The sequence below is a fragment of the Rhinolophus hipposideros genome (genome assembly GCF_964194185.1).
Source record: "Rhinolophus hipposideros genome assembly, chromosome: 2".
Taxonomy (NCBI): domain Eukaryota; kingdom Metazoa; phylum Chordata; class Mammalia; order Chiroptera; family Rhinolophidae; genus Rhinolophus; species Rhinolophus hipposideros.
In genome coordinates this window covers 3,890,471-5,043,903 of record NC_138048.1, presented here as the reverse complement: position 1 = coordinate 5,043,903, position 1,153,433 = coordinate 3,890,471, and the positions used below count along the sequence as shown (strand labels likewise).

Sequence of the window (1,153,433 nt, the reverse complement as noted above, 5' to 3'; positions counted from 1 at the left end):
GATAATTTTATAAACAAGATATATATATATATATATATATATATATATATATATATATATATATATATACCGTGTTTCCTCGAAAATAAGACTGGGTCTTATATTAATTTTTGCTCCAAAAGATGCATTAGGGCTTATGCTCAGGGGATGTCATCCTGAAAAATCATGGTAGGGCTCATTTTCTGGTTAGGTCTTATTTTCAGGGAAACACAGTGTGTGTGTGTGTGTGTGTGTGTGTGTGTGTGTATCTATCTATCTATATATATATATATATATATATATATATATATACTCTTTAACCTTATGTTTTATGAATTTTTTCCACTTTGTATCCATATTTAAAACTTTCACACGTTGTTTTTTCTTTCTACATTCTAAGTAGTCTGTTGAAACTAGATATCAATCACAATTATGTTAAAGTCCGGGCTAATGATGTATTAATAAGCCATAGTTAAGTCAGTTCACTTAGTCTTAGGGAATTGATTCTTGTTTTTGGGTCTTGAGCTACGCAGTCTTTTTCTGCAAAGATGTTGGCTTCTGGCCTGAAAGCATGCCGGAAATGCTAAGCCTGCCCCTGACAGAGCTGCATGATGGCTGTTTGCAGAAAGGAGGTACAGATTTTTATTACAGCTCTTTCGTTTCTTTCACAAAACTAAATTCTGAGGCTCATTCTTTAGAAACCGTCTTTATTCATGAGTAGGATAAAAGCAAAAACCAATATGTTGGTGACAAATATGAATAGAGCTGGTTAGTTAATTATATCAACCCACATTATCATAATGGAGGAGAGTAAAATTTTCTATTTACGAATATTTAGTCAATGAATATCCTAGGGGCAAGAACAGTATGATAAGGAGACTGGTGACTAACCTCCAGGGTAGTTTGATTTGTACCAGAAAGGAATGTTATTAATCACCAAGAATGCCAAGAGCATTTACATCTAGGAAAAAGGCCCAATTTATTTACAGTGCATGCCACTCAGAACAAAAACTTAATTGTGTCTATCCAACCTGATAATAACTCAGTTGCTAAAATATTTATGGTGATAACATTTATCTCTAAATAATTAACCTAGGGAGAATTAATGTCTTTTTGGTTTTCCAGGAATTTAAAAAAAAATGATAAGATGGCAAAAAAAAAATCAAAAAATAGTTGTGGAGCACTAATTAGTACATAGAATAACCCTCCTTTAGTATAGTAAGGAAATATCTTTTGTGTGACCCTTGACTGGTTGGCAAACCCCAAAGCTATGTTATGTACAAGTAATAACTTTAAAATTTTATTATTTAGTATTTAAGACTGGGATTTGGAAAAGACAATATCAAAAAGAGTTGCTAAACATTTTCTTACATCAGGATGTAAACAGAAATCATGGATATTTGAACACAAAGCATTACTAAAGTATGAGTATAAAATAATTTCAAATAATTTTAATTTTTTTATAAGTAAGAGACGTCAGCAAAAAATAACACAAGAACAGTGCACAGCTACAGATATATAACAGTCTATCAGAAACTTAACTTTTGTTGAAATAAGGACATTCTCTTTTTCGAAGAGGACAGAGAGCAATTTATTTATTTTGGTAAGACTAAGCTATATTAAATGATAGGTTATTTCTCTGAATGTTTTTTCTTCTTTATTTTTCAAAAGCTCTCTCAATTACAATATCAGAGTTGCCATCTTAGCTGGAGCTTCAAAGAGTAAATACAGTTTCATAGAATTATTTGCTATTTTTAAAACCTGTGCTTTAAAAATTGACCAGGTAAGAAAGATAACTGGTAACTAAAGAATACCCATCACTTAATTTAATATTAGTTAAAGTATTCAAGATCTGAATTCAAGATTTAAGAATTCATATTGCAACCTGATCACTGATAATATTGAATCAGGGAAATGACATTTAATACATTTTTAGATAGCATAAGACAAATAACTAAGTTTAAATGGTTTGCAGCATTGTTCAGAGGTTACGGGGACAGATCTTCTTAACAGACAACAGTTATTAAAATTTAATGTAGTCAAACGCATATGTTTATAATCTCATGACTTTAAAATATTTGGTGGGTGGAAAGAATGTGAAATTATTTGCCACATAAAGCCAGTATATTAAATTTAGAATATCTAAGTAATTTAGAAGACATGTAGATGTTTGAACATACAAATTATCAACCAATCTAATTTGTCCCAATAGTAATGTAAAATGGAAACATTAGTAAGCTTTTCCTAATATAATTTCATATTCTATGTATTTAAAGTCTTTAAATTGTATTGAACAGTCTGGACTTGGAGTATTACTTATTCTTTAATATTATCCATTCTTATTTAACTAGTCAGTGATGAGCAAGGCTTTTGATTTTCTTTGTTGTAGTTTTTTTTTTTTCTATATATATTTTTTAGTTGGCTGCTTCTATTAAGGAAAGGCTTTGTGTGTGTATGTGTGTGCTTGTGTGTGTTTAGCTTTATTGAGGTATAATTGACAAATAAAAAATGTATATATTTAAAGTATACAATTTGATATTTTGACATATGTATGCATTGTAAAATAATCTCCGCAATCAAGCTAATTCGCATATCCATCACCTCACATAGTTGTCTTTTGTGTGTGTGTGCAGTGAGAACCCCTAATATCTACGCTCTTAGCAAATTTCAGCTACCCAGTACTGTTAACTATAGTCTCCATGCTGTACGTTAGATTCATCTTGTATAAGTGAAACATTGTACCCAGTGACCACCATCTCTCCATTTCCCAAACCCCAACACCTGGCAACCTCCTCTCTGCTTCAATGAGTTGACTATTTGTGATTTCAAATATAAGTGAGGTCATTTGTCTTTCTGTGTCTGGCTTGTTTTACTTAGCATTATGTCCTTCAGATTCATCCATATTGTCTAAAATGGCAGAATTTTAAGAAAGGCTCTTCTTAAAAAGCTGGTGCATTTAATGCATTCATAGTTCAATTTACCCCTTCCTATTTAAAAAAACAAAAGCCTATTTTAAATTAATACTTTTTAGTTTGTATAGACTAAATCAGAAAAAAATGAATTTAATCTATATTTTTGTATGGAAGTCATTCAAATTTTCATTTTCCTCAACAAACAGGGAGAATGACTTTTTTTCCAAATTCACAAAAACGTGAATTTTTAGCGGAAGAGCAACTTTGTCCCATGAGATTACCCTAGGAGCCAAGGAAAAGAGTGACTGGGTTTCCACAGCCCTAGAGATGCATGTGTCAGACAACACAGCTTAATTGGCTTCAGTAAGTGAAGTCATTTAATCATATCTTCAGAGATCCATTAGGGCACTCAGTTGAGACTGGGGGTCTTTTCACTGAAGACCAAAGACGTGTTTTTTGTTTTGTTTTGTTTTGTTTTTTCCCCATCCAATTTAGCTAATATTTTTGGTTTTTGCTAGAATTTGTATTTTCTTTTTGTCTTTATGAACACTGTCATGCGGGGTACCCTGCTCACTGCAGCATGTGTCGTGCAGGACGGCCTGCGGGGTCTCTTCTCCCGCTCCCCACATAGGAACGCAGGATGTGGCTAGGCCAAAAAGGAACACCCACGGAGCCATTGGTAGGGGAGTCATATCACTATATTCTCCTCGGCGGCATCCGCCTCTCCGCAATCTGCTCTTGCTAGCCCCCATTTACTGCTAGCGTAGCCACGGCAGTTATATTAGTGGCCAATGGCTCACTGGTTACAGCTGACGGCCAACTAGCCACAGCTGATGGGCATCCAATCACAGTTGATGTCCATTTACTACCTGAGCCAGCACCTTTCTATGTGAGGCTGAGAGCCTGGAAACTGCTTTCTGGGGCTCTTTCCCCACAAACACCTTCAAACATCATTAGAGCTTTAACAGCACAAAATGCATCTAGGCTGCAAGCAAAATACTATTTAAACAAATTTTAAATGCTAGAGGAATGACTCTTAGAGAACTTTTTCATTTGCTCTGTAAATTTGTCAGTTTCTCCTAGCTTTTAAATAAATACTTTTAAATTCCTTTCAGAAGTCTCACTGTGCTGTGTAGAAAAAGATTCGAGTTGAGATCCTATTTGCGGAAGGAGCCCTGGTGAACTCAGCAAACTATCTCACAAAAATATTTGTTGGGTTATGTTCTAGACAAAGGTGCAAACCAGATGTAGAATGAGTTTGACAAACTAAAACAGGGACACATTTCAGCTCAGTAGCTAATTGGATTAAGGCAATCAGCCCCAAATCTAGATACCTAGCAAAAACCAATAATTCTTTTGGAAGATAGCAACACCTGGAACATACACAATTTTCAATTGGCAATTGGCATTCAGGTTGCATGGGTGCATGATGGAATAGTTAGTATCAGATTTCACTCCCATGATAAATACATAAATTGAACAATACATTTAAAGTTACTATTTTGGGGAATGAGCAGCAAAAAACACAGAGCTGTGATTATTGACATAAGAGAAACACAGGAAGTAACTGCCACAGAGAAGTGGAGTCAATGCAGAAAGCAGCAGTGTTGATGGTGCAAAAAAGATTGGAGTTCAGGGCTGAGGTTTCTGAGAGGAAGCACCATAGAGGAAAAATAAAAAAGCCCGAAAACTTCTGTAAGGTTTTTCTTTAGGTTCCTAAAATGCACTCAGAAGGTAAGACTCATGGCATCTTGGCAGAGAACAGCTTCTGAGTTCACACACTGCTAGGAAACAGAGGTCAGACATAGCCAGAGGAGAAAGACTGTGGTAAAGGCCAGGCATCATTTGAGACTACATAAAGTCCATGGCCTAATATTAGGGTCACACTTCAGAAAAGTGCTAACCATTAAGACTAAGCAGAGGACTGAAATACTTCTACCTTAATAAAACTTAAAACCAAACCTTAGCAAGAATAAGATTATTCGTTTGAAATTTAATTGCCTGCTAGAACAAAACTGAGCATATATTAGAGCAAACTATGGCCTGCAGACTAGTCACCTGTTTTGATAACTCACTTTAAAAAGAACACAGACATGGCTATGTGCTTACATATTTCTGTGGCTTCTTGCACCCTACAACAGCACACTTAGGTACTTGTGACACAATATAGTCCCCAAGCCTAAGCTTTACTTTAAGTCGCCGACCTCTGCTTTAGAGGAAAATGCAGTAGTACCTCGGTTTTCAAACGTCTCTGTTGACGAACATTTTGGTTTATGAATGACATAAACCCAGAAGTGAATGCTTGGTTTTCGAACACGACTCAGAAGTTGAACAAGTCATACAGCTTCCAATGAGTGCAAGATCCTGAGGCCTAGCTGTGGGCTGTTTGAGAACGTTTCTGAACTCGTGGATTATGTTCGAAAACCGAGGTACCACGGTAGTATAATTCAGAGTCTCTAAGAACAATACGGAATAAAATTTAAAAATTACCATGTCTGATCAAAAGATAAAATAGTCAATATTAGCAAACATAGAGATAATCCAGATATTAGAATTAACAGACAACTATTTCAAAATAATAATAATTAATATATTAATAAAATAGAGAAAAGATAGACACATGGAAAAAACAGAAATTTAATAGTTTTAGACTCAATAAAAAAGGTATCAAATGGACCTTATAGAACTGAAAAATATAATATATATCATTAAGATATCAGTGATTGGACTTAATAGCTGACTGAATGCAGCAAAAAGCAGAATTAATGAATTTAGAGATAAGTATAAATGTTTTCATGTTCTACTTAAATGGAAAATTTATTAAATTAAAAAAATAAATCAAGTAGTGAGTACTTTGTTCAATGTTACAAAATCTTATCTTGCAAAATTGTGGTAGATGAAGATAGGATTTTTTATTTCTTTGCACTATTCTCATTTATATTGAACAGTTGTGAAAGAACAAACATGATTTCAATGTCTGGTCTACAGATTAATCTTTATTTTCAAGGTGAAAACTTCTCTTTTGTTTCAAGTTTTCAGTGGCATTTTAGGGGTATATTTGGAGAGGAAACATAGGGACATACTTAATTTAAAACAAATCAATTTTGTTCTCATTAGGGGATATGCATATTTGATTTTGTTACATTTTGATCACATTGGTCTTACTCAAAGTATATTCAATGATTTTTAAAAGAAGAAAGTATGTTTATTTATTCATTTATGTTTGTTATTTGTTTCAGGTGTACTAAACAACATAATGCTTAGATATTTACATAACTGACAAAGTGATAACTCCAGGAAGTCTGCTACCCATCTGTCACTGTACATAGCTATGACAATACCACTATTTCATATGTTGTATTTTAAATCATATATATATATATATATATATATATATATATATATATATAGGCATTCAATATTATTGTATTAGTTTCAGATGTACAGCATAGTGATTAGGCATTTATATAACTTATGAAGTGATCCCACAATAAGTCCAGTGCCCATCTGACACCATACATAGTTTTAACATGATTGACACTATTCTCAATACTGTATTTTACATGTCCATAACTATTCTGTGACTAACAATTTGTACTTCCTCATCCTTTCAACATTTTTATCCATTCCCCCAAAACCCCTCCCATCTAGCAACCATCAGTTTGTTCTCTGTGTCTACAAGTATGTGTCTATTTGTTTGTTTGTTTGTTATTCTGTTCTTTAGATTCAACACATAAGTAAGATCATATGGTATTTGTCCTTCTCAGTCTCTCTTATTTCACTTAGCATAATAACCTCTAGGTCCACCGATGTTGCTGCAAATGGTAATATGTCATTCTTTTTTATGGCAGAGTAATACTCCATTGTATAAATGTACCACAGTTTCTTTAGCTAATTGTGTATTGATGGGCATTTTTGTTGTTTCCATATCTTGGCTATTGTAAATAATGCTGCAGCAAACACTAGGGGTGCATATATAATTTTTTGAATTAATGTTTTGAATTTCTTTGGATAAATATGCAAGAGTGGACTTGCTGGGTCATAAGGTAGTTCAATTTTTAATTTTTTGCGGCATATCCAAACCATTTTCCTTTTCTTCACATACTTTCCAACACTTGTTGTTTGTTGATTTATTGATAATAGCCGTTCTGACAGGTGTGAGGTGATATTTCATTGTGGTTTTTATTTGCATTTGTCTGATGATTAATGACGTTGAGCATCTTTTCATATGTCTTCTGGCCATCTGTTTGTCCTCTTTGGAGAAATGTCTACTCAGGTCCCGTGCCCATTTTTTAATTGGATAATGTGTGTTGTGTGTATGTGTGTGTGTGTATTGAGTCGTATGCTTTTTTTTTAATATATATAAATCTTGGATATTAACCCCTTATTATTGGCAAATATCTTCTCCCATTCAGTAGACTGTATTTTTGCTTTGTTGATGGTTTCCTTTGCTCTGCAAAAACTTTTTAATTTGATGTAGTTCCATTTGTTTATTTTTCATTTGTTTCCTTTTCCCAAGGAGATATATCAGTAAAATATTACAAAGGGTAATGTCTGAGAGTTTACTTCTATATTTTCTTCTAGGAACTTGATGGTTACATTTAAGTCTTTTATGCCATCTTGTATATGGTTTGAAGAAGGTGGTCCAGTTTCATTTTGTGTGTGTGTATCTGTCCAGTTTTTCCAGTACCATTTATTGAATAAACTATCTTTACCCCAATGTAAATTCTTGCTTCCTTTGTCATGGGTTAAATGACCATATAAGCATGAATTTATTTCTGGGCTCTCTATTCTATTCCATTGATCTATGTGTCTGTTTTTATGTCAATACTATGTTGTTTTGATTACAGTTTGATTACAGTTTTGATTACAGTTTGATTACATCAGGTAGCATGATACCTCCAGTTTTGTTCTTTCTCAAGATTGACATGGCTATTTGGGGTTTTTATGGTTCCATATAAATTTTAGGATTATTTGTTCTAGTTCTGAGAAAAATGTCATTGGTATTTTGATAAGAATTACATTGAAGCTATAGATTGCTTTGATTAGTATAGACATTTTAACTATATTAATTCTTCCTATCCATGAGCATGGTGTATGTTTCCATTTATTTGTATGTTTTCAAATTTCTCTTCAATGTCATGTAATTTTCTGAGCACAGTTCTTTTACTACCTTGGTTACATTTATTTCTAAGGTTTTTTTTTTGATACAATTGTGAATGAGATTGTTTTCTTAATTTCTCATTCTGATAGTTCATTATTGGTATATAAAATGCAACTGATTTCTGAATATTAATTTTGTATTCTGCTACTTTACTGAATTCATTTATCAGTTCTAATAGTTTTTTTGTTTTTTTTTGGCAAAATCTTTATGGTTCTATCTATACAGTATCATGTCACCTGCACATAATGACAGTTTTACTTCTTTCTTTGCAATTTAAATGCCATTTATTTATTTAGTTAGTTTTATTGTGAGATTGCTGTGTCTATGAGTTCCATTCACATTCTTAAGAGCACAATTTACTTACCTTTCCTCATATGTGGCTAATCAATTTTCCAGGAATCCCCAACTATTTAATCAGCATTAACCAGCTGAGACTGCAGCATTATTAAATTTTAGACTCTCAAGTATCTGAGGGATCATCAAGCATTCAATTGTGGAGTTCGATATTTTAGAAAAGGAAAAAACAAACCACACTAAAAGAAGTAATGTATACTTATCACGTCTCCCTACTTTACTCAAAGATTTATAGGAGTTTTTACACTCTCCTCTTAAAAAGACAAAACAAAACAGACATTTAGAGAAACATGAAGTCAATTTCCAAGAAAAAAGACATGAGAAGTGAACTTGGAACTATGTAGACCTTTATTATTTATATTAGAATTTATAACAACCAATTAGAAGGTTGGTGGTAAAATGATTAACCTTAATACCTTTTTAGAATTCAGTTTCATAATTGTTCAGCTGACAACACAGTTTTGAAGTGAGAGTCAAAGCCTGTGACCTCTCAGGTGGTCAAGAAAGGTACACTTTTCCTATACCTTGGAGAGGTGAGAGTGAAGGATAGGCATGTGGAGAGCTGAAGCAATAACAATTCTTATCTACAAACAGAGTGTCTCAGAACCTGCTGGGGGCTGCAGGAAGAGCAAGCAGCTCTTGGAGGAGACATAATCATTGGCATGGCAATGTCATGATATTCCAACAAAAGTAGTCATAAATAATTTTATGCCTGTATGGAGATAAGATTTACATTTCTCTTCTATTTTTTCAGTTACCTCTTTTATAAAAAATGGTAATGGAAATATATAATAATACCTTGGGCATAGGAAATGGTTGAAAACATAGGCATTAGAGATGAGCAGCTTGAGGTTGGTTAAATCCTGACTCTATAATTTCTTACTTGTTTAAACTCAAACCAACAGCATAATTGTAAAGAGTGGTATATACTTCATTCTGTTACTGTGAGAGTTAGGTAAGTAAATATTTAAACCATGTAGAATATGGTGATTGCATGAGGGTAAGAGAAAATGGAGGCAGGACGTCCTGTAACAAAGCAGCTATAACGGAATTTCTTTTTTGTTGTTGTGTACCTTAAAGCCAAAAAATGAGGCAATCAAAATAATAATGTAAGAAAAGGAGTTATTTTAGAAAATATTTCATTTTCTTTTTTTAAGTGTGCTTTTCCTGGACTATCAGCTCCAAGTCAAGTATTTGTTTCAATATATTTGTGGAGGGCGCACCTCACAGTGGTCCATGCAGGGATCGAACCGGCAACCTTGTTAAGAGCACCGTGCTCTAACCAACTGAGCCAATTGGCTGCCCCCTAAAAAATATCCCCTAGAAAATATTTTAAAGAAAGAATCATTAGGATTTAGTAGTTGAGAGAGAATGAAACATGTGCCTTGAAATGCTAATTAGAGGAAGGAGTTGACCATGTAATTGAAATTCTTATTCTGCTAGAGAGAGGGTGTAGCATCTCCAATTAAAACCATATGTTTTGTAAGAAAAGGTATGAGGCTGTTTCTTTGTTGCAAGGCCAAGAACCATATCTACCATGATGTAGATAATTAAATAAATTGGTGAATTCATTAGGAATAAAAAAAATTAAGTAAGGAGTGCTTTAGGAGGTTGGATATAAGCACAATTTGTAGACGTTTTTCATGTGTGAATTGAAATGGATATGTGCATCAATCCAGCAGAACTGGATTTTGGAGAGATGTAGATTGAAGAGGCAGTTATTCATTGTGTAAAATGGGAAGTTGAGAATAATGTTATCTCCTAGAATAAGAAATAAAATAAATCAAGACCTTGAGGTTTCAAACAGTATAGAATTTTGGGTGTATTGTGAATAATTTCACTGGTTATCTTATCTAAAATGGCACTCTTTCCCATCTACAAACATAAATATCACACTATATCTCTTGATCCTGCCTCTTTCTCTTTCTTAGCACATATTGTTAATTAAAACTAGAGCGTACACTCACGAAATCAGGTTTTTACTGTTTTGTCTGTGTACTTCAAATAGAGTAAGTCATGTAGTGAGTTCTCAATAAAATATTTTGAATGAATAAATATTTTGATCAATTAATTACAGAGCAATTTAGACCATGAAGTTTCAGAGAAAAGAACTCTAACAGTCATTTTAATAAAACAATAGCTAAAATTAAAGTAATACACCTCAGGGGAAGAGAGTTTTCCAGGATAAGAACAGAGAATTGGAATTACCCATATTTAGGAAAAGAGGGCATGAAGTAAATGTGAAGTATCTTTTAAATGCAATCAGATAAGTATTTGAGAACTAGGTTAGTAAAATACCACAAAACAAAAGAAGGGAAGAACATCAAAAGGCAATGCTGATTAAATTAATCAAAACTGGAATAAAGATTTAAGAAAAAGGAGACATATTTATATAACATTTTATATCTTGTGTTTTGGAGGCCAATTAAAAATATAGTTAAATGCATATTAGTATAGAACATTTGAGTATATAAAATAAAGCATAAATGGATGACAAGGAATTGGAGACATTGTGTAAATAAATATTGAAGACTTCATTTTCTTTGAAATTTTAATAATTTTGCTACAAATACTTTTATAGTGAATCATTTATTTTAATGTTCTCAATCAGGATTTTTTTCTTAAATATTCAAGGGTCAATAAAAAGCATTTTGATAATTAATATTTGTGTGATTTTATAGGTTTTATTACCATTTTGACACACTGCTTAAATTTTGTTATATTTCGACCTCCATATGCAGAAAACTAACATTGCTGCCTTGAATTTCATTTCTTGTGATGTTAAGATTAAAAATGCATGTCATTCCATTCTGTTCAAGACAGAAAACATTGCAGACAGCTAGATGTAATTGATCTTTCAATATAAGAAAATTACACAACTGCAATCTGCCCTTCTTAAATGATCTTTGAAGGGCTTGTTTCTGTCTTTATCAATAGTGATAAAGAATTAAGAACAGCCTCATGTACTGTTCATGTCCAGAGGCTATGGAAATTTTGTTAGCCTGTCAATGTCTCCTCAGCCAGGTCTGTTCTTAATTCTTTATCACTATTGAAATGTGTTATGTAAATGAGAATTATATTTACCATGGGATAATTATGGGTAAAAAGAGATGTAAGTAACTATAATTGTAAATTAAGTAATCTAAAATAGTCATTAACATCGGAAGTTTATACACTGTCAATATAGCTGACTCCATATAACATTAAAATAACCAGTAGTTTAATCGGTAATTCCTATAAAGATATATTGGTACATTTATGGAGCTAGTATATATGTTATCTAATTTAATTTTGGGTTCTGTCCCACAATTGCATATAATGTTCACTACTCTTGTTTTATAAATGAGGAGATGTTCCAGTGATTGAGTAGATATCAAGTGAGAGAGAGCTGGGATTTAATCATAGGTCAATATCACTGCAAAATCATTGTTTTTTCTAATATCTAATCAGTTATTGACAAGTGGATACTACCATCAACTTCAGTGTTTAGCCGGAAGTTTATGTATTTATTTAATAACTGAGTATCAAGGTTTCTGTCCTGTTTTATATTATTACTAGGAAAAACAAATTGATTTATGTTATTTAGCTTTATATTAATTTTTTAACAAAGCTATAAAATAGTTTATCATTAATTTGTCCCCAGTTATTTTACCAGAACTTCTCCATTCTTGAATTTTTGTTTGTTCCATCATTTAGTTGATGGATTTCATTAACTTCTTGTATCCACTAAGGGCTCTTCATTGCTGTGTTTACTAAATACTTGCAAGTTTGATATAAACATTTATGCTTTTAATGCCTTTGAATTGGGGGAGGGAGATGAGGGTAAGGGCCATCAAATATATGGTGACGGAAGAAGAACTGACTCTGGTGGTGAACACACAATGGGATTTATGTATGATGTAATACAGAATTGTACACCTGAAATCTATGTAATTTCACTGACAATTGTCACCCCAATAAATTAAAAATTAAAATAAAAGAAACTGGAAACGAAAAAAAAAGAATTATACAGATACTGCATTCAGATGAAAAAAATTCAAACAGTAGAAATAAAAAGTGAATAATGACTATTGTTCTGTGTAGAGCACCCCTAGAAGCTGTTAGAATGAGTTTTGAGTGAGCAAGAGTAATTCCATTTCAGACTCGCGCAAATAACTTAGCAGACAACATCCAGGGAGCTACCTGTTGCCCTGGTAGTTGGGTGTAACCAGCTACACCCGGGAAGTCTGCTGCTGAAGATATGAGGATGTCAAGGTCACGGGCTGGCCGCCCCGATATGGTGATGTCAGGTAGGCACTCAGAACTGCATAAGAACTGAGGACTTTTTCAGTTCAGAGACCCTGTCTCGACTGAGAGGTCACCGTGCTGCCACTCTGCTCCGGGAACCCTCCACTCTGCTCTGCTCCCCTCGGACTGAACCTCTGCGAGTCCGACTTCCCAGACCAGCCACCCTTCCTCTCTCCACCAGGACCCTCATTGACTTTGAAACTGGTTCGTTACTCTCTTTTACCCAATTATTGTATTACTCTGTGCACTTCACTGTTTGGTATATTGATGATTGATGCTTTACTGTTTGGTGCGTTGATGGTTGATGTTGGAGTAAAGAGCATATAGAAAGGCATGTAAGATCTTGCGAGCACGGTTTTTCGCTCGGGTCACAGCTACCACGGAGGCCTCAGTGAGTGCCAGGTAGATCCTGGGGGTCTGAGAGTCTCTCCGGGGTTAGTCTCCCTGACTTGCAGGAAGCGACTGCAGCACAGACTGTGAGCATAGCAGTAGCTCCTGACCTGCTCTGACCTAAATCTCCATATTCATACGGTATGTGCAGATGGGACATTTTTACTTCTATTCCATAGGGTTTATGCAAGTGTAAAATATATTTTGTTTTTATTATTTAGCTAATTATGTCCTACTAATTTTCCATTTGTCCTTTATATAATCCTTATAATTTTGGTGATTACACTATCAGTGAAAATTACTTGGTTTCATCTATGAGAAAGAAATCTGGCTGTAAGTCACATGTAGAAATTGTGATATGCACTCCAGAATATACTCACGTATACATTTTTACTTTAATCTGTAGCTATCACTATGATAAACATACATTTTTTTTCTCACTAAAATTGCACCCTTTCTTTTGGAAAATTTCTCTTTTTCCTTCAGTTATTGACCATTGATATGGACCCATGACCAAGAAGGTGGCAGTGAGGCAAGTGCCAATAACTGGGGAGAAGGCAGAGACAAAACCGTTCCTGTACCTGACCACATTCTAGATTGAACCACCATGTTCTCTTCACATGTTGCCCATCATGTTCTCTTCAAAATGGAGAAAGAACACCTGCAGTGCAAAAAAATGAGTACACAATTAGAGAATCAGAGACGGGTTGGGAGAGGAAAGACAATGACTGATGTAGTTTAACTTCTTGATTTTTCTCATCTGAAAACAGATCTCACTTACTCTTTTTATTAGAGCCAATAATTATCTTTTGGCTTAAAATAATGTTAAAGTGAGATTTGTTAAAGAAAGACTACAAATAGTGCCTAAAAGAGTCATAAACATATTTATTTTCATACCGAGTAGGGCTGCTTCTTTGCTTGTTAAGCCATTTTCTTTGTAGTATTTCTGGCACTGTTAGCTTATTAATTTTTGTTTTTCAGTTTCATGTACACTGGAAACACGATGTCTACATTTTCAAGGGGAGGAGCCAGATATTCAACAATGAAAAGATTACTGGTACAAGTAGTGTGAGTTGTAATATGCTGTATATGTTAGCATCTCAGCATTAACATCTATAACCTTCATGTCTTGAGACAGAACTCTAAGAGCTCAGATAAGATGTCTGAGAGAATATCTAATGATCATTGTCCCATTCTGACTTTGAGCAGCTTAAAATTTAGGTTATAATGTTAACTTTTAAATGTATCAATCAACATGTGTTTTAGATCAAAATTATAACTATTTTTAAAATAAATTTGTATTCATAAAATTTATTATCTTTTGAGTATAAAAGGATACAATGCAGATAGTCACTGCAAGCTTATTTCGTGTCAAGCAACATCCCAAACATTGATGTAGTAATTTTATTTGATGAGTTCTTAGTTGAGGACAGGAGGAAAAAAAAGGTACTTAAATAATTGTTATATAATGCCATACTTTTCCCATTAAAAATGTAACTTGACTTCTCTAAGAATAGAAAGAGAGAGAAGAAAATGACTTGTATTTGTTTGTGCACAAGCCAAGCAACCTATATATGTCCAATGGCTAAAGGGAATGGCACATTGGAAACTGTCTCCTTTGATCTACACATTCCTTATCTTTTTAGGTCAATTTTTTAGTGATTCACCTTTGAATTAAAAAAATCATGGTCTATAGATTTAGAAGTTAGTGAATTTGATTGTGAGTTTTACCACTTATCACTATGAAATTAACTTTTCTAAGACTAGGTTTTCTCATCTCTACCACAAAGGCAATTTTACCACGATGCTATTAGAAGCTTAACCTTAACTCACTTGGATGACATCCTTCTTGCATGCAAAATACATGGCTACATGATTTATATAAATTTTAAATCCCATAAAACCTGGATCCTCAGGTCTATAATATTATCATTAAATATAATAATAATATTTACTCTGAAGATTAAATGAAAATATAGGAAATAGCTCTAGTGTAAGACTTGATGAGAGATAAGCTGTTAATATTAACTTATCCTCATATCCATTTTAGGATCAATTTATTCCTTGGCAGTTATAAATACCCATCAACAGGATAATAAAATATGAGATAAATATGTTTTCCAAAGCTGTCTAGACAAACAACTTAAAATAACTAACCTTAATTTTTAAGACTATTTTCCTCATAGAAAAATAATTTGACTCAATACTTTCCTGATCTTGCATGAAACATTTATCGCATTGCTCAGAATTTCTGAAAACATTCTTAATGCCAACTCTCCCACTCACTCTTATCCTCATGTCAGCTATAAATTGCCTTCCAAAAACATTTTTCCTTGTGTTTACGAAATATTCTGCTGGTCTTAGAATATGTTATACTTAAACTGGTGTGACATAACAAATAGTGCTCAAAAATGTTTAGGTAGTTTGCAATTTTACGCATCTGACACACATGGTTGAAAAACACGAAAAGGACATACTCAACAAATCTAATGCTTGAAAACTAGAATTACGATGGCGGTTCTTACATGCATTGCTGATTGCAAGTAAATTATTCCATCCTTGTAAAGTATCTTTAATATTAATTCAGACACTGTATGTTTCCATCATATTTTGTGTTTACATATTTCAGATCTCTACAACATCTATGTGTTAAATTGGGACAACATTTTTCCTTTTAATCCATACCCTGGGGAAGGAACCGTTATACATATCTGAAGTTTGAATTCTATACTCTGCATTCTCTATGTTGTAGAGCTGCTGTTACTTTTCCAAAATTCCTCTTTATGACTTGGTTTCCCACAAGTTCCACTATCCAACTGCAGTGTTGATTTTAATTTGGAAATAAATCAGGAACTATTATAAATTATAAATTTACTCAAAATGTATCTAAAGCAAATGTGAACAAAGACCACCATTTATCACTCAGGATGTGGGACCCTTGCATACATCCAATTCAAAGATGTATTATCACAAGTTTGCTGACATGCTTTTGGTTGCTGGTACTTTACAGACTTGAAGTTAAAACTGGAAAAGCATGTTCCTTAAGAGATTGAATGCAAACACTGACTCAGGTGCAGTGATTGAAAAGAACCATGGGTTGCTTCTTTGGAAAGATGGTGAGACTGTTTCTAGAGGAGAAATTAATATTGGTGACTAGGAGATCAACCTCTTATAGAATGGACTAGATGCTCATCAAAAGTCTCTCTCCCTTGTATTCCTAACACAGAGACTATACTCCAGCCCCCTATACAAATAGTTATGGTTACTTTATTGAGTTCTTGCCAATGGAAGGGGAATGGAACTGCTGTGTATCACTTCAGATCTTGCCCAGAAAAAGCCTCATGGGTAATTCTCCACCTTCTCCTTTTTTTTCCTGCCTGGAAGACTCATGCCCAAGAAAAGCCAGGAAGTTGTCCTATATTGCAGATGGCACAGACTCCATCAGCCTGAGATACTAAATAACTCCAAAAAACATAACCCTTTTGCTCTCTATCACCAGAAAAAACAGCTTGGAAACTCCGTGGACTGTTCATGTGAGTTAGCAATAAAACCACTTATTGGCAGCCACTGACTTTGGCGGTTATTTGTTACAGTAGCCAACATTATTATAAACCATTTTGTTTGTTTCATTATGTGTTCAAATATTTTTCTTGTTAGGGACTTTTAGCACCACATAACACAAACTAAAATTTCAGCACTATTATTTACTTTCTGTTTTGTATCTAAATTTGTCATTCTTATGTTGTCATTCATGAATATGGCCACATCCTATACTGGACAAAAATTAGCTTTTGGAATAAGAAAGATGTGTATTTAAATATCAACTTAAGTTATTATTAAATAATTACTGCATTGACCCTTAATATGACTTAGCTTTTCTGAACTTCTAAAAGGCTATTATGAAGATTAGAATGATACATCAAAAGCATCCGTTAAAAAAAAGTGCTGAAAAATGTTAGCTCTTCTCACTTATTTTTTGCACAGCAGGTAACTTGGAGGGACCATGGATATTCTTAAGCAGGAAGACCCAGCATGCTCATTAAAATATAATACAATACTGATGCTCCTCAGTTTGCCATGGGGTTATATCTCGATAAATCCATCATAAGTTGAAAATATCATAAGTCAAAAAATTCACCTAAACTATCAAACATCATAGCTTAGCCTAGCTTTCCTTTAAACCTCGGAATGCTTACATTAGTCTGTAGTTGAGTAACCATCTTGAGTTTCATTTCAAATATTTGGTTTCCTCTTCTCCTTGTCTCCTGAAGCAAGAGGCACAGACAGGTGTTTTGGAGACAAGATGGGAAACGAACACACAAAACACAATATCCCAAAATTGCTGGTAACACAGAATGCTGTAGCATACTGGTTGTTTACCTCAGGATCACATGCTACCAGGGAACTGCAGATGGCTGCCACTGTCCAGCATCACAAGAGGCTCTCCCTTCACATACTTGTTTAGCTAGCCTAGAAAAATAAAAATTCAAAGCTAGGTTTCTATTAAATGAGTATTGCTTCTAAGCCATCATGAGGTTAAAAAATTGTCAGTTGAACATCATAAGTGAGGGACTGTTTGTACATGACATAAGGCGATGTCACAATGTAGCAGAGGAACTCTGAAAATACAACATTAGTTATACCACAGTTAAAGCTGAAACAGCATTTCATTGGAAAAGATGATGGTAGAGGGGGCTCTGCATGATGTTATGAGCATAACAGGCAAGAAGGGAGAAAAAAAACATTTCCTTCAAAGTTTTTCTAGATATTTTCATAAATATTCCCGCATTTTTTTCCAAATCTATTCATTTTCTTGCTCACAACTAACTGATACAGATTTATCTTCATCTTTTTTTTCTTTTTTAAAGTTTATTGGGGTGACAATTGTGAATGAAATTACATAGATATCAGGTGTACAATTCTGAATTACATCATCCATAAATCCCATTGTGTTCACCACCCAGAGTCAGTTCTCCTTCCATCACCATATATTTGAGTCCTTTACTGTCATCTACACCCCTTCCTCACTTACACTCTGGTTACCACTAAACTATTGTCTGTGTCTGAGTTTTGTTTCTCATTTGTTTGTCTTGTTCTTTTGTTGTGTTTGGTTTATATACCACATATCAGTGAAATCATATGGTTCTATGCTTTTTCTGTCTGACTTATTTCGCTTAGCATTATACTCTCAAGATCCATCCATGTTGTCACAAATAGTCCTATTTCATCTTTTCTTACCGCCGAATAGTATTCTATTGTGTTTATATACCACAACTTCTTTATTCATTCATCTATCGAAGGACATTTTGGTTGTTACCATGTCTGGGCCACCGTAAATAAGGCTGCAATGAACATTGGAGTACACGTGTCTTTATGTATAAATGTTTTCAAATTTTTTGGGTAGATACCCAGGAGAGGGATTGCTGGGTCATATGGTAATTCTATTCGTAATATTTTGAGGAACCTCCACACTGCCTTCCATAGCGGCTTCACCAGTCTGCATTCCCACTAACAGTGTATGAGGGTTCCTTTTTCTCCACAGCCTCTCCAACACTTGTTACTATTTGTCTTGTTGATGACAGCCATTCTAACTGGGGTGAGGTGATATCTCATTGTGATTTTAATTTGCGTTTCTCTGATGATTAGTGATGTTGAGCATTTTTTTTCCATATATTTATTTGCCATTTGTATATCCTCTTTGGAGAAATGTCTCTTCAGGTCCTCTGCCCATTTTTCAATAGGGTTGTTTTTTTTTTGTTCTTGTTGAGTTGCATGAGTTCTTTGTATATTAAGGATATTAGCCCCTTATCGGAGGCACTGTTTGCAAAATCTTCTCCCATTCAGTTGGTTGCCTCTTTATTTTGTCGATGATTTCTTTTACTGTGCAAAAGCTCTTAAATTTCATATAATCCCATTCATTTATTTTAGCTTTTACTTCCATTGCCTTTGGAGTCAAATTCATAAAATGCTCTCTGAACCCAAGGTCCATAAGTTTAGTGCGTATGTTTTCTTCTATGCAGTTTATTGTGTCAGGTCTTATGCTTAAGTCATTGATCCATTTTGAATTAATTTTGGTATATGGTGACAGACAGCGGTCCAGTTTCATTCTTTTGCATATTGCTTTCCAATTCTGCCAACACCATTTATTGAAGAGGCTGTATTTTCTCCATTTTATGTTTTTCACTTTTTTGTCAAAAATTATCTGTCCATATTTATGTGGTTTTATTTCTGGGTTCTCAATACTATTCCATTGGTTTATGTGTCTGTTTTTCTGCCAATCCCATGCTGTTTTGATTATTATAGCCCTGTAGTACAAGCTAAAGTCAGGGAGTGTGATACCTCCAGTAATGTTCTTTTTTTTTAAGATTGCTTTGGCTATTTGAGGTCTTTTGTAGTTCCAAACAAATCTGATGATTTTTTGTTCTATTTCTTTAAAACATACCATTGGGATTTTGATGGGGATTGCATTAAATCTGTATATTGCTTTGGGTAATATGGTCATTTCAACTATATTGATTCTTCCAATTTATGAGCACGGAATGTCTTTCTATTTCTTTGTATCTTCTTCAATTTCTTTTAAAAATGTCTTATACTTTTCAGCATATAGGTCTTTCACATCCTTGGTTAAGTTTATTCCTAAGTATTTTATTCTTTTTGCTGCTATTGCAAAATAAATATATATATTTTTTATTTCCTGTCTGAGATTTCATTGTTAGCATATAAGAATGCAATGGACTTCTGTACGTTGATTTTGTAGCCGGTAACTTTACTGTATTCGTCCATTGTTTCTAGTAGCTTTTTGGTGGATTCATTAGGGTGTTCTATATACAGCATCATGTCTTCTGCAAAGAGTGACAGTTTAACTTCTTCATTCCCAATTTGGATGCCTTTTGTTTCTTTCTCTTGCCTGATTGCTCTGGTAAGAACTTCCAACACTATGTTGAAAAGCAGAAGTGATAGGGGACAGCCCTGTCATGTTCCTGAACATAGAGGAAAGGTCTTCAGTTTTTCACCATTAATTATGAGATTAGCTGAGGGTTTGTCATATATGGCCTTTATTATTTTAAGGTATTTTCCTTCTATACCTATTTTATTGTGTTTTAATCATAAATGGATTTTGTATCTTGTCAAATGCTTTTTCTTCACCAATTGATATAATCATATGATTTCTGTCTTGTATTTTGTTTATGTGATGTGTCACATTGATGGATTTGCGGATGTTTAACTATCCTTGTGCCCCGGGGATGAACCCCACTTGATTGTGATGAATAATCTTTTTAATGAATTGTTGTATTCAATTTGCTGGAATTTTGTTTAGGGTTTTTGCATCTGTATTCTTCAAATATATTGGTCTGTAGTTATCTTTTTTTGTGTGTTGTCTGTACCAGGTTTTGGCATCAGGGTAAAATGAGTTTGGGAGTACTGTCTCTTCTTCGATTTTTTTGGAAGAGTTTGAGTAGAATTGGTATTAGATCCTCTTTGAAGGTTTGATGGAATTCACTGGTAAAGCCATCGGGTCCCGGACTTGTTTTTGGGAAGATTTTAGAAGACTGTTTCAATTTCTTTATTGATGATCAGTCTGTTTAGACTTTCCAATTCTTCATGGTTCCGCCTAGGAAGGCTATATATTTCTAAGAACTTGTCCATTTCTTCGAGGTTATTGAATTTGGTGGCTCATAGTCCTTCATAGTATTCTTGGATGATGCTTTGTATTTCTGTGGCATCTGTGATAAATTCCCCTTTTCCATTTCTGATTTTGTTTATTAGTGTCTTTTCTCTTTTTATATTAGTGAGTCTAGCCAAGGGTTTGTCAATTTTGTTAATCTTTTCAAAGAAAAAGCTCTTTGTCACATTAATTTTTCCTATTTTCTTTTTGTTCTCCATTTCATTTAGTTCTGCTCTGATTTTTGTTATTTCCTTTCTTCTGCTGACCTTGGGTTTCATTTGTTTTTCTTTTTCTAGTTCTTTAAGGTGTAATTTATTTGGGATATTTCTTGTTTCTTGAGATAGGCCTGTAGTGATATAAATTTTCCTCTTAAAGTTGCTTTCGCTGAATCCCCAAAATTTTGGTAGGATGTATTTTCATTGCCACTTGTTTCTATGTGTCTTTTGATCTCTCCTCTAATTTTTCTTTGACCTATTCGTTCTTTAAAAGTATGTTGTTTAATCTCCATGTATTTGTGTTTTTTTCTGCTTTCTTTTTGCAGTTGATATCCAATTTCAAAGCCTTGTGATCAGAGAATATGCTTGGTATGATTTCCATCTTCTTAAATACACTGAGGCCAATTTTATGTTCCAATATATGGTCTATCCTTGAGAATGTTCCATGTACACTAGAAAAGAATGTATAGTCTGATGTTTTAGGATGAAGTGCTCTATATATGTCAATCATGTCCATTTCATCTAATGTGTCCTTTAGGGCTGCTATTTCGTTATTTATTTTCTCTTTGGATCATCTATCCATAGCTGTCAATGTTATATTTAAGTCCCCTCGTTTAATTGTGTTTTGGTCAATTTCTCCCTTTAGTTCTGTTAGTAGTTGCTTTGTATATTTTGGTGCTCCCTGATTGGGGGCATAAATATTGATGACTGTTATGTCTTCTTGTTGTATAGTCCCCTTTACCATCATGAAATGTCTATCTTTGTCTCTTGTTACCTTTTTCACCCTGAAGTCTGTTTCATCTGATATCATTATGGCTACACCTGATTTTCTCTGGGTACCATTTGCTTGGTGTGTCAATTTCCACCCTTTCACTTTGAGTCTATGCTTGTCCTTGTAGCTGAGATGCATCTCTTGGAGATAGCATGTGGTTGGGTTTAGTTTTTTTGGTTTAGATCCAATCTGCTACTCTGCCTTTTTATTGATGATTTCAGTCCATTTACATTTAGGGTGATTAATGATACGTGAGGATTTCCTGTCATTCTATATTTAGTTTTCAGGTAAGACTGTCTCCATTGTTTCTTTGCCTTTTAGTTGTTGTCTAATATTTCTGTGTGGTGGTATTTTATGTTTCCTTCTGTTTCTTCTTTTATTACAATATATATTTCAGTTCTGAATTTTTTTTTTTTTTGAGTGGTTACCTTTAAGTTTACATAAAAGACATTCTGATATTTAGAGTATTCCACTTTCTTCAGCACGCTTACTTTCTCTATTCCCATGTTCTGGTTCAGGCCTTTATTCTCCCCCCTTTTTATGTTTTGGTTGCCACAAATTGTCACTGTTCATGGTGGTCAAATAGCCTCCTTTAGGATTTCTTGTAGTACAGGTCGTGTATTAGAAAATTCCATCAACTTCTGTATGTCTGGAAAGGTCTTTATTCTTCCTTCATATCTAAAGGATATCTTTGCTGGATATATTATTCTTGGCTCATAATCTATCTTTTTCAATAGTTTGAATAATTGGTTCCACTCCCTCCTGATTTGTAGAGTTTCTGCTGAAAAATCCGATGATAATCTAATGGGCTTTTCTTTGTAGGTTACTGTCTTCTTTTCCCTGGTCCTTGTGGATTCTTTCTTTGTCATTGATTTTAAACAGCTTCAATACAATGTGCCTTGGAGAAGGCTTTTTGTGTTTGAGGTAATTAGATGTTCTATTTGCTTCTGGATTTGAGGATCCAGTTCTGTCCACAAGTTTGGGAAGTTCTCATTGACTATTTGTTTGAATATACTCTCTGTTCCCTCCTCTCTTTCTTCTCCTTCTGGGATGCCCATTGTTCTTATGCTGATTTTTCTGTTGAAGTCAGAAAGTTCTTGTAGAGTTCTTTCATTTCTTTTAAGTCTCAAGTCTCTTTCTTCTTCCATCTTTGTAATTTCCAGATTTCTATCTTCTATGTCACTGATTCTTTCCTCCATCTGATCAACTCTACTACCTAAGCTGGTTATTTCATTCTTAATTTCTTCTATTGAGTTCTTAAGCTCTAGAAATTCTATTTGGTTCTTTTCCAAAGTTTCAATCTCTTTGGTAAAATGTTCATGTTGTTCTTTGATTGTGTTTCTGAGTTCATCAAACTGCCTTCCTATGTTTTCTTGCATCTCGTTGAGTTTTTTCAGAACTGCAATGTAGAATTCTGCATCATTTAAGTCACATATTTCCATATCTTTAAGTTCCTTTTCTGGAGACTTTTCACTTTCTTTCTGAGCTGTCTTATTGCGTTCGTTATTCATGGCAATTAATGATTTGTCATTTATCTTCCTAGACATCTACAGGAGTGGCTTCTGCAACAGGTTGATAGGAAGAGTTCTTTTTTTTTTGTTTGTTTGTTTTCCTGTATGTGTTGGTAGAATGTTTTATTTTCTCTCCAACTGCAGCCTTTTTTCTCTCTCATACTGTTGTGTTATGTTTTCTCTGCACTATTCCAGCTTCTCATACAATGGGGGGATTCCCTGAAAGGTGTTCTTCTCCTCTGTTAACAGTTCTCCTGGGTTATAGGGCACTGCATCCCTGTGGGTATGTAGAGAGCTTTTAAGTTCCAAAGCTCTTCTTGCACCAAATTCAGAACCCCTGTGTTTCAGCAGTTCTGTTTATTCCTTCAGTGATCCACCCAGATAGGTGGGGACAGGGGCGGGGTGAGTTGTGAAAATTGGCCCAGAACAATGGTGGTGACAGCTACCTTAGCCGGTCCTGCTTCCACAACTCCCTTCCCTGTGCCGGAACTAGTTGGACTGCGAATCTGTGTCTGCCCACCACAGTTCTCAGAACAGCAAATATCCTGTCCTTTTGATCTTACACTGCTACTGTTCTGCTTCTAGCACTGGGCAGGTCGGCGCGGGGCTAGCTCTGGGAGGGTCGGGAGGGGGCGGCTAGTTCAGAGCCTAAGGTTTCCGTTCTCTGCTCGGCAGTGAGGGCTTAAACCACTGTTTTCAGCCTTCTTCCCTCAGTCTTTTCTATGAGGTCTCTGCCGTGAGCGTTGGGTTCAGCCATGTTATATGCTGTCCCCTCAGCCCTGTGGGCCAGAAACGGAGCCCTAGCAGTCTGAGTTCTCCCCTCTCCTGCAGCTGTGGTAGTTCTGGGATGCAGTGAGCTTGGAGCACTGAGCTTGGTCTGCGTATTGAGCCTACACGGCTCCGTCTCCATTCTTCACCTTTCCCTCCTCCCCTGCTCATTCAATTTGCCCACCTTTAGGTGAATTCAGTAGTGGGCCTCTTCGTCCTGCCTTTCTGCTGTTCAGCGAGTTTTTTGTGGAATTATAGTTTTTCTATTTGTTGTGAATTCCAGTGGAGATGTACAGAGGCTCACCTCACACCCCCATTTTGATGACGTCTCCTATCCTTATCTTAGAGGCTTACCTTTATTCTGTCCTTCCAAGACTTTTATCTGAACATTCTAGATTCCTGTGGAATCTAGGGCTGGGTAGCAACTCATTTGTTTTTATAATATGTTTTTACTTTAAGACTTAAATAAACCAAAACAAATCATTCATCACACCTGTACACGTTAAAATTTTCCATGAAGCAAAAGTTCAGAGCTAAGTGAAACCTATTGTATACAGTTCTTAGATTTGCAACCTGTGAACAGAAAACGTCCCATGGGCCAATTGCCCTCCCAGTGATTAGTAAATTAAATGCAACTTCTAATATTTAATCTTCCCACACCACTGCTTATGTTAATGTTCTGTTTAGTCAATTCTGCTGAGCCACATTAGTGCACAAACACCCTGAAAAATCCCAGTGTGACAATTAATCATTGGAAAAGAATCTGCAGAAGAAGAGGAGAAGGAACAGCTTTATGGCTGCTAAAGAGTGCCATAATCAACCAGCTTTTTATTAAATTTATTTCTTAATGTAGCATGACTTGGCTTATATTTTTAAAAAATGATCAAACAGCAGACTTGTTTATAGAATTTTGATATTTAGATCTAGTTATAAAGTACATGGAAGGTATTTTTTAAAGTTTTAATTACTCTCACAAATAATATGATCAAACAAAGAAAAGAACAATGTTATTTTGGTGTATTTAATTCATTTTAGAAGTTTCATAGGACTGTTATAATATTTAATTATAAAAACTTAAAGATAAATTGTCCTTGTGTTTGAAAATAAGATTAGAGGAAACAAAATGTTAGAATCACATTTTGTCAGCTTCATTGAACAGGAAATAAAAACACAAAATACTACTATTAAAACAGCAAAATTTATTTAAAGAGTCAAAGAAAGTGCTTCAATAAACACCTAACAAGAGATCAAAAAAAAAAAAATTAAGAGCCAATAGAAGGGTAAAAATTACCTTAATTATCCGCCATTCACAATTTAGAAGAGAAGAAACAATTGAAAAGCATCAGAACTCATATCTACATAAAGAAAGCAAGAAGAATAAAGAAAAAATTAGTGAGAAAATTCATTTTTCTTACTCCTACTTAACGTGATAAATAACTATTTATTCAAAGCAATGATAGCAACACTATATTGGGTGATTATAGCATATGGATAAGTAAAATGAATTACAGAAATGTTATATGGAATGGGATGAAGAAATTGGGAAAATTCTGAGTTACATGAACTACTCATGAAGTAATACAGTGCTATTTGAAAATGGACTTAGATTAATTGTAAATGTCTGTTGCAAACTGGAATAACCACTGCGAATAAAGAAGAGAAATTGGAATCAAATAAATCCTCAGGTAAGACCCAAGAAGGCAGAAAAATAAGAGAAAATTAAAAAAAAGAAAGAAAGAAACAAAGAACAAGCGCAACAAATAGAAAACAGTTACAAACATGGTAGATGTTAGTCCAGTTATATCAATAAGTCACTTTCAGTAGAAATGGTCTAAATATAACAACTAAAGTCAGAGATTGTCAGGGTAATTTTTTTTAAAAGAAAGACCCAATTATATGTTGTCTAGAAGAAACTCACTTTTAACATAAAAATACAGATTGCTTGAAAGTAAATAGATGAAGAAAGATATATCATGCTCACATTGGATTAACCATACAAATTTTTGACAAAACTGACATTAAAATAAGGAAAATTATCACTGATAAAAAGGCACATGATGTAATGATAAAATGAGTTGATTCTTCAAGAACGTGTAATAATTAATGTTAATGCACCTATAACAGTGCAAAAATACCTGGGGCAAAACCTGATAGAATTGCAAGAAGAAATAGATAAATCTATGATTCTATTTGGAAATCTCAAGACCCCTCCATCAAATATGAAAAAATCCAGTAGACAGAAAATCAGTAAGAATATAGTTGAACAGAACAGCCCTATCAATCAACTGGGTCTAATTGATATTTATAGAATACGTTATCCAACAATAACAAAGTCACATTTTTCTCAAGTTTACCTGGAAGATTAACTAAGATAAAACACATCCTGGGCCATAAAATGGACTTAACAACTTTAAAAGAATAGAAGTCTTACAATGTATTCTTTCAGATCACAATGGAATTAATCTAGAAGCAATAACAGAAAGAGTTGGGAAATCCCTGGAGATTAAATGACACACTCCTAAATATCACACAGATCAAAGAAGTCTCAAGAGAAAATTTGAAAACATTTGAACTAAATGAAGTGAAAATACAACTTACTAAAATGTGTGGGATGCTTAGAGGAAAATGTATAATAACATTGTATGCATATATTAACAAAGAAAAACAAAGTCTAAACTCAGTAATACAAGCTTCCACTTAAGGTAACTAGAAGATGAAGAGCAATATAAGTTTAAAACAAGTACAATTAAAGAAGTAATAAAAATTAGAGCATAAATCAATGAAATTGAAAATAGGAAATTAAAAAAGAAAATCAATGGAACCAAAAGATGGTCTGTGAAAATATCAATAAAATTGTTAAACATATAGTTAGGCTAACCAAAAGGAGGGGTTGGTGGAGGAACACAAATTACAAATATGAGAAATGAAAGAGGATTCATTACTACTGATTCTATGGACATTAGAAAACTAATTAATAGAAGAATACTATGAAAGTCTCTGTGTCCACACATTTGATAACCTAGGTAATGGTTGATTGCTTTAAAGACACAAATTATGAATACTCACAAAAGAAAAAAAATAAATAAGTATATATCTAGTAATAAATTGAGTCATTTTTTACAACCTTTCAAAACAAGAAAGCATCATTCCCAGATGATTTCACTGGTTAAGTTTACTAAAATTATGAGTAAGAAATTACTCCCATTCTTTACAATCTCTTCCAGTAAATAGAAGCAAATAGAATACTTCCTAACTTATTTTATGATGCCCGAGGTACACTAATACAAAATCACAATAAAGGCATTACAAAAAAGAAACGTGGGAGACCAATATCTCTCATAAACATAAATACAAAAATTTTAAACAAAATATTATCAAATCAAATAAAAATATATAAAAATAATTAAACATCACAGCCAAATGAGATTTATTCTAGGTATGCAAGGGTAATTCAACATTTGAAACTCGATTAATGTAATTCTTCACATGAACAGGTTGAAGAAACATGATAAGATCACATTAATGAATTCAGGGGGAAAAATTGACAAAATCCCAGCACTCGTTCATCATAAAACTCTCAGCAAACCAAGAACTGAGAAGATTGAGCAGAAAAATGTTTTTGTTTATGAATGGCATAATTGTCTCTGTAGAAAATCTCAAAGAATTCACAAATACAAAAACAAACAGAAAAACTCCTGGAACCAATAAATGATTACAGCAAGGTTGCAGGATATAAGGTTAATATATAAAAGTCAATTTGTTTCCTATACACCAGCAATAAACAATTAGGATTTGAAATTTAAAACACCAAAAAACAGAAAAATACTTCGACATAAGTCTCACAAAATACATCAATATACATATGCAAAGAAGTACAATATACCAATAGGAAAAAAAAATCAAACATCTACAAAACGGAGTATATTCCAAATCATTGATAAGAAAATTCAATATTGTTATGATGTCAAATCTTCCCAACTTGATCTATAGATTCAGTGTAGTCCCAATAAATAGTTGTCAATATTGACATACTTCTCTAAAGTTTATATTAAATAGAAAAGTACCCAGAATAGCTGACAAAGCACAGAAGGAGAACAACAAATTTTGACACTAAAAGACTGACACTACCCAGCTTCACAATTTATTATAAAAAGACAGTAATTTAGATTGGTGAAAGAATTTACACATCAATCAATGGATCAGAATGAGGGAATCCAGCTATAGACTTACACAAATATATTTTTTCTTTTTGACAAAGGAGCAAAGGCCTGTCAATGGATAAAGGCTTTTCAACAAATGGAATGATTAGATGATCATATGCATAACATGTGGGTATAGACACGGACCATCAAAAAAGTTAACTGAAATGGATTTATTTCTAACTGTAAAGAGCAAAACTATAAAACTTCTAGAGGATAACAAGAGGAAATTTATATGACTTTGGGCTTGGTGATAAGTTTTAGATACAACACCAAAACCATGATCACTGAAAGTAAAAAGTAAGTTGGACACCATTAAAATTTTAAAATAACTTCTTCACAGTAATAGATATTGTTAAGTGAGTCAAATACAAGCCACAATCTGAGAGAAAATATTTGAGAAACACATATTTGATAAAAACTTGTATCCATCAAAATACAAAGCACTCACAACTTAATAATAAGAAACAACTCAATTAAAAAAATGGATCAAATATCTGAACAGACACTGCATCCAAGAAAATAGAAAGTTGTCAGCTAAACATATGCAAAGATCCATGACATTAGGGATTTGTATATTAATACAATGCCATACTAACGCACAGTCATTAGAATGGCTAAAAACAAAACAAAACAACAACAACAACAAAAACTGATGATACCATATACTGAGAAAGATGTGGAGTTGCAGAAATATTGTTGCTGGTGGGAATGCAAAATGGTACCTTCATTTTGGAAAACAATATGGTAGTTTCTGAGAAAGCTAAACTCAGCTTAACTATACAATGCAGCAATTGTATTTACCCAATTGAACTGAAAAAATTATGCCACATGAATGTTTACAGCATTCATAATTGTCCCCAAATTGTTAGCTTCTAAAATGTCTTTCACTAGGTGAATGAATTATCAAACTGTGGTGCAACCATACATGGAATATTATTCAGTAATAAAAAGAAATAAATTGTCAAACGAGGAAAAGATATGGAGAAACTTTAAATGTGTATTGCTAAGTGAAGGAAGCCAGTCTGAAAATGCTATATACATATATTTCCAATGATGTTTTGGAAAAGGCAAAACTATGTAGAAAGTAAAAAGATCAGTGGTTGTTATGACCTCAGAGAGAGGAAAGCGATGAATTACTAACGGGGATCTTTAAAACAGTGCAACTACACTGTATGATAATGCAGTCTTGTATCTGACAAGACACATAATTGTACAACACAAAAAGGGAACCTTAATGTAAACTATAACTTAGTTAACACTAATGTATCAATATTATTTATTAATTGTAACAAATGTACTACACTAATGAAAGATGATAATAATAGAGAAAATTGTGTGCTGGGAGTGGGTGTGGGGAGGACTTATGGAACTCTCTACTATCTATATAGTTTTCCCGTAAATCTAAAACTGTACTAAATAACAAAGTCTATTAATTATTTTTAAAAATAAACTTAAACAAAATTTTGAAATCCTATTTTGTCAACTTAATTAAAAAAGAAAAGCACAACACATTGCTATTTAAAGAATAAAATTTATCTAACGAATGAAAAAAATGACTGAATTAAGCACTTGACAAGCAATTAAATAATGTCAGAATAAATAGTAATATCAGAGATTATCTTGTTTATTGTGCACTCTCATTTTAAAGATGAGAAAGCAAATTCCTATTTTTCTGTGATAAAAGAGGCCTTAACAGAAAGAAAAAATAATCTGACTATAATCATAAAAAAGACCCCAATGTGACAATTTTATGATGGCTACAAACGTGTTCTGAATTTTATTAAAACCCACGATGTATATTTACCTTCTCTAAGGTTTTGTCACCATGCTTGAGGTCTCACAAGTTTTCTCAAGAGCAAAACATATAAGTACTGGCCTTTTATTAAGGGCTGTCATCTTGTGCTCCAACATTTATATGCAGTCTCTTACCAACTTCAAGTTGAACATATCACTTACTCAGAGGAAAAGACTTCTATCTTCAATTATCCTAGAGGACATGTTGAGGTTAACACAGGGGCTTGCAAAAGTATTTCCCAACTCTAAATAAGAAATAGTTACACATGTTTTATATTGCTTTGAGTATAAATAAAGATAATATATGTATACTGCCAAGTTCAGGGTGTGTCAGATTAGTATCACTTACTGAGCACATACTTTGTACCTAAACCTATACATTTAAATTCACAATCACCCTACAATATAGGTGTTAATTTTTATCTTGTGAAGAAATAGCAATATATATTTTTAAACAGGTAACACACACAACATACAGAATTCAAAAGGTGTGAAAAAGATATATGAGTTCTGACAGTTAAGTTTGCTAACTTGCTACCCTGTGCCTACGTTGGCACCACTGTACAAACAGCTCGGTAAGGTTTAATAACCTGGTATCTCAATGTCTCACAGCTGTGTTCATGTGGCGGTTTCATGCTGAATGGCATTCATTATGGTTGTTGCATGTTTTCTTGTGCCATCATGAGAATGTCTGAGCTTGAATTAGAGCAATGAACAAACATTAAATTTCTTGTTAAACTTAGCAAGAGTAGAAGTAAAATCATGGACATGGTAGTCCAATTTTATGGGGATAATGTGATGAAGAAAATGGCAGTGTACAAATGGATTAAATGTTTTTCTGAGGGAAGAGAACGTGTCACTGATAAAGAGAGGTCAGGGCAGCCAATAACAAGCAGAAATGATGAAAACATTGCAAAAATTCATTGAGTTGTGCGTCAAAATCATTGGCTGACTGTGAGAAGCATAGTAGACCAAGTAAACATCAACATAGAAAATCTTAACTGAAAATCTTAGCGTGAGAAAGGTGTGTGCAAAAATGGTCCTGAATAAGTTCACTGATGAACAAAAGCAATGAAGAGTTAACGTTTGCCAAGACTCTTCAGAGAGGCAAGACAATGTTTTGGGCCATGTTATCACTGGTGATGAAACATGAGTGCCAATATGACCCTGAAATAAAGCATCAAAGTGCACAATGGAAGTCAGCCAATTCTCCATGACCAAAAAAATTCCATCAGTCCAAATCAAGAGTCAAAAACGATGTTGCTAATCTTTTTCTTTTTTTTTTCTTTTTATGATTTTTGTCCTTTATTTTGTTTATGTGATGTATCACATTGATGGATTTGCAGATGTTGAACCATCCTTGTGCCCCGGGGATAAACCCCACTTGATTTGATGAATAATCTTTTTAATTTAATTGGCCAAAATTTTGTTTAGGATTTTTGCATCAGTATTCATCAGTGATATTGATCTGTAGTTTTCTTTTTTTGTGTTGTCCTTACCAGGTTTTGGTATCAGGGCAATGTTGGCCTCATAAAATGAGTTAGGGAGTACTGTCTCTTCTTAAATTTTTTTCGAAGAGTTTGAGCAGGATTGGTATTAGATCCTCTTTGAAGGTTTGGTAGAATTCACTAGAGAAGCCATCTGGTCCCAGACTTTTGCTGTTGGGAAGGTTTTGGATGACTGATTCAACTTCGTTACTGGTGATCAGTCTGTTTAGATTATCCAGTTCTTCATGGTTCAGCTTTGGAAGGCTATATGTTTCTAAGAACTTGTCCATTTCTTCGAGGTAATTGAATTTGGTGGCATATAGTCCTTCATAGTATTCTTCGATGATCCTTTGTATTTCTGTGGTGTCCGTGATAACTTCCCCTTTTTCGTTTCCAATTTTGTTAATTAGTGTCTTCCCTCTTTTTATCTTAGTGAGTCTAGCCAAGGGTTTGTCAATTTTGTTAATCTTTTCAAAGAAACAGCTCTTTGTCACATTAATATTTTCTATTGTCTTTTTGTTCTCTATTTCATTTAGTTCTGCTCTGATTTTTATTATTTCCTTTATTCTGCTGACCTTGGGTTGCACTTGTTCTTCTTTTTCTAGTTCTTTAAGGTGTAATGTGTGGTAATTTATTTGGGATTGTTCTTGTTTCTTGAGATAGGTCTGTAATGATATAAATTTCTCTCTTAAAACTGCTTTCGCTGCATCCCCAAAATTTTGGTAGGATGTATTTTCATTGCCACTTGTTCCTATGTATCTTTTGATCTCTCCTCTAATTTCTTCTTTGACACAGTCATTTTTTGAAAATATGTCGTTTAATCTCCATGTATTTGTGTTTTTTCCTGCTTTCTTTTTGCAGTTGATATCCAAGTTCAAAGCCTGTGATCAGAGAATATGCTTGGTATGATTTTCATCTTCTTAAATATTCTGAGGCTGACTTTATGTCCCAATATATGGTCTATACTTGAGAATGTTCTGTGTACACTAGAAAAGAATGTATAGTCTGAAGTTCTAAGATGAAGTGCTCTAGTGTCAATTATGTCCATTTCATCTAATGTGTTATTTTGGTGCTGCTATTTCATTATTTATTTTCTGTTGGGATGATCTATCCATAGCTGTCAATGATGTATTTAAGTCCCCTAGTACAATTGTGTTTTGGTCAATTTCAACCTTTAGTCTGTGTAGTAGTTGCTTGGTATATTTCGGTGCTCCCTGATTGGAGGCATAAATAATGATGACTGTTATGTCTTCTTGTTGTATAGTCCCCTTTACCATTATGAAATGTCCATCTTTGTCTCTTATTATCTTTTTCACCCTGAAGTCTGTTTCATCTAATATCGTTATGGCTACACCTGATTTTCTCTGGATTCCATTTGCTTGGAGTGTCAATTTCTACCCTTTCACTTTGAGTCTATGCTTGTCCTTGTAGCTGAGATGTGTCTCTTGGGGACAGCATATGGTTGGGTTGAGTTTTTTGATCCAATCTGCTACTCTGTGACTTTTTATTGGTGAGTTCAGTCCATTTACGTTTAGGGTGATTATTGATATGTGAGGTTTTCCTGGCATTCTAGCTTTAGTTTTCTGGTAAGGCTGTGTCTCCATTGTTTCTTTGCCTTTTTGTTGTTGTCTATTATTTCTGTGTGGTGGTATTCTATGATGTATTCTGTTTCTTCTTTTATTACAGTATATATTTCCGTTCTGGAATTTTTTTGAGTGGTTACCCTTAAGTTTATGTAAAAGAAAGTTTGATAGTTAGAGTATTCCATTTTCTTCAGCACACTTACTTTCTCCATTTCCATATTCCAGTTCAGGCCTTTACTCTCCCCCTTTTTATGTTTTGGTTGCCACAAATTGTCCCTGTTAATAGTGGTCGAAAAAAAAAAAAAGAAAAAAAAATAGTGGTCGAATAGCCTCCTTTAGTATTTCTTGTAGTGTAGGTCGTGTATTACAAAATTCCATCAGCTTCTGTATGTCTAAAATGACCTTTATTCCTCCTACATATCTAAAGGCTATCTGTCTTGCAGGGTGGCCTGTCAGATCTCTGGTCCCACATGAGAACTCAGGATATGGTGAGGCCAAAAAGGAACACCCATGGAGTCATTGATGGGGGTGTCATACTACTATATTTTGGCTGGCGGCATTATAGTCTCACTGGAGGCTGGATCCACACTGTCCGCAACCCACCATCTTAACTGCAATCCGTGCTTGCCAGCTCAGCCACCATCTTCTTGCTAGCCCCCATTTTCTGCTAACGTAGCCACTGCAGTTATATTAGTGCCCAATGGCTCACTAGTTACAGTTGACGGCCAACTAGTCACAGTTGATGGCCATCCAATAACAGATGGACATTTACTACCTGAGCCATCACCTTTGCATGTGAGGCTGAAAGCCTGGAAATGACTGGCTCTGTCCCCAGAATATCTTCGCTGGACATATTATTCTTGGCTCATAATTTCTCTCTTTCAATAGTTTGAATATTTTGTTCCACTCCCTCCTGGCTTGTATATTTTCTGCTGAAAAATCTGATGATAATCTAATGGGCTTTCCTTTGTAGGTTACCGTCTTCTTTTCCCTGGCTGCCTTGAAGATTCTTTGGCGTTGATTTTAGACAGCTTCAATACAATGTGTCTTGGAGAAGGCCTGTTGAGATTGAGGTAATTAGGTGTTCTATTTGCTTCTTGGATTTGAGGATCCAGGTCTGTCTAGAATTTTTGGAAGTTCTCATCAACAATTTGTTTGTATATATTCTCTGTTTCCTTCTCTATTTATCTTCTTCTGGTATGACCATTATTTTTATATTGATCTTACTGATGGAGTCAGAAAAGTTCTTGTAGAGTTCTTTCATTTCTTTTAAGTCTCAAGTCTCTTTCTTCTTTCATCTGTGTAATTTCCAGGTTTCTATCTTTGATGTCATTGATTCTTTCCTCCATCTGGTCAACTCTACTACCCAAGCTGGTTAGTTTTTTCTTAATTTCTTCTATTGAGTTCTTAGTTTCCAGAATTCTATTTGTATTTTTTTTTTTAATTTCAATCTCTTTCGTAAAATGCTCATGTTGTTCTTTTATTGTGTTTCTGAGTTCATTAAACTTCTTTTCTGTGTTTTCTTGCATCTCGTTGAGTTTTTTCAGAACTGCAATCTTGAATTCTCTGTTAAGTCACATATTTCTATATCTTTAAGTTCCTTTTCTGGAGACTTTTCACTTTCTTTCTGAGCTGTCTTCTTGCCTGGTTTTCATGGCAATTGCTGATTTATTATTTCTCTGCCTAGACATCTACAGTAGTGGTTTCTGCAACAGGTTGATAGGAAGACTTTTTTTTTTTCTTCCAGTACTTGTTGGTAGAATGTTTTATTTTCTCTCCGACTGCAGCCTTTTTTTTTCCTCTCTCACACAGTACTGCTATGTTTTCTCTGCACTATCCCAGCTTTTCACAAAATGAGGGGATTTCCTGGGAGACAGGCTTCTCCTCTGTTAATAGTTCACCTGAGTCGTAGCACGCAGTATCCATGTAGATATGCGGAGAGCTTTTGAAGTTCCAAAACTCTTCCTGAATCAGATTCAGAGCCCATATGTTTCAGCAGTTCTGTTTACTCCTGCAGGGATCTGCCCAGATAGGTGGGAACAGGGGTGGGGTGAGTTGTGAGAGGTGGCCCAGAGCAATGGCGGCAACCACCACAGCCAGTCCTGGTTCCACAGCTCCCTATCGTTTGCCGGAACTCGTTGGGCTGCAAATCTGTCTGCGGTCCACAGTTCTCAGAACAGCAAATATTTTGTTCTTTTGATCTGACACTGCTGTTGTTCCACTTCTAGCACTGGGCAGGTGGGGGAGGGGTGAGCTCTGGGAGGGTAGGGAAGGGCCGCCTAGTCTCAGTGCCTAAGGCTTCCGTTCTCTGCCGCAGTGAGGGCTTAACCTACAGTTTTCAGCCTTCTTCCCTCAGTCTTTTCTATGAGGTCTCTACCGTGAGTGTTGGGTTCAGCCGTGTTATATGCTGCCCCCTCAGCCCTGTGGGCCATAAGCGGAGCCCTAGCAGTCCCAGTCCTTCCCTCTCCCGTAGCTGCGGTAGTTCTGGGATGCAGAGAGCTCGGAGCTCTGAGCTAGGTCTGCGTCCTGCACCCGTAGGGCTCCATCTCTGCACTTCTCCCTTCTCTCCTCCCCTGCTCGCGCGATTCTCCCATCTTTAGGTGAACTCAGTAGTGGGCCTCTTCGTCTTGCCTGTGTGCTGTGCAGGGAGTCCTTTGTGGAGTTATTGTTGTTCAATTAGTTGTAAATTCCAGGTGAGATTTACAGAGGCTCACCTCACACCACCATTTTGATGACGTTTCGCTAATCATTTTTGATATCAGGGGGATTGTTCATTATGAATTTGTACCAACTGGACAGTTCACCAAGTTTACTATTTCGAAGTGCTGAAAAGGTTGCGTGAAAGAGTTAGACGACCTGAACTTTTTGCCAACAATTCATGGCTCTTGCATCATGACAATGCACCAGCTCACATGGCATTGTCTGTGAGGGAGTTTTTAACCAGTTAAAAAATTACTGTATTGGAACACCCTCCCTACTCACCTGATCTGGCCCCCAATGACTTCTTTCTTTATCCAAAGATAAAGGACATATTGAAAGGAAGACATTTGATGACGTTCAAGACATCAAGGGTAATATGATGACAGCTCTGGTGGCCATTCCAGAGAGTTCCAAAATTGCCTCAAAGGGTGGACTAGGTGCTGGCATCAGTGCATAGCTTCCCAAGGGGGGGTAATTCAAAGGTAACCATATTCAGCAATGAGGTATTTAGCACTTTTTCTAGGATGAGTTCATGAACTTAATTGGCATACCTCATACAGTGATAAGTAAGGACTACCTTCCATGCCCAAGCATTTATATATGGAGAGGAAGCCATTATATTCCTGCACCTTATTTATCCAGCTTATGAATCTTCACCATACCAACTTCCATATATATACATATATATATATACATATACATATATATATATATATATATATATATATATATATATATATATATCCTTCTTCTTCATACACAGTATTGTTTTTTAAATTTAATCTATTTTGGAGTGAATATCTATACATGTAGAGTTGCCTCAATATTCTTAAAGCTTCATATGATTCCATTGTATGAATGTGTCCTAATTTATTATATCTATACGATGAATTACTACTTCTTGCTATGAGTAATAATAAAAGTAATATATTTCCATTAACTTTCCACTCCTCTTCCTGCTCTTCACCATCTAAAGTTTTAGTTGCATGTATTATATGTTTTAGTGTTTATTTTTGTAGCTTTAAATATATCTTCACTTTTACCACTTGCTTTATTGGTTTATATTAATATCCTCAAAACCTGGCTGTAAAGGTTATCGGTTTACTTAGACTAGTTTTGGAAATATTTTCTCCTCCTTCCTTTCCTAAATGTTTTTTAAAAAGGTCAGCCAAATCCTCAAAAGTTATTTTTATAACCATTTTTCACATCAGGAAACTGAGGCTAAGTGAGATTAAACAACTTGCTCAAGATTGTTTAGATTCTGGAGATGCTAAGATCCAAAACCAGTTATATCAGATCCCAAATACTATGCTTTTATTCGTTACTATGTGCATCATCAGTAAATATTTCTCCTCTTCAAATTCTATGCATTTGGAGCCTCAGTTTCTCAGTCATAAATGAAAGTAGTAATGTCTAATCTCTATCTTCATCTTTTCCCATATGATGTTGGAAGTCAGATATCTGGTGACAGCCTGTTTGCAAAAGTTGTCTTTCACTGTCGTCTCACGTGACAGAAGGGATAAGGACCTTCTCTTAGGCCTCTTGTATGAGGATACTAGTCCCATTCCTGAACATTCCACTCTATGACCTTTATCCTTTCAGAGTCTCACCTCCAAACATGGTCAAAGTTAGGGATTAGGTCTCAACATATGAGTTTTGGGGATACAAAATTATTCAGATCATAGCAAACCTGTAACTTTTTGCTGTAAGTTCTCATAGGAATGACGTTTGTGAAGTGATTTTATAAAATACAGAGTATCCTGAAATCATCTTCTACTGAACATCTATTCTATCCTATTTACTCCTTTGGACAAATTATCTCAGTGATCTGTATTTTAAAATTATTAACAATAGAAGATTAAACCCTAGTCATATCAGAAAAAAATGTTAGGATTGATTGTTTCAGTGTTTGAAAGATCGAGAAAGTGGCAACTTTCTATTATCATATTTACACACAGTCCTATAAAAAATGAGACTTTAATCTGTAAGAAGTAAGAATACTTCTATATATTTAAAAACATGTCTACTTGTGAGAGATACACTTCAAGTAGAAAATTTCAATCAATGATATAGATAATGATTTCTTAGATTTGCCATTAGTTGTTTATGGAAGAGAGTCAATCACTACTGTACTTTATTACCGGTATCTTCAAAATATCCATCCTTAATAATACGAATAATTATTTTCTTAAATATCAAAGTGATAGTATTATTATTCCTGCCAATAAAGACATATATTTGTGGTAGAATTGCCAAGAATTATTAGAGAACATCACTAAATCTCTTTTAGTGTATTAGCTTCCTTTTGTTGATGTAAGAAATTACCACAAAGTTAGTAGGTCAAAACAATACAGCTTTATTATCTTACACATCTGGAAGTCAGAAGTCTAACTGGTTATGTCAGGTCAGTAGAGCTGTGTCCCTTCTGGAGACTCCAGGAAAAATCTGCCCCCCTTGCTTTTCAAGTTTCAGGATGCTGCCTACCTTCCTTGTCTCATGGTACCATTCTCCATCTTCAAATCTTGCAACTTAGTATCTTCCAATTTCTCTCTTTCTGTGTTTTACTCTCCTGCCTACTTCTTATAAGAACTCTTGTGATTAAATTGTTGGGCCCATCCACATAACTCAGGATAATATTCCTGTCTCAAGGTCCTTAATTATATCCTATAAGTCCCTTTTGCCATGTAAAATAACATATTCACAAGTTTCAGAGATTAGGAAATCATTGGAGGCCATTATTCAGTGGGCCTGCTGCATGTATTTATTTAAGAGTTAAGTTCTGGGTAAGGTTGAGTAAACTTTTCTTAAAAAAAAAACTTCAAAAATATCAAATCTTAAAAGGAAAATAAGCTGAATTTAAAAAATATTAAAACACTTGAAAAACATTATTTGGACTTGAAAATATTCTTACCCAACCTTCAGCCCTTGAGTTTTAGGAGACTGAAATTATACATATGAAACAGAAACATCATAAAACATCATTGTGTCTTTTTGTTTGTTTTTTAGGTATTTCTACTTAAACAAACAAACAAACAAACAAATTGCTTTAAAACACATTTATCTTGTTATTGGGAATAAAGACATGGAACACATAAAAAAATTCATGAAGATAAAATTTCATGTGTGTTGAAATTTGAAAATAACATTTAGTTATATTATTTATAAAAAGAAAAGGCCAAAAAGAAAACAAATATATACTTGTCATACATTCAAGAATGATGACAAAGAATAGTTTGTTTTTTTTAAGTAGTGATCTTCATATTATGTATACATATTTTAACTTATAACGTAGAATGTAGAGGGGACTGAAATATTATGGAGGCAGTGAGATTTGTAGAGTTCACAGACCTCATGTTTCTTGCGTTAGTAAATATAAAATATATAGCTCAGTAATTTGTGGTTCTCTGAACCACTGTTGGTACCTGATGAACCATGGAAATCGGAGGTGGGGTTGGAATTAAACCTTTGTTCCTTCTAACAGTCTGTTCTGATGGTCAAGATGAGAAAAACAAGTTGCATTGCACAATCTGCAAACTGAAGAATTTTCTATCTGTTCTGTGAAAGATTATAGAACCTAAAAATGAACTCATTATTTTTTGGCACATAGTAGAAGGAGAAACAAGCACTTAGACCCAGGATAGAAACTGAAATTATTGACTTCGGAAGGTAACACTGGACTATATCTATGTTAGCCTGAGGGACTTTTCTCATGTAACACTAGTACACTGTCCCTAAACTGTCTATCATCTAGCAATTGTTCCTTTGTATACAAAATCACTTGTTAAGTAACTTAAAAATTTATTTCATTTACATAAATATCCAGAAATCAGAAATTCATAGAGACAGAAAGCAGAGGGTGGTTGCCAGGGGGTGGGGGAGGAGGAGGTGACTGCTTATTGGGTCTTGGGTTTCCTCTGGGGTAATGAAGGGAACTAGATAGTGGTGGTAGTTCTACAACTTCATGAGTATCCTTAATGCCACTGTACACTTAGGGACAAAACAGTACATTCTGTCATGTGTATTTTACCACAATAAAAAATGTTAAATGCAGTTCTCTGGCCATATGTGAAAAATGAGTATGGATAAATGGATAAATGCCAGGTATCTGTATTCTGAACTTGCACATTAGGAGACATACAGCTACTTCATGAATTAGATTCTGTATCTAATTCTGTACCCTATAAAGTTAGAGAGGCTGTTCCCATTATCTATTGCTATATAACAAAGTACCCCAAACTGACCTAAAATTAAAACAGCTATTGTTTTTGTCATCAGAAAGTGGTTGGGGCAGGGGTCTTCTTGGAGCCTCATTTTCCCCATTCCACCCCACTTGCTGGGGCAGCCCCAGAGGCACTCTAGCATTCGAGAAGAAGGGAAACACTCTGCAGCCATTGACAGAAGATCCGGTGGGATGGGAAAGATTGTTGCCATGTATGGAAAATACAATCTGCCAGAGGGCATGACCTTGAAACTTAGAATGACTATGTGCTCCGGATTGTCGAATATCTGAACACTTGATTGCAACCTACCAAGATGAAATCTGACTTCCTTACAATGATATGCCTTTGCTTACAGCATCCTATCACCTACATAGAAAGAATCAGACAGCATAGCAGTAGCCTGTGGCACAATGACTTAGAGTGATAAGCAAAGTAAGTTCATTCTAAGTATGAAAAGTTCATAAATTAATTTTTATGCACCATTAATACAAAGAAAATGAAAAAAAAAAACTTCCTTTTTCTTATGCCTTAGATAAGTGACCTTTTTTTCCCCCAATATGCTTACTCTGCTATAAGTTTATCTAGAGTATATTGTTTTATTGAATGCTCCAAAAATTACTAAAGTATTTCCTTATTCTTGAAATTTACTTTGTTTCCCTTTCTTTCAAATGATGGTATGATGAATATGACATGTTTACAGCCTCGCTTGCCCCTGTCATGACCAATATTTAGGGTTATTTCTTAAAGATTAAATCATAAAATTAAAATACCTTTTATACTTGCTTCCCCATTTTTTTCTATAAATAGTTGTTTTGAGTTGTCCTATACCTGTATCAAGGACCAATTTTATTTATCTTCATTGGGAAAGTGTTTTATCTATAATATATTTACTTAAAATGTATAATACATTTACATATATCGTCATATTAGATTCTTAAAACCACCCTGAGAGATATAGTTTATTATCTATTACATTTATTATAGGTAATAGATGAAGAAAGCAGGATTTAGAAAAGTTTAGAAATTTGCCTAAACTGACATAAATCACAGAACCAGGATTCTAGATATTCTATCTCAAAAATCTAACACCGTTTATGTATGCTGGGCTATAGATTGTACAAATGAGGTAATTACAGCCCAGAAAGATTAAATGGAAAGACGAAAGTCACAGAGCACTTAAGTGTCAGGCCTACAACCTGGTTTATTTGACGTACTCTCCAGTTCTACTTAGGATTTTTTTTTTTAGCACTAGAATGGGAATTTATACATATCTCTTACCAGTGGGGAAAATATTCAAGATACCTATAACTTACAAGGTCAGACAATTAAGTTCACTATTTCACCCTAGAAAAAGTGCCACATACCCCATTGCTGAATATCACTACGGTCACCTTTAAAGTTCTCCCCTTGGGAAGCTATGCACCGATGTCAGCACCTAGTCCACCCTTCAAAGCAATTTTGGAACTCTTTTTGTAGAGTGGCCATCAGAGCTGTCATTGTCTTACCCTTGATGTCCTGAATGTCATCAGAATGTCTTCCTTTCAATATTTCCTTTATCTTTGGATAAAGAAAAAAATCATTCGGGGCCAGGTCAGGTGAGTGGGAGGGTGTTCCAATACAGTTATTTGTTTACTGGCTAAAAATTCCCTCCCAGACAGTGCTGTGTGAGCTGGTGCATTGTCGTGATGCAAGAGCCAGGAATTGATGGCATCATGTTCAGGTTTTTTTGTCTAACTTTTATATGCAGCCTTTTCAGCACTTCCAAATAGTAAAGTTGGTTAACTGTTTGTCCAGTTGGTATAAATTCATAATGAATAATCCCTCTGATGTCAAAAAAGTTTAGCAACATCGTTGAAAACAAGTCTGTGAATTTAATTGTCAGACCTCATATAAAAGAAGCTGAATTACCTCTATTTTATGAAACAGTCCTCTGAAGAATTATTTTTTGAAACAAATGTTCTATGTTAATAAACTGAAAGACCAGCACACAAGAAAAATGTAGCCCTTTCATAAAGTCCTTTCATTTAGAAAGCTTGGATTTTAACAGTAAATGCCAAAAGCTACTAAATAATTCTAACAAATTTCCTTCTAACAAATATCATTTTAACTGATTGACATTCTGAAAACACTCCAAAATTTTCATAAATACATTTAATTATTAAAAATTAAATAATCATTTAATTATTTATGTATATTTGTCAAAGTAACACCACTATCATATTATTGAAGTGACAGAAGGTGCTGAGTTGTTTGATTTTATTTTGCTTGTTTGTTTGAGTTTTGCCTCCTTGTTAGCCCTCAAAACCAGGAGGCAAAAACAAACAAACAAACAAACAAACACCTTTGTGTTCTTTTTGGAATACATCACTTTTCTTTTGCAATCTGAGCACGCTGGATAGAAAGCAGTCCAGAAACCAGACTCCAGACATATTCTATAAGGACTTTTTATATAGTCCAACACTGATAAAATATAAAACCTGACTTATTGTCTTACATTTTACTAAAAATAGCAGCACATGACTCCTTTTGAAAAATGCAGAATTTAAGAAGAGAACATAGCACAAATTGTACTAGTCGTACCACTGCATTGAAAACATTTGTTTTGTTTTGTTTTGTTTTGGCTATATACCTAAATGAAGGTCAGTGCAACAGGGAGAATCTTGGAGAATCAGAATAATGTCATAGGAGAGGAAGTTGGGCATCTTCTTGTGCACAAAAGTAGAATAAACTGTGGCATGTTTGTGAGTCTTCGGTGATTTTTCTTCATCATTCCTTTCTCTACATGGATTATACCCAGAAAAAAATATTTTCCCAGGCTCATCCAAGTTCAGACAGGCTGGCTCAATGTCTTCAGTTAGTTTTATGTTATGGATACTGGGCCTCACAATAAAACTTGGCACACTCTCCAGCCAGAGTCACTTCTACATATAAATAAAGGCAGTGATAAGGTCACAATTTCTGAGTTGTTTACCATCTGTATCGATAAGTATTATCGATTGCTGTGCACAGACTTATTTTCAAGGCCCGATACCAAGACACACCACCACAAGCCGGGATGAAGGGGTTAAAGAGTTTTATTACAAAGTGAAAGTAAGTAAGACAAGACAGAGATTAGAGGAATATATTATCATACCACTAACAAGCAAGGAGGCAATTCATCATACCTCCAGGGCCCGGTCAATTAGAGTCGTAGAAACAGCAAGGGCCTTTCATCAGCAGGGCAAAATCCCAATCAAGTAAAGTTATCAGCACGGGCAAAACACCATGCGCAGAAACAGCACCAGTAAAAAATCAACAGGGGCAAAACATCATGCGCAGAAACAGCACCAGCCCTTCATGAGCGAAACACCTTACAGCAGCCCAGGCGGCCGGGGAACAACTGTTGCTGTTGCTCCTCCGCTTTCTGGGGTTTTGAGGACTTCACTAACAACAGCAGCAAGGAGCCAATAAGCATACGTGTTAACAACACAAGGAACTGGTCTCGGATCTGGCTAGCAGCCGGGGCCAGTCCTTGGTATGAGATTAGATGTATCGGAGCTCAGCCCACCTGTACCAAGGCGAAGGCCAGGCTCCACATCCTGTAAATATTTTCTTGGTCCTTGGGAGGGTAGCCAATCCTTCCAAGGCCAAGGACGTATCCCAGCCACTGTGAGAGTTTACATCCCCAAATGTTCCCAGGCAGACCTTCATATATTCTATTCCTTACACCATACCTGGTGTGAAAGTCTAAACTCTAATCTTAATTTAGACTCAGGAGATGAGAGAATCTATAACAATAAGAAAAAAAAGTTCCAAGTTGAAATCCAGTTTGTATCAATTTGATATTATATCTTCCCAACAATAGCACATGAAGAAACAAACCAGTGTCATAGAGCAGAATGAAGAAATAATTGATTCATATTCAGAAAACAAGGTTTGAATCCAAAAATTCAGTCTTGGGCTATTTACTTAATCTTTGAAGACTCAATTTCCCCTTTTTGAAATGTGTATAGAACATAACTTTTAAAGATGCAATAAACTATCACATGTATAGTATTTTTTCATTGTTCTCTGTGTATGAGGAAGTACTCTATTATTTTTACTGTCTTATTCCATTATGGATCAGGTACCTAACATTTAGTGGCAACCTCTAAAACCACTACTTTTCAGAAAGGCTTAAGTTCAATTTATATTTTCCTCTCAAAATGTGAAAGTCTAACCTCTATTATAATAGGTTTTTCATGAATATCACATTGTATAGTATTTTCTTTCATCAAATGAAAACCTTAGGTAAAAATTGCCAATTATCTTACATAAAACAAAAGTCCAGCTATATTCTCCTAAATTTTAACGTGAGTCTGAGTTTAGATGTCTAAATGTAAGAAAAAGGTATTTTCTAAATAAATAAACGTTATTTGTGAAATGCTAATATATATATTTTATTACCCAAATATTCCAAGAGAAAAAAGAGGTACAATTGTGTCCTAGCAATTTCCACTAATGTTGCTTCATTTTGTCATAAATAGAGCCAGATGTGGTTTACCGTAGATGATTATAATACTATGGAACCTAATATCTTACCCACCATTTTCATTGTTTATGCTTTACTATAGCAGATAGAGAAGTGTATTTTTCTGTAAAATAACCATCTATGCAAATCTTATGTATTTCATATTGGAAATCCTATTATATCCAGTTTTAAAAAGCATGTTTTATATTATAACAACCATATTTTAATTTGAAACACTACTCCATGTCTTTGAAATTTATTGCCATTTACTGTGTTTCAAAACATAAACACATTTTTATGATATTCTGAATAAAGATCAAATCCTAGATAATATCTATTATAAAAAATATTCATTAGCAAAGCCATTAATTAAGACCCTATTTAATCTGCACATTTATTATGAATCATGTTTCATGAGATTGTTTACCTTGACTAATGCATCAATAAACCAAATTAGTTGCTAATTTTGAGTTTCTTCTGTTTACGGTATTTTACCTAATAACAATTTTTAGGGAGACAGAATCTTTTTCTTAATTAGTGCTTAGCATAGTGAATAATAACATCAAAAGTAAATTAGAGGTGACATCATAAGAATGACGGCATCATAGGAATGACGGCAGAGGGGCGCACCTTTTGAGTTGTCCTCAAAAGGTGAAAAGATGATGCAGAGGGTCGAATCAGCGACTTAGAAGACAACTTAGCAGAGATCACCCAAACAGAACAAAAGAAAGAAAAAAGAATAAAAAACAATGAAGATGGTTTAAGAAACCTCTGGTATAACATCAAGCTCAACAACATGTGCATCATAGGAATATCAGAAGGTGAAGAGAGGAAGCAAGGGATTGAGAACATATTTGAAATAATAATGTCTGAAAACTTCCCTAACCTGATGAAGGAAACCAACATACAAGCCCAGGAAGTGCAGAGAGTTCCAACCAGGATAAACCCAAACATGTCCATACCAAGACACATTATAGTTAAAGTGGCAAAGGTTAAAGACAAAGAGAGAATCCTAAAATGTAAGATCTGAAACCATAAAATTCCTAGAAGAAAATATAGGAAGAAACTTTACAGACATTACCTGGAGTAAGATTTTTACTGATATATCTCCTCGCACAAGGGAAGTAAGAGAAAAAATAAACATGTGAGATTACATCAAACTAAATGTTTTTTTTTCACAGCAAAGGAAACCATCAATAAAACAAAAAAGGATCCTACTGAATGGGAAAAGATATTTGCCAATGATATATCTGATAAGGGGTTGATATCACAAATTTATAAAAAACTCACTCAATTCAACTCCCAAAAAACAAACAACCTAATTAAAAAATGGGCAGAGGACATGAAGAGACATTTTTCTAAAAAGGACATACAGATGGCAAACAGACATATGAAAAAATGCTCAAACTCACTAATTATTAGAGAAATGAAAATAAAAACCACAATGAGATACTACCTCCCCCCAGTCAAAATGGCTATTATCAATAAATCAACAAACAACAAGTGCTGGCGCGTATGTGGAGAAAAGGGAACGCTTGTGCACTGTTGGTGGGATTGCAGATTGGTGCAGCCACTATGGAAAACAGTATGGCGGTATCTCAAAAATCTGAAAATGGAACTGCCTTATGATCCAGCAGTTCAACTCCTAGGTATCTATCCCGAGAAATCTAAAACTCTATTTTGAAAAACTTTATGCACCCCTATGTTTATTGCAGCACCATACACAATAACCAAGACATGGAAACAACTGAATTGCCCATCGGCAGATGACTGGATTAAGAAACTGTGGTACATTTATACAATGGAGTATTACACAGCCATAAAGAAGAAAGAAATCTTACCATTTGCAACAACATGGATGGATTTAGAGAATATTATGTTAAGCGAAATAAGTCAGACAGAGAAAGACAAATACCATATGATCTCACTTATATACGGAATCTAAAAAAAAGAATAAGTGAATGATCTAATCAGAAACTGTTTTGGAGACACAGAGGAAAAACTGAGGGTTGCTAGATGAGAGGGGGGTAGGGATAAAGGGGAAAGTGAGGGGATTAGAAAACAGTCAGTAACCACAAGATGGCCACGGTGTTTTGAAAATTAATTTAGGGAATGTAATCAATAATGTTGTAAAGATTTTGTAGGGTATCCGATGGACACTTGTCTCATTAGGGAGACGACCTCAGGGAAGATGTAGATGCCTGATCACTGCACTGTACACCTGAAGCTGAAGCTGAATAATAATGAATGTCAACTACAAGTTTGTGTGTATATGTATGTGTGTATGTATGTATATGTATGTATATATATGTATATATATATGTATATGTATGTACTTACAAGAAGCAGAGTACAGCATTAGGAATAGAGATGGTGGAAATGTAATGGCTCTGTGCGATGTCAGAGGGAAAGTGGATGGAGGGAGGGGGGTTCACATAGTGTGAGAGATATAAATGATAAACGTCTAAGTATTACTTTGTCTTGTGCACCTGAAACTAATACATAAATGAAAAAAATAGAGAGACATAAATTTAAAAAAAGTTAGTTAATGTGCACAGGAAATTTTGTACTTTTTTATCTTACAGCCTTTAATAGTGCTTATCACATAGTATGTACTCTTTCATGTACAGCAGTATTTGAATATAGTAGTATTTAGTATATAGAAATACTAAAGTAGTAGAGTATTTGAATATATATGTACATATGAATACATATATATTCATATATATATATATATATACGCACACATATGTATACAAACACACACAAAGAGTGACAAAAATGTACACACATTTTAAGAAAAGAAAACTGTATTAAAATTGTAATACTCAATATATATCGGTAATAAAAGATGAATACAAGTCATGTTTTACTCCTGCAATTACAAGACGTGCTCAAAGTGGTTACCATCAGCGTCCAGACACTTCTGATCACGCGAACTACTGCTTAAGCGACGTTGACCAAAATGTGCACTTATGTACATTTTTTGGCACCCCCAGTATATACATATAATGAAGCATGACAAATCATGAAAATAAATAATATTTCATTAACATCTAATTGTCATTCTTCAGTAAGGACAATAATTGCTTTTAGGTCAATCATAACCATAAAAACAAAACAAATGTATGAACATACATTTCGACACAGACACACATACACACACACACACACACACACATACACACACACACACACACACTACATGATCCCTCAGCATCGTTTTAGTAGTTTGCTCCTTTCTTTAAACATTATCTGCATCTGATTTCTTTTTGTGGCGTCAGGTTCCTAGTTTTCTCTACCTTTTGGTTTTGGTTTTCATGGCTGGCTTTTTTGGCTCTGTTTGAACCAAAGATATTTGGCTATATTCTCAAATGCCCTGTCTGCTTAGTAAACGTTATATCCCACACCCTAGAAAAAAAAAGAAGTCACTTAAACACCCTTAGCCTCCACCTAGGATAGTGCAGAATAGCCTCTAATGCTGAGCTTTGTAATGAAGATCATCACTCCACTCAACAATTGGCCAAATTGACAGGCACCAGGTCTGGAAAGAATCCCCACCTCTCCTGCTCTACCCTCCCTCTCAGCCTTACCAAAGCCATTTCCACTAGATTCTTATATAAGTTCTACCCACATGCTCTCTTCATCTTCCCAGAGCTTGCTTTACCTTCTGTGGTGCTCCCTGACTTTTCCATTCCCAATTCTATCCCCCATTGAAAACACACACATGCACCCCCACACCCACACATACCCCACAAATAAAATTATTGAATAAACAAGGCATAATTTGATGTTATAGTGCCATCAGTTTGGAAGTGATTAGAAGAGATACTTCCACCAAGGTTTGTGTTCCTGAGAAAGTTTAATGTCAAAAACCTCCCAAGAGTTTTCCCATATAATAATGGATATGATTTCAACCCAAAATAATGGCTTGACATTGTGGCCTTTCAGAAACCAGCAGCTAAATGATTGAAGGGAAGTATTTTGAGAATAGGCAAGCATCTCAACATCCCTCAAATATAACCATAAAATTAACTAATCATCTTTTTACTATCAGATTTAAGTTACAAGCTACAGGAATTTGTGAAAAGAAAAAAAAAAAGTCAAGCCTCAACTCATTTCAATCAATATGACCAAAAACAAAAGTTAAAAACAGTTTTTGTAAGAAACTGTATCTATGAAGGACCGATAAGAAGACAAAAATCACACCAGTGAATTAAATAAGAAATGTTGAATATAATTTTTTTTTAATTAATTTTATTGGGGTGACAATTGTTAGTAAATTTACATAGATTTCAGGTGTACAATTCTGTATTACATCGTCTATAAATCCCATTGTGTGTTCACCACCCAGAGTCAGTTCTCCTTCCATCACCATATATTTGATCCCCTTTACCCTCATCACCCACCCCCCTCCCTTACCCTCTGGTAACCACTAAACTATTGTCTGTGTCTATGAGTTTTTGTTTCTCATTTGTTTGTCTTGTTCTTTTTGGTTTATATACCACATATCAGTGAATTTTTGACAGTGGATTAGAGTAGTAGGAAATGGGCTAGTAAGAGGTAAGGGAAACTTTAAGCAATTTAAAAACAACAGGTGCTGATGGAGCAGACGGTAGGGCTGAGGTAGAGCATCCACAGAGAAACCACCACCCACACACCGTGGCCCACCCTCATTTCAGAGGATGTAGCAAGGATTCACGAGACGGCAGAAGCCACTGAGGTACTTCTCTCGTGGACTTGTTGGAAATCTGATGCCGGGGGATGTCATCCACAGCGAGGAGCTAGCGGTACCTCAGAACTTGCTGTAAAGACAGAGAAGGTGCTGAGGGTGTCTGTTCAGAGGGAGAGGCCTTTCTGGTTGCATGCCATTGGGAGACTCCCAGAGAAGATGCAGCTAGAAACTCCTACACATCTCTGGCACACAAGTTCTGCAGACGGTTCAGAAACCACACTTGACAGGTCTAGAAACAACTTTGCCCTACAAGGGCTTAGCTCAGGAGAAACTGTTCTCTGCAGGGCTGGAGTACAGCAGAAACCTGGACCTGGCCAAGTCTATCAGGAGAGAGTCTGCATGTGCCCAAGATCAAGTACTCAGAAAGTCTAGGCATGGCAGGAACCTAGCACAAGAAAAATCCCATGTCTATCAAAGCTGGCAGCTGGACAAAGAGCCTGTTGCAGGAGCCTGGTGAGCAGGACGTATTGGAACCACGGAGAGAACCACTCTTCCTCCTTCATGTCTTCAGCACCCTCCACTGAACAGGATTAACGTCGTTCCAGAGGACAAAATAGATTGTTTAAAAATTCTACCTTCATTATCACAGACCCAATAAGGGTGAATTTGGAACTGAGGGATACTAAATTGCTAATTTAGCCTCTCACTTTCCATATACACCCTTCTATCTCCACTCGAACTTTCAGACCACAAGATAACAATGCTATTTATACCTAATGAGATACCACCGTTCTTTTTATAACTGCAGATTTTATCACCTTTCCCTCACATGAAAAGACATGCAGGTCCAGCTGGTATTGTAGCCATCATTCTGACTATTAATTACTCATTAAATTCTGCAATGGTCTCAGTGAATATTCTGGCCTTTTATTAAAAACTCAACCTATCTGTACAATGTGATCCAGCCATTCCATTCCTAGATATTTACCTAGGAAGAGAAATAAAAACATATGTCCAGACAAAAACTTACAGCAACTTTTGTTCATATAGCCATGAACTGGAATCAACCTGAATGTCCATTCACATGTGAATGATAAACCAATGTTGCCTTAAACATACCACAGAGCACAATTTAGCAACCAAAAGACACTGTTGATGCATAGAATAATAAGGCCAGATCTCAAAATAATAATGCTGAGTGAAAGAAACCAGACGAAGTATGTACATATGATATGACTCTATAAAATGACACAAAATGAAAAGTGGATGTATAGTCACAGAAAGCAGATTAGCATTTTCTTAGAGATGGGGTTGGAAGGGACGGGGAGAAGAATAGGAACTAAAGGGAAAGATTACAAAAGAGCATGAGAAAACTTTTGGAGGTGATAGATATGTTCATTTTCTTGATTATTGTGATGGGTCCATTGGTGTGCACGTTAAAACTAAAAAAATTGTACACATTAAATATTACAGTTTATTGTATGTCAATTGTACCTTAACAAAACTGTCAAAAATGCTACTGCTAGTAATACAAGAAGTCAAAATTGAATTCAATGGTTGTGCTAGAAATTTCTTACATAAGAAGGAAACAGGATCGTGGGAGAATGACTAAAGGAGAAAAGACAGAGTGCTATTTGTGAGAGTCAGATCAACTAAAATTCTGCATGAAGATTATTTTTCTTTTAAGAGCAATAGAGCATAAACAAATTTAATGGAAAGCCAGCATAACAAAGACCATGAAATATATGTGTGTTAACAGGAAAATGTTGGACCTCAAATAATTCACCCTTCCTTTGACAAACATGAAGCTCAAATAGTTTTTACCAAAACTGGATTATAATAATGTTTTTTGATGTACTACAGTCTGCTTCTATAAACTGATATATTTTTTCCAATTCTATCACTATGATTGTGTTTTGTGTAATATTGTTACTGACAAAATATTTCTGACATAGGACTTTACTAGAACAGCAAAATCCACATCAATTATAAATTATGGCAACAGACCTGCCAGCATAAATATTTCAGATTTTATTATTCTAGGTTTTTATTTATTGCCTAAAGAAGTCACAAGGAAAAACAAATAGTTCACCTCCAGAGTTAATGCTTGTTGACAAGCAGCATTGTGATACTAACCAGAGACTGCAGAGTAGATCTGTTCCAGGAGTGGGGAGGGCGGGGAGGGTAGATAAGAAGGGGCAATGATAATAAGAACCTTATCAATAGAGGACCTTTAAAATGATTATTTTGTGGTGGTGGTGAATATTTAAACTTCTTCTGTAATAAAAATAAATATTAGATAAAATAAGGTTCTATACAAACACTGTAAAATTTCATAAGCATTGTATTTATATAGCAGCAAATAAAGTAAAACTTTGGATAAATATCCGCATTTTTCTTTAAATGAAACTCAAGTTAATTAAAAAGTATTACATTACTGTTTATTTAATTACAAGCAGAAAAAAAGATTATCATAAGATTTTCAAGAAGAGACTGAATAATGCACTGTATAAGAATGTGTCCTTATGCATTATATATATATAAGATTTAACAACTTATATATGGTTAGATTTAACAACTTCTAGTTTTCTCTAATGATTATGTCATTTTTTTCTTCACTGAGTAGGAAAATAAGTACATGGAATGCAAGCTAAAGTGTACTCAGTTGCCGGCATAGAGCTAACCTAGTATTTTTAATGCATATATACATACATTACACTAAATATTTCTTTCCACTCTTACTATTTGCATGGTGTCTGAGAAGAAGTTCAATGTACTTCTTATCTTTGTATCTCTTTATGTAAGGTACTTTTTTGTTTGTTTGTTTGTTTGTTTCCTTCTGGCTTTTTCAGGGATTTTTATTTTTGCAATTTTTGATTTTCTGTAGATTGAAAATATGCTGATGTGTACTTTTTGTTTTTTTGCGGGGAGTGGGGTGGTATTTACCCTGTGGTGTTCTCTGAGCTTCCTGGATGTGTGGTTTGGTGTCTGACATTAATATGGGGAAATTCTCAGTCATTGGTGCTTGAAATATTTTTTCTATTCCTTTCTCTCTTTGTTTTAGTATCCCCATTGTGTTTGTTACACCTTTGTAATTATCCCACAGTCCTTGGATAGTATGTTCTGGTTTTTTCAGTCTTGGTTTTACGATGACTTTGTTCTACCTTAAAGGCAGTCTTCATTTCTCTTGCACTATTTTTGATCTAGCATTTCTTTTTGGTTCTTTTTAGTGTTTCCATCTCTGCTTACATTGTCCATCTATCTGATCTTGCATGTTGTCTACTTTATTTGTTAGAGCCCTTACTATATTAATCATAGTTGTTTGAAATTCCTGGTCTGATAATCCTAGGATTCCTGCAATGTCTGGTTCTGTTCTGATGCTTTCTATATCCCTTCAAATTGTGTGTTTTGCCTTTTGATATGCCTTTTAACTTTTTTGTTATAGCAAGATGATAAATAGGCTTTTATTAAAGTGATGGTGAGGTGTGAAGGAGGGAAACTATTCTACAGTCCTTGATTAGGTCTCAGCCTTTTATTGATGCCAATTGACTGTCAGCTTCACAAGTTCCTTAGTTTGTCATCACTCGTTCTTAGGTGGGACAGGGTAGCTGGGGTTGGCTGGGGTTTGCTACATATCATCTCCAACATGGAGGGCTAGAGCCAGATGGGGTTGGATGTGTGCCCTCCCCCAAGATGGTTAGGCTCTGATAATACCCCAGCAGCTTCCCTTCTAGTTAACTGGGGGCAAGGATTTGCCCTGTTGCATCCACTCTCTTATGGCTCCAAGAAGAGTGTTGGTTTTTCAGTCTTTTTACTTATTCTTACAATGGAGTGGTGACTTCCAAACACATTATATGTGGAATTGGATAAGTCTTTTAAAGTATTTCAAAATGAGAGAAATATTCTTTATATGAGAGCCGAGTACCAGGTAAACCTAGAAAATAATCTATTAACTTGTGGATATTTCATATGCATATTTTTAACAAGCTATGTAAATATTCTGGTCCATAAAGTATGTCTCCAAATACTATTTTTCAAGAAATAGATCACCCAATAAGTTATCTATATTTATTATTGCTTTGAATAATTTAAATGTTTAATTGTAGGCCTTCTCAATTTCTGTCTGTTCAAAATATAAATCCACCCACATAAAATTGAAGGTCCATGAAAAGATCTTCCTACATCTCAAGGTATTTCAAGACTCAATGATTGAATTAAAAAAAAAAAAAGTGAAACATCAATGAGTAGTCATAATTTAATTTTTCAAAGTTCTCCATTGATTTTAAATAGATAATGTTTAATGGCTTCTTCTTTATATGTTTCTTTTCAATAATTGCTGAACTCTTTAGAAAGCAATTTCTATGAAATTTCTATGAAAATTATATTTTTTGCTTATAAGGTCATGGTCTACGTTAAAGTTTTTCTCTTTCTTTTTCTGGTTTTTAAATTATTGAATCTTTATTACCCTCCAGAAGTATAATGCGATTAATATTTTTCCTTTTAAACTAATAGACTTTATTTTTTAGAAAAGTTTAGGTTTATAGGAATACTATTATTTTTTAGAAGGAACTATAGGATGAAGCTATTAAGGACAAGAAGTATTGAAGCAAGATGAAAAAGCTCATTTTAACATGGAATCTTTTATTCTTTAAAATACTTTTCAGTTTATTTTTTATACACAGAACTTTTGGTATTCTGTACTATTCATAATAATAACAGCAATAAAAATAGAAGGTTATTTGGATACATCTATGAATTCATAAGCATATCAAGGGTTGAGTTTCTCAAAAGATATTATTTATTTGTTAATATATACTTCCTTTCAAAGAGAATTTAAGGTTGTGTGAAGAAACATAGAATAAAAAAGCAAATGAGTCATAAAATGTGTTCAAAAATGAGTTAGAGATAGCACATTATAAAATGCTTTATAATAAATGGTTTTCACAATTTTCTCTAAGTTTTCTGGTGGCCAATAAAAAAGTGCTTTTGTTTTGTTAATAAGTAAACATGATTTCAAGGCAATGATTTCTTTCTTAGTATCTTCCACACTTGTTCTATTCTTATTCCTCTTTGAAATTCACCACACATAAAAAAGTTTATAATACTATTTAGCAGAGATTTTTTTCCTCAGTAATAAAATTCCCAAACCTTTGGGTTAACTCATTAGAGCAAAAGTTTTCTAATACTTGCCATTGGACATGAATCCAAAAATTTACAAAGGCAAACCAAACCATTGGCAATCAGTAGTTTAAATAATCAAGTCATGGGCAATTCCGTCATGCATTGGGACCTACTGGTATACTAAACTATTTAAAAGGATATCATTTTAAAGTGAATTCATTTTATCTATTCTATGTTTTGTAATATTCTTACTTCTAGTATATCTATAGAAAGATGATGTCAGTCAAGGTCAAGACCAAAAAGAAAACAATAAGCAATTTAAATAGGAAGTGATTTAATACACAGAATCATGCTTAAAATATCATGCAGAGATTTTTAAACTGAGCCTTTAGGAATGACGTGAGAACAGAAAGAGCTGGCCCATAGAAGACTTCTTAGATTTGTTAGAAGCCATCACAAAACTACTGAGGTTACTATTAGAGAAAGCTATGCTGAAATCAACAAAGCACCACTGTTACTCCTGCAACAGCTGCAGAAAACCCAGGCAAATCTGGGGAACAGATAATTACAGCTATGATTAGGGATTTAGATCTCAGACCAAGAAGCAGCCACTGTAGTACTGTTTGTTTTTGGCACTCTACGGTAGCTGGAGAATGGACAGTGAGAGCCACTAGAAGAGATACTTAATATTTCAACAATTGTGTTACCAACAAAAAGTAACTAATAGAAAAATAGGCTCTACATCACTTCTGCTTTTCAAAGCTTAAAACATGGAATCTAATTAATGAATCCAATTTGGACCCAGTGCCATAGATCCCGTAGAGCTTGGGGAATGTAGGTTTTGGCTACTTAGAATGTCCACGTCTCCAACTTCAAGCTGGTAGAGACTGAGTGAGGAGATCCAGAGTGTCCCCTATGGGAACTGAGAAATGAGTTAGAATGAATCATGGGATAACCCCGGTGTTTGGCTGAACAATAACTCAGACTTTCTGCTCAAAAATCCAGCGCGAATGCTAATCATGCTTGTTCCAATAAAGGTTTAGTTCAATTTCTGATCGTTTAGTGCTTAGGCAGACTTGGTTAGGAACTGAAAAACGAATGCACCTTACTATCATTTTGCTGAAAGTCCAGTGTAGAATGTTATGACTGAAATAAAGTTTAGTTTGGAGTGTTGCCAGGAGTTCTACATGGGCCTGGGCTTTGTCGTTGCAGTCCTGTGTTGTGTGTGTATATGTGTGTGTGTGTGTGTGTGTGTGTGTGTACGTGGTTTACTCTTTTAGTTATTTTCTCCCCTCATCAACCTCCCATATATGATTCTAATAGTGTCTCTGCCAAGACCTTTACCTTTTTCCTCTGTGTCAAATGCAAAGTACCACAGTGGGAGAATAAAGGAACTTTTAATTAGAGAACAGAGTTTAAAATCCAATTATAAGCAATGTGAGAGGCTCAAGAAAATTTAAATTTACTGTGGCCCAACTTCCTCATTTAGAAATCATAATGTAAATCTTGCTCAAAATATATAATTTTGAAAGACAGAAGCTCTCATTGATTTTAAAGCCATTTCACAAACTTTGCAGAACTTCAAAATTCAAACGCATCCTTTACTCTAAGGCCAAATGCTTGCGGATTCAATAGAACTCTCACATTGTAAACAAGGGGTGAGACTGATATGGTGGGATGGTTGCTAAGGAGAGTTCTTCAGTGTTCCGCAGCAAATGGTCTATATGGACAGAACTACCCTCATTACATAGCATCAGAATGAAAAGGAGTAGCATGAGAAATACCAAACCAATACAAGAAGAAAAAGAAAGAAGGATGGGAAGCAGAAGAGAGAAGGACAAAAGGAAAACATGGATAAAGAACTGTGTCTGGGGGAAAAACAAACAAGGAGGGAAAATCCTCCTAACTGCTCTGTGCTGCAGAATATTCTAATAAAAACATGCATGCTATAAGCAAGAACTTAAATTCAGGTGACAAAATAATATTTTGCTTAATGGGGATATAAATGCATTGTGTATGTGTGTGTGTGTATATATATATATATATATATATATATATATATATATATACATACATATGTATATATATATATATATATGAAATATAATTTAAACAGTTTATTAGTAAGTCAATTGATTAACTAAAAACAGCAAGAGCCACAAGACTTCACTGACTGATTTTAAATGAAGGCATGGATCATTTAAAATTAATACATAATTTATTAATTTAATAATTTATTAAATTAAATAATTAACCCAATAATACCTGAATTATTGATTGAATCAATTTTAATAAATAATTATTCTTTTTAAGAGGCTGACCATTTTGAATACCGGACTGTCAGTAGAACTGATAGTATCGAACAGGCTGTGAGCTAGGCTATCGGTGTTGTAATCCAGTTTTCATTATTCACTAACTTTAACTTTGGTTAGTTTACTGAGCTTCTGGGGTTCTCTCATCTGTAAAATGCAATAAAATAGTACCAGATTATAACATCATATTAAATGTAGTAATATATGTAATGCACAAAGAATATTTAGTATATAATAAATTATTAATAAATATTAGCCTTCTAATTTTTGTTACATCCACTTGGTTCTGAAATCCACTGTGATTATAATTAGATATGTTGACATTGTATATACAATTATTTAGTAATTATACATTAATTTAGGCCATGTTCATGTTTTAATCAAAATTATGAGTAACTAATTCAAATATTAACAAAAAAAATTCTCATACGGTTTTGAATTGCTTTAGTAAAGCCCACATTCTAGCTATCTACAATCTATCTAAAAGTGTTTGTCACTCTTCACATATATTAATAAACCATAGGAAACTATTACATAGGAAACAAGCATATCGCAGTAAGGTAATGTGACATATAAAATACAGATTTTTCATAATGTGTAATTTTCAAGTTGATGCCATTATTTATGTGGTTGATAGTATTTAACAATTAAAACGATTAATAATCATAAATGATACATTAGGGAGTAGACCTACAAAGAATTAATATTCTAACTAATCATCAGTCACAAACAACAATTTGACCCAGAATAATATTTAAAACCTTCTGCCTTCAAAATGAGTGATTAAACACTGAACTGAGAAAGAAAAAAGAACAGAGATTCTGGAAAAAAGAAAGAAATATATAAAGAGGGAGACAGAAAGGCAGCAAAGTAATTTTAAAAGTCATTTTAAAAATTACATTTTACATTATACTTACCCCATTTGGAAATCAATAACAATACAGATTTATTTTTCAGGATAATATAAAAGACTTGGAAAATAGTTCTATGTAGATAGTACGTATTTTCTGATATTTACATGTTATGCCTAGTTCCTGTTAATTTGAAGGGGTGCCTTTATTTCTATTTTTTTGCAATAAGGAACCAAATATTTCATTGGAATGTCAATGGTAGGACATTCTCCATTCTTAACAAGGCTATGGAGGAGTGGAGGAATTGAGTAAGAAATGAATAGGCAAAGATTCACTGTCGCAGAGGTTTCTATTTTTAAATCTATTTCAAGTTGAACTATACTTACTTTCAGTGTGTCTAAAATGTCACGCCCCAAGGTTACCTACTGATAGAGCCCTGTATTCTGTACAATAAGATTTTTTAACCATTGTGTTACATATACCCTTCTTAGTTCTGCTACTAAATTTTGATCGATATATACATGATCTACTTTTACTAGGAACTGAGCTTGCCTCTGATATCTGTCAGATACTAAATGGAACAGATTCTGAAAATATGTAGAGTGAATTACCACTTACAAGAACAGTCACTTAATTTCAGAACTATGAAAAAAAATGTATGTGTTGTAGAACATGAAAGAATTCTGCCCTATTGCTATAAAAAATGAAAAAGGATTAAAGAGCTGAATTTGAAAACTTTTATAGCAAGAGTAAATTGTCAAGATATGTTTATTTTTTTGTGAAAAACAAATTCACTCATTTGTTTTTATGTTATTTTCTTTTAAATACCTATTGGGGAAGAGGATGTGTTAAATATGGAGGCAATGTTTAATAAATAAAACATTGAACTGTAAAATCTACTGCCATCTCAGTGATATACTTTCCTAGGAGATGAACCATGTGTGAGCTACAGACATAAATTCAGATTCAATTAAACACTTATCTACTCAAATATTTACTCAATTATTTCTTTTTATGTCCCCTTAATGATTAGTGGCAACATGCTGAAAAGAAGAATGGGCCAAAACTAGATATCATAGTGGAGAGGCAAAAGATGGCAAACTGTCCAAGAATGATGGTATAGCTTACTCCTTTGTGCAACTCGTTCTGCCCTAGGATCTCAACTAATGCTAATAGCTCATTTCTGTGGGGTCAGTCTAGTGTCAAAAATCATAAGCATTGTTTCCATGTCAAACCAATCAAAAACCTTCCCTGAAATATAAACCTAACAAAGTGGGAAGAGGGAAATTTTCTCTTTTTTCTGTTCAATAACTACTCTTGTCATTTAAAGGAGAATCATCTGTACAGAGAGAGTGATCATAATACAGATGAAATAAAAGCAGAGACAAGAGCAAGAGTAATCATATGATTTCTGGAACAAGATGTGCCTTTCTTCTGTTAGGGAGTCATTAAGGTTCTTTTTTCTTTTAAGTGGATTTGAGTAGCATTTCTGAACAATTTTAAAAAGTCAAGTTTAATAGTTTAGGAAGCAATCTTTGGTAGAATGTCAAGGGTAATTTGAGATCAAATGTTGGCAGGGATTGATAAAACAGGAAAACACCAGGCTTAGAGGAGGCTTTTATTGAGTCCAAATAAATTCACATGGACAGTTGGCTATTTGCAGATTGCCACCTAAAAATGCTACAGTTCCATTTCCAGTGATCACACGTCAGTGATCTGAAAGTACAGTTCTCCAGTTCCAGCATCTGATTCTGTTAGCCCAAATCTCTCTGTGTAGTCTTCAAATCCTACACTAAAAGGTGCAAGTAAGTTAACTATTGCCACTTTTTAGATTAATATTAAACCTCTTCTAATTACACTACTTTCTATTTAGTTATTTGCTCACCTCTAATATTTTATTTTTTTTGGCATTTGTTTTATAAAGGTACTCAGTGAGTTCATTTGAATGAGTCATCAAAATGGTGTGCATCCCAATCAGTTGATTTCTTTAGCAGGAGCCTGCTTCAGGAGGGACACCAGTTGGTCATGAAAGAGGACTAGAATACTAGCCTATGTGACCAGATCCACTGCTCAACCATGGTGACAAAGCAGTGACAAATATTGAGTCAGGGCATTTTGACCACCAAGAAATTTGTTGAAAAAGTCTCAGAGTAATTTAAGGACTATTTCTGTTTGCTTCTAAAGAAAGTGACCACTATTGAAGCCATCTCTAATCCTAATCAAACTGTAATGGGTTAATCATTGGCTTCCTATTACTTCCTCATTAAAAATAATTAATATTTATTAAGAGCATAGAAGTGCAATTACTATGCCAAAACATATATGTGACATATATGTGTGTGTGTGTGTGTGTATCAACCATTATATTTCCAACAGTCTTCAGAATTAAGCACTTTTGCTGTCTTATTTTACAGATAAGAAAACTGAGGAACAAAAAGGTTTATTAACATGGCTGAGGTCACAGGGCATGTCATTAGAAGATTTACAATTTTAAAATCGGTACATTTCACTCTAGATCCTGTTCTTTGGACACCATGTTAGATTGCTTTCCATTTTTTAGAATTTATTTAAATTTTTAGTATATTACTATATAAAACTATAAAGTTATTGATGCTGGTTTAATCTTGTTTCATAGTTCCTTTGTATGGCCACGCAATATAAAATATTATATAGAATATGTGCATTTAGATGAAAGAAATGTGGACTGAGACATTAACTTATTACAGAATATCTTAGATGTATATAATGAAATGATAAAGCAAAAACCAAAAAAATAAAAAATCTAAAATTTCACCAACATCAACTGAAAAAAAGGCATATTGCAAAAAGTTTACAAAATTGGTAGATCAAGAAAGAAACAGATGTGGGGCGGCCGGATGGCTCAGTTGGTTGGAGCGTGAGCTCTGAACAACAGGGTTGCCAGTTTGATTCCCACATGGGACAGTGAGCTGCACCCTCCACGGCTAGATTGAACACAACGAGCTGCTGCTGAGCTCAAGGAGGGCAGCCTGATGGCTCAATTTGTTAGAGCGTGAGCTTTCAACAACAAGGTTGCCTCTTCAATTCCCACATGGGATGGTGGGCTGTGCCCCCTGCAACTAAAATTGAAAACGGCGACTGGACGTGTTGCTGAGCTGCGCCTTCCACAACTAGATTGAAAGACAACGACATGGAACTGATGGGCCCTGGAGAAACACACTGTTCCCCAGTATTCCTCAATAAAAAAAGAAGGAAAGAAAGAAACAGATGTTATTGATGGTGTTGTATCTTGATTTGGGGGAAATATTAATGTCTAAGGGATTCCTCTTCTTACCAGCTATCTCTCATGTAGTGACATAATGATATTAAAATTAACTCAGATTATTTTATCACATACATAAAATATGTAAACAGCATGAGCGGGATGAAAGTAATGACATGGGAATTATTCTAGAACAAAATAAATGATAAAAATAAATGTTTATAGTATTTAAAAGTCAACAAATAATCTACCCTAGAAAAAAACAACTCCCCAGTATTACTTCAGTTGGATGGTTTTATAAGTCTTCACAGCAATTATCACTGCCACTCTGCCGCAAGACAATGGAACAAGGTAGCCAAGTTCTGAAAAAAGTGGGGGGTTCTTAGAAATATTTTACTATTTAGATATGATTTTAATGTAAATTATATGATAGAATGGAATATAGCATCAATGAAACTTTTTAAATTATTTGGAAATTAAATCCAAATAAAATCTCTTGCTCAAAGTAGTCAGAATTAAATCTATTTAAATGTAGAACTGTGTAATGCTAAAAAGTTATCCGGCTAAAGAATAGAAGATAGAGATGGGCCTCTAGATGCTTCTGGAAGTAACATCACAATGAGTACCCAAGGAGAACCCCAATTTTAGTTCAAACTTGTATTGGTTGGTGATGGTGGGACTGGAAAAACTACATTTGTGAAACGTCATCTGACTGGTGAATTTGAAAAAAAGTATGTAGCTACCTTACCTTGGGTGTTGAGGTCCATCCCTTGTGTTCCATACCAACAGAGGACCTATTAAGTTCAATGTGTGGGATACACCTGGTCAGGAGATAGTTGGTGAACTAAGAAATGGCTATCACATCCAAGTCCAGTGTGCCATTATAATGTTTGATGTATCTTCAAGAGTTACTTACAAGAATGTGCCTTACTGGCATTCAGATCTGATACGAGTATGTGATGACATTCCCATTAGTCTGTGTGACAACAGAGAGGATGATAAGGAAGGCAAGTTAAGACATAATCAGTTGTCTTCCACTGAAAGAAAGAAGAATCTGTGGTACTACCATGACATCTTTGCCAAAAGTAACTACAGCTTTGAAAAGCTCTTCCTTTGGCTTGCTGGAAAACTAATCGGAGACCCTAGCTTGGAGTTCATTACCATGCCTACTCTTGCCCCACTGGAGGCTGTCATGGACCCCGCTCTGGCAGCACAGCAGGAGTATGACCTACAAGTTTCTCAGACCAATACTCCCGCGGACAAGGACCACAACGTGTGAAAACTGGGGCCCAGCGTCAGAAGTCTAGTTTTAAGGCCACTGTCCTGTGATGTCTGAGGCGCAGTATGTTTGTCTCTTTATTACATAGCTAAGTAGAAAATATGCTTAATCTTTGGGATGCTGAAGGAGATGAATGGATTTCGAGGTGAATATAGCAGTTAAAAAATACCTTCATTTTTCAGACCTGCATATTTAGCTGTTTTGGAATGCAGTTGTGTCCTTACTGAGTTTCAAATATAAGACTGCTACAGTCACATCATAATATTCCTTGGTGAAATCTTGTGTGTTATTTTCATTCCCACACTTTTTCATTTAGAATCAGAATAAAGTTGTATTTCAAATATCTGGGAAAAAAAGATAAATTCATTAAATTAGATAATAGAAGAACAATATAACTCACATCAATCAAGAGGTTGAGGGGAGGAGAGTTAGAAGAAAATTTGTGTTAATATTCATATCAGGTATTAAATCTCTACTGCCTGTAATGAAAACATTAAGTTTAAAAATATGACACCACTCTTAAAAAAGCGTTTCATAACTTGTCTTTTTCTCTTTTTTATGCTATTATTTTAGAGAGTAATGTCTCATTTTGAAGAAACATATATTTGAAGTTTTACTTTCACAATAGCTTCACTTGTAAATTTAAATATATGTATGTATTATGCATATATGTATAAACATAGATCTATTTACCTATATTTATTTGCTATCAATTTATCTTTTTACTTATCTGCAATTTTATCATTCTAAATATGATCCAGATATCTCTCTACCTATCATCTATCATCTGTCTGTCTATCTGTCTATCTATCTATCTATCTATCTATCTATCTATCTATCTGTCATTCATCCATCCATCCATCCATCCATCCATCCATCCATCCATCCATCCATCCATCTATCTATCTATCTATCTATCTATCTATCTATCTATCTATCATTATCTAACATCTATCATTCTAAATATTTAAACTCATTGTCATTATAACTTGTGCATATTTGGTTTAAATATAATGAGCCTGATATTTCCTAAAAAAGTCATAGAGATGTTAACAGTGATTAATCCAAGATAGAATAACATGAATGTTATTCTTTTATAATTCTTGATATTTATTTAATTATAAATTTTAAATTTAAACACTTTATTTTTGAAATAATTGTAGACTCACATGCAGTTTAAGAAATAAAAGAGAGATATCTCCTGTGCACTTCACCCACTTTCCCCCAGTAGTAACATCTTGTAACACTGGAGTATAAGATGACAAGCAGGATATTGACATTGATATGGTCAAGAAGGAGAGTATTCCCCTCACCACAAAGTTCCCCCATTGTGCCCTGGTGGAGCCACACTCACTCCTTCCTGTCCTATCTGCTCCTTAACCCCTGTAACCATTAATCTATTCTCCATTTTAGTTCTTTTATTATGTTGAGAATGTTATGCAAATGCAAAGATACAGTATTTAAGCTTTGGGGATTATTGGCTTTTTTTACTCAACATAATTCTCTGGAGATTCGTACAGGTTGTTACATGTATCAATAGTTCATTTGTTTTTGTTGCTCAATAGTATTTCTTTCTTTTTTTTATTAGTTTCAGGTGTACAAAACAATGTAATAGTTAGACATTTATCATTTATATATCCCTCACACAGTGATACCCCCTCTCACAATCCACTATCCCTCTGACATTGCACACAGCCATTACATTTCCACTGTCTCTATTCCTAATGCTGTATATATATATACATATATATGTATACATATATAATTATATTATATATACTTATATAATTGTATATGTTATATGTATATTACATATACACATATATTTTATATATATATATATATATATATAATTATAGTTAATATTCATTATTGTTCAGCTTCAGCTTCAGGTGTACAGTGCAGTGGTCAGGCATCTACCTCATCCCTGAAGTGGTCTCCCATGAGACAAGAATCCATCGGATACCCTACAAAATCTTTAAAACATTATTGATTACATTCCCCAAACTGACTTTCGTATCCTGTGGCAAACTTGTGGTTACTTACCTCACCTTCTACATCATCCCCACCCTCCACCCCCACTCTTTACTTGTGGGAACGTGTAATGGAAACAGTACATTCACACTATGAAATACTACTGTAAATCAGAAATAGCCTCAGTAGTATTTCATAGTGTGGATGTACTGTTTCCATTACACGTTCTCACTAGTAAAGACTGAGCAGGCTTCCCTCCATTCACACCAGCAGTTGGTGTCATCAGTTTTTGTTTTTTTTTAAACATCCTAAAACACAATGATATCTCACAGTAGTTTTAATTTGCATTTTCCTACTAGCTAATGATGTTGAACATCTTTTCACATGCTTCTTATGTTGCTATACTCTTTGGGTAATGTTTCTTCCTGGGTTTAAAAGTTCTTTATAAATTTTAGATGCTGGTCCTTTGTCAGATACATGGTTTGAAAATATTTTCTCCCAGTCTTAAGCTTGCCTTTTCAACCTCTTAACAGAATCTTTCATAGACCAACCGTATTTAATTTTGATGAAGCCCAACATATCAAACTTTCCTTTTGTGACTCATGTTTTTGGTGTTAATAAGAACTCCGTGTGCCTGGTACTAGATCCTGAAATTTTTTTTTCCTAAGTTTTATCCAAAAGTTTTACCGTTTGTGTTTTACATTTACCTCTATGATTCATTTTGAGTTAAACTTTGAATAAGGTGTCAGTGTTTCTTTTTCTTTTTATATTCCTTTCTCCCTTCCACTCGCCTTTCTTCCTTTCTCTCTCCTTTCTTTTCTTTCTTTTTTTCCCCCTGAGGTTATGTAATTGGTCTAACACCATTTGTTGAAAAAAACTATCATTCCTCTATTAGATTGCTTTTTCACTGATGTCAAAAATCAGTTTGACATGCTTTTATTGGTCTCTAGCTGTGTTCTCTATTTTGTTCCTTTGATCTATGTGTCTATCCATCAATCATACCATGTCTTAAATATAAGTAGTATAGTTCTATAATAAATCTTGAAGTGAATAAAGGAATTTCTCTTATTGTTATTTTTTAAAATTGTTTGAACTAGTATATTCTATCTGCCTTTAGATAAATTTTAGTGGAACTTGGACTATATCCAAAAAAAAATTATGCCTTCATTTGATAAGAGTTGTGTTAAACTTATATATTGATTTGGGGAAGACTGCCACCTTTATTATATTGAGTCTTCCAATCCATCAATGATTTATTTCTGTCAATTTATTAGGATTTTCTTTGGTGTATTTCACCAGTGTTTTATAGTTTTCAGCATAAATGCCCTGTGCATGTTTTGTTAGATTTAAACCTAAGTGTTTCTCTCTTTGTCTCTCTCTCTCTGTTTCTCTCTCTGTCTCTCTGTCTCTCTCTCTCTCTGGAGCAATTGTAAATAGTACTGTGTTTTTAATGTTGGTGTCCATGTTGTTATTGGTAAAATATAGAGATACAAATTGATTTTTGAATGCTTATCTTATATTTTATGACCATGTTGAATGTGTTTATTAGTAATCTTGGAGGTTGGTTTCTTTATGTTTGGTTTTGGTTTTGCTCTGTTCATTCCTTGGGAATCTATTAGATGTGGCATATTGTGAGAAGCCCATTGGACTTGCAATGTGGGTCTATGTTGAAGCACATTTTGCACAAATATTGAATTTTCCAATGCAAGTATCCTCAAGCTAAGCAGTCCTGAACAAATGAATCTAACGTTTGTGTCAACTGGTTTCAAAATTCTTTTTTTAATAATATTCCTCACATTTATTCAAGTTTTAATCTAGAAAAATCCCATGTATTAGTAGACGTAAGCCATGTATTATATCAAGGAAACATACTAGTCCTCTCTGACTTCCCTAACAGTTACACAGCTGCTTAACAATTTCTTCGTTCCTACAGAAGCTCTACCTCCTTCACCTTGGTTTAGAATGCCCATGCCATTAGGGTTCATTCACATTCTATGAGGTGAATATAGCAGGTTACTGTTAGTGCGTTATTTCTGTGATCCCCTCTTGGATCACAATGTTTAAGTCCAGAACCTAAAAAATTTCAAAGGGAAAAGATCTATGAATGTCGGCACCACAAATGGACTGCCTGGCAAAGCATTTATTTTTCTCTGCATTTTCCCATAAATGTTCTTCCTCATTCAGTTGTAGAACTCTTTGACTATTTAGTTATCTGTAAGAAGTTAGATATTTTTTAAAGGAGACATTTTTAGAGAATGCAGATTATAATACTTTACTGCATTTACTGTATGAATTTGATGAGTCATTTACATTAAGCAAACTATGATATAGCCTTTGAAAATGCCGAAGGGCGATATAAGATTAAGATGCTTGAAAATCATTTCTTATTTAATTAGAAAACATTAAGGGAATGAAGGGATATTATGCAAGAAAATGTGCTATCCATGGCAACTAATTGTAACATCTTAAATAAAGAACAGATTATGCATACCATTTAAATGCAACGTATTATATAAGAGGACACATATTCCAAACATTTCAACAATGTAAACATTACATCACTTTGTCACCCATACAGAATTAGGAAAGGTTCAGCTCTTATTTCCTGTGAGGCCCAGAGTATTCAGCAAGAAGGATGATTCTTCACTTCAGTCTTGTATTTGAGCCATGGTAACTGAAAAAAATCTCACCATCTGGAACCTATCCTGTGAGCTGTATTCATGTTCTCCAGCATAGAGAGACAGATGTCCACATTGCAAAAAATAAAAATAAAAAATACTTTTCATACTGTCATGCTTATTTCCTAAGTGCAGAAAACATGATTTCTGTTCAGAGAAGCTCTGAAATAAGTTTGTCCTGGAATAATTTTGTTTACATTCAAGTTAGAAATAATTAAATGAATATCAGGAAGTTTTATGCCAGGTTAAAATTAATAAATTAACTTTTGTGATTACTCTGCTGTCATATTTTACTTCTGAACAAATAGTTTAAAATTGAACTGATTATTCATGTCTGTGCTCAAGAGCTAAAATTTGCTTCTCAGAAACATTAAAAAAATTAAATCATTGACTGATTTCTGATAATTTTTTCATCCCATCTTCTTATTCATTGGATAACCTTAATTTCAATGTTCTAATATGGTCTCTAGGTTTCTATTGTATATTTTATATATAATAAAATGTCACTATATGTATTTTATGATTCTTTGCTTCAGTATAAATAGTCCTGTTCACTTTTATTCATTTAGGTAGAAAGAGAGGGGGAGAATAAACTCTGAATATGGACATATGGATTCTAGTTTTACCCTATATCATAATAACATTACACAAAGCACATAAGTTCATTGAGTCTCCTTTGTTCTATTTGTAAAATGGTCATATCCTGCTAGATATTTTTCCAGCTTCAAATGCTCACATATAATTTGTGTATATTTATATTTACGTTTTGTTTATGTTTAGTGTTATATTATTATTTAATAATTGTTTCTTAAATGAAATTCCTTTTTTTTTTTTTTTACTTTTGATTACCTCATAAACATTTCTCAAAAATATAATTAGGATTATGGCCAGTCAAAAATTCTTAAAATTAGACATCTCTCTTGGTGGGTTTATGTTTATGTGTACTTTCAAATTCTGCTTAAGGAAGTGTTTAAATGTACTTAATGAAGAACATAATTTCTGAGATCGCTCTACATGATATTTGAAACATAATTTTAAAATTATAAATTAAAATAGCTAAAACAAAGCGCATTTCGAGAAACAATGTTCTTTGAATATTCAGAATAGAAACATTGCTTCTGGCTGGAGAAATCAAGGAAGGTTCATGGAGAATATTTTTTATTTTTCTGCCTATGCTTAGAAACAAGAGAGTTTGACATCATCAAATGCCATACACTGAATAATAAGAAGAGAAGTAATAGTTTTGGGGTCACATATTTCCTTGCTCTGCAAGTCAGAGTTGCAAAGGAGATGTACCATATTTTGCCGTGTATAATGTGCACTTTTTTGTCCAAACTTGTAAGGAAAAAATAAGGATGCTCAGTATACTTGGGTAATACTAATTCTGTATCTATATAAATGTTTTTAATTCTTTTATTTATGCTTATAAGTTAAAAGTGTAACTATAGAAGTCAATAATGATACCCTTATGCAAAATAATACCCTGGAACACGACAATCAGGTTTGTTGAATTTAGGACTAACTTGCAACGATGAAGAGTTCTTGGCTTTCTATGATTCGTAAATATCATGTTTGTTACCAGTACACAAAATTTCTTGTATTTTGTATCTGTTCTTATCATTTGTAGTTATTGGTTACATAAAATTTCTTGTACCATAATATGTTAAAAAATACATGCTAAAATTCCTTTATAATACAAAAAACAAGTACCTAAATGTAAACAAACAAACATTTGAATTAAAAAATTAAAACGAAAGATTTTTTTCCTGCAAGTTTGGACCAAAAAGTGGGTGCACATTATACGCAGAAGCACATTACCCATGGTAAAATACAGTAGTTCTTTCATGTGTCTAAAACTTTATCGTATGAAATCAACACATTGTGTACCTTAAACTTATGCAATGTTATATGTCAATGATATCTTAATAAAGCTTGAGAGAGAAATGAAAAAATAGCTAAAAGAAATATAAATAAGGATAACGGTATTAAGAATATAATACAGTTATGTTTTTCCTGTTTTTTAGAGAAATAATTGACATACCTCACTGTATATATATATTTAAAGTAATTGTGGTTTTTGCAATTCTTAACGTTTTAAACCACAATTACTTTTATTTTTTAAGTGTGCTTTTTCCAGGACCCATCAGCTCCAAATCAAGTAGTTGTTTCAATCTAGTTGTGGAGGGTGCAGCTCACAGTATTCATGCAGGGATCAAGCCTGCCATCCTGGTGTTACGAGCGAGCGTCAGGCTCTAACCAACTGAGCTAACCGCCACCACCAATCATTGTATAATTTTAAGGTGTTCAGCATGATGGTTTGATTTACATACATTGTGAAATGATTCCCACAGTAGGTTTAATTAACATTCATCATCTCATATAGATAAAATTTAAAAAAATTATCCTTGGGATGAGAATCTTAGGATCAATTCTCTTAAGACCTTTCATGTACATCACACATCAGGTTAATTATAGTCATGATGTTGTACATAACATCCCCAGTACATGTTTATCTTATAACTGGAAGTCTGTTCCTTTTGACTGGCCTCCTTTAATTCTTCCCCATTTCACCTCTCATCTCTGGTTAGGACACTCTGCAATCTGTTTCTGAGGTCTCAGTTTCTGAGGTTACTTTTGGTTTTAGATTCTCTATATAAGTGAAATTATAAAGTATTGTCTTTCTATGCCTGACTTATGTTACTTAACGTAATGTTTTCAAGGTCCATCCATGTTGTTGCAAATGGCAGGGATTCCTTAAATTTTTTGGCTAAATAGTATTCCACTGGATATATGTACTACAACCTCTTAATTTATTCATCCATCAATGGACACTTAAGTTGTTTCTGTATCTTGGCTATTGTAAACACTGCATCTGTAAACATTGGGGTGCAGACATTTTTTTTTTAGTTTTATTTCCTTTGGATATATTCCCAGAAGTGAAATTGGTGAATCATATGGTAGTTCTGTTTTTTACTTTTTAAGGAAGGTCCATACCAAACAATTCTAGCTCTGTCATACTTTTGTAACTGAATCATCGTTTTTCCTTTTTGTTGTGCTCACTCTAAGACTGCGATGCTTGTAAAATGAGTGCCAGAACTCTGCTTGTGGACTAATTAGAAATATTCAAATGACTGTACGGAATTTATTAAATCCCTAAAAACATAGGAATTTGATTAAATCCAATCTCATTCTCTTCGGCTTGGAACAATAAGTTAGCTCACAACAGGTTAGTCATAAGAGATTTTAGGATATTCCAGTATCTCATAGAACCAGGGTTAAAATTATAGCCAGCATTGATGCAGAGGCCTAGAACCAGCCGCTGGGGTCCGACGTGGGTGTTGTTTGTCTCTGCTTATTAAGCAGGCATACCAGTGTCAGCACCATGCATGTTTGTGATGGGTAATGAATGAGGACATGAACAATCACTTTCGCTCCATGAGACTCTCCCACCTGCTTTTCTCTGTGTGCTTGCTTCATTCTCTGCTATTTTTTCTAGAAACTGATTCACTCCTATAGTGGCACATGGTTAAATATTTAAAAATTGAGCACCTACTTTTTTTCCGGATTTTTGCTTTTAACAGGAGAAATATTTAAGAACTATATAACTGTTAGGCCTGAAATAATAAAAGGCAGGGTAGATAAAATAGCTCATGGAAATCAACAAATGTGAGACAGAATTATGATCCAGTAATATTCACCTGGAGTCACTGCTATTTGACAGAAGAACCAAAATTATAGCCCAGGCAAAATCTGAAGACTAAGCAATTAGAACAGGAGTTCCACACTTTTTCATATATGGCCAAACAGTAAATATTTCAAATGTTGTATGCCACATATGGTCCCCACAGCATATCCTTTTTTGTTTTATTTTATGACCATTTCAAAATGTAAACATATTGTCATGTCTAAAGCAAGAAAACACATTCTCATGTGTAAGGCAATGCAAAAACAGACTGCAGGTCAGATGGAGCCATCATTTGCCTACCTCTGATTTAGGCAAAGCCCCAGGTCTTGGAAACAATCTTGAGTAAAAGCAGAAAATGAGAAAATGGAAGAGCTTGCTTCACACTGGGTCTCAGTGACTCTACCTGATACTGTTTTGTGCTGGGAGATGTTTAACAATTGGCTTAAAAACAAAATAAAAACAAACAAACAAACAACAAAAATAAAAACCAGAGAAAACAAAACAATAAAAAACTAATTGTTAATGTTTGCCAGTTTTATTATCTCTAGCATCAAATATTCAGTGTTATGCTTGAGCCAATTTCAACCAGTTCACCAGAAGAAGCTGTCAGGTTTTCAGAAGGTTTATAACTTGCTTAGCTATTCTGGGATACTTATAATAACAAAACCTGACAAACACTACAAATCCAGTCTTCCCCCCACCTTCCCCACCCCAAAGATCTGGTTGTTAAACATTTGCCAACACACCACTAAACTGCTCTTTTGTGGATGATATTTAAGCTATCAACTTGAGCTCATTGAATGTGGAGTTGATAAGTATGCACTGTAGTATGTCATGATACAGTATTTGCACCACAGAGATACAACAGGTACAAATAATCTTAACAGAATAGATAACGGTAAAATATAATAAACTCGTTAAGAAGTGGTAAGTTTTAAGTTGTTATTTTCCTTGTTTTCAATGTAATTCATTTTATTGTAGTTTGTATAATTTAATATCTATTAATGTTTAGCAACTTGCTCCAAGAAGCCCTGAAATATAGTAATTGGTTCGAAACAATCAGTGTGAGCTGCTCCAGCACACGACTAAATGTTTGACACATATGGACAACAGAGGGGTGCTTCTTACTAAAGGTCTTTTGAGGATTGGAATACAGGCAGAGAAGTTTGGGGACTAGACTTCAAATTTCTGCCAAAATAAAGGATGGCTTTAATAGCACAAAAATGAATAGAGGAAATAATTGAGAGTAGTCACAGAGAAGAGGAACAAGAAAAAAGGGAGGAGACTTTCCCTGAGATATAATTGGAAAGGAAGGGGCTTGAGAAGGACAAGGGGTTGGGTGGGGCTTCTGAAGGTTTTTACTTGTGTAGATGGATGAAGAAGTCAGCCATGTAAGATTTTAGGGCTAATATGAACTCATTGCCATTACAAGCTCTTCCAGCCTATAGATATTTGAGTTCTATCCGAAGGACACTTTATAGTTTATATAGATCTTTCCCTTATATATTTTTCATTCCTATTTGTTGGGTGAAAATACAATCAGAAAAGCCAAGTGACGTGTGTATGCCAAGAAAGTTGTATCTTACAGAGAAAACAATTTCCTGCTAAACTTTTCTTTTCACTAGTCTTCTTTGAATTTATTTTGAGTTATGACAAATTTAAACTGATGTTACTGAAGTCTCTCAAGACAATTTCAGTATTTTACTTTGATTTTCCTCTGTATTGTGAATCAAACCTTGCAGCAAAGTTCCTTAATTAAACTGGATGAAATCTAACAAAGATGAATACAATAGAGCAGTTCAGAAAGCAAAGATGTTTCTGTAGGCACCACGCTGAATGCAATCAGATTATTGCCACTGTCTGATTCAATTTGATAAGGGAAGAATGTACGGCAATGACCTGTAGCAGGCAGCTGAAGCTGTGACATCCAAAGGCTCCTGCTGCCTGATAAATTTTCCTATTAAAAACAGGCACAGATCTGTTAAATCTGAAGTGACTACAGTCTGGAAACTTGGGTAGTGGACAGCGGCTGGGACATGGAAATCGATATTAGAGATATAATTAAGTATATCAGAAATGTATGGTACTACTATGTTAAGTAAAGTAAAACAAAGCAAGAAACCTCCAGGGAAAGAGATTCACTGTCTTTTAATAGCCAATTTTAGCATTTAGCACTTCTCTGAGTAGAAAATCCTCTCTCAAATTAATTCAATTGTTCGACCAAATATGTTTCATTTGTCCCCATTAAGGATGATGAGAACATTTGTTGGTTAAATATGTATACCTCTTTTGGAAGACCATTATTAGCTGTTGAGCATGACATTATTTATAAATAACTCCATTTTATGTAATAATAGCAGCTCTAACCAAAAATTTTTTGAAGCTCGAAAAATTCCTAAACATAGGCTTAATTTCCATTTTGAAAGAATGTCAGTTATGTATACCTTTTTTCTGACTATGCTTAAAAAAATTTCTTCCTCCACCTTCTTACTAAATACATAATATATATTGATGTCTCTTTATATTTTCTGTTTTATAAACAAATACAGTAGTCGTGTTTTATCAGAAAGTCCCTGATTTCTGGCCCAGTTCCTTGGAGAATTGAATTACTTATGTCACTTTTTTTTTTTTTTTTTTTTTTACTTCAAATACATTCTGAAAAGATGAGAATTGTGGGTATAAAAATAAAATAGTAGATACTTTAAAAAATGTTAGTCTACATTTATAGATGCTTGTAAGACTGTAAAGAAATACAGAATGTTCAGCTCTGTATAGCAATTTTCCATAGAATCCCTGAAAAATTGGATCAGCACTTGCATTTTAGTCTGTATCTAATGACAACATTTAAAAAATATTGGCTGCTTTATGTGAAATTATTTTAAATCTACATAAAACGTGTTTAGCCAGTATACCAAGTCCATAGCAAGTTTCAGTCTATTAAAATCCCATACATTTTAATCTCTTGTCCACAATTAGAAAATTATGGTAGAAAATAATGTATTATATACAACCAAGCCATATTTTAAGTGACCTGAGGGGGCTGACTACGTAAATCTTATAGGCAATCTTTTTATTCAGTGAATACATTTTATGTAACTACATAGATTAACCCTGGAAATTAGGTATTGTGTAGTGTCTGGGGCTTAGAAAATGATAGTTGCAGGAGCTTTAGGTATTTTTATTTGTATTCATGAGAAAAAAGCACATATTTAAACTAAATATTTTCAAAGTAAATTTCCAAAATTCAAAATTATTCCAGCCTTAAGAAATGTTGTTATTTAAAGTTTTTTATTTTTTACGGTCAGCTTTTAGATAACCCACAGAGCTTAGAAATCTATGACTTGATCAATTTTCAAAAACAAAAATAATAAAACTAAATGCATTATTTCTAATGCTCTTTACAGTGTTTATCCTAATGAAAGTTAGATGCCACATAGATATTTTTAAGTCCCTAGCAGATGATGGATTTATTTTACTATTTTTAGAACAAAAGTCCCAGCTATAATAAGGTATAGAGCATGGAAAGCATCAAATATACTAATAAAATGGATGTTTGGGTTGTATTTAACTTCACTTCTATAAATAGTTTTCCTAATACCTAAATGATTTAGAGCATTATTTTCTATAGATGTTTCTTCATATAGATTCATAATAAATTTTTCACTCTTATGGAAATTAAGTAATTTGATTAAGTTTTAATTAAGACCCATAGGGATCCAAATAAAAAATTGTCATAGATAAATATGTCAATGCAATTAATTCTTTTTTCCACTTTAGTAAACACAGATAAAGTAGCCTTAAGAGGATACTTTCATTAGGAAGTTTTCTATTATAGAAAGAGAGAGAGTAATGCTTTTCCTCTTTTATGATTCTCGAATTCTAGCTAGTCTTATAAAACTATTTTTTTTTCTGAAGTAGTCATATTTCTTCTAATGCCCTTTGTAATTTTCAACTATGCAGTGCATATTTCCTCTATTATGGTTGCATGCTTTTGAGATGCCCTAAGCATGGGAGTTTTATTCAAACCCTCCATCTTGTGCATAGAACAGATAGAGGACGGCATGCCTGTTCATAAGACAGGCCCAGCCCTGGATCTGACAACATGGCTGATGTAAGTAAAAGTCTCAAAGCAGGGCCATGATCAAAATAATGCAATGTAATAGAAGAGAATGGGACTAAATTTTATTCAACATAATGGATTGAGCCTGTCAGGGTTGTTTTGGTTAGAATTATATTGGTTGATAGATAATAGAGCCATCAAGAAAAGCTTATAGAAGGAGGTGTGATTAAAGGTGATCCCCAAAAGACAGAAGGAATTTGTACAGGGGTAAGAAAGTGGAAGGATTTCTGTATGTGAGATCAGTAATTGACTAATAAGCAATTGTGCAGTGGACAGCACATGATATTTAGAACAAAAATGACTAACTTGAGTACTGAGAACTTTTATTAAGGAAATGAAGTGTGTGAACTGCCCCTTGTTTGGAAATTGGGACTCCAATGGATAATCAAGAATGAAAGGCTTGATTCATTGAAGAACCACATAGTTTGCTTTAAACACAGAATCATAGATGTTTATGATAGTCTGGGGTTTAGAGTGCATTTAAGCAAACCCTTTTACTTTACAGGCATGTAAACTGAACCTAGAAAGATAACAGCATTTCCTATGATAGTCATGAATGGTTCATACAAATAGCCTGCAACATGTGAAACAGTCCAGGGAGGTACTTTGGAACAGGGGTTCAGGAGTTACACTGCCTGGGTTAGGTTCTGTGGGATCAATAGTGGTCCCCTAAAGATGCCCACATCCTAATCCCCCAGAACTTGAAACTGTTTTATCTTACATGGTAAGTTAAAGATCGTGAGATGAGGATATTACGCTGGACTATCTGAGTAGAACCAATGTGGTCACAAGGAAAGCAAGAAAATCATATTTGGAGTAGGAAACGGTACACGACCAAGAGATTAGGGTAATGGCAGGACGGGGCCACAAGCCTAGGGATACAGGTGGCTTCTAGATGTAGAAAAAGGCAAGGAAATGAATGATCTTGTGTAGCTTCCAGAAGAAACACAACCTTACCAATACGTTGATTTGAGACTTCTGGTCTTTAGAACTCTAGAGGAACAAATGTGTGTCGTGTTAAGTCACTAACTTGTAATTGGTTAGATCAGCCACAGGACACCAATACAGTATCCCAGATGCTGGTAGGGGCAGCCTGAAAGCATAACAAGGAGGGATCTTCTAACACAGTAACGTGGACCCCACCCAGCACTCTACGTGTGTGCTCCCACCCCTCAAATGCACCTAGGGACTCTTCCAAGCTGTGGTATTTCAAGTTACTTAACCATTTTGTGTTTCACTTTCCTCACCTAAAAGGTAACGATAGAACTTTTTATTTTTTATACATTTTTTGATGAGTTACTCTTTTAATAATATGGAGAAGAGTATTTGGTTTATGGACCTTTAAAAAATGCATGAATATTTCCTGATAATTTGAGGATGCATTTCGTTGTTTAAAGACCATTTATATATATATATATATATATATATATATATATATATATATATATAATTTATTCAAATAATTATTCAACAATGTTATACCCTGGTTTGTTTGAAGGTTTTGATTATGTTTTGGTTGGTTGTAAGTTTGTAAAACTGTTACATTTTACTTTTTTTTAAACAGGCATACTGAGATGTAACTCATAATCATACTATTCATTCATTCTAAGCGTATAATTCATTGGGTTTACTTGTGCAACCATCACTAAAATAAATTGTTGAAATTTTATTATCCACCAAAGAAATTCTATACCCTTTAGCAGTGCTGCGCATTTTCCTCGACCTCACCAATTCAATTCTTGGCCAACATTAATTTACTTTTATTCTTTACAGATTTACCTACTCTAGAATATTTTATACAAGTTCTAACCTTTTGTATCTGGTTCTTTCATTAAGCATAACCTTTACCTGAATGCTTTATTTTTTCATATGAATTCAAATTACTGTCTTCGCTAGCTTTCAACCTGAAAAAAATATCTTTCAAATGTTTCTTATAAAGTCGTCTGTTAGCAAAACATTTTGTCAGTTTTTGTTTATCAGGGAATGTTTTCATTTTACCTTCATTTTTTGAAAGATAGTTGTGTTAACTCTAAGATTCTTAATTGACAGTTTTTTTTTTCTTTTAGCACTTTGAACAAGTCATTGTACTGCCTTTTGCTTCCATTCTATCTGATGAAAAGTCAACTGCTAATCTTACTAGGCTCCCTTGTATATGAAGAAAAAATTTTCTCTTGTTGCTCTCAACATTCTGTATTTGGTTTTGGCTTTCAGAATTTTTTACTGTAATATGTCTGGGTATGAATCTCTTGTGTTTATAATATTTACAGTTTATTGAACTTCTTGGATGTGTTGATTAATGTTTTTCAATAATTTGGGGAAGTTTTCAGCCATTATTTATTTGACTATCATTCTGCTCCCTTCTTGGTGTGCTTAATGGGGTCCCACATTTCTCTGGAACTCCGCTCATTTTTCTTAATTCTTATTCTCTCTGTTCTTCAGATTATATAATCTCTCTTTTAGAAATAAAAAAAGATTTTTAGTTCATTTATTCTTTCTTCTGTCAGCTTATATCCTTTGTTGATTGCTGCTAGCAAATTTTTCATTTTAGTAATTTTGCCTTCAACTCCAGAATTTCCACTGGATTTTATTACTATAACTTTGATACTTTTATATTTTCTATTTGATAAGAGAATTAAGAGAGATTTTCATCATACTGCCTCTTACTTTCTTTTTTATTTTTTATTATTTTTTTTTAGAACTGGGCATTTTAGATAATATATGGTAGCGACTCTGGATACTGATTCCTCCTTAGGGTTTGTTGTTATTTACTTGACAGGACTATTGTAAGGAGGTCTATTTCCCCTGCAGTCTACAGTTTCTGCAGCAGAGAGTGCTGTGTTGCAAAAATGCACTCTAGAGTGCCAGTGGCTTTAGCAGGGTTTTCTTTGTCTCTGTGTTCTTTCTGTTAATCTGTCTGACATCACCCCCAGCTGTTAGCTTCAGTTAATTGCCAACTAACTGCTCTTTTGTTTTCAACAGTTACCTAGGGCATAAACTATTTTGTGGTTTATCCAGTTTAATTCAGTGTCCCCTCTGTGGGGTGGTCTTGAAGCAAATCTTCAGGTTTTTTCTGACTCTAAGAGAGTTCTTAATTCTCTCTTCCCTAGTTCACTCTGGTAAACTAAATGGCCCAGTGTTCAGCTTGCTGCTGCCATGGAGATACCAGGTTCTTCTTAATTGCTGCCCATTATAATCCCCCTGGTTCTTAGGAATGCCCTTAAGCTTGAGATCCCTATACTATGTTAAAATTAAAGCCCGTTCTATTGGGGAGAGCTTCAGAGGTCTCTCTTCACAACCAGGCTTTCTGTTTGGGCCATTGTGGGGACAAAGCCCCAAAAAGCAGTTTCCAGGCTCTCAGCCTCACATAGAAAGGTGCTGGCTCGGGTAGTAAATAGCCATCAACTGTGATCAGATGGCCATCAGCTGTGGCTAGTTGGCCGTCAACTGTAACCCGTAAGCCATTGGCCACTAATATAACTGCTGTGGCTACGCTAGCAGAAAAATGGGGGCTAGCAAGAGTGGATTGCAGAGGCAGATGCCGCCAGTGAGAATATAGTGATATGACTCCCCTATCTATGGCTCCATGGGTGTTCCTTTTTGGCCTTACCGTGTCCTGCGTTCTTGGGCGGGGAGTGGGAGCTGAGACCCTGCATGACAAATGGCGCAGCGAGCAGGGTCCCCTGCGTGACAGCCATACATCTACATCACTGCCCCAGAGCTGGGAGTGGAAACACTTAACACTTTTATCTACCAGTGATACCCTTGTTTTATTAGAAGGACACCAACTGGGAGAATTACCCGCTGATTTTCTTGACTTTCCTTTCTGCCATGAAATGTCCATTCTACGAGTGAGCTGGAGTAAGGGCAATGAAGATCCCAATATTCTCAACCTGCTTTACTTGTGTTGTAGCTTCTGCCCTACCAGATTAGATTGGGTGGGGGAACAGAGCCCGAAATTTGACAGACATTCTTGCTAAATCCAGCTTCTGCAACATGGAGCTTAAGGGGATGAGAAATTCTGGTGGACTGTTTCTACCAAGGCAATATCATAGTCTTTTACTGAGAGGAGGGGCGGGATGGATAGAGGCCTTGTTTTCTTGGCTGTACCTACAGCGAGGAGAATTTCCATCCTTCTTAGCGGGGGCAGTGGGTAGCAAGTGGGTTATGGTTCAAATGCCACAACTAATATTTGTTACTAGGATTTGGCAGATTATCTTAAATAAACATTTCTTTATTTGCTATGTGCCTTTAAGAACATTTCCAGAGATTTTTAATTAAAAAATAATTCTTACTCATTAAGGTTGATTTTCTGGGAGAGGGTGTATAGAACTTCTCATGTCATCATTATGTAAGTCATCTTGTGTTTTTCTGTTTCTTTTTCAAATAAATTCATCTACACACATATTAAGCATATGTATGTGTGGGGACAAAGCCCCAAAAAACAGTTTCCAGGCTCTCGGCCTCACATAGAAAGGTGCTGGCTCGGGTAGTAAATGGCCATTAACTGTGATCAGATGGCCAGCAGCTGTGGCTAGTTGGCCGTCAGCTGTAACCCGTAAGCCATTGGCCACTAATATAACGGCTGTGGCTACGCTAGCAGGAATAGAATGGGGGCTAGCAAGAAGATGGTGGCTGGCAAGCGCGGACTGCTGTTAGGCAGATTATGTAGATCCTGCTTCCTGTGGCTCCAGCCCAGCCGCCAGCGAGAATATATTGGTTTGACTCCCCTATCTATGGCTCCATGGGTGTTCCTTTTTGGCCTTACCGTGTCCTGCGTTCTTGGGCGGGGAGTGGGAGCTGAGACCCTGCACGACAAATGGCGCTGTGAGCAGGGTCCCCTGCACGACAGTATATAACTTTCCAACTCCTATATGTACATTAGCAGTTAAAACTTAAATTAGCTGAAAAAAAAAATACATAATTGCTGTGGGAACAGAGCCCCAGAAAGCAGTTTCCAGGCTCTCGGCCTCACATAAAAAGGTGCTGGCTCAGGTAGTAACTGGCCATCAACTGTGATTGGATGGCCATCAGCTGTGGCTAATTGGCCGTCAGCTGTAACCAGTGAATCATTGGCCACTAATATAACTGCCGCGGATACGCTAGCAGAAAAAATGGGGGCTAGCAAGAAGATGGTGGCTGGCAAGCGTGGATTGCAGTTAGGACAGTGGGTTGCAGACGGTGTGGCTCCTGCTTCCTGTTTCTCCGCAGGTCGCCCTGCATGACAAATGGTGCAGCGAGCATGGTACGATGCCGGCCAAAGCTCTCCGAAGGGCGGTGGAGCAGTTTGTGCTTATGAACACTCAGTCTCAGGAAGACCAGGAGGAGCAGCTGCTGGAGAGCTGGACCTCCGTTGAGGGGTGGAAAGACTTGGATGGTTCTCCAACCGGTTCTCCAACCAGCATAGGCCAGAGAAAGTGAAGGTCTTTGTGGCCATGTGGGCTGGGAAGTGCTTGTTGAGGCAGCCCGGATGAGGGACTTGTCCCAGAAGGAAACACGTGCTGAGTCCCAGAAGGAAACACTTGCTTAGTCCAGATTTAACTAATGATGTATATATAAAACCTTTTATTAATGATCGGAACTGTCATGTGAAAATATGTTCAGTATGCTCAACACATAGTCTTCACATTGCAATCCAAATAAAAAATAATATGGAGACATTCAGGAACACACAGTTGATAAATTCTCAAAGAATGTTTGGTCTACATTTCTACATTTCAGTTTTTAATTCTGTGTTCATTATCTGTTTCTCCTTCTGTAAATAGTTCTCCAAGTTGTTGAAAAAAAAAGTTAAGTTAGATAACCAGAAGTTAATTCAGATTTAATATGGTTATCTAAGATTATATTAGTTCTTTTGTCTTAGAAGTGGTTTTCTAGATTAATAATAATTTAAATCATACAAAACTATATTCAGTTGAAAGATAATTACTGATGAATGTCTAATTACTGATGAATATTTAAAACACCAGGAAAATGCAGTAAGCAGAAGGTGTTTTCGAAGAAAAATTTGCCTGAAGTCTATCCCCAAACTGTTTCATGAGACATTGGTAAAAATGATACCTTGAAAATTGTCATAGAATACTATATTAAATGTTTATTATTGTGATATTTTATTCTACTTATCTATCCTTGTTTATTTATTCAAAATTTGTTTTCTTAATATTTGCATTGTAAAAGTTTAATGTTCTCCTTTTTTCTAACCTACGAAATCAGCCTTGTACATATTGTACTGCGGTCTGTTTCCTGAGTTCTCCATTATGTTCAATTTAGAAACATTAATTATTTTCTATTCAAAACAAGATCATTATTTGTGATTCCTTATAGCATTTTGAATAGAATATATTTGCAACAGCCAATCAATTTATATATTCTGTACATTACCTCTGGTGTTTTCTCAATATGGATTACAAATGGTGGATTACTTTTCTGAGGGGGAGCTAATGAAGTTTTTGTTCTATGTCTTAAATCTTAATTCTCAAGATAATTTCTTGTTTGGTATAATGTGTATGTTTGGGAAATTCCTTTATCTCTACACAGTAGGTAACCTGTAATATAATCTAATGAATTTATATAAACAATTTGGTTCTGAAATGAACAATCAATAAAAGGTATATTTTTAAACATTTTGCATTGACAGTCTAATCTTAATTAGTCAGCTACTTACAGAATATTTTTTCCTTTCAAAGTGCTTTGAAATAAAATACAATAAAAATGTTCATAATTGCATAAAACCTATGATATTATAATGCCTACCTTATAATATCTACTATATTACAACATCTACTTAATTGTAATACCTACTATATTATTGAGTGCTTTACATAGGCCAAACACAGTGTAAAAACTCTGTATATATATTAACCAAATAATTTCCACTGCAACTTATAAATATGTTATTGTAGTTTTATATTATATTTAAGTTATTATAACTTAAAATATAAGTTATTATATTTTTGAAGAATGCTTTGAGTTATAGAAGGGTTATGTAAATTACCTGAAGATAAGCAATTAGCAAAGGGAGGAGTCAGATTAGTATAAAATGATGACTGTAAATTCAACATATTAACAATTGCATTACATTTTGACATCATTTAACAAAGATTCTAATAACGATCCGTGAAATTCTTAATTGGAAAACAAAAAGGTTTTTTTTTGTTGTTTTTTAGTTTTTTTGGCATTGCTAAACAAATATTTCAAAAAGCAAATTTAAACTTTTAGAAGACTTTGTAGGAATCTCTGAATTGAGAATCTAAAGAAAAGATCTTCAAAAAATACAAGAATACCTTGAATCAATAGCAGGAATAGTTATCCAAGAAGAAGCTTGGTAACTGGCATAACAAGTTCACTTCAATTACCTTACAAGAGATTTCTTGCTTCCTGTAAAGGGTAACTCTTTTATGGGGGTGGGCAACTCACATGTATTCCCTCATTTGAGTTGCATAATTAAATAACTAAGCATTTGGCTTTGAATTCTGTGGGAGTTTCTACTATCCCTGCTAAGATAGGAAGTTTACTTTGGTTTAAGGATGACTGGAAGTGCTCCCCATATCAAAGCTATGCCTTAAATTAAGGCCCAAGAAAAATAAGACCTTGGATGACAGAGTCTATGATATCTGTTCAAACTGTTGGGCATTACGAGGATATGGTAATAACCTATGGTGAGATAATACATTCTGCTCCTGTACCCTGAACTCTATACCATAGCCCTTGTTTATCATGTGGTTAATTTCTTTTTTTTTTTTTTTGGCTCCTTGCTGACTAACCATAAAACTTAAGCCCTAACCAAATCAGATTTAATGATCTGACAGACTGTAACTCCTTAATATGCTATCCAGGCTAACCCATTTCTCATAAGGCCATTTTGATATAAGCTAACTTCACAAGATCCTATATCTGTTGTAGTGAAGTGACAGGTTGACTGTTCAGCAAATGATCTAGGTTTCTGAGAGAGTAATAAACATGTTGCTGAAAAATGAAGGCAGAAATTTTGTTAGATTAAGCCATATAGAATTGCGTGTATTTGTTAATCTAATGCAAAATGGAAGAAAAACATTCAAAGGCCCAAATTAATGAATGCTCATAAGGGCATAAATCTGCAATTTACATTAGAGGAAATTTCATGTGTTTGGTATGGAAAGACAAAAAATTCAAACTTAATAAAAAATTAAAATTGAAATTAAAGTAACAGTGAGTTAATCATATTGAATAAGCACATACTTTTGGAAAATAATACATGAGAGAGAGAAAAAGGAGTATATTTTTAGTAGTAAACATTGGTATAAAATTTTTAGAAGTCATTCTAAAAATACATGTTGGAAATCACTAAAATGCTTATATTTAAATTGATATTCTAATTTTGATAATTTATACTTATCTTTATGCATATATTATATATATTTATATGCATTATATACAATATATAATTTATATTTATAATTTATTATTTTTCTATATTTAGAAAAATATAAAAAGAGGAAATAACAATATATAAAAAAATATTCATTCCAGAAGTTCTAACATCCAAATATTAACAAATATTTATTGAGTATTTACACTGTGCTAAAGTGGTGCATATACTATTTTATTTAATCCTACACACAACTCTGAAAGCTAGATTTTATTAAAATAATCATTTTTGAATGTTAAAATGGAGTATCTAAGTCAGTTTACAATTCAAAAAGTCAATAAGGAAAAAAACAAGACTTGAATCCAAGGTAATGTCTGTCACTACACTTCATGCTTTGGACAATTTTTTAACAGCTGGTTTATTTTCTCTTTGCAACGACCAAAATTAGGGAAGTAATTAAATATACATTATTTCTAATTTTAATAGAATATTACACAATTTAAGATTATACTTATGAAATATAGCAATCTAAAATATATGTATGCTTATAATCAAATATACAACACAAATACTATGATGATCATGTTTATGCATAACGCAAAGATCAAAAATAGACTAATAAAATAAATAACGCTGTTTAGGTTGTCATTATCTCTGATTGTTTTTGTTCTTTAACATTTTAACATTATCTTTCCTCTAATCTTATAACAAATGTGCAGAGTGCAGAGTGCTATCCATCACAGAGACAGCCTAATGCTGAGGGGCTTTTTCAGACACAGGCAAAGCCAAACTTTCAATGTTTCCCAACCCATGAGAATCTGTGAGTATCTGAAATTAGGCTTACACAATAAAACGATTAGTACACCAAATAAGGGTCGAAAATTCAATTAACAGATAATCATGTGAAAAAAAAAAGAAACAGCAGCTATCTGAAAGCTTAAAAGAAGAGTCAGATGGGCACCAAACTAGACGCAAATACGAGTTGCATTAACAGAAATGTAGGCAATTCCCTCAGGTCGTGTGGTCACCAGGCCACATCTGGACACTCTTTCCCTCTTGAATGATCCTTTTATAGTTGATTAACCAGAGCATTTAGAAAGATGGACCAGGAACATGAAGGTTGGGAAATCACATTTAACTAATCTGTAATTGTTACCTGATACTATTAATTGGGATGTAAATCTCAACAAAGGAATATAACCATGTTATTTAAATATTTGAAGGCTTGACTAATGTAAAAAATATACATATTCTCAAAGTTACAAAACAGTAGAATTCAATATGTCCTTTCTTCCCATTTATTTTTTCCCATAGAGAAAAAAAGGGGGGAAAAAAAAGGGGAAAATACATAGGATCAAAAAAAAAGGGGAAATACATAGGATCAAAAATAATTTTAGAGTGGAGGAATAATTTTTTATTTTCCCCAAAATATTCTTTTATTTTATTGTTCATTTATTATTTTATATAATTAATAACCAATTATTAATTATTAATAATTATTAATTAGTAATAAAATAACTTATTTTCTTTTTTATTGTTTAAAATAAACATTCATTTATTCTATTGATTATTTATTAATTATTTCATATAATTATTAATTATTAATAAATAATTTTATTTTCCCCAACATATTTTATTGTTTATTTAATAGTTATTTTATATAACTAATAATTATTAATCATTAATAAAATAATTAATTATTTTATATAAAATTAATTATTAATTATTAATGAATAAAAGCTTTTTTATTTATTAACTATTTTATTGTTGATTAATTATTTATTTTATTTTATATATTCCCCCAAATATTGTTTTATTTATCTTATATAAAATATGAGAATAGACTGAGTTTAGGTTCATCTGTCTTGAAAAGTTAATCAGTGAAAATAAGATAATATACTTGATTTCCATTGATACATTAATACTACTTATATAGGAGGCTGATTAATACTGCCTGTATTAAAGGATTACTTCAATAAAAGGGAAATTTTAATAATTAGTGTGACTCAAGAATGGAAAACACAGGCATGCAAGCATTAAGATTGCTGTAACTGAAATGTTCAAACAGAGGCAGAAGAGCCATTCATGAATAAGCTTTTGAAGAGATTTCTATACAAAGCAAGTACCTATAAGGAACCTTTAGTATTAGGCTTTTATGATTATTTAATGCTTGCTGTCATTCCTTTTTATCCTTCCCTATACTAATCACTGACTGTGTGTCTCAATGCTTGACCTTCCCAACTACACACAGAAACTACTTCTATGAATTGGGTAACAAATCAAATGTGCTTGGCATACATATTTTTGTCTCTTGTAAGGAGATCACCCTGCATAAAATGAAAACAGATTATTTTGTGGACATGAGTATGCTATAAAAATAATCTCAGATCATTTACATTGTCCAAATACAAAAAGAATAAAGGTAAGAGGGTACTGCACAAAAGGAGGCAATAAGATAAAACAAAACAAAATAAAACAATTCCATTGAAAGTCCAACCATATTTGCATTTATCTGATGATTAGTGATGTTGAGCATTTTTTCATATGTCTATTGGCCATTTTTTTCAATTGGGTTGTTTGTTTTTTTCTTGTTGAGCTTCATGAGTTCCTTGTACATTTTGGATATTAGACCCTTATCGGAGGTACTGTTTGGAAAAACCTTCTCCCATTCAGTTGGTTGCCTCTTTATTTTGCACAGCTTTTGCTGTAAAGATGCTCTTAAGTTTCATATAGTCCCATTCATTTATTTTAGCTTTTACTTCCCTTGCCTTTGGAGTCAAATTCATAAAATGCTCTTTGAACCCAAGGTCCATAAGTTTAGTACTTATCTTTTCTTCTATGCAGTTTCTTGTGTCAGGTCTTATGCTTAAGTCTTTGATCCATTTTGAATTAATTTTGTACATGGTCTCAGATAGCAGTCCAGTTTCATTCCTTTGCCCGTGGCTATCCAGTTCTGCCAGCACCATTTATCGAAGAGGCTGTCTTTTCTCCATTGTATGTTTTTAGCTTCTTTGTCAAAAATTATCTGTCCATATTTATGTGGTTTTAATTCTGGGTTCTCAATTCTATTCCATTGGTCTATGTGTCTGTTTTTCTGCCAATACCATGCTGTTTTGATTATTGTAGCCCGGTAGTACAAGCTAAAGTCAGGCAGTGTGATACCTCCAGTATTGTTCTTTTCTCTTAAGATTGCTTTGGCTATCTGGGGTCTTTTATTGTTCCAAACAAATCTGATGATTTTTTGTTCTATTTCTTTAAAAAATGCCATTGGGATTTTGATGGGGATTGCATTAAATCTGTATATTGCTTCGGGTAATATGGCCATTTTAACTATGTTGATTCTTCCAATCCATGAGCACGGAATGTCTTTCCATTTCTTTGTGTCTTCTTCAATTTCTTTTAAAAATGTCTTATAGTTTTCAGTATATAAGTCTTTCACATCTTTGGTTAAGTTTATTCCTAGGTATTTTATCCTTTTTGCTGCAATTGCAAAAGGAATTGTTTTTTGTATTTCTTTTTCTTAGATTTCATTGTTAGTATATAGGAATGCAATGGACTTTTGCACATTGATTTTGTAGACATCAACTTTACTGTATTTGTTCATTGTTTCTAATAGCTTTTTGGTGAAGTCTTTAGGGTTTTCTATATATAGCATCATGTCATCTGCAAAGAGTGACAATTTAACTTCTTCATTCCCAATTCAGATGTCTTTTATTTCTTTCTCTTGCCTGATTGCTCTGGCAAGGACTTCCAACACTATGTTGAAAAGAAGAGGTGATAGGGGACAGCACTGTCGTGTTCCTGAACGTAGAGCAAAGGGCTTCAGTTTTCACCATTAATTATGAGATTAGCTGAGGGCTTGTCATATATGGCCTTTATTATGGTAAGGTATTTTCCTTCTATACCATTTTTATTAAGAGATATCACCTCACCCCAGTCAGAATGGCTATCATCAACCAGACAAATAGGAACAAGTGTTGGAGAGGCTGTGGAGAAAAAGGAACCCTCATACACTGTTGGTGGGAATGCAGACTGGTGCAGCCATTATGGAAGGCAGTGTGGAGGTTCCTCAAAAAATTACGAATAGAATTACCATATTACTCAGCAATCCCTCTCCTGTGTATCTACCCCAAAAATTCTGAAAATATTTATACATAAAGACACGTGTGCTCCAATGTTCATTGCAGCTTTGTTTACAGTGGCCAAGACATGGAAATAACCAAAATGTCCTTCGATAGATGAATGGATAAAGAAGGTTTGGTATATATACACGATGGAATACTATTCAGCGGTAAGAAAAGATGATACAGGAACATTGTGACAACATGGATGGATCTTGAGAGTATAATGTTAAGTGGAATAAGTCAGACAGAAAAAAGCAGAGAACCATATGATTTCACTGATATGTGGTATATAAACCAAACACAACAAAAGAACAAGACAAACAAATGAGAAACAAAAACTCATAGACACAGACAATAGTTTAGTGTTTACCGGAGGGTGAGGGGGTGGGGGGTGGGAGATGAGGGTAAGGGGGATCAAATATATGGTGAAGGAAGGAGAACTGACTCTGGGTGGTGAACACACAATGGCATTTATAGATGATATAATACAGAATTGTACACCGAAATCTATGTAATTTTACTAACAATTGTCACCCCAATTAAAAAAAAGAAAGAAAGGAAAAGAAAAAAGTCCAGCCACTTTGCAGTGTGATACAAACTATCTGTAGAGAGTTGGGTTTAAAAAGGAGAGGCTATTTCTTTTACTACTGCTAAACATCAATGCTATTATCTTTTTATTTTAATACATTTCAAATGATATCTGAGACACAGAAGGACCCATTTATAGATCATGCTGCTCTTATTATTTGACACACGGAGGTTAAATGGAAGCTTTTTTTTCTCCTTTTATATTTAGGAAAGCTCCAAATCATGTGTGTAGTAAAAATGAAATTGTAAATAGGTTATCTTCATTTAACTTGCAAAGAATGTCCTTTAATCTTTAAAAAATACAGGTTTTCCATGACCCCCATGCTTATTAACTTAGAAAGAGCTCTTGGGGGCTGTACCAGACTCTACAATTAAAAATACATTTTTAGTTACACAAAACCCTCTGGCAAAACTTCTGCTTGTATCAGACTTTGTAATTTTGCTTCAAACTCTCCCCAGGAAACAATAATGTGGAGAAATAACACATTATGGAGAAAGTAAACATTGTATGAGACATTGCACATTTTGAAGGTAAAAAAAATATATATGTCCAATGAAGTATAGATGAATTAAACAGATAACACGCTTCAGGCATTACATGCTCTTTCACGGTGTTGTCTAGAAAGGCAGGTACCAAACACTATGATTTCAGATCTAATTATTTGTTAAATTTATCATAAGGAGTGACATCAAGACTGTTTCACTGAGTTTTCTTTCATTTTGCTGTGGTGAAATATCTCTGAAAATATATTTATTGATTGGCGGTATAAATAAATATTACGTTTTTTCCCTTTTAGGTATATACCATTCCATAAAACTGGAAATGCATCTTTCTGTTAATTTATGGAACAAAGTATTTCTTTTTTTATGTAGATATCAATCTCTAATCTGTACATAAGTGTATCTATCTATATAGGAAGAGAAAAGTGGATGCAGAAAACTGTAACTTAGAAAGTTCTAGAAAAGTCAAATTTGAATTAGGAATGGAAAGAACTGATCAGCATTGAAATCACACACAATAATCTGGTAGAAAATGGTCCAATTCTATATTCTTCAAGAGCAGAGCTGCTAAAATTTCATCTCTCTACTCCTATAAATAAAGCCTCTCAATGATCCTCCATATGATGAAATTGTAATAAAATGAGATGAAAGAAATAAAATAAAATGTGATGAAGGGAGTCATATCTCCCTTGAACAAGCTATAACTGACATGGTGGTAGAGAGACAGGACCACAGAATGTGGAGGCAGAAAGAAATAGGTGAAGGTCGCTATTGCATATCAGCAAGATATACAAATATATCACTAAATATTTGTCACACCGCAACTCGTTCCTGGTTTACAAGGAGGCAAGCACTCTCTCTTACTGTATGGACTTAGAATTATTCCTGGGGAAGATGGTAGACCTTGTGTCTGGTGATTGGTAAGGGTCTTCTGGAAAATTCTATCTGGCACTAATGGTGCGTTTCAATGAAGTGCTTGGCTTAATATTACTAGAAAAGATTTAAGATGAGGTTCAAAGCTTTATTAAGCAAAGACCTAGTGGCACTTTTAAATATGGATAATAACATTGCTGTCAAAATCATCTGAGACTAAAAGTACACTGTACATCTCTGCATTTTCTTTTGTAGTATACATCACAGAAGTAAGAGTATTTTCAAAATAAAACAAACTTTGTATCATTATAATACAAATTCAAAATTACGTTTTTTCTATAAATAATGAAACATATGACCATTTTCCCTTCTGATATATTGGTCCCGTTGTATGCTAATTTCATTTATATTCATAAACACGCACACAAATACACACAGATGTATATGTAAAGACTATCAGTTTGACGATTGACATAACTAATTAATGCTTATGGAGTCCATACCCAACTTCAGAGAATCACTTAGTCATATTTTAATTATTAAATTCATTTACCTTTACTCAAACACAGCAAGACAATGGCTATTTTGATCAAAGTGTCAGCATCAGGCTTCTTTTCTCAGTATCTGTGAAAAGTTTCCAAACTGTGTTTCATTGTGTTCTAATAAAATATTTTATGGTTCTGTTTATATATCAATTCAGTGAGAAAAATACTGACATTGCCATTAGTTCTCCTTAAAACGTATTGACATCAGTGTGAACACTGAATGAACATAAATGATTCATCTGCACATACAGACATAAGCTTATTTGAAAATTAAATGATTTTTAATTGTTTGAGTGGAATTGTGTCTGACATTTAATGACTAGATTTAGAATAAAACTATTAGGTATTCTTATCTATTGGGAAAACCCACTGCTTTTTCTCCATGCCTACACTACTGCTATACTTTCAATACTTCTGACACCAAATATGTGGATTTTCCACCCCACAAGGTTTTAGGATTTCTGTGCCAGGAATCAGGGAATATATATATATATATATTATATAATTAGTTATAAAGGCAACTGGATCCAAGGAGGTGAAAAGAGTCCGTATTTTTCAATGCAAGAAATGACTAGGAATTCGTGGCCATTTTAAAAATTTTAAATCTACTCTGGGTATCTTCACTCAGATGAAAGGAGATATTCTCAGAATTCGAAAAAAAATGGCGGCGTGAGGTGTGCCTCTGTAGCGCTCCCCTGGAATTTACAACGAATCGGGCAACAATAACCCCACAAAGGACTCCCTGCACAGCAGACAGGCAAGACGAAGAGGCCCACTACTGAATTCACCTCCAGGTGGGTGAATCGCGCGAGCGGGGGAGGAGGGAGAGGAGAAGTGCAGAGACGGAGCCGCGCGGGCGCAGGACGCAGACCTAGCTCAGTGCTCGGAGCCCGCTGCTCCCGGATCTTCTGCAGCTGCGGGAGAGGGAAGGACTCGGACTGCTAGGGCTCCGCTTACGGCCCACAGGGCTGAGAGGGCAGCATATAACACGGCTGAACCCAACGCTTATGGCAGCAAAGACTGAGGGTAGAGGGCTGAAATCAGTGGTTTAAGCCCTCACTGTCGAGCAGAGAAAGGAAGCCTTAGGCACAGAGACTAGCCGCTCCTCCCTACCCTCCCAGAGCTCGCCCCGCCCCCACCTGCCCGGTGCTAGAAGCCATAAAATAGCAGTGTCAGATCAAAGGACAGAATATTTGCTGCTCTGAGAACTGTGGACCGCAGACACAGATTCACAGCTGTGGGGACAAAGCCCCCCAAAAAACAGTTTCCAGGCTCTCGGCCTCACATAAAAAGGTGCTGGCTTGGGTAGTAAATGGCCATCAACTGTGACAAATGGCCAGCAGCTGTGGCTAGTTGACCGTCTGCTGTAACCCGTAAGCCATTGGCCACTAATGTAACTGCTGTGGCTACGCTAGCAGAGAAAGAAATGGAGGCTAGCAAGAAGATGGTGGCTGGCAAGCACGGACTGCTGTTAGGCAGATTATGTAGATCCTGCTTCCTGTGTCTCCAGCCCAGCCGCCAACGAGAATATATTGGTTTAACTCCCCTACTAATGGCTCCATGGGTGTTCCTTTTTGGTCTTATCGTGTCCTGTGTTCTTGGGCGGGGAGTGGGAACTGAGACCCCGCCGGACGCCATGCATGACAAATGACGCAGTGAGCAGGGTCCCCTGAGTGACAACAGCTCAACTAGTTCCGGCAAAGGGGAGGGAGCTGTGGAAGCAGGACTGGCTGTAGTGGTGATCACCGCCATTGCTCTGGGCCACCTCTCACAACTCACCCCGCCCATGGCCCCACCTATCTGGGTGGATCCCAGCAGGAGTAAACAGAACTGCTGAAATATACTGGCTCTGAATCTGGTGCAGAAAGAGCTTTGGAACTTCAAAAGCTCTTCGCATACCTATCAACCTGTTGCAGAACCCACTCCTGTAGATGTCTAGGAAGAGAAATAGTAAATCAGTGATTGCTATGAATAACCAAGGCAACAAGATAGCTCAGAAAGAAAGTGAAAAGTCTCCAGAAAAGGAACTTGGAGATATGGACCTTTGTGATTTAAATGACAGAGAATTCAAGATTGCAATTCTGAAAAAACTGAATGAGATGCAAGAAAACACAGAAAGGCAGTTTAATGAACTCAGAAACACAATCAAAGAACACCATGAGCATTTTACAAAAGAGATTGAAATCTTGAAAAAGAACCAAATAGAATTTCTGGAGATTAAGAACTCAATAGAAGAAATTAACAATAAAATATCCAGCTTAGGTAGTAGAGTTGACCAGATGGAGGAAAGAATCAGTGACATCAGAGATAGGAACCTGGAATTTACACAGAGAGAAGAAGAAAGAGACTTGAGACTTAAAAGAAATGAAAGAACTCTACAAGAACTTTCTGGCTCCATCAGAAAGAGCAGTATAAGAATAATGGGCATATCAGGAGGAGAAGAAAGAGGGAAGGGAACAGAGAATATATTCAAACAAATCGTCGATGAGAACTTCCCAAACTTGTAGAAAGAACTGGATCCTCGAATCCAAGAAGGAAATGGAACACGTAATTACCTCAATCCCAACAGGCCTTCACCAAGGCACATTGTATTGAAGCTGTCTAAAATCAATGACGAAGAAAGAATCCTCAAGGCAGCCAGGGAAAAGAAGACCGTAACTTACAAAGGAAAGCCCATTTGATTATCATCAGATTTTTCAGCAGAAATTCTACAAGCTAGGAGAGATTGGAACCAAATATTCAAACTATTGAAAGAGAGAAATTATGAGCCAAGAATAATATATCCAGCAAAGATCTCCTTTAGATATGAAGGAGGAATAAAGACCTTTCCAGACATACAGAAGCTGAGGGAATGTTCTAATACACGACCTGCACTACAAGAAATACTAAAGGAGGCTATTAGACCACCATCAACAGGGACAACTTGTGGCAACCAAAACATAAAAAGAGAGAGAGTAAAGGCCTGAACTGGAATATGGGAACAGAGAAAGTAAGCGTGCTGAAGAAACTGGAAGACTCTAAATATCAAACTTTCTTTTACATAAACTTAAGGGTAACCACTCAAAAAACATCCAGAACTGAAATACATACTATAATAAAAGAAGAAACAGAGGGAAACATCATAGAATATCACAACACAGAAATAATAGACAACAACAAAAAGGCAAATAAACAATGGAGTCACAGCCTTACCAGAAAACTACAGATAGAATGACAGAAAATCCTCACATATCAATAATCACCCTAAATGTAAATGGACTGAACTCACCAATAAAGAGACGCAGAGTAGCAGATTGGATCAAAAAACTAAACCCAACCATATGCTGTCTACAAGAGACACATCTCAGCTACAAGGAAAAGCATTGACTTAAAGTGAAAGGGTGCAAATTGACACACCAAGCAAATGGTACCCAGAGAAAATCAGGTGTAGCCATAATGATTTCCGATGAAATAGACTTCAGAGTGAAAAAGATAACAAGAGACAAAGATGGACATTTCATAATGGTAAAAGGGACTATACAACAAGAAGACATAACAGTCATCAATATTTATGCCCCCAAACACGGAGCACCAAAATATACCAAGCGACTACTAACAGAACTAAAGGGAGAAATAGACCAAAACACAATTATACTAGGGGACTTAAATACATCATTGACAGCTATAGATAGATCATCCAAACAGAAGATAAATAACGAAATAGCAGCCCTAAATGACACATTAGATGAAAAGGACATAATTGACATATATAGAGCACTTCATCCTAAAACATCAGACTATACATTCTTTTCTAGTGTACATGGAACATTCTCAAAGATAGACCATATATTGGGACATAAAATCAGCCTCAGCAAATTTAAGAAAATTGAAATCATACCAAGCATGTTCTGTGATCACAAGGCTTTGAAATTGGATATCAGCTGCAAAAAGAAAGCAGGAAAAAACACAAATACATGGAGATTAAACAACATACTTTTAAAGAACAACTGGGTCAAAGAAGAAATTAGAGGAGAGCTCAAAAGATACATAGAAACAAATGACAATGGAAATACATCCTACAAAAATTTTCGGTATGCCGCGAAAGCAGTTTTAAGAGGGAAATTTATATCATTACAGGTCTATCTCAAGAAACAAGAAAAATCCCAAATAAATAACCTCATGTTACACCTTAAAGAACTAGAAAAAGAAGAACAAGAGAAACCCAAGGTCAGCAGAAGAAAGAAGATAACAAAAATCAGAGCAGAACTAAATTAAATAGAGAACAAAAAAACAACAGAAAAAATTAATGAGACAAAGAGCTGGATCTTTGAAAAGATTAACAAAATTGACAAACCCTTGGCTAGACTCACTAAGATAAAAAGAGAGAAGACACTAATTAACAAAATCAGAAATGAAAAAGGGGAAGTTATCACGGACACCACAGAAATACAAAGGATTATCCAAGAATACTATGAAGGACTATATGCCACCAAATTCAATAACTTAGAAGAAATGGACAAGTTCTCAGAAACATATAGCCTTCCAAGGCTGAATCATGAAGAACTGGAAAATCTAAACAGGCCGATCACCAGTAACGAAATTGAATCAGTCATCAAAAACCTTCCCAAAATCAAAAGTCCTGGACCAGATGGCCTCACTAGTGAATTCTACCAAACCTTCAAAGAGGATCTAATACCTATCCTGCTCAAACTCTTCCAAAAAATTGAAGAAGACACAGTACTCCCTAACTCATTTTATGAGGCCAACATTACCCTGATACCAAAACCTGGTAAGACAACACAAAGAAAGAACACTATAGACCAATATCTCTGATGAATACAGATGCTAAAATCCTAAACAAAATTCTAGCAAATCAAATACAACAATGCATTAAAAAGATTATTCATCACGACCAAGTGGGGTTCATCACCGGGGCACAAGGATGGTTCAACATTCGCAAATCCATCAATGTGATACATCACATAAACAAAATAAAGGACAAAAATCATATGATTCTATCAATTGATGCAGAAAAAGCATTTGATAAGATACAACATCCATTTATGATTAAAACACTTAGTAAAATTGGTATAGAAGGAAAATACCTCAACATAATAAAGGCCATATACGACAAGCCCTCAGCTAATCTCATAATTAATGGTGAAAAGCTGAAGCCCTTTGCTCTACGTTCAGGAACACGACAAGGTTGTCCCCTATCACCTCTGCTTTTCAACATAGTGTTGGAAGTTCTTGCCAGAGCAATCAGGCAAGAGAAAGAAATAAAAGGCATCCAAATTGGGAATGAAGAAGTTAAATTGTCACTCTTTGCAGAGGACATGATGCTATATATAGAAAACCCTAAAGACTCCACCAAAAAGCTATTAGAAACAATCAATGAATACAGTAAAGTTGCTGGCTACAAAATCAACGTACAAAAGTCCATTGCTTTCTTATATACGAACAATGAAATCTCAGAAAAAGAGATAGAAAAAACAATTCCTTTTGCAATTGCAGCAAAAATAATAAAATATCTAGGAATAAACTTAACCAAGGATGTGAATGATTTATATGCTGAAAACTATAAGAGTTTTTTGAAAGAAATTGAAGAAGACACAAAGAAATGGAAAGACAGTCCGTGCTCATGGATTGGAAGAATCAACATAGTTAAAATGGCCATATTACCCAAAGCCATATACAGATTTAATGCAATCCCCATTAAACTCCCAATGGCATTTTTTAAAGAAATAGAACAAAAAATCATCAGATTTGTTTGGAACCACAAAAGACCCCGAATAGCCAAAGTAATATTAAAAAAAAAAGAACAATACTGGAGGTATCACACTCCCTGATTTTTGCTTGTACTACAGGGCTACAATAATCAAAACAGCTTAGTATTGGCAGAAAAACAGACACATAGACCAATGGAATAGAAGTGAGAACCCAGAAATAAAACCACATAACTATGGACAGATAATTTTTGACAAAGAAGCTAAAAACATACAATGGAGAAAAGACAGCCTCTTCAATAAATGGTGCTGGCAGAATTGGATAGCTACGTGCAAAAGAATGAAACTGGACTGCTATCTGTCACCATGTACCAAAATTTATTCAAAATGCATCAAAGACTTAAGCATAAGAGCTGACACAATACACTGCATAGAGGAAAACATAGGTACTAAACTTATGGACCTTGGGTTCAAAGAGCATTTTATGAATTTGACTCCAAAGGCAATGGAAGTAAAAACTAAAATAAATGAATGGGATTATATGAAACTGAAAATCTTTTGCACAGCAAAAGAAACTATTGACAAAATAATGTGGCAGCCAACTGAATGAGAGAAGATTTTTGCAAACAGTGCCTCTGATAAGGGGCTAATATCCAAAATATACAAGGAACTTATGAAACTCAACAACAAAAAAACAAACAACCCAATTGAAAAATGGGCAGAGGACCTGAAGAGACATTTCTCCAAAGAGGATATACAAATGGCAAATAGACATATGAAAAAATGCTCAACATCGCTAATCATCAGAGAAATGCAAATGAAAACCACAATGAGATATCACCTCACCCGAGTCAGAATGTCTATCATCAATAAGACAAATAGTCACAAGTGTTGGAGAGGCTGTGGAGAAAAAGGAACCCTCATACACTGTTGGTGGGAATGCAGACTGGTGCAGCCGTTATGGACGGCAGTGTGGAGGTTTCTCAAGAAATTACGAATAGAATTACCATATGACCCAGCAATCGCTCTTCTGGGTATCTACCCAAAAAATCTGAAGGCATTCCTCTATAGAGACACGTGTACTCCAATGTTCATTGCAGCTTTGTTTACGGTGGCCAAGACATGGAAACAACCAAAATGTCCTTCAATAGATGAATGGATAAAGAAGTTGTGGTACATATACACAATGGAATACTATTCCGCGTTAAGGAAAGATGATATAGGAGCATTTGTGACAACATGGATGGATCTTGAGAGTATAATGCTAAGTGAAATAAGTCAGACAGATAAAGCAGAGAACCCTATGATTTCACTGATATGTGGTATATAAACCAAAAAGAACAAGACAAACAAATGAGAAAGAAAAACTCATAGACACAGACAATAGTTTAGTGGTTACCAGAGGGTAAGGTGGTGGGGGGTGGGTGATGTCGGTTAGGGGGATCAAATATATGGTGATGGAAGGAGAACTGACTCTGGGTGTTGAACACACAATGGGATTTATAGATGATGTAATACAGAATTGTATACCTGAAATCTATGGAAACTTAGTAACAATTGTCACCCCAATAAAATTAATAAAAAAAAAGAAAGGAGATATTCTCTATAAATTCAATATATAGAGGGATGATAGAAAAAAAGATTTAGATAAAAAATAATGGAAAGAAAACAAAAATAATATTGGATTGTGAAAAAAAAGTGTTTAATAAGTTTCTGTCCATTTCATATATTTTAAGATTTTTATTAAGATATAGCTAACATACAATATTATATTAGTTTCTAGAATACATAATAGTTTTTCAACATTTATATACCTAAAGTAGTGATCACCATAGTCCAGCAATCATCTAACACTGTACCATGCTATCACAATATTATTGATTATATTTCCCATGCTGTATGTTACACCCCCATGCCTTAATGGTTTTATACCTGGAAATTTGGGCCTCTTATTCCCATTTACTTTTCCCCCATTTTTTAATTTTTCAATTACAGGTGACATTCAATATTCCATTATATTTATTTCAGGTATACAGCAGAATGGTTAGACACTTATATAACTTAAGAAGTGAACCTCCTGACTAGTTTAGTACCTGCCTGTCACTATACATAGTTATTGCCGTATTATTGACTATAATTTCGATTCTTTACTTTATATCCTGATGACTATTTTGTAACTACCAATTTGTATTTCTTAATGCTTTCAACTTTTTCACCCTGGCTCCCAATCCTTCTCCCATCTATCACCCTGATAAATGTAGTATCCATCTGACACCATACATAGGTATTATAATATTATTGACTATATCCCTTATGCTATACCCTACATTTGTAATAATTAGTTTGTTCTTCTTAATCCCTTCTCCTTTTCACCCACCTCCTGACATGGTAAATACAAAAAAAAATATTGAGAATGCTTTAAAGATCATAGCCTTTTCCTTTTTCAGATTCTAAGATATTTACCTAGCCACGGCTGACCATGCTCCATATTTATTTGACCAAACACAAAAGAATTCAGCCCTTTCTTCAAACAAAGATATGATTTTGTATATCTTCCAGAACTTTCAGCACAATATTGGAGAGAGTTTTGTGCATAATTTATAATGGATTTTATTATGTTATATTTTAATTATTTGTTAGACTGTGTCTTTCTTCCTAGATTGTGAGCTTTCATTATTCTTTGCAATTACCCTGAGGATTAGAACAATGCTTGGCCTGGGGTTTGCTGAAAGGTAAATGAATGAGTTTAAGAATTAAGCAGGAACATCTTATAGATTCTTTCTATCCCATTGTTTATGTATTCTATTTAGAATAAATAGTGACCTTTTCTGACTGTTTTATTTATATTTATTATATGGCAATAGAATTAAAACACATAGTCACAGTTTGGAATGGAAAATCTGATTACTTTGTAAATTTCATTTTAATAATGACTCACTATAACATCAACTCTACAATAACAGAAAATGTTTTACTTAATATAAGTATTTCCCTACAGAACATGTTCATACCATTAAAAATTAAAAAGACCGAACTACAGTTTACACTTTATGTGTGCCAAACTAGATTTACTATTTAATTACATTTCACACAAACTTTAAAAATATGATATTTACTTTAGCTCTATTTGTAAATTTATCCATTCAACCTTTCACTTACTGAGTGCTATTCGAGGACTCTGTTGGACTTTGGATCGATGAAGAGAAATAAGACATGGTTCCTGATTACAAGGGAACTATTGTCAGTCAATCCACTAACCAACCAATATTCCTACTATGTGAAAGGCATTGCTTTTGTTAGGTAATATAGAGAAATTAGTGTATTGCTTCAAAATATTACAAGTAGTAAAACAAATGATAACATTTATGAGTCCTGCTTTTTCCTATCAGTGCATTAAGTACTTTACACAGATTAGAACAAATTCATGAGGTAGATATTATTATCCTTATTTTAATGGATGAAGACACTAAGCATTAAAGGGGTAAAGTAACTAAGGCAGGAGAGTTGCTAAGAAACTAATCCTATATTTTAATCAATGAGTTATTTCATAATACAGGCTACTGTTACTAGACTAGTCATTTGAGAGTGTGCATATAGATTTGTAATTAATTCTAAGAATATAGCAGGTGAAAAGGAAAAAGAGGAAAAATTCTCAATATCAACTCTTTAAAGGGCTATTTGGTTTTTTAAATAGTGAGGTATACCATCACACATCTATCAACATGGCCAAAATGTAGAACACTGATAACACCAAATTCTGGTGAGGATGTGAAGCCTAGAATCTCATACACTGCTGGTTAAAACACAAAATGTTACATATACTTTGGAAGACAGTTTTGTTTTTCTTAAAAAATTAAACTTATTCTTACCATACAATCCAGCAATCAGGCTCTTGTTAGTTACCCTAATTAAACGAATACTTATTTCTATACAAAACCTGGACATGGATGTTTATAGCAGCTTTATTCATAATTGCCATAACATAAAAGCAAACAAAACCTTCAGGAGCTTAATGAATGAATAAATTGTGGTATATGCAGACAATGGAATTACCGAGAGTCAAAAAGAAATGAGCTATCAAGTCCTGAAAAGACAGAAAGGAACCTGAAATGCATATTACTAGGTGAAAGAAGCCCATCTGAAAAGAATATACTCTCAATTATTTCACCTACATGATATTGTAGAAAGGCAAAACTATGGGGACAATAAAAGGACCAATGGTTGCCAGGGTTGAGGGAGGCGGGAGATGGCCAGGAAGAGCATTGAGGACTTCCGTGAGAAGTGAAAGTGCTCTGTGTGCTGATACAAGGCGTTGCACATTGGTCCAGAACAATAGAATGTACCAAAACACGAGGGAACCTGATGTAAACTGTGGCCTCTGGGTAGTTATCATGTACCAATTTAGATTTATTTTAGTGAAAAATGTACCATTCTGGTGAAAGATCTTTATTATGGAGGAGGCTATGCATGGATGGGGGCAGGGAGTATATACGACGTCTCTGTATCTTCTTTCAGTTTCATGTAAACCAAAACTACTCTAAAAATAGTCTTAAAAATACTGACATGTCTTTAATTATGTAATTTATGCTACATTAATTCCAGTAATCATTAAAAAGATTTGAAATTAAGTAACAGCTAAGGATTTTTATGACTCCACATTTTGAATACACACACACACACACACACACACACACACACACACACACACACACACACACACACACACACCCTAATATTCATATAAGAACATTGGAAACATTCTGAGCATGGGATAAAGATAGGGTTTTTTTATTTGTTTTTCCTCTCATTTCCCATATAGGGAGTTTTATCTACCATTTAGCATAATTCAAATTAATTTTATCTTGATTTGAAAAGTGGATTATATTGACTACAATTAAATAGATTATGAATGTTGAATCAAAGATACCTAATTAGACAAAAATGTCAATGCATGGTATAAATACATAATTTATATATATATATATATATATATATATATATATATACACACACACACACACACAGATATATACATATATATATATATGTAAAAAATGTATGTAAGTGGACACTTTGGTCAACATTGCTCAAGCAGTAGTTTTTGCTGTAATCAGAAGTGTCTGGACACTGATGGTAACCATTTTGAGCACCTCTTGTCATTGCAGAAGTCAAACATGACTTGTATTCATCTTTTGTTATCACTATATATTATTACAATTTTAATACAGTTTTCCTTGCTTAAAATGTATACACATTTTTTGACACCTCTGTATATAATAATAATAATAATAATAATAATAATAATAATAACAATTTAAGATCATTCAGTATAAAGACAATTCAATAGCTTGGAGTTGCATTTTGCTATAGTAACGAATATTAGAAGAGCTTTTTCTCCAAAAAATCTACAGTAGTATGCATAGAGCGTCTATATTAATTCATATAAATGCCAGTGAAATAATTCTCACTTCATTCTTTTTCCAAATAGTCCAGCAACATAATTTTCAGAATAAAGTTTCACATTTTAACTAGTATTTGAGATTTATTCGGTCAGTTCTTTCTGTTTTGTGGAATGCTGATGTGTTGTATTTCAGAGTTATATTTTACCAAGATTATATATTTCAGTTCATAAATTTCTCTTTAGCTTCTTTCAAATCATGTTAGCGATGGAGTTCTAATCCAAGATACTGTGTGGTTTTTGTGTTCTTGGCTTGGGGAGTGAAATGTATCTTTTTAAACTCCATATTTTAAATTTTATTGAAACTTAACTTTAATTAAAAAATAGTTTTCCCTGCTTACTTACTGAGAAAATCAGCATTAAAGACCTGCAGACTGAATCATGAATATGATTCCACTTTAATGAAGATCCTACAAAAGAAAGTGGGAGCGGAGAATGAATGCTGATTACTTGGATGACAAAAATGCCTTTTTGGACAGCATATTATTTTAGACAAAAGATTATTTTAGAATCATAATGACTTAAAAATGTCTCATGATTATATATCTACTCTAGTGCTCAATCACACTAATCATACCTCAGTATGTACCAGCAGTTCCCATAAAGTACTTAATAAACATTGATTAAATAGATGATGAAACATGAATAGCTTTCACATACATGTGTAACACTAAAGTATATTCTTGTTGAATAAATTTATGAGCATGCAATATAGTTTTAGAATATGAGATATATGACTGTACTATAAATTAATTTTTTAGGTAACCAAATCTGTCCCTTTAATAAATTATTCAATATGTTACTACTGTTTATCTTTATTTTTTTTTAGTTTTGAAACTTTTAATTGTATATGTTAATTATAAAAATGAGAAATACAAAACATTATTAATATGTTCACCACTCAGATGATTAATGATAATTTTGTATCAATCCTTATGACGGTTTTTATTTTCCATCGCTAAGCTTTTGTTTATATCCTGGTTATGTAAAATATCTAAAATATTCATGTATATTAAATTATAGTCTACTACAATTATCAGATCATCATTCTGAACAACCTACAGTATTTCTCTCTATATGTATAAGTATAAGGTTTGTCTATTGTTTTGATGCTGTAAGGATGCCATCCAAAAAATTAAAATGTAAAGATAGAGTTCAAGTGGGAAAGAGGAGTTTTAGGTTTTGCAAAATATGCATCCTAATAATTTAAATTAAAAATTCATAGAATCTCATAATATAAACACATTTGACTTTTATTTTAAATACAGTATTAATATGTAAACATTGTTTTTGAAAATATCTTAAACTTAAAATATTTGCATATTATTACATTGTATTGTTTTATCATTAATTATTTCAGCATGATTTAAATTTTGAGACTTTTGAAAAATGACAACTTTCTTAATAAGGTTTTTTTTAATGGGAAAAATGTTAGTACGTTTTGTTATTTGTATGGTGTAGCTTTTCCATCATTTTACTTTTAACATGTCCTCTTTGTATTTAAAGTGGATTTAATTTTCAAAAACATCTCTATTGAGATACAATGTACATACCATAAAATTTACCCATTTTAACTACCAATTTCAATGAATTTTCGTATATCTGCAAAGTTGTATAAACATCATCATAATCTAATTTTAGAACATTTCCTTCACCCTTAAAGAAACCTCACACTCATTTACAGACACTCCTTACTCTCATGATCAATAAAGCACTTTTTTTGACACTGATTTTAACTTGGTAATTGCCTTACTATCCAGTCCCCGTATCTCTATAATTGAACTGTTTAGTTCATTTATATTTAATATACTTAATGATCTATGTGAGTTTAAACATTTTGCTGTTTATTTTTTTAAGAAGTCCTAAATCTATTAAAGTAAATAAATTTGTAATTTAAAAAGAGTTCTTACAAAGGATATTCCAGGCACAGATAATTTCTCTGGTCAATTTTATCAAACATTTATTAGTGAAATAATTGCAAATGTATATACTTTATGAAAATAAAGGAGAAGGAAACATGTCCTAACTAGGTTTAAGAGGATGGCATTACCCTCATATCAAAATCTGAACAAGGTAATATATATATTTTTATAGATTCAAATATATATATATATATATGTGTATATATATATATATATATATATATATATTACCAATATTGGTAATATTGGTAATATACCAATATTAATATTGGTATATTGGTATTAATATATTGGTATTAATATACCAATATTACCAATATGTACCAATATTCTTCAATTATCCTAATTATACCAATGATCATAGATTTAAAAGCTATAAACAAAATTTTGAGAAAATAAATGAATCAAGCATTACTTAAGACAGATAATGCACCATGGCATATGTTATCTTAGAAATTTACATTTCACTTAACATTACAAAATAAATCAGCATAAATTACCACATTAGCATAAAAAAGAGTTAAGCATTTGGCATTCTCAATGAATTGGGAGGAAAAGTGTTAAACAAAATTCAATACCCCCTCACATAAAATCTGTCAGCACACTAGAAATTGAGAAAATTGGAGGAATCATCCAATCTGACTAAGGGTATGAATGTCCTTAAGCTGGCGTAATACTTAATGACAAAATATTTAATATTTTCCTCCCTAAGGTTTGACATAATTCAAGGTTATCTCCTCACAATTGTTTTATTCAACATAACACTGGCATTCCTAGGTACGTATTATAAGTCAAAAAGTAAAGGGTAAATAAGACTGAAAATAAAACAGTAAACTATTTATTCAAAGGCTACATGATTATTATGCAGAAGACTATTAAAAATCTATAAAGTATCTTCTAAAACTAATAAATTTAGCAATGCCATAACAATGTCAAAATACAAAATTGAATTGTATTTTTATGTATAGCTATAAAATACAAAAATAAAATAAAAGCATTAAAAAACACATTTAGGAATAAATCTAGTGCATGGTGTACTAAACTTCTGTGCTGAAAAATGAAAGAAGATATAAACAAATAAGTAGATACACTATGTTAATGACTTGAAAAAAACACACAATATTTTCAAGGACTTAATGCTACCCAAATGATTTTATAGATTCAAATAACCCCATTGTAAATTCTAATAGACTTTCTAGATTTTGACACCAATTCTAAAAATTATTGAGAAATCCAAAGTATCTCTTATAGGAAAACATCTTGTTAATGAAGAAAACTGGAATACCTATAATACCTGACTGTAAGAAATACATTAAAACCACAGTAATCAAGAAATTGTGATATTGAATTTGATTATAGGTTAGTTCATAATTGGTCAATGTAGGAAAAGGTGTATCTTGTAAATAAATGGTGTTGTAAAAACTGTATATATTTTTTTGGCCAAAATGAACTCCAAGCTCCATCTAATTCCATATTCAAAAATTAATTTGAGATGAATCATAGATTTAAAATGCTAGCATTATTATGCTTCTTGAAGCAAAGTTAGGAGAAATCATCATGAAACTAGAGTAAACAAATATTTTTGGGACAGGATACTTAAGCACAAACCATTTAACATTTCATGAACAGGAGAGCTGAGAAACACATTGTACATATACACACCACACCGTGGACTACCAGCCATTACTAAAGGGGAGTCAGCTATGAAACACGTGACAGTGTGGATGAACCTCATAGATATTATTCTAAGTGAAAATTTTGGACACAAATAAGTACATATTGTAGGATTAAATTTGTATTATCTCAAAGAACAGACAAACTAATCTTTAATTATAGAAATTGTAAAGTGATGCTTCTGTAGGTGGGGAGTGGATTGAGTGCAAAAACACAAAAAGAGTCTTTTTTGGAGGAATAAAATAGACAGAGATGTGATGAACATATTGATATATACAATTGTCAAAAGTCATTGAACTAAACACTTGATATGCACATTTTATTACATTTAAATGATACTTCAATTAAAAATAATTAAATCTGTTTTGAAATTAAAAATCTGACAATTGACACTTTCCTTCTGGATTCCACTGTGGACACCCTGCTTTCAGGTACCCAAACCATCTTGCCGCTTAGAGTTAATTTTATGGCTAAAAAAAAAATTCATTGGATAACACACAACTGTTTGTTCAGAAATAATGATGCATTATACTGAAAACAAAATAAGCATGGGTATAAAAATATATCACAACAAAAATCAAAGCATAATTTTAGCAGATTTATAGATATGAGTGAAAACAGTTTATTCACACAGTGTATATCTAGTCTTTATTGCATCACTATATGACATACTTACTTTATAATTATTTGTATGTTAGACACATATATCAAAGTCTTTTCATATTTATTATGGCTTTGCTGTGAATACTACTGCAATATAATTTGACTCACAACTTCCATGACCCTTATATATTCACTATGAAGAGTAGAACTGTCGATGCTATGATCTTTCCTGTCCTGTTGAGTGGCTGCTCAGGTTCTCGAGGAACATACAATGTCAGCTACTCTGCCAGCTAAGTCACTTGGCCCCTTTTTGACTAATGAGACGGTTGACAAGTATTGCTTTAATACTAATAAACCTTAATACATTGGCTCTGATTTCTCTTGTTGGGTTATTTCAACTGAAGGTTAGACCTTTAAAATCTTTTACTTAATTTGGATTAGGCAATTTGGGAGACTCAGACACTTGAGAATTTGGGACCTATTAAAGCTATCAAAAATATATAATATTCAGCCATATAACACACACACACATACACACACACACACACACACACACACACACAATGAGTAACATATTAACAAAATACATAATAGTATCAATTAAATGGAAAATCAATGTCTTATTTATTTCCTTAATCTAGACATGCATGCACCTCTTTTAAACAATATGCCGGAATATTAGATTCCTGCTTTATTTTAAGTAAAACTTTATTTAATTAGGTTCCTGCTTTATTTTAAGTAAACTTTATTTAATTATTCTCTAAATAACCTATGCTCTCAAATTATATTCTAAAACTTTCCACAGCATACAGTTTTCAATGCAAATGAAGGCTGACAATGCAATTACTCTTAATTCTTTCAAAGAGCAAATATCCAGGGGAAATATTCAGGTCATGTAATTATATCCATTGTCTGCTATTATCGTTTCTATACACTTGCACAATATGGCACAATCATCATTGATATTTCTTGTGATAATATTGGAATGAGCTAAAAGTAAAATAAGTTAAAAATGCAGTTCTTAATTATACTATATACAGAGAAATAAAGTTTACTTACTTTATTTTGCTACTTTAAAAGTTTTGTGTTTTTATTATATTAATAATTTATGTTTATTTCTTTAAAAGAATTATATATGTGACAAGACATTATTAGTTGACCATCTAACAACTATTCTCTTTCATTTATGCCATTCAGTGATATTTTTAATAAATACCTGATATCATAAGGAAAAGATGGGAATTGGCATCAATGACAAAGAGTGGAAATTGTTAAAACTAGCACATTTGACTCTCTGTGCTGATAGGCTCCGTGTCACTCTCTGAATTAAGGTTATAGGAGTAACTGCCATTTTGTATCAAGTACAAATTGAAATTGGGAAAGGACTGTGTAAGGATGTCCTGAAGAAATGTCTTTCTTATGGTCTGTTATGCTGGTGTATAACATATGAATGTTAGAGATTATTATTGCCCTAGGTTTGTATGAGGTGTGACCAAACAACAAGGTGAATGTTAAAAAAAAAATGCTAGTAAAAAACATATTGCCATGAATCCCCCTCAAAATACCCCACCTCTCTTTGAACACACTTATCCCATCGTTCTTGCCACTTTCTGTAACAGTTCTGGAAGTCCTCCTTCGTGAGTGATTTTAGTTGTGCTGTCATAGCTGCCTCAATGTCCTGAATCATTTTGTCTTTGGGGAAGAGCCAGAAATCGCAGGACAGTGTGAGATCCAGTGAGTAAAGTAGATGAGGACACACCATATGGTTTTATTTGACAGAAATTGCCATATACCAGAAGAGATGTGTGACAAGGAGCGTTGTTATGATGGAGGATGATTTACAGCACACTTTAAAACACACCTCCTCTCAACTGTAGCTCACACCTGACTGACTGCAACCAGCAAGCTGAAACTTGTCACACACTGTTACTAAGGTTCGATGCACTGCTTCCCGTATGGAAGATTCCTGCCTTTCCGTTGGATGGCACTAGGCAGCAGCACTCACCATATTGTTTGATCACATCTCATATATGTATGTCTTGGGCTATATTTGGCTTGTATAATATAATGAGCCAGACAAGTTTTGCCTTCATGGAGATCATAGTATAGTGAGGAAATGAGAAAGCCATGTTATCCAAATAATCACACAAATAAGTAGTAAAGAACAACCGGATTAAGTGCTGTGAAGTAGAGGCACACGACTTTATAATAACCTGTAATTGTGGTATCAGTTCTAGTAAAAAATGTTCCACTAAAGGACTGGTTTGCCAAGGCCCTGTTTTTTAATTAACTTCTTTTTTTTAAAACAATAACCCAAACATCACATTTAATAAGCATTTCCATGAATTAATATTCTCCTATTTATTCTAAAAAGAAGTGTAAAACAGTATGAATGTTTGTACGCCAATGTGCTTAGCAGCATTATTCACAAGAACCAAAAGGTGGAAATGACCCGAATGTCCATTGAGGGATGAATGGATAAACAAAGTGATATATACATATAATGGGATATTATTAAGTCTTGAAAGAGAGTGAAATTCTGATACATATTGTCCCACGGATGAATCTGAAAAACATGCAAAGTCAAGTAAGTTAGATACACAAAAGGTCAAATATTGCGTGACTTTACCTTTTTGAGGTACCTAGAGTACTCATATTCACAGAGACAAAAATTAGAATGGTAGTTGCCTGGGGCTCATGCCACAGGATGATGGGGAGTTATTGTTTAATGGTTACAGCATTTCAGAACTGGTTAATGAAAAAGTTCTGTAGATAAATGTTGAGGATGGTTGTTCAACAATGAAAATGTACTTAACGCCACTGAATTATAGTTAAAAACTTAAGATGGTTAAATACTTAAGTTTTATGATACATGTATAGCACGGATCACATATGATGAGGCAGAAATGAGACTGTATTCCATGTTTACAAACCATGTTAGAATTTCCCAGAGTGATTTCCTTATAAGCAATTTTAGGGGTATTAATTTAAAAATAACCACTACAGTGAGCATTAAAAACCTAAATATCATTTTAGACACATAATTGGAGATGTAATTAGACCTGCCAGCTTACTAATGTTTGCAATTACAAAAGCAATGCTTCAGATAAAAGACAATAAACACTAAACCTATTTCTAAGTAACATGAACACTTCTTAATGCTTTAAAAGGCCTGTAAGAGAGTGTGAATAAATACCCAAATTCTATGGATCACACGTCCACTGATGGGTCTTGGTTTGATCTATGTAACTTTATATTTTAAACTAAATAGGTTCTCTGGCTTAGTCATCTAATGGAATAAAAATTTAAACTATAATGCATCACTAAAATTAATTTGCAACTTTTAAAATCAAAGAAACTTAGAGATACAAAGTTATAAGGACCATTACCAATCTCCTTATCAGATCATCTTTCCAATCCCTATGAGTTTATTTTCCTATAGATTTGGAAGATAATTGCTTTTGCAAAATACTGTCCTCATTCCGTTTTTCATTGTTAAAAATATAATTAATTCATTATATTTTAAATTCTATTTTATTTTATGTGTGTGTGCTTCTTCTCTCTGAACCTTTGTCTTTAAATCCATGTCACTCTATGTTTTAGCTCAGAGGTTCTCAACTCTTTTGGTTTCTGTGTCTTTGTAGTCTCAGTAATTATTTCATATTATCCCAAGACCAAAAGAAATACCCAAATACTTCATCTTTTGTAGTAGTTAGGTCTAAAATAAATATTTATATCCAATAACTTAGTAGCTGTATGAAAGATACTATTAATTGAAAATAAAACAGTTTTTCATTATAAAATAACCATAATTTCCTATTAATAGAATATGCAAGCATTCAGAGCAATGCACATATTTTTAAACCTAAGAATCACATTATAAAAGACTACTAATTTCCTATACTACATTGATGGTTATACTTGATTTATATCCAAAACTGTAAGAAACTCAGATGTGCAAAGATATAAAATCATCAAAACTTATGTAGCGTGATCTAATGATAAAACCATAAACTACCTTGAGTTAAAAGTTCACACAGTGTATAAGAGAAGTCAAGAATCACTGATTCCCTAAAAACTTTTAATATCCAGGGCATTTCTGAGAGTTCATTGCAATATCCTGAGGTGTTTAAATCATAGTTTTCAATCATCTGGATTAGAACAACAAACATTTGTTATAAAATATTTGTTTTTATGAATAAAAATATTCAAATGGGCATTGTGCTTTCATAATTATTCATAAAGCTTCAAAAGTCCAAATCTTCCCTAACTCACCTACAATTTATCAGTTTGAGTTTCTGGAGCCTCCTTTGTATCATATGAGCAATAAAATGAAAGAAGACAAAATGATGTGTGAAACAACTTCCTTAAAAATGGTATCTCCTTGCTTTCTCTCACTTGAGAATACAAAAATTATATGTATAATAATGTCTCTTATTTTGGAATATTTTATTGAATATTAGTCTGTATTTACTTCCCTTTTGAATTTAGCATTATATACTTTTAAAAATCATTAGTTTCTGTTTTCATCTCTAAAATGTAAAGAGTTTGGAGGTTGTCCTGGCTGTCCTTACAAAATTAATTCCATTGTGGTCTGAGAGCATACTTTGCATGATTTCTAATATCGTTAAGTGTGTTTTATGGGGCAGAATGTGGTCTATTTGGGTTAATGTTCCATATGAGCTTAAGAAGAATGTGTATTCTGCTATTATTTGATGAAAAAATATATGTCACAATTATATCAAGTTTATAGATAGTGCTGCTTAAGTCATTTATATTCTTACTGATTTTCTGCCCCTTGATCTATCAATTATTGACAAAGTAGTATTGAAGTTTGCAATTATAATGATGAATTTATCTATTTGCCTTTCAATTCTATCAATTTTTATCTATTTTATATATTTTCATGTTCTCTTATTAGGTGCATATAAGTGTAAGATCATTTTGTGTTCTCTTATTAGGTGCATATAGGTGTAAGATCATTCTTGGAGAAGTGACTTCTTATGTTTATGCAAGTCCTTCCTTTCTGAAGTCATTTTTGTCTGACATTTAATACAACCACTCCTGCCTTTTTGAGCATTGTTAGTGTGGTATTTATTTTCCCACTTCTTTACTTTATTCCTAAGAGCACACGTGTGTGTGTGTGTGTGTGTGTGTGTGTGTGCGTGCAATATATATAATTAGTCTATGTCTATTTTCAGATAACTACACTGCCTCACATGTGGTGTAGGTAACTTGTAAAAGAGCATCCCCAAATACTTCATTCTGTTCCTTTATGTCTCTGCTGCCATTCACTTCACTTATCCATATGTTATGGTCATCCAACATGGCTATTTTTATTATTACCATAATAAGCAGTTATCTTTACATCAACGAAGAATAAGACAAGTAAAAATAAATAAATGTACTTGCATTTATTGTTCTCTGATGATTTCCTTTTTACTATGTAGGATCAGGTTCCTGATCTGTATCATTTTCCTTCTCCATGAAGAACTTTTTTAACATATCTTTCAGGGCAGGTGTGCTTATGATGGATTATCTAAGTTTTTGTTTGTAAGAGAGACTTTATTTCTTTTTAACTATTAAAAGATAATTTTATGGTTATAGGATCTAGATTGGTGGAGTTAATTTTTCCCAACTTTAAATATTTCACTGCATTCTTTTCTTGCTTGCATATCTTCTGACAGGAAGCCATTGAACTCCTTATCTTTTTCCTTCCTAATAAATTATTTCCCATCTTCTTTCAATATTTTCTTTTCTTTTTGTTTCTGCAGTGTTAACATGATATGTTAGCTATAGTATTTTGGGTATTTGTCCTACCTATTGTGCTCAGAGCTTCCTAAATCTATGGTTTGTTGTTGATTGGCATGTTCTTGATCTTGGTTGTAATTACTGTAAATATTTCTTCTGCTCCGTTCTTTATCTCTTCTTCTGGTATTCCAATGATTACTTTTATTACTTTTATTTCTTTTTTAGTTATCTTTCTTATAATTCTAACATCTTTGTCATTTTGGAGTGTGGCTCAAACCTTATCATTCAGACTATGGTTTAGATGTTGTTTTGTTTGTTGTGTTTGCCTTTTGAAAGGCTGAGTAATTTTTGTTGTAAGCTGCACGTTTCATCACATAAGATAAATTGCATTAAATTGGCATTAATTTTTAGATTTAGGCAACCCAAGTAAGAATTCAGTTGTGCTTAATGTTTCCTGTAGATGTTTTGGTATCTTAAAATTTATCTGGTCCCTGTTTTTACTTTTCCTCTTTAGTTTCTTACAAAGATTATAGAATGAGAAAGGAGATAAAAAGGTAACTTTTTAATGAAGAACCTGACAACAGTATGTTAGCAAAGTGATGAAGATTAATATAAATAGGAATGAAACATGTTAATATGATATGATTAAAATATCACCTTACCTATGGGTCTTTTTTCCAGGAACTCATAAGCCAGTTTATTCCTGAGTAAAAGCATAAAACAAAAATCTTCTCCCATTCAGTTGGTTGCCTCTTTATTTTGTTGATGGTTTCTTTTGCTGTGCAGAAGCTTTTAAGTTTCATATAGTTCCATTTATTTATTTTAGCTTTTACTTCCATTGCCTTTGGAGTCAAATTCATAAAATGCTCTTTGAACCCAAGGTCAATAGTTTAGTACCTATGTTTTCTTCTATGCAGTTTCTTGTGTCAGGTCTTATGCTTAAGTCTTTGATCCATTTTGAATTAATTTTGGTACATGGTGACAGATAGCAGTCCAATTTCATTCTTTTGCACGTAGCTATCCAATTCTGCCAGCACCATTTATTGAAGAGGCTGCCTTTCCTCCATTGTATGTTTTTAGCTTCTTTGTCAAAAATTATCTGTCCATATTTATGTGGTTTTATTTCTGGGTTCTCAATTCTATTCCATTGGTCTATGTGTCTGTTTTTCTGCCAATACCATGCTGTTTTGATTATTGTAGGCCTGTAGTACAAGCTGAAGTCAGGGAGTGCGATACCTCCAGTATTGTCCGATAAGAGGCTAATATCCAAAATATACAAGGAACTCATGAAGCTCAACAACAAAAAAAGAAACAACTCAACTGAAAAATGGGCAGAGGACCTGAAGAGACATTTCTTCAAAGAGGACATACAAATAGCAAATAGACATATGAAAAAATGCTCAACATCACTAATCATCAGAGAAATGCAAATAAAAACCACAATGAGATATCACCTCACCCCAGTCAAAATGGCCATCATCAACAAGACAAATAGTAACAAGTGTTGGAGAGGATGTGGAGAAAAAGGAACCCTCAAACAATGTTGGTGGGAATGCAGACTGGTGCAGCCATTATGGAAGGCAGTGTGGAGGGTCCTCAAAAAATTACAAATAGAATTACCATATGACCCAGCAATCCCTTCCCTGGGTATCTACCCAAACAATTTGAAAACATTTATACATAAAGACACACGTTCTCCACTGTTCATTGCAGCTTTGTTTACAGTGGCCAAGACATGGAAATAACCAAAATGTTCTTCGATAGATGAATGGATAAAGAAGCTGTGGTATATATACACGATGGAATACTATTCAGTGGTGAGAAAAGATGATATAGGAACATTTGTGACAACATGGATAGATCTTGAGAGTATAATGCTAAGCGAAATAAGTCAGACAGCAAAAGCAGAGAACCCTATGATTTCTCTGATATGTGGTATATAAACCAAACACAACAAAAGAACAAGACAAACAAATGAGAAACAAAAACTCATAGACACAGACAATAATTTAGTGGTTACCAGAGGGTAAGGGGGTGGGGGGTGGGTGATGAGGGTAAAGGGGATCAAATATATGGTGATGGAAGGAGAACTGACTCTGGGTGGTGAAAAAAGTTATAGATGATGTAATACAGAATTGTACACCGGGAATCTATGTAATTTCAATAACAATTGTCACCCCAATAAATTAAAATAAAGCATAAAACAAATACCAATAGAGGGACATCCTACCAAATACCTGACCAATATTTCTCAAAATTGTCTAAGTCATAAAAAACAAGGAAAATTTGAGAAGCTATATCAGACAACAGGTGCCTAATGAGACATGGCCATTAAATATATGTGGTAATCTGGAATAGTTCATGGAACAGAAAAAAGTTTATTAGGCTGAAATTAAGGAAATATGAAGAAGTATCAACACTGGTAATAATATATTATTATGGCTTCATTAATTATAACAAAAGTGCAATTCTCCAATGTAAGTTGTTAATAATAGGATAATTTGGGTGTATGGTTTATGGCAACTCTACAATATTTACATTTTTTTGAAAATCTAAAAGCATTCTAAAATAAAGTGCTTATTTCAAAAATAATAATGAGTTGCTATCAGAATTAAATACATGATGATTACTATTTACTTTGAATGAGGGGGAAATGATTATTTGCACAAGATAATACAACTTAATGTGATTTTCTTCTTCAGATGAAGAGAAGCCAACATAAGCACGTAGATAAAAATAACATTTTAAACAATATGTATAAATACAAAACATTAAGTGGGAAGTATTATTTTTAATAATAGGAATTTAGAACCAAAATTCCAACTTGGCAAGCCCTTCCTTGGGTTCATATTTTCTGGTTCATTCTCTGTGTAGAAACATTAACTTATAAAATATGACTAGTGACCTGAAGAGTTATTGTAAATGAACCAAGCCTACTATTGGAATACAGATTTAACCTTACACATAACACATTTCCATATGGACTTTGCTATTGTGATTCAGAGGAGGAACAGAAACTGCTCATGTAATTGTGTCCTAAATGTTAGTAGGAAAAATAACAAAAATAAGTTCCAGTAACAACATTTATTTTTCATAGCCCCAAAGAACCTGAACATAAAAGTAACAAGGTATTTTTAAAAGGTTTAACCAAAGGGTCATTAAGATAAAGCTGCTCTTAAAATGTGTCCTTGAATTTGAATTATTCTGTACATTAGAAAGCAGCTTCTGAAAATGCACATTGTTAAAGCATCATCAATCTAGTGACTATATCTAGGTTATAATGATAAAATTTTCCTTGACAAGAGCATGGAATAAGTATCTCCACAGAGTTAAGCATTTAATGGTTGTTCATATGCTGTTAACCTCTGTAATTGAGGAAATTTCAGAAGCTCCAGCATTGATGTATATATGTTTAGCTTTGCAATGAATTATTTTGTCATGGAGTCCATGGCCTGTTATTGGTTTTAGTTTATAGTAACTCAAATATATAATCAACTATGAATGAACCCATTACCCAAACTGAGCAGCATTCTTTTGTTTGGTAACTAATTTTGTGAATGTTATTTTCTCTGTTGACTTTCCCCAATTCACTCACCTCAGTACACATTTTGCTTGCATGTAATGCTATGCACCCTATCAGTAAGCATGAGAGAGTAGGCTGGGAGGTTTCTCATCCATAGTGTTTATTTCATCTTCATTAAGCCCTGAAAGTTAGGTTTCTTGATCTGATTTTACTGATGGGAATTCTGATGCTCAGAGAAGGTTAGTAACATTTCTCAACTAAACACCTAGTCTGTTGGTGAGGCAAGCTTTGGACCCTGAGATCATCAGGCTCTAAGGTCTCTCCACATTCTGACAGAGCCCATTTTCCTCTATTCCTTCCAATAAATTACAACACGCACAGTGAATTAGTAAATATGACTGCAGGACCCGAATTTAGTGAAGTCTTTTAGGAGTATAAGATGCTCTGGAATACGACAGGTTAGGCTTCATTAGTCTGTGTAGAGACCAGAGCTGCAATGTGCCCTTTGTACTTCAATGTAAAGGAAGCACCACATGGTAACTGGGAAGTTGCTCTAGTGGGTAACAATGTGGCTGGAGTCAGCAGTTTCTGGACCATTTCAAGAGCAGTATACGTGCCAAACAAAACAGACAAACAATGGTCTAGAAGAACTACTAGGCAATGGGGCTAATATGGGGATCATGATCAGGTCATTGGTGTTTTTTCTTTTTATGGACATTTAGTGAAAATTTAGGAGATTATATATTTTAAAAGTTAAAGGACACCATAGTTCCTTTTATTCAGGCTGGATTGGAGGAACAGAGTATTAATAATTCTCCTCTCTACACAGAAGGAGACACGTATAAAGTTTCCTCACATGGAGTTGATGAAGAGTTATTATAACCTAATGTTTCTAGGCCTTCTTAATCTATGTATAAAAATGTTGTCATTCTATCTCAAACTAACAATTACGATGGCTCTGAGCCCTTATACACTACACCAACAGGAATTCCAGTCTATTAGTGGTTTTCTTTACTTGGAAACACCCATGGGCTCTTAAAATGAGTCAGTACAATTCTATGCAGACTTGCCCGCTGCTTGCTGGGAGAACAGATACTTGGAACTACTTTTGAAATAAAGTACCCTGATTCTGTACCCTGACAGCTCTTACAGGCTCGGTTACCTCAAAAACTCCTCTTGTAAATTTTATTGAAGAGCTGAGTGTCTGACACTCTACCTTCTGATTCTGTCGTGAAGTGAAATTGGGAGATAAGTAATCATTTTGTGCATGATCACTTAAGGTGCACTGTTAAGGTCACTGGCTGTCCAATCTGTTGGCCTCAGAATATAAGGCTACTAATTACATTAGTAAATAAGATCTCTGGAAAATGGTAATGAGGAGTTAAAGGATGCTAATTTCTTTTTATTCTCAGGGACTACTCAAACTGAAAAAAAATCTTGGTCTCTACACACTCAAACTTGTTTTTGGTGAAGGCTTTTTCCTTTCTGGCATACATGGCTGTCTTCTCATTCCTTTACGTTAAAAGCCATCTATATTCAATAAAGTCATCACTGCTCTCCAACCCTTAGCTCTTGAAGTGGAGTATGTTGTATTAGTGAAGACAACTTCAACCTATGTGGTGAGGTACTTTTCCCATGAAGTACCTTATTTTCCCTACCCAGGTACACAACCTATGTGGATCGATGGGATGTTGATAATGGCCTAAGCTTCTGTTCATTTGGTTATAAACAGAAGCATCCAGGTGTCTCAGTGTGCACTGTATATGTGTGATGTGAATAAGAGTAAAAGGGTTCAACCCCTCCTCCCAGCATTCAGGCTCTAAATATACATGGTTATAGTGGAGAAAAGAAAACTTTGTTCAGCCTAAAACAAATCAAATTTATGTAGCTTCTGTGCACAAACATATAAGCAGAAGACATAAAGAAATCATTTGTTTAGAGTTAAAGAATTATAGTTTTTTAGAATATGAGTATTCGTTACTTAAAAAACACATTTCAGATAAAAGAAGTACTATGCAAAAGTCCTTCGGTTTTGCTTTGACAATTTAGAAGGAAATTTAATGGATCAGAAACCTCAAACAATCTTTGGTATCATTTGCAGCATTTGGTAAATTCAATTAATGAGTCCGTGAGATGTTTTCACGTTATAAAATCCTGGAACCATATAATATTCATTCCAAAAAAGAATACTATCAGTATTATTGCTGCTATCTTTTAGAAAAATGGCATAAGAAAGATCATGATTTAGATTAAATGCTTATGTAAATAATACCTTTTTATTACAACCTATAAGCATGTTACTTATTTACTATTTACTATATATATTTACTATTAGACAGTATTATGATATAAATCCACCTACATCTAGGTTATTTTTTTGCTCCCTGAAATGAAATTTTATTAGAAATTAGATAGGAAACTTTACCATTAAAGAGGGACATATTTCTTTACAGAATATTGTTTCAAGGACAGATTAATGCAGTAGATTACAAATACTACAGCTGTTTTAAAAATAAGACACCCATTTTGACAAAGGCAGAAAACATGAAATTTCAGAATCTAACACACTTGTATCAAAAATAAGGTCCAGAGATATCAGAACTCATGTGGCTGCTCCTTAGTCGCACTGAATTTTGAATATCTGGAATCCAAGTCCTCTCTAGTTCTATGATTTTCTACTGTGCCAGATTCCTGCAATATTTGTCATTTAAACATAAAATTAAACTTAAAAAGGGAACACATAGTATAGATACTGTAGTTCCAACCCCCTTTACCAGAAGTCCCAGCAGACAGTGATTCTCAGCCTGTATTCTAACTTTTTATCTTAAATTAGTTCAAAAGTCACAAGATCTTAAAAAAAATAGCACACAGTTTTTATGTACCCTTCATTCAGCTTCCCCCAGAGATAAAATCATACATAGCCATAGCGCATTATCAAAACCAGGATATTGACTATTAACTACTATTAACTGAGTTACAGATCATATTCAGATTTCATCGATTTTTACATGAACTTTATGAATATTTACTTCTATGAAAACTTGTCACATGTGCAGATTTGAATAACCATCACCACAAGCAGAATACAGTTGTTCCATTACCACCGAGCTCCCTTATGTAATTCCTTAATATTTCTTTTCCAATCCATACCTCTTGCAAGTAATAATCTCTTCTTTTGTAATTTTGAGAGTATTACATAAATGAAACTGTTCAATATATAACCCTTTGGGACTGATATATTTCATGTAGCATAATAATGCCTTTGATTTCCATTTAAATTGTTTATTATACTTTATTTCTTGTTATTAAAAGATAGTTGTCACGCAGGGGACCCTGCTCACTGCGCCATTTGTCATGGGGGGCGGCAGGCGGGGTCTCAGCTCCTGCTCCCTTCATAAGAACGCAGGACATGGTAAGGCCAAAAAGGAACACCCACAGAGCCATAGATAGGGGAGTCATACTACTATATTATCACCGGCGGCATCCGCCTCTCTGCAATCCGCTCTTGCTAGCCCCCATTCTTTTTGCTAGCGAACCATTATATTAGTGGCCAATGGCTTACGGGTTACAGCTGACGGCCAACTAGCCACAGCTGCTGGCCATCTGATCACAGTTGATGGCCATTTACTACCCGAGCCAGCACCTTTCTATGTGAGGCCGAGAGCCTGGAAACTGTTTTTTGGGGCTTTGTCCCCACAATAGTATTTCATGCAATACCATTTGTTTATCCATTCAATCACTGGAGGGTATTAGGTTGTTTCCAATGTGAGACCATTACAAATAGAACTGCTATAAAGATTCATATACAGATTTTTGTATGAACTTAAATTTACATTTATCTAGGATAAATATCAAGGAGGTCAATTGCTAGGTCTTGTGGTAAGTATGTTTTATGTTATAAGAAACTGACACACATAATATTTTCCTTAATGGTGGTACCATTTCACCAGCAAAATATACAAGAGCGAGCTGCTCTACATATTCACCAGCATTTGGTATTGTCGATCATTTTTACTTTAGTCATTCTTTAAAACAAAATATTAAATTTATTGGGCTGACGTTGGTTAGTAAAATTATATAGGTTTCAAATGTACATTTCTATAATACACCATCTATATATTGCATTGTGCTCACCACAATGCAATGGAAGGAGTCAGTTCTCCTTCCATCACCATATATTTAACCCCTTTTACCCTCTTCTACCCTCCCCCCATACCCTCTGGTAATTTTTAAACTGTTGTCTGTGTCTGTGATTTTTTTGTTTGTTTTTTTTTCTTGTTTATTTGTTGCTTTTAATTTTATAAGTCACATTTGAGTAAGGTCATCTGGTTCTCAACATTTTCTGTCTGAATTATTTAATTTAGCATGATAATCTCAAAATCTATCCATGTTGTTGCAAATGACACTATTTCATCTTTTCTTATGGCTCAGTAGTATTCCATTGTGTACATATACCACATCTTCTTTATGCAATCGTCTATCAAAGGACACTTTGGTTGCTTCCTTGTCTTAGCCACTGTGAATAACACTACAATGAACATCGGAATATGTATACATTTATGGATAAATGTTTTCAGGTTTTTGGGGATAGATACCCAGAAGAAGGATTTCTGGGTGATATGGTAATTCTGTGCTTAATTTTTTGAGGAATCTCCACACTGCCTTCCATAGTAGCTGTACTAGTTTACATTCCCACCAGCAGTGTATGAGGGTTCCTTTTACTCCACAACTTCTCCAACATTTGTTACTATGTGTCTTGTTGACAATAGCCATTCTAACTGGTGTGAGGTTGTATCTCATTGTGGTTTTGATTTACATTCTCCTAATAGCTACCGAAGTTGAGCATTTTTTCATATTTTTTTTCCCATTTGTTTGCTTGAAAGAAATGTTTGTTCAGGTCTTCTGACCATTTTTTAATTGGATTGTTTCTTGTTGTTTAGCTGTATGAGTTCTTTATATACTTGGATGTTAGCCCCTTATTGGAGATGTTTGCAAATATCTTCTCCTATGAGGTTGGCTGCCTCATTGTTTTGTTGATGATTTCCTTTGATATAGCTTCATTCACTTATGTTTGCTTTTACTTCCCTTGCCTTTGAGGTAAAATTCATAAAATCCTCTCTGAACCCAAGGTCCATAAGTTTAGTACCTAAGCTTTCTTCTGTTCAGTTTATTATTTCAGGTCTTATTTTCAGGTTGTGGATCTATTTTGAGTTAATCTTGGTACATGATGCCAGACAGCAGACTAGATTCACCCTTTGGCTTGTGGTTTTCCAATTTTCCCAGTAACATTTAGTATTGAAGAGGCTTTCATTTCTCCAGGTATGTTTTGGATTCCTTTGTCAAAAGTTTTCTGTCAATATACTAAATGGTGGTTTATTTCTGGATTTTCAGTTCTATCCCATTGGTCTATTTTTCTGCCAATATCATGCTGTTTTGGTTATTGTAGCTCTGTAGTACAAGGGAGGATGATGCCTTCAGCCTTCTTTTTTCTTAGGATTTCTTTGGCTATTTAGGGTCTTTTGTGTTTCCATACAAATCTGATGATATTTGGTTCTATTACTTTAAAAAATGCCATTGGGATTTTCATGGGGATTTCATTAAATCTGTATATTGCTTTGGGTAATATGGCCATTTTAACTATGTTGATTCTTCCAATCCATGAACATGGAATGTCTTTCCATTTCTTTGTGTCTTCTTCAATTTCTTTTAAAAAATGTCTTCTAGTTTTCAGTGTACAGGTCCTTCACATCCTTCATTAAGTTTATTCCTAAGTATTTTATTCTTTTGTTGCAATTGCAGAATAAATTGTTTTACATTTATTTTTCTGAAACTAATTGTTAGTATATAGGAATACAATGGATTTTTGTACATTGATTTTCTATCCTGCAACTTTGCTGTATTTTTTTTATTGTTTCTAATAGTTTTTGTTGGAGTTTGTAAAATTTTCTATATAAAGAATCGTGTCATCTGCAAAAAGCGACACTTTAACTTCTTCTTTCCCAACTTGCATGCTTTTTATTTATTTCTCTTCCCAGATTTCTCTGGCTAGGACTCCCAATACTGTGCTGAATAACACTGGTGACAGGGGGCATCAATGTCTTATTCTTGATTTTAGAGGAATTTTGAAGATTTAGAGGAAAATGGTGTCATTTCACCATTTCACCATTAAGTATGATATTAGCTGAGGGTATGTTGATATACGTTCCTCCTTTACACATTTTGTTTAGTATTTTAATCATATAAGAATGTTGTATCTTGTCAAATGCTTTTTCTGTCTATCTATTGATATGACCATATATTTTTTATCCTTTATATTGTTTATGAGGTGTATCACATTGATCAATTTGTATATGTTGAAACTTCCTTATGCCCCTGAAATGAATCCCATTTGATTGTGTTGTATAATCTTTTTAATGTATTGTTGTATTCAGTGTGCTAGTATTTTGTTTAGGATTTTGCATCTGTATTCATCAGAGATATTGGTCTGCAGTTTTCTTTTTTTGCTTTCTCCTTACCAGATTTTGGTATTGGGGTAATGTTGGCTTCATAAAATGAATTAAGCAGTATTGTCGCTTCTTCAATATTTTGGAAGAGTTTAAGGAGGACAGGTATTAAATCATCTTTAAATGTTTAGTAGAATTCTCTAGTGAAACATCTGGTCTTGGATTTTTGCTTTTGGGGACGTTTGGATGATTGTTTCATTTTGCTTACTGTTGATTGGTCTAATATATTACTGAAGAGAATGTTACTTTTGACAACCCATTTGGAAAATAGTTTGGAAAGTTCTTATTAAATTAACTCTGTGCAATTAAATAAAGCAACAATTCTACTTCTAGTTTTTAATTGAAGAAATATCTTCAGGTTTCTTCATTCACTGAAAGTGAATGTTCATAATAGTTCTATTCATTTTATTCAAAAACTGACAACCATTCTTATGTCCATCAAATGGAGAATGGATAAGAAAGGTGTAGTATATTCATATGATGAGCTACTAACTAAACAATGAAAATGAATAAACTACTGATCCATTTGACATCTACAAATAGCTGAACAGTGGAAGCCATGGGCAAAAGAGTATATGCTCTATTGTTTATAAGAGGCACCTGAAAAGACAAAAAAGCAACTGTAGTATCAGAAAGCAGATCAATATTTTGCTAAAGCCAGGGTTGAGAAGGATTGATGGTTTAGGACCATGTGAAAAAATGTAAAAATGGCCAAAATATTAAATACCTTGATTGTGGTGATGGCACACCAGTGTGCGCGTTTGTCAGAATGCATTAAACTATATGTTAAAAATGGGTGAATTTTAATTTCTAAAAAATTAGTTCCCAATAAAGTTGATTTAAGAAGGATATTAAGCAAATAAAAATTTCAAAATTGATTAGTGTAAGCTATAGTAAGATGGAAGGACAACAAGTAATGGTATTACCCTGAGGAGAAAGGTGACCTTTATGTGCACAGTTAAGGTAGTAAAAGTAAAATTAACATTGAAGAAAGTGGAATGATTTCTGTCGAGGTTACACTTGAGTTTTCTTCTAAGAATACTGAAAGAAATGAGAATGGCATGAAAATGATAAGCAAGAAATTGGCATAATGCATAGATCTGAGAATTGTGACTTTCACTATAAATAATAGGGCTTCACTGATAAGAAATTGGTAGTTAAACTGGAACAATAATAAAAATAAGTAATAAAAAGAAAATGTCTGGGCACTGGGAGCTGAGTTTTAACATTTACTATGTGTGGGATTTTGAAGAAATATCTTAACAAAATTTTTCATAATTCTGTTTTCATAAATTAAATTTTAAAACATGAGGCTCTGAAATTATGCTATAGGAGTACTGTAAAGATTAAATTACATCTGTCTATGAATCTTTGGGCATAATGCCTAGAGCTCCTTGATCCTAAAAATATAATAGAATATAAGAACTGCTTCACTTTACTAATGAGTATTGTAAATATAGTTTTTAATGAATATTTAATTTGTTAGATTATTCTAATTAAGAAAATAAAACAAATAATTAAAAAATACTATGTAATAATGTTTCCTGAACCAAACACTAGGGTTAGTTGCTATGAAAAACATCCCAGAAATTATAAAATATATATGACAGTATGTTTAATAATTATATATCAAAATATTTACTTAAATGCACTGAGGAATTATTTATTATTCATATTAAGAATGTTATTTATGACATACAATGATGTGCAAGTTCTTGTAAACAGTGAAAGCTATAGGAAAAAAACAATATTTTTTTTTTTTATGATGAAGATAAGAACAAATTATTTTCCCAAATATTAATGCATTTTAGTATGGCCCAAAAATTACATACATAAGAGATGCAATTTAGAAAATAAGTGATAAATTTAAAACGTAAGAAATGAAATAAAAAGAACAACCACCAAAAAGCCAAATGAGAAAACCAATATAAAATATTGAAATAAGTGAAACTGCAAAACAAAACAAGGGTTTATTACATGCAAATACTGATTTATTACACAATTCATCCCACTGTTGAAAGAAAGGAGAGGAAGTGGATGGAGGGAAAATGATATGTAGAAATTCAAGACAGAGAGGATTGAAATGGCTGGTGTTGTGCAGCAATTGCTACAAAAATATAGATAGATTCACAAGTAAGAAAAAGATGAACACTCTCGTCAAACATGATGGCCATCAGGCATGAAAAGACAAAGTGAAATAAAAAGCTATTTCAGGAGGGGAGCAGGAGACAGATGAAATAGATAAGAGATAAAAAAATCAGTTTGTTGAGGAGAAAGAAAACCTGAACACTATTTCAAAATATTCTCAATTCAGATTTTTGAATAACTTAGATGAAGATCTGTTGAGGCAATAAGGTTCTCAGAAAAAGGAGATGATGCATATAATACACAATTAATGGCTGAGAATGAACAAAATACAACCACGTAAATGTGAAGATCTAATTGGCTTTATTAAGTGATTTATGAATCATGCAGCATTTCATCCAGTAACTAGAAGGAGCTGCAAGGGGTTGTACAAAAATGGAAGATTTTTATAGGAAGAATGGTGGGGCGAGGGAGCTATTAACAAGAGAAAACAATTACTTTTAAACAAAACTTCTTTTAGGAGAAGGGACCAACAAGGGGTTTTATCATGTAGATTACCTCCCCTTTCTATGGGGGTTGGAGAGGGCCCATGTGAAAGATTACCTTGGTAGGATGCTTGATCAGAAAATTCCAGACTGGTTGATTAAAATTATGTTTCTAAGAAAGATTGAGGAAGCAATTAGGTCAGCTATTAAATCTAGTTTTGGTATCCTGGGCTTTAGTACATGTGATACTATTTTGGGCCTGTGGTTTTCTCTTTAAGACGGCTTATCCCAGAAAGGGAAGGGACATCAACACAAGCTGTCCTCCTATTATGTAAAGCCATAAACATCCTTCTAAATTTTAACAAATCAAGTTACATAAAGTTATATACAGACAGTCCCCACTTACAATGTTTCAATGTATGATTTTTCAACTTTATGATGGTGTGAAAATGATATGCATTCAGTAGAAAAGTTCCAATTTTGACTTTTGATCTATATTTCAGGCTAATGATATGCCATATGATACTCTCTCCTGATGGGGGGCTCCAGCAGCCACCTGCAGCTCCCAGTCACCAAGGGAGCATAAGGGTCAACAACAGATACTCTACAGTGTAGCATGAAATGCATTTTCAGTTTATGATGGGTTTATCAAAATGGAACCCCTTCATAAGTCAGGTAGATTTGTACACACATGAAGCAAATAGACTGAAATAGTGCACTGACCAGCTCCTCTCTCTCGTTTGAGTCACACTGGCTCTTTCTACAGAGAAACTAAAATAGATTTCAGCTAAGGGAGATATAAAATAGACTGAACTGCACGGTTGGCTTTGATACTGAAAACTCAATATGGTCTCAAGATTATTCCAATGCTCTGTTCCCTAAGTATTCCTTAAAACCAACAATTAAGAGAGGAATGTTGTGAACAAGCTTTTGGGCATACACCATAGATGTGTAGAGCAGACAACAGGCCTCTAAAAAGCAGCTTACCTTGCTGTACACAAGTTAATCCTTAAACATTTATGATAAATTATATTTCTTAAACATTTACTGATGAATTAAATTTCATGTTTTTTTTTTAAATAATATGTTTTATATACTGTAAAGTCAGAGGTCCTTAACATTTATTTACGACAAATTCTACTTTTTGCAAATATATCTTCTTTATACATCTGGATTTTTATATAGACTTCCCAGAACAGAACACATCTGTTAGTTGAGAAATATTAGACTAAATCAACAATTGTACACATTTCCTTGACTAAGAATCACAAAATTTTCATGGTTTGTTCAATGTGTGTGAGGTATGGGTATGCCCAGGTCTCAGGTCTTGCACGAGGGCTTTCTTCGGGGTTCCTCTCCCTGAAGCCCAGTGTTCTGCTCCATCCTGACAGATGAGCAGCCACAGAGTCTAAAGATCTGAAGGGACCTTCCCAGTGGCTTATGGAAATAGGTCCAGTTACCCTGGTGGTACAACTAGGTGAAGGAGTACTGGGGGGTATTTCCATGCTGATGTATAAAGAGTTCTATCTCATTAATTACAATTTTGTATGGATGTAACCCGGTTAATGTAGTAATGTCCTTCATTTGTGCAATTATGTTCTCAACAAAATACTGCTTATTTCAAATGTTACAAAAACATGCTTGTACATGATTCTTTGTGCTCATTTGTGACTCTGTCTCTAAAGTATTTAGGGGTATTTTATTCTCCAGAAGATATATGTTCCTTGCAACTGCTGTACGTATTTGATTTCAATCAAGGGTGTGTGAGTGAATTATATTGGAGCCTCCCCATAAACTACTAATTTGCATGTTATTTTTCCATAAATCATTTTGTTTTCATGTATCTCTCCCTGATCACCACTGAGATTGAGTATCATTATCTCTTATTATTTCCAGGAATATTTTATGCACTAAGGAAAAAAAAGAATCCTTTGTATATTGTATGTCATAAATATTTTCTCCCACTTTGTAACTTGTCTTTTAATTTTTTATAGGGTATTTCATAGCACTAAAGTTATTTGGTGAGGGGGGAAAGCAAGAAGTCTTGATTGAATTCCTTTAAGTTCATGTAATATCTATACTTCTGTGAAAATTTTTCTCCTTATGAATTTTTGAAGTTTTTGTCCTGGCTTAAAAATATTCAAAATTACATATATATATATATATACACATATATATATGAAATTATATAAAAATATATATATGAAATTATGTATATAATTATATATAATAAAATTATATATCTACATATATGTACATATATACATATATATGAATATATATGTATGTGTATATGTGTATATATGTATATGTATGTATATATACATACACACAGATACATATATATGTATATATATATATTTAATTTGGAATATTTTTAAGCCAGGATAAAAACTCCAAAAATTTATAAGGAGAGAAATGTGATACACACACACACACACACACACACACACACGGAAGTATTTCTATTAAAAACACTACTTTATATCTGTGCATTTAGCAATAAACAAAAAAACAGCTTTTGAACTGAAAAACTTACATACTCTGTTATTATATACTATGGTAAGCAGAAAAAATGGACCCTCAAATATATTCATGTTCGAATCCCAGGAAACTATGAATATGTTACTTTAAATGGCAAGAGTATCTTTTCAGAAATAATTAAGTTAAGAATCTTGAACTAGCGAGATTATTTTGGATTACCTAGATATGTCCAATATAATGACAAGGCCCCTAGTAAGCGAAAGAGGTAGGTGGAAAAGTCAGAGGCAGAAAAAAATATGTGGATATGCAACCGGCAAGTGGAAGTTAAAGTGATAAAATTGCTGGTTTTGCAGACGGAAAGTGGCCATGAGTTCAGGAATGAATACATCCTTGAGAAGCTAATTAAGGCATGAAGCACAACCATCCCTCCCTTGAGCCTCCATAAGGAGTACAGCTCTGCCAAAAACTTGGTTTTAGCCCAGTGAGACCTATTTCACTTTTTTGACCATCCAAATTGTAAGACAATAAATTTGTGTTGTTTTAAGTCACTAATTTGTGGTAAATTATTACAGCAGCAATAGGAAAATAATACACACACTAAAATAGGCAAGTAAACAAATAATGTCAGTAGGTGTGTGCTTGAGGAAGAGGAAAATGGGTAAGGTTATAGAGCGGGTCTATCCAATATGGTAGCCATTAGCCATTTATTGTAGCAGAAAAGAAAAAAGGCTTTTGTAGACAATTGGCCTCTTTGACCACAATAATGCTAATAAAATAATAATTGTTCAAGAGGGCAATATTACCAAAAAATCCAAGGCAAAAAGCATAGAATAACATTAAGAGAGATATGAAATTTTGATTAAATGTGTTCCATTCAAGAGATTAAAATGATTGTAAGCACTGGAGAACATAATGACCTGATTTCCTTTAGAAACTAAACCACAACACAATACATAATAGGCTGACAAATTCAATATACAGATACGATAAAAGATGTCAGAAACAAAAATAACTGTGACAGACTGGGAAAAAATATTTGCAACATATGTTGCAGCTAAAAGATGTTATCCTCAATATGTCAACATTCTTATAAATGGAAATTGAAACAAAAGTAAAGGAAACAAAACCCAAGTAGTGAAAAGAAAATATCTGCAAATGAAAGAACATTTTATTAAAGGATAAGAATTGATTGATAAATATATGAAAGATTGTTAATTCTAACTTTAATCCTAAATCTACATCTAAAACTAATAGTTAATCTAATTTTATGATTACTCTAGGCTGAGAAGGCAACTTGTACTATGTCTAATAGTAAATTTCTAGTGTCTTTTTTTAGAGCACTACACATTTTTGTATAGTATTTTATATCAGTACATGTTTTTCATAAATATGTGTCACACCATTTGTTGTTATAAATAAATAATTAAAAGCTGAAAACATACAGAGGTTAAAAGCTCAGTTCAAAGCATTAAAAGAATCGGACTATACAGTGCCTAATTTTCAAACCCCTACTAATTTAGCCTTTTAAAGTGTTGAATTCACTTTACCTTACCTTAGAGTCTTTAATTTTTTACTTCTTAAGATTACATGTCTGTTTTAAAGGTCAAGCCAATTGTGATATCATGGAATGACAGATTTTATTCTTATTTTTAACATTAGTTATCTCCTCTATTAATAACTCCTAATCCATTTTTCCTTTGTACCTTTCACTTGATCTTTGGGGAGCCCCCTAATCTTGTCATCTGCATGAATTTCACTGTCATCATGTTGCTGCAGTATGTCCAATCTCATCTCAGAAATGTACCCTAATTCTTATCCTCAGTGGCTTCTTTAGTTTGACTTCTTTTCCTTTCTGAAGCTGCGCCCTGGGTCTGATGTTGACAATTATTCTGCTACGATCACATCTGTATAATTTTTCCTCATCAGTGCTACAGAACTGATCATTGTCCCAGTCCATATATCCCAAGTCTAATTATCTTACAGTAATCTAAATTGAATTAAGTTTATTATCTCTTGGCACAGCCAACCAAATAGGAAAATATTGTGATAACTTCACTATGGTAGATGTAATATTAAAGAGGGGAGGAAAAAAAAAAGAAAATTTCTTAAAATTCAATTGGAAATGTATCATGGCAAAACTCAGACACCTACCACTAAAAACGTAGAAGTATTTAATGATTCTGATTAAGTAGCATTTTTGTATCTTGTGATTCTTTTCATCTACAAAGTAACCTGCAGTGCTGGGTACCACATCTCTCTGATTTTACAGAAAGCATTTTTGAAGCTATTTACATTGTGTACCTATAAAACCCCTCAGAATGGCATGCTGCAAATATATGTCAGGAAAACAACTTATCTTTACGTGACCCTAAGCATTTCAGAAGAGTCATCTGCCCACATATGCTCTATTCAATTGATTTAACTTTCTAAGTCAATATCTATCAATATGTACTTTATGAAGTGTTTATAATAAATCAACTGGGAAGTTTTCCAAATTTAGCTACTTGGTGTTAGCACCTGCCCACCTCCCCATGTTACTGATTCAGTAGGTCTAGAGTAGGGCTTGAGAATACCCATTTTAAAGCATCCCAGGGTATTTCCTATGCACATTGACATTTCAGAGCCACTGAATTACCAGACAACTCATTCAGTTACATAAAATATCAGTCTAGAAATTAAGTTCACAAACTCATCCTAGAAAAAGTGCTACATACCTCATTGCTGAATATCACTATGGTCACCTTCGAAGTACTCCCCTTGGGAAGCTATGCACTGATGCCAGCACGTAGTCCACCCTTCAAAGCAATTTTGGAACTCTTTTTCTGGAATGGTCATTAGAGCTGTTGTCATATTACCCTTGATGTCCTGAATGTCATCAAAATGTCTTCCTTTCAATATTTCCCTTATCTTCAGGTAAAGAAAGAAGTCATTGGGAGCCAGATCAGGTGAGTAGGGAGGGTGTTACAATACAGTTATTTGTTTACTGGCTAGAACTCCCTCACAGTGCCGTGTGAGCTGGTACATTGTCGTAATGCAAGAGCCATGGATTGTTGGCAAAAGTTCAGGTGGTCTAACTTTTTCACACAGATTTTCCAGTACTTCCACATAGTAAACTTGGTTACTATTCCAGTTGGTATAAATTCATAATGAATAATCCTCTGATATCAAAATGTTTAGCAAAATCATTTTGACTCTTGATTTGGACTGATGGAAATTTTTTGGTTGTGGACAGTTGGCTGACTTCCATTGTGCACTTTGACGCTTTGTTTCAGGGTCCTATTGGTATTCCCATATTTTATCACCAATAATAAGATGGCCCAAAACATTGTCTTGCCTCTCCAAAAGGTCTTGGCAAACTTCAATTCTCCTTTGTTTTTGTTCATCAGTGAGTTCTTCTGGGACCATGTTTGCACACATCTTTCTCATGCCAAGATTTTCAGTTAAGATTTTCCTGTTTCTCTATCCATGTTTACTTGGACTGTTATGCTTCTCACAGTCAGCCAACAAATTTGATGCACAATTTGATGACTTTTTGCAATGTTTTCTTCAGTTCTGCTCATTACTGGCCGCCCTGACCTCTCTTCATCAGTGACTCATTCTCTCCCCTCAGAAAAGCATTTAATCCACTGTAACTCCCATTTTCTTTATGGCATTATCCCCATAAACTTGGACTAGTATTATCCCCATAAACTTGGACAAGTCCTTGATTTCACTTCCACTCTTGCTAAGTTTAACAAGAAATTTAATGTTTGTTTGTTGCTCTAATTCAAGCTCAGACATTCTCACGACAGCACACAAAAACATGCAACAACCATAACGAATGTCACTCAGCAAAACACTGCCACAAGTCGACACGGATACAGCTGTGAGACACTGATATAGCAAGGTCATGAAACCTTACTCTCCAGTGCTGCCAATGTAAGTGCACAGTGGCAAGTTTGCGAACTTAATTGTCCGAACTCATTGTTATTTTCAAGGCACAAAACAGACTATTATTGTTGTATAAGGGGGTGATATTAGTCCTTCTATTGTTATTATTATTACTATTATTATTATTATTATTATTTTACCAGAAATAAGATAGATCTTATATGTTAGTAATATATAATTCGTAGAATAGAACAAGTCCTTTTTAGGTAGTCACATGGCCTGTTGGTATGTGTGATATCCTTAAGAAAGTGTTGGGTTTCTACAAAGTAAAGTGTTTGTGAGGAACATTTTACAAAAGAGATTGAAATTTTGAAAAAGAACCAAATAGAATTCCTGGAGATTAACACAATAGAATAAATTAACAATAAAATATCCAGCTTAGGTAGTAGAGTTGACCAGATGGAGGAAAGAATCAGTGACATCGAAGATAGGAACCTGGAATTTACACAGATGGAAGAAGAAAGAGACTTGAGACTTAAAAGAAATGAAAGAACTCTACAAAAACTTTCTGACTCCATCAGAAAGAGCAACATAAAAATAATGGGCATACCAGAAGTAGAAGAAAGAGAGAAGGGAACAGAGAATATATTCAAACAAATCGTCGAATAGAACTTCCCAAACTTGTGGGAGCAACAGGATCCTCGAATCCAAGAAGCAAATAGAAGACCTAATTACCTAAATCTCAACAGGCCTTCACCAAGGCACATTGTATTGAAGCTGTCTAAAATCAATGACAAAGAAAGAATCCTTAAGGCAGGCAGGGAAAAGAAGACGGTAACTCACAAAGGAAAGCCCATTAGATTATCATCAGATTTTTCAGCAGAAACTCTACAAGCTAGGAGGGAATGGAACCAAATATTCAAACTATTGAAAGAGAGAAATCATGAGCCAAGAATAATATATCCAGCAAAGATCTCCTTTAGATATGAAGGAGGAATAAAGACCTTTCCAGACATCCAGAAGCTGAGGGAATTTTCTAATACACGACCTGCACTACAAGAAATACTAAAGGAGGTTATTAGACTACCATCAACAGGGACAACTTGTGGCAACCATAATGATTTCCGATGAAACAGACTTCAGAGTGAAAAAGATAACAAGAGACAAAGATGGACATTTCATAATGGTAAAGAGGACTATACAACAAGAAGACATAATAGTCATCAATATTTATGCCCCCAATCAGGGAGCACCGAAATATACCAAGCAACTACTAACAGAACTAAAGGAAGAAATAGACCAAAACACAATTTTACTAGGGGACTTAAATACATCATTGACAGCTATGGATAGATCATCCAAACAGAAGATAAATAACGAAATAGCAGCCCTAAATGACACATTAGATGAAATGCATATCATTGACTTATACTGAGCACTTCATCCTAAAACATCAGACTATACATTCTTCTCTAGTGTACATGGAACATTCTCAAGGATAGACCACACATTGGGACATAAAATCAACCACAGCAAATTTAAGATGATTGAAATCATACCAAGCATATTCTCTGATCACAAGGCTTTGAAATTGGATATCAAATGCAAAAAGAAAGCAGGAAAAAAACACAAATACATGGAGATTAAACAACGTACTTTTAAAGAATGATTGGGTCAAAGAAGAAATTAGAGGAGAGATCAAAAGATACATAGAAACAAATGACAATGAAAATACATCCTACCAAAATTTTTGGGATGCCGCGAAACTGGTTTTAAGAGGGAAATTTATATCATTACAAGCCTATCTCAAGAAACAAGAAAAATCCCAAATAAATAACTTCATGTTGCACCTTAAAGAACTAGAAAAATAACAAGAAGCGAAACCCAAGGTCAGCAGAAGAAAAGAGATAACAAAAATCAGAGCAAAACTAAATGAAATAGAGAACAAAAAGACAATAAAAAAAGTTAATGTGACAAAGGGCTGGTTCTTTGAAAAGATTAACAAAATTGACAAACCCTTGGCTAGACTCACTAAGATAAAAAGAGAGAAGACACTAATTAACAAAATCAGAAATGAAAAAGGGGATGTTATCACGGAAACCACAGAAATACAAAGGATCATGCAAGAATACTACGAAGGACTATATGGCACCAAATGCAATAACCTAGAAGAAATGGACAAGTTCTTAGAAACATATAGCCTTCCAAGGCTGAACCATGAAGAACTGGAAAATCTAAACAGACAGATCACCAATAATGAAATTGAATCAGTCATCCAACACCTTTCCAAAACCAAAAGTCCTGGACCAGATGGCTTCACCAGTGAATTCTACCAAACCTTCAAAGAGGATCTAATACCAATCCTGCTCAAACTCTTCCTAAAAATTGCAGAAGAGACAGTACTCCCCAACTCATTTTATAAGGTCAACATTACCCTGATACCAAAACCTGGTAAGGACAACACAAAAAAAGAAAACTACAGACCAGTATCTCTGATGAATACAGATGCTAAAATCATAAACAAAATTCTTGCATATCGAATACAACAATGCATTAAAAAGATTATTCATCACGACCAAGTGGGGTTCATCCCTGGGGCACAAGGATGGTTCAACATTCGCAAATCCATCAATGTGATACATCACATAAACAAAATAAAGGACAAAAATCATATGATTCTATTAATTGATGCAGAAAAAGCATTTGATAGGATACAACATCCATTTATGATTAAAACACTTACTAAAATTGGTATAGAAGGAAAATACCTCAACATAATAAAGGCCATATACGACAAGCCCTCAGCTAATCCCACAATTGATGGTAAAAAGCTGAAGCCCTTTGCTCTACGTTCAGGAAGACGACAGTGCTGTCCCCTATCACCTCTGCTTTTCAACATAGTGTTGGAAGTCCTTGCCAGAGCAATCAGGCAAGATAAAGAAATAAAAGGCATCCGAATTGGGAATGAAGAAGTTAAATTGTCACTCTTTGCAGAGGACATGATGCTATATATAGAAAACCCTAAAGACTCCACCAAAAAGCTATTAGAAACAATCAATGAATACAGTAAAGTTGCTGGCTACAAAATCAACGTACAAAAGTTCATTGCTTTCCTATATACCAGCAATGAAATCTCAGAAACAGAAATAGAAAAAAACAATTCCTTATGCAACTGCAGCAAAAAAGAATAAAATACCTAGGAATAACCTTAACCAAGGATGTGAAGGATTTATATGCTAAAAGCTATAAGACATTTTTGAAAGAAATTGAAGAAGACACACATAAATGGAAAGACATTCCGTGCTCATGGATTGGAAGAATCAACATAGTTAAAATGGCCATATTACCCAAAGCAATATACAGATTTAATGCAACCCCATCAAAATCCCAATGGCATTTTTTAAAGAAATAGAACAAAAAATCATCAGATTTGTTTAGAACCACAAAATAGCCTGAATAGCCAAAGCAATATTAAAAAAAAAGAACAATACTGGAGATATCAAACTCCCTGATTTTTGCTTGTACTACAGGGCTACAATAATCAAAACAGCTTGGTATTGGCAGAAAAAGAGACATATAGACCAATGGAATAGAATCGAGAACCCAGAAATAAAACCACATAAATATGGACAGATAATTTTTGACAAAGAAGCTAAAAACATACAATGGAGGAAAGACAGCGTCTTCAATAAATGGTGCTGGGAGAATTGGATAGCTACGTGCAAAAGAATGAAACTGGACTGCTATCTGTCACCATGTACCAAAATTAATTCAAAATGGATCAAAGACTTAAGCATAAGAGCTGACACAATACACTGCATAGAAGAAAACATAGGTACTAAACTTATGGACCTTGGGTTCAAAGAGCATTTTATGAATCTGACTCCAAAGGCAATGGAAGTAAAAGCTAAAATAAACAAATGGGATTATATGAAACTGAAAAGCTTCTGCACAGCAACAGAAACTATTGATAAAATAATGTGGAAACCAACTGAATGAGAGAAGATTTTTGCGAACAGTGCCTCTGATAACGGGCTAATATCCAAAATATACAAGGAACTCATGAAACTCAACAACAAAAAACCAACAACCCAATTGAGAAATGGACAGAGGACCTGAAGAGACATTTCTCCAAATAGGATATATAAATGGCAAATAGACATATGAAAAAATGCTCAACATCGCTAATCATCAGAGATGCAAATGAAAACCACAATGAGATATCACGTCGCCTCAGTCAGAATGGCTTTCATCAACAAGACAAACAATAGCAAGTGTTGTAGAGGCTGTGGAGAAAAAGGAACCCTCATACACTGTTGGTGGGAATGCAGACTGGTGCAGCTGCTATGGAAGGCAGTGTGGAGGTTCCTCAAGAAATTACGAATAGAATTACCATACGACCCAGCAATTGCTCTCCTGGTTATCTACCCAACAAATCTGAAAATATTTCTCTATTAAGACACGTTTACTCCAATGTTCATTGCAGCTTTGTTTACGGTGGCCAAGACAGGGAAACAACTAAAATATCCTTCGATAGATGAATGGATAAAGAAGTTGTGGTATATACACACAATGGAATACTATTCGGCGTTAAGGAAAGATGATATAGGAGCATTTGTGACAACATGGATGGATCTCGAGAGAATAATGCTAAGTGAAATAAGTCAGACAGAAAAAGCAGAGAACCCTATGATTTCACTGATATGTGGTATATAAACCAAAAACAACAAATGAATAAGACAAACAAATAAGAAAAACTCATAGACACAGACAATAATTTAGTGGTTACCAGAGGGTAAGGGGTTGTGGGGTGGGTGATGAGGTAAGGGGGTCAAATATATGGTGATGGAAGGAGAACTGACTCTGGGTGGTGAACACACAATGGGAGTTATAGATGATGTAATACAGAATTGTTTCCCTGAAATCTATGTAAATTTACTAACAATTGTCACACCAATAAATTTAATAAAAAAAAAACCTAAAAATATAAAAAGAAAACAAATACCCAATGAAAATTTTTCAGAAAATAATGCAGTTTCTTTTCACATTTCTTACTGAATACTGGAGGATAACAGTCGTGTACCATCACTGAAATTTTTGCTCTAGTGAAGCAGTAAATTTAGCCAGAACAATAAGCAGAAAACAAAATAGAAAGAAATAAAAACTCATTCTTTTGTCACTATGCACTGTTGACAGGTCCTAGAGTTTATTATTGATGATTTAGTGAAAAAAATTTTAGGAAAATTATGTACTGTGAGACGTTTACTGTAATATTGCCTGACAGTCCAGATACTCTTACTGTGTTTCACTTTATTTTTTAGATTTTGTTTTACAAACGAATACATCAAAAGGTGTTTTTTTGTAACTGACCAAAGGAAAAGTACAATGGAAAATGTATGTCTTTCAAATTATGCTTTGAAAATATTTTGAGAAAAAGCTAAATATTCTAGGCTATGGGTACAAAGATTATATCATGCATGAATTTCATTTACAATATTTTTCAGAGAAAAGCTATTGTTCCTTTAATTAGACAGAAATGAGGGGTGCGCACATTATACATGCCAACATCCACGTCATTTATTTCACAAAATGAGATTTATGTATAAAATGTATAGTGGAACTTTTTAATATTTTATAAGGACATGGAGAATAGCTTTGACATTTTTTTTAACCACAGTTATGTGTGATGGTTATCTTTGGCAAAGAAGTTAAAAGTAATTGTATTTAAATAAGTGGCACTTTTTTTTTACAACTATAAGTATTAAATTTATTGACGCTTTTTTGATGATAACCATGTATTAGTAGCATACCAATTGGTAGATGTTTTAGGAAACATAAACACAATCTATCCTGATAGTGCAAAGTCCATGATTTAAAAGTAAGTGAGAAAATGTTTTCTGAAAACAACTTTTGAAATATGAGTAGTTGAATATTTCCCGACGTTTTATGATTTTTGTTACCTAAAATAATTTGTGTAATTTAAAACAATTCATTTAAATCTATACTTCTAAAATGGTTGAAAACATATTCTAATCTATTTAAAATGTTTCAATAGACTTTAAGCCATGCATTATTGATATAAAATACATTTTCCAATTGGTTTATAAGAGCTACAAGTTAAAATAGGATTCTAACCTCTCAAGTTTAACAAAAGTCTTTAGATGCTCATAAATACAGATTTCAAAAGTAATACTTTTAAGTTAAACCAACACTCTCCTTCTATTTGTGTATATTATATGTCTTTGTCAACTCTCATTTTCAGGTACTACAGCTAATACAAGCAAGTATCAAAAAACAAAAAACACACAAACAAAAAAACTAAACTTAAAAACAAACCTTCAAAACATTTTCTCAATATGTCAAGCGTGAATATTCAGAAATAATAAAGCAAATGCAAAAATATTGCTATATAAAATATAAATTTTCTATAATGTAGCAAAGACCCAAAGGTGTCATAAAATTAATACTTTAAAAAAATCTTTTTTTTAAATTAAAGTTTATTGGGATGACAACTGTTAGTAAAGTTACGTAGATTTCAAGTGTACAATTCAGTAATGCATCATCTATAAATCCCATTGTGTGTTCACCACCCAGAGTCAGTTCTCATTACTATATATTTGGTTCCTTTTACTCTCATCTAGGACACCCAACCCCCTAACCCTCTGGTAAGCACTAAAGTATTGTCCGTGTCTGTGAGTTTTTGTATCTTCATTTGTTTGTCTTGCTCTTTTGTTGTTTTCAGTTTTATATACCACATATCAATAAAAAAATCTCAAATTAAAATGTTACTTATTTTATTTTTGCACATACTTATTCATCTTGGGTTTTTTTTGTATGTACTGTCAAAACTATTAATAGAATGGAGTATATGTGCTCTATTGTAATTAAATAAATATGCGTATATTAGGGAATATGTAATTTTTTTCATTGACAGATGCATGTTCAAAAAGTTTGGAGACCATCAGCATAGTTTACTGTGCTCATGAAGTAAGTCCTTTAAGTCACTCATTAATCCAAGAGCAGTTTATATAGGAGAGTTGATGGATTATTGTTATTAAAATGAAGAGAAAATCAGTGAAGCACTGATAAAGTTTTAAAAACAGGATGGGGTGGGAGGTAGCTCTGATTTGCAGTGTTTGTTGATTTCCTTAATGAAAAAACTCCCACAGTGGCTGATTTCATATTACTAAGAGAACACCATGTGGAGCTGGGAATTGATGTGCTCAATCAACTGCTGCAAACTGGTAGAAATTGGTCCAGCACAGCACTGAATAAAAGCCATCTCCTGTAGGTAAGGGATTATTCTACTCTTGTTTCTTAAAACTAATATGTGGAATTCCAGCAAAAATCTTCTAATTCTTCTAAATTCTAATCGCTTTCAATTCCACATTCTTAAATATAACAATATAACCAATGGATGCACATGTTCTCTATGCATGTTTCAAAGAAGAGAGGGTAAGATATGGGGAGTGAGAAAGAAAGGAGGGAAGGCATACATCTGCAATAAAGAAAGAGCGATTTTAATGCTATGTGGAGATTTTTTACCCACAGAATTAGCTTAAATGATTGAGCAAGAATTACTAAGAAAACCAAGTTTGGCATACATAAACTGCCCTCCATGATAATTGTGCAAGAACACGTGTAAAAACATATACACACACACACACACACACTCACACACATACACACACACACATCCATTGAGAGGTAGCTATTAAATGTTTTGAGTAAATTCCCTCAGAAAGAAGACTGAAAGGACTTTATTTTCATGTGAACTCATATCTATTCTAATGTTTTTCCATTAAGCAAATATGATTTTTCCTTTCTCATTAAGATCAATTTAGAAAGGAACAGTGTTTGATTACTGATAGATTCTTCTTCAATACACTGCTCACATACAAAAATCAATTATACTTGGCTCATCCAATTCTTAAAAATGGTTTTAGATGGCTTTATAACTCCAATCTATTTGTCAAATTACTTGGCCATTATCTCTATGTTTACTAAAGCTAGGACAACATTGTGTTTAAACAGTTTACTTTAATATTGTAAAGTTCAAAACAGGATAATTAAACAAACACTGTGCAAAAAGGTACTTAAAAATATCATTCTGACTTACTTCATGCTAGAATACAATTCTACTTATATAAAATAATACCCTTTATATTATGGAAACAATCCATAGGCTATATTAAGTTTTCTCATATATTTTAAGTGAAAAGGCATGGGCTCTTCATCTTACTAACTAAACCTGCTTCGACAAAGATAATTAAATCATCATGCCTACCCACAGCTCTGCGGCAGAAGAAAGCACAATAATTCATGGATTACTGCATAAATCTTCTCACTGCACTGTTTGATGCCAATTCACCCTCCTCTACTTCATTGTCTACACTGCGGTCAAGTTAATTTTCCTTTTACATCAAATGATTTGCTTCCTTATTTGCTTCCATGGACAGAAGTCTATTAAAGAAACTTTATGGACAGCTAAGGTCTTCGACGTTATAGCTTGAAATGAATCATTCCTTTAGTCATTGGCTCATCTACTTATTCATTCATTACAAAGTGTATTTAAGCTTTATTTACTAAAGATTTCCCAAATATGTGTGACTTCTTAAAAAGCCTTTTTAACAAGTGTTTTAAGTTCATAACGAAATTAGGAGAAAGGTACAGAGATTTTGCATATGCTCCCACCCCCATGCTTGCATATCTTCCCCCATTATCATCATCCCCCATCAAAATGGTACATTTCTTACAACTGATGAACCTACATAGACACATCATAATCACCCCAATCCATAGATAAGCTTAGTGTTCACTCTTGGTGTTGTACATTCTAGGGGTTTGGACAAATATGTATTGACATGTACCCAACATTATAATCAAGTACAGAGTATTTTCACTGCCCTAAAAATTTTCTGTGCTTCACCTAGTCAACCCTCTTCTCTCTGTACCCACCCACAACCACCCATCTTTTTGCTGTCTCCAGTTTTGCATTTCCTAGAATGTCATATATTTGGAAAATTACCATATGTGTAACCTTTTAAGATTGGCTTCTTTCACTAAGTGTATGTGTATAAGATTCCTCCTTTTATTTTCAGAGCTTGATAGCTCATTTCTTTTTCATGCTGAATAATATTCTATTATCTGGATGGAATTATTTCCATAATCTAATACATATTTTTGATCTCCTTTATATATATCAGATATGTTGCTAGGTATTAAGGGGGAAAAAACCAAACTGTGTACCTGGTAACCATGTAAAGAACATCTTTATGTAGCTTTTACTTAGGATGTAATTTCAAGCCCATTGAGGGAAGGAACTAATTCTTGTTTGCAACTTTGAGGGAAAGCAAGATGATGCAAGAGTATATTTTTTTAAATGCTTAAAAATGTTTGTTCCTGCTAGGATGGTGACACTTACCATAAAGATAATGATCAAATTAATAGATAAAATTACTCACAAATTTCCCAATAATAAATCATAAAAAATATGAATAGCACCCATGATAATTCTGATATCTTTACAAATCTAAAAGACAAAACCTTTATATCTGGATAAACTAAAAACAATCAATATTGCATTTCACATGATAAACCTGTAACTACAATGGTCTTCCCAATCTCTATGCAATATTACCCAGGACCATGGTTAATGATTCTTGATGTTTCACCTTAGATGTCACTTCTTGAAAATAATCTCTGTAGTATAGGTTAAGAGGCCCTTTCAGTGTGCTTTCCTGGGCTTGCTCTCCGTGGCACTTACAACTATAGATTCAATTATCTCTATCCCCATTAGTGTCTAAGACTTTAACATTTGGAATTTGTCTATCTTATGCACCACTTGACTTCCAAAACTTAATACAGTGACTAATACATAGTATAATTAATAAATGTTTCATATTTATGTTATTAAATATTAATAATAATGGTAAAATAGGGATGTCAATATTTTAAGGGTCACATTTATTATACATCTAGTTTTTGCCTAGATGATAACAAAGTAGGAGAAGACTGCTTTCTGTTCCAGTAATTTTTACATATGTACAAATATATATATACATATATAATGATTATATATTTTACACATATAATTATATATATAATATACATATATAATGCTTCAATATTTTATTTATTTGTCTATTTAAATCACCTGGTTTTTAGTGGTTGTTGAATACATATTAACAGTGGTAATATCAACCTTCAATTAATCACCTCTAACACATATTTACAAATTTAATGCTCATTCTTGAAACAGGGAATGAGTTTGATCTTATCACCTCTGGTTTGCTAGAAAGAACCAACATGTGGATTAGAATATTTTAACATTTCTGGCAAATACTAGACTCAAGATGGGAATTCAAGTTTGCTTAGGATTCTTCCCAATATATTACTCCTATGAGCAAATCCTAGCATCTGATGCACCACGTTTTGAATTACATTTAATTGTTAAATTAATTGTACTTAGTATACTCTGCAAGAGTACATTGTATCTTAAATTTATCCAATAAACCCATGCTATGTATTAGCTTTATCTCAAGTATTATGCTAAGTATTAGAGATACTCAAGAAGCTTATGGACTAATAGGAATTTAAAGCAAGCTATGAGAGTAAGACAGAAGTAAACACCCCATATTATGGGATTCCTCCGAAGGTCATTTGGCCCAGATTTGTGAGGAGTCCAAAAACTTAAGCAAATGACATCTTGACTGTATCCTAAAGTCCATATGGGCATATGAAGAGTTACTAATATATTTTGTTTATAGAGTATGTTTTAAGGAGGCAGAAATTGAGATTGGACAAGTAATCAGGGATCATATGAGTATAGCGAAGGACTCTATGATATGCTTAGGCAAATGGAATTTACTTTCAGAGAAACTAAGGGTCTTTAATATATTTAAACAAGGGAGGATTTTAGAAGATTTTTACATTAGGAGGATTACTCTGACTTTAATGTAAAGAGTGGAAGAGTGGGGCTATTGGAGCAGAGAAAAAAGGGGTTGACCTAAAGTAGAAGCTGCTAGATAACCTAAAAAATAATACATATGACAATGATACCATGCCAAAAAAGTAGAACAAACAGAACTTAAAGAATGGAAGGTTTCAGCCCAAATTTTGACTAGAGTGTTTGAAATATATGATGTTGCCCTTTGACCAAAAGGGGATATTGAAAATGCAAGCTAAGTAACACTAGTCAATGCAATAGATAAACACTGAGTTCTCAGTGACTAAGCACAATATATATTTATTTATACTTCATAAACAATCCAATATAAGCATTCCTGGTTGAGGGAAATTCTGTGTGATCATTCTGAACTTCAAGTTGAACCATCTGAGTGCTGTGGGTCTTCTGCAATCAAGTATCAGAAAGGTAAACAGAGAGTATAGAAGATTACTCATGGGGGTTTTATATGAGTGAGCCTTATACCAGCCATCATCCCCATCAATTCTAATGTAATTTATTTAGTTATAACACATGGCTACATCCAACGGTAAATAGAATTGAGTTATGTGTCTATAAGAAGAGAACACAGGTTTTCTATAAGACATGGTAGGTTAAGATTCCGGGAGAAATAGGTTTGTGCACACACACAAAAAAGGAAAATTGATTTCATTTTGGAAAATTTAGAAGTGTAATTAATTTCTAACTAGAGATGTCTGGCAGTATATTAAGTACATAATCTTGGATCTCATTAAATAAATTTGGGCTAGGTAGTCATCTGCATTTTTTTAGCTAATTAAATCTATATTTTCCAGATATTTAAATGACCTTGTATAGACTCCTAAAAAATACTGCACTCTTAAGGTACACTTCTACGAAATGAGTAAAGCAGGAAATTGTGAAGGAACTTCCAGATAAATATGAGGGGAAAGTAAAACAAGAAGTTTTTATCATAAAAAAAAAGCATGATCTTAAACTGAGAGTGAAGATGTCAGTGTTCGTTGTTAGATAGGTCAAAGAATAGAAGGCAGGGGGATTAAAAATAAAAATTATTGAAGGTAAGTTTCAAAAGATGTTATCATCATCATTGAGTATTTCTTTGCACTAGAAATTATCGGCCTATCTCAGGAAACAAGAAAAATTCCAAATAAACAACCTAATAATACATCTTAAAGAACTAGAAAAAAAGAAAAAATGAAACTCAGTCAGCAGAAAGCAGGACATAATAAAACTTAGAGCAGAATTAAATGATATAGAGAACAAAAGACGATAGAAAAAATTAATGCACCAAAAATTTAGATTTTTGAAAAGATCAATAAAATTGTTCAACCTCTGGCTAGACTCACTAAGGAAAATAGAGAAAAGACAAATAAAATCAGAAATGAAAGAGGAGAAGTTACAATGGATATTACAGAAATACAAAGGATCATACAAGAATACTATGAAGAACTATATGCCACCGAATTCAATAACCTAGAAGAAATGGACAAGTTCTTAGAAATACATAACCTTCCTAGACTAAATCACTAAGAACTGGAAAATCTAATAGACCAATCAACAGTTAGCAAAATGAAACGATCATCCAAAACCTCCCCAAAAGAAAAAGTCAAGGACCAGATGGCTTCACTCATGATTGCTACCAAACATTCAAAGATAACTGTTCCCATCACACTCTTTCAAAAAATTAAGCAACACTTTCTAACTCATTTTATGAGGCTAACATTACCCTGATACCAAAACCTGGTATGGATAATACAAAAAAAGAAAATTACTGACCAATATCTCTGATGAATACAGATGCGAAATTCTAAACAAAATTCTAGCAAATAAAGCACAACAATACATTGAAAGGTTAAACATCATGATCAAATGGGGTTCATTCCAGGGGCACAAGGATAGTTCAATATATGCAAATTGATCAATATGATACATCACATAAACAAAATAAATGACCAAAATCATATGATCAGGGCGGACAGGTGGCTCAGTTGGTTGGAACGTGAGCTCTCAACCACAAGGTTGCCGGTTCGACTCCCACAAGGGATGGTGGGCTGTGCCCCCTGCAACTATCAACCACGACTGGACTTGAAGCTGAGCTGCACCCTCCACAACTAAGATTGAAAGGACAACTTGACTTGGATGGAGCTGATGAGAGTCCTGGGAAAAACACACCACTGTTCCCTAATAAAAAGTCCTGAAAATACACACTGTTCCCCAAGAAAGTCTTGTTCCACTTCTCCAATAAAGTCTTTAAAAAAATTCCTATGATCATATCAATAGATGGCAGAAAAAGCATTTTATAAGATACAATATCCACTTATGATTAAAATACTTAATAAAATGGGTATAGAAGAAAAGTACCTCAACATAATAAAGGCTCTATATGACAAACCCACAGCTAATATAATATTTAATGGTAAAAAACAGAGATTTTCCTCTAAAATCAGGAACAAGACATAGATGCCCCTTTTCACCAGTGTTATTCAAACATAGTATAGGAAGTCCGAGCCAGAGCAATCAAGCAAGAGAAAGAAACAGCATCCAAATTGAGAATAAGATAGTTAAATTGTCGCTTTTTACAGATGATATGATTCTTTATATAGAAAATACTAAAAACTCACCAAAAATTATTAATAACAATAAACAAATACAGTAAAGTTTGAAGATACAAAATATATATACAAAAATCTATTGTATTCCTATATACTAACAATGAAATTTCAGGAAAAGAAATGAAAAAAGATTTTCTTTTGCAATTGAAACAAAAAGAATAAAATAGCAGATATATATTTAACAAAGAATATGGAGAACCTATACACTGAAAACTTTAAGACGTTATTATAAGAAATTGAAGAACACAAAGAAATGGAAAAATATTTCATGTTCATGGATTGGAATAATCAACATAGTTAAAATGGCCATATTACTTAAAGAAATATGCATGTTTAATGCAATAGCTATCAAAATACTAATGGCATTTTTTAAAGACATAGAACCAAAATATCAGATGTGTATAGGATCAGAAAAGATCCCAAATAGCCTAAGCAACCTTAAAGAACAAGGCTAGAGGTATCACACTCCCTGACATTTATTTATACTACAAAGCAACAATAACCAAAACAGCATGTATAAACAGAAAAACGGACACAGACCAATAGAATAGAATTGAGAACCCACAAATAAACTTACATATATAGGCAAATAATTTTTGACAAAGGACCTAAACACATACAATGGAGAAAAGATAGCCTCTTCAATAAATGGTGCTGGGAGAACTGGATAGCCACACGCAAAAGGATGAAGCTAGACTGCTATCTGTCACCATGTACCAGAATTAACCCAAAACGGATCAAAGACCTAAATATAAGACTTAAAACAATAAACAGCATAGAAGAAAACATAGGTACTAAACTTATGGACCTTGGGTTCAAAGAGGATTTTATGAATTTGACTCCAAAGGCAATGGAAGTACAAGCAAAAAATAAATGAATGAGAATATATTAAGTACAGCAAAAGAAAATATCAACAAACAAAGAGGAAACCAACCAAACTGAAGAAGATATTTGCAAACAACACTTTTGATAAGGTGCTAACATCCAAAATATATGAAGAGTTGATACAACTCAAGAAGAACAAAATAATCCAATTAAAATGAACAGCATACCTGAACAGATTCTTCTCCCAAGAAGACAAATGGCCAAAATATATACAAAAAAGAAAAAAAGCTCAACTTTACTAGGTATTAGGGAAATGCACTTCAAAACCCAAGTGAGATAACACCTCACACCTTTTAGAATGGCTATCACCAACAAAGCAAGGAATAACAAGCATTGGAAAGGTTGTGAGGAAGAAGGAACCCTCATCTATTCCTGGTGGCAGTTTAAATTGGTACAGTTACTGTGGAAAACAGTATAGAATTTCCTCAAAAAAATTAAGAATAGAATTACCGTATGACTCAGCAATCCCTCTTCTGGGTATCTACCCAAAAAATCTGAATATATTTATCTGTAAAGATATATGTAACCCTATGTTCACTACAGCATTATTACAGACATGCAAACAACCAAAGTGTTCTTCAATAGATGATTGAATAAAGAAGATGTGATATGTATATACAATGGAATATTAGCCTGCCATAAGAATGGATGAAATACTGCCATTAGTGAAAACATGGATGAATCTTGAGATTATCATGTTAAGTGCAGTATGTCAGAGAGAAAAAGTCAAGAGCCATATGTCTTCACTCGTATGTGGTATATAAAACCTAAAACAACAAATGAACATGACAAGCAAACAAAAACTCATAGACACAGATAAGAGTTCAGTGGTTACCAGAAGGTAATGGGGAAGGCGGTCATAGATGAAGGTAAAGGGGGTCAAATATATGGTGATGAAAGGAGAACTGACTCTGGTTGGTGAGCACACAATGTGATATATAAATGATGTATTATACAAATGTACACTTGAAACCTATGTAATTTTACTAACCAATGTCACCCCAATAAATTTAATAAAAAATTTTTAAAGAAGAAAATACATAAGGATTACAGCCTTCATGAATCAAAAAAAAGAGGTACCAACCAGTCTTCAGATTTACAACATTCCACCCACATTGTATTCCTCAGAGAGATGTGTGCCAAACAGCATCATTAAGCTCTCCTCTGGGAGGGGAATGATAAAATTATTTTCAAGGAAGAGAAGAAACATGGATTTTCACAAAGTGTGGCAGCATCCATTCTGTGAATAATTGATTAAGCCAGAAAAGGGTGGATTTTTTGAGAAAGATTTTACTGTATGCCAAGATATAGTTTTGTGAGTATAATTATTTGAAATGAATGTAGAGTGATAAAGATATATATATACACACACACAGACACACACATATATGTTCCATATGTGTTTGTCATTATCACTACATTTTTCAAGTTCTTTTTCCATTAAATGCTGGTAGCAAAATAATGATGTCCTATGTATTGTACATGCATAATGTTAATAGAAGGTGATTAAACTAATTTAAAATATTGAATAAAAAATTGCAAAGATCAAAACAGATTTTAACCTTTGTTTTTCATTATCATTGTTCTGGTATAAAGAAATACATTCCTAAAAAGATACATCTTTAATAAGGATCCAGGGTAAGCTTGATTTGGAATGCACTAAGAAAATTAACACATGAAGCTCCGATATGTAAATACTTTACTATTTAGTAAAATTTATTTTTCTTAGTAGTTTGTTTTAGGCAAAATTGCAATTAATAATAATAATAATAATAATAACAACAACAATAATAATTGCAATAATAAACCATTTAATATCGTAGATTAGTTATGATGAAAATTGAAGTTTTTCTTCCATTGGCACTGCTCCAGATAAAACACTCATTGCTAAGTACACGTCCAGTTCTAAAATTTTGTAACTTGATGACTACATAAATATAGTTAATTGAAAAACTATATATTTACATGAAATAAATTGTACATTTGGAAAGGCCATTATATTTTGCTTTTCATTACCTTTCCTAAGAACTTTGTATCATGGAACCAAATAGAAGATAGACACACAATAAGTACGTATCAACTGTTTGTCTGACTTTGATTCTCTACTAAATTTGAAGACTGTTTTTTGAAAGAGAACAAATAGGCAGGTAACCTGCCTGGAAAATTTCAGGTTTTCAACTACCTTAGGCATTTTTAGAATTACTGTATTTTGCTTGAATGACATTATACTAATCAGGAAAACATGAAAAAAAATGTGTACATTTATGTCAGAATTGAGAAGTTTTCCTGACATTGACAAAGTATAATAAATATGTACATAACTGTCTCCTTCAATAAAATTTTACTTGAAAAGCCTATACGAAAACCTTTTTAATTATTATTTTTTCTTCCAGCTGCTTTAAAAAAAAAAGAAAAGAAAAGAGAAAAGAAAAACCCCCCAAAAAGGAAAGAACAGTGAAAATGGGTAAAATGTCATCACTTTACTATGGAAAAAAACTGAGTACCTTTTATTGTTTATTTCTTTATTTTTTATTTCTTTATTTTTTAAATATTGGGGAAGGGGTACAGGACTTTATTGGGAACATTGTGTATTTCCAGGACTTTTTACTGGAGAACAGTAGTGTGTTTTTCCCAGGACTCATCAGCTCCATCCAAGTCAAGTTGTTGTCCTTTCAATCTTAGTTGTGGAGGGCGTATCTCAGCTCCAGGTCCAGTAGCCGTTGTTAGTTGCAGGGGGCACAGCCCACCATCCCTTGCGGGAGTTGAACCAGCAACCTTGTGGTTGAGAACCCATGCTCCAACCAACTAAGCCATCTGGCCACTGGGAAGCTCAGCTGCAGTTCATTGATTTCATTCTAGTTGGGGAGGGGGCAGCTCGCTGGCCCATGTGGGAATCGAACTGGCAGCCCTGTTGCCCAGAGCTCACGCTCTAACCAACTGAGCCACCCATCCGCCCAGGTACTTTTAAATGGCTTTCATTTCTTCTTGTAACACCACTTAATTTACACACATACACACACACACAAACACATAGAGAAGAAATAATTTTATGACAATTTCCTTGAACTTTAAAGTCTCATTTATCAGACCTGTGAGGTATTTTTAGCAAAGTTATTGGTCTTAGATTTATTCTTTCATTTTCTTTTTATTATTTAAAACTTAATTTAACATTTACAGCTATACTGAAGCTGTATACCTCTCCAATTTTGTATCCCACCGCCCCCAGATCATTCTTAGCTTCATTTCCTCTCTGAACCCTTGAACATCTAAGAAAGAGAGTAAAGGGGAGAAAGAGGAAAGCCTGACCTGACAGCAGAAAATAAGAAAAAGAAAGAATAAATAGGAAATAACATTGACATGAAAGGCTAAGGAAAGAAAAATTCCCTAACAATAACCTCTTTCACAAGTGAAACTTCTCTCCATCTCTTCCACCATTCTCTCTGTGAGGGGTGTGACCGTTGATGTTGATTCTCTCTAATTTTAAAGAATAGCTCTCTCGCCTTGTTTATATGGAGAACAAACTGTTCAGTATGCTTCCGTGAGAATGGAATCATTGGTTTTGGAAATATCGGGATTTAAATAAATAAACATTTGTATTTTCATGAGATCCATTATTGAATAGAAATGAATGATTACCTTGCATTATGCTTTGCCTTCCCCTAAGGTGGGCTCTGAGTTGTAGCACTGATTAGGGATTGTCTTACGTTGTCAATCTAACTACCTTCTTGAGTTGGTTGCAACAAAGGAGTAAATAGGTGCATTGTCTCGTCTTTCCTGCACAAACATGAACTTTGACTCTACCTGAATGTTCATACTGGGAGAAGAACAATTTTAGAAAAGAATTTAAATAAAAGCAAGTCATTTTTCCTGTCTCAGGTATCAACATAATACTTCTTTCAGCATTCACTTCCTTTTTAATGTTATAAGTCTTTCTCAAATGAGTTTTGTTGATGTCACATCGTTTTCCTATAATGATGAGAGTCCTGTTCATATTAAATCTACTGCCCATAAAATGCCATTGTCCCTCTCACTTTCAATACGCACCCACTACCCCACGCCAATAAACTAAGTTGAATTTAAAATTAACTATTTAACATTTGCTGCAAGACATTAGATGACAAACTGGTAAAACAAGAACAAAATTAATTTGGGGTTACTATTATAGTCTTACTCAGTCAATTTTACAATTTAAATACATTCAGCCATATATCTTAGTTCTTTAGACAGCAGATACTTAGGTATATAAGATATATTAAGTTTCCCTTCCTCCTTTCTGCAGAAAATTGCAAAGCCTAGAATCACAAAGAATGTATGGATGTTGAATGTTAAATGACTCCTCTGATTTTTCCAAGACTTTTTCTTCAATATTTCATTTAGCACCTCAGATGAAAAATAGTTTTATGGCAAACATTACAGCTTTATCAGTTTTCAGCATAATAAGAATATCCAAGAAAATAATGAACATTTTTACTCTCATAAATTGATATCACCATTTATGAGGGAAGCATACTCTCTAAGAAAGGCAATTTTCTTTTGAAATTCCCATTTACCTCCAATGTGTCCATCATCGTATTATATACTAGTCAATGGTAATGTGACAAGCAAAGAATTACAGCTATTATATTTTAAATGTAAGCTTATTAAAAATAAATATTGATGTTAACTGGCATCACTTATGGTTTTTCATGATTTTTTTCCCTTATTTCAAACTAGATCCATGGATATAAATTCCTCAGGATTTATGTCGATCACATTTTTTTCTTAATATAACAATTTCATTGTGTTACAAAGGCTGCAATATATATATATATATATATATATATATATATATATAGAGAGAGAGAGAGAGAGAGAGAGAGATATCTATATATATATAGATCTCTATATATACATATATATACATGTATACGTCTATATATATACGTGTATATATATACGTGTATATATATACATGTATACGTGTATATATATACGTGTATATATATACATGTGTATATCTATATCTCTCTCTCTCTCTCTCTCTCTCTATATATATATATATATATATATATATATATATATATATATAGTCATGAAGGCACTATCAAATAAAATAAAATAAAATCCATATTGTTGAGGAGGAGTAGAGGGTGTGGACAGAAAATGCGTTAATTGTGCAACAGAATCATGGGAAATTTTTTTAATTGGGGAATATTGGGGAACAGTGTTTTTCCAGGGTCAATCAGCTCCAAGTCATTGTCCTTCAATCTAATTGTGGAGAGCGCAGCTCATGCTGGAATTGAACCGGCAACCTTGTTGTTGAGAGCTCGTGTTCTAACCAACTGAGCTATCTGGCTGCCCCTCTGGAAGCTCAGTGGCGGATTGTTGTCTTCAATCTAGTTGTGGAGTGCACAACTCACTGGCCCATGTGGGAATCAAACCAGCAACCCTGTTCTTCAGAGCTCACCCTCGAACCAACTGAGCCATCTGGCCGCCCCATGAGGATTTTTATTATGAATTTTTCTTTGACTTTTCTGAATTGGATGAATTGGGACTTCTTCACAAATCTTACTGAGACACTAATCATTCAATAAATCTTATCAGTAAAATACTTTAAAATTTGTTCTTAAATTTTTTTTTTTTTCAGAAAGATAGAACAAACTAATCTTAAATAGTCAGGTACAGGTCCATAAACGATATTACAAAAATGCTGTTCATTTTTAATAGGGAGAAGATGCCAAACTGAGATTTTATACTTGTTTTTGTTTAAATGTTTCTGCTGGTACTGAGACCTGTATATCCAAAGAGCTGGTTTATATCTTACTGAATTACTGAATTTCCACTGAAGAAAATTTCAAACTTTATAAAACAGTAAAAGACCACTTGTTTCATCCACCCATTCACTAAACAATAGTTATTGGCTCATCTCATCTGCCAAGTAACTTTTGTTGACTCCTTTATACTCATTTTGAGTGCTTTCCACCCATTCTTTAGATATCTCTATCTCCTTTTATACATTCCACTTTTCTCTCATTTGTTTTATCCATTAATTTGCATATGCCAGAAAGAAATCATTCTTAACATGTCTTATGTCACAGACACTACCAGTGCTGTTTCTGACTACTTTAAACTAGCCTCCATTTAGGTCATTGGCTTTTTGTCAACGAAACCGCCCAGGCAAATTCATTAAATCTACTTCCATCCCTTTAGACATTTTTTTGTGACAAAATTCCTTTTCAGAATTAGGAAGCCAAATCCTACAAAATAGGGTGGAGATCAGGACATTTATGTGGATTACTAATAATGTTCAGTATTAATGAATCTTTATGTATCAATTTGTGTCACCTTACATGGCATTTGTCAGAAGTCCTGATCTGTTCTGTTCTATATTTTTATCAGTGCCATTAAGGCAAGTTCAAAATGCATGCTTAACAAATATGAAGGACAGATTATACTTGGAGTGGTGACATTTATTGCTAATAGAATCTCTGATAGTATCATGATCTAAAACTTCATTAAGAATATGAAATTGCAATTAAATTCAAATGCATATTTTATTTGGATATGTACTTCAGAACCAAATATAGAATTTCTAAGAAGAATGGGTGGGTTAGGTAAGGCTCAAAAGGAGAATTTGAAGAGAGAGAGAGAGAGAGAGAGAGAGAGAGAGAGAGAGAGAGAGAGAGAGAGAGAGAGAGAGAGAGTTTTGGATATTAGGGTTCTCTGCTTTTTCTGTCTGACTTACTTCGCTTAGCATTATACTCTCCAGATCCATCCATGTTGTCACAAATGTTCCTATATCATCTTTTCTTATTGCCGAATAGTATTCCATTGTGTATGTATACCACAACTTGTATATCCCTTCATCTATCAAAGGACATTTTGATTGTTTCCATGTCTTGGCCACCATAAAAAAAGCTGCAATGAACATTGGAGCACATGTGTCTTTATGTATAGATGATTTCAAATTCTTTGGGTAGATACCCAGGAGAGGGATTGCTGGGTCACATGGTAATTCTATTCGTAATTTTTTGAGGAACCTCCACACTGCCTTCCATAGCAGCTGCACCAGTCTGCATTCCCACCAACAGTGTATGAGGGTTCCTTTTTCTCCACAGCCTCTCCAACACTTGTTACTATTTGTCTTGTTGATGAAAGCCATTCTGACTGGGGCGAGGTGATATCTCATTGTGGTTTTTATTTACATTTCTCTGATGATTAGTGATGTTGAGCATTTTTTCATATGTCTATTTGCCATTTGTATGTCCTCTTTGGAGAAATGTCTCTTCAGGTCCTCTGCCCATTTTTCAATTGGGTCGTTTGTTCTTTTATTGTTGAGCTTAATGAGTTTCTTGTATATTTTGGATATTAGCCCCTTATCGGAGGCACCGTTTGCAAAAATCTTCTCTCATTCAGTTGGTTGCTCCTTTATTTTGTTGATAATTTCTTTTGCTGTGCAGAAGCTTTTCAGTTTCATAGAGTCCCATTCGTTTATTTTAGCTTTTACTTCCATTGCTTTTGGAGTCAAATTCATAACATGCTCTTTGAACCCAAGGTCCATAAATTGAATACCTATGTTTTCTTCTATGCAGTGTATTGTGTCAGGTCTTATGCTTAATTCTTTGATCCGTTTTGAATTGATTTTGGTACATGGTGACAGATAGCAGTCCAGTTTCATTCTTTTGCACGTGGCTATCCGATTCTCCCAGCACCATTTATTGAAGAGGCTGTCTTTCCTCCATTGTATGTTTTTAGCTTCTTTGTCAAAAATTATCTGTCCATATTTATGTAGTTTTATTTCTGGGTTCTCGATTCTATTCTATTGGTCTATGTGTCTGTTTTTCTGCCAATACCAAGCTGTTTTGATTATTGTAGCCCTGTAGTACAAGCAAAAATCAGGGAGTGCGATACCTCCAGTATTGTTCTTTTTTGTTAAGATTGCTTTGGCTACTCAGGATCTTTTGTGGTTCCAAACAAATCTGATGATTTTTTTGTTCTATTTCTTTAAAAAATGTCATTGGGATTTTGATGGGGATTGCATTAAATCTGTATATGGCTTTGGGTAATATGGCCATTTTAACTATGTTGATTCTTCCAATCCATGAGCACGGAATGTCTTTCCATTTCTTTGTGTCTTCTTCAATTTCTTTCAAAAATGTCATAGTTTTCAGCATATAGGTCCTTCACATCCTTGGTTAAGTTTATTCCTAGGTATTTTATTATTTTTGCTGCAATTGCAAAGGGACTTGTTTTTTGTATTTCTTTGTCTGAGATTTAACTGTTAGTACATAGGAATGCATTGGACTTTTGTACGTTGATTTTGTAGCCAGCAACTTTACTGTATTCGTTGATTGTTTCTAACAGCTTTTGATGGAATCTTTAGGGTTTTCTATATATAGCATCATGTCATCTTTAAAAAGTGATAATTTAACTCCTTCATTCCCAATTTGGATGCCTTTTATTTCTTTCTCTTGCCTGATTGCTCTGGCAAGGACTTCCAACACTATGTTGAAAAGCAGAGGTGATAGGGGACAGCCCTCTCGTGTTCCTGAACGTAGAGCAAAGGACTTCAGTTTTTCACCATTAATTATGGGATTAGCTGAGGGCTTGTCATATATGGCCTTTATTATGTTAAGGTATTTTCCTTCTATATTATTTTATTAAGTGTTTTAATCATGAATGGATGTTGTATGTTGTTAAATGCTTTTTCTGAATCGATTGAAATAATCATATGATTTTTGTCCTTTATTTTGTTTATGTGATGTATCACATTTATGGATTTGTGAATGTTGAACCATCCTTGTGTCCCGCAGATGAACCTCACTTGGTCGTGGTGAATAATCTTTTTAATGCATTGTTGTATTCGATTTGCTAGAATTTTGTTTAGGATTTTTGCATCTGTATTCAACAGAGATATTGGTTTGTAGTTTTCTTTTTTTGTGTTGTCCTTACCAGGTTTTGGTATCAAGGTAATGTTGGCCTCATAAAATTAGTTAGGGAGTACTGTGTCTTCTTCAATTTTTTGGAAGAGTTTGAGCAGGATTGGTATTATATATATCCTCTTTGAAGGTTTGGTAGAATTCACTAGTGAAGCCATCTGTTCCCAGACTTTTGCTTTTGGGAAGGTTTTGCATGACTGATTCAATTTCATTACTGGTGTTCAGTTGTGTTTAGATTTTCCAGTTCTTCATGGTTCAGTGTTGGAAGACTATATGTTTCTAAGAACTTGGCCATTTCTTCTAGGTTTTTTAATTTGGTGGCATATAGTCCTTCATAGTATTCTTGGATGATCTTTTGAATTTCTGTGGTGTCCATGATAATTTCCCCTTTTTCATTTCTGATTTTGTTAATTAGTGTCTTCTCTCTTCTTATCTTAGTGAGGAGTTTTAGATATTAGAAGACAATGAGCATAATTAAAGTTAGCAATTTAAGCTGCCTTATTTTTAAAAATGGTTACCAAAACAATTTATGCAAATTAGGCTGTATCATTGAAATTGTGATTTAGGAATTCACGAAGAAATAGGACTTCTTTGCAGTATTCTAGTTAACATACATTTTAAAATGTGTAGAGAAAAAAGTTGAATGTATTCAGCTTAGTTGCAATAAAAGGCATTTAAAACTATTTGGTTCTCTTTTAAAGGGTTTTGTATAAGCAAGTAGGATTGCATTTTTCTGCATTACCACATGATGTGAAACCAGGAAAATTAAGTAAAAGCTTCTAGAAAGGAGATGTTGATTTATTTTAAAAAATATTTTTATACCTGTCTGCATTGAAGAGGTGGCCTCAGTAAAACTATGTTTTCTGATCTGTGAGTAAATTAATATTAGTCTGGATAATAACTGGTAATGTTTAATGATAAGGGGAAGCAGAGTCTGCCACCTCAATATATGCCTCTTTGGGACATTGATTAATTTAAACTGATTATTTTTAAGAAACAAAAGACTTAAAAACAATAACAACAACAACATTTGACCTTCCCCCTAAGTTCCTAAGAGGACTTTAGGTAGAGGACTTGCTCCAGGAAGGAAGCTGTCATCATAGTAGTTTACTAGTAACTAGTGTGTGAGCAACAAGGAGGGAGCTAGCAAGGCCCATTAGGTCAAAGTCCTCTCTGCGTCCCCTTGGTAAAGATGGCCCAGCAGACATTTATTTGCCAATCACTTGCTTTTCCATCTCCATGTGATTTGCCTTCTTGCTGTTTTAAGTCACAAACCTAAACTCTTCAACCCCCTTTCTCTTTAGCTCCAGAATCGCATATAAACCTCAACTGCTTAATGTATCCTTGGGGCTCAGATTCTGATGGCACCCGCTCATATAAATCTGGAATAAATTTTGGACATCTTCTCCTGTTAATCTGTCTAATGTCAATTTGATTATTAGCCCAGCCAGAAGAACTTAGATGAAGGAAATTTATTTTTTGATCCCTGCAAAGGCCCTTAAGGCATTAAATGCATAATATGGCTAAAATAACTTTTATAATTTCTACTGAGTTTGTAAAAGTCTGAGATCTCAGTTTTTCTGCTAGTTAAAAACTCATAAATTTAACAAGTTCTTCCCAGTGTGATTTTGAGCTACTTTAACCTGAAATTTCTTGCTATAATATGGAAAATATGAACTTGGTAATTTTTTATTAGTTTCCGTATCCTAGGTTGGCTGAAATTACAAATGACCTCTAATTTTTAGTAGTTCATACCCAAAAAAATAATAAAAAAATAAAATGAGATGAATGATTTATATCTCATTTATTCTCTATATCCATCATTGATTGGATATGTTCTTTGCTACACTTGTCCTCACTGTAAGACCCAGGCTGAGACAGCAGATGTCATCTTTAATATTGCTGGTTGCAACAGAGGAAAAGAGGACCCTAAATACTCTTCATACCAGCAATTGATGCACTTGTCTCAAGGCCCAACTCAACTACAGGTAATTAAACGTAGTGATACAATGTGCCCTGCGAACAAAGAACAGATATTTGATGAAATTCAATAATGACTACCACAAATGGTTGTAAATATCACAGTGGGTTTGTTGGAGAATTATGATTTAGCAACAGGAAGAAATGTGAACACTAACTTTTTTTCTGTAAGCCCTGCTATAATGATTTTAGACCTGGCAGAAGTGGGCTTCACTGCAGAAAGTCAATTTATGTGAATCTAAGGAGAATTATATGAAATTGATCACATTTGAGGTTGGGAGATGTGAATTAAATGGATACAGTTTTAAGTAAAGATAAATAAAGAACATTTTATATTTCTGTCAATTGCTTATTTCAGTTCATTAGATATTATGAATACAATTGAAGATGGTATACTTCACATTCTGAAATAGTCACTTTCTCTTCATATAATTAGTATTTTTGAAAATAAAGAGAAATGAGATAAGCATGTAAATAATACTATATAGTCAAAATACTTAAAACAGAAGAATTATTATATTATTTTTAAGGATTAAAGATGCTAATCACTTATGATAAATAATATTGACATTTTATGTTATTACTATTTTGAATTCTTCTGAGATTTCAGTCATAAAAGTTCTTGCTGTATTAAATGCCTCATCACATCATGCCATTTAAAAATTCCTGAAAAACAATTATTCATCAAATTAGACTATGCATTGAGTTTAACACACTGTCCAGAATGATTTTCAACATGTTTTTCCTTCATAAACTCATTAAAAACTTCTTTTTCACTACGATTATATAATCACCAAATGCAGCTCTACTTATTTTTTCTATTATAAGGGTTATTTAATAATGCTGATTTTGAAAACTGCTGATATCCCCTAGCATTATGAAAACTTAAGAAATTTATAGATGGGAACAAACTGTGCTATTTAAATTACACCAGTTCTTCAGGGCAGACTTTTTTCTTTCTGGTTGAGTTAATTCTGAACTAAGACTGAGTTAGCAAGAATGATAAACACAAATGTAAAATACATATGGAAACAATAGTCTATGCTTGACACTTAAGCTCAGCATGAATAAGGAAAGGATAAATTAGAATAATAATGAAAATACAGCTGTTCTCTATTTTTTTCTCTTTGTTATTTCTTTCCCAATTGTTTTTAATGTTATTCCTCTCTGTTTTTTTAATGGCGGTAACTCTTTTGAGTAGCTGGCTCTTTTTCCTCTAGAAGGGAAGTATAATAGGTATAATCAAGTCTATAAAGGGGGAAATGGTAATAAAATGAAGGGGGGAAAGACAATAAAAGGGGGATACAAAATGAGATTTTAAAGTAAATAAAATTTTTCAAATGAAATTATTTCCTTTTAAATGGTAAAGAGAAAAGAAATAAAACCAATGGTTTAGAATTGACTGAAGACTTAAATATACCAGAACACTGAGGACACTGTATTAGCATAAGTCTAAATACACACACTTCACACAGCTGTGATTCCCTGCTGAGAGAAGCTATGCTTAGAAGTTTAACGGAGGAAAGGAGAAAGAAGATGAACCGTTTTGAAAATTACTAAAAATTACTGAAAATTACTAAAGACAAAGGAATTAATTTATAAGCAAACTAAAAGAAGTCATATTATTTCTATAAATTTTCTCCACAATATAAAACATTCATTAAGTTTTCAAAATCAATACATTTTAATGGAAACAATTGACCAAAATTTCACAGAATTTTGAGACCTATGAAAACAAAGTTTAATGAGAAAAAAATGAATAAAATATTCTATTAATATGTACCTTATTATGCAATTAAAGAGTGGGAACAAGAGCAACAAAAATTCATTCAATTTTATTCACTGTCTACGTCTTTAACAGTGACTCAAGTTAAGTCTACAAAAACTTGGTAGATACAGATACATTTTGACATCTCAGATTAACTTAGTTTAGTTTGATTTAATTTATATTTTAAACTGACACTGAATAATTCAGGATTTCAAAAATTTTATCTGTAAGAGTTTTAATCTTATATGATAAACTGAATCTTTTTTGATGACAAAAACATTTGTGAAAATTCAAAATATAAATTTTTTTCTTTCTTTCTTTTTATTTTTCTTTCTTTTGTTTCTTTTTTTGAGAAACAGGTAAGAGAAGAGTGATTGCCAAAAAGCTCATTTAAAAATTTTAATGCATAGTTTAGCTTTCTCCCTGGAAATATTTGCTGTGGATATCATATTTGCTTTCAGGTTTGATTTTATTTTTCAGGTTTATGACATTAAGTTGTTTCAACCACTTAAATTACAGATTGGCATAAAGATGAATTTAATTACATTTTATATAAAATTTTTTGGCTGATTTTTACAGAAACTATCATTCAATAATCTTTAGCTAAAATACTGATTTCTCAAACTAGCACTTTATTTAGTAATTTTAACATACAAATGGCTTGCAGCAGCTATTGAGTAACACACAATGAGACACAAATGTCAAATTATTCTGTGATTTACTTCTGTATTATTGTTGGACAAATTTTCATTATAAAAATAAAGCCTGGAGATAGATTATTTTCACACAAAATAAAATTATTGATCATTATTAGTAATTAGGGAGAAAAAATGATTTCGTAATTGCATTAATATTAACCATATTTCTTAAGAAGTGTTTAGCAGATGAAATTTTAATTTTTATATTTCTGTTTAATATTACATTTTCTTAAATTTGAAAAAAAGGGAAAATACACACTTAGAAATTTTAAAAATATATAATTTTCCCTTTTATCTCCAAGCTCTATGTTTTGCAATTTATTTCTTTTAAAAAGTGTCACTGAGACATAATTTACACATCAGTTTTCATAAGATGCATCCATTCAAAGTATACAATTTAATGGTTTTTTAGTACATTCACTGGGCTGTTCAACCATCACCATAATCTAATGTTACATTTACATCCTCTCCCAAAATGTGCACTGTACACATTAGCAATCATTCACCATTCCTCCCTCCCTGAAGCCCTAAGCACTCACTTTCTGTTACTATAAATGTGCCTATTCTGTACATTCCATATTTAACAGAATTATATAATATTTGTGCGTGTTCGACTACTTTCAATGAACATAATGTTTTCAAAGTTAATCCATGTTGTAGCATGTACTTCATTTCTTTTTAATATTGAGTAATATTCCATTGAAGGTATAGATCACATTGTACTTATCCTTTCAATGACTGATGGATATTTAGTTGTGTCCCCTGTTTGGCTATTGTGAAGAATGCTGTTATAAACATTCATGTACAAGTTTTTGTGTGGATGCATGTTTTCATTTCCCTTGGAGATTATATATATATATATATATATATATATATATATATATATATATATATATATATATATATATATATAATGTCCTATGGGAAAGAAACTGAGTAATATGGCAACAATTATTTTGTGGAACTGCCCAAGAGTTTTCCAAAGTGGCTGTCCCATTATACATTACTACCAGCAATGGATGAGGACTCTGATTTTCTAACATTTTACCAAAACTTTCTTGTCTCTTTTATTATAGTTATTGTACTGGGTGTGTACTGTGGTTTTGATTTGTATTTTCCTGATAAGTAATAAAGTTGAGCATTTTTTCTATGTGAATATTAGCCATTTATATGATAATTGTTGAATGTAAAGAGAGAGTTTGATGAAAGCCCCTAGAGAGAGCAGTTAGGGCACAGATTCTGACTCCATAATAGCCTACAAACTGACTTTTTGTAAAACAATTAACTGTCAATATCTGAGTATCATGACTTTAAAATTGAGTTAAAATTAGTATCTGTACTATTGGATTGTTGCACGGATTAAGTGAAGTTACATAAGAGCATTTTGGATATTGCCTGAAATCTGGTGTATTTTCCAATAAACGTCAATTTTTATAACCATCATCACTCTTATTATCGATATCAATTCATCAACATCATTCTCCTAAAAATATTCAAATGAAATTGTTAAAAATCTGATTTAGACAAGATTTTTTTCTAAGGAAATTTCAGGGAATCAGAATATTTCTAAAACAGAAGATAAAATGATTTTATAATTTAAAAATATCACATATTATTTAAATTACAAGTACGTATGTATTTTCATCAGTATGCATTACAAAATAATACTACACAACACACATGCATTGCCGCATAGTGATTAATTTTGAACAATAATACAAAGTATGTCAGTTTGAATGGAAATCAAACATATCTTGATATTTCTTTTCATTTTCTAAGCTTATGCTATTTGAGATTAAGAGTAAAGAAAAATTAAATTTTGACTATAATTTTCGGTTAATTGCTTCTTTTGTACTATACGGCAAGATCTACAGGACCCAAAGAAGGCATTTTTCACATCGCTTTGTATGTGTGATATAAATCAATGATATGTGTGATGTGTCAGTGACATATCAAATAATTATATTGTAATATGACCTCACATTTAAAAAAGAAGCATTATGTTTTCTCATTTTCAATACATTGAAAGTGGGTTTCTTTATTAAAAAAGCAAATAAAAATGTGAGTAAAATGTTTCTCAGCTATGAATAAATGAACTGTAGCCTTGAGAGATGAAGGAATCAGGTCAGATTAATGTTAGCACAACACATGAATATGATGAACTGCACACACAGCACTTCAGCACTGGAGTAGGCTTTCTTATGGGTTAGAAGAAGATGGACATTTAACAACTGAGGCTCTGGAGACTGCCTTTTGTTGGACTCAGGCTCTGTAGATAAAATATGTGTCTTTCTGAATGGTTTTGCTTAAATATGTAGAAAGTTATGTGTTATATGAATCCTTGTTTTTGTAGTCTTCCACTGTAACCCAGTTCAAAGACTACACAAATAATGTGGATCAAAATTTGAAGCAATTCTCAAATATTAAACAATCAGAAATATATGGTAAGATGATTTGTCAAAAATAGAACTGACTAGAGAATCCTTAAAAGATATAAATGGCCTAGATTATATGGGGGATATCATTTGCCAAAATTTAACTACTAATTAAAAGAAAAGCAACCATCTATGGGAATGTAAACGACAGGCTTTATACATATCATGTCAGACAAATTATGGCTCTGGTAAAACTCCTGAAGCAATGTGGCTAAGTATAGTTATTAAATTTCGTGTTGTTGAATCATGTAATGAAGGTGATTTTGTAAATTTGCACATGCAAAGGGAAAAATATTAATGTTTTTCCCCACAGGTAATAGTGTACAATACATTCATATCTTTATGTTTAGTCAAGTGTACAACATCTTAAAGAAAATTAATTACTGCTTGGCCAGAGGCATCACTGGCTGCAAAGACTAAATTTGCAATGTTTGCAACAAAGGAACAAACTTTACAGGTAAAATTTATACTGTTGGGACTTTTGTATAAAGCCCAATGAATATTTTAAAACTAAACCCAAACATTTTTATTTTATTTTTTTTATTTTTGTGAAACTAATAACCATCTGTTCCCCATCTGTCAAAAAAATGACAAGGAAAATTAGATAACTGCTATCAATAAAGCTCATGATTCAAAGAGGAGTTATTTACTATCATGAACATAAATTCAAAATTGCATCCTCCTGCTGTACTGGCATTCTCCAACATTCCTTATAAAAGGGAATTGGAGAAAATTACATCAGACGGCTTTGTATAAGCAATAGAACAAGCCACTGAATTCAGAAAATCAGTATACTATGAAATAGAAACACTGGATGCTCAAGTTAGTCCTCCATTAAAAATATTGAGCAAGTTACTTTATTCTTTAGAAAATGAGTGGGTTAACTGATTAGTTTATGGATGGAACATATAATACCTGGAACATATAATACCTGAAAACCTATAGCTGTCCCAGAAAATGTAAATTAATCACTAGAAGTCATCATTAGGAAAATCTGTTCCAGATTTCCTGTTATGTAAAGCAGGTCAATTGGTGAGAGAGAAAAAACAAACAAACAAACAAACAAAAAACAACAACAAAAAAAACAAACCAATAAAAAAAACAGAAGGAGCAGGCCACCCAAGTAAAGAGCTCCCTGAAATGTTCATATACAAGTGAAAAGGCAAACCCAAATAAGAAGCTGATTGCCTTAAAGTCACTCCGCCCCACTGAATACAGATCAGTGATTCCATTCAATAGGTGTAACACTTATTTAAGATTTGGGCTTCCTGCATGCGAAGGATACAAACCCAAGCTCAAACTTTCTCCAGTAACCACTTCCATAATGAAAACTTTATTTTCTAGATTAATTTATGCAGAGTAATGTTTTTCATAATTAAAAAAAAGTGTGTGTGTGTGTGTGTGTGTGTGTGTGTGTAATAGTGACTGTATAGGCAGAAATGGGGCATTGGTCTTGTTACTAGACAGAAAAAACAATTTTTCTTGCCTGTCCTTTTAGAATGAAAGGCTCATGCTAATGGCAGAGGTTAGAATTAGATTACTGTACGAACCAAGAGGTTAGAATGAGATTTGCAACTTTTTTGCTGGGGAGATTTAGACACATACATGACATGGTGTAAAAAATATCAAATTGGAGTGGAGGAGATCCAAGATGGCAGAGTAAGTAAACACTACGGCTGCTTCCTTCTGTGAACACATTAAAATTACAACTAAATTATAGTAAAATCAACCAGGAGAACCATCTGAAATCTGGTTGAACAGAAGTTTTATAACCAAGGATGTAAAGAAGAAATCACACTGACTCTGGTAAAAGGGGCAGAGATATGGAATGGGCCCCACACCTGTGTGTGGTAGATGAGAATCAGGAGGGAAATCTTGGCCACAGAGGTCCCCCCCAGAGGAGCTAGGGACCCCAGCCCCACACTGACCTCCCAGCCCAGAATACTGGTGTTGAGAAAAGGAGTCCCCACAACATTAAGTTGTGAAAACAGTGGAGATTCTGACAGTCCTGGTGGGATGGAAGGCTACAGGAAACTCAGGCATCCTCTTAAATGGCCCACGCACAGACTCATTTGCTTGCAGGTACTCACATTTCACTCCAGCGGAGGGATGGTGACTTGGAGTGGAGGGCACCAGAGGCATTCAAGGGACAGACGAAGCAAGGGCTGGAGGACAGTCTCCATTTTCCCAGGGTGGAGTCCTGTTCCTGAGCAGCCAGAAGGCAGGAGCCATCTTTCCTGTATTAAGCACCAGCCCCCCCCCAAAAAAAAAAAAAACAAATCTGAATCTGATTGGCTTGGTGAGATCCACACTGCTCCCCTGGCTGACTCACTGAGATCCTGCCCCAGCCAACTCTTTCAACATACAAGGCACTTTCTCAGGAGCAGCCAGCTCCGTCTGCATTGCACTATTCCTTGGAAAACCATCAGAGTCCCTGGGCCACGGTCAGGTGGCAACTGGCCTTGGTGTGCTCTGAGACTTTTGATGAGTAGCTCCAGGCTCAGCACTGGCACCAAATCAGAATTTACATTAACTTGGTGACCACAACTTGCCCCATTCTATTGACTCCTTGAGACCCAGACTCACCCAATTTTCATATCTAACAGGATTTTATCAGAGGCTGAACCTTAAAGGAGAGAGCAGGTGGCAGCAGGCCTCAGGGTATTCTGTTCTTTTGCAGAGCTACCTGAGGCCCAGTATTGGTGGCAGATGTCCTCGGTTTGCAGCGTGGCCTCCTCCACACACCTCCAGATTTCCCACAGGCAGCAAACAACTGCTAATCATTTTGTAGTTCCTACCAGGTGCTCCCTGGCCAGTCACAGTCAGTGAGTGACCTGGCCTGAAACAGCGTCCCACCGAAAAGACCCCGGAACCGACATAGTTGGAAGTTGGCTTCAGACCACAGCAGAGCACCACACAGTTAGCCCCACAAGTGGCACACACAAACAGTTGTCTCAATAGGCAGCAGAGCCCACTGGATCAAATCCCATTCAGTGGTGTAAGCCCCCAGCACAGCACCATGTTAGCTGTGGATGTGGCTAAACCCCACAGCCAATCAGCCTGACAGTCAATTCCACCCACTGATATGCCAATACAAAAGAAGGGTACACAAAACCCACATAAGGGACACTCCAGGAGCACCTGGAGCAGGTGGCCAGAGAGATTGTTCCAGTGCCCCTCATGTAACCTAGTACATATGGATACTTCGCCAAGACTAGAAGACATAGCAAATCTACCTAATACATAGAAACAAACATAGAGAGGCCGCCAAAATAAAGAAACAAATAAATACATCCCAAAGAAAAAAGATAAGGAGAAACTCCAGGAAAAGAACTAAGCGAAAAAGAGACAAGCAACATACTAGATAGAGTTCCAAACACTGGTTATAAGGATGCTCAAGGAACTCAAAAAGAACTTCAACAGAGAGATAGCAAGCATAAAAAAGGACTTAGCAACTATAAAATAGAACCAGTCAGTGAGAAATACAATAAGTGAAATGAAGAATGAACTACAAGGAATCACCAATAGACTAGATGAAGCAGAGGATTAAATCAGTTATTTGGAAGATAAAGTAACAGACAGCAGTCAATTGAAAGAGCAAAAAGAAAACAGAATCCAAAAAAATGGGGATAGTTTAAGAGGCCTCTGGGACATCATCAAGCATAACGTGCACATCAGAGGAGTACCAGTGGGAGAAGAGAGAAAGCAAGGGATTGAGAACCTATTTGAGGAAATAATGACTGAAAACTTTCCTAACTTGGAGAAGGAAATTCATACAAGCCCAAGAAACACAGAAAGTCTCAAACAATATAAACCCAAATAGGCCCACACCAATACACATTATACTTAAAATGGCAAAGGTTAAAAACAAGGAAAGAATCCCAAAAGCAGCAAGAGAAAAGCAGTTGTTATCTACAAGACAGCCCCCATAAGACTGTCAGCTGATTTCCCAACAGAAACTTTGTAGAACAGACAGAAGGGATATGCATAAAATATTCAACGTGATGAAAAAAAAGGACCTACAACCAAGATTAATCTGTCAGCAAGGCTATCATATAAAATCGAAAGATAGATAAAAAGCTTCCAGGACAAGAAAAAGCTAAGAGTTCACCACTACCAAACCAGTATAACAAGGAATGTTAGAGAGACTTCTTTAAGATAGACAAACAAACAAACAAAAAAAAGATCAGAATTATGAATAATAAAACGGCAATAGCTATTTATCTATCAACAATTACTTTCAATGTAAATGGATTTTTCATATTCTTTCTTTGAAATAAGTCACCAAAAAGAATACAGTGAACACATTCATTATTCATTTCAAATTTTGAAATGATAAATTTCACAGTTATGAATATAACTAACTGAATAATTTGTCATGAAAGAATTCACGAGAATATACAGGCAGGACTGGATACAGGCTTCTTTTGACAAGAATAATACATTTTTTAGTATGTGGAGAGGGGGTGATGAGAAGAGGAAATCTAGCAAAGTAGAAGTTATAGCAGGGGTGTCCAAACTTTTTTCAACTTTTTCACCAAGGGCCATATGTGGTAAAATACACAAACAACCGGGCCACTCACTCGAGGTGAAGTATGTATTGCCTCACCTGGTTTAAGTAAACTAAATATATTTTTGGAATTTGCTACGGGACAATTAACAATGGATCATGGGCCGCAGTTGGCCCGCGGGCTGCAGTTTGGACACCCCAGAGTTATAGCAACATAAATGTTAATGAAAAAAGATTCACAAATATATTAAGCAAGAAAAATAAAGGAACAACATTGATTCTACAAATAAAGAAGCCCAGTTACTATTATATTTTCCATGTAAGTTAGATTCAATAGTTTTCATAGTGAGAATTGGATTTTTTGTTCTTTTTAAAGGAAACCCCAGAACTTCGCCTATGTGTGACTACAGTTATAATAACAAATTAACATTCAGTTAAAATATTTATCTTTAAATTACAGTCTGTTATTTTATGTAAATAAATTAGTGCTTTTACTAGTACATATATTAACGTTACGAGAGTATAGAAACTGGGCATTTTAATCATCAATTATGAAGAGAACTATATAAGAATAAGTTATGATGTTGACATCTAATATTTTTTGCTGCTGAGAGGATTAGAATTATTTTATAGAATTGATTTCACACGTCTGCAGAGATATACAGAAAGAAGACACATATCGATATTGCTAGTGTTTGGGAAGAGGGGAACACTGAAGAGTATTACAAAAATGAAATCTTGTGGAATAGATAGCTCTTAAGTTAATACAATTAGTGGAAGCCTTTAGGTACCAAAATCAGTATTAAGATAATGTGAAATATATATGATATAATGTTACAACTTACCTGAGTACACAGAATAAATATATCACTTTTAATATTTATCATTTATGTTGGTTTATAACCCTTTACTACTTCAAAGTAACATGGGGAGAAAATGTCTAATTAATGACACATTGAAATCATAGTACAAGTTAGATTCATTATTGGGGAAAATTATGCTTATCAAGCTTGGAGATTTTTTAAGTTCCCAGAATATACTATAGGCTCGCCTACATACAAATATATATGTATGAAAGACTTTTTTGTGTCACAATTGTCTTCTAAAGAAATATAATGAAATCTACACTGCAACACCTGGAAAGGTTTTGAAACTCTACAAGAATTCACCATAGGTTAATAAGAACTGAAGGACAAATGCTCTGCCTGAAGGGCATTGAGGTAACCAATAAAAAACTGTTTCCATCAGCAGCTTTATGGAGTCAGCCTAAAGACTTCCTCTAGAGGTGGAACAGCAGTTAATATAAAGCTGTATGGCCTTGGAAAGCTTAGAAGCTGCTAGAACTTCATCCAAGGAAGTGATTAAGAAGACTGCAATAGCTACTGGCAATATCATAGTGTCTATTGACTTGCTTGGCAAGTGCTTTTCTGCACAGTACAGAGACCTAAGAAAACACTCCTGGGGAAGAGGGAGCAGAGTACAGGATAGGAAGCTTGGCAAATATTTACAACCCAGCTACAGGTCTTACAAAATGATACTCAACTTCCAAAAGTCTCAGTTTCCTCTTCTGTAGGTGGGGTTAGTCATACTCTTTTGGATTTTTGAGGGATTTAATGAGATGTAGAAAATCGGCATTTCAGAATATAAGTACTATGCATATTAGAGATGTTCATTCGTTACTTTAGGTCTTTTCTCAAAAACCACCATCTCAGTGAAGCTTTCAGTAGCCATATCATCTAAAATTTCACACACACCCCGGACACTTCACACCATCAATCCTGCTGTTATTCTCCTTAGAATTTATCACAATGTACATTTAATTACTATTCTTGTTTATTTCCTCTTTCCAGCTCTATAAGATATAAACACAAACAGGGCCCCTTTTCATGTTTTGCACACTGCTGAATCCTAAAACCTGGAACAGAGACTTCCATATAGTATGTAGTCACATTTATTTGTTAAATAAATAAATGGACAAACAAATAAATGAATGGATGTATGAACTAAGTGACTGGTCTGTGACACTAAAGTAATACCTCATTGTGACTGAGCATTAGTATTTTCCAGTCTTCATGCTTTCCAAATTTGTCACTCTCTTCTCCAACAAGGAGAATCTGGTTCCTACCAAGTTCAGTATATTTATGCAAAACTCTTCTTTGAATGAGTGTTAGATAAAATTAAACCTTCATTTCTGACAAAACAGCCTCGAAGGAAAACAATATGAGAGAAACAAGCCCAATTATGATGAATGATAGGTGACCTGTGAAAAGGAGAGGCTGCAGAATCCATGGAAAGACTGATTTCTTGTTATGGACAGAGTATTTCAACTGGTATACACTTCCTCCTTGAATGAAGCCTGACTCATGGGAAGCATCAGGTAGATATTTTTTGAGATGATGAATGATAATAACCTGTGACACACAACTCTATTCCTTCCACTGAAGAAGTCTTGCTGTTGTGGCCAAAGGAATGTCTTAAGTTTGCATTCCCAGCCCTTGTACCCAATCTGAGTAGGTGCATACCACCATCACAAAATATTATTTTGTACCGGGTTTAAGGACAGGTACATAGGAAGTTCAAGTAGTGGGGCACCTTCCTTCCTTGTTTACTCAGCCAGTGCGCAGGTCTCACATTGGCTTAAATGTCTAGTATAAATTGTCCATTTCAGTCCATGCATGCGGATGAGTTAGGGAGATTAAAATAGGCTGTGTTGAATTAATCTAGCTACTTCAGAAACCGTTTTGCAACTATCTCTGTTCTGCATTTGTGGAAAGAGCTGTTTATGTAAAATAATGAATTAATGAAGCTTCCAAAGCAATTTTAGTAATAGTTGTTGCCAAAGACCATGAATATTGTTATATTATAGTATTATAATATTATTATATTAGCATATTGAAGTTATATATTTCTTTTAAAAACTTTATGATATAATAAGGAAGAGAAAAATAGCCTAATTGAGTTTAAATTGGTTTACCAGTATTTAAGACTCAAAGACAAATTCTATTTTCCTGGATAAGAAGAGTCCGTAGTGACAACTTTCATTTATCTATCAGTGTGCATTTTAGGAATTTCTACTATATTCCAGACATTTACAAAATTGAGTTCTTTTAATTCATCTTTATAATGTTTTACTGTCTGATCTCTATAGAAAGATGTGTCATTCCTCACTCTGAACCTCACACACATATGGCAAGGAGGCCAACTCCATGGGGCAGATATTTCATTTCCTGCAGGCTGTCTGAGAGCGAGTGCTTCCATCTGGATCAGAGTGAGGATACTTCTTTTGGAATCCCAAATGAAAGATCCTATAATACAATTTAAAGGGCTGAGAAAAGCTCTTCCCCTCATTCCACTCTACCTTTTTTGTTTGTTTGTTCGTTTGTTTTCTTTTTAGATTGTTTATGCCTCTGCTTTATTCTTCTGCTGAAACATGTAATGTCTGGTGTTTGGATTATCAGAGATGAATTGACTGGACCATTCCAGAACTTTCTTGGAATTCATAAATATGCAAGCTTCGATTCAGTGTTTTCTAAAAAAAGTTGTTTTAAATAGCCACAAACAAATTGATTGTCAGCAAATATATTAATTATACACCTACCCACATACATATTCTGAGTTCAGCCTGTTGTTTGTACAGATGAATGTTACAGCAAATGGACTTGTTTCCATCAAGTGTAAGGTATTAAATGTTTTTATGTATATCCCAGACATTTCCACTCAATCTCTCCTGTCAGCATGAAAAGCAGCACTTTTTCTGAGCTCTACATACTGCTTCAACTCCAATGAGAAGCATGATACTATCTAAATGTATTATGTAGAAAAAGAGGAAGCAAGTAATTTTTATAACATACAGAATACATTTATAAAGCTGTATGTTTTTACAAATCCCGTTATTAAGCAAGACCTAAATTAAGTGTTTGACAACTATTTAAGCAACCTGACTTGCTAATGTGATGGGAATTAATTCTAATAATATGACAATTGAAATTATACCACTAAGAAGGACATTTATATCTGATTCATTTTATTCAAGAACAGTAGTAATTCTAGGAAAAGATATTCCCTAGAATTTATAACTAGCTAGAAATGGAAAATCTGTTCAATACTGTCCTGTTTTTATTTAAAACACAGTCTCTAATATAGCATGTGTGTCTGCAAAATATCCTAATGAAAACAGGAATACAGGAAATATAATTTTATGGCCAACTAAACATTATTGGAACATTTTAGACTTATATTCAGACCTAATAAAGAAAAAACATATTTCAGTGTCACATAAAAATTAATTATAACCTTCATTTTCACACAAACTAATTAAATATATGCACTTGGGGGAAGTCTTTTAAAGTAAGAATTGTATGTTGAATTAGTAATTATATTCCTATCTCCCATGTTAACTAGACTTCATGCTGATTAATGAGTTTGGTATTATCTTCCTCTTTTTTCCTATACTTTTTTCTTTGCATTATTTTAGTATTCATTTAAATAAATATAAGGGATAAGAAAACCCCTCAATCATCTTTTTATTAATATTTATTTTTTGAATATAAAATTTAAATGATTAATTATGTAAAGTACATAAAAAGTTTGAAGATTAAAGAGTTATCTATAGTTCTAATACCAGGAGATAACCATTGTTAAACTTTAATTTTATTTCAGAACTGCATTGAATACTTTCATGTACAAATATTTAACATCACCTAAAGATGACTCTTGTAATGAGACTAGTGTATTAAGAAAATGTTCACTTATAAGACTCTATTACCTTCCCAAATGATTTTCCAGAGAGATTGTACCAATTTGCCTAACCTACTAAAAAGAATACGAAAATGCTAACTTCTGTCGATCTTACAAACCTAAGTTTGAACACGATAGCTCTAAAGTTGACGTAGTAAATAAAATATGCCATAGCATTGTTTCAAATGTCTATTTCATTCACTGCTATTGAAGTTGACTCTTTTTTTTTCTGGCAATATGTTTTTCTTTTGTGTATGGCCTCTTCCTTTTTGTTTTGGGTATACTAGAGTTTATATTTGTAATTATTCTTTATAAGTTAAGAATACTAATCTTTCATCATTTTTATTAGTCTTCATAATTAAATAAGTAGTTCCTTTTTTCTAATAAGCACTTATTTAATCACTCATCAAATATTTATTTAAGGTGAGCTACGTTTTTATAGCTAATAATTAGAATTCAAAGGTTAAAAGAGAGGTTATCAATCTGAAAATGCTTTTTCCTTTTGACTATAGCAAAATTCTCAAAAAAATGTTATGATAGCAGCAAAATAAAGATTGACTTTAACTGTGTATGTGTGTTGGGGATATAACTGCAGTTATGTCACTTGAAATAATTCAATGGGGAGTAAGTAGAGTTTTGAACAGTAGAGATTACGGTGGAAGGGAATTGTAAGCTGAATGAAGAGAATAAACACAATCATGAGGGTTAAAAATAAGTGATATATTTAGGAAACATACTGTTCAAATATGAAGGAAACAGTGTGCATATAGAACAATAAAGCAAACTATGTATAAAAAGCTAGACTGGGAAAATTCCTGGAAGAATTTAAATGAAACTTAAATGGTGTCTGTGCCTTTACTAAGTAGAGACTGTTTTGTATCACCAGTGCTTTGAAGCAAATATAAAAGAATTAGGGATGATCAGGGCTTTAGAAATGATAAGGCTGGATTGGAAGATGAAAGTGACTGAGGACATCTGTAGTTTAGGATTCATTCTACTTCAAATGAAAAAAAAAAAATACAGTACTAGACATTACAGAGGTAGAAATAACAGGATGTATAGAAATACCCGTTTCTGACTGGTTGTGAAGATGAAGGAGTGAGGGAAATCATTACCATAACATCCAAGTTTCTGAACGCAGTAGGCTATGAAAATGGAGATTTCATTATTTGGAAGAGAATGCCATAAAGTGGAGAAGTGGAGATGTTCTGCTTTGGGTAGTAACTTGTGGGAAATCCTCTGCTGCTAGCCAATTTCACTGGTATCTATTCAAAAGTCACTAGAGTAGAAGAAATGGTTATTTCCAAAAGAATATTCTCTTTAGAATTTGGAAAAAAAGATGAAATAAAAGTCAATTGCAAATTTCTTAAGTTACATTTTTTTGTTATTTTTTATTCTTAAGGTCATATAAAGGACATTTTACAAGCAATGTAATCAATTAAAAATCATAATGATCAAATACATGCTTCAAATAATATCTCTCATGGAACTCTTTAAACTGATTTGATCAGATGCTTCTAGTCATCACTGAAGCAGAAAAATGTGATCACTTTTTTCCTGGATGTATGAATAAAGATTAAGTTGTTTTGTTTCCCATCTAAATGTCATTTCTGCTTTCCATCCTTCACCTAAAACACAGTTAATTTTGTAGGGCCTAGGAATATTGCTGGACATTTACATAGGAAGTGTTTTTTTTCAATGATGGAAAATAATTAGTACTTTATTTTAAAAGAAAATCTCACATTTTTGTCAGGTCTGCTTCTCCAAACGCAATATAGAGTATTCACACATGAACTCTATTTACATAGAGAATGAACAAGCATGAATTTTGTGCATGTATGATTTTAAAACCTTCTAAAACTTATCTATTGCTCCATTTATTCACTTTTGCATAGTGAATGTGCTTTAGTAAACCAGAAATGTAGCATAGTATTAGAGACACCAGATGTTTACATCTACATAGGCAAAAATCTATTTACAAACTGTTTTGCAGCATAGATAATCCATTTATGCTGCAACTAATTCTTACAAGGCATGTCAAAAAATTGGCGAGAAAGCTTTTGAAAAGATACTGCATAGCACAATCAGTCTTCTTCTATTGTATTTTATTTAATTCCTCTGAGCATAAAATATTGATAAAATCCATTAAGACTAGGTTAATTTATTTTCCCTTCCTCTATATTGTGTTAGTGAGTTTTGATTATCTTCCCATAAATTTCATTATCCTTTAGGTTTATTTAAATCATCATTTTAATGTAAGCTTGGAAATCATTTTTTATGTGTAATATATTTTTACACTTGAACACTAGCTACACTTTCCTGTTCTTGTAGCATTAAGTATGAAGAATACACACAAATTGGGCTTGTTTAACTGTTTTCTCCTTTGTTGGTTCTAAGTCCATTAAAAGTGCTCAAAGCTTCCAAGGGACTCATGTAGTAATAATCCAGTTCTTACTGAAACCCAATTTCAATGACTTTTCCTGCAGTTGACAGTAATATAGCCCTCATGATGACCAATTAGGTATTCCACATAAAATTGCAGCTGCTGCAGCAAAGAAAATGATTACTCTAACATCTGGTAATATAGTGATAAGGTTATCAAATAGGAAACTAAATCTTGAAAATCACCTGTTCTTTATTCTCACTCCTTTCAACTCCCCTAGAACTATTAATTCTAGGACATACTCATATAAAGGATGAGTCAGCTTAAAGCAAAGAAAAAAAAAATCAAGCTGCACAATAGCAGTTTATTTTAAATGTATCTACAAGTCAGGCAAAATATAATTCAAGCATGAATTAAACATTTCACACTTCCCATAGAACATCGCATTAGTCAGAAATTTATAGGATAATGATATTGAACTCTTTCTTTGAATGCACTGTGAAACATTATATATGAGTTAGTATTTTATATATGCTTGATGAGTGATAATAAGGAAACCCAAGAAAAGAAAATAATTAGGGATACACATATATAAACATATATAAATACACACACACATATGTATATATACATATATATACATATATATACATATATATATATATATATATACACACACACACACACACACATATATATAGTTGTAGTTTAACTCTATGGGGGAAATTTTATATTCCATAAACAAGGTAAGGTCAATGAAAAAGAATATAGTTAGATATTCTACATTATACTATACAGGATAAAAATAGATATATTAATGTGTTAGGTATGAAAATGTGAAAAATTCTACGAGATAATAGATTACCAAAAAATATACAATAATATGTTCATGTTCCTGGCTAACGGAAAGTATTTCTAAACAATGCCAAAAAGGAATGTAACAAACTAATGGGAAATCTTGATTGTGCTAAATTAAAATGTTTAAACCTCCGTGAGATGACACAAAGTCAATGAATACTTAAAAGTTCCAGAGACTATACAAATATTAATATTACAGACTAAGGATTAGGATATTAATTTAAAATTAAATTGCTAAAAATCATTCAAAATAACAATCCATACTGAAAAGATATGTATAGGCAAATCAGAAAGATAAAATAAGAATAATAATGATAATATGAACAGAAGCTGATCCTGAGAAATAATCAACAAGATTCTAGCTACATAGATAGATAGATAGATAGATAGATAGATAGATAGATAGATAGATAGATAGAGTTCTCATTACTGGCAACATTTTTAAAATAACATTAAACTCAAGGGTTCATGAGATTGTGGTAAAATGGGTAATTTCAATGTCATCCAAGCTGGTGATGTTTTAAATGTTATAGTCTTTTAGAATAAATTTGACAGTGTTCAATAATTTTAAAACATGAATATTCAATATCCCAACAATTTTATTGCTTAGTCTCTTGTACAGAGAAAACCTACAACTGTGTTGAAGGAGGATTGTGCAGCATTATTCATAACTGAAACTGAAATGTCTTCTTAAAAGATAATGGCTAAATAGGTCATAGATAGTCATGTCATTCATATATAACACACACACACACACACACACACACACACACACACACACACACTGGATGGTGCCAAAAAATGTATGTAAGTGGACACTTTGGTCAACGTTGCTCAAGCAGTAGTTCACCATAATCAGAAGTGTCTGGATGCTGATGGTAACCACTTTGAGCACCTCTTGTAATTGCAGAAGTCAAACGTGAGTTTTATTCATCTTTTGCTATCGGTATATATTTTTACAAATTTAATACAGTTTCCCTTTCTTAAAATAGTAAAATGTGTATACATTTTTGGCACTATATATATGTGCATGTGTGTTTGTGTGTGTGTGTGTGTGCGTATATATACACATACATACATATATGTATATATGTGTGTGTATAAATTTATATTTATATAGATTTTATGGCAAGATTATCCAGATATACTGCTGAATTTTTAAAAATTATATGTATAGTGTTTTATGTTTATGTTTGAAAATGTACACAAAATACTATTTTCTTTTGGAGCATAAATAAATATGGAAAGGCAATACAAATATGGAATAATGATGACTGGTCTGATAACTACTAGGTAATCAGAGAAGTGAGTAAGAAGGAGGGAAAGCTGAAGACTGGGTACTGGTCAATAAGGTTGTCAGCTTTAGTTGTAATGATTTAGTTTACATAAGGAGAATGCATCTGTATGTGACATATTTTTATGTAACATTTTAAAATATAATACTGAGAAATTTGAACAAAATACGAAACCACTAATACCTGTGAAATTATAGATTAAAGCAGAACAATACCAGCTAGAAAGAAAGAAAGAGAGAGAGAGAAAGAGAGGGAAGAAGGGAGAGAAAAAGGGAGGAAGGAAATAAAAAAGAAAGGAAGGAAGGAAAGAAATGAGAGGGAGGGAAGAGAAAGGAAGGAAAAAAAAAGAAGTAAATATTGCCTGGCAGGAGAGATTTTCTAATTCTAGTATCTACAATATAAATTTGAACTTCGTTGTATCTATGGCAAATATGAAAAGGAAATAAATAAGTATATAAACTTATTTGACTGATACAGAAGAGAACACAAATTAGTTAAATTACTTTTGGAAATGTTTCCCACTCTCAAACAAAACTTATGTCATTGCTTATTATGTTATTTATTACCAAAGTAACTTAGCAAATACGGAGAGTGTTTTCAAATGCAGTTTTAGAAGAAAGAGAAATCTGTGTTTCTTATATCTATCCTCTATAAATTAATTATTCTGTAAAAGTATAGGCTTCTCTAAAATGCAGTTGCCCTGCGACACTCTAGTTACCAAGGAAATCATATATGGAGAATCTAAACATGGTTAAATGATTTATCCAACATTTATGCAGATTGTTTCCGGAGATGTCATACTTCCTATTTGAGTTTGGCCAAACACTGCCGTGGATGTAATGTATGTTTGAGTTGCTAATCAAAAGGCTTACATTATAGATTTTATTGGTTAAAATGAAAGCCTTTTGTTTCAGACACTATTGTGTTTCCCCAAAAATAAGACCTAACCAGAAAATAGGCCCTAGCATGATTTTTCAGGATGACATCCCTTGAACATAAGCCCTAATGCATCTTTTGGAGCAAACTGTAATATAAGACACAGTCTGATTTTCGGGGAAACACGGTATATACAGGAGAAGAGATTTGCCTTGCTGTCAATAGAACTTGAGAATCTAAGTTCTACTCACAATGAAATATCGCGACACTTCCATAAAGATTAGAGAGGGGAAGCAATTTTAGGTTAAATTCACAGTCATACACTTAATTTCCTCAAACATTTGCCCAATTCATTGAGACCATATTTTCTGTATTAAATAACATAAATGAAAGAAGAATTATTTAAACTAGTTCTAACAGTTAAACGCCTTATACTAAAAAACTCTCGCACAAAACTTATATTCATAAATATTGAGTGTAAGTATATCTGTCTATGTTTAATTAGTATTGCATTCACATGGAGTTAAGAGCTAGAGTCAAAGGAAAAATGTAATCCCGTATAGCTAAGTAATTTAATGTAATATTTCTCTACCCTAGATGATCATTAACATTGAGTGACAAGCTTAAAAATAAAAATAAAATCTATTGCCAGGGTTCCATCCACAAATAGTTAATCAGAATCTTTGTGGTTGAGTCATGGACGCAGTGCTTTTAATATGCCTGCTAGGTGACTCTCATACACAGCCAAGTTGAGAACCATTGCAAGTTAATGTGTTGAATCTGATACTAATGTTTGAATGTCAGTTGGTGTCCACTTAACTGATAAAAGATCTCTTCCAAATAAAACACTCTAGTTTCAGAGAAAATAAGGCTAACTATCCAGCTCTTCATCCAATAACTAAATAATAGACACAGGTTGCAACAGTCCTGTATAATGAAATAACCCTATCGGGGATGGATTATACCCATGAAATTAAAATTTAGAGATGTGAAATTATATGTCCAAGAGCACATACTCAAAACAAAGAAACCTAAACAATCCTGCCTGTCACTGAAATCTATACCACTATTTCTCCAATATGCCATATTTCTTATTAATAAGGCTCTATATTTAATAATGTACGACACTCAAACTTTCAAAACAAATCATTATTTTTTAAAATCAAAATTGATTTTCAGATTGCCAAGGCTTTCCACATTTTTTCTACCTTAGGGGAAATTGTTTCCTTCCTTTCCTATTTTAGAAAGTTCGGTTAATTTTTCAAAATCAGTGAATAATTCCTTCACCACCTCCATGTCAGGAAAAAATTCTGACTCCTTGTAACGTGGGGTTGCATGCGGGGTTTCTGGTCCCGCTCCCCACATAAGAACGCAGGACATAGGAGGCCAAAAAGGAACACCCACGGAGCCACAGATGGGGAGTCACACCACTATAGTCTCGCTGGCGGCTGGGCTGGAGACACAGGAGGCAGGAGCCACAGGATCCCCATCCTGCCTTCTGCTTCTCTGCCATCTGCAATCCACACTCCGCCCTTGCCAGCCACCATCCGCTTGCTAGCCCCCTTTGCTGCCAGCGTAGCCACGGCAGTTATATTAATGCCCATTGGCTCACTGGTTACAGCTGACGGCCAACTAGCCACAGCTGATGGCCATCCAATCACAGTTGATGGCCGTTTACTACCTGAGCCAGCACCTTTCCAGTGAGGCTGACAGCCTGGAAACTGCACTCCTGGCTCTGTCCCCACACTCCTATCAACTGAAAGTCATCACTACCAATTCAATGCCAGAAGGATCCCCCAATTCAGGATGCATTGAATGGGGAGATGTTTTTCAGTGCAAAGATCTCAACTAGAATACAACTCAGCTGTAGAACAGCCCAGCTGTGAGACAGCTCAACAGTGTTATAGCTCAATTCAGATCAGCATGCACAGCTTTGAGGCAGCTCTGGGGTGAGGTGGCCTTGGGCCAAAGAGGCCGCCAGTGCTGCAGCTCCACTCTGCTCCATTTCACACTGGCAAGACAGCTTGGCTCCTCTGTGCTCCAGTGTTGCATCCCAGCCCGTTTCTGGTAAGTCAGCTCCACTCCTGTTGGGGAGATACTCCAACCAGGGAAACATACATTTGGGTAGAAACTGAAGATACACTATCCAACCCTGCTGAGAGTGACTTACATAGAGAAAAGCCTTTGCCCCTGGTCCCTGATGGGTATGTCTGCATACAAATCAAGACTCCAAGTCCTCACAGTGTGTTTGGTCAAAAAACACTGTCCTGATTGGTCAGACTGCAGCCACTCTGATGGTCGGTGAAGATGCTAATCAGGATATAGTTGCACAGCTCCAATTTGACAGGGAAAGTTTCCTTCCTATTGGCTGAAATGGGATTCCAGGAACTCCTTTTTAAAGGTTGGCTCAGATAGCAGGAACACAGTATAGGCAGCAGTTTAGTGCAGGCAGAAGGCAGTGTAAGCCGGCTTCTCCCTAATGTGGGGTTTGCATGACAGACCACGGTTTAGCAAAGACTTGCAGGCTCTGTTTACAAATTTGTGCCCAATTAGCCAGGAGGAGCCCCTCTCAGAAGGTGCATTCATTCTCAGTGTCAACACTCCCTTCACATGTACTCCCATAATAATTTTCATACATGAGTCTTACAACAATAACCACATTATCTGATTACCTAAACTCCTATATAGAAAAGTATTTACAAAATCCCAAGCGTGCATATATAAATGTATCTGCTGCATCATCACAAGCCTAACACAGCATTTCATAACTTAGTTTCAATTCCTGGAAACTTTCTTATTAAATGAAGAATCTCTCCTTTGCTTTAAGTAAGTAACTAACACATCTGTTTTTCAAATTAAGCTTTTCATTTTGAGATTACTGTAGACTCATGTGCAGTTGTGAGAAGTAATACAGAGAGGTCTGATGTTCCTTTTGCTCAGTTTGCCCAACGGTAAATTAGGTTGCCAAACTATAGTACAATATCATAACTAGCATATTGAAATTGATACAAATAAATACTGATCAATTCCATCATGACAAGGATCCTTCCTGTAACCTCTTTATAGACATGCCCACTCCCTTCCAGCACTCCTCACCCCCTTCGCCCTAACCACCACTGAACTGTTCTCCATTTCCATATTTTTGACATTTTAGAATGTTCCATGGGTGTTTGAAAAAAAAAAAAAAGTATTCCTGTTGTTTGGTGGAGTATGTATGTGTCAATTAGAAATTGCTGGTTGCTTGTGTTCCTCAGAACTTCTACTGTTTCCCCGAAAATAAGACATATTATATTATATTATATTATATTATATTATATTATATTATATTATATTATTATATTATATTATATTATATTATATTTTTTATTATTTTTTGTTAATTTACATATCAATTTTTGCTCCAAAAGATGCATTAGAGCTTATATTCAGGGGATGTCATCCTGAAAAATCACGCTAGAGTTCATTTTCTGGTTAGGTCTTTATTTTTTATTTATTTATTTTTTTGGTTTTCCTTTTTTTTTATTATAGTTTTATTTTATTTTATTTTATTTTTACATCCCTCACACCGTGAACCCCCCTCCCCCCCATCCACCACACCAAGCCATCACATTATACGCATAAAATTATAGTTGGCATTCATTAATGTCCAGTCTCTGGTGTACAATGCCATGACCAGGCATCCACAGCATCCCTGAGGTGGTCTCCCAAACAGGACACATGTCCATCGGACACCCAACAAAATCCCCAAACACTATTGAATAAGTTCCCCAAAGTAATTCTCAAAAAACCCTGAGGCCATCCTGTGGTCACCAGCCACCCCCCAATCCCTTCACCCTTTCTCCCATCCCCAACCCCCTCCCCCCCCGCCCATCTAACAACTCTCGGTTTTTTGTGTCCCCAAAACTGTTTCTGATTAGTTCATACACATATTCTTTTCTTTAGATTCCGCATATAAGTGAGATCATATGGTACTTGTCTTTCTCTTTCTGACTTATTTCACTTAACATAATGTTCTCTAGATCCATCCATGTTGTTGCAAATGATAAGATTTCTTTTTTCTTTATGGCTGCGTAGTACTCCATTGTATAAATGTACCACAGCTTCTTAATCCAGTCATTGACCGATGGGCATTTCGGTTGTTTCCATATCTTGGCTATTGTGTAAAGTGCTGCAACCTTTTATGATAAAAACCCTTAAGAAAGTGGGAATAGAGGGATCATATCTTAACATAATAAAGGTCATATATGACAAACCCACATCTAACATCATACTCAATGGGGAAAAGCTAAAACCATTCCACCTAAGATCAGGAACAAGACAAGGTTGCCCACTTTCTCCACTACTATTCAACATAGTGCTGGAAGTTCTAGCCACAGCAATCAGACAAGAGAAAGAAATAAAAGGCATCCAAATTGGTAAGGAGGAAGTAAAATTATCACTATATGCAGATGACATGATACTATATATAGAGAACCCTAAAGACTCCACCAAGAAACTATTAGAACTGATAGATGAATTTAGTAAAGTAGCAGGATATAAAATTAATATTCGGAAATCAGTTGCATTTGTATATACCAATGATAAAATATCAGAAGGAGAAATTAAAAAAAACAATTCCATTTACAATTGCTCCAAAGACTATAAAATATCTGGGAATAAATCTAACCAAAGATGTAAAAGATCTGTACTCAGAAAATTATACGACACTGAAGAAAGAAATGAAAGAAGACATAAATAGATGGAAACACATTCCATGTTCACGGATAGGAAGAATTAATATAGTTAAAATGTCCATACTGCCTAAGGCAATATACATATTCAATGCAATTCCTATCAAACTACCAACGACGTTTTTCACAGAAATAGAACATATAATCCTGAAATTTATATGGGACCATAAAAGACCCCGGATAGCCTTAGCAATCTTGAGAAATAAGAACAAAGTGGGAGGTATAACGATACCTGATTTCAAACTATACTACAAGGCTACAGTAATCAAAACAGCATGGTCCTGGCATAAAAATAGACACATAGATCAATGGAACAGAATAGAGAGCCCAGAAGTGAATCCATGCCTATATGCCCATCTAATCTATGACAATGGAAGCAAGAATGTACGATGGGGTAAAGACAGTCTGTTCAATAAGTGCTGTTGGTTAGGTCTTATTTTCGGGGAAACACGGTAAGATAGCAAATGTCAGCGACTCCAAATATAATTGTGGATTTGTTTATTTTTTCTTCAATATTTATCAGTTATTGTTTTGTGGATTTTGGAACTCTGCTGTTAGGCACATGCTTATTTAGAATTTTTATATCCTTGATGATTTTCTGTTGAGTAGTTTTATCAGTTGCCAAGAATGAGCTGGTAAAGTCCCCAAATATAAAATTGAATAGGTATGATTCCAGTTCAGCAGTGTTTGCTTCATGTATTTTGAGGCACTGTTTAGTGTGTACATATTTAAGATTATTATGTCTTCCAGGTGGATTGATCTTTTTGTATTATGTAGTGTCGCTCTTGTGTCAAATAATTTTCTCTCATCTGAAGACTACTTTATCTGACAATAATATAGCCACTCCTGTTTTGTATTTTATTGATGGTCGATCTTCTTCACGCTTTTATATTCAATTTACCTATGTGATTTGTAATTGGAATGAGTTACTTGTAAACAGCAAATAGTTGGGTCATCAGGTTTGTTTGTTTTTTGTTTTGTTTTTTAAATATGTCAATCTCTGCCTTTAAAATGGTCTGTTTAGACCATGTGGATTTAAGGTAAGTAAGTGATATGTTAGGGCTTGAATCTGCCATTTTGTTTGTTTGTTTTATATTTTCTCATTCTTCTGTGTTCCCTGTCTTGTCTTCCTGTGATTTGGCTCAGAAGTTGTTTTTAAGCTTCCTGTGCCAGTAAGGCTGCTGCTTTCTCTCTATTAGTCTGCACTGGGAATGCTCTCAAGCCAGTCCCATGCCCTGCTCTGATGCTCTTACATGGGGACTGCTTAGAGTGTGCATACAGCCCTTCACACCCTGCAGTTGACTGTGATCCAGGAAAGCTCTCTTAATTGACTGTCACTTTCCCTGTTCTCCCCATTAAACTTCTGACTGCTTTCAGATTTTGCTTACATCCTAGAGCCACCAGCTTCCTCTGGATTACTCTCCACTGAGATCTCACAATGTCCTCAGACATAATGAACACTGGTGTCCGGAAGTTTCAGTCTCCATCTTCTTGGTTTCCTCTGCTGGCGTAGAAACTTTCACTATATTTGTGACCTGAAGTAGGGAAATTGGGACCCTAGTTTACCCCACTGTGTCTGGAGTACAGTTTTCAACCTGTGAGTGGAGCTAGGTGCCAAAAAAGAAACCCAGTCTTCTGAGCTCTGCCTGAGAGCTTCTTCAACATGGGGCTGGCAAATGAGAAACACCAGCAGCCTGTCCCTTCCAGGGTAAACTGTAGCCTAACTGAGCACTGGTGGGAGAGGAATTCTTTGTCTTCTTGACTAAACCTGCCAGGAATAAAGTGTCTGGGGGAGGGGAACAGGAAAAGGAACAGGTAATGGCTCAAATAACAGCTGTTCATACCAAAATTTAATACTTTTGAAAGAATATTTCTCCACTAGTTCTACACCTTTAGAACAATTTCCAGAGAATGTAAATATGTTTTAAAATAATTTTCAGCAGGTAAATCATTGTTATGGTAATCTTATTACTTGGCAATTCCAGAATACCAACCTCTAGCTATTATATTTTTCACAGTAATTATTTCACTCAACTTTACCAGCATTCCAGTATAAATCAACACACACACAATAATATATATGTACCTATCTATCCATATGTAATAGATAGATATCGATATTCATATTTATAATTTTCAAATTCATCAACAAAAATAATACTTTCATCCTTTCTGGGAAACAATTGTAGCAGCCTATGAACTTCATGTCTTTAGCAGGCATTCTGCTTTAATCCAAGCTGGCATTTTTAGCTGGCTAGAACTATGACTCACTTGCATTCTTTCCCCCAGACCCTCCTACCTGTACGTGTACTGTATGTCCACTCCTTTTAATCATTAAGCCTTTGGAACATGAGGTTCTGGTCAGCGTCAAACTCATTTAAGAATAAAGCTTCAGGTCTATCAACCATGACCAAGATCCAATAACCAAGCCTTAAATAAGAATAATGTTTTAATAAAGATTGCACCTTGACCTCAGTTATGTTTCAGCTCCAGACTCATGAAAGTGGACGGCCCCATGGCCACTTCCTCTGGGAACCAGACTGAACAAGGCCATGACTGACACCAGGACTTGAAGCCATGATCACATGCTTCTACCTTAGCTCTGACCAATCAGTAAAGCCTCTAATCCATTGCCCATACTAGCCATGATTAATGATTTTCCCTTACATAACCGAGCCACTGGAGGCCATCAGGGAGGTAGGTTTCTGAGATCACTAACTCACCTGTGTCTCTGGGCTTGGCACCAACTCTGCAAATAAACCTTTACTTTCTTTGCTGCAAAATCCTGCTTTTATCTTATTTGGTTTGAGTGTGTGCAGGTAAGCAGATTCTTTGAGTCTATGGTAACACAATCTATATAATTCTCACTTTCAGTTTTTCAAGAATAATGTACTATTTTTTCAACAGTTTTGTATTATATAAAATTCTACACTCTTCCATCATAGGCTAGATATTTAATATTTCAATTAATGATAATACCAAATAATTGTTTAATTTAAGGATAAAATAAAAGCACTTAAACTCACTATAAAAATCCATGGCAAAAAATACAAAACAAAAAATGAGTGTAGGTAGAGAAGAAATTTAAAAAATAGTGATATGAAAATAAAATATAAAACATAAAAATTTAAAATATACATGAAATAGAAATCATTTTACACTGAAAGACTTGGGAAATAACTGTAATGTGTATTTTACTTAACTTTAGAAGTGTACCCCTCAATATTTTAATACATCTCTCCCCCTAAGTACAAAAGAGTAAGTATCTAATGAAGAAGGGTTGACAAGCTTAGAAAACCATATATATATATATATATATATATATGAAGAATTAATTTTAATTAGTCTATTTTCTCCTATTTCCCCCTATTTCTTCCCTTTCAAACATTATTTTAATCTATGCTCTGTAGAGGCTAAAAAAAATTAATACATTTCCTCCCACCTTCTAAGTTCCAGCTGGACTAATAATAATTAACAGATTAACAACATAAAAAAATTAATACATGTGCATGGCAGTTTACATAAACATGAAAATTCCAAAGACAATGAGGCAATATTTGGTATATGAGAAATTTAGGACAAAGATAAAAGGGGTGGGTGAGGTATTAGATTTCAGAAGTGAGGATGGAAAATTTACAGGTGGTTGAGGAAGAGCAGAACATACATGGCAGGATCATTCTTGCTGGGCAACCTGGAAACAGTGGGACAAAATGGCTACCTAGCTAACAGGCTTGGGGGCTTCCTAATTAATGCTAGGGTGAAGATTCTTACGGGGATTAAAATCAGCCAAGGATCCCTTCCTAAAGCAAGTTTTTCTGTCCATATTTCTTGGGCAGGGCAGGGGAAGAAAGGTTCTTTCTGAGTTCTTTTGTTTCTTAAAAAATAGTTTAAAGTCAATATCCCAAAAGGTAACTTCAGGGTGGAAAAATTTTTGTTCTCTTCAGCTCTTTCCTTGCATTTTGTTCTTTTTGTTGTTGTTGTTTAAGAGAGAATTAAGGGGCCACTTGGGGATACCAGACACATTTTCTGAGGTCCAATTTAAAGAAGTTTCAGTGATTGCTGTTTGTATCTGTATGGCCTCAAACCGAGACTGTAGGAAACCAAAGATTTGCCACCCTGATGCTGCCTTTTTGGGATATTGATTTTAAGCTCTTTATTAAGAAACAAAAGACTTAGAAAGAACATTTGACCTCTCCCCCTTTTTCTGCCCAAGAGAGTCAGACAAAACAACCTGCTTCAGGAAGATCTTAGGATGTCTACCTCAGCCTAATTTGAATTAAGTATGGTAAATAGAAAGGATTTAAAGAGGAGTCTGTTAGCTAGACACTCCCTGTGTCTCATTGTTTCTTTTTCGCTGGGCAAGAATTTGCCTGACATGTGTGTACTATGCTTCTTCAATTACCTGTTAATTAAATTGCCCATTCTCACTTCTGAAATCTAATATCCCATCCCCTACCCTTTTCTCCTTTTTCAACAAAGGTCATATATTCCTAATGTTGTCTCATTGTTTTTAGAATTATCATGCTATGTGAATTCCCCCCATGCATGTATTAAAATTGGATTTTCTTCTGTTAGTCTGTCTCTGTTAATTTGATTATTGGTTCTTCTAGAAGAACCTAGAAGAAGAAAGGAATATTATTAAAAATTTTTGTAGTTCTCACAGGAGTCATGGTTTTGCACTTAAAAGGAGAGAGATAGAAACATAAGGGCTCTTAAGAAAAAAAAAAAAAAAGACAAAAAGTCAATAACTTTCCCTATCCAGAGATCTATGATGATGGAGGAGTATCAGTGAACAACAATCATGACAGACAGAGGACAGCTGTTGAGTCTTTTCTCCCACAAATGGGATATTCTCTTTCCCTGTTGCAACAATTCTTGGACTATAAATGAAATGAGTAGCCACATGATTGCTTGTGACTTGTACAATAGCTAAAATTTTGGGAAAAATTCAGATTTCGTGTACCATATACAACATTGACTTCTGTAAAAATGTTGGCCAAGGCATTTTCCAGTCATCTAACTTCCACAAAATGACATTAATGGTGACCAACGACTATCAAACGTCAACTGCAAGCCCAAACAATAACATGGTGTTCAACTTGTATCTCATTAAATGTACCTAATCTTCATTACCATCATGTGGGAAAGCTATTATTTCATTTGTTACCTAGTAGAGGAGAAAGCTGAAACCCAGAAAGGAAAATTAATTTTCCATTGTCCTATTCAGAGTCAGCATTAAGCCTGTCCTAATTCCAAAGCAAGCATTATTACCAATGTCGGACACTGCTTTTTCAAAAATAAGTAGTAGTAATGGACATTTACAAGATTTTCACCTTGTATATAATATGTGTCTCTATGACTTTCAAGTCTACATACCAATCTACTGAAAGTGGAATAACTGCACGTGTTCTCAGAGGGGGAATAAAATATTCCATTTATTTTCCCATGAGGCAATTGTCCTAATTCTATTCCTTCCAAAAAAGTACCCATGAAATCTTCCAACCTCTAGTTTGAGAATCAGATGACCAGACAGATATGTCCAAACATTTAATAACTATGTAGATTGAATACTTTTACTACACTGTGTTGAAAAGTTCACTTAAGTGAGGTAGTGTTTCCAATAAAAAATGACAAACTCTGAGAATGTAAACATATGGTACTATACTTAATTACAGCTATAAAGTCTCATGTTATATAAACTTTACTGACCATTATGTGGCTTATTCAAGCAGTACATACATCTAAGATTGAGTCAAGCTCACTGGTGTTTAGTAGTCATTTTTTAAAAAAGTCTATAATGGACATGGGTTTTGACTAATGTCTAAAATTATTAGTCAATTATTTCTGTGGAAGATTAAAATGTGGGGAATAAAACAATATAATTTTTAGTTATATTGTTTTATATAACTTTTTAGTTATATAACACCTTTCACTTAACAAAGAAGTTTCACTAGCTCAGAGCAGTGTAATGAAAAATAAATGGCTTTTGCAGTCAGGCAGATCAGAATTGGAGTTTAGGGCCTGTTATTTATCAGCTCTATAACTTTTGATAAATTAGTTACACTTGTGAAGTTTAATTTTCCTTCTTTGGAAAAAAAGGAAATTATATCACCTACCTGCAGTATTATTGTGATGATTCTAGAGAAAATACCCAATAAAGCACTAAGTACAGAATAGTTTAACTTAAAAGTTCCCAAACTCCATATTTTATTGGGTATAAATGAATGTAAATGAATCCACACTACCATTTAGATCCAATTCTGGTCGGATGCCTCTAACTTCTATCTAGCCCCTCTACTAGCTTTCCATAGTGCCCCACGTTTTATCTGTGAGCCATTTGCAGACACTTTACCCATGCTCAAGGGGGGTTGGCAGTGCTGATACTATCTCCTGTATGTTGGATACAAGCTCTTTCATGCTTGGTAAGCTCTGCCATAGGCCACAGGACATCGTGGTACTTTGGGGTGCTGAGTTGCTTCCTGGCTAAGCAGGGAACACTGTGATGTCTAGGGTATAGACTCTGGGAACTCTTACATACTACAGTCTTAGGGTGACAATATGGCAATGCATTCCTTCCAGTTCATTGGTAGTAGCTAAATTGTAGAAAAAAAGTGAGGAAAATCAACTCCCTGTGTCCAGTATGGTGAACAAAATCACAGGCTGTTCTCTCCAGTATATTTCCTTTTCCATCTCTGACCACAATCACATAACACATTTAAACTTTCTTCTCCGTGATCTCTTTTCCCACAAATCACTGGTATCCCCACCCATACACAACCAGGGACATAGCAATACAATCTTCTTTTAGGAAGAAAGAAAATTAGATTTCATGATGACTCATTTGAGGTCACACATTAAAAAAAGAATTGTTCCATTCGGAATTCAGGTTATTATTACTACACCAGAGCTATAAGATCCTCTAAATCTAGAATTCTGTCTTTCCTTAGAAAGGAAAGGGTTGTTTTCATCATGAATATTAAAACCTCTTATCACCGAGAATTTACTAGGAGACTGGCTAAGTGTGCCTCTGCTAAGTACTGTATGTGCTTGTTAATCTGACAAGAAACCCATAGACTAGGTGTGATGGTTCTACGTGTTCTATAGATAAGAAAGTGAAGGTTTTGAGTGGTCAAGTGAGGATCAGGAGCCATTCTTCAAGCAAGCAGTCCTTCTCCATGCCAGGACTGTGCTCTGCTAAGCTCAGTCTCTGTGCTAAACAGATTCTTAGTATGACAGGTGACTCTGGGTGACTCTCACTAGCACTGGTAGATTGTGATGAAGTGGTCCACCCGGGAACTTTACAAAGAAGTTTCAAGTGTTTCCATTTTGCCTTTCTTCCCATTCAATCCCAAATGCCCTCTTAAAAGAATCTCACAATCAGAGCATATTCAGAAGTAATTCCCATGTGCACAGCGCTTCCATTTACTGAAAACAACATTGTGCTTATTAAAAAATACTCCTCTAATTATTATAAGCCATAAAAGACAACATAAGAAACAGATAATGAAGTAGAGTGTGAAACTCAAGTTTTCATAAAATACTTAATACCTTCCATGGAATTTAAAAAAAAGGATGAATCACTTTTCTCATGTAACTTATACTTCTTCTGTTTCCTAAGTATAATCAAATATTTACCTTAATGAATTTGTACCTACAATGTTACATACAAAAATGACAATGACCAACTATTTATAAAGTAATTAATACCAGTTTTCCCAGATTAGCATGATCACAAACACATGCTGAAAAAACTCTTTGTTTTATTCTCAGAGAGAAAAATAATCATAGGAGTATATTTTAATTACTCAAAACAAGTCAGTCATCACATTTTCATGTTTATTACAAAATTGGACTGTATCTTTGCTTCATGAATTTTGTTCTCTGAAATGGAAGTGTTTCATTTAAACAGCGCACAGATTTCATGCTTTCTTTTTAATTCCCCATAGGTTCATTGGCAGAAATTCTGCATTGCATGTAGTAAATAATAAATGAGCATCGAGGGTCTGAGATTATAATATCAAAGGTAAAAGAACAACCACATTAAATAAAATATCAATAATGCAAAGAACCTTTAATACTGATGATAGGAAATTTGATATAACACGTTAACTTAACATGTACACCACTGGATTTTCTTTAAAAATCAAGTCTAGCCTGTTATCAAGTTTCCTTTAGTTGGATGGAATTTTGCAACTCTTGATTACTTGTCAGCATTTTAAAGTATACCTTCTGTATCATTTGGCCATAAAATTACTCATCCTTAAAATTATTTTCATTTTATTTTATTTTCTTGACACTTTATTTTTCTGATTCTTCTCTTAATCTGGCCATTTTTATTATTTTATTTTCTTCTTCAGTGACTGACCTTTCCTCCAATAGGTGACAAGAATACCCTAAATGTAGGTGCTTCTAAAAGTTGAAAGCACAATACTTAAATCCTTTCACTGTTCTATAATCCCCCCTATGATAATTTTATCCATTCCCATCACAGGAGCTAAAACTTGTTTGAGTGACATCAAAGTCTGATCTCCTTAGAGTTCAGTTTTATCCCTAACACATTTTTCATCTTTTTCCGAATTCTTGCTTCTTCTTTTTTGATATTCTCTCCAGTTAGTGATATCAACATACTTTCAATGAAGCAGAGATGAAACTATGATGACACTTTTCAATTTCCCCATGTCTCCAAACTTCATGGCACATCTTTAACACAAACCCATAAATACTACCTCTGAAATTTTGCTTCCCTTTTCACCACTACAGACCCTCATTTCTACTTACTTAGATTATTAAAAATGTTATTCTCTGCCCTCAGTTTATCTGAAAATCAGTCTTCATGTGGGCACTGGAAACTTGCTGAAGCGCAGATATGATAATATTATTATCTGGGTAAAAAAAATGGATTGATTACCTGTTGTAAAACCTCATAGCATAATATTCAGTACCCTCCAAATTTCAGTACCATTTTGTAGCCTAAGTCTTGATTTTCAAGAAGTTCCTACCCTGTCATACTTGTTCCCATCACACTAGTGACATGGACCTTTAATTTTCCACTTTGTCCCACTCTTCTCTTTCTTGATAATGACCCCATTCCTCAAGTGGCATTACAGTCCCACTACTGAAACCATATGCATTCTTAAAGTTCCAGGATACATGTCTGCTACACTATGAATGATTGTTTTACTCTAATATGAATTACTGTTCTCCTTATCCATGCTCCTAAAAATACTTCTCTTTAAGCACTCTTAATACAGACTAGATCTGGAGTCTGTACTTTAAATTAAACCACCATTTATATTACATTTTAATAAATCATCAATGTATTTATCTTAGTTTTATTTTAAATATACATTGTGTAAACAGAACAGTTTTCCCTACAGATCAATAAAAGACTTTTTTTTTTTTTAACATAATGGATACTATTTTGGACACAAGTCATTTGTCCTGAATGTTTAACTTAGGAAATTTCTTAACTTTATTCTCTATAACCAGCTATAAAGTTTACATAAAATTAAAATATATCCTATAACTGCAGATTATTTTTTAATATTAAGGAAGAAGATAAATTATATATGGTATATATTTTTCTCTTTTGACAACTTTCTTGTGAGTAATAACTATATACCATATACTTCTAGGTATAACCAAAAATATGAGTCTGAAATAAGTCACTTTCTGTTCCTATGGTTTAAAAAGGTACATCTCTGTTATTTTCAGTTACAGAGAAACATACCAATAAACAAAATCCGAAGCATGTATTTTATAAATGTATGACAACAAATGTTTATTGTAACTCAAATGTATATAAATAATAAAGTGGCTTTATATAATTATAACACGATATAATGGTTAAATGAATGGATTTTGCAGTAGGCACTCACACTTTCCCCTTGTCTCGTCTACTGGCAAGCAACATGATTTTTGTGCCCCCTACTTTGAGAACAACCTCACATGATTGCTGAATGTAAGGACTAAAGGGAATTATGTATACAAAGCCAGCCATATGTACGTGCACCGACAGATATTCTCCTTAACTTCACTGGCTGATGCTATACGCAAGTATAGAAATGACTATGTAACATAAGGTGAGAAAGACAAAATGGTGGAGGAATCCTGATAATGATCAGGGACATAAGATAAAAATAACATAAAAATAATTATTACTAACGTTAATTGTGTACTTACTCTATACTGAGTACCACAAAAGCTTTCTGCATGTTAAATTCTTTAATTCAAATTAAATTTAATTTAATTCAAATCCACTATGATGATGCCTCATTTTACAGAAACAGAGTGAAAGACAAATAATATACATAGATAAATGGCAAATCATCAATTTGAACTCAGGCCCATTATTTCCAGAGATCACAGTATTAATCACTGAAGCCTGGGATTATCCCAACATCAGAGTCATTTCATACTTTCTGAAAGTTCAAGTGTTTATATATTTTATGCTTTTTATAGAGTCTATATATACTTAAGACTATTTTAAAGCAGTTTTATGATTATAGTAAAATTGAGAGGAAGTACAGAGAATTTCTGTGTACCCCTGATCCCATACATGCACAGCCTCTCCCATTATCAACATAACTCACCAGAATGGTACATTCTTTTACCAAAAATAGACTTACATTGATACATCATAGTCATCCAAAGTCCACAGATTAGCTAAATGTTCACTCTTGGTGTTGTACATTCAATGAGCTTGGACAAATTTATAACGACATATATCCATCTTTATAATGTCATACAGTGTATTTTCACGGCCCTAAAACTCCTGTGTTCTCTGTCTGTTCATTTCTCCCCTACCCTTACCCTCTCACCACATGCCTGATAACAATTTGTATTTTTTTATTGTCTGCATAGTCTTGCCTTTTACAAATTGTCATATAATTGGAATCATATAGTATGTAGACTTCTAGATTGGTTTCTTTCACTTAGTAATATACATTTATTGTGTCTTTTCATGGCTTGACAGCTCATTTATTTTTAGCACTGGATAATATTTTCAAATCTGAAGGTATCAGTTTACTTAGCAATTTACTGAAGGACATCTTAGTTTCTTCCAAGTTTGGGCAATTATGAATAAAGGTACTATGAACAACTGTGTGCAGGTTTTTATGTGGACATAAGTTTTCAACTACTTTGGGTAAATACCAAGTAATACTAAGGAGTGTGATTACTGAATTATATATTATGAGTATGTTTAGTTTTGATTTTAAATCTTTCTTTCTAATATATACATTCAATGCTACAAATTTTCTTCTAAGAACTGTTTTCACTGCATCCCACAAATTGTAATAAGTTAGGTTTTCATTTTCATTTTCATTTAGCTCAAGATATTTAAAAATTTCTCTTGAGATTTTTTCTTTGACCTATTTTATTTAGAAATGTGTTGTTAAATCTCCATTTGTTTTGAGATTTCCCCAGATTTTTCTGATATTTATTTGTAGATTAATTCCACTGTGGTCTCAGAGCGGACATTGTATGATTTCTATTCTTTTACATTTGTTAAGTGTGTTTTATGGTCCAGAATGTTGTTTATCTTGGTCAATGTTCCATGTGAGCTTGAGAAAAATGTGAATTATGCTGCTGATGAATGAAGTAGTTTATAGATGTCAAATATATTCGGTTGATTGATGGTGTTATTGAGTTCAGCTATGTCCTTACTGATTTTCTGTCTGCTAGATCTGTCCATTTCTGAGAGGTATTTAAATCTCCAACTATGAAAAGTGAAAATACCTATTTCTCCTTGTAGTTCTATCTGTTTTGTCTCACAGAGTTTGATGCTCTGTTGTTAGGTGCATACATGTAAAGAATTATTATGTCTTCCTGGAGAACTGACTCCTTTCTCATTTTGTAATACCCTCTTAATCCCTGAAAAGACTCCTTTGTTTTAAGTTTGCTCTGTCTGAAATTAATGTAACTACTCCTGCTTTCTTTTGGTTAGTGTTAGCATGATATGTTTTTCTCTGACCATTTGCTTCTGACTGTTTACATTCAAGATGATTATTGAGCATCTACCATATTTGTTACTGTTTATTTACTGCTTTTGTTCTTTGTTCCTATTTTTGCCTTCCATTCTTTTCCAACATATACTTTGCATAGTTTTAATTGAAGATTTTATGATTGTATTTTTTTCATTCTTAGAATACAGTTATACTTCTATCTTTTTAATTTTTTAGTGGTTTCCCTAGATTTTGCAATGTATATTTATACCTAATCCTAGTCCACTTTCAAATAACACTATACCACTTATGGGTAGTGTTGAGTACCTTACAATAACAAAATAATCCTTATTCTTACCTCCAGTCACTTGTATCATTGCTGTCATTCATTTTACCTATACATAAACATACATAAACTCATATGTATACATACATAAAATATATAAACAATATATTCATAAGCATACATAATTGAATACATTATTATCATTATTATTATTATTTTGAACAAAGTGTTATCTGTTAAATCAATTAAGAATAAGAAAAACATAAGTTTTTATTTTTACCCTCACTTATCCCTTCTTTGATGCTCTTCCTTACTTAAGGTAGATCTGTGGTTCCGACCTGTATTACATTTATTTCTCTCCAAAGAATTTCTTTTAACAATTCTTGCAAGGAAAGTCTATTGGAAATAAATTCCCCCAAATATTGTCCATCTGATAGAGTATTTCTCTTTTACTTTTGAAGGATAATTTCACAAGGTACAAGGTACAGAATTAAATGTATCTGTTTGTTTTCTTAAGTTTAAATATTGCACTCCCCTCTCATCCTGTTCTCATGATTTCTGAGAAGTTGGTTGTAAGTCTTATATATTTTTTTTTTATTGGTAAGTTGTTTTTCTCCTCTTGCCCTTTTCAGGACTCTTTTCTTTATCTTTGATTTTCCGTAATTATAAATGATATGCTCAAGTGTAGTTTCTTTGGCAACTAAACTGCTTGGTGTTCTCTGAGCTTCCTGCATCTGTGATTTGGTGACTGACATTCATTTGTGGAAATTCTCAGTTATTAGTCTTTTAAATATTCCTTTTTCTCCTTCTGGTATTCTCATTATGCTGTTACACCTTTTACAGGTACACATAGTCTTAGATATTTTGTTCTGTTTTATTTTTTTAAGTCTTTGCTTTTTTTGGATTTTATTAATATATCCTCTATCTCAGCTATACATTCCTCAGCTGTGTCCAGTCTACTAATAAGCCCATTGTCACGCAGGGGCCCTGCTCGCTGCGCCATTTGTCACTCGGGGCGGCCTGCAGGGTCTCTGCTCCCGCTCCCCACATAAGAACGCAGGACACGGTGAGGCCAAAAAGGAACACCCACTGAGCCATAGATAGGGGAGTCAAACCAATATATTCTCGCTGGCAGCTGGGCTGGAGACACAGGAAGCAGGATCTACATAATCTGCAACCCGCCGTCCTAACAGCAGTCCGCGCTTGCCAGCCACCATCTTCTTGCTAGCCCCCATTCTTTTGCTAGCGTAGCCACAGCAGTTATATTAGTGGCCAATGGCTCACTGGTTACAGCTGACGGCCAACTAGCCACAGCTGATGGCCATCTGATCACAGTTGATGGCCATTTACTACCCGAGCCAGCACCTTTCTATGTGAGGCCGAGAGCCTGGAAATTGCTTTTTGGGGCTTTGTCCCCACACCAATGAAAGACATTCTTTATTTCTGCTACAGTTTTAACTCTAATATTTTCTCTTTGGCTCTTTCTTAAGATTTCCATCTCTTGGCTGACATTGTCCACTTGTTCTTGCATGCTGCCTACTTTATCCATCACAGCCCTTAGCATATTAATTAGTGTTTGTTTAAAGTCATGATCTGATAATTCCAACATCCCTGCCAAGCCTGGTTCTGATGCTTGCTGTCACGCACGGCGGCCTGCTGGGTCTCAGCTCCCACTCCCCACACAAGAACACAAGATATGGTGAGGGCAGAAAGGAACACCCACGGAGCCATAGGTAGGGGAGTCATACCACTATAGTTTCACTGGAGGCTGGATTCACACAACGTGTGACCTGCTGTCCGCTTTTCTGCCAACCAACCTGACTCCCTGACTTCCCTCGACTCTCCTCGACTCTCCAACATAGCCGTGGCAGTTATATTAGTGGCCAATGGCTCAACGATTACAGCTGACAGCCAACTAGCCACAGCTGACGGCCATCTACTACCTGACCCAGCACCGCACCCCTCCACGTGAGGACGAGAGCCTGGAGACTGCTCTCTGGGGCTCTGTCCCCACACTTGCTCTGTCTTCAAATTTTGCCTTTTGTTATGCTTACATTTTCCCCTTGATAGCTGGACATATGTACTAGGTAAAATGAACTGCTCTAAATAGGATGTAGGAATTTGGTGCTGAGGTGTGGCGAGAAGAAATGCATTCTCTAATCCTATGATCAGGCCTCAATCTGCTAGTGAGCTTCTGCCTGTGGACCGTCAACTTTGCAACTGTTTTTCAGCTCTTTCCTCCACTTTAGGTGGCACAGATGGCTAGAGGGAGCTAGAGTGGGTATTTCCCTTCCCTGGTTCAGTTTGACTCAGTTAATACCTACCAGGTTAGGCTCTGGTTAGCTGGATTCTCCTGAGGGTGGATCTTGTTAAGAAGAACAAAATGCTTTGGTGTACTTCAAAACGGCTTCTTTTCCTCTCTACCTGTTAAAAGTCTGAGGGCATTTTCCTCTGATATTTACTATTGGAACCTGGTCAAGCACTTGGAAGTAAATCTTGAAAGATTGTGGGCCTCCACATGACTGGGTCCCTGGAGCTTTAACTCTCAGTGTTGTCCACACTGAGTTTCCAGCAATCCCTCCAGTGAAGTTGAAGTTTTCCACTCCAGTGCTGATTCCTGTGGTGGTTTCTGCTCCTGAACGTCAGTCCAGGAAGCCACGACTTCCTGTATCTGCCTGTCTGCCTCTCCAGTCCTTTGCTCTGTGTCCTCCCCTCTAGGTCCAAAAAAAGTTGTTGATTTTTAAGTCTGTTCAGCATTTTACCTACTGTTAAGATAGAATGGTGACTTTCAAGATCCTTATATGCAGAAGATGTGTCGTGATTTTAATGCAAAGAATATGGTCCTCAAAGGTCTAAATATTACTTGGAGGAAGGAGGACGTCGGCAGCTTGTCTCCTGCCCGGCCCCGCTCAGCTCTCCCACTCACTCACTCACGGCTCATTTCCGTATCTACAGATCAACAACGGCTGTTGCCGCGGACACACAGCGCCGATCAGCCCCTGGGTCCCAGGCATCACCGTAATGGGGATGGGGCTGAGACCACCACTTTCAATGCGCCATGTGCCCCTCCTATCCAACCGAGAAAGATGGGCCTCAGTTTCCTCTACGGCAAAATGGGAACAACACCTACCCTCATGGGGCCACTGTCAAGAAATTAGTTAACCTACGTAACCTGCTGAGTGGTGAGTACCGGATAAACATTCACTCTGGGTATTTTGAAAGGTACGGCACAGCTGTTAGTAGTGGATGCTGGAGCTGGACTGCCCGGGTTCCACTGGGCGAATCTGTGCATTACTAAACGTGGATTGTGAGCAAGCTACTCCACCTTGCTATGCCGCAGCTTCCCCACCTGTAAACCTTCGGTAACAGGAGTACCTAACTCACACAGCTGTTTGGCAGGATTATCATTTCATAGGAAGAGCTTGGCATAGTGCCTGGAACATAGTAAGTGCTTTTAAAACGATAGTGATTCTTCTGTGATGTGGATAACACGAGGCAGGCGTGCGGGGAGTCCCCCTGGCCCTTGAGGAGCTTGTAGATGAGGAGACAAGAAATGCACAGATAGAGTTGGAAGGGAAGAGAAGCCCAGAATATGGGGTGCGTGGCAATCCTGCAAGCATGCAAAGGGCATTTCTCTCTAATGTGCACACACCCAGAACGTTCTGAACACAGAGCGCCCTGGGTGGCAAGTGCTCCCATCTTGCCCACCTCTTGGTGAGAGCCCTAGGTCTCTTTCAACTCCCAAGGCTGATCATTTCAACAGTTCTCCTGGAGAGCGCTGCAGCTTCCAGAATAAATGGGGGAGTGGCAATGGCTTCAGTTCTCCCGCATGGACTAGAAGGGTATAGGACACCAAGTGTCACCGAAATGCTGCAGAAAACCGACTGGGTCACATGGAGGCGTAGGGGAGTGGAGTTCTAATGTGCTCCAACAGTCTGGGCCCAGGACTTGTGGAAGTGCCATTTTAAGTAACTTTTAAAGCCAGCTGCTGTAGTGCTTCAAAGGAAATATGATGCTGGATATGAAAACTAAAAGGGAAATGTAAGCATCACAAGGTATTAATTAATCCCACGATGCAAGGCTCCTTCTGCTCAGATCACCTCTGCTTAAAGAAATATTTATCCAAGAAATTCAGAGAGCAACCATGAAGAGAGACACCATACCGTACTTAAGATTCTGTGACTTTGAATCCTACCTAGGATTGGAAGGCAGGACTAATGTGGTGGGGGCATGCACCGGAAGCTAGTTACCCCCTTTTCATTCCTTCCCAAGGAAGCTCACAGCTACTTTAAGTCCACAGAGCAGTCACACTTTCTGATTTGCAACTTTAGGAATCAGAGTAACACTGCAGCTACTAGACATTTTAAGCAGGCATGTAAAATGAAGATAATACCTACTAGGCCCCTGACTTATAAAAGAACAGTGTATCGCAATTCCAAGATTGAAATCATGCACAGGTGAAACTTAAATTGCAATTTGTAGGACTAAATAACAACAAAAACGGCCAAGTGTTTGCAAGGCACACAAACCTATAATTCATTTACTCCTCTCAGTAACTGGCTGTTGTGTGTGATACTTGTACCCACTTTTTACAGATGAGGACACTATGGGAGAGTTAGGTGACCTGCACAAGGCCATACAGCAAGCGAGGGCAGAGCAGGAGTTGGGCTCAAAGACATTTTGGCTCCTGAGCCCATGCTATGCTGTGCTGACAACCAAATTCACATCATAAAAATTATAGTATTGCAAATTAAAGGAAATGAAACAATGAAAAAAAAAAATATTACTTGGAAATAAAGTTAATCATAAGTAATGGTTTATTATTGTTGGATTTTACTCTACATCAAATACTTAATCTCATGTTGTACCTAACTGAACCATTATTATAGTTGCAATTTTTACTCAAACAGGACTTTTTTTTGAGAGAAATGACAACATTTTATTTATTTATTAAGTAGATATTTGTTAATCACCTACTAGAAAAATCTTCTATTTGGATCCCTTAATTCATCTAATTTCTTAAGTTGAATTTTTACTATGGAATAGGTATTCTAATAATTGTTGTCAGGATAGAAGGAATAAAAAACATATTGGTCCTGCTTACTGAATATTGTATTATAGTGCTGCTTATTTTATAGACACCAAATAATAATAATAATAATAATAAAAGGCACCAAGGGGGACATGGGCTGCTCTGGGAAACTGAACAGCTTAGCACTCTGAGATGTTTTTACAGAGGGGAGAAATTTGTTCCAGGAAGAGGGAACAACATAATATGAAGGCTAAGTAGTCAGAGATATGAGTGAGAATCTGCTGTTTTTGAGGAAAATAAAATTCCATTCAAGGCAAAAGGAGGCAGGGCTGGGAACAATAGCTAGAGAAAAGGGTAAAATAATTGAATGCCAGATTTTGGAGGAACTCGGTACACAAGATAAGTATCTTAGTCTTATATTAACTTCAGAGGAAAGATGGAAGAATTATAAGCAGGCTAGCCATACACTGAGATGTTTGTTAAAGTCATATAGCCTGTAGTGTGATAAAGAGATTAGAAAAGGGCAGTTTGGGCATAAAGACTGAGTTGGAAGACTGTTAAGAGTAAGCAGGTGAGAGATGATGGTGGCTTTCAAGAGGTATGGTGACAATGGAGATGGAGAGTTATGTCTAAATTTAAGAGACAGAAATAGTTTTGACGAGTTATTAATTATATATTTTATATATATTACATATAATATACGTATATATTTACATGTTTACATATATACACATATATGTGTGCATATATCTATATCTATCTATCTATCTATCTATCTATCTATCTATCTATCTATCTATCTATCTATCTATGAAAAGAATTAGGGGAAGAGTAAAGTGTACCTGGAGATGGCTCAGGATTTTAGATTGAGTAACTGGATGACTAGAAATAATAGTTAATATTTATGGTAGACATACTGTTTACCAGGCAGTATTCTAAGTGATTCGCATGTACTAATTAATTAAAAAATTCACAACAATCATTTGAGAGAGGTGTTATTATTATCCTCATTTTTCACATGGAAGTAAATGAAATTGTCAAAGTAAAAACAGAAAATGGAAGTTGTGTATCATTCTCCTCTTAATGTGTTTTAAAAGGAATATAAAGATGTAAAACATAATCCCCTCATACACTTCTATCTCATGGGAGAAACAGATGACTAAACACAATTACACTATGGAGTGCTAAGTACTAAATCAGAAGGCAGAAACCCTGAGGATAATTTATCTCCTGTGAGAGAAGGCCATGGTCCATGAAACTCCTTCTTGGAGACTGTAATACCTGAGCTGAGTCTGAAATGAAGGCTTAGAATAAATCAGGTGAAGAAGAAAGCTAAATATCGTTGACCTGGACAGAACATTTAGGTAGTGCAAGCAGCCCAAGAAAAGGCAGTGCCAATACCCAGGCATAGATGGCACTTGGCACAGTGTAATTTCTGTCGCATGGTTACATTGTGGGCATATGGAAGGGAAGTGTTAGGAGATAGGCTGGTGGCGAGGCCAACCAACAGAAAACCTTGCAGGTTGTATCTTCTGTCTGCACTTCATTTAGCATATGCCTTGGCAACACAGAGGAATTTCCTCTGTAAATGTGAATATCAGAACATTTCATATAACCCCTGCAGATTTTATTCATAAATTCAGCTGAACTTGGGAGTAAGCCACAATTTCATGCTCAAATAACCAAACAAGAAAGAAACTATTTTCTGTCACGTTATAAAGAACATTTTACTTGTTGTTCTTGAATTTTACCATGAAAAACTATTGCCATGGAAGGAGTTAAGAGATCAGTGTATCAGGAAACAAGACGTCAGTTTATTTTAAACTAAATGAATATGACCACACTGCTTGCCTTCTCAATTTTTAAATTCTGTTGTCATAACATGTTCTACTTACAGCAACCCCTGTTTGGTAATTGGAATTCCCCATGAGCAGAAAGTAATTTGTTTACACACATAATTGTGTAAAGGAGTCCGACCACAGCATCGCTGGCTCCATAATACCTTTCAAGTTAAATCCAGATATTGTCACAATGATAATCTACATAGGTCATTCCTTTAAAAAATGGATTTCTCAAAACTGTATTCTAACACATTCTTATGCTTTCTTGCAACAAGCTTACCAAATGGTAAAACTTACATCTCAAATACCTGGAAAAATAAGTACAGTTTATTACTATTTTTAATCACATTATCTAATAGTCTAAAATGATCAAGTAACATGTCTCTAATTAAATTGGCAGTGGCATTTGAACAAGCTTATTTTAACAGAAATAAAATTCTCGATAGAGCAGAAAAAAAGAAAACATCTGTTTATTTTATGATTTTGCAAAATTATGAATGTCATTAGCAAGAATAATTTATGAGAATTTTATTTATGCTAATTATTTACTCAAAGTGTTTTCTAACTTCTCATTTGGAATGTAATAGATCACAATATGATTGACACAGACTGTATTCTCACTGTCACATTTAGTTGTTTTTCTCCTGCATGTGTGTGTTTTGCAGTGTTCCCACAGAGTTGTTAATGAGCCATCAATTATTAGTGCAAATTGAAAGCAGAAACTAAAAATCTCCCTACCCACGGGCTTAGTTCACTACTTTCAAATTGAATATGAAAACATTTGAAATTCAACATAAGTATATTAACCATTGTGCCCAGATTCACATGACCCTAAAAATATTATTTTGTTCTTTAATGAAGTTATGAAATCTCTGGGTCAGAGATTCCATCATAGTGGATGATTAGGCTATATTTAATGGGAGAGTGGAGAGCTGTATATTACATATATACCACTCAAGGCAAAAGTTTGAAGCATTCTTTATTCCTTATTATCAATCCAATATAGTATTTTGGAAAGTGATGTAAATTTTAATGACAGCAAAAAAATGAGACATTTGACACACACAGTGATGAAGATTTTTACAATAATGTGCTTCTCCAAGTCCACAGTCATCGCAGAGCACAAATATCTCTAAAGAGAGGGCTCTCTTTCTTTCAAGAACCCTTCCATTTTGAAATTCACCTTTTCTTTTCCTGCATGGGCTCATAAATATATTTTGTGAAGATATTAATAGTAATATTTTATACAGGTTTCCAATGTTACTCCCTGTCTTTAAATCTTGCTTTCCTCACCCATCTCGCCAGAATTTGTTAACCAGTCCAAGGGAAAGAAAAAAGTTACATAACATTAAATGCTTCTTAAGTACTTTATGTCAAACTCTGTTTTAGCTCTTTTCATTAATCATTCATGACTGCAGATCCTTGTCATATGCTATTATTATCCTGGTTTAGAGATGAGGAAACCACAAGGTCATTCAGCAAACTACTAAGAGACTAAATCAGGATTTCAACATGGGCAGTCTGGCTCCAGGCTGTAGTTTTCTGTTAGTCTGTACTCACATCCCCTTCCTTTAGGCAGGAATTCTAGAGAGCAGTAATTCTTGGGGAAGGAATGACTTTAATGAGGAAAGTGTTTTGGATGAGGTTTTGAGTAAAACAGGTTAGAAACCATGTTCAGCATTTAAAGGTACTGAATAAAAACGGGGGGAGGGATACAGTTTTGAGAAATACCGTGGTATTTTGTGACTTCCCATCAAAATGTAAAGCTGATGACATTCAATAGGGAGAAGATTTGGATACCGGCATGCACAAAACAAATAAAATTCTATGCTTCCCTCTTCATACAAAATAGGTCACAGAGCTAAATTTGAAAGCTAAACTACAAACATTCTGGAAGAAAGCACAGGAGAAATCTTTGTGGCCAAGAATAAGAAGATATTTCTTAGATAAAACACAAAACATTGAACAATAAAAACTGATAATTCAATAATTGTTAAGTTGAACTTCATCAAAATGTAAAGCATTTCCTTTTCAAAAGGTACTTTGAAGAAGAGTAAAGGGCATGCTACAGAGTGGGAGAAAATATTTTCCAAAAATATATCTAGTAAAGAACTTTTACAACTCAATGACAAATAGAGAAAAAACTCAATATTTTCTAAATTAACAAATGACTGGAACAGATATCTCACAAAATAAGATATATGAATGGGTAATGAGTAGATATAAGCACATAAAGATAATTCAAAGTTATTAATCTTTAGGAAAATACAAATTAAAAACCTGGTAAAATACCATTTCATACTTACCAAAATTGTGAAAAATAAAAAAGACTGAAAATGTCAATTGTTGATGAGGGGGTAGAGGAACTAGAACCCTTATACAATGCTGCAATAAATTCAAAAGGTACAAGCACTTTGAAAAACAATTTGGTGGTTTTATATAAAGTAAATAAATGCTTACCATATGACCTAAAACTTCTGCTTGTATGTATTTATCCAAGAGAAATGAAGCATGCTCAAAGAAAGGATTGTAGTAAGTTGTTTCTAGCATTTTTCCTTATAACAGACAAAAAACTAGAAAGAGCCCACAAGCCCATCTATAGGTGAATGGGAAAACAAATTGTGGAGTATCCAAAAAATGGAATATTACTTAGTAATAAAAGGAAAAACTACTGACATACACAGCAACAGGAATGATTCATAAAAATATTATGCTAAATGAAAGGAGCAGATATAAAAGTCTACATACTCTCTGATTCTATCACAATCAGAATTGGCATGAAGTAAATTCTCTATAGTTTGATCGTGGTGGCATTTATGTGGCATTTAGTTTTTTTTTAAAAACTCGTCAAATCCTACACATATTTGGTAAATGTTATTTAGGTAAATTGTACTTCAATCAAATTGATTAAAGTATGTTTCTGAAGTCAATTCTCAGAGAATATACAAAAATAACAATAGTTACTATATCTTTTTTGTATTTACATATTTTTTGTCTTTTAAAATCTTGCAAATTTTGTTTATCATACTTCTGTTGCCTATATTTAAAAAATGATTAATAATGATCAAATACTATTATTTAAATAAAAATGATCTATTGTATCTCAGAATACTTTATTCAGAAATTCTACATGCTTAACTTACTATATTCTTGGAAAACAAATAGCAACATTTGAGTCTTGAGACTTACTACAAGTATGTTCTTGACAAATACCTATTGAAATTATTAAACACCCACACGCACATACAGTTTTCAAGGCATATCACCTTAGTAACAGATAAATGTTTGGGAGAACTGCATACATTTTAGCATTTATTGAGCAACCTTTATCTCGGCAGATTTATTTTAAAATATGCCGATCTTTTCACTATATCACTTAATGAGTCACCAGAATCTCACTGTCGTTCCTATCGTCTTTGAAAAATGTTAAACAACGAAATAGTAAAAATAATAGATTATTATTTTTTAAGTCTTCTTTTTAAAAAAGTATAATAAAGAAATATAACAAGAAAATAAAGTAAGAAGCTATTTTGTTTTTGTTTTTTGAGACGGAAAAATTGTACTCAGACTGAGTTCTCTTTGTCAGCAATTTATGTAGCACAGGTTTGCTGGAGAAATTTCACAGCCTGTCGCATCAGGATAATATCTCTTAATAAGCCAAGAAGAGAAATAACATACTCTAAACAAATGATAAATTAATCCAGAGAGTACATGACCAACCAAAGAGCTGCTTTGCCGCTGCCAGCACAAAAGTAGAAAGCCCTATTGCAGGAGCATATTATTAGGGAATGAATATGCTGGTGTTTTAGGTGGGTGGGTCCTTTCACGGATCACTGCATGGTTTATGACCACGATCTAGGAGGGGGGCCTTGTCAGAGAGGAGCGAATGTCCAAAGGTCACTGGAGAGTTTTTAGATTAGTGAAGGGTCACCTGACCCAAACCCAAACTCTCAAATAGTCCTCACAAACTCTCAGTATTTGTAGTGTAAATGTCCCCTTGCCATAGGTGCTTCTCCACACACACCCAGCACCATCCCTTGACAGCTGGGCTTCTCAAGGCTTATCCAAAACAAGATTCAGAATGATGACATCATGGCCCCACTTTATTCTTATAGCAAAGCTACTTTTTGGGGGTCTTTGTCGTAAACATGTGGATTAAAACAACTTCATTTGAGTCATAAACAAGTGAATTTAAAATGTTGGTAAACCCATAAAGAACAGAAGCCAATCAATAGCTTTGGATAACATTTTCAAAATTATTTTGCAATTATTTTTAACCTTTTAAACGGTAATTACTTATGCACCAATCTATATATATGTGTGTGTGTGTGTGTGTGTGTGTGTGTGTGTGTGTGTATGTACACATAGAGAGAAAGAGAGAGAGAGAGAGAGAGAGAGAGAGAGAGAGAGAGAGAGAGAGAGAGAGAAAGCCAAAAAAGTGTATACACATTTTAAGAAAGGAAAAAAAAACTGTATTAATATTTTACACTTAATGTATACTGATAACAAAAGATGAATACAAGTCATGTATACATATTTTGGCAACACCCCGCCCCCCAGTATATAATACAAACATACATGTTCATGCACACACATATACATATTTTACATGTAGTATTATCTAGTGCCTTAAAAATTATTCATGCTTTAGGAATACATTGACTATCATATGAAAATATCGTTTTAATAACTACATTATATTCCATCATATGGAGGTAACTCGATGCTATCATTGTAAAATTTCAGAACATGTTTTTCTATTATAATTAATTTTGCCATAAACTTATTTTTGCATAAAGTTTGGATGTAGCATTATTTTTTGTATTGGTCTAGCTTGTCAATAACCAATATGTGGCTAGACCAGCCTTTGTGGTTCTTATGATGCAAGATTCCCTCCAGCAATAATCATCAGGAAGCTCTGAGAAGATACAGGTTTACTAAATACAAGACCTGGAAATTACTAGAGTTTTGTGGGCTCACTCAGATTTGGTAAATTTAAAATATAAGAGTGGGATTTTAGATGCAGGAAGGAAAAGAAAACAAGTAGCCCAAAAGGTCAGTTGTTGAAATCAACCAAGATCTCTAAAACAAAGGAGCCTCAATGTGGGGAGATGGCCTGGATCTTTGTCTAGGCTTTATTGAAATAAATGCCTCTGAACTACATGCTTCTTTGAAATGAATGCCTTACCAATCCAAGCTTAAGTGAAGCAGTGGCATTACAAACAAACAACAAAAAAAAAAGGCAAGGATTGCACTATACATTTATAAAAATATGTCTCTGTCCTTACCTCCAGTCCATTCCTACTCCAGAAGAATAATCCTTAAAGGAAATTTATCTTTACCAATTTCTTTCTCAAATTTTAAGGTGGGTGGGGTGAGTCACTTTTTGTTTATGATAATGTTTATTATACTCATATTAATTTCCATTTTCTAGTACCTTCAATTACTAGTTGTCTCTCTTTTTTTTTTTATTTCATCAAATCTTGTTCAACTGAACATTTCTCCTAGGGCAACATCATATACAGCAGTGGTTCTCCATTGATTCTGCTCGTTAGAATCCCTGGGAACCTTTTCAAATATTCAAATTCCTAGATCTTGACCACAAAGATTCTAACTTAACTGGTCTTGGGTGAGTCCCAGGCACTGGTAGTTTTTAAAGCCTTCCAGGGACTTCTGATATTAATATGTAATCTGGGTTGAAAACCACTGCAGCAGATGGTCCCCCAGACTGAGACTATAGCTCTGTTTATATCTTCCAGCTGGGTCCAAAATTTTTGGGGTGTATTTAATCATATCTCTAACTTTTGCAGTTTCCCAGAACCACCCCAGCATCTTAGTTTTGAGTTTCACAGTGAGTCTTTCCCATTGTAGACCAACAGATTTTCCTCCTTTTGCACAAATTCAATAACTACAGATTTTTTATTGAGTCCTAGGAGGAGCAATTTTCTATTTTCAACTTATATTATCACTACATAAATTCAGTTTTACAAACTTCAGAGCTCCTATGGCAGGCATGTTTAAGCTGTGATACTTTCCAAGAGAGTCTGTGTTCTGGTAGTCATAGGGAAATGAATGTGCAAATCTGCTTCTTTATGAACTCTCTTCTAAGATTTTGTTCTTTTTTCCCACCTTTTCTTTAACAACAGCCATCTTTCACTTTACAAACAAAAAGAATGGCCTTTTACTCCTAAATTTTACAATAGTTCATGTCTTTATGGGCAAAACCTCCAGTACTCTAAACTATTGGGATGGTGAAGACTTCTTTAGTGAGTGAGTAATCAGAGCACCATAAACCAACCTAGCATCTCCTGTCTTTTATGTTATTAAATACATGTAAGAAGCATGAAACGTGACACACACACACACACACACACACACACACACACACGATATTTTAGGCCATACCAGAAAGGATGAAAATTAAATATATATTAGAATATGGTCATTTTGAGTAACAGTCATTTTCTTTTATCCACCTCACTTCCTCTCTCTGTTCCTTGACTATTTTGAAATAAAGCCCAACTTTCGAGGGACAAGCTGGAAAGGGAGATTTTTGTAAAGGAGCCATAAGAGAAATGCTAGATATGGCTTTTTTCCACACAGATGCTTCTCTTGTTATGATAGAGTTCCATCTCTGAAAAACTTGTCATAAGTTGAAAATATCTTAAGTTGAAAATGCATTTAATACACCTAACCTACAGAACATCATAGCTTAGTCTAGCCATGTTATGACGACATAACAAGAGTGTCCTCATAACATGATATCCAGAAATGTTGGCAACATAGTAAGTGTACTTAGAGTATCTGTTGTTTGCCCTCATGATCATGAGACTGAGTGGGAGCTGTGACTCATTGTCACTGCCCAGCATCATGAGAAATGATGAGTACTACATATCACTAAGCCAGGAAAAGATGAAAAAGTCAAAATTCAAAGTACCATTTCTACTGAATGCCTATTGCTTTCAAACCATCATAAAATTGAAGTCAAACCATTGTAAGTCAGGAACTATCTGTATTAAAACACAAGTAATTTGTATCAGCTCTTCCAATATTAATTTAGGACTCGCTATTAGCTGGAAAGCAAAACATCTTTAATCAGCTGAAGAAATACAATGTAGTGAGGTGAAACTGGAATGTTTATGAAACTACCAGTATTTGCAAGTTATAGTGGATGGAATTCAGTTCCCCCCCACTCCCCAAAAATTGTTATGTGACTTTTTTAGATTACATGATCATTTAAATGTATTTTCATATTAGCATATCTGATACATTTTTAATAGTTATGCCAATAATTTTTAAAAAGGGAAATGATAGGCTAGCTGCTGTTTAAATTGGTTTTAGCAGAAAATACCTACTTTTATTAAAACATTGAAAGAGTTTTGTCATGGTATTTAAGAAAATCAATGATGTATAAATCTTTCCTTATAGAAGATTGATTTTGACAATCACAAATAGATAAGGGTGCTTCTGTGGGAAAGGTATATCAACATGCCAAATCAACACATAAAAATCAGTTGCAGTTTTAAACACTAACAGTGAACCATCCAAAAAAAAATTAAGAAAACAATCCCATTTACAGTAGCATCAAAAAGAATAAAATACTTAGGGATAAATTAAACCAAAGAGATGAAAGATCCGTAAAATGAAAACTATTAATAAAGGAAATTGAAGAAAACAAAAATAAATAAAAATATACATTGTGTTCATAGATTGGAAAAATTAATGTTATTAAAATGTATACACTACTCAAAGAAATATGTAGGCTCTATGAAATCCTTATAAATATTCCACTGGCATTTTTCACCAAAGTAGAAAAAGCACTCCTAAATTTTGCAGGAAACCACAAAAGACCCCAAATTGTCAAAGTGGTCATGAGAAAGAACAAATCTAGTCTGTATCACACTTTGTGATCTCAAAATATATTACAAAGGTACAATAATTAAAGCATTATGGTACTGGCATAAAGATAGACATGTGGAGCAGTGAAACAGAATAGGGAGCTCAGAAATAAACGTAAACTGGTTAAACTGATGCCAAGAACACACTCTGAGGAAAGAATAGACTCTTTAATAAACGGGACTGGGAAAATTGGATATGCACACGCAGAAATTGGACCTTTATCATACCATATACAAAAATCAACTCAAAATTGATTAAAAACTTAAACATTAGACATAAAACTCTTAAATTACTAAAAAAATATTTTTTGACATTGGTCTGAGCAAATGATTTTTTTTAGATGTGACCCCAAAAGCACACACAACCAAAGCAAATATAGATAAGTGAGACTGCATCAAACTGAAAAGCTTCTGCACAGCAAAGGAAAGAAAATGACAGAGAGAAGAGATAGGCTATGAAACAGGGGGGAAAATTGCAAGTCATATGTCTGATAGGGGTTAATAATAAAAAAGATATGTGGAACTCCTACAACTCAATAGTGAAAAAATAAATAATCCAGTTGAAAAATGGGCACAGGACTTGAACAGACAATTCTCCAGAGAAAACAAATAAATGGCCAAGAGATATATGAAAAGATGCTCAACATCACTCATCATCATGAAATACAAACCAAAACTACCATGAGATATCACTTCATACCAGTCAGGATGACTATTTTCCAAAAAACAAAAGGTAAGTGTTGGATGTGGAGAAAGGGGAACCCTGGTACACTGTTGGTGAGAATGTAAGTTGATACAGTCATTATGGAAAACAGAATGGAGGTTGCTCAAAATATTAAAAATAGATCTACTATATGATCCATGAAATTCTCTTCTGAGTTTATATCTAAAAGAAATGAAATCAGTATATGAAAGATACATCTGCACTCCCATATTAATTGCAGCATTATTCATAACAACCAAGATATAGAAACAATCTAAGTGTTCATCTATGGATGAATGGATTATGAAAATGTAGCATATATGATACATACAGTAGACAATTATTCAGTCTTAAGACAGAAGTAAATTACATCATTTGCAAAAACATAGATGAACCTGGAAGACATGATTCTAAATGAAATAAGGCAGACACAGAAAGACAAATACTGTATCGCACACTTACATGAGGAATCTTAAAAAGTCAAAATCATAAAAGCAAAGCAAAGAAGGGTAGTTGCCAGGAGATGGTGAAGGAAATGGAGAGATTTGATCAAAGGATACACAGTTTCAGTTATGCAAGATGAATAAATTCTGTAGATCTAAAGTACAACATGGAGACTATAGTTAATAATACTGTATTGTGTATTTGAAATTTGCTAAGAGAGTAGAACATAAGTGTTCTCACCCCGCCACACACACACACACACACACACACACACACACACACACACACACACACACGATTAAATATGTGAGACAAGGGACATGTTAATCAGCTTTATTGTGTTAATAATTTCACAATGTATACATATACATAAACATTACTTTGTACACCCTAAATATATAGAGTTAATTTGTGAATTATACTTAAATAAAGCTGGGGGAATTGTTTATTGATGAAAGTATTTAAATTGAAATTTCTTTTTCCAAATTCTGAGCACATTTTTAAATACAGTGCCTCAAATTAAAAGAAAAAAAATCAGAAATTATTTATTTATTTGATATACTTTTATTTTTATTTTTCATTTTGATTTTTCATTTTCAATTTTGCTTCTGCAAAATTATCAAAGTGAATGATTGAGTAGCGGATCACTTCAAGGCAGGTGTTTTTTCGCTTTTTTATTTTTTGCTTTTCCCTTAAAAATAATTTTTATATATCACTAGATAACTTTTGGCAAATAACTTCTATGGACTTGAAAAAGTTGAACAATATTGCTATAACTAAACTTTGTTTTTATCTGCATGTTTACTCACTATTTACATCTATAAATACAAAATTATAGGAATAGAATCGATGTAAAATTCTCATTCTAGAAATAAATTAGTTATGTATCACAGATGAGTGAAATTATTGTTTTTTTAAAAAACTCCCAACCCTATTTACCTAACAATAGATTAACAATAGATTTCCAATAACTTTTGATTTTGTTTTGGATTTTTACTTTTATTTCACGATTAATACTAAAATTATGTAATATGTTATACATGCTGATTTTATTAATTATATACCAATAATATTTATAACAAATAAGAGAGGGTGAATTGTTTTTTACTATTATTTAGAGGGCAGACATGCAAGCAAAAAAGAAATGTAAAGACAACTCCTGCAAGCCTTTGTATAGTGCATTAGCAGATGGTAGGTACATCGTCATAATTCTCAATGAAAATCGGAAGACAAAGTGTAGGTGTTACGGGAGAGCCCCCTCACTATAGGAATTTTAAGTCTCCTTTTCCCTAATTTCTTAGCTCCTTAGTCCCTGATCTTAACCAATCTTCTAATCAGCTTCTTAACCCTAACCTAAAGATTGCTACTAGCCCGAATCACAAAACGTTTCTCACCCCTGCTTAATAACTATTTACAAGCCTGTGAGCTATAATCATTGTAGCCCAACATTCCCCCAAACCATCCAGACCTAGCTCTTAGATAAATAAATGCCATCCCAGAGACCAAATGTGTTTTAACACTCCTCCAGACCAGTATGGACTTTAACCCCTGGGTAAAGTTAAGATACTTGGGCTTCGAGTCCTATTTTTGGAGCCCACATTTTAATATACTAACTAACTAACATCTGTCCCTCCTCATCTAGGAGCTGTCAGGATATGAGTTATGTCCCAGAGAGGCTTCCAGTGCACCCCGAGCAAGGCACATATGAGAGCCCTCTTTTTACTTAAGATCAGATAGGATGAGAGTTTTGTGAATCCCCAATAGGTAGGGACAGCTCTACCCCACTTCTCAGCTTGAAGCACATACAGAAGAAAAGAGACCTCCTGTCCTTCAACTTCCCATGGAGCTTTATGGGGATCACCTCTCTCAGGGAAAACAAGGTAAGCAGTTAGACAGGTAATGGGATCTCTGCATTCCTGGCCAACACAATCTATGGAGAGCACCACCTGGAGACCTCCCAAATTCCAAATTCTTGCCTTATCTGTCCTAAGCATTAATCACTGGTAGAGGCCACCACGACCTCCATCTCACCTTGGACTCATTATGTCATCATTGTAATGTCATACATATGCCCAGAAGTTCATTAATACCATTATAACAGACTGAACTCTTGGAAGGGACATGCGCAGTTTAAGAGGATGAGGTAATACCCCCTTATCTATGGTATCACAGGTGTCAATTAAGTGGTCCTGCACCCAGAGGGGAACAGCCCATCCCAGAGAAAAAAAGATAAAACTCCCAGGCTCCCATGAGCCGCTACCTCTTGAGCATTGAGTTTTGAGCCTTTTGAACCTTGCTTTGCTGAGGGCCTCTCCTTTGGAGTATACTTTTTCTCCTAATAATAACGCCACCTTGAGCCTTGAGTCTTGAGCATCTTGAGCCTTGCCTTTGCTCGGGGCCACTCTAAACCCATTGGAGTGTACTTTGTTTCCTAATAACAATGCCACCTTGAGCGCTGAGCCTTAAGCTGCTTTTCTTTGTGCTTGGTTCGCTCTTAATTCTTTGGAGTGCACTATCTTCTAATAAACTTTTTCACCACTTTAGCTGTGGGTCTCATTCAATGCTTTGCTCGAGATGCCAAGAACCTGGACTCCGTGCCAAGGAGAGCCCAACCCCCAGGAACATAGCAGCTAAGTTTCCCGGTTCTCCTCCCCTAGGCCCGGGTTCTACACCCGGTTATCGGAAGCTAGCCCAGATTCCTCTGGTTTCAACTCTGGTATGAGAACCAAGCCCGAACATCTCCCTGAGAAGGGCCCCCCTCTCCAGTAACAAAGGCACATTTTCCCCAGGGGATTGTGGGTAGTTATAAACTCAGCATGAGAAACTCAGTGATATACAGCCTGAGCTGGCAGAGAAAACCTTGAGGTAGGCCATGCCTAATAGCGGGACTCTGCAGCAACATTACTTTGGCTCCTATAGCAGCCATCTTTGTCACACTTCTGAAGCACTTTCTGAATGCGGTTTTGAGGAAGTGTCTTTTCCATGAGGCTTTCACTAGAAGGCATTGTGGACTTCTTCAATAAGATGCACTCAAGTACAGCTCTTCTCTGGTGTTGCAGATGGCACTCCCAGTGCAAGTCAGCTCCCCAATGCTGTAATTCCATTCTCAGTGTAGCTCTGTTATGTTTCTTTTGTCTTTCCAGAGATGCCCACTGTCATGCAGGGTCTCAGCTCCCACTCCCCGCCCAAGAACGCAGGACACGGTAAGGCCAAAAAGGAACACCCACAGAGCCATAGATAGGGGAGTCAAACCAATATATTCTTGCTGGCGGCTGGGCTGGAGACACAGGAAGCAGGATCTACATAATCTGCCTAACAGCAGTCCGTGCTTGCCAGCCACCATCTTCTTGCTAGCCCCTCATTTTCTCTGCTAGCGTAGCCATGGCCGTTATATTAGTGGCCAATGGCTTACGGGTTACAGCTGACGGCCAACCAGCCACAGCTGCTGGCCATCTGATCACAGTTGATGGCCATTTACTACCCGAGCCAGCACCTTTCTATGTGAGGCCGAGAGCCTGGAAACTGCTTTTTGGGGCTTTGTCCCCACACTCACAGAGTCATTTTAGCTTGTGATGTGTCCAGATTTACCCTTTCACACTGAAGTAATTATTGTGGCTGGCCTGTAGAAATTCACTCTTACTTATAAGCTGATGAATGTCAACTGTTTCCTTAGACAGCTATTCAGGAAAAGAACTACAGGACTGAAAGAAAGGGACACTTTTAAGACTCTTGAGTTGATGGACTGATACAATATAATCTGGAGAAGTAAGGCCGTAGAGAAAGCCACAGGCAGGTCTGGCCTCATGGTCTTTGTGGAACTCATGTTTGGCCTGAATCCAATATCACCCTCGATTGTAGTTTGTGCTTCTGGAAAATAATGTCTTCACTTCCATGTCCCTGGGGAAAGTAGTGGCTTTGTTATTTGGCAAACACTTCTGGTACTGAACTATTTACAGAATTGCTGAATTAACCTCTGGTCTCCCCTCATACTTCAGGTGTCTAAAACTCAGAAATCAGCTAGTGCTGGGTGAAAGAAGGGGGGGAGAATTATCTCAGTTCCGAACAAACAGGAATGTGGCCAATTTCCTAGAGTGAAATGGCACAATCTTTAGTGCGCATTGTCAGCCAATGACCCCACTGAACTGCAATGTCCCCCAAGGGAGACAAACACAGCAACCACTCGGCCCCTCTGACATCCCACTGCAGACCACAGCTACAAATTTTGCTGTGGAAAAGTTTAGAAGAGGGAAACATCAAAGATGTAACATATTATCTGTGACTATAATAATACTGCTTTGTCTCCAGTTACAATCAAGAATGGTATTACTAATGCTTGTCTGACTGCTTAAAAAACAATTAATAAAAACAGAAACTTTAATTCCCATGCAACACTTCCACCCAATTTTCTGTGCTATCATTTATTAATATCATGTAATCAAACTGCTTGAAATATCTTTTTTGTTATTGTTTACAAAGCTGAGCAGAATGGTTATTTGAAACTTTTGGTATGTATCTGATTGCTAATAAAATTTATTAGGACTTCATAGTCATTGATATTTATGAATATTACTTGTCTTTATGATTAATCTTTTAGGAATTTTTCTAATTGATTTATCTGGCTTTTAAAATTATTCCTTTGGCTAGTAGCTTTGGATCTCACTCTTAAATTTATTGAGTAGTCCTACTTTTGAAAATTTTCTTATTTACTAATTTATTTTAAATTCCTAATTTAGAGTTATTTCTGCAGTTCTTAGCCTTATTTTATTTTATTTCTTAAAACACTTATGGTTCAAAACTTAAAATTATTTTTAAGTTATCTGATTTAATGATGTAAACAATTAAGTCTGAATTTTTCTCTAGACACTGTTTCCACAATGCATTCAATATGTTTCAATGTGTAGGATTTGATGAGACTACTTCATAATTTGGTTTTGATGTCCCTTTTTCGAAAACGTAGTTAAGTATGATTTCTTATTTGTTTATTTAATATCCAGATATTACATTTTTTCTATTCTGTAATAAATTTCTAGTTTTAGTGAATAATGATCTGAAAATACTATAGTAGCAAGAAATAAAATTTTGAATTAGATTTATTTAATTAAGAAAACAACTTGAAACCTATATAATTTTACTAACCAATGTCACTACAATAAATGTAATAAAAATATAATTAGTAGAACTAATAATAAGGAAAAAAATCCCAGGAAACAGAGCCTATATGTGGCTGGAAAACTATTTTACTCAAAAATGGAGAAAACACAAATATATAAAATACTAAATATTAAGGAAAACATAATCACAGTTACCAAAGAAACTGCATGAACTAAAATTTGAACAATTCAGTGCAGTTAAAATAAGAAAGAAAAGCTGAATGTAGACAAGAGGCATATTATTAAACACACTTAAAGTAAAGTCAAATACCAAAGTTACTCAAGTTCAAATTTTGAAGTGTTTTCCTCAGAAAAAATTTGGAATCATAATATGGCAACAGATGAAATAACTTCAGAAGCCCTTTTTCAACTTTTTAAATATTCTATTAGAGAAAATTGAGATGTACAACTCATAAAACCTACCCATACAGAAAATGCCAGGATTATGGCTGGGCTATATTCCCAGCAGGCTGGGCAAGTGCAGAGCAGACACATAGAAATCGTTTTTTTTTTTCGTTTTTTTTAAGCATGTTAATCATTTTCATAATAAAATATGTTTTTCAGAATGTAAAACTGTATCTCATTATTTTTAATCTCGTAAAATGTCCTCCAAGTCTATTATGTATATTTTAAAGAAACAAAGTAATGTACTCAAAAACTATGCTTCTATATTAAGAGTTTTTAGGCTATGAAAAAACTTTATACCTTTATGGTTTTCCTAAAGAGTAGAATGTGTAGCACAGACAATTCACATTTACAATTATTATTATTATTTGCAATAGAAATAATAACATGATATTTTGACTCAAACATTCCACTAGTTTGTGAAAGGATGCATTTCTTCTTAAAGGTAAATATTTTTCTTTGAGAATTGGAAATGTAGAAGAAATAATTAAATAGGGAAACTTAAGAAGCAGTTCATAAATCAAACTAGACATAAATAATTATATATTTGAATAATGAGAATATCGTTTGAGAAATAATTGTCAGTTAAAATAATCATATATAAAGCATTTTAATGTTTGTGGCCATCTTAGATCACATCAAATTTATCTCTACATTCATTTCACATTCTGAGCAAAAACATAATAATTGGAACAATTTGTCTTTATGGCTGCCCTCCTTTCTTTTCAATCTTTTTATATCTTTCTATCTCCTTCAGAATGAAAATGTTTTTAGAACACTTATTAATTCTAGATTTGAACTTCTCTTCTAGTTTTATTGGTGCTTCTCCAATAAGCACCAAGACCTTGCCTTAGATGATGACATTATTGCATTGATAATCATATCAAGAGTATTGGTAATGATTTCTTAATTACATACGAGTCAAATTAAATAGATAAATGTTCTGCTTTCCTGTTTAGCAAGTGAAAAAACAAATGATCTTCCCAAGTTTTATATTTATATATTAGTTTGGTGCAATTGCAGTTTTTGCAATTATTTAGCCTTTTAAACTGCAACTGCTGTTGCACCAACCTAATAAAAGTGTACATAAAATAGATAAACATGGCTATCCAGATTTTTGTAATTATTCACTAGATGTATTCATTCTTTTAGTGATCAGTGGTCTATATTAAGTAAAGGATGTTAATACTTTAAGTAAAGGATGTTAATGTAGAATGCTCCACTGAAAGGAAAGTTTCCATTTTGATGTGAGAAACTAAGAAGGTACTGTGGCTTTCAATTTAAAAAAAAAAGATAATCTACGTTTTTATTTTAATTCTCCTTCTAAGAAACAGAACAGCTGCTTCCATCATACTCACTGTATTTCCACCTTTTCAATCTCCAGGGGGGATAAAAATTGTTTTCAAACTTTTAGATTCATTTTTTTTTTTCCAGTTAGGATAAAGCTGGAGCAGAAACCTAGATTTTAGCATTATATTCTTCTCATGCTGGTAGTTTTTGTCTGTTGCTTGCTTGTTTGTTTTTGACTATTTGTTTTTTGTGTGACGGCAACCATTTGTTCCCATGTCATTCAGTTAGTTGAGTTTCATATTGATAATTGTTTAAGTCACCTTTATTATGTCTTCCCTTAATTACGGACTTAGTTTCTGAATCAATTGGTCAGTGAGTCAGTCAGCAATAGTCATTAATTTAATAATTTTTATTATGTGGTAAATACTCTACTGAGTCCTAGTTATAAAGAGTAAGTAAAAAAAGACACAGTCTCTTCTGCTGGGAAGCTTTGAAGGATCAAATTACAGACCAAGGTAGAAAATAGGTGTGCTCCATCTTTAGTCAGGCAGGGTAGACAGTGAACACCTCTCTAAAGAGGTAGTGATTAAGCTAACATTTAAAGAGAAATTATTTGCCACTTAAAGGTGAAGAAAACAATTAGGAAGAAGATAATTCCAGGAAAGAGGGTAGTATGCTCAAAGAACATGATGTAAAGAAGAAGGAAAACATGGACTAGTCAAGAAATTCAAAGCAGATAGTAATAGCTGGAGTTTGGTATCCTTTTGTGAATACGCTACTAAGTGAAGTTGGAAAAATGGGCAAGGCTCATGTCACATAAGGCTTTTACACTATAGCTGGGCATTTCATTTTAAGATGGGGAATGAGTATATCCACGTAAATTAAACCTAAGTCTTTAAGAAAATTAACTCTTTAAGAGTTAATTAAGAGTCTTTAAGAAAATTAACTCTTTTGCTTTAAATGGAGAATGGAAAATAGTTTGGAGGGGGCAACAGTGGAAGAAAAGAATCCAGGAAAGAAGATGGTTGTGGCTACCCAAAAAACAGGTTGGATTCCCTCACAAAATGCGAGTTCGATGTTGACACTGATCACACACACACACACACACACACACATACACACACAAACACACACAAAGCCCCAGAAGATATGACAAACTTTATTACTCATATAATGAGGCTTGCTGGGAGTACAGTGTTGATCCCTAGCAGGTCTGAAAATGGCTTGAGAGAACAGTGAACAGAGACGGCTAGTCATTTTTATGGTGGTTAAGTGGTAGAGCAAGGGCAAAGGCTGCTGTATGCTGTCTGAACTTCTCAGCAGTGCCCAAAGAGGAAGAGGAGGACATGAAGAAGGTACCCGGTGTGTCTTCTTTACCTAACGTACCGAATTTGATATTTATGGACTTACAGAGCACAGGCCATTGGAAAATGTTAGTCTCATCCATGTGATTGTATTAAAATAGGTATCTCATGCCTAAAATGTCTTTCTTCGTGTGAGACCACACGCATTATATAGGGACCTCATATGAGAAATTTTGGTCAAGGTTCATAGCAGTATGATGATATGGCAAGAAAGGACATGGAAAGCTTCCTGACAATCCAAGATCCAAAACTTTTTTTTTTTTTTTTTTTTTTGGTCTCGCAGTCAGGTATATCATTTGACTTATTAGTAAAGATTGATTTTTGGTAGAAGCTGGGCGATAACTGCCAGTCTGATTTGACCATTCAGTTATTTTTTAATCTCAAGTCTGATGTGGGTGATTATAAGGAGTGGTGAGAGTGTATCATGTCAGGAGAATTCAGAGAAGGCAAGCCTAGCAGAGGAATAAAAGATAAGTGCATATTTGGGTATTTGCAGAGAATTGACATTACTTGTTTATAGAGTAAATACTGGAATGACAGGAGAAACTAGGAGAAGTTAGAACTCCTTCCTGATGAGAAGTTCATCTTTACGATATAATTGAAAGGGAGACACTGTAAAATTTTAAGAAGAGGAATAAGAGTATCTATTTTTTATTGAAAGATAAATGCATTTTTAAAATAATATTATGGGGTTAAATTCATGGAATCAATTTGGGCTTGTTAGATCTTGCTGTATTTAATTCAACCAGAGGCAGAACATCTGTAAGAAAAGCTCCTTGATGAACTTGAATGGTGTAACATTTCCATGTAAATTAGTTCTATTTAATATGCTATGTACACTTTTTTTACATATTTATTAATATTATTATAAATAACTTTTAAAAATGTGTGATCATTTGTGTAGACACAAGGTTATGATAGACGGCAGCTCAGCATGATGCTACATTGCTGGTTTAGTTCCTGGAAGGAGAGGCTCCAAGCCAGGGAATGCGGATGATGGAAACACTGGGAAGACTGTTCCCCTAGAGCTTCCCCAAAGGAACAGGGCAGGGAACAGCGACACCATGAGTTTAGCCCATGGCCCCATGTCAGACAACTCAACAACAAACCGATTAGACAACAAATCTGTGTTATTTTAAGCCACTAAGTTTGTGGTATATATTTGTAGGATCATCAATAGAAAACTAATATACTGGGTAAAAAGAATATGAAAATGAATTACGCTATACGATTATCTCATTGCTCTAACTTTTGAAAGGAAACAATGTCGTACATATTTAAACAAATACATATATTTAACAGACATGGAGGAACATTTATAAACATTTGTAAATAAACACAATTTTTTTAATAAACACAAGTCACAAAAAATGTGGTTAAGGCTTTCTTCTTTAAAGTTCTCAAAAATATTGGAATAGGCAAAATGAAATTATAAGAAAGCCTATGCTTTGGGAAATCTTGTCCCACTACAGCTTTTAACAGTAAAGTGCACGTGAACATATTCTTAGCAATGCCTGTAAAGAGAGTCTCTTGCTTATCCACAAACTAAATTTCAAGTCCAAGAATCATTAGCACAAAGTTAAAATCCCTTAAATTGCCATTGAAACCTACCTTACTTTAAAGCATCTATTTGTCCTTATGTCTGTTAACCTAAAACAAACAAAAAAGGCCTTTCAAAGTGAGCGCAACAAGCGTTAATTTGAGATAAAAAAGAATAAAAGAATAGATAATCCGAGAAAGCTCCAATTCAGATTCAGGCAGAAGCCCCAGTAGTGATCCAATCAAGAGACACAAGTAAAGGGGTATTTATGAGAAAGGAAAGGGGAGCGATGAAATTGGTAGAAGAAAGGCATTTCTATAGGGGCAGATAACATAACAGTGATGCTAACTCTAAGCAATGTTTTTAATTTTCAGTCTGGTAGTCATCCGTCTGGTAGTCATAATATTTGCTTTCAATTCTTTGGGACACAATGGCCCAGTCCAAAAGTTATTATGCCCTGTTTTAACACTCCAAAGATTTGATGCAGAAGACCTGGAAAGGCATTTCCTCTGGAATGGCAGCTTCGCTCCATTTTAAATGGTCTCCGTTTATTATTGTTTTACATTTCTAAACTCCAGGTAGAGGCTCTTTGTATCATGAGGATTCTTTCATCTCTGAAAACTTTCTTTACAGAGAAAGTAAATCAAATGAAATGTTATGTGCTGACCCTGTGAAGAGCACAGAACAAGAAGAAGAAGGTTGATTCAGTTTCCCTGGAAGGAAGAGGCAGTCTTTTCTTTATTCTTTACTCAGAGGTTACAGATTCTAAATTTTTTAGCATCTTTGTAGTCTTTCTTCTCTCTGTTTTCCTCTGGGTCAAACAATATTTGTTAATTGTCTTTTAATTACAGTGTACTTTGTTAAACATAAAATTGAACCGTCTTTAGCATTTCCATTTACGGAACACATATTCATTGAGGTTCTATTATATGTACGATTCTGTTTTAAGTACTGGGAACAGATACATACTTTATGAAAATAGCAAAAAACCTTTCCATCATGGAACTCATGTCTTGAGGAGTAAAATAGACAAAAAAGTTAATACTTAGCTGAAATATCTATTTAAGATGGGATGAAAGTGATAAAGAACAATAAAGTAAAGAGAAGGGCCAGGGAATGCTGGTGGGAGGAGTGATTGGAATTCTGGTTATGGTGATCAGGGAAGTCCCCACTAAGAAGGTAACATCTGAGCAAAGAAGGGAAAGAGATGAGAGAGGGAGCTAAGTAGATACTGAACAGCATTCCAAGGAGGGGACGTGGTAACTCTAGGAGGCTAAAGTGTGAATGTTTCTGGAGACCTCCAAGAACATCAAAGCACCAGAGAGCAAGCAGAAGGGAGTTGAGAGGAGTGGTGGGAGGAAATACTGATTGACTACACAAGTCACACAGCTGAAGTCTCAGGGACTCTCTATCACAGTGCAAGCAGCTCACCACTGCTCAAGGCTAAAAAGGGTCAAGATAATAAGTAATTCTAAAATCTGTCCACTTATCACACAAAAAGGTGTATAATCAGTTTAGTCATTGCACTACCATGAACAGATAATTATTTTTAATAGGAGTAGTTCCACGGACTTCGAGTACGAGTGAGCTGACAACAGCCTAGCAGGATGACAACAACCCACCCTCAAATGTGTATTTTAGATGATAGAAATGAGAAGCGTTTTTTCTTTTCTGGAATTTAATATTTGGTTCTTGTGCTGACACTGTAGGTTTTGCTATCACTTTTGTTTCACATTCTGCATGATCTAATCATAAGAGACAATAAAAAATAATTAAACCAAAGAAAAGACACTTGGTATAGTAACCTAAATATGAGACCATTTCATTCAAGTCTTTATAAACCCTCCCTTGAATAACTACAGGGCAACAGCAGAATGTAGTCACTGGTTGTGATGGATGTTCATTTCATAAGGAGTCTCTTTCATAAGGAGCCCTGGGAAGTCTTCTCATAGTATATGTTCTATGAAGTTTGTGCAGTGTGTCAGCTTTTTTAAATTAGTGAAATGTTGTAATTTCTGATCTTATTCTAAAGAGATATTTTTCCTTTTGTGTTTAAATCTATATTTGCAATTGATTATACTGATCTTAAAGAAAATATTCAGTTCTCACAAAACCTGGGAAATCTTGTTTAGGAGGTGATAGTCGAGAGATGGGGATGGTTAGGGGAGGTGGAGAATGGAGATGAAGGAGAGGCAGGTAATTGCTTTTAAATGCTCTGTTGAAAACGTCACATACTGGCTAACGAGTTCCGTGTTCATCCAATCACAAGGAAATGATATGAGGACAATGCTGGGACACGGGTGGCCATACAAAAGCAAGGAAGCAAATGGGGTTTTCAATCACAATTTGGAATTATAAAGTCTAATATTTTATTCACAGAATGTTACAAATCCTTTAAGATATTGATAGGAGGACCAGTAGAACCAATTTAGCCAACCTGGCAGGTATTGAAAATACAATCAAAATAAATGGTGCTGATTGCAAGGCACAGTATCAGCAAACCTAAATCTTAAGCCGATAGTAGAAGAATTGAAAAATGTGTGTGATATTTTTAAGTATGTGTTTCTTTTCTTAAATAGTCAGCAAGCAGCTGTTTTATTACACAGAAAAGAGCTAAATCCCAAATTTGACAAGAGAGTCAGCAAAAATAAATATAAGAGTTGACGTTCATGATTCAGTGCACACAAATCCAATGTCTGCATTCTATAACTAACAGCAGGGGCATGCAGAAACAATATATAACTTTGGGGACTTGGTCAGCTTATCTTCTCAGGTTTTCAAATATGCTTTCTTGTGCTTTCAATCCTACTTACTTCACCTGATTAAAATGGAGGTTGTGAAAAAATAGAACATGTGTGCACTACCAACTGATACTGAGTGAGACCATTCTGAGATTTTCAATGTTATCAAATACAGGGAAGAACGCTGTAAGCAACTCAATATAAACTCTGCCAAGATTAAAATCTCTTCTTTTCTCATTTCAGAGAAAAGTAGTATAACATAAATCATGTTTTCTGGATTTCATATCAAGTTATAAAGTGAATGTCTCTCTCTGTCTCTCTTCAAACGCACACATGCATATATATATATGTATATATGTGTATATATATGTATATATGTATATATACATATATATGTAATATATATCTTTTTAGAAAGATGATTTATTCTTAATAATTTTCTCATATATAATGTAACAAAGAGGTTTTTGAAATCTATTAAACTTCATGAAAACATGAGTACAAAAATAAGATTGGATTTTCTGTAAAATCGCAATTATTTCAAAATATATATGTAAAATATGTATTTAAATAAAAAAAATATTGAGGAAGTCTCTTCTTTCTATAAATTCTGGGACAATTTAAATATTAAAATGATTACATTATATTTATTGGTCTATGGATATTCTATACTTTCTTGTATTAACTTTGGAAATTCATATTTGTATACAGAACTTATGCCCTTCCTTAAAAGATTTAAATATAGTCTCATATACATTAATGGATTTGAGTTATTATTGTTTTCCTTTGAGGAAAATGAAACATAAATGATCCTTAGAGAGTTGAATTCAGCCTTCAGATCTTTAACTATACATGTTATAATGTAATACATAGGAGGACTTAAATAAAGGTAAGCAACAAATAATACCAAGGAAAGGTATGACAAAATATTGCACCTATACACTTATCAATAACATCCGTATGAATGTTAATTTTGATAAACACTGAAACATATTCATATTCACTTTAAAAGTGGCCACAGAAGAGCTTTTCTATTTAGCAAGTGAAGATTGTATTATAGTTTCAGTCTTATTTATTTATTTATTTATTTATTTATTTATTTATTTATTTATTTATCTATCTTTAAAGTTTATTGGGGTGATAATAGTTAGTAAAGTTACATAGGTTTCAGGTGTGCAATTCTGTATTACATCATCTATGTATCATATTGTGTGTTCACCACCCAGAGTCAGTTCTCCTTCCATCACCATATATTGGATCCCTTTTACCTGCATCTACCATACCCTCCCTCCTTACCCTCTGGTAAAAACTAAACTATTATCTGTATCTATGAGTTTTTGTTTCTTTGTCTTCTTCCTCTGTTGTTTTCTTGATACATACGCTAGAGAAGTACTTGAATATATGTGCGGGGAGCATTCACGGCAGCATTGTCTATATTAATGAAATGTAGCCATCTGAGCGTGCTGACTATCCATTTAAAAAAATACCACACAGCAGTTAAAAGGGATCGGAGGCGTCTATATGTGCTGCTATAGGTAGGTTGACAGGATATCTGTGGAATACAAGAAACATGCTGCAGACAATGTGCACAGCATGATGCCGTTTTATGTAAAATCAGTAAATGCACTATATATATTCCAGGTCAATGCACAGCACAGAATGTATCCCAAACAGGTATAGTGATCATAGTGTCTACCTCCTAGGAAGGCGTGATCAGTGGGAGACTTTATTTTTACATTTATTTTGTAATTGTCTTAATTTTTCATTTACAGTTGACATACATTATTATATCAGCTTCGGGTGTATAACATAGTGATTAGACATTTATATCACTTGGTAATGTTGACCCTGCTAAGTCTAGTACCCATCTGACACCATTCATAGTTATTACAATATTATTGACTATGTTCGCTACACTGTACTTTACATCCCCACAATTAGTTTTATAACTGCCAATTTGTACTTCTTAACGCCTTTCACCTTTTTCACCCACCCCACTCCCAAGCCCCTCCAATCTGGCAACCAATAATTTGTTCTCTGTATCTGAGTTTGTTTCTGTTTTGTTTGTTCATTTATTTAGTTTATATTTTATTTATATGTGAAATCATACGGTATTTGTCTTTATTTGTCTGACTTATTTCACTTAGCATAATACCCTCTAGGTCCATCACGTTGTTGCAAACGGAAAGATTTCATTCTATTTTAGGGGTAATATTCCATTATATAGATGTACCACTTCTTCCTTATCCATTCATCTATCAATGGACACTTAGTTTGCTTTCATATCTTAGCTATTGTAAACAATGCTGCAATGAACATGTCAATGTCCTAGGACCTGTGCGGGAAAATCCATAGCACTGGGCTCTTCGGGGGCTGGCGAGACGCATGCACTAACTGCATCAAGGAGGGCAGCCAGACAGCCCCCTCATTAACATCAGTTCTTAACTCTGTTTCATGCTTTTCACTTGTTCTTTCCAGTTCTCAGGGCAAAGCCTACTGGTTCGCATTGGTATCTCCTCACACAATAGATGAGATCTGAGACATAGTTTGTTTCTACAAAGCCAGGCAGCCAGTGAAAGTGAAGCCTTCACACCTGCCAATGTTGTTACTGTATCACTGTCATCTCCTTAGTGGAGTCCCGTGAGGTGTCCTTAAGAAGCCAAACCTCTTAGGCTCTCAGGCCCCGCCTGGGGCTGTGGCCCCGCCCCTGCAGGCTGGTCGCTCCTGGGGCGCCTTGGACCAAGCACTCCGGGCGGAGCCTCCCGGAGAAATCCCTCCCATCGCTTACAGGTTCCTGCAGAGTTTTCTGAGTTCCACTAGGTGTACCTGGATATGATGAGGTAACCACAGTCTTGGTCCTATGGGAAGGCAGATAATGAAGCCAGATGTTCCCCACGGTGTGAAAAGTGCTGTGAGTTGGAAAGCAAGGACAGATCCTAGCTTGGGAGGTGGAGAAACGCATCCAAGGAAAGCTTTCAGTATAACGGGAAGGAAAGAAAAGAAAGGATGGGGTTTCAAAGATTGGTTTTGTTCTTGTTTTGAAGTTTTTATAATGAAAAGTTCCCATCTGATGACCTCATTGCCTGTGGTGGTCAAGGTATCATATGATAACATATGATCAACGAGTGAGGAATGTGGAGAAATTATCAAAAGGTGAAATTGTTTTGAGTACTTAGGCAAGCAAATTGACTAAGAAAATAATCATAGAAGCTCCACCAAGACAGGGATTTTGTTTCCTTCACTGGTGTGTCGCAAGTGCTTAGATGAGTGGCCACTACATACAAAAGAATGAGGGAATTAATGGATTTTTTCAGGCAGTGTTGGGGCTGACAATTAGTGTAAAATATAAATTTATAGTGGTAAAAACATACTTAATTGTGTGATTTTTGTCCAAGATGAATCAATCCCTCATTAGAACACAGGTCTACAAAAGACAAGGATGAATTTTTCCAGCCACGACTGATGAAAGAAGAGTGGGTATCTTCTTTAGAGTAGAGCTCTTTATATTTGGGGTTAAGTAATGGACCAGGAAGTTTTCCTAAGAGAGGAAATGAAGAGAAAAAGTGGTAAGATGAACAGGGAGAAAGGATGAAGTGGCTTGTAGTTCCTGAAGAGGCTGAGGGGTTGGCATACAGAGGGCATGAGCTGAAAGAAAAACTCATAAAGAGTGGAATATCATACTATTTTTTTCAGAAGGCAGAAGTGCTCCTATGATAAGTTCTAGGATATGGCCATGACTGAACTGGAATGGGGGTAAAGGTCTCTGAGATAAGAAGGGATAGACAGTGAGATGCCAGTTTGATGGATGGTATATCCACATGGATGTTGGGGCTTCTGATGGATTCCTGCCCCTTCAGCTTTCTGTCCTGGGCTCCATCCCACCTCATTACCGTCCCAAGGTCTCCACATAATCAGCATTTCCTAGAAGTTTAAGCTTCAATCAATGGCATGGCCGTGGGCGAGAAGGCAGAAATGTGACAGTGAGAGAGAGGACATAGACAAGTGCTTCATTTTTTTTGTTTGTTTGTTTGTTTTGGCACCAGTATTCACTCACCTTCTGTCAATAGTCCCTCTGTTGCCCTCAGGAGAGCCAACCTCACACCACCTCTACCTCCATGCCACCTTTCCCATCTTCATTGGACGTTCCAAACTTTTGATGTTTTTCTCTTCATTCCACTTAGTCATTAAACAGTTTGACCCTGATGACATGGATATAGATGAGGGAAAAGATCCACTTGGCACCTTTGGCCAATTTTCCTTCAGTGAACTGAGTGGGGTTTTCAAGAAGTAACTCTTCAAAGAAAGTTCCAATGATTCCTACACCTGTGATATTTCCACCCAGGTGTAATTACCTTTCCCCTTGAGTGTAGTCAGGACTTAGTGATTTGCTTCTGACTGATTATATAAACAAAAGGTGACAGGATGTAATTCCATGATTAGCTTACAAAAGACTAAATTCTGTCTTGCTATCAGACTCTCTCCTGACTTTGATGAAGCAAGCTGCCATATTGGAGAAGCTCACATGTAAGGGAACTGAGGGTAGCCTCTAGCCAACCCCATCAAACAGCCAGCAAGGAACGGAGGATCTCAGGCCAATAGGCCTCGAGGAACTGCATGCTGCCAACAGCTATAGAGTTGAGTACAGAAGTGGGTTCTTCAGCAGTTGATCCTTGAGATGAAACTACAGCCCCCACTGATCCCATAATTGCAGCTTGTGAGAGACTATGAAGCACAGAACTCAAATGTGCTTTGCCTGGATTCCTGACCACAGAAACTGTGAGATAATAAATATGTGTTCTTTTAAGGCACTCATATTGGGGTACCACTTACATACCAAAAGATAACTAAAGCAACGCAAAATAACTATAACTTTGGTGTAAGATGTAACATGGCGGGGAAGGCAGGCCACAAATAAGAGGACAAGCTCTCTCACAACATCCCTGAAGATATAGAGCTTCTGCTCAGTGATGATCCCACATACTCTTATGCTGAGGTGTCATCGTGCTCTACCAAGCTCTGATTGTTGTCCAGGAGGTGAGGCCAAGGTAAGTGTCAGGTGGAATGCATGGCCAGGATGGGCTCACCAGTAGTAATGATGAGCTCATTCTCCTCATCCTCATTTTTTTCTTCCTTCACAACACATTCCTCCATTACACTCTCCTTAATCTCTGTCTCAATTTCCCTAAATTCTGAGTGGCTGCCTGGTGACCATTCCTACTAGGGAAGGCTAGGTGATCTTTTGGTCTTGCTATAATGCTATCAAGCTGGGCACCCTGACAGGATTTCCCTGAGGATCAACTTCCCATTGTGTGAGATGCTCTCACAAGGAGGAAGAGCTTATTGCCTAGATCAGAATGTGCCTTCTGGACATATTAACACCGCACTTATAACTGATTCTCCAGCTGGACCCACCCACTTCCTAGACCCTGCCCTGGCCAACCCAGTGTCCACAATCACAGAACACATCCATACATACCATAATCAATGACTGCCCACCTATGAGATACTATGGAATCAACACCTTTTCCTGAATGAAAGTAAACCACTGTTTATAGGAAAATATTAGTATCCCAGGTCCTTTATTAGTATTAGTATCCCAGGTCCTTTCAGATGTACATGTTCTGTCCTGCTTACTGCTCCATGAAAAGTAGAGGAGGGTGGAGGGGGGAACTGCTACCCATTTTCATCATAGTGTGGGAAGGAGAGGGGAATGGGGTCTATCCAAATTTCCTGAGGGAGACAGGAGCTCTGAGGAGCAGGTGATACATATTTGTAACCAAGATGTCCAAAAGGGAAGGTTTTCCATGCCACTAAGCTAAGGGCCTAGACACTCTCCTTCCCCCCTTCTTATTCCAAAACTTATGGAGGCAACAAGGGGAATTCTGTCTGTAGTATGCCGGAGTAACTTCTCCTACCCTATAGCTTATACAGTTGTGAAGAGTGAGGGAATAGATAAAAAGACTTTGAGCCAACTTCTGGGCTTAAAGTGTTTTCTCAGTAAGAAATGGCCTGAAAGTTTGTAGTGTAAATATTTTGTAATTGTATGGAAAAATAAAGTGTTTTAACCACAGGATATATGAGCAGGCTCAAATAAAGGACCCCGGAAACAACTGAGAAAGCCATTGTCAGGCTGTCTACAAGGGACTGGCCATCTTTTAGAAACTGAAAGAGGAAATCTGTAAGAGCTGAATTAAACCTTTACTTTCCCTAAACACAAGTCAAGGAATATTGAAAATCCACAACCCCAATGCAGTACACACAGAACACAAGTCTCCATTAGGAGGAAGGTTTTTTGAGAAGGATTTCATATTCTTGGTTGTGCTTAGTTTGAAATTAAAAGATTGTTCTCATAAAGGATGGGTTATCTTGAAAACTGCGAGGCTTTCTTAACAAAGACTGAGTGATTTCTTTGGAGAAATGTTTTCTCCCTAGATGTACTGGGGAAGCATTTTCTCTTTGAACAATAAGTCCGATTTCTGAACATGGTGCTTCATCAGAGGTAAGCATGGCCGGAGAGACCTGGAATACTTGATGTATGCAGGTGGGTCTTCATGGGGCACAGAGTCCCTGGATGGTGGGGAAGGATGATGACTCAGGCATAATTGCTGGTCGTTGAAGACCACAGCTCTCTGGGGATGTCTGATTCTGACTCCGTTCCTTACAACATCTGTACGACACCTCTTGTCAGCAAAGACAACTTCTTGGATGCTTCACCGGGCACTTGCCCTTCCTCTAGACAGGTGTCACAGAGAGCTTCATAGATGGAGGGGTGTCCCATGTCAGGCTCTACGTGGGCCTGCAGGTCCTCCTTCTGCTGACTTACCTCCCAGGCCTAAAGTCTGAACCCACGTGCCAGTTTCTCCTCTAGGATCTTTCCAATGGCTGGCATGTGCTCATGAGCTTCAGGAAGTGCACAACTCACAAAGAAATCTGTACTTCCATCTGGGTCTCGGTGGTATGCAAAGGTAGGACTTTCTACTGGGGACATTTCTGGCCTTTGATTTTTCTCCTGGAACCCATCCAGTGACAACATTGCCTCATCTTTTTTTCTGAAGTAACTATCAGGAGGAAACTCGTTCTATGACAGAGACTTGGAAATGTTCTCCAGTTCTCTGTCCTCAACATGATGGCTCTTCTTTCTGGCATTAGATGTCACTCTTCTGTATTCTTACTTCCACATTATCCTGCTTTGGAGCCCAGAGGTCTCACTTTCTTTGCACCTGATGGGACATGCTTATCCTGGTGGTTCCATGAAACGTGCTTAAGAGACCCAGAGCTCCTGCCTCACCTGTGCGATGACCCCTCTGTCCTCCAAGTTGGACACTCGGAACCTGGGAAGTTCCCATATTCCCACTGGAATTGCTATGACACTGAGTCAGTGAGAACTGGGAAGGAAAGCAGTCTGAAGTAAGGGAAATGTCAGGTGCACAGCCTGTGGCCTGGCGTTGCTCTCCACTCTCCACTTTAAACTTTAACTCACCAAGGACTGAGAGTTTAAGGTCTGAGAGTTTATAATCTTCTAAAAATGATATTTTTGGTGAGGGACATTCAGTGGTCAGCATAGATTCTACTTTACTCGTACTGACATTTGTCATTTGGGAGCTTCCCAACTCCCTGGTGGTCAAGATGTCGCAAGATTGTGATTTAAGGGCACGCAGTTCCTAGGCCTTGAATATCTCCCTGGACATGTTGGACATGCAAAAATGGCCTAAATTTTCCATTTTCCTTGGCCCTGAATCATTTCTACTCTGCCACGGAAACTCACAATCTCATCCCTTGGTTCAGGTCTAGACCCAGCTTGCTTTGTGGGCACCTCTGGTTTGTATTTACTGTCTAGTACAGTCTCATTCCTACTCCCTTTGTCTGTGGTGCAAGGTGTGAGGCCATGAAATGTCTGTGTGCCATGCTCAGTTATCAGGTCACCCTACGCAAGCATATGGTCCACATCAGCATGTGATGGTTTCAGGGACCCCTGTCCTTCACTGCCCACAGATGAGGAAGCCCAGATAAGATAATTCAACCAATTCAGAGGACTGAATTTGTTGTTCACACCTTATTTCCTTGAGAAGTTTTGGAGTTTTCCTCAAGGGGCTGGAAACCTCAGCTTTGGAGTCTACCCCAGAAATATGAGTGGTTGAGGAGAGAAATTCAAATTGGGGAAGAGGCCGTGTTTTAGCTTCTCTCAACATGTAGAAATGTATGGATTCAACAACCTTCAGGGCTAGGCATCACTTCTGACTCATGTGAAACCTTAATAAATGGGGTTCTAGCACTTGACTTGTTTTAGGACCAGTAAAAGAAAGCTCTAGAATAGTAATCTAGCAGTAGACTCCACCTATCATTGTGTTTTTTAAATTTGTGTTTTCCATATTGGTCTGGAAACTCCCAGAAGGAAGCAATGTATTGTCCTCAGCCATCATGAATGACTCACAGTTATAGGGATGTCACGTGTAGTGACCTGCCAAAATTGCTTACTCAATTGTAATCTAAGAATGATTTTCTGTTGATTCTGGTCTATGTCATTCATTGAGACATTTAATAATTAATTCCCTACATAATTCCTTCAGTGACACATACAGTTACTTTTTGTGTCTGAGGCAATCCTCAGACCCTTCACTAGGTAGCATTCTGAGACTCTTATGTAGGCTGGCTTCAGAGCTCTTCCCTTGGATATTCCCAAGAGTCCTTCTCATTCCTTCCTGAGCTGAAATTTTGTTGAGATGCTCTCATGGGACCTTCCTGGAAGATTCAATTTATTCCTGCTACTCTGACCCTGAAGCTCCGAGAGTTATAAGTGAGCATGACAGCCTTGCTGCTGAGATGTTTCTGTTAACGTACGTTGAGGTGCCATCAGTGCTGAACAGTCTAGATTCCTACAGGCACGCAGGCAGCAGCATGGGATTATCCTCTTTGGTATGTGGAGCTTCAGATTCTCCTGGGGTTCACTGGTGATATGAAAATGGCCAGCAAGCAGGAACGGGGATGCAATGTAGGCCTGGGTCAACAAGCTGACCAACGTGGAAGGTAGGGAGCTTGAGGACAAGTGGCCTCTTGCGAGCTTTGGGGAATAGGGACTAAAACCCAAAAACTTTCCTGTTGCTTCTGCAACACATGCCATTCCCATTGTTGATATTCAGTCAAGATGTGAGAGACCAACTCACTTTGGGTTCTTTGGGACGACACTCCACAGTTCTTAACCTGGAATAGAGAAGAGGATGGAAGGATTGTGAGTCAGGAATGAAGGTGGGCCTGTGGCTAGACCTGAGTGATAGGTTGGGATGGGGCATGATTTAGGGCAAAGTTTGAGGATATACAGTGAGGAGGTGAAGGACATGGAAATGAGGAGATGATGGAGATTCTTGATGCTGCATTTTCCCTGCAGAAACATTACAGTTTCCATTGAATAAGACACAGTGAGACTCTCGTTGGGAGCTTCTTCCTAAAACCAGGAGAGTAGCCACTAGGGACTCACTCTGCAAAGAAAGAAGACCCCAGAACAGGCTATGTGTCTGTTGCAAGTTTTCCCACAGAGTCCTGATGGAAAAGAGTTGCTGGCCAATGTGCTCTTGTATGTCTTCGCTGTTCCATCTGGTTTGGGGAGCAGTGGTAACCTGTACCTCAACTGGCTGCAATAAAACTCATGCAGGTATCCTCTCACATGTTTTGAAAATGGTCCTTCCTCTTTGTCTTTCTTCTCTGAAATCTGAAAAGCCACTCTTTTTTTTCTTTGTCTCTGCAAGTGGGCCTGGATGTTATGGCCAAGGAAAGATTTGCTATTGGCCTCTATGTGCTTTGGAACAGAGTCTCCCCAGAGAGAGGCTTCTGGGAAGTGCAGTGAAATATGCTCTCACTGAAAACGTGAGTGTGATAATATGGGGAGGAATATGTTGTTGGCATATGCCTATCAGTAGAACAAGACTGAAATTGACAGGTTTGAATGGTCAGTGCCTCTGATTGTTGGGACATAAGTGAGCAATGCACCAGGACTGTGTGGAAACGAGTCCTCTGGAACAGGCTTCAAAAAGATGGAAATCAACTTAGATTGAGTCACTGATAAGTGCAGTGGGGTGGTGGTGGTGAAATAGACAGCACGTTGGGTTGTGATGACAAGCGAATGAATCAGAGGGATTCGTTTTCTGTTAGAAACCTGGTAAGGAGTTGATATCTTGGGAAAAGGAAGGATCAAGTGAAAATATGGTATTGAGAGACAAAGTGGCTTCTGGCTGGAAAACAGGATCCACACTCTGAGTGTGGTGGTGGGGGGAGCAAAGGAAAGGGATTGGTGTGAGGAATGGTCCACTAGGAATTTGGATTTCAATGTAGGAAATGGTTCTGGTGGCAGAGAGTGAGCTGGTGGTGAAGGTGAAAGAAAGTCAGCTGAGGGGTCATTGGATCAGGAAAGGGAATTGGGGTGGATGTGGGAAAGGCTCAGGCTAAAGTACAGGCATTTTTTCTCTTGGTGGGACAACTGAGAAGGCAAGAGACAGAGTGAATGACTCAGTCATAAGAGCTGTGGAAGCCAAATAGGACAGAGAGAGAGTAACATCTCACAGGACCTCCTGGAATGGCAGCTGATTACCTCAGCAGTTGCACTATTACCCAACTCACATGAGGGCTGTTGACATAACAGTTGATGAAAGCACATGATATCATGATGCTGGCCTAGGAGGGCAAAGTGGACAGAAGGTATGAAGCTACAGTCAGGACCACAATAAACATATAGGACCTTGGGAGGTCTGGCAAAGAAAGAGCCTCACACTGCATACTGTCTTTTCACATAACCCTACTGACTTAACCTCACAGTATACATTTTTATCCTTCTCCCAAAGACTTTCATAATCTGACTCGGGATTTTCCCTCTCATGTCCATCCCAGGCTTTGCTGAGGCCTGAAAAATTCATGGACTATGCTAAATGAGGGTTATAGAAATAAAGGGTAATGTTTAGTCACCTCTGCAAAAGAGAAAGCACCTTCATCGCCTCCTCTGCTTCACTCTGGTAAGCTCGCCAATCTGGGACACCAGGAGAGTGATGAAAGTAGAAAGAAAATGGTCTTAGAGAAACTAATTACAATGCTCTTTAGAGGTACCCTTGGTACATTGGACTTGGAGAGCCTTAAGAGTTAGATTACTAGTTCACATCATCCATGATAATAATAGGCTCAGACGAATGTTGCTTTCTCATTCACATAGGAGTTTCATATGTATTATTTCATGTGACTCTCAAAAACCATCCTGTGAGGAACACTGGTCAATCTCAAAGACATTATCTCAAAGAGGAGTCTGAGACTCAGGAAGTCAAAGTACTTTAACAAAGTCAGTAGACAAACGTTCTAACTCCTGACATCTCACATGACCACCCTTTAGACAACATCCACAGCCCAGGTCTATAACTGCTTCATTCCAATCAACAGCCAAAGCAGATAACCTGAGAGGTGTCTCAGAGTCTGACTGCCTTCCCATGACCCTTTCCTGTAAGGGTTCTTGTTTTCTGAGAGGGACTGTATTTAGCAACAAATATTCTTAGAGAAAATCACCCTGGGACCCCATCTAAAGGAGATGAAGGTCATCCTTGGAGAGCACAGGCAGATCCTTGCCTTCCAAAATAATTGTTAAAGAATAATAATTGAATACTAAGAGAAGAGAGTAAATGGAATCATATTAAATGCTTTGTTTAAAACCAGAAAAGGAACATAAAGGGGGAAATAAAGGAAATCGACATAATGAAAAGTAAACAGTTACAGCCGTGGTAGATATGAATCCAAATAGATGAAAAAAATCAGTAAATGTGAATGGGCTAAATTCACTAATTAAAAGTCAGAGACTGTTAGAGTAGATAAAAAAAAAAAAAAAAAAAAAAAAAAACAAGAACCAATTATATGTTGTCTATACAACACCAACTCTAATTATAACAATACAGATAGATTAAAATTAAAGGGACAAAGAAATATGGACCATGCTTACACTAACCAAAAGTAAACAGGAGTAAGTATAATAACTTCAGACAAAGCAGACTTCAGAATATGGGAAAGTATCAGTGACAAAGAGGGGCATTACAGAGGCAACAAAGGACTCAATTCTCCAAGAAGACAGCAGTCCTTCGCATATCACTGAAGACTGTCAAAATATGTGAGGTAAATTCTGCTACAACTATAAGGAGAAATAGACGAATCAACTGTGTTTGGAAATTTCAATACCCCTCTATAAGAAAGGGGCCGATTCAACAGGCAGATAATCAGTAAGGATGTAGTTGACCCAAACAGTATCATCAGTCACCTTGACCTCATTAACATTGGTAGAATATTTAATGCAACAACAGAATTCACATTGTTTTCTAGCTCACATGGAACATTCATGAAGACAGACCATTCTAGGCCACAAAACACACCATAACAAAATATAAAAGAAGTCACACAAAGCATGTTTTCAGAGTACAATGGAATTACAGTAGAAATCAATTTCAGATAGCGGAAAAATTCCAAAAATTATAGCATGGTGTATGACATGTAGCAAGACCTTAATAAGTAATAAATAAAAATATATGTTACATGCTATATATAATACATTAGATTATATATTATAGTATCAATATACTTTATATACAAAGGTCAGACAGTTAAGTTCGTGAACTCATCCTGGAAAAAGAGCTACATACCTCATTGCTGAATATCCCTACAGACACCTTTGAAGTACTCCCCTTGGGAAGCTATGCACCGATGCCAGCACTTAGTCCACCCTTCAAAGCAATTTTGGAACTCTTTTTTCTGGAATGGTCATCAGAGCTGCTGCTGTATTATGCTTGATATCCTGAATGTCATCCAAATGTATTCTTTTCAATATTTCCTTTATTTTTGGGTAAAGAAAGAAGTCGGGGGGGCCAGATCAGGTAAGTAGAGAGAGTGTTTCAATATAGTTATCATTTTACTCACTAAAAACTCCCTCACAGACAGTGCTGTGTGAGCTGGTGTGTTGTCGTGATGCAAGAGCTTCTTAGGGACCATTTTTGCACACACCTTTCTCATGCCAAGATTTTCAGTTAAGATTTTCCTGTTTCTCTATCAATGTTTACTTGGTCTGTTATGCTTCGCGCAGTCAGCTGAGGATACTGTTGCATAATTTGATAATTTTTTGCAGTGTTTTCATCAGTTCTGCTTGTTTCTGACCACCCTCACCTCTCTTCATCAGTGACACATTCTCTCCCCTCAGAAAAACATTTAATCCATTTGTACACTCCCATTTTCCTCATGGCATTATCCCCATGAACTTGGATTAACAGGATCCTGATTTCACTTCTACTCCTGCCAAGTTTAACAAGAAATTAAATGTTTGTCCCTGGCTCTAATTCAAGTTCAGACATTCTCATGATAGTACACAAAAACATGCAACAACAATAATTAACGCCACTCAGCAAGACACTGCCACACGTTGACACAAACAGAGCTGCGAGACACTGATACATAAAGGGTATGAAACCTTACCGAGCTGTTTGTACAGTGCTGTCAATGTAAGCACACAGTGGCAAGCTTGCAAACTTAATTGTCAGACCGTGTGTGTGCGCGTGTGTATTCAATTCTCCCCATGTTAATAATGTAATCTCTTTACCAAATATTAAATTATTTATTTTTGTTGGTTAAGGATTAAGCATGTACACTTGACTAACATTCTAAAGAGAAAAGCCAACAAAAAGATACATGTGCTCAACAATAACTTTACATAAATGAAGGTAGTTTTATGTAAATCTAAAAATATGATCAAAGTCCTTTAAGACAGTGTATTACCATTCAAAGGGTGTGTGCATTTTTTTGGTAATGTTAATATAGATAGATAGGTAGGTAGATAGGTAGGTAGATAGGTAGATAGATATAGATAGATGACAGAAATTTGCTATATACTTATGAAAGTGTAAATTATGCATTTAAATCATTAAGAAAAATTTAAAAATACATAAATACGTTTTCATGAGTTATAAAGCTGCAAATGACCTTAGAATTCCGTAATATATGTGACAGAAAGATTAATAAGTTAAAGATTGTGCTTTCCAGGAATTCACATTCTGCTCAGTGAGTCAGAAAGTAAATAGAACATTGCAAACCAACACAAAACTTTTAAAAATTTGATAAAATAAGGAGTTTAGAAGAAAATATGGAAGGAATAATCATGACCTCGGAAACAACACATTATCATATTTACGTTTCAGTGAATCTAAGAATGAGAAAATCTAAATGAATTTTCCATAACTCAAAATAGACAGTGCTAGAGCTGGGACTGGAATAAATTCTTTCCTCAGATGTCCTGGATTATTTTTCCTTACTTTCCAATATATCATAAGAAGTTTAATAGTAGACATTTTTTTAGGTATGAGATATATTGCAATATAGTTATATTTATGCTAGATAAAACACATCACAAACAAAATCATCAAATTCTCAGTAAATCATTTTATACCTAATAGTTTTTTTTTTTTTTATTGTAGCTCAAATAAATTACAGGGATATAAAATATGTGAATATCTGTAAAATATATATACAAAAATAATACAGATATATATTTCTGTCTATATATATGATATATATGCATACACACACACACATAAACCCTGAGAACAATATGCAGAGTGTGCACAAGTTGTAGTTCTTTATTATTAAATGCAGTGAAGCATTTAATAATAAAGAATTACTTGTGCACACTCTTCATATCTCCATCCGAGATGTTAATGAGGTGTAAAATGAAAACAAATAACAGCACATGTAAGAAAACTTACAATGTTTTCTAACCCCTCTAGTCTGTTAGTGCTTTCTTAATCCTACTCATGCTGGACAATGTGTATTATAATGCCAATATAAACATTTATTATGTGAAAATGAAAAAATATAAATTCCTATTGATTACTTGAATCAACTAATGCCAACCTGAGATTTATGGGGACTCATATTTTCCCCTTTTATAAACCTCTTTCATTTACGTCTTGAAATCTGATTAAAAGAAAACTCTAATAACCTCTAATAATAATCTGTTTTATTTATTTATTTATTTATTTATTTATTTATTTACCTCCAGTGAGTACTCTATAAGCTTTTAACTCAATGTCAACTAGATATAGAGAAATGGGGTCAAAAATGGTGCCAAACGGAGAATAAGGAAATGTTGGTTGATGAGGTTAGGAGATGTAAGTGTTTTTTACTAAATTTAATCTTTCTAAGATGACTATGCTTCTATAAATTCTCAGGCCAAGTTCATAAGCGAAGTATTATAATGGTTAGATTTAGCAAACCTAAACACAAATATCTGCTGCAAAGCTGTGCTAATAGTCCAGTATACTCTGAGCAGATGATGGTGATGTGTGTACATTAGCACCATTTAGAATCATATTTTAGATTTATTAAAGCAAACTCTACATTTTTATTGCTTAGTTGCCTACCTTTCCAACATCACCATTCCCTAAATAGTTCAGATAACCTAAAAAATGTAAGTATAATCATCAAGGTCAAATAGAACAGTGACATTCAAGGTATAAATCAGGTTTATTTCAGAAAAAATAAAAATAGAAAAAAATTTCTTAGTTTCTTAATTTCCATTTTAGAGCTGAATCAGAAAGTAGGAAACACATATATCCAATTTAATTTATGACCTCTGATCCTAAGTATCTTCAAAAATGAAGTTGACTACCCAGAGTCAGTTCTCCTTCCATCACCATTGAACACACAACATATATATAGATGATGTATTACAGAATGTTATACTTGAAACCTATGTAACTTTACTAACAATTGTCACTGCAATAAACTTTTTTTTTAAATGAAGTTGATCAAGTATTATGAAGAATGCTTGATGCTGTTTATGAAGAGTATGCATACAATTCCCTGTATGTCAGTGTATTGATAACATATAAATGTACGGAAAATATGTAAGTGTATGGATAATATGTAATTTTATGGATAATATGTATAAGTGGGCTATAAATCCAGGAAAATTCAGGTCATCCTCTTTTGTTCATTTATTTGCTGACTTTGAAACTGACATAAGCTAATAAGGTACTTATCTCTCCCTTTATTCCCATCTGAAGTCAGGGAAGTTAATACATTCTTTATTCATGATATAGTCTCATTCATGCATGATCACCATCCCACTTCCCTACCTTCCTTTCCCAAGATGATCATTATCCCAAGTCCCATTTTCATTGTTTCCTGCATTCCTTTTTTTATATTCCAATATTTTTGTAATATTAGTTGTATTTTATTTTATAAAAAAAGTAATATTTTATAAAAAAAAGTAATATGCTATATGTTATCTTGTAGAACTTAACTTAGGTCACTTAAATACATATTGTCTATGGAAGCACCCTATAATAACAAATTAAGAAAATAAGGACCTCTGAAAACTTACTACTCCACAAAAGCAAAGAGAATGCACTGGAAATTTTTTTCAAAATTAGTATTTTCAGAATTGTGGAAGTTAACCAAAAAGGTTTGCAACAATCCATAAGGTGTTTATTTAAGAAAAGGGGTTAGATCTTGGTAAAAATGGTCAGCTCCTGTTCCCACCTCCAGCTCTTCAGTAGCCTTTAAAACAGCCTTACAACTGTGGTAGCTATGCAGAAAAGAAGTCTAAAAGACACTGGAGGGGAAAAAAATGGGTTTGGAACTCCCCCAAACCTTTTACGCACAGAATTGTCATTATGATATCTCTCTGGTAGTATATTTACCAAATGTGTCTTTATTTCTTTTGATTCAGAACACATTCAGTGTAATATACTCCATTCCCAGGGCATTTGCCCCCAAATAACAGAAATCGTCTGAAATCGCAAATGCCTAAGGTTACAATACAAGTTGAGGATTGTCTAAAATCTTAAAATGACTCTGGGGAACAAAAGGTCTTTAAAGGACTTCCACTTCCTGGTCTGACATGTAAGAAATTTGGAAGTCACCACTCCATCCTAATAACAAGTAAAAGCTAAGCAAAATGAAAAATCAAGAACTCTTATTCCATCAGTCAGAGAACTGAGGTAACAAGACCAACTACTGCCCACAAAACTGGGAAGACCAACAGGCAAATACAGAGAATCATAACTTTCCAGTGTAGAAACCCTCTAGCTGAAACCTCTTGGGGAACCTGTGCCAGGGTAGGGAAACCTGAATTGTAATTGATAAATTCTGGGAGGCTCAGTCTAAGACAAGTTGAAGAGATAAAACTTTAGAGGAACTCAGTCATTAGAAGGCCATCACAGATTTGTGAATTTTACCTCCTAGAGCTCTAGCATATCTTCACAGTAAATACTAAGAAACAAAATATTCCCTCATGCTTCCAATAGGTGAAGAAAAAAGGAACCATTTAAAAACACACTGGGATAGTCTGTTTTTCTTAACAAGGCCTGACCTCAGGCTTATCCTATTTGGGTTTTATCAGAGCCTACCTGACCTAAAGGAAGGAAAATACCCACCACAAGTCTACTAACCATCTGTCTTACCTGAGTGGAGAAGAGAAAAACAAGAAATATATGTGACATTCATATCCCACAAAGGGACATATAGACTAACTTAAAGTCTGTGATCTAATCATGGAAATATGGCAACCTTGCCCTCTTCCCACACCTTACCACAACATTACTAAAGTCCTATTTATAGCAGTAACTTTTACCCAATATATGATGTCAAGCTATCAAGAAAAATTACAAGGCATACTAAAAGGCAGAACAATGCAGTTTGAAGAGACAAAGCAAAAATCAGAACCAGACGAAGATATGGCAGGTATGTTGGAATCAACAAACTAGGAATTATTTTAAATTATGATTAATATACTAAGGGCTCTAATGGACAAAGTAGATGACATGCAAGAACAGATTGACAATAGAAGCAGAAAGATGGAAATTCTTAGGAAGAACCAAAAAGAAATGCAAGAGATCAAAACACTTTAACAGGAAGGATGAATGCCTTTGATAGACTAATTAATAGACTAGACATGGCTGAAGAATAATAAGCTGGAGATATGTCAATAAAACACTGCAAAACTGAATAAAAAGAGAATATCCAAGAACTGTGAGACAACTACACAAAGTGTAACACAGGTATAATGTGAATATCAGAAGCAGAAGAAAGTAATGGAAGAACTATTTAAAGGAATAATAGCTGAAAATTTCCCCAAATGTCATAAACCAAACGACAAATACAAGAAGCTCAGAGAACACCAAGTAGAACAAAGTAAGTGTTATGCAGGGTGTCATGCGGGGTCTCTGGTCCCGCTCCCCACATAGGAACACAGGATATGGTGAGGCCAAAAAAGAACACCCATAGAGCCATAGGTAGGGGAATCATACCACTGTATTCTCGCTGGCAACTGGGTTGGAGACACAGGAGGCAGGAGCCAAATGATCCTCAACCCACTGACCACTTGTCTTTGCCAACCAATCTCACTTGCTAGCTGCAGTCCGCCTCTCTGCAATCCATAATCCATACTTCACCATGCCACGCCATGCCAGGATGACACACCACCAGGCCATACCTTGCTTAGCCACGCCAGTTATATCAGTGGCTAATGGCTAGCCAGTAACAGCCAATGGCCAATTAGTTACAGCTGATGACCATCTACTACCTGAGCCAGAACCTTTCTATGTGAGGCCGAGAGCCTGGAAACTGCTTTCTGGGGCTCTGTTCTCACAATAAGAAAAACAAAACAAAACAAACAAACAAACAAAAACATACTGTAGTTTGGCATATCATTTCCAAACTATAGAAAGTCAAACAAAGAAAAATCCTGAAAGAAGCCAGAAAACAAAACAAAACAACTTCTTTATAGAGGGGCAAAGATCAGAATTACATCTGACATCTCATAAAATATGTAAGCAGGAAGATTAGAATAAAACATTTAAATTGTGAAAGAAAACAAAAACAAAAAACAAAACAAAACAAAAACCACACCAGCCTAGCGTCCTAGGCCCTGAAAATTATCCTTCAAAAGTGAATAAAGACTTCCTCAGACAGAGGAGTTATGATGGCAGAATAAACGGGCTCTGTGCCAACATCCTCCCAGGATCATACCAAAATCACACATAATTTATACAACATTCAATCTCGGAATCCATCTGAACAATAGCTGAACAGAACCTTTAAAGTAAGGATTTAAAGTAGAGGCCTGTCATGCAGGGTGTCACACGAGGTCTCAGCTCCTGCTCCCCACATAAGAACACAGGATATGGTGAGGACAAAAAGGAACACCTACAGAGCCATAGATAAGGGAGTCATACCACTATAGTCTCACTGGTGGCTGGGTTGGAGACACAGGCAACAGGAGTCACACGATCCGCAGCCCATCGTCTGCTTCTCTGCCAACCAACCTCACTGGCTAGCTGCAATCCGCCGTGATAACTGCAATCCGCTCTTGCTAGCTCAACCACCATCTTCTAGTCCCCATTTTCTGCTAGCGTAGCAGCAACAGTTATATTAGTAGCCAATGGCTCACTGATTACAGCTCACGGCCAACTAGTCACAACTGATGGCCATCCAATCACAGTTGATGGCCATTTCACCATTTACTACCCGAGTGAGCACCTTTCCTTGTGAGGCTGAGAGCCTGGAAACTGCACTCCTGCTCTGTCCCAACAAGACCACAACGTGGAGACTGGTAGGAGGGGTAGAAATGTGAGGCAGACTGACTCTAGGCTCATGGTAGAGTGCAAACCCCGCTAGGGGCACCTCAGTGCTGGAGGGTTCCTCTGTTGGGGAGGGACCCTCCAGCCCCATGCCAGGCTGTCAGGCTTCCCAGCCCAGAGTCCCTTTACCGGGAAGGAGAGTTCCATGATAGCTGGCAGTAGAAATCAGTGAGGACTCTGTTCAACTCGGTGGGACAGAGGGCGACTAGAGATGCAGTCGCCCTCCTGTGGTTCCAGGACACAGACTGGCTCACTGGCGAGTACTCACCTGGTCCCTGGCAGAGGGAGTGGCTCCACGGGCGGGAGCCAGGGAGACTGCGGGGAAGGCCTTTGGGGAGGGAGATGGAGGTCTTGATACCATTGTTTTTTTTCAGTGGAGCTTACACATGGGTGGTGTACAGGAGAGCACCATTTTTTCAGGGTTAAGACCTCTCACTGAAGGTGAGGTTCAGGACCGCATTGGTCTGGTGGACTCGGCGCAGGTGTGCGCACATGTGTGCGCATGTGCGTGTGCATGCTGCCTTGGGTCCTGGCTCTGCACATGGCTTGTGCCGCAGTGCCAGGGTGGTGACTGGGTGTCAGACTACTTTGCCTGACCTGCAGGCTGCTGACTGGGACATGCAGAGACTGAGATAGTTTTCCTGAGAGTGTCGGGCTGCGAGCTGCGCAGCAGTGTGATCTGCCCAAGGTATTTGTGGTGCATTTCTGCAGGCTGGTTGCAGGTGCAAAAGCAGGTGCAGGAGCTCATGCTGCTCTGACTTGGTGGAGGCCATTGACCTCACCTTGTGGTGCTCTGGGGGCCTGCCCCACCCATTTAGAGCTGTGTTGGAGTAGGGGTAGAGGTGTGGAGGGGGCATTCTGGGCCCTCAGTGCCTCACCCACCTCCACAGGCCATAGAGGGTTTTTGCAGCAGCGAACAGCCCGCAGCAACCTGTGGGGATTTTTGGTGGTGAGCTCGGGCCCCAGAGCCCACGCAACCAATTATGGGCAGCTCACTGCGAGGGCAGCAAGCACATGAGGTGCTGGATCCTTTCCCTCAACATAGCTGGTGCAGTCACCCAGAAACTCTCTATCGCTGATCAAGAAGCCTGCATATTAAAGTGGACAGAGAGCCTTTCTTTCTTTCTTTCTTTCTTTTGTTTTTGTTATTGTTATTGTTGTTGTTGATCCTGGGTTTTTTATTTTATTCAATTCTTCTCTTTTTTCTTCCTCCACCTCCCCTTTTTTATTATTACCATTTTCCCTTATTTTTATCCTTTTTCTTTTCTTTTTCTTTCATCTTTTCTGTTCCTATTTCTTCCTTTTCTTTCATCTGTTTTCTTTTTGTTGTTGTCTTCCGGGTTTGTTTGTCTTGTTATTGTTTTGGTTACTGTTTTTCCATCTTGCTCTGCTGTTTTTGTCTGTCTTATATATTTTTGTTTCTCCTGTCTGATCGTTGTTTATCAAGTTTTCGTGGGGGTGTATTTTTTTGGTGTTGCTTGTGTGCTCTGCTTTGTTTTTGTTTTGCAAAGTAGAGAAGGGCCTAGCACTGGTCCAGGAGCTACTGACACTACACTGATTTTGTAGAAACCACTGACCATGGCCTTTATGCACATGTAACACCACCTCCCCCACCTACAGCTGCATTTCCAGGAGCACTCTGGGTGCCTGAGTGTCTGAACCCACCCCGACAAACTGTGGAAAAGGTTTTTTTGTGTTTTTTACAACAGCAGACAGTGTGCAGAGCTTTGGGATCATTCTTTTTTTTTTCCCTTTGGTGTTCAGTGACCCCAAACTTGCACCACAGCCATTCAGGAGCAGCTCTTGGGAATTTGTGAGATTGAGGTGGAGGCTGGCTATAGTACCCTTGGGGCACTTTACAAAGGGATCATAGGCCAGATATTGGTGCCCAGCTAGTGCCACATCACCGAGGGCACACTCAACACCAGGTCAAATATCCAGACACATGCTCTTAAAAAGTCTTTTAATAATTGGGCCTACAGGCCACTGTAAGGTGGCAACAGGCCTAGGGAGCTCTGGGCCTTTTGCTAAACTGCCCCAGGACCAATATTTGTGGCAGCCAGATTAAATTCACAGAGACCACCCCTACATGACTCCAGGTCAAGCATGGGCAGCAGCCAATGGCATGCAGCTTTGAGACACCTACAGGTAGCCATGGCCTGGTAACAGACAAGGCTGAAATGGCCCTGAATGGGAGTCCCGCCCAAGAGACACCAGAACCTATACACCCAGAGGCCAGTGACAGGCCAAACCAGAGTACTACCTGATTGAACCTACAAGTAGCACTCTCAAAAGAAATTTTCCACAGGTACAAGAGCCCACAGAAACCAAGCCTCCTCTGAGGTGGTCAACCTCTGCATAGCAGCTCATACACTATGAGCAGAACTAATTATCCCAACTAATCAGCCTAAGTTTCAATCCCACCCCCAGAGAAGCAATTAAAGATCAACTACAACATTAACACCTCTAGAACACATGGGACAGGATAACAGGGGGATTGTGCAATCCGAATATAAAGAACACATACTACATAAGATTACCCAGCAACAACTGAGAGACATAGGTGATATAGGTGATTTATCTAACACATTGAAGCAATCACAGAGCAACAGCTCGAATGAGGAAACAAAGAAACATGTCCCAAATTAAAGAGCAGAAGAAACCTCTAGAATGAAATTAAATGAAACAGAGTTATCCAACCTATCAGAGACAGAGTTTAGAATACTGATGATAAGAATGTTTAAGGAACTTAGTGAGGACATAAAGAAAGGTAGAAAAATCATTAAAACAACAGCAACAACCAGTTAGAACTAAAGAATACAATTACCAAAATGAAGAACGACACACTTGAAGGAAATCACCAGTAGATTAGATGAAGCAGAGGACTGGATCAGTGATTTAGAAGACAAAATAGCAGAAATCACACAAACTGAACAACAAAAAGAGAAAAGAATAAAAAACAATGAAAATAGTTTAAGAGATCTGTGGGACAACATCAAGCACAACAATATTTGAGTCATAGGAATACCAGAAGGAGAAGAGAAGGAACAAGGGATCGAGAACATAGTTGAGGAAACAATGACCAAAAACTTCCCTACCTTGGTGAAGGAAATTGACATACAAGCCCAGGAAGTACAGAGAGTTCCAAACAAGATGAACAAACCCACACTGAGACATGTTATAGTTAAAATGGCAAAGGTTAAAGACCAACAGAGAATCATAAAAGCAGCAAGAGAAAGACAGCCAGTTACATCCAAGGGAACTCCTATAAGACTATCAGCTGACTATTCTACAGAAACTTTGCAGGCTAGAAGGCAGTGGCAGGAAATATTCAAAGTGATGAAAAACAAAGGCCTACAACCAAGATTGCTCTACCCAGCAAGGCTATCAGTTAAAATTGAAAAAGAGATAAAGAGCTCCTCAGAAAAGAATAAGCTAAAGGAACTCATTACCACCAAAACAGCATTGCAGGAAATGTTAAAAGGTCTTTGCTAAACAGAAGAAAGGGGAAAACAAAGTAACAAAGGAAGACCAGAAATACAAGTAACAAAATGGCAATAAACATGTACCTATCAATAGTCACTTTAAATGTGAATGAGCTAAACGCTCCAATCAAAAGGCATAGAGTGAATGAGTGGATAAAAAAACAGGACCTAAACACACGCTGTTTACAAGAAACTCATCTCAGATCAAAAGACACACAGATTGAAATTAAAGGGATGCAATAAGATATTTCACACAAATGGAAATGAGAAAAATGCTGGGGTAGCAATAATTATTTCAAATTAAATAAACTTTAAAACGAAGACTACAATAAAAGACAAGGAAGGGCACTACAAAGTTATACAGGAATTGATCTAGCAAGAGGACAAAACCCTAGTAAACATCTATGCACCCAACATAGGAGCTCCTAAATATATAAAACAGCTTATGTCTGACATAAAATCAGAGATCAACAGTAGCACTATCCTAGTAGGGGACTTCAACACCCATTTTCACAATGGACAGATTCTCAAGACAGAAAATCAACACGGAATCAGGTCTCAATTGACACTTTAGACTAGTTGTATTTAAAGTGATATTTTTAGAGCATTCACCCCAAAGCAGCAGAATACACATTGTTCTCAAGTGCACATGGAACATTTTCCAAGATAGACCACATGCTAGGCCACAAAACAAGTCTCAATAAATTTAGGAAGATTGAAATCATCAAGTGTCTTCTCTGACCACAATACTGTGAAACCAGAAATCAATAATAAGAAGAAACCTGGAAAAAACATACAAATACATGGAGGCTGAATAACATGTCACTAAATAACGAGTGGGTCAATAAAGAGATCAAGGAAGAAATAAAAAAATAATAACCTGGAGACAAATGAAAATGAAAACACAACTACCTGAAATCTATGGGATGCAGTGAAAACAGTCCTAAGAGGGAAATTCATAGCAAATTCATAGCAATGCAAGCCCATCTCAAGAAACATCTCAAATCACCAGGCTATCTTTACACCTAAGGGAACTGGATAAAGAACAGCAAAAAAGCCCAGACGGAGTACAAGGAAGGAAATAATAAAGATCAGAGCAGAAATCAATGAAACAGAGACCAAAAACAAAACAAAACAATACAAGAAATCAATGAAACCAAGAGATGGTTTTTTTCAAAAGACAAACAAAATTGACAAAGCCTTTGCCAGACTCACCAAGAAAAAGAAAAAGAGGACCCAAGTTAATGAAATAAAAAAATGAAAGAGAAGTGACAACAGATACTATAAATACAGACAATTTCACGAAAATACTATGAGCAACTGTATGCCAGCAAATCTGAAACAAATTGATAAATTTCTAGAAGCAAACAAACTTCCAAGTCTAAATCAAAAAGAAACAGAAACTCTGAACAGACAAATTACTACCAAAGAAATTGAATCAGTAATCAACATACTCCCAGAAGCAAAAGTCCTGGACCAGATGGCTTCACAGGTGAATTTTATAAGACATTCAAAAAAGAATTAACACCTATGCTTCTCAAACTATTCCAAAAATTCGAGAAAGAGGGAAGGCTCTCAAGCACATTTTACAAGGCCCCTATTACTCTAATCCCCCAAACAAACAAAGACATTACAAAAAAAGAAAACTGCAGGCTGATATCCCTAATGAACATAGACTCAAAAATCCTCAGTATAATACTAGCAAACCAGATTCAGCAACACATTAAAAAGACCATGTACCACAATCAAGGGGGATTCATTCCTGGTATGCAAAGTTGCTTCAATATCCTCAAGTCAATTAATTTAGTAAACCACATTAACAAAACGAAAACTACAAATCATGATCATATCAATGGATATACAAAAAGCATTTGACAAAATCCAGCAGACATTTGTGATAAAAGCTCTTAGCAAAGTGGGAATAGAAGGATCATATCTCAACATAATAAAGGCCATATATGATAAACCCACAGTTAACATCTTACTCAATGAGGAAAGGCTAAAACATTTCCCTCTAAGATCAGGAACAAGACAAGGTTGCCCACTTTCACCACTTTTATTCCACATAGTTCTGGAAGTTCTAGCCACAGCAATTGAAAAGAAAAAGAAATAAAAGACATCCAAATTGGAAAGGAGGAAGTAAAACTGTCATTATATGTAGGTGACATGATACTATATAGACAGAGCTCTAAGGACTCCACCAAAAAACTATTAGAACTGATAAACAAAATTAGTAAAGAAACAGGATATAAAATTAATATTCAGAAATCAGTTGCATTTGTATACACCAATAATAAACTATCAGAAAGAGAAATCAAGAAATCAATCCAATTTACAATTGCTTCAAAAACAATAAAATACCTAGGAATAAATTTAATCAAAGAAGTAAAAGACCTGTATTTAGAAAATTATAAGACACTGAAGAGAGAAATCAAAGAAGATACATATAAATGGAAACACATACCATGTTCATGGATAGAAATATAGTTAAAAAGTCAATACTACCTAAGGCAATATATAGATTCAATGCAATTCCTATGAAACTACCAATGACATTTTTTTCTCAGAAATAGAACATATAATCCTAAAATTTATATAGAACAATAAAAGACCCCGAATAGCCACGGTAAACTTGAAAAATAAGAACAAAGTGGGAGGTATCACAGTCCAACATCAAATCACACTATAAGGCTATAGTAATCAAAACAGCGTGTTATTGGCATAAAAACAGACACATAGATCAATGGAACAGAATAGAGAGCCCAGAAATAAACCCATTCATATATGGTCATGTAATCTATGACAAGGGAAGCAAGAATTTATATTGGGGTAAAGACAGTCTATTTAATAAATGGTGCTGGGAAAACTGGACTGACAGATGAAAAAAAATGAAACTGGACCACCTCCTTACGCCATATACAAGAACAGTTTTTTAAAATAGATTAACGACTCAAATGTAAGACCCAAAACCATAAAACTCCTAGAAGAAAATATAGGGAGTAAATTTGCAGACATTACTCTGAGTAATAGTTTTACTGATATATTCCCTCAGGCAAAGGATGTAAAATAAAAAAAATAAACATATGGGATTACATCAAACATAATAGTTTTTTTCACAGCAAAGGAAACCATCAATAAAACAAAATGGCAGCTCACTGTATGGGAGAAGATAATTGTTAATGATACATCTGATAAGGGGTTAATATCCAAAATTTATAAAACACTCATTCAGCTCAACAACCAAAAATCAAGCAACCCAATTAAAAAATGTGCAGAGGATATTAAAAGACATTTCACTAAAGAGTACATTCAAAGAGACATTTCACTAAAGAGTACATTCAAATGTCCAATAGACAAATGAAAAAATGCTCAACCTCACTAATCATTAGAGAAATGCATATAAAAACCACAATGAGATCCCACCTCACTCCAGTCAGAATGGCTATCATCAGTAAATCAACAAACAACAAGTACTGGTGAGGATGTGGAGAAAAGGGAACCCTGGTGCACTGTTGGTAGGATTGCAGATTGGTACAGCCACTATGGAAATCAGTACAAAGATATCTCAAAAAACTGGAAATGGAATTACCTTATTACCTAGCAATTCCACTCTTAGGTATCTATCCAGAGAAATCCAAGATGCTAATTTGAAAAAAAATATATGTACCCCTATGTTTATTGCAGCACTATTTACAATAGCTAAAACTTGGAAACAACCAAAATGACCATTGGTAGATGACTGGATTAAGAAACTGTGTTATAGGGCCGGCCCGGTGGCTCAGGTAGTTAGAGCTCCATGCTCCTAACTCGGAAGGCTGCCGGTTTGATTCCCACATGGGCCAGTGGGCTCTCAGCCACAAGGTTGCTAGTTCAATTCCTCGACTCCCCCAAGGGATGGTGGGCTCCGCCCCCTGCAATTAAGATTGAACACGGCACCTTGAGCTGAGCTACCACTGAGCTCCTGGATGGTTCAATTGGTTGGAGTGAGTCCTCTCAACCACAAGGATGCTGGTTCGACTCTCACAAGGGATGGTGGGCTGTGCCCCTGCAACTAGCAACGGCAATTGGACCTGGAGCTGGACCTGGAGCTGAGCTGAGCCACAACTAAGACTGAAAGGACAACAACTTGACTTGGAAAAAAGTCCTGGAAGTACACACTGTTCCTCAATAAAGTCCTGTTCCCCTTCCCCAATAAAATCTTAAAAAAAAAAAAAAAAGAAAAAAAGAAATTGTGTTATATTTATACAACGGAGTATTACTCGGCTATAAAGAATGAAATCTTACCATTCACAATTATATGGATGGACCTAGAGAACATTATGCTAAGCGAAATAAGTCAGACTGAGAAAGACAAATACTATATGATCTCACTTATGTGTGAAATTCAAAGATGTGAATAAATGAACAAAATGAACAGATATAGTCTCAGAGATATAGAGGAAAAACTGATGGTAGCTAGAAGGGAGGGAGTGGGGATAAGGAGGAAGGGGAAGGGATTAGATCTCATAAATTGGTAACTACAATATTGCCGCGGGAATATGAAAGACAGTTTGGGGAATGTAATGAATTATCTTGTAAAGATTTTGTAGGGTTTCACATGGGAATGGGTCTTATTAGGAAGATCACCTTATAGACATTATAGAGGCTTGACCACTGTGCTGTACATGTGAAGCTGAAGTTGAATAATATTGTATGTCAACTATAATTTAATATATATAGTCATGGGATATTGAGTATAGCATAGGGAATAGAGTCAATGGAATTGTAATAGATATATATGATGTGAGAGAGGCAATAGATTTGGGGAGGGGGTAGTCATTTTGTGAAGGGTGAAGTGTCTAACTGTTTCATTGAAACAGTTAAAAACTAAACTGAAACTAATAAAAAAAGACTTCCTCAAATAAATAAATAAAATGAAATAAAATAAAATATAATAATAATAATAATAATAATAATAAAAATTGAGGAATTTTCTTGCTAGTAGGGCACCTTTGAAAGAAATGTTAAAAGGCCTTTAGAGAAGAGAAAAATGATATAGGTCAGAAACCTGAATGACATTAAAAAAAGGAAGAGCATTAAAAAAAGGAATGTGAAAATAAAATAAAATAAAATAAATTTTCTCATTCTTTATTGATCTAACAGATAATAGTTTGTCCAAATAACAGCCAAATTTATTTGATTCCTTAATCATATGTAAGTGAAATGATGGTCAGCAATGCTGCAATGGACAGAGAGTGGAATTAGAATTATTTTCTTATTGTACGGTACTTGTAATACCTGTGAAACATTATAATGTTAAAGGTGAACTTTGATCAATTGTAAACTGGAAACTTTAGGGCATCCACTAAAGAAAAAAGGTATAATTGATATGCTAAGAAACATGACAAAATACAATAAATAAAACACAAAAGGTAAAAAGAAGTGGAAGGCAAAAATAGGATAAAAAGTAAGAACAACAAAGTGAAAAAAGTAAGAAATATGGTACATGTTAATCCAATATTATCCAACTTTGAATGTCAATGGTCTAAATACACTGATTAAAACTCAGAGATTGTCAGAGTGGATTAATACAAAAGATCTAACTATATGTTGTCTACAAAAAAATCCACTTTTATGTATCAATACACACATAGAATAAAAGTAAATAAGTGGAAAAATATACACCATGATATTACAAATAAAAAGAAAGTGTGAGTACATGTTAGGCAACAAATCCCAATAAATTTAAGAAGATTGCAATCATATCAAGCATCCTCTCTGTCAACAATCATATGAAACTACAAATCAATTGCAAGAAGAAAACTGAAAAACACACAAATACATAGAAGCTAAATAACATGCTACTAAACAATGAATAGGTTAACAATGAGATCAAGAAAGACATCAAAGGACACCTGAGTCAAATGAAAATGAAAACACAACAACCTAAAATCTATGGGACACAGACAAAGCAGTTCTAAGAGAAAAATTCAAAGCAACACCAGTCTACCACTAAAAAACAAGAAAAAATTTCAAATAAACAATCTAACTTTACACCTAACAAACAAAGCTCAAAGTGAGTAGACAAATGGAAGTAATAAAAATCACAGCACGGAGAAACAAAGTAGACTGAAAAAACAAAACAAAACAATACAATAGATCAATGAAACCAAGAGCTTACTCTTTGAAAAAATAAACAAAATTGATTAACCTTTAGCTAGATTCATCAAGAAAAAAAAGAACCGAAATAAATTCAGAAATGAAAGAGAAGTGACAACTGACACCCCAAAAATACAAAGGATCATAAGAAAATATTGTGAACAATTATATGACAACAAATGGTACAATCTAAAATAAATGGATAAGTTCCCAGAAATATTCAATTTTCAAAGATTCAATCAAGAAGAAAAAGAAAATCTGAACATACTGAATTCCTAACAAAATCAAATCAGTAATCAAACTCCCTGGACCAGGTGGCTTCACAGGTAAATCCTACCAAACATTCAAAAAAGAATTAAAACCGATCCTTTACAAATTTTTCCAAAACATTCAAGAGGAGGGGAGGCTCCCAAGCTAATTTTATGAGGCTATCGTTATCCTGATTCCAAAACCAGACAGACATCACAAGAAAATTATAGGTCAATACGCTGATGAACACAGATGAAAAAACCCTCCATAAAAATATTAGCAAGCTAAGTTCAGCTATACATTAAAAAGATCATGCATGATGCTCAAGTGGCATTTATTCCTGAAATGAAAAATTGATTAAATATACACAAATCTATTAATGTGCTACACCTCATAAACAAAATTATAAAAATCATATAATCATATCAATAGATGCAGGAAAAGCATTTGACAAAATCTAGCATCGATTTATGATAAAAACTCTCAGCAAAGTGGGAATACAGAACATACCTCAACATACTAAATGCCACAGATGATAAACCCACTGCTAATATGATGCCCAACGGTGACAAGCTAAAAGCATTTTTCTTAAGATTTGGAACAAGAAACGATGTCCACTTTCACCATTTTTATTGAACATGGTATTGGAAGTCCTAATCACAGCAATCAGACAAAAAAAAATAAATAAAATGCATCCAAATTGCAAACAAAGACATAAAACTATCATAATTTGCAGATGACATGATACTATATGGAGAGAATTCTAAAGGTTCTACAAAACAAAAGAACAAAAAAACAAACAAAAAAGACCCCAAAACCACGACCACCACCAACAACAAACTACTACAACGGATAAATGATTTCAGTAAAGCAGCAGGATACAAAATTAATATTCAGAAATCCATGGCATTTGTATATACAAATAATGAATTATCAGAAGGCAAATTAAGAAAGCAATCCTATTTACAATTGCATCAAAAATATACCTAGGAATAAATTTAACCAAGAAGGTAAAATATATGCACTCAGAAAATTATAAGACATTGAAGAAAAACTGAAGATACAAATAAATAGAAACATGTATCAAGCTCATGGATAGGAAAAATTAACAGTCTTAAAATGTCCATACTACACAAAGCAATGTATAGATTTAATGCAATCTCTATTAAAATACCAATGGCATTTTTCACAGAACTAGAATAAATTATTCTAAAATTTGTATAGATCAACAAAAGAATTAGAATAGTCACAGCAGTCTTGAGAAAGAAGAAAAAGTTGGAGGTATGATGTTACCTTATATCAAACTATATTATGAGACTATAGTAATCAACATGATATGGTGCTGGCATAAAAGCAGACACATAGATCAATGGAACAGAATAGAAAGCTCAGAAATGAACCTACATCTATATGGTCAATTAATCCATGACAAAGGAGGCAATAATAAACTGTGAGGTAAAGACAGTATATCAATAAATTATTTTAGGGAAACTGGACAGACACATGCAAAAAAAAAAAAGCCCAAAAAAGTACCACATTCTTATACTATATGCAAAATTAAACTCAAAATGAATTATAGACTTAAATCTAAGAACCGATACCATAAAACTCCTAGAAGAAAACATAAGCAGTAAATTCTCTGACATTGCCCTGAATAATAGTTTTTCTGATATATCTCCTTGGACAAGGGAAACAAAAGAAAAAATAAACAAATGGGACTACATCAAACAAAAAAGATGTTTGCACAGCAAAGAAAACCATAAACAAATGTAAACACAAACAACTGAATAATAACAATACTTGCAAACAATACCTCTGCAAAGGGGTTAATATCCAACATTTATAAAGAACTCATACAGCTTAGCACCAAAAAAAACAAAGAACCCAATTAATAAATGGCAGAGAATCTGCATAGACTTTTCTCCAAAATGGACATACAGATGGCCAATAGACAAATGAAAAGTTGCTCAATATCACTAATCACCAAAAAAATGCAAATTGAAACCACAAGGAGATATCACTTCACACCTGTCAAAAAGTAAATCAACAAACAACATGTGTTGGCAAAAATGTGGGGAAAGGGATCCCTTGTGCACTGTTGGTAGGGTTGCAAAGTGGTACAGCCACTATGGAAAACACTAAGAAGCTTCCCCAAAAATTAGAAGTAGAGCTACTTTATGACCCAATAATTCTACTTCTGAGTATTTATCTGAAGGAATCTAAAACACAAATTGGAAAAGATACGTATACGCACCACTGTGTTCATTGCAGCATTATTTACAATAACCAAAATATTGAAGCAACCTACATGACCAACAATAGATAATTGGATAAAGAAGAGGTGGTACATAGATACAGTGAAATATTACTTGGCCATAAAAAGAATGAAATCTTATCATTTGTGACAACATAAATGGACATAGAGGGTATTATGCTAAGCAAAATAAGTCAGACAGAGAAAGAAAAATGGAGCATGACTTCACTTATATGTGGAATCTAAAAAACAAAATAAATAAACAAACAAAACAGAAGCTGACTCATATGAGAGAACAAACTAATGGTGACACATGGAAGGGGGTTGGGAGGCCAGGTGAAAACGGTGAGGGGTTAAGGAATACTAATTGGTAGTTACAAAATAGTCATGGGGATATAAAGTAAAGCATAGAGAATATAGTCAATAATATTGTAATAACTACATATAATTCCAGGTGCGAAATCACTATGCTATACACCTGAAATAAATATAAAATAATATTGAATGTCAACTGTAATTGAAAATAACTTTTAAATATTAGAAGAATGGATATTATCCAATATCTGCTGTCAGTCCACAATGGGATTAAACTAAAAATCAATAACAGAAATATAGCTGGAATATCCCCAAATAATTAGAGGTTAAACACTTACAAACAATGTATAGATCAAATGAGAAAAGTCCAGGGAAATTTAAAAAAATATTTTGAAATAAGTGAAGACACAATTTATTGAAACTTTTGGGATGCTGCAAAAGCAACATTTAGAGGGAAATTTAGAGCATTGAATGCACATAGTGCAAAAGAAGAAAGAGCTAAAATCAATCATCGAAGCTTCCATCTTTGGACCCTAGAAGAAGAAGATCAAAGTAAATCCAAATTAAGTGGAAGAAAAGACTAATAAAAATTAAAACAGAAGTCAATAAAATTGAATACAAAAAGCAATAGAGATAATTAATATAACCAAAAGCTGGTTCATAGAAAATTTCAATAAAATTGATAAATTTCATTCAGGCTAACTGAAAAAAACATGAGAGGACACAAATGACTAATACTATAATTGAAAGACAGATATCTCTACAGATCCCTTGGGCATTAAATAATAATCAAGAAGTACTATGAACAACTAACTCTATACCCACAGATTTGATAGCCCAGATACCATGGACCAATTCCATGCAAAACACAATCTGATAAACTCATACCAGAAGAAATACATAATAAGAATAGGCCTATACCTGTTAAATAAATTTAATCAATAATCAATAACTTTCCAAAACAGAAATCACTAGGCCTATGAGGAGTGATCAAATAATACAGTGAATGTTTAAATGGAAAAAAAAAAATACAGTAAAAGACCCATTGCCATGAATCCCTCTCAAAATACTCCCTTTTGCTTGGAACACACTTATCTCACCATTCTTGCCACTTTCTGAAGCAGTTCTGGAAGTCTTTCATGAGTGTCTTTAGTTGCACTGTCTGGCTACCTGGATATAGTGAATCATTTTGATTTAGGGAAAGAGCCAGAAGTTACACGGTCCCAGTTCTGGTGAATAAAGTGGATGAGGACACAGTGTAATGTTTTTATTTGGCAGAAATTGTCATATACCAGAAGCGATGTGTGACATGAAGCATTGTCATGATGGAGGATGATTTACGGCAAACTTGAAAACACACCTTCTCTCAACTGTAGCTCACCTGACTGACTGCACTGAACATGTTGAAAATTGTCACGCACTGTTATTAAGGTTCAACACACCTCTTTCCGTATTTTGGATGGCACTCGGCAGCAGCATTCGCCATATTTTGTGATCACAAGGGAAAAGCTCCATGTCACACATTACTTCTGGTATGGCAATTTCTGTCAAATAAAAACAGTATGGTGTGTCCTTATCTACCTTGTTCACCAGATATTGTGCTGTGTGACTTCTGGCTCTTCTGCAAAGTAAACATGACCATGAAGGAAAACGTTTTGAATTGATTCAAGATATTGAGACAGCTATGACAGTGCAACTAAAGACATACATGAAAGACTTCCAGAACTACTTCAGAAAGTGGCAAGAACAATAGGATAAGTGTGTTCAAAGCCCGGGGGGGTGAGGGTCGAGTGAGTGTTTTGAGGGGAATTAATGGCAATGTGTCTTTTACTGTAATAAATTATTTTATTTAAACGTTCGCTGTATTTTGTGATCACACTTCATAGAAAGCCTCACTGGTGAATTATACTAAATATTTAAGGAAGAAATTATACCTACAGTCTCTTTTAGAGGATAGAAACAGAGGGAAAACTTCCCAATTGATTTTATGAGACCAGCCTTACCCGAATATCAATACCAGATAAATATATTATAAGGAAAAAATAGCTATGGACCAGTATCTCTCATGAACATAGATGTAAAAATCCTTACCAAAATACTAGCAAACCAAATTCAACAGTATATTAAAAGGAGTATATGTTATGATGAAGTGAAATTTATCCTTGGGATGCCAGGGATAAATATACTGGTTAAATATTCTGGTTCAATATACAGAAATCAATGATCGTGATGTATCATCTTAACAGAATGATGGATAAAGGCATATCATTATCTTAGTAGATGCAGAGAAAACACTTGACAAAATCCAACATCTATTCATAATAAAAACTCTCAACAAATTAGGTCTAGAAAGAATGGATCTCAACATAATAAAGTCCATATACTCGTACGACCAGCCCATAGTTAACATCATACTCAATGATGAAAAGCTGAAAACTTTTCCTCTAAGATCAGGAACAAGAGAAGAGTGCCCTCCCTTGTGATTTCTATTCAACATAATAATGAAGGTCTAACTAGATCAAGTAAGCAGTAAAAGAAAATAAAGACATCCAAATCAGAAAGGAAAATGTAAAATTGTTTGCACGTAACATGATCTTATATAAAGAAAACCCTAAAGACTTTACCAAAAAACTTTTGAAATGAATAATCCAATTCAGTAAAGTTTCAAGATACAAAACCAGCATACAAAAGTCAATTCTGTTTTCATAAACCAGCAACGAACTATCTAAAAAGTTAAGCGAATAATCTTATTTATAATGGCATCAAAAACAACAAAATACTTAGGAATAAATTTAACTAAGGAATTGATCTTTTCACAGAAAGCTATAGAACACTGACAAAATAATGAGGAGGACATACAAATAAAAGGAAAGATATCTCACATGAACGGTTTTGAAAAATTAATATTATTAATTGTTCATATTACTGAAAGCAACATACAGACTCAATCCCTATCAAAACTCCAAAGACATTTTTCACAGACGTGGGAAAAGCAATGATAAAATTCAGGTGGAACTGCAAAAGACCCAGATCGCTAAGCAATCTTGAGCAAGAAAAACAAAGCTGGAAGTAGTGTACTTCCTGGTTTCAAATTATGCAACAAATTTACAATAATCAAAACAGTATGGTGCTGGAAGAAAAACAGACACAGCTGAATGGAACAGAGTAGATTTCCTAGAAACTCATGCACATATGGTCAATTAATCTTTGACAAAGACACCAAGGACACACAATGGGGAAAGGACAGTCTTTTTAATAAATAGTGCTGGGAAAACTGAATATCCACATGTAAAAAAATAAAATTGGAACCTACCTTACACCATACACAAAAATAAACTGAAAAATTATTAATAACTTAAACATGAGATCTAAAACCATAAAACTCCTAGAAGGAATTTCCTAAACAGTCTTTACAATGTTTTTTCTTGTTTTTTTTTGTTTTAATTTAACACCAAAAGCACTATCAACAAGAGTAAAATAAATGTGACTACATCAAATTAAAAAGTTTCTGTACAGCAAAATAAACAATTAACAAATAAAAATCTAACATGTAATGGGATAGTTCAAATCATATATCTGATAAGGGATTAATATCCAAAATGTATAAAGAACTCATAAAACTCAATAGTAAACAACAACAACAAAACTGTTTGAAAAATGGGCAAAGGACCTAAGTAGAGATTTTTCCAAAAAAAAACAAACAAATGGCCAACTGGTATATGAAAAGATGCTCAACATCACTGTCATGCGGGGAGGCCTGCGAGGTCTCAGGCGGGGTCTCTGTTCCCGCTCCCCACATAAGAACGCAGGACACGGTAAGGCCAAACAGGAACACCCACGGAGCCATAAGTAGGAGAGTCAAACCAATATATTCTCCCTGGCGGCTGGGCTGGAGACACAGGAAGCAGGATCTACATAATCTGCAACCCGCCGTCCTAACAGCAGTCCGCGCTTGTCAACCACCATCTTCTTGCTAGCCTCCATTCTTTCTGCTAGCGTAGCCACAGCACTTATATTAGTGGCCAATGGCTTACGGGTTACAGCTGACGGCCAACTAGCCACAGCTAATGGCCATCTGATCACAGTTGATGGCCATTTACTATCCTAGCCAGCACCTTTCTATGTGAGGCCGAGAGCCTGGAAACTGCTTTTTGAGGCTTTGTCCCCACAATCACTAATTATTAGAAACATGCAAATCAAAACCATAATGAGGTATCACCTCACACCAGTCAGGATAGCTATATCAAAAGTCAAAAATAACAAAAGTTAATAAGGATGTGGACAAAAGTGAACCTTTGTTCACTGTTGGTGGGGATATAAATTGGTATAGCCACTCTGCAAACCAATATGGAGGTTTCTGAAAAAATAAAAAATGAAACTACCATATGATCCAGCAATCCCACTTCTCGGTTCAAAGGAAGGAAAATCAGTATCTTGCATAGATAGCTACACACCCATGCTCATTGCAGCATTATTCATGGTAGCCACATATCACACAAACACACATACACATATATATGCACACAAAATAGAATATTAGCCTAAAACAAACAAAGAAACAAAACACAAGGAAAGTGCTGCCATTTCCAACAATATGAATGAACCTGGAGGACATTATGATAAATAAAATAAGTCAAAAACAGAAAGACATATAATGCATGATCTTGCTTACATGTGGAATCTAAAACAGTTGAATTCTACATAGAAATACAGCATAGAATGGTGGTTACTAAGGGGGAGAGAAGAGAATGGGGACATATTGACCAAAGGGTACTGTGGGGACAGAACCCCAGAAAGCAGTTTCCAGGCTCTCGGCCTCACATACAAAGGTGCTGGCTCAGGTAGTAAATGGCCGTCAACTGTGATTGGATGGCCATCAGCTGTGGCTAGTTGGCCGTCAGCTGTAACCAGTGAGCTATTGGCCACTAATATAACTGCCGTGGCTACGCTAGCAGAAAAGATGGGGGCTAGCAAGATGGTGGCTGGGCTGGCAAGCATGGATTACAGTTAGCATGGCAGAGTGCGGGTTGCAGATTGCAGAGAAGTAGACAGCAGGTTGCGAACAGTGTGGCTCCTGCTTCCTTTTCCTCCAACCCAGCCACCAGCGAGAATATAGTAGTATGACTCCCCTACCTATGGCTCCGTGGGTGTTCCTATTTGGCCTCACCATGTCCTGCATTCTTGTGCGGCTAGCAGGACTAGAATCCCTGCATGACAGGTACATCTCAGATGTCAGATGAATAATTTCTGGAAAACTAAGGTACAGCATAGTGACTATAGTTAATAACATATTATATAATTGTCTCACAAATTGTAGTTGTTCAATTCAACAACAAAAAAATTGGTGCAGCCACTTTTTTGTGTCTAGCCACAGGGCAAGAATAGCTTTTCAACAAATGGTGCTGGGAGAACTGAATATGCACATGCAAAAGAATGCAGTTAGAGTTCTACCTCACATTAGGCACAAAAATTAACTCAGTATGAATCACAAACCTAAATGTAAGAGGCATCAATATAAAACTATTAGAAGAAAACAGACTTAATCTAATTCAGATTAAGTGATCTTTTAAAGATAATGTACAAAGTGACACAATAAAAAATACATGATTTGGACTGTCAAAATTAAGCACTTTTGAAGACACCAGCCCCACTTCCTCCACACAGGAAGACATCAGGCCAGAACTGAGCCTTGCTCAGCATCCTCCCTCCAGCCACCACAGACCCCCAGGCCGTCCCTTTGGCCTCTACTCTGCCCTGTATCCATGTCTCTAAGGGTCTTCATGTCTGTGTGAGAAGCTCTCTCTGTCTCTGTCCCTGAACCCCTGGGTCTCTCACAGCCTCCTTCTTCTGTCTCACTTTCTCTCGGTCTTTGCCAGAACACAACCCTTAGTCCCCAGAATGTTCCTCCTGCTAAGAGCACTTGAGATCCTGGCTGTAGGTAAGATAGCAGTGGGGTCTGGGGTAGCAAGTCCCCTGGAGATGCTGAGGAGAGACGGGGAAGGACCCTGGGGACTCAGGATGCTCATGGGTGGCCTGGTGAGAAGGAGTGGGGGGTAGTTTGGGATCATGGCTGAGGAACACGGCTGATGGAGATATTAGGAGATTGTGAGGGTCATATGAAACGGGGGTCTCAGAGTGCTCCTCAATTGTGTTAGGAAAGAACAAATACAGGGAAATACAGCATGTTGTCGGAAATGGTGGTGGGCTCCTGGCAGGAGCGTGGTCGAGAAGGTGGAGTGAGTGTGGGGTGATATAGTGGATCCTGAGGGGGCACACTGAGTGAAAAGTTTAGGAACAAGACAGGGAGCTCCTTGTAGGAGAAGAATTAATTGGGGGAAATAAGGCATATTATGAAAAATGATGATGGAAAGTATTTGTAGGAGAGTGGAGTCAAGGGCGTAAGACATAACAAGACCCTGGGTCAAAATGGATGGGGGGCCAGTAAACTCCTTATTGTGTTGGAGCAGTAATGGGGGAAATATTGGGCATATTATGTTGGGTGAGGCAGAAAAAGGTGGTGGTTAAAGGGTTAAGTAAAGAAAAGGGGAGTTGTGGGACCTGGACATGCTAGATTGCTGGTTTGTGGAGAACATTTGTTCATCTGCTTTCCCCACCCCACCCCTGTGTGTTCCTAGCCATGGAACAGAGACAAAAGGAAGAGGACACGATAATTGGTGGCTATACATGTACCCATCACTCCCAGCCATGGCAGATAGCCCTGCTGGCAGGTCCCATGCGTTGTTTCCTCTGTGGAGGGGCCCTGCTGTCAGTCCAGTGGGTCATCACCGCTGCTCACTGCACCCACCTGTGAGTGACTCCCCTCCCCTTATCTTATGCCAAGTGAATTCTAATGTGGAGCCGCATAACTCAGCTGAGAACCTGGACCCCTGTGCAGAATTCAAAGCAATAGCTGGGTCCTGGTTTGGTGTCTAGATAAGAGCCTAGCACCACAGATACAGCTCAGAATACGGAATGCAGCTGTAAATCGTGAACTCAGTTTAGATCCTGAAAGCAGATTGACAGTTTAGAACCCATAGCGAGCTTAGCATCCCACACAGAACCTAGAACCTAAAGGAATAACCTGGAGATCCACCCAGAAGCCAATCTCTACTAAGACTAAGATTAGGAGCCCTTTCGCCCCCCAAAAAAGCACTTTTATATTTCAAAGGACACTTCCAAGAAAGTGAAAATAATAATCCACACAATGAGGAAAATATATGCAAACTATATATCTTAGATGGGCTTTGTATCTAAAATATATAAGGAACACATACCATGTTTCCCAGAAAATAAAACCTAGCCAGACCATCAGCTGCAATGCGTCTTTTGGAGGAAAAGTTAATATAAGATCTGGTTCTTTTAATATAATAAAGGTCTGGTTAATATATAATATAATATAATATAATATAATATAATATAATATAATATAATATAATATAATATAAAAGACCAGGTCTTACATTATTTTTTTGCTTCAAAAGACTCATTAGAGCTGATGGTCCAGCTAGGTCTTATTTTTGAGGAAACAAGGTATAATTCAAGAATAAAAGATCAAATGGCCCCAATGAACGAAGTTGACAAAGGATTAGAACAGATCTTTATCCAAATATGATCTATGATGAATGCAGGAAGAGATGCTATAAGTCATTATGGTAATGCAAACCAAAACCATGATGACGTACCAATTCACAACTACTGGGATCATTCACATAAAAAAGACAGCAAGGCTTGGTAAGGACATAGGGAAATTAGAACTTATACATTGTTGGGGGGTTGTAAAGTATTGCAAACTCTGCGAAACAGATGGTCAGTTCCTCAAATTATTAAACATACAGTTACCCTATGACTCAGGAATTTCACTATATATTTCAAGAAAAATTAAAACTATTTCCATGCCAAAACTTATGGATAAATATTCATAACAGTATTATTTATTATAGTTAAAAAGTGAAAACAATCCAAGTATCTATCAAGCAATGGATGGATAAACAAATGTGGCATATTCACACAATAGAATATTACTGGGCAATAAAAACAATGATGCTGGTACATGCTGCAATATGCATGAATCTTGACAATATTGTGCCAAGTGAGAGAAGCCAGTCAAACACAGAAACAAAAATGTTCTGCGTGATTCAATTCATACAAAATCTCCAGAGTGAAAACAGAAAGTTGATTACCAGTTACCCAGGGATGGGGAGTGGGTGTGGAATCAAGAGTAACTACTAAAGAGTATGGGATTTCTTTGCAGAGGCTGAAGGGAGGGCTATGAAAATGTTCTAAAATGAGATAGTGATGATGATTATACAACTTTGAGAATATACTAAAAACTGAATTTTATGTGAATGATGTTTAATGAATGTTAGAAAAACACATTGCTGAGATTCATTGCTATTACTGCAGAAATACGCCAACGTGTTTTTATGTCTCTGTAAAGTCCATTGTGTGTTTCATGAGACCTCTGTGGATGGGCATTTGGCCTGTGTGCAGGTGTTGGCTGGTGCTATAATAACAGTGAACATGCTCGTGCCAATCCTCAGCTACGCACACACAAAGCTTTCTTTCCTATGTGTTTAAAATTAAAGTCCAATTATAAAAACAAAGCAGCTCCAGTTATTTCAAAGAGGAAATTAAAAATGAGAGTTGAGTTGAGAAGTTATATTTTGTCTTTTGTTTTACAAAGAATTTGAAATGGTTGGAGGAAAAAAAAGGAATTAGATGGTGTTACACAAAAATTAGTTATCACAGATGCTTCCAATCCCTGGGCGGAAAAAAGAGGATGGTGCTACCTAGAGCCCATCTCACCGTGCCACTAACCTGCTGTGGGAATGTAGAATTAACTAGAGGCTGCTGCTTCCTCAATTGTCACCAGGCTGCTGTCACCATTACTACTACCACGACTTTTTCTATTATTACTGTTGTCAGTAATGTGTTGCGAGCACCTGGAAGGGCAGTCGTCGCATTTCAGTCTCTTCCTGAGAGTCAACGGTACATTAACTCCTTGACAGGGCTGTACAATTCTGCGTGGCACTCGTGACGTGAATGGAGAACAAAGTCCTGACACACAGATTCAGCTAGAGTAACACAGCTTTATTTGGGAACCAATGTCCCTACAGAGGTGAATGCTCTGGTAAGCACAGAAGGTTATACAGAATAGAAAAAGAATTTAATAACGAAACAAGTCCCAGAGTCAATCGGGATGGAGAAGGTTCCTGGTCTGGGAGAGACAACTGGGCCGGCGACAGGTCTGAGGCAAGCTGGTCTTGCAAGGAAGAACTTCAGAGAGTCCCGGAGTATCAGAGTCTCGAGGCTTTCACCTCACAGAGGGTCTTAGCTGGCGTGTCCAGCCAGAGTGCTCATGGGATTGCTCTGGAGCTCTGCTTTTATCCTCTTTTCCTTGGACATAGGTAATAATCAAAAGCTGTTTGCCAGGAGTTGTATATCTTTTAGGTGATAACCAAAAGTTTCACACTGAGCATAATAAAGATGTTTTTTCACTCCACTCTTATCAGTCTCACACGTGTGGCCATATTTCTAGCTCACGTCCCTACTAGTAAACAACTTGTTTTGCAAACCTCAATCCAACATATATAATACATTTTATATGCTCTCCACATAATGTCACTGCCATGTCCTTAATAGCACTCTGCCAAAGGACACAGCAACGATCAGAAAAGTGGCATCTTTCTTCTCCTCCTGCTTGCCTTTGACAGAACCGAGCAGGAATCCAGCTGGTAAGGGCATCCGTGGGAAATGTAGTTTGCAGAACTCCTACATGATAGAAGGGAGGAGGATGAGGAAGGGCAAGTGTGGAAACGAGAAGCAAACGGTGCTTTCCAGCACAGTCCAAACCCTTCAACACGTAGTATCATTATACATTTTTCTACGCATCTCTAATCTTCTATGGAACAAGAAAATTACATCATGCTTTTGCATAACAGAAAGTAACTAGTCTTCATACAAAGATGCACATGGCTGAAATTGTCCCAAGATTCCATGATTCATTTCTAGAAACGTTGATTTCTCTACTAACGTAGTGACAATGACATCTAGATAGTCTGGAACATAAAGGCAAAACTGTAAGTTTAACCACAAATAACTTTCTAAATTTAAAATTACAGGCAATAATGAGAGAAATAAAATTCCTAACATACATACACATGTATAAACATAATCAGGGATGCCAAAAATTTGTATACAAGTGAACACATTGGTAAACATTGCTCAAGCAGTAGTTCGCCATAATCAGAAGTGTCTGGACAATGATGGTTACCACTTTGAACACCCTTTGTAGTTGCAGGAGTTAAACATGACTTGTATTCATCTTTTGTTATTGGGATATATTGAGTATTACAATTTTAATACAGGTTTCCTTTCTTAAAATATGTATACATTTTTTGTCTATCTATCTATCTATCTATCTATCTATCTATCTATCTATCTATCTATCATCATCATCTCCACACACACACACACACACACACACACACACACGGGGTCAGACAATTAAGTTTGAAAATTCATCCTAGAAAAAGTGTTACATACCTCATTCCTGCATATCACTATGATCACCTTTCAACTACTCCCCTTGGAAAGCTACACACTGATGCCAGCACCTTCAAAGCAATTTTGGAACTCATTTTTCTGGAATGGCCATCAGAGCTGTCCTTGTATTACTCTTGACATTTGAATGCCATCCAAATATCTTCTTTTCAATATTTCCTTTATCTTCAGGTAAAGAAAGAAGTCATTGGGGGCCAGATCAGGTGAGTAGGGAGGGTGTTCCAATACAGTTATTTGTTTACTGGCTAAAAACTCCCTCACAGACAGTGCCATGTGAGCTGCTGCATTATTGTGATGCAAGAGCCATGAATTGTTGGCGAAAAGCTCAGGTTGTCTAACTTTTTCATGCAGCCTTTTCAGCACTTCCATATAGTAAACTTGGTTAACTTTTTGTCCAGTTGGTACAAATTCATGATTAATAATCCCTTTGATATCAAAAAAGTTTAGCAACATCATTGCAACAAGTTTATGAACTTAATTGTCAGTCCTCATATGTGTTTTAGAAGCAGAAGAGTAAAACAAAAATCAAGTGCAAAAGAGAAGAACAGCAATCTTCAATATTTTGTATAATTCTGTCATCTTTTTATTGATGGTCTTATTCCCTGAAATGAGTACGAGATGGTGACTAATGAATCTGCTGCTTCCTCCATCTCAGTTTCTATGTGTTTCTCATAGTGTAAGGATCTTGTCGGGCTTTTGAATGTTCATTCAGAGTATTTTTTGGTATGTTAAAACATATTTTTTCTTACAGTAATGATTTTTTATGCCCAAGCCATATAATCTATTTTGTATTCAAATAAAGAAATAGTGATCTCGTCCAATGCTATTGTGGAGGAAAACTGTCTGTGTTGGGCCTTTGTGAGATGGTAGAGGGGTTGATGTCTGACATAGCAACTTTGTAAGTAAATGTGATAATATTGTTGACTGTATACTTTGGATGCTAATCTACACAAACTCACACATAAACTGCAGCTAGACCCAAACATGTAAACAATTTACTTCTTTCTAATAAAAGGCAGATTAGGAACACTATGTACTAAACAAGAAGACAATTTCCTTTTAAGACTTAAATTTTGATTTAAAAAAATTGAAAAAAATGTACACAAAATTCAATAAATAAATGATGTAAGTACACATTTTGGTTGGTATTCTGAAATAAACAAGCAAAGTAATAAATTAGAGACTAGCTGGAAGGATGGAATAGACAGGGTTATTTTAAATAATACAGTCATAGAAGGGGATTTGGAGGGTTAGTCTTCAAACTATCTCAAGATGAAGAAGGATACATAGAGGCTTATGAAGAGCCAGAGAGAGTGAAGGTCTGAGTAAAGCATAGGTCACAAAAGGGAATAACCTATCCAGTGTTTGTGAGTCAAGAGCAGCTTGACAAATGGATAGAATAGAAAGCAGTGAGGTCGGCATGGAGCAATGTAGAGGTGGATGGGGGAATGGAGATGGAGACACTTGTACAAAACACATTGTCTGAGGGTTTGTAGCTCGAAACAAGACTTTTGGAATTGATTGTGAGGGCAGCTTTATTTAACAAAAGCAATGCATCTGACTATATGAAGCAGTGTGAGAAGTACCAGGTACACTGGACCAAATCCCAGTGATGATAGATGAAAATTCTTTTTCACATTTTGATAAATTATTCTCAAAATAAAATTTAAGGAATTTTGTAGTTTTATAGCTGAGCTCCATAAAGGAAGTCTTACTATTAGACAAAATGATTCCACAATAATCCCATCAGGGGCATCTTTAAATGGAATCACAATACTGTCTGTTGCTACATTTGTTCCTCTTTCTTTGGCTTTGCAATCATATTTTCAAACATCATTTACTCTCCTCAAATCTCCCCAGTTCACTCGTGCCAGTGAATAACCTTGCTTCTTTGTTCACAGAGTAAATTTAAAAGGACCTAAGAAAAAAATAAACCATCAAATGAGAACTTCTACATGTTTCACCTACAAAGTAACCACAATTACTACATCTGTACGCTTTCTCGCCCTCCCTCATACACACCACAGAGCATCTGGCCCTCCTAATATCTGACATCAGTCCTCCTACTTGCTTCTGTATTCCAGTTCATCCTGGCTCCTCCAAACATTATTTCAATTGTCCCCTTTCTCTCTTGTATGAGGTGTGATCAAACAATACGGTGAATGTTTAAATTTAAACAGTGTATCACAGTAAAAGACACATTGCCATTAATCCCCTTCAAAATACTCGCCCTCACTTCAAACACATTTATCCCATCATTCTTGCCACTTTCTGAAACAGTTCTAGAAGTCCTTTTTCGTGAGTGTCTTTACTTCATCCTCCGTCATGACAATATGTGTCACACATCGCTCCTGGTATGGCAATTTCTGTCAAATAAAAACATTACTGTGTGTTCTCATCCACTTTATTCACTGAATCTGGCACTGTACAACTTCTTGCTCTTCCTCAAAATCAAAATGATTCAAGACATTGAGGCACACATAACAGTGCAACTAAAGACACTCACCAAAGAGGACTTCCAGAACTGCTTCAGAAAGTGGCAAGAACCATGTGATAAGTGTGTTCAAAGCGACAGGGAGAATTTTGAGGGGGGTTAATGGCAATGTGTCTTTTACTGTAATATATATATATATTTTTAATTTAAGCATTCACCATATTATTTAATCACACCTCGTATATACAACCTCTCCTAAATGAAATACTTTTAGAAGTGCTAAACATTCTCATTAAGACCAAAAAGAAATAAGAAATCCTTAATCCCATATCCTTGTCCACGTCTCACCTGATTTCTCTTCTCTATTTGTTAGAATTGTCAGCACCCTGTCTGTATTTTCTTATCTCCTACTCCCTCCCAAATACATTCCAATTCTGTTCTGGCCCCATAAATCCACCAAAATAACCCAATGTTATCACCAGTGACCTCCACATGTCAGTGTAGAACTAGGAATCTGCAGTCTTGACATTACTTGACCTCTCCACAGCATTAATACAGCACAGCTCTTCTCTTTCAGCTCCTCTCTCCTTCAGCTACTATGCTACAACACCGTCTTCCGTTTCCTCCCTCTTCTCTAGCTCTTCTTTCTCAACCTATTGTCAGTCTTATTCTTTTTTATCCAGCTATTTAATATTGGATATTGTAAGGTCCCTCAAATACACTTTTCAAAATTCACAGATGACCTATACATTTCTATTTCTAGCCCTGACCTTTTTTTCTGAGTTTTAGTTGTATAAGAAGGAAGCTTCCTTCTTCGCACCTGACATATACCTAACATTTAATCTATCAGATACAAACTCACTGTGGCAAGCAGACCTTCAGGTGACCCTGATTATTCTTGCCCCCTGGTGTTCACATCCTATGTAATTCTCTCTTTTGAGTTGGGCCGGCTAGTCATTTGTTTCTAGGCAATAGGATATGGCAAAGCTGGAGGGATTTTAAAAATGTAATTAAGAACCCAAATCAGGTTATTTTGAGTTAACCAAAAAGCAAATTATCCAGGATGTGCTTGATATAATTAGACGAAAGCCCTCTTAGAAGAGGGACTGGACATGTCCTAGGCAAGGGATGGGCCCTCTGAATTGATGAAGTGAGCTGCCAAATGGCAGAAGTACACATGGCAGGCCTGTGGGTGGCTGAAGGCAGCTGAAGGCAGCCTGCAAGGGTGGAGTCCCGGAAACCAGGGCCCTCAGCCATGCAGCCAGAAGGAAACACATTCTGCCAACAATCAAGTTTGCTTGGACATAAACAGATACTCGCTAAGGGAGCCACTGGACGAAAATACAGCTGAGCCCGCACCTGACTGTTAGTCCAGTGGGAAGCTGAGTGGGGGCAAATATACTCTGAAACGTGCCCTCAAACCTTATCCTCTCCTCGGATCTTTTGTACTTAGAGTAGCAAAGTCCAGAAAACTTGCATCCTATGGTCATTTGGAAAAGAAAGATCCTCCTCATGGCCTACAAGGCCCTGCACAGTGGATGCCAGCCCCTGCCTCCGCTCCTTCCCTCCCTCATGCTCCCTGGCTTTACCCACAGTGGCCTTTCTGGGTTCCTCAAGCCCATTCTTGTGTTCTCCTGCCTTTCAGTGCCTTTACAAAGATTGTTCCATTTTCCTGTAAGTTTCTAACACTCTTTAGAAATTTTCTTCTTGAATCAGTTCAGTCAATATTTCTTTAGAACATTCCTTACTTCCCTGACTAAAATAAATTATTTTGTGCAAGCAAATGTTTTTACAAATGAAAAATTATTTTCGTTCCCCACACTCATTCTACTTGGTATCCTCAGGAGAACTGCACTGCCCATTGTTCCACTCCTTGGTCCTAAACCCCAGTCATGAACATGTGTAGCCAAAGGGCCCCGAGCTTGATGGAATGCTGTGCTTCAGCCATCTTGAAATTCTGAACGTTTTTGAAGAAGAGACCACACATTTGATTTTAAACCAGGCCCCAGAGATTATCTTGCCTATCTTGCTCTTATACTTTTTTCCTTCCTCATCCTCCTAGAAAAATCAGAATAAAACATTTTGTTTCCATCTGCTTTAACAATGTCTAATTTGGAAAGGGGGAAAATACTACCCAAAATATTGCTTATGGATTTTATTTTCAATTCCAATTATTAAACAATTCACATTTTTTAGAATCTAAAAATTCCACAAAATTTTATCTTTTCCATGTATTTAGTAAAATGTCTCCACAATAAAGATGTATAGATTTACTTTTTTATATAGACTGAGGTGGCAGGCTAGCTGGAGAATTGGGTCTATTTGATGGATAAATAAGAAATTGTTCAGATGTTACATATCTGTTATTTTTACATTCAGTTAATTGCCTACATGTATGAGTTTTCAAATTTCAATCTGAATTTGAAATTTGTTTCTCAGTAACCAACAGTTTCATACTCACATTATCTCACTTTATCTTGTACTTGTATCCTTATGCACCGTTTATTGTACTTATATCCTTATGCACCATTTATATTTGCTAAAGTAGACTTTTGTATTCAAAATGCCACCATCTGTCTTTCTCTTTTTGTGTAATCCAGCAGTATTTATTTATTTATCAATTATAGTTGACATTCAATATTATTTTATATTAGTTTCACCTGAAACAGCATAGTGGTTAGGCATTTTGTGTCACTCTCTCTTAAGCAGCTAGTAGAGAGCACACTATTAATTTTATGAACATTATAGTCTTTTCTAATTTATATATATGCCCTTTCTGAAAGATCACCATTTTTTTTGTTTTTTCTATATTGAAACATACCATATTTAAAAAGAAAAAAAAAAGTAGTATTTCCTAAGATAATATGGTTATATTATTTGCTTTCAAATTTTTAATTATTAATCCCATTAACAGAATTTTTCAAAGAACTAAATAAAAAGCATGGGGGACTAGCATGTCTTGCATTCTTCTACATTATATGAAATTGTTTCAACTAAACACCTGTATCAAACGCACTTTCCTTCCTAATTAATTTGGTGGTTACTTATTACTTATTACATTGGAATTTAAATGTACTAATCAAATATTTTGTAATTATATTACATTAACCCTGATTAAAGATGTATTTATCACTTGAAGGATTACATTAAAATGCAAATGCTACAACTGTTTTTGATGTTAATATTTATCTATCAAATAAAGCAATTACTAGTGAACAGTGGCAATTGATTCAAAGTCTTTTCCATGTCATGAATTTATGACTTCATATGTAAGTGAATATGTTGACTTTCTTTATACATGGAAAATTAAGTAACATGTGTAACTTTTAAATGTATTTCTAATCTACAGAAAACATTATATTTAACAGAAACTCAGTAAGTTAAAAAATACATATGTTTTGGAAATGCTCACAGAACTGTGAAACAAAAATCTAATTCCCAACAAAAATATTCAGATCCTTTTTGTTTCCTAGGTAACAAGACAAGAGAGCAAAAATTATAAAGTGTTTGAAAAGGCATCATCTTAGTTAAGAATGTATTATCATGTTTGTTGAAAAAAAGAACTTCACTAAACTATTGTCTGCACCTATGAGTTTTTGTTTAGTGGTTACCAGCGGTAAAGAGGGTGGGGAAGGGAGATGAGGGTAAGGGGGATCAAATATATGGTGATGGAAGGAGAACTGATTCTGGGTGGTGAACACACAATGGGATTTATAGATGATGTAATACAGAATTGTACACCTGAAATCTATGTAATTTCAATAACAATTGTCATCCCAATAAATTTAAAAGAAAAGGTTAAAAAAAAAGAACGAGGAAGAAAAAGAAACAAGACAAACAAATAAAGAAACAAAAACTCATAGTCACAGACAACAGTTTAGTGGTTTTCAGAGGGTAAGGGAGGGGGGTGGTAGATGACAGTAAATGGGATCAAATATATGGCAATGGAAGGGGAACTGACTCACGGTGGTGAACAAACAATATGATATATAGATGATGTATTACAGAATTGTAGGACTTGAAATCTATGTATTTTACTAACAATTGTCACGCCAATAAACTTTAATTAAAAAAAATATTTTTAAAAAATGAAAATAAACTTCAATCAACACAGAAAAAATTAAAAAAAAATATAAAAAAGAAAAAAGAAGAAAAGAACTTCAAAAATATCTTCAAAAAGCTAACCAAATGAATCTTAAAATAATCACTTCGGGAAAATCTGTACTGTCTCTGTAGATTAACTGTCTTAATGATATTGTGAGACTGTGTTTCTGTCCAACCAATAGTTTAAGCAATCAAGTTACCTGTGACATATGAAGTATGCCATGCTAACTCCCATTTGTTCAATAATAATAAAAATAATAATAATAGAGATCAAAGTGTTCCTCTTTTAAGCCAGAGCTAAATATTAAAATTCTATTACTTTTGGTGCCAAAGTATTGTTTTTAAAATTATAAAAATGATATTGATAAAGCATGATATTGATAACTTTTGAAGCCAACTATAATAGTTATATGAACAGATATTCCTCCTTCCAGGCACATGGGGTTTACTCTAGCCTCTTCTTTCCTTATTTGTAACTTCTTTACTGACAATGAAAAATATCATTCTCATTATCTATAATACGAAGTCTGACAATTAAGTTCACGAACTTCTTTCAATGATATTGCAAATGCTTTTTGATATCATGGATTATTCATTACGAATTGGTACCAACTGGACAAACAGTTAACCAAGTTTATTATTTGGAAGTCCTGAAAAGGCTGCATGAAAACGTTAGACGACCTGACCTTTTCTCCAACAATTCATGGCTCTTGCACCACGACAATGCACCAGCTCACAGGACACTGTCTGTGTGGAGTTTTTAGCCAGTAAATAAATAACTGTATTGGAACACCCTCCCTGCTCACCTGATCTGGCCTCCAATGATTTCTTTCTTTACCTGAAAATAAAGGAAATATTGAAAGACATTTTGACGACATTCAGGACATCAAGGGTAATACAGGGACAGCTCTGATGGTCATTACAGAAAAAGAGTTCCAAAATTGTTTTGAAGGGTGGACTAGGCACTGGCGTCAGTGCATAGCTTCCCAAGGGGATTACTTCAAAGGTGACCTTAGTGATATTCAGCAATGAGGTATGTAGTACTTTTTTTAGGATGAGTTCTCAATCTTAATTTTCAGTCCTCGTATATTAGCTTATTTTTTTAATTAAATTTATTGGGGTGACAATTGTTAGTAAATTTACATAGATTTCAGGTGTACAATTCTGTATTACATGATCTATAAATCCCATTGTGTGTTCACCACCTAGAGTCAGTTCTCCTTCCATCACCATATATTTGATCCCCCTTACCCTCATTACCCACCCCTCACCCCCTTACCCTCTGGTAACCACTAAATTACTGTCTGTGTTATTTTTAAATTCATACTATATACATAAAATAGTTTTGGAATTGATAACCCTGTGAAAATATATTTACTAACTGAAGTACAATTGTTTTGTGTGTGTTTAGTGAAAATTCAATTTCCGAAGTAATTTAGTTATTTTATTCCAACCATCTTCAATGTAAGTTATCTATCTGTAATACAGTTAGGATAATTCCAATTTGTTGCAACTTTATTTTCATTTTGCACATTTTTTTGAAATTCACTGAATTCACTCATTGTGATATATAGAGTTCTGTTAATTTTGGAAAGTACCTTGTCAGGTATTTACCTAAAAAGTCATAACATAAAATAATTTCATCAACCCCACCACTCAATTTGTTTGTCCTACTTCTTTGTTGTTAACCTTTCACTCTACCTCCTACCCCTAGTAATGACTGTTTCATTGTATCCTCATAGTTTTGCTGTCTTCAGAGTATATACATAATATATTGCCTTAACTACCATGTTTCCCAAAAATAAGACCGGGTCTTATGTTAAGATTTGCTCCAAAAGACTCATTAGGGCTTATGTTTAGGGGATGTCATCCTGAAAAATCATGCTAGGGCTTATTTTCTGGTTAGGTCTTGTTTTCGGGGAAACACGGTAAGATAGCAATGTCAGAGACTCCAAATATAATTGTGGATTTGTTTATTTTTCCTTCAAGTTTTATCAATTATTGTTTTGTGGATGTTGGAGCTTGTTTAGATTCTTTTTTCCTTGGGAAATTGGGCTCATTTGTTATTTTGTAATATTCTTCTCATATAATGTTCCACTAATAATATTTGTTGTTCCGAATTCTATTTTATCAATATATGATAGTTACTACAACTTTTATTTGGTTAATGTTTGCATGATATACTTTTTCATCCTTTTGCTTTAAACCAATCCATTTCTGACAATCTCTGTTTTTAAACTGGCTCCTTAAGTCTTTCATATTTAATGCGATTATTGATATATTTGGATTAAAATCTACCACATTGCTGGTGTTTTCTATTTGTTTCATATGTATTTTTTGTTTTTGTATTTTCCTCTCTACCTTCCCTTTCTCTATTTTTTATTTATGAATATAAAAATTTTGAAGTTAATGTTCACCATATACATTTTTATTAATGCATAAATATTAAATAGGATTATACCTCCCTTTTATAGTACAAAGATCTTACAATGGTATATTCCCATTTCCTCCCTCTCTTCATTTGTCCATGTAGTCATACATTTTATCTTTATAGTCTATGAATACACATTATGTTGTTACAATTTGAAGAGCCCATTGAAAAAAATTCCTCCAGTTTACTGTTTTCATTTCCAGCATTTCAATTTAACTCTTTTTTTACATTTTCTATTTCTCTGATGAAATTATCCATCGGCTTTTGCTTGTTGCCCAATTTTTCCATTAGAGCCCCTAACATATTTATTTATTCATGAGTTATTTTACATCTCTGTCAGATAGATCCAACATCTGTCTCATGTGTGAGTGTGATTCTGTCAATCGAATTGTCTCTTGGGAGTGTGCTACTTTTTCTTACCTTTGTATATGCTTCTTAATCTTTTGTTGAAAGCTGGACAATTTGCTTAAGGCGGTAGAAGCTGTGGTGACTAGTTTTATGCTTGGAAATGGTCACATCTTTTCTTCTGCTATGCCTTCATTGTGGAGGTTATATTATTCGCCTAAGGAATAGGATTGGCTTTGAGGTTTGTTCCTTATCCTGACTTCAAATTCCTGTGTAGTAGAACCTTGGGTTTTTCAGAGTGGTGAATGGTTTGGCAGAGGGTTTCTCTCAATGTTTGTTCTACCCTCACATTAGGTCTTTTCTTGGTGCTGTGTCTCAGAGTCCTTCTCCTGTAGCTATCACAGCAGGACTGTACCCTCACCGCTACTTGATGCTAGCTTGCCTGTGTTGGGGGCTGCAGAGAGGTGTTCTCTGATTTTCTGATTCAGTTTAAGCAGGCACTGTGCCCTTTTTTCCTAAGAATGTGACTTTCTCAAGTTCTCTGTCTCTCCTCCAGTTCAATTTCAACATCAGGCAGATATTCCTGCCAACTTTTTAGAGATTAATGCCTTTTTTTTGCCGGGGGGAGGATTCCATATTTCAGTTTCCCTAAAGTCACCACTTTTTGTTGCCATTTTCACAGCAGATTGGTGGTTTTTTGCTTCCAAGAGGTAAGAGAGAAGGGACCTGGGAAAATTTTGTGTTTTTCCCTCAGTTGCTGCTATTCCCCTCTCCCTGTCCTTCACTTGGTCGGAAACATGTTTAGGAGTCTAGTCTTCCCTGAGTGGGACTGGTCATGGGAAAAAAAAAAAAAAAAAAAAAACTTGCAAAAAGGAACACTTCTCTTCACATTCTCTGCACAGACTGCCTTCAGACCAGGAATTCTTCCATTATTCTAACTCACTTTGTAGAGTCCAGCTGCATTATCTCAAGGTTAGCAAATGTCTGCATCCCTCTGTCACTGCTGCCACCTGTCTCTTCCAGATTTCAGGTTAGCTCATCTCTCTGATGGGTTCAAAAAAAGCTATGACAACTTTTAGCTTATCTGATTTGTTTCTTTTTGTATGGTTGACCACTCATTTTTTCAGCTCTTTATGTCTCTCAACAGAAACTGTAGATAAGGTTGATTTTGAAAACCACATAATTCATAATTTAAAAAACGTAAAGGAGAGAAAGAAAGCTAACATTTAGTGGCATCTGTAATATGTCAGACATAACGCAGGCTAAGTCATTTGCACATGGCATCACGTTTAATATTTATACTATTTCACTTTACCGATAGGACACTGACATTTGTGAAGGTGAGAGCACTGCTAAGACAGACAGTCCATAAGTAATTGTGTTTGGAACCTTTATCTGTCTAACAGGAAAATGCTGTATTTGCCAGTAGTTGGTATCTTTCATGCATTAAAAAAATGGAAGAGTCAAGAAAAAATGTATTCAAAAGTAATGTACTATTAAAGCATTTAATATTAAATGCTTTTAATATTTAATTTAATATTGAATATTAAATGCATTTAATATTAAAAGCATTTAATATAGCAAAGAATATACATCTGCTAATTTTATTAGGAAATTGTCCACTAAAATAATATTCATAATCCTGTAGGATTCAGAATAGGGTCCAAATTGCAGTCTCAAGTCCTAGGCTTTTACAAAAGAAAAAAAATGAACAACCAAAACAGTGCACATATTAATGTTCTCTCTTTACCTTTTTCTTCTAACACATGCATAGTTAGTGATTCTTGACCTACAAGATTTGAACATAAGGTGTATGAATTAAAATTTATATTAGCCACATTTAGATATTTCCATAGTATGACAATAAAACATTCTGTGAACCAGTGAAGCATATGCGGATTTTCTAATTATAGTGGTACCTCGGTTTTCGAACGTTTCCATTGATGAACATTTTCGTTTATGAACGCCGTGAACCCGGTAGTAAATGCTTCAGTTTTCGAATAGGACTCAGAAGTCAAACATGTCACATGGCTTCCTCTGAGTGCAAGATCCTGAGGCCTAGCTGTGGGCTGTTTTTGAACGTTTCAAAACTCATGGATTACGTTAGAAAACCAAGGTTACCACTGTACCTCCATTGAAAAACATCAATGGTGTTTACAACAACAACAAAAAGTGAACTTTATGCTAACTACTTTATCATTTGACTTTCAGCTCTAGTATAATTTTTTATGTAATATGTATTTGAAAAATACATTGGTATATTTTCAACATTTGTGAAGTCAGATAGTTCTCAGAGATTTTTCTCTACATCTGATACAATTTGTATACCCTAACAGTTACATTGTTTCTGTTCTGTAGATGGACAAATTTAGAAATGTTCCAGCTGTCTATGAAGCTCAAATTGCTTATTGGAAGGAACTATGTGACTGGATTTTTCTTCAAATTTATATTTAGGGAATCAGACACCGAGATATCTTCACACATAAAAATTTTTAGCATGGAGAAATATCTTAACATTATGTTGAGTGGCAACATTAAGAATTAAAAAAAAAAAAAAAAAGCTTCAACATTTTCCAGAATCATAAAATTAACACATTGGTCTAGTAGTAGTCTGAGTTGAAAGAGTAAAACTTCTAAGAACTTTCTTCATCACTGTGGTTGCCTAATAGATGGATCTCCAGAAGATATGTATGTCCTAATCTCTGGGACTAGTATATGTTACTTTATAAGTCAAAGTCTTGGCAGATGTGATCAAGTTAAGGATCTTGAAATAGTGATGTTATGGTATGAATATCTATGTCCCCCAAAATTTATATATTGAAATCATAATGCCCCATATGATGGAAAGTAGGAGGAGCTCAGGTCATGAGTGTGGAGCCGTTGTGAAGGAGATTAGTGTTCTCATAACGGAGACCAGGCAGAGCTCTGTTTCACCATGTGAACATAGTGAGAAGGTGCCATGTATGAACCTGGAAATGGGTTCTCATCAACCAGCACACCAAGTCTGCTGGTGTCACAATTGATTTCCCAGCCTCCAGAACTGTCAGAAATAAATTTCATTGTTTATAAGTTAACCAGTGGTATTGTGTTACAGCAGCTCAAACAGACTAAGACAGGGGAAATTATCCTGGGTTAATTGGGTTGGTTGTAAATGCAATCATATGTGTGTATCCTTGTAACAGAGAGGCAGAAGGAGATGTCTCACACATACAAACACACACACAAATGTGTAAATCATGTGAAAACAGGGCAAAGAGATTTGAAAATGCTGGCTTGGAAGATTAAAGTGGGATGGCCAGAAACCAAGGAATTCTGGCAGCCACCAAAAGATGGAAGAGACAAAGAATGAATTTTCCTCCAGAATCTCTGGAGGAAGTTCAGCCCTGAGAATACCTTGATTTTGGCCTAGAGGTATTAATTTCAAACTTCTGGCTTCTAAAACTGTGAAAGAATAAATTTCTGTTGTTTTAAGCTATAAAGTTTGTGGTAGTTTCTTTGTTACATGAGCCACAGATAACTATTTTTAAAATATTTTAAAATATTATTTAAACACTATTTAAAAAACACTGTTTTCAAAACAACACTATTTAAAAAGTAACTTATGTATTCAATAAATATTTTGAAAAGCACCATTGGCTTGAATTAACCTGCGATACTGGCCTACTTGCATTGTGCTAAGGAGGATATATAAACTTAGAACACTGCTATCAGGATCTATATGGTTGGTACTTGATGATTAGCAAGACATAGTAATTGCAATTCACTTGGCTCAAGAATTGACTTGAATCCCGTTAGAGAGAAAAGAAAAATCCTACTGCCTTTAATTATAGTTAAATGATTATATAGTCTCGTATTTTTTTTCAAACATTTTATTCTATAAAAATAATGCTTTCACAACAATCATGTCCTTTTCATGTCCTTTTACAATTGGTAATGTAAGTTTAAGTGTAAAACTGTAATCAATATGTTGCTTGCTCCGTATTTATAATCCTAAATATGAGACAGAATAGTAATATTTACTAAATGGAAAGTGCTATAGAATTGAAGGCTCTGACAATGTGATACAATAGGCACAAATTTTAATGGCATCTATCTATAAACTAATCGTTAACAAGATATTAATGGTGATCTTGAAATGTGAGCAGAGAGTTGAACAAACCTGCTTTATGTTTTTAAATTCCTTCCAAATGAATGAAAGTAAATTTAAATAAACTATTTCCATCTTTTGTGCTCAAGAATTGCTTGAGCATAAAAGAAGAAATGTATCTAAAACCAATTATTATTTATTTATTAAAATTTTATCTATTAAAATAAACTATCATAGGCCATAATGAATAGCTCAACCAAATGACTAAGTTATTCCTGTTTGCTTGTACTTAAAGAAGGAACAAAAGAACAAAAAGTATAGTTATGATACATTTTTTTTTTAGGGGGGAAGAAATGCAGGATGTTCAGAATTAGATTTATTGCTTTAATAATTGCTTTGTATTTATACCAAATGAAAGTTTGTTTTAATATAAAATGGAATTATTATACATTTGCCTTAGTTTAGTAAGGTTTTCCTTATTACAGAACTTACATTTAGGTACTTTGAATGAGAGGAACAAGTCGCTATTCCAACTTTCATTTTACTTCCACTGGAAAGTTTTCAACACTAAATGCATTTATTCAACAAATTACTTACTAAGCTCATACCATATGCTAGGCAAGCTCTGATTTTTTTCCCCCTCCCAGTATCTTGGTAGGTGATTTGAAAATGCTGACCACTAATTTATTGCATTATTCTTTCATAAGAAATGGGTTTCTTTCTACTTAATGTTGACTCTCCTTCTATATAAGGACATTATATTGAGCACTTTTGGGGAAAATTTTCTTTTATTGAGGCAAGCAGGCAAAGAAAATAGGTTATTTATGAGTAAAATTGATTTTTCAATCTCGATGTGGCTTCTTCTGTATATCCTTGATTATAACACTTCTGTTCAGCCAGAACTTCAAGTGATTCTCAACGATGGTTGTTCTGTAGTATAGTTGTAATTTTAATGTGGTCATGAGAGGAGGTGAGCACAGCATATATCTATTCCATCACCCTAAACGGAGTCCAGTGATGAAATTTAAGGAAACATACTTAACCTAAGAGATTTCGGGAATAATATCAGATGCTCCTTTTAAACTATATTGGAACTCAAATTAAACAAAGTCTTAACAAAATCCACACATTAAGGTTCACAGATATAAAATTCTTTGGTAACAACGTCTTTAAAATCATGAAACCATCATGATAGATCTCAATTCCACAGAATAGTGCTGAAAGTAGGAAACTAAAATGATAGAAGATAATTATGAAAATTAAATAGAATAGAATGATAGTAAGATGGTGTTAAAAAATTGTAATGCATTGCAATTCTCTCCTCTCAACACCTTTTAGAGTAAAGCTCTTTGGATCTGAATGTGCACTCAACTTTATGTATCCTGTTAAGATGCATTTTCTAATTCAGTGCGACAACAGCTTCTGCATTTTTAACTAACTCCCAGATAATGCTGATACTGTAGGCTCATGGCCAAAGTTTTGAGTAGAGAAGTGTTCAGGATATGAGAAAGAAAGAGCCCTATTTATCCCTTGTTATCTCACAATCTAAACTAAGTATGCAAATGTCCTTGTGTTTCAGAATAAATGGAGCCTCAAATGGAACATCATATAATCAACACCTACGAAACTACATAATGAGTGTTAATTGACTCCCAGTTCTCCTTATGTTAATTAAGATGCAAAGGGATTATTTGATTTCAAGAGAACAGTTCTCCCTAAAACCTCATGAGTCCCCACAGCCTGAAGTCAACTTTCAGGCACTTCCTCATTGACATGCAGCTGAACTGGCCTCATTAATCTCCATAGGACTGTAGCAGGGTGTGTAGTAAAGCAGAACTCCTACAGGCATCTGTACATTGCAAATTACTTAAATTCAAAGTGATTATCCGAAACTGTCATTTGTGTCAACACCGACTCTCATTTGAGATTCCTAAACAGAAAGGGAGAAAGATAGACTTTACTCAGTATAACACTGCAAAGCAACTTGAGTTATATATATATTTTAAATCTTCGTTCTGAATTAGGCACAAATTACTGTAGTCTGAGTTTAAGAAGCAAAACACATTATTTCACTTTGATGAAAATAAATTGGTGAGACTTATGGCACCAAGAATATGTCATGTTTTCAACATAACTCGTTGAAGTTAAACTAGTGTCATAGGCACATTGAATATTAATGTGAAAGAAACCTAAAGTCAGTACAGTCTAGAAGATATTGGCCAGAAAGGCCAATTAACTGGTCCTCTCAGACAAGACCATACAGGGTATTGTAGAACAAAAAAGAGCCCAGTACTTTTACTGACTGTTTCTGAGAACCTCATTTCTGAATTATACAGAAACTTCAAATTTGATTCTTTCTTAGTTTGCCAGATCTCTAAACTGAAATATGTCATGGACATATGTGAATCTATAGTAGATACAGATTCTTAAGTCAATTGATTGTGCTGTCTGACAGAGCACAAACTCAAGCCTTTCCTTTCTATATAAAACCTGAAGAAATAATAGAAAGTGAATATTAAAATTAAGATATTGATAATATTAGAATACAAAAAGAGGCACTTTTCCCAGTGTATTAGTGTATGAATGTATCAGAAAATTTGAAATATGTCCACCAAATATTGAAGTTAGATGGGATCACTTTGAAGCAGGAAGTCAAAATCACATCACAGAACAGAGAAGAAATCACTGCCAGAAAATCTGGGCTCATTCATATAACAGCTGATCAACACTTGTCCATTTTGTGTTTTTTCTAGCATTTACATTCGCATAAAGGCCTTCATACATTATGAAGATTTTCAGACATAATAGTAAAATAGGATGAGATATGTTAGAGCAACAAATTAATACTGATATGTGAGCAGCTTAATGCAGCATGTATATTTCTTACTTTTGCAAATTCTCATATATGTCAGATAAAAGAGAAAAAGCAATGCTGGACTCTCAGATTTAATTATGTACCATATTTATATGTGTGTTTGCTGTGGTTTTGTCTAACACTTTATAAGTTGAAACCATGCGAGACAATTTGAAGTCTAAAAGGCAAATCTATAAATCCCATTCTGGTTTATTTTATTACAACTGGTAATAATATTACTTCATTAGAAAAACAAACAAAAAAATCCATGATACACGTTAAGCTGAACGTATGCCAGAAAAAGTGCAAACTAGTCCTGTTCTAGAAAAATTAAGAGGTTTAGTCTTTGATTCTAAGCTATTAAAGATCTTTCTACTTTAGTAACCATAACATTAAGTAGATGCCTATTTCTGGAATGACGTTGTAGAAATGGTGGCGTGAGGTGAGCCTTTTGAAATCTCCCGTAGAATTTAGAACAAATTAAACAGCTATAATTTTACAAAGGACTACCTGTGCAGCAGACAGGCAAAACTAAGGGATGTGCAACTGAAATCATCTGAAGGTGGGCAAAATGGGTGAGAGGGGAGGAAGGAAGTGGGAAGTAGGGACACATGAGCAACATGGGCACAGGAGCAGATGCTGTGTTTCCTTAAAAATAAGACCTAGCCAGACAATCAGCTACACTGCATCTTTTGGAGAAAAAATTAATATAAGACCTGGTATTATATTACATCATATTATATTATATAATATTATATTATATTATAATATATTACATTACATTACATTATATAATATTATATTACATTATATTATTATAAAGACCAGGTCTTATAATAAAATAAGACTGGGTCTTGTATTAATTTTTGCTCCAAAAGATGCACTAGAGCTGATTGTCCAGCTAGGTCTATTTTCAGGGAAACTAATTTCAGGTAGGAGCTTGGAGCTCCCTGCATTCTGGCACTGCCACAGTTGGGGGAGAGAGAATTCGGACTGCTCGCACCCCCATTATGTCCCACAGTCCCGCCTGAGGGGTATAACACGGCTGACCCCAATGTTAACAGCAGAGGTTTCGGAGCAAAGACTGAAGGAAGAAGGGTGAAAATGGTCATTTAAGCCTTCACTGCCAAACAGAGGAGGGAAGGCTTAGGCATGGAGTGTAGCTGACCCTTTTCCACCCTCCCAGAGCTTGCATCATCTCCACCTGCCCAGTGCTAGAAGCTGAAAGGTAGCAGTGTCAGATCAAAATAAAAGGATATTTGCAGTTCTGAGAACTGTGGCCAGCAGCCACGGACTCACGGCCCGTCTAGTTCGGGTGAAGGGGAGGGAATTTTGGGTGCAGGACTGGCTATGCTGGTGATCACCGCCATTGCTCTGGGCCACCTCACACAACCCACCCCTGCCCTGTCCCCACCCATCTGGGAGGATCCCTGCAGAAGTAAACAGAACTGCTGAAACTCACGGGCTCTGAAAGTGGTGCAGGAAGAGCTTCAGGACTTCAGAAGCTCTCCACATCCCCCCACGGAGGCAGTGTCCTGAAACCCAGGCAACCTCCTCACAGAGGAGAAGCCCACCTTCCAGGGAATTCCCCCATTGTGTGAGAAGCTGAAATAGTGCAGAGAAAATATAACACTACAGAGTGAGAGAGAATAAAAGGTTGCAGTCGGAGAGAAAATAAAGTATTTGACAAACACCTACTGGAAAGCAAAAGAAAGACTTCTTCTTACCAACCTGTTGCAGAACCCACTCTTATAGATGTCTAGGAAGAGAAATAATCATTCATTAACTGCGGTGAATAATCAAGGTAACAAAGCAGCTCAGAAAGAGAATAAAAAGTCTCCAGAAAATGAACTTAAATACATGGAAATATGTGACTTAAATGACACAGAATTCAAGATTGAAGTTCTGAAAAAACTCAACAACATGCAAGAAAACACAGACAGTTTAATGAACTCAGAAACACAATCAAAGAACAAAGTGAACATTTTACCAAAGTGATTGAAATTAAAAAGAATCAAATAGAATTTCTGGAGATTAAGAATTCAATAAAAGAAATGAAGAATGAAATAGCCAGCATAGGTAATTAGAGTGACCAGATGGAGGAAAGAATCAGTGAGATTGAAGATAGAAACCTGGAAATGGCACAGATGGAAGAAGAGAGAGACTTGAGACTTAAAAGAAATGAAAGAACTCTACAAGAACTTTCTGACTCCATCAGAAAAAGCAATATAAGAATAATGGGCAAAGCGGAAGGGGAAGAAAGGGAAAAGGGAACCGAGGGTATATTCAAACAAATAGTTGATGAGAACTTCCCAAACTTGTGGAAAGAACTGGATCCTCAAATCCAAGAAGTAAATAGAACACCCAATTACCTCAATCCCAATAGGCCTTCTCCAAGGCACATTGCATTGAAGCTGTCAAAAATTAACAACAAAGAAAGAATCCTCAAGGCAGCCATGGAAAAGAAGTCAGTAACCTACAAAGAAAAGCCCATTAGATTAGCATCAGATTTTTCAGCAGAAAGTCTACAAGCCAGGAGGGAGTGGAATGAAATATTCAAACTATTGAAAGAGAAAAATTATAAGCCAAGAATAATATATCCAACAAAGATATTCTTTATATATGAAGGAGGAATAAAGACCTTTTCAGACATACAGAAGCTGAAGAAATTTTTTAACAAGAATCACTGAAGGAGGCTATTTGACTTGAACAGAAAAAGCAAAAGCTCTACATTCAGGAACACGACAGAGCTGTCCCCTATCGCCTCTGCCTTCCCACATAGTATTAGACGTCCTAGCCAGAGCAATCAGGCAAGAGAAAGAAATAAAATGCATCCAAATAGGGAATGAAGAAGTTAAATTGTCACTTTTTCCAGATGACATAATGCTATATATAGAAAATGCTAAAGACTCCACCAAAAAGCTATTAGAAACAATAAGCAAATACAGTAAAGTTGTCAGTTACAAAATCAGTGTGCAAGTCTGTTCCGTTCCTATATACTAACAATGAAACCTCAGAAAAAGAAATTAAATAAATCCAATTCTGCCCTACAACTAGACTGAGAAACAATGGCTTAAAAACTGGGGTGAGGGGGTGGGATGGTGTCGGGCAGTGGCAAAAAAACCAAAAACAAACCAAAAAAAACAATTATTTTTGCAATTGCAAGAAAAAGGGTAAAATACCTAGGAATAAATTTAATCAAGGATGTGAAAGACCTATACATTGAAAGCTATTATATAAGACATTTTAAAAAGAAATTGAAGAAGACACAAAGGAATGGAAAGACACTTCATTTTCATAGATTGGGAAAATCAACATAGTTAAAATGGCCATATTACCCAAAACAATATACAGATTTAATGCAATCCCCATCAAAATCCCAATGGCAGTTTTTAAAGAATAGAACAAAAAATCATCAGATTTGTATGGATCCACAAAAGACCCCAAATAGCCAAAGCAATCTTAAGAAAAACAACAATGCTGGAGGTATCACATTCCCTGACTTCAGCTTATACTACAAGGCAACAATAATCAAAACAGTACGGTGTTGGCAGAAAAACAGACATACAGACCAATGCAATAGAATTGAGAACAAAGAAATTAACCCACATAAATATGGATAGATAATTTTCAACAAAGAAGCCAAAAACATACAATGGAGAAAAGACAGCCTCTTCAATAAATGGTGCTAAGAGAATTGCAAAGCCACATGAGAAAGAATGAAAATGGACTGCTATGTCACTGTGTACTAAAATTAACTCAAAATGGATCAAAGACCTAAACATAAGACCTCAAACAATAAACTGCATAGAAAAAAATATAGATGCTACTGAACTTATGGACCTTGGGTTCAAAGAGCATTTTATGAATTTGACTTCAGAGGCACGGGAAGTAAAAGCTAAAACAAATGAATGGGACTATATTGAACTAAAAAGCTTCTGCACAACAAAATAAACTATGGACAAAAAAAGAGGCAACCAACTGAATGGGAGAAGATTTTTGCAAACAACACCTCCAATAAGGAGCTAATATCCAAAATATATAAGGAAGTCATACAACTCAATAACCAAAGAAAAAGAAAGACTCCAATTAAAAAAAATGGGCAGAGGCATTTCTCCAAAGAGGACATACAAATGGTCAATAGACATACAAAAAAAAATGTTCAACATCACTAATCATCAGAGAAATGCAGATAAAAACCATGATGAAATATCACCTCACACCAGTTAAAATGGCTATCATCAAAATAAATAATAAGAAGTGTTGGAAAGGCTGTGGAGAAAAAAGAACTCTCATACACTATTGGTGGAAATGGAGATTGGTGCAGCCACTATGGAAGGCAGTATGTAGATTACTCAAAAAACATTAAAAATAGAATTACCTACCATATGACCCAGCAATCTCTCTCTTGAGTATCTACCCAAAAAATTTGAAAACATTTATCCGTAGAGATATATAGCCAAGGCATGAAAACAACCGAAGTATCCTTCGATATATGAATGGATAAAGAAGATGTGGTATATATACACAATGGAATATTATTCTGACATAAAAAAGATGAAGTAGTTCCATTTGGGACAACGTGGATGAATCTTGAGATTATAATGCTAAGTGAAATAAGTCAAACAGAAAAAGTGGAAAAGCATTTGATTTCACTGATATATGGGATGTAAAACTGAAAGCAACAAAGGAACAAGACAAACAAATAAAAAACAAAAACTCACAGACAGACAATTTACCACAGGGGAGAGAGTGAGGGGGTAGAAGATCAGGGTAAGGGAGATCAAATATATGGTGATGGAAGGAGAACTGACTCTGGGTGGTGAACACATAATGGGATTTACAGATGATGTAATACAGAATTGTACACCTGAAACCTATGTAACTTTGCTAACAATTATCACCCCAATAAACTTTAATGTAAAAAGAAAAGTCTATTTATTACTCATTGCAACCAGCACTGCTTATCTTTAATCATTATTATTATTATAACTCTGTCCTTCCATGTAATAAACATATTCCTTGTGATTATTTATTTATATATATATATCAGTTTCCTTTCTTTCCTATTCTCTCCTTTCCCTGAGGGGCAATGCACCACTTTGGTGTTCTTCAATGGGGAACAAAATTTAGGCAGAGAATAGGATGTGAGAAGTCAGAAAACATTGTTGCTTCCCCCCAAAGGATGAATTCTGCTCTTTTCTTTTTCCCATAACCTTGATTAAGCACTTAAAAAGAATCAAAAAAAGAAGCTATAAATGCTTTGTGTTTCTAGTCATTAAACCACACCTGTTAAAACCAACAAAATGTAGAGTGAAAAGCTTTCAAACTAGTTATAGATTGTTCTTAGATTATTTTTTGTAGCATGGCAGAATATATATATATATATATATATATATATATATATATATATATATATATATATTCACCCAAATTGATAAAACTTATTTTAAACTTTGTCCATTTTTCTCAGTCTAAAAATATTCTTTTCAGTGTAATAGCTTCCACTCTCTATTAAAAGGATCATTAGTTAGATAAAGGAAAAGGAAGATGTAAAGCTGAATATAGAACATTTACTTCCATTCTTGCCATTCATATTTAAAAAAACCCACCCCGGAAGGCATTCTATTAATGATATTAGCTATGCAGGAAGTTACAGTCTAGAGCACTCCACTGAGAAATGATACATGCATAATCATAACTGCGTTGAAGAGACAGCATGCTTCAGGTGTTTTATACCCTGATTGTCATAGAAGTGCTGTCCAATAAAGACTTCACTCACAGAAACCCTGGTCCAATCCTCTGCCAGACTTAAGTTTTTGTGAAAGACATTGGAATTGGGGAAAATAAAAAGAGCTTACAGTGACTTAGGTTTCAAAGCCCAGTAAAGGCATAATTGGTACCAGTCTATAAAATTATTAATTAAGCAGCTTTAATAATACAATTTATTACAATTGTTGCTAAGGAAACATTTGTTCCAACTTACCAATAGTATGCATTTTAGAATATAAACATTGGGGGAATTCATGTATACTTAACAATTCCAGAATATAGCCTGCTTTGGCAAATGTTATCGTTTATAGAAGTACGTTCCTATAGGCTCTTGATGTTGGTTTAAACCCTCACCCATCACTAAAGCGTGTTTTCCTGTTTTGTAATCTATTCTGACATGGTGTGCATATGTGTGTGACGTGTGTGTATGCAGTGTGAAATTCTTTCTGGAGATCATTGGTTTTTGTACCTGTGGCAAGAATAAAATTACCACATCAAACTCACGTTGCAAAAAGTCATTTATCACTTCTACTCTTCTAAAGAGACCTACCGTATTTCCCTGAAACAAAGACCAATTCTTAAATTAATTTTTGCTCCAAAAGATTCATTAGGGCTTAATTTCAGTGGATGTCTTATTTTTCATGTACAACAACCTATATTTATTCATGTATAACAATCTACATTTATTCATTTATTCATGTACAAAAATCTATATTTATTCAAATACAGTCATGTCATTTTTTCTGGAACATCATCATAACTCTCCAAACCCCGAATTCCTGCTTGAATTTCTTGCGAATCCATTTCCTGTAGATCCATTGGCCCCAATCTCTCGTGTCCAGCAATAGAGCTCTCCTTAAATGAGCACTTCTTGTCCATGTAGTCTGCATAGTGCATTGGCAACACAGCTGTCAGTGATTTTATCCCATGAATTCTTCATCCACGTCACGACCTCTTGCAGCCTAGGCTTCACACAGTTTCCACGCTGATTTCTCTCTATTCTATTTTCAATGTAGTCATTGATTTCCATGTGCAAATGGTCCTTGAATGACTTGTTTATTGCAGTATCAAGAGTCTGGAGATGGGCAGTCATTTCTGCAGGAATCATCATTTGATCTATTCTTCTCTCTGCAAGGAAGTTCTTCATGTCTTTAGCGCGGTGAGTGCTGGCTGAATCCCAGACTAGCAGAACTCTTTGGCCACTTTGAAAAACAAGTGGCAGCATTAAATCTAGCCACTTCCTCATAACTGCTTCTGTGCACCAGGCTTTTTCAGTTTCAAGAACATAAATGCCTGAAACACTTTCAACCTTATCTTTCTTGCCCTTAGTGATGATTAGAGGTGGGGCTTTCTTTCCATCCAGACGAATTGCCAAAACACAGGTGACATGTGCACTTTTATAACCAGTGAAAGGAATGTAGATTGACGAGGCACCCCTCTGATCAATTGTCATTTGAGATCCTTGGCCCATAAACACTCCAGTTTCATCCATAACAATCATGTTGGAGAGTTGGTATTCAGAAAAGTCGATGCCATCAACAAAGGACTTGGATGCAAGTGCACATTTAATAACTTCAGCATCTTCCCGCTTGGACAGTGTTGTCCATCTTAGAGATAGTTCATATCCCTGAAGGAAGCCATCTAGCTAGTGTTGTGATGCTTTGAATTCTTCTGGGGATATTTCTAATTGTGCTACCATTGCAAGGGCAAATGCTTGAATATCAGTCCTGCGCACAACCAAAGCCTTTGCTCTCCTGTCAGCAATCCATTCCCAGATGATGTCTTCCAGCTCAGAAAATAATGGTTGCTGACCTGATCCACACTTGCGCTTCTCAGCATTTCCTCGATCACCTGTTGACTGAGGTTATCATACTCTGCTCACCATTTTCAGACCATTCAAAGATCCAACTTCTCTTTGCAGAAAGCTGTAAGTTTCTTGCCCCGGAAGTCCTCCACGATTACTTCCTTGTACTCAACGGAATAGCTCTTTCTTTCTGCACTCATCTTGTCTGAGGGTCAAAATATTATTCCTTTAAGTCTACCATTAAATCAGTGCTAATTGAAGACTTATGAGACAGGAACAGCAAAAAAAATATGACAGTTAAGAATTATGGTCTGCACAAAAGTGACGAAAAATTGCAGGTACCAAAATTCAGAAAACGTTTCTTTATTTCACATGAGTGCATTAAGTAGTTCCGTTACAACACACGCCATATTGAATTATCAAGATTCATATTAGACACAACCACATCTGTTCACTATCAAGTGCACACGTTATTAGTGCATTGTGTCTGTACTACGATTGGTCATTCGGCAATAAGTTTCGATTTCATCTGTTTCCATAGGCGTTTACCTCTCTTCCAAAGGTTCCTGCTTGGGTATTTACAAATACTTAACTATAATTTATATTATCACTTATTTTAAGTATTAATGTCAATAACATTATTTATTTATATTTAAGTATATATTAATATTATTATTTTATAATTCAATATATTTGTCGTGTGTTGCAATGAACATACTAAATGTGTCAGTCTGACTGAGAATCTTAAAAGGGGCTTATTTTGGGGGTAGGGTTTACATTATGAGCATCCTGAAAAGTCATACTAGGGCTTGTTTTCTGGTTAGGTCTTATTTTCAGGGAAATACAACGTAAGCCAGTGGAAAGGCAAACCATGGACTAGAAGACAATATTTTTAGCTCATTTATCTAATATAGGACTTGTATGCAGAATACATAGAAAGTTCTCAAAACTCAATAACAAAGAAACAAGCCAATTAAAACTGGACAGCACTTCAACAAATGGATAGACACTTCAACAAAGAAGACGGGATGGTGGTCCCTGGGGCAGAGCTGCTGTGGGAGGCCCCACTCACCCACATGCCCCCTCAGCTCTGGTGCTGCTACCCGAGCGACTGCTGCTCTGCCTTCTCTATCTGGCTGCTCCCGAACCCATCCTCGCCTGCAACGAGCACTGTGTGGACGCAGACAGGTGAACCGACCGATGGATCAAATCCAAACACAAGTCTGATTGTGTCAAATTCTTCCTCAGTGCCAGGAATTTCTGCGGTTACCTGGACAAAGATAAAAGGCTGCAGACGAACCAGGATGCCGTTTTTATGCCCTGCCCTGCTGGCCAGATGCCAGCACTTATCCACGAGGACCACACTGGAAACACCAGCAGAACATCGACTGTAGGGGCGGCTGGCTACCTGAAGCTATTTCCGAGTTGTTTGGACCAGACAGAGGTGCACGGAGCTTCCGAATACAACATCATGTTTGGCCCTGACATCTGCTCGCCGGCACCTAGAAGGCTCAGGTCCTCGTCAATTGCGAGGGCAAGAACACGCTGGACGATAAGGACACGCGTTGCGAGGATGATGAATTCGCACGCCGTACACACTGACGGTGAGGCCCCATAACACGTACGAGGTGAGGACCGACAACAGCCGGGTGGAGTCGGGCTCCCTGGAGGACGACGGGGACTTCCTGCTGCCTAAGAAGGTAAAGGACCCTGGAGCTTCGAAGCCCGAGGCCTGGGGTGAGCGGGCCAAGACTGATGACCGCACAGAGTTCAAACCTGAGGACGTGGACAGGCCTGAGCACACTCCTGACCCCGATGTTAAGAAGCCCGAGGACCTGGACCGAGAGATAGACAGAGAATGGGGACAACTGGTGATTTAGAACCCAGAAGAACGCAAGGGCGAGTGGAAGCCCCGTAGAGGAAAACCCAGGTTGCAGGGCCAGCTGGATCCCCTCGGAGACCCACAACCCCGAGTGTTCTTCTGTGACCACTTCGCAGGGCTGGGTCTGGGCCTGCGGCAGGTCAAGGCCGCACCATCCGCGGCAACTTCCTCATCGCAGCACAGGAGGCGTCTGCCGAGGGCTTCGGCAGGGATGCGTGGGGGTCGCGGAGGCCGCGGAAAAGCAAAGGAAGGGCAAGTGGGAAGAGGAGCAGAGGGGAAGGGGAAGCAACAGGCCGAAAGGGCAAGGAGGAGGCGGGCAGGGACGACTGACGAGCGGGGCGGGAAGATGCTGCCGCTGCGCAGGCCCAGGCCGGGCTGAGCGGGACGCCGCGCCGCCTGCAGGACTGGACCCGCCGCGCTCCTGCCGCACGGCCGGGCGCCAAGCACGGCCTCGCTGAGACTGGAGGACTCTGCTTGTTCGCCAGGCGGTTCGAATTTGGAGTGGATTTTGGTTTTGTTCCCCCTTCCTCTTCTATTTTTTTTATTATTATTTTTTTTGGACTGGTGTTTTATTCCTGATTCTACTTCAGCCCTCACTTCTGGCCTCATCTTTCTGACATTTTGCCTTCTTCTGTCCGCTTCTGTCCTCAGATCCCTTGGTCTCCTTCCAACCAGGGTCATGGGGTGTGGAGGAGAAGCCCCAGGCCGGGCCAGAGATTCCAGCTGCTGTCCTTCCTGGATCTCAGAAGGGGGCAGGGTAGAGGTTGGCGCCCCAGTCCCCCAGCACTGAGGAAGAACCGAGCTCCTACGATCCAGCTCTGACCCCTACCCCTTCCCCACACCCGTTTCATTCCTGCCCCCAGAACTGGGCCACTGCTGGGTGGGGCAGTGGGTTCTAGCTCAGCTCACACTGAGAATATAAGAACTACAAACAAAATTTCTACTAAACTAAGTTTTGTGTCTAAAATAAAAAAAAAAGATAGATTGGCAAACAATACATGAAAAAAGATGCCCAACATGTTTTGGAATTAAATAATTGCAAATTAAACCCACAGTGAGGTATCAATACAATCCTATGAGAATGATTAAATTTATAAATCCTAATCCTATTAAGTGTTGATAAGATGTGAAAGGACTGAAATTCTCTTACATGGCCAGTAAGAATATAAAATGGTTCAATCACTTTGGAAAATAATTTGACAGTTTTCTTTAAGTTAAATATACATACACCTACCATATGACCTAGCCATTCTACTCCTAGTTTACTGAAGAAGAATGAAGCATACAAAGACCTGTAGATGAATATTTAAAATTGCTTTATTTTTAATAGCCCTTAACTGGAAACAACTGATATATTCATAAACCCATAAATGGATGAAGAAAAATAGAATATTGCTCTGCAATAAAAATAAATTAATGACATGCAACACGAATGGATCTCAAAAGCATTATGCTGAGAAAAGAGTCAGAATCCCCCTCCTCAAAAAATGTACATACTAAGTTTAATTCCATTTATGTAAAATTCTAGGCAAATACAAACTAATCTATAGCAAGACAAAGCATGTCAATGGTTGACTGTGGCTGCTAGAAGCAGAGAGATACAGAAAGGAGGGATTAGAAAGGGGTATGAGGAAACTTTTGTATATATACTTGTCATTTTGCTTATGGTGTTTGTTTTACAGTTGTATACATATGTCAAATCTTACAAAATTATGCACTTTAAATATACGCAGTTTATTTCATATCAACTACATCTCAATAAAACAATTAATATCTTATTTATTATTTTCCCACTCCGGAGGCCATGGAAAAATCTAATACCAATTTTTATAGCCAACTGGTCCATTGCAGGATCACGTGTCATTTTTAAGAATATCATCCAAGTGCATGACACTTTTATGCTTCAGTCCATATTAATTAGATCTGAGCTGGCCATTGTCTGAGTCACTTTTATTCAGGAATACTTTATGTTAACTCTTACAATATTTGTCATGAACATTTACATTTCTCATGACAGTGAGACATATATATCCAGTAGCAAATTACACAATTTGTATGTAATTGATTTTTTCAACATTCATGACCTTAGTTAATTTTATAACTACTTACTGGACATTACAAACTAATATGTCGAAACTAAATGTAAACAACTGTAATAATATACACCCAATGAAAACTATAACAGTAATTATACATATTGGTGTTTTCATGTATTCAGAAATATGTTTGCATTAAAAATAAATGCATAATTATGTGCAATAAAAATAAATGCAAAATAAATGCATAATTTCTTAAGATTCTTGTTCTCTGCTAGTGCCTTCACTTTTAAGCATGGCATTGACACACACTAAATGTTCAATAAATGGCATATTTCTTCATCTGATGTAATCAGAAAGTTCGCTTTTCTAGGAAAGTGACTTCATTGGTTAACTTGAAATTTTATTTTGTACAAGTACCATAACTTCATTCATTACGTATTTTGTATGCATATCATCTATAAGCATTGCTTACATTTTTACCTTCTATCCAGAGCATCTGTGCTCAGATGCATCTCAATCCAGGATTTATTGAGGATACAAAAATCTTCACAATTTTAGTAATAAATAATCTGAGATATTCAGAAAGTTTAAGTTGCTTTCTGCAAAATTTATAAAACTCAAATGTGAAAGAGAGGGATCTGAACTTAGGTCTGTCAGACCCAAAACTTTCAAATCTGCCCTGCCCCTTCCTTTCTGCAAACTAAACCGAGTTAGGTACAATGAAATCTAAGTTTCATTCTAGTGAAATCACTATATGGAAAAGGATAGCATTAATTTAATAAAGTTTGAATGAATTATTGTCTGAAATTGACAAGATAATTTTATAGTTATCTATGAATGCAGGTAGAATCACTATACATGCACACTCTAGTCAACAACTAGAAATATATATGTATGTGTGTATATATATATATATATATATATTTGTTAAAAAAACTTTCATCCTGTAAAATGTCAATGATTTGATAATATACACACTACATATATATATATATATATATATATATATATGGACTCAAGTACTCGTTATATAAAACATGACTTCTAAATTATTTTATAAAATTTTAGTTTGTTGATTTATTTCACTTTGATGGTCTCTTTTTCATTTCTATTTTTAGAAATAAAGAAAACTTGTGTTTCACTGTTCTTTAACTTTTTTGTGGGCATTTATTCAATAAATACTGAGGGCCTATGAATCAGGTGATGGGCTTTTAATTTACCAAGAAATACACACTATTAATACCTTCTTTCTTCCCAAGTTGAAATCCCTTAGGTCTGAAGCTTAAAATCATGACCATGTTTATAAAATAACCTTTGTTTCACATCAGTTTGCCAGGTTAAAAATAAAATACCTTGTGAGAAAGTTTTCTGCTCTTGGCAAAGGATTTGAATCTTTATTTGGAATTATTGTAAATGTCTTTGAATCTGTGTTTATTGATTCCACATGATTACAGCCCTATGTGGTCAAAATGCAGCAGGATTACTGCTCCGGGGGAAAAGCCCACATGGCTTTATACTTGAACATCTTTCCAGGTGAACTTTAGTTTGGCTTACAAGCCTGTTTTTGAGATTTTTTTCCTTAATAATTTGTTTGACCTTTCGTTTTTCTTATTCTTATCTATGAGTTTGTGTGAGTGAGCTTTCTCCAGTAGAGGTTTTGAGTAATTCTTTATATATTTACATAGAATATTTTATATTTACCTATTAAGTTAGATATATTTTGCTTCAAATGCTAATGTTTACTGTTCTTTTCCTCCTCCTTGCATCTTGCTGCTTGCTGTGCGGGCCACACGTTCTCCACTCGTCTCATAGCCATGCCTTGCAAAATTGAGGAAATCAAGGACTTTCTGCTCACAGCCATGTGAAGGACACTAAATCTGTCAAGATCAAGAAGTTTACAGTTTGATACCTCTACTCTTTGGCTACACAAAAGGCAGATAAACTGAAGCAGTCCGGCCGCCAGGTTTGGCAGTGAAGGAGCTGAAATAACCAGATGTGCTGATTTGAACTGTATTAAAAATTTAAAAAAAACAATAAATAAAGAATGTTTGTATTTCAGACCACATATACAAATGTGTTTTCTAATAGTATCCTACCTTATTGTCGTTTAACTTTGAATTATTTTAACTTTAGCAATTCATCCATGAATCATAGCAGAGGAACCAAAAAATAGAGATCTGTAACTTTTACTTTTAGCCATGTAAAATTAAGAAGTTTTACAAGAGAAGACATTCGTGAAAAATCATACAAGCAGGACTAGTTCCATTGTGATAACAACAAAAGCAAAATCCAGCAACCCCAGAAAATTACAAAAATAAATACATAGTAAAAGTGAAATATTCATCATGCCACTGCAAAAATGTAATGGGAACTGGCAGATTTCTGGGGTTGCGGAAGACAGCTAAAGTCTGCACAGCATTGGTCTCACCTCTGAAAGCCTCAGGAAATACTAGAGGCAGAGATCAGGGTTCTACCTACACTGCCATGTTGCACCCAACATGTTGAGTTGAAGATTTGGTCATTGAGATCTGAGTACATAGATTGACACTTGGTTTGTTTTTGGTTTTGTTTTTGATTTTGTCCATGCAATAGCAGGAGAGGTAGTGGGTAAAAATGAAAGAGAAAAGTGATGAAATAGTTAAGTTTAGAGAAAAGTGTTTCAGGACAAGTAATAAGGGGAACGCTTCTAATGTCTGAATTCTGTGCATCACATATGAATACTCAGTGTCTAAAGAATATGTCCTTTAATGAAATAACATGACCAATTGTATAAGGTAAACTTGGTATTATGAACACAGTTAAGAAAAGCAAATATATAGTCCAAAACATATCAGAGAAAGTCTCCTATAATATTGTGACATTGAATCTTGGTATTCTTAAAAGTATATGTCATTATTAACTTTATATATCTGCTTATCTTCTTAAAAGATTGTAAAACCTTTGGTAGCATCGGAGATTTAAAGTATATCGACTTGCGTAAAATAATAGTTTTTCTTGTGCCAGTTGGTTTGCTTTCTAATTCTTATCACTGAATAAAAATCAATAATACATTTTTTTGAACTGGCGTCTTGGTTCAAGTACTCACTCCATGAAAGGTTAGCTGTGATTTTACCAATCGTGTCTTTCTTAGAATTTGTTTTTGTCTAGCACAAAATGAAAATAATAACACAGTCTACTTCACTCATGTATTTATTTAAAAGTTATGCATTATACAATCACCATGTTCTATAAAAGACTTAAGTTGTCTTACAAAGATGTAAATCATGTATCAAGATAAAATAGAACTTGATCCATATCTGATGTTCAAAAAACTTCTTGATTCGTTAATGCAAGAATAAGAGAAATGAAGCAAGCAGGAAGAGGTGTTGAAAAGTATTACGGACTGTTGAGTAAATGATATGCACAAAAGGCAGCAAAATACAGACATTTCTATACATTTGTTAGAGATGGATTCCAAATTTGGTTTCAAACTATGAAAAGATGAGAACAACAACAACAAAAATCAACTTAGGATGCACTTAGGTCTGGACTAAAACCTTCTTATCTGTATTTTAAAAATACAGAAATTGTGTAACAATACCTATAACACATTTCTTACAGAAGTCGCATTGTATTCACTTTTGAACTCGAGTTTAGATACTGGCTTCTTACCAAAATGCACTGTGAAGTGAACTAGGAACTCCAATGAGAAGGAGCCAGGACCTGACTCTCTCACAGCCTGGATCAATCCATGAATGGATTTCAGATTATATAAAGAAAAACATGGGCTCTATATCCCTTAAAAACAACAGCAAAAAAAAAAACCACACACATACACACACACACACACACACACACACACAGCTTTGTTAAGGTGTGTACTTTATACAATTTGACATGGGACAGATGCATACACCTGTGATAGTGTTACCAGAAAAGAAATACTCAAGTTCAACTGCTTGCTGCTGGAAAGCCAATATGGAGACACAGTGTTAGGTGGAAGGAAATGTTACTTTATTCCAGAAGCCAGCAGCCTGGGACTAGTAATGACCATAGATAATCTCTGAAGTTCCAGACCAAGCAGAAGACTTTTAAAGGGGGTTTCCAAGGAACTGAGAGAAAAGTCTGTGTTTCTTCAGGCATATGAGGGCTGACAATTAAGTTCACGAACTCACCCTAGAAAAAGTGCTACATCCCTCATTGCGGAATGTCACAATGGCCACCTTAGAAGTACTCCCCTTGAGAAGCTCTGCACCGACACCAGCGCCTAGTCCACCCTTTAAAGCAATTTTGGAACTCTTTTTCTGGAATGGCCACCAGAAAAAGAGCTGTCATCATATTACCCTTGATGTCCTGAATGCCATCCAAATGTCTTCCTTTCAATATTTCCTTTATCTTCAGGTATAGAAAGAAGTCATTGGGGGCCAGATCAGGGGAGTAGGGAGGGTGTTCCAATACAGTTATCTGTTGACTGGCTAAAAACTCCCTCACAGACAGTGGAAATGTGAGCTGGTCGTGATGCAAGAGCCATGAATTGTTGGTGAAAAGTTCAGGTCATCTAACTTTTTCACGCAGCCTTTTCAGCACATCCAAACAGAAAAGTTGGTTAACTGTCCAGTTGGTACCAATTCATAATGAATAATCCTTTTGATATCAAAAAAGTTTAGCTACATTGTTGCGACAAGTTCGTGAACTTAACTATCAGACCTCATATATTATCTCTTACTTGTTCACTGTCTCCAATTACATGTATAACTTCCAACATTATTCCACAAATTCCTGAAGCTTTGTTGATTGTTTTGAATCTTCTTTATTTTTATTTTTTAATCTTTTGTCCTTCACAGTTGACAGTTTCTATCGCTCTATCATCAGATTCACTGACTTTATGGTGGAATCTCCGATCATCTGTTAAGCTCTTTCAGTGAAATTTTTTTATTCTTCTTTTTTTTTTTTCTTTTTTTACATGTTAGTTACTGTGCTTCTCAATTCTACAATTTACATTTGTTAGTTGTTGCAGTTTTGGTTTCTATGGTACAGTTTCCTGTCTTTATTTGTTATTTAGCATAACTTCCTTTATATTATTGAGTGTATTTATAGTAGCTACTTTAAAAACACTGTGTGATAATTCTAAAATGGATGATCTCAGGGTTGATCTCAATTTTATCTTGACTATCAATCACATTTTCCTGTTTATTTGTATTTTGTTATTTTTGGATTAGATCTTAACATTATAAGTGATACACTGTAGAGATCCTAGATTAAGATTCAGTTGTATTCTTCCCAAGAGAATTGGTCTTTTGTTTTAGTAGTTGGTTAACATGGCTAAACTTAAGTTCCAAACTCTAAATCCCAGTTTAGTTCTTTCAGCCTTCACTGAGATCCTTCAACTGTACCACATTCATTTTGTTTGGAGAGTTTGGCAGGATTTGAGCAATTTATAGGTCTAATACATGTTTTTTTCCTTAGAAGGGATTTCCCATCGACTTTTTCAGTTATTATGGCTATCCTAACAGGTTTCTTAAGCCAGTAAAAATGCAGGTGTTCTCTCCATGTTTTGTCACTTTTTCTTACCTTTAACCCAAACAATTGGAAATTTACCCATTGCTGTTTCCTCCTTCCAAGTGTCAACCTCTTGCAATATCTGCTAGCTATGTTTCGCTCTCTAGTAACTTCAGATAGAATTTTTTTTTTTGAGAGTTTTTAATTGTTGTCCATGGGCTGGTTGATAAGAACTACTCATTCAAGGCTGAAGTTGGAACTTCCTGATTTACCTACCTGTGTTTTGGGGAATCTGTCCATATTGCTATATGTGCATCGCATATGTTTTTTTTTAACCACCATATGGAATTCCACAACTTGCATTTACATTATTTATTTGTTTATTCCTCTATGATTGAAAACCAACAGTGTCTGCAGTTCTCTGGTCTACAAACTTTATCTAATAAAATATATTTATTGATATAAATATATCTTTCTATATTTCATTAAAATACTATATATATATATATTCTGTATATATATATATATATATATATATATATATGATATAGTAACCATAATCCAGTTACTTAAAATTATACCATATATATATATATATATATATATATATATATATATATATATATATATATATATATATATATATATGGTATAATTTTAAGTAACTGGATTATGGTTACTATATCATACATATTTTTGTAAATATTTCCAGATTGCTTTCAATAATGTATAGTTAATTTATACTACCACCAGAAGATTCTCAATTATCAAAATCATTCCTATATTTCTAATTTTTGCTCATCTTTTTTTTAAAAGTTTATTGGGGTGACAGTTGTTAGTAAAGTTATATAGATTTCAGGTGTACAATTCTGTATTATATCATCTATAAATCCCATTGTGTGTTCACCACCCAGAGTCAGTTCTCTTTCCATCACCATATATTTGATCCCTCTTACCCTCATCTCCCACCCCCGTCCCCCCTCACCATCTGGCAACTACTAAACTATTGTCTGTGTCTATGAGTTTTTGTTTCTCAATTGTTTGTCTTGTTCTTTTGTTGTTTTAGGTTCATATACCACATATCAGTGAAAACATATGGTTGTCTACTTTTTCTGTCTGACTTATTTCGCTTAGCATTATAATCTCAAGGTCCATCCATATTGTCACAAATGGTCATATTTCATCTTTTCTTACTGCCGAATAGTATTCCATTGTGTATATATACCACAACTTCTTTATCCATTTATCTATCAAAGGGCATTTTGATTGTTTCCGTGTTTTGGCCACTGTAAATAAAGCTGCAATAAACATTGGAGCACACGTGTCTTTATGTATAAATGATTTCAAATTTTTGGGGAAGATACCCTGGAGAGGGATTGCTGGGTCATATGGTAATTTTATTCCTAATTTTTTGAGGAACCTCCACACTGCCTTCCATAGCTGCTGCAACAGTCTGCCTTCCCACCAACGGTGTATGAGGGTTCCTTTTTCTCCACAGCTTCTCCAACACTTGTCACTATTTGTCTTCTTGATGATAGCCATTCTGACTGGGGTGAGGTGATATCTCATTGTGGTTTTCATTTGCATTTCTCTGATGATTAGTGATGTTGAGCATTTTTTCATATGTCTATTTGCCATTTATATGTCCTCTTTGGAGAAATGTCTCTTCAGGTCCTCTGCCCATTTTTCAATTGGGTTGTTTGTATTTTGTTTTTGAGTTTCATGAGTTCCTTGTATATTTTGGATATTAGCCCCTTATCGGAGGCACTGTTTGCAAAAATCTTCTCCCATTCAGTTGGTTGCCTCTTTATTTTGTCGATGGTTTCTTTTGCTGTGCAGAGGCTTTTAAATTTGATATAGTACCCTTCACTTATTTTAGCTTTTACTTCCCTTGCCTTTGGAGTCAAATTCATAAAATGCTCTTTGAACCCAAGGTCCATAAGTTTAGTACCTATGTTTTCTTCTATGCAGTTTATTGTTTCAGGTCTTGTGCTTAAGTCTTTGATCCATTTTGAATTAATTTTGGTACATGGAGACAGATAGCAGTCCAGTTTCATTCTTTTGCATGTGGCTTTCCATTTCTGCCAGCACCATTTATTGAAGAGGCTGTCTTTCCTCCATTTTATGTTTTTAGCTTCTTTGTCAAAAATTATCTGTCCATATTTATGTGGTTGTATTTCTGGGTTCTCAATTCTATTCTATTGGTCTATGTGTCTGTTTTTCTCCTAATACCATGCTGTTTTCATTATTGTTGACTTTTAGTACAAGCTAAAGTCTGGGAGTGTGATACCTCCAGTATTGTTCTTTTTTTCTCTTAAGGTTGCTTTGGCTATTTGGGGTCTTTTGTGGTTCCAAACAAATCTGATGATTTTTTTGTTCTATTCCTATATTTAAAATGTTATTGGGATTTTGATGAGGATTGCATTTAATCTGTATGTTGCTTTGGGTAATATGGCCATTTTAACTATGTTGATTTTTGTAATCCATGAGCACGGAATATCTTTCCATTTCTTTGTGTTTTCTTCAATTTCTTAAAAATGTCTTATAGTTTTCAGCATATAGGTCTTTCACATCCTTGGTTAAGTTTATTCCCAGGAATTATATTCGTTTTGCTGCAATTGCAAAAAGAATTATTTTATTTCTTTTCCTGAGATTTCATTGTTAGTATATAGGAATGCAATGGACTTTTGTACCTTGATTTTGTAGCCAGCCACATTACTATATTCGTTGATTGTTTCTAATACCTTTTTGGTTGAGTCTTTAGGGTTTCCTATATATAGCATCATGTCATCTGAAAAGAGTGATGGTTTAACTTCTCCATTCCCAATTTGGATGCCTTTTATTTCTTTCTCTTATCCGATTGCCTGGCAAGGACTTCCAACACTGTTGAAAAGCAGAGGTGATAGGGGACAGCCCTGTCGTGTTCCTGAAAGTAGAGCAAAAGACTTCAATTTTTCACCATTAATTATGAGATTAGCTGAGGGTTTGTCATATATGGCCTTTATTATGTTACGGTATTTTCCTTCTATACCTATTTTATTAAGTGTTTTAATCATAAATGTATGTTGTATCTTGTCAAATGCTTTTTCTACATCAATTGATAGAATCATATGATTTTTGTCCTTTATTTTGTTTATGTGATGCATCACATTGATGGATTTGTGAATGTTGAACAATCCTTGTGCCACAGGGATGAACCCCACTTGGTCGTGATGAATAATCTTTTTAATGCATTGTTGTATTCAATTTGCTAGAATTTTGTTTAGGATTTTTGCACCTGTATTCTTCAGAGATATTGGTCTGTAGTTTTGTGTGTGTGTTGTCCCTACCAGGTTTTGGTTTCAGGGTAATGGTGGTCTCATAAAATGAGTTAGGGAGTACTGTCTCTTCTTCAATTGTTTGGAAGAGTTTGAGCAGGGTTGGTATTACATCCTCTTTGAATGTTTGGTAAAATTCACTAGTGAAGTCATCTGGTCCCCGACTTTTGCTTTAGGGAAGGTTTTGGATGACTGATTCAATTTTGTTACTGGTGATCAGTCTGTTTAGATTTTTCGGTTTTTCATGGTTCAGCCTAGGAAGGCTATACATTTCTAAGAACTTGTCCATTTCTTCTAGGTTATTGAATTTGGTGCCATATAGTTCTTCATAGTATTCTTGCATGATCCTTTGTATTTCTGTGGTGTCCAAGATAACTTCCCCTTTTTCATTTCTGATTTTGTTAATCAGTGTCTTCTCTCTCTTTATCTTAGTGAGTCTAGCCAAGTGTTTGTCAACTTTGTTAATCTTTTTCAAGAACCAACTTTTTGGCACATTAATTTTTCTGTTGTACTTTTGTTCTCTATTTAATTTAGTTCTGCTCTGACTATTATTATTTCTTTTCTTCTGCTGACCTTGGGTTTCATTTTTTCTTCTTTTTCTAGTTGTTTAACGTGTAACGTGATGTTATTTATTTGGGATTTTTCTTGTTTCTTGAGATAGGCCTGTAATGATATAAATTTCCCTCTTAAAACTGCTTTTGCTACATCCCCCAAATTTTGGTAGGATGTACCTTCATCTCATTTCTTTTTATGTATTTTTTGATCTCTCTTCTAATTTCTTCTTTGACCTGTCTTTCTTTAACAGTATGTTTTTTAATCTCCAAGTATTTGTGGTTTTTCCTGCTTTCTTTTTGTAGTTGATATCCAATTTCAAAGCCTTGTGATCAGAGAATGTGTTTGGTATGATTTCCATCTCCTTAAATTTGCTGAGGCTAGTTTTATGTCCCAATATATGGTCTATCCTTGAGAATGTTCCATGTACAGTAGAAAAAAATCTGTAATCTAATGTTTTAGGATGAAGTGCTCTATAAATGTCAATTATGTCCATTTCATCTAATATGTCATTTAGGGCTGCTATTTTGTTATTTATTTTCTGTTTGGATGATCTATCCATAGCTGTCAATGATGTATTTAGGTCCCCTAGTATAATTGTGTTTTTCTCAATTTCTCCTTTTAGTTCTGTTAGTAGTTGCTTGGTATATTTCGGTGCTCCCTGATTGGCGACATAAATATTGATGACTGTTATTGTCTTCTTGGTGTATAGTCTCCTTTACCATTATGAAATGTCCATCTTTGTCTCTTGTTACCTTTTTAACCTTGAAATCTGTTTCATCTGACATCATTATGGCTACACCTGATATTCTCTGGATACCATTTGCTTGGTGTGTCAATTTGCACCCTTTCACTTTGAATCTATGCTTGTCATTGTGGCTGAGATGTGTCTCTTGGAGACAACATATGGTTGGGATTAGCTTTTTGTTTTAATCTGCTACTCTGTGCCTTTTTATTGGTGAGTTCAGCCCATTGACATTTAGGGTGATTATTGATACATGAGGATTTCCTGTATTTTATCTTTAGTTTTCTGGTAAGGCTGTGTCTCCATTGTTTCTTTGCCTTTTTGTTGTTATCTATTATTTCTATGTGGTGGTATCCTATGATTTTTCACTCTGTTTCTTCCTCAATTACAGTATATATTTCAGTTCTGGATTTTTTTTTTGTTTGTTTTTGAGTGGTTACCATTAAGTTTATGTAGAAGAAATTTTGATATTTAGAGTATTCCATTTTCTTCAGCACACTTACTTTCTCCATTCCCATATTCCGGTTCAGGCCTTTACTCTCCCCCTTTTTATGTTTCGGTTGCCACAAATTATCCCTGTTGATGGTGGTCGAATAGCCTCCTTTAGTACTTCTTGTAGTGCAGGTCGTGTATTAGAAAATTCCCTCAGCTTCTGTATGTCTGGAAAGGTCTTTATTCCTCCTTCATATCTAAAGGATATCTTTGCTGGATATATTATTCTTGGCTCATAATTTCTCTCTTTCAATAGTTTGACTATTTGGTTCCTCTCCCTCCTGGCTTGTAGAGTTTCTGCTGAAAAATCTGATGATAATCTAATGGGCTTTCCTTTGTAGGTTACCGTCTTCTTTTCCTGGCTGCCTTGAGGATTCTTTCTTTGTCGTTGATTTTAGACAGCTTCAATACAATTTGCCATGGAGAAGACCTGTTGGGATTGAGGTAATTAGGTGTTTTATTTGCTTCTTGGATTCGAGGATCCAGTTCTGTCCACAAGTTTGAGAAGTTCTCATCGACTATTTGTTTGAACATGTTCTCTTTTCCCTTTTCCCCTTCTTTCTCTTCTGGTGTGCCCATTTTTCTTATATTGCTCTTTCTGATGCAGTTAGACAGTTCTTGTAGAGTTCTGTCATGTACATAAATAGGTAAAAACATACACATATATCAGTGAGTGCAATATTATTAAGAATGTTTTAGAAAATATTTATAAATTATCTTTTTAAGCACGTTTGTTATTTCAGTAATATAGAAACACTTCCTTATGTATACATTTTTATATTAATATCTGATATTTTCATATCCTCAATTGAACTATTTAGTTCTATATCCTTTCCTTCGTGAATTTATTTCAAAATTAGGTATATCCGTTAGTTTTTATCTACCAAATCAATATGACTTCTTTAAATAGCTTTCAGTATAATGAGCATGCCTGTGAAAGTATGCATGTTGAATTTGATTTGGGTATTTAGAGATATATGGTATCTCTAAATATATAATATATAATTATAAATATATAATTATAAATATATAGTTATAAATATAAATATATAATTATAAATATATAATATATAATCTTTATATTATATTAATGTATATTATATAATATATTATATATTATATTATAATTAATTAATATTATAATACCACAATATAATTAATATTATAATATATATTATAAAATAATTATATATTATATTTATAATATATTATATATTATTTTATATATTATATAATATGATATATTATAATATAATATAATTATACTATACTATACTATAATTATTAATAATATAATAACTAATAGTATAATAATATAATTATTAACAGTTATATAATTGTTATATTAATTATCAATATAATTAATTATTAACATGATGTAATTATTAATTATATTGATTAATTATTATACATTGATTACATAATTAATAATTCAATATTATATAATAATATAATTGATATTAATTATGTATAATTATATATGATATAATTATATCATTAACAAATATATAATTATATAATTATATAATATTATATAATCATGTAATATATAATTATTAATAATTCAAAATTATATAATAATCATATTAATAATTATATAATAATTATATAATACATACATGATATATTATTTTATATATAAATAATCTAGTTATAATATGTAATTATTAATTATATACAATATATGTATTATATATTATATATAATTAATAATATATAATATATAATTACATATATTTTAATTATATATTATATGTAATAAGTATATATTATGTATAATTATGTATAATTATATAATAATTATATATAATAATATATAATAATTATATAATAATATGTAATATTATTATATATTATATATAATAATATATAATTATATATTATTATACATTATATAATAATAATTATGTAATAATTATATAATATATTGTGTATATATAATATATAATTATATAATTATATAATGAATATATGATAATTATATATTATATTATATTATATTATATTATTATATTATGATATATAATATGTTATATATTATATATAATTATATTATATAATTATTATATCATATTATATAATATATTATATATTATAATATATAATACATTAATATTTAATAGTATATAATATCATGTTTGTATATATGTATGTAACTATTAGTGTTTTCAAAGTAAAGTTTATGTTATATCAAGTAGGTACATGCCTGTTTCTTATATATTTTTGATAAATTACTTGAGTACTTTAAGAAACATCGCTTTATTCATTAACTTTTTTCTTTTCCTTAGGCAACAGAAAAATAAAATATCTTTTAGAGTCAGTATCATGATTTTCTTAGATTATCAAATTTAAGTCAAAATATATGAGATTTATTCCACTACTGCATGTATTTTTTGAGTTAAAACTATTATATTTTATCTGACTTTAACTCAGTCTTTGATATCACCTTAGTCAAATAATAAAATGACATATTGATTGAGCCTCAGTGACTTTCTTTTCTTTATACTCATATTTCAGTTTTCAAAACATAATCATTATCACTAAGAATTATCACTAGAGTCTTCAGACGTATATCTGCTCTTAGTACCTATAGCAGCATTTGTTCCCATACCTAAAGCAGAGTAATCATAAACTTCTCTGGGAAATTTGCCTTACAAACAAATCTACTTTTATTTTAGCATCATAAAAAAATAGCTGACTTTATAACTAAACACAATGATCTATTTAGTTGTGCCAAACATATTCACCTAAGGCGAGTCTGTTTGGCCACTGTGAGTACCCAGGCATTTCCCCTGGCTCTAAATAAATGGAAGACCCAAGGCTTCAAACACTGGAAACAGAACATTCTTCTGTTTAAAGTAAAATTCCAAAAGAAATCTTTCTTACCTTCTCAAAAATAAATAAATAAATAAATAATAAAATAGGGTTTTGGTTTATTTGTTTTTGCTTATTTTCAAGGCCTATTGATTAGGAAGGAAATTAGAAAATTGTTTTTGATTTCCTGTTTTAAATCAATGAAATGATATAATAATTGTAAGGTCCTCAAAACTGAATATGTTTTCAGGTACTACATAAAGTAATATACAAAAAGTTATATTATACAATTGAATCTTTATTTCCATTCCTACTATCACATTTTTCTATAGAAAACTCTATAACTTATATGTAAAAAGGAAAGTTATTTAATGTGTTTTGAAGCCATGACACTGAGGCCATGACTTTGGTTTTCCTTCTTTCAATCTATTAACTACAATTAATATACAATATCTAGAGAATTCTAAAAAGTGTATTCTAAAGTTTTTAACAAATTTCTACTGAGTAAAAATAATAGCATATGCTCCAGGACGGATAATAGTCTAACAAAATACTTACATACTTACATAATAATGAATGATAATTTCTTATATTGATATCTGAGTCTATCATGAATTCCCACAAAAAAATCTCCTTTGATCTCCAGCACAATCCTGTGTGGTGAGGTGATATATAAATGTGTGATTTACTAGGTAGGACACTCAGATTCTGTGCCCAGAAATACTGGGCTTGCTGAGATCCTGTTCTTGTGAATATGGCAAACATGTTCTAAGAGGCTTACCTGATACTTGAGAAAAAGATTTGATTTCAAAATGTATTCAATGAAGTTCCTTTTCACCCTGAAGGTTTGGACTTCTTCAGAAAGTAGCAGCAGCTTTGCTACAATATATAAAGATGAAAGCTTTATTTTTCAATCCATTGCAAAAATCATATTTCTGTAAAGTTGTGTAGGATGAGTTATCTAACCCATGTCCCTCACTCCAGGTAAGATGATGTTTTGACTAGTCAAGTTTCAGGTCATCAGAAGAACATGTGCACAAGATACCATATGTGTAGGCATTTGGGTTAGATGAGGTTTACTTTAATGGGCTCCAGGCCAATAAGTGTGCAGAAAGCTTTTAGAAAGAAACTAGTATATCTAAAACAGAATGGAGGTGTTTTTGTTTGTTTGTTTTTTATGTCACCGTTCTAAAAGTAACGAGGCAGTAAACACCGGCATTAAAAGTAAACACAAATATAAATGCTGATCCTGGAGCCAAGGTTAACCCTTTTATCCTTTACATTCTTTTCTAGCAACTTAGATGGTTTTACACCCATTAGCCTTGCTCTCTTTGTTTTCAATTCAGCTATCTGTGTTAGGAATCTGTGGCATCCTTCATATAATTTGATTTTATTTATTTGATTATTTATTTAATTTTATTTATTTACCTCTTAAATTGTGAATATTTTTTCTTTTTATCATTAATCTAATATATTGCAGTTTTTCTTCATAATTGTCTCATTTACATACGCTTCAACTATTCTTGACTTTTTAACTATAGTGTGTTTCATGTTTTAGACTATTTCTATAATACTTTTTGAGATAATTTTTAATCTTTAATCTTGTTGCTTTTAGGAGTTTATAATTAATTTCCTCTTTTCTTCTGTAGTTTCATTAAACAATTTTTATTAAAGGTTTTCTAGGATGTAAAAGACCACCAAATCTTTGAGTTTCCATTTTCAGCACTTAAAATGTGCACAGTAAGGTGATTCTAGATAAACTGCTGTGAGAAAACATACAGGTGGCTGGCACATTGCAAATGCTTCTCTGTGTAAATTAGCTACTGTGGTTTTCCTTTTCTGAGTGGATTTAACTAATTGATTATTGCAGCAATTTGTTACTACTAAACATTGCTTTAAGAATGTTTAAATGCTGTCACATTGTCCAGATATCTCTATTTCCTTTACTATGATTTTCTCTTTTAGTATGTTCAGGCACTAGTAATAAAAGTGTAAAATTGGTTGGTTGTAATTCACTACTAAAAGAATTAAACATGAACTATTTTCCTCTCTAAGAGGATAAGCTACTGGAGAGCTGTAAACAACAATCCATATTCATATATAAAAGGCTTCAGGCAATTCACTTGAAGGTATTAGATCAGGTTAAGTAAACAATACATTGAAATGTATTTACAAAATTGTTTAATATTTATTTTCATCTTAATCCTTTTGAAATAATTGTGTTAATAAGATTATGGGAAGTGGTTTATATTTACATGTTAAATCTCTAATTTTGGATAAAATCCATCCCATCCTAATATTACAGTGTTCATCAGTCCTTTAAAATCAAGTCAACACTTCACTTGATTTTCAAGACACTATGATATCTGGTTACCACCTCTAACCCTTTGCTTCTCTCTCCATTATCCTCAACACACAAGTGCTCATATAATTGAATATGAACTCTCTCTCTTTCTCTCATGTTGTTTCTCCTGAAATATAAGTTACTTCACCTGACCTCCAAATCCTGACAAATTCTCAAGGCTCAGTCTCTAGTATTCAGGTACCGATTTCTCATGCCTCTGCCTGGCCTTCTCTACCAGTGAAAGTTTGTCTAATGTTAAAATTACACTTTTTTTCCTTTTTACTCATATCTTGTAACGAATTAGAATTACTTAGTTTTCTGTGGTTATCCCCTTTCTTGAGATTGTAAATCGTGGGGAGGGAAATTGGGTGGAATCAGATCAGCATTGTCCATGACAGCTGGCTGAATTGAAACAACGTGTATCTATTGAATTATTTATGCTGCTGCTCAATTCCTAGACTTCGCACCTTAAAACTATTTTTAAAAGTATTCTGGGGGAAATAGTTATAAAAACATTATTCGATACGATTAAATTTACACAAACCTAGAAGCAGGGACCATAATGTGGCCGTTAACGAGTTTGAACTATGCAGAAAACCAACATAAGCAGTGTAAGAACCATTTTACTTGTTTCTGCTATTAGTATTAATATTAATATTGATCAATAGCAATAGATATTAATTGGTTAATGCTGATATTAATATTGATTAATATTAATTAACATCATCATCAATATTAATATCAATTAATATTAATATCAATTAATATCAATTGATATTAATATCAATATACCAATATTGATATTGATATTAATATTGAATTAATCAATATGAATTAATTAATATTAATAATATAATAATAAATGTTTGAAAACTTAAAAGAGCAGAATGCTTACCGTCACACACTCTTATTTTGATGCTAAATAAAAATTAAATAATTCCGTAAGTAAAACATTTTAAACTGCTTAAGAAAAATTGAGTAAACATCCTCACCAGACATTTATTAACTGTGTAATTACACAAAATTATCTAAAATTATGGTATACCTGTGTACCTGTACTCTAAAAGGTTATAGTCATATTTTCAAAGTTGGCATACACGAGGATGGTACGAAAATAAACTGCATAAGTACAAATACTAAACTAAAAATTAAATTAATAATAACATTTTAATATTACATAATGTTTTTAATTAGAACTAATGTGCATGAGAGAGTATAAGGTAGTAATACAGAGAGCATAGATGTAAAATATACTACTTTTCAAATTATGTGTGCTTTGCTTTTAAGAGACAGAAAAAAATTATACTCTTGGGTCAGTGTTTATTTGGAATTTTTTATCCTCTGTCTTCTATTATTAACTTTGTCATGGAGCAGTCCTTTCCTCTCTCCTTCTCTCTCTCCCTCCTTCCATTCGTCCTTTCCTTCCTTCCCTTCCTTCCTTCCTCGCTTTCTTTCTTTCTTTCTTCCTTCCTGTCTGAAGTTGTTTTGTATAGTTTGAATCTAATGTTTTCCATGGTATTTCTTCTTTTTGTTATTTGCTTGCTTCATGTCACACTTATGTGGAGAATGACTCCAGAACTTCTGTTTGTGCTACTAGAGAAAGTGTGATTTCTCTGAGACTTCCTTCCATTCCCTTCTAAGACCTGTTGGCCTTTTCTCTGATTTGCAGTTGAGGGGCTGGATGAAGTGCATCACCTACTTTACTACGGCTGAGCACCGGTGGTGGTATTAGAGAAGGTAGTAGGAGTAAGTAGGGGTGGTCTGGAGCTAATGTTTTGCTGGCAAACTGAGCTTGGACACTTTAGGAAAATGTTATGAAACACCTTATAAAAAGAATCCTGAGGGAATAACGTTCATGTGGGTATGATTTGTTCTTCTGTATTTTGTAGTTTGAGTCATGAGGCATTGTCTCATCTACTATATACATATATACTATATATATACATATATATATATTACAGATATATAATTATATATGTATATAATTTCCTCCATGCTTCCATACTTCCCAGTATATTGTACAAGGCCCCACATTTCTGTATGCTTACATAATTCTTACAGCATAATAATGAGTAAGTGTATGTGTGTGTGTGTGTGTGTGTGTGTGCCTTTATGTATATCTAAAAATATTTTTGTCATGTCTTATTGGAATAGGAAAAGGAGAATTTGTGACTTACCTTCAATCAACCATTTTTATCAAGAAAACAATTGAAGTTTCCCCACTGCCAGATTCTAGTTATTGGAAACACATCATTAAATCCTATCAGAAACAAATAAATATATTTAATTTCTTTTACTATGATTCTGCTTGTTGATATGATTTAGAGTCATCTGCTAGAACTCATGAATGTAAAACAGCACAATTCTAAAAGATCTTTAAATAAATTATTGCATAAACAAATATACTATTTTAACTAGAACATATGATATTTAAACAGTATATCAACTTAAATATATTAGGTAGTGTACCTAACAATAATAATAAAACATCTATGCCTGCATACACATTATTTTAGTGGCAATCTTAATGTGTATACATATCTATATCTATATCTATATCTATATCTATATCTATATCTATATCTATATCTATATCTATATCTATATCTATCTATCTATCTATCTATCTATCTATCTATCTATCTATATATATATATATATATATATATATGTTGTTGTTAAAACTGCTTTGTTTCAATTATTGTATTTGGAAATATGGCTGAATCTACATAAGGTGAGATGAATCAGATGATTCCTCCAAAATATGTGCATACTCAAGCTGAATCAAAGCTGTAATTAGCTAAGATAAAGATTAATGAGATTTTAGAAAAACAAAGATTGCTTGGGGTACAAACTGTCTCCGACATAATTATAGTTTAGTGTTTTGGTCACTAGTGAATTTTGAAACAATAATTTCATAGCAAATTGTAACTCTTACCCATTTTATCTAGAGCTGAGCCATAGAACTAGAATTTCGCTTCAAAATGACAGTAACTTTCAAGAGAATAAAGCATATTGATTTATCACTTGAAATCTTCATTACTTTAATCACTGCCATGCTGCCATATGACCAGTTTTGAAAATGTGGTCATAGCTTCCATCTGATACAAATCTTGATTAGATGCAAAGTAATGAAAGTTGGAGTGACAGGTTGTCAGCACTTATCCTCTCTGCTTCCCAGTATGTGTTGTACAAGGCATAGCCCTGCATCCCCAATGTGGCTCATACAAGGCTTACAGCATAATAGTGATTAAGTGAGGACACTCTCTCTCACATTTAGGTTTGATTTACTGCTTGAGCCAGAATAACTCCTTTAGAATGTCTGGATCAGCAGGCTGTCCCCCAATATGCATAGCAATGAGTTCTATTTTTAACGCACTGCTTCTCAGCAAGTGATATGTTTCTCTAAGGATTCACAACTGGAAGCGTTGTTCTGCAGAAAAATCCTTCACATGTTGCTTTTGTATTAACTCACAAGTAAACTGAAATGTTAGATTCTAAAATGATAGAATTTTGTTTCAAAGTTTTAACTATACATTGGAAAGTTCCTCTTAAAAAATAAAAATGCAAACTATGGTAATGAAATGAATGATTGGTTTGTTTTTCCTGCTAGGGACTGCTTAAATATTTACTGATTCAATTAAACTAAAGAGTTGTATTGCATAAAGTTGTTTTATATTTTTAGTGGATAGTAATAGAAACTTCCTTCTATAAATAGTAGTCATGACTTGTCCTTTTGAGAAAGTTTTCCATCATTAAATTTTCCATGCCTGAAAAAAAAAAAAATCTCTGGCTTGAAAAAATGTTGTATGCCAAATCGCTAATGGAAGAAACAGTATGCATACAGTAGACACACACACACACACACACACACACACACACACTCACACACACGCATACTCTGACAAGCTTGATTGCTCCGTAGTAGGGAAAAATCTTAGTTCTACTTTGAGTTTTCTTTATCATCCCTAATTCATTTTTATTTTCATTTCTTTCATCTCATTTTAATATGATTGATACATGTCAATGATTATGGATGTGATATTGTAACCTGTGTAAGGTCAGTTTTGGTATATGTATTTAATGTACACAAATTGTGTTTTTTTTTCCTAAAGATTATATTCTGTTCTTAAATATTACAACACAATACTATATTCTAAAGGTCTATCCATTTTGTTATGTGTCAGGGATAATATCCCATATGCTTAACACTTTATTGCACTTTATGGAATGGGCAGCAAACAATCAGTTATTAGGGGAAGCAGACAGTAAGTGAAGCCATCTCTCTAGGTGGTGACTGGAGGGATACCAGGTCCCTGGAATGAGCATTGTGCAATTTCAATAAGGACGGCCATATTTAATTATAGAAATTTGGTTTTGCATTTTGCAACTACCTCATCTCTATTGTTAAATTATCTTTTTACTGCCATAATGAACCTGCTAATGAATATAATTTCTTAATGGTTCTTACTGGTTCCTTTATATTTGCATTTTTGTGTCTCATTTAGAAAATATTTTCCTACCCTGAGGTCACCAACACAAGACCCTTATTTTCTTTCAAAAATTTATAATTTTGCCTTTCACATTTAAAACTTAATCAATTATAAGTTGATGTGTATGTATGGTGTGGGAAAGGGTCTGATTCCACTATTTATTTTTCATCATTTATTATGAAGTAAACTCTCCTCAGTGATCTGTCCAAAGTTTCCCTTTATGCGTAGTATTGTCTTGTTCTTCAAGAGGGAATCCTATTGTTGTCTCTCCAAAGGATGATACTCATTGTTGCTGAAGCTGTTGTTTAATAGTAAGAACTCTGTGTTGATATAAAAGTTCTCTCTCGTCATAATTTGTTAAGAATTGTGGTTTTAAGTTCACTGTTGAATTCAATCACATAAGTTTCTATCTCTATTGATATTATTACATAAGTGTTAACCTTACTATATCAATAAAGTGACACTTATTGAATGCTTTTCTAATGTTAAACCAACTTCCATCTCTGGGAACAAACTCATTCCCAATTTTGCCCAAATCCACTAGGTTCCCTAAATTTTTATTTTGTATTTTTGCATCAATGTAAATTAAAGAGATTTGTTTTCCACATGCAATCCTTATCAAATTTGGATATCAAGTTTATGTAACTCCATAAAATGAGTTTTGGAAAACATTTTTCCTGGATTCATTTGGGGATTATTGGGATTATTTTTTGCTTCAGAATTTAATTGGATACACTGGTAAAACCACCTAACTGAAAGTTTCCTTTGTAAATGATAGGGTAGGTAGATAGAAATGAGCAGGAGAAGGAGAAATTTAGCCCGGGTTAGAAAGCCCCTTGCTGCAGCTTCTTTTTGGGTCAAGACCCCGACAGCTGCCCAGCAGGACTCCAGGCTCACACACACCTCTAAGGGGTGTGTTTACTCAGGCCCCTAAATCAAAAGGGTGTTTTTACTCAGGCCCTTAAGTCAAAGAAATGCATTAGAAGAGAGGAAGACATTTTGCTTCTCAGAGAACCCATCCTATTTGTTACCAATACCTCACTAGCCCAACAAGATTCCAGGTTTTCACACACCCCTAAGGGATATGTTTACTCATCCCCTAAATCAAAGGGGATGTGTTTATACATGCCCCTAAATTAAAGAAATGCACTGCTAATGCCAGAGGACTAGGCACTTCAAGGGGAGAAAGAGAGATAAGAGAAGAGAGAGGGGGAGGCAATTCTATCCATAGAAATAGAAACCTTCATGCAATGTAAGGCAAGGCTGCTTCTCTCTCTTAGGTCAGCCCGTTCCATGTCTCAGATTGTACTTTCTTTTATTAATAAATTTCTGGCTGTTTTATTCTGCACAAAATTCTGTCTCTTGATTGAATTCTTTCTTCAAGAAGATGAAAGAAGATGAAAGGCCGAGGTTCAATGTCATTTCTCAGTAACATAAAGAGTTTAGAATATTTTAGACATCCTCACTATATTGTTTAATTCTCTTAAACTTGCTTCATGCATCCATTTTCTTGATGTGATTCTTTCTGGACAATTTTTCAAATCTATCTTCTATTTGATTATACTTGTGTTATATTTTCCTAGTCTGCTACTTAACCTCATTCATTTGATATTTGATTTCAAACATTTAACTTTCTTAACTCCTAAATTTTCTCCTAATCACACTGTCTTTTTCATGTTTTATGCCCTTAATATATTTTTGAAATATCTTAGAAAGAATGTATTTTATTATATTCTGATTTTGGTGATTGCAATATCTAAATATTTTACAATCCACATTTGTTATCTCTTGTTTTGCTGTTACTTGTTAAGAATTAATAAAACTACTTTAACGTTTCAGCACAGTAATGGGCTTTCTGAGCATGGAAAACTGTAACTTAGGTCCAAGAATAAGCATTGGAAATTAAAAGATGATGGAACAGATAGAGCTATCCAGAAAGATTTGCCTGCCCAAAGGCTTGTGTTTACATTTAAAAAGGAGATGAAGCCCAGAACCAATCATTAACATACCAAAGGATTCATTTATATTAGGAAGATTTAGTTTTTCTCCCTTTCTTAGTTGATAAGAAGGGCAACAGTCCCTTATCCAAGATCAGACAATTAAGTTCCCGAACTCATCCTAGGAAAAAGCTACATACCTCATAGCTGAATATCACTATGGTCACCTTCGAAGCACTCCCCTTGGGAAGCTATGCACTGATGCCAATGCCTAGTCCACCCTTCGAAGCAATTTTGGAACTCTTTATCCAGAATGGCCATCAGAGGTGTCATTTTATTACTCTTGATATCCTGAATGTCATCAAAATGCCTTCCTTTCAATATTTCCTTTATCTTCAGGTAAAGAAAGAAGTCATTGGGGGCCAGATCAGGTGAGTAGGGAGGGTGTTCCAATACAGTTATTTGTTTACTGGCTAAAAACTCCCTCACAGACAGTGCCCTGTGAGCTGGTGCATTGTCATGATGCTAGAGCCATGAATTGTTGGTGAAAAGTCAGGTGGTCTAACTTTTTCACGCAACCTTTTCAGCACTTCCAAATAATAAAGTTGGTTAACTCTTTGTCCAGTTGGTACAAATTCATAATGAATAATCCCTCTGATATCCAAAAAGTTTAGCAACATCATTGCAACAAGTTTGTGAATTTAATTGTCAGACCTTGTATACTCCTAGATTCATAATTTGGGAAACCCTCTCCTCTATCTCCTTCCCTGCTGTATCGTCAAGGTATTGTTACCAGTGCAAGGGTCCTTGTCCCTCTGAGGGTAGAAATCAAGAGAGTGGGCAAAACAGTTTGCAGAGAGAAAGGTTTATTAAAGCAAAAAATTGATGCAGCAAGGGGTCACACTCAGAAAGAGAATGGATGTGGCTCCCCAAGGTCTACGGGCATAGCATTTTTGTATGTTCTCAGGTTAGGTGCTGGGTTAACTTTGATTTAGGGGAGGAATATTTGTGATTTTTCTTGCAATAGGGTGGAGAGTTATAAGAATTAGGTTGCCACCCTCATTTAGGCCACAGTGGATCTGTCACGGCACTAGTGTTTGTGTTATTTAGTATGATAATGAGCACAGGTCACCCAGATGACAACTCCTCTAACTGGTGCACAAGCTCAGTTTTGGGGACCTTTTCCTAAATCTCTTTTGCAGTAACTGCTCCAACTGTTCTTGTTTCTTGTTGGTGAAAAAGTATGACCCAAGGTTGATTTCCCAGGGGTGGGTTTGGCTAAGTTACTACTGACTATATTCCGGCTACATGACTACCAAATACAGTATTACCAACCATTTGCTTCTCGTCCCATCACCCCAAAAGGGGACATAAGGAATTGGCAATCTATATTGTATTGCTTGCTGTAAGGAATAATAATTTGGATTGATTCAGATTTCTTGTTTTTGCTTTCAAAATCAATAAAGCTTATTAATCGTTTTTATGATGTTTTTACTGTGAGTTGTTAATTTTTTTTCTTGAAATTTTTCTGTACAAATTCTTTGAGGCTTGGGTAAAAGTAAACTTCTACACAGAATTTTTTTTTTGTTTTTTACACATTCTCAAGGAATTGGATTTTGTGGTGTGACATTAGGCAAATGTTTAAATTTTCACTGTTTCATTTTTTTTCAGCTGTAAAGTTTAAATAAAAATATTTTGTGTGTTTTTTACAAAATTATGAAAATATAATATTAAATATATAAACAGTACCTCACAAATAATCAGTGATCTATTAATGTAAGTTATAAATATTGTGCTATATTAAATTTTTATCAGCTAATTTTAAAACATCTTCTACTTATGAGAACTATTTGGAAATGTTTACCAAATGTTTCAAATGATCTACATATTATTAAGAGTAAGAACAGCAAGATAATTTATTGTAATCTACCATTCACAAAGCATTTTTCAAATTATTATGGATAACAAAAATATAAAACCAATCCCTACCCTGCATGATTGTACAATTTAGATGGGAGACAGGATATATGTATATAAACAGAAAATACAATAAATAGGTATATTTAATTATTTTTTAAAAATTTATTGGGGTGACATTTGTTAGTGAAATTACATAGATTTCAGGTGTACAATTCTGTATTACATCACCTGTAAATACCATTGTGTGTTCACCACCCAGAGTCAGGTATATTTAATTCTAACACAGGTTAAGTGTAAATTTCATGTGGAAATGATTTTAAAGTCTGAAGGCATAAAATAAAAATATCTATAAAACAGCTATCCAATAGTTATAAAATATATAGCTGTTAAGAACTGTGAAGTTTGAAATTTTATCCTACTTGCAAACTGACAAGTTAATTTAACAGAGCTTCAATGAGCTGGCAGGAAACACAAGAATCCTGAATTAGAAACAAAGGGAAATTATCACACACAGAGATAGCACTTGCTAGATGTTTCTTTGTACCAGTTATTTGAACTCTGTTTCCCAGATGGTAATATAAAGAGGGCCAGATGATGAATGCAATAAAAAGTCAGTATCATTACAGAAGAGAAACTCTGGCTTAAGGAAACAGGAACATTTTATAGCGGGCATTAAACCCCCCTACCCTTTGCTCTGGAGGAAAAAAGTGTCTTTATTCAGTTGAGCATCAAACATGCCTGCCCTTTCCTTTATAGGAGGACCCTATCTCCATCTTCCAAACCTGATCTATATAAGAACATATGGGCCATCTTTCACTCACATTTTAAACCCTTTTATTTTGAAATAATTTCAAACACACAGAAAAGATTTACCAGTTTCAATTGTCAATTTTTTTTACTTACCTCTCTCTCTCTCTCTCTCTCTCTCTCTCTCTCTCTCTCTCTCTCTCTCTCTCTCTCTCTCTCTCTCTCTGTTTACCCACACCCTCCATCCTAACCCCCCCCTTTTCTAAGCATTTGAAAGTAACTTAGAGACAGACTGCTACATAATCTCTTAATATTTAAGTACCTATTTCTTAATAACTACTGTTATAACCACCTAATTCTAGGAATTGAATTAATCTTTATGTAATACCGTCTTCTAATCCACACTATTTAATTTAAACAAATATTACAAAATCGTATTTTATGAATCTAAAATCCACATCAGTATTGTACAAAACATTTAGTGGTTCTGGTTCTGTAATCTACTCCAAAATATATCCTGGATGTAACTGTATTTTACAACATGACTTCCATTTTAGCACTCTGATCCTCATCACCATCATTTTCCTATAATCTTTCTTCCTAATTTTAAATAATTTGATTTCTGATAGAGAAAATATCTACGCTCCTCTTCTTCTTGAGTTACTTTAATGTAATATAAATACTTTATACAATAATATAACTAAATATATATGTCACAAAATATTTTATCATACTCTGGATTCAGGCAAACACAAATCATTTTCTTTTAAATCTCCTAAAAAGATGAGGCAAATATATTAGTACTGTTTAATACAATCTGAATAATGACTCTTACTTATGACATTTCAAAAGATTTGAGTTGCATTAAATATTAAATTAAAGTATAATACAAATGAGAATTATACTGTAGTGTTTAGATAGCATCTGAAAAAGGCCACTTCTTAAATATACAATATTATTTTCTATTTTATAACAAAAGCACCGTCTTATAATTTATCCATCATACACTAACAGGGTGGAAAAGGAAACCTTATTACTAAGATAGACAGCAAAGTAAACATGATTTAAATTATTTGTACTATTTATAAGCTAACTGAGTATAAAATTCCCTTCACAAATCGTTAAGAGCAAGTGCTTTAAAAATCATAGCGAAAAATTTAAATTACTGTTTTTTGAAGCTTTTCCATGATCAAAGGAAAAAATATACACACAAAAATAAAATACTTATTTTTCTTTTAAACATGTGAATATAATAATTGGGAGATTGAAGTAAATTCAATTTTTCAGTAAGGCTTGGGGAAAATGTAGTATCAGTTAGATATTTCAAGACACCACTGGGGACATATATTATCTCCATGTATGTTGTGTGGAGTGAAAGAAATAATACTATGGTATGTTCTCAGGATGAACAGGGCAAAATGGAAATATATTTGTTCTCCAAAGACACTCATCAGTTTTCCAATAATGGAGTTGTGGGTATTCATGGCTACATATATACCCAAGGTGATTCAGAGGCTTTAGGGAACAGGGAAGACAAGTATTTTTACCTTATATCTCCCAATTGGCAGAAATGAAGCTTTGTTCTATAGGCTAGACTATATTTAGTGGACTGATATCTTGAGACATTGAACTGATGTCTGAACTGAAGACCTAGAGCTCTAAATTCGTATTTGGGAGACCAGGAAAACACTTTGTTTCCATAAGGCTAAATTGTATAACCTATGTAAGCTTCAGGTTCTTTATTTAACTCTGAGGAACAATTTTGTGAGATACAGTGAATGACTAAATTAAATGATCCATATAGAAACACTCTTTAGAGTATTTATGATAATGTGTGACATTACAATTGCTTGAAATTACTTAGTTGTACTAAATTATTTTGCTAAATTCACACAGAGAAAACCTTCAAATACGATGGAAATCTACAACTATGAATGATGAGAATGTTGAAACAATGTAGAGGAAAAACGAAAGTTGACCCAACAAGGCAGATACGACAAATGGTTTAGATAGATAATAGATAAATGATATGATACATAGATAGATAGATAGATAGATAGACAGACAGACAGACAGATAGATAGATATAGGGAGTAAGGAAGAGAGAAAAAGAGAAAGGAGAGAGAGAGATTGAGAAAGAAAAAGAAAAGCAAATGGGTGGATAGAAGGGGTGGAGGGAGAGGGAGAGACTAAATAATCTAGGAGCATAAGGATGTTAAATAAATACTACATATTTAGAGTTTTATTTGATTAAAGAAATTGGCAAAAAATACATTTCCACCATGCCCTCTAAAATCTGTCTATGTAGTTCCTACATCATAGTAACAACAATCATTTTAAAGTAAAAAAATGTATGTGTTTGTCTGTGTATATGAAGCTTGGCATGGTGCCATGTATAAAGTAAGGACTCAAAAAATGTTAGGAAAATTCCCAAACATATTTAATGTTTTTTTACTAAAATTTCCAGCTTTCTTTCCTTTATGGTCTTAGTGGGCATATGTCCTTTCACTGAGGAAAGTACTTTCTCCCATTTACTAATACCCACCTTTATCTTGATACTTTCAACCCTACAAAAAAAAAAAAAAATCAAGTCTTCTTTGTAGCACATAATATGGAGAAAATAGAAGTCCTGCCCCATAATTTACCTCATCACCCCGTGTCCTTTTTATACACCGACCAACTCTACACTAAACATTTCCCTCTACACCAAGCCTGCTCACATCCATTCAGAATAAACATGCCACCAAATACTAGTCCCTTGCAGTTCTGTCCTTTCTCCAATTCCATGCCTGCTTACCCGTGGGGCTTCACCATGGCCAACATCATCACCATAACTCATCTACCTCTCTAATTTTCATCATCAGTATTGAAGTCTGAATATGACCTCATGTATTTTATTTTACACTTCTTCAATTTGTTCTTCAATTTCATTTAGATATTTATGTTGTGGTATTCTTGTCTCTCCTAATATATGAGCTCCTCCTGATCTCTGTTTAATTCCACACTAGCTCAGGTCCCATGGCTGGTCATCAAATTGCTCTATCACAATAATATTTTACTCTCTTATACTTCTATCCTTTAACACATCTATTTGCCAAAATTTCAACCTCAAAATAATTTACCATCTCTTCAGTCAAATATCTGACACACACACACACACACACACACACACACACATTTTTATCTTTCTAAAGCTAAGAATTGCTCTGGTTCTCTTGAAACATCACCAGGATATATTAACTGTTATGCTTTTTCTCTTAGGCTCTACATTTCTTAGAATGCAATTCCTACTCCTTTACCACAAGTTTTATTCATTTCTTTAGCATGCTTTAGATGAATACTAAGTTAGCATTCATCTTGTTCAGCAAGTCTCCTATGATAATCTCTAGAGGGAAGGCATCCCTCATCTCTATTCCCATGAATATTTTTATTATTACATTCTCTTATTTGGGTCCCCTCAGAAGCAGACAGGATTTGAGAGCACGTTGTTTATTTGGGAGGTAATCCCAGCAAACGTTGGTAGCAGATTGGAGAAGTGACGCAAAGAGGCAAAGAAGAAAGGAAGTCAATAAAGGTATCATATAGTGACTGAAGCTTAATTCCACTTGGGAACCTTGAGAGTCAGTGTAGAACATACCCATAGAGTTATCCAACTTCCACCAGTTACTGACAGAGTGTTGCAGGGTGGAAATTGTTAATTCCCTGCCACTTCTGACTTGTCTCTCACTCAGGTGAAACAGGCTTCAGCATCCAGAGAGACATATTAAGTAACAAATTAGAAGTTGCTTGTGGAAATCCGGCTGTCATGAAAGGAAATGACAAATTCTTAAGGAAATATGAGTAAGACACTGAGGTATCTGCCATATGCATTTACATGTGTATTATAATTATTGTTTGTGTATGTCTCCTGATAGATTATGAAGTTACCTGAAGGAATTTGTGTTTGTGTGTGTGTATGTTACATTATTATCACCTAGTTAGATAGTCATGAAATAAATACTTGTCACACAATTAAAACATGTTAACATCTTCAAGGCCTGCTAATGGGTTTAATATGAACCACATGTTAATAATATTGGATTATTATTTCTAGATCTATTATTAATTAGAAATACCATTGCATAGTAAACATAAATATACCTAAGTAATAGTACAAAAATGACTTTTAGAAACATTTGGAAATTTATTCTTATATTTCAACAGGGAAAAACATGTAAGGTTTTGATACTTTTTATATTTTAAAAATTATAAGATCTGATTATTCCTAACATTGTTACCTTTTATTTGTCATTTCAAGTGATTTATATATATATATATATATATATATATATATATATATATATATATATATATGTGTGTGCTTGTCCTCCAAATGATGCTGTACTGAAAATGGAGAATAGTTCATAGTTACAGCAGATCCATCATGCCTTATTTGTCTAAAGGCTATGAAGGAAAAAGTTTGGAAATTTTTTCCTATTCAAATAATAGGAAGAAAGAGCTCATTCTAACATAATGTTGGTACATGCTATATTAAAATTAAAATTAAAGGGTAAGAGAAACTCATCCTTGTCTCATTCTAACATAAATGTTGGTACACTGTATATTACAATTAACATGAAAGGATAAGAGTAACAATGAGTAAGATTTAAGACAGCAACTCCACAAGGGTTGGCTTCAAACCCCAAATCAGGCACCTAAACTTTTAAGTCTTGTATCTGAGAGACAAGCCCTCAAAACATATAACTTTGAAAACCAATGGACGTTGCGTCCCGCCACCTGCAAGACTGTAGTGATCTGACAAATGACTCTTAAAAGGCTCTGCACTTGGACTCACCCCTCTCAGGCCCTAGCTCAAAAGCAGTCAATCATGCCCAGACGTAAAGTGAAGGCAGGCTATGTGCTTATATTGAAGTGGCAGCCTGAAAGGCAGGCATCTAAGTGAAAAGCACAGCTACTAAGACCCTGAGGGAATGCTTTATTGGGACAGAGACTGGCAGACACAACTTCGTACTCTCGCTTTGCTAAGTTCCAGCATACCAGTGTGTCCTGGAGAGGAGATTCACACAGGTCTGGTACCCTTAATTTTGCAGTCATTAGCCAGGGGATGCCTCTTGATTGCTTGCTCTGGAGGCTAGGGGAACTTGTGTTCCTGGTCCCAGGGGACTTTAACAAACAGTGTTACCCAGAAAGAGCTTATACCTTGTCTGGTGCCTTTATTTTGTGGTTGTTCTCAGGGGACACCTGTACATTGCCTGGGTCTAGTGGACAGGGGGGCTTATGTTCATGGGTCCCACAAGACTGTTATCAACAGAGAAAGAATTCTTAAAAAGCTACCACCCCCAGTGTATGGCAAGAGGCAACAGACCCATAAGCTCACTCTTTCTGTGAAACAGGGTTATTAGCTACATTGTGTTTGCAACTTGAGGGGCAGGCTTCTAATTAAACACACATCCATGGGCTGAATGTAATTATTTTCAAAGACCTTGGAAGGCAGGCACCATCTTCCCACTTTTCCTCTGCCATGCTCCAAAATGCCACTTTCTCCCAGAGAGGAACTTTGCGTGCATCTTGCACCCTGGGGTTTATGCCTGGTGCCCCACTTTTTGCAGCTGTTGCCAAGGGGAACAGCTGCACTTGTGATCATGAGGGTTGTATTCCTGTGTCCCACATTACTATGGCAACTGGATGATGGTTCTTCGTAGGCTACCACCTTCACAGCTCTGTACAGAGAGGAGACTGGAACACACATCACGGTATTTCTGTTAAGAAGGCCAATTTAGCTTGCCCTGGAGCTTTGGCCTGAGACGCAGGCTTTAGGTTTGTCATAAACTTGGTGGCCAATGGAGTTTCTCTCAGGGAATGTAGGCTGGACCCCATATTGGTGCTCTGCCTCTGTTTTACTCCGGCTCACAAATATTTCACTGAACAAAAGCTTATACATTGGTCTGGAGCCCTGACTGCTGCCAAGAGGATGCCTCAAGATTGCCTGGTTCTGGTGGTCAGTTGGTCTTATGCTTGCTGTCCCACAAGATTGTATATATTTGCATACATTTAAAAGCTGTTGCCCGAGGGTTTGGCTTCTAATCAGCTTGAATCTAGGTCACTCTGGGATACTGACAGGTCTTGGCACATGCTTAACTCTGGGAACTATTAAAAATATTATAGGATGCTTGAACAAGCACACAAGTTTTAGTGCTAACCAAGAGTTAGGGCAGTGTTGAATGATAAGTTTTATCTCCTGCATGAAGCCAATCCTTCAAGACTGGGAGAAGTGCTTGCTTTATATATTGTATAAAAACCAACATAGAGAGTCAAGCAAAATGAAGAAACAAAGGAGTGTCTTCCAAATGAAAAAAAGAGATAAAACCTCAGGAAGAAAACCTTAATGAAATGGAAAGAAGTAAAAATTTCAAAGTCATGGCCATAAAAATGTTCACCGAACTGGGGAGAAGAATGAATGAAAATAGTGAGAATGTCAATAAAGTGATGAAAAATATGAGAAAGTACCAAGTAGAAGTAATAGAAACAAAGAATACAATAACTGAACTGAAAAATACACTAGAGGCGCTCAACAGCAGACAAATGAAACAGAAGAAAGGATCAGTAAACTCTTAAATAAGACAGCAGAACTAACCCAACCAGAGCAGCAAATAGGAAAAAAAAAAAAAAAAAAAAAAGAATGAAAAAAGTGATAACAGCTTAAAGGACTTATAAGACATTATCAAACAGACTAAGAAAAATAAGATAGATAGAAAGGGGTAGATTTATTATTTAAAGAAATAATGGCTGAAAACTTCCCTAACCTGGGAAAAGAAACAGAGATTTAGATCCAGGAAGTCCAGAGAGTTCCAAACAGGAAAAATTCAAAGGGACCCCCACCAAGACATTATAATTAAACATCAAAAGTTAAAAACATGGAGAAACTCTTAAAAGCAGCAAAAGAAAAACAGTTTGTTATACCCAAGGGAACCTCAACAGATCTATTAGCAGGCTATAAGAGAGTGACATGATACACTCAGAGTTGAAAGAAAAAAATCCCATCTAATACTGTACCCAGAAAAGTTGTTATTTAAAATAGAATGAGTGATAAATTGGCCTTACAAAAAACGTTCAAGGTACTTCTTTAACCTGAAAAGAAAGTGTGCTAACTACTAACAAGTAAACATATGTAAGAATAAATCTTACTGGAAAGATAAATAAAGGTAGTTAATTAATCACTTATAAAGGTAGTATGAAGGTTAAAAGACAAAAGTAGTAAAAATAACCATGATTACAATAATTAGTTAAGGAATACACAAGATTAAAAATGTAAAATGTGAGCTCAAAACACAAACTGCTGTGGGGAAAGATAAAAAAATATTGAGCTTTAAAATACAATCAAATTTAAGTTTTTGTAAACTTAAAATAGGTTGTTATAGATATAAGTTGTTATATGTAAGGCTTATGGTAACCACAAAGCCAAAACCTGTAGTAGATACACGAAAGACAAAGAGAAAGAATATAAGCATACTACTAAAGAAAGCCATCAAACTGCAAAGGAAGAGCTCAATAGAAGAAGAAAAGGAGAGAGAGGAACTACTAAAACAGCCAGAAAACAATGAACAAAATGGCAATAAGTACATACCTATAATTAATTATTTTAAATGTAAATGGCCTAATTCTCCAATCAAAAGATATAGAGAAGCTGATGGATAAGAAAACAAGACCAATCTGTATGCTGCCTACTAGAGACTCACTTTAGATGTACTGACACATACAGACGCAAAGTGAAAGGGTGCAGATGCAAACCAAAAAAAGCTGGGGTTGCTACACTTGAATCAGACAAAATCAACTTTCAAACACAGACTGTAATAAGAGACAAAAATGGCATTACATAATAATAAAGTGGTCAACCGAACAAGAGTATATAAGATTTATAAGCACTTATGCACCCAACGTAGGAATAACTAAAAATGAAACAAACATTAACAGACCTAAAGGGAGAAAAAGATAGCAATAATATAATAGTAGGATAATTTCATACTCCATTTACATCAGTGGATAGTTCATCCAAACAGGAAATCAATAAGGAAATATTGGCATTAAACAGTACCTTATATTGGATAAACTTAACAGATGTATACAGAACATTGCAATTAAAAGAAACAGAGTAAACATTCTTCTCAAGTGCACATGGAACACTCTCCAGGATAGATCATATGTTAGGCCACAAAACAAGTCTTAACAAAGTTAGTAGGATTCAAATCATGTCAAGAACCTTTTCCTACAATAATGGTATGAAACTAATCCTGTATACTGAAAACTATAAGACATTAAGTAAAGAAATTGAGAAGACACAAATAAATGAAAGATATTCTGTGGTCATGGATTGGAATAAATGACATTATTAAAATCTTCATACTACCCAAAGCAACCTACAGATTCATTGCAATACTTATCAAAATTCCAATGGCAGTTTTCACAGAAACAGAGCAAACAGTCCTTAAAAATGTATGGAAGTGTAAAAGATCCTGAACAGACAACACAACCTTGAGAAAGAAGCACAAAGTTAGAGGTATCACACTCCCTGATTTCAAACTCCACTACAAAGCTGTAGTAGTCAAAGTAGGATGGTTTTTGCATAAAGACAGACACACAGATTAGTGAAACAAAATAGAGAACCCAGAAATAAACTGCACATGTATGGACAATTAATATATGACAAGAGAGCAAACAACATACAATGGAGGAAGAACTGTCTCTTCAATAAATCGTATTGGAAAAACTAGACAGCTACATGCAAAAGAATAAAACTGAACCTCTACCTCACACCATACCCCAAAATCAACTCAAAATTGATTGAGGACTTGAATATAAGACTTGAAACCATAAACCTCCTAGAAGAAAATATAGATGGTAAGCTCCTTGATATAGGTCTTGGTGATGATTTTTTAAAATCTGACACCAACAGTAAAAGTAACAAAAGCAAAAATAAACAAGTGGAACTATATTGAACTAAAAAGCTTCTGCACACCAAAGGAAACAATCACCAAAATAAAAAGGCAACCCACTAAATAGGAGAAAGTATTTGCAAATCATAAATCTGATAAAGGTTAATATCCAAACAATATAAGGAACTCATACAAATCGACAACAAATAAATAAACAACCTGATTTTAAAAATGGGCAGAAGATCTGAAGAGACATTTTTCCAAAGAAGACATACAGGTGGACAACATGTACCTGAGAATATGCTCACCATCATTAATTATCAGGGAAATGCAAGTGAAAACAACAATGAAATATTCCCTCATACCTGTTATAATGGCTATGACCAAAATGACAAGAAATCAGTGTTGGAGAGACTGTAGAGAAAAAGAAACCCATGTACACTACTTCTGGGAATATAAATCAGTATAGCAAATATGGGCTGTAGTATGGAGGTTTCTATATTTTTTTTAAAAAGGACTACCATATGATTAATCAATTTCACTTCTGGGTATTTACCCTAAAAAAAAAAAAATACAAACTTGAAAAGATTTATGAAGACCAATATAGTTCTTTGCAGGTCTATTTAAAATAGCCACGATATCAAAACAATGTAAGTATCTATTGATGAATAAATGGATGAAAATTTGTGGTATATGTATGCAATAGAATATTATTTAGTCATTAATACTGAAATGTGACTGTTTTTGAAAACATCATTGAACCTTGAGGGCATTATGGTAAGTGAAATAAGTCAGATAGAGAAAGACAAATACCATATGATCTCTCTTATATGTGTAATCTAAGGAGGTGGTGGGGAGAGAGGGGGAAGGTAAAACCCAAACACAAACTCATACATAAAAAGAACAGAAGAACAGATTGGTGGTTGCTAGAAGTAGGATGTGGGGGTGAAGGTGGTCAAAAAAGTTGAAAAACAATCTGTTAATTAAATGTACACGTTGGATGCACTGCAATCAGGTTAATCTCTGAAAAAAATGTGTACAGAATTGACTTTGCTCATTCAACTTTCATTCAATAAATATTATTTAGTAATTTTTAATCTAGGATTTTTATCATAATGTGTACATATAGAAGATGAATGAATAAACAAAGTTAAGCATATTGGGAAAAAATGATAACTTCCATACTACATTTTTTACATTGAGGACAAGGTCAGCTTTGATGTTCGGTAATTGAAATATCATAATTTTTTCAATTATCCTCCTCTATTTTTAATAGATTAACAGCAATCACTTATTGTATAATTCTCTAAGAAGGCCTAAAAAATAAATGTATTACTGTAAAAATGAAATGAAATGATGTCATATTTTCAAAATTTACCTTAGAATCTCTTTATCAGCTAGAGTAAGAAGACAAAAGGAATGTATCCATGTGGGATCTCAACAATTAGAAGAAATTGATATTGCCACTCTTGTGTTTGTCATGATCCATGTAAAGAGTCAGGGATATTATCTTCCTATCATATCCTTCAAAAAACTGTAAAACTTTGTACATATATGTCAATTATTAAAATAGGAGAATAATACTTCTATTGTAGTTTCTGGAGATTTCTGACATCCTGTCAGTTGGTTTGACGTTTATGCAGCCAACTCAGTACTCTACTTCAGCCTAATAATATGCAAATGATAGGGAAATCATTTTTAGAGTAAGTGAATGGACTGTGGATGGGTGAGCCAGCTGACACGCCAACGTGGTTTAGTTTTGTTCCATGCATTAATTCATTTACATTCACAAAAATGTAAATGTATGCTGATTCAATCTGGGAATAGAATTACCTTGCATTTTGGAATGCTAGTTTATATTGGGACAGTACATTATTTAAACAAATGTGTGAGGTGTCAAAATAAGCTACTAAAGAATGCCAGACGGCTGTGACGCATCTTCTAGTTAATACCTTTCAGTAACATGAAAGATGAGTTAGATGAAATAAATATTCCCCTTTAAAGGAAAAATTATCCAACGTGAAAAATAAGCATGGATTCAGTGTTTATTATGCCAAAAAATAGTTTCTGGAAAAGAAAAAAACAATTTCTTTCATACACATAACCACTGTGGTCAGAGAGACATATATTTTTATTTAGAGGTGTTGGTGGAAATTTTGCATTAAATATCCCTTTCACTAACATTGAATGTTAAAATATAAAGGAGAATTGTTTCTTCCTTTTTTTAAATGTATTTATTGGGGTGACAATTGTTAATGAAATTACATAATTTCAGGTGTACAATTCTGTATTACATCATCTATAAATCCCATTGTGTGTTCACCACCCAGAGTCAGTTCTCCTTCCATCACCATATATTTGATCCCCCTTACCCTCATCTCCCTCCCCCACCCCCCTTACCCTCTGGTAACCACTAAACTATTGTCTGTGTCTATGAGTTTTTGTTTCTCATTTGTTTGTCTTGTTTTTGGTTTATATACCACATATCAGTGAAATCATAGGGTTCTCTGCTTTTTCTGTCTGACTTATTTTGCTTAGCATTATACTCTCAAGATCCATCCATGTTGTCACAAATGTTCCTATATCATCTTTCCTTAACGCCGAATAGTATTCCATTGTGTATATATACCACAACTTCTTTATCTATTCATCTATCGAAGGACATTTTGGTTGTTTCCTTGTCTTGGCCACCGTAAACAAAGCTGCAATGAACATTGGAGCACACGTGTCTTTATGTAAAAATGATTTCAAATTTTTTGGGTAGATACCCAGGAGAGGGATTGCTGGGTCACATGGTAATTCTATTTGTAATTTTTTGAGGAACCTCCACACTGCCTTCCATAGTGGAGGCACCAGTTTGCATTCCCACCAACAGTGTATGAGGGTTCCTTTTTCTCTACAGCCTCTCCAACACTTGTTGCTATTTGTCTTGTTGATGATAGCCATTCTGACTGGGGTGAGGTGATATCTCATTGTGGTTTTTATTTGCATTTCTCTGATGATTAGTGATGTTGAGCATTTTTTCATATGTCTATTTGCCATTTGTAAGTCCTCTTTGGAGAAATGTCTCTTCAGGTCCTCTGCCCATTTTTCAATTGGGTTGTTTGTTTTTTTGTTGCTGAGTTTCATGAGTTCCTTGTATATTTTGGATATTAGACCCTTATCGGAGGAACTGTTTGCAAAAATCTTCTCCCATTCAGTAGGTTGCCTCTTTATTTTGTTGATGGTTTCTTTGGCTGTGCAGAAACATTTAAGTTTCATATAGTCCCATTTGTTTATTTTAGCTTTTACTTCCTTTGCCTTTGGAGTCAAATTCATAAAATGCTCTTTGAACCCAAGGTCCATAAGTTTAGTACCTATGTTTTCTTCTATGCAGTTTATTGTGTCAGGTCTTATGCTTAAGTCTTTGATCCATTTTGAATTAATTTTGGTACATAACAGTCTAGTTTCATTCTTTTGCTCGTGGCTATCCAATTCTCCCAGCACCATTTATTGAAGAGGCTGTCTTTCCTCCATTGTATGTTTTTAGCTTCTTTGTCAAAAATTATCTGTCCATATTTATGTGGTTTTATTTCTGGGTTCTCAATTCTATTCCATTGGTCTAAGTGTCTGTTTTTCTGCCAATACCATGCTGTTTTGATTATTGTAGCCCTGTAGTACAAGCTAAAGTCAGGCAGTGTGATACCTCCAGCATTGTTCTTTTTTCTTAAGATTGTTTGGCTATTCGGGGTCTTTTGTGGTTCCAAAGAATTCTGATGATTTTTTGTTCTATTTCTTTAAAAAATGCCATTGGGATTTTGATGGGGATTGCATTAAATCTGTATATGGCTTTGGGTAATATGGCCATTTTAACTATGTTGATTCTTCCAATCCATGAGCACGGAATGTCTTTCCATTTCTTTGTGTCTTCTTCAATTTCTTTCAAAAATGTCTTAGAGTTTTCAGCATATAAATCCTTCACATCCTTGGTTAAGTTTATCCCTAGGTATTTTATTCTTTTTGCTGCAATTGCAAAGGGAATTGTTTTTTGTATTTCTTTTTCTTACATTTCATTGTTAGTATATAGGAATGCAATGGACTTTTGTACGTTGATTTTGTAGCCGGCAACTTTACTGTATTCATTGATTGTCTCTAACAGCTTTTTGCTGAAGTCTTTAGGGTTTTCTATATATAGCATCATGTCATCTGCAAAGAGTGATATTTTAACTTCTTCATTCCCAACTTGGATGCCTTTTATTTCTTTCTCTTGCCTGATGGCTCTGGCAAGGACTTCCAACACTATGTTGAAAAGCAGAGGTGATAGGGGACAGCCCTGTTGTGTTCCTGAACATAGAGCAAAGGGCTTCAGTTTTTCACCATTAATTATGAGATTAGCTGAGGGCTTGTCATAGATACCCTTTATTATGTTAAGGTATTTTCCTTCAATACCTATTTTATTGATTGTTTTAATCATAAATGGATGTTGTATCTTGTCAAATGCTTTTTCTGCATCAATTAATATAATCACATGATTTTTGTCCTTTATTTTGTTTATGTGATGTATCACATTGATGAATTTGCGAATGTTGAACCATCCTTGTGCCCCAGGAATGAACCCCACTTGGTCATGATGAATAATCTTTGTAATACATTGTTGTATTCGATTTGCTAAAATTTTGTTTAGGTTTTTTGCATCAGTATTCATCAGAGATATAGGTCTGTAGTTTGCTTTTTTGTGTTGTCCTTACCAGGTTTTGGTATCAGGGTAATGTTGGCCTCATAAAATGAGTTAGGGTTTACTGATTCTTCTTCAATTTTTTGGAACAGATTGAGCAGGATTGGTAATAGATCCTGTTTGAAGGTTTGGTAGAATTCACTAGTGAAGCCATCTGGTCCCGGACTTTTGCTTTTGGGAAGGGATTGGATGACTGATTCAATTTCTTTACTGGTGATTGGTCTGTTTAGATTTTCCAGTTCTTCTTGGTTCAGCCTTGGAAGGCTATATGTTTCTAAGAACTTGTCCATTTCTTCTAGGTTATTGAATTTGGTGGCACATAGTCCTTCATAGTATTCTTGAATGATCCTTTGTATTTCTGTGGTGTCCGTGATAACTTCCCCTTTCTCATTTCTGATTTTGTTAATTAGTGTCTTCTCTCTTTTTATCTTAGTGAGTCTAGCCAAGGGTTTGTTGATTTCATTAATTTTTTTCAAAGAACCAGCTCTTCGTCACATTAATTTTTTCTATTGTCTTTTTGTTCTCTATTTCATTAAGCTCTGCTCTGATTTTTGTTATTTCCTTTCTTCTGCTGACTTTGGGTTTCACTTGTTCTTCTTTTTCTAGTTCTTTGAGGTATAACATGAGGTTATTTAATTGGGATTTTTCTTGTTTCTTGAGATAGGCATGTAATGATATAAATTTCCCTCTTAAAACTGCTTTCGCCTCATCCCAAAAATTTTGGTAGGATGTATTTTCATTGTCATTTGTTTCTATATATCTTTTGATCTCTCCTCTAATTTCTTCTTTGACCCAGTCGTTCTTTAAAAGTATGTGGTTTAATCTCCATGTATTTGTGTTTTTTCCTGCTTTCTTTTTGCAGTTGATATCCAATTTCAAAGCCTTGTGATCAGAGAGTATGCTTGGTATGATTTCAATCTTCTTAAATTTGCTGAGGCTGCTTTTATGCCCCAATATATGGTCTATCCTTGAGAATGTTCCATGCACACTCGAAAAGAATGTATAGTCTGATGTTTTAGGATGAAGTGCTCTATATATGTCAATGATGTCCATTTCATCCAATGTGTCATTAAGGGCTGCTATTTCGTTATTTATTTTCTGTTTGGATGATCTATCCATAGCTGTCAGTGATGTATTTAAGTCCCCTAGTATAATTTTTTTTTGGTTAATTTCTCCCTTTAGTTCTGTTAGTAGTTGCTTGGTATATTTCGGTGCTCCCTGATTGGGGGCATAAATATTGATGACTGTTATTTCTTCTTGTTGTATAGTCCCCTTTACCAGTATAAAATGTCCATCTTTGTCTCTTGTTATCTTTTTCATCCTGAAGTCTGTTTCATCTGATATCATTATGGCTACACCTGATTTTCTCTGGGTACCATTTGCTTGGCGTGCCAATTTCCACCCTTTCACTTTGAGTCTATGCTTGTCCTTATTGCTGAGATGTGTCTCTTGAAGACAGCATATGGTTGGATTTAGTTTTTTGATACAATCTGCTACTCTGTACCTTTTTATTGGTGAGTTCAGTCCATTTACATTTAGGGTGATTATTGATACATGAGGATTTCCTGTCATTCTATGTTTAGTTTTCCCGTAAGGCTGTCACTCCATTGTTTCTTTGCTTTTTTGTTGTCTATTATTTCTGTGTGGTGGTGTTCCATGATGTTTCCCTCTGTTTCTTCTTTTATTACAGTATATATTCCAGTTCTGGATTTTTTTTTTTGAGTGATTACCCTTAAGATTATGTAAAAGAAATTTTGATATTTAGAGTATTCCATTTTCTTCACCACGCTTACTTTCTCTATTCTCATATTCTGGTTCAGGCCTTTACGCTCCCCCTTTTTATGTTTCGGTTGCCACAAATTGTCACTGTTGATGGTGGTCGAATATCCTCCTTTAGTATTTCTTGTAGTGCAGGTCATGTATTAGAAAATTTCCTTAGCTTCTGTATGTCTGGAAAGGTCTTTATTCCTCCTTCATATCTAAAGGATATCTTTGCTGGATATATTATTCTTGGCTCTCTCTTTCAATAGTTTGAATATTTGGTTTCACTCCGTCCTGGCTGTAGAGTTTCTGCTGAAAAATCTGATGATAATCTAATGGGTTTTCCTTTGTATGTTACTGTCTTCTATTCCCTGGCTGCCTTGAGGATTCTTTCTTTGGTGTTAATTTTAGACAGCTTCAATACAATGTGCCTTGGAGAAGGACTGTTGGGATTGAGGTAATTAGGTGTTTTATTTGCTTCTTGGATTCGAGGATCCAGTTCTGTCCACAAATTTGGGAAGTTCTCATTAACTATTTGTTTGAGTATATTCTCTGTTCTCTTCTCTCTTTCTTCTCCTTCTGGTATGCCCATTATTTTTTATTGTTCTTTCTGATGTAGTCAGAAAGTTCTTGTAGAGTTCTTTCATTTCTTTTAAGTCTCAAGTCTCTTTCTTCTTCCATCTGTGTAATTTCCAGGTTTCTATCTTCGATGTTACTGATTCTTCCCTCCATCTGGTCAACTCTACTACCTAAGCTGGTTATTTCATTATGAATTTCTTCTATTTAATTCTTAATCTCCAGAAATTCCATTTGGTTCTTTCTTGAAATTTCAATCTCTTTCGTAAAATGCTCATGTTGTTCTTTGATTGCGTTTCTGAGTTCATTAAATTGCCTTTTTGTGTTTTCTTGCATCTCTTTGAGGTTTTTCAGAACTGCAATCTTGAATTCTCTATCATTTAAGTCACATATTTCCATATCTTTAAGTTCCTTTTCTGGAGACTTTTCACTTTCTTTCTGAGCTGTCTTATTGAGTTGGTTATTCATGGCAATTACTGATTTATTGTTTATCTTCCTAGACATCTACAGGAGTGGCTTCTGCAACAGGTTGATAGGAAGAGGTCTTTCTTTTGTTTTCCAATACTTGTTGGAAGAATGTTTTATTTTCTCTCTGACTGCAGCCTTTTCTTTTTTTCTCTCTGACACAGTAGTGCTATATTTTCTCTGCACTTTTCCAGCTTCTCACACAATGGGGGAATTCCCTGGGATATGGGCCTCTCCTCTGTTAACAGTACACATGGGTCATAGGGTGCCACGTCCCTGTGGGGGTGCGGAGAGATTTTGAAGTTCCAAAGCTCTTTCTGCACCCAGTTCAGGCCCGTATGTTTCAGCAGTTCTGTTTACTCCTGCAGGGATCCGCCCAGATAGGTGGGGCCAGGGGCAGGGTGAGTTGTGAGAGGTGGCCCAGAGCAATGGCGGCGACCACCACCACAGCCGGTCCTGTTTCCACAGTTCCCTCCCCGTTGCCGGAGCTAGTTGGGCTGCGAATCTGTTTCTGCGGTCCACAGTTCTCAGAACAGCAAAAATACTGTTCTTTTGATCTGACACTGCTACTTTATTGCTTCTAGCACTGGGCAGGTGGGGGCGGGGCAAGCTCTGGTAGGGTAGGGAGGGGGCGGCTAGTCTCAGTACCTAAGGCTTCCGTTCTCTGCTGCGCAGTGAGGGCTTAAACCACCGTTTTCAGCCTTCTTCCCTCAGTTTTTGCTCCAAGGTGTCTGCCGTGAGCATTGGGTTCAGCCGTGTTATATGCTGCCCCCTCAGCCCTGTGGGCCAGAAGCGGATCCCCAGCAGTGCGAGTCCTTCCCTCTCCCGCAGCTGCGGTAGTTCCAGGATGCAGCGAGATCGGAGCACTGATCTAGGTCTGAGTCCTGCGCCCGCATAGCTCAGTCCCCGCACTTCTCCCTGCCCTCCTCACCGGCTAGCGCGATTCGCCCACCTGGAGGTGAATTCAGTAGTGGACCTCTTCGTCTTGCCTGTCTGTTGTGCAGGGAGTCCTTTGTGGAGTTATTGCTGTCCGATTAGTTGTAAATTCCAGGATAGCTTTACAGAGGCTCATCTCATGCCGCCATTTTGATCCGGAGTCTCTCCTCTGTCTTTTTTTTTTAATAAGAAATTTTGTAAGATATCAACTGAAAATCTTAATACTTTCCTAAAAATCTCGATTGGGTACATTACTTCATCTTGCATAAATTCTATGAGTGCATTAATAAAAAGTAAAGCAATAAAATAATTCCTGACATAGCAAAGTGTACTTTAAACAAGAATGCCTTCAAGGGTGCACAGGCAAGTGAAAACAGATGCTTCTCTAGAGTGTTTAGAAACAACCTTTTCACTAAACTTCTAGAGCAAAAAAATTGTTCTTCAGATGGCAATTCTGCAGAATACAATATAAAGACCCCTTGACTACGATTGACGAGACATGGCTTCCAGGCCTCACTCTGCAGGAAATGCAGTATGTACTTAGGCAAGACTTTAATGTTCTGAAGTCTTCCTTTGAAGAAAATATAGACTAATAATTTTGTCATGTCTATGTCATTAGTTTGTTCTTATAACAAAAGTGATTGATATAAAAGCACTTTGTGTTATAAACAAGGAAGATACAGTTTTTAATGAAGACTTTTTATTATCTCCATTGCAGTATGTAAAAAGAGAGCTGAACTATATATGCCATATTCATTTATGAAATGACTAAATAGTATGATGTCTGTTCTCTAAACTGAACTATACATTCAAGAAAATCCCAATGAAATGTAAGTTATTTTTCTTTTTCCAGGAATCTGATAATATTTCTAAAAATTGTTTCAAAGGCTAAAGATCCACTAACTGATAATTCATTTTAAAGAAGAGGGAGCACCCTATTAGCTATTGCTCGATCCTTGCAACAGAAGAGAGAATCTGGAAATAGACCTGGCTATGCATAGAAACCCTGATATGGTGAAGATGGCCGTATAAGTCAACGGGTACATGGTTCTGTGAAAAATGGCTATTTAGGTGAGAAAAAGAAAGCTGAATGTCTAGCTAATGTATATCCTTGATAAATTACAGACCTGAATGTAAGCAGTAAAACCATGAAGTCAGAGAAGAAAATTCAGGGTAAAATCACTGATTTTTAGGGTGAGAAGAGAATACTTGATAGAATACAAGGAAGTACTCCCCATAAGGCCAAACACTGATACTCCACTACTTTCTGCAGGAGGTTAGCTAGGCTACTTTAGGACATTGTTGCCTTGGCATCCATTAGTTTGGCCAAGCAGGTTGCCATAACTGTAAACTGACCCTAGCCCCCTCATGCACGTGCATGTCCTACATAGCAGTCCACAGACTTACAAGCACATGTAAGTTCCTGATGTGATTTTTTTCAACAGCCCTGTGATCAACAGTCTCCCCCCTGACTCCCAGTACCTTCCCTAATGTGACCCTAGATTAGTACGCTGTGGGGCTTACCAAAACCCTGCTCTTTGGTTTGAACTGATCAATCCGGTCTTACCCCAGAACTCTAAAGCAGTCTGCCCAAGGCTTGTGAGAAAAACATGTGCCCCAGGTCCTGCATCTCTCTGTTTGACATGTGCCCTAGGTCCTCCCTCTCTGTTTGAACTCTCTCTTGACCTCCCTATTTGGCCTCTCTAGACATGCTGGTTACTTTCTCCTGGATCTGTGAAGAACAAACTTCTCTATTTCCATTCCTCTTGTGGTCTGTTCTTGAATGTAGCTCATTTTCTGGCATGCTCAGCTCCAGTTAAGATATGTTAATTTAACAATTTCAAAAAATAAATCATTTTTTAATTTAATTAAATATACCACAGATGCAGGTAACAGACCCAGGAAAAGCAGTCTGGGAAAAGGTATTCAAGATACTAAAACTAATAAGGCACTACACATAAGAAATACTGCAAATTAGCAAACACATGATGAGAAATATGTTTAAAATGGCACTGGAATATGACTAGTATTTTCACAGACTAGATAGCCCAAATCATTGTTCAACCTCATTAGAAATTAAAAACAATAATACAAACTAAATTATTAAATTAAAACAAGCATAAGATACATGCATGTAGTTATAAGCATGGTGCAAAAACTAATGGTGGCTAATAACAAGGTTGATTAGGATGAGAAGAAACAACCACTCATGTCATCCATGGCTGGCAGAAGTGGAAATCGGTAGCCATTTGGGGAAAATATGCAAATATAATTAATAAAAATAATCCTGATTATACTATATAGCATTGTAATCCAAGCTATATAATAGCATAAAACCAAGTATTACATAGTGGCTTAACATTATCCCTGAAGTCAACTGATTTAGGTTTACTTTACACATCCACTTACTACTGAAGAGTGTACCTAACTTTTCTGTGCCTCAGTTCCATCTTTTGAAAAAGAAAAAAATGAGAGAGAAATAGTATCTGCCTCATTAAATTATTTTAAGGATAAACTGTGTTTATTGATGCAATATATTTAGAAAGACATGTAGCACATTACAACTACAAAGTGAAATATAAACTAGGAAACATGTAGGAGTATGTCCATGAGGTGACTGTTGGAGCAGGGAGTTAGAAATATTCTAGGTAGCTATTATTAAGGGAATGAAAAAGCAATATGTGGCTGGCACATAGTATAATATATTAGATAGTTGATAAGATTAATGATCTTGCACAGCAAGAGTAGATCTTAAGTATTTAGAGTAAACTTACTTGTATTAAAAGAAATACCAAACTTCCTGTTTCAGGTCAGGCATGTGAAAACTTTGGAAATCATCACTCTCATCTTCAAAACATGAGATAAACAGCTGAACAAACTGAAAACCAACAATTCTTCTTATATCTAATAGAGAATTGAGGTCATAAGTCCAATCTCTGCCCCCCAACTAGAGAGTGAAGCAGTTTTCAAGAATCACAGCTTCTTGGGAGCAGAAGCCCTCACTGTAGCCAATAGTGGTAAGACTATTAGCCAAAATATACAAATAACTCTTAAAACTCAACAATAAGACAAGAAACAACTCACTGAAAAAGTGGATACAAGATTTGAACAGAAATTTCACCAAAGAAGATACACAGAACATAAATCAGCATATAAAAAGATGCTTAACATCATATGCCATTAGAAAATTGCAAGTGAAAATAACATTGAAATACCACTACAATCCTAGTGGAATGGCTATCATCAAGAATACGGACAACACCAAAATGCTAAAGAAGATGTGGAGCAATAGGAATTTTCATACATTGCTGATGGGAATGCAACATGGCTCAGCCATTTTGAAAGATAGTTTGACAGTTTCTTGCAAAACAAAACATACTTTTACCATTCAGTCTAGTGATAGTGTCCCTTGGTATTTACCCAAAGAGTTGAAAATTTATGTTCATGTGAAAACCTACTCATGGTCATTTATAGCAGCTTTTTTCATAATCGTCCAAATTTGGAAGCAACCAAAATGTTCTTCAACAAACTCTGTATATATCCACCCAATGGAATATTATTCAGCAATTAAAAAAAAATGAGTTCTTTCCAGAAATATTCATTTATATGGTCAACTAATTTGTGGAAAAGGAGGTGAAAATATACACTGGAGTAAAATAGTCTCTGCAACAAGCGGTGTTGAAAAAACTTGACAGATACATGCAAAAAAAATGAAACTGGACCACTCTCTTACACCATACACAAAAATAAAGTCAAAATGGGTTAAAGACTTAAACATAAGGCCTGAAACCATAAAACTCCTAGGAGAAAAAACAGGATGTAAACTATTTGACATCAGTCTGAGCAATTTTTTTTTTTTGTATGTGTCCCTCGATCAAGGGAAACAAAAGCAAAAATAAACAAATGGGACTTCATGAAACTAAAAAGTTTCTGCAAAACGAAGGAAAACTTCAACAAAACAAAAAGACAACCTACTAAATGGAGAACATATGCAAATGACATATTCGATAAGGGGTTAGTATCCAAATATATAAGAAAGTCATACAACTCAATAACAAAAAAACAATAAACAATCCTGTCAAAAAATGGGCAGAGGACAGAAAAACACACATAGGGAGTGTTATACTCCCCAGGTGGCTGATAAAAGACTTTTTGAAATCCCTATCTTGATCTACAACTAACACTATGAAAATCAACATACAATGATAAAACTGACTTCATAATTATTATGATAAATGTAGGAAATGGGCTCTCATTAGCAAAATTAAAGGTATTCAATATTTAGAGTCTCTCCTCCCCTTTTAATTAACTAAGTATAAATATCCAATCATTCTCCTTGGGTTGACCTCATTTCAACATGTAACGGTGTTAAGGTGTTGTGTTGCCTTGTGTCCGGGCATTGGTTTTCATTTCTTATTACATGCCACTGAGGAAAAGCACAGGATCATGACTCTGGAATGTGGGCCTTATAAAGGTGTGATCAGAGAACCTAATAGGACAAAGAGCAGGGTCTTGTCTGTGACCAGGACAGGTGTGTGAATTGCTCTGTGCTCACTTTGCTTACATTTATTTGTGTAATAAGTATCTGTATGTATGGCAGGATTTGACCTGACACTTTGTGCATCATAACCTCACAGAAAGGTTATGGGGGAATATCAGACTGAGAGGGTTTAAATGGACAAGGGTGATAAAATACCCCACAACAGCAAGTTTAATGTGAACTCAGCATTCTTTGGATTTAATCACAGGAGAGTATGGGTGATGTGGTGAATTGAATTTCAGAGTTCTAAGGAACTGAAAGTAAATGTAAGGAAGCAATAACAGCAAACGGGTTACCCTTGCAGGAAGTGTAATGAAAGAGGTAGGCATGCTCATCACAGTGTCCACTCTGTGTTGCTCCAATCAAGAGCTGTCTGGCACATGGGCCTCCCCACTCCCTTTCTCCCAGTGGGAGAGACTGCATTCAAATGCAGCTTCCCATAGAAGCAGTGATTTTTTTTTTTCCCTCAAGCAGGGCAAGTCCCTTATGTCCTCAAGGCCTACAGGTGCTAAGCAGCTGGCATTCCCACACAACTTCTGTTATAGACAAGCTTCCAGATCTACATTGCCTGGTGCCAAGCAGTTTATTTCCAAACTGATAAAGTACTTACACCTGTGTGATAAAGATCAAGACAGGCCCAAACACACCTCTATCGGGTATTATGGGAGGTTGACATCTGTGCTTTCTTTTGCCTTGTGAACCCTAGCCATGTAAAATGTTGCTTGCAAAATCAAAGCTACACCTCACCCCAGACCATGCTGTGAAATGGTGCCAGCATTCTGATATACCATAGGTGACAATGGGGAATGTTGTAGAGAGTGGGACAATGAGACAATTATGTGAGCAGCATAAGATGAAAAGTGACTCAGAGGAGATTTTATAGTGGAAAGTAATGTGTTAGTTACTTTATAAAGTAAAACAGAGTGACAAATTTTGAATATTAATGGGAGGTCATGAAAAGAGTCTGAACACAGAAGATCCTAAGAGGTAGAGGAGAATCAACAGAGGAAAATCCCTACAAAAGAAAGAAGACACTGTCCAGGGCACAAGTGGGAAAACACTCAGTCGTCATTAAACAGCTCTTCTACTGCATCAAGAGGCGAGGTTGGTTACTGATGCTGGAGCTTTGTAAGATTTATTTATCTTCAATTCTCATACATTCGCAGACAATAGTTAGTGTTCTCTATTTGGGCCAGGTTAAGCCGTATGATTCCCCAAAACCTAATTATTCTGGTCAAGGAACACACCCCTCTCTGTCTAACCTGGGCCTGACTTCCATATCTATCCTTGAACCCATCCCTCTGGCAAGGGGTATGAAAGCACACGTGTATTAGTCAGAGCAACACTAGCTGCTATTACAAACACCGTTCACAACAAAATAAATATGTATTTCCAGATACCAAAGTGTCCAAGATGTGTCTTCTGTATCGTTGGGGCTCTCTCCTCTGAGGAATCAATTAGGGACCATAGTTCTTTTTATCTTGTGGTTCCACTATCTTCAATAGATGGCTTGCAAGATTGCCTGGCACATGTGAGACAAACTCATGCAGAGAAAGAAAAGTAAAAACATAGCAAGCGACAAAGAAGGCCACTATGTAAGGATACAGGGTTTGATTTATCAAGAGGATATAACGATTATAATTATATCTGCACCCAACATAAGAACACTTAAATACACTAAACAAATATAACAGATCTGAAGGGGGAAATCCATACAATAATAGTAGGGGACTTTAATACCTCATGTTCAACAATGGATATCATCCAGACCAAAAAGAAAGAAAAGAAAGAAAGAAAGGAAGGAAGGAAGGAAGGAAGGAAGGAGGGAGGGAGGGAGGGAGGGAGGGAGGGAGGGAGGGAGGGAGGGAGGGAGGGAGGGAGAAAGGAAGGAAGGAAAGAAGGAAAGAAAGAAAGAAAGAAAGAAAGAAAGAAAGAAAGAAAGAAAGAAAGAAAGAAAGAAAGAAAGAAAGAAAGAAAGAAAGAAAGAAAGAAAGAAAGAAAGAAAGAAAGAAAGAAAGAAAGAAAGAAAGAAAGAAAGAAAGAAAGAAAGAAAGAAAGAAAGAAAGAGAGAAAAAAGGGAGAAAGAAAGAAAGGGAAAGAAACATTGGGCTTTTACTATGCCTTACATCCAATAGACCTAACAGACATGAACAGAGCATTTCATCCAACAACAACAGAGTATATATTCTTGTCAAGAGCATATAGATATTCTCCAGAATAAATCATATGTTAGATCACAAAACAAGCCTCAGAAAAGGTAAGAAGAAGGAAGTCACACCAAGTATCTTGAAAACCACAGAGTTATGAAATTAGAAATCAATAACAGGAGGAAAATTGGAAAACTAACAAGCATGTGGAAACTAAACATTCCCAAACAACCAAAGGAGAAATCAAAAGGAAAGTTTAAAAATATATATCTTGCAAAAGAAAATGAAAACACAACAGGCTAAAACGTATGGTATGTTGCAAAAACAGTTCTAAAAGGGAGGTTATAGTGATAAATACCTATATTAAGAAAAAGAAAAGATGTCAAATAAACCTAACCTTACACCTAGGAAAAGAGCTATGAAAAGAAAAATAAATTAAGTCCAAGTTAGCAGAAAAAAGAAAACAACAAAAATTAGAGTTAAAATAAATGAAATAGAGATAAGAAAAACAACCAAAAAAATCAACTAAGCTAAAAACTGTTTTAGTTTTTGTTTTTTAAAGATAAATAAAATTAGGGAAACTTTAGCTAGGCTAACAAAGAAAAAGAGAGAAAACTCAAATAAATAAAATCAGAAATGAAAGAGGAGACATTATAACTGATATTATAGAAATGCAAAGGATAATAAGGGACTTCTAAAAGCAATTATATGTTAACAAATTGGATAACCTAGAATAAATGGATGAATTCCAAGGAACATCTGACATACCAAAATTGAATCATAAAGAAACAGAAAATTTAAACAGACCAATAGAAATAGAAAATTTGAACAGACCAATAATGTGTGTGAAGATTGAATCAAAATCAAAAACTCTCAACACAGAAAAGACCAGGGTCAGATGGTTTTACCAGTGAATTCTACCAAACATTAAAACAGGAAAAAATGATGTCAATCATTCTCAAACTTTTCCAAAAAATAAAAGAGGAGGGAAAAATTCCAAGCTCACTTTATGAGGCTAGCAATACCCTCAAACAAAAGCCAGATAAGGACTCTGTAAGAAAGGAAAACTACAGGTTTTTATCCCTGATGAATACAGATGCAAAAATTCATAATAAGATAACAGCAAACTGAATTGAAAAATACATTAAATGGATCATGCATTCATAATCAAGTAGGATTTATCCCTGGGATGGAAGGATGTTTTGACATATGAAAATCAATAAATATGGTATACCTTCTTAACAGAAAGAAGCTTAAAAATTATCTGATCATCTCAATAGAGGCAAAATAATCATTTGACAAGAGTCACCATTTTTAATCATAAACACTTTAAACAAATTGGGTATAGAAGGAACATACCTCAACATAATAAAAATTGGAATACATAATTCCATACGTAACAAGCCCACACTCTTATCATACTCAGTGGGGAAAGGTTGACAGCTTTCCTGCTAAGATCAGGAGCATGACAAGGGTATCCACACTCATAATTCCTATTCAACATAATATTGGAATTCCTACCCAGAAAAATTAGGCAAAAAAAAAATTCAAATCAGAAAAAGAAGTAATGTTATCCCTATTAGCAGATTATATGATATTATATATAGCAAATTCTTAAAAATCCACCAAAAACTTTTAGAACTAATAAATAAATTCAATAAAGTCGTAGCCTACAAAATGAACTTGCAAAACTCCCTTACATTTCTATATACTAATAAAATCATTTTGAAAAATAAATAAATAAAATAATCCCATTAAATAGCATCAAAAATAAAATACTTAGGAAGAAATTTAAACAAAGAGGTGAACATGTATAAACTGAAAACTGTAGGATATTAATGAAAAAAATTGAAGAAAACACATAAATAGAAAGACATCCTGTGTTCAGGATAAACACAGACATGTCTGTGTCTTTCCATATTACTCAAAGGCATTTGTAGATTCAATACAATCTCTATTGAGATTCCAATGGCATTTTTTATGGAAGTAGAAAACCAATCCTTAAAATTTATGTGGAAGTACAGAAGATCTTGAATACCCAAAGCAATCCTGAGACAGAAGAACAAATGTGAGGCATCACAATTCCCAATTTCAGGTTATGGTATAAACCTATAGTAATAAAGATAGTATGGTACTGGCATAAAAAGAGACATACAGACCAATGCAACAAAAATGAAGAACCCAGAAATAAACCCATGTCATATAGTCAACTAATATTTGACAGGGGAGCCAGGAATACTCAATGGAGAAAAGACAGTCACTTCAATAAATGGTGCTGGTAAATTGAATATTCACATGTAAGAGAATTAAAGTAGACCTCTTTTTTATACCACTTCAAAAATCAACTAAAAATGAACTAAAGACTTAAAGGTAAGGCTGAAAACAAAAAACTCCTAAAAGAAAACTTAGAAATAAAAGTTTTTGGCCATGGGTCTTGGCAGTAACTTTTTGAATATTTTCATACTTTAGAACAAGATACAGTTGTTAATCCTGATTAACTGAAGTAAATTGCATTTATGCGATTTCTCTATCTTTCTTCCACGTGGAAGACATGAACAATTTAAACGTCTAGCCTCCCTGAGAGGACACTTTGACTTTAAACTGAGTGTTATAGCCTAGGACATATTTGAAAATTAGAAACAAGAAACAGCTATCATCACCATCATCATCCTCCTAGAATAAAATATTCATTTTATTCTTAAGCCTAAAAATCTTATGGAACCCCTACTACATGAGAATGCAAGGCATTGACAAAGCACGTTTCAAAACATTTCTAAAGAATGCAACCTAATTCATACAATTTATACCTACAATAACCCTGTGTTACACAGATTTTTACAAATTAAATCCTAGAGTAATAGAGCCAGAGTAATATAAACAGCAGCAAAGTGGAACCTTTGAGCAATTGCAGACATAAGTTTCGATGATTACAATGCGCATTTAAGCCTTGATGTCAAGAAGCAACCAACCCACTATGGGAAGACTGGCAGAACATGGACAGTGATTTCTGGTGATTCAGAACTGAGAAGACACTAGGGCAACAGAGTACTACAGAAAAGAAAATACTCGGGCAGCCTCTGGCTTTAGATTTAACAGATAACATGAATAGGAATTTATAGTTCCCATGAGGCTGAACTTTTATTTATGCTAAACATTCATCCTAGCATACATTTGTATTTTCTTCTGTCTTTATCAAAACTAGCTAAAAAATATAGCTTTACTAACTTGACTCCTAGAGTTGTTGAAAAAATTTCATAATACATACTGTATCTTTGAACATCCAATTATATTTTTAATATGACTTTTACATAAATTCTCTTTAATATTTATAATATTAAATATTGTCTTGAAAAGCACTGTTGTTGTTTTTCACTTCGTTTTTGTTTGCTTGCTCAGGTGGGAGGAAAATCTTGTCCTTGTTACTTCGTGTTGCCCGAAGCATACGTCTTATCTGATCTTTTTAATAACTTCAAAAATACCATGTTGTTTTTCTGCATAAACCCTCTAATGACTTGCCATGGGTCTCAGAAGAAAGTCAAACCACTTCCTAGGGCCCTCAAAGCCCTGCATGGATGACGTATACCTCCCGTTTCAACCTTTTTCCGTCTACCTTCTAGATCATTATATCTGCTCACTTTTGTCTCCTTTCTGTCTCTCTCGGAGACATCAAAGTCTTTACAGTACTACAGTGTTTGAATTTGTTCCTTCTGTCTGGAAAGTCCACCTCTAAATTCTTTATATGACCTACTAACTCTAATTTTTGAGACTTAACTCAAAGGCCATCACATTTTAACTGGCACTTCAGAGTCATTATATCACATTACTCTGTTTTGTTTTTAATGGTGTGTATCAATACTTGAAGGTACATTTTATATTAGATTTATTAGCTTTTGGTAATTTTCTGTTTCCTAGGGAACTTAAAGTTTAAGAGGGTAAGGATCTCTTCCTGTGCACAGCTGTAAGCACAGCCCTTACAACTGTACGAAGCACCTGCACGAAGGTGAATGCATATTTATTAAATAAATAACATGGAACCAACATTTTAAATTAGAATCCTGAAACTGATTGCTTCCATATTGCATTCTCACTCTAGTGAGAACATTTTAATTATGCTATTACTTTTACATTTGATTTGTAAATTGTCTGCCACTCTGAAAGACTGCAGATTATAGGCTCTTCTGACAAGATAGGTATTTTTTTTCTTTTATCAGTTTCTTAATATGTATTTCTTACTATTTTATACTTATTGTCTTATACACTACTAATTCAGAGGGAAAAAACACAGGCATTGGGGCCTATGTGTGTGTTCTTTACATAAGTTATCTAACATTTTGTCACTTCAGTTCATAATTTTGCTTCCCACGGTTTCACACCTTCCTACCTGTATTCAGCCACAATCCAAAAATATTACATGGAAAATTCCAGAGCTAAACAATTCAGCTATCGAGGATCCCCAACTGTCACTATTATCTGCTCCTGACATCCAACTCTGGACATCCTCATGCTCAGTGACTCAGGATCACTTGAAGCAGATGATCCTCCTTCTGATGTATCTTTAGGAAGGTCAGTAATAGCTTAAAGCTGGGTCACAATTCCATACGTCATTCACCTCTCATCTCATCACGTGGGCGTTTTATCATCTCACATCACCACCACAAAGGTGAGTCTAGTACAATAAGGTATTTTGAGAGATACCACACATACATCCTTATTACAATATACTGTTGTGTGTTCTATTTTATTATTAGTTATAGTTGTTCATCTCTTACTGTGCCTAATTTATAAACTGAGCTTATCATAAGTATATAAATATAGGCAATAAAAAATAGTATATACAGCGCTCAGTACTACCTGAGGTTTCAGGCATCTACGGGGGGTCTTAAAACATATCCACTATGGATATAGGGGGGGCTACACTAGTGTTTTTTTAGACGCACAAAAATAAATTGCGTCTTAAAGGAAAGCTATAGATATTAGATTGGGGCAAAAGTTAATTGCAGTTTCTGCAATTATTTTTAGCCTTTTAAACTGCAATTACTTTTGCACTAACCTAATAATATACTTTAAAATAAAAAGTAAGCATTTAATAATTGAAATGACCACAATTTCATTTATTATACTTTTGCATTTTTTATTATACCTTTTCTTTTTATCAAGATATCAATATTTATTATGATTTAGAAAGTAAGACTGTCCTGCCTATAGATAAGATAAATGTTCCCCGAATCACTCCACCACTCACTAGGAATTAATCTTAAAAATTATATATATATATATATATATATATATATATATATATATATATATATATATATATAAATAAATAAATATACACACACATATGTATTCTGTTTTGGAATTAAATACCACTTTTAAAACTTTTTATTACTTGTCGCTTTCTAGATGAATAAAAGCTTTACCAATTGAAACAGATGCGACATTTGGAATGCTCAGGAGAGAGGGTGTTTTGCATATTGCTAGGAGACCACACTTACATCCTCCATAATAACTGCAGTAATTGCGTGCTTCCTGGTGCAGGGCATTAGAAATACTGTCAGTTATGTCTCAGCATGCCACAGAATTAACTCATACAATCTTCATCATCTATTTCAAGCAGTTCATCTGCTAGGCTGACCTATACTGTAATCAAACTAAATTGTATACTTTTGCTACATTTGCATTTTATTTCCAATTTTCATACACACACTTCTCATTCATTCTCTGAAATAGCCTTGTGAGGCTCTGTAAATATATTTTCTCCTCTCAATTTTCACTTCAATATACTAAAAAAAAAAAAACAAAAAATACAAAAAAAAAGAACAAAATTTCTGGAAGTCAAAAGTCTCAATGTATTTAATATATTTTTTTTAATAGATTTCAGAGAAATATATCATCATAATCTACCCTTCCTAGAGTAAAGACAGAGTCATGTAAACTATTCCCTTAACATTTACATTGTTTGAAGGCACAAGTACTTTTCACCAATCAAGATCAAGCCGTCAAATTATTTTTAACAACACATTTCAGCATTAGAGACTGTGCAGTTTAGGAGTTAGAGTTGCTAAATGTTCTTTTAATTCATTGGTAAGGCTGCTGTCTTGGAGGAATAGCATTTCCATTTTATTTTATAAAATTATTCTAACCCTCTTTACCTTATTGCCATTATTTGTAAAATGAATGTAGTACCATCTACCTACCTCTAAGGGCTGTTAAAAGTGATAATTTGATAAATGTTTGTGAAGCACTTAGCAGAGCGTCTAGCAACATGTAAGTGGTGAATAAATGGCCATTATAACAATTACTTATTTTTCTGCTGGGGATCACCCTATATATTTTCTCTCTCCAACTCTTAGCAGCCAGTGGATTTAAAATAAAATCCTGTCTTTTGAAAGTTGGTGTGTGAGAGTGTGTATGTGTGAAAATTATATGTATATGTGGAATTTTGTAATAAAAGTTTACGGCTTATTCATAGCCATATATTTCTTTATAACTGACATGGTGTTGAGTTTTTTAAGGATATCCTTTGAAATTTATAAGGAGGTTTTAGAACAGTTCTGGCTTTCATGCTTGAAATAAGCCTCCTTACTGTGGCTGACTTTAATCACTCTAAACTACATAATAGGCTCTCTTACTGGGAAGCTAATATAATTGCAGAAATGTTTCTTTTGAATAATCCCTGGGATCAGGTCCTCTGAGGTGAAATGCCCTAAGTAAATAACATAGCTGTATTTTAGCTGGTGCTTTTTGGACCCTATACATGTTACTACAGAGGCTGTTTGTTGCTTCAACGTCTGGTCTCCTTTCTTGTATCAGAGTACCTGGATTATAGCTGATCCTGAAAAAATAACTGTAAATCCTGCCTACTTTCAGAAAATGTGGCCTGCTTACTGAGTTCTGGCCGTTGAGATGTAAATGAATCAGCTTTTGCTATGCATTAGCTTTTAGAAAATTTCGTAAAAGCTCTTTTCCTCCTCCCATCTTCTTCTTACCTACTGCCTAGAAAGAAGGACTGACTTTGAGACATTATGTTTTGAAAATCAAAACATGGAGAAAATAAACAAAAAAACCAAAGAATACTAAAATTATGGATATTGTAGAGCCACTATATAACCTTGGTCTACTTGCATCTTGACTTCTTTTTTATCACTCAAAAATGAGCTTTGTTCTTGTTTAAGCACCCCTAAATTGAATTTTCCATAGCATGGAAGCAAACCTGACACCTCCTATTACAACATATTTTTATTTTTCTGTAACTTGTTTTCCCTACAGAATTCCATGAACTTTTAAATTTCAATTGAATAGCATTTATTTTATTATTCCATGAGCAAGTTCTAAAACTTGTTTCTATTAAAAATTTTCAATTTCAATTTAAAATTGTAAATTATTTTACAATTTTAAATTATTTCAAAATTTTATAAGTTTTAAAATAAACACTATTTAACTCAGTGTTGAAAAGTTTGAAGGCATCCTTTTACTACAATATTTTTGATTAGTAATAGTATTATGACTAAAATTCAAAATACTGACTATACCAAGTACAAGTACTGGTGAGGACATAAAGCAATAAAACTCTCATACTCTGTTGGTGGGAATGAGAAATGGTATATCCGTTCCACAAAACAACTTGCTAGTTGCTTCAAAAGTTAACATACTCATATCATAATGTAGCTCTTCATTTCTTTAGTCTTTATCCCAAAGAAATCAAAGCATAAATTCAGTAGAATGGCTGTGCACAAATGTTCATAGTGACTTTATTTGTAAAATGAATTTTACAATTTCGTAGTAATAGAAAACTGCAAACAATACAAATATCCATCATCAAATGAGCAGATAAACAAATTGTGGTAAACCCATGAAATGGCATACTATTCAGCAATATAAAAAAAAAATGAACTATTGATAGGACTAACATTGGTGGATCTCAAAATAACCATGATAAATGAAAGAAGAAAAAGGTAACACATTCAAAATGATTTAATTTATATGCAATTCTAGAAAATGCAAAGTAATTTATAGTGACAATACACATCAGTCATTCTCTGGGGACAGGCAGATAGTAGTGGAGGATCGGGATTTTAAAGGGCTATCAGTCAATTTTGGGGATTGATGAATATGTTCATTATCTTGATTTTAGTGATTTTTTTGACAATTTCATAGTTATATACATATCAAGTTGTACACTTTAAATATGTACCGCATGTCACTCATATCTTGACTATACAGCTAAAAGTAATTTATTAGTGCATGCCTGCAATTCCAGTACCATTAATGATCATATGATGACATACATTAAATAAAAATAAATACAATATTTTTGAAATATACCTAATGTTTACCTCTATAAAAAATTGTTCCTCTTTTGCATTTTTTTTAAGGTTTTGAAAGAGTTTGCATTATTATTTTAACTTAGGACGATTACCCTCTTGCGACAGTGAAGAATTAATTATCTAATATTTCCCCAATCCTTTTATATTTTATAAGTAAAAGGGAAGACAACAATATAAACTCTCTGAATCTATCAGTATGTTTAATACTCTAATCAGTGTTTTCACTAATATTAAGAAAAGTAAAAATTTGAGAATTCAGCAGCACACAAAACATGTGTGAGACCCAAGCTCTAATGTTTATATAAAGCTGGCACATGGACAGATCTTGGTCACTTTAAGCCTTATATTGTGGAAGTGTCTGCATGTGCTCCGTTAGGTAACCATTTTCATATTCTGCATGATAGTTATGAGCTAAGAGAAAGCCAACTGCTAGCAAGATAGTTTATATTGATTATTTCATGAAATCCTTATGGTAATATTATGAGATAGGAATTCTTTTTTCTAATTCACCAATAAGAAAAGTTAATTAACTTACCAGGTTTGAAATGACTGTCTCACATCACACATCCTTTAAGAAAACAAAACTTATCTCTGGAAGAAACAAGACATGGAAGTTGGGAAGGCAGCTCTTAGTAGAATCTTATTTCCTGCAGTTGCTCAGAACATGGGCCAAATTTATAGAAAATAACAAATCTATAGACTAACAGTGTAACCTAAAAAAGCTAACTGTACCTCTTTGGGAATTTATTTCATCATTGAAAAGTGAAAGAATAGGCTAAATAATCCTAAATTTTCTTTTAGATCCAGAATTTCATGATTCTGTGAGAGATGAGCAAAGTAAACATTGTGCATGGTTGTGAAATAAATGAAACGCAGAGATGGTTCATCTAGGGAAAATGTAATACTTTGTCAAAGCAAAAACTTAAGCCTCCTGAGAGAATGAAATGATAAACGTTTGATTACTGCTCTACAATTAGAACGCCATTAGAAGGCATTAGTATCTTTTGGAGCTTGACTTCCTTGAGTTCAATGATTGTGAATAGCAATTTCCCCCCAATCATATTGCATGTTATAAAGTTTTTCATTAAGGGATATAATTTTCACACAAAAATGGGTTTATTTCACAGTAGCTTTTAAATGTGAATTATAATATATGATTTATTTGTAATTAGAGGTCATCTGTTATACTCAGTTTATTAATGTATTAGTCTTTCATGGACGGAAACTGGCTCCAAATTAGCAGTCTACAAGACTAAAATCCTCTTCACCATAATATAATCTACTATTAATATATTTAACAAAAATTGGAAAAAGTTGTTGGGTAAAATGACATTTATATTCCTATTATCAACTTCACAGACCATTACTTTTGAAGAATTCACATTTTCTTTATCAAACAGAAAATAAATAATTTTGCTTTTATAATCTAAATACAGTCAGAATTAATACTACTAACAAATATTATGGATAAAATAATGTTATAATTAGTTAATTAAAACAGCTGATATTGAATTTGATTATGTACATTTATTGAATTTCAAGTTTATCATTAAAGTTTCCTTAAAACATTTAAATTTATGATAAAATTTGAAGGTTTTTTTTTTTTTTTTTTTTTTTTTTAAATAACAGTTGCTAAAGACTCCTTTAATGCTTTCCAAGGCAGCAGGGTTTAATTATGCAGAGGGAGATTGAAATTTGAAATTCTAATCTCAGTTTTTAATTCACTTACTGAATGATCTTGGGCAAGGAACTTAACCTCACTGATCATCCATCTATAAAATTGGATTGGTAGAAATATAGCTGTAAAGAACTGTAAATAAATATAAATAGCTATTTGAGAATGAATTCCAACCTTTATTCCTTAAAAATCAAAGTAATGGAATTTCTATTGTTTAGCATGAAATATCAACCTTGAAGTAAAAACTTAACAGACGTATTATGAGTCATGGACCCATTGTATGCCTTTGAAACTCATTATTCTGACACAAAGCTGATTAATTAAATTAAAACTGCATTGATTAAAATCATATTATAGAAGAATGATCTAAGATGGTGGAGTAGATAAACATTGTGCTTCTCTTATCTATAAACACATCATTACAACTAAATTGTAGAACAATCAACCTGAAGTACCATCTGAAGGTTAGATGAACAGAAGTTTTATAACTAAGGATAAAAGGAAGAAGCCACACTGAGACCAGTAGAGGAGCAGAGATGTAAAATGGGTTGGCCCCAAACCGCTGTGTGGTGGATAAAATTTGGGAGGAATATCTTGGGCACAGAGATTCCTCCCTCCCTGGAGGAGTGAGGAACCCCATTTACAGATGAGGCTCCCCAGCCTGGAGTACTGGTACTTGGAAGAGGAGACTCCAAAACATGTGGTTATGAAAAACAATGGGGATTCTGACCACCCGGGTAGGACAGAAGGCTTTGGGAAACTCAGATGTCCTCTTAAAGGACACACACAGACCTACTTGGAGGTACTCACCCTGGGCTCCAACAGAAGGAGAGTGATTCAGGGGGCCATGAAGACATCTGGGGGGCAGACTGAGGTATGTGGCTTCAGGTAAGAGTAGGAAGTCACAATTTTCCCTGTGTGGGTTTGCCACCCTCTGCAGTAGGCAAATGGGTGGTATCTTTCCAGTGTGGAGCCCTCCCCCATGACCATGGCCAAATCTGAATCTGAATTGGTCTGGTAAGCTCCACTTGCTCCACCTTAGTGATTCACTGAGACCCCACCACACCCAACTTCATACCCATTGAGGTTTTATCCATGGCTGAACCTTATGGGAGCCAGCAAACGACAGCAGGCCTCAGGATATCCTGGCTTCTTGCAGAGCTATCCCAGACTCAGTACTGATGGTAGCATCCTCAGTTCACAGCATGATGTCTCCTATGTGCCTCCAGGTCTAGCACAGGAAGCAATAAACTGTGGATCACTTTGTAGCTCCTACCAGGTAGTTACTGGCTGGTCACAGACAGTGGCTGACCTGGGTCTACACCAGAGCCCCTCCCAAGAGGCCCAGGAACAACATACTTGGAGGTTGGCTTCAACTACAGTGGAGCACCAACAAATTAGCCGGGCAAGTAACACACCCAAAGTGTGGTCTCAATAGGCACAAAAGCGTATTGGGATGAATCCTACTCCATGTGGTAAGCACCCCATCCACCTGCCATCCATAAGGTGTGCATGTGACTAAACCCATAGCCAGTAAGCCGGAGGGTCAACACTACCCAATCATGTGCCAATAGCAATCAAAGCTCAAACATAATAGGATGGCAAACACAGCCCACACAAAGGACACCTGGCACAGGTGACCAGGGAGACTGTGCCACTGGGCTTCACAGGGCACCTACTACATAAGGCCACCTGGAAACACGGGGAGACATAGCAGAAATACCTAATACATAGAAACAAACACAGAGAGGCAGTAAAAATGAGGAAACCAAATAAATCCCAAATGAAAGAATAAGAGAAAACTCCAGAAAAAGAACTAGACAAAATGGAGGAAAGCAACCTACCAAAAACAGAGTTCAAACAAATGGTTATAAGGATGCTCAAGGAACTTCGTGAGAACTTCAGCAAAGAGATAGCAAGCATAAAAAAAAAAAAAAGACACAGAGACCATAAAAAAGAACCAGTCAGAAATGAAGAATATAGTAACTTAAATGAAGGATGCACTAAGAGGAATCACCAGCAGAATAGATGAAGCAGAGGATAGAATCAATGATTTGGAAGACAAGGTAGCAGAAAACACCAAATTGGAAGAGCAAAATGAAAAAAAACAATTTAAAAAAACAATGAGGATAATTTAAGAGACCTCTGGGACAATGTTGAGCATAACAACATTTGCATCATAGGAGTATCAGAAAGGAAGAGAGAAAGCAAGAAATTGAGAACCTATTTGAAGAAATCATTTTTTCCTAACCTTGCAAAGGAAATAGACATAGAAGTCCAGGAAGCACAGAATCTCAAACAAGATAAACCCAAACAGGCCCACACCAAGGCACATTATAATTAAAATGACAAAGGTTAAATGCAACTAACAACTTATAAGGGAGCTCCCGTGAAATTGTCAGCTGATTTATCAACAGAAACTTTGCAGGCCAGAGGGGATTGACAGGAGATTTTCAAAGTGATGAAAAGCAAGGACCTACAACCAAGTCTAATCTACCTAACAAAGCTGTCATTTAAAATCAAAGGACAAACAAAGAACTTCCCAGACAAGGAAAAGCTAAAGGAATTCACCACCATCAAACCAGTATTACAAGGAATATTAGAGGGACTTCTTTAAATTGAAAAAAACAAAGGAGGAAGATAAAAACTATATGTAATAAAATGGCAATAACTACATGTGTATCAACAGTTACTTTCAATGTAAATGGATTAAATGCTCCAATCTAAAACATAGGGTGGCTGATTGGATAAGAAAACAAGACCCTTACATATGCTACTTACAATACACTTATTTTAGATTGAAAGACAAGCATTAAATAAATACATAAATACATAAATACATAAAAATAATAATCATAATTTTAAAAAAGCTGAGGTAGCAATACTTACACCAGACAAAATAGACTCTAAAACAAAGCTTATAACAAGAGACAAAGAAGTACCCAGTAATCCCACTTCAGGGTATGTACATGAAGGAATCCAAAATGTTACTTCAAGGGGACATATGCACCCATATATTCATTGCAGCATTGTTTACAATGGCCAAGATGTGGAGGCAGCCTGGGTGTTTATTGATAGAATAATGGATAAAGAGGAGATGGTACGTATATGCAATGGAATATTGCTTGGCCATGGAAAGGAATGGATTCTTGCTATTTGTGGCAGCATGGATGAACCTTGAGGGAATTTTGCTGAGTGGAATATATAGGACAGAGAAAGACAGATGCAATGTGATTTCACTTATATGTGAAATCTAAAGAACAAAGTAAACAAACAAACAACAAAAAAGAAAAACACACTCATAGATACAGAGAAAATTTTGATGGTTGCCAGAAGGCAGGGGGTTAGGGGTCTGGGTGAAAAAAAGAGAAAGGTACAAATTGGTTGTTACAAAGTATGAGGTCTGACAATTAGGTTCCCAAACTTGCCACAGTGCACTTTCATTGGCAGTCCTGTACACACAGTTTGGTAAGGTTTCATAACTGTGGTATATCAGTGTCTCACAGCTGTGTTCCTGTCAACATGTGGTGGTGTCTTGCTGAGTGGCGTTCATTATTGTTGCATGTTTTTGTGTACCATCGACAGAATGTCTGAGCTTGAATTAGAGCAATGAACAAACATTCAATTTCTTGTTAAACTTGGCAAGAGTGGAAATGAAATCAGGGACATGGCAGTCCAAGTTTATGGAGATAATACCATGAAGAAAACGGCAGTGTACAAATGGATTAAACGTTTTTCTGAGGGGAGAGAATGCGTCACTGATGAAGAGAGGTCAGGGCAGCCAGTAACTAGCAGAACTGATGAAAACATTGCTAAAATTCATGGAATTGTGCGTCAAAATCATTGACTGACTATAAAAAGCATAGCAGACTAAGTAAGCATTGATAGAGAAACAGTTAGGAAAATCTGAGCTGAAAATCTTGGCATGAGAAAGGTGTGTGAATACATGGTCCCGAAGGTGCTCTTGCATCACGACAATGCACCAGCTCACACAGCACTGTCTGTGAGGGAGTTTTTAGGCAGTAAACAAATCACTGTATTGGAACACCCTCCCTACTCACCTGATCTGGCCCCCAATGACTTCTTCCTTTACCCAAAGATAAAGGAAATATTGAAAGGAAGACATTTTGATGATATTCAGGACATCAAGATAATATAATGACAGCTCTATGGCCAGTCCAAAAAAATTATTCAGAAATTGCTTTGAAGGGTGGACTAAGTGCTGGCATGGAGGTATACCATGTTTCCTCAAATATAAGACCCAGCCGGACAATCAGCTCTAATACGTCTTTTGGAGCAAAAATTAGTATAAGACCCGGTCTTATTTTACTATAAGACTGAGTCTTTAATTTAATATAATAATATAATATAATTTAATATAATATATACCGAGTCTTATATTAATTTTAGCTCCAAAAGACGCATTAGAGCTGACTACCCAATCAGGTCTTATTTTTGGAGAAACAGGGTAGCTACCCAAGGGAAGTACTACGAAGGTGACCGATATTCAATAATGAGGTATATAGCACTTTTTCTAGGATGTTCATGAACTTAATTGTCAAACCTTTTAATTATTGTAATGTAGTATAGCATAAGGAACATAGTCAATAATATTGTATAACTATGTATGGTGTTACATGGGTACTAGATTTGTTGGTGTGATAAATGGCAGGGGATAGGGGATAGGGTGAAAAAGGTGAAGGGATTAAGAAGTACAAATTGGTAGTTACAAAGTAGTCATGCGAATGTAAAGTAAAGCATAAAGAATGTAGTCAATAATATGCTAATAACTATATATAGAGCCAGATGTGTACTAAACTAGTCCGGGTGTTCACTTCTTAAATTATATAAATGTCTAACCATTATACTGTACACCTGAAATTAGCACAAAATAATATTGAATGTCAACTGTAATTGAAAAATTAAAATAGGGAATGAAGATGAAGGGAAATAAGATGTCCAAATTTCCATATATAAAACAAATAAGTCATGAGGATGTAATGTACAGCATGGGGAATATAGTCAATAATATTGTGATAGCATCTTACAGTGTCAGGTGGTTGCTAGACTTATCACGGTGATCACTTCTCTAGGTATATAAATGCTGAACAACTATGGTGTACATCAGAAATGGATACAATGTTGTATGCTAGCTACATTTTTAAAATAAAACTCTTAAAAAAAAAACTAAAAAAAAACACTGCTTTCCCTCATTTGTATCTGAGCTTATTCTTCTCAGCAAGATTGGATGCCTCTTACCCTTAGCTGGGCAGAGTAATTAAGTGTATATAATACATAGTATCATTAGCAATGTATGAATTTTAATTCTTTTGTCCCCATAAAATAAGAAAATAAGGAAAAATGTTACCTTAAGGCCATCCTTTAGTGAGAGTTCTAGTGCAGGCACATTGGGAGTGGGGAGAAAAGAGAAGTGTGATTCAAAGGTTTTTAAATAAAATAGTATTAGCAGTGTCCCCTCATCTAAACCTTCTTCTCATCATCTCAGGGGTTTGTGTTGGTTGTGAAGAATCCTGAATCAATGAGTTTCAAAAATACGAAAATATTGCCCCCAAAGAGAAAATGACTATGTTTCTTAGTTTTTAATTTATGATTTCAAGTTTTAAGTTATTTATGACTATCAGAATGTGGCACTCAAATGCATTCATAAAACATAAGAAAACCACAGGATTTTGCCAGTAGAGGGCTACAAGCGTAACAGGAGTCCATCAGTGCCTCTTCCTATGTTCTTTTCCGAAAATCTTCAGTCAGATATTGACATGTATCAGAAAACAATATGTATTTATTTTCCCATAACTTAGCATGCCAGGATTTGTACTGGTGACAAATCCAACATTTGTTTTCAGTTTGCAAGTGGCAAAATACCTAATTCTCCATATTTTCTACTTTTTTTTTTTTTTTTTTTTTTTTTTTTTTTACCATACTCACCTTGATCTACCATAGAATTTAGCTACCATACTGCTAGTTACAAGTTATCAAGTGAAAGAAATGTTGTGTCAGGACTGGAGTCTATGACTGAGACACACAGACAGAATGTCTCTGTTGTCATCTTCAGAGAGGAACACTGAGGTCAGGCCAGTGATTAAGCATTCATTTAGCACACTGATGCAGGCTATCACACTACATAAACAGAAGAAGTGTGCTGTCACAAAGAGTGTTTACAGCCTTTTAGTAGGCTTGCCTTGAGTTCTAGACACTTAAGAGACTATAAAATAATTAACCAAATTAAGAATGTCATTTGAGATTAGACATAGTAGATATTATTTCCTATTTTTATTGTGTTTGAGGTTATCAAATTATGTCCATACCACTCATATATTTGTATTTTTCATATTTTACTTTAAATTTATTGAATATCTATGAATTTTTCTCCCATAGATTTTTCTTACTTTGTATTTAAAAAAACATGCTCCTTTATTAATCAAAATGGTAGCTAAAAATACCATGAATATACCATGAATATAACTTACTAACATGGGAATCTTATTAAATTTAAAAAATTATCCTCCCCTGAAATTACAATGACTGTATTTACATACTTTAGTTTTAAAATCACCATAAAATGTGAAATATTCTAAGTTCTCTGACATACTTATGTATTAGTTAAGGAAAAATATCAGCATCAACTTGATTTCAACAAAACAATTATTTTATTGATATTAATTGCACACCTGTGTATTTTCTTTCAAAAATAACTTAAAATTTAATGCCTTTGTGGATAGGAGGTTAATGATAAAATTAGCCTAACAAATTTTTAAAACAAATCATGGACCCAATAAATGTCAACCTCTGTTTATTAGATAAAATAGAGAGGCATGGGCTTCAGGGTTCCATAGAAGTGACTTCCATTCTGAACCTCTCCCTGATATATCAGTAAAGTCGGATATAATGCTTAACCTTTATATATTTAGGGTTTTTGTGAAAATCAGGGTTAAAAATATAAATCATCTAGCTCTGATCTGGTCACATAGAAGGCACTGGATAGAAATTAACCAATGTTCTTACAATTAATACATAATTAGGTGCTTATTTAATGAGTTTTGCTTAAGTTCTCTAGTGGGCTGCTAAGGTAGAAGTGGACAGGTGTCATGAAGGTGTGCACTCTCTAGGGCCCCCAAGGGAGGGAAGTGTCTAAACACAGGTATGTGTAAATTAACCAGGAGCTTTTGAAGGAACCTGGGACAAAGGCCAATTCCCAAGAGTACTCTGGATGTTATTATTTTCCCACCTTATGGAGAAAGATTTTAGTGAAAGAGAATGAAGCCACCCTGCAAAGAAAGACAGGTGTGTGTGTGTGTGTGTGTGTGTGTGTGTGTGAAAGAGAGAGAGAGAGAAGAGAGAGAGAGAGAGAGAGAGAGAGAGAGAGAGAGAGAGCATAGATTATCCTGAGTATTTGAGTCACTTTCAGATTTATACCTGCATTTCTTGAAGTTTAATAATTTTTCATCGCTTACAATTTGTGAGACAACAAAATCTTCAATTTTTTAAATTAGTTTCAGGCATACAAAACAGCGCAATAGTTAGACATGTATCATTTGTACCCCTTAAAAATTGATAACCCCCTGCTCCCGTCTACTACTCCTCTGACATCTCATACAGCCCTTACATTTCCCCTGTCTCTATTCCTAATGCTGTACTCCACTTCAAATTATAGTTGACATTCATTATTATTCAGCTTCAGCTTCAGGTGTACAGTGCAGTAATCAGGCATCTATGCCATCCCTGAAGTGGTCTCCCTAATAAGACAAGTGTTTTTCGCGTATCCTACAAAATCTTTACAACATTATTGGTTATATTTCCAAACTGACTTTGTATCCCTGTGACAATATTGTGGTTACTGATTGTGCTTTCTAATTCCCTCATCTTCTCCCTCATCCCCACCCCCCTCCCATCTAGCAACCCTCAGTTTTTCCTCTATATCTGAGACTAAAAAACTTCAATTTTTTTTTTTAATATGAGATTTTTTTTTTTTTTTAACAGGACTTTGTTGGGGAATAGTGTGCATTTCCAGGACTTTTTCCAAGTCCAGTTGTCCCTTCAATCTTAGCTGTGGAGGGTGCCATTCAACTTCAAATTGTTGTCCTTTCAGTCTTAGTTGCAGAGGGCGCAGCTCAGCTCCAGGTCCAGTTGCCGTTGCCAGTTGCAGGGGGCGCAGCCCACCATCCCCTGTGGGAGTGGAACCAGCAACCTTGTGGTTGAGAGGAGACGCTCCAAACCATCTGAGCCATCCGGGAGCTCAGCGGCAGCTCAGCTCAAGGTGCCGTGTTCAATCTTAGTTGCAGGGGGCGCTGCCCACCATCCCTTGTGGAACTTGAGGAATTCAACTGGCAACCTTGTGGTTGAGAGCCAACTGGCCCAGGTGGGAATCGAACCGGCAGCCCTTGGAGTCAGGAGCATGGAGCTCTAACCGCCTGAGCCACCAGGCCGGCCCTAAAAAACATCAATTTTTAACCTAAGCAAGGAAACTGGATTTCTGCCACTTACAAAGAAAAAAACAAAAACAAAACCAAAAATTTTTATTATGTCTCTGACATGAACTTGGAGAAAAACCTACATTGAAATATTAACTCAGTTGTTTCCAGGTGTCTGAGACAGGGAAAGTCACAACCTCTTAAATCTCATTCTCTTCATCTATAAATTAGGAATAATTATATCTGTCTCACAACATTGTGCTTTGTCAAAATTATGCACTTTTATTGTCACGATTTCTACTGATAGTAATTTTTAATCACTCTTTTTCTGAGTTACTTACATGAGGATAGCCAGGGAACTTATTGTTCTATGTAGGGGAAAAGACTGCAAATACTGAATTAACAAAGCAAGGATTAATTAATTCAACGTTATGACTCAGGACCTCCTGGGTTTTAATTTTGGGTTCATTATGTAATTGTGAAATCAGAAGTAATTCAATCTTTCTGTTTTTTCATAGATAACTAAACCTCAATTTGATGTCTTCATTGATATTGTATGATGTCTCATAAATGCTTAATATTAAAAGTGTTTGTTCATATTTATTATTTCTCTTGATTAACAGTAAAGTACTAAGTTTGGGGGTATTAAATTTACTTGCAATTATTTCCCATTACAATAATATTAAATATTTCCTTCTGATTTATCAGAGATTTTTTTCTCCTTTCATATGCTTTGCTTTTCTTATGGGTGAACTTTCCTTTTTTCATTTATTTTTTTCCAATTATTCCATTTTGTGAATAACTTACAAAATGTGTCAGTAATTTAGGATGAAATTAGATTATTTTAAAAGACAGTATAGCCTTTTTATGCAAATACACAAACTAAACTCTGGATTCATTTAGGTATTCCTATGGTCTTTCAAAATAAAGATGGACTATTTTCAGTCGAGCTTTATTAATGTAATCCATGTAGTTGATTGCTACCAGCTAATGAATGAAGCTATTTTATTTAGGGTATCATAAAAGAAACATATATTGGAGAACTTGCATTTTCCAGTTCAACTACTAATTTTACAAAAAAGGAAAAAGGAAAGTTCAGCATTTCTTTGAGAACAAATATCACTTTGCAATATCTGCACAAGATATATATAGTCATCCATAGTGCCAAAAATAAAATGCAAGGTGACATATGCACTATAAAACCTCACTGTCATCTGCTTACTTAGGGAGTAAGATTTTATGATGATGGGGCTATTTTGGACACAGAGCTTGGTGCAGGGAAAAGATAACGGATCATGATACCAAGCCCTGATATTAATATTGCATTTAGCAACTTCTAAAATTATAGGAGCTATCATTTCACTTATCTGGACATGAGTTTCCTAATCTTTAAGTGAAGGAAAGCTCAGTAAGTTATTTTTAGCATCACTTTGAGTAATACATGTTTAGAATCCTAATTTTAAATATCTTGATTACATTATACAAGGTTCACATGTTTCCAAATATTAAATAAAACAAAATATAGTTAGTTCTTAACTTTGCAGCACATTGTACTATCTTTTAATTAATGTTATTAATGGATAAAAATATAAACAATTAGTTGAAGAATTACAAATAACTCACATATGTGAAAAATAGCTCAACAACCCTAATTTTCACAAACACACGTGCGCATGCGCACATGAGTTTTTAAATTATGAGGTCTGACAATTAGGTTCACGAAGTTAGATTGCAATAATATTGCTAACCATTTTTTGATATCAGAAGGATTATTCATTATGAACTTGTACCAACTGGATGAACAGTTAACCAAGTTTACTATTTGGACATGCTGAAAAGACTGAAAAAGTTAGACGACCTGAACTTTTCGCCAACAATTCCTGGCTCTTGCATCATGACAATGGACCAGCTTTCACATCACTGTCTCTGTGGGAGTTTTTAGCCAGTAAACAAATGACTGAATTGGAACACTCTCCCTACTTACCTGATCTGGCCCCCAATGACTTCTTTCTTTACCCAAAGATAAAGGAAATATTGAAAGGAAGACGTTTTGATAACCTTCAGGACATCAAGGATAATACTACGATATATCTGATGGCCATTCCAGAAAAAGAGTTTCAAAATTGCTTTGAGGGGTGGGCTAGGCGCGGGCGTTGTTGCGTAGCTTCCCAAAGGGAGTACTTTGAAGGTGACCGTAGTGATATTCGGCAATGAGTTATGTAGCACTTTTTCTAGGATGAGTTCGCATACGTAATTATCCGACCTCGTACATCAAATAGAATGAATGTTAACTTTGTTATGGATATAGAGAAAATTTCTATCAAGTATTGACTGGTGGCATCTCAATTAATGTAGCATTGCTTAAGGAATGTTTTACTCTTTACTGTTTATTTCCTAGCATTACAATCTTAAGAATTTATCTTAAGGAAAATTATAATTTGTTACAAGGATTTATGGACAAGATATTCATCATTGAATCATTGTGATATAAGACATAAATTTACAAAATTATAAATTGAAGGAATTAATTTTCTCCCCTAGACATCCAATTTCTCTCTTTAAGAGGCTTCCACTTATTTACTTTTTGCTTATCCCTTTGGACATTATTATATTCCTACTTATAGTATATTTTCTGTTTTTACAGCAAGGATCATATCATACACACTGTACTGAAATTTTATATATAACATTATAGTCAAGTTTATTTTAGTAGTTCTAATAACTTTATAACAGCTCACCATTGATTTAATAACTCTCACTTGTTCCCAATGGTAACCAGTTTCAGTTTTATGAGGCTATAAGGAATGTTTCAATTACTTATTTGAGGATATAAGTATATGAAACTTTTTTCAAATACTTGATATGTGTTATACTTCATAGTGCATATAAAACAAATCACAATTGAAAATTTTGAATTTTTAGCCATTTGAAATGTTTTTCTCATTTATATTTCTGAACTCACCTTAAAAATAATGTCATTATTACTTACTAAATGGAATGATATTGTGGCTAAAGGAAGATAACTTACTTTTAATGAAGTTACCTTGAAGACTGAGGTATGAGAAAAGTACCTAGCATTTTGTTGTAAGTAATGTAACACGAATAAATAGAGTAAAGCTAGGAATAAATGTACACATTGTAAAAAATATTGTATCAAAATTCCACTGATTTATTTTAAAAAAGATTCATTTTAAGTCAAAGGAAATAAAAATATAAAAATATAAAATTTAAAAATACACTCTCTTTAAAGGTCTTCTCCATTTTGGAGCCATAGAAATAAAGATAAAATTGGAATTAAGACATGTTTCTAATAAGTATGTGATGCAAGCTAGTAGCATTTAAGAACATCATATATTCCTTTAATTTTCTTGCAGAGTGAGAGTTTTTAGAAACAACAATTGAAAAACTAGATTTCCTTATTTTCTCTTTGTATTAAATGATGTTTACTCAAAGATCATTAAAAAGTTAACAAGATTTTGACAAACAAGGAGGTATTTCTCTACTATGTTTATCAAAATGCTATTGGCAGGTTCAGGGAAATTTTTGGTTCAGATAAAGCTATGATTTCATATCAAAATAGATCCTTAATGTCCCCACAAACAACTTTGCTCATATTTCTACCAATTAAGGAAACAATAATTTGTCTGATTATATAGATCTTGGTAAGCTTGCCTTTATCCACTCAGTAGCTGAGACAGTGGGCTCTGAAGCATGAATAAGATTCAGCTCTTGCTCATGGGCACATGACTATCTCTTTAAGCTTTCCTTGTTTCAGAGACAAACTAGAGTATTAAATCTGTGTTTACAAAAAACATGTTGTGTAGATTGAATATGATCATTAATGTATAGGACTTAGCACAGCTCCTGACAAAATTCTATGCTCAGTAAAATATTAATGTATATTTGGCCTTCCATACCCATGGGTTTCACATGTGTGGAGTCAAACAATCACAGATAGAAAATATACGTAAAAAAGAAGCTGAAATATTATCTTGTTGCTGAAGTTTGCCATGTAGTTAGGCCTATGATGGTTACATCTGTATTGAACATGTACAGACCTTTTTCTTGTCATTATGCACTATGCAATACATTATAACAACTATTTACATAACATTTACATTGTGGTAGTTATTATAAGTAATGTAGAGATGATTTAAAGTATAGGGGACAATGTGCATAGGTTATATGAGTTCCTATGCCATTTCATATAAGGGACTTGAGCCTCAGTGGATTTGGGTGTATCTGCAGGGATTCTGGAATGAATCCCCCATGGATACCAAGAGTTGACTGGAATTATAGTTTTCCTTTAAATTATTATGATATCATTAAATTCACATTCTATATATATACTTTAACTATAAACAAATCATTCACAAGGTTTGTAATTCCATTACTATTAGCTATGTATTATATGCAACATACGTCCCAATGAAACAAAACAGGCTAATACATTATGACACCTCCCAATTCAAATGTATAAATTCCAGAACAAATACTTAGACCAGATTACTGGTGCCTAATTCGTAAGCCAGAGTTTACATTGCATTATCTCTTTAATGTTTCTTCTTATACTCAAAAGTTCCGTGGCATTGGTGAGCAGGTGCCAGTTACCCCTGCAGGTAAAATCTATACGCAGATGTCTAGCACAGGGCTGCTCAGATGCTCAGAGTGGAGCTCCTGGATCATCAGTATCAGTATCAACTGGGAACTTGTTAGTAATGGAAATATTTTGGTCCCAGTCCAGACCAACTGAATATGAACTCTAAGGGGGATCCAACAGTTCAGTTTTGAACAAGCCCTCCAGGTCATTTTAATGTATGTTTGAGAGCCACTGGTCTAGGCTGGATATTAGGGCACTGTATCCAGAAAACCCTCAAATCTGGAGAAAAGGGCTTGTGAATGTTCAGGTCCTAAGCTAACCCCTAGGCCTCAGTACCCTCAGCAATAGGACATCTACCACACCAGCTGGGGGAACTCACCACCCCTAGTAAGGAACGATCACAGAGAAAAATACAGAAGGAAGATATTTCTCTCAGCATTAACACCGAACAAAATGAGACAAAAACAAGAAAACAAACAAAATGACAAAAAAACAAAACCAAAAATAAAATACAACAAACAAGTGTGCCAAATTGACTGACAAGGAACACACTCCATTGCTATAAAGATGAGTCAATGAACACTTCACATTTTTGTAGACACCCTAACCTCAAATGCAATAATTTTTTAGGGGCAGTATTTTGAAGAAATATAATAAACTGATTAACTTTTTTAAAAGAAATTTGTTTTTAAATTACAAAAAATGAGCTTCCTTGATTGGTAAAATCCTATCAAATAAACAGTGTTGTGATTTCCTGTGTTGTCTGATATCATAGTCACTGGCCACATGTGGCTGTTAAAATAAAATTTTTAAATGACTTAAAATAAAAGGAAATGTAAAATTTAGTTCCTCATTTGCAGTAGTAACATTTCAAGTACTTAATATCTGTATGTGCCAGAAGGATACAATACTGGGCAATTCAAGTATAGAACATTTCCATCATCACTGAAAATTTTGCTGAATTATCACTGATTTGACAAACAGATGTCAAGATTTATACTTTTGTACATGCTTCAGATGACAGGTATTTATTTATTTCCTGGCCTAATTACTTAATTATTTATTTCTACTCTCCTTTGTTCCATAAAAAATATTAATATAACACAGATAAGATATGACTAAGCACTGAAAGTAAGTGATGAAAAGATTATGTAATTGTAAAAAAGATAAGAAATATAACATGAAGTTATTAAATAAAAAATCATGCATCCTGTATATTTTCTACAGGTAAAATTAGAATTTATGATTTTTAGCAGCCAATTCCAAGAGTAGGAAGAAAAAAGCTGTTAAAAGATTTGAGAAGCTCATAGAAGAGAAATTAAAGAGTACCCGATACCCCCAAATGAAGCAGAGTGATTCAAGTTCTAAGTTATTTATTTTGTGGTTTCCTATAAAAAGAGCATGTATTAAGTAGAAAAACATGGTCTTATCACAAATTTCATCAAGCTATTTCATATAATGTCCCTCTGTGATCAGCTGGAGTCACACCAATGCTCACTTAGGATAACAAATCCTAGAGGATAAAAAATTAAGGGCAGCATTTAGCAATATGGTGGAGGGGGGTCTTAATTCAGAAAACTATTAGAATAACTAGTCTTATTGAGGTTCTATATGTTATTTGTAGCACATAGGATTTTGAGAATCTTATTATAGGTATGGTTACTCTACTTAAATATGAATATTCACATAAATTTGTATACACAATAGCAACTTTATATAATGTTCACTTATGTGTTTACACTCTAACTATTTATTGCCTAAGTAATGGGGGCGGTTAAGAATTGTATATTGTTTAGAATATATTCCACAGAGAGTAATTCTTACTTAAAATTTGGGTAGATATAATATATCAATGATCTCAAGATTATATTCTTTGAAAAGTCCCAGAACATTGTGTTTCTGTTCTTGGTTAAAGATGAAGTTATACACTTTATATGTCCACCAGGAGAGAAGTTGTGCTGACCTTTTATTTTGAAACCTAATGAGATTGAAAATTATGTGTACCTGCATAGAAATCAGCCTTCTTCTCAATATAAGTAAGCTGAGGGAATGATCATGGATTGAAATTTTGCAAACAATAAAAACTTTTTTCATTATCATCAGTGACATCACTAGCAATCAGTGGTCTGGGTGACAATTCATGTTTAAAGATAATTAATTGATAGAACAGTGTCAGGCTCCATGGAGGTATCTTGGGGAATGCCAAAAAACTCCGATTTGGCCCTCTCCACTTCAATGGAAAATAATTTCAACACATTTGCAGAGGACACAAATATAGGAAAGACAGTGGTTAGGCGGCTGATAGAATCTAAGTTTTAAAAAAATGTATAAGATAAAATCATTTGAATATGTTTATTTATTAACATTTAATATATATGAAGTGTTAATGTCAAGATGTTAAACTTAGCTAAATGCATAAGAATGGACTTCTGTCTTTACAGCAACTCTTGTATGGATTTTGTTTGAGTGAAAATACATTATGAAGCTAGATGAATGGATAAAGAAGTTGTGGTACATATACACAATGGAATACTATTCGGCGTTAAGGAAAGATGATATAGGAGCATTTGTGACAACATGGATGGATCTCGAGAGAATAATGCTAAGTGAAATAAGTCAGACAGAAAAAGCAGAGAACCCTATGATTTCACTGATATGTGGTATATAAACCAAAAAGAACAAGACAAACAAATGAGAAACAAAAACTCATAGACACAGACAATAATTTAGTGGTTACCAGGGGGTAAGGGGGTGGGGGGTGGGTGATGAGGGTAAAGGGGATCAAATATATGGTGATGGAAGGAGAACTGACTCTGGGTGGTGAACACACAATGGGATTTATAGACGATGTAATACAGAATTGTACACCTGAAATCTATGTAAATTTACTAACAATTGTCACCCCAATAAAATTAATTTAAAAAAAAATTCAAAAAAAAAAAAAAAAAGAAAATACATTATGAGCCAGAAGTGATATGAGCTGCTACAAAGTGTAATGCCATATTTTGCTCTAGAAGCCTAATGTAAAGTTCAAGGAAGTTTGAAAAATCATCACTGGGCTCTGTGCTGATATTTTATTTGGTTCTGAGCAGCACGTTTAAAACCAGAGACTGACAAGTTTGAAAACTTAAGTGAAGATTGATGCAAGTTCTATAAACTAAGTCATCTGAGTAACACTTTAAATAACAATGAGATTTTTAATTGATCAGAACAGATATAACTGACTCTGAGTGATGAACACATAATGTGATATATAGATGATGTATTACAGAATTGTACACTTGAAACCTATGTAATTTTAGTAACCATTGACACACCAATAAATTTTAATTAAAAATAAATAAATAAATAAATAAATAAATAAATAAATAAATAACAGTGAGATTAAGGCCAAAATCAGAACTGCTGGAGGAAACTCAATCTGGGGAGCCAGGCGAGATGTTATGTGGGAATGGTGAATACAGAGCAAAGAATCTAGGATTATTCAGGTAAATAGTGCTCATGATAGAAAGCGATCATCATAGAGGAGAATTGTCTGCAAGCTAAGGATAGTGGAATTCTCAAGAGAAGGCGAGGTCCCACTCCTAATAGGGACTGTTTCTCAGAGTGGCTGGTAGTTTTCTGAGGCAGAGGCTCAGGCAGCCCGTGACAAGAACTGTGGACGGACTGGATATGTAAGACTAGGTAGAAGGCTACAGTTTAGAACTGAGGCGCCAAGGAAGAGCTAGACTAATATTATCAAGGATAAACATAGGAACAATTTTAATCATTTCTATTTAATTTCAGATAATGGTATGTGTCTGGTATAGTAATTAAGTGACAAGTGAACCACAATTCTACACTCCTGCATCTTTGGCAGAAACTGTGATGTACTCTTGATATTCTTACTCACTGAAGAAGCATGTGGCCTCAAAATTATTTTACTTTAAAAATATGACTCCAGGTCAATACGACATTCAAAAGAATTAGCAGGCAAGATGAAACATAGGAACTGGGTAAATTGGGTTCAAAGAGGCTGCAAAAATTAGAAACAATATAAATTGTGACTAGGGAGTAAAAATCCATGTAGCATATTCCCATTATCAGAGGGAGCTCTCACTTTGACAGTCATGAAAATGTAAAAGAGTAAACGTAATTGTTAATAGTCTGGACTCTTCAGTTTGAATTCTGTCTCCATCAATTACTACCTGCGTTAACAAATTGCACAGCCTCTCTATACCATTCATTATCTCTAAAATAACAGCGGGATACTGAGAGAAGTAATGAGTTAATACTCTTGAATCAGTGATAGCATTGCCTGGCACAAAGTAAAATCTCTAGAAATATCAGCTATTATTAGGTTGGTGCAAAAGTAATTGAGGTTTTTGCAATTATTTTTAACCTTTTTTAACCGTAATCACTTCTGCACCAACCTAATACCATTATAAATCTTTAAATATAATTTAAAATTTTATTCAAGGCAAAATAGTAAGATATCATAAGTCTGGAGTGACACTAAGCTTCATTTGAATTTTGGCATTAGTCTCCTCACTTATTATTATATGTCTTTGAGTCAGGTCTAACTCCTGGTGACCCTATGAATGAGTGACGTCCATAGTGTCCTGTCTTCAACAGCCCTGCTTAGCTCCTGTGGACTCAGCCTATGTCTTCTTTAAAGGACTCAGTCCATCTCATATTTGGTCTTCCTCTTCTCCTGCTGCCTTCTGTTTTTTTCCAGAATTATTCTTTTCCAAAGAACCCTCCCTTCTAATGATGTGCCTGAAGTAGGAAGATTCAGTTTTAATTATTTTTGCCTCTAGTGGTGTTTCAAGTTTAAATTGCTCTAAGACCCATTTGTTTATCTTCCTGGTGGTCCACGGTGTCTGTAGAACTATCCTGCATTACCATATTTCAAATGAATCATTTTTTTTTTCCTATTGTCCTTCTTCACTGTTCAACATTCACATTTATACATAGTAATTGGGAATATGAGGGTGTGGATGACCTTATCCTTGATCTTTAATGACACACCTTTGCTCTTGGTGATCTTGTCGAATTCTTTCATCACAGACCTTGTGAGTCTCAGCCTTCTCTTGATTTCTTGGCTGCAGTTTCCATTTGAATTGATGACTGAACCAAGGTTGGCAAAATCTTTTACATAGTCAAAGTCTTCATTGTCTATGTTAAAGTTGTGTATTTTTTCTGTAGTCATGAGTTCGTTTTCCATTCTTTTTAATTAAAGTTTATTGAGGTGACAATAGTTAGTAAAGTTACATATGTTTCAAGTGTACAATTGTATAATATATCATCTATATATCACATTGTGTGTTCACCATCCAGGTCAACTCTCCTTCCATAAAAATATGGTGATGGATGGATTTTTTGCCTTCTTGGTGTTTGATTCTTGTCTTCTTGGTGTTACAGAGGAGAAAAAATCCTACCTACCTCTTAATTTGATGTGAGATTTACATATACTAAACACACACACAGACAAAAAAATAATTTATAATAGATAATTTGAAATATAGCAGAATATTTTTATTAAATTTATTGAGATAACATTGGTTAATAATATTATATACATTTCAGGTGTACAACTTGATAATATAACGTCTGCATGCCCCATTTGGTGCTCACAATACTGATAAATGAGAGGTATTAGAAACAATGCTGTTAATTCAAGTTGTGAACTGCAGTCAGCTATTCCATCGTTACACAATGAATCACCTATAATCTTTGTAAAATAAAATAAAAATCCAGTTAAATGTGAAATTAAATTCATATAAACTTGAATTTCTTGCCAAATTTGTAAGAATGTAAAACTTTTAACTTTATCAATAGGAATTTTTATGTACTTTACCCTGCTTTCAAGAAAAAATAAAGCAATTCTAAACAACGGCAGCCCACTATATATACCTGTGTGTGTGTGTGTGTGTGTGTGTGTGTAAAATGAAACCTGAATTTCAAAATGTCCAAACAGCAGTTTTAAATAAATAATCTTAGGAAATTTATTATTGTTATTTAGGAATGTTTCTCAAAGTTATCAAAAACCTTTGGCTTTTAAAATTTTCTAGTGTAATATCCTAAGCTAAAACTAACTGAATAATGCATGATCAAAGGGGTGCTTTTAATTGCATTGCTTTGACTTTAATAACTTGAAACACAGAATTTAATAACCTAAAGCACTGGAAGAGTCTATCATAATGTCAGGAAATGCCTGTTAAAACAGAGATAAACAAAATACAGATACCATATCATGTGTAGTACGCGATTCGGCTAAGTGGTAATAAAATTTAACTGGGTGTATTTGTATTGGATTTTATCTAAAAGTCTCAGTGACTTTTTGTGAGGTTAATTTAGTCCCAGCTTATTATTTTGAGCATGTTTTGAAAGAATCAGTGTATGTTTTCTTCTAAAACAAAACCACAGAGAAAAATAAAATATGCTTATACATCAAACATGTTGGCTAGAAAAAAGATAAATAAATAAAGATTAGACAAACAAATCCAGAAATAATGAAAAGGAAAAATAGAATTTTGCCTAAAGATTTGCAGAACAGATTCTGAAATATATACCAACATGTTTAGAAGTTTGATATATGATTTTACTTATAATAAGTATTGAAATGATTAAAATAAGGTAGTGACTCTTGTGAGATATAAACGTAAAGACTCTATAGCCACTTTGAGTCCCTTTGGAAAAATAACGGTGTGACTTTCATATTAAAAAATGCACAATTTACTCCAAAAGAGTTGTGACATAGAGTTTATTCTCCATTTACCTTTCTTTTTTCTTTTAAAGTTTATTGCTGCGACAGTGGTTAGTAAAGTCACAAAGGTTTCAAGTTACAATTCTGTGTTACATCATCTATAAATCCCATTGTGTGTTCACCACCCAGAGTCAGTTCTCCTTCCATCACCATATATTTGATCCCTTTTACCCTCATCTACCACCCCCGCCCCCCTTACTCTCTGGTAACCACTAAATATGGATGAATCTTGAGATTATTATGCTAAGTGAAATAAGTCAGACAGAAAAAGTCAAGAACAATGATTTTACTGATATGCGGGATATAAAACTGAAAGCAGCATAGGAACAAGAGAAAGAAAGAAAGAGAGGAGGGAGCGAGGGAGGGAAAGGAAAGAAGGAAGGAAGGAAGGAAGGAAGGAAGGAAGGAAGGAAGGAAGGAAGGAAGGAAGGAAGGAAGGAAAACTTAGAGCCATTTCCTTTTTCTGTAAGTCTTTCTCCTCTATCTCCAAATACATTCTTTAGGAGTTCTTATGTCCAACAACCCTTTCCTGTGCAAGTCTCCCAGGTTGCTCCTTGCGTGCACAGCTGGGTGGTAATATGAAGGAAATGTGGTGGAAGCAGTGGAACTGTGACCTAGTTTTCAGAAAATTTGGGTTTTGTCATGCATTTTTACTGTGGGTAACCTTGGGCAAATCTCTTAATTTCAGTTATCTTTATGAAATAAAGAGCTTGGTTTAATTTTTTCTGAATTTATTAAACTATTGTTATTTCAGTTAGGTAATATTGATGCAAATAAATATGCAAATACCTACCATATTTACTTAAAGAGGCAAATGCCTATCATTCAAGTAAAAGTCATGTGATTTTCAGATAGTATAAAATATTGGTGTGACAAAATTTAACCAGTAAAGAGAGAGTTTCTCTTTTTATAAAGAAAGATTTTCTTATATTCCTGAGAAAATAGCTACCAAATAATTATATAGGTATCCATCTCCATCTTTCCATTTATATTAACCAGGATAGGCTAAATTTTGCAACTATAAGATGTGTGCTTAGGAGCTTGAGACAAAAACATTTCCTTTTTCTTTATTCTACACAGCTAGTTTCAGCTGACCAGGGAGGCCTCTGCTCCTCGGTATAACTCAGCAAACCAGGCTGTTTGGGGACTTCATTCTAACGCATGCTTCACGATTACTGTAATATGGGAAGAGAGGACCAGAAAATTGACCATCAAAAATGAAATATCTACTCCAGAAGTGATACATATTTTCTCTACTCACACATAACTGGCCAGAAATAACCACATGGCTATGTACAACCTCAGGGGATTGAAAAGTGTATTTTTAACCCAGTATGGGCTATGATTAGCAAGTTGATTACTTATGTAAATTGTACCCAATCGTGTATCAATCTATTAATCTTTCTTTGTATAGTGCATTGCACTGAATATCTTTTTTTTCTTTGAATATCTACAGCAGCTTTGGTAGCATTCTGCAAACCTGGACTCAACCAACACTGAGAGGCTGAAACATCAAAATGCATTACATGGATCATTGAACAAAGTAGAATTTTGAATATGAAGCCGGCGTTTCATTTTGTAAACTTCAGAACTTGCCAATGGAGTAAGGACCCTGGGGTCCTCTAATTCACAATCCATACCCAAGAATTTCAAGCCTACTGAACCAGAACTGAACAATAAAAAGACACCTAATTACACCTAATTGCTCACACTACCGTGTTTCCTGATTCTTTAAAATCAATCATTCATGAGCTGAGATATATTCAAACACACCGTCGGCATGAAAAAGTCCTTGGAACTTCTTAAACATAAGATGTTATACCTCAAAAACAAAGATTGAAGTGGAAACTCTTTCCCTCTTCAAAATTAACATAAATAAAATAGAAAGTTTACACTTCTACTTCATAATTATATTTCAAATTCATAAGATAAATCTGAACAGGCTACTATACATTATGTTTCCTTTCTCATTTAAATATTATTTTAAGGCAGATTATAATGAATAGACTTAGCTAGACTAAGTCAGAGCTACAAAGCAGCCCATGACTTTCTATTGCAGTTTTAAATGCCAGTACGGGTAAGATGCTATTTATTTTACCACAACAGCAACCCACACTAAACGTATTATGTTGAGAGAAAAACTGTCTCATAACACTTCAGGGGATCTATAATGCTTTCCAACACAGATTGAACCATTCCAGAAATAAAAAGAAAATGTTTAAAAGAGTCATCTCTTTCTTTCAAGAAAAGCAGTATTTATTTTAGTTAGGTGAAAAACTCCTGGTTTTTAGACAGGTTTTGTTATAAAATTTTATTTATAGGTCTGTTAGTTGGGATTCTAAGCATATTTTCTCAAAGGTGCAATACAATGTTATGTCTGGTAGTTCATTCCCACAAAATTCCATTTAACCCATATTGTATCTGAGCTAAATTACTGATATAGCTCCTCTGAATCCTGGCTCTGATATAAAACGTACCAAAAGACGCATGAGGGAGAAGTGAGCAAAATGGAGTCTCTTAATGATTGAAATAACAAATATTTCTCTTCAGCTTCTTCCTACATAATTTCTCTGTGCCACTCCAACCTCCATGCACTTCTTCCCCTACCCCAGGCAACCATGTCACACCCCTGTGTCACCTCAGTCTTCTAGAATAGGTCATGATGTTTCAGAATTAGTATATTAAGTACAAATATGAAAATTAATCCAAATAACACTCCACATTTCCTCTGACCATAGATTTTATGGAGACAAAAATGTATTGAAAATACTTTGCATTAACATATTTATGACCAATAAATGTAACATATCTCACTCAGCAAGAGACTTTATAGACAGTTCTAAAAAGAGAAATAGGGAATTCCAGGCTCTGTTAGAGATAAATTTGTATTAATAGCCTTAACACTTATGAAGCAATTGGTGGGGGAAGGTCTGTACTCTCCCTCAGTTCTACTAATTCATTTGAGTTTTTAATAGCTTTATTGCTTTACCGATATATTAACCTACAGATTATTTAAAACTATATGCATTTAATGATTATAAATTTATTCTGGAAATTACATTTATAACCTCTATTATCATAAGTTAATAACTTAGAATTAAAGTATTGTTTTGATGAAAACTCCAAAAATTATAATTAGAGGTTTACAGATTCATAAACATGTCAACATTTAATTTATTTTTATAATTTATTTTGTATTCTGATAGACATAGATAATTAAATCAAATTGTAAATGCTGTTTTTTTTTTTTTTAAAGATTTCACTTGGTAAACTCAAGAAACTCTCTTAACTATAATCATTCATAATCCTGATAGAGAAATAATGGCAAATTTGAATTACCAGTTAAACCATGCAAAGATCTTATTGTGTCTACAAATCTATCTCATATTTAAAAATTTGAAAAAGAAGTGTCTCAAATTTATAAGAAGTACTAAAATCCTGTGTAGTGTGATATAATGGTAATGACATGTATTGCAGTTTTTTGCTCAACAATGAGCCATGTCATGAGTATGTACCAAGCACAGGCCCCAAAAGAAAGTGAAAATAAAAGTGAAAAGCAGAGAAAAGATATTAACAACACATGTGACAAGGAATTGATATTCAATATTAAGAAAGAACTATAAATAAGTAAAGGATAATAAGAATAAAATATATAAAGAAGCACTGTGAATCAATATGGATAAATCAAACACCATAAAGAACACTGGATAATTCCTTTAGTTTTAATAATAGCTTTGGGACGTTCTTAGACTTTGAACCTTAAAAATGAAATCACTTTGTCTATTACTTTAGTCTATTTCCACTTGGCAAACACTGCTTTTATTCCCAAATGAGATTTCCCAGATAGCTTCGTAATCTATCAGAACTAAGCACTGTTCGCTGACTAATGCACTGTATGAACACCAAATGGCATGGATGTAAGATCAAAGAAGCAGAAGTAAACAAGTGAGAGCTTTCATACCCTCAGGCAGCACTAACATCTGTAAAAGAAGAGCAGATGACAAGGATTGGGTAGGTAGTCCTTCAGACTGCAGCACAGTACTAAGAAAGTTTTGGATGGACCAATGGAAATCTTCTAGTCAATGCACCCTGTTACAGGAATCCCATATCCCATAGAAACAGACCTGAATAGACATCAGCTTGGATGTATCCAGGAAAGCATGGCCTTGGCATGGTCATGATGGTGCTCTAGGAGAGGTGGCAGTGGGACTGTGCTCCCAGAAGTAGAAAATCTGAAGCATACATTTTTAAGGCCTCCAAGACCTGTATGATGAATTAATAAATCCTAATAAGCTCAACATGCACTTATAAGAACTACCTGAACTGTTGTTTTCAACTATTAACATAATTATTTTGTGATTTTTTTCATGAAGAGAAAGATATATTCATGATATTACTAGACTAATTTTTAAATGAGGAAAGTAGAATAAACAAAATAAATGACAAGTGATACAATGATTCCAAAAAAATGTAGTTTCAAAATTCATTTTTATAAATTAGAAAATTACATCAATTAGAAAATGAAATATAATCCAGTTGAAATTGAAAGAAGTAGTATTGCTGCTGGTAGGACGGGAACTTGCTATGGGATAGGCAATGATTTGTCAAAATTGTAAACTATATTTGTGATTTGTCAGAATTACAGCATAATCAGGACCATAGAAAATATTTAAATGGTATTTAAAGAAGTTTATTATATGTAAACATATTTCAATGGGTAACAATAAGATTATGACTTAATTAGAAATCACAAATTATTAAAATATGAAGTGGTAAATTAGGCCTATTTTCTCTAAGTAAACTCATAGGATGCTATTTAAGATACTTGTTCATTGAGCCTTAACATGAAAATTACTTTTGAATTCCTAAAGTTTTAGAGATACACTGGGCACTTCATGTTTGTGTTAAAGTGCCCAAGCCTCTTCTCTAATCTATTTTTCTGAAATAGGTTATGTTTCAGCACCAGGAGTCTTTTGAAAACCACAAAAATCTTTTGGAAAGAGATATGACAATGATTGAATAAATGAACAAGATAGGAAATATCAAGAAAATTTTACCATAAAAATATAGGCCAAGACATATTTTTACTTCATCCAATCCCTTTAATTGACTGAAGACACAGTAAACTTACCTTCACGTACGAAAGTCTGTGTCCCTTTGATAACATATTTTTTTCCATAAACAGTGGTATCCCAATGAGAACTCCAGCCATAATTCAAACCTATCACAGGTTTGGTTCCAGGGTAGCAAATGCTGAAACAAAGTTTAACACACAGGAAGTTTATTAGGGTGTGCTCTTCTTATCAACACAGATGAAAAGATTGTCCATAAGCATAACTGGACACAGAAAATGTTGAGCTTCAATACATTCTCAACAAAGGCCTTAGCTACAGCGTCAGCGAAGTCTGATTTACAGGCACTTCGGAGTTATCCTGAATGGGCAAAGGTGTCTGTCTGCCTTATTATTCCCACTGTGGTAATTATTCAAGGCCTTGTGCAAAGCCATTTTCTTCAGCCAAGGCCAATCCCAAAGAAGTCTGACAGCTGAAAGCCATCCGGATAACAATTAAGTTTGCAAATTTAATTGTCCGATCTCATATTTACAATGGAAATATTTAATTGAAGAGTAAAAGTAAATACACACCCACTTGAGTATAATCAACTAATCTTTGACAAAGGAGCAAAGGCAACACAATGAAGAAAAGAGTGTTTTCAACAACTGGACATATATATGTACAAAAATTAATCTAGCCACAGAGCCTACACACTTCATAGAAATTAATTCAAAATTAATCATAGACCTAAATGTTAAATGCAAAACTCTAAAACTCCTAGAACATAACATAAAAAAAAAAAAATCTAGATGACCTTGAGTGATAGCTTTTTAGATACAACACAAAGCACAATCCATGAAAGAAATAATTAATAAGCTGGACTTCATTAAAATTTAAAACTTCTGCTCTGTGAAAAAACACCATCAAGAGAATGAGAAGACAAGCCAGAGACTGGGAGAAAATATTTGCAAAATACATATCTCATAAAGCATGTTACCCAAAATACGCAAAGAGTTCTTAAAACTCAACAGTAAGAAAATGAAAAAGTAAGTTATAAAATGGAAAAAAATCTGAAGAGGAACTACATTAAAAATGTGTATGGATGACAAAGACAAATTGAAACAATGAGATACCACTAACACAGCTATTAGAACAGCCAGAAACCAAAACAGTGACAACACCAAATGCTGGCTAGGATGTGGAGCAACAGAGACTCTCATCTGTTTCTAGTTTAAATGTAAACTTGTACAGCCATATTGGGAGATAGTTGGGCAGTTCCTTATAAAAGTAAACATGCTGTTACTATATAACCCAGAAATCACATTCCTTGTATTTACCGAATGAGTTAAAAACTTATGTTCACACAAAGACCTACACAAGAATGTTTATAGCAGCTTTATACATCATTGCCAAAACTTGGAAGCCATCAAGATATGCTTTAGTACGTGAATGGATAATTAAACTATGATATATCCAGACAATGAAATAGTATTCATTTCTAAAACTAAATCAGTTATCAAGCTATGAATAAATATGGAGGGAACTTAAATTCATATTACTAAGTGACAAAGCATCTGAAAAGGCTACATACTATATCATTCCAACTATATGACATTTTGTATAAGGCCAAAAATGAAAGGATCACTGGTCACCAGGGGTTGGGGTAGAGTGTGGCATGAATAGGCAGAGCACCAAGGATTTTTAGTACAGTGAATCTATCAATTATAGTAGGAACCTATAACCATAGATGCATGTCATTATACATTTGTCAAAACCCATAGAATGACAACACCAAGAGTAAACCCTAATGTAAACTACGGACTTGAGGCGATAATGATGTCAGTGTAGCTTCATCCACTGTAACAATTGTACCACTGTGGTGTGGAATACTTGTAGCGGGGCATGCTGTGATGTGGCGGTAAGGAATCTATGGGAAATCTCTGTAGCTGCTGCCCAATTTTGCTGTGAACATGAAATTACTCTAAAAAATAGTTTATTAAAAATACATAGAAGCAGATGGAGTGTTCTTGGGATGGAGTTCAGAGGTAAGGGATGGGTAGACATTGAGAAAGCCTGGATGATCGTCTAGTCAGACCCCCACCAGAGGATATTTATTTTGGTGAAATGATCTTTTTCCAGAATCTCTTTCTCAGACTTATATTCTGATGTTTAATCTTATCTCTGTCAAGAATTAATGAAATGCTGTAAATTATTTATGAGCCTGATATACAGATATCCATAAGTGGACATTTCATGAAGAGCAAAAGTTGCATTGATCTGAAGAGGACATTTGTCTAACTTATAGTCAAACTGTCCAAGAAGTCAAATTATCCAAATAATTCATGATGATCATGGAATTCAAACAAACAAACAAAAACTTGGATGATTTCTATGCTCTTCTTCCCAATGTGAAACATTGATGTAAAATATACTTGTGTTTACTGGAATGGACAGCTGTGTGTTTTCTGGATAGATGCAGGTAAAACTTTCTTTGGTGGTATCATGTCTTCTATTGTACTAATTCTGACTTGTCACACATCCGAATGACACTATGATGTGGTTCATACATTAACATCTCCAACCAATTTACTGTAAAGTGTTTTATAGGACTAAATCATTCTGTCTACTCCAGTTCCGATCGATCAATAATATGTTGACATTTTACACTTCTCTCAGTAAGAATAATTCACTTATGAAAGAACTTTGACACTGCCCGCATGCATCGCAAATGTTTATTAATTTACCAAATGCTTACACTGATTATACATGTGTATGTACATATATGTATAAATGTATGCATATATGTGGACACACATGCACACACATATGCATACCTGCGGCTGTCAGTAACTCAAGTTTATTGATGACTATTCATGAATATAGATGAAGCAAGGTAGTTTTATTGGGTCATTTCCTCTTATCTACCAGGCATGTTCACTAATTCAGTGTATTTTTATTGAGCACTTACACAGTGGCGAATACTTCTCTGGGCCCTAAGGAAATAATAATAAACCAAATTTGATGTGATTCTTCATAGAGAACAATTCCTGGTGAGTGGTTTATCACTCATTCTGTCAGGGAAGGAAATCAAGTATATGACAGCTTCTTCTTTATAAGAACAAGCTAGTTTTATGCAGACTTTACTACTTTAATTGCTTTTATAACTATTTAAGTAATTTGCCCTGAAGTGTCAAGAGCAACATCCATCTCTTTCATTTATTTAAAAGATAAATAGTAGTATGTGTTAGCTTAATTACTGCTTTAATTTGTTATAATTATAAGTTGGTTCTTATTGGTGGAACAAATGAATTAGTATCTACTTCAAGAAATATAGCCTGTTCTTTTTCTAGTTTATTTGTGAAAACAAAATAAACTGTAGTAGTACACACAACTGGTATGATAAAAGATTTTCGTATAACTGCGTATCTTAACAATTTGGCTGCAACACGACTTATTGTTTGGTACTTTGTAAAATAAAAACAAATGATATAATTTAAAAATTTAAAATATGCTATTAACATCCTTGATTTGTGGACATTGCTTAGCCGTCTGTAAATGATATGAGCTTTAATTGAATCATGACCATTATTACATGGTTCAAATTGTGACCTGAAATATTAGCAGGAGAGTAAGAATTATTGCAAAATGTACATGGACTTAAGTCAGTGAAGTATCTCAGTTGGGAAATCACTAGGTAGTTTCATGCAATAACAAATAATGTGTTAAGTAAATTTAAACAACCTTATGTTTGACCAAAGTGAATAGACGTCTTTGTTAAATAATTTCTCTGAAATTTTATTATGCTAATGTGCAATTTAAATTTTTAGACAAGAGATTAATCCACAGTATTATTAATAGTATCACTAGTACTCTGCTAGTACTACTAGTACTACTGCTACTACTAATAGTAGTAGTATTTCCTTTCTGTAAGATATAAAAAAAAAAGCCATGAGATGCATTTTAGAAGCAAAAATTCTTAAAGCCTATTAGCAATGTAATACATTTAATTTGTTCTGGCTTATATTTATAACACTTTCAGAATTAAAAATCTGATAATGTAGTTATATTTAAATAATGGAAGGTGTAGGTATGAAGTTTATTTTTAACTTATTTTTCTCATTGTTTTAAAACCAATTAAGGTGAAATTGTGCATAGCACAAGGAGAGAACCCGTGGTGTTTCAGGAATAATTTAGGACCCTAAAAAATATCTTGGCTGTCTAGAGTTTTAGAAAAAACAGTCAAACAAAAAAAACAGGGTGTGAATAAATCAGAAAGAGGGCTGAAGTATAGAAATGGGTAAAGTTAAGGAGGAAATAGTTAGAGTCAGTATGTGTGGCAAAAAAAAATGAGAAAAGGCAAAAGCATAATTTAAAATTCATGGATACAATTGAGAAAAAAAAACTAGAAATAACTGGGGTACAAAGAGACAGAAACCTGAATTTTGTCAAATACTGAGAGATGAGTTTGTACAGGTAAGGCCTGTAATCACATGAAAATAATTTAATTGAATAACTAAATCTTTCTATCTACCTCTCCAGGCTTTATAGTGATAATTGTTACAGGATGTAGGAAGGGCTCCAGTAAAACTTGCATATCTTTACCATCTCAAAATATACATAAAGTATATATTTTAAATTATGAAAAATTTAAATAAGATGTAGTAACAATCATTTCTTGAAAAACATTAACCTTATTGTATAATTACTGAAATATTTATTACTTTGAAAGTCATGGTTATTTGCATATATGAGTAGTACTCTTAATTGCATTAGCATATATGTTATTATAATTATTCAACTTGCATATAAATTGAATGATTGAATTATATTATTTGAATACTTTAGAGGAATTGCAAAATTATGGCAGCATTTTGCAGAAAAGCACATTTTAACCTTCAAATACATGGCTAAGTGTTATTTTAAATTGTATTTTATTATGAAACATATCATACACACCAATCTGTGTATTTAAGGAATATTTTGAGTATAAAAGAGGAAGCATAACATAAACACCTCTGATTCAGTGCACAGATTGGTAAATAAAATGTTACCGGTATCTTTGATCTCCTCAAAGTAGCGCCATCTAAATGCACCCATATTCCTCAAGAAAATGCTTAAATTTCTTATTCATTTTCATTATGAAATGATTATGCATAAAGAATACACACATAGAGCAAAGTGAATAAAATAAAAATGTAAATCTGAATAATTTATCACAAAGCAAAACCCATGTAACCTCCAACTAGGGAAAGAAATGAAATAAGTACCATCAAAGTCCCTCTCGTGTACATTGTCAATCACAAAATTAACAGTAAGCTGACTTTTATGGAACTGATGTTCATGCATTTTTTTAGACTATTACTGTATCAGCAGGCATCCTTTAAGACTTTGGTTTAGTTCTGGTGATTTTTGAACTTCTTATAAATGTAATCAACATAATATTCTTTTAAACCTGGCATTTTGGCTACTTAAACTTACACGTTATTAGGTGTAGCTATATTTTATTATTGCAGTATAGAATGCCACTGTATATAGCACTGTATATATATATGTATATATAGCACTGTATATACCACTGTATATGCCACTGTATATTGCAATTTATCCATTCTACGTGTACATGTGAAGGGCTACAATTTTTTGGATTACTACTATGTAACTCAACTATGGCTGTTCTTATACAAATTACTTAGTGCGCAGTAATACCTCTTCAATTTTTTGGAAGAGTTTGAGTAGGACAGGTATTAAATCATATTTGAATGTTTTGTTGAATTCAGTAGTGAAGCCATCTGGTCGTGGACTTTTGCTTTTGGGAAGGTTTTGGATGACTGACTCAATTTCCTTACTGGTGATCAGTCTATTTAGATTTTCCAGTTCTTCGTGATTCAGCCTAGGAAGGTTGTACGTTTCTAAGAACTTGTCCATTTCTTCTAGGTTATTGAATTTGGTGGTTTATAGTCCTTCATAGTATTCTTGGAGGATCCTTTGTATTTCTGTGTCATACATCATTTCTACTCTTTCCTTTCTGATTTTGTTTATTTGTGTCTTTTCTCTTTAATGAGTCTAGCCAAGGGTTGGTCAATTTTATTAATTTTTTCAAAGAACTAGCACTTCGTTGCATTAATTTTTCCTATTGCCTTTTTGTTCTCCATTTGATTCTGCTGTAATTTTTATAATTTCTTTCTTTGCTGACTTTGGGTTTCATTTGTTCTTCTTTTTCTACTTCTTTAATATGCAATGTTAAGCTGTTTATTTGAGATTTTCTTGTTTCTTAAGATAGGCCTATAACGATTTAAATTTCCCTATTAATACTGCTCTGACAGTATCCCAATAATTTTCATACAATGTGTTTTCATTCTCATTTGTTTCTATGTATCTTTTGATCTCTTCTTTTATTTCTTCTTCTTTTGTTTGTTCTTTAGTGGAAGGCTGTTTAATCTTCATGTATTTGTGGTTTATCCCACTTTCTTTTTGTAGTGATCTCCAATTTCAAAGCATTGTGGTTGGAGAATATGCTTGAATGATTTCTATCTTCTTAAATTTGCTGAGGCAGGTTTTGTGTCCCACCATATGGTCTATCCTTGAGAATGTTCCATGTGCATTAGAAAATAATATATAGTCTGGTGTTCTAGAACGCAATACTATGTAATATCAATTATGTCCATTTGGTCTAATGTATCATTTAAGGTTGCTACTTCCTTATTGATTTTCTGTTTGGATCTATCCATAGCTGTGGTATATTTAGGTCTCCTACTATAACTGTGTTTTTGTTAGTTTCTCCCTTTAGTTCTGATAATAGTTGTTTTGTATATTTTAGTGCTCTCTGATTGAGAGCATATATATTGATAAGTATTATGTCTTCTTATTGTATTGTCCCCTTTATCATTATGAAATATCCATCTTTTACTTGTCACTTTTTTTTTTTTATCCTGAAGTCTATTTTGTCAGATACAAGAATATCTACACACACTTTTCTCTGGATGCCATTTGATTGGAGGATCATTTTCCACCCTTTCACTTTGACTCTATATTTGTCCTTGTAACTGAGATGTGACTCCTGGAGGCAGCATATGGTTGGGTTTTGTTTTGCAATCCAATCTGCTACTCTTTCTCTTTTAATTAGGGAGTTCAGTTCATTTACATTTAGGGTGATTATTGATATATGAGAATTTCCTATAGACATTCTATATTTTGTTTTCTGGTAGTTTAGTGTCTCCAATATTTCTTTGCCTTTTTTTGCTGTCTGTTATTTTAGTGTGGTGGTAATCTATGATTTTTCCCTCTATTTCTTACTTTTTTTATGTTACTTGTCTCAGTTCTGGATTTTTTTTTTTTTTTTGAGTGGTTACCGTTAAGTTTATGTAAAAGAAAGCTTCATATATACAGAAGTCCTAATTCTTCAGCATGCTTCCTTTCTCCATTCCCCTTTGCAGATTCAGATCTTTACTCTTTCCCTTTTATGTTTTTGGTGTCGCAAGTTATCTGTACTTATGCTGTGAGTTGATTTCTGAGTTGCAGTAGCAAGTTGTGTTTTTCTTTCTCTTTTTCCTTTTTTTTTTTTTGTTTTTAGAATGTCTTTATCTTCTTTACACTCTATGTTATATTTAAGTGTAGAGTGCCCTATTTTGTGTAGGGGGTTGCCATTTCCTGCTTCTGTCTGTCTGTTAGCAATCTTGCTCATAGTTTTGTATTCATTTGATTTTTTGTTTCAGGTTGAATAGCTTCCCTTGGCATTTCTTGTAATGCAGGTCATGTGTTAGAAAATTCTTTCAGCCTTGTATGTCTGAAAAGGTCTTTATTCCTCCTTCAAATCTCAAGGATGACTTTACTGGATATATTATTCTTGGCTAATAATTTCTCTCTTTCAGTGTTTGAATATTTGGTTCTGCTTCCTCCTGGCTTGTAGAGTTCTGCTGAAAAATCTGATGATGTTTTATCTCTTTTATTAAGTTCTTGTGATACAGAATTCCTATTGGTTCTCTTTTAATATTTCAGTCTCTTTGGTAAAATATTCATTTTTTTCACTGATTTTATTTCTCAGTTCATTAAATTACCTATCTGAGTTTTAATGCATTTTACTGAGTTTCTTTCATTTCATTGAGAACTGCAATCTTGAATTCTGTCATTTAAGTCATGTATTTCCATGTTTTTTGTTTGTTTGTTTGTTTGTTTCTGGATATATCTTCATTTTCTTTCTGAGCTGTCTTGTTACCTCGGTTATTCATGGCAATTAATGGATCATTTTTCTACCCAGGAATCCCAGGCTTCCGGGACTGAATTCTGTAGCAAGTTGATCCAAAGAGGTCTTTTTTTTTTTTTTTTTTTTTTTTTTTTTTTTTTTTTTTTTGCTTTCCTGTAGGTAACACTGGGCATTTTATTTTCTTTTTCCCTGTTCTGACTTCTCAAGGGTGGGAGTTTTCTTGGGAGGTGAGTGTCTCCTCTGTAACCAGGTCACCTGGGGTCGCAGGGCACTACCCCTATGGAAGCATGTTTCATTGTGCCTCTGAAACCCCAATGCTGTCCCTGCAGCCAGATGCAGACCTGTGCACTTTAGCAACCCTGGGTGCCTCCAATGGGATCAGCCATGAAAGGTGGGGATGGGGTGGTCTGGGAGAGGTCGCTGGTGTGTTTGTGGCTTTGTTCTCCCCTGAGTAATGGTGACTGCAAGACCACAGTTGCTTCACTCCTATAGCTCCTCCCTTGTCACTGAAATTAGCCACAGTGTTTGTCTGCTGCTCAGGAACTGTTTCTCGAGTTCTCAGGGCTGTAGATACTCTGTTATTTAGTCTGACACTGCTACCATTTTTATCTGGGGCCCACTGCTAACATTGGGAGGGTTTGGGGAGGCAAGTTCTGGGAGGTGAACACACAGTGGGATTATAGATGATGTGATACAGAATTATACACCTGAAATCTATGCAACTTTACTAACAATTGTCACCCCAATAAAAAGCAAAAAAGAAAAAGAACAAAAAATAATTATATTAAATTATTTTCTTTAATTAAAAAGAAAAATAAAGAAAAAATAAAAAAAGAATGTTATATTCTATTATTGTCCAAACAGTGTCCTATCATTTCTAGGAGATTGCTTTACTAAGTTGTGTTTTCCATAAAAGTCTGTGGATTTAATTCATTTTTTTTTCTGTTTGTCATTTATTGAGTGAAATATGTTAATATTTCTTGTCATGATTGTGGATCTTTTTATTTCACTTTTAAGTTAGTTTTTGTAACTTTGAGTTTATGCTATTATATGCATACATGTTTAAAATTATGATATTATCTCAGCAAACTGACCTTAATTGACTGACATTAGTACAAATGTCTTTTATGTGTCTTTATTAACTGTTTTTTGCCTTAAACTTTATTGTTAGCATAGAGTCATTAAATAAGGGTTTTGTTTTGTTTTGTTTTGCTTATACATACAGTTTCTACATTTTTAAATCCACCTCGTATCCACCATATTCTTATTTTTTTTCTTTGAATTGGGGGATTTATATTTAATGAAATCATAAGCATATGGTAAAATTGCACATTTCTGAACCAAGGATCAATATATAGCTTTTTATCTTGCTGGCCAATGGAATAACTGAACATTATAGACGTTGTACTTAGAAACACTCAATTTTCAGTTAAAATATTATAGAACTCTCTTTCTGCTCATACACCAATCACAGAAGCATAAGTCAGAGCTTCCATAGGCCTTGATCCTTAGGAAAGGATGATGTAGAGCAGAACCTCAACCCCAACAATTCATGATATATAGGCATCACAAACATAAAATGAATATTTGTTCATTTAGATCTCTGAGATTTTGAGTAATTTGAGTTTAACCTTCCTTTACTAATACAGGAAGATTTAAATTATGGATTCAATTATAGAATTATTTGAATTTTCTACTTTATTTTATGTCAGTTTTTGTTAACTTTTACTTTTCTAGAATCTTCCATTTGAATTTTAAAAACATTGTTATAAAATTATTTAGAACATCCTATCACAGTCTTTATAATATTATCTGTAGTATTGGCCCTTTCGCTTTCATGACAATGATTTCATGGTTTCTCTTTTTTTTTCTAACTGATCAGATTGCAAGGTATTTATCTTGCAAGGTATTGTTTAATTCTCTACGTTGTTTGTCATATACATCATTAATTTCTGCTGTTATTTTCTTTCTATCTACATTCTCTGTGTTTAGATTTCTCTTTAATAACTTCTTTAAATAACTCCTTTTACAGTTTTTCTCCTTTTCTAATATTTGACTTCATATTAGTATATTTTCTTTGAACGTGATCTTATCTGCATCTTATCTGCATGCTAATTATGTTTCAATCAAATGTATTTCTAATATTAATATAGATTTTACTTATAGTGCATATTTATCTTAATAAATTTTAAAAGACTTTTATTAAAATATAGCTAACATACAATATTATATTACTTTCAGGTGTACACCTAGGTATTCCACAAATATATACCTAAAGAATTGATTATTATGATAAGTTCAGCAACCATCATATATCATATTATGCTATCACATATTATTTACTATATTCCCCATGCTGTACTTTACATTCCCATGATTTATTTGTTTTATACCTGGAAGTTTGGACATCTTATTCCCCTTCACCACTTCCCCCACTTAAAAAAATTTTTTTTCAATTACAGTTGGCATTGAATATTATTTTATAATTTCAGGTGTACAGTATAGTGGTTAAACATTTATGTAAATTAAAAAAATGATTTCCCCTGACTAGTTTAGGACCTACCTGGCACTATACATAGTTATTACCATATTCCCTATGCTTTACATCCCCACAATTGCTTTGTAACTACCAATTTGTACTACTTAATCCCTTCATATTTTTCACCAAGGCTCCCAAACTGTCTCCCATCTATCACTCCAATAAATCTAGTATCCATCCGATACCATACATAGTTATTACAATATCATTTACTATATTCCTTATGCTATATCCTACATCCCCAAGACTACTTTGTAACAACCAATTTGTAATTCTTAATCCCTTCCTTTTTCACTCACCTATAACCCGTCTCCCATTTGCAGCCACCAAAATGTTTTCTGTATCTATGACTTTGTTTCTGCCTTTTTTTTTGTTTGTTTATTTTGTTCTTCACCCCACATATAAGAAAAATCACATTGATTCTGTTTTTCTCTGTCTGATGTATTCCACTCAGCACAATACCCTGAAGGAACGTCCTTGCCACCACCAATGGCAAGAACCCAATCCCTTTCATGGCCAAGCAATATCCCATTGTATATATGTACCACCACCTCTTTATACATTTATTTATCAACTGACAGCTAGGCTTCCTCCACATCTTGGCCATTGTAAACAATGTGCCAATGAACATTTGGATTCACATGTCCCTCGAATTGGTATTTTGGGGTTCTTCAGATAAACACCCTGAAGTAGGATTACTGGGTCCTTCTTTGTCTCCTGTTATAAACTTTGTTGTAAAGTCTATTTCATCTGGTATAAGTATATGACTCCCAATGTTGGTGTTGCTCAGTAAGAGTTATGGGACATGCTAAAGCCAGATGATGCTTGTTTGGCATTTGTGAATCTTTCAGAAATTTTAGGAAAGTCCACAGCATGAGCCAAGAGAGACCATTTGTATGGAAAAGCCACTGGAATCAGTTTGGGTGTGCTCAAAATTTGGGTGGGATGGGGTATCAGGGAATCACCAGGGTGGGGTGGACAAACAGTGATAGCTAGGTTGATGGAGACTCAGATATGATGGCCATCTTAGTTGGCACACCAGGAAGGGGGAGGGCTCCACAAAGAAATAATGGATTTTATCAGCAGCTCTCTCTAGCAAAAAGCGCCCCCTCCAGCTCTTGCCCTGAAGCCAGACAATTCAATACCTCCCTGTATGTCCCTGGCACCTTTCAAGCTGCTGCCCCAATGCTGGACCTCGGAGTGAGTGAGTCCAACAGTGATTAAATCCATGCATGGGCCCTTTAAGAGGACTGCTTGGAACTGTAGCAGCACTCTGTCTCACCCAGCCACAATCTTCTGTGGTTTTCACAACCAGAAGTTATGGGTATTTCTTTCCCTGACACTGCAACCATAGACTGGGGAGACGGTTTTGGGGCTGGGACTACTCGCACCTCTGGGGAAACCTCCACAGCTGAGATATTCCTCTCAATTTTTAATAGTCTCATAAATGTGGGACATCCTATTCTGCCCAATCTCTGCCCTTCTACCAGTCTTGAGATGACTTCTTCTGTATGCTCTTAGTTGTAGGATTTTGGTTCAGCTAGACTTCAGATGATTCCTAATGATGGTTGTTCTGTAGTAGTTCAGTTGTAATTTTGACATTGTCATGAGAGCAAGCAAGCACAGTATTTACCTACTCTGTCATTTTCACCAGACTCCTTCATTTCTAAATCTAAACATAAAGGTGCTTTAAAAAAAAAAATTCTTATCATTGCTTTCTTACTAGATTTCACTGTAGTCTGAGAACATTGTATAAATAATTTCAATCCTTGAGATTTGTAATATCCCATGAGAAATCACAGCTCAAAAATATGTTCTCACGGGATTCTATGCCTAAATCCGTGCTACTTTTGACAGCTGAAACACACTGAATGGAGATTTTGATTTAAACCTGTTGTGTTTCACTAGTGTCTCTTCATGTCTGGCAGAAACAAATGTTGTGCTCTCTGGCCATAAAGTATTCCCAGTGAAACATTTTGAGGAAAATGAGGCGACAACAGGGAACTTAACAAATTATTTGAGAAAACTAGGTTTTGGAGTTAGGAACAGCAGCACAAATAATGAAAAGCAGGACCAGACTCCTTAAGATGTTACCCATTAATATTTTTAGACATAGAATATTAAATAACTGTATTGACATATTTAAAGCAATGAACAAAATATTTAAAAATAGGATAAAAGAGAGTATAAATAAATGCCAGGTCTTTAAAACATTTTTTAGAATAAGTATAACTGAACAAAATTTAATAAACTGTAACAATGGTCTTTAGTAAGTTCATTCATAATTCAGTTCAGGAAGACAAGTAAACAGAAATATAAAAGGAGAGGATAGAAAACATGGATATAGGATGGGGAATTCTAAAGAACATCTACTCACATGTAGAGAGATAAAATAGAATATAAATGGGGCAACAGGTGAAGAGTTAATAAAAACAAACATCAAATCAATTTTCTGGGATAAACAGGCTCAAAATAAAATACTGGACAATCAAACAAGGGTTGATTAAAATTCCTTATATTGATCAGGAAAAGAATAAAGAATGTATGTTAAAATAGCTAGGGTTCTAGTGAAAGTTTAGACAGAGAGTATATGACATTCAAACAAGTAAAAGACAGAGGAAAATCAATTAATTTAATGTAGAAAAGACATGAATAGCTCTCAACAAGTGACTAAACATCAATAAATTTAACCACTATATAAAAGTGTCTTATACTAAAAGTCTCAGGACTAGATGTGTTTACTAGTGTACTCTAAAAAATAGTTTATAGTATCTTCCCAATAATATTTTTAAAGGAGGGAGAAATCCCCATAGATGTTTTCATTACCAGGGTACCTAAACTCAATGACAAGATTGAGTATAGATCCTAAAGTAATAAATCAATTACTAACAAATCAAACTTGAAATTAGTTATTAATTGATAGTAGCTATTAATTAATTGATTAATTATTAATTGATAGACTTAGGTCCCAAAAGTGGAATTATGGGTAACATCAAAAAAACTAACAATCAATTAATTTGTTAAGTATCTGAAGGAGAAAAATAATATTGGTGTTTTTGATAAACATTAAAACATTTAATTTTCCTAATTAAAAACAAAACAAAACAAAACACTTCTCCGAAGTATAATAGGATAAACTTCCTTAAGTTATTAATGATTACATGCCACAATTCTAAACCAAATACCATAATTATAACTGAAACATACTGACAAATCTTGACAAAGTGTTTAGACATTTACTAAGACAACATAAGCCCACTCTAGAATAAAAAAAGAGAAACATTTCAAAGACTAACTAAAAGACAATGTAATTTATCTAAATTAAAATAATAATATTTTACACTTCTTGATAGGGTATTTTAGAATTATAATGATGTAAATTATCCTCAAATTAGCCAATAAAATGATTATTTTATGAGTCCATTCACATTTTAGAATAGTTTAAAAGAAAAAATAAATAAAGACTGACACTACCAAGTGTTGCTGAAGATATAGGACAGTTGGAATTCTCATAAACAATTATAAAGTTATAAGATATTCACCCTATTACCCAAAATTTTATTACTATGTTTTTAACCAACAAAATACATGAATAAGAATTTTTCCAATATTAGTTTCTCATAATAGTCCCAAACTGCAACAATCTAAATATCCCTTAGGAAACTGGATAAACAAATGTCTGTGTATTTATATAATAAAATACTACTCTGCTTTAGAAAGGAACACACTGTTGATAAGTACAATGACATGAATGACTCTCAAGAGTTCTATTTGGACACAAATAAAGTTAATAGTTCTTATATGAAATATTAAGACATGCAAAACTACCCATTGCTGGTAGAAATCAGAACAGCAGTTATCTCTTCCTCTGGAAGGGAGGAGCCAGCTAATAAGGATTTACTGAGAAAGGACATAAATGAATGTTTTTTTATTCATGGAAATAGTCTATATTTTGATAGAGTGATATTTACAAAAGTATATGCATTTGTCAAAACCCACCAAAGTGTACACTTAAGATTTTTTTTATTTCATTATATTTAAATTATACCTAATTCAAAACATTTAAAAATACATGCACTTAAAATATTACAGCAATATACACAAATGCAGATATACATTAAACTTTTTAGAATGGTTTGCTATAGACATTCAGTGGAAATTAAATGGAAAATAAAGAGAAAATAAATGGAAGGAAAGAGAAAAAAGAGAAGGTACAGTTTAGTAACAATGTTGGAAAATGTTATTTAATGAATATGATTCTGAAATGCAAAATACTTGATATCTCAAAAAATAAATGAGAAAGAATTTTCTTTTCTTTTCTTTCCTTTCCTTTCCTTTCCTTTCCTTTCCTTTCCTTTCCTTTCCTTTCCTTTCCTTTCCTTTCCTTTCCTTTCCTTTCCTTTCCTTTCCTTTCCTTTCCTTTCCTTTCCTTTCCTTTCCTTTCCTTTCCTTTTCTTTTTGAATCAATGTTTCATGGGTATTTTCACATAATCTACAAGGCCAGGGCTTTCTGATCAAAATGACTGGCAACCAGTGTTAAAGGATGATTGAATGACAACCATGGCTTGGATCTTATGACAGGGTGCCCTCTGAAACCTAGAGCTAAAGAGTTGATAATTAGACTAATAAGGAATCCTTCTCTTGATGAATAGAACTTCATGGTACCGTGTTTCCGAATCTTATATTAATTTTTGCTCCAAAAGACACACTAGGGCTTATGTTCAGGGTATGTCATCCTGAAAAATCATGCTAGGGCTTATTTTCTGGTTAGGTCTTATTTTCGGGGAAACACGGTACCTGCAGGTATCAGAGACTTGAACTAGAAAGACCTGATAAATTACATCAGGATCATACTTTTTAAGTAGACTCAGTGATTTTAGGTGGGAAAGCAAGCCGTGTTCATAATTTTTTTGACAGAGTGAATGTATAAAGGTGTATGTTATTTGTAATTAAGAAAAAGCACTTCATAAATCACTATTGTGTACACTGTTGTGTACAAGGCAGGATTATAATTAATTGGCGCCAGATTTGCTTAGTTACGGGACTGATGTCAAGAAGATACTCCGAATGGAGGTAAAAATGGATGATATTTGTTCAAAAATAGATGTCTTCAAGAGCCATAATTAACTTAGTTTTTATCTCTTTTCACAGTGTATTCTACAAAACAAAATATGGAGTAATATATTAAGAAACTACATGATAATGGAGAGTAAAAAAAGCGAAAACTGAGGTTTTATGGCTAAGATATTCAACAATAAAATATCTTATAATAAAAATAAAAACATAGGAGATATCATCATCATCATCACCATCAACATTATAATTAACCCCAGGATGTGCATTTACCAGGTTTTCCCTGGTGTACACTTGTCGACCTTCCATGAAACAATGTATCACATCAGGGCTCCATGAATATGCACTCTTTCTCCCATCTCATCTCCATCTCTACCAGCTTCCTTTTACTGCTGTAACAAACTACCACAAATGTGGTGGTTTAAAAAAACAAAAAAACAAAAACAAAACACAAGTGTATTCTTCCATAGTTTTGGTGTCCAGAATTTCAAAATAAAAGTGTCAACGGAGCTGCATTCCTTCTATAGAGTCTGGGAAAGGACCCTTCCTTCTGTCGTCCAGCTTCTGGGGGGCTGTGGGCATTCCTTGGCTTCCTGGACTTGCAGTCACACTACTCTCTGTCTCTGTTCGCACTGCCTTCTCTGTGCATCTTCTCCTTTTCTGTCTTGTGTAAGGACACTTGTCATTGGATTTAAGGCACACCTGGAGAATCCAGGAAGATCTCATCATAGGATCCGTTTACATGTTCGGATCCTTAATTACATGTTCAAAGATTTTTTCCCCCCCAAAAAAGTTAACATTCACAGGTTTCGGAGATTAGGACATGGACACATCTTTTCGAGGTCCTCCATTCAAGTCATGACACACACCCCCTTGTTTCACGTGCACCTCATTTTACATAGGGGTGGAGAAGTGCAGGGGATTATAATAAGAGTTAGAAAATTCGTAAGTTAAAATAGAAAAGGGACTTCCTTTTCTCTACTAACTTGCATCAGTAGATATACAATGAATGATACACCAATATACCATCCTATAATATTGTTACATAATGTGCCACTGTCATTGGTACATTAGTGGGTAATTAGGAGAAGACATACCAGGAACTGTCAACTGGAAGCTACTTTATGTGAGATTGCTGAATCCAACTTCCATAACTAGGTCAACGGGTGATTTTTTATTAATGATCAATGCTTTCTTCTATATCATTAGGCATTTTAGATAATGAATTTATTATTTATGAACTCAGAAAAAGCAATAGTGTACACCCAAAAAGAAACCCAAAAAGTTGAAGCAACTCTTCAAATTTCACTCTTCTGCCTTTTTACAAGTTTAAATATAAAATTTAAATTATTCTACATTCTTCCTATAGTAGATTATAAATATTCAATAGTGTTTTTATTTCATTAAGCAATTTTCCTGGAAACCAAGAATTATATCTAAATATATATGCATCAACAAAGCAACAATTCAATTATCATTAAGTGTTTGTCTATTTTCCAGTACAGCCTGTGTAATTTTTTTTGCGATGAAATACAATGCTTAGCAAAGTAAAACAGCACACATTTTTCTTTTCTTTTCCAGTTTGGAAATATACATGGCTAATGTCCATGGGTTTTGAACACATTCATCTTTTTCTAATGCTTTCTCTAGGTCATAAAATTGATTAAGATATATCATACTATCACAAGAAAGCAGGCATGTAGTCATGCAGAATTGAATACTGGCCATCTTCAATGCTGTGATACCATTTGATATCTACATCTTTATTAATATTTTAGACATTACATTGAAAATGCAACTGCATATCCTAATATATCAAGTTTATGATCGGGCTAACTCTATCAAACTCTCTCTATGGTTGGTGGTATTACATATCCATTCTGTATTTTCAAACTGCCTAAGAATGGACTATTAAGTAAATAATATAGTTTCTAAAATTATTTTGGGGCACATTTAGAACAAAATCTGAAATCAATCTTTTAGACTTTGCTTATTATAGTGCTTCCGGCTGCCATGGGAGTGTTTCTGATAGTTATTGTGCCACCATAAAAATACAAAGAGATTTTCATTCAAACTGTATATAAATGAATTAAACAATGTGATTTATTTCCATAGAAGGAAAGAGAAAAAGTAGTTTAGGTTACTACATTGGGTGATACCAACAAACTCTTAATGCAGTGAGTAAATAAGTGAACAAAATGACATTTCCACAATATGCATGAGTTCAGAGATGCTAAGAGCAGCTCCAAGCACAAAAGGAGATTCCTGAAGAAATGCAGAGGGTGCCATAAATTTGATCTTTATTGTTCCCTTTAGCACACGTAACCAGTTTGACATTCTCCATTCTGCTACGCCATCATTACTGTGTGGGAAACCGGGTTTCTTTGGTCATAAATGGGTCCCTGAGAAAAAGTTAGGTACTTTGAGTTTCTGATATTATGCAATTCAAGAAATGGACCCTAGGGTCGTGCAAGAACCAATGCATATACAAACAGTCTCCAAATTACTCGTCAAAGAGTCTTCAGTGTGCTGGAAAAGTCCAGCCTGATATTCATCAAATATCATGCACCATCTTATTTCTTGCTGTGTGTCATAAAGACTTCATTAAAGGGTGTCAATACTGCCTTTGCTATTACAAGCTTAAAGTAATGAAGTGACTTTCTGAATATAGGCTTTTCTATTCCAAATTCTATTCTGCTTCTTTCCAGTTACATCATCTCTCTGTACATCCAAATGGTTCACATCACTGTTGACCAGGCTGTGCTTTACATCGGATCACACCATACAGGGGTCTCTGAGATCTAAAAATCAAGCTTATAAGCTTAGCATGGGATTTTCCCAGCCTAGAAAAAATGCATATATTATATATGCCGAAAAACATATCTAAAAGAAGATTGCCAATATAAGTATTATTTTAAAAATGTATGTTTCCATTATGAAAATATGCTTATAGTGTTAATCTTTCCTTGGAAAATAATCCCATGTCACTCAATAATATTAACTGAACTTTGATAAATAAATCAAATATTATATACCAAATATGTGTTTTGGAATTATGGTAAGATCTGATGGAAATCTAAAGGAAGTAATGAAAAAATTCCCTCCCTGTCAGGGAGCTGGAGAATGCATTTTAGAGTGGTATTATTTTTTTTATTTCACTGGAATTGGCTTAAATAGTCATCTGTGCTTTCTGTTTGACAGTTAATTTAAGTATTACATTTAAAAGAGAAGTTCACAGACAAGCTAAGTCACTGTTTTAGTTCGAGTAGGAAAACTGTTGGGAGGGGAACACCTTTAAATCTCAGTGTCTTAAAAACCACAGTTTAATGTGGGAGAGGATAGCCTCTGCTCCACAGTTGTCTGGGGCCCTCCATCCTTCTGTCTTGAGCTCCTAGCCTCCTTTAGCTCTTTGGTGTCCTGTGCCTCTTTTTCTCATGGTGACACAGGTTGAAAGTTTTATTAACATCCTTGATACCTCTCTTGTTTTTATTTCCCTTATTAATTTGGTGTTGTCTTTTAAGGAAGAGATCGTGCAAAGAAAAGTTTTGATCTTCCCAAGTCTTCTTACCTCGTACAGCAGTTCATTTCATAGTAATGATCATTTCTTTTAAATTGTAGATATATCATTGTTTATTCTCTCTCTCTCTCTCTCTCTCTCTCTCTTTATATGTATACACACTCTCCTGCATTCACTGAACATGCATGTCATATGTCTTTCTATGCCAGTATATAGAGAACTGCCTCATTGTTTTGAGAGCTGTGCAGTATTCCATTGAAGGTTATACTTTCATTTGTTTAAGGAGTTCCCTACTGATGGGAATTTAGGATGCTCCCAATCTTTTGCTATTATATACAATTCTGCTACATCTTTCCTCAGGCATGTAATTTTATTTGCAGGATAAATATCTAGGTCTATGGGTATACACATCTTTATTTTGTTAGACAACATCAAATTTCGCTGGAATAGTTGTATCAAGTTGCACTTCCTCCAGTAATATAAAATTTCCTGTTTCCTATCAACCTCATGAACATAGAGTGTTATTAAACTTTTGGATTTGGTCAATCATCAATGTGGAAAGGAGTGTCTCAGTATGCTTCCCTCATTACAATACAGTGGCTTATCTTCTGAAATGTGTTAGAGCCATTTGTATTTTTGAGAATTATGCATGCACACCCTTCATCCATTTTTTTCTATTGTGTTATTGGTATTTTCCTTACCACTTGTTATGAAGTGAAAGTTTATGTCCTGCCAAAATTCATATGTTGGAGCTCTAAACACCAATGGGATGCTATTTGGAGATGAGTCCTTTGAGAGATAATTAAAGCCAGATGACATAGTAAGAAAGGGGTCCTGTTTATGGGATTAGTGCTCTTATTAGAGAGACATACAACAGCTTGCTCTCTCCACTCAAATGCACCAAGAAATGGCCATGAACACACAGGGAAAATGGTCATTTGCAAGTCAGTCAGAGAATTCTCACCAGAAATGGAACTCTGCCAGATCCTGATCTTAAACTTCCCAGCTTCCAGAACTGAGAGAAATAAACTTATGCTGTATAATCCACCCAGTCTGTGATATTTTGTTGTGGGAGTCCTAGCTGACTAATATAAATTTTGGTACCAAGAGGTGGGGTGCTGCTGTAATAAATAACTAAAATATTGGAAATAGCTTTGGAGCTGGGTGACGAAAGAGGCTGGAAGAGTTTTGAAGTGCGTGCTAGAAATATGAATATTAAAGGTGATTCTGGTGAAAACTCAGGAAACAACGAGAACTGGAGAGATAGCTCCCATTTTCTTAAAAAATACATAAATGCATTTGGGTAGAAAGTTGGTAGAAATATGGATATTAAAGGCCACTCTAGTTTGGTCTCAGACAGAAATGAGGAAATGACACTGGAACCTAGGGAAGAGGCAGTCCTTGTTATGAATTGGCAAAGAACTTAGCTGAACTGTATCCATCTTCTAGTGTTTTGTGGAAGGTAGAACTTGCAAATGAAATTGGAAATTTAGCTGAAAGGATTTTTAAGCAAAGCATTAAGAGAGCAACTTGGTTCCTTCTGAATGCTTATGGTAAGATGTGAGAAGAGAGAATGATTTCAAGAAGGAATTGTTAAGTAAAAAGGAACAAGAACTTAAAGATTTAGAAAATCATCAATTTGTTCATAGTCAAAAAATAATAAAGCATATTCAGAAGAGAACACCAACTGTGTGTCTGGGTTATAGATTGATAAATTATGGGCTTACATGAGCAGAAACACTGACAATTGAAGTGAAGGAGATGAAGATGGGACAAAATGAGGAAGGCTATTGGACTTCTTACGTCCTACAGGACCTTACAATTGAGCTATTTAACTGCAAATATGCTCTATTCCCAAAGACAAGGGAAAAAACAACCTCACAGGTGACTCAGGGATCATCAGAGTTGCCTCCTCACACTCAAAGGGTGGGTGGGCATCACCTGGATTTCAACAGGCCAGATGATGACAACCTCGACCCTTGCTTGTACAGACTGTAACTTAGATATTCTATACAAAGATAGTTACTGTATTTTTAAATTCTGCAGGACATCTAAAACTGGCTCTAACTCTATAGACAATAATTGATGAGAGTCTTTAAGTGCTTTTATTGAAGAGAAAACATCAATGTGCTCAATTATAAATCCAATATTATCAGCTCAAGAAACTCTTTACTTTCTTCTACCAATATTTGCAGCTTTCGCTTTATCAGTCCACTACTTTAGCAATGTTTGAGGAGTTTCCTACTGTGTATTGCCATTACTTTTTCATAGAAAAAGAGACATGAACACCTAGAGTTTGTTCCATTTTGGAACATTGTTCTAAGAAACTAAATTGGTGATTATACAGTGACCAAAATTTGGCTACAAAATTAATTTGATGTTTATACTAAAATGCTATGAGAATGCAAAATGGCATATAATGATTGACAGTTGGTTCCAGTTCTCTGTATAAATCATCATTTTCAAGAGAAGATACATAGGTTGAAGTCTGTCCCTTATGGGTAAGGAGGGATCCTTTAGGAGATGAATCTCCCTTGATCATTTAGGACTATCTCAGTTTAGAGTTCATTTACCTTTGTGCAGTATAACATTTCTTGTTTTAAATTTTCCACATTTGGTGACAATAAGAAATGACTGAAATTTATTGTTTGTCATTAAGCTCTCAATGGTGTAATTCCAATTTTATGTGATTCATTTTTTTTTAATTAGAGTTTATTGGGGTGACAATTGTTAGTAAAGTTACATAGGTTTTAGGTGTACAATACTGTAATATGTGATTGAATTTTTGGATACCGCTTACTGTGTTTCAATGGGAATTTACCAGATTAATTAAATCTTGTTTCTAACTGCCCCCGACAACTAAGCAAAATACCACTTGGAAGTTAATACAGAGCTGCTGTAAGCTACCGTTACTGATGGAATAATTGTGAGGGGAAAACCTTCATGTCCAGCGGAGCATAATGTGGAAGGAAGGGGGATGCTCTAAGACAATTGAGGGCTGATTATTGGATGAAGATGGTGCCCAAGAGCTTTTGTGGACACACAGTACAGCCAAATCAAGGTGTAATAGCAGTAATTATCACATGATTCATCACCGACCACTTCCATTCTGAGTGAGACCTTTAGGACAGCCTCACCTGGGACTACAAGTGAGGAAAACGTGGAAGGTAGGATATCAAAGCTCATCTTTACCTTCCCACTTCCATGTTATGCTCTTTTTCACCATATCGATCACTTTGATACTTTTATCATATTGCTTCTGTCCCCTAACCCGCCCTCCATTTTTCCTTTCCTTTTTCTAAAGTCTGGTATGGAGTGTTTTCAATTGAACTATACAAATGGAGTAGGAAGTTTAATGCTTTTTGTTTTGTTTTGTTTTGTTTTGGTAAATCTCATTCTTCTTATAATGATTTCCCACAGTCATATTTTGCCTCTTCTACTTGATTGAAAAGCCCCCAAGGCAGGAAGTTTTACTTGTTTTCTGTAACATATGTACTCTTTATCTTAGTTACCGATCCCTCAAAATAATCCCCCTCTCAAACCATTTCATCACATCTGCCTTGTCTCAAGCTTTCCCCCCAACGCTTTCCACAATAAAATTTAAAGCATTAGAGAGCTGACATCATGGGGCAATCACTAATTTGAAACCAAAGAGAAGACAAGGAGACGGGAACTTGAGAGATTTTGTCTCTATGGAAATTTTAGGAAAATGTCTTGGGATTATTACAGATCCCCTCACATGGAGGGGAGGAGGGGTTGGTTGGTACAAGATGTATGAGAAGGCCTCTTTCATGAGACCCAGCCACACAACACCTTCCTAAGATGGAGCAAAACAAGAAGAGGAGACAACACTCCTTCCCAGCTATCTGACTCATGCCAATGTGTCAGCAAGTCTTGAGAAATAAGTAGCATCAGTTTACACCCGGCACCAGACAAAAGTGTGGAGCAAGAACCTCTCTGAGGTGCAGGCATAAACACAAGACCTAAAACTGAGGGCGAAACAGTCATTGATTGACAACTCTCCAGCAAACTAGTTCACACATTAATGGTACAACAATTTGAAGTATGAGGCGCAAGAAAATTAAACATTGCAATAGCAAAACTCAAAGTCAGATTGATTGCTAGCAAGATTGACTCAAGACCTCACATTAAAGCCAAGCAAAAAAGAAACGTGCTTAATTCCTGGTACAAACAGTATATACCTCAGTCTCTATTATACTACACAATATGTTTAGGTTTTAACCAAAAATTCTGAGTTGCAAAAAGGAATCACTGTCAAGAGATAAAGTAATCAATAGAATGGGTTTCAAATATATTTCAGAGATTGTAACCATCAAATAAGGTATTTAAAATAATTATAATTAATATATTAAAGGCACAACTGGAAAAGGGAAGCACCATGCAGAAACAGATGGGGAATTTCAGCTGAGAGATGGGAATTCTAAGGAAGAATCAGACCAAAGCCCTAGAAATGAAGAACATGGTAACAGATATAAAGAATGCTCTAATGGTCCCATAATTAGACTTTATAAAACAAACAAAAAAAAGGGTCAGTGGTCTTAAAGATAAATCAATACAAATTATCCAAACTAAAAGAAAAAAATAAAACCTTTAAACCAAAAACAAAAAGTACATCCGAGACCTGTGGCAAAATATTAAATAATCATATATACATACATACATATATATATATTTCAAATACATAAAAAAGAGAGTGGGAGAGAAAATTTTTCAAAAAAATAATGTATAGAATTTTCAAAAGTTCATTTAAAAAAACAAATTAAAGATCCAAGAAGTTTAGAAAATACTAAAGAAAATAATGCAAACACAGAAAGACGCACACAGACACACAGACACACACACACACACACACACACTCACATCTAGACACATAGTACCCAACCTGCTAAAACCCAAATATTAGAATAAAAATTTTGAATGTAACTAGAATAAAAAATTCAACACATAAGGAGGAACAAAGTTAAGAATTATAGATAGAAGTCTTCTAAGCAGAAATTATGAAAGTCAGAAGACAACAGTGAAACAAAAGACAACAGAGTGTCCACTACCAAGGGTGGTTTTCACTGTATGTAAATTATATCATTTGAAAAATAAATGACACCCCCAAAATTTATCTTATCACATATAATAATTTTGAATGTTAGAACCAAATTAGTAACTAATAACTGCATAAGGCAAAATCAGAGCATAAATTTTTTTGAAAAGAAAAGCAGGAAGATATATAATATTCAAAGCATCCTTCTCTATGCTAATATAATACATATTTTATTTTTCTTCTTTTTGTTCTCCTGGAAATTAAAATATTCAATAAAATGAGCACATTGCAGTTTTAAAAAGATGTTATTCTAACACTCTACCAGTAATATAGTTTATACGGGCTTGTGACAAAATACGTTGTATTTAGTTAGTGATTCTAGCCTTGAAATGCAATTGTCAAATCTGTTTATTTTCTACTATTACTTTCAACAAAGTATTCTTATCATACCCTGATATTGCATTCATGTTTAGATTTCAAAGTAAGAATATTTTGAATCACCATTTATGTGTTTAAGGAGAGTCTCTTAGATTCTGTAATGCGACTTGACACTCTGCTTTAGGTTTGTATAATGCCAATTGGGATTCTACAGGAAATAATTCTGGCTAAGTTAAAGAAAAAGAAAAAAGAAAGTCAATCGCTTAATTTATAAAATACAAGGAAATATTGGAAGCAAGAATACAACAGATAAAGATTAGTACAGGAATCGCAGCCATGTGCTATTGCAAGGAACATACTAGGGTGTCATTACTTTCCTCACTAGACGTCGGACACTAAACATTAGGCAGCCTTGAGATTGGCATTGGATGCTTCCCCTGCTGGGTCTCTTTCCAAAGTGTTCTGGGTTTCTCTGGATCTCTTCCTCAAAATTCAATATTCTGACAACAGTGTTTGATTTGGTGCAGTACCTTCAACCGTGTTTGATTTGGTGCGGTACCTTCAACCTATATCTCGAAGTGTTTCTGTCTTCAGTTAATCTTTGTTCTAATTCACCAAACCCTAAGGGATCTCACTTAAGTAAAACTGATGGTGAGAGTCTTCTAATTACAATACTTTATTGATTCCGAGCCACCCACTGACCGTAGTACAAAACCTTTTGCACTGCATTCAGGCAAGTCCAGGATCCGGACACTGCCTATGTCTCTCCTGTTGAATGATTCCTCACATCTCATCTTAAATTATACTGAACTGCTTGCAATTCCATCAGATACACCTTGAGCTTTCACATTTCTCTATTTTCACTCACGCCATGTTTTCTACATGAAATGTCACCCTTTGACTCTCCAACCCCATGGACTGCTTTCGTATTCCTTCAAATGCCACTCAAGTGGCAGCTGCAGTTTTTTTCAATTCACACCCAGTAAAACGAATCCCCATTTTCTTTTGTTATCTCTGTATCTTGTATATGTCTCTATTATTTCACTCATCTCATACTGTTTTGATTGTTTTCATATCACTCTTGGCTAATCTTGAATTTCATAAGAGCAAGTTTCTTCTTTTAGTCAAATTTGCATTTTTTTATACCTAATAAACTGCTTGGCATGTAATAGAACTTACAAGAAGACCCTGTTCTAATTTAAAAGTCGAGTAGGAGAGAAAAGCATATAATATGAAGTGAGATCAAATGGTGCAGTGAACATTTAATTAAAAAACATTTATTACAGTAAAAGACACATTGTTATTAATCCCCCTCAAATACTCTGCCTTGCTTTGAGCACACTTATCCCATTGTTCTTGCCACTTTCTGAAGTAGATCTGGAAGTCCTCTTTCGTGAGTGTCTTTACTTCATCCTCCATTATGATAGTGCTCTGTGTCACACATTGCTTCTGCTATGGCAATTTCTGTCAAATAAAACCATTGTGGTGTGTCCTCACCCACCTTATTCACTGGATCTGGCACTGTGGAACTTCTGGCTCTTCCCCAAAGTCAAAACGATTCAGGACATGCAGGCAGCCACAACTGTTCAATTGAAGACACTTAGGAAAGAGGACTTCCAGAACTGCTTCAGAAAGCGGCAAGAATAATGGATAAGTGTGTTGGAAGCAAGGGGGAGTATTTTGAGGGGGATTAATGGCAATTTAAGTTTGACTTTTACTGTAATATTTTTTTTTATTTAAACATTCACTATATCCTTTGATCACACCTCATACATACATAGGTAACTTCAGGTCTGACTTGAAAATTTTCATAGTATATAGAGGTAAACATAAAATTTTATGGGATTTCAGAGGCTGAAGAAATTATTTCTTGCTTGGGGGAGAAATGTTTAAACAGATATTCAAGCTGGTAAACACGATACTAAACTTATGCTGAGATACTTTGAAAGAAGACGTATAAGAAACACAGAATTATAGTTGTCTCTATGGATTTAGCTAAATAAAATGTATTTGGGGGCAAGATAAAATCACTCAGTGCAACTTCACAAAGGGAAAAAAAATTCTAAGAGTGAAAGCTAAATGTTATGATTTAGGATCAAGGAAGCTAGAGCAATGAGACAATTGGAAAGTGATGATGACAGATAAATATTATTTTGCTAAATGACAGATATTAAAATCTTAAAACTCAAAGTTCTGTAAGTGTGCTAAAAATAAATTCTTGAGATAATCCAATAGGTTATTAAATATACAGGGCATAAACGTCTCTAGGGAGTAAGTTGATGGTTTGACAGAACTGCATGTCGTGATCAATAATAAATTTCAGTAGATTTGCTCTGTACATTCTCAGCTTGTTTTCAAGACTGGGAAGTCTTCTGATTATGTGCAATTGCACAGTATTTAATTTTACTATTTATGTATTCCCACCTATAAACCCCCAAATGATATTACTTAGATGACGAACTGGTTACTAACCAAGTAAACTACATTTCTCCTTCCTGAGCTAACATCCTGACAATATGGGGCATGAGAAAGAATGTGCTATTTCCTGTGTAGTCATTGATCCTGTTGCATATTGTTTGCAGAGACAATTGCTTCGTTTCCGGTTTGTTTCCAGTCTCAGAACCAGTCTCCATGCATTTCTGCCAAGTTAGCAGCACAACAATCTTTCCTCAGTTCTCTGCAGCTCCTCTGTAGGCTTCCAGAATTAAATAATCCCAACTGTTTTTCTTTTTGTCGCACAGCTCAAGCAACAGTACATGCTTTCTGCAGTTATCCTGGGTTACTTATTTTTCTATTTTTGTCTTTTTGACCTTCCGATATTTTGTTAACTAACTCCTGTTATTATAGGAAACGGAGCTTCTGACATACTCCAGTCAACCACAGTGTCCTCATTAGGATGGCCGTGTAAGGAATAAGAATCATTGGTGTTGAATTTATTAATTGTCTCTCATGTCTCGAATGCAAGTGGGACAGAGACAGCTTAGTGTAAAGTTCATGCTCCCTCACCTTAATTACAAAGTCGTGGTGGGCAAGAGGTTGGGGACATCTTCTAGCCTTCTTGATATCTGGGTGTGGCCACATGACAAGATCTTGCCAAGAGAATGAGGTGAAGCAACAAACATTTTATATATATATATATATATATATATAACTTCCTGGTCTAGGTGATTAAAAAGAGGAAGTATATTTTCCATCTTTTTCTTTCTGCTAGATTGAAAGCCACCTTGAAATCATTGTGTGGAACCTGGCAGAGCTCCAAGCCGGAAGGAACCTGAGTTAGACACACCCACTGCTTAAACTGGGGAAGCCTGCCAATCAGGGACATCTGCTTTGGGCTCCACAAAATTATAAATTAATTTTAGCTGTTCATGAGACATTATATTCTTTAGACTTGGGTTTGTTTGTTAAAATAGTTGGAGATATACCAACAGTATTGAACTTATACCCTTACTTTGCAATAGTATTTTTGGCAGGTTTTATATAACTTCATTGAAAACAACATATTGTCATTATTTCACGTATATTCATGCACTTTGGAATAGGAAGTATAGAGAGGTTTCTCTAAACTACATGTCTTCTCTTACTTAATTAGGACATAGTCTAACTACAAGTCCCCAGTCCCATAGTCACATTTCTGAAATGCAAAAATCTCTGAAAATTATATTTCTGCTTTGTTTTTCTAATTTTTTTGTAACTCCTTTGGTGGAGAAATGTAAGTTGACCTGATCTCAATTAGTATCTGACTTGAACTGATGTGAAGGTATACACAATATAAAAAGTCCATAAAGTTTGATGCACTAAATAAATGTGTCTGATTGTCGGGTGCATCCCCAGACCATGTTGAGAATGTTATGTAATAAAGGGTTTGCACCTTTTTCTTTCAATAATTCTGAAACATTGCAAATTCCAAAGCAATTCTAAACCCAAGTACTTCAGATAAGAGTTTGTGGACCTTTATTTTCTAGTTATATGATGGCAATCTCAGAATGGCATGGACCCCAACACAAAGATAATGAATGAATGAATAATGATGTATAGATAACAGACAGATGGATAATTAGATCGATAGACAGACAGACAGACAGACAGACAGACAGATAGATAAAATAGATAATTAATGGGATTAAACGTTATTTCTTAGGCTAGTATAGCCAAAGCTCTATAACTTTATCTTTTGTTCCCCATACTTGCTTTATAGCAGGTAGCATAAGCAAAATCTTCTTTGAAATAATTTCTGAAGGTTAGAAGCTTTGTTTCCTTTTTGAGTATTTATGACAAATTAATTTAGAAGACAGCTTTTTAGCTTTTCTTATAAATTTCTGTTATTATTCAAGGCTTCTACCTTCACTAGTGAAGTGATGATTGCTTGGAAGTTCTTTGTCACCTCACAAAGGTGGGGTAATACTTTCAGTAGACCATCTCTAGTTCTGTGGCTCAGTCATTAGGAAACAATTTAAATGTGAACTGAAACATCAGGATGTATGCTTTAGTGTCATCATCTGTAGGACAGAGGACCTGAGGCTTTCTTTGGATATTTCCTAGCTGCATGAATTCTTCACAAGTCCATAAAAAATACTTTCTTCTGTTTATTTAAAATTTGAATTGGAGTCCAAGTTTACATGTTTGTCTGTAATTTGGTATTATACGTTAAATATTACTTTTTATATAAAGATAAGCTTTTTGTATTAAAGTGAGCCTCTACTTTGGTTAGTTCCCATAGTTGTTAGTAAAAGTAATGTGTTGTAGCTGTCATTTTTATGTTACAGATTGTATAAGATAAATCACTAGTATGTAATAGAACAGTACCATTTCAGAAGAGAATGGGATATATATATATATATATATATATATATATATATATATCAAATAAATTTAGTATATAGTGTCTGATGGTAATATAATATATTCTTGAGAATTTTATTCAAGTTCCCTTTTTATCTGAACTTTTAATTTTGTAGACAGTCTTAATGAAATGAAACTTCAACTTGAGCTTGAATAGTTCATTGACTTTCTTTGAATAAGCAATCAATTCCTCCAAGTCCAGTTCCCTAACGCAGGACTACCCTGATGAGAACAGACTGTCTTGAAATCTCAATTGTAAAATGTTGTGAAGTGTGCTCAATCTTAAAAACAAACAAACAAAAACTATGATCTTAATTACCCAGCTCCTGAGTTTAGAACTGGCACTGGACCCAAAGAGCAGTATTCAATTAAATGTGGTATTTATCCAGAAGAGTATTCTAGTACATTGTAGTTAAATGTTATTCAACTAAAGAATCCTAAGAAACATTCAAGGATAATAGCACTAGTACAATCACAGTTTACATGTCTATTGGTCTTTCTTGTATTATATATCTGTAGAAGTAAAATAGAATCAAGGCTGGCAAAGAAAGTGTCTAATGGAAACATCGTTATATTTTGTGGACTTAGTCATTGTATAATGGTCAAGGAAGTTAAACAAATAAAAAATGGACTGTAGCTAAAGTTATTTTATCTTTCAGGATGTGCAAAGCACAGTTGGAACTGTCTGGTTTACTTTGTGCTCTATGGCCCTGTCTTGCCTTCACTGAAGGAGAGAGAGATATCTCTGTAACATAAAATACAGTTAAATGGATGTTCCTGGCACTTGTCTTGAGCATTTTGAAAGTAGTAAAGTGCTTCTGAATTACAGGAAAAACAAATTCTAATGCAGTATGGTTGTATAACTTCCTATCCTACATTGCATTAGGCGGTGGCAAAGTAGTTCAGACAGGTGGGCAGACTGGGTAGAACAAAACAATTTTTTGTGTATATTTGACTCACATAAAATAACTATTCTTGCAGATAAAGCTACACCCCATCTTACGATTGTAACTATTTAGAAACATGAGTATATAGAGACATGAGTATATTCATCTGAAGATACCAGGAAGCATTCACCTACTCCCTCTCTCTCTCTCTCTCTCTCTCTCTCTCTCTCTCTCTCTCTCACTGATATGATACATATTGATCAAAATATGTCTGAAGTTCTTTTGATAGATTGTTTTCTATGTATTCTGCCTTTGTGATGTTGATTTTAAAATCTTTATCCTCAGAAACTCTCTTTTGCATCATAACTAATGTGTAATTGTAGTAACCATTATTTTTCATGATAAAAACCTGATTTCTTCAGAACCATTTGTTTAAAGAACATTTCTAATGGCATTTACATGTACCATAAGCATAATACGAACTTTTTTAGTATATAAGGGTTTGAATCAGATAATCTGATCTTGAGTCTCAATTCTATTAGTTACAACCTCTGTAACCATGGTGAAGTTTCTGGACATCACCGTGACTCATATAATTCATCTATAAAGTAAGAATAATCTTTTAGGCTTGTTTGTGAATTAAAACAAATCATATGAAGCCCCCATGCTACTTAGAACATAGTAAGAACTCAATAAATGCTGAATACTGTTATTAGAGTAACATGGAGATATTTTTATTTATCAGAGATCTAGGATAAAATGAAAAAAGCAATATCAATCTGACGGAGCCACCTGCCAATAAGCCAAGGAGTTAGAACAGAGTAGTGGTTCTCAAAGGGTAACTTGTTAGAAATGAAAACTCTCAAGCCTGGATCAGACCTATTGAATCAGAAATGCTGGGGGCAGGGCAGCACTCTGTGTTTTCACAGGAACTCCAGGTGATTCTGATATGTGCTAAAGTTTGAGAAGCTCTGGGGTAATGAGACTGAACTCAATCTCCCAGGAGATCGTGTGCACTGGGAAGAGTCAGAGGTCAGCAGCACAAGAGTTCAAGTGCAGAACTCTGGGTTATATGGTTTTGAAAGGAAAGTAGGACATGTGGTGAGGACTGGCAACCAGCTCTCCCAGGACCTCATAAGATTTCACAGAAACTTGTAAAATGTGAGGAACAGAGTTCACCTCAAGCCACTGGTTATACAGGAAGCTGGAACACTGGTGAGAACATAGGGACTAGAGAGACTATAAAACCTGTTTGCAGACTCTGGAAAATAATGCAGAAGTCAGTTACCAGACCTAAGAGTCAAGGAGGCAGGAGACAGATTCTTATACCCAGCGCACAAGATCAGATGAGTCTGCAGTGCTCCATCCACTGCTTAGTCGTTCGCACATTGCATTGGAGGGGTGCGAGTTCACCTGTAGTCCGCAGCCTGGAATGGGTTGCAAGATGGAGCCTTGGCTTGCACTGGAGATGATGATGCAATGCCAGGGATGAAGAAGATATTATACACCAGAGCCTCGTTTTCCTGTCTGGATCTTGGAGAGTATTTCTATAATGGCTTCTGAAATTAGTGTTCTAAAATTGCACTTCTGTTACTAGTTTACATGCATAAACTAGTGAGTAAAAGAGTGAACAAATGAGAGAGAGAGAGAGACAGAGAGAGAGAGAGAGAGAGAGAGAGAGAGAGAGAGAGAGAGAGAGAGAGAGGGAATCAACAATGTAAGAATTCATTCATGCATCCTTAATTTTTCTGTTAATTTATTTTGAACAGAACAAAATTCAGAATATGTGCCTGCAACATCAAAATGATAGTCAAAAACATACCAAAATAGTGTAATTCAATTTACTCAACAATAAGATAATACCAACCATTTACTCACATTCAGCCTTTGCCAGGATGGTGTTGGTCGTCAAAACTCAAATGCAATAGCCACCCAAAACAATCTACAACCATAATAAATGTATTATTCCCTGCTGCGTTTTAGAAATCAGATATACAATATTATTTTCAAAATTCTGTGTCATTACTCCTTACATTAGCAGGTAATATTTTAGAAAATTTGCACACTAAATAAATAGGCTATTGTCCCTATCCACAGAAATCATTACGTTTTATTAACTGATTAGTATTCACAATTTTCTTTTTGTTTGTTCTAATGCAAATGGAATCTTCAGTTTCAAGAACTCTGATTGCTCAAAGAATCTCTGGCAAATACTCTGGAAACTGCAGTACGCACAAGTCTATCTAGTCATTGTAGTAATCAATTTTTTAGAGTTCCTATGAATAAAGCTGGAATTTTACACATTTCTTTGGAAACATATTTAGAAATGACCTCAGACAACACAAATATATGACTGGAATACCGAAGGAAAATATCTGAATATGTACTCAGTCATTTATATTTGTATATTATGTCAATGCCTAGAAGTGTACAAAACACAAGCCTTTGATCACTAATCATGTCCATCTATCAATTGTTTGTTTGCTCTTTTGTGTCACTATGGATGTTATTCATGCATGGAAATGAATGACTTGTGAGTTTTCTACTGTGTAAATTTCATAATTCAGCATCCTTTCTGTTTGTTCCTGGCAAAATTTCACTTTTTCATGAGGCTTTTCTCCTTCTTCTGAGCTTGTTTACAAATATTTCCAGCATATTCTTAAAACATTCTTTATTCATTTAAATTCATTAAAGCATTCCAAAAACTGTTCTGTAAAATATTCCTTTTGGCAAATAAAACATATGCACAAACACACACTGGCTACCTAAAAAGAAGGAAAATGTTTAAATTGCAAACTCTTACAAGGGAGTAATAGTTACAAGGGGGTGACTATTACAAGGGAGTAACACTGGGATGAATTGTTCAATGTTTTTCATTCAAAAGTGGTATTAAGAACATAAATGTCTGACATACTTCCCTGAGCATAATAATCTCAAGATCCGTCCATGTTGTAGCAAATGGCACAATTTCATCTTTTCTTACTGCTGAATAGTATTCCATTGTGTATATATACCACATCTTCTTTGTCTGATAATCTATTGAAGAATACTTTAGTATTTTCCATGTCTTGGCCACCGTAAACAAAGCTACAATGAACATCAGAGCACATATATCTTTACGGATAAATGATTTCAGATTTTTTGGTTTAGATACCCAGGAGAGGGATTGCTGGGTCATATGGTAATTCTATTCTTAATTTTCTGAGGAACCTCCACACTGCCTTCCATAACGGCTGCACCAGTCTGCATTCCCACTAACAGTGTATGAGGGTTCCTTTTTCTCCACAGCCTCTCCAATTCTTATTACTATTTGTCTTGTTGATGACAGCCATTCTGACAGGGGTGAGGTGATATCTCATTGTGTTTTTTATTTGCATTTCTCTGATGATTAGTGATGTTGAGCATATTTTAAATGCCTATTGGCCATCAGTATGTCATCTTTGGCAAAGTGTCTATTCAGGTCCTCTGCCATTTTTTTTAAATTGGATTATTTGTTTTCCGTTGTTGAGTTTTAGGAGTTCCGTATATTTTATGGTTATTAGCCCCTTATCAGAGGCATTGTTTGCAAAATTTCCCTTTCAGTTGGTTGCCTCTTTATTTTGTCTATAGTTTATTTTGCTGTGCAGAAGCTTTGTAGTTCTATATAGTCCCATTCATTCATTTTAGCTTTTACTTCCCCTGCCTTTGAAGTCAAATTCACAAAATCTTCTTTGAACCCAAGGCCTATAAGTGTAGTACCTATATTTTCTTCTATGCAGTTTATTGTTTGAGGTCTTATGTTAGGTCTTTGATCCATTTGGGGTTATTTTGGTATATGGTAACAGATAGCAGTCCAGTTACACTCTTTTGCACATGGCTTTCCAGCTTCTGCCAGCCAAGCATTGGCTGTCTTTTCTCCATTGTATGTTTTCGGATTCTTTGTCAAAAATTATCTGTCCATATTTATGTGGGTTTATTTCTGAGTCCTCAATTCTAGTCCACTGGTCTATGTGTCTGTTTTTCTGCCAATACCATACTGTTATAATTACTATTGCCTGTAGTACAAGCTGAAGTCAGGGAGTGTGATACCTCCAGCATTGTCATTTTTTTTCTTAGGATTGCTTTTACTATTCAAGGTCTTTTGTGGAGGAACCTATACTTTAAAATAGTGTTTCTCAAACTCAGAATCTGACCCACTAGTGAATTATGAAATAATTGTGGTGATTGCAACAAACACTTATAAGACATGAAACTTAATACGGGTCTATAATATTCCAAAAAAACTTTTATATTAGATTTGTGCATGTGTATGTATACTGGTCTCTGATAAAAATTATTTTATATATGTTTTTGTATCTGTCAAAGGAGTTTGGAAGTCATTACCTTGGATTTAAAGCTACCTCAAGCAATTTTACAATATTGCAGTATGAAATGAACCCCAACAATACAGTTAAAATATAAAAGTGTAGGTTGCTTTTCATTACACATTTTAAAAGGACTGGCAGGTGACTTTAGCCTGAGAAGACTAGGCCTGGAATGTCTAGGCATTTTCCAAAGGGCCAGAACCCAGTTATCACAGTAAATTGTAGGAACACAAATGCTGTCTCCCTGGGAGGGTCTGAGGTAGCAGGTTCCTCATCTAGTCTGTGATATTGCTATTGTCCCACTCGGGTGGGTGGTTGGAAGTATTGTATTTTCCCTAAACAGACTGTGAGGACCCAGTTTTCCAAGGTTTTCTCTGCATGTAAGATGGCATCACAGTTCTCCCCTATTAGTGGGAAAGGTATCTGGCTTGGGGAGATGGACATTTTCTCTAACCCTTAACTCCCCTCTTTGCTAGAGACCTTTCTTTCCCACTGGGACTTGAGAAAATACAAAGCAGCCTTAAAAACTATTTGTGTCTTAGCTGTGCCATGTGAGTCTGTGTTTCTGTGTGAAGGACTACTGATTCTGAGGAGAGTTCTGTCCCTGGATTTGAAATTAATCCTTAATCAGAGTAATGCAGTATCACACTTTCAATCTGCTAATGAGCTTTGGACAGAAACAGCACATCTTTCTCCAGTTGATGGATGCCCCTTTTAGAGGATATGTGATATCCTCACCAGGTCTTTACTCAGCTGGACGAACACACTTCATAATCAAAAGAATCCCCAAAAGAGCCCTTATGTTTTTGGCTCTTGCCTCTTTAAGCAGCCCCGTTTCTCACTCACAGTCTACCTTCTCTCCCATTAAGATGGCTGCCTATTAAACTCATTGTTGGAAACTACCTTTTGTGTCTCTTCACTGTTTTCCTCTGCTTGTGTTTCTTTTTGTTTGTTTTTCTTACATATAAAATCCTCACCTAACTCCTTTCCTCTTCTTTTCTAAGGCTTTTATTTTCATCTTCCTACTGCAGAAAATCATCCAGATTATTTCATCACTGACCCGCTCCCTCAATCTCCATCAACCTTTTACTGCTATCGAGGTTTTTGTATACAGATACTCAAGTGATATTCAACAAAGGTGGACTAATTCTTTACACGGGACCCTTTCTTCTACGTGGGCCATTTTTAAGAATAGGAATTTTCAAACAACTGACACAGATAGAAATCTTTGTTACCAACATTAGAATCTCACTGTAAAATATTTCCTAAAGCTCAGATGTGACCTCAGGCCCTATTGAAGCGAAAGGGCCTGATTATAAGTTCTCTTGAAGACCCGAAGATTGTCCTTAGAGCAGTGCTATGGGAGGATACGAAGCACGATCTCCGTCACCCCAGTGTGCGATTCAATGGGGACAGTGAGATGATCGCCCAAAACAATAGGATTGGTTCTGCTCTGAGCCCCTGCTTGGGTTTAAATTCTTACAATCACAGAACATAGGGAAGAAGAAACTTGGTGTTCATTCTAACTGTCTCATGTGACAAACCAGGAAATTGAGGCTCAGAGGTGAGAAGTCTTTAAGGTCATCCAGTTATTTAGCTGGTTACTTGAACTCGGAAAGGATACAGAAAAGTAGAAATACCAGGGGTACCAAAAAATATATACACATGTTAAGGCAAGAAAAAAAAAAAAAACTACTAAAATTGTAATACTCAAGATATACCGATAACAAAAGATGAATACAAGTCACATTTGACTCCTGCAATTACAAGAGGCACTCAAAGTGGTTACCATCAGAGTCCAAACACGTCTGATTATGGCGAGCGATAGCTTGAGCACCGTTGACTAAAGTGTCCACTTCTATACTTTTTTTGGCACCCCTGGTATTTGAATGCTAGTCAGGTAGTGTACTAACCAGCACCGAATGGTTGGTTGGAGGTGTGCTGACAGGTTGGGTCCTGGGGGAGAGGGAAATTCAAAGATGGTGCTACAGTCTAGAGCTTTGACACCCATGTATGTGGGAGGCATTCATTTTGAAGGAGGACGTCAGATGAAAAGGGCAGAGAAAGATTGTGAGTTCAGTTAGGGAGTGTTGTGTTTTGTCTGCCTTTGTAAAATCCAGGACAATGTATTCCGATTGAATATACACAGGAGGAAAACCATGAGACTATTGAGTTATGGAAGTTTAGTCAACACGGTATTTCCAAGGGAAATATACCAACCACATCTGCCCCAAGGCCAAATAAGACTAAGATGCAAACGTGTCTACTTTGACAAGTGACACTTCAGTGGAGTGGCGGGCCTAGAAACCAGACTGCAGGGGGCTGAGAAATGACTGGGAGGTGAGGGTTGGGAGAAGAAGGGCAGTCCCTGCAGGGGAAGATGTGGAGGGAGGGTTTTATCTGACATGGGAGAGAGTTGGGCGTGTTTAAGTGCTGATTGTAAGAGGCCATTTTTTCTATTGAAGTAATTTTTCTTGTCTCTGGCTCCAGTTTTCTGTCCAAAGGTCTGTGTAGATCCTGGAAATATCAGAGCAGATCTTTTAGGAGCATCAGAATTATCTCTTGCTAATCCATCATCAACTATCTTTGAACAACCAGCTTTTGTGTTATACTCATCAGCCCACATTCCCCTCTGACTGTTTTCCAGTTGCTCTACTCACATTAGATAAAAATATCTCTCAAATTTGTTAACGAGGGTAAAGAGAGCAAAATTCATCCTCCCATACATATTTCAAATTGGCCTGCATATGAGTTCAAAGTGAGAAATCAACATTTTAGACCAATTTTAAACATTTGAAGAAATGATCCTGATTATACTAATCACATATTGAGTTATTGACTCTGTATTTATTGCACTATTTTTTCTTGACTGCCTACCATCTAGCAGGTATTTGGCATGAAACCCCCAAAAAACGACCTGAAAGTCTTGACTTTTAAGAATGTTAAATCTGGAAGATTAATTTCTGAGATTTATGATGATTTTCTACATACAATGTTCTCTGAGATGTCAAAACAGTGTTCTTTAAGGTACCACTGAAATTTTGTTTTGATACCCTACATCCAAATTCCCTTTCACTTCTAAAATCAGCCCTGCTGTGTGATCCTTAGTAGGAAAAAGAGATCTGCTTTCTACTGTGGAAGCTGAAGACACCAGATACCTTCTGTCAATGACCGCTGACAGCAGAGATATGAACCACTGACCTAGAATCAGACCCTGGGTCCTCTCACCGAGGGTGTTCCATCCTGAGGAAGTGGTATAACCTCCCAGGGACACCGAGAATTACTCCCGGTGATGGCAGCAGTGCTAGTGTTCAGGGGTGCTGCTCCTAGGAGCTGACCCTGGCTGTGCCCTCAGCTGCCCGGCCTCTCTGGTTCCCACCCCTGCTCTGAGCCTGCTTCCTGTGGATTCAATGAGCTCTCTGAGACCCATCCAAGACCTTTCTCTTCTGCTTAGGTTAGCCTGAGGCAGTTTCTGTTGTTTGCCATCAAGAGCCCTGACTGATTCAGAGGGTCACAATTGAATAATCAACAACTAACAAAAACATTTATGTTCAGGTCACATGTGTGAACTGCAGGCATTGTGCTAAATGCTTTAAACAAACAGTGTCACCAAATCCTCAGAACAGCAGAGTGAGGCAGACACATGGGTCTGTTCTTTCAAGTGTCATGTTAAAGGCCTACCTCTTTGGTATTTTGTGAAGATTAATTGAATTAATGCACATAAAACTCTTCAAATAGTAACTTGGCACAAGGTAAGTTACTTGTTAGTACTATTACCCATAAGTGCACATTTTGTATCCATAGACAAGGAAAGGCAGTTGGTGGTCAGCAGGGGTTTTTGGAGGGAGAAATGGGGTGTGACCTCTGACTGAGCATGTGTTTTTTTTTTTTTTTTGGGAGGAGGGGCGGTTGATGAAAACGTTTGATGCTAGATGGTGGTGGTGGCTGTATAACTTTGTGACTGTGCTAAATGCCACTAAATTTTAAACTTCAAAACAGTTAATTTTATGTTATATGAATTTTCCCTCAATTTAGAAAAAAATGACAGAGCCTGTAATGGATGGGGTAGGACCAGCGGGAACCTGAGAGGGACTGCTGTCTTCACTTTTGCTCCCTGGGGCCCTCGCTGACCTCACCTTAGTCCCACACCTGATAACAGGACCAGAATTTGGACCTAAGCCTTCAGTTCTCTAAATAAAGTATTCTTTCCACATTAATATGTTGCTTTAGAAATCAGAGAAAGTCCATCCTCACTGGTAGGTAGTTGTGATTTGTGTCCCGGTAATTGCAGATGGAGGAGGGGTGTCCCACCCTCAAGCAGGAAAAGGAGTCAATTTCATAGTTACCTAGCAGTGCTAGAGAACAAAGGGCAATAAATACTAGGAACTTGCTGTATGCTGGGTAACATCTAATGTGCATAATAAACAGGACTCAGGCAGGGGCAGGATTGACAGGAGCTCTTGAAAGTTGATAGTCCGCAACTTCTTTTGCTGCACTTGGGGTCTGTCTTTACTGACTGCAAAGAAAATTCAAAGAGTGTGGAACTGTGTCTATTAAAAGCAAAGTGACATCATTCTCCTTCCTGGTGTGTAAGCACCTTCCCTGAGCTTTCTGTGGCATCAATGGGGCTGCTGCTGGCAGCTTAGTCTCAGTTAAACAGACCTCAGGGTACGGTCTTGACTTAGTCATGAGCGTGACATCACTGGGAGGGTCCTCATGGAAACAAAGTCTCAGACCTTCCACTGCTAATCTCTTTGTAGTTTCCTTTATTCATAACTGTATAAATGTGTTGTAGCCACAACCTATTTCGTAAACAAAACTTGTTGTTTATTAATAAACAGGAAGATATTCATAAATAGCCACCTCTCATTTTAAAGCAACTTCACAGACAGAACTTGGCTAAGAATTAAGTGGCAAAAGTAGGTTTTAATTTATTACAAGCTGTTCATGTGTTTGTCCTAAAGGGATTGCTGTGATGGTCTTGACCTGATTCTGGATCAAGTGGGAAGGCCAGGTGTGCACCCTCTGTCCCCTTGTCACCTGGCTCAGGTGGACCTACCAGTGGAGGGGGGGGGGCATAAAGCCTCCTTGTCTTCTTAGAAATCCTCAAAATTACCTTGAAAACCTGTTCAGACTGTGTCGTCTTTCAGCATAAATGATGAGCCTTCTCCCTGTGCTACTGGGGACACAAAGGTAAACTACATGATTTCTGCCTCCAAGAGCTAACAGTCTGATGGGGAAATGATCACTAAAAGAGGTAACTGTAACACAGGTGATAGGAGCGTTCTAAAGTTTGGGGACTAAGTGCCAGGTGAGCAGAGGAGAGGGGATGTTGGTGGGAGGGAGGATGGGTGGTTCCTGGGGGGCACGGGACAGGGCAAGATTACTGAGGAGTTGGCACAGAGATGACATTGAAATTGAATGTTGAAGGATTACTTTGGACAATCCTTTGAACCTGAGAAGGTGTGTGTGTGTATGTGGTGTGTCTGTGGTGTTTGTGAGTGTCTGTGTGTGTGGTGTGTATGTGTCTGTGTGTGTGTTGTGTGTATGTGTCTGTGTGTGTGGTGTGTATATCTGTGGTGTGTGTGTGTGTGTAATATATGTGGTGTGTGTGGTGACACAGGGAAGAACACAGAACTCTGCCCTTATCTGAATGTAGAAAGAGAAACCCTTGCATTGTTAGAATTTGGGAACCAACTGGAAGGGTAGGTTGGGGAAAGAAGAGTTGAATAAACTCCACTTCCCGATTTCATCAGTGAGAAACCACTAGGATATGGAAAGTCTTGGTGGCCCTCTTGAAGTTCACAAAGATAAGAAGGCAGAGTCATGGGAAGTGGTGCAAAGGGAACAATGATCCTGTGAGACGCTAAGCATTCTGGACAAAGCGTATGGTTTCCCTAAGACTGTAGATGATTTCATCATGGTTTTAGACTGTAAAGTCAGATAATGTAGCACGAGGACGTGTCTTCACAAAGATGTCAGAGGAGATGGTACTTTAATGGTCTGTGCAGCCAGGTCAGTGTGGGGGACGTGAGCCTGAGGCTCGGGGCTCCAGTTGTGATCTGACATAGGATCCCTGTTTCTTCAGCTTGTATTTTCAGCATTTTCATTCCCAGATTTGTTTGGGTGAATCATTTTGTCATATGATATTCTATATTCTGTATACTTACGGCTGATTTCATTGGACTGAGGTTAATTTTATTTTTCTCCTTGAGGAACATAACTCTATTTTCATCAAGAGACTTGGGGGAAATTTTACTTTATTGCCAGTTTTAAGTAATTTCAAAATTGTATATTTCAATTACAATTACATCAGCCAGAATTTAGAAACTGAAATATACAATACGCATGTGCTGAATACTTGCCATTGGCCAGTCCCAGTGAGCGTCTCAGCTGTCTCTGTCCTGCTCAGTGCCCAGCACCAGCTGGGCTTCCCTGCCTGCTGATGTCCAAGGCACCAGCAGATCCGTGAGAAGCCCTGCTCTGTCTCTCTGGACTTGGGCGATCCCTCTGTCCCCTTCCCCGTTCAGGCCTAGGGAGGCTGTGGTCTCCCTATTGTTGCTGGTTCTGCTGCTTTGCATCTTTGATCAGTTGGGTGTGTCTCACCCCAGGCCACGTCTGGGTAAACTCTTCCTTTGCTCTCTGAACATTGAGATTTTCCTGCAGGAACCAACCGATGCTTATTTAGGTATGTTCACCAGAAGCATATTAAAGATATGTGTATGATGCTTTGCATTCACACAGTACGTTTATTACATGAACTGATCAGTGGGGGTACAACTAGCAAACAGCCACATATTGTATGATTCCATTGTGTGAAATGTTCAGAATTCACCAAACTACAGAGAAAGTAGGTGAGTGGTCACCTGGGGGGGAGTAAGAAGTTTGAAGCGCGAAGGCTAAAGGGACCAGAGTGTCTTTCTGAGTGTGGAATGTGTTCTAAAATGGATTGTGGTGATGGACGCACACCATTGTGAGTATACTAAAAGCCATTGAATTGCACACTTTAATATGTCAATTATATAATATGTGAATTATATCTCACTACGTTTTTTTTAAATAAATATAGTTTATAAAAGATTCATTAATTGTTGCCCAAACTGGGAAGCAACCAAAATGTCCAGGGTGAACGGATAAAGCAACTGTGAAACAACCACATAATGGAATATTATTCAGCAATAAAAAGAAATGAGCTATTAAGCCATGAAAAGATATGGAGGAAACTTAAATGCATATCACTAAGTGGAAAAAGCCAATTTGAAAAGGCTACGCACTGTGTGGTTCCCACTACATGTCATTCTAGAAAACCAAAACTCTAGAGACAGTAAAGACATCAGTGTTTTCCCTAGAATAGGGAGAGAGGGGGTATGAAGAGGCATAAAACAGAAAATTTTCTGGGCAATGAACTTTCTCTGTTTGAGATTATAAGGGGGAACACATGTCATTATACATTTGTGTAAACGCATAAATGTACAACACCTAGAGTGAACCCTCATGTAACCTATGGGCTGTGAGTGGTAATGATGTGTCCATGTAGGTCCACGCATTCTAAAACTGTCCCTGTCTGGTCCTGTATGGTAATAGTGGGGAAGTGTGTGTGTGTGTGTGTGTGTGTGTGTGTGTGTGTGTGTGTGTGTGTGTATAATGTCCTGAAAGTGCTTGGCCAGTTTAACCTTCATTAACATTAGAGAAGTAACTGCCTCAGACTTACCCCTAAGATCATTTGAAGGTTGAATTCTTTATATTTATTTTGTACTGAGTTTAATATTGTGAATGTTGAACAATGAATTATTCATCTTATTTGAGTTAGCCCCTCTGATTGATAAGAGTAAAGGCTAAGTGAAATAAACTAAAATTTGCTATTCAACAATCAGAGAACTAAGGAACTAAGTATAAAGAAACTTGTATTTCTATACCTGTGTTCAAGTAAGACAAAAAATGGGAAACACGGATTTGAGGACATATATGACCCTGAGTGTAAATGTCTGGGTACAAGCAAACCTTCCAGGCAGTATTTCAGACTTTCAAGTTAATGGACGTGGTTAGCCCCAAGTCTAGGTCTCCACACAGTAAAGGGGGACCCAGGTTATATCTGGGTTACAGGTGGAACTAGCAGAAGCTTTCCTTAAGGTAAATACATGATGAAAGATGGATTGGAAAATAGGATGGCAGCTGAGGGCAGAGGGTCCTAGAGGCCCAAGAGGGATGGAGGGATCTGCTGGTGGGTGGGGGAGGGGCCGTGTCACAACCCTTTGTGACTCTTCAATGGTCTGGGATGCAGGCCTGTCACAGCTCAGTTGCCTCAGGCAACTTGGTGATTCAGATAATGGCTTTCCCACAATGGAATGTGTTTGCATTTCTGAATAGCCTTATTGAAATTTGTGGGAGATTCTGCTCTGTCTCATTACAGGTTCTCCTCACTTGTCTGTGTGGTTTGTGTTGGCTCCTTCTGTTCCTGCACTATCTGGTGGAAATTTCATATTACCACCCATCCAGGAAACTAAAAACATCCCAAAGGTAAGGAACCCTGAGGAGCCTCAACAGATTTTGTTTAGTGTTTTGCCCATTTCCACTTCCACCTTTGAAAATGAGCAGGGCTGGCTGAGAGTAACACCTGAGGTGGGGAGTCTGAGAGAATAGAAGTCCCTTCTAGGAGAATAGGAAGGTTTGGGCTTAGGTTCAGTGTAGACTGAATCCTTGGTAGCTCACAGACCATGTGCATATGGTAGAGGACTGATTCCAGGATCAAACCCCAAACAGTGACTTCCTGTCCCTGGCTTGGGTTATTCAGAGAGTTTGGGATCTCTGCAGGAGAAGAGAGTTCCCCTGCACTTCATCAACAGTCACATTCCCTTGTCAGGAATTGCTCCACAGAGACTTCCTCTATATTGGGCTGATAAGGAGGGCAGTGCTGAACCTCTGAGAGCCTCTGAGCAGAGGCTGGAGCCTGAGCTCTGTCCCAAGTTACAGGATCCTATCTAAGGGAGCAACAATGTGACTGTTGGCCTCAGATTCTCTGCCCTCCTTGAGCAGAGGACTTCTGACTGAGAATACCAAGTGTGGACCTCATAGACAAAATCCTTCCTTGAGTTTTTCTTTTCTTTTTTTAAAATTTATCGGGGTGACAATTGTTAGTGAAATTAAAAAGATTTCAGGTGTACAATTCTGTATTACATCATCTATAAATTCCATTGTGTGTTCACCACCCAGAGTCAGTTCTCCTTCCATCACCATATATTTGATCCCCCTTACCCTCTTCTCCCTCTCCCCAACCCCCTCACACTCTGGTAACCACTAAACAATTGTCTGTGTCTATGAGTTTTTGTTTCTTATTTGTTTGTCTTGTTCTTTTGTTGTTTTTGGTTTATATACCACATATCAATGAGATTATATGGTTCTCTGCTTTTTCTGTCTGACTTATTTCGCTTAGCATTATACACTCAAGATCCATCCATGTTTTTCAAAGAAGGAAAAATTGAAAATATTTTGAAACCATAAAAATGGATCAAAGGAAGGAATGCAAAGTTCTAGTAATTAAAATAGAGTCATGTTATTCTGGGAACATGAATGTCTAAGTTTCCTATGGAGAGAAGTGACAGAAATGATTCTCTTCTTAGCAGCGGGGCAGAGCCAAGAGAAGAAGGAAAGGTGGGACATGGAAAGGTAAGTTTCTGCCTCTTTCACCTGTGCTTTCTAAGGGTGACCCTTCCTGTCCTTTCCATGAGGTCCCTGGTCCATGACCTCTAAGACCATTTGTTGCTAGATACAGTTCCTGTCTGAAAACAGAACCATCAGAGGAGAGGCTCCTGGGAAGGCAGTGAGACCTAGTCACTTCTCTGGTCCCTGCTCTGCCCTCCCTGGGCATGAACAATGATGGACCTGAGCAGGGGACATTGCCCCATAGATGTGGAGACTCAGAACTTCTGTCTCTGGACTTTGTTTAAGTACTTTGACCTCTGGGGTGATGAGATTCCTCTCTGATGTAACCACTGACCTCTCTGCTTCACAGACTGGTTTTGAGCATCAGATGAGTTAATGTATATGAAAGTAATTTACAAATGAAGCAACAGACACATGGGCCCATGTTCATATTGACATGGACCATTTCACTTCATCAACTGATTCTTGGGGCATCACAGTCTAGTATCACAATGGTTTCCCATAAAGGGACTCCTGTATACTACCTGTGCTTCCACCTTCATCCCACATAACTCACTCTCCTGGTTTCCCAAGTTGGAGACATTACCAGAGGACAGAAGAGGAGAAAACATGGCTGATTTCTATCCACAAAAGGTGAGTAGTCTTCACTCCCCGTCGCTGATCCCTCTTTAGCATGTTCTATGTAATTCCAGGCACTCGATTCAGCCTTTCATAGTCTTGGGATGGAGTAGCCATGGGATGGAGTGGCCATAGGAACGGGGATGGGCATGCAGGCCCGGGGTGAGCACTGTTGGGTGTATTGTGAAGGCAGGGATGTGGAGCAATGTGAAGGGCAGCAGGCTTCTTTCAGGTGGCCGCACCCCCACAGGGCCATTAGGGCCTCCTGTCTGTTCTGGTCCTGGCTGTAGCTCTGTACCTCTTGTCTCTTGCAGCCCTTGGCACCAGCATCATGATACCACCTGCTTTTGTCAGCGGTTAAGTCCAAATCCCTTCTGTCAGGTGAGCAATAGTGCAACCGCTGTGGTCAATTGTCTACCATTTCCTGAGGCCCGGGAAGATGTTACTGCCTCAGTGTCCACTTTGGCTTCCACAGATTATGTGATTGAGTCATCCTTCTCTTTGTCCACCACCTTCTCAGAAGTACCTCCAGGAAAATCAATGCCAGCCCCTCTGCCTGAGCCTTTTCCCATTGTCACCCCCAATTCTCTCTCCTAATCCAACGACCCCCTTGTCTGATTTCCTTCACCCACAACAGCCGGTCAGTCTTTGCCACCAGAGCCTTTTCCTCCCTTGGAAGCTGCATTCCCGGTGGGCCATTCCCACCCCAACCCCTTGTCGCCCCACCACATGGCACTCCAAGAGCAGATCCTCTTCTTCAAACAGATGCCCCTCTAACTCTGAATACCATCTTTCTTCACCCCTCCCTTTCCCAAGATATCAACCCCTTACCAAATTTGTCCCAGGCAAGGAGTCCAACTAGTTCATTGGCTTGACATCAGGTACCACCAATGTTGTGTACCTCACCACCACCAGGCTACGATTTCACTGTGACTCACTCTAAATAAATTTCCATCCCATGGAAGCCTGATGCAGAGATGGCACCTCCAGATAGCCCTGATGCATTGTCCACTTCTGTCCCAATGGTCACAGGCATTGACCATTCCAGCGTGTCACATGCAAACCTTTCCTGCTTAAGACTAGCTCATGCCAAAGACTTGTTCCCTTCTCTCTTGAAACAATGTGATTTCAAGCAAGAGTTTTTATGCCCTCTATTCTTTTCAGGCCTCTTTTGCTGGAGATCCTGCAGCCAACCTTATAGGGTGTGGTCAACTTATGTTTCTCACCCCAGAAACCGTGGCATTCCTCGAGACACAAGTACAAAAGAGGAGTCCTTTCCTGAGGTAGAAGGGAAATAAGAAGAAAAATGGATTGTTCCTCAAACAACATAGGGAAGACTATCACCTAAATTCTTCACGAAAAGTGTTACACTTAGCTTCTGCTAGGCATGACTTATTTGTCACCCTTCCTTTCTGGAAAAACAAAGGCATACCAGCGGAACAGCATGTCCATCAGCAGTCGTCACATCCTAGGACCTGGCAGGATTATTGGGTGGAAAACCATATCCATCTCTTCTCGGTTTTCCCATCATTACCCAGTGAGACCTTACATTTTTCTGTCCATATCTTCAGTCACTATTCATCAGTCTTTACTTTCCACAGAATCACAAATGTTCCCACAGGCCAACTATGCCCAGTAATTTCCAATGCCTTACTTCCATCCTTAACTGGGGGACAGCCTCATTCCTTCCCTCAATCCCTGCCCCCAATCCCAGCTCCTACATCTCAGTCAGATCTCACATCTAGTCCACCTTCAATGTACAATCCCAATGTACCATCAGGGCCTATACCCCAGATTGGCATCTGTGGAGCGTACTTCCATCACCTCCACAGCGAATCAGATGATTCCACCTCATTTATAATGCAACACCAGGGGTGGAGCCTGTTGCGCCACCAACTTGAATGTTTGTGGGGTTTACTCTCTGTGGTCCAAAATTCTCAGGAGAACTTTTGTTTTTCCCGTCCCAATTCTGCTTACTACCGGCACTCCCAAGCCCAGGTTTCATCCTCCATCCTTCCTGGAAAATTTCCTCTCAGCAAAGAAGTTACTATAAATGTAGAAAATCACTGTAGAAAGGGGCTCATCCAACACCAGTGGGGCCTGCCCCGCAGAATCCATGAGTCTTGGTCACTGATGAGACCTTCGAGTGATTATTCAGACATATCTGAGCTGGAGAGCAACTATGGATCCTCATGCATCTCTGTAGATAAAGAACAGATCAGAAAAACCCTAAAAGCAGGAGTGAGCCAACCCAGAAGCTTTTGAGAGAGGGGTTCAGAAATGCATCATGTAGAGGAATATATGGGGAAGGATAAGGGAAACAGCCCAGAAAATGGCCCTGAAGATTGTCTTCTGGGTGACTCAGACAGCTCTCCAGATAAATATCTCATGTATGGCTCTGAGGAAGAACTAGATGGTCCTGGGGTGAGTCCGTCAGACAGCTTGACAGACCAAGCTCCCCTGAGTCATGCTCAGGGTATCTCCCGTGTTGATGTGGGAGCTTCCCAGGGGCTGCCTGTCCATATTGAGGACCAAGGAGTCAGTATGGAGCAGGGGCAGGAGCCTCGAGGCCCTTGGCGGGTCTTCAGGTGGTATAAGAAGAAGATTCTCCCACAATCTAATAAGAGAGTGATTCCTCAATCCCCCACATATGAAGGGCTTGCTGGAGGTGATCCGGGGTTGGGAACATCCCCGGATGTTCGGGATGTAGAAAGAATGATCCTACTCAGAATGTGGCATTAGAGGAGGTGCTTGGGAGCAAGACTTCCCAGACCACATCACAGAAGGGGCAGTCTTCTCCTGAAAGACCGTTCAGGAAACAAATGAAACGCTTGTTTCCTTGTCTTCATCCTGACAGAGAAGGCAAAAAGCAAGAAAATCCCCAGGAAATGGACAGCCCCATATCATGTGCACAGAGCAGAGGCCCAGATGAAGGTAGAGATGCCTTGCCTGGGACGACCAGAGATAAGGAAGTCAGGAGAGGCATTGGGAGGTACCTATGGGAGAAGGTGGGGCATCGGCATGCAGCAGACATCCCCTGTTCCCAAGAGCCCCTTCCTTCCCCACTGAAGTTTGGGAAAAATCAGCAGTAGGTAGAAGCACGGCCCTAGTTAGGGTTCCCCCAGGGGCCTCCTCTCAACTCCAGGGCTCCCTGCTGTAAAGTGGCAAACAAGAATTCAAGCCAGGAACAAGCTGTCTATTCGGGCCAGACTTCTCCAAGTATTCAACAGAAAAGACACAAGAACACACAACTCCAGAAATTTGCAGCATTTATGCAGCTATAATTCCACCAGAAGCCCCCTCAATCCGGGCCTCACAGGGAGACAGCAGCCCATCCAAAACCCACCTGCAGGCATCAAGCCTGCCAGGGGCCTCAGGCTTCTCTTTGTCTCACCACTGCTTAAGACACAGCTCTCTGAGTTGTGATTCTGTTATGTTCACACCAAACCGGTTCCCAAATTTCCAGGGAAAACATTTTCCCACCCTCAAGTAATTCCTCCCTTGGGATGAGTGCTGATTCTCCCTAATAAACGTCTCTCTAATTACATGATGTTTTTGTTGTGTGCTGTGTGGGGGACATGGGTTTTGGGCCACTCAGGGCTAGTGCTTAGGGAAGGGAAGGAGTTAGTTCAGCTCTTATCATTTGCTTCCTTTGGCTTCTAAAAGGTAACCAGTCCCTGCAGCTCTAGCTGAGAGATAGCATGTCCCCAAAAGCCCCTTCCATCCCTGATGACGTGTGAGGAGATGGGCTGTGTCTCCTGCTTCTAGGCTTAGTCTTAGTGACCATGGATAGCAGCCCACACCTTCCCCCTCATGGAATGTTTTTTTATCCTTTAGGGCGGTGGGGAAGATAGGCCTTCTATATCTGAAGAAGGTCAAGGACAGGTACATTTTCAGAAAGTATCAGTGAAGAAGAAAGTGTGGCTTCATCATTGTGGAGAAGTCATCTAGCATAGGGCAGACACTTTGGTTGTTTCCATGTCTTGGCCACCATAAATAATGCTGAAGTCAAGGTTGGAGCACACGTGTCTTTATGGATAAATATTTTCAGGTTTTTTTGGGTAGACACCCAGGAGAGGGATTGCTGAGTCATATGGTAATTGTATTCTTAATTTTTTGAGGAACCTCCACACTGCCTTCCATAGCGGCTGCACCAGTCTGCATTCCCACCAACAATGTATGATGGTTTCTTTTTCTCCACAGCCTCTCCAACACTTATTATTTGCCTTGTTCATGATAGCCATTCTAACTGGGGTGAGGTGATATCTCATTATTTTATTTGCATTTCTCTGGAAATAAGTCAGACAGAAAAAGTCGAGAACCATATGATTTCACTGATATATGGTATATAAAACTGAAAACAACAAAGGAACAAGACAAACAAATGGAGAAACAAAACTGATAGACATGCACAATAGTTTAGTGGTTACCAGAGGGTAAAGGGGGAGGAGTGTTGTAGATGAGGGTAAAAGGGATCAAATATATGGTGACGGAAGGAGAACTGACTCTGGTTGATGAACACACGACATGATATAAAGATGATGTATTACAGAATTGTACACCAGAAACCTATGTAACTTTACTAGCAATTGTCACCCCAATAAACTTTAATTTTTAAAAAAGTACATAAATGTCTTACCTACATTACACATATTTTGCTTCTTTCTGCATTTTGTCTCACAAGGGTATGTGCATAGGAAAGCACTAAATATTGGAAAACAATACTAGCTGAAACCATGAAGATCAAATACACCTTATTTAAAATGAGTTGCATTTCCAATGTTCTGAGAATGTTTAAAAAATACATAGCACAAGGAGAGAACGTTAAATAAAAATCAACGATCCCTATTCATTTAACCATATAAAGAAATCCATCTGGTAAATGTTCATCCTTATTGAGGTTTCACACAATGTATCGCCTTCTTGTAGGCCAATGAACAGAAGTTCATGAGTTCATGGTTTGCGAGTTTATGCATGCCTCAAAATAATCGCATGTTCAAATAAACACACTGGGTCTTGTAAGTTCCTGTAACAAACACAGCTTAGCTGTATTGCTTTTACCTCTGCAGTGATAGCCTGAAATGGATTTCAGTGCGAACATATTTGTACCATTGCATAAAATTGCTATGTTACAATTGATTATTTAATAAAACTATTTGATATTGTTCTGAGATGATTTATTCAAAACATTTAGCTTTATGTGGGCAGTTAAACTTTCAGTGAAAAGTAGTAAGAAACTGAAATGAACATAACAGGAGTTTCGGTATTGCTTCACTGACTAATTACCACCAGTTTTTTGGCCAGCATTGTAGTCCTCACACTGCAAATGATATTACTAACATTTTTATGAATGGGCTAAATTTAGTTTAAAAGAAATATGCCGAAATACTCATTATAACTTAAAGGATTTTAGGAGCTCACTTAATTTACCGTTAAAATTATCAAAAACCTTTACTTTTAAACAAATGTTTGCTTACAATCAGTGTGGTGTCTGTATCACCCTGACATGAGTTTTGTATAGAATGTATAGAATATATAGAATGTGTGTGTGTGTGTGTGTGTGTGTATTTCTCTCGCTCTCTCTATATCTATATCTATATCTATATCTATATCTATATCTATATCTATATCTATATCTATATCTATATCTATATCTATATCTATATCTATCAATCTATCTATCTATATATATATATATTTCTCTTTGTTGACTCTTTTAATGATAAATAACTTGTTAGTCAGAACTAGAACATATGTAGATTAATGAAGCAAAGTATAAAAGAGCAACAACATTAATGAAGTCCATTTCACAAAAACAACCCACATCATTATAGAACTGCAAAGACACCGTAATTTTAAGTCCAGAACGTCTCCACATCTGCTTTAATAAGACCCACGTGAATAGCGCCAATCGCTACTAAGCACTCTCATGATCACACTCTAATCAAAACCTAAATATCTTTAAAGTGGAGAAAAACACATCATTAACGTATAATGCTGACAGCAGTTAAAGGGATACCAGAATGTGCTCATAATAGGGTAAGACTGGAGTAAAATAGATGTGGCTTTAACTCCATGTCTTTCTCCATCATACAAAAGAGCATAGTGGATTTCAAGAAAGTGAGAACAAATGTATCACATAGGAATAGAGTTTTAAAGATATCATAAAGAATTGTTAATGATTTCATTTTCAAACATTGGTGTCCACCTTAGGATATACTGTGATCCATCGCTATGTCAAAAAAATATTGCCAACTACTCCAAGTGGGTACAAAGAACTAACATTTTTGGACACCTGATTTGGTTCAGGCATCTTACATGTATTGAGACATTTCATTTTCACAAGAAACCCTTGAAGAGAATTTCTGGTGTTGACTCTCCTACATTCATTCCCTTTTTTTCAGAATACCACAAATCTTTCCGGTGATAAGAGATCCCTCTACTATTTAAACTCTACTATTATTAGCCATGTGGTTTGTGACAGATTGGCCTTAGCTCCAACTCCAAGGACGGTTCAATCGAATCAGCTTGTCCCACTGCCTAGACATTGTGATTAGTTCAGAGAGAGGATTAAAATGATTCAGAGCTAGGGAAATGTGAGAATGTTAATACTGGGAGTTAAGGGAGAGTGAAGCTTCTCTTCTTTAGGACTTGTGGCAAATGTATGTGAGACTTGGTACTACTTTATTTTTGTAACCGTAAGGAGAGACAGTTTGAAGACAACATTGAAGAAAGCCAAGAAGTGTAGGAAAGCAGAGCCTAATTTTAATACTATTTCAATCTATTGGATGAAAACATGCTTAGAAGTCAAGTCTGCACATTGGACTATCAGCTCCATAAACCAGTAAACTGCTCTTCCTTCCTTCCTTCCTTCCTTCCTTCCTTCCTTCCTTCCTTCCTTCCTTCCTTCCTTCCTTCCTTCCTTCCTTCCTTTTTTCCTTCCTTCCTTCTTTCCCTACCTCCTCCGTTTCTTTCTTTCCTTTCTCCCCTCCTTCCTTTCTTTTTCTAAAATGTTAAATGTAGTTAAATTGAATATTTTGTTACTTGAAAATAAAAGATTTGTAACAACTACAAAATCTTTAATGTATGTATCTTTATCTCCATACTGAAGTTGATAAAGTTTATGTAACTTGACCAAGATTGAGCAGACAATGGTAGAACGGGTCCTTCTCCAAATGGCTCTAAAATCTATTTTTTTAAACCATGCAAACATATGCTGTTAACAGAGCCTCACGATGGCAGGCCAGGGGCAGAAATGTTAAGCATTCTGATAACTAATCCAAGTATCTTCACAATACCAAACTTGATAAAAAAGATTTATCATAATAAAATTAAGAAATATAATCTTCTTATGTAACTAATGTAACAGATGCTTATCTTTTATCTCTTTTCTCTAAAGACGTTGAATCTTTTTATTTATTTATTTATTTATTTATTTATTTATTTATTTATTTTTTAAATTTATTTATTGGGGTGACAATTGTTAATGAAATTACATAATTTCAGGTGTACAATTCTGTATTACATCATCTATAAATCCCATTGTGTGTTCACCACACAGAGTCAGTTCTCCTTCCATCACCATATATTTGATCCCCCATACCCTCATCTCTGACCCCCCACCCCCCTTACCCTCTGGTAACCACTAAACTATTGTCTGTGTCTATGAGTTTTTGTTGCTCATTTGTTTGTCTTGTTTTTGGTTTATATACCACATATCAGTGAAATCATAGGGTTCTCTGCTTTTCTGTCTGACTTATTTCGCTTAGCATTTTACTCTCAAGATCCATCCATGTTGTCACAAATGTTCCTATATCATCTTTCCTTAACGACGAATAGTATTCCATTGTGTATATGTACCACAACTTTTTTATCCATTCATCTATCGAAGGACACTTTGGTTGTTTCCATGTCTTGGCCACCATAAACAAAGCTGCAATGAACATTGGAGCACACGTGTCTCTATAGAGAAATGCTTTCAGATTTTTTGGGTAGATACCCAGGAGAGCGATTGCTGGGTCATATGGTAATTCTGTTGGTAATTTCTTGAGGAACCTCCACACTGCCTTGCATAGTGGCTGCACCAGTCTGCATTCCCACCAAAAGTGTATGAGGGTTCCTTTTTTTCCAACACTTGTTACTATTTGTCTTGTTGATGATAGCTATTCTGACTGAGGTGAGGTGATATCTCATGTGGTTTTTATTTGCATTTCTCTGATGATTAGTGATGTTGAGCATTTTTTCATATGTCTATTTGCCATTTTTAAGTCCTTTTTGGAGAAATGTCTCTTCAGGTCCTCTGCCCATTTTTCAATTGGGTTGTTGTTTTTTTGTTCTTGAGTTTCATGAGTTTCTTGTATATTTTGGATATTAGACCCTTATTGAAGGAACTGTTTGCAAAAATCTTCTCCCATTCGGTCGGTTCCTTCTTTATTTTGTCGATGGTTTCTATTGCTGTGCAGAAACTTTTAAGTTTCATATAGTCCCATTTGTTTATTTTAGCTTTTACTTCCCTTGCCTTTGGAGTCAAATTCGTAAAATGCTCTTTGAACCCAAGTTCCATCAGTTTAGTACCTATGTTTTCTTCTATGCAGTTTATTGTGTCAGGTCTTATGCTTAAGTCTTTGATCCATTTTGAATTAATTTTGGTACATGGTGACAGATAGCAGTCCAGTTTATTTCTTTGCACATGGCTATCCAATTCTCCCAGCACCATTTATTGAAGAGACTGTCTTTCCTCCATTGTATGTTTTTAGCTTCTTTGTCAAAAATTGTCTGTCCATATTTATGTGGTTTTAATTCTGGGTTCTCAATTCTATTCCATTGGTCTGTGTGTCTGTTTTTCTGCCAATACCATGCTGTTTTGATTATTGTAGCCCTGTAGCACAAGCTAAAGTCAGGCAGTGTGATACCTCCAGTATTGTTCTTTTTTCTTAAGATTGCTTTGGCTATTCGGGGTCTTTTGTGGTTCCAAACAAATCTAATGATTTTTTGTTCTATTTCTTTAAATAATGCCATTGGGATTTTGATGGGGATTGCATTAAATCTGTATATTGCTTTGGGTAATATGGCCATTTTAACTATGTTGATTCTTCCAATCCATGAGCACGGAATGTCTTTCCATTTCTTTGTGTCTTCTTCAATTTCTTTCAAAATTGTCTTATAGTTTTCAGCATATAATTCCTTCACATCCTTGGTTAAGTTTATTCCTAGGTATTTTATTCTTTTTGCTGCAATTGCAAAGGGAATTGTTTTTTGTATTTCTTTTTCTTATATTTCATTGTTAGTATATAGGAATGCAATGGACTTTTGTACGTTGATTTTGTAGCCCACAACTTTACTGTATTCATTGATTGTTTCTAACAGCTTTTTGGTGGAGTCTTTAGGATTTTCTATACATAGCATCATGTCATCTGCAAAGAGTGATATTTTAACTTCTTCATTCCCAATTTGGATGCCTTTTATTTCTATCTCTTGCCTGATGGCTCTGGCAAGGGCTTCCAACACTATGTTGAAAAGCAGAGGTGATAGGGGACAGCCCTGTCGTGTTCCTGAACGTAGAGCAAAGGGCTTCAGTTTTTCACCATTAATTATGAGATTAGCTGAGGGCTTGTCATAGATGGCCTTTGTTATGTTAAGGTATTTTCCTTCTATACCTATTTTATTGAGTGTTTTAATCATAAATGGATGTTGTATCTTTTCAAATGCTTTTTCTGCATCAATTGATAGAATCATATGATTTTTGTCCTTTATTTTGTTTATGTGATGTATCACATTGATGGATTTGCGGATGTTGAACCATCCTTGTGGCCCAGGGATGAACCCCACTTGGCCGTGATGAATAATCTTTTTAATGCATTGTTGTATTCGATTTGCTAAAATTTTGTTTAGGATTTTTGCATCAGTATTCATCACAGATATAGGTCTGTAGTTTTCTTTTTTTCTGTTGTCCTTACCAGGTTTTGGTATCAGGGTAATGTTGGCCTCATAAAATGAGTTAGGGAATATTGCCTCTTCTTCAATTTTTTGGAAGAGTTTGAGCAGGATTGGTATTAGATCCTGTTTGAAAGTTTGGTAGAATTCACTAGTGAAGCCATCTGGTCCCGAACATTTGCTTTTGGGAAGGTTTTGGATGACTGATTCAATTTCTTTACTGGTGATTGGTCTGTTTAAATTTTCCAGTTCTTCACGGTTCAGCCTTGGAAGGCTATATGTTTCTAAGAAATTGTCCATTTCTTCTAGGTTATTGAATTTGGTGGTATATAGTCCTTCATAGTATTCTTGAATGATCCTTTGTATTTCTGTGGTGTCCGAGATAACTTCCCCTTTATCATTTCTGATTTTGTTAATTAGTGTCTTCTCTCTTTTTATCTTATTGAGTCTCGCCAAGGGTTTGTCGATTTTATTAATTTTTTCAAAGAACCAGCTCTTCGTCACATTAATTTTATCTATTGTCTTTTTGTTCTCTATTTCATTGAGCTCTGCTCTGATTTTTGTTATTTCCTTTCTTCTGCTGACCTTGGGTTTCAGTTGTTCTTCTTTTTCTAGTTCTCTAAGGTATAACATGAGGTTATTTATTTGGGATTTTTCTTGTTTCTTGAGATAGGCCTGTAATGATATAAGTTTCCCTCTTAAAACTGCTTTCGCAGCATCCCAAAAATTTTGGTAGGATGTATTTTCATTGTCATTTGTTTCTATATATCTTTTGATCTCTCCTCTAATTTCTTCTTTGACCCAGTCATTCTTTAAAAGTATGTGGTTTAATCTCCATGTATTTGTGTTTTTTCCTGCTTTCTTTTTGCAGTTGATATCCAATTTCAAAGCCTTGTGATCAGAGAATATGCTTGGTACGATTTCAATCTTCTTAAATTCGCTGAGGCTGCTTTTATGCCCCAATATATGGTCTTTACTTCAGAATGTTCCATGTACACTCGAAAAGAATGTATAGTCTGATGTTTTAGGATGAATTGCTTTATATATGTCAATGATGTCCATTTCATCTAATGTGTCATCTAGGGCTGCTATTTTGTTATTTATTTTCTGCTTGGATGATCTATGCATAGCTGTCAATGATGTATTTAAGTCCCCTAATATAATTGTGTTTTGGTCAATTTCTCCCTTTAGTTCTGATAGTAGTTGCTTGATATATTTTGGTGCTTCCTCATTGTGGGCATAAATATTGATGACTGTTATGTCTTGTTGTTGTATAGTCCCCTTTACCATTATGAAATGTCCATCTTTGTCTCTTGTTATCTTTTTCACCCTGAAGTCTGTTTCATCTGATATCATTATGGCTACACCTGATTTTCTCTGGGTACCATTTTCTTGGAGTGCCAATTTCCACCTTTTCACTTTGAATCTATGCTTGTCCTTATAGCTGAGATGTATCTGTTGGAGACAGCATATGGTTGGATTTAGTTTTTTGATCCAATCTGCTACTCTGTGCCTTTTTATTGGTGAGTTCAGTCCATTTACATTTAGGGTGATTATTGATACGTGAGGATTTTCTGTCATTCTATCTTTAGTTTTCTGGTAAGGCTGTGACTCCATTGTTGCTTTGCTTTTTTGTTGTTTTCTATTATTTCTGTGTGGTGGTATTCTATGATGTTTCCCTCTATTTCTTCTTTTAGTACAGTATATATTTCAGTTCTGGATTTTTTTTTGAGTGGTTACACTTAAGATTACGTAAAAGAAAGTTTGATATTTAGAGTATTCTATTTTCTTCAGCACGCTTACTTTCTTCATACCCATATTCCGGTTCAGGCCTTTACGCTCCCCCTTTTTATGTTTCGGTTGCCACAAATTGTCCCTGTTGATGGTGGTCAAATAGCCTTTTTTAGTATTTCTTTAGTGCAGGTCGGGTATTAGAAAATTCCCTCAGCTTCTGTATGTCTGGAAAGGTCTTTATTCCTCCTTCATATCTAAAGTAGATCTTTGCTGGATATATTGTTCTTGGCTCATGATTTCTCTCTTTCAATAGTTTGAATATTCGTTTCCACTCCCTCCTGGCTTGTAGAGTTTCTGCTGAAAAATCTGATGATAATCTAACGGGCTTTCCTTTGTAGGTTACCGTCTTCTTTTCCCTGGCTGCCTTGAGGATTCTTTCTTTGGTGTTAATTTTAGACAGCTTCAATACAATGTGCCTTGGAGAAGGCCTGTTGAGATTGAGGTAATTAGGTGTTCTATTTGCTTCTTGGATTCGAGGATCCAGTTCTGTCCTCAAATTTGGGAAGTTCTCATTAACAATTTGTTTGAGTATATTCTCTGTTCCCTTCTCCCTTTCTTTTCCTTCTGGTATGCCCATTATTTTTATATGGCGCTTTCTGATGGAGTCAGAAAGTTCTTGTAGAGTTCTTTCATTTCTTTTAAGTCTCAAGTCTCTTTCTTCTTCCATCTGTGTAATTTCCAGGTTTCTATCTTCGATGTCACTGATTCTTTCCTCCATCTGGTCAACTCTACTACCTAAGCTGGTTATTTCATTCTTAATTTCTTCTATTGAGTTCTTAATCTCCAGAAATTCCATTTGGTTCTTTTTTAAAATTTTGATATCTTCATAAAATGTCCATGTTGTAATTTGATTGCGTTTCTGAGTTCATTAAATTGCCTTTCTGTGATTTCTTGCATCTCTTTGAGAATTTTCAGAACTGCAATCTTGAATTCTCTATCATTTAAGTCACATATTTCCATATCTTTAAGTTCCTTTTCTGGAGACTTTTCACTTTCTTTCTGAGCTGTCTTGTTGCCTTGGTTATTCATGGCAATTACTCATTTATTATATCTCTTCCTAGGCATCTACGGGAGTGGCTTCTGCAACAGGTTGATAGGAAGAGGTCTTTCTTTTGTTTTCCAATACTTGTTGAAAGAATGTTTTATTTTCTCTCTGACTGCAGCCTTTTTTTTTATCTCTCTGGCACAGTAGTGCTATATTTTCTCTGCACTATTCCAGCTTCTCACACAATAAGGGGGTTCCCTGGGAGATGGGCCTCTCCTCTGTTAACAATTCACCTTGGTCATAGGGCGTCACATTCCTTGGGGGTGCGGAGAGCTTTTGAAGTTCCAAAGCTCTTTCTGCACCAGATTCAGAGCGCGTATGTTTCAGTGGTTCTGTTTACTCCTGCAGGGATCCGCCCAGATAGGTGGGGCCAGGGGCGGGGTGAGTTGTGAGAGGTGGCCCAGAGCAATGGCGGCGACCACCACCACAGCCAGTCCTGCTTCCACGGTTCCCTCCCTGTTGCCGGAGCTAGTTGGGCTGCGAATCTGTTTCTGCAGTCCACAGTTCTCAGAACAGCAAAGATCCTGTCCTTTTGATATGACACTGCTACTTTATCGCTTCTAGCACTGGGCAGGTGAAGGCGGGGCGAGCTCTGGGAGGGTAGGGAGGGGTGGCTAGTCTCAGTGCCTATGGCTTCCGTTCTTCAATCGGCAGTGAGGGCTTAAACCACAATTTTCAGCCTTCTTCCCTGAGTCTTTGCTCCGAGGTGTCTGCCGTGAGCATTGGGTTCAGCCGTGTTATATGCTGCCCCCTCAGCCATGTGGGTCGTAAGCGGAGCCCTAGCAGTCCGAGTCCTTCTTTCCCCCCAGTAGTTCTGGGATGCAGCGAGCTCGGATCACTCAGCTAGGTCTTCATCCTGTGCCCGCATGGCTCCGTCCGTCCCCACACTTCTCTTTTCCCTTCTTCCCAGCTCGTGCGATTCACCCACCTGGAGGTGAATTCAGTAGTGGGCCTCTTCGTCTTTCCTGTCTGTTGTGCAAGGAGTCCTTTGTGGAGTTATTGTTGTCTGATTAGTTGTAAATTCCAGGGGAGCGTTACAGAGGCTCATCTCACGCCGCCATTTTGATCAGACGTTGCATTTTTATTCTTTTCTCTACATGCCCTGAAGATATCCTAGGTTTCTTTGATAGAATATCATTTTTTTAAAAATAAAAATATGCCCAGATTTTGCAGATTAGAATAGCAGATAGTAGGGGCAATTCGGTCCTTGTTGCCTTTTAAATAAAACATGCTGTGTTGTTAAAAATATTTGATCTCATTTTTCTCCTTTGATATCAACAGATATAAATGACTGTTGAATAACAACTGTTCGAACTGCTTGGATTTTTTTTTTTTTCGCCAATAAATATACGGTTGGCCCTCCATATCCCTGTTTCGCATCTGTGGATTCAACTAATTTTGAACCAAAAACATTATTTTTGACCTGTGGTTTGGAATCTGCAGATGCCGAGGACAGACTGCATATGTTGTTCTACAGCATTTTATGTAAGAGATTTGAAGATCTGTGGATTTTGGTACCTGTGAAAAGTCCTGGAACCAATGTCCATGGATACCAATGAACTGTAGTTAAGTTTTGGGGGAGTCAAAAGTTGTGTGTGGGTTTTCAACTGTGTGGTGGATGACCGCCACGTTGTTCAAGTGTTAAATATATATAAATAAATACTTGAAATAAGACGTAGAGCTTATATCTGGCAGAATAAATATAATACCTCAAATCACAAACATCTGTAAAAATAATCCAACAAATTGATTGTTAAATGAGTTACTAAAGAAGCAATTTTCCAGAGCCTATAATAATAATTTAGTTACTTTGACTTAAAATGCATAAGGTTGGTGCAAAAATAATTGCGGTTTCTGCAATTATTTTTAACCTTTTAAACTGCAATTACTTTTGCACCAACCTAATAGCTTAGTTTTGCAATCAGACTCTCAAGATTAAACTTCTGCTAGCACTAAAGGAAGCTATTGCTCAACAAAAGGTAGTGCGTTGTTTCAAATTTATTTTTAATATGGCAAGTATAGAATATACATAATTTTTGAGAAGAATTTGGCCTATTTCCTGAGTTAGAGATAAAGTTTATGTGCAAGCATTGATATACTAATTCACCAGCTACTCAATGACCTTTCATTTTATTTTGTTTATCAGTATGTGTAGTTGGTAAATTGTCCATCATGTGTTCCAAAGATACATTGTAATTAAACGTATTGCAATTAACGCTACCTTCCTAAAAAATAAATAACTAAAGGAAGTGAAAACAAATAGAAAGAATGGCAACAAAAAATTCCAGAGGAGATCTATATCTGTAAAGTTTAACCAATACTACAAACCTATTAATAATATATGTAAAACAGTAAACTCTGGGAGAGTTGGACCAAGAAAGAAAAAAATAAGTTTTACGTTTATGGCCAGAATTTTGAACATATTCTTAAAAAAGAAACAAACAAAAAAAGCCCCTATTTCTTCAGTTACTTTGTGATTGACAAAAAGACAGTTCTTTTTCCCTGAAACTCAGAAGGCTCTTAAAAATATTTTGACATGTGGTATGTTTATAGCTTAAAGATTTCTCTGTCCAATATCCTCTAAAATACCTAAAATAGAATCACTACAAGAATACAGAGAATAATTAAATATTTTTTCAGATAAAAAGTTTATTTTTTATTATGAGAACATTCGACTTGTGCTTCTAGAATCTAGATCATGAGCCATATAAAGAAAATGATCACAAACAATTATATATATGGATTTGTTTTAATATTAAAATATCTATAAAGTGAATATTATTAGTTGTCTTTCATTTGATACAGAAACATACAAATATGTCTTCTCATAGAAAAATCGAAAGCATATATAACATGATTAAACATATAATTATGTTCTTATTCCACTTAGTTTAATTTTACAATAGTGAGAAAAAAAATTATCCAAGATTGGATTATTATATCTTAGTAGGTTAAAAAGAATCAAATAAATGAGGATTTTAGGATTTGAATTTAGAAATAATACCAATGATTATAATAACTGATTTTGTTTATTTTTTACAGTTTTAAAGATTATTTTTATATGTTTTATAGTGGTATAGTGTATCCACAATTGAATATCTTAATATTTTAAACAATTGCATACATGACAAATAAATATGCAAAGTTATGGATAGACAATAGTAATGCCATCCCATTGTGTGTGAAACCATGGGAAAAGTAATTATTTAAGTTTATTTAATCCCTCATCAATTAGTTAAATTGAACTGCAGGTATATTGAGTCAAATATTCAATCAGCCTGAGTGACTTTTGCTTAGGAGAGGCCAGATTTCAAACCAAAATTTTCACTTACAACTGGACTAGTATACTTATAATTGACAACTTATCAATGTTACATATTTAAATTCATTCTAAAGAAATATTGAATACCTTTTCAAATTCTTGGTTTGCCTTTTCTTCACAACTGTTTATGCTATTTTATTACAGTAATTAGAATACTCTTTGTTTATAAGGAATTAGTTTATCTCCATTTAAAAAAAAAATGCCTCAAGTAAATTTGAAGATTTTACGTCAGTGGAGATTTTATAATAAGGAAAAACATGTACAGGTAACCCCCGTATTGCCGTGTTCTGCAAATTTGTGTTTTAGGAAACTAAGAACTAGCACAAATAAAGGGGGTTAGATTCCAAAAATTAAAAAAACATACTATTATATTTTTATAATTAAGAGAAATATCTTAAAGCAATTTTCACCAAAAGTATGCATATTAATATGCATTAAATAGTATGCATATTAATACGTATTAAATAGTGTTTTCTTCGTCATCACTACTAAGCTTTTATTACGTTCTGTGTTGTTCAGTGATTTCCCTAATTTCGAATGAGATATTTTTTGCTCTTAAAAGCTCTTATGTTTCGTGTTGTTTGAGGATTTCCTCAATTCTCGAACCATGTTAGAGAGAAACCGTGTTATAGAAGTGCTGTGGTATATGGGCATTACCTATATTTGTTCTTTGCAGAAGTCCTTCCCTTCATTCACTCTAAGTTCAACTTTTGGCTAAGAAGTTGAGACAAGAGGTAACACAAACTTAGGTCTAAATCTAAACTCCTGATCTTGCCCTCTAAACCTGCTCCAGAGAAAATCTTCTCAGCTAATGACAACTTCACAACTTCACTAGAAGTAGTTGGTTCAAGTTCAAAAGTTTTCCTCTCACACCTTAAATGTGATTCTTTAGGAAGGAAACCTTGCTTCTCTCCTATCAGATCACATCTAGATTCTGATGACTTCTCACCAGTCCATGGACACCACAGGGATCCAAACGTGGGTTATTACAATAGCCACCCAACCGGTATTTCTGCTCCCAACTCAAGCCCTGTATGCATTCTCAGTACAACAGGCAGAGCAATCCTCTGAAGTTAAACGTCACATGATGTCATTGCTGTAATGAGATTCTTTCATAGCTCCCCATTTTATTCAGCCCAAAGGTCAAATTTCTATTTGGCCCACAAGGCCCTACAAAGCCTTTGGCTTCACACACTTATAGATTAAAAAAGCGAACTGGTAAGTGGGGATGGGGTGGTAGATGAGGGCAAACGGTATCACATGTATGGTGATGGAAAGAGAACTGACTCTGGATGGTGACTACACAATGTGATACATAGATGATGTCTTACAGAGTTGTACATCTGAAACGTATGTAACTTTACTAACCATTGTCACACCAATAAACTTTAATTAAACAACAACAACAACAAAAGAAAAACTTACTGTCTAGGAAAACTTTTGCTTGAGGGCTTTTTTCTGGTGGATTCTTCAACTCAAAAACTCTTTCCGAAAATATCCTGACATATACTCTTCTGAAAAATTATGTTACATTTAGAAATAAGGCAAAAAAAAAAAAAAAAAATTAAAAGGTGGGTTTTATGCCCTTTCTGTGCCATTTGGGGGCACTATTTATCAAGCCCAACCACAGATTACTTGAAGGAATGCACTTGTTTGATTCGATGTTTATTATTGATTATTGACGATGAACTAATAAAGCTTTAGTGAAGTTGCATATTGACTTGCAGTTCTTTGACCAGAAAAGATGCACATAAAATCTCTCCAGTAGAAACAAAAAAGCCCCACAGGTCTAGAAGACATAACCAGTTTTGCATCTAACCTGGGAAGTTTATTCTAATATTCTCTACTAAATCACCCATGAAACCCCAACTCTGCATAATGCTCTTTGACAAGCTCTTCTCCCTGATCCTCTCATTAGAATTACATCTTAGGGGTGTGCACATTTTATTATTTGTACGAGAGCCATGTTTTAATTTTTTAAAAAGTACACTCACATAAAATGTTATCTTCTTCAAGTATTTGGGTAAAAATCACCTTCTCAAAATTCTATACGTATCGTCTTATTTTAAAAATTGCTACATACCCCATCTCTAGCACCTCCTATCTCCTTAATTGTTATTCTTTCAAAACACTTCTCAACTTCTGACATAGTATTTAATTCACTGTTATGATGGTGTGTTTATTTTCATTCTTCTTCTTGTTTGAATATAAACTCATAAAGCGTACTTAATCTCTTGTTTTTGCTCACTAATCTACAATTAATTCTGCTATAACACAACACATGAGATCTTAAATATCACCACATTATGTAAAATTGCACAATGTAAACAGGGTTTGTGGAAAAAATAGGGGTAAGGGTACAAAACTCAGATACTTTGTCAGTGACAATGTAAAACATGATAACATGGACTAACATGTGTTAAATTGTAAATATATTTACCATTAATCGTGTGTGTTTGTGTGTGTGTGTGTGTGCGTGTATACACTACAAATATGGCATTTTACCTCAAAGAAAACTGACATTTCTTGTGGAAGTGACTGTTAGAAGTGTTGCAACTGGTGCATTATTGAAGTAGTAGAGGGTTTATCTGAATCAGATGGCCAGTTATCACACTAGATGTAGTTGGATGTAGCTTATAACACACATGGTAAACTGAGGGAGCTGGCAGAATGTTTGAGGTGTGTGTGTGCAAGTAAGTGTACATGCATGCATGTGCACGTGTGTGTGTATGTGTTGTGTGTTCCTATGAGATACGGTTCAGCCCGGTGTAGTTTTCTATATTTACCAGGTGGATCTCCCTACAGAAACCATGCATAACAAATGCATAAGCTGACCTTATGGTCAATTTTTTTCCTAATATAACAGTTACATTCAAACATGTACATGTTTTTGAAATAAACATAATAGATGATTGTGTTCCCATATCCTAGAACAGTCCTAATACATAGTTTGCATTTAATAAATATATGTTAATACATTTCTTATACAGCAACTTATATTCACCAGAAAATAATGAACTCACAGCAAATTCGATTTCGATTTGGGTAATAGGGTATTAAGAGCATGCAAAATAAAATGAAAATAAATTGGAAGTATTTGACTGCAATGAATTAAGTCAAATGGGCTAGAGATACTGTGTCTAAGCTGGTGCATAGTACCTGGCTGAGAGATGTAGGGCCCTGGGATGTCCAGGATAAGCCATACTAGTTGGAGAAAGCATAGTCAATATTTTATTAAAATGTTACAGTTCGAAAACAACCAAAAATGACCATGGTTATTTAAAAATAAAAAAAGGAAAAGGAAAACTTTTTTTTTTTTTGGTGTGGTGATATTTACACAATAAACTCTTCTCAGTTTCCCCTAGGGCTGCTTATTATTCCAGATGAAAATGAAATATTTAAATTTATCAAAAATAATAGAATGATTCTTCTTAATGTAGTACGTGAAGAACCACATTAACTAGTACTGGTTGCCTATACCTGAGTGACTGCAGCCCAAATAATTAACAAGTACAAAAATACATTTTTGTGAAATAAATGTGACTAAAACATACACATATCTAAAAGTGGTTGAGGCCAGAGGTTTATTCACTACCCTGATTAGAGACCAAGGAACCTTTTATTTAAGTGATTTTTGTTCTCAAGAAACATAAAGACATTAACCAGATTAGTTCCTAAAGCATTTGGCATATGGTGCATGTCAATAAATCACTATAAAAATTCTCATTAGCATCCTCCCCCAGCATAAAACACACAATGTAAATATTCAGATATTCAGCTTTCTTCTCTTTCATTTTTCTGGGGATTAGAAATAATTGCTTGAACAGTAATTCAATACACAATTTAGAAAAACATGAAATGTCCACAGAATTTCTACATTTTTTGCTTAATTCTAAATGATTAAAATTTAACCACTGGTATTCATAGGATGGCTTTTGGAGATTAAAGCACCATCTACCATCCAGCCCCATTCTAGCAGAAAACATGCAATTGCCCTTCCCGCAGTTTCTACATACACATACAACTAAATGGGAACACATACTTATTAATAAATGCAATCTAGCCCCTCCTTTATCAGCATGCCAATTATAAGACCTCCCTAATTGGGAGTCCTGGAGCAGCCTCCCAATTGGATGGATGTACCTTTTATAAATAGTCAGTAGAGACGTTTGAATTTGTGTAGTCAGGAGTAAAATATACACTGTCTTCTAGTAATGGAATTTATATTCCATAATCAATTCTAATGTGTGCAGGCTATCCGTCCTCCCTTTAAAATATCTTACTTTCTCAGTTTCAAATTTTCTAGACCTAACCAGTCTAAATTTTCTATAGTAAATACACAGTTGTGCTGATGATAATGATACAAAGACTTGTGGAGAGGTGTAAAGACTTGTGGAAAATCATGTATGAACAAAGGAATATTTTCCACATAAGCAGCTTTTGTGTAGCAAATATCAGAACTGACTGTTGAGTTTTATCACAATTGACTTGAAAAAGCTGAAGCCGAAAAAGGTTGGTGAACTTTTTGTGATTCTGGGATATCAGATACAAGCTGACCTAATGAAATGAAGAACCTAACCTGATCAATGAATAGTAAAATATATTTCATCTAACTGTATAGAAACATCAACATTAATCTCCTATTATTAAAAGTGATAATTTTTCATTTAATCAGCATTTCCACCATGATTACCACCTTCTTTTTAGCAATTAAAATTTCTCCAGTTTTCCCCTTGGCAAACTACACAATGAATTTATTCACTGATCACTATTCCCCTGACAAATTAATAGAGTTATTGAAAAGTTGTTTTTAGTTCTGCTGGTATTTATTTATTTTTGATGTATGCAAGCTTCAAATGCCACAATGAATAAACCACTTTAAAAATAATTTTATTTTCCTCTATATCTCTGAGACTGTTTCTGATTAATTTGTCCATTTATTCTATTCTTTAGATTCCACATGTAAGTGAGATCATATGGTATTTGTCTTTCTCCGTCTGACCTATTTCACTTAGCATAATGTTCTCTAGGTCCATCATGGGGATGAGGGAGAAAATGAGGGGATTAGAAAGCACAATTGGTAACCACAAGATTGCCACGGGGATATGAAAGACAGTTTGGGGAATATAATCAATAATGTTGTAAAGATTTTGTAGGGTGTCAGATTGGAACTTGGCTTATTAGGGAGAGCACCTCAGGGATGATGTAGACGCCTGATCACTGCAGTGTACACCTGCAGCTGAAGCTGAATAATAAAGAATGTCAACTAAAATTTAATATATCTATATCTATATATAGTCACAGGATGTGGGGTACAGCATAAGGAATAGAATCAGTGGAACTGTAACAGCTGTATGATGGCAGAGGGGTAGTAGATTGTGGGAGGCGGGTTATCACTTTGCGACGGATATGAATGTCTATTACATTGTTTTGTACATCTGAAACTAGTAATAATAAAAATAATAACTTTTTTTTACATTGAGAATGATTTTCTTGCATTTTTCAAGCATTATATTCCCACCAAATTAAGCTATTACTAAAAACACAATATAGTCTATCCTACTGCTAGCTTCTGATAGTGTGCTGATTTATATTATTTTGTAAAGTCCTACATAATTTCTACTATACCTTATAACTGAAGATAGGCTTATCCTTATTAATTGAAAATCTAAAATTAATCATTGGTTTTAAATATTTGACAGATATACAAACTTTTAATTTTAAGCCACTAAGCTAGATTTAAAAAAAAAATAAAAAATAAGAGAGCGAATAATAAAGCCAAATTAAATTATGTTTGGTAAAATAACTGTTTTTTTCTTTCTAAAGTGATAGTATAATTAAATTATCCATTTCTCTTTAATATGTCAAAGAAATTTGAAGAATAGATAAGATTTTATTTTTATTGTGTTTCTCCTATAGGAGCCATCAAAGAAAGATACGAGGTTATCTTTAAACATGAAGTTGTATTCTAAATTTATTATACCATGTCATTTAACACTATCTAAGTTTTATTTTATTTGCTTATTTTTCTTATTATTAAGGTGATGTATGCTCATTTAAAAATATATAGAAAAGCAAACTATACACATAAACAGATTTTAGTTTCTTGAAAAAATGTCACTCCCAAGCTAACAACAAGAAAATAAATAAATAAAACACAAAATTGTAACTTTCCTTGAAGATGCTAAGAATTTATGTTCACAAGAAAGCAAATATCCTAAAATCAAGGACAAGCCTCCTCAAAGACAAATTGGCTGCAGGAACTGGCTCACCTGTGACAGCACTGAAGGAAGAGGGGCTAGGGCCATTTAAGAAAGTGAGAAGGAATCAGACCAAATTGCAGGTGGTCATGTCTGCGCTACGTTAGAGTACAGACAGATTCCCTACGAGCTGCAGACAAAAGAAAGGTTTGCTATGTAGTATCATATTCCCGGTCCTCCACTGGGTGCTAAAGAGAGGGATGTTAAAGAATGAGAGGTTGGTTAGATAGAGTTTCCTCTACTGGTGCAGACTTAGACTTTCCAGATATTTGAAGATTAAGAACCTTTCCAGAAAGATAAATGGTGGAGGGGGGGAGGGAAACCCATGAAAAGAGTCTTAACATCAGTATTCACTCGGGAAAAGCAAAATAAACCACACTGGAATGCCACCATATAGATTTTAGTTTGGAAAAACTGAAAAAAACAAAACAATAATAGCAAGGACTAACAAATGTCAGAGCAACTGGAAGTCACATACTTTTTTTGTGAGAATGCTAAATCATTTAGGAAAACAATTTGACAATTTCTGATAACGATAAAAATTCACTTAATATGACCGAATCGCTACTCTTTGATATTTCCCCTAGACAAATTAAAACTTTATGTTCACACAAAAACTTGCACATAATGTCTTCCGAAATTTTATTCAAAAAAATTACTGGACACAACCTAAATACTCTATTTGTGAATGTACAGGCACTTTGTGGTACCTTCACATGGTAGATTACTACTGAGGAATAAAGAGAATGAGCAGCTGATACAGAGTACAATGTTGATGAATCGGCAAATTTATTATGGTAAGTGAAAGAAGTCATATTCAAAAGGCTACATACTTAGAATTCATTTATAAGACATAACTTCACTTATATAATAATCAACAAAAGACCAAACTATAGGGACAGAAAACTGATCAGTGCTGAATTGTCCAGCGTTTCTAAGCGAAAAAAGACTGTTGTGCCTTATGGAGAAAATTGGTGTGTTAGATAAGCTTTGTTTGTGGATGAGTGAGTTCAATGTCAACGAATCAACAAAATATATGAAATACAGTGTTTTTAAGCAGAAACACAAAAAGCAAGGGTACTCATTGATTAGTTGATGGAAATGTCGTGACCAGAGGTTTAAAGGAAGCCAGCGTATATTTCTCCTAGGAACAGTTATTCAGTATTTGCCAATTCAATGTTTGTGGAGACCTTATAGAATATAAGCACTGTAAGCAAGAAGAATAATGTGTATACGTTGATCTGACAATGAAATCTATTTACATATCTGAGCAAAAACAATTTGAGAAAAATTTCTATAGGTATTGAAGAAATCTATAATGAATGTGAATTTTCTGTGCATTCTGTTATGTAAATCTAGATATAATCTACTGTACAATCTAGAACTACACATAGTAATGGTAAGCGTAATTACTTGAACTTTAGATAAAAATAACGGATCTGAACAAGTGAAACAGAAACAATCACTAAATGCATTTTTTGAGTACGATGAATATCCCTTATGACCAACCTGGCTGGAGCTCAACAACCCATTAGCAAGGGCAGTCCTCACCTGGGTAGAATCTGTTACTGCTGTTTCCTCTCAAAGGATTCCTTGTGTGAATGCCAATTTCCTAAGAAATTAAGTCAGTACAATAAAGAATATTTGAGTGAAACAGAAAAATACAGTGGTCCTTCCTGATTAAATAAGTGGTCTCTGTTTTACTTTGGGTAAAACACAAGCCCTGCTGCTTCTTCGACAACTTGCTCAAGTCCAGCTCACATATCTCAAACTCGAGAAAAACAATTGAAAGTATTAATTCTTAGAATTAATGTTTACATTGAATTGACCATAATCCAATTTGCAATTTGTATGAACATCTTGTGTCTCCCTCCACCTTCCATGAAGACACCTATCAGAAAAATTATTCAGCCTTAAGTTGGATTTTCTGATATACATAGAAAAAATGTTTTAAAAATCATTTTTGTCCACTAGATTTAGCACAAAAATGTGCTTGGTAACCTTAATACAAAATGGTTTCCATGGATTGGTAGGCATAGAACACAATGAAATGTGAAAAATTGGATAGAACTTGTGAAAAAAAAAAGTTAATAAGTTTATGAATAAAAATAATAGAGGAAAAGGAGTAGTGGTGGAATTTTTTTTTTTAATTTTCCCTCAAGCTTTAGAGACAGAGTATATCTGTATATTATGATCCCCTATGCAAGAAAAAAGAAATACGTGGGAAGTTATGCAAATAAATTACAGAAGAAAAGCAGTCACTGTTAACTTTACCTCACTTAAATAATATGATAAAGTGCTGTAAGGAGTATTAATTGCAGATGATAGTTTACTAAAAATAAAACCAAAGAGAAATAGAAATAATTTTTAGTTTAATGAAACATTATCATGTGGCTATACCAATTCTAAATTAAGGAAAGAAATATATGTAAATAAGTTTATATTAGTGTTTCATATTATATTTTTTAAAGTTTCAAAAATAAGGATAAATAATTAAACAACCATGAAATGTTAAATTGTTACTTATTTGATAAACATTTATTATTTATTCAATTTGGTTAATAATTTATATATTAATTCATTTTATATATCTATTTATTATTCCTTTAAATCAAAATTAAAGGATTTGCATGTTTAAACAAGGGGCTCTAAAACTATACAGTTAAAGCTTTAATAGGAAGAAAATTCAGGTGAAAAGCGGAATCTTAAGTATATTGATGCTGACATAGAGAGTAGAAATCTGTTTAAATAGAGGCACAGCTCATAATCTCTGAAATATCTTCTGTCACTGATAGGATGAATCTAATAAACTATGATGTGCTTTTCAGTTGCCGTATTAGCATGGGTGATTAGCGCGTCCATTAGCAATGATCATCCTGGAAAGAAAGTTGGTCTTAAACAATGGTGATTTAGGAGGCTTCCATTGAAATGAGGAATAACTAAGAAATCTCACATCTTGGATTTGGCCTAGGGATATTCTGGGAAACAATTATCCATAGATATTTGCACCTTCTGCAAATAATCTGGAGTTCATGAGCAAAGGGCAAAGATTAAAAGATAACTGAATAACGAATATGGCTGGAAAGTTAGTGATAGTGAATACATCTGGAGAGTTTTAAAGAGGTATCTTCCTGGAGTCATTTGCTCACATTCCAGGATGGTGAAGCTAGACAGCTTTTCTTCCCCTTTCTCTTCCATCCTCAGACACTTGTTTATATTACAGAGCAAACATGTTTAATTCTGTCTCTCTCTCCTTCTCCATCTTTCCTCACACCTCAAAGAGCAGGGGCAGATGTGCCACCCAACCCATTACCATCTCCGCGTCTCATACTTTCAGTGCCGTGTGGTGTCGCATCCCCATCGCATATGAAGGGGGTCGCATGACGTTCTCACATCCTATAAGGACTGGAGCTCTGGGAACTGACACTAAGATTCTCTGTGAGTAATAAACTCTCGGTGCTCTGATGTAGAGACCTCATCTTTCCTGTCAGAATATGAACTGCAATGAACAATTAGTGCTTTCTTGGCAAAGGGCTCAGATTTGTGGCTCTCAAATTTTGCTCAATTAAAGATCTTGCCTCTGAATGAAAACATCATTATATAATGATTCAAACCAATGCCTTTATATTTTTGAGTAATAGTTCTCATTTCTTGCAAAAGTTTATCCAATATATTTCCACTCTTGAGCTGCCTCACCCCCATCTACCTAATACTCCTAGTCTAAGTGCTGTGTGCACTCCATCAAATCATTCCTAGGGCTCGAAACTATGTGAATACAGTATGTGCCTTGTACGATCTTGGTTTGGAATCATGAAAAGGGAAATGCCTTTATAAAGCAACCAAAATGTAGCTTCCCTTGGGTTTTCCTTGGATTCTTGGATATCATATTTTAATCTTTGTTCACAATATTCTTTCTTTAAATGTTCCTTTCTACCTGTTTCTAGAGGTGGAAACACTGTCTCCTGTGTTATTTTTATATCCTCCTCTTGGTAGGCTAATTTATTCCTACTATCCCCAATTCTGTCACATGCTTGACAACAACATTTGACAAAGCTTTCATTAAAACAGTTTTAACCTACCAGATGGAGTGAATATTTTGGGTAGTGAACATCAAGAAAAAAAAAAAAAAAAAAAAAAAAAAATATATATATATATATATATATATATATAGCACAGAATATGATATTATAACTTACGACATTGAAAAATAAATCTAATAATATTAGGTTCACACCAAATTATAACAACACATATTTTCATAATTACAAGGAAAATGAAATATTTTAATAATTTCAAATAGGTGAAGTTAGTTTACAGATTAAATTTTCATTTTAAATATTCAAATTTATAAATACAAACTACCACTTAATTTTTGATTTGATAAAATTGACTGTAATGCTTTAAAACTTGTTAGCACAAGCATCACACATCATAGGTTCCTTAAATATTGGTGACATGAATCAAACTGACAGATACTATTCCTGATATCTGTGAAAGCTGTTGTCATCTGTGTCAGCACAGTGGTTTTGCAAAACTCAGGGGCTCTGATTGTTTCTGGATACGATATCTGTCTCTCATATCACTATAGCACTTTCATGAGTCATATTACAAATCTCTGCCTCAAATCAGTAAACTTTTTTTTTTTTTTAATGCTGTTTTGGTTTGGACGGATGACCCAGCATTCTTCATACGAGTTTACACTGAAGACAATGCCCGCAATTTTGCTCAGAGTACACATAGTGAGTTTGAAAGTCTAAGCTTTGGACACAATACTAAAATATAATGGAGGTAAATTATTTAATTCTGTTTATGAAATGCGGGATGAAAGACAAAGAAAGGAAATCAAAGTAAGATTGATATTAGATTGTAAACACGGCAGGGCATGTTCTAAGCTTTGGGCTTCCACATCGGAAAACTTGAATCTCACCCATGGAGAAGAGTTTCTTTCCATCCCCAAATATCCTACCTTACTGTGCTCTGGTATCCATATACCAGAATATCTACAAGGAAGTATATTTAAAAGGAAAAGGTAGGATAGTTGGAATAGTAGCAACCCAGTAGAGAGTCTGAGAGCAGCTGCCTGCCTACTCAGCTCATTTTGAGACTCCTGCTCTGGTCATTCTGAGGAAACTCCTGTCATTCATGGGCTCAGGTGTCTACTGTAAAAGACAATAAAATAACTTTTACAATCCAAACCTCTTTCAAAACTTTTATTATTAAAAGGGGAAAAGAGTTTGCATTTGTCACTTTAAAAATCTATTTGAAAAACATATATATTAGCATATTAATAATTTAGTCTTCTTTGTTCCTGAAAGTTTGTAGGGCAGATATCATTATTCGTAGTATATGAATGAAGGTCAGTGATAATATTGCAAGATTGTTAATGACAGGGCTAGGACCATCACTGTGGTGATCACCATGGCTTTTAAATTACAGATCCAGGCTGAGCACTTAGATATGGAGTCTTTGAACACCTATAGGCTAATTCTCAAGCCCACGGCCTGCTTGAGTAGAAATTGAGCAGGTCTGTTTCAGGGTATCAGTTTTCCCTCTTACATCATGTATAGCTCCACGATTCTACTTCTTACTCCTATTTCTGTTACTTCCCTTCATCAATCAGTCCTCCTTTCAGATACCCCATTCCTATTTACATTTTAAAAAGTCTAAAAATGTAGTGACTAAGTCTGCTAAACTGTAATATATAGCAGAAAAAGACAGTGGCTGTGCTGTTATAAAGAACAGAAGCAATGACAAGGCCATGGGATACGTATGCATAGGGACTGCTCTCCAGCAGGTAAGCAGTGTTTTATTGTACATTATGGTTTACGGTTAAGAGTGTAAGCATTAAAGTAAGAGGGACTGCTCAGGGTGATCATATCACTATACATTCAAAATGCTGACCTGGAGGAGATAAAGATGGACTGAGTATTAAATAGGAACTCCAGATCAGAATTTAAGTTTATCTCCCCTTTCCTATAACGTCTCATGAAGGCAACATGCCAGATTTCAAGATTCCTAAAAAAACTTTCGTGAGTTGATTTTGTCATTCCCTGTCTTCTCTTTGGGACTGATTGTTGTACCTGCAATGTCAATCGAGAGCAATGTTTTAAATTCTTGGTCCTTGTGATCTAATACTTCTGCTTTAGGTGGTCAATGTGATCCACTGTGCTGTATTTTTTTTAAGGCAATCATATTCTTCAGTTATTGTAACCTGTGAGATCAGTGTTCCCCAGGTATATATCTACTCTGGTGGTTAGCTTCTATTCAAAGGAGGAGGGCTAAAGGCCCTAATCTCTGATTTTAAGTAGAAGGAGGTGATTTCCAGGCCCTACAGAGACACCAGCCAGTCCTCCTGTTTACTTGTTTTCTGGCCAGAATCTCAGCCCAGAAAAATTAGGCTATAACAGCTTAGTATGAACATTAGCAGCTTAATATAAATATTACACTATATTTGGCAACTGCCAAGCCCTGGTGGGGAGAGAGACTGGAGGAAGAGGAACAACTGTTGAAGGGCATTAATTACTATTCCAGGAGGACACTGAGATACCCTGATACTTTTCTATGGACTTCAGTCCCACAAATTGGCCAGGCTCTTGCTGTGATATTTCAACCTGAGGTGCAAATACGTGATGATGCTCTCGAGGCAGTGTGGAGTGAAAGCAGATGTTGCTTTAAAGATGGATCATTCTGGTCTACCCAGCTCTTCTACTCAAGCGTTCAAGGTAGGCTTCAATCACCTTAGGGTTTTCTAATGTTTGTATTTTCTTCAGAGAGCTAGCAGAAATTTGAAGGGCAATATCTGAAACCCTGACATCTCTGTGGGGTATATGGTTTCTTCAAAGATTTGCGCCAAGCCATGGCTGTGGGGAGAGATCTATGATAGCCTCAGAACCTAAAATCAATATAATCTTCCTTAAAAAAAAGAAAAAAAATATATTTGTAACCAAGGATTACTCACAGAATTCCAAATTGTAAACATTTTGGAAAGGAAGCAAAGACACAGTGCCTCAAACCCCCAATTATCAGGGTGAGGAAACAAAGTGGTTAGAAAAGTCAGACTAATCATTTCTTGATAGAACAGAATTGCGACATAACTCCTGACTCCACGCCAAGTATTTTGCTCCCAAATCATCTCCAAAATTTAATTTCTTCATCGAATCAACTCTGTAATAAATGTTTCTGATAAAAAAGATGACAAAAATATATGTTGTATAGAGAATATAATTATTTCTCCCTCTTCTTTCCAAGAAGACACAGTAAAATCTCACACATCTTGAAAAGCAAGGCATAGTTTGATGGCACAAGTAGATATGCAAATGCTAATATGAAATAAACTAATGCCCACCCTCAATAAGGAAACACTACAGGAAAAAAAATAGATTTTTATTTAAATTGTAATATTTGCAGGATTTTCCTTCTTCATTCCTGAAAATGTACTTGCCATTGCAAGAACAGACAGATAATCAAATTCATTTTGAAAGTTGTCTTCTGGGGCCACAGGAGACACCAGTTCTACTTCTAGGGAGCAGATGGTACACTCAAAGAAATACATTTAAAAATTTAATGAATGTAACAAAGAGGCTATTTACAGTGGTAAGGTCAAGGTTAAAGGAACTAAAGTAGAAATGATGAAACATGCAGACCCAGCAAGAGCAAAAAGTGATTGCCGTTGCCTGATGTGACGAAAGGAGGGAGATGATGACAGAACTTGACAAAGCAAAATCTGGGATCACAGCAGAAAGGTCATGCGACAGGATGTGAGGTTAAGGCAGAAGGACGTAGCCAGTGCTGATACTGAGCAGGAGGGGCGGGGAAAAACACACTCTCTCAAATAGCAATTTCCTGCCAGTACCTCCAATTGGCTGAAGCCAACCAGAATCTAGAAGGGAAAGGAGAGAGAGTGAAATAGTTAAGGTTAGCCTTCCTGTGCACAGAGCAGGGTGGAAATGAGAACAGAAAAGACCTAGATATGCAAACAGAAAATAATCAATGGAGCCGCTGTTATCAATATTGAGTTTTAAGCAGCTGGATACAATTCTAACTAATATCTCCTAAGTATCACAGTGGGACAAACACCAGGATCAGGGTAAGATCAGATGGCTCAGAGGGCAAAGGAAGCAGTGATTAACTCTGCCAATTTGAGCTGAAGAATGTCTGAGACAGTATTATAAACACTGGATGCTGAAAAGAGAAAAGCAACTTGAGTGGAGAGACAATGGGGGAATTATTGATGAGTAGTTAATGATCAGGGGTGTTTTGGAAGAGGAAATCTCAGGTTATGTGGCCAGAAGAGTATGTTGAAATAAGATTTTGAAGGATGTCGGGTTAATTCTGTTATTAATAAAGGAAATAAGTAAGAGGACAAAGGGACCAGATATGAAGAGACATTATGATAATATGAGATGTAGTGAGCATGACCTTATGCAAATAAAACATTCAGCTGTCTAAAGGAAATTATGTAGCATTGAATTCATTTCACTTGTTCTTGTATCCTTGCAGGTATTCTAGAACATACTATTCTAGAATAGTATATTCTCTGTCACAAGGTAGGCATTAAATAAATCTGATTAGAACAGGGATAAATCTAGATATGTGGGACAAGCATATCACTTGGGAAATTATGTTTAAAAAAAGAAATTTTATATATATATATATATATATATATATATATATATATATAAATTTGTAAATACAAAATCATATATACATATGATTTTAGAATGATATGTATGATAGAAATCATATATATGATTTTAGAAGAGGCCATGCAATTAAGTGGTCCTGAAGCCTAAGTCTAATTAACTTCCAGTAAACCATTTCTAATCTGGATTCAATAAATGGATGCTGTCATATGTAGAAACAATTACAGTAAAAGTGATTTTTATAATAGAGGGAAAATACTGTGTAAAAATAAATCAACACTTTTCTTATTGTTGGAGTAGTGGGAAGAGTGGAAAATGGTTGCTGAAGTAGCCTAGAACAGTAGACTGTTCAGTAGTTCACTGATTCCAAAAATAGTTATGAGTGTATTCAATGCACCGGGAACTTCGCTAGAAAATATAGAGGGAAAGATATAGTAAATGCCTTCTAGATAGCACATTATAAAGGGAGAAACCAGGAAAGCTAAGTTATACGCTATGGTGAATGCATAACAATGGTGCTAGGAGGACATAGAACAAAAACGTGTATGCAATAGTCTTAGTTTTCTATGGTTGGAAGGAAGTATGATGACATATCCAATAGGAGATGTAAGACCAAGTTGTATCATCAGGACACTGATCTGATCCCATTTTCATTTTGGAAAAGTCTTTGTTAGCTGCACAATGAAGGAAGACTGCGTAGTATGAACAGGGAAGCTATTACAGAAAAAGGGTTGTGGGGTGATGTAAGAGAGAAAATAATAACAGGTGGAACTATAATGTGGGCAATGTGTACTGAAGGAGGACAATTTTAGTAGACAGAATACATAGAACTTGATTCTGGACAGTGGTATGTATGAAAGAGAGAAAAGGAGGAATATCCACTTTTTGGATTAACTGACTGTTGAATGATGCCTTTAACCAAAGTACAGAATATAAAAAGAAAACCAGATTGTGGGAAAATGTTAATGAGTTTGGGTTGAGATATGAGTGTTGCCTCTGATCTTGCTGTGAGGCGGGAAGGTAAAGATCACCAGTAGACAGCTGAATATACAAATCTGGAGCTCTGGGGCAAGGTCTGGATTCCAGACAGAGATTTGGGCAGTAGATATACACATGACAATTGTAACTGTGAGCCTGGAAGAGATCCTGAGTACAAGCTGGATTACCTTCAACTATAGATAAGAAACAATACAAAACCCTGATTAAGAGTGGCTTAAACATGATCAGATTTTCACATTAAAGTTCAAGCCATTCATTCCAGGTTTTGTATGGCAGCACTCATCTACAAAACCCCTAGCAATCCAGTGTTTCACTGTATCTGACTCTGTAACAGAATTACCCCCCAATTTAGTGGCATAGAACAAAACAAACATTTACTGTGTTCAGGTTGTGAGGAATTTGAATGGGTCATGGAGATGATCCATGTTTGCTCCAATGTTCAGTGTCAGCAGGAAGACTGGAAGGCCGCGGGCTGGATCCATCGGAAACCTTGCTTAGTCAGAGTCTCGTGGTTGTGCCTCTCCACGATGTCCTTCTACTGTGTTTTCTCCAGCATGGAGGCCTGGTCCTAAGGGTAAGCGTCCTAGGCAGGAAAGCGACTCGGGTAAAGCTTTCTTTTTTGATCCAGCCTCAGCTCTTGCAATGTCACTTTTGAGCACATTCTGATCTTTGAGGCTGTCAAAATCTCACCCAGCTTCCAGTGAAAAGGAAATCACTCTGCCACTTTATAGGGTGTGGCAACAGTAAAAGGCAGCTTATTCAAGGACAGCATTTGAGATCTGAAATATTGCTGTGCCTATTTTTGAAAAAAAAAAATCTATTCCAGACTGGATTCTTCCAGTTTATTCCTTGGCCATCTGTATAGTGTGACTCTTCTCTTTACGAGGCAAATTTCCCTGTCAGTACAGGCATTAAGATACAGGAAGGATTTACTTAGGATCTCCAGTGCAATTCCTAAAAGCTGACATTTTGTTTCATGTTATATCCCATTGGCCACAGGTAGCCACATCTTCACAGATAGTTGCAAGGAAAGTGGGGGAATGTACTATTCTGGGTGGCCATTTTTACCAGTTGAAAAAATAAAATACATGGGGAAAAAAACAAATGAGCAACCTCTAGTATGAGAGAGTAAAATTAGTAACTATATGAAACTTGCTTGTTTCTACACAGAATTGCAAACAAAATTGCTACACTTCCATAGAGAGTTATATTGAAAGAAAGTTCTTACTGCTATTTTGGTAACAAATCAATTTTTTATAGACAGATAGCTTCTGCTGTAATGTGTACACTCATGAAAATTATGATATTCATCATTTTAAAACAAACTATTCTTCAACAGCGTCAATTTTACTGTCTGCTAATTTCACTTCCCCTGCTTCAGAGCCCTGCTTATTTGGTTTCCTTGACATTGAGTCAAATCGGTATTAAAGTAAGTATTGTTGACAGCTGCATAGGTCAATTTGAAATGAATGGATTGAGGAAAAACATTTACTGTCAAATATTTTCTGCTCAGGTTTGGCAATTCCATCATTGATTCTAATCAGGTCTAAAAGCACTATGCTCTTTTTCCATATAAAAACATTTCACGTGTAGTTTTCTGAACCATGGGAAAAAGTATAATATAATGGAATAATAGAGATTCCCACTACCACAGCACTGAAAATGACACCAAGTAAGAGTGAGAGACCAGCTGGCTCTGTTTTCACCTGTCCACTATTATTCAACTGATAACCCTCAGCACCCTGTTTCCACAAGCTGTTAGTTTATGGTGCTACAAAATGAAGAAATAAAGTTATACATTTCTGATCCTGCATGATTTCTTGAAACCTTTAACATTTCAATGAAGATAATAAATCTCCAACAAGAGATACATTCTGCAATATTTTCTGAACCTCTTTGTTCATAGAATTTCTTTCTCACAAATCATCTTACAAGAAATAAATGCCTCTACTTCCCTCTGCATTGGGGAAGAGAGCTTTTCCCTAACCCTGCATTTCCTCATTTTAATTATGCGTACAATCCCAATCACAGACAGATTGCTCATACCAGAATCACTAAAACATGTATGAATGTGTTAGGTAGCAGATGCAGCTAAGTGTAAGGAATACACAAATTTAACTGGTATGGATATTTTCAGGCTTTATCAAGGAACTCAAGAAAATAGAGGAGACACATAAGCACAGATCATTGTTACGACAAAGGACTGTGCAGGGCCTTATGAGGTCACAGGGAAATGACACCATGACCAAGGCAGGACAGTGGAGCAGGGTGAGGAAAAGACACGGGAGGCAGCTTGGAGGAGACCATGCTTAATTTCTGTTTCAGAAGATCGGAACGAGCTTAGTAACTGGGGGAGGGGACATGGATATTTTAGATGGAATCATGAGCAAGAGTCTTGGAGTTGTAAAATTTCATGTGGAGCACACGATGAGAACATAGAAACCAGTCGGAGCAGTGTCAGGGAGGAGCTTGTGTGTGATTTAAAGGAGCCAGGATTCATCTTGGTGTGTGTCGTTGGAGGAACTGAACAGTGGTGAGGTTTGGTAGCGGTATTCGTTTTGTACTTTTAAAGCTCATTCTAGTCGTTATGTAGATCATAAATATAATTCTGTATATTTATGGCTAGTTAACCAGCAAAATTATTTGCTAACAGGTATTAGTTCATAGAAATATTGAAAGATCTACAGAAACAGGCTTGAGATTTAATTGAACGGAGAGACACACAGCTGGGCAGGATCACAAGCAGGGCGGGTCACAGAGGCTTGTTGATGACAAACCCCAGACTACCAAGGAATGACCTGACATTAAAACCTGTGCTGCCACTCTGCCACCAACTCTTACAGCCTAACAGGCACATGACCACTCACTTCACAACCAGCATCTTGTCCATCAAGTGTGTCTGAGTGGTGGATACCTGTTTGTATACTAACTCCATGGAAAACTAACAAATAGTGTCTTTGGGATGCTACCTTTGGAAGGAGAAACTTACAATGTGAGATCCTATCAAAATGCGAAAAGAGGAAATTGTTCAAAAGATGAAGGAAGCAAAATAAAAACTATATACCACAAATGAGAGACACTGCAAGAAGTAGAAGCAATAGTCCAGGCAAGGAAAGTTGGCCAGAACTAGCACCATGGGAGTCAGCTAGATCAGATGATGAGGAAAGTCAAAAAGTGGTTGGGATGTGAAACAGCCAGTAGGTTCCGATGAATACATGTTGGAATATAAACACAAATTGTGATTTTAAAATGCCATGTGATAGTCGGCCTTACTCCAAAATAAAGACACAAAGGAATGCAACCAGTGTAAGGGATATTGAAGAGTGAAGAGGACAAGGACAAGGGCATTTTTAAAAAGAATTTAATAAGACTTATTTTGAGCATAATAAGTTCGTGTTTGCCATAAACAATGACTAAAAAACGTCTAGAAAAAAATTGATTTATATGTTTGATACTCTAGAGCATGCAGGGATAAAATAATGGATTGAAAACCATAAAAGCATATGGTTGGAAGTCAAAACCCTAAAAATAAATGTGAAAGTCCAGTGAATGTGAACCAACCTGTAATAAAACTGTCATAAGCAAGAAAACTACAGGTCATGAATTTTTGTTATTTACATGGTTAACCCAACCAGCAGCTTAGATGGACACATGAATTAATAGGCTCCAGGGTGGTGTATTAAATTTTTGTTGCTGCTGTAACACATTATCACACACTTAGCGGCTTAAAACAACACAAATTTATTTTCTTGTAGTTCTGGAAATCAGAAGTCTACCATAGGTCTCACTAGACTGAAAGCAAGGTGTTAGCAGAGCTATGTTCCTTCCGAGGCTCTAAGGCAGAATTGGTTCTTGATGTTTCCAGCTGTGAGAGGCTGCTATGCTCCTTGATAAGTCACGCCTCCCTCCATATTCAAAGCCAACAGAGTAGCTCTTCAGATTCCTTTAGTCCTGTTCTTCTGCCTCTCTCTTCCATGTATACAGACCAGTGTAATTACATTCTGCCCACTTGGATAATCCGAGAAAATTCCCTTAACTTAAGCTCAGCTATTTGTATTTTTAACTCTGTCTGCAACCTTAATTCCCCCTTGCTGATTCACATATGCATAGGTTCCACGAATTAGGACGTGGGCATTTTTGGGAACTTGGGAGCCGTACTTTGTCTGATAGAGGTGGCAACAAGTTTTCAACTCTGAGTTACACCCAAATACTCTGCTTTGTTCTCCTTACCCTTCCATCTCTTCTGTAGCCATATGTTGGCATTGAGTCTCTCTCGGCTTGAATTAACTAGAAGCGTTTCTGTATTCGTAAGTGGGCACTGACTGAAACAGGAGACTGAACTATAGGTTTCTCTGACCAACAAAGAACATTCTAGGGAGAGGAAATAGCGACAAAGTCCCTGACAGCTGAGATACGGTGTTTTCCAAGACATCCGTGAAGTTCAGCGTGACTGTAGCACAGAATGGGGAAAGAGCAGTCAGAGAGGGTGGTCAGGTATAGACAAAAGCACAGGAAATGACCTGGCTTTATTCTGAATGAGATGGGAAGTCATCGGAGTGTTTTCAGCACATGAGTGACTTCAGTTGACTTAGACTTTTAAAAGGATCTCTCAGATTATGTGGAAACTAAACTGCATTTGTGTGATTTAAACTTTAAGATTCCTCCACGCACATTTTAATAATATAGTTACATTACATTATATGTAACTGCACTCACGCTGACCTCAACAGCTGTTTCAATCCTTGTTAGCAACAAAATTTTTAAATGTTTTATGTGGTCTGATTTTTAAGTGTTGAAGGCACTATGTGCCTCATATCTACCACATTTCTTTTATTCTGCTCATATGTGCAGCTGAAGTATCTGCTACACAACAACTTCAAGCCATCATGTCTGTCTTACTGCTATGTGACAATGTAAAGACTTAAAAAGAGAAAACACACAAAAGAAACATAAGTAAACCCCTCCAGAGAGGGAGTGATTAGTATGTAAACATCTTAAGAGTTGAAATTTCTTTCTTTGGCATTATAATATAGAATTAGAATGATCAATTCAGCTTAAACATAGAAAAGACTCATACATATTTTGAAAAGTATTTTTGCTAGCATATCTTATCTGGGACAAAGTTTTTGTCACCAAAATTTTAGAATGGTGGATTTTTCTTTTTCTTCTAGAAACATTATTTATGTGGTTAGTAAAATTCTATTAAGTTTCGGGGGGTGCGGAGGACCAGGTTTAAAATTCAGGTTGGTTTTAGAACAGGAAAGTAAATTAACACTCAGTTGAAAATAAGTTTTTCAGACACTTAGATTTTATCTCTTTTCATTGTCTCTGTTATTCCCTTTTATCTAAAGCATTGTATAGAAATTCAATTAAATAACATACTATAATTTTTTCTTGCCTATATGGCCGTTTCAAAAGTTCATTAATTTTAACACTGTATTTGAAAGTAGAACTTAAAGTTCAATAGGAATGATGAGTTTTTTTTTCAAAATGATGATACTGATGCAAGCATTAATAAATATCAAAGTAGTTGAAAAGTTATAATTGCATTGACAATGTTACATATTGTTGGCATGAATTTTATAACAATACTTGATATATATTTGGCACTCTGTACTAAGAATGAATTCCAAAGAGTTACTTATGGATTTTCCCAAAAGAAACGAAGTCCAGAAAAGGTAAACATAAAAAAGTCCTCTTTTTTCTAGAGGGGCAAGCTGTTAGTCAGAGTTCTCCTAAAGGAAAATTAAACTTATCTCTAGAAATCTGTGTTGCCAATATGCTATTTCCTGTCACTTTATGCCCATATCTTACAAATTCAGTGTAAATTCAGCTATTGGATTTGAACCACAATAATGATTTAAACTACATTAACATACTTCTTAAATGTAGATTTTTGTCCGCTAATAATTCAAAACTAAACAATCTATATCAACCTACTGCATTATGAAAAGAATACATTATGAAAGATGATATGACATAAGGTATATTTATATTCTTCATCGAAAGGTATATTATCATGTGGCTCATTTTCCTTATCTATAAAGTGGACATAATACTAATACTATCTCTTAGATTACATTTTATGTGTTTCCTATTGTCCTCTTAAAATTAATTAGACGAGACTGTTCTTCCATTGCTCCAGGATAAATTTACTGTCTTAGGAAGGTTCCATACTTTAATGATGTACTTTTTGATATGAATAAATGTTAAAATAAAGCATCAATTTGTTAATTTATTATATTTTTGAACATTGTACTAAATCCATTAGCCTTCACTCTAATCCCTGCTCGCCCATATTAAGTAATAAGGTAACTTACATTTTTTGTGATTTGATTATTTTAGACTAGTTTCTACAACATTTACAATTTATTTTAAAATGCTTTATTATGTACAGTGTGGTATCATGTGGGTATTATTTTAGTTAAAAGATAATCCTGTAGTGCTTGCATGCTAATGAACAATGCATAGGCTATATGTAGCCATCTAGCATTATCTCATAAAAGCTGCATGTCACACGTGGCTTCTATAAGGGTGTTTTTAATCTGAATTTGATCAACACCCTACACTTACAAAATTAACATAGTCAATGTCAGAAATATATTTTTATTAGTGAAAATAATGTTCCATGATAAATATTTCAAATAAGCTCTCTTTCTTACATTTAAATATATTCCACTTGTGTGGCATGGCTAAAATATTTTGAAACACCTCTCACACACATGGCTACAGAAATACAATGAGGTAGGACAGCCCACGGGAATGGCACTACAAGCTTGATTCTTAAAATGTCTTGTGTTCGGCCATTATTTTAGGTGGATCTGTGATGCCAACTCTAGTGGTTCTAAAATTCTGCCTGTCTCTGGAAAGCTGCAGGTCTGCCTTCCGTGAATCTTTTATGTGCTCAGGACACCTGAAGGGACAGAACTGTTTATTCAAGCTGACACAATGAAGCGTTTGAACTGTTTTGTGTTGGCTTGCTAATAAACACATGATTAGTAAATGCCTGCATGGGTGGCAGAGAATATTATAACGTGTTGAGCAGTTTGCGGGAGAGTACTTTATTTCCACACACCTCAAACTGTTTCGGAGGCTACGATGCATTACTCAGCCAGCTTTGAAACACAAATAGATCCTACATTCGACTCTTTCTCCTTCAGGTCTAGCAAAATGAAAACCAACATGAAAGGATCTGTAGCGAAGACAAAGGTTGACTGGGTTAGAGAACATGACTTTGATAGTGTCAGAGGGCATGGTTTTGAAAAGAATTTCTGTAAAGATTTATCTGCATATGAGAACAACAAGTTCCTTTTGAACACCAAGGTGATTTCGAATTTCAAACCCTGACACGACCTCACTTCTGTCATCAAGTAATTCAAGGTCGTCTCAGTTTCTGACTTCTCCGCGTGTTATACTCCAGAAACAGGACTACATGAGCTGTCCAAGAGCTTTGCCCAGGAGGAGACTGAATACATGGCGTCAGAAGTAGGTGTACTGGCGGCTCCCCTTCTGCTCTAAAGGTGCTTCTGCTTGCTTTTTCTATGCTGCTCTATCTATGCAAGGAAAGCCATCTGCTTCTTTCTAGAAGACAGAGAGAGTGGCCTGACTCTCCCTTTAAAGCCCAGCAGCAGCGACCGCAGTCCCCTGCTTTATCAGGTTCTGTTCAGGTTTTGTTCCCTATCCTGTGGGGTGTGCAAGGTCCCTCTACCCTCACCTCCAGAATTTAAAGTTCCAGCCACCCCTACATTTTTAGGGAAAGTCTTCGGCTTATAATTCATTCCCCTTCCCTTCAAACACTTTAGTGTGTCTCCCATTCCTTTTGGGTTTTTTACTGTGCTGTACAGAATCCCCCCAGCCTCAGGCATCATCTCAAGATTGTGTATCAGAATCTAGAGATGTTAAAAACTGTTGCATTTATTTCTAAATCTCACTCTTTATAAGCACATCATTTGTTACAACCTTTTCTGATAGATTTGTGGGAAATACTTTTATAAAATGCATTGATAAATGTTATTAATAAGGATTTTAAATTTTATTTGAATTTAACTAAGAAATAGAGAATGAACAATAATCTATTCATTTGTGGTAAAATGTGTTAAGTTAGGTTGTAAGTAGATCTGTTCAGACTTTACTTCCAATGACTGAAACACTTTGGGTCCAAAGATGCATAAGTGGTGTTTCTCTAAACCTTTGTAGAAAAGAACAATCAAACACTTTACCACAAACTGAGATTGTAATTACAAGTAAATTTGGTGTAAGGATAGACACCAAAGGACAGACAAGCAGACAAACGGACTTAACAGAGTTAAGAAATATATCCGTCCATATACGTTCATTGTCATTTATAGGACAGGTAACAGGGCAGTAAAGGGAGGAGGAGAAAATTTTAAGTTACCATGTAAGGTCAACTTGATACTTATAAAAAATCAATCTCAGGTGCATTATCAATCTACATGTTAAAAGGAAAATAATAGCCTGTAAAACTATATAGGAAAGTATTTTTCTGTATCTATGGTAGTCAATATTTGCTTATCATTAAACAAAAATTGTCAGACCCAAAGGAGAAAAATAATAAATTGGGCTACATTAAAATTAAGAGTTCTGTTAGTCAAAATATACCATTAAGAAAGAAAACATTGTGCTCGCTTCAGCAGCACATATACTGAAAAAGAAAGAAAACATCTAACTACACAGTGGGGAAACATATAATATACATTATAATTCACCTCTTTTTTAAGGAGAAAAACAGAAAATGGGCAAAAGAAGTGAACATGCACTTCACAAGAGAAAAAAAAGCAAATATAGACATAGAAGAGAGTGTTTAGCTTTTTTAGTCTTTAGGCGATACAAGTTAAAATCACAATATACTACTATTAATCCATAAGAATGGCTGGAAAAGAGGATATGGGGCATGTGGAACTATCATGCACTACTGGTGAATGTAAATTGGTGAAAACACTTTGGGAAACCAGGTGGCAGTATATGCTAAATTAACCACATGTGTGCCTATGAGCCATCAATTCCAATCCTTGATAGTCAACAAAATAGCTTATACATAACCACCTAAGACATGCAGGCTGCATGTGGTAGCACCATAATATTAGTCAAAAATTGGACACAACCCAGATGTTGTCCAGCAGAACAGGTAAATAAGTTGTAATAAAGTATTCATAAAATTGAATACTCTGCCAAAATTTAAAAAATGCTATTTTTTATGTTGCCACATGCAAGAATATGGATATAGCTTACAAATGTAATGTTAAGGAAAAGAAAGCAGAAACAAAAGAGAACAATTTCAGGTGTGTAAAAAATGAAAATTTCATAAAAGTAAACATTCACACAGGCAAATCTCTGATATTATAAGTCAACGAAGAGTTTACTTTTGGGAGAATAGTGCCTTGACTGGGCATTAAGGAAGCTTTTGGCTTGCAAATAATGTTCTACTTTTTGATCTGAGTCTCAGTTAAATGGGTGAATTCATTTTGAAAAAATTCATTGATTTATGGTCTTTATGCTTTATGATGTATGTTCTCATTCATAAAATGTTACTTATTAAAAATTCCTAATTTAAAAATTAACTCATGCTTTCTTTTGTGTTTTTCCCCCCTGATATTTAATTAAGTGGTAATCACAGAAAGTGTATTCAAAAGTAAAATACAATATATATCAAGGATATAAATAACATTTATTTGTATGTAACTTGCAGTGTAATCTTTAAATTTGAATTGCAATTAAAACAAAGCAGGAAAAATCATTTCAAAGGTTTGTAAAACTATTGTTCAAATCTATTTGTGCACTACCAATAATATTGAATAGCAAATATAAAAGAAATGTAGTTGTCTTCAACTCTCTAACAGTAGGCCTGCAGCCATTAAAATAGTTGATGTACCACACTTGCATGCTCCTCACAAAATATTGCTCAGGAAGAATTAGGGCTCCAATAATGTGTAAAGGGTTTCATAGTAGTTCTTTAATTTTAAAGAACTCACTAGAGAGGGTTTTTCTTGCTATTACTACACTTATATTCAAATTCATGTATCTCACTGCATAACAATGTATTTCACAACATAGATTTTCAGGGGAGAAAAGCCTGAGATATAAAGTATATCACAGGTAAATAATGTTTACTAAGAGCTTAAGTATGAGCCAGGCACCCTGTGATCAAAAACAACAAAAATCCCTGACATCATGAAGTTTACAGCTCAATTGGCAGTGAAAAGAAGTGAACAAACTCATAAGTAAAACATTTATTATGGAATATAATTAAAAGCAGTATAAAAAAGAAGGAAGAGGGAAAGACAACATAGGGTAAGAGGTTGTTTACAATATAACATTTGAACAAAAACCAGAATGATGTGAAAAAGTTAACCATAAGAATATCTGTAGGAAGAAAGTTCTAGGAAAGAAGATAAGCTGGCATAAATTCCCCGAGGTAGATGTATACCTGCATTTCTGTTCTTGGAAAACAGGAATGAAGCCAACTGAACAAAAATACAGTGAAAAAGGGAACAAGAGTGAGGCTCATGGAAAAATGTGAAGATGAGATGTTGCAGAGCATAGCAGAACCATCTGAGAATGTCTGGTTTTCTCTGCTAGTACTTGAAAGTCATGGAAATGTTTTGAGCAGAAGTATGACACAACCTGCCTTATAGAGTGAGAGTGAAAGGAAACAAGTGAGCCAATTATTTCAGTTCTCCAGGTGATAGATTGCAGTGGCTAGGCAAAGGTGGCATCATTGAAAATGATGCATGTTGTCAAATCATGCATATCATGAAGCATGAACTGGCAGGATTAGTTGACAGATTGAATGAGGAATGTGAGACAAAGATGTGAGTCATGCATGGCTCTCAGACTTTGACCTGAATATCTAAGATAGGGAAGACCATGGAAGCACTTAGTGTAAGGGAAATAATGAAAGGTGTGTTTGGAGAAATGTTACATTACATAGAGCTATTGGATTTTCAGATGCAAATGTTGAAGGAACAGATAAATACATCAATCTCAAATTTAAGAAAGTGATCTGGATACAGATAAAAACTACACTTTGGGACTTATTAGAGTGCAGATGGCATTACAAGCATAAGACAATATAAAGAGTGATTACATATACAGATATCTAAGGCCCAATACCTGGCATACCTACAGAGGTCTGATAATGAAGTTCACACTCTCATCCTAGAAAAAGTGCTGTATGCCTCATTGCTGAATATCACTATAGTCACCTTTAAAGTTCTCCCCTTGGGAAGCTATGCACTGACACCAGCACCTAGTCCAAAACTTCAAAGCAGTTTTGGAACTCTTTTTCTGGAATGGCCATCAGAGCTGTTGTCATACTACTCTTGATGTCCTGAATATCATGAAAGTATCTTCTTTTCAATATTTCCTTTATCTTCAGATAAAGAAAGAAGTCATTGGAGGCCAGATTAGGTGAGTAGCCAGGATGTGTCAATACAGTTATTTGTTTCCTGACGAAAAACTCCCTCACAGACAGTGCCTTGTGAGCTGGTGCATTGTCATGATGCAAGAGCCATGAATAGTTGGTGAGAAGTTAAAGTTGTTTTTGTCTAACTTTTTCATGCAGGCTTTTCAGCACTTCCAAATAGTAAAGTTGGTTAACTGCCCGTTGGTACAAATTTTAATGAATAATCCCTCTGATATCAAAAAAGGTTAGTAACATCATTTTGATTCTTGATTTGGACTGACAGAATTTTTTGGTCATAGAGAATTGGCTGATTTCCATTATGCACTTTAACACTTTGTTTCAGGGTCGTATTGGTACACCCATGTTTCATCACCAGTGATAAGATGGCTGAAGACATCGTCTTGCTTTTGCAAAAGGTCTTGGCAAACTTCGACTCACCTTTGCTTTTGTTTATCGGTGAGCTTCTTCATTTTTGCACACGCCTTTCTTATGCCAAGATTTTCACTTAAGATTTTACTAACTGTTTCTCTATCAATGTTTACATGGTCTTCTATGCTTCTCATAGTTATCTGGTAATTTGGACACGCAATTCAACAAATTTTTGCAATGTTTTCATTAGTCCTGCTCATTACTAGTCACCCTAACCTCTCTTCGTCAGTGACACATTCTCTTCCCTCAGAAAAACATTTACTCCAATTGTACACGGCCATTTTCTGCATGGAATTATCCCTATAAACTTGGACTAACATGTTCCTGGTTTCACATCCACTCTTGTCACATTTAACAAGAAATTTAATGTTTCTTCATTGCTCTAATTCAAGCTCAGACATTCTCTCGACAGCACACAAAAACACACAACAATAATGAATGCCACTCAGCAAAACACTGCCACATGTCCACACAAACAGCTGTGAGACACTGATATACCAAGGTTATGAAACCTTACCAAGCTGTTTCTATAAAGCTGCCAATGTAAGCACATGGTGGCAAGTTCAGGAACTGAATTGTCAGAAGTTGCATATATCTAGAGGTAAACATTATGAGAAGGAGTCACAAAAGAGACTGATATTTTTCCATGAGAGAGCGAGATGTGTAATGAGTTATTATCCTGGCATCCAACCCCTGAAAATATTTCAAGAGCTAATAAACGTGCCAAATGTTTATGGGTTAAGTAAAAAAAAAAGGTTCTGAATTAAGAGTTGGATTTAGCAGAACAGAGGTAATAATGGCAGTGACAGGAGCCCTTTTAGATGAAATGGGGGTAAGAAAAGCAATAGTGTAAGAGAAATTGGACTCAGACTGTGTAGAAACTCCTACAAACAGTTTTACTTTCAAAGGAGCTATTATTGGAAGATGCGAGGTAAAAAGAGGGTTTTGTTTTGTTTTTTACATTGTAACATTACATCATGCTTGTAGCTAATGAGAAGAAATGAGGAAAAATAATAATGCTTTAAAGAGAGATGAGAATTTCTGAGTAAGTGAGGATGAGACGTCAAATGGGTGGAATTAAATATGAAGTCTCTATAAATAAGAGTGAAGGAAGTGTCTAAAAGTTCAGACATACGTGAATGACTAGACATGGAGGTAGGAGTTTGCAAAACTCTTCAGAGTAACTCTTTTTCTCACATAATAGTAATTAGCTAAAACAGAATCAGGGAAAATGGGGGTGAGGAAAACAAACAGGAATATTTTCATTTTCAATAAAAGCAACTTTAAGAACTTAATTCATGGCAACTATTTTTATTAAAGCTTCCAAATTTAATTTTAAATAGCATGGTTATAAATTTCAGAGATCAAATTACAATATACATTGAGATGAAAACTCCATTGACAATCATATGATCTCAGAGAAAGCATAGTCCAGCCTAATCAACTTGTATAGAAAAAAAGTAAACAAGCACAAGGAACATACTTTCTTTCAAGGATTCAACAGACTAGATCATTTGGATTAAACTTCCTGGGGAGAATCACTAAAAAATTTGCACAATATATTATTTTTGTCTGCTTGAAGTTATTGGAGATATCAAGACAATGAAGAATTATTCATCTCATATCTAGAAGCACACGGAATGCCAGTGAATGGATTCTGGCATTTGAGATAACTTATAACTTTGATTCCAGAAAAGGCAATTAGGAGGCTGAGAAGCTGAGCAGAACATTTCAGAGACTCAACCATATAGCATATATGGAAATGATAACTGGTGCTCAGGGCCACTTAAGAGAGAGGTTGGTAAATCTCTTGCTACAGATTAGGGTTCCAAAATGTGAATTCAAAATAGAAGGGCCTTTGCTCAGCTTTGAAGGATCTGCATCCTTGGAAGTGAGATTGTTAATATTCTTGCCAGAAGCAAACCAAAACTCTGCTTCAAAGAAGATATCGTCATTGTAGAACTGAAATTATTTATATGAACTTTAAATATAGTGTCCAGCATACAATGACAATTTTTCAGGCAGGCACACAAGCAGGGAAGAACACAAACCAGAATCACAAACAGGTAAAAAGAACAGATTCAAAGGGCTCTAGATATAGGAATAATCAGGTATAAATTTGTTTGGAACTCTGCTGTAATATTTGAGGGAAAAATGTAACAGATCTCAGAATTTCATCAGGAAATTTAAAAAAATACAAAAAGTAATTTTAAATGGAGATTTAAAATAAAATCCAATAAAATTTTTAGTCATGAAAACACTGAAATTGCCTTTCAAATAGATATATTAAATATACAAGGTCAGGCAGTCAATTGTAGATGACAGTTGGAAACTATAAGAAAAATCAAATGGCAATACTAATTAAAAACAAAGTAGTCACCATGAAGAAAGCCTTCAAAAAGTAGACCTACACACAGAGATTCAAAATCAGTGAAATTAAAGATAGCTTAAATTGAAGATAGAAATCACCCAAACAGAAGCAGAAAGCAAAATAAATAAAGAAACAAACCAATGAAGAACTGTAGAAGAATATCAATTATCTAACACACAGCATAGATCAGAAGAAATGTTGGCAGTGATGATGATTGAGAATTTTCAAAAATTAATGAAAGATACAGAACCACAGATCCAAGAAGCTCTGAGATCACCAAGAAAGACGTATTGGAAACACACACACACACACACACACACACACACACACACACACACACAGAGGCATATCCTACTTAACTACTAAAAAGAAAAGAAACTGAAAAAAAAAAATCTTAAAGGCACCAAGAGTAAAAACACACATTACATGTAGAGAAAAAAGAAAAGAACTTAGCAGATGTCTCATCAAAAATAATGCTTGATGTAAGACAATGGTGCAACATCTTTACAGTGCTAAAATAACAAAACTGTTGAATCTGAATACTATATTTTTCAAATATAAAGAAAACAATAACGGCTGTCCAGGAAAACAAAATCTGCAAATTTATTGTCAGCAATTATTCATGAGAAATATTAGAGGAAGTTCTTCCAACAGAAGTAACATGATAAATACCTTCTATTGCTTTCATATCCCTGTACTTTCCCATTCTTTCCTGACATAGTCTATTTAATCAATGACTTCAAATAATGATTTTTCATTAACTGAAGAAAATACTTTAAATTTTATCTAATCAGGGATGACTCTTTGTTTAAGGCACACACTTGTAATAATACAGTAGAACAGTAATTTATCTTATGGTACTATTTATTCATTAATTCACTGACAATAAATATTTCTTGAGCATTCATTGCATAAGGCATGATACTAGATGATTCCTTCATATGCTCCTTGATTTATTTACTTAGTGACTGAGTATTGAGTGCCAATAATATTATATACTGCATACAATCCACAATATGATATATACATTATTAATAATGCATTATTCTTTTTTTAATTTATTGGGGTGACAATTGTTAGTAAAATTACATAGATTTCAGGTGTACAATTCTTTATTACATCATCTATAAATCCCATTGTGTTATTGTCCACATGGTTTATTAGATTCTGGTTGGAAGTGTATAGATAAATGATAGATAGATAGATAGATAGATAGATAGATAGATAGATAGATAGATAGATAGATAGATTATATATAGATAGGTAGGTGGACAGATAGATAACTATAGTTATAATTAAGTTAAAAAGGATGAGTCACATCCAAAACAGCATAAAATTTTAAATTATCCTATTCAAGTGTCCAACCATCAAGTTATTTTCACTTAAACTAATATATTAAAGTGGATATATCACATGTGAAAGACCACTAAATTCTATTTTGCAGATATTTGTTTTATTGCTCCAGCTGGTGTGTGTGTGAGTGTACCGGTGTGTATATACATGTGTTGAAATGTAAATCCCCTCTCATCTTAAGCTAGGCCTCCCAATTTTATGATACACTCATTTAATGAATACAATTCTGAAGATTTCTTCATATTACTGTTCAAATAGAGAACAGCATTGGCTCAAGGAGCTCAAGGACAGAGTCTTGAGGAAACAGAGACAGAAACTGTCCTCTAGTCCAGGAGTTATCAAACGTTTCCTTTTTTTTTTTTTTTTTTTTTTTGTCAAAGGACAAATGTAGATAATAAATATTTTAGTATTTGTGGGTGAATGTCTCTATCTAATATTCTTTGTATTTTTATTACAAGTGTCTAAATGTAAAAACCTTTTTTAGTTCATGGTTTTACAAAATAAGGCTGCAGGCTGGATTTGGTCTGCATCCATAGTTAGTCAACATTTGCTCTAGACAATTTATTGGTGTGTTGCCACATCCTATTTGATATAGTGCAACCAAGTGTCTATTCTCCTGTCAACATAAGAAATGTCCAAGACCCATAGAGAAGTTTAATGAGTTTGAGTCAAATTGACAACAATTGCTGGGAAGCAAAATCTCAACATATCAAGAAAATGTTCCAGAGAATGCTGGTTTTGTAGCTCATTTTATACATTAGAATCAAAGGTGAAGATATAAAGAAGGTTACATGAATTGCATTGGTGGTCGATTAAGGGGGTGGGGGAAAGCAAAGCAGGGAAATCTCTGGGATTAGATAAAAAGTAAAATGGAGAGATACACACTTCTTTTACATTGGTTCGTACAGGATAGTTAATAGTTAACATTTACGGCACATAGAAATGGTGGGGAGGCGGGGACAAGACAACAACGAGGGGTTCTGTGGTCTCCTGCTCTGGTGTAGCGGGTTGTGCTCTGAGGGATTCAGAAAAAGGGATTGCTCTGATGTTCCAAGGGTATGTTATTTTAGATGCAAAAATACAATAGACAGGCTCACTTAGGGTAAAGATTGACCTTTGCCAAGGAAACTACAGGCCTAGGATGTGACTACCAGCTGTGGCCCATTTTAGTTAGGAATTTTTATGTTCAGACCATCCTATGTGGTTAATTTAGGTCTCTGAGCTTGTAGGGCCTGCCATGCTGGCTTCCCCTGAGCCTGTCAGGTTTAGTATGTGGCCTCTTTTTGGTACATACTCCAAACTTTAAAATCATGGAATCCACATTTATAATCTTAGACTACCACTACCTAGAAAATGTAAAAGGCTTTCTTAGGATATATATAAATTAACTCAGGGGATATAACAGTTTAATAAACTTAGAAAGAATGCTTAAAACGCTTGCTTATGATTTACCATAAATGAATTCATAGCGACTTTTTGTAACTTTGGCTTCCATATCTAAGTTCTTAAATACCACTTGATTTGATAATTTTAGAATTTTTATAAGAATTGGTTACAAGCTTCTCTACAACCTTTTTACTTTTTTAAAAATGTACTCAGATCTTGAGTCTTGGCACATAATTCCATGATTATATCCAATATTCTCTTCAGTACTTGAAGCAATACTATGCCTGGGACTGAATATTCACCATTTTAATGACATTCAGCTTTCTTATTTTCATTTTGTGACTCTTTGACTTCAATTTTGTCTTATCTTTAAAAATATATATATTTTCAGCTAAAATATTTTCTTCTAAATTGAGTAAACAGAAGAAAATAGCCTATATATTTTTCCTGTTATTGAGATGATTCCTTAGCTTAAAGTAAACAAAATTTATAAATGCCTGTTTTGGTTGCCTAAAGTTTTACACACTGCATAGTTCATTCTGGATTTTAGGTCTTTCCAGCTATTCTTACACAGCTGTGCCTTTGTTTTATAGTATTTCCACCACTATTGTACAGAGCAAGACAAGAAACAATCTAACACTAAAAGGTTTTGGAGTAATAATGAAATGGGTCATCCAGACTGCAGCCTGAAAGATCTTTTCCTTTCTTTTCTTTTTGCCCTCTGCCTAAAATTAAAATGATCTATAAAACTCCTCCAACTAAAACGAAAGTGGGTGTTCAGTGATGTTTTTGCAAAGCACCTTCAGGGAGTGAGTTTGCATAGGAAGAAAGCATCTTTTCCTGACTTTCAGCATTTGCATGGATTTTCGCCAGGGCCATTAAGTAGAGAAATAATGACTGTCATAGAAATACAGTTGATAAAATCTACATACTTGAGGCAGAAGGTCACTACTTTAATAAGTGAACAAAGATCCGCTGCCAAAAGAGAAATCCAAAGGTCTCTGCAGTAAATAAATCACTCTCAATGTCAGGGAGCAGCCATAGTGGGATGGGCAAGGGGCAACCTGGAAAGCAGATCAGCAAGTGTGGGTAAAAAAAGTGTCAGTAAATTAACACAAGAAAAGAAGGGAACTTAAAGAGGACAGGATGGCTCTGTGCTAGCTAAGGGGCAGGGAGTTGCTGATGGGAACAAGACTTAATCATCTTAACATTTAAGAAAATAGGGCTTATAAGTTAACACCAAACACAATTACTGTATGATTGCGTATTAGTTACATGAACTATAAGAAAACTCATAGGGTCATTTTGGGGTAGTTGTGTTTGCTAAAGTCATCGGGAACAGTAGCAAATACTGAATTATTTTGCTTAAGGAAATACAGGGTTAGATTCCTACCAGCCTGTTGTCAACTGACCTACATATAACTTTACTTTAGTGTGTTGCCATTTAAAGACAAATTACTGTGTTCCCCCGAAAATAAAGCCTAGCTGGACCACAATCTCTAATGAGTCTTTTGGAGCAAAAATTAATGTAAAACCCAGTCTTATTTTACTATAAGACTGGGTATATAATATAACATAATATAATATAATACAATATAATACCAGGTCTTATATTAATTTTTGCTCCAAAAGACACATTAGAGCTGATTGTCCAGCTAGGTCTTATTTTTGGGGAAACAAGATATTTAATATATACTGTTGATCCATTAACTCTGAACTCAACCAATGGCACTGTAACTTGTTCCTAAACAAAGCTTATGTAGTCCACCTGCATTCTCTCCATAAGGCACATCACAGCGTTCTGTGCTAAGAACACTAGACAGCTAGCACTTCAGTACTGTGGTTCGGTGGACATTTTAAATGGAAAAATTATGAACAAAAAGGGAAAAAAAAACATGACACTTAAATGAACTGCAGAAAAGATAATTGTGTGCAGCACGAGAGCCAAAACAAGAAGACAGCGTGTAACGTTGAACTTCAAATAAGGACATTCGCCTGAGGAGATTCAATTTTTCACCTCTTTGTGCACCCATATGTATACAAATGACTGTGTGAGTGTCACAAGTATTGATTTGGGGGTTACCAATAAATTTTAGCCAGTAGGAAAGTTCTCAGAGACAGACTCTTCAAATAATGAGCATCAAGTGTTCCACAGTGCGGGTTTAATTCTCATCATAAATTTTGTCGTGTTGCTGGGGAAAGGTATCTGAATACGGTGGATAGAAGCCCAGGACACACGATTCCACTCGGAATTGTGGTAGTTCATGGGCCCTTTTGTCTTTGCTGGAATTGATGAAGTCCCAGCAATTTATTCCACTAGAAAGTGGGCTACTTTAGGGCAGTAACTGATCTGTGTTGGTCACAGTTGTGTTGTAAAGCTTAGCGCAGTATCTGGCACAATAAAGTTTCATAAAGACAGTTGTTGAAAACATGTATTTACTGTATAAATATCACCCTTTCAGTACCATTTGTGTTTATTGTCCAAATTTTATTTTTCAGCTTCTTTCATCACTGTCCAGTATTCTTTTAAAAATTCTATATTTTAGCATTTTTAATTTTGTTTTCCTAAACTGTATTTTGTTCCTCTTCTTTGACCATAACAGTTTCTAACATTTTTATAGTCACTGTCATCCAAGTTTTTCTTAATTTCCAGTTTTTTCTTATTGGGTATTAGGTCAAGTTTAGAAATTCGCATTGCTTCTTCAAGTTGCAAAAGGAAAATCAAGCTACCAAAGCAATTAAATAATTTCTAATATATGCTATTCACATGCACTCAAACAAATTTCCTTCATTTATAAAATATTAATTTGAGTCTTTAAAAAACAGAGTTTCCCCAAACTGCCCCCCCCCGGAATCACCTGAAAATGTATGCAGAAAACATCATGTATGTCCTCCCTTTAGTTAGGAAATAAAACATGCATTCCACAGATCACATTTTTTTTCTATATTTTGGTCCTTTTCTCCCTTTTTAACTCCTCTTCTTCATGATTTCTTGCTTACTACCTACAGCTTTTTTTATGCATGTTGCTATTCACCCTTTGAAAAGGCAGAAACAGTATGTTATATACTACATATATTTCCTTCTGCCTTCCCGTTTCACTCTTTCCATATACAACTTTAACTATGTTGGGATCTGACTCTTGTGGTAACTTAGAGGCTGAAATCGGTGCCTCATTCTAATGAGTTTTAACCTACTCGGAGAGAACAGCTAAACTTAGTAACAACAAAATAAAGTTAATTTCTTATATTTTAAGCCTGACAATGAAGTACACCCAAATAATCTTTTTTTCTTGAAAATAACAGACAACAGACACTTCAAAACTCAATTAAGCAAAAAACGTGGCTTTATTGTTTGGATAAAGAGGTAATTTTTCTTTTAAGATGCAGAATGAGCACAGACATTTACTTTTTCTATCTCTTGAGAACTGGATATAAACTATAGTAAAGGAAGTTAAGAGAAGTAATACCATAATAAAAAAGAAAATAGAAGGGGAACTATTAGTGGAACCCATTTATAAGATTGTTAATAAGGGTGAATATTATATTCCTTGTTCAAAATGGTCAAAACTAATTAATCCATACAGAGTGGTCCCTAGAATGTGCAGGATTCTGGGAAACTGTTTCTGCAAGGCTCCTGTCTATATAAACGATATCAGTCACCCCAAATCAGCATTACAGCACCACTTTGGTTGCCTAATATCTCTTGATCCTATGGAAAAAATACTATGCCAGCCAGTGGGACTGATCTGCTTATCGGGCCATTTTCCTAGGACGACCCACAGATGTGACTTCCCGAGTACGCTGAGGCATCTCACTGACTCCACGTAAGAAGTAAAGGATCAAAAAGTGACCCGAGGGGAGAATTGGACATTGGGTCCCACATGAATACTTGTCTGGATGGGATACCAGCGTGGATGGCACTGTTAATCTTAGGTGCCCCATGGCAGGGAGTGAAAAAATGTTAAGGAACGCTATCCAAAGTGGGGGACACCGAGTTGTCCAAGGCCCCAGGCAATGAAAGGGATTGACCCCAGGTTCATTCATTCATGCTAGGAAAACTGGGTACGCACAAGGCCGCCATTAGCCTATATGACACCATTTTGGCAAATTGGGAAAAGCATCTAAGTTATTTTAGTTTTACTTGTCATAAACTTGTTGTAAAATATAGATTATATTCGAACATGACACTTTCTGCTGTAACGGATATAGAAATGTAGGCACTTTCTCTCATACAGTTTAATTTCATTACCCCTTAAGACAAGAATCTTTGAAGACCTGATCACACTGTGTGATATGTGCAGATGGCAGGGCATGGCACGGAGCCGCCAAGTGTTCTGTGGAAGAAATGCTCGATCTTAACATACCGTTTCCTCAATAACAATATAATCAATATAAATAATATTACTGGCATCAGTCAGTTCTTTGCAGGAAACAAAACTTTACTTCACTTTAGCCCAATTGAGACTTGTTAAGTGATGGGCTGAACCAGTCCTTTGAAGCTGTTCTTGATGGGGCCCGAAGCTTTGCCACCCCAAAATATGCCCTTTGGGATATTGTTTTTAAGCTGTTCATTAAGAAACAATAGACTCAGAAAGAATCTTGACCTTCTTCCTTACCTGCCTAAGCAATTCAGATAGAAAAACATGCCTAAAGGAAGGGAGCTAACACTTTAGCATCAAAATATGAACTAAGTGTGGCAAACAGGGAGAAACCAGAAGAAATCTGTTGGATTGCCCTCTACATTCCATTGTTTCTGAGTGGCCTGGAAGAATTTATTTACCACGCGTTTGCTTTTTCTCATCACCCTGGGAATTGCCTACGTTCCCTTTGAAGACACAGATCCCTGCCTCCCTTCCTCAGTCCAGAAGGAAACACAAGCTTCAACTGCCCCATTTGATCTGGGGTCCCATATTCTTGTGGTACTTCCTGCTAATCAGTCTCATGTCAATTTGATTATTAGACCTGCTGGAAGAACTTGGACAAGTAGAAGGAAAATTATTATTTCCTCCCTGCAATAACTTACTTAATGTCTCAGTTTAGTATTCTGTACAAGTGTAGGTTTGTTTAAAAGACACTGTCAAACACTATTTAAAAAGTTGTCTCTCTCCGGATCAAAATGGCGGCGTGAGATGAGCCTCTGTAAAGCTCTCCTGAAATTTACAACTAATCGGACAACAATAACTCCACAAAGGACTCCCTGCAAAGCAGACAGGTAAGACGAAGAGGTCCACTACTGAATTCACCTCCAGGTGGGCGAATCGCGTGAGCAGGGGAGGAGGGAAGGGAGAAGTGCGGGGACGGAGCCGCGCTGGCACAGGACACAGACCGAGCTCAGTGCTCCGAGCTTGCTGCATCCCGGAACTATTGCAGCAGCTGGAGAGGGAAGAACTCGGACTGCTAGGGCTCCGCTTACGGCCCACAGGGCTGAGGGGGCAGCATATAACACGGCTGAACCCAATGCTCACGGCAGACACCTCGGAGCAAAGACTGAGGGAAGAAGGCTGAAAACTGTGGTTTAAGCCCTCACTGCCGAGCGGAGAATGGAAGCCTTAGGCACTGAGACTAGCCGCGCCCCCCCACCTTCCCAGAGCTTGCCCCGCCCCTACCTGCCCGGTGCTAGAAGCGATAAAGTAGCAGTGTCAGATCAAAAGGACAGGATTTTTCCTGTTCTGAGAAGTGTGGACTGCAGAAACAGATTCGCAGCCCAACTAGTTCCGGCAAAGGGGAGGAAGCTGTGGAAGCAGGACCAGCTATGGTGGTGGTTGCCGCCATTGCTCTGGGCCACCTCTCACAACTCACCACGCCCCTGGCCCCACCTATCTGGGCGGAACCCTGCAGGAGTAAACAGAACTGCTAAAACATAGGGGTTCTAAATCGAGTGCAGAAAGAGCTTTGGAACTTCAAAAGCTCTCCACACCCCCACAGGGACGTGGTGCCCTATGACCCAGGTGTACTGTTAACAGAGGAGAGGCCCGTCTCCCAGGGAATCACCCCATTGTGTGAGACGCTGGAAAAGTGCAGAGAAAATATAGCACTACAGTGTCAGAGAGAAAAAAAAAAAAAAGAGGTTGCAGTCAAAGAGAAAAGAAAACATTCTTCCAACAAGTATTGGAAAACAAAAGAAAGACCTCTTCCTATCAACCTGTTGCAGAAGCCACTCCTGTAGATGTCTAGGAAGATAAATAATAAATCAGTAATTGCCATGAATAAGTAAGGCAACAAGACAGCTCAGAAATAAAGTGAAAAGTCTCCAGAAAAGGAACTTAAAGATATGGAAATATGTGACTTCAATGATAGAGAATTCAAGATTGCAGTTCTGAAAAACCTCAAAGAGATGCAAGAAAACACAGAAAGGCAATTTAATGAACTCAGAAATACAATCAAAGAACAACATGAATATTTTACGAAAGAGATTAAAATTTGAAAAAGAACCAAATGGAATTTCTGGAGATTAAGAACTCAATAGAAGAAATTAAGAATGAAATAACCAGCTAGGTAGTAGAGTTGAACAGATGGAGGAAGGAATCAGTGACATTGAAGATAGAAACCTGGAAATTACACAGACAGAAGAAGAAAGAGACATGAGACTTAAAACAAATGAAAGAACTCTACAAAAACTTTCTGACTCCATCAGAAAGAACAATACATGAATGATGGACATACCAGGAGGAGAAGAAAGAGAGAAGGGAACATAGAATATACTCAAAGAATTTGTTAATGAGAACTTCTCAAATTTGTGGATAGAATTGGATCCTCGAATCCAAGAAGCAAATAGAACACCTAATTACCTCAATCCCAACAGGCCTACTCCACGGCACATTGTATTGAAGCTGTCTAAAATTAAAGCCAAAGAAAGAATCCTCAAGGCAGCCAGGGAAAAGAAGACGGTAACCTACAAAGGAAAGCCCATTAGATTATCATCAGATTTTTCAGCAGAAACTCTACAAGCCAGGACGGAGTGAAACCAAATATTCAAACTATTGAAAGAGAGAAATCATGAGCCAAGAATAATACATCCAGCAAAGATCTACTTTAGATATGAAGAAGGAATAAAGACCTTTCCAGACATACAGAAGCTGAGGGAATTTTCTAATACATGACCTGCACTACAAGAAATACTAAAGGAGGCTATTTGACCACCATCAACAGGGACAATTTGGGGCAACCAAAACATAAAAAGGGGGAGCATAAAGGCCTGAACTGGAATATGGAAATGGAGAAAGGAAGCATGCTGAAGAGAATGGAATACTCCAAATATCAAACTTTCTTTTACATAATCGTAAGGGTAACCACTCAAAAAAATCCAGACCTGAAATATATACTGTAATAAAAGAAGAAATAGAGGGAAACATCATAGAATACCACCACACAGAAATAATAGACAAAAACAAAAAGGCAAAGAAACAATGGAGTCACAGCCTTACCAGAAAACTAAAGATAGAATGGCAGGAAATCCTCACGTATCAATAATCACCCTAAATGTAAATGGACTGAACGCACCATTAAAAAGGCACAGAGTAGCAGATTGGATCAAAAAACTAAACCCAACCATATGCTGTCTCCAAGAGACACATCTCAGCTACAAGGACAAGCATGAACTCAAAGTGAAAGGGTGGATATTGGCACTCCAAGAAAATGGTACCCAGAGAGAATCAGGTGAAGCCATAATGATATCAGACGAAACAGACTTCAGGGTGAAAAAGTTAACAAGAGACAAAGATGGACATTTCATAATGGTAAAGGGGACTATACAACAAGAAGACATAACAGTCATCAATATTTATGCCCCCAATCAGGGAGCACCAAAATATACCAAGCAACTACTAACAGAACTAAAGGGAGAAATTGACCAAAACACAATTATACTAGGGGACTTAAATACATCATAGACAGCTATGGCTAGATCATCCAAACAGAAAATAAATAACGAAATAGCAGCCCTAAATGACACATTAGATGAAATGGACATCATTGACATATATAGAGCACTTCATCCTAAAACATCAGACTATACATTCTTTTCGAGTGTACATGGAACATTCTCAAGGATAGACCATATATTGGGGCATAAAAGCAGCCTCAGCAAATTGAAGAAGATTGAAATCATAACAAGCATATTCTCTTAACACAAGGCTTTGAAATTGGATATCAACTGCAAAAAGAAAGCAGGAATAAACTCAAACACATGGATATTAAACCACATACTTTTAAAGAACGACTGGGTCAAAGAAGAAATTAGAGGACAGATCAAAAGATATATAGAAAAAAATGACAATGAAAATACATCGTACCAAAATTTTTGGGATGTGGCGAAAGCAGTTTTAAGAGAGAAATTTATATCATTACAGGCCTATCTCAAGAAACAAGAAAAATCCCAAAGAGAAAATCTTACGTTACACGTCAAAGAACTAGAAAAAGAAGAACAACTGAAAACCATGGTCAGCAGAAGAAAGGAAATAACAAAAATCAGAGCAGAGCTCAATGAAATAGAGAACAAAAAGACAATAGATAAAATTAATGTGACGAAGAGCTGGTTCTTTGAAAAAATTAATAAAATCGACAAACCCTTGGCTAGACTCACTAAGATAAAAAGAGAGAAGACACTATTTAACAAAATCAGAAATGAGAAAGAGGAAGTTATCACGGACACCACAGAAATACAAAGGATCATTCAAGAATACTATGAAGAATACTATATGACACCAAATTAAAAAACCTAGAAGAAATGGACAACTTCTTAGAAACATATAGCCTTCCAAGGCTGAACCATGAAGAACTGGAAAATCTAAACAGACCAATCACCAGTAAAGAAATTGAATCGGTTATCCAAAACCTTCCCAAAAGCAAAAGTCCGGGACCAGTTGGCTTCACTAGTAAATTCTACCAACCCTTCAAACAGGATCTAATACCAATCCTGCTCAAAGTCTTCCAAAAAATTGAAGAAGTGTCAGTACTCCCTAACTCATTTTATGAGGCCAACATTACCCTGATACCAAAACCTGGTAAGGACAACACAAAAAAAGAAAACTACAGACCTATATCTGTGATGAATACTGATGCAAAAATCCTAAACAAAATTTTAGCAAATTGAATACAACAATGCATTGAAAAGATTAGTCATCATGCCCAAGTGGGGTTCATTCCTGGGACAGAAGGGTGGTTCAACATCCGCAAATCCATCAATGTGATACATCACATAACAAAATAAAGGACAAAAATCATATGATTATATCAATTGATGCAGAAAAAGCATTTGACAAGATACAACATTCATTTATGATTAAAACACTCAATAAAATAGGTATAGAAGGAAAATACCTTAACATAATAAAGGCCATCTATGACAAGCCCTCAGCTAATCTCATAATTAATGGTGAAAAACTGAAGCCCTTTGCTCTACGTTCAGGAACACGACAGTGCTGTCCCCTATCACCTCTGCTTTTCTACATAGTGTTGGAAGCCCTTGCCAGAGCCATCAGGAAGAGAAAGAAATAAAAGGTATCTATATTCGGAATGAAGAAGTTAAAATATCACTCTTTGCAGATGACATGATGCTATATATAGAAAACTCTAAAGACTCCACCAAAAAGCTATTAGAAACAATCAATGAATACAGTAAAGTTGCTGGCTACAAAATCAACATACAAAAGTCCATTGAATTCCTATATGCTAACAATGAAATCTCAGAAAAAGAAATAGGAAAAACAATTCCCTTTGCAATTGCAGCAAAAAAATAAAATACCTAGGAATAAACTTAACCAAGCATGTGAAGGATTTATATGCTGAAAACTATAAGACTTTTTTGAAAGAAATTAAAGAAGACACAAAGAAATGGAAAGACATTCCATGCTCATGGATTGGAAGAATCAACATAGTTAAAACGGCCATATTACCCAAAGCAATATACAGATTTAATGCAATCCCCATCAAAATCCTAATGGCATTTTTTAAAGAAATAGAACAAAAAAAAATCAGATTTGTTTGGAACCACAAAAGACCCTGAATAGCCAAAGCAATCTTAAGAAAAAAGAACAATGCTGGAGGTATCACACTGCCTGACTTTAGCTTGTACTACAGGGCTACAATAATCAAAACAGCATGGTATTGGCAGAAAAACAAGCGCATAGACCAATGGAATAGAATTGAGAACCCAGAAATAAAACCACATAAATATGGACAGATAATTTTTGACAAAGATTCTAATAACATACAATGGAGGAAAGACAGCCTCTTCAATAAATGGTGCTGGGAGAATTCGATAGCCACGTGCAAAAGAATGAAATTGGACTGTTATCTGTCACCATGTACCAAAATTAATTCAAAATGGATCAAAGACTTCAGCATAAGACCTGACACAATAAACTGCATAGAAGAAAACATAGGTACTAAACTTATTGACCTTGGGTTCAAAGAGCATTTTATGAATTTGACTCCAAAGGCAATGGAAGTAACAGCTAAAATAAACAAATGGGACTTTATGAAATTTAAAAGTTTCTGCACAGCAAAAGAAAGTATCGACAAAACAAAGAGGTAACCGACTGAATGGGAGAAGATTTTTGCAAACAGTGCCTCTGATAAGGGGCTAATATCCAAAATATACAAGGAACTCATGAAACTCAACAACAACAAAACAAACAACCCAATTGAAAAATGGACAGAGGACCTGAAGAGACATTTCTCCAAAGAGGATATACAAATGGCAAATAGACATATGAAAAAATGCTCAACATCACTAATCATCAGAGAAATGCAAATTACAACCACAATGAGATATCACCTCACTTCAGTCAGAATAGCTATCATCAACAAGACAAATAGCAACAAGTGTTGGAGAGGCTGTGGAGAAAAAGGAACCCTCATACACTGTTGGTGGGAATGCAGACTGGTGCAGCCACTATGGAAGGCAGTGTGGGGTTCCTCAAAAGATTACGAATAGAATTACCATATGACCCAGCAATCGCTCTCCTGGGTATCTACCCAAAGAATTTGAAATCATTTATACATAAAGACACGTGTGCTCCATTGTTCATTGCAGCTTTGTTTACCGTGGCCAAGACATGGAAACAACCAAAATGTCCTTCGATAGATGAATGGATAAAGAAGTTGTGGTATATATACACAATGGAATACTATTCAGCGTTTAGGAAAGGTGATACAGGAACATTTGTGACAACATGGATGGATCTTGAGAGTATAATGCTAAGCGAAATAAGTCAGACAGAAAAAGCAGAGAACCCTATGGTTTCACTGATATGTGGTATATAAACCAAAAACAAGACAAACAAATGAGAAACAAAAACTCATAGACACAGACAATAGTTTAGTGGTTACCAGAGGGTAAGGGGGGTGGGGGGAGGGAGATGAGGGTAAAGGGGATCAAATATATGGTGATGGAAGGAGAACTGACTCTGTGTGGTGAACACACAATGGGATTTATAGATGATGTAATACAGAATTGTACACCTGAAATTATGTAATTTCATTAACAATTTTCACCCCGATAAATAAATTTAAATAAATAAATAAATAAATAAAAAGTTGTCTAAATCAGCAAAACAGTGGAAATATGTATGAGAAATATCAAGGATTACTGTCTTCATTTTTATGTCTTTTACAATTCCTATTATTTTAGAAATACTTCATTGGAAGACTTTTCTAGTATTTTTCACAAAGGAAATTGTGTATGTTTTTATAGAGATCACAAAAGTAGTTTATTTTCCTAATTGTAATTAGAAATATGCAAAGTCTGTAAACTATTACAATCCATGCTGTCTAAGATTTAACTATTCACAAATGTGACTCACCAAGTAAAATCATAAAGTGATCTGCAAATGTCTTTAGAAGAACTACTATGGGCAGGAACTGTGATGAGAACTATAAATGTCAGTATAGAAAGATCACAGTCTTTTCCTTCAAGGTAATCAAAATCTATATATTCTCTAATCTCAGGTGTGCCATTCATCTCTGATATCTTTACATTTTTGCTGTCTGCTTTTACGCTTTCAGAAGGAAAACAACTTTGTAAGCTACCAGAACCTCCATGTAAATTATTACAGCTTGACAGGTTGCTTTTCTCAAGCCGTGTGTGTGTGTGTGTGTGTGTGTGTGTGTGTCTAATTTAATTTTACCTAGTTTCAGAGAGCTGAATTAACTTACTAAAGGCCATGAAGCATGTCTTCAGCAGAGTAACCATGAATCTGAGATTCCCCAAGGCCTGGCACTCTTTCCCCAAATATCACTTTACTTGTATAACTTCAGGTGCAAAACATTTAGAAATTTTCCCCCATAAGGGGGGAAATACATATTAGTAATAGCAAAAGTAGTAGTAATATAAATGCATGTTTCATTAGGATCACATAGAGAATAACAACAGGTATACATGTAATAATATAATGTATTTTGATAACATTATAATAGTTATCATTAGTATGGACTAAAAACTATAGTGTTCTGTTTATGTATCTTAGTGGGATAGTACCCTGATACAAATTATATTACTGTTAATTACCTCTAGAAAGCAATATGCCCTTCACAGCATTAACTAATCATCTCAGTTATAAAAATGAGTAATTACAGCTGTTAGACTAATGGGCCTTTACATCCATAAAGAGGTCATTGTTATAGAATATTCTTTCAAATGTGATCTATGGTACATAGGAATGAAAATATTGTGTATGTATGTGGAGTCTTCTATAATACTTTACAGCTCCATGAATCCTGAACAATAGGATACGTCAGAATCCAGTCAATCCTGATTTTAAGTTATTTGTAGTCAGTGTTATGTAGTCAAAGACATGGACAGTGAATGGAGTAAATTAATTTATAAGATATGTCTATATGGCACAATCTAAGGAAATTCAGAATGGGGAAAAGAAGTATGTGATTTTTAGGTCTGGAAAAATGTATTACAATAAGACAAAATTTAATCAAAGTCAGAGATGTCATACAAAAGGTAGGAACACTAAATATTGTGGAAAGATATAATTATTCTTCCTTTTTTTTCAAATGTTCCTGCTATGAACCAGAAAGGACTGCAAATGGCTATCAGATCATCAGCACTATCATTATGAAATACAATCAATCACTGTGAAAGGTGTAACCTAAACCTCTAACAGTGAAAATATGACTGTGACTGTTAATAGCTAAGGATGACAGAAGAGGGCCATCACTTGTTATTCTGAAATAAAATGGGCAAAGGAAGATAAATATTGAAAATGAGATGGGAGATAATAACTTATTAAGTATTAAGTAAGCAAAAGGGACATGTCGATCCTCGTATATTAAATGAATGTTTCCAAAAAAAATAAATTGTATTATGACTGGCTATTGATTATACAGATTTAGAATTAGAGACAGCAATAATCCAGTTAGTTAAGACCCTTTACCCCTCACTCAGTGAGTTTGGCTAAAGCTAAGCAATGCCACATATCATAGAGAACATTATTTGACATAACATACCAATTTTGAAGATACTATATTGATGACTACATATACAAATTTATTTTCCTTTTAGTTACTCTTTGTTCCAACATAATTTTTTTCTACTAAATCATGATTTTAAGTAAACTTATAATCGTGTCAACTTTATGAGTCTAAAATCTAATGTTTTCAAAAGAGCATGTCCCGGACCCTAAATAACTATATAGTGTGATAACTTTTAACATAGAAAATGTGAATATTTATATGGAGAAAATAAGATAAAATGCTTATTTTCACATTCTTTTGAATGGAGATAGGGTGATGAGTAGAAGACCTCAGAGAAGAAGTAATATTTGAACCGATGTTGAAGGATCTAGAGTATTGTATATGGACATGCAAGAAAAAGAGCAAAAGTATTCATTGCATGAGAACAGTAAAATGGCAAAAATCTTCTAGCTTGATGATTAGAATACTATCTCTTCTCTAATCCTGTCCATATATTATCAATCCACCTTTCTAGATGCATCTGAGTCAGACTTGACCAGGTCTTAAACCAGTGCTATATAAATATTAGCAACACTTTTCTGATTCCTAGTTGAGCTGGAATTAGTGTAATCATCTCATTTTTGTTGCATTTTGCTTCAAGTGCATGGAGGCAGCCATTTCCCCACTGGGCAGTGACTTCTTCTTCCTCTTGTCATAACTAGTCTTCTGTTTCTCTTTTCCAGTCCCACTCTAAGATGTTTTACCATGAATTATTATAGTTTAACATACATTTTCAAGAGACTGTTACTAATACTTTACTTTAAAACTGGTCATTGTCAGATAATTGCCTCAGCCTTTTTTTCTCTGATTTGCAATTGCAAATAATAAACATGTTTAATTTTGACAGAATACTATTCTTATAATTCATCTAACACTTTACTCATAAACATGAAAAATAATATTTTAATCACATGAAGTTATTTTTTATTTCTGTTCTTTAAAAAATTTCACTGATTTCTTCTCTATAAAACTCTGAGGTGTTCTGTAAATATATTTGTCACATCTCAGTGCTTGTGCACATCCCATGCCTCTGTCTGGCAGAGCAATCACCTTTCAGGATGACAGAAACATCACCTCTTTTGTGAAGCGTCGCTTGACCCAACTCTAATGGCCTCACATTCTTATTAAGGTATGTGTTGCCCATTGATAGAATTTTTTTTTTTAACATGTGTGTCTCCTTCACCAAATTATGAGCTTCTTGACAACTGGGACCCTGACATATTTGTTTCCATGCGCCTATTCTGAGTACAGTACCTGATACAACATTCTGTAAATTTTCCCTTCAGAGAACATAAAGCAGAGCATTGCTCCTTTTAACATACTTGGAATTCATACTGTACAAAGCACTAAATACGGAACAGCTACTATAATAAATGCAGGACATCTGTATTCCTACTGTACTAAGTGCATATTTACAGTATATGCACTTTTTGTACATGCACGTCCGTTCGCTGAGAGTATAAGTGAGTCTCTAAAAGAAGAATACTTTCCTAATATAATATTTTTTATTTCATAATATCCGAGGATAATATGAAAATCCATCAGAGAATTCAAAAGTATGGTCAATACATATAATTTATTTTTATTTTAAATCATGGCATTGATCGACACATGGGATTCCTAAATGAGAAATTAAGTACATTCCTAAAAAGAGACTCCAGCAAACATACTTAAAATACTTACTGAATTTCAGTTCATACCTAAAGTTATAGTTAAATAATTTATATGTTTTTTTTGTACTTCTTGAATATGCTTCCTGTGTATTCTTAGCCATACGTTCCTGGTTAAAAATGGAAAAAGTTTTGAATTCACTATTCCACTCTTCAAAAACTGGAAGGAAAAATCAATCAATATTTTTATACGGTAAGTGTTAGGTAAGGAAAAGACATGTCATTTTTAGTTCACAAATATGAAAGGAATTCCAAGGAAATAAATGTGCCCTGAATAATGGTTTGCTTATATGCAAAGTATAAAGTATTCTGATATAACTTTGTGTTTACAGTGTTATATCTCATGAATTCAAATGTCTTATTTAGAAATAATGGCTGGGTAACTGATAAAATGGGAACAGGAGCAAGGGTCAAAGGGTTTAGTGCAGGGATGACCTGCTGAGTTTAGGGGTAAGGACTTTGAGGGACACATTCAAATGGAAATACCTATCAGTTTCAAGATCAATTAGATGAGTAACATGTGGAATGTGATTATAACTAGAAGACTGAATAACACATACCAGGGTGATTATCAGAGTGTAAAAAAAGAAGATGAGTGGGCCAAGGATGGAATGATATAAAAACAATGTCTAACAAATCAGTTTTCAAGTATTTTCCACATGACTACACATGAGAAATGGCATTTGCACACGAAACACATTCAGACTTTACTGGAACTGTCCAAATGTGTGTGCAGCTATGAATCCCTAGCACAATTAATAATGAGTACATAGCAGTGTCAGTCCCTGGAGATTTCAACATAACTCCATCATTTCAGATTATGTGCAATTCCCAGTAGTAAAGTCTACTACTGACTGAATTTCTCATATAGCATATAGGAATGCAAGTGAATGAGAATGACTTTAAAGTGCCACCCTTAAATTCTCTCTGATTTACTTCTTAAATTGATACATTTTACAAGATGGAGTACTGTAATGAGAACTATTAAGACCTCACATCCCACTTTAAATACATTGATAAAACAGAGTTTATGCATATTTGTCTATATACATGTACACATAATTTATATAGTGTATATAACTCATTGATATCAGTGACTAATAGCACATTTACAGATGTTTAAAGAAGATCTTAAAAAATCCTCAGGTGCTAGAAACAAAGAAACATTTGATAATCAAATCCAAACAATGTAGTAAATGATAACAACATGAAAGAAAGTTGGGGTGAAGTGGCAAAGTTAAAACATTTTTAAATTCAAATTTAATAGAGAAGGGCACTAACACTAGTGGTAACTTTATTTTAGGCCAAAGAAGCATGGAAATATTTAAGGGAAATAACTGTAAAGATCAAAATGAATACAATTCTAAGGTAGAAGAAGGGCAAGAGAAGAGTGGATAGTCATGCCATCACAAAGGAGAAAAAAAGAAAAAAAATCATGACTAAATAACATAAAAAAGACAGTATAAATAAATCCAAATGGAAGAGAGAAAAGAAAAATCATGGTACTGAGAAAGCACAAAACAAGATGTCATGAATACTTCCAAATCTATCAGTGATCAGAATAATGATAAAGGACCTGAACCGCCAATAAGGAGATGAGGACTTTCAGGCTTCAATTAAAAATTACAATATATGTAAATGTGTCACTATGAAAATTTTAGTCCCTAAACACATAACTAAAAATAAATATTAAAAACAAAGAAATTATAAACTATGTACCCTGGGAGTATAAAATGAATGTGGTAGAACCATATTAATATAATAAAAATAAATTTTATGGCAAAAAGTAGTACTATTATTTGAAAAGCATATATACTATATATCATTACTCATTTGTTAAAGAAAACAACAATCTTAAACCTTCATGGGTATAACAAATTATCTTAAAACATAATTAAAGCCAAAAGGGCTGAATTACTACGTACAATAAGCAAAGGTACAATTACAGTGAGAAAGTTCACCACTCTCTTAGAAATCGATAGATCGGGAAGGCACTTAAGTCACACGATGAAAAAAGAACAAGAGAATACCTATTCTTTATTAAGTAAACACACAGTGTTAATTTTCAAAAGTCAGTATTATTCCACAAGTTTTAGTAAATAACTAAGAACCAATAGCATACAACCCAAGTTGTTTAAATCAAGTAATACAATACAAATAAAAACTACTGCGACCTGTACTTCTGCTTATGGTACTCTGAATTACTGCAGATCAATGTACCTGTTGAAGATAACTAGGAGAGCACATAAAATTTAAAATCACGCTGTTGAGGGCATGGACAGCTGCTGCATCCAGCAGGACTTGAGGGGGAAAATTGTAAGGAAGGGAAAGCAGAGTGGTGAAATGATACTCTGAAGCTTCTAATGAACTCAGAATATTTGGTTATTCTGGCTGCAGGACAAAAAACTGAAGATCTGCACAACAGGCCCTACTATTGAGGTGGGGGAGCCAGCAAGCTCTAGGGAGTCTCGTGGGGTTTGACAGAAAAATAGGGCTTGAGGAGTCAGGAACTTACTTCATTGAACTTACTTCATATATATATATATATATATATATATATATATATATATATATATATATATATATATGTATATATATATGTATATATATGTCCATATATATAATTATACATATATTATATAATTATATATTATACATATTATATATATTATACATATATTATATATAATATATGTACTTCATATATATATTATATATGATATATATGAGCATATCTTATTATATATTACTAAAGTTTATTAGGGTGACAAAGGTCAACAAAACTACATAGATTTCAAGTGTACAATTCTGTAATACACCATTTATATACTGCATTATGTGTTCACACCAAGTCAGTTCTCTTTCCATCACCATATATTTGATCCCCCTTACCCTCATCTACCACTCCTCTCCCCCCTTACCCTCTGGTAACCACTGAACTATTGTCTGTGTCTATGAGTCTTTGTTTCTTTATTTGTTTGTCTTATTCCTTTCTTGCCTTCAGTTTTGTTTGTTTGTTTATTAGTTTCAGATGTGAAAAGCAATGTAATAGTCAGACATTTACCTCCCTGACAAAGTGATAACTCCCCCAATCTACTGCCTCTCTGACATCATATAAAGTTGTTACTACACTGTTGACTATATTCTCTATGCTGTACTCCACATCCTGTGACTATATATATTTCTATAGTCATATATATATATATTTATATATATTTATTTGTATATATATATATTTGTATATATATATATATACAAATATATATATATATATATATATATAAATATATATATAAATGAAGTCATACAGTTCTCCACTTTTTCTGTCTGACTTATTTCACTTAGCATAATAATCTCAAGTCCAACCATGTTGTCACAAATGGCAGTATTTCATCTTTTCTTACGGCAGAGTAGCATTCCATTGTGTATATATTCCACAACTTCTTTATCCATTCATCTATCAAAAGACACTTTGGTTGTTTCCATGCCTTGGCCACCATGAGTAATACTGCAATGAACATTGGAGCACACATGGCTTTATGGATAAGTGTTTTCAGATTTTTTGGGTAGATCCCCAGGAGAGGGATTGCTGGGTCATATGGTAATTCTATTCGTAATTTTTTGAGGAACCCCACACTTCCATAGCGGCTGCACCAGTCTGCATTCCCACCAACAGTGTATGAGGGTTCCTTTTTCTCCACAGCCTCTCCAACACTTGTTACTATTTGTCTTGTTGATGATAGCCATTCTGACTGGGGTGAGGTGATATCTCATTGTGGTTTTGATTTGCATTGCCCTAATAGCAGTGAAGTTGAATATTTTTTCATATCTCTTTTGGTTGTTTGTATTTTTGAGGTTTTTCATTGTTGGCTTTAATTCCCTGGCATTTCCGGCCTGTCACAGACTGTGGACTGTCTCTCCCCAAATTCAGTAAAAGTTGCCCTTAGGCACAGAGATGAAGTTACTGGCAGTTAGAAGCAGAGCTGAGCACACTGAAATGTTGGAGCATGTGAATGGGCCCTGATAGCATCTGCCATAAGAGCTGATACCTACATAGTACTTACATGTGCCAGGTTCCGTGTCATTTAATTTTAAATGTCTGATATATTGGTAACACAAATGTGAATATAAGACTTCAAATTATCTATAAACCACAGAACATCTTTATACAGTCAATTTAGTAAAGGATATCTAAATCAAGACACAAGAATTATAAACCATCAGCAAAATCATGATCGGTTTTACTGTATTAAAGTTGAAACTTTTTCTAAGTTAAAAGGCAACATACCTCACACTAGGAGAGGATGCATGTAACAAAGAATTATTGTCCAAAGCATATAAATAATTCCTACAAATAAATAGCCCTGTAATCCCACAGAAACACGAGCAAAGACCACGCACGGGTGCAGAATCCTCTGTTGATTGATGTCAGTAGCAGGAGCCAGTGGGGGTTTTTTGGGACCTTGCTTGTACCTAACCCGGGGTCCAGGTTTGCAGGGTTGTCCTGAGGGGTCTCTTCAGAATCCTGCCGTACTATGTCAAGTGAATGTCAATGTAAAAAATGGCCAAACCTGAAGAAAAATTTTATAAGAGTTTATTTGAGCCAAACTGAGGGCATACACTCCAGAGAATAGGTTTTGCAGCTTCTTTTATGCATTCAGAATTAAAGAAGGAGCCTAAGGAGATTATTTGGAGGTGGTAGAAAGCAAAGCCTGGATTGGATTACAGAATAGTTAACAAGAGTATATGCTCTCTTGAGAGTGGTTACGATTTATTTCAAAGGTATTTATTAAGTTAGATGCATAGAAACAGTGGACAGGGCTTTGCTTATGGCAAAAATAAGCCTTTTATTAAAGAAGTTATATGTCTGGGGAGTCACTGCCCAGTTAGGAATTTATGAGGAGATCACTCTGTGAGGTTACTTTCTATAGAATCCTCCCCACCCCCACCCCTTTTTTTTTGGTCCATATCAAATGCAGGGGGCGTGTCCAATAAAATTAGAATTAAAAAATATCTATTGAATTTGTTGAATAAGAAATCCATTGATTAGTTTCAGTGAGGTGGAGAGGCAGACCCACTATTTTATTAAGTGAAGAGGTCAACACGAAGTAAAGAATTTGAGAGATTACGTGCAACTTATCTGTGATATAAGAAATACATTTGGTCTTTGTCTCTGGCTCCCAGAGCAGAGCTCCGAAAACTCTTGAAATTTCTTGATTGATAGGAGTATCTTTTGATCAAGCCTGAGTTTATGCCTATGAGTTAACTTAGGGTGGGTCCCCTAGAAAGCCTCAGCATAAAGGGTCTGAATTCTCAGCCCCACCCTCAACTATGTCAAGACAGAGGAGCAGGGCTACTGACTGGGTTATCAAAGCTCCCGAACAATGTTTGGGGAGTTTCTGGGTTGGTGACACATCCTGACTCCACAGGTACAGAAGCTCTTGTGCTCATGTAATTTCCTTACCTGGCTCTATATCTATATATATCTATATATATATCTATATATATCTATATATATATCTATATATCTATATCTCTATATATCTATATATCAATCTCTCTCTCTCTCTCTCTCTCTCTATATATATATATATATATATATATATATATATATATTTGGGCTGTTCATTGGGCTGTTTTTAGTATCCTTTATAATAAACTAGCAAATGTCAGTAAAGTGCCATCTTGTGTTCTGTGAGCCATTCTATTAAATTATCAAACCTGAGGTCATGGGAACCCCCAATGTTGTTGTGAGTGGTGTTTAAAGTTGGGACAGTCTTGTGAGACTGAGCTCTTAACCTGTGGGGTGCTCCTAATTACAGGTGCTTCATGTCAAAACTGAGTTGAACTGTCGGACAACCAGTTGATGCCAGAGAATTGGCTGGTGTCAGAAAGCTCACCACAGTCTCCGATCCAAGAAGTGTTCTTGAGGTAAAGTGAAGGAAGACCAGTTAATAACTGAAGGATCAAGGGGAGTTTTTAAATTAATTAACTAATTAGTTAATTAGTTAGAAAATACAGTTTAAGGAGTAGTTAGGAGGAAGAAGATGAAGTTAGTTAGGAGATAATTGATGAAGCTAGAGCACAAGGGATGTGGAAGTGAATAGAAAGTCAATCAAGAGTAGATTGTGAAGATGTAACCCTGAAACTTGGACGGGAACATCAGAAATGGGATTTTTGGTATTTTTTGTTGTTTTAACAGGAGGGAACAAAGTTGTCTGAGTACATCTCTGATCACTTAAATATTCTGTGCAAAGAATGAAAGTGAAATTTTCTTTGAGAAAAGAAAATCTATAGCTGCTTAAGAGAAATTAAGTTTATACAGACATTTAGGAAATAAGACACATGATGGGTAAAGAAAATGATTGCATAAAATCCCCCTTCCTCACCTCTTCATCTAGCCAACACAACTGAAAATAAAGATATTTCTGAAAGAAAACCAGACACTTATTTTACAGGAGAGTCTCTAAGGACAGAGCTTACATGTTCGTAAACACAGGAAGTCGAAAGGGAAGATGGGTAATTGATGTGGGTATAGTGGAAAAATGTCTACTGACATTAGCCAATAGCCTGATTTGCCCCAACATAGATTAAATTTCTATTTCTACTAAAACAAATTTTCACTAAAGTTCAGTGTATTTTCATTTGAATGTTTGAATTTCACTATGATTTTTATTTCTATTGATTTTTAACATATAAAGTGATGTATAGGTTCTATTTGACATTACATAAATGTAACAGAGAAGACAATAATATTCAGTCTTTATGATGTATGCAGTGATATATATCTTTAGAGAGAAAGCACTAATATATATTTGTTAAATAAATGAAAGCATCTTTAATACAGAAGAGTGTATAAGTATTGAGAAATAAGCTATTTTGAAAAGTGTTCAATCTGTATCTAATGAATTTTTTTCACGTAATGTGAGTTAATTTGAAACTTTAACTCCAGAAAAAATCCTCTTGAAGTTATATTTTGAAATCATGTGAAAGCATTTTTAGCCTAATTAAATCCATAACTTTCACTGACTTACGCTTAGAAAAAAAGATTGCATATAATTTAATTAATCATAAAATAAATTATCAGTCCTATATTTATGTTTGTGATACCCCCAATGTGGAAATTCAGTTTATTTGTTCCCATTTATACAGTAGTTCAATAGCATTTTATTTTTGTCTTGTTGTTTAATGACTCCACTGTTTAACATGACAGTTTGATTTTGCTATTTATTCATCTTCACTCTGAAAGAGGATGACCTTCAAATAGATTGAAAATTGAAATTCAGTACATTCTAATCTCTATTAGATTTTAATTAGAGCACTCCAAACATTTTTTTTTTTTCAAACTTGAATTTCCCATAGTAACTGTTATGGAGGTCTTATTACTCAATATTTGATTTTATGCTTCTCTTAAATTAAAAAAACAAAACAGAAAATACATTATTTATAAAAGTACATATTTCTGAGATATTGCAAATAAACACTATTAATATTTTTAGTGAATCTTTTAAGTGAGTTAAAAGTTTTGTTCCACAAAAGAGAGATTGAAATATAATTACTCAGTTTTAATGTACAGAAGTTTCAAATTAATCAATTTAAATTAATGTTTAATTGTATGAATGCAGAGTTAAGTCATAGTTAACATAGTTATTAGATTTAAATGGCTAAGGAATAAAGCTATAGTATGGTATATATGGTATATGGATGTGAGTGTTAATATTTATGTCATTGAGTCAGGCACAATTATGTTTGCCAGTGTTTTAATTATGTGTGCATATGTATGTGTGTGTGTGTGTACATACATGTGTGTGTATATATGTTTTTTTTCAGTTACTCAATCTTCTTTATAGTGACAAGATTACTCTACCCTTGATAAACTTAGAAAACTTATTCATAAAAACTTAAAATACATATAATCCATTGAAGAGTTTAAGAAAACTGAATAGTGGTTGCTATATGGATTTAAAAAAAAGTATTAACAGGTAAAAAATCAAAACTCTTCCAAAATCTTACTTTTAAAGTGAACCTATAGTTTTTCCTCTCAGTCTTTAGTAAAACAAATTAATTGAATTAATTTATTAATAAAATAAAAAAATAACTAATTACGCAAAGTTAAGTTAGAACCAAAGCCATGTTCACCTCATTTTCTCTTGGGTTTTGGTGTTTTCCATCTGTGAGCTTTTTGGAAATGCCTTCCCCTGTGCAAGTGTAACCATGATGGGTGTGGTCTGAAGCTGCATTCCAAATGTGTCCATTTAAGAGAGCAATAGAGTACTTATATCATAATTAGAGAAAATCCAAATTAGTGCAGTGTATTACCCCAAAGTAGTCGATATAAACCCAGGAAAATTAATATAACTACAGACAATTATGTATGTCTAGGTGACAATGGCTGGGAAGGGTTATACAAGACCTGAGATCAGGTGATCCCTTACCAGCAATACTTCTGTGTGTTTTCCTGAGTGGATTTTTTCTCTTTATCTGAGCATCTCAGAAAAGAAAGGGAACCCATATTTATAGAGCATTAGTAGACAGGCACTCTTTGCTCTGCAGACATTATCAATGTTATTCTTCTACAGAAAAAGTCTGTAGAAGATGGTAAGTAACTTGCTTTAAGTGATAGAGTGTGAATTAAAACCTGTTTTCTGATTTTAATTAGATTTTTATTCATTATAATTATGTTTTACAAATGTGCTTTTTTAAATAAAAATATCCTAGGAAGTTTAACAAAAAGCAGATACCTGAATCAGTATCCCAGGGGAGAGACCAGACATTTTTAGAGAATTCTACAGTTAAAAAGATGTGAGGAGAATTGTACACATGCAACAGACATTCCCTTTCTGCCCCAAATCACCATGAATTACATAAAGAACATTTAAAAATTTAAACCAACCCATAATTACATATGCTGGGGGAAAAAAGAAAAAAAAAGATACACTTACAGTAGATTAAAACTGCAAGTGTCCTTGAAAGAGAGAATGAAAAATGAATGAGATGGAAAAAGAAACTGAATATGGAAATAGAAATCAACAAACCTACTACTACTATAATTCAGCATTGACTTAAGCTTAAATAAACTAGGTGATGATGCTAATTGAGACAAAGGTCATAGAGAAGAATCCTGCTATACCACACACCTTGAAAATGCTCAACTAGCCATCAAAGAAGAGATGGTGTTATAAAGGAGAGTATGACTCTTAAAGGTTATTTACATTCTGATATCCTTGGGATCCCTAAAAACAAAAAGTCCAGATATAGATGGGAAATGTTTTTATTAGAAAGTAGATTTAATACAGGAATTTTTGTAGCAAGAACAAACATAAAACTTTCTGAGATATTCACTGGTACTTCCTCAGCTATTCAACACAAAGTTTTTATTAGAAGAATCAATCTATGTTAAATGGGAAGGTATTAGAGTCTTGAAGTATGTAGAATAATATAGAAAAAAACATTGTATCTGCTCACTTAATTTGTAATTGATGTGTTTCATCGAGATTCATTTTATATACATTGCATAGATTTTCTTATGTAGACAGTACAGGACTCTCAGTTATGGTTTCCCCATTGACATCTAGGTAGATGACTCACGGCTCAAGTAGATTCAAAATTCCACACAACAAAAAGCATTGTTTACTTGACATCAAAGATCAATATTAAAACAAAAACAAAGAAAAAAAAACTCCAAAACATAAAACAAAAAAACAAAAATCAATATTGCACAAGGGAGTACTGTTTTGCAGTTGGCCATAGATAATAACATCAAAATAAAAGGGAATCTGTAGGCAAGCAACAAGCTGTTTTGGGGATCTGGAAACATGGACAGGTGGATGTTTACACTTTATCTCTGGAATGGGTCACTTATGACCTAAATATCTCCCTTCTCTTGGAGAATACTTGTAGTAAATTGGGCAGAGAGAGAAAGGGAGGAATGGGCAGCCTTTGTCTATGCCTAAGGGACTAGGCCAAAATTCTATCCTAGTTACAAACTGTCCCTCCTCCAAGCAGGAAACTGTATAAGCCACAGTGAAACTCCCTATCCCATCCTGCAAGGGAGGCTTAATACAGCCTAACAGGAATAATAAATTAAAATTTCAAGAACACAGTCAAGAATTAGCTAACTGAGTGAACCAATATTATGCTGAAAAAAACATACACATATCCTTTGTCAACTCTTGACCCCAGCAGAACATAAAACTGAGGGAGGAATCAACTCTTAGAAAGATGGACAGGAGACCTCAAAAGCCCTGCAAGCATTCTGGGGTTATTTGAACAAAATGTAAGGTTTCCAGGTACCTGACATGTGTTCCAGAGGTAAATATGGCCCCTAAGTACACAGGCGGACCCCACTTCTTGTGTTCAAACATAGGTAGAGGAGATGTTTAGTGGGGACCCAGTACAGGAGTCCCTCTTGCTCAGGTCCAAGGTTCTTCCTGCTGCAGATCATTACCCACGTATGAAGAAAGTCAAGTCCTCGGATTGAGAGGGCCCATTAAGTGTCAAAGGATTACTAAAATAAATCCACACATGAATGCATCACATAAAAAATCACTTAGCAACAAACAGAATAATATAGCTTCCAGAGGAAAAACAAATTGTATTACCTAAAAAGGAATAAGAACTAAAATGTCATCAAACAAAACATGAGTGATTCTAAGGAAAAGATCCTCTTTTTGTGGTGCCTTGGACATTTCTTCAGTAGGAACAAGGGACATGCAGTTATTTCCAGAAATAAGCATGCATATTGCTGATTTAAAATAAAAGACACTTTGCTAGGGTGATAAAGGGTATCTACCAAAACTAATGCAAAGATCATATTCAGAGGTGACGATTTGAAAGTTTTTTAAATTCAGAAATGAGATACCTATTATCTCTGTCTTGGTACCAGACTGTACTGAAGTTCTGAGCAAGTACTATAAAAATATAAGAAATGAACTAATGAAATACATAAGGTTAAGAGAGAAACAGAGATATCAATATTGTCAAGTGAGATATGTCTTCAAAGTCTTTACATAGAAAAACCAAGGAAATCTACAAATTATTCAAACTAATGAAATAATCAATAAGTATAAATAAAAAGCAATAGATATCATAAAAAATCGTAGAAACATATAATGAGCAACTGTATACCAACCAATATATTTAAACACTTGGCTGAAATGGACAATGCCTTAGAAATATATATACAGAGGGTGCCAAAAAATGTATACACACTTTAAGAAAGGAAAAAACTATTAAAATTGTAATACTCAATATATACCAATAACAAAAGATGAATGCAAATCACGTTTGACTTCTGCAGTTACAAGCGGAGCTCAAAGTGGTTACCATCAGCATCCAGACACTTCTGATTACAGCAAACGACTGCTTGAGCATAGATAACATCTCTCAAAATGTGTATACATTTTTTTTGGCATCCATGGTGTGTGTGTGTGTGTGTGTGTGTGTGTGTATATATACTAAATTAGTGGAAGAGAAATAAAATATTGGATAGATCAGTAAGTTATAAATCAATTGAAATAATAGTAAAATATTTTCTCTCAAGAAACAAATCTCTAGACCCAGACGGTTTTATAGATAACTTCTATCAAATTTCACTTGAAAAATTATTGTTTTTTACCAGATTAAAATATCCATTGGAAAGAGATTCATGTAAAAAAAAGTGATTTGGTTTTTGCAAATGTGATAGTCCTTTGTGCAAAGTTCATATCCATGCAATAAATGCTAAAAGGGAGAGAGGTAAGGAATTCCTTGAGTATTTCCGCTGGAATCTAAATGTCAATCTCACATTATCCACTTTACATTTTCCTCCAATCTCGTTTTCTCCAAGGATTGAAGGGACGCACATTTATACTATGGCACAAAACACACATACGTAAGAATCCAGCCTCCTTTCTGAAATTCTCTCATATATCAAATTCTCTGTTCAAGTTTCCTCTAGATTTCTTCCTAGGGTTTTCAGGCAAAATATGTCCACAATCAAACTGTTAGTCATATTCTAAGACTCCGTGTCTCCTCTGATTTTCACCTCAGGAAATAGCACTATCAGATCTCACAAGAGAAACCTGGACTCACCTTGACCCCTCCATCTGCAGCACATCCTCCACAGCCATCATTCAGTCCTATGACTTCTACTACAAATGCACCGTCAACTTGATCCACTTCTGTATTCTACTTGGAAGCACTAATGCCTACTGACTTGCTTGCCTGCTTTCTCTACAGCCACATCTATTTCTATTCTCCATGTAGCAGCCAGAATGAGACACACTTTTTAACACAGCAGAAATCTTATCACATCACTCTCTGCTTAAAAAGATCCGTTAATTTTTGCTTTTCCTACATTTTAAACTGCTAAATGACTCATTTAACCTGAAAAAGGACTTCATCTTATCACATCACTTCTCATGGACTTAAAATAATATCCAAAACCTTTGGCATGCCCTTCAAAGCTTTGCTTATATAATGCCTTCCATTCCCCCAACCCCAACCCCCTGCCCCGCCCATGTTCATTACTCTCCAGCACACACTGGTGTTCTTCCTATATTTTGAAAGTGCAACTCTATTTCTCATTTAGATCCTTTGCATCTTAAGAGTACGTGTACCCGCTACAATTCACACGAGTAACTTCTCCTCACCTTTCTGATATCAATATGAATGATGATTCTTCTGTAAGATCATCCCTAAACACTTGAAACAAAAAGATTATCAAATTGTTCTCCAGTATATTATTGTATTATTTTTTCTTTTATAACACTCATTAGTGATTGAAGTTATACAAATATTTGTGATTTTATTTGTTAAAAGTCATTTTTAACAAATATTTGTTAAAAGTCATTTTTAACAAATAGAGTATTTCATCTACACCATTGAATCTTAAGTATATAGCACTCACTAAACCTGGTACATGGCAACCTTTCAATAAATATTTATTGTAGTAATGGACAAATTATATAAATTAAGATTTTTATAAAAAATAAGTATATGCTTAATTTTTTCAGAAATCCTCACATTGAATGCTAAATAAAATAAAGGTCAAATTAAATGAAACACAAACAAAAGACTTTAGCAATGTAATCGTATACGATAAAATTTAAATTACCTGAAAATGTCAGGTTAATTTGTACAATTTTATTTTGGTTTTACTTTAGCTTTAAAAGTTAAATAAACTAAGATCCATTAATTTTTGCTTTTCCTACATTTTAAACTGCTAAATGAATCATTTAACCTGAAAAAGAACTTCATCACAGCCATCATATATATGTCCCGGTAGAGAGCATAAAATATTTAAGTATTCAAATTAAATTAGACATTTAAAAACCATGAAAACTGAATTGCCATTTGACAATGCTCATGTACGGTCTTTGAAATATGAAAATGAAGCTTTAACATAATGAAGATTAGTGAGGAGTTCACATGTGAGAAATAAATATGAGCTGTTTAAGATGTTTAATCACAATGTTTTTAAAGGCTATTTTAAATCAGTGTTCTATAAAAATAAGTTATTCAGCATTTTAGAATATTTTAAATAAGAAACTGAAAACTACTAGAAATCATTAAGTCCTTAAAGATAATCAGTAGAAAGTATGCATCATTAATTGTTATTTTGTTTTATGGTTGTACTGGTTTCTTTTTAGTTCTCACCTCCCCCTGCCCACTTCCACCCCTCCTTAACTGTGTTTCAAAAACAAAACAGAACAAAAAACAACTCAGGACCTTCCAAGTTCTGATACAATTGCAACAGAAATCCCATGTAGTTTTTCTTGTGCTAAAGATACATCTAGTTATCAAAGTGGCAAAATCTGTTTGTTATCAGCCAGTCTCCAAGCAGTCTAGAAGATCAGAGACCAGCCTCAGAAGCGCTCAGGATTAAAAAGCTTGAATGACCTCTGTAAAAAGATGAGGCTCTTTGGTCTGTAAGGAAAGAATATATATTTCCCACTGCTTCTGAGGAAACCTGACAACTGCAAAGTGCAAGAAACTATCTATGTCGATATGGGTATAGATTGTATAGACAAATGGACTACAAATCACATATATATTTAATTCTCTCTATATACAGATATAATCACACAAATACATACATGCATAATATGTTTTACATATTATGTATGTATAATATACATAGTATAACATATATAGTGTGTGTGTTTCATTCACTATAGCAAGTGTCCAAATATTTGAAATAAATGAAAAAATCTCTGTGTATTTCCACATGAACAGACTATTTATTAGAAACAAATGAATCCAGCGTTTTTAGTTGTTTGCCACCGAGACAAGATAGATACACTTCCTAGAAGTAGTATTTTAGCCTCTGCTCCTTGAGTGACAAAGCTCAGTTAATTTTAAAATAAGATCTCCAAGATTCGCTGATTGACTAATTTTAGAAACAGTGTTTGTATCTGGTTATAGGTGAAGGAATTTATTGTGAAACTGTATGGGTGACCCCAGCCTCCAGGTAATCTTGGCTAGTCTCTTACCTGACAGTTTCAAATGCAAAAATAATAAAAGCATCGAAAAGATAGAAATTTTACGTAAAAGGTCGAAATTAATATACATAAAAAGAAAATTAATTTAAAGCAGCAGTTTTCCAGTTTTGGGGTTTATTACATCTACATTCTTAAAATAATCAAGGACCCCCCCCAAATGTCTTTATATAGGTTATATCAATTTATATTTACTCTAATTGAAGTTAAAACAAATAAAAATGAAATAACCATTGCTTCAGCAATTTAAAAAATTAGTAACTATAAATCCATTGCATGTTAACATAATCAGCATTTGTTGTGAAAAAACAATATACCCCCAATAAATTAGTAACAAGATCATTGTTTTAAGTATGACTCACTAGAAGAGAGCTGTATTCTAATATCTGCTTCGGAACTCCGTCTTTTGTTACATATCGCTGTAGTTGAAGCATATGAAGAAACTAACTACACATTTGTAGTTGGAAAGAAGAGGAATATTTTAATAAACTTTCCAGATAATTATGCATATTCTTTCATGCTACACCAAACGCAAATGGCATTTTTTATTTCTGTTTTTGTTTTCAAGATCAGTTGAAATACGGATTCTAAAACCAGAAAAATAAACTTTTCAAGCACTGTTACATTCAAATCTCTTGTTTTATTTTGAATTCTGAATGTGCCTCTTACTCACACATTAGTCATCGGAAAATATTGATTCACTCAGTTCAGCACATCTTCCAAATGTTGACATATTTGATTGAACAATATTTAAAAAATAACATTTGCTAATATCACCACCAATCTCATCCAAAAGTCTCAGCTCATGGTAGCTAATAAACGTGTTCTGAGTGTCTAATTCTCAGATAATAGGTAGAATTGTGTAAGCATATCTTGAATTGATACTGTAGATTAGGTTTCAGACCACCACAATAAAGTGAATATCGCAATAAAGTGAGTCACAACAATTTTTCGGTTTCCCAGCGCATATAAAAGTTATATTTACACTATACTGTAGTCTATTAAGTATGCAATAGCATATGCCTTAAAAATGTACATATCTTAATTCAAAAATTTTTTATTGCTAGAAAAATTTTAACTATAATCTGAGCCTGTTCAAAAAATAGCACCGACAGACTTGCTCCACACAGGGTTGACACAAATTTTGAAGTTGTAAAAAATGTCGTTATCTGCGAAGTACAATTAAACAAGGTGCGCCTATGTCATAGACATCCAGTATTAGTTGTTTTCCTTAAAGCTACAGATTCAGTTTCATTTTTGAGAAAGTATCTGCTAATCACTGAAGTCTGAATAACCTGAGTTTGTTTTTCAGTCATTCTTCCAGTATGTGTCATGAGCAAAAGTAGTTAGTTCAGCTCACAACTCAAAATCAGTAATCAAATGTATTCCCCCATGGTAGTCACTGTAATTTTGTATTCAGCAGCAGTTCTTTAGGGATGATTCTAGTTTGTCACACAGAAGAGGAAAAACATTATTTTCAAGGATACAGATTTTTCAATCATTTTTTCTGATGTATTAGGATTTTTTTTTAATCTGAAATTTCCATTTTTTCATTCCCTTTTGAGTGGCAAAGAATACAATTACTAGTACAGTTCATTAAGACTCTCTTGATTAGTGTTAAAGTTCCAGAAATTTTTTCTACCATATCATTTGTACTATCATGTAAATGTCACCACAGTAAATAGCCAAATATGATCATGGTGACGTTACAATAGTAGTTTTGACCTTGCAGTTTGTCATGAGGGGCAGCCTGCGGGGTCTCAGCTCCCGCTCCCCACATAAGAACGCAGGATTTGGCTTGGTCAAAACGGAACACCCACGGAGCCATAGGTAGGGAGCATACCACTATATTCTCTCTGGTGGCGGGGTGAGACACACACAGTAGTAGCCACACGATGAGCAGTCCACCGGCCATTCACCTCTCTGTCTGCCAGCCAACCAACCGATCAACGCAGTTACATCAGTTACATCAGTAGCCAATTGGGTAACCGGTTACAGCTGATGGCCAACCAATCACAGTTGATGGTCATTCACTACCGAGCCAGCACCTCCCCAGAAAGGCCGAGAGCCTGGAAACTGCTCTCTGGGACTCTGTCCCCACACAGTTCTACTGAAAAATGCTTAGAACATTGCCTAGTACATAACGAGTACTATGTTACCTATGATGTTAATTTTTAGTTTTGTTTTTTAAACAAATAGAAAATGTTAATCAAATTTAGGTAAATAAGAGTAGACAGTTTGAACCTCCAAAAGCTTATATATATATAATATAAGTTGCATATATATACATATATACATATATATACACATATATACTTATATACAACATATATATATATCTAAGTTGTATATATATGCAACTTATAATTCAGGAGATAAATTGGACTTTATTTTATGAAACTGTAACTTCTTGGATGGTAAGTCAATTATAAGTTGGATAAAATGCTGTTTAAACAAAATGTTTGTTGGGTTGAGATGTTATTTTACTTTAAAAAATATATAATTCCCTAATATATTGATTATAATCATCAAAAATGACTAAGAATGAAGAATTCAAGCATGTATATCCAGAAGACAGGCAGATCCTTGAAGATAGAAGTATGAACACTTGAAGCCAAATATCTTGGTTCAGATCCAAGTTGTTGCTGTTTATCTTACTAAATAAATGACCATAAGAATATTACACAATTTTTCTATGACTAAGTCATTGTCTTGCTGTGAGGATTAAATGACTTAATATATGTAAAACATTTAGAACATCGCCTAGTGCATAATGAGTGCTATATTACTGTCATGCAGGGAGTCACACAGGGTCTCAGCTCCTGCTCCCCACATAAGAACGCAGGGCATGGTGAGGCCAAAAAGGAACACCAATGGAGCCATAGATAGGAGAGTCATACCACTATATTCTCGCTGGCGGCTAGGTTGGAGACACAGGAAGAAGGAGCCACACTGTTCGCACCCCTCACTGCTCCGCTTGCTAGCTCAGCCACCATCTTCTTGTTAGCCCCCATTTTCTGCTAGCTTAGCCACAGCAGTTATATTAGTGGCCAATGGCTCACTGGTTACAGCTGACAGCCAACTAGCCACAGCTGATGGCCATCCAATCACAGTTGATGGCCATTTACTACCTGAGCCAGCACCTTTCCATGTGAGGCCGAGAGCCTGGAAACTGCACTCTGGGGCTTTGTCCCTACACTCCACCCCTACAGGGTCTCACCTCACAATCTACGCGACAAGTGTCTTTTGCGAGGGTCCCTGTGCGAGAAGCCTGGAGGTGGATGTACTATCCTGGACACAGCCAGGGCTCTCATGGCACTGCCACTCTCTCTGGGCACAGCCAGAGTTTCTCAGGGCACCACTAGTACTTCTGAGCACAGCCAGACTTCCTGGGTTTCTTAGGGCACCACTAGTCTCTCTGGGCACAGCCAGGGCCTCTCAGGGCACTGCCACTCTCTCTGGACACAGCCAGACTTTTTGGGCTCAGCCAGGGCTCTCAGGGCCTCTCAGGGCACCGTGCTGGAACAACAGCGGCTCACAGTCAAGGTACTTACATATTCTCAATGGTGGCCGGTCAAGACACAAAAGCAAACATCCGCCAGTTCCAGTACATGGTGGTATGTTCCCAAACAGTCAAGCAGTCCATTAAATTAGGGATGGAAGACAATTCCCCATAGACCACAGTCATTCGCCAGGGCTGTGCGTTAGGCTCACAATGTGTGCCCTCTCCACAGGGCGAGGGCTCCAAGTCCTCCCCAACCTGGGGGTGAGGGCCTCAGCAACCTTCGCTTTCAGTGGCCTATGCTGGTTAGGGAACTGTCCATGTCTTCCCACCCCTCCATGGGGGTCCAGCTCTCCGGCAGCTGCTACTCCTGGTTTTCCTGAGACTGTGTTCATATGCACAAATCGCTGCACTTCCCTTTGGAGAGCTTTGGCCGGCACCATACCCTGCTTGCTGTGCCATTTGTCATGCAGGGAGTCACGCGGGGTCTCAGCTCCCTCTTCCCACATAAGAACACAGGAAATGGTGAGGCCAAAAAGGAACACACAAGGAGCCATAGGTAGGGGAGTCATACCACTATAGTCTCGCTGGAGGGTGGGTTGGAGACACAGGAAGAAGGAGCCACACTGTTCGCAACCCTCACTGCTCCACTTGAAGGCTCAGCCACCATCTTCTTGCTAGCCCCCATTTTTTCTGCTAGCGTAGCCACAGCAGTTATATTAGTGGCCAATGGCTCACTGGTTACAGCTGACGGCCAACTAGCCACAGCTGATGGCCATCCAATCACAGTTGATGGCCATTTACTACCTGAGTCAGCACCTTTCCACATGAGGCCGAGAGCCTGGAAACTGCACTCTGGGGCTCTCTGTCCTCACAATCACCAATGAGGTTAATTTTTTGTTTTGTTTTTTAAACAAATAGAAAATGTTAATCAAATTTAGGTAAATGAGAGTAGACATTTTGAACCTCCAAAAGCTCACTTAAAGTTTTGAAATGCCTAGTCAAAAATGCTTACTGTACAGACTTTATCTGACATCTCCTCTTAGTATCTGTGGAGTAGCATTCCAATCAGGCCTACGGTCTCCCAGGCTAAGGCGTCCCTTTTTAACACTTGTCCTTTAAGAGAGCATGGAATATACTTGTGATGAGGTTATTGTCCAGGTCTAGATTTTACTTTAATGATGAATAGAAAAGCACATTTTCTTCAAATCATACACCAAAAATCTAACAATTAACATCTTGCTGGATGTTTCAAAATAATTCCAAATATTATGGAAATTATTATAATTAATTTATATATTATCATTGGAATTAGGGGGTACATGCAGAAGTCTTACTTACCAAGAATTAGCATTTCTAAATGGTAATATAGAGCCATGGTTTTCAGCCCCGGGCAGTTTTTACCCTGGGGGCATATGGCAGTGTCTGGAGGCATTTTTGAGCATCACAACCTGTGTCATTCCAGAGTAGAGCCAGGAATACTGCTGAACTACAATGCACAGGACAGCTCCGTACGACAAAGTATTTTGAAGCCTTAAATGTCGAAAGTGCTGTGTTTGAGACACCATGGTGTAGACAGTTATAAAACAATATGCTTATAATTCAGACTAAACACAACAGTCTAAAAACATAACATTAATACGATTTCTAATATTTATTTGTTTTTGTTTTAGAGACACTTATGGTTTCCTGAGTAATTCTTAGCTGTACAGTGCTTGTTTATGTGGTTCTTTCTTTCTTTCTTTCTTTCTTTCTTTCTTTCTTTCTTTCTTTCTTTCTTTCTTTCTTTCTTCCTTCCTTCCTTCCTTCCTTCCTTCCTTCCTTCCTTCCTTCCTTCCTTCCTTCCTTCCTTCCTTCCTTTCTTTCTTTCTTTCTTTCTTTCTTTCTTTCTTTCTTTCTTTCTTTCTAGGCAGGATGGGTGTGTGATACACTTTTTCAGTCACCAGATTTCAGAATAGAGCTTTGTCACCAGTCATCCTGGATCTGCTTATAGTAGGAAAGGCTATCACCCTCACTGAACACCAATTCTCTTTTTTCTCAAATGAGGGGAATCTGACAGGATTACTGGTTTATAAACTGATCCACAGACCCTAGGTGATGTTTTTAAAGTTCATTAGGGCCAAGAAACAGGGTCGGCTGAGTGACCTTGGACCATCCATCTCCTGCTTCAACAAGGGGAGCTGTTCTGTATGTATCTGGTGTCCGTATTAGTTCCATGTGGGCAACGTGTTCCTGTGCTACTGGAATACAGAATGTCAAAACAACTGTACTGCACTATAAGTCATTCAAACATTTAAAATCAATTTCAAGGCTTTATAGGACAATTTTTATAAGTAAATGTTTTCACTATGTTATCTTTTAGAAACTTCTTTATATTCAAATTCAATTGTATTTAGTAATATACGGACTTATTTTTTCATCGATTAATTACTGCATACATATTAAAAAGCACAGGTCATTTGCTAAGTTTCTTCTATGCATTAAACCTTGTACTTGATATTGCAAAGGATATAATATTCTTTCTTTTTTTAAGAATTTAACATCAGTTGGGAATAAGGCATGTCCACAAAGAAATATATTAACAGCAGGTAGTACTTAAAAAATCAATGTGCCTTCAGGAATCATCTAAAGATTTTGAGAAAGGAGAGGGATTCCCTTTATTGTCATATGCAATATAGGCCCAGGGTTGTCAGATGTCCTGATTATTATTTCAAGAGAAACTGAAAATACAGATGCTTTATATAAATTAGTGCAATTTTTAAATATTGTCAATTTACTTAACTCCATTTTTAAATACTGTATAGGCCAAAGCAAACCCATCAATAGGTCTTTGTTTTGTCCAAGACAACCAGATTGAAACTTCTGAATTTAGGAATCATCCTCTAACCAGTTTTTAGAAAGTTGGATTGTGGTTTCACCATACTCTGGGACCATTATCCTGATGAGTCTATTTAAGTATTTTCATTACAATGAGACTTTGATCATGCGTAAGAGAAAGAGAGCACTGGAAAGAGGTGTTTCAAAATGGAGGCAAATCCCAGGTAGTTCTGGTCTATTTTTCCTCCTTTCCTTGAGGACTTTGACTCACAGTTCACATTATTTTTGCATTTGAGGCAAGAAGTCATTCCTATGAACACCTGCAGAGCTACGATATGACCTTCTATCTACTTGTCCCAATGAACTAAGATGTTTCTCTCACAGAGATCCCTTTTCCCTAGGGACAGCTCAGTGACCACCAAATTGTGTTTTAGAATTCAGGGCAAAATCTCAGCTATGAAAAACAAATCCCTTATCCATTTTTATTCCTTTGTTCAGCTTTCCATTTATGAATTGGAAATTATAATAGCACTAACAAAAAGGTAATTCTATGCACAAGCAATGAATTAAGTTAAATCGTCTAAGGTGGGTTTTAAATTGTTTCTATAAATGAAAAACAGATTATAGCTTTAATATTTTAGTTACATATGAAGTAGTCACAAAGGAACGATAGGTTAATCAATATATCCAGCAAGTTTATCTAAAAAAAGAAAACCCGCTCATAATAATTATACCTGGTGGGTTGTTTAAGATACGAAATACAGCAGAAAAGATGTTGATTGATTGCTATGAATTTTTGGCAGCTGTAGCTTTTGAAGCATGAAATACATTAACATTGTCTCATAATGCCTTCAATAATTGTTCTGACTTGATGTTTGTATTATGAAAAAGATACTTAATTTATTCACAAAACAGCTGGGTGGCTGAACAATTTAACATGTACAAATGAAACAGCCTCTTTGTTTTCAATTGACACTTAACCAAAGCACAATGTCAGAAATAACTTGCACTATACATAATTGATAAAGGTGTAATTTAATGTTCATTGTTGAAATACTTCTGTCCTTTACAAGACTTTAAATATTACCAGCTTTCAGTAAAATTCATTGCATCATATTTGCAGTATAGAGTCTTCTGTTGTAAAGAATAATTGTCATGGGAAAATAAAATAGTGCTTGTCAGGTGATGTGTTTTTTTAGTTATTCTAATTATTTAGTTATTCTAATGGTACTCAAAGCAAGGTGACAAAAATTCCAGCCTTAAATTGCATAGCAGGAGTATTTTATTTTAAGTAGTATTGTCCTTGGTATAACCTGATGGTGAAACAGTACACAACTTACATTGACCAGCTTAAATCTCGTGCTGCTCTCTTAAAGCAGATCAGTGATTAATACTAATACAATCCATGAGTTATTTTACAGAGACAACACTGCACGTGTACCCCCCACCCCCGTCCTCCAGCTGCACCCCTGGAAACAAAGTCTCATCCCTCCCTGTGGAACCAAAGGATTGGGACATGACCAGAACTTCCAACTCCAGAACTCTTTCAGAAGAGAAGGGTCCATTGTCCAGGAGGAACCAGTGCTGAGTCTTCTTTACCATAGGTGGCCACGTTCCAAGTTCTGCCAATTAAAACTTGACCTGCCAGCACTTCTGCACACCTGTTCGCTCTAACGCCTTAAAATCTCTGATTGTAAGCCATCCATCCAGGAGTTGGGGCTTTTGAGCAATACCGTGTTTCCCGGAAAATAAGACCTACCCCGAAAATAAGCCCCAGTTAAGATCATCAGTTAGACAGATGCATTTAGTATGTCAAGACGATGTTCCAGAGGAAGATGACACGACTATATTTGAATAAATATAGATTGTTGTACATGGAGAAATAAGACACGCCCTGAAAATATGCCCCAATGCATCTTTTGGAGCAAAAATTAAGATAAGACCTAGTCTTATTTTCAGGGAAACACAGTAGTTTTCTGGTTCTCCTTGCAAGGCACTAGCTCTAAGGCCACTCTGATTTCTCCATTACAATTCTCGGTGGTCAATGTTGGCTCTGCCATGGGCCAGGAGGGGTAAACTATCTTTCTGTCCAGTCACAATGAGAGAAAAAGAAGGGGTTTGTTTTATCACCATTAGAAAATGTTAGACTTCACAGTGTTTCAGACACTTGTGATATAGTTTTGTTAATATTTCTCTTGCATTATGAGTAGGGAACTGTCCGATTATTTCATGATTGCATAAAATTCTGTGACTTTTAGTGTGCTGCTTTTCTCATGGAAGATCCACTGAGATAACAGTGTTTAGAGGTTTAATTATTACATAACAATATAAATGTCTTTCCCCTCCAAACATGGTCACATGTTGCATCTCTTGTTTTGCCTCCACATCACACTCTGAAACTTTTCAGACAGATATTATTGCCACCAGAAGAAGGTGCAATAATCAGATTCAGAACTCGCGTTTAACTTCAATCACTTGCTGTTCATGCTGCCAGCATAGTTATGCATAATAAGTTACATATTAATGAACATTTATACACTTCCATTAGACTTTCCAGAAAATAGAAAATGTTGAAATTTTTGTTCAGGTAAATTGAAAACTGCACATGTATATTTAGATGAGAAAGAGATTGAGAGAGAGAACTTTAGACTGGAAAACTAGAAAACACTACGCCATCCCATGTATTTTACCCATCTGAAAGCTAAGACTTTGAGAAGCAAGTGAGGGACCCAAGACTGAATACTAAGCCACCAGGAGGTCATGAGATGCCTGCATCCATCTATGGTTCATTCTCACGCTTAGTCGCTACTAATACACCACAAACACATGACAAAATGTCAACAAAGACAGTATAAGTAACTTAAAAGAAATATATCAATGAACTGTCTAGGGTGTGTGGCAGATAGCTCACCAAAATGTTCAGTTCAAGAAAAAATGATTTTTATATTGTTTTCTAAAACGGAGGCACCTGTTTACTGTAGGATTCTTCTTGGTTGAGAAGCACAGTGGTTTTATGATGTGCATTAGAAGCTGGGACAGAACTATATAGCGATGCAGACAGAAGGCAAATGAATGTCATTCTTAGAACAAATGTTAACACCAAGGGAGAAAAGCCAGTGCTAGGTTTGGGAGAAAGGGAAAGGAAGAGAAGGAATCCCTGCTGGTGGATGAGAAAAATATAAAAGCCAAATGGAAATTTTTGACCTGTTTGTGTAGGTTTAATTATGTAATCTCTCCTTTTCTATGACTCCTCAAAATCTTTATTGAATTCTGCATTGCATACAACTGTGATTTTGAGTATGCCTGTGTGTGTGTGTGTGTGTGAGAGAGAGAGAGAGAGAGAGAGAGAGAGAGAGAGAGAGAGAGAGAGAGAGAGAGAGAGAGAGAGAGGCAGAGAGAAAAGTTCTGAGTAAATTGTGCTGATTTCTGATTGATGGGAATTTGATGTTCATACCACAAGAATTTACTTAGGAGCTTAAGGATAAGGGAAACAATAATATCTGAAAAGCCAATCTATCTATCTATCCATCTATCTATCATCTATCATCTATCTATCTATCTATCTATCTATCTATCTATCTATCTATCTATCTATCTATCTATCTATCTACCTACCTACCTATCTATCTTCTATCCTATATACCTTACAGTCCTAGAACCTAACAATATTCTAGGTCCTGTACTAAATAAATATTGTAAAAAAATATTTTAGATAAACGAAATGTAACTCTTTAACATGGAGTAATTTTAATTTTTCTTTTTAACAATGCCACATTTTCCCATTATTAGCAATAAACATGAATATAGTTTAAAATTACAAAAAAAAAAAATAGTGATATCAAAAGAAAAGTAAGCTCCATGGTTGCTATGGTCTGAATGTTTGTCTTCCCCAAATTCATATGTTGAAATCCTAACCCCCAAAGTTCATTGTAGGGCCTTTGAGAGGAGCTTAAGTCCTGAGGGTGGAATCCTCATGAATAGGATTACTGCCTTATACCCCAGAGAGAGCCCTAGCCCCGTCCACCATCCACCGTTCACCGTTCACTGTGTGAGGACCCGTGAGAAGGTGGTGGCTGTTGACCAGGAAGAGGGCCAAAAAGCACCATGCTGGTTCTTTGATCTTGGACTTCTTAGCCTCCAGAACTGTGAAATATAAATTTCTGTTGTTTATAAGTCTGTCATAGTTTGTTATAACAGCCCGAATAAAATAAAACAACATTCTTTCATGAAAAGTTATAGTCTTGTCAGAACTCAACTAGAAAGACCATCGTGTCAGAGTGAAAAAAAAAAATAATGTAGTCTTTCTTAAAATCTGAAGGACAATAGGATTTAACTCTTTATTTAAGAGTTTCATATGATTCTGTTCACCTTTTTTAAACTTAGCAAGAGCTCTCCTGCATTTGGTTTCCATTTAGTGCTACAATTGAGACTGAGAGTTTAAAATCCTCCTCAAATACATGCTGAGAAAAATGAAAAATAACAAAACCTCCCTCACAAGGTCGTTTTAATTATTAGGCGGGATACTATATGTAAAGAGATTTGAATAATACCAGCCACATTATTAGTATTCAGTAATTATTAAATGGTTTATTATTAATAAAATCAATCTTTCAGAGCAATAATTATAAATATCTTTTTGGAAACAAAAAACATAACTTTGCTAAACTTTGACAGTATAATTTATCTGTAGGAACAAAACAGATGGTAATGTTTTTTGCACCAACTCTACTAAAATTTTCTACCTGAAAATCTCTGCCTGAGAAAAGTCTGGCTGGTTATTCCTTCCTTGACCCATTTGGCAGCCACCTAAAAATAGTCCATTTTATTTAACTAAGCCTATCTATGCTTTTTAATGCAAAATGTTTTGTTTTTTTAAAACCTTGACATTAATTTTCCTTCAACATTATTTTGGTGCTACTGAAAATGGTATTGATTTGCACAAATTTTGTCCACTTTTTAAATATTTTACTTTTTTCTAATGAAGATATCTGTTAAAAACTAAGTTAATCAGTTGTTTCATAAAATTTAAGCCACCAAAAACAACACCGAAGTAACTGATAAAGAATTTAAAAGTGTCAGATTAAAAAAAAAACAAAAACAAAAAACACAACTATATTAATCAGTTAAGATGAGTCTATTTCCATACAAAAAATGACTCAGATTAGACTAAATTATCTCTAAGATCTCTGACTATCAGAAAATGGTATGAAGATGTGGTTTTACAATATTCCCAGAACAGAACCCAGAGATTTCACAGGGCATGAGCAGTACATAAATTCCATTTTAAAAATACTGAATCCCATTTTCTAATCCTAAACCAAATTTAGTAGTCTGCTTATAAGCAGTATTAAAAAAAAAATCAAATCATAATGTCCAAAGGCAAAAATTCATGGATTCAAAGCTCTTTAATATTACCTTTTACAGATACTTAATGATGATGTTTCTGCCCAACTGCTTCTGCATCAAAGAGAATAATGAAAACATGTTTACTATCGTTGATGTGACTCCTGTGGAAAATAAGACCCCTGTCACTTTAGGCTTCAAGGCATGTAAAACCTATGCCAGTGTTTCCAAAGCATACTTTTCTACCTTCACTGCAATTTGAGGTATAATTTGCAATTTACATTATAGCTACAATCATGGTGCAATGCCAAAATAAATTGCATAGTATTGTTATTTCACTTTTTCCTAACAAAGGAAAACATCACGTTATCTGTTTTTGCAAACTATTTTTTTAAGTAAAGATGAAATGTATATTTAAAAAAAAAAAACTTACATCTTGATATCACATATTAAAATAACACTTTGTGTATCCCATGCTCTCTTTGTTTTTACTGATGTACCATGTTACAGATACAGCTGTACAGGTACAGCTCTCTCACCGTTTTATTTATACATGGCAAATTTATTGTATGCTTAAACCTCAGAAAAATCCATGATATTAAAAATGTTTTTATTCATAAAATGAGCTTTCACATTGAATCTAAGCATTGAATTATAATTTTTAACACCATACATTAGAAAATGTTTCCATATTCTGAAAGACATATTAACAAATTAAATGTTTACATAAATTTTTAAAGCATGAAGATTTACCTGTTTGTCAGTTTTGTTTGTTTGCATTTGTTTTAATATTAATGCTTAAATATTATGAACTTTAAATAGCTATGTCTATATGTTTCCACCAAAATTAAAAGTTGGAAAATATAGACAAGATTTCCAGTCAAAATGGCAGAGTAGGTAAACTTTGTGCATGCCTCCTCTCATGACCACATCAAAATTACAACAGAACTACTGAACAACCATCTTTGAGAGTCTGAAGTCTAGCTGAACCAAAATCCTACCTCTAAGGACATACAGAAAAAGCCACCTCGAGACTGGTAGGAGGGGCAGAGATGCAAAATAGGCTGGTCCCACACCCATGTGTGACCATTAAAAATTGGAAGTAATACCTCAACTGTGAAGGTCCCCCTAGAATAATCAGGGGTCCCAGCTACACAATAGGCTCCTCTGCTCAGGGTTCTAGTGCCGGGGGATGGGGGAGAGAAGCTCCCATAACTTCTGGCAGTGAAAATCAGTGGAGATTATGGCTGAGTGAGATGAGTCCCATGTGTTCCTCTTAAAGGGCCCTTACATAAACTTACATTTTGATGTACTTAGTCACTCTGAGCTCCAATTCTGAGGCAGCAGCTTGAATGGGTGAGGGGACATATGGGGAGGAACTGAATTGCCTGGCTGCAGGGTGAGGGCTGGAGGGCCTGCTTTCTCCCAGAAAGAATTACTGGCAGAATCCATTGTGTGTTTGTTGACCCCTCCCCTACCCCCAGCTTGCAGATGCAGTTGGCCGCCATAATGAATCTCCATCAACCTGGCTAACACTGTTGATTCTCCCACCCTGGTGATTCACGGAGACCCTCACCTCATCCAACTTTTGGTCATGCCCAAGCCACAAGTTGGCTCATGTGGCAGACTTTCCTAAAATCTCTCAAAGGTTCACAAGCCAAACAAGCATCGTCTGGCCTGGGCATGTCCTGTACCCCTTGCTGAGCAGCCTCAAGCTCAGTAGCAGCAACAGCTGGCCTCAGTGCACAGTTAAGCCTTTCCCAGCACAGGTGGTGGCCATCCATGGATTACTTTATGGCTCGTGCCATGTGGCTCTGGACAGAACACAACCTATAGCCGAACTTGGCCTATTGTGGGGCCCCTCCCAGGAGGCCTTAGGGCTGGCATACCCAGTGGCCAGCTTTGGACTGAGCCAAAGCATCACCTGGCAACTTCCAAGGATGCCAGACCCAAAGGGCAGACTGGACAGGTCCCAGAGACCTGCTTAAGTTAATCCTGCTCCATAGGGTCAACCCCTGTATAACAGCTCCTCCACTGCAGTCACGGCCAGTCCTCACAACCAAACAGCCTGATGGTCAATCCCTCCCATTGATGAGAAAACAGTAACCAAGGCTCAACTACAACAGAAGGGCACACAAAAAAACAACAGTGACACATCTGGAGCACCCTGCTCAGGTGCCCAGGGAGACTATGCCACTAGGTCCAACAGTACACCTACTACATAAGGTCATTCTACCATGAACAGGAGACATAGCAGCCCTACTTAATACATAAAAACAAACACAGAGAGGCAGCCAAATCAGGAGACAAAGAAACACGTTCCAAATGAAAGGACAGAACAAAACTCCAGAAAATGAACGAAAAAAAATAGAGACAAGCAATCTACTAGACATGGAGTTCAAAATATTGGTTGTAAGGATGCTCAGTGATCTCAGGGAGAACTTCCACAAAGAGATAGGAAACATAAAAATGGAGATAGAAAACATAAAATAGAACCAGAGATAAATAAATCATACAATAGTGGAAATAAATAATATGTTAGAGGGAATCAACAGTAGATTAGATGACGCAGAGGATCAAATCAGAGATATAGAAGATAAGGTGGAAAAGAACACACAATCAGAAAGCAAAAAGAAAAAAAAAAGCCAAAAACATGAGGATAGTTTAAGGGGCCTCTGGGACAATGTCAAGCATACCGATATTTGCATCATAGGGGAACCAGAAGGAGAAGAGAGAGAACAAGTAATTGAAAACCTAATTGAAGAAATAATGATGGAAAACTTCCTAACCTGACGAAAGAAATAGAGAAACCCAGGAACTGCAGAGTCCCAAACAAGATGAACCCAAAGAGGCCCACACCAAGACACATCATAATTAAAACGTCAACGGTTAAAGACAAAGAGAGAATCTTAAAAGCAGCAAGGGAAAAACAGTTAGTTACCTACAAAGGAGCTCCCATAAGTCTGTCAGCTGATCTCTCCACAGAAACTTTGCAGGCCTGGGGGATTGACATGAAATATCCGGTTCGGCTTACACCAACGTATGTTAAAGCTGTGTGATATGGATGTTACATGACCACCCTTCCCAAGGGGCTAGATTTGACGACTTCTTTAATGTCTCCTTAAATCCTGTGCTTTATTGAAATGTGAGCTACCGTGACCTAGCCAATATGGTGACTCCGCTAAGGGATATAATTATGCATCCCATGATGTAGACTTGAGTGTCCACAACAGTGGGCTCTGTAGATAAAATGCAAATAACAATTCGACTTGGGGAAATATAAGGGAAATGATCCCGATCTATAATTTTTCTAAAACAAGCTTATATTTTAATTATCTCAGAGAAATAAAATTGTATTTTCTTGAAAAAATCAAATATCATACAGAAGAATATTCTATAAAAAAAACTTGAACCATGCAAATAAGCGAAAGACAGAGGCTAATTCTCTCTTTTTAACATTAAGCTAATTAGAAATATTGATTAAATATACCTAATTCATAAAGCACTCACAGCTCATCAGAGTAGTTTCTGAATTCACTGAAAATTAAAGCATGTGTTCCCCCATCCCACACTTAAACAGGGATATAATGAACGTTTGGAAAATTAAATATACTAAAAAAAGTTTTGGTAGCTGAACTGTCTGATATAGTGTGTGTGTACTGATATAATTAATTTCTGTTCTTAATTTTATTGGATCAATTATCTTCATCTTACTGAAAATAAGAGTTAAGAAGATGATCTCTGTATTTTAAACATTCTCATAAAAGCAAAACAAAAAATGCATTTATACTGACATGGTGAATTTAAACATGGTTTGGAGAGAGAATAGCTCTATCTGTTATCCTCTGGATTTCTTTGTCCCTTTTGTTACTTTTCAACACTTACACATATAAACTCAAAATCTATTTCTAAGCCAAACTTAAAACTTCTCTACATAGTAACTGAAGAAAAAATGTCATTTATAAGATTAGTAGTTATTTATTTCTTAAGATAAATGCTGTGGCTAAATTGTGACACTAAGCTATAACAATTGTTGCAGTATCCACGTTAGAAACAAAAAAGATAGTGATACAGTTTATTTATATTCCCCATTTTATTTATTTTAGTTTACCAAATTATCTATTTAATATATTAACTAATATAAGGACATTTTTGCTCCAGTAACATTAGAAATAGGTATATGTACCAACATAAACAAAAAGAATTTCAGAATGGTTATATATTTTTATTACAAAAAGTGTTGAGAAAAATGATACTTTATTTTTAAAAGTCAGACATAAAGAGTTCCTTAATGAAACCTTTCAAAATGATCCTTGGTACTCAAGTAAATAATTAAAATAGTTTTGGTAAGAGCTAACTCTATGGGAATCAGAAACATATGGATCGGAGAAAACTTTCTTGAGGCCAAACTCATTAAAGGTTTTGCTAATGCAAAACATTTGCAAAACAGCAAATAAGCCAGCTAAATCTAAAGCAACTCTGATTTCCACCAGATTTAATTACTGAGCAAAATGAGTCCACATTTACTCCTTCATAACATTACCTTTTCTCTTTGTAAAACCATACAAAATATCCACTAATTCATTCCAGATATATTTATTATCTATTTTATGCCACAATTGTTTTAGACTTTGGATATACAACAGTGAATTAGATGAAATTCCTGCCTCAAGGAGCTACATTCTAGTAAAAACGTAAGGAAATACTATCATGTCAATATAACTTAATTTAATATTAGTGTATATATTGTTCACATGGTTTAATTCAGTAGCTTCCTATGGTCTTCTATAACACAAAACTCTAAAGAGGAAATAAAGAGACAAGAGTATCAGAATTCTATTGGTATATTCAGTTTATCTAAATATAAATTACGGTTATCAACTAAATTATTTTTTTGACATCCTTAAGTAACTCAATACATTTCTGCATTTATTTCTTAATCTTGTCATTCTTACTCTTACACTTTTGTACCTCAAAAAGGAAGTTCTTTGAACTAATAAAACTTTTTTTTTTTTTTTTTTTTTTTTAACATTACCGCTCCAGGCAAAGTTTGAGTAGCATCAGTTCTGTAACTAAGGTGACTGAGCCAAATGAGGATTGGGATGTAGAGAGAAAGGGTAGGAATAAGTAAAGAAGCCAAGCAGAGTTTTTGTTCCTTCAAATATCTTCATCTTACTGAAAGTGTTATATTGTTTGATTTGTAAGACGTTCTGATACTCAAGGATAAGCAAGAAATTTCATTTCTAAGGCAAATCTAAGCACCTTTAGAATTAGTGCTCTGGAATTTCCCTGTTGAAATTCATTTTAAAAGAGGTGGACATATATTAATATCCTGGTCATTAATTGCTCCACTCCTCCTTGCTGCCATTAACACTGTGTTGTTGTTTTTCTGTTTTTTCTTTTCTTTTCTTTCTTTCTTTTTTTTCTTTTTTTTTTTTTTTTATCTTTGGACATGTGCCATAGTTAGTAAAATTCAATACTAGAAGGAAAGTAGCTTATATTTATATAATAATATAAATTATAAATTATAAATTATAGTTATATAATAATTCTTCACAACCTTCCAGAAGTTAGCAAACACTAAACAAATTTTGAACACTGAGGATTTCAGGTCCAAAACTAACAAAACTAGAATAATTGGGGAATGCTCTACAGGGAAAACAAACAAACAAACAAACAAACAGGATAGTTCTTGGACATGGAAGGAGAAGATGAAAGGATGAGTCAGTCGCAGAGACACCTCACCAAGATGTGAAAATGAACAAGATGTATTCACAGTTTAGTAATGACTCAGTTCTGGCAGGAGCAAATGGTAGGCATTGTCAAAAGATTTTGGACAATTAAGTGTGACTGAATCAAAAATTGCAGTGCTAAGCAACCTAAGGAAGTTTGACAATTTACGGAAAGTAATGTGGTGTCACTTAAGGTTATGAATGAGGAACTAGAGGAGACTAAGGTTTCCACTATAATAAACAATGCTGAAATTACTACTACTACTACTACTACTACTACTACTAATAATAATAATAATAATAATAATAATAATAATTAGAGGCTGCACAATAGTCCAGATATAAAAACTTGACCAGGGAAAATCACAACAGTAATGGAAATGGAAGAAGAGATATATGATGAGTTAGAAAAAGAGTTAATAAGAATGGGTCTGGGAGCTAACAAAAATAGGATTAAAATTAACCACTTAGCTCTGAGTCCCCCCGATTAACACTGCACTTACAGGCAGTCAAACACCAGGACAATTTTTGGAGGAAGCCAACTGTGACAACAGTTCCCAGAAGGGGCCAACAGCAATGGTAAACAACTGCAAAGTGACTAGTCCCCTGCATCCTGCATAGAAAAATATAAAACCTGGGCTAAACAGCAACGCACTGCAGTTGTCTACTCTAAGACTCTACCCCGGGCAACTGCCCCCTGCCAGTGTTTCTCTCCTTACTACCCGTGGCAGTTGTCTTCTTTAGACAATGACACGGGCATTCTCTCTCTTCCCGACTTTCAATAAAACTGTCCTTGCTTTCCTACTTTTATAAGTATTGTGATTCTTTCACATTCTGTGAATGACCAGGGGTTCATTCTACACCGATGTAACATACCAGATCGTTCAAAGTTTGTGATCACAGATTTTGTGAGGAATTAATGATAAATAGGATAACTCAATAGAGATTTTGCTTTCAAGATGAAAGACCAGATATGTTAGAAAGCAATGCCACATGATGGACAGAGTGGAAAAAATCCAGTATTCCACTAACCAAGTAGGAGATGAGGGATCAATGCTGACTTGAAGTCAGTGGTATTGAGTGATCACTAAATGCATCCATTTAGATCTAGGCTCAGAGATAAAGATCTTAACGTGGCAGTTAATCAAATAAGTCCCCGATCACATTCAGGAATCTTGGATGCACTCTCGGTCATGTCCAAATTACAGAATAATCAGTAAAGAGAAGTAGACTTGCTCTTGTCTTGATAGTTTAGCTTACAGTTTAGAGTGACATAGGACTCATCCTCAGGTTTTATTTATTCATTCATTCTATAAGCACTCATTATGTAATAACTTTCAGGCATTACGCAGGCATTGGAAAGAATTGATAGAACATAGTCTTGAAAAATCTCAGACCCTTGCAGGAAAGAGATGACATTGAATTAATAGATAAACACTTAACCCTAAATACAGAAGTGAAGACTAAAAAAACACAAAACAAAAAATGTTTCCTTCCACCATCTGAGTTCTTCTAGCTAGGCTACTAATCAAACTAAAAAAAATAAATAAAGAAAGAAAAAATAACAGACAGATTAACAGGAGAAAACCAAATTTTAATACATGTACATGGGGAATTTACATAAGCATGAAAATTCCAAAGACAGTGAGGCAACATTAGCTATATATGCCATTTTGGAAAAAGGAGAAAAGGGGGGAATGGAAATCTTAGATTTCAAAAGTGAGAGTGGACAATTTACAGGTAATTGAAGAAGAGTGAAGTATGCATAGCAGACAAATTCTTGCTTCAGTGGGACACCGAGAGTCTAAAGGCCCCTGTCTGGTGTCCTCCCATCCACCATACTCAGTTCAAATTAGGCTAAGACAAACATTTTTTTTTTTTTTCCTGAAGTGGGCCTTTCCACTTGTATCTTTGAAGCAGGAAAGAGGGAGGGTCCGGGTTCTTTCTGCATCTTTTGTTGTTTCATAACCAGCTTAAAATCATTATCCCAAAAGGCAACGTTAGAGCTTTGGTTCCCTTAAGAAACACTAGAAGAAGCTTTATTGATATAGTGATTATTATTATTTTCTTTTTGGATTTACTTATTTTATTTATTTATTTTTTTTGGTTTCTGGAGGGAGAGAAGGCAATATGATAGGCAAGACTTACATCACGGACTGAAAGGTGCAATAATGAGAAAATCTGAAGAACAAAACATTGTTCACTATGTGTAAGCCTCTTCTGTAGTTTGTATTACTAGTTTAGACTACATGGTTATATAAATAACTAATTTTTTGGCTGTAATTTTTTTAAAGTCTTTGTAATAAATTTAAAAGGAAGTAAATGCTATTTTTCATTGTCAATATTATTTAGATAAAAATAGTCTTACTAATCCTTGAGCTAGTGGACTTTGGTAATTGATAAAATAAGTATTTAATGAGCGAATAATTTGCCAATGTAAATATTCATTTCTGTGGAATAATGATTCTCCAGTCTGAATGAGTCAGTGTTTAGCTGTGCATGTGTGTCTGTGCACATTGGAGACAAGGCCTGGAGACAAGTACTGCTGGACATCAGCCATGAGTCTCATTGTTGAGAGTCTCTGTGGTACTTGGGTAACTATTAGAATGAACTGATAAATAATATGATAATATCAGAAGTAGCCATTCCAGACAGAGGAATGTAGACCAGGACTTCAAAGGCTAGCTTCAAAGAGCTAGTCATGGCTTCTAAATTCCTGCAGAAATGAGGAATCTGTTTTTATTGTGACCTGAAAGGAAAACAAAACCAAACATTCCATCATATATTTGAAGTGATATAAAGAAACATAACTTGCAGAAAGGGAAATGTTCATCTTTTGGAGAAAATTTACCTGTGGAGAGAATCAAGTAAAGATAGGTAAACAAAGAGAGAGTTTCAGCAATCATTCATTCAGTCATTCAGCAACTATTACTGAATATACACTTCTAGGTGTAATTTTTTTTAAAGCATGGCATGACAGGGCAACGTCTATTTACAGATTTGATTTATCTTTTAAGGAGTAAAAGCAGTCGTCCTTACATTTTATTAATAAATTCAAGCAATATAGGGGTCAACAGAAAATCCTGAGAAACACCAAGTAGATTTTTTTTAGAGTAAAAAGACGGCTCTCGTAAAATTAAATGATACAATCTTGATATTTTAATACTTACAAGCAAATAATATTACTTCCTTAAATGACCCCAATTACACTAAAGAATGTCCTCCTGTGGGGTGAGGGAAAAATCTTCAGAATCTAGAAAAATAATAGAGTCTGGACAAGAATATTCTGTTATCTATAATTAAGTATTACCATTAGTCCCTTGGAAAGAATAAACTGAAGACTGATCGCAAGATTTATTGTCTCATTTGTAGATCATGAAGGTAGTGGACTACGTGCTCTATTTTGATCTCATTAGATCCTCTATCAGTGACACAGTAGATGGCAAAGCTAAAGCTTGAACACAGGTATTCTAAGGTGAATACCTGATTTCTTTACTATTATACTATAGCATTTATCAAAGTTTATAATTTTATCTTTTAATAAAATTAATTGGTATTCTTTACATATATCAATTACAGTTGTGCATTTCACACATTATAAAAACACATAGCTATGTGGGCTGTTCAGATCCTGCCTACTGTTACAGTGACAATACAGTGTCGGGGAGAAAAATTAATTTTCCCTCTACCCTTCTGAGTTCTTGGCTGAGATCCCTTGTAATAAAAGATTAACAAGTAAAAACCAAACAGAAGTTTATTACTGCGTGTGCCTCATGGATACATGGGAGACACTCAGGAAAAGTGAGTAATTCTCAAAAAGTTATATTTAGAATTCAGGATTAAATACCATCGTCATAGGGAAAGGGATGGGGGAATGTAGGTCTCTTAGGGGAGAATAAATAATTTCTAGGAAAGATGAATGGGCCCTTAAAAAAGAGTTGGGAGGTATGATAATGACAAAGTTTGTGTGGGTGAGGTGTCTACTTCTATTCTCTTTTTCTGATCAAAGTCAATGTTGTCTGGTTGATGATCTCCAAGGGAGAAGATTTATGACATTGGAGTATGTTTGGGAGAACCTGTCTTTAGGCCAATAAGGGGAGTTCAGAGAATAGCTAAAAATAATCAAACTATCAAAATGACATATTTGGGGGTGACATGTCCTGAACTCCTACAATCAAATCTTGGAATGGCATATTCTGCTATTCTTCAGTATTTATGGAGATAATTCTGCAACCTTTCAACTTCTACGGAGATAACTGATGAAAAGCATGATTCAAATTTGCTAGTCTATGACAATTTTCATTTGGTAGGGAACTTGTAAATTCTTGATTACAATCCCATTAACATAGCTCCTTTAGGATTTCTCTTCAGTTCACTTACATTAGATCAAAAAACAAATTTTATTCACTCCTCCTCTTTTTATTACTTATATTTTATTTACTCCTTTGCTGTTATTTTAAAAAGTAATGAAAAATTTCCAGTTTTTAAGTAAAGTTTTCATTTTTTTAAAAAAGTTCACAGTGGCACCCACTCTTTTGAAAAAGCTTTAAAGAATAGTGAGTAAACCTGCATCCGGTGGAACTGGTCCTAATGCCACATTGGCAGCAATTTCTTCTCTTAAATAGATTACAAAGGCTTAACAATAATTGCCTTACTTTTCTCTGCTTTACCACATCCCATAAACCACTTTATATCACTGTACAAAGCTGAATAAGCTCAAAGTTGAATACAATGTGTAAACTGTAGAAGAAACAGAAAAATAATATACAATTACTGGGAGATTTATGGGCATATTTAATGTAAGACAGTGAATCTTTGCAGAAAGAATAAAACAGCTTTATGAAGTAGACCTTATAGTTTGAACCTCACACATTATGTCTACAGCAGTTAAGATGGCAGGAACAAAAGCAGCAGTTTGGTCCAGCACATGTAATACGGCTACAAACATCATCCAGGGCTCCTCCTTTTATGAGAGAATAATACATTTGTCAACCACTTTGCCTCAAGATATTAGAAGACATAAATTATGTAATAGTGGTATATTTTGCTTTATGACAAATGAAAAAAATGGACAACACTTGAAACATAAAGGTCTTAGGAGAAAGTTCCATCCTGTTAAAACCTGTTATTATTAATCACCTTGAAATTGCCACATGTGTATATTGAAATTTATTTCAGTTTATGGTTCATACGAAACATTCAGTCTACCAACAAAACTGCTAGTTAGCACTGATGCAAAACATGAAATTATGTTTTTTGTTTTTTTTACATTAAATAGTAGCATGATAGTAACAAACTGTCATATGCTCTTGTTAAAACACATTTAATACAGTGATTTTAGTGGTCTGTGTCAGGGTATTTACTAATACTCCTGTGAGGCAAATCATTTATAACTATGGATATATTAACCTATAGAGACAAAAATGACCTAAACTCAACAATAAACCCATCAAAAAATTTACAACAACAAATGAACATGAACAGGAGGTAGAAAATAGTATTAATCTAGTGCAATATTTCTCTAAGTGCAGTGATGGAAATTGTCTAAAATTAAAAACACTACAATTATTTGATTTGATGGTTAGTTGATTATTAAACACATGGTTTTGTGAAAAGACCTTTCCATCTTGCTCTTCCATACAATAATAATCTTGCTTCCCACCTACATTTGCTGCTTTTATTTTATCTAAGAAAATTCATTCTGTTCATCAGTTCCTACACTAACAATTGACTCATCTGCTTCTTTTTTCATCATTCATAGAAATTATGCAATCAAACTGCGAAGATAAAGGAAATATTGCTTACGCTCTTAAAAAAAAAACGGTTAATATACTCTCAAGGTTTTTGAAATGTGAAATTAGTTATTAACAATCCATTTAATCTCCTGATATTGTTAACAGCCTATTGGCATTCTGAAATACTCTTTGTTGTGACATTGAGCTCTCCCCACTGAATGCCTAGCTCTCACTGTTACCCTCAACATAGCTAAAAAAGAGACTGAAAGAACCATAATTTCAGAAGTTATTTTTTAATCACATGAATACAGTAAACTTATTAAAAACATGGCTTCATCTTATTTACCATATTTTAATGTTTTTGCTTCTCAGTCAAAAAAATCCAAATAATCCTTAAAGCATGTGCTTTATTAACGTAATGACCTGGATGTTAACAACATTTTAGTTAATATAAGACCATTTGTACACACAGATCAGTGAGGGTTTGAGAAATTCGGATGATACTAATGTATAGAAAATCAAGGCTATTCTTATTCATGATATACATAAGAATATTTACTAATGTCAAATCCATCACAACCACATGTTGTATGAATGGTATAAAAATCTAATAGAAGTCTAGTATGCATCTGTTAACTCCACCAAAATGTGTGAGCTTAGTACTATATTTGCTTCCAAATAAATATTTTCCTCATAAAATTCAGAGTAACTGGAATATTTCTGAGTTTTCATAAAACGAAGTTATCTGTTTTAATTCAGTCTTTAAAGAAATACATATTGACAGACATTTTATCCAGAAAGCAATGCTATGTTTAATGACATGGTATGGCAATGCACAGCAAAACAAAATTATGTTTGGGATTTTTTTAAAGCAATGAACATTAAAATAGCATATTCATGTCTAATGCTTCAAAGGAATTTTCAAGGAATTACAATATTATCTGTAAAATTAATTGCAATATACGAAATGTAGAAAACTAACTTTATTAAGTACAATAAGTAAATTAAATTGTCTTTCCTATTTTATACATGCTAATTAAAACCAAACATTAAATTATAATAGAAATTGATTTTAAGTCACAGAGAAAAACCAAGCAAAAGGAATATTTGAAAACTAGAATTAGAATAATGATTTATACAAATACGTGTTCACAAAATAAACTTAATACTTTTTAAATGTTTTGACTAGATTATCCACATATAGCTAAATTACATTATAAGTGAAATGACATAGAGAGGCTAAAATATACATGTCTGCTAAAAGCTTGTGGATAATTAGTCTTTTAAGCCTATTCTGCAGCTATTTCAAAATATAGACTGCTTTCCTTCAATTCCCCTTTAAGCAAATACAAAGCAATACGAAAAAATTAAAAAAAAAAGATGTTCTAGTAGTTCCTCCAATTACTAACATGTTACCCACAATAACATACATTTAAATATTTTCAGAAACTTGATGATATGGAAGAAAATCTTTTCTCCAGAAGATGTCTCCAAAATTGAAGTGTAATAGCTTTATTAAAAAAATTAAAAATAATAATAATAATGGCTTATCATGCTCAGAACTGTCAGAAACTTCACATATCATTTATCATTTGGAATGAATACAGCATTTTAATTTATTTATTTTGCATATTTATAGTGGATACTTCTTTTTCTCTACCAAAGCTTATCAATGATGTATTTTTGCTCATTCTTTGAAGTTACTTAAAAGTAAAATTTAAATTTTATATTTTCTTTGAAATAAACTCACTTTTTCTAAATATAAATATATATGTTTTCTATATATCTTTACCAAATAGGTTGTGAAATAACATCTTTAATATATCCATTTGATATTTATATATTTTGATTACATGCTTTTCTGCACTAAAAAAAGTATTAATAATATAATTTGGATTGAACCAGCAATATCAAGGTTATTCAGCTCTAGAATATATGGCAAAGAAAAATGATTCCTCATTAAAGAAATCTAAAAAGTAATTTCTGCCTAGATAATTAAACTATACTTGCAATATATTTTTTATTAAAGTTTATGGGGTGACAATGGTTAGTAAAGTTACATATGTTTCAAGTGTATAATTCTGTAATATATCATCTATATATCACATTGTGTTCACCACCCAGAGTCAGTTCTTTTTCCATCACCATATATTTGATCCCCTTTACCCTCATCTCTCATCGCACTCCCCCCTTGCCCTCTGGTAACCACTAAACTATTGTCTGTGTCTATGAGTTTTTATTTCTTTATTTGTTTATCTTGTTCCTTTGTTGCTTTCAGTTTTACATCCCACATATCAGTGAAATCAAATGCTTTTCCACTTTTTCTGTCTGACTTATTTCACTTAGCTTGATAATCTCAAGATCCATCCATGTTGTCGCAAATGGCACTATTTCATTTTTTCTTATGACAGAGTAGTATTCCATTGTGTATATATACCACACCTTTATCCAATCATCTATGGAAGGACACTTTGGTTTTTTTCCATGTCTTGGCCACTGTAAATAAAGCTGAAATGAACATTAAAACACATATGTCTTTATGGATAAATGTTACCCAAAGCAATATACAGATTTAATGCAATCCCCATCAAAATCCCAATGGCATTTTTTTAAAGAAATAGAACAAAAAATCATCAGATTTGTATGGAACTACAAAAGACCCTGAATATCCAAAGCGATCCTAAAAAAAAGGATAATGCTGGAGGTATCACACTGCCTGACTTCAGCTTGTACTACAGAGCAACAATAATCAAAACAGTATGGTATTGGTAGAAAAAGAGACACACAGAACAATGGAATATAATTAAAAACCCAGAAACAAGTTCACATCTATATGGACAGATAATTTTCAACAAAGAAAGCAAAACCATACAATGGGAAAAAGACAGCCTCTTCAATAAGTGGTGCTGAGAGAAACAGAAAGCCATGTGCAAAAGAATGAAACCATGTACCAAAATTAACTCAAGATGGATCTAAGACCTACACATAAGACTTAAAAAAATAAACTGCATGGAAGAAAACATAGGTACTAAATTAATGGACCTTGGATTCTAAGAGGATTTTATGAAGTTGACCTCAAGGCAAGGGAAGTAAAAGATATACTTGCAGTTTTTCAGCTTTATTTAATTAATAACAACTTTAGCTAATATTTGAAATGTAATCATCACATACACATATTCACTTAACATTTTTGAACGTTTACTATGGAAAGAAAGAGATTAAGTATGTAGAGAATAAACAACTTTGTTGCCTTGGGGAGTTTTATGTAAAAGTTAGCAAGTTGGGGCAAAAACAGTTTCAAAATTTTGGAGAAAGTAGAACAGAGGTACCCACAAATAGGCATATGAATACTGTTGAAGAATTGCTTCTTCTACCATCAGTAAAGAAGTTGTAGTCATGTAAATAATGAAACTAAAGTTTAAGCCTATGTCATGTAAGGATATGAGATAAAATGTTATACTACCTCCATGGTATAGAATCAGCCACACAAAAACTAACATGTAACCTAGTTAGCACCATATAAATCCCTAAGGCCTTAGGAAGCATCAAAAAACAAAATTGCTATGTGAGACTTTCATAGTTCAGGGTACACAGATGTCCTACCAAAATATTAGCCTAGGCAATAACGACTTAGCAATCAAACACTACAAATCACTGAAGAAAATCACCATGAAGGATAAACTTGTGACTACATAACCTGAGAAATATGTATAAGAAAATAATCTCAAAGAATTATTGTTTAAATGTGTTAGGAAGAATTAAAATAATATAAAAAATGTAATAGAAAAATACTGAAGAAAAGGGCAGCATGGAAAAACAAGAATATTTTTAAGTAAGTCCAGTTGTAAGAACTTCAGAAAATGATGTTCAGGGCCATTGAAATTAAAACCTCACTGGACATGTTAAATTGCAGGCTAAACACAAGTAAATAGCTGAGTGAACTGGGAAATAGATTAGGAACAGGTACAGGAAAGAAACTACACGGAATATAAGACAGAAATACAGAAACATGAGAGATGGACCCATTTGGGAGAAGACAAAACACACAGACAATGGAATGATAAGGTCTAACATATGGTAAAGTGGAATTAGAAAAAAAAAGAGTAAACAAAAAAGTGAATTAAAGAAAGGCAGTCCTCAAAAAATAATGACTCAGAAGATAAATCTCCCAAACTTATTAAATCCATGAGTATTTCGCTAGAGAAAACAGAATATTATTCAGGATAAATAAAAACCAATAGACGTATCATGGGATAATTGCAGAGCACCAGGACAAATAGTCAAAAGAAAAGTCAAATGAACTGTAAATATCTTACAAGTAGTCTTTCACCAGACTTTTAATAAGAAATCACAGACATCAATCAAAAATGAAGGTGAAATAAAACATTTTTAGACAAAGATTGGGATAATTTATCTGTCTTAGTCCTTCATAAAAAGAGCTTTCAAAAATATGTGCTTCAAATATTAAAGAAAAAAAAGTGCTGAGCTACAAAAAGGATAGACAATTATTTAAACATAAATATATGTTCACTAAAGAGGGGAAAATAAAACTAGGATTAGAAGAGATCCAAAATGTAATGGAATAAAAATTTTAGAAAATAATAGAACTAAAAAAAAGATATTTGAGTTAAAACATTTTAATTACCTTGTATTATACAAATAGAAGTAAATTATATTAAGTTTAAACTTTCTTTATCAGACATGGGTAATTAAAACCTTAAAGATAACCACTAGAAAAACAAAAGTAGAATCAAAATCCACAAAGTCAAAATAGAGGAGTGATCAATTAGAAAAAATTCAATGTAGTAATTAAACAAGGCACTAAAAACAACACAACAAATTAACAAAATGCAGTAAAAATAAGGCATTGCAAACAAGGGTGACATTTGTTTGACCAAGACACATCTTACAAGAAGAGTGACCCAAACATTACAGTTTCAGGAAAGATGCTTTAATTATTTCACCAACATAGAAGTGAAGATGTTTTCTACATATTAGGATAATGTCTTTTATAGAATGCAAAGTAAGGTTGATCTAGTTGCTATAACATAAATTAAAATAATGAAAAAGTAAAAAGATAGTTTGTTAGAAAATTTTTAGTGTCTAATTTTATATTATTATGGGGAACACTTATTAATGACTTGTTGACTGTCAATCCCTATTATTTTACCTAGACATGGACCCTAGAATTTGTTCTATTTAATAGATAAACAAAAATTAAGGTGCTGAGAAGTTCAGTAGCTTGCAAAGATACAAGATAGCAATTAATGGATCATGGACTCAAGTACGTTTTTTTCAACTCAAGAAGGGGTTGTTAAAAATGGCACAATCTATTAATTAAGATGTATATATCAAAGAACTTTATAGTCACTTGATTTCCATATTCAACTGCAACATACAAAAGCTTGACAGATGTCACTTCTTCCTTATAACCAGATAAAGCTGGAAAAATTAAACAAAATACTTTTTCTTTGATGAGAGAGAAAGAGAGAGAAAGAGAGAGAGAGAGAGAGAGAGAGAGAGAGAGAGAGAGAGAGAGAGAGAGAGAACTTGTGTTACTGCAGTGCAAACTGCCACACCCAAATCTGGAGATATAGGAACATCAGAGTCACAGGTAAAATCTGTTTATGTGCTTCCCTGAAGCAGAAATTGCTGGAGCCATAAAGCATTAGGGAAGTGTAACTGGTGATTATGACTAGTTGCTGGAGACTGTGTATGGACTTGCCTTAGGGAGAGAATCTTCTGGAGCCACCGTCACAGGTGAGTCTGCACATGTTCATGGGCTTTACCTCCATATTCTCAAGCTGAGGACCTGAGAAAGATTTTCTTCTTGCTCTGGTGGCTCTGCCAACAGGAGAAGAGTAATTATGTAAGAAAAGCCCAGAGAATTCTCCATATCAAAGTACTGGACTCCAGAGCCCCATCTCAACAGGGGCAAAAGGCATTTTTCCTATGCTATCTATCTCTAGCCTTCTTATCTCACTAAGGTGAGGGGGAGCTATACCAGTGGAGGAGCACTTGTGGGGATCAGAGCCCAGAGACACAGACCCACTAAAAAAATGGAGATTTAATCATTGTTTACAGAATACTTGCCCTCCCCACAGCATAACACCACACAGGTTCCAGAATCTACAGTGAGTGACAGCTGAAAGGCTGCAGGATGCGATGCTCACTGATAAAGGGATTTAAGGAAGCCTAAAGGCAGCAGGGAGAGAGAAACAAGGAGGCGACAGGAATTGGAAGCTCCTGACAGGTACAGCTATATCTAACATTAAACAGGGCCCAGTCCCTAGCCGCGTTAAAATAAATTCTCACACTAATTTACCTTACTTCCTATTACCCAACAGAACATTTCCACTTATCAACAGACTATTACAAAGCATACCAAAAGGTAAAAGAAAGCATTGTCTGAAGAGACAAGCCTAGCAGTGGGACCAGATGCAAAAATGACAAAAGAGTTAGAATGATCAGATGCAATTTTAAATAACTATGATTAACATGTTAAGGGCTCTGAAGGAAAAAGCAGACAAGAATAGATGAGTAACGTAAGCAGAAAAATGAAAGCTGTAAGAAACAATATTGAAAGGAAATGAGAGGAATCAAAAACACTACAATTGATATGTAGAATGCCTTTAAAGGGATCATTAGGAGACTAGAAACAGTACAGGAGGTAATTAGGAAGATTGAAGGGAGGTCAATAAAATGAAAGAGAAAAAAATAAAAAAAAGACGAAAACGCAAAACAGAGCACCCAAGAATTGTGGTACAATTTCAAAAGGTATAATGTATGTATAATTGGAATGTGAGAAGGAGAAGAGAGAAAAAAGCAAAATAAATATTTGAAATTGTAAAAGCTGAGAACTTTCCAAAATAAATGGCAAACACCAAACCAAAGAGAAAACCAAGCAGGATTAATACCAAATGACCATCTTGGCACATCATATTTAAATTGCAGAAAATCTTAGACAAAAATAAATAAATAAATAAATAAATAAATAAATAAATAAATAAATAAATAAAATAAAAATCTTGAGACAAACAAGAGAGGTAAAACCACCTTATCTCATGAAAAAAAATAAAAGGATAAGAATTATAGCACACTTGTCACCAGAAAGCAGGCACATAAGAAGGTGATATTGAAACCTATGTAACTGTACTAACCATTGTCACCCCAATAAACTTTAATTTTAAAAAAATGTCACAAATACTTTAAAGCTGATGCACTAAATGGAATTTTACATATATGTGTGTGTGTGTGTGTGTGTGTGTGTGTGTATATATATATATATATATATATATATATATATATATATATATATATAGAGAGAGAGAGAGAGAGAGAGAGAGAGAGATTAAAAACACAAACCTACCTCCAGTGATATTATCATTCAAAAGTGAAGGAAAAATACTGTAAGAGAAATAAAACTGAGCAAATTTCCTGTGAGTAGAACTGCCGTGAAATAAATATTATTTTTTAAGCAGAAGTAAATGATACTGATTAAAAACTTGGATAAACCTTAAGAAAGGGAGACTGTTGGAGAAGGAAAAATGAAGAAAAATAAAATGTTTAAAAATCTTCCTAAGCAAACTAGATGACTGTTTAAATCAATAAAAGTAACTATGTATTGGTGATATAGTATATGGATAAAGTGAATAAATGAGAACAAAGTCACAAGGGACAAAAGGAAGGAATTGGGAATACTCAGATATAAGGACCTTAACTACCTATAAAGTGAAATAATGTTATTTGAAGAGTGACTTAATTAATAATATATATTTAAGTAGTGTAGTTGATACGCTCAGAGAGGACAGAAAATTGAATCATATAAATGCTCAATTAAAATCAGAGAAGGCAAAATAAAGGGGGAAAGAAAACAAAGAATGAATCCAACAAATAGAAAACAGTTATAAAAGGGTAGATATTGTTTCAATGATACACACTTTAAATGTGAAAAGCTAAATGTATCAATTAAAAGATAGAGATTGGCAGAGTGGGTACAAAATAAATGTGACTACATATTCTTTACAAGAAACCTACTTAAAATAGAAATTCTCAGACGAGCTAAAAGTAAAGATATAGAAAATGGGAGAAATATATGCCACCTTAGAATTAAAAGAATGCTAGGATATTAATGCCAGAAAAAAGGATTAATGAGTATGATTAACAGGGACAAAGAATGGTATTACATAAAGGGGTCAATTCTTAAAAACACAAAAGGATCCTAAACACACATGCATCTAACAACAGGATATCAAAACATAAGGCAAAAAATGATAGAGGTAAAAGCAGAAATAGAAAATTTTACTATAGTATATGGAGAAATTGGACTCTCAATAATTGATAGATCCAGCAGGCACAAAATTAGTAAGGGCATAGTCGACCTGAATAGCACTATTAATCAAGTGAATATAATTGACATGTACAGAATACTTTATCCAACAACAGAAAGTTACACATTTTCTTTAACTCACATAAAGCACTCATAAAGAGAGACCATATTCTGAGCTATCAAACACACCTTAACAAATTTAAAAGACAAAGTATCTTCTCAGAGCACAAACAAATGTAACTAGAAAAAAATAACAAAAATATAACTAAAATCTTCAGACATTTGGGAATTAAACAACACAGTTTCAAATAACATAAATCTCAAAGAAGTTTCAAAATAAATTAAAAATTATTTTGAACTACATGAAAATAATATGACACTAAATTTTGGATACAGCAGAAGTGGTTCTTAAAAGTGAACTTAATAGTATTAAATTCAAATATTAGAAAAACAAAACAAAGCTGTAGAATCAATAACGAAAGTTTTCGTCTTAGGAAATCTTAGGAATCTAGGATAACAACAATTTATGCCTACAACAAGCATAAGAAAATAATTAATAATAAATTAGTGAACAAATTAATAAAACTGAAAACAGGAAAACAATATAGAAAATCAACGACAACAACAACAAAAAAAACTGGTTATTTGAATAAATCAATACAAATAATATATTTCTAGCATAACAGGTCAGGTAGAGAGAAGAGACACAAATTACCAATAACAAATAAAAAAGGGGGGGGTCTTCTTTTCTGGTTTCATTAAAAGAATGATAAAGGGATACTATAATGAGCTCAATGTCCACAAATTTTATAACTTAGATGAAGTGGGTCAATTCCTTGAAAGACAAAAACTACAAAACACCCACACAAGGAGAAATTAACAATAAGTCTAATATCTATTAAATAAATTGAGCAATAATCAATAACCTTCCAGGAAATACAAAGGAGAGAGAGGGGGAGGGGAGAAAGAGAGAGAGGAGACAGAAACAGACAGGAAGGGCTTGTAGATTGGAAAGGAAGAAGTAAAACTCGTTTCTTTCTCAAATGATAAAACTGACTACGTAGAAAGTTCCAAAGATGCAACAAGAAAAATCCTGGAGTTAATAAGCAAATTTAGCATGTTTGCAATATATAAATCAATATACAAATGTCAATTGCTTTCCTACATGCCAGCAATTAAAAATGGAATTAAAATGTTTAATGCAATCTGTACTATTCCCAAAATGAAAGAACTTGGCATAAATCTAACAAAATATGTCAGAACTTGTGTGTAGAAAACCACAAAATACTAATGAAAGAAACGAAAGATTTACATGGATCAATATACTATGTTCACAGGTTGGAAAATTCAGTATTGTTAAGATAAAAGTTCTCAATTCATTCATAGATTCAATGCAAACATAATCAAAATGCCTGTAAACTATTTTGTAAGTAGCTAAAAAATGATCTAAACTTCAAATTAAAAGGTGAAAGATCCCGAATAGCCAGCACAATATTGAAGTAAAACAATTACAGAACTCAAAAGAACATGATATTGGCAAAAGAACAGACATAAATCAATGGACCTACATACATGTAAGCAACCGATTGTTTTTATAAGGATGCAAAATCATTTGATGGAGAAAGATAATCCTTTTAACAAATAGATATCCATGTGCAGAAAAATGAATCTAGATGCTTACCTTATACCTTGCACAAAAATTGGCTTAAAATGCCTCAAAGATTTAAATGTAAAATGCAAAGCAATATAATTTCCAGGAGAAAGTCTATGTGACCTTGAGTTTGGTGATGAGTTTTTGTATATAATGCCCAAAGAATAATACAAGAAAGAGAAAATTGATGAGTTGGACTTTATCAAAATGAAAAAAAACTTTAGCTCTGTGAAATAATTAAAAGATAAGTCAAGACTAGAGAAAATAATGGAAATCACATGTAATATAAAACATAGATCTAGAATCTACAGAGAACACTTAAACCTAACTATAAGAAAACAAAGAACATAAATTAAAAATGTTTGCAAATGGTAAGTGAGCATATGAAAATATGTTTAGCATTATTTGTCATTTGGACATGCAAATTAAAATAGCAATGAGATACCACTACATTCCAATTAGAATAACTGAAATCCAAAATACGATATGAATTTCTGGTCAGGATTCAGAGTAAGAGGAGCATTTTTTTTTTTTTTTGAGAATGCAAAATAGTAAAGCTGCTATGGACAACAGTTTTTGCAGTTTCTTACAAAGCTAAACATAATCTTACCAAAAGGTACAGTAATTATGCTCCTAGGCATTTACCCAACTGATGTGAAAACGTTTCTCCACACAAAACCTGCTTGCAAATATTTTTAGCAACTTTAGTCATAATCCCTAAGAGTTGGAAGCAACCAAGATATCCTTCAATAGGTAAATGAATAAAAAAATATGAGTGCATTCATACAATGGGATATTTTTTTTGTAAATAAAATAAATAATTTATCAAATCATGCAAAAATATGGATGAATCTTAAATACATATTGCTTAGTGAATATGTCAGTCTGAAAAGGCGATGTACTATACAATTCCTATTATATGAAATTCTGGAAAAGAAAACATTATAGAGATAAAATATTCTACATATGCTGAGGTAGCAGATACGTTATACTACACATTTTTCAAAATCCATAGAACTTTACAGTGTAAATAGTGACCTTAATGTATGCAAATTGAAAGAAAAATCATCTATTAGGTCAGGGAATACCAAGATGGTAAGAAGAATATGACACAACAACTGAAGTACATTACAAATGTAAGAAGCAGTTTTACTGAGTGGGGTGGAGGGCAAAAATGCTGACCTGAGTAACTATGGAAACACACAGAACCCACAAGATTATGGTCAAAGGAAGTGGGCAGAAGCATTGAAAATTTTTCCCATGAACTCTAGCAGATAAAATTTTTCGGAATGGCTCAACCATACTGGAATAGAAGAATAAATTAAATGGATAGTGGATGGTGGGAACCAGGCTTCTCACTGTTGGGTTGAGAAGTTACAGAGAAGCAAGAGAGTAAAGCTAGAATGATCCAGATTTGAGTTGGAGATGTCAGTATAAATTCGTGTTTAGTTTAATGCAGATACAGATGGTTACATATAGAAATATTTATGGATATGTATATATACACCAATTAGTATATCCACATATCTTTCTTTGTTCTCTCAGCTGAGAAAGCCTAGAAGCAATGGCACTTCTGTAGCAATGAGCACATCTAGCAATCAAATCTTGATTTCCATACCCTTTTCTAATACAAGGAATAAGGGTTCCTTGGATAAATGATGATTCTAAAATGGGGTCAGATATACACAAGACAAGCCCAGAGCTTCCTGGGGTGCTATAAAGTAAGAAAACTCTAAAATTGAAACACATACATACAGAGAGAGTGATGGGTGTGTTAAAAGAGCACAGGAGCCAACTGAGAGACCTCTCAATTTTCAAACCTGGAATAATTTGAACAACAAAGTAAATAAATTAGAATTGGATTATAACCCAAGTTTAAAATTAATATCCAAGAACCCATACTTATGTACATAAATACTTGAATAAATAAAAAAACTGGAAGAAACAAGTCTATGCAATATAATTCCAAGTAACTTACTTAGATAATTCACCCTCAAGGAGTTGGAGCATAACTTGACATTCCTTCATGTGGGCCGCACATATTGAATTCCTTCAAAGAAGTGTGAAAAGGAGGATAAAAGAGCAAATTTAGAATGGAGAAATATGACAAATACTGCCTGAACCAAGTGGTCAGGGTAACAGCAAAAGTGACAAGTCATGTTAATATTATGTACCCTTGATATTGTGTGATGCAGATGGCATTATTCTTCGATGGTCTTTCTCCCTAAACCATACACATTTAGTCTAATGATAAGAAAAACAACAAACAAATGTCCTTATTGAGGGACATTCTACAAAATACCTGCCCAGTAATCTTCAAAAGTTTGAAGGTCATCAAAAACAAGAAAAGTTGCCACAGCCAAGAGGAACTTAAAAAAACAGGAGGACTAAATATAACGTGTTATCTTGAATTTTATCCTAGAACAGGAGAAGGACATTTGTTAAAATCTCAAGAACTTTAATGAACATGGGTATTTATAATAACATGCCAATATCAGTTCAGAAATTGTGACATATGTACCATACTAATATTAGATGTTAATAAGAGTAGAACCTAGTGTGGGCGTGGCAGGCAGAGTAGCATTCCCCGCAAAGGTGTCTGTGTCCTAATCTCCAGAACCTATGGTTACGTGACCTTACATGGCGAACTGCAGATGTCATAACATTTAAGGATCTTGAGATGGAGAAATAATCTTGAATTATCTGTGTGGGCCCAATCTAATCCCATAAATCCTTAAAAGTCCTAGCTGTGTTGAAAGAGAGAGGACAACAGAATAAGGACAAGGGTAATCTGAGGTGGGAAAGAAACTCCAACCATTTCTGGCTTTGAAGGTAGAAAAAGGGCACCATGAACCAAGGCCCGTAGGGATCCACTGTAAGGAACAGCCGCAAAATGGGTTCTGTCCTGGAGCCTCGAGAAACAAAGGCTGCTCTCCAGGCACCTTGATTTTAGTCCTGTGAGACCCACGTTGGACTTTTGGACTTCTTACAGAACTGTACAGTAACAAACTTGAGATTTTTAAAGCTGCAAAATTAGTGGTAATTTGAGAAAGCAATAATAATAATTTTTTGCAAAAAAAATACAGAATTATGTGGGAACTCTCGGTATTATTTTCACATTATTTCTGGGAATCTGCAACTATTCTAAAATGAAAGTCTTGTTTAAAAAGTGTCAGTCAATATTCTGAAACGAAATCAAGAATAAACTTGAGCAGGAAAGATATATTTGCATTTAATGGATTTGTGAGAGCGCTGAGTAAATGAAAAAGTGATTTACTTGAAGAGCTATAAAACCTCACTGGCCCCAATGTCAGAACAGCTTATTCTCTTTCATTCATTGCCAATTTTTATTTCCCAGAAACTTACACATTATGAAGAGTAATCCCCATGCTTAAGTGGCCTAAAGTTTTCTGACATTCTGGGGCAACCTTTCCTAAAATATCTACATGAAATAGCTGAATGCTCATCCTCTGAGCCATGAGAAGTGCAGAGTTCTTTAGTTTATCTCCAAGGGACTTTAGGAGAGGGCCGTCTCTGCTTCAGCTCTGGCTGCAGGCTCTGACTCCTCTGCCTGCCCACTCTCCCTATCCACTCTCAGTCCTCCAGCTTCCATCCTCTTTTTGTTCCCACTCTACTCCATATTGGCTACAGTTCCTCTTACTTCATTTCAACAAAAACAGTACTAACATCATTTTTCATTGTACCATATAGTAGACAATAAAAGGTAACTTCAATTGCAGTGTGTCTGGTGATTTCTATCTATTCTCTGCTATGGATTTCTTAGACACCAACATCTTCTCAGGCCATAATTACTAGGTTACAAGATCTCTCCCTTACATTGTCGCTCCATTTTTCACCTTTTTCTGCAGGATTGATTATAAAAATCTCAATTTGTTTCATTTTTATGTTATTCAGAGAAACTCACTTCTTTCGTTTTTTGTCCTCTATTTCAGAACACTCCCAAAGAGGAAGAGCATTTATTTATTTATTTATTTATTTATTTAATCTAAATACATTCAACAAACTTGTTTTCAAAACAAAGATTCATCTATTCTGACATGAATCATGCAGCTACAATAGTTTTAACAAAATCAGATAAATATAAATATAATTACTACAAATATAAAGATAGTCCATCTATGTTTGAAAACATCACATCCAACATCCCAAAACTAACATTTAATATCTGTATATACTAGATTGCAACATGTACACTTATTATTATTGTCTCTCTGTTATACAAACTTCCTTGATTTTGATCCCAAAACTAACCTTACCTAACTTAAATAAAAACAACATTTATGAAAAGGATAGTGAAGTAGTTCAAAGAATTGAAAGAGACGATTCTTCGAAACCAGGCAAGCTCTGAGGAAAAGACAGTGGGAGTGAAGCACCATCACCCAGGGGCATTGCTGTGCGATAAGTTGTCTTACACTCCAGTTTCATGTCTCTCTGTGTAAATGTCAACCCTTGAGTAAGAAGATATGACTGATCTAGCTTGGGAGACTAATGCTGAATTAGAGCATTCTGTTACATTCAGGGGAAATGGTGACAAAATGAAGAGCACAGAAGCACTGACATCACCACTGGAAAAATCCCTGGGAACTCCGGAGTCACACCCATTTGTGTCTACTCACCCCACCAAAATAATTGTGATCTGATGACTATCAATATTTCCTGTATCCTAAGACACCACATAACATTCTGTTGTTACGGGAGAAGAAATGAACTTTACTACAATAATTTTTCATTTAACAATAAAAATTTAATTGTTTGAAAAAACCTTTAAAAACTTCAATGTGATCTGTTATTAAAAGAGATAAAATGGGACACATAAGAAGCAATGTCAGAACTTCCTGATGATCATATTCATAAAACATTATATATTAGTTTGGAATAGAAAAAACATTTTTTTAAAAGTTGGTGAACCCATAGGAGAAAGATAAAACAAAGTGAACGGTTATGATAATGAACCGTAGGTTTCCATTAAAATGAAGATGGGCATTTTTAGATTAGTACAATATTAGGATTTATCTTATTTCAATATAAAATATTCTTATAATATACCTTTCTAATTTTTTAATATTTGAAGAGGATTATGCCTAATTATAAAGTTTTTACTTAGATACATGTCCCTTACTTTTACTTAAAGATGTATTTGAATAACAATAAAATAAAAACTAATAAATTTATTTTCTTTTGATATATAATGAGTTTTGTATAATAAATTGAGTCTTCCCAATTACATACATAAACCTTGATATCTTCACTCATAAATCTCATATAGATTTGGCTAAAGGAAGCTGTAACTTTGATATATATGTATACATGTTATTATCATAATTATTATTATTAAATGTATATGTAACTTGTCTGTAAATGCCTAATTATAAAAAAAGCAATTCCAATTTAAAAAGTAGCTTCTAAGAACTAAGGTAATTTCAAGTGGGGATGCTAGTTTGGTGCGTATATGGAAACTGAAATTAAAGATAACTAAAATACAATATATTTGTTTAAAATTTCAGAAATAGACAATTTATACTGACATTTATAATAATATCATAATCATATTAAAGTAACTATATCTTATCTAAATCTTGTAGAAAGACAACAGTTTCCATAATGAAGCAATAATGGAAAAAATCATATTGGAACTGCCTTGAATAGACTGGTTTTGTTTGATTTTCGTTATTTTTTAATAAAATATTTAACTAATATACATGAATGATCAATGCTATGATAGTAATTAAGTAAACTATTATTTATTCATATTTTGTATATACCCTTAGCACAGAAAAAACTTAAAAATCAAATTTTTAAATCTTTTAAAAAATGAAGTAAAATTGGAACAAGTCAATTATTTCGTACTTTTAACAAATGAGTTAAGAAATTTAAAAAATGAAAGTGAGGCCTTTAAACTGAAAATTTATCTTTGTAAGAGAAAAACTGGATTAAGAAATATTAGAATTGGTTAAGCACCATCAAATGAATGAAAACTCAAAGAATTTTAGAAAACAGTGAGCATGTGAGGAGCTGATGTCTAGAGGCAATATCTTAGATATTAAGCTAGCTTACCCACATTAAAAAGTATGCCAAACCATTTAAGCTCTGTACATAGAAAATTAACTGTTTCTAAACACACAAACACACACACACTCACACACACACACACTCATTCACGTACACACAGAGAATTAGAATTTTAAAACGTTATCTGAAAATTTTTTTTAATTAATTTACATTTTTAATGAACATTTAACTTTCTGCAGACTGACAATGTACTAGGATCGATGAGGAAAATAAGAATGAACTGTTTTACCTTATTGAGTAACTTGTTCTATCTTAAACTAAAATCCTTAAGGGCAGAAAATGTTCTGTATGTTCACTGCTGTATACCCCCCATGTTTATCAAAGTGATAAACAAAGGGGGTATTCAATAGAAACTTAAAAGTTGAATAAATAAATTAGTGAATGATGTGTGTGTGTGTGTGTATGTGTACATGCACACATACACACTTATGGTGTTTGTGTGTGTGAGTGTGTGTTTAGATATGTGGATTTGCTATATATATAAACCAGTTAAATATTTCTAAATTATGCAAGTTTATATTAAGAAACAGAGACCTAACTTTCAGCCAGAATAATGTGTTTAAATCCCCACTCAATCACCTTCATGATTATAAACTGGGATAAATCATAAAACATTTGAACAATAGGCATAATTCTGGTAAAGACGGAGTAATTGTTCAAGGTATTTCTACCTAAAAAACAAATCATGGTTAAGATATAATAAACAACAATTTTCAAGACAATGCACATCAGGCAGTAAAGGAAAGTGGTCCCTGAGAGACAGGAAACAAAAGAGATAAGCCCAATAATTGCCCGCAGCTTACTGCCCAGAGAGCATTTTCACTCCTGTGAGTGAAAGCATAGTTGGAATTGAGTTGAGGACAGAGAGCTGAACATCTGGGGACACTGAGTTAGTAAGAATCACTTGCCGAGTTTGGGGGAAAATGCACAGAGACAGAAATTCAGAGATCTGAATTCAGTTGTGTGCAGACCAGCAGACGTCTGTGAGAAAATTAATTGAGGCCAGAAAATGAACCGCCCTCAGAGATTTAGGCCAGTGCTCTCACACAGCTGGGCATAAAGCTTATTCCTAACACCAAGATTGAAAATCCTACTGTTCACATGTATGAGAAAGAGTCCACATGCCCTAGTAATACAGAATAATTATTTCTAGATTGATTGCTACTCCTGTACCAAAAAAAAAAAAAAAAAAAAAAATTAGTAAGAGTAGCATCATAATGGCTCAAACTGTTACCAAGTAACTGCATCTCAGAATAAAGTTCAAGAATATTTATAGGAATATAAAATATCCAGCACACAACGAGTTAAAATTCACGCAATCAGGCATCCAATCAAAAATTACCAGGCTTGCCAAAAAGGCATAAAAACATGACACATAATGAGGGGGAAAATCATCAATAGCAACCAACTCAGAACAAATGTTGGTATTAGCAGACAAAGACATTAAAACACAATTGTGAATTAAATTTTATATGTTCAAAAGTTCAGTAAAGGCATGGAAGATACAAAACCCAAATTAAACATATAGAAAGGTAAACTATAATGCACAAAATGAAACATGAACTGAATGAAATCAATAGCAGATTAGATTTTGCATTAAAAACATGAGTGAACTTGATATCATAAAAACTGATATTATTCAAAATAAAACAGAGCAAAAAGGGAATTTAAAAAAAAAATGAGCAGAGAATCAAAGAACTGAGAGAAACTTTAAATGGCCCAATATACATGTAATTGGAATTACCACAGAGAGGGGAAAGAAAGAAACACAGAACACTTATTTGAAGAAATAATGGTTGAACATCTTCCAAATTGGATGTTCATAAAACCACAGACTTGAGAACCTTAACAAACTCCAAGAAGAAACAGGCCAACTACTGTAAGGTACACCAAAATCAAATTGCTCAACGCTGTTGTTGAAAGAAGCCTTTAAAACCAGACAAAGACTAAAAACTTGCTATATACAAATGATAAAGATGGCAGCATATGTTTGTCAGAAACAATGTAAGAAGATGGTGGTTTAACATGTTTAATATACTGAAAGAAAAATGTTGTTAACCTACAATTCTGTACCAAGGCAAATGATCTTCCCAAACAGAAGAAAATAAAGACTTTTGTCCATGTACAAAACCTGAAAATGTTCATCACCAGCAGACCCACCTTGCAAGGAAGTTCTTTAGGTTACCAGGAAAATTATCCCAGATAGATATGTACCTCTTCACAAACGATAGAACAGTACTAGAAATAGTAACTATATTGGTAAGTATATAAAGATTTTTTATTATATAAATCTCCCTAAAATACGAGTGACTATTTAAACAGAAATTATAATAATGTATTGTGTGGTTTATAATATACATAAATGTAAAATGTGTATTCACAATAGCACAAAATTAAACAAGGAAGAAATTGATATATTCTATTGAAAGGGTCTTATATGATAATAACCCACTCTTCCTATCTCATATGGTCTTAATGATGATCATTTTTGTGAAATGCCATTCAAATAATAATTGTCTGTACAAAAGTAAGATGTGGTTAATGAACAATACATGTTTTAAAATTTATTCAGAGAAACAAGTAAACCCCACAGTTTGGAGTGGAAAGGATATTCTTCTGGAAAGAGGTGGGATTTAGCCAAGCCCTGATAAGTCTTTATGATTTTAGTGGGAAAAAAATACCAAGAATGAAAATTGCTATCATTTATTAGCATATACCAAATGCCAGATATTGGTACCACTTTTAAGCTTCATTTTTAATCATCAGGGAACAGATTGATGTAAATTATCCAACTCTTACAGATGACAAAGCTTCTACTTGGAAAGATTAGTCTACCCTGGATAAACTTTAATGTAAACTGGGTGCTTTTCCAGCTCTCGCAGTCATGCTCTGTAGATGACCAATAGCTTCAGAGGTGGAAATGTATAGAGCCTATTGGGAAGCAGTTAACGAACCAGCCCTACAAAAGGAAAGCCTTGCGCAGCCAGTGAGTAAGAAGCAAAGCAAAGGCATTAACAAAAAAGAACAGGGGTAGCAAGGAGGCAGGATGAGTATAAGGATAATGTATCTCACTAAATCTGTGAGGGGAGAAAGCATTAAGGAAGGTGTTATCAGGGTCAAGGTTTCCAGCGATGTCAGGAGAATAGAGCTACATGCTCTTCCATTTATCAACAGGAAATCAAAAGTGTCTTTACTCTCTGATAGTCTTTAGTTCTTAGGTAAGATTTCTGAAGCTATGAGGGGGAAGGAGAACACAGAAGAAAAGGAGAGAGAGGAGGCATGCAAATGGCTGCAGGTACTGTAAATCTTAATTAAAATGGAAAAGGACAAAAGTTGGATGATTGCCCAAAGGGGCAGAATGTTCAATATTGTACTTTATTTTGAGAGGAGACAACTTTTGCGTGCTTATAGATGTGGGGGAAAAACGACTAATGAAAGCAAGATTGAACATGTTGTGACAAAATGGAGTGGTTTGAGATACAAGGACTCCAGATAAAGGGAAAGGGAATGCTTTGATAATAAGTGGTGGGAATTTTAGTTTTAAAATTCATAATTAATTTCTGTGACTGTGCCTTAAAGGAAAAATAACAATGTCTTTAATTCATCTTTCCATTCCAAAAGTGTGTAGTGAGTGCTAGTGAACAAAAACAACAAATGATTCTTGGTCTCAGAATTCATAGGATATTGGGCTATAATTGTTAAGGCAAGTTTATCCACACTACACTTAGATGTGTGAATAATATCTTCTTTATTTCACTCAAAGTAAAATTATCCTTCTTGGCAGCTCCTAACTTTCTGATGGGGTCAAGGATGTTTTGGTATTTAGGGGAACTAGATAGATTCTGATCCAGTATTCTTAACCCAGTTCAGCAATTTGGATCCTCTCCTTAGGAAATTGGCATCTGCCTAGATGACTCTGTCAGATGCACATCCTTTCAGGAATATTCCCACTTCCACTTCTCTTTAAGATAATATATGGGTACATGCAGGAATAGCAGGTTTGCACAGGGAATAGCCACACTGAATGTAAGGGGGAGGGAGCTACTGAGATCTAGTCAGTATCTTTGGGACCCTTGCTTGTCTCTGCTGAGTCTTCTAGAAGACTGCTCAAATTTGATACTAATGTACCACATGGTGTATGTTATTCATTTAGACTACGCTCCTGTTGACTCATCCCTCTCCTTCTCTGACTGGTCCCACTGACACTTCTATCTTTAGCACCCGGGCTAGGAAGCCCATCTTTCAGCTCTCACCTCTCGGGGCATTTAATCTCCTGCAACATCTGCCTCTGACATTCTCAGTAGTCAGCAGACTAGGCTATTAACCAGATGACCTACCCATTCACACACACACACACACACACACACACACACACACACACACGCGCGCGCACACACACACGTGCGCACACACGCATACTCACTCACACGCATGCATGCACACACATGCACACACACACGCACCAGGATCACATGCACACACTAGGATCACCATGGCACTTAGAGGTAATTTTACAACAGTAGAGAGCCAAAGGAGACTTAGGAGTGATAAAAAGGTCCTTATCTGCTCCCTGTACAAGGCTAAGCCTGCTTAAGTCTGACAGATGCAAAGGTGACTCTGGTTAAAGTCCCAAATAGAAGGTGAAATAAAGGCCTTTTGCCTTTGACAGTTTGAGAATCTTCCTAACAGGACTTTCTTCTCAGCAACTCAGGCCAGAAGTAGTCAGATAATGCAGTTCAACACATGTTTATTCATAGGTAATTTTCATGAAAACTGGGGGCTTTTCTCCCTTATTCTTCTCATTGTTCACTTAAAAAAATAGTTACAATAAAATGCATTGGCTTGTCTGTAGATATATTAAAAGAGAACAATCCAAACGTTTCTGAAATTTTTATTTCTCTCGACGTATCCCCATTGTCTACTTAAAGCAGTCAGGAATCTCAGATTGGAGACTGAAAGCTGAACAACAGCTGATTCATTCTTGACAGTTCCCACCGTCTTCCTTCTCCAGGCCAGTAATTTCACTGCTCAGATTTGGAGACAGAGAATTGAAAGGGATATTAAAGAGAGTATTTTAAAAAATAACATTTTTCTAACATCATACCATTTTTATATGCAGTCTCCTCACCTGTGAAATTGAATTAATAATAGTACATACCTTAAGATACACTCAAATTAGTTAGCATGGTACCTGGCAGTAAATAATAAGGGTTAAGAAAAGTAGAAAATAAGGCTATCTTCTGAAATTTGGTGGACATGGAGGGCCTGCTTAATAAAAGTGAGAATTGCGGAATTATTCTTAAGAAATATAATAAAATATGAAAGAGCCATGAAAAAATTGTTGTGTAACCTCAAGGAATCAACTGAAATTTGACATTATAACTATGGAGCCTAGACTATTTATGTCATTTTTACATCTCCTCCATATTTTTTATATATGAAAAAGAACAAAGAAATAATTTTGTCACATTGGCCTAGGGTTTGTAGACAGACCACAATCACTAGGGAAATTCAAGTAGGGCAGTGTGTGTGGCATGGTGACATATTATTATTGGAAGGGGGCATATAATTAATTGATTCTGGAATAGGGGAGAGAACAAGTAAAGCCTGAAGGATTCTATGTCATATTTTTATCCGGTCCATTTTGGCATTTGGGGACATTGAGAACTGTTCTTTGTCTCTAGCATAATTCTGTTTTTTTGAATTGTGGTAAGAATTGGGAACAACAATGATCCAAGTCTCAAAATTCTCTGCAGGCTGCTATATTCTGAACCATGAGAACTGTCAGATTGTGGAACTGTGCAGCAAATTTGTGCTCTTAGCACTTGCCATGAGAACACGGATCAGATGTTTTCTGTGTTCCCTCTAAGTGATTGTTGCCACTGATCATATATCAAGAAGGTGTTGTGTGTACATGAGCATATTTATAGAATAAACAATCTTCAGAAATCTACCCGCTGTCATGCTCTCCTTAGTTTAAATATATCTTCATAATCATAAGTTAGTTTATTTTTTCTTTCTTCTATTGAATTGTACAATACACAGATGTCAGGGGCAAGCTCTTTACACTTCATGTTCATATCTGGATGCTTAGTTTGTCAAATGTGCCCCCATCTCCTTTCTCTAAATTCTTAGTTGTAAACAATGAAGCTGAGCTAACCTGGGAAGTCCTTTAGAAAGACCTTTCCTTGTTCAAGAACCATCTGCTACTTAAGAAAAGAGGATATACCAGGAAGTATACTTTACTTATAGAGGCAAAATTACATAACCACTTTAAGCATTTTGCTTACTTAACATGATAGAATTCGAAGTTTCCATCACACATTTCTACTTAAGCATTTCAGATGATATGGAGACATAGACAAACCACACCTCATTTCCCAAAAATTTCAGGTTAAAATTTGAGATTCTTACCAAGCACCACATTTAATGAGATTCTTTTACTAAACTATAATGAATATCATTGGAAATATGCTCCCATTGTAAATTGCCTATTCCCAAAGAGAACAACCAGCATTTTAATTACAACTACAGAAAATATTATTTCAGTAATTCTGTGTGACATACATCTTTCACTGCAAAATTTCTGATTTCAGAAAAAGGAAGACATCCTGACACTCATACAATGTTAAACGGTAATGCGGGCTCTTTCTGTACTTAACACATTATTTGAACTTAGAGAAGCTTTCTAATGCACACATTTTACAAAGTTAACAGAGCAGGATTGCCAAAGGAGATCGATCCTGTGTTATGTGCTTGAAGAAAATAACTCAGGCTTTATGGTCAGCCAGTAATTGTTAAATACCTGCAAATCCCCAGCTCACCCCTTGTCCTTAGCATTTAATAAAAGGTCAAACCCATACCTCTGTTGTTCAAATCACAGTAACACACATGCATTTCCGAATTTCAACCTAACAGTGATGCAAGTGTTTAGAATAGCTTTGATTATCTGATGTGGAAGTAATGGTGACACTCGAATAAAGGATTGAGAAATGAATGTGCTACATTTGAGGTCTGTAATAGGTGGGAAAAGACATTGATGGCAATACTGGTCGAAATACTGCTCTTTCTGCTCTCATAGCAAGGAAACTGGACCCAAAGGCAGATATAGGCAAGAAAAAGGCAGGCTCTTTGTTTACCTCAGGATCGGCATATGCAAAAGATAGAAATATTTTAAATTTTAATGTTAAGCCAATCAGTGTGAGAAAAATCAAGTATGTCCAAAAAATGTTTATTTACATATTTAATTTAGCAGAGAAGAGAAATTATATGTAATATAAGCTGTGTGATATATTATGTGTATTATAAGCTGTGATACAAGATTTTTCTTATTGTGGCCCTGTCTATGTACCCAATCTCACCTCTTGTGACTCTTCCCTCACACATCACACCACCATTTCTGAATGACATGAAGATTCCAGAATAAGTCACAGCCCTGATATTGAAATATGCTACTTCGCTCTGCTTGTAATGTTCTCCTCCCCTCTTCCACTGTTCTTCCCCAATCCCAATTTTTCTGTCTGGACAATTCATACTTTTAAGGTCAGTCTTTAAGTGCCAGTTTTAAGTTCTATCTTCCTTAAGACCATGACTAATTTATCCCTTTCTCTTGGGGTCCCACTGCATGTCATGCATAATCTGTTATAGATATTAGCTCATTTCATCATATATAGGTACACAGCTGCCTGCATACCTGCAACCCTGGTTGTAACACCTTGAGGATAGAGACTTTTCTTTCCATCTATATTTCTCCCAGCAAATATGCACTTAAAAAAAATATTTGCTAAATAAAAGAATGAGATGTTCTACGTAGTAAAAACTTGACTGACTAGTATTGCAGAGCTTCTTACCTGACTCCTCATAGGGGTGCTTTTCAACCTAATTTTAAAACATTGAAAAGGCTGGGGAATCTGCTGTATTTTATAGGCAGATTCTGTATCTTATTAGGACAGCCTGTCTTCTTATACTCCTCTCCTGGCCAAAAGGCAGGTTGCCCTTGCCACTTAGACAGTGATTGAGACTGATATAGAAAATGGATAAACATTGCAGCATATTTTCACACCTACCAAAATATGTACCTCCATTTTCCTGCTGGGACCACTGGGATTCAATGCCTAATTATGGTACTAAGAAAGTCTTGGATTCAATTGTATTTACAAAACACAAAATTTTAGTCCACAGCCCAAATAATAAATGTTTAGTACAATGTAAACATTTACAATCCAGTTACTAGATAAGTATGCTAACTTAAGCAATACTTATATATATAGTATTTTTAAAAATACTATAGGCAGAAAAAATACCTGGTAATTTTGGCCTTAGAAAGGAATATATATATATATATATATATATATATATATATGTTTTTTCAGACTTCCAGGAGAATACAGGAAAGCATACCCAAAATGGGAAAGCAAAATTTACTTGCACTGTGGGGAGTGAAAGATTTAGTTTTGTTCTCTTTCCATTCTATCTTTCTATAGTCATAATTTAGACTCTTGTTACTCAAAGTGTAGTCTGAAGACTGGAGATTAACATGACATGAGAGTTCATTAGAAATACAGACTTACAAGACCTATCTCAGTTCTACTGATTCAAAATCTGCATTTTAATAAGGTCCCTAAGTGATTCATTTGTGCATTCAAGTTTAAAAAGATTATCTTTCTTCATACCTGGTAGACTCTGACTTTACCTTAAAGAGTATCTTAGTCATCTCCAAAAACCCTAGACTAGGAATAATGTCTGTTGCTCAGATGTGTCTCTCTTTTTCAAGTGTGTATTTGTGTGCATGAACACGCCTAAAGAAAAAAAAAAGCATACACATACATAGGCTTTTCGTGTCAAAGTTTATTTTATTCGATACCTTTTCCCAGAAGTAGGAAGGAGAGCTTCTCAAGACAGGGGGTCCACCCCATAGTTTTGCCCACCTGATCCTTGTCAGCAGACACTAATAGAGGAAAAGAGGGATATAGCTTATTTCAGCATCTTAAAGTTTCCTTAAATCACAAATCTACCTTCTTCCTTCTGTCAGGTGGTAGAAACAATTTGTATGAGGTGTTTCTACAGTGACATGAGGCAGAGGGCAGAAACACATTAGTTGCTGTCAGGGAGAGGGCAGCCCCTCCCCCCTGGTGGGAAATGAAGTTTTTGGCAGAGGTTCTTCTCACTGACATCAGATGTGCTCAGCTATTTCACTCTTCACCTCACCTCCACTAACCAATTACCCTTGTTCAAAATTCAAACCAACACTGAAAACATTCAACAAAGTGCTGAGATTTTGAGTTAAGCTTTCTACTAATTTAGCCAATAGTTGTGGGTACAGTAAGGCAAGTCTTATTCCATGAAATAGGCTCAGAGAGATGTCTTAATCAGTCATGATTGTTAATTCCCCCTGTGCGTCTATATAAAATAAAGAGAATACCCCACTGTCTGAGTATCAAGTGAAGAAATGTGTTTAAAATCATTTGAAAAGATGATACAGAATATTATGCTAACGCAAAATATTGAAAGTATATCTTAAACAAAGGGAACTAAAGGGAGGTTAAGAGAAAACAAATTAATCGCAAATTCGTTGTTTGCCAATACTAGATGTCAAACCAAAATAATTAACAAGACATGAACAATTTATTGTATCTCTTCTCTGCACTTATTTGTAAAGAAACTATGTTATCGACTCCAGCAAATTGTAAAATAGAATCAAGGAAGTTCGACCTTCGGTGATGGGCAACAAGCTAACAGACAAAGCAATTTTCATTAGTAAGAACTCAGGACATCCATACTGATGGTTATGATGAAATTGAGAGTTTGGATGGGCTCAAGAGTTTGTAAGAACATCTTTCAAAGATAAGCCACATTATTCAATCATATTTTCAAGTAGGATACAATATAAAAGCCATTCAAATGCAATTTGTCCTTGTTGGTACGTTTAATACTTGATACTTAAAAAAAAAAAAGAAAGAAAGAAAGAAAAAAAACGGAAAATAGAACTGGAGCAAGAGAGCAAGCATGAGCTACAAACAAGATCACAAATCATTACCTGCACTGATAATATATTGTAATTTGTCCATTTAATTCTGACTTAAGACTGGAAGAAACGAAAGAAACAACTGCAGTACATTTTATACTTGCGTCCAACATACATAACTCTGTAGGAGGAACTCCCCCTGTGCTGTTTCTACTTCTCTTTGTGAAAAAGGAAATGAATCAGATAGTGCATAAGTAGTACGAAGTAATTTCATTGTGATTATCTATTGCTTGTAGCAATGGGTCTTACTGTTCAAGGAAATTATATTCCTCTTGTTCCAGTCTATACCAAATTGAGAAACATAGCAAACAGACATGCCGAGATCAACATATCCTAAAACCTAAGTTGAAGCATGTGGCTAAGGTGTGTGGCAATTGAACTCCTAAGTCTTCTTGGTTCCCCCATTCTACGCCACCAAGTCTAGAACTTGGGTAGTTCACATGAACACATCCCTGATGCTTACAAAAATAAGAATATTTGTACCCTATCTAGAATTGGAGACCATTCTGTGTATGGGATGATGTGGTAAGGAGTGGACAAAAGAACAGCAATATTACGTTGGGAGAGGTCTGCCACGTATCCACATGAGGGGTGAAAAGGAGTAGAAGTGTCCTTCTAAAGGACAACGCACATGTATCCCAATGCACACTCAAATACCTGCCAGCCATAGAAAACTGATTCTGCTAAGAAGTACTGAACCCACTGGTTTTATAATACCTATGTGAAGGAAGCCACAGGAAAATATTGTGATAATTCCTTACATTTGCATAACATTGTGGAATTGACAAAGAAGCTTCACATCCGGAATTATAAATCTCAAATCTTTGAGGATTATGACATGGAAAGTACACTACTTCCCACTCTTGGACAATTATGCCACAATGTCACTTTCAAATAGAACATCGGGCTGGGTAGTGTATGACATATTCAGAATAGCATTTCAAAAACATCTTGCAAATAAATTGTTTTTACAAGTATCAGGTAAAACTTAGACTGGATTTACATTCCTTATATGTTTGCCATATTAATAATTGTCTCTAATTTCATGAATTGTACTTAAAGGGAATATTGTTCCTATATTTTCTTAAAGTTTACTTCTATTTTTAAAGTGACTAATGTTTTATGCAACTCCATCCCCAAATAAATCAAACAAATAAATGCACTTTCATATTTGGTATCTTCACTGTATGTACCTGGGAATGTGAAGACACTTCAGTCCCAGTGATGACCACTGTTGTCCCCCATGAATGTCATTCTGGATTAAAGAAACTCAGCATCACGTGGCCATTCTGCCATCAGGTCAACCAACATTGAAGAGATGTTTTAGGATATTATGCTTTTAAAATGAATGGCACAAATGTGTCATTTCTATTTCAGTTGTCTTACTTATTGCAAAACCACTGCAGGATTTTTGCTCATAGGCATGTCAGCTTTCAAGATTGACTTATTTTTATTTTAGTTTATTATCTGTGCTTAAAAGCTGGCAAAGTTTTCAAAACTAATTCATATTTGAGAAATCCGGTAGGTAAAGCATGTTTTAAAGACAAACACTTTTCTACAGTGAATCTTTCCGAGCATTAGCACATACAATTCTAGATTGTAAGGTCTATTTTCTGGATTTAAAGCAAAAATCTATGAGGAGGTTTAGTTGTCTTGGATGATACCATAGCAAGATACAGCAATCCCTCCTATGTAATAAAGTTGAATGCTAGGAATAGTTTTGTGCTGGCCTAGGTGCAATGCATCATTACCCAAGTCTCTATTTTCTTAAATTTATATGCATCCTGGTGATTGAATTACGTTAATGAAATGCCTATTTTCTCAGAACATAAACCAACAGGAACCTTTCTAGGGCTGCAAATATATTTAAGGAAATATATAAATCATTACTTGTCAAGAGTTAATGCTAACTGAAACCCACTATTTGGAAACCCTGAAAGAGTTTTGTGTTTTTTTTTTTTTCCTCCCTTTCAGTCACTGTCTGTTAAATAAGGTGCCTCATTAATGAAGCTTAATCAGTTTTTATCAACTCAAGGCTATAAGATGATCTAAGGAACACCAGCTTTGGGAGTTGAAGCATGGAGTGGAATAGTAAGGTCTTTCTAGTTCTACTACTATTTATTTATAATCCACAATAATATGATCTCAAGAGATGAAGTGAAATTGCTTTTATAAAAGGTATGCTGTAGATCACAGACATAGGTGTATTAATATTCTCTAACACTTGTCTATCTTATAACTATTACTTGTATTTTAAGCTATTTTCCATGGAAGTAAAATCTTCCTTTAAGGAAATGTGAAGGGTTTTCCACACATCATTTATTGATAATTCAGTCAACCCATCAATTATGAATTCACTAATTATTTATTATGTGTCTGTAATATGGCAGACACTGTGCTAACTCTAGCAAAAAATTCTAGTATCAAACAAAACATATGGGATCTTTACCTTCTCGGAGCGTAGAATATAATAGAGAGGAAAGTCCATAAGCAAATAAGCAAACACAACATTGATAATTATAGTAAGTGCTATTGTCACGCAGGGCGGCCTGCGGGGTCTCAGCTTCTGCTCCCCACATAAGAATACAGGACATGGTGAGGCCAAAAAGGAACACCCACGGAGCCACAGGTAGGGGAGTCATACCACTATATTCTCGCTGGCGGCTGGGCTGGAGACACAGGAAGCAGGAGCCACACTATCTGCAATCTGCCCGTCCACTTCTCTCTGCCAACCAACCTCATTTGCTAGCTGCAATCCACTGTGCTAACTGCAGTCCATGCTGCTAGCTCAGCCACCATCTTCTTGCTAGCCCCCATTTGCTGCTAGCCTAGCCACCACAGTTATATTAGTGGCCAATGGCTCACTGGTTACAGCTGACGGTCAACCAGCCACAGCTGATGGCCATCCAATCACAGTTGATGGCCATTTACTACCTGAGCCAGCACCTTTCCATGTGAGGCCTAGAGCCTGGAAACTGCACTCCTGGTTCTGTCCCCACAGCTATAATGAAAAAGAGCAGGGTGAGAAAGACAAAAAGTCGTAAGGGAGAACTCAGAACTTTTTGTCTTTCTCACCCTGTTCTTTTTCGTTATAGCACCTATCATAAGTATCAATATTTTATTTGCTAATTTTCTTATGGCCAGTTCAGCTAGAGCATAATTCCAAAAGGGATGTATGTCTGAAATCAAGCTGAAGAAGATGCAGGATCAGAAGCGGTGAGGCCCAGCAGACACTGTTAAGCAGTCTACCTCCGTATTGAAGAGTCTCATTTGGAAGTTAATGGGAAGACACTGAAGGTCAAGGAGAGCAAGTAGATACATTTTAAAAAACAATCTGGCTGCCATATGGAAAATACGCTGAACGGGAGCAAAAATGGAAACCAACAACTAGTCAGGAGGCAGTTGCAGTTGTTTAAGATGCAAATGATGCTGGTTTGGCTAAGAAGGTTGAGAGCAGTAGAGAAGGAAATAGGAGCCAGAGCAAAGCTTTCAATGAGCAGCAAAATTTGCTGAATTAAACTGAATACAGAGACTAGTAAACAAACGAACTATATAGAGAGATCAGGAGTAGAATATTAATAAGATGGGATTGCCAAGTTTATTTTAAGTATTTTTGAGCTTCAGAGAGTCAAGCAGAAGGTGGAAATACACAGATGGGACTTTTTTGGTCCTTTGTGTGTCTGGACAAAAAAGTCATAGAAACAAGCAGGGAAATCAGCCATGTTTTAGCTCTCGAGTCACATTCACAGTACACCTTGTCTGGAAGAGACAAGTAGCCTTCTGAGCACTTGGGAGCCCGGAAGCACTGACTTAGAACAGGAGAGGAACACATGCCTACACTGAAAGGCCTATGTGTTTTCATTTAGCGAGTTAAATCAATATGCAACTGCAGAGCCCAGACGCAAGTAACAGCAGATAAATTGTCCAGTGGAGAGGATCATAGAGAGTCTAAGAAAAGCTTACAGTGTTAATGGAGTTGTTCGAAGCATGTCAGAGAATGTGTGCAGATGCAGTTCTAAAACGTTTCTCTTAAAAACAAATATTTTAGGTTGATTTCAAATTAGTTGCTGTGACCAGAAGCATTGCTTGCAAGGAACATTAATTGTTGTTATGTAAATAAACCTTGCTGCCCCACCCTGGCTTCCACTCCCTAGGGAATTTCACCTGTAAATTCTGTCTTGAAGGTCAGCATGTGCAATTTCAATTTCTGCGTTTTCTTGGTTCACACTGTCTTATGCATAAAAGCATATTCCTCCATATCAGAAATCACAGACCTCCCCTCCCTCACTTGGTTTCACTTCCACAGCCTGGCTGCTTATCTCACTGATGCGCTTTCCACTGCTGCCCTCTCTCAACTGAGTAACTTTTGCAAATAACCATAGCCTGTGTTTTAAATGAATTATTTATGTTTGATTAAACTGAATCCAGTTGTTTCTCCTGATGCTGAAATAAACAGGGAAATGATTTTATGTATTGAAGAAAATTGTTACAAGTGTTTTTTACAGCATACCTAAGCAACTAGATACACTCATTTAAATATATTTAGTAATAATTGCATACTTTCTTAGAAAACATGACTTTTCAATTACAAGTTAATACTCTACTCAGAAAGGTTGTATAAATTCTACTTACTAAAAATAGCAGTGCCTTTACCCAAACAACCGATTCATAATTATGGAAAAATAAGGAAATTATGAAGTGTTATAATGGATCCCATCACCCACTATAGCTTCAAATGCCAAGTGTGAATGTCAACAAGAAGCTGAGAGGCTCTAGTTTTGATCGACATGCCTGCCAGAATTAGGGTTGGTTCACTCTTTACTAGACAGATAATCTGACGAAATTCAGTCTGATTTATCCCTATAGAAATACCCCAAGGCAGCTGACTACTGCCTACATTGGAACTGATCAAGCTCACTGGGGACATTTTCAGGCCCTGGGACAAGACCCAGATGGAGGTCCACATAGGCCTAAATAAACAGTTATAGATTAAGCCAACAAATTACTTAATAATTATGCTCTACCTGCTACCTGGATGAAATAGTCATAATTTATATTTTTCTTTTCACTCTTTACTTTTTTCTGCGCTCCACTTTCATATTACTTTATTTCTCACTAAATCTTGTACTCTTACTCATTCTGAGTGATTTAAAAGATTAAACATAAATGTAACTGTATTCAAAGGGCAAAATCTGAATATTCTGTAAAAAGAATACTATAGTTAGTAAAATTACTTAGATTTCAAGTGTACATTTCTCTTTTACTAACCATTGTCACCCCAATACATTTGATAAAAAAAGAAATAATTGGGATGGGAAAGAAAAGAATACTATAGGTAATTTAAAAATTAAAAACAATAAGATTATTCTTAATGTTTAAAATGTTTTCCTCCAAAATATTCTATTAAATTTAATAAACAATATAAAAATTAAAATTGAGAAAAACAAAAATGTAAATATAATCATTTATATAAAATAAAATTTAATGTAATCATGAAGATTAAATTCAATGTATTTAAATATTTTAGAATGATTAAACTTCCTGTGATTTTACCATTCATTGTATATCTAGTTACCAATGTAAAAATCAGTAACACATTTCATGTGCATTCAGGAGTTGCAAAATATTTTCTATGAAGGACCAGATAGTTAATATTTTGGGGTAATGGTCTGTACAGCTTTGTTAGGAAAGCTACAATCACTGTACAGTCACTGTGACTATAGCATGAAAGTAACATACACAGTACATATATGAATGAGTACAACTGTGTTACCAAAATAAACTACTTTCAGAAACACACAGCAGGCTAGATTTTGCCTGTGGGCCATAGTTTGTTGACCCTAGTCTAGAATTTATATATATATATATATATATATATATATATATATATACACACACACACATTTAAGACTAATTTGAATTGTTTAGTATTGGAATTTGTCTCTCTAGCCAATACATACAAATATTGAAATACCACAGTAACTCATGAGCACTTCCACAACCACCAATTAGAACAGAAAGAGTTTAAAAAATGGGAGAATCTATTGCAATCATATTACTGAAATTAAAGGTTTGATCAGGTAATTTGACTTTTCTCCTATGATCCCTTGTGCTGTTAAATACTTTCAGTATGTCAGAGGAAGTAGGGGCTGCATAGCCTGGAAACCCTGTAGTATTAGGAAGCAAGGTGACCTTTGTTTGAGGGCATATGCAGGGGAGGTGGTATGTTTCATGAATGGTACTGGTTGTGCAGCAACTGTTTAGTATTACTGGTGAAATTGTGCCAGCCCTAAGAGCCAAATCCTACGTGACCAAGGTTCAGAAACGTTTGCAATTGGTACATTTATGTTTGTGTATGTGTGTATGTGTTTTTTTCTCTCCTGCAAATGGACTCAGCAGAGATTAATATCTCTAGAGAACAGCCTAATAAAACATTGATCATATCTTGGTTCTGTTACCTGTGTGACCCAAAGAATGTTCCTTAATATCCAAGGTCTCTAAAAACAACATACACATCACTTGTCCTAATTAAATGTACACAAAGAGCTTGCATTTAACCTAAAAAAAATAATAAGCATTCAATACTTATTTGTTGAAACATATCTCCCTTCTCCAAATCATCCTTTAAAAGCTGACAGATGAGCTTTCTGTAAACATCTTGGTTTCAGAATAGCAGAGTGAAGAGAATTTACATGAGACCATAAATGTAACAGAAAGTCAGCTTCTTCCATCTGAAATGTAACCAAATTTACCTGATCTAAAAACAAGTGATACGATATTGTGTGGTGCATTTTATGCACACTGTTCATACCACTCTGGGCCTATATAGTGTTGCTCTTCTCCTGCTGTCTGTGATTCAGACTGCTTTCCAAACATCAAGATCGCTGCTGTGGATACAGGACCACAGAGTAAGACAGCACATTTGGAGAGAATGTCCCAGCAACTCAAGTGTTCCATTAAATACCAAAATGTATGTCAGATCATTTAACATCACTCATGAGATGAAACTGGACTTAAGTAACATATGTTTCAATGAGGTGGGTGTCCAGATTAAGTCTACCTTTCCTCTTGAATCTGTATTACATGCAAGAGAAAGACCCTATGCTGCTCCTGGTGGCGACCAGTTCCAGGAGACCCTCTGTCCTGATGCACAGGAAACAGTACCAGAGGCCAAATGGCAAACTAGTTGCCACCTTATTCACTGTCTTTTTCAATACTAAAATCTATCAAGCATTATCAGATTGGAAAAAGGAGGTTCAGAAAGTTTAATCTATTTATGTAAAACTACAGAACATTAATCCAGGTCTGTCTAATATCAAAACCCATACTGCACACCCAATACTATAAGACAATTATTGAACTGAGGTGATGAGTTTGGGTTGTAAATGTAATCCCCAGCTACCACAGAGAGCAGAACCAGCTTCCAACTCACTGTAAAGTGGCCAGAGATGGTCCCCTCCACCCTTACTACACCCTCCCTGTTCCTGTGACTCGTGGTGCCACTTCTCCCCATTTGTAACTTGTTCAGTTTAGACAAATACAGAAAGTTTTTACAAATTGAAATTTCCTTTGCAAAAGAAAAGCTTCTGCTCTGTTTTTAGAGCTCAGTTGCTTTGCAGGATGGAAAAGAAAAGTCCAGTAAACTGTTGATGACTTCTCAGGTTACTCCTTCCTGAATTGTAAGCACCAGTGTATTTCTCCTGGTCTGAGTTTTATAAACAGGCTCTGGAAGATAATTTGTCAAGTTTTTTTGAGATACAAAGAGACAAATTCTAAGAGTGGGATTAAAGGAATTGACATAAAATAGGGGTAACATTTGTGACTGGCGTAGTTTTCTGATATACCTGTATTATACTTGTAATATGCAGTACACTTACAAGGGGGAGACAAAACATGACCCTACATTAAGTTCTAGCAGGGGTTTCCATTCTTGAAATCTTGAGGATCTTGGCATTTTTTAGCATTATGAGTTGCATGAGCCCTATTCCCAGATGCATCATTTATCATGATTTGTGAACTTCCCACTGGAAATTTTGTAACTCTCCTAACATTGAGACTACTCAAATGAAACAAATGTGTAAATGATTGCAGCCTTTCACAAGCAAGGTGAGCTTTGAATACTATATATACAATTTAAAAAGTCAAGTACTAGCAATGAAAACTTTGCCATTGCTTCCAGTATTAAAAGAAAAAAAGCTATGTGATCTGAATCTTCAGTCAGATTTTGAATTTACTATCTATTCATTCCACAGGAGATGGCACAATTCCCCAAACCAGTGACAATCAGACGGATAATGTAAGAACTTCTCTCAGTTGTGTCTTTCAATTTGTGAAAGTGTGGCCTCTCATGTGTCATTATAAAGGCCACCTGTAATTCCCTTTCCCATATCTTCTCCATATTCTCATTAGTAACATTGCACCACAATTGTATTTTATAAAGCCCAAGACTCATTTAAATGCCAGAAATTTTTTCATTTACCACTGACTATGTAGGGGATTGAGTTATATAACCCCTATTAATGCTAATGGAGTTCATGAATAAATCTTCAAGAATACAAAGAAAAATGTATCCCAAGAAGGACATGAAATGAAGACAATAGACTCACTAGAGCAAAATTAAGTGGCAGTTTGATTTTTGGAGCTAATTCGTCATAAAAATAGAAGTCACTTGCACTTAAAATTACTTAAGAATAGAGATTTCGTCAGTAAGAATTCACATATCACTTTGACAACTCATATAATTTGCACAAATAATTTTATTGGCAATTACCTAAGGCTTTCCAATGTGTAATGAAGGCCATTTATATAGTGTCCCAGTTCCTTGTAACTGTTACTGAATAATTTTTTAGATGATGAAATATCTTGTACTTTTAAGATAGTGTACTTTTAAAACTAAGTATTAGAAGGTACTACCTATATGAACTTTCACATGTACTCTAGGAAGAATTAAATACTGCATGTAAATTATTTTCATGATTTGGTTTTTCATTATTTTAACAAAGTGGTTTTCATATATAATGAAAATGGAAGTATATTTACTGTTACATGTATGCACACTAACAATCATATTTTGTTGAAATTGGTTCTCTATGAATTTATTAGCCTTTATTAAAATTTCATTTTCTAAATATGTCAATAAAAATGAATGACTTTTGAATATAGAATAAGTTTTACTAAAAACACGTTTGAGTCACTTAATTTTTCTCCAAATAATGGATAATTGAATATTTCAATTTTTAGGACCATATGTAGACTGTCCACTTTTTTATTCAAATTGCCTTTATGAGATAACGGTTTGCTACATAATATACCTCAAATTTAAATGTTATCTCTATAAACAGATTAATAAATAAGGTGTAAAATAGATCAGATACAAAGGTGCTTTATTAAATGCATCTGTCAAGATGAGATTTTAAACTCAAATGAAAACAAGAACAACAAAACAGAATATTTCAACTCAACAACACAGTTTCCATAGAGCATATTTTAGGTTTTTAATTTTTTGAAATATTACTGGTATTTGAACTTTTTTTTTTTTTAGCATAAATTGACTTTAGCTCTGGATGTTAGGTTTCCTAAGATTCACCATTGTCTCTCCCATAGACTTGCTGTGTAACATAAAAGAAGCAAGCAGAAGACCAGGGAGCCACCATTCATGAAACACTTGCAATTAAAGCTCAAAACTTGACTCCCAGGAATCTCTACCCTAACTTAACCAATTGGCCAGGCTGGTTGATGGGACTACAAGTCCAAGTGGAAGAAAAGAGCATCATGTGTAAAACATCTCTGTTAAAACACACATCACCTGACATCAGGAACAGTATCGTGAGAAGAAAAATGGGCTTTAGGGTTAGACAACCTGACTTGAATCCTAGATTAGGTGTTTAGTAGCTGTGTCACCTTACACACATTAATGACACTTGTTGAGCTTCAGTCTTCTCATCTTGTTTATGGGACACATAATATCTACCTTATAAGGGGATTAAATAGAGATGCTATTTGTTCAAAGCTTCTGGCATAGTAGGTGACAAATGCATAACAATTAGTATTTAAGCATGTGTTGATAGTACATAGTGGTTGATGGCTACCGAATAGTCTCAGATTTCCTAATGAGATTTGTACTTAGTCAACTGTTATCAGCCCTGTCTGAATTCGCAGAGTTTAAAACATATTCTCCTTTAATTGCCACCTCTGACTTATTCAATGAGATCAGCTCCTGAGTCCTTCATCATCAAACTTTGTGCTATTTCCCGAATATAATTTCCCACCCTAGTTTTGAACGGCCCCTCAGATAGGAAGAGGAATAGCCACTTATCCTAAACCTCCTTACTTAGTAAGTACTTTTGTCATGATGAAATTGAGTACTCACCGCACTCCAGCTGTGGAAACAAATGATTATCAGCAGGAGTGGAATAGAAAAAGAAGAAAAATGTGAGCTATTTTATAGAAAATAATGAGTAAACCTCTATGGTTCCTACAATCTCTTAGAAAAAAAGAAAAATTCCTTGTCCAGGAGCCCAAGACACCATATACACCATATAACCATATACTTTAACAGTCCAGTATGCTTGATTAAGATGAATGAGGATAGATAGTGACTTCTCTTGAACTTGGGTACCCACTGCAAGCTACTTCAGTATCTTTTCCAAGGCAGAAACCAGTACATTGGGTCTGGAGTTGTCATCCTGAGATAAAAAAAAAAAAAATGTATATAGTATAGTCTCAGCCTGTTACCAAGTCTCCATTCATAAGATGGACCTCACTTAAATTAATCACCACCAATGGCAGTCAATGCACATGAACCTACCTCCTCATGGCTCTTATATCAGCATTCCTAATTGCTTTATCATTTCTAAGTCTATTTCATTGCAAGCAGAAGGCCTTTATGTTGCTTTTCTTGGTTCAACTGTTTTATGAAGCGAAGTGTGCAACCCTAAAATGCCAAAAGGAAATAAGCAATAATACGTATAAACTTTTATCTATATCTTTCATTCTGAACAATGTGTTTAATAAACCAAATTTTCAGCTTTCTCATGTCTTATTTCCTTTTTTCCCAGGGACAAGTAATCATAACAAAATTCTTTAAGAACTCACCCCCCTACTCTCTTTGATATAGGAAACAATCCAGCTGTAAGTTATTCCTCCTTCCTTTTATCTTTTGGGAAAAGAAGAAGTTGTTGGTTTAAGCTACTCCTAACTTTTATTACAGAGGAAAAAATAAATGTGTCCTGAAGGATGGAATAAGGGTGGTAAGGAAACCTCTCTGTGAATGCTGATGCAAGATTCTGTCTTGTCCTTCTAAGTATGTCTAATGTATTTATTTCACAGAAATACTGGTTTTCAGATTCACCAAAATAGGCATATTCTCTTTACCATGAATGTTTTCATACAAAAGAGGAATATAATGAAATGTGTCACCTCAAGGTCACTGCTTGCTTCACACAGATCATTACTGCTATAAAGGGATATTGGTGGGTGCATGGTCATACAAGAAAAGCTGTCAAAGGGGCAAAACAGTTGCTTTGTGCACTAGCAGAGCAGTGGGTGCTAACAATTGATGAGAATGTCCAAGTGTGAGTGTGGGAACAAAACCCCAAAAAACAGTTTCCAGGCTCTCGGCCTCACATAGAAAGGTGCTGGCTCGGGTAGTAAATGGCCATCAACTGTGATCAGATGCCAGCAGCTGTGGCTAGTTGGCCGTCAGCTGTAACCCGTAAGCCATTGGCCACTAATATAACGGCTGTGGCTATGCTAGCAAGGAAGGAATGGGGGCTAGCAAGAAGATGGTGGCTGGCAAGCGCGGACTGCTGTTAGGCAGATTATGTAGATCCTGCTTCCTGTGTCTCCAGCCCAGCCGCCAGCGAGAATATATTGGTTTGACTCCCCTATTTATGGCTCCGTGGGTGTTTTTGTTTGGCCTTACCGTGTCCTGCGTTCTTGGGCGGGGAGTGGGAGCTGAGACCCTGCACGACAAATGGCGCAGCGAGCAGGGTGCCCTGCGCGACAGTGAGTGAGGCCATTAGCACCGATAGTAACAAGTGTGAGCAAAAAAAAAAAGTAACCTTGTGCCAGGTGATCGTCCTTTAAGTTTAGTAATAATCTTTTCAAAGATATTTTGTGGATGTGACCTCATTTTTCTTTTTTCAGTTTGCTTTACCTTTAAAAGTAAGGCAGGCGATACATAGTAAAATCCAGTCAGTACTGAAGGATTTGACATGAAAACAAAGGTCTACTCAAATCCATTTAGAGGCACCTTTTTTTTTTTTTTTTTCTTTTTTTTTTTTAAGGAGGGCGCAGCTCACAGTGGCCCATGCGGGAATCAAACCGGCAACCTTGGTGTTATCAACATCACGTTTCTAACCAACTGAGCTAATCGGCCACCCCAAGAGACACTTTTAAATAATCTGTTTTCAGGAATTCAGATAATTATCTCAAAAACTGTAAATGTTATATGCACACATGTATTTATTAATTGGTCCGAATTAAACATGATCTACCCTTCCACAAAAGTTTACACTTGGTACGTTGCTATCCTTCCCTTCTACATTTCTGAGTCTTTGCTAAAAATATAGATGCATATTTATTTTTATTTTTATTCTGGTATAACCCTTATATTTGTATATAACATACTTACATGTCTATTTCTTTACTGAAATGTTTTTAGAGAATATGTTAACTTTTAAAAGAAATGAGGGGTATGAAGCATCTTAGATTTTTACATTTCATATATCCTTTATTAATATATTTGCTTGCTAATTTGTGTTTTTGGATACATTCATAATAGCTACTTTCATTTTATGCTTAAGGCCCTCTGTTATAAAGCACCCATTTTTTAAAGGCACTTTTCTGAAAGCACAAAGAATTTTCATTTTAATTTGTACCAATTGCTTTCTAGGCTAACTTCACCATTTTCATCTTAGAATTGTCCTTTCTTTTGCCTTGCTAGCTGAGGCCCTGTTTCTTGGCTGCTCTGGACTCCTGCCATCAGCTATAACACTTCCAAAATAAACATGACAGGGAAGACCTGTGAGTAGTGTAATATCTGAGTGTTTGCATATCCAAATTAGGTCTGTTGTACTACACTTGATCATTTGCTGATAATCTGATTCCTCTGGTTTCACTTTTGTCCCTTTGTTCATGTTGGTCCATGTTTTTTTGTTTTTGTTGTTTGTTGTTTTTCTCCCCTCTGGTGGCTCTTGGTCATCCATTCATGTTTGCTAATGAGAGACTCTGTTACTTAATATTCATGGGTAAGGTAGGTATTCTCTCTAGCAGTGTATTTTATAGCTAAGATATTTGTTTTTTAAAAAATTCTATTTCAAAATCTCAGTAGCTCTTAAATCCCCCTCTTTTTTTCATATCAATACATGTTTCATGATGGGCTCTTTGGCATTGAAAGATTTTGTAAACACATCCACATTGCTCTGTAAAGGATTAGACTTCATCTTCCTTTCCATTTCCATAGGCCTACGCCCTGTTCTCTGTTCATCACCTCCTGTGGTGACTTCATAGCAGTCTCTTCACTGGCCTCTTGGCCACCAAACAAGCAGCCAGTTATTTCAAATTAGAAAATAGGTAACCATTTCAGAAAATAATACAAGCTGGCCACATCCATTCTGCTAGTCACAAAAGGGAGCAGATGAGAAATGCCATTTACTTTTCTCACATTAACTTAAAAATAATACTTTTGACATTTCTTGAACTACATTTAAACACAGATCACTAAAGGATATTGACCTAAGGAGAATATATAATTGTTTAAAACAATTTCCTTCAGATGTGGCTTCAAGTGGGAAAGATTGGCTTTAAAAATGAGAACCTGTGTATTGGGAAGGATGCATTGTAGCTGCCCAGCTAACCAATTACTTTCCATTAGGAAGAAGTAGAAAATAACTAGATGCTCAAAGAACTGCTTAAAATATTTGGTTCCTCTTAGCCTCAGGAGCTGTTCTAATTGCCCTGTTAGGGGTGTTCCATTGGAGGACTATAGAATTATATTCAGGTCTATTTCCAGAGTAATTCTTGGATTTTAAAATAGAATAACTCAGTAAGTGTTGTTCTCACTGGGAGTCATTCCAGTTCCCTCTAAACTTCCGTATAAAGACAGGATTTGAGAAACAACAAATAAGATAATCCTTTTAAATCTTTTCTCTTGATTGAAAGCAGTTCAATCTATTTCAGAGGCAGATAACTGTGAAGGAAATTTTAAATTAAACTTCCTTCATATGTTTTGCTCCTGGAATCTCTAGAAACATTTTAGAATATTACGTTTTGACATCTATGGTAATGTATATATGTTGCTTTAATTTGTCCAACATCTTTTATTCTCTCTTTTGGTAATGACGTCTGATTTTGTGTAGGGCGCCAGCTTCTCCTCACTCCAACAGTATGGAGGCTTCCCATCCTACAGCCTCTCGACCCCTGCTCAGAGGTCACGAAAGTAGTTGACACTGTGCTGCCATTGTGTTCTTCCATCGTGGGTCAAGGCTTGCCATGTGTTCAGAATCTCTCTCTGGAATTTTCTGAAGTCCTCTGGTTAGAGAACCATACCTCCATGAACACAAAGCATGCCTTTGAGAGACTGAAGACAGCACTAAGGAGGAAGAAGATACATGGCGTTCAAAGATGCCGTGCTGGCGATAAGCTATCTCTAGGTCTCTCCATCTCTTGGAGTCTCTGCTTCTCCTAGCTCATTTCTCAAGTTTCACTGCAGGAATTTTTCCAGTTTGCCACTTATAAATCCTATATTTAGTAAAACTAGTGTGATTTTCAAATAGCAATGCCTTTTAACATAGATAATCATGCTGCTAAGGCATCTCACATGCTGCTAAGGCACATTGGTAGAGAAGAAAGTGCCTGGGTTCAGAACACAGATGAACACGGCCTGGAATGCAGACTGCTACCATGTCACTGTAGCAAGCCACATAGCTTCTATTTGATTGTTTAAAAATGTGTTATTGTTTGTTTTAAAGAGCAATACATCTAAAGTACTTACAAAGGAAGGATCTCAGAACTATCACCAAGTATATGCCTCAAGTACCATGGAAGCAAATAACTTTTTACTGTAAAGATAATTGGAGTTTAGGACTCAGGGAAGTAAATGATTTTGATAAAATAAAAGTGCTGTGGGAAAATCCGTGAGGCACCTGATTTAAACCTGAAACTATGGAAATAAGAATTTTGAAGTCTATAGTTTAAGAAGTCTACGGAATAAGAAACAGCATTACAGACACATGTTAACATGAAGAACGTGAGAACACAAACACACACACACGCACATACACACACGAAGAAAGAACGACTGGGAACTATGGGAAGAAAGGGAAAATGTACCATGCCTCAGTATAGAGATACTCTTGTGATATAATTTAGCTTATTACTAACTATTCTTGGGATAAATTTCTAGCTTTCACTAGGATGTGTGAATCTCAGCCAACAAAATCAGTTGTGTCAGAGAGAAACCAAGCAAATAAACCAAAAAACCCCAAACAAACCCCAAACCATTATATTATTTCAATTAATTTTGTTTCAGAATTCTCATTTTGTTTGGCAGGTGGAAAATTAACTTTAATTCCCTAATTTCCTGCCCTTGCTCAGTCCCTTGCTTTTTCCTAGACCTGGGGTATGCTCTGGTGTCTCCTAGGCAGCACGGCCACTTCTGTACTATGATAGAGACATGCAAATCTTCAGGGAACCTTGCGCTGAGGTCTTAACCATTTTTGCATAGCAATGCTAGTAAGCCATTTGCCATGGGACCCCTAGAGTCACAATGCTCCACAGATTCAGAGAATCTCTTTTACATTCAAGAAAAACCTTTTATCTATTTTAAGCATGGAATCTAAGCCTTATACTGAAGCCTACATTTGCAAAAGAAGTGAATTTACGTGAAAGAAATAGCCTCTGTCTGCGGTAGGTTTCATAATTCTTAGAGAGCCTATGAAAAGTAACCATCATAGCACTTTTTCAGTATTTAAAAAATCGTTTTAACAAACATTTATTGAGAGCCTAATATGTTCCAGACATTGCTTTAGATGCTTAAATTCCAAAAGTAGAAATAGATGATAAACAAAGAAATAATAAATTAAAAATTACATATTGTGTTAAAACCTGGTAAGCGCTATGAGAAAAATAGAGCCAGTAAAGGGATGGGTGAATTTCACCATTAAATAGAGTGGATGTGGTAGATATGACTGTTGAGACTTAAATGAGGCAAGATGGTTAGCTATGAGATTATCTGAGGAAAGAGCATTGTGAGAAGAAGGACCTACTAAAAATGGTCTAAGTTGGGAAAATCACCAGTGGTTGGAGCAACAGCAAGACACAGTGTCTGGAGCTGAACAAACTGAAAACAGAGGAAGGAGGAGGAGATGTCAGAGAGGTACTGGGGCCAGTTCACAAACGACTTCTCAGGCCACCATTGAAGGGCATTGTTGTAAAGACTATTTCTCAGTGAAGAAATATCAGTGAAGAAATATTCAGTATAAGAATATTTATACTGATATCAGTATAAGAAATATTTTCAGTGAAGAGAATATCTCTTAAATCTTTTAAAAACACATAGTTGACATACTGCCCTTCTAATTTAATTATATGAGCTGTTGCCCATTTTAAAAGGAAACAATATTTCCAAGAAAGGTATTTGAAAGTTAGCATAATAAAATTCAAGTAAACCCTGAGAATTACATAGCACCAAGTCCCTCTTTTCTAAACATAGAAAGTGATGAAATATCACTCAACAGCACTTCTGAGCAGTTAGTGGAAGGAAGCTCCATGTTGTCTCCAGATGAAATTTTCAGAGGGCCCAGCTGCAGGCTGAGCACCTTCTGCCAACAGCAACAAAGTTGTAAGCTCCAGGGGGAGCTTCCTAGTAACATCTGGAATCATCTGGCCAATGCACGTGACCTGGGGAGTAAGCCCATTGCTACTTTGTTGGCTTAGTCATCATTATAAGACCTTACTATGTGGGATACACTGGGGAGTGTCATGTGCCATGTTGTCAAAATTAGTAGGAGGTCAACCTTGAAAAGTCAGGAGTATTATGCATGTTTATAAAAGTAAGAATTAGGTAACAAGCTGGAAATTGTGCTCAGCATATTAGGCATCATTTCCAGATAGGCAAAATGAGAAAGACCTATTTATTAAAAACAAGCATTATGATTAGTGATTGATATTTATTGCTTTGAATTATATCTACATTTATGTGTAATAGAGAACTTTATTAGCTAATGGTGAAATCGTTTTTTGTAATTTATGTTTCTACAATCACTAAAGGAGTTATAATTTTGTTATTACCACTGTCATTATTTCATTCCTAAAACTAAAATGTTAAGAAAGAAAAAGGTTCTATGCCATTTTGTCTGTGCTCATTTTTGAATTTTTGAAATATTATTTAGTAGTGTTTAAATTATCTTATCTCCAACTAAATTGTAGTGACCTGAAAATAAGTTGTTCTAATAATTGTTTATATTACCTAGAGAAATGTAACAAAATCTGGAACATAAATGCAAAGAAAATGTTCAGGTGTAATTTTTAATATGCACACTTAGACTTTAGATATGTGTGAAATGTTGTTTTTTTCCTAGTCATTGGCATTTTCTGGTGATAATATAAATTTGAAAAATCCGTTACAAATATAGGTCATCCTTTCCCACCATGAATCTTTCATGCCAAACAGGGTACAATCATCTTATAAAGGGTAAAATTCCAGCTGGGGTAAAAATAAGTTCTATTTTGGATTTAAAATTACATTTTTTCTATTTTTTGTTTTGTGAAGTTTTCCAATCTAAACATGACACACACGTAACAGTGCTCCTCTAACTATATATGTGAGCTGTCACCTCACTCATCTCAACTTCTTCTTCTATGCACTTTCCCATTTATTGCATTTTCTCTATTTCCTTAGAAAGTTATGAAGCTCATGGTGGCAGCAACCACAGTGGATAAAGTTTGCAAAGAGCCATGGCGGCCCAGATCACAGAGAAAATGTGAAAAGGATGATAGGATGAGCAAAGTACATTATAGCTTAAAAAAAAAGAAAAACACTAGAGGAGCCCAAGCTGTTCCAACTACCAGCTAGTCGGGTCTTCCCACAGCAGGTACCAGACTGCATGGGTGAGCCTTCAGATAAATTTAACCGCAGCATTTGAGCCCAGCACATACTGAATGAAGCATAGATAAGCTTATTCTTGCCAAGCCTCACACAGAGTACAAATTCATGAGGAAAATAGATGTGTGGTTAAACCACCAAGTTATGGAGTGACTTTTATAAAACATTAGTTATTGGAACATAGAGGAATAGTGACTTGAATGACTTTGGACTTGGCTGCAGAAATGATGAAGACCAAAAAGCATTTGAAAACTAGTTTTAAAGTGTTTAAAGACAAAGAAAACTATTAACCCTGAATTACAATCCAGGAAATACATCTCTCAAGAAAGTGGCGAAATAAAGATAAAGTTAGGTAAAAGAAAACCAACAAAACTGTACAATTAGAAATAGTAAATGTAGTGCCTCAGACTGCAATAAAAACTCAGTTCTTCAGCGAAAATCAAAAGTATTGAAAATTTAATTGAATTTGACTGTATAAAATAAAAATTACAATATTTTTCTTGTGGAGTATTCACAGAGCTATATCATATCTTCAGTAATTATACCATAAAGGATGAAGGGGTGGAATGAATGGACTACAAAGTTACAAGTTTTTCTTTTACATTTTTATATGAATGGTTAAATATTAACTCTAAATAGATTGTGGATATTAGAGGATTAATAATATAATCCTGGGAGCAACCAATAAAAGTCATGTATAGTTTAAAATCCAATAGATAAATAATTGTTCAAAAAAAATCCAGTGGAAGTGTTGTCATAGGAATGGCAGCAGCGAGGTGGTCATCTTGAGTTCTCCTCCGGAACTTACCACAAATTGAACATCTATAACCCATCAAAGGACTCTCTGCTCATCACACAGAACAGTTAAGAGACTCGCATGAGGATTACTTGAAAGTGGGCAAACTGGGCGAGCAGGGGAAGAGGGAAGGGAGCTATGCAGAGATGTGCCCCACATCCGTGGCTGTGGGGGTTCTCGGGCCCCAGGATGCAGACCACAGATCACAAGAACCAGGCAATTTACTCATTCCCTGTGTCCCACAGCTGATCTCTCCAGCCCAGAGAGTAGCCTATGCAGTTTTTGAGGCAGTAACCTCAGCTGAGACCTCCAGCTGGGCCCTAGGTCAGTCACAAAGACAAAAAACAAATGCCATACCCGGGCCCCTCCCCCCATTCTCCCATAGCAATCCTATCCCTGCCCTTCCAGAGTCTCAAGCTGGTCCCTGAACTGAGGAGTGGTGTCAGATTACAGAAGAGCTGCAGCCCTCAAGCAGTGGAAAAAACCGGTTTGCAGCTGTGACCTAGGGAAGAGGCTGGGCAGAAAGAGAAGACATCTGCCTTCTTCAGCCCCCACCTTTTGTGGGCGCCTCCCTGTAAAGCAATTACAGCTGCTGAGACACACACAGGGGGCAGCAGCAGGTGGCAGAGGTAGCTCTCGGCTTTCAGCAGCTCAGAAATCTCACGCCGTACACATCCCCCCCCTGAAGAAGTGGGACTGGGCACTTCTGTCCAGCATCCCTGGGCACGGGGAATAAGCCCACCTCTAAGTGGCTGGCTGTGGTGCTCTTAGCGCATTATGTGCAGGCGAGGGCAAAAACTGAACTGATTTTGTAAAACTACCATCCACACCCCATAGCCCCACAGAAGAGTGCCAGGGTCACTCTGGACACGAGGTGGCCGGCTCTGCCTCCACAAAACACAGAGGAGTCTTTGTACAGCAGACGACAACCTGGAGATAGTTTGGTGACCTCAAGCCAAGACTTGTGCTGCGTTTTGGGGCTTTTTAAAATATTATTGTCATTTTTCATCTCTTTCTCTCTCTCTCTCTCTCTCTCTCTCTCTCTCTATATATATATATATATATATATATATATATATATGTATATGTATATGTATATATATGTATATATATGTATATATGTATATAGATATATATATATATATGCCCACCTCCATATATATATACACACACAGCACATTTATATACACATTTTCCTCCTTCTCTTTCTCTTTTTTTCTTTTCCTTGCTCTACTTTTCCTCCTTCTTTCCATTTTTTCTGTATTGATTTTTTTTTTGGGGGGTTGCTATTTTTTGTTTTGTTTCTTTTGTTTTGTTTTTTGTTTTTGTATTTTTGATATTTTTGTTTGTGTTGAGTGTTGGTTGTAGGTTGTTTTACATGTGAGTATATTTGAATTTTATTGTTGTTGTGCTTGTTGATTTGTTTTGTTCTGAAATTGCCCTGAACTAGGGCACAACCCAAGAGGCACAAGAATCTACACACCCAGAGGCCAACTGCAGATCAAAGCAGAGCATTACCAAGTTTGAACTACAAGTGACACAGCCAAAGGTAATTCCCTATAGGCACAAAAACCCATAGGGGTCAGGCCTCATCTGAGGGGTCAACGCTGACAGAACACATCATCCACTGTGGGCATAGCCAATTCTCACAGCTAGTCAGCTGGGGAGTCAATCCCACCTACTGACAAGCCAAAAGCAATTAAAGCTCAACTTCCACAAGAGAATACACACAACACAAGGGACACCTCTGGAACACACTCACAGAAGAATAAGGAGACTGTATGATTCAAATACAAAGGATACATACTACATAAGTCCACCCTGCAAACACTGAGCGACCTAGGGAATCTACCTAATACATGGAACCAAACACAGAGAGTCAGCCAGGATGAGGAAACAAAGAAACATGCCCCAAATTAAAGAAGAGAAGAAACCTCCAGAATTGGAACTAAATGAAATAGAGGCAATCAACCTATCAGAGACAAAGTTTAGAACACTAATGATAAGAATGTTTAAGGAACTTAATGAGAACTCAAAGACAGAGAAATCATAGAAAACAACCAGAACTAAAGAATATAATAATTGAAATAAAGAACACACTCAAAGGAATTACCAGCAGATTAGATGAAGCAGATGATCGGTTCAGTGATTTAGAAGACAAGATAGCAGAGATCACACAAGCAGAACAACACAAAGAAAAAGAATAAAGAGCAATTAAAATAATTTAAGAGACCTGTGGGATAACATCAAGCACAACAACATGTGCATCATAGGAATACCAGAAGGAGACGAGAGGGAGCAAGGGATTGAGAACATATTTGGAGTAATAATGACTGAAAACTTCCCTAACCTGTGAAGGAAACCAACATACAAGCCCAGGAAGTGCAGAGAGTTCCAACCAAAATGAACCCAAACAGGCCCACACCAAGACACATTATAGGTAAAATGTCAAAGGTTAAAGACAAGGAGAGAATCCTAGAAGCAGCAACACAGAGATAGCAAGTTACTTACAAGGGTGCTCCCATAAGATTGTCAGCTGACTTTTCTACAGAAACTTTGCAGGCCAGGAGGGAGTGACAGGAGGTGTTCAAAGTGATGGAAAACAAAGGCCTACAACCTAGATTGCTTTATCCAGCAAGGCTATCATTTAAAATTGAAGGAGAAATAAAGAGCTTCCCAGAAAAAAATAAGCTAAAGGAATTCATTACCACCAAGCCAGCATTGCAGGAAATGTTAAAAGGCTTCTTTAAGCAGAAGAAAATGAAAAAAATCTAACTAATGAAGACCAGAAATACAAATAACAAAATGGCAATAACTATGTACCTATCAATAATCACTTTAAATATATATATGGGTTAAAATCTTCAATCAAAATCATAGAGTGGCTGAGTGGATAAGGAAGCAAGACCCTTGTATATGTTGTATACAAGAGACTCATCTCAGATCAAAAGACACACACAGGCTGAAAGTGAAGGGATGGAATAAGATATTTCATGCAAATGGAAATGAGAGAAAACTAGGGTTGCAATACTTAGAACTCACAAAATAGACTTTAAAATAATGAATATATTAAAAGACACAGAAGGACACTACATAATAATAAAGGGATCGATCTGACAAGAGGACATAACCCTAGTGAATATCTACGCACCCAACATAGAATCACCTAAATATATAAAACAGATATTGACTGACATAAAGACAGAGAACAACGGTAACACTATCATAGTAGGGGACTTCAACACACCACTGACAACAAGGTACAGGTCTTCCAGACAGAAAATCAATATGGAAAAAGCAGCCTTAAATGACACACTGCACCAGTTGGATTTAATCGGTATTTTTAGACCATTTCACCCCAAAGCTGCAGAATATACATTCTTCTTGAGTAAACATCGAACATTTTCCAAGATAGACCACATGTTAGGATATAAAACAAGTCTCAATAAATTTAAAAACATTGCAATCATATCAAGTGTCTTCTCTGACCACAGTGCTATGAAATTAGAAATTAATTACAAGAAAAAAATTGGAAGACATACAAATACATGAAGGTTCAATAACATGTTACTAAATAATGAATGGGTCCACAGTGTGATCAAGGAAAAAATCAAAAGATACCTCTAGACAAATGAAAATGAAAATACAATGACCCAAAATCTGTGGGACACAGTGAAAGAGAGAAATTCATAGCAATGCAGGACAACCTAAAGAAACAAGAAAAATATCAAATCAACAGTTTATCCTTACACCTATGGGAACTAGAAAAAGAACAGCAAACTAAGCACAAAGGGAGTACAAGGAAGGAGATAATAAAGATAGTAGAGGAAATAAATGAAATAGATACCGAAAATAAAAAAATAAATAAATAAATAAAAATACAAAAGAACTATGAAACCAAGAGCTGTTTTTTTGAGAAGATAAACAAAATAGACAAACATTTATCCAGACTCATCAAAAAAAGAGAGAGAGACAACCCACATTAATAAAATCAGAAATGAAAAAGAAGTGACAACAAACACCACAGAAACATAAAAAAAATAAATAAATAAGAAAATACCATGAGCAACTATACATCAAAAAATTAGACTATCTGGAAGAAACGGATAATTTTCTAGAAGCATACAACCTTCCAAGGCTAACTAAAGAAGAAATGGAAAATCTGAATAGACTGATTACTACCAGTGAAATTGAATCAGTAATCCACAGACTCCCAACAAACAAAAGCCCTAGACTAGACAGCTTTACAGGTGTATTTTACAAAACACTCAAAAAAGATTTATCACCTATTATGCTCAAACTATTCCAAAAAACCCAGAAGGAAGGGAGGCTTCCAAATTCTTTTTACAGGCCACTATTCCCCTGATCTCAAAATCAGACAAAGACATTACAAAAAATGAAAACTACAGGCTGATATCCGTAATGAGCATAGATGCAAAAATCCTCAACATTAGCAAACAGAATTCAGGAACACATTAAGAAGATCATATGCTGTGATGAAGTGGAATTCATTCCTGGTATAAAGGTTGGTTCAATATCCACAAATCAATTAATGTGATGCACCACATTAACAAAATGAAGAGTAAAAATCAGATGGTCATATCAATAGCTGCAGAAAAAGCATTTGACAAAATCCAGCAGCCATTTATGGTAAAAACTCTTATTAAAGTGGGAATAAAGGGATCATGTCTCAACATAATAAAGGCCATATGTGATAAATCCACAGCTAACATCATACTCAATGGGGCTAAGCCAAAACCATTCCCCTTAAGATCAGGAACAAGGCAAGGTTGCCCACTTTCTCCACTTTTATTCAACATAATTCTGGAAGTTCTAGCCACAGCAATCAGACAAGAAAAAGAATTAAAAGGGATCCAAATTGATAAGATGGAAGTAAAATTGTCATTATATGCAAGTGACATGATGCTATACATAGAGAACCCCAAGACTCCACCAAAAAAACTATTAGAACTGATAAATGAATTTAGCAAAGTATCAGATACAAAATTAATATTCAGAAATCAATTGCATTTGTATACACCAATAATAAACTATCAGAAGGTTAAATTAAGAAAATAGTCCTATTTACAATTGATTCGAAAACTATTAAATACTTAGGAATAAATTTAACCAAAGAAGTAAAAGACTTGTACTCAGAAAATTATAAGACACTAAAGAGAGAAATTTAAAAAGATACAAATAAATGGAGACACATACCGTGGTCATGGATAGGAAAAATAAATATAGTTAAAATGTCCATACTGCCTAAGACAATATGTAGATTCAATGCAATTTCTATCACACTGCCAAGTATATTTTTCACAGAAATAGAACATATAATCCTAAAATTTATATGGAACCATAAAAGACCTTGAATAGCCATGGCAACCTTGAGAAATAAAAAGAAAGTGGGAGTTATCACAATACCTGACATCAAATTATACTACAAGTCTACAGTAATCAAAACAGCATGGTACTGACATGAAAACAGACACATAGATCAATGGAATAGAATAGAGAGCCCAGAAATAAATCCATGCCTATATGGTCATTTAATCTACGACAATGAAAGCAAGAATTTACATTGGGGTAAAGACAGTCTGTTCAATAAATGGTGCTGGGAAACCTGGACAGACACATGCAGATAAATGAAGCTGGACCACCTCCTTATACCATATACAAGAATAAATTCAAAATGGATTAACGACTTAAATGTAAAGTCTGAAACCATAAAACTCCTAAAAGAAAATATAGGAAGAAAATTAGTAATGTTTTTACTGATATGTCCCCTCTGCAAGGGAAGTAAGAAAAAAACTAAATATATGGGATTACATCAAACTGAATTTTTTTTTTTTTTCACAGCAAAGGAAACCATCAATAAAACAAAAAGGCATCCTACTGAATGAGAGAAGATATTTGTAAATGATACATCTGATAAGGGGTTAATATCCAAAATTTATTAAAAATAAAAAGCTAATTCAACTCAACAGCAGAAGAAAAACAAACAACCCAATTAAAAAAATGGGCAGAGGACAGGAAGACATATTTTTTTTCTAAAAAGGACATACAGATGGCAAACAGACATATGAAAAAATGCTCACCCACACTAATCATCAGATAAATGCAAATAAAAAACACAATGTGATACTACCTCACTCTGGTCAGAATGGCTATCATCAATAAATCAACAAAAACCAAGTGCTGGCAAGGATGTGGAGAAAGGGGATCCCCCATGCACTGCTGGTGGGATTGCAGATTGGTGCAGCCACTATGGAAATCAGTATGGCGGTATCTCAAAAAACTTGAATTGGAACTACCTTATGACCTAGCAATCCCACTCCTAGGTATCTATCTGGAGAAATCCAAAACACTAATTCAAAAAAAATTATGTGCCCCTATATTTATTGCATCACTATTCACAATAGCCAAGACATGGAAACAACCGAAATGCCCATCAGTAGATGACTGGATTAATAAACTGTGGTACATTTTTACAATGGAGTATTACTAGGCCATAAAGAAGAATGAAATGTTACCAATTGCAACAATATGGATGGACCTAGAGAACATTATGCTAAGTGAAATAAGTCAGACAGAGAAAGACAAATACCACGTGATCTCACTTATATGTAGAATCTAAAGAATAGAATAAATGAACAGGGACTCAGAAACAGTCTCAGAGACGTAGAGAAAAAACTGAGGGTTGCTAGTGAGAGGGGTTGGGATGGAGGAGTAGGTGAGGGGATTAGAAGGCACAATCGGTAACCACAAAGTTGCCACGGGGATACAAAGTACAGTTTGGGGAGTATGATGTTGTAAAGATTTTGTATGGTATCTGATGGACACTTGTCTTACTAGGGAGACCACTTCATGTACAGTGAAGGTGCCTGACCACTGCAGTGTGCACCTGAAGCTGAAGCTGAATAGTGATGGGTGTCAACTGTGGTTTTATATATATATATATATATATATATGTATGTGCATGTATGTGTATATATGTGTATATATATGTATATATGTATGTATATGTATATGTATATGTATATAGAGAGACTATATATATGTGTGTATATATATATACATACATACATACATACATACATAGTCACAGGATATGGAGTGCAGCACAGGGAATGGGGTCAGTATTATTGTGGTGGCTATGTGTGATGTCAGAGGGGTTGTAGATTGGGGGAGGAGAGTTGTCACTTTATGAGGGGTGTAAATGTCTTACTATTACATTGTTCTGTACACCTGAATCTAATAATAAAAGAAAATTCAAAATAAGTTTAAAAAGAGTGTAGAGAAACAAAAAATAGAACTGACAAGCCAAGGAAAAACAATAAATAATAAAATGTTAAACTTGAATATAAACATATCAGTAATTATTTTAACTGTGATTGATTATTAATCTAATTATAAACAAAGATGGTCAAAATGTATAAGTGAGTGAAACCCAATTTTGTAATTCCAACACCATACACACACACTCACAACCAATTTTCATTACTCATGGATTCTGTACTTATGAATTCGTCTATTCACTGAATTTATTTGTGACACCCAAATCAACACTTGCAGCACAGTCATGATTATTCATAGACATGTACAGAGCAGCCAAGGTATCAAATCCTCCTATGCACATGTTCCTTGTTGAGATAAAACAAGATGATTCTCTGCCTTCTTATTTCAGCTGTCATATTATCAACCTAAATGATAATGAAAATACAGTATATTCAAAGCTGTACAGGGGAAAAAATATAAGTTTTAATAATTATTTTAGAACCAAAAGAAGTTCTAAAAAAGAGACTTTTAAAGTATTATTTTAAGATGCTTGATAAGAAAAGTAGAGTAAATCAAAATAAGTAGAAAATAAGATATAATCAGGATTACAGCAAAAAATAATAAAATAAAAAAGAAATATACTGATAAATCTAAAAGCTGATTCTTGAACAGATCAATAAAACTGATGCAAAATATGCTCAAGCAATATGTTGAATATTTAAATTAAAATAATATTATAGTAAAAGACACATTGCCATTAATCCCCCTCAAAATGCTTCCCCTCGCTTTGAGCACACTTATCCCATCATTCATGCCACTTTCTGAAGCAATTCTGAAGTCCTCCTTCCTGTGTGTCTTTACTGCACTGTCCAGCATGACAACCCTGTATGTCGCACATCATTTCTGATACAGAGATTTCTGTCAAATAAAAACATTATGGTGTGTTCTCATCCACCTTATTCACTAAATCTGGCACTGTGTGACTTCTGGCTCTTCCCCAAAGATTTTGAATCAATTCAGACATTTTTAATCATTTGAATCAATTCAGGACATCAAGGCAGCCATGACACCACAACTAAAGACACTCACGAAAGAGGACTTCCAGAACTGCTTCAGAAAGTGGCCAGAATGATGGGATAAGTGTGTTTAAAGCAAGGGGGAGTATTTTTTTGGGGGGGGGATTCATGGCAATGTGTCTTTTACTGTAATATATACTTTTTAAATTTATACATTCACCGAATTTTTTGATCACACCATATACACGTTTTGTTAAAGTGATTAACTTGAGGGAGAGAGAGAGAAAGAGAGAGAGAGAGAGAGAGAGAGAGAGAGAGAGAGAGAGAGAGAGAGAAATTACCAAAGAGAAAGAAATTATCACTATAGATACTTCAGACATTAAGTGGATAACAAGAAATATCATAAAGAACACATTTGATATTTTAAATAAAATGAGACAAATTCCTTGAAAAACAAATCTTCCCTAAAGTGACACAAACTAATCTACAGACCCCCAAAACATCAATTAATATTCCAGTAGATTTTTTTGTAGAGATTAAAAAACTGACTCTAACATATTTATGAGAATGCAAAAATCTAGAGGAGCCTAAGCAGTTTTATAAGAACATAGTTAGAAGACTTATGCTGCCTGATCTCAAGACTCATTCTATGATCACCTAATCAAGAGAATGTGGTATTGGTAAAAATTGGGCATGTGGATAAACGGAATAAAATAAAGTCCAGAAATAAACTCATGCTATAAGGTCATTTGATTTTCAATAATGATAGAAAGGTGATTAAATGGGGGGGGGTATTTTCAGTAGATAGTTGAAACAAATGGACATCCATGTAGAATAAACCACTCGAAGAAATCTCTGCAACTTTGCAGTGAATATAAAAATTGTTAGGCACGGCACAAGAACACAAACCACAAATAAAAAGTTCTTAAATTGGAATTAATCAAAGTTAAAAGTTTTACCCAGAAATGGATAATATTAAGAAAACTGAAAGATAGTCCACCAATTTAGGGAAATTTTTTGCAGTATACATATTAAAAAAATGCATTTCCTGGAGATATTACAACTAAATAAAGAATCAAATAATTCATGGGAAAATATGAGAATATGCATTTCATAAAAGTTGACATACGAGTGGCCATTAAGTGCATGAAAAAGTTCTCAACATTATTTGTAGCAAGGAAACACAAATTAAACTACAAAACATTACTATAGTCGTGTATTATTTAACAACAGGATTATGTGAGTTGAACTAGACAGAAATAATATTTTTGGAAGTCATGTCTGCACGCAATGGGTTAGAATTACTTAACTATACAGGCAAGTGACTAGGAACCACATCTGTATATCCTACTAAACTCAAACCAAAAATCCTAGCTGTACATTTACCCTTGTCAGAGTGACCTCTTGACACCACAGATGGAGGAGAAGTGAAATACAGACATCATAATGGGGAGTAAAAACAATCTCAACCAACATTGTTAAATATCTTAAATTTATAATATTTAAACAAATATTTATGGTCATATTAACGTATTGCTGGTTCCACACAAAATGCCTCAGAAGGGGCTGGTGTATATAATGGGCCTTGAAACCTAAGCTTCATTAATTACCTCCAAAATCTACTTCTGATCTTTCAAAACTGGACAAGTACTCCCATACACTACAAGGACATTGAAACCAAAATCCCTGGAACTTAAGGAAACTGCATGGATACAAACAATGAAAACATTAGTACCATCTATGGTAGACTACAAAGTAGAGGCCTTCCCCTGCCATTTCTAAGCACCACATAGGACAATGACATTCTTGTATGACACTGTCTGGTGAAAAGAATGAACTCCCAATAATTACAGCATTTGACTTGTCCAGTAACACGGCAAGTTTGGAGTTAGATTTATGCTGACAAAATATGTCCATTCCAGACCCAGATTTGCAGCTGCAAATTGATATCCATAAAATAGGAAGTAAAATTAGCATATTTCCTACCCCTGTGTTAAATCAATACTGGAATTCCTCTCCCCTCTCTTCATTAAACGGTATTGAGAATAAGGGAAAATAAACTAGCTGCTTGCTCCAACAAATGCCTTCTCTTGGAAAATAAGACTGTGAACAGCTGATTTATCCAAACTTCCTACTCATTAGGAGTAATTTCAAGACACTTTCCTTGCTGTGCTCTTCAAGCTAAACTTTGTCCAATTTAAACTAGTTTCCTACTTTGCCAGACATGCCTAAAACCATGCCTAAAACCACCCAGTCTAAACTGAAACCCTACAATATCTTCACCTGAATTCCCCTTCTTAAATATGATCAAAGGTGTCAAGGTGGTGTTGCTCCCTTTTGGAAATAAATCTAATAAACTTAGATTTGTTTGATCAACAGTTTATAGTTTGTTTGTTTGTTTTCTGCTTGGCTTTGGGGAGTTGGTAGTTGATGTAGTGAAAAGCACTAGGCAAGTGACTGGGAGATAAAATACTCCCAGTCACTCTTGCAAGAAGTGACTTCTTTCAAGAAGTCCTCATGTTTTAAACAGATGCCTTTCCCATTGAGATGTTTTTGTTTTACCCTCTCTCATGGAACAAACTCAAACCAAAGGCTTGGCTTGAGTGGAACCCACATATAAAGCAGATAGGTATTGGATGATTAAAGTTAGGACATGGGTCAAAAGTAAGAACAAATGTGTGAACTTTGCATTTTTATGGCATACATAGTTACACCACATACACGCAGGCAGGCAATAAATACTTCCTATGGTGCAGCTTATTGAATAAATGTAAGCAAGATGCAATATATATTTCTTTTTCCCAATGTTACTTTGTTAATTAACTGCAAAAATTAATTTTATTATCTGTGTTTTACTTTCCTCATCTGTATAATCACAATATTCTCCACCTTCTAATTATGATAAAAAAGTATCACATAATCGCAGCTTTAAAATTTTTCTCAGTTCTGCAAAAACCATTCAAAAGGAGTCTATATTAAAACTAAGTTATTATTAAAAAACAATGCTTCTCACTCCCAAAATAATTAATGAAGACACTTTATGTTATGATGAAATGTGGCTTTACTAAGCACAGGAAAAAAATAGCAAAATTACTTTTTAAAAATGTTCGATTTTCATAAATGAAACCAATCAGTTTTGCCAGGCTATTTGTATATCCAAAGAACAGGATTCACAAAGAGAAATTATCTAAAGGTCAAACATAACATGAATCAGTTCTTAAATACAAATTAGTGCTTTACCAGTGATTGTATGAGAACATTTATGGATATAACACTGAATAGTAGAGATTAAAAATGGAGAATCTCTGGGTAGATTTAGTAATTTATTCCTCCCACATGAATCAGGGTTTCTAACTATTTAATTTCTCAAACACAATTAAAGAGTCTTTCCTTTCTAACTATTCTTTCTTTCCTCTGTGAATAGACTGTTGATATAACTTTCAACCCATCTCTGTTAATAACTAAAGGAGAAATATTCATAATTGAGAGGAGAGGAGATATTTTAAATTAAATTTAAAAGCTTTTTTCTTGTTTATGCACCACACTTTATGGTTTTGTGTCAATAGAACAATGGATTTCCCAAATGCAGTCCTTTAATTATCCCTACAGGGCTTGTTTTCAGCATAACAATTGCATTTGTACTTAAGGTCATTTGCATACATGACTTTAAAAATTAAGATAATTGCAGTAGATTTAGGAAATACATCATTTGTGTGGGCCAATATGCTGACATCATTCTCAAGATGTGCAAATATAGTAGGTACAGACAGAGATGATATGTACATAGTCGTTTTCCTGAAAAGGATCACAGAAATTGAGATCTAAGAGGAACTGTATCTAGTTATAAAGGATAGAGATTCTTTTGGGGAAGAAAAAATAAGTGTAAAAAAAAAGATTTTTCTGATTTTCCTCCGAGGATCACTGGATTTGGAAAAATAATAACTTCAACCCAAGTTTCCGAATTCCAATTAGCTCTCTCTCGCCCCTACTCCCCATTTTTTTTAGTTTTAGATTTACAAAAAATAAAAATAAAAACACAGAGATTGTACAGAGAGATCCCCATGTAGTGCCCCATTAACACAGTTTCCTTTATTATTAATATCTTACATGAGTGTGGTACATTTGTCACACTTAATACATTATTATTAACTGAAGTCCATAGTTTACATTAAGGTTTCTTTCCTCTTTGTGTTGCACAGTTCTATAAATTTTGACAAATACATGGTATCCTGTATCCACCATTATAGTTGTATACAGAATAGATTATTAGCCTGCCAATAACCCCTGGGCCTCACCTACTCATTCCCTACCCCCTCCAACCCTTGTCAACTAATAATCTTACTATCTCTATAGTTTGCTGTTTTCATGCGGTTAAAATCATACAGAATGTAGCCCTTCCAGATTGGTGTCTTTTACTGAAATATGAATATTAATTTTATTTTTTAAATTTAATGTGAATTCAATATGAATTTAAGTTTCCTTAAATTCTTTTTATTGCTAAAGATATCCCAAAGTATGGAGGTACTATAGTTTATTTATCCATTCATCTATTAAGCAACATTTTAGTTCTTTCTATTATACTTTTGGCAATTACGAACAAAGCTTCTATGAACATTAATATGAAAATTTGTGCAGGAACATAAGTTTTACTTAATTTGGTAAATACCTACAAGTATGATGAGCTGATTGTATGGTTATATTATGTTTAGCTTTGTGGAAAAACTGCCCAACTGTCTACCACAGTAGCTGTATCATTTTGCATTTCTACAAGCAATGAATGAGAGTTCTTTTGCTCTGCCTCCTTGACAGCATTTGGTATTGACAGGTTTTTGTTTTGTTTTGTTTTGTTTTTTTGGTTGTTTTTCAGCCATTCAAATAGGTATGTAGCAGTTATCTCAATGTTTTTATTTCCAATACCTTAATTGTATATAATAAGCATCTTTTGAGAAGCTTATTTGTCATCTATATATCTTCTTTGGTTAGGTGTCAGCACCCATCTTTGATTTTTTTGTGTTTTTGTTTTTGTTGTGTTTTTTTTTTTAATTTTTAATTTTAGGAATTCTTTGTATATTTTGTATATAACTTCTTTATTAGATATATGTTTTGCAAATATTTTCTTTGAGTCTATCTGTGGCTTATCATTTTATTCTTTAATAATATTATCCATAGAACAGAAGTTTTCCATTTTAATAAAATCCAACTTATTAATTTATTTTTTCTTCATAGATCATGCTTTTGGTGTTATATCTAAGAACACATCACTAGTCCCAAAGTTACCTAGACTTTCTTCCATGTTATTTTCTAGTTTTGCATTTTACATTTAGGTTTATGATTTCTTTTTCTTTTTTTCTTAACTTCAAAAAAATTTTTTTTTACTTAATTGAATTGAATTTTTTAAAAAAAATATTTTAAGTGTGTTTTTTCAGGACCCATCAGCTCCAAGTCAAGCAGTTGTTTCAATCTAGTTGTGGAGGGCGCAGCTCACAGTGGCCCATGTGGGGATCGAACCAGCAACCTTGTATATGTGCTGCCGAAACGAGCACAAGCAACTTTGTTAAGACCACTGTGTTTTAACCAACTGAGGTAGCTCACAACATCTATGATTCCTTTTCAGTTAATTTTGGCATAGGGATGTCAATTTTTTCTAGCACCATTTGTTGAAAAGAGTGTCATTTTTCTTTTGAGTTGTTTTTGCTCCTTTATCAAAGATGAGTTGAATATATTTATAAGGCTGTGTCTCTTGGCTCTCTCTCTGTTCCATTCACCTATTTGTCTTTCACTAATACTATTTTGTCTTTATTACTATGCCATTATAGTAAGTTTTAAAATTGGGTACTGCCAGTTCTCTGACACTGTTCTTCCTCCACAGTATTTTGTTGGCTATTCAGGACTTCGTGCTTTTCCATGTAAACGTTAGAATCAGTTTGTCAATATTCATAAAATTCCCTTTCACGATTACAATAGGAATGTCTTGAAGCTACAGATTCAAGAATTGATGAAAGTAGAATCTTCTTGTACATGAATATAGAAATTGCTCTGTTTATTTCAGTCTTCTTAAACTCCTTTTATTAGTTTTTTTGGTTTGTTTTGTTTTCAGTTTTTTTCTTTCTATGATTCCTTTACATATTATGTTAGATTTGTGCCTAAGTAGTTTTTTGTTTGTTTGTTTGTTTGTTTTTGATGCTAATTTAAATGGTATTGTGTTTTTTCTTTCAAATTTCAATTGTTCACTGCAAATATTAAAAAATATATTTATTTATTTATTTATTTATTTATTTATTTATTTATTTTGTATTAACCTGTATCCTGCAACCTTGATATAAATCCTCAGAAGTTCCATGAGTTTTTTTATTGTTGGTTTTGTTTGTTTTCTTGTTCTTTGGGATTTTCTACATAGATAATCATATTATCTTTAAGCAAGGACAGTTTCACTTATTCCTTAATAAAGTATAAAGTTATTTCTTTTACTCATTTATTACATTATCTATGATGTCCAGTATGGTATTGAAAAAGAGTGGTGAAAGGGAACATCCTTGCTTTTCTCCTGATCTTAGGAGAAAATCATTTAATTTCTCACCTTTAAATATGGTCTTAACTGTAGATTTTTTACAATGTTTTTTATCAAACTGAGGTAGTTCCCTTTATTCCTAGTTTGCTGAATATTTTTATCATGAGTGGATTTGAGGTTTTGTTGAATACTTTTTCTGCCTCTTTTGATATGATTATACAATTTCACTTCTTTAGCCTGTTGATGTGACGGATTATATTAACTGATTTTCAAATGTTGAACCAGCCTTACACACTTGAAATAAATTCCACTTGGTCAGGGTATATACTCTCTATATACATTATTCAAATCAATTTGCTAAATATTTTGTTGAATATTTTTGCTTCAATATTCCTAAAAGGTATTGCTCTGTACTTTTTTTTCTTCTTGTAATGTCTGATTTTGGTATTAGGATAAATCTGGCATCATAAAATAAGTAGTATATAACAGCTGTATCTCCCTGTCTTAGTAGCGTGAACTTATGTAGTAGGTGTCCTTTGGAGCCCAGTGGCACAGTCTCCTTAGTCACCTGAGTCAGGTGTTCCAAGTGTGTCTTTTATGTGGGTTGTGTGTGAGTTCTAGTTGTAGTTGAGCCTTGGTTGCTGTTTGTATATCAATGGGAAGGATTGAACCTCAGGCTGATTCATTGTCAGGACCGGCCATGACTACAGTAGAGAAGCAGTTATGCACAGGCTGATCCTACAGAGCAGGATTCACTTTAGCATGGCTCTGGGGCCTGCCCAGTCTGCCCTTTGGTTGTGTCATTTGTGGAGGTGGTTGGGTGATACTCCAATGTGGTCTGAAGTTGGCCACCTGTTGTGTTGGTTCTGAGGCCTCTTGGGAGAGGCTCTGTTGAAAACCAAGGACAGCAGCTTCCTGTGTTATGTCCAAGATCACTGGTATGAGCTACAAAGTAATCTGCACATGTTGCCACTTTTGCTGGGGTTGAAGGTGCCTGGGTGTGGTTAAGCTGCAAACTGACACTGGTTGCAACTAGTGCCAGGCTTTCAGGGCTGCTTATCAAGAGGTATGGGAAATGGTGAGGCTTGATGCTACCTGTTTCGGGTTTGTGAACCTTTGAGAGATTTTTACAAAAGTCTGCAGCATGAGCCAAGACAGGTTGCTTGGATGGAAAAGCCACAGGAAGAAGCTTGGGTGGGCCAGCAAGTTGGGTGAGGTCGGGCCTCAGTGATTCACTAGGGTGGGGTAAACAATGATAGCCAGGTTGATGGAGACACAGATATAGTGCCAGCCTGCATCTACGCACTGTGTGAGGGGAGAGCTCAACAAAGGAGCAATAATTTCTGCCAATACTACTGTCTGGGAGAAAGCTGCCCCTCCAGCCTTTTCTCTGAAGCCAGACAATTCATTTTCTCTCCACATGCCCCTGGTGCCTCTCAATGTTCTGTCCCAGCACTGGAGCTCATAGCAAGTGAGTCCATCAGGGAGTAAGGTCATACATGGGCCCTTTAAAACTAGGAAGAAGCTTGGGTGGGACAGCAAGTTGGGTGAGGTGGGGCCTGGGAGTCCAGTCACGCTCTATCTCACTTAGTCATAATCTACATAATTTTCATAGCCAGAATTTCTGAGGATTTCTCTTTCCAGAGCTGGAAACTTGGGCTGGGGAGCCTGGTGTGGGGCTGGAACCCCTCACTCCTCAAGTGGGACCTCTGCAGCTGAGATATCCCTCCTGATTTTTAACTGCCACACGTGAATGTGGGACCAAATAGGTCCATGTCTTCACCCCTCCCACCAGTTTTGATGTGGGTTCTTTCTTATATCCTTAATTGTAGTTCTTCTGTTCAGGCAGACCTTTGGCAATTCTCAATGATGGTTGTTCTGTATCCTCTAGAGTGTGTAATATACATTTAAATGTATGATTCTGACCTTTGTTAGAACCTCATGTGGTTGATAGAGGCAAAACTCATGAAAGTCCTTTCAAGTCTGGGCTCCCAGGAGTTTTCCACTCTTATACCAGTCCATATTCATACACCAGTAATTCATCAAATTAGTGAAGTATTTCTACCAGTACCGGCTCCTGCCAGGTAAGCTCATCTTGCCGGTCTTTCTCTGTACTTGCCAGATTCTTCAGATTTTAAGATGTTGGTTTGTATTGGTATCAGAGTTCTCTGATATATCTGTAAAAAATTATTGATTACAGTTTGTTGAGCCTCTTTCTTATGAGGATTGGAGTGATGACTTCCGAACTCTATAAATCAGAGATTTTATTTTGTTGTTGTTTGTTTTTCTGTATGTATTTCTTTACAGTAATATATTTTAATATATAGAAATTAAAACTACTGGAGTTAGTATACAAAGACATTTGAAAGAAAAGCGTATAATTCATTGTCATCCATTGTTATTTTTGACAGAACATGAACCAGTTCACTGCAAATAGCAAATACTCATATTTTCAGCAAATAGTTTCATAACTTTTCCACTAACTTTAATTCATTAATTGTATCTCTAATCATATGTTAGGTTGTTCTTGTATCTAATGTTAATTCCTCTTGTGGGCACAATTTTGGCGTTCATATCCTTCAAAATGCTACCCGATTCATTAGTAGTCTCCATAATATATTAAACAGTATTTGAATATTTACAAATTCTGACTAGTGCATACTCTGCTATGATTACATAACTGTAATTCCTTTTGCTTTTCTATTAAATAATATTTTATAAAAAGTATAGTTGGTTAATTTTCTCACCTCTAAAATTATCTTTAAAAGCTTTAAAGCCAAATTTAGCTTAACTGTCACACTATGGACCTAGCAATGCACCACTTCTGTTTTTGAACTTTTTTAAGCTAAAGAATTCTGTCACTTATGTACTGTACAGAGCATGCAATTTGATAATGTATAGAATTCATCAGTTAGAATTCAAATTACTCAAAATTAAATATCACTCAAGAAACCTGTAGTTTTTAATTTACACAATTATAGAATAAGATCATATTTATATATTAATGTTAGAATAAATGTTGGTGACAACATTTTCAGTAAAAATTGTTTCCTAGTTTAAGAGTTATTCTCAGAAACATTCTACTGATACAAGAAGCTTGATCTTACTAATGAATTAGATTAAAAATAATGATTTCAGGCAGCTTTTTGGCAGTATGAATTTGCCTAAAATGTAGAATCATTTTAAAGATTACTAAAGAAAGGGAAAGAAAGGTGTCTCCCTTACTCTCCATAAAGACAATATGCCCTCAGTTCTCCATAAGGTGCACATGGGATTAATATCAGTCAATGTCTTAAACAACTTTCCAATGTGGTTATACAATGACAAGTGACTTTTAAAGTCTCAAAACTAATAAAATTTTATGGTGAGAATCTGATCTCAGGTCACCTGAATGCGTGTCTAGTTGGAATGAGTCTTGATTGAAAGTTATTTTAGGGACTTGGAAGAATGATAACAAAGATCAGAAATGGAATATTATCTGGTAAGGAAAGAATAAATAGAAGTATACAGATGAAGAGTCATCAGGGTTTACTAAATGACTAAGTAGATGTAGATGACAAGTAAAAAAAAAAGTTCTAAGAATGAAAAAGAACTGTTTACAGAGAATAGGTTCTTGGTATTGTCACAGGAAAGAATTCAAGGACGTACTGAATATGCCAAGCAAACAAAACCAAGCAAGCAGTGGATTCATTAAAGGAAAGAAAGGGAATACACTCCCAAAGAGCAGGACTGGGCAGAACAGGAGGAGGGCAACTCACCGAAGAACACAGAGGCGTAGGATTTTATTAGAATGAGGGCATTAAATATTTAAGATTTAGCGCTGGTGTTCCTAGGTAGGTCCTTCCAGACCACCCCTTCCCATTGGAAGGATTCCCTTGTCCTTATTTAGCCCTTGTCGGAACTGTCATGGTGACACAGGGGTGGAGATTTTCTCTGACCTCAATGTTAATAGTATAATTCGTTACAGTTAGCTAAAGTTCACCATGAGGGGTGAGATGGCATCCTGAGTCACCAAAATCTAGTTCTGGACAGTCTAGTAGCTTAAGAATGACTTCATCTCATTCCTTTGTCTCCCCTCACCCTCCTTCCTTTTCTTCTCCCTGTCTCCCTGGGGCCCTATTCTTTCTGCCTATGATAGCAGAAACAAGCGGTAGGAGGCTGAAGAAACTAAATGGAGTATGGAATAGAAGGGACTCCAGATGTATCAAAACTTTTTTAAAAAAAGTTTTAATTAATGTATTGCCATAGTAGCTGTTTCAGTCTGCTCAGGCTGCTGTAACAGAAAATCATGGACCAGGTAGCTGGTAAACAACAGAAATTCATTTCTCACAGTTCTGGGGGCTAGACATTTCTAGATCAAAATACTAAGATGTGGTATCTGGTAAAGGCCTGCTTCCTGGTTCATAGACAGTTGTCTTTTTACTGTTTCTTCACATAGTGAAAGATGTAAGGGGTCTCTCTGGCATCTAGTTTATAAGGGCTCTGAAATCCCATTCATAGAGGCTCTGCCCTTATGAAGGACTTACCTCCCAAAGGTCCCACCTCGAAATACCATTGGGGTTAGGTTTCAACATACACAATTTGGAGGGACACAAATATTCATTCTATAATAGGAGATATGCAGACACACAGTCATAGATGTATACAGATTATTTGAACTATAAATGCACCTAGACATTATCCAGTGTTAAGGATTTCTTTTAGAGATGAATAAATTAAGATTTAGAGGGATTAAATGCTTTGTTGAGTTCACAGAGTTGACAAACCATGCCAGAATCCCAGTTAAAGGTAAACATTTAAGCATAAGTAATTTGTCACCAAATTGACTGGCATTCTCCCGTGATAATCATCCATACACAATTATAGAACATTCTTGTGTAAGTATCTTTCATACAACATGCTTTTTTTAAATAATTTATCACATACAAAGAAGAGCCCTTAAAAATAACGTACAATTACAAATCCCCATATATAGTGAAAGTCTTTAAAAATACTTTAATTGGAAAGAGAGTATGTGGATATTATGATTGAAAAGTCAACAAAGGCTGTATTTCAAATCTAAGTAGCAACAAAAAGCTATATGTTAATTTTTTTTTGCTTCAAAATAAAGGGCCAAATTAAACACCATCTTTAAATTTAGTTGAAAAGATGCAGATACCAACTGAGAAGAGCTGCTGTAATTTGCTCTGAAGCAGACTCCCTTTCTTTTATAATTAGAATTAATCTGCTCCAAAAATCTTTTGTTCCATTGAAGACATCATTTTGTAGGCAATCCATCTTTCTTCTGCCTCAGCCTGATGATGTATTATATTAATACATCACGAAAGAGACAGCTTTCAGAAATGATGTATTAGTACAACACATCACTGGAGAAATTAGTAAGGGTGCATGACTAACACTAGTCTTTGAAGAAGGTAACTTTTTTTGTTGAATGAGTTTCTTAAATGTGAAGGACCACACAGTGGCGTATCTAATTACCAATAAGTTGTCCCAAGTAGCTGCAAAATTAATGTGGACAAAAAAAATATAACAAAGTGCCATGAATAGATTATGTGTGTTTGACAATAGTCTGAGATTATAAGGTGGTCCTTCTAAACAAAATGAAAGAACAAAGGCAGTCAAGCAACCAAAACATGACTTAAATAATTAATATTTAATTTACTACCTGTCATTCCTTAATAGGATTTAGATGAGGAAAACATTACTTTATCAATTCTACCCCTTTAACATCATTAATGTTTCATATTTCTAAATCTCAGGCCTCTAAGACAATTTAGTAGATAAAATAGCATGGCTAACTACTGAATTGTATTACCAAGAAGCTAAATAAAGCACTGTAGAGCCTAGAAATTTATATTGGTTTTGCTTGACGTTTATGTAGTTAACAGACAAAGTCTTTAAGAAGAACTATTGGATACATATAACATGGTAGTTAAACATTGAAACCAATATTCATAAAGCCAATATTCATAAAGCCAAGCCAAGTAAAATTTAAATTGTCATTACAATTTTATAGTATTTGATCTCGCAGGGGAATTACAAACCTTCTTTTCAGAAAGGAAGAATTCAACTTCACTTGATTTGCTTGGCAAGAAAAAAAAATTCAGAAATAGAACTTCGTATAAAAGCTGGGATAGAGAGCTTTGTTTGGTGGAATGTTTTAAATCAACTTTATAAATTGACAATTTAGATCCAAATAACTACTCCTTGGAATCGCTATATGTGACATTACCCATAATTGTCTGAATGGAAAAATAATATGTTTTATAATAAACAATGTAAGGAAAAGTAATCTTTACTTACATCACCATTCTGTAATGCTTTCGAGGCATCACTAAAACTGCACGATGCACATTAAGGCTCAAATGACAACCACCTCACCTTCAGATTCCACACGCTGTGTAAGAAAACCTCCTAATTGGCAATTCTGAAACAACCCTCAAATTTGGATTCAATACAATGTGTCATTCTACATATGCACATTTCTAAGCTTTGTATTTAATTTTAAAGGGCAAGAGAAGATTAACGGACCTTTTATTCCATTTTATTCTATTCTCTTAGGGGGATGGTTAGAGGATAACTTTTCTGTGTGTCTTAGAAAATCCTCGTTTGGCCCTTCAATCAAAATTGTTCAGTGCTTTCTGTCTCATTAATGTGCTCCTCTGTACATACTCTTGGTCAGCTTCCAGGCCTTCCTGACACTTCTATCTCTAGCTGTACATATGAACTGCGACTAACGCCAGCATTTGCCTCAGCCAAAGCCCTCTTTCCCAGGTTGTGACGTTATTTCAGCAAATTATAACAAAATGAATCAAGCAGGTGAGCATCTCCATAAAAAGACATGATAATTTCGTAAAAAGAAGAACCACATATGCAAAACTAAATTACAGACTTAAGAGGCAATTTACTTACTTAATAAAATAGATGTTTCCCTAAGAGACTGGCTACCAAACCCACATCTAATACAACACATTTGGAGTAACTTTTGTGTTATGTTGAAGTGAAATGTTTCCTTGTTGACATGTCTATAGATTTTACTTAAAAGCCTGTAAAAATAAATGAGTTGATTAATTAAAATTAGACACTATTGCACTTAAACTTCAATTTTGAAAGGTTAAGCACGTGCAGATAAACAGTCTAGTTGATTGAAAAAATATATTTTAATCACCTGCCAAATTATTTCTGGTAGTGTTTGTACAGTTTTTCTTGAAATAGTATTGTAGCTTATAGAATAACTATCTGTGGTAAATCTGTTTGATTTACTGACCAAAGGTAACTCAATCCTCTGACTGGACAAAATCCAATTCAACACAATGCTTTGATGCTGTAGGTGATCTAACAAAAGATTTCTGCAATTTCTAGTTCTTCTGAGATTATGGTTGTGTTTAATACCCCGCGACCTATTTTTGTGATGAATATTACCAGTTCCATTGACCAACGTTAATCCTAACATTCTGGAGTCTATTGGCCACAAAAGGTAGGATACTCCTATGATAATACCATGTTCCCCCGAAAATAAGACCTAGCTGGACATCAGCTCTAATGCGTCATTTGGAACAAAAATTAATATAAGACCCAGTATTATATTTTATTGTATTGTATTCTATTGTATTGTATTTTATTGTATTGTACTGTATTGCATTATATTGTATTATATTATATTATATTATATTATATTATATTATATTATATTATATTATATTATATTATATTATACTATATTATTATGTTATATTATATTATTTTATTAAGAACTGGTCTTATATCATATTAAAATAAGAACAGGTCTTTTATTAATTTTTGCTCCAAAAGACACATTAGAGCTGATTGTCCGGCTCGGTCTTATTTTTGGGTAAACATGGTACTAAGTTTGACAGAAAGGTGCATATCACATTTTGGAACACTCCCAAAACCTTAGGGGCAATGGAGTAAAAATGAATATTAAGAGGTTAAGAAAGTGTCAAAAAGGGGTGCAAGAACTTAACAGACTCTCACACACACACACACACACACACACACACACACACACACACACAGTCTGAGAATTAAGTTTGCTAACTTGCCACAGTGCACTTACATTGGCAGCAGCATACATATAGCTTGGTAAGGTTTCATTACCTTGGTATATCAGTGTTTCACAGCTGTGTTCCTGTCAACATGTGGCTGTATCTTGCTGAGTGGAGTTCATTATTCTTGTGTGATTTTGTGTGCCATGGCGAGAATTTCTGAGCTTGAAATAGAGCAACAAACAAACATTAAATTTCTGTTAAACTTGGCAAGAGTGAAAGTTAAATCAGGGACATGTTAGTCCAAGTATATGGGGATAGTGCCATGAAGAAAACAGAGTTCACAAACGGATTAAATGCTTTTCTGAAGGGAGACAATGCCTCAATGATGTAGAGAGGTCGGGGTGGCAAGTAATGAGCAGAACTGATGAAAACATGGCAAAAATTCATTGACTTGTATATCAAAATTGTCGGCTGACTGTGAGAAGCATTGCAGACCAAGTAAACATCGATAGAGAAACAGTTAGGAAAATCTTAGCTGAAAATCTTGGCATGAAACAGTGTACGCAATATGGTCCCAAAGGAGCTCACGGATGAACAAAAGCAAAAGAGTCAAAGTTTGCCAAGACCTTTTGGAGAGGCAAAATGATGTTTTGGGCAGTGTTATCACTTGATGAAACATGGGTGTACAAATACGACCCTGAAACAAAGTGTCAAATTGCACAATGCAATTCAGCCACTTCTCCACCACCAAAATACAGTCTGAATCAAAAGTGAAAACTATGTTGCTAACCTTTTTGATATCAGAGGGATTATACATTATGAATTTGTACCAAGTGGACAGGTAACCAAGTTTAGTGTTTAGAAGTGCTGAAAAGGCTGTGTGAAAAATTTCAACAGAAATTACCTGAACTTTTCGTCAACAATTCATGGCTCTTGCATCACTACAATGCACCAGCTCACATGGCACAATCTGTGAGGGAGTTTATAGCCAGTAAACAAATAACTGTTCTGGAACACTCTCCCTACTCACCTGGTCTGGCCCCCAATGACTTCTTTTTTTTACCTGAAGATGAAGAAAATATTGAAGGGAAGACATTTTCATGACATTCAGGATATTAAGGATAATATGACAACAGCTCTGATGCCCATTCCAGAAAAAGAGTTCCAAAATTAATTTGAAAGGTGGAGTAGGTGCTGGCATCAGTGCATAGCTTCCCAAGGGGAGTATTTCGAAGGTGACCATGGCCATATTCAGCAATGAGGGATGTAATGTTTTTTTTTGTGAACTTAATTGTCAGACCTCATGGTGTGTGTGTGTGTGTGTGTGTGTGTGTGTGTTTTATATATATATATATATATATATATATATATATATATATATATACATATATATATTTCATAAATTATATAAATGTCTAATCACTATGTTGTATACCTGAAACGAATATGATATTGTATGTTAACTCTAATTGAAAAAAATAAAAAATATTAACAAAATAAAAATAAATAAAAAATAAATAAAAAATAATAAAAATATATAAATATATAAAATATTAAATGTATATAAATATATAAAATATATAAATATAAAATATTTATATATTTTAAATATAAATACAATATTTAAAATATAAATATAAAATAAAAATATATAAATATATAAAATATATAAATATATACAAATATATAAAATATGTGTGTGTATATATATATACACACACACGTGTGAGTGTGTGTGTGTGTATTAGCTACCTTCTACAGCTCACTTAAAAATTCACATTCATATCATGATTTGTCAATATTGAAAAATATAAATATCTTCAGCCATCTATCTCTATTATTGAATCTTGCATATATGAGTCTATGTTTACTTTTTTGTAACTCATAGCCCCTTTGATCCCTCCCCATCCACATTTGTCTTCAGTGTCCCATGAGATCCTCACTCCATATTAAAGATCCCATTCACTTTTCCTTTATCATCAACCCTGAAATCACCCATATTTTTTTGAAACACTCTTGACTCTCTCATGAAGACACTGATCTTTCCTGATGGCACCATATCTCTGTTAGCACTTGTGAGTGGATGCTGCTCATTATTTTCTTCTTCAGGTAGATAAGAATCATACAATAAAGTATTACTTTGCCTCCAAAAAGCAGATGTGTTTGAGGTTCCTCTTGTTTCCTCCTGCTCTCTGTCTCCCTAGTTTTAGTTCATCTGCTACCTCCCTGTTGTTCCACTCACATATTGAAGATTACCCTGCCTTCCTTTCCTCCTTATCCATCACCCAGGCTCTGGCACAGTCAGAGGAACTGCAGGGACCAGTCCTCCAATACGCTCACTCCTCAGAGCTCCAACCCTGAATGTAATCCTTCTCAGCAGACAGGGGGACTCTATAGGGGAAGAGGCAAACCTGTGATCTTTGGAGTTCCACCTTCAGGACTTCAGGTTCTCGTACTCTCTAGTATCTCTTTCCTTCAATTTCATTAGGACCTCAAGTTACCATATACTCCATAGTCTCTATTTATAAACTCATTCTGTTTTTTTTTTTCTTTTTTAGCTTTTACGATAATTTTGTGCATGACTTCAACCACTCTCTTGCCAATTTTTAAAGTCCATAATCCTTTGACCTTCTATAAGAATGTTAAAGCTGAAAAGTCCAAATGTTTGCTTTCTTCTGGGCATATGCACCTTTCTGTAGCTCAATGGTTCACAAACATATATAGGTTAGGTCTCAGTACGCTTTTAAATTTAAAAATTATTAAGGATGACAAATAGATATTTTATGTATGTTATATGCATCAACATTTATCGTATTAGAAATTAAAACATAAATTAAAACTAAATATTTATTAATACACTTACTATAACAAGTAACAATAAACCCATTACATCTTAAAAGAAACGTATCTTAATGTCAAAACAATTACATTATCTAAAAAAACACATAGTGATAAGAGTAGAATTGTTTTACAGTTTTGCAAATTTCATTAATGCTTAGTTAAGTAAAAGACAGCTGGATGATGGTGTCAATTGGAAATAAGCGTTTTGTCATCTTATGGTTGTTTCTAGTTTATTTGTAATATCTGTCTCTTTTTAACTACCTCAGCAGGTTCAAAATGTTTCTTTTGAATTATTTGACTCACCATTGCAGATGATTTCTGAGTCAGCTGAAACAAATTAAAAAAGAAAGAAAAAAGAAACAATAACAATGAAAAACTCTTTACTTCTCTCTAGAACACTTTTCTTTTTTTTTTCTGAATTATGACACTAATGTTACGTATCAGAAAAGGAGAATATACTTTTTTGTTGTTGTTAAATTTAGTTCTGACAAAGAGCAAAAACCCCACGCCTCAATCTCCTATACCTGTCCTAACAGAGAGTAATCTCAAGACTGGGCTATCTCCAGGATGGATATGATTGATATTGGACTTGATAGCGATGACCCTTTTACAAAGCTGGTCTGTCTTAGACCCTCGTTGTGATTACTCTATTTTTAAGGAACAAGTTTAGAAGGGTCACACTAAGTTTCAAAGATTTACCTGACAAAACAGAATTTGCATACTAGCAACTTAATTTGTGACCCCTAAATTTAACTGAAGTGCTCAACCTTACTCATTTCCCGTTAGAAGCTCAGGTTTTCAAGAGGCCCATTCCATAAAGAAATCAATGTCTCATTTATTACTGCCATTATTATCATTGTCATCATCATCATCATCATCATCATCATCATTGTTTTGTAATACTCAATTAGATCTGTTGGGCATCAAATTACTATTGGCCAAAATGTTCAATTTTTCATAGGGGAACAAATGTGACTCCATGTCAGGTTCACTATGTTGAACTCCTTCCAACGTGAAGAGGCCAATACATCTAGATTGGTCTAGATTCAACTCATAGTCTAAATGTTGTTTTGCCTGTTCCTGCCTGTACTCCTTCAGACAGCACCAGTATCCAAGAAACTATACAGAGTGTTTGACCCACCAGCCTGGATTATGTATAACTTCTGAATGAACCAGGAGCCCTACTTTGCAACCAAGCCCAGCAGGGATTCATGACAATGGATCCACTGGTAGAATCCATACCTCCTGGAAATTGTCAGCCTGAGAGTGATTGAGCAGCTAGGGGCACAGCTAGGATGCCAGCTTGAAGATGATACCCAGTGGGATGCTATTCTTTCAGAACAGAAGCACTCCTCCCCTAGATGCTGCAGGCGTGTTAGTGGCTAAAAGCTTTCAGCTTTTGTAGAGGTACTTCTCCACCTCGACCCTCAACCCCCTCTCCCCCCCACCATGATTCCCATGATTGTCAGTAAGTGAAGAGAGTTGCCTCAACGTCATGTCCGCTTCCCTTCCAAAAACTGGTGATATAAGGGACTAAATCCTGGAACTTTGTCTTCAAAATAGGACAACTCTTGGCCATTCCATCTCCAAAATCCCCCTTGGGATTGGTTAAGGCCTCTGTTATGACAGTTTTGCAACTCTTAACAATCCTGCCTTCTTCAGTCTTCTACTGGTAGTGATACTGAAAGCATTCCTCAGCAAACTTTCTGCATGTGTACTTCCCATCACAGTTCCCTGGTAAGCTGACCTTATTACTCTCCTACAATGGAGGTTGACACACGTTGCCTTTATGGAGGTGGCAATGTGCCTATGGTTATTGTAAGTCTTTCACTGTCATACTACTCTAGTATGTATGTAAAATGCAAGTGTTTTTTGTTTGTGGTTTTTATTTTTTATTACTTTGTGTGTGTGTGTGTGAGAGAGAGAGAGAGAGAGAGAGAGAGAGAGAGAGAGAGAGAGAGAGAGAGAACAGGGAACATTTGTTTTTCACCACAGTATTGGAATTGTGTGGGAACAGAGACCCAGAAAGCAGTTTCCAGGCTCTCGGCCTCATGTGGAAAGATGCTGGCTCGGGAGAGTAGATGGCCATCAGCTGTGGCTAGTTGGCCATCAGCTATAACCATTGAGCCATTGGCCACTGATATAACTGCCGCGGCTATGGGAGGAGAGTCGAAAAGAGTGGAGGAGAGTGAGGAGAGTTGGTTGGTTGGCAGCAAAGTGGACAGCAGGTCACACGTCGTGTAAACCCAGCCTCCAGTGAGAACATAGTGGTATGACTTCCCTACCTATGGCTCCGTGGGTGTTCCTTTTTGGCCTCACCATGTCCTGCGTTCTTATGTGGGGAGCGGGAGCAGAGACCCCGCAAGATGCCCCGCATGACACATGGTGCAGCGAGCAGTGTATGGTGTCGCCTGAAACACTCCGGAATGTACTGGAGCAGTTTACACGTATAAAAGCTCAGTTTCATAAGCAGGAATCGGTGCCGCCCAAAGCTCCCTGAAGGGCGGTGGAGCAGTTTGTGCGTATGAACACTCAGTCCCAGGAAGACCAGGAGGAGCAGCTGCCTGAGAGCTGGACCCCCGTGGAGGGGTGGGAAGACGTGGACGGTTCCCCAACTAGCAGAGGCTGGAGAAAGCAAAGGTTGTTGCCACCCTGTGGGCTGGGAAGTGCTTGCTGAGGCAGCCCGGATGCAGGACTTGTAGTCCCAGGAGGACACACTTGCTGAGTCCTCCTTGGGAGATGAGGGTGAGGTCAGAGTTGTCCCTCACCCCCAGGACAGCCCTGGCGAATGACTATGGACTATGGGGACTTGTATTCTATCCCTGATTTAATGGACCGCTTGACTGTTTGGGAACATACCACCATGTAGTGGAACTGGCGGATGTTTGATTTTGTGGCTTGACCGGCCGCCATTGAGAATATATAAGCACCTTGACTGTGAGCCGCTGTTGCTCCAGCACGGTACCCTGAGAGGCCCAGAGAGAGAGTGGCAGTGCCCTGAGAGCCCTGGCTAAGTCCAGGAAGTCTGGCTGTGCCCAGAGAGAGTGGCAGTGCCCTGAGAGGCCCTGGCTGTGTCCCGGAAGTCTGGCTGTACCCAGAGACAGTGGTGGTGCCCTGAGAGCCCTGGCTGAGTCCAGGAAGTCTGGCTGTGCCCAGAGAGCCTTGGCTGAGTCCAGAAACCTTGGCTGTGCCCAGAGAGCCTGGCTGTGTCCAGGATACTGCATCCACCTCCAGGATCCTCGCACAGAGACCCTCACAGAAGACACTTGTCACGTAGATTGTGAGGCGAGAGCCTGTAGGAGTGGAGTGTGGGGATAGAGCCCCAGAGAGCAGTTTCCAGGCTCTGGGCCTCATGTGGAGAGGTGCTGGCTGGGATAGTAGATAGCTGCCAGCTGTGGCTGGTTGGCCGTCAGCTGTAACCATTGAGCCATTGGCCACTGATATACCTGCCACGGCTACGGAGGGGAGTCGAGAAGAGTGGAGGATAGTGGGTCAGTTGGCAGCAAAGCAGACAGCAGGTTGCATGTCGTGTAAACCCAGCCTCCAGTGAGAACATAGTGGTGTGACTCCCCTACTTATGGTTCCGTGGGTGTTCCTTTTTGGCCTCACCGTGTCCTGCATTCTTATGTGGGGAGCGGGAGCTGAGACCCCGCAGGCCGCGCCGCACAACAAATTGAGAAATAGAACACATTCTATCAATGTTTTTGAATAAATAAATGAATAGAAGCTGATATTTTGTATATCCATATCTACATATGTAGCTGTAAAATTTTTACTTATAATGTCTCCACAAGTATGATAGAATAAAGTAAAATTAAACAAACAAACAAAAACACATTGTGATGACTATGACAAACATCATTGCATCAGGTTTTGTCATTTGTGCTAGAGAGATTACAAAAACCAAGAGAAGAAATGATACACTCAATGTGATAAAACAAACAAACAAAACAAAACAAAAAGACAGCCACCTTTAAACAACAAATAAATAAAAAAAACATGGTATTTCATGTATAACTTTTTAACTGGAAGTTATTTATGTCAGGATATGTGACAAGGCTCCATATATTCAGAGAAACATTATTTAATCATAAAGTGTGTAGCTGTCTGTGATTCAATGAAGATTTCTCTTGCCAAACATGATTCTGTTCAAATAGAGTTTGCAGCAAGGAAAGCAGAATTACATGAAAAGAAACCAATCAGATTTTCAATCACACCCTAAGCCAATTTCCATATTTTTTTAAACCAGTTTTCATCAACATTAACAAGCCACACTTGTTTTTTTTTTTTTTTTCACCTGGAATTGAGGAAAACACTGAATTGCATTATTCTAAAAGTCTGTAAGGTAGAAGTATAAAAAAAATAAAAGGGAAAATTAATATGAAATTTCCAAAGCTGGATGTTTTTTCCAAGTCACTTGCTTCTTAGCTACTTTTTGTTGTGTTGTGTGAGGAGATCTCCACTTTTATATGGATCGCTTCATGGCCAGTCCTCGGAGAAGAATCATAATTGGTTCATCATTGTTCCCTGGAGAATATGCTCATTTGGAGTTAATGGTGGCCATCTGACAGTGTTCCCACCAGTGATTGCATACAGGGAGGTCTATTAGGAGGGTGCCAGGAAAATGTTTTGCTTTCTGAGAAAAGAGACAGGAGTGTAAATGTGCCTACTTGTGCCACTTGTTCCCTCCTTCCTTCATACATTTGATCACCACTATGAAAATGTAGTATTTGGAACTAAAAAAATTATTTTGTGTTCCATGAAAAGAAAAATCACTGACATGTCAGACTTTTACTCTAATATCATTGAGCTGAGTGGAACTACATCTGGAACTAAATCTTCTTAGGTTTCCTGTTAAGTAACCAATAAACATAATGCCTTAAGTCAGAATTACTCTGATTATTATTGCTTTTCCCCAGAAACTCCCATAATTTAAAACATTTATTGAGAGCTTACTAAGTGAATTATGTGCACTAATTAACTAAATTTTCAAGACAATCCTTTAAAAGTATCTGCTATTAATATCTTCATGTTATACGTGAAGAAAATGAGCCATAGAAAAAGTGCACAAGGTCCCACAGCTAGTAAGCGGTGGAAACAAAATTAAAATCAAGCCAAATAAAGACTTTTCAGAGGCAAAAAAAAAAAAAAAAAAAAAAAAAAAAGATCTTAAAGAATATAAATCATTCTTATTTAAGTAAATGACTCAAGGAACATAAAGCAAAGAAATATACATATATATGTGTGTGTATATGTGAGTTAATGTTCAATCATATGACAACTATGTGATCTATGTGGTCAGTTCCTGTTTTCTAGTCTTAACAGTATCTTGTTCATTGCTGTCCTTACTTTTATTTTAAGTCAATTTTCTCTCAAATATCTTTTGAAAATTCAAATATATCATGCTTTAAAAAAAAAAGAAAATGGGCCAATTTTCATTAGCTCGATAAAAATATTTAATTTATTAGGGATGGTTCTGTCATCTTTCCACAGGTTTAATTTGGAGGACTTCTTTTATAATACTTACATAATACTCACTATTTTTTTTCTAAATTGGGTTTAGAATTTCTTATCCCCTCTCATAAATCCAAAGTAAAATTGAGGTGGAAAAACATAATAATACAGTACAGATACGTTGACTTTGAGCATGTTATTTTCACAGGAGGGAAAATGAAAATCTATTTTTGAGCTCATCGAAACTCAGTTTTATTTTTATATATGCCTTGAGGTAACTTCAGAGCAGTCAAATGGTACAAATATTTTATTGCTCAGCTGAAAATGTGTTGTGTGTGTGTGTGTGTGTGTGTTTAAAGCATGTGAAAACGACAAGTTAAAAAAAAATTCCATTATTGAACTTGAAAGGAAACATAACTCAACCAGTCTCCTAGAACCTTAGTTAAAACTTTGCAATTGAAAAGAATTATAGATTCAGTGTTCTACAAAGTGGATTCTACTGTATGTACATGAACCGATGACTTATGGGGGGAGTTGCATATCAAAGAATCATGATCAAAGGAATGAAAAAGTAGACAGGAAAATCAAACCATTGATCAATTGTAAATCACTTTAAGATGGCATTAGGTTCCTCAATCATTGACAAGCTTGGTAGAGAACACTGTCAGCATATTCATGATTTTATAACAATCAAGAAAGACGGCAAAATAACACCTTTTCAATAAAGTGCTCATCTGCTCATTTTAAATAGCATGGATAAACATAAAAAATCAGATTTTAATTCAATTTCATAAAAGGAGGTTTGCACCAAGTGTTGCCATCTTATGTACTAGTGGACAATCAAACATATGCAGTGGAAAAGTGGTTCATCAGCGCAGAGTCAAAAATGGCACGATGCTCTCTAGTTCTTGGTGCCTGGGAGGGACTAAGAGGTTAAAAATCCTTATTATTGCGCTTAGTCACTGTTTCAGAACAGTGGGAAGGTCAGCGAGATAATGTGATAATGAACCGCTCATGCTGGAGCACCTGGTTCCAGAATACCCATGATTCTGGTAAGGAAGTTCCCCGTGTTAAGACAGCCCCAGGTAATGGAGAACCCCTTTAAGCGCAAAGCACGGGGCCTCCTCCTAAGCTGTGGGCAAAGCATTTCCCCCGGAAAATACGAGCGGGTGGCTCTCCATGCACACGCTGTGCTCAGACGCCACGAGTCCTGGCGTCACAGGCCCCCACGGAGGCCTGTCAATGAGCCGTCTTCCGGTGTGTTCAGTATGAAAGGTGCTCTTGCTCAGGCGCTGACCTTTTCATCAAAAACCAATCTGCGGGTAGGAATCACTGGCCCCATTTTTTTTATTAACATGTGCAACTTCAAAATAGCAAGTTTTTACACAGATGATTTTACCTAAGACAATGAGAAAACATTCTACATCTCTCTAACTATTCTCAAATACATCAGAGAAAAATTACTTCCACGTACCCAGTCCATCGTTTTAGAGAATCTTATTGAGATTAAATAATATTAACAATACTAATAATGATGATGTTGAAATTTGAAACAATGGTCCAATTATCCTGTTATGGGAGATACCAAGAGACAACATTTAAAAGTCAGATATTAACTTAAAGATCATTTGGCTTTTTAGAGAAAGAATCCCAAAATGGGAGGTACAAGTGATGGAGTAAAACTCACTTCTAAATAAAAATTATTCACACATCTTGCCAGTGAAAACTTGATGCTCCTAAAATCAGAGCCACTGGTTTCCACAAGGCACTGTTCACATTCATATATTACACATTTATAACAGCACATGATCCTTTAAGGTACATATATTAAAACAAAGTATTTTGTTAAAATGTAATTATTTTAGCACATAAAAAGAGATTTTAGCCATGTGACAACTTATCCTTTGTCTTCATGCCAAAGAGCTGTCTCTTTCCTGCAGCACTTTTTCCTCCTGGTTTTCTTAAAATATCTTAACAAAACTAATTCCTGATTTCAGAACAGATAAATTGAGGGGGAAAAATGCAGCCCTGGAACTTAGCTCCCACTTTTACCACTGTGTTAATATATTGTGGGGAAATACATTTTCATTTAAAGCATTTTTCCTCAAAGTAATATTTTAAGGGAGTCATCCTCAGTAAGAACGTAACAATCTAAAACTCAGCAAACAACTACATACGCGGGCTATATCATAAAATTGCTTGTTGTCTATATTCTGTGGATATTCATCAGCATTTGTCATTTCTCTCTTTTCATGTTGTAATGTCACCTTTCATTAAGGACTGCCAAATGCATTTCTTTCTGAGGAAAAGTAACCTGGTCCTCTGACTACTTAGTAAGTTGTTTCCCAGACACTTGACACTTGACACATTTCAATTTCACTAAATGTTGGCTAACACTGAATGCACAATAGTATTAAAGGGGGAATGAATTGTAAGTCAATTTTGCTTAGTAAATAAGCTTATTCTGAATTGAAAATGTATTAGACTTTCTGGTAATTACAGTAATTTAAACATTAATCTGCTATTTCATAGGCAACCTACATGATCAAAGGAAGAAGTTACTTGCAGCTATTTGAAGGGATGAAATATGATTTATTATAAGTTTGATAAACGTTTTCTAAGCAAGGTGACATTTTGACCTTGAATTTTAAATTTAAAAAGGAAAGAAAGAGAAACAACATAGAAACAAAACTCTCTCTTAAAAGACTATAAAAGAGTATTTTGGTGGAAGGGAGAGGTGGAAAGGGAGTTTTAAAGCATCCCTTCCAGATTTTCCTTACTCCACTGAAAACATCCCAAATAAAACACAACCAAAACAAAGTACTGTATTTGTTATAAAAATGTAATTTCAAGACAACTCACTTAGCCATCCATGGTAATTTGACTAATCCTTTGAGTCTCTTCTATATAGAAATTATGCAGCCATTATGGAATATAGAACATATATTTCCTTTGAATTTAGATGTTCATATTTTTTTGAAATGTTTAGGATTTAACTAACTTAATTACTGACAATAAAATTGAGTTAAAAAAGCAAAGGTATAACAGCATAGAAAATAAAACCAGTTAAAAAAAAACTAACTAAAACAATAATAACAACAAAACCTATCCTCTACACATCTCCTGTCATTTTTCACCAGTATGTAGTGATTCATGAACATAATGAAAAATTCCAAGGAAAAAGTGGAAAGTGAGAAGGGTATTGAAGAAAGGGGAATAACTTTAAAGAAATGTAAGTTGGTATTCTGCACATAGGAAAATAGAATCACTACTTACATCCTTTTTGTTTGATTTTTTTTTTTACTATTACTTTCTGGTCATATATAATTTTTAAAAGTCTTATTTTAGTAAAGATTTTTTATTGGGGAAGGGGGACAGGACTTTATTGGGGATCAGTGTGTTTTTCTCAGGACCCATCAGTTCCAAGTTAAGTTGTTGTCCTTTCAATCTTAGTGTGGAGGGCACAGCTCAGTTCCAAGTCCAGTCGCCATTTTCAATGTTTAGTTGCAGTGAATGCAGCCCACCATCCTATGCAGGAGTCGAACTGGCAACCTTGTTGTTGAGAACATGCATTCTAATCAACTGAGCTCTAACCAACTGAGCCATCCAGTAAAAAGTCTTCATAGTATACATTATACCTGTCCAACTAGTGGTATTGACCATATTTTTTTACAAAATGTAAATTGCAAAAGTTTTCTTTCCTTTTCTTTTTTTCATTTTGTCCTTTTCCAAGCGATGCCACAGAACTCTCTCTATTAATTCCTACTAAAGGAACTCAAGTGTTCTATCTCTGTAACTTTATTTTTCATTTAAAAAAATGGAAGGAAACACAGTCTAACATATGAGGGGCAATGACTGTGGAATTGTAAAGGGTACACAATTTGACTCAGAAAAATATGAACATTTGAATGCTATTGCTAAATTTCAAACACGAGCCAAGCATTATGTTAGGTGCCATAAGGAATACAGTACAATACAATGAATGATATTTCCTGAGTGCCAGGCCTGGACCAGGCACAGGTCCTGGGAACACAACCAAAACAATAGGAGTCAAGGTTTCTGTCCTCCTAGGGAGTAGATTCTAGTTGGAGGAACATAGTAAAATTATCAATTAGGTGTGAAAATCTTAGCAGTAACATAAACATAAAATGGTAAGAGTCTGCTAACAAATAAAGTGGACCTTTTTTTTTCATTTAACTTTTGGGAAATATTGAGAAATAGTGTGTTTCTTCAGGGCCCATCAGCTCCAAGTTGTTGTCCCTCAGTCTAGCCGTGGAAAGCACAGCACAGCTCACCATTTTAATCTTTAGCTGCAGGGGGCACAGCCCACCATCCTATGTGGGAACTGAACCAGCAAGCTTGTTGTTGAGAGCTCATGCTCTAACCAACTGAGCCATCCTGCCACCCCAATCTTTCACATCTTTGTCAGTTCTCAACTTGTCGGTCAATTGCCAAAGCTTGACAATTGACATTTGAAAGGGTTGACCTAAAGGACATTATAACCATTTATTTCTATAGTTTTCTCTAAAATTCTAACTTTCAAGAGGACAGCAAACCAAGAAACTGTACTCTATTATTCTGTCCATAGAAACACTTTCATTGAACTAGATTTAACATTTTGTCTAAGGCTTATAATTGGTTTACCTAAGAAAAGGTCATACAATGTTACAGGTATCATCTATTACAGTGTTCAGCATGTCTTACACATGCAGCCTACAAGTAAAAGTTCCTTAAAGGTTGAAGCTAGGTGAGTTTTGTTTTGTTTTCTTACTCTTTTATTTTTCTTTTCTGATGATCTGTGCTTCCTCATAATAGATAATGTGAGTGATATTACTAAGCTATTTCCTTTCACCTCAGTTACTAAGAAGCATAGTACCGAGTTCAATGTTCGCTTATATTTCCTTGCTCAAGATGCTTTCAATTTTTAAAAAATACACAAGTTTTAAATTATTCTCAAAATAAAAAGAGTCTCAATTGAATCTGGTTTACTCAGATTTTGAAATTCATGTTTTTGGTAGAGTAAACAATGATATGTAAGTCAATATGTGGCTTTGCTAAAATTTAGTTGTTATATATAACAACCTATACATCACAAAGGCATCAGAACAAAAGTCATACTTTATCAATGCTGTATCAATAGTAAGACTATCACAATGAATATGTAGTTTGAATTCATGAACTGAGCAAAGTTTTAGATTCTTTGGATATAAATTCATGTCCTGGGGTCTCTACTTATTAACTGGCCTTCTCATCATGAGCAATTGACCTGGCTATTGACCTTTCTTTCTTATGAAACACAGATAAATAATCATGTCTAACCAAACTTGCTTTAGATATTCTAAACAAGAGATAGGAGATGAATTGGCTGGAATTTTAGTATGTATGACTGTCCTTTCAGTATTATCTACTTTGTTTCACACACAGTAATTATTATATTCTCTGTTAAAACTATACTTTCATCTAAGCATTTAAAACAAAATTTGTGAATTAAGCTAGTATCTTTCTGCTTAGAATCATGCATATTCCTTAAAAATCCTTCTATCATTTAAACAGCAACATCATTTCATTTTTTTAAATTAAGGTTTATTGGGGTGACAATTGTTAGTAATGTTACATACGTTTCAGGTGTACAATTCTGTGATATATCATCTATATATCACATTGTGTGTTTGCCACCCAGGGTCAGTTCTCCTTCTGTCACCATATATTAGATCCCTTTTACCCTCATCTACCAACCCCCCACCCCCCTTACCCACTGGTAACCACTAAACTATTGTCTATGTCTATGAGTTTTTGTTCCTTCATTTGTTTGTCTTGTTCTGTTGTTTTCAGTTTTATATACCACATATCAGTGAAGTCATATGGTTCTCTACTTTTTCTGTCTGACTTATTTCACTTAGCATAAAAAATCTCAAGATCCACCCATGTTGTCACAAATGGCATTATTTCATCTTTTCTTATGGCAGAATAGTATTCCATTCTGTACTATATGACCCAGCATTCCCTTTCCTGGGTATCTACCCAAAAAATCTGAAAACATTTATCCATAAAGGTATATGTGCTCCTATGTTTATTACAGCTTTATTTATGGTGGCAAAGATATGGAAACAACCAAAGTGTCCTTCAATGGATGATTGGATAAAAAAGATGTGGTAAATTTTTTATTGCTGTCAGTTTGACATTGGATACCTAAAACCAAAGGTATTCACGTAGATCAATTTGGGAAATTTATTTCTATATTATCTTCCCACAAAATAAAGTTTAAAGATTAACATAGAATTTTTGTTTGGAAGTCCTCATCTCATAATTGTTTATAATAAAGAAACTTTGGAAACACCCTCAATTCTCTGTACTATAAGAATTGGGAAATAATTATAGAGTAACCATTTCATGTTACAAATGTTATGATAATGTTTTAAAGAATGCTTAATAATTAAGGACTAAGCTTATAATAAAATGTCAAGTAAAATGTTGCTGCAGTATAACATATACAACACAAAATCAGTGATGAAAAGTACTAGATGGGTATGGGTACTTGGGGGAGTGAAAGGAATAATGGAAAGAAAAATATCAAAAAGTTGCAGTGATGGGGTCTGGTGGGTGGGATTTCTAATTAATTTTAGTTTTTTATACAAAGTTGTGCTTTCCCAAAAAATAAAATGTCAAAGATTAAAAATGAAAATAGTTATTACAGGTTGCCTTGCTGAGCATTTCCTTTTATTAAGTAATCAAATAATTTAATTGATGGGGTATAAGTTTGAGAATTGAAACACAATTTACAATAACTTTGCATAATTGTCTAAGGAACATTTATTTTATACATTAACATTTACGAAAGTGTGTGTTCTGCAGAGGCACTCCCATGAAATACTCAACGGAAGGCAAAACTGTTTCTCAATAAAGTTAAGAAACAGTAGATAATATCTCACCCTCTTTGAGACTAGCAACATTATTACATATAAGGCTCCAAGAAGTTCTGCTTAACTTCTTTAACTTTATTTAATCAATGTTTCCCAAATGTATTTGCTTAAAGCATTTTAAATATTATGGGAATTAACATCCTGAGGGACACTACTTTTATTTAACTTTGAAATACCCCCAAAGTAAAACCTCCAAAGGAAAAGTTGTAAATATAATGACAAACAGTTTTTTTCTAAACTACTTGAGAGTGAGTTGCCAACCCCAAGTCCCATTATCCCTAGTATCTCCTGAAAACATACTGTGTTGTTCAACGAACAAGGACATTCTCTAGCATAATAATAACGGCAACATCAAAACCAGTAAATTAGCATGGATGCAATACTTCCATATAATTTTAAGACCCCTCTTTGAGACTAGAAAAGTTTTCAAGTGTTGCCACTAAGCCTAATAATGCCCTTTGTAGCCGTGAATTTCAGCTCAGAACTACACGTTTCATTTAGTTGTCTTCAGTCACCTTTAGTCTGGAACAACTGCTTTCACTTTCATGCCCTAGACACTTTTGAGGATTACACACTAGCTATTTTGTAGATTACCTTACGGATTGGGCTCTTCTGATGCTTCCTTGTGATTGAATTCAGATTGCACACCTTCGGCAGAACAACTTATAGAAGTGATGCTGGGTTCTTTTTATTGTATTCTACGGGATGTCACACAAGTTCAGTTTGTTGCTTCACAGTTTAGATTCACTTTGATCACTTGATAAAAGGCATGTGTGTCAGGCTTCTCACACTGTAACGTTACTTTTTTGCCCTCTGTAATTAAGTCGTTTGTGGGATGGTACTTTGAGCTGTGTAAGTACTCTGTTCCTCACTGCAGCAAACACATCGTAAGGTAAGGGGACTCTAATGAGCCCCTGTTTTGGTGTCCAGGCCCTTCTCCAGGCTCCTCTGGAGGCAGGAACTCTGATTGCTTCTAACCAGCAGAATATGGCAAAGGTGATGGGCTGTTACTCCCGTGATCACGTTTTGTTTATATGAGACTTCTTCTTGCTTGCTGACTTGTTCCAGAGTCATGCTCTCTGTGGCTGGCCTCAAGGGACACTAAGCCAATACAAGTTCTACAGCCATCAGGAGATGAACTCCTCCAGCAGTCTGAGTGAGTTTCAAAGCAGAGATGAGAACCCAGCCCTGGCCACCTCTTTGATGGCAGACTGGCCCAGGACCCTGGGTGAAACCTGATTGCAGCCTCATGGAGAACCCAGTCATACTATACCCAACCCCTGAAACTGTGACATGGCAAATTCATGATGTTTCAAAGCTGCTACATTTATGGGAATTTGTGACACAGCATAGAGAACTAACTTACTTATCAAACTTTCCATTTGTGAATTCACTGATTGATTTCAGTACAGAGTCACAGACTCCATTTATTAGCATTTATTCAATTATAATCTGATATTATCAATACTTATTTGGATGCCCAAATGGTTATAGATTTGGCCAGTGGCATTTACTGTCATTTTGACATCTCCCCATCAATCTTGGACAACTTTAAGAAACAACATGATATTCCAGGCTCATCTTGTATCATCCAGTCCCACCTTTGGGAACCAACCATTTTTCTTTCCCCTGAGCACTGATTCATTCTACTACAGATATACTTAGAAGACAATCTTTTTTCTAGATGGGGTTACCAAGTAAATCTACACACACACACACACACACACACACACACATACACACACACACAGACATACACACGCAGGGTGGCAAAAAATTTATACACATTTTAAGAAAGGAAAAACCTGTATTAAAATAGTAATACTCAATAGATACCAATAATACAAGATGAATACAAGTCAGGCCCACGACTCACAAAGAAAGCTTTCAGCTGGGTCTTGGTGGTGTGCAAAGGTTGACAACAGCTGGGCTTTCTGATGGGGACATTACTGGCCTTTGATTTTTCTCCTGGAACTCATCCAGTGACAATATTCCCTCATCTTTTTCTGAAGTAACTGTCAGGAGGAAACTGATCACTCTGTCATGGGGACAGGGAAATACTCTCCAGTTCTCTGTCCTTTGCACTGAATCATTTCTGCTCTGTCACAGGCACTCACATTCTCATCCCTTGGCTCAGGTCCAGACCCAGCTTGCTTCGTGGGCACCTCTGGGCGGCATCTATTGTCTAGTACAATCTTATTCCTACTACTGTTAACTTTGGTGCTGTGTGTGTAGACCTGAAAAGTCTGTGTGCTATGCTGTTAGCTGGACATCCTTTGCGAGCGTATGGTCCATATCAGCGTGTGATGGTTTCAGGGCCCTCTGTCCTTTACTGCCCACAGATGAAGAAGCCGGGAGAGGACAATCAGCCGATTCAGGGGACTAAATTTGTTATTTGGGCCTTGTTTTCCTGAGAAGTTTTAGAGTTTCCCTCAAAGGGCTTGGGGACCTCAATTTTGGCTCTACCCCAGAAATATGAGTTGCTGAGGAGAGAAATTCAAATTGGGGAAGAGGCCATGTTTTAGCTTTTCTTGACCTACAGAATTGTATAGGTTCAACAACTTTGAGGGCTAAACACCACCTCTGCCTCATGCAAAACCTTGTTATACGGGCTTCTACCACTTGTGTGGTGTTAGGACCAAGAAAAGAAAGCTCTAGAATAGTAATCTGGAAGTACTTCAGCTATCATTCTGTTTTTCGAGTTTTCGTTTTCCGTTTTGGTCTGGAAATTCCCAAAGGGCAGCAATGTGATATCCTCTGCTAGCCATGAATAATACACACCTATAGGGATCCCACACATAGTGACCTGCCAAAACTGCTTGCTCAAATGTAATCTAAGACTGGTTTCCTCTTGATTCTGGTCTGTGTCATTCACTGCGACATTTAATAATTCATTTCCTACATAATTCCTTCATTGACACCCACAGTTACTTTTTGTGACTGAGGCCACCCACAGAGCCTTCACTAGGTAGCATTCTGAGACTGTCTTGTAGGCTGGCTTCTGGGCTCTTCCCTAGGATATTCTCAAGAGTCCTCCTCATGTCCTTCCTGAGCTGAAATTTTGGTAAGATGCTCTCATAAGACCTCCTGGGAGATTCAATTCAGTCCTGATAGATGCTTCCTACTCTGGCCCTGAAGCTCAGGGAGTTATAAGTGAGCATGATGGCCTTCCTGCTGAGATGTTTCTGTTAATGTACATTGAGGCGCCATCAGTGCTGGAGAGTCTAGGTTCCTACAAGTGTGCAGGCAGCAGTGCGGGATTATCCTCCTTGGGACGTGGAGCTACAGTTTTTCCTGGGGTTCACAGATGATATGAAAATGGCCAGGGAAGATGGACCAGGGATGGGACACAGGCCTAGGACAACCAGCTGACCAACGTGAGGTCAGAGACTTGAGGACATGTGGCCTCTTGAGAGCTTTGGAGAATATAGACTAAACCTCCAAAACTTCCCTGTTGCTTCTGCAACACATGCCATTCCCAGTGTTGATCTTCAGAAAAGACGTGAGAGTCCAGCTCATTCTGGGTTCTCTGGGATGACACTCCACAGTCCCTAATTGGGAATAGAGAAGAAGATGGAAGGACTGTGTGTCAGGAATGAGGGTTGGCCTGTGGCTAGACATGAGTGATAGTTGGGATGGAGCATGATTCAGGACAAAGTTTGAGGATATACATTGAGTAGGGAAAGGACATGGAAATGAGGAGGTGGTGGAGATCTTTGATGCTGCATTTTCATTGCAGAAGTGTTACATATAACATTAAATAATGCACAGTGAGGCTCTCATTGGGAGCTGGGAGCTACTTCCTAAAACCAGGAGAGTGGCCACTAGGGATTCACTGTGCAAAGAAGGAAGACCCCAGAAGAACTGGCTACATTTTCGCTGCAAGTTTTCCCACAAAGACTTGAAACCAAAGAGTTGCTGGCCAAAGTGCTGTGGTATGTCTTCTACGTTCCATCCAGTTTGGGGAGCTGTGGTGTCCTGTACCTCCAGTGGCTAGAGTGAAATTCATGCAGTTGTCCGTCGGTATTCTGTCACATATGTTTTGAAAATGGTCAAAACATATGTGACAGAATATGTTTTTCTCTAATATCTGAAAAGCTTTGTATTTTTTCTCTAATATCTGAAAAGCCATTCTCTTTTTCTTTGTGTCTCCAAGAGTACCTGGATGGTAAGGCCCAGGAAAGAATGGCTACTGGCCTCCATGTGCTTAGGAACAGAGTCTCCCCAGACAGACGTCCCTGGGACGTGGAGGGAAACGTGCTCTTGCTGAAAATGAGAGTGTGATACCGTGGGGAGGAACGTGCTCTTGGAATATCACATGGCTGCCAATAGGGCAAGTGTGAAATTGACAGGTTTGAATGGTCAGTGCCTCCGATTGTTGGGACATAAGTGGACAATGTATCAGGACTATGTAGAAATGAGTCCTCTGGAACAGGCTTCGGCAAGATGGAAATCAACTTAGATTGAGTCACAGAGAAGTGCAGTCTGGTGGTGGTGAAATAGATAGCATTGGTCCATTGTGATGACAAGCAATGGATCAGAGGGATTCGTTTTCTGTTATCAACCTGGTAAGGAGTTGATATCTTGGGAAGAGGGAGGATCAAGTGAAAAGATGGTAATCAGGATGCGGTAGCCTCTGGTTTGACAGCAGGATCTATGCTCTAAGTTCATGGGTGGGGGGCAAAGGCAAGGGGTTGGTGAGGCCTAAGGTCCACTGGTAATTTGGATTTCAATGTAGGAAATGCTTCTGGTGGCAGAGAGTGATGTTTCGATGAAGGGGAAAGAAAATCAGCTAAGGAGTAACTCTATCAGGAAAGGGAATTGTGGGTGGCGGTGGGGAAGGCTGGGGCCTAAGGGCGGGGATTGGGTATCTTGGTGGGACACCTGAGAAGGCAGGAGACAGAGTGAAGGATGTCTCAGGCAAGAAATATCCTCAGAGACCATGACCTTAGGAACTCAGCTTAAGGGTCATCCTTGGAAAGCATTGGTAGAATAGGCAGATCCTTACCTTCTAAAATCATTTTTAAAGAAGAATAGTTGCAATGCTAAGAGAAGAGAGTAAATTCAATCATATTAAATGCTTATTTAAAACCAGAAAATGTAATAAAAATGGGGAAAGAAAAGAAATTGACATAATGAAATGTAAACAATTATAGGTATGGCAGAAATGAATCCAAACAGATGAAAAATATCTGTAATGTGAATGTGCTAAATTCACCAATTAAAAGTCAGAGAATGTCAGAGTAGATGAAAACAGACAAACAAACAAAAAAACAACAAGAACCTATTATATGTCTACACAATACCCACTATAAATATAAAGACACAGATAGATTAAAAGTAAAGGGACAAAGAAATATGTACCGTGCTGACACTAATCAAAAGTAAACAGGAGAACTATGATAATTTCAGACAAAGCAGACTTCAGAACAAGGGGAAGTATCAGTGACTGAGAGGGGTATTACAGAGGCAACAAAGGGCTCAATTCTCCAAGAAGACATAGCAGTCCTTCACATCTAACAACAGTGTCAAAATATGTGAGGTAAGTTCTGTTACAACTGCAAGGAAGAACAGATGAATCCTCTGTGATAGGAAACGTCCACACCCCTCTATCAGAAAGGGGCCGATTCAGCAGGCACATAATCAGTAAGGATGTAGTTGACCCAAACAGCACCACCAGTCACCTTGATCTCATTAACATTGATAGAATACTTCATGCAACAACAGAATTCACATTCTTTTCTAGCTCACATGGAACACTCACCAAGACAGACCACTCTAGGCCACAAAACACACCACAACAAATACTAAAGAAATCACTCAATGCATGTTTTCAGACTACAGTGGAATTACACTAGAAATCATTTTCAGAGGGATAGCTAGAAAACCCAAAATGTGTAGAGGTGAAACAACATAACACAAATACAAGGGTCAACGAAGAAGTCTCAAAAAAAGAAAGAATTTTAAACAAAATGAAAACAAAAATGCAACTTAAAATTTGTGACATGTAGCTTACGCAGTACTTGGAGAAAAATTGGGAGCACTGAATTCATCTATTTGGAAAGAAAGATGTAATATCTCTGAGGAACACCGGTTTACTTACCTGATTGATGTCTGTGTTTCCAAAGTCCTGGGAAACATGAATTCCCATTTAGGTAGCTCAGTGACAGGAGGAGAAGCCCCACCCCACACAGGAAGACAAGGATGCGAATACCTGGGAAGTGAGCTGGACCTCGGCCACGGGGCAGTGAGGCCCCTCAGACAGAGGACGTGGTGCATCATGGGAAGGGATTGCTGCCTCAGGCAGCTGTGCACTGAGTGCACATTCTAGGCTAGAGTCCCTGGCTCACATCACAGAGCTGTGGCCCCGTCATCTAGACGGTTGGGAAGAAGACGCCTCAAGGGATATGAGCCCCAATCCCTTGCCCCACCTCCAGGCCAGTGGGTTGGTCCATCCCTCCAGGGCCTTTTAGATCCCTCCAGCCAATGTCCATCTCCACCCATTCACCATGCCACATATTTTATTTACCTCAGTGCAATTTTCTATTTATTCAGCCCTTTACCCAGATAATATCTGAAACCCTTTACTGCCTGGTGAGCTCCATTTGGACCCCACATAGGCTTTGAAAGCCTGCTCTACCCGTGGATTTGTACTCCCAAATTTTACTCTGTCCTCACCTACAACTTCCACTTCTCCATGACGTGTTTTTACCTGTATGAACCCAGGAATATACTCAGCAGGAACCCCAACCCTATATCTCCCCCTAAGAATCCACATTCACCAAAGAGCATGAGAGAGCAGAGTGGCCTGTAGTGAGGAACAGGAAGCATGACAAGGAGGGAGACGGGGACCTGGCAACCCCATGGGCCCACGGCCAATAACTTTAAAATCTTTAGTCATCTTTTTCTCCCAACATCCCTTTGGTGCAAAAGAATTCCTGTGGAGGCACATGAGTCCATCCAGACTAGACTAGAGTTTATCTACTTCTCAGAAAGGTGATTTCAGGAAGAGAATTTTTTTTTTCCTTTTTCCTTTTTTCCTTTTTTTTTTTTTTGTTGTTGTTGTTGGGTTTTTTTTTTTTTTTTTTTTTTTTTTTGTGAGGAAGGATATCTCTTTCCATATAAAACAAAGGAAAAAGGAAAGAAAAAGAAGACAATAAAATAGTTTTTTTTCTGTTTTTTTTAAGTGTTTTTGATGAAAATTTTGGATCTTATGGCTTTAGCTCCTCTGTGAACAGTGGTCCATCTGTTGAGCAAATGGAGATTGGCTCAGTTTGAGGAAAGACAATGAGATTTGAAATAGGTTTGAGTAGCAATGGAGAGAGAATGGACTCAGGAAACTGTGCCCTAAGCTCCATTTGTTTTGTTCACATGCTAGTGAGCTTGGGATAATTATTTGTGGAATGAATAATTTTCAGATAGTTGTGGAGCTGAATTGATCTGGGTATGAGTAGACTTGAATGTGGGATTTAATACAATAGTGATCAGTTACTTTTAGGAAGGTATTTCTGGAAAAACAGAGGTAAAATTTTGCTACCTGGTAGAATTAAATGGGATCGGAAGGGGCCCATTTGTAGTGGTGCTTTCTTAAATGTTGGTTACCCAAGAGACAGGCAGAGAGGAAAATAAGAGCTGGGATTGATGGGGATTGACAGGGAATAAGTGAGAAAATGAATGGAGTGGAGTTTAAAAATTAACAAGGCGCATATAAGCTGCAAGGATAAGGGCATAAGGCCAAAGCTGGGAATGTATTCTGTACTATTCCAGATGGCAGAGGTGTTCCTGGTAATAAGCTCTATTGTGTGGAAGCACCTGCGCTGGAATGAAAGTAAAGGACCCTAAGAAGGGAAGATGTAGGTCTGGGAGGCTGAGTTATTGCCTGCTTCACCCACACGGATGTCAGAGCCTGCACGGCTTTTTCTCCCCTTCAAGTTCCTGCCATGGACCAAACCCACCTTGGTCCTTCCCAGGGCCTCCACAACACCTGCACTTCTTTCTGTTTCCCCAAGCCTGGGATATTGTATGGTCAATCGCATACCTCCTTGGGACATGAAGATACAAGTGTGGTAGTGAGAGAGGGATGTATTGGACATAGTTTTTCTTTTCTTTTCTTTGCTTTTGCCATCACAGGATTCACATATCTTGCTGGAAAAATGACCTCAAGTGCACTCTGGGACACTCACACTATTTTTGAGAATCAGTGTGTACCAGTGGAGCTGCCTTCCCTTCAGACCCTGTTGTAAGGGTGAGTATGTGTGCAGTCTTGGCTAATGAAAGTGTTCTACAGAAGAACATGGTGAGCCCCCAAATATCCGTAACCTAGGATCTCACCTCTGGTTCACGAGCTACAGGTGTTCTGGAGGAGATGGATGAGGGCTCCACCAGGGCCATGAGGATCAAAGGGGACACATCCACCTTGAGGTCCAAACAGCACTCGTTAAGGGCAAGATCTTGTATATTTCCATCAAGCATGGATGGAGGGAAGGCACCGTGATCACATTCCGCAAAGACAATCGTTTTTCCTCTCAAACAGCAGCCCCGTGCCATTGGGTCTAAGGCATCGGCATGCTGTGCGGTGCTCTGAGCAGCCTCAAGCAGGTGGAGCTGGAGCAGACTGAGGGGCTGGGAGCAAGGCCGGGTCACAGTGCGGGGATGACGGGGCATCAACCTTTGTTCCATCCGGAGGGTCACTCCTTCCCCTCTGCCTTTCTTCACTTTCAGCTTTATTTTACCTTGGAAGGCAGGTGGCTGCCTGGTCCACATTCCTATCACTGAGAGGGAAGTGATGCATTAGTTTGCAAAGAGAAAAAAAAATGTCATCAATCCGACAGCTCAAAGAAATACCCAGGGACAGAATCCACATTGCCAAGGTGACTTTCCAGGAGGGAAACTTCAGTGTCACGTTTAAAGGATGTTTCCCCAACACATTAACATGAGCCATGAGACAGACTTGTAAGCAGCATGGGTGTTGTTCCTAGACCCGACCCCAACCACCCAGGAACCACTGGACAACGTCCACCCCAAACACACCCCTGAGGATCCACCCTCCTTGGGATCGTCACCACTGACTTCTCCATAGTGATGAAGCCTCTGTTTCTTCTTCCCTGATACTTTCTGAACATGTACCTGGCCTTGACCTTCTTCAGATATAGAAGGCCTGTAACCCCACCACCCTCAAGGATATAAAGCATTCCAGGAGGGGGAAGGTGTGGGCTGCTATCCATGGTCACTGAGACTAAGCCTAGAAGCAGGAGACACAGCCCATCTCCTCACACTTCATCAGAGACGAAAAGGGTTTTGGGGAACATGTTCTCTATTTCTCAGCTAGAGCTGCAGGGAACTGGTCACTTTTCAGAAGCCAAAGGAAGCAAACGATAAGGGCTGAACTAAGTCCTTCCTTTCCCTAAGCACAAGCCCCGAGTGACCCAAAACCCATGTCCCCCACATAGCACACAGCAAAAACATCACTGTTATTAGAGAGACATTTATTAGGGAGAATCAACACTCATCCCAAGGGAGGAATTACTTGGGGGTGGGATAATTCTGGAACCGATTTGGTGTCAAAATAGTACAGACGCATCTCTGAAAGCTGTCCCTTCGGCAGTGGTGACAGAGAGAGAAGCCGGAGGCTCCAGACCAGCTTGACGCCTGCAGGTGGGGTTTGGATGGGCCGCGGTCTCCCTGTGAGGCCCGGATTGGGGGGGCTTCTGATGGAATAGGCGCTGCATAAATGCTGCACATATCTGGGGTTGTCTGTTCTTGTGTCTTTTCTGTTGAATACTTGGAGAATTCTGGCCCGAATAGACAGCTTGTTCCTGGCCTGAATTCTTGTTTGCCACTTTACAGCACGGAGCCCTGGAGTTGAGAGGAGGCCCCTGCGGGGACCCTGCCTGGGCCTGTACTTCTGCCTCCTGCTGAGCTTTCCCAAACTTCAGAGGGGAGGGAAGAGGCTCTTGGGGGCAGGGGATGTCTGCTGCATGCCGGCGCCCCAGCTTCTCCCATAGGTACCTCCCAATGCCTCTCCTGACTTTCTTATCTCTGGTCGTCCCAGGCAAGGCACCTCTGCTTTGAACTGGGCCTCTGCTCTGTGCACATGATATGGGGCTGTCCATTTCCTGGGGATTTTCTTGCTTTTTGCCTTCCCTGTCAGGATGAAGACAAGTAAACAAGCGTCTCATTTGTTTCCTGAATGGTCTTTCAGGAGCAGACTGCCCCTTCTGTGACGTGGTCTGGGAAGACTTGCTCCCAAGCACCTCCTCTAATGCCACGTCCTGAGTAGGATCATTCTTACTACATGTTCCCAACCCTGGATCACCGCCAGCAAGCCCTGCTGATGTGGGGCCCTGAGGACACACTCTGTTATGTGCTTGTAGGAGAATCTTCTTCCTACACCACCTGAAGACCCGCTTAGGGTCCCGAGACTCCTGCCCTGCTCCATACTGACTCCTCAGTCCTCCACGTGGACAGGCAGCCCCTGGGAAGCTCCCACGTCCACACTGGAGACACCCTGAGTATGGGTCAAGGGGACTTCGTCTGTCAAGCTGTCTGACAGACTCACCCCCGGACCATCTAGTTCTTCCTCAGAGCCATACATGAGATGTTCATCTGAAGAGCTGTCTGAGTCACCCAGAAGATGATCTTTGGGGCCATTCTCTGGGCTGTTTCCCTTATCCTTCCCCATAATTTCCTCAAGATGTTGCATTTCTGAGCCTCTCTCACAAAAGCTTCTGGGTTGGCTCAATCCTACATTTAGGGTTTTCCTGCTCTGTTCTTTATAGACAGAAATGCATGAAAATCCATAATTGCTCTCCAGCTCAGATATCTCTGAATAATAACTCGGAGGTCTCAGGAGTGCTCGAGACTCATGGATTCTGTGGGGCAGGCCCCACTGGTGTTGGATGAGCTTGTGTTGGATGAGCTCCTTACTATGGTTTCCTACATTTTTGCAATGCTCATTGTTGAGAAGAAATGCTCCAGGAAGGATGGAGATTGGAATCTGGCCCTGGGAGGGCCGGTAGTAAGCAGAGTTGGGACCGGAAGAACCACAGTACTCATGAGAACTTTGGGCCACAGACAGTAAACCCCACAGATGTTCAAGTTGGTGGCACAACAGACTCCATCCCAGGTGTTGAATTATAGATGACGTGGAATCATGTGATTCTCTGCGGACGTGATGGAAATACACTGCACAGATCCCAATGTGGGCTCTAGCACCAGATGGTACATTTGGGAAGGGACATTGCAGGTGGATCAAAAGTCGGATCTGACTGAGAGGTAGGGGCTGGGATTCGGGCAAGGGGTGAGCCTGCACCCCAGGCAAGGACGGAAGCAAAGCATTGGAACCTACGGTACAGAGTTGTCCTGTGGGGGCATTTGTGTATCCACAGGAAGTACTTATTGATGAACAGACAGGAAAAGGTGAGGTCTCACTAAGCAAAGATGGAAAAACCCAGAAAAGATGGACAGGATTTTCCATCCAATAATCCTGCCTGGTCCTAGGATGAGAGGGCTGCTGCTGGTGGACATGCCGTTCTGTTAGTGTGCCTCTGCTTCTCCAGTAAGGAAAGGCGACTAACGAATCATGCCTAGCAGAAGCTAAGTGTATCACTTTTCGTGAAGAATTTAGGTGATAGTCTGGCTTATGTTGTTTGGGGAAACATTCATTTTTCTTCCCCTTTCCCCTCCACCTCAGGAAAGGAGTCCTCTTTTGGACTTGTCTCTCAGGGAATGCCACGGTTTCTGGGCTGAGAAACTTAAGTTGACCACACCCTATAAGGTTGGCTATAGGATCTCCAGCAAAAGAGGCCTGTAACGAATAGAGGGCAAAAAAAACTCTTGCTTGAAATCACATTGTGCCAAGGGGGAAGGGAACGAGTCTTTGGCATGAGCTAGTCTTCAGCAGGAAAAGTTTGCACGTGACAGGCTGGAATGGTCAATGCCTATGACCATTGGGACAGAAGTGGACAATGCATCAGGGCTATCTGGAGATGCCGTCTCTGCATCAGGCTTCCATGGGATGGAAATTTATTTAGAGTGAGTCACAGTGAAATTGTAGCCTGGTGGTGGTGAGGTACACAGCATTGGTGGTACCTGATGTCAAGTCAATGAACTCGTTGGATTCCTTGCCTGGGACAAATTTGGTAAGGGGTTGATATCTTGGGAAAGGGAGGGGTGAAGAAACATGGAATTCAGAGTTAGAGGGGCATCTGGTTGGAGAAGAGGATCTGCTCTTGGAGTGCCATGTGGTGGGGCGACAAGAGGTTGGGTTGAGGAATGGCCCACTGGGAATGCAGCTTCCAAGGGAGGAAAAGGCTCTGGTGGCAAAGAGTGACCCGGTGTTTTGGGTGAAGGAAAGTAAGACAAGGGGGTCATCGGACTAGGAGAGAGAATTGGGGGTGACAATGGGAAAAGGCTCAGGCAGAGGGGCTGGTATTTATTTTCCTGGAGGTACTCCTGAGAAGGCGGTGGACAAAGGAAAGGATGACAGAACCACAGAATCTGTGGAAGCCAAAGTGGTCACTGAGGCAGTAGCATCTTCCCGGGCCTCAGGGAATGGTAGACAATTGACCACAGCGGTTGCGCTATTGCTCACCTGACAGAAGGTGTGTCACGCAGGGGACCCTGCTCGCTGCGCCATTTGTTGTGCAGGGTCTCCGGCGGGGTATCTGCTCCCGCTCCCCCCATAAGAAAGCAGGACACGGTAAGGCCAAAAAGGAACACCCATGGAGCCATAGATAGGGAAGTCAAACCAATATATTCTCGCTGGCGGCTGGGCTGGAGACACAGGAAGCAGGATCTACATAATCTGCCTAACAGCAGTCCACGCTTGCCAGCCACCATCTTCATGCTAGCCCCCATTCTTTTCTGCTAGCGTAGCCACAGCAGTTATATTAGTGGCCAATGGCTTACGGGTTACAGCTCACGGCCAACTAGCCACAGCTGCTGGCCATCTGGTCACAGTTGATGGCCATTTACTACCCAAGCCAGCACCTTTCTATGTGAGGCCGAGAGCCCGGAAACTGCTTTTTGGGGCTTTGTCCACACAAGGTGTTTGGACGTAACCACTGACGAAAGCAGGTGGTATCATGGTGCCGGTGCGAGTGGCTGCAAGAGACAGGAGGTACAGAGCTACAGCCAGGACCAGAATAGAGAGGAGGCCCTAATGGCCCTGTGGGGGTGGGGCCACTTGAAAGAAGCCTGCTGCCCTCCACATTGCTCCACATCCCTGACTTCACAATACACGCAATAGTGCTCACCCCGGGCCTGCATGCCCATCCCCGTTCCTATGGCTACTCCATCCCATGACTATGGAAGGATACACCAAGCACCTGGAATTGCATAGAATATGCTAAAGAGGGATCTCCGAAGGGGAGGGAAGACTACTCACCTTTTGTGATAGAAATCAGCCCTGTTTTCTCCTCTTCTGTCCTCTGGTAATGTCTCCAACCTGGGAAGCCAGGAGAGTGAGCTATGTGCGATGAAGGTAGAAGCACAGGTAGTATACAGGAGTCCTTCTATGGGAAACCATTGTGATATTAGACTGTGACGTACCAAGAATCAGCCGATGAAGTGAAATGGTCATTGTCAATACGAACAAGGTTCCCATGTGTCTGTTGCTTCATTTGTAAATTACATTCAAAAACAGTACCTCATCTGATGCTCAAAACCAGTCTGTGAAGCACAGTGGTCAGTGGTTACATCACAGAGGAATCTCATCACGCCAGAGGTCAAAGTACTTAAAGTCCAGAGACAGAAGTTCTGAGTCTCCACATCTATGGGGCAATGTCCCCTGCTCAGGTCTATCACTGCTCATGCCCAGGGAGGGCAGAGCAGGGGAGCAGAGAAGTGACTAGGTCTCACTGCCTTCCCAGGAGCCTCTCCTCTGATGGCTCTGTTTTCAGACAGGGACTGTATCTAGCAACAAATAGCCTCAGAGATCATGGACCAGGGACCTCGTGGAAAGGACAGAAAGGGTCACCCTTGGATAGCGCAGGTGAAAGAGGTAGAACCTTACCTTTCCGTATCCCACCTTTCCTTCTCCTTTTGGCTCTGCCGCGGTGCTGAACAGAAGAGAATCATTTCTGTCACTTCTCTTCATAGGAAACTTAGACATTCATGATCCCAGAATAATAAGACTCTATTTTAATTACTAGAACTTTGTGTTCCTTCCCTTGATCCATTTTTATGGGTTCAAAATGTTTTCAATTTTCCCTTCTTTGAAAACCTCAAGGAAGGTTTTGTCTATGAGGTCCAAACTTGGTATTCTCAGTCAGAAGTCCTCTGCTCAAGGAGGGCAGAGAATCTGAGGCCAACAGTCGCATCGCTGCTCCCTCAGATAGGACTCTGTAACCTGGGCAGAGCTCAGGCTCCAGCCTCTGCTCAGAGGCTCTCAGAGGCTCAGTGCTGCCCTCCTGATCAGCCCAACACAGAGGAAGTCTCCGTGGAGTGATGCCTGACATGGGAATATGACTCCTGATGAAGTGCTGGGGAACTCGCTTCTCCTGCAGAGATCCCAAACTCTCTGAATAACCCAAGCCCGGGCCAGGAAGTAACTGTTTGGGGTTTGATCCTGGAATCAGTCCTCTACCACACGCACATGGTCTGTGAGCTACCAAGGAAACAGTCCCAGCTGGACATAAGCCCGGTCCTGCCTATTCTCCTAGAAGGATCTTCTATTCTCTCAGACTCCCCACCTCGGGTGTTACTCTCAGCCAGCCATACTCATTTTCAAAGATGGGAGTGGAAATGGGCACAACACTAAACAAAATCTGTTGGGCCTCCTTGGGGTTCCTTACCTTTGGGATGTTTTTGGTTTCCTGGACAGGTGGTAAAGGTGGAATCTCCACCAGGTAGCACAGGAACAGAAGGAGCCAACACAAACCCCACAGACGAGTGAAGAGAACCTGTAATGAGACAGAGCAGAAGCTCACACAAATTTCAATAAGGCTATTCAGAAATGCAAACACATTCCATTGTAGGAAGTCCATTATCTGAATCGCCAAGCTGCCTGAGGCAACTGAGCTTTGACAGTGCAGACTCTTGACTTTATTGCCAGGCCTGCCTTCCGGACCATTGAAGAGTCACAGATGGTTGTAACACAGCCCCTCCCCCACCAAGCAGCAGAACCTTCCACCCCTCTTGGGCCTTTAGGACCCTCTGCCCTGGGCTGCCATCCTATTTTCCAATCAGTCTTTCATCATATGTGTATCTTACGGAAAGGTTCTCCTTGTTTTACCTGTAATCCAGATTTTACCTAGGTCCCACTTTACTGTGTGGAGACCTTGACTTGCGGGTAACCACGTCCACTACCGTGGAAGTCTAAAATACTGCTGGAATGTTTGCTTGTTCCCAGACATTCACTTTCAGGGTCATGTGTATGTCCTCAAATCCATCTTTCCTATAGAATATTTTGCCTTACGTGAACCCAGGTATATAACTTCCAAGTTTTTTTATACTTAGTTCTCTGAATGTTGAATAGCAAATTTTAGTTTATTTCAGTTAGCCTTTTCAGTCAGAGGGGCTGACACAAATAGTTAAAATGTATAATTCATTGTTCAACATTCACAAACCTTAACTCACTGCAAAATAAATGTAAAGAATTAAACCTTCCAATGATCTTGGGGGTTTAGTCTGACATTAATGAAGGGTAAACTGCCCAAACAATTTCTGGATCTCACACACACACATACACACACACACACACACACACACAGAGTCTTCCCCACTATTACCATACAGGACCAGACAGGGACAGTTTTAGAATGCGTGGACCTACATGGACACATCATTACCACTCACAGTCCATAGGTTACATGAGGGTTCACTCTTGGTGTTGTACATTTATGGGTTTAGACAAATGTATAATGACATGTGTTCCCCTTATAATCTCAAAGAGAAAGTTCATTGCCCAGAAAATTTTCTGTTTTATGCCTATTCATACCCCCTCCCTCCCTATTCTAGGGAAAACACTGATGTCTTTACTGTCTCTAGAGTTTTGGTTTTCTAGAATGCCATGTAGTTGGAATCACACAGTGCATAGCCTTTTCAAATTGTCTTTTTTCACTTAGTGATATGCATTTAAGTTTCCTCCATATCTTTTCATGGCTTAATAGCTCATTTCTTTTTATCGCTGAATAATATTCCATTATCTGGTTGTATCACAGTTGCTTTATCCGTTCACCCTGGACATTTTGGTTGCTTCCCAGTTTGGGCAACTTTGAATGAATCTCTTATAAACTTTATTTATTAAAAAAAAAAAAAAAAAAAAAAAGAAAACTTAGTGAGATATAATTCACATACTATACAATTTACAAATTAAAGTGTACAGTCAGTGGCTTTTAGTATATTCACAATGGTGTGTGTCCATCAACACAATTCATTTTAGAACACATTCCACACTCAGAAAGAAACTCTGTTCCCTTTAGCCTTTGCCCTTCAAACTTCTTACTCCCCCACCAGGTGACCACTCACCTACTTTCTCTGTAGTTTGGTGAATTCTGAACATTTCATACAATGGAATCATACAATATGTGGCTGTTTGCTAGTTGTACCCCCACTGATCAGTTCATGCAATAAACGTAATGTGTGATGCAAAGCATCATATACGTATCTTTAATATGCTTCCGGTGAACATACATAAATAAGCATCGGTTGGTTCCTGCAGGAAAATCTCAATGTTCAGAGAGCAAAGGAAGAGTTTACCCAGACGTGGCCTGGGGTGAGATACACCCAACTGATCAAAGTTGCGAAGCAGCAGAACCAGCAACAATAGCGAAAACTCAGAATCCCTAGGCCTAAACGGGGAAGGGGAGGGAGGGATCGCCCAAGTCCAGAGAGACAGAGCTGGGCTTCTCGCGGACCTGCTGGTGCCTTGGACATCAGCAGGCAGGGAAGCCCAGCTGGTGCTGGGCACTGAGCAGGACAGAGACAGTTGAGACGCTCACTGGGACTGGCCAATGGCAAGTATTCATGCATATTGTATATTTCAGTTTCTAAATCCTGGCAGATGTAATTGTAATTGAAATATAGAATCCTGAAATTACTTAAAACTGGCAATAAAGTAAAATTTCCATCAAGTCACTCGATGAAAATGGAGTTATATTCCTCAAGGCGAAAAAATTAACCTCAGTCCAATGAAATCAGCCGTAAGTATACAGAATATAGAATATCATATGATAAAAATGATTCACCCAAAGAAATCTGGGAATGAAAATGCTGAAAATACAAGCTGAAGAAACAGTGATCCTATGTCAGATCACAACTGGAGCCCCGAGCCTCAGGCTCACGTCCCCCACACTGACCTGGCTGCATAGACCATTCAAGTACCATCTCCTCTGACATCTTTGTGAAGACAGGTCCTCGTGCTACATAATCTGACATTTACAGTCTAAAACCATGATGAAATCATCTACAGTCTTAGGGAAACCGTACGCTTTGTCCAGAATGCTTAGCGTCTCACAGGATCGTTGTTCCCCTATGCACCACTTCCCATGACTCTGCCTTCTTATCCTTGTGAACTTCAAGAGGGCCACCTAGACTTTCCATATCCTAGTGGTTTCTCACTGATGAAATAGGGAATTGGAGTTTATTCAACTCTTCTTTCCCCAACCTACCCTTCCAGTTGATTCCCACATTCTAACAATGAAAGGGTTTCTCTTTCTACATTCAGATAAGGGCAGATTCTGTGTTCTTCCCTGTGTCACCACACACACCACACATATTACACACACACACACACACAATAAACACACACAGACACACACACAGACACACAGATACACACATACACTCACACACACACACACACACACACACACACACACACACACACTCTCTCAGGTTCCCTTCACTGTCCAAGATAATCCTTTAATGTTCAGTTTCAATGTCATCTCTGTGCCAACTCCTCAGTAATCTTGCCCCGTCTCGTGCCCCCAGAAGCCATCCCTCCCTCCCCCAACATAACTAAACATCCCCTCTCCTATGCTCACCTGGCACTTAGTCCCCAAACTTTAGAACTCTCCTATCACCTGTGTTACAGTTACCTCTTTCGGTGATCATTTCCCCATCAGACTGTTAGCTCTTGGAGGCAGAAATCATGCAGTTTACCTTTGTGTCCCCAGTAGCACAGGGAGAAGGCTCATCATTTATGCTGAAAGACAGGAAACAGTCTGAACAGGTTTTCAAGGTAATTTTGAGGATTTCTAAGAAGACAAGGAGGCTTTATGCTCCCCTCCCCCACTGGTAGGTCCACCTGGGCCAGGTGACAAGGGGACAGAGAGCGCACACCTGGCCTTCCCACTTGATACAGAATCAGGTCAAGGCCATCACAGCAATCCCTTTGGGACAAACACATGAACAGCGTGTAATACATTTAAACCTCCTTTTGCCACTTAATTTTTAGCCAAGTTCTGTTTGTGAAGTTGCTTTAAAATGAGAGGTGGCTGTTTATGAATATCTTCCTGTTTATTAATAAACAACAAGCTGTGTTTACAAATTGTACACAGTTATGAATAAATGAAACTGCAAAGAGATTAGCAGTGGAAGGTCTGAGACTTTGTTTCCACGAGGACCCTCCCAGTGACGTCATGCTCATGGCAAAGTCATGACCGTACCCTGAGGTCTATTTAGCCGAGTCTAAGCGGCCAGCAGCAGCCCCATTGATGCCACAGCAAGCTCAGTGAAGGTACTTACACACCAGGGAGGAGAATGATGTCACTTTGCTTTTAATAGACACAGTTCCACACTCTGAGTTTTCTTCTCAGTCAGTAAAGACAGACCCCAAGTGCAGCAAGAGAAGTCACTGACTATCAGAGTTCTCTTCCAGCCTGCTTCTGCCTGTGTCCTGTGTACTATGCACATTAGATGTTACCCAGCATACAGGTAGTTCCTATAATTTGATAACCCATTGTCCTCTAGCACTGCTGTGTAACTATGAAATTCACTAGTTTTTCTGCCTGAGGGTTGGACACTCCTCCTCCATCTGCAATTACGGGGACAAAAATCACAACTACCTACCAGTGAGGATGGACTTTCTCTGATTTCTAAAGCAATGTACTAATGTGGAAAGAATACTTTATTTAGAGGACTAAAGCCTTAGGTCCAAATTCTGGCCATGTTACCAGGTGTGGGATTAAGGTGAGGTGAGCGAGGGCCCCAGGGAGCAAAAGTGAAGACAGCAGTCCCTGTCAGGTTCCCGCTGGTCCTACTCCATCCATTACAAGCTCTGTCATTTTTTCTAAATTGAGGGAAAATTTATATCACATAAAATTAACTGTTTTGAAGTGTACCATTCAGTGGCATTAGCACAGTCACAAAGTTATACAACCACCACCTGCATCTAGTGTCAAACATTTTCGTCAGCCCTCTCCCCCCAAAAAAACCCATATGCTCAGTCAGAGGTCACATTCCCACAACCCCTGTTGACAACCAATTGTCTTTCCTTCTCTATGGATACAAAATGTGTGCATTTGAGTAATAGTTCTAATAACTAAGTTACCTTCTGCCAAGATACTATTTGAAGAGTTTTTATGTGCATTAATTCAATTAATCTTCACAAAAACCCAATGAGGTAGGCATGAATATGCCCACAAGAATGGATTATTAGTTTCTAAATGTTACTTCTCCAACTGTAAAATGAACAAAAGAGCAACATGGTGGGAACACTTTGCTAAGCACATTTGTGTGAGAGGCATGGTTCTAGGCCAGGAATGGCAAACAGGATTCATCTCCAACCAAAGCAGGGGTCTGACTTCCTGGAACAGGAGGAGAGGGATTCTCCAGACGACTCACAGAAACAGAGTGTGGTCATCGACTCATAATGTCTGTCATGGACCGAGCAATGGGTGACGTGCCCTAAAGAACAGGGATTTGCCTTCCCTCCTAGGCAAGTGAGAGAAAAACAGAATAGAAAAAGGAACACGTGAAATGCAGACTCTGCCTCGGTCCAGAACAGGAGGGAAGCATCACCCACGTGAGTGTAGTGAGGCAGGGAAGGCAATTTGCTGAGTGTTAAGAGGAGAGATCTTGGAATTCAAAACACAAAAATGGAATATGTTGAAATCCCAAGTCTGCAATTCATAGCTAATGTCTTGCAAAGTTATTTAACCTTTCTTGTTTTCATTTCCTCTTTTATAAAATGGATAATAAATCTAACTCACAAAGTTCTGCTGGGAATGGCATGAGATAACGTCAGGGAAATACAAAGCATGGTGTCTGATATATAATAAGACCTTAATCAATGACAAAAAATTACAACATATATAATATATTACATATTATATATAATATATTATATTATATATTGTAATACCAATATACTTTATATATATAATATATTGAGTTTGCCAAAAAGTGTATACACACGACTTGTATTCATCTTTTGTTATCAGTATATATTATTACAATTGGAATGGTTTTTCCTTTCTTAAAATGTGAATACATTTTTATGGCACCCTTTGTATATAAAGAAGATAGAATGTATATGTACACATATACATACACACATATGTACACATACAAACATTCTCTCCTCCTTTAGGACATAGAATGGACAGCAAGGAAGAATCACGTCTCCTTGTAAGAGGGAGAAGAGGTCAGCAAGGCGTTCACAGAACAGGACACCCTCACATGACACCTGAAAGAACAGACCCATGTGTCTGCCTCACTCTGTTGTTCTGATGATTTGGTGACAACGTTTGTTTAAAGCATTTAGCACAATGCCTGCAGTCCACACATGTGACCTGAACATAAATATTTTTGTTAGTTGTTGATATTCAATTGTGACCCTCTGAATCAGTCAGGACTCTTAATGGCAAACAACAGAAACTGCCTCAGGCTAACCTAAGCAAAAGAGAAAGGTCTTGGATGGGTCTCAGAGAGCTCAATGAATCCACAGGAAGCAGGCTCAGAGCAGGGGTGGGAACCGGAGAGGCCGGGCAGCTGAGGACACAGCCAGGGTCAGCTCCTAGGAGCAGCGCCCCTGGACACTAGCACTGCTGCCATCACGGGGAGTAATTCTCGGCGTCCCTGCGAGGTTATACCAGTTCCTCAGGATGGAACACCCTCGATGAGAGGACCCAAGTTTTGATTCTAGGTCAGTGGTTCACATCTCAGCTGTCAGCGGTCATCGACAGAAGGAATCTGGTGTCTTGAGCTTCCACAGTGGGAAGCACATCTGTTTTGCCTACTAAGGATCACACAGCAGGGCTGATTTTAGAAGTAGAAAGGGAATTTGGATGTAGGGTATAGAACAAAGTTTCAGTGGTAGCTTAAAACACTGTTTTGACATCTCAGAGAACATTATATGTAGAAAATCATCATAAATCCCAGAAATTAATCTTCCAGATTTAACATACTTAAAAGTCAAGACTTTCAGGTCATTTTTTGGTGTTTCATGCCAAATACCTGCTAGATGGCAGGCAGTCAAGAAAAAACAGTGCAATAAATAGAGTCCATAACTCAATGTGTGATAAGTATAATCAGGATCATTTCTTCAAATCTTTAAAAATTGGCCTAAAATGTTGATTTCTCACTTTCAATTTATATGCACGCCAATTTGAAATATGGGAAGATGAGTTTTTCTCTCTTTACCATCATTAACAAATTTGAGAGATATTTTTATCTAATGTGAGTCGAGCGACTAGAAAATAGTTAGAGGTGAAAGTGGGCTTATGAGTGGATCACAAAAGCTGGTTATTCAAAGTTAGTCGATGATGGATTAGGAAGAGATAATTCTGATGCTCCTAAAAGATCTGCTCTGAAATTTCCAGGAATTACACAGACCTTGAGACAGAAAGCTGGAGCCAGAGATGAGAAAAATTACTTCAATAGAAAAACTGGACTCTTACATTCAGCACTACACACAACCAACTCTCTCCCATACTAGATAAAACCCTCCCTCCACGTCTTCCCCTGCAGGGACTGCCCTTCTTCTCCCCCATGGACTGTCCCAAGCTTTTGCATAGTTGCTTATATTCTTTTTCAGTACCCCCTCATTTCCCAGGCATTTCTCAGCCCCCTGCAGTCTGGCTTCTAGGCCCGCCACTCCACTGAAGTGTCACTTGTCAAAGTAGACACGTTTGCATCTTAGTCTTACTTGGCCTTGGAGCAGATGTGGTTGGTATATTTCCCTTGGAAATACCGTGTTGACTAAACTTCCATAACTCAATAGTCTCGTGGTTTCCTCCTGTGTATATTCAATCGGAATACATTGTCCTGGATTTGACAAAGGCAGACAAAACACAACACTCCCTGACTGAACTCACAATCTTTCTCTGCCCTTTTCATCTTACGTTCTCCTTCAGAATGAATGCCTCCCACACACATGGGTGTCAAAGCTCAAGAATCTAGCACCATCTTTGAATTTCACTCTCCCCCAGGACTCAACCTGTCAGCCCACCTCCAACCAACCATTTGGTGCTGGTTAGTACACTGCCTGAGTAGCATTCAAATACCAGGGGTGCCAAAAAAAGTATAGAAGTAGAGACTTTAATCAACGGTGCTCAAGCTATCATTCGCCATAATCAGACGTGTTTGGACGCTGATGGTAACCACTTTGAGTGCCTCTTGTAATTGCAGGAGTCAAACGTGACTTGCATTCATCTTTTGTTATCGGTATATCTTGAGTATTACAATTTTAATAGTATTTTTTCCCTGTCTTAACATGTGTATACATTTTTTGGCACCCCTGGTATTGTTACTTTTCTGCATCCTTTCCGAGTCCAAGTATCCAAATAAATAACTGGATGATCTTAAAGACTTCTCGCCTCTGAGACTCAATTTCCTGGTTTGTCACATGAGACAGTTGGAATGAACACCAAGTTTCTTCTTCCCTATGTTCTGTGATTGTAAGAATTTAAACACAAGCAGGGGCTCACAGCAGAACCAATTCTAGTGTTTTGGGCAACCATCTCACTGTCGCCATTGAATCGCAAACGGGGGTGACTAAGATTGTGCTTCATATCTTCCATAGCACTGCTCTAACCGACATTCTTGGGGTCTTCAAGGCAACTTATACAGGCCCTTTTTCTTAAATAGGGCCTGATGCCACATTTGAGCTGTAGAAAATATTTTATAGCTCAAATTCTAATGTTGGCAACTAATGTACCTACCTTGTTTAAGTTGTCTGAAAATTGCTATTCTTAAAAATGGCCCATGTATCAAAAACAGTCCCATGCAAAGAAGTAGTCCTTCTTTGTTGAGTGTCACTCGAGTATACATATACAAAAACCTGAGTAACAAGAAAAGATTGATGGAGATTAAGAGAGGGAGCAGTGATGAAATACTCTGGTTCATTTTCTGCAGTAGAAAGATGAAAATAACAGTCATAAAACAAGAGTAAAGTCAGGGCTTTATATGAAAGAAAACTAAACAAACAAAGCAAACAAAAAAGTTAAGAGACACAATAAATTACATTCCACTAATGAGTTTAATAGGCAGCCATCTTAATGGGAGAGAAGGTAGACTGTAAGTGAGAAATGGGGCAACTTAAACAGATAAGAGCCAAAAACATAAAGAGACCTTTCCTGCCCTGGAGATTCTTTTGATTCTGAAGTGTGTTCGTCCAGCTGAGTAAAGACCTGGTGAGTATATCACATATCCTCTAAAAGGGGCATCCATCAACTGGATTGAGATGTGCCATCTCTGTCCAAAACTCATTAGTAGATCGAAACTGTGACACTGCATTATTCTGATTAAGGATTACTTTCTAATTCCAGGGACAGAACTCTCCTCAGAATGAGTAGGCCTTCACACAGAAACAAAGACTCACATGGCACAGCTAAGACACAAATAGCTTTAAAGGTTGCTTTCCATCTTCCCAAGACCCAGTAGGAAAGAAAGGGGAGGGTCTCTAGCAAAGAGGGGAGTTAAGGGTTAGAAATGTCCATCTCCCCAAGCCAGGTACCTTTCCCACTAATAGGGGAGGAGTTTGATGCTATCTTACTGGCAGAGGAAACCTTGGAAAACTGGGTCCTCACAGTCTGTTTAGGGAAAACACAGTACTTCCAACCGCCCACCCCAGCGGGCCAACAGCAATATCACAGACTAGATGAGGAACCCGCTACCTCAGACCCTCCCAGGGAGACAGCATTTGGTTTCCTACCATTTATTGTGATAACTGGTCTCAGCCCTTTGGGAAATGCCTAGACATTCCAGGGCTAGGCTTCTCAGGCTTAAGTCACCTGCCAGTCCCTTTAAAATGTGTAACAAAAAGCAATCTACACGTTTGTATTTTAAATGTATTGTTGGGGCTTCATTTTAAGCTGCAACATTGTAAAATTGCTTCAGGTAGATATACGTCCAAGGCAGTGGCTTTCAAATTCTTTTGACAGAGAATCACAAACAGATATAAAATGATTTTTATCATAAACCAGTATACACACACATGCACAAAACTAATATAAAAGTTTTATGGAAGATTACAGACCCTTGTATACAATACACTCTAATATCACCTATTCCATTTTACCTCATTTTCTTATGTGTTTGTTGCAATTATTACAATTATTTCGTAATTCACTAATGGGTCAGAATTTGAGTTTGAGAAACATTTTTTAAAAGTAAGTGTTCCTCCACAAAAGACCCTGAATAGCTAAAGCAATCCTAAGAAAAAAGAACAATGCTGGAGGTATCACACTCCCTGAATCCAGCTTGTACTGCAGGGCTAGTAATGAAAACAATATGGTATTGGCAGAGAAACAGACACACAGACCAATAGAATAGAATTGAGAACCCAGAGATAAACCCACATAAATGCATGCATACAATTTTCGACGAAGAAGACAAAAGCATACAGTGGAGAAAAGACAGACTCTTCAATAAATGCTGCTGGGAGAATTGGAAAGCCACGTGCAAAAGAATGAAACTAGACTGCTGTCTGTCACCATGTACCAAAATTAACTCTAGTGAATATTTTTTGAAATCTGAGCTTCACACAAATGACTTGTGAAAGTTTACTGATAAAATTAATCAGTATTATATCAACAGAACTTTCTTATATGAAAAATAAATATGTCTTTTATTTTCGAAATTTCTGGAAAACTACATGAAAATATGTTAACATCTGGAGAAAAATTTTTTGGAAACAACATAACATGGTATAAATGAAGAAAATAAGTACCCTTTGTTGAGCACTGTCATTCAGGGTGACAGGTGGGGTCACTTCTCGGGTTTCTAGTCCCACTCCCACATAAGAACACAGGATATGGTGAGGCCAAAAAGGAAAACCAATAGATAAGGGTGTAATACTACCATATTCTCGCTGGTGGCTGGGTTTGAGACACAGGAAGCAGGAGCCACACTATACACAACCTGCCGTCTGCTTGTCTCTGCCAACCAACCTCACTTGTTAGCTGCAATCCACTGTGCTAACTGCAATCTGCTCTTGCTAGCTCAGCCATCATCTTCTTGCTAACCTTCATTTTCTGCTAATGTAGTCACAGCAGTTATATTAGTGGCCAATGGCTCACTGGATACAGCTGACAGCCAACTAGCCACAGCTGATGGCCATCCAATCACACGATGGCCATTTACTACCTGAGCCAGCACCTTTCCATATGAGGCCGAGAGCCTGGAAACTGCACTCCTGGCTCTGTCCCCACAAGTACTCATAAAGCTAGGCCTTACTCTTATATCACTAATTAATACTTTAAACAACATTTTGAGGCTGATACTGTCATTATTTGGATATTCCCAGTGAAGAAACTGAGTCACAGAGAGATTTGTAATTTGTCCACAGCCATTCACCCTGCAGGAAAAGGAATTGGGTGGAATCCATATTGATCTGACTCAGCACTCTATGCATCCAAACATATGGCTGTGCTCTAAAGATGAGACACACCTTAGTGCAAAAGGACTCGAGTGAGAATTTGAGCTTTGCATTTTCCCTCAGTCTCTGCTAATAACTAGCTGAGGATCCTTAGGAAAGTCACGTCACCACTCAGAAACTCAGTTTCTTGTCTGTATATGATTATGAAGTTGAAACATAGGCTGTCTAAATTCCTACCTGATTATTAACATTAAATTCTATGCATTCGTATAGTTCTGCTTCCTAGACCATACTAGCTTGAAGTTAAAATGTAGGTATCGATATCAGTCACCACAGTTTTTATGTTTTTTTTTTTTTTTCCTGGTTCTACCTCTGATGTTGGGAACATTGTTTTTCAAAACTCTCTTTTACAACTTAAAGAGGTACTACAATCATGTTCTGAATTATAGCCTCTCACCTGACATGACATAGTTGCTGTTTCCTTTCTTTCTTACCCTGACATTTTGTGATGATTTCAACTGGTTAGAGCATTGTCCAAGACCTCTGACCAATCTCTATCCTCCATAACTCGTTATTAAAGAAGGTCTGTCAAAATTACTAAGTCCACCAATGCCAGCCCCTTTAACATTGACCCAAAGAAAGTGTAATGCAGCAGGTTTTGTTTGTAAGTTTCTGGTTTTGCTTTATATTGGTAGCTCCTTCTCTTTGAAGCTTAGTCAAATGTACATCACGGAACTAGAAGATAATCTGAGTGACAAAATTTTCTTGCTCTCTAATGCAAGCCAATTGTCCACAGACTTGTATTTTACACACCCTCTGCTCCCATAGTATAAATTTTTATCCCAAATATTCTGATCATTTCTGCAAATGTTTTTAAAACAAGCTTATGCTACAGATTATCCAAATATGATTGGACATACCAGCAACCAAATTCTAAAGTGACCTCAGTTTGAATATCAAGTTAAAAAAAAAAAAAAAACTGACTCTGTGCTGTTTAGTCGGTAACCGACCATGAGGCACTACTTCTCCTTGATTGTTATTTTCTATGGCTTAGTAATTCAGAATTGGGCTGAACCAGACTGGTGTGTATTTGCTGGTGTGATACACACCAGTAAAGAAATTAATAGAACGATGCATATATCGTCAGTGCAGTACAACAAAGAACATGTACCTGGGGATTAGTCAGTTTGGCTACAATCTAGGTCTTAACAATGCTAGCTCAATGGCTTTAATGAGTCTCATCTATAAAAGGGGGACAATTTTATATGAGTGAGTCGTTGTGAGTTCCAAAATATATAAAATATGTAAACTGTAAAAATACAATACAATCTGATTATTATACACAATTTTAAGGAGTATATACCAGGGGTGCAAACAAATGTACACAAGTGGACACTTTAGTCAACATTGCTCAAGCAGTAGTTCGTCATAATCAGAAGTGTCCACTTTGAGCACCTCTTGTAATTGCAGAAGTCAAATGTGACTTGTATTCATCTTTTGTTATTGGTATATCTTGAGTATTAGAATTTTAATACTGGTTTCCTTTCTTAAAATGTATATACTTTTTTGGCATCATCTGTATTTGAGTGGATACGAGGAAAATAGGAGTGATCACATGGTTGGGTAAGTAAAGTGCATTGGCCTCTCTATATTACTGTGGTATGTACCTTTTCTCTTAAGGCGATTTCATAAACTAACAGATAATTTACATCATTTGACTGTTGCATGGAGATTTAAAAAAGTTTTATTTATATAAAAATCAACACAAATATATATACAAAATGCATTTTAAGTCATAATGCTTCTTTTCACATTCTTGGTAAAACTGAAGTGCATACACGGCATAACAATTTGCTAGCATAGATTCCATAAGAACAAAAGACATCAGGGCAGTTAGTCATACAACGGTGGTGATACCGTATCTCTAGAGAGTATCACCTGTTCTCAAGCTATCAGGCAGTTCGGGAATATAGCAGTAAAATTCAGCTTAGGATTATTATATCTCTATGTGCCACCCCAGCGAAGCATTGTTGTTTGAAAGTTTTGTCCAAGAGGAGTGAAAATGTAAGAAACAAAGACATTTTTGAGTCCTGAGAAATATAAAAAATGATGCATTGGAAGACTGTCCTGGAAGATTGTTCTTAAAATATAACTAAGTGTAGCATTCCTGAAAACAGCTTCAGTTATGAGAAGAAAATACCGAAAGTGTTAAATGTCTGAGTTCAATGTTTCATAAACCAATGCATTCCTGCCTGCGGTCTCTTGTAATTTTTATCTTATTGTCCCGTGATTCAGTTATGCCTTATATAGTCTATACCCCAGGGAGCTGTTGGATATAACTTTTAAAATAAGAACAAGATCCTTTTCAGTTAACTTTCACAAAGATAATAATTTTATAATTTATCAAATGTGGTTGCTATAATGATTTCCCAAATGTACTAAAATAGAGTATATATGCAATTAACCATTAGGAGGTGACATTTTGCAGAATCTTATGAATGCTCTGATCCAAATTGATTTTTGACTTAAACATTCATAGAAGATTTATTTGAAAAGGTAGTTTTTAGTCCTGAACCATAAAAGGAGAGCATAAATAAAGCCATTATTTCTGCTTTTTGTGTATAAACCTTGGTGTTTTAAATTCTATGTCTGTACATACAGTACATAGTTAACTCTGTCTTTGGAAAATTTGGTATGAATCACAGGCAGATATAGTTATTAAGTTTGAAAAAAGATATAGGATGAAATATAGGAAGAAGTAAAAAATATCTCTGTTAACAGTAAAGCCACTCAAAATTTGATGATCAATGACTAAAGAATAATACATTCATCAATATCTTATTTATTAAAATAGAATTATTTCCTTATAAAAGATCATTGGACACAAATATGAACAGATATACAATTTTTTTGTGACAATCTTAATTTTATCTTCTATAACTTGGCCTCTATAATGTCCTAAAATTTCCAATATTTAGCAAATAAAATAGTTTAGCCAGGATCAGTAATATTTAATATAAAATTTACATAAAGCAAAAATACCTCTTATAAAATTGTGTTAATTTAAAAATTGTAAAAACAAAGTACAAAAAATTTGGGGTCTATTTTTCCCCCTAAATCTCATAAAAATGAATGAATAAGATATTGAGTAAATTCACATACTTATGAACCTATGGCTTCTACAGGTATTAAAACATATTCTCTAAGTTCTAATGCAATCCAAATATTCTAGGAATTTAAGTGCTTGATCAAGCTACTCAATTAAAATGTGTAAATTCTAAATTATTTTTTGGGGGGACTTATTAGATTAAAAAGGAAAATCTGCTGAATGATAGGAATTTTAAGTCTCCCCTAAGTATGTCACCAATCATGCCATGATGAGTAAGATCATGGAATTACATGGAAAATGCTTGTCTAAAACTTTCCCCATTTTAAAATCATGTAAAGGAACTTAGGAAAACATAAAAGTGTATGTCATTATCAGAACAGTATTTTGACTCAGCTTTATTTCAAGAAATGAACTTATTAGTAGTGAGAAGATTATTTTAGTTTGAACCATTCAATTATTTTAATAAAAAATATAAAATATATAATTTACAAAATTTTATAAAATTGACCCAATTTGCTTTTTCTATAGCAAATAAAATGCACAGGAAGAACCTGAGAAGAAACTATACATGAGCCCGTTTAAAATCCACATAGACAGATAATCAATTTACTTACATCTCATTTTTATAAATAAAAAAAATAGATGTTTTTCCCCTTAAGCTAATAGTTACAATAAAATTCAAAAGGAGAAGACTCTAATTTCTCCCAAATACATAATGCATTTGAAAATGGATATGGTGATTTATTTATTTTTTTTTTTTTTAATTAATTTTATTGGGGTGACAATTGTTAGTAAATTTACATAGATTTCAGGTGTACACTTCTGTATTACATCGTCTATAAATCCCATTGTGTGTTCACCAGTGATTTATTTAATATAGAACAAAAACCAAAAAAACACACACTCTAATTATGGTATTAATAATTGAGTTTCTAAAGTATGCTGTTTTGTTTTAACGAGGAATTGATTTGATTTGCATAAATAAGAATTTAAAAGTGGTCATGATGTATATGAGGAGAACGTGGTTAAATCATTATTTTATAAAAGAAACAACTTGCTGGATTTTATCTGCCTTGTTCACCAGAATCTGAGCAGAATTAATCAGGTTTATTCTATCCCAAATTGATACTCCATGATACAAGGAGGAAGAGTTCTTTGAATTGAGTTTTGGGAAAGATCCAGAAAGAAATGTCAGCTTGCTATTGAGTTAACTACATAAGTTTCATTTAACATTAACTAACATCTCATGGGAATACAAATATACTCAGTTATAAAGTGAAATTCTGATATAAATACAATCCCCACAGATCTCCCTCTGACTTAGAGGAGTTAAGGATCAGACTCCCTTTGTATCAGGCTTTGTAGACCATCTTCTATACCCCACATCGTTTTTGGCTCTAATTGGTCTATTGTAAGGTGATCTATTATTTTAAATAATGTATATGTTATTTTCTATCTCCAAGTTTGGAGATATTTATACTTATGTCTCCATCTTGGAATTATTTAAACTTTTAGATTTTTTATATTTTTTTTCATGTCATTTTTCCATGTCACCAGGCAAAAGCTACTTCTATACTCTACAAATGATTGCTACTGCTTCCTCTTCCTCTTTAACCTAAAAATAAAACTTCCTGTTTACAAGGTATTAACACTTTTCTTGTATCTTTTTAAATTGAGTGTTCTATGAGTGCTTGTGGGCCCTGCAAGTTGTGAATTAACATGAAATGGGGAGTAGCCTTGGGCACTTGAGAATAAAGGTACCATAAAAGCAAGGACCACTTTCTGGAATACTGGATAAATACCCTTGGCCACGACATGAAATAAGAAGGATAAAAAGAGAAGACTTAGTCATAGATTAAAGGACAGTGAAAAAGAGAAAACAAAGTAGTAATCACTGTGTACTGACTTAGGTGTTAGGCACTTTCCAAGTCTTTTGAACATATTAATTTAATTTCCGTGTCAAAGTTATGAAGATGGAGGACAGGTTAAACTACATATCAAATGTCACGTTTGTAGTAAAGCAGTATTAAATCCCTCAGAGTGACTCTTGTCCAATTTGTTCAATTTCCTCTAATTTCTGTGTAGTGTGTTTTACACAAACACACACACACACACACACACACACACACACACAGACTCAGATGTTTTCATTGATTTTGAACTATGTAAAGGAGAAGTTAAAATAACAACACAATATTGCAAAACATTCACATTGGAAAAGAACAGCATCCCATTGAATTGAATTGATTTTCCTTCCTCCTCCTCCTCTTCCTCCTCCTCTTCCTCCTCCTCCTCCTCCTCTTCCTCCTCCTCTTTCTCATCCTTCTCCTGCTTTTTCTTTTTCTTTCTAATAAATGTCATTTATCTGCTTTTCTCCCTAGAATGTGACCTTTTCAGAGGCTGGGATCTCTCTTTTTTCATCTTTTCTATCTCTTCCTTCCATTTGATAGTGTGCATAGAGAAGCCATTCAATAAATTATTGCTGAATGAACATAAGTATAACTGACCCAATTACTTTTTTATTGATTAATATGCCCACCATTATGATATCCCTACTATGTTCCAGATATTGTGCTAGGCATTCCAATAGATATTCCAATGACAGAAATAGTTCAATTCATGTATTCTGTCCATTTTGTAAATGGGAACTGAAGCTACCAAAGCTTAATGAACTTGTCCATGATCACGTACTGCAGGACGTAGATTAACAGCAGTTTGAACTGAGCTCTTTCTACATCTAAAGGGTGCTCATGTACTAGTGTGACATTTCTCCTTGTAAATGATCTCCTTTGATCTCCCTGTACAGGAAATATGATGAAGTCACTGGCCTCTATCACAAAATATTGTTTGACTTGCCAAACATATCATAACAGAGACATAAGTCAGAATAAAGTAAATTGTATGAGTGATTGATAGACTTCCACAGTGATGAAACAACTAAAGAATTAGAAATATGCTGATGTCAATTCAAAGAGCTGTCACATGTGGGAAAATAGATTTTGTTTATTTAAAATATGCCTATCCCAAAGCATATTTTAGAATGATTCCAAACACCGAAATAGAATATCAATATTAAAAAAACAAGTATAAACAGTAAGAAAACATGAAGAGAAAATTTGATAGAATCAAAAAAATATGAGTATACAAAATGTATGCCATTAAGAATGCATTAATCAGAGTTTAGTCAGCAAAGCAGAGCATGTTATACAAATTAGACCATACGTAAAATTGGGAAGACCTGTGAAAATTAGAGTCTGGAAGAGGGACTCTGAGAATCGGAGGAGTTGTCAAATCTCGTATCAGTTCATTTAAAGCACTAGTATGACTTAATAATTTGCTGTGTGGGTGCCCTTCAGCCAAGACCACCAGGAACATATCAGTTGAACAACTTGGGTTTATTGCTTATTGAACACTGTGGAGACATCTTAGTAAGAGTGTGTTAGAGAAGACTTACTGTGAGATTTAAATTTGTGTGAGGTGATTTAGGGGTAGGTTTATGCAAATGGTCCTTTACTCTGGAAAAAAGGATAATTCAATGATTGTGTATCTTAATAATTTTATCCAGAAGGATAAAATTCCCTCCAGAAGGAGGGAAGACTGGTCCAATGCTAAAACTATAATTGGCAAAGAAGCAGCAATCACTCACATTAGCCAATATTAGGGATACGTGGTCATTTTCGTGCTTAGGACGGTGTTCTTGTTTTGTAGTGGTCCTGTTTTTCTTCACAAAGTAACCTTATCTGATGTTGATGTCGGTGACATTACTTATGTTGAACAGGATACCGAGATCTCACAGTGAGTACCAGGCCAACTCCCAGACGAAAATACTCATCTCTTTCTCCATAGCTTAAGGAGAATTCCCAAGTGTGACCATAAAAGGGAAGTTCAAGAAAAGGTTTAGTGGAAGCTGTTGCCCTTGTTGAACTACTGTCTCTGTTATTCTGGGGACAAACATCTGGCAATGGGCCTAGACCACCTATTGGGCATGAAGTGGAAGAGAGCAATGGCAGCTGGATCTGGCCAGGCACCTCTGCCATGAGCTGGGAACTGCCATTATTCCATTTTACAGAGGAAGGAACTGAGTTACAGAGATGTTAGGTCACTTGCCCGTGATCACAAGACTACTAACTAGAGGTACCAAATTCAGAAGCATTCTAGCTTTAAAATCCATAATCTTAACTATTTGTTTCTGCTGCATCTCAAAACACACAATAAATGCATGAAGACAGTCAAAATCACTGGTGTCTGAGAAAATTCCAGTCAATGCTAAATTGAAAACAATTCTATTCTAATCTATCAATTGCTGGGAAGACCAATGTTGCAGGAAAAGCATTAGGAAGGAGGGCCTTCAGGTACACTGCAGATTTGACAATGAACTGCAGTAAATTTTGGAAGGTCGTTGTCAGTATCTTGCAGAGCAGTTTATATGGCACAACGATTCTGCCTCTAGAAATGTATCCTGTGGAAATAAATGCATCAGTGTGTGGAAAGAAAAAAAAGTAGTAAAATAGGTATGTCAAAACCAATAACGGCATTATTGATAATGACATAAAAGGGGAAACAATATGTATGCACGTTAATAGAAGAATGAACAAGCAAATTACAGCATATACATTCTATCAACTATTACAAAGCTGTGCAAATACTTAGATCTATTTTTCTATGAATCTAAAGATATTCACAGTGAATTCATAACTTTAAAAATAACTAAATTTTCATAGCACAATCCAATTTTTAAACCAAAAAAAAGGGAACGTTTTTACAAGCATATTGATATCAGCATGAGAAAATTATGGAAGGATTCATGCCATATTGTTAACTTTGTTAACTGCAGGATAAAAATTGGGGAAAGTAGGGAGCACATTGAGAGAACCATAATTAATTTGTGCGCATCTTTCTTTATATTTTGGATTTTTTAAATTTATTATTTTCAGCACATATAACTTTTGTAATGAAAAGAACAATAAGTATAGAATGTTTCTTAGGAGGCTAAAGGAATTTGATATTCCTTAAGAACACATAAAATAATTTTTAGTCAAATAAAATTGATAAATTGAAAAAACGGTTTTAATAAAAAATCCTTCACATTAATATAACTGTTTTTTTGTGATGAAATTTAATTTTTTTAATTAAAATTTATTAGGGTGACAATGATTAGTAAAATTACATAGATTTCAAGTGTACAATTCTGTAATACATCATCTATATATCACATTGTGTATTCTCCACCCAGAGTCAATTCTCCTTCCATCACCATATATTTGACTGTGTTTACCCTCATTTACCACTTTTCCCCCTTACCCTCTGGTAACCATTATAGTATTGCCTGTGTCTGTAAGATTTTGTTTCTTTATTTGTTTGTCTTGTTCATTTGTTGCTTTCAGTTTTATATCCCTCATATCATATGGTTCTCAACTTTTTCTGGGAGAAAATATTTGCAAACAATACTTCTGATTAGGGGCTTATATCAAAATATATAAGGAACTCATACAATTCAACAACAACAACAACAAAAAAACAACAACAAAAAACCAAACAATCGAATTAAAAAATGGGCAGAAGACTTGAATAGACATTTCTCCAAAGAGGACATACAGATGGCTAATAGACATATGAAAAAATGCTCAACATCACTAATCATCAGAGAAATGCAAATAAAACCCACAATGAGAAATCACCTCACACCGGTTAGAATGCCTATCATCAACAAGACAAATAGTAACAACTGTTGGAGAAGCTGTGAAAAAAAAGGAACCCTCATACTCTTGGTGCAGCTGCTATGGAAGGCAGTGTGGAGGTTTATCAAAAAACTAAGAAGAGTATTACCTTATGAGCGAGCAATCCCTCTCCTGGATATATACCCCCAAAACATTTATCCATAAAGATATATGTGCATTGATGTTCGTTGCAGCTTTATTTATGGTGGCCAAGACATGAAGCAACCAAAATGTCCTTCCATAGATGATTGGATAAAGAAGATGTAGCATATATACACATAGGAATACTATTCTGACATAAGAAAAGATGAAATAGTGCAATTGGGTGGATCTTGAGATTATTATGCTAAGTGAAATAAATCACACAGAGAAATTTGAAATTGAAATCTGATAGAACATTCTGAAAGAAGCTGATACTGTGAAATTTCACTCCATGGAAAACAACTTATATAAGAGGTCATTATGAAGATAAAATTACCTCTATAAAAATATAGCAGTACGAAAGAAATTTTAGTGGTCATCTACTCACAGTCTGTATCTCTATGGAGACAGATATTTTGCTTTCTCGTTTCATTTCTATTTCAGCAACTACAAATTCTATGTTGGCCCATCAGACTCTAGAGAAGGACAGGTGATTTAAAGTAGCTGTGGTCTAAATACGCTTAAGTGAATCAGAAATTTCTTATAAGTATCTATTAACAAAGTCTGGGGAACTCCTTGTTTTTAAGCAATATTTATATTTCTTGACATAGTTTTATTATGAAGACTAACATATAAGAAGTTGAGTTGACTAATTATGTGTTTTTTCAGGAAAAATAATGAGAGTCAGAGAGAGAGAGAGAGAGAGAGAGAGAGAGAGAGAGAGAGAGAGAGAGAGAGAGATTTAGAAAGAGAGAGACAACCACTATGGAAGAACCATCATGCAAAATTGATTTTTCAAACCTTTTTAATTCCATCATCTGAACTTGTGTTTGAGGCGCTAGTATTCACTTTATACAATATGTGTGTGCGTGTATGTGTGTCTAGGACTCAGATATAACCTTCATTCTACTTAAATAAAATGTATCTGATTATTTGATGTATTTGGTTAAAGTGATAATGGATTTAAATAAATTGAATACGATAAGGTGATAATGGGCCAAGATGAAATCTCCTTTTAATAATCTTATAATTATCTTCAGACTAATATTAAGCAATACAGAGTATTGAAAAGATCCAAGTATAATTCAAATACATTGGCAATTTAAGTACATTATCATCTCATACATGCACAATCTCACTCTCATTTGCCCTCTATAACCCCATTCTAAAAAGATAATTAATTTCTTAGGTTATAATATCTCATAAACACATTTTCTTTAAAAAATCTCTATAAAACCACTTGTCAAAAATGAAGTGTTTACAATTTGACCGAAGTAACCAATTTAACAAATAATGCATGAAGTATTATTTTTCTTTTAAAGGTTAGAAGAGGTTCAAAATAGTTGAATAGTTATATACAGAGGGTGCCAAAAAAATGTATACACATTTTAAGAAAGGAAAAAACTGAATTAAAATTGCAATACAATGAATGACGCTAGCATTCATTTGACTAACATCATATTTTGAGTGAATGTCATAGCTGGTCAAAAATTAAGTCCATGAACTTGTTGTGAAGAGGTTGCTAACATTGTTTGATATCAGAGTGAATTTATACCAACTGGACAGTTAACCAAGTTTACTGTTTGGAAGTGCTGAAAAGGCTGAGTGAAAAAGTTAGACAACTTAAACTTTGCACCAACAACTCATGACTCTTGCATCACGACAATGCACCAGCTCACACGGCACTGTCTGTGAGGGAGTTTTTAGCCAGTCAATAAATAACTGTATTGGAACACCCTCCCTACTCAACTTATCTGGTCCCCAATTACTTCTTTCTTTACCCAAAGATAAAGGAAATATTGCAAGGAAGACATTTTGATGACATTCAGGACATCTAGGTTAATAGGATGACAGCTCTGATGGCCATTCCAGAAAAAGAGTTCCAAAATTGCTTTGAAGGGTGGACAAAGCACTGGCATCGGTGCATAGCTTCCCAAGGGAAGTACTTTGAAGTGACCATAGTGATATTCAGCAATGAAGTATGTAGCACTTTTCCTAGGGTGAATTCGCGAACTTAATTGTCACACCTCGTAACACGTATAGCTAACGTAATTCAATTCAACTTCAAAAAGTAATAATAGATAACATCTTTTAAAATGTGTACATTTTTTGGTAACCCAGGTATATATTCTACTGAAGCCTAATGTATTATAGGACTGTTGTACTGATAGAAGTGGAAGTACCTTTGCAAAATATATCCATTAAGAGTAATTCCACATCAGGTGTCAAATTTGCAATACTGTTAAGATCTTGAGGTAACTTTGCCCCACCTGAAATGCAAAAACTCTCAGACCTATACATTACATTTCCTGAGCTCTGTTACAAGAGACAGCCAATGAAATTTATCTATTAATCTACTTGGAAAAAGCCATCCATATTTAATATCTGCAGATAAATAATATTCACATTTTGACAAGGAGCATCAGCACCAATAACTCTTCCATCCAGACAGTTTTATGTGTCTTCTCTTCACTAATTATCACTTTGGGAAGCTTTCAAATGATATATTTTATCATGGTAGAATAGTTTTCTGATAAAGTTCTGATATATGTGTCCTTACTTAAGGTGAGTTCTAAAATGGTTAGGACAAAGTTAACAAAGTCAAGTGTGCAAATTTATAGGTATCTACTTGAAGGACTCTAATTTGTTGAAATACACCCAGAAGCAAGAAATCCACTACCAATAGAAATCACTTGTTCCTATAAAATATGCTATCAAAAGCCAAATCATCATATATGTGAACATATTATTTTTCTTGAAGATATTTTATTGTTCAGAGCTAATATTATCTCTTCATGCACTTGATGTTTAACCACACAAGCGATGGCTACTTGTATAAAATGAGGTTCCAACATTAGATTAAAAATAAACATGGATCAAAGGAAAACCTTAATCAGTCATCTTTTTTTTTTTTCTAAACTTTGGGAAATAAAACACCTTTGAGAAATACAACACCTTTGAGCCATAAATTAGAATAATACTTAACTTTGTTCAACATTTGATGAGACATGGTTTCTTTGTTGTTCCATAGCATTTACTTCTCCCTATCTTCCCTTTTCAAAATTTATATCTATCTTCTTCTGAATTTTTTTGCAAACCAATTAATGTATCAAATAAATATAATGTAAATAAATCAGGTTATAGCATAGATAATTATTTTAGTTGGCTGTTGCATCACGCTGCATCAAGAAATCCCTAGATATATCTTACTTGTAACTGTCTAGTTTTTCTGATGCCCTCATACGGCCCCTATTAAGTTGTGTTATATAGTTTTTCCATTTATAATCTATTTATTATAGGGTATACGCATCTTTGGCAACTTTTCTGAAGTTAGCCACCTGAACACCACTTCCTGACATGTCATAAAATGCTTTATGATTTAATCATATTATTTCTTGTTTTTATTTCATCATAATGATATAACAATTTATGTTAGATCATTAAAAATATTGCAACAGATTCAACTTCAAATCTCAAATCTGTCCAAGTACCAGTTGATAAGAAAGATAAACTAGCAGAACTTATCTTGAAAAATACAACCTGAAATGTGGCCTATGTCAAAATTCAAAGAGAGTTTGATTGTTTTGACGGCCAAATGTATCTTACGTAGTAGTCAAGCACATTTAAACAAAGTTTTATTTCTCTTTTTAATCTTATAAAATTTATAGAATAACTCTATATGTCAATAAAGTCTTTCTAAATTCTATGGTAACATTTTAAATATTAGGTTGCTACAAACGTAATTGTGCTTTTTGCAGTTATTTTTAACCTTTTAAACCGCAATTACTTTTGCACCAGTCTAAGAACTCTAAAGGAAACTATACCCCTTATCAAAATAGATTTTCCGATATTTCCTAATTTTTCCTAATGAATATATATACATTAAAATATGAATTAAATTGATATAAAAGGAAGTAACAGGACAATGTTAATTTTATTGTCACTTTTTTTGACTTCTATATTCATTCACTGATATCTTGAAGAGTCTGATGCCTTCTCTGCATACATCTTAGTAAAACCAAGTAGGAATTTATCTAGCAAGACTTACATAAATACATTCAATATGAGCTGTCAAACAAAAAAAGCAAGTTACAAATGTCTAAAATGAGATAATTCATTCTATTTAAATTAAAAAACTGAAAAGCTAAGCAATGTACAGTTATTTGTATTTACATAAATTATAAAACGATACCCTCAAAAAGCAAGATAATTTGTACATATGGTGAGAAAAAGAATGGCATGATGTGGGAGAAAAAAATATATATATGTGCGTGTGTGTGTGTGTGTGTAATATATATGCATATGTGTGTGTATATATATATGTATATATATATATATATATATATATATATATAGAGAGAGAGAGAGAGAGAGAGCAAAAAAAAAAATGTATACACATTTTAAGAAAGGAAAAACTACTAAAGTTGCAATATTCAATATATACCGATCACAAAAGACGAATACAAGTCACGTTTGACTTCTGCAATTATAAGAGGTGCTCAAAGTGGTTACCACCAACCTTCCAGACTTCTGATTATGGCAAATTACTGCTGGAGCAACGTTGACCAAAGTGCCCACTTGTATACATTTTTTTGGCACCCCTGTGTGTGCTTAAATTTAGTTTTCTGTGTTTCTGTGTGTTTACCGTGTGTGTGTGTTTTAGACATTCTTTCGGGTGACTGCTTTATTTCATTAGAAATTTAAAATGGAAATTAACATGAAAAATGTGTATTAATGGTATATAATATCTGTGATGATACTGGTGTCTTTACTTAGTCATGCAGGGTCATCAATGTAGCCTCGGGATAGAATAATAGTTACAACCAGAGGGTTGACAGCTTCTACTGAAAAACGTTAACATGTTTCTCATTTCCTTTGGAGCCCTAAACAGCACTGCCCTTGTGGTCCAGGGCTCTATTATCAGGCTGCTCAGGTAATTTGGGCTCTCTCTTTCTGCACTTCCACAACTACCATGTGCTCTGAGCTACTGTAATCTCTCTCCCGGATTTCTGCCCTGCCTCCTTAAGCTGGTTCTTCATCCCTTTACCCCTTTATTTTATTCACAAAACAGACAACAATTAATTGTTTTAAACAAATAAGATTATGGAACTACTTGGCTCAAAATAGCCCAGTGGCTTTCTGTTTTTCTCAGATAATAATGAAAATTTCTCTATAATGGCCATAGATCAGGAAGTGATAATGTTTTTCTATAACAAGGCAGAAAGTAAATATTTTAGGCTTTCCAAGTCTCTGTCCAAACTATTCAACTCTGCCATAGAAAATATGTATCTAAAGTGCTATGTCCTCTGTGTCAATCAACTTTATTTACAAAAATAGTCTACAGGCCAGATTTAGCTCATGGGTTTACTGACTCCTGTCATAGATAGATTACTGAACCCTCATGTCTGTGGGATGTCATTTCCTACGCCCTTTCCCTTCATTCATTCTGCACTAACTCTAAAGTGCTACCTGCTAGTCCTAGATAACAACTGATATGAACATGCTATAGGATCTTTCTTTGGGCTATTTGTTCTGCCTGGAATATGCTTCTTCTATATGTCCAGTTTGTTAAATCCTTTGCCTTTTCAGTTTTTTGCTCACATCTCACATTGTCAATGAGATCTAGTCTACTCACATTAAAATCTCACCCCCATCACTATCCCCAGAATTATCAATTTCCTGTATCCTGACCACCATTGCCTTTTTTTTATTACCTCAAAATATACTACATAATTTACTCATATGTGTGTTCCAGCAAGGCTGAGCTTTTTTTGTCTCAATTTGTTTTGAAAAAGGAAAGAAGAAAGAGAAGAGGAGAAAGGAAAGAAGATAAACATTTCTAATCATAGTTCTGCTAACGGGAATGTTCAGATCTCCAGAGGGTGCCAAAATAATGTATACACATTTTAAGAAAGGAAAAAAAAACTGTATTAAAATTGTAATACTCAATATATACCGATAACAAAAGATGAATACAAGTCATGTGTATACATTGTTTTGGCACCCCCAGTATAATACCCCATACTACCTAAACAGACTGATTTAGACTCTCTGATGCTATAAGAAAATATGAAGAAAAATAGTAAATCATTCATTCTCCAAGGATATCGAATAAGACGATGGTATATTGAAAAGTAGATTAAAATTATCATAAACAGAATGTCTCAAGTGGAGACATGTTACTACCTTCACATTGCCTTGACCAAAAATTTTTGAATGGATAACTCAGGGTGGATTTCACATTAATATGGTATTGATAATGGTTTGTGATATTAAAAGGAGCCTATAACCTATTTATAACAAAAATACAGCTCGATTACATATTCCTCCAGAGTTTAAATTAGTACTACGATCTCATGAATATTCTTTTAAGAATGTTGTTTACTAACAAATTATTTGACTGTCGCAGAGCTTCAATCAGCAATTCTAATTTGCAGGCCATGATTGGCAAAATCATAGAGCTTCTCAGAGTAAAAAATATTTCATGACTTTATCTTGTATGGGTGTGTAACATTTTCTAAATTTTAAAAAGGTTTATAAAAATGATAATTTTAATTTCTATGCTGTGTTAATCAACAGAGGAAACATTAATATCAAGTTAAGGAAATTTACATATATGAGAGCATTTTTTTTAAGTATGTACTGCCATCAAGAGTTGGCCATTTTACAATTTTTAAATTTCTAATGTATCCTGATAGTATACAATTTCAGTGAGAAACAAAATGAAATTATGTTTTTCTTTTGTATGTATGTGTTTGTATATTCATATATATGCAAATATATAAAATATTGTGAAATATTGAGACTCTTCTGTTCACTCTAAATTTTAAAGAGTATGGCTGTTGAATTGTCTTAACTACTTAAAAAAAATTCTTATAACTCTTGAGTTTAAAACATTAAATTAGAAAGACTCTAAGATTACTAAGAAATGACGTTAAAACAACCAAGAAATGAAAACATTTCTGTGTACTCCAGTTTCTATATTGATTTTCCTTCTGACCAAACGGATCAATTAATATGAAATTGTTATAGAACCATGGCCTATTAAATATACGGAAGAACATTCAGTTGCTTAGCAAGCATTTGGGGACTTCCGAGTTAAAGATTGTTGTAAAATTAAATCGTATATATTAAACTTCATTGGGATGAATTCTAGTCCCTTTCCATTAGACTTCTCTCAAAGGTCTTTACTCAGTTAAATGAGGACCCCTGTGCAGTTCCATGCTTACATTTCAACCCAAGTCAAAACTGGAAATCACATGCATAAAGGCAGACCTCCTTATGGCAATATCACTTCATTCAGGATAAAACTTGTAAAATATATAAAAAGATATGTATATATTTGTCATATATATTTGCTTAAGTTGACTTTCTTATCTAAGGCTTACTCAGAGTGAATAGTTTATTTGTTTGTTTGTTTGTTTTACTGTCAGATGGCTGACAATAGTTGCTATAATCCTGATGGCCTTTAGAAATATCTACTTTACAACCAGAGAAAAGGAGAAGTTACCCATCTATGTCTTTGTGTAACCCGTTAACAAAATTCTGTAGCAAGGCTTTTTTTCATTCTTAAAACCTGTTTTTGTAGACAGTGTGTTTTTCCACACACGATCTCATCTGTGCTCACCTGTACGCTCATGCACGTGACATACCACATCTGCTTTATTACTAGGTATAGCCAGTTGTACAAGAGAAGAACAGAAGAGAAATACCTACCAACTCAGTCTCCCTCATACATCACCCAGAGCACAGAGTTGTACTGATTGCACTGCTAATTGTCAGATAGTTAGAAGTGTAAGTAATATTTCATTCACATCTTTCACAGCCAAACCGGTCAGAACAAGGCAACACCTGGTGAATTTCACCCATAGCTGGAAGATTCTTTTATCACCAAATAGAATTAAACAGGCAGCTGCTTGAATGCTGCTTCAGGGGAGAGCTATGAATCTAATTCTCCTTTCAACCCTAGCGTTTATAAGCATAATGTGTAGTAACAATAATAAGTTTTGTTCATTGAATGCTTACCATGTCATAGGTGCTCTAAATATATTATTACCTTAAATGATACTTCACCTGATTTGAATCCAAGTGGTATGACATCAGAATCCATATTCCCAACCGTTACCAGTTATTTTGCCGCTGCATATACTAGGAGACAAACTTAATTAAACATGTTATCCATGAGACTTTCTATATATTGGGGACAATAACATCAATCGCACAGTATTACTGGAAACAACGTACCAAATAGGGTCCCTGACATGTAGTAGATGCTGGAAAAATGCCAGTTTAATTTGCATAACATAAATGTATCTCATGGAAATATGTATGAGTCATCTTCTGTGCATGCTAGAAGAGTGAGCCCATTCAGATTCCTGTTTTAACAGGTTTATTACCATTGAGTTCTTATTTTTCTTTCTTTTTATAAAGAGATGTCAGTCTTTCACTGTGACAATCTAATACTCAAAAAGAGAAATATTAAAATTATATCAGTAACATTCAAATTAGCTAAAATAATGCACACTATCTATTGTGATTTCTAATGGAGCAGACACTATGATATTTGTTTCTCATACGTACATTATCTCATTTAGTCCTCCAGACTTGTGGTTATTATGAACTGATATTCATGTCGCAGATAGGGAAACAGACATGAGTGATTTAGTCATTTACACAAGGGCCCATCAATGAAAAATAATGGCAGATCAACAATTTAAATCCAAGTTGATTGAGAAGTCCATGCTTTTAACAACCAAAGTTTTCTTATGCTTTAGTAGCAAAATATAAAATTTTGAATTTATTATCGTTATATTTTTATTTCTCAATTTTAATGTTAGCTCAATATAGAAAATTTAAATTAGTTTGAAAACATTTAATCTATAAATGTACAGTTATGTATGTAATTGCATTTTGACATACATTATAAAAATATAGGGAAATGTCTCCTGATTTCAGTGTAATGTTGCATTCTGATAAAGTATTCCAGTGTGAAACACTGCAGTGTTAGTTGCCAAGCTCACACCCTTCCCTGTGTTTTTAAAATTAGCTTCGATTCCCTACACTGTAATACTTGTGGCTAAATTATTTTTTAAGTATCTGCTAGCTGGTATGATTCACTTAGTTTGCTCATTACTAACATCAGTAGTTTGAATACAAATGGGCCATTTATTCCCCAAGAATAATTTTTTTCACATGTTGTTGAACTCTAAGCATTTCTGCAAATTATCTGTAGAAGAAAACACAGAAGTTTAGGAGAAATGTCCAGGAAGCCATGTAGCTTTTAAAGAGAGCAGTTTTAATTTTTTTTTTCTTTTTACCTAGAATTTCTATTTCACATTTACTGCACAAATTTTGTTTTTCTATCCTTAAAATGGAGACTTGCCCATATTCCTTCACAAATTATATAGTGTATCTACCCCTTTCCTTCTTCTACAATGAGGTGTTCAGTATCTAGCTTTCAAAATTCTGAAATCATATGGTTGACTTTTATAAAGCCATATGCTGTGCATTACGGCAACCCAACATGCATGGTGACAATTGATGCATTAGAAATCCACTTCATCTCAGGATCACGATGGCTGTGTTTCATAAAATATTCCTCATCTTTCAGGTGAAAGATGAACCATGTTAGAACAGGCATTCCTTTCTTGAGCAGGATATGCTCACCTCTGCTGGGTTTATATTTATAAACAATATGACTACGTTTAGTTTTTACCATTTAAGAGTTGCAAAGAGCTTCCATATGAATGCTTACACTGTGTTAAATTTCTGAAATACGGCATAGAACACATGCAATAAATGAGATTATGTTTTTTTGTTTGTTTGTTGTTGTTATTTTTGTTCTCGTTTTGTCTTCCAAATAAAACCTGCCAACATGCAGGGCAGGTATTAATATTTCCACTGAACACATGAGAAACTTAAGGCCCAAAGGTATTGCATAAAATTTCCCTAGGTTACATAATTAGTAAACACTGAAGCTAAGATGAGCATACCTTCTAAACCATATCTTCTAAGCCCCTAGTGTTTCTTTGCTTCTGTTTCCTCAGAATAGACACTGTTGTGAATATTTCAGAAATTTGTGAAGTCAGGTGCTAGGATTCCTGCCCTGACCCTGCTGGACTTCTCAGGCTGTGTTCATTTGGGCAGATCTCTTAATTACTTTGTGATTCAACATTTTTGTTCTGTAAAATAGACATAATTGTATTGTAAATTTTATGCAGCAGTGCTTGACTATTGTTAAGTATGCATTTAAACTAGCAATACTAAACCCTCACCCACCTGTTTTAGGGTGTTTATTTTCTAGACAAAATTATGAAACAAACAACAGTAAAGGAATACCTAAGATACTTTAGAGTTGGTAAAGCCCAAGAAAAGATGACTACCTTAGACAGCTGTGCACTAAATGGAGCAACACAGGACCGGAAGTGTTAGGAGATGGGGAAAGGCAATGGGAAGGCCTTAAATAAAAGAGAAGATGTTGAGATAAGTTTCAGGTACCTAAGGTATGGCCCCCACAAAAGCACCCTGCTGCCCATCATGAGCAATATGAGAAATAAATAAGGGAGTGGAAACTGAAAGATCACCTTCATGAGTGATAAACAAACAAACAAACAACGAGTTGTAGTTAGGTGTGAGGCAAAATACTAGGTCTGTTCTTTTCTTTTTTAAATGATTTTTTTTTCCAATTACAGTTGACCTATAATATTATATAGTTTCAGGAATTTACATTAACTTGTGAAGAAATCTTCCTGATAAATCTAGTACCCATCTGACACCAGACATAAGTATCATAATATTATTGAATATATTCCCTATGTTATATCCTACACCTCCATAAATACTGTATAATAACTAATTTGTACTTCTTAATCCCTTCCCTTTTTCACCCCCTTCCTATATGGCAGCCATCAAAATGTTCTCTGTAGTTATGAGTTTGTTTTTGTTTTGTTTGTTCATTTATTTTGTACTTCAGATTCTACATATAAGTGAAATCATATGGTATTTTTTTTCTCAATCTGACTTATTTCACTCAGCAAAACACCCTCTGTGTCCATCCATGTTGTTGCAAATGGCAAAATTTCATTTGCTTTATGGCTGAGTAATGTGCCATTGTGCATAAGTTCTGCTTTATCCATTCATCTATTGATGGACACATAAATTGTTTCCCTATCTTGCCTCACTTAAATATGTAAATATTGTAAACGATGCAATAAACATATAAATGCATATGTCTTTGCAAATTAGTGTTTTCACTTTCTTCGGATAAATACCCAGAAGTAGAATAACTAGGCCTTTCTTTGCTTCTTGTTACAGCTTTTAATTTAAAGTCTATTTTGTCTGGTATAAGTACTGCTACCACAGCTTTTTTGTTGTTGTTGTTTCCATTTTCATGAAATACCTTTTTCCCTTTTGCTTTCAGTCTGTGTGTGTCTTTCAATCTGAGGTGAGTCTGTTGTAGGCAGCGTATGTAAGGGATGTTTTCTTATCCATTCAGCTACCCTGCCTTTTTTTTTTTTTTTTTTTAGCATTTAATCAATTTACATTTAAAGTAATTTTTGATAGGAATGTAGTTATTGCCATTTTATTATTCACATTTTTTATCCTTTTTTTTCCTATTAAAGAAGTCCCTTTGATATTTCTTGTTATACTGGTTTGAATTCCTTTAGCTTTTTCTTGTCTGGGAAGCTCTTTATCCATGCTTCAATTTTAAATAATAGCTTTACTGGTTATAGTAATTTTGGTTGTAGCTCCTTGCTGTTCATCACTTTGAATATTTTCTGCCACTCCCTTCTGGCCTGCAAAGTTTCTGTTGAGAAATCAGCTCACTTCTTATGAGAGGCCTCTTGTTGGTAACTAATTGTTTTTCTCTTGCTACTTTTAAGATTCTGTCTTTGTATTTAACCTTTGGCATTTTAATAATAATGTGTCTGGTGTGGGCCTCTTTGGGTTCATCTTGTTTGGGACACTCTGTGCTTCCTGGACTTGTGTGTCTATTTTCTTTACCTGGTTAGAAACCTTTCCCTTATTATTTCTTTAAATAGATTTTCAATTTCTTGCTCTCACTCTTCTCCTTCTGGGAACCCACGATATGAATATTGGTATGCTTGATGTTGTCCCAGAGGCCCCTTAAACTGTCCTCATTTTTTTTTATTATTATTCTTTCTTTTTGCTGTTTTAATTTGGTGCTTTCTGCTACCTTAACTTCAAAATCACTGATGTGATCCTCTGCTTCATCGAATCTACTGTTGATTCCCTCTAATGTATTCTTCATTTCAGTTATTGTAGTTTTCATTTTTGACTGGTTCTTTTTTTTTGTCTCCATGTTTATGTTTCCTATCTCTTTGCTGATGTTCTCATATAATGATTACTTAATATCATTATATCCAGTGTTTTGAACTCTGCATCTGGTAGCTTGCTTGTCTCTATTTTGTTTAGCTCTTTTGCTGGAGCTTTATTCTGGAATTTTCATTTGGGACATGTTTCTTTGTCTCCTCGTTTTGGCTACCTCCCTGTGTTTGTTTCTATGTATTAGGTAAAGTTGCTATATCTCCTGGTCTTAGTAGAGTAGCCTTATGTAGTAGGTGTGATATAGGACTCAGTGGCACAGTCTTCTTTGTCACATGAGCCAGGTATTCCAGGTGTGTCATTTGTGTGGATTGTGTAGTTGAGCCTTGGTTGCTGTTGGCATGTCAATAGGAGGGATTGACCCTTGGGCTGATTGGTTGTGAGGACTGGCCATGACTACAAGGGAGGAGCTATTGTGCAGGCCCTGAACTACAGAGCAGGATTTGCTTTAATGGGGCTCTGGTGCTGGCCAAGGCGACCCTGTGTGTGTGTGTCATTTGTGGAGATGGTTGGGTGGTGTTGTGGTGTGGTCAAAAGATGGCCACCAGGTTTGTTGGTTCTGGGGCTTCTTGGGAGTGTCTCCATTGCAGGCCAAGGTCAGCAGCTGCCTGTGCCCTGCACAAGTCTACTTGGTATGAACTATAATGTAATTTTCTGATGGTTGCCACTTGCGCTGGGCGTGGAGGTGACTTGAGAGGCTAAGCTGTGAACTGAGGTGGCTGATGCTAATGCCAGGTTTGGGGCTGCTCAGAAAAAGGTACAGGACACGCTGAAGTCAGATACTGCTTGTTTGAGTTTTACGAACCTTAGAGAGATTTTAGGAAAGTCTGCAGCATAAGCCAAGACAAGCTGTTTGTGTGGAAAAGCCACTGTAAGTGGCTTGGGAGGGCCTGTAAGTTGGGTGGGGCAGGGTTTCAGAGAATCAATAGGGTGTGGCAAACACTGTTCCACAGGTTGATGGAGACTCAGATTTGGCAGCTGCCTGCATCTGCACACGAGGTGGGCGTAGAGCTCCAAAAAGGAACAATGGCATTTGCCAGTATTTCTGTTTAGGAGAAAGCTGCCCCTCCAACCGTTCTCCTGAAGCCAGACAATTCAGTTCCTCCCCATATGTCCCTTTCGAGCTGGTGTTGCAGCACTGGAACTCAGAGCAAGTGAGTCTTCCAGGGAGTAAGTCCATGCACAGGCCCTTTAAGAGGAACACGTAGGACCCCAGCCACCCTCTTTCTCATTCAGCCACAATCTGCAAGTTTATAGCCAGGAGTTATAGAGACTTCTCTCTCTGGCACTGGAACTCTGGACTTGGCAGCTTGGTGTGGAGCTAGGACCCCTTGCTCCTCTGGGACGACCTCTGTAGCACAGATAACCCTCCCAATTTTTAATCACCATACATGGGATTTGGACCAGCCACTCTTTGTTTCTGCCACTCTGCCCCTCTGACCCTCAACCAGCCTTGATGTGGCGTCTTATGGATATCCTTCATTATAGGACTTCTATTTACCTAGACTTTAGGCATTTTTCAATGCTGTTTTTTCTATAGTTTAATTGTAATTTTGTCGTAATCATGGGAGGAGGTGAGTACAGCATTTACTTGTTCTGACATCTTGACCAGAAGCTCCATCTGTTAACTGAATCCAAAACTAGATAAACATATGCAACCTCCTCTCCCCAATGAGAAAAGGGTAAATTATCTGCTTCCAAAGAATCATCAGGAGAAGGCGTTCTTCTTGCACTCTCCCAGCTCCCAAGAGGGAGAGAGGGCAGAGCTGAGCCCTGCATGCTACATGACTCCAACCAAACACGCTGATAAGAAAAAAAGTCACTTCGTAAACCCTAGCATTGAAACGCAAGCAATCATTGATAGAAAACTCTGGAGCAGGAAAGAAAGATTTCCAAATAAAAATGCGTAAAAAATGCAAACCTCACAAGTATGAAAAAGACAATGTTTGAGTTATGGATGTGTTAAGTAAATGCAACAGAGAAAACTAATCATAAATTATTAGGTGAAAAGGCCAAAGGCATGCATTAACTTCAACACAAATAGGATTATTAGAATGTGTTGCATTTCTCCAATGTTTCAAACATGCTAGACACTCAAAATGAAAGATTTCTTTTAAGTTCTAGTGATAGCACTGTGCAACACCTCTTATTACCTTTATTTTACCAATAAGATGGGAAAATCAGAGAAATTTAGTTGTTTCTTATGTCATAAAACTAACTCAAGGAAGAATTGGGAATAGCATCCCAAGTGGTATGACTCCAATTTCTCAGCAGAAAATAATACATATCGCAGCAGGACACAATTCTCTCATTAATGTAAGTATCACATTATTATCAAAATTTACTTGTAAAGCAGAATATAAAACTAAAGAGCATCTGATAATCCTAATGGGAGATAATGGTAGCCTAATGTTCTCTCCATTATAAGAACATATGAAAGTAAAATTTTCAGAAAAGGTAAAATCATGACTCTCATGCAAATGTAAAATGAAGCTACATCAAAGATTTTATTCTGCATATTAAGCCATCAGTGAGATGTTTAAAATGGTTCAAATATCATTTGAGAAACTAGATGTATATCGGCAATTTATAAAAAAAAAAAAATTAAGATACAATTACTAGATTAGACTAGTTTAAAGGGGCTAATATCTAAAGAAGCAATAAACCATAATGTTTCATGTTTAAACTATTGTACTACACAGAACTTTTTGGCGTCTTTAGTAGACAAAAATCTACAATTTGACTTTCACCCTTCCTTTATGGATATGAAAATTATCTGGTCAATAAAAAGTCAAACCCATGGCTGCAGTAAAGGAGTACCCAGTAGTCTCTTTCACCTATTTCCAATATTGAAATAAATATTCTGGAAGCTTATTACTTGTTAATGGGAGCCACTCAAAGCTGTCTCTGCCACCTGTTCAGTACTGAAGACATGTAGAAAATTATTCATCTTTGGCCACTTGCTTTTTTAATCATGACACTGTTTAAGTCATATTGTATGATGACACTTATGGATTTTCTTTTACATTTTCCTGCAGATTAATCAAGGTGATTTAGTCACCTTGATTGAATTAAAAATTGTTCTAGTCTATTAACTACATAAAAATAAATATTTAAATCTAAGTAAAAATTTAAAAATAAAACCAAACAAAGCAATACAGATAAATTATTTCCCAAGACTTTTGTGTCCCAGCCCATACACCTTCTAAGGGCTGCAGTCGATACCCTTGTCATTGGTACAATTCACAGAGAATTTTCTCAAAGGAACTATAGACGTCGGGGATTGCCATGGACAGCTCCTGGTTGACTCTACTTTAGAGTGATATCCAGTCAGTCACAGTTTGAGCTCCTCCTACTTTCTCAAACTTTTATCTCTTTATCCTTCTTATATTTGCTTATGCATGTCTTACTTTGTTTCAACTGTGCTTATGCAGTTCCCAGTGTCTTTTTCATTTTTCACTCTTATCTTAATTACTCTCTAATGATAGTCATTCAAATGTCTCTCCATTGTAAAGATGGTCTAGTTCTTGTCATTTCTGCCTTTAGACTCTCAGTCTTCAATGGACATCTCTTTAAAAGAGCATTATTTTTTTTTATTTTAATTAGATGCTTATGTGTTTATCTTTTCATGTCCCTTACTTAAACATGTAGTTAATATAAAGTGAAAAAAATGAATGAATTATTGGAGTGTAGATGGGGTTTTTAGTTTAAGAGCCATTTGCAAAGTATTATAATTGTACTAGTAATGTATCATGAGTGACTTGTGGAGGTGTAGGTAAGGGTTTTTTATATATGATTCCTATGCTATAAAGTCAAATGCCTTTTATTTTCAAATGTTGTGCAGGGGTGACCTCCTTCATGAAGTCTTCTCTCCTTTGCCAAGGGAAGATATCTTGTCCTTGTGGGAATCAGGGGGTTGGTAGAGGAGTGTGAGATGCTAAAAGAGTGGTGCCAAAAGGAAGCTGGAATCGAGAATACAGAGTTTTGTTTGGTAGAAGCACTAACCGAATTTTTACTTAAGTCAAAATTTTCCAAGTGTCAACCAGGCACATTGGTCATATTCAGAACAGCCTAAAGCAATTTCAAAAAGAAATGTTTTCTCAAAATCTCAGTTTCCATGATAAATTTCCTATAATAGATGCGATATGCAATGCAAGAGCCATCCTTCCGAACCAATGAGTCACCATGTGAAAGAAACAATGTCTGTGTATAATTCCCCCCACCCCTATAATGAAAAAAAAATTCTGCATGTTTTATATTTGACAAAGGTTAATGAATGTTTGCATGACCTATAAACTACTGTGATTGTTAGATAGCTTTCTACAAACTGTAATCTTAAGAATTTCCAAGACAATGTTTTCCACCAAATGTTATGCAAATTACAATGAATTATGATAATTAATTTCAAATGCAGATTTTCTGCTGAGAAAACTTTCATTCAAACAAATGTCATTTCTATGCCATTGAATTACAAGTTACAAACATGTTTAGAAATTTATTAAGAGGTTTTTATTCAGTTCGAGTGTTTGAATACCAGCTGGTTGTCAGACAGATTTAACTAATTCTTTCTATAGAAAAATCATAAAGCTTTAGGGCTGTGGTTAATGGATTAGTAAATACTCATTATTATCTGAATGAGCAACACTATGTCACTGAGAAATTAAAACACTGTGGGGCTTGAAGCTGATATATATGAGTAAAATATTATATCCTTAGTGTCTACAGCTAGAAATTTATGTGAGGAGATTTTTGTTTTATGTTTCATCCAGAAAAATGCTAGGCTTTTTTCACACTCAGGCATAAGGATCCCCTTTTTTTCATTTGCCTGGGCTGACATTTTGGTTAATTTTTCTGCAGTTATTACCTTATTTTATTTCGGCTCTTGTCATTCACTCTTCAATTAAATATGCAGTATAAAAAGTTATACTTAAAGAAAATTGTAAAGATTTATGATGGAAGCAGAATATAGGACCCAAGCAAAGACCCAAAACCCTGAGTAGTTTATTTAATGAAAATGAATTTTGTCATTTCTGTCTCAGGCTGTGTAGTTCAATCTACTCCAATTTCCTAGAAGAAAACATTTTTAGTGTAGTTCTCTCTCATACACAAAAGAATATTTTGCACACATCTTCTAGTATGCCCCTGATTTTATTAAAGTATAACACTAAGGCTATTTATTTGTTTGATATATAAAAAAATATATACCTTCCTTGTGGCAACTAATATGAAACTAGTAAACACTAATTCACTCTAGCTTCAGTTATCCTTAACATTTTAAAAAGTGAAAGATATGAAAATGCAAAGAATACGGCATAATACAAATTCACATCTACTTACAACTATAACAACCTACTGACTTATTAAATCAGTATTATTCACATCAAAGATCTCCTAAACAAAAGTTAAAAGACCTGTTTCATTGGAGGAAAAAATGGTCAATAATAGTATAGAAAGAACTATCCTTAATGAGACATTTTGGCTCTGTAAATTTTCCTCAGGTGAAGCAATTACAATAAAGCACAAGTGAAACAAAGATAATCTGCCAAGAGAGTTTTGGGAAAAAGTTGACAATATTTCAAAATAATTGGCTAAAATCTGAGTTTCTTCTTTAGGTATAAGTATAACTTTAAATAATGCATGAGAAAATCGTGTTTAAAATACATTTTAAAGCTTACAAATCAAAGTATAAATGATGTTTTCCTGAGCTATGGTTGAAGAACAATTTTCAGAGCATATCCATTGAGCATATTTGGTCTATAAAGATGAAGAAACAATGAACTTAGATAGAGTCTAGTAGTGGAGGAATGATAAACACACAAAAATAATATAAAAGTCAGAGAATGACAGTTGCCATAACAGAATTCCGAATAGATTTCTATGGAACATGAAAGAGGAAAAGATTATACTGTTTCTGAGTAATCTAGAGTCTTCCCAGAAATGACTGTTTGTGTTGGACTTCAAAAATTGGGTTAAATTATACCAATTAGAAAGATAGAACGTTTCATGAGCAAAGGAATAGTAAAAGCAAAGGCCCAGACACGGAGTTGAGGGATTATGCTTAGAAAGAGCAAGAAAAATTTCTGTTTGGAGAAAATGCAAGCTCTATGCAGCGATGGTTGTTGGCAAGTAGGGTGAAATGAGAAGCTGGAGTCATTTTCTGAAGATCCCGAAATTCCATGCTGAGTTAAATTCAATAGGCATTAAAAGCATTTAAATAGTGAACTAGTATGCTCCAAAGTCTGAAAGACAGTGGAAACCAACAATTATTTATCTTGACGCACCAATGCTCTTTCCAGCTTTAAAGTGAAAATCAGAACATAACCGGAGAAATGTGGAAGTAAGTAGCATATCAATGTTGTACTACAAAAGTACTGTTTATAATTATTTTTTATTATAAAATATAATTTTTCTAATAAAAATAATTTTTATTAGATTTTAATGCATTTACCTGGGCATTCTAATCAGGGGAAGGAAGGGTATGTTTTTGAAATACATAACAATATCTGTTGAGGTTCCTAGATATTTTAATTTCAGAATTTGAGTTTTACTTCAGGGAGAACAGCTTTTATTTTGGGAAACAATAAGAGGAAAGCAACTGGGAATGTAATCTTTAAATTGCTGAATACATTATGGCATAATATATGACCAACAAAGCATATAGCTACTAATGTCAAAGTATCTACTTTTGAAAGTGGAGGTTTTAAAGAGTCATTTTATTAAGTCTGCCTCCCCAACCATAGCGTTAAAATTAAATACAAGATGGAGACCAGACTTGAGTATTCCCTAGCAGACAAACCATTTAAGCCATGTAACACGTAACCAAAACTAAATCTAGCTTGTTTCATGAACATAACCAAAACCACACTTAGGTCATTTCTTGTATAAATGCCTCTGACAACTGAAAGAAACTTAAGCCATCTCCTCAAAAATGGTATGAGATAATCATGTTTAACCAGTCCCCTGACATCTGGAAACTCTCATAAATAGCCAATCGTAAAGGTTAACGCCTTCCTCATTTTCGCTTTATAAGCCATCCTGTAACTTCACACTCTGAGCTTCAATGAAGTCAGTCTTTGAATGTTAAAGCTTCCCTTTCTCGAACTGTTCTTATCGGCACAATAAATTCTTACGAAATGATGTTTACTGATTTGGTGATTTTATTTTTGCTATTTTTGGATTTTTAACAATAGTTAACCTATAGTTAGAACAGAGAGATCTGAAGAAGGTATAAAAGCAGAATACAGACATTGAGTTTATATCTTCCAAATTAGTTATTTAGGTCAAATAGTTGATGTAAGTTAAATAAAACGCAATTCTATTTATACTGTTAAATACACAGGAAAAATGAGGTTAGCATTTTAATGTTTCAAATGTGAGTGAAGAATTGAAAGATGAAAATATGTAGTTCAAACTTTATATATAAAATAACTGCAAATTTATATATATATATATATATATATATATATATATATGTGTATTTTGGGTTCTTAACAAACACATAAACATAAATTTGCATATAATAATATAATATTCATTGAATGACTCTGCATGCCATGGAATGGTATGAGAAAGACTTGGAATACTTAATATTTTCTACTAAGACCTAATCACGATTTCACAGTAAATTATTTGTAAATGTATATTCTGGTCCTGAGTGAAAATATCGTATCATTTTCAAGTTCGTAAATTCTTGGACTCCGCCTCAGAGAAATCTCCTTCACTCCATCTGCACTGTAGGTCCTGTCAGTAACAGTCTCCCATGATTAAGGGCAGTCACAGTGTGATTCCTCCATTGATGTGCTGACCGCCCCTCCCAGGAGGCTGCAGGCTCCTCATGCACAAGGACTGTACCATGCTGTGCTCTGTGGTACCTCTGGTGCCCAGGACTGATTGATACTTAATAAATACTTGTTGAATGAAAATGTAGTTTTTCTCAGAAACCTAATTACTTAATAGAGGAAAAATGTTAATCAATTACTTGGGTGTCGATGTATTGCCAGCACCTGAAAATTTATAATAATGTATTATTGATAAAAGTATTACTTGTATATAAGTAATAAAGAAATTTTACATAAAAACCAGGAAAACTTGGAATAAAATGATTTACATTTAACTTGATTATTTGTTGGAAAACTAAAGTTAAAATATAAAGCATAGTCTTTACCTTCATTTGTTCTACAGATTTTTATTGAATTCATACTATGTAAAAGGCATTATATTAGTTCTTAGGGGAGATACAAAGATAAAAAGACACAGTTCCTCCTTAAAGAAATGAATAATGCAATACCGACATGAAATAGAGATACCGTCATTCAAGGTAGAAAATGATAATTGGCATTAGAGACTTGCTGCAGCAGTGTTTCTCAAATTGTGTTTTACTATAACCCATAATAATAAATTCATTTTCCACTATGTGTATATATAAAACTGAAATAAATGTGTTACAGAGGAATGTTTCATCTTTGTCCTGTGCAGTGCCCTCTAATATCTCCTATTCTATCATATTTCTTCTTGTTTAATACTGAGTGTTCACTCATTCAGTTGCTTTCACAACACAATAATAATCAACATGGTTTGAAAATACTGAGCTATGTGGAGCATCAGCTTCATCACTGAGATGATATTTATGCTAAATATTGGATTTTAAAACTTTGTAATATTTTTATATGTAAATTTGAAAAAAGGAATCATCCCAGATACCGTAGAAGGAGCCACACAAATAAAAGTATGGAGAAAATGTGTGAGGCATGAATAAGTAAAAGTAAGTGTTCAGTCTGGCTGGTGTGGTGGGCAGAATTCTAAGATGGCTCCCAAGTATCCCCCAGTCTGATTTACATACTTTGTGTAATACGCTTCTCTTGACCGTGGCAGAACCTGTGAATACAAAAGCATATCATTCCCATGTTTGTTTCTTTCTCTTATAAAATGGATTTTGACAGATGTACTTAGAGCTTCTAATCACTGACTTAATCAAAAAGAGATTGTCCTGGGTGGGAGTGACATTTATATAATTTATGTAGTGACGTCCTCAGCCCCCAGTTAGGCTAGCATCCACTTGGCACTATACATCTATGTGCAACATTATTGATTATATTCCCTACCCTGTACTTTACATCCCCACGACTATTTGTAACTACTACTTTGTACTTGTTAATCCCTTCATCTTCTTCTCCCAGATCCCCCACCCCTCTCCTCTCTGGCAACCATCAGTTTGTTCTCTGTATCTATGAATCTGTTTTTGTATTGTTTGTTCCTTTGTTTTGTTCTTTAGATTCCACATGTAAGTGAGATTATATGGTATTTGTCTTTCTCAGTGTGACTTGTTTCACTTAGCATAATACCCTCTAGGTCCATCCATGTTGTCTTAAATTGCTAAGATATCATTCTTTTTTTCATGGCCAAGTAACATTCCATTGTATGTATGTACCACGTTTTCTTTATCCAATCGCCCATTGATGGACACTGGATTGCTTCCATATATTGGCTATTGTAAATAGCCAAGTGAACATAGGAATGCATATATCTTTTTGAAATAGTGTTTTGGATTTCTTTGGGTAACTACCCAGAAGTGGAATTGCTGGGTCATGAGGCAGTCCTATTTTTGTAATTTTTGAGAAACTTCCAGACTATTTTCCTAATCTTTTTCATTTTGATTATTCAAAAATTAGAATATCAACTAGATACATCAAATTTTTGCCATTTTGAAGAAAGGCGAAAAACGGATCATTTAAGCTTCTTTCACTAATATTTTGTTTCTTTCCTTGACATAAGAGCATGACATTAATGATTCATCTTTGTCACATGACATAACATAACATAACATAACATAACATTCATCTTTCCATCATAAGAATATGATATTTTGATTATTACTAAATGACTGAATTAGATATCCTTGAGGTGAAGAAGCTCTCAAACTTTGGCCAGTGGGGACTGCAATGGCCAGAACAGTCACTTTCACCCATGAGCAGTCTGTCTATTTACACCCAGGGGCCATATCCATCTTATTGTTTTCTGCGTGTCCTATGATGTGAAATGCTTGGGAAACCCTGCCTTAGGGGTTATTTTGCCATTAAAAATACAATTATGGTTTCCACATCCCTCAGTGAGCAGCTGAGGGCAAAGAACATTTTCAGAGCTCTGTCAAACAGTAATCTAGTGCACCAACTATATGACTCACACTTTTATTATATGCACTAAGCCAAAATGTTTCCTAATATGCACAGAGAATGATTTTAAGAACAAGTGCCTCTCGGTATACTAGCATTTTGCGAGTTATTCTTTTAAGATTTGTAGCCTTGTTGATGGTGATTTCTGCTAGTGTTTAAATTTTTGCTAATTTTAGATACATTACTACTAAAATGGATGAAAAGAAAAGATTTCACAAGTCTTTATTCCACAACATGAAATGGTCTAAAGACATTATTAAATCACATTTTAATTAGAACACTATCAAATTATGTGCTTTACAAACACAGTGGGCTGCATCATGATATTAAAAAGCTAAAATGAAAATTCATGCAGTTTTCCTCTCAGACACATCTCTCCAGACTTGCTTAAAGTTAGGAATAGCATCTTAAATTAAAAAAAAGAAAGCATATCTTAGTTTTTTTTTTCTTACGTTCTCCAAGGGCCGAAATAGATTGTATTTTTATATTTGCTTCTCCTCATTAAGACAATACTACATTACATAGTCAGAGAAAGAACTACCAACCAAATGATAGCTCCCACTTATTTCATGGTGTAAACACTTTGACATTATTCAGATAGACTTATTAGTGACTTTAATACCTTTTTCAAATAACTTTTGTAAACTGGCTAAGTTACAATGACCAAATCTAATCTCCCTTCCTCTTCTAAAAATCATGGGGGCACTTCTCCCTTGCCAACCACAAGGCAACTTTTATAATGAGCCAAAGACCATATCTGTCTATAAAAGATACTATAAAAATACTATGTGTTAAGATATTGTGGTTTGGTGTTGCAAAGCACACTGTATGGTGAGAATGCCCCTCCTTTCTTTATATAGCACAATGCTTATGAAATGGCTTAGTGCATTTTAAAATCTGAGTATCTGGTCTTATTAGCCATACCAATTCCCACTGTCTGAAATCGTGCTTAAAGAAAATTTTAAATATATAAATTAAATTAATGTGATATAAGATTAAAATTGTAAGAAGCTTCAATAAAAATTTAATGGGGTAAAGCCAGAAGAAATTCATGTAATTTTACAAATTCAATATAATTAAGTTGTTGATATTCATTTTTATTTTGAAAACATAAGCTACATATCTTTAGATTGGGTATTAACATTATATTTTATGTGTTTTACCAACAACAACCTCAATTAACTTATAAAATATCCGATTTAAATTTTACCTTTGGAATGAAAAACCCACTTAAGACCCTTTTAATCCATGCCAGAGAAGTGAGTACCGTTTCAGTGGAGAGCTACATAGAAGGATTTTCAGGTACTAGATAAAAATTTTCTAGCCATCTTTGATGATTCCTGACTACATTTTATTTATTTAACCTGTTGCTATCTTGTTGATTCTTTCTTGGAATTAAAAAAAATATGTTCCACATAATTTCCTTTATTAACACCCTAGATATAGCTGTTATCTCCAAAACTTCTGCATGATGACAATATTCCCTTAGCTAAATTGACTAATGGGCCTCCTTGAGCATCATCACATGACAAATCTAAAATATTGCTGAACCAACAAGTAAGGACCAATGTGCCAAACAACATTGCCCACGATGGCAAATCTCAAATTCACATACTAACTTCTCAGAATTTCTATGCGAAGCATACCTCATTTACTAAATTCTTTATACCAGTCCTCCTCCAAAAACTCCAATATTGCCAGCCTGAATTCTTTATAATCAGAATTCCCAAGCATAATGCATGTGTGCTAAGGATGCATGGAATAAATAGTAATGAATTGTTACTAACAAAATTAAAGCATTGAGGTTGTGACACAAAGGTCACAACTATCAAATGTAATACACTGAGATATTTCTCAGTATCAAACTTTATTAATAAACCCAACGACACAGATAATAAGACAGGCAAAAGCCCAGAGAAGTCTGAGCCTATTCACGTAGCTCCCCACCCAGACCTTTCCTCATTACATTAGGACTGATATGTTTCCATCCATATTTAACATTTGAGGTTCAAAATGATGAATATGTGACATCACTTAAACAAAAGATGCTACTTCAGTCATGGAACAACTTCAAAAACTATATAGATTTGACATTCCGAGCAGGTGATGACTCATAAATACAAAAATGCTTAAAAATGCTATGTTTATTTACCATGAGCAAACTACAGAGCCCAGGCATTCCTGTTAAAAGTGTTTCATAGATGAGGACTTCGTTATATTTTTGGTATCAAATATCTTCAAAGATTTGACCTGGCCGTTCATTCCTTTACTCCCCAGAAACATTAATCTCAAAAGTAGAGTGGTTTGCAGATAGTCACTCACCCTTTTGGTTCCAGTTTGCAAGCAGTTCATATTTCAGTATAATCTGAGAAAGAGGCAGTGTTACAGGAGAATCACCTCGGAATGATAGCAACTGAATTCACCCATTATGTCCACGTGTATATACATTCACATAATCAACTGGATGTTTGTGGCCATCCAGAAGAGAAAAAGAAAAAAAAAAGCTGATAGCTGAGGGTTCTCGAAAAGTGGTTATAAATTGTTATACTTTCAGAATGTACACATTTAATGGAAGCATGAAATTGCCAATAGCAGAATATGAGACCCATGAAAGGTTTGTGCTGCACCAATAAACAGACGATTTTAAATACTTAAATTCTCTGCCGGACATCCAAAATATTTCTGTAAAATATTTTATTAGTGAGACAACAAATTGCCATTTCAACAAAAGAACACTATTTTGAACTTAAACCTTCATTAATTTAGAAAAAAATATTTAAAGACTAATTAAGAATTTATTTATTTAGGTATGTAAAAATGGGTAAGACATGATCCCTCATGAGAATACGTATAAAGAAATTCTCACACTCTTAGAAAACAACTGATTGTTGTATTGCCATGATAATAAGTAGACACCAGACCCGGTTTAAAAACAGCTGACATTTTGATTTTGTTTGTCCTTCAGATTGGCTGTTAGTTGATCAATGATCAACAATGGCTTGAGCTCTATTTTTACTCCCGGATATATTCTGTTATCATAGGCTATTTAACCAAATAGGTCTTTGCATTGAATCATTGTATTAGTTTTCTGCAGCTGCTGTGAAAAATTACCAAAAACATAGTGGTTTCACACAACATAATTATTTTTTTCTATGTCAGTAGTGGAGTTCAGAAATGCAAAATTAAGGTGGTATCAGCAGGGGCAAATTGTCAGTTGGTCTAATTTTCACTTGTGTTTCCTATAAAATCTTCACAAGTGTGCAACTGTCAATCTGTGAAAGTAGGATCATTTTCTTTAGTTCATATTTTGGCATAAAAGGTTAATATATTGTTTATTATAGGACAATTTCCTAGCCCCTGCTGAGTCAAGTAAGCTGAGGACTAGTCGTAAACATACATTTTTAGTAACTATGGTGTCTCTTTCTTATTTACTATGGATATGTCAAAAGCCACAATATCTGGAAGAAATTCTGGTTATTTTCATAATCATGCTATAATAAAAACTTGAACTTGTCTTGATAAAAGGTACAATTTTTGTCTTAGAGTAACAGTGGCCATTATGGGAAAGTTTTGATGTGAAAAATTTACTAATACAGTAGTATCTCAGTTTTCAAACATCTCTATTGACAAACATTTCGGTTTAGGAACGCAGTAAACCCTGAAGTAAATGTTTCAGTTTTTGAATACTCCTTGGAAGTTGAACATGTCCTCCTGCAGTTTCCGCTGAGTACAAAATCCTGAGGCCCAGCTGTTGGCTGTTTTCCAACGTTTCAGAACTATAACGGTCTTCCGGAACGTGTTATGTTCGAAAACCAAGGTACCACTGTACATTCAAGAGGGAGTTATAGGAAAATTAGGAGACAAAAGAAAAAATAGTTTCTTTAATCAAAACAAAAGAGAATTATAACTCCAAAGTAGACTCTCTCAAATATTCTCTTTCTAATCTGAAACCTACCCTTTGCATTGCTTTTTCTCTGAGCTTCAACAATACAATCTACCTGTGCTCCTTCTTCTGTTTTCGCTTCTTCATGTGATCTCCAAATGGACTTATCCTTTCCTTAGGCCTCTCCAGGAAAACAACAACCAGTTATAAAATTGTTATGCAATAAGACAAATCTTTAGAAATTGGGTTTAAACCCAGCTTTAGACCTGAGTGAAGTGTTTTAAATTAAGGACTTCCTTAAACTTCAGAAATATGGGTGGAAAATTCCTAAAGAATCAGGATTTTATCAGATGCCTAGTGTCCTGGACTATGAGACCTTAACCAATTAGATCATTTAATAAATAGCCCTCAAATGAGAGTTAAGGAGGGAGGGAGGGAAGGAGGAAGTCAGGGAGGGGAGAGATAGATAGATGGTAGATAGATGATAGATAGATAGATAGATAGATAGATAGATAGATAGATAGATAGATAGATAGATAGAAATGTTATCGGGGAAGGAAAAAAAATTATAAATAGCCCTGCTAGTTACAATTTTTTAAAAATGCATTTTAAAAGGAAGGAACAAAAAGAAACATACCATCTACCCAGTAAGTTCATTTCAAAACCTTTTCACTCAAGGGCATATTCCACAAAAATAAACAATTAAGTTGAGAAATTGATTACAGGAAACTTTCAAATAACATTATGGAGTGTTCTGGTGTGAATTTAAGAGCTTTGGACTCTGTTCTCAGAAACAGGGAACTAAGAAGTAAACTCAAAATATAAAACTGCCTAATTAAAAAAAGAAAACCACCAAAATGCACCTGAACATTTTTAAAGAGTTCTTAGAAAGTAAACAAGCTAGAAATAAAAACGAACCTATGGTGCATTAGATAAGACAACTGGTTTCTACAATAAAAACAAGAACAAAAAGTTCTGTTGTTAAGAGTTGAGAGCCTATGAATGAGGACCTCTGTCAATACTGCAAACAAAGTTCCTTGGGACGAAGCAATGTTCCATACTGCTCAAGAAACAGAAAGGCAGGGAATTCCCCAGTTACTCTCTGAAGGCAACATTGGCACTGACAATTTTACGACTTTCTCTACATTTTCAAGAAATATTATTTATAAATAGAGGTGCACAATAATTCGGCTTTCTTACTGACAAGATCCCACTGCCATAGAACATTAGATCTTCAGAGTAAATTTTAAAGTGATTTTAATTTTAAAGTGATTTTAATAAAAAGAAGGAGGTAAATAACTAAGATCAGAATTAAAGGGGAAAAAAAGGGATTTTTCTTTAAAATAAAAATGTGTGTGCTAGACTATGAAAAAACATAGTAAAAAGACAAACTTCAAAGTGAATAGTAAGTTGCAGAGGGCTTGTCAGGGAAATGAACTATTGCCCTGATTTGCTAGACACTCAAGTAAATAGAATTTCCAACTTTCCTAAATCCTTTCCCAAGTCCAATCTGTAACTCATTTGGTGATCATTATGAAAAAGATACTGGTTTCATCTTGTGATATAACACCCAAAATATAATAGGTAAAATCTACTTTGAAAATCAATCTTCCCAATAATATACTATAAAAAATACTACTTTTAAAATTGTATCATAATTTTCTTAAAATCATCAGATTTTTGCTGATTTTGAAATTAATACACTTATGTGTGGTTCAAAAAAGTAAGCAAACAAACAAAATAATCATTTATGGTCCTAGAATCACTAAGGTAAAAAAAAAAATCCATGGATACAAACAAAATGCCACATTTCCCCGAAAATAAGACCTAGCCAGACAATCAGCTCTAATGCGTCTTTCGGAACAAAAGTTATAGTAAAATAAGACCAGGTATTATATTACATTACATCACATTATATTATATTACATTACATTACATTACACTACATTATATTATATTAGACCTGGTCTTATAATAAAATAAAACTGGGTGTTACATTAATTTTTGCTCCAAAATATACATTAGAGCTGATTGTCTGACTAGGTCTTATTTTCGGGGAAACACGGTATGTGGAGTATTATACATAAGAGTTCAAACAGATTTTTCCAAGGTTATCATAATCGTTTCATGTGTGTGTGAAAGGTTAGGCTACGATTTAGGATTATTACCAGCATGACACACATCGGTGACTTGTTGCCTATCAGAGCCTTTCTTGATAGAGTAGCCAAGACATATTCTTGCCTCAGAAAAATTTCAGCCTTAGTAAAATTAACTACTGAATTTCAACATTCATACTAGATAACCGTTAAATCTGGTGGTGCCATATGTAGTATAATTATTATTGCTAACTGAGCACATTCAATATGTTTTAGCAAATTGACTGACTATGAAACATTGTTGCTTTTCCTTCCTTTTATTACCATCCATAGGTACAACACTCTCAATCCATCATCTCTATCATCTTTAACCAAGGAAGGAGTGCTCATCATTATTTTTCTGAGGATTAAGAAGTATCTGTGCACAGAGTCTGATATTTTGGACACTAGTGACAAAATCTGAAGTAATACATTTTTTTTGGATGCTTTATTTTAAACATTGAAAATGACAAAGCAAGTCTGGGGATATAATAAGTAACCTTGTACAAAATCCAATCTTTACCAGAAGTCAATCAACTACAGTAGTCATAATTATGGACATTTTAAAAGCGTGCCAAATTTCTAAAAATAAAAATTGAATGTATACAGTGTATAATGGAATACACTGCTTTACCTTCTCCCCCATCACCACCCGCTCCCATCTAGCCACCGTCTCTGAGTCTATTTCTGTTTTGTTTGTTCACTTATTCTGTTCTTTAGATTCCACATATAAGGGAGATCATATTATATTTGGCTTTCTCTGTCTGACTTATTTCACTAAGCGTAATGTTCTCTAGGTCCATCCATGTCGATGCAAATGGTAAGACTTCATTCTTTTTATGGGGAGTATAAATGTATCACTTTTATAAATGTACAAATTGTATAAATATACCACCATTTATTTATCCATTCATTTACCAATGGGCATCTATTTCCATGTGTTGGCTATTGTGGCTAGCACTGCTATAAACATAGGGGTGCATATATTTTTTCGAATTAGTGTTTTGGAGTTTTGGGGATAGTGGAATTACTGGGTCATAATATAGTGCCCTTTTAAATTTTTTGAGGACCCTCCATACTGTTTTCCACAATGGCTGCACCCATCTGCAATTTCACTGTCGTGTCCATTGCAACACAGGCAGTGAACAAATGAGAAGGGGCGGCAAAGGCTTAAGAAAGAAACAGAAATCAAGAAAGTTATGAAATAAGGGCCCAATGGTCTCACAGCCTCAAGGGACTGAGAGACCCAAATCAGGCCACGTTGTGGCTTTTACTGATACACACACAAGAAAGGAACATTGTTTTCTCCACAGTCTGTGAATTTCACACATTATACTAGGAAACTGATTAGAACTAATTACCCTTGCCTGCAAGCAGCTGAACCATCAGTTTCAGGATATACCTCTGGGAGGGACAAAACCTTTATGCTGAAACTTACTGATATGAATAGATGGAGAACTGATGCTAACACATCATTGAATCTCTTCCCAAGCAGGTTGTGGGAAGGAATGCAGCCACAAAGGCAGAAGCTCTCCTTAGCCGGGGGCAGGTGGGGGTCTATGCCCACCTCTATCAACCCCATGGGTTCTTCTGCTGGTCCCCTCTCGGCTGTGCCTGGCTTGACTTGTCCCCGACATGGGGAATCTTACCCTTCACTGACTAACCAGCCATCCCCTGGGGCCAAACAGGGAGACATAAGGTGTAAGCACAAAGGTGAAGCAAAGTCGCTGAAAGGACCCGTCTCACAGACGCTCCTTGCTTCAGGGGTAGGTACGAGGGGACAGAAGGGCAGGCTGCTGCAGGACAACATCCCACCAACAGTGCATGAGGGATCCCTTTTCTCTACATCCTCACCAGTGCTTGTTGCTTGTTGATTTATGAATTTTAATTTTAATCCCTATTTGGATGACAAAATTTCAGTTCCTGGAGGGGGCTCAAATAATTTAAAATGCTTGATGTTCTATGTGTGAAACAGAAGTGTACAGAACAATTTAATTATTATAATTATCATATATTACTTATATGGAACAGTGACACTAAGTAATTTATAAGACATTAATACCACCTGGAAAGAGATGATGAAACAAGAAGTATCAGATGGACAGTACCTATGTTAGAAATGCAGTGAAGACTGGTTGCATGGTATCCCTGAGAAGCAGTCCAATAAAGAAGGTTAAAACAAGGATGTTTCTCTACCAAGTGCACATAAGGACCATCTGCATGAATGTATAGGCTTCTAAGACCACAGGTCACCCTGTATGACTGTACTCTCATCTGCAAATTGCTCTTTACTTACACCAAAACTTTTCTCCCACCAATACCTTAATTCCAAACCTTCTCGCCATACTTTCTAGAGCTCTTGTTCCTTCTCCAGCAAAATCTCTTTATCCTTAAACTTTTTATTGAACATTCTTTTCATTAATTTCCTCTCTAACTTAAACCTCATTCTCGTGTGATGTCAGTGATTCTGTTCATTTTTAACCTAACATTTCATTAGTTCTGCAATTGAATAGGCGCTCTGCTTTCAGCTGTTTCCTTGCGTAAAAACAAACAAACAAACGAACAAACAAAAAACCCTCCAACTTCAAAGCTAGTACAACTTGTCTTTGTTGCAGTAACTGACAAATCCTTTGGTCACCTCCTCGTTTTTGAAGATCGTTATATCTGCTTTTGTCTCTATCTCTGCAGCACAATCCCTTCCATAATATTTATGGATCCAATAGCTAGATAGGTGATCTTTTTTGATAACTCAGACTCTCGTTTCTTCTAATCACCTTCTCTCTCCCCCTATATCAGTTACCATTTTACATGGTCATACCTTAGACTTTGTCACTATTAATAATTATTTACGCTCCATAATATCATTTTCAATTGTCGTGCCCTCTGACCAACACCTACTGCATTTCCATAAAACATCTTCCTATACCATAATTCCAACATTTTTTTTTATTTCACTAGAATTGAAAGTCCACTGGTCTTACCACATTTTCACTATTTTGCATACTGTTTTACTAAATTTATTTTCACATATTCCCTTTTGGCTGGATTAAATTACATTCTTTGTCATTATTAATATTTTCATATGCTCTTAACTCTTTCATCTGTCATTCATTTTGTGGTACACATCTAGTGAAACACCTTTTTTTTTAATTCAACTGTCTGTCTACACCTAATAATTGGACAAAACTATTCAACTTTGCAAACTGGTTCCACCTTATAATGATTATTAACAATAATAATATCTAAAAATCCTGTACTTTCTAGAATATGTTCAGTCCCCCATGTGTTGGATGACTATTGTGCCTCCTCAATTCCCATCAGACCTCCAACTTCTTTCCCCCACATTCTCAGTGTCAGCTGTTGATCCTTCTTTCTATTTCATTGAGAAAATACAAAACAATCAGTGCTTGCAAAAGTTCCCATCACATTTACTCTCTTGCCTACACAAATGCCAATTAGTTTTGCTTTCCCTTCTGATAGGATCTCAATATTCCTAGTTACACTAATTATTTCTGCATGAGATCCCATAATCTCTTGCCACCACAATTACTTCAGCAATTGCTTATTTTCTCTTCTGAATCATAGTTTTCCCTTCTAATGTGTAATTCCCAACATACTCTCATATTTTCTTAGTGAAAAACTTTCCCTTTACTTAACAGCCCCTCCAGCTACCACATTTATATACTCCAATTCACAATAATAGTTTTTGATTGACTTTTATATGCACACATTTCTAATGTCTCTCCCTGAACTCTTTCCTCTTGAATGTACCCCAGTAAGACTTTTGTGTCATTACTCCACTGAAACAGCTGTTGACAGAATCACTCATGAATAATATTTAATGATCAATTCTTCATCTCACGTTACTTGACCTAGCAGCAGCATTGGGCAGTTTTCTCATTCATTTATCTTTGAAATAAACTTCTTTACTTGGCTTTTAAGATCACATTTGACATATTTTTATATTCTTCTCAGGCCACAGTACTGCATTTCCATTTTGGTTTCTCTTATTCTCCCTGTCCTCTGAATACTGGAGTGAAGCTCATATTAGGTTTTTCCATTTGTTTGTTTGTTTTTCTTAATATATTTTATTGGGGAATATTGAGGGATAGTGTGTTTCTCCAGGGTCCATCAGTTCCAAGTAGTCATCTTCCAATCTAGTTGTGGAAGGCACAGCTCAGCTCCAAGTCCAGTTTTCAAGATTTATCTGTTTTCAATATTTAGTTGCAGGGGGCACAGCCCACCACCACATGGGGGAATTGAACTTGCCATCTTCTTGTTGAGAGCTAGCACTCTAACCAACTGAGCCATCCAGCCACCCCTCCAGGAGCTCAATAGCAGCTTGTCTTCAATCTAGTTGTGGAAGGCGCAACTCACTGGCCCATGTGGGAATCAAGACAGCAACCCTGTTGCTCAGAGCTCTTGCTCAGAGCTCAATAGCAGCTTATCTTCAATCTAGTTGTGGAAGGCGCAGCTCACTGGCCCATGTGGAAATCAAGACAGCAACCCTGTTGCTCAGAGCTCTTGCTCTAACCAGTTGGGCCATGCAGTGGCCCCTCATATTAGTTTTATCCTCTCCCCTTTTGTAGCTGCACTCACCTCTTACGTAGTCTCACAGCTTTAAATATCATCTTGAAACTCAAAGTTATATCTTCAGTGTCAATCTCTCCTCTGGACTCCAGACTTTTTGGTTCAAAATGTGTGTCTGTTTTATACATACTGCATTGTTTTCCTTTTTACTTTATGACTCCATGACTCATTTTTTCCACCTCCACCCCCTGCCTCTACCAACCACTCACTGATCTATGAACTTGTGTTTTTTTTGTTTTCGTTTTTAATTCCACATGTAAGAGATGTCATATGGTATTTGTTTTTCTCTGTCAGACTGATTTAACTTACCATATTTCCCTCAAGTTCCATCCATGTTGTTCCAAAGACAAGATTTCATTCTTTTTTCAAAAAATAATGTCCTATATATCACAATTTCTTTATCCATTCATCAATTAATAAACAGGTTGTTTTCATACTTTGGCTATTGTAAACAATCTTGCAATGAACATGGAGGTGCATATATCTTTTCAAATTAGGGTTTGTATTTTCTTAAGATAAATACTCAAAAGTGGAATTGTTAGATCATGGGGTAGGTTTATTTTTTATTTTTTGAGGAACCTCCACATTGCCTTCCACAGCATTCACACCAACAGTGTACTGGGGTCCCCTTTTCTCCACAGCTCCCCAATGCTTGTTATTTCTTATCTTTCTGATAATAGCCATTCTAACTGGTGTGAGATGATATCTCATTGTGGTTTTGATTTGCATTTCTCTGATGATTAGTGATGTTGAGCATCTATTCAGGCACCTGGTGGCCATCTGTATGCCTTCTGGGGACAACATTTCTTTTCAAATCTTCTTTGAATGTTTGGTAGAATTCATAGTGTTGGAAGTCCTTACCAGAGCAATCAGGCAAGAGAAAGAAATAAAAGGCATCCAAATTGGGAACAAAGAAGTTAAATTGTCAATCTTTGCAGATGACATGATGCTATATGTAGAAAACCCTAAAGATTCCACCAAGGAGCTATTAGAAACAATCAACGAATACAGTAAAGTTGCTGGCTACAAAATCAACGTACAAAATTCTATTGCATTCCTATATACTAACAATGAAATCTCAGAAAAAGAAATACAAAAAAACAATTCCTTTTGCAATTGCAGCAAAAAATAAAATAAAATAAAATAAAATACATAGGAATAAACTTAACCAAGAATGTGAAAGATCTATATGCTGAAAACTATAAGACATTTTTGAAAGAAATTGAAGAAGACACAAAGTAATGGAAAGACATTCCGTGCTCATGGATTGGAAGAATCAACACAGTTAAAATGGCCATATTACCCAAAGCAATATACAGATTTAATGCAATCCCCATCACAATCCCAATGATATTTTTTAAAGAAATAGAATAAAAACTCATCAGATTTGTTTGGAACCACAAAAGACCCTGAATAGCCAAAGCAATTCTGAGAAAAAAGAACAATGCTGGAGGTATCACACTCCCTGGTTTTAGCTTGTACTACAAAGCAACAATAATCAAAACAGCATGGTATTGGCAGAAAAACAGACACATAGACAAATGGAATAGAATTGAGAACAGCAAAAATAAAACCACATAGATATTGACAATTTTTGACAAAGAAGCAAAATACATACAATTGAGAAATCACAGCCTCTTCAATAAATGGTGCTGGGAGAATTGGATAGCCACGTGCAAAAGAATGAAATGGACTGCTGTCACCATGTACCAAAATTAATTCAAAATGGATGAAAGACCTAAGCATAAAAACGGAAACAATATACTGCGTAGAAGAAAACATAGTTACTAAATTTATGGACCTTGGGTTCAAAGAGCATTTTATGAATTTAAGTCCAAATGCAAGGGAAGTAAAAACCAAAAGCAAATCAATAGGACTATATCAGTAAAAGCTTCTGCACAGCAAAAGAAACCATCAACAAAATAAAGAGGCAACCAACTGAATGGGAGAAGATTTTTGCAAATAGCACCTCAGATAAGGGGCGAATATACAAAATATACAAGGAACTCATACAACTCAACAACAAAAAAAACAAACAACCCAGTTGAAAAATGGGCAGAGGACCTGAAGAAGCATTTTTCCAAAGAGGACATACAAATGGCAAACAGACATATGAAAAAAATGCTCAACATCACTAATCATCAGAGAAATGCAAATAAGAACCACAATGAGATATCACCTCACCCTGGTTAGAATGCTTATCATTAAGAAGACAAATAGTAACAAGTGTTGGAGAGGCTGTGGAGAAAAAGGAACCCTCATACACTGTTGGTGGGAATGCAGACTGGTGCAGCTGCTATGGAAGGCAGTGTGGAGGTTCCTCAAAAAATTATAAATACAATTACCATATGACCCAGCAATCACTCTCCTGGGTATCTACCCCAAAAATCTGAAAACACTTATCCATAAAGACAAGTGAGCTTCAATGTTCATTGAGGCTTTACTTACAATGGCCAAGACATGGAAATAACCAACATGTCCTTTGATAGATGAATGGATAAAGAAGTTGTGGTATATATGCACAATGGAATACTATTCGCTGGTAAGAAAAGATGAAATAGGACCATTTGTGACAACATGGATGGATCTTGAGATTATAATGCTAAGCGAAATAAGTCAGACAGAAAAATTAGACAACCATATGATTTCACCGATATGTGGTATATAAACCAAAAACAACAAAAGAATAAAACAAGATAATGAAAAACAAAAACTCATAGACACAGACAATAGTTTAGTGGTTACCAGAGGGTAAGGGGTATGGGTGGTAGATGAGGGTAAAGGGGATCAAATATATGGTGATGAAAAAAGAACTGAGTCTGGGTGTGAACACACAATGTGGTTTATAGAGGATGTAATACAGAATTGTATACCTGAAATTTATGTAACTTTACTAACAATTGTCACCCCAATAAACTTTAATTTAAAAAAATCTGCTCATTTTTAATCAAACTGTTATTGTTATTATTATTGCTATTGAATCGTATGAGTTATTTATAAATTTTGAATATCAGCCTCTTATCTGATATATAGTTTGCAAATATCTTCTCCCATTCAGTAGGTTGTCTATTTTCTTGATGGTTCCCTTTGCTGTGCAGAAACTTTTTAGTATGATGTAGTGTCATTTATTTATTTTAGCTTTTGCTGCTTTTGGTGTCAGAGTCAAAATATCTTGCCAAGACCTACGTCAAGGAGTTTGCCACCTATGTTTTCTTCTAGGAGTTTTATGGTTTCATGTCTTATGCTCAAGTCTTTAAGCTATTCTGAGTTAATTTTTGTTTATGGCATAAGTTATTGGTTGAGTTTCATTCTTTTCCATGTGGGTGTCCTGTTTTTCCAACAGCTTTTATTGAAGAGACTGTTTTTTTGAAGACTTTTTATTGAAGAGACTTTCTCCATTGTATATTCTTGAATCTGTTGTTGTAAATTAATTGATCATATATCTTTAGGTTTATTTCTTGGCTCTCTATTCTTTTCCATTAATCTATGGTCTGCTTTTATGGCAATATTATACTATTTTCATTATTATAGTTTTGTAATATTGCTTAAAATTTTCCAGATTTGTTTTTCTATTTCAAGAAAAATGGTTTGGCTTCTCAGAATTTTTGTGGTTCCGTACAAACTTTAGGGTTATTAGCTCTGTATCTTCGAAAAAATGCCTTTGATATTTTGAGTGGGATTGCACTGAATCTGTAGATTGCTTTGAATAGTATGGGCGTTATAACAATAGTAATTTTTCTAGTCCATGGGCATAGACATAGAATATATTTCCATTTATTTGTGTCTTCTTTAGTTTTTTTTTTTTTTTTTTAAATCAGTCATAACTTTCAGTGTACAGGTCTTTCACCTCCTTGATTAAATTTATTTGTATTTTATTATTTTTAATGAAATTATAAATGGGATTGTTTTCTCCATTTGTCTTTGTGATACTTTGTTATTAGTGTATATAAATACACTAATTTGGGGGTATTGAAAATGTATCCTGCTATTTTATTCAATTTGTTTATTAGTTCTAATAGTGTTTTGATGGAAACTTTAGAACGTTCTATACATTTTAGCATGTCATCTGCAGATAGTAACAATTTTTCTTGTTCTCTTCTGATTTATATTCTTTTTATTCTCTCTCTCTTCCTTTTTTCCCCTAATTCTATGGCTAGGATTTCCAATACTACATTGAACAGAAGTACTGTGACTGGGAATTATTCTTGTTCCTGATCTTAGAGGAAAGGCCTTAAGCTTCTCAACATTGAGTATGTTGTTAGCCGAGGGTCTGGCATATATGGCATTTATTATGCTGAGGTATATCCCTTGTACACTCTCCTAATTGGAGCTCTTATCATAAATGGATGTTGATTTTTTTCCAGTGCTTTTTTTTCATCTTTGAGATGATCATGTAATTTTTATTCTTCATTTTGTTAATGTGGTGTATCACATCGACTTTTTTGCAGATGTTAAAACATCCGTGCATTCCTGGAGTAAATTATCCCTTATTATGGTGTACAATCTGTTTACTGTAGTTGATTTGTTTGCTAATATCTTGTTGAGGGTTTTTACATCTATGTTCATCAGGGTTATTAACTGTAATTTTCTCTTTTTTTTTTGTGGTGTCCATGTCTGATATTAGGATAGTGCCAGCCTCATAAAATGAGTTTGGGAAAGTTATTTCCTCTTTTATCTTTGGAAAGAGTTTGAGAAACATTGGTATTCTTCTTTGACTGTTGGTAAAATTCACCAGTGAAATATTTGGTCCTGGGCTTTTATTTGTTGAAAGGTTTTTTATTACAATTTTATCTCTTTGAAATATTTATCTCTTTTGAAATATTCTAGTTTGATTTTCTATTTCTTCATGATTCAGTCTGGGTAGGTGGTATGTTTCTAGAAAATAATCCATTTCTTATAGTTTGTCCAGTTTGTTCACAGTAGTCTTATGATCCTTTGTATTTCTATGGTATCAATTGTAGAATCTGTTTCATTTAGGATTTTATTTATTTGTAGTCTCTGTCTTTTTTTTTTGTCAGTCTAGTTAAAGGCTTGTCAACTTTGTTTATCTCTTCAAAGAATCAGCTCTTAGCTTCATTGATCTTCTCTATTGTCATTTTGTTCTTTATCTAATTTATTTTTGTTCTAATCTCAGTTATTTCCTTAATAGATCTTCTATATTGTCATTTTATACTGTATCTAATTTAATTTTATCTAATTTAATTATACTCTAATTCTATTTCAATAAAAGTTCTTCTTTGCACTTTGGACTTCTTTTATTCTTCTTTTTCTAGTTCTCTGAGGTGTAAAATTAAGTTGTCTACTTGAGACTTTTCTTGTTTCTTGACTTAGGCATGTATGGTTATGAACTTCCCTTACAGAACTGCTTTGGCTGAGTCCCTCAACTTTTGGTATGCTATGTTTCCTTTTTTTTCGTTTATTTCTCTTTGATTTTTTTCACTGACTCATTTGTTATTCTGTAGCATGTTGTTTAATCTCTATATATTTGGGAGTTTTCTAATTTTGTTCATGCAATTTCTAGTTTCATCCTGTTGTTGTTGGAAAAGATGCTTGATATGATTTCAGTCTTCTTAAATTTGTTAAGATGTGTTTTGTTGTATAACGTAAAATTTATCCTGGAGAATGTCCCATGTGCACTTGAAAAAAATGTGTGTTTTGTTGTTTTTGCATGGAATATTCTGTATGTATCTGTTCAATTCATCTAATCAAACGTGTTATTTAAGGACTATGTTTCCTTATTAATTGTCTGGATGATTTATCCATGGATGTAAATATTAAAATCCCTTACTATCATTGCATTGGTGTCTATTTCTCCCTTTAGTATGTTAATATGTTTTATATTTTTAGGTGCTTCTATGTTGGGTGCATATATATGTATTTATAAATGTTACATACTTCCATTGGATCGACCCCTTTATCATTATGTAACATGCTTCTTTGCCTATTAAAGTCTTTGTTCCAAGTTCTATTTTATCTTATTTAAGTCTGTTTTATCTTCTATGCACACAGGTACACCAGCTTTTTTTTGTTTACATTTGCATGGGAAATCTTTTTCGATCCATTGACTTTTAGTCAGTTTGTTTCAGTAAATTTAAAGTGAGTCTCTAATAGGCAGAATATAGATGGGTCTTGTTTTCTTATTTATTCAGTTACTCTATGTCTTCTGCTTGGTGAATTTAGCCCATTTACATTTAAAATAATTAATGATGGGTATGTACTTATTGTCATTCAGTTAATTATTTTCTGGCTGTTTTCATAGTTCCTCTCTATTCTTTTCTTCTTCCCTTGCACTCTTTCTATGCAGTTTGATGACTTTCTTTAGTGGTGTATTTATAATCCTTTCTCTTTATCCATTATGTATTTACTATAAGTATTTGCTCTGTGGTTACCATGAGGCTTACATATAACAACTTATATGTATAACAGTCGACTTTAACTTGATAATATCTTAACTTTGATCCTATTGTAAATCTTAACATTTTTTACCACCATACACATTTTATGTTTTGTTTTTGATGTCATATTTTACTTTTGTATCCCTTAACTAGTTATTATAATCACAGTTATTGTTACTACTGTTGTATTTTAACCTTTATACTAGTTTGAAAAGTGATTAACACACTATCATTATTATGTTTTTGTCTTTCCAGTGAGACTTATTATTTCATATATTTTTGTGTTACCAATTAGCACCCTTTATTTTTAGCTTAAAGAGGTCACTTTAACATTTCTTATAAGACCAGCTTATTGGTTATAAACTCCTTTACTTTATTCTTGTCTGCAAATCTCTTTTTCTCTCTTTCAATTCCACATTAAATTTGCCAGATAGAGTATTATTGGTGGAAGTTTATTATTATTATTATTATTATTATTTTCTTTTAGCACTTTGAATACATCATTTCACTCCCTTGTATCCTGCAAAGTTTCTGATGATAAATCTGCAAATACTTTCATGGCATTTCCTTGTATGAAACAAGTTGTTTTTCTCTTGCTGCTTTTTATTCCCGTTTGTCTTTGAAATTTGCCATTTTAATTATAATGTGTCCTGGCGTGGATCTCTTTAGGTTCATCTTATTTTGGATCACTCTGCTTCCTTAATCTGGATGTCTGTTAGGTACGTTTTCAGTCATTGTTTCTTCAAACAAGATTTCTGAAACTTTTTTCCCTCTCCTGTCTCTCTGAGATCCACTATTGTGAACATCAGCTCATTCAGTGTTGTCCTATAAGCTCCTTAATTTATTTCATTCATTTATTTATCTTTATTTTTTGCTGCTCTTATTGAGTGAGTTATATTGCCTTGTCTGTGAGTCGACTGATCCTTAGTGCTGCTTCCTTTATTCTGATGCTGAACCCCTCTGGTGTATTGTTCAGTTCAGTTAATGTATTCTTCACCTTTGTGACTTTTATTTTGTACTTTCTTATATCTATCATCTGTCTGTTGATGTTCACACTGTGTTCATTAGTTCTTTTTCCCAGTTTGCTGAGGAATTTATGACCTTTACTTTAAATTCTTTACCAGGTAAATGGCTTATCTTTGTTTCATTAAGTTTTATTTTGAGGCTCTCTCTCTCTCTCTCTCTCTCTCTCTCTCTCTCTCTCTCTCTCTCTCTCTCTCTCTCTTGCATTTGAATGTATTCCTTTGTTTCTTCATTTTCCTTGACTCTCTGAGTTGGTTTCTGTACAATTATCTCTCCCAGTCTTGAAGGAGTTGCTTTGAGTAGGAGATGAAACTTGTTTTTAAACCTGCCCCAGTTCTCTGTTTTCCTGAAACCTTTGTGCTTGTCCAAAAACCTGTTATATTTTTAATAGCTTCCAATACTTGAGGATGTGCCAAACCTGTCAATGTACCAAAGGGGAGGCACATAGATTCAGACTGTTTGGAAGCCAGGCTTTCAAGTAGCAGATTTTAAGAATATGCAAATATATATAGTCCTTTGGGGCTGCAAGTGTAAGTTCCACTGGCCAGGCTATCTGACAGTGTCCCCTGGGTGGTACTCAGTAAAAACATGGTGCCAGACCAGTATATAATCTCTTTCCAAGAAGATACTGGTGAGCTGGAGCAAGGCAGAAGGAGAATGCCAAGATAGCATCTACAGCTTCTATTCCTAAAGAATAACTCCATATTCTACTAGATGTGTGCCAGATCTGAACCCTGCCCATCAAGCCTACGGACAATCCAAAAGGCCTCTTTCACAGAAAGACAAAAAGTGTGCCTCAGTCTACTGTCTGTTCAGTGCCCTGGCTGTGTAAATCTTCCACCAGCCATCTCTCCCATTACCACGGTCCTGTGGGACTCGCAATGCAAGCCCTCCTGGCCACCAGAGCTAGGTGATCAAAGAAAATCCCCTGGGCAACAGATGCAGAAGCCAGGGTACCAGCTGTATACAAAGCTCTTATCCAGGAGATAAAGGCACTCTGGAGCATGGCAGAATGAGAGCGTGCAGTTCTCTGAAAAGGATTACAGTTTGCCCCCTACCTTGTGTTTAATTAAAAGCTTGGTCCTCATGTGGCAACAATGATAATTAGCTAATAGGTCTCCTTCACATAAAGATCAAGCTTCTAGTTCTGTTGCCTCTTGTTATGCTTTGGGGTGGTAGCTGTTTAAAAACTCTTCCTCCATTAATAGTTCTGTGGGACCAGACAGTGTAAGCCCCAGAGTTGGCCACCAGAGCTCGCAAATACAGAGATGTCTCTTGGCAGAAGCCACAAAAATTGGAGAACTAGACAGGGTTACGAGCTCCTTTCTGGATGACACTGATTAGTACAGTTCCATGGACGAGTAATAGAAGCTCTCCTGGGCTCCAGAGCCAGGCAGTCAAGAGGGGTCACCTGGGCAGCAGCGGCAAAGATCAGGGCACTGGACAAGTGTAACAGCTCCTTTCTAGAAGATACTCATTCTCTGGAACATGGTAAAGTAGGTACTCAAAGATTGTGCCCATCAATCTCTGTCCGCAGAGAGTGTTCCAGCAGCTCCTAGTTGTGTGTGTTAAATTAGATGCCTGCCCCTCAGGCTAATACTTTCATATAAGCAGGTAGGGTTCCTTCACACCATCTGGGTGCCATTTGTTGTTTCTGAGCTTGGGTCTCAGGTGGGTAAGGCCAAATGCATGGGCCTTTTAAGAGCCCTGTCCCAGATTGCTACAATCTTGTAGGTGTTGAGACTCGAGCCCCATTGGTTTTCAAAGTTAGATGTTTTAAGGATTCATCTCTCAGGTGCGGGTCTTAAAAGTTGAGATGCATGATGTGGCTTTTGAACCCTTAATTTGTCATGGAGAAGATCTGGATTTTGAGTTCTCCTTGTTGTGAGTCACCACTGTAGGGGTGTGGTTTATGGATTTGATATGGTTTTCTTCTCATTTGCCTAATGTATAGTCATCACTCAGGCTGCCTGCAGGGTTTTGTTTTTGTTTGTTTGTTTTTGAGGAAATTGTTCCATATGTAGCTGTAGACAAGTGTGTCTGTGGGAGGAGATGAGTTCAGGATCTTCCTAGGTTGCGATCTTGAACCAGAACCTCCAGGTCCATTAAAATGTCTGTTCAGCACCAATGCGTAGTGTCTCAAAGGCATCTCTAATTGAGTTCCTGATCACCCTCCAATTTTGCTATTTTAAGTCAAAGAAAAAGCCAGTAAAAGCCAGCATCCTTTTTCAGTTGCTCCAACAAATACATTATAATTCTTGAATCCTTTCTTTCTCATGCACTTCACTTTCAGGCTCTCAGCACTATTGTTAGCTATACAGACATCCCCCCCCCACCCCAGAATCTAACCACTTTCTACCACTTCAAGTGCTGCCAATCCAGTTAGATCATCATCGTATCGAGACTAGAAATCATAGTCTTCTAACCAAACCCCCTCCTTCCATCCTTTCTCCATTGTAATCAATTTCCTATACTGTGAGCAAAGTCATCCACTTTAAACTTTAAATCTAATCATGACACTCCTTTGCAGGAACCATTCTGAATGTTTTCCTATCTGTCTCAGAATACAAGCCTAATTCCTTTCAATGGTTCAACGTTAAGGTAATCAAAGCTGCTGCATCAAACAGAGTCAGAAATGTATGATGGCTCAAATGTGATAGATGTTTGCTTTTTATTCTCATAAATCCCAAACATATACTTCTGATTGGAAGGTAGTTCTATTCTCCATTGTGTGCAACACCACAAATTCAGTCTTGCATCTCCACCCTTTTGAGAATGGAGCCGCCATGGTCCTTGGGTTTATCTATCTCTTGTTTGTCAACAAATACAGAAAGAACACCATGATCAAACCTGGTGATTCTTATAAGTTAGGGCTAGAAATAGACTATATTACCTTACTTTACATGCTTTTGGGTGTAAGTCAGTCAGGTAGCCATATAATGGAAAAACAACAACAACAAAACTGGGAAATATCTTTACATTCAGGCAGAGGAGGCATCCACTTTGGTGAGCAAACAGTTTGTGACAAAGGTTCCAGTGCCTTACACAGTCTGGCTGACTCCCAACTCTGTGACCAATTTCCTACCATTCTCCTGTTTACACACTCAATGTAATCAGCCAGTCCTCTAATTCTCTGATACAAACAAAAAATTATAACCACCAGTACTCCCTATTTTTCATTTTTCTCTACGGAATTTATGTCCTCTTGTTTATTTATTGCTTTCCCTGTCTTCTACTGTTTTACCCACAGGCTCTTAAGCATACGAGTATAACGACAATTAACTAAATTCTTACTACAATTATAATAAAAGAATGGGATAATAAATGTAAGTATTACCTGGACCTGCCAACTTCAAAACATTGCTTTGGGTATCTCAATATTCTAATTATTACAAAATTAAGGATAATTTCCAAATAGCCCCTGTCCCCATATACCCATTTATCAAACTGGCAGATTTAGTTTCAGTTGTTTCTAAAACAGTTATCAATATTCTAATTACTACAAAAATAAGGATAATTTCCAAATAGCCCCTGTCTCCATATACCCATTTATCAAACTGGCAGCTTTAATTTCAGTTGTTTCTAAAAGGTAGAAAAGTAGCTGAATTTTTACTGAGTGAATTTTTATGTTGGTTGAAATTACCTGTGGGTCAGTGGAGTTGAGATCAATGGAAATTAAATGCATAACTGTAAAACCAGTTTTGTTTTGTTTTTTAATTTAAAATAAAACTTGCTCCCCATTTTTCTTTTTTTTTTTTTGTAAACCACTTGGTTTGTTTCAAAAGCTTATGTACTAAAGCAAAGAATCTAAGGTAATCAAAAGAACACATACAGCCTCCAAATGTATGGTGTATGTGCCTGTGTGTGAAAAAGTATTGTGATAGAGAGACTGTTCTGTATTTTTCTGATGGCTTCTCTAATTAAATTGAAACACAGGATTTTTATGTGATAAAAATGTACTATAATACACATGCACATTTTTATATCACATGATAGAATAATTTGACCATGATATGTTAAAGGAACCCCATGATTTTCAGCTTTGATTCACTATCACCCAGAGAAATTATAAATAATGGGAGACATCAGAGTACCAGAAAATTATGATTTCTAACATTTAATATAATTTATGGAAAAATTAGCATTGAAAGCATTGTTTCTAAGAACCACAATACACTGTATCTTTTTACTACTTTTAAACTGAATATGTATATGTGATTACCTCATTTGTAAAAACAATCAACTTGTTAGCTTGTCTGTTGCTATAATAATACACAATACTAACTGAATAACCTTTCTTCTTTGTCTGCACTGACAAAAACCACAATGAAGATATAGATACAAAACTTCATGATCTTAATTCAAAAATTAGCTGTTTGAAGAGAGCTTTACAAATTTTATCCTGTGAATTGTAATATTTTAAATATATATATGTGTATATATGTATATATGCATATATATATGATTTTAATATTTTAAATATATAAATGTATATGTGTATACATATATGAATATACATATACATAAATATGTATATACATATATATCTTACCTGTTATCCTCATTGTGAAAAAAATGTTTCATAAGATGTTTCACATGCATATGATTTTTCTTGAGAATATACAAAGAAAATTTTGAAGGTAAGATCTTTGTCAACTACTTTTTATTTAGTCACCAAATCTTCCAAAAACCACTTCATGACAAAGAAATGGGAGTCATTGAAAACAATTTAGGAAGAAGAGTGACATGCATAGATTTGTATTTTAGAAAATTCCTTCTTTTTAAATAAGGGTGACTATAGGGAAGGAAGCTGAGAGAAAAAAAGACCAGTATGTAGGAGTGTATATTATGATCCAATAATAGTATTCAATTAGTATTGAAACAGTTTAGTAAAAAAATTAGAGTTTCCCAGATGATTATCATTGTAGTATAAATTGCTAAGTAGAATGAATCATAAGCTATATGTTGGTAAAAGAGAAACACTGGGAAATTAATTGGATAAGACTTGCCATGGTACATGTCTAGCTCCTGGTCAGCCTTCATATGATAGACACAAACATACTTCCACTCTCAGAATGTTTGATAGGAAAAAAATTGATTCATTTGAAATATGGTGCTGGAAGAGAGACCAACAGATACCCTGGACCACCAGAAATATGAACAAGTAAGTCCTAGAGCAAATTAAACCTGAAACATCACTGAAGGCAAAAATGACAAGGTTGAAGCTGCCCTACTTTGGGCACATCACGAGGAGGCAGGGTTCTTTGGAAAAGACAATAATGCTGGGAAAAAGAGAAGTCAGTATGAAAAGGGAAAACAAACAAACAAAATATGAGATGGATTGACTTCATAAAAGAAGCCATAGGCATGAGTCTGCAGGAGCTGAGCAGGGCTGTGAGGACAGAACATTGTAGACATCACTTATCCATTGGGATGCCAGAAGTCGCCCAAAGGCCCAGCAAGAGAAGTATTTTCCTTGTTTGGTTTAAGATTGACTTTGTTTAGCATCTACTATACAATTTACCTTTTTCCAGAAGTTGACAATGGGAACTTCCACTATTTGCAAGGGAAACTCTACCCACTCACATAAAGAGTTATCAAGTCTCATGGCCTTTGGGATAAAGATAATCAGATTAGTTGACTGTAGGCCTTCAAGATTCTGTATTATTAAGTCAAATGAGACCACATATGGCCCAACAACAAATGACTTCAGGAAGTCCTGGCAAGCTGAGGTCAGTTGTTCATTGTATGCATTGGCAAGAGATGAAGACAGTCTAGCCTGCAATAGTCTGCATTGCCACGTGATCTCCGCTCTTAATCTTCCGTGACCAAATACTTACACAAGCATTCACATATCAAAGGAAGACAATTTTTTTTTTCTTTTAAGTCAAAGATAGTCTAAATCTAGATGTGGAGGAGGGAAAGAATTTTTCTACATTTATGGTTCATAGTTGTGCTAAAGACACATCAAACTCCTATTCCTATACCAAATGCAACACACGCATCACATCTTAATTAGAAGTCACTGAAATTGTTTTCTGTCCCAGTCAGGACTTGAGTGAAAATTTCCACCAAATGATTTAATTTTTGCTTTATATATGTAAAAATAAAATCACATTAAAGTGCTTACATAATGCTCAGAGCAGTTTACCCCTGATGTAAAAATGTCCAGCCTGACTCCAAGGGGCAAAAACTGCTTGTTTCCTTCAAAGTGGTTATTTTAGGTCCTAGGCTACACCAAGCACTCCATTATATTAACTAATACATTCACTTTGATTTAAAAAATTTAGAGGTATTGATAGAATCCATGCTATTCATTTGAGATATCCTCATTTATAAATCACAAGCAGTTTGTGGTGTCTGTATGTCCTTTTAGGGGTCCTCTCAATGATTTGCATTTATTTTGTTTATTTTCTTAAAATGTTAACAGAAAGCCCTGCTCAGTCTACTCTGCAGAGGTCTGGAATCAGTCTTCTATTTCCCACTCCTGATGCCACTAGTCTAAATCATGGCTTTTTTTATTTTTTAAAATGGAACCCATATTATTGTATTAGCCTCTTAACTAGCATCCTTAATGTCAATTTACTCAGTAGCCCCATATCTTCTACACTGCTACTTGAATTATCTATGTGAAAGCAGTTGAGGTCACCTCATATCCATGTTCCCCATAACCATTTTACAGAATAATGTTCACAGTCTTCAAGATCTTTGCCAGGTCCCAGTCAGTGTACACTATACCTGAGTGAAGCTGCTTGGTGCCATATACCAGGTGAGGTGATAAAGTTAGTGAACACATCCTAGAAAAAGTGCTGCATACCTCATTGCTGAATATCAATAAGGTCAACTTCGAAGTACTCCCCTTGGGGACCTATGAACTGACACCAGCACCTAGTCCACCCTTCAAGGCAATTTTGGTACTCTTTTTCTGGAATGACCCTCAGAGCTGTCATCATATTACCTTAATGTCTTGAATGTTATCAAAATGTCTCCCTTTCAAAAAAAAAAAAAAGTCTTCCTTTCAATATTTCCTTTATCTTTAGGTAAAGGAAAAAATCATTGTGGGCCAGATCGGGTGAGTAGGGAGGGTGTTCCAATACAGTTATTTTTTACTGGTTAAAAACTCCCTCACAGACAGTGCCGTGTGAGCTGGTGCATTGTCGTGATGCAAACGCCATGAATTGTTGGCAAAAAGTTCAGGTCGTCTAACTTTTTTATGCAGCCTTTTCAACACTTCAAAATAGTAAACTTAGTAAACTGTTTGTCCACTTGATACAAATACATAATGATTAATCCGTCTGATATCAAAAAAGGTTAACAACACGGTTGCAAGAAGTTTGCGAACTTAATTGTCAGACCTCCTAAGAGGCAGTGGTGGAGACTGTGGGAGCTGAAGATCACAGACCAAGACTGAAGTCATTTAAATACTTTAAATCATCTCTAAGTCACATTAAGCAGCCATCATATGAACTAATTACAGTCCACAGATCTTTGATTTGCAGTCTCTGGACCTAGCACATCTGGTTATATGTTTTCTTCCTCTATTTTTACTGCATATTTTTCACCAGGCCAAACTGTATCCTGGGTCTGCCTTCTATATGCTCAGAATTTCACTGTCTTCATGCATGCACTCAAATATTCTGTAGTCTAAATTGGCCTCTCCAGTTCTCTTTAGCTATAGCAATATTCTCTTCCTTATAGATTGAGCGCAAATGAAACTCTATTTCTGAAATAGTCCATGATTTCAGAATTAGAATTCATGTGCCCAATAACATATTCTTAACTTTTTTTTTTTTTTTTGCATTTTGCCCTCAAGTGAATGGTTAGTATTTGTTATTGTTGTGAATGTACTCATACAGTGCTTTTTCTCTATGTACATCGAAGATTCAGGATATATATTTGATTATCTTGTGTGACTTACTCTCTGACATAGTGTCTTGAATATACTAGCCCTCAGTAAATTTTGTGGAAATTTACCTGATGGAATGGGCAAAATTTGATAGAAAGCCAACAACAAAATGGAAAAGCTTCCCAACTGTTTGATAACTATAGATGCATAGAATAAATCAGGGAATATTTTATGAACTTTCACTCATTTTGTAATTTAAAATACTTTCAATGACAAGTAACAGAAAATCCAGCTCAATTTGCATTATGTAACCAAGGGGACTTAATTTAGTGACTGGGTAAGCCTAAAATATGCTTTGATCAGATACCAGATTCACTTTTTGGCAGTTTTATTTGTTCTGATCTTTCCTTGTTTATCAGGTTCCTACTCAAGATATCTTTGTTCAAGGATGCAAAGAGCTTGAAGCATCTTCAATTCTATATCTACATAGCATGCTTTTTAAAAGAAGATGGAAGCATCACTTACCACTACCACTACCACTGAGTGACACTTCTGAGTTTTACTATGATTGGGCCAACACAGGTGATGAGGTGATGACCTGTTCCCTGAGCCAATCAGTGAGGCCAGTGAGGCCACCTGATAGATGATTAGTTTAGTTGAACCAGTGCCAATCCAGCAACTGGAGTTAGGTCTCAATACAATCAAAACAAATGGCTGCTACACAATGCTAAGAGTCAATGGGGACCCTGGAGAGGTAATCACCATGTCTATCACAGTGTATGTGTGTGCACATGCATGCATGCCAAAACTGTCATTTAATTTTTCACTAATCATCAGAGTCTGGTTTAGATGAGACCAGTATAACAAAAAAATCAATACAGAATTTCAGTTATCCCTCTTGAATCTTATAAAAATTGTCTTTAAAATTGCTTAGGAACATTTTTGAATGTAAAATTCTCTCTTTAAAATTCACTGTTGTAGTGGTTTAAACATTCAGTTTTTTGTTCTTTTATTTATTTGTGTTTCCTTTTTTTTTTGTTTTTGGGGGTTTTATTTTGTCTTTTTTGTTTTCTTTGTTTTTTACATTTTTAGTTTTTATTTTTTTTGGTTTTTTTGTTGTTGTTTTGTATTTTTTGTTGTTGTTTTGTGTGTGTCTGTGTATTTCCTTAATAAAGAGTGAGAAGTGTTTCTGTGTTTTTTAAATAGTAGATAATATAGACTTTACAAATAAAATTTCATAGGAGAAGCAAGGAAATGCCTACCAGTTACAAAAAAAGAAGGTGAAGAAATTTTTTTTTTTTTTTTAATTTTAACATCCAAAGAAAATAGATCTAAGTAATGGTTCCTAAAGTCTTACAAGTTTCTGATACCGTTAAATCAACTTAAGATTATGAGGAAAAAAAAATGATTTCTTTTCATCATGTGAGAATATATTTAAACCTAGAAAAATCTAAGACTCAGAGACTTAACAACTTAGTAAATTAAAATCATTGGAACCAGAAGTACCTTTGCGTTTATTTAGAGAAGTGTGCTGTCTCAGGAAGTAAGTGCTTGATCTCAAGTGTTTTATTCGCATGTGCTTTGATCTTTTGGAACTGGACACATGGATCATCATGGTTTTAAAACTAACTTTATGGTATCTAACACAGTACATGGTTTCACATTCACATCATGACAGGAATTATAAAGGCTTCCTGACCTTGTGTATCGGGATTTGAAAAGTCAATTTTTACCAACATCTTTTCCAAAAAAAAAGATTACCACCATCAATTCCAAAGTAATACACACCTGTTTAAAAAGATGATTCCATCTGTGAGGAAAAGTGCCAAGACATGGAGCATGGAGAACAGTGGGAGAGTCACTGTACCCTCATCAGACCAGGAACGATTACCCGCAGTCCCACTGGATGGGCGGTGTTACTCAGAGGTAAATGGAATACCGTTTGAATATGTTTCCTGCTCAAATAACAGCTCGTGTCTTTTGTGTTGCACTGCTTAAGGATCTATGTTGTTTTCTTATTTTCCAACGTTTGTGAGCATTAATTAAACCAATACACTAAGGCCATTGTAAATCAAAGCTCTGTTGGGATAACATTAAAATCGTAATTATTGCAGCAGTTACATAAATTGGGGTGTATTTGAAATCTTATCTGATCATCTAAAATTTAAAGAAAATAAAAACAAAATTGAGATAGTGAATGAATAAGGGGAAATCTAACTTTTCAAGTTTGCTATGAAAGACCCTGATAATTTCTCAGATACTGAAAGAAGTCTGAAAAGCCTAATTATTGGCATTGTATCAATTTATTAAGGTATATATCGGCAGCTCTTATCTAGAGAAAAGAGTAAGTATAATTAATCACATTGAAATTGAAGAGAGATTTTAAATTTACTGTGTTTTATGAAGAAGCACTTTGCATATTCATTTTTGGCAGAAATCTTGGGAAAATGTGTGTGTGTGTGTGTGTGTGTGTGTCCTTGTGTGCATGCATACAAATGACAAAAGATTATTCTGATGATCTTTTGTCTCAGATGGACCTACCAAATAATCATCCTTATACAACTTTGAATAATTTACATGCCATTTTCTCAATAAATGAAAAGTAAAGTAATACAGTAACATGACACTCTATGGGAGGCAAAGTAGGTCATTAACTGTTGCTCCATCAGTTCCTACTTAACAAGCTCCATTAGTATTATGTTTCTGATTTCCCTCAGATGAGTAGTTTAAGAACAAACTATAGCATTTGTTTCTACGATACTCATTTCACTAAAGTGTACAAAGTCCAACTTCCATTCTATGAGTCAACGAACATAGTAAAATTTAGGACTTCTTTAGTATTTGCCAGAGAAGAGAATGAGTTTGTATTATTATCGTTCTATACAATATTATTGTGAACATATCTTGTGTCAGTGTGGCTAAGTTGTAAAGATAATAAACCGACGAATAGCAAAATCCTTGGCTGCTGGGTGGGGATGAGGAAATTATGCTTAAAAATACTGCATAGAATGTGTCAGAGGCTCAGAAACTTATGCATAGTGAAAAAAAAAAGTGTTTTTTTTTCCAAGCAGTGTTCAAACTGCACAGACTCTCTTTCTCAGATCTAGAATTATATACAGTGAAAAATTATTTTTATTCAGTGTACAAACTGGACATAATGTTGCTATCCCAAGGTGCAAGTTTGTACAATCTCACATTATACCACTACCTTTCCTTTCACCACAGCAACCTCTGTCCCTCTTCTCTCTCCCCCTTCTCTGCCATCACGACTGCGGGAGGATAGGTAGTGACGTACAGACAGGCTGAATGTAGCTAAGACCCAGAGCCAAAGAGAATGGCCACAGCTGAACAAAGAAAAAACACGGAGAGGAGGCATTTTTCAGGTCTCAGGAGCACATTTTTGGAACAGTATCACAGGAAAATGAAGCTTCTTAAATCCCAGCATGTCATGGATCGGAGTCATCAGGAATGAGAAAAGCCAGAGAAACAATAATGCTAAAGAATCTCCACTTAACTAAATTCAGATGTTTGAGTAATTACATGTCAAGGAACATATTCTGTAATTTCTGGAGAAAACAATACAAGTAAACTGTCATTTGACACACATAGACATGGGGGACGGAAGAGTTGGGCTCCTTTAAGCAATTTTACTAACCAACATCATTATGACAGAAATCCTAATGAAGGTAGAGAGAGGTTATAGAACCTTGAAGGATACCCCCATTCTTGGATGCCCCCATTTCTTGCAGAAAGGAGAAAAATGTTAATGAAAAAGAGAGAACAAGTTAGTAAATAAAGTAAGAAACACACCAAGATGACACGTCTCTGACACTGAAAGGGCCAAATCAGAGGACCCTGTACCTTTTGGGATGGCAGGGATCACTACTGGTCATTCATCCCAGACAAGTAGACCCTATAAATATGCATGACGCAAACACGTTCTGACAGCACTAGGGCTATGATATTTCTATTAATCTTTAGCAGTAATTTGAGTAAGAAAACATCATATTTCATTTTCACAAGAGGAATGATTTACTTACTGAGTGTCTCCTAAATTCATTTCTGAGAATTTACAAAAAAATAAATCAGCAAAGTCAGTATATGCCCTTCTGAAGAACTCCTAAGTGCTACTAAAAGTGGATGGCATTACAAAGCAATTGGATCATGAATTCTGCTGCATCAGATGCTCCACCACCCACTTTGGGCATACCATAAATGCCTAAATATAATACTTTGCACCAGTGGGCAAACAATGACGTGACCCAAGATCAAATATGTCAGCGCTCCCTTCATTGTCTTGGGCTACTTTTTAGAGGTGCTGTAAGTAACTAGCTGAGTCTCAGCGTGTGATAGACGTGACAGCTGGGTCAGCAAGTGAGCAATTCTGGTACTATCAGATGGCAGGTGCAGGAACGAAACTCTGAAATACTTGAGAACAGTTGCCTTTGGGCCAGCTATGAACTTGACCTCATTTCAGATAGCAGCTTTTTTTTCTCACCCACAGCACAGCTAAGTTTAGAATAGAATTCATTTAGATCAACTTTCAACTTTCAAATTGATTCAAAGCCTACTTTCCTAAGTTTCCTTTGATGACAAAAATACCTTGAGTTTTTTTCTTTGTTGTTTAAATGTTTTATGAAAAATTAATTACACAGACTTACCTAAAAATATGACCCCAGAAATTTTAAAAAAATATATATTGAGAGTTATCTGAACATCTATTACAAATAACATGTATATATGTATATATATATATATATATATATATATATATATATATATATATATATATATATATATAAAACTTGGTATTTGAGTGATATAGAAATGAAAAATGTATATAGATATGAAAGTATAGAAAGTCACTTAACTCTGAAGAATCCCAGTTTGCTAACTATATGTCTTACCCAATGATAGGGCAAATAAGTACACAGAGATTATTAAACCAAAGACTTTACATAATGTACGATAAAAATAATCAAGCTAATATAATCTACTCCATTTGGATCCTGAAAAGATTAAATGGGAATGACAATGAGAAAATCCTGAAATATTACTTGAAAGTATTTTCAATGGGCCTGGATAAGATATTATATGGTCCCCATGATACCATGCAGTAAAGAAGTAACTTTCCATCAAAAAGCATTTAAACTATATTCCCTTGTCCCTCCTTGTCCCTTAGTATACAGAGAACACTGGATATGACAGAGAAGAGAGACATGTACGCCTTACATTTTATTTGTGATAGAAGTGGCAGGCTTCTTTATATGATTGACAAAAATCGATGTCCATGTACATCCACAGTGAGACCCTCGTACGTACCTGGCATCCTTCCCCTAACTCAGACATTTGACCACCACACAGGACTATTTATGCTGGGCCTAACCATGTTCTAAGTCTAGGTCACTAAGAGGAAAAGTTAACCCAGGAAATATTATGTAGTCTCTAATTTGAGCAAAGGACTGAGCAAGGATTTGGGACACGAGGATAACTAAGCAGGATCCTGCTCTTAAAGAGATGATCACCCAAAGAGCATGTGACATATGCACAGTTCATATATTAAGGATAAACCGTTTCCAAGAGCAATGCAATGGGGTAGGAGAGAATCATAATTCTGAGATGTCATCATGAAGAGCTATCGTGTGAATTGATTCTGAGTGACTGTCAAGCAGGGGTTGAGGTGGCAGTGAAGGGGAAGCCTTTCCACACAGAGAAAACAGTGTGATCAAAGGTACAAAAGTAGAAAAGAGCAGGAAATGCTGACACTGCATGAAAAACAGGGGGAACTCTACTTGCTATTCTCTGCTTATGGTATCTTTTTCCTCACCCTGCTTATTCTTTAAGACTTAGCTCATAAATCACCACGTCAAAGAAGTCTCAGAAAAATAGACACCATCAGGCCAACTACATATTTCTATTATATGTCAGACATACACTGTGTTACATTATCATCTGAGGATATAATTGACTTAGAAATCAATTGTAAATCCTGAAAGGACAGGCCTTGTGATTTCATCATCTCTGTGTCTTGAAACGACAGTCCCGTGCTTGGTACTTTGTCAATATTTGTTGAACTAATGAATGAGCGAATGCTCAAATACTTTATATTAAGATGCATATTCACATCCATCATCTCATTTAATTCTTATAGTCATGTTTTTTGTTGTTGTTTGTTTGTTTGTTTTGTTTTGGTGGGGGGAGAGATGGTGAGATTTTATTTGTCATTCTAAGTCTTTTGTAAACTACTTTTGTTCAAAATAAAAGTCTCTGCTCTCAAAGATAAAAACATTGTTCTCATCCACATCAAATGCTTGTGTAAGGATGATTCTAGACAATAAATGCAACAGTATGTCAATGTTAAAACACTTAACTTTATATTGAAAATTTTACTTCTAGACATAACGCTCCATATTGAGGCTACATTCAAGTTTTCTTAGGTCTCTGTTCTGCATGTAGGAATCAGAGCGTTTCAACTCCTCTTTTATTCAACACCACCTATAAGGTTATGATAACAGCAGCTGAGGGCAGGCCCGAAGCAATAAAGCTGAAGGCACAATGTCCTGAGAATAACACTTGGGATTCCATGTGAATGTGGGGAAAGCCAGTTTCTGTAAGTACGTGTATGTAGACCTGTCTTTTTCAACACGTGGAAGAACATTAATTTTTTTATAACATCAATGCCTTGTATTCTTAGTTACAATAATTGGAAACGTTTTTCTATCCAGAATGAAGGCAACTTAAAAGCCACTGATGACTCATCCCCTAAATTTAACTTTTAGTTTTGGGTGTTTTAATCTTAATCCTACCCATGTTGCTTTAATTTTTAGTTATATAGTATTAATAGCTCATTAACACACTCTAATATTAAAATATTTAAACAATGCAGACATAGTGAATATTCCCTTTGATTACTAACTCATTCCAATTCAGTCCCTCCCCCAGAGATAATCGTTAACGTCATTTTGCTATGTATCCTCCCAGAATTTGTTTTTAATTTTTTACGTGTCTCTATAGTGCCCATATAAAATACAGCTTCTGTGTGTTAATGTGTTTTATATTAATGGTGAAATACTGTAGATATTGTTCTGCCCTTGGTTGTTTTTTATTTAATATTTTAGAGCTCTTTACATCTGTACATATAGGTCAATCATTTGCTTTTCTTTCCTGCTGAGTATTCCATAGTGTCCATATAGCCATTCCCCTGTGATGGATATTACCATCATTTTGATGAATAATGGATCAAATGGTTTATTTATTTATGCCAAAATATACCTCAAAATATTTACCAATTTAATCACACTTCACAGTCTATGAAAGTATCATGATAAAAAATTAGTCAATTTTCTGTTATTATAACCATCTTCTTTGTATACTTTTATTTATCCTTCGTTTACATTTATGGATTATTTTATTATGCCAACTTAAAAAAATTATGCAATCAAATGAATATTTCCCCTATTTGCTTTAGTATTTTATTTCTTTTTTAAAAACCTTCCCATAGACTATAATCTCAATGATTTTTTTAATGCTTTTATGATTTATTCTATTTTACATTTACTTTTCAAAACATATTCAATTACTGATCTAACCTTTTCAACTTTTCTCAAAAGAAATAATTACTACAACAAACATGCCATAGTTTGTTATTTCTATTATAGTTTAAAATGATCATCAAGTGCAAGTGAAAAAAAATATATATATACATATATGGGGGAAATGGTATAAAATACTCGTAGCAGTTCACACATTTATCATGATTTCTATTTTGGATAGTATTAGTGTTTGTGTACCTGTTGCCTATATTTTACAAACACACACATTCTCACACACACACACACACACACACACACACACACGTTTCTTAAACTTCCTATGTAAAAGAAATTTTTGTTTTGTTTTTAACATCTCTCTTTGTAAATAAATTTAAATGATGGTTTTAAACTTGTTCTAAGAAGTCATTAATAGGAAAATTCATTCTGATATATTGTAAATATTTATCTGCTTGGATTTAACCCTTACATTTTCTACACAAATTAGTATGTTACACTAATTAAGTATGTTACACTAATTTTGTATGTTAAGTTCTACAAAATTTTAGCAGAACTCTCACACCCATAGTTTCCCTCCATTCTAGAGGTCCTCCCCCCAAATAAGACAAGAATATTTGTGAGTTATTTCCCCCCAGCCTTCTCCTTCTTTTCAAATGTGCTCAACTCTACAGAGCTCCAGCAACCTTCTTCTCATTGAGTTCTTCTGGTGTTTTGCTTCCAGTTTGCAATTAAGTTTAAATTTGTTAAAATGATAAATTCAAGCATGTTTTAGAATAGTTAATTTTAAAATAAAATGTAAGAAAAAGTATTTGATGGTTTACCTGTATACAATTACTTCTTATACCACATTTCCTGAGCTTTTCCCCCCCCTATTATACACAAGTATGTCCTCAGGAAATTGGGCAATACATTTTTTTGCTTCAGAATTTTACTGTGTTTCTCCACTGTCTTCTTCCATCTGGCATTACCAATGAGAAGTTGGATGATAATCTAATTTTATTTTTTTTTTTTTAAAGTAAATCTGGTTAATACCCACTGGAATGGGGTTAGGAGTTCATCTCCAATACCCAATACTATGACATTTGCTCCAACATATATCTAGAGAAGAAAGTCTTTTAAATTCATTTTTTTCAGTCTTTGGTCTACTCTTTCTTCTAAGGATGTTGGCATTATCCCAGGCTGTGAGAGTTTTTATTTATTATCTTAAATGTCGCCTCCCTTCCATTCTTTTAATTATCTTAACCTTCTCTTTGATGAATGCCATTTCATCTCAATTATTCTGTGTCTTTTACGTTTCCTTTCGTTTTTCTCATCTGAACAAATTAGTTTACTAATTTGTTCCTGAGCTCTTTCCCTTATCATTCTGTTGGCCTTTATCAGGCTGCTCAGTGTCTTATTACTCTGAATGTTTGCCGCAACCCAGGAGGTTGGCAAAATTTCAGTGACCAGAGTCTTCAAGTGTGCTCTACACTGTGTTATCAATAACTGAATTATTCTTCACAACACTGGAATTTTTGTGATTCCATCACCCTGCTTTTCTGTTATAACAGAACGTATATAGGCAGAGTTAGAAAGGAAAGTGAGATAATCAGGTCCCTGTTACTTAAGTCAGATCTTTTATTTTAAATGTAATCCTATTTAGCTTGACAGTGACACTTTGATCACTCTAGATGATTGTGTGAATTTTGCATAAATGTACAGAAAGAAAGTATGTGAAAGAAAAGTGTCGTGAATTTACCAATGCAGATGACAGCAAGCGACAGACGTTGGAAAGAATATTTGATTGCACTCGAGTTAATGGTGATATTGATTTCATGCTCTGATAGACCCTAAAGGACTCGGCAGCATAATAGTATTTCATTTCCATTTAACATTACGGGTATAAGACAAGTCCAGGTCCTTTTTCTTTTAAATGCCTTCTTTTAAAGGAAGGTGAATTGAATATATAGAAAAGAATCATTTATAAATCCTATTTATTGAAGGTGCATGAATGATTTATCATAGAAATGCCATATAAATTGACTATCAATCAATATTATTAAAAATACTTCACAAAATAACTTCTCGATCAATTTGATGTGGATTAAGGAAGTGATTGTGGACTATAATAAATAGATACACAGGCATAAAATAACAATATTATAATAAGCCTAGATATTGTGCAGCCTTTTGACAATAATACGTCTAAAATATTTATTTAGGCTATCACGCTCTCGGTACTGCAGTGTGAGTGACGACACAACTGGCCGCTCTTCTCAAGGTGCTGAAGGTCTACGGAGACAGACATTACTCAAATAATTGCACACAAAAGGGTACCATTTCAAGCTGAGACTGAGCAGACTGTTACAAAGGAAGGGAACATTCTATATGATAGCTTTTAACGAATGGACCAGAACAGATAGGAGCATCAGGGAAAGATTCTCTGCTAAAAAGATACTTGAGCTAGTTCTGGAAGGATGAGTAAGAGACAAGCAGAAGAGAGTGAGGTTGATGAAAATGATCAAGGCTAACTAAGTACAGTATGTTTAATGGACCCAAGGAAAGAAAAATGAAAGAAAACCTTTAAGATTGGAGAACAGTGAGAGAGCAATGAAAGTCGATGCGAAAGGAGACGGGCAGCTAAGCAAGAGTTCTGCAACACTGAGTACTTTGGAATTTTTTCTAAGAACAATGGAGAAGCAAAAAAGTGATATTAATTAATTTGGTGTGGGATGTGACAGTATCAGATTTGTGTCCTAAGAATAGAACAGGAGTTATAGTCTGAACAGATTAGAGCGGGAACAGAACAAACACTAAGAGTACTGACTGACCAGGGGATATTGCTATAGTCTGGATGGGTGAAAATAGTAGTTTGAACTAGGAGGATGGTGGTAGAGAAGTAGATAAGTAGGAAATCTACTGAAAGTGTAAATTTGTTAGAACTTGAAAATAGAATAACTATTTGAGGAGAGAGAAGTTAGTGTTGATGATAATACCTACAGTTTGGATTTATGTGTCAAGATGGAAGGTGTCGGAACTCACCACACAGGAAATGTTAGATTAGAAACAAGGAATAATGCTCCATTATTGCCTTCTTATTTATTTTATGTTAGGAGACAGTATAAGATCAGGAGTTTAATTTTAGGGTATATTGAATTTGAGATGAGATTAAACATCACAGAGGAGTGGAAATGTTGAGTATGTAGATGGATATATAGGTCTGGTACTCATACGTTGTAGCTGGATATATAGGTCTGGTGCACTGGTCTGGTTACATATGTTGATGAGTGATTATTACATGGATGCTAAATTATAACAAGGAAAATGATGAAATTGCCTCAGCAGAAGCAGCACAGTGAGAAAAAAGAGAACACCTGGGAGCTCTGCTTATTCTCTGGGTTAATTATAATGACTCCTTGGAGAATGAAATGGTGTAATTTAAGAAGTACAAGAAGAATAGGCAAAGCATGGTGTCATGGATGCTAATGGAAGAGGGTGTTTTGTGAAGAAATGATCAGTTCAATAAAATGCTGATGAGAAGTTAAATTCCATGAGACTAAAACATGATCTTTATAAATACAGACATAGAAATTATTAGTATCCTTGGCATGAGATGTTTTGGTAGAATGATGGGGAATGTTTATTTAAAAAATTGACCAAAGAATATCTTGATGAATATTCAAAACAAACTTTAGAGTAAATATCATTTCCTCTCAATTAACTATTGTACAAAAAAAGATTCAACATCGTTACATCTTTCTCAGGTCTCCATAACTAGTGTCTAAATCAATATCTGAATCCAAAGAATTAGTAGCAACAACAGTGAGATGGAAGCAAGTGAATAATCCTTTAGGAAGAGAAAATAATTACCTGCAAAAAATAATAAAAAGAATCTAATTCCTACTTAGAAGACCTAAATTAACTCATTTTTCCCCAGGTACAGCATTTGTACAGGTCTCACTTCGTCCATTACATTTTCAGTATCATAATTAATATAGATAATAAGTAATAAATGGAAATAGCTAGTAATTGCTTGTACCTTTTCTTAACTCCAGAACAAATATATCTTATGGGGAATACTGTTTGCTGAATAAGTAAACTTTTAGCATATTTTCAAATAATGATATTATAGGAAAAACATCTGTATGCTGCATTACAATGATAACATCTTAGGGATGAATAGTGCTTTATAACTAACAAAATACTTTAATATACATTTTAGTAATGAAAAACATTTATCCAGGAATTTGCAACGGTCTTTCACCTGTCTAATTTAAGCCTCGTAACAACTATGGAAGGTGGGTATTAGTATCCCTATTTTGCTGATAAAGATATCATGACTTGGATTTATTAAATGACTTGCTACTTTACCTCAGCTAGCAAGTAGAAAATCAGGGAGGTAACTCATGACTCTTGACTACAAGTTTAGTGCAGTTTCCATATGCAATAGCTGTCTGAGAGAATTCTTGCTTATCTTAATTATTTCATCAGGTTTGGCTTTATATTTTTCCAACATTTGTCAAGACTTAGTGAAATGGGAGTAGATTTCTCATGTTTCTTTTGTATGTCCCTAAATACCACAGGCAATTCACATATCATATGCTACCACAGTCACTTTATGCAAAATACTGCAAATTTTACAAGCGCCATATACTTAGCACATTTCTCCTATATCTCAGCACTTAGTTTGGAAATTTGCACTCAGGTCTATGCTGCACCTGTATTGACAGAAAATAAACATACTAGAAATCATCTTCAGTTTTATTTTTAATTCCAAGTATATGGATTCTTCATTATTACTGATTTTTACAGTTAGAAAATACATATCCATAAAATTCAATTATACCATCCTTGTTATAAATGAATTAAGATAGGAATAATTTAATTTCATTATAAAATTATTTAAAAACATTTTACTTGATAACATGCAAAGACAAGAAATATACACCACTGAATAAGTTTTCAAAGTCTAAAATGTTAACGCAACTTTGCAATGTAGCAAACAGCTTTCAAGAGCAGATGTAATTAGATTCTGGTTTCTATAAAATTTCTGAGGTTCATTTTTAGCAATTGAGATAAGGCCATGCAATGTGTCATTTAAAATACCAATTCAAATGCTTCTAATAAATATGCTGAAAATGTTCTTAGAATAATTTTGAAAGTAGAGTATCACCTAATACCCAAGTTACAAGTTTCATCGTTTGTAGTTATGGATTTTTCTCTGAAATTTAATTTCAAACATTCTTCCTACAAAGAACATCATTTCATATTTTTATCTGTAAGAAAGCTTTACTGTAATAAGAGTAAATTAGACTGTGATTCTCCCTAGAAATTTTAAGTGCATTTTTTGGACAAAAAGAAAAAAAAAAGAAAAAAGAAATTTTACTTTATAAAATGAAAAGCATTTGAATCCAGAGATATTTTAATGAATTTCTGTAATAGACTGGGGGATTGTCAAGAAGGGAATTAGTATGTTGAGGGCCTACTATAAGCCAATAAATGTGCTAAGCACTTCAAACAAAAACTGTATGAGGCAGATTCCATTTCTGGTCTTTTATCAGCTTAGGGATATATGGTAATCAACTTCAGGAAGAAATGAACTTCCTAGGTATGCTACCATGAATAACTCCAGGAGAAATACTCAAGGATAATTTTCCATTTATCAGCCTTACCTTTCCAATCTAAATACATGTGTGCACATAAGCACACACAGACACACATACACACACACACCATCAGTTTTCTATTTTAGTTTTACAATTATACATCATTTATGGAACTGATTTGGCACTTTGTTGACATAATCTCATTGAATGCTCAACAACACACCTGGGACATATGACTTTTAAACCCAATTTACAGATTAAGAAGTTGAGGCTCTTTTGCTGTGCAGAAGCTTTTAAGTTTCATATAGTTCCATTTATTTATTTTAGCTTTTACTTCCATTGCCTTTGGAGTCAAATTCATAAAATGCTCTTTGAAGCCAATATCCATAAATTTACTACCTATGTTTTCTTCTATGCAGTTCATTGTTTCAGATTTTATATTTAAGTCTTTGATCCATTTTGAGTTAAGTTTGGTACATGGTGACAGATAGCAGTCCAGTTTCATTCTTTTGCATGTGGCTTTCCAATTCCCCCAGCAGCATGTATTGAAGAGGCTGTCTTTTCTCCAAAGAGGCAACCAATCGAGTGGGAGAAGATTTTTGCAAACAACACTTCCGATAAAGGGCTAATATCCAAAATATATAAGGAACTCATACAACTCAAGAACAGAAAAACAAACAATCTAATTAAAAATGGCAGAGAACCTGAATAGACATTTCTCCAAAGACATACAAATGGCTAATAGACATATGAAAAAATGTTCAATATCACTAATCACTAGAGAAATGCAAATAAAAGCCACAGTGATATATCACCTCGTGCCAGTTAGAATGGCTATCATCAACAAGTCTTATAATAAGTGTTGGAGAGGCTGTGGAAAAAAGGAACCCTCATACACTGTTGGTGAGAATGCAGATTGGTGCAGCCGCTATGGAAGGCAGTGTGGAGGTTCCTCAAAAATATTAAAAATAGAATTACCATATGACCCAGCAATCTCTCTCTTGATTATCTACCCAAAAAATCTGAAAACAGTTATCCATAAAGATATATGTGCACTGATTTACATTGCAGCTTTATGTATGGTGGCCAAGACATGGAAACAACCAGTGTCCTTCAATAGATTATTGGATAAAGAAGATGTAGTATATGTACACAATGGAATACTATTTTGCCATAAGAAAAGATGAAATAGTGCCATTTGTGACAACATGGATGGATCTTGAGATTATTATGCTAAGTGAAATAAGTCAGACAAAAAAAGTCGAGAACCATATGATTTCACAGATATGTGGTATATAAAACAAATCATCAAAGGAACAAGATAAAGAAATGAAGAAACAAAAGTTCATTGACACAGACAATAGTGGTTACCAGAGGGTAAGAGGGAAGGGGTAGTAGATGAAGGTAAAAGGGATCAAATATATGGTGATGGAAGAACACACTATGTGATATATAGATGATGTATTACAGAATTGTACACCTGAAACCTATATATGTGATATATAGATGATGTATTACAGAATTGTACTGAAACCTATGTAACTTTTGCAACAATTGTCACCTCAATAAACTTTAATTTTAAAAAAAGAACCTGTGGCTCAAATATAATAAATCATACCATAGCCCTCCAACAGATAAATTGAGAGTGAAAATATGAACTCAGTATTCCACACAATTTGCCTTTGTAAACACTATAATATATTGCTTCACGCCAGATCTTAGCTGATTCTAGCAGTAAACCCCATGGAAAGTCAGTTCCTCCACTCACAGATCATCTCCCTTTTCCCTAACAGTGAGCAATGCAGTCCTAAAGCTGCAGTATATTTAGCTCAGCTTTCTTATCTCTCTCAAAGCTGCATTGCAAAGCTCTCTGTTTCTGTCCTGTCAAATCTTTATACATTCCTAACTCTTTTTTTTCTAATCATTACCAATTTTCTAAGTAGGGTAACAAAGTTTCATATATTTTAAAACATGCCAAAGCATACTCAGAAATTAAGATTAAAAGTCTGGGAATTGTGCTAGAAAATACAATACATACACCTCTTCGTTTATGTAATATTCCAGGCCCTGATTTAAGTGTTTAATCTTTGTCTAGAAATAAAAGTAAACTTTTATTTTACTCCCATTATTAACTTCATTGTATAACTTTCACCTTGATTGCAAAGTGTTTGTCTTCTCATATATTCTGTGTTCAATATTATTATAGAACAATAAGCTGGAAAATGTGTATATGAATATTTTTTGTACAGTACAGTTACATACATTTACTATTTATTTTAAAATTGATACAATCAATTTAAGGGGGGTTTTCTCTTTATTCTGAGCTGATTCAATGGTGAACAACAGAGATAAATACTCAGATTGGAATTACTCAATATCTGTGGAAGCATGGTTGAAGGAATTAAAAAGTATATTTTATATTTGTAGATGACTCCAAAGCCAGGTAAAGTTCTGTGACTATTTGGGAATCATACGAGGTCTGACAATTAAGTTCACAAACTTGTTGCAATAATGTCGCTAACCTTTTCTTTTTGAAATATCAGAGGGATTATTCATTATGAATTTGTACCATATGGACAAAGAGTTAATCAAGTTCACCATTTGAAAGTGCTAAAAAGACTGTATGAAAAAGTTAGATGACTTGAACTTTTTGCCAACAATTCAGCTCACAGGGTACTACTGTCTGTGAGAGAGTTTTTCTCCAGTCAACAAATAACTGTATTGAAACAACCTCCATACTGACCTGGCCCCCATTGACTTCTCTCTGTACCCAAAGATAAAGGAAATATTGAATGGAAGACATTTTGATGACATTCTGGACATCAAGGGCAATATGGCGACAGCTCTGATGGCCATTCCAGAAAAAGAGTTCCAAAATTTCTTTGAAGGTGGGCTAGGCACTGGCATCAGTGCACAGCTCCCCAAGGGGAGGATTTTGAAGGTGACTATAATGATATCCAGCAATGAGGTGTGCAGCACTTCTTCTAGGATGAATTTGTGAACTTAATCTTCAGACCTTGAACAATTCAAAGGAATTGTTGCAAAATAAAATTCTCCAAAAAAATGCTAAGTATTAAAAAGATAGTAAGTATTAATGGTAATAGAAAACATTTCACAGATAAGGGAATTTTTTAAAGTGTTTCAGAAGATTGTGGCATCCTAACTCTGAGATGACCCCCACTTAACCTTGATTCCTAGTACTCACACCTTTGTTCCATCCCCTCCTGTTTTGTGAGAGTAGGACCTGTGACTCACTTCTAACCTATACAATATCACAGACATTACAAGATGTCACTTCAGTGATTATGCTACACAAGATTTTAACATCTGTCTTGCTAGAGATTCTCTCTCCTGTTAGCTATGATGAAGCAAGTGGCCATGTTGGGGAGGTTCATGTGGCCAGGTAGTGAGGGTGAACTCTGGCCAACAACCAGCTGGAAACTGAGACCAACCTCTGGCTGAGAACCAAGAAAGAAGAGAAGTGTCACTCTAGGTATCAATCAGGAACGAGTTCTGTAATGACCCACGCGACCTTGGAAGTGTTCTCTCACCAGACGAATATCAAGGTTAGATTGCAGCCATGGTTATCACCTTGACAGTAGCTTTCAGATGAGACCCTGAAGCAGACAACCCACCAAAGCCATTCCTAGACTCCACCTATAGAAACTATGAGAAAATAAACATTTGTTGGTTTAATGCACTAGTTTGTAGCCATTTGTTACACAGTGATAGGTAATTAAAACAAGGAGGGAGTATTTAGTGGAAGAAAACCATGGACTTCTTTGGGATCTCCTATCAGATCTGCCGTCTCAGGCAATGGTGGATCTTATTTCCTCTACTTATGATTTACAGTTGAGAAACTCACAGACACTCCATACACAATGGACAATAAAATTGTCAATCTGGTTTCTGAGTATAGTCTGATATTGGGGTAAATATCAATATATTGTAATTTAGGTTTGGTTATATATAAGAAAGCACACAAAATAACTTGGCTGGACTTGGCAGACACAAAGGGTTATAAATTCTTATGAAAACAAATACAGATATAGACAATTCAGAGCTGGTTTCTGGGCTCCATTATTGTCTAAGAAGCTACAGAAATCTAGTCTCTTAACAGACTCATTATCATCCCAAGTAATATTAGTTTTATTACTAAGGAGGAAAATAAAATTGGAATTCTGGGAGTCAATTATCAATCTACCACATAATTAAATTTCTAGAATTATTAAATCTTGAAGAGTGTTTTAGGTATAAAATTAGGTGACACAGATAAATGTATTCTTGAATTATATTTATAGTTATACAACGATAACATGAGATGATGAAGCAAGATAAGTAGTAACACCATTTAATTTATGATAATTGTATTATAATAAATCATAACTGTACTTAAACTTCTGCTTTTAAGTTGTCAGACATGCAAAAACACTACTAATGCCAAATAAATCAATACAGCCACTCAAGATTTATAGAAGAGCTCTGAATAAATTGGTATGAGAAAAGTTAGATTATACTTTCAAAATATAAGCATTGCTCTAATGTGTCGTGTTTTAAATAAATCATTGTTAATAAATGATACTTATTTCTTCACTGTTTTTCTTACTTTTGAGCTTAGAGACTTTGGATAATCTATGTATATTTAACCAAAACATGATATCAACAACAAAAATAGGAAAAAAAATGGAAAAGTGGATGATGAAAACGCAATTAGATATGACTGCTTTTCCAGGACACCAAACAAATTCAAATTATTGAATAAATGGCCTGTTCTGAATATGTATTGATCTCAAATAATTATTTTACTATGCTCTGTTACTGTTTTAATTGTCAATAGTCTTAAAATGTAGATCTTTTTGAAAAGTATGGTATTTGCATTGCTACAAGACACATGATAATGTAAAAATGTCAACAAGTAGCTGTTCAACTATACAGAATTAATAAACACTTTATGGTATAGACATGTAATAAACACTACTCAGACTTTTTAAAAGTTCAGGTAGAAAAATAATCAATTAAGTTACATTTATAATGTATCATAAGTTCAACAAATATTTATCAAGCAGTTCTTTCTTGATTATTTTCAGGAAAATCTTCCATCACTGAAGTTACAACTCTCAGTGTCTAATATTTAAATATAACAACCTGCAAATGGAAATGGGGCTGTTAATGAGTGATCACTTTTCCAACATGGTTCACTATGACAAAGATGGAAGAAATGCTCATTAAGGGAGAGTTAGTAGTAAATATTAAATTATTTGCTTAAATATGTGTTTCTAATCTAAATATAAATTTTGACAAGTCCAAAGATAGAAATTATTGGCTGTTCTATTTTGATGCTAAGTAACATTTAAGTTCAAACCTGAAGAATAAATAGAAATTTGATAGGTGAAGTTTAAAAGGAATAATATTCTAGGCTGAAAAAACATATGGTGAGGCCCGAGTCATGGATATCAGAGGGTGTGCTCTGTGATTCCAGTTCTGCAAAATTTTGCCCATAAAGGTCTGAAAGGATAATACCATGCTAAATGATAGCTTTATAAATGTTTTGCTTCTTTGTTTTAAATGTGTCCTCAGTTTACATCTGTGGATAGTTGGATTGTGTTTCATTGAATATAGATTGCTTTCAGAATGAGAAAAGGCACTTACTGGAGAGTAAGAAAAAACAGTCAGCATCAACATGGAGTAGATGTAGTCACTGCATGCTCTCATGGTGTTATGCTTCCCTCTGGAATAGCATTTACCAATTGTGTTAAAGTAACATCATGTTCATGTGGAAGGTCCCTGGTAACAGGAGACTTTTATTCATCCTGTGCTTGCCATGCTCATTGAAACTGGCAAAATCATGGTATTTGTCCCTACAAATGTTTGCCCCTGAGGTCAGATTTCAGTCAGGTTTGAATCTCAGGTCCATCACTACTAGCTGGTTGTCTTTGGGCCATTGACACAATCTATTTCCTTTTATGTAAAATGGGGATAACATTAAAACATACTATATAGGTATACTGTGAGTATTAAATGAGATGAAGCACATTCTGCTTAGTGGAATGACTGACACCAATTAGTCAATAAGTATTTTCAATCTGTACCACAACAATTATCACCATCATCAATCCTCAGTTTAGAAATTCCCATCAACAACCTCTAAAAGAGCACATCTTACTACAACTATTATCACAACTACTACTACCATCACCATTTTGATAAGTCCAAAAGTCATTAAGGTTTTGTGGTCATCATTCTCCTATTAGGTTTCCACATTCGTTTTCTAAGATGTACACATATTCTTCATTGAAGAGTTTCGAAGAAAATATGGATTATAAGCATCCTAGAATTCTAATAGCATGGAGAAGATTTATCAAGGAAAAAAGAGGCAACAAAAGAAGAAAAGATTGATACATAGAACAAAAACATATTCTGTGTTGCAAATTCTGAATTAACTGCTTTAGGTTTATTCATTGTTAATAAATATTGTTTATATTTATTATGTATAATTACATACAGTTAATTTATATAATATATGTGATTTATAAAATTACATATAAGTTCAAGTAGAAAAAATTATCAGTGAATGCTCTTGTGTAAGCACTGCCCAGTGAAGAAATAAAACATTACACACATCCCTTTTGTGCCCTTTCTAATCACTACCCTCTGTCTTTTCCCAAATTTAAAAACCATCCTGACTTCCAAAACTAGAAAAAGGTCACTTCAGATGAGCATTAGAGCTGAAATTTAAGTCTACTTTGGTCTGATGCCGAATCCATGTTCTTTCCATTATGTCATCCTACTTTATGTCTTGGAGGCTGTGTACTTGTAACATGTATCACTACAGAACATGTAAAACATACTTGGCATTGTAAAATGGATAACTGGTACCTGGAATTGAATTTCTTGAATTGTTAGTGAATAATTCATGGATCGATAATTAAATAAATATTGAGCATCTCTTGGTCAGGCAGAGTCCTCATACAGTGGATACAAAGGTGAAGAAGAAAGACAGGGTATTGCCCTTGGAAACTCGCATTTTACTGGGCACAAGAAGAAAATAAACACAGAATAAATAAAAGAAAAAAGTAAGTTCAGTGTGTGCTGAATGCTATAAAGGCAGTAAACACAGTTTTGTGAAGGAAAGTAATGGGGAGAAGCAGCGATTGGGGTTTGGGGATGAAGGCTAAGCATGCAAAGGAGCCAAGACATATGCCACGCCCGGATGAGTCAGACTCATGGAAAAGCAAAGGTGTTAAGTCAAAGAAAGCCTCCAGGTTTTCTCAGAGAAATTTGAGCAGAGCTGCTGGAGCCGTGAACAAAGTGGAGAAGCTAAGTAGTGTACCCAGAGATAGGCAGGAACTGGCCTGCAAGGACTTCTCAGACATAGGGAATGTCTAGGTCTAATTCTATGGTTTTCTTTAGCAACATCTGAACTGATATTGATCTTTAGGAGATCAGCCTCTTTGTGGTGTGGAGAGGGGGCCATCACAGAGTGATAGTGGAAGAGAGAAGCCCAGTAAAGGGGACGCTTCCGTGGCCCAGGCAAGAGACACGATGACAAAGACTTAAGCGGTGGCCTTGGAGGTGGAAAGCTCCATAGTGAAGTGTTTGCTGAAAGTACGGCTGCTGGATTGGAGGGAGATGAAGGATGTGTTCAGGAGTTTGGACCAGCATGACCAGATGTATCCTTTCGGGGGCCAAACTGTCACCTACCAAAGAAGTTTACATCATTCGAGAGACATATCACAATAGATACAAGCTTCAGTTTTCAAATAATTTGCTCTTTACAAATTAGTCATTGAGGTTTTCCTGTTGATAAGTGAGACAGTGAGAGTTGGATCTAAAAACATCACAGAGTGCCCAACACATGTGAATGCTGCCCAATGTGCATGTTGTATGTGTATGCATATGTGAAAGAGAGAAAAAAGAGATGGAGAAAGAGGGGAGGGAGAAAGCAGGGGAGAGAGGGAGAGAGAGAGAGAGAAAGGAGACTGACTGTGGAGATGATGTGTTCGCTGGGGTGAGATGGGATTGCTAGCAAACTGCTGTCCTAGAGGCTCAAACAAAGTGATTTTAGAGGTTTGAAAGTCCTAGGCCTAATTTGGATGCTGTTTTATTGGATGCAGTATTTATGCCTTTGATTTTGCATATAGTTTGCACGAGTCAAAATGCACAATTTACTCTCAACACAGTATTGTGATTGATGCTTGAGGTCTTATTCTGAACTAAGAATAGTAATGTGTGGTTTCGAATCTAAAGTATAGGTTGATGATGATTTCCCCTTATTTAAGAATTGAGGATTGAGACTGGAGACAGCCATGTATCAGAGAGATTGTGATAATTTTAAGGTTTCTCAGGATGCTGTCATTTCAAAAAGTCACCAAGTTGACTAGTAAGAACAGCATGAATACAGTGGGATCTGAGTCAAAGTTTGGGGTATTATGGAAATGGAAATAAAGCTAGAGGAAATGGATAAGTGTTAAAGAAAAGATTTGTTCTCAATTGCACTCAAGTCTGATTTTAAATAGTAATATTTGCCAGAAAGGAATTCAAACCAAGGATTTCTTTGGAAGATACCAACTAACAAATTCAATTTAACTTTAAATTGATATAAAAACATAAAGCATCAAAAACACCTGAGACATGATTTAGACCAAACCTCTTTTTATAAATATGAAATTACAATAAAATCCATTTTCATGGAGTAAAGATATTAAATTCACCCTGCTGCAAAAAAATAGTTCCAGCTGGGTAACCGCTTGGATTACTTCAGTCTCACTTTACCTGCTTTCCCAAGACAACAAAATGACTGCTTGATTTTACCAGTTCAGTGAAACAGTCACTTTTTCTGGAAAATTTGTAAACTCTTCACTAAGTCAGATTGACCAGATGTTAAAGCATTCACTCCTACTCTTCCTGAGAAAAGTCTCAAATGCAACACCAACCAAAGTCAGTCAAAGATGGTATCCCCAATAACTGACAAGTCTTTGCTCTTCCTTGACTTCCATGCCTAATGGAATTACTAAAAAAGAAAAAAGAAAAAAAGAAAAACAACTTAAGGAATCAAACTTGAATGTCCTGCTACAGGTCATATAGAAGTCTTTGGAAAATGACTAATCAAACACACTAGAAGAGAACTTGCAACAGGTTCCTACGAATATTGATTTTCCTCTGATAGTCTTAAGGTTGGTTAAGCCTCATTCATTTGATGCAACAGAGAATGGCTGGTAATTATCCCAAACCTCACAGTGCTGCAACTAAAAGCCAATTAAATTAGCATTTTTATCTAGCCACTTGGACTTTTATTACTCTAGAACAAGATTTTGAAACCACAATGAATTCTTCTAGAAGTTGAAAACTAAATATTTTTATTATTTCTGCATGATATATCAGTAAACTGTGTTTTTTTTTCTTCTTTTCAGTTTTACCTTCTAAGTGTATATGCTATATCCTACTCTGTCATTTGTTCAAGAGAAATTGTTCCTTCTTTTCATAACACAGAAGCAAGGGGGTGGGGTGAAAAAATATGACAAAAAACTACCCGAGACTCACTTTAGGCACAGTTTAGGGGAATTTCAAGGATTACCTTAATACAGAAGTAGAGCCGTCTGTGGCTACAGTCTAGGCCACAGCCATTACCAGGAGCTATTATGTGACGATATTTCAGGTGAGCCAGGGGAGGCATCGTTCTGTTTTTTCCTATATATCTACCTCTAGATCCATCACTGACTATCCTTAATCAGCACTATGGCATCGCTTCTTAGCAGTCTTCAAAAATGAAATAACTTCTGTTCATTTTTCTCTGCCAGTCTCCCTTCTCTGATCTCACTCACTCCTGCATGCCAGTCACTTCCATATTGATGACTCTTAATAAACAGCTTTAGGTTAAGATTCACACACATTTTTGATTCTATAGAACCAGTGGCCTAAAGGACTTAGTTATAAAATTTTACTAAAACTCAACATGAATTATGCTGAACTCATTGTATGACCCCAAACTCAGTGTCATGCTCCTCATCCTGGCATATCACCATTCTTTTTAGAATCTGAGCTAGGTATAGAATTGTCTCTGTTTTGTTAGTGTGTCGAAGTGGTCTTCCCTACCTCCTAAGAAATGTACATATCTCCTTTTCTCATAACACTTTTCTCCTTTCATACTTTAGCCATCAGGTTCCAATCACAGACCCCTATTCTATGTGAGTTTGGAGTGGAGTGGGAAGGAAAAAGGTGTGTGCCACTCAGGTGGCTGCCAACTTAGGTGGTGCAACAGGACTATGCAGCCCTATTGCTGTCTACATTCTTATCAATAACTCATAATAACAGGGTGGATATTATAGGATGGTCCATTTTTCCTCATGATCAGGCAGATATTTTTAACTTTTAAACCTGTTTGAAAGTGAAATGAGATGCTTTACAATAAAAGAGCTTTCTGAAAAGGAAGTCCGAGGCTGATAGTCATATGTCAGGAATGCTATAGATATGATTCTTGAAATGCCCTTATGTGAGGTGTGATCAAGAAATACAGTAAATCTTTAAAGAAAAAATATCACAGTAAAAGACACATTGCCACGAATCCCCTTCAAAACACTTGCACTCACTTCGAACACACTTATCCCATCATTCTTGCCACTTTCTGAAGCAGTTTTGGAAGTCCTCTATCATGAGCATCTTTAGTTTCACTGTCATGGCTGCCTCCACACACTAATTTGATTTGAAATGTTTTCCTTTCATGGTCATTTTGACTTTGGGGAAGAGGCAGAAGTTACATGGAGCCAGATCCAGTGAATAAGGTGGGTGAGGACACATCGTAATGTTTTTACTTAATGGAAATCGCTGTAACAGAAGTGATGTGTGACACAGAGCCTTTCCGTTGTGATCACAAAATATGGTGAATGCTGCTGCCTAATGCCATTCAATAGAAAGGCAGGGATCTTCAGTACAGGAAGCAGCATGTTGAACCTTAGTAACTGTGTGACAAGTTTCATCCCGTTCAGTGCAGTCAGTCGGGTGTGAGTTACGGTTGAAAGAAGGTGAGTTTTAAAAAGTATGCCTGAAATCATCCTCCATCCTGATAACACTCAGATAAGGTGCTAATCCAGCCATGTGTTTCCTCCTTCCTCCTCAGTGTTCAAGTTTACAAAGGCAATTTAAGGGCTTTGCAACACTAACTCTAAAAATATTCTCATTCATGTATTAAACAAACATGCATGGGCAACTAATATCTGCCAACTATAGACAAAACTATAAAGAGGAGCAAGTTCTCTACCACATTTCTTTGGTCTTTATAATAAGGGTATATTTTTAAATCTTGCTGCCTCTTACCTTTCAACTTGCACATTTCATAAGGGCTCTTCATTTGCTGCAAAATGTCACCAGTGTCGACAAGGCCAGCTACCGCTTGCACAATTCTTTCTTCCTCTGCATTGAAGAACAACAGCTAGAAGGTTATCTCATCTAAACTATTTCATGGGTAGTAAGGTTATAAAAGCACAAAACTTTCAATATATTTTAAATATTTATAGGGTAGAGGCATTTTTTAAAGCTATTTATAGTGAGTATCTCTGAACAACATTTTATAAGTATCTAGATACTGAATGTATAATTTAAGAAAACTGAGATTTTCACTGTGTTTATTAATGATGAATACCCACACTACGTCAAAAATATACTTGTAAATCCACAAAGATTATACCATTTAGATTAGATTTTTCCCCCCTGAATTCTAATTCAGATCTTTTAAAACACACACACACACACACACACACACACACACACACACACACACACACACACAGAGGGGTCAGCCAGGTGGGGGTGAGCATGCCATGGAGGAGGAGCAGCGCCTCGGCCATCTGCCGAGACCATCTGGCCCCTCAGCGCCATCAGCCAGGAGTTCCACTCAGCTCCCCTTCCGCTAGCTCACCGCTGTCACTTGCTCCCTGTGGCTAACTCTTCACCCTCTGCAACATGATCCGCTCTGCTGCCATCTTCATTACCCTCTTAAGCCTGCTTGGTTACATCTATTTTGTGAAGATCGATCAGGAGATTGTTAATCATTGATTCCCTTGGCCTTCAGATGACTTCATCCTGTGCCTCTGCAAAGAAAGCACCACCTTCATTGAGATGGGCACAATGAAAAATGGTATCATTGGTGAGGCTACTTACAGGCTACTTACATGCAGTCTCATCATTGGTGAGGCTACTTGCTGCATTTTATTGAGGGATCGGGGTGGAACCATATGGATCATCCTCTGTGGTAGTTGTCTTCCAGAGTGCCAAGCCTGTGAAACTGCTTGATTGAAGGGTACAGGAGCTGCCAGGAGATCCTGGCACACCAGAAAGCCATAGCCACAAGCCCATGAGTTTCAGCATTCAGAAGGCCAGTATTGTCTTCCATGGGAAATGATTTCTAAGCCCTAAGGCTGGTGTATTTTCTGCATTCGAAACCATCAAGTAGACATAGTCCTGGAAACCAGGAGGCATGCAGATCTCAGAGCTATAGAGCAGGAAACTGGAAACTCATTGTGGGATATTGACCAAATTATTTCTGTGTTTCCCTTGTTAGGTTTTTCCAACTTAACCAACTGAAGGGAGATTGTAAGAAATGATATGTCAAACGTAATGTTATCAAAGACACTGTGAAATTCCATAGCACATTCAAGTTTTCTTTTTGTTGAAATTTGTGGAGCAAGACAATGGGAAACTGACATCAAATTTCTTGAGAAAGACAATTTCCAACTGCATAAAAGTCAGGAGAAAAAGCCAAGCCCTTCAGGTACTTGTTAGCTGGAAACAATGTCCTACAATAGACGAGTCTCTGTTCATCTAGCTCCTGTGATTGTACAGGGTTAATTTATGATGACTCTCTCCATAAACAGATCTTCCAAAACAACACACACACATACACACACTTGCCATACCCATGTCTTAATGTGTTTCTTTTTTATAAAAATTAAATTGTTGGATCCAGTTCTAATTTTTATATTTGTATAAATATGCAAATTGTGGAATAAATGAAGACCACTGAGATGAAAAAGAACAGAGCTTTGTACCACAGGAGTGTGAGGCCCATCACTTGTGTTTTGCAGAGACTCAAGGCAGGCAGGGGACTGGGAAAGTTTTATAGTAAAAATTTTAAAAACATTTTAAAAAAGGAAAGGCGTAAGGTATTCCTGATTGTAGGTTGGTAGCAGGGGAAAGTTGGGGCCTGGCTAACTAGAAATGGGGCCTCTTGTATGATTGTTTTGGATACCATATTTGGCTTTCTGTGGTTGGTATTTAGTTGGAAGCGTGGAGGGAAAATAGGAAAGCTGGCAGTCATTTACCATTTGGGACTGATTTATACAGAGGTTGCTCTTGGGCTTTCAGGGCTCATTCCTGAAGAAACTGAAGGTAAGAGAGAGTACTATTTTCATACATAGTCTGGCCATTTTCCTTTGAATATTCAGTCTCCCATGTCATATCTAAAATAATACAGTGTTACTGATCAAGAAGACTTTTGCTTATTAGGTACCATTAAAAATATATCTCTATAAAGTATGGTTGGGAGACAATTCTCCATGAGTCTTTTGTTTTTCTGCACATCTTGCAAGTAGAGGCATGGCCATCTTTTATTCCAAGTATTTTAAAATGATGTTTAGGGAATAGCCTTGGAAGATAGAATTAGTAGTTTTCTCCAGAACAGAGCACAAGTATGTTTACAACCCAGCATTTCAAAGATAATATGTCACTCAAGGGAAAAGTTTGGACAGGTTTGCTTTAGAAAACATCTGAGTAGCCTAAGTTTAAACTTCCTCAGCTGTAATGCAAACTTCTGTGTGTGCAACATCCACTTGGGGCATTCCATGTGCCTTTGTGAGACTTAGGGGCAAGGGGAACTGAAGAAAACGGGAAGCTAGAGCTGCTTGCTATGCTGTAAGAGAGACAGTCCTTGGTCTCTAAACGAAGAGTGGTATGTCTTCTACCAAAATCCAAGAAATTGTGGCAGGAAAACTTGTTAGTTTAAAAGGCAGCGTAAAATCTCAAGCTCTTATCCTCGTCACAAGTACTAGGAATTAATGCCCAAACCATCAAGTGTGTAAGTGAATGCTGATTATTTCTACCTCTGATTTAGAAATATAACCAGGATTACAAGAGTAATGTGCAAAAATGTAAAGTACACCTTGGAAAAAACTCATATAAATTAATTCCAATTGTATTTGGTAAATGGAAAGCAATTTAGTGCTTAAGGACATGTCGGGCTAATGAAATAAGACTTCTGATGGTATTTGTCAAGATATATGTACAGTGCTGTTTCCCGGGTGGTTCATATCTAAATAAGGTCAATTATGAAAGTTGTGTTAAGAATGAAAAAGAGCAGAAAATACCCAGATTTAATTTATGTTTGATATTTAATATTCCATCATTCTCCAAATGTCATAAAAAATAATTGCAGTAAAGGTACCGAACATCTCTACTTCATGATAAAATATCAGTGCACCTGATATAGCTAAATTGTTTACTTAGAAGCTGCTGCCAACATTTTCATCTCAGTGAAAACAAATCAAACTAGAAAAATATTTATATGCTTAAAATACATATAAATAATCACCCATGGACTGGAAAATTAGATGGTATGTTTCAAAATGTACTTAAGTAAAATTACTTTTCAGTCTGTACAATACAGTTGGAGCACGCATGACTACACGGCTTTCTGTGGAATCCTATTACATACAGTAATGGGTCCCTTCGTAAGTCAGGTTATTGTTTATAGGTTGTTTGTTAGTCTATATATTTCGTTGACTAAGAATTTTTAAACACATTCTTTTAATTTATCCAATAAAAATGTTGAGTTTCTGTACCTAGATTATGTACTTTTGAAAGAATGATCCAGAGCTTGGATTTGGATGTTTGGCCTCAAAGTTTACCATATGCTGATAAAACATAGAAGCAAAGACATTTCTGAATCTGCCAGAGCACCGCATTTTCTTCTTGAGAAATGAGGCCAATACATTTTAAACTTCAAGGCAAGCTGTTTTTTAAAATAAAATCTAAATAAATGAAGAATGAATAAATTACCCTGAAGTGGCCATTGCCTACCATTTTTCCTTCCTTGTAGAGGGTAATATGCTATTTATGCGATACAGATATTATGTTCATTTTCAGGAATTAGGGACAACTTCACACAAATATAAAATCTTGAAAGTGAAATGGGCAGAAATTACATATTCAAAGGGAAATTTTATCAATGAATTGGGACCCAAATATTTCTTGGATCTGACCAAGAAGATATAGGTGCCACGCCAAAACTCTATTATATTTAAAGATATGAGTTAAGAGCTGTGATGTCATAACATTTCTGATACAGTATACATGAAATCTAGAATGAGACATTTAAAAGGTAGAAACTAAATTGTTTTCCATTGTTCAGCAGAATATTTTAAGGGCTGATCCCAAAATTATTTCATCATGAATCTTTTTAATATGAATCTGGATGTCACCCATGTCCCATAATGTGACAAAAGCACTTTGCGCACATCGGCCTCCCTTGTCCTGTTCCATGCTTATAAGGCTCCCTTCAGACCTGTAATTTAGCCTCCTGCTTGGCAGAGGGATGAGCTCTTTGCAGGGGAATAATCCTAGTTCTTGAGGCCAGTGAGCTTCTAATGTGTCACTTTGGTCTATTACATTGCAATGAGCTTGCCTCCCAGAGAATGAGAAACTATAGAATGATACACTTATTTTTCTCAACCTTCGATCTTGAGTACCAGTCCTGAGCCATAGTTAGCCCACACAGTTACAGTAAATTCTCACTTAATGTTGCCAATAGATTCTTGGAAACTGCAACTGTAAGTCAAATGACATAAACAACCAATTTTACCAAAGGCTAAAAATAGAGTTAAATTCTGATGGCATTTCTTTTTTTAACCACAGAAACATCACCAAACTTCTAAATAAAGACCCCAAAACATTTCTAATATTAAACACTAAAATAAATATGAGCTACTCATACTTTCAGAAAGATGAATAAAAATAAAGGAGATAATTCTTTTCCAACTCCCTTACTCCAGTTCAGAATGGAGTTTATCCTAGTAGCTCAGGGGGCCATGTAGAAACCCACCCTGGACAGGACACCCTTCCATCACAGGGCACACAGGCACACTGTCACACACATCCACCCACACTCACTCAGACAGGGACAATGAGCCAACCTCACGTGTACCGCTTTGGGCTGTGGGAGGAAACCGAAGTCCCTGGTGAAAACCCACGCAGACATGGGGACAACATGCACTGTCCACATAGACAGTGACCCTGGCTGGGAATCATTTTTTTCCTGTCTCTTTGTCATCAACATTACAACTAAACGATACTGAACAGAACAATGTTATTGGAGGACCTGCTCTACTAGTGGGAGACTCCAGCTGAACTAGCGCACCTGTTTCTCAGCTACAAGAAGAGGTTTTGTATAAAAAAAAATAAAAATAGTTGGCACTTCATCTGAAACTCAGACCAGGAAATGGGGGTTCTGAAGATAACCCCAGGTGAAAAGATAGCTCCTCTATCTGAGTAGGAGTGACTGGAAAACCAAAACAAACATTTTTAAAGATCAAGGACATCTCAAATCTAATGGCAGACAAGCTCCTGTTTTAGGAGGTAAGATTATTGACAAAATGAAATTAAAAAAAAGAATAGTTTTATACACAAATTCAAGAACCCAGTAATGTCTGATACAAAGGTAGGCTGTATCCTGGGAACACTAAGAAGAGGTGAAAAGTTCTAGAAGAATTGTTCAACTCCAGACAAAGACTGATGAAAGATCGTGCCTTGTGGCTGAGCAACAGGGCTGTCTCATGACTACCATGTGCCCAGACACCTAATGAGACGGCAGATTCCCCATCACTTCACCAGACGAAATGCTGGCCTTGAGGAGGGAGCCTGAGGCCTGAGCCTGTTGATGGCATGCACACTTATATTTCAGTCTTCTTTTTTTTTTTCTCCCTCTTTTGAAGCTAAGACATCAAGTTCATTTTAAATCATATCTGCTCTTTAGAACAAAGTTTCTGTTACGGCTAAGGCTTTGTATCTAAGGCTACCAGGTTAATCTGTGAGTGTTTATATCATCCTAATAGCTTGTAAGGACCAAACTGAAACAGGAGGTTGTTAATTGGCCGATTAAGAAACTGGGTGCAGAGATTAGATGTATGCTATGAAGGAATAGGCACATCAAGGCAGACCCAGCATTAATAATACATACAATAGGGACAAGGCTTGGTTATTGTCAGATGATTTCAGCAGGGGCTATATGAGTATGGCACTACATGGATGAGACAAATCAGAATACAATCTGGCTGCAGAAAATATTAGGCAAGTGGGAAATGCTTGTCATTAAATAAGGAAATCTACTGCAGCTGATTATGAAGTTGGACTGGCCCAAGTTACAGAGGTGCAGCATCCTAGAGGATGGACAGCAGCCCTGTAGGATCCCCAATTAAAAGAAGCAACATTCTAGGAAGATTCAAGGCTCACAAAATCCAGCCATGCCTTTTGACATTTGTTCCTACTTATGCTTAGAGTAGCCAAACAAAAAATGGCTGCATCTCTCCACATACCTACTGCCCATAACTGATACGTCATTTTTCTGTTTACCACACTGTCTCTCAGACTCCTGTTTTTAACCCAATGTGTAGTTTCTCTTGTCCACAAGCGTTCTTGGGCTAGAGAACTCAGTGTCGATTCCTGATTTAGCTCCTCAGCTGGCATTCTGGATTTGGCTTCCTATTCTTCATGTGTTTCCTGACGTGCGCTTTTGATCTCTTTGTTTTGCCTGATGGTATCTAGCCCTGGGTCCCAAAAATTCACTACCACTCCTTACAGCAATCTTTTTGTACTTGCTGTCCTAGAATACAAACAATCAGGATTTGCCTCCACTCAGCTTCTGCTCATTAACAAGCAAGAGCATACTGGGATATACTGTGTTTCCCCGAAAATAAGACCTCCCCGGAAAAGAAGTCCTAGCATGATGTTTCAGGATGACATCCCCTGAACAGAAGCTCTAATGCATCATTTGGAGCAAAAATTAATACAAGACCCGGTCTTATTTTCAGGGAAACATGGTGGTGAATAAGACAGAGACCAGGTTGCTAGGCTTAGCACACAAGCTTAAATATAAATGAGTTGGCTAAATAACACCTATAACCAAAATATTTTCGCTCAAGATCTCCATCTGCTTAAATTCAGTATTCTTAATCCCTTGTATTACTTGTCCTAGTATATATTTCTAGAAGTCTCTGGAAGGGTGACTTTTAGGTACCCCATTTGCAAGGTTCCTATACTCAGACATAAGGAACAGAAGTTCTTCCCAAACAGCCCACTGAGTGTTCCCTGCCGGAAGCCGTGCCAGCTGAGCTGGGCATGGGGGCGAACCCGCTGCACCGTGCTGCTCTGCTGTGGGGGCGATCACCTGCTTTGCTCGGCTGCCTAGTGTTTACCACGAGCATCACACTTATTCCACATCACCTTCCACTGTATTCGAGTCAGCGTTTGGGAGGGAAGGACGCAAATGTAGTTTATGGCAAAACTGAGATAGTAGATTTCAACCCATTGGGTTCCAATGTTTTCAACAGATCCCAAAGTAGGAGTTTCTATGTTTCAAGATGTAGCAGCAGAGTTTTTTTGCTTGGTTTTGTTGTTGCTTTTTTCATTTTTCTTCACAGCCTTTTCCTAGGACTTATAAGGCTGGCCGGAGGACAAATTTAGTTTATAAAAGTGTATTGCATCCAGGCTGCTCTGCCCCTTGGGATAACAAGAATTAGTTACAGAACCTCAATGTGCTGATTCCATCCAACAGAACGGGCTCTGCTCTGCCAGCCCACACGTACGCTACCACGGCCCATCTCTGAACCAGTGGCTTGAGAAAGCAGCTCCCCAATTCCTGGAATCTGGTTGACCTCAAGTTGGCAAAGGAAGGCTGACTTGTTGGCAAACGGCAGGTTAGAATGTAAGTAAACAAACGTGTCTTAAATACACTGCACTACACAGGTCCTGAGACTTACTTATTCAAGTCCAAAGTCCGTGCTTTTGCTACAGGCCTCCACAGTTTCCCTTTAACATATTTTTCTCCCCACTAAATAGTTAATTTACTTTAGATTGAAGAAAAATCTGAAGTAACCTTAAATTTGACTTGTCGGAATTTTTCTCCATATTGTCAATTGCATCATTTGAAATGCTTCCTGAGAGATATAATATCTGCATATCATCAGGGCATGTGGATGTCATTTATTATATATTTATGAATGTGAATTATGTAAACAAAAAGTTGACCATGAAGTATAGATATGATTTTTATGATTTATCATGAAAATTGCTTCTACATTAATGGAAAGATGCTTAGAATATAAAGTTGCATACATAACACAGTTTGGTCTTGTACTGCTGATTGAGTTAATTCCTTCTGATAGGCTGAGAGAAAATGTAAGCACACAGACAGCTTTGTGACACAGAGCACATTCATAAGAGTTTAACTGAATTTTTCACCTTATTTAAGCTGCATAAATCATTTGATCGCTCAATTTTCTCTTGAAATCATCCCAATGGGGATTCCACAAACTCTCAGTTAACCCTAGAAGTTAGCCGAGCGACTCAAATTGCTTGGGTAATGCATGCCTGAAATATGTTCATGTTTTATTACTTTAGTTCTTCGGAGCTCAACTGCTACTCAATACCTCTTCCCACTAACGAAAGCCAGGTATAATTCTAGGCAACAATTTTCATAGCTAAAGAACTACATTTCCTAGTCTTCCATGCAGATGGAGACGACTAATGAGAAATAAGTGAATTTGGCAAGTAGGATTGTGGGAAAGCATTTTAGAAGAAGACAGAGCTGGCATGCACCCCTTATTTATCCCTGCTGCTTCTCTGAAATGCAGATATGATGGTAAAGTTCCATCAGCCATCTTGGATCTGGATGTGATCCTACAGATGGGAGATCCATGCAAAAAAATGGAAAGAGAAAAAAAAAAGTTTTTGATTGAGCCACCATATAGCAATCAAACTAGCTCGGGACTGCATATTTCTAGTGTTACTAGAAAGAAATAAACCTAGAAAGAAAGAAATAAACCTCTATCATAGTGAAACCACTGTTATTTCTCGTCTTTGTTACTTGAAGCAAAGCAGTTCTAAGTTGATACATCGTCCATTCTGTCTAGGGCTAACTGGTACTCAAAAAGATCACCAATCAGTGGCTACAAGCATATCTAAGAAATTGAATTCCTCCTCCTTAAGCTCTCGTATTTTTGCGCTTTTGTCATCATCCCTTGTTACTTGATGGTTGTGTTGTTATTTCCCAAATGGAAGCACATCATTGAACAGAGGAAATTGAGTTTGAAGTGATATTAGTTGTCAGTATGGTATAATGCACAGGGCCTGGGATTTAGAATCAGTGAGTCCTGAATTCAAATTTTAACTCTTAACGCTTTTCAGCTGTGTGCTTCCTGTACAAGTTACTTGGTTTTCTTAGGGGTACCATGGGATAATAAAAGCCGTCTCATTGAGTAGTTATTTTAACATACTAGTACTATAAAGTGTAATGCTATCCAATAATGGCATATATTATTTTTATTTTTTAATTCCCAACAAATCATATCCAAAGAGATTATTATGGCCTCAATAAACTTCTCTAACATTATTAATAATCTGAATGGGCCGTTATTTCTACTAACTCTGAGAACTATTACCACTTATATTTTATGTGTGCTTGTTTTTCCCTAGAGTCCAAGTTCTGTAGCAAACAGAATTCAGTTATTTCTTTACCACTGAAGCTCTATGAATTACAAGCCCTGAACTAGCAGCATAATCAGTAATATAAACAATTTTGTATAACTTATCATTTGAGTAGGTCTTAATTATTATAGTTATACATTATACCTTATTCCTATTCTGACTGAATTTATCTAAACTTTTCACATGAGTTTTTAGGACAACTTAGCAGATTTACAGAGGTTGTCTCTATGCATACTCCGGTAGACACTGAATCTTTTTATCACCAGTGGCATAGCTTCTTTCATGGATATTTTAAGGTAGTTTTTGGTATCATATTAGAAAATTGACAAATTCAATTTTACATTGGTTGTGGATGTCAGATTAAATTAAAGCTGAATTGTAAGCTAACAAACCAACTAAAACTTTTTCTGGTCTTCCTGTTCAATATGTCAACATAACCCAGTTAGCACCATTATAATTTTAGCATGATTTCAGAATTTGGAAACATAACTATGTGTTATAATTAATTTTGTATATCTATTAGTATACATTAATCACTAGGATGAAGTATTTTAAAAATAATATTCAAATAAATCTGTATTTGTATCTTGTTCTTTTGTTGTTTGGGGTTTATATACCGATATCAGTGAAATCATAGGGTTCTCTACTTTTTCTGTCTTACTTATTTCGCTTAGCATTATACTCTCAAGATCCATCTAGATTGTCACAAATGTTCCTATATCATCTTTTCTTACCGCTGAATAGTATTCCATTGTGTATATATACCACAACTTCTTTATCCATTCATCTATCAAAGTACATTTTGGTTGTTTCCATGACTTGGCCACCGTAAACAAAGCTGCAATGAACATTGGAGCACACGTGTCTTTATGGATAAATGTTTTCAGATTTTTTGGGTAGATACCCAGGAGAGGGATTGCTGGGTCATATGGTAATTCTATTCGTAATTTTTTGAGGAAACTCCACACTGCCTTCCATAACGGCTGCACCAGTCTGCATTCCCACCAACAGTGTATGAGGGTCCCTTTTTCTCCACAGCCTCCCCAACACTTGTTACTATTTGTGTGGTTGATGATAGCCATTCTGACTGGGGTGAGGTGATATCTCATTGTGGTTTTTATTTGCATTTCTCTGATGATTGGTGATGTTGAGCATTTTTTCAGGTCTATTTGCCATTTGTATGTCCTCTTTGGAGAAATGTCTCTTCAGGTCCTCTGTCGATTTTTGAATTGGGTTGTTGTTGAGTTGCATGAGTTCCTTGTATATTTTGGATATTAGCCCCTTATCCGAGGTGCTATTTGCAAAAATCTTCATTCAGTTGGTTGCCTCTTTATTTTGTCGATGGATTCTTTTGCTGTGCAGAAGCTTTTAAGTTTCATATAGTCCCATTCGTTTATTTTAGCTTTTACTTCCCTTACCTTTGGAGTCAAATTCATAAAATGCTCTTTGAATTCAAGGTCCATAAGTTTAGTACCTATGTTTTCTTCTATGCAGTTTATCGTGTCAGGTCTTATGCTTAAGTCTTTGATCCATTTTGAATTAATTTTGGTACATGGTGACAGATAACAGTCCAGTTTCATTCTTTTGCACGTGGCTATCCAATTCTCCCAGCACCATTTATTGAGAGGCTGTCTTTTCTCCATTGTATGTTTTTAGCTTCTTTTTCAAAAATTATCTGTCCATATTTATGTGGTTTTATTTCTGGGTTCCCAATTCTATTCCATTGGTCTATGTGTTAAATCAATCTGTCTTTGAAGTAAGAAATTGTTCTAGAAAGTTTCTTAATGATAGTACCATTAAATTCTGATTATAAAACAAGTGTCAAATATAGACAAATGTTATATGTAGACAATGGTAGACAAGCAATTGCAAAACTAAATATTAATGTGAAGTAATAATGTACTGATGCCCCATCAATATATAATTCCAAAGTACACTGGTCAAGTGACAAATACCCCACTTTAAATGTGCCTTCTCACTGACTATAAATATGTTAAACAATTAGGCAAAAAACATGCATGATTATGTAAATATGAAAATTGTAGATACTTTATGAGTGATAGTACTTCATACCTATAAGAAATAAGGAATACTTATCCATACCCGTATGTATAAAATCCACTTTACTTAATTCAACTAATATACATTGAAACCATTCTTTGTCCAGGTATTAAATAATGCCTTGAGGATTTTAATATTGCTAATAAATATTGCAACCTCAAGAGTGCTCCCAATCTAAGGAGGGATAATTATAATGATGTGTAATAAATTCAATCACACACACACACACACACACACACACACACACACTATTGTGTGCAAACTGATGAAGGATACTTACCCAGCTGAAACTTTCAGGAAGGTTTTCTATAGGAGATGATACTTAAAGAATCTTTAGACTGACTTTCTGAACCTCTCACATATTTGTCTTTTGCACTCTCTTGGCTCTTCAATTTGATGTAATACTCTCCATTAATGACATGAGCAAAAGTCTTCAAGGAAAGAGAATCAGTGTGACCATAGTCATGCTTCTGATCCCTCTCCAATTGGATCTCTAGTCACCATCAACTGAAACCTAAGACAAGAACAGAAAACACAATTAAGGGGAAAAAACAAAACACAACAAAACAAAACAAAACAAAACAAAACAAAAAAAACACCTGAATTAGTGTAGAAACCAAAGACAACGTCACACATATGCTACAAAATTTGAAGAATTTGTTCTAGGTGAAATACATATGGGAGTAAATACTATTAAGACTAATAAAAAGCAGTTTACTTACATGGAAGTTGTTGCTGCATGAGATAAGTTAATAAGAGATACTGGCAAAAGTAACAATAACTGCTAACATATTTTGAAAAATCCAAAAAGATAAGGGTGGTTTACGGAAGAAAGATGTCCACTACATTGAAACTAGGGTTTGTTTTTCTTTAGTCCCTCCCTCCCTCCTTCCCCCCGCCCGACTCTCTCTCTCTCTCTCTCTCTCTCTCTCTCTCTCTCTCTCTCTCTCTCTCTCTCTCTCTCTCTCTCTCTGTCTCTCTCTTTCTTTCTTGGCAATCAAGGAAACATTGTCTGTTTGCAACTATGAACAACACCAAGATGATTTATTAAAATAGTATGCTTTTCATAAGTTGATAAATCCTGTGCAGTATAAACACATTTTCTCATATTGTTAAGAAAAAAAAGGTGTTTTATAACAGTTTTAGGTTCATAGTAAAATTGAGGGGAAGGTACGGAGATTTCCCATATATTACTGCCCCCATACATGCATAACCTCCTCCACTGCTAACATCCCCCATCAGAGTGGTACATTTGTTACAAAAGATGAACCTCTATTGACAGATTATAATCATCCAAAATCCATAGATTACGTTAACGTTCACTCTTGGCACTGCATAGTCTATGGGTCTGGACAAATGTAAAATGACATGTATCTATTGTTATCGTATCATCCAGAGTATTTTCACTACTCAAAAAATCCTCTGTGCTTCGTCTATCCATCCTTCACCCAGCCTACCCACCTCAAATTTCTTTCAACCACTGATCTTTTTACTATCTCCATAGTTTTGCTTGTTCTAGTATGTTAGATGGTTGGAGTCATACAGTATGTAGCCTTTTCAGATTGGCTTCTTTCACTTAGTAATATGCATGTCTTTTAGTGGCTTGAGAACTCATTTCATTTTAGCACTGAATAATATTCCATTGTCTAAATAGACCAGTTTATCCATTTGCCTACTGAAAGGCAATTGTGGATTCTTCCAAGTTTTGGTAATTGTGAATAAAGCTGTTATACATATCCATCTATATGTTTTTGTGTGGAATTAAGTTTTCAATTTTGGAGGTAAATATGAAGCACAGTTGCTAGATCATATGGTAAGCATGTGTTTACTTTTGTAAGAAATGACCAAATTGTTTCCAAAGTGGCTGCACTATTTTGCATTCCACCACCAATAAACCTGAGTTCCTATGGTTGCACATCTTCCCCGGCATTTGGTGTTGTCATGGTTCTGGATTTTGGCCATTTCATGGGTGTGTATTGACATGTCATTGCTGCTTTGATTTGCATTTCCCTGATGAAATAGGATGTGAAACATCTTTTCACATGTTTTCTGTCATCTGTGTGTCTTCTTTGGTGAGGTATCTGTTAAAGATTTTGGGCCTTTTTTGAATTGAATAGTTTCCTTTCTGACTCTAGTTTTATAAGTTCTTTGTTATTTTGGATAATCTTACATCAGATGTGATTTTTGTAAACATTCGTTCCTGATCTGTAACTTGTCTTCTCATTCTCTTCACATTGTCTTTCACAGGGCAGAATTTCTGACATTTTAATGAAGTGTAGATTATTAATTATTTCTTTCATGGACTGTGTCTCATATTATTCTCACGGAGTATCACCATATCCAAAGTAATCTAGTTTTTTTTCCGGTGTTATCTCTAAGAGTTTTATACTTTTGGAGTCCACTTTTTTAATTTCTTTTGTTTTTGTTTTTTTTTTTTGCATGTGGATTTCAAATTGTTTCAGCACCATTGATTGAAAAGACTATTTTTGCTCCATTGTATTGTCTTTGTTCCTTTGTTTTGACTGTGTATAGGGATTTATTTCTCGGCTCTCTATTATGTTATATTGATTTATTTGTCTTTTCTTTCAACAACACCACACTGTCTTGATTACTGTTGCTTTAACTAAGTATTGAAGCTGGGTAGTGTCAGCCCTCCAACTTTGTTTTCAATATCGTGTTAGCTGTTCTGGGTTTTGCTTTTCCATGTAAACTCTAGAATGATTTTGTCAATGTCCACTATCTACCTCGTTGGATTTTTGATTGATACTGCATTGCATCTATAGATCAAGTTGGGAAAAACTGACGTCTTAACAATACTGAGTCTTCATATCCACAAACGTGAATAGCTCTCCATTTATTTAATTATTTGATGTAATTCAGCAGAGTTCTGTAGTTTTTTTCCCCATAAAGATTTTATGCATATTTTGCTGGATTTATATCTAAGTATTTCATTTTAGAGAAGCTAATGAAAATGGTATCTTGATTTTAATTTCCAATTCCACTTGTTGATTGCTGGTATATAGGAGTGTTTGACTTTTATATATCAAGTTTGTATCGTACCACCTTACTCCAATTGCTTATTAGTTACAGGAGATTTTTTTTTGTTGTTGTTCTTGTTTTGTCATTGTTGGTGGGATTTTCTACATTAATGATTATGTAATTTGTGAACAAAGACAATTTTATGTCTTCCTTCTCAATCTGTATACATTTTATTTTCTTTACTTGTCTTATTGCATTAGCTAGTACTTTCAGTGTGATGTTGAAAAGGAATGGTGAGAGGAGACACCCTTGCCTTGTACCTGATCTTAGTGTGAAAGCTTTAAGTTTCTCATCTTTAAGCATGCTGTTAGCAGTGGGTTTTTTGTAGTGATTTTTTTTTCTTTTTTAATCAAGTTAAGGAAATTTTCCTTTATTTATAGTTTACTGACAATTTTATCATGAATGGGTATCACATTCTGTCAATGATTTTTCTGTGTCTACTGATTTTTCTTTTTTAGCCTATTGATGTGATAGATTGCATTACTTAATTTTTGAATATTGAACCACATTGCTTATCTGGAATAAATCCCACTTGGTCATAGTATTTAATTCTTTTTATACATTGCTGGCTTTAATTTACAAACACTTTGTTGAGATTTTTTTTCATGTATGTTCATGAGAGATATTGGTCTATGTTGGGTTTTTTTGTTTGTTTGTTTTGTTTTGTTTTCTTGTAATGCCATTGGTTTTGGTAATAAGGTAGTGCTAGCCTCATACGATGAGTTAGGAAATATTTCCATTGTGTCTATTTTCTGAAGGACATTGTAGAGAATTGGTGAAATTTCTTCCTTAAATGATTGATAGAATTCACAAGTGAACATATCTGCAACTGGTGTTTTTTTGTTTTGAAAGATCATTAATCATTGATTCAATTTCTTAAGAATAAGCTTATTCAGATTTATATTTCTTCTTGTGTGAGTTTTGGCAGGTTGTGTTTTTCAAGAAATTGGTCAATTCCACTTAGGTTATAAAATTTGTGGTTATACTGTTGTTTATAGTATTCCCTGATTATTGTTAATGCCCTGTGTCCTCCTCTCTCTTCTGTATCCAAGAAGAGTTATCAATTTTTCAGTCTGTTCAGCTTTCTATTTGTTGTTAGGATGAGGTGTTGACTTCTAAAGTCCTTACATGAGGACCCCTAAACTAGAAGTCCTATCAATCACTAATTTTAACATTTTAAATACACTATTCAGTATTATTATTTTAAGAATTTTCAGGGTTTTGTCTAATTTTTTATGTAAAATGATGTAATTTTATAATTTTAAAATGTTTTATAGGAGAATTTATCCTTTTCATAGAGTTTTGCTTTGAGAGATTTATTTATATGTATTTATAGAAATATTTGCCTTTTAAAAAACATATTTTGACTTTGTTCAGCTTTTTAAAATATACAAATTTTCACCAATTACATCTGTTCTAAAAATTTGTATTCAGACAATATAATTTTTGTCAGAGATAAAGTTTTAAAATTTATTAAATAGAGCCAGTAAACAACTACAGCAGGAATAATTAAATGAAAGTGATTGATAATTTTAAGGTCTGGAAAATGAGTAAACATATTAAAATACATATAATATATATAATTGTATCTTAGTGCACAAGTTAACATTTCTTCAGATAATAAAAATTAAACAAATACTAATGGCACAAAATAATTGCATAGGTTATTTTTCTGTTCAGTGATTCTTTTGATTTATATTATTTTAACCACTTTGATCCAAACAAATTGTTATAAAACAAATGATGCATTGCCAAATCAGCTACAGCAACAAGAAGTCTGTGGAACTATGGCTTTTCTCATATCCAGATTTCCCTAAAATAAAAGGCCACTTGCTTGGCATCAGAAGTCAACCCTGACAAGCCTCAGCTACACATTAACAAAGGGAATCATACACTATGCCGGTTTATGTACTGATGACTTTTTTTTTTAATTTAATACTTATATTTCCCACTATACTTAGTCTTGCCTGCTGGAAAAAAAAAACATGTCTGCCTTTGTCACCATTGTAAACATTAGAATCTAACAGTGTTTGACATCTGGTAGGGGCTTACTATGTATTTTCAAATAAGTGAACATTACACATTGGTGACAGCTTCATTCTTATTTATGTATGAGTATAGAAAGTCTGATTCAGTTCACATCTGCTTTCTGCAGAATACTGTTGCTTTCATGTTTGAGAGATGGGAGAGAGAGAGAGATGGTGAAAGAAAATTACCTCAGCATGATGCCTCACTCCTTTTTATGAAAAGAATAAATAAGATTTAAAGGAGCTATACACAACATTGTCTAAAGGCAACCCCTGTTCTTTTGCTTTATACAAATGATGGCATCTCAAAACAGCCAGATGTGTATTAATGCATATATCCTATAGCTAATTCTATCATTTCAGAAGTTGCAACCAAGAGGGATATTCAAGCCATCAAAATAATTGGAAGATTTCAGCTCAAGTATGGGACATTTTTTATTAGGCACCATGGTCTACATAGGGAAAACTGTATAGTAAGGGAAATAGACACACTTCTCTAAGTATAAATATTACCTAAAACTTCACACTTAAAATATTACTTTGAGTTGAACATGTTTATCTTAGCCCGATAAAGAAACAGAGGGAAAGTTAATTGTTTCAATTGTTTCAATTAACTTTAAAATTCTTCCAAATCAGATAACCATTGGGGGAAATCATGCATGAAAAATAATAATTCCCCTCTGCCAGTTTTCTATTCCATTCATCATAATCAGAAATTAATTTGATTTTGTGGAAATTACTATGCAAATACTTAACTTCATCAATGATTGAATATAAACTCAGGATAAGAATATGTATGTTTCTCTTATAGAATGTATCTGTAGATATCAGTCATTGATACAAAGGAGGTATTAGTGCTTAACTGCTTGAATTCTTCATATAAAAGGATATAAACAATCATATGTTTATGATAGATTATTACGAAAGGGATAGATTGCTTGTGAGGGATAAATTTGAATTTATGGTCTGTTAGCAAATAGTTTAGGGCAGAATAATTGACATCAGCCCTCTGAAGTTCCACAGACACTCCAAATTCAACATGTCTAGTGCTAAACTCATTTTTAATTTTATCTCTGTCCACACTTACTCTATTCTTTATATTGTCTATGTCTCAGGGCATGTCAACACCAATCACCCAGTCTCCTAAGCCAGGAATAAATTAGAGAAAGACTTTTTATCATTCCTCTGTCTCAAAATGCAACTAAATCTTTCAAAGCAATCAGTTCATTGTCCCTCCTTCTTATCTCCCAAATGTACTCATTTCTCTCAGGTCCTCCAGACACCTATGTTTCAATATTCATCATTTTTCTCTGAATTTCTGTAACAATGTCTAATTTGTTTCCCTAATTTTAGTCATAGTTCTTTCTGATTGATTCTTCTTCAGTACCTGAAGAGATCTTTTTAAAGTGCAAATTATGCACTTACATGCACTTACATTATGAATTTACATGTTTAAAACCATTAATTCACTAACCTGCATGGCATTCAGAATAAAACCAAAGTCTTTCCCATAACAAATTTGGCCAACAAAACTTTCCTCAAAGATTCAACAGAATCATTTCCTCTGGATCACTCACTCTAACTTCCAACTTCCTGTCTCCCAAAATCCCAACTTAACTGTATTGTCACCTCAGCACTAATAATCTTTTTTTATTATTATTATCCTATCCCTACACTCCGCAAAGGTAGGGAGAGCATATCTGTCTCTGTATCTCAGTAATCTTGCGTGAAACTTACTACATTCATTTGTTGTGTGAATGAAACTGAATACATTTCCTTTCAAGCTATACATAAAAAATCTGATGATTCAAAATATAAATAGGTCAAAGACACTAGCCATAACTACTTTATTCTATTTTAAAATTTCATCTCATAGGACCATAAAAACCTTTAACATATTTTATAAAAATGAAATATTCTTGATGCAAAATAAATATGTATTTCAAGAGTGTATTCAATTGGGAAAAAAACAAAATTTATATGAATAAAGTCATTGTGTATTGTTTTTACAAATGCCATTTCTTTTTAGGTATCTTTAGCTTCCATATTGGATACATAGATGAACATGGTCCTGCTTTATATAAAACGTTTTAATTCTCACCAAATCCAAGAATTTACAAAATTTGTGAGAGCCTCACATACGAAAAATAAAATTATTTACTTTGTTTCCTGAAAAGTGAAAGTTGTCACATTATCTTATCACAGTGTCCTTTCATAAAATGTTATGACTCAGTTCTGAAAATTTTAAGCATTTCCTATGAAAACTTTCTAAGATAGTATTTTATATGTCTGACAATATACATATTTTCTTATGGCTATCCTCATGTAACCAAAGAAATATTGTTTTCGGTAAAGCAGTTGATATTTTCTATGTTGTCTAATGGATGCATGTATATTTAAACTATGCATTATAATCCTAAGGAAAAGGAGTAATGGGAAAAATGAAATTACTTTTTTCCCCTAATTTGTATTATGCACCAGTTATTTTACACACATCTATTTATTCATAAATGTTTAGATAATTGTATTTTTATACTTAATATTAAATGATAAAATGATCTTTTTCCATTGATTCCTTGGAAAGAAGGAGTTCTACTATCAGATTAGTGAAATGAAATTCTATTGACAAAAATAAGTAATGTAACAAATAGGACCAACATTATAAGGTGTTAAAGTACAGATATTAATTGAGAATAGTCATTAAAACATAAAATATGTCTTTGCATGTCTAAGCGTCTGTATAAAACACTGTCACATAATGGTTATTCTGCCAAAAACAGCCAAGCAGGTAATATTAGTATTTTCATCTTGGTCAAAAGATATATTTCTGAGGGCGTTTCTATCTATCCCTTATCAGTTCTCTTTTCACTTTCTTCTATCATTTTAATTTATCACCTTGTATGGAAATGTTTGTTATTTTTCAAATTATTTCTTTCTTTTAATTCTTAACAGACAATTTTATTTGTAGTCAAAAACAGTTTGTTGAAAGTTTTCTTGCTGCATGGAATTGAACCACATACCTTTTTTGATATCTCATGAATAAGAAAATTGCACCTATATCCTGCGCAATAATGGGAACCTGAAACCAAATGGGTGTAATTTTCTTTCATTCAGAGGGGGAAAAAATGAAAGTCAAAACTGCCTTTGCTATTCTATGAAAACTGCTTAACAGCAGGTTCTATAGAATTCTGAAATGTTTTGCACTAGATTTCCACAAAAAGTACTTCAAAGTGATAGTCAAATGTATAAACTTTATTTAAAATGAGTATAAAAATGCCCTGGAAACACAGTTCATATTGGTTTAGCAAAATAGTTAAGTCAGTGCTTAATTGTTGTTACTCTTTGTTTACCTAGTGTCACATAATAAGAAAATTGAGACAAAAATGATAAAATATGAAATCTAACTTTAAGATGAATTTAATATACTTTCATATTAAAGAATTTTCTAAAATGCAAAATATTTGAATTACAATAACAAGTGGGGCTTCCATAAATATTTACCTTCTGAAACATATTTTGTAAAATGGCTGTTTCCTAGCATCAATTACATAAGTTTCAATTTCTTGAATTTTTGTCAAAATGCCCTAGTTTGTTGGGGTGATTTTTCTGTGATAACCAACAAAACATACTAGTGTAATTCTCTAGTATAAGCAAAAGCAAGTGTAAAAATAATATTGTCAACATTAAATAAAATTGATACTCATAATAGATGCCAAATCTATTAGCCACTATTACCAAATTATGTCTTTTAAAACAAACATATGTTTGTAAGTTGTGGCAAACTTATTTTGAATGAAAACCTGACCTGACTCACTGTGCGGCTTTATATGGCTTTTAGTTATTTCGTTTTGTAAAAACATTCATTTGTTTTGCTGTTGAGATATTATAAGTTGAATAAATCTGTACTACCTCAGACTCTGTTGGCAGTGATGGATAATATAGGGTTTCTGAACCGTGTTCAATTTTTCAATTTCCAAAATCCAAAACCTCTGCTATCAAAACATACATAACCACAAAGGTTTGAAAATGGCTTATAGAACTATGCTATGATTCTAAATTGACTTTTTTCTTTTCTTTTTCTTTTTGTAATCAAATTACATAAATATGTTATAATACAGATTTGTATACTATTTTAAATACTCTGGCAAAATATATTCTGCTTTGTTGTCAAGCTTATTCAATAGTGTGAAAGATTACATTTTTTTTCTTCTACAAAGAGGATATTGAGAAGCCAAATGATTAAGATTAAAGTCAACAATGAATATATATTAGTAACATGTGAAATATAATATATATACAACCATATTAAGAAGTTGTGGTACATATACACAATGGAATATTACTCAGCCATCTAAAAGAATGAAATTTTACCACTTGCAACAACATGTTTAAACCTAGAGGATATGCTAAGTGAAAGAAGTCAAGACTAAGAAAGACAAACGCCATATGATCTCACTTATATATGGAATCTAAAGAACAAAATAAATGGACAAATAAAATAGAAACAGAGTCACAGATACAGAGAACAAAATGATGGTTGCCACAGGTGAGAGGGATTGGAGAGCTGGGGGAAAAAGATGAAGGGATTAAAAAATACAAATTGGTAGTTACAAAATAGTCATGGGGATGTAAAGTACAGCATAGGGAATATAGTCAATAATGTTGCAACAACTGTGTATATAGTGCCAGGAGGGTAGTAGACTAAATTATATAAATGTCTAACCACTATGCTGTACACCTGAAACTAATATAAAATAGTATTAAATGCCAACTGTAGATGAAATAAATAAATAACATTTTAAAAGAATAGAAAAATATTGGAGGGATTTGATTTTTAGGAGAATAACTCCCCCCCCCGCCCCCGTGAGTCTTCTGCCTCCCAATTATTAACTAAATATTGGAATTCAGATCAAACATTTTGCTTTAAGTTTCTCTGTCTCAAACATGAGTAAGTGAAAATGTAATTGTTTGGGTTTTTGGAGGTCAATAAATAATAATTTTCTGCCTAAAAACAAAGAAGAAAATATATTAGTATGTTAAAATTCAAATACTATTTTGAAAATAATTGTCTAACCTGAAGAAAACAAGATCATAAAAAGAAAAAATATGCATATGTATATATATGAATATATATATAACTATATATTCATACATACGTTCTCTATATATTTTTTTCTTCTAGCTCAGTAATAATCTCAAACAAACAAATAAACAAACAAGAGATAACACAGGTGAAAAATAATAGGTCTGAATAATATTGAATGGAGTTAATCAGATATCTTGGAAAGCAAGCATCTTGTCCTTTTCTTAAGATGACTAGAAAAGCACATACTTCGAGATTTGACAATTAAGTTCATGAACGTGTTGCAACGATGTTGCTAACCTTTTTTTTATATCAGAGGGATTATTCATTATGAATTTGTACCAGCTGAACAAACAGTTAACCAAGTTTACTCTTTGGAATACTGAAAAGGCTGCCTGAAAAAGTTGTATGAAAACGACCTGAAATTTTCACCAACAATTGATGGTTTTTGCACTTGACAGTGCCACCAGCTCACACAGCACTGTCTGTGAGGGAGTTTTTAGCCAGTGAACAAATAACTGTATTGGAACACCCTCCCTATTCACTTGTTCTGGCCCCCAATGACTTCTTTCTTTACCCGAAGATAAAGGAAATATTGAAAGGAAGACATTTGGATGACATTCATGACATGAAGGGTAATACGACAATAGTTCTGATGGCCATTCCAGAAAAAGAGTTCCAAAATTGCTTTGAAGGGTGGACTAAGTGCTGGCGTCAGTGCATAGCTTCCCAAGGGGAGTACTTCGAAGGAGATCATAGTGATATTCAGCAATGAGGCATGTAGCACTTTTTCTAGGATGAGTTCATGAACTTAATTGTCCAACTTTGTATTCATATACCTTTAGAGGAAGATGTAGTAACATTTATTTTTAGCAAAAAAAGGCCATCAGTCTCCAAAAATACACATCCTAGGACACAGAGCCTTCTATAGAGACAAGGAGAAGTATACAAATGGCTAGACTGGGCAGTTGTGTGAGACTGAGGCAGAGGGCAATGGTGATGATATTACTCACCACCTTGAGAGAGATCCTGGTTGGAAACTTGAGCAGAGCAGGACAAGGAAACCAAACAAATAGAGGTTTACTTGCAAATGTATGCATACAATTCCCAGCTATTACAGAGCAATTGCTATATTTGTTGACTCTAGGTAGGTAAAAGCAGTACTCAATTCATGTCATTTCATCCCTACATGACTCCTTATTCTACTAACATGTCAGAAATGCTGCTCAGAAGAAGTAACAGACCAGGGCAATTTGGAAGTTCACTCTCTTGGTGCTCAAAATGTCTAAAACACCTATTCACTTCTAAGAATTTTTCTGGTGGAATTCATGCTGGAGGAATATGTTTTGGAAAGTTTTATATAATAATTTTTATCATAGCATTATTAATTAGATTAGTTATAAAAACAATAGTGTAATGAAAATCGATTATAAACATTGTGAATGTTCATTGGGCTATTTTTCAATATTCTAGTTTTCCTTTCTTCAAGAATATGATAGGACTACATCTGTCTCTCCCCACAATGTTTGGTATAGTCATGTGACTTTCAAGACAACTTATGGACTAAATTATGTCCCCCCAAAATTCATATGTCGAATTCCTGATGTGACTGTATTTGAAGCTAAGGCACTGGTAAACTGAAGATTACAGAAGAAAAAGTGTCTTCCTTGTTGTATAAAAGCTGACTTAGACGGGCGAAAAGGGTTGATCCGAAAAGGTGTCTTTTACTAGATTCCCATCTCATTTTCCATACCTACCCTTGTCTGTGGTATGTTAAAGTAACGACCAAAGTTCTTGATAGCTGTAATTGACAGGTAGATTCTCTTTTTTCAAACAAAAATGTCCACTCTGTTCCTAATCTATCCGAAGAATGCAAAGAATCATATAAAACATGTTAAGTCCAAAACAAAACTGCACTAGGTAAGGTTGCAAAGTCCAAGGAGTCAAATAGCCCAAGATGCAATTACAGAACACTGAAAGCGTTTCTGGTACAATGATTTGTTGCTGCTAATAGATAACGAAAATCAGACCAGGTTCTTAGGGCTGACCTCAGACTCCAAGTTTCACAATCCCTCAGGAAAAAAAAAAAATTGCTTCATTATCTTTATTTAAGGACTAGTTTAGGCTTTGCGAATTTTATACAGCAAATAATTTGGAAAATGGGGTGGTTCCTAAAGATATCCTAAGAATTAATAAAAGTAGAAATCACAGAATTTAAGAACTGGGAACAACTTAAAATAATACTGAATCCAATTCATCTTGCAAATGCAAATACTGAGATCCAAATTGCTTAAATGATATTTCTAGGATTACAAAGCGAATTACTGGTAAGGAAGACTACTAGTCTCCTTACTTTGCATTCAGAGTTTTCAGGATTTTTGGTCATTTAATAATTTTACCGAATAGTCCAATACACTGGCTCCATATGCATGTGGGAACTCAATTGCTGAGGTGTGGCATGACAGGAAAACAGCTATCTCCTTTCCAGTGTTTTTAGACTGAAAGAAAAAATGTTTTCTTTACTAAATAAAAACATTCTAAGCTAGCATAAGGAAGAGAGAATGTTATCTGGTGTATCCTAAGAAGGTAAAAGACATATGTGATAAACTCTTGAAGTCAGAGTGGGAAGGCAGACAATATGGAGGACAGGTAGGCCCTGAACAGAGGATTTATAAACAGCCCATGTGCATGAGCAATAATTGGTATCCCTACTGTGAATGTTGCTACTTCCAGAGTAACAGGGGCTTTGAGGACAGTAATAACTGCCCTCAAAGCCCCTGTTGAAGACAGCCCCACCCCAACCATCTTGTGGAATGTATAACTGAAGCCTGTGTTTCCCACCACCAAAGCCAGAAGACACAGAGAAGCATTTAAGAAAATCCAACATCTATTCCTGATAAAAATTCTCAGCAAATGAGGAATAAAAGGGGATTTCCTCAACCTGGTAATGGGCATCTATGATAAACATACGTATACATACCATTGTAGTTGATTTTCTTCCTAAGATCAGGAACATCTTAGTGACTGCACACCATGAAAAAGAAATACACCATTTAAAAAATATTAATGATATCTTTAATGACCCTGGGGAATGATGAGAAGAAAGTTAATGATAAAACTATCTTGTGTGCATAGCTTTCCAATCAAGTTGTCCTAAAATATTCTTAATTTTTTATTAGAATCACTTAAATTGCGGTAAAACACATAATGTTGATCTTTAGAATTTCATGGATTTCTATGTACCCTGAAAGATGGATTGTGTAAATACAAAATTTTATAGTGAGACAGACTCAAAAAAGAAGTATGCTGGACTTAAATTACTGAAATTTGATGATACAAAATTCTTGTTCACTGCACTTTTGATCTAGAATCACTCTAATATTTCATTAAGTTCTTACTGTGTAAAGAAACTAAGACTCACTTCAGCAGGTAGGCAAAACATATTTTTAATAACTGTAATTAATCTATTCTAGGAAATAAAGTTTAAAAATTAAAAGCTTCTCTTTCAGATATAGTCTCCTTTCTGTGCTCCAACCGAGGAACAGCATATGGTAGTATCAACTTCTCAGGTGACAGAATGGAAAATCAGACACTCTCCAGATAGATAAGCGTATGTATGTGTAAGTAGTGAGTGACTTGCCTGCCTTGAACTGCTTGTGATTAATGCCATCACCACAAAAGAGTGTATGTCTTCAGGGATGTGCATTTTAGTATGACTTTTGACATATTTGAAAAAGGAACAAGTTCACAGCTGTTTCTACAAAGTAAAGGAAACTGTGTTTGTAGCCAAAATAACAGCAAGCAAAACAAAAGCTGAAATGACTTTGAGGCAAATAACATACAAGCATCAATTCTGATATTCCATCAAAGGGTTGGAATGGGGCTTGTGACTGGATTCCTAGGCAGATCATTTTTGAAGGGCTTGCATGGGAATTGAAGTTGAGAATAAATATGCAGATTTTCTAGGTATCTACAGATAGCAGGGATTTGTTAACCCCATCAAGCACAAGGAACATATAGAGAGGGTGCCCAAAAAATGTAGACACATTTTAAGAAAGGAAAACTATTAAAATTATAATAGTCAATATATACCGATAATAAAAGATGAATACAAGTCATGTGTATGCCTTTTTTTGGCACCCGCGGTATACATTTTTAAATCTGTCTTCAACTGCTTTCTATGGCAACCTTCTACAACATCATATTTTTTGTCATCCTTTAAAATAATTTAAAGCATTTTCATCATGTTTAGATGAAATTTTCGACCTATAAATTAAGCTTGGCAAAAATAATATTAAATGTCAATTATTTCAATGTTTTAAAATTTTATTCAACAATCCTTTCGCTATTTTATGATTGGAAATATAGAATAAGAATATCGGTAACTGGTAAAAATTATAAATAACTTTATTTAGGTTTTCTGGAAGAAGAAAATTGAAATCATGTCCAGAAAAATAATTGCAATGTTGCATGAGCTACTTCAAAGAAAGTATATATTTTCAGGGTTCATCCTCACTTCTTACAAAACAAATAAGGTTTTATATGTCAGCCTCTGCTTCTTGGGAATTTTGGTGCAATTGTCCTTCACACAAAAAATACAACCAGTAAATATATATGATGTTGAAATCTACTCATAGCAATTAGTGTAGCTTTTATGTATTGATCTGAGAATTACCCCAGCTTCAATATTCTTGGACAATGATGATATGTTTGATAGTTAATATTAAACATTAGATAGATAGTTTGATAGATAATATGTTTGATAGTTAATAGAGGTGCTTATTACCCACCTCTATAGTTTAATATACAGCCTTTTGAAATTTAAGGGGTTTCACATAAAAATTGTAAATGGAATATTGATGGATGCTCAAACCAGTTAGTTCAGAAAGACTTCCTGGAAAAAATTTTATATGAATGTAATTAATTTTGTGTGAGCTCCATGGAAACCAACTTCCACTCTTTCTAAAGTGATCCAACAATACATAGTAATGCACACTGTAAGCTAGCACTGTGTTTCTGCAGATAAAAAACAGTACAACTTTATTTTTTAGAGATGTTTTCATTGTGGTTTTTACCTGCCTGATACAAAAAAATATTACTTAATTTTTTTGCCCCATATGTGGAGAACATTGAGACTATAATGTTGGCAGGAATAATGTTAAAAGATGAGTGAATATTGCCTGTCATTGCTTTTCCTCCCTGTGAGAGACCAACACGAAACCATCATGACCAATCATAAACATCTTATTCTTGCAGAAATTAGTGCCTTATTAGAAAACACCAATTCTGAAAGCAAATAGTTAGATATCAGTTTTCTTCCTGGAAATACACTGGCTCTCAATGAGCTTTTTCCAGCAGCACTTGTTTATTCAAATTACTAATGATAAAACTTAAAAATTAATAAAGATAATGATGATAGTAAATGTATTAGTTTTTAAATTGCTTACCACAACAAATTACCACAAAGTTTGTGTTTGAAAACCACATATTTATTATCATATGGTTCTGCACATAGGAGTCCCAAAGGTCTCAGTAGGCTAACCTCAAGGTGCTGGCAGGGCTGTGTTCCTTCCTGGAGATTTCCAGGGAGGATCTGTGTCTTGGCTCATCCAGTTGGTTGGCAAATTCAGTTCCTTTAAGTTATATTATTGTGATCCTTGTGTTCTGCCAGCTGTCAGCTCAGGTCCAATTCCCGTCCTGAGAGATCACCTGCATGCCTTGGCTTGTGTGTCCCTCTTTCCATCTTCAAATCCAGCAACTGTGAGTCAAGTCCCTCTTGTGCTTCAAATCCTTCTTCCTGTCTCATGTCTTGGACCTACTCTTCTGGCCCTCTCTTTGCCTTTAAAAGCTCTTGTAATTAGATTGGGCCCACCAGGAGATTCCTGAATCATCACCCGCATCTCAAGGTTTGCAATCTTCATTGGATCTGCCAAGTCCCTTTTGCCATGTAAGGCAGCATATTCCCAGCTTCCAGGGATTAGGATATGACCATCTATGAGGGACCATTATTCTGCCTATCACTGTAATAATGTTAATGCTATATATTAATATTATATACTTTTTAAGTGCTTTACATATATTAGCTAGTTTAAACTTTACAGCAGCTCTATGAAGAAGATAGTTCCATTTCACAGATGAGGAAAATGTGCCAGAGACACAATGTAAGTTGCAAAGTCACTCAGTTAGAAACTTAAAGTCTGCCTATAGTCATACAGTTGGATTCAAATCTGTCTATCTAAGTCCACAGACAGTCCAATAAGTTTATGTTTGTTTTTTTGTTTTTCTTGCTCTGCCTTATGGAGAGTCAAGTCATAGCTTTGAGCAGAAACAATTAAGGTAGAAATGTTTAAAGTACTAATGCTATAATAATTCATCCTGGAATCTTGCTTGGAATCAATATGTGACTCACTAGCTCAGAATTTGTAAATATATTCTGTCCCTATTAAAAATACAAAAGAAATGGGGTTTTTCCACATCAAGTTTTCAAGGATATTTACCATCTCCATTATTTTCTAAAACCCACCATTCTGTCTCATTTGAAATTCTTTCAAAATGGAGGTATTTAATCATGTAGCATCCTGAGTGAGAAAGGGACTCAAAAATATTTTCAACAACTAGATGCCCTCTTGAAGTTGGAGAAGCTTCCTAGTAAAGTGATCATTCTTTTTCAAGGGGCTGTGACCACAGAAACCAAGAACGATAAGGCAATTCTACAATTTGCTGGGATTTTGCATTCAGAGTGTACACATGTGCATTTGGGGATGTGTGTGTGTGTGTACATGTTAATACAGTAAAGAATAAATTGGCCATATTTCAGGGGGGAAATTAAGTAGCATATTTATTGTTAAAATACGTAAGAATTAATTTATTTCACTGAAAAAACAGCCTTTTTAAATAAATCCTTAAATATAGGATCGTCACCATTAACCTCAAAATATGTTGTCCTATATGTGTTAGTAAATAAAAATTATAACCACACTGATATATGTAAATAATAGATGGTTAAAACACAAACCAATAAAACACAATAGTTTCAAGGTTAATGGTGACACATTCCACCTTTAGCTCTGTCACTATAGTGAAAAAAACATGCCCTTAGGTATTTCAACTGTTTACCTACTTGTAAATTGCAATAAAAACTCCATTACATAGAACAGAGTGCACCCTTATGAAAATCAATGAAGTCGATATGTCTTTAAAAATAATCTTATTTGCAAATCCACTTACATCACAGTGTATGAATCCTACAATCTCCCAGGTATGGAACTCGATTTTAGTTATTATGCTACCAACAGAATAAGCAAATAGTTTACAGATGAACATATTTGCAAATATAAAATATTTAATTATTTTCTTAGCTAAAATACTGACTGTTTCTTGATTCCCTTCCCCTTTCATCTATTCTGGAAATGAATGGGCAGCAACAAGCATCATTGTTGAGTAAATAATGAATGAGGAATACAGCAAAAAAAAAAAAAAAAAAAAAGATTTGGGTTAAAGGAGGAAGAGAGGAAAGAAGAAAAGGGAATCACACATCTTTTATACTTTGATTTGAGATTGGTAGATTGTACAACCTGTTAGCAAATGGAAGTCTCAATTTGTTTTAAACAGTATCTTCCATTCTGTTTCTCTAATGTGAACAAAACCACATATTAAAAGCCAATGTTATGTTCTATTTCCAAGGAACTCTCCGGGGCTTAGATAAATAATTTAAATGTTAGGGTGATATAGCTCCAACGAATATTTTATCATTTTTAAATTATTTCATCATGAATTGCTTTAAGGTCTTTAAACATCAGGATTATGTTTGTGTAAATGACAATGTTCTTTTTTTTTTCTATTCCACTAAGACTATTCCAACCGTCTCTCTTTTACAGCATTATTTCAAACGTCCGTTCATTTTTAGCAAGTATTTTCAGAGTTTCTTTTTCCTAATTTGGTCATTATTTTCCTAAAATAAACAGAAAGTACTTGGTAATTCTGTATACAAAAAGGAAAATGGAATTTATTATTTTTCTGACTGTAAGCCTTGGTAATATTGGCCAGAATTCCTAATTAACACAAACAAACAAACAAAAAGCTTTGATATTGTATTTTTCCTTTTTTTTTTCTTTTTGAGAGAAATTTCATGTGATACCAATATGAGTAGCACTGAATTGAAAGGTCAAGTTATTAGGAAGAGCTGAGCACTGTAATGTTACTTAGTCTCAGAAGAACACTGAAAGAACTACTGGTGATACTCTGAAGGGGTATTGTCTTCCCAGAGAGGTAAGAAACTGAAATGAAAAGGTCAGAAGGTCCTTGGGGATGGTGGAAAAGCAATGGTGCAAGAGGTCAAATTCAACTCAGGCTCAGGCTTGTCTAGGATGCAGTTCCCTGAAGGAAACGCTAATTTAGCATCAGAATCAAAAAGGGCCTCTTAAAAACACATCATGCCCTAGGTACTAGTTATAAGAATGCTTGCTTGGCATTCAAGACAAAAGAGCTAATCCCAAGTCAGCTACAGAATTATCATATGACTGTGGAAAATTTGCTTTATTTCCGGACCTCAATTTCTTACATAAAATGAGGATTTGGTATCATGGAGTATTTTTCAACCAGTAAACATTTCCACCTTCTATTTTTAATGTCTAAAATGCAGAATTTAGATAGGTCATTCACCCAGCGTGTAATTTGTGTAAAATCCCTAAACTAACTGATCTCTGAAATCCTTTCCAGTTTTCACCTTATGATGTTAGGCCACATATGTGTCCCTAATCCATATCTTTTATTATTATTTTAATTGTCAATAATTGTGTGTTAGGTACCTTCCAGAGAATGATGCAGCAGAATTTTTAGAAATGCAGGAACATATAAGACGTATACCATCCCTTAAGAAGTATAAAGCCTAGTAATTAGAGAAAGATATGTAAATAGATGTGTATAATATAGAATTGCAGGGGCTCTGAGAGTTCTATTAAGTTAGTATCAAGGAACTGTTGAAGAAATCCAGGTTTACTTGGGACATTTTGATGTGATTAGTCCAGAAAGATTTTATAATTTAAAAAGTGATATTTGATATTTCTGGAAAGATGACAGGTGTTCAGAAAAAGAGGCATTCCCAGACCAAAAAAAAAAAAATTAAAAAAATACAATAGCCAAAGCAGAAAGTCTCCATGACACAACTGGGCATGTTTATAGCAAGTATTGACTAAATAGTGCTGGGGCATAGAATATGAGGGTAGATACGCGAGACAAACTCGGGAGAGGTAGACAGAGTTATAATTGAGGACTAGAATTTTTTTCATACACAGTGTGTTTTATACTATAGACAAAGAGGTTTTAAGGCAGTGCTCATGTGCCTAAAGCCCCAGATTTTGCTGTAGTAAAAGCTGTTTAAGGACATAGAACATTAAAGAGGTGTACTGATTTGATACGTGAATTAAAGGTACCAAAATCTGATTTTCCAAAGGTAAAATTATGAAGCTCATGCAAACAAAAAATGAATACAGCAACAATTTTGTTCAACTAATTAATAAAGAAAACATTAACATTTGAGAAATTAGTCATTTACAGGCTATTGGCAATTATAAAAAGAAAGTTAAGATTGTTGACTTAGTTCTAAATTTAGTCAATGTCCAGAAGGACAATAAACTATAACCTTTGAGTCATTTATTCCATCAAATGGAAATAATTTGGATTTTTACTGGACAAAAATCAATGAGCTAACATTTAACATTACTAAATCTGAGAACTTTAATCAATAGTAGGTAAAGAATTCAAAAACATATTCCAGAAACTTTGTGTGGTCCATGTTCCTGTGTAAATTGAAAATGCATGTAATTTCACTAACAATTGTCACCCCAATAAATTGAAAAAAAATGCATGTGACCTATCTTTGGGCCCTATTTACAACTTCTGGATAAATCTTTCTTACCCAGGAGGAACCACATCAGTATTTCAGTATGTACTGCCCCTTCTGCTAAATTCATGTACCACGTAATTACACAATTTAAAATATGCACACATAAAGGCTATTACACCTTATCATATTAAGCATAACATATTAAGCATATTACACCCTATCATTTAAGCATAATTCAGCTTAAAATTTCAAACTAAATATATAATTTGAGAAAGATTTCTTGCCTCTAGAAATATTAATGGACAGCATTAAATGGTAAGCTCTCTCATTTAAAAAAAATTTGTTTCAGGTACATCTATCTGTTCTGTCCAACACAGTAACCCATCACACTTTTTAAAAAAGGCAACTCTTTGTTCCTCCATTACAACCAATTAGCTCACCAAGAATGTTATCCCATGGAATGATTGCAGTCCTGGGCTTCTCAGTCCATCGTTCCTCAGGGCAAGCAGGTAGGGCTCAGGCACGGCTCTTCCGTCATGGAAGTCGTTCAGCTCCCCAGTACCCTTAGATTAAACTGAAAGTGACAAAGAGGACTTGTGGCTTGTATTGGGTATTCCTTGGATGTGGATGCCATGGCCAAGAATCCCACAGGTGCATTGTTACATAAACACACTGTAATCCCTGGCTGCGGATGAGCATCTGGAATTTGTTTCATAAAACCAGTTCGGTGAAACCAGCATCTGATAGGATGATGACAGTAATTTATAGGAAATACCGAATGCTTGATAGCCTTGATTCACTCCCACACCTCTCAATAGAAAATATGAAGATAAACAACAACTCCCTTTAGATGCTTCTATGGTTTTATTATCACAAATGAGGACGAGGTGGCCGTCATGCAAAAGAGGAATAGTGCATTAAATACTATGCAGAAGAAGTCAACAAATAATCTAATCTAAACTCCATGTAATTGTATTTTAGCAAATGTCTTTCAATGGTTAACTGGCTTATACTTAAGACCTTATGCAGTAAGGCAATACATTCTTCCTAGGTGTTTATTGTCCAACAATTTATCCTAAAGAGTGGACTTGTGTCACATAGCTGAAAATTAATTTCATTTACACATGCAATAAATATTTATTGAAATTTTCTAAGTTCCAGGAACTTAACTATCACAAGCTCATGTTTTCCAAGATCTTACATGGAACTGGGAAAAGACACATGATAAATAAACACGTACATATATAAATAAACAAGAATATTTCCTGGGGTGACAAGTGCTTTGCAGAGAAATAAAAGAGATTCATGGGATAATGATTGAGTTAACTGTCTAAATTAGGGGGTCAAGCTAAGATCTCCCTAAGAAAGTTAAGTATACTCATAACATCAAAGTCAAATATCAAAAGGAAACCCACCATGAGAAGACAAAGGGGAATAACATTAAAGACCAAGGGAACAGACAAGCAAAGGTAAGAATCGATGTGCATGCTTTACACACTAGAAGAGAACCAGTGTGCTTGGAACACAGGGGTAAGAGGGGAGGAGAATGAGAGGCTGTGGCTCATAAATGCTGCACTGAGATTCCTGGTAACCACTAAAATGAGCACTCTGTCAGGTAATATGAGAACTTAACCTATCCATTTCTGTCATGTTAGGTCCAAAATTTATCCGTGAAAAAAATATTGTGAAGTTGTTTAAGGTACTCAGTATATTTCTCAAAGAAGCTGGCTTACTTTTTAACTAGCAAGTATCTGATCCAATGCCTCCATTTTGGTCAAAGGGACAATGATACTGTTAGTTCCTATTAGAACAGTTATTGAGAGAAACAGTACTTACAGCGGCTCGCTTGAAGATTTTGGGTTCTATCTATTGTTCTATGCAAAAATCTCTTCTTGGATCCTACCTCTCGTTCAAAGTTGAGCACCTGATTTTCATCCTACAACGCATTGTCTTTCATTCCATAATCAATGTGTGCGTGTTTCAATTTCATTGACCCAAAATTATAAAAATACTTCTGGTGAATAACCTATAGAGAAGTGATTTACTACCATTTTGTTGATGTTGTTGAGGAGAGGAGTTAGTGGAAAAGGCTAACATGAGAAATAAACCCCATCCCAGGTCTTGCTATCAACTATTTACCCCACAAAACAAAAAGGCAGTTAATCCCTAGAGATGGAAAAGAAAGAGAGATTGACTCTTCAAAGGAACAGTTATGAACTCAGTGAGATGGCTCTTCTAAAACTGGGAAAAGGAGGGAAAAGGAGGGTGGAACTATGACTTCTTCAGAATACTTGATTGCAAGAAATAAAAGCAACTCTAGTAGCTGAAGTAAGGGGAATCCTGGGAACAATTTTGGGGGCGCACAGAATTTATAAAAAGGTAGCAGACCAGGTTGGGATTGATAGGAAACAAGAATGTTCCAGAAAAACAAGAGGAAAGAAAAGGAGTACAGCAACTGTGTCATAACAGATACTAGATGGTCAGGAGACAGCTGCTTGTCCTACTGATGCAGTTGGACTCCCTGGGCTGCAATGAAAATGCTTCATGCTTTATGTGTGACTCTTGTCATGTAAATAGCATGTGTGTTGTGTTGTGCTGGATGCAATAATACCTCCTGATTTATAAAGTAAGTAGTGTTGATCACGTTATTATAAATTGCAAAGGACATGGATAAACATGAGTCTGTTTATTTGCTCAGATTTCTCGGGCCACCAGGAAAACAGTTTTATCCAAAAATATCTATCAGGTGTCATGCTACCTAACAGGAGAAACTACATGCAAAGTAATTGGCATTGGCCTGAGTAATAATAGGCATACATCCTATATCAATGATTAGCATTAATCTTTTTATCAAAGAATTATTAAAAACTTATTTCAGATATACTCCTTTTTGTTTATTTTACCAGAGTAATGCATAGATATGTAAGTAATCAAGTAGTGCAGAAACTTACATTTAAAACTACAGTGTGAGAACAATTTTCAAATATATTTTTGTATAAGAAATAAAATGAATACATTCTCGTACTCATTATAACGAATGTAAAGAATTCAGGATCCTATCAAACTACAATAACATCATTCCAACCATCTTTTTTTGCATGACTACAGGGGAAAAAAAAATTAACGTTTTATATTATTTTAAATAAAAAAGCATTCAACATATTTTTATTTAAAGTAGATGAAGATAAAGAGCCTAAAAAATTGTCAATATTTAACAAATATTTTTCTACCCAATGGTGGATTTCTTAGATCCTTATAAACTTGAGATAATAGGTTTTGCATTAATAGTTTGAAATAATTAGATTTTGTTTGTTTGTTTTTTAATTAAAGTGTATTGGGATGACAATTGTTAGTAAAGTTACATAGATTTCAGGTGTACAATTCTGTATTACATCATCTACATATCACATTGTGTGTTTACCACCCAGAGTCAGTTCTCTTTCCATCACTATATTGGATCCCTTTTACCCTCATCTACCACCCTCCTGCCCCCTTACCCTCTGGTAACCACTAAACTATTGTATGTGTCTATGAGTTTTTGTTTCTTCATTTGTTTGTTTTTCCTTTTGTTGTTTTCAGTTTTATATACCACGTATCAGTGAAATCAGTGAGATATCACCTCACACCAGTTAGAATGGCTATCATCAACAGGACAAATAGTAACAAGTATCAGAGAGGCTGTAGAGAAAAAGGAACCTTTATACACTGTTTGTGGGAATGCAGATTCGTGTAGCCACTATGGAAGGCAGTGTGGAGGTTCCTCAAAAATTAAGAATAGAATTACCATATGACCCAGCAATCCCTCTCCTGGGTATCTACCAAAAAAATCTGAAAACATTTATCCATAAAGACATATGTGCTCCCTTTTCATCTGAACATCATTGCAGCTTTAGTGGCCAAGACATGGAAACAACCAAAATGTCCTTCGATAGACGAATGGATAAAGTTGTGGTATATATACACAATGGGATACTATTCTGCCATAAGAAAAGATTAAATAGTATCGTTTGTGACGACATGGGTAGATCTTGAGATTATAATGCTCAGCGAAATAAATCAGACAGAAAAAGTAGAGGTAATTAGTTTTTGTTTTTTGGATATTTTAATGTTTTCTCTTTATTACATTTTCTTTTTTTATTTTATTTTATTTTATTTTATTTTTACATCCCTCACACCGTGAACACCCCTCCCCCCATCCACCACCACCCCGACCTCACACTGAGCCATCACATTATACACATAAAATTATAGTTGGCATTCATTAATGTCCAGCCTCTGGTGTACAATGCCATGACCAGGCATCCACAGCATCCCTGAGGTGGTCTCCCAAACAGGACACATGTCCATCGGACACCCAACAAAATCCCCAAACACTATTGAATAAGTTCCCCAAAGTAATTCTCAAAAAACCCTGAGGCCATCCTGTGGTCACCAGCCACCCCCCAATCCCTTCACCCTTCCCCCCATCCCCAACCCCCTCCCCCCCGCCCATCTAACAACTCTCGGTTTTTTGTGTCCCCAAAACTGTTTCTGATTAGTTCATACACATATTCTTTTCTTTAGATTCCGCATATAAGTGAGATCATATGGTACTTGTCTTTCTTTCTGACTTATTTCACTTAACATAATGTTCTCTAGATCCATCCATGTTGTTGCAAATGATAAGATTTCTTTCTTCTTCATGGCTGTGTAATACTCCATTGTATAAATGTACCACAGCTTCTTAATCCAGTCATCTACCGATGGGCATTTCGGTTGTTTCCATATCTTGGCTATTGTGTAAAGTGCTGCAATAAACATAGGAGTGCATACAGATTTTTGAATTGGAGTTTTGGATTTCTCTGGGTAGATGCCTAGGAGTGGAATTACTGGATCATAGGGTAGTTCTATCTTCAGATTCCGGTAATTAGTTTTTAATTATAAATTTCAATTTCAGACACTGGTCTGACTTCCTCCTCTGTAAGACTGAACAATATAGTCTTTTACTCTTTATTATTTATAGTGTTTAGAATCCAGTTTATAATATGTACATCTTCTTGTGTAATGAGATTCATAGGTTTAATTGGAATTTTTTCAATATTCTAGAAAATTTGATGGTCTCCATAAATCTGTTTAAAGTAGCATTTATTTTCTTTCTTTGTTGCTGTTTTAAATTTAAAGTGCTTTGTAATTTTTTGGATTTTTTCCCTAAACCGTTTATTTCTTCTTGTTGCAAAGAAAGCCTGGCTACTCTAATTTTTTTCACTTTTGAGAATGTTTTCTTTATATTCAAACTGTAACCTGCCAGGTAACTGGATCACTCTGTTTCTTGAAAGATTTAGTAGATGTTACTCTAACATATTAGGCATTGAGTGTTGTTGGGAAGACATCTCAGTCAGCTTTGACATTTTCTCTTGGAGTATTCCCTTTCTCTACCCAAATGCCCAAAATATGCTTTCTTCATGAATTTTAATACATTAATTAAGATTAATCATTGTGTTATCTGTTCTATATGGAATTTTCCTGGAATTAGATATGCTTTCTTCATACTACAGATTAGTCTTTTCTTTATTTCGGAGAATCTTGTAAAAATTGTATTTCTGAAAATTTTTTGATAAATTTGTTATGCTCTCTACTCTGAGGAAATCAATAATGTTTCAGTTGGGTCAGTTTTCGTTATCTGTCATATGATTTTGCTTCTCACAGCTTCAGTCTCGTCTTTTCCACATATGGTTTTTGCACTCATCTCAAGCCTTTACTCAATATTAGAAATTTAAATTTAGATCTCTCTCTCTAGATAGATAGATAGATAGATGATAGATAGATAGATAGATAGATAGATAGATAGATAGATAGATAGATAGATAGATAGATAGAGATATAGTCATTCTCTTTTTTTCAGCATTTTTATGATACGTTTTTGCCACATTTTTTTTTCTTATATCTGTAATTTGCCTTTCATTTTCTTTCTGTTTTATCAACATGCAAGTTTGGATTGTTGTTTTATTGTAGTCATATTCACATTGTTCTTTTGCAGCACAAAACATTTCTGAAAAATTTACTTGTTTCCAGTGTTTTTATTTTTCAGGCTGGGGTAATTTTTTTAGTCTCTGCAAAAATGTAGATTTTTCTTTCATAATTTTTAACAATCTTGTCATTTAAAAAAATCTCGCTAACAGTATTTCTCTTTCCTCTGACATAGCGACTCCTTTCCCTTATCCCAGAATCATAGATTAGTCTACCTCACCAAGACACAGTGTGACAGCCTGTCATTTTCTCTCTCCTGTTTCCCCTCCATTTCTATGGACAATGCCATAGCAGGAGGAAGAGAGCCCTGTCAAGGCTGGCTCTGTCATACCTTGTCACAACTTTCACATCACAGATTTGGTTAAATGTCCTGCATTATGCTCCCACCATCTAATTGGGGGAGTACTATTATTGTGGAAAGATTTAGGTATTTCAAATTTTATAACTGAAAGATTTCTTCAATGAGAAAATGAACCCTGTTTCTCCCATGACCCTTTTCATCTGAACATCATCAAAAGAGGCAAAATGTGGGGATATTTATTTGGTTTGCTTCACATATCTGTAAAAATCAGTAAGAATGATCAGGAATTTGTTAACTTATCAGCATGGTTTTTGAGGGACGTAGGTAGAGTTAAGGACATTGCCACTCCACAAAAATGTTCTTTTCTTTTTCAAAGTATATGGACTGGCTCTTTGACTCAACTGTTAAATATTTCTATAGTTAAAAACCTCGTTAAACAGTGGACAGATGTTTCCCAATGGAAATAATGGTGTTAATGAAGAGGAATAAGAAGGTTAGGTGACTATGAGAAAGGAAAATTGCCATGTATTTGAAATTCAGCAGTAAATAACCCTGTTTTATCAATGAGCACTTTTCTTAAAAATCACTTTCCATTTTCTGCCAGGATTCGGAAACTGTTCTTAATTCATCTCTTTGATTTTAATCTGAACCAGTAGTTCTCCATTCTGCCTGAGCATTCAAATTATCTGGGGAGTTTTAAAATAAGAGTCTCTGCTCAGGCCCAAACCCAGACTGAATGAAAAGAATTTCTGTGGTGAGTCCCAAGCATTTACGTGTGATACTGTGAGCAGTGAGTGTTGGGAGCCACGAATGAACACCGGCATTAGAGCTGTCAGTTTGGTTTTTTTCAATATACCATTGAACATTGCTTTGGTCTACCAAAACTAGCGTTTTATTAAACACTAATAACTTTCCATTACTAACAATATATTTTGCAAGGGAAATGGAAGCTTTTCTTTTAAGAGATGGAAACATACATTCCAGTTAAGGTTAGCAGAATTTCTAAGTAAAGCTAATATTATGTGGCAGATCAAACAGTTCCTTCATGGAAGAAACATGTTCTAGTGGGCTTTTCCTGTATGGTTATGCCGTTATGTACCTAGTGTCACGTACTATACCGAATGTTACAGTGGGGACCTACCGGTATTTATCTCCCGTCTCTCCAAAATCAAATCAATGTTATGTGAGAATATCAAGGGACATGCCCATGCAGCAAATATTGGGCAAGATGTTAAAGTCCTAGCACCACCAAATGTTTAAAAAAGTCTCTTTAAAAAAGTAAACCAGTCTATATTTAATAGATTCCACAAATGATATTATTTTCTGCTGGAATTTAGTTTAAAAAAAAAGAAGAAATAAAAGAAAAATATTTTATGTGCCTCAGAGAGTATCACTCAACCCAATATTTCACTGCACAGTTTGAATCTGAACATTGAGCACTGAAGCAATTAAATTTCAGGAGGTATGCAGGCAATATAGTCTGTTAGTTGTTTCTGTTGTATCACTTAGAGCTTGGAAATCATGCAACAAAATGAGCTAATGTAGGCTCAAGCCCAAGAGACTTACTGATGAACAAGGATGTAGTTTTAATTATACATAATAGAACTAACTGAATGTCAGGGTCAAAAATTGATTTTGTGTGTGTGTGTGTTTTTTTGGGTTTTTTTGTCAGCCGAAGAGTAATGAATGACTAATATCTGCTGCATGGATCAATGGTCAGTACATTTCCTGCGCTTCCAAACATTCCTTTCCAGGTAGCCCAATTTATAGGTTGAATATTAAACCATAGCATTCATAAAACACTGGTTTTGGAGTAAATCAATGGAATATCATAGCTTAGTTCTATGAGATCTCTCAGAATCAACATTTCAAATTTATTAAGGGATTTTGACAATTACATTTTGTGAATCCTATAGGCCTACATTCTATTTCTGAAATGGACAGTAAAGACATCACTTCATGACTTTTAGTTTCATGAAGGCCTAAGTGTTGGTAACCATTCTGGTACTGAAATACATTGCTTAGAAGATTTTGTAAATTCTGTTTACTGGTAAGAACACAGAATTTGGCACGAGTCTTGCTCAGAATTAGATCCTGGATCACCCACTTATTCAGAGCTCCACATTGGCTAATCACTTCTTTTGAGCCTCAGTGGCCCTGCCTATAAAATTATAAAGACGGAAATAGCTTCCTCACAGATATGTTTTAGGTACCTATGTTTGAGGTTCTGTTTATATGTAGGGAAGGTATCTAAAACACAGTAGTTGCAAAGTACATTAATATGTTTTAAAATACTAAAAGTATTTGATCATCATCATCATCATCATCATCATCATCATCATCACAATGATACTGTCCTCAGAAGCCAACTGCCCCCTATACTACAGTTAAAGTTCATTCTAATCACTTCCAAATTGGTCTGCTGGAAAGAGAACTTTATAAGTAGAAGTGGAAGTTAATTATTTAAAAAATAAGTGTGGCTCTGTAAAATGTGCACATTCAAACAAGTGCAGCATTTGGAATTTTATCTGCTTATACTTCTTGATAGTAGCTCATGTAGTTCTTTCCTCTTGCGTTCCACCAGGTCTATCTAGTATTCCACATGGGTGCCCCAGAAAAGTCTTACCTTTCTAGAGAAATTTTAGGGAGAAAATAAGCCAGTATTCTGAATGTGGTCAATTTTAGTATGGTTTGAGCAATCTCTGTGGATCCCTTTGCCACCTGCTGTAAGAGTACCTTAGTAGACTCCATGATTAAAGAATATTGCTGTTATGAAGTCTTCCAAAATATTTCAGCAAAGTATCGATTTTGTTCTGCAAGCATGCTAAACTTTATCTGAACAGAAAATCTCATTAAAGCTCTAGGAGCTGTCCTTTGCTGCTATTGTTACTTTAAAATGTCTTTTATATGATACTTTTCTTTCCAATTAAACGTCCTCAAGTGTGGTGGAATCGATGCTGTTATCGAAGACTTACTTTCGGTAAATAAAAATTATTCTGTGGCAAAAAAAACATGAACCTCATAGTTATGCTTTTGGTGACTGGAAGGAAGGAATCTTTAATTTGTAATAAGGAATCAGAAAATCTATAAAATATGAATAGTACTTGGGCTCTTTTCTTATTTCTAAGTGGAGCTATTATGTTCTAATTGTATATGTTTTTCTGCTTAATAGAACTTCACTAATAGCCATGTAGCATATTTAAAATAAAGTTAAAGACAAGAAATTTTTGATGATAGGAACTTATTTTAAGAAAACGAATAAGCCTAACTTTTTATGACAAATGTGCTTTTAAAAACCTATTATTATAGGAAATGAGCAAAGCCCTAAGAAGCTACAGAGGCTTAATTTATTAATTTTTATGGGTATAACTAGAATTATAGTCCTCTATGCATTCAAATACTTCCTTTATAGTTAAGAAAAGTCTGGATTTTTATAGTTAAGATTATATTTATATATAATATTATATATATATATATGTATAGCAGCTCCCAGGAATAACTCATTAGAAGGGAAGCCCTCCACAAGAGTCCAAAGGAACAGCTTCTCATATGGGGTTAGTCCAGGGTGAGGCATTGACTTTTTCTTTAATTAGGGTCTGCTGTTAAAAACAAATACAATAAAACAACTAAACAAAAAGGGCTGACAATATACCTTCCCAGGCACAACAACCTTTCATCCACACTGAGTCACTACCAGAAAGCATGCCTGGGGACCTGACAGAGACAGCTGTGAGTACACCAGCATGGGCAGGGGCTAGGTGGGCAGAACATTCTGCTGGCCAGCAGTCCCCATGTGTGCTGATGCTCTGGAGCTGCACCTCCACCAACACAGTCGTGTGACGTGACACTCAGGGAGTAACAAGGTCATGATCATCAACGTTTCTTCCTCTCTAGATGTACTAGTTCTGATAATTAAGTTCGTGAAGTCACCCTAGAAAAAGTGCTACATCCCTCATTGCTGAATATCACTATGGTCACCTATGAAGTACTCCCCTTGAGAAGCTTTGCACTAACGCCAGTGCCTAGTCCACCCTTCAAAGCAATTTTGGAACTCTTTTTCTGGAATGGCCATCAGATCTGCTGTTGTATTACCCTTGATGTCCTGAATGTCATCAAATGTCTTCCTTTCAATATTTCCTTTATCTTCGAGTAAAGAAATAAGTCATTGGGGGCCAGGTCAGGTGAATAGGAAGGTGTTCCAATACAGTGATTTGTTTACTGGCTAAAAACTCCCTCAGAGACAGTGTCGTGTGAGCTGGTGGATTGTTGTGATGCAAGAGCCATGAATTGTTGGCAAAAAGTTCAGGTCCTCTAACTTTTTCATGCAGACTTCTCAGCACTTCCAAATAGTAAACTTGGTTAACGAATTGTCCAGTTGGTACAAATTCATAATGAATAATCCCTCTGATATCACAAAAGTCTAGCACATCATTGCAACAAGTTCACAAATGTAATTGTCAGAACTAGTATGCTCTTTGGATTAAGGATTGCCTAATATTAACATTTATATCCACAGAGCCTAGCAAAGTGTCTAGCTGGTAGAAAATTACTAATCTGTTTAATATCTTAGTATAAAACATGAATGAGAATTTTCGTTATAGGCCAAATTGGGCTGTGTGTGTGTGTGTGTGTGTGTGTGTGTGTGTGTGTGTGTGTGTGTACCATGTATGCATGCATACATGCATAGGCTCATACACAAGACAGATAAAAAAATGGACCAACATGATAGAAAAGATCAAACCCATGCCTGTAGCCTATTTGTTCTTATTTTGAATTAAGCTTTTATATAATTTTCTTCAGAACAACTAATAAGACCTTATCAGTGGAAAACAAATACCAAAAAAAGAAAAATGACACTAAGACATTTTTGAACTATTATCTTATAGAAGAGCAGTCTTCACAATTGGGTACCTAAATGCCCAAGGGTATACAGAAATTTTACAGCAGGCATATGAATAATACATAGATCGCTTCTAAAAAATTAGTTTTCACAGTATGGAGGTATCTCAGGAATCTGAAAATGGAACTACCCTATGATCCAGTAATTCCACTCCTAGGCATCTACCCGGAGAAATCCAAAACTCCAATTCAAAAGTCTGTATGCACTCCTATGTTTATTGCAGCACTTTACACAATAGCCAAGATATGGAAACAACCGAAATGCCCATCGGTAGATGACTGGATTAAGAAGCTGTGGTACATTTATACAATGGAGTATTACGCAGCCATAAAGAAGAAAGAAATCTTATCATTTGCAGCAACATGGATGGATCTAGAGAACATTATGTTAAGTGAAATAAGTCAGAAAGAGAAAGACAAGTACCATATGATCTCACTTATATATGGAATCTAAAGAAAAGACTATGCGAATGAACTAATCAGAGACAGTTTTGGGGACGCGGAGAAAAAACCGAGAGTGGTTAGATGGGTGTGTGGGAGGGGGTTGGGGATAAGGGGAAAGGTGAAGGGATTTGGAGGCAGCTGGTGACCACAAGAAGGCCTCGGGGTTTTTTTTGTTTGTTTGTCTTTGTTTTTTTTTGTTTGTTTGTTTGTTTTTGAAAATTAATTTGGGGAAGGTATTCTATAATGTTGTGGAGATTTTGTTGGGTATCCGATGGGCATGCGTCCTGTTTGGGAGACCACCTCAGGGATGCTGTGGATACCTGATTATGGCATTGGACACCAGAGGCTGGACATTAATGAATGCCAACTATAATTTTATATATAATGTGATGGTTCGGTGTGGGGTCGGAGGGATGGTGGATGGGGGGAGGGGGGTTCACAGTGTGAGGGATATGGATGATGAACGTCTAAGTATTACCTTGTTTTGTACACCTGAAACTAATAAATAAATAAATTTATGGAAAAAAAAACGGGTAGACAAATAAATGCATGTTGTGTTTCAGTGAAAAAAAAAAAAAAAAAAAAAATTAGTTTTCATATCTTCAACTTCAAAATGTGTCCTTTCCAGAAATGTGTCAGAGAACATCTGTGATTTGTCAAATCTTTCTTTTTCACCCCCCCTTTCAAAATTTCCCTTCTGCCACTATACAAAAGAAAGGGGTACATCACTCACCCCACCTAATGTAGTACATTGCCATGGCTTGAAAACACATTTAGACACAACAAGAGGATTCTAGATACTACATTGCTTTTTTAGAGAATCCCATGGGGACAAAAAAAAAGAGAAAGATATTGAGGGAGAAGCACAGTATTTTGTCCCAATAGCAAACTAAGGGTGAGACTTTTATGTATTTGATTTAACCTATTTCTACTAGAATTCAGTAGTGAGATTGCTGTCATTGGAATAAAAAAATTGATGATATTTAAATTGATATAAAAATGAAAGCAGATATTTGCATGGAAATTTAGTCTGATTTTGGTTTATGAGAACTACCTCTGCCATTTAGATTATATGATGGATGTTTCCCAAATTTGAAAAGACTACCTCTGAAAATTTTAATTACAAACACAGTAAAATTCCATCCTACCAATATAAGTGAAGTTCAAACATTTAAATGTTACTGCATGCTGGGTAGAATTATCAAGCTTAATTAAATGACCAGATGAAGATTCTGTGAGGAATGCAAACCAATAGCATTATATCTAAGTTGGTGGTGTCAATGGGTTTTATTTCCTGTTCAAAAGGATCCAAAAAACAAAATGCCATAAACTTTTATAGTATATACAATTACAATGATAAATTACTGATGTTAAATTTAAAATGTGCGAGGGCATACAAAGTTGTTTTCAAAACTCTTACGACGTATAAAATATAAAGGCTGCATAATGATCAGGCTGGTTTCCAGTTTTATTCTTATATTTGTGTGATAGTATTGTGAGCATTTATAATTACATGAAAGGTGTTGATTTAAGTGAAACATGACCTTTACCTACCTCCACCCACTCCTCTCCATATTTTAGAATTTAAGCCCCTTAGGCCGTAGAGGAGGGAGATCTGCACGTATACTTTTATCTATTTTTAATTGTCAAAATTATTTGTCAATTACAGTTGACATACAATATTATATTAGTTTCAGGTGCACAGCATCATGGATAGACATTTATATAACTTACGAAGTCATCACCCAAATTAGTGTAGTACTCACCAGGCACCATACATAGTTATTACAGTGTTATCGTCTACGTTACCTTTACATCCCCATGACTGTTTTTATGACTATCAATTTGTAATTCTTAATCCCCTCACTTTTCTCACATATACCCTCAACTCCCTTCCTATTTGGCGACCAATTTGTTCTCTGTATCTATGAGTTTGTGTTTTGTTTGTTTGTTTTTAAGATTACAGGTTTAAAAGAAGTGTCAAAGATTCAAAATGATGAACCTGTACATGAGTTGGAATATCTAATTTTCTGACTTCATTAAAATAGCGATCTATGAAAACAAAGTATAATTCATTCATATTTCCACATAACGGTGTGGAATTCTCAACTGTAAGAACATATAAGACCTGAAAATTATAACTATTCTTGGTTTGCTTCTAGATGCAGAAAGAATTAAAAGAAATATAAAATTAGCAAACTTGAAAGACATTTTAATTGTCTGTATTATTTTTTCTCCTTTACTTAGTTTTTTATTTTATACTTTCGTTTACAGTTACAATTTGTAAAACTTCCCTCTTGTTCTTTTAATGAATCAATATTCAATATTGTCATTATTATGTTGCATAAATTATAATAATTTAAAGGAGTAGGGAATTATACCTTGTGTTTTTTTTCTTTCTAATTTTATTTACTCTTTCAATTGCAAATACATTATATTTATCGTATTTTCCATTTTATGTTACATTATGCATTTGTGGTGATTTCACAAGCATTTTCTATTTAAAACAAGCAATCAGATGTTAGATAGATAGATAGATAAATAGATACATGGATAAACAGATTTATTAGAAAAATTATGCCATCCTTTTATTTTATTTTATTTTTTACATTTATCTTCTGCTATTTATATACGTCTTCCACAATTCAGACTAAAGAGTAACATAGTCAGTTTTGATGGTGGGGTGAATCCCACTAAAAAGAATATTACCTCACTAGTTTCACAGAGATCAGTTACAAAAATGCAAATGAAACAAGCTATATGTTTTCTTTTACCCGTATCAGCAGAATATGGAATTGGAAAGATTTATTAATAATCACTTCTACTTTCTGTTTCCACAATAATATATCTAAATATGTAGAAAAAATCAACAAATTTTAATAGTGGGGTGCAGATTTTCTGAGTCTTATACAGTAAAATCCATAATATTTTGAAGTCAATTCTTGCCTTTATACATGCTTTTAATTATATTAATCTTAATGACTAAGGAGAAGAACAGAGTTACATTAATCAGTATATAAAGGAAAGGCATTAATTCCGGCCTGTATTGAGAACTAAATATGTGTTATAATGCATTATTCTCTATCACAGGAATGTGTATAACAAAAAAATCAAATTAGTACTGATTTTGCCTAATAGGGTTTTGTCTTTTTCCTGTAGTGAATAGGTCATAGTAAGCATTGGTTCAGTGTTTGTGATTCTCTAGACCTACTCTAGTAGATGCATAATGGTGGACTCGGTTTCAAAGGTAACAAATGGTTCCCTGGCAGGAGGAAAGAACAAAAGGCAGGGGAAAGAGACAGTGCCAGTTGAGTTCGTCCTCTTTTCTAGGAGCTTTCATGCAAATAATACCAAACACTTTCTAATTGCAGTGCATTAACCAGAAATGTATCTAATAGTCATCTCTTGGCCTTAAGGGAAGCTGAGAAAAATAATTTTGTTGGTGGGAACCTACCAAATTGAGGTTGGTCAGCAAAGTAGAAGAGTAGATTGGCAGTTGAATAGGCATCTCCTTTATTTTTTTCTAATCACAATGGTAGGAAATTAGAAATCTACAAGAAAAATAAAACTGAAAAACTCATAAATATGTGGAAATTAAACAACAAACTCCCAAATAATCAATGGTTCAAAGAATAAATCAATAGGAAAATCAAAAATATCTTGAGATAAATAAAAATGAAAATACAGCATACCAAACTTATGAGATGCAGCAGAGTTCTAAGGGGAAGTTTATAGTGATAAACTTCTACTTAAGAAAAAAGAAAGATCTCATAAACAACCTAATATTGCATTTTAAGCAACTAGAAAAATAAGAGTGAATTCAACCTAAAATTAGCAGAAAGAAAGAAATAATTAGGATCAGAGTAAAAATACATAAAGAATAGAAAAACAATTTTAAAAATCAATAAAACTAAGAATGGGTTTTTGAGAAGATAAAAAATTGACAAAACTTTAACTGGACTAATTTAAAAAGAGAGAAAATTCAAATAAATAAAACTAAAAGTGAAAGAGGAGACATTAGAACTACTACCACAGAAACATAAAGGATTGTAAGAAATTACTATGAAAACTTACATGCCAACAAATTGGCTAACCTAAGAGACATGGATACATTCCTAGAAATGTACATAGCATTTTATCGGGTATACGGAGGAATTTCTAATTTGTTTTGCCAGAATTGGTTATTGTTTTCTCACCACTTTTCTAGCCTCTTCAAGGCCACACCATACGTTCAAAGCTATCATTATGACAGAATCCCTACCCTGTGGACGGATTTTTATATCTGTTATCATTTTCTGTATAACAGACCATCCCAAAATTTAGTGACTTATGACAACAGCCTTTTGTTTGACTTTTAATGTATGGATCTGCAATTTAGTCTGAACTCAGCTGGGCAGTTCTTCTGCTAGGATCTGTAGTCAGCTGTCAATTATCTAAGAGACTCTCCTTTGGGGTAGTTGGATGTCTACCAGCTGAGCAGCTGGATAATTCTTCTGGCCTGGAGCAGACTAGTCTCAGCTGGGCTCACATATCTATCAGCTAGGGAATTGGCTGTGACTAGCTGATTTATGATAGCTTTGCCTGGAACAGTAGCTTCACTCTGTGTAGTATCTTATATGCCAGACTTGTCCATATGGTAACCATGGAGTACCAAGACCATCAAGAGTAACAGCTACCAAGATCTCTTTATATCTAAACTTGAAATTGGCACAATGGCACTTTTGCTAAATCCCAGTAGTCAGAATAAGTCAGAAGCCTAGCTCAGAGTCCAAGACTGGGAAAAGGGATTACATCTCTTAATTAAAGGAAATAAAAGAAATTCGGCCATTTGGCAAGCTAAGTATGGTTTAAAAAAAAAAAAATAGCTGACTTTGCCTGAAGTTTCCCAAAATGCAGAACATAAGAAAAGGGCTTGCATGCAGATAGTTTATTCTCAAAATATTAATAAGAATCAGTAATTAAAACATTTGTGGGGACAGAGCAAGGAGTGCAGTTTCCAGGCTCTTGGACTCATGCAGAAAGGTGCTGGCTCAGGTAGTAAATGGCCATCAACGGTGATTGGATCATCAGCTGTGGCTAGTTGGCCAGCGAGAATATAGTGGTATGACTTCCCTATCTATGGCTCCGTGGCTGTTCCATTTTGGCCTACCATGTCCTGCGTTCTTATGTGGGGAGTGGGACCAGAGACCCCACATGCTGCCCTGCATGACAAATGGCGCAGCGAGCAGGGTACAGTGCCGGCCAAAGCTCTCCGAAGGGCGGTGGAGCAGTTTGTGCGTATGAACACTCAGTCACAGGAAGACCAGGAGGAGCAGCTGCCAGAGAGCTGGACCCCCGTGGAGGGGTGGGAAGATGTGGATGGTTCCCCAAACAGCATAGGCTGAAGAAAGCAAAGGTTGTTGAGGCCCTGTGGGCTGGGAACTGCTTGCTGAGGCAGCCTGGATGCAGGACTTGTAGTCCCAGAAGGAAACGCTTGCTGAGTCCTCCGTGGGAGATGAGGGTGAGGTCAAGGTCGTCCCCAGGACAGCTCTGGCGAATGACTATGAACTATGGGGAATTGCCTTCCACCCCTAATTTAATGGACCACTTGACTGTTTGCTTGGGAACATACCACCATGTAGTGGAACTGGTGGATGTTTGATTTTGTGTGTTGACAGGCCGCCATCAAGAATATGTAAGCACCTTGACTGTGAGTCGCTGTTGTTCCAGCACGGTACCCCGAGAGGCCTAGAAACTGGCAGTGCCCTGAGAGGCCCTGACTGTGTCCAGGAAATCTGGCTGTGTCCAGAGAGAGTGGCAGTGCCGTAAGAACCCTGGCTGTGCCCAGGGAGACTGGTGGTACCCTAAGAAGCCCAGAAAGTCTGGCTGTGCCCAGAAGGACTGGTGGTGCCCTGAAAAACCCTGGCTGTGCTCAGAGAGCCTGGCTGTGTCCAGGATATTGCATTCACCTCCAGGTTCCTCGCACAGGGACCCTAGCGGAAGACGCTTGTCGCGTAGATTGTGAGGCGAGACCCTAGAGGGGTGGAGTGTGAGGCAGAGCAAGGAGTGCAGTTTCCAGGCTTTCGGCCTCATGTGGAAAGGTGCTGGCTCAGGTAGTAAATGGCCATCAACTGTGATAGGATGGCCATCAGCTGTGACTAGTTGGCCGTCAGCTGTAACCAGTGAGCCATTGGTCACTAATATAACTGCCTTGGCTACACTAGCAGAATATGGGGGAAGGCAAGAATATGGTGTCTGGCAAGGCAGATTGCAGTTAGGATGGCAGGTTGTGAACAGTGGGGCTCCTGCTTCCTGTGTCTCCAACCCAGCCGCCAGCGAGAATATAGTGGTATGACTCCCCTATCTATGGCTCCGTGGGTGTACCTTTTTGGCCTCGCCATATCCTGTGTTCTTATGGGGGAGCGAGACCAGAGACCCCGCATGCCACCCTGCATGACACCATTGTATGAAGGAGAAACAGAAAGCTGATCCAAGGGTGCATTGGCAAACTGGTTATTGCTGTGGGTAACTGGGCTACCACTACATTAAGTTCACAGTGGTGTACCATTATCTGTCATGGTCAATCTGAATTTTGCAGCGGCTATAGGCCATACAGGTAAAGTTAAAGACGATATGGATACCAACATTTTTACATCTCATAAGATTTGAGATGTGCTGTGATCTCTCTAATTCCTATGAGATGCACATTTGCTTCTGATTTACTACTTGATACGTGTGAGAGATTCACTTGGACATTTTTTATAATAATGGTCTTCACACCCATGATTGGAGAACCAGTGTGAGACTCTTGGCATTTATAACTTGCCAATCACAGAAATAATGAGAGGGCAAATCTCTGAACCTACTGAACCCATTGGACTGAACTCCATGTAACAAGTGGCCTCCAAAAATCTCCGCCCCTACCAGAAGCTCGATGGCACATTGGGTTCCTCAGCAACACTACCATCAACTTATACCCTGTATTCAACAACTCTAGAAAGGTCTGAGTACTCCCTTTTCCCCAGTGTGTGCTTAGTCTGGCAATTGGCCATTGATCACTTTGGGAAAATATTTGGGAAATAACTGTCTTATGTATATATTTATATCGATTGCAGGATTCTTCTTTAACAAACCCTTCTCAAAGTTAAATTCATGTGCTTTGAGAAAGAGAATTAGATCAACTCTGGAGATTAAAGAGGAGATTAAGAGTTTCCATTGTGATGGTTTACACTAGCTTTTGGCTAGCACACTCTTTCACAGGTTATACAGTTAATTAACCTAGTTTGGCAAACACCTTATTCCTAAGAATACAATGACACAGATGACTGCATGTTAAAGACAACTTGGTTGCAATACTGACTTGGCTGCCCACTAATCTAATTATATACTCTTTTTTCAGGTATTTAAGTGACTACAGCTGGCTTCTAATATTTTGGAATTCCAACATCCCCACTGATACTAAGGAGCCCTGTTTTATGACAGCATCTCTTACTCTCCACCCTGGTTTATAGAGCACCATCTACATTGATCTTCTTATATATGGGGTTTATTCTTTATTGAATAGAATTTATTCTCGAGTTCCAGGGAACAAACCACGCTGTAGATTCTCTGGTCTGAAATAATAAATCTATTCTAACATTGAATCTTTAGATCTCACCATGAATCTTTAGATCTCTCCTCAATTCTGGGTCAGAGTGATTCTGGCATCTCTCCTACAGGCTATTGACATGCTGAATAGTCATCCAAGCAGCATGTCAGGACTGGTTCCAAGAGTCCCTGTCAGGACATTATACTTTAACTCGTAGGAGAGTGCTCCCATATCAAATTATGTATTTTCACTTCTAGCCCTTTGTTAAGATCTTCCTGATAAGACACCCACAGGAGCCACTCCCACTGTGTTCCCAAGTTCCTGGTATATTTGCACTGAGGTCCTGCAATTCTTTCTAGGTATCAGCTGTTTACTTCTGGAGAAGAGACTGTATTCCCTTGCTGAAGTAACACTACAGATCTCTCTGGCTGTTCTTTGAAAGGCAATGAGGGGTTAGAGGCGTCCCTTTGAAGAGGAAAAGCATAACCATAGCAGATATCTTCTGTATTGTAGTGGCTCCAGTCAAGAGGAAACTGCTTTCCTCCAGCTGTGGGAGGAAGACTTTCCTATTGGCCTAAAGTGCTAAGGAATTAGAGACTCTCAAACCTGTCCACACAACGGCCTCAAATTTTATAGTGTGTCATTCTTTCTTTCTTGGTTCCATAATCGTGGCATAGGAAATCCATAGAGGCTGTTTATAAGATTATTGTGTGACTATAGTTATTAATACTGTATGGCATTTTTGAAAGTTGCTAAGAGAATATATCTTAAATTTCTCACCACAAGAAAATGTAACTATGTAAGAGATGGATATTAACTAGACTGATTGTGGTGGTCATTTCATAATATATACAAATATTGAATCATTTGTTGTATACCTGAAACCAACATAATGTCATACTCGTATGTCAATTATACCTCAATAAAAATAAATAAAAAAATATTTAAAAAATAAAATAAAAATACCTCAACAAGCAAACAAATAGGCATGCATTAATTTACTCAATGAGTCAAACATTTAATTTCCATCTATCCATTCTCAGGAAGATGCTATAAACTATGATGAAAGAGTAAAATGGAAACAAAGATGCCATCCTGGAAGTGGGAGGACCAATATAGAAAAGAAACAAAGAAAATTATTTAAGGCAAGGATAAAAAAGAAGTTCTAGGACAAGTGCTCTGCAGCAGGCTTAGGGGCCAAGTCCAATTTGGAAAAGGACAGAGGATTCTGTTTCATCATATTAGATCAATTAGACACAATAACAGTAGACACAATAACAGTTTCAGACAATTGGGGGGACTACATATAATACATAATTCATAAAATTATTCAAGCAAAATATTAGCAACCATTGACTCCAAGAGAAAAAAAAAAACTTACAAGAAACTTAATTATAGTACACTGCTGATTGAATTGTGAATAATATTTACATAGTTATAATAATGCAAACACTGAATATTTATAAAGGCAAAAGTGGCATAACTACATTAGAAGCATGAGAGGATAAGTGTACGTGTGTGAGGGGAGTGCAAAAAGTCAAGTTTTCATATTTTTCCATAGAAAATCAATAATATCTAAAATTAAAAATACAAAGGTAGTAGTAGAATAATCATATTACCTAAAATATCAATGTGAATACCAGAAATATCAGTTAACTACATAAAATATACTTACCTATGAAAAGCAGGAATCTGATGAGGGTTGAGGCAGGGGACTGCTCTTTATATTTGTTATAAAATGTATAGAAATATTATGAAGTTATGTATATTGTTATTGTGATAAATTTGAATTTAAAAATCAAATAACAGAAGAGAAAGGTAGGGAAAAAACACATATTTGATTCAGGACAGAATGCAGTATTGCTATAGTTCCACGGAAAATCTGTTCTATAATTAACCAGATTATTCTCAACTATGACACTTAGTAGCTGTGTGGGCTCAGATAAATTATTCAGTCCCTCAAACTTCAGCTTCCTCATCTGTAAAGAAAGGCTGCAGATCTAGTGTGAGGATATAATAAAATAGTCCATTTAAAACATCTACCATTCTTCCTGATATTTAATAGCTACATGAGAAAATACAGGTATTTATTATGCTTTAAGAATCAGTATGTTAAATTGTCAAAATAATGTAATCTATTAGTTAAGTCACTATGTTCATTGTATTCATTAAATTATTTAATAACAAATCACAAATACAAATAATTCCATTGAAATAGTTTGTTCTCATGATTTCCCAAACTGGTATCAGTCACTGCATAAGTCATTCTGATGCTTGTAACTAAGTAAGGCGTTGGTCCATGCATGAGAATAATTATAAAAAAATAAAATTATTTCAGGTAATTCTTATAAAAATAATGAATAATCTAGTAAATTATTTCAATTCATTGAAGAGATAGAATATCTAAAGATTTTCCTAAACAAATTGATGTTTCCTTTGTGCCTCCTTTTCACTTTATATGGGTATCATATGTCAATGTTCCACAGTGTCAACTAGAAATACAGCTGTGGGCTTTGGATTATCCAGTGCAAGTGAGAGATAAGCAGGAAAAATGTGTTCAATGTCAGCGCTCCAGTACACGTTAGAAGCCAGAAACATAAAAACGCTAGTGGGAAATGTAATATATGGAAATTGGTTTGTCTAACCCTACTTTCTGACAGAGAATGATGGTTCCCCTCCATTTATCTATTTGATGTCATAAACTGTTTATCTGTTATGCAGGGCTGGTATCATTTTCCATGAAGCAGACTATGACTCATAGTTAATCAAAACCTGCAAATGTTTTAAATGTAAGAAAGTATTGTTTGTTTGTCTCTCAATGAGGGCACTCCAGCAAACATGCATTTTCCCTTCCAGTGACATCTGAGTAAAGCAATTTTAAAATGTGTTAAGTTGAAGACAAGTTTTCATTACTTCTTCAACAGTGTTCTCTATTCTACTCAATTCAAAGACAAACATGGATCTTAGCTATACAAAGTTAGTAATTACATCTATCAAATATGCCAATTTTATAAGCATTAGGGTGGGTTTTAGTAGTGTTTCTATTGACAGCTGTTTAAAGTAATACATAGTGTTTTGAGAAAAACTATTTCTCTTTATTGTTATGTATCCACTAAATATTTTTTCTAACATTACAAATATCAACATAAGAGAGATTGTATGAGAAGACGAAAACTAAAAGCAATGATTTCTGGCTTAGAGAATTTATATTTTTAAGGAATAGACATAAGAAATACATTTTCAACTAAAATAAATCACTGCAGGCCAATGAGAACAAGGTTTTAACTGGTGATATAAGCAATATAAATAAATACTGAAGGAATCAAAGCAAGAAATAACAACTATCAGATGGAATTACTTCTTGAAAGGTTTCTCAACAGTCCATGAGTGTATTCAAACAAAATTTCCATGTTTATTTATGAAGAGAATAAAAATATCACTAAGAATGTGCCATTATTAGTGCAAAGATTTTTTTTTTTGACTATGAATCACAAATTCATCACTGATGATCTGTTTGGGTCATGTATTTAACGTAATATCTGTAAAATGTTAATAATTGAATTCATATCTCAAAGGAGTGTTTGATTGGAAAAATACATTCTGTTCACAAAATAACACAATATCTTGCACAAAGTAAGGACTCAATAATCATATCTCTTACTTTTCCCACGTTTATCACCTCAAATTGCCTTGAAAAAGTGGCACATTCTGATTACTTGTTTTAAAATAGTTTTGAAATAGTTTAAATAGTATACAATGTTAACCTTTCATCTATGTTGACAAATTGTTGTCAACCCAGGGTAGTTTACACCTGGGGAATTTCGGAAATTATCAGAGGCATTTTTGGTTATCAGAACTGTGGAGGTGCTGCTAGCATCTAGCAAGCAGAGGACAGCGTTAAATATTCTAGCATGAGCCAAGTACAAAGGAGAGTTCTCCCACTCAAAGAGTTAGCCAGCTTAAAAAGTCAACAGTGTTGAAGTGAAGAAACCCTGGTCTATTTATTTAATGAGATTGGTCCCTCATGTTTAATATATATTTTTAATGAATGTAGAAATAGTCCATTTTTCTTTCAGAATAAGAAATGCCTTATAAATTATAGGGCAGAAGAGGATAAGAATGGCAGAAATACAACATGAAGCATGAAAACAGTGCTCATATTTTTTTTTTCTGATTCCAACAAGTTCAATATAAGAGAAAAGTGGGAAAGCAACCTCAATGTCTCTGAGCATCCCTTTTCTCAGCTAAAAATTAGGAATAATAATTTTTCTTTTAGGGCTTTGAAAATTAAATGAAACAACATATGTAAGATGTGTGGCAAAAATAGATGCTCAAAGAATAAAGACTTCGATTATATAAAGATAAGTCCAAGAGTAAACTACACTTAGAATAAATGTTTTCTCTTGACCAAAATGATTTGATTTTAAATTCAGTGTGGAAGTTTGCATTCTGACCTCAGAAACCAAATGTTTGCACATTTTTGCATTAGATCAAAGGGCAATGTAACCACATTGCTGACCACTCTGAATCTCTTATAAACCATCCAACAGTTTTTTTTTTTTTTAGTTGTTTTTTTTCTGGCATTTTTCTATAAGTCTTTAGTTCTGTAACCATTCAAAATCTTTAAGATTAATGCTATGTAAAAATTTTAGAATGAATAATTTTCTTCATTCTGATTTTCAATCATTATATTCATCTAAAATAAACTATTTGCCTGTTTTCTACTTATACAGTGATTTAAAAGAACTGGCAAGGGAAATAAAGAGAATGTACTGAAGAACGCCAGTGAATAGCAAAGATAATTGCTAAAAACTCATACCCCAGTGAACAAGAGCTGATGACAAGAAGGTCAGAACATTTGTTCTTTTAAAGAAATCTAATGTCAAAATTGAAATCCATGAAGTATATCAGCACCTTTAAAGTTTCAAATTATTCTCACAGAATATGAGCCCGAGATATGTATTTGGTCCTGAAGGATGCAATAATGGAGTTGGCAGATCTTAAGTACATTACAGGGAATTGTCAATGATACTTGATCAGTAATAAATAGAACATACAGACAATTGGTATGTCAGAATACAAATACTAGTCAAAATCTTATATTAATATATTTTCTTATATTAATATTGTTTTATGTGTCCAATAACAGACACTGTAAGACATGAAAAATTTACCTAAGATAGAATAAACATGGAATGTTTTTCTCTGTGTCTTGGTTGGAACTTTAGAATTTATGTTTGAAATGACTAGATAAGCTTATTTGTTTATAGGGAGCCTACAGACATATACGAGTTTGTATAGAGTGGAATACTGTTTTTTAAAAAATGGGTTAAAATCAACCTGTAAATGAAACTTCAGTGAAATTATGAAGTATAAATAGCATGAAATTCTTATAATCCTTGCTGCAGTAAAAATAAAACTTAGGTCGACCTTGAAAATAGCTATAAACTAGAGCAGAAGATATAACACATGGCAATACGTAACATTGCTTTAATAAATACTGCTTTGATAAACACTAAATGCTATAGAAGTTCTGAAAAGAGCTAAAAAGTCTTACTAGATAAACTAAGTATAAACTATGCTTTAAATTTTAAATGTCGGTCTCGTAAAAGAAACTACAGGCAGAAAATGATATACTCTTCTGACAATAACGTTCACAGATAATTCAGTAGAGATTTGTTCACATTTTCCCAGAGTTTAGGGACTACAAATTAAAAATTTCAAAAAAGTGAAAAATGTAGTCATGATATATATATATATATATATTTTTTTTTTAAAGAAGAGTCACCAAAACAGCATCAAAGTTTGTTCTCTTCAGGTAAACATGTTACTAGTAAACAGTATATAAATTTCTGAGAGATTGCTCTGTATGCAAAATTATTTACTCTGGCAAAGAATCAAGTAAATTTAAAAGCAAAATAAATACTGGCTTAGAAGTTCAAGAAGTCAGAACATTCAACTCCCAAACATTCTTTTAGGGAAAACAGAAATATTAGAGGGTGTACTGTAGTAAAGCAAAACAAACAAACAAAAAAAAACAAACAAAAAAAACTACAGCAACTGAATGTGAAAAAAATGTTGTGGGACAAAAGAAATAGAGATAAAGAAAATAATAAATATTGATGATTTGAAGTCTGTAAACTTTGCATTAAAGATTAATGATTATTTCACATAGAGCACAATAAATATTATATCATGACACAAATCAAGATAAAACAAATAAAATCAACAAATAAAAAAAGGAAAGAAAAACAATCCTCCTCTTAGTCCATTGGATTTATGATTTATCCACCGCTATAAAAGGGATTGGGCTTTCAGCTTCTGCCTAATAATATGAAGAGCCAGAAGGAGCACTGCTCTGCACCTTACAAAAAAGGAGAGCTGAATTAATTTCAAATTTATAACTTGTTATGAACTCTTTAAATTGTAAAGGTTCACCAACTTGCCCCAAATCTCAGGAGAGAGTGCATGCAGCGAAGGGCACACCAGGACACAGCCAGCACTCACCTTGGGTTGATGACCTGGACGCTGATAAAAAGAGTGCAGTTAAAATAGTTGACAAAATGGTGAAGATGGAATGCAGACTGTGGAACAGTGTGAAACTGTAGGAGACTGAAAAATTGGGAGTCCATACCTTTTTGCAGGTTCTTATTCTATTAATGGCACCAAGTGCTCGCAGAAAAGATTGGAAACAGATCCCAAGTAGTGAGGCATCCCTAAGGGAAGGGAACTGCAGCTATGTGAGAGGGCAAGAAATCCCACAGGATCCTTTTCCTCTGCATTGTTGTGCTAGGGCTGTCACAGCAAAACTCCATAAATCGCGCAGCTTAAACTACAGAGAAACATTTTTTTTTCCTTCCGCCTGGATGCTAGAAGCCTGAGGTCAAAGTATCAGTAAGGTTGGTTCCATCTGCTGACTGTAAGGGAGAACATGTTTCATGCCTCAATCTTAGCTTCTATGGTTTGCTGACAACTTTGGCGTTCCTTGGTCTGTAGTGACTTCCCTCTATCTCTGACTTCATGTTCACATAGGGTTCTCCCTTAGCCCATCTCTATCTCGGTGTCTAAATGTTTCTCTTTACAAAAAAAAAAAAAAATGGGTCATATCGAAGTAGGGTCCACTCTAATGACCTCAGTTGAACTTCTTTACCTCTGTAAAAATACTCTCTGTAATGTCATGTTCTGAGATACTAGGAGTTAGGACTCCAACATACGTTTTAGAAGGACAAAAGTCAACTCATAACGTACTCTGTCTATACAAGCCTTTATCTGTGAAAAGGGCAAGAAGCATTGAAGTCCTCAAGGCACTTGTAAAAATTCATTAAGCTGGGAAAGGGAACAGGGGAAAAAATCCTACTCCTGGATGAGAGGCAACATTATATGTTGAACTCACAGCTATTGCTAAAAGAGGGAAAAAAGAACCTAGAAGACCACACGTCCTAAATGCAGGGACATATGGCATGTCCAAGACTGAGACTTAGTCAGAAAAGCAATGAACATCTCCTACGTCACAAGCTAACAAGCTACAAATAACAAGTAACAGCAGAACACCACTGGAAGGGTGACCAGAGAGGAACGAGCGTGTATAGAGATTCTCTTTAAGGCGCAGCACAAAGAGAAGAACTAAACCTCAGAATCAAACAAGACATTTCTCTGATAAACTATCCACCACCCTAAGCACAGCTATCTCTACAGAAATTAGATAGCTGATGTTTATTGAGGGTAACCATAGCAGCAATAACAGAAAACCTAATCCAAATGCTGAAACCCCACTATAACTAGCAGAAGAAAGAGTGTACACATTCCAGACATGAACTACCTCAGTATTTCATCATAAAATGTCTGTCTTTCATCAAAAAATTATGAGGCATAAAAAGAGAAAAACAGCCTGACAAGACAAAATGATCATTAGAATGAGAATCAGATATGATACAATTGTCAAAGAATCTGACAGGAAATAACCAATAAACATGATTCATAAGCTTAAAACACTAATGGAAAAGGTAGATAATATGCCATATCATTTGGCATGCAAAGCACCATAAAAAAAAATCAATGGTATTTCTGTATACTAGCAATGAACAATTGGAATTTAAATATATATTTTAAATACCATTTATAATATCATCAAAGAGAAAAGGAAAGGAAGTAAGAAAAGCAGCAAGGCAGGAAGGAAGGAGGTAGACAGGGTGGAATTGTTGAGGCTGAACTGCATCACCCAAAAATTCATATGTTGAAGCACTAACCCCCAGGACCTCAGAATGTGACTGGACTTAGATGTGGGGCCTGTAAAGAGGTTAGTAAGTTAAAATGAGGCCTTATGGGTGGCTCTAATCCACTGGTGGCCTTATTAAAAAGGAGATAAAGACAGGGACACAAATACTAGAATGAATGCTCAGAGAGGAAAAGCCATGTGAGGACACAGGGAGAAGGTGGACACCTGCAGGCCAATGTCAAAGACCTAAGAGGGAACCAAACCTGCTGGTACTTTCATCTTGGACTTCTCTCCTCCAGAACCATGAAGGAATAATTTATGTTATTTAAGCCATTTAGTCTGAGATTTTTTTTTCCACCCCAATGGCAGCCCTAAAAAAAGTAATACAGAAGGAAGGAAGAAAAACAGAGAAAAGTAAAGCAAAAAATGCTGAGGTATAAATCCAACAAATTATCTGTTAACTCCGTATGCTGAAAATGATGACACATTGAGGAAGAAATTAAAGAATACCTAAAGTAATAGAGAAATACATTGTCTTCATGGACTGAAAGGCTCACTATTATCAAGAGGCCAATTCTACCCAATTTGAGCTATAGATTTAACACAATCCCAATCAAAATTCCATTTATGTTTTATAGATATTAACAAGAAAATTCTAAATTTTTCATATAAAAGCAAAAAGAAAACCCAAGAAACTGAAATAGCTAATGTAATTTTGAAAAAGGAAAGCAAATTTGGAGAATTCCACACCTGATTTCAAGATTTATAGATGTATACATAGATCAATGGAACAGAATACAGAATCTAGAAAATACACACACACACACACATACACACACACAACTAATTTTCAACAAATGGAAAAAAATATACATATATTTTTTTCAACAATTGGTGCTGGAATAAGTGGACATCTATATGCCAAGAAAAACTAGTCTTGACTTACTGCGTATCATACAAAAAATAATTCAAAACAGATTACAGGACTAAATGTAAAGCATAAAACTATATAACTTATAGAGGAAATCATAGAAGAAAACCTGTGTGACTTTGTCTTAGGCAGAGTTTTTTAATACAATGCTATGAGCATAAACTGTAAAAGGAAAAATTGGCAAGTTAGATATATTAAAAATTAAAATTTTTTGCTATGTGAAAGATATTAATCAACAAATGAAAAAAACATTCCACAAACTGGGAGTAAATATTTGCATATTACATAGATAGACAAATTGTATCCAGAAGTTACATGGAACTTACAAATTCAACAATTAGTAAATTAGAAAATAATTCAAAACACAACAATTAGAAAATCACTTTAAAAATAGGCAAAATGTCTCAACAGACACTTTATCAAATAACATATACAGATGCCAAAAAACACATCAAAATATGTTTATTGTTGCAGGTCATTTAAGAGATAGAAATTAAAACCACAATGAGACACTAAGACATTTTTAAAAATGGCAAAAAGAAGTGCTTCTGAGGATACAGAGCAATTGGAAAGAATGCAAAATGGAGCCACATACACACACACAAATCCTTTGGCAGTTTCTTAAACACTTTTAGCTACACTTGCCTTATGACAAGCATTATCATCCTGGGTTTTAAGCCAAGATAAATGAATGTTTACATTCACATGAAAACCAGTATGCCAATGTTTACAGTAACTTTATTCATAATTGCCAAATCACCAATGTCTTATAATGGGTAAATGGATAAGCAAACAGTGATGTATTCATGTAATGGAATTCTACTCAATAATACAGAATGAATTAATTTATGCAAAATTAGATGAAACAAATGAATTTTGCTAACGAAAAAACAAATCGAAAAAACTACATATAGCATTATTTGATTTAATGTGTTATTCTGGAAAAGACAAAATTTTAAGAAAGAAAACAGAATAGCAATTGTCAATCTACTAGGTGGGGGGAAGTTTGTTTAGAAAAGATAACCTAGGTGAATGTTTGGGGTAAAGGAACATTTGTTCTGTGTGGAACTGTAGTAGTGGATACATAAATCTATGAATCTGTCAAATCCATAGAACAGTACCCCACAAAAAATGAATTTTTTATATACTAATTTTAAAATATAGTATATGGAGGTAAGCTGGAATGCTGACCTTTATAAATGAATCTAACTGAAAAACAATTTAATCATTTAACCACATTGAAATATATGAGAAAAAAGGAGCTGATCTAACTAACTTCCGAAAACAGTGCTTTGACAGGACAAAGGCTAAGACAGAAAGAACTTTATATGAAAACCTTAGCGTCACAGAATTTGTCCTGACATGAGTGTAGGTTAGGAATTCTATAACTGCTATATTTCAATATTAAGTTTGGACAAATAAATTACTGTATTGTAGATAATGAGAGCCAGTTTTTTCACTGTGAAAAATTAAAGATACAGAAAAGGAAATGAAGAAGACTGCAATGAACTCTGTGATGCCAAATGGAGTTGAAGTATTAACATAGAGCAAAGTACAGAGATACAGAAATACACAGATAAAGAAAGGCATTTAGTTATATCTATCCTTGAGTTAGCTTAGCTTAGCTTGGTCGTGTGTGTGTGTGTGTGTGTGTGTGTGTGTGTGTGTAACTAACTCCACTGAGAGAAGCTGGAAGCAGTGACCCTCCATTAAATATGAACAAACAGAGCCCATGACCGTGGTTTCTAAGTACTATTCTCCAATCACAGGATACAAGGCTTGTGTGAGAAGTAGTTGATTCCAGGGTTGGTATATGAATAATACAAGGTGAACATGGAGCATCTTCCGATTTTCTGGTGCCAGGAAAAAAGGGAAGTGCTTTTAAAAATGCATAGACAGGCATATCCAAAGGGCACAGGAGTCACAATGAAAGTGTAAAGAGATCACAACGAACAAAGTTGCAACAATGGGAGCAACAAAATAATTAACTACTGTGTTGGGTTATGAACCAAAAATAAAATAAATATCCATGAACACATGCTGGTATAATAACTGAGAAAATAGTGAAGTAATTGCAATTTCTTCCTTATAGGAGTCCAACTGATAAATACAGAAGAAATTAAATAAATGGAAAAAAAATCACATTAGAACATGACAATAATGATTGCTTAGGGCAAGATCCCACCAATGGATGCTGAAATTGGTAGGAGAAAGTTTAAGCAAAAACAGGGTATTTATTTAGTCTCAAAGGATCTCCTTTGAAATATTTAGTAATTACAAACAGAAAAATAGAAAAATTACTGTGAAGAATCCTGGCATAGCCCACCTCAGCCAAGTGATTATTACCCCCATTTACATATTTCATGTAACCCTGATACGAAGCAGTAAGAAGGGGACATCATCTTTTTCATATTCTTTCCAACAGCTCATTTCTTCATTCTACTCATAAAAATTATCAGGCAAACCCACACTGAGAGAAAATCTACACAATAACTGACCAGTATTCCTCTATAATGTTCAAGTATTTAAAGATGTGGAGAGAAAGAGAAGCTGTCTCAGAATGGAGAAAGCTAAGGAGACCTGGTGAGGAAATCCAATGTGGGATCCTGAATTGGATCTGGAAAAGAAAAAGGACTTTGCCAGACACACTATTAAAATCCAAATAAATTCTGTACTTTAGTTAATATATTTCACCAAGACTATTTGGTAGTTTTGATAAATATTCTATAGTTGTAGAAACTGTTACCATAAAGTGAAGTTAGTTAGGAGCATATAGGAACACTCTATTGTATTTTCAAGGCTCCTCTTTAAAACCTAAAATCTCAAAATTAAAAAAAAAACAAAAAAACAATGGACTCTTCCTTTTCCTATTCCTATTCCTTTCCTTTGTATTGGCTAGTCGCATGGCGGAAACCCAACTGGTCAGCTGAGCTATGAGGTAGTGAGAACAAGAGACTGCAGCAGGGCCAACAGGCAGCACTAGCTCTGTGAAGCAATCCTCTAACTGCCCCTTATTTTATCATTATCTTCAGAAGATCTTCTCATTTCAGCTCCCAGACATGAGTGTAGCATGCCTGCTAGAATCCACCTATTACTGAAAACTTCTAAACATAAGCCTCAAATTGAGATCCACACAAGGTAACCATCTCCTATTTCACGCTCCCCTCTCCCCTTCCAGTTCTCTAAGAAAATGTGTAGGAACTTCTAATCACTCCTCTCCATCTACTAGAACTTTCAATTTAAACTTGGGATTTCCATTTTAACTTTCATTTTTCACTCAGGAGATCAAGTTTTATTTATTTTTTTCATCTGTCAGTAACAAGTGGAGCATGTAGGTAATATGAAAATTTTAGTTGAGGCTTCACAATAATAAGATTGGGAAGGCAAAATATTTATAAAAACAGGACCCCTTACAGGGCCAGCAGGAAATAAGTGGACAGGAACCAGTTAGACAAGTCTTAAAACCTTACACACTGCATTTATAAATATTTGACAGGAGTATAGACAGATGTGTATTTGTAGAGTTTTGGGGGAAGTGGTTGGTATGTAAGAGAAATATCTGCTCCCCACAGAAAACCATGCGAGAGGCACTTAAATGGATCCCCTGGGAGAACTTGATATGTGTCCCTTTAGATGAAACACAGATTGGTTTGGCCCCTGACAACAAGACATTTGGAGATGGGTGCTCTCTGTGGACCAGATGTGGCTAAGTGTGACAAAGATTCATTGCAGTGTCATCTTAGTTCCCAATGAGCCATCCAGACAGTTGAAGGGTCATCACCAGAGAGAAGCTGAAGGTACTGCTGGATTACTAGGGCCTACAGACAGAGTAAGTGACCAGCTAAAGTAGAGATGCTTAGGTTTGGGTCAAAGAAGCTGCAGGTGAAAGAGCCCAGTAAAATGAGATCTCTAAAGAACACACTTCCGAGATCCAGCGCTAACCACCAACCAGAGAGCGTGACTCCATCTTACAAGAATGACAGCCATAACAATTTCCTACCCCCGACTCTATGATTCCTAAATGCTATCACATGACCCGCAGGATGTAAAGACATAGTCGGCAAGCTATGGTGGGAAAGGATTAAGGACGAAAAGTGATAGGCCTGCATGGGAGCCAGGTGAGTCCTCACTCGTCTGCCCTACTATGTATGTTCCCTGTTCGTGACAGGCCTTAGATGATGAAAGGAATAAGGCAATATTAAACCAAGAGTTTTCCTATTCCAAAGGACTGGACATTTTACTATTTACAGAACCTAGAGTCAGTTGAGAATGGCCAGAAAAGACATAGGGTTTGCCCTCATTTTTAAATCAAGGGGCAGAGAAAAATCCCTACACTGAGCAAGTTTAAAAGTTGAGTTGCCATGAAAATAAAGGTATTTTATTATTAATCCCATGAGGAGTGCCTGTTTAAAGAATCAGTTATTTAGGCACTTAGTATTTACATTAACACAAATATTATTTATGATATCTAAATAGAAAAAATGAACAATAGCTATTGCTTATAATAAAACATGAAAAATAACTTTAATGAATTCCATAGAAAACATAGAATTTTACATATATATATATATATATATATATATATATATATATGCGCATATATACGTACCCCATATAACACGGTTGTTAGTTTCCTAAAAAATGTCATGTTATGCAAAACTGTATTATATGAAACAAAGAACTAGTACAGAAAAGGGGGTTAGGTTCCAAAATTTAAAAAAACAACAACATACTATTATATTTTTATAATTAAGAGAAATACTTTATTAAACCAGTTTCCACCAAAAGTATAACATACTGATACGTATTAAATAATGTTTTCTTCGTCATCACTAGTACTAAGCCTTTATTATGTTCCATGTTGTTCAGAGATTTTCCTAATTTCAAATGACATATTTTTTTCTCTTAAAAACTCTTATTATGCTTTGGAGGTTACCATCTTCTTTTCTCTGGCTGCCTTGAGAATTCTTTATTTGTCATGAATTTTTGACAGCTTCAATACAATGTGCCTTAGAGAAGGCCTTTTGGGGTTGAGGTAATTAGGTGCTCTATTTGCTTCTTGGATTCAAGGATCCAGTTCTTTCCACGAGTTTGGGAAGTTCTCATTGACTATTTGTTTGAATATACTCTCTGTTTCCTTTTCCCTTTCTTCTTCTTCTGGTTTGCCCATTATTCTTATATTGCTCTTTCTAATGGAGTCAGAAAATTCTTGTAGAGTTCTTTCATTTCTTTTAAGTCTCAAGTCTCTTTCTTCCTCCATCTGTGTCATTTCCAGATTTCTACCTTCGATGTCACTGATTCTTTCCTCTATCTGGTCAACTCTACTTCCTAAGCTGGCTATTTCATTCTTCATTTCTTTTACTGAGTTCTTAATCTCCAGAAATTCTATTTGGTTCTTTTTTAACATTTCAATTTTTTTGATAAAATGCTCATGTTGTTCTTTGATTGTGTTTCTGAGTTCACTACACTGCCTGTCTGTATTTTCTTGCATCTCGTTGAGTCTTTTAAGAACTGCAATCTTGAATTCTCTGTCATTTAAGTTACATGTTTCCATGTGTTTAAGTTCATTTTCTGGAGACTTTTTATTTTCTTCCTGAGCTGTCTTGTTACCTTGGTTATTCATAGCAATTAATGATTTATTATTTCTCTTCCTATATAGATAATCCCAACAGAAAATAAATAAAGAAATAGCAGCCCTAAATGACACATTAGATGAAATGGACATAATTGACATGTATAGGGTACTTCACCCTAGAACATGAGACTACACATATTTTTCTAGTTTACATGGAACATTTTCAAGGATAGACAATATATTGGGACATAAAACTAGCCTCAGCAAATTTAAGAAGATTAAAATCATACCAAGCATATTCTCTGATCACAAGGCTTTGAAATTGGATATCAACGCAAAAAGAAAGCAGAAAAAAACCACACATATGTGGAGATAAAACAACATACGACTGGATCAAAGAAGAAATAAGAGGAGAGATCAAAAGATACACAGAAACAAATGAGAATGAAAATACATCCTACCAAAATTTGGGGGATGCACCAAAAGCAGTAAGAGGGAAATTTATATTATTAAAGGCCTATCTCAAGAAACAAGAAAAATCCCAGATAAATAACCTCACATTACACCTTAAAGAACTAGAAAAAAAAAAAAAAAAAAGAAAGGAAACCCAAGGTCAGCAGAAGAAAGAAAATATTAAAAATCAGAGAAGAACTAAATGAAATAGAGAACAAAAAGCCAATAGAAAAAAATAATGTGGCAAAGAGCTGGTTCTTTGAATAGATTAATAAAATTGACAAACCCTTGGCTGGACTCACCAAGATAAAAAGAGAAAAGACACCAAAAAACAAAGTCAGAAATGAAAGAAGGGAAGTAATCACGGAGACCACAGAAATACAAAAGATCATGCAAGAATACTCTGAAGGACTATATGCCACCAAATTCAATAACCTAGAAGAAATTGACAAGTTATTAAAAATATATAGCCTTCCCAGGCTGAATCATGAAGAACTGGAAAATCTAAATAGACAGATCACCAGTAAGGAAATGAAATCGGTCATCCAAAACCTTCCCAAAAGCAAAAGTCCGGAACCAGATGGCTTCATTAGTGAATTCTACCAAAAATTCAAACGTTCTTTAAAGTGTAATGTGAGGTTAACCTGACCTAGTCAAACTCTTTGAAAAAACTGAAGAGACAATATTCCGTAATTCATTTTGTGAGGCCAACATTGCCCTGATACCAAAACCTGGTACAGACAACACAAAAAAAGAAAACTACAGACCAATATCTCTGATGAATACTGATGCAAAATCCTAAACTAAATTCTAGCAAATTGAATACAACAATGCATTAAAAATATTATTCATCACTACGAAGTGGGCTACATCCCAAGAGCAGAAGGATGGTTCAACATATGCAAGTTCATCGAAATGATACATTACATAAATAAAATAAAGGACAAAAATAATATGATTATATCAATTGATGCAAAAAAAAGCAATTGAGAAGATACAATATCCATTTATGATTAAAAACTTGGTGAAATAGGTATGGAAGGAAAACACCTTGACATAATAAAGACCATATAAGACAAACCCTCAGCTAATATCATAATTAACGGTAAAAAAATAAACTGAGGCCCTTTGCTCTACGTTCAGGAACACGGCAGGGCTGTCCCCTATCACCTCTGCTTTTCGGCATATTGTTGGAAGTCCTTGCCAGAGAAATCAGGCAAGAGAAAGAAACAAAAGGCATCCAAATTGGGAATAAAGAAGTTAAATTATCACTCTTTGCAGATGACATGATGCTATATATAGAAAACCCTAAAGACTCCACTAAAAAGCTGTTGGAAACAATCGAGGAATACAGTAAAGTAGCTGGCTACAAAATAAATGTATTAAAGTCCACTGCATTCCTATATAGTAATAATGAAATCTCAGGGGGGAAAAAGAAAAAGAAAAACAATTCTTTTTGCAATTGCAACAAAAAGAATAAAATACCTAGGAATAAACTTAACCGAGAATGGGAAAGACCTATATGTTGAAAACGATAAGACATTTTTTTTAAAAAATTGACAAAGACACAAAGAAATGGAAAGACATTCCATGCTCATGGATTGGGAGAATCAACATAAGTAAAATGGCCATACTACCTAAAGTAATGTATAGATTTAATGCAATCCCCATAAAAATCCCAGTGGCATTGTTTAAAGAAATAGAACAAAACATCATCAGGTTTGTATGGAACCACGAAAGACCCCGAATAGCCAAAGCAATCCTGAAAAAAAGGAACAATGCTGGAAGTATCACATTCCCTGACTTCAGCTTGTACTACAGGACAACAATAATCAAAACAGCATGGTATTGGCAGAAAAACAGACACACAGACCAATGGAATAGAATTGACAACTCAGAAATAAACCCATATAAATATGGGCAGATATTTTTGAAAAAGAAAGAAAAAAAATGGAGAAAAGACATCCTCTTCAATAAATGGTGCTGGGACAATTGGAAAGTCATGTGCAAAAGAATGAAACTGGACTGCTATCTGTCACCATGTACCAAAATTAATTCAAAATGAATCAAAAACCTAAGCATAAGACCTGAAAAAATAAACTGCACAGAAGAAAACATAGATACTAAACTTATGGACCTTGGGTTCAAAGAGCATTTTATGAATTTGACTCCAAAGGCAATGGAAATAAAGCTAAAATAAATTAATGGGACTATATCAAGTTTAAAAGCTTCTGCACAGCAAAAGAGACCATCGACAAAATAGAGACAACCAACTGAAAGGGAGAAGAATTTTGCAAACAGCACCTCCAATAAGGGACTAATATCCAAAATATATAAGGAACTCATACAACTCAACAACAAAAAACAAACAACCCAATTGAAAAATGGACAGAGGACCTGAAGAGACATTTCTCCAAAGAGGACACACAGATGGCAAATAGACATGAAGAAATACTCAACATCACTAATCATCAGGGAAATGCAAATAAGAACCACAATGAGATATCACCTCACCCCAGTCAGAATGGCTATCATCAATAGGACAAATAGTAACAAGTGTTGGAGAGGCTGTGGAGAAAAAGGAACCCTCATACACTGTTGGTTGGAATGCAGACTGGTGCAGCCTCTAGGGAAGGCAGTGTGGAGGTTCCCCCCAAAATTAAGAATACAATTACCATATGACACAGCAATCCCTCTCGTGAGTGTGTACCCCCAAAATCAGAAAACATTTATCCAAAAAGACATGTGTGCTCCAATGTTCACTGTAGTTTTATTTACGGTGGCCAAGACAGGAAACAACCAAAATGTCCTTCAATAGATGAATGGATAGAGAAGTTGTTGTATGTATACACAATGGAATACTATTTGGCAGTAAGAAAAGATGCTATAGAACCATTTGTGACAACATGGATGGATCTTGAGATTATAATGCTAAGCAAAATAAGTCAGACAACATAAGTAGAGAAGCATATGATTTCACTGGTATGTAGTATATAAAACTGAAAACAACAAGAAACAACCTAAAACTGAAAAGAACAAGACTAACAAATGAAGGAACAAAAACTCATAGATATAGACAATATTTTAGGGGTTACCAGAGCGTAAGGGGCAGGCTCTAGAAAAGAGTAAATGGGGTCTAATATATGGTGACGGAAAGAGAACTGACAATCTGAAATACAGATAATGTATTACAGAATTGTGCACCTGAAAGCTATGTAATTTTACTACCAAATGTCACCCCAGTAAACCTTAATTAAAAAACAAAAGAAAGAAAATGAGGTGATGGTTGTACAACTCTGTGAATATGCTAAAATCAATTGAATTGTAGACTTTAATAGTGAATTGTATGACATGTGAAACATATCTAATAAAGTGTTATAAAGAAAAAAAAAAGCTCGCATTACGCTTGTGTTGTTTGGGGATTTCTCTAATTCTCAAACTGTGTTAGAGTGAAACTGTTCTGGGACACTGTGTTGTATGAAGGTTTCCCCCCACTCTCGAACTGTGTAAGAGTGAAAATGTGTTGTAGAAGTGCCGTTTTATGCATGGGACTTCTTGTCCATATGTGTGTGTGTGTGTGTGTGTGTGTGTGTGTGTGTGTGTGTGTGTGTATAAAATGTAAAATTGCATACCAATCAAAATTGTTTAATTTAAAACACCCCTAAAATTGTCTGAGCACATAGTGGAAGTTGATTAAGACATTGCTTATTAAATTTAGAATTGCATTGCTTTGGAAATACTGATAAGGAGTCAAGAACTTCCTTTGAAAGGGGATCTGCATCTCTCTAGGAAAGATTACTTTGGTTTCCTCCTTTTTATCCTGTGTGACTTTTAAGAAGTGAGATGCTACTAGGTACAGAAAAGAGAGTGTGTGTTGGGGGTACGGTTGCGCAGTGGTTAGAGCATGGCACTAATAACACCAAGGTTTCCGGTTCGATACCCCATGGGCCACTGTGTGCTGTACCTTCCTTTAAAAAAAAAAAAAAGAGAGAGGGGAATTCTATACAAAAACAAGAGTTCTTTTAGGAGGCAATACACAAAACCATGTTTGAGGAATAGAAAATAATTCAGTGACCAGGGCTTTAGGCTAGAGAAATAAAGCAGAAAGAGTTGGTCTTTAAAAAAGTGAGCAATTATGCTAAGCAAAATAATCAGACAGAAAATGTCAAGAACCATATGACTTCATTCATATGTGGGATGTAAAACTGAAAGCAACAAAGAACCAAGACAAACAAAGAAACAAAAACTCACAGACACAGACAACAGTTTAGTGGTTATCAGAGAGAAAGGGGGTAGGGGGGTGGTAGGAGAAGGTAAAGACGGTCAAATATATGGTGATGGAAGGAGAACTGACTCTGGGTGGTGAACACACAATGCAATATACAGATGATGTATTATAGAATTGTACAGTTGAAACCTATGCAATTTTACTAACCATTGTTATGCCAATTAAAATTTAATTAAATTTTTAATCTAAAACAGTGAACAGTTTGAAGAGCACTAGAAAATAGTGGAGATGAAATAATCATATCTATTCAGAATAAATGCATGTTGGATTAGGGTGAAAATACGTACTGAATACCAGTCAAGGTTAATAAGCTGTTAAATTTTCCAAGATGATGAAATCATAAAGGAAACAAAGTCTTTGTAGATAAAGAATGGAAACGTGGATTTGAGGTTCAGGGTAAAGATCAGAGGCTAGAAAAATAGGTGCCAGTAATAACTGAAGCAATACAAAGAGCTGTCATCAGCCAGGACATTTGTGGAAGTTAAAGGAGAAGAACATAAGACATAACTTTGGGAAATATCAGCATATGAGGCACTGGCAAAAAAAGAGAAGACAGAGAGAGGAAGTTAAGAAAGGGAACTGAAAAAAGCAGGCAGTGCTAGCCAAATGTGAGAACATCTGAGGGGTCAAATTTAGCTGAAAGATCAAGCAGAGTGAAGACAGAACAGGTCATTGGATTTGGCAACTGAAAGCTCACACGTAATTTAAAGGGAATAGTTTCAGGGACTTAATTTCCTCAATTTAAACACTGGGACTGGTCGAACTTTAATGTTCTTCCAGCAATAACAATGCTGTTATCTTGAATCTAGTTTCTAAATCTGAATTGAAATATGGAATATCTTAATTATATTGCTTGCTTTCAGTTGCAGAAGCAATTTATTTGAACATTCATTCATTATAACCACAATTGACCATATGTGTACATCTGTACGTATGTACCCTCAAAACATTTGGTTTACATAAAATTATTGGGGGCGGGTTGTCTCAAAGTAAAAATCACACCATTACTCTATTTTTATTAAAAAATATCTCATCCAATAGTCTGTTTGATATTTAAAATTTGTGTTATTTTTGTAAACTAGAGGTTAGAAAGAAATGAGAAATATAGTTAGTTTAACTTAAGATAATCTTTAATAACTTTCTATTTCTTGCTAGCAGTATCAGATTCTAGAAAAACAATTTTCATCAAAAAAAAAAAAGTACTTAACTTCCCAAATGTTATCTATGTGGTTATCATGTTTTTGATGACACTGAAGCTATTTATTATGTAAGCAGTAATTGATTCTATTGTGTCAAGAATATGTTATGTCATTCTGTATTAATAATCAGATGCTTCCTACTCAACTCATTTCAACAATAAGTCATTTTCCACAGGGACAGCTAACTATGTGACTTATTAGTTCCCATGATTATTCTCATAAGCATAATATTTGTGATATTTAGCATACTAAATGTTAATATGAAGTTTAAATATGCCACATAGAAAAACTCTGGGAATTGGGAGGTGTTTTTTATTCTTGGAATGATGTATTATAAAGCTTGTTCTGGTGCAATTGCTTTTGGTGCTTTCTAATACACTCCTCTTTTATAGTGTAGATTTTTAATAGATGATCCTGCTATAAATAAATGTTTTAAATTATAAGACTCAGCAGATACACAATAGCTATACTATCTCCTGCTGTCATCACAATTGAAGAATTAAGAAATTCACAATGTTTTTTCTATCTTCTTTGAAATATGATAGATTTTTATAATTGTATTTCTAATGAGTATCATGCCTTGCTAAGACTTAATACTATATATAAAAGGTTCCATGCAACGTTAGCTAAAATGATTACGGACATTTCAACTTTTTGGGAAATAAGATAAAAATGGAAATTTAGTTTTACTGAGGTACAGAAGTAAACATAATATTGCTTCAAACATTACTATAAACACAGGAAAAAGATTTAAAAATATGTTTTGAAACCTCATCTAAACCACTAGTGTCACTTGATATTTCTGATTTTCAAGATATAATATATTCCTAGATGTGACTCAGTATATTTCTTTTTTTATATTCTGGTTTGATCTACAAAAATATGTTAAAATTACACAAATAAACCCCAAAGATAAAGGTTTGCTACTTAAATATGATCACTTGTCAGCATTAAGACTATTTTTGTATTTAGTTTAAAATTTAAATCGAGTTATTTTATATTAATACATCTAAAGATAAAACAATTTTATATCATTTTATAATGTGTCTAATCATAAAACAAACTTCAAAGAGATTTTTTTATGGCACATTTGAGACACTGTCCTATGCTACAAAGAATGTAAGACTTGTCTGCAGAACCACTGTCTCTACAACTAAGTAGCTATGTGATCTCTAGGAATGTAGCCATTCCTTCTGAGAGCTTCTGTGTTGTTCAGTGAAGGTTAACAATACTTGTCGATAAAGCACAGTTTTGTGTTAAGGATCAAAATGAGATAATATTTAAATAACTTTGCCAAGTACAAAGTGCCATTTAAGTACAAATGATTTTTATTATCTCAGCCTCATATTTTTGGCCCAAATTCAGCAGGTGGTCTTTTAAAAAGAATAAATATATCTGATAATTTGAAATTTCTGAGACTACACAGCTATAAATCAGTGAGTTCACAGGAATTCAGACCCCAAAATAAACAAAAAATACTTTAGAAAGAAAGGATTGCATTTAATTATTAATACTTAATTTTATATACTGTATGTAGTTGTCATCGGGCTTCATCAAAAAACTGATGAGAAATAAATATTGTAAGCAGAAAGCCTCATTCAGTAATCAGGATAAAACAATCATAGAAATTTAGGCTATTGAATGGAGTCCTGAGCCAGCACATTTCAAACATGGACTAATGACTGTGCCTGGAATCAGAATGGGGTGTAGACCTTGATTTTGCACTTTGTCAAGAAAGAGTTAGAATTTGACTGACGGACACTTTTTTAAACCTACACTGTTTATAAAATGTTTAATTAATTGGCAATATTTTACAAGTGACATCTTTCGTATAATCACTGTTGTAATTTACTTGAAAAATTGGAAGGTCTGGAGTGGCCAGAGTGAGGCTAATCTCTTGATTGCTGTAGTTGAGAAGAGAAGCCAGTTGTGCCAAGTTCTCCATCCCCAGGCATCCCATTTGGTTTCTCTGTTTGACCAGTATAACTTCCCCAGTGTAGGCATTTAAGTTTTAAGTTCATAAACCCTGTTTAAAATTTCATTGCATTTAGTTTCAATCCAGCTTTAGCCTTGCAAGTTTACTCCCCTTCCAATTTGAGCAAGAATCTGTAGTTTATAAGTTTCTGTGAAAATATACAGGACTAACATATGCCACTATATCTAAATTTGACCTAAATTCTGTCCTCACAAACCCTGTAATGAATGTCACTTCCTTTGTTTGGTGAGATGTCCATGCGTTCTTCTGGTGTGCTTTATTTCTGGCTGCAGCATGTTAATAGACTATATTTAATTTTCTTCCAAAGATATTTATTGAGAACCTATTGAGTAAGTGTGCATGATAAAATGCTTGAAGGATATTACTGGGCTGTAATCAAATCAAATCATTTTACCATTAGAGTATAACAACACATGGAGAAAAATGTGCTTGGGGACAATGGCAAAGGAAACCGACAGATTTTAATCACATATTAAAATTCCCTGCAGTGCAAAAGTAATCTGTTTGCCAATCCTTTCTATAACATAGAGGTTGGCAAAAAAAGTTCCATTGGAAATTTTCATACAGTGTTCTTTGGCAATGCCAGCCACAGAACTAAATAAGCATCACCATGATAATAAATCCCCAGTTGTTGAAGTGTTTCTTACATTATCTTAAAGTTTTATCACAACTCTTTGTTTCCTGAGATTAAATGAACTCATGTATTAAAAGCCTTTTCAATCAAAATTGGTATATCTTCCTCCTAAGGGATATTTGGAAACATGTGGGAGATTTGGAACACTGTTTAGTGAGCATGTGGCACAGATACATAATATATACAATGAGTGGGACAGTGCAGTAAAGAATGAACATCACACACTAATGCCAAAACACATGCCCTTAGTAAAACACTGAAACAACAAGGCAGAGGCTTGGCTGCCGATACTAGGTTTGCAACTGATCAAGTCACTTTCTAAATCTTTGCTTTCTTATGTGTTCTGAGGAGACTGGAGTTAATAGAATCATCTCTAAGCCTTCTTCCTGCTTGCAGTCCTTGATCGCTTTATCTAGCAAACACTGATTTCTTCCTTTTCTAAAGCCTAAACAATTAGAGTTGTAGCAACATAGCTTGACATTTTTATATATGTTATCTTTTGCTCCATATATTTTTATTAATTATAAATCCCAAAGAATATTTTCAAGTCAAGACTTAAATTTGGATCTACCTATCTATGCACACATAAATATTTTAAATAATACATTAGGGGCAAAAATTGTTGACAATTACTAAGTACATAAACAATTAAGTAATTTCTTTATGCATTCTCATGTTTACATCATGAGCACAATCTATTCCTTTAATGGAGAACATAGTTATCATTTTCTATAACATCAGATTTTCATTATTTCCTCATAGTTCTTTTATATGTTAAAATAATTATTACTTGGAAAATAGTTTATATTTACAAGTCTATGATTTTCATAAAATGACAATGGGTAATTCACTGTCCCAAGATTAGAAATAAAAGACAGTTTTTCATGTGTAATTGTTAGTTTACTGGGATAAAGCTTTGAAACATTATTTCCATTAGTGAATTATATAAATACAGAGTCCATTTAGTCAAACTTTGAATCCAATTTTATCATTATGGTATTCTCATTTTGAAGAAACACTACAGTATCCTAACAGATTAGATCAGTTGATACAAGCTTTTTCTAAACTCTGACATCTGATTAAATTACACTTGAAATTTTCTCTTCTCATAACTCATACTTAGACTCTTATATACACTAGATTAATTTTTTAGATATCTGTGTGAAAGAATAAAATATAGCTTAGATGTGTTAATATTTTTAGAACACACTTTTTTGTTAGTTCCTACTTATTTCTTTAAGTATTTTTTCCTCTTTGTTCATTAACATCTTCTAGTCCTAAAGATTAACAACATTCTCAAACCAGTGTAGACGGTTCCTAATAAACCTATTAAAATACCTCTTCATCTAAGAAGCATTAAACAATTATTTCTCAGTCATTTGACTTCTGACTTGTTATTCAGGAATATAAAAGGAATATGAAAGCTGTTTAAAACAACAATTATTGGAGTAATCATTTAACTTTCTTCTAAATTTGAGCAATAAACTGTGCAGCAATACTGTAGGAATACATAGAGAACAAATACATAATTTTTGATAAAGTCAATTTCAACATGTCCTTTAATTGTGAATTGGACTTTCTTGGAAAGCTCAGATAATTATACTATTATTACTTTTTTTCCCTTTCTGTAATATGTTATCTTTCTTGAATGACCTGCCTGAGGGAACACAACATTCAAGCCAAGGAAGGAGAACTATAGAGATTTAGGTGGCTGCAGTACTGAACCGGGAATCATTTCAAGAACATTAATAGATACTGAGTGCAGAGGTTCCTGGAGAAGCAACTTGCTAATGACTACTTGGAGAAAAACACATTGAGTGGATTTTTTCCCCCTCACAGAATATGTTTAAAAGAAGAAAATCCTGGAAGCATTACTTTTTGAATGGTTGGTACCAAAAAGATTCACATCAGATAGACTACTAAGTATGAAAATAAGTATTCTTCTTTTACTCAGCACACACAAAAACACATCATTAACATCTGTGATTTTAAAGGATGCCATTCTACCTTAAAATATGAACCCAAAGGTAAAAACACGACTGAGACTAAGAGCCTTCACATTGACAAATCCAATAGAAGCTTCTATTCTCAATTTTATTGGAGCATTCTGCTATATCTGACACATCTGCCAAAGCCCAAAACGTGCTAACCTGTAAAATTTTGTAATATTAAACTAGTATATACTGAATATATTATAAGTGCCGAGGGGCTCATTGTATGCTGACAACTCTGAGATAGATAGCATTCCTATTGTATGGATGAAAAAGCCATAGCACAGAGTGAATGTGTGATATTGATGAAAGCAAGCAAGCCTGTGTGTGTTCGTGAGTTCACTATTCGTTTGCTTATTGAAGCAGGCACTGCTGAACTGGCCGGTGAGGGGACAGAGATGCCTGTCACTATCCATTTGTGCAGAGTAACTGGCTGGCTCATCTCCAGGTGTGTGTTTACAGATGCTGCCTTAGTCAGGTGAACTAAATGGGACCATATCCTTAGTGAAATCTGATAAATCAAAAGAGATTTCACTCTAATATCAAATTATACAGTTGTACATGAAATATAGAATTATAAGGAAAAATGTCAAGGATGAACTTCTAAAATTTAGGGAGCAGAAACTTGAACTTGTGGTTGTAAAAATCACTCATGTTGGAAATGTAGTATTTAACAGGATATTCCTCACACATCTTACAATTTTACATGACACCAGAATAATAACCAGAAGACAATTGGGATAATTTAATATCCTTCAGAAGTGTCTTGATAATTAGCTAATAACAGACTTTTACAGTCCATTGAGAATTGCATTACTAAATTTATTTCACAAAGTCAGCTATGGGTAACTTATTTAATTAACAACCCTAATCAAACTGAATGGAACTTGATTAATCTCAATGCTTAAAGGCAAAAGGGGGAAAAGAAAAAAGAAAAGGAAAAAAGAAGTAGCAAAACTCAGCTAAAGCTTCAACCCAAGCATGCTGAAAAGGTGTCAAATTAAACAGCCCCCAAATATGTAACCATGTGCAACCATTTAGTATGATGCTCTGGTGTGTTAAAATCTCTCCCTCAGGGAAAGCACTTTAATTATCTAAGGTTCAAATACAAGAAGAATAAGCAAAAATTAAAGCATTATTATAAAACTCAAAACAAAATGAAGAAGCCTTTATATTTTATTTATCCTTATTTCTGTCTCCTTTTCTGTGCTGTAAATATACATTTCAAAAAGATTATTTAATAATTATTGGGAGTGAGGGTGACATCATAGGAATGGTGGCAGCTGGGCGCTCTTTTCTGAGTTCTCCTTAGGATCTTGCTGGAAATGGGACATATAACCCATCGAGGAGTTCTTTGCTTATCATGCAGAACAGCTGGGAGACTTGTGGACGAATTACTTGAAGGTGCGCGCTAATTGCGAGCAGGGGAATAGGCAGGACAGCGAAGTGGAAATGCGCCCCCCCCCCACGGCGGAGCAGAGGTCTGTGGTGCCCAAAGCCCCAGGGACGCGCAGGTCCCAGGGTGGAATGGAGAACACAAGAGCCAGGAGAACAGCTAAGAGACTCGTGGAAGGTTTGCTTAGGGGTACGCTAGTTGTGCAAGCAGGGGAGGAGAAAGGGGCGTGAAGTGGAGACACGCACTCCCCCGTCGCAGAGTCCCGTCGGAGAGAAGCACTCCTCCAGTAAAGTCACCTCCCGCAGCTCCAACGACACACGGGAGTCCAGGGCAGAAAGGAGAGCGCAGAAGCCAGGAAAACAGCTAAGAGACTCGTGGAAGTTTTGCTGAGGGGTGCGCTAAGTGGGCGAGCCGGGGAGGAGAGAGGAGGGTGAGAGGAAACGCGCCGCGCGCCCTTCCCCCCATGGTAGAGCTGTGACCCTGCAGCGAGCTGCTACGTGGGAGCCCAGGGCCGAACAGAGAACACAAAAGCCAGGAGGTGGGCTCTTTCCCTGCGTCCCACAGATGATCTCTCCCGCCAGGTGGGCAGCTAGTGGGCCCTAGGGCAGACAAAGAACACGGACTCAACACCTGGGTCCCTCCCCCGCTCCTCCAATCCTACCCTGCCCTTCCAGAGACTTAAACTGACCCCTGATCTGAGGAGTAGTGTCAGGTTACAGAGGAGCCTCAGTGCTCAGGCTCTGGGAAGATTGGCAGCCAACTCTGACCCACAGAAGAGGTTGGGAGGAGTGGGATTTTCATTGGACGAGGAGAGAGGAGACTCCTCCACCCCCAGCCACCACCTTTTCTGGCCTGCGGGAGAAGTGTGACTCAGCTGGCCTGGGAGAGAGAAGATCCCTCTATACCCAGCCCCCATCCTTTCTGGCTGGCCTGGGGCGGGGCAAGGGCAACTGCGGAGGCACTCTGGGAGATCGGCAGAGATAAGCAGCAGAGGCAGCTTCAGGCTTTCAGCAGCTCAAAAATCTCCTGCTCGCCCTCCCTCCACAAATGGACGAAGTGTCCTAAATCTCAGGAGTACTGGACACAGAGCTGGGGGTGATACTCTCAGCATGCATTTGTGCAGGCAAGGGCAGAAACAGCACTGACTCTCTAAAAACTGTCATCCAGACCCCTCAGGCCCTCACATTTAAATCTACAGTCCCAAATTCACTCTGGGCACCCGGTGACTGGCGCTACCTGCACAATAGGCAGGGGACTCTTTGGCACAGCAGAGGACAACCTGGAGATTACTTGGTGGGCTTAAGCCAAGACTGGTTCTGCTCCTTGTTTTGCTTTGCTTTGTTTTTCTTTTGTGTTTTTTTTTCTTTTTTCTTTTTTCTTTTCTTTTTTTTCTCTCTCTTTAATTCTTTTTCTTTTTCTTTTTGTTTTGTTTTGTTTTGTTTTCTGTTTGTTTTTTGTTTGTTTGTTTTGTTTTGCATTGTTTTGTCTTTATTTCTTTGATATATTTGCCTGTGTTGAGTGGGGGTTGTCGATCATTTTTACATGTGAATGTACTTGGGTTTTTCTTTGCTTTGTTGTGGTTGTAGTTGTTGTTGTAATTGGTGATTTGCTTTATTCTGAAACTGCCCTACCAAGGCCCAGCTTAGGAGGCACAAGATTCAACATATCCAGAAGCCAACTCCAGACCAAACCAGAGTACCACCAGGTTTGACCTACAAGTCACACACCCAGAGGGAATTATCTGCAAACACAAGAGCCCATAGAGGCCAAATCTCATTCAAGTGGTCAACCCTCACCCAGCAGAACACTCTGCGGTCGGCAGAGCCAAGTCTCAAACTAGTCAGCCAAGGAGTTAAACCCACCTACTCACAAGCAAAAAGCAATTAAAGTTCTTCTTGAACAAGACAATATACACAATACAAGAGTCACCTTTGGAGCACACGCAGAGGAGAAGAACGAGATAAAGGACACATATTACATAAGATAAACCGGCAAGAACTAAGAACTCTAGGGGATCTACCTAATACATCAAAGCAAACAGAGAGTCAGTCAGAATGGGGAGACAAAGAAACATGTCCCAAATAAAAGAAGAAACCTCCAGAAGTGGAACCAAATGAAGCAGAGGTAACCAACCTAACAGAGACAGAGTTCAGAACACTGGTGATAAGAATGTTTAAGGAGCTTAGAGAAGACATAAAGAAGGGTGTAGAAATCATGAAGAACAACCAGTTAGAACTAAAGAACACAATTACCGAAATTAAGAACTAACTTGAAGGAATTACCAGCAGGTTAGATGAAGCCGAGAATCGAATCAGCGACTTAGAAGACAAGTTATCAGAGATCACCCAAACAGAACAATAGAAAGAAAAAAGAATAAAAACAATGAAGATGGTTTAAGAGACCTCTGGGATAACATCAAGCGCAACAACATGCTCATCATGGGAATACCAGAATGTGAAGAGAGGAAGCAAGGGATTGAGAATATATTTGAAGTAATAATGTCTGAAAACTTCCCTAACCTGATGAAGGAAACCAACATACAAGCCCAGGAAGTGCAGAGAGTTCCAACCAGGATAAACCCAAACAGGGTTACACACCAAGACACATTATAGTTAAAATGGCAAAGCTTAAAGACAAAGAGAGAACCCTAAAAGCAGCAAGAGAAAGACAGAGGGTTACATACAAGGAAACCCCCATAAGACTATCAAGCGACTTTTCTATAGAAACATTGAAGGCCAGGAGGGAGTGGCAGGAGATACTCAAAGTGATGGATCACAAAGGCCTGCAACTTGGATTGCTTTATCCAGCAAGTCTATCACTTAGAGTTGATGGAGATATAAAGAACTTCCCAGAAAAGAATAAACTGAAGGAATTTATTAGCACCAAGCCAGCATTGCAAGAAATGCTAAACGGACTTCTGTAAATAGAAGAAAAATGAAAACAATGTAACTACAAATTTAAAAAATGGCAATAACTATGTACCTATCAACAATCACTTTAAATGTAAACCGATTAAATGCTCCAAACAAGAGACCTATGGTGGCTGAGTGGATAAGGAAGCAAGACCTTTGTATATGCTGTATACAAGAGACTCACCTCAGATCAAAAGACACACACAGGCTGAAAGTGAAGGGTTGGAGTAAGATATTTCATGCAAATGGAAGCGAGAAAAAACCTGGAGTTGCAATACTTATATCTGACAAAATAGACTTTAAAATGAAGAACATATTAAAAGACAAAGATGGGCACTATATAATAATAAAGGGATCAATCCGACAAGAGAACATAACCCTAATAAACATCTATGCACTTAACATAGGAGCGACTAAATATATAAAACAGGTACTAAGTGACATAAAGACAGAGATCAACAGTAACACTATTATAGTAGGGGACTTCAACACACCTCTGACAACAAGGGACAGGTCTTCCAGACAGAAAATCAATATGGAAACAACAGCCTTAAATGATACATTGGACCACTTGGATCTAATCGATACTTTCAGAGCATTTCACCCCAATGCTGCAAAATACACGTTTTTCTCAAGCGCACATGGAACATTTTCCAAGATAGACCATATGTTAGGCCACAAAACAAGTCTTGATAAATTTAAGAAAATTGAAATCATACCAAGTGTCTTCTCTGACCACAGTGCTATGAAATTAGTGATGAACTACAGGAAAAAAACTGGAAGACACACCAATTCATGGAGGTTGAATGACTTATGACTGAATAATGAATGGGTCACGCAGGAGATCAAGGAAGAAATCAAAAGGTATCTCAAGACAAATGAGAATGAGAACACGACGACCCAAAATCTATGGGATGCCGCGAAAGCAGTCCTAAGAGGGAAATTCATAGCACTGCAGGCGTACCTAAAGAAACAAGAAACATCACTAATTGACAGTTTATCTTCACACTTAAGAGATCTGGAAAAAGAACAGCAAAATAAGCCCAAAGGGAGCACAAGGAAGGAGATAATAAAGATCAGAGCAGAAATAAATGAAATAGAAACCAGAAAAACAATACAAAATATCAATGAATCCAAGAGTTGGTTCTTAAAGAAGATAAACAAAATTGACAAACCTTTAGCCAGACTCATTAAAAAAAGGAAAGAGAGGACCCAAATTAATAAAATCAGAAATGAAAGAGAAGAAGTGACAACAGACACCGCAGAAATACAAAAAATTTTAAGAAACTACTATGAGCAACTATATGCCAACAAATTTGACAATCTGGAAGAAATGGACAATTTTCTAGAGGCGTACAACCTTCCAAGGCTAACTCAAGAAGAAACAGAGAACCTGAATAAACTGATTTCCATCAGGGAAATTAAATCAGTAATCAACAATCTCCCAACAAATAAAAGCCCTGGACCAGATGGCTTTACAGGTGAATTTTTCAAAACATTCCAAAAAGAATTATCACCTATTCTCCTCAAGCTTTTCCAAAAAATCCAGAAGGAGGGAAGACTCCCAAACACTTTTTACGAAGCCACTATCACCCTGATCCCAAAATCAGACAAAGACACCACAAAAAAAGAAAACTACAGTCTGATACCTGTAATGAACATAGATGCAAAAATCCTCAACAAAATATCAGCGAACAGAATTCAGCAATACATTGAAAAGATTATTCACCATGATCAAGTGTGATTCATTACTGGTATGCCAGGGTGGTTCAACATCCACAAATCAATTAATGTGATACACCACATTAACAAAATGAAAAATAAAAATCACATGATTATATCAATAGATGCAGAAAAAGCATTTGATAAAATCCAGCAACCATTTATGATAAAAAGCCTTAAGAAAGTGAGAATAGAGGGATCATATCTTAACATAATAAAGGCCATATATGACAAACCAATAGCTAACATCATACTCAATGGAGAAAAGCTAAAATCATTCCCCCTAAGATCAGGAACAAGGCAAGGTTGCCCACTTTCTCCACTTCTATTCAACATAGTGCTGGGAGTTCTAGCCACAGCAATGAGACAAGAAAAAGAAATAAAAGGCATCCAAATTGGCAAGGAGGAAGTAAAATTATCATTATATGCAGATAATATGATACTATATATACAGAACCCTAAAGACTCCACCAAGAAACTATTAGAGCTGATAGATGAATTTAGTAAAGTAGCAGGATACAAAATTAATATTCAGAAATCAGTTGTATTTGTATATACCAATGATAAAATATCAGAAGGAGAAATTAAGAAAACAATTCCATTTACAATTGCTCCAAAGACTATAAAATACCTGGGAATAAATTTAACCAAAGAAGTAAAAGATCCTCACTCAGAAAATTATAAGACACTGAAGAAAGAAATGAAAGAAGACATAAATAGATGGAAACACATTCCATGTTCATGGATAGGAAGAATTAATATAGTTAAAATGTCCGTATTGCCTAAGGCAATATACATATTCAACGCAATTCCTATCAAACTACCAACCGCGTTTTTCACAAAAATAGAACATATAATCCTAAAATTTATATGGGACCATAAAAGACCCCAGCTAGCCTCAGCAATCTTGAGAAATAAGAACAAAGTGGGAGGTATAATGATACCTGACTTCAAATTATACTACAAGGCTACAGTAATCAAAACAGCATGGTACTGGCATAAAAATAGACACATTGATCAATAGATCAATGGAACAGAATAGAGAGTCCAGAAATAAATCCATGCCTATATGCCCATTTAATCTACGACAATGGAAGCAAGAATGTATGATGGGGTAAAGACAGTCTGTTCAATAAATGGTGCTGGGAAACCTGGACAGACACATGCAAGAAAATGAAGCTGGACCACCTCCTCACACCATATACAAAAATAAATTCAAAATGGCTTAAAGACTTAAATGTAACATCTGAAACCATAAAATATCTAGAAGAAAATATAGGAAGAAACTTCACAGACATTATCTGGAGTAAGATTTTTACTGATATATCTACTCACGCGAGGGAAATAAGAGAAAAAATAAACATGTGGGATTACATCAAGCTAAAATTTTTTTTCACAGCGAAGGAAACCATCAATAAAACAAAAAGGGATCCTACTGAATGGGAAAGGATATTTGCCAATGATATATCTGATAAAGGATTAATATCACAAATCTATAAAAAACTCAACTCAACTCCAAAAAACAAACAACCCAATTAAAAAATGGGCATAGGACATGAAGAGACATTTTTCTAAAAAGGACATACAGAAGGCAAGAAGACATATGAAGAAATGCTCAACCTCACTAACCATCAGAGAAATGCAAATAAAAACCACAATGAGATACCACCTCACTCCAGTCAAAATGGCTATCATCAATAAATCAACAAACAACAAATGCTGGCACGGATGTGGAGAAAAGGGAACGCTACTGCACTGTTGGTGGGATTGCAGATTGGTGCAGCCTCTATGGAATACAGTATGGAGGTATCTGAAATCTGAAAATGGAACTACCCTATGATCCTGAAAATCTGAAAATGGAACTACCCTATGATCCAGTAATTCCACTCCTAGGCATCTATCCGGAGAAATCCAAAACTCCAATTCAAAAATCTGTATGAACTCCTATGTTTATTGCAGCACTATACACAATAACCAAGACATGGAAACAACCGAAATGCCCATCGGTAGATGACTGGATTAAGAAGCTGTGGTACATTTATACAATGGAGTATTACGCAGCCATAAAGAAGAAAGAAATCTTACCATTTGCAACAACATGGATGGATCTAGAGAACATTATGTTAAGTGAAATAAGTCAGAAAGAGAAAGACAAGTACCATATGATATCACTTATATGCGGAACCTATAGAAAAGAATATGTGAATGAACTAATCAGAAACATTTTTGGGGACAAAGAGGAAAAATTGAGGGTTATTAGATGGGCAGGGGGTGGGGTAAGGGGAAAGGTGATGGGATTAGAAAGCAGTCGGTAACCACAAAATGGCCTCAGGGTTTTTGAAAAATAATTTGGGGAACGTAATCAAATAATGTTGTAAAGATTTTGTAGGGTATCTGATGGACACGTGTCCCATTTGGGAGACCACCTCGGGGAAGGTGTAGATGCTTGATCAATCAATGTACTGTACACCTGAAGCTGAACATTAATGAATTCCAACTATAATTTTATATATATAATGTAATGACTTGGTGCGATGTCGGAGGGATAGTGGAAGGGGAGTTGGGGGAGGGGGCTTCACAGTGTGAGGGATATAAATGATGAACATCTAAGTATTACCTTGTCTTGTGCACCTGAAACTAATTAAAAAATAATAATTATTATTATTATTGGGAGTAATATTTTTGTCACTACCGCTTCCCCCTTCTTTATACAAATTTAAAGCATCTCAAACTTCCATTGTCTGTTGACAATATTTAAGTTTGGTTTTGAGAGATCCTTTATTATGTTAAGTAGCTCTGGATAAGCTGTCACAAAGTTGGAAAGGAACACTGGGAGGCTGAGTAGGAACTGTTTCTAACGTTTGAGTGTCAACCACCAAGAACTGCGCTAAGTACCAAAGGAGCACAAACCATACATTATTCCAGCTGTTAAGGTTCTCCAACCAGTTCAGGAAAACTACAGTACAGCTAGTAAATGATGAATCTCCATTCAGTTATACAGGAGTTCCTTACTGAAGTAGCAAAGAAGGGGTGTGATCAATGTCACCTGATGGAGTCAGGAAACACATCAGAGGTAAGGTGGTAATAAGAAAACTTTGTCTTGAGCAGGAATGGGATTTTCCAGAGTAACAATGTTGTGAAAAGACAGAGCATAATTAAGCTGTTACTGCTAACGCATAGCTGGATATAACCAACGAGGCTGGCTCTGAACTGCTTCATTTCTCTACATTCATCTGTTCTTCTATGTACCACACTTTCTACCCTCTACCCTGTCTACTCTCTTTTTATTCTCCTTCACCCACCATATTCTTACATATCTCTAAAGCTTTGTTCACCCTGCTTTCTCTGACTACAAGGCTCTCTACCCGAGGTCTACCTAGTGAACTCCTACTCGTCTCTCAAGGTTCAGCTTGACAGGAAGTAATTCTGTCATGCTTTTCCTATTCCTGGTTCCCCAGCTTAGGATAGAAAATGATTCATTTTATGTTCTTATCCTTACCTTGATCATTCATTTATTCATTTATTCATCCAGGCATGTACTCATTCACTCACGTATCCAAGATATATTTCTCAACCCTTTATTATGTGCCACTCACAGTGCTAAGCACTAGAGATGCAATTAATGGGAGCAAGATAGAGAAGTTTTGATATTAGATTGTCATGCAAGGTGTTATGTGGGGTCTCAGCTCCTGCTCCCTGCACAAGAACACAGGATATGGTGAGGCCAAAAAGGAACACCCATAGAGCCATAGATAGGAGAGTCATACCACTATAGTCTCGCTGGTGGCTGGGTTGGAGACACAGAAAGCAGGAGCCACATGATCTGTAACCTGCCGTCCACTTCTCTCTGCCAACCAACCCCACTTGCAATCTGCTTTTGCTATCTCAGCCACCATCTTCTTGCTAGCCCACATTTGATGCTAGCGAAGCCATAACAGTTATATTAGTAGCCAATGGCTCACTGGTTACAGCTGATGGCCAACTAGCCACAGCTGATGGCCATCCCGTCACAGTTGATGGCCATTTACTACCCGAGTGAGCACCTTTCCGCGTGAGGGTGAGTCTGGAAACTGCACTCCTGGCTCTGTCCCCATATAGACTGAACTTGGAATACAAATTGCCAAGAGTGAATGCTAATTTCCTAATTATTTCTGGGTATACAAGTGCACAAATGTAAGTACTACTAACAAAGAAACTCAGAGATACAAAGATAAAGAGTAACTGGTGAGAAGAGATTTTCTTTTAGGAAACCCATCAGGTATATTTTTCCGAGCCTGATCTTTAGAAGTAACATCTGAACTGGTATCTTAAGGATATAAAAGTATCAAGAAAAGCATTTCAGTTAAAGAAAAAATATCAATGTTCTGAGATTGCAACGTTCTTGGTGAGTTTAGGAACAGAATATAGGGCCGTGATACAGACACTCTGTATTTACTGCTTGTGGGGACAGAGCCAGGAGTACAGTTTCCAGGCTCTCGCCTCATGTGGAAATGTGCTCACTCGGGTGGTAAATGGCCATCAACTGTGATTGGATGGCCAGCAGCTGTGGTTAGTTGTCCATAAGCTGTAACCAGTGAGCCATTGGCCACTAATATAACTTCCTTGGCTACACCAGCAGAAAATGGGGGCAAGTGCAGATTGTGGATTGCAGAGAGGCAGATGCCACCAGAGAGATGATAGTGGTGTGACTCCCCTATCTATGGCTCCGTGGGTGTTCCTTTTTGGACTCACCATGTCCTGCGTTCTTATGTGGGGAGCGGGACCAGAGACCCCGCATGACACCCTGAATGGCACTGCTGTATTTCTAATGTCTATTAAAATGCCTAACGCATAGTACGTGTTCAGTGAGTATTTGTGGGTTAAGTAAATGGTGAGAAGGGAGCTACTTGGTGCTGGAGACTAGGGAACTGAAGGAGTGATGGAAGTGTAGATAATTGGGTGGGGTAAGGTCATGAGAAGCTACACACATCATGATAAAATCATTTTATTACAAATTCACTAGTACCCTGTGGGAAACCAAATGTCTGCAAGACTATCCAAAGACAGGTAACAAGAGTAAGCCTGAAATTAAACAAGCAAATAAAATCATACACTGACAAAACTGGCCAATATTTTTAACACTAACTCTGGATTGGCATACAGGTGGGGTGACAAGTTTGCTTGTAAAGTTCTGACGCACTTTAAAAAATGTTGTTCCCAACTCAGACTTTTCAGGAAAAGTCAAAATTATAGAGACTGTAAAAAGACAGGTGATTGACAGAGGCTTGGCGGGAAGGAGAGCGGAAAAGGTGGAACAGAGAGGCTGGATATTTTGGGTAGTGAAAATATTCTATATGATAGTATGACACATGCCATTTATGTGTTAGCCGAAATCCACAAGAAGTACACCAGGTGTGAACCCTACTAGAAACTATGAACATTGGACGATGATTGTACCCAATGTTCCCCTTTAGTGGGAGATTAGATGGTTGGGAGGCTATGCCTGTTGGGCTGAGTTGGAGGATATGGGAACTCTATATGCACTTTTTGCTCATTTCTGCTGTGAACCCAAAACTCCTGTAAGTAAAACAAAGTCTGTGTAAAAAGAATGTATGGTACATTTTTTATTATTGTCAGTTTGGCATTGGATACCTAAAGCCAAAAGGTGTTCATGTAGCTCAATTTGGGAAACTTATTTATATATCATCTTCCTACAAAATAATCAAAGATGTACATAGAATTTTTGTTTGGAAGTTCTCATCTCATAATTCTGTATTAAAAAAAAAACCTTTGAAACACCCTCAATTTCCTGTACTATAAAAATTGGGAAATTAATTATAGAGTAATCATTTCATTTTGCCAATATTATGATAATGTTTTAAAGAATGCGTAATAATTAAGACTAAGCTTATAATAAAATGTCAAGTAAAATATTGCTACAGTATAACATATACAATACAAAATCAATGATAAAAAGTACTATATGGGTATATGTATTTGGGGGAGTGAAAGGGGATAATGGAAAGAAAGATATCAAAAAGTTATAGTGATAGCCTCTGGTGGTTAGGATTTCTTATGAATTTTAATTTTTATACAAAGTTGGGCTTTCACAAAAAAACAAAATATCAAAGATTAAAAATGAAAATAGTTATCACAGGTTGCTTCTGATGAACATTTCATTTTACTAAGTAATCACATAATTTAATTGATGGGGTTTAAAGTTGAGAACTGAGAGAGAGGCAACTTACAATAGCTTTGTATAATGCCTAAGGAGCATTATACAAAAATAAATTTAATTTATTTTATACATTAGCATTTACCAAAGTGTGTGTTCTGCAGATACACTCCCATGAAATTCTCAAGGGGAAGCAAAATAATAACAGTTAAGAAACACTAGGTAATATTTCATCCTCTTTGAGACTAGCAACATTATTAAGTACAAGGCTCTAAGAAGTTCTGCTTAACTTGTTTAACTTACTTAATCAATGTTTCCCAAATGTATTTCGCTTAAAGCATTTTAAGTATTATGGGAATTAACATCCTGAGGGACATTACTTTAGGAAAACCTGCAGCAAACAGTTGGCGCAATCTGTAGTTTATTATATGTTTTAACTTTGAAATATCCCCAAAGTAAAAGCTCCAAAGGAAAAGTTGTAAATATAATGACAAACAGTTTTTTTCTAAACAACTTGAGAGTAAGTTGCCAACCCCAAGTCCCATTATCCCTAGTATCTCCTGAAAACATACTATGTTGTTCAACGAACAAGGACATTCTCTAGCATAATAATAACGGCAACATCAAAACCAGTAAATTAGCATGGATGCAATACTTCCATATAATTTTAAGACACATTTTTGAGACTAGCAAAGTTTTCAAGTGTTGCCACTAAGCCTAATAATGCCCTTTGTAGCCGTGAATTTCAGCTCAGAACTACACATTTCATTTAGTTGTCTTCAGTCACCTTTAGTCTGGAACAACTGCTTTCACTTTCATGCCCTAGACACTTTTGAGGATTACACACTATTTTGTAGATTACCTTACGGATTGGGCTCGTCTGATGCTTCCTTGTGATTGAATTCAGATTGCACACCTTCGGCAGAACAACTTATAGAAGTGATGCTGTGTTCTTTTTATTGTATTCTACACGATGTCACACAAGTTCAGTTTGTTGCTTCACAGTTTAGATTCACTTTGATCACTTGATAAAAGGCATGTGTGTCAGGCTTCTCACACTGTAACATTACTCTTTTGCCCTCTGTAATTAAGTCCTGTGTGGGATGGTACTTTGAGCTGTGTAAGTACTCTGTTCCTCACTGCAGCAAACACATCGTAAGGTAAGGGGACTCTAATGAGCCCCTGTTTTGGTGTCCAGGCCCTTCTCCAGGCTCCTCTGGAGGCAGGAACTCTGATTGCTTCTAACCAGCAGAATATGGCAAAGGTGATGGGCTGTTACTCCCGTGATCACGTTTTGTTTATATGAGACTTCTTCTTGCTTGCTGACTTGTTCCAGAGTCATGCTCTCCGTGGCTGGCCTCAAGGGACACTAAGCCAATACAAGTTCTACAGCCATCAGGAGATGAACTCCTCCAGCAGTCTGAGTGAGTTTCAAAGCAGAGATGAGAACCCAGCCCTGGCCACCTCTTTGATGGCAGACTGGCCCAGGACCCTGGGTGAAACCTGATTGCAGCCTCCTGGAGAACCCAGTCATACTATACCCAACCCCTGAAACTGTGACATGGCAAATTCATGATGTTTCAAAGCTGCTGCATTTATGGGAATTTGTGACACAGCATAGAGAACTAACTTACTTATCAAACTTTCCATTTTTGAATTCACTGATTGATTTCAGTACAGAGTCACAGACTCCATTTATTAGCATTTATTCAATTATAATCTGATATTATCAATACTTATTTGGATGCTCAAATGGTTATAGATTTGGCCAGTGGCATTTACTGTCATTTTGACATCTCCCCATCAATCTTGGACAACTTTAAGACACAACATGATATTCCAGGCTCATCTTGTATCATCCAGTCCCACCTTTGGGAATCAACCATTTTTCTTTCCCCTGAGCACTAATTCATTTTTATAGAGATGCATTTAGAAGACAATCTATTCTCTAGATGTGGCTATTGCTATACAATGTCCATGTTGCCAAGTAGATCTACCCATACACACACACTCACACAGGGTGCCAGAAAATGTATACACATTTTAATAAAGGAAAAGCCTGTATTAAAATGTAATACTCAATAAATACCAATAACGCAAGATAAATACAAGTCACATTTAATTTCTGCAACTACAACAGGGGCTCAGAGTGTTTGCCATCAGCATGATTTTAATACAGCTTTTTCCTTTCTTAACATGTATATACATTTTTGTCACCCTCTGTATATGTATATGTATGTATATGTATATATACATATATCTATATGTGTATACAGAGGGTGCCAAACAATGTATACATTTTTTAAGAAAGGAAAACTGTATTAAAATTAAGTACTCAATATATACTGATAACAAAAGATGAATACAAGTCACGTTTGACTAGCAATTACTAGAGGTGCTCAAATCACACTGTCCAGACATCTGATTAAGGCGAACTGCTGCTTGAGCAACGTTAAACAAAGTGTCCACTTGTATACATATTTTTGGCACTCCCGGTATATGTATACATGTATATGTATTTGTATATGAGTATGTATATATGTATGTGTTTTTGTCATGTAAATTTTATATGTACTCCTATATTTCATTTTATATCTCTTGAAAGCTATGAGTTTCCTCACATATGAGGTCTGACAATGAAGTTTGTGAACTTTTTGCAATGATCTTCCTAAACTTTTTTGATATCAGAGGGATTATTTATTATGAATTTGTATCAGCAAGATGAAAAGTTAACCAACTTTACTATCTGGAGGTAAAGGCTGCCTGAAAAAGTTAGATGACCTGAACTTTTCTCCAACTATTCATGGCTCTTGCATCACGACAACGCACGAGCTCACACAGCACTGTCTGTGATGGCGTTTTTAGCCAGTAAACAAATGACTGCATTGGAACAGCCTCCCTACTCACCTAACCTGGCCCCCAATAACTTCTTTCTTTACATGAAGATTAAGGAAATATTGGAAGGAAGACATTTTGGTGACATCCAGGACATCAAGGGTAACACAACAACAGTTCTGATGGCCATTCCAGAAAAAAGAGTTCCAAAATTGCTTTGAGAGGTGGACTAGGTGCTGGCATTGGTGCATAGTTTCCCAAGGGAACTATTTTGAAGGTGACCGTAGAGATATGCAGTAATGAGGTATGTAGCACTTTTCCTAGGATGAGTTCTCAAACTTAAATGTGCAACCTCCTGTGTGTGTGTGTGTGTGTGTGTGTGTGTGTGTGTGTGTGTGTTGTCTAAAATTACCACTACACAAAATAGTAATAACAAAGAAAAAAACAGAACATTATGGTATAAAGTTCTGGCAGACAACACCTTCATCAAATGCTTAAATTGAACATCATTAATAGCGGGGTAAATGAAAATCATGCAGGATGATATAAAATCTCAGTCTCACTTGTGTGCTAATCCTACCAAAGACATATAACCTAAAACTAAGCATGAGGAAACGACAAACAAACGCTAAAGACATGCCACAAATAGCTAGCTTATACTTTTAGACACTTAGGAAAATCAAGCATCAACCAAGGAACTGGTCCAGACTAAAAGACACTACCTTTTCTTTTTTTTTTTTAACAGTCATTTGCATATTTATTTTTTATGCTGGTAATTCACATGATCTGTGTATTGCTTTTATAGTTTAACTGTAAGCCTCTCACCAAATGAAATTTTATTTATGTATTTTTTTATTTCAAAATACATGTTTTATTTAAAAAGATACATTATAGTGCTGAGAATAACACTATATTGACCATCATCAGTACTTAGAAATATTTGGCTACTAGTCCAATATGATTTTAATTTATTTGATGAACATATCATTGTTGTAACGCTTTTTTTATTTATTTATTAGTTTCAGGTGGACAAGACAAGGTAATATTTAGACGTTCATCATTTATATCCCTCACACTGTGGGCCCTCCCTCCCCCCATCCACTATCCCTCCGACCTCACACCGAGCCATCACATTATATATATAAAATTATAGTAGGCATTCATTAATGTTTAGCTTCTGGTGTACAATGCCATGATCAGGCATCTACAGTATCCCTGAGGTGGTCTCCCAAATGGGACACGTGTCCATCGGATACCCTACAAAATCTTTACAGCATTATTGATTACGTTCCCCAAATTAATTTTCAAAAACCCTGAGGCCACCGTGTGGTTACCAACTGTTTCCTAATCCCTTCACCTTCCCCCTTTTCCCCAGCCCCCCATCTAACAACTCTCAGTTTTTCCTCCTTGTCCCCAAAACTGTTTCTGATTAGTTCATTCACTTATTCTTTTCTTTAGATTCCGCATATAAGTGAGATCATATGGTACTTGTCTTTCTCTTTCTGACTTATTTCATTTAACATAATGTTCTCTAGATCCATCCATGTTGTTGCAAATGGTAAGATTTCTTTTTTCTTTATGGCTGCGTAATACTCCATTGTATAAATGTACCACAGTTTCTTAATCCAGGCATCTACTGATGGGCATTTCAGTTGATTCCATGTCTTGGCTATTGTGTATAGTGCTGCAATAAACATAGGAGTGCATAAAGGTTTTTGAATTGGAGTTTTGAATTTAGTTTTTCTGATCCAGTCTGCTACTCTGTGCCTTTTTATTGGTAACTTCAGTCCATTTACATTTAGGGTGATTATTTTCATGTGAGGATTTCCTGTCATTCTATCTTTATTTTTCTGGTAAGGCTATGTCTCCATTGTTTCTTTGCCTTTTTATTGTTGTCTATTATTTCTGTGTGGTGGTATTCTATAATGTTTCCCTCTGTTACTTCCTTTATTACAGTATATATTTCACTGCTTGATTTTGTGTTGTTTTTTTTTTTGAGTGGTTAGCCTTAAGTTTATGTAAAAGAATGTGTGATGTTTAGAGTTTTCCATTTTCTTCAGCACGCTTACTTTCATCTTTCCCATATTCCGGTTCAGGCCTTTACTCTCCCCCTTTTTATGTTTTGGTTGGCACAAATTGTCCCTGTTGATAGTGGTCGAATAGCCTCCTTTAGTATTTCTTGTAGTGCAGGTCATGTATTAGAAAATGCCCTCAGCTTCTGTATGTCTGGAAAGGGCTTTATTCCTTCTTCATATCTAAAGGATATCTTTGTTGGATATATTATTCTTGGCTCATAATTTCTCTCTTTCAATAGTTTGAATATTTGGTTCCACTCCCTCCTGGCTTGTAGAGTTTCTGCTGAAAAATCTGATGATAATCTAATGGGCTTTCCTTTGTAGGTTACCGTCTTCTTTTCCCTAGCTGCCTTGAGGATTCTTTCTTTGGCGTTGATTTTAGACAGCTTCAATACAATGTGCCTTGGAGAAGGCCTGTTGGGATTGAGGTAATTAGATGTTCTATTTGCTTCTTGGATTCGAGGATCCAGTTCTGTCCACAAGTTTGGGAAGTTCTCATCAACAATTTGTTTGAATTTATCTCTGTTCCCTTCTCTCTTTCTTCTGCTTCTGGTATGCCCATTATTCTTATATTGCTCTTTCTAATGGAGCCAGAAAGTTCTTGTAGAATTCTTTTGTTTCTTTTAAATCTCATGTCTCTTTCTTCTTCCATCTGTGTAATTTCCAGGTTTCTATCTTCCATGTCACTGATTCTTTCCTCCATCTGGTCAACTCTACTACCTAAGCTGGCTATTTCATTCTTAATTTCTTCTGTTGAGTTCTTAATCTCCAGAAATTTTATTTGGTTCTTTTTTAAAATTTCAATCTCTTTCGTAAATGCTCATGTTATTCTTTGATTGTGCTTCTGAGTTCATTAAACTGCCTTTCTGTGTTTTCTTGCACCTCATTGAGTTTTTTCAGAACTGCAATCTTGAATTCTCTGTCATTTAAGTCACATATTTCCATATCTTTAAGTTCTTTTTCTGGAGACTTTTCACTTTCTTTCTGAGCTGTCTTGTTGCCTTGGTTATTCATGGCAATTACTGATTTATTATTTCTCTTCCTAGACATCTACAGGAGTGGCTTTTGCAACAGGTTGATAGGAAGAGGTCATTCTTTTGCTTTCTAGTAATTGTTGGTAGAATGTTTTATTTTTCTCCAACTGTAGCCTTTTTTCTCTCTCTCACACGGTAGTGCAATGTTTTCTCTTCACTATTCCAGCTTCTCACACAATGGGGGCATTCCCTGGCAGACGGGCTTGTCCTCTGTTAGTAGTTTGCCTGGGTCACAGGGAGCAGTGTCTCTGTGGGTATGTGGAGAGCCTTTGAAGTTCCAAAGCTCTTCCTGCACCAGATTCAGAGCCCATATATTTCAGCAGTTCTGTTTACTCCTGCGGGGATCCACCCAGATAGGTGGGGCCAGGGGTGGGGTGAATTTTGAGAGGTGGCCCAGAGCAATGCTGGCGACCACCACCACAGCAAGTCCTGCTTCCACAGCTCCCTCCCCTTTGCCGGAACTAGTTGGGCTGCAAATCTGTGTCTGCAGTCCACAGTTCTCAGAACAGCAAATATTCTGTTCTTTTGATCTGACACTGCTACTGTTCCTCTTCTAGCTCCGGGCAGGTGGGGGTGGGGCAAGCTCTGGGAGGGTAGGGAGGAGGAGCTAGTCTCATTGCCTAAGGCGTCCATTCTTTGATCAGCAGTGATGGCTTAAAGTACCGTTTTCAGCCTTCTTCCCTCAGTCTTTTCTCCGAGGTCTCTGCTGTGTGTGTTTTGTTCAGCCATGTTATATGCTACCCCCTCAGCCCTGTGGGCCATAAGCGGAGCCCTGGCCGTCCAAGTTCTTCCCTCTTCCGCAGCTGCAGTAGTTTCGGGATACAGAGAGCTCGGAGCACTGAGCCAGGTCTGCGTCCTGTGCCTGCGAGGCTCTGTCTCTGCACTTCTCCCTTCCCTCCTCCCCCACTCTGGTGATTCACCCACCTTAGGTGAATTCAGTAGTGGGCTTCTTCGTCTTGCCTGTGTGGGGTGCAGGGAGTTATTGTTGTTCCATTAGTTGTAAATTCCAGGGGAGCTTTACAGAGGCTCACCTCACGCCGCCATTTTGATGACGTCCCAATTTTTAAAATGGATATGACCTGAACAGGCATTTTTCCCAAAAAGACAGACAAATGACCAACAGACATATAAAAAGATACTCAAGCCCACAATGGGATATCACCTCACACCAGTTATAACGGCTATCATCAAGAAGACAAATTATACAAGAGTTGGAGTGGCTGTGGACAAAAAGGAACCCTCATACACTGTTGGTTGGAATGTAGATTGGTGCAGCTTCTATGGAAGGCAGTGTGGAGGTACCTCAAAAAATTAAGAACAGAATTACTATATGACCCAGCAATCCCTCTCCTGGGTATCTACCCAAAACATCTGAAAACATTTATCTGTAAAGATATATGTACCTCTATGTTCACTGCAGCATTATTTACGGTGGCCAAGACATGGAAACAACCAAAGTGTCCTTCGATAGATGAGTGGATAAAGAAGGTGTGGTACATATACAATGGAAAGAGTAACAAATCTTCAGGTTATATTTTGTCAATATGATATCAACAACATTGATAGTTGTTTGTATATAGGTGTGGCATTTTTATCTCTTTTTTATTCGAGAAAGCAATGATAAATTAATATATGGATCCAAGAAAGACCCATTGGCACATGAAATCTAAAATCAGCTTTAACCCTATCCTAACTCCAACTTTAGCATCTTTTTCCAGCATTATCAGTCATTCATGATCTGCCGGATTTGGGGCATCACATGAGACATGCTCTTCTAATCTCTCATATTAAAAGGTATCCTTTAAAACTCCCAACACCTCTGGGTACCAACAGCACATTGGAAAAAACTTGTCCAACTACGGTCTTATTACTACTTAATCTTAAACTAAATCAAAATTTGCTTCTCTTTCCATGTTCTATGAAAACTAATCTTATGTTTTTCTAAATAAATGAGGCACTTTTTCATATACTGGTGTTTCAATTGATTTCAGCTTCCTTGTTGTAGAGTTGTCTGATGTCAGTCCACTTCTGCAGCACAGCTTTCATCATTATTCCTGAAATCAGGCCTCCAGACTTTTTCTCTAGAACTCCCAACAATTTTCCCTTGAAGAGAATAGTCTGAATTCAGAATATGGACCTAGGTGCCCCAAATATCATCCATACATCCTTTAGTTGGGATGGCAAAATCAGGAATGAAGAGTATCCCAAGGACCCATGGGGCCTAGTACACACTGGAAGATTTCCATGCATGTGTAACTAGATGATAACCAAAGTTTTAAGGTGTGGTAAGGTAGCTGATATATTTTTGAATTCTCACATATATTGCTTCCTGAAGGAGAAAGAAATCAGTGTAACATAAGGAAAAAAGTAAAGTTTTGCATGCTTAACAACTAATAACTCTGCTCCAACATGAGAAAATTAGTTTTTGTTTTATAGACCTCTCTGTAGAAAAGGAGCTGTTACCCTTGGAGATTTATGATTTCTGCAAGATAATTGAGTGGGGGAGAAAAAAAAAAGATGCTCAAAGGACAAGCACTTAGAAATTATTTTTTACTTGGGATAATCACCCTGTAAGTATAAAAGGTAAAGGTAAAGATGCTAAGTAAAATTTCCTTTGGTAAAAATATGAAAAGGAAACTTTATTTTGAAACCTCTTTTTTTTTTCCAACATATTAGCTTACTGGAGTATAATTTATATAATATAAAATATAAATATTGTAAATTCACACAGTACAATCATTTTCAGGAGATTCGTAGTACCTGTATTGATCACTATTGTTCAGCTTTAGAATATTTTCATCACACCCAAAACATTTCCTAATGCCTTAGGTGAGTCAGTGATTGGGCCAAGATCGTGCTCTATCCCTAGAATCCATGATGGGGAAATTGATTTGTGTGTATGTAGGGGAGCACATTCAAGTTTGGAAAATTTTAATGTGTGCCTCAGATTTTACTTTCTGTTGGCCTTCACTGATTCCCCATCACATATGTACATACTTGCTCAGTCAACCAGGAACATATGGGGAACTCATCTAGCACTTAGATGGAATCTTTGTTTCCAAGATCTCCCCATTAAATTTCTGTCTAGTCCTCCACTTGCCTCAAAAGTTACAGCAACCTGTGGGGCTGCCGGATGGCTCAGTTGGTTAGCGTGTGAGCTCTCAACAACAAGGTTTCCAGTTCAATTCCCGCATGGGATGGCGGACTGCACCCCCTGCAACTAAAGACTGAAAACAATGACTGAAGTTAGAGCTGAGATGCGCCCTCCACAATTAGATTGAAGGACAACTTAGAGGTGACGGGCCCGGAGAAACACACTGTCCCCCAACATTCCCCAATAAAACTTAAAAAAAAAAGTTACAGCAACCTCAAACTATTTGAGCTGTGGTTCTCCCCCATTTTTTTCCTGTCAAATTTGCTACTTTTAATAAAAATTTTACTAGACACAGATGTTTGTCTTCCACTCCAAAGCATGTCAGTTCTCTCTGAAAGGAAACCACTGGTATTCATGGTTAGCCCAGCCCTGATAAAATACTTTATCCATGTAGCTGCGCAGCTTATCCAGGCAAGAAGATTGTACTCCCATTATTCTTACTTGGGGTTGATGAATAAGCAAGCACTTCTCAAGTTGTTGTCAATTTCCAAAGCCCTATAGTGGTTGTTTGTAACAATTTTGTTTAGTATTATGCTTGGTTTTATGGAAGGGGTTTGTTGACCTCTTAATTCCTCCATAAATCCCCCAAATTTAGAAGTTGTAATTACATATGTGATCTTGTCTAAATAATAAATGTATAATCTAAAATATTAAATAATATATAAATATGAAAAATTCCAATAACTAATGATATCTGTGCATTCTATATCGAAATGGTCACCAATTTAAGAGCATTATTAATTAATTTCTATATTGAGCACATGAATTTAAGGAAGAGACGTTCATGGTGGACTAGAGCCAACTGAGATAAAAAGAGAAACCACAATTTATTTTTCCAAATTTAAAACTCATTGGAAAGGACATATATTCCCTATAGTGTTACTTAAGGGAACAAATGAGAACTTCCTGAATAGTGAGACTCAGCCCATGTCCTACCAATCAGCATTCAAATAACTGCAATCCATCTGCTATTCCTCAGGCAAAAACTTGAAGGATTACTCTCGAAGGAAACTGAGCAGCCTCAAACATTCTACAGATTCTGACATTTCAGCATCCCCATAAAGTGATCAGGTCACCTGTAGAATAACCCAGTTATGCAAAACAAGCTTCCCAGTAGCATCTGAATACTTCAGTTTTAAATACTAAGCTTTAAACACCATATTAAACAAACAAATGAAAAACAAGTTGTAGATTATTTAATTAAGTTTCTAGACATACAATTTAAAAACCAAAGTAAGAAACTTAAAACACACGCGCGCGCACACACACATACATACCAAAACAAAAAAAAAAACCAACCAAAAAAAAAAATAATTGGAAACATGCAGGCATATGATGTTGAAAGTACAGAAAATCAGAAGAAAACTTTAAAAATCAGTAATTATGATTTAAAATCTCAGAGAGATTAAAAAAATATATATTGATTCATGTAACTACAGTGTTTCCCCGAAAATAAGACCAGGTCTTATATTAATTTTTGTTCCAAAAGACGCATTAGGGTTTATGTTTAGGGAATGTCATCCTTAAAAATCATGGTAGGGCTATTTTCTAGTTAGGTCTTATTCTCAGGGAAATATGGTATATCAGAAAGTGATATAAAAGAAATAAATTCTTGAAAAACAAAAGTATAATAGAATAAATTGTCAATTCAAAGATCAATCTACTAGATAAAGTTAAGAAATATCCTTTGCAAGAGAATAAAAAGGGAAGGATAACATGAGCAAAAATATAAGAAATCTGGAGAATTAATATGGAAAGTCCAGTACCCAACTATTTAAAAAATACAGAAAGGAAAATATATGTATATAAATACAATTGACAAGGGCATAACAAATAGAGTGTAGGAGTTAGAAAAAGGCAAAGAAAAAATGGAGTGAGAAAACACTCTAGGTGAAGGAGGAAGGAAATATGTGGGAAATATGGTGTGAGACATTAAAAAAATGTAAATAGTTTGTGGGGCTGACAAAAAAGACTGCTATAGAAGAAGCAGGAAATGAGACTAAAGGTTTTCAGAGACAGAACCAAAATGAGCATTTTTTGCTAAACTAAGGAATTTAAAATTTATTCCAAAGTATCTGTGAATCATGGATTGATGAAGTTAGAGGAAAAGCTGTTCACCTTTGAAAGCTTCCCTCCCTTCTAATAGTTTCAAAATTGCTGTTTCTCCCAGGGAGAGAGCCTCTATGGGCTGATCAGGGAGGTGGACTGGGGCTTGAGGAAGAGGTACCAGCAGCAGAGGAAGCACCAGCTTCAGGAAGAGCAGAAAACAATCCTTTCGGGACACACCAAAAATGTGCAAAAAATAAAATAAAATAAAGTCAGAGAAAGACAAATACCTTATGGTCTCACTTACATGTGGAATCAAAAAATAAAAAAAAATAAAAACTGTACTTACAAATACAGAAAACAGAATGGTGATTGCCAGAAGTGGGGATATAGGATAGGTAATATGGGTGAAGGGAGTCTAAATGGACAAACTTCTATTTATAAAATAAATAAGTTTTGATGTTGTAATGTGTAGTATGGTGACTACAGTTAACAATACTGTATCACCTATTTCAAAGTTACTAGGATGGTAAATCTGAAAAGTTCTCATCAAAAGAAAAAAAAATCTGTAACTATGTACAGTAATGGATGTTAAGTAGACCTCTTATTGTGGTAATCCTTTCATAATATATACAAATATTGAATCATTATGTTGTATACCTGAAACTAATATAATGTATGTCACTCGATTAAAAAAAAAAAAAAGGAAAAACAATGACAGATTTGGGAAATCCAGGTTTTCTAAAGTCAATTCCATATTCTTTTTATTACATGACATTATTTTCCCATTTGGTTCTAAACTACAGGATTATAACGATGCCATATTCATACAAACACAGAGTGGTGCATAAACAAAACACCAGCTGGCATGAGGAACTCATTTTCATGTGTTCAACAGTTTCATACATTCATTAGAGACTCATGTTAACTCTACGTAGTAGCAATAAAGACACTTTTCTCTTAGAGTCTTACTAGTAATGTTCATGAATATTGACATATCACACCACAGACCTCACGCACCTATGCAGCGAAATAGCTCCTTTCCAGGCCCTGATACACGAAGCAAACTGCATACCACTAGGTTAAAATTTACCTCAGGCTAGATGTGCGAAAATGTTTTAAAATGTAATTTAATGTTACTGGAATACAGTTGATTAGTTTACTATTTATCTTATCTGATAAGAGTTTTTTCTCATTATAAATTCATTAACAATAGCTGAAAGTCCTGTTACCAAGACAACCTGAGAGCTGCACACAATTTGTTCTATCTCAGCTCTCAGCACAACTCGACTGTGCTCTGAATTCTTTTTTTTTTTTTTTATTGCAACAATACCTAATATTATACACCCCTGGTACTCTTTGTCTTCCTCTCTTCCACCTATCCTCCTTCCTTCCCACAATGTCTTACTGAGATCTTCCTTGAGTTGGCTATTTTAACTTTTCTTCTATGCAACCTAGACACCTTTCTCTCACCCAAATAATGCATTCTTCAAATATCTATACAGATATCTGTGTGTACCTGGGCAGTGGTGGGACGCTAAGGAGATGTGAGCTGTTCAATACATCTCTGATAATGTAACCCTTGAGATCAAGCTAACATCAGCATAACTCTGGCTCCTTAAGCTCTTGCACAGCTGGGTAACTGTAAGAGCACAATCACCGTAAACCCATAGTCTAGACCCACCTACCATTGAACTTAGCATTCAGAGGTGGCCACAAGACCAGAGTCACAGCATCCTGTAGCAAAAGGAAAATTTTGAATCCTCCGTATCTTTTTATTTATGTATTTTCCTCTGTGAGGGCAAAGCTTCAGGTCTATTGTTTGATTATTATTAAATTTTCAAATCTAAATATCATATTGTGGTCCAGTATTTACAATTCTTTGATACTCCAGCTTTGCCTTCTTTGGCTGACTTTCAAGAGCAGATCACGTTAAGTCTCAGAATATATTTTTTAAACTAATTCAAATAAAACTGTCAGAAAATTGCTACTTGGTACTTAACTTTATTAATGATATCTTAGTAGAAAATTGTTTTCTGGAAAGAAATTAATTTGGATGCTATTACATTATTAGCACATTAACACTGTTTTAACTCTTAAAATTTTTTCTTGCCAGTATTTCTTTTTTTTGCCAAGAAACATCTATAAACCTATTTGCCTTTATTTTTTTATGGGGGGGGGGCTTTCTAAAATTCTTATGAAGCTTATGGCTCAAATTGTTTATTTGTTAGCATTGTTATAGAAGTCAAGCTGAAGGAACCAGAAGGACCAAAATTCTGAACATTTTTTAAGCAATATTTTTCATTTTCTTAAATGGAAATCTATTTTTTATTTTCTTAAATGAAAATCTATTCATATAAATGCATTATTTATATAGAAAATACACTAGGGAACATAGAAAATATGCAGTAATAAAATGACCCATTATTTTAGAATCAGATTAATAGTATAGCCTTTCTAGATCTCACATAATACTTTGATTTCTAGTGTCAAGATTTCTGTTATTGAAACAAAATTCATAAAGATTCCGGAACAGAAACTCTAGGACCTGAAAAATCTATTGTATGAGGCTATTATATTTGGCTAGAGAAGACAAATGCCTTCAGAGTCAAACTACTCTTAAGAGAGAACAAAAGGAACTATAAATTCAGAATAAAAGCAAAAGTTGACGACAGTAAGTATGATATTATAGTGATATATTATTGAATGAAAACTTTTTAAGGCTTCTTTCTGAATTCCAAAGTTTTAGATATTGAAGAGATTTCTAAGGAAAAAAAACATTGTTGTCTAGTTAAATCATAGAGAGCTTTGTGGTTTTTTGCATATTAAGTAAGATATTTTTCACCATATCTTTCCAAGATTTATATTCTATGTTTCTTTATTCAAAACATAAAATTGATAAAAATGACTGCAATCCCATTCTCTTTCCTTATGTTTAGAATTTTGCACCTAAAGCAACAAAGTAGTATTGTTTTAACAAGATTCCCTATTGATTTGGTAACTGTCATTTGAAAGATAAGGAACCTTCTGAAGTCAAAGAAAATCGATGTTTCCACATAGTTCCTTGATTAAAGATGAGGTAATAAAGTAAAAAGTAAAAAGATGAGTAAATAAGTAAAAAGTGGGTAAAGAGTATTGAATAATTGGACTTTTGGTCAACTACCAGGCTTCAAATCCTAACATATTTACATATTAGCGTTGAAAATGTTATTTACTCTTCTGAACTGATTTACTTACTGGTAAATAAGTAAATGTTAACTGAATGTTGTGACAAAGAAAATGATTATGTAAAATATATTAACCCCTATTTTTAATTCAATTGTAGCCCACGAAGAATAGAAATCAGGTAGCAAATTGAGTGTACCTCATTTCTCCTCATTTTTCCACTGTATTAAATAGGAAAGACTGGGTGACCTCGGGAAAGATTGGGCCAGATACACTCTGCAGTGGCTTAGGGCACACCCACCAAACAGCTTAGCTCTACCACGTATTGCCCAAATTGGGACAGATTATATAATAAGTTCCTCTATTTGTAAAATAACAATAATAATAGCCCCTGTGTCGTGGTGATTTACAGGTTAGAGATAATTCTCTATGTCCCACTTCTCCTTCCTTACTGGGGATCTCCCCAGGCAGAGCATTCTGCTAGGTGCTGAAATCAGATGGTGGTACCTACGTTCTGGTACGAAACAGCACATCCACACATAAATCAGGCAGCAGAGAGGGCTCAGAAAAGACTGGGCGAATGGAAGGAATGGACGATGTCCCTTTACACTGGGCCCAAACAGGTGCCTGCTGAGAGGACAGGAGAACAGCCTCGGGAGCCGCCTCAGGGTGTGGGAGCCGAGCCACAGCCTGTCCTTGCCTCTTTCTGCCAAAGGCCTCGACCAGGTGTCATTTGGGCTAGCGCTAACTCAGAGATTTCTTGTGGTTCTCCACACTAGAGTTTATGAATTAGTCATTATCATGTAAACGTTGTGTGTTACCTCTACTGTAAAATAGGAAGACCTGGCATGCGCCCATGCATTTCCACATGGTAACAGCCATCTGAAGGCCCTTGGCTACGGCGCCTTTGGACTGTGTTTGGGGTCGTTTTGACTTGGTCCCGACAACTCCCGGCTCTAACTCAGAGCCCGAGCCTGTTGAGAGCTGTGGGTTGTCAGGAGCTGGTGTCTCTGAGTAACTGGAGGGCAACCGAGTGACAAGACCTGTCCCCCTGATCTCTAATTATCAGAGTACAGCTCCAGACATACTGGGATCCTAGGGGAAACTCCAAAAGCTCATTCAAACCTAAGTTGGAATGAAGGAGTAAGTTTTGCAAGGTCAGTAATTTTCTAAGAGCTCAGGAAAGCATTTGTTTTGTTTTAGGTTTGTTTGTTTGTTTGTTTGTTTGTTTAACTTAAGCTCACTTGTAAAGACTTCATTAATTTTCACTTTGTAAAGTATTTCAGACTCCTACAGTAGCTGGAGTAATTACCACAAAACACTATCTGGCACCGCCTTCCAAATGCTTTTGCCCATGGCGGTGCTCCAGCTCCTCACTCCTACTGACTAGGGAAACAGCCTCTGGCTTCTTTCCCTGCTGTCCTCTCTCAGTCTGTCCTATGCAACAGTGCCAGACCCATGTCCCCAAACAGATCAGACAGAACCGGGAGCCACGTGGGCCATTTGATTCCTCTGTATTCTGCCTGTGTTTGGAGACAGCAGAAGAGGCTTTAATACGGGCTTGCATGAATCTTTGTTTCTGAGTCATTTATGTCAAGATGTTATAGTAATTTTAGAATATGACCTCTAAAATAATTACTCATCATAAAGATATAAGTTCAAATGTCACATTTTATGTATTGCTTAAACTTTTTGCTACCAATTGCTGTTCGGCTCAGAACAATGGTGTTTAAACCATTTGCATGATCATATTACCTGGAGAACTTTACAAAAATACGACGACTAGACCCTGTTTTAGACCAATTAAGTAAGTCTTTCAGGCATTGAAACCCTAAAATTATTATTTTTCTAAAATGATACCAAGGTGATTCCAACGTAAAGAGAGGGCTGAAAATCATTGGTTTAGTAAATCGTTCTCTTATTATATTTTGTAAAATTATTTAATTTGCTTTAAAATACACTCTGGCAGTAAGACAGTGAATTGGGGATGTGCCATGGAGAAAGAAGGGGCAGACAAGCTTGGGATGACCAATCAACACAGAAAGTTATAAATTAATCATTATTTTCTGCCTTACAGAAAAATTTAAGAAACCTTTGTCCTTTTTTCCTATCCCAAACCACTCTCCAGTTCTGAACATGGAGGAAGAATGACTTATCTCCTTGGGAAATTTGGAAATGGTTTGCTATGTGTATGTGGCCTAAGCTCTTCTGGGCTCTTAATGTCAGCAATGCTTGCCCACAAGCTGAGCAACTTCTACTCCACTCCCTAGTCAATATTATAAGAATGCTTCACTCAAGGCCCGAGAAAGGTTTGGAGTAGACTCTCAAACAAGTCCCAGGGCCTCTGAAGGCAGGATGCAAGGCTTCATGTAAATCTTGTTGCTGTATAGAGACTCTCCTCTCCTCTCCCTTCAGTGCATTGCAAGGATGTGACTTAGGGCTGGAGCTGACAAGCAGAAAACTTTAGATTATTCTTTATTTTACTGCTAATATTTTTATCTCTATCTGGTTCTTATGTCGAATTCATCATTGATAAATAAAGCGTTCTACAACTTTTGTAAATCTCAATAAAAATATTATCTTAGATAAATAATAGAATTGAAGGAAGGAAGGAAGGAGGGAAGGAAGGAAAGGGAAGGAGGGAAGGAAGGAAAGGGAAGGAGGGAAGGAAGGAAGAAGACAGGGTGGAAGAGAGGAAGGGAGGGAGAGAGGAAGAAAGAAAGGAAAAAGTACAACCCCTGTTCTGTGAAGTCCACGCCTTGTCATCCTTCCTCCACAGAATTCAATAATCTTTAATGAACTGAGTTGTAAGTCTGACACATTTGGTTTAAATTATCATTAAAACCTTTAATCAGTTTAAAAATAAGGATGGAAGGATCTTTCACAATGTCAGTTTTATTTTTTCCCTGAAATGTAAACATACTACATTTTTAAAAATTAGATGAATTCCCTATCTATAAGTGGATTCTCTTTTGCAAAATAAGTTCCTATGTAAAAACTTATTCACTATTAAGTTTTTTATCAAAGATCTTCAAAGCTTTTAACCAGGGCCTAAGTTAAAATTTAGAAGGATCAACCTCCCTTCAGAATTGATAAGTCCAAGTGAAGTTGGTGCCAAGGTAAACTGATTTCTTCCTGGTCGATTAAACATAGTTATCACTCAAAAATTGTATGATGAAAGATAAAACAAATAGTTGTACCAATGAATGTGGCGATTTAACATACATGCACACACACACACACACACACACACACACACACACACACCACTGTTGAGCTAAAAAGACAATAATTCAAATACTCTGCTAGTAACAAGATATGTCTGGATTTGTTTCCTGAATTTACTCAGTATAAACTACCTTTTGCTCTTCATTTCAAATCTTCCCACCACCAACTTCCTAGTTGACCCTGGGAAAAGAATTTGACCTCCTTTCACCTTAGTTTTCCTTGTATTTAAAGTAAGCCTTGTGACCACAGCTGATAACACAGAGGCATTTCCATTGCATTCAAGAAGAAATTAACTATTAATAAAAATGTTCTTTGCACTTTCAGTTCTTTGCAAGTTTCAATTTAGCAGAGAAAATGATGCTAGTGCTAACCGCAATTCCCCATCAAAATCTATGTAAAGTATAACCAGTGAAAATAATTGAAAATATTCTGTATCATTCAATACATTTGTATTATAAGGACATCCTACTTGCTGACAAGGAATTAAGCCCGTTTTTGTTTGTGAAATTCATTTCTCTAGATTATCCACCTGTCATTGGAATGCACTATACTTACACCTGTTTGAAATTTCTACCAGTCAGCCTTCTGTTTTGACATAATAGACTAAATCACAGATGAAATTTACTGTGCACTTTGAGCCCCTCTTTTCATGTTATCAGTTCCTTAAAATTAGTCACATCCTTCAAAGTCTCTTGTGAAATAGACTGGTACAAATATTAATACAGAGCCTGATTTATGATAATCAGAATGCGGTGTTTCCTCTGGTCTCACAGATGTAGATTTATAGATTAAACTTACACGAGGATTACACCCCACTCAAGGTATTTGAAGCTATCATTTGGTAGACTATTACTGATTTTTTAAATTATACATGGTTGTATTACAATTGAAGCCAGTGGTTCTTACATATTACTACAAAATGATTGGCATGAGCAGAGCATTCCATTAAAACAACTTAAGTGACAATGATTAATGAGTATAGTCAGTTATATCATCAAGTAGTGATGCACTTGTGTAAAATCCAATACCTTTCTCACTAATCTTTAACTGTGATCATTCAGTCAATCATTCAGCTAATCATGGATTCATACTTTAAGCTGACCTTGATCTGTCTCCTAGTTTTATTTAGAACGTTTCTCTATAAATGACCTTTCATTACAGTAACACATAACTCTGGGACTTAGATATGCTTATCAAATCACTTACACTCCTCACTGCTGTCACTTTCATTTATTCAGGTAAAGGAGTCTGTCCTGTGACTTCCATATTACCCCTTTTTGTTGTAATTCTCATAGGCGTTCCTTCCACTGAAATCAATAAGGGCATCAGTCTACCATCAGCAGGTTGGGACTTCCAAAATTGGCTATAATACCTCCAAGTACAAAACTGTCCTCATGCAGCTATACTCAGGAATTCTGTTATCACTATTCTCTTTTTCTTCTGAAACTTATAGGAAAATGGTAACTTCTTTTTCTACAAACGCAGCTACTTCCTATTGGATATCCACCTGGTTATTCTGTAACCCCTTCCCCTTTTTGATGTTTTTTTTTTTTTTGTTTTTTTCCCCAATTGAAGGCCTGTAAATGTCTAACCTGATCATAAAGTAGTGAAATGCATCCCCAAATCGTTAACCACACCATGTTTTTTTTCTAAAAGGAAATTAAAGTATATGATAATACTGCAGTAAACGTTAAACAATCCAAACATGTTTTATAAATTTTCCATTAAGCATATCACTAGAATTTTTACTTATAAACATTAGATTATTGCTGAACATAATATTTTCTACAAAACACTCTTTTTTAGACATTTAAAATGATTCCATAGCATTAAACATGGTAGAAAAGGACTCGGTTATTAAGACCTTTGAAAGTGAAATAATTTTCTATACAATTTGGCTCCCACATTGGAAGTATGAATAGAAATAATAACTTATTTTACAATAAGAGAGATAGATAGCACTTTTGTAGAATTACAGATCTGATCCAGTTCAGTTGTGAAAATGAGGTCACAATTTGCCATTGGCTTCAAATAGAAAAAGAGACTGGATGATTTCAAATGCAGTTTAATTTATTAAAAGAAGTATGAGTTTGTTCAAGAATTTTAAGCTTAGATGCATTTTCAGATTATTCATTATTAATCAAGATTATAATAGCTTCCCTCCTCTTTCTATTTATAGTTCTACCTCATAGCTTAGACAGCTATTATGAAATATAAGCTAAACAAAATTATGACTTTTCATAAAATATTATTTACATGAAGCCTTCTCTGATTTATATGAGACCATTTATCATCTATTTTACATTAATTTGGAGCAATGTGTTCATTTATGGAAAAGGAGAGAAATGTGTAAAAACTGGTAACTTACGAAAAGATGTCATAAATAACCAGAATATAAATAAACTGGAAGAAAACTAGGATAGTGAAACATTTCTACAATAGAAAATATAATTTTATAAGAAAGAAAAAAGGGAACCTATGGTTTTGAAAAATACCCTTTACAAGCAAGGTGGTAAAATCAGAAATATCTATCTGAAAAGCTGCTTTCCTTTAAGTGAATGAAAGGAGTATTAAGAATGTTTCAGATCACATACAAAAACATCCTGAGAAGCTTAAAAACACATGTGCAATAGAAGAGATGTAGACAACTCACTGACTCCAGCCAAATGACCAAATTCTTAAATCTCGTTGGAAACATGATAGTGTGTACAAACTTTTTTTTACTGCTTTTTTATAAATCTTGAAAAAGTTACTCAAAATTAATTCTAAAATATGTTGTTGTGATCATTATTTCATATTCACTTTTTACCTATCAACTGGCTCAGTCTCGCAGTGCATAAGCCTTAAAGATCCATTTTTACTCATACTGAATAATTTTTGATATGAAAAGAGAATTTGCTATTTTTTTAAAAGCACTTATCTGCTGCACAGTAGATACAACACAGTTATTTGTAATTATATGATGAATCATGAACCAAAGTACAAAAACTGGTTTAAATGAGAAAAGGGGAGGATATTAAAACTAATTCAGAAAGAAATAAATTAAAAATATTAAAGTGACTTTAGACATGGCAATTCCCCTTCTGTATAGCCTTAGTCTCTTGATAAAGCATTCTCTCGGGATATGCTCCTGAGTCTTTGCACCTAACCTGCTCTGCAAGACATAGATAGTACCTTTCACCACCGTAGTCATTACCTTTTACACATCATGATGGAAAGACATGTTATTGAGAACTTAGTTTATGCCTCTACAGGAGGCAGCATTTTATATGCATTCTTTCATTGTTAGTGAATGGAAGTTACTATTACTGATATTATCTCTGTTTTGCAACTTCAGAAACTGAGGGCATGAGAGGTTAAGTAAGTTTTCTAAGGTCAGAAGTTGGTTGGGTGAAACACTAGACCTTGAACCAGACAGAGAGATTCTAAACCACTATTATTCTTTTAGAGCAACATAATAGTAATGCCACCTTTTATTATTATTATTACCCTTTCCAGTTTACAAATGCTCTTAAGTGCAAATCTGTGAGTTCGCCATTATTTCAAAAGATTCAGAATGAGGCAGCACATGTAGCCTAGGAAATTGACAACCCCTTCAGGCGTGAGGTGCCTCACTGGTTACACCAGTAAGAAGGTGAATATATCCAGCAGCTGCAGCTGGAGAACAAGAGCCAGTCTCTTGCAGCAAGGCTAATCCCTATGACCAGGAACTGACCTTTAGCTAATTATAATGTCATTATAATCTCATTTGCATTGTGGGCGTTACACACATAATGGGGTGTTACCAAAACCTGCCCTTATATAAATACCCCTGGTCAGAACTTACTGGGAGCCACTCTTGTCTAAGTTTGCCCCCATGTTCCTCTCAAGTGTGTACCTTTATTTTCAATAAATCACTTTCCCTTTTCTGCATCTGTCTTGTCTGAATTCTTTCTTATGCAGAGACAATAACTCAGTCACCACTGCCCCAGGCTGAGTCCTCTCTTGGACATCCCTGTGAGCCTCTGGCGATGAGAAGACTAGGTGACTTGCCAAGGGTTGTCTAACTGGCAAGCACTGCTGTTTGACTTCAGCTCAGGGCTCCTTCACCGGAGCTTTGCAGCTCAGAAGCACATGACTTCCTTCCAGGCCATTGTTCACATTCACTGTCGTGACTGGCAAAGGTGCTCAACCTGACATGTCACTGAATTTAATATCTCTACGTCACTAGCACGCTGCTCACTCCTAGTTCCCCTAATAGTAAGGTAAAGAACACTACCCTGCATAATAGAATTGTAAGATGTATAGACACAAAAATAATTTTCACGCATATTACTTATTTTTGCTAAACAAGGATAACACTACTTGTTGGAAGGATATAAAATCTTAAAGATATCATTTTTGTTTCTAGAATTTCTTTGTTATGTTTTGTCTTTCTATGCTTAAATGAATTATTCTACTTCAGACAGCATCCTTTCTTCACAATAACCACAATTATTTCTCTTCCATGTTTATAGTTGACTTTGAAATACAGAGAGTACTTACATTAACACTCACTGCATGATAGAGCACTCAAAATTTTATATCTAAAAATGTTAAACATTTTCATCATATTTAATAAACTTCTGTTGTTAATCAAATTCATGTGTCAACTATATTTTTTATTTAAAATGTATTAACTTATCTATTTACTAAACAAATGTCTCTTTTCTCCCTCTTGAAAGAATCTTTCTCTTTTTAAATTTGTTCTTATGTGACTTCATATATTGTCAATGTGATAGCCCAAATTACCCAGAGGGGCTCTAGCATTTTAACAGTGACATCAATTTTTAAACTATTTTTAAATTACCTATTGACTTTTCTTATTTCTGTTGATTCAGTCATTAAGTGTTCATCTGAAGAAGTCAAGGCCCTAGGTCTATTTCATTCCAGGTTGTTAGCATCATATAAAAAAATAAATCCATTTCCTGATACACATTGTCCCACAAAGTCCACCCAAGCAGCCATCTTCACAATTTTGCTGTATCTCAAGAGGGCATGACAAATGGGTTACTACAACATTACATCAACATCCTCAGAGGTTGTTGAATTACAGTATATTTCTGCATAATACAAATATGTTTTCAAACATACTTTTATGTTCCCCTCTATACTTGTAATATCATGTATGTATACCATCCTTGCTTTATCTGCAATTCCAAAACCAAGAATATCTGATAAAACTTGTTTCTGTTAACTATGCCAGAAACTTACTTGCCAGAAAAACCTAATCTGATGTGAAGCTATTTATCCTAATATGAACATATGTTTTGTGTTGTTGGTTTTTGTTTTGTTTTTTCCCTATAGAAACTATGTGATAATAAGTTTCTGCTCTAGGTACTTCTGCAGGTGATACATAATATGCAGTTTATACAAAAATATATATTTCTAAAAATGTAAGATAGTTTTAACTCTCCAACCAAGGAGTTTTATGTAAGGAATTCTAGATCCTGTGTAAAATATTTAAGGAGTGTAGTAAAGCCGGATATACACAAGTATATTCTGCTAGATTGATGAACATTTAAAATCTTTACGCATTTAGCATTCTCAAAATTAATATGAACACAGCAAGCACACATAATGAACATGACTTAAATATTACAATAGGAACTGAAGATACCACCATGATTTCCACTTGATTCTTGCCTTCAATTGAACTCATGCTAACATTTTTAGTTTGCTTGAGCTTTTGAAAATACAGCAAATCGGGAGAGTCTATGTCAAGGCTTCAATTATGAAACAAAATAAAACATTTTTTGTACATACTTGGGACCAAATAAATTATAAAAGAATAATAACTATCATAGTATAATTTTATAAATAGCTAAAATGTATCTGTTTCTGTAGTAAGAAGTGTCAACCGATGGTCATCAGCCCCAATTTAATGCCAACAGGAATCCCAAATTTGGTGTGTGGTGAAGAAGGAAACTTTATTCAATGCAAACAGTTCAATTGTGATATAGCATGGCCATGAGAACAACTCAATAGTGTTAATTAGGAGATAACACAGCTGTGGAACAGCACAGCTGTAAGGAGGCCCCTCTCCAGCTAGACAGCTCTGCTCTGCACTCCTCCACTCTGCCTTGCTCCACCTGCTTTTCTCCACTCTGCTACCACAAGATGGCTTTGGTGAGTTAGCTCTAGCTAGGGATATGCAGCCTTCAGTGGTGTGGGAAATTGCCATCTCATAGCCAGAGGGGAGCTAACTTATATAGATAAAAGTCCCCGCCCCTGGTCCCTGATTGGTTTGTCCTTGTGCAAATGAGGCCTCCAAATCCTTACAGTTTGATTGATCCAAAAGGCATTGTCTGATTGGTCAGGATGGAGCTGCTCTGATTGCTTGGTGAAGGGGATATAGTGTAGCTCTGATTGGAAGGGGAAAGCTTCAGTCCTATTGGTTAAAATGCAGTTCCAGGAACTCCTTACTAAGGACTGGCTCACAAGTCAGGAGGCACACAGTGCAGGCAGGCAGTTCAATGTAGGCTTTTCCCTGAAGTTCGGTTAGAGTCAGAGGTCCCTGTTCATAAATGGTTGCTAAGCTCTGCTTTTAAATTTGAACCTACTTATCTACCGGAAGCCCTTCCCAATTGGTAGCTTTTCTCTTGGGTCCACAGAAAGAAACCAGATTTTTGGAATGGTTTCCCCTTACCTTTTCAGCAAGTGAGTGCATATTTCTCCACTCTTCTATATGCCCATAAAAAAACAAGGCACTGAATGGAAGACACTATAAAACATGCTGGTATTATCACTCAGCTTATTTAAATTCTCTGTGCTCTTTTTATGTTCAAGACCAAAATAGAAACTAAGCAGTGGGTTAAAGGAATTTTCAAACTTGAAAATTGAAAACACAATCTTGTACTTTTCAATTGCCCAAATAAAATGTTCTTTTCCAGAAAAAAGAAAAAAGAAATTGAACTCTTCAGAAATTGAACTATTGTGTGACTACAGCTATTTTCTTTTCTGTTATGATTTATTTTCCTACCTGTGCATGATTGCCAGTTATTTTTCTTTGTAAATCCAAATGCCTCATTTGGAATCCATTCCATTCAAGCCTCTATAAAAGCCTCTATAAAATGTACTTGCACTTTGATTAAAGCAACTTGCATATTTTGGATATCACTTCAGAAGCATTAAATCAATTAAAATGTCAGTATCATACATTAGAGATGGAAAAAAATCAAAAAGTTCTTTATACAAACACTTTAATTTCACAAATGGAGAAACAAAGTTTCAGAGAAGGTTGTGATCTGGTGAATCCTTTTTACGTATTGGCTGAAAAAGCCCAGAGTAGATTTCCTTCTCCTAAACCAAACCCAATGTTATTCTCAATATTCTGCACTGCCACCTCATAACTCTGTCCCATGTGTAAAATGCCCACATTTCCTTGTATAATTCTTGACTATAATGCATCAGTTATTATTACTTTAACTGATACCTTAAGTCAGATTTTAAGTCAAATGTCTTCAGTTCACTCTCTACATACAAAATAATTTGAGCAAATGTAATTCCAAATCTGCAAAAACTTAATTTTTTTATATTAAAAATTCAACTTATAAGAGACGTCATCAAAATGGCTGCATGAGGTGAGCCTCTGTAAAGCTCCCCTGGAATTTACAACTAATCGAATAACAATAAATCCACAAAGGACTGCCTGCACAGCAGACAGGCAAGATGAAGAGGCCCACTACTGAATTCATCTAAAGGTGGGAGAATCGCGAGAGAGGGGGAGGAAGGAAGGGAGAAGTGCGGAGACTGAGCCCCATGGGCATAGGACTCAGACCTACCTCAGTGCTCCGAGCTCACTGCATACCGGAACCAGCGCAGCTGCGGGAGAGGGAAGAACTCGGATTGCTAGGGCTCCGCTTATGGCCCACAGGGCTGAGAGGGCAGCATATAATATGGCTGAACCCAACACTCACAGCAGAGACCTCAGAGAAAAGACTGAGAAAAGAAGGCTGAAAACGGTGGTTTAAGCCCTCACTGCAGAGCAGAGAACGGAAGCCTTAGGCAATGAGAGTAGCCACACCCTCCCTACCAGCACAGAGCTGCCCCGCCCCCACCAGCCCGGTGCTACAAGCAGAACAATAGCAGTGTCAGATCAAAAGGACAGGATATTTGCTGTTCTGAGAACTGTGGACCTTAGACACAGATTTGCAGCCCAAATAGTTCCGGCAAAGTGGAGGGAGCTGTGGAAGCGAGACCGGCTGTGGTGGTTGCCCCCATTGCTCTGGGCCACCTCTCACAGCTCACCCCGCCCCTGGCTGAACCTATCTGGGTGGATAGGAGTAAACAGAACTGCTGAAACATACAGGCTCTGAATCTGGTGCACAAAAAGCTTTGGAACTTCAAAAGCTCTCCGCATACCCACAGGGATGTGGTACACTATGACCCAGGCGAAATGTTAACAGGAGAAGTCTGTCTTCCAGGGACTCCCCCCATTGTGTGAGAATCTGAAATAGTGCAGAGAAAACAGAGCACTACTGTGTGAGAGAGGAAAAAAAGGCTGCAGTCGTAGAGAAAATAAAAGATTCTAACAACAAGTACTGGAAAACAAAAGAAAGACCTCTTCCTATCAACCTGTTGCAGAAGCCACTCCTGTAGATGTCTAGGAAGAGAAATAATAAATCAGTAATTGCCATGAATAACCAAGGCAACAAGACAGATCAGAAAGAAAGTGAAAAGTCAGCAGAAAAGAAACTTAAAGATATGGAAATATGTGACTTAAATGACAGAGAATTCAAGATTGCAGTTGTGAGAAAACTCAACGACATGCAAGAAAACACAGAAAGGTAATTTAATGAACTCAGAAGCACAATCAAAGAACAACATGAGCACTTTACGAAAGAGATTGAAATTTTAAAAAAGAACCAAATGGAATTTCTGGAGATTAAGAACTCAGTAGAAGAAATTAAGAATGAAACAACCAGCTAGGTAGTAGAGTTGACCAGATGGAGGAAAGGATCAGTGACATGGAAGACAGAAACCTGGAAATTACACAGCTGGAAGAAAAAAGAGACATGAGACTTGAAAGAAATGAAAGAACTCCACAAGAACTTTCTGACTCTATCAGAAAGAGCAGTATAAGAATAATGGGTGTACCAGAAGGAGAAGAAAGAGAGAAGAGAACAGAGAATATGTTCAAACAAATTGTTGACAAGAACTTCCCAAACTTGTGGACAGAACTGGATCTTCGAATCCAAGAAGCAAATAGAACACCTAATTACTTCAATCCAACAGGTCTTCTCCAAGGAACATTGTATTGAAGCTGTCTAAAATCAACGGCAAAAAATCCTCAAGGCAGCCAGGGAAAAGAAGACAGTAACCTACAAAGGAAAGCCCATTAGATTATCATCAGATATTTCAGCAGAAACTCTACAAGCCAGGAGGGAGTGGAACCAAACATTCAAACTCTTGATAGAGAGCAATTATGAGCCAAAAATAATATATCCAGCAAAGATATCCTTCAGATATGAAGGAGGAATACAGACCTTTCCAGACATACAGAAGCTGAGGGCATTTTCTAATACATGACCTGCACTACAAGAAACGCAAAAGAGGCTATTTGACCACCATCAACAGGGACAATTTGTGGCAACCAAAACATAAAAACGGGGAGAGTAAAAGCCTGAACCGTAATATGGGAATGGAGAAAGTAAGTGTGCTGTAGAAAATGGCATACTCGAAATATCAAACTTTCTTTTACATAAACTTAAAGGCAAACCTCTCAAAAAAAAAATCAGAACTGAAATATGTACTGTAATAAAAGAAGAAACATAGGGAAACATCATAGAATACCACCACACAGAAATAATAGACAACAACTAAAAGGCAAAGAAACTATGGAAACACAGCCTTACCAGAAAACTAAAGATAGAATGACAGGAAATTCTCACGTATCAAAATCACCCTAAATGTAAATGGACTGAACTCACCAATAAAAAGGCACAGAGTAGCAGATTGGAACAGAAAACTAAACCCAACGATATGCTGACTCCAAGAGACACATCTCAGCTACAAGGACAAGCACAGACTCAAAGTGAAAGGGTGGAAATTGACACTACCATTGACACCCCACTTTCAATGGTACCCAGAGAAAATCAGGTGCAGCCATCATGATATCAAATGAAACAGACTTCAGGGTGAGAAAGATAACAAGAGACAAAGATGGACATTTCATAATGGTAAAGGGTACTACAATAAGAAGACATAACAGTCATCAATATTTATGCCCCCATTCAAGGAGCACCAAAATATACCAAGCAACTACTAACAGAACTAAAGGGAGAAATTGACCAAAACACAATTATCCTAGGGGACTTAAATACATCATTGAAAGCTATGGATAGATCATCCAAACAGAAAATAAATAACGAAATAGCAGCCGTAAATGACACATTAGATGAAATGCACATCATTGACATATATAGAGCACTTCATCCTAAAACATCAGACTATACATTCTTTTCGAGTGTCCATGGAACATTCTCAAGGATAAACCATATATTGGGAAATAAAATCAGCCTAAGCAAATTTAAGAAGATTGAAATCATACCAAGCGTACTCCCTGATCACAAGGCTTTGAAATTAGATATCAACTGCGAAAAGAAAGCAGGAAAAAACACAAACACATGGAGATTAAACAACATGCTTTTAAAGAAGGACAGGGTCAAAGAAGAAAATAGAGGAGAGATCAAAAGATACATAGGAACAAATGACAATGAAAATACATTCTACCAAAATTTTTGGGATGCAGCAAAAGCAGTTTTAAGAGGGATATTTATATCATTACAGGCCTATCTCAAGAAACAAGAAAAATCCCAAAAAAATAACCTCATGTTACACCTTAAAGAACTAGAAAAAGAAGACAAAGTGTAACCCAAGGTCAGCAGAAGAAAGGAAATAACAAAAATCAGAGCAGAACTACATTAAATAGAGAACAAAAACACAATAGAAAAAATTCTTGTGACAAAGAGCTGCTTCTTTGAAAAAATTAACAAAATTGACAAACCCTTGGCTAGACTCACTAAGATAAAAAGAGAGAAGACACTAATTAAAAAACCAGAAATGAAAAAGGGGAAGTTATCACAGACACCACAGAAATACAACGGATCATGCAAGAATACTATGAAGGACTATATGCCACCAAATTCAATAACCTAGAAGAAATGGACAAGTTCTTAGAAACGTATAGCCTCCCAAGGCTGAACCATGCAGAACTGGAAAATCTAAACAGACCGATCACCAGTAACGAAATTGAATCAGTCATCAAAAACCTTCCCAAAAGCGAAAGTCCTGGACCAGATGGCTTCACTAGTGAATTCTACCAGACCGTCAAACAGGAACTAATACCAATCCTGCTCAAACTCTTCCAAAAATTTGAAGAAGAGTCAGTACTCCCTAACTCATTTTATGAGGCCAACATTACCCTGATACCAAAACCTGGTAAGGACAACACATAAAAAGAAAAGTACAGACGTATATCTCTGATGAATACAGATGCTAAAATCCTAAACAAAATTCTAGCAAATCAAATAGAACAATGCATTAAAAAAATTATTCATCACGACCAACTGGGGTGCATCCCCGGGGCACAAGGATGGTTCAACATCCGCAAATCCATCAATGTCATACACCACAAAAAAAATAAATAAATAAAGGACAAAACTCATACAATTATATCAATTGATGCAGAAAAAGCATTTGGCAAGATACAACATCCATTTATGATTAAAACACTTAATGAAATAGGTATAGAAGGAAAAATACCTTACCATAATAAAGGCCATATATGACAAGCCCTCAGCTAATTTCATAAATAATGGTGAAACCTGAAGCCCTTTGCTCTACTTTCAGAACATGACAAGGCTGTCCCATATCACATATGCTTTTCAACATAGTGTTATAAGTCCTTGCTAGAGCAATCAGGCAAGAGAAAGAAATAAAAAGCATTCAAATTGGAACAAATAAGTTAAATTGTCACTCTTCGCAGATGACGTGATGCTATATATAGAAAACCGTAAAGAGTCTACCAAAAAGCTATTAGAACCAATCAACAAATACAGTAAAGTTGCTGGCTACAAAATCAACGTACAAAAGTCCATTGTATTCCTATATACTAACAATGAAATCTCAGAAAAAGAAATACAAAATACAATTCCTTTAGCAATTGCAGCAAAAAGAATAAAATACCTAGGAATAAACTTAACCAAGGATGTGAAGGACCTATATGCTGAAAACTATAAAACATTGTTGAAGGAAATTGAAGAAGACACAAAGAAATGGAAAGATATTCTGTGCTCATGGATTGGAAGAATCAATATAGTTAAAATGGCCATACTACCCAAAGCAATATATAGATTTAATGCAATCCCCATCAATCCCAATGGCATTGTTTAAAGGAATAGAACAAAAAATCATCAGATTCGTTTGGAACCACAAAAGACCCCAAATAGCCAAAGCAATCTTAAGAAAAAAGAACAATACTGGAGGTACTCCCTGACTTTGGCTTGTACTACAGGGCTACAATAATCAAACCAGCATGGCATTGGCAGAAAAACAGACACATAGACCAATGGAATAGAATTGAGAACCCAGAAATAAAACCACATAAATATGGACAGATAATTTTTGACGAAGAAGCTGAAAACATACAATGAAGGAAAGACAGCCTCTTCAATAAATGGTGGTAGGAGAATTGGATAGCCACGTGCAAAAGAATGAAACTGGACTGCTATCTGTCACAATGTACCAAAATTAATTCAAAATGGATCAAAGACTTAAGCATAAGACCTGACACAATAAACTGCATAGAAGAAAACATAGGTACTAAATTGATGGACCTTGGGTTCAAAGAGCATTTTATGAATTTGACTCCAAAGGCAATGGAAGTAAAAGCTAAAATAAACGAATGGGACTATATGAAACTTAAAAGCTTCTGAACAGCAAAAGAAACCATCGAAAAAATAAAGAGGCAACCAACTGAATGGAAGAAAATTTTTGCAAACAGTGCCTCCGATAAGGGGCTAATATCCAAAATATACAAAGAACTCATGAAGCTCAACAACAAAAAAACAAACAACCCAATTGAAAAATGGGCAGAGGACCTGAAGAGACATTTCTCCAAAGAGGACATACAAATGGCAAATAGACATATGAAAAAATGCTCAACATCACTAATCATCAGATAAATGCAAATAAAAACCACAATGAGATATCACCTCACTCCAGTCAGAATGGCTATCATCAACAAGACAAACAGTAACATGTGTTGGAGAGGCTGTGGAGAAAAAGGAACTCTCATACACTGTTGGTGGGAATGCAGACTGGTGCAGCCGCTATGGAAGGCAGTGTGGAGGTTCCTCAAAAAATTACGAATAGAATTACCATATGACCCAGCAATCCGTCTCCTGGGTATCTACGCAAAAAATCTGAAAACATTTATCCATAAAGACACGTGTGCTCCAATGTTCATTGCAGCTTTGTTTACGATGGCCAAGACATGGAAATATCCAAAATGTCCTTCGATAGATGAATAGATAAAGAAGTTGTGGTATATATACACAATGGAATACTATTCAACAGTAAGAAAAGATGATATAGGAACATTTGTGACAACATGGATGGATCTTGAGAGTATAATGCTAAGTGAAATAATTCAGACAGAAAAAGCAGAGAACCCTCTGATATCACTGATATGTGGTATATAAACCAAAGACAACAAAAGAACAAGACAAACAAATGAGCAACAAAAACTCATAGACACAGACAATAGTTTAGTGGTTACAAGTGGCTAAGGGGGAAGTGGGGGGTGGAAGAAGAGGGTAAGGGGGATCAAATATATGGTGGTGAACACACAATGGGATTTATAGATGATGTAATATAGAATTGTACACCTGAAATCTACGTAATTTTACTAACAAATATCACCCCAATACATTAAAAAAATAAATTAAAAATTTTTTAAAATTAAAAAAAAATTCAACTTATAGAACATTATTACAGTTGAATTTTCCCCAAAGTGATGCTAAATAACAATGAGTGCTTGGAGAAGGATCCATAACATTAGGGAAAAAGAGAGATAAGAAAGTCCCATGACAGTCACAAAGACTTCCAGCCAAAATGGCAAAACAAGTCTATGCTTTGATTCACCACCTGTGCTGCAAATATCCATTGAGTGATAAGACTGAAAAATAAAACCACAAACAAAATTACCAGGCATAAAAATAACACAAACATTTCCAATGGGTCAGAAATGGAATATAAATGGTGAGCAGTGATTGAGGCTTTAACTTTGCAAACAATGGAATCAGAGGACACTATAATGTATGACTCTGGACAAAAGCCCTGAGTGGAGACCCATGGAGATAACTCATAAGAGATGTGTAAGCAATGCAATTGAGTTGGAGAATAAATAAATGAATAGATTATTGAACAAATTGTGTTGAGATAGCCATCGCAAATTATAATTCACCTGTGGTAAGATAAGGCCAGATTATGTAACATATATTTATTCCAGATACAATTAATTTATGGAATATGAGGCAAAGTATTTCACATACATACATATAGCATTGCGTGAAGAAGAGTGAAAAACTAAAGCATGGAATTTGGTAACAAAATTAGCATAAGTATAAGAAGAGAAGATGGAAAAAAAACTAAAAATCTTGGAAATAAACAATGCACTTATTTAATAAAATATCACCAGAATAGCCACAGTCTCTTGGAAAATTGCTGAAGTAGAAGATACTGATAAATTTGCCATACATAGTTTAAAGTGTCTCCATCATATATTTTCAAATAGTCTTTACAGAAGAAATCAATTGAGCAAATGGCTGAGTTTTCAGTTTTGTGTTCCTATCATAGAGAAGGATAAAAATAAGCTCACATCTACACATAGCATAGTGAGCAGCACAACATCAGGAATAAATAAAGAATTATGTTTTTAAATCAGCAAAATAAAAATATTCTGCCATAAAACAATTTTGAAAAATGCATACATTTATCAGTAAAAGTGGTAAATGAATCTAATAGAGAATGAAGTAATAATGTTTTCCTATTCCTTGGGAAAAGTAACTGTCAACCCAAAATGTTATAACCTGCTAAATTACCATTCAAGTGTGAGACGAAGTAGACATTTTCTAATATCACAAGAGATAGTGTTGTTGTCATATAAGTATTAATACTAAAACTATTCTTAATGAATGTATTCATCCAGATGAAAAAAAATAAGAAAGAATATATAGAACAAAAGAGAAGAGAAATTAATAAAATATGCCATGGAAAACATACAGCTATTAAGTATAAGAGAAGTATTATTTATGTTTTACAAAACTCTAAATTTCAAAGCAATGATGACAGGATGCTAGGACATGCTATAGGATATGTAATAGATGGTTAGAGAGCAATAAGGGCCCTGTCAGGTTTAGAATAAGATAGCTATGCAGAATAAATGTAGATTTATCGGAAAATTAGCACTACTTATATGGGGTAAAATTTAAAGAATTACAAAATAATATACACATAGTCTGTAACATCTAATTCAGCAGAACAAAAAGGAAGAAAGGAAAGGAAGTAGAAAAGAAAGAAGAAAAAAATTAAAAAAGTAACAGAAAACCTGATCAATTGCATAGAAGTTAAAAATGATGATAGTGAACAACAGAAATATATGATTTACAAAACAAGTCTAAATATTTCAGCAATATAGGTGAGTGTTCCTAAAAAATGACACAAATATTTGGATTGTAATTTTTAATCATGCTATAAGTTGCTTTATAACAAGACACTTTTTAAAAAACTACATATTAAGATTAAAAATAAAGTAGTACAAATTGATTTGGCACAAAGACATGACAATATAATCAACAAAATATAATTAAGGGGAAAAGAAATAAAGATAAAGCAGAATATGATACAATATAATATGTAATATGGCAATAATTTTATAATGATACAAAAAGTATAATAAAATATTTATAATCTAACATAATAAATACCTGCAATTTATACAAACATAAAAAAGTAATAAAATGTAATAATCCACCAAGAACACATAACAATGATATATATTTTATAACAATAATGGACTTGTAAAGACCTAAAATAATAAAACAAATTACTGAAGAAAATTACTAAAAATATTTTCAAATTCTGAACTTCAAGATTTTATTATGCATATTTCTATCATATGAGAATAAATGAAGCAGACCAAAAAATTTAGTAAGGATAATAAAACTTTAAATAAATACTCAAAATTTAATCAATTAAAAAAAAAAAAACAACGCTATGCTACCAACAAAAGCTTGAACCAAAATAAAATCCAAGAAAGCATCAACAATAACATTGTAACTTAAACTTGTAGCACATTTCCAAATAAACTGTAGAAACCATATGTTTAGAAATTGAAACATTCAATCTTCAATAATTATGGATTAAAGAGAAAAGCACAAGTGAAATTACATAATAAAAATCAATGAAAGATATCATATATCAAAACCTAGAGAATACAGTGAAAATAATACTTAGGAGTAAATCTCTACCCTTGAGAGAAAATTTTAAAATGAAGAAAGACCTAAAATGAATGAAGAGAAGGTGGAATCATGAGAAAGAGAGAGGGGGATGACAGCAGGAAGAGGTGATGGGAGCAGGAAGGGGGGATGAGGGAGAAAGGGAACAAGGAAGGGAGAGAGTGAAGGAGGGAGAGAGAGACAGGGAGAGAGGGGAGAGGTAGAGTGGAGAAGGGAGAATTAGATAAACATTACTAAAATATGAGTAGGCAATCAAAACCTCAGAAATTCAGAAATTCACCAGTTCTAGTCATGTTTTTAAGTCGTTTTAGCTATTAATAACTAAGGAATTGATTTTTATAATTATTATAAATCATTTCAGGGAGTAAAGGAGTAGGTGAATTTAATCAATTCATTTTATGACAATAAAAATGTTATGTCCAAAACCAACGAATATATACAAATATTCTAAGTTAAAAAGAAACTAGCACATCATTTCCAACAGTGCATAAAAAGAAAACAAATACACCATGGCTAAACAGGATTCTTGAAAACAAGTCAAAGAGATTTCAACAGTAGAAAATGCTATCAATAAAATATATCACAGGGACAGACGAAGGTGAAATGATATGCTCATCATATTAGATTCAGGAACATATTTAAGAAAAGTCACTGATTAAAAAAAAATAAATAGCACTAAGCAAATTTTCTTAACCTAACCAATTGCAAAAATCACTTTAATGGAAACTTTTAGACACATGCCCTTCAAAACTAATAACCAGATGATGATTCTTCCATCTCCATGTTTACCAATTTCATGTAGATTATCATAGCCAAGGCAGTATGACTAGCAAAATAAAAACAAGCTTTAAGAAATGGAAGGAAAGTAACAAAAGATTCTACTTATTTGCAGACAGTATGTCTCAGAGACAATCTAAAAGATGTATAGGGCCAATAAAGATTTAAGCACAAATCTTGCTTAGAAGGTAAAATTCTAAACCTTGATGTAACTTCTATACATATGCTTGTGGGGACAAAGTCCCAGAGAGCAGTTTCCAGGCTCTTGCCTCACTTGGAAAGGTGCTGACTCGGGTAGTAGATGGCCGGCAGCTGTGGCTAATTGACCATCAGCTGTAACCAGTGAGCCAAATAGCCACTCATATAACTTCCTCGGCTGCGCTGGTTGGTCAGTCCGCTGGTTGGCAGGCAGAGAAGTGGACAGCAGGTTGCAGGTCATGTGACTCCAGCCTCCAGTGATACTATAGTGGTGTGACTCCCCTACCTATGGCTCCGTGGGTGTTCCTTTTTAGCTTAGCCACATCCTGCGTTCTTATGTGGGGAGTGGGACTAGAGGCCCCGCAGGACGCCTCGCACGACAAATGGCGCAAGGAGCAGGGTCTCCCGCACGACAGTGCATAATAATTAAAACTAAACTATCAAATTCAAAGAAGCAAGATAGAACAATACCTAAATTCTCTGTGCCCAATAATATTTACTGGAATTAAAAAAAAATAAACATCACTGAAAGACAAAAATAAAATGTGAATAAATGGGAAGATATATCATATTCATTAATTGGAAGACTTAGTTTTGTTTAAAGATCATTTTGGCTCAAATGTTTTCATAAATTACAGACATTTCATCAAAATTTCAAATGGTTCATTAATGGAAACAATCAAGCTGATTTTATAAATGAATAAAAGAACAAAGAGGCAAGCATGGTTAAAATAAATTTAAGAAAAGCAAATATAAGAATTGTCCTATCAGAAATTTAAACTTTAGAAGAAAATGTAAAATATTTTTTTATGTCAGAGTCAGAGGATTTCTTAAAATTACATATGTGTATATATATATGCCCTAAATCAGGGGTGTCCAAACTGCGGCCCGCAGGCCAACTGCGGCCCGTGATCCATTGTTAATTGGCCCGCAGCAAATTCCAAAAATATATTTAGTTTACTTAAATAAACCAGGTGAGGCAATAAGTACTTCACCTTGAGTGAGTGGCCCGGCTGTTTGTGTATTTTACCGAATATGGCCCTTGGTGAAAAACGTTGAAAAAAGTTTGGACACCCCTGCCCTAAATCATAAACTTCAGTTCATCAAAAGTTACTAAAACAAAGGAGAATGAAAACCCACCATAGATAGATTTTGTATTACAGAATTGTATACTTTAAACATATGTAATTTTACTAACCATTGACACCCCAATAAATTATAATAAAAAAAGAAAGAAAGAAAAACCACTGAAAGGGAAAAAAATATTTTTAATCATATAACTGATAAAGAATTAGTATGTACAATTACGAAGAACTCCAACATATCAAAAAGAAAAACAACCTATTAGAAAATGGGCAAAGAATATTAACTAGCAGCTAATAAAAGTAGAAATGCAAGTGACCAAGAAACATGAATAGATACATGGGATCTAAAAAAAAAGACACTTTTCCTTCCATCTTCTAAATTCTTCTAGTTGGGCTAATAATTAAATTAACAGTGACAGATTAACAGGAGAAAATCAAATGTTTTAATACATGCACATGAAGAATTCACATAAGCATGAAAATTCCAAAAACAGTGAGGCAACATTGCATATACAGTGGTACCTCAGTTTTCGAATGTAAACCACGAGTTCTGAAATGTTCAAAAACAGCCGACAGCTAGGCCTCATAATCTTGCACTCAGCGGAACTCATGTGACATGTTCGACTTCTGAGTCGTGTTCGAAAACCGAAGCATTTACTTCTGGGTTTACGGCATTCATAAACCAAAATGTTCATCAATGGAGACATTCGAAAACCGAGGTACCACTGTATATGACATTTTGGGCAAAGGAGAGAAGGGAGGGTAAGTTATGACATTTCAGAAGTGAGGATGGGCCATTTACAGGTAGTTGAGAAAGAGAGGATCATTCATGGCAGGAACATTCTTGCTGGGCAACCCGGAAACACTGGGACATAGTGGTATGTAGTAACAGGCCCCCGTGTGACACCCTCCTATTTACCACACTTAATTCAAATTAGACTAAGGCAGCATTCTAAGATTTCCTTCCTGACGAAGGTTTCTCTGTCTGAATCTCTTAGGCAGGAAAGAGGTGGGGGCGGAGTGTCAAAGGCTTTTTCTGAGTCTTTTCTTTCTTAATAATCAGCTTAAAATCAATATCCCAAAAGGCAGGTTAAGAGTCGCAAAACTTTGCTTCTCTTCAGATACTTAATCGCAATGTAATCAGGGAAATGCAGATAAAATAATCATGGAATACATTTTCAAGTTTATCACTTTGAAAATAATTTAAAATCTGGCAATCCCAAGTATTTTCTTAAGAAGAAATTGAAAATCCCATTCATGGCTAGTGAAAGCATGTGTACAATCTTTTGGAGAGCAATTTGAGGGATCTAATAAAGATCTACATTCTTTCTGATCCAGCAATCCCCAAACTTCTTTCTTTCTATGTACTGTTTATAAAGAGTATATATACTATATATACATATACATAATATATATACATATATATGTATATACATACATACACACAGTACCAAAAAATGTATACATGTAACTTGTATTCATCTTTTGTTATCGATGTATATTGAGTATTACAATTTTAATACACTTTTTTCCTTTCTTAAAATGTGTATACATTTGTGGTACCCCGTGTGTGTGTGTGTGTGTATGTGTGTGTGTGTGTGTGTGTGTGTGTCTACTGTTTATATAGAGAGTTTATATATATATATATGAACTTCCAATAATAATATGGAATCATTTGTAATAATGAAAATTGGAAACTAAATGTTCTTCTATAAAAATTGATAAATGATTTCTGACATAATAAAGTAGTGGAATGCAGAATGACCATTAAATGCAGTGTGTATATATATGTATATATACACATATATACAAATACATGCATATGTATATATACACATGCACTTACATATTGTGTCATATATGAATTATATATATTTATAAATTATTGTATTATATATAATGAGCAAAATAAGCAAGATGCAAAATAATACATTCTCATATTGATAATATATTTTAAGTATATGCAAAACAATGCTAACTATTGTTTATAAATACTATGGTAATATTTCAAATATTTACATAACATGACAATCACATAATATAGGTTTCACCAAGAAAGGAGAATGCAAGATGAAATTGAAACAGTGTACACCAGGGACTTCAACTGCATCTGTATTGTATAGTTTATTTTAAAAATCAGAAAAGAATATGCCAAAGTAATATTAGATAAGGCTGAAAAATGGATATGTGAATTTTATTATAATATGCCATTTTTCATTTGAAAAAATTCACAGGAAAAAGCAATTGTACAGCAAGCAGTACCTGAAAGACCAGTCACTTGGACACAATGAAAACCATGTCTTACCATTATTAGAGTAGAAGAGGCCTAATGTAATTGGACAGCTGGCACAATTCCAGTTATTGCAGACAAAGGAATTTCTCATAGAGAAAAAGCACTCTTTTGTCCAGTGTGCAATGTGCACAGGTTAAATTGCACATTGTCTGAGTAGCTGTTTTCATATTGCATAGTATTCCTATTTAATAGTTGTATATATGTTTTTCCAAAGCTTTAGGGCCACTTCATTAGTTAAATTTTCATAGCACCAAAACTTTTATTGATATAATATATCTTGCTTTATTGAAATGTGTGTTTAGATTCCTTCCTTCCCACTGGACTGTTAGCTGCAAGAATGAAGAGATGATATCTGTTTTCACTGCACTTGCAAAGAGCTTAGTGTTAGAGTTCCTAGAAGATAGCAGCAGTATTTTGAAAAATAAATAAGAAGAAAGAAGGAAGGAAGGGAAGAAAGGAGGTAAGAGAGGAGGGAGAGAGGGAGAGAGAAAAAGAAAGAGAGGAATTGAGGAGAGGAATTGAGGAGTACCGGAGGAATTGAGGAATTGAGGAGTACCAGAGCTTGCTACTCCAAAATATGCCTTTTGGGATATTGATTATTTTAAGCTCATTATTTTTAAGAAACAAAAGACTCAGAAAGAGCCTTTATTAAAAAATGTTATTAAATTTATAAGAGTGACATTGGTAAGTGAAATTATATAGGTTTCAAGTTTACAATTCTGTAATACATCATATATATATTGCATTGTGTGTTCACCACCCAAAGCCAGTTCTCCTTCCATCACCATATATTTGATCCCCTTTTCCCTCTCGTACCAGCCTCCTCCCCTCTTACCCTCTGGTAAACACTAAACTGTTATCTGTGTCTATGAGTTTTGATTTTCTTTTGTTTGTCTTGTTTCTTGCTTTCAAGTTTATATCTCACATGTGAGTGAAATAATGGTTGTCGACTTTTTCTGTCTGAATTATCTCACTTAGCATTATAATCTCAAGATCCATCCATGTTGTCACAAATGGCAGTATTTCATCTTTACTTATGGCTGATAAATATTCCATTATGTATATGTACCACATCTTCTTTATCCAATCATCTATCGAAGGATACTTCAGTTGTTTCCATGTCTTGGCCATCGTGAATAATGCTGCAATGAATATATGGGTACATATACCTTTATGGATAAATGTTTTCCGATGTTTTGGGTAGATACCCAGAAGAGTGATTGCTGGGTCATATGGTACTATTTAATTTTTTGAGAAAGCCCATACTGTTTTCCATAGCGACTCTACCAAATTACATTCCAACCTGTAGAGTGTAAGTGTTCCTTTTTTCTCTACAACCTCTCTAACACTTGTTATTACTGATCTTGTTGAGAATAGCCATTCTAATAGGTGTGAGATAATATCTCATTATGGTTTTGATTTGCATTTCCCTACTAGTTAGTAAACTGGAGCATTTTTTCGGGTATCTGTTGGCCATTTGTATGACTTCTTGAGAGAAGTTTTGTTCAGGTCCTCTGCCCATTTTAAAAATCATGTTGTTTTTTGTATTGTTGTTGAGTTTTATGAGTTTTTTTATATATTTATCAGCAGTATTATTAGCAAATATCTTCTCTCAATCATTTCATTACTGTTTTGGTTTCTTTGTTTGTTTTGCTGTGCTGGAGCTTTTTAGTTTGAAATAGTTTCATTCATTTATTTCTGCTTTTACTTCCCTTGCCTTTAGGGTCAAATTCGTAAAATCTTCTATAAACCCAAGGTCCATAAGTTTAGTAGCTATGCTATTTTCCTATGCAATTTATATTTAGGTCTTTGACTCATTTTTAGTTAATTTTGGTATATAGTGACAGACAGCAATCTAGTTTCATTTGTTTGCATGTGGCTTTCTAATTTTCCCAGCACCATTTACTGATGAGGCTTTCTTTTCTCAATTGTATGTTTTTTGGCTGTTTTGTTGAAAATATCTGTCCCATTTATGTGGGTTTATTTCTGGGTTTTCAATTTTATTCCATTGGTCTGTGTGTCTGTTTTTTCTGCCAATATCATGCTGTTTTGATTATTGTTGCTTTGTAGTACAAATTGAAATCACAGAGTATGATACTTCCAGACTTTTTTTTTTTTCCCTAAGATTGCTTGGCCTCTTCAGGATCTTTTGTAATTCCATACAAATCTGATGTTTTCTTGTTCTATTATTTTTTTCAATGCCATTTGTATTTTGATGGGGATTGCATTAAATTGGAAAGAACCTTTGACCCTCCCCCTTACCTGCATAAAGGAATTCAGTTAGAAAAACCAGCTTCAGGAAAGGGACCTTAGCATATTTACTTCATGCATGAACTAAGTGTGGCAGACAGGGATAATCCAAGCAAGTCTGTTTGTTGGTCTCCCTTCTGTGTCTCACTGTTTTTGAGTCGCTGAGCAAGAACTTATTTACCACATGTTTGCTCTTTCCATCTACCTGTGAATTGCCTACTTTCCCTTTGAAATCCCAGACCCATGCCTCCCTCTTCTTAGTCCAGAAGGTCATATCAGCCTCAACTGCCCAATATCCTGGGGTCTCATGGTCATATGGAACCCCCCCACACACACACACACATAATAAACTGATCATTATTTCCTCTTAATTTGCCTCATGTTAATTTGAGTATTAGTCCAGCTCAAAGAAATTAGACAGGTGAGAGGAAAATGAAGGAAAAGTTTAAGCAAGTTACTAATTGTGCAGTGAGGCCGTCACACTAGTAGCACGGACCCTCTTCCATCCAACCCTCGGTACCAGCGCCGCAGTCGTCACGTGCTCATGGCCACGGCTTGGCTCCTTAAGGATTCACCACCCGCTGCTGCATTCCCTCCCCCGTCTTGCAGCCACGACGCCGCGATCCAATTACCTGCCCTGTAACTGCTGCTGGGGCGGCGGGGCCGGGCAGGTTCGGCCGCCGACCATAGGAGGCTCGGGTAGTGTGGATTGTCCTGCTGTTCATTCCAGAGCAAGAGCAATGACGGCCCATGGCTCTGGAGATGTGAAGATGAGAAAAACACCTGATTCTTGAGCGGCACAAGTCCAGTAGAGGAGCAGACATAAAAAGTAACAAATATGGCACAGTGCATGAATAGAGAACTGTAGAGACAAAGAGGAGGAGTCCACAGTCTTGCGCTGGGAAGATTGGCAGCCAGCTCTGACCTTTGGAAGAGGCTGGGAGGAGGGGATTTTCGCTGGATGAGGAGAGAGGAGACTCCCACACGCCCAGCCACCACCTTTTCGGGCCTGCGGGAGGAGTGTGACGTGGCTGGCCTGGGAGAGAGAAGACCCCTCCATACCCAGCCCCCACCCTCTCTGGCTGGCCTGGGGCGGGGCAAGGGCAACGGCGGAAGCACTCCCTGAGTTCAGCAGTAAGCAGCAGATGCAGCTCCCCCGGCTTTCAGCAGCTTAGAGATCTCCCGCCAGACCCTCCCACACACCCATGGAAGGAGGGCCCTAAGACTCAGGAGTACTGGGCACAGAGCTGGTGGAGCTACTCTCAGCGTGCATTTGTGCAGGAAAGGACAGAAACTGCACGGTCTCTCTGAAAACTGTCATCCAGACCCCTCAGCCCCTCGCATTTAAATCTACACTCCCAAATTCACTCTGGGCACCAGGTGACCAGCCTGCCTGCGCAATAGGCAGGGAACTCTGGCACAGCGGAGGACAACCTAGAGATTAATTGGTGGGCTTAAGCCAAGACTGGTGCTGGTTTCTGTTTTGCTTAGCTTGGTGGTTTTTTTTTTTTTTTTTTTTTTTTTTTTTTTTTGTCTGCTTGTTGTGATTTGCTTTGTTCTGTCTTTATTCCTTTGATATCTTTACCTATGTTGAGTGGGGATTGTCAGTTGTATTTTACATGTGAATGTACTTGATTTGTTTTCTTTGTTGTTGTTGTTGTTGTTGTACTTGGTAACTTGATTTGTGATGAATCTGCCCTAACAGGGCCCAGCTTAGGAGGCACAAGATTCAACATATCCAGAAGCCGACTCTGGACCAAACCAGAGTACTACCGGGTTTGACCTACAAGTCACACACCCAGAGGGAATTCTCTGCAGACACAAGAGCCCATAGAGGCCAAACCTCATTTAAGTGGCCAACCCGCACCCAGCAGAACACCCTGCAGTGGGCAGAGCCAAGTTTCACAACTAGATGGCCTAGGAGTTAAATCCACCTACTCACAATCAAAAAGCAATTAAAGTTCTTCTTGAACAGGCCAATATACTAAACACACGAACCACCTGTGGAGCACATGCAGAGGAGAAGAACGAAGTAATGCAAGTCAAATATAAAGGGCACATAATACATAAGATAACCTAGCAAAAACTAAGAACTCTAGCGGATCTTCCTAATACATCAAAGCAAACACAGAGAGTCAGTCAGAATGGGGAGTCAAAGAAACATGTCCCAAATAAAAGAACAGAAGAAACCTCCACAACTGGAACCAAATGAAGCAGAGGTAACCAACCTGTCAGAGACAGAGTTCAGAACACTGGTGATAAGAATGTATAAGGAGCTTAGAGAAGACATAAGAAGGATGTAGAAATCATAAAGAACAACCAGTTAGAACTAAAAAAGGATGTAGAAATCTTAACGAACAACCAGCTAGAACTAAAGAACACAATTACCGAAATTAAGAACTCACTTGAAGGAATGACCAGCAGGTTAGATGAAGCAGAGGATCGAATCAGCGACTTAGAAGACAAGTTAGCAGAGATCACTCAAACTGAACAACAGAAAGAAAAAAAGAATTAAAAACAATGAAGATAGGTTAAGAGACCTCTGGGATAACATCAAGCGCAACAACATGCGCATCATAGGAATACCAGAAGGCGAAGAGAAGAAGCAAGGGATTGAGAACATATTTGAGGTAATAATGTCCAAAAACTTCCCTAACCTGATCAAGAAAACCAACATACAAGCCCAGGAAGTGCAGAGAGTTCCAACCAGGATAAACCCAAACAGGCCCACACCAAGACACATTATAGTTAAAATGGCAAAGCTTAAAGAAAAAGAGAGAATCTTAAAAGCAGCAAGAGAAAGGCAGAAGGTTACATACAAAGGAACTCCCATAAGACTAGCAAATGACTTTTCTACAGAAACATTGAAGGCCAGGAGGGAGTGGCAGGAGATACTCAAAGTGATGGAACACAAAGGCCTACAACCTAGATTGCTTTATCCAGCAAGGCTATCATTTAAAGTTGATGGAGAGATAAAGATCTTCCCAGAAAAGAACAAACTGAAAGAATTTATTACCACCACGCCAGCATTGCAAGAAATATTAAAAGGACTTCTGTAAATACAAGAAAGATGAAAACAATCTAACTACAAATTTTAAAAATGCAAATAACTATGCATGTATCAATAATCACTTTTATGTACACGGATTAAATGCTCCAATCAAAAGACATAGAGTGGCTGAGTGGATAAGAAAGCAAGACCCTTGTATATGCTGTATACAAGAGACACACCTCAGATCAAAAGACACACACAGGCTGAAAGTGAAGGGTTGGAGTAAGATATTTCATGCAAATGGAAATGAGAAAAAAGCTGGAGTTGCAATACTTATATCTGACAAAATAAACTTTAAAATGAAGAACATATTAAAAGACAAAGATGGGCACTATATAATAATAAAGGGATCCATCCGACAAAAGGATATAACCCTAGTAAACATCTATGCACCTAACATAGGCGCACCTAAACATATAAAACAGGTACTGATGGACATAAAGACAGAGATCAACAGTAACACTATCATAGTAGGGGACTTCAACACACCTCTGACAACAAGTGACAGGTCCTCCAGACAGAAAATCAATATGGAAACAACAGCCTTAAATGATACTTTGGAGCAGTTGGATTAATTGATATTTTCAGAGCATTTCACCCCAAATCTGCAGAATACACGTTCTTCTCAAGTGCACATGGAACATTTTCCAAGATAGATCATATGTTAGGACCCAAAACAAGCCTTGATGAATTTAAGAAAATTGAAATCATACCAATTGTCTTCTCTGACTACAGTGCTATGAAATTAGAAATGAACTACAGGGAAAAAAAAACCAGGAAGACACACCAATTCATGGAGGCTGAATAACATGTTACTAAATAATGAATGGGTCAAGCAGCAGATCAAAGAAGAAATCAAAAGATATCTCGAGACAAATAAGAATAAGAACACAATGACTCAAAATCTATGGGATGCTGCGAAAGCAGTCCTAAGAGGGAAGTTCATAGCACTGCAGGCCTACCTAAAGAAACAAGAAACATCACAAATTGACAGTTGATCTTCACACTTAAGGGATCTGGAAAAAGAACAGCAAAATAAGCCCAAAGGGAGCACAAGGAAGGAGATAATAAGGATCAGAGCAGAAATAAATGAAATAGAAACCAGAAAAACAATACAAAAGATCAATGAATCCAAGAGTTGGTTCTTAAAGAAGATAAACAAAATTGACAAACCTTTAGCCAGACTCATTAAAAAAAGGAGAGAGAACCCAAATTAATAAAATCAGAAATGAAAGAGGAGAAGTGACAACAGACACCACAGAAATACAAAAAAATTTAAGAAATTACTATGAGCAACTCTATGCCAACAAATTTGACAATCTAGAAAAAATGGACAATTTTCTAGAGGCGCACAACCTTCCAAGGCTAACTCAAGAAGAAACAGAAAGCCTGAACAGTCTGATTACCACCAGGGAAATTGAATCAGTAATCAATAATCTCCCAACAAACAAAAGCCCTGGACCAGATGGCTTTACAGGTGAATTTTTCAAAACGTTCAAAAAAGAATTATCACCTATTCTCCTCAAGCTCTTCCAAAAAATCCAGAAGGACGGAAGACTCCCAAACACTTTTTATGAAGCCATTATAACCCTGATCCCAAAAGCAGACAGAGACACCACAAAAAAAGAAAACTGCAGGCCGATATCTCTAATGAACATAGATGCAAAAATTCTCAACAAAATATTAGCGAACAGAATTCAGCGATACATTAAAAAGATCATACACCTTGATCAAGTGGGATTCATCCCTGGTATGCAGGGGTAGTTCAACATCCGCAAATCAATTAATGTGATACACCACATTAACAAAATGAAAAATAAAAATCACATGATCATATCAATAGATGCAGAAAAAGCATTTGATAAAATACAGCAACCTTTTATGATAAAAACCCTTAAGAAAGTGGGAATAGAGGGATCATATCTTAACATAATAAAGGCCATATATGACAAACCAATAGCTAACATCATACTCAATGGAGTAAAGCTAAAACCATTGCCCCTAAGATCAGGAACAAGACAAGGTTGCCCACTTTCACCACTTCTATTCAACATAGTGCTGGAAGTTCTAGCCACAGCAATCAGACAAGAGAAAGAAATAAAAGGCATCCAAATTGGTAAGGAGGAAGTAAAATTATCACTATATGCAGATGATATGATACTATATATAGAGAACCCTAAAGACTCCACCAAGAAACTATTAGAACTGATAGATGAATTTAGTAAAGTAGCAGGATATAAAATTAATATTCATAAATCAGTTACATTTGTATATACCAATGATAAAATATCAGAAGGAGAAATTAAAAAAAAACAATTCCATTTACAATTGCTCCAAAGACTATAAAATATCTGGGAATAAATCTAACCAAAGATGTAAAAGTTCTGTACTCAGAAAATTATACGACACTGAAGAAAGAAATGAAAGAAGACATAAATAGATGGAAACACATTCCATGTTCATGGATAGGAAGAATTAATATAGTTAAAATGTCCATACTGCCTAAGCCGATATACATATTCAACGCAATTCCTATTAAACTACCAACAACATTTTTCACAGAAATAGAACATATAATCCTAAAATTTATATGGGACCATAAAAGACCCTGGATAGCCTCAGCAATCTTGAGAAATAAGAACAAAGTGGGAGGTATAACGATACCTAATTTCAAACTATACTACAAGGCTACAGTAATCAAAACAGCATGGTACTGGCATAAAAATAGACACATAGATCAGTGGAACAGAATAGAGAGTCCAGAAGTAAATCCATGCCTATATGCCCATCTAATCTACGACAATGTAAGCAAGAATGTACGATGGGGTAAAGACAGTCTGTTCAATAAGTGCTGTTGGGAAACCTGGACAGACACAAGCAAGAAAATGGAGCTGGACCACCTCCTTACAGCATATACAAAAATAAATTCAAAACGGCTTAAAGACTTAAATGTAAGATCTGAAACCATAAAATAATTAGAAGAAAATATAGGAAGAAACTTCATCGATATTACCCGGAGTAAGATTTTCACTGATATATCCCTTCGTGCGAGGGAAGTAAGAGAAAAAATAAACATGTGGGATTACATCAAACTAAAAAGTTTTTTCACAGCAAAGGAAACCATCAATAAAACAAAAAGGGATCCTACTGAATGGGAAAAGATATTTGCCAATGATATATCTGATAAGGGGTTAATATCACAAATCTATAAAAAACTTACTCAACTCAATTCCAAAAAAACAAACAACCCAATTAAAAAATGGGCAGAGGACTTGAGGAGACATTTTTCTAAAAAGGACATACAGAAGGCAAGAAGACATATGAAGAAATGCTCAACCTCACTAACCATCAGAGAAATGCAAATAAAAACCACAATGAGATACCACCTCACTCCAATCAAAATGTCTATCATCAATAAATCAACAAATAACAAATGCTGGCGCGGATGTGGAGAAAAGGGAACGCTAGTGCACTGTTGGTGGGATTGCAGATTAGTGCAGCCACTATGGAAAACAGTATGGAGGTATCTCAGGAATCTGAAAATGGAACTATCCTATGATCCAGTAATCCACTCCTAGGCATCTACCCGGAGAAATCCAAAACTCCAATTCAAAAATCAGTATGCACTCCTATGTTTATTGCAGCACTTTACACAATAGCCAAGATATGGAAACAACCGAAATGCCCATCGGTAGATGACTGGATTAAGAAGCTGTGGTACATTTACACAATGGAGTATTACGCAGCCATAAAGAAGAAAGAAATCTTATCATTTGCAACAACATGGATGGATCTAGAGAACATTATGTTAAGTGAAATAAGTCAGAAAGAGAAAGACAAGTACCATATGATCTCACTTATATGCGGAATCTAAAGAACAGAATATGTGAATGAACTAATCACAAACAGTTTTGGGGACAGAAAGAAAAACCCGAGAGTTGTTAGATGGGTGGGGGAGGGGGTTGGGGATAAGGGGAAAGGTGAAGGGATTAGGAAGCAGCTGGTAACCACAAGATGGTCTCAGGGTTTTTTCAAAATTAATTTGGGAAACTTATTCATTAATGTTGTAAAGATTTTGTTGGGTATCCGATGGACATGCGTCCTATTTGGGAGACCACCTCAGAGATACTGTGGATGCCTGATCATGGCATTGTACACCAGAAGCTAAACATTAATGAATGCCAACTATGATTTTATTTATATAATGTGATGGCTCGGTGTGAGGTTGGAGGGATAGTGGATGGGGGGAGGGGGGCTCACAGTGTGAGGGATATAAATGATGAACATCTAAGTATTACCTTGTCTTGTACACCTGAAACTAATAAATTTAAAAAATAAATAAAAATAAAAATAAATAAAATAAAATAAATTTAAAAAAAATAATTGTGCAGTGAAAAACAGTATTATCCTGATTTTATGCATGTGAATGTTCAAAGAAAGTATACACATTAAGCCCAGGGTTCTATAGACATTAGGTCCAGCTTCTCATGGCATAACTTTTATTTTATTTATTTATTTTTTTAATGTCAACTTATCAAAGAGGCAAACTTTTCATTCTCTTGGGGGAAATTTTACATCTTACAAAGTTTTCCAAAAGTTAGTATTAAAAAAATTATCTTCTCTGCTTTCGAACTTAAACTTCCATATTAAAATTTGTTTTTATATGGATATTTTTGTGAAATTACTGTTAATCAAGTAGTTAATTGCAACACTGGATTGCTCTAGAGGTAAAACAGGCTAATTTAATCATTGCAAATTACATGCAGTATTCTGATTAATTTTGTGCTGTGTATGGAATAGAGATGTTATTCTTCAGTAAATCACCAGTTGAAGCCAGATAGCATGCACTTTGTAATGTTTAATAGCATGGACTTTGTAATATTTTAATAGCATGGGCTTTGCACAAATTGTCTAATTTAGTATACAAAATGTAGAGGAAAGGGCCACTGTTTGTCATTTTGTAAATACAAAAATTGAAATAAAAACTGTTACATAATCAGTCTACTTAGAAAACCAGACAGTTAGCATTAACATCCAGAGGTGAACATCACAGCCCACATGTTCCTCTGTATGTACTCTATTGCTTTCAAAAATTTTTTTCAAGTGAAGAAACAAAACAACAAAAAACATTTGTAGACTGATACATTCTTGATGTATTTTGAATGTTTTATTGTTACACATTAAAATTATAATATAATTTTACTAATAGATCATAGAGTTATATTCATTCATTCATTCATTCACTCATCCATTCATTTAAAATATCCCTGCTACATTCCAGGAACGATGAGAGCTGCTGATAAAAATAATAATAGTAATAAAAAAGAAAAGAAAAAGAAAGAAAGAAAAGACAAAGCCAACCAACAAGATCAAAGATAAATATTAAAAAAAAAACAGTTACACAGGCTCTGAAACTGGTGCAAGATGAGTTTTGGAACTTCAGAAGCTCTCCACATCCCCTCATGGAGGCCTGTGATTCAGGTGACCTGCACACAGAGGAAAAGCCCACCTTCCAAGGAACACCCCCTTCCCACCTCATTGTGTGAGAAGTTGGGCCAATGCAGAGAAAATATAACACTACAGCATGAGAGAATAAAAAGGTGCAATGGGAGAAAAAATAAAACATTCCACCAACACCTACTACAAAGTGAAAGAAAGACCTCTTCCTATCAACCTGTTGCAGAACCCATTCTTGTAGATGCCTAGGAAGACAAATAATAATTCATCAATTTCTATGAATAGCCAAGGTAACAAGGCAGCTCAGGAAAAAAATGAAGTCTCCAGAAAATGAACTTAAAGACTTGGAAATATGTGACTTAAATGACAGATAATTCAAGATTGCAGTCCTGAAAAAAACTAAATGAGATGCAAGAAAACAGACAGGCAGTTTAATGAACTCAGAAACACAATCAAACAATAAAATAAACATTTTACCAAAGAGATTAAAATTTTTAAAAGAACCAAACAGAATTTCTGGAGATTAAGAACTCAATAAAAGAAATTAAGAATGAAATAGCCAGTTTAGGTAATAGAGCTGAGCAGATGGAGAAAAGAATTAGTAACATTGAAGATACAAATCTGGAAATAAAACAGATCGAAGAAGAAAGAGACTTGAGAGTTAAAAGAAATAAAAGAATTTTCTCACTCCATCAGAAAGAGCTATATAAGAATAATGGGCATTCCAGAAAGAAAGGACAGATACAAGGGAACGGAGAGTATATTCAAACAAATAGTCAATGAGAACTTCCCAAACTTGTGGACAGAACTGGATCTTCGAATCCAAGAAGCAAATAGAACACCTAATTACCTCAATCCCAACAGGTCTTCTCCAAGACACATTGTATTGAAGCTGTCTAAAATCAACGCCAAAGAAAGAATCCTCAAGGCAGCCAGGGAAAAGAAGACGGTAACCTACAAAGTAAAGCTGACTAAATTATCATCAGATTTTTCAGCAGAAACTCTACAAGCCAGGAGGGAATGGAATCAAATATTCAAACTATTGAAAGAGAAATTATAAGCCAAGAATAATATATTCAGCAAAGATATCCTTTAGATATGAAGGAGGAATAAAAACTTTTCCAGACATACAGACGCTAAAGGAATCTTTTAACACATGACCTGCACTACAAGCAATACTGAAGAAGGCTATTCGACCTGACACAAAAAAGTGAAAGAATACAAAATCATGAGTAGTATTATGAACAGACAGACAGAAGCAGGAAATGGCAACCCCTGAACCAAATAGCACACTGTACACTTAAACATAACATACAAGGGAAAAGAAAAACAAAAAACAACAACAAAAAAAGCACTTAAAAGCAAACAAGAGCAGAAAGATAACTTTCTACAACAGCACAGAAATCAACTCACAGCATAAACAGGGATAATGTGTGACAACAAAAACATAAAATGGGAGAGAGTAAAGGTCTGAACTGGCAAAAGGTAATGGTGAAAGGAAGCATGCTGAAGAAAATGGAATACTCTAAATATAAAACTGTCTTTTATATAAACTTCATGGTAGCCATGCAAAAAAAAAAAAAAAAATCCAGAACTGAAATATATAACATTAAAAAAGAAGAAACAGAGAGGAAAATCATAGAAAACCAACACACTGAAATAATAGACAGTATCAAAAAGGCAAAGAAACAATGGAGACACAGCTTTACCAGAAAACCAAAGATAGAATGATAGGAAATCCTCACATATCAATAATCACCCTGAATGCAAATGGACTGAACTCACCAATAAAAAGGAACAGAGTAGCAGATCAGATCAAAAAACTAAACCCAACCATAAGCTGTTTCCAAGAGACACATCTCAGTTACAAGCACAAACATCCACTCAAAGTGAAAGGGTGGAAATTGACACTCCCAGCAAATGGTATTCAGAGAAAATCAGGTGTAGCTATACTGATATCAGATGAAACAGACTTCAGGATAAAAAAGGTAACCAGAGAGAAAGATGGACATTTCATAATGATAAAGGGGACTGTACAACAAGATATTTGTACAGTCATCAATATTTATGCCCCCAATCAGGGAGCACTGAAATATACACAGCGATTACTAACAGAATATAGGGAGAAATTGACCGAAACACAATTATAGTAAATGACTTAAATGCATAATTGGCAGCTATGGATAGATCATCCAAACAGAAAATAAAGAAAGAAATAGCAAACCTAACTGACACATTACACAAAATGGGCATAATTGACATTTATAGAGCACTTCATCCTAGAACATCAAACTATGTTATTTTCTAGTGTAAAAGGAACATTCTCAAGGATAGATCATATATTGGGACATCAAACTAGCCTCAGCAACTTTAAGAAGATTGAAATCATACTAAGCTTATTCTCTGATCACAAGGCTTTGAAATTGGATATCAACTGCAAAAAGAAAGCTGGAGAAACCACAAATATGTGGAGATTAAACAACATACTTTTAAAGAACAACTGGGTCAAAGCAGAAATAACAGGAGAGGTCAAAAGATACATAGAAACAAATGATTATGAAAATGCATCCTATCAAAATTTTTGGGATGCAACAAAAGCAGTTTTAAGAGGGAAATGTATATCATTACAGGCCTATCTCAAGAAGAAAAATCTTAAAAAAATAAAAGAAGAAAAATTCCAGATAAAAATCCTCATGTTACACCTTAAAGAACTAGGAAAAGAAGAACAAATGAAACCCAAAGTCAGCAGAAGGAAAGAAATAATAAAAATCAGAACAGAACTAAGTGGAAAAATAAAAGTTACTATAATGTTTTACCATAGAAAAATATAATGATTGGTCATTTTATTTCAAAACCATATGTTTTCTTTAAATATATATTGGAAATAAATTGTTAGTTACCAGCAAAATTTTTCTTTTCTACTTTAGTACTCTTGGCATCACAAATTCCTTAATTCAAAAAATATTTATTGGTTACTCCTTAAAGGTAGGGACTGAAACCTGAAGTTAAAGCCATCAATAAGTTGATATAGACCTAAGCTGATATACCATTCTCTTTATCTTATTCATTCACTAACACATGAATTTGTGAAATATTTGTTCAATTGCTTGCTATTGAGCAAAGACTAGGAAAGACTGGGCAGTAGATTTAATTGTCTTTCCCCTCAGGAAGCTTTTGTTCTGGTAAAAGTGATCAGACATGTACGTGTTTGTCATTAACTCATCACATATGGTAATTTGTTTTACATGGCATGAGATGGTTTGCAAAGGCAAAAGTTTTCAGAAAGTTTACTTTTGACAAGGTGATCTTGCAAAGTTCTAAAATTGCAGTTGAAGAGTTTGATTATAAAGTTTGCTAAAGGAATGAAAAGAAAGGGGAATAGCAGATTCCAGGTAGAGAGGAGAATAGAATATTATATAAGCAAGGCAAAATCATTAAGCTATAGTAGGTAACATGAAAGAGAGGAAAGATAATGGTACACAATGTTTGCTAAGCCATGTTAAGAGGAACGCTTGTCATGACCATGCACAGTTTTGCCACAAGCAATTCAAATTTCATAGTAGTCAAAAAGTGATTTTATAAATCATGGAAAAGGGTAAAAAAATCTCTATATTCCATGAGAACAGTGGTAGACTTGCCACATGGCAAAACTGACTAACCCTATATTGGTCTTTTTCCTGGTCACCACCATTCCCCATGTCTGGGTGAGAACTTCATGCTGCAGGTTGCGTGAACTCTACCTGCCTTAGACTCCATTCTATGTGAGCCTTTTGACATCAATTGGGGAGCATATAAATAGGGTGATTTATAGAATATCCCATGTCCACTGATAAGAATAGTAATTCATTAAAAAAAGATGACAGTTGACAGTATAATACGACTGGTAAATGATCCAGTGAAATCATACACTTCTACTTTTCCACAATGTACTATATATTTTTGAGGAAAAAGAAAAAGGATGATGATATTTTTAAACTATTTTCCTTCTTAGCCCTTATTAACTTACACACAAAAATGATTGCCTGTGATATATTGATATTTAACTTAAGATTTTGTTCAAATTATTATGGCTCTTCCTAAGTAATTTGTAAACAGCTAAATAATGTCATATTTTTCAGTCTATTTTTTATGCTATGTACTAGAAGCACTTTAAGCTGTCAAATTATTTAAGTACAAATATTATTTATCTTTACTGTGCTAACTGATTAAATTTATTTTTTAATTTCCCATAGATGCTACAATGCACTCTCCTTATGCTTTGAAACAGTTAATGTGCTTTTTGCTTAGTGTTAAAATAATAATAAACAAACATAATAACACAACAAAAACACGAGCTGCAGCTAAGAAGAACATATAAAATAACAGACAAAAGGTATACACAAGGATGATGTTATAATCTACAATCTCATTGATTTGTATATTACAGGCTGTATATATTTTCTAGCAATTCTTTCAATATATCCAAATGCTTTATAGAAATTACCTTTTGTAATAGTCATAATTATGTAATTACTATTTGGGTGCCCTTATTAACAAAGTAAAACATCGAACAATAGGCAAAAGATCATGTAACCAATAAGTGGCATGATCAGAATTTCCACTCAGGAAAAATTTAACACTGTAATATAGTCCCTTCTCTCTCCAAGGTCTCTGAATGTGATTTGAGCTTCTACGCGGTTTTAGAAGGCCAACTCCAGTCCAGACTATGAGGACCAGCATAATCTGTATCCCCGTGTCCCCAGGATGCCTAGGGGTACATTGCACAAAGGAATCCCTCCTTTCTTGAAAGTAACTTGTTCTGGGATTATTTCTGTTTCATTTTTTAATTTATGGGGGTGACAATTGTTAGTGAAATTACATAGATTTCAGGTGTATAATTCTGTATTACATCATCTGTAAATCCTATTGCGTGTTCACCACCCGAGTCAGTTCTCCTTCCATCACCATTTGAACCCCAGTACCCTCATCTCCCTCCCCCAACCCTCTTACCCTCTGGTAACCACTAAACTATTGTCTGTGTCTATGAGGTTTTTCTTCTCATTTGTTTGTCTTGTTCTTTTGTTGTTTTTGGTTTATATACCACATATCAGTGAAATCATAGGGTTCTCTGCTTTTTCTGACTTATTTCGCTTAGCATTATACTCTCAAGATCCATCCATGTTGTCACAAATATTCCTATATCATCTTTTCTTATCGCCTAATAGTATTCCATTGTGTATATATACCACAACTTCTTTATCTATTCATCTATCGAATGACATTTTTGGTGTTTCCATGTCTTGGCCACCATAAACAAAGCTGCAGTGAACATTGGAGCACACGTGTCTTTATGTATAAATGATTTCAAATTATTTGGGTAGATACCCAGGAGAGGGATTGCTGGGTCATATGGAAATTCTATTCGTAATTTTTTGAGGAACCTCCACACTGCCTTCCATAACAGCGGCACCAGTCTGCATTCCCACCAACAGTGTATTGAGGGTTCCTTTTTCTCCACAGCCTCTCCAACACTTGTTGCTATATGTCTTGTTGATGATAGCCATTCTAACTGGGGTGAGGTGATATCTCATTGTGGTTTTTATTTGCATTTCTCTGATTATTAGTGATGTTGAGCATTTTTTCATATGTCTATTTGCCATTTGTATGTCCTCTTTGCATAAATGTCTCTTCAGTTCCTCTGCCCATTTTTCAATTGGGTTGTTTGTTTTTTTGTTGTTGAGTTTCATGAGTTCCTTGTATATTTTGGATATTAGCCCCTTATTGGAGGAACTGTTTGCAAAAATCTTCTCCCATTCAATTGGTTGCCTCTTTATTTTGTCGATGGATTCTTTTACTGTGCAGAAGCTTTTAAGTTTCCTATAATCTCATTCATTTATTTTAGCTTTTACTTCCACTGCCTTTGGAGTCAAATTCATAAAATGCTCTTTGAACCCAAGTTCTATAAGTTTAGTACCTATGTTTTCTTCTATGCAGTTTATTGTGTCAGGTCTTATGCTTAAGTCTTTGATCCATTTTGAATTAATTTTGGTACATGGTGACAGATAGCAGTCCAGTTTCATTCTTTTGCACGTGGCTATCCAATTCTCCCAGCACCATTTATTGAAGATGCTGTCTTTCCTCCATTGCATGTTTTTAGCTTCTTTGTCAAAAATTAAATGTCCATATATATGTGGTTTTATTTCTGGGTTCTTAATTCTATTCCATTGGTCTATGTGTCTGTTTTTCTGCCAATACCAAGCTGTTTTGAATATTGTAGCCCTGTAGTACAAGCTAAAATCAGGGAGTGCGATACCTCCAGTATTGTTCATTTTTCTAAAGATTGCATCGGCTATTCGGGGTCTTTTCTGGTACCCAACAAATCTGATGATTTTTTGTTCCATTTCTTTAAAAATGCCATTGGGATTTTGATGGGTATTTCATTAAATCTGTATATTGCTATGGGTAATATGGCCATTTTAACTATGTTGATTCTCCAATCCATGAGCACGGAATATCTTTCCATTTCTATATGTCTTCTTCAAATTCTTTCACATCCTTGGTTAAGTTTATTCCTGGGTATTTTATTCTGTTTGCTGCAATTGCAAAAGGAATTGTTTTTTGGATTTCTTTTTCTGAGATTTCATTGTTAGTATATAGGAATGCAATGGACTTTTGTACGTTGATTTTGTAGCCAGCAACTTTACTGTATTCGTTGATTGTTTCTAACAGCTTTTTGTGGAGTCTTTAGGGTTTTCTACATATAGCATCATGTCATCTGCAAAGAGTGACAATTTAACTTCTTCATTCCCAATTTCGATGCCTATTTCTTTCTCTTGCCTGATTGCTCTGGCAAGGACTTCCAACACTATGATGAAAAGCAGAGGTGATAGGTGGTCGTGTTCCTGAACATAGAGCAAAGGGCTTCAGTTTTTCACCATTAATTATGAGATTTGCTGAGGGTTAGTCATAGATGGCCTTTATTATGTTAAGGTATTTTCCTTCTATACCTATTTTATTAAGTGTTTTATTCATAAATGGATGTTGTATCTTGTCAAATGCTTTTGCTGCATCAATTGATATAATTGTATAATTTTTGTCCTTTATTTTGTTTATGTGATGTATCACATTGATGGATTTGCAGATGGTGAACCATCCTTGTGCCCCGGGGATGAACCCCACTGGGTCGTGATGAGTAATATTTTAAATGCATTGTTGTATTCGATTTGCTAGAATTTTGTTTAGGATTTTTGCATCAGCATTCATCAAAGATATTGGTGTATAGTTTTCCTTTTTTGAATTGTCCTTACCAGGTTTTGGTATCAGGGTAATGTTGGCCTCATAAAATGAGTTAGGGAGTTCTGTCTCTTCTTCAATTTTTTGTAAGAGTTGGAGCAGGATTGGTATTAGATCCTGTTTGAAGGTTTCGTAGAATTCACTAGTGAATCCATCCGGTCCCAGACTTTTACTTTTGAGAAGGTTTTGGATGACATTCAATTTCATTACTGGTGATGAGTCTGTTTAGATTTTCCAGTTCTTCATGGTTCAGCCTTGGGAGGCTATATGTTTCTAAGAACTTGTCCTTTTCATCTAGGTTTTTGAATTTGGTAGCACATAGTCCTTCATAGTATTCTTGCATGATCCTTTGTATTTCTGTGGTGCCTATGATAACTTCCCCGTTTTCATTTCTGATTTTGTTAATTAGTGTCTTCTCTCTTTTTATCTTAGTGAGTCTAGCCAAGAGTCTGTCAATTTTATTAATCTTTTCAAAAAACCAGCTCTTTGTCACATTAATTTTTTTCTATTGTCTTTTGTTCTCTATTTCATTTAGTTCTGCTCTGATTTTTGTGATTTCCTTTCTTCTGCTGACCTTGGGTTTCACTTGTTCTTCTTTTTCTAGTTCTTAAAGTGTAACATGAGGTTATTTATTTGGCATTTTTCTTGTTTCTTGAGATAGGCCTCTAATGATATAAATTTCTCTCTTAAAACTGCTTTCGCTGCATCCCAAAAATTTTGGTAGAATGTATTTTCATTTTCATTTGTTTCTGTGTATCTTTTGATCTCTCCTTTCATTTCTTCTTTGACCTAGTCATTCTTTAAATGTATGTTGTTTAATCTCTATGTATTTTTGTTTTTCCTGCTTTCTTTTTGCAGTTGATATCCAATTTCAAAGCCTTGTTATCAGGGGGTATCCTCGGTATAATTTCAGTCTTCTTAAATTTGCTGAGGCTGATTTTATGTCCCAATATATGGTCTATCCTTGAGAATGTTCCACGTACACTCACAAAGAATGTATAGTCTAACGTTTTAGGATGAAGTGCTCTAAATATGTCAATGATGTCCGTTTCATCTAATGTGTCATTTACGGCTGCTATTTCATTATTTATTTTCTGTTTGGATGATCTATCCATAGCTGTCAATGATGTGTTTAAGTCCCCTAGTATAATTGTGTTTTGGTCAATTTTTCCCTTTAGTCTCTTACTAGTTGCTTGGTATATTTTGGTGCTCCCTGATTGGGGGCATAAATATTGATGACTGTTATGTCTTCTTGTTGTATAGTCCCCTTTATCATTATAAAATGTCCATCTTGTCTCTTGTTATCTTTCTCACTCTGAAGTCTGTTTCATTTGATATCATTATGGCTATACCTGATTTTCTCTGGGTACCATTTGCTTGTAGTGTCAATTTCCACCTTTCACTTTGAGTCTATGCTTGTCCTTGTAGCTGAGATGTGTCTCTTGAAGACAGCATCTGGTTGGGTTTAGTTTTTTGATCCAATCTGCTACTCTGTGCCTTTTTATTGGTGAGTTCAGTCCATTTACATGTAGGTTGATTATTAATACGTGAGGATTTCCTGTCATTCTATCTTTAAGTTTCTGGTAAGGTTGTGTCTCCATTGTTTCTTTGCCTTTTTGTTGTTGTCTATTATCTCTGTGTGGTGGTATTCTATGATGTTTCCCTCTGTTTCTTCTTTTATTACAGTATATATTTTAGTTCTAGATTTTTTTGAGTGTTTTGCCTTAAGTTTATGTAAAAGAAAGTTTGATACTTAGAGTATTCCATTTTCTTTAGAACACTTACTTCCTCCATTCCCATATTATGATTCACGCCTTTACTTTCCTCCTTTTTATGTTGCCGCCAATTGTCCCTGTTGATGGTGTTCGAATAGCCTCCTTTAGTATTTCTTGTAGTGCAGGTCATGTATTAGAAAATGCCCTCAGCTTCTGTATGTCTGGAAAGGTCTTTATTCCTCCTTCATATCTAAAGGATAACTTTTCTGGATATATTATTCTTGGCTCATAATTTCTCTCTTTCAATAGTTTGAATATTTGGTTCCACTCCCTTCTGGCTTGTAGAATTTCAGCTGAAAAATCTGATGATAATCTAATGGGCTTTCCTTTGTAGGTTACCGTCTTCTTTTCCCTGGCTGCCTTGAGGATTCTTTCTTTGTCATTGATTTTATACAGCTTCAATACAATGTGCCTTGGAGAAGGCCTGTTTGGTTTGAGGTAATTAGGTGTTCTATTTGAATCTTGGATTCAAGGATCCAGTTCTGTCCACAAGTTTGGGAAGTTCTCTTCAACAATTTGTTTGAATATATTCTCTGTTCCCTTCTCTTTTTCTTCCTCTTCTGGTATGCCCATTATTCTTATATTGCTCTGTCTGATGGAGTCAGAAAGTTCTGTGAGAGTTCTTTTATTTCTTTTAAATATCAAGTCTCTTTTTTCTTCCATCTGTGTAATTTCCAGGTTTCTGTCTTCGATGTCACTGATTCTTTCCTCCATCTGGTCAATTCTACTACCTAAGCTGGTTATTTCATTTTTAATTTCTTCTATTGAGTTCTTAATCTCCAGGAATTCCATTTGGTTCTTTTTCAAAATTTCAATCTCTTTCGTAAAATGCTCATGTTGTTCTTTGATTGTGTTCTTGAGTTCATTAAATTGCCTTTCTGTGTTTTCTTGCATGTCATTGAGTTTTCTCAGAACTGCAATCTTGAATTCTCTGTCATGTAAGTCACATTTTTCCATATCTTTAAGTTCCTTTTCTGGAGATTTTTCACTTTCTTTCTGATCTGTCTCATTGCCTTGGCTATTCATGGCAATTACTGATTTATTATTTCTCTTCCTAGACATCTACAGGAGTGGCTTTCTACAACAGGTTGATAGGAAGAGGTCTTTCTTTTGTTTTCCAATACTTGTTGGTAGAATGTTTTATTTTCTCTCTGACGGCAGCCTTTTTTTTCCTCTCTCACACAGTTGTGTTATGTTTTCTCTGCACTATTCCAGCTTCTCACATAATGAGGGGATTCCCTGGGAAACGGGGTTCTCCTCTGTTAACAGTTCTCCTGGGTCATAGGGCGCCACATCCTTGTGGGGATGCGGAGAGCTTTTGAAGTTCCAAAACTCTTTCTGCACCAGATTCAGAGCCTGTATATTTCAGCAGTTCTGTTTACTCCTGCAGGGATCCGCCCAGATAGGTAAGGCCAGGGTCAGGGTGCGTTGTGAGAGGTGGCCCAGAGTAATGGCGGTCACCACCACCACAGCCGGTCCCGCTTCCACAGCTCCCTCCCCTTTGTCGGAACTAGTTGGGCTGCGAATCTGTGTCTGCGGTGCATTGTTCTCAGGACAGCAAATGTTCTGTTCTTTTGATCTGACACTGCTACTGTTCCGCTTCTAGCACCAGGCAGGTGGGGGCTGGGTGAGCTCTGGGAGGGTAGGGAGAGGGCAGCTAGTCTCAGTGCCTGAGGCTTCAGTTCTCTGCTCGGCAGTGAAGTCTTAAACCACCATTTTCAGCCTTCTTCCCTCAGTCTTTGCTCCGAGGTCTCTGCTGTGAGCGTTGGGTTCAGCCGTGTTATACGCTGCCCCCTCAGCACTGTGGGCCGTAAGCGGAGCCCTAGCAGTCTGAGATCTTCCCTCTCCCACAACTGCAGTATTTCCGGATGCAGCGAGCTCGGAGCACTGAGCCTGGTCTGCATCCTGTGCCGGTGTGGCTCCGTCTCTGCCTTTCTCCCTTCCCTTCTCCCCTGCTTGCATGATTCGCCCACCTTTAGGTGAATTCAGTAGTGGGCCTGTTTGTCTTGCCTGTCTGTTGTGCAGGGAGTCTTTTGTGGAGTTATTGTTGTTCGATTAGTTGTAAATTCCAGGGGGGCTTTACAGAGGCTCACCTCACGCTGCCAGTTTGATGGTGCTTTTTGCAATGATTATACATTTCCTACCTAATAATACCTCAACAATACCCTAATGCCTAAGGAAATATTATCCAAAATTCATTACTCTTAAGAGGCAGTGGAGATGATTTTATGTATGCTCACTTGCAGATCCTATATCCTGAAACCAAAAGTTGGTAGCTCTCATGAAGTTCTTAGGAATTCCATATTTTTGACAAATAGGGCATGGAATCTGATACATATGATTCTCAATCATACTTTTAGAATAAGTTGTATGAAGAATAAAATTCAAAATATTTATCCAGGCTTTTAAGGTCTTTCATAATTTGGGTACAACCTACTATTGCTAGAAATTTGTGATAATGAGGCAATAGGATCACCTGATTGTTTCATCTCCACATATTTGTCTCTAGGAACCTTCTCAGATATTGCCTTGGTTTTAGCCATTGTGTTCAAGTTCTGCCTCCCCTATGTGATAATAAAGTTTTGGAGATCAAGAACACATTTTCTTCACTGTTTTACTATAATAACTTAGAGGCAGAGTGACTTGCATGTAGTAGTCGCTCTCTAAATACTTTACAAATGAAGTCTTCTTTCCATTGTTAGTGCTACTGCTGCTCCCGTTCTCAGTTACCTGTCTTTGTAGCTATAAAACGGGTAGAGTCACATGGCTTCTTCATTCTTAGTATCTTCTGTGGCTTTAGTGAAAGTACTGGTTGTGTCGGGAACATAACGACAGCATGAGGCTACATTCAACTACATTCCTGGATATTGTTCTGCCAACAGTGGTGTAAAAGTAAGTATGATATAGAGTCTGTAGAAGGCAGTGACCCTGAAATAACAATAGTATCCTCACCCCTTCTGAGCACAGAAACCCTATAAACTCTTGGTTACAAACGGAGAGAAACTGATCTCTTTCCTGCCAGAAGAACCCATTACCAACGCTAAAAGAAATGGAGCTTAACCTATCTCAGTTTCTTCTCTATCACCTCAGCAACAGGAGAAAGGAAATTTTAGAGCATTGTAAGTCTCATGACGAGAATGCAAGTATCATGTATCAAGGTTAAACATACTTTTGTTTATTGCAACTGTTTTATCATGAACATATCAGGTTTCTGTTAGAAGAGAAAGCAGAAAATGTACAAGGCATAGAGACCCCCAAACTTCTAGCAGCTACTTTAGCTAACAGTATAGCAGTCATGCACATAATTTTTCAGTTACATGTAGCACAGTAGAAAAAGTAATTCAGAATACCAGAATTTAACAATGCAGAAGCTTCCTTAGTAGAAACCAAAAGTAGAAAAACATACAACGTAAAGCAATGCATTAATTTCTGTTATGATAAATATAATTACATTTTTTTAAAAATGAGTAAACAAAAATTTTCCACCTAATAAAAATATTTCTAGCCAAAATACCACATAATTGATAGCAAATTCATTATAATCAAAAGTTGTAGCTGTTACTTGAAGAACCTTTTAGTCCATGAAGGATCACAGTTCTTTAAAGGAATCAAAGTCCATGAAAGGAATCAAAGATTTAAAATCCAGAATTAATTTAGCTTTAATAAGAGAAAGGCCTTCCTGCCCTAACTTTTTATTCTTAAAGTTATCAAAGTTATAGAAAGAATAGTTCAATAAATATTTGTTTCTCTTTATCTTAATTTACCGATTGTTTACATTTTGCCATGTTTGCTTTATCTCTTTCTATGCATATATCCAATTTCCCCCTCAGAACCATTTGAAAGTAAGTTGCAGGCAATATGACTCTTCCTCAGCATAATCTACTAAAAAAGGACATGCTCTATATAAATTCAATCCTAAAAGCATACCCAAAAAATTACAATAACTATAATGTTATCTAACACACTGTCTATATATTCAGACTCCTCAAATTGTCCCCAAATGGTTTTTGTACCTGCTTATTTTATTTTTCTATCCAATCTAGATTTACACATTGCATTTGATTATCATGACTCTCTCTCTTTCTCCTTTTTAAATAAACCAGGCTATTTGTCTTACAGAATTTCAATGTTAAATCTGTCTAATTTTTGTGACATTATTTAAGTTTTACGTCTTATTTCCTGAATATTGTAAATAGAAAGTAAGATCTGAATGTTTTATTAGATTCAGATTACACTTTATTGAAAATAATATTTCAAGGCTGATACTCAGTATTTCATATCATATCACATCAAAAGGCATGTATATTAATATCAACTGCCCCGATACTAGTGATGTCAAGTTTGGCCCTGTAGTTAAAGTAGTTATATTATGACTGTCAGTTTCTTCCATTGTATTTGCCCTTTTGTAATTAATTAGTAAACATACGTAGTTAAGCAGTGTATGGAGTCATGTCTGGCATGTTATGAATATCCTGTTCTGCATTAACCTTTCATTGAATGATTTTATCATCTACTGATTCATGCCTGATTACATCACATTGAGGGATGGAAAATAGTTTGCAATTCTATCATTCCTTTAGATATATTATCTAGCATTCTTCTATAAAGAAGAGTTTTCTTTCTGTCAACCTAGAAAAGGCTTCTTTTTTATGTCAGATGGTAAATTTGTCTGAATTTTTCCCTCCCAGAAACTTTAAAATTTGGATTCCTTCTCCCCACTGTATAATTAAATATGTGTTCCAGTAGAGGGGCAGGTGAATGGCTGAATGACCTTGGCTAACACTCTATAATTTTAGATCTAACAGGAGTCTGATAATTCTGCCCTTAAGCAAAATCTTAAGTTGAAGTGAATTGGTGTATAACAATTAAACCACATATTGGTGGTGTTGTAGAATGTCAAGCTTTGTGCTAGAGCCTGTCAAATTCCTTGAGTTTTAAGGAAATTGTAACTCAAATTTATAATTATATTTAAAAGAATTTAGAAAACCTAAAAGTTTCCAGCTTTTTCATGAAGCAGATTATGTAATTTCTTTAATTTTGGCTTCACTATAACCACATCCATTTTAAGAGGCTGTAGAGTCATGATTTCAATTTGGGATCCAAATAAAATATTTAAATACATCATGTAACAGTGTTATACATTATCAATATACTTTTGATTGTTAATTAAGATTACATTAGTATATACTTTCAAACACATATGCATCACATAAGAAAATGAAGCATTATCCAAATATTTAAACAGTACATGTGACTTCTCATTGTATTCACAAAAGTTCTGCGTTCCCAGTCTGTAACCAAAATAGCTCCACTGTAGCACGATGTTTACATAAGACTAATGTCTTATAGTATTTTTATTTTATTATTCAAGTGAAAATAATCAAAGTATTCTTTGTTATAATATTAAAAATTGTATCTATTAAATTATCTATTTCGAATAACTAAAATGAGGAGTTAGATTCTGTAATTATAGACTTTTATTGTATAGAAATGGGTCCCAACAACCTACGCATTACATTGAAGGCTCACTTTTGTCCCAAGGCTTCATAAAGGCATTTGGGCCCATAATTCTCTTAAAGATGCACAAAGGATTTATTTAGAAAGACACTGTATTATTTATGTATTTACTAGTAAAAATAGTATGTGGGGTTGGTAATTTAGGAAGAAAATGCATAATGGAGTTATTCCTTCCTTAATTTATTCAACAGTTTCTTCACTCAGTTGTAGAGATGTTCTACATCTTTTTTACCATTAAATAGGACATGTTCTACCTTTCTAACTTTGAATTTAATCATTAATCCAGTTTCTCATGAGATAAAGTCCCCACTCCCTAAATTACATTGAGTTTCACTTTAAATACTGCATGTTTCTTCTGAAATTTACTAACCTGCTCCTCATGTTTGGTTTTTTTTATTATTATTTGTTTGTTTTTCTCTTTTTAGAAAAGCAAATGAGGTTACAATTATAAGGGTTGTATTTGTCTTAAGAAACAATTATTTTTTCCAGTTATCACTTATTTTTTTTTCTTTTTTAATTATATCTCTACTCCCACATTTGAGCAATTTCCTTATAATGTACTCTCTCCTTTATATGTATGCAAGCCTCAAGCAACAAAATCAGTGAAACAATGTTTACGGAATATTGCAAATTATTAATGTCTTTCCGCTTAAATTACATGCTACCCATTTCTTCCACTCTGGTCTGTTTGTCCTCAAATTCACAAATCGTTTCATACTATTCATTTAAAACCTAGTTGTTTATCCCCTAATTTAGCTCAACAAAACACTCTGTGATAACGAGAGTGACAAAAATCTGAAAGTACTCTTAGTGCTTTCTTTCAAAACAAATGGTAGAGGGAAAATCTACTTCTGTTTTCTTCTCATTTTGTAGTTTTACCTATGTATCAGGGTTCTCATTCTTATACTCCAAAAGCAGAAAAATCATGGAATTTGGAGTTGCACAAAATTAGTTTGGAATCTGTTTTGGCAGTACATTGATGTTATAGGTTATGTTGTGTCTCCCACAAAAATGTTGAAATCCTATTCCTCAATACCACAGAATATGACCTCATTTGGAAACCGGGTAGTTGCAGATATAATTAGTTAAGATGTGATCCTAGTTATGTAGTGTGGCTCCTGAATCAACAGAATGATGCCTTATAAGAGGAAGACCATGTAAAGCTGGAGGTAGACTTGGTAATGATACACCTACAAGCCAAGAAAAACCAAGGATGGCCAATCACCATCAGAAGGTGGAGAGAGTAAATAGATTCTCCCTCAGAGCTCTTAGCAGGAACCAACTCTGTCAACACCTTGGTTTTGAATTTCAAGCTTCTAGACTATAAGAGAATATATTCCAGTTGTGGTACTTTGCTATGGCAGCCTTAGGAAACTAATACACTAGGGAAGTTACTAATTTTTATCTGTTACTAAATTCCTCTATAAAGTCAAGATAAGAAAACCTACTTTTCTGTATTGGAACATTATAATTATTAACACTACCCAGTGCATGGTATATGTATATATGCATAGTACACATGTATCCACATATCAATATTTACTATTAATAACAATCTGAAAAGTAGCCAAGTATTTGATTTTAAGTAAAATATAGATGGTCAGAATTGTAAACTTAATGTACTGTAGCAATGATAAGAGCACTTAACTATCATTTAATGTCCAAAGGCAAAGAAAATATCTAGATATACAATCTTTGATATTCTTGTGCTAAGGTGTCCCAAGGGGAACAAATTCATCATATTGTCTACCCTAAGAGGACTTGTGTCTCCGGAAAAGGAGAAAACTACAAGAAAAGAATAGGCCTGGGCCAACCATCATCTCATTATAATTCCATCCTGATGGGCCCATCTGTACAACTGGAGATGACTTATACTGGCCAGCACAGAGTTGGTTAGCATTTCTAGCAATCAATGGCAGAGGGTAAATAATGGTCTCTGAGTGGCAAGAATCAACAGCAAAAAGTTAAATAGAAACGAGGGCTTTAATGATGTAAAATAACCAACTTCTACTTCCTCAGCTCCTCAAGTAAACACAGAACTTTACCTAAAACCAATTATTTGTTGAGAAGCAGGGAAGAATCAGGTGGTTTTATGTGAACACTGATAATGTTAGGGAATATCTGTGAAATGGAACCTCCCCCATCTTAATACACGAAAAAGAGTTTATGTGTTACTTTGTGACATATTTACATTCTCCAATAGGGAAAGAGGTGGGTGCATTAACAAAAAAATTACCAAATGAAAGTTGACAGTAAGTTGAGGTCTACATCAAAACGAGTAATTTATTCCAGTCATTACTGATGCTGATTTATTTCTATTATTTTAATCTTCAAAGTTTTTTTGTAAATAGAAAAAAGAAAATTTCAATATATCTGAGTCTCTTTCCTTTTTGTTTGTTTATTTATTCTGTTCTTTAGATTCCAAATATAAGTGAGATCATATGGTATTTGTCTTTCTCCATCTGACTTATTTCACTTAGCATAATATCCTCTATATCCATCCATGTCATTGCAAATGATAAGATTTCATTCTACGAGATATAAAAGAAAAAACAAACAAACAAATTGATGGTTGCTAGATGGAACGGGGCTTGGATGGGGAGAAGGTAAATGGATTAGAAAGTACAAATTAGTAGACATAGTATTGCCACAGGTATATGAAAGATAGTTTGGGGAATATAATCAATTAATGTTGTAAAGATTTTGTAGGGTGTCAGATGGGCACTTGTCTTATTAGGGAGACCACTTCATGGACGATGTAGATGCCTGACCACTGCTCTGTACACCTGAAGCTGAAGCTGAATAATATTGAATGTCAACTATAATATATATACATGTATATATATATACCATGTTTCCCTGAAAATAAGACATAGCCGGACAATCAGCTCTAATGCATCTTTTGGAGCAAAAATTAATATAAGAGTCGGTCTTATTTTACTATAATATCAGACCGGGTCTTATATAATGTAATATAATATAATATAATATAATATAATATAATATAATATAATACCGGTCTTATATTAATTTTTCCTCCAAAAGACGCATTAGCGATGATTGTCCAGCTAGGTCTTATTTCTGGGGAAACATGGCATATATATATATATATATATATATATATATATATATATATATATATATATAGTCACAGGGTGTGGAGTACAGCATAGGGAATATAGTCAATGGAATTGTAACAGCTATATACAATGTCAGACTGATAGTAGACTGGGGGGTTATCACTTTGTGAGGGGTGTAAATATCTATTACATTGTTTTGTACAACTTAAACTAAGAAAAAAGAAAAAAAGAAACTTTCAGAGCTGAATTTGATAATGTGAGGAAGAAATACAAGTTGGGGTGGGAAGATCCTGAACCAACAAACTAAGAGCTGCCCCTTGAATCCATTATAATATTTCTTTTAGCCCCTCTACTTCCATTTTGTGTGATTTGCTTCTGAATTTGTTATCTGTGTGTAACTCTGGGAGTTTCAGTCTCTCAGGACAGCCATTTGCTGATAAATGACTAGTGAAGAAGTATGAAAATCCTGTTTCTTCTCCTCATGTTGGGATACACTTAAATGTTTACTTCACATTCCAGAGTTAACATATATGATTAAACAAGCTGGGACTGATTGAATCTATACTCATGCTTAAGAACTAGGTACAAAAAAAAAAAAAAAAGATGCAGGTACTTCCATTTCCTTATTTTACTTCTTTTTCTTGACCACTTTTCCTTGAAAGCTCTTCCTAATGAATCTCTGCTCTCTGGATCTGCTTCAGGGAAATCTAGCCCAGGACATTTATACAGGTTGCATTAAAAAGACAACCCTTATTCTGTAGCTTGTAAACAGGCCCTCACTATTATTAACTAAGAGGTATTCTAACAATGTCGGAGCACGAAAAGTAATGTTTGGTTTCCCACTCATTAAAGTAGGAAAGAGGCCAAAAGCGGTTGAAGGATTGGGCTTTGAAGTCAGATTGCTGAGTTCAAGTTCAGTTGTCATCTAAATAATAATGCTAAGCGAAATAAGTCTGACAGAAAAAGCAGAGAACCCTATGATTTAACTGATATGTGGTATATAAACCAAACAACAAAAGAACTAGACAAACAAATGAGAAACAAAAACTCATAGACACAGACAATAGTTTAGTGGTTACCAGAGGGTAAGGGGGGGGGGTGAGGGTAGGGGGATCAAATATATGGTGATGGAAGGAGAACTGACTCTGGGTGGTGAACACACAATGGGATTTATAGATGATGTAATACAGAATTGTACACCTGAAATCTATGTAATTTCACTAACAATTGTCACCCCAATAAATTTAAAAAAAAAGACTTTAGTCAAGAGATTTATTCCCTTGAGGTTTTAGTTTCTTCATCTATTACATGAAGATAATAAAACACTCACTTTTAGAATCTACCTGAGGAATAATAAGGTCATCATAGAAATTTTACCACATAATAAACATTTAACAAATGTATCTATTATATTTTTTTTTTAAGTTTCAGTTCATATATGAGTACTAGCTAATTATTTTATAATCATTACACACATACGGGCACATGTACACACACATGAGGTCACTCAATTAAGTTGATGACTCAGCCTATGAAAAATGCTACATACCTCATAGCTGATTATCACTATGGTCACCTTTGAAGTATTCCCCTTGGGAAGCTATTCACCAATGCCAGCCCCGAGTCTACTCTTCAAAGCAATTTTGGAACTCCTTTTCTGGAATGGCCATCAGAGCTGTCAATGTATTACCCTTGATGTCTGAATGTCATCAAAACATCTTCCTTTCAATATTTTGTTTACCTTCAGTCACTGGGGCCAGATCTGGTGAGTAGGGAGGCTGTTCCAATACAGTTATTTGTATACAGGTTAAAAACCCCTCATAGACAGTGCTGTGTGAGATGGTGCATTGTCATGATGCAAGAGCCATGAATTGTTGGCAAAAACTTCAGGTCATAACTTTTTCAGGCAGTCTTTTCAGCACTTCCAAATAGTAAAGTTGGTTAACTGTTTGTCCAGTTGATACAAATTCATAACGAATAATCCCTCTGCTGTCAAAAAAGTTAGCAACATCATTGCAACAAGTTCACGAATGTAATTGACAAACCTCGTAGGAAGTAATATGCAAATGTTTGTTAAATAAAAAGTACATGTTCCTGAATTACGGAAGTGGACGTCATAAAAATGGCAGTGTGATGCAAGCCTCTTGAAATCTCCCCTGGAATTTACAACAAATTGAACAACTGTAACGCTACAAAGGACTCCCTGTGCAGCAGACAGGCAAGATTAAGAGGCACATTACTGAAATTTTCTAAAGGTGGGCAAATTGCATGAGCAGGGGAGGAGGGAAAGGAAAAGTACAGAGACTGGGCCACGCAGGCTCAGGACGCAGACCTAGCTCAGTGCTCTGAGCTCACTGCATTGCAGAACTACTGCAGCTGTGGGAGAGGGAGGAATTCGGACTGCTAGGGCTCTGCTTATGGCCCACAGGGCTGAGGGGACAGCATATAACATGGCTCAACCCAACACTCAAATCAGGGACCTTGGAGCAAAGACTGAAGGAAGAAGGCTGAAAACGGTGGTTTAAGCCCTGACTGCTGAGCACAGAACAGAAACATTAGGCACTGAGACTAGCCGTCCACTACCAACCTCCCAGAGCTCTCCCCTCATCCAGTGCTAGAAACAGAACAGTAGCAGAGTCAGATCAAAAGAACAGAATATTTGCAGTTCTGAGAACTGTGGTCCGCAGACATGGACTGACAGCCCAAGTAGTTCTAGCAAAGGGGAGGGAGCCGTGGAAGCAAAAATGGCTGTGGTGGTCACAGCCATTGCTCTGGGACACCTCTCACAACCCACCTTGCCCTTGTACCCACCCATCTGGGCGGATTCCTGCAGGAGTAAACAGAGCTACTGAAACACCTGGGTTCTGAATATGATGCAGGAAGAGCTTTGATTCATCAGAAGCTCTCAACATTCCCCCACGGAGGCAGCACCATGTGACCCAGGCAAACTGTTCACAGAAAAGAAGCCTATCATCCAGGGAATCTCCACATTGTGTGAGAAGCCAAAATAGTGCAGAGAAAATACAACACTATATGTGAGAAACGATCAAAGGCTGCAGGCAGAGAGAAAATAAAACATTCTACGGACACCTACTGGAAAAGAAAAGAAAGACCTTTTTATATCAACCTGTTGCAGAACCCACTCCTGTAGATGTCTCAGAAGAGAAATAATAAATCATTAATTGCCATGAATAACCAAGGTAACAAGACAGCTCAGAAAGAAAATGAAAATTCTCCAGAAAATGAACTTAAAGACATGGACATATGTGACTTAAATGACAGAGAATTCATAACTGCAGTTCTTAAAACACTCAACGCGATGCAAGAAAACAGACAGGCAGTTGAATAAATTCAGAAACACAATGAAAGAACAAAATGAACGTTTAAAAAAGAAAAAAAACAAAAAACAGAGATTGAAATTTTAAAGAAGACCCAAATAGAATTTCTGGAGATTAAGATCTCAATAAAAAAAGAAGAATGAAATAGCCAGCTTAGGTAGTAAAGTTGACTAGATAGAGGAAAGAATCAGTGACATTGAAGATAGAAATCTGGAAGTGTCATGGATGGAAGAAGAAAGAGGCTTGAGACTTAAAAGAAAAGAAAGAACTCTACAAGAACTTTCTGATTCCATCAGAAAGAGCAATATAAGAAAAATGGGCATATCGGAAGAATGAAAGAAGGGAACAGAGAGTATATTCAAACATATAGTTGACAAGAACTTTCCAGACTTGTGGAAAGAACTGGATCCTCAAATCCAAGAAGCAAATAGAACACCTAATTACCCCAACCCCAACAGGCCTTCTCCAAGGCACATTGTATTGAAGCTGTCAAAAATTAATGTCTAAGAAAGAATTCTCAAGGCAGCAAGAGAAAAGAAGACGGTGACCTGTAGTCACACAACAGCCTAACCAACTGTCCCTTCATGTCTTTCCTTAAGGAAAGAAGAGTTTGTGAGATTGTGCCTTTCTGGGACTCTGTTCCATCCTTGTGTTTACACTTTATATCTCTCTGTCTGGTCCCCAAAAGATGGTTTGCAGCCAAAGACAGGTAAGATACAACCTAAGCCAGGCAGAACCGAGTGGGGACCCCCAATGAGCTGCCTTGGACAGATATGAGAAAGGGCCTTGCCTCCCCTTCCCCCTGCTTGGGAAAGTCTATTGCTGGCTCTGGCTTTCCCCTTGCACCTGTTTCCACTTCTCTCAACAGAGTTATTACAATGTGAAAGACATGATCCTGAAAAGGCACATGCTTTAAGTAAATACATCCTGGGACTTTGTGCTTCCACTGTTTAAAGACAAAGGGTAATTGGAATAAACATTTTCTGTTATGAGGTCTGAGCCTCACAGACCTTGTAAGAAACAATGTTGCTTTCTTGTAGTTGCTTTCTTGTAATTGTAGACCTCTCAATAAAAACCCCCAGCCAGCTTTATTCTGGGCTCCAGTCCTCTGAGACTGAGAGACCCCTGGCCTTAGGAGAGATTTAATTGCATTAAGTCTCTGTTTGTTTCTTGCTTAAAAACTTAACCCAAACTGCCCCTTCTCGCACCCTCACTGCCCTTGTTGCGCGGGACACGACAGTAACCTACAAAGGAAAGCCCGCTAAATTATCATCAGACTTTTCAGCAGAAACTCTACAAGCCAGGAGAGAGTGGAATCAAATATTCAAACTATTCAAAGAGAGAAATTATGAGCCAAGAATAATATACCCAATAAAGATATACTTATAAATAAACAAACAAACAAACAAACAAATAAATAAATAAATAAAGGACAAAAACCATGATTATACCAATTGATGCAAAAAAAGCATTTGACAAGATACAACATCCATTTATGATTAAAAACTTAATAAAAAAGGTATAGAATGAAAATACTTTAATATAATAAAAGCAATATATGACAAAGCCTCAGCTTATATTACAATGAAGCCCTTTGCTCTACATTCAGGAACTCGACAGGGCTGTCCCCTATCACCTCTGCTTTTCAACATAGTGTTGGAAGTCCTTGCCAGAGAAATCAGGCAAGAGAAAGAAATAAAAGGCATGCAAATTGGGAATGAAGAAGTTAAATTATCACTCTTTGCAAATGACGTGATGCTACACATAGAAAACCTTAAAGATTCTACCAAAAAGCTATTAGAAATAACATACGAATAAAGTTGCCCACTACAAAATCAACATACTACATACTAACTATGAAATCTCAGAAAAAGAAATAAAACAAAACAAAACAAAACAAAACACAATTCCTTTTCCAACAGCAACAAAAAGAATAAAACACCTAGGAATAAACTTAACCAAGAATGTGAAAGACCTATATGCTGAAAAGTATAAGACATTTTTAAAAGAAACTGTAAATGACACAAAGAAATGGAAAGACATTCCATGCTCATGGATTGGAAGAATCAACATAGTTAAAAGGGCCATATTATCCAAAGAAATATACAGATTTAATGCAATCCCCATCAAAATACCAATGACTCTTTTTAAAGAAATAGAACAAAAAACTCATCAGATTTGTATGGAACCACAAAAGACGCTGAATAGCCAAAGAAATCCTAAGAAAAAAAGAACAGTGTTGGAGGTATCACACTCCCTGAGTTAGCTTGTACTACGGGGCAATAATAATCAAAACAGCATGGTATTGGCAGAAAAACAAAAACACAGACCAATGGAATAGAATTCAGAAATCAGAAAAAAAACCCACATAAATATGGACAGATAATTTTTGACAAAGAAGCAAAAAACATGCTTCTTCAATAAATGGTGCTAGTAGAATTGGAAAGCGACATGCAAAAGAATGAAACTGGACTAATATCTGTCACCATGTACCACAATTAATTCAAAATGGATCAGAGACCTAAGCATAAGACCTGAAACAATAAACTGCACAGAAGAAAACATAGGTACTAAACTTATAGGCCTTGGGTTCAAAGAGTATTTTATGAATTTGACTCCAAAGGCAAGTAAGGGAAGTAAAAGCTGAAATAAATGAATGGGACTATATCAAACTTAAAAGCTTCTGCACAGCAAAAGAAACCATTGACAAAATAAAGAGGCCACCAACTGAGTGAGAGATGATTTTTGCAAACAGCATCTCAGATAAGGGGCTAATATCTGAAATATACAATGAACTCATAAAACTCAACAACAAAAAAACAAACAACCTAATTGAAAAATGGGCAGAGGACCTGAAGAGACATTTTTCCAAAGAGGACATTCAAATGTCAAATGGATATGTGAAAAAATGCTCAACATCACTAATCATCAGAGAAATGCAAATAAAACCCACAATGTGATATTACCTCACTGCATTTAGAATGGCTACCATCAACAAGACAAATAGTAACAAGTGTTGGAGAGGCTGTGGAGAAAAAGGAACCCTCATACACTGTTGGTGAGAATGTAGACTGGTGCAGCCGTTATGGAAGGCAGTGTGGAGGTTCCTCAAAAATTAAGAATAGAATTACCATATGACCCAGAATTCCTTCTCCTGCGTATCTACCTAAGAAATCTGAAAACATTTATCCATAAAGATATATGTGCTCCAATGGCATTGCAGCTTTATATACAGTAGTCAAGACATGGAAACAACCAAAATGTCTTTTGACAGATGAATGAATAAAGAAGTTGTGGTATATATACACAATGAAATATTATTTGGAGGTAAGAAAAGATGAAGTAGCACCATTTGTGACAATATGTGTGGATCTTGAGATTATAATGCTAAGCGAAATAAGTCAGACAGCAAAAGTAGACAAACATCTGATTTCACTGATATATGGTATATAAAACTGAAAAGAACAAAAGAACAAGACAAACAAATGAAGGAAGAAAAACTCATAGACATAGAATAGTTGAGGGATTACCAGAGGGTAATGGGAGAGGAGGGCTCTAGAAGAGGATAAATGGGGTCTAATATATGGTGATGGAAAGAAAGAGAACTGATGCTGAGTGGTGAACACACAATGTGAGATATAGATAATGTGTTACAGAATTGTACACCTGAAATCTATGTATCTTTACTAACAATTGTCACCCCAATAAACTTAAATAAACTTTAAATAAATACATAAATACATAAATAACTTATAAATTTTCTCATGTCTAACCCAATATCTGACACACAGTAGATACTAGACTAATAAACAAAAGGACTCCTAGCAAAATCAACCATAACCATAAGATGATGGCCATGACCATCAAGAATGTAGGACCTATGCCATATGGAGAGGGTTTGAATGATGATATTCAAACTAGGCAAGCAATCACCTATTGTATTCACAGCAGCAAATCCCTTTCATACGTAAGAAAGTGTAAATGTGTTCTGTTTTTCTAGATGTCAGAACTAGGGCCAATGCACAGAAGATAACTGGGTGATTCTGGTAATCCTTTTTACCTAATAGTGTGAAATAGGCTGTTGTTAAGCAGCAATCCAGGTCAACAGAGACATTCAAGAGGAGCATACTAGAAAGAATTACTGAAATGTGAAGTAGTTTAGAAAAAGTAATGATAAAAATACATTCCGTCCCTAAACGGAATGAATCTACATATTTGGTGAACTGAAATATAGAATGGTTTTGCAAAACCCTATTTCACCTTTATCTCTGTGTAGACTCCTAAATATCATACTGATTTCATCTTTCTTTTTTTATACAAAAACTAATAAAGAAAATTACAATAGACCAATGTAAATATCAATGAAATGCAATTATAGGTAAGAAAGAATAAAAGTGTTTTAAGACCACTGGACAGAAGGTCCTGGCAAGTGGATTTATTTCAATTAAATAAATAAAGGATTGGGGATTACGTCATCAAAATGGCAGCGTGAGGTGAGCCTTTTTAAGGCTCGCCTGGAATTTGCAACTAATAGAGGAACAATAGCTCTACAGAGGACTACCTACACAGCAGACAGGCGGGAGGAGATGGTCCACTACTGAGTTCACCTCCAGGTGGGTGAGTCACGCAGGTGGGGGAGCACGGAGGGGAGAGGTGCAGGGGCGGAGCCTCGTGGGACGAGGACCTGGCTCAGTGCTCCGAACTCGCTGCATCCAGGAACTGCTGCAGCTGCGGGTGGGGGTAGAGCTCGGACTGCTAGGGCAAAGCTTGTGGCCCACACGGCTGAGGGGGCAGCACTTGGCAAGGCTGAGCCCAACACTCATGGCAGAGACCTTGGAGAGGGGACTGAGGGAAGAAGGCTGGAAGCAGTGGTTTGGGCCCTCACTGCCAAGCGGAGAGCGGAGGCCTTGGGTGCTGAGACTGCCCCCCCCACCCTGCCCTCCCATGGTTCATCCCGCCCACACCCGCAAGGTGCTGGAAGCAGAGCAATAGCAGTGTCAGACCAGAGGGACTAGATATTTGCTGTTCTGAGAATTGTGGACTGCAGACACAGATTTGCAACCTAAAGGGTTCTGGCAGGGATAGGGAAGCTGTGGAGGCGGGGCCGGCTGTGTTGGTGGTCGCCACCGTTGCTCTAGGCCACCTCTCATGGCTCACCCCGCCCCTGGCCTCACCTATCTGGGTAGACCGTGCAGGAGTAAACAGAACTGCTGAAACATATGGGCTCTGAATCTGGTGCAGAAACAGCTTTGGAACTACAAAAGATTTCTGCATACCGACCGAAAGACTGCGCCCTGTGACCCAGGCGAACCAATAACAGAGGAGAGGTTTGTCTCCCAGGGACTCTCCACATTGTGTGAGAAACTGGAATAGTGCAGAAAAAACAGAAATACAATGTGAGAGAAAAAAAAGGCTGCAGTCGGAGAGAAAATAAAACATTCTACCAACAAGTACTGAGAAACAAAAGAAAGACCTCTTCCTATCAATCAGTTGCAGAAGCCACTCCTGTAGATGTCTAGGAAGAGAAATAATATATCAGTAATTGCCGTAATTAACCAAGGCAACGAGACAGCTCAAACAGAAAGTGAAGAGTCTCCAGAAAAAGAACTTAAAGGTATGGAAATATGTGACTTAAATGACAGAGAATTCAAGATTGCAGTTCTGAAAAAACTCAACAAGATGCAAGAAAACACAGAAAGGCAATTTAATGAAGTCAGAAATGCAACCAAAGAACAACATGAGCATTTACAAAAGATTGAATTTTTTAAAAAGAACCAAATGGAATTTCTGGAAATTAAGAACTCAATAGAAGAAATTAACAATGAAATAACCAGCTTAGGTAGTAGAGTTCACTAGATGGAGGAAAGAATCAGTGACATCAAAGATAAAAACCTGGAAATTACACTGATGGAAGAAGAAAGAGACTTGAGACTTAAAAGAAATGAAAGAACTCTACAAGAACTTTCTGACTCTATCAGAAAGAGCAATATAATAATAATAGGCATACCAGAAGGAAAAGAAAGAGAGAAGGGAACAGAGAATATATTCAAACAAATTGATGATGAGAACTTCCCAAACTTGTGGAAAGAACTGGATCCTTGAATCCAAGAAGCAAATAGAACACCTAATTACCTCAATCCCAACAGGCCTTCTCCAAGGCACATTGTATTGAAGCTGTCTAAAATTAACGCCAAAGAAAGAATCCTCAAGGCAGCCAGGGAAAGAAGACTGTAACCTACAAAGGAAAGTCCATTAGATTATCATCAGATTTTTCAGCAGGAACTCTACAAGCCAGGAGGGAGTGGAACCAAATATTCAAACTATTGAAAGAGAGAAATCGTGAGCCAAGAATAATATATCCAGCAAACATATCCTTCAGATATGAAGGAGGAATAAAGACCTTTCCAGACAGATAGAAGCTGAGGGAATTTTCTAATACATGACCTGCACTACAAGAAATACTAAAGGAGGATATTCAACCACCACCAACAGGGACAATTTGTGGCAACCGAAACATAAAAATGGGGAGAGTAAAGGTCTGAACCATAATATGGGAATGAAAAAAGTAAGCGTGCTGAAGAAAATGGAATATTCTAAATATCAAACTTTCTTTTACATAAACTTAAGGGTAACCACTCAAAAAAAAACCTCCAGAATTGAAATATATACTGTAATAAAAAAAGAAACAGAGAGAAACATCATAGAAAACCACCACACAGAAATAATAGACAACACCAAAAAAGCAAAGAAAAAATGGAGACACAGCCTTACCAGAAAAGTAAAGATAGAATGACGGGAAATCCTTATATATCAATAATCACCCTAAATGTAAATGGACTGAACTCACCCATAAAAAGGCACAGAGTAGTAGATTGGAGCAGAAAACTAAACCCAACCATATGCTGTCTCCAAGAGACACATCTCAGCTACAAGGACAAGCATAGACTCAAAGTGAAAGGGTGGAAATTGACACTACCATTGACACTCCACTTTCAATGGTACCCAGAGAAAAGCAGGTGTAGCCATACTGATATCAAATGAAACAGACTTCAGTGTGAGAAAGATAACAAGAGACAAAGATGGACATTTCATAATGGTAAAGGGGACTATACAACAAGAAGACATAACAGTCATCAATATTTATGCCCCTAATCAGGGAGCACCGAAATATACCAAGCAACTACTAACAGAACTAAAGGGAGAAATTGACCAAAACACAATTATACTAGGGGACTTAAATACATCATTGAAAGCTATGGATAGATCATCCAAACAGAAAATAAATAACGAAATAGCAGCCGTAAATGACAAATTAGGTGAAACGGACATGATTGACATATATAGAGCACTTCATCCTAAAACATCAGACTATACTTTCTTTTCGAGTGTACATGGAACATTCTCAAGGATAGAACATATACTGGGACATAAAATAAGCCTCAACAAATTTAAGAAGATTGAAATCATACCAAGCATATTCTCTGATCACAAGGCTTTGAAACTGGATATGAACTGCAAAAAGAAAGCAGGAAAAAACACAAATAGATGGAGATTAAACAGCATACTTTTAAAGAACGACAGGGTCAAAGAAGAAATTAGAGGAGAGCTCAAAAGATACATAGAAACAAATGACAATGAAAATACATCCTACCAAAATTTTTGGGATGCAGCCAAAGCAGTTGTAAGAGGACAAATAATATCATTATAGGCCTATCTCAAGACAAGAAAAATCCCAAATAAATAACCTCATGTTACACCTTAAAAAACTAGAAAAAGTAGAACAAGCGAAACCCAAGGACAGCAGAAGAAAGGAAATAACAAAAATCAGAGCAGAACTAAAAGAAAAAGAGAACAAAAGGAAAATAGAATAAATTAATGTGACAAAGAGCTGGTTCTTTGAAAAAATTAACAAGATCGACAAACCGTTGGCTACACTCACTAAGATAAAAAGAGAGAAGACACTAATTAACAAAATCAGAAATGAAGAAGGGGAAGTTATCACGAACACCACAGAAATACAAAGGGTTATCCAAGAATACTATGAAGGACTATATGACACCAAATTTAATAACTTAGAAGAAATGGACAAATTCTTAGAAACATATAGCCTTCCAAGGCTGAATCATGAAGAACTAGAAAATCTTAACAGGCCGATCACCAGTAACGAAATTGAATCAGTCATCAAAAACCTTCCCAAAATCAAAAGTCCTGGACCAGATGGCTTCACCAGTGAATTCTACCAAACCTTCAAAGAGGATCTAATACCAATCCGGCTCAAACTCTTCCAAAAAGTTGAAGAAGAGTCAGTACTCCCTAACTCATTTTATGAGGCCAACATTACCCTGATACCAAAACCTGGTAAGGACAACACATAAAAAGAAAACTACAGACCTATATCTCTGATGAATACAGATGCTGAAATCCTAAACAAAATTCTAGCAACTCGAATACAACAATGCATTAAAAAAATTATTCATCACGACCCAGTGGGGTTCATCCCCGGGGCACAAGGATGGTTCAACATTCGCAAATCCATCAATGTGATACATCACATAAACAAAATAAAGGACAAAAATTATATGATTCTATCAATTGATGCAGAAAAAGCATTTGATAAGATACAACATCCATTTATGATTAAAACACTTACTAAAATTGGTATAGAAGGAAAATACCTCAACATAATAAAGGCCATATATGACAAGCCCTCAACTAATCTCATAATTAATGGTGAAAAGCTGAAGCCCTTTGCTCTACGTTCAGGAACACGACAAGGTTGTCCCCTATCACCTCTGCTTTTCAACATAGTGTTGGAAGTCCTCGCCAGAGCTATCAGGCAAGAGAAAGAAATAACAGGCATCCAAATTGGGAATGAAGAAGCTAAATTGTCACTCTTTGCAGATGACATGATGCTATATATAGAAAACCGTAAAGACTCCACCAAAAAGCTATTAGAAACAATCAATGAATACAGTAAAGTTGCTGGCTACAAAATCAACGTACAAAAGTCCATTGCTTTCCTATATACCAACAATAAAATCTCAGAAAAAGAGATAGAAAAAACAATTCCTTTTGCAATTGTAGCAAAAAGAATAAAATACCTAGGAATAAACTTAACCAAGGATGTGAAGGATTTATATGCTGAAAACTATAAGACATTTTTGAAAGAAATTGAAGAAGACACAAATAAATGGAAAGACATTCCGTGCTCCTGGATTGGAAGAATCAACATAGTTAAAATGGCCATATTACCCAAAGCTATATACATATTTAATGCAATCTCCATTAAAATCCCAATGGCATTTTTTAAAGAAATAGAACACAAAATCATCAGATTTGTTTGGAACCACAAAAGACCCCGAATAGCCAAAGCAATATTAAAAAAAAAGAACAATACTGGAGGTATCACACTCCCTGATTTTTGCTTGTACTACAGGGCTACAATAATCAAAACAGCTTGGTATTGGCGGAAAAACAGACACATAGACCAATGGAATAGAATTGAGAAACCAGAAATAAAACCACATAAATTTGGACAGATAATTTTTGACAAAGAAGCTAAAAACATACAATGGAGGAAAGACAGCCTCTTCAATAAATGGTGCTGGCAGAATTGGATAGCTACGTGCAAAAGAATGAAACTGGACTGCTATCTGTCACCATGTACCAAAATTAATTCAAAATGGATCAAAGACTTAAGCATAAGACCTGACACAATAAACTGCATTGAAGAAAACATAGGTACTAAACTTATGGACCTTGGGTTTAAAGAGCATTTTATGAATTTGACTCCAAAGGCAATGGACGTAAAAACTAAAATAAACGAATGGGATTATATGAAACTGAAAAGCTTCTGCATAGCAAAAGAAACTATTGACAAAATAATGAGGCAACCAATTGAATGGGAGAAGATTTTCGCAAACAGTGCCTCTGATAAGGGGCTAATATCCAAAATATACAAGGAACTCATGAAACTCAACAACAAAAAAACAAACAACCCAATTGAAAAATGGGCAGAGGACCTGAAGAGACATTTCTTCAAAGAGGTTATACAAATGGCAAATAGACATATGAAAAAATGCTCAACATCGCTAATCATCAGAGAAATGCAAATGAAAACCACAATGAGATATCACCTCACCCCAGTCAGAATGGCTTTCATCAACAAAACAAATAGTAACAAGTGTTGGAGAGGCTGTGGAGAAAAAGGAACTCTCATACACTGTTGGTGGGAATGCAGACTGGTGCAGCCGCTATGGAAGGCAATGTGAAGGTTCCTCAAGAAATTACGAATATAATTACCATATGACCCAGCAGTCGCTCTCCTGGGTATCTACCCCAAAAATATAAAAGCATTTCTCTATAGAGACACGTGTACTTCAATGTTCATTGCAGCTTTGTTTACGGTGGCCAAGACATGGAAGCAACCAAAATGTCCTTCAATAGATGAATGGATAAAGAAGTTGTACATATACACAATGGAATACTATTCGGCGTTAAGGAAAGATGATATAGGAGCATTTGTGACAACATGGATGGATCTTGAGAGTATAATGCTAAGTGAAATAAGTCAGACAGAAAAAGCAGAGAACCCTGTGATTTCACTGATATGTGGTATATAAACCAAAAAGAACAAGACAAACAAATGAGAAACAAAAACTCATAGACACAGACAGTAATTTAGTGGTTACCAGAGGGTAAGGGGGTGGGGGGTGGGTGATGGGGGTAAAGGGGATCAAATATATGGTGATGGAAGGAGAACTGACTCTGGGTGGTGAACACACAATGGGATTTATAGATGATGTAATACAGAATTGTAGACCTGAAATCTATGTAAATTTACTAATAATTGTCACCCCAATAAATTTAATTAAAAAAAAAAGAAAAGAAAATTAGCTATACGCAAACCAATCCACCATTTCAACTTTCAAGTTCAGAAAGAAATTGGAAAACTCAGAAAACCAGCTTTGTATTCAACTCCCAAGTGAAAAAAAAACAAAAAGGGAATTTTCCATTGTTAACGTGTGCTGGTTTGCTCCTAGTTTTGTGTACTTCCTCTTGGGAGACTGCTAATCATCTGTAAATGACCTCTTATAAAATTGCTTTCTATATTGAAATCTTGATTTTTTTCTATAAATGTGCAGGTATTAATAACATTTGAAATCACAGTTTAAAATAATCCTGACTTGATCAACTACTTTTTTTTTCTTTTCTTTTTTTTATTATTTTCAGGTGTACAAAACAATGTGATAGTTAGACATTTATCATTTATATCCCTCACACAGTGATAACCCGCCTCCCCCATCTACTACCCCTCTGACATCGCACACAGCCAATACATTTCCACTGTCTCTATTCCTCATGCTGTACTCCACTTCTTGTAAAAAAAAAAAAAATATATATATATATATATATATATATATATATATATATATATATGTGTGTGTGTGTGTGTGTGTATATATATATGTATATGTATGTATATATATATATATACATATATATATATATATATATATATATATATATATATATATATAATTATAGTTGACATTCATTGCTGTTTAGCTTTGGCTTCAGATGTACAGTGCAATGATCAGGCATCTACATTATCACTGAGGTGGTCTCCCTAGTGAGACAAGTGTCCATCAGATACAAAATCTTTACAATATTATTCAGTACATTCCCCAAATTGACTTTTGTATCCCCATGGAATTTTTAATGAGCAGATCAATACAACAAAATATCCCACCAATCACAAGGTGACATACTTGTGTATATTTAATATCCTTTTATATGTTTTCAATATATGTTACGCACTAAGTTGTAAAAATAAGTATTATTCCTTTAGTTCAGAAAGCTGATTTACAAAACAAAAGCCAAAATGTGTTTTTTTCATAACCCTATTTTGCAAGCTATAACCAGATATTTGCTTAACTATGTATAGCTATGAGCATTTTTCTTCAAAAGCGTATTTGGATTCAGGAAGAATTTTCTTTTAAAAAACACTAGAGAAAGTTGAACCTTACAATGCATACATATATAAATGGGCCTAAAAAATGTCAATAATAATAAAATTAAAATGTGTTAAGTATTACATGCCAGGCAACCAGGGCTTATAAATACCTTGTCCAAAACAGTATGGCTACTCTAAAATTTATTTCTCAATTTCAAATACAGACAAGCTTCTCTCACAAAGTTTTATTGTGAACAAGTTGTTTACAAATAAAAGCATATTTCCTCAGAATTTATGTTGAAAAGAACCATCATGAAAAAGGAACACTTGCCAGATTTTTTTTCAGTTTAAATATTATAAAGAAGCACACAAATATCAATTGCATTTCTATGTACTAAAAATGATAATACAAAACCCCAAATTAAACCCAATATTATTTATTTGTAACAGCTCCAAAGAAAATGAGGTACTTAGGCATGCTTTTTAATAAAATATACAAAGGATCTGCATCTTGAAAATTATAAAATGCTGATGACACAAATCAAAGATGACCTAAATAAATAGACCTTCATGTTCATGCATTGGAAGACTCAACATAATTAAAATGTCAGTTCTCCCAAACTGATTTATAGTTTTAACATAATTCCTATCAAAATTCTGCCAACATTTATTTTGAACATATAGACAAGGTTATCTCAAATTTATATGGAAAGGCAACAAAATAATAAAAGATTGAATTGTTTAGAATAGCTAAACAATTTTGATAAAAATAAAAATAAAGGGGTAAGAATCAGAAGAATCAGTTCACCTGATTTCAAGACTTAAAATTTAGCTATAGAAAATAAAATTGTGTATAAGGGCAGATCCATAGATCAATGGATGGAATAGAGAACCCACATGAGTATCATTCACTGAAATAGAAATAGACCCCACAAAAATAAGCTTAACTAATTTTTAACAAATGTGCAAAAGTAGTTCAATGGAAGGATTCGTTTTCAACAAATAGTGCTAAACAATTGTACATCTAGGCAAAGAAAGTGCCCCATGAGAGATCCAAGGTGGCAGAGTAGATAAACACTGCCTACTTCCTTCTATGAACATATTAAAATTATAACTAAATTATTGAACAATCAACCAAGAGAATCATCTGAAGTCTAGCTGAACAGAGGTTTATAACTAAGTATATAAAGAGAAAGCCATGTTGAGACTGTTAGGAAAGGTGGAGATGTGGAATGGGTTTGTCCCAAACCTCTGTGTGGTGGTTGAAAATCGTGAGGAATATCTTGGCTGCAGAGGTTCCCCCCAGAGAATCAATGGACTCTAGCCCCACACCAGAGTCTCTAGCCCCACACCAGAGTCCCAAGCCCAGAGTACTGGTGCCAGGAAGAGGAGCCCACACAATATCTGGCTGTGAAAAACAGTGGGGATTCCAACCATCAGGTGAATTGGGGAGTGTAGGAGGCATGTGGTGGGCAGACTGAGGTTTGTGGTTTCAGAGTGAGGGCTTTAGGACAGTCACCATTTTCCTGGTGTTGGGTCCTTCTTGCAAGCAGCCAGTGGAAGGGTGCCATCTTTCCTGTGTTGAGCCCTCCCCACATAGCCAAATATGAATCTGAATTGGTCTGGTGAGCTCTGCTGGGACCACACCCTACGAACTCCCCCAAAGCCAGAGGCACATTCTAGTAGAGCAGCCAGCCCCACCCATATTGCACTCTTTCTTGGAAAACTATCAGTTTGTGGGCCCCAGGCTAATGGCAACTGGTTTCAGTGTGCTCTGGAACTTTTGCTGAGTAGATTGAGGCTCAGCACTGGCACCACACCAGAATCTACATTAACTTGGTGACCACAATTCTTCCCACTCTAGTGACTCCTTAAGACCCTGCTTCATTGAACTTTCATACTGTGCGAGGCTTTATCAGTGGCTGAACCTTAAGGAGCTGGCAAGTGACAGCAGGTCTTGGAGTGTCCTGGCTTTTTGTAGAGGTACCCCAGGCTCAGTACTTGTGGCAGCCATTACTCCAGATTTAGCACAGGAAATGAACAACCACAGATCATTTTGCAGCTCCTACTAGGTAGTCCCCAGCTGGTGACAGGCAGTTGGTGACGTGGGCCTGCACTGTAGCCCTTTTCAAGAGGCCCTAGAATCAAAACATACTTGCTTCAGACCACAGCAGCTCAATGAGCTCCATAGCAGCACACCCAAAGGGTGGTCTCAACAGGTACCAGAGCCCACTGGCATCAATACCATTCAGGGGGTAAGCACCTCACACAGCAGCCTGTAAATTGAAGATGTGGCCAAACCCACAACAAATCAGCTTGAGGGTCAATCTAACCCACGGAAGTGCCAATAGCAATCAAGGCTGAACTATAACAGGAAGGCACACACAACCCACACAAAGGACACTCCAGGATCACCTGCAGTAAGTGACCAGGAAGACTGCCAGGGCTCCAAAGGGCACCTACTATATAAGTCCATGCGGCCAAAACTGGAAGACATAGCAGATCTACCTAATACATAGAAATTAACACAGAGAGGCAGCCACAATGAGGGAAAAAATAAATATGCCCCAAATGGAAAAACAGCAGAAAACTCCAGAAAAATACTAATAAAAAAAACGAAGGCAAACATCCTACCAGATACACAGTTCAAAACAATTATTATAAAAATGCTCAAAGAACTTAGTAAGAACTTCAACATAGAGCAAGCATAAAAAAAGGACATAGAAAAGGACAAAAAAAGAATCATGCAGAAGTGAAGAACACTATAACTGAAATGAAGAATGCACTAGACGGAATCTCTGGCAGACTGATGAAACAGAGGATTGAATCAGCCATCGGAAAACAAGATAGCAAAACACACTCAATCAGAACAGCAAAAAGAAAAAAAGAAAAAAAAAAGAGTCCAAATAAATGAGGATAGTTTAAGAGACCTCTGGGACAACATCAAGCATAAGAACATTTGCATCATAGGTGTACCAGAAGGAAAAAGAAGAGAGCAAGGAATTGAGGATGTATTTAAAGAAATAATGACTGAAAACATTCCTAACCTGATGAAGGAAATAGACATATAAGCTCATGAAGCACAGAGTCCCAAATAAGATGAACCCAAACAGCCCACATCAAGACACATTATAATTAAAATGGCAAAGGTTAAAGACAAAGAGAGAATCCTAAAAGCAGCAAGAGAAAGACAACTAGTAACTTATAAAGGAGCTCCAATAAGGCTGTCAGCTGATTTCTGAACTGAAACTTTGCAGGCCCAAAGGAATTGCCAGAAAATATTCAAAGTGATGGAAAGCAATGATCTATCACCAAGATTATTCTACCCAGCAAGTCTATCATTTAAAATTGAAGGGCAGATAAAGAGCTTCCCAGATAAGTAAAAACTAAAGGAGTTCATCACCACCAAGCCAGTATTACAAGGAATGTTAGAGGGACTTTTTCAAAATTAGAAAAAAAAAATTAAAAAAAATATGAATGATAAAATGGCAATAGCTATATATCTATCAACAATTACTTTCAATGTAAATGGATTAAATGCTCCAATCAAAAGACATAGGAAAGCTGAATGGATATGAAAACAAAACCTTACATATGCTGCCTACAAGAGACACACTTCAGATTAAAAGACACACACAGACGGAAGGTAAGAGGATGGAAAAATATATTTTATGAAAATGAAAGCAAACAAACAAAAAACATAAAAATCTGGGGTAGCAATACTTATACCAGACAAATAAACTTCCAGAAAAATGTCTATATCAAGAGATAAAGAAGGACCAGCAATTCCACTTCTGGTTATTTTTCTGAAGAAACCCAAAACGCTACTCCAAGGGGATGTGTGCATCTATATGTTCATTGCAGCATTGTTTACAATGGTCAAGAAGTGGAGGCAGCCTGGGTGTCTATCGATAGAAGAATAGATAGAGAGGAGGTGGTACATATATACAATAGAATATTGTTTGGCCATGGATCGGAATGGGTCCTTGCCATCTACTGCAGCATGGATAGACCTGGTGGATATTGTGCTGAGTGGAGTGTCAGACAGATAAAGACTGATGCAATGTGATTAGCTCATATGTGGAATCTAAAGGACAAAATAAACAAACAAAACAGAAACAAAGTCATAGATACAGAGAACACTTTGATGGTTGCCAGATGGGATTGGGTTTGGGGTTGTGGGTAAAAAGGGGGAAGGGATTAAGAAATACAAATTGGTAGTTACAAAATAGTCATGGAGATGTAAAGCATAGGGAATATAGCCAATGATATGGTAATAACTATCTATAGTGCCAAATGGATACTAGACTTGTCAGACGGGTCACTTCGTAAATTATATAAATGTCTAACCACTATGCTGTATACCTGAAATTAATATAAAATAATATTGAATGTCAACTGTAATTGAAAAATTAAGAAGAGGGGAAGTGAAGGGAAATAAGAGGTCCAAATTCCCAGGTATAAAACATATTAGTCATGGGGATGTAATGTACAACATGGGGAATATAGTCAATAATATTGTGATAGCGTGGTACGGTGTCAGATGGCTGCTGGACTTATCATAGTGATCACTTCTTCAGGTCTATAAATGTTGCATAACTATAGTGTACCTTTGAAACTAATATAATATTTTATATTAGCTATATTTTTAATAAAAATATTTTTAAAAAAGAAAAGTGACCTAAGTCTCATAACTTATACACAATTTAACTAGATAATTGATTTACATGTAAAATGTGAAACTATAAAACTGCCAGAAACAACAACAAAAAACTAAGAAAATCATCGCGATCTAGAGGTAGGCAAACTGTTGTTAGATAATACCAAAATAAAGTTTGATACATTGGACTCACCAAAATTTTAAAAATTTGGTTTGTGAACGACTTTGTTAGGAGGACGTAAAGACAAGCTACATGAGTATACTGGGGGGAAATATTTACAAAGCACATTATGGATTTAACGTTGTATTCCCTCAAAATTCATATATTGAAGCCCAATGCCCCAATGTATCTGTATTTAGAGATGGCACCTGTAAGAAATTAATTAAGGTTAAATGAGGTAAAAAAATAAATAAATGGTGGAGCCCTGATCCAATAGGATTAATGTCTCTATAAGAAGAGACACCAGAGAGCTCAGTGACTCCCAGCTATGTGAGGACACAGTGAGAAGATGGCAGTCTGTAACTCAAAGGGAGAATGTCTGTAACTCTCACCAGACATCAATCCTGCTACCACCTTAATTTTGGGCTTCTCAATCTCCAGAACCATGAGAAAATAAATTTCTGTTGCTTAAGCCACTCAGTCTGTGGTATTTTGTTTGGCAGCCTGTGATATCTAATATACCAAATATGAGACAAAGGACTAGTATCTAGAATACATAAAAAACGCTCAAAGATTGACCAAAAACAAAAACAAAAAACTACCCAATTAGAAAATGTCCAATTCATGGAGCATATAGATGACAAATGCAGTGAAACGATATTAAATATCTTCAGTCATTAGGGAAATGTATATTCAAACTGCAATGGGATATCACTATATATCTATCAGAATGGTTAAAATAAAAAAGTGACAACACTAAATGTTAACAATATTAAAATAAAAGGGAACACTTGTACAATGATGGTGGGACTGTAAAATGATGCAGCCACTCCAGAAACCATTTTGGCACTTTTTAAATGAAACTAACATGCAATTATCATATGATCCAGCAATTGAATTCTTGGGCATTAATTCCAGAAAACTCTTGATAACCCAAAACCTTTACACAAATATTTATAGCAGCTTTATTTTCAATCACCAAAAATGCAAATCAACCCAGATGTCCTTCAACCGAGGAATGGCTAAACAAACCATACAGCATACATATCATGGAATGTTACTCAGTAATTAAAAGGAATGGGCTGTTGGATACATGAAATTACTGGGATGAATCTCCAGAGAATTATGCTGAAGGAAAACATTTAATCCCAAAAATGTGGTATACTGTATGATCACATTTATATAACATTGGAAAAAGAAATTTAGAAATCAAGGACAGATTAGTGGTTTCCAATGTTTAGAAAAGGGGCAGGCAGATGGGAGGTGGGTGTGAACAACAGAAGGAATCCTTGCAGTGATGAAACTTTTCTATTTCTTGACTGTGGTGGCTGCTGTTGTATAGAAAACCCTACCTGTGTGATAAAATTTTCTAGAACAAAACACACACACACACACACACACACACACACACGCACACACACATACACACGCACACACGAGTACAAGTGAAACCAGGGAAATCTCAATAAGATTGTTGACTCTATAAACATTAATATCAGTGTTCTGATACTATGGTTTAATAAAATATTATCATTGCGGAAACTAGATAAGTGTACATGAGATCTCTTAATATTATTTTTATAACCACATATGAATCGACAATTATCTTAAAACGTCTAATTAAAAATATCATCAAGGGAAAAGAAAATTCTAATAACCCAGTTAATGTCCTCCAATGAAGGAATAATTTTATAATTTGACTTCTATCCACCCCATGGATTATGCAATTAAAAAGGAGTTAGGTTTTTTCCAACTGATTCGGTGAGATTTCATGATCCATTGTTAAGTATATAAAATAAAATATAAATAATAAAGAATGTACATAACAATTCCATATTAACATAACAATGACAATATGTATATAAATATGTAAAGTATATGAGGAAAAATAATTATGTGGAATAATATATCAGGTGATTAACATTAGTTTCCTAGGGGTAAGAGAAAGAGCAAAAACAAATCATTAAACAATTTTAAACAGCATACATTATACATTTATATAAAAATCATACACATACATACACAAACACACTCACATACAGGGTTCCAAAAATGTATACACATTTTAAGTAAAGAAAAAACTGTATTAAAATTGTAATACTCAATATATGCCAATAATAAAAGATGAATTCAAGTCACATTTGACGTCTGCAATTACAAGAGTTGGTCAAAATGGTTACCATCAGTGGAATTTTAGTACAGTTTTTTTTTCATTTCTTAAAATGTGTGTACATTTTTTGGTACCCTCTGTGTGTGTGTGTGTGTGTGCGCTTGTGTGTAAAAATGTATGAAATTATGGCTACCATAAAGTTTATGTTGCCTATATTTGGTAAATTTAAAGATGGTGTTTTTGTTATTCCTTGTAATATACTTTTGTTGATTTTCTACATTGGCTTTCTTGACCCTCTTCTCCATTATTTACTACGTATTTCCCTCATCATGGTCACAGGACCATTGCTCTGAGTCCAGGTGCCCCATCCACATTCATTACAAGAATGCAAAAGCTAAAATGTACATATCAGCTAAGCTTGCCTCCCCCCAAAAATAATAAATACATTTCCTAGAAACTTATCCAGAAGATTACTGTATGCGTCTCACTTTTCAGAATAGGGTTATGGGCACGCTTAACTTCTGGAAAGCTATGTGTTTTTAACTGGACACACCGCCATCAAATTCAAATAGGAGAATATTAATTTTAAAAAAATAAAATAAGAAAAAACATCTAGCAATGTCCAGCAGTATAAATAAACACACATACCAAATTACATAATAAATATATTAATTAAAAGCTTTACATAGATGATCTGAAATTAATGTCCAAGAGTAAAAGATATGTAAAATATACTTTAATATTTTAAATGCTCATAAACCCATACAATATTTATAAAGTAACTGTCCAAACATTCCCCAAAATGTCACCATTTATAAATTAATTGGTATTTTTTTATCACTGAATGTTAATAATTATGGGAATAATTATGTTGATTATTGATGTTAGTTCACTTTGATTTGGGGAAAACACACATAACTAATATCTAAACACAAAAACCCACTCACACAAACAAATAAATATATATTACACTCATAGTGTCTGAATAAAACATATAATTTATTGAAATATTAAAAACTAAAAAGAAGTTATGTAACCAATATCTCCATTCTCTAACATCATGTATATATCACGTAAATATATCTGCTCTTACATATGGATTATTAAATTCTGAGATGGGTGAAAAACACCCTGAGAAAGCAGTGATTAAAAATGCCGAACATCTTTTCTCTCACAGAATTTACACTGTAGTGTAGGGAGAGGAAAATAAATGTTAAACTAAGTATAGACTCTCTGTTAAGAGCCAGAAGGAAGGAAGAAATCAGAACCAAGGGACAGAGACTTTTGAAAGTGGGTGGCTGTCTCAGTGTGGTTCTGGAGCAGAGGCATGGAGTGCAAGAGGGTGTCGCAATGCAAATATCTGGGGACAGGGCTCCAGGCCACAGACATCCCTGCAAGGACCTGCCGAGATCCAGTGCACTGGTTGTGAGCAACGGCAAGTCACTAGGGCTGAGGCATACCATGGGGTTAGTGGGAGAAGGTGACATCAAAGAAGTAGGGGAGGTGTATTCTCTATGACCATTAGACTTGATGAGAAAGTCTGAGTTTATTCTCAGTGCAATGAGAAGTCCCTGGAAGATTTTGAAAAGAGCAGAGACAAGACCTCACTTACGTTTTCAAAGGACGAATCTGATGCTCGGTTGAGAATGCATTGCCATGCAGCAGGAGTCGAATCAGGGACTAGTTAGGAAGAATTGTTGTAATCCAAGCAGATGATATCAGAGTGCCCTAGAGTGAAAGCCATAGACATAGTAAGAAATGATGAGAATCTGTATATATTTTAAAGGTGAGAGGAGATAGAGTAGATGTCTTTGTGAGGAAGGAATATACTCAAATAAGACCGCATTGATAAATGCTATGATAAAAGCCTTTATGAACCTCAGTACAGTGGGTACAAAAAGTGTATTGGCCAGGTCCTGTTGAGAAATATCAATCTACTCTAAAAGTTTAACAAAAACACTACTGAAGAGAAGTCAGGCTGATTTAAGGACCTGATAATGGATGTTGAGGCAATCAGAAACTAGCAACAGAAGCAACCTTTTACCACATCTGTGTCTGAATAAGAGGAAGAAATAGTATCTGTGAGAGCAGACCACATAGGGTGCCATTCCCCGTTCCCGGTACCCACTGGAACCGCCTCAAAAAGTGTAGTGACGGACAGAGGGCAAGGAGGAAATACCGCACCTTTCCTGTCCTTGGGTCTCCTAATCCTTACCTAGACTCCTCAGTTGTCAAACCCAGTAAGAACCCAATTAACCAGGGAGCCTGGGTGAACAGCACAGAGAAGAGGATAGAAGAGATCTGGATGCAAGATAACAAGTAAAGCTTTGTCTTGGAAGACGAACCATTATAGAGGGGTCACAAAGGTAGGAATATGTGTAAGTGATTTCTAAATGTGAATATCTACAGAGGGTGCCAAAAAAATGTGTACACATTTTAAGAAAGGAAAATACTTTATTAAAATTGTAATAATATATACTGATAATAAAAGATGAATACAAATCATGTTTGACTTCTGCAATCACAAGAGGTGCTCAAAGTGGTTACAGTCGGAGTCCAGATACTTCTGATTATGGTGAACTACTGATTGAGCAACGTTGGCTAGTGTCCACTTGTATACATTTTTTGGCACCCCTGGTATATATATATATATATATATATATATATATATATATATATATATATATATATATATATATATATATATATATATATACTGGTAAGAAGGTAGAGTCAGAGGAGAGTCAAGAAAATGGTAAAATGGTCATGGTTAGCCCACCCCATCCAATTTGAAGAGATCAGACCATGCTCTTTCCCATGCAACCATTAGGACAACATTCAGTTTCATTAGATCCCAACCTAAGCATGTGACTGACTTAGCACATGTTCTTTTTAAAATCTTAATAATGGTTAATATCATATAGCATTCATGAATACATTCACAATCAAAAAGATTCAAACATTACAGGAATAAACTAAAGGTCCCATTGACCAAACCCTCAATTCAAATCCTCCAGATGCAACTCTTCTTATAAGCATGAGAATGTATATTTTCAGCTTTTGTGTGTGTGTGTGTGTGTGTGTGTGTATACACATATATACAGATAGACATATAGACATATATATATATATATATATATATACACATATATACATATGTGTATATATATATACATAGTCAAAGGAAAACATCTCTCTATATTTAACTAGCCACCTAGCCCTGAATTTTCTTCTAACTCCAGACTTCTATAACTTACTAACTAATAAACATCTTTACTTGGGTATCTAATAGGCCCCCAACCTCCTGACCATAATGGATACCTTTGAAATCCTTTCTTTCTTTTCATAAGTCACTGAGAAAGTGAGCAAAAAAGTTCAAGTCTTTAAAAGATTAGCGTTCACCAAAAGTGTTTTTCAGTCAAGTCCTTTTATTTTCTACTCAAGGTTGTACTAAGTATCAGGTATTAGGACACCATTTTCTCCTCCCCTTCTGGTTAGGTGTCTGCATCAGCCCTCACCACATCCATGCAGAGACTTGAGATTTTCTCCACCATCCTCCACCATAAAAAAGGTGACAAAGAGGCCTGTATAAAGAAAACTCTCACACTGGTAAGCATGGAGAAATGAATACTAAAAAGCTCATCACCTTCTTCATTCCACACTCTTGTTCTAGTTCCTCATCAAAACGTAAATAAACCTTCATCTCCTAAGGGTGAACTAGCTTAGGTGAGGCTGAAGTAGAACCTGCCGGCTCGCCCTTGCCCACCTGTGCTGGAATGTTTTAGGCACACCAAGAGGTGATGCTCAAGCAGTGTCTCGTGGCAAACATTGAGTATATCTCTCTTCCTACCTTCACAGGTTTGTCCAAGGGTCCCTGGCACAAGACTCCTAGAGCAGAAACAAAATAGACTCAGAGCAATCCCTATGGTATGTGAGAATTTAATACATGACACAGTGCAAGCTGTTTGTATCCTGGGAAATCTAAGACAATGTAATGTATTTTGTATTACTTTAGAACATGTAATTACCTTATAAGATTGTTGACATATTTTTAATGAGATAATATAAATAAACCACTTATTATTCTGAGAGGCATATGGATAGAGCCTTGTTGTTTCCATCATTAATAACTGGAAAATTAATTAATTTAGATAATTACCTTACATCCCATACTTCTTGCTTAAAAATAAAATTGAAAGCACATAATTAATAATTATCTTTGTCCTTTTAAAAAATTAGATGTTCTCCTCAGCATAATAATGAATAAGCTTTGCCTTTTCTCAAAACTAATTAAGTCACATTACAAGTATTCAGATTACATTTGAGTCTTATTTGAGGTGACATTGCATGTCCTCAAAGTGCGTTTTTAAAGATGCAGTGTTAAAATGTAAACAAATTAAGACTTACGCATAATTGCTATTGACTAATGTAGGAAACGCCCCATTAAGAATATTTCTAAATTCCATGCTGAAGACACACAAACACAAAGAACTCAGAATTGCTTTAGTTATCTCAGAATACAAATAGTTCTTAAAGATAGAAAGAGAACAAATTGTATTTTCAAACCAAAGTCAAAGGATAAGTGCTAAGATATTTAAAAGAAATGGTGCAACCAGCCAAGCCATAAAAATGCGGGATGGCAGCCTGCTGTAAATTTTTCTGGCAGTTATGTGTGTAATCCTAAATCCGAGTTACCGAAACCCCATAACACAATAATAATAAAAGCAATGCAGCATGAGCACAAAGGCCTGTCAGATTTATGATGAGTTGGTGTCTTCCATGAAAGGAACACACCAAATCAAATTAGTGGAGGGGAGATTAATCGAATTTCATCAGTTTCTAGCATGGAGACTATAAGCTGCCTCATAAAGTTCCTTTGTCCTGAAAGTGGATGGCTTGGGTTCTTTAGAAGCTAAGCACAAAAATGACCACAAGTGGCCTTAGCTATTGTGAGATAAAGTGATTCTGGGGGGCCTGAGTTGATGAAGGACAGGGGAACACTAGTCCCCTGCCTCAGACAGGCAGTAGATCTTGGTGGGTATAACTTTGGGCTCGTGGGCCAGGTCGCTGGGATTTACATTCTGGCTCCACCACCTACGAGCTCAATGACCTTGGACAAGTTCCTTAGCATCTCTGTCTCATTTGTAGAATGGGGATAATAATAGCATTATTAAGCTGAGAGAGCTGTAGTGAGGATTTACAACAGGGTCACAAAAGTTAGCATATATACCAGCTATTACTCTCTCAGATACTATTCTCTAATCGCTATCTACATGACTGTGCTGATGAAGTAAGGGCAAATGGAAACAAAAAAAATGAATAGAGCTCTGCAGTCCAGACTCACCTAAGGAAGGTCAGACAAAGGAAAGAGACATTAGTGTCTCCCATCCCAAAGGATTTTCTATACTCTGATATGGAAAGTGTAGCTTCAGGAAGTTTTGAGTTTCCTATAGTTAGCATTCCAGCAAAGTTTGGTTGACTCCTCATGAGGATGGAATGAGTACTAGAGGTTGGCCTAAACAGATTGTTTTGTCTCCTCCAAACCCAAGAGTAATAATAATAATAATAATAATAATAATAATAATGCACACAGGGTGCCAAAAATGTGTACACATTTTAAGAAAGGAAAAAACTGTATTAAAATTGTAAAACTCAATATATTCCAATAACAAAGGATGAATACAAGTCATGTGCATATATGTATATGAGATTATGGTCTGTTTCTGGGTTTTTCACTGCCTGTTTATTTATTTTATTTAGTAAACACTATCTTATCTTTAAAGGCGTTGGATCCGCTGGTTTGGGTTTGGTTTGTTTTATTTAGAATTATTCAAATTCACTTTATATGAGAATTTTATAACTAATTTGAGGCATTCTCAAAAATATCACAGCATCACATATTTGCATATCTTTGGTCTAAAACTACCTATCATCAAAATCGGTGTGATTTTTAGCATGTTTCTACATTTTGGGTAGAAGCAAAAATGCTGTGTACCTCTTTCTACGCAAAGGGGCAGAGGGTAGAGATATAGCAATGGATAAAGGCCTAGGATCAAACAGACAAAAACAAATGAACAGCAGTAGGAAGCCTAGTACAGATGCCACCATACTTTCTGGCCTGTTCTTATTTCTCAGACCAGACTGAGATCGGTCATGTGTCGTGGCCCCTTTGGACCTCTCTGGGTCCTAGCACAGACCACACTTCTTCCTCTACCTACAGTCACCCCCTAGATGATCACAGACAGCCAAGGCTTTAAAATGCCATCTACGTGATTCAAACACGTCTGTCTTTTTTCCTGATCTCTTGCCTAACTGGAGTCTTACAAACCCAGCCTCCTACTCATTTCATGATGCTCTAATAAGCCTCTGTGCCTGCTCAGGTGAACTCCTGACTATACTCTGTGGTGAACACTGCAGTCCTCTATGGTTGGGGTTCACCCGATGCTGCTGGGGTTCCTCTTCCCTCTTTTTTGTGCCCATCCTGCAGCTATGACATGCTTTGAGTCTAATTACTTATATCTATAATCTTTTGTGTGAGTCTATTAGGGTTGATAGGACAGAATACGATAGACCGGGAAGCTTAGTGATTTAACACTATTTTCTCCCAGTTCTGGAGGCTGGGAAGTCCCAGAGCAGGTGCCAGCTGATGGGATTCCTGGTGAGGGCCCTCTTGCTGGCTTGCAGATGGCACCTTTTCACTGTCTCCTCCAACAGCAGAGGGACATCTCTTTCTCTTCTTCTTTTTATAAAGCCACTGACAGCATTACAAAGACTCCAATGTAATGAACTAAATGCTAACCATCCCTCCAAAGTCCCATCTCTAAAAATAATCACATTGGGGGTTGGGGCTTCAACATATGAGTTTTGGAGGACACGATGAGTTAATAGCACCTCCTTAAAAGGACAGCCCTTGGGCTACTGGATCTGCTTAGAAGCCACAGGAAACCAGTGCTTAATACTTAATGTTCCTCCCCTGACCCAGCAGCCCACAACCACATCACCATAAGGCAGGGAAACTCTAAAATGTGATTTATGCTCCAGTCCTTCCTTTGGGTCAGGCATAATCCTGGGCTCAGTGCACGTGGCGTCCTTGCTCACCTTTCTCCCCTTTCTTTTTCTGATCCTCCCACTCACTTATCAGTCTCTTTTGGAGGTGCTTCCTTAGGAAATTACTGCACACAAATAACAGTCTCAGGAGCTGCTTCTAACCTAATACACTTCAAACCTTTTTCTCTTCCAACGGCTAACCGTTCTCCCTCCACAGTACCACCAGTAAATCCTGTTTCTCACCCCCAAACTTTCTCATCATTCTTGATTGATTTTTTCTCCACCTTACATATAATCTGTCAGAAAGCCACTTCACAGAATCTTCACTGACACCCACTTAATTGGGTGACCACATAATCTACTGTCTTTGACAGTGAGAGGGAGTGAGTGCTACTATAATAGTAATTACATGGTGACAATAGGCACAAAGCAGGCCTCTTCCCAGAAAACTGGGGCGTATGGGTCCCAATCTTTGTCCCATTTACGATCTCTTCCATTTGGGTTAAGTGCAAGAAGCATTTGCTTCAATCTTGACCTACATCTATTCTCTACAGAGAAGCAAAAATTATATTTCAAACATGCAAATTGGGTCATGCGATTGCCCTGCTCCAAATCCTCAATGTCTGCTCATCACACTAAAGTAAAAACCTAAATCTTTCCCAATGTGTAAATACCCTGTTGAATTTGGCATCAAACTACTTTGGCATACTAACTACTGAGTTCCAACCATGCTGAACTCTTTGATATTCTTTTAATACTCCGGGCCCGTTTTCATCTCAAAACCTCTGTATTTACTGTTCCTTCTGCCTGAAATACTCTGCCCCAAAGTGCCCCATATCTTGCTCACTTACTCCATTCAGATCTCTACTCACCTATGTGAGATACATCCACCCTCCAACCACTACACACTCTGATCCTTTCTCTGCTCTATATTCATTTGCAGCAATTATAAAGACATGCCATATTACCACTTTTCTTTGTTTGCTGGGATCAGTGTCATTCCCCCTCCCTACGGTAGAATGAGAGTCTCCTTCAAAGACCTTTCCCTGGTCCTAGGAAGCTCACACAAAGCTGGTATTCAAAGTTATTTGTTGAGGTCTAATAAGTACCCATCAAGTTCTAAATTCCTCTTTAAGATATATTTATTATGTTGGTGCAAAAGTAACTGTGGTTTAAAAGGTTAAAAATAATTGCAAAAAAAGCAATTATTTTTGCAACAACCTAATATTTTGTTTATTGCGTTAGCTCAGGCTCTTTTTAGTTTTCTAAAAACAATATAGATTCTAAATTGCACTTTCACCCTCTAATCCCTTTTTATTTTAGACTTACTTATTGAATTTAATTTGTTGTGGATTTGATGATTAATTTTAAAAATAAAATGAATTATTTATATTTAAATGAATAATAGGAATATCTGAGAATTAGACTGTAAATATGTACACTATTTAAGGACAACACATTATTTATAATTTTACAAAAATAAAATAGAAACATGTTCTCCACCTTTGAAAATCTCTACTGCTTACCATCTTTTGTGTCACACTCTGAATGCCTGGTTCTTTTATTTGTAATAGCATGCTTATAATAGCTAATATCTTTTAAATACCTAGTTCTGGAATGTAATTTGAGCACGTGTAATTTGAGCAAATGAGCTCTGGAATGATAGCTCAAAGCATTCCCTGCCAAAATCCTGAGAATTTACAGAAAATATTGAGAACAGCTTTCATATATTGCTTCCCTTTTTTATTCAACCATTCTTACATCTTCAGGGCTTCTGCCACAATTGAAACGTCTATTTCCTTTAAACCTTTAAGCATATTGAGATCACATCATCATATTAAAAAGAAAACCAAAAACAAATTTCTTCTGCCCAAGATATTTTAACCACTAACTTATTTTTTTTTCACATTTGAAAGAATGGAAATGGAATACTTACTATTTATCAGACACTGAGGTGGTTACACCCATCTCATTGTTTCAATTCTACCTTATCTAAGATGTCCTAAGAGATGATCTACTTGTTAAATATCCACCCCCATCTTGATTTATTTTTAGCAATACAAAAAATAAACTGTATTTTTGTATTCTCAATTTATATTCTCACTTTATAATTCTCACTTTATATATATTCTCACTTTAGTGAAAACAATCTAGATATATATGAAGTAAAATATGAAAATCTTCATCAAAACCTCCAAAAACACTCTCTAAGGAAGAAGTCACTGTGGACACTGCAAATAGTTTGGTGTATGTCCTTATCGTTGCTTTCTTATATATATTTGTGTGTGTGTGTGTGTGTGTGTGTGTGTGTTGTACACATACACATAGTTGTTTACTTAAATGACATCAGAGCTTATGTGTTTATCTATGACTGTCTATGTCAGTATAGATTTCCTCTTTTGTTATAATGGCTGAATAAATTCCACAGCATGTATGTATATACTACAATTTTCTTATGTCTTTTTGTTTTGTAATTTCCAATTTATAACTACTGTAAAAAAAACTTTTGCAACTAATATTCATATAGATAAATCTCCGTGCACCCTTGTCTGCATGCTTGTTGATAAGAGTCATAAAACATAAGTTCTCAAATACTACATGCAATTCTTCCTCTGACGTAGCCTGCCAAATTGCTCTCCAAAAAGGTTGCTCCAATTCACATTCCCACTAAAAGAGTGCATGAGAATATATGGAGTGCCAAAAACATGTACACACATTTTAAGAAAGGAAAACTATTAAAATTGTAATACTCAATACACTCGTATACCAATAACAAAAGATAAACATAAGTCACGTGTGACTTCTGCAATTACAAGAGGTGCTCAGCCAATGAGCATACAGATACTTCTGATAAAGGCGAACTACTGCTTGAGCAACGTTCACCAAAGTGTCCACTTGTATACATTTTTTTGGCACTCCCGGTATATTTCTTCAGCAGTGTATACCATTAATCTTTTATAATTTGCCCATGTAGTGTTTTAAAACTAATGTCTTATGGTTGTTTTAATTTGCATTACTCCATCAAAGCATCTTTAGTCTACATCTTTTAATAGGAAAATTTAACATATTAATATTATAGTGATATTAATGTATTTAAACTTAGTCCCCTCCTTTCTTGTTAACAGTATTTACCCACTCTGCTTTTCTGTTTTTCTCTCTATTCAATCCTTTCTTATCTATAATAGTTTTGAAAGTATTTTCTTGCTTCAATTTCCAAGTTTTAATTGTTTCTTAGATATATAATATCTATGATATCTAATATTATAAAATATTGAGGTTTTAATATTCATATATGTGCTTGATTTTTTACTTACAATGACTAGAATTAATCCGCACTAACCAATTTTTCCATTAAAGCTTGAAGCACTTAATTACTATTTCCCCACCCATCTCCTCAATAGTGAAATCATCTTATTTCAAAATAGCTTTATTTCAAGGGAGATGGGAAAGTATTTCTTTAAGATAAAATGTATAAACAGTTAAATGAATAGATCTGAAATGTATAATTCAATAAGTTTTGATAAATGCTAACAAATGTGTCACTACCACGTCAATCAAAGCGGAGGACATTTTTATCACCCCAGAAAGTTTTGTGTACCCCATTTCAGTCAGCTACACAATTTAGGCAAGGACTATTCTCCTTTCTATCACCAAAGATTAATTTTATCTGTTCTTGAACTTCATTTAAATAGAATCATAACATGTGTACTATTTCTTCTGTATTATTTAACTCAAAATAAGTTTTTGAGATTTCTCTGTTTTGCTTATATCAGTAGTATATTATTTTCATTGTTAAGTAGTACTCTATTGCTTGGATATATCACAATATTTTTATCCACTCTCTTGTTGATGGGAATTTCGCTTATTTTTAGTTATTGGCTATTATGAATCATGCTGCTGTAAAAGTAAATGTGCAAGCCTTTCTGAAGGCATATGTTTTCATTTCGCTTGAAGTAAATATGGAAAAAATGCTATATTATGGGATAGATATTGTTTAACTGTTTAACTTTAAAAAAAGAACTGCCATCTAGTTTTCCAAAGGACTTGTACAAATTTACGATCTTATCAGCAATGTTTGAGAGTGTTAGTTGGTGCATACTAACTTTGAGTCATATGACCCAGCGTCATAGCTTTACTTGCCATCTACTCTAAATAATTTATTAACATTTTCCTTGGTCACATTTTCCGAGAATCTGGAAAAAGCTGTGGATTCCCTGCCTATACATTTATGCCTGCACCCATGGACATAAACTTTTGCGTAAAATTTCAGAAAGTGTTTATGCTCCCTGGTTAAATGTGTATTCACTGATGCTTCACAGATTTGTCTTTCCCATCCTAGTTTCTCTTCTGAATTTTAAACTTGCATGTTCAATTTTCTTTTTTCAACAGCTCAATGTCAGCTTAGATGGCTCCTACACACTTGAAAGGCAATCCGTCTCACACTTAATCTTTCATTATCCACTCAACACCTTTTCCTTTTCTACACTTTTCTATGTTGCTAAATAGTATTATCATCTATCCATCTGTCCAAGCCGGAAACCCAGTTGTCACCACTGACTACTACATCATCCTTTCCTGCACTCTCCCAGCCAATCAGGTTCAGAGTCTACTTGGAGTCACACCCTTAATAGCTACATTCACTTTTCTCCATCCCCAGTACAAGTGTCATTTTAAAGGTAGCGCAATGACTCCTGTGAGATAATGGAACAGCTTCATGCCTAATTCTAACCTTACTCTTCTCTTATTCTATCCTATCCATTCTCCACAGCACTGTACAACTAAACTTTTAAAAATATACCTCGGTATAGCCACTATGAAAAACACAAAAAATTGGTATAGCCACAAAAAATTAAGAATATAATTACCACACAACCCAGCAATCTCTCTCCTGGGTGTCTACCCCAAAAGTCCAAAAACATTTATCCATAAAGATATATGTGCCCCAGTGTTTATTACAGTATTATTGATAGTGGCCAAGACATGGAAACAACCAAAGTGTCTTTTGATAGATGATTGGATAAACAGAATATGGTATATGTACACAATGCAATACTACTCAGCCATAAGAAAATATGAAATACTGCCATTTGTGACAACATGAATGTATCTTGACATTATCATACTAAGCAAAATAAGTCAGAGAGAAAAAGTTAAGAACTATATGATTTAACTCATATGTGTGATATAAAAGTGAAACCAACCAACAAACAAGACAAACAAAAATTCAGACACAGACAACATTTTAGTGGTTACCAGAGGGTAAGGAGGAGGGGAGCTGTAGAAGAGGGCAAAAGGGGTCAAACATATGGTGATGGAAGGAGAACTGACTCTGTGTAGTGAACACACAATGCAATATATAGATGATGCATTATAGAATTGTACAATTGAAACCTATGTGATTTTACTAACCAATGTCACCCCAATATGTTTAATTTAAAAATGCACTTATGATCTTATATGGAATCATCTATCCCTCCTTAACATAGATTTTAAGTGCTTTATTTAATTTACCATATCTCTAAACCACAATACATCTTGTCCTGGGCTTGCTCTAAGTTCCAATCTTAACAAATTACTCTAATTATCTAGGAGACATGAGCACCCTCATCTCAGGCTTTCCCTCAAACTTTTTTTTTTCCCTTTCAGTATTCTCTCCACCCTTCTCCTCTTTGGGTAACTCATACTGATCATTCAGACTCATCTTCTTCTAAGAAGATGTCCCTTTCTTTTAAGAATAGGCTATGTGCATCTCGTAAATGTCCCCTTGCCGCCAGTACACTGTAGTTTAATTATCACATGTAATTCTAATTTTTGTTTAGTTGCCTGTCTCCATCTACCAGAATGTAATGAACCTGAGGGCCTCTCAAATATTACCGTCACATTTCCTGCTCAATAAATATTTATTGAATGAATGAGTGATTTTCTACTAATAAATTCTGCCTTCCAAATGGATACCTCCTCTATTACTTCAATCCGTATGAATCTTTTCCTTGTCTAAATTTTTCTTATCACATTTTCCAAGTGCAGCACTTAACTTTTCCTGGTGACATCATTTTGTTTATTTCTCTAATCTAGCCTCTGTATCATCTTCTAATTTAGCCTCCAAACCAGATATCTCTTCTAAAAACAGAAATATGTTATATCACTATTTTAAAATTGTTAATTCACACTCTACATTCCCTTTCCCACAGTTTTAAAAAAGAGAAATGAAGCTTAAAATTCTTACTCTGTCTTACATAGTCTTCTATAGTTTGAGCCTTACCTAAGTCTCTAGACTTATGTCATCACGTTTCGTTTTGAAAGTTATTATCATGCTTCAAAGCCCAGTTCTTCTGTCACTTCCTAAGGAAGTTCCCTCAGATTTTGCCTTTAGAAGAGCGCTCTCTCTCCCACTTTCATGGAACCTCTCAGGCTTTCTTCTATGACAGGTAGTTATTCTCTCCTTCCCCCAGCATAGTCAAATGATGATACACAATCCTTTCCTGGAGAGTGGAACCATGAGTTATTTACCATCGTCTCCCTCACAAACTCTGATACAGTGACTTATACATTAGATGATGAGTCAGAAAAAGAGTTAATAAGAACAGGCCTGGGAGCTAATAGGAAAAAGCCTAAAGATTAACTGATGAGTCAGAAAGAGATAATAAGAATGACTCTGGGAGCTAATAAAGAATAGGTTTAAAGATTTACCACTTAGCTCCCTGGCTAGCACTACACCTTAGTCCCCTGGCTAGCACTACACCTGAATGCTGACAAACATCAGGACAATTTTTGGAGGAAGCCAACTTCAACAACAGTTCTCAGAAGGGACCAGCAGCAACGGTAAACAACGGCAAGGTGACTAGCCCCCTGCATCCTGCATAGAAAAAATATGTATAAAATCCCAACTGAACAGCAACCCACTGCAGTTGTCTACTCTAAGACTCTGCCCCCAGCAAACCACCCTGCTGGTGTTTCCCTCCTTACTACCCAGGGCAGTCGTCTTCTTTAGACACTGCCGCAGGCATTGTCTCTGCCCGACCTTCACTACAACTTTCCTTGCTTTCCTACTTTTCTGAGTCTTGTGAATGCTTTCACATTCTGTGAACGACCAGAGGTTATTCTACACCAATACATTTGAGGTACTTAGGAAATGCTTGCTGGGAAGAAAATGGAAATTTTCATTTCTCTTTAAGGTCAAATCACATTATCCTCATTTGTACAAACAAAGATCCTACCAAGAGAGATAGGCATAGTGATTGTTTATTTAAAGAGGTCTATACCGTAAGCTACATTTTCAAGAAAAGCAAAACCACTTTAATAAGAAAACAATGTGGAAATTGCTTTAATTGCCTGAATTTTTACAGTTTATAAAGTTTTATAAAGTAGGAAATAGAGAAAGCACAGCTCAACTCTTGAAGCTTTAAAAATGCTTGTGATCTTGTAAATAATAACATATTTACATGTAAAGACCTAAATAGAAGAGAAATAGTGTTAACTTTATAAATGATAAGAATAATTAAGTATTTAAAATTTTGTAGTTTATCAAATTCATTTACATTTTTTACCTCATTCAATCTACAAAATAGTCCTGTAAGGTGGCATCTTGTCAATGGTCCCCCCTGGCTAGTAGAGCAAAGCCATTTTGTAATAAAACTTTCTGTCTTTGGTCACCAACTGTTCTGGGAATTAGTTGAAGCTTGTACACTTTAACAAAGAAACAATAATGGCAACTTGATTACAATGCAACTGATTCCGTTAGCAGCCAATGTTATGGTTGAAATGCGAGCGGGTAACTGTCTTTTAGCACTAATTTTAGAAGGTTTTCTTAGTTATTTTGTTTGTAAAGTCCAGCTCTGGAACTCCTGGCTAGTCTGCACAGAAGTTAGGGCTGCATCTAACTGACATCCTAAAACAAATTCTTGTGTTCAACAATCAGGGCCAGTCTGCTATCTCAGGACATCACCCTCTCTGTTTGAGATTCTCTTTTCTACTTTTCCTCCTTTGTCTGCACAAGGCAGAACGCAATTCAAGTAGGGGTCAAATCCTCCCTCCCCAGTTTCTGCCATGACAGTTATGGGATCCTGCTTGGATTCCAGGGAAATAGTTATTCCTGGCATGGGCTCGAGGCACTCCTATTTCTTCCAGACCCACATGGTCTATGGAAGACAGGAGGCAGCAAGAACATTTGTTGCTATTTCACCTTTACCTGTGAATTCCTCTTTGATGACTAACATGAAAGTGGAAAAACTTCCTGCAGCTCCACACCATAAAACTAGAGTGATAAGTCAGTCTTTCTCAGCCTAATTTAAGGAGTATATACAGACAGTTTGTCAAAGTAAAGTTTAATATAAAACTAGCCTTTTCTTTTCTTACACACTCAGACACATATGCTGAAATCCTTTGCTATGTTAAGTTATGTTATTATCGTATCTCAGGAAAGGAATTTTAAAATTGATTTTACCATATAGGTCAATAACACATAATAATCTAAAACCATTTTTCTCCTTTGCTTATGGTAAATGTTTCTCTCCTATCATCCAAGACTGTAATTTAATAAGCACAGTTCTTCCAAATTATCTTCCTTTCCTGTAAATTCAGTATAACAGATGTGAAATCAGGGACTCTCCAACGTGTATCTTGTCCAAGAAAACAAGTAGTTAATAAAGTTTGCATGAAGTTCATCTTGTTGATCATCTTCATAATCTTGCTGATTTCTCAAAACTAGAAGAATACATGACAATTCACAAATGGGCATTTTGCCCACAGTCATAATTTAGTGTTCAGCAATAAGGATCCTCTGTATTTGACTATTCTGCTACAGTTTCTACGCCAATGAATTTCTAAGTACCCCTTTCTTCAGATCTTAAAAGTGAAATGCTCATTTTCTTTAACTTTTAAATATGTACATTTAACTGCGATTTTCAGTTCAACGGTACATATATTTTGATTTTTTAAACATTAATTTCCCAAAAGATTAAAGCTAAGCTGAATATATGTGGAAACCTAATAACAGTAAATGATATTGATTGACTGCTTACTATATGGACAGTGTTCTACTCATGTAATTTGATCTACGTCTTTGAGGTTAGGCCTATATCATTTATTTATCTAATAAGACGAAGTTAAGGAATATCGATGTAGGTGATGTTAGATCTGCAGGAGGTTTCTGGGTGGGGGCTGGGATCGTGTCTCGTGAAGCCAAAGAATAGAAACACGGACCAGGGAGAGGCAAAAAGTTTTAAAAAGAGGATAGTTTATTAGAGGCAGGAGAAGAGGTTGAAGCTCCTGAGCGGCAGGAGGTCCGGAATGGAGGGGTGCCCCTTGACTGAGGCAAAATCTCTTACTTTTATACCTTCCCCTGCCTGCTTGGGGAAGGGGAGCTGTTTGAAGAAGGGAACTTGTTTGAAGAAGGGAACTGGCACCTTCTAATGAAATTCGTCTACTAGGTTTGTTCTGCTTGCTCATCCTGAAGGAATTAGCAAAGTAACCCACTCTTATCTATCAGATCTGCTCCATTTGTCAGGCCAAAATAAATTTTGTGATTGACCTCAAAGACTTGTTCCATTATGTACTGGAGCAAAGGAGTGATTTCAAAATCTGAAGTTTTAGGATATGGTTGTCTTTTGTTTATTCCACCAGGGACCTCCCTGTCTACCTAGGGACATGCTAACTCTCCTGTATCAATATAAGTAACTTAAGTATCTTACCCAACATGACACAGCTGTTGAAAATATGTACATATCATAATTAGGCTTTAATATATACAGCAAATAATACATTTTCATAAACTCATATCTTATCTCAAACCACAGCCTTAAAATAATCTAACTATATCCTTAAAAATAACCTATAAAAAGTAGTCTTGATTTAAACCATTTTCAGAGATTACATAAAATGTAGTGACAATATTAACATAATAATCAGGGGGTTTTTCAGTGCATTTTGACATTCTTTACAGATATAAGCACTTAATTATTATGTATTTCTCTTAAAAAGAGTACTATAGGCTATACATTCATGTGGGATTCTAATTTAAATTCCATATAAATCAACTGAAAAAGAAACACACTGATTAATGGTCTTTTAAACAAATCTAATAGTCAGTTATCATCAGATACCAAAAGCCATAATTGTCAGAAAACAGAATTTGTTGGATTTACTTCAACTGCCCCCAAATTTTATTTGGGGTAAAAACAAAACTTTTTCTGTCTACCAATTTCTGGATTCATTAGAAATAAGACTTTCTTTGTGTTCACTGAGTACTTTAAGCAGCAGACTTGGAGGTTCTTGTATGGAAGTGATCTCTATAAGGTCCAAAGCGGTTCATTCAGAGATCAGGTTGTTGTTTGGACTCTGAGGGGACACAGCACCTGAGAAAGCTGCCATTCTCTGGGGCCCAGCAGACAGCTTAAAGAAACAGCAGCGTCTGCTGAGGACTCAGGATACTGGAAACTGGCATTGCCTGGTGGGGAATGTTACACAACAGCTGTCTAAATGACTCCTGGCACAAGCTGGGTTCTCATTGATGCAAAATTGCATTGGAATTCCTGGGGAATTATAACTAATAACCATTCCATAAAACTAAATGAGTTTAATTTTATCAATGTAATGACAATTAAAATACAGATAAACCATGCAGATCTCATTTCTGGTCGTCCACAAAACACTCAGTAACATAGTCTAATCTTTCCGCCCCCAGTCCCAGCCCCTCCCCCGTTTAGATTCACAGCTTCTTTGGATTCTTTTTTAGAAGGACTGAGAAGGAAACTATCTTATATTACAGAAGCTGAGATTTTACTCATGCAATTGATTCTGTAAATATCATTTTGGAAACTGATAAAAATAAAATATATTAACTATTTCCCGGTTTTAGTAAGTTTAGGAAATGGGCATTTAAAACAAATTAATTATACGAAAGGCAGTGTATGCATGGATGTGTGTGATGGAGTCAATGTTGGCACTAATTTTGGGGGTTGAGGGATCTGCTAATCTTAATTCCCCATCTACAAGGTAAGAACTAAGACACTGTTCTTTGACTACCAAGAAATATTTATTGTTTATCTATTTATTTACATTGATCTCATATCTTTATGCCATATCCAAAAGTACCATGGACTAGAAAACAAGTCATTTCCTATGGTAGGTTCTCTGCATGCATGAAGTGGAGAGGTCTGACATCAGAGGCACCCTGGAGGGGGGAGGTGCTGCTGGCTCAGCCACCTTCCTCCAACAGCCTGGGGTTGACATTAGGTCTCTCCTATAATTTGAAAGGAACCAACGTCCTTTGCAGTACATTATAGGTCCTTACAGTCCCAACAGACATGACCTTGACCCTTCTCTTCTTTACAACCACACATGAAACACAGACTTTGGGTCACACGGGCATTTCTACTTTAAACTCAGAATATATTCATTTGATTTATTAACTCATCATCGTGTATGTGTGTGAATGTAAATCTACACACACTTCTTGATGTCATCAGTTTCTAAGATTATAAATTCAGCTGTAATTTTTCCGTATGCTTTTCTTAGCTAGGATAATTAGTCAATTTTTTCTGAAATCATAAAATTTACATAAAGTTGACATTGTTTCATAAATCATATCCCCCCCCACTTCACCATTTTAAAAGAAAAATTTTAAAAATAATAAATTATTTTTGTTCTCTTCTTTCATTTATGCATCTTGCCACTTTTAATAAATATGCCATAGTGGAAAGAGTCCAGATGTGAAATTACAAAATTTTTCTTTTGTCTTGCCCGTGCTTCTATAACTTGTGCTATTTTTAATAAATTGAGTACCCTGTTTAGGTCTCAGTATCCTCATGTGTAAAATGAGGAAGGTGGACTAAACCTCTAAGGTCCTTTTCAGCACAAATTCTATGAATCTTGTAATTACTTCCATTTTATGGTGGTTTTCGAGGTGTTCATGTTTAGGGAATAATTTATACCCATATCCTTCTGAACCATTGTTTAATATTCTCAGTACTTGCCAGGGAAGGAAAAACAACAATGAACAGATTATTGGCTCTTCATATTACAATGTCTTTTGAAAATGTCAAATGCTCTAATAACATGCTTCAATACCAAGCTTCCATTTTAACTAATGGCTTTACATTGACACATTCTTCCTTTTGTTTATCCCTTAGTTCTTCTTTGATGATAAAATCAATATATTGTCATTGTAAGTAATAGCTTACAAAACACACACTAAAGAGCATAAGAAAGAAAAAAGCAATTACTTTTAATCTCACTATCGCAGAAACCCATTATTCCTCTGGATTCATCTGTGTGTGTGTGTGTAATATAATTGTGCAATATTAGACTAATTGTATTTTAATGCTGTTTTGTGTACTACCTTTATCACATATAAATATTATAAACATTTTTCCATGCTAAAGAAGATAGCATCTGTCATTATTTTAATTTCTACAAGATATTCCAATGTTTCACTGTGCCATAATTTATTTAACCAAGCAATATATTGTTGAGCAATTTAGCTCTTTCTAATGTTTGCTATTACAAAAAAACTTTTGAAATAAACATTTTTAAATACTCGTCTAATTATTTCCTTGTATTCTGCAAACTTAAGATTGTGTATTTCAGTTATTTATTGTTGTAAAGAGCAGATTTACAGAAGTAGTTTTATCTGTATCCGTTCCTATTTAAATACCTGCCTGCCCCTGTGATTCAGCTCTGATTCCTACTTCTGGAGTCACTGTTTCTTAGACCTCCAGCCTGCACCACCCACTGCACCCACACTCCTGCCTTGTTCAGGGGCTCAAGCAGTGTTCCCAACCTCAGTGTTGCCCCAGTAGTACGGCTGTCTTACTCTGACTTTTCATCTCTCTCTTTTTTTTTTTGTTTTTACTCAAAGCATGCTAGCAAAATCATCCATTCCTTTGGCTACCTATTTTCCTTTCTTAGTCCCAATAAAATATTTAGGACAAAGCTTATGTGTCATATGAACTGTGTGGCTTTATATTTATTCAATCCTCTTGAGCGTCAAGTACATTTGGTTTATATTATTAATATTTGAATAGTATATATTTTACTTATAGGTTTATATTATATTTATATATAAAACTATTATGCCTGATCCTTTAATCCCTTGATTTCAGACTTAGTCTATATGTACTTTAAGGCTTAATTTCTTAATTCAGGGACATGAATTAGATCAAGGAAATCCTTTTATATGATATTGACTGCTAAATTTGGGCAAAGAGGCATGCACTTTTGTAGTTTTTTGAGATGTCTCAGGAAAAAGAAATATGAATAGGCATCACTGTTACTCAGTCTCTCAAGTACATTTTAGCTTCATTTAATTTTTGATCTGTTCTATATAAAACTAATGATCTTCCCTGCAGATAAAAATCTCATAATTGTGAAAATACAGAAGCCATAATCTTATCTAAGATAATAGTAGCTAATTTTTAGGAGAGGGTAAAATTCCATATTCAGGACCTATGTGTCGCCTATGCCCACACAATGAACCCAGAATGCTCAGGCTGGCAACATTTACCCTCGCCAGAGCTGGGAAGTGCAACAACCAGAGCGGACCTTCCCGAGAGGTGGCACATGATAGCCACTGTAGAATCATCCTGGCAAGCAGGATTACTGATTAGTTCAGAAATCTTGGGAAGATTTAAGAGAAATAGAGAGCAAATATCCAAGAATCTGGTAGAATGGCCCATCCTAAGCCAGCTACAAAACTCTGGGGAGAAGGACAGGGGATAATAGTGAAAGACCCAGTAAATGTAAATAAGGGTAGGATAGGGGAAAAGGGAAATACAGGGTTTACCAATGCCTGGAAGTTGAGATCAAAGAAAAAAGAATAAAGAGAGAAATGGGCAAGATAAAAATCATAATGAAGGAAAAACAGGGCAGGAAAAAGCCAAGGGACAGATTTGAACCATAAATCTTACCTTGCTTTACAGCCAACATCGATGAGCTATAGTGCTGTTACCCATCCAACCCCAGGACAATGGTTAAACTGCACCTACAAGTTTAACTGGTAAAGCGGAATTGTTCAGATTCTGCTAGTGTCATCATTCGGACTTGGGAGTGTGTTTGCGTGCTCGCAGGAACACACACACACACACACACACACACACACACACACACACACACACAGTAGCCAATATTATTGCCAGAGAAAGTGTGTGGGCGCTTTACTTTTTCAATTTCATGAGAAGCGAAAGTGGTTGTTGGAAACAAAAAAACAGAGAAGGGAAGACCAATAATGGAGCTAATAACATGGTGTCTGTTCCTGTGTACCACTGGATTAGACAGGTTAATTCCAGAAATTGACAGAAATATAGTTATAAAAGATCGTGAGATTATGTTAGAGTGCTAGCATCTGAGGGAACAGTTTCCATGAGGGTCTTTGTGAGGCATTGTATAATAGCTCATGTGATGAAATAGGACATTCTCCTTCCAACGTGCTGATGACAGCCTCCCCCTTCTACTTGAAGAACTGAGTCAGCAGGAGATGGCAGCCTGTAGCATAAGGATGCTTTCGGTGGGCCTCCATGAGCAGCGAATACAGTGAGTTTCCTTCCAACCGCTTTGCAGGTGACTGAGCTCACTTACAAGGAGCAGACAGATGAGGAAGACAGACTTGGCAGACATTTCTGTGATAATTACATCTGATTCAAGGGTATGTGGGATACATCTTTTGAGATATTTCCTGATGTAACTCAGGTTTATCCTGAAAGGTAAAATATCTTGGTGTGGAGTGGTGTGGTCCAGGGCCATATGTCCTATTTGTAGCCACAGACATAGGCAAGGTTGGGTGAACTTGAGGATACATATAGAAATATACCAAAGGGAAGCCAGAGGTCCCTCAAATATTGTGTGAACTGATTTATGACTGTGGAGAGTTTTCCATGTTGGAAATTTCTTAGTGTTCAAATCAATTTGATACCCTCCAAATGACCTTATATGAAAAATACCAGGGAGTCCCAAGTCAGCCAGAATACCCTGGTTTCAGACACCAAAAAGGGCTTGTAAAGTGAGCTTATACTTTTATGAATTTCTAGGATATTCTCAGAGAGGGAGCAGAGTCAACAACAGTGAACCAAAAATTTCCCGAGTCCTATAAATCCAGATCCTGGAGCCCTGAGAGAGGTTTGCTGTTTCTCTGATAGGGTATCATTGGCCTACATCAGCTGGAACAAACAACATTTTCTCCCAATCAGCTCTCAAAACATAACTGGGATGTCTCCACATTAAAGGAAGGCAACCTGCTATTTTGTTAAAGACACTAATTTGCCTGTGCCTTATAAAAATCAGGCCCCATAGGCAGAGTCTGAAAGCTCAGAATGAGAGAAAAGAGAACAAAAACACCCCTGCATAATAGTGTAAAGGGCCATCTTCCTAAATGCAGTATAATTTCTAAAAGTACAAACTCCTCAAAATGAAGAAATAATTTATCTTTAACTGATTTATACTGTTTTATCTTTGAGATATAGTTTTTCCTTAGGAATGCATGCATCTGAATGTTTGACTGTGTTTTGTCCAAGAGTTATCCATCAACAGGAGAGAATATCAGAGTATCAAACTTGGATGGAAGCAGGGAAAGAGACAGGAGTCCTGAAACTCATTCTGACAGCAAGATTTATGTGAAGCTTTTTGCCCAGTTTCTTGTTCAAGTTCCTACCAAACCCACAGGCCAATATTCTAGACTGCATAACTCAGAAATTGCCAGCAGACTGCCATGGAAGATTACCTTGGTGGTAGTGGGAGTGTTGCATGAACTAGTAGAAGATACTCAGTGGGTAGGGTTTTCCCTGAAGTACACATTTGCACTGTAAGAAAAGAACATGTGCACTCTCTCTCTCTGTCTCTAAAATAAAATCATCACAAACTTGTGTGTTCAAAAGAGGAGACCTTATTATAGGTTGAGCTTCCTTTATCTTCAATCCTTAGACTCCAGAAAAGTCACCTTACCTCTGATTTCCAGGTCTACTTTCCCCGCTCAATGTTGTAAGTTCCTAGGGTTATCCCCAAACTTCCATTAATCATGTTACACATGAAACCCCAGTGTTAGAAGTTAATGTAGGGGCAAAAAAATACTGTTGAACGGACCATGTTAATTCTGTAGCTGTAGTCAGCAACCACAGCAAAGAGGACAAGGTGGTTGGGACAGTGACCGGGAGGGGCCTGGTGGCAGGGGAGGGCAGAGCGTAGCACATCCCAGGAGAGAGAGAGAGACAGACTCTCTTTGGTTCAAATGCTCTGGAAGAAGGTTGTCCTTGTCCAAGAAAGAGGTAGATGTGAGGTCAGTAGGGAAATTGTTTGGTGGCATAGGGGCTATCTAATGAACACACATTTAGGTCACAGAACAGAGTTGCACAAATGAAAATCGTTATTTAAAAAATAATTTGTAGCAATTGTGCACATATTTTAATAGATATTCAGTATAACTAGCTATTAATTTGTTTTCCTAAAATTTGGAATATTCTAAAATTGTTATTCTAGAGAATACATTTTGATAAGATTATATTAAAGGTGAAATTGTGTCACATACTTTTATGTTACTCTGTAATAGTTTCTCCTCCTGTTGCCTCCCACCCCAACATTTTAAATCCCTTAGCTCAGAACTATTGCAAAATTATGTGGCTGGATTTTGCTTCTGTCTCACATTTAAATGGCTTCCCATCGTCAGACATCAACAGTATTCAGAAAACAGTGCTAGAAATGATTCACCTTAACTTTTCATCTGGGGTGATAGCAATGCTTGCCTTATTTTTGACATCAGTCATAGATTTTTGGTAGAACCATGAGTAGCTCATAACATAGGATCAACTCAAGTCAATCTCAACACACCTTCAGTTCATACACATAGTCTGGTTAAAATAGCTTCTGTACTGGTGCAGCCGCTATGGAAGACAGTGTGGAGGTTCCTCAAGAAATTACGAATAGAATTACCATACGACCCAGCAATCGCTCTCCTGGGTATCTACCCAAAAAATCTGAAAGCATTCCTCTATAGAGACACGTGTACTCCAATGTTCATTGCAGCTTTGTTTACGGTGGCCAAGACATGGAAACAACCAAAATGTCCTTCGATAGATGAATGGATAAAAAAGTTGTGGTATATACACACAATGGAATACTATTCGGCATTAAGGAAAGATGATATAGGAGCATTTGTCACAACATGGATGGATCTTGATAGTATAATGCTATGTGAAATAAGTCAGACAGAAAAAGCAGAGAACCCTATGATTTCACTGATATGTGGTATATAAACCAAAAACAACAAAAGAACAAGACAAACAAATGAGAAAGAAAAACTCATAGACTCAGACAATAATTTAGTGGTTACCAGAGGGGAAGGGGGTGGGGGGTGGGTGATGAGGGTAAGGGGAATGAAATATATGATGATGGAAGGAGAAGTGACTCTGGGTGGTGAACACACAATGGGATTTATAGATGATGTAATACAGAATTGTACACCTGAAATCTATGTAAATTTACTAACAATTGTCACCCCAATAAATTTAATTTTAAAAAAATGTTAAAAAAATGAAAAAAAAATAGCTTCTGTAAAACAGATTTGTAGATACAAAGAACAAATTTATGGTTACCCGATGGAAGGGGGTTGGGGGACAGGGTGAAAAAGATGAAGGCATTAAGAAGTACAAATTGGCAGTTACAAAATAGTTACAGGGATGTAAAGGGAAGTATAGGGAATATAGTCAATAATATGGTAATAACTATGTATAGTGCCAGGCGGGTACTAGACTAATTGGGGGGAATCATTTCATAAATTGTACAAATGTCTAAACACTATAATGTGCACTGGAAACTAATGTAAAATAATATTGAATGTCAAATATGATTGAAAACAATAGCTTCTATAATTTTTTCTTCTGTGTGACTTCAGAACTGTAATTCAGTGGTCCATCTCGAACGCTACAAGCACTCGGCACACAACAGTCACAGCTGTCATCCCAGCCCTTCCCTTCCCCATAGACGGCCTTAAAGTGATTATCACATATTATTTCTTTTCCTCATCAGTGGAGAAAAGATGCATTTTGTGAGAAAAAAAGTAAAGGAACATTTGGGTATTTGAGACCTAAATGTCAGATTTTCAGGCCTTTGGGGCTTTAGGGCTTTTAGACTCCTAAAAATGAGCTTCTGATCTTTATATCTATTTTTTCTAGGCCAGCGAGGGCTAATATGTGCTTTTGTATCTCTCATTGCACCCATAACAGTGTTAGTCCTGTATCGGTTCTCAGTAGATATAAATTTTATCGACAGATTCTTGTAATAGAATTTAATGTGTAGATATGAGATTGGGATTCCTTTGCAAACGTCTCCACAAAATAAAAGCTCACTTGCTTCCAGTTGCCAAGAAAACAACAGAAGATGATGAAACTGCTATCTGTGGGTCAGTGTCACCAAGGCTGGCTACCCTTTCCAAGCACGAGGTGTCAGAAACCTCTGTGCACACGTAGAAGAAATGGCACTTGCTCTTCCAAACTAGATATCTCCTTTTGAAAAACCTAAGGAAATGTTAGAGTAACTGGAATAAAGCCAAAATTATCATCTTCAGCTTTCCTGATTTTAAAGGAGTAAAGCCCAGTATATTAAGATTTTTAATAAAATAAAATTTACCTTAATCAATTGCATCTGAATAAAATATAATACCACTGCCATTGATTCACAACAAGAAATCTGTAGTCAATTGAAAATTAATTAACTAATTAGCAAATTAATTAAAAGGCCTCTGAACTACATGCTTTCATTTCTATTTTGAATTTTGCCTAGGGTTAGCCACAAAAGCAGGCATATTTTGGCACCAGTTTTTTATTGTGCCTTTCCTTTCGGTGTCTCTAAATAAAATATATTTCATATTCTGTAAAAAGAGAATGAGTGTTTCTTCCTCCCCCACATCTCCCACCTGCCTCATGGGTGGGGCAATTCTTCCCATGACAACCACAGTTTTTGAAAGTGAAGGCAGGTTTGTCTCCCTGGCAACTTTAGCAGTGAAAAGTTTTCACATGATTTACCTGCTTAAGTGACAGTTAACTGGAAGATTCCAGATTGGTAGGTAGTCATCTGATTGAGAAGGCAACTTGCTAAGTCTCTTCTAACACTTACACTAAATGTGAACTCTATCTAGACAAATCCCAAATGATGTTGAGTTGGTGAAGGGTAGAAGGGGACATATACAAATATTTTGCATCTCTTTTAGCCATGACAGCTATTAGACCACACACTTAAGAATTTATGTTCTCGCTGTTTACACTTAAAACTAAAATTTTATTTTCCCCTCTCTTTGTGCTCTTACTCCTTTCTCAGGCCAAATGCTTCCTTCTTAAAAGGACGTTCCCGACGTATCTCCACACTTCATCCTCCACACAACACATTTTTCTGTCATAGTAATCTTTTCACTTCATTTAGAACATGTAGCACAGTTTGCGATTCTATATTTCTTTGTTTACCATTTACTGTCTTTTTATCATTAGATTGGAATTTTAGGCTCTCAAAAGAGATATATATATACATATATATATATATACACACATACATATATATATGTATATATATATGTATGTGTGTATATATATATATATATTTAGTAAATACTGACTACAGTTATTCATTTCACTGTAATAAAAACATACCAAAGCACATTTATTTTTTAAACATCAACACTTTCAATTAACAATAACATAAACATTCACATAATCCAACTAATATTTTAATATAACCATAGAAAAAACTTAAAAAATAAGATCATTAATAAATAAAGACATGAAAGTATGCTCCATGGAAGCATAATACATTTACATTATAATAAAATGACCATAAACTTCCTACTCATGTTCTAATAAAATATAATGTGCATTTTCTCTATTGTTTGAGACTATTCAAATTGTCTATAGAATACAAAACAGATGGAATAGATGAAACTCAAACATGTGGTAAGCAAAGAAAAATCACTTCATAAGACATGGTAGACGTAGATAAAGTACAGCAGAGCTCTGAGGGCTACCTAGAGATAAAAGGTAGAAGGCCCAGGTAGGCAATAAATATACAAGAGGCATATGAGGCTCTCAGTCCTCGTGAGGTTTTGTCAGCCACTCCTTCGTGAAACTCATTCTGGTCTCATGTCCAAGACAGACTGACAACACCTCAGGCTTATTAGAGAGTTTCATCTCTGAATCAGATGTACTCAGCCCCACATCTTTCTGATTAAGCAGTATACTGTGGTGGTCTTACTCTTACCTGAGCTACCCATCTACTTTTTGGATATGGCAATTTTCTCTTATGTGCTAACGGCATTTCCCACCCATTTTCCCACCTTTTGTCACACCCTGAGCAGGAGGTATTAGAAAAGGAAAGGTCAGGGTTAAACAAATACATATGCCACTGTGATGGCCAGCTCATAATTAGTCAAGCCCACAGGAAATAAAAAAGCAACAAAGAAACAAAGGGCAGAAAATTACATTTTCCAACTCTCCCCAATAGGAGACAAAGAGATAGGCCACTAAGTCTAGAATATAGAGGGTTTTTTTTGTTGCTATTGTTTTGTTTTGTTTTGTTTTGTTTTAACTAAACTCACAAGTGCTTCCTGAATCTGCCCATCTTCACTTTCCCTTATTCTTCTATTGATATTGTCTGGGAAAAAGAAGTGACAAAACATGAATTATATATCTTTTGTCTTAGTCCAGACTCCCTGCCATTGTCCATAGGGAACTGTCAAGGACTCCCTTATATACTCCTTTACAACAGTGCAGGCAAGTTTAAGGATGACAAATGAAGTGTTTGGTGACCTCCCCATTGGATTCCTTGCCATAAGCATTCAAATTAGGTGATAATGGGATATCCTAAAAGACAGGAGACTTCTGGGGGCTGTGTGGAATGCCTGGGTTGGGCTGCAGATGGTATTAGCCACAGGAGTTACAGTGTGTGTGGGGGCAGGAATTAAACAATTAACATAGCAAAGGGCCATTCTTCCTAACAATCACAAATTGTCCTAAAGTTTTGTTTTATTTCTCTAACTCCTTTCTCTGTAGGATATGCATTTCTAAAATATATAATAGAACTCCCCTCAAGACTAGTTAGTCTTTCTCACCTCTAACCCAAATACTATATATCCTAACTACACTGTTAAGATAATGATCGATTATTTTGTATATATGCCCTGTATTGTTAAAAAATTCAGTTTCACTATCTTTTTCCTATATCTAAATAAGGTATCTGCTTCCTCAAGTATTGCACTGAATCAGCAATTAATATTTCCATTTTTGGTACACAAAAAAGAAAAGTATTTATGAAACAATCATGTTGCCACAAATGCACATACAAACATGTCATAATTACTTACAGAACTTTGGAACATCTTGGAATAAAAACCATGCCTAGGGTCATGAGAGAAACTCAAGTCTAATTATATGCTTGCTCACTCTATTTAAAAGCTTTAGGTGCCCCAAACTCCAAATATTTACTTGGATCTGGGTAGACTAGAAGGAGTCAAAGTGCTTTCTATGTAAATAGCCAAAAACAAATGGGAACCTTAAACAGCTATTCTGTGCATGGTTAGTCAGGAATCTGGTAACAGACAAACAAGAGCCCTAGCACTGAACTTCTTTGCAACCTACTTCAAGGCTACTCAGTAATAATTTCACAAAAAATAGACAAATAAAAACAACATAGCGTTTTGGAATTAAAACTTTTTGATAATTTCTCCAAATATTTCATTCTACCATTGAGTAAATTTAAGAACAGAAAGTTTAGGTGATACACTCACAGGCCCATACACATTGAAGCCACAGAGCCACGGATTTCTGATTCCTTGTCTAAGACTGCCTGCTAGAGAAAAAAAAAAATACTGCCTCTAATTCCAGGGGCTGATGGGAGCCATGAGGGGATAGGCAGGAGGGTGGATGCCCTGGTTTTCTCAGGATTGTCTAAGTTTTAGCACCAAAAGTACTGGGCTCTGGGAAACCCCCCAGTCCCCAGAAAACCAGGCTGGTTGGTCACTCTGGTTTTGAGTTAATAATTCCAATTGATATCAGAGTTCTGGGTTTCACCTGTAGCTCCTTGATTTCTGGTAATATCAGGGAAAATAGCAGGATAAAGCTATAAGCTTTCTGGTTGTATGTGGAGGATAAGGAAGGAAGGTTTTGAGAAGAGGATTCATTAGACCTCATTCAACAATTTTTTATCCATTTAGTATCGATTATTATCATGTGCATTGCTGAATGTACGTTCATTCATATGCATTTAGCAATGCACATGATAATAATCAATACTAAATGGATAAAAATTATTAAATGTATGAGTACAGTAGTCATATTAAAAATTGTCTTGATACAATAGTAATCCCCATGTATAATGCCAGGGTAGGCAGAAAAATAACCTGCCCAAAATGTCCACATCCTAACCCATGTCCATATGTTATATAGATTACATGACAGGGGCAATTACAACTGCAGAAGGAATTAAGGTTGCTAATTATCTGACTTTAAAGTCAAGTGATTATAGGGATTCTGTTCAAGATGGCATATTAGGAAAATGCTGTGCTCACCACCTCCCACAACCACATCAAAATTACAACTAAACTTCAGAACAACCATCATTGAGAATCGCCTGAAATGCAGCTGAACAAAAGTCCTATACCTGAAAATATACAGAAGAAGCCACATTGAGACTGGTAGGATGGGCAGAGACATAGAACAGCCTGATCCTTTACCCACATGTGGTGGTTAAAAATTGGGAGGACTATTTTGGCTGCAGAGGTCACCCCTGAGAAGTGAGGAGTTCCAGCCCCAAACCAGGCTCCCCAGCCCAGGGTTCCAGTGCCACAAAGAGTAGTCACCACAACTTCTGGCTGTGAAAACCACTGGAGATTGCAGCTGGGTGAGATAGAAGGCTGCGGAGTCTCAAGTGTTTCTCTTAAAGGAACCATGCATGGCCTTACTCACTGACAGACTCAACTCACTCTGAGCTCCAGATCTGGGATAATAGCTTAAAAGGTCCAGGGACATATGGGAAGGAATTGAATTGTTTGGCTTCAGGGCAAGAGCTGGAGAGACAGTTTTCTCCCAGAAATAAGTGCTGTCAGAAGACATTGTTCCTTTGTTGAGCCCTCCCCGCACTCAGCCTGCACTCACAGGTAGGCACTATATCTGAGTCTCCACCAACCTGGCTAATACTGTTCCCCCTACCCTGATGATTCCCTGAGACCCTGCTCCACTCAAGTTTTGGGCCAACCCAAGTCACTTCTATTGGCTTTTCCATACAAATGGATTGTCCTAACTCATGCTGAGGACTTTTCTAAAAATCACTCAAAGGGTCACAAACCCCAAACAAGCAGTATCTGGCATCAGCATGCCTCGACCCTCCTGCTGTCCCGACCCGCGGGACACTACACGAGGGACCCCGAAGCATCTAGAAGGGAGGAAAATGGGAGACACAAAGACTGGAGACAAGACAGGAGTTCTGATCAAGTCTCTCTTTATTGCAGCTCAATCAGGGGTTATATACATTCTTTTGCTGGGTGGAGGGGCATTAACATAAGAAGGGTTGCCTCAGGTTAGCAGTCTTAAGCCATCCAGACACCCCCTACAGAAATGTGGGTGTTATCTAAAGACCCAAGTAACTTCCTCTGTCTCATGCTTCTCAGTCATGTGATGGTGCCTTATAGGCACCCGCCCCCTACAGGTCCCCCTTTTCTGTTTTATAAAAGAAGAGCTCTAAGCCCCTAGGGAACTGCGCCTGTCTTAGGTTGGGACAGTCCATCTCTGTGAAACCTGGTACAGCGACAGGTTTTTGATTTTTTATGTTACTTAGAGAGCTGTCCTCTTACCCGTCATTGGCTATCCAGTTCATCTCACAGGGGAGGAGTCCTGTTTTATGACTCCTGTTATTGGAGAAAGGGATCTCCTCGCTCTTGCATCTCCAGTCAGGTGTAATAGCCTATATGGGCTTGGCCTGCAAGGCCTCTATTTGTTGTCTGAGAAAGCACATGAGTTTATTGAGGAGGATGGGTCCCAGTATGGGGCCAAGCAGGGGTAGTAAGTAGGGTAAAAGTCCAGAGAGGGTTGGAAAGGAGGTCTCTTCTTCTTTTTTCAAGGTCTTCTTGTAATTTTTTGACTCTGTCATGAACAATTCCAGATTTGTTAGCATAAAAACAACATTTTTCTCTGAGGGCCAGGCAGATGCCCCTTTTCTGCAGTAAGTAAATCTAATCCCCTCCTGTTTTGGAGGACAACTTCTGCTAGGGAATCAACCTGATCTTGAAGATCTTGGATAGTTTCTGAGAGTACCTGGACATCTGATATGAGTTGCCCAGATAATTTATGGTATTGTACTAGGGAATGTCCTATCCCCGCGGACCCGGTGGCAAGTGCGGTGGTGATGCTAGGACCCGCTAATAAGGGAATAAAATGGACTGCATGTTTAGTGCGTCCTGCAATATGTTCGAAAGTCGGGATAGGGACTGGCTCATCTCCTGGAATGATGGATACATCTGGGAGGAGGGAGCCTAGGGCACAAACTCCTGTCCAGTTTTGTGGTAAATAGGTGTAGGCATAATTATTTCCACAAATATATACCGATCCATTGGGTGCACACATAGGAGAGGATACATTAATGAAGGAGTAGCAATTTGTAGAGGAGAGGCTTCCTAAAATTAACCTCTGTAGTATATTGTTAAAGCCAAGGGGTTGGACTAAAAAAAAGGGAAAGCTATGTTGCATGAATTAGCAGTCATTTTTGTGCCTGTCGTGAAAGATGGCTTCTAAGGGAGCAGGGCTGTCCCTGGAATGGGGGTTAACATCTATTTGTTTTATAAGTCTCTCGGGAAGCCACCGGGCAGCTTGGGTTTTATTATCGAAAATGCAGACTGATCCTCGTCCCCAAATGAGGACGGGATCTGGGCCTGACCATCTATTTGTTATGGGGTCTCGCCACAAAACGGAGGCAAAATTATCAGCTGTGGATGGATGCCAGAGGCGGTCAGCGGCAGTTTTTGAGTTTTGGTCGAGTTGCAGGAAGTTTAGAATAAAAAGCGCATGAGCAACAACATTTTTTGGGGAATTTTTTATAGTGTACAATTCTCCACTTTTTAACTTATTTATAGTGATTTTGAGTGTTTGGTGAGCGCGTTCAACAATGCCTTGGCCCTGAGGATTATAAGGGATGCCTGTAATGTGATGGGTCTGTAAAGTGGAACAAAAGGACTGGAAATTTTTTCCTGTGTAGCCTGGCCCATTGTCTGTTTTGATAGTCTTAGGCTTGCCCATTACTGATAGGCAAGTGAGGACATGAGAAATAACATGTTTGTTGGCTTCATCTGTTTGTGTGGATGCAAAAATAAATCCGCTGAAGGTATCAAGTGTAACATGAAGATATTTAAGTTTGCCAAATTCAGGGACATGGGTAATGTCCATTTGCCAGATTTCATTGGGAACAAGGCCTCTAGGGTTTACTCCTAAGTGAGGGGTAGGTAGATGTGTGACACAAGCAGGGCATTGTTTTACTATTTGCCGGGCTTGTTCACGTGTGATCTTAAACATTAATTGTAATGTCTGAGCGTTGAGGTGGTGTATAGAGTGAGCTTGTTGAGCCTGATCAACAGTGGAGACGAAGGAAACAGTTGTTTTGTGGGTGGCTATATCTGATAATAGATTTCCTGTAGAAAGGAAGCCCGGTGTGGACTCTAAGGTGACCTATAAAAAATGGATAAGATCGGGCATGGATGGCCTTTTGAACCTGTAAGAAAAGTTGTATGGCAGTGGAGGTGGGTTTAATGAATGCAGTAGTTTCTAGTAAAGGAAGTGACTGTGCAATATAAGCACTGTCTGTGTAAATATTAATTGGATCGTTAGAGAATTTTTGCATAACTGAGAGGACAGCGAAAAGCTCCACAATCTGGGCTGATTTATAAGGGGTTTGAATGGCCTGAGTTTGATTGTTAACAGTGAAGGCAGCTATGCCCGTAGAAGATCCATCAGTAAAAACTGTAAGAGCATTTGGTAATGGTTTTTGAGAAGTATTTTTTGGAAATATAAAGGGATGAAGCCTAAGAAAATGTAAGAGCTTATTAGAGGGATAATGGTTGTCAATGTCCCCTAAGAAGGAGGCGCAGGCTAATAACCACTGATCTGTTGTTTGTAAGAGCCAATTAATTTCTGTTTTTGTATAAGGTTGGATGATTATGTCCGGCTCCTTACCGAAGTATCGGCGTCCGTTTTCTCTGCCAATTGTGATAAGTTTTGCAACTAACAAATAATATGGTATTATAGTTTTTTCGGGGGAGGCAGGGAGATGCGACCACATCAAAGGTGCTGTTTGCCAAAAGACACCGGTGGGTGTGTGTGGCGTGTCACAGATGATAAACCTAAGGGGCTGAGTGTAGTCGATAAAGGTGATAAATTGTTGACTGATGGCCTCTTCTACTCTTTTTATCGCAAGCAGACCTTCCTTAGCTTGCGTGGGGAGGTTGGGTTTGAGTCTCCTTGTAATATATCAAAGAGAGGTTTTAGTTCTCCTGTAGTAAGTTTTAAGTATGGACGGATCCAATTTATATCACCTAATAATTTTTGGAAATCGTTTAAAGAGTTTAAATGGGTGGTTTTGAGTTGAATTTTTTGAGTTTTAATATATTTACCCTGGAGTTCAAAACCAAGATAGGTGTAGGGATCTTTTAACTGAATTTTATTGGGAGCTATTTGTAAGCCTTTGTTTTGTAGGCTATTGACAAGGGCGTCACAGCATAAAAGGAGGTCAGACCCATTCTTGCCAGCTATTAAGATATCATCCATATAATGAATAATATAAAGAGAGGGCCACTGAGTTCGAATGGGATCGATGGCGAGAGCAACAAATTTTTGACAGAGTGTCGGGCTGTTGGCCATGCCCTGAGGTAAGACCTTCCACTGAAATCTCTGCATAGGCCCTTGGAAATTAGTTACAGGTATGCTGAAAGCAAAACGTTGTCGATCTTGAGGGTGTAGAGGGATAGTGAAGAAGCAGTCTTTGAGGTCAATAATGATTTTTAAGGATCCCGAGGGAATAGCTACAGGGGTGGGTAGGCCTGGTTGAAGGGCACCCATAATTATCATTGTTTTATTGACTTCCCTAAGGTCTTGGAGAAGTCTCCAATTTCCAGATTTCTTTTTTATGACAAAGATAGGTGTGTTCCAGGGGGAGTTACTGGGCTCTAGATGCCCTGCCGCCAATTGTTCCTGCACTAACTGATTGGCAGCATTTAGTTTTTCTGAACTTAGTGGCCACTGATCCACCCATATGGGCGAGTTGTCTTTCCAGGATATAGGGTCAGCATGGGGTGCAGGTTGGTCAGAGGCCACTAGTGAAAATGTCCTAAGCCTAATCGAGGCGGGCGCTGGGCAGTAGACAGGGGTTTTTTAATTCCCTGTCCTTGTTTTCCTAATCCCTGACCTGGGAGAAACCCTTGTTTTAACATCTGGGTGGTTATCTTGGTATTGGGGCTGAACATGATTACTCCCATTTGGGATAATATGTCACGGCCCCACAGATTTACTGGGAGGTTGGGTACAACGTAAGGTTGTACTGTGCCAGAATTATTTTCTTTATCTAGCCATGTTAGGAACTTGGCACTTTGTTTGGGGTTAGTTGTTTGTCCTATGCCTTGTAGGTGAGTAAGTGTGTCAGAAAGGGGCCAAGAAAGCGACCAGTCTTCTTGTCTAATAATGGTTGCATCAGCACCAGTGTCAATAAGGCCTTTAAAGGTTTTTCCATCAAGTTTTAAATCTAGCATGGGCTTATTGGGGGAGAGATTTTGAATCCAATAAGCATCTGAGGATCCAAATTTTTTTTTGTTTCTAGGCTCATTGCTGGCAGATTTATGGGTGGTCTGGAGTGGGAGGAGTAGTTGAGCTATTCTCTGTCCTGGTTGTATAGAAATGAGAGAGGAAGTGGAGAAGGCTACAATCTGTATTTCTCCTGTAAAATCATTATCTATAACACCAGGGTAAATATATAGGCCTTGTAGGCTCGAACTGCCTCTTCCGATTATTAGACCAAAAGTGTTTGGTGGTAGGGGTCCGGTGACACCCGTAGGTAGTATCTGAGGTCCCATGTCAGGAGTTAATATTGATTTGGAGGAGGGACTGAGGTCCAGTCCTGCACTGCCGGGGGTTGCTCGGAGGAGACTTGAGACAGGACAAAGTTTTGTTGTGGATGAACAAACCGAGTCGCCCCAAGGTTTGGGTTCTCTGTAGGGGCCTGGGGCTGGCCCCTCAGGAAGTTTCCCTGCTGGGGCAGGAGAGGATTGCCGTGGGCATCTATTTTTGATCTACATTGATTGGCCCAATGTTTGCCTCTCTTGCATCTGGGACATACTCATGGGGGCAATATGGGTATGGGAGTGGGTTGGCTTAATGGTGTCTGGCGAGGGGTTAGGCATTGATTGGCAAAATGTCCGGGCTGGCCACATGAAAAACAATTATTTTTGCTTTTAGACGGATTAAATAATGAATCTTTTAAAGCTGCACCGAAAGCGAGGCCCATTTGGTGACCAGGACCAATATCAGTGCATAGGCGAATGTAATCAGAGAGTGAACCCTTTTTTCTAGGGCGGATGGCTGCCTGACAAGCAGAATTGGCATTTTCAAAAGCTAATTGTTTGAAAAAATCACTATTAGTTTCTGTGCTACCAAGGAGTCTTTCAGTGGCGTTGGTTAGGCGACTGATGAAGTCAGCATAAGGTTCATCTGGCCTCTGTCTAATACTAGTGAGTTGAGTTGTGGCCGGCCCCTTAGGGAGAAGTTTTTTCCATGCCTTAGTAGCGGCAAGGTGAATTTGAGAAAAAAGGCCAGAAGGATATTGTAGTTGAGCTTCATTTGTATCGTAGGGCTTAAAGCCCCTGAGCTTATCATAGGTCCAATCAGTGCACTCGCCTCCCGCTTCTGCGTTGCGGCGTGCAGTTTCTTTACAGGCCTCAGAAAACTCAGATTTCCAGACAACATAATCGCCCCCCGATAGGGTGGCATGGGCCAAATAGTGCCAATCGTGGGTGGTTAACCAGAGGTCATCTAGGGATTGTAAAATTGAGAGTGTAAAGGGGGCCGTGGGGCCATATTCATCCACCGCTTTTTTGAGTTCTTTTGTGGTTTTTAAATCAAGGCGTTTATAGTGTCTGGCGGGTTCTTTATTGTCTCTGTCGGGGTCCTCATCACTATCTGCACTGCCCTCTTCAGTTTTTATTGGAGGGAATTCAATAACAGGGAAAAGATTAAGAGGGGTTTTTTTATTTGAGATGGGACATTTTTTTGTAGGATTTATGGAAAGGGGGGAAATTTTTTGAGTAGCAGCAGAGGAGAGTTGTGAATCTAACTGTTGAAGTTGTTTAAGGAGAGTTAGATGTTGTTTTTTGAGTTGAACGGTTTTTTGTAATTGTTGGACTTGGTGGGAGAGGAGAGTTTGATCAGGATCGTGGATAGGAGCTGAAAGCATTTGGGGATTATAGGGAGGGGGCAATTGATTAGAGGCCAGAGACTGCCAGTCAGGATTAGCGGCAGCTTCCTCTAAATCAGCCTCGTCCTCAGAGCTCAACTGATCGTCCTCAGGTGGGCTAGAATTTACATTAAAATCAGGACATTAGGTGAGGACTCTTTTAGTCCTGAGATAAACTTGTCATGAACACTAACCTCTTGTCCCATTATGATAAGGAATAAAGACTCTCCTCACGTAGGCAGTCGGTTGGTACAATCCGCCAACACGGACCCAAACGAGACGGCACGGATGGTAACGACCCGCAGACGAATGTCTTTTGGGACTCACCCGGCCAGAGTGACGGGGGTGTTGGGATGAGAGCAGAAAAAGCCCTAACGTGAGCAATCGGTTGGTATAATCCGCCAACACGGACCCCGAGAGGTGACGCGGCTGGTAACGACCCTCAGGCGAAAGCCAGTCGGGACTCAACCGGTCGGGAAATCCTCTGGGTGGATGATTGGAGCTCAAAGTAAGCAGGCAAAATCTTGCTCAAACGGTCCCAAACACCTAGAAAACTGTCTCGTTGGTGAACGACTAAAACCCAAAGTGAGCTGAGAGCAGATAAAAAGGGAGACTGGGACAACAGGTTAGGGGAAAGGGGAACCCTAGTCTAAGTGTCTGAGGGGAAGCCTGTAGACTATACATAAGTCTAGAACACAAATATATGTCCCATTTTTTGAAGGAGTCGTCCGCTTACCTGTACAGATCTCCCACAAGTTGGGTAGTCTTATGGTGATCAAAGAAGAAATATGCTGCAGCTCCTTAGACCGGACGAACTCAGACATCTCGTCTTCTAGGAGACTTCATGCCCCACGTTGGGCGCCAGTTGTCCCGACACGCGGGACACTACACGAGGGACCCCGAAGCATCTAGAAGGGAGGAAAATGGGAGACACAAAGACCGGAGACAAGACAGGAGTTCTGATCAAGTCTCTCTTTATTGCAGCTCAATCAGGGGTTATATACATTCTTTTGCTGGGTGGAGGGGCATTAACATAAGAAGGGTTGCCTCAGGCTAGCAGTCTTAAGCCATCCAGACACCCCCTACAGAAATGTGGGTGTTATCTAAAGACCCAAGTAACTTCCTCTATCTCATGCTTCTCAGTTATGTGATGGTGCCTTAGAGGCACCCGCCCCCTACATCCTGCTACGCCGCCCCAAGCCCAGCACTAGTGGCAGTCAGCCTCGATTCACAACCTAGCCTCTCCCAGGTACCTACAAGCCTTGCACAAGTGGCAACCATCTGCAGATCACTTTGTATCTCATACTGAGGGGCCATGGGCAGGACACAGACAGTGGCTAAACTTGGCCTGCCAACAGAGATGCTCCCAACAGGCCCCAGAACCAACACATCCAGTGGCCAGCTTCAAATCATACTAAGGCACCACTGAACCATCTCCACAAATGACACAGCCAAACGACAGACTCAGCTGGTGCTAGAGCCCCACTAAAGTGAGTCCTGATCAGTAGGGTCAGCCCCTGCACAGCTCCTCCACTGCAGTCACAGCCAGTCCTCACAACCAACCAGCATAAGGGTCAATTCCTCCCACTGACATGTCAACAGCAACCAAGGCTCAACTACAACAGCAGGGCACACATAGCCCACACAAGTGACGCCCCTGGAGCACCCAGCTCAGGTGACCAGAAAGACTGTACCATTGGACCCCACAGTATGCCTACAATAAGGTCAGTCAGGACTGGGAGATGTAGCGGCTCTACTCAATATATAGAAACAAACACAGGAAGGCAGCCAAAATGAGGAGACAAAGAAAAACATCCCAAATGAGAAAAACAGGGGAAAAACTCCAAAAAAAGACCTAAACAAAATGGGGACAATCAATCTAACAGATGCAGAGATCAAAACACCGGTTATAAGGATGCTCAATGACCTCAGTGAGAACCTCAGCAAAGAGATAGAAAACATAAAAATGGAGATAGAAAACATAAAACAGAACCAGTCAGAAATAAAGAGTATAATAACTGAAATGAAGAATACATTAGAGGGAACCAATAGATGAAGCAGAAGATTGAATCAATGACTTGGAATGTAAGATAGCAGAAGACACTCAATCAAAACAGCCAAAAGAAAAATATCCAAAAAAATGAGGATAGTTTAAGGGGCCTCTGAGGCAACATCAAGTTTACCAACATTCACATCATAGGGGTACCAGAGGTAGAAGAGAGAGAGCAAGGATTTGAAAAACAATTTGGAGAAATAATGATTGAAAATGTCCCTAACCTGGTGAAGGAAATACAAGCCCAAGGAAGCACTGAGAGTCCCAAAAAAAGATGAACCCAAAGAGACCCACACCAAGACACATCATAATTAAAGTGGCAAAGGTTAAAGACAAAGACAGAATCTTAAAAGCAGCAAGAGAAAAGCAGTTAGTTATTTACAAAGAAAAAATCCCAGAAGACTGTCAGCTGATTTCTCAACAGAAACTTTGCAGGCAAGAAGGGAGTGGCAGGAAATATTCCAAGTGATGAAAAACAAGGACCTACAACCAAGATTACTCTACCCAGCAAAGCTATCATTTAGAACGAAAGGACAGATAAAGACATTCCCAGACAAGAGTTTATTACTAACAAACTAGTATTGTAAGAAATGTTAAAGGACTTCTTTAAGAAAATGAGAAAAAAATATCAACAATAAAATGGCAATAACTACATATCTATGAACAATTACTTCAGATGAAAATGAATTAAATACTCCAATCAAAGACATAGTTTGGCTGAAAGAATAAGACAGCAAAACCCTAACACATACTTCCTACAAGAGACTCATTTCAGCTCGAAAGACACAGGCAGACTGAAAGTAAATGGACGAAAAAAGCTATTTTTTGAAAATGAAAATGGAAAAAAAATAATAATAAGCTAGGGTAACAATACTTATACCAGACAAAATAGACTTTAAAACAAAGGCTATCACAATAGACAAAGAAAGACTTGGTCATCCCACTTGTGGCTGTTTATTTGAAGAAATCCAAAATGCTACTTCAAAGGGATATGCACATCCATATGTTCATTGCAGCGTGATTTACAATGGCCAAGTTAATGAGGCAACCTGGGTATCCATCATAGGATGAATGGATAAAGAAGAGGTTGTAAATAGTATATAGAGGGGAATATTACTAAACCATAAAAAGAATAAAATCTTGCCATCTGCAACAACACGGATGGACCTAGAGAGTATTATGCTGAGTAGAGTATGTCAGGCAGAAAAAGACAAATATCACATGATTTGCCTTATATGTGGAATCTAAAGAACAAAATAAACAATCAAAACAGAAACAAACTCATACAGAGAACATTTTGATGGTTGCCAGATGGGAAGGGGATTAAGAGGGGTGGGTGGAAAAGGTGAAGGGATTAAGAACTACAAATTGGTAGTTGCAAAATAGTCATGGGGATATAAAGCATAGCATAAGGAATGTAGTTAGTAATATTGTAATAATTTTGCGTGGTTTCAGATGGGTAGTAGATTTATTGGGGTGATCAATTTGTAAAGTTTTATAAATGTCTAATCCATATGTTGTACCCCTGAAATTAATATAATTAACACTGTATGCCAATTGTAATTATTTTTTATTATTATTAAAAAAATAAAATAATAAAATAAAATAAAGTGCTTATACTTGATTATCCAATTGGGCCCAATGTAAGCACAATTGTCCTAAAATGGGGAAGGAGATGGTAGAGGGTCAGAACTAGAGAAATGGTATTGTGAAAGACTTGACCTGCCATGTATGGCTTTGAAGCTGGAAGGGGACCATAAGCTAAGGAATGAGGCTAGGCTCTTGAAGCTGGAAAAGGCAACAAGAGAGATTTTTTTTTTTCCCCATAGAACCTTCAGAAAGGAGCACAGCCCTACCGACACCTTGATTTGAGTGCAATGAGACCCATTTTGGGCTTCTGGCCTTCAGAACTGTAAGATAATAAATTTGTATTGTTTTAAGCCACTATTTGTGGTAATTTGTTACAACAGCACTAAGAAACTAATACACTATTCCAGAGGTAAATGGACAGAATGGTTCATAAACCAAACTAAAATGTTCAGATCACATGACTTATTAAAGGAATTTAAAACACACAGTAAGAAGAAAGAAGAAAGAAAGTGAGTCAGTACAGTTAAGAGAGGATCCCAACACACTATTTGAATTCTGGGTACATGATTTGTTCATGTCTTGTCCCTCTTTGTGCCACATCAGCCTCCCAACCACTCCAATGCTATAGTAAAGAGAATTAGAGTTGAGATGTGAGCAAAAGTGTCCATGGATAGAAGGTGCCCTGGGCCAGTGACACACATTGGCAAGACACAGGAACAAGTCCACCTGGTCACAGCTAGTAAACAACAAACCTGGTGAACAGCCATGGGTTTCATTTGTGGTTCTTAGAGAAAGGACACCAATGGTGTCACCAATGACTGGTCACATTAAGACCTCACACATATTCAGTGTTCATGTATATTTAGTGTACCCTAAATATGTAGTGGGCTTTTTTGTATGTTTTATGTGTAATAAATATGGGTGCTCAAGTGTCTCATGTATAATTTAAAGTGACTCATGAATGTTAATTATCTTTTGGTCCATCTATTCCTTCTGTTTAATACATACCCGGCTACTACTTCTACTTAACACATCTTACGAGATTCATACAGCTTGTCTGTGCTCTTGTCTATAGCAGAATTGGATATTCTCAAACAAAAGAACAAAAGCACATTACACCTGTGAGGAGGAAGAACAAAACTGCGAGGTGTTTCTAGGCTGACCCAATACAGTGACATTCTGAAGATTGGACCCAGGTCTTACACACATGCCTACGTCTGTCACTTCTCTGCATTCCTCAAAGGGCAAGATTACAGGGACACTTTTAAATGCAGGAGCACTTTTAAAAACAAACAAACAACAACAACAGAAAACCACATGTTTTTCCCTCTTACAGATCTAAAACTCCATCTGCTCTCCCTCCACACGCACCATTATTTAAGACTATCCTTTGTTTCTCTAATAATTTGAAGCACCTATTATTCAGCACAAAAGAACATGTGCCTCTGATCATCATGCCTTGTCCTTTAAGGGAAACTGGGAGAGAGTACAAAGAACAAAGGACAAGGCTCTACATTTCAGGAGATAGGATGCTTTTCACCCTTCTGCCCCTAAATAGCTCTGTCACAATACGCCATTCACTTCCACATCCTAAGCTCCAGTTTTCTTCCTGTGTGAGCTCGGGGAGCCAGACTGGAGAATTCCTATGACCACACTGAATCATATAAACTAAATGCTATCACTCACTCCTACCCATGGATTTGCCTAAAGGTCAGCAGTTTGGGTCTTTGCCACTACTTTTCCTACTTTTCCTGAAAGCCTTAAAAATACTAAAATGAAATTCATAGACGAAAGCAAGTCCCTCAGTTACATACAACAATTTCACATACAAATAAGAAAGAGAGGAAAAAATCATTTCAACATTTTGTCTTTCAACCACTGAAATATGGTTAATTTAACCTTTTGGTTTTTAGAAGCATAATTTGGATCATAGTTGAGTGGCTAGCAGGTCTTTTTAACTCTATAAATGAAAATCAACAAACAAAAATGTCAAAAAATTAGACCCAGGCTGTAATATTGTTACAGGGGCTGAAGGCCTTAAAGAATCAACTTTTTTCAAATAAAGAGATATCATGTCATCTCGTGTCCCAAGCTGTGTGGTTGTGTTTATTATCCCTGCTGTAAAGTGACACTCCTGCATAGCTCCTCCACTGCAGTTTAAAACCAGTTCCTGTCGTTCTGCTCCCAATAATACCTGCACACTGTACTCTGTTGAATTACTCAACCAGGTCTCTATTCAAATTACTCTTCTTGAAACTAAAACATCCTCTTTATTTTTTTCTTCCTTAAGAGATAGTATTTTATAATCCTTCAATATTTTCCTTGTGAATATTTATCCTCTTCTCTGAAGAAGATCTCTAATGAGGTGAAAGCCAGAGTTGTGCTAATGCTGCCGGGAGGACTGGGTGAGTAGCGGGCCTACGAGGAGATGTTCAAAGCAGCAGGCGGCAGCCTGCGCTCAGGCTGGACATGTATGTACGCTGAGGGGGGCGGTTGGACCCATACCCGCAGGACCCCACTTGTTTTCTTCACCCAGCTCAGAGCTCAGGCTTCAGCCTACTACTCAAGAGCACTGAAAACATTACGTTTATTGAAGCCTTCATTTAGAAACTTTTCCTGTGAAGAAATGCACAACCTGCCCCACTACCTTCTCTGAAAGGCAGAAGACAGAAAGAAATACCAAGTGATAGGTACAGCAAAACAAGAATGCCACTTCCAATTGACCTCCTTTCTAGCTCCTTTTCCTGTGTTAAAGGGGGAATCGTATCCAACTAGTACTCTCCTTTGTATTCCTGACACCTTCGGTGATAATCTTAAGGCAGTGCCAAAAAGAAGTTGCACCAGAGTTTACCATATATATACATATATACATATACATACATATATATATATATATATATATATATATATATATATATATATATATTCTGTTTCTATAGGAACTTGACACCTTGAACAAAGAAAGCATCAACATTTGCCCCCTTCAAATATTAGCACACACAGAAAACACTCTTTGTCTTTTAAAAGTATTTTCTAATTAGGAGACTGTTCTCATTCACCTCTACATTATCTTTCAGTTTTAAAGTTTTCTCCAGCAGAAGTGTAGACTAGAGATGACATCAGAAATACACACACATATGCAGATATATATATATATATATATATATATATATATATATCCCTGAAAATAAGTCTGTGTCATGAAAATAAATCTGTGTCAGTCACTGACTGTCACTTGTACTGGGGTAAAGGTTTCTGATGCTTCTGATATTTCTGTCTTAGAACTGCAAAGTTAAAAATGAGTAAACACCCCAAATTTGCTTTGCCTTTTAAGATTTTTCTGGCATAGGATCAAAGAGAAAAAGAAGAAAAGCCCAAGATAAGGCTTAAAACTAGGAAGCTTGCACAAAAGCATGAGAATTGAAAAGTCTGTTTATAGTTGAAATAACTCTGACAACAACTGCTGCAGCCATAGAAACAAGGCCTCGGGTTAGTTTGTTTCAGGAATGAAAGGGAACAACAGATGTTTCAGGTACTGAAAACTCATTTAGAATCTAAACTCTCCTCATCTTTCTGAGAACTGACCTTTTAAAAAAAATCCACATTTCTACACACTTAATTTGAATTAAGTAAAGAAAGCCACAGAAAGGGGACTTGGTCCAAGGCAAGTGTCTGTAGGAATTACTTTTGCAATAAAGAGAAAAGAGGAAAATTACTTAGGTTAATATACAAAGCATGTACCATTTAAAGAGAAATATGATTTTAGGCTCTGCTAAGGCAAGTATAAAAAAGAAATTTCCTTTTTTTCAGAGAGACTGCTTCATAAACAAAACATGAGCTTACCCAGAACTGCCCAGGTGCCAGACAACGGTCACTTCACAGCTGTCCCCTCAGTAACTCACCCAAACAATGCTGCTCCTCTCCAGCCCACAAGCCCAGTGAACCCACACTGATGAATCTGCCTTAGTGTCCGGGGAAAGTCTTCGCAGCCCAAAAGTCAGAACAGTAATTACAATTTACCTAAGTTTTTTGTTTTTTTCTGTTGTTGTTGTTTTTTTCCTAATTGGCTTTTTTCCACATGCTTCCCAATGTACCTTTATGTATTTGATATCTGATTCTACAAATAATGGTTATGTATTTGAGGCTTCAAAAGTAAATTATGGTAGCAGAACGTGAGTGAGGTTTGTGTCGTAATACATTTGCAATTTTGTGAAACCTTTCCTTTGTCACCTTTTGGGTTCAAAGGGTCATACCTCTAATATCCAAGACAATAATCAGCTACTTGTTCAATCACAAGAAGCTGGGTTAGTTAATCATGTACAAAGGGAACAATGCCCCACATCATTGTAAGTCTTTGAAGCAATGGGCTTGATTCACAAAGCAAACTTAAGGCAGCATATAGGAAAAAGCAATTCAGCTTGTACAATGCTTTTCTCAGCTCATTTGTAGTTATGTCAGATACTTTTATCTCTTAGAAAAGAAAATATATTTCCATAGGTGATCCTACAGTGATATCAGTTCTCTGAATACTGCTGCCTTTTAAGTTTCTGGAAGCAAGAAGATGCAGTTGTGAGTGTAAAAGTGTGTACCTGATTCTCTATGCACTATAAATATTAATCAGAAATTAGATTACAAGAAAATTAAATGTGAGTATGTGCATGGACTCAAGTGCATAAAGAAAATGTACTTGGATAAAGACACCCGTGACTAAAAAAATATATACATGTTTTTATACGTGCATGCTATTGCCAATTTAAGAATATGAACAAGGGTTGTAAATCTTGTTCCTTTAGGATAAACATTTGGAGCTCCAACCTCCAGACCTCAGTTCCCAGCTAGAACGGGAAAACCTGAAGGCACTGGCCAAGTTTCATCTCTTTTTGTCCCTGATGGCTATGAGTTCCCAACAATCTAGTAGGAAAGAATAAGGGACTTTCTGAAGAGCTGAGTCAGAGCAAAAGTAAAGCTTTTTCAGCTCTAATCAGTTTCTTTCTTTTTTAAAAAGATGTTTATTTAAAAATAGCTAACCATACAATATTATATTAGTTTCAGGTGTATATCATAGTTATTTAACAGTACCCAACTTGCACTATCCAGAGTTATTACCACATTATTGATTATATTCCTTATGCTAAAGAAGTAATCACCATGATAAGTCTAGCAAGCATCTGACACTGTACATTCTATCACATTATTGATCTTCCTCACCCTTTCTAAAATTTTCAATTAGAGTTGACATTCAATATTATTTTGTATTAATTTCAGGTGTATAGCATAGTGGTCAGACATTTATATAATTTAAGAAGTGTTCCCCCTAACTAGTCTAGTACCTACCTGGCACTATGCATAGTGATTATGATGTTCTTGATTATAATCCCTACACTTTATGTCACCATGACTATTTTGTAACTACCAAATTGTATTTCTTAATCCCTTCACTTTGTTCACACTGCTCCCAAACCCCCATCTATCACCCCGATAGATCTAGTACCCATCTGACACCATACGGAGTTATTACATTATTGACTGTAGTCTTATGCTACCCTACCTCCTCATGACTAATGTGTAACATTAGTTTGTAATTTGAACTTCTTAATCCCTTTCCCCTTTTCACCCACCCCCAACGCCCTTCCATCTGGCAACCATTAAAATGTTCTGTATATCTATGTGTTTGTTTCTGTTTCATCTGTTTGTTCATTTTGTTCTTTAGATTCCACATATAAGTGAAATCACACGACACTTGTCTTTCTCGGTCTGACTGACTCCACTCAGCACAGTTCCCTCTCGGTCCACCCATGTTATTGCAGATGCCAATGTTTTGTCTTTTTTATGGCTGAGTAATACTGCATTATATATATGTACCACCTCTTCTTTATCCATTCATCCATTCATGGGCATCCAGGCTTCCTTCATACCTTGGCTTGGGTAAATAATGCTGCAATGAACATATGCATGAGAATGTCCCCTGAAGTAGCGTTTTGGGCTTGTTTGGATAAATACCCAGAAGTGAAATTACTGGGCCCTTCGTTGTCTCTTCTTTTGGCCTTTGTTCTAAAGTCTATTTTGTCTGGTGTAAGTGTGGCTACTCCAGCTTTTGGGTTTTTTTGTTTGTTTGTTTCCATTTTCATGTAATATCTTTTTCCATCCCTTTACTTTCAGTCTGTGTGTCTCTTTCGATCTGAAGTGTATTCTCTTGTAGGCAGCTCTAACCTGTTTCTTGAATTAGACTTTTAAAACCCAAATTTACAGTCCTTCACTTTTTACCTTGCACATTATTTTATCCAAACTAGAGAAGAGTTAGTTGGAGGAACTTAGATAGGGCCCCCAGCATCCTTTACACTGTACATGTTGCCCCGCTTTTTACAGAAGGAACTTGGTGCTGTGCCCTTGACTTGCTCTATGTGAAGATTCTCACAGATGGTGAAGACAAGTCTGGGAGCCTGACTCATGGGCATTTAAGCAGATGAACAGGTGGCAGCTGTGTGTTTCAGACTTCCAATATATGGAGCTGCTTCGCCTTGGAATGGTTTGGTCAATTTCTTTCTTTCTCTCTTTCTTCTCTCTCTTTCTTTCTCTCTTTCTCTCTTTCTTTCTCTCTTTCTTTCTCTCTTTCTTTCCTTTCTTCTTTCTTCTTCTTCTTCTTCTTCTTCTTCTTCTTCTTCTTCTTCTTCTTCTTCTTCTTCTTCTTCTTCTTCTTCTTCTTCTTCTTCTCTCTCTCTCTCTCTCTCTCTCTCTCTCTCTCTCTCTCTCTCTCTCTCTCTCTCTCTCTCTCTCTCTTTCCTTCTTTCATTTTTTTAACGAGAGCTCTTAAAACCAACTATCAAACTTCCCCGAACTCAGGCAGAAATCATGTACTTATTTTCCCATGCAGATGACTTCCAACTTTGCAATATTCTGGGCTGCTTGTCCTGAAAATGAGTTTAGACGACATAATAGGTATTTTACCTTTGGACATTCTCTCAGCCCTGTCCTACATATAACATTTTCAGTTATGCTTCTCTTTTGACATCATCTAAGAAAGCTGAAGAGGTGATTAAGGGCTTAGGATCAAATAGAGACATAGACAGATAAATATTCATGAACATACTGACCAAATTTTTGAATGATCATCACCTTATATAATTAATAATCTATATATGAGTAACTATAGAATTCTGTTGCAGAAAAAGGATGAGACGAGAAAAGAGGTTTCTAACAGTAAGTATTATCATAGAAAAAAACTTCCCTTTTCATGACCAATACCTACACAGATATTTTGATAAGATATCTCCACTGGAAACTAGTAGAGACACATTGTGAATTACCCATCTGTTTCATCTTTTCAGGCCTATTAATGTGTAAGTATTATCTAATATTCACACTGTGGATACTATATGGTTAAGAGATAAAGACTAAAACTTGAGGAAAGTCCTAAATTGTAACGGTTAAAAAAATAATTAATAATAAATGCATTTGATTCCACCACAAATTATTTTTGGAATCATTATAAATCAATTAATCAATGCTTTTAAAACTATTATATTATTAATATTTCTTATCAATACAGCAAGATTTGAGGTTATATATATTTAGAGAGAGGTAATTTATTTAAAACACCAAAGCATTAATAGGGTAATTATACTTACAAATAAACAAAATCTTAAAATTTCCTGGAGTGTTTGATATTTACGTATATAGGTATCCCCCACTTTTCAAAAGTTTGTTTTACACCACTTTGCTTTTATTAAAGACTTACATTTGTACCTATTTTCGCTTACCCGCCAAAATAATTCTGTATATCTGTTAGCACCACATGTGCTGACATAATTGCTTCTTTGCTTTCCATCGTTTGGGCTTATGAAAGTTTTCATAAGAACACTTTACTTTCACATAGCAGGTAAACCTGTACTTGATTTCATATTAGGAACTTAAACCAAATCAGCCCTTGCTTATTATGATATGTATCAATTAATGAATATGATTAACGTCTCAGGAAATAACGTAACAGGAAATAGTTGCTTTTCTTTCTTTATTACAGTTGACCCTTGAACAAAATGGGTTTGAATTATAGGGCTCCACTTCTATGTAAATTTTTTTCAACAAACACATACAGTACTGTAAATGTATTATCCCTTTCTTATGATTTTCTTGATATTTTATTTTCTCTAGTTTACTTTGTTGTAAGAATACAGCATATAGTGCATATAACATATAAAACATGTTTTAATTGACTGTTTATGTTATCGATAAGGCTTCTAGTCAACAGTAGGCTATTAGTAGTTAAGTTTTGAGGGAGTCAAAAGTCACATGGAGTTTTGATCGCGTGGGAGATGGTGCTTCTAATCCCTGTGTTATGCAAGAGTCAACTGTACTTATACATAGCCTGCGGGTTCACATTACAAATTCAATCACAACGAAATTAATTTCAAGGTAATGTCTTATTTATTGCTATATTTCTCCAACACCTAACAGAATTTTGCACACATTTTGCGCATGATATACTTTTTTCATTGAGTTAAATTATGTAGACTACATTTCTGCGTTGTTCTAATCAATAGTCATTCAAGGGGAAAAAACACTGAAATCATGATTTCTAATAATTGTCTACTGAGTTATGGCTGTTTTTTATTTCTAGAGGGAAGTTGTAGAACATCTGGTTATTGCGAGATGCGTCTGTTATAAATAGTGTTAAAGGTTTTATGCATCTGAAAATTATGTGATTATCTCTTTGGGGAGTCTAATTTTATTGTAATCACTCCGCAGTTCATTTTAATGAGTCTTCATATTCACTATCAAGACTTGTTCTTTATCACTAAACAACTGTTTAGTTGTATACATGTCCAAGTAATAGAGGAATTTAGGCGTAAGTCACCTCCAAATCCCACATTCCTTCCCTTTCCACATAGATATCTAGGCCAGGATGCTACAAAAGGAGTGCCATAAAGGGGATGGCTTAAATACAGGCCTTTATTTCTCATGGTCCTGAAGGCTGAGAAATCCAAGGTCAAGGTTCTGGCAGAGTTAGTGGCAGGTGAGGGCTTGCTTCCTGGTTTGTAGATGGTTTATCCTCTTCTTGTACCTTCACATGGTGGAGGTGAGAGACAGCTGGCTCTCTTGCTTTTCTCATAAGGAAACTTATCTCCATCATGGAAGCTCCATTTTCATAAACTAATTACCTTACAAAGACCCAGTCTCCAAATAAATCACATTAGTGTTTCAACATACGAATTTGAGAGGAAATAATATATTCAGTCCATAGCAGTAGATTAGAAGGAGATATTTGAGTGTTTTGTCCATTTTAAAGTCTACTATCAAAAGCAAAATATAGTACAGCTTTCTTCTAATGTTACAGCTTTTAAAATATGCAGGAAAACTATTTTGGTAAATTGTTATTTTAGAAAGACATCTTTCATCAAGTGCCTAAATGTGTCTATCAGCCTAATATATCTTATTAATCCATTTAGCCATTAAGTTTCTGTTCTTTGTTTCAGTCTTTCATGACTGATTGGCAATATCTAACTTCATTAATCAAAATGACAATTTACTGCTGATGTAATTTCAGATGATTTTAATGAAATATAAAAAATACATAGAGTCAACAAAAACAAAATTTATTCAGCTAATACCTTCATAAAATGATATTTTATATCATATCATTTAATTTTTAATGACGTACTAGGAGTATTTTTAAGAAATTCATAAATTTTTTTAATGCCTGCAAGAGGGTAGCTAAGTTATAATTCAACTAATTTATATATGAGGTTGGTGCAAAATATATTGCGGTTTTTGCAATTATTTTTAACCTTTTTTAAACCGCAATTACTTTTGCACCTACCTAATAAATTACCTTATTTTAAAAATATTTTTATTCTGTCCCTTAGTTCCATTTCAAGAAACTCAACACCTTGATGTGACAAAATTGGAGGGAGATATTTGAGCATTTTGTCCATTTTAAAGTCTACTATCAAAAGCAAAATATAGTACAGCTTTCTTCTAATGTTACCGTTTTTAAAATAAGCAAGAAAACTATTTTGGTAAATTATTATTTTAGAAAGGCATCTTGCATCAAGGTGCCATTCCAATTTTTTCTCTGAATTAAGAAAAAAAAATGAATCAATTTTAAAAGATTTTCCTCCAGAGACTCAGGAGAAATAATACCACCAAATTAGATAAATGCTCCTTGAAATGTTATGAGTATTACTATTTTTTTTATTACTGGCAATTTTTTTCTGTGTGATTAACGCATTGAACATCATCCACAGTTTGCAATACATCACTAGATAAAGAGTAAATGTAATTGACATGTAGCAGCCCTACAAAATCACCTCCACATTTTGAAACACAATGGCAACAATCACCAGAGGAGACATTGGACATTCCAAAAGGCAGGCGTAACTGACCTTGGGAGCCAGTATTAAAATCGCATGTATAACTTTGACTTGCCCATTCTACATAATTCTTATACGTCTTTCTTAGCTTAGCTGGAATAAGGGCAGGGGAGAGAATATTCCGAGAGTTTCCCTTCTGCTTAAAATCGTGTCTTGGAAAGAACTTTCTGGCTATGGCCTACATCTCCCCAAGCATCAGGGTGCTCATGTACAAAATGGCATGAGTATCTCCCCTGCCTCGTGTTCACAAAGTTACTGTAAAGCCCCAGTACGATCTGCATCACGTGTCAGTAGTCAGTTTAAGAGCTTTACAAACTCAGGGTCTCTGAAATATTTACCTCTGGTGGGCTTCAGGTGTATGCAAAGATCACAATCTTCAAGCAGCCCTCAGGGTAGTCAGGGGGGTCCTGGGACAGTCAGAAACCTCAGGCTGGACCCTCTGGACAGTACCTATCATGAACTACCTCATCATTTCACCTCAGAGCTTAGAAATAGTGAATTATTTTCCTTATACCATAAAAGGAACTAAAATAAAAAGGGGAAGCACTGATTCATTCATTTAATTCTCACAATAACCTTACAAAATGCATACTATCATTATTCATATTTTGCAGACATATAACTTGAAGCTCAAGAATATATAAGGTTAAGTAAATGATAATGTTTAGAAAGATAATTTTATAAAAAAGTTTTTTAAAAAGGGAAATAAAGTTATTTCTATGTTATTTTTATTAATAGATACATTATGCCAATATCAAAACTTCTTCAAAACACAAGGCAAACAAACAGTGCGGCTTACACCAATGTCTGTTAAAGCTATGTGATACATGACCACCCTTCCCAAGGGGCTAGATTTGATGATTTCTTTAATGTCTCCTTTAATCCTCTGCATTATTGAAATGCAATCTACCATAACCTAGCCAATATGGTGGTGATTCCGCCACGTAATATAATTATGAATCCCAAGATCTATAGTTGACTGTCAACAATAGTGAACTTTGTAGATAAAATGCAAACAAGCAATTCAATTTGGGGAAATATAAGGGAATGATACCGACCTATCATTTTTCCAAGACAAGTTTACATTTTAATTATTCTTTTTCAAGTTGACAACTTACAATTCTAGTGTTACCTGAAGAATATCTTGATGCTTCAAAACCAATCTCATTGACCTGGTTTCAAGACCTTAGATAATCTGATTACAAACTGTCTTTCTGCCTTAATTTATCTCCTCATTCTTGAGCATTCATTAAATTTAAAGAAATGATGGCACAGTGAGAGTTTTTTTGAATTCTTGCTGAGAAGGGTAGGAAGTGTAGTTTTCTTATCCCATTTCAATTATAAATTCCTAGAAAGGGGACACATCCATTTAGCTTTATAGTTTTGCACCTTATAAAACAAAATATAACAGACTTTCAATAATTTTTACATACTCAATTATGTCTTGATGCAACAAAAAATGTGTGACATAGGTCCTGTGCTAGTGACTAGGGAAATAATGGTAATCGAATCAAATAAAATCATTGCTGTCATGGAGGTGAGATGAGATGAAATTCCATATAGTGTGATATGTGTGGAAAAGTACAGCTCTCAGTTATCTCAAAAACAAGAGGGAAGAGAATTTACATGGAATGGTGTGCTGGGGAGGGAGGTGCTAAGTGACTCTGGGTGGTGAACACACAATGTTATAAATGATGTATTACAGAATTGTACACCTGAAACCTAGGTAACTTTACTAACAATTGTCACCCCAATAAACGTTAATTAAAAAAAAAAGAGTGCTAAGATTCCCATATTGCACGTGTGGGCAACTTGGTGGATAGCAATCCTGTTCTCTTAAAAATATACTCCAGGGGAAGCAAGTGTTCCATAGTGGATAATAAGTTCAATTTTGGATGAATTTATTTGAAAGTACCAATACAAATTGCTATTATAAATGTCCAATAGGTGGATGGATACACAGATCTGGTGCTCAGGTAAAAGATCTCAATCAGATGTATAGATTTGGGAGATGTCAGTATCAATTTTGTCTTTAAAGTCATGGGAGTCATTAACCTCATTAGGAAAAGCGAGATGAGAAAAGGTCTAGTATTTAAGAGACAGATTACATTGTTGGCACTTGCAGAGACTATGGAGGAGCAGCGAGAACAACAGGCTAAAATTCAGACAAGGATATTGCCCTAGAAATCCTGAAAAGGGAGTGTTTTAAGAAAAAAGACGTGATGAACTGTGTTAAATTTTGCCAATGGGTCCAAGTTATGAAAACAGCACATTATATTATCAAAAAGATGCCACTGGTGACTGTGAGAAAAAGAAAAGTTTCAGAGAAATGATGGGAGATAAGAAAATCATCAGCAAGTGTGACATCTCTTTTATGAAATTTTCCTGTGAAGGAGGCGGATAAAGATTAAGTATAGATGAAAGAGAATATGGGGCAGAAATACTATCTTTCTAAGACAGAAGGGACTTGGAGATGCTTAAATCTCATAGAGAATGTGCAGGCCACAGGGAAAATTTCAACGTACAGAGAGAAGGAACCTAATCAATAGATCAGTGTTCCCGAGAAAGCAGAATAAAATGGGATCCATAGATCAGATGGAGGCACTGGCCCGGAACAGAAGGAGGGGTAACCCTTCAACTATAACCAGAAAAGGTGGAAAGAATGGGTACAGATACGGATGAGCCTGTGTCGTTAACAGCAAGAGTCTGAGGGACTCCCATCAGATGTGAGTTGATGCTGGCACAGAGTAGAGCACCAGGAGAGAAGTGAACACTGAAGAGGTAAATGAAAAGAGAGAAAATATATAAGAGATAGGAACCAGGGGTTCCCAAATTATTTAAGAATAAGAGAATTGGACAAACTGAGAAAGATGTGAGGGAGGAGGCCATGGTCACAGAGTTGAATGAACGGATTTCCTATTTCAGAGTGAGATTGTGCGGGTCATGAAATGACAGGGGGTGCAGGTCACTGAGGTTAGGGGAGAAGAGCTGAGCATCCAGGGTTTTAGATGGTTTGTTCCGTAAATGACAATACCACCCAGAATTATCGTAAGGACTGGAGGAGAACACACCCAGAATGTGTGTAGAAGAGAAGGTGAATGCTGGCATGCCACTGGCCAAAGATCAAGGAATTAAAGATGGGAGCCTCATTCAGTTCAGCTGGCCCTCAGGGGCCACCGTTCCCTGATAGAGAGAGGGGTGTCTCTGAGAAGCAATGAGCGATGGCCACTCTGCCTAGGTTTATAAGTCCTAGCTTAATTGAGCAAAGAATTGTTCTGTTTTCAAACTAGTAGGAGCTTCTGGTGGTTAAGAAAATGCTCTAGAAAAAATCAGTTATGATCTGCTTTGATTATGTAGTGGGCTTAATACATAATCATACTGGCTCTCTGAGAAGGTGATCCAGCCTGCAGACTGCTCGTGGAAAAGGCTGAAGCCCAGAAGGTCACCACCTAGTCTTTTGAGGACAAAGGTTTCTACATCAAAGGGAAATGCAATGGAGTTTCAGCCATAGATTTAACAATTTTTAGCTTTTACAAATTTAAATCATTCTAAAGTAGTCTGTGTCTACATGGACAATGGTTTTAAACCATTTGTGTTTGGACTAACAATAAATCAAGAGAGTAAACATTCTTCCAAAGGAGGAGAGGAATCATTAACATGGAAGACATCCCTTATACATTATTCAGTATCACGTACAAACAATAATCTGATGCCACTTGGAACAAATCCACTATTTTCTCTTTTGTCAGAAAAATAATGTTAAATTTGAATTCAATTTTTTTTAATGTCCTTTTCTTTCCCAAAGCAAGCTAAAATACCAGGAATGTAATTGAATCTTGTTAGCTTTCTCAAAGTATTTGTCATTTTCCCCCCTTTTTACTGGATGTGCTAAAATATAGGGCAGAATATCTTCTTTGGTGTTTCAGAGGGGAAATCTGGTGTTAATCTGGAGAGGGCAGCTAAATTTGCTCAGTGTGAAATAAAAACGTTTTGTTTCTCACCACATTATTTTTTTCTTTTCTTCCCCCACTGGTTTTATTGCATAAGAATTTGGTAAGTAGAGTGTCCTGTGAACATGACTTTACACTTACAGCTTCTTTGTGAATTCGTAAGGTATACACATTCTGCATCGGACTCCAAATGAACTTACTAAACATTGAGAAAGTTATCACCTTATCTTATTTTAAGCTTTTATCTCTCCAGGCAGGAACTTTGGCTTTATAAATGTGTGATTCCTTTTTCAGCCTGAAAAATGGTCTTGTAAATGCTTTGCTCAATTATAGGAATTGGTGTCATAGTTTATCTATTTAAGTGGTGTGTCTTTATTAAAAGATTACACGAGAATGTCTTGATGTTCCAAATTAAAATGCTCTTCAATTTTTATAATCTTCAGATGTGTAATCAATGTGCATTTTCAATATAATCTGGAGAAAGTCTGGAATGAAGACTGGTCCAGAATTACAGGAATTAATAAAAATAGAGTTGTTAAACCCTGCCAGTCTCCAGAAGGTTTTGCCAGTCACAGATATACAGAAGTGTGATAACTTCATGCTTATTTTTGGGTTATATACTTCTCACTTCAAACTAATTTTAAGAAATGCTTCTTATTTAAAAAGTGTTCACCAAGGATACTTTCTTAAAAATCCTTTCACACTTTGGAAGGCCATGTCTTAAAGGAAATGCCCTAGGCCATAATATGTATCCGAATCTATGCACCCAAGTCACAAATCAGAAGCACAGAAAAATTACAGTGTCTTAAAAGTTAATAGAGCAAGTGGAGGTGCTTCAATAGTACCTCATATTTGGTATTCTCAATACCCCAAAGTCAATCTGCTGAGAGTATGGAAGCATCATGGCTATTTCAAACAAATGCAGATCTCTATAATTCACATTTTATAGCCCCAGAATTTGCCTGGACGAGGTAAACTGTTTTCATCTAGCATAGTCAAGACCATTCTTTTGGAAAATAACAAAGTAGAATTTTTAAAAAATATTTCTCTCTCTCTCTCTCTTTTTTTTTTTTTTTTTTTTTTGAGGGGAAGGTTAAGGAACATATTTTCTCATTAGCCAGTGTCCTCTTCCTCTACTGGTAGAGTCATGTTGTTATTTTCTTCCTTTTCCAAATATGCATGTTAATTGTATCTGACATCAGTTGTATATATTTCAACTTGAGTATGAGTTTATAAACAAACTTCCCCAAGACTTTGGCAATGGAGACACAACCTCCAGATTTCCAAACTTTACAGAATTAATACGTTTTCACTTCTTTTGTGAATATTTTAAATATAATTAGCATGTAACAAAAGCATACAACAGTAAAAATTAATAACTTTCTTTAGATTGCTTCCCTAATATTAACAAGTAAAATTTTAGAATGTCAAGTCATGTTCAGGTAAGTAGCAGGAAAGTTAGTAGATGATTCTGTCCACAGATTTCATCTAGAGGCAAAGCAATTCATCTTAGTCAAAGAAAGACGTGGGAATCAATGGCAGGATTTCATACAGTTTTGCCATGCGATGTTTATGTTCAATAAATTGTACCATTAGAATCAACATTATTATATAACATTAACATTTTCCCTAAGAAAAAAGTTGTTCCAGAAAGATGGACCATAACAAGCAAGCATATAATTCCTTGTGTGGTAACTTGCCTAGGAAATCTTTTTGTTTTTAGTTAATTATTTGTCCTATCAGGCAAGAGACAGTAATTTTTTTTAAAAAATGAAAAGTAATAACATCTCAACTTACAATTACGTATTTCTGTCCTGGTATAATTCTATTTGCATGTAAAATAGCATTTCTACAAGAGAACTGCTTAGTTCATGTCTTAGGCCTCTGAGAATGCTACTCATACCTGTAGACATGTGATACAAATGGTCCTTGATTTTCCCCTGATGCCCTTGAATATATTAAACACAAATTAGCAACTGCACTTGCTAAGTCACCCATATAACCCTGGACAAGTTACACAACCTCTTTTTGCCTCAGTTTCCTCATCTATTAAGTGAAGTTAATAATAAATACCCACACTACATAATCATTATAAAGGTTAAAACAGTTGCACATGAAAGGCTTAGAAAAATGCTTAGTAGTTAGGCTCAATAAATATTAGTTATATAGTCATAAAAAATTATTATTATGCGTCTTTATTCTTCCTCTCCTTCTTTCCTTCTCAAAGCTGGGAAGACTGTGAAGTTACTAGTATTAGGGTCATATACAGGAGGAGCCAGATGATGGGTGGAGAGGAAAGGACAAGTCCCTGCCATACTTACTCAAGCAGTGGGAGCTACCTCACATTCTTATTTCTCCTCTTCAGCAGTCACCCTGGCCCCTGGTACTCACTCTTGTTCCTCCTTTCACTTTCTAGCCTTGGGCTAAGCTCTTTATACATGTAGTCTGGCAGCTACAACTGGCAGAAGTCAATGACAAGAGGAAAAGGAAACATGGTTAGCTAATTCCTCCCACATGATCTCACCACTTTTATTCCTAACATCCTGGTATTAGTTTCTTCATCTTAGCAAGAGAAGCAGGGAGAGAAGAGCAAGAGAAACCTGTCCTGTTGTCCAGAAGGCTGCTGGAACTGCTGCTTCTCTCTCTGCCCATTCCTACAAGTGCTCCCAGCCAAACAAGACTCATGGAGCACTCGTGAAAACAAAGGAAATGAAGATGAAGAAAGATGATCCACCCAGCCATTGCTCCACTGGAGTCCCCAAGCCCACTCCTCTGGTTCTCATCCCTTTCCAATTCCTGGGACTGAGTTCTCTCATTCTTATACCATCCAAGCTCCTCAGCACCTACTCCAGAACTCTTTGTTCTTGTCCAGGAGGTGTCAGGAAAACTGGAGCACTTAGAAGCCTTCCTACCCCCAATAGCGAGAGCTAGAGAAAAGAGATGAGCCTACCACTCTGCTTACAGGATGGAAGAGAAGCTGCTGCAGAGCTAATATTCCACACTGGAACTCTACAGTGCTTTTCTTTTATGGAAACATGGCTAATGTGTGGCTTGAGCTTACAATTTATTAGCATTTTTTCTTCAAAGAGATATGAGTATGTTTGTTTGGTCTTGATACATAGAAAATTATAATGGAATTAGACCACCTATGCAAAATTAATTCTTAAAGGGAAAACACATTTCATGTTCCAATCAATTGAAGTATTAATAAACTTTGTGACTAAAGCCAATTTTTGAGATGAGACTATGTATACATAATAGGATATGTCATGACCCTCTTCTTAGGGTCCATGACGTAAGACAACATAATACAAAATCTTCTGTGACATTTGTTTTGTTTTTTATAATTTTAGTAATTATTTTTACATGAAATACAATATATACACACCAGCAACTTGAGTTCATCAAAAACACACTGACAACTTTTTTTAAGTAATCCAATTGCCTCACAAAAATTCAAACAGTATAAATACGCATGAAATTAAACTTCTTCTTCCTCTAAAACTCTAAGCTCCCTATTTGCAGAAGTAATCTCTGCTAATAGTTGCTTTAGCAGTGGACTTCTTTAATACATTTTAGGACACATCCCTCTAATAATTTTGGTAAGGCCTTTTAGAGAGGCCCCAATATACCTGCAACCTGTAGCTCCCCAAAACTCTTCCAGAAAATATAAGCTTTCCAATTTAGTTTTCTTATCTCTTAATCAGTATATCCCTCAGCAAAATACTGCCTACTATAGAGGTTTCTCTATGAATATGGGACTTGGTCTTGTCAATTAAGGTCTTCAGCATTTTTCTCTGAGTCCCTGGTGCAGGCCTGACCATGACCTAAATTATTGTCAGGCTTAGCAGCAGTCAATAGCACAATGCTGATACAGCAAAGCTGATACTCTCTCCATAGCTGTCTTACGGGTGTACTTCAAGCAAGCAAATCAGCACATGGAAAGGTCATCAGCACGCAGCACTAACTGAAAGGACATTTGAATGTTTTCAAGACGATGGAATTAAAAGAGTTCCCATTAGGAAACAAGCATACTTAACAGTGGCTGGATTTTAATCATACCTTCGTAAGACGGCTGACAAGAAACTAAGCCTGCTGCAGTCCATTTGCTTGCTACACAATGGGGAGTGGGTGAAATGAAGTTGGTAGATGATCCTATCACAAACTCAGAATCTTCATTAATTCCCAGCCAGATTGGCCCAAGAGTCTGTCAACAGGCCAAGGGCAATGTAGTTCCTTCACCTTCTGTGGTTTCCTTCTCAGCCATTGCCCACATTTCTGAGGCAACCATGGCTTCTATACTTTGCTGGTATTTTTCTGCCCTTCACAGATGAATCTCATTATCCATTCATTCTAGAAGTATGATTTGTTGTCTACCCCATGCTAGGTGTGTTTTAGGTGCTTAGAGTACATTTCCTACCCCAACTAACAAAAATCTTTGCCCTCATGCCCACATTCTGGTAGGAGGAAACAACAAATGAATGATACACTTAATAAATAAGAAAATTGTATATCATGTTAGAAGTTTATAAGTGCCATGGAAAAGATTTAAAAAGTAGAGCAAGGTAGAGGACTTTCAGAGTGATGACGGTGGTTAGAATTTTAAAGAAAAAAAAAAGTAGTGTGGGTAAGTCTCAGAGAGAAAGCAACATGTATATAAAATCATAAAAGGCACGGAGCTAGCCATGAGGGTATCTGGAGAAACAGCAGAGAGAAAACAATGATGCTGACATCCTAAGGCATGTTTGAAAGTAAGAAAGCATGGTGAGCAGGAGGAAGTATAGAGAATGAAGTCAGAAGGAGATGCAGGAGATGATGGTTAGGAGATGAAGTCACAGGTCACACAGGGCTGTGTAGGCCATGGCACAGACTCAGGCATTTAAAATGAGGGAAATGAAGAGCCACTGGGGACTCTGAGTAAAGAAGACCCATAATTTACTGTAATTTTAAAAGGATGATGTTGGTGTTATGCTAAGAGGAGACATAAGAGTAGAAGCAGAGAACACAGTGAGAATGATATTCCAATAATCCAGGGAGCGGATGTCTCTGGCTTCGATGGAGTAATCAACAGTGAAAATGGAAAGGAACAATCTCATTAAGATGTTAGGCATGGAATGTGTTACTCTTCCAAAATGAGTTTGAACATTATAAAATAGTATGCCACCTCCTCCCAAAAAGGGCATTTAGTGAAAAACAAAAAAGAGAAGTAGGATGAGCAAGGAAAGAAAAAGACCACTAACGGTTTAATTTTAGGCATTGTTTAAGAAGATATTCCAGAGGGCACTCTCCATGGGCCTTTCACATTGTTCCACAAGCAAAATCTGATTTAAGCACAAAGCAATGTTTGTGTGACTTGATTATAGACATTACGAGGATAAGAAATATTAAACAAAGGAGTTTCACTAATAATTTAAAGATTGAAGTAGATGAGACTATATTGCTTATAACCTTTTTATTATCATTTCTCTTGAAAATTTTATATCTATACCATATTTGAAATCTCATATAATTCACTATCAAACAAAAGAGTTAATATGGCATAGTTCCTGATACAGTTGATTATAATTATTGTTTTCTTTCTTTTTTCAGTACTATATATATTGAGGAAATAACTAAAAAAGAATATAAATCAGAATAAATGTTCTAATTCCAAAATGATTTTCTGCCTGATTTATATCAGGCTAATTGCTAAATAAATTGAAAATGTAATTAAATTATTCTAAAACATAGAAATTGTTCCAATGACAATAAAAGAAATGATGCTACTTTTCAAAATGTGGCTTATATTGTAGTTAAGCCAGTCTAACAGGAACCTATCAGTTAATTTTGTGATGAACTTCACCTTTTCAGCTGACTTTATGTGCCACCATGCTTATTATCCAGGATAATAGTTATCTTTAATATGTCACAAATCTGATCCTCTATGACATCCGTTCCCAAAATTTAGCAAAATATATTAACAAGGTTTAGGCTTTATGAAGAAAGAAGTCGTCTAGGTGATTATGAGAGATTTCCTTTCCATTTTTCTTAAACTAGAAATCAAATTCCAAGGTCACAAAATGCTGATCTATGACCTAGAATCTTCTTCCAGGTGAAATTGCACAGCAGAACTTTAAGAGCCGTATTTCTCAAAACAGAAGTTTAAAAGGAAAAGTGATGTCTATGGACAAATGAAATGAGGGACGTTGGTTTTATACACGACAGCCAGGCTCCTCTGCAAGATTTCTGAGATTTTAACAAAATGTTATCTCAAGACACTGATATAATTAGCAATACTCTTTAGCAAGCTGTTTTTCATAGGATCATTCGTTTTGTAGAAAAACTTATTCTCAAGAAACAGTTCTTGGGAAACCGTCCTAAAGGCCGGAAGGAGGAATAATACAGATTCATAAACACTATGCCAGGTGCCAGCCACTTCACTCACTGTATTTTTATCACCTCTACGTGTCTGTCAGAACTCCTTTGTCCGCACACATGGAAATCCAATTTGCACTGGTTTAAGCCTCCTAAAAGAGTTTCCTGCCAAATGGAAGTGAAAATACAGGGCTAGCACTGGCTTCACGGGCACCGCCACACCTGTGTCTCCTCACCTGGTTGTCCTGCTTCTCGTCCTCCTTGGGCAGCTTCTCTTCAGAAGACCACCGCTCCGTGAGTGTGGACTTCCCCGGTGCCCCCAGCCTCCTAGTGTAGCAGAAAGTACTTTTCCTCCTATGTTATTCAACGAAAGGCCTGTCTGTCTCTGCTTGGGTGTGATGCGCATTCCGGTCAGGAGGATGGGCTTCTCTGATCAGAGTCTGAGTCCGGCGTCCAACCCAGAAATGGCGCGGAGGGGAAAATCAGGTTCACCGCCTCCTGGTGGTCTGACAGCAGGAAGGACAGTGCCTCAAAGTGCACTGGAAGTGGAGATAAAGGCCTGGCAAGGAAAAAGGAAAGAAAAGGCCACATTTTTAACTGTAATACTAGCTGAGGAAGAAGGAAAAATGAACTGTACCTTTCCTAAGAAAAAGTTGATGTTTTAAAAACATTGGTTAATCCCTCATTCAGCATATAACTTTACTCCAGTGTTTGATAGTCTGTATTTATCTGTGTAAGGACTCCTGTACACATCCCTCTGACCCAAGAGCACCATGTGGAATTGTAAGGACTGGCTGCTGGAGATCGCCTCCAAGAAAGGGATCTTGTCTTACTCGTCTCAATGGCACACTGTGGGCACCAATGCCCACTGTACGAAATAGCATTCTGGAGGCAGGGAGTATGTCTTACTCACTTTCTTTCCTAGGCTGGCAAACAAATGCTAAACAAGTAGAAGACAGTAATTTAAAAATAGTCTCAGCACTTTGGTAAATAAATTGCATTTAATATGCTCATCTGAAAATATAACTTGAGCATCATCACCATGAGAGACCACTGCTGAGAGATTGGGAAATCCATGACTTTTAGGTTCCCAGAAGAAATTGAATGTAAGTAATCTATTTGAAATTGTAATCTTAATTCTGCATTGCTCAATTAAAGTGTGTGAAAGGAATAAAAGAAATAAAAATGCATTTGGATATTAGTCTAAATTTTAAAGATATACATACAAATATATTGTAAAATGACTCAGAAAACTAAATGCCAGTGGCTCAAATGATTGTGACAATCCACCAAAGTCTATGTTCCCTTCTTCCTCAGTAATAAGAATCCCAAATTTCAGCTGGGCACACGGCAACATCAAACACAAATTATACTTTCTAGTTGATCATTCAACTAAGAATATCCCGATGACTAAGTCTGGAAAATGATGTGTACGTATATGTGGTGTACATATTCTTGGAAATCTCTTTAAAGGGTGGGGCTAGGGCCCATCCATTTCCTGCTCTCTCCCATTGTGTGGGATAAATTTTACCACTGGGGTCAGAGTGGCCACATTGGACCATGCAGTGCTTGACCACACGTGGCAACGCAACAAGGCAGGAGCCCAACTCCCTGATATCAGGGACCGTAATAGCCACACCAGCCCTGGACCCCACCTCTGGACTTTTATGTGGGAGGAAAATAAACTTCTATGCTCAACACACTTTTATGTTGGGTTTCTTGTCATTTTCAGCCAAACATCATAATTCTATTCCATTGAGGAGAATAAACAAAATCTCTCTATATACCAGCAAATCCCTTGGTTAGTCTTTCTTTTCTTTGTTCTTTTTTCTTTTTTCTTTTCTTTTTTTTTTTCCGGTCAGTTTTCTTTCTAAGTCTTTGAATGTTACAAGCAGTAAAGTCAACAATAGTGCTTCACCCAGAGCCAAAATATCTCTCAGGGGAGTCTAGAGCAACATGGACTGGATATCAGCCTTTAGTGCCAAACCACATGAGCCAGATTAATTGATTTTTCCTTCCCCCTACTGAAAAGATTTTAAATAGTTCTGTCACACCATTATCAACCCACCACTTTATCTGACATGTGTCTTTTCCTTGAGGCCCTGTTCAAACTCTAGCTCTCTTTTTCCTTAGCCCAGCCTGAGGTGACTCAGCCATCCCTCATTCTCCATGCCATTTTTAAAGAGAGAAGTGGGACTGCCTCCTCCTTTCTACCTTCAACCATTTTAGAATCATAGTTTCACTATTTATTTATAGTCTTCAGAATACGTTAGAAAGTGAATAAAGATGAAGAGGAAGCCCATTCCTCTTTTGATGACAGAATTGAAGTTGATTTAATCAACAGGATACTGTGTTGCAGTGTTTTGTTTTAAGAACTTACACCATTTGGTATGCACCAGACTCATTGCCTTCGCAGTAAGAACACTCCACATTCAGAATCTAGAACCTAGCATCATATCCATTTTGAGTATTTCCCCAAATATTTATTAAAGATACAATGAAAGATAAATACATAATCTAGAGAAATTAGACTTAAAAGGTGCTTGAACCTCTAATCACAGGTAATAAGAATGAAATCAAACACTATTTTCAACCATTTTCCCTTACTTCAAAAAGCGTTCTTTGAAATACATGAAAAAATGGAGACTCACATTTTTGTCCCATGTTCTCCCTTGATAACAGCAAAGTAAAAATAATAGCTCTCACGCCCTGGTTTCTGGCCAGAGTAGTCCTAGCAACAAGCCACCAAGTCCTCACAAACACAGAGCCCTGGTCCCCAACACTAATCTTCTGTCCCACCAAGCTTACATCAGCCTCCTCTGAGAATAAAGGCCGCCCTCTGGCAGCATCTCCACCAGGGCTCCTGAGGCAGGCACCCCACCAGCTCCACTGTCCATGTCTGACTCGACCTGACATTCTGAGGCTCTGGCTTCCCCAGCACCCACCTGAAAGGGCCTGTTAAGATGAGTCAGAAGTGGGGAGAAGAAAGTACCCCAAAGTGAGAAGTTGGGCTAATAAGAGACAGTAGATAACAGAAAGACAGCAGTAATTGCTCCCATCCTGCGCATTACAGATTTTCCTATGGTTGTGGAATCAGCTGTTTTCTTGTGAAACTGTGGTTGACTCAGAAACACACCACTTTGTATTTGTTTTTCCTCTTTCTAGTCTCACTATCCATTTTACTCGTGCTCCTGCCATAATAAATTTGTACCTAAGTGTGCCTTGGTCCAAATAGGCTACTCATCTACCAGGCATCGAATCTGCAATCCAAGCAACCGAAAGCAAGAAGAAAGAAATCCAGCCCCTCCTTTAGACAGTTACCCAGAAATTACAAGCAGCATTTCTACCTATCTCATTGAGTAATTTAGATAAAGAGTCATAACTAGCTGCAAAGAACGCTGCCATTTTCCAGAAGACAATATGTCTAGCTAAAAATCAGAGAACTGTTACAAAAGAAAAACAAGAGTATGATTTTGTTGGTGGGCAGAGAGGTTTTATATGCTACCCACAGCTTGGCTGGAACAGACCTACTCCTATGTGACTATCTCATTTATTTTCCTCTAGTTGCAAACCTCTAATACACTGTTCCCCATACAAATTTTTAATAAATGACCTTGATTCCTTTTTAAATGAAAACTGGAATCAATCAGAAGAACAATTCCACAAGCTCCTACTGCCACATCTACCTGTCTGCTTGCAACCATTTCCATATTCTCTTCATATGACCTTGTCCCTAGCCAAAGCCAGTCCTCCACAGGTAAGTTAAATGTTATTCCTTCTCACTTACTCAAAGACATCATTACACCTATTTTTTCCTCTGTCTCCGGCAACATCAGTTTTTCTTTCTTGTGGTTCATTCTCTTAAACATACTAACCTGTTGTAATTTCTCGTATCTCAGAAAAATCTCTCTTTATCGTTTTCCCATTGCAGTTAATGTCCTATATCTCTATTCTTTGAAGCAACACTCCTTAAAAGAGTCATCAATATTTTGTTTCCAAGTTTTCTCATCAAATTCCTGAATTTACTGCAGTGAATTTGCTCCTCCACCACGTCACAAAAACAGCTGTTATCAAAATCGTCAGTTAACTCCATGCTGCCGAAGACAATGGTTAAATCTCATTTCTCATCTTATTTGACTTTTCAGTAGCATTTTCCTCCTCTTTGATGCAACTGCCTCTTAGCTTAGAATGAAAATACTTGACTGATTTTTCTTCTACCTTTCTGGTCCCTTCTTCTCAATCTTTTTGCTGAACTATCCTCTTTCTCTTTACTTCTACATGTTAGAATGCTCCAGGTCTCAGATCTTCATTACCTTCTCTTAGACCTATACTCACTTGCTCGGTGATCTACAATTCATGGTTTTCAGCACCATCTATATTTTGATGGTTCCAACCTCTTTATCAGTTTTCCTGGTCCCTAACACTCACACTTGACAACCACTACCTCAGTATCTACTTGATTTCTAGTAGGTATTTCTTAAATAACATGTCCAAAACCGAGCTCCTGACCACCATCCCTGCCAAAATCTTCTTCCGTATTAGTCACCATTTAACAGATGTTCACACAGAAAAGCAATGGTGTCATGCCTGACTCCTCTGTTTCTTTCACACCCCATGTTAGTTCACTCACCAAATCTTTCCAGTTGTAGTTGCAAAATAACTCAAGTATTTATCGATTCCTACCACCCTCACTACCATCTTTTACCTGGATCAGAGCTGCCACTCTTTAGTCTATTCTCAACCCAGAACCAAAAAACAAACAAATAAACAAACAAAAAATATTAAACCATATCATATCACTTCAATACTCTGGTAAAAACTCTTGAGACTTTCCACCTCACAGGGATTAATGATGAACCCTATTACTATAGGTAAATACAGCTCATTATATGACCTTTTTTCTTTTATCCATGAGCTATTTCTCATCTTTTATTAACGCCCATCTTCTCTTTAGATGGTACCCGAAACCTCAGCCCATCCCATGTTATCTTCCTTCTGTTTTATTTTTCTCCTCAGTTTTAGTACTGCATAACATGATATATATATATATATATATATATATATATATATATATATGTATATATATATATATATATATATACATATATATATATATATATATATAGTTTATTTCTCTTGTCTATTGTCTGTCTCCTTTACCTGAATATAAACTAAACAAAGCCAAGGGGTTTTTGTTGCTGTTGCCATCTGTTCTCTTTACTACAGTATCCTAGAGCAGTGTCTGGCACTTAATAATAAGCATTCAGTACATTTCTGTAGAAGGACTAAATGGCAGGTTGCCCTGTTGTCTCACAATGGTTCAGCACTTTCCACATTGCCCAGAACACGTTCACCTGTTCTTGGCTGTGCCCCAAGCACATTTGGACCTAAGTCTCCCTAGAGACTTCCTAAAGATTGCTTCCTGGAGTCTATATTACCAAACTGCTGCATATGGAAAATCTTATTGCAAAACTAATAATAGCTATATAGAATCTTGGAATGAATTCAATAACAATAACAAAAGTGAGGCATCATGAGAAAAAAAAATTATCAAGTACATAAAACAAGACCTAAATGAATGGAAAGATGGTCCGTGCCCCTAAATTTGAAAATTAAATAAAAATATAAATATATCAAAAGTTAATGTATAACTCTAATAAATCTTTAATCATAATTTCAATGAAATCGTTTTGGAACTTTATCATATTATTTTTAATTTCATGTGGAAGAAGCAATCTGCCAAGATTTTCAAAGACACATGGAAACATATTAAAAAGTAGGGATAGCCAAACAAATATAAAAATGGTATGATATAATAGTAACAATAGAAGAGAGAAATAAGAATCTAGAAACAGAAACACATACACTGACATATATGATAATTGTGTTAGCATATACCTTTGGGCAAATAATAGATTTTAAAATAAATGGGACTGAGAACACTGGTAATCAACTTAAAAGAAAAAAATATGTAGTTAAACCTCCTACTGAATTTGGTATGTAGAAAAAATATGAAAATAAAAGCATAAGAAGAAGACCTAGAAGAATATCAGTACAATATAGGTGAAGAAAAAGCTGTCTTAAACAAGAAGAGGGAACTCGAAAGCTATAAAGGTAAATAATTAACATACAGGAGTATGCTAAAATCTTACATAACAAAGTTAAAGGAATTCATTAGAAACTTCTAGTCCTAATATCATATAAGAAGGGCAGAGATGTGTTAAAGCTATAATGATAACTACTAAATAATATAAATATAATGCTTTAATTAGAATACCAATCAAACAGAATTCATGGGACATAACCAGATCTATACTGTGGGATAATTTGTTTCACGACATTTCTAATCTCACAGAAGTAACACAAATTTCCATGTCTAAGCAGAGTCCCATTTTATACGTAGAATGCCTAATCCAGTATAATAATGAAGTTATCCAACTTTTTTCAAAGGTAGTGTTTCTCCCTTCCTTTAGCTAGGGCCTGCTGCACTGGGGTTGCTGGTCTTCAGGGAGGGAGTACAGTTGGTATCTTGTTTGTCCAAGCCTATTCTCTCCCTACCATGATAGTCAACTTTGTCACATTGCCCCCACCACTTGCCAGAAGGGTATTGAAGTTAGATGAGGTAATCAGAACTTTTCTTTTTAAAAGATACTGTGTGTGAATGAAATGCCACACAAGCACTTCAGTGTGAGATTCCAGTCCTTGGGACCTCCTGACCTCCAGTTTCCTTGAAGTTGACAGCCCCTAAGAACCCAATGATTTGATTTCAGCCATTTTTTGAGAGATTTAATGTTTCCAGTCAGACCTAGATCTGATAGGATCTAAGACAACACTCACAGCAGCTCTCTTTCACCCATGGCCTACATGTAGTTCAAAGGAAACCCACATCTCTTCTCCCGACACATTTCCACAAGGACTGACTTCCCTCTGCCACTGGCTGCCCCACCTCTCATCCTCCACTTATCCCAAACAGAATGCAGACGACTTCCTCCTGTCTCCCCTTAAATCAGGAGAACAGATCAAGCTGTATTGGTCCTGCTGAAGCTTCTCTCACTAGATTAGAAGTAAGAAGTAAATTCCCCACTCCCTTGGGTGGGCATGAAAGCACCACACTGATAGCTCTTTCTAACAACACCATTCTCTTCATAAATCCTCTTCTCATTTGTCTTCAACATCCTCAATGTAGGCCTGTTTTATTTATTTATTTTTTTAAGTTCTGAAACAAATTTCAAGATAATCCTTTAAAATGTGCATATTGGATTAGCACCTCCCTTTGCAATTACATTATATATTTTATTTTTGTGTTTTAATCAACACTATCAATTAAATATACTAATAAAAATATGTAACTTCAACCCGATAGACAAAAAAATTTAAAGATAGTAAAGAACATCCAATTTATCCAATAGAAACTAAGAAAGAGGGAAAATAAAGCCAACAAGAAACATGATATTAGGGACTTCCATAAACTATAGAAAAAAACACATTCCAGCACACAGTACTAATTCTAATAATCATTTAGATTGAAGCTTTGGAACTAAACGACAAAGATTTTCAAAATAGAACAAAATATCTAGCTAAGTGTTCTAAATAAATTTTATTTTGATACAATAATTCCCAAATTCAGGGAAAAAAAAATGCTACCAATTTGGATTATATGACTACTATGGCACTCATTCAAAACTATATGAAAACAGTACATGAAAGAAATATTATAAACCAATCCGACTTGTGAATATAAGTGTAACAATTCTCAATAAAGTATTACCTAAAATGTGCAGCAGTTTATATTTAATTACAACAAATATAAATTATCATGGGAATTTAAAATCATTTACCATTGGATAAACCTATCAACAAATTTACCTGTGTCAACATATTATCTATGAAAAACATCATAGTATTATGTCATTAGATGTACAAAAAAATAGATGCAACAAATTCATCATCCATGTGTGGTAAACATTAACAGAAGAGAACTTGCTTCACTTTATAAAGGTCACATTACAAAAAAAAAGTTCAGCAAACATATAAAATAATTACATTTTTAAAGAATTCCCTTTAAATTTAGGAATGAGACATGGTTGGTCACTGTCATCATTTCTAGTCAACATTTTAGTGAAGGTTTAAGTCAGTAGAATAAAGGCAATAAAAATTAAAAAGTATATAAATGTTATATAAAAACTCTAAAACTTTCTTTTTTATAAATTAATTAAATTTATTGGGGTGACAATTGTTAGTAAATTTACATAGATTTCAGGTGTACACTTCTGCATTATATCATCTATAAATCCCATTGTGTGTTCACCACCCAGAGTCAGTTCTTCCATCACCATATATTTGATCCCCCTTACCCTCATCACCCACCCCCCAACCCCTTACCCTCTGGTAACCACTAAATTACTGTCTGTGTCTATGAGTTTTTGTTTCTCACTTGTTTGTCTTGTTCTTTTGTTGTTTTTGGTTTATATACCACATATCAGTGAAATCATAGGGTTCTCTGCTTTTTCTGTCTGACTTATGTCTCTTAGCATTATACTCTCAAGATCCATCCATGTTGTCACAAATGCTCCTATATCATCGTTCCTTAACGCTGAATAGTATTCCATTGTGTATATGTACCACAACTTCTTTATCCATTCATCTATCGAAGGACATTTTGGTTGTTTCCATGTCTTGGAAACCGTAAACAAAGCTGCAATGAACATAGGAGTACATGTGTCTCTATAGAGAAATGCTTTCAGATTTTTTGGGTAGATACCCAGGAGAGCGATTGATGGGTCATATGGTAATTCTATTCGTAATTTCTTGAGAAACCTCCACACTGCCTTCCATAACGGCTGCACCAGTCTGCATTCCCACCAACAGTGTATAAGAGTTCCTTTTTCTCCACAGCCTCTCCAACACTTGTTACTATTTCTCTTGTTGATGATAGCCATTCTGAGTGGGGTGAGGTGATATCTCATTGTGGTTTTCATTTGCATTTCTCTGATGATTAGCGATGTTGAGCATTTCTTCATATGTATTTGCCATTTGTATATCCTCTTTGAAGAAATGTCTCTTCAGGTCCTCTGTCCATTTTTCACTTGGGTTGTTTGTTTTTTTGTTGTTGAGTTTCATGAGTTCCTTGTATATTTTGGATATTAGCCCCTTATCAGAGGCACTGTTTGTGAAAATCTTCTCCCATTCAGTTGGTTGCCTCATTATTTTGTCAATAGTTTCTTTTGCTGTGCAGAAGCTTTTCAGTTTATTTTAGTTTTTACTTCCATTACCTTTGGAGACAAATTCATAAAATGCTCTTTGAACCCAAGGTCCATAATTTTAGTACCTATGTTTTCTTCTATGCAGTTTCTTGTGTCAGGTCTTATGGTTAAGTCTTTGATCCATTTTGAATTAATTTTGGTACATGGTGACAGATAACAGTCCAGTTTCATTCTTTTGCACGTACCTATCCAATTCTGCCAGCACCATTTATTGAAGTGGCTGTCTTTCCTCCATTGTATGTTTTTAGCTTCTTTGTCAAAAATTATCTGTCCATATTTATGTGGTTTTATTTCTGGGTTCTCAATTCTATTCCATTGGTCTATGTGTCTGTTTTTCCGCCAATACCAAGCTGTTTTGATTATTGTAGCCCTGTAGTACAAGCAAAAATCAGGGAGAGTGATACCTCCAGTATTGTTCTTTTTTTTTTTAATATTGCTTTGGCTATTCTGGGTCTTTTGTGGTTCCAAACAAATCTGATGATTTTTTGTTCTTTTTCTTTAAAAAATGGCATTGGGATTTTGATGGGGATTGCATTAAATCTGTATATGGCTTTGGGTAATATGGCCATTTTAACTATGTTGATTCTTCCAATCCATGAGCACGGAATGTCTTTCCATTTCTTTGTGTCTTCTTCAATTTCTTTCAAAAATGTCTTATAGTTTTCAGCATATAAATCCTTCACATCCTTGGTTAAGTCTATTCCTAGGTATTTTATTATTTTTGCTGCAATTGCAAAAGGAATTGTTTTTTCTATCTCTTTTTCTGAGATTTCATTGTTGTTATATAGGAAAGCTATGGACTTTTGTACGTTGATTTTGTAGCCAGCAACTTTACTGTATTCATTCATTGTTTCTAATAGCTTTTTGGTGAGTCTTTAGGGTTTTCTATATATAGCATCATGTCATCTGCAAAGAGTGACAATTTAACTTCTTCATTCCCAATTTGGATGCCTTTTATTTCTTTCTCTTGCCTGATGGCTCTGGTGAAGACTTCCAACACTATGTTGAAAAGCAGAAAACTCTAAAATTTTCAATTTCAGAAGCAAGAAAAATTTCATTATTTTTGAACTTGACAAAATCTTCAGTTAAAATGTTAAAATAATGGAAAAAAAATGGCGGTGTGGGGTGAGCCTCTGGAACGCTCACCTGGAATTTACAATGAATTGGACAACAATAACTCCACAAAGGACTCCTTGCACAGCAGACAGGCAAGACGAAGAGGACCACTACTGAATTCACCTCCAGGTGGGTGAATCGCGCGAGCGGGGGAGGAGGGAGAGGAGAATTGCGGAGACGGAGCCGCGCGGGCACAGGACACAGACCTAGCTCAGTGCTCGGAGCCCGCTGCTCCCGGATCTTCCGCAGCTGCGGGAGAGGGAAGGACTCGGACTGCTAGGGCTCCGCTTACGGCCCACAGGGCTGAGGGGGCAGCATATAGCACGGCTGAACCCAACGCACCCGGCAGCAAAGACTGAGGGAAGAGGGCTCAAATCAGTGGTTTAAGCCCTCACTGCCACGCGGAAAACGGAAGCCTTAGGCACTGAGCCTAGCCGCCCCCTCCCTACCCTCCCAGAGCTCGCCCCGCCCCCACCTGCCCGGTGCTAGAAGCGTTAAAGTAGCAGTGTCGGATCAAAGGACAGAATATTTGCTGCTCTGAGAACTGTGGACCTCAGACACAGATTCGCAGTTCAACTAGTTCCGGCAAAGGGGAGGGAGCTGTGGAAGCAGGACTGGCTGTGGTGGTGGTCGCCGCCATTGCTCTGGGCCACCTCTCACAACTCACCTCGCCCCTGGCCTCACCTATCTGGGCGGATCCCTGCAGGAGTAAACAGAACTGCTGAAACAAATGGGCTCTGAATCTGGTGCAGAAAGAGCTTTGGAACTTCAAAAGCTCTTCGCATACCAATCAACCTGTTGCAGAAGCCACTCCTGTAGATATCTAGGAAGAGAAATAGTAAATCAGTGATTGCCATGAATAACCAAGGCAACAAGATAGCTCAGAAAGAACGTGAAAAGTCTCCAGAAAAGGAACTTAGAGATATGGACATTTGTGATTTAAATGACAGAGAATTCAAGATTGCAATTCTGAAAAAACTGAACGAGATACAAGAAAACACAGAAAGGCAGTTTAATGAACTCAAAAACACAATCAAAGAACACCATGAGCATTTTACAAAAGAGATTGAAATCTTGAAAAAGAACCAAATAGAATTTCTGGAGATTAAGAACTCAATAGAAGAAATTAACAATAAAATATCCAGCTTAGGTAGTAGAGTTGACCAGATGGAGGAAAGAAACAGTGACATCGAAGATAGAAACCTGGAAACTACACAGATGGAAGAAGAAAGAGACATGAGATTTAAAAGAAACAAAAGAATTCTACAAGAACTCTGGCTCCATTAGAAAGAGCAATATTAGAATAATGGGCATACCGAAAGGAGAAGAAAGAGTGAAGGGAAAAGAGAATATATTCAAACAAATTCTTGATGAGAACTTTCCAAACTTGTGGACAGAACCGGATCCTCAAATCCAAGAAGCAAATAGAACACCTAATTACCTCAATCCCAACAGGCCGTCTCTAGTGCACATTGCATTGACGCTGACTAAAATCAACGACAAAAAATCCTTAAGGCATCCAGGAAAAGAAGTCAGTAACGTACAAAAGAAAACCCATTAGATTATCATCAGATTTTTTAGCAGAAAATCTACAAGCCAGGAGGGAGTGGAACCAAATATTCAAACTATTGAAAGAGAGAAATTATGAGCCAAGAATAATATATCCAGCAAATATATCCTTTAGATATGAAGGAGAAATAAAGACCTTTCCAGATATACAGAAGCTGAGAGAATTTTCTAATAAACAACCTGCTCTACAAGAAATACTAAAGGAGGCTTTTCAACCACCATCAACAGGGACAATTTGTGGCAACCAAACCATAAAAAGGGGGAGAGTAAAGGCCTGAACAGGAATATGGGAATGAAAAAAGTAAGTGTGCTGAATAAAATGAAGCACTCTAAATATCAAACTTTCTTTTACATAAACTTAAGGGTAACCACACAAAAAAATTCAGAAGTGAAATATTTACTGTAATTAAAGAAGAAACAGAGGGAAACATCATAGAACACCACCACACAGAATAACAGACAATAACAAAGAGGCAAAGATACAATGGAGACACAGTTTTAAAGGAAAACTAAAGGCAGAATAATAGGAAATACTCACTTATCAATAACCGCCGTAAATGTAAATGGACTGAACTCACCGATAAAAAGGCACAGAGTAACAGATTTGATCAAAAAACTAAATCCAACCATATGCTGTCTCCAAGAGACACATCTCAGCTATAAGGACAAGCATAGACTGAAAAGTGAAAGGGTGCAAATTGACACTCCAAGCAAATGGTACCCAGAGAAAATGAGGTGTTGCCATAATGATATCAGATGAAACAGACTTCAGGGTGAAAAAGATAACAAGAAACAAAGACGGACTTTCATAATAATAATGGAGACCATACAAGAAGAAGACATAACAGTCATCAATATTTATGTCCCCAATCAGGGAGCATCGAAATATACCAAGCAACAACTAACAGAACTAAAGAGAGAAATTGACAAAAACATAATTATCCTAGAGGACTTAAATACATCATTGACAGCTATAGATAGATCATCCAAACAGAAAATAAATAACGAAATAGCAGCCCTAAATGACACATTAGATGAAATGGACATCATTGACATATATAGAGCACTTCATCCTAAAACATAAGACTATACATTCTTTTCTAGTGTACACGGAACATTTTCAAGGATAGACCATATAGTGAGACATAAAATCAGCCTCAGCAAATTTAAGAATATTGAAATCAAAACAAGCATATTCACTGATCACAAGGCTTTGAAATTGGATATCAACTGCAAAAATAAACCAGGGAAAAACACAAATACATGGAGACTAAACAACATACTTTTAAAGAATGACCTGGTCAAAGAAGAAATTAGAGGAGAGATCAAAAGACACATAAAACAAATGACAATGAAAATACATCCTAGCAAAATTTTGGGGATGAGGCAAAAACAGTTTTATGAGGGAAATTTATATAATTACAGGCCTATCTCAAGAAACAAGAAAAATCCCAAATAGATAACCTCATGTTAAACCTTAAAGAACTAGGAAAAGAAGAACAGGTGAAACCCAAGGTCAACAGAAGAAAGTAAATACAAAATCAGAGAAGAACTAAACGACATAGAGAACAAAAAGACAATAGAAAAAATTAATGTGACAAAGAGCTGGTTCGTAGAAAAGATTAACAAAATTGGCAAACCCTTGGCTAGACTCACTAAGATAAAAAGAGAGTAGACACTAATTAACAAAATCAAAAATGAGAAAGGGGAAGTTATCACGGACACCACAGAAATACAATAGATCATCCAAGAATACTATGAAGGACTATATGCCACAAAATTCAATAACCTAGAAGAAATGGACAAGTTCTTAGAAACATATAGCCTTCCAAGGCTAAACCATGAAGAACTGGAAAATCTAAACAGACCAATCACCAGTAACGAAGTTGAATCAGTCATCCAAAACCTTCCCAAAAGCAAAAGTCCGGGACCAGATGGCTTCACTAGTGAATTCTAACAAACCTTCAAAGAGGATCTAATACCAATTCTGCTCAAACATTTCCAAAAAAATTGAAGAAGAGACAGCACTCCCTAACTCATTTTATGTGGCCAACATTACCCTGATACCAAAACCTGGTAAGGGCAACACAAAAAAAGAAAACTACAGACCAATATATCTGATGAATACAGATGCAAAAATCCTAAACAAAATTCTTGCAAATTGAATACAACAATGCATTAAAAAGATTATTCATCACAACCAAGTGGGGTTCATCCCCGGGGCACAAGGATGGTTCAACATCCACAAATCCATCAATGTGATACATTACATAAATAAAATAAAGAGCAAAAATCATATGATTATATCAATTGATGCAGAAAAAACATTTGACAAGATATAACATCCATTTATGATTAAAACACTTGATAAAATAGGTATAGAAGAAAAATACCTTAACGTAATAAAGGCCGTATATGACAAACTCTCAGCTAATCTCATAATTAATGGTGAAAAGCTGAAGCCCTTTGTTCTTCGTTCAGGAACACGACAGGGCTGTCCCCTATCACCTCTGCTTTTCAACATAGTGTTGGAAGTCCTTTCCAGAGCAATCAGACAACAGAAAGAAATAAAAAGCATCCAGATTGGGAATGAATAAGTTAAATTGTCACTGTTTGCAGATGACATGATGTTATATGTAGAAAACCCTAAAGACTCCACCAAAAAGCTGTTAGACAGAATCAACGAATACAGTAAAATTGCTGGCTACAAAATCAACATACAAAAGTCCATTGCATTCCTATATACTAACAATGAAATCTCCGAAAAAGAAATATAAAAAACAATTCCCTTTGCAATTGCAGCAAAAAGAATAAAATACCTAGGAATAGACTTAACCAAGGATGTGAAGGATTTATATGCTGAAAACTATAAGACATTTTTGAAAGAAATTGAAGAAGACACAAAGAAATGGAGAGACATTCCGTGCTCATGGATTGGAAGAGTCACCATAGTTAACATGGCCATATTACCTAAAGCCATATACAGATTTAATGCAATCCCCATCAAAATCCCAATGGCATTTTTTAAAGAAATAGAACAAAAAATCATCAGATTTGTTTGGAACCACAAAAGACCTCGTATAGCCAAATCTTAAGAAAAAGAACAATGCTGGACGTATCACACTCCCTGACTTTAGCTTGTACTACAGGGTACAATAATCAAAACAGCATGGTATTGGCAGAAAAACAGACACATAGACCAATGGAATAGAATTGAGAACCCAGAAATAAAACCACATAAATATGGACAGATAATTTTTGACAAAGAAACTAAAAACATACAATGGAGGAAAGACAGCCTCTTCAATAAATAGTTCTGGGAGAATTGGATAGCCACGTGCAAAAGAATGGAACTGGACTGCTATCTGTCACCTTGTACCAAAATTAATTCAAAATGGATCAAAGACTTAAGCATAAGACCTGACACAATAAACTGCATAGAAGAAAAATAGGTAATAAACTGATGAACCTTGGGTTCAAAGAGAATTTTATGAATTTGACTCCAAAGGCAATGGAAGTAAAAGCTAAGATAAACAAATGGAACTATATGAAACTTAAAAGCTTCTGCACAGCTAAATAAACCATTGACAAAATAATGAGGCAGCCAACTGAATGGGAGAAGATTTTTGCATACAGTGCCTCCAATAAGGGGCTAATATCCAAAATATACAAGGAACTCATGAAGCTCAACAACAACAAAAAAAAACAACCCAATTGAAAAATGGGCAGAGGACCTGAAGAGACATTTCTCCAAAGAGGACATACAAATAGCAAATAGACATATGAAAAAATGCTCAGCATCACTAATCATCAGAGAAATGCAAGTAAAAACCGCAGCGAGATATCACCTCACCCCAGTCAGAATCGCTATCATCAACCACACAAATAGTAAGAAGTGTTGGAGAGGCTGTGGAGAAAAAGAAACCCTCATACACTGTTGGTGGGAATGCAGACTGGTGCAGCCGCTTTGGAAAGCAGTGTGAAAGTTCCTGATAAAATTACGAATAGAATTACCATATGACACAGCAATCCCTCTCCTGAGTATCTACCCAAAAAATCTGAAAACATTTATCCATAAAGACACGTGTGCTGCAATGTTCATTGTAGCTTTGTTTACGGTGGCCAAGACATGGAAACAAGCAAAATGTCCTTTGATAGATGAATGGATAAAGAAGGTGTGGTATATATATGCAATGGAATACTTACTGTTCAGCGGTTAGAAAAGATGATATAGGAACATGTGTGACAACACGGATGGATCTTGAGAGTATAATGCTAAGCGAAATAAGTCAGACAGAAAAAGCAAAGAACCATATGATTTCACTGATATGTGGTATATAAACCAAAAACAACAAAAGAAGAAGTAAACAAATGAGAAACAAAAACTCATAGACACAGACAATAGTTTAGTGGTACCAGAGGGTAAGGGGGGTGGGGGGAGGCAGATGAGGGTAAAGGGGATCAAATATATGGTGATAAAAGGAGAACTGACTCTGGGTGGTGAACACACAATGTGATTTATAGATGATGTAATACAGAATTATACACCTGAAATCTATGTAATTTTACTAACAATTGTCACCCCAATAAATTAAAAAAAAAAAAAAAAAAAAGTACACTAAATTTTTGTTTTTCAATATTATTTTATATTAATTTCAGGTGTACAGCATAGTGTTCAGATAGTTATGTAATTTGAAAAGTGATCTCCTATATCAGTACCCACCTGACACTATACATAGTTATTATCATATTATTGACTATATTCACTATGCTGTATTTTACATCCTTATGACTATTTTGTAACTTCCAACTTGTACTTCTTAATACCTTCACTTTTTCCATCCCGTTCTCCAACCTCCCTCCCATCTATCACTAGGAAAACTCTAGTACCCATCTGACACCGTACATAGTTATTACAAATTATTGAGTTTATTGTTTGTGCTGTACCCTATGTCTCCATGACTACTATGTAACAACCAATTTGTACTTGTAATCCCTTTCCTTTTTTCACCTCCCCAACGCCTCTCCCATCTGGCAACCATAAATATTTTCTCTGTATTTATGAGTTAATTCTGTTTTGTTTGTTTATTTTGTTCTTTAGATTCCACATATAAGTGAAATCGCATTGCAGCTGTCTTTCTTTGTCTGATGTACTCCACTCAGCACAAAACCCTCCAGGTCCATCCATGCTGCAGATGGGAAGAACCCACTCCCTTCCATGGAAAAGTAATATTCCATTGTATCTATGTACCACCTCCTCTTCATTCTTTCATCGACAGACACCCAGGCTGCCGCCACAACTTGACCAACTTATACTCTTCACCTGAGTGTCTTAAATTTACTTCTTTTCATTAATGTGATTGTAAATCATTTTCAGTTTGTGAAAAATCCTTTAAGAAATGTAATTCTTTAAATCCTTTATCATGAAAATTTATGAGGCCAATTTAATAAATAGCTCTGAATCCATTAAATTGGTATTGGAACTCAGGTCTATATTTATAGATTATAATAAATATGTATACATTATAAATGTGGATATCATTTAGCCTTCCAATTGCAACCTCCAGCTAATAGATATGCTGAGTAGTACATTGCACTGTAGAAGCTTTAAATAATTATCTGGCTCTCTTCATTTCTGTTCCACTGATGCTGAAAAATTAAGGAATTCATTTTTCATGACCTCTGCAAGGATAGTACTAATTCAAGGAAGAGGACATTGCAACTGAGTGCTTGAGTTAAAAGCCAAAAAACAAACAAACAAAAAAATAAACAAAGAAAACACCCTGAGATAATAAGTGGCCAAGACCAAATTAGTGTTCACATGCCCAGTTCTTTTCTCTTTCTCCCCATTGTATTTCAGATATGTCTCATTCGAGGTCAACAGGGGATTCGTGTGCAGAAAAACAAGTGGGAAAGCCAAAGGGTAATAGTCCAGGTCCCGAGTACCCTGGGCTTCCAAATTTGACTCAACCTCTCAGAAGTCACCTTTGTTATACACTGACACTGTTAAAAGGCTGTAAACACATTCAGCAGTCAATTTTAAAATCTCATTATCGAAAGCATTTAAGGAATGCCAATCAATTGTCTAGTAACTCAGTGGCGATGGGGGTGGTTGTGGTGGTACATATAACAAAGTAGATATCTTCTCATTCGTTTTTGACACTTCAAAATCCCCACATGACTTTATTTCAAAGCAGTGTGGTCCCTCTGAGACTGAGTAACCTAGAAATTTAAGGATCTTAGACAATTTTTATGACTGGAGCATAGGCCCTTGACATGGCTGGTATGCTAAAGCAGTACTGCTGAGTAACTTAAAACAAACAAACAAACAACAACAAAAAACTTGTCATAACTCTGCCTCAAATTACTAGAGCTGTCCTAATTAATTCAACTAGCAGTTCTGATTTCCAAATTTCTGAGAGCCAAGTAAATTTGCCCCTAAATGCTAGTTTTCTATGACAGTGCAAAAGCCTCACATGAGATCTGAATATTATTACAAAGAGAATTTTAATTTATATTTTAAGTGACTATGAGAGCAAGAAAATCATACCCTCACGTAGTTTCCTTTTACTTCTAAAGCTGCAAGTAAACGTTGTTGCTATCTTTTTTCTATTTGAGTTTACAGTTTATAAAGCAATCTTTCCTTCTCTAGGTGATTTATAAACTTTTCAGTACACAAATTCATGGTTTAATCAAGATGAATATAAATAAAGAGTTTAGCCAAGAATTTTCAATCTTTCATCAAAAGTAGCACTGTCGAGTTTGAAAGAAAGCACTAATAATCTAATTTTCTGTTCTCAGTCCTCAGGCTTTTCTCCCTGAAGTCTGCATGTTTATGTCAGTTTGAGCACTCTTGCAATCAAATCCCTGTGAGGGAAAGTATGATGTATCCAAGACACGGGTTGGAATGCCAGTCATAACTTTGCAAATGGAGAGCTTGGAAGAAGGAAAGTCTGTTTATTTTTTTGGTATATAAGAAGACCAAAAATTGTACAACAGAATTTTAAAAAGATACGTTGATATGTATATCAGATGGAAAAATAAGAAAGGTGCATTCATGTTAAAATGCAGGTACATTTGGTACTGGAAGTTGTTTTTATTATTTTAATTTCATAAAATTTCAGATAGCAAAGTCTGTCATTTACAATCAAATTATATGAAGGTCTGGCAATTAAGTTTGTGAACTTGTAATGCTAACCTTTTTGATATCAAAGGGATTATTCATCATGAATTTGTACCAACTGGACAAACAGTTAACCAACTTTACTATTTGGAAGTGCTGAAAAGGCTGCATGAAAAAGTTAAATGACAGGAACTTTTCATCAACAATCCATGGCTCTTGCATCACAATAATGCAGCAGCTCATAAGGCACTGTCTTGGAGAGAGTTTATAGCCAGTAAACAAATAACTGTATTGGAACACCCTCTCTACTCACCTGATCTTGTCCCCAATGACTTCTTTCTTTACCCAAAGGTAAAGAAATGATTGAAAGGAAGTTATTTTGATGATATTCAGGACATCAAGGGTAATATGATGACAGCTCTGATGCCCATTCGAGAAAAAGAGTTCCAAAATTGCCTTGAAGCGTGGACTAGGCACTGGCATCAGTGCATAGCTTCCCAAAGGGAGTACTTCGAAGGTGCCACAGTGCTATTCAGCAATAAGGTATTTTTCTAGGATGAGTTTGTGAACTTAATTGTCAGACTTTGTATATGTTGTTCCTGATGGTGCAACTCAATAACCTTTTCTTATTAAGTAAAAAGAAACAATAAATTTGGTTGGCAACGCTTCTCAGAGTATCCTGAGTCGGCGCAAGGCTTCCAGCTTGGCCATTCACTTGATGTACTGGTGACAATCTAAATAAGATTTCTGTCTATAATTTCCTTATCCTCAACAAAGGTAATCAAGCCCATTATCAAAAAATAAACTTTGTGTTAGAAGAAATGAAAAAAGAGTTAGAGCTTGGGAAAATATCATTGAAAAGGAACTAGAAAATTATGCAAGCATTTTTGGGGAATGTACATATCAATGACAAAAGAAGGTGCCACCCAAAATAAAAAGATACCCTTCTCCAAATGGTCCTGAAAAACTCTACAGGGAGTCTTGGGTAAAACATTTTTTATTGTTTTCCTCAAAAACAAGTTTTTTTTCACCACTTATACTGAGTAACCTGACATGCTAAAACCCTTTTATAAATCGTCAATATTCAATTAATGTACAGGCAAGTCGACAGGGTTCCTAGATTTTACCTCCATGCAACCATTGCAGAATGGGCTCTTCTTACCGTGTCCCACCCTAAGCAAAAACATTGTTGAGAAAACTATGTGCAATTTTTTCTTCCTTACTGGAAGAAAATTCAAGCTAGCTTTTAATGACTAAATTAATTTTTCCCTTTATACTTATACCCAATTTAGGATGAAATCCAAAATCGAGTTCTTACTTTTTTCTTCCCTTCCTCCCTAGCTTCCTCCTTTCCTTTCTTCCTTCTTTCCCTGTTTCCTACCATCTTCTACAAATGTTTATGGAGCAGTGCTATGTAGAAGGTATTTTTTCTAGATGGCAGAGATTCAAAAGTGACCAAAACACAAAAATTCTTACCTTACAAGGGAAAAACAAACAAGTAAAAAAATAAATAAATAAATGAGTAAAATAAAGTAAACATGAGGAGAAAAAGAAGAGAAATAGGAAGCAGTAGATGAGAGTTGAAGTTTAAATTGAATGGCCAAAGAAGGTTTTATTGAGTAGGTAATAGTTGTATAAGAACCTATGGCATGGAAGTAGGTAAAATATATTTGAGGAAAGAATGTATAGGTAGTAGGGGCAATAGTAAGTGGAAATGTGCCAAAGCATGGGTGTGCTGGGTCTTCTTAAGGCAGAGTGAGAATGTCAGATGGCTAAAACAGAATGAAAAAGGTGGAAGTAGAGGAGATAAAATCTGAGAAATATATGAGGAAGACGAGATCATGTTGGCTTTCTAGGTCATGGTACATACTGCCACTTTCCTTCTGAGTGTGATGGGAACCACTGGATGATTGTGATCAGAGAAATGACATGATCTGATTTACAATTTAATAAGATCAATCTGACTGCTTATTGAGTACAGAAGGAAAGAGGTAACAGCAGAAGCAAGAAGACCAGTGGAGAGGCTATTGCAATAGTCCAGGTGGGATACAGGTTTTGGTAAGACAGATAGCAATTAAGGCGGCAAAAAATGTTTGAACTATGCATATAATCTGAAACATATATAGAGAATTTAACGTGATAACCTGCCTCTAGTAGAATGGAAAAGCTACTTGGAAATTTCAGTAACTGCAAAATATTGTTTTCACACATAGGCAATATTCTTCTACTTGCTTCAATATAGAAAGAAAAAATTAACTATATGTGAATGGAGGAATCTGAAAGACTGAGACAAAATCTCCTAAATGTGCCATTTAGGCATCATATTCTAAAGCGTTGTCACTGCTTAGTCTTAGGTAGAGATGAAATTCAGTTACATACCATTATTCTATAATAGAGAGCAAATACAGTCTATTTTCATTTATCTTTCTTCAGAGTTGGACTAAATCACATTTTCAGTCATTTTTATCAGGGTGGCAGTCATCATCCCTTCAGTGAACTTCTACCACCCCCAAACTTCAGAGTTAAGCCACATCATAAATCACAAAAGCACTAAGTTACAGAAAATGAAGGAATAACAAAACTTTATTTATTGCTGTTATATATAAAAATCCTCTGATTCATATATGTATATGAATATATATATATATATATATATATATATATATATATATATATATATATATATGTAGAGAGAGAGAGAGAGAGAGAGAGAGAGAGAGAGTAGCTTCTAGATAACGTGATATTGAGAGTTGTACAGAAAAACGAAACAAAACAAAAAACTCTGCTCTGTGACTCCTGGATCAAGATGGCAGATGAGCACATGTCTTTCTCACTGTTCTGGCCTAAATCAATTGAAATCAAGTAAGGGAATGTAGATGGTGTAGATGGAAATAAACATATATATATATATATATATATATATATATATAGTGCTGATGGTAACCCACTTTGAGCACCTCTTGTAATTGCAAAAGTCAAACGTGACTTGTATTCATCTTTTGTTATAGGTATATATTGAGTATTACAATTTTAATACAGTCTTTTTTTTTCTTGAAATGTGTATACTTCTTTTGACACACACACACACACACACACACACACACACACACACACACACATATATTTCTGGTGGTCACTTGCCCCTGAGCTCCTTGAAGTACTTCTGCTATTGTTGCTGCTGCTGCTTTCTGCTAAATTATTCTTTCCTCACTGGGCAGCTCTATTGGGAAGGACTCAAGAAAACCGTACATCAGTTATTTTCCCTCATTTCTCTCAATTTGCAATTTGTCTACAGCTGGTTTATAGGAAATACTGCATCCTTTGTTCAAGCAAAGTTTTCAAATGCATGGTGATGCATCTGAAATGTATTCCAAATGTGACAGAGCTCTCCTGTCATCTTCTGCTAAAAACAGAAAATTCTCCCCGCTTAATTTACCACCTCCACCTCATGGCCCGGGGCTGAGCAAATGCACTGACCAGAAGAGACACACAACAAACTTCATTCATTCAGATGACTGCAGGATACATAATCAATCTTATAAAATCAAATGTTCTTTCATTTCTACAAAATATTTGGCCATTGGCTTATCATTAGTATAACTTGTTTTCTAATAGTCAATTTTTATACTAATTAATAGTCACATTTTTAGTTGTGTGGAGTGGCCATCTGTAGTTGACATTAGTTTGTGAAAGGCATCTGAAATATCATTTGACATCATGTGTCAAAATGGAGCTCATTTTGGCTATTTGGAGATAAAATCCATAAACTTGATCTAATTTGAATCAAACCTTCCCACAAATTGGTCAAAGAAAGTGGATAAAGAATCTTATTATTTTATATGATTTTTGCCCATATTTAATTCTATTTTATATCATAGTTATCTATAACTTAAAGGATTATAGAATAACAGTCCTAAAAGCTATTTAGAGAAATTAATGCCAAAAGAAATACTGGCATATAGAAAGTCAGAGAGTAGTTACTAGAAGTGGAAAAACAGCTATTTCAACTTCAGTCCAGTTTTCTTATTACAGTATCTCCTGATTAATATGTAAAAAAAACCCACATACCGATATTTACTTGGGAAATTGTTCAGAAAATAAAATATCATTTTGCAACATTAATTAGATGGAAGCTAGAGGACCTCAGCAATAACTAAAGATGCCCAATTCTAGAAACCAAAAAGGACCAAGAATCCAATGGTCAAAAGCAAACAGATGATGAATCATGGTTGAGGTAGAGATCAAGAAAATAGTTGTGAATCAAGAAAAAGAAATAGCTTTAAATGGAAATCAAAAGAGAAACGAATGGAGGAGAAAAGGATAGAGAAATCTTATAAGCTCTATCTCCAGATATTTAAACAAAGAAAGAAAAATTTGAGGGGGGAAAAAGAGTTAAGAAAGAAGATATTAGGCTGTTCTAGCTCTATTTTCTATATAGTTAAAATATATAAATAACTACTATACACGTTTTTCAGGTATTTTAACCCTTTGTAATTTTTTCCTAATATTTTATTATTTTTCTTATTCCCTATTGCCCTACAGTAAAAGTTTAAGAATATATAGGCCTATGTGCATGTTTCAGTACCAGCAAAATAAGTCTATGCTGGGGTTTTATTCCACAGTTAACCTTGAAAAGAAGGAAACTTACAAATGTTTTAACAAGCGGGGGTGGGCTATGAAAATAATAGGAAGCAAAAACTTACTACAGAAAATTAAGACCAGAAACTAGAAGATCTGCATTCTACTCTTAATCTGCTGATAAATATGTCTGACTTGGAGTAATTATAGCATCTCTGTTCCTCAATTTATTCACTAATAGACAAAGGTTCTGGCATAAATGAAATTTAAGGCCCCCTCTGGTTGTATCTTTCAATGGTTTTACTCATTATAACTGAATTAATGTATGGCATATTAGCTGATGTTAAAATTTATTAACAAAAGAGTCATTCCACCTTTCTGAACGACAGTTTTATGTATATGTATTTGAAGTATTTAACACTTTTCCCCAATATATTCCCTACATTTGCAAAATTTATTGTGTTAGAAACTTCCATGTTGAAAAGAGCTCATTGTGACTTGATAAGTCCGAGGTAATTTTGCCCTTTTCATTTCTAATTCTCTTTTGTTCTCACCATTGTCTACTTCATCTTCATCTGCCTTGACAAAGAGCTTAACTTCTATCTCATAGAGTTGATATATTTGTTCCTTCCACAAAGATTTCCTTAATATATATTTTTCAAAGTTCTGGTATTATTTTTATAGTTCTTGAAATGTCTAGTTAAGTTTTTAAAAAGTAGTAGTTATTAAAGTAGTTAAAAAAGCCATAAATTATAAGTATCAGGAATTTAATGTCCATTTTCCAACTTGTAAAATGGCACTGGATAGGACCTATATCACTGGCCAATTTTATGGATTAAATGTATATGCATGAAAAAGAACACAGCACAATGAATAGCACTCAGTAGACTTTGATTTTTCCTATTCTTTAAACAATCAGACAGAAATCCAGGTCTAAAATATGAGATTAGTACCATACTACTGAAGTCCCAAAAATTCTGGAAGAGAGCTAATATTATGTCAGTTATTCTACAAGATGAATCACTGGACCTATTAAGTAACAATTCTCTTAACTTTTCATATTATTATCTTTTCCATGAGAAGTTTTCATTTGACCTTAGTCTTTCACATAAAGAAGGACTAACAGTAGGGGTAAACAACTTGCCTCTTGTCTCTGTACTAATTATGAAAGAAAGCTTTCTGCATTATCAATCTGGTCTTCAATAACAAAGGAAGACAAGTCTTGAGCTAATTACCAAGCATTCCTTCTTTTTGTTCTTGCTCAGAGGAGAGCAATAATCAGAACACAGGGCATTTACTTTTCCTTGGCAGCACTGCCAGTCATGCCAGCTACTAATTGACAAGTGTGAGACTGGAAGGGAAAGGATTTTACCTGACTAGTTGAGCTGAGTCTCCAGACTTCTTAAAAGCAAGTTCTGGTATTTAATCAAAAAGCAGGTCTGGTATTTAACCAAAATACTGGAGACTGTCACTCACAGGGACTATAAAAAGGTTTAGGACGCTGGGAATTTTCTACTTCATTGCCCGTGCAAGTGACAGTGTTCTGAGTTCCCTACAGCTTATCAATATTCATAATTAATATTTCAGCTACCGTTAACTTAAAAGAAATTTAAGCACAAAATGAAAAACTGATTAGCATGATACTGGTGAACCAACCTGCTCATGAGTAAAGAAAATTTGGTTCGATATTTTTGGATAAAGAAATGAAAGCATTCCCAGCCTCCAAAATAGCACTAGAAACAGCACATGCAAATGAAGATATAAAAGAGTCCACAGTGATAATCTGCATTTTACACACTTTCACACAAATGTCCCAAAGGCCTCCGAAAACATAAATTAAATTTCATAGATCTCCTCTGACACATTTATTATTGTTTATGAAAACATAATGGGAAATTTAGACATAAATTGGTTGTGAAAAAAAAGTTTGTTGAGTCGATGGGGAGCATGAAAGCTAGAATTCAGTTTTAAGCTCTAAGCACTAAACCACAAAAACATCTCACATGATATAAAGGAAAAAATATAGTGGTTCACCCTTACCCATTGGAGATATGTTCCAAGACCCCCAGTGGATGCCTGAAAGCACAGATAATGCCAAACCCTATATATACCATGATTTTTTTTCCTATGCATACAGACCTACGATACAGTTTAATTCATAACTTAGGCACCGTAAAGATTAAATAAAATAACTAATAATAAAATAAAACTATTATAACAATATACTGTAATAAAAGCTATGTGAATGTGGTTTCTCTCTCTCCCTTTCTCTGATAACTACTCTGATAACCGAGACAGCTATAAGTGACTAATGGGGAAGGAGTATACACAGGGTGAAAGCATAACCAAAGGAGGATTAACATCCTAGGCAGGACAGAACAGAATGGTATGAGATATCTCACACTACTCAGAAATGTGTGTAATTTAAAACTTAAGAATTATTTGTTTCTGAAATTTTCCATTTAATATTTTCAGTCTACAGTTGAACAAGGGTCACTGAAACTTCAGAAAGCAAAACCACACATAATGGGGGACTACTGTAAGTTCATCTGTATGTTTTTATTTTAAGATGCAAGCCTGCATTTGAAAGCCTGTCACGCTAAAACTATGTAATTTATAAAACAAAATCAAACAGAAAAAAATTGGTTGTTAACAGTGTGATAATATGTTTTTTTTTCTATTTCTCCTACATTTTCTTTCAACAGATGGCAATTGCGCCATCACCATACATAAAACACATAAGCTGTAATGATACAAAGCATAAAATCCAATACATACTCTTGAAGACTTTGCCACACATTTGTATAGAATGACACTCAAGCCTGGGAGAAAACAAAACAAAACAAAACAAAATAAAACAAAATAACAAAAAAAGTTAAGGTTGTTTTGGCTGAATGGATAAAGAAACAAGACCCTTACATATGCTGCCTACAAGAGACCCACTTCAGATTGAAAGACACACACAGATTGAAAGTAAAGGGTGGAAAAGATATTTCATGCAAATGGAAACCGAATGAAAGCTGAGGTAGCAATATTTAGACAAATAGCCATTAAAACAAGGGCTATGGCAAGAGACAAAGAAAGACATTTCATAATAATAAAAAGGTCAATCCAGCAAACTGATGTAACCCTTGTAAACCCAAAATAGGAGCTCCTAATATATAAAGCTAATATTGATGGATATAAAGAGAGAAATCAACAGTAATAGTAGGGGACTTTAACACCACCCATACATCAATGGATAGATCATCCAGACAAAAAACTTCAGCAAGGAAATAGCAGCCTTAAATGACACATTAGAGAAGATGAATTTAATCAATATTTTCACATTTCATAACAAGCAGCAGAATATATATTCTTTGCAAGCACACACAGAATATTTTCCACGATATACTACATATTAGGCCAAAAAAGTAAGTCTGAACAACTTTAAGAAGATTGAAATCATATCGAGTTATCTTCCTCAATCACAATAACATGAAAGAAGGAATAAATTATAAGAAGAAAATAAAAAATAAAAAAACACACAAACACAGAGTGGCTAACTAACATGCTACTAAACAATGATTGGGCTAATAACAAGATCAGGAAGAAATCAAAAGATACCTTAAGACAAGTGAAATTTAAAACACAATGATCCAAAATAACGGACACAGTGAAAGCAGTCCTAAGAGGGAAATTCATAGCAACAGGCCTACTTCAAAAAACAAGAAAAACCTCACATAAGCAATCTAACCTCATACCTAAAGGAACTAGAAAAGGAGAACGAGCAAAGGCCGAAGTGAGTAGAAGGAAAAAATAATAAAGACCAGAACAGAAATAAACAAAATAGAGTCTAAAAACCAATACAAAAGATCTATGAAACATAGAATTGGTTCTTTGAAAAGATAATCACAATTGATAAACCTTTAAACAGACTCATCAAGAAAAAAAGAGAACCCAAATAAATAAAATCAGAAATGAAAGAGGAGTAGTGACAACTGACACTACAGAAATACTAAGAATTATAAGGAAATACTCCAAATTAAAAATTAATGTGATACATCACTTAAAATTAAGGATAAAAATAATATGATCATATCAATAAATGCACAAAATTCATTTAACAAAACCTAGCAGTCATTTATGATTAAAAAAAAATTCTCAGCAAAGTGGGAATAGAGGGAATAGTTCTTAAAATAATAGAGACCATATTTGACAAACCCAAGCTAACATCATACTCAATGGTGCAAAACTAAAAGCATTTTCCTTAAGATCAAGAACAAGATAAGGATGTCCAATTTCAACAGTTTCATTCCGTATAATATTTGAAGTTCTAGACACAGCAATCACACAAGAAAAGGAAATAAGAGGTATCCAAATTAGAATGGAAGAATAAAACTGTCATTATTTGCAGATGACATGATACAATATATAGAGAACCCTAAAGAGTCCACCACAAAAATTTTAGAACTGATAAATACATTCAGTAATGTAACAGATACAAAATTAATATTCAGAAATCAGTTGCTTTTTTACACACCAAAGAGAAATTAAAGAAAAAAATCCCTTTTACAATTGCATAAAAAACATAAAATATCTAGGAATAAATTTAACCAATGAGGTAAAAGGCCTATACTCAGAAAATTATAAGACATTGAAGAAAGAAACTGAAGATAAAAATAAATGGAAGCATATACCGTGCTCATGGGTAGGAAGAATTAACATCATTAAAATGTCCATATTTCCCAAAACAATCTATAGATTGATTGCAATCCCTATGAAAATACCAATGGAATTTTTCACTGAACTAGAAGAAATACTCTTAAAATTTATATGGAACCACAAGAAAAAACCCAAATAGCCACAGCAATTTTGAGAAAGAGGAACAAAGTTGGAGGTATGGTACCTGATATCAAACAGCACTACAATGCTATAGTAATCAAAACAGCATGGTGCTGGCATAAAAACAGACACATAGATCAATGGAACAGATATAAATCCACACCTATGTGGTCATTTAATCTATGACAAAGGAGATAAGAATATACACTGTTGTAAAGATAGCCTCTTTTACTAAATGGTATTAGGAAAACTAGACAGACTCATGCAAAAAAATGAAAATGAATCACTCTTTTATATATAAGAATAAACTCAAAATGGATGAAAGCCTTAAATCTAGGACCCAGAAACATAAAACTCCTCTAAAAAAACACAGAAAGTAAACTCTGTGACATTTCTCTTAGTAATATTTTTTTGGATATGTCTCCTCTGGTAAGGGATACAATAAATAAATAAATAAATAAATAAATAAATAAATAAATAAATAAATAAATAAATAAATAAGACTACATCAAACTAAAGAGTTTTAGCGCAGTGAATGAAACTACCAACAAGATGAAAAGGCAACATACTGAATGGGAGACGTATAAGCCAATGATACATTAATAAGGGGTTAATATGCAAAAAATGTAAAGAACTCATAAAAGTTAACACCAGAAAAACAGCCTGATTAAAAAATGAGCAGAGGGCCTGAGTTGAAATTTCTCCAAAGAGGACATACAGATGGCCGACAGACATATGAAAAAATGCTCAACAACACTAATCATCAGGGAAATGCAAATCAAAACCATAGTGAGAGGGGCCAGCCAGGTGACTCAGGCAGTTGGAGCTCTATGCTCCTAACTCCGAAGGCTGCCGGTTCAATTCCCACATGGGCCAGTGGGCTCTCAACCACAAGGTTACCTCAACTCCCGCAATGGATGATGGGCTCTGCCCCCTGCAACTAAGATTGAACACAGCATCTTGAGCTAGGCTGCTGCTGAGCTCCTGGATGGTTCAGTTGGTTGGAGCGCGTCCTGTCAACCACAAGGTTGCCAGTTTGACTCCCATAAGGGATGGTGGGCTGTGCCCCTTGCAACTAGCAATGGCAACTGGACCTGGAGCTGAGCTGCTCCCTCCACAACTAAGACTGAAAGGACAACAACTTGAAGCTGAACAGCACCCTCCACAACTAAGATTGAAAGGACAACTTGACTTGGAAAAAACAATCCTGGAAGTACATACTATTCCCCAATAAAGTCCTGTTCCCCTTCCCCCAATAAAATCTAAAAAACAAAAAACAGAAACACAATGAGATATCACCTCACACCTGTCACAATGGCCATCATCAATAAATCAAAAAACAGCAAGTGTTGGTGAGGATGAGCGGAAAAGGGAACCCTCATGCACTATTGTTGATAGGATTATAAATTGGTGCAGCCACTATGGAGATTCCTCAAAAATTAAGAAGAGAGCTACCGTATGACTCAGCATTCTCACTTATGGGTGGATATTTATTTAAAGAAATCCAGGACAGTAATTTGAAAAGACATGTGCACCTGTATAATTTATTGTATCATTGCTTACAATAGCCAAGATATAGAAGCAGCTAAGTGTCCATCAATAGAGAAACGGATAAAGAAGTGGTACATATATACAATGGAATATTACTCAGCCCTAAAAAAATGAAATCTTGCCATTTGCAACAACATGGATGAACCTAGAAATAACTCAGACAGAAAAAGCAAAATACCATATGATTTAATGTATAATACCATGTGATTAATTTATATGTAGAATCTAGAAAACCAACAAAAAATGAACACGCAAAACAGAAATAAATTCATAGATGCAGAGAACATTTTGATAATTCGCAGATAAGAGGGGGTTGGGAGAATGGGTGAAAAAGGGAAAGGGATTGAAATGTATAGATCGTTATAAAAAGCAGTCATGGAATATAAAGCGCAGCATAAGGAATATAGCTAATAGCATTGTAATAACTATGCGTTGTATCAGGTGGGTAGTAGACTTATTGGGGTGATCGCTTCGCAAGTTATATAAATGTTTAATCACTATGCTGTACACCTGAAACTAATATAATATTGTACGTCAACTGTAATTGAAAATTGGGGAAAAAGTGTAAAAAAAAAAAACAATGAAAAGAGAATCTCTATATTATACTGTCATTAAATGTGAAATATGTATAATGATTAGTGTTTCACTTTTCAAAAGACTCCTGTGGTTGAAGGCATTTCAGAGAGGGCTCTGTGAAGTAAGGGGTATTTGAACAGGCCTTTGCTGACCATGAAAAGAGGAAGGGCCAGGAGAGGGCTCCTCTCTCCTCCTAAGTAGCAAAACCTAAGCTCAGTTAGAAATGAACAATGCAGTCTCATGAGACAAAAAGACCAGCTTGGAAGTTTTGTAAAATCAGCTTAGCCATTTAGACTCTGATTATGCCAGGAACTTGAATTTTACATTATAAAATATAGTTTCCCAACTGCCGAAATCTGAGAGTTGTGAAACAAATCCTTGCTTTTACAAGTGTTTTTAAATCAAATAGCCTAAAGGTTCAAACTCTTCCCTTGACCTTTTTTATACAGAATACAATATTTTAAATCAGTTGTTTCTTCACCTGTTTGTGGGTTTTGTAATGAAGTCATTTCATTTCTCACCATACCTCATTCAAGAAAGTCAGGAAAACTAGTTAAATCTTAGGTGTCCTAAGATGCTAAATCCAAGACTGTACTTGAAAAGTCCATAATGCATATTTTCTGCAGGTTCTAGGCCCAACTAGGCCATAAACAGAGGCTGCCCTCCACAGTGATATGGCAAGATTCCGTAGTCACACACCTGAGGTGATTCCATACTGTCAATCATTACCTGGATGACCTCATGCAAATCACTTAACGTTTTCCAGCCTCAGTGTCACAATCTATAAAATGGGGATATGATAGTTTCTCATTCTTAAGGTTGTTCTTGCATTTTTTATTTTCTTCAACAAATATTTATTGAACTCCTATTCTGTGTTAGGAACTCTCATAGGTGCTGGAGATACCATAGTAAATAAGACAGACAAGGATATTTAGCTTTAAATAGGACATATTATAAATAGTTATAGTGCATTTGACAAAACACCTAGAAAATAATAAATAATCAATAAATGTTAGCTATTAAAACTATTATAAATACTTTGCCAAGGAACTGGAAAATATATTCTAGGAAAGAATCCTCCACTGATTCTCCTGGGCCTGAGGGAGATATCGTGGGTCTCCTCCATCTCTAATTGCCATAGTTCTTAGACGTTATGTATTTTCCAGGGCTTTATAATGTTGACATTAGACCAGCACTGTACCCCTCCAAAAAAATGGGGGGAAAAACACCAAACTCCAAACAAACCATAAACTAGTTGCTCCAAGGAGTATAAAGACTTGCCCAAATGGAAATTGTGTGTCGTAAAATTCTTCAGTGTGAATTTCATTATTCCCTGAAGGTAGTCTACTACCAAGATGAGAGAACTTATTATCATTTTATTTCATTTATTTGGTTTTCTTTTTCTGGTTTGTTTTAATTTCAGAGGAGAACAAGAAATGGGACTGCAAATTCTCATAGCACAGGCTGAAAAAGATTTGCATCTTTTTCTCCTTCTGTTCACTGGTACTCCACAGTATCAGTGGCTCTTTTAGCAATACATCAGTAAGAGGAGTTAGTGCACAATTAAGGGGAAACAGAGACCTCCATCACTGCCATCTGAATGCAGGAGATATGTAGTTCTCTGAGGCTCAAAAACTGAAGAAAGTTTTGGGTTCTGTCAGTAAAGCAGGTGTAAGTCGTGTGTGTAAGTGAGTATTGGTTGTATATGGAGGCCTTTTTCATGCATACTGTTGTGTTAACTTGTTTTCAGTTTTAGACTCAGAGATGGCAGAAATCTGAGTTCGGCCCAGGGAATTTAGAGTTTCCTTCTTTAGTACACACAAAGTCTTTAAATATCACAATGGTCAGATGCCCAGTATCTGCAGTCCAGAGTTTTCTCTCTGTGACAGCATCTCCAAAGATTACTTAGTAGCATAATCCAGAACCATGTCTAAAATGTGATGAGAGAAACAGATATTTTCATTAAATCTGGATGCAACACTAACTGCAACCTGCCGTCTGGTTAAAAAAAATGGGGGAGAAAAAAACCTAGTCAGACATTCAGCTCCATTTTGACTGTGTTGTGGAAAAGAGTACACAACACAGATACCGTTCATTGGTTACCAGCCATGCTTAATTTTGGCTACATATTTTAAAAACTATAATGAGAAATCAGCGCTTTGTAAAATTGTTTTTTTTTGCAACTGCTTTATGTGCATGGTAATTTATAAATTCTTGATATTTTTCCCCCAGTGAACATTCCTTCAGAGACTTCCAACTTTGTTTAGTTTGAAATGAAGGGGAAAACCTCATTCGTGTTGATGAGGTCCGCACAGCGCCCCTAGTGGCCAAAAATTCCATAATGAAAGCATTACTGCTCCTGACTCCAGGGCTGGTGAATCTAACCCACTGATGGACGGGAAGAGCGCATTGAGGAAGGACCAAATTCAGTTTGGTTTTTATGATGACATTTACCTGCTAACACCTCTCTTTTATTGCTTCCTTTAGAATCGGAGATAGTGAACATCAGAAACTTTCATGTTTATCTTGTCATTTAAAATAGGAGGAAAAAAAGAAAATCACCATTGAAAAGCCCTGGTATTGATTGGAATTTTCAAAATTGTATGATTGCAACTCACTGTTGCCTAATCCTCAACCCTTCTCTGGTCCCCTTCAGAAATGTCTGGATCTTGTTTTTTCTCAGTATAATTTCTCCAGGCAACTTTGGAGTCTTTCCTTTCCAACCTCCAGTCTTTCCTCCACTGCTTTCCTTTTGCCTCTAGTCTAGGGCCAAAGTCTGTATATTAAAGTGATGGTGTCACACAAAAATTAAAAAAATAAATAAATACTTTGCCACTAACCTGATGAATTTGAGCAAGTCTCTTTCTGCCCCAAATTTTAGATTTCTTATTCTTAAAACAAACAAACAAAAAAAATAGAATATAAGACTTCTAAAACACTTTTCTAACATCCATATGCAGTGACTCTATAGCTGATAACCTCTTCTGAGTCTTCTGGGAGACACCAGAGAAAGGATAGAAAAAGAAAAAGATAAAGAAACAATCCTGCATGCATAGAAGCAGGAAGTAAAAAAAGTCAATGCTATGGTTTTCTATACTTATTTCATTTTATATTAAAAAAGAAAAGAGCATGCTACTATTAAACAGAATATCCACAAAGATTGAGAGTGGTGAATAGTGCAGGCAATACAATCACATTTGGTAGGGATGTTTAATTATTATTTTGTTTTTATTTAAAAATATGAGTGGAAAGAAAATAATTTCTTGAAAGTATCTATGTAACAAATAAATTGTTTGTGGGACAGTTGGTCCAATGGTAGGTTCTAGAATAGCAGCAAATTCATATCATATATATAGAAAACAGTGCCAAGTGAATTCTCATGCTGCCACCTTGGTGGTCTTGCAGGGAGACTGTCTTCATTTGAAGTCTCAGGTGCACAGGACTTAGTGGAGAGTGTTCTTTTCTTCTGCAAGTGGAGGTTTAGCGACACATTCAGAAAATTTGTTTCCACCAAAACAGTTCATTGATACATGACTTGGTGAAAATGTCGTGATTCATTCAGCATTAGACCTTGAGTCAGTAACATAATTAATTTGTGATCCCCCCACTCCCCGAAAAAAGAAAGAATGAATCAAGAGGACTTCATGTAAGACTCATCTTTCTTTTAGAACACAAAGTAAGTGTGATTAAAAAAAAAAAAAAAAAGAGTAATAGTAGAAGTTACTTTTCCTGAGGGAATATTAAATCAACAAATTTACTTATATGATTTCATTTAATCCTCACAATTATCCAATGAGGTAAGTATTATTTTTTCTATATTACAGAAGAGAAAATAGCTCAGAGAATTTTAGTAACTTTCCCAAGGTCACATAGACTGTAAGCATCAGATGGAATGTGAAAATTGTCAGTCCTCTTTGTTAGTGATGGGTGCCAGATAACTATGCTGGAAACTCTTTACGTAGAAAAGCAATTCAAGAGCATATAAGTGAGTCATTCCGGACTTCTTAGCAAAGCGATCTTCATTTTTTACATTTACATTTCAAAAGACTACATGATAAAGAAATCATTTACTATTGCTAGATAAGTGCTTCTTCAGGAGGAAATTCAGAGCCCATTAAAAAAAGAAAAAAAGAAAGAAAATGCACCAGCTCTAATTTCCTCTCTATGTTAGACAGCCACCAAAGACACTTAATGTTCTGGCATTAACAGCAGGCTGCCCGGCCTCATTGCAATCACTGAGTTTGCATCTTAAGTGGAACAGTTGCCTCTTTCACATAAATCAAGATAGTCCATAAATGTATACAGATGGAAGGCCTTTCTTTATTTGTGTCCATGCCGTTAATAATTTTCTGGTATATGCTAAAATGTACATATTGCTTTTTTTTCTACCCCCGCAGCCCAGAATTTATCTCTCTTGGAGTAGAGATTTTTATCTTTTTTCTTCAGTAAAAGAAGTGCCCAGAAGACGGCTTGGCACAGTAGGTACTCACTGTATCTTTGTTAATTAATAAATAAATGAATACATTAATATGACTGAAAGTGGCTTAAAGAAAACTGCTATCCAATTTTTTTTAGTGTCTTGAAACTCACACAATTTAGTAGCCAAATTCCTCTGAATCAGTCATTTCACCTATCTGAAAAGTTTATATTTTCATAATGTCTAGGACAAGTATAATAATCTTTCAAATATTTAATTCATTACGAAATCAGAGGAACAAGCAGTCTGAAATGATTACTAGTGACTATATTACATCGAGAGAAAAACTCCAAGTCTCACATTTCTCACTTTGAAACTTTCTTTTGATAGGTTTGAATATAATATATGCTATACCTGTTTTAAAAAACAAGTGGCAACAGCTTAGCACCCAAATAGCTTAATCAATCCCTGGAAAGATTTCTCATTTTTCAACTTATCCTGTTGCTTTTCTTGAGAAATCTTCAGAATAGTGTGAGAGCTGCTGGGACTCCTTTAAACTACTCTCTCAAGAGGGCTACCAAGATGATTGATGTGGCAACCTGCTTATTTGTCTTTCTGTCTTCCAAGAGGATAAACTTTAACTGCTAAAGTAACTTAGTCCCTTTGGAATTTGGGGACTTATAATAAGGGAACCTATGTTTTTCCTGTCCCCTAATTTTTGCGTCTGCCTTTTTAATAAGAACTTTGAGCTTGTTAGAATTATTAGGGAAGAGTCTTCAGTTCCTTCTCTCCCTCCTATCCTAGAAAAGAGGAATGACTGTGCAAATGAAGGTCATGTGAGCTGCTGTAACAAACACACATTCAACTTTCAGTGGCTTAGCACAACAGAAATATCTATTTCACTCCCATGACAGTTCAATGATGTTAGTTCTGGCTGGAAGGCAATTGTCTTTCATCCATTATTTAAAGACCTATTGTCACCCCAATAAACTTTAATTAAAAAACAAAAACAAAACAAAACAAAACAAGAACAAACAAAACTCAGTAACAATAAGATAATAATCATAGAAATAAACATTCTTTGAAGGCTTAAAAACAAACAAAAACAATCAAACAAACAAACAAACAAAAAAGACCTAGACTCCATGTGTGGTTCCACCATTTTTTAGAGTTTTGGAACCTCTGCATCCAATTAGCCAATGAGCAAAGGAAAGAGATGGTGAGGAAGGCACAAGATGATCCAGAATTGACATACATCTTTTCCATGAATATTGTATTAGTAAAAAAAAATCATATGACCACACCTGAAGGCAAGGTAGATTGAAACATATAGCCTTTGACTAGGAAACTTGAGAGTAAAAAACTCCACAATAGGGAAGGGGTACAAAATTATTATGATTGTGTGTTTAATTTCTGGTGGATGGCATGCCGTCTACCACAGTGAAACTCTGTGGGATGCTGTCTTCCTCTGCGGAGGGTAGATGGTTAGCTGTAAATGTCTGTTTGTAGCTGCCATGTCTCTCTCCCTCTTCAATATTACGGTGTTGGTAGTACCCACTTTGAGTTCTCTTCTGTCTGTGGTAAGCCTTCAGGGCAGACATTTCCCCTGCAGGGTGGCCTACAGCTGCCTAGTCATCCTATCCATGACTGGGTGAATCAGTGCAATTCACAGGGAAGGTGGAATTGGAAGCCCATTTTGGCTGCAAATGCAAGCTCTTTCTCCCATTCGGCTTTACCAATAATACACCTGATATTTTTCTACGTTTCTATTTGACAGGTGCATAGAAAAACAGATAAATAGATGATAGGAAGATAGACAGATAGATAGATAAAAGATAGACATATATCATGCAAATTGGCTCAAAACTAGTAGGAGAAAAGGGGCAATAGCTCCACAAAGCCTCGTAATTTTGTTAAAGAATACTCAAATTTATCTTAAGGTAATTTTCTGAAAACAGTGGTTTTTGTTAGAGCTGGCTGAATTGTCTTAAAGGAATTAAATACAAACACACACACACACACACACACAAATTGTGAACATTTTTAAAAAACAAAACTATTAAATCCTTAAGCTTCCAAATAATCTGAATTCTTGAAATTTAAATAGGCAACCCAAGATAAATCTAAAGGCTCAAATAGAAGGTAAATATTTAATGAGCAAATATTTTGACTCCTTTGAACTTCATGCTAGCCACTGCTCAGTCTGTTTGGTGGGTTTTTTAACAGGTCTCATCCCTGCTCTCCAAACTTGAAGGACCTGCCTCTCCAGAGGGCATCAGTTCCTACCTGTGTGTGGATCAAACACTCAGTTTCTCATTCTGTCATAATTCAATATCAAAGTCAGTCCTGGGTAATCACTGACAGTGTCCTGGGTGGGAGTTCAAAGAGAAGAGGCAAAGCTCTCTAAGGAAACACTTGGGTGGCCTGGCATCGAAGACGGAGACAGATTGCAGAGAGTACCAAGCAACCAATATTTTCTAGTGATCCATTTTACATAGCCACAGTGTTAGCACGATCAGCCTTAGCCGCAGTGGCACAGGGCGTCAGCAGGCTGGCACACAAGCTGCTTTTAGTTGGCTGAGGAAGAGCTGGGTGGCTCCAACCCGAATATGAATGAGAGCTTATGTGTGAAGCAGGAAAAGCATTTTAAGGCATGTGTGGCCTCTCCTCTCTCCTGGCTGTTGTGGAGTCAATGTTTCATTCAAGGAAATAGAATCACAAGTAAAATCTTCATTGCTGATTTTTAACTTCTTTGTCAACAGGAAGCCATTTTTGACATAATCATTTAGCTGCTATTTTCTGGTGGGTTTTTTTGTTTGTTTGTTTTTTTGTTTTTTTGCAGTAACAATGCTTAAAAAAATTAAAGTATAAAATACAATCCCACTCTATTTCATTCTGGCAGGAGAATCTTCAAATGCAATATAAAAGCAATATCTATACACATAAGGTTGAATAAAATGTAGTCAGTAACATTGAATTATGGGTTTTTCGAGAACATTAATTGGAAACATGTACTGATAATTAGTGGTTATTTGAACAGTAGCACACTAGTGAAGAAAGATAAAAGGAGGAACATAGTGTATTGCCTATATTCCAACCTAATTTTTATATTTTATAATTTGTAGATTTCAAATAAAGAATCTAAACAACTCAACAACTGACTGGTTAATTCATTTCAAGTCTTCATATTCAAAACACTTAGTGCATAACTGCATGAAACCTTAGTATATCATGGAGTCCTCTAAATCCCTAAATTTTTAAATAGTGGTAAGATTTTAAAGTATCTCTTTTCTGGTTTGCAAATGCCTATGTAATACAATCATGTGAAAGGTCAAGTAAGGTTTCTCTTATATTTCTGGAACTGATTGTGAAAGTCTACTGCTGGGAAACAAAAACTTACTATGGTTCACATATTCTAAGTTTAAAGACCCTCCCCTTATTGTGATCAGCCACCTCTGGTCAGGGCATACATTCACAAGGACTGTTACAGCTGCCACACCCTGTCCCTCTTGGAGAGGATGAAAGTGGGAAACTTTGAGGAATAGCAACGATTTCTTCCCAAAACTTCCCAATGCCTGACATGGGAAAAGAGAGATAATTTTAGACTTGGCGTCCCATACCCAATTCCTACAATATTGGAGGCCAGATCATCTGGCCTTCCATCAGAAACTCAGAAAATAGCAACTGTCTTTGGTTTAAAAGTTCCATAGCATCTAAAAAAGCAGAGTCCCTACAATTGCTGGTGTTCAGGGGCAGGAGCAGGAGGGAGAGGCTGTAGCTGAGAGAGAAGTGCTCAGGGGTGGGAAGAAGTCAGCCTGCATCCCAACTACGTTGTTTGCTAAGAATAAATGAATGTCTCATGATGCCAGTGAATAGTGGCTGAACCTAAATCTCCCTACCAGTAACTAACCCAAGAAGACTGACCACTAGACAAGAAGATCCCATGCGCAAGAGCCTGTAGGGGTGCACAGCTAAAGCAGGGAGAGGGAAGGAAGCTGAAAAAGGCGTGTGGCAGACCCTGATACCCTATTCCAGAGGTCATTGAGGAGAAGCCTTCATAGGGTCCTTGGAAGAAACTGCAATGTGCCTCCAAATGAGGAGCATTTGGATGCTGGTCACACAGGACCAAAGAGCTGTCAGTCACTGTACAGTAACAACCAGAGTGAAGGAGGGCAGCATCTTGTTAGGAGTAATTACAGAGGAAGCAGTGTCTGTTTTCCTCTCATGACTTCCCACCCTGCCTCCAGAGGAACAAGTGGAGAAGGCCGGGGTGTGAAGGAGTAGAACATGCTCTCCATCTCATCACAAGCCACTGGATCCTGTGATCCAACACCCGTGGAGTGGGTCAGGGCATGAAGAAGCACTGGGGTTGACGTTAAGATGGAAATGTTAAACTGACTAGTAGAAATATCACTGAAAAGGCTAATCTCTAGCATATAAAGAGCTCTTAAGAGAAAAAAAACCTAAACATTGAAAAAACGGGCCCTTAAACTTATGAAAAGATAAAATTATAATAAAATTTGGTTCCTTACCATCACATTGACAAAAATATTTCAGCTAAACAATACACTCATAAGCAAGGCTATGGGAAAAGAGGCACTCTCACACATTGCTGGGGGGACTGCAGAATGGTATCACTTTTTATAGGAGAAAATTTGGGAATATCTAAAATGTCTAGCTATGCTTGCCCTCAGCCCACAGGTGTAAGAAATTACCCTAAAGATAGATACCCACACATATTAAACAAATTATACACTAGGTTATTCACTCGGGCATTATTTATAATGGCACAATATTGGAAGCAACCCAAACATCCATCCATAGGAGACTGGTTAAATAAACTACAGCTATCTGCACAATACAGGCATAAAAAAGAATGAGGAGACAGAGATGGGACAAAATGCAAGAACGATGACTCCCAGGGCAGAGTCAGGGATGTAGAAGTCAGAGAAAGTAGGGCTGAAACCAAAGGCTAAGAGGCGGCTCCCACCCTCTGGGCCCAGAGGACAGAGCATCAAGCCACATAGGATCATTCTCAGGCCCGGAAGCCTAGTGGGATTGGCCCTGCTGGGTTGTAAATGTGCTTTAGGCCAGTAGCCCTTTTATTCCTTTCATTTTCTACCTTTCAGAATAGGAATGTCTACCTGAAGCCTGTCCCATCATTGAACTATGGAAGCGGATAACTTGTTTTCTAGTTTCGGATGTCCATAGATAGAAAGACATTTTGCTCCATGATGGATGTCTTAGTCAGTTCAAGCTGCTATAATAGAATATCACAGACATTAATTTCTCACAGTTCCAGAGGCTGAGAAGATCAGGGTCAAGGCGCCAGCAGATCTGATGTCTGGTGAAAACCTTCTGTCAGGTTGCAAACTGCCAACTTCTCCTTTTATCCTCGCAAGGCAGAAGAGATGAAGGAGCTCTCTGGGGTCCCTATTATAAAAACACTAATCCTATTCATCAGGGTTCCACTTTCATCATCTAATTACTTCCCACACACCCTGCCTCCTAATACCATCATATTGGGGGGTAGGATGTCAACATATGCTGTTTGGGGAGACACATTCAGTTCACTGCAATGGGGTATACCCAGAGTCTCGCCCATACCTGATTTAGGTGATTTAAAAGATGACATTTGGAACTTTTTTGAGTTGATTATGTGTAAGTGAGATTGTAGACTTAGAGTAGATGCTATAATGGATTAGACATTTTGGGATATGGGATGAAGAGAATGTGTTTTGCACATTGCAAGGACATGAATGTTGGTGAGCTACAGTAGATTACTGTGGGCTGAACAGTGTCAACTGAAAAGTCATGTCCAACTGGAGCCGCAGAATGAGATCTTATTTGGGAATGGGGGCTTTGCAGATGTGATTACTTAATGTAAGATGAGGCCATAATGGATTAAGGTGGGCTCCAAATCCAACATGGTGTGCAGACACAACAGGAAGAAAGTCACATGACAACAGTGGGCGTGATCAGAGCAATGCAGGGAATGGCAAGGATGGCTGGAAACTGCCAGAAGCATAGAAGGAGCCAAGGATTAGCCTCTTGGTCCTTCAGAGGGAGCACAGCCCTGCTGATTCCTTGATTTCATGATTCTACCCTCCAGAACTGTAAAAATTATATATTGTTGTTCTCTTTTTATAGAAAGAAGACTATCTCTATGAAAAATTATGGTTGTATTTTCAAGTCAAAAAAAACAATATGCAAAATAATAAAGTAGTTCTACCTTTGATGTTAAAACAGGGGGTAATTATATACACACACACACATGCTTGTGTGCACATGACCATATGTATGAAACATAAACCATAAACTAAAGAAATTATTATCTGTACAGAGTTAGTAAAAATAAGATGGAAGGAACAGGAATGGGAGTGAGGTTTCTCTGGATATATCTTTTGATATAGTTTTGATCTTTGATTCACGTGACTGTTTTAAATATTCAATAAAGAGAATTAAATAAAAAATAAAAACAAATATCTTAAACTTTACTTTAAATAAAATAAACTGAATCTGACTTTTATCAAAGTGATAACCAAAGCAGGAAGAAAAATAATTAACGCAAGTAACTTTTGAATACAGTATCTGGCCATGTATCAAAAACCCCACAAAACTGGCCAACAGAGAGTTTAATAGGGGTTAAATATTAGACAATATTAGAAATTATTTTTAACTTTCTGTATCTCTATTATAATCATAATTTTCATAAAATGTTCAAAAAATATAATTATTATTCATTTTCTTAGAGTGATAATGATATGTGGTATTCTTATGCTTAAGAGATGCTTTTTGTTTTTTTAGGAAAACAATGCCATGATGCCTACAACTTACTTTTAAATATTCAGCCAATACACACACACACACATGCATATATGACACACATGCAAAAAAAGGAATTATGTATGTTTATATGTAATTAGTATATATAATTAAAGGTACATGGTGGTAACTGTATTTTTTATATTTCTTTATCCTTTCTATTCTTTATATTTTCTACAGTTTTAACATTTTCAAGATAGAGCTTTGGGGAAAAAAATAATAGGCTAAATTTATAATCTGGAATGACACTATTTAACAATAGAACATTAGTGAAGAATTTTGGAATCAAGCAGAAATCATCATGGAGCTAAATACTGAGAGGAAAAAAACGATTCTATCAAGTGGGAAGAGTTAGTGGCAGTTACCAGAAAAATAAAACTAATCCATGTACCCCCAAAAAGTCAGGCTGTTCACCATATTCATTACATGTAGACTACCAACACTTCAAAGGAACTCTTTGGCATCAATTAAAAAATTTACTAAATAATTTTTTGCTGCCAGGATCATACTCATCCCTGGGACTGAAGGATTCTAGAGGAGGTGCGGGGGTGGGTGTGGAGGGGAAGGTTCTTCACTGTTCTCAGCAGCCAAATCTAACTCATCAGCAGAAGAAAAACCGACGCGGTGCCATCAAGCAATATAAAGCTGTCACCATAACTCATTCTCTGATAAAGCCAGCATAGTGGAAATGATTCTCAAGGGAAGTGAGAACGAATAAAATAGAAGGTAAACACGCTGTCCTGAGACCTGCACTCAGACCATCTTACCGTCCTCGGGGTTCTAACGCAGTGGTAGGGCTGGCGCCTGCAGGCTGCCTTTCCCAGGCTCCTAGGCCCTAGGCCCTGGGTTTACTGCAGGCTTCAGCCAATGAAGCACTTTGGAAAGAAAGTAGAGGGCAGGAGGGAGGCGGGGGGAAGCCTGAGTATGTAAAACCTCCTTCTCTGGCCGAGTGCGTTCTTCACCGGTAGCTGAGTCTTCTCCACGGATCCAGCCTCCACCAGAGGGGCATCCACGGTTCCAGTCCCCGCTGAGTGAGCAGAGCCTGAGCTCTGCTCAAACCTTCTCTTTCCTTTTCCCCTGTAGCCGCTCAAACCTTCTCTTCCCTTTTCCCCTGTAGCCTAGGGGAAACTTCTCCCAGTTTCAAGGCTGTCTCCCCATCCTCTTCTGGCATCTCAGTTCTTCAAATTCCTGTTTTAATAATCCACTTGTAAAGTCCCCATGTTTTAAATATACAAAATTATTTTTCCCTATGTGGATCCTGATTCAGGATTTTAGAAGAAAATAAGAGGTACAAAGAAAATGAATTTTGGCCCAGTCTTTTATGAAGACACACACAATAAGTACAAAATAGCAAATGTTCTAACAAATGTTCTAACCACTATGTACCATTCTGTTCTTCAGAGCCTATAACCTAGTACTTTCAACTTTTGAGCCTGACTTTGTTGACAAATCTTATCAGTCATTCCATAACAATAGCATACCGATAAAGAACTTAAATTCTAGAGCCAGAAAATTTGGGTTTAACCTCAGCTTTACTAGTAACAGCTCTGTAACCCTAGGTAACTTATTTAACTTCTCCGTGCCTCAGTTTCCTCTTCTGAAAAATGGGCTAATAATAGTATCTACTTCAAAAAAGCAACCATTCAATAAATACACTTTAATTCAATTATTTATTTATGTGCTTATTTTCATATAGCAAGCTTGTGAACTGATTACCGTTTGCATTGTTTATACGATTATGTTTATGTCAGGTCACAGCTTTCAAAGCACTTCATTCAACCCAACAATCTAGTTGAGGTGGATAGAATAGGTTTTATCATCCCAGTTTTAGATATGGTGAAACTGAATCTGGGAGACACCAGCATCAAGAAAGATAGAAGCAAGATCAAAACCTAAATCTTCCAATTGCTAGTTCCAAATTTTTCTATGATGTCATTAGTGAACCATTCTTGGGCTTCTACCCTGCTTACTTTGAACATATTTCCTAACTTTCTATGGCAAAAATAACATGTAAAGTATAAAAGGCATTCACACACACACACACATTCAAGAAAATAAAAACATATTGGAGAGAGTAATCAATTATAAAATCAACAAAGCAGAAAACAGAGAATTAAGAGACAGCTAGTCTAGAAATTGAAATTATGCCATTAACCCTTAAGTTTAAGAATCTGTGGAAAACATTGACAACTCAAGAGACAACATACCGAAAGGACCTAGAAGAAAGGGGAAATGTAGGTGGAAAATAACTCATTAACTTTAGTAGCTCAGGTTAATTCAGTACAAAGAATTATGTTATTCATCACTGTTGCCAAGGAAACTACATATAGTTGATTGTTCTCACGGTTTAATATCCTGCAATCATAAATACTAATTTATACACGACGTGAACACAATGGTTCTTACGATATAATGTCTCTATGTGCTTTTGTCTTATGTAGTGTGCACCGTGATAGCAGTATCCATTTTTCATAAACTGTAAGTTTAATCTGAACAATTACTAACGTCCTTGGTCTTTCATTTTCAATGATCCAATGTCAAAAATCAAACCGCATTTGTTAATCAGGCAGCTGCGTTATACTGATTGGCCTCTTGTTACCATATTGACATAGAATATACATTAGTCTAAATAAAGAAAAAAGATTTTGAGTAATGAATTATCAGACTACCAGTCTTTTCTTACATTTTTTTTCTTGAATGATTTCTGTCATAAAAAACACAAACATAAATGTGCATATGCGCAAGATCAAAGGCAAAATTTGGAGATTTTTCAAATTGGACCATATGAAAATAACAACATTTCTTTGTCATACTTGCCCTAAATGCACCCAAATTATTAAGTAAAGGCTCTCGGAACCTTTCAGATACAGGGTATCCGAAGCCTTATAAAAGCTGACATTTATGATGCGGAATAATTCACTTAGCTACTGAAGGGATTTAATGTCGGGCCAGACACCATTAAATGAATGGAAAAAGGTAAAACATACTATCTAGAAAGAATTACATCATAAAACTGATTGCCATCAGTGGGAAAAAAATGTAGTATTAATGAGTTCAACCTAGATAATGAGGAAATACAGACTGATGAGTGGAACTTAGTGTCAGTCCATGCAACCCTGGCAAAAAAGAACTATCAAACAATATACTGCTGCATGAATGCGTAAACAGAAGTTATTCTTGAGGTTTCAAGTAATTGTCAGAAGTTTTATGATACTGGACAAAAATAAACTTCTTTAAATTTAAAGACAGAATGTGCAAACAGCACTTGGAGAGCATATATAGAATATAAATGTGCCATGGGAATTTCCATGAATTACTAATAAGTATCCTAATGCAAGGTGATGATAATCCTAGTGAATATCAGTGTATGATGAGAATCCTGAGTCATAGTTATACAGAATGATCAGCAGAAACTGAATGATTCAATAAGCAAAAAAAAAAAAAAAAAAAAAAAAAAAAAAAAAAAAAAAAAAAAAATTGCCCTGAACCAGAATATATTACATTCTCAAAGTCTCCTAGCTAAGGATTTTCACAATCCTGAGAAGTGACTTTGGGAAATATTTTCAGACCGCTGACTTTGTTGATGTCTAAATCTATCTATATCTATATAACTCGATGGTTAGCTGTTTTTTTATTTGTTTTAAATATGCTTCATCTAACAGTACAACAATCTAAATATCTCATTTCATCAATCTATTTCTCATTTTAGAAGATATAGTCATTTCCGCATTCAAATCAATTTATTGTACTAAACATCCTGGAAGAGACAACTACTCATACTATTATGTTCCTGTTCTGCCTCCACCCTACCCAATGTCCATGCCACAACTCTAATAACTACCTCATACCCCAGGTGGACAAACTATCCAAACTGAGTGAATCCAAATATGTTTCTCTGGATTTAAAAACCTAACCAAATTTCACATCTGATTAATATAGAGTAACAGGGACCAGATTTACCCACCCACCTGAAACAAAAAATACGGGGGGAAAAATAAAGTTTTCAAGACATGAACATCAGGTGATAAAGGACAATGAACCCTGATTCCTAGGAAAAAATGAGGTGAGACCTACACTCAACCCTTTTTTTTGGTTTTAATTGAAGTTCATAGGGGTGACAATGGTTAGTAAAGTTACATAGGTTTCAGATCTACAATTCTGTAATACATTATCTATATCTCACATTGTGTGTTAATCATCCAGGTCAGTTCTCCTTCCATCACTGTATATTTGAGCCCTTTTACCCTCATCTACCACCCCCCGCACCCCTTCTTGCTGCCTGTTGAGATGCTATGCTGCGGCACAGAATGAAGGAAACTACACAGAACACACTTAAACTCCCTGAGTTGAAAACATACAGGTGGGACTCCAGGAACGGAGCTACAGAAAGAAATACCTGAAAGAATTAATAGGAACACTACCCGCAGTTCACACAGATCCTCAAATAGTTCCTGCTCCCATCAGACAGAGTTGAAACTTCCTAATTCATGGGGCATCAAAGTTCCTTGCACTTCAGAATGGTTTGGCCTCAGTCATGGGGAGAATTAACCCTAGATATTACGTTTCTCTGGCATTGCTTAGTGAAGCTTAAAACCATGGCACCAAAAGATCAAAATGTTTTTGAGTAACTAAAATATATCCTAGTAGAAAGCTCAAAAATATTCACAGGATTGCAAAATTATCTAGCAGCCACCAAGGCAATTTCACAATGAATATCTGGCATATTATTAACATTTTCTATACTAGGGAACCAAAAACTATGCCTAGTGAAGAAAAAAGTAAATCAATTGAAACTGACCTAGAAATAACACAAACAATAGAATGAGTCAACAAGGATATAAAAATTTATTACAAGTATAGTTCATGTGTTTAAGCAGCTAGAAGAAAGATTGAGAATGTGAAGTAGAACCATAGAAGATTTTACATGACCACAATTTAAATTCTGGAAATGAAGACTAAAATATTAGAGGTGAAAATACCCAGGATGGGGTTAAGGGCATATTAGATATAGTAGGTTATAAGATTAATAAACTTGAAGACATAAAAACAAAAACTATTAAATATAAAGAATACAAAAATAAATGCTTACATGAGCTGGGAGACAATTAAAATGTCATAATGTCCAAAAGGAGAAGGAGATGAAAAATTGGTGACGTAAAGTAGGCAAATTTTCTTAATTTAATTAAAACTCTAATCCCACAAATCCAAGAAGTTCAACAAACCTCAAGCATAAGAAACATAAAGAAAATTATACCACAGCAAATTGTCTTCAAATAACTTAGAGCCAGTGATAAAAGAAAAAAGAAATTAAAGCAGTTAGAGAGGAAAAAAACACAGTATGTATAGAGAAACAAAGATTGAGAGATTTTTCATTAGAAATAATCAAACCAGAAGACAGTAAAGCAACACACTGAAAGTACTGAAAGAATAGGGAAATTGTGAACCTAGATTATTTGCGCAGTAAGATACTTTGCAAAAATAAAGGTTACATAATTTTTTCAGATATATTAAAGCTAAAAGAATGTATTGCCAGCAGATGCACACTATAAAAAAAATGTTAAAGGAAAGCCATCTGTAAGAAGGAAACAGCAAACAAGTATCTACACAAGAGGATGAAGAGCACCAAAAATAGTAACTACATAGACAGATATAAAGTAAATATTTAAATGATTTTAGTCTCTTGAGATATAATTGTCCTTAATTAACAAAACAACACTTTACTGTGTCTATTTTATTACACAGGTAGTAGTAAAATGTATGACAATAATAATGCCAAGAATGGGAAGGGAAAAAGACAATTGTAGTACTGTAAGGATCTTACACTATTCACGAAGTGGTATACTATCACTTGAAGGCTGATAAGTTAAAGATGAAGTACTTTAAAACACAAAGCCACTCCTAATGCATAAGCCAAGGAGGGGAATGGGGGATGAAATCATAAAGAATAGTTAAGTGATCCAAAAGAAAACGGGAAAAAATGAAATAAATTGAAAACAAAAAGCAAGAGTTTAAATTTAAACCAAACTGTATCAATAAACACATAAAATGTAAATAACTTATTCTATAACGTGGGTGGCCTGACTAGAACAAAAAGGCTGGCCCTCCTTAAGTAAGATAGAATTACTGTTTGAAAACAACAAATGAGCTTAGCAAGTTTCCAGAATTGAAGATCAGAATACATATAGAAATTTTATTTCTATGTACTAGAAATAACTATTTAGAACTTACATTTTAAAAATAGTATTTATAATAATACCTAGAAATATAAAATATCTATGGATATATCTAACTAAAACGTGCAAGAATTATACATGAGCCCCATGAATAATTACACGACAAAAGAAGACTTAAGCAAATGAAAAGATGTACATGTTCACGGATTAAAAGACAACGAGGTTAAAATATCCAACATCCAACAATTGATGTATAGATTCAATGCAATGTCAGTTAAAATTCTAACAGATTTCCTTTAGAAGTTGAGGATCAAATTCTAAAATTCAGATGAAAATGCAAAGTACATAGTATAGTCAAAACTCCTTTGAAAAAAAAAACAACATTGGAGGACTAACCTGGTGTATGGATGTCAAGACAGTGCAGTATTAGTGTCAAAGTAGACAAGTAGAGCAATGGAAGACATTAAGAAGAGTCTAGAAATAGAGTCACACATATACAGTTGACTGATTTTCAAGAAAGGAGCAAACGTATAACAATGGAAAAGAATAGTCTTTTTGAAATATTGGGCTGGAACAATTGGATATCCATATGCAAACAAACAAATATACAAACAAAACACAAAACAAAGAAAGAAAAACCTTCAATCCATCATGACACTAAATAAAATTAATTATTATAAAATGATTCATGTACCCAAAGGTAAACTTGAAATCATAAAAGTTTTGAGAGAAAGCATAAAGGAAAATGTTTATGGTCTTGTGTTAGAAACAAAGAATTCTTAGATAATCCAACAAAATTATGATCCACGAAGGAAAAAATGCTAAACTGGACTTTATTAGAATCAATACCATCTAATTTTTGCAAGAGAAAGAAAAAGCAAGCCATGGAGTGGAATAAAATATTTGCAAATCATCACTCTGATAAAGAATGTGTGTAGAGACGATACAAAGAATTCTCAAAACTCAAGTATTATCCAGCCACATAATAAAGGAATAAAGACTGTTACATGCTACAACTTAGATGAATTTTGAAAATATTATCCTGAGTGGGGAAAAAAACACAGAAAAAAATGGCATATATGCTATGATTCCATTTATATTAACTGTCTAGAATATGTAAATCTATAGAAACAGAAAGTGGATTAATGAGTGCCACAAGATGAAGGGAGGAAATTGAGAGTGATTGTTAATAGATATGGAGTTTCTTTATGGGGTAAAGAAATGTTCTGGAATAGATCATGGAAATAGTTGCACAACATTGTGAATATACTAAAAACCACGGAATTACGCATTTTGTGTGAGTTATATCTTAGTATTATAATTTGTAAAAAAAAAAAAAAACACTCAATAATAAAGAAAACAATCGACCCAACAGGAAAAAAATAGACAAAAAAATTTAACAGACACTTTCTAAAGTATATGCATAGCAAATAAGCACAGGAACAGTTGCTCAACATAATAAGTAATTAGGGAACTGCAAATTAAAACCACAATGAGATACCACACATATTAGAGTGCATAAAATAAAAAAAAAAAAAAAACACCTGACCTTACAAGGTCTGACAATTAAGTTTGTGAATTTGTTGCAACAATGTTGCTGACCTTTTTTGATATCAAAGAGATTATTCCTTATGAATTTGTACCAACTGGAAGAATAGTTAACCAACTTTACTGTTTGGAAGTGCTGAAAAGGCTGCCTGAAAAAGTTAGATGACCTGAACTTTTTGCCAACAATTCATGGCTCCTGCATCACGACAATGCACCAGCTCACACGGCACTGTCTGTGAGGAAGTTTTTAGCCAGTAAACAAATAACTGTGTTGGAACACCCTCCTTACTCACCTGATCTGACCCGCCATGACTTATTTCTTTATCTGAAGATAAAGGAAATATTGAAAGGAAGACATTTTGATGACATTCAGGACATCAAGAGTAATACGATGACAGCTCTGATGGCCATTCCAGAAAAAGAGTTCCAAAATTGCTTTGGAGGGTGGACTAGGTGCTGGCATTGGTGCACAGCTTCCCAAGGGGAGTACTTCGAAGGTGATTTTTGTGATATTCAGCAACGAGGTAGGCAGCACTTTTTCTAGGATGAGTTCGTGAACTTAATTGTCCGCCCTCATACCTATAGTTGTCTCTATGAAGCAATTGGAATGCTCGTCCACTGCATGTCAGAATGTTAAATGCTATAGCTGCTGTGCAAAAAAGTTTAGTAATTTCTTAAAAAGTCAAACATACACATACATAATATTAAGTATTCCATTCAGTATTTACCCGACAAGTTAAAACATGTATGTCCATAAAAATACTTGCACAAAAATGTCCACAGTAGCATTATTTTTAATTATCCAAAACAGAAACAATTCAAATGCCCCAAATGTCCAACTGTCCAAATGTGAGTGAACCATAAGTGGTGGCATATCTATAAAATAGAATATTACTCAATAATCAAAAGAGCACAAACTGTTGATGCACATGATAATATGGACAAATCTCAGAATAATTACACAAAATGAAAGAAGCCAGGCAAAAATAAGTATATGAAGAGGATATATTGTATAATTCCACTTATATAAAATTATAGTAAATTCAGACTCATCTGTGAGTCGAGCAGATCAAGGATTGCCTAAGGACAGGGGACCGGAGAGGCGAGGTTTGAAGCAAGAGATTAAAAGGGATATGAGAAAACATTTAAGGGTAATGCATAGGCTCATCATCTTGAGTGTGGTGGTAATTTTATTGATGTACAAATATATCAAATTCTATAAAATTGTACTCTTTAAATATAGACAGTTTATATGTACTCAAATACTGTTATTAATAAAATAACTTAACTGACCCAATAGATTAATTTAGTCTCTGGAGATAATAGTATCATGGATGCTTGGGGCCACAGTTGGTGTCATCTCAATCACATACCATGTGTAAACAAGCATTAAGCGGGTGCCAATTCTCAGACTCTCATTTTTGAAGTCAAGCTGCAGCAAAGAAAATGGGAGCGATTTGCAAAAATAAATGAAAGACGACTCAGTCATAAAAGAGCACAGAATGCAAGAAAAGATATTGAGCGATTTGAGTTTAAGAGTAACCTAGCTAAATTTGGTTTCCCAAGATTCTGTCTTTTTTGCTTGAGCTCCTCTAGGTGGGTCTTATGCCTGGAAACCAAACTATCCATGATGGGAACGGTCATTTTCTACTGATCATTTATTCTTTCAAGTCTGGAAGAAAATAACAAACAAAATTGTTCTGATATTGCCATAGATTAAATAAGTAGGTAACAGGACTGGTAGATAACCTTGACTATTTTGGCCAAGACTTTAGTGACCAATGCTTTATTTTGAGTTTCTTAAGAGAGACCCTGAGACTACAATTCAAGAAAAAGTGATTTATTTGATAGGTCATCCTAGGAAAGGGACTCTAGGTGTGGGAAGAGGGGAGTGAGAGAGAAAAGAAGATGTAGCCAACAAAGGATGTTATCAAGCCAGTTACCTCAGTGACACTAGGGCTCAATCCCACTAACAAATTCTCGGTGTTACAGCAGAACACGAACCTCAGTAACAGCCTAATCCAGGGACAAGAGAACTGGGGGACTGACTCCCATTGGTAATTGGTTGAAAAATACGTAGGAGCAACTACCACTGTTTTCTCTGACACCCCTTCACTATGATCATAGATAGAATGGTCTCTGGCTCCAAGAGATAAACCTCATGTAATCAAAAGGAGGTTTGGAGGGCCTTACAATGACAAGGTTCAAGGTGATAGGCAAAGCACAAATGTCATCTGCCATGCTCACGTAGGTCAAAGCAGGCAAATATCACACTTACAGAGTTTTGCTTGAAGGAAACACATTCTCATTTGGCTCTGCTGTATGTTACACCTTTCCTAGCTCCATCCACTGAACTAATCTGGCTCTGTATTGCCTGTAGGGTAAGACCCAAAGTATCTGGTATGGCACAGCAGGCCACTCATTAGATAACCATTGCCTACTTCATCAGTCATCTCCATGGTTCTGCCATATATAACATATTGAACCACTTATAGTGCCACAAAAACACCATAAATTTTCCCAGCAATATGACCTTAAATATGCTATTCCCAACAACTAGAAATAACCTTTGCTCTGTGGTGAACTCTTGTGTTTCAACATGTAATATAAGCAATGCCTTCTCTATACAACTATTACCTGAATACTCCAAGAGCCTGCCTGCTCTGTGTGTCTGTGCATATTCTTGAGATAGCACTTACAGTGTACTATTATTATGGATTCATTGCTCTATTACACTAGAACGTGAACTCCCTGGAGGCAGATTATTGTATTCATCACCTTAGCTCCAATGGTTGGCATAACGCTGTGCATAGTGCAAATGTTCCATAACTTTTATTAAATTTTTTATGATTCCAATAATGGGAAATAACACCAATAAACTAGTTAAATAAATGACAATACACTTAAAGAGTAGAATATTTTGCAGTTTTTAAATAGAATCAACTAGTGTTATGAGTACTGGTATACAAAGATACCCGAAATATATCACATATGTTTAAACATAATGTTAAGTGAAAATAGCAAATTAGAGAATGCAATACACATAGTGTGATCCATTTTTGTAATATTTAGATATATATAGAGATATATAAATATATCATTAAATTTACAAGAAAAACATACAGTTATGTAAGAGCCAAGAGAAACAACAGACAGCAGCAGAATCAGATCGACAAAACTTTGTATACTAGAATGGTGAGGCATGGAATATGAAATAAGTACAATAAGTATATATGCCAAAAAATGTATAACATTTTTAAAAGGAAAAAAATATATTACAATTATGCTGTAACTACTTTGAGCACCTCTCATAATTGCAGAAGTCAAACATGACTTGTATTCATTTTTTATTAAATTTATTGGGGTGACAATTGTGAAATTACATAGATTTCAGGTGTACAATTCTGTATTACATCATCTATAAATCCCATTGTGTGTTCACCACCCAGAGTCACTTCTCCTTCCATCACCATATATTTGATACCCAGCCCTCATCTACCTCCTCCCAGCCCGCTTACCCTCTGGTAACCACTAAAATATTGTCTGTGTCTATGAGTTTTTGTTTCTCATTTGTTTGTCTTGTTCTTTTGTTGTTTTTGGTTTATGTACCACATATCAGTGAAATCATAGGGTTCTCTTCTTTTTCTGTCTGACTTATTTCGCTTAGCATTTTACTCTCAAGATCCATCCATGTTGCAACTAATGTTCCTATATCATCTTTTCTTACGGCCGAATAGTATTCCATTGTGTATATATACCACAACTTCTTTATCCATTCATCTATCAAAGGACATTTTGGGTGTTTCCATTTCTTGGCCACCGTAAACAAAGCTGCAGTGAACATTGGAGCACACATGTCTTTATGTATAAATGTTTTCAGATTTTTTGAGTAGATACCCAGGAGAGGGATTGCTGGGTCATATGGTAATTCTATTCGTAATTTTTTGAGGAACCTCCACACTGCCTTCCATAGCGGCTGCACCAGTCTGCATTCCCACCAACAGTGTATGAGGGTTCCTTTTTCTCCACAGCCCCTCCAACACTTCTTACTATTTGTGTGTTTGATGACAGCCATTCTGACTGGGTTGAGGTGATATCTCATTGTGGTGTTTAGTTGAATTTCTCTGATGAATAGTGATGTTGAGCATTTTTTCATATGTCTATTTGGCATTTGTATATCCTCTTTGGAAAAATGTCTCTTCAGGTCCTCTGTCCATTTTTCAATTGGGTTGTTTGTTTTTTTGTTCTTGAGTTTCATGAGTTCCTTGTATATTTTGGATATTAGCCTCTTATCGGAGGCACTGTTTGCAAAAATCTTCTCCCATTCAGTTGATTGCCTCTTTATTTTGTTGATGGTTTCTTTTGCTGTGCAGAAGCTTTTAAGTTTCAAATAGTCCCATTCATTTATATTAGCTTTTATTCTCCCTGCCTTTGGAGTCAAATTCATAAAATGCTCTTTGAACCCAAGGTCCATAAGTTTAGTGCCTATGTTTTCTTCTATGCAGTTTATTGTTTCAGGTCTTATGCTTAAGTCTTTGATCCATTTTGAATTAATTTTGGTACAAGGTGACAGATAGCAGTCCAGTTTCATTCTATTACACGTGGCAATCCAATTCTCCCAGCACCACTTATTAAAGAGGCTGTCTTTCCTCCACTGTATGTTTTTAGCTTCTTTGTCAAAAATTATCTGTCCAAATTTATGTGGTTATATTCCTGGGTTCTCAATTCTATTCCATTGCTCCATGTGTCTGCTTTTCTGCCAATACCATGCTGTTTTGATTATTGTAGCTCTGTAGTACAAGCTAAAGTCAGGCAGTGTGATACCTCCAGTATTGTTCTTTTTTCTTAAGATTGCTTTGGCTATTCGGGGTCTTTTGTGGTTCCAAACAAATCTGATGATTTTTTGTTCTATTCCTTTAAAAAATGCCATTGGGATTTTGATGGAGATTGCATTAAATCTGTATACGGCTTTGGGTAATATGACCATTTTAACTATGTTAATTCTTCCAATCCATGAGCAGTGAATGTCTTTCCATTTCTTTGTGTCTTCTTCAATTTCTTTCAAAAATGTCTTATAGTTGTCAGCATATAGGTCCTTCACATCCTTGGTTAAGTTTATTCCTAGGGATTTTATTCTTTTTGCTGCAATTGCAAAGGCAATTGTTTTTTGTGTTTTTTTTTTTTTTTTTTTTTTTTGTATTTCTTTTACAGAGATTTCATAGTTAGTATATAGGAATGCAATGGACTTTTGTACGTTGATTTTGTAGCTGGCAACTTTACTGTATTCGTTGATTGTTTTTAATAGTTTTTTTTTTGGAGTCTTTAGGGTTTTCTATATATAGCATCATGTCATCTGCAATGAGTGATAATTTAATTTCTTCATTCCCAATTGGATGCCTTTTATTTCTTTCTCTTACCTGATTGCTCTGGCAAGGACTTCCATCACTATGTTGAAAAGCAGAGGTGATAGCCCTGTCGTGTTCCTGAATGTAGAGCAAAGGGCTTCAGTTTTTCACCATTAATTATAAGATTAGCTGAGGGCTTGTCATATATGGCCTTTATTATGTTAAGGTATTTTCCTTCTATACCTATTTTATTAAGTATTTAATCATAAATGGATATTGTATATTTTCAAATTCTTTTTCTGCAATAATTGATATAATCATATGATTTTTGTCCTTTATTTTGTTATGTGATGTATCACATTGATGGATTTGCGGATGTTGAACCATCCTTGTGCCCTGGGGATGAACCCCACTTGGGCGTGACAAATGATCTTTTTAATGCATTGTTGTATTCGATTTGCTAAAATTTTGTTTAGGATTTTTGCATCACTATTCATCAGAGATATTGGTCTGTAGTTTTCTTTTTTTGTGTGTTGCCCTTACCAGGTTTTGGTATCAGGGTAATGTTGGCCTCATAAAATGAATTAGGGAGTACTGTATCTTCTTCAATTTTTTTGGAAGAGTTTGAGCAGGATTGGTTTTGGATCCTCTGAAGGTTTGGTAGAATTCACTAGTGAAGCCATCTGGTCCCGGACTTTTGCTTTTGGGAAGGTTTTGGATGACTGATTCAATTTTGTGACTGGTGATGGGTCTGTTTAGATTTTCCAGTTCTTCATGGTTCAGCCTTGGAAGGCTATATGTTTCTAAGAACTTGTCCATTTTTTCTAGTTTATTATATAGTTTAATATATAGTCCTTCATAGTATTCTTGAATGATCCTTTGTATTTCTGTGGTGTCCGTGATAACTTCCCCTTTTTCATTTCTGATTTTGTTAATTAGTGTCTTCTCTCTTTTTATCTTAGTGAGTCTAGCCAAGGGTTTGTCAATTTTGTTAATCTTTTCAAAGAACCAGCTCTTTGTTACATTAATTTTTTCTATTGTCTATTTGTTCTCTATTTCATTTAGTTCTGCTCTAATTTTCGTTATTTCCTTTCTTCTGCTGACCTTGGGTTTCACTTGTTCTTTTTCTAGTTCTTTAAGGTGTAACATGAGGTTATTTATTTGAGATTTTTCTTGTTTCTTGAGATAGGCCTGTAATGATATAAATTTCCCTCTTAAAACTGCTTTCGCAGCATCCCCAAAATTTTGGTAGGATGTATTTTCATTGTCATTTGTTTCTATGTGTTTTTGATCTCTCCTCTAATTTCTTCTGTGACCCAGTCATTCTTTAAAAGTATGTTGTTTAGTCTCCATGTATTTGTGTTTTTCCCTGGTTTCTTTTTGCAGTTGATATCTAATTTCAAAGCCTTGTGATCAGAGAATATGCTTGTTATGATTTCAGTCTTCTTAAATTTGCTGAGGCTTATTTTATGTCCCAATATATGGTCTATCATTGAGAATGTTCCATGTACACTCGAAAAGAATGTATAGTCTTATGTTTTAGGATGAAGCGCTCTATATATGTCAATTATGTCCAATTCATCTAATGTGTCATTTACGGCTGCTATTTCGTTATTTATTTTCTGTTTGGATGATCTACCCATAGCTGTCAATGATGTATTTAAGTCCCCTAGGATAATTGTGTTTTGGTCAATTTCTCCCTTTAGTTTTGTTAGTAGTTGCTTGGTATATTTCGGTGCTCCCTGATTGGGGACATATATATTGATGACTGTTATGTCTTCTTGTTGTATGGTCCCCTTTACCATTATGAAAGTCCGTCTTTGTCTCGTTATCTTTTTCACCTTGAAGTCTGTTTTATCTGATATTATTATGGCAACACCTGATTTTCTCTGGGTACCATTTCTTTGGAGTGTCAATTTCCCCCCTTTCACTTGAGTCTATGCTTGTCCTCATAGCTGAGATGTATCTGTTGGAGACAGCATATGGTTGTCCTTATAGCTGAGATGTATCTGTTGGAGACAGCATTTTTTGATCAAATCTGCTACTCTGTGCCTTTTTATCGGTGGGTTCAGTCCATTTACATTTAGGGTGGTTATTGATATATGAGTATTTCCTATTATGTGAGTATTTCCTACTATTCTGCTTTTAGTTTTCCTTTAAGATTGTGTCTCCATTGTTTCTTTGCTTTTTTGTTATTGTCTATTATTTCTGTGTGGTGGTGTTCTATGATGTTTCCCTATGTTTCTTCTTTAATTACGGTACATATTTCACTTCTGAAATTTTTTGAGTGGTTACCCTTAAGTTTATGTAAAAGAAAGTTTGATATTTAGAGTGCTTCGTTTTCTTCAGCACAGTTACTTTCTTTATTCCCATATTCCGGTTCAGGCTTTTACTCTCCCCCTTTTTATGTTTTGGTTGCCACAGATTGTCCCTGTTGATGATGGTCGAATAGCCTCCTTTAGTATTTCTTGTAATGCAGGTCGTGTATTAGAAAATTCCCTCAGCTTCTGTATGTCTGCAAAGGTCTTTATTCCTCCTTCGTATCTAAAGGATATCTTTGCTGGATATATTATTCTTGGCTCATAATTTCTCTCTTTCAATAGTTTGCATGTTTGGTTCCACTCCCTTCTGGCTTGTAGAGTTTCTGCAGAAAAATCTGATCATTATCTAATGGGCTTTCCTTTGTAGGTTACCATCTTCTTTTTCCTGGATGCCTTGAGGATTCTTTCTTTGCCGTTGGTTTTATACAGCTTCAATACAATGTTCCTTGGAGAAGGCCTGTTGGGATTGAGGTAATTAGGTGTTCTATTTTCTTCTTGGATTCTAAGATCCAGTTCTGTCCACAAGTTTGGGAAGTTCTCATCAACAATTTGTTTGAATATATTCTATTTTCCGTTCTCTCTTTCTTCTCCTTCTGGTATGCCCATTATTTTTATATTGCTCTTTCTGATCGAATCAGAAAGTTCTTGTAGAGTTCTTTCATTTCTTTTAGATCTCAAGTCTCTTTCTTCTTCCATCTGTGTCATTTCCACGTTTCTACCTTCGATGTCACTGATTCTTTCCTCCATCTGGTCAACTCTAATCCCTATGCTGGTTATTTCATTCTTAATTTCTTCTCTTGAGTTCTTAATCTCCAGAAATTCTCTTTGGTTCTTTTCTAAAATTTCAATCTCTGTCATAAAATGCTCATGTTTTTATTTATTTATTTATTTATTTATGTATGTATTTATTTATTTATTTATTTATTTATTTTTTTATTGTGTTTCTGAGTATATTAAACTGCCTTTCTGTGTTTTCTTGCATCTCTGAGTTTTTTCAGGACTGCAATCTTGAATTCTCTGTCATTTAAGTCACATATTCCCATATCTTTAAGTTCCTTTGCTGGAGACTTTTTACTTTATTTCTGAGCTGTCTTGTTGCTTTGGTTATTCATGGCAATTACTGATTTATTATTTTTCTTCCTAGACATCTATAAGAGTGGCTTCTGCAACAGGTTGATAGGAAGAGGTCTTTCTTTTGTTTTCCAGTACTTGTTGGTAGAATGTTTTATTTTCTCTCCGACTGCAGACATTTTTTCTCTCTCTCACATGGTAGTGCTATGTTTTCCTTGCACTATTCCAGCATCTCACATGATATGGGGATTTCCTGGGAGACGGCCTTCTTCTCTGTTAACAGTTCGCCTGGGTCACATGGCACAATGTCCGTGTGGGTATGCAGAGAGCTTTCAAAGTTCCAAAGCTCTTCCTGCACCAGATTCAGAGCCCATATGTTTCAGCAGTTCTGTTTATTCCTGCAGGGATCCGCCCAGATATGTGGGGCCAGGGGCGGGGTGAGTTGTGAGAGGTGGCCCAGAGCAATGGCGGCGACCACCACCAAAGCCGGTCCTGCTTCCACAGCTCACTCCCTTTTGCCAGAACTAGTTGGGCTGCGAATCTGTGTCTGTGGTCCACAGTTCTCAGAACAGCAAATGTTCTGTTCTTTTGATCTGACACTGCTACTGTTCCGCTTCTAGCACCTGGCAGGTGGGGGCGGGGCGAGCTCTGGAAGGGGAGGAGAGAGGGGCGGCTAATCTCAGTGCCTAAGGTGTCCATTCTCTGCTCAACAGTGAGGGCTTAAACCATCGTTTTTCAGCCTTTTCCCTCAGTCTTTCTTCCGAGGTCTCTGCCTTGAGCTTTGGGTTCAGCCGTGTTATATGCTGCCCCCTCAGCCCTGTGGGCCATAAGTGGAGCTCTAGCAGTTCGAGTTCTTCGCTCTCCCGCAGCTGCGGTAGTTCTGGGGTGCAGCGAGCTCGGAGCTCTGAGCTAGGTCTGTTTCCTTTGCCCGTGTGGCTCCGTCTCTGCACTTCACCCTTCCCTCCTCCCCTGCTCGCGCGATTCTCCCACCTTTAGGTGAATTCAGTAGTGGGCCTCTTCGTCTTGCCTGTCTGCTGTGCAGGGAGTCCTTTATGGAGTTATTATTGTTCAATTAGTTGTAAATTCCAGGAGAGCTTTACAGAGGCTCATTTCATGACATCATTTTGATCGTAAAGTGGTATTCATCTTTTTTCATCAGTATATATTGAGTATTACAATTTTAATAGTTTTTTTCCTTTCTTAAAATGTATATATATTTTTGACACAGTCTGTATATATATGAATATATATTCATATATATATTCATATATATTGCATATTATATAAATACTAAAAATATTCTGAAAACCATATATACTAAACTGTCAAAAATGATAATCCCCGAAGGTTAAGGAAAAGGTAATTAGTTTTATAAAAAGAAAATAGCAATAAGGATAAACATATGCAAAATTGGGATTCATCAAATGTTTAGAAACAATAATGTGAGACTCCACTCAATTTTTTAAATCAGTCTTAGAAGCAAGAGTTCCACTTAACAGAGTATCCTTATAGATGAGAAAAAAAAATGGTGGTGAAAAATATATTAAGTGGCATGTAACTGTCACCTGAAAGCATTATTCATATTTTAAGCTGAAATAGGGAAAATTTGGGTGGGGAGCATAAGCTGCCTTCAAATTGTTGAAGTGCTATTTTATGGAAGATGTATTAAATATGTTTCTTTTTTTCCCCTTGGGGTGCTACTAAGGTCAATGTGTGAAACTTGTAGAGAGAGAAATTTAGATATGCTATAAAAGGAGACCTTTTCTATGGTCATAATTCTGTAAAGTAGAAAGAATCGGCTCCATGGTTTCCTCAGTTTCACAATTGCTGAAGTTATTCAAATACAATCTGGAAAAACACATGTTAGGGAATTTGTGCAGAAACTCATGGTCAGCTTGGAAGACAATTTAAATACCCTCTAGGCTGCCTTCCAGCACTGAGGTTATGATATCGCGAAATCAGAAGTTTCCAACAGTTTAAAATTATTAGGACATGAAACGCATTTCTCCAAAAAGTTATTCTTTTTATGAAATTTGGTTCATAATACACAGCAAACAACAAATTGAAAGGAAGTCTGGAGACATAGTTCTGTTCCAAAATTTCCAAAAAATTAATTAATTCATAAATTTAAAATTTATTGTCTGCTATGTGTCAAGAACTTACATGAGAATAAAAAGGGCATAGTTTAAGTATTTTGTACTCTGATGAGGGAAAAACTTAACTATTATAATAAAATGCAACATGTAAATCTATAGAGCCACATATTTTGTTCAGTGTGATACAGAGGAAAGGAAAGAGTCTGTCAAGGTGGTACATGGGCAGAGGTACACAGAGGCATGCAAGTGTGTGAAAAAACATGGATTTGAGGAATTGTTAATAGTTTACTTTGCTAAAACTTAGAATCCTTGTAGTAGAAGACACAACTGAACAACTCAAAGACAGATTGAAGAGGATTTTGAGTACCATCCTAAGAAATGAGGGCTTTTCTTTGAAGATGTTTGGAAACCATAGAAAATACTATAATCAAGGGAATAACATCAGGTTTGCATTTTAGAAACTATCACCCATCAGCTACATGAAGAAAGAGATCCTGAAAATTTAGATAAGGAAAGGAAAGCCAGTTGAGAGAAATTAAATGGTTTTCCAAGGAGTGGCCAAGGGAGGGAGACAAAAGAAAAAAAAGGAGAATCCATAGAAAATAGAATTAACAGGATTTAGTGATTAATTCAACTTTGCTGATGGAAAGTATTAAAATGAAATAGGATTACAATGACTTGATTTTACAACAGGTTAGGTTATCCAAGATAAGGAAGGCAGAAAGAAAAGCTCTTTCTCAGGGAAAAAAAATAAAAATAAATACAAAACTGAAAATATTAACACAAAAGCTTCCATTAGCATCATTAAAAGAATTAATAAAGTTGTGCTGGACAGACTGAGAGATATGGTTCTGGAACTCGATTTAAAGATAAGAGCTGGAGGCACATCCCTGGTAGTCTACAAAACATAGATGTTAGAGGAGTCTATGAATATGGATCATATTGACAGAAAAGGAAAACGTAATAAAAAAAGAGGAAGAATTAAAATCTGTAGACTTCATATCTTTTGAAGAAAGCAACAAAGTCAAGATAATGGCGAATGGGTCCGATAAAACCTACAACTGAAAAAAATCTGCGAGGTTAGGTGTGGGGACAGAGCCCCAGAGAGCAGTTTCCAGGCTCTCGGCCTCACGTGGAAAGGTGCTGGCTTGGGTAGTAGATGGCTGTCAGCTGTGGCTAGTTGGCTGTCAGCTGTAACCTTTGAGCCATTGGCCACTGATATAACTGCCGTGGCTATGGAGGGAAGCCGAGGAGAGTGGAGGAGAGTGGAGGAGAGTGAAGGAGAGTTGAGGAGAGTCAGTCGGTTGGCAGAAAAGCAGACAGCAGGTCGCACGTCGTGTAAACCCAGCCTCCAGTGAGACCATAGTGGTATGACTTCCTTACCTATGGCTCCGTGGGTGTTCCTTTTTGGCCTCACCATGTCCTGCGTTCTTATGTGGGGAGCGGGAGCAGAGACCCCGCAGGAGACCCTGCACGACATTAGGTAAATCATAAAATGCACATTTTTTTTAAGAACTTCCATGAGACAGAAAGAAAGTAAACATTCATCAGCTAAAATGAAATAAAAGTGGGAATCTAAATGGTACATAGAAGACTGAAGTTATCTGCACTCCAAGAGTATTTGCTTAATGCAGATGATATGGCACTTATGTTTTACATACTCTCAAGAGTTAGGGGAAAAAAGACAAAACCTAGGGATAGCCCAATTTGGGCATTCTAGTAGACATCCATATAAGCTGAATTCTCTAAAGTATTCCAATCCTCAGAATAAGGATAGACAAAAATAATTTATCTCCTCCTGTAGAAAGAGGAAAAAAAGAAATTTGCCCCCAAGGAAATTTGCCCCCCTCAAACATAGATACTAAGTGGAGAGAGAAAAATCAAAAACAAAAAGACTCCCTTAAGAATTCAAAAGCACTAGCTAAGGCCGACTCATAATACCTAGGTGTTCCAGAAAGCCTCATGCTGAAAATTTAGTTTCAAGTGGTCCCCATCCCCAGTGCATCAGGAGATGCAAGCACAATCCTCTCTGGTGGAATCCACTCATCTGGGCCTTAAAGGAACCCTACTGATAGAGTCCAAGAAATATAAGATTACCAACAAAAAACACAAAATTAGATCAACAATATGTTGTATATTAGAATTGAGAGGCCCGGAGTAGAAAATAAGTACAATGAAATGTTTAAACAAATAAAACAGGAATTTTTAAATACAATAAAAGAATAAAACATAATTAAAATATTTACAAAAAAAGGGTCAAATAGACCTTCCAGAAGTTAAAGACTTACTAAAGTAAAAAATTCAGTGGACAACTTCAAATAAAGTCAGCAGATTGAATAAATGCATCTAATGTCTGTCCCTTCTGAAACTCTGAGACAAGGTCAAAAAACTGACAAGGAGGGACACGAGCAGAAATGGAATCAAGATTTTGGGAAATAGCGATACAAGTTGTAACAGCTGAGCCAAGAGAGCTGACCCCTAAACTGGAAGTGGGAAGAGAGGAGAACTAATCCGTTTTATACTTCAGAATTCCCCAAAGACTCAAAGAACTGGCTCTACTAGTTACCCATGGAAGTGGGGTGTTGGTGGGGAAATAAAACAAGGAGGATTTGTGAACATGGGTTAATTAAACTCTCCAGATTCTCTTTCCTATTCCATGTAGTGCCTTCCTGTGTGAGACTGCTGAGCCTGTTATCTTAGGATATTAGACACTATTGAAGGTAAGCAGTATTTTTTTTTTAATCAAAACAAAAACTCAGAGAAATTAAAAGTGAATTTAAACAAGGCATTTATCAAGAGACAGCTCTCCTCCCAAACCCTATACCTCTTACCACAACTGGCTCCCAGAATGCTGGTAATTAGGTCTTCATCTTCCAGATAAATCTGGAAAATCTAACAGCCTCCAATGAAAGACGTAAGATTCTGATATCAGAAGTCCCCCAAATGAAATTCTCCACACCACCACCCTCCAATGAAGCTTGTAGTCAGAGGTCCTCAGAGACTTTTCGCTCTTCTTAGCCCTGTGTAAACAACCAAACTTAGCACACATCCTGGGAAAGCCTCTAACACAAGAGGTAGAGACAAAAGCATGTGTACAGGAAAGAGTGCCCTGATGGAACAGAGTGGCTGCACGGAAAGAAAACTCTGTAGTATAATAATTAATATCCTTAAATAAATAGGAAAGATGATAACACATAAAATAAAAATACAGTGCTATAGAAAGGAGTGGTCAGGGGAATAAAAAGAGAAGCTCTTGGTGAGTAAACATATAATAGCAAAAATGAAAAGTTTTATAGAATTGCTGAAAGATGGAGTCAAAGAAATGTCCAAAGAAAAAAAAAAAGGAAAAAAATAAAGAATATTAGAAGACCAATCCACGAAAATGTAACTTCCAGAGAATGGAAGTTCCAAAAAGAGAGAACAGAGAAAGCTGAAGGGAGGTAAGCATCAAAGAATTAAACTCCAGAATATTTCCCAAAACTGCAATATAAGAGCTTCTACATGGAAAGGACCCTTTATCAGCTAATTCTCAACTTTTATCATAAGAAGCCAATAAATTCTCCCTAAATTGACTGATAATAAAGATGCATGATAATCCTATTATTTAGAAATACAGAAACAAATGCTAAAGAATCAGATAAAAGAATAAAAACAATTGTTTTGAGAATAAGGAAATGAAAAGAAAGAAGACCCAGGGGTTGCTATTTTCCATAGTTTGTAGAATTATTTGATTCTTTACGCATATTTATTCATTAGATGAAATAAAAATGTAAAATAATCCCGAAAGGGTAGGTTTAATAGCAGATTCAACCAATACAGATGAAAAAAGAACTAATTAATGAGAAAAAAATTATTAGAACATAACACAGAGAGATAAAGAGCTAGAAAATAAGAGAGGGACGTTAAGAGACAAGAATGACATAAGCAAAGGTCTATCGTATACCTGATTGGAGCTCCAGAAATCGAACAGATTGTAAGGAAGAGGCAATATTTGAAGCAGTAATGACTGAATTTTCTAAAAGTAATGGAAGACTCCAATGCTTAGCTTTAGTAATCTCAAAGAAAGGTCAGAGATAAACCAAGAGGTGAAGGTCTCATGGAATCTAAAGAATTACATATAAGGATAAGCCCTGGATCCAAAATTCTGGTTGTCTTTCCTGTCAGTGTTTCTTGACTAAAACATATAAATGTATTTGGTTAGACTTTTAAAAAATATTTGGTCTGGGCAAAATATCTCACTGTTGGTAAATAATATACTCTTTGTAGACTATTTTGAGAGCTAATATTACTGATAAACTCAACCAGAATGACCAAATTATTTTCTGAATGTAGACATTTTTTCACAGCTTAAGAGAAAAATACTTTCCCTTTTAGCAGTCTCTCTAGGAAATGTTGCCTGAAATACGAAGACAAAGAAGCTTGAAGCGTATTTCAATTATGTCCATATAATGCCACCATAACTAATTGAAGAATGAAAGCATGAGGGAATCAGTCCTTTGTTTTGCTTGCATGATAAAAACCAGTCCAACTCATTCAATGTATCAAATTAGTTACTATAGCATTATATACACAAAAAATCTTGGTAATATAATTAAGGAGTTAATTTCCTTTTCTCTTTCCTTAGCAACCTTGCTGTCTGTTTATTATTTAATCATTATTAGTTTTTTTTTATTAGTTTCTACTTGGGTAACCAGGTATAATTTAGGCAGTTATAAGTATCATTTCAAAGTGGTTAACCCTGCATCATACTGTAATGAAATTTTTCTGCCCTCAAAATTTTATGTAACTTAAAATGTTAATGGGCATGGCAATTGGAATTGCATAAAAGCCACAGGCCATGAAGAAGCGTTGATTTAAAAAAAAAAAAAACAACTGATTTTTTTTTTGTTAGTTAATTTAAAGCAGTTCTCTGGTGGTTGCCACATGTGAATAAAAACACTGGTTTAATTGATAGCAAACGCTGCTTGTTAAAACTAACATAAACCAAAGTGAAATGTAAAACATAATAATACCTGTAACTAATACATTGGATGTAGGGTGGGGATGGGTAGTGGGAATAAAACCTGTGGCAAGTGACAAGGCTTTCTTGGAAGGAAGCTGCTAATTAAACACATTGAAACTGTTGCTTGACAATATGTTAGTATAGCTAACGCTTACTTAGAGGACATTTTAGAAGGGGCCGAAGCTGAAACACTGCCATTATGTCACAACTTTTGGATGAGCAAATCTAGGTGGATCATTGGCAGAATAGTATTATAATCAACTTTCTCTTGTACATTTTCTTCCAGGCAAACCTCAATATTACCTTGGACAATGCAAATATTTCTCGTGAGTCTTTCACTACAGCATTTGGTGATTGCTTTTCTTTTCAGATGTTGAAAAAGGCACACACAATTTCCTTCCAGTGTCTCTTTGCTTATTTCTCCTTCTTCAAATAAACATTTTAAGTGTGAATGGAAAAAGAAAACCACCTTATTTCTTTCTGCTGCAGCCAGGTTCCTCCATGATGCCGAAGAGATGGCTAAATTGCTCTAAAGTTAAAGTTAAGAAGCACACAGCACTCTGTCCGAGGAAAGCCACACGATATTCCCTGAGGACATGGCAATAGACATGAATAATGTCCATTCAATCGGAAGCTGCAGTTAAAATTAATGGATTGTTAATGAATTTTGCTATTATCTTTGTTTTGTTTTGGCCTAAATCGATGAAGATAAGCAGTCAAGGTGATGAGCAGTGGGTCTTGGCTGGTTCTATTGAAAATCTAATTAAAAGGTTCTTCTCATCTTAGATTATATTGGAATTCTAAAACATAAGAATACTCCCATTAGTTAGGACAACCACACTTCAAAGCAGTGCTGGGAAAAGAAGTGATGTTTAATTGCTTGTCAATAGGCTACTGTTAATGCTATTCACCTCAAATCAAACTTGCTCAAAGACAAATGTTCTTGCTCTTATTAGCTGTATTCTGTGACATGGTATTCAAATAAACTAAGAACTAATAAATCAAAGTGAAAGGATTTCAACCACAACATCTCCTCTTTCTGGGCATCCATGATTTACAAATGAATACTTTATATTAAAATCCTCAGTAAATAAAATAGCATTGCCTGAAGGCGTGAAAATACATTGTTTGCAATTACTCTGACTACACCACCATTTTTAGTATTATTTTGCATGTGGAAAACAAGAACTCCTTTTTACTTTCATAATCGCCAGTATTTATACGTTATACCAGGTATGTTATAATTAACAGGCATCTTTTATATAAACCCACTCCCTTAGACAGAGATTATATTTAGTTTATTTTTTTTTATTTCCATTCAAATGTAAGTGTTACATAAAGCAGTTACTTCCTAATGCGTGGAGACTGAGTGAACAAATGAATAAGTAGGTCAGTGGAAATGTGTTATGAGAGAGTGGGCCCTTCGTGAGAAGTCTGGGCTTCTACACCCAGGGGGTTTAAACCTGAACCTCAGGGCGGAGCACTGGGAAGCTTAGCAGCTACATTACCGGAGGATGGGCCCACTTTGATGCCTTGTCCAGGTTCTTGGCATCTCGAGCAAATAATTGAACGAAATACTGAGGTAAAATAGAGAAAGAGCAGTTTATTAGAAGAGAAAAGTACACCTCAGAGAAATAGAAGCAGGTCCCGGCAGAAAACAGTGGCTCAAGAGCCATTATTAATAGGGACAGTACACTCCAAAGAGTTTGGAGTGAGCCCCAAGGAAAGGCAAGGCAAAAAGGGGGCAAAGGCCCAAAGGCCCAAAGGTGGCATTGTTAGGAGAAAAAAGCATACTCCAAAGGGTTTGGAGCAGGCCCCCAAGCAAAGCAAGGCTCAAAAAGGCGTGGCTCTCTCAGGAGCCTGTGGGTTTTATCTGGGATGGGCTGCTCCTTTCCAGGTATGGGACCACTTGATTGACACTTGTGATTGACAAGGGGTTATTACTTTATCTCTTCAGACTGGGCATGTTCTCTGCAGTTTGAAATTGTTAACTACAAGCTGATTGGCCCTTCCCTATACCTGGGCAGTTAATCTTGGCAGGCTCTATAACTTGAATGGCTTTGTTACAAACTAAATAACCCTTCCCAGCTACACCTGAGCCAATTGCTCTGGCTGGTCCTGCAGCTTGAATTAAGTTATTTCCTCTGGCTTTGTTATGGTCTCGGCTTTAATTCCTTCCACTGTGGCCATGTCCCTGACTGCCTATGATTTTTCTGTCTCAGTTGGAGGTTTGCCTCTCATTGTCAGAAAAAGTCTGGCTGGGTAGATCAGCAGTAGTTCCTGGCTACTGACACAGCACCTCACTTTAATTCTTACTGTCCCTCTTATTTTGATGCCCCATTGTCCTCCTCCTAGTTTCCTCAGGAAACAAATTAGGGAGCACCAATTCTGTGTCTAGCAATTTAGGGATGCACTAATTGTACTCATGGTTTCTCCCCTCAATAAATCTCCTGTCTGGTGTAGAACATAAGACAATAAAAACATGAATAATTTAAAGTTAAAAAGTTGTATCATAAGAATAATTCATATAAAGTTGTAAGGCAGACTCTATCTTTTCAATGATGCCATTAATTTACCACATTTCCTTAATCTTAAAACAGTGTTGATTTTTACAACATTTCTACTTAGGAATAGTACAGTGAGAAAAGACATTATATTAAAATGTAAACATTTTTAAAACTATACACTTATTGGTAAAATTCCATGTCACACTGTCCATCAATATCAGCATTTAAGACATAACACATTTGAAGTTCAAAGCTTGGTCTAATTAATTTTGACCATCAGTGGTTTAGCATAGCATCACAGTGATAACCAGTGCACGTGATACTAATTTCTTTAGCAATTTTAGGTACAGTATAATTTTAAAACAGATAATCCTAGAGTTTCTTCTCCATTCACTATTTGGCTAAACTCATAGTTACTTGGTTTATTTTTTTGTATGATTTAATTAAAACAGGACTCAAAAATTGGTTCCAGAAACCTCCTCTAGTTCTGAAAACTCTATGATGAGCTCCTGGAGTCTTGGCAGTGATATTGTCCCGAATTATACTGGATGGCAAAGATAAGTGATCATGGTAAGTAGGTTCATGGTAACTTTTCATTTCAATGCTCCCTGGGGATATAATCTCTTTTGAGAAAATTTTAAATAATAAATGCAGATCAAAATTTAAAATTCAACCAGCTCTGGTGGTACAGAGGCAAATAACTTCTCATGTGGCGGTCTGATGGAACAGCAATCGAATGAAAAGATGCCTTTAGTTCTTGGCTAGGTTACCATGAGTGCAGAAATGACAATGACTTTATAACTTACTTAACTGCCCAGCAGTATATAAGCTTCTTTGGACATCAATTATGTTTCCCAATTTCAGAAACATTAAAATTAAAAGTAAATTGCATGTTTTAGAGTTGAAAAAATATAGCCCATAACTTGCATTACCCTCCTTCTCCTCTCTGATGTTTTTCTGACCACCCCAAAGTAGAATATGAAATTATACTGCATTTTAAACTAATAAATTATTAACTGATTATTATAGGTTGGTAAAAGGGGAAAATATATACATGTGGAATATATATGTATATATATAAAGGATGAATACAAGTCACATTTGACTTCTGCAATTACAAGAGGTGAGTCAATGTAATTTTAATACAGTTTTTCCTTTTCTCAAAATGTATATACAATTTTGCATATATATACTCAAAAAAATATATATAGACATATATATACATATATATATACATATATATATATATATACAAGTCAAATGTGACTTATATTCATCTTTTGTCATTGGTATATATTATTACAATTTTAATATAGGTTTTTTTTTGTTCTTAAAATAGGTATACTTTTTTTGGTACCCTCTGTATATAACATCACTTGAATGGTCTTGAACTTAAGTTTTAGGGGAAGGGCCTACAATTGAGTAAAAAGGAAAATTTCATCCACATGAAAAGAATGTAAATGTATCAGATATAGACCAAAGGGTAGATAAGGTTATAGCAGGCCAAAAAGCATGGAACACCATGCTTATCAGAGGGAACAACAGAAGCAAAGAGGCTTATGTTTAGGAAATAGCCATTTAGCCCTCCACAATGTTTGAGAATTGCATGCCAGATTCAACCAATATTCTATAGTTAGATGTAATAAGTGTCTAACTTCCCAATAAGATTATGAGGATATTAGTATTAACATCACCACCATTTTAACAGATGAAGAAATTAAGGTACAAAGTGTTCTTATCACTTATCTCAGAGAGTACAACTAACAAACATAGGAGTTAGAATTTGAACAGAGGTAGAGTGATTGTCAAGCCCATATTCCTAACCACTGTTTGCACTATCTATTGAGCAAACAGAACTTAAACCAACTACGTAGATTAAGGCTATTTTGTGGGATCCTTCCTTACTTCCTAGACTGACGAATTTGTACAAGCATTTCTCCTACTGTGTAAGTTTTCAGAATATGAATTGAGAAAAAAAAAACATAACACAATAATTAAGTAGCAAGACAGGTACTACTGCAGCAGCTGTTAGATAAAATGCCACTGTGACTGGGAAGAAGCACCTTGCTCAGAGGGAAAACGCTACTGGTATTGAGTAAACCACGTAGGAGCCACACCTGCTTGGAGTGTAGTAAATGGATGTCAGCTGGCATTCTTTTTCTGTGTCCTGCTGGAGGTGACACACAGCACTAGTACTCACTTTGGCTGTACAGAGTTTATTGATTCTTGTCTGATCTTACATGCTCTACAGAATTTTCCCAGGGATGATTCGGTTTATTTTTGACAGTTTGATTAATCAGTTTATTATTTTCAGTTTTCACCAAATATTACTATGGTCATGCTAAAGATTTTCAATATTTAAATTCCTGAAGAAAATATTTCGTTATTGCTGCTATTACTTATTCCCTCCCTTATGTGCCCTCACATCCCACTCACACCCATTTAAACGACTGGTTTTATGACACAATTTTTGAAAATGTGAATTTTCTTACTGGTATTACTGTCGTGTAATAGCAAAAGAGGTTTAACTCAAAACTCAGTGTGCAATGTGGAAACCTTAATGATTTCTGAGCAGGTAAGTGTTACATTAGAAACCATGAATTAGAAACATTAAACATACTGTGTAGATGAGATGTTTTTCAGTGGGGAAAAGAGAAAAAAAAAATGAAAGAAAATAAGAATGAGTCAAACACGCCTGCATTTGGAGTCTATGTGACTGCAGAATAGCAGTAACATTAATAACCCCAATGACTAAGACATAAGGAAAAATGTGATAAAAGCAATATCTCAACTGACCATTTTTTAAGAAATATACATAATTCTCCTGTCATGCAATTTAGTTGTATGTAACAAATTCAAATGTCACATTGTTTCCCCAAAGTCACACCTAGCTTAAGAATTAGTTATAAGGAACAATTAAAATCAGCCTTTTAATAATTTAGCTTTTTCCATATGCACCCGGATTGCAGTTGGCAGGAAAGGTCAGTTAGTAGAGAAGTGGACGGCAGGTTGCAGATAGTGTGGCTCCTGCTTCCTGTGTCTCCAACCCAGCCGCCAGGGAGACTATGGTGATATGAACCCTCTATCTATGGCTCCGTGTGTGTTCCTGTTCGGCCTACCATGTCCTGCGTTCTTATGTGGGGAGCGGGACCAGAGACCCCGCGTGACACCCTGCACAACACATGGCGCAGCGAGCAGGGTACGGTGCCGGCCACAGCTCTCCGAAGGGCGGTGGAGCAGTTTGTGCGTATGAACACTCAGTCTCAGGAAGACCAGGAGGAGCAGCTGGCAGAGAACTGGACCCCCCGTGGAGGGGTGGGAAGACATGGAAGTTTCCCCAACAAGCATAGGCCAGAGAAAGCGAAAGTCATTGTGGCTCTGTGGGCTGGGAAGTGCTTGCTGAGGCCCTCACCCCCAGGTTGGGGAGGACTTGGAGCCCTCTTGCTGCAGAGAGGACACACATTGTGAGGCTAACGCACAGCCCTGGCGAATGACTGTGGACTACGGGGAATGGGCTCCATCCCTAATTTAATGGACTGAGAGCCCAGTGCCCTGAGAGCCCTGGCTGTGTCCAGGAAGTCTGGCTGTGCCCAGAGAGAGTGGCAGTGCCCTGAGAGCCCTGGCTGTGTCCAGGAAGTCTGGCTGTGCCCAGAGAGAGTGGCAGTGCCCTGAGAGCCCTGGCTGTGTCCAGGAAGTCTGGCTGTGCCCAGAAGGACTGGTGGTGCCCTGAGAAACCCTGGCTGTGCCCAGAGAGCCTGGCTGTGTATTGAATTTACTTCCAGGCTCCTCATACAGGGCCACTCACAGAAGATGCTTGTCGCGTAGATTGTGAGGTGGAGTGTGAGGACAGAGCCAGGAGTGCAGTTTCCAGGCTGTCAGCCGCACATGGAAAGGTGCTGGCTCAGGTAGTAAATGGCCATCAGCTGTGGCTAGTTGGCCGTCAGCTGTAACCAGTGAGCCATTGGCCACTAATATAACAGCCGTGGCTATGCTAGCAGCAAATGGGGGCTAGCAAGAAGATGGTGGCTGAGCTAGCAAGAGCAGATTGCAGTTAGCATGGAGGATTGTAGCTAGCAAGTGGAGTTAGTTGGTTGGCAGAGAGAAGTGAAAAGTGGGTTTCGGATAGTGTGGCTTCTGCCTCCTGTGTCTCCAACCCAGCCGCCAGCGAGAATATAGTGGTGTGACTCCCCTATCCATGGTTCCATTGGTGTTCCTTTTTGGCCTCACCAAATCCTGCATTCTTATATGGGGAGCGGGACTACAGACCCCAGAAGAGACCCTGCCTGTCACCCGGCATGACACATAGGCTTTTGAAAATTAAAATTAATTATCTATTTACATCAGAAACAAATCAAACGTAAAATTTTACATTATTGAAAGAAGGTCTTTGGAGAGATCCAAGATGGCAAGGTGTCACATAGAGCTCAACACAGGCAGTGAGAGAACGAGAAGGGGCGATGAAGGGTTAAGAAAAAAACAGAAATTAAGAAAGTTATTGTCATGCGGGGCGTCCGGCGGGGTCTCTGCTCCCGCTCCCCACATAAGAACGCAGGACATGGTGAGGTCAAAAAGGAACACCCACGGAACCATAGGTAGGGAAGTCATACCACTATGGTCTCACTGGAGGCTGGGTTTACACGACGTGCGACCTGCTGTCCGCTTTGCTGCCAACCGACCAACTCTCCTCAACTCTCCTCGACTCTCCTTCACTCTCCTTCACTCTCTTTCAGCCTCCTCCTTCACTCTCCTCGGCTCCCCTCCGTAGCCGCAGCAGTTATATCAGTGACCAATGGCTTAATGGCTACAGCTGATGGCCAACCAGCCACAGCTGACGGCCATCCACTATCTGAGCCAGCACCTCTCCACATGAGGCCAGAGCCTGGAAACTGCTTTCTGGGGCTCTGTCTCCACAGTTATGAAACAGGGGGCCAAGGGTCTCCCAGCATCAAAGGACTGAGAGCCCCGAATCAGGCCACCTTCTGGCTTTTATTGATATACACACAAGGAAGTAGTGTCCCGACCCGCGGGACACTACACGAGGGACCCCGAAGCACCTAGAAAGGAGGAAAATGGGAGACACAAAGACCGGAGACAAGACAGGAGTTCTGATCAAGTCTCTCTTTATTGCAGCTCAATCATGGGTTATATACATTTTTTTGCTGAGTGGAGGGGCATTAACATAAGCAGGGTTGCCGCAGGCTAGAGGTCTTAAGCCATCTGGACACACCCTACAGAATGTGGGTGTTATCTAAAGACCCAAGTAACTTCCTCTATCTCATGCTTCTCAGTCATGTGATGGTGCCTTACAGGCACCCGCCCTCTACAAAGTAGCATTGTGTTCTCCACGTATCTGAGTCTTATACATCATACAAGAAAACTGATTCAAATCAATCATCTTTGCCTGCAAACAGCCGGAATCAAAAGTCCCATGATGTCTTAACAATTATGATATGTACCTCTCCAGGAACAAATCCTTTATGCTAAAACTTATTGTTAAGAATGGAAAAAGAACTGATGTTATTACATCATTGACTCACTTCCCAAACAGGTTGTGGAAAGGAAGATAGCCACATAGCCAGAAGCTCTCCTTAGCTGGGGGAATGTGGGGGCTGTGCCCACCTCTTTCGACCCTGTGAGTTCTCCTTGTGGTCCTCACATGGTTCCGCGTGGCTTGGGTTGTTCCTCTCGTGAGGAATCTTACCTGTCATTGGCTGATCACCCATCTTTTGGGGGCCAAACAGAGAGACATAAAGTGTAAGCACAAAGGTGAAGCAAAGTCCTTGAAAGGAACAGTTTCACAGACGGTTCTTTCTTTAGGGATAGGCACAAGGGGACAGACAATTTGGCTGCTGCGTGACAACAGCAAGGTAGATAAACACTGTGTTTACAACATTAAAATTATAACTAAATTATAAAACAATCAACCTGGAGAACAATCTGAAGTCTAGCTGAATGGAAGTCCTATGACTAAAAATATAAAGGAAAAGCCACATGGAGACTGGTAGGAGGCGTAGAGACACAGAGCAGGCTCGAAACATCAAGGTGATAGTTGAGAACTGGCAGGAATATCTCATCCAAGAGGTTCCCTCCAGAGGAGCAATGGATCCCACTTCCCCACAGCAAACACCCCAGCCTGGAGTACTAATGCTGGGAAGAGGAGAACCGCAACATCTGGCTGTGAAAAACAGTGGGGATTCCAACCCTTCTAATAGCCCGGAAGGCTGTGGAAAACCCAGGTGTTCTCTTAAATGGCCCACGCACAGACTCACTGGCTTGCAGGCACTCATCTTGGGATCCAGAGGAGAGACGGTGACTTAGGGGGTGTGGGAGACTTATGGGGGGTAGACTGAAGTGTGTAGTTTTGGGGAGGGGGGGTAAACTGGAGTCAAAAGTTTACCTCTAAGAGAGGGCCTTCTTCCCCTGCAGCCAGCAGGAAGGTGTCTGTTGTCTTTAAGGTTTTGAGCCCAGCCCCACAGGCCAAATCAGGATTTTATTGGCCTGATGACCTCTGCTGCTCCATTGGACTGACTCACTGGGACCCTGCTACACCCGATTCCCCAATGCTGGAGGTACTATCTCTGCAGCCAGCCCTGACACACTGTGCTCTTCCTTGGAACCTTTGGATCCTGGGCAGGTGGTGACTGGCCTCGGAGTGCTCTGAGACTTTTGCTGAGTAGCTCCAGGCTCAGCACTGGTAATAAACAAGAATTTACATTAACCTGTTGACCACAACTCTTCTCACTCTAGTGACTCCCTGAGACCCTGCCTCACCCAACTCATGTACCACATGAGGCTCTATCACTGGCTGAACCATAAGGGAGCTGACAGGTGGCATCAGACCTTAGGGTGTCCTAGCTTTCTGTGGAAGTACCCCAGTCCCAGTACTGGTGGCAGACATCCTCAGTTTGTATCGTGGCCTCTCCCATGTGCCTGCAGGCTTAGCAAATGCAGCAAACAATATTGGATTGTTTTGTAGCTCCTACCACATAGTCCGTAGTGGGTCACAGACAGAGGGTGACCCTGGCCTGCACTGGAGCCCCTCCCAAAAGGCCTCAGGACAAACATACTTGGAGGTTGGCTTCAGACCACAGCACAGAACTGCCAATTAGCTCCAAAAGTGGCACACACAAAGGGTGGTCTCAACAGGCACCTGAGCCGGCTGGGGCGAAACCCACACAGTAGTATAAGCCCTCTACATAGCAGCCCGTAAGCTGTGGATGTGGCCAAACCCCACAGTAAGTCAACCTAAGGGCAATCCCACCCACTGATGTGCCAACAGCAGTCAAGGCTCAATTATAACAGGAGGGGGCACACAACCCATGCAAGGGACACTCCTGGAGCACCCAGAGCAGTTGACCAGGAAGATTGTGCCACTGGTCCCCACAGGACACCTACTACATAAGGCCACCCAGCCAAGACTGGGAGACATTGCAGCCCTACCTAATGCGTAGAAACAAGCACAGAGAAGCAGCCAAAATGAGGAAACAAATAAATGCATCCCAAATGAAAGAACAGGAGAAAAATCCAGAAAAAGAACTAAATGTAATGGAGCTAAAGAAGCTACCAGAGAGAGAGTTCAAAGCAATGGTTATAAGGATTCTCAAGTAACTTAGTGAGAACTTCAACAAACAGCAGGCATAAAAAAAGGACATAGACACCATAAAAAAAGGACCAGTCAGATGTGAAGAATACAATAACTGAAATAAAGAATGCACTAGAAGGAATCACCAGCAGACTAGATGAAGCAGAGGATCAAATCAGGGATTGGAAAATGAGGTAGTAGAAAACACCTAATTGGAACAGAAAAAAGAAAAAAGAATCCAAAAATGGGGATAGTTTAAGAAACCTTTGGACAACATCAAGTGTAACAATATTCTCATCATAGTGGTACCCAAAGGAGAAGAGAGACAGCAAAGTATTGAAAACCTATTTGAAGAAATAGTAATGAAAAATTTCCCTAACCTGGCAAAGGAAATAGGCATACAAGTCCAGGAAACACAGAGAGTCCCAAACAGGATGAATCCGTAGAGGCCCACACGTAGACTCATTATCATTAAAGTGGCAAAGATTAAAGACAAAGAGAGAATCCTAAAAGCAGCAAGAGAAAGGCAACTAGTAACTTATAAAGGAGCTCCCATAAGACTGTCAGCTGATTTCTCAACAGAAATTTTGCAGGCCAGAAGGGATTGTCACGAAATACTCAACATGATCAAAAGCAAGGACCTACAACCACGTCTAATCTACCCAGCAAGGCTATCATTTAAAATCTAAGGACAAATAAAGAACCTGTCAGACAAGAAAAAGCTAAGTAGTTCACCACCACCACACCAGTATTACAAGGAATGTTAGAGGGATTTCTTTAAGATGGAAAAAATAAAATAAAATAAAATTATGAATAACAAAATGGCAAGAGCTATATGTCTATCAACAATTACTTTCAGTGTAAATAGATTAAACACCCTCCTGAAAAGACATAGAAAGTCTGAATGGAAAGGAAAGCAAAATCCTTACATATGCTGTCTACAAGAGAATCACTTCAGATCATAAGATGTACACAGATGGAAAGTAAAGGGATGGAAAAATATATTTCATGAAAATGAAAACAACAAAATAAAAACAGTAAAAGCTGTCTCATACTTACACCAGACGAAAGAGACTTTCAGAAAAAAGTCTATAAAGACCCAGTAATCCAACTTCAGGGTATTTTTTGGAAGAAACACAAAAACGCTATTTTAGGTGGACATGTGCATTCCTACTATGTTCACTGCAGCATTGTTTACAATGGCCAAGATGTGGAGGCAGCCTGGGTGTCTGTTGATGGATGGATGAATGGATAAAGAGGAGGTGCTACATGTATAGAATGCAATATTGCTTGGCCATGGAACAGAATGGGTCCTTGCAATCTGTGGCAACATGGATGGACCTGGAGGGTGTGCACTGAGTAGAGTATATCAGAAAGAGAAAGACACATGCAATGTGATTTCACTTATATGTGGAATCTAAGAACAAAATTAACAAACAAAACAGAAGCAAACTCATAGATACAGAAAACATTTTGATCGTCGCCAGATGGGATGGGGGTTGGGGATGAGTGAAAAATGGGAAGGTACTAAGAAGTTGTTACAAATTGGTTGTTACAAAGTAGTTGTGGAGATGTAGGGTACAGCATAAGAAATATTGTCAGTAATATTTAATAATTATGTATGGTGTCAGTTGGCCACTAGATTTGTTGGGTTAATAGAAGGGAGGGGGTTGGAGGGCAGGATGAAAAAGGGAAATGTTGAAGAAGTACAAATGGCTAGTTACAAAATAGGCATGGGGATGCAAAATAAAGCATAGGGAACATATTCAATAATACGGTAATAACTATGTTAGTGCCAGGTGGGTACTAGCCTAGTCAGGGAGATCTCTTCTTAAATTATATAAATGTCTAACCACTATGCTCTACACCTGAAATTAATACAAAATAATATTGAATGTCAACTGTAATTGAAAAAATTTCAAAGTGAGGAAAAGGTAAGGAGAATAAGAGGTCCAAATTCCAGGTATAAAACAAATAAGTCATGAGGATGCAATGTACAGCATGGAGAATATAGTCAATAATATTGTGATAGCATGGTACAGTGTCAGATGGTTGCTGGACTTATCACGGTGATCACTTCTTTAGGTATATAAACATTGAATAACTATGGTGTACACCTGAAACTAATATAGCATTGTATGTTAGTTATATTTTTAATACAAATCTTAAAAACAAACAAAAACAGGTACTTTGGAGTTAAGATCGAATTAATAATATGTTTTCTACCGCTATAAAAGCAAACTTAGTTATGTATAAATGTCCTTCTGAATATTTTTCAGTGGCATTGAGAAAGTGTAGATTAGCCTCAACTCACATTCCTTGGATCAACAAATGTCTAGAAATCCTCCAAATGCAATAATCAATTGGAATATGTCTGAGCAGTCCGACATTATCTCTTGATAAATTCCTTTGTTCTCTTCTGTCAGTATGAAGCATGCAGCTTCGGTTTGTCTATTGCAGTGATTTCCTATGAGGTGACAATAGATTGCAGCATTAATGCGTTATCCAAGTTTATTTGAATTCTGCATCATAATTCTTAACAAAGGTGTTACATTTGGTAAGGTTAATTTTATTATTTTCCAAGGCAGAAATAAATTGGGTTACTCTGATAAATCTCAACTGAGGGACAACACAGATTTGTCTGGTTCTCTTGGCTGTCACTGAGCTTACTTTTGGAAACAACACTTGATAAATAAGCAGGAATCTGCCTGTTATGCCTCCTATCCTTAAATAGAACTTGACTTTCTATGACAATGATTTTCTACATTAGATGCATGTTAAATACCTAAGGAGCTTTAAAAGTGTATTTTGGTCTCAGATTTATCCAAAACCAATCTTAGATTGGGATTTGGAGCAGAATTTGGTGTTTTGTAAGAGCGCTCTGTGGTTGAGAATCACTGCCCTAAGACATGTGGTCACATGCATTCCATTTTCCGTCTCCTACTCACTTCACAAATCTCAACCCTGCTCCAGTGGGATGCCCATGGCCAGCCCAAATCAACTGCTGCCTGAAGCCCACGTCTCATGCTCCACCCCTATTGTGGCCTGCTGCCCCCAACATAAGGTTGTGTTTTGATACATGCTTGTTAAACTCAAAAATGGAGAATTTAGGGGAAGAATGAAAACAGCCACAGCATAGGAGGACTAAAAATAGTTCATTCTGAAACAAAGAAAGCAAACAAATGGTGAATAGTTCTTACATAATGTTGTACAAAAGAGTAGAAATAAGGCTTATTAAGGCAGCATATACAGAGCATAGAAACCAAAATCTTTACCCAACTGTGAGGCTCCCCAGATCCAAGTATCCAACTCTAAAAATCCCTGAAGAAGCTATTTAACACAAGAATTTATAGAGACAGATATTGATTGACAGTGACTGAATGTGTTCAGTGGGATGGGAATAATAGTCTGCTCCAAGCAAGCACACACAATCTACTCATGCGATACAATTTTGCTAGTAACTCTTAGTTTATCTAATTAGTGAACCCCTTAACCTCTTGAAAGTAAAGTAGTTGCTTCTCAGGGTCCAGCATTCGTACGTAGATCAGAAATGGCAACCTAGAGCGTAGCTGAGAAGGATTGTTGAGGTGCACTGGTGCTCAGCAGGAAACAAATGCCCTGTTCTATCAGCAGTGCTGATTGTGGGCGCGGGAGGCTGGCAGCATGCTGACACGCATAACGTCATTGCTAGTCCTGTTACCCTCAGCCATGTGTGGGCAGCCGCCAGCCTTGTTCCAGACCTCATCCTGCTGCACTGACCTCTCCTCCCCGCTTTATCGGGTTCTGCATAATTTGCTGATCCTTCTTCTGTATTCAAGAGTTCCAATACTGTACAACATTGTCTTTTATACTAATTGAAAAATTCATAGTTTCTCTTTCTTACTGCTAAGATTTTAGATGTTAAGTAGAGTCCTTAATGACTTTTGTTTCCTCTGGTGTCAGGGAGATGAACTGTAGGGGAGGCTGAGTTCTAAGCATTTTTAATCCGAATTTTAAAGACCTGAAAAGTTTCTGTTTCTCTCTTGTCCTAGTATATTCTGGAGAATGGCATCAATAAGACATTTTCCAGAAATAACCTTGTTTTTCTTTTAACAAAGTGCTGTCTCTCTCTTTGTATCTCTCTACTTGGAGCTGATCTGCAGTGGTGGGGAGGGATTGCTCTTCTGCTCTGGGTCTGAGTGAGAAAAAGCAACCTCCAATTCAAGACGAAGTGACAAACATGCCTGCACCAGAAGCCATGGACCCCATACAGCTTTATGTCTAAAGCAAGTGACTTTAATTGTAATGCTTCATGCCACTTTTACTTAGACTACACTAAAATTATTGTAGAAATTATGACCTAAATTCCTCCAACATGTTTATTCAGCTATTTCATAAGTAGTAGTTTCATACAACATACTTTCTTGTCATTATTAGCATATTTCTCAGCACCACACATAAAACCTATAAGATGGAAAAGCTGATTAAAAATACAACAAAATGGCTGAATTTCAGAAAATGTTTGTAAATTCAGTATAGAAACCTATAATGAGAAACCAGGGCATGCTCTTTGGTATTTAAAAATTCTGTGTCCTGTTTCGTATGAGCCTAATGTTATGAGACTCATGCAAACATACTGTCTAAGTAGACAATTTCCAGTCTTCCACATTCTGAATAAAATTTAGAATAGTTTTAAGTAAACTTATAATGTTGCATGAAGTCAATCTTGATTAATTAAGATTAGAATGATGTAAATGTTTTAAAAATGTGAATTTATTTAAAAAACAGACAAAAGTGTGACAGTATTTAGCAAGGAAGAAAGACAGAATAGTTACAATTAAATAGTATTAGGAATAAAAGGGTTCATAACTATAGATTAAGTAGTTTTTAAAAAGTAAAAGCAACTTTATGCCAATGAATTTGAAAAACTGAACTATAGAAACAATTTCCTGGTAAATTATAACTTACCATAGTAGATTCAAGAAGAAAGAGAAAATTTGAATTGACAGAGAATCATTTGTTGGTTAAAAATGTATTCTTCATGATTTTCTGTTTAATAAAACGCACCATTAAGAGTCAAAAAGACAATGTATAAATGTCTAATCACTATGTTGCATACCTGAAACTAGTATAATATTGTATGTCAACTGTAGCTGAAAAATAAAAAAGAGAAAAGGACAAGGCATGAAAAAAGCAAAAGAATAAAAATGCAAGCCATCAAATAGACAATATAAATATAAATATACAGACTTTAAACTAAGGACATAGATGTGTATATATGTACATGTGTATACATATGTATATATGTGTGCGTACAGTGTTATATATGTCTGTAATTTTTTGAGGGGAAAAGAAACACCTGATAAGAAATAGACAAAAAGTTTGAACAAGTATCTCACAAAAGAGGATATCCAAATGATCAATAAACATACTTATAAATATTTAATAAACATATTTATAAATGTTCATTTTTCTAGCTATAAGGGAAATGCAAACAAAAACTTCAATAAGATAGCACTACACATTCATTGAAATAGCTAAAATTAAGACTGATCATACTAAGTGTTTCCAAGGTTGTAAAGCAACTGGAATTCCTTTACAGCTGATGGGATTGTGAATTGATTCAACTTCTATGGAAAACTGTCAGTGTCCACTAAAGTTGCCGTACATATTCCCCATGACTCAGAAATTCTACTCCTGGGCAAATGCCCAACTGAAGTGTGTGTAATTGTGTGTGTGTGTGTGTGTGTGTGTGTGTGTGTGAGTGTGTGATATGCATAAAAATATTAGAAGAAAGTTCATAGACAATTTGTAAGAACCAGACACTGGAACAACCAAAATACCATTAACAATAAAATGGATGAATACATTATAATAAATTCACATACGAGAATATATACAATAATGAGAATGAATGAACTATGTCAGTCATGCTATAACATGAATGAATCACATAAATGCAACATTAAACTGAAAACAAACACAAAAGAGTACAGACTATATGGATTCACTTCTATAAAGTTCAAAACTAATCAACAGTGTTTAAAGAAAATTTTTGTTGAACTCTGAACATGCACACACAGTGCATATGATGGGCAGCCTTATTCTCTGGAATTTACACAACCCATTCTGGTCTTGTTAAAACCAAGCTTCTAAGTAGCAGGAAAGTGAAACTCCATAGTGACAACTCACAAATAACAGTTTCCAGCACACCCTTATAAGCCCCCCAGAACTCAGAAAGTTGCCTAGTTTTGTGCACTTTCTCCTTTGTGAATCTATATTGAGCTCTTTCCATGTATGCAAAAAGAGAAACTGAATTTGTATTTCAATGATGCTGTGCTTCCTTGCCAGGCAAGCATGGAAATTCAGCTTTATTTTAAATGGTTATTTAGTCATCTTTATTTCTTTTCATTTAACAGTTGGTAGAAGTCAGGATACTGAGGGCACTGAAAAGGAAGATATAAGGTGTGTTTGCGGGGTGCTGGTAATATTCTATTTCTCCATCTGTGCTGGTTACATAGCTGGGTTAATTCTGTGTAAATTTGTTGAGCTTGACTTTTATGATTTTAGTATATGCTATAATTTAACAAAATTCACCTTAAGAAATTCAAAATTGTGTTGCAGTTAAAAAACAAAACAAAACAAAAAAAACTACCCTTCAAAAGCACATTAGGCTGAGATGATTTTACAGATGAGTTCTACTAAATTTTAAGGAACAGATAGCTACTAACCTCATCCTAAAGAATAGAACTGTAAATACTGTGTCCCTGTTGCTTTTTTAGATTTCCTTGGTAGCACAAACTAGATTGTGTAAGAAGGAAAGTTATACATAGATCTCGCATATGAATATGACATCAAAATCCTTTGTAAAATTTAACTTTAGCAGATAAATTAATAAACAAGGAATACAGAGGTATTAGAGAAGCAAAACAAACAGTAAATAAAATTCATATAGCTCAAATCAGAATTTTGGTTCAGTACATTTCATGGATGGGCCCTGTGTAGCCTCGTATAATTTAGATATTCATGCTGATATTTGAATCCCAGAAATATCTAAAGGTACATGTAAGTCTTACACAACACATTTTTTAAAAAAAGATGTGACTTCTCCATTACCCAATTAACCATTTTCCTAAGAAGCAATAAAGATAAAAAGCATGGAGAGGGTGGGCAGTTTTGGTTATGCTCTGTTTTATCTGTTCACCATACTTCTGAAGAGAGCAGAGCATGCTGATGGGATTGAGGCTGGTTGCTCCAAATGAGGCTCCAAATCAGAGAAAATACATGCTATGCCCAGGCACAGTGGTTGTCAGGATGTGGCTCCCAGACCAGCAACATCTGGACCTCCTGGGAATGTGTTAGAATGGATATTTTCAGGCCCCAATTAAGACTTACTGTTATGTATAACGATCTCCAGCAGTGGATCCCAAAGTTGTGTTTTAAGAAGCCCTCCAGGTGACTGATTCATTTTACAGTTTGAGAACTGCCATCCTAGGATAACAGTCTCTGTTACAAAGAGGCATTCTCTGTATCTGCTGTCATATCTTTCTGTTTAGTCTAGCAGACGAAGAAACCATGGAGGAAGAAAGTGGGGAAAGGAGGTATGACCCCTGTGTGGGGACAGAGCCCCAGAGTTCCCAGGCTCTCGGCCTCATGTGGAAAGGTGCTGGCTTAGGTAGTAAATGGCCATCAACTGTGATTGGATGACCATCAGCTGTGGCTAGTTGGCCGTCAGCAGTAACCAGTGATCCATTGGGCACTAATATAACTGCCTTGGCTACACTAGCAGAAAAATGGGGGCTAGCAATAAGATGGTGGCTGAGCTAGCAAGCACGGATTGCAGTTAGCACAGTGGATTGCAGCTAGTAATCGCGGAGTGTGGTGGAGTGTGGATTGTGGATTCTGTGACTCCTGCTTCCTGTGTCTCCAACCCAGCCGCCAATGAGACTGTAGTGAGATGACTCCCCTATCTATGGCTCCGTGGTGTTCCTTTTTGGCCTCACCATGTCCTGCGTTCTTATGTGGGGAGTGGGACCAGAGACCCCGCAGGCTGCCCCGCACGACACCCTGCCATTGCAAGATAACTTTTAAACAAAAATGGAGAGACCTGAATGCCACGTTTCACTTTTCTAAGTATGACAGAATACTGTGAGATATAAAAACAACTTACAAAAACATATTCTGAGTTACTTGGCCAGAGACTTTTTGAATATTAACTTTTATTATCTTTAATTACACAATAATTTATAGTCATTGTAGAAAATAAGATAATGCGAAACAAGTGAAACAATGAATTTGTAATCCCATCATCCACAGATATTCTTTTTGAAAAGATTTATAAATTAATTTAATACGTTTTAAGAACTGGTAGGGCAAGGACTATGTCATTACTCTAGCTTCATAACTCCACAACTAACTATACTTATTATAATATTTTGGTGCACATTTTTCCAGATTTTAAATAAAAAATGGTATGTCATGCAGGAACTCTGGTCCCATTCCCTGCACCAGAATGCAGGACACGGTGAGGCCAAAAAGGAACACCCACAGAGCCATAGATAGGGGAGTCATACCACTATATTCTCGCTGGCGGCTGGTGGAGACACAAAAGCAAACATCCACCAGTACCCCAACGAGGGGTCTTCCTGTACGCCAGTCTCGCGGGCAGCCGGGCGAGAATCAGGAAGTAGGATCCACACTATTCTCAATCTGCCATCCGTGCTTGCTAATTCCACTTGCTAGCCCCAATCCGCCATCCGTTTATCTGCCAACCAACCAACCCCCTAGCGGTAGTCACGACAGTTATATTAGTGGCTAGTGGCTAACTGGTTACAGTTGATGGCCATCTACTACCCGAGCCAGCACCTTTCCACTGAGGCCAAGAGCCTGGAAACTGCTGTCTGTGATTCTGTCCCCACATGGTATCATACAGTATACATAATTTTGTAACCTGTATTTTATGTAAAAAACATAATGAAGCTATCTTCATCTCTTTCTATAACAACACATTTTCTTCTACAGCATTTTCATTGTTACATATCATTGTACTGCTTAAATTTATCACAATTTACTCAACCCATTGTCAAACATAAATATTCCCAATCCTTTAATACTATAATAAACATCTTTGTAGTAAATATGCGCTCATATACTAAAAGTAAAATGTTAATGAAGATTTTTGTTTGTTTGTTATTGTACTTCTCCTTCTCTCTCTCTCTCTCTCTGTCTCTCTCTCTCTCTCTCTCTCTCTCTCTCTCTCTCTCTCTCTCTCTCTCTCTCCTCTCTCCTCACACACTCACACAGACACACACACAGGACAACAGAATCATTGCATTTTTATTTTATTTTACACATTTATTAAAGAGCCATACTTTACCCACAAAACTGCATTATATGTGTCTCTTTATCATTCAGCAATGGATATTATCTCCTTTGAGCTTTTCCAAGTTGATATGAAATAAAATGTGATAATTTTTTTGTTCTATTTATTTAAATATAAATACGGTTGAGGAATTTTAATTTATTTATTGACTGTTTTTCTTCTTTCTTGAATGATTTATTCATATACTCTGCTCATTTTCCTATCTTTCAAAAGTTGTGTTTTTTCACATCATAAAAATAATAAACACATACATTTCTACTTGTTTTTAAAAAGTCAAACTAATAGTAGATGTAAAATAAAATAGTAGCCTCCTTTATGTTCCCACACTATCTCCAATCCCATCCTTTTCCCCAGAGATACATTGTTTGCAATTTGGTATACATCTTTTAATCACTTATTCTAGGCATTTACACATATACTTGCATGTAACCCCTTTTCTATAAAATTTGTATCATATATACAGAGTTCTCTAACTTGTTTTTTGTTTTTGGTTTTTCTTTCTCAATCTGTCATGGGACTTTTCCCCATATCAGTGCATAGTAGAATGTACATACCATAATTTTAAAAATCATTCTCCTATAGATGAATGTTTCAGTTGTTTTCAATGTTTTAATGTTGTAAACATCCCAATGCTTTACATATAATCTTGTGCATATAACCAGAATATTGTGTGACTCACTAGAGTAAAAAAATAATAATAATAAAAATAAAAAATCTGTCAGCTACCTAGCTATTCAAACCTCCTCTAAGGGGCAGAATTTTACCCTACCCCTGGATAAAATCTCCAGAAGGTCCTTAATGTTATCTCTTGGACATTTAATGAGTCTTCTGTGCACTTTATAGTTATAATAATGCCCATTAACATGCAACATGTGAAGCACTTTTTAGGTATAGTCTTTGAATCTGTGTAATAACCCTAGGAACTAGGCATTAAAACAATATAGAAATTTTAAAGTAGGAAACTCAGGAAGAGGGCTTACACAGGGGTCATATAGTTAGTAAACAGTGGAGTCAGGATTTGAACTTTTGAAGATTTACTTTAAATCCCGCACTCTTAACCACCATGCCCAACTCAAAGTTGTCAAACGGTTCTAATTTTCTTCTAAAAACGATTGTTTTTGCCTTCCACATCTACACCTATAATTTACCTGGAATTGAATTTTGCATAATGAGTGTTAGAAGACTGTAATGGGTTTAAAAATGTCCTCTAAAATCTATATCCACCTAAAAATTCAGAATGCGACCTTATTAGGAAAGAGGGTCCTTGCAGATGTAATTAAGGTAAAGATAAAGATGAGATTATACGAGAGAGTTCTTATGAAAGAGACAGAATGGACAAGATGGACACCCAGGGAAGAAAGCCATGTGAAGACAGCAGGAGAGATTTCAGTGGTGTGTCTGCAAGCCAAGCAACACCACAGATTGCTGTCAATGATCAGAAGCTATGAGAAGGGCACAGGATAGTCCGTCCCTTTGAGCCTCTAGAAGGAAACAACACCTCGGTTTCTGACTTCTGGACTCCTGAATTGAGTAAGAAATACGTTTGACCTTTTAAGTCACCCAATTTGTAGTAAGTTGTTATGACGGCCCTAAAAATTAATACAGGGACAATATTATTTTGTTTCTCAAATGGGCATCAAATTGACTCAGCACCATTTATTAAAGAGCCATACTTTACCCACAAAACTGCATTATTTTTGTCATAAATCAGGTGACTAAGTTTGGGTGTCCTTCTGGATTCTCTATTCTTTGTCATTGACTTGTACCATATCATCTTAATTAGTATGGTTTTATAATATTTTTCTCTGGAAATCTAGGTCCTTTCGCTTTGTAGTTCTCCTAGAATGCTTTGGTTTTCCTTATTTTGTTTATTTCAATATAAATTTTAGAATCAACTTAACAATTTTTGTTAAAATCCTTAGTTGAGAGAAGATTGGCATCTTTACAATATTGAGTCTTTCAACTCATAAACATGATTTATACTTTCATTAATTTATATGTTCATTATTTTCTCTTAATGTTTTGTGGATTTCAGTATAACAGCTTGCACATATTTTATTTGACTAATTGTTATTTATTTGATCTTTTTCAGATATTGTCACAAATGTCATTTTTAGAAATGCTCGTCCTCTACTTTCTTATTGTTTACATATATATATATATATATATACATATATATATATATACATACATATATATACACTGAAACATAAAATATTTCATATCCAGTGATTTTTGTAAGTTCTCTATGTAATTCTCATAGCTTATCTTGGATTCTCTTGGACTCTCTGTGACTATGATCATGCCATCAACAAACACTGACAGTTTTATTTCCTCATTCTCAATCCTTATAGATTCCTTTTTTTTTTCTTGCCTTATTGTCCTGGCCAGAACTCCATTAAAATGATAAATAAACGTGATAATAATGGACAAACTTATTTTGTTTCAGACCCTTGCCCTGACTGTGGATTGAACGCCTGCTTGCTAGGCTCCTCTGTCTTCCAAATTGAAACAGAAGGCAATACACAAGGTGCAGCACCAGTCTGGCTTGTCCTCTACCACTGCATTGCTTTCATCTGGTCAGAACAGATAATCAAATAAGACTCAGGGCTCCTTAGAGACTCACCAACATTGAAAATTCGATGTAGATTCTTGAGGCAAGCAGTGCCTCCTCCAGTCAACACCTGGAGTTCTTATAATTACATACAGATTTCCTGTTTTGCTCTCATCCTCATCCATCTTCCAAGAAGCCTTCTTGTCTTGAGACCAACCTTTCTAAGATGATTCTAGGCCAGCTCTCCTCCTGTGCTTGCTCCATAGAAAACCCCCCATGCAGCCTTTGTACCATTAAACCATGGAAAGGCCAAAGGAGACATCTTTTCTTGCTCTTTCATGAAAATCACCAGCCAGCCTCTCACTGTAGGCTTTTCTGGTTACTACCTAAACCTCACCAACTCTTGAGGACACAGGTCAACAGTCTGGGTGATTTCCTTAAAGTATTTCTCATTGGGTATGAATTAAAATGGATGTATAGTTTACCCTTAAACAATATGGGTGTTGGAGGCATGACCCCCTGTGCAGTTGAAAATCCATGTATAACTTTTTACTTCCCAGAAACTTAATTATTAATAGTCTACTGTTGATTGGAAGCCTTACTAATTGCATATGCAATTGATCAACACATATGTTGTGTTATATGCATTATATACTGTATTCTTACAAAAATGTAATGTAGAGAAAAGAACACATTAAGAAAAATCACACGGAAGAGAAAATACATTCACAGTACTGTATGTATTCGTTGGAAAGAATCTGCATGTAAGTGGACCTGCTCAGTTCAGACTTTTATTCCAGCATCAACTGTATCTGTTCCCCTCACCCACAGCATCAAGGGAACAGAAGGTACCTCAGTACTCCAAACGCTTTCTAAAGACATTCCCTCTGCTCACTTCATTTAAAGTGGGTGTTGAGTTGAGGATAACAAACCAATTCCAAGCCCTCCACTTCAGAAGTCTCATATCTTCCCTTGAAATACTTGTGACATTATTTTTTTAATCTAGCAGAAATGAAGACAATAGAAATCCATTTTGGGTACATATAAACATTTGCCCATTTATACATTGAGAAGTCTGTCTTTGGGGTTTTCATTTTATAAAAATTCCTAATAATTAAGAATATCTAAGCACTTATGTTATAATTGTCAATATATTCCTAATTTAATGTTCTCTATTTTTGTTAGCTGAGTTATGAAAAGCTCATAGAGTAATTTAGATATAAACATTGTAGATAAAACTATGTTTATAATTAATAAACATTTTGTTTGTTATGTAACTAACGAAAAATTTATAGGAGAATTTATAAAATAAATGTCTAGCGTCATAGGTTGCTTTGCCTAAAGATAAATACCATCATATTAAACCACTATATCTTGACCTTTAACTCTTCATGCCAAGCACCCACGACCCTATGTACATTTCTGAAGACTTGTGCACTTCTTGTCCTGCTGTGGTTGCAGAAAGTTTCGGCATGAAACACTGGCTTTTTAACTTAAAGCATTGCCATTAGTGCCTTCATTCTTAGCCTTTAATTACAATGCTTGGACTTTACACTGGCATAGTATTCATTAGAAATACTACATGGGGCAGGTCAAAACAAAAACAAAACATTTTCTCTGTACTCTAGCTTCTCTTGGTTAACTGAAAAGGGTGTTTCCATTTCCCTGGTAGTGATGCAAACATTATCTCTCTTGCATAATAATGTCCTGACTCTGAAAAGACTTAGTTGACTCACATGCCTTGTCCACATGAAGACACCTAATTAGCCCTTCTAATACTGCAATTCAAAGGAACTCTGCATTTTCTTCACCACTAGAACTAATATTATTCTATAAATTAGTCCTTAACCTTACATCAAGGTCCAAGTTGAAACATTACTTCAAAAGTCTTCTGAAGTGGGAGGAGAATCAAATCTTCTGGCCTTTGCTTATTAACTTTTTAAATATATATTAAAGTAACAGAATGAACTATTAAATAGTCTTTTTTATTAATTTGGTTTCCTCATACCCTAATTAGGTCAATCCTCTGATGGTAGAAAACTTTAAAATACTTCCTCACTTTTGTCAATCCGCTATTATTTTTAGAAAAGGTCATTTGCTAAATTGCATTGCTGTATACATTGGGAACTAATTCATTCATTATTACTTAATTATCCATATTTCTCATGTTAAACAATCGTATCTTTTGGGTCAGGAAGAAAATTAAAGATAAATACTTCCTCTATTGACACTGAACATTCACAAATATACAATCATGTCTCCAACACAAATACAACTGTACCCACATTCAGACTTTGTAGCTCTCCTACCTTTCTGGTTCTTACCGTTTTCCATTCTCTCTTCAGTCTTTAAACATAAGTTTCTACAGCCCAATCACACCCCTTTTCCTACTCTATGTCCTCAGTTTCTATTGTTTTGTCTTTGGATACCCCTGGTCATTTGCAAAATGTGAAAGAATTCACAAGTTAGAAAGTTTATTCAAGAAGAAAGGCTCCAGCAGAGAAGTAGCTGGGAGCAGACAACTGCACCTAACTTTAAGTTAGCTTTTTCTTATATAGGAAATGTAGGTAAATGTCCTTATAGCAGGAGATGTAATGCATGGAACCCAGAATGCATACAGAAAAACCCCTGGGAAGGGAGGCAGCCATAATGTTCATTTTATTTTAATTGTATGATAATGAGGCTAGAGTTCAGAGAGCAGCCAGGCTCCAGTAGTTTGTGCAGGTATTAAAAACCAGATTTTTTTGTAACAGAAACTAAAACAAACAAATAAAACAAAAAACAAAAAACTAGATTTTTCAGGTTGGGCCTTATCTCCTTTTCCTAAGGATGTTTCAGCAGGAAAATTTACCTCCAGAGGCTGAGTCTGGGCAGTCCCGGGGGAGGCGATGCAGGCCTGAGCAGTCCCCCTTTGGATTCACTTTTATTAACTCTTTTTCGGCCTCATCATCTATGTGGCTTCATCCATAGATTCAATTAATCTCTCACATCTTTATCTCCAGGCCATATGCCTCATCTGAGTTTCACAGAAGCATATACAATCACAATCTGTCCTTTCATTGAAGCCTCCCAGAAATCTCAATTGCTTCATTCCCAAAATTGAACCCCTATTTTAGCCATACTAAGCTGGTCTTAGAGCAAACAGAGAACAAAGATTCTCTGTTTCAGCAAGAAACTTGTATGTTAGTTTGTTTGCTCTAACAAATACCACAGACTGGGTGGCTTAAACAACAAACATTTATTTCTCACAGTTCTGGAGACTGGTAAGCCCAAGATCAAAATGCTGAAAGATTTGCTGTCTGGTGAGGGCCCACATCCTTGCTTGCAGATGGCAGCCTTCTTGCTATATACTTACTTGATGGAGAGAGAGAACTTCTCTCTCATGTCTTCTTATAAGGGCACTAATTCTATTCATGAGGCTCTATCCCGCTGCTCTAATGACCTCTCAAGGCCCCATCTCTTAACACCATAACATTGGAGTTGGGACTTCACCATACGAATTTGTGGAGGACATAGACACTCAGTCCATAGAAAACTTGGAGTCATCCTAGAAACCTCTCCTCTTTCTGTGTAGATTCAGTCACCTCCTTAAAAGCTCTCAAGTCGCTCCACTTCTCTCCAATGAACATTGCCATCGCAGCCTAAGTGATTCTTGTCTTTTACTGGGAGAATTATAGAGTGACACCTTCGTAGTTGTCATGTTGACTACAAATTGCAGCCACTCGTCAGTGTTTGTATTCTTAAATGTGAATCTAATCATGTCAAATTCCAGCCTTACCTATATGTCTTTGTGGCTTCCCATTTTCCTTACAATAAAGATAGAATGTTCTTAGCCTCCCCGTGAACAAACCTCCAGTCTCTCTCACTGGTCTTACCATGAGCCACCTCCCTTTCTTACTATCTGTGCTACATTTCCTTTCATTTCAGAGAATATTTTAATCACCATCCCACCTCAGGAAGGGAGCTGCATATTAGTTTTCTAGAGCTGCCAAAACAAATACCCACAAACTTGGTGACTTATAACAACAGACAATTATTCTCCCACACTTCTGGAGACTAGAACTATGAAATCAAGGTGTTGATTAAACCATCTTCTCTCGGAATGTTCTAGGGAATAATCCTTCCCTGCGTCATATAGCCTCTGGTAGTAGCTATAAACCCTTCTCATTCCTTGGCTTGTCGATCACTCCAATCTTTGTCCCCTTCTTCACCTGGCCTTCGCCCCTTTGTATCTGTGTCTCTGTGTCCATCTTTCTCTCTTCTTATAAGGACACCAGTGATATTGGATTTACAGCCCATCCTAATCCAGTATGACCTCATCTTAACTTTATTTCATCTGCAAGGACAATTTCTAAATAACAGAGATTCCAGGAGTAATGACTCCAACTTAATCTTTTTCTGGAACACAATTCAACCCACAAGCTGTATTACTGAGGGCACTTTGATGTAAATAACATAAATTGTAGTAGGTATTTGTCATTCTTTCTAGTGACTGAACAACTTCCAGCATCCCCCTGTTGTTTAGGGTATTTTCCTAAAATACCCTGAATAAAAAGCCCAACATCTTTTTTCCCAGACTCCTTTGCAGTAAGGAGGGAAGCATGTAACCTGTCACTAGAGGCATTCCTGCCAAACACAGAATTGGAAGTCAATGATGCAAAGAAACACTCTCTGTGAATAATCTGTTTGGGCAAAGAAGGTGACAGAGACATCCTGTTTCCAGAGGCAGGAGCGTCAGGGTTTAGTTACCATCGACTGCAAACTCACAGTGTGTAACCCAAGGACAGCAGCTGAGGTCTCTTCAGTGAACCAGTTTGGACACTGATGTGAGTTTGCACATTTATCCTGGATAGATAGTTTCTGAACATGGCTTTCTGGCCAGTCCAGAGATTTGGTAAGGTTTATAATATCCTTTGAAATCGTCTTACTTAATAAATTGGTCAGAGTTGGTATGCATGATCTGTAACCAAGCCCCTAACTAATGTAGAAATCCAACTTGAGTTAGTTTAGATAAAAGAAGAAAAGAAGGTGATAACACAGTGGTTCAAACCTCTCTAAGGATTTAAGGATAGAGTTAGAGTCTGAGACTCAGAACTTTCTATTTATTTCATGTCCTTTTAACTCTGCTTTTCTTTGTGTGACAAATTTATTCTTTCAGGCAAATTATCCCCACTGAAACTGAGGACACCAGCGGTCCCTACACTCACATCCTGAGTTTTGAGATCAGAGAGGAAAGGGCTTCTCCCTGCCAATTCCTGTTTTATAGATCCAGCTAAATTCTTTGATTACCCAACTTGAGTGTTATGCTCACTGTGAATCACTGTGGTGACAAAATAGAGTTACAACGAATTCATTCCAACTACTGGGAGACAGGTCATCCAAATGCCTTTGAGAGCACATGCCAGAGCAGAAAATGGGGAAAAGGAGCAGATTGCCCCAAGGGGGGTATGTTTTCGAGTGGGGAGAGAGAAGGGATAGTATAAATATTTCCACTGAAAAATCATTATGATCCTGGCAATTATCTCAATTTACATCTACTGTAAATGTTTTCAGTGCTTACAGATAAAAATTTTTCTGTGCTTATAAAAAATAACAAGTACTACCCCTTTAGGACTTAATTATAGTTAAATATGTCATTCAATATATTAATTAGAAAATGAGCTCCAACTATGCACAAAACTTTCTGTCATGACCTGCTATATTCCCAGTGTCTTAGGGATGTAGCAAATAGGATATAGGGAGATATTGGCATTTATTATTAAATCATCAAATAAACAAATGACTCTCTGACTCAGTAAATGAATTCAGGACATAATATTAGAATAACCAAGAGGTAACAAGAATTTATAAAAGGCATCTGTGACTCTTCATCCAACCTACTTTATATTTTATTTGATTTCATTCAGAGCTAATATAGTGATAAAAAACAAGCTTTAATTAATTAAGCTAATTCTACCTCTTACTACCATGTTTCCCCGAAAATAAGACCTAGCCGAACAATCAGGTCTAATGTGTCTTTTGGAGCAAAAATTAATATAAGAGCCAGTCTTATTTTACGATAATATATGACCGGGTCTTATATAATATAATGTAATGTCATGTAATATAATGTAATATAATATAATATAATATAATATAATATAATATAATATAATATAATATAATATAATAAATACCAGGTATAATATAATACCAGGTATAATATAATACCAGGTATAATATAATACCAGGTATAATATAATATAATATAATATAATATAATATAATATAATATAATATAATACCAGGTTTTATATAAATTTTGCTCCAAAAGTTGCATGAGGGCTGATTGTCTGGCTAGGTCTTATTTTCTGGTAAACATGTTAGTTACCTGGATTTAACTAAGTTACTTCTCTATGATCTAAGTTCTTCATTTACATACAGAAAATAACATTAGTATCAATGTCACAGATCCTTGTAACAAGTGTGATATTAAGTGGCATATAGTTTTTTTCCAAGTAAATATTTACTTTTATTATTATATTAACTGAGTCCAAGTCTAATAGGTGATTTTACAATCTGAATACCCTGATGACATCAACGTGTCTCCACCAGTGCTCTTATGTTCCAGGATATCTACATTTTTTTCAGAGTATCTTTGTCTCCCTCTTAAAAGACAAAAAAAAAAGTAAATCTTCCATAAACAAAGACAAATAAACAAACAAAAAAATTGTACCACCATTCAATGAGGGGCTTGACAGTAGAAAATGATTAAAGGGTTTCTTAAATAAAGAACAAGTATTTTGACTTATTAATGTCATTTCCTTCCTTATAGCTTTAGTCCACTGATTTTCAAGGGGTGCTTTCATTGCTATGAAAAATAGAAGACCATTAGTAATTGAGAAAAATTTATTGAAAAAAAATAGTCATAGGCTTCCTTTGCCCCTTCTAAAAGTGACAAAGGAGTAATACACAATTTTAAATTAGAATGCCCAAAGTAGTTCCAAACAACCAAATTTCACATACAATTAGCCTATACATGATCATCATTTATCGATTTGTCTGATAATCAGAGCAGAACTCTTACCAAACTAAAGTGTCCTCATTCCTAGAGAGGTAAGTAACAATGAATTAAAAGGTTGATTACTCGTTTCACATTTGAAGATATGATTAATACGAACCAATCAGTGAGTTTCTCAAGACTAACAAAATTGATCTCTGGATAGATTCTTTTTTTTTTTTCCACTTCTGCTTTGAGGGAAGAGAACAAACAAACAAGAACATTTCCAGAATTCCTGCTCAGAACTTTCCTCTTTTCTTTGAAAAGGAATAGATTGGTAAACCTCGATATATTTGTATAAGGAATAAACGTACAGAGAATGTGTAATTAATTTGTGATTTTTGTAATTAGTGTGTTTGTGATATTGTCCATCTGAAAGACATACAAAAAATAGAGACTTACAGGGTTAGATTTGTTCAAGTTACTGTTTTTTGAACTGTCATTTTAGGAATCTAAAAGGGACTTGAGGGTTCTCTTAAAATGCTACCATCTGTTCTTACGATCATTTCTCTCCACCAAATATATTGTTTTATATGAAAGTATAATCTTATCAGAAAATGAGTTATAAAATATTAATTTCTGATTCTACCTCCCATCTTATTATATAAACTCTCTCTAAGTCAAAAATATAACTAACAGATAACTTCACAAAATGAAAACATTTCCTTGTCCAATTATTATTTTAAGGGCATTAAAAAAAAGCAGATTGCATTTCTTTTGTTGAATACAATGTAAGAGTAATAATTCCAAATACTTCTTTGAAAACGTGAAAAACATTCTTATCTACCTTATAATTTGAATGTATACTTACTTGTTATTGCAACATCTTCAAGTTCATAATCATAAAATAATTTTATTCTTGTTTTTAGAGACTATAGATCTGCCATGTGACAAAGTCATCCATACATCCATAAATTCTTTCATTTATTCAGCAATATAATTTTTAGCACCAGCACTACTATGTACCAGGTATCAACATAGTCATTGATGAAAAAGCGCATACCTGGACCTTACCCTCACTGATACCTGTATGCCTCTCCTGTTTTCACCATATAGTTCTCAACTCAAATGTAATATCTTCAAAGATACTAAATTGGTTACTAAATCAAAAATGGTATATTTGTAGTTTGTCATACTAACCTGCCTTATTGATTTCAATAAGCAAATTATCATCAGAATATGCAATGCCCATTTATTTGTTTATATAATTATCAATATTTCTGGACCACAATATAAGTTCCATGAGACCAAGTAGCCTGCCCTATCTCATTCTTTGTTGGGTCCCCAATATCTTGAAGAAAAAAATAGCATATAGTGGACACAATAAATATCTAGTGGACAAATGAATAAATTCTAGTTGCGAAGATAGGCATTTACACAAAAGTTCAACTGTGATAAGTGTTACAAAACAGTTGAACATGGTTTTGTGAGTATATGCTGTAGGAAGGTTTAACCTTCTCTAAAATGAAAACTATCTTAGTAAAATCATGACTGAATCAGGGTTTCAGATAAGTTAAATTCAACTAGGTAAAGAGAGAAATATATATCTCTCCAGGCTTGGAGAATGTACAAAGACCCTATTGCAGAATTTGGAAGGTGACCAGTGCAGCTGGAATGAAGAGTAATACATGAGGCGTGGGAGTAAACTAGCTCAGTTGCTTTTCATATTTTGTGACTGACCCACAGTGCATTTTACATCAAGAACCAGTGCACATACCCACACATACTTACATATAGAAATATAGAAATAATTAAAACCATTATCTACTAAATAATTTTATGATCCATGAATGTGCCACATGCTCAGTTTGATAAATATTAATAGTAGACTGGACTAAACATATGAAGGGACATTTGCATTTATCCTAACAGGCCAAGGAGACTTGTGGAGATATGCATTTTTTTAAACATTACTTTGTTAAAGTGTGTAAACTAGATCAGGGGATAGATTTCTGGAGACTGGTAAACACTTCACACAAGAGAAAATGGCAAAAGAGGTCAGGGATAGCAGCACAAAAGGAGAACAGAAGAACAAATTTCATAATTATTCCGGAGATTAAAAGTCAGCTAGACTTGGCCATGCATTGTGAATGAAGAAGGGAGGGTATCAAGGACAACTCATAGATTTCTGTCCTATATATAGCTGCATGGATGGTGGTGTCACTCGGTGAAAGTGGAAACTCTGGAAGAAGACAAAGGTTTGTGTGTAAAAAGATATGTTCTGTTTTTCCTGTGTTGTGTTTGAGGTATTTTTGAAATATCCAAATGGTGATTTTGAACAGTTGGGTATACAAGTATACAGTTCAAAACAAAGTTTAGACTCTAGTCTTTTAGGTTATCTAAAATTGAAATCACAGATGTGGATGATGTCACTTAGAGAAGTGAGTCAGGAGAGGAGAGAGCTAAGGACAGAGCCTTGTGAAAAGTCAACATTTGAAATTTAAATGCTAACTGGAGGAAAATGAACTTGTGAAGAAGAATGAGGAGTCACTACACAGGTAAGAAGAAAAAATAAGAGAAGTAGAGTCATGGAAGCCAAGAAAAGAACTTATTTCAAGAAGAGAATGTTCAGCTCTATATTTACTGAACACTGAGAACTTACACCCTGGCTGATTAATTTGCATTATTCCTAATATGCTGTTGTTGTTATTGTTGTGTTGTTTAGGGGACAGGGTTAATATCCATGCATGTTGATCTCCTACTTTATTTCTTGTCATCTGCTTCCTGATTTTGCTCCCTTTATTATCCAATTTAAATAGCATTCTCCATCATTATAACCATTTTCTTGCCAATTTCTTTAACTTTCCTGTTTCTCTATCCTTTGACACCTTTTCCCAGGGAGCCTAAAATCCTGGATAAATTAATCTATTTCATTTGTTTGCTTCTAGACAACATTGGAAGAAACCAACAACCATCCAGATTATTGCCTTTATAAATTCATGGGTATTTAATATCTATGAGTCTATTGAATTTAAAATGATAAACAGCAATTCTTCCTTTTGCTCCACTCAAGCATTTATTCAATTCTATGCAGAAACTATATTAAACTGTTAACATTTTACGCTAACCCAATCACTTAACCCTCTCATTCTCAGGAAGTGACTCTCATTCTTGAGTTAAAGGAAAAACAATCATGAAATTATTGAACAGAAAATTGTTCGACATCTCACCACCAATTTTACAAGCAACTATTAGAAATGACACCAGATAGGACTTAAAAGTGTGGGCTTTGGATCCAGATACCTGATGATTTTTGGCAAATTACTTCAATTTTCTATACCTCAGCTTTCCCACCTGTAAAATGGACACAATCCTAACATCTAACCTAAAAGGATATAGTATTTATTGCTAAATGATCTAGTGCAGTAGTTTTCAAACCTGGACAAGCATCAGAATCACCTGGAAGGCTTGTTATAACACAAGTGGAGCCCCATTCCCAGACTTTTTGATTCAGTAGGCCTTGGGTCAAGCCCCAGAATTTGCATTTCTAATAATTTCCAAGGTGACGCTGATTTTGTAGCAATCACACAATCAGAAACCACACTTTGGGAACAGCTGATGCAGTACATGAGAAGCACTTAGAAACATGAATGGAACATAATAAACACTCACAAAATTTTTGTCATTTACTCGTGTCATTTTCTCCCTTTATCTTGAGACAGTGGGAAAAGTCTCTCCTGCATACAGCTCATCTCTCAGCCTGTTCACTGGGACCCATGACATTTTGCTTTCTCAGGCAATTTGATTAATTGACTATTCCTTAGAAGTCCTTTATCTTCATCTTCTTCTTCCATTGTCATGGTAAGAACATCCAAACTTACAGAACATTTTCATAAAAATTTATTTGAGACAAAGAAACTGTACACCTAGGAGCAAGATCTCAACAGAGTGAGATAAATGCTTCTGAGAAAAACAGTTTGCAGTTCCTTTGCATTTGAGATTAAGGAAGTAATGTGAGCAAGATTGCATGCAGGTGCAAGAAAACAAGGCAGAGGCTGGATTACAGGTGGTCTCTTAGAGATGGTATAAGAAGGAGGCTTCTGAAAGAGGGTACTTCAAGGTGTGTTAACCTAGATGCACAGAAACAAAGGACAAAACTTGCTTATGACACAGATAAGCCTTTTAGGAAAAAGTTATATGCCTGGGGCAGGACTACCTACCATGACCTGCCCAGTTAGGAATTTATTATCAGATCACCCTGTGAGGTTACTTTCCATAGAACATTTGTCTCCCCTCTACAACATAGTTCTCTTTTGAATTAGTAAACTATAATTTAAGCATGTTTCTTCTACACTAAAAAAAAGTCACTGTCAACACCATGTTTCCTTTTTTTAAAAATTTGTATTAAAATATACATATAACTAACATACAGTACCATATTAGTTTCTGGTGCATACCACAGTCATTTGGCACTTATATACCTAAAGAAGGGATCACCATAGGTCTAGCGACCATCTGATACCATACCACACTGTCAAATATTATTAACTATACTCCCTATGCTGTAAATTACATCCCCATGGCTTATTCGTTTCATACCCAAAATTTGAAACTTTTCTTCCCCTTACCTTTTGCCCCTACTTTAAAATTTTTCAATTACAGTTGATTTTCAATATTATTTTATATTAATTTCAGGTGTACAGCATAATGGTTAGACATTTGTATAATTTAAGAAGGGATTTCCCTGACTAGTCTAGTACCCACCTGGCACTATGCATAGTTATTACCATATTATTGACTATATCCCCTGTGCTTTACTTTACATCTCCAGGACTATTTTGTAACTACCAGTTTGTTCTTCTTAATCCCTTCATGTTTTCACCCTGTCCCCCAACCACCTTCCCACTTATCATCCCAATAAATCTAGTACCCATCTGACCCCATACATAGTTATTACAATATTATTGGCTATATTCCTTAAGTTATACCCTACATCCCCATCACTACTTTGTAACAACAAATTTATCTTCTTAATTTCTTCTCTTTTTTCACCCACACTCCCGACACCCCTCCCTTCTGGCCACCATCAAAATGTCCTCTGTATCAATGAGTTTGTTCCTTTTTTGTTTCTTTGTTTTGTTCTTTAGACTCCACATATAACTGAAATCACATTGCATCTATCTGTCTCTGTCTGACATACTTAACTCAGCACAGTACCCTCCAGGTCCATCCATGACACCGCAGATGGCAAGACCCATTCCCTTCCATGACCAAACAATATTCCATTGTATATATGTACCACTTCCTCTTTATCCATTTGTCCATCAACAAACACCCAGGCTGCCCCCACATCTTGGCCATTGTAAACAGTGCTGCAATGAACATATGAATGTAAATGTCCCCTTGAAGTAGCATTTTGGGTTCCTTCAAACACATACCAGGAAGTGGGATTACTAGGTCCTTCTTTGTCTCTTGTTATATAGCTTTTGTTTTCAGTCTGTTTGGTATAAGTCTATTGGTATTTAGTCTATTGTTATGTAGTCTATTGTTGTCTTATGATCTGAAGTGAGTGTTTTGTAGGAAGAATATATAAGGGTCTTGTTTTCTTATCCGTTCAGCCACCATATCTTTTGATTGGAACATTTCATCCACTTACATTTAAAATAATTTTTGACAGACATGTAGTTATTGCCATTTTATTATTCATATTTTTTATCTTCTCTTCTGTTTTTTTCATCATAAAGACATCCCTCCAACATCACTTGTAACACTGACATCTTCAGCTTTTTCGTGTCTGGAAAGTTCTTTATCTGTTCTTCAATTCTAAATGATAGCTTTGCTGGGTAGAGTAATCTTTGTTGTAAGTCTTTCCTTTTTTGTCACTTTGGATATTTCATGCCGATCCCTCCTGGTCTACAAAGTTTCTGTGGATAAATCAGCTGACAATCTTATGGGAGCACCCTTCTAGTTAACTAACAGTTTTTCTCTTGCTGTTTTTAAGATTCTCTCTTTGTCTTTAACCTTTGCCATTTTAATTATGAGGTGGGCCCTTTGGGGTTCATCTTGTTTTGGACTCTCTGCTCTTCCTGGCTTGTATGTCTATCTCCTTCATCAGATTAGGGCATTTTCCATCATTGTTTGTTCAATTAGTTTTCAATTCCTTGCTCCCTCTCTTCTCCTTCTGGTACCCCTATGAGGTGGCAAGCCATCTTGTTTCCAGGACTATATATTTTTTCTGGGATTATTTAGAAAATGCTGATTTCTCCCAGCAAGAGTCTGGCTGTCTTGTCCCTGCAACAACCTGAAAACATTTCAAAAGAAAAAATAATTGGAAATTATATTTGGGGAAAAGCTTTCAGAGAAGAGCAGGTCACTGTGGCCATTCTTTCTGTAAAGCAGGAGATGAGACATTGAAGAAAATTAGGATGAGACAGAACTTGTGTATGTGACACTACAAATCTGATATAATTTGAAAATATAATGAAATACACTATTAGGTTGATGCAAAGTATTGTGGTTTAAAAGGCTAAAAATAGGAGATCAAAAAAATGGCGGCCTGAGGTGAGCCTCTGTAACGCTCCCCTGGAATTTACAACGAATCGGACAACAATAACTCCACAAAGGACTCCTTGCACAGCAGACAGGCAAGACAAAGAGGCCGACTACTGAATTCACCTCTAGGTTGGTGAATCGCGCGAGCGGGGGAGGAGGGAGAGGAGAAGTGCGGAGACGGAGCCGCGCGGGCGCAGGACACAGACCTAGCTCAGTGCTCGGAGCCCGCTGCTCCCGGATCTTCCGCAGCTGCAGGAGAGGGAAGGACTCGGACTGCTAGGGCTCCGCTTACGGCCCACAAGGCTGAGGGGGCAGCATACAAAACCGCTGAACCCAACGCTCGCTCACGGCAGACCTCGGAGCAAAGACTGAGGGAAGAGGGCTGAAATCGGTGGTTTAAGCCCTCAATGCCGAGCAGAGAATGGAAGCCTTAGGCACGGAGACTAGCCACCCCTCCCTACCCTCCCAGAGCTCGCCCCGCCCCCACCTGCCCGGTGCTAGAAGCGATAAAGTAGCAGTGTCGGATCAAAGGACAGAATATTTGCTGCTCTGAGAACTGTGGACCGCAGACACAGATTCGCAGCTCAACTAGTTCCGGCAAAGGGGAGGGAGCTGTGGAAGCAGGACTGGCTGTGGTGGTGGTCGCCGCCATTGCTCTGGGCCACCTCTCACAACTCACCCCGCCCCTACCCCCACCTATCTGGGCGGATCCCTGCAGGAGTAAATAGAACTGCTGAAACAAACGGGCTCTGAATCTGGTGCAGAAAGAGCTTTGGAACTCCAAAAGCTCTTCGCATACCTATCAACCTGTTGCAGAAGACACTCCTGTAGATGTCTAGGAAGAGAAATAGTAAATCAGTGATTGCCATGAATAACCAAGGCAACAAGATAGCTCAGAAAGAAAGTGAAAAGTCTTCAGAAAAGGAACTTAGAGATATGGACCTTTGTGATTTAAATGACAGAGAATTCAAGATTGCAATTCTGAAAAAACTGAACGAGATGCAAGAAAACACAGAAAGGCAGTTTAATGAACTCAGAAACACAATCAAAGAACACCATGAGCATTTTACAAAAGAGATTGAAATCTTGAAAAAGAACCAAATAGAATTTCTGGAGATTAAGAATTCAATAGAAGAAATTAACAATAAAATATCCAGCTTAGGTAGTAGAGTTGACCAGATGGAGGAAAGAATCAGTGACATCGAAGATAGGAACCTGGAATTTACGCAGAGGGAAGAAGAAAGAGACTTGAGACTTAAAAGAAATGAAAGAACTCTACAAGAACTTTCTGACTCCATCAGAAAGAGCAATATAAGAATAATGGGCATACCAGAAGGAGAAGAAAGAGGGAAGGGAACAGAGAATATATTCAAACAAATCGTCGATGAGAACTTCCCAAACTTGTGGACAGAACTGGATCCTCGAATCCAAGAAGCAAATAGAACACCTAATTACCTCAATCCCAACAGACCTTCACCAAGGCACATTGTATTGAAGCTGTCTAAAATCAATGACAAAGAAAGAATCCTCAAGGCAGCCAGGGAAAACAAGACGCTAACCCACAAAGGAAAGCCCATTAGATTATCATCAGATTTTTCAGCAGGAACTCTACAAGCTAGGAGGGAATGGAACCAAATATTCAAACTATTGAAAGAGAGAAATCATGAGCCAAGAATAATATATCCAGCAAAGATCTCCTTTAGATATGAAGGAGGAATAAAGACCTTTCCAGACATCCAGAAGCTGAGGGAATTTTTTAATACACGACCTGCACTACAAGAAATACTAAAGGAGGCTATTAGACCACCATCAACAGGGACAACTTGTGGCAACCGAAACATAAAAAGGGGGAGCGTAAAGGCCTGAACTGGAATATGGGAATAGAGAAAGCAGGCGTACTGAAGAAACTGGAATGCTCTAAATATCAAACTTTCTTTTACATAAACTCAAGGGTAACCACTCAAAAAACATCCAAATCTGAAATATATACTGTAATAAAAGAAGAAACAGAGGGAAACATCATAGAATACCACCACACAGAAATAACAGACAACAACAAAAAGGCAAAGAAACAATGGAGACACAGCCTTACCAGAAAACTAAAGATAGAATGACAGGAAATCCTCACATATCAATAATCACCCTAAATGTAAATGGACTGAACTCACCAATAAAGAGACACAGCGTAGCAGATTGAATCAAAAAACTAAACCCAACCATATGCTGCCTACAAGAGACACATCTCAGCTACAAGGACAAGCATAGACTCAAAGTGAAAGGGTGGAAATTGACACTCCAAGCAAATGGTACCCAGAGAAAATCAGGTGTAGCCATAATGATTTCCGATGAAACAGACTTCAGGGTGAAAAAGATAACAAGAGACAAAGATGGACATTTCATAATGGTAAAGGGGACTATACAACAAGAAGACATAACAGTCATCAATATTTATGCCCCCAATCAGGGAGCACCGAAATATACCAAGCAACTACTAACAGAACTAAAGGGAGAAATTGACCAAAACACAATTATACTAGGGGACTTAAATACATCATTGACAGCTATGGATAGATCATCCAAACAGAAGATAAATAACGAAATTGCAGCCCTAAATGACACATTAGATGAATTGGACATAATTGACATATATAGAGCACTTCATCCTAAAACATCAGACTATACATTCTTTTCTAGTGTACACGGAACATTCTCAAGGATAGACCATATATTGGGACACAAAATCAGCCTCAGCAAATTTAAGAAGATTGAAATCATACCAAGCATATTCTCTGATCACAAAGCTTTGAAATTGGATATCAACTGCAAAAGGAAAGCAGGAAAAAACACAAATACATGGAGATTAAACAACATACTTTTAAAGAACGACTGGGTCAAAGAAGAAATTAGAGGAGAGCTCAAAAGATACATAGAAACAAATGACAATGAAAATACATCCTACCAAAATTTTTGGGATGCCGCGAAAGCAGTTTTAAGAGGGAAATTTATATCATTACAGGCCCATCTGAAGAAACAAGAAAAATCCCAAATAAATAACCTCATGTTACACCTTAAAAAACTAGAAAAAGAAGAACAAGCGAAACCCAAGGTCAGCAGAAGAAAGGAAATAACAAAAATCAGAGCAGAACTAAATGAAATAGAGAACAAAAAGACAATAGAAAAAATTAATGTGACAAAAAGCTGGTTCTTTGAAAAGATTAACAAAATCGACAAACTCTTGGCTAGACTCACTAAGATAAAAAGAGAGAAGACACTAATTAACAAAATCAGAAATGAAAAAGGGGAAGTTATCACGGACACCACAGAAATACAAAGGATTATCCAAGAATACTATGAAGGACTATATGCCACCAAATTTAATAACTTAGAAGAAATGGACAAGTTCTTAGAAACATATAGCCTTCCAAGGCTGAATCATGAAGAACTGGAAAATCTTAACAGGCCGATCACCAGTAACGAAATTGAATCAGTCATCAAAAACCTTCCCCAAATCAAAAGTCCTGGACCAGATGGCTTCATCAGTGAATTCTACCAAACCTTCAAAGAGGATCTAATACCAATCCTGCTCAAACTCTTCCAAAAAATTGAAGAAGAGTCAGTACTCCCTAACTCATTTTATGAGGCCAACATTACCCTGATACCAAAACCTGGTAAGGACAACACAAAAAAAGAAAACTACAGACCTATATCTCTGATGAATACAGATGCTAAAATCCTAAACAAAATTCTAGCAAATCGAATACAACAATGCATTAAAAAGATTATTCATCACGACCAAGTGGGGTTCATCCCCGGGGCACAAGGATGGTTCAACATTCGCAAATCCATCAATGTGATACATCACATAAACAAAATAAAGGACAAAAATCATACGATTCTATCAATTGATGCAGAAAAAGCATTTGATAAGATACAACATCCATTTATGATTAAAACACTTACTAAAATTGGTATAGAAGGAAAATACCTCTACATAATAAAGGCTATATACGACAAGCCCTCAGCTAATCTCATAATTAATGGTGAAAAGCTGAAGCCCTTTGCTCTATGTTCAGGAACACGACAGGGCTGTCCCCTATCACCTCTGCTTTTCAACATAGTGTTGGAAGTCCTCGCCAGAGCTATCAGGCAAGAGAAAGAAATAAAAGGCATCCAAATTGGGAATGAAGAAGTTAAATTGTCACTCTTTGCAGATGACATGATGCTATATAGAGAAAACCCTAAAGACTCCACCAAAAAGCTATTAGAAACAATCAATGAATACAGTAAAGTTGCTGGCTACAAAATCAACGTACAAAAGTCCATTGCTTTCTTATATACCAACAATGAAATCTCAGAAAAACAGATAGAAAAAACAATTCCTTTTGCAATTGCAGCAAAAAGAATAAAATACCTAGGAATAAACTTAACCAAGGATGTGAAGGATTTATATGCTGAAAACTATAAGACATTTTTGAAAGAAATTGAAGAAGACACAAAGAAATGGAAAGACATTCCATGCTCATGGATTGGAAGAATCAACATAGTTAAAATGGCCATATTACCCAAAGCCATATACAGATTTAATGCAATCCCCATTGAAATCCCAATGACATTTTTTAAAGAAATAGAACAAAAAATCATCAGATTTGAATAGCCATAGCAATATTAAAAAAAAAGAACAATACTGGAGGTATCACACTCCCTGATTTTTCCTTGTACTACAGGGCTACAATAATTAAAACAGCTTGGTATTGGCAGAAAAACAGACACATAGACCAATGGAATAGAATTGAGAACCCAGAAATTAAACCACATAAATATGGACAGATAATTTTTGACAAAGAAGATAAAAACATACAATGGAGAAAAGACAGCCTGTTCAATAAATGGTGCTGGCAGAATTGGATAGCTACGTGCAAAAGAATGAAACTGGACTGCTATCTGTCACCATGTACCAAAATTAATTAAAAATGGATTAAAGACTTAAGCATAAGACCTGACACAATAAACTGCATTGAAGAAAACATAGGTACAAAACTTATGGACCTTGGGTTCAAAGAGCATTTTATGAATTTGACTCCAAAAGCAATGGAAGTAAAAACTAAAATAAACAAATGGGATTATATGAAACTGAAAAGCTTCTGCACAGCAAAAGAAACTATTGACAAAATAATGAGGCAACCAACTGAATGGGAGAAGATTTTCGCAAACAGTTCCTCTGATAAGGGGCTAATATCCAAAATATACAAGGAACTCATGAAACTCAACAATAAAAAAACAAACAACCCAATTGAAAAATGGACAGAGGACCTGAAAAGACATTTCTCCAAAGAGGATATACAAATGCCAAATAGACATATGAAAAAATGCTCAACATCGCTAATCATCAGAGAAATGCAAATGAAAACCACAATGAGATATCACCTCACCCCAGTCAGAATGGCTTTCATCAACAAAACAAATAGTAACAAGTGTTGGAGAGGCTGTGGAGAAAAAGGAACTCTCATACACTGTTGGTGGGAATGCAGACTGGTGCAGCCGCTATGGAAGGCAGTGTGGAGGTTCCTCAAGAAATTACGAATAGAATTACCATATGACCCAGCAATCACTCTCCTGGGTATCTACCCCAAAAATATAAAAGCATTTCTCTATAGAGACACGTGTACTCCAATGTTCATTGCAGCTTTGTTTACGGTGGCCAAGACATGGAAACAACCAAAATGTCCTTCGATAGATGAATGGATAAAGAAGTTGTGGTACATATACACAATGGAATACTATTCGGCGTTAAGGAAAGATGATATAGGAGCATTTGTGACAACATGGATGGATCTCGAGAGAATAATGCTAAGTGAAATAAGTCAGACAGAAAAAGCAGAGAACTCTATGATTTCACTGATATGTGGTATATAAACCAAAAAGAACAAGACAAACAAATGAGAAAGAAAAACTCATAGACACAGACAATAATTTAGTGGTTACCAGAGGGTAAGGGGGTGAGGGGTGGGTGATGAGGGTAAAGGGGATCAAATATATGGTGATGGAAGGAGAACTGACTCTGGGTGGTGAACACGCAATGGGATTTATAGACGATGTAATACAGAATTGTACACCTGAAATCTATGTAAATTTACTAACAATTGTCACCCCAATAAAATTAATTAAAAAAAAAGGCTAAAAATAATTGCAAAAATTGCAATTACTTTTGCAACAACCCAATACAATGCCTAATCATAAGAAAAGTGAGACTTTTTGTTACAGGCAACTGTGTAAAATTAGAATAAAAATGTTGAAAGAGTGAAATATTTTCCATCTTTGTGATGAGAGTGTAGGGTATATTGTGTTGAGTTAGTAGCTACTGCAGAAGAAAAATAGAAAGTAACTGTTTAGTGGTCACACTGAAATTTGCCTGGACAATAATTCCTTCAGGTGATTTCTGAGATATTAAGCTAGATTCCAACCTAGCATTAAACACTTCAGAGTATCTAGGAATTCTTGCAGTTATTAAAAACACTTGTGTACAAAATTTAAAAGTCTCAAACATAACGGGTCACAAACTAAAATCCTGATTCCCCACTGCCCGCCACAAACATGCTTTCCCCACAGTTTTCCTTTCTCATTGGTTTAGGCCCTAAACCTGGGATTTATGTATGACTCCTCTCTTTCTGTTACATCCCAGATTCAGTTTGTCAGAAATCTCTTTAGCTCTTCCTTCAAATTACATTCAGAACACTTCCTCGTCCCTCCTCTGCCACTACGCTTGTAGTGAGCCACCATTTACCCCTCTTACCATCATTGCATGGCCTCATAGTCTCCCTGCTCTGTCTTTGCTCCCAGCAGTTTTTACTCTAGACAAGAGTGAGCCTTTAAAATCTGCCACGTCACGTCACCATTCTACACACAAAAACATGGTGATGATTCCTCATTCCAATCAGGCAAAAAACAAAGTCCTGAAAATTACCTGCAAATTCCTCTGTGATCTGATTTCCCGTTACTTCTCTGCCTCATGCCCTTTTATTTTTCTTTTCGTCACTCCAATCCAGTGACACCCAATGCCTTTCAATTCTACAATCTACCAATTTATCTGACTATACTAGGATATTGCTACCCAAAGAAAAGCATAGTGGAGCTAGATTTATAGATGTAGAATTCAAACAGCCATTATTCTGGAAAATGAGAATGAAGACACACAAAACCATGAATATTAACAGCCTGTATAAATTTATAATAACAGAGTTCTAGACCACTTTATGAAGAGTGTAGTTGGGATGTTGAAAGAGGTAATTTTAGAATATTTAAAAGGGAATATATTAAAGTAGAAGAAATATGCTTATAAAACCTTTGGAATAAAAAATAACTACTATAGCAATGCTTGGGTACATGGATAGATTCATAAAATACCAAAGGAAAATATATATGCATGGGATTGATATCTAACTTTATGAAGGTGATACTACACAAATTATTTTCTCTAGCTCTGAATTGTTCATTGGAACCAAATTACTGATGGATGGACCATTATGTTAACCCAGTTTTATACTTCTTATGGTCTTGGTGTTGCTTTTATATAATTTAAATACAATAATGAATATATATGTATAAGATATGATTTTTATTTTCAACAAAAATAAAAGTGGATTTATTGTGCTAGTTGAATTGTATACATAATGCTCATTATATATACCAAACCGAATTTACCATTATGAAGAAGAGAGTACAAGTCACCAGAAATTGCAACACCATGGAAACTACTATGAACATTGTAGTGACTTAGCTTTTATCCATGTACAAGCTTGCAGACACCTATATACTGACACATATGCATGAACATGAAAATTTACACATACATGATCATATCACAAATGCTGCTTTTATCGTAATATCTTTTCTTTCGTTCGTTCTTTTTTTTACTTAGTAAATCATTTCTTCTCTCATCCAAATTTTTCTCACTCTACCAAAACAATATAGCTTAGTGTGCATTCTTTCATACTTCTCTATTTATTTAACCATTTAATCACAAAATATACAGTCATACACAGACATTTTTGTCATCGTTAAACAAAAAATAAAATTGTACTACTCCTCTTCTCTGGCTTTTGAAATTTAATTCATGCATATTTGAAATGTTTCCAAGTTAACCACAAGAGCCTTAATTTATTCATTTTAAAAGTCAGATTAACATTTCATAGTATAAATATACCATATTATTAACCAAATTTCTATTATTCTGTATCCTCTTCACCCCCAATTTCTTCCCTGCTTTCATAAACAATCTCACAATAGACATCCTTAAACATATATCTTCATGCTCTGTTGTTTTTATGCTATAATTCACAAAAGTGTGATTGCTGGTTTGGGATTTATCAAGCTACATGGTGTGGAATGTAGACCACTGAGAGGAAAACATTGCAACGTAAAGATCTTGTATCCTTCCAAGATACCCTTTATCTGTCATGGAGAAAGAAAAAGGCATTTGAGGTTACGCAGTTTCTGAAACTATATTACTAAGAACCACCTCTAAGTAAAACATTAGAGAAAATCTTCAAGACAAATGAATCTGAACAGGACCTCCGATAGCAGACGGTGAAGTGGAAAGAAAATTGTGTTGTGGTGAACAGTTAATCTTGCAATATATATAGTTAATTCTAAATGGAAAATGATAGAATAACTGTGAATGTGAAAGTTAAGAAGTAAATAAAGTTTGAAACAGACGAGATGTACTGCATAGAAAAAAAACTGGAACTAAACATCTTAAATTATCTCAACGAAAGGTTGTGATAGGGGAACATGTACCCTAAAGATTTCATCGTATGGGGAGAAGTTTGAATGGTAAGGAAATAGAGCCTTTCGATAGCGGAAATATATGAATTTGGGGAAAGGAAAGATAACTATATATATAAGAACATCCAAATTAACACGGGGTAAAAACATAAGTATCTACAAACACACACGCACACACACACACACACACACACACACACACACGGAGAAAGATGAAAGTAAAATAAATTGCAGAAATTAAATAAGATGAAAAGAGCAAGGACAAATAAGCAAGTTTTTACAATAAATGCAATGAAGCAAGTTTTTACATTTAGCACATGCTAAATGATTTTTTTAGAAGATAGAGACAATAAGATTAGACTAAAACCTCAACCCTAGGTACTATTTATAAGAAACACTCTTAAAATGACATGTTGAAAATGAAAAGAGATGGATAAAGAGAGACCAGCCCAAGGAAGTAGAAAGAAAGTGGCAATATTAATATTATAAAAGGGGGAATTTTGGGTTAATGGCCTTAAAAACATTGAGGAGCAGAATTTGATGAAAAAGTCCAAATTAAAAGAGCGAATACTAGTCAAAAACTCTGTTCATCAAACTATGTAGCAGCTCATTATACGCAAAGCAAAAAACTATTAGTAATGCAAGAGGATTTAAAAATAATAAATGGAATTTAAATATCTTTCTTTCAGTAATAGGTAAATGTCATAAGCAAAACATAGATAAACACATAGAGCAACTAAACAATGTATTCAACAACTTTGATTATAAATGTATGTATGTATAATATCAATCTAAATAGAAAGATAGACAACGTTTATATACAACAATAAAGGTTATTCATATATCTAATATGTAATCTAATCTCTATATATACTCATAATAAAGAATTGAAAATAAATTATTAAAAGCTGAGTCTTTTAAAACAAAGCAAAATAAATCTTACCTGATGTAAAATTAGCAAAAGTTAATAAATAATTTTCAGTCATAAAGGAAATAAAATAGAAATGGCAAGTGATGTAAAAAGTGATATAGATGAGAACGCTTCGTATCAAAATATACAACTGTATTAATTTCTATTTTTACAAAGCATGTTTTAGAATAATCATATATTCACTTGATATTTATATTTTTACCAATCTAATGGGTGAAAATGATATCTCATTGTTAGTCTAATTTTTATTTTTTGTATTACAAGGAAACATTTTTACATATATATATTTGTCATTTATATTTTGCCACTTGGTAATTTCCTTTAAATATAGCCTTTATTCATTTTTCTATTGAGATTTTGTCTTTTTAATGTGTAGAAATACTTTAAAATATTATTCTTATTAATATTTTTACACATATTATATTCTCTGCCTGTTTGTGATTTGATTTTTAACTTGCTTTATAGCAGTTTTTTGTTGTTGTTGTTTTCAGAAATTTTTCACATTTAAATAAAGTTATAAGTGCTTTATTTATTAATTCTAAACTAGGTCTTTTTAAAGTTCTTCCCTACCCATGATTATTATTGTTTCTTAAAAATCTTCTATGACTTCTTCTTGGTACTTTTTATTTAGTTAATTTAACAATCACCACTTTAATACAGCTGCAAATTTTGTTATTTATGTCTACTCATATTTCTACTCATATTTATTATGTCTACTCATATTTCATAGAGAAGAAAACATGCACACGCACACACACAGAGGGCAAAAAATCAATGACGATAATCCTGAGAATCCTAAAGTGTCCAAGTGTCCAGATTATTTAAAGAATGTTGTTTGACTCAAATTAAAAGAAACAAGATTCAAATATTTGGAAAACAACTGATTGAGTTGATTCAAGGAATAGAGCAAAGCTAACTGAATAGTTTTCACTTTGCTGTTATTCACACTCACTACGAACTGATAGAACAAAGTATGGAAAATTATTAAAACAAAAATCAATGTAGGACCTTAGGTAGTGATAAATCATATTGATAGTATGAAATCTTGATATGTTGCGATGGATGGGACCTTATATTGTGCTCTTCCTCCCCAAAACCCTTTAACACCTGACTAATTGTAAAAACAAAACAAAACAAAAAAATCAGACAAATCCCAACTAAGAAACTTTCTACAAAATAACTGACTTCTCCAAAACTGTCAATGTCATCAAAACAAAGTCCGAGAAGCTGTCGCAACCAAAAGGAACTTAAGAGACTTAATGATTAAATGTAATGTGGTATCTCAGAAAAAAAATGACATTAGATTAAAAAGAAGAAAACCTATAGAAAGCTGAGTAAAGTATCTTGTTAATAATAAAATATCAATATTGGTTCATTAATTACAATGTATTGATGTAATGTAATGATGTAATGTAATAATTACAATGTAATGATGTAATGTAGGGGGAAATGGAAGCATTATCTCTTCACTCTCTTAGAAAACTTTCTGGAAATCTAAAACTCTTCTAAAATAAAAGTATATTTAAAAAATAAAATAATGTAGCCTTAGCTCATAGAATTGGCTCATGTTAAGACAAATTATATGAAGGAAAGTTTGACTTCCCTTTTATATCCCGTGGCCAATTTCCTGTCTGGGTGGTGGGCATGTGGTTAAGAGGGTGAACATGGAGCAGCAGGCGTTAATTGTCTTTCACTATAAAAGCCAAATAAATGTAAGTTCTATTTCCAGTGGCAGCAAGTAGGGGAAATAACGATATTACTTTCGTTAACAAAAGAAGTAAATGCTCCTATTTTGAAATTAAGACGGAGCTGCTTTTCCCCCCATTGTGTCTAACTAAAGAAAAAGTGGTAAAAGGAAGCAGAATAATTTTAAATGATAATATTGGGGCAGGGAAGACCTTAAAAAAAGACCCAGACCTGGAAGACTTTCTTCCCTGCCTCTGAAGCACTGTCAGGTTGGCGACATATACTCCTCAGGGAACATGACACATTTCCCCCGTGTTAGGTGTTAGGAAAATGATTTTCAGGGACATGGCATTTTAAGAGTATTAGGTACTACTATATAATTGGTTTTTGTTACATATTTTAAACCCAGCGCTCTGGAGACAGGCTGAGTGCTGTCCAGATACACACGAACGTGAGCATTTTGTTTGGAGAAACTACAGTTCAGTTATTAATTGGATAACTGAATGAAGATTATAGCTAACATCTTGTGATTTATCCATAATCAGTATCTCCATCTTGCACAAGTTATCTTATAAAATCAGAACGGAAAGAACAGAAGTGAAAGCCTTCAGGCAAAATGAAGATGCTCTACCATACATTCAAATTAATGCATTTTCAAGTTTCTTATTATGACACACTTTATCCCGGTGATGGACGGGGGATGGCAGATTATTTATTAAAAAATACTGCACTCTTTACCAGTCTCAGCAAACACATCTACCACAATAAAAACACTGCAAATGCTCTTTACATTTTGCTTCTATCCTCTGGGATTTCTTAATATATAAGAAGAGTATGGTCACACGATCAAGGACGATGAATGATAATATACATTGTTCTTGGCTGAACAAAAATAAATCAGTTTTGGTTTTCTTTTTGTTTTTTTATTTTTTATTTATTTTTTTTTGTTGTTTTTGATAATTTTGTTCTATAGTCCCTTGTTGCTCTCTTTGCAGGGTTAAAGTTTATTTTCCTACTGAAGTTAATTACTCTCTAATAAAACACTTTAGAATTATTATTAAGGTTTTTTTGTTTGTTTGTTTGTTTTAATCAGGGCCGTTCCTGTTTAGAACTATTTCCAAACAAACACATTTCTTTTAATTGTTTTTAAAATGTGCAAAATCACAATAGATCCTTGCCTTTATATCTTATGAGGTTCATTAGTTTCTATTTTGTATTTTTCACAACTTGGAAAATGCACTGATGACCGTGGTTATGTATTCCACAAAACATTTCATAAAATTGTTTATAATTATGACGCCCTTTGTTTTTATAATTATGACACCTTAATTTGTTTTTCCCGAAGGATAATGATCTTAACATTTAAATAAACATTTAGCATATAGCTCTAATTGTGTGTGGAAATAAGCTCATTTTCTCTTTTGTTCACAGGTATATAAATACATATAATGTTTCTATCTCATTGTAGGACTAATGACCTTCTTTAACTCAGGTTACATTATTGTCTTTATATCCAGCATTAACACTAAAATTGCATTGTTAATTTTGGGTAGCAGCAGCTCAATTCTTGTTTATATGTTGTAAAACTTAGTAGCCATTGGGATGTTTTTCATCCATGAAACTCTTTTCACATCTCATCAGTTACATTAATAAAATGTGAAAATAATCATGTTTTTTACAATAACATTGTAGGACGGATCACAGGAAAACTAAATAAATAAATAAAAGGAAAGTCCACTAGCTCAAGTAAGGTTACAAATTAATTTTACCTAACAATTAATTTTTGTAAAGAAATGCCAGTGAATTAGCAGAGAAAGTCCACATAACTAGGCGTAGTCTCCAAAGCTGGACAATGAGCCCCATGCTAGACGTGGAAATATGAGTAATGGGAGCCCAAAACAAGTGAAATGAAACTTCTTTAGTCTTTTTTGTGTGGTAGAGAAATGTGGTCATTACTTATGCTCAAGCCAGATATAAATTCTCTGAGGCCTGAAAGTGATGTAATTTAAGGTGATGGTTCTCTTAGAAAAAAAATTATTAAAGTACAAATTCAAAATTAGGTTCCAAGGTAAATATTTAGAATGAACAATTGCTGGAGCTGTGGAGATTCAGATCCATTTCAACTGATATCTCTCAAAGTAATTTACCAGAATTGCCTCCTGATTGTCTCCCAGGTTTCTCTGTCCACCTAGAACCTTCCAGAACAACCCACAACTCCCAGTGGTCAGAGATAAAAGGGCTCCAAAGTTTAAACCTCATGATCTTCAGGATAAGTCCGCATCTACCATGCTGATGATTTTTCTTCTGTGTCTCTGTCTGCTGTGTTTCTAAATGTGCCTCCCCTGATATTCTGGGCTGCCACCCAAAATATAGGCCCCGCTTGATCAACTTTATTTTTTTCTACTGGCTCCAGCTTTTGCATAAGCAGTGGGGAGGGTGGGGGGGAAGAACGTTTCAGCTCTTTGGCAATAACATGGCACTATAAAACCTAGGTTTTTAATTTTTTTTTTATGGCTGGTGTGAATACCTGTTTGCACATAATCTTAAGTCACATTACTTCTCTTTCCACAGATAGATAAGATGATGTTCTCTTTCAGCAACTGCAGAAGCATGTCCTCAGTTGGCAACCCCAGCAGCCTGAATGGCCATAAGGTAAACAGCCACCCTAACAAAACATAGAATGCAGGCACGCCAGCTGGGCCCAAGCTCTCTGAAGGGGGGATTTTTGTTTCTGTGAGACCCAGAGCATTGTAGTTGGCCTGCAATATGGCTGAGGTGACAGAGGGAAGTGAAGCCTAAGGATACTTTCTCTGTAGTGCATATCATTGCTGTCACATGGGTCACATAGCTTGGCTCGTAGTTTAGCCAGTTTATATGTGGAACTAAAGAGAATGAGCGCTCAACAACTAAAAGGTTTTCACTACAGCAGGTAGAGCAGTAGGGGCCAAGTAACTGTAAGCACAATTGATGTTTTCCTCATCTTTTCCAGTATCATTACTCAAATGCCCCTGATCTATTGTTGTTAAGGAGTCAGCCAACAGTGAAGAGTTAATTGATAATGACATATTGTGTGAATCCCTTTACTTTTTCCACAGCTAAATTCTTGAGTCTTAAAGATTTTAGGCTCTGAAGGCCTAAGCTGCTATTGGTACAATGAAATCATAAATAAAACTATATACAAATATCCCAAATCAAAATGGTGATTTGAGGGGAAATGAAATCAAACTGTTCTTTGGAGTTGTCAGATTGTACAACAGTTCAACACTATGTTTTACAGTCATATGTATTTTTTTAGCCTTTATAAACCAGGGTTTTGTGAGGTCCCTAAGAATGAGAGCATGATTATAAATTTGAAAAAGAAAATATACAAACACTAAATTAGGACAATTTGCATTGTTCTCCTCATATGTTGAATTAAAAGTTTTAAAATATAGTAGAATTTTGCCTGTGATCGTTTTCATAAGTAAGTTGACTTATAAAACTAAAACTCTTCCACTCATTAATCTTTCTAGCAATAAACTATTCTATATTAAAGGTCTAAACACTAACGGAGTTAGGGGGCATGAAAGACATGGGAAATTGTATCTGTTGGGGACTACTTTGTGCTGGATACTGTAATAAAGAGTTTTAAGAGTTATCCTACTTCATCTAACTAATGATACAAGTAAGCAAATCAAAGTGAAGATGAAAAGTTTAAGGTTGTATTTGACTCCTTTCCCTTTTCTACCATCCTCCCCTCCTTACCATAATTTTGTTGGAAGTTGTGGTCAATATAGACTTCTTGAAGAAAGTGGTATTTAACCCACCTCTTGAAGGATGTATATATAGGAGTTGGCCAGATAAAGGAGAAGAAAAGTTTCTCAGGTAAATGGAAGATTATGTGAGGAGGCCTAAGGTTGAATAAAAGTATGGTATATTTAAGAGAGGTTAGGGATAGTTGAATCACAAATAGTGAAGGTAATGGAGTGACATATGAGGATAGAAAGTTGAAAGATGGGTCTATTTTAGGAAATTTTAATTTTATCGTTATAATACTGGGAAGCAATTGGTAAGTTTTAAGAAACAAATATTTTCATGGTTTGATTTTAAGGAGTACCTTAAGGTTGTAGAGAGGGAAAAGACCAAAAAAACTTATTAAAATATCTAAATATAAATTACTTTAAAATATCTTAGAACAATCAGTATGATATATGTGTTCCGATTAGTGTAGGCTCTAATTGTGGATCTGGTTATTTAACACACTATTGAGGAAACACAGTCAGGGAGGGCAGCCTGCATTCTATCAGGAAGGGCCACACTCAGGGGAAACTACCAGAAACATCGCTCTAATCCTATTTCTGTCATCAACCAATTCTTTGCTAACTGGCATACTAAATGTAAAAATAGAGTTTATTGCAACTGGAAGCCTGTTAATTAGCATGATAAATGATAGAAATTATCATCAGTTAAATTAATGGTATTTAAGACATGTAGAATAGTTAAAATACTTTAGATATTATCAAACATTATCTGAATAGAATATAAGACTTTACTGAGGACTGAGACCTGTAACTCTTAAGGATGATGCCTGAAATTTGAACTCTAATTGATCCTATAGGCAGACATTAGTTTAGAAGAATTTTCTGATTGCATGATGCCAATTAGAGGCCAGGATTGAATTTCAGCAAAGACTGTCTATAAATCTGCATGTCAGAATTTGGCCCAAAATTTATTCTTATTAAAAGTTAATAGCAAAGAAATGAGGGAGTAGTTAATCCTTGCTATCTGAAATTTTTTGACAGCTATTATTATCTACTAAAAGAACCTAAGGATCACACAGGACCAACTTGGCTTTGGTCAGTCCAAAGAAAGTCAGTATCATGTAACGCATTTTCCATTTTTATAAGAAGGACAAAGGAGCCACAATAACTAATTTGGAAACAATGTTGGATTAAGAAGTGTATAGATTGTAGATGCAACAATGATCAATAATGAGGAGATTAAGGGAGAAGAAAGAAAGAAAAAATCACACTGTTTGTTACTGGCACCTGGTTTGGGAGAGTTTCTATTCACTAAGATAGAGAGCAAAGGTAGAAAAGCACATGTAAAAAAAGGTGGTGAATTCAGCTTTGTAAATATTGACTTTGCAGTGTCTGAAATGCTTAAGCAAAGTTTATTAGCAGCGAAATACATATGCAAGTATGAAACCATGCAGGATATATACTGTGAATGAGCAATGGGAACAAACCTCTCTAGGAAGAAAGACAAAGCAGCAGATAGCTTCAATTATGCAATTGAATTTGTATAATCCCAGATTTCACCAAGATAGTCATGTTTACTGGGAGAATATGATACATAAGACCAATATGCAAGTATATGATTCACCGGCACTGGTTAAAAATAAATTTTGTCAGAAACAATAGATATGCAGTCTCTGGAAGCTCCTAGGTGCTCTGAGTCAATTTAACTCATTGTTACAGGATCTGCTTGTCCTGCTACTTTCTCTCAAGATGGAGCTAATTTGACCTTGAGTTTCTTCATTTCTGATATTAATTTCATTAATATGGAGCTTTTTTTTCTTTTTTTCCTATTATACATTATTAGCATAAAGGATAGTTTCTATTTCAATGGAAATCCAGGGTGTAGCAAGTATTCAGCTGAATTTCACTTGCAAACAACTTGTTGTCTCATCTTTTTTCTATAGTATGAATAGCAACAACAAAAAAGCTCTGTGATAAATCAGTGACCAAAAGTTACCTCACAAGGTAAACTGATCATAAATTCCTAACTGGGCAGGTCATGGTGGGTAGTCACATCCCAGACATATAAAAGGTTTATTTTAGCCTTAAGCAAGCCCTGTCCATTGCTCTTGTGTATCTAGGTTAAACAACTTTGAAATGCCAGAAGTAATCCTCCTTTCCAGACCCCTTGGAGGTGTAACCACCCTCAAGGGAGCACATAATCTTTTTAACTATAATGTAATCCAATAATAGAGATTTCCCCACTTTGCTTTCTCCCACTTTCATTTAATCTTCCTTAGGTTCCTTCTTTAATTTCAAATGTATTAAAAGAACTACAAAACTGTCATTCCATTCTCAGAGCGTTTAAGATCTTGCTTCCTGGGATGTCTTCAGATTGGCTCAGATAGTCTCTTATAAAAATTCTCCATAGGTCTGAACATTCTTATGATGACAACAATCAAAATACAATAAATGTCCTGTGTTTTCCCATCTGTTTCTTCATAAGATGGTGATAACATATTTATTCTTTTAAATGCACTGACTTCGGGTATTTTATTTCTACTTACTATCTCTGATACATTTTCCTTATTTTATAGAATGGATTACACCTTCAGATCAATCTTAGTTCCTCAATAGAGTTTGCTCAGGGAGAATGAAGAGTCAGAAGAGAAAAACTCCCCGAATGAGATTTAAATCAAAGAAGCAAACAAATAAACAGAATCAAACAAACCAGCATTTAAAAGAGAAGCACAAAAAAGAAAAACTCTTAAAAGAGATGGAAAAGTAGTGGTTGAGCCATAGGGAGAACCACAGGACAATGTGGATTCAAAATGAAAAGAGAAGAGGAGGTTTCAGAAGGAGGGGTGGTCAGCAATGTCAATTGCTTCCCAAGGAGGAGGAGGAGACGTATCTATAGACTTTAGCTATAGCACCGGTAGTACTGGTGGTAGTACTGGTAGTGTTTGAGCAATATCAAGGGAGCGGCATGAAAGTAAGTCAGAAAGCAGTTGGCAGGGGAGCTAGTAAAAGTTCAGAAACTGGAGAAAAATGAGTGGAAAAAAAATCTCTTTTGAAATGTTTGGCTCAGCAGGGGAAGAAGGGTTAAGGAGGTTGTTAGAAGGAATCACAGCTTTGATTTTTGGTCAAGATGGTGGAGTAGGAGAACATTGTGCTTGCCTCCTTTCATGACCACATCAAGCTTACAACTAGACTACAGAACAACCAGCATTGAGAATTGCCTGAAGTCTAGCTGAACAGAAGTCCTATAACTAAGGATATACAGAAGTAGCCACCTCAAGATTTGTTGGAGAGGTGGAGATGTGGAACAGGCTGGTCCCATACCCACGTGTGACCTTTAAAAATCAGGAGGGATATCTTAGCTGCAGAGGTTCCCCTGGAGGAGCATGGCTTCCCAACCCCACACCAGGCTCCCCAGCCCAGGGCTCTAGTGCCAGGAAGAAAAGTCCCCATAACTTCTGTCTGTGAAAATCAGTGGAGATTGTGGCTGAGTGAGAAAGAAGGTGGCTGGAGTTCAAGGCACTCCTCTTAAAGGGCCCATGCATGGACTTCCTGGATGACAGACTCCCTTGCTCTGAGCTCCAGCACTGGGGCAGAAGCCTGAAAGGAGCAAGGACATACGAGGAGAAACTGAGTTGTCTGGCTTGCGGGAGAAGGCAAGCCATCCGAAATGAGTGCTGCTGTAGTGATAGGGACAATTACCAAAATTTACAGGTAGTGTAAATTTACCTTCAGTAAGGTAATGCCATCCTGTGATTCACTGTAACAAGGCCACCCCTCAGCCATACTGTTTGTGAACCTATTATCTCATTGTGATTCTAAAACTATAGCAAAGACAATTTACTGACCCATTATTGATCACTGTGGATGCGTATACGAGTGAATACAGTCCCTTTTTAATTTCTCTAACCAAAATTTGTTTCAGTTTTCTAGTAAATAAATGCTATATGTGAATATTTGTATACTAGTAAATCAATGCTATATGTGGATTTCCAAAGATAAGGGTTGTGTAGGTTATTCACATATGGATGTATATAATAAGTGTATATTGCCTGGTATAATTCATAAGCCATTGCTCTTATTCATATTTGTTTATTGAGTTAGATACATTGCTGTATATCATAGAACGCTTTTTCTGCTTGGTGATTAGCTGTGGCATATACTACTATTTTTTTTTTTCCTATTTTGTTCTGAAAATTGAGAGAAAATGAGCTTCCTATCTGGCTACCATCAACTTCCTGGAAATATAGCACACCTATATGTGTATTTTTTTCAAATAGAATAGGTTCTAGCACAAGGAAATACATTTCCTTAGGACTGGGTTAATAAGGAATGCAAAACTCTATGCCCATTTGTTCCAAATTGTAAAGTAGGAAATTATTAAACTTTAATCAAAAGAAATATCAATCAGTGTAATTATTAGGTGAAATAATTCCATTCTGCATTTGCTGGTGTTTCCTTTATAAAACAAGCAAATGTTAATTTGACACTCCACTAAGTGTTTTAAATAATCTAAAATATTTGCCACGCTCATCTTTCAGAGGCAAATTTATTAATACACTGAATATTTTTCTCCCTAACTAAGGTTATACTTACAGAAAGATAACATTCAAACTGCAAACTGGAAAGACCAAGTCATTACAAGTATATCTAAGAGTATCATCTCGTACTTTCTTGAGCTTGTTTTTCTTAAATTCTTATTAGGATGAGGTGCTACATATCAATGGTAACATACCAAATATGGTACCAAATCTTGTATTATCCAATGAAGCCATTGTGACTTCTAAAATAATGAAGAAAAACTCAGTAATATGTTCAAAAAATATGCTTTTTAAACACGATTGCAAGTATATTAAGAGTAGTTTATATTAAGACATCATAGTTCACTGTAACAGGTGAAATTTTAACTAGACAAAAAATGAGGAAAACCAATTTGATGTAGGTTTAAGAAATCTGAAAGAAACAATAAAGCACAATTATCTAAAACTCTAAATTCCTCCGCTCCCCTCTGCAAAGTTTAGAATGGACATATATTACAGAAAACGATGGACTAGAAAAAAAAAATTGCAAGGAAGTAATAAAGAGCAAATTATAAAGCAGAAAAATGTCAAAGCTTCTCTGTTGGTCAGTGTGGGCCTGCTCCAAACATTCAAGTGTGACGAGTTCCTGTGTACACAGACATCCGTGGTGCTGTGTCTGTGTAGACCTCCATGTCATTCAATCCGAATACTGCTTTGTTTTGTAGACACCAATACTTCTGAAAAAAGCCTCTACGTTGGGCTTTCCATTCCTCTGGTCCTTGAGACATTTTGCTATGGCAGTGTCAATGAGGGTAATAGCTGGTAGATGAGATTCTTTTTTCCCTACGTGTAAGGGAAGTCACAATGTTGGGCACGTCAACTCATAAAGCGTTCTTAGGAGTCAGTACGTGAATTGGTACCTCTAGCTTCTAACAAAAAGCAATTCACCCACCAGATAAAGCTTGGTTTTGAAAGTGCAGACACTCTGCCCACTTCTCAGGGATTTCCCGTTGTGAACTATAAACCAGCTCCCTTAGGAAATTCTTCCCATTGCTCGTGCATTCAGATTCCTGAGCACCTCCTGAAGACACTGCAGTTTGCCCATGCCTTCCTCACAGTGGGGCCCTGCCAACTGACCGGGCTCCAGACATCTACGAGCCCTTTGGACAGTGATCGGTGTACTCGATTAGCACAGTCCAGGGTGCATTTGCCTGGACAGCCACCTCATATCCCTGACTCCTGGTTGTCTGATTGTCAGGTAAACCTTCCAGGTCTTATCAGTGTGAATCACTACTAAGCCAGTGAAATCCATTTTCACCTACTTTAGGGAAATAAATAAAACTGTGAACTGCCCATCGTCCATCAGTGTTATTAATGCTTTGAAAAATCCAACCACCCTGAGTCATCAAAGTGGAGAAGGGTTACTTCCGCCCGAAATGTGAATTCCCAGAATAGTCATTATGAGCAAATGCACGCTAAAGCTGCAGTCTCACTGGGTTTATACCTGAGTGCCAATAATAAAATTAACCATGATGGCTACAATAAGCTGCTTTCAGAGATGAAAGACCTGCCAATAGGAAGTTCCCGCTATCGTTACATGGTTGACTACCATTTAGCACATAAACATGCAGAACACACAAAAGCAGAGATCTTCTATTTGCTTTTGTTCAAGGAAGTGGTTGAAGGTAAAAGAAGAGAAGGTAGACCTGGAGTGTTTCAGTGAGACAGGGAAAAAAAAGAGGAATGTTTTTTGTGTTAACACATTGCAGTTTAATCATTTCAAGATAATTATGGCACTTTCATATAATGGAAGTGTCTTGATTATCTGCGTGAATGAAAAGGGGCAAAGATAAATATTCAAAACACTGGGCAGTGTTTGGAAACTTGTATTTAATATTCACACATTTATTTCACTCTTTATTTGGCCCAGATCCTGTTCTGCTTTGTTTATAAAAGTTGGGCAGTTTAAAGCTTGGCCCAGGATGATCCTCAGTGATAATATGCTTATGAAAAATTGTAAAGGTTAAATTTAATTGAGGTAAAGCAATTCAAGTATATATTCTTTTTTTATTGAATTATCAATTGAAGGACCTTTTGTAATCTGAAGCTCTATCAATCTGGAGAAAAGAGATCTATATGCTTTGTTATTTCTGAAATGCTAGAGTTCCAATGAATCAAGAAAATGGGCAAAAGATAATTAAAATTAAACTCAACTGTGAATAACAGTGACAGAGTTAGGAAGCAAATCAAAATCTCTCTACCTACAAAATTTGGCACAGCAAAAGTCATTCGTTCTATAATTTTCCATCTAATGTTTCCTAAGCAACACCTAATACAAAACCACGTTCTTATTAAGTATATTGACAGCCTCTTCTTATAAGCGGGATATGACACAAAAGTCCATTTATTCCTTAGAAACAATGCTAGAAATAAATGGTTAGGTTTCTTGGCAATCACACAAAGTATGTTTAAGCAAGTAGCTGAATTATTGCAGCTTTCCAATTTTAAAATAAATTCACATACAATTGTAATAATAAAGCTAAATGAGGTCGAAATGTGTTTAATAATTTTAACAATGTATGTTTAATTTCACTGCTAGCAGAGAAGTTTAAGGAAAAAAAGAGGAGGTGTTTAAATGGAACATCGCTGGAGAGTTTCAAGTGTAATCCAGTGATTTTCAAAGGTGTTCGAAGATAGTGGCACAGCTCCTATTATATGTAATATCATTCCACAATATTCTAGTCAATCTCCGGTATACTATTATTTCATTCTAAACATCATCAGGGCATTTTATTTTGGGTGAGTTTCTTTTTTTTGGAGGGGTGGGGTGGTGGCAGGAAGGTGCATTAGGTTTCAGCTAACAAATTGAGTGATGTAAAGGGGAAGAAACCTAAAAAAATAAATTAAAAATGATAGTGAATTACAGGCAGTTTTTTGAAAGTTTCTAAGAAAAAGAAGAGAGAAAGAGAAAAAAACAAGGTAAAAACTGTAGACAAATTTAACTGATTCCTAAGAGAGTGTTAAGTCCAGCTACCACCAGTTGGTCCCATTTTTCTTGCTATTGATGCATTTTATGAACTCAGGTTCAATTTCTGAAAAATCATTCCTTATCAAACCAAGAAATACCAAAAAAAAAAAAATGATTACCAAATTAATGGAACAAAAACTGGAACAAATGTATATTTTATAGGCATGCAATGTAATCACTTGACACACTATAAAAGCTATGTTATGATTTGTTTGTTTTTTAGCATGTACAGAACTATCTGAGGCTTCTCCAAATACATTATTTAACAACTGCTTACCGAGCACCTGCTGGTGCTGAGAATTGTCTCAGGAACTTGGGGCACATGAGTGAACAAAAATGACATCTCTTCAGGAGCCATTTTTTTCCTGATCCCACACTTTTCCTTTCAATGAGGCATTCATTGCTAAGCCCCTACAAAGCAGGTCTGTATATCTGCTCTGTACTCAGCAGTACTCTTTTCCTTCCTTAAGTATATAATTTTGTCAGGGTCCTGGCTTTCCTAAAAGTCCTGTTTCATCAGCTTTAAATATGAATTGCAAATATTTGCCTTCCCTTTCAATAATATAAACAAATTTTCTGAAACTATCTTGGCTTCTTCCATAGCCATGCTTGAAATTTTTCCTTAAATGCTGATTCTGGGCCAACATTTTCTCTTCTGGAAGTAATCACACCATTCCTTTGATGTAAGCATCTATGCTAAAATTTATTACTTGGTTTAGACATTAAACCTCAGAGGCAAGATGTATTCTCTGAGCAGGCATCCACAGAGTGGCACATGTTCCCACCTCACCGTCCAGCCAATGCATTTTTATGCCACGCTCCATTGAGCTGACTTAGCATTTTCTCCTTCCTTCAAATACTTTCTCTTGTTTCAAAAAAGTATACTCATAGCCAGTGAGACAACTTGGACGTAGCGGTGAGTGTACTCACTTTTCCTCCAGCCTGCATTTCTGAAGTAAGGTTTTTCGTCACTTTTGTATTGATTTGCCATCGTGCACATCAGATCTCCTTTTTTTAAAACACAGATTGTAGGAGTTTTATTTTTAAAATTGAGGAAAATGTAGAAGTGAAGAGCAGTGCACAAGACACATACCTGCTCTAAGTTGAATGGCACAGCTAACCTGTGGACTCCGCACTGCCAACAGCGAGCCCAACTGTGTGTCCGCGGGATCCCCAAGGGTCTGGGGCTCGGAGCCCGGACTCAGTGCGGTGGGCACCAACCATCTGCCCTGGGGTTGCAGGGCAAGAGAAGTGGTTTGCTTGTGTTCCTGTAGTTCCAGGTCATTTATATTCAAAGCAAAACACTGACTTTTACAATGGTATTAACTGTTGTAAGAAGTGAAAGGGGAAATAAAGAGGTGAGATAAAGAGAGGCAAAGGTGACCTTTAGAAGTGAGGTCTTTATACCTCTGGCCCGATTGACTGGCTACCTGGGTTTCTCTGTCATCAATTCTCCAGAATTACTAAACAATGTTAAATCAGTAGCAGCTCTCTAAACACAAATGAGGCTAACATCATAGTAAGAGAACACAGCCGGAGGACCACCAACTTGGAGTAGTCCAGACAACCTGTTCTATAACTCCAAGAGTGGTTACTACAGACTATTTTCCCTATTTTTGAAATGCATTTGGAACTTCTGTAACTGTAGTGATTCAAATTTGCAAAAGAGTTGTGTCAGTTAAAAGCATATTACTATATTTACTCTTATAAGTACCAGGCATATGGATTGCACTTAGAGGTGATATATTTTATGTTTCACAAGTTACTTGCAGTGGTAAAAGCTGCTTCTTTCCTTTTAGCTCCTATCTCTCTTCTCTTTTTTTTTTTGTTCATTTCTTATAAATTTCCTAATCTCTCAGAAGACAGTAATTCAGCAATACCTACTGGAAATTGGAATTGCTCCAGATATTTCAACTTAAATATGTTTTTGCTATTAAGTGTGTTTTAAGATACTAGCATTAGTTTGCAAAACAGATGTCCAAAACCTTTCAAGATAATTGAAATTTGGACCTATTGTCATTATCTTATCCCTCACAAACCCATTTAACTTACCTAGGAGGTGCCAGGATATTAGAAATGCATGAGTTCAAAAGGAAAAATGCTGACTTAAGCTAAACATATTCTTGGAATTCAAAAAAAGATCAGGAAACTTGGGAATTCAGTCCAATCATTGTCCCACATAAAAGAAACCTCTGTGTTGTAATACAGCTTTTCCTAAAGCATCAATGCAAATTGTAGAATTATTTTCATTTAAAGGTGGAAATTACTTAACAAGTATTTTAAATTCCAGAAAAATGGAAACATTTCCAATTTAATTTAATTTATTTATTTTTATTTTATTTTATTTCACTTATTATTATTATTATTTTTTATTATTTTTTTAAGGAGGGTGCAGCTCACCATGGCCCATGTGGGGATCGAACTGGCAATGTTGGTATTATTAGCACCATGCTCTAACCAACTGAGCTAATTGGCCACCCTTTTTTTTTTTTTAAGATTTCCAATTGTAGATATAGCTACATTACTGGCATTTTGCCACCCATACTTACTTTCAATAAGGCCAACCCATCTATTGCATCTCGTCTCCAAATATAACCCCAAAAGAAGTTCCAAATGATACATGACACTCAAAGACATAGTGTAAAGTCTCCTCTGATTTGCCTCTTAGCTCAGTTTTACCAATTCTGGCTTCCCTGATTCCAATCCTTTAGTTCTAAACCCTATTGTCACCTCGGTCCTGCTTCCCTCCCTTAACTCTCTTACTCAATTTGATAGTTAGCACTCTGCATGATTCTCTCCCTAGGAATAAATAAGTTTTCAGTAACCATTCAAGATTTTTAACAACTGATGCAGCACTAGCCCCCGCCTGTCAGGACAGACACTGGTCATAAACACCAGGCCCTTCCATCCTGGCTTGCGTCTGTTCTCTCTTGCCCTAGCTCCTCCATGTTCGGATCTAATCTCTCCAGTAGGGCTTCTGTTCTTCTCACTCCCTGGTGCTTGCAGTTCTCAACCCATGATCAGGTCGCTTCTACTTGAACTAACCTTCCCTCTCCCTTTTAAAGGACAAGGAGTAGAAGGGTGCAGCGGGAATTGGAAAGCAAAGAGTCAAAACATGTTTCCTTTTTATTATTTATGAGGTTCTTCATTTAAGTGTCTTGTAAATGATTGTTTTTCAGTCTGATAGCCTTTCATTCTCTGTGGAGCAGCTGTGTGATGTGCAAATGCTAAAAGCTGTTCTTGGGCATCACAGGTCCTTAATGGAACCCAATACTAAGAACAAGCACGCACCTGCGTGTAGCTATGATGCTTGCTAAGAAAAAGACATTTCTGTCATATTTTCTGTTCTTGAACAGATCTAATTCAAAATAATTTATCATGATGAGTGTGATTCATCTAATAATCATATCTCATCAACATGTACCATTTGGATTAAATTAAAAAGAAAACAAATTATTTATCCCACTGGCTATCCTATTAAATTATTGAAAGTGACTATATTCAGACTTTATAGAAAAGAGAAATAAAACCCTTCTACCAACTAAGAAAGAGAAAGGAAGGAAATTAACATTTATTTAGTGAGCAAAGTATGCCAGAAAACATAACCAAGTACTTTAATTACACATTATGTCATGAAATTTTCATACAAATTCTGCAGGTAGGTGTTATTAACTCCTTGAGTTGTATTCTCTGTTGTAGCCACAGATACTTTGCAGTCCAGTGCTAAGAGTCAGATAAATATCTGTTGGTTGAATAGATACCTGATTTAGATGAGAAAACTGAGGCTCAGAGTTAAGAAATCTTAGTCAAGTTAACAATCAAGGTAAATCTTAGTAAATTTGTAATAATTAATAATATTTATTGAGTAGTTACTATGTGCCAAGTAATTTACACGAATTCTCTCATTAATCTTTACATCAGTCTTCACAATTGTTATTCTTACTTTACCTATAGAAGAATTGAGGCGCAGAGAGGCCAAGTAACCACCCAGGTTTGCATCGCCGGGAAGCAGCAGAAATTTCAGACTCTAAACCAACGGTTACAGGCTGGAGGTACACACTTAACCAAAGAGAGACCTATTGTCTCCTTAAGTAAAGGTGATTTGACATCAGGTACTACAATGCCCGGACTAAGGATTTTATATATCTTTTAAGTCCACTTTGAAAGGCATAAGCAGCCTCGGCCTTTTAGTAACCACATCTCCAAGGCTGACAATGTTTTGATCACCTAAATATACCCATTTTGCTCACCTAAAAATTCCCATTTTTCTAGGCAGAAATGATAATTCTCAATTATGCTTGTAATCTGCAAAGAAAGCTTGACATTTTCCCCCTCAAAACTTTACATATAAACTCGTTTAATCCTCACAAAAGCCCTATTAGTATAGGCATGAGTATAGTTTAAATGCCATGATCAAAGTCATAGCTAGACGATGGTAGAACAGAGCCCACCCTCCTTACCACTACATGTGTTTTTGTGTAATCACAAATTGATAAGAGGTTCAAAAGAGAAATTGAGGCTTCTCAAGAGTTTGACTGGGGAACTATCTTTGAAATCAAAGGAGTTGACTAGTCATAGTGAGCCAAAAGTTCCAGGCAGAGAGGAGGCTGTATTTGAAGTTTCTAAGGTAAGAAAGCACTGGCTTAATAGAGGACCTGCAAGTGAGGCCCATGTGACCACTATGCAGTGAGCAGGGGAGGGCAGACAGCTGGAGAGGGCAGCAGGCAGCATGGCAAGTTCTGTTTGGATTTTGGGTTTCTTCCTAATGTGGCAGAAAACCATTAGGGTTCTGAGCAAATTGATGCAATCCAATTTAAGTCTTAAAACAAGCACTAGCTGGTGTGTGAACAGTATACTGGAATGAAGTAAGGGGTTGGAAGAACCCAATTCATGCAAAAGTCCAGGCAAGAGGTGAGGCTTACTAAGCAAGAGTGGCACTCACCATGGAGAAGAGCAGACAAGCGAGTGAAGGTGGGACACGGAATTAGAAGGGAACTGAGCAGGGATTGAAAGGATCCCTAAAATTGGAAGGCAAGAGAGTACCATGTAGGACTACACATGAAGGTGTAGACTCCACCCCTGCCATTACTCACGGCAGGCAATCATCCCCTCCATTTCTCAGTGAAACTCTGAGGATATTCACTTCCCTTCTCTAAAATCTCTTAGAAAATGGATGGGCCCACAGCATCACCTTGTCACTTTTCTACTCCTCAGATGGCACACTGTTTTATCAAGTCAAACAACCCATTTATTTTTCACAGACGAGGCTGGAATAGATTTCTATCCCAGGTAGATAGAAGAGAAAATATCGATAACTTTCCCAATCCTTCCCACTCTCACTTTTAACCTTCTCCAAGACAACTGCAATTTACTTTGTGAAGTGTGAGCAAGCATAATCATTGTTATAGTAATGCTCTGTTCTGTCACTTTTTCATTTTGAGACACACATCCAAGTCCCTTTGTGTTTTTGGTGTAGGGAGTATGTGCCAAGTCCATCTTTTCTTATTAAAAATATGGATTACTCATGTTTTTGTATTATTCTGTAGAGTTTTAGTGTCCACAAATAAAAATAAATATGTTGTATTCCCCAAAAAAACACACAACAGAGAAACCTAGAATTTGTTGTTGAAATACACATGTCAAAAGCAATATTGTAGTGTGGAAGGCTGAATAATGGCTCCTCAGAGAGATCCATATCCTAATCCCTGGAACCCATGGATATGTTGCCTTCCACGGCAAAAAATAAAAATAAAAAAATAAAAAATTTCAAGGACTTTCAGTATTTTTAGATGAGGAAGTTTTCCTGAATTATCCAAATAAAACCAATATAATCACAAAGGTCCTTCTAACAGAGAGGCAGGAGCTGAGTGAGGGAGAAACATTGAAAAACATTGTTAAACTGCTGGACTGGAGATGGCATGGGTCAAGAGCCAAGGAATGTGGGTAGCCTGCAGAAGCTAGGAAAGACAACAAAATGGATTCTCCCCTAGAGCCTCCAGAAGAGAAGAAGCTCTGCCACCACCTTGATTTTAGCCCACTGAAATTGGTTTTGAACTTCTGACCTCTAGAAATTTGTAGGGATTTAAGCCACTAAGTCTGTGATAATTTGTTACAGCAGCAATTAGAAACAAATTTGTGTAAATCCAAGCCAAGTCATTTAAATTGATGGTAAAGCATGAGTACTTGGAGGAAATTTCAAGGTTGCCACTTATTCTATGTGATCCTAGCTAAGTGATTTATCCTCTCTGAACCACAGATTTTCTCATTCATTAAAAAAGTAAAATCGTAACTACTCCCAAAGATGATAAATACTTTGGTCTGGAAGTACTGGACACTCCTCTCTAGTGTTCTCCATGATAGCATATTCACAAAAGCATCTGTACGCAAATGAGAAAAACATGCAAGTACATATTCTAGTTCAAAATATTAATTATCCTAAATTCCTACTGTGAAATGTGACAGAGGAAATTATTTCTCAGTAGGCTCTCAGTTCTACACTTGCCAGTGTCTAATCTCCTCCATTTCAGTGGTACTTAAATTGTGGTCCATGAATTATTGCTAGTCAGAAGACTTTTACTGATCTCCAGCAAGATAAATACAGAAATTAAGCATAAAGTGCTCTGTTATATTTGTAATAATGAAATGCATTTTGTTCCTTGGGCATTATCATCTTTAAATAAAATATCCAGTTCTGTTTTCAGTTTTCAGTTCTTTACCTACCAACTAGAGCTGATGTCCAGCTTGGTTTTGAAAATCAGTTCACTTTGGTTTATCCTAGAGCTTAAATCATGAAAGCTCGGGAGAAGCTGCAGTCATGAGTAAGAAATATTAATCTGCTAATAAAATCCAGATTCTATTCCTGCTTTGACTCAAGAGCCTACCACATGAGTCTAACATGGTTTACTTCTGGAGGAGAACCCTCTTATATTTCAAGGTGCTGTTCACTTGTGACATATTTTGTAATTCTGCAATATAACTATTGAATGAGATGGCATAACATTTATCTAATTGAGAACCCAAGTTCAAAATATCTAAGAATAACTTTCAAAAGCAGCAAAATTAGGTAAAACAGCATTATAACTAGATTATTTGAATGACCTTAGTGTACTAAAGAAAACATAATGAAAACACTACTTAAGTAACAGTGTGAATAGAATAAGTGGCCTGACCTCGGTAGCATTAACTTCGTTATTTATGAAATTAGGGAGCTCATTTCCCAGGTCCCTTCTATCTCTAAAACTCAAACTTAGTATTAGCTTTTGCAAGAGATAGTACTGAAAACCAAATATTCCATCGCTTCCCATATTTCTTCACCTTCTTGAATTTAGACAGGACTATGTGACTTGTTCTGATCAATGTGCTGTGAGCAGAGATTCACCAAGCTTTCAAGAGCAGGTATGAGGTCTTATTCACAGGAAGTGTGAAAATCGAAATAATGCCATTTGTGACAACATGGATGGATCTTGAGATTATTATGCTAACCAAAATAATTTGATTAGCATAATAACTGTCTGAAACTGAAATACTTTCAGACAGAAAAAGTAGAAAACCATATGACTTCACACATGTGCAGGATATAAAACTGAAAACAACAAAGGAACAAGACCAACAAATGAAGAAACAAAAACTCATAGACACAGACAATAGTTTAGTGGTTATCAGAGGGTGGGAGTGGGAGAGAGTGGGAGATGAGGGTAAGGGGAATCCAATATATGGTGATGGAAGGAGAACTGACTCTGGGTGGTGAACGCACAATGTGATATATAGATAATGTAATACAGAATTGTACACCTGATGCCTATGTAACTTTACTAACAATTGTCACCCCAATACACTTTATTTAAAAAAACAAAAGTCAACAGTTCAGATGACTGAGCCATAGGTCAGAAGAGACTGGGCTGCAGAGGCCCCGCCTGGGAGACAGAGTGCTGGAGTTATTTGGCCGACAACCATCTTTATAGGAGAAAAAGAAAATTTCTCAGTGTTAACCACTGAGATTCTATGTCTGTCTGGCACTGAAGAATGAGTCTATCCTAATCTTTCTGCTGAATAATTAGCCACCAAGAAGAAATAGTTACGAAAATCATAAGTAAAATGGGAAAACACACTTAGCCAGATGTAGAACTTGTTAAAATTCCTAAATTTTAGAGTCATCAAAATCTTTTGTTTCATTTATTCATCACAAAACACAACTTTATGTTCTATGTAAAAGACTGCAAAATCTCACAAAAGAAAATCTCTTGAGATTTCTCAAACATCAAAAAGATCTTTAAGCAACATTTTGAAAAATTGACTGAAAATTAATTTTACACACGCAGCACTTTGCACTCTTTCAAAGTGAGTTCAGACCTGAGGTGCAAATGTGCTGACAAATGCACTTGGAGGGACTATAACAGTATAAAGCGAAAACAAATCTAGATTTAAAGGGACACAATAAGACACTGGGTGAAAATTGGAATGCAAATGCATTTTTAAATATGTACATCACTACTTTGGAAAGTCTTTCTTAACCTCTTTTTTTTTTCTCAAATTTTCACATGTCAATTCAGTTAAATACAGAAGGTGCCAAGAAAATGTATACACATTTTAAGAAAGGAAAACTGTATTAAAATTGTAATACTCAATATATACCGATAACAAAAGATGAATACAAATCATGTGTATACATTTTTTGGCACCCCCCAGTATACCTAGATGCCAGAGATATTTTAAAGGTGCTGTCTCTTGTGAAAAATATACTGACAATTCATAGTCTTTGCTGTTGATGACTATTACTCCTTATTTTTAAATGTAAATACTACTTTTCTTTAGAAAAAAATATGCTCTTTTTAATGAATTAAGCACCATGATGGCAGTGGAATTTATTGAGAACTAGGTCACAAAAAACAGGCCTGTTTTACTGAGGACGTCATGCCCCAGATGTTGGAGTGGCACTTCTATCCCAATGTGACCTTTTTGAAAACCAGGAAGCACCCTGAGGGCCTGGAGCAAGGGAAAGAGAGAATAAATTTTTAAGATAAGTCAAAAATACCTAACAGTATTCAAGGCTGCATAGCCACATTGAATAATCTATTTCATGGCCAAATAGCCATATTGAATAATCTATTTCATGGCCAAAGCTTCACTGACAATCATTGTGCGCCGGTAGTGCCTTCTCTGTTGGACTTGATTGATAATACGAGATTCTCTGCCTACTTCTGACGATGTCTCCAGAATTAATGGGTAATAGACAGAATGAACACCATATGTTAGCAACGTAAGGGTAAATGAAAGGGGGCGTTCTACACGTGTAAACAATGACCAGTGAAGAGGAGAAGAGGCAGCAGATGGGGAAGATCAAGATTAGCACAAAGGGATATAAATGATAAATGTCTAACTATCACATTGTTTTGTGCACCTGAAACTAATAAAAAATATATTTTAAAAAGATTAGCACAAAGATAAGGAGAGAACAAGCACAGTGTAGGGAAAGCAGGATAAATAATAAGCTTATAGCTTCATCCATTCCTGTTTATTAATGTGAAAGGGCCTCGTCAAATCCTAGAGCAGGTGTTCTTAACCTGGGGAGTCCTGACGGGCATCCATGGGAGATTCAGGGGACATGAAAACTTCCAAAGTTGACGATAAATACTGAATGTATATGTGCATTTTTCTAGGTAGAGGAACATAATTTCAATCAGTTTTTTTTTTACAATGTTTAAGATTCATTGAATTTAAACAGGACAATCTGTTATAGTCTGACATCAAGTTCAAAGGAAGCATGACAGTTGTGGCAATTGCATCTGAAAGTGGCCCATTATCTAAGATCCAGCAGGGTCAGTGTAGGGTCAGCTGCACTGCCAGAAGGAGCTAGGTTCTATAGCCCCATGCCGCCAGATGAAATATCAGCGGTCCTTCAGGCCCAAATCAAATAGCACTATCTCTTCACAAAATCCCTATAATAGTTCACGATAGACTGGAACAAAGGTACATACATGCAAATATATATATATATATATATATATATATATATATATATATATATATATATATATATGTGTGTGTGTGTGTGTGTGTGTGTGTGTGTGTGTGTGTGTGTATAATAAAAATCAATATAATAATTATGAATTTGCCACAAAAAAATGGGTTACTAGAGAAAATGAAACCCTTGTGCACCGTTGGTAGAAATGTAAAAAGTGGTAGCCTCTATGGAAAAACGTATGGTGGCTCCTCAAAAAACTCAAAAATAGAATTGTCATATAATGCACAATCCCACATCTGGATTTATCCCAGAAGAAATACAACCACGGTCTCAAAAAGATTTTTGTACAACCATGTTCATTGTAACAGTATTCACAATAGCTAAAATGTGGAAGTAATTCAAATGTCCACCAACAGATGAATGGATAAACAAAATGTGGTCTATACACTCAGTGAAATAATATTCAGCGGTATATTAAAGGAAATTCTGGCATATGCTACAACATGAAAGAACTTTGAGGACATAATACTAAGTGAAATAAACCAGTCACAAAAGGATAAATAATGTATGATTCCACTTTCTGTGAGGTACTTAGAGTAGTTAAGTTCATAGGGACAGAAAACAGAATGGTGGTTGCCATGGGCTGGAGTGAGGTGGAAATTGGGAATTGTTGTATATTGGGTATAGAGTTTCAATTTATAAGATGAAAAGAATTCTGGAAACTGGTTACACAGTAATTTGGATGTACTTAGTGCTGCTAACTGTATATTTATAAATGGTTAAGATGGTAAATTTCATATGTATATTTTGTCACAATTAATTTTTTTTTTATTTTTTTAAAGTACTTCTATATTTGTTGACCTAGAGGGATGTTCATGCTGTATTGTTAAGTGAGACAAGCAGTTAACAAGACAAATTAGTGTCTCACAATCCCATTTTTAGAAAACAAACATAAATCAATATTTTTACATGTGTTTGTAAAAATGCATATACTAACAAAGAAACGTAAGTCATGATACACATTAAGCTCCTAGATTATTTCAAGCAGGCATTGGCACTTGATTAACATTGTCTAGTATGTCTATATTTTTTTTCACTTTTATAATTAGCATTTACTTCAATAATTAAAAAAAATAGTAAAGATAGTAAAGAAAGTGACACAATGTGGTAAGAAGTCAAGGTGATGGAGACCGCAGTGTATGTGAGATGAAGCCAGCAGCCTCTGGGCTGGGGAGTGCTTCTGCAAGGCCGCACAGCCAAGGCCACATACGAGCTGGGTCTTGAATTCTTATCTTAGTGGCTAAAGGGAGATGGTCCAGATCCGAAATGAACAAAAAATTAAGAAGGCATACTTGATAAAGATGGCATCTGTTGTTTTTACTGTTGTTAAAATAATTCTGTGTGTGTCACTTGTTTCTTATTAATCTTATGAAATTTATAAGTAATATTAAATTAGCATGCAAGTATGACCAACCTTTTCATGACATAGAATTTATAAGGTTAAATATGTTTCTAAATATGTTTCTCTTTTAACGATATATATCAAGTACATCCCTTCAAAACAACAGATAAGATTTGACTTGTTCCTTTTGAAAATTCATACATGTTTAAAAGTCTTATTATAAATAAAAGAAATAAAAATCAGTGAATAAGTCATTTAATTCAATAAGATAAAAGTAACAAAATTAACTTAAGGAAAACAGAAGGGAAGAAATAATAACATTAAAAATGTAATAAATTTGTAAACACATCCAGGAAGGTGGGGGAATTAACCAGCATAAGAGAGGACTTTTTAAAACTCTATCTAAAAGTATTTAAAATTCAAGTGAAAAAAGATTTTTTTAGGAAAGCACAAATTTCTGAAATTGATCCCAGAAAATAGAGAAAACTAAAACAGATCAATTGCCATGTAAGAAACTGAGAAACTTAACAAAGTGAAAAAAACTGAAGTGCTCAGAATTCACAAAGGTCATTAAAAATGAGAAGATATGATTCATATAGAAACATAAGAGTAACCAAAGATCCCAGCTCCTAATTTGACATTTGTGTAGTTGTGAGGTGGCCAGTGATGCAAATAAAGGCATTTGTAAGCCTAAGGATGTGTTTAGATGGAAAGGCAACAGAGAAAAGCTGTTCTTCCCCTACACTTAACCGTCTGTGCCAACCCTACTAATTGGCTCAACAAAGTTCCTGACTAGCTGTCAGTGTCACTCTGTAATATTGGCCGTAGAAAGCCCCAGTTGTTGGTGGAGATGCTCTGTGCCATGTGACCCCCATAACTGATTAGACCCAGGATGAACATCTGACTGAAGGATAGTTAATAGATAATCTGATCAATGGTCTACAAACTTTTATTGGGCAATCACAAACACTTTGAAAATTTTACTAGTAACAAATGAAAAACCACTTGTTCAGTGAGTCCTCGAAGCAGCAGCAGATGAGAGTGGCCAAGCCACATTAATGGCCGTGCGGCATTAATGGCACAGGAAGGTAAGGGATCATCAAACTCCGCTGCTGGGAGGAACATGATTATCACCCTGAGTGGCTTGGATCCTAATAGCCTTTCAGTAACCATCTCCCCAAAGCCTGCGTAGACAGATGAGGATTCCTGTTCTTCTGAGGAGGCCCAATGGATTGGGTTTCCTTAGTTTCCTACAACCCAACAGCAAAGCTGAAATTTCTGTCTTTGTCACTTCCATTTCCACCCAGATCTTAAATTCCCTGGTCCCCACCCTTCCCCACACACCATTTAGTTGATAAAATTTTTGTTCTGGGCTCTAGTCTGAGAAACAAACCATCCTCAGAAAACATTTTAAATTCCTGCGCTAGTGGCTTGATTTACCACTTTGAAAACATTAAAGGAATTGCTATTTTTCTAAGGCGGAAAGGCTGTGGGGAAATTTATTAATGGTATTCAAAAATATGATGGATTCTTACACAGGTGGTACGAACCAGCTGTTCTCCATCTCTACTAAGAGCAGAACAAAGGGAAATGGTGTTAAACTGCAAACTTAGGTATTCTATTCATTTAATAAATTGTCCAGTCATCTGTCCAAGTAGCTAACCCTTTCAGCTAAGTGTTCATTACTAGGCATTTCATTTTCAATTCCACTTATTCCTCACTAGGAGGACCTGCGCAGCCCTGTCCTTTGATTTACGATGTACAGGTCCTGCTCAGATCAGCTTCTGTGATGAAGCAGTGCTTGTCAGAGGCATTACGCTGAGCTGCAGAATGAGGACAGATGCTGACACACTTTTCAGTTCTGATTGCAGCGAGCCTCTGACGCCAAATAACACTGAAGCACACGATTTCTCAACATCGTTTTGCCAATGTCCCTCCAAGCAGCACGGTCACAGGACACTGGCTATCGGTTCTAGGGCAGCCCTGACAGTTAGGACATTGAGTATTACAGGAGGAATGTAATTCTATGAAATGAAACTAAGGAAAGGATGCAGGCTTAAAAGAGTCTTAGGGCCAAGACATAAATTGAGGAGATACTGAGGGAGTCTGCCCCTGGAGAGTAGATTGTGCTTAGCAGGGATGGTGGCACAGACAAGAGTCAAGACTTGTCAGGGACATCAAATGGACACGTGCTGAGGTTCTGACTACTCGCCTACCTCGCTGGATACTACCAATGCAGGCTTCCTTCAGGTTTGCAGAAAGTTGTCTGCTGATTGCCCAGCACTATCAAACAAGAACGATCACAATGTGGTCCACCCAGAATCACCTAACAGCAAAATAAGAATTTAAAAGCATACACTGGCATTTATAAAATGGGTTTATGTAGAAAGAAAATGGCATAGAATATTCCAGACACTTGAAGGAGGAGAACACATGCTAACCCAGCCCACAAAGGCATCACGCCGCATCAAATCAGACAGACGCAGCTTCCACTCCCAGGAAGCTTTTGGTTTTCTCAATTTGAGTGTTCCCCCTAGGAGAAAGACTGCTCTCAATGAAGAGCCATCAGTCTTCCAGCAGCCCTGACAGCAGATAACTGCCTACATATTACTGAGAACAACAAAATATGCCTTTTACAAACACCATCAGCATCTCAGTAACACCCAATTCATTTGGCTTTGATTTTGCCACTTTCCCAGATTCTGAAAAGCAAAAATAGTCATATGGATTTATGGCTGTGCCACTGCTTTTTGCAGTAAATAAGTGTATTCCCTGAAAGGCACACAGGAAGAAGGTAACGGTAGATGTGAGGGGCAGCTCTCTTTACAGGACTTACATTCTACCAGAGCTCGGTAGAGCTTAGTAGTTTAACATTGGTTGTTAAGTGTGAGAGCACCAAGTTGAAAAGGTGACTACAAAAAAGACTTAAACTCATCCTTCTCTCACTCTTTATAATCTATTGAAAATTAAAATGAGTAAGCAATTTAAAATTTGTTTTTTATTATTTAAACCTAGATAACTATCCCTTCAATATGTGTGTATTTTTGTATGTATATACATGCAATGTTTAATATGCATACATGTAATATATATGTATGTATATATATATATATATATACATATATATATATATATATAATCATTATTACTTTATTGCTTTATTCCTACTGTTTAGAACAGCATTTTACCTCATCCTCTACGACAAGTTTATACATATGAAAAAAAGTTGTAGTAGAGGAAACAGTAAAATATTGACTTAGAAAGTCAAAATAAGGCAATGAAATAGTGTCAGATTCCACAAAACACAGATATGTCATTTTTTGTATCACAGCTCACATTTACTGCCTGCTACAGCAAATGCCAGTGGAATAATCAGAAGCTATGCAAAACAGTCTTGGACTCCCGTCCTCTGAGATTCAGGTGGGAGACAAGCGGGACCCACAGCTGGCACTTGAGTTGAAATATGGCAAGGCCAGTGGCTGAACAGAGACTACACGCTGCACACCCTGTCTTACTCGGAACTGCTAGAGAGCCTTAGTGGGATACTGTGGCCCACCTTTCCTATATTTTTAAATCACAGATAAGTGTTTCAGGACTTATATAAGAAATACCCATGTTTCTGGGCCATGCAGGTGACATTGGCTCCGAGAGCTCATAAATGATTCTTCAGAGCCTGTAAGGGTGACAGGTGGTAAATTTGCTTACTTTGCCCCACACTTCCATCCAACCTGACAACACCTTTCTAAGTTTGGCGAATCATCCTTCTCCAGCCGTTAGAGCTGGCAGGTAGGAGAACAAGGTTGAGGAGCACTGGTGGCTTAATTATCCCAGTGATAAGAGTTCTAAGACTGCAGCCTAATCAGAAAGGATATAAATGGAGACATTCTCCTTGCCTATGTGGAAAATGTCATTGTATCCTCTAGAAGTATACTTAATGAGACAGTGTAAATACTTTGGAAAGAAAGGGGCTTGATTACTACAACGGCTGACATAGTTAAGAGCTCTTTACTGTGGTGTTCTCTACCTAAAATGCACTTTCCGTACACAAGAATGGGAATCTGCTGGCTGATAAATTCTTAGAAAAGAAAGATTCTATCTATACTTAAATCCATTTGAGGACCCTGAGTGCTCCATATGATAACTATTATAATTATAAGCACTTGTCAAGATGGTTTCAAATTCTCTTATCACAAAAAGCTTGATTATAACAGTGGGCTGAGAGAGAAAGGAGCTCTACATGGTGATTGTGTACAAGAGCCTACATCGAACATTTAAGAATGGTTTTATGCTAAATGCTAAAAGTCTAGAAAAGCTCCATCTGTGATTTAAGCACCCCAAGGAAGGACAGGGCTTAGACACAGGCTTTGAGGCACAGGGAGACACCTCATTATTAAAGTCTCACAGGATTAATAACACATCTGAGGCACTGGAAAAGGTGGTAATGGAATTTGACATTGTTTCCAACGGCTTGCACTACAGATTAGAGGGGTTTGAGAACAGCTCAATGTATCTGGATATTATTTCCATCACAAAGTGACACATTAATGACATGCTATTAATTATATTGTAAAAAGCTTCAAATTTATTTTCATCTTTAGTGATTCAGCATACCAAACGAGTTTCTAAGCCCAGTTTCTAGTTTGATTGTTGCAATCACTCCAAGTGATTCCCTTATGTATTTGAATACAACTCCAAATCACAATTTAAAACACTTTGGAATCTATTCAGTTTCATAGAGTAGTTGTGTTGGAAGTTCATTTTTAAAACAGCCATTTTATTTGACCTTTTAAATGTTTCCTTGAGCAAAAAAAAAAGAGTGGCAAAGCAATAGAATCATACAGATCTAATGAAGTGCTTATGTACCAAAAAAAAAAAAAAAAAAGTAAAACAATGTTATTTGATATGTACAGCAAATCTCTGTGGAGAGAAATGATGATTTTAACAGGCAAACATACCGTTTTATATGCTATGAAAGGATGATTCTTTTACTGAGAGTCATTGGAAATTTCTCAGAGAGCTATAACTTAAACTTTCAGAAGTTGAAGGAAGTAGATAATTGAAAGAGTATGATATCACTTCTGGACACACCCAAGTTCAACTTAATGAGTAGCTACATCACCTCTCTATACCCATTTTTACCCACAGGGAGAAATAGCACAGAGACAAATCATTACCATGTCATCCCTTCTCTAGCTACTATATTTTCAAAATTCATCAGTTGATGAAATATCATGGCAGATGCTTCTTATCATTTTGCCTGAAAAAAATAGTTACTGAAGAAACAACTGAGAAATTTTACAGTTGAAATTCTAACAGGATGTCCAGGTTTGATGGTTCTAGAAGGATGGATACCAATTCTTCCCACTTCCAGAAGAATATTTTTTTTTAAATGTCACCAAATCCCTCTCCTGAGCAATATTTTTATTACCATATATTCTCTTATTACATCATTACATTATAACAACTTTTAAATTACTATCTTATATTGTCTTATTACATGATTACATTGTATAACATTGTTGCTATTGTTGTTATTCTTCTTATCCTTATATATGTGTCTAACTTATCTCCAAGTCTAGTGAACCCTACAGTCTCTCAAAGAGAGCATGCAGTCAATGAAACACATGCACACCACACCAGTATAAGGGGAGGGGCTTGCTTGGGCTGCCTTGAGAGCTGCGGGGTTCCCGCTCAGCTTATCTGTGACCCACCCATGTAGCATCACATGAGAAACTTCTGCACTAGATTCTGGGCTCATTGAGAGCAGTGTATTTCAGCTTCATGTCCACAGCTCCTGAAACACTGCCCTCAATAATTACGTTGAAAGGAAAAAAGAAGCAAATTTCTTACAGTGAATTGCAAAGCCTTTTCTAGCCCTGGTTCTAATCCAAGTTCTGCATTCTCTCCAGCCACTCATCTCCACTTATACTTCATCCCAGGCTCTGAAGGATTCATATACAGGTTTATGTTCTAGTACTTTAATTACTACCTTGGTACATGGTAAACAAACAAACAACAACAAAATATGAGTGAGATATCTTCAACAGAGCAATATCAGGGTGCTGCTGTCATGGGAACAACTCCACAGTCCTCCCAAATATTCTATCAGAAACCTAACAGTTAACCCACATCCTTCTCTCTCCTGCCCCCAATCCAATCAAGAGCTGTCCATTTCTCTCCATTTCCAGGATCATCAAATCATATCAGGTTCATATTGTCACTTAGACAATTTCCATACCCTTCTAATCTCTCTCAAAGCATTCACCTGCCTTTCTTCACACAGCAGCCTAAAAGAACCATCAAAAACAAATATGATAACCTCACCTAAAATCTGGCAACCTATGATCAATGCTCTTAGAATTAAAAACTAAAGAAGTTCTTAATGTGGCCTATGGTGGTCCCGTGTGATCTGAGGCCTGCTGATCTCACTGAGCTCATCTAGCAACCCTCCTTCGTTCCCTATTATTTACAGTCACACCACTTTCTATTACTTCCCTAAACACAAGTAGTTCACTTTCACTTTAGGACATTGACAAAACTCTTTGTTTTAAACACAGAAAAAAGGTCAAAATCTCAAGAAAAATTAAGAAACATGTCTTGGATTCCTAACAGATGTTCTGCTCTGCCCTGGGCTTTAGAAGTAGGGGGACAACAATACAGAAAAGGTGCCTGCTCTCATGTAGGCTATAAAGCAAGATTTCATTGGGCTGCAGGTAACTAAAAACTCTACTATACAGCGGCTTAAGCATGTGATGAATATTTTTCTCAAGTGAAAGAATTCCAGGAGAGGCAAGCCTTGGACTGATACCATACATCAGCTAAACAAGGTCATGAGTGACTAAGTCTCTTTCCATGTTTTTGCTTCTTCTCCTTAATGCAGAAGCCCTGGTGTATTTATTCCTATCATTCTTGGCAGCAAGATGGCTATTCTTTTGACTCTAAGGCAGGGCCACAGGGGGAAAGAGTGCTATTTCTCACCAGGAAGGCAAAATTTCTGAGAGAAATACTCAGTAGACTTCCCTTTATAAGTTGTTGGCCAGAACAGTGCCACATTACACCTCTGTACTGCAGTGGAGGCCAGGATATTGAATTTTATTAGCTGGGCAACTGCCACACGGAGTAAAACCAAGCTTCTGTTATTAAGAAAGATGGGAACAGTGGATACAGGGTTTCTTACATAAAATCTACGGACTGGGAGAGGGAGGTAAATACTGTGGTGAGTAGAATAATTTCCCCCAAAGCTGTCTATATCCTACTTTCCAGAACCTGTGCATATGTTATTTACATGGCCAGGGAGAATTAATGGAGAAGATAGAATTAAGATTGCTACTTATCTCACTTAAAGTAAGATTTTCCTAGATTATCTGAGTGGACCCAATGTAGTCACAAGTGTTCTTAAATGTGGAAAAGACATTCAGAGAGCTGACAGCGAGAGAAGGACTTGGTCTGATGTTGTGGCTTTGAAGATGGAGGAAAGAAACCATAAGTCAAGGAAAGGGGCAGCTCTAGAAGTGGAAAAGGCAAGGAAATGGATTGTCCCCTAGAATTTGCAGAAAGAAATGCACCTTGCCAAAACCTTGACCTTCGCTCAATGAGATTCATGTTGAATGGACTTCTGATCTACAAAACTACAAGGTAATAATTCTGAGCTATTTTTAGCCAATAAGTGTGTGGAATTTGTCACAGCTGCAATAGAAAACTAATAGACACCAAACAAAATAATTACTCCAATAAATGATTAACTGCAATTCCGATGAGTATTATAAGCAAGGTACTGTGATACTATTAATTTGGGTACATAATGTAAACTGTGAATAAATGTCCAAGAACCTATATTTAGCATTTAAGAACATTTAAAATATTGAGGGAGACCCAAGATGACAGAGTAGACAAACACTGTGCCTGCTTCATTCCATGAACACATTAAAATTACAATTAAAGTATAGAAAAATTAACGTGGAGAACCATCTGCAGTCTGGATGAACAGAAGTTATATAACTAAGGATATAAAGAAAGAGCCATGTAAATACTGATAGGAGCGGCAGAGACATAAAACGTGTTGGCCCCAAACCTCCATGTGGCTGTTGAGAATCAGGCAGGATATGTCAGCTGCAGATGTTCCCCCTGAAGGAGTGAAGGACCCCAGCCCCACACTAGGCTCCCCAGTTCAGAGTACTGGTGCCAGGAAGAGGAGTCCCGACAACTTCTGGCTGTGAAAAACAATGGGCATTCTGACTGTCCAGCTTAGACGGACAGCTGCAGGAAACCCAGACATCTTCTTAAAGGAATCACTGATAGAACAACTCACTCACAGGTGCTCATATATCCTGGGCTCCAGCATAAGAATGAAGACTCAGCAGGTAATGGAGACCTACAGAGGATGGAATGAGATGTGTGGCTTTAGGGCAAGGGCCTAAGGACAGTAGCCATTTCCCCTGTGTAGGGTTCTTCTCCTGTGCAGCCAGCAGGTGGGTGCCATCTTTCCTGTGTTGATCCCACCCCCATGGCCAAATCCAAATCTGATTGGTCTAGTAAACTCCACTGGGACCTCCCAACCTCCACCCAACTCCCCAAATGACAGAGGCACTTTCTTGGTGAGCAGACAGCTCTATGCACATTGCACCCTTTCTTGGAAAGCTATCAGAGTCCATGGGCCTCAGGGGGGTGACAACTGGCCTTGGTGTGTTCTGAGACTTTTGCTGAGTAGCTGCAGGCTCAGCATTGGCAAAATCCCAGGATCTACATTAACTTGGTGACCACAATTCTTCCTATTCTACTGACTCCCTGAGATCCTGCCTTATCCAACTTGTGCACCACATTAGACTGGCAGCAGGATTAGGGTATCCTGTTTTTTGTGGAGCTACCCCAGGCTGGATATTGGTGGCAGATGTCTTACTTTCACAGTGTGGCCTCTCCCACATGCCTCCAGGTTTAGCACAGCCAGTGAACAACCACAGATTACTTTGTAGCTCTTACCAGGTAGTCCGCATCTGGTCACAGGCAGTGGGTGACCTCAATCTGCACTGGATCCACTCCCAAGAGGTCCTAGAACCAATATACTTGGAGGTTGGTTTTAGATCACATCAGAGTACTCCCTAAGTAGCCCCACCAATGGCACACACAGAGGGTGGTCTCAACAGGCACCAGAACCTGCTGGGGTGAAACTCAGTCAGTATAATAAGACCCGTGAAATATCTTTTTTCATCCCTTTACTTTCTGTCTGTGTGCCTTTCAATCTGAAGTGAGTCCACTGTAGGCAGCATATGTAAGAGTCTTGTTTTCTACTCTCCTGTGTCTTTTGAATGGAGCATTTAATCCATTCACATTGAAAGTAATTGTTTATAGATATGTAGCTATTACAATTTTATTATTTATATTTTTTGTCTTTTTTTCTTTTTCTGTCTTAAAAAAGTGTCTTTAAGATCTCTAAGATTCCTTGTAATACTGGTTTGTTGGTGATGAACTCCTTTAGCTTTTTCTTGTCTGGGAAGCTCTTTACCTGTTTTGCGATCCTAAATGATAACCTCGCTGGATAGAGTTATCTTGGTTGTAGGTCCTTTCTTTACATCACGATGAAGATTTTTGTGCCAATCTCTCTGGCCTGTAAAATTTCTGTTGAGAAATCAGCTGACAGTCATATGGGGTCATATGACTGTCAGCTGGGGTGAACCTGCTGGGGTGAAACCCAGTCAGTACAATAAGATCCACACAGCAGCCTGTAAGCTGTAAAGATAGCCAAATCCCATAGTCAATCAGCCTGAGGGTCAATCCAGCCCACTGATATGCCAGTAGTAATCAAGGCTCTACTATAATAGGAGGGCACACACAACCCACACAAACAACAGTCCTGGAGCACCTGGAACAGATGGCCAGGGAGACTGTGCCAGGGCCTCCAGGGCTCCTACTACATAAGGCCACAAAGCCCAGACTGGGAGACATAGCAGATCTACCTAATGCATAGAAACGGACACAGAGAAGCAACCAAAATGAGGAAACAAAAAAAACATGTCCCTAATAAAAGAAGGAGAAAACTTCAGGAAAAGAACTAAACAAAATGGAGACAAACAACCTACTAGAAACAGAGTTCAAAACCACGGTTATAAGAATACTCAAGGAATTTAGTGAGAACTTCCACAAACAGGTAGCAAACATAAAAATGGACATAGACACCATAAAATGAACCAGTCAGAGTGAAGAATACAATAACTAAAATGAAGAATGCAGACTAGATGAAGCAGAGGATCAAATCAGCAATTTGGAAGACAAGATAGCAAAAACTATCCAATCAGAAAAGAAAAAAGAAAAATGAAACCAAAATAAAAAAAAAATGAGGATAGTTTAAGAGACCTCTGGGAAAATATCAAATATAACAACAATCGCATTATAAGAGTACCAAAAGGAGAAGAGAGAAAACAAGGAATTGAGAATCTGTTAAAAGAAATAATGAATGAAAACTTTCCTAACCTGGTGAAGGAAATAGACATACAAGACCCAAACACACAAAGAGTCCCAAACAGGATGAACCCAAACAGGCCAACACCTAGACACATTATAATCAAAATGGCAAAGGTTAAAGACAAAGAGAGAATGCTAAAAGCAGCAAGAGAAAGGCAACTAGTAAATTATAAGGGAGCTCCCATACGACTGTCAGCTGATTTCTCAACAGAAATTTTGCAGACCAGAAGGGATTGGCACAAAAATCTTCATCGTGATGCAAAGAAAGGACCTACAACCAAGATTACTCTATTCAGCAAGGTTATCATTTAGGATCGAAAAAGATAAAGAGCTTCCCAGACAAGAAAAAGCTAAAGGAGTCCATCACCAACAAACCAGTATTACAAGGAATCTTAGAGATCTTAAAGGCACTTCTTTAAGACAAAAAAAGAAAAAAAAGACCAAAAGTATAAATAATAAAGTGGCAATAGCTACATATCTATAAACAATTACTTTCAATGTGAATGGATTAAATGCTCCAATCAAAAGACATAGGGAGATTGAACAGATAAGAAAACAAGACTCTTACATATGCTGTCTACAATGGACTCACTTCAGATTGAAAGACACACACAGACAGAAATTAAAAGGATGAAAAGAGATATTTCATGAAAATGGACAAACAAACAAACAAGCTAGGGTAGACAAAATAGACTTTCAGAAAAAAAGCCTATAACAAGAGACAAAGAAGGACCCAGTAATCCCACTTCTGGGTATTTTTCTGAAGAAAACTAAAATGCTAATTTGAGGGCACATGTTCATCCGTATGTTCATTGCAGCCTTGGTTACAATGGCCAAGATGTGGAGGTGGTCTGGATGTCTATCAACAGATAAACGGATAAAGAGGAGTTAGTACATATGTACAGTGAAATATTGCTTGGCCATTGAAGTGAATGGGTTCTTGCCATTTGTGGCAGCATGGATGGACCTGGAGGGTATTGTACTGAGTTGAGTGTCAGACAGAGAAAGACAGATGCAATGTGATTTCACTTATACACAGAATCTAAAGAACAAAATAAACAAACGAAACAGAAACAAACTCATAGATACTGAAAACATTTTTTTGGTTTCCAGATGGGAGGTTGGGGTCTAGATGAAAAAAGGGGAAGGGATTAAGAAGTACAAATCGGTAGTTACAAATTATTCATGGGAATGTAAGGTATAGCATAAGGAATATAGGCAATAATATTGTAATAACTATGTATAGTGTCAGATGGGTACTAGATTTATCAGGGTGATAGGTTGGAGGTATTTGTGGGCAGGGTGAAAAAGGTGAAGTGATAAAGAAGTATAAATTGGTAGTTACAAAATATTCATGGGAGGTAAAATATAGAGAATATAGTCAATGATATGGTAATAACTATGTATAATGCCAGGTGGGTACTAGACTAGTCAGGGGGATCACTTATTGAATTATATAAATTTCTAACCACTATGCTCTACACATGAAATTAATATAAAATAATATTTGATGTCAACTATAATTGAAAAGGGGTGCGAGTGGAAGGGATAAGAGGTTCAAATTGCCAGGTATAAAACAAATAAGTCATGCGGATGTAATGTACAACATGAGGAAACAGTCAATAATATTATGATAGCATGGTACAATGTCAGATAGTTGCCGAACTTATCATAGTGATCTCTTCCTTAGGTACATACATCTTGAATATCTATGGTATACCTCTGAAATTAATATAATATTGTGTGTTAACTATATTTTTAATAAAAATCTTTTTTTAAAAAAATTCTCAAAATGTAGACTTTTTATGTCTTTCTGACCCCTTAATTCAATTTTTACCATCTTCCATTGTATCCAAGTCCCATTTTCAAAGTTAAACTCTTAATACTCAGAACACCACCGAACACATACTAAGATCTTAATGAATTAATGAACTCATTGATTAGTTATCAATGAATTAATTTATTAATGGGCATCTAAATGGTGAATAGTTATATGTGTGAGCCTGAAACATAAAATATAGATTTGTAACTTGTAAGTGTTTAGGTGTTAGCTATTCTGAGAGAAGAACTTAGAAAGATGGGAGAATATAAAGTTGAAAAAAAAGCAGAGAGTCAAAAACAGAATCTTGGAAAGTATCAACATTTAAAAAGTAAGCAAGATTGGTGCAGCTAGTGTGGAAGGTAGTGTGAAGGTTTCTCAAAAAATTAAAAATAGAATTACCATATGACCCAGCAATCCCTCTCCTGGGTATCTACCCCAAAAAATCTGAAAACATTTATCTATAAAGACACGTGTGCTCCAATGTTCATTACAGCTTTATTTACAGTGGCCAAGACATGGAAACAACCAAAATGTCCTTCGATAGACGAATGGATAAAGAAGTTGTGGTATATATACACAATGGAATACTATTCGGCGGTAAGAAAAGATGAAATAGTACCATTTGTGACAACATGCATGGATCTTGAGATTATAATGCTAAGCGAAATAAGTCAGACAGAAAAAAGTAGAAAACTATATGATTTCACTGATATGCGGTACATAAAACTGAAAACAATAAAAGAACAAGACAAACAAATGAAGGAACAAAAACTCAGACATAGACAATAGTTTAGTGGTTACCAGAGGATGAGGGGTAAGAAAGGTGGGAGATGAGGGTAAACAGAGTCTAATATATGGTGATGGAAAGAGAACTGACTCTGGGTGGTGAACACACAATGTGAGATATAGATAATATATTACAGAAGTGTATACCTGAAATCTATGAACTTTACTAACTATTGTCACCCCAATAAACTTTAATTTTAAAAAAAAAGTAGGCAGAGATGATTACATATACAATGTTAACATAAAAAGATACTCGGTACTTGATGAAGAATCAGGATTTTTTTAAAAAATTAAATGATTCTATTAGACTATTGGGAAACACATAACCACTAATATATACAACACACACAAAGAGCTTGGGAAGAAATTGATCACAATGTAAACTAGTTGTGTTTGGATAGTGTGTGTATTGGTCACACTATATTGTGACAGTAAAGAATAGTGTTTTGTTTTTTCTGTATTTCAGTTTTATGGAACAAAATCTAATCATTTAAAAAATAACAGTAGTGTTTCATGATGTACTTTAAAATGATTTAAATAGTTTCTTCCTTTAAATGCCCAAAGGGAAAATTTCTCATCGCCTTATCTTAATAATGGAGCCCATTCCACCTTGTCCTTGATGATGGCCTCCACCACTTCTCCTTACCCACTGTAATCCTCTCTGTTTCACACACGGATCCGGATACAAATCCCATTCTGTGCCTGGACTCGAGTCATCACTCCTATTTTGGAAGGCTTTGTAAACTGGGGTCCACAGTTTGGAGGTTCTCCCTAATCCACATAGTAAACGTCAATTTAAGTCAGTCCTTGACAGGAAGCCCCAGGGTATTTACATTTAAAAACTGGGCACAAGAGCTGAATTTACATATCACCAATTTACTGGTGCTGGAAAGGTTTTTTGCCTGGTGTTTACATTGGCATTACCAAAACTATCAATCAACCCATAGCCACTAGACACTCCAGGGCCAAGCCAGGAGATTTAAGGCTAAAAAAAGAAAATTTCCAAATCTAGTCATCTATAATCTCAGAGGATCAGGAGAAACTGAAAAATCGTTGCGGACACATTTTAAAACCCACAGATTCATAGACAATAACCTTAAAAAAATGATCATAGTGCAGACCCACACACAGGTGTCATTGTGATGCTGCCTTGAGAGGATGGGTGCAGTGACAAATCAATGAAAATTTAATTTCACCTTTCTCTGTTATTTCATGTCTTACTTGTATAAGGTGAAGATTAACTGTAATTTTCTCATTACATTTCATACCTTAAGATTTCTCTTAGCCCTTTGTGACATATATGCCATGTGCTATTGCGACATGGGGCTGAATGTACCCTGAATAAAATAAACTCTCATTGAAGTGCTCATTCCATTTCATGTGGAAGTGTGGTTGTTTCACTTCAGAAACTTTATCATTATTAGAGTATAATATCTAGTATAAGCTTGTACTCAGAGTTGAGATTTTTGGGGGTATGTAGTAAACACATTTTTAAATATCTGGGGTTTAATTTTTTCTGGGATAAAAAAACTGACGTAAAGAAATAGCAATACTAATGCTCTATTAGGTAAAATCAATTGGCTATGTTGTCATTGGACAGACAGCAGAACCTTCCCTTTGGATATCGCTCAACTCTGTAAAAACACTGATCTCTAGGGTTTCCCACAATTCTCCAATGTTATGATACTAAAGTGCTGCTATACTCAACCCTCCCACCACCACCCACATCTCTACTGGCTTAATGGCCCCAATGCTGTGTTTTTCACTGTCTTTAGGTCTTGTTCTTATTCAGAGCAATAACTTTCATACATGTATCACCCACTCTGTGGTGCTCCCTCGTCATTTGCCGTGGGTTGAATTGTGACACCCCCCCCAAATCTGTATATTGAAGCTATACAACCAGTATCTCAGAATATGACCTTATTTGGAAAGGGGGTCATTGCAGATGTAATTAAGATGGGGTATTAGTTTGAGCCCCAGCGCAGTATAACTAGTGTCCTTATAAAAAAAAAGGGGGGGGGAAATCTGAACAGAGACAGACATGCATAAAGGAAAGAATATGTGAAGAGACATAGACAGAAGAGGTCTGAAAGTGATCCATCTGTCACAGCCCTGGGAAGGAAACAACTCTGTTGACACCTTTACCTCGGACTTCTAGCCTCCAGAACTGAGAGACAATAAACTTCTCTTGTTTGAGCCACCCAGTGTGTGTGCTTTTTTATGGAAGCCTTAACAAACTAATACACTATTTTTAAGCATAATGCAATTTCCTAATTAAATATAGAATTCTAGAACTTTACTTAAACCATAATACATTCATGATTTAAGTCACTTTTCCAAACCAAACATTCTTTTTAAAAAATATGTGCTCCTATACAAATCTCTTCCTCTCTCAGTTCTTCTCTCTGATTCCCCATGGCTTATTTGAAATGTCTATTTCTGAACTTTTTTTTTTTTTACTTCCATTTCTTTTAGAGACAGAATCCAGAACTAATTGTAGAAGACTGTGCCTTGAAGCAAGGGTCAGTCACTTACTGTCTCAGCTTCCTCATATGCAAAATGCATTAAAATCATCAGACAGGGTTGTTTAGAGGATTGTTTAGAGCATGAAGCATATATGAAAGTGTTTAAATCATTACTGAGTTTCTGTGTCATTTGCAGCAGCGTCTCTGATGATTCACAGAATTGTAGTAATTGTTGTTGTCACCACAAAATGTGGATGTCTCCAGGAATAGAAAACAGTAACTCTTAAATGTTTATCCTGAGTCATCATTGATGCTCGAGGGTTATCATCATATAAATATGGCTTGTATTATTTTTTCTTATTCTACAACATTCACACAACCACGATAAAGTTCATCTTTGTATCCTGACCTCACATATAAGCAGAAAAGATTTTTCTGCAGTTTATCCTTATCAACTTGACATTTAATTACCCAAAGAAGCTTAGTGTCATCTGTGAACTTGAAGATTTTACCAGGCATTTTATCTTCCTGATCACTCATAAAAACCTTAAATGAAGCCAGTCCTGGGAATAATCCCTAAAGCAGAGGTTCCAAGCCTGAGTGCTGGGAATGGGTTACAGGTGTGCTAAGGCACAGATGCCTCTGGTGAAGCCTTGTCCATGTATGTGAGTGGACTATGGCAAAATTATCATTTTCCATAGGTGTTGTGTAAGAAACATTAGGAAGTAACACTTTAAAGGGAGCTTTTGTTAAGATCATTTTATTCATAAAAGTAGTTGTTTGCGTCCTTGCCCTTTTCCCATCAATAAACTGGGTGTATACTCACTAAACCATATTCTCCTGAATTTCTAGGCAATTTGTTGAGAGAGAGAGAGAGAGAGAGAGAGAGAGAGAGAGAGAGAGAGAGAGAGAGAGAGAGTTTTCTATGTCTATTTTTAGTGGATTTTAGCATAGACAATTTTCAGATGTTTTACAATTATAACAACTTAGAGTCACAGAAAAGTTGAAATTCAACATGATGTGGAGAATCAGTCACATGAATGAATAAATGAATGCGAAATGAAGCTCAAAGAGCTCATATGAGATATCACTATCAGCTCTCAAGTGATGAAAATATTTTATGTTCATTGTTGTATTGTTACGGAATCTATATACATTCACCAGCCTTGTAAAAGTTACTTTTATTTTACATCTACAGGATATTCCTTGGGCCATTCCGAAAGGTCATCTCAATTAATGAGTATTTTTATTTACCTAGGCCTGGACAAAGCATACCTTTCTGAAAAGATATGGAGTTCCTGAGCAGATAAGAACTGTTGCCTCAGACGATTAGGAAGGTAAAAGCAGGAAGGCAATGGGAGGGGGCAGTGGTTTAGTGGGAGGATGGGAATTCTCAGAGAAAAGTTAAGGGGGAGCAAACCCAAGCAAGGGTAGGACATCTGTTAGAAACCTGGTAGCCCAGATAGAAGAGGGGCAGGCTGAGACAATGGTTTGGAACCTAAATCTCCCATAGAAAGGGGTCACTTTGCAAGTGGCTCAGTAAACAAGTAGAAAAATAAAACAGCAATGGGGAGAGAAAGAGAACAAAAATGAAAGAACAAAATAAAAGCAAGAGCAGAAATAAGAAACAGTGAAAGAAAACCCTAGGTAAGGCAATCCAATTCATGTCTAATAGTAACATCTGTTGCTATATGAAGAATTTTTTTAAATTTAGTTATTTATTTAATATTTTCAAACATTTCAGTTACAGTGGCATACAATATTATATTAGTTTCAGGTGTACATGATAGTGATTAGACATTTATATACCTTATGAAGTGATTACCCTGATAAAACTAGTACCCAACTGACACCGTCCAGTTATAATACTATTGATTACATTCCCTGTGCTGTACTTTACATCCCCATGACTATTTCGTAACTGCCAATTTGTACTTCCTAATTTCTCCTCCTTTTCACCCATGTCCCAACCCCCCTCCATCTGGCAATCATCAAAATGTTCTCTGTATCTATGAGTTTGTTTCTGTTTGTTTTATTTTGTTCTTTAGATTTCACATATAAGTGAAATCATGTGACATTTGTCTTTCTCTGTCTGACTTGCTCCACTCAGCACAATAATTTCTAGCTTCATCCATATTATTACAGGTAGTAAGATTTCATTCTTTTTTATGGCTGAGTAGTAGTCCACGTACCACCTCTTCTTTACCCATTCATCCATCCGTAGACATCCATGTTGCCTCCATATCTTGGCTATTGTAAATAATGCTGTAATGAACATATGAATGCACAGGTCCGTTCGAACTAATGTTTTGGATTTCTTCAGATAAATACCCAGAAGTGGATTTATTGGGTACTTCTCTGTCTTGTGTAATAGGCTCTATTATAAAGTCTGTTTTGTCTGGTATTAGTATCGCTACCCCATCTTTTGTTTCTTTGTTTGTTTCCATTTTTAAGAAATATAATTCTCCATTTCTTTACTTTCAGTCTCTGTGTGTCTTTTGATCTGAAGTACTCTTGTAGGTACCATATGTAAGAGTCTTATTTTCTTATCCATTCAGCAACTCTATGTCTTTTGATAGGAGCACTTAATTCATTTACATTTAAAGTAATTGTTCATAGGTATGTATGTAGTTATTGCCATTTTATTATTAATATTTTTGACCTTTTATTTCCCCTTCTTCTTCTTCTTAAAGAAGTCCCTCTAACATTCCTTGTAATACTGGTTTGGTGGTGATGAACTAACTCTTTTAGCTTTTTCTTGTCTGGGAAGCTCTTTATCTGTCTTTCCATTCTAAATGATAGCTTTGCTGGGTAGAGTAATCTTGGTTGTAGGTCTTTGTTTTTCATCTCTTTGCATATTTTCTGCCAATCCTTTCTGGCCTGCAAAGTTTCTGTTGAGAAATCGTTGACAGTCTTATGAGAGCTCACTTGTAGGTAACTAACTGCTTTTCTCTTGTTGCTTTTAAGATTCTTTCTTTGTCTTTAACTTTTGGCAATGTAATTATGATGTGTCTTGGTGTGGGCCTTTTGGGGTTCATCTTGTTTGTGATTCTGCACTTCCTGGGCTTGTATGTCTATTTCCTTCACCAGGTTCAGGAAGTTTTCCATCATTATTTCTTCAAATAGATTTTCAACCCCTTGTTCTCGCTCTTCTCCTTCCAGTACCCATATGATACGAATATTCGTACCATTGATGTTATTCCAGAGTCCCTTTACACTATCCTCATTTTCTTGGATTCTTTTTTCTCTTTGCTTTTCTGATTGGGTGTTTTCTGCTACCTTATCTTCTAAATTGCTGATTCAGTTCTCTGTTTCATCTAATCTACTGTTAATTCCCTCTAATGTATTCTTCATATCAGTTATTGCATTCTTCATTTCTGACTGGTTCTGTTTTATGTTTTCTATCTCCATTTTTATGTTTCCTATCTGTTTGTTGAAGTTCTCCCTGAGATCATTGAGCATCCTTACAACCAATGTTTTGAACTCTACATCTGATAGATTGTTTTTCTTCATTTTGTTTAGCACTTTTTCTGGAACTTTGTTCTATTTTTTTCATTTGGGACATGTTTCTTTGCCTCCTCATTTTAGCTGTCTCCTTGCATTTATTTTTATGTATTAGGTAGCTCTGCTATGTCTCCCAGTCTTAGTAGAGTTGCTTTATATGGTAGGTGTGCTGTGGGGCTCAGTGGTGCAATCTCTGTTGTAATCTGAGCTGGGTGCTGCGAGTGGTCCCTGTTTGCCTTCCTGTTATAGTTGAGCTTTGTTTGCTGTTTTCACATCAATGGGATGAAATGATTATCAGGCTGAATTGTTGTGAGGACTGGCCGTGATTACAGTGGAGGAGCTGTTGTGCAGGGCCTGACCCTACAAAGTAGGATTCACTTTAACCAGGCTTTGGTACCTGCCCAGTCTACCCTTTGGTTTTGGAGGTAGTTGGGTGGTGGTCTGGTGTGGTCTGAAACTGGCCACTAGGTGTATTGTTTCTGAGAGTGGCTCCTCTTTGGAGTAGCTGTGTTGAAGGCCAGCCACTGCCTGTGTCCTGCCTGGGGCAACTTGGTATGTGCTACAAAGTGATCTGCATATGATTGCCACTTGTGTGGGGCTTGAAGGTGCTTGGAAGAGGCTAAGCTGGGAACTGAGGCTGGCTGCTGCTGATACCAGGCTTAGGGTTGGTTAGTAAGAGGTATGGAAGATGCTGAGGCATGATGCTGCTTGTTTGGGATTTGTGAACATTTGAGAGATTTTAGGAAAGTATTCTGCATAAGGCAAGACAGGTTGTTTGTATATAAAAGCCACTGGAAGTGGCTTGGGTGGTTCCACAGCCTAGGTGAGAAAGCATCTCAGGATATCCCCAGGACATGGCAAATGGTGTTAGCCAGGTTAAAGGAGACTCAGATATGACAGCTGTATATGTGTGTCACTGGGAGGTGGAGGCCTCAATAAAGGACTTGTGGCTTTTTCATACCTTCTGTTTGGGAGAAATCTCCCCCTTCAGCCCTTGTCCTGAAACCAGACAATTCCGTTGCTCCCCATATGTCCCAGCTGCCTTTTGAGCTGCTGTCCCAGTGCTGGAGCCCAAAGAGAGCAAGTCCATCAGTGAGTAACTCTGTGCATGGGCCCTTTAAGAGAAGTGCTTGGGACTCCAGCAGTCCTCCATCTCACTCAGCCACATCTTTGCATTTTCACAGCCAGAAGTTTTGGGGATTTCTTTTCTGGGCACTGGAGCCCTGGCCTGGGAGCCTAGGGTACAGACTTCCATAGCTGAAATATTCCTCCCCATTTTTAACTGCCACATGTGGGTGTGGGACCAACTCGTCCCACGTCTCCACCTCCTACAAGTCTCAACATGGTTTCTATATGTCCTTAGTTATAAGACTTCCGTTCAGCTAGACTTTAGACAATTCTCAATGCTGGTTATTCTGTAGTTTCGTTGTAATTGTGAGATGGTCATGGTAGGAGGAGAGCACAGTGCTTATTTACTCTGCCATCTTGACCAGAACCTGAAGACAGATTCTATACATGCTTGTGACAAAATTCTGTTTGAAAATTAAAAACCTTGTGTGTGTGTATGTGTGTGTGTGCACATGCATGTGTACACACATATATCTATCCAATATTTTGGATAGACATCTATTTTATGTATAAAAAAAAGATATAAGAATTATCGGAAAGCCAAATATTGATTGTATATTGCACATATTGTGCTTTCCACTGTGTCATAAGCAAAAAATTCAAGCATATTACCTCTCTGGGTTTACTGTCCAAGGGAGAGGAGATTAAAGAGTAAAAGCAGTGTTGAATGACTTGTAAAATGTTGTCCCTGTCCTGTGAGACTTGAATATGTTCCAAGCTGAATTTTTCACTGATTGCTTTTGTGGAGGTCTTTGAGATTCTCTGTCTCCCAGTACTACTGTAATAGTGGCAATATACAGGATACCTGAGTCTTTTTCAGCCTTGAAGCCAATAGACAGTCAGGTCCTTGGTGGGCTATGTCACCCCAGAATTGTTTCAGATGGCTTCCTTTCAAAACGAGCCGGCTTGAAGCAGGCTCCCTCCATTTTGGTGGGAGTCCTCCCTAGGACTTCTCTCACTTGACGTTCAATGTTGAAAGAATCAGGTCTCTTCCCACCCCAAGAGGGAGAACAAACAGCTGACTAGTACTCCCTCTTAAAGAAGCCTCCCTCATTCATTTCCTACATCTATGCTTTTATGGTTGGAAATGAGTCATCACTAATCTAATTGAATCAATTTAATGATCTCTTAGCACATCCTCGTTAAACAGTCTAGCACCAGCACCATTCTTCGTAACTTTTGGAACATTCAACATCTATTGCATTATCCCTGGCCTTGGGGGCTTCAACCAAAATTTAATCAACAGGAATTATATTCATAGGCTGCTCAACTTTAAATAGCCATAGTTGAGGTTAAATATGCTCTATATAGGTCATTTCCTATTTCAGCATAATGAACGTGTCATTGCATCAGTTTTCCCCCTCCATCCTACTATTACCACCCAGTTCTGTCAGAATGGAACTTGTTAGGCAGCTCTTCTCCTCCAAGTAGAAATTTTTAAGAGGGACCAAAGAAAATATATATAACTCATCTATTTCCTGTTACCTGAAATAGTGCTTCTTTAAACAAATGAACAAAACATACACTTCACTCAATTTTATAAGCTTCCAAGGTGTCTTTAATTATAAATCGATAGAACAAATTGCTACTCATTGCCCAGCTTGGAAGGATCACCACAAACAGTGGTAGAAATAAGTTTTTCTATTATTTTTGGAAAGAGATGTGACTTTTCTGATTGACTGAGGGAACCCTGCTTAGAGATGCCTCATGGTATTAAGATTCAGGTTCTGTTGTTTTGATGACACTTAATAATGACTGTTACAGCTGCTGGTCTATGAGTTTTACCTAAGATCCAATACCTTGAAAAAGTATCTTTACTCCTATGATCTTCTATAACTTGTATCATTTGTACCTCTTATTTGCTAAAAATGAGAGGTGTGAATATGTTACTTGTTTTCTCTTTTTACTTGTAATGCAGTTTAATTGTCATGTTTCCTACTGGTCCTCTAATTTCTATAGATTCTGAGCTCCTTATGTAGAGAAACTTACAATACATTGAAATGCAGTTCTCTGTGCCTCTGCTGACTTTACACAGTGGAAAAACTCAATAAATACACATTGAGTAAGCTAATGAAGGTTTCTGCTCTTGAATGCTGAATTCTCAGTATTTGCATTATTTTATTAAGCTGTAATATCAATTTTTGTGGTTATTCAAATCAATCCATTACAATAACCAGAAAAAGCCACCTTTTTTACTTGACTGGAAGAGTAATATTCATTATGTTTAACTTCAAAAGCAGTTCTTTGATTAATTGTTTTGACTTTTTAGTTTTTTGCAAAAATGATATCCTTTAGATATATTCATCTTAGGCTAAAACCAACAAGAGAATTTTCCTAATGTTTAGGCTCAAAGAAAATGGAAGTCTTATATGGAGAGCAGTATGCTCCTCTTATGATCTCTTTTTCACCTCAGCTTGTATACGAGTTCTGATAATTAAGTTGACAAACTCATCCTATAAAAAGTGCTACGTACCTCATTGCTAAATATCACTACAATCAATTTCGAAGTACTCCTCTTGGGAAGCTATACACTAACATCAGTGCTTAGTCCAGTCCACCCTTCAAAGCAATTTTGGAACTCTTTTTCTGGAATGGCCATCAGAGCTGTTGCTGTATTACACTTGATGTCCTGAGTGTCATCAAAATGTCTTCCTTTCAATATTTCCTTTACCTTTGGGTAAAGAAGAAAGTCATTGGGGGCCAGATAGAGTGCCTGGGGAGGGTGTCCCAATACAGTTATTTGTTTACTGGCTAAAAACTCCCTCATAGACAGTGCCATGTGAGCTGGTGCATTGTCTTGCTTCAAGAGCCATGAATTGTTGGAGAAAAATTTGTTATATAACTGTTTCACATGGGTTTTTCAGCACTCCCAAATAGTAAACTTGGTTAACTGTTTGTCCATTTGGTACAGATTCACAATGAATAATTCCTCTGATATCAAAAAAGTTTACTTGTTGCAACCTCATTGCAACAAGTTCTCGAACTTAATTGTCACAGTTGAATTATCATATCATAATGCCGAAGAAAGTAAGTGTAAGATTGTATCACAGCTTTCACAAGATAAACTATTTCAAAAATATGAAGAAATGTAAAAAACAAATAACACATTTTTAAATTCCAAAAGTTTAAGTAACTTGCCTGTTCATTTAGAGTCAAACTACAGATTTTCCCAAAATGAAAATAGAGACAATCTTACAAAAAGACTAGATTAAAAACAAGATACCTTATTCATGATAGATAGCTATTTTCTAAATAGATGTTCTTTTTGTTCTGGAGCTCAAAGGAGGGTTAGTCAAATTGTTTTATCCGTATGTTTTCTAATGGAATTCACTGATTCAGTTGATGATTGTGTTTTCAGGAATCAATAAGTGTTTGATGATGTAGATCTCACACAGCATCTTGTTTGCAAAAACTCCAGGAACTCTTGTAATTCTTTACAGAACAGCTATGCTAAATGAAAATAAAATTGTGAAATGGAAAAATAAAAGAAACGTGAAACAAATATTCACAAATGGATGCTTTTTTATAATTGGCAAGCACTTTGCAGGACTAGTAGAAATTTGCTTACATTTATAAAGAAACAGGCTATCAAAAAAATTGAACATTGTCTTTACTATCCAAGCAATACCTGCTGCTGTCAGTAAGTGGATATTTAAATAAGATAAGTCAGAAGTGTTAGGAAATAAGAGAAATAGATTATACTGTAAACTCTCACTATCATATCCACTCTGGAGATCAAGCAGAGATAAGCAATGTCACATAAAAGAAACAAATTACGTCAGGCCTATAAACCCTATTGTAACTAAACTGAAATTATGAGCATATTGATAAAAAAATATGTATGTCAGTCAAAATAGAGTTGGTATAGAAAATGAGAATCATGACAGCAAATATCCAAAGTGAAAACTAAGCTACTGCCTTCAAGCATGCAAAAAGATTGGCAAGAATATTCTTATCATTGTGTAAATAAATGAATTGAGATTAGCTTTAAGCTATTACACATTTAAGTCACATGACTAATTGTCTCCATTCTAATTCTATGATCACAAAGAAATCTATTTTATATTTTGGCTTCCCAGAATGAGCTGTTTCCACCATCATTAATATTGTGGTCCATTTAACAGTTACTCTGCTTGTTATAAACCCATCAGCTGGTATTCAGGATTTACACACCAGTTTCAAAGACTGGTGAATTTACCAATTAATATCTATTTCTTATGAAGCCTCTTGAAAAACAGACAACAGCCATATCCTGGGTTTTACAGATTTTTCTAGTATCTTACAGTAAAAAACAAGCCTTTTAAACATTTAAATTTCTATATCTGTATTCTAGTATGAGCTATCAAATCTAAAAATAAGTTGTCTATCTTAAGTATGAGTAATTGTAATCAATTAATCACTCTAGTATTCCAAATTCCAAATTCAAGTTAAATATTATTGTACAGCTCTTCTGAGAACTATCACATCCCATTTTTTGAAAATTAAGGTGTAATTTGACATATCACATTATATTAGTTTTAAGCATACAATGTAATGGTTTATTTTTTTTATATCTTGCAAAACGTTAACCATGATAATTTAGTTAACATTTGTCATTATCCACAGTTACAAAAATTTTTTCTTGTGATGAAAATTTTCAAGATTTACCTTCTTAGCAACTTCCAAAGATGCAGTTCGATATTATTAACTATAGTCACCATGCTGTACATTATATCCCCAGGATTGACTTATTTTATAACTGAAAATTTGAATTTTAAGCACCCTTCATCCATTTTCAGAATTATAAAATAGGTATTATATGGAAACAGTGAACTTTAAAATACATCATTTTAATTGTGAATGTGTTTTATATTGGAGGGTAAGAAAAGATGCCAATTGTAATTCAGTATCCATTTGTTATACTTTAGCAAGCAGAATATGTGAGCAGATTAAATTTGCATGTTGTCAACAAAACTTGTCTAAAATGTAAATGCCATTAGAGTTTATTATGTCTTAAAATAGAAATTTATAAAATTGTATAGATTAGTAAAGAATGTTGAAACTGTGGGATGATTTTGACCAGCTGTAGCGATTTAAAATGGTTCTATGTATAAGTCAGGATAGACTGGGTTGTGGTACAATAACAAACAAGCTCAACAATCACGGCACACACATTCTTCATACCTTTCAGCCATTACAAGTTGGCTAAGCTTCTGCTCTGCACAGTCGCCTTCCTTAGGCAATGGCCCAGGCTAACAGAACAGCTATTGCCAGATGGCCAGGCAGAAAAAAAGGAAACAGGAAAACATCTATAGATGGAGAAGTGAAATTCTACCTTGTAACCAGCAAGGGAGGAAAAAATAATGAAAACTTTTCAACATCTCTAATGACTATGAAAGGCAATAAGAATATGTACAATTCTATGTCACAATTTCAATAAAAAAAACCTGTTGAACTGAATGGGAAAAGATCTAGAAAACCAGAAAGATCATTGGTGTTTAAACAGAGATAAAATGTGAGCAATGTCTTTCTTGCAATAAAACAATTTATGGGGTTAAAATTTTGTACTAGGTAAAAATTCTTCCCTAGAACATCCAGAGAAGAGGTCAGACTAGCCTAACAGTCAAAAGCACAAGTTGTGTATGTGTCACAGGGCCAGCCACATTTAAGGCTGTCTGCAGTCTTTCCACAGGATTACACTGTGATTCTTTTATTCCCAATAAAGGTAGAACTTCTAGGCTATGAAAAGATAGGAACCAGCTGCGTAGCTTCCCTCTCCTTTTGTTCTTTACAACACGCGACACCAACACTACTCACCTCCCTGATGAAAGTCCTCCCCTAAGATTATATTCACTGATGTTTGCAACTGTCTTGGGGCCCAATTACATACACTGCTTTGGGTCTGGAAACATATGGGGATATTATTTGAAGCCCCCAACAAAACCGCTGCCAGTTTGACCGTTCAGCAATGAAGGACAGCAGATATGCTCACTCCTGTTCTGATTTCTGCCAGAACAGAAATTATAATGGCTTATAAGTGGCATCTAATCACATTTTATGTCTGCCTTTATTAGAGACACAAAAGGACATGTGTCTTACCAATTTTCTAGGAGTGAAAAAACAGCAAGTAATCAAATAGACTTTCTAGACTCAGCAAACAAGTTGCAGGTGTTATATATTCTCCCTCATACAAACATCTAGCCCATTTTGGGGAAGAAACACGCCGACCTTGATACCTAGCTAGAGTTATCGACAATACTCAGAGTCCATCAATCCCATCTGCTTCCTACAAAAAAAAGGGAGGGGGAGCATTTGTTACATGACACAGTTAATTCTCCAGTTCCATTGATGGAATTTTTTTCAAGGATCTTCAATGAAGGTCAGGCAAACATGATCAGTCATAAGCAAAAGACCTTACAAACATTCAACATGCTTCAAAGGAGGTAATGTTGATTCTGTTCATAAACAACTGTGAGGTTCAAAAAAATGGGATTTAATCCTGAGTATTCTATAAGGACACAAGAAAAGCATTAAAAAATTGCCCTGAGTTTTGGCTAACTTTTAAAGTGCACATATTCACAATAGGAGAATTGCTACGGTATAGGACAGGCATGCTTATGTTTTACCCAAGTGTCCCAGAGTAGTGATATTAATATACCAGGGGTGCCAAAAACTGTGTACAAGTGGACACTTTGGTCAGTGTTGCTCAAGCAGTGTTCACCGTAATTAAAAGTGTCTGGACACTGATGGTAACCACTACTTGTAATTGTAGAAGTCAAATGTGACTTGTATTCATCTTTTGTTATCACTATATATTGAGTATTACAATTTTAATACAGTTCATTCCTTACTTTAAATGTGTATACATTTTTGGCACCCTCTGTATATTCTTTCCAATAACATATGAGTATCCATGATGCTACATCTTCATGTATACTAGGTATTTTTATATATGCAATGGTCAAGAGGACTACAGCTCTCTGTAGTAGACAGAATTCTCAGACGGCCCCACGATCTCAGCCCTGCTATTAATTCCATGATTTGGTTACATTACATAGTCAAAAGTACGTGGCCAGATGTGCTTAAGGTTACTAATAAGTTGGCCTTGAAATAAGGAGGTTATCTAGGTGGTCTTAAACTAATCACTCTAGTCCTTCAAAAGCATAATATTTTTTCTAAGTGGTTGAAGAAGAGGAATTCAGAGAGACTCAAGGCATAAGATGGATTTAACAAGAGAGAGGGATTCTGTTGTTGGCTTTGAATAGGGAAGGGAATGGCAGAAGGAGCTGAGAGGGGCCATTAACTGAGAGCCAGCAAGGAAATAGAGACCCTGGTCTTACAACCACAAGGATCTGAATTCTACCAACAATCCGAGTGAGCTTGAAAGCAGATTCTTCCCTAGAACCTCCAGATAAGAGGCCACACTTGTTAATACCTCGATCAGGCCTTGTGAGACCCTAGCAAAGAAACTACCTGGATCAGGCCTTGTGAGACCCTAGCAAAGAAACTACCCATGTTGTTGAACTTTTGAACTCTGGAACTGAGAACTAATAAAGGGGTGATGTTTTAAGTTGCTAGTTTGTGGCAATTTGCTATGCAGCACTAGAAAAGCAGTACACTGTGACTTCCCAGGTAGTACAGGACCCACCTGAACTAAACTTCTACCCAGCTTTAGTTGATTGTTGTCATAGGAATGTGGTTCACTCCACGTTCTATTTTTTTATGAGATGCTGGAAATGAATACTTTTAGATTAAATTTTCTGTTTTTTTTTTTTTAATTAGCCAGTAATTAAAACAGAAAAACAAAGAAATTACTTTGCAGACCAAATAAATGACAGCTGAGGGCATCCAGTTTGCAACTCTGACCTAGATAATGACTATGGTCACTTTCAAGTTCAATGCAGCGAATCTACTAAATGAATGTTATAAAACCTTTCCCTTTTTGTTTTAAATAATAACTATTGTAAATGTTGTAATATTCTAAATAGCTTTTAACTTTTCTTCCAGATGAAAGATTTATGATTATCAAAGCACTATTTTTTTTTTAATTTTCTATAAGATATCTTCTTGTGCAGAGGATTACAGGAATTGATGTTTATGTTTAAAATTTGTTACAGTAAACCATCAGACAAATAGTTAAAAATAAACACTTGTGTTGATGTATGACTCTTTTATTTTAATAGAATATGAAAATAATGTGTACCAAAAAAGAATAGCTGTGCTTTTCTTCTCATTCGCCTAGCTTGTCGTTAAGAGTGTGACCTTGGGCAAGCTGTGTGAACTTGGGCAAGTCACTTAACCTCTCTGTGTGTAAATTTCTTGATTTGTAAAATGAACTTATAATAAGCAACTAATATGGTTTTTGTAAAGGTTATGTCAGTCAGAATGTTTGAAGTACCGAGAATGTTGAGCAGAACATAGCTTTCAACCAATGTCAGTGATTTGCAAAGAGAGGCAAGAGAGTTACTAAAGTAGAGAGAAGATCAGGCCTTGGCAGGGAATGGTCAGCAGCTGCCTGTTCACCGTTTTAGGTCAAGTTCACCGTTTTAGGTCTCCTGTCTGCTTTGGCCCAATTTGACTTTATAGTGTAACTCATCCGACTGACCAACTTCCCCTAACACCGTGATGTACCTTCCCTCTTATTTAGATCCCTTAATCTGGAATACCAAGAGTCCTATTTCCCCTGATTGTCCACCCTAAAAGGCAAACCTACGGCCAGGTCCTCCACAGCACGTCCCCAGGTTCTGCAGAGACTTGCCCCTTATTTTCATAGTAAATGTTTGAACTTCAGGTAAAAGTATAAGACAGATATCTTGCCTCATAATCATGTACATATTGCTCTGTCTCATTAGTAGATGATACATTTCTTACAAATAAATGTGTTTCAGTTGTGTTTCTACAGAGCTTAGTATGACTTCTAAATATTAGAAACTCAGTGAATGCTAACGAAATTGAATTGAAAATGTTTAAAAGAAAAAACCAGATCATTCACCAATGAACCGAGGTAAAATAAATTATTCAATATCTGTGTATCATAAGTTTAAATAGGCTTTGGCCTACTCCCATTTATAGACTTTCATTTTTGTTTTGTTGTATGTGTGTGTTTATTTGAATATTTACCTTTCCAGTCTTCAAAGTAGAGAAACTGTTGGGATGAGAAGTCTGTCAGGAATCATTCCAAACAACATAATTATGTTTCTTTCCTCTTAAATGTAGGAGAGTTTCCTATTCTTAAATGAGGTGGCCTTCCATCACAGCACAATAGCCTAGAGCTCCGTTCATAAAACACACACAGGCCTCTGGCAAACAGCAAAAGCACAAAAGGAAAACTTTACAGCAGTGAATGAAAGGAAGTATGCCCATTTAATTAAGAGCACAGTACCCATTATAATTCAACATACTGCTTTTATTGACAGCAGCTTAAACTAGGAAGAATTTTTCTCTGCATATAGACCCACACTCTGGGTAGAATCCAAACGGCTAGATAAAAAGAGTTTAAAAAAAAAAAAAAGAATTTAAATGGAAAGTTCTTTTCCACTCCTCCCAAAGGCAATTCCATCCATCTCCACTTAACTTGGGATTCTAATATACCATTTCATTTGGCCAATGGCTGCTGCTACTAAATTTCTGCCTCTCTGTAAAGTAATCACATGGCAGACTAGGCTGACATTGGTGGTTCCACAAATTCTCTTTGCTATCTACTCACTGTAGATGCTGAAAATACTAGATTCTCCCTTCTCAGATCTTACTTACAGCTAGGTTATGTATTTACAAACCAGTGTTTGTCGAAGCAAGTCTGCTGGGGTTTCTGGAAATGCTTTACATCCCCAACCATGACAAGGAAGACGTCTTACTGCCTGTGAATGTGCTGGGTGAGAACATGCTGACTACCTACGGATTATTTTGTAGCCACAAGAGGACACACCTGGAAACGAACACTAAATCATCAAAAATGGAAGATGGAAGGATAGAAAAACACCGTGGTCTTTAATAACACTGCTTGATGAGCAAACATTTGGTCTTGTCCCATACACTGAGATATTTGGTCCACACCAAAAGGCCCCGGAAATTTGTTCCTACCAAAAATGTCTGTGAACACATTTGGTAGGACCAAATTTCCAGGACTTTTTGGAGTGGACCAAATGTCTTCACACCATTTTGGACAAGACCAAAAATCCTGCAAGGACACTGCTTTGCCGGAGGTAAAACCCAAGATCTGCCAACTCTGAACTTTTTATGTTAGATCATAAACCCCTATTATGTAAGTCACTTTTAAGTTCGGTATTCTTTTATTTGTTGCAGCTGAACACATTCTAACAGACATGCAATTTTCTCCACATAGTCTAGATTTTGCAATAAGAATACCAAGTAAGTGTTTCCTGAATGATATAGTATTCTACATAATCACCGTAGACTAAGACTTTTATTTCTCAATCAGTATTTTTATCTCTATAAAGTCCCAGTTAGCAACAAGATTCAGTTATAATAAAATAATGACTTAACGGACATTTAAACTGAGATTATGTGACTGTGTTCATAAACTATAATGCTTTGAAAGTTAAAACTGATGGTAATCATGCAGTTAAACATTAATGTCTCAATAATGCAAGATGTCCTCCATGATTTACAGCTCAGTGAATACTGCTAATAAATATTCTAGTGTAATGCATGTCAATAAAACTTACTGTGAAAGGTCTGTATCAGCTCATTTCCAAATGAAACAGCAAGATATTTGATCTAGAAATCTTTCAGTTAAGACAAAGAAATAGAAGAAATTTGTATTTCAAAATGTGATTGATATGTATTGCTCAATTGGGGTTTGTTTGCCCTGAGGAATTATCTAGCCAGTCTAGAAATAAGTAATGCACCTCTTATATAGAGAGCTCTGTCTTTACAGTCCTTCTTGACTTCAGATAATTAACAGACTCCTAACCCTACATTCTGTCATCTAAGACAGATATCACCTACCTGTACCAAGACACAGTACACAGAGCAGGAGAAAACAGAATATATAGAGGGTGCCAAAAAAATGTATACACATTTTAAGAAAGGAAAAAACTTATTAAAATTGTAATAATATATACCGACAACAAAAGATGAACACAAGTCATGTTTGACTTCTGTAATCACAAGAGGTACTCAAAGTGGTTCCCATCAGTGTACAGATACTTCTGATTACGGTGAACTATGGCTTGAGCAACATTGACCAAAGTGTCCACTTACATACATTTTTTGGCACCTCCGATATATTTGGCTTAACTAAAATAAAATAGAAATCCTTTAAGATATAAAATTAGCAGTATCAGGGTTTGCTCTTTGTATAGTTTATGTATCAACAGACTTACTGCATCATTTTTATTATCAAAATTGTATAACTGGTTATGATAGATGGGTACAAACAGTGGTTACCTATTACAGAGTGAGTGAAATGTGTGTTTACTTTTTGTTTGGAAGGAATGGACAATGAAAGTTTTAATCTTTTCCTTATTTGGTAAAAGAAGGTGGGTCAGTTAGAATCATGATTAGACATGACAGATACCTTAATTCACACTAAATTAAGCCAAAAAAAGGAAACCCATTGTCTCGGGTACTCAAGAGACTAGAAAAGGCTCATGCTCAGTTTGATGCAAGATAACATTCAGTATAATCTGGACTTGGTTTCTCCGTTGGGCTTGTTCTCAGGCTGCTAGTGTGTAGCTTCCCTATCTCCAGTCTCACATCTCCCTCATTACTAAAAGATCAGGGGAGATGAGCCTTGCCTTTCAAAGGTTCCAGAAAAAGTCTCCTTTCGTCTCATTTCTTCTGATTGGGTCTCTATCCATTCCTGAATCACAGTGACAAGAACAATGCTGTTCTAGTGAGCCAGAAGCCAGAAGTAGACATTTCTGCACTGATCTACATGCACACAGAATAAAAGAGGGTGTTGTTCAACAGAATAAAATTGTGGATTTATTACCAAGAGGAGAGAGCATGGTTGCTGGGTAGCAAAGACAAAGATCATCTTTGCTTATATATCTAGAATTAAAATATAGCTGCATTCTTTGGATACAGACAAATGTAGTCATTTAATTATCAAGCAACAGAAATCACTTTGTTTACGTTAATTAAATTACACATTATTCTCAAAATTTTCAGTGTTAAATGCAAAATATAGTTTGTAGATGTCAATATAAGGAACATCCAAACTTGTAGAGAATTTTATGAATTTCAGCCACACTAATGACATATGACAAAGAACAAGATCTCTAATTTTTGCAGTTGTTTTTTATACATTTGAAATTAAGAAAGGAACATAGGGAAGATTGTATGGTGGTAAGAGAAAGCAATGTGGTGATTGGATTATAGAAGAGTTAAGATTATATGCTCTCTTAAGAGTTAATACCCCTTCAGAAGTACTGCTTTCTGGAATTTCAAAAGTGTGTTAACCTAGAGGCACCTAAATAGTAGACAGGGCTTGCTTGAGTCAAAGACAAACCTTTGACTACAGAAATTATATGCCTGGGGAGTGACCAGCCACTATGACCTGTCCAGGTAGGAATTCGTGATTAGATCACCCTGTGAGGTGACTTTCCATAGGACTCATCTTTTTTTATTCATTACGCAATATATTTAGTATTACATAATACTCAATATATTAATTTTATTTTAATCAAATAGAAATTGATGTGGTGAAGTCTACCATGACCTCAGCACTACAAAGTTATTTTCATAGAAACAGAGAAGAAAAGCTATGATTCCAGGTACCAAATTAACCTAAGTGGAGGGGACGGGGAAGACTTACTTACATGAAGTGGTGTTGACCAATGGAATAGAACATTCAATAAGGTAAAATAGTGTGTTCCTGCTATGAAACAAGTGGGTGGATGTAGAAAACTTTAAAGATCGAGGTTTCAGTTAGAATCCTCAAGGAATTTTAGGATTAAATCAGATGATATCAGAAAATAATCTGGGTGGAAAGAACAATAGCTCCTCCCTTCCAAAAGAACAACAACAAAACCAGTAAATAAAAATCTTTGAGACAACAAGGATGTCAGTTTTATAAGAATAGTAAATGGTGAAGTCCTTAAAACCAGATAAAGAAAGATTGGCAGAATATGGTAACAACGTGGGTAATGGAACCTCAGACCAGAGCTCACGTCCCAGCTCTCGGTGTGTGACCTACTGCCAACTACTGAACCTCTCTGTGCCTCACTTACTTTATCTGTTAAAGAATGTTAAGAAAACCCACTTGAGAAGACTGCGAGGACTAAGGGAGACAATTCACTTGTATTTAGTACAGTCCCTGGCAGGAGTGGGGGTGGAGAGGACAAGTTGACCTGGAATATCTAAACAACACTTAGGGACTTGGTAACTGAACAGCTAAGTGGTGAAAGGTCTTTCAGCAGAGTGGTTAAGAGCATATGCTCAGTGCTTTGAAAGTCTGAACAACATAGTTGAATGTTAGTACTTTGTCATTTATTACCTGTGTGACCCTAAGTGTTGTGTATCCACCTCAAACCTACTTTATTCACCTGTAAAATAGGGTTATTACAACAGCAGCTGCATAGTGTTGGTGTGTGAAGCGGAAGAGACCATACATGTAAAATGTTGAGACCTGAGTGTCATTTAGTAAGTGCTGGACTCACGCTGCAGGTTTGAGAAGAGGAGTCTGAGGACGCCAAGGGATTTAGACTGAATCCCAGTCAGGGGCCTCAGGAGGGGAAATTGATCTTAATGTGGCAGAAATCGGTTTCTACTTTGGATGTCCTGGGTGGTTTGTGGTACAAAAAATATTTCCAGCTGGAGAGACCATGATGACACCAAACACATGGAAGTTCATTAACTTGGAAGAAAACAAGAGACAGAACAAGAGAAGAGCACGGCGGAGACAAAAATGATGAAGTTGAAAGAGTGCAAATGAGTTCCCTAGAGAGAAAAGCAGGGAGGTGAGACAGAAGGGGCCTGCACTGCATTGTATACCTGAAGCTGAAGCTGAATAATATTGAATGTCAATTATAATTAAATATATATATATATGGTCACGAGATGTTGGAGTACAGCATAGGGAACAGAGTCAATGGTATTGTAACAGCTACATACAATGTCAGAGGGATAGTAGATTGGGGGAGGGAGTTATCACTTTGTGAGGGGGGTAAATGTCTAACTAGTACATTGTTTTGTACACCTGAAACTAATAATAATAATAATAAAAAGAAGGTGCCTGTATTTCCCTCCACCTAGAGAGGTTAAAGAGATTACGTGCTGGGAAAGAGAACACAGAAGGCTCCAAGTGAGAGGGTCCCAAGATTCATTTATGGGAACATGTAATTTCAGTAATTTGAACCATGTTTAAAATTTTATGTTTGTTGTTGGCCTTTTATCTAGCTGAAAGAATATACTATTCTGTAACTGGAAAATTCAATAAAAATGATTTAATGTATATAAAGTAATTTGTGAACACTTTTCTTCAAAATAAAGCATGCAGAAGTAATGTTCCTTAAGCACCACATTGTACGTAAGAATATTTAGGGGATTATAACATGACACACATTTTGAGTTTGCTCACTTCAATATGTTATATCATTTAATACCATAACAGAAGAATTCACTCTTCTTGGAGTCTATCGGTGATTCTGTAACATTTGCTAAAGAACACTGCCTTCCACATAGATTCTCAAACCATAACTTGGTAGAATTTCCTTCCTTTTTTCTCAGAGGTGTGACCCAACACACAGACACACTCACAACCAGTCACCACAACTCACTGCTTCTATAACTTAATCGTCTGTCAGAACTGTCTCCATTTCTGCATTCCCACGGCCATTGCTTTAATTCAAGCCAAGCTGCCATTTTCTGTTGTCAAGGCCACTGCCATGGCCTATAAACCAGTACTGCCACTTCCACTTGTGTTCTCCAATCCCTCTCCCTGCTGTTTTCTAGAGACGTCTTGTAGAAAGACAAACACATTCACCAACATACACTACTTAAAACACAATAATTTCTTTCCCTAGGTTTTACACGACATCAAATCTCTGACACAGTTTATATGGCCTTTCACATCTGGCTTCCATCTACTTCTAAAGCTTCATTTTTAACCTCTCTCTGACTGCCACTCTATGTCCGAGGCATACCGGAATTTTTCCAGTTTGTGACACATCCAGAATCATCTCCCTCATTTCATGGCCTTAGAAACACCTAAAACAACTCTAACTATGCCACTTAGGCATTCTTCAAGGATAAGCTTTAATTCCCTTTTCTCTAGTAAGCACTAACCTCCAAATCAGTACAGGTCTACAATGTTATCCATTCTATTACATCTTTGCCTCATGACACTTGTCACACTCATAATTACTTGCTATTGTCTGTCTTTCTCAGTTAGCTGCATACTTATTGAAGGCTGGGACCATGTCAGTTTTGTTTGCAGCTAATACCGTAATAATAAATAGCAAAATCTGTCATATGAAATAATATTGGTTGGACAAATTGAATTTTTGTAAGAATACTAGCAAACCAAATGGTAGTAAACATTTATAATATTGCTGAGTAATTATACTAATCATTTCAGTTATTTGTCTGTAGAACCCATTTACATTATAATATGATATGTATCATAAAATATAAACTAAAGGGCTTATATATATTTACTTCAAATCACATAATAAATATTTAAATTTTTTCAAATGGAGATATATCTTTTTAAGACTGGGATTTCATATATACATTGGCTTCATAACCATTTAAATGATTTTAGAAATATACAAAACTGCTCTCCGCAAATATATCTTCTCTGTTACTAATTTCTTGGCAAAAAGAAACTGAGTAGAATTTACTTTGGGTTCTTTTCCCAAAACTTCTCTATCGTTAAAATACTCTCTTTACACTAAATTAATGTGATTTTTCCACTATAGAAGTGACTTCTTAAGAAGTGAAATAAACTATATGACTTAGTACTTCTATATTTCCACTTCTGCTAGTAAAAAACATAAATGGCAGAGGAATGTCACAAATGAAAATGATGCTTTATTGTCAAACAAGAGGCCATTGGTGATAAGTGTGAATGTTTGAAGTGCAGAGATATAGGGATTTTCTAGGAAATACATACCCCAGATATTCAAAGGTCATTTCAAGTCAATCCTAACATAATGGAGTCTAAATTATTAAATAGAATCCATCTGAGACACCCAATATTATACCAGAAGCTAATTAAGTGTATAATGCTATTGGGTATCATGAACTAATTCTCTCAAACTCTGGGGACAAGTTCCATTCTAACCCCGTCCTAAAAATAAGAAGCAGTTTTAGAGTATTTTATTTTGTCTCAGGTTATATTCATTGACTTGATTTCTGGATTTGTGTGGGGATAAAAGCAGTGGGATACAGGCAATTACAGGGTAAAAAAAGGCTCTTTAAAATTAAAATTATGATTTTTTATATGGCAGTCAATGGTAAGTGTGTCTTTCTTTAGAACAATTACTTCAAATAACTTTTCATGTTGCTGTTAAAAAATCAAATGAAATGAAATGAAATAAAATGAGAGACGCCATTTCACTTATTGACGGCTGCCACCATGGGCCAGGAACAGGAATCCAACAAAGCCCAGACTTCCTGGCCATCAGGGCTTCCAGTTATGAAAGTCTTTCTGGTTTAGATTAGAGTGAAATTTTTCACATTTAATTCAAGTTTAAGCATAAACACTCAAAATAGTGACAGAAGCAAGTCAGGTTCAGAGAACAGAGGATCTAATCTTCAGTCCATAGTCTTGGACTCATTTTATAAAAGGGATCAAAGTCGTATCTTTGCTCATTGGGAATGAGATAGACAAAAGGAAAAGCGATGATTCCTCATTATACTTCCAGACAACCTTCTCAGAGATATGCAGATGCTGCTTTGTCCTGATATCAGCTTGTCAAGGTCTCTTATATTTCCTTGTTGTGACTCAAGGACCGCAGTGTTTCAGTGTCTCGTGTTAACTCTGCTACAGCGTTAGCTCTGCTTGTAGAGATGCAGACCTCACTCATCTCTTCATCTCACTTTCCAATACACCCATTCCACTTTCTTTTATCTAGGAGGAATTACCTCCTCTCTTCTCAAGAACATAAGTCCCCTATTTTACTTGGTTCAGATGGTAATTTACATGATTGCTAAACATCGGCTTCATAACCGTCTGTGTTTTTAGAAGTACATAAAACTGGCACCTTCTTCTAAAATGGGGAGTCTGCTCTCCCTGATGGACCAGACATTCAAGAAAAACTATCTTCCCCAACTAGCGAAACTGTCCTGACCAAGGCTGCCAACAATCTCCTTCTTCTGGGCTTTCATCTTTTTATAATTTGGCACTGATAGCCAATACCTTCCTTCTGGAATTATTTCCTTCTTTGGTCTCCAGGAGAGTGTGATTCTACACACTCTCCTGGTTCTCCTCTAACCCCACAAATAATGGACTATTTATTCTCAGACACATATGAAGGTGCTTCCTTTTCTGTCTAGCCCTTAAATGACCCTGAAGCATTACACTGGCTAAACCTCTCTTTTTATTCAGCACACTGCCCCTACCCATATGCTGTCAGTTACCTAGAATAGCTACAGATTTCCCCATCTCTATTTTCAGCCCAGGCCTCCTTCTAGAGCTCCATGCCTATATATACAACTGTCTACTCAATATTTCTGCTCAATTGTGCTGCAGGAAATTTAACCTCAACATATTCAAAACAAAAGTTCTCTCCCACTTCCTGCACTCTCCATCTTGTAAATGACACCATTTTCTACCATCAAGTCAATAAAGGTAGACGCATGGTAGCTATCAGGGTCCTCTCTTTCCTTCTAATCAAATCCCTTTGATTCTACCTCCTTTAATGTCCTTTGTAACTTCTCTACCTCTATCTTTCCTTCTTGGTATTTCATATCTGTATAACTTCACGGTCTCATGACAGTGTACTCTTAAATAGTTTTCCTGCTCATATTATCACCCGCTAATTAAATATTTACCTTTAGATCTTCTAAAACACAGATTTGAACATATTATCACCAGCTTAATGCCATTTGGGGGCTTCTCTTAGCCAAGGGGTTCTCAAACTTTAGCATATACCAATCACCTGGAAAGTGAGTTGAAACAGATTGTTGGGCCCCACCCCCAAAATTTCTCAATCAGTAGGTTTGGGATGGGCCTGAGAATGGGCATCTCTAACAAGTTACCAGGTGGTGCTGTTGATGCTAGGCTGAAACCACACTTTGAGAAGTATTGTGGAGCTCATGATATATATTTCAAACTCCATAGCATGGTGTATAGGGCTTTGTCTACCCAGCTCTCCGGTTACATCTCATTACTACCATTATCTAGATCTAATAAATGGGAAGATGAATGAAAGTACCCCACTGCTTCTTCCTTCTTGTCTTTTGGCATTTGTTTAGCTATTCCTTCTTCCTTTTTCTCCTTTCCGTGTGCCTGTCTATTTAATATTCACTCATCTTTCAAGATCCAGCTCAAGTGTCATCATCTCACTGAGGTGTTTCCCAAAACTGTGTCCTCTCCCCCACTACACACACACACACACACACGCACACACACACACACACACACACACACACACTGGTAAAACTAGCTACTACTAATCCATTTCTTGGATCTTATTTATGAACCGATCCCACTGTTACCACAGAACATGTACCACTTTATTATATTTAACTGCTTGGCTTCCCCTTTAAACTCTAAGGTGTTAAGGACAGAAATTCCCTTACTATATCTGCAATATGTAGCAGAATAGCTATAATATTGTAGAAATTCAGCATCTTATTGTTGAATGAAAACAGATGAATGTATGAGTGAAATGAATTTAAAAGCCTGCTGCACAACCCCACATATATTGCTCTGTAATCTTCTGTTAGGAAGACTTATAAATTGGAAAAAAAAATATCCAAGAGTATCTTACCTTTCTAGTATAAGATAAAATGTGGAGAAGAGAAAAAGAGCAATTAAACCTTTTTCTTTCTTCTACTTAATGAATATAGACACTGAGAATCATTTGGCTAACAGAATATTAGCCATATAACTGACTACATAACAATTCCATAAGAATAAGAGACTTCAGTAATTCTATTGTATTCTTGGCTACATTGACTAAGTCCAGCATTAATTTAAAATGCATGCACCATGCTTAAAAGAAGAAAAATCTAGGCCATCTTTACAATTAAGGGAAACAATTCACTTTAAATGAGGTATGGAGAAGGTAGAAGGATTGGTTCTGACTATAAATTACTGAATGAACAACTAAAATGAAATTTTTATATTCCTACTGGGTCAGAGATATAAATACCTGCATGTTTTATAACATATACCCAAATGTTTTCAATAGTTCATTGATTTACATATTCATTATTTTAAAAATATAACACAAAATATAATAGCCAATAATTACAGTGTGCAATACTGTGCTAAGTATAGTGGAGAATTCAAAGGATAGATCGACATCACTCCCACTTTACATCTAAACACAGGCACTATTGATTTGTTGGGTAGGACACTTCATTGCATGGGATAGCCCAATATATTCCAAGATGTTTAGGATTACTGTTACTCTTCTACTAAAATAGAAGTAGCATCTCTTAGTTAATGTAACCAAATGCCTATACAAATTCCCAAATACTTCCTAAGGGTAGTGTGAGCCACAGCTAAGATTTACTAGACCAGAGGTAATCTGACAATGAGGTCCATTGGGAAAAATTATGACATTCTCACACTCTGTCTGTCCCACCCCATTTTGAAGGGAATAAGAACGAAATGAAGAAGTACTTCAAATTTTCTTTGTTACGGTAACACTCATGTTACTCATATAACTCACTAATTAATAAGCTTACATGTGAATGGTAATGGTAACATCTAGTAATTAGTTACCAGAAAAATAAATGTTTCTTGCACTGATACCAGCTATTATATATAATTCAACAAAAATTATCTGATTTGGGCTCTGTTGTTAGACAATAGGTACATGACAAAATGCTTAATTTTCTGTCACTGAATATATATATTCATATCCATGGTATATTCATATACCATGGTTTATTGAGAACTAAATTACATTTATTTATTGTAGTCAATAAAAATAAAAATAAAAATAGAAAGAAAAAATAAATATATTTAGGTGATGTCTCCTGGTTTAAGTTCTTCACTATATAGTAGAACATTTTATTTTTTGTCAGTTTACTTACATGTAATTAGAACTTGACTTGTTTAAATCCTGAAAAAATTAAAATATGCAGATAAATCAGAATGTCAATTTGTTAAGTTACAGTGAGGCCTAGAATTTATTTTGAATCAGAAAGTTTGTGTCCTCTCTTGAGTAGTTTAACAAGTCCAGGTCGTAATTAAACGTCTGTGTGTCCCTCTCTATTGCTTCTGTCCTTGTCATTGTCTAGCCTGCTGTCATCACAAGTTGACCTGGCTCCCTGCATCCTGTTGGCCCATCTCCAACCTGTATTCAACCAGTCATCTTTGTGATGAACAGCTTTAAATTAATCAAACAGTAATTTCACTCCCCAGTTTAGATTGCTGTAATGGTGTTCCCTTGCTCTTAAGATAAAAGACCATGCAGATTTTTGTTTGGTTTTTCAGAAAATAGAAGCTCAGAGACTTAGTAACAAGGATACCAGGACTATAAAAACTTCTGAAAGAAGTCCTTTAAACTGAAAAGAAAAACAAACAAACAAACAAACAAAAAACAACTAGAAGTAATACAAAGACCTAAGGAATATTAAGACGGTCTATTTTTTTTTTTCTATCTATTTAAAAGTCTCTGAATTTTTAAAGAAAAACTGATATTACATGGTGGATTTGTAACATTTGTAGAAGAAAATTATAGAATAAAGGGGTAAAAGGAATTGTATTTTTAAGGTCTTTTTGTTCTGCATAATGTGGTACATATTAACTCCAATTAAAATGTATTTTATTTCCTACAAACGTCAATTAAAACAAAGTACAAAGATGCATAACCATAAAACAATATAGACATTAAAATGAAATAATAAAACAATATTTGAGTAATGAAATGGAAGCAGAAAACATAAAAAGAAAAAAATCAAAGCAACAAATGGAAAAAAGAGAAACCAAACAGGACGTCTATAGACAATGTAATCATGTCAATAGTTGCATTAAATGTAAATGGACTATGAAATTAGAAGATGAAACTTGTCAGACTGAATGAAAAAGAGATAAGCACATTGCTATCTACCAGATATAAAGACACAGATAGATTGAAAGTAAAATGAAAAAATTATAAACCATCCAAACAGTAAACATAAGAAAGATAGTGTGGCTATAGAAATATTAAACAATGTAAATTTCAATAAAGAAGTATCACCAACAGGAATTGTGGATGAAGACCAAATACATATATTTTTAAAAAGATTACCAAATATAATGATAAGTGGAACAATTAATCAGAAATACATAACAATTCTAAAAATGATTTGCTTATTGACAGGACTTCAAAATACATAAAACAAAGTCTGACCAAACTAAAAGAAGAAATATACAAATCCAAATAATAGAGATATAAAAACATCTCTTTCCTTAACTTATAGATCAAGTAGTTCATCCACCCTATCCCCTAAAAAAAAATCAGTAAGGCAGTAGAAGAGATAGACAATACTATCAACTACATAGACATAAAAACATTTACAGAATATCACATGCATTCAATGTAAAATATTCTCCCAAATGAACATGAAAAGTTCGTCAGATGTGATGTATGCTATGCAATAAGTATCACAATAAATTTCAAAAGGTAGAAATATTGAATAAGATGTACTTTTACCAAAATGAAATCAAATAAGTAATCTATAACAATAAATATTTAATGTATCAAATATTGAAAAATTAAATAACATACAAAAACTATGGATCACGGGAAAATCGAAAGAGAAATTAGAAAATATTTTGAACTAAATAAAAAATAAACAACAAATTTGCGGTACACAGCTAATGTAGAGGAAAATGTATTCTAAGTGCTTATAGTGAAAGAGATTGATTTAAAAATCAATTATCTAAGTTTCTACTTAAATAAGTTAATAAATGGAGAAAATTATGAAGAGAAAAATAATAAAAGTTAGTGGAAATCAATAAAATAGAAAACTAATAATAGAGAAAATTAACTATAGTAAGAAACATGCCTCTCCCCACATAGTTGTCTATGCTTTAATCCCTAGAACCTGTGAATGTATTATAAAACAAAATGAGTTTTGTAGATATGATTAAAGTTATGGATACTAAAGTAGAAGGATTATGCTGGATTATCCATAGGCCTAATTTAATCATACGAATCCTTATAAGCAGAGAACTTTATCTCACTGGAGTCAGAGATGTGGCAATGGGAAAGTCAGAGACTGGAACCCTGAGAAGAACTCTATATATTATTGCTGATTTGAAATAGGAACAGCAATTCACAAGGAATTCTGACACCCTTAGGAGCTGAGAGGCTCTAGTAACAGCCAGCAAGGAAGCATAGGCACTCAGCTGTACAACCACAAGGACCTAATTCTGCCAACAACCTGAATGAGTTTGGGAGTGGATTCTTTCCCAGGGCCTCCAGGAGGAGCATGGGCCTAGATTTTTGGGCTGTGAGAGCAAGCTGAGAACTTTCTGAGTCATGCTGTGCTAAAATTTCTGACACACAGGAACTGTGAGAAAACAAATAGGTGTTCCTTAAACTAATCTGTTTCTAATAATTTGTTATGGCAGCAATAAAAAAGTAATACAATTAACAAATATAAAAGTTGTTGCTTTAAATAGGTTAATACAACTCACAAACACCTTGTAAGGTGTTTGTCAATTTATTTATAACATCTCTATATTATTAATAAATATTTATATAAATATATAATACGTAAGAATATAATAAATTACATATGTATTTATACATGCATATATGTTATATATATATATATATAAATATATCATATCCTTATATTCACCAAAAAAATTGAATTTATAGTTAATTTTCCAATGAAGAAACTCTAAGTGCAGTTTCACTGGTGAATTATAGTGAACATCTGAGAAAGAAATAGTAACAATCTTACTTGAACTCTTTCAGAAAATAGAGAGGGAAGTAATATTTTTTAACTTATTTTATTAGACAAGCATCAACTTGAAACCACAGGCTGAAAGGTAAATTCAAGAAAAGTAAATTATTTACTTATAATTTTGTACATAGATTTTTTAAAAATCTTAAGAAATTGTTAACAATTGATATTCAAAAATATAAATAAATAATATGCACAGTGACCAGGTGGTATTTCTCCAGGAAGGCAAGGTGGTTTAACATTTAAAAATCAATAAGTAATTTACCATATTAACAGAGTTTTAAGAAAAGAAAAGACATGCTATCTCCACAGGTGCAGGAAAATAATTTTTGGGGAAAAAAACCAACAACACACAACTCAACATCTGTTTGTGATAAAACTAGTAAGCAATTAGGGATAGAAGAGAACTTCCTCAAAATGAAAAAGAGAATCATTGAATGACCTAAATCTAACATATTTATTTGTTTAATAATTGAACACTTTTCCCCTAAGATTGGGGAATAAGATTGGGATAAGTCAAGGATATCTACTCTCACCACTTCTGTTCAGCTTTGCACTAAAGCTCCAGCCTGTCTTCACTCAGAAATTACATTATTAGGTGGAAAAAAAATCACTAATACATAAATTTAATAAGGTTATATATTATAAAAGGTCAGTATACAAAAACCAATTATATTTCTATACACTAACATCAAATAATTTGAAATGAAACTAAGCAAACAATACCATTTATAATAGCATAGAAACAAAATGCTAGAAACAAATTTAACAAAAAGCAGGTAAGATCTCTGTACCAGGAACTACAAAACATTGATGAGACAAATTTAAAAATACTTAACTAAATGGAAAGCTCTACCATGTTCGTAGATCAGAGGAATCAATGGTAAGATGGCATTTGTTTCCAAATTGACCTATAGATGCAATACAATTCAAACAAAATTCCCATGAATTTTTTTGGCTGTAAGCAATATGTTGATTGACTATGTGAAAGTTGAAGGATTTAGAACAGAGAAAAGAAAACAAACAACCCTGAAATATAATGGCACTGGAGATTTTTTTACCACATAATGTCAATACTTGCTGTAAAACTACAGTGATAAAAACAGTGCAGTTTGGGCATAGGAATAAACAATAATATAAATGGTATAAAAAAGAGGCCAGAGATCAATTGACATTCAACAAAGTTTCCAAGGTAATTCAATGAAGCAAGTGAAGGTCTTGTTTAACAAATAATGGTGGGACAGCTAGATATCTGTAACAATATCTGTAACAATATCTGTATGGGGGAATAAACTTCCCCCGATGTTACAACATACTCCAAAATAATGTCTGGATGATCGTGCATATGACGAGCAATTTAAAAGCTAAACTGTAAAGCTTCCAGAAAAAAATAGATTATTTTCATAATTCTGATGTAGGCAATGATTTCTTAATGAGAATAAAAAACACTAAAGATAAATGGAAAAATGTGTATAATCTGGATTCCATCCAATTAAAAACTGCTTATCAAAAACTGCTCTTACAAAGATAAAAATAAAACACAAACTGGGAGAAAATATTGTCAGCATAAGTGTCCAAGAAAATACTTGCATTCAGAATACAATAAAGAACACTTACAATTTAATAATAAAATAAAATGTAATTTAAAGTGGGTAAAAAAAATAATGGATACTTCATAAAAATAAGATATATAAATGTTCAATAAGCATATAAAAAGATGTCAAACATTTTAAATCATTAGGAAAATAAAAATTAAATTCACCATGACAAACCACTTTATACACCATGAACTCCTAATGTTGGCAAAGATATGAAGCAAGTGGGACTCTACTACATTTAAGTGGGAGTGTAATACGATTCAACCTATTTGGAAAATTTTCAATTTCTTCTCATTTTAAACATACACATAACATATTACTCAGCAATTCCAAAGAAAGAATCCTAAAAGCATCAAGAGAAAGGCAACTAGTAATTTATAAAGGAGCTCCATTAAATTGTCAGCTGATTTCTCAACAGAAACTTTGCAGGCCAGAAGGGATTGGCACAAAATATTTAATGTGATGAAAAGCAAGGGACTACAACCAAGATTACTCTACCCAGGAATTCTATCATTTAGAATCGAAAGACAGATAAAGAGCTGCCCAGACAAGAAAAAGCTAAAGAGTTCATCACCACCAAACCAGTATTATAAGGAATGTTACAGAGACTTCTTTAATTTGGAAAAAAAAATCAAAATTATGAATAATAAAATGGCAATAGCTATATATCTATCAACAATGACTTTCAATGTAAATAGATTAAACGCTCCACTCAAATGACATAGGAGGGCTGAATTGATAGGAGAGAAAAGTCCTCACCTGTGCTGCCTACAAGAGAATCACTTCAGATTGAAAGACACACACAGACAAAAGATAAAGAGATGGAAAAAGATATTTCATGAAATTGTGAATAAAAAAAAAAGCTGGGGTAGCAATACTTACACAAGACAAAATAAACTTTAAAACAAAGGCTGTAACAAGAAATAAACAAGGACCCAGTAGTTCCACAACTAGGTATTTATCTGAAGAAACCCAAAAGGCTACTTCGAGGGGACTTGTACATCCATATATTAATTGCCGCATGATTTACAACCGCTAAAATGTGGAAACATTCTGGGTGTTCATCAATGGATGAATGGATAAAGAGGAGGTGGTACATATGTACAATGGAATATTGCTCAGCCAGGGAAGGGAATGGGCTCTTACCATCTGCAACAACATGAGTGGTCTTGGAGGGTACAGTGCTGAGTGGATTGTAAGACAGAGAAAGACAAATGCAATGTGATTTCACTTATATATGGAATCTAAAGAACAAAATAAACAAACAAAACAGAAACAAACTCATAGATACAGCAAATATATTGATGGTTGTCAGATGGGAAAAGGGATGGGAGGAGTGAAAAGTGTGAAGGGATTAGGAAGTACAAATTGGTTGTTACACAGTAGTCATGGGGATGCAGGGTCAATATCATTGTAATAACTATGTATGGTGTCATATTTGTATTAGATTTGTTGAAATGATAGATGGGAGGGGGTAAGTGGGCAAGGTGAAAAAGGTGAAGGAATTAAAAAGTACACATTGTGGTTACAAAACAGTCACGGGGATGTAAAGTAAAGCACAGGGAATGTAGTCAATAATATGGTAATAACTATATACAGTGCCGGGTGGTTACTAGACTAGTCAGGGGGATTATGTTTTAATTATATAAATATCTAACCTCTATGCTCTACATCTGATACTAATATAAAATAATATTGAATGTCAACATAATCGAAAAATTTAAAAGGGGGGAAGGTAAAGAGAATAAGAGGCCCAAATTTCCAAGTATAAAACAAATAAGTCATGAGGATGTAATGTACAGCATGGGGAATATAGTCAGTAATATTGTGATAATGTGGTACAGTGTCAGATGGTCGCTGGACTTATTGTGATGATCACTTTAGGTTGAAAATTATAGTGTACACCTGAAAATAACATAATATTCTATGTTGTGGTAGCTATATTTTAATAAACATCTTTAAAAAAATACAATAAATTTAAAAAGAATGTTCATAGTAACTTCATTCATAATATTGAAAAACTGGAAATAGTCCAAAACTCAATCAACAGGAGACTGGAGAAAGAAATTATGGCATACTTATTTAACAGTGTGCTACTGAGTTATAAAAAAGAATTAACGAGTGGTACAAGCAATAATATGCTTTAATCTCACAAACAGATAATATACAAAAGAAGTCAGGCAAGAGAAAGTGTTCATATTTATGATTCCAGTTATATGAAGTTCAGAGGAAGCAAAAATAATTTACACCTATAGAATTTATAACTATGCATGCCTATGGGTGCAGGGGTTGATTAGAAGTTTGGGAAGAATTCTCTGGAGTGATGGAAATGCTTTATATCCTGGTTGGGATGTTCGTTACATGGATATAGACACCTGCGAAAACTCATTAAATTACATACTTAAGATCTGTATGATATAAAAAACTTACCTCAATAAAAATGAACTTATTTCTTTGAAAATTCAGAAAGAGGGAGAGAGGAATTATCTAATGAAATGTAGTAGAATTGAGAGACAAGGTTTAAAGTTAATTTGAAAATAAAGTTCACAAACTTTCTGTACACCAAAAGGAATAGTGAATCAAGAAATACAGGTATAAGTTGCACTGTGTTTAATTAGCATATTAACTTTTCAGCTGCTTTCTGCAAATAAAATACAGTAACCTGTGGAATGTTTAAATTTTTGTGACTGACCCCTCATGATTTATAAAGTCATGTACAAGTCAACAAATAATGTACAGTATTTCCTTGAATCAATTTGTTAGTTTTTAGAGTTTGGGATAAGAGGTTAACATAACGCTCAAAACTGAGAATGTCAAAGTCGATCAGTGTTTTGTAAATTTGCTCCTCTAATGAATATATTTCTAGGCTTTAAATCTACTATTGGTATTAAGCTTGTCCCTCCACAGAAATCTGGGTCAATGACAGTGTTATGTGCTAATCTAGAAAATATAATTCATATTTTAAGTTGCTGCTGCACAGCACAGTTTGCAAACGGCCTCTCTGAGATGTTCACAGTATTCTGCCCATGAAACATAGGTCGTGAAAAACTATCTGAACAGCGTTCTTCCAGTGCCAAAGAACTCAAGATTTTCTACTTCTTAATAGGGTGGGTTAGAAAAACTAAGAAGAATGTATAAAGGACAAAAAACTTGCCTTTTGATCTGTAAGAGAAATGTTTTAGGTGTTTCTCTGACACACATAAAAGTATGAAAAATAGCCACACTTGAGGTAGTTAATCATGCAAAAAAAAACTATTTTAGTATGTAAAGGGTTGACATTCTGCACAGTAAAGCCCCAAATCGAGTAGTCACGGGCAGAGTCAAAGCTGAGTGAACTTTCCTTGTGAATGGGTGTCAGCTCAAGCATCGGATGTCGCCATAATTCATTGTGATCAAAGCCTTTGTTTTATTTTTTTCTCTTAATTTCTAACTTCTCCTCTTAGCTTAAAACAGTACTGGAGAACGTGACAACTTCTTAGAAAAGGTATAATGAGTGAACAAGCATATGAAATAAATGGGATGGTGGATAGGGACGAATGATAGAGGGTGCCATGGTGTGACCCCAGCAGAATGATGCAGCCACAGAAAGAAACCGCTGACTCGAGGAGGGGAAGTACTGAAAAGGGTAACAAATTCTAGAGGAATGTCTTCTCACAGAATCAGGCAGTAAATCCTGAAATTAAAGACCTGACCCCTGCCCTCGGAGATAATACATCAATAGGTTGTTCTTTCCTAGTGTTGTCAGATGGAGAATATTTGGGAGACTTTCATCTATGTATGTCATCACGTGTTCTAGTATCAGAGTCATAAAACCCGCTCAGCTGACAGATCTTCCTCAGGGCTCAGTTTAAACACTGCACCTGATGCTGAGGTCATGGCAACAGGAATAATGGAAGGGACATAATCAATCACCTAATGATGGGGGGCAGTTGGTGGGTGGGCTTGAGTTCTAACTTAAGGGTCTGTTATTTCACATGTGCCCATTATCGATGAAGCGTCATCCTGGATGATTATTCATCTGTGAGGATTCTCCTCAGATTGAGGAGAGAGGTGGAGGCAACATGGTCTCTTAAATAAAAAATGTAATTTTCTGAAAATTCTACTGTATGAAATGTCAACTTCTTAAAAATCTAAGTATTTTTAAATGAACCAAATGCAGCACCCTCAGCAACCTTCGTATCATCATATCACTGTTCTATTTCCTAAAAGAAAGAAGTCTTCTATTGTGAATTATCAGAGAACTCTGCAGTTTGCATGGTACTTCATGATTATTTTTCTCCACAAGAAAATATAAAGAGGCTAGTAGAATGCAAAAAATTAATATGCTCAATCCACTACTAAAACAAATCTAGCCTCTTTCCCTAAGTATTTGTGAAGGTAATACTTTACTAATCATGAAAGATTTAGAGGAAAATCAAGGAAAGCAGCTGTACTGGAGAGCAATAGTGTTCAAAATGGCATCTCCCTTACAGGCCCTTGGGGACCTGTATTACCAACCCACACACGCATTCATTAGAAACCATGACGGCGGTGCTCACTTCACATTCTTTTACGCATCTGTTCAATGTACAATTAATCTCATTTTTATTGCATTGCATTATATGGTGGTAGAACTTTTGGACAGCTATAAAAATTACTTCCCAGAACCAACCAGAGACAAGGCTTTTCATTTCCACTTCAGAAATTCATAGTTGGGCAAATTTCAGTTTGGATATTTGCCGCCGGTCAAAAATAATGAATTCATCCTTTGAGCTCTAGGCTCACTTTCTCCTTCAAGTCATGAGGATATTAACTTTCTTTTGGAAAAGAGCAAGTAAATTGAGGAGAGTTCTTATGGTCCCTCCAAAGTGACAACTACTCCCCAGCAGAGATGCCAGCTTTTGTCTTTGAGCAAATTATTTACATATTCTGCTTTTGATTTTTCTAATTTGAAAAGCAGTATCGGAATTGAATGGCATTTCTCCAGGTAGATCTGTGGAGATTAGTTTTATGTAGTATAGAAAAACCGACTGCTTTGCCAGAATTTTTAAAAAGATGTTGCCACTTAAATAAGACCTGCATTACAGAGGACGCAGGGGAGTATTTTTCATCCAAAAGCTGGCAACCAAGGTTCCTTGTGCAAATGAGTACAACCTCAAACCTCCACTCAGCAGAGAGAAGCAACTCAATTCTGAGCCTCAGAGGGGAAGGTGGATTTCATAAATCTTAAATCAATAAATTACAGAAGGCTATTTAGAAAGGGTTCTGCTAAGATACAGATGAAAGAGGCCACAGTGTTTATACAGTAAAATATTAATCAGTGTAGTTTTGTTATCAGTAAAAGGGTCATGGTGTGTTTCTAGGGGATACTAACTCTTTGTTAGTTGAGATTTTAATGCTTTGAATATGTGACATATAGTTCTGTTGATTTTGGAAGCCACTCATCTCTTTAGTGATTCTTTTAAGTATAGAGAATCCAGCTTCAAAGAATTCTTGTAAACAACACTTCCTAACCTTGAAGAGTGTACATTAGAAAATGTACTGTGTTTAACTGTGCTCAACTCTGGGCTTCCCACGCATATTTAGCCATGCAACTTGTAACGTATACTTGTATTCCATGGAAATAACCTCCTAGAACATTCTTTGGGAAACACTGACCTCAAGTGATTTCCAAAACCTGATATATATTCCAAAAAGAGGTTAAACCTGAGCAGACTTTGACTTGTAGCCTTCTAAACTAGTGAAAAAATAAATGATCAATATCTCAATGGTTCCTAATAGTTTTCACATTTCTTCTCTCAAGATGTTTTAATTGCTCTTCACAACTCCATGAAATGGGTTTTATTTTAAAATTGAGTTCACCATTCCAACTTGACACCAGGAAACCACAATAATCCGAAGATTTCTGCAAATTATTTCAGTGGAAAATCATTTCATATCAGAACAATAGTCAACTGCTCAGTTGGCAAGATCTATTTTGGCTAAAGCCATGCTACCTTTCTATGTCCCCAAGATGTTAATTCCTTGAAAATTGCCACCTCAAATTCCCCATGTTTCCTGCGTAGGTCTGTGCAGTAACTACCTATATGCTCCAAATGACACCTGTTTCCTTCACTCCCTCAAGATTGGAAAAATGCTGTATTATAGAAAGAACACTGGTTAGAATTAGACACTCCTGGGTTTCATACTAGTCCTTAACCCTGTAAGTCATCAACCTGAGTACCTTGAAAACTATTTTTTGTAATTTTCATTTACTCCTCTTGAAAAGAGAACGATGACATCTCTGTCTTATAGGGACAGCAGTGTCTAGACATAGAATACAGACATTCCACAGAACTGATTTTCCCTCACTCTCCACCTGCTCTCATTGTCTTACAAGATTGCCAGAAATACAAATAACTGAAAATGAAGATTACAATGATATTTGTTTTTACAAAACTGTTACTTTGAGAAGACAATGGTGAATCGCATAAGGAGACAAGCCATCATCTCAGCACCACCATTACTCACAGTCCTTTCTGTAGAATGTAATCTTTGCGATAGGACAAAAGCAGGCTCCCCAAGGCTCTGCAGGATTTGTATGTCTATAAGAGGTAAAGGACTTTGCAATGAATTCCCATTTCTCAGGTGTAGAGACCTTATGACGATACTTATAAAGGAATTGGTAAATAATAATGAGAGAGCCAAAACTTCACACCAGTTCTTCAGTGTAGGCCATAAAATTGCATGGTGGTATTTTGAAAAATAAAGGGTACTCATTCACTCACAAAGTATTTATTGATCACTTACCAGGAGTCAGAGGAATAAAGGAAAGTGTGGTTTGTCCTTCTTTATCACTCACTGGGTCATCTGTCTGTGTTCCAGGGGCAGTGTGGTGCCCAACGCTGAAGTGAGCAGTAGTTCATGGTGACTGTGGATAGTGGAAAAGCATACAGACTGGAACAGACGTGAGACAACCTCCCTTCTTACTAAATAAGCCAAAGAGTTCATTACTCTCCCCAAAAGAGGGACTTACTAACCCAAATGGATATTTAAAGAATGAATCTGCACTTATTAATTTATGAGAGATTCCAGGAATTCTGACCATGGGCCGTGCATTATTTAGCACAGGATAGCCATAATTATTTTATTAGTATGGATCAATATTACACTTAAAGGAATAAACAATTTCTTAGGAAAATTATATGGCACAGCACTGAATATTGCATGTCAGAGAAGCGGAACTATCTGTATTATTTATTTCACGCTTATTTGTCACCAAAGCCAATTCTGGAATGAAAGATGTATGGTTCTTTCTTTTTGTGTTGCATAGAAAGAAACTTCCCCCAAATCAAGGGTGGCTTAGTGTGTAGGCAGTGCAGTCATGAGTGTTTTAGTGAATGTATGGTTTGTTTTGCAAAGACTTTTTGAACATTTAAAAAGAATGTTCATGAATTCCAAATGCTATGTTTGCTGTAGAAAGATACTCAGAGCAATCATTACCTCCAGCTGTGATTTCCATCTTACCCACTGCTGCTCCTGTGTGTGCTGCTTTCATATCTGACAGATATTCTGCATTTTCAGCCTCCCTGACAGCAATTATGTACTTGGTAAGCAGCTACCATTAAGCTTAGGCACATTTAGTTCTTACTTAGTCCCACTTATGTGATCATGAAGCACTTCAAGAGGTAACACAGTTTCAAGCATTATGACAATATAAAACTGAGAATTTAAATGAAAAAGGGAAAAATGTTATTTTAAATGAAATAGAAAATGAAACATCTTTTTATGAAGGTTCTTTTTTAATATAATCAGTTGATTTAAAACTAGTTATTTGAAAACAATTTATGAAATTACAATCAGAACACATATACGGTATAACAAAAACTGTGAGATTTTTAAAAATTCTGAGTCATTTTTGTTAAATATTAAAACGTTTTAACAATATTATCCCAAAACACAGTTACTACCTATGTAGTAACTCCACAAAGTTTTTTGTTTTGTTTTGTCCTTATTTTCTGTAGGTGTTCAGGGTGCATATTATCCCATTTTAAAACTCCATCGAACGTGCCCTTTATAACCATTTGTTTAGGAATATAACACAATTAATGTAGAATGGCATCTGAGTTATATTATATTCTGTTTGAAATATGCAAATAAAGTCAGATGCTTAATATATTAAAACAATATAACAATGTCTTCAGCAGGAATGTGTGTGTGTGTGTATTCCTTCCTTTGTGTGTGTGTGTACTTTTGTGTGTGTGAAATATTTTTATTGAAACTTAAGAAAAACAACAGGAAGAATTTTTTAATCCATCAAATTCCAAATAAACTTAGGGATTTGAGAGAATGCATATGATATATACACATAAAAATGTTTCTTTTCCAAAAGTATTAAACCTACCATTCGAGTGTCAAATGAGATGGCAGATATAAATTATTTTTCACAGCTGTCTAAGTTAATAATTTGGAACTTGATGGATTGAAAAAGATTACCTGTTGTTTTCCTTATTAAGGGTTTCCGTTAAAATAGCTCTACAAAAAAAAAAATGCAATGGAAAGTAATCATTACTAGGAATAATCATTACTAGGATCAGCTATGTCAAGCTTCCAAAAATGTAAGCTCAAAAGAAGTCTGACTCCATTATATAGCTCTATGTTACATAGAATTCAAGTATCAATGAGGTAATAATATATATATATATATATATATATATATATATATATATATATATACACATATATACATATATATGTATATATAATTATTAGGGTTATATATACATATATATGTATATATATGTGTATATATACATATATATATTAGGGTTATAAAGATAAAAATACAGCTTTGAAAACAGGATGATGGGAATAGAAAATAATATCTTGGTATTTGACAGTTCAAAATTATGGAGAAATTTCATGAGAACAAATGTGATCTTGAATTATATATTTTTATTAATAGTAGAATCTATATTTTTTGAAGTTTGGGGTTAGGAGACAGGTCAGAGCACAAAATGAAAAGAAGCTGCTTTCTTTGCCACATGATATTGTGAATCACCTGAACTTGGCAAAGACTCTTTTTTCAATTAAGTGAAATAAGAAAATACATTATCCAGTCAACATATTGCAACATATATTAGAAATTTGGGGTTTCTTTACCAAAATTCTTGTTGTTTACCACACACCATTGTAACCACAAGAGTGGAATTTTCTTCTTCTGCACTCCTTTTTAATAGCTATATGGAATTGGCTGAATAGAAAATAATGGGGGAAGCAAAGTGACATCAGTTCTGAGCAATCATTATTGAACCATTTTCTAATGGGACCCAATACATTATCCATGATAACTTTATCTTTAACCCACATTGATGACCTTTTATATCAACCATCTCTACCATCCTTTATTATAATTACATGCATATAACTTTTCTAGAATTGAATTATTGTTGACTGGTGCTCCCTTTGAGATATGATGATTTCCATTTTTTTAGTCCCATTGTATCTCTATTGTGATTTCATACTTACGAGTAACTCCTTCGTGGCCAATAATCACAGTTCAAAGCATTTTAAGTTAAACTCTTGTCTCCTATAGTTATAATGCTATGAATCAGAGGATTCATTCTTGGAAACATACTTTACACCAAGAAATACCAAAACTGAATACCAACATGAATAGAAAGAAAATAGGTTAGAAATATAAAGTTTATAAACATTTTTAAGTATATAAAGTCAACCACAGTACAATGAAATCCAGGCACAGGATGCTTTATTTTCTGTTCCTTTAAATCTCCCTACAGTAAATATCACATTTTGTTTCTCACTCCAATATACATTCGAATTTAGGGCTATCCATCTTAAAATTGTTATTGATGATTTCTATTGCTGATGTACATTAAAAACAGCAGACAATCTCTGAATGCACTACTGCAGAATTAGTGTCTCTAGTGTTCTTTATAGTGATAAGAATGAATGTGTCAGCGGAAGTCACTGAGAGGTTTGTGGTCATTGCATGGGAGAGGGAGACAGTACAGTGAGTGAATAGTCCTCATAATGGAAATCTACACGTCAAACTACCTCGTCTGTCAATTAGGTTTTAAAATATACTTCATTATCCACTGGGCCCTATTTCAGAACTCACCCAATGATACTTATGGCCAGGACTTCCAAATTGCTTAAAATTCTAATTTCCTGCAAAATATATCAAGTCCAAGGATAGTTCCACTCAATAGGTGTGAATTCAGAATCTCTAGGTTTCTCACTGTGGTCTCCAGGATTGCCTCACCCAGTTATTCCAAGAGGATGTCTTTGAAAAGGAAACATCACCAACAGGGCTACAAAATAGCCTCATCTCTTCAGACACACTAGCAGGCAGGAAAAAGGAAGTGAGAAGCAACATTAGGGACACATAGGCTGCTCTAGCCTGTTGGCATTCTCCTTAGTCTTTAATGTGAACAGATCAGAGTTGTATCCTTATCCTTCATTTTACAGATGGCCACATTCATATTCATTTTGGGGAATGGACTTTAATCCTCACCCAGGATTAAAACCACACCTAACCCCTCCTTGGAAAATATGGTGGGAGTCAGGGACAGACATGTACTCAATAACATTCAGTTCCACTTTCTACTTCAAATTTCTCTGTAGCAGAAAAATAGAAATGACATTTTTTGAAGGTTACAATAATTTTGTCACTTACATGTTTTAATTTTTCCATAACATTTTATTGCAGAAATTTTAAATTTGCCCTTTTTTCCTGACAGAAAACAAGCAGCTCTGTTGTTTAAATATAAACTTACATAAAATGTCTTTATTTGAAGCTCACTACTTAGTAATCAAAATGGAAAGAAAAGGCACTAAAAAGCATATTACCTGTGGAATATATATTTTGTTTTCTTCAATTTCAAAATGGACGCTCTTACTTTCAGTGAAGTACCACAGACCATGTAGCAGTATCTTGTACTTTAAATCTCATAGCCAGGTTTTTAGAGAAATAATGGATCAGAATGTTGAATCTTATCAGTAAAACACATTTCATGATAAATTCAAAAAGAAAGCACTGAGTGGAACAAATGTATGCTCTTTAAGGGCAATTTATTACACTAATCTTATTAAAAATAATAATGTAGCTTCTCTGTTTATAATATTTTGATACTTCTTTTTGCTACACATAATATCATACTTTATGTGAAATACTCCACACGGAAATCCATTTCCAGGAAAATACTATTGGGGCTGCTATACTATAGTAAATTTTATTCTCTGGAAGAGAGGGAAATTTCCATAAGGGGTAACAATGCCTACCTTTTAAATATGGTTGTTGTTTTGTTTTGCATTGCATAGAGGAAAAGGAGGAATAAAAGAGGCACCTTTCAAAAAATTTATTGGGATATTGGGATACTAAAAAAAATAAATAAAAATAATAATAATCCCCCCACATACAAGATCAAACCCAATCCCATGATAGTGAAAGTAGATGTCATCTTATTCAATTGAATAGATGAATTCTCAATATGAATATGGCACATAATGAAAAATGACATTATAGTCTTAAAGGACCTTTCAATCTAAGGGAGACACTTTATAAAAACAAGGATATATTGGAGTTCCAGGCAAGATGGTAGAGAAGGTAAACACTGTACTTGCCTCCTCCCATGACCACATCAAAATTAAAACTAAATTATAAAACACTCAGCCTGGAGAATCATCTGAAGGCTAACTGTGCAGAAGAACAATAAGTAAGGATATAAAGAAGATGCCACTTTGATCAGTATAAGGGGCGGAGATGTGAAATGGGCTGGCTCTATACCCATATGTGGCAGTTAGAATAAAGAGGGATTTCACTGATACGTGGTATATAAGCCAAAAACAACAAAAGAACAAAACAAACAAATGAGAAATAAAAACTCATAGACACAGACAATAGTTTAGTGGTTACCAGAGAGTAAGGTGGGGTGGGGGTGGATGATGAGGGTAAAGGGGATCAAATATATGGTGATGGAAGGAGAACTGACTCTGGGTGGTGAACACACAATGGAATTTATAGATGATATAATACAGAATTGTACACCTGAAATTATGTAATTTCATTAACAATTGTCACCCCAATAAATTAAAAAAAAAAGAATAAAGAGGGATATTTCAGCTACAGAAGTCCCTCCTGATTCACAAGAGGACCCAGCCTCATGATGGGATCTCCAGCTCAGAAAACCAGTGTCAGGAAGAGGAATCCCCACATCTGGCTGTGAAAATCAGCAGGCATTCTGTCCATCCAGGTAAGATGGAAGGCTGCTAGAAGCCCAGATGTCCTCTTAGAGGGACAGTACACAGGCTCACTCACTCGCCGGTGCTCACCCGGGGCTCTGGTGTAGGGACAGCAGCTGTGGGGTTCCAGAGACACACAGGGGGAAGCTAGGTTGTGTAGTTTCAGGTCAAGGACTGGAGGGACAGTCGCCATTATCCCTGTGTTGAGTCCTCCTCTCACATGGTGAAATATGAATCTGCAATAGCCTAGTAAACACCACTCACCCTGCAGTGGTGACTCCCTGAGAACCTGCCTCACCCAATTCAAGTACCGCCTGAGGCTCTTTCAGTGGCTGTCAGCCTTATGGGCAGTCAACAGGCAGTGGCAGTGGCAGACCTAGGGATGCCCTTTGGCTGAGCAGACCCAGGTCTGGTACTTGGGACAACCAGCCTCAGTTCACAGCATGGTCTCTCACATGTGCCTCCAGTCCCAGCACATATAGCTACAAACCACAGATTGTTTTGTAGCTTCTACCACATACCACCTGGCCAGTCACAGGCAGTGGCTGAATTTAGCCTGCACTGGAGCCTCTCCAACAAGGCCCCAGATCCAACATACCAGGTGGCTTGCTTCAGACCACAACAGAGCAGTAATGGTTTAGCCCACAAATGGTAGACTCAAAGAGCGGTCTTGGTAGACACTAGAGTTCACTGGGGTAAATCCTACTCTGTGGGTTTAGCTAACGCATATTAGCTCCTATGCTGTGGTCATGGCCAATCGTCACAGTCAGCCCGAGGGTCAGCACCACCCACCAACAGTTCAACAGCAATCATGGCTCAACTGCAACAGCCGGGCATACACAACACACACAAGGGACACTGCTAGAGTATTTGTGTTATGTCACTAGGGAGACTGTGCAACTGGGCCCTACAGGACAGCTAGTACATAAGGCCACTCTGCCAAGACCAGAAGATGTAGCAGATCTACCTAATACAGAGAAACAAACACAGAGAAGGAGACAAAACGAGGAAACAAAAAAATATGTCCCTAATAAAAGAAAAGGAGAAAACCCCAGGAAAAAAAACAAAACAAAAAAAACCCTAAATGAAACTGAGACAATCTACCAGATACAAAGTACAAAATATGGGTGCTAAGGATGCTCAAGGTACTTACTGAGAGCTTCAACAAAAAGACAGTAAGCATATAAAAGGATATAGAAATCATAAGAAAGAACCTGTCGGAAATGAAGAATACAATAATTGAAATGAAGACTACACTAGAAGGAAACACCAGAAGATTAGATGAAGCAGAGGATCAAATCAGCAGTTTGGAACACAAGGCGCAGAAAAGATCCAACAAAAATTTAAAAAAGAATAAAGAAAATGAAGATAGTTTAAGGAACCTCTGAGGCAATATCAGTGTAACAACATTCACATCATAGGGGTCCTAGAAGGAGAAGAGAGAAAGCAAGAGATTGAGAACATATATGAAGAAATAATGACTGAAAGTCTTCTTAACCTAGCAAAGGAAATAGATATGCAAGTCCAGGAACTTGAGAGAGTCTGAAAGAAAGAGACCTAGAACAAGAAACATCATAGTTAAAACGGCAAATGTTAACAACAAAGAGAAACTTAAAAGCAGCAAGATAAAGGCAGTGAGTTACATACAAGGGAGCTCTGATAAGACTGACAAGAGAAACTTTGCAGGCCAGAAGGGACTGACACAAAAGATTCAAAGTGTTGCAAAACAAGGACCTACAATCAAGAGTACTCTAGACAACAAGGCTATTATTCAAAATTAAATAAGATATACACAGCTTCCTAGACAAGAAACAGCTAAAAAAGTACACCACCAAACAAGTATTACAAGAAATGTTACAGAGAATTTTTTAAGAAAAATAAGAAGGAATACAAATAAAAAATATATATATTTATTTGTAATAACATATATTTATATATAGGAAAATAAATATGTATATTAAATATATAATATATATATATTTAGAAAATATAAATATATATTATTTATTTAGAATATAAATAATATAATAAATATATAATATATTATATATGAATTATATATATTTATATATAAAAATATATATACATAAATATAAATATATGTATTATATATATTATATATATTATACCTATTATATATTATACATATTATATACTATACATATTATCTATATTATATATACATTATATATTATATATTATATATTATATATTATATATTATATATTATATATTATATATTATATATTATATATTATATATTATATATTATATTATATTATGTATTATGTATTATGTATTATGTATTATGTATTATGTATTATATATTATATATTATATATTATGTATTATATTAATATTATATTATATTATTACATTATGAATAATATATTATTATATATTATTATAATATTATAAATACATAAAATTATATTATAATATTATAATAATGTATATTATTATAATACATATTATATATCATATATAAAATAATAATGATATAATATAATATAAATAATATATATAAATTACATATATAATATAATATATACATAATATATAATACAATATATATTGAATGTATAATAATAAATATTAAATATATAATATATAGATTAATATATCACAACATATTAATACATTAATATATCAAAATATTAATGTATTGATATGTTAATAATAATTAATAATTAATATATGACATTAATTATTATATATAAACATTATATTATACATAAATATCATATAACGTATTATATATATGTATAATATATAATATATAATATATGATATATGATATATGATATATAATATATAATATATAATTCTATATAATATACACCAATAATGATTAATAATAATTAAAAGATTATCGATAATAGCAATGTATAAATAGTATTTATATATTATATATTGATATTGATATGTAATAGATTAATGTAAAATATTTGTTTATATATATAAAACAATATATTTTAAATATATAATATTAAATATTAAATATAAATAATATATTCATTAATATATTAACAAATTATTACATTAATATATTGATATATTAATACATCTGTATATCAATATATTAATGTGTTATTAATAATTAATAATTAATGTATGATATTAATTATATATTAATATTATATATATAAATGTTATATAATAAGTCATATATAATATATTATATATACTATATAATACATATATAATATATGTATAATACATAATATTTTATATTATACATTATATATTAATAATAATGTTTAATATTAATAATTAATGTATTATCGATAATATTGATGTATTAATATAATTAATATATTTATGTATATAATATATTTATATATTGATATTATATAAAATATTATATATGATATATAATATATAACATATGTGTAATATATAATATATTATATAATACTATAATATATATATATTAGTACTAATAATGATTAATAATAAGTAATAGATTATCGATAATAGTAATGTATTAATATTATGAATATATCTTACATATATTTTTATATTAATATTAATATATTTATATAAAATATATATTTATATATTTAAATATATATAAAACAATATATTTTAAATATATGATATTAAGTATTAAATATATATAATATATTTATTAATATATTCGTAACGTATTAATACATTAATGTATTGATATATTAATACATCGATATATCAATATATTAATTTGCTAATAATTAATAATTAAGTGTGATGTTAATTATATATTATATATTAATATATAATATGTTATATATAATATATTATGTATACTATATAATACATATATAATATATGTATAATATATTATACATTATATATTAATATTAATAATGATTAATATTAATAATTAATGTTATCAATAATATTAATGCATTAATATTATTAATATTTATATATTTATATATAAATACATTGATATATATTAATATATAACATATATATTAATGTATAATATTTATATGTTTAAATATATAATTAATATATTTATTAATATATTATTAATTAAATATATTAATGTATCATATTATATATAATATATTATATATAATATATAATGTAATATGAATTGGATATATATATTTACATATTTTATATTATATAAATATTTATATTTAATAAATATTTATATATAAATTATGTATATTTATATGTTTTACGTATATTATATATATAAATTATATGTATATATTTATATATTTTTATATATAAAACAATATATAATATATAATATAATATCATAATATATATATATATACTTAGGAAAATAAATATACATATATATTTAAATTATAAAATGGCAATCAGTACATACTTGTCAATGACCACTTGTCATTGGATTAAACGCTCTAATGAAAAGACAGGGTAGCAGAATAGAAAGCAAAACCCATACATATGCTGTCTATAAGAGACACTCCAGATCAAAGGACATACACACACTGAAAGTAAAGACATGGAAAAAAGATAGTTTATGCAAATGGAAACAACAACAAAAGCTGAGGTATCAATTCTTATATCAGACAGAGTAGCCTTTAAAACAAAGTCTATAATAAGAGACAAAGAAGAACATTTCTTAATGATAAAGGAATCAATCTGAAAAGAGGAAATAACCTTTGTTAACATTTGTGCACCCAATGTAGCAGTATCTAAATATATAAAGCAAATATTGAATAAGATAAAGGGAGAGATTGACAGAAATACAATCATAGTAGGGGACTTGAACACCCCACTGTCATCAATGGACAGATCTTCCAGACAGAAAATCAACAAGGAAACAGCAGACATAAATGACATCTTGGACCAGATAGGTTTAGTTGATATTCTTAGAGCATTTCCCACAAAGCAGTAGAATATACATTATTTTCAAGTGCACATTTTCCAGATTTGATCACATGTTAGGTCACAAAACAAGTCTCAATAAATTTACAAAGACTGAAATCATGTCATGCATCTCCTCGAACAACAATGATATGAAATTAGAAATCAATTACAAACGGGAAAAACCTGAAAAAGACACAAACACACAAATACATGCTGCTAAACAATGAATGGTTTCACAATGAAATCAAGGAAGAAATCAAAAAATAGCTTGAGACAAATGAAAATAAAAACACAACAACCCCAAAACTACTGGACATAGTCCTAAGAGGGAAATTCATAGCAATACAGGCCTACCTCAAGAAACAAGAAAAATATCAAATAAGCTATCTAACCTTACATCTAAAGGAACTAAAAAAGAACAGCAAACAAAGCCCAAAGTGAATAGAAAGAAAAAATAATAATAATAAAGATCAGAGCAGAAATAAGTAAAATAGAGTTTAGAAAAACAATATAAAAGAACAATGATACCCAGAGTTGTTTCTTTGAAATCATAAACAAAACTGGTAAACCTTTAATCGGATTTATCAAGAAAAAAAAGAGACAGGACCGAATAAGTAAATGAGAAATGAAAGAGAAGTGACAACTGACATCACATAAATACAAAGGATTTTAAGAAAATACTACAAACAATAATATGCCAACAAATTGAAGAATCTGGAAAAAATGGATAAATTCCTAGCAACATACAATTTTTCAAGACTGAATCAAGAAGAAACAGAAAAATCTAAATAGACCGACAACTACTAACGGAATCTTATCAGTTATCAAAAATCTCCCAACAAACCAAACTCCTTGACAAGATGGCTTCACAAGTAAATTTCATCAGTCACAGAATAATTAACAACTATCCTTCTCATACATTTCAAAAAAATTCAAGAAGAGAGAGGTCTCCCAAGCTTATTTTACAACGCCACCATTACCCAGATTTCAAAACCAGACAGACATTACAAGAAAGAAAATTATAGGCTGATATCCCTCATGAACATAGACAAAAACATCCTCAAAAAAATATTACCAAATTGAATTCAGCAATTGCTAGGATGGAAGATTTGTTCAATATATGAAAATTAACTAATGTGATATACCACATAAACAAAATGAAGTATAAAAAATCATACAATCATACTAATAGATGCAGAAAAGGCATTTTACAAAATCCAGCATCCATTTATGATAAAAACTCTCTCAGCCAAGTGGGAATAGAGGAAACATACCTCAACATAATAAAGGCCATATATGACAAACCCACAGTTAACATCATACTCAATGGGGAAGCTAAAAGCATTTGCTTAAGATCAGAAACAAAGCAAGGGTGTCCACTTTCACCACTTTATTCTACATAGTATTAGAAGTCCTCCTCATTGCAATCAGACAAAGAAAAGAAAAGGCATCCATACTAGAAAAGAATAGCAAAACTATCATGATTTGCAGATGGCATGATACTACATGTAGAAAACCCTAAAGATTTCACACACACACAAAAAAAAAACCTAATAGAACTGATAAATTTAATTCAGGATAATTAATATTTGGAAATTCGTTGCATTTTTATATACTAGTAACAAATTAGCAGAAATATAAATTAAGGAAAAAAATCCCATTTACAATTGCATCAAAAATAAAATAAAATGCCTAGGAATAAATTTAACTAAGGATGTAAAAGACATGTATTCAGAAAATTGTAAGACATTGAAGAAAGAAATTGAAGAAGATAAACTGGCATAGAACTCAAAGAAATCTATAGATTAAATGCAATCCCTAAAAAACAGATAGCATTTTTCACAAAACTAGAACAAATAATTGTAAAATTTATATGGAACCACAAAATACTGTGGATAGCCACAGGAATCTTGAGAAGTGATATCAAACTATACTACAAGCCTGCAGTAATGAAAACTGCATGGTACTGGCATAAAAATAGATACATAGATCAATGGAACAGAATGGAGAGAACATAAATAAACCCAGGCCAATAATGGCCAATTAATCTATGGCAAAGGAGTCAATGGTATACAATGGGGTAAAGACACCCTATTGAACAAATCGTGTTAGAAAAACTGAACAGATATATGCAAATAAAAATAAATAAATAAACAAATAAATAAATAAGACCACCTTCTTACACCATATATGAGTACAAGAATAAATTCAATTGTATTAAAGACCTAAACATAATATCCAAAATCATAAAACTCCTAGAAGAAACCAGAGGCAGTAAACTCACTGACATTTCTGTTAATAATATATATTTTTTCTGATATATCTCTTCAGAAAAGGGAAACAAAAGAAAAAAATAAACAAATGGGATTACATCAAACTAAAACATTTTGCACAGCAAAGGAAACCATCAACAAAGTGAAAGACAACCTACTGAATGGGAGATGATATCCACCAATGATATATCAAATAAAAGGTTAATATCCAAAATTTTCTTAAGAACTCATACAACTTAAGACCAATCCAATTAAAAAATGGGCAGAGAACCTGAATGGACACTTCTCCAAAGAGGACATACAGATGGCCAATAAACATATGAAAAGATGCTCAATGTCATTAATCATTCAAGAAATACCAATTAAAACCACAATGAGATGCCACCTCACACCTGTCACAATGGCTATCATCAATAAATCAACAAACAAGTGTCGGTGAGGATGTGGAAAAGAGGGAACTCAGGCATTGTTGGGGGGATTGCAAATTGGTGTAGTCACTATGGAAAATAGTTTGGAGGTTCCTCAAAAAAGTAAATAGAGCTCCATTATGAGCCAGCAATTCCACTTCTGGGTATTTATCCAAAGAAACCCAAAACACTAATTTGTAAAGATATGTACACCCCTATGTTCATTGCAGCATTAATTACACTAGCCAATATATGGAAACAACGTAACTGCCCATCAATGTACAGATGGATAAAGAAGATATGGTATAAGATGCAATAAAACTACAGTGAATATTTAAACTTAAAAAATATTATTACAGTAAAAGACATATTTCCATTAATCCCCCTCAAAATACTCCTCACTTCAAACACACTTATCCCATCATTCTTGCCACTTACTGAAGCAGTTCTGGAAGTCCTCCTTCGTGAGTGTCTTTAGTTGCACTATCATGGCTGCCTCGATGTCCTGAGTCATTTTGACTTTGGGGAAGAGCCAGAAGTTACACGGTGCCAGATCCAGTAAATAAGGTGGATGAGGACACACTGTAATATTTTTGTTTACAGAAATTACCTAATACCAGAAGCAATGTGTGACATGGTGCTTTGTCACAATGGAGGATGATTTACAGCACACTTTAAAACACACCTTCTCTCAGCCATAGCTCATACCTGACTAACTGCACCAAACAAGTTGAAACTTGTCACACACTGCTACTCAGGTTCGACACACCACTTTCTGTATTAAAGATCTCTGTCTTTCCATTGAATTGCACTCAACAGCAGCATTCACCGTATTGTGTGACCACAATGGAAAGGCTCCATGTCACACATCACTTCTGGTACAGCAATTTTTGTCAAATAAAAACATTACTGTGTGTCCTCATCCACCTTATTCAGCGGATCTGGCACTGTTGACTTCTGGATCTTCCCCAAAGTCAAAATGGCTATGAAAGGTAAATGTTTTGAATTGATTCAGGACATTGAGGCAGCCATGAGAGCACAACTAAAGACACACAAAAAAGACTTCCAGAATTGCTTCCTTCAGAAAGTGGCAAGAATGATGGCAAGAGGCTGTTTGAAGCAAGGGGGAGTATTCTGAGGGGAGTTAATGGCAATGTCTTTTACTGTAATAACTGTTTTTATGTAAACATTCATTGTATTGTTTAATCACACCTTGTAAATGTACTCAATTGAATATTACTTGGCTATGAAAAAGAATGAATACTTACCATTTGTAACAACATGGATGGACCTTGAAGGTATCATGCTAAGTCAAAGAAGTCAGACAGTGGTAGACAAATACCATGTGATTTCACTTATATGTGGAATCTAAAGAACAAAATAAATGAGCAAACAAAACAAAAACAGATGCGTACATAGATACAAAGGACAAACTGATGCTTGCCAGATGGGTGAGGTTGTCGGGGGCCCGGATGGAAAAAGGTGAAGGGAGTAAGAAGCTCAAATTGGCAGTTACAAAATAGTCAGAGGGATATAAAGTATAGCATAGGGAATATAGTCAATAATATTTTAGTAACTATGTATAGTGCCAGACTAATAAATATACTGTTTCCCCAAAAATAAGACCTAGCTGGACCATCAGCTCTAATGCGTCTTTTAGAGCAAAAGTTAATATAAGATCCAGTCTTATTTTAATATAAGACCAGGTATTATATAATATAACATAACATAACATAACATAACATAACATAACATAACATAACATAACATAACATAACATAATAAATATAATATAATATAATACCGGGTCTTATTTTAATATAAGACCAGGTATAATATAAAATAATATAATATAATATAATATAATAAATATAATACTGGGTCTTATATTAATTTTTGCTCCAAAAGACACATTAGAGCTGATGGTCCAGCTAGATCTTATTTTCGGGGAAACACGATAGTACTAGACTAATTGGGGGGATCACTGCATAAATTATATAAATGTCTAACCACTACGCTGTACATGTGAAACTAATATGAAATAATATCGAATGTCAACTGTAATTGAAAAATAAATAAATAAACCAATAAACAAATAAGTAAATGCATACATATTCATGCAGAACATTATTTGTTAAAACTTTTACAAATATTTTATAGCTTTTCTCTTACACATACATTATAGCCACAGATACTAAGGAATCACGTTAGAAGAAGAAAGGCTGTTACAAACAATGGTAAGTATGGTTTTCTAGTTACCGATTGTATCTCCCATCTCACCTCTTCTGTAATGGAAAAACAGAGAGACAAAACCATTTCTAAAAAACAAGGCCCAGGGGAAAATCTCACACTGCATGCTTTCCTCTTTGTTTCAATCATTCATCCAGTGAATACTTACTGATTGTGCACTATGCACCAGGCAAGCTTCTAACACTGAGATACAATAATGAGCATAATACAGCTCCTCCCTTCGATGAAAGTATTATCTAGGGAAAGAGAAATCTACAGACTATTACAATACAGCACACTAAATTGCCCCTCTGAATACTGTATTCTGTGATAACAAGTTAAAATGCTGACAGCACCTAGAATTAGAAAAGACACAAAGGGTCTGCATGTGGAAGGGGAAATGCAGTTGGCGTAAATACTACCATTTCATATATCTTTATAGATCAGGAAACGGAGTAAAATATTCTAAAACTCTCTAGGACTTCTCTCCTCTCCTGCATTCCTCATATTCCTCCAAACATAATGTCCCAAGAGAGTTGCCCTAATTGTCTGTGTCCTACAGATAGCTCTACAAAAATAAGCAGATAAAATCTTTGTAGGAAAATTTCAATTGAGTACAGTGTGTCACTTACTATTTCTGTTGATTAGGGTCCAGTTTCTTAGGTATCCTAGTCTCCTAAAACTGGTATCCTGGGCTATTATAGTTTATGTTCCATTTGAGATATTAAGATATCAGATACCAAGATATCAGATACCAAGGCAAGACACAAGACCAACAAATACATTTCCATAGGAAATTGGCAAATTAAATATAAGTTTAACACTGTGTTTAATTATATCCATATTGAGAATATAAAAGAATCAAGTGAAAATCTGGGGATGGGGGAGGATTTGTGAGAAATATTTGTATGTCCAGAGGCATTTTATAGAAACTATCCTGAAGGGAGGGAGGGAAGATTCTTCAACTCAAGTGGAAAAGGAGAGGTTCAAAGGGATGGTTTCCTGCTGTGAAGTCTACCCAGAAAACTGCTGTTTGCCTTCCATCTGGGAGACTTAGTAAGCAGGAGAAATGGGCCAGGGAGCTGCTTTGATGGTGCAGAGCACGAGAGTTGCTTCTGTATTGGAAATGGTCTGCTCTCCCAAAATGCGTGTGGGCAGAGTACACATGTGTTTCTTGTTGACCAGATGTGTCCCTACACAAGAACCAACCAAAATTGCTGAAGAGGACTGCCTGCAGAGAAAACCATCTGGCAAGCCACTCGAACTCCAACAGATAGAATTAGGGTAGACGAGACCTCTGAAACACTAAAACTTCGGGGAGCAACAGAAAACAGGCCACAGGCCAGGGAAAGCAACAGTCACATCAGGGGAAGCACCATCACGCGCACCCAGTGGGGGCCTCTGGGCACCCCCAGCAGCACCCTTTCAAGAGTCGTCTTTAAACAGCTGCCAAGTCCACAGAGTTAGCTGCCAGGGTGAGACACTACTAATCAAGGAAACCTTCCCTACCCTTCCTCATCTTTTTTTGGCCTTCAGGGTCAGAAACTAAATGGAGCAAAAAAGAGAAAAGAGGAATAAATAAAAAGCCTCAAATAGGGATGCCAGGGAATCATGTCCAAAATTGGGAACAAGGACAAAAGGAAGACTGCTGTCCTTTCAGTGTCACAATGGAGCTCTGGCTAACAGGTTTCCCCAAGGGGAATAATTTCACTTACTATTTCTGTTGATTAGGGTCCAGACTCTAGAATTTGACATGAGCTTATGTGACATTAACCTATATATTTCTGCCCAGGAGAAAATATAACCCAGAAGGTAAAGTTCTAGAACAGCCTATTAGGAATTTAGAAACGTAATTCAGCTTTTATTTCCTGAGTGACTATAATTATTTCACAAATGCTCTTAAACCAACTTTATCATCCTACTGATTTGCTCACTAATGAGTTACATAAATATCTGATATGTGCTCACTTTATAATTGGATGAGAGTCATGGTTTAAACTTCTTAAAAAATTATTTGCTGGAGAGACAACCTTCTTTTTTCCTCATTTCCAACCAGGAGCCTGCTGCAGAAACCCAGCTAAGGAAGGAGAGAAGATTTAACTAAAATTCAGCTCCAAAGTTTTCATGACGACATGTGACTATCCTTCTACTTTCTGAGCTGAGGCCATATTAGCAATATAAAGTGACGTTTAAAGTTTCATAACCTGAGAATGATCATAAATGTCATGTATCTATCAAAATCACCTTTCCAGGGTTAGAGGAATACTTCCATATATATCTACATCTACATAGATATAGAGAGATATAGATATAGATATAGATGACAATAGACATATGCATATCATATATAGATGATGATAGAAAATAAAAACAATGTTTTCTTTGATAAAAT

The 1,153,433-nt window shown here is 35.7% G+C and overlaps 2 pseudogenes across 2 annotated transcripts; one reads left to right on the top strand and one right to left on the bottom strand.

The window, feature by feature from the left end:
• The first annotated feature begins 61,311 nt into the window (after positions 1 to 61,311).
• LOC308506407 (GTP-binding nuclear protein Ran-like) lies at positions 61,312 to 61,972 on the top strand (annotated as a pseudogene). The gene has a single exon. The product of its transcript is annotated as a GTP-binding nuclear protein Ran-like (transcript).
• Positions 61,973 to 227,715: 165,743 nt separating this feature from the next.
• On the bottom strand, positions 227,716 to 228,429 carry LOC308506406 (putative spermatogenesis-associated protein 31C2; annotated as a pseudogene). Its single transcript has one exon. The product of its transcript is annotated as a putative spermatogenesis-associated protein 31C2 (transcript).
• Between the last annotated feature and the right edge of the window lie 925,004 nt (positions 228,430 to 1,153,433).